The sequence below is a fragment of the Lutra lutra genome, chromosome 11, assembly GCF_902655055.1.
Source record: "Lutra lutra chromosome 11, mLutLut1.2, whole genome shotgun sequence".
NCBI classification, from domain to species: Eukaryota; Metazoa; Chordata; class Mammalia; order Carnivora; family Mustelidae; genus Lutra; species Lutra lutra.
Window position 1 is genome coordinate 34,618,984 of NC_062288.1, and position 1,153,433 is coordinate 35,772,416.

General features: G+C 39.1%; 3 protein-coding genes, 1 long non-coding RNA gene, 2 other non-coding genes and 2 pseudogenes across 9 annotated transcripts; 4 read left to right on the forward strand and 4 right to left on the reverse strand.

Moving 5' to 3' along the window:
* Nucleotides 1-425: 425 nt before the first annotated feature.
* Nucleotides 426-33,673, forward strand: PTTG1IP2 (PTTG1IP family member 2). The gene is made up of 7 exons (XM_047695430.1): nucleotides 426-718; nucleotides 6,742-6,788; nucleotides 15,861-15,954; nucleotides 17,290-17,368; nucleotides 20,449-20,510; nucleotides 22,360-22,423; nucleotides 32,742-33,673. The coding sequence occupies exons 1-6, from the start codon at nucleotides 571-573 to the stop codon at nucleotides 22,371-22,373; spliced, it is 444 nt and encodes a 147-aa protein (XP_047551386.1). The 5' UTR covers nucleotides 426-570; the 3' UTR covers nucleotides 22,374-22,423; nucleotides 32,742-33,673.
* Nucleotides 33,674-97,569: 63,896 nt separating this feature from the next.
* CDK14 (cyclin dependent kinase 14) lies at nucleotides 97,570-690,470 on the forward strand. 4 transcript variants are annotated; one of them, XM_047694483.1, is made up of 15 exons: nucleotides 97,575-98,134; nucleotides 104,695-104,726; nucleotides 237,690-237,935; nucleotides 251,418-251,512; nucleotides 292,398-292,477; nucleotides 348,496-348,590; nucleotides 379,889-379,951; nucleotides 399,260-399,383; nucleotides 436,405-436,525; nucleotides 461,609-461,702; nucleotides 517,968-518,031; nucleotides 541,828-541,876; nucleotides 595,616-595,755; nucleotides 601,693-601,836; nucleotides 687,426-690,470. In XM_047694483.1, exons 1-14 carry the CDS (start codon nucleotides 98,044-98,046, stop codon nucleotides 601,806-601,808), a joined length of 1,410 nt encoding a protein of 469 aa, XP_047550439.1. In that variant the 5' UTR covers nucleotides 97,575-98,043; the 3' UTR covers nucleotides 601,809-601,836; nucleotides 687,426-690,470. The 4 variants fall into 4 exon arrangements, with proteins under 4 accessions (XP_047550443.1, XP_047550439.1, XP_047550440.1 ...); XM_047694484.1 differs by lacking the exon at nucleotides 687,426-690,470 and adding an exon at nucleotides 602,888-603,088; XM_047694485.1 differs by lacking the exons at nucleotides 97,575-98,134; nucleotides 104,695-104,726 and adding an exon at nucleotides 210,211-210,308.
* LOC125080487 (60S ribosomal protein L23a-like) lies at nucleotides 677,181-679,655 on the reverse strand (annotated as a pseudogene).
* Nucleotides 687,988-695,045, reverse strand: LOC125080594 (uncharacterized). The gene is made up of 4 exons (XR_007121418.1): nucleotides 695,024-695,045; nucleotides 694,451-694,598; nucleotides 688,184-688,249; nucleotides 687,988-688,074 (listed from the first exon to the last, which is right to left on the reverse strand). It is a non-coding gene; the product is annotated as an uncharacterized LOC125080594 (long non-coding RNA).
* Nucleotides 695,046-729,928: 34,883 nt separating this feature from the next.
* On the forward strand, nucleotides 729,929-735,561 carry FZD1 (frizzled class receptor 1). The gene has a single exon (XM_047695165.1). It carries the CDS (start codon nucleotides 730,561-730,563, stop codon nucleotides 732,502-732,504), a length of 1,944 nt encoding a protein of 647 aa, XP_047551121.1. The 5' UTR covers nucleotides 729,929-730,560; the 3' UTR covers nucleotides 732,505-735,561.
* Nucleotides 735,562-748,145: 12,584 nt separating this feature from the next.
* Nucleotides 748,146-748,782, reverse strand: LOC125080958 (thioredoxin domain-containing protein 17-like; annotated as a pseudogene).
* Nucleotides 748,783-1,044,151: 295,369 nt separating this feature from the next.
* Nucleotides 1,044,152-1,044,336, reverse strand: LOC125081573 (U2 spliceosomal RNA). Its single transcript, XR_007121757.1, has one exon. It is a non-coding gene; the product is annotated as a U2 spliceosomal RNA (small nuclear RNA).
* Nucleotides 1,044,337-1,140,523: 96,187 nt separating this feature from the next.
* LOC125081498 (U6 spliceosomal RNA) lies at nucleotides 1,140,524-1,140,630 on the forward strand. Its single transcript, XR_007121703.1, has one exon. It is a non-coding gene; the product is annotated as a U6 spliceosomal RNA (small nuclear RNA).
* The last annotated feature ends 12,803 nt before the right edge of the window (nucleotides 1,140,631-1,153,433 follow it).

Consider the following 1,153,433-nt stretch of genomic DNA (forward strand, 5'->3'; position numbering starts at 1 on the left):
AAAGATATCCATCTGCATACCACTTAAAATGCACCATACTTTGGGAAACTACATCAAAGCTTGCCACAGGCCCATGAACCAGTCAAGGAGAAGATCAAGGATTTACAGAGCTGTCAGTTTCACTGACTATAGCACAGCAACCCCCCTGGGATGGGGTGGGTGGTAATAGCTTCATTTATATCTGAGGAAAACAGCACAGAAAGGTACAATTGCTTTCCATACTATTGAACGGTGAACATTAGAAAGCAGACCTTGCTCCAAAAACAATTCTGTAGCAGGGATCTATTAAGTCCAGTGGGCGAACTTTACCTAGTGGTCAGGGCTCTAGAAAGCCTGAGCCTGGGGCAGGCCGGGATTGCATTACCAACATTCCGTGTTCTGGCTGGAACACTGTAAGTTTTAAGGTTCTGTGAATTATGCTAGGTTCCAGGGCTCAGAAGGGGCTGCCTCAGAAGGTGCTGTGATTTGGCCCGGTCAAAGTCCTGTCGGGGTCTGTCTGTCCAACCTGGTACCCGCTGCCCACTGCCGTCCAACTGGCCTAGAACTGGCAAAACCCAGGCTGGAGGAACGATGTGCTGGCTGCGGGCATGGGGCCAAATCTTTTTGCCAGTTTTCCTCTCCCTCTTTTTCATTCAACTGCTTATCAGCTTCTCTGAGGATCATTTTTCCCACGTCTCCAGACAGAGGGGAAAACAGAGATCAAAGTCTTTGGATGATGGTGAGTCATTCCAAGCCCAGAGGCTGATGCCCTACACACACCACTGCCACCATATTTCCTTTTGGCTGTGCCACTCTGGCAAGCTGAAATTTTCATCTCTAAAGTTGCTGTTTAGCATCAGTGGGAAGATATTTTTAAGGGCTCTTGATGTGTTTGGTGAAATCTAGTTTAATTGGACTTGAATTAATTTGTCAGAAATGTGAAGAGTGAGTTAAAACAGTTTAAAAATTTGGAAAAGCATGTGCCTCTCTCCCCCCTCACTTTTTGCATGACTTATATAGTGCATTTGTGCTCTGAATAAGCTGTAAATCAGCTAATCAGATTCTGCCCAATAATCATATCTAGTCTTAGTGTTTTAAGGTTTTAATTAATAAATTGCTTGATTTGTGTCTTAAGGAAGAATTGGTTTGATCTGGAGACTTCCCTTAGCTTTCCTCCCCAACTGAAGAAATTTTAGAAAGTTAAAATTCATGCTGAGTTCAATTCTTGAACCTGGAAATAAGCTTTATAGTATCCTAGATTGAAATTGTATGGATAGAATTAGGACAGGATTTGAATTACTGGGAAAATGCCCTGTAAAGGCAAGATTGCTATTTGTATGAAGACTGTAAGAATTAGGGCTGTCTGGTTTCTAGAGTCTGAAAGAATGTTAATATCTGTAAGGAAATTGGTCTTCCTTGCTAAAATCAAACCCAAAGTTTTCCACTTTGTCCTGAAATAAGATTCCCCTTTGAGAGGATGAGGAGTAGGGAGAGGTTGAATCAAAGGCCTAGCTTGTTTCCTTTGGTTTCATCTTTCCCATAGATTACTCTCTTTTGACCCCTTGGTCATCCCCATACATACTCCAAGAGGAACAGTGTTCTAGTGCCATCTCCACCATGTTCTCCACACAAACAGTGCCTAACACCATAGGCCAAGCATAGAAACAAATGCTTCCTTTTGTTCCTTAGCAAATTGGAGTCATATTGGGATTTTTCTAAAGACTTTATTAAAATGCTGATGAAGATGTAGAAAGGAGTTAACAAAGACAAAAACAAATCAAGAATTATAGGTAACATAGTCTGGTCTCCAAAGACTGAAGGTTCTGATTATAGTTAGTTCTGTTATAGTTAGCTCAACCCTGTTCAATGTTTCTGTGGAAACAGTGTCCCTTTGTGAAGGAAAGCCTGGTTCAGTCAGTCCTGGATCTCCCCCCACTCTCCAATGTTTGCTTCCTAGCCAAGGCATTTCCCCTTTGTGCTTGCATTCAACCTTCCCATCTAACAGGAACATGGTTTCTTAGACATCATTCCTTCAGCTCCAAATCTGAGAAAATGATTCCAATCCCTACTATGATCCCCACCTCCATCCTTCCTAGCACTCAGATTGATAGACCTTTGCCACAGGACTTTCTGAATGATCCCACAATAAGTGAGACCTACCACAAAGGGGGTTGCTTTGATCCCCAGAGTTTTTAACCCTGATATTCACTTACATATGAGAGCTCAGTAAGAAATTTTCTATGAAGTTACAGTTGCACTTGGAACTTTGGGTTAGGAATCTTCCCCCCAATATCTAATATATATACATATATATATTATATATTCACATATATATATAATATATATAATATATAATATATATATATTCACATGTAGAGATGTTCTTTCACCAGGAGCAACCAAACAACAGAAGGTCAAAAAAAAAAAAAAGCAAGTGACAGCCAAGGGAAAAAATAAAGGAAAGATTCTGCATCAGAAAAGAATACTATAACATGACAATGCTCCAAATACCACCATCATCCTTTAGAAGTAACTGGTGAATGACTAAATTCCAAGAATTTTCATTAGTTCTCCTGGAACTAGAGAGATGCACATTGAGTGGGTATCCTATTCTTTACCATTCTGAAGAATAACAGAGGAAATGGTTACAGAGGAGAAATAAGAGAAAAAGAAAAACTGAACAATGGATCTGTCTCTGATGGAAAGGTTGGTTCCTGGGCTGCAAACTCCATTTAGGGGCAGATCTATAGTTCATTTTATGGACATGGGTAATGCCTCCAATTAGCTAGAATCCTGGAAGAGGAAAATGACAAAAATCTCAGAAGAGAGTGTAAAGCCCAGATATTCTTCTTTTTTTAAAAATATTTTATTTATTTTTTCGACAGAGAGAGATCACAAGTAGGCAGAGAGGCAGGCAGAGAGAGAGAGGAAGAAGCAGGCTCCCCGCCAAGGAGAGAGCCTGATGTGAGGCTCGATCCCAGGACCCCGGGATCATGACCTAAGCCAAAGGCAGAGGCTTTAACCCTCTGAGCCACCCAGGGGCCCCGAGCCCAGATATTCTAATCAAGTCTGTTATAGACTCACTTGAGTTCTTCCCAAGTTGTTCTTGCTGAGAACAACTGAGTGAATAGAACATAAAATACCATAAAACTGTAGGTTCTCAGAAAAACATATCAGGGATGGTTGTAAGGTGGTCAAGGTGTCACCTTCATCCTGTCAGCACCAATGGAAGTTCTGAACCCAGCAATCCAAACATGAGTAAGATGAGAATAGACAACAGAACAACTATGCAAACACTGCATAGCTAACTAAATAATGAAATTAAGGAGTTTGATAGCATGCAGAAAAGAAATAATGTATCCTAGAATAAAACATAACTCAAGAAACAAATGCAAATTTCCCCATAAGTGCTCTGAGCTAGAGAACCACCAAATAAGAAATAGATTCACTGAGGGGCACCCTGTGTGGCTCAGTCAGTTAAGTATCTGCCTTCAGCTCAGGTCATGATCCTAGCATCCTGGGATGGAGCCTCCACATCTGGCCTCCCTGTTCAGTGGGAAGTCAGCTTCTCCCTGCTCTTACGCTCTTGCTCTTGTGCTCTTGTATTGCCTTTCTTACTCTCAAATAAATAAAATCTTAAAAAAAAATAGAATGAATGAAACTAGTCTCAAAGTAAAGATAACAGAATGAGATAAAAAGGCAGATTTCTCTAAGGAAATTCATTAAAGGCTAAATAATTTGAATATGAGGCAAGGCTTCCAGGTTTTCTCCTTATTTCTTTAAGTACCCATTTATTTCTGCTAAATTTGAACACACCAAGAAAATTTGTCAGGACTTAGTGAAAAGAAACAAAGCTATGGACTTTATACTAACTGGAATGTTTTTAGATGCAGTGTGAGAAACCAAGGTTTTATATATAAGAAAAATATTTGTCTCACTTAAATGAAGCAGAAAAAATGCATGGGACCTCAGAAATGAGTGAATCACCATCATCTCTATAGTTCTCCTTCATTTTCTCTCCTTTTCTCTGCTGATCAACTTCATTCACTCCTATTAGCTTCCTCCTCAGGACTTCTTCTATAGTCATTGGCAGCTCCATCTTCTCAATTTTCCAAAGAGAAAGTGACTCCCTGCCACCTCTTAACCCTCACTTTTTTATTTGTAAATTGTCAGAGGAAGACTTTCATTTGCCTGACTTGCTCATATTCCCCTCCCTAGACCAGTGAGTGTGGTCCAGGATTAGCCCCATTTGGTTCAAGTGTGTAGTGTTACATGCCTGCCTGGGACCAGGGAGTTTGTTGTAGGAGAGGGCGGTTACCAATTGTACTGTGTGTCTAATGCTGGGGAAGGAGCATCCTGCCAAGGAAGGATGGGTTATATTTCCCAGGAGAAGGGAGAGGTGCTGGTGGTCAAAACAGCTCAAATCCACACTCTTGTTACTGGCAAGTGAACTTCAGTGTGTTATTGACTTTTCTGAGGTCAGTTTCTTCATCAGTAAAGGATTGTGAAGATTGGGTCTAATTGTTTTCAATAAGCACATGTTTAGAAATTGCTGAGTAAGGATTCCACATAATCTGAGAGTGAAGGCCGGTTTATATTTCCCATGAAGGTGGATTGATTCCTGGCTGTTGCTGCTCAGAAAGGATTTGCACTTTTCTAGTTGGTTCTTTCAGAGATTCGCCTTTTCCTAGTTTACACAAAAATGCCCTATTTAGCAGCAGCCCTATGTCTTCAACTTTCTCTAATGTATATAATATAAAAAAAGGTATATGAAAACCATGTTGATACCATGTACTTGCTGGTATGATGTAGCAACTTCACCTCTGCAGTATTCTTCCCCCAAACTCATATCTTCAGTCTAATCATGAGAGAAACAGACAAATCCAAATTGAAGGATATCCTACAAAGTATTTGGCCAATACTCTTTAAAACCATCAAGGTCATGAAAAACAAGGAAAGACTGAGATGCTGTCACAGACTAAAGGAGACATGGTGACCAGATGCAATGTGGGATCCTGGATCTTGGAACAGAAAAAGTACATTAGTATAAAAACCAATGAAATCCTAGTAAAATCTGGAGTTTAGTTAAAAGCAGTATATTGGTGTTGGTTCCTTAGTTTTGATAAATGTACCATGATAATGTAAGATGTTAGCCATGGGAAAAACAGGCAAGAGGTATATAAGAACTTTCTGTATAAGCTATGAAATTTTTCTGTAAATCTAACATTATTCCAATGTAAAATTTTAGCTATGCAAAAAAAAAAGCTGTGGGAAACAAGTAGAATTTGGAGAATGGTGGCTAAGTCACATGCCTTTTTTTCTCCTGCTCCTGTCTCCTGAAGTAAGCCTAAAGCCACTGTCCCCAACATAGCTGAGCAGTAGCATCTTTCCCATTTACCTTGTGTTCTACTCAACTTCCCTTTGGAGGTTCCAATATGATACTTTTGGGTAGGGAGAAGTAATATTCAATAGGGCTTAATTTGAAAAACTCCTCAAAGTCTTCTCCCATCCAAATCAGATCTGTATCCAATCAAACAATTTGAAATTAAATAGAAGGGTCTGACCTTTCCCACACAGCTTATGAACTCTGGCCCCCCAAATAATAGAGTGTCTTTATTGTTATTGCATCACATGAAAGCTAGGGTATTAATGTCAGACCCTACTTACTTTACAGAGATGTTAGAGTAAGAAAAAGAGCCATCAAAATCCTTTTTTCCAGACTTAAAGTTTTTATTCTAGAATTTTTGAATGTTATTTTTTTATTTTTTTATGAAATAGGAAGAATGAAAATCCTCACCTGGGAGAAGTTTTTAAAGCTTGTGGCACAAGATAGAGAATTAATTTTTTTAATATTTAAAGGACTGGGGCACCTGGGTGGTTCAGTCTGTTAAGCATCTGCCTTTGGCTCAGGTGATCCCAGTGTCCCAGGATCGAGCTCCCCTACTCAGTGGGGAACCTGCTTGTCCCTCTCCCTCTGCCTCTAAGGACTAATTAGCCAAGAATATCTTGACAAAACCATCTTGAATAACAAAGGAATTACTAAAAAAGGTTTTTAAAGTATAATATTGTAAATATACAGTGATATTGCTGATTTGTTTTTCCTTAATGTTTTTTTTTGGAAGTTTCTGTTTTGTTTTGTTTTGTTTTGTTTTTTATTTGATGGGGAAGGAACACAAGCAGGGGGAGTGGGAGAGGGAGCGGGGAGCCCGATGGGCTCAATCCCAGGACCCTGGGATCATGACCTAAGCAGAAGGCAGACGCTTAACAACTGAGCCACCCAGGCACCCCTGGAAGTTATTTTTAAGAACGTACTTGGCTGGGGCACCTGGGTGGCTCAGTGGGTTAAGCTGCTGCCTTCGGCTCAGGTCATGATCCCAGGTCCTGGGTTCAAGCCCCACATCGGGCTTTCTGCTCAGCAGGGAGCCTGCTTCCTCCTCTCTCTCTGCCTGCCTCTCTGCCTACTTGTGATTTCTCTCTGTCAAATAAATAAATAAAATCTTAAAAAAAAAAAAAGAACGTACTTGGCTAATCAAAGTTGGATAATGCCATTTCATATTTTTCCAAGCAATAGTAGAAAATAAGAGAGTTAGGATTTAAATAGTACCAAAGGGGAAAGTGTCTAGATATATAAAAATAATGAAATAAAACACTGGGGTATGGATGTGTGTGCCATTAAACAGAAATGACTAAATGAAATGTACTTTTATATAAAATTAAGCAGTAAATGGTCTTTGCATTTACATTTTTGCACTTTTTTTATAGCATGTACTATAAAGAAAAATTGTCAATTATGCACAGAAGATAAGAAAGTAAGTTAACTTTTATATGAGAAAATTGTCTTGGGGATGTTATAAAGTCACATAATTTTACATTTGTAAATGTACTTCTAGAAAATTATGCCTCAAAAAAAAATTTTGCTTGAAAAGAATTATACTTTGGGAAGAATTTTTTTGTAAGTCAAGGAAAGTCAATCCCTTTGAGATGCAGTGAAAATTTCCTTACTATTCTGTTACCCCAACACTAGAAAGGATGACCCCTTTTTCCTTAACTGCAATGTAGCTAGGTTCCCTACTCTGATGATTAGGTAGCTGACAACATTGTTCACTTCAGATTTGGAAGGAGGCAGAAATGCCATAAGAAATGAGGGAAATGATGTTACAGAGAGCTTTGCAGCAACCCTTACAAAAAACCATTCAACTGGGGAACCTGGGTGGGTCAGTGGGTTAAGCCTCTGCCTTCAGCTCAGGTCATGATCTCAGGGTCCTGGGATGGAGCCCCACATCGGGCTCTCAGCTCAGCAGAGAGCCTGCTTCTCCCTCTCTCTCTCTGCCTGCCTCTCTGCCTACTTGTAATCTCTCTCTCTCTGTCAAATAAATAAATAAAATATAAAAAAAAAAAACCAAACCATTCAACCATAACTGGTATTGGAGAGCTGAAAATTAACACCGAAGACAAGGAGACATGGAATCACAAATTAGAAAAGAGCATACTCTAGCAACTGGTATCTGTCATAGTGATGTGGACACACAATTCTGTGCACCTTCTTATCTTCATCAAGGCCACTCCTTCATGTGATGGGCACCTGGCTTCCTGGCTCATGGACATCTCCACCCAATTCATGCTATTACCTACATGCTTTTCAAACTCGGCGAAGGCCCGGACACACTTGGTCCCTCAGGCTCCTGACTTCCTCAGCTCCGCATTAAGAAGTCACTTCTGTGGCCACACCCTGAACCCTGCACAATTTACAGCGGCTCCTAAATTCTCATTCCCCTTACACGTACTTTTTGGCATCAGTAAGACTGTCCTCTAGTCCTTTAATCTCTCAGTTTTCCTTCAGCATATTGGCCCTCTCCTATGGACTCCTTCAAGCATCCTTCCTGTGAATTCTCACGGCTGTTCACTTGAATGAAATATTCTTCCACTTTTCTTTGTGTTGCAATGGAAATTTTCAAACATGAAAGCAGAGAAAATGATAGAATTATATGCCTGCAAGATTCATCTTGGCCGATCTTATTTCATATATGCCCTCTGTCTGCCAAAATGGATTGTTTTGAAACAAATAAGGGTTTTGATACTGTATCATTTTACTTGTAAATATTTACCAATCTCTCCCTCTCTCTATCTCTCTCCTTCTCCCTCTCATTCCAGTTGTATATGTATATATATAATAGATACTCTGCTTTAAAATATTAGAAGTCCATCATTGCACCTAAAAATTAACTTCTTAATATCATCAAGCATCCAGGAAATAATCACATTTCTCTTGTTTCATAATGTTTTAAAGTTCATTTGAACAAAGTCCATACACTGCAATTGACTAATATGCCCTTTAAATCTCTTTTTATCTGGGGTGCCTGGGTGGCTCAGTGGCTCAGTGGGTTAAGCCTCTGCCTTCAGCTCAGGTTATGATCCCAGGGTCCTGGGATCAAGCCCCACATCGGGCTCCCTGCTCAGCAGGGAGCCTGCCTCCTCCTCTCACTCTGCCTACTTGTGATCTCTCTTCGTCAAATAAATAAATCAAATCTTTAAAAAAAAAATCTCTTTTTATCTATATGCTCCCTTCTCCCTCTTTTTTTCTTTACTGTAACTTACTTGTTATAGAAACTGAACTATGTGTTCTATTGCTTTTCCCACAGTCTGGATTTTGCTCTACCCCATGCTCCATAATGTGCTCTGTCATGTTCCTCTTTCCCTTGTTTTTTGTTCTTGTAAACTGGTAATTAGATATGGAGGCTTGATCAGCTTCAGTTTAATTTTTTGGCAGGAATATCTCATGCTGAGGACTTTCATTAGTAAGCAAGTAAGTTTGTTGAACATTTTGTGTTGTCAGCAGCCCTTGGTGATCCTTGCCTATACACAGTTTTGTATTTCACTAGAGGTTGCAAAAATCACCACTACTTTAATGTCCTTGCCTTCTCATCTTTAGCTATGTTGGATCTACATTCCCTGGGCCTCATTGGTCCTTTGATCTGTCCTCTGATTTGCAACACATTATTAGCCCGTTTTTTCTGGAGCATATTGCATCAAAATCTACTTTAGTGCAACTACAAATTCATAGTTTCTCTTCTCACCTAAGCCCCAAGACTACCCATTTCTTTCCTTTGGTTAGCAATATTCCGTCAAATTTCCCACAGCAGCAATTCCAAACTTTGTTGCCGTCCTTAATGTCCCAATGTTATCTCACATTCACTCATTCTCAACTATGGGTTCTTGTCTAATTTTATAGACAAAAATAGAGGCTCCCAGGGCAAACTTTACTCCCCATGCTGATAAAATTTCTGTCATTCTTCCTCATCGTTATGCATTCTTCCCTTCCTTTTAAAGGAAGAAGAATACTGCCTTCAATTCCCTTCTATTTCTGTTTCAGATCTTGAACATGTACATTTTGGACTGTAACTCATATCATACAGATTGTTTGCTTATTTACCTTCCTTCCGTTTTCAGTTCCCTGAGGACAGAGTGTATGTTTTATTCATCTTTGCATCTCTAACAGCCTCACACATTTCCCAGCACATGACAGTTTTTGATAACTATTGATTTGAATTAACACTTGAGCCATTAGAAGGCATTAGAAGTCATTAAATTACATTTAATATACTCTCTAATATAAGAAATAGAGAATTTTATCTTAAAATATTTACAGACATAGCCATTATGACAATTCTGGGCTTATGACTATTTGAGTGTCATTTTTAATATATTCCCAGTATCTCATAGAAGAGAACTAAGGGATAATTCCACATGGCTATCACAGAATTAGGGTGTCATCTTTTGGAAAAAGATCCTCTCTCCTCCCAGACTTTCAGTTACAGTGTCTGCCACCTCCCAGAGGGAATGCCAGAATTTATAAGTGTCAATTCATGAAGCAACCAAGAACATTTGAGCTCTTCTTACACTATTAAGGACTGGAACAGATGGCCTGGTATGCCTAGGACTGTCCTATTTTATGATGGTATTCACCACCATTGACTTGGTGAGATTATTATACTGACTCCTTTTCATCCCCCAAATATTCCAGTTTGAATTATATAGTATATGCTTATTTTTCTTAACTATAAGGGAATCTTCCTCAGATTCTATTGGGAACATTTCCTTGTGATTTAATAGTATATGACTCACCTTTTTAAGAGTTAAAAAACATTCTTACCAAAAACAAGTCCATAAAAAGAAACTCATTACAGTACTACCACCCAATACATAGCTCATAAACACAGCATAGGAAAAACATTATTTCTTTATTGCTATCTTCTCTTCATAAGAAATAAAATTTCAAAAACCGTGCTAAGAAACAGTGCTAACTCTCACCTGGGCCTTCATGGCTATTGAGAATCATTATGAATCACTGTTAACTCTTTGAAGTGATAGTTTTCAATCATGGTGTCACAATGTCAAACCATGTCATAAGTAATTTTTTTTTTGCTAATGCTAATTAGAAGACTGAGTTTTGCAATTGAGTAGATTCTAGGTTTTCCCCATAATCACATCTTTCTCATTTATTGCATCTTGATATGGATTATCGCTAGGAATAGAAAGGAACAAAGTAATGGCAAACCCAATGGGTTTTTTGGAATCTTCCACAGACTACCTTATTTACTACTCTATTCATAAGAAATGATCATTACTAATATGCTTGTAATATGTACTTATAAATTCCATTCCTTACATCCTACAAAGATGCCCACCTTGATATTATTTTTTCTGAAAAATTGTGTGTGGTGAGTGGTGTGTGTGTGTATGTATTCAGGCCTGGAGTAGGAGAGATAGATAGGGTCATGCATCCAAATCTGGATATGCCAATGAACACGTGGATATCACCTGTGAGTTTCTCAGCTGAAAAACAAAATATAGAGAACTGGTTTCATGGATTATTCTCCAAGGCAACTATTCCTCTTACCTGGACTTAGCATGACCATCTATCTAGAGGTAGATGATTTTTTTTTTCTTGAGAAGTTTAAGGCTCTCTGTCAGGCTTAAGTTCTCTCATTTTCTGAACTAATTCAGTGTCTTTTCTGTTAAGCTCTTTTCCATTAAGAAGTCAGTTCTCGGGGCACCTGGGCAGCTCAGTGGGTTAAACCTCTGCCTTTGGCTCGGGTCATGATCTCAGGGTCCTGGGATCCAGCCCTGCATTGAGCTCTCTACTCAGCAGGGAGCCTGCTTCCTCCTCTCTCTGCCTGCCTCTCTGCCTACTTGTGATCTCTGTCTGTCAAATAAAGAAGTCAGTTCTCAGTTCCAAGGCTAACTTCTTGGTCTTTAAGTCCATTCATGCATTAGGCTTGGAAACATGCACATTCACAAACTCAGAACCTTTCTCATTCCTGTGTTTCCTCTGTGACAAATTCCATCTATTACTTTGCATTGGTTTCTTCCTTTCTCAGTTCAGACAAAATGGATAAAGAAAAAGCAAACCTTCTCTTGTTTCTTTCTCACCTCTCTATTTCTTTTACCAGCTCCTCTTTCTGGTCTGTCCTCATACCCCTATGCATTTTTAAATACTGTATTTTTACCCTTGTGCTGTCTTATGGCCTCTGCTGGTAGCTGCATATAAATCCCAAATTCATATCCTTAGACCTAATGACTCCCTAGGCCTTGGGGTCACATTCAAAATTACTTGACTGACATTTTTTCCTGGAATTTTTCATCATCTCAAGCTCAAATTTCGTATAACTAAATTTATCACTTACCTTCCCCAAAGAACTTTGTTTTATTTACTTCTTTCTTTCTTTATTACTGGTGACATTCTCCCAGACCCATAATTTTATTTTTATTTATTTTTTTTTTTTAAGATTTATTTATTTATTTGAGAGGGAGGGGGAGGGGCAGAGGGATAGGGAGAGAGAGTCTTTTTTTTTTTTTTTTAAAGACTTTATTTATTTGCCAGAGAGAGAGAGAGAGACAGACAGACAGCACGGGCGAGCACAGGCAGACAGAGCGGCAGGCAGAGGCAGAGGGAGAAGCAGGCTTCCCGCCAAGCTAGGAGCCCGATGTGGGACTCGATCCCAGGACACTGGGATCATGACCTGAGCCAAAGGCAGCTGCTTAACCAACTGAGCCACCCCAGGCGTCCCAGACCCATAATTTTAGAAGACTTTGGCTCCTTTCTCTGACTTTTTCTCTATGAACAGTTCATAAAGCCCTATCAGTCCTCATTCTTTGCTTTCGACTGGAACAATCCTACATTTCCTACCCCACAGTCCCTCCTGATACCTTAATCATGATCATTGATTACTGTTTTCATCCTATCACCTTTTAGCTCAAAATAATTCCACTGATGGGGCACCTGGGTGGCTCAGTGGGTTAAGTCTCTGCCTTCCGCCCAGGTCATGGGATCGAGCCCTGCATCAGGCTCTCTGTTTGACGGGGAGCCTGCTTCCCCCCTCTCTCTCTGCCTGCCTCTTTGCCTACTTGCGATCTCTGTCTCTCTGTCAAATAAATAAAATCTTTTTTAAAAATAAAAAGATAATAATTCCACTGAATCCCTGTTAGGATAAAGCACAAACTCCTTAGTCTGGCATTCAAATCCCATCACAATCTGAGATAAGTTTACTTTTCCAAGTAATTCCACAAACTTCCACCATGACAGATTGTTCCTCCTGCCACCTGTTCATTCACACTGTGATAGCTGCTGTGCCTAAGACTCTGTTCCTTCCTGTGCAGATTTTACCTTCTCCTTAAGGCTCAGACCAAGTTCTGCTTCCTCCCTGGAAGACACCTCATCTAGTCATTGAAACTACACATGAATACTTTCTCTTCTGAACTCCTATTACATTTTGTATCTGTTCCACTCTTTTTGAAACTATAATATTCTTTCACTTAGAGATTTTGTTTTTTTGTAAAGTGTACATATTGCACCTGCTGATTAAATTGTCACTTTCTAAAAAGCACAGTGCTTTATATATCTGTGTAACCTCTGCTTTGCTTGATATTTGCCCATAAATAATGAGTAAATGCTCTTTTGATCTCCCCAATGTCTATGACTTTAAAATCTCCCTTTGCACAATAACAGTTAATATTTTTGGTAAGTATAATATTGTTTGGTTCATAAATGTTAACAAACTGCTTAACATTATTATGTATCTTCCCCTTCCTGCGTATGTTTTCATTTTAATGATACTTGCTTATAAAAATGTCAATTTTTATGTCCATATGTGCTTATTAGAACAGAGTTCTACCCTAAAATGAATCCTCTAGCTTTCCCATGGGGCAATATTAACCATCATTTTAAAGTCTCTTAGCTGACTTCTCGGTTGTCACTCTCTGGAGAGTCAGGTTGGCATAGCTTCATATTTATGTAGGTCATTTTCCTTAGCTACAAAGAAAAAAAAATCCATGTAATTTGTTTTAAATTGTGCATTACCAATTTAAGGATTTGACTATATTTTGCTGTTCCTCTGGATAATGTGAAGTTCTGCTCTTTGAAGACTTCTTAGACTTAGTTAAGGTGTTAGTCAAATCCTTTTGCAGTACGTTATAGAAGCCCAACTCCAACTAATTTAATAAACAGAAATCCAACTCAAACTGATTTTTATTGACTCATATAAGTAGGAGGTCCAGGAGTGGCCTTGGCATCATACACAGCTAAATCTCCAAGGATGTTTTTCCCATTTCCTCTCTTTTCATCTCTCAGCTCTGCCTGCCTCTGTGTAGTGACCTCCTTTTCTTCTGTGGCAAATGTGGACATTTTCCATAGAGCTCGAAAGAACCTGGCTCCCCACAGGTATCTTCTAATGTGTATACAACTTAAAGAAAAATTCTAATTGGCTTTATTCGGGTCTTCTCTCCAGTCCAGCACTAGTTACTGGGGCAGAGGGATGGGCTACCTTGAGTATCACTGACTGGATTGGATGATTCCAGTAAGAAAGAAGTGATGGAGCAAAGCTCATTAACAGTGGCAGAACCACATAGAACTGAAGGACAAGAGCCACCAACGACAGACGGTGCAATTACCAGAAGGAGAAGGCTGGTGATACAAGCTGAGCAAAAGAGGAAAAACAAAAAACAGAAAAACTATGATAGTATTTCACCCTTTGACTTTTCAGGATGTGAAAGTCCTATTTTCCCCATCTCTACATTTTAAAAAATGCTCCAGGCAAATAATGCAAATAACTCTCAACTAAAATTGTCCTTACCCAAAGTCACTGTTAGGCCCTCCAGCTCCATCTGGAATCTCAGAGTGGTGTGCATGATGTGCAGATGTTCTGTTGAATTTCCCTGGCCAAACAGTGAGGTATTGGTCACCCATCTGGCTGCCTTAGGCTCAACCTGTGAAGGAACTCCCGGTTCCATTGTCCTCAGACCCTCTATCAGAGAGAGGTACAGGGGAGAATCTCCCTTTTGGGGACTGCACTGCTTTAGGACCTCAGCTGATGTGGACTTGGTTACTGGGGACTGGGGAATCAGCTTAGCACTGAGTAACCACAAGGTCCTTTCTGACAGGTTCAGGTTTTTCTGGCAATTCATCTCCCATGAAAACCTGCTAGATAGCATGGACTTGATTCCTAGAAACTCTTGAGAACTCTTAATCAAGGTTAGAAGCCTCTGGGCTATAATCTGAATCTAGGCTTTGACTTTGCAGTTCTAGTCTTTAAGCAACAGTCCAAGAGTACAGGACCCGTTCAACCTAAGTGACTCCATTTGACTTCCGGTTTTGGTTAACGTGAGAGAAAAGCTGGCCTTTGATATACCTCTTGCTCTCAGGCAGTGACTAAGGGGTGGTTCTTTACTTGGAATGAGTCATTATCTCTGCTGGTCTCGGGATGTTCAGCAAGAAGTGATTTGGAGGGGTCTGGGATCAGTTTTATAAGATTGGTTACCAGCACAGAACCAGACTGATTAGGTTAAAATCCAAGCTCCTCCGTTCCCTAGGTTTGTGACCTTATGTAAGTAATTTGACTGTTCTGTGCCTTATTGGCCCCATCTATAAAGTGGACATAAGTTTTCTTAACTCACAGGGTTATCATAAGGATATGATAAATACATAAAAGGGCTTAGAATGGTACCTGTCCCGGGGTACCTGGGTGGCTCAGTGGGTTAAGGCCTCTGCTTTCGGCTCAGGTCATGATCCTAGGGTCCTGGGATCTAGCCCCACATAGGGTTCTCTGCTCAGCGGGGTGTCTGCTTCCTCCTCTCTCTCTGCCTGCCTCTCTGCCTACTTGTGATCTCTTTCTGTCAAATAAATAAAGAAAATCTTAAAAAAAAAAAAAAAAAGAATGGTACCTGTCCCATGGTAGGCCCTATCTAAGTGACGTTTTTCCCACTCTGTCCTTATTATTATTATTTTTACTCTTCTGGATTCTAGTCTTATTTCCTGTGATGGTTTCCACCTTTGTACCTTCCTTTTGTTTACTTCAACAAGGGACTTAGAATTCACTTTTCCTGTTTTCCACATGATTATCTGAACACCAATGAGCAGAAGGGCGAAGGGCATGAGGCATGCCTGATTGACAGCCCCATCAAGCCCACATGTAACAGAGGAGGAATCTCCAGAGGAAGGTGTGAGTGCTATAGAAAAGAGGAATGGGAATGAATATAGGGGTGAGGGCGGAGAGAGAGAGACACACACACACACACATACAGAGAAAAACCCTATCTACTGAAGTTGTTATTGCTACTTTATAAAATAATGTCTCCAGTTTAGTTCTCTAAACATAGAGCATGCGAGAGGGATTCATGTATATGTGATTTCTTGAATGATTGCTCTTTAGCAAAATTTTATGGAATAAGGGACTCAGGGCAAGAAAGGGACAAGAGTCAAAAAATATGGTCTTGGAAAAAAAAAAATATATGGTCTTGGGACACCTGGGTGGCTCAGTTGGTTAAGTGTCTGCCTTCGGCTCAGGTCATGAAGAGATTGCTTTTATTTTTTTTCTTTCCAAATATAGTGTTTTTGGTGCAGTGAAGAAAGCACTTGCAAAAAAATGTGTTTTCCATCTTTCGGGTGTCAATTCAGTTCTGTATATTGGGCAAACTGTAGAGGTGAGTTGTCCTTATTTGAATTTGTATGTACTTTTTTTTCCAGTTAACTTGCAAATACTGCATTTCACTGTATTTGGAGGATTGTAAATTATTATATTTGCTTTATTAAAAATATAGCAGATCTGTTCATTGGTGTTGCCCTGGATACAGGCTGATACTGGTTGTTTCCAGTCAGTGTTGGTTCAAGCTAGGTTAACATTCATTCTGATTAGTGAGTAGCTTACCATACCAGTTGTTGAATACTTTAAATTTCAGCTCTAATGTACTCTAATGTATGAGAACCATCACCTAGTGAAGGGAGGTTTGTGTTTTATGCTGTTTTAGGAACTCCAGGAGATTCTTATACACTAGTCCTGGGGTGAGGACATATTGAGCCCAGTAACATTATAATAACTTAACATTTGTTCAATTAATATATTCTATACTGACAATTGCCATTCAGAACAGTGACTCCCTAGGAATGAACAAAAGTTAATCATCTTTATATCTGTAATGTGTTTTGGGTATGTTATATGGTACTTACCAAAGCAGGGAAATGCTCTAGAACTTTATAAGGCGTTTCCAGAACAGGAGAAATGAAAAGCTTTCCTAGTAAACCCTAACTATGAGAAAACCCAGTCTAGAATCTATGTTTATTTCTTAATTGAAGTGGAAGAAAAACACACACACACACACACACATGAATTTTGCCCTCATTTCCCTGTTTTTTCAGGTACTATCAGGTATATTTAAATCATAACTGATTATAGCAAAGAGCTTATAAACAAGTAACGGTTCATATATTCAGTATGAATGGGAAGCCCGGTTTCCATTTCGTGTTCTGCCCTTGTAGCTTCATTTGATGGATGTACATTGGAGGTGGGGACGATGGAATCTGCAAGTGCTGGAAATCTCTCTCCCAGCATGCATTTGTTGTCTCTTTGATAAGGAGCTCCTGAACTCAAACAACAAACCCCTCCCAGCTATCTGCCTGCATCTTTTCAGAAACGGCAGACGGAGGATTCTGCTCTTTTCTGCTGAGATACTGCCTGGAATGAGTTTAGAGAGAAATACAGGAAAAAAAAAAATAAGCCAGTGGCCTAATAGTTTACCAATCTGGAGATGAAGGACATTAAATGCTACCTCCTTGTAGCAGCTCAGATTCTTTTCTAATGTTGGTGATTATTGTATTAGTGGTAGTTTTCTTGGAATATACAATGATGTATGTTATACCATTTTCCATAATTTGTTAATTTGTATTGAAGAATCAAATTACATGATACTAGAAAAGATAAAAATATAAGAAATTTTTGCTCTTCTATTAACTTAAAATATATGTCTTTTCATGCATTTCAGTTGACATGTTTGGATTCCTGATGATTCTACTCATCATAATATTAATTACAGCATTCGTTTGGTATTTCTGCATCTGTCAGTATGTTCATTTTCTCCTTAGTGAGAATGCACTTGGGGATAATATCACTGAAGAGAATGTTAAGCTAATTATCAGGAAGTATTTTACCTTTTTTATGTAATAAAAATTGCATATCTATATTATAGGGGGGGAAACATTCAGAAGGTAATAGAAGATTATAAAATGAAAAAGAAATTTAACTTGCCCACCCTCTACCTCTGATACCTCTTCCCTAGAAGCAATCCTTCTAATGTGATATTAATGTAGTTCTTCTTTTGATTACTTCCTATATTTGAGCAATCTGGTTATGGCTACTCCTCATGATTTATTAACTTCAGATGTTATTTCTTGAGTCCCCAGCGTGAAAGCTGAAAATATATCTTGCACTATCCATATTCTTCTGTTATTTTGTTCTTAGTGAGTATTATCATCTTGTTATTTTTGAATTTTAACTATGGTTTTTCTTTCTTAGCTCTTAAGATGTTTAATATTTTTTCTATTGGTTATTGGTTCAACTTGATTGACTTGATTACTTTGAGTAATTGGTTTAGTGCTCTGTCTCTATATAATCAATTCTTCTCCCATTACTTAAATAAGAAAATTTGGGACCCTGGACTTCTGTTTATCCTTTTCTCCCTCTAGCTCCTAAACTCAGCATTCTCACTCATTTGATCTCCTCAAGTATATAATGTTTACATTTTGTCCTGTAACTATATCTTTATATCTTGAAATGCTTACCCTATAGTTTGAATCTAAAATTTTTCAAATAATAAAAATAATTTTAAAAATCATGATTGTATAAATATTGCTCAGTAAAGACCAAACTGAAAATAGAAAATGTAATTCTGTGTCATAAGCAGTATTACTTGAAAGAGAATTATTTAGTGTCTGATCAAATAGATTCTCTTTCTCTCCATTTCTCAAAATCATGCTACATTTCATCTTGTTTCATGTTTACATTGTGACTTTCTTATACAGCTTTTGCATTTTCTAGGGTTTTATATTACTTTATTAGTCATGTATATTTATTCTCATCACTGTGATCATTCATCTTAGTATTTGGAAAAATATTCTCATTTTCATCTTATAGACACTCTTCTAAAAGTCTTCTGAGTTTTTGTTCTAATTTTTAAAAATGAGTTTCTTTCCAGGCATCCTTTTTCAAAAGGAGTTCACAGAAGATATGTAAAGTATTTCCATAGTCCATACATGTTGAGAAAATGTCCTCCATTTTCCTTTAGCCAGCATGGCATTATTTGCTTTCCTTATATTGTACACCTTTTCTGAGAAATACCCATAGACAAGATAGAAAGATCCATAAATAAGGTAGGTAACAGGCTCATCTGTAAGGAAAATGTGCCTATGAAAAGATAAAGATTAGCCAAATGTTCTGTTTCTTTACCTGAGGCATCCACTTTGTCTAGGACTTCATATTTTTTTTTTTTTTGGCTTTGAGACTTTATATCTTTTCCTTATTAACAAACAAGAATAAGAGAAGAGGTAAGATGGAAGATCATTTCTTATTCTTTACCTCTAGAACAAAATATATCCAGAAGGAAGAACCAATAGGGTGTATATTACATGTGTGGTAGGAGGTTGTGGCAAATACATTGTTCTTTACTTTTTTATATTTTCTTCCCAGGATTCTGGCATCTTTAAAGTGCCATCCCTTTTTTTGTATAGTGCTGAGTAAAGTGGCAAATTAATGCCCATAAGAGAGTAGGGATCTGAGCAAATATACATCACTGAAGCATCTTTTGTATGCAGTTTCAAAGGGAAACCCTGAAGTCTCTCAGCAAATATGGTACAACTGTGCTCAGCTCCCGTTAGCTCTGCTATTCATCCCATCTCTTCCTTTCAGTTTCTTTTAGAGAGATCTTCTAGATCTTGTTAATTCAATGAACACTGTGTACTATTAGAGGAATTTGTCATATTAAGGACTTATTGCACTTAATAATCCAAAAATCCTGGTTGGATTCTATAAATATCCAGCTTTCATTTAAAAAATACCTTTGAGGGGCACCTGGGTGGCTCAGTGCATTAAAGCCTCTGCCTTTGGCTCCAGTTGTGATCCCAGGGTCCTGGGATGGAGCCCCGCATCCGGCTCTCTGCTCCGCAGGGAGCCTGCTTCCCCCCTCCCCCTCCCCCCGCCCCTGCCTCCCCCCCCCACCCCGCCTGCCTCTCTGCCTCCTTGTGGTCTCTCTCTCTCTCTGTCAAATAAATAAATAAAGTCTTTAAAAAATTACTTTTGAATGACTAATGGGGCATCAAAATATCAGTGACTACATTCGATCTAATATTCTTGTTATTCAGCAGATACAGCTTAAAAGTTAAAGCACTTTTAAAAGTTCCAAATGTTAAAGAATATAAATGCTTAACTGCTAATATACTTAGTGCTTCCTTGACTCTCATCTGTTTCAGCAAATATCTATTGAGTATTTATTATGCCCTAAGCAGTGTTGTTGTCACTTAAAAAAAAAAGGTCACATCGTCACCTTCATGGAACTTATACCATACTAAGGGGACACAGACAAGTCAACAAGCAATTATTAATTCTATTGTTAACTTACTGATATTTTCGTTGATATTCCACTTATTTTAATTGAGTTTTTCTTAAACACTAAAATTCTCCTGGTGGATAAATAAAAGGAAAATTTAATTTAATAAGGCAATGGTCATAAAAAGTTGCATAAATCAGCCTAGTGTAATGAAATACAGTTGACCCTTGAACAAAAGTTGGAACTAGGTAAGTCCACTTTTATGCCAGCTTTTTTCAATCAATACAGTGCCCTATTGTAAATGTATTCCTTATTCTCTTAATAATGTTTTCTTTAGTTTGCTTTATTGTTAGAGTACAGTGTATATTACATATAACAGGCAAAATATGTGTCAATCGACTATGTATGTTATCAGTGAGGCTCAATAGTAGGCTCTTAGTAGTTAAGTTTGGGGGGAGTCAAAAGTTATACATGAATTTTCAAACACGTGGTTGGTACCCCTAATTCCCATGATGTTCAAGGGTCAACTGTAATTTCAATGATGACCTTAACTATTCTGAATATAAACCTCATTAATTCTAAGTTCATCATCATTTTGAACAGAACTCAAGTCTGTGTTCCTGGAAGACCAGCCACATTTTATATTCACCGTGGCCCTACTGCTGGCAAGTGTTTTCATTTACTTGATGGGATGTCCCAGACCCTCAGTAACCCAAAGATGATAGTCTTTCTTGCCCTTACTTTTTTCCAGGCATCAAAATTAAAGTATGGGTAGGAAACACAACAGCAGATTTTTTTGTTCTAATTTCTAAGACACATTCCTATGATCTCAATAGTTAGTCTAAGATGGGTAAAACCACCATGTTGATAGAGAAGAGGTAAAAATTCCCAATCCAAATGGAATATTAATAGATTTCCCAGTTCCCCCAACTCCCACTCCACAAAAGCAATTCAACAAAAGATGACCTTTGCCTTGAAGAATTAATGTACTTCATCTTACCTAGTTGGCTGACCCTCTATCCACTCTTTTCAACTTGACTATTTAAAGTTTCCCTTACTTACAAAATTCAAATCTTGGCTACCTTCAGCTGATCATGCATAGCTCCTGGGCAGGTCCTCCCACTCCCCTGCTACCCAGGCCTGGATCCTAGGATCCCAACTGGAGTCAGAACTGTGCCCTCCCCACCTCCTTTCACCTGGGTAATTGAGCCATAAAAAATTTTAGATCAGAATATGGCTGAGGAAAGTGCTCTATAATTGAAATACGGCAAGTACAAAGTGCTTCATAATCACTATTAAAAATAACTTTGGGAGGCATCCAGGTTTTTGTGCTGCTCTGGCCCTCTAGGACATAATAATAAATCTGAACAAGAAGCAGGGTGAACCTTGTAGGGGTAAGGATGAAATGTCAAACACATACACACTCCATTGCCAACTCCTAGATCTTCTATGTTTTGTTGGTAACAGGATTGTGAGCTGTTCCAAAGAGCTGTTTGAGTTGGGGACCTGAAGTGCAGGGTGATTGCTGTTTCCGGGGTTGAAATCAAACCAGAGCACTGCAGAGAATAGTTCTGTGTTTCAGTTTTTCTCCCTCCATTTAAATCTTCACAGCAAACTGGGCTAGGAGAAACGCTTTGAAAAGAGCACAAGGTTGGGTATTTATTTATTTTGGTAGAAACAGTTATCTATTCACAGATTGAGAACAATTAGTTACACTAGATTCATTGTAGGGAATACAATGTAATCAAATTCACAAGGCAGGATTATTTTCCACCCAAGTGAATAAACTGCAAACTTGGCGGGGGTTGGGGGTGGTAATTCTTGTATTAAAGGGTTGGTTAAAGGAGACAGGATTCTTCAAAAGAAATTGAAGATGGAAAATGGGAGATAGTGGTGTCATAGAGATAAAAAAAAAAAAAAGGAGGGTCTGAATATGGAGGGAGAGAGATTCATGGGTGTCCTTTGGGTTTACAAATTAGGGAGTTACTGGTAACCTATTTGCTTGTGGTAGTCTGATGAGCATTTATTTGAGACATAGAATAAGCAGACCTCTGATTTATGGAAGAGGAAAATAAGGAACCTGAAAAACATTATATACTCTGTATTATTTGACCTTGATGCTCCTCACCCACAGTTGTGTTCCAGGAGTGGTGGTGATATCCCCCCTCTCAGTCCTTGGTCTATGCTTCTCTAGCAAGTGAATTCAGAAGATGATTTGCTGAGGTTATGGGTTCATTGAGCCTCCACAGATTTTCTGTCATGGAGACAATTAGTCTTGTGGTCACCACAAAATATTTGACATTTTCCTCTTTGTTAAATTCATACCCAAGTCGGTTAAGACCTTAAGTCCCTCGGAGCCCTAAATGTTAAAATTACAGTAATATTAAAATCCCAGAGTAGAGATCCTATTGTTATTTACAAATATTTTGTGTTTAGCATTTTAAAAGTTAGGTAAGTCATTGTTGACTTTTCAGAAAGACTTTGCAAAGGTAAATTGATCTTCTTTTTTCATAGACTATGATGAATAGATAACTGGAAAAGATAGATTTCCAGAGGGAGAAAGAGGGTTTCTTCAACGGTAAGCTTCCCATTTGTATTGCATGAATTGTCTGCATGCCTTTTCCTTCCTCTTATTAAGCAACTGTTAAGAAATATAATCAGAGTTATTAAGAAAGTAAGTGGAAACCAAATCTGTACAATGTAAATGATTTTCAGTGCCTGAAAACATTTAATAGAAGACAGCAGAAAAAGGAAATATAACGGCTTATTCAGGCTGCCTTATTGGAAATCTGAGCTTCATTGACGAAGTATGTCATATTGGACAACTAACTAAATCTGTCTCTGCTTTAGTTTACTCATTTGTTAATATTAACTAATAATAATGACTAAATCATTGGATAGCTCTGAGGACAAAATAAGTTTTACAGACAAAATTTTTGGAATTTTCTCTGACATTGTTACTACTGTTACCACCAATGTTACTAGTGTAGTCACAGAATCTTGGCACTTATATCTCAGTGTATAAAAGTCATCCTGCCCAAATCCTCATCCAGTTCTTGCACCCTCTTATCAACATCTCCAGCATGTTGGATGATGAACGGCTTGGGATTGTCACTTGGATGGAAACAGTTGCTAATTTGGCTTGGTGTGTGTGTGTGTGTGTGTGTGTGTGTGTGTGTGTGTGTGTGTGTGTGTGATGCAAAATAATTCGTGAATTTAAATGATTTCCTCTTTATTTTCTTGCAACTTAGCTTTCCCCTCCTCTCCCTTTCCCTCCCTGCCCTTCCCCCTTCTTTCTCTTGTCTTTCTTGTTCTTTCCCTTTCTTCTTTTTCTTCTTTCTCTCCTTTCTTTTTCCTTCCTTTCTTCCTTCCTTCCTTCCCCTCTTCCTTCCTTCCTTCCTTCCAGAAGCAGACTCATCAAAGAGGAACTTGATTATAATAGGATTGTTTAAAATGTTCAATGTCTTCACATGCTGTGTTGTTGTTTAACTTTTGTACCAGGGCATTTCACTTTGAATCAAAATGCTATTGCAGGGGAAAAATATTTGCAGAAGAGCTTGCACTATACAGTTGACCCTATAATAATCATATAAAGACTTTTAAGTACATAATGTTAAAGACAAAATTTTTGGTTAGATATTCTGTTAAAAATAAAACAGTGAAATATTATAATTAAAATATTATAAAATATTATAATTAGACCTGATATTCCAGTCTTCTGATATTCTGCCAAACTTCAATATGGCAACACCTTAAAATCCTAGAATATGACATTAAAAACATACTAGCACAAATTATAGAAATACTTAGATTCTTTTTCATATCTAATTACTAAACTTAAAGAAAAGATAGTGAATTCTACTAAGAGAAAAGGAATTGGCCAGGCTTGTTAGGACATAAGACTGTGAGGAGAGAGACATAAAGAGTAAGACTGGGACTGGGGAAGCTTTCGTTTGGGTGATGAGAAGGGGTTGAGAAAGCATTTGAAGAAAGCAGCTGTCTTAAACTGGGTTCCCCGCTAAATAGGCTCCAAGGCAGAGACTGGCCTGCAGGACTTCCTTGGGGAATGCTTGTAGGAAAAACAGTTGTAAGAGAGAGAAACAGACTTGGGCAGACGGAACAGTTGAATTGTCATATGGTCACCACTGAGGCCTGGAACAATCTTATGGTGAGCTCTGGAACCTGAATGGCCTCCCTAATTGAGGCATAGGAGCCCCAACCCCAAAACAACCGTCTTAGATGTGGAACACTTTCTAAAAGAAGGCTTAATGTTGAGTGAGGCGACTCCCTCTGAAGGCAATTGCTAAAAAGAGTGTGGCAGCTGGAAGAATGAGTGCCATGATCCGGAAGGGGTGGTCTGGGCAGGGCCCTGGAGCATCTACCATAGCAGCTGTTACTGATTTGCGGGAATACTAAGAATAGTGATGCTGAGAAGCGAGGATTTTGACATTTTCTACTGCTTATTAAGGGCACAGTCCTCCTTTACCACTTTAATGCTTTCTATACAACCTAAGTAAATATTGACATTTCTTTTAATTCTATCTTTTCATCGTCATTGAATTGATGATGATGATGATAATGATTTGACCCAGTGCAGAGACTGGGTCAATGAGATCAGTTTTATTTTCAGGTTAAATAAATTTTGGAATGGAATTAGTTGTGATAGTGACTGGGAAGAGAAAGATATATAAACTGGTGATAATAGGTTTACTCGAAAAAGAAGGTAATTGAAAAATAGGATGTCTTGAGGAAGTATAAACAAGCAGATCTAAAAGGACAGAAACTGGGCGAGTAGATTGTGGCCAGAGAGTATAATTTCCTTCTAGAACACTGAGAGATACAACAGTTTAAAAGGCAGAATAGCAAGCATTTTCTATAAAAGGCTGGATAGTAAATATTTTAGGCTTTGGGGGTCTTATCTTCTACTCAGCTTTGCTGTCATTGTGCAAAATTAGCCATAGACAATACATGAACAAATATACATCCACTGTGTCCCAATAAAATTTTATTTACAAAAATATGCAGAGGGCCAGACTTGGTCTGAGTTATTGTTTGTGGACCCCTGGTTTAGATGACAGGAAAGACCACTAAATGGCTGTGCTTGACTAACTTGTTACACTGATTTGTGATTTTTTTTTTTTTTTTTTTTTTGGATAGAGAGTAAGAGTGTGTGCACTAGCAGGGGAGAGAGGAGAGAGAGAGAATCTTAGCAGGCTCCATGCTTAATGTGGAGCCCAATAGGGGGCTCTATTTCACTACCCTGAGATGAGATTATGACCTGAGCCAAAATCAAGAGTCAGATGCTTAACCGACTGAAGCACTCAGGCACCACTGTGACAATTTTTTTAAAGATACCAAGTAAAATAGCCAGAGGAAGATACAAAGAAAAAGCTAGAATAAAGTAGGCACTTGTACCTCATAATCCTATCACTTCTGTCACATGGTTGATTATGCACAGCCTTTCACTTCATGATTTCCTAAGTTCTTCATGCTTCACATTTATATGCTTACTTTGGAAATAATCAGTTTTTTGAGATAGAAGCAATGATTAATCCAACCAACATGTGCTGCTCTGATAAATCCAAATGGGTTTCAACAAACACATCCTAAGAAGTAGCTAATCTCATGATAAGAAATGTAGCAGCAACCCAAAGGAATAGATTAGACTTCTGGAATACACATGTGACAGAGAAGGGATCTTTCTACATAATTTGTGTGGTTTTTGACAAATCTTTTACCCTCCTATACTTTATTTCACAGCTACCTGATAAAAACACATTTGGTTCTTTTCCAGAGTTTTAAAATCTATGTGACACATTTTAAACTCATTTGAAAAGGATGTTCAGTGCCTTTTTGGAATAAGGCAGTATTTTTCACAAGTTGCCACCCAGCCAAACCCACAGACAGGGATGTGACTAAGGAAAGCCTTTGGTAGGAGAGAAGAGATTAACAATCACAATTGTATAGTCATTAGAAATTTGCTTCAGAATTTCATTCCCTTTTATAATTTGTGTGCCCAAGTAATTAAAAAGGGAGACTCAGGAGAATTCTTTATATCTCTTAGCTGTCTTTCGGGAAACATGCACTGTTGAATTACATATTAGGCATAGCAGAGCCTAATGAGCAAACTGTGACTGGTAATCGAGGAGAAAGACTTAACCTGTGTTTCCTTCTGGTGGCAGAGAGCAATATTTACAAGGCTGAGGGTGAGTGGCAGAATGACGATAGCTTTGTTAACCTGACTCTGTAGATTAGACAATCCTTGCCTGAAATGCCAGCGTCTGGTTGGCTATAAGAAAATGCCTTTTTCTCCTTTCACTCACCAGTTTTTCTCCCTCCATTTAAATGGTAATTACACATTTATAATGCATTGCAAGTGTGTCTAGTTTTACTCACAATCCTCCAGGAGCTCCAGAAACTAGTACTTATTTATAATGGAGGGATACTCTTTTGGAGTTATTTCTTTGCTTGGGAAGATTTTCTTTTTATAAATTTTCAACATTCACCTGCATTTTCCCCCATCAAAACCAATAGGATTTTCCCAAATAGTGAGCATGGCAAAATTGAATAATGACATTCAAGTCATGTGACTTTAAATAATATCTGTATTTTAAGTGTTTTTTAATTATCTCGGTAGTTACTGCATGCATGTTAATTCCGTATTGAGTATTGTTTTCTCATATATAAGTCAGTCAATTTCTAGTAAAATCACCAACCCCTAACTTTTCCTTTTCAAAATTATACTCTTGTATTCCTTTAAAATCTAATGTTAATTCTGATCCTGCATCTTTCCTTTTCCCTGTTTCTCTCTGTGCATGGAATTTAGTTCAGATTCATTTTGGCATTTATATCAGTACCTACTTATTTCTTTAGTTACAGGATTGTATCTTGACCTTCCAAGCTGAATGCAATAGAAGTATCAGGTGGGACGCCTGGAAGGGTCATGATCCCAGGGTCCTGGGATGGAGCCCCACATCGCATCAGGCTCTCTGCTCGGCAGGGAGCCTGCCTCCCCCTCTCTCTGTGCCTGCCTCTCTGCCTACTTATAATTTCTGTCAAATAAATAAATAAAATATTAAAAAAAATAGGAGTATCAGGCAAAACATAATGATCTGGTGAAATGAATAAAGACAAGCACTAAATATAGACCCCTCAGCATATTTCTGACCTAGTTTTATTTATATAAGCAATCATTTTATATCAATAACTTTTATCTTTCTGATATAAAGATCATTTTAATGTTAAACTCCATCAAATTCTTGGAAAAACAAGCTTTTTTTTTTAAAAGCCAAGTTATTTATAGATTATATAGGATTGTGTGGTCAATTTGTAAAGAAAAAAGTTGACAAAATATAACGCAGGAGTAACACTTTTCTCTATAAATGTATACAGTGATGGTTCTATCAAAAGGATATCTAAATGAAATAGAACCACATAAATGACACCCTGTGAATAATAAAGTAATAATAATTACTATTATAATTATAAAGGGAGTAGTATTTTTTTTCTTGAGGGACCCTAAAATATGACAAGTGATTTTTTTGGTGAGGGGGAGCAGGGGAGTTAGGCGGTCGGGTTTAAAAGTTGCATCTGGAATTTATTAGCTGTGAGATGTAAGGTAAATAGCTTAACATCTTTGAGCTTTGATTTCTTCATGCATATAGGAATAATAATAATCATTTTGGAGGAAGCTTAGGAATAATGTGGGAAAAGCTCCTGAAATATAATATATAATCAACAAATGGTAGCTCTTGAGCAGGGGAGAGAGCCAGACAAGATAGCCCCATCAAGTGAGAGAGTCCAGTTCCCTGGGGCACTGGGTGGCTCAGTGGTTAAGCATCTGCCTTGGGCTCAGGTCATGATCCCAAGGTCCTGAGATAGAGCCCCACATGGGGCTCCCTGCTTTGTGGGAAGCCTGCTTCTCCCTCTCCCACTCCTTCTGCTTGTATTCCCTCCCTCCCTGTCTCTGTCTCTCTGTCAAATAAATAAATAAAATCTTAAAAAAAAAAGTCCAGTCCCCAAACCAGCAAGTTCCTCTGTTCTACTCTCTGCCCATTACCTGTAGCTAGTTAATACTAAACAAATTATTTAAATACTAAGTCTTCCTATCTAAAAGGGAAATAATAACGCTATAAAAGTTGTGTGAAAAGTAACTTAAATACTGTATGTAAAGCACTTTTTAATAGTACCTGGCACATAGTAAGTACTCAATAAATGGTTCTATTAATATAAGCCTATAATGTCACTATAGTTCTGTAGGCACTTGGGAACATATAAAGGAAACTTAGAGGGTAACTTAAGATACTTTAAGATCTTTTAAGGAAGGTAAGACCTTGAGATAAGTAAAAGTTTCCATAGTATAGAATATAGTGGTTTCCATAATAGGGGTCCACAGGTGCCTGAGAGTTGAGTTAAAGTCTAGAGAACCCGTGTTTGCAGGATCAAGTAGTGCTACATGGTGGCCATGGTTGCTTCTCAGCTGAGCTTGAGGGTGGACAGCAGATCTATAGGCAGAGATTGGAGCTGTTAGAGGAGAGAATTTTTGCAAGAGGAAGAGGAATATGCAATGAAGTTCATGAAAGTGAAAAAGCACAGATTATATGTGAGTTTTGGTGACAAGGATAGCATTTTTTATGTTGAATTTGTGGTAATAGCAAGACATGCACCTTGAAACTCCCGAGTTGAGAGCATGATCAGGGATAGGGGGAGCGCCTGGCTGGCTCAGTTGGAGGAGTGCACGACTCTTGATCTCTTGGGGTCATGAGTTTGAGCCCCACGTTGGGTGTAGAGATTACTTAAATAAAACTTAAAAAAAAAAAAAGATTTGGGAGCATGGGTGTGACATGGGGGAAATTTGAGCTAGAGACCTAAATGAGGAAATAGTCTATATGAGGTCACGGATGTGGGTGAAAATGACTGTGGAGTATGTCAAGAGAACAGAAGGGCAAGGATGGCTCCTCCAGGATGGCCATTTATCTAGGATGTGGCAAAAAAATGGAGGAGCAACTCACATAGTGAGTGAACCAGGAGGTAGTGATGCTGAGGTGAAGGAAAAAGGGTGGTCAGGAGCCCCACACACATGCCATAGGCAAGAGCTCTCCATACACATAGTCGATTTTATAAACTGCAGTCATGTTTTTATACTATTAAGATGTTTCAGGATACTAAAGAGCACTTTGCTTAGTATTAGGCACTATGGTAGTGGAAAATAGATTATAGCTTTCTAAAGTACTTTCTAAAGTGCCTTCAACTGCAGGATACATTTTCTATCCTATGGGAAGTGTCGAGTATAATAAATGGTTTATCTGACAGGATAGAGGTTGCCTGGAGCACCATGTAGGGAAGGAATCTGAGGAATGCTCTGGCTCAGTGGGAAAGAACACTGGGATCTATTAGCAATATCTCCACTGGAAGAGGTAGGGAATACTGTGTCTGAGTTGGTTTTCCCTTGACTAAATGCTGTCTAAGGTATTGTGAAAACTCTGAATATCTATGGTTTTCAGAACCCCATTTATCATTCACATCAACTAAAAAAAAAAAAAGGGCAAATGACTCTTCATTATTTTGTAGCCCAATTTTCCAGTGTAAAACGAAGGTGGATTTTGGGCTTTCTAGGGTGAATAAATGAAATGAAGAAAAAAAAAATTACATGCATTCAGCACGTAATATATAAAGGAGAATGACCGCATCCCTCCAACTCAGCTTTTAACTACCTAGTGAAAATGTGAAGTGTGTGTGTGTGTCTCTGTGTGTATTCAGTTGTTCGGGACTTTAGATAAGTGCTCTAATGGGAGGACAGTGGGACTATGTAAAGGGAATTGAAATTGATTGCTTTTTACTGTAAGAGGAGAAAATGTTATTTAAATTTTTCCAGTCAAGAACATTGATTATAGAAAGCCACAGGCGGGGAACATAAGGAGCGAATGCTGAGTTGAATTATTCGCTGAGGGGTATTTATGGTAACCACATTAATAAAGTTTTAGATGAGACTCTCCACTGTTCTATGTAAGTAACTGATGCAGAGAAACTTCTATTTTATAAGTATTCTCTTACCAAAGAAATTTGCTGTCTTTTAATGACTCACTAGGTTAACTGTATTTATTTTTTAATAGCCCCAATACAGAATAGATTGATTAATTTTATTTTTTCTTAATTAAAACAAGATTTTATTTATTTATTTATTTGAGAGAGAGAACGCAAGTGAGAGAGCACAAGCAGGGGGAGCAGCAGAGGGAGAGGGAGAAGCAAACTCCCCGCTGAGCAGGTACAGGGCTCTATCTCAGATCATGACCTGAACTGAAGGCAGCCACCCAACCAACAGAGCCACCCAGGTGCCCCTAAAACATTTTTTATTGAAATATAGTTGACAGGCAATGTGACATTAGTTTTAGGTGTACCACACAGTGATTTGATGACTTCATTCATTGTGCTGTGCTCCCACAAGGGTAGCCTCCATCTGTCATCATACAAAGCTAATATAGTACCACTGACTCTATTCCCTATGCTGTGCCTTTCATCCCTAAAATTCACTGTTCTCAGTCTTGAAAAGGTCGCACATAAACACCCTTGGAAAATGCCATTGTAATTTAAATACCTACTAGAACTAATTTTTAAATGATCTGCTTTGCAGAATTCTAGAGCTCTATACTTCTGTATTTCTTCTAACATATTTACTGTGTTGTAAGACTTTATACCAATCATTTCATCTCTGTGTCAGAATATCGACCACTTGAAGGCAAGGGCTCTATTTTATCACCAAACCATTGATATCACTTGTGTGTGGTGCCTAACCGCTCTCTAGTCTTCTCTGACTTTTCCTCATGTTCCCTGATATTTTCAACCCCTCCGACAAAAGTGTAAAACATGGTACCCACCCTCAAAAAACTTCAAATCCAGTTGCTGAGAGAATAGCCACCAGAAATAGATAATGAACTGGGGAGATTACCAAAAACTTAGAGAATGGGCCCAAAGTAATTATTATCTTAAAATCTTAATTATATTTTCATCCTTTTTTGATGAGAGACATTCTCAGTGATAAGCAAAGACTTATCTTTGAGATGGGACAACACATAAAAACTCTACTACCTCTATTTTCCCTGCATACTTAGTATCTCTTGTCCCTGTATCTTTGTTCGGTTTTCTTTCTGATAAGGGCCTCTTGCACCGATTCCTGGTATTCATTTGTCAAACCTCTTAATTTTTTTTCAAATCTCACCTTAATGTCATCTTCAACCAGATTTTCCCCTTTGAATCCCTTTCCCTCTGCCCCACCCCCACACTGCTCACACGCACTCTCACTCTCTCAAATAAATAAATAATATCTTAAAAAAAAAAAGAAATGAAAAGTTCTGAGGATCTAATATATGGCATGGTGATTATAGCTAATAATACTGTGTTATATACTTGAAAGTTGCTAAGAGAGTAGAACAAAAATGTTCTCACACAAAAAAGAAATGATAATTACGTGAGCTAATGGAGATGTTAGCTAAGGCTCTGGTGGTAATCATTTTGCAATATGTAAGTATCGAATCAACACATTGAACACCTTAAATTTACACAATGTTATATGTCAATTGTATCTCAGTAAAGCTGGAAAAAAAAGTGGGGGGAGGAAGAAAGACAATGATCCCAGCATAGATACCAAAAAAAGTGAGGACCAAAGAATATCATTATATTGATGGGAAGAAAAAAATGAGACTGAAATTGGATGGTGGGGGAAGGTGGGGAACCTGCTTTAGATAAAGAAGAAGGGCCTCCTTGAGGGAGTTGGGAATAAACAAAGACTAAAATATGATAGGGAATTAGCCAGGAACAAGGTAGGGGGAAGGGACATTACCAGGTGGAGACTGGGATGAGACAGAGCTTAGAGCGTGGTGCTTTGGAGAAACTGAAGTTCAGTGTGGCTGGAGTGAGCAAGGGATTGAGCTGGAGGCAGAGGCAAGGATCAGATAATGTGGGCATTTGTAGGTCTTTAGAAGGAGTTTGGGTGGCACTAGACTTGACTGAGAGGGTGTGATTTTCAGCTGGGCTTAATAAACCTATGTTAAGGGGCACCTGGGTGGCTCAGTGGGTTAAGCCGCTGCCTTCGGCTCGGGTCATGATCTCAGGATCCTGGGATCGAGTCCCGCATCGGGCTCTCTGCTCAGCAGGGTGCCTGCTTCCCCCCCCCCCCTCTGCCTGCCTCTCTGTCTGCTTGTGATCTCTCTCTGTCAAATAAATAAATAAAATCTTTAAAAAAAAAAGACAAACCTATGTTAAATGTAGGGGAGTAGGTATTTGAGATGGAAGAGCATAGTCATGGGATTGTGTCTAAGAGTGGTGTCCAGAAAGGCAAGAAACAGTGTGAAATGGACGAGCCGCACTGGTGCAGACGAGAGACTTCTCTTTGGGAGGGTGTCATGCAATAGCACAGCGGGTGCCTTATAGTAACCAGCTCGAACGGGATTTTCTCATAGCAGACAAAAAGTCAAGCTGACGTGGTGACCTTTTGGAATAGATGGTTTCTTTTCTGAGAAGTTGAACCTTTTCTGGGGCTATTTATGCTGAGTGAGCTCTCTGACCTTTGGGCAGGGTGCATAAATGCTATCCTTCACCAACATTCAACTCTTTCCTTTCATGTCAGCAGAAAGAAATAAATCATTTATGTTAGTTTTGGTAATTGAAGAAGCTTTTCATTTCCAATTTACCCCCGTGTGTGTGACTAACTCAAGTTGATAGTCATTATTAACCATGTATAGCTTTTTAGTGGATGTGGATGGACCATGAGTTGGAAAACATTGCATTTCTGTAGAAATTGATGTAAAGGCCTTGAATTTAAGCTTTCTAGTCTAAACATGAAACCTGAGAGTTAACATTGTATTACATTTTCAGTAATGACTGTGTCCTTTTTCTTCCAGGCTTCCTTCAGGATTTTAATCATCCTTACAGCTTCTTTGAAAATGATTGAACTTTCAAATTCCCTTAAGTTAAAATTTTGAATTCTACTGAACATTTTTGTAGAGTATTTCATTACTTTTACATTAGGACTTGCTCAGTAATTTGAGATCATAAGGGTTGAAAAAGCTCTTGAGACAAGATTTTATGGTTAATTTAAAAACTTTTTAAAAACTTCTGAATAATCTCCTTCCTAGCTAGTTTTACAATATTAATGTTCTTTCTTTTAGAACATAATGTGGTATAAATATAGAATGTTCAAGCATCCAACATGTAAATTTACATATGGCCTAGGGATTGAAGGCTAAACTCAAGATTATGTACGACGTTGTTTTCTTATCAGTGTTACCAGTCAGTAAACACTCGAATTCTAATTTTGTTCAAATTTATTGTAACCAAAAAAAAACCACAAAAAACCCTGCTTCCCTATTTAAAATCTTCCCTAGAATAGCAAATCTGAGGTAATGATGGATATCATTAGTATCTGTGTTGATGACACTTGGGGTGGTTTAACCAAAACACATTTTTAACACTATAGATACTTTAAAAGAGGTGAAGACTCTTAACAATTTAAGAAAAATACTAGAGGATTTTTAGAGCAAAATTTTGCCGGGCTTCTTTTCAATATCAGGTAGTGTCCTCATTAAAATTCAGTAATGTTTTGATCAGCCTCATTCCTCAGTTGTAAACACAGTGCTGGTTCTAAGATTGTGAGCAGACAGATGGGGCCCAGGAAGTTCAAGTTTTATTAAACTTGTTACAGACTGAAGCTTTATTCTCATAATTCTAGGTAAAGGTGTGGAAAATTTTTGAAGAATAACAGGAGTACTTGTTTTCCTGTTTGTAAGATTACCATTTGCCAGGTTTAAATATATCTTTTTTTTTTAAGATTTTTTTTTTAAATTTATTTGACAGACAGATCACAAGTAGGCAGAGAGGCAGGCAGAGAGAGAGAGGAGAAAGCAGGCCCTCTGCAGAGCAGAGAGCCCGATTCGGGGCTCGATCCCAGGACCCTGGGATCATGACCTGAGCCGAAGGCAGAGGCTTTAACCACTGAGCCACCCAGGCGCCCCTAAATATATCTTTTTAATTAGAAAGATTCATATCTCCAAAAGCATACTAACTTCCAGAATGTTAAAAATATATCCATTTTGTGTTAATTCTCTACATATGGCTGTTTCTAAAAACTACAAAATCTCATCAATTGATGTCTTTGGAGGAGTTTCATCTTTTTCTCCTTTTACCATAATAAGTTTCGGTTTCATTTCTCAGTTCAAAAAAATTCAGTATGGACTGTTGTTTTCTGTAGTGTGTCATGTCACCACTGATAAATTATGAAAAAAAAATCATCCTTCAATCACACAACTTGAGTATGGCTCTTGATTTATAACCACCTGAAAAAAGACTTCTACAAATAAACACCAAAGGAAATAAAAAATATTAAGCCATGTTTTATTTATTTTATTGTAATTATAGTAGAATTTTCAATTAATTTCTTCATTAATGGCCCTAATAATTCATTCTAAAATCTACTATAATTCTGTATTTTAAAAGATTATTTACTGACTTTTTTCTGTTTTGTCCTTACTCACTTATTTTATATAATCAGGTTGAATAATTATCAACATATCACAAAATACTATATTTAAAGAATTAGTGATTTTGGATTTGCTTGGTGTTAAATTATGAATAACCTTGTTCTCTTGTGCTCTGTTTGACTTTTTTCTTTCATCACCTATCAGGGAATCTAAAAAAGTAAAGTGCAAAACAGCTGCCTGTCTTTGAAGAATAACAATTTGAGTTGAGAGTAAGTTGATAGGGTAGTAATAAGGTCTGGTGATAGGTTTCCCAGGAGATGTCTTATGCAAAAGTGATAGAGGGCTGCCCATCACTGCACACAGATGCTGACATTCTTGACTTTAATAGGGAAGCATTTATCTCTGGCACCTGCTCCAGTATCTGAGTAGCTGTCATGTACTCCAACAAAAGAGAGGGGAAATTGTCACTATCATTTAAGAAATATGCCTTGGCATAAGAAAAAGCAAAATATTTTGAGCACTTATAATTTATTTTTCTTACTCTCTTATGCCTGGCTTCTACAGTGAATTGTTTAAGTTATACTTAATAGTATTAGAATTTTCCTATTGAGTTCATCAGTATGACTTCATCAGTGTAGGAAGCTCTTTGAATTATTAAAAAGACCCTGTGTGTGTGCTATAGGAGTAAAATGTTTTGCGTTTATGATGACCGAATTTTCAGCAGTACCTAACAAATGAAACACCTAGATAAAATGAAAATTCAGTCTTTACAAGTATATCAGTAAGACATAAAAATTTAAAGTAGATGAAGGTAAAGCTTATCCCAAACACTTCACTAATTAAAACAATCTAGCAAATCATAGAATAAATGCATATTGAAATTGATTATTGAAAAAATGAAGGATTCTTAAAGGTTTTTAATCCTGACAGGTTGACTATGGAGCCAGAGCCTTTAAATATGTTCAAAATATTGAAGTGCTATTGCTTTTTCTTTTACAGCATTTTTATTCCTATTACTGCTTTCTGGGTAAAATTATGAAGGAAGTCTATCAGATCTCTTTTACATTTATATTTTCTCAGCAGGTATGCCCTCCCGTGGCATTTTACGCACTAGCTTTTCTGCTGCTGCTGTCTTTCAGTCCTGACTCTTCTTTTAAAAATATGCAAGAGATTCTAAGATTATATATATACATATGCATGCATAGTGTATATCATGTATAAAGCATAACAAAAATTTAATTTGACTGATTTTTTTACTCATTTTTTTAACAAACACTAAAATTAAGTACCAAAATTAATTCTCTCCCATAAGAGTATTTACCATTAGAAATTATTCACTTATTTCAGTGCCGCTGATATTACTTAAAAAGTCTTTGGACCTCCTTTGAAATGTCCTTAAAAACCTGCAAAACATTTAAAATATATCTTTAGTAGTGGCAGGTCATCATTCTTTGAGGATGGCTGAGAATGGGAACAAAGAATTTGTTTTTGAAAAGGCAGAAAGGCATTCAGAGCCATATGTGCTGAACAGGTAACTGATTGTGGCAGATAACCCATTTTTGGTCAAAGTCAGGTTTAGACTATAAAGAACTTGTGTGCACAGGAAAAGGAAAAATGTAAAAGCAGGGAGGAAAAGGGGGGCCCGAACTTACTATGATAGCCATTTGTAAAGAAAAATCCAAAATGGTTTTAGCAATTGAAAAAAAGCTTTGCTTTGTCCGTGGTGACTACTTTGGAAGAATGCAGTCATTTGGAAGTATTGGCAGCCCACGAAGCACTGAGGTTTTAAATGACTTTCATTTATAATTCTGAGCTCATTATATCCACATTGGGATTTAAAGTGAAAAGCATATAAATTAAAATGGACTTTGATTAATTCTTCCTAAGGCTCTTCCACCCATCTGGCATTAGTCTGGCCAAAAACCTTACTCTCTTTTATGTAACATCCTATGTGATTCTTACTGAGGAGACATCTTCTTAGCCTTGTTGAGTTTCAGAAACCTTGACTTGCGTAGGTAATGCTGAGTCAAGATCGCTCTAGGAAATGTCAGCTTTGGACAAAAGGAGTGAAGCAAATTTTAGAAAAGAGGAAAAAGTGCCTAGATTCAGAGAGAGTTGCCACTCTAACCAGAACTTTGGGTGGTTTTCAACTTAGGAAGCTACAATCTGAAGAAGGATAAAAAAAGATCAATTTAGGGGCACCTGGGTGGCCCAGTCAGTTGAGCCTGGGATTCTTGGTTTCTGCTCAGGTTGCGATCTCAGGGTCATGAAATTGAGCCCCCCCTTTGGGCTTGAAATTCTCTCCCTCTCTATCCTCCTCTGCCCCACCCCTAGTGTGTGTGCACGCACACTCTCTCTCTCAAGATAAATAAAATATTTTAAAAAGAAGATCAGCTTAATACCAGTTGCCAACTGAAATTTCATATAATTATCCAAACGTCTTTGTCTTACCTCATGAGATTGTATGTTATGCTTGGAAGAAGAGACCAAGTTTTAGACTTGGACACCTAGTTTGACCCTAAATTGTGATCTTGACAGATTTCTTCAAGGAAAGGGTGGTTTTCTCATTTTCTAATGAATCCTTTGAGACAGACAGGTTCTAGTGCCCCAATTGTCTGAATAAAGAATTTGAAAAATAAGCTCGCCACAGTAGAATGAATTGCCCAAGATCATTTGGCTTTAAGAAATGGAGCTAAGCTTGAAAAGGTATAGCTTTTGTCTCACAGGAAGCTGCTTCTTTGGGGCACCTGCGTGATTAGTCATTTAAATGTCAGACTCTTAATTTTGGCTCAGGTCATGATCTTGGGGTTGTGAGATAAAGCCTGTTGGGCTCTGAACTCAACAGGGAGTCTGCTTGAAATTTCTCTCCCTCTCCCTTTGCCCCTCCTCTCTCTCTCTGTGTCTCTCTGTCTCTCTCAAAAATAAATAAATAAATCATTAGAAAAAAAAAAAGGAAAACCACTTCTCTCTGATGTTATATCTAAAAAAATTTCCTTTAAGTTTGTCTAAAATCACACAAGAAAGAGGTTATTGTGTTAGAAAAAACTTCCTGTCAATGAAAGTGAATATTTCTGGAAGAAATGCTTTCTCAACTGTTCAAAGGTGAAAATCCATGCTTGGTTATAAAATTAAGGATAGGTTTACTTGTTATTAACCTTTTAGTGCTCACTTCGGCAACACATATACTAAAATTGTTATTACCCTTTTATTTGGTTCAAACACTTCCAGTGACTTCCAGCTCAAATGTCTTCTTGTTTCATCATTGTGAAATTCCCAAAGCAGATATTATTAAAGACAATCTTCTAGTTATCCAAAAATCAAATACTAAAGACATAAGAAATCAGGTTCTATATTTAGGAATGAATTTATGTCGAGTTTTTAATCCTAATAACATTTAAGGCCCTACTATGTACAAAGCATTATAGAATAATTTCAGAATAAATAAAGCATTCAGAATAATTTCAATAACAACACTGCAGGGGCACCTGGGTGGCTCAGTGGGTTAAAAGCCTCTGCCTTCAGCTCAGGTCATGATTCCAGGGTCCTGGGATCGAGCCCCGCATCGGGCTCTCTGCTCGGCGGGGAGCCTGCTTTCTCCTCTCTCTGACTGCATCTCTGCCTACTTGTGATCTCTGTCTGTCAAATAAAAAATAAATAAAATCTTAAAAAAAAAATAACAACACTGCATATAAGAATAGTACATAATGCCCTGGATATCATACACTCTAGATACAGATTCTAACTGAAAGGTTATTTTTATATAGTCTTGCATAAACTTACTGCTGTAGATGAAGGTTATTTCATTTGAAAAGATAATTGCAACCAAAAAAAAAAAAAAAACAACCTGAATGTTTATAAATATTTGCAATTGCCAGTATCCTATTCTATTCTTTTCTTCCTTTTTTCTTTTCTTTTTTCTTATTTTACAAGAGGGCAGAAGAACAAAACATCCATGTTTCAAAATGCTTAATCAAATGTCTCTCATTCTCTCTAATTGTCTCCTCAAAGATGCTTGGCAAAGTTTCCCCAAAAGAACCCTTAGCATTCTACAGTCTTACACATTTGATTTGTAAGAGGAAAAAGGGAAAAAGAAAGGCTAGATTGCTTTAGGAGAAAGAACCATTTACACTGTTCTATGACATTGAGCCACATTAAGTACAATGTTATGAGATGATTACAGTATTCTACTATTTAGTATACACCTTTTGAAGTGTTACAGTGTATGTCATTTGATATCTATATTTATTTATAAATAAATGTATATAATACTGGGTGTGTGTGTATATATGTGTGTGTGTGTGTGTATATATATATATATATATACACACACATTTTAAACATAGTGTTTTGCTAACTTGTATAAAAATACTGACCCTCAGATCCCTTAATCAAGAACATAACTTTGCTGTACGTCTCCTTTGTGAGAAAATGAATCAATTTAATTATTATTATTAACTTACACAATAACAAAGGTAAAATTTTGTGAAACTTTATGATAACAAAGCATTGTCAGAATCTTATAACCCAATGAGAAGCTTTTTTCTTCTTTCTCCATATCCCTCTCCCTTTACCTCCTTCATTTTTTTGTTTTTCCCTCAGTTTTATTGAGATATAATTGACATATGACCTTGTTTTACATTTAGTATTAGTATACAACATAATAATTTGATAAACATACATATTGCAAAACGATTGCCACAATAAATTTGGTTAACATCCATCACCTCACATAGTTACAGTTTTTTTCTTGTGATGAAAACTTTTAAGGTCTACTCTCTTAGCAACTTTCAAATATGGGGTATATATTATTACTAACTACAGTCACCGTGGTATATATTATATCCCCAGAACTTACTTATAACTGCAGGTTTCTACCTTTTGACTACTTTCACCTATTTTACCCACTTTCCACTTCCCAATTCTGGGACCCACCAATCTGTTCTCTGTACCTGTGAGTTCAGTTTTTTAGATTCCCCATATAAGTGTGATCATACAGAATTTGTCTTTCTCAATCTGACTTCACTTAACATAATGCCCTTAGGGTCCATCCATGTTGTTCCAAGTGGCAGGATCTCCTTCTCTTTTATGGTCGGATAGTGCTCTATTGTGTGTGTGTGTGTGTGTGTGTATGCCATATTATATATATGGCATTTTCTTTATCTATTCATCTGTCACTCAGGTTGCTTCCATGTCTTGGCTATTGTAAATAATGCTGCAGTGAATGTAGGGGTGCAGATATCTCTTTGACAGAGTGACTTCATTTTCTTTTCTTTTTTTTTTTTAATTTTATTTATTTATTTGTCAGAGAGAGAGAGCGCACACGCATAAGCAGGGGGAGCTGTAGGCAGAGGGAGAAGCAGGTTCCCCGCAGAGCAAGGAGCTCCATACATACAGAACTCTATCCTAGGACCTTGGGATCATGACTTGAGCCAAAGGCAGATGAGACGCTTAACCGACTGAGCCACCCAGGGATCCTGAGTGACTTCATTTTCTTTGAAGAAATACCCAGAAGTAGAATTGCTGGATCATATGATAGTTCATATGATAGTTCTGTTTTTAATTTTTTGAGGAAGCTTCATACTGTTTTCCATAGCAGCTGCACATTTACTTTCCTAGTAACAGTGCATAAAGGTTCCCCTTTTCTCCACACACTTGTTATCTCCTATCTTTTGGATAATAGCCATTTTATTTATGTATTTATGTATTTATTTATTTATAAAGACTTTTTATTTTTTTAAACTTTTTTTTTAAAAGATTTTATTTATTTATTTGACAGAGATTACAAGTAGGCAGAGAGGCAGGCAGAGAGAGAGGAGGAAACAGGCTCCCTGCTGACCAGAGAGCCCGATGTGGGGCTTGATCCCAGGACCCTGGAATCATCACCTGAGCCGAAGGCAGAGGCTTTAACCCACTGAGCCACGCAGGCGCCCCAAGACTTTTTATTTATTTATTTGACACAGAGAGAAACAGAGAAGGAGGGAACAGAAGCAGGGGGAGTGGGAGAGGGAGAAGCAGGCTTCCTGCTGGGCAGGGAGCCGGATGTGGGGCTAGATCCCAAGACCTTGGGATCATGACCTGAGTCCAAGGCAGATGCTTAATGAACTACCCAGGTGCCCCATGATAACAGCCATTTTATTTTTATTTTATTTTATTTTATTTTTTTATAAACATATAATGTATTATTAGCCCCAGGGGTACAGGTCTGTGAATTGCCAGGTTTACACACTTCACAGCACTCACCATATCACATACACTCCCCAATGTCCATAACCCCAACACCCTCTCCCTACCCCCCTACCCCCAGTCACCCTCAGTTTGTTTTGTGAGATTGAGTCTCTTATGGTCTGTCTCCCTCCCGATCCCATCTTGATTAATTTATTATTTTCCTACCCCCTAAACCCCCCACGTTGCATCTCCACTTCCTCATATCAGGGAGATCATATGATAGTTGTCTTTCTCTGATTAACTTATTTCACTAAGCATAATACACTCTAGTTCCTTCCACGTTATTGCAAATGGCAAGATTTCATTTCTTTTAATGGCTGCATAGTATTCCATTGTATATATATACCACATCTTCTTTATCCATTCATTGATAACAGCCATTTTTAAAGGTGTGAAGCTAGGGTGCCTGGTTGGCTCAGTTGTTAAGCATCTGCCTTTGGCTGAGGGCATGATCCCAGGGTCTTGGGATCTAGCCCTGCATCCGGCTCCCTGCTCACCTGGAAGTCTGCTTCTCCCTCTCTCACTACCCCTGCTTGTGTTCCCTCTTTTGCTGAGTCTCTCTCTGTGTCAAATAAATTTTTAAAAATCTTAAAAAAAAAAAAAAGGCATAAGGTGGTGGTTCACTATGGTTTTGATTTGTATATACTTGGTAATTTGTAATGTCAAATACCTTTTCATTTACCTGTTGGCCATTTGTATGTCTTCTTTGGGAAAAAGTATATTGAGTTCCTCAGCTCATTTATTATTGGATTGTTCATCTTTTGCTATTGAGTTGTGTGAGTTATTTATATATTTTAGATATTAACTCTGTATTGGATATAGGATTTGCAATTATGTTATCCCATTCTGCAGGTTGCATTTTCTTTTCTCAATGATTTATTTTGCTGTGCAGAATCTTTTTAGTTTAACGTTGTTCCACTTTTTTATTTTTGCTTTTGTTGCCTTTGCTTTTCATGTCAAATTAAAAAAAAAATCATCACCAAGCCCATAGTCAAGGAGCTTACCCCTTATGTTTTCTTCTAGGAGTTTTATGGCTTCAGGTCATAATTCTAATCTTTAATCCATTTTGGGGGGGTATTTTTTTTTGTATTTTTTTATTTCTTTATTTTTTATTAACATATAATGTATTATTAACCCCAGGGTTTAATCCATTTTAAATTGATTTTTATGAATGGTATAAGATAGGGGTCCACTTTTATCCTTTGCATGTGGCTGTTCAGTTTTCCCAACACCACTTATCAAAGAAACTGTCTTTTCCCTACTGTATATTCTTGGCTACTTTGTCATAAATAAATTGGCCATATATGTGTGGATTTATTTTGGGGCTCTCTATTCTGTTCCATTGATCTGTATGTATGTTTTTATGCCAGTGTCATAGTGTTTTGATTACTACAGCTTGTAATATAGGTTGAAAACAGGAAGTGTGATGCCTCCAGCTTTGTGCTTTCTCAAGGTTGCTTTGGCTATTCAGTCTTTTGCAGTTCCACACAAATGATAGGATTGTTTGTTTTATCTTGGTGAAAAATGTCATCGGAATTTTGACAGGAATTGCATTGAATCTGTGCATTGCTTTGGATAGTACAAGCATTTTAACAATATTAATTTTTCCAATCCATGAGCTTGGAGTAGTTTTCAGTTTTATTGTGTCTTCAATTTCTTTCATCATTTTTTATAGTTTTTATTCTGTGAGTCTTTTCACCTCCTTGGTTAAATCATAGGTATTTTATTCTTTATGATACAGTTGTCAATGGGATCATTTTCTTAATTTTTCTTTCTGATCATGTGGTTTGTATGTAGAAATGCAAAACTTGTTTGCATATATTGATTTTGTGTCCTGCAACTTTACTGAATTCATTTACAGTTCTAACAGTTTTTGATGGAGTCTTTAGGATTTTCTATAATATCAAGTCATCTACAAATAGAGACAGTTTACTTCTTCCTTTCCAATTTGGATGCTCCTTCCTTCCCTTCCTTCCTTCCCTTCCTTTCTTCCCTTCTTTCCTCCTTTTAAAAAATATTTTTAAAATTTATTTATCTTAAAATTTATTTATTTGAGAGCAAGAGCAAGCGAGAGAGAACGTGAGCAGGAGGGAGAAGCAGACTACCTGCTGAGGAGGAAGCCCTGACACAGGGCTTGATCCTAGGACCCTGGGACTACTTCCTCAACCAAAGGCAGATGCTTAACTGACTGAGTCACCCAGGCACCCCCTTCTTTCCTCCTTTTTGCCTGATTGCTCTGCATAGAACTTCCAGGACTGCATAGGACTCAGCATAGGTGAGTAAAAGTGGCAAAAGAGGACATCCTTGTGTGATCTTAAGAGGAAAAGCTTTTAGCTTACCATTGTTGAACATGGTGTTAGCTGAGGTCTTGACATGTATGGCCTTTATTATGTTGAGGTACATTCCTTTTATATAGTTTTCTGAAAGAGTTTGTTATCATGAATAGATATTAAATTTTGTCAAATGCTTTTTTTGCATCTATTGAAATGCTCATATGATTTTTATCCTTCATTTTGTTAATATTTATATCATGTACATTATGATCAACTGGGATTTATTCTAGGGATGAAAGGACATTTCAATATCTGCAAATAAGTCCTTCATTTATGTTTGTTTAAGTCATCATATGTCCCAATTTTTCCAGAACCATCCTATTTTATACCTGTTGTCTTTGGGGTAGATAAAAATAGAACCCTCTCGAATAAGCACATGGAAAGAAGTTCACCATTGTTATTCATTAGGAGTATGCAAATTAAAACCAAAATGAGATATCACTACACACTCACTACGACGGCTCAAATTATAAACACTAATCATACCAATTGTTGCTGAAGGTGAAGATGTGGAGAAACTATACTTTTAATACATTGCTGTGAAGAATGTAAAATGATACAACCACTTCGGAAAATTATTTGATATATTTTTAAAACTTAAATACACCTACCATACCACCCAGCCATTTTATGCCTAGATGTTTATGTGAAAAAAGGATACATATGTCTATATCAAGACTTTTACATGAATGTTCATAACAGCTTTCTTTGTAATAACTCTAAAATGGAAACCCAAATGTTCATCAATAGGAGAATGGACGAACAAATTATGGTAGAGCCATACAGTGGAACACCACTTGGAAACAAATAGGAAAAAACTATTGATACACAAACATAAAAGCATCTCTCTGTAAAAGAAGTCAAAAGAGGATATAGAATATGATTCTCTTTATATAAAATTCTAAAAAAGCAAACCTGTGACCAAATTGAGGTCAGTGGTTGCCTGGGAATAAAAAAGGGGGATGAAAGGAAAGATAACAAAGTGGGACAAGGAAACTTTTTGGGTTGGTATATATGTTTATCATCTTGACTGTGGCAAGAGTTTCACAAATATATGCCAAAACTTACCAAAGAGTAAATTTAAATGGGTGAAGTTCAATATATATCAATTATACCTCAATTACACATTTTTTAAAATGTCACCTTTCACTCTCAAAGGTATTTCAGCCTGAATGTTGGTAATATTCTTTCTTAATCTGGGTGCTGATTTCATAGATTTTTAAGTAGGGTATTGGTTTCAGAGATCTTTTCAGTTTGTGCAAATCTACTTATAATATGTGTACTTTTCTGTATATATGTTATACTCCAACCAAATAAAAACATCTCCCCCCTAAAGAAAAGCCTGAAAGATTCCCTGAGGGAAACATGCAGGAAGTGTTCCAGCTGGATAGTAAATTAAAGGATGACCCTATCCTTTGTATTTTTATTTTTTCAATTCTAGAGAAAAGAAAACTAAGACTTACAAACAACTTGCAAAAAGCCCAAAAATAGTAAATATTTCCATGGAAATTTCAGGTGGTTTTTTCTTTCCTAAAAAATCTGCGTGCTTTCCTATGCTTTTCAGGCCAGTGAAAAAACTGGTCTCTCTTTAATGAAGCAATATTATGTTAAAAGATAATCATCTTATTTATGATCATCCCTTATATATTTGTGTCATAATTAATGATCACTCACATTAGATTCATTCAGAGCCAAAGAATAATATTCATTTCAATATTCTAGCAAGTTTTGGGACACAAAGCAACTGACTTTTGTCGATTAGTTCAGTGGTACCAGTATGGTCTTTGGGACAAGAAGCTATATTAGAAAAGGATTTTAAGAAAACATAAGACCTCCCACTAGTGGAGAATATAATGCTGTAGATAGAGTGAAATGACCAGTAGAAGATAGTAATGTATCTATCAGCATTTTGAGATACACTGAACACTTAAGAAGAAAAAAATCCATGCATTGATATGTATTTTTTTTTAAGATTTTATTTATTTATTTGACAGAGAGAGCAAGAGAGCACAAGCAGGGGGAACAGTGGGGAGAGAGAGAGGGGAAAGCAGACTCCCTGCCAAGCAGGAAGCCTGATGCAGGGCTCGATCCCAGGACCCTGGGATCATTACCATCTGAGCCACCTAACCATAGAGCCACCCAGGGTGGATTTTTCTGTATTTTGGTGCCAGCAACTTAGTGGAAATCTTTCCTTGGGAAGATTTTTTTTTTTTTTTAACCAGGGTGAAAAACAAATCTTTGGTATTAAGTAGCAATTTACTTTAGAAATTGATTAATATTATAAAATAATAAACTGACTTTAAGTAATGTGGCTTATAGCATTTTAATAAATACTCCTTAAAAATGAAGTTATATTAATATGCTTTGCATATAGTACAGCATCAAAGTGGCAAAGACTAATTTTGATTCATAGGCAGTTTAGGGGAAGCAGAGAGAGGAAAAAGGAATAAGGCAGGTAGGGAAGAAGGGGAAAATAGGCATAGCAGAGAGACAGCAGAGAAAAGTTCTGTTGCTTTCTAAAATCATTTTTAGTGATCTTCAGCTGTTATTTGAGGCTCTGAGCTATTTATAGAGTGTAGAATATTCTATGAGTTGCCTATTTAATATCTACTTCCTTATACACATATGTTAAAATGACCCTGATTTTGTTCCAATAGCTGTCCTCCATGTGACCATCTATTCAGAGAGTCCGGTTCCATTCCCAGCCCTAGAAGGTAAATCCTAATTGGTCTAGGGCATTCTTATTTTCCTTGCCAGTAATTGGTTTAGAAAGGTCACATGACCCAATTCTGACCAATCAGAAATGAGAAATCTGGGGACGGTTCTAGGAAAGGTTGTCTCACTTATAGATAAGACACAGAAAAAGACATCTTCCTCTTCTTTATTTGGGTAATATTATATCTAAATGTGATTCCCAGAGCTGCTTCCACTACTTTCTTATCATGAGGCAAGTATGGAAAAACTTGATACCTAAAGAAGAGCAAATCTGATAATTGGAAAGAACCTAGGCCTTTGATGATGTCCCTGAAATAATTAAATTATCCAGCTCTGGAGTTGCTACTAACCAGCCAAATGATCTTGGAAATTGATCGGGGCATCAGTTTCCTCAACTATAAAATGAGGAAGATGGATTTTTTACTTGATCCAACTGGGACTTTCAGCTCCGTTATCATCCCATGGTTCTCACAACCCGTAAACCATTTCACTGAAGTTACTCAACTTTTCTTGCTAGTGACAATATATAACCCAGGGAATGCAAACATCAGTAAACTCTAACGTGCTTTTTTCACAGTAATTTCTAGGAACACGAGTTTTAAAAGTTGCCTAGGGTCAAGCTATTAAAAGATTTCCAAGCATTCCAAATATCAAAAGCTGACATGTGCTCAGTGTTGACGTAATGGAAGAAATAATTGGTAAGAAGCTCAAGTAAGTGCTGAGTAGCAGAACCTAGTCTGGAACTCCCAACATTCCTGTCATTATATCGATCACAATATAAAAAAACAGATGGTCTAAGCCAGGCAATCTCACCTCGCCCATTTTTCTTTGGGCCATTAGACCTTCTTATTAAGGTATTTTGTAACTTGGTGACTTTCACACTACTCTGAAATTTCAGCTTAAGTGAGGTGAAATGGAAATGTCTTTTCCACCGGGAGGTCATGAGGACTATTCTATCTCTTTTGCTTTCTGTGGTGTTGCTGCTACTACCTGGTAACTAATACCTGATGATTCAAAGCCATTTTCTCTTGTTCTGGGTGAGTTCATGTTTCAGAATTGCCTGACTTTTCAAGAATTTATTGTTATTTATTTTCAAGGCGAAAAAGAAAAGAAAAGAAAAAAGGATTTTACATTAAATGGAGTTTTAAGCTAAATGAAATGCAAGGCCTATCTCACTCTTGAGAATCCCTGAGAAGTAAACATTTTTCCCAATGGAATTTTTTCTATTTTCAGAAACAACTATCAATGTTTCCAAGTTATTGATAGAAATGGAAGTTTTTAAGTCTTAATCCATCTAAATCAAATATTTGATGAGTCCCTGTAATGTACAAGGTACCATACTTTTATTTTATGCAAAAGTTAAAGTGTTATAGTCAGACAAGCCAATAAAAATGTAGACATCACCTTAGAAAGCAGGTGATAGAGCTAGTGATAGGAAGGGATAGGTAGTAAATCCTGCAATTTGTGGCTTAAATTAAACTGTATCTTAGTTCTCCATGTATATAATGATAGTACATTGAAAGCTTTTGGGACTATTAATAAAAGCTACCTGTTTATAAAGGGCTTAAAATGTTAACGATTTACTGCGGAGCAAATATAAACTTGACTTGGGAATCTTAAAATTAATGGTATTCTCACCGAGCACTTTTTAAAAAGTGTTCAAACTCTCTTTGGGTCATAATGATTCTAACATTGCAAATATCATTGTCAAAACCCCAGCTTTTCTCTGACCGGAGTCATCTTTGGAAGTAATGTTAGGGAAAGCCAGCCATTTTCATTGCCCTGCCTCGTTTCCTCTGTCTTTTCCAAGGATGCCCTCTATCACAAGCATAATTCCACTCACAATTCTGTTTAGTCATCAATTCCACAGACTATCTGCTAGCTTTTCAGAGTTGCTCATCATGTCAGACCTGAATCCCTGAGCTGTTTACTCAAACATCTGTTTTCAACAAGCCTGGAGTCTCTGCTGTGCCTTTCTCCTCTCTCCCTTCCCCTGGTGGGCTTGTCCATGGATACATCATCTGCCTCAGTTGCCCTGTTTGCCTTCTCACCTTGCTTAGCTAAGAGTAATGCCTCTTTTCCTAGGATCAACCAGGTCCTGCCACGCCATCCTACAGAACAAGTCATCGATATCTTAGAACTGAATACCAGACAATATTTTCCAGTATTATGGCTGACCTCTTGCCTTACACACCATTCCTACTCCTTTCAGAAGCAGTCCCAACTTTTGATTGAGATCTGCCTTTTCCCCATTTTTGTCAAGTAGACAATGTAGGCCTCGTTCTAAGCCCTAGGTGATGAAGCTTGGGACCCAAGATAGCCTATTCCCTCATTGATTGATTCAGAGGTGGGAATATGACCTAAAATGACCCAAGCAGAGAAAATGATAGGGCTTCCCTAGAAGTTTTAGGATAGTTGCTTTTCCTCCTTTGGTTAAATTTAAACCTGAAAGGTTATAACTGAAGCCAGTTTGACCTGAATATTAGCAGGTCACAGAACAATAAAACAAATAGAGGTCTATGTTCTAAACATAGAAACATATGCCTAAATATGCACAAATTATAAAATCAAACACAATGTTAAAATTTTTCTCCTATCTGGATGAATGTATTTTCATAATGTCCTATAAGTTCAGGTTCAAATTCTCAAACCTAGATTTCTAATTTGGAACATGAAAAAAATCACACATAGTTTGGTTCATCTGCTCTTCTCACTGCTGCCTCAATTCCGTGCCATAAGAGGACTAATAAGCCATGTATGAAGAGCTCAGAGTGTTCATTCAAACTCTATACACATCTTCTGCAAACAACTAACTCTTGGACCTAAAAGTAGGCAAATTGGCAATTTAGTTCAGCCTTAGGTGGATTAACTCAAGGAAGAGGCCTATATAGGGCTGAGAATTAGCTTGGAAATTTTTGGCAGAGAATTGTTGGGTCTGTGGTACCCAGAGTGTAATCTAGAGGGATATGAGAAAATTCTAGGGGAGTAATGCCTTTGGCTCCAGAGCTCTTTGCACCATGGGGAGAGGGCATGGCTGGAGGAGAGCCAGAGAAGAGCTCTCTATAGTGCAAAGTCCAGAGGAGGGGATAATTTTGCCTGGATCTAAGGGTAGCACTTAGATGCAGGAAACCATCTTATAACCATGAGGGTAGGACCTGTCTTATAATAAATCCAACATAACAGAGAGGAACGAGCCAAATCAAGAGATGGAGGTAACTGGGTTATGGTTATATCACATGAGACTCCATATAAGCCACACCTAAAGCCAACCTTACCCTGGGACTATCCATTTTATGAGCTGATTCATTTGGGGTTTTTTTGCTTAAGCCAATTTGGGGTGAGATTTCTGTCATTTGCCAACTGAAAGAATCATGTCTGATAGGCTTCTTAATGGTGTTTTATGTATGACTCATGTCTGGGCTGCTCTGCTTCTTAAGACTGTGGGATTAATCTTGATCTAACCAATCTCATCAAATGAGAGGGTTCCCCTAACCCCTTCCATATATACTGGCGGGGAGAGGGTTCCATGTCCAATGTCATGACAGTCTCTTCTTTGTTAGCCCCATATGCCTAGGGACCAGCCTGCCTCATACCTACATACTCCTAGTTTGTATGTGGAAGGAGCTTTCAACTGCCAAACAATAATCCACTCATTAAAGTATTGCTAAATTTATAACACTCAACAGTTGAGCCAAATGAAAACAGGCCTCAGTGTGATAAACCACAAAGAGTCAAACAACCTAATGAACACTATAGTCTTGAAAGCATCAATTCTTCATTATCAGCGTCCTCAGTAAGGACAGTCCAAACATGTGGAAAGGAAATAAATACTCCTATTTTGAAAACTGGTTTTTCTGTTTATTGACAGGTTGCATTAATAATTTAAGAAGATATATATTTGTGTACAAAGTTTTGTTTCCTAGTTCTCATCTCCAATGGCCCATCTGATATTAGCCCCAGTTAATAAAAGTTCAGCTCAGAATTCTGGCTCCTTAGATGGGCGCCTGGGTGGCTCAGTGGGTTAAGCCACTGCCTTCGGCTCAGGTCATGATCTCAGGGTCCTGGGATCGAGTCCCACATCGGGCTCTCTGCTCAGCAGGGAGCCTGCTTCCCTCTCTCTCTCTGCCTGCCTCTCTGTCTACTTGTGATCTCTGTCAAATAAATAAAATCTTTAAAAAAAAAAAAAAGAATTCTGGCTCCTTAGAAATTAACTTCCTGGGGTCATATAGAACAGTACATGGTAATGAATGAATGAATGAATGAATGAAAATACTTTATCAATTTCAATTGATATATCATTATTTTCCCTATGAAATCATGCCCCAGTGAAGTGTGTGATTTTTTTTTTAACCAAGAAAAATATTGAGGATGGGATCGTACATCTGTTTTTTTAAAAGTGAATATCACAACATAAACTTTTCAGGTCATTAACTCAACTACAATGAATACCTAGTTATCTAAGAAACAATGTCCTCTGCTCCCATAGATGGAGGATATGTCTGCTGTATTCATACACATGCCTCATCACCACTGCATTCACCTTTGGTCATAGAGAGAAAGGGGATGGGAGCAGGGATAAAGTTGATGAGTAAAGAAACAAAAATGACAGACCTAGAGACCACAGAGAGACTTGCATACACAAAGCAAGAGTGATGGCCAAGGATCCTGACTGCTTTCAGTTCCTTGGTTCTACTCTCACCTGAGGTCCACCTTCAATTCCTGCCTATTAGTTCTGAGAAACTCCCTATAGAGTTCCAAGAAAATGTTTTGTTTTGTTTTCTCTTTAGGCTAGGTCCAGTAGGGTTTCGCTATTTCAAATGGAAATTCTTAACAAACATATGCTTTATAAAAGTTTGTCTTCTAATTTGTGTACAATCATGGATTTTTCAGCTCATTAAACTTTAAAGAAAATCTCAAGAGTGAGTTGTTTTGGTCTGAGCATATTCTGAAATTCTGCAATCATTGCCACTTGAACAAGAATTTGCTCTTAAGTAGAACAAGAAAGCCTATTTAAAGCAGTCATTTTTAATGTGGATAGTGTGAGTAGTATAATTTGCAATGTTCATGGAATTTTAAAATAAAGATCTTTCCCCTGAATTTCTCAACAATAATTAGATCTCTAATCAATTGCTAAAATCCACAGCGACCCAAATCATCAGCAAACTTGAAGATATTGACCTTCACTTCTTGGTTTTAATGGTCTCTACGTACTCTATAGTTCAGTGATTCTAGCACAAAATGAAGTTGTCCTTGAGTAGAAGAACAATTTTCTATCTGCCCTCTTTTTTTCTAACCTTAATTTATTCTCCATGCCTTCTTTTATTTAAAACAAAAAACAAAAACAAACTTCTATAAAAACCTCCTCATCATTTAAACATTTGTATTGGTTTGCTAGGGCCGCCATAACAAAGTAGCACAGATTGCAAGGGGGTGGGGGGCTGTTGTCTTAAGCAAGAGGAATTCATGTTCTCACAGTTCTGGAGGTTAGAAGTCCAAAACTGAGGCGTCGGCAGGCTTTGTTTCTCCCGAGGCCTCTCTCTCTGGCTTGTAGATGGCTGTGTTTCTCCCTGTGTCTCCACAAGGTCTTTTCTCTGTGCCTGTGTCCAAATTTCCTTTTCTTATAAGGACACCAGTCGTATTGGATGAGGGCCAGCCTAATGACATTATTTAACTTTAATCATCTCTTTAAAATACCCTATCTTCCAAATATAGTCATGTTCTGAGGTACCCGAGGCCTAGGACTTCAACACCCTAATTTGGGGTGCAGGTGGGAGGACAATGTAGCCCATAACAAAACTTAATATTTTTTTGAGTACCTAATAGGAGCTATCTTAAAAATTGGGAAGAGCTTTAACCTCATAAAGACTCAAATCTTGAGGGGCATCTTTTATTTACAATGCAGTTTAAGCCTCTGGGACAAAGAACCCTCCAAGTAGAATGGGTGGGAATTCCTCTCCCACATTAGAGTTCCAAGGTGAACAACCCAGGCCAACTGGATGGCTTTGGGTTATCCTAGATCTGGCTTTCTCTCTGGCACTGGGTGGCTCCTCTGGTTCTCACTACCACCTCCCCACCACAGCCGGCAGGAAGGAAGAAAGGGAAATGCACACTCCTTTAAAAGGGCATGACCTGGAAGTTGCACTTATTATTTCTGGTCAAAAGATAGTCATAAATCCACCGGTGACTTCAAGGAAGGCTGAGAAAATGTCCGTATCTAAGTAGTCATGGGCCTAGCTAGAACACGATCCCCCGTGGATAAAAGAGCAAATGGATATTAGGGGACAATTAATAGGGACAGAGGCCATAAACAGGTAATGACTTTATGTAATGTAGTAAGTGAGAAAGGGGCAGAAGGGTACAGAAGCAGCCAAGGCTGCAATAAGAAAGAGATGGAAAAAGATGCGCAGAAAGGTAGAAATTAGAGACCAGAGATCAGAGACAGGGCAAATGAGAAGGAAGCTGCCTGGGTTTCCAGAGCTCTTTAGACCCCAATTTTAACCCCTCATGGGAGTACTCTCTCAGTCCTTATTTTTTAAAACTAAGTTGATTATAAATTCAAGTTTTAGTTTCTTTTCAGAGTGACTTTTCTATTTAACCTGCCAGATGTGTGCCTGCTTTCAACCAACAATTCAGCAAACTACGTCTTATTGCTCATTCAAACTGGAAAATAATTGCCATAATAACAAGTAGGGGAAAAGTCAGCTGTACAGTTGTTTGATAATACACATTGATATTTTAACTATGTGACCACAATAGAAAGCATGTATTTCTTAAAAAAGAAGAAATGTATAAAAGAGGCTGAAAGTTATTGACAAGGCCTGCTAACCCTCTTAAGCTCTTCTATTTTTTAGTAAAACATCCTTTAAAAGAAATAGTCCTCTTAGGTGCCACACATATTAGAAATTGTTACCACAGGACTGTAGTTTTTTTTTTTAATAGGTTTTTCCTTTTTTTTTTTTTTTAAAGATTTTATTTATTTATTTGACAGACAGAGATCACAAGTAGGCAGAGAGGCAGGAAGGGAAGCAGGCTCCCTGCTGAGCAGAGAGCCCGATGCGGGACTCGATCCCAGGACCCTGAGATCATGACTTGAGCCGAAGGCAGCGGCTTAACCCACTGAGCCACCCAGGCGCCCCTAATAGGTTTTTCCTATAGGGTATGATAAATGCATGCAAAATATTTCAGTCAAAATTTTGATCTACTAGTGCTTGTTGAAAACCACAAAGCTCAGATGATCATATAAAAGTTTAAAAGGGAAATTCATGTACTTTATTTATTTCCTAGATAGATTTCTAAATGGTAGTCTATAAATACTTCTGGGTAAAAAGAAATCTGAGATTCCAAAATTATTTACTCTGTAATCAATGTCAGTGAAAATGCACCTGAGATAGCTAAATTTGCTCATGGGTCCTTGGACTTTGGCCACCCAGCATTCATTTGTCCTTCTTAACAGCCCTCAGTCTCCTCTAAGAAATTACTCCTTCGCTTTGGAAATACGCCTGGTAACCTGGTATATTAAGGTCTCTTCCCTGCCACTATCGATGAAAAAGGGGTCTTTGGAGGCTCTTTTTTGCCAGAGCCTTTTTTTTTTTTTTTTTAATTTGACAGACAGAGATCACAAGTAGGCAGAGAGGCAGGCAGAGAGAGAGGGGGAAGCAGGATCCCCGCTGAGCAGAGAGCCAATGTGGGGCTCGATCCCAGGACCCCGAGATCATAACCTGAGCCGAAGGCAGAGGCTTAACCCACTGAGCCACTCAGGCGCTCAGGGGCCCCTTACCAGAGCCTTTTATTCTATAACCAGTTGGAGCTGGGGGCCAGCACTTGATATAAGCTAGGTCAATTTAAATCTAATGCCTGGGCATTTAAATCTGGAATAGAGTAAAAAATGAAACTGACATTGATAGGATTTGCCTCTTCCTGCACTGGCAAAGTTGCTTGTTGAATCTAGGCATAGGTCTCCAAAGACTTGCATAAATTCTATGAGTTTTCATATAATTTTCATATAATTCAGCAGGCTTGATTTGTGTTGTTTCCTATCTGAAAGCTCTGATTCATCTTCTATCTACTAATTTATAAATTGGCCACATTGAATTATGATACCCAAACTAAACACACACATGCACACACACCACCATCACCACCACCACCACCACCACCACTGACAACTTTACAACCTATGAAAGAATTTAGGCAGGAAGTACCAACAAATGAAAAGACAGAGAGAAGTGTGAGTAAAGCTTTAAAACAGTTTTCGAAGATCTTTACAAATATGGTAATTGTCCCCAGTAGAAAGAAAGGAAGGGGGAAGGAAATATCAGAGCATCAGAGAAAAAAATAGTTCAATTTTATCAGTAATCAAAGAGAAATAAAAACTAGATACCAACTTTTCCTCCTAAAATTGAGAGCGATTTACAATATCAATACTGTTGAAGGGGTGGTGAGATAAGCATTTTCATAAATTTCTGGTGAGTGTATAACTGGCTATGAGTTTTCAGGAAAGCAATGTAGCAATATGCAACAAGAACCATCAAAATACTCATAAATTTTACAAGTCAGGCAGGTAGAACCATGATGAGGGTTACAGAAAATGGGATTTATTATATGAATAGAGCTGTTGTGGGAAAAACCCAGAGAGGGTTTAAGAATCAGAGAAGGAGTCACCAAGCAATACTCATGCACTGGGGTGGGTGGACAAGGCAGGGAAAATCTGAGAAACGATGTAGAAATGCAAAAGGGGATTTGTGGGGACATCTCTGGGAGGCCATTACCATTGAGGCCCCTCAGCCAGACAGGATGGCTGATCTTGAGCAACTATCCATCAGCAGGGCCGAGGGACAGGAAGAAGGGCTCGGTGCCAAGGTGCCAGGAGAAGAGTCGGGACAACTAGAAACCTGCCAAGCAGCTCAGTTTCTGACAACAAAGATTTTCAAAGAGCCAAGCTGTTGCCTCACTTCTGCTGCCCAAACTTCACATGAGTTCCTCTTTTGGCCAATTCTACCTCTAAGTGTGCAGGGTAAGGAATTCTGGGTAATATAGTTTCCAGTGTAACCAAGTTGAGAATAGAACAACCCAGCATCCATATCTTTTGATCCTGTAGTCCCACTCCACACTTAGGAATGGATCCTAATGAAGTGGAAAATGTAGCCAAAGATTAAATAAAAATGTAATATGGCTGTCATAGCTAGAACAAACAAAATTCGATATAAGTTAATTTCTAATAATAGGGGAAATAGACTAAGGTAAGATACAGACAAGACTTCCATACATTAATTTAAAAAATTATTTCAAATGACCTTTTAATGACATGGTTGTGTCCTCATGTCCTCAAGTTTCATGTCCTCATGAAACAGTAGGCACAAAATTGTGTGTACATTAGAATTATGATTTTGGAAATATATGTGATTTGACTTTGCTTTTATGCTTCCTTATACGCTTCCTTATTCATTCTTCACAAAGCAAGCAAAGTCATCTTTTAAAAATGTGGACCAGACCATGTATCTCCCTTGTTTAAAATCCCAGTATGGTTTTCCAATGCACCTACAACAAAATCCCTTCCCACAGTCTGCAGAGTCTTTCATGGTCCTGCCTTTGCGTTGATCTCGGATGGCTCTTTGCTTGGCCCATTCAACTCCAGTTCCACTGGGCTTTGTACAGTTCCTAGCTGAGGCGAACATTCTCCCACCTTAAGGGCATGGCAGTTACTACTTTTGGCTAACATGCTCTTCTCCTAGATCATGACTGACCCTTTCCCAGTATTCAGATCTCAGCTCAAATGTCACGTCCTTTCAGAGACCTTTCCCTGAGCACCTCATCTACTGTGTCTCCGTTCCCCATCCCACCAGCAGTCATTCTCCATTTCATTACCCTCATTTTTTCCTTAACTAAAATTACTGTGCTTTTTACTTAGCAGTCTACCTCACTAGAAAGCAGGGCCCACAAAAGCAGGAACATTATCTGTCACATTCATTGTTATACCCCTGTGACTCCAACAAACCCACTAAGGCTCAGTATGTTTTCACTGGTTGAATGGATAAATGAGCAAATCAATTTTCTGAGTTTTCTACAGTGAGCATCTTCCCTTTTATAGTAAAGTAAAGGTGTTTGGAAGGAATATGTTGCTTGAAGGGCAATCTTCTGTCAGGAAGGATTTCACCTATTATATAACTTAAGCTCTCCCAATTGTCATATGTAGTGATTATCCAGGACTATTTTGGCTGTTGGATTCCTCTTAAAAGATAAGTAGGAGGGGCGCCTGGGTGGCTCAGTGGGTTAAAGCCTCTGCCTCCGGCTCAGGTCATGATCCCGGGGTCCTGGGATCGAGCCCCACATTGGGCTCCCTGCTCTGTGTAGCCTGCTTCCTCCTCTCTCTCTGCCTGTCTCTCTGCCTACTTGTGATCTCTCTGTCAAATAAATAAATTAAAAAAAAAAAAAAGATAAGTAGGAGTCTCTACAGGAAAAAAAAAATGTGAATTCAGTGTGAGCAAAAGCACAGGAATTTGTAAAGCATTCTCTTGGATAAATCATGTTGTGTGTAGCAGTTAAGTAGCCAAAACCCATTTTACCATGATAACACTCTAGAACCCCCAGAGATCATGAACTCAAAGCCTGTTTTAGGGCTACAACTGCCTTCCCTTCTAGCTCTGTTTGCAGTGACTCTTAGCACCTCTGTTTTGCAATGCCACCCATCCAGCCACAATTCTACTCTCTTCAAGACTCCTGGCTTTGTGTCCTGCCCTATCATGACCAAAGGGCCAACCACCCTGACTGGTTGGTTGATCCTAAACTTCCTTTTCTCTATCCTTCAGACTCTCTGAGAAAATCTCAGCTATAGAGAAATCCAACTGCTTATCTTCTCCATGTTAATGTCTTGGCTTTAAGCTGTCTTCAGAGGAACAAAATTTTATCTCCTTTGGTCTTAGGTTGCCTTTTTAAGTTCCAGTCTTTGGACGTCTCTTGTTCACTAGGTACTTAAATATAATGGAAGACGTGTAGGAGGCAAGGCTTTGTGATGTCAGGCTATGGAACCCAAACATTTTCACCTTCCCAATCCAATAACACACACACATGCTTGCAAGGGTGGGAGACAGTATTCTCTATGTTAGGCTTTTTCAGAGCCTTCCTTCCACTGCCATGGCCAAGCATCAGTCAGGCAGCTGACCTATGATTCACTCACTTGTCTGAGAACCAACAGAAAAAGGTAACACATATTCTCTGAAACCAGCCAGGCCTCTAGTCTGGGGAAGTGTGTTCATCCTCGGGTAGGGCTAAGTTGTATGTATAAGAAATGAAAGCGTCCAAGTAGAGCTTTAATTAGATTTTATCCAGAAGGTAGAGTAAACAAGTGCACCTATTTCTCAAAAATTCATTTTGGGTTTTTTTCATAAAACAATCTTCTCCGAAATAATCAATGACAAACTTATAATGCTCTCCTGTGGATGATGGGTTTAACTATTTTTTTTTAAGATTTTATTTATTTATTTGACAGACAGAGATCACAGGTAGGCAGAGAGGCAGGCAGAGAGGGAGAGAGAGGAGGAAGCAGGCTCCCCGCTGAGCAGAGAGCCCGATGTGGGGCTCAATCCCAGGACCCTGGGATCATGACCTGAGCCAAAGGCAGAGGCTTTAACCCACTGAGCCACCCAGGCGCCCCTGGGTTTAACTATCTTTAGCAAGCATGAATTCCACTGAAGCCAGATAAATAGACAACTTTATGGCAGGTAACTTTGCAGGCTGGCCTGTTTTGTGCTAACTTGACTTCTGAGTTTTGTGGCAAATGAAACTCTGTGTGACAGGTTTCTTTTTTAGACTCTGAAACTGGCAGCTCTTTTGTTCAGTTTTATGGTTATGTAAATTTTGTTACCAGCCTCAGCAATTTTTCATGTTTTCCATGTCCCCCCCAAGAGAAAGTAGGCAACCATCAGAAAGTAGCCATGGAGAACTTCCTCTTGCCTATTACTAAGTGCTGCTGGAGAAAAATCACCCTATTAGGCAGATTGATTTCTCTATAAATTTGTGGATACCCACAGCAGCTGGGCTCACAGCATTCCCTGTCAATTTTCTGTTTCTGAATTCACTTCTTTCTCTTATTCTCAACGACTTTTTAAAATCTGATTCTTTATTCTCAGGAAAACACTGTATGACTTACTTGGCATAGAAAATACAAGCCATCTGAAACTCACTGTGTCCATCCTCACTACAGTTAAACAAAATTAATCTACATCCAGCTCTTCCCCCTTTCTTTCTATTACCAAAGAAGAAGTCTCACTCTTCTGCTTAAAGTTCATCACTCTGCAACAGGTGGTCTGTAAGATGGCTCCCAAGAGGGGTGCCTGGGTGGCTCAGTCAGTTAAGCAGCTGCCTTCAGCTCAGGTCATGATCCCATGGTCCTGGGATCAAGAACCGCATTGGGCTCCCTGCTCAGTGGAGAGCCTACTTCTCCCCCTCCCTCTGTTGATCCCCCTACTTGTATGTGTGCTCTCTCTCTGTCTCTGAGTCTATAAATAAACAAAATCTTTTAAAAAAGAGATGGCTCCCAAAGATCCCCATTTATTGATATTTATGCCCTTGTGGTATCCTTGCCCCTCCAAGGAAGGTTGGAAGTAGGTGACTTATTCCAACAAATAGAGCACAGTGATGAAAGTAATAGAATGTCACTTCTTGTTAAAAATGTTATAAGTTTTGTTTTGGCTTTCTCTAGTTCTTTATTGCTTTTTCACTTATTGACCCTGAAGGAAGCCAGCTGCTATGTTTTGAGCTGCTCTGTGGACAAGTTCAAGTGCCTAGGGAGGCGTCTGGCTGATAGCCAGCAGGGAGCAGGGGTTCTTGGTCCAAGAGCCTGTGAGGAAGTGACTATTCACAATAACCACATGAGCAAGTTTAGAAACAGATCCTCTCCCTTCCCCGCACTGTTGAGTCATCAGATTAGACCACAGTCCAAGCAAGTAGCCTCACAGCGACTCCATGAGAGACATTTAGCCAGGTGCACCCAGTTAAGCTGTGCCCTGGTTTCTGACCTACAGGAATTGTAAGATAATATTTGCTGTTTTATGCTGCTAAATTTGGGAGTAATTTATTATGTAGCAATAGATACCTAATGCAACCCTCATCTATGTTCTGGATCCTTTTCATCTGCTTCTTTTTTCCACATCTTCAAATCTTCCCTCTCAACCCACTTCTTTTTATAGCAATTGCACATGGTAAAATGATTTTTTTAAAAAAGAAAATCTTCGGGGTGCCTGGGTGGCTCAGTGGGTTAAGCCTCTGCCTTCAGCTCAGGTCATGATCTTGGGGTCCTGGGATCGAGCCCTGCATCGGGCTCTCTGCTCAGCAGGGAGCCTGCTTCCCCCTTTCTCTCTGCCTGCTTGTGACCTCTCTGTCAAATAAATAAATAAAATCTTTTAAAAATTAAAAAAAAATTTTAAAAATAAAAAGAAAATCTTCTATTTCCAATTCTCCTTCCAGCTATAGCTATATGTCTCCCTTCCTCTGAGAGCCAAATTTCTTGAGTTATCCACATGTACTTAATTTCCCTTCTATTCTTTTTCTTTCCATTCCATTCACCCCCTATTCATTTTACTGCAGTGTAATCTTTAGCCCCATGAATCGCACAGACACTTCTCTTCCCCATGTCTCCAATGTATCCAATGGGAATTTTCAGACCTTATTTTGCTTGACATTCATTACACTTCATTCTTCTGAAAAATGTTTTCCTTCCTTCCTATAAATTATAAAAAATTTATAAATTTTTAAAAAATTTTTATTTTTAAATTTTAATTTAAAATTTAAATTAAAAAAATTTATAAAAAATTATAAAAACCAGACTCCCTGGTTTTCCTCCTATCTTTTGGAACATTCCATTTCAGCCTCTTTTGAAGACTCTTTTTACTCTGCCCTAAAAGCTTGTGCTTCTCAGGGCTCATCCCCAGGTAGTCTGTACTTCTCACTCTATACACACCACTTGGACAATCTTATTTCCTACCCAAATTGATATCCCCAGCTCCTTCCTCAGCTCCAAACACATATATCAAATGGCTCCTCTCAGCAAATACAGAACTAACCTTGTCATTAAGTACTACCTCCATCCTCCTTTTTTTCTTCTATCCTAGAAAATGATATTACTGTTTGGCCATTCCTGCCTGAACTAGAAAAGTAGTCAGCTTGAATTCCATCTGTCTATATATGCCATTGTTATCTTTCTCTTTTCTTAATAGTTTACAATTCTGTCCAATTCTCTCCATTTGCAATGCCACAACTGTGGCCAGGACACCATTATTATCTGTTGCCTGGATAACTGTAGCAGCCTTACAACTGGTTTCCAATTTTTTTTTAATTAATTTATAAAGAGAGAGAGTGTCTCAACCAACTCCTTGCTGAATGCAGTACCCATTGTGGGGCTCAATCTCATGACCCTGAAATCACAACCCTGAGATCACAACCTGAGTCAAAACCAAGAGAGGGAAGCTTAACCAACTGTACCACCCAGGTGCCCCCAGGTTGCCTTTTTGTGGTTGATACCCACTACCCTTTTCAATTTTACTCCAAGCTGAAATATAACCCCTGTCCGAATTTCCCAAAACAAGACCTAGCTATAACTTTACCAAAGATTTGGAGACCTATGGAAGGGAGACACTTGCAGAAAACCAGCCCTTGCACACAAGTGCTTAAGGAGTTCACAGCTACACCTTCCCAAGGAATATTCTGACCTTTGGCTTTATTCCCTGACCTGTTGCTAAAATGCACTCTACCTGCCCCACCCTCAACCCCTGCCTTCGGCCCCATGTTTATGCCTCTTCCAAATTACCACCTACCTGGAACACAAAGACAAAGAAAACTCTAGTTTTCCCCTCTTGCCCTGGTACAAGGCCTGCCCTGCTTCGTGGGTGTCATTTGCAGTCTAGCTCTTTGGAGTCCTTGAAACTCTCCAATCTAGAAGAGATTTTGGCTTTATCTTTGCATGGTCAGCAGGTCCACTGGAGGTTTCTAATCACCACACCCCTCCCTCCACAGATTTACTTGCCTTCAGAGGCACTTGGTGAAATAGAAAGATGCTGCAGTGTTTGAAAAACGTTAAAATTTTGGCTGTAGATAGAGCACCCTTTCCATTCAGGTGATAGATCCAGCTGTCAGAAAGTCACATGTGTGATGGCTGTGTTTTTAAACAATATGAGTGATCATTTGGGCGTGCTTGCTGTATGACTACAAAGAATGACTCAACTATGAATCAAATGCCCATTTTTCACTCCTCATTTCCTTTTTTTCAGTATCTTTCAAAAGTTTCCTGCTTTTTAACATAATTTCAGTGAAATTAAACTTGAACAAAGTCTCTTTATCAGGCAGTGAGGGAACAAACAGATATTCAACGGGAGGAAATGAAACTCAACTTATACCTCACAGCATGCATGAAAATTAATTCAAGATGGATTATAAACCTGCACATAAAATGGAAAACTATAAAATTTCTAGAAGAAATCATAGGAAAATATCTTCGCAATCTCGGGGTAGGCAAAGTTTTCCCAAGGAAAGCACAGAAAGCATTAGCCACAAAAAAGAAAACAAGAATTAGTAAATCAGACTTCGTGAAAGTTAAACACGTTCAAGAGACACTGTTGAAAGAATAAATAGACAAGCCACAGACTGGGAGAATATGTTTGCAACACATATGTCTGACCAAACACTTGTACCCAAAATATGTAAGAATACATACAACTTAATAATAATTTTAAAAACCCAGTTTTAAAAATAGGCATAAGGATTTGAACAAACACTTCATAAAAAAAAATATACATAAATGGGAAATAGACACTGGAAAAATGCTGGACATCGTGTTCTCATACAATTTCAAAGCACAAGGAGATGCTACACACCCACTAGCTAGAAAGGTTAAAAGTAAAGAGAATGAAAAGTCTAAACTCTCATTTATTGCTTGGGGAAGTATAAAAATGATGTAACCACTCTGGAAAATTGTTTGGCAATTGTTTATAAAGTTAAACATACACTTACCATACATTCAGCAATCACACTCCTGAATGTATACCCCAGTGAAATGAAGGGGGATGACTGCCCAGACATACATACGCAGATGTTCATAGCAGCTTTGTTCCCGGTAGTGCTAGATTGGAACCACTGCTGGTATCCATAAACAGGAGAATGGGTAAGCAAAGTGGGATATAGTCATAGAGTAGAATACAACCCAGCAACAAAACTAAATTAATGCAACAACAAGGATTAGTCTCACAGTTTTATGTCCTAGTAAAAGAAGCCAGACTCAAAAGAATACATACTGTATAATTTCACTTACATGAAGTTCAGGAACAGGTAAAACTGATCTATGGTTCCAGAAATCAGAACAGTGGTTGCTTGGGGGTAGAGGTGCTGGGAGCAGGCTGAGAGCCTTCTGCCATGATAGAACATTCTATCTCTTGTGTGAGTTTTGTCAAAATTGATGAGGAATTGGACACATAAGATCTATGTGTTTCCCTCTCTTTAAGTGATATCTCAATATTTTAAAACTTTGTGTAGCTTAAAATAATATAACTGCATTTTGCCTTTGTTATAGCCATGGATCCATTGATCCTGCTAATTCTGCCAATGGTCAACTACTCAGTGGTGGTGATGGATAGTAGTTTATATGTGTTGTCTAGTCAGGTAAAACTACTGTTGCTATGAACCGTCTGAATTTTGCTAAGCATAGCTGCAGATTTATTTTAACTTATGTATTCAACTATAATAAATGTAGATTTGTTTTTAACTCACTTTCTTCAATGCTTTTCAACAATGTGTGACCTCCTCGTGTGTTTCGTTTATCTTTATCTTCTTTTTTTTTTTTTTTAAGATTTTGTTTATTTATTTGACAGACAGAGATTACAAGTAGGCAGAGAGGCAGGCAGAGAGAGAGGAGGAAGCAGGCTCCCTGCTGAGCAGAGAGCCCGATGTGGGGCTCGATCCCAGGACTCTGAGATCATGACCTGAGCCGAAGGCAGAGGCTTTAACCCACTGAGCCACCCAGGCGCCCCTATCTTTATCTTCTGATCTGAAATATCTTCAGCATGTTGTCCCTTGCTACCAAAATCCACCCCCCCCACCCCCACCAAGTGCATCATAGCCCAGTTCAGGCGCCATTTCCTCTGTGAAGCTGTTATTCCCTCTGCAGCTAACACAGCTCTCAATTCTTTCCTAAACTAGGGAAGTGCTTTTTCTCTCAAGGACTAATTCCCACGATGATGAAACAGCTTAAAATATTTTTGGAGCTTTGTTTCTGGAATGACCTTCTTTTCTAGAATGTAGGCCACACAGGGTTAGGCACACAGAAGGTACTCAAATGCCTAAATAAATACATGAACTAAAAAGTTTAATCTCATATAATGTGGATTTCCTTCTCCTGAACTCAGAGTATACATGTAAGAAGATAAATAATTTAAATGTGTCCAAATAGATCTTGCCTTAACTAAAAAGAATAATTATAGGAAAATTTGAATGATACTTTAATTTGTAAACTCCTATGGTAAAAATACATTGTTTTCATAACCAAGGTCATTTTATACATTTACAATTATTATACTAGATAAAGTTCAACAAAATAAAGCAAAAGTGATTGATAGTTTTCTCCTTATTATCAAAAGACAAGAGACTGGTTTAACTAGAAATATCTGTTTTCAGTTGTAACGTACTGCTTATCTTTGGTAGGAAGTTAACAGATAGCTCTAGGGGCGCCTGGGTGGCTCAGTGGGTTAAGCCGCTGCCTTCGGCTCAGGTCATGATCTTGGAGTCCTGGGATCGAGCCCCGCATCGGGCTCTCTGCTCAGCAGGGAGCCTGCTTCCTCCTCTCTCTCTGCCTGCCTCTCTGCCTACTTCTGATCTCTCTCTGTGTCAAATAAATAAAATCTTAAAAAAAAAAAAAAGATAGCTCTATATTTCAAATTGTTTGGGGCAGTGACAAATGTTTAACCTATTCATTAAAGAGAATATTTTATACTTTCCTTGCAGAGGTTAGTGGTATTATGTGATGTGAGAGCCTTTAATATGTATGAGGGACTGTCGCCAAATAAATGTATTTTGGTTTTCAGTGGTTACATTCTGTACTTGATGACGGAGGTTCATATTAGTCAGTCCTGTATTATACGAACAATAACAGAGATATTGCTTGTAAGTGATGATTCATTACACTGGACGTACAAACTTCATGAATTTGCTAATTGTATTTCCCTGTTTTGGTCACTAGCCAGTCTCCATTCTTATTACATGAATATTTCAAAGGCCCTCCCAAATAAGTTCATAAAGAAAGTAGGAATTAATACAATATTAAAGTACAGTAATGCAATTATTCTACACATCTGATACTAAGGTAAAGATATTGACTAAACTGAAAACCACCAGAGGGCAGCTTAATACGAAAGTGACAGATACTTAAGAGTATGGTAGTGTTTTTAAAGTTTAATTCCAGAAAGTTAAATACTATAGATACAGAGGAAAGACACATTTAATAAAATATTTTAAAATTTCAATTGTAACTGATGTTTATGAGTTTAGCATATTTGTATATTCTATATTCTGTGTACTTTTTAGTTGATCTTCTAATATGAATGTGAACTAAAATATCCTCCCCCATTTTTTTGGCACAGCTAAACTGGCCAGGAGGTCAGGCCACTTGGCCAATATTAAAATTTTTTAAAATGTGATCTTACGTTTTTTCCTTTCTGTGGTAGCCAGTGCTTTTCCTAAGGAAGAAGTAATTGACACCACTAGTTTGTTTCTTTCTAATTTAATGGAATTAAAAATGGAAAGTAAGATGATAATGATGATTCTCTTTTAAGTACTTTTTATAATTTTAAATAATTGATGTATGCAGCTGTTTGCTTTTTGTCCCTGCCTGTTGTTTGAATACTTCATGAGGTCAAGGACATATACTTTAAGGACCTTGCCAATACAGTGGCAAGGAGGTTGGCTTTCAGTAATTATTTTTTGTTTCAATTAAGTAATTAACTGCAAATTCCTAAGGGACTAACATATCTGGAGACCATTCCATGTTTTCATGTAGTCATGACCATGACTCTTGGCTATGCATAACACCAGATTTTTATAGTGTTGGGTTAACATTTAACTATCTAACTAGTTCTTTTTTTCACTTAGTCAAGAATTGTGAACATTTTTTCAAGTCACCAAGTATTTTCCCTTAGTATAATTTTTTAAAGACTTAATTTTTTAGAGTAATTTTAGGTTCACAGCAAAATTGTGAAATAGGGCTTTCTTATAACCTTGCCCCCACACATTCACAGCCCTGTTATCAACAGCCTCCCACCAGGATGGCATATTTTTTACAATTGATGGGTATACACTGATAGCTCATAATCTAAAATCAAGAGTTTATCTTAGGGTTCACTCTTGATGTTGTGCATTCTATGGGTTTGGACAAGTGTATAATGACATGAATCCATCATTATACTATTATACAGAACATTTTCACTGCCCTAAAAGTCCTCTGTGCTTCACCTATCCATCTCTCTCTGCAGCCCAAGCCCTAGCAACCCCTGATCTTTTTACTATATCCATAGTTTTGTCTTTTCCAGAATGTCATATAGTTGGAATTACATAGTATGCAACCTTTTCAGATTGGCATCTTTAACTTGGTAATACGCATTCAGGTTTCCTCCATCATCTTTTCATGGTTTGGTAGCTCACTACTTTTTAGAACTGAGTGATATTTTATTGTTTGGATGTATTGGTTTATTTATTCATTTACCTTCTAAAGGACATCTTGATTGCTTCCAAGTTTAGGCAATTATGAATAACATTACTATAAACACCCATGTGCAGGATTTGTGTGGGCATATGTTTTCAACTCCTTTAGGTAAATACCAAAAAGTATGATTGCTGCATAGTATAGTCAGAGTAGTTTTAGTTTTGTAAGAAAATGCCAAACTGTCTTCTAAAGTGGCTGGACCATTTTGCATTTCCACCAGCAATGAATGAGAGTTCCTATTGCTCCACATCTTTGTCACCACTTGGTATTGTCAATGTTCTAAATTGTGACCATTCTAATAGATATATATTGATATTTAATTGTTGTTTTAATTTGCATTTTCCTGATGACATATGATGTGAAGCATCTTCCTTGATGACGTATCTGTTAAATTCTTTGGCCCATTTTTAAAAATTGGGTTGTTGGGGCGCCTGGGTGGCTCAGTGGGTTAAAGCCTCTGCCTTCGGCTTGGGTTATGGTCCCAGGGTCCTGGGATCGAGCCCCGCATTGGGCTCCTGCTCGGCAGGGAGCCTGCTTCCTCCTCTCTCTCTCTGCCTGCCTCTCTGCCTACTTGTGATCTCTGTCAAATAAATAAATAAAATCTTTTTTAAAAAATTGGGTTGTAAAAAAAAAAAAAAAAAAGTCGCAGGCTCCACTGACTGAGCCAGCCAGGTGCCCCTCCCGGGGCGCCTGGGTGGCTCAGTGGGTTAAGCGGCTGCCTTCGGCTCAGGTCATGATCTCAGGGTCCTGGGATCAAGTCCTGCATCGGGCTCTCTGCTCAGCAGGGAGCCTGCTTCCCTCTCTCTCTCTCTGCCTGCCTCTCCATCTACTTGTGATCTCTCTCTGTCAAATAAATAAATAAAATCTTAAAAAAAAAAATTGGGTTGTTTGTTTTCCTAGTGTTTTAAGAGTTCTTTGTATACTTTGAATAGCAGTCCTTTATCAGGTGTGTCTTTTGTAAATATTTTCTCCCAGTCTGTGGCTTCTCTTTTCATTCTCTTAACACCATTGTTCATAGATGAACATGTTCATCAGAATGTCATTGTTCAGCAGAAGTTTTTAATGTTGGTGGAATTCAGCTTATCAGTTATTTCTTTCATGGATTGTGCCTTTGGTGTTCTATCTAAAAAATCATCACCACACCCAACATCATCTAGGTTTCTCCTGTGTTATCTTCTAGGAGATTTATAATTTTGCATTTTACATTTAGGTCTATGATCCATTTTGCATTACTTTTTGTGAAGGATGTAAAGTGTGTCTAGAGTCACCATTTTGCATGTGGATGTGTAGTTGTTTCAAGTACCATTTGTTGAAAAAACTATCTTTGCTCCATTTTGTTACCTTTGCACCTTTGTCAAAGGCCAATTTAATTACCTTTACCTGGGTCTATTTCCAAGCTCTTTGTTCTGTTCCACTGATCTATTTGTCTGTTCTTTGCCAATCACTCTGTGTTAATTGCTACAGCTTTATATAAGACTTGAAGTTAAGTAATGTTAGTACTCCAACTTTGTCTTCTCCTTCAATATTGTGTTGGCTATTCTGGGTCTTTTTCCTCTGCATATAAACTTTGGAATCAGTTTGTTGATATCCACAAAATAACTTGTTAGGATTTTGATTGAGATTGGATCTATTCTATATCAAATTGGGAAGACCTGGCAATATCGAGTCTTTCTATTCACAAACACAGAATATCTCTCCATTTATTTAGTTCCCTGATTTCATTCATCAAGAGTTTTGTAGTTTTTCTCATACAGATCTTTAGCGTATTTTGTTAGGTTTGTATCTAAGTATTTCATTTTGGGGACACTACCATAAATGGCACTGTGTTTTTAATTTTAAATTCCATTGTTCTTTGCTGGCTTTCAATATAATTTTTAAAAGCAGCATTGTAATTAATCATATATGACTGTTTGGTAAGGTAATTAACCTCTTTCTTTTAAACAGCATTTAGATTGTTTCTGATTTTCTGCCATTTAAAAAAATTTTTTTTAAGATTTTATTTTTATTTATTTGACAGACAGAGATCACAAGTAGGCAGAGAGGCAGGCAGAGAGAGAGAGGGGAAAGCAGGCTCGCCGCTGAGCAGAGAGCCCCATGCGGGGCTCGATCCCAGAACCCTGGGATCACGACCTGAGCCGAAGGCAGAGGCTTCAACCCACTGAGCCACCCAGGTGCCCCGTTTTCTGCCATTTTAAATACCAATAAGATAATGAACAATCCTATACACAGATCTTTAAATGTTCCTAAGAGAATTGCTTTAGAATAAATTCCTTAAACAGGAATTTCTGAATAAAAAATTGTGCTATTTTAAAGGTTTTTGATATATCTGGCCAAACTGGCCTTGAGGACTATTAGCACTTTAAATTCCGACTGACAGTGTATAAGAATGCCTCTTTCCTTATATCCTCAGTAATGCTGGGTATTACAATGTTTAAATTCTCTTTTGAAAAAATATTTTTGATTGAAAAAATTATGTTATTTTAGTTTGTAATTATATGATCACTGGGGAAATGATATGTTAAATCCCTCTATTTAGGATACCAATAATTTGCCATATGCTGTCAGTATTTTCTCCACTTTGGTATTTTGGCAGGTACTGAGCTCTTCTGTGAGTATAGGAGAGTGGCATGAAGGTATGAAAATGTAAGTAATGACAAAAGCAATATGTATGTACATGTGTGTGCATGCACATGTGTATAACCCAATGACTTAAGCGTCAAAGAAGTGGTCAATGAACATGGTATGAAATTCCTCTTTTACTGGGCCTCCCCGGTGGCTCTCTTGGTTAAGCAGTTGCCTTTGGCTCAGGTCATGATTGCAGGGTCCTGAAATCAAGCTCCACATTGGGCTCCCTACCCAGCAGGAAGCCCCCTTCTCCCTCTCCCACTCTCCCTGACTGTGTTCCCTCTCTCACTGAGTCTCTCTCTTTCTGTCAAAAAAAAAAAAAAAATCTTCCTTCACTCCTCAAAAAGTTAAACATAGCCCAGAACAGGAAAATCCATAGAGACAGAGAATACATTAGTGGTTACCAGAGGCTAGGGGGAGGGGAAAAGGGGGTAACTGCTAAACAGTACAGGGCTGCTTTTTGGAATGATGAAAATATCCTGGAATTAGCAGTAATGATTGTGCAATTTTGTGCATGTATTAAAACCAACTAAATTGTACACTTTATATGAGTGAATTTTATGGTATGTGAATCATAATAAATTCATTATTTTTAAATAATGAATGTGCTTATTTTTCAAGCATACAAGTGATAATTTGAATAAAAGGACAGTGTGTTTTAAATCATTTTCCCAAGGCAGAAGAAAGATCAGAGGACTCTAGGCTTATTGATCCAACATTAATTCAAGGGTAATGGGTGCAAAGTTTCCATTTAGAGTGGTGAAATTTTTTCTAGAATTAGATATTGATGATGCTTGCATTGCCTTGTGAATACACTAAAACCCAGTAAAGTATACACTTAAAATGGTGAATTTTATGGTATGTGATTTACAGTCTTAATTTTTTTTAAAAGTGTTTTTAAAAGTTGACACAGAGGGGTACCCGGGAATTTAGTTGGTTAAGCATCTGACTCTTTGTTTTGGCTCAGGTAATGATCTCAGGGTCATGAGATCTAGCCCCATGTCCGGCTCTGCACTCAGCTTGGAGTCTGCTTTGGGTAGACTTTGGACTCACTCTCTCTCTCTCCCTCTTCCTTGGCCTCTTCCCCCTCTCTCTTTCTCTCTCTGAAATAAATAAATCTACCTTAAAAAAAAAAAAAGTGACATAGAGTTACTACATGACCCAGTCATTCTACTTCTAGGTATATGCCCAAGAGAAATGAAAACATACTTCCAAACAAAAACTTGTACACAAATGTTCATGGTGGCAGTAATTATAATAGTGAAAACAATCCAAGTGTCTACTTGCCCACTTATAGAAAGAAAAACAATATATGATATGTTCATACCACAGAATATTGCTCAGCAATAAAGCTAAATGAAATACTGCCACACACTACAACAGGATGAATCTTGAAAATGTTGTGCTAAGTGAAAGAAGCCAGTCACAAAAGAGCACATATAGTATGAGTCCTTTTTTGTGAAATGTCCAGAATAGACAAATTTATAGAGGTAGAAAGTAAATTAATGGTTGTCTTGTGGGGAGGGGGAACATGGGGAGCAACTGCTAACATGTAGGAGATTTTTTGAGGGGTGATGAAAATGTTCTGGAATTAAATGGTGCTAGTGGTTGCACAGTCTGAATATACTAAAACCCATTGAACTGTACACTATAAATGTGTGAATTACATGGTATGTGAGAATTGTATCTCAATAAATCTGTTTAAGAAAAAAATACTACCAAGTAGTTGCAAAATGTTGGAACTAATATTGAAGACAGACGGTGGAAGATAGTCTTTGCTAATGTGATATAAGAAAACCTCAAAGAAAGGACCAGTCTGTTCCTTTCAACCTTCTTTGTGAATTACGGCCAACATTTACCAATATCTTGAATTTATAATGACTCCTTTAACCCTTTTTTAGGTCTTGAGTATATTACTTGAGGTTATTTCTGCCTCTCTCCCTTAGAGATTCACTGTTCTATGCCTGTGCACGTTGCAAATGTCCTGCTTCCTCACAGAGTTTATGGAATCTATGTGCATTTTATTGCCCAACATCATGCTGTAATGTAGAACAATGAAGAGTTTAATGCCATCTTCCCATTTTTACTTTTACCTTGCACTCTTTTTTAAATAAACATACAAAATAATGTTGGTATTATGCACTCATGCCGGACAGTCACCACAGTGATTGATTTTGCCAGGAGAAGAGCATTTATCACACGGCCATGGTTCTTGTTATTATTAAACTCTCTCCACAAAAATTACATCTCCCTGGTAACTGGGTTGTTTTAGCCATTGTTTTGACTTTTAACAGCCTTGGAGGTAGAATCTTTTCAATGTTTTAAGTTATAGCACTTGTGACTTCCTTCAGCAAACAAAATTCAGTACCTATCATTGTCCGAGCATCATCTATTTATAACGTACAATAAAGAACTCCATAACATTCAAGTGAATCCTTGGAAGACACCTTGTCCCACTGCTTCTCATCTTCAGCTTTGTACTTCTCATCTTCCTGTTGCATCCACTCAATGTCTTCCTTGCTCAAGCGGCCCTTGTCCTTAGTGATGGTAATTTTGTTCTCTTCTCCTGTACTCTTATCTACATCAGAGACATTGAAGATACCATTAGCATCATAAAAAGTGACTTCAGTCTGAGGAATGCCACGGGGGACAGAGGTGTGTCTGTGAGTTCAAACTTGTTTGAATCTTATGCATTCAACATGAAAGCAACTGCTGAAGTTGAAAAACTTCAGGGCAAAATCAACAATGAGAAAAAATAGAAGATTCTTTTTTTTTTTAAGATTTTGTTTATTTATTAGGGAAAGAGTCTACACAAGGAGGGGGAGCAGCCGGCAGAGGGAGAGGGAGAAGCAGGCTCCCCACTGAACAGGGAGCCCAATGTGGGACTTGATCCCAGGACCCTGAGATCATGACCTGAGCTGAAGGCAGACACTTAACCATCTGAGCCACCCAGGCACCCCAGATAGAAGATTCTTGGTAAGTGTAATGAACTCATCAACTGGCTTGATAAAAACCAGACCACAGAGAAGGAAGAAATTGAATGTCAGCAGAAAGAGCTGGAGAAAGTCTGCAACCCCATCATTACCCAGATGTACCACAGTGCAGGAGGCATGCCAGGAGGAATGCCTGGGGGCATCACTCCTGGTGGAACTCCTCTATCTCGTGGTGCCTCCGCTGGGCCCACCATTGAAGAGGTTGATTAAGCCAACCTGAGAATAGGTGTAGTATTGCTCCACACAAAACATTTGAAGGACCCAAATTTGTAGCAAATTCCATGGTAGTTTTAAAGTCAAGCTGCTATAGTAAATAAACTGGGCATTCTTGGTACTCAAATATGGAATTTATGCACAGGGAAAGGAAATAACATTACACTTTATAAGCACTGTATTGTTAAGTGGAAAATGCAGTGTCTTAAATAAAACCATTTAAAATTCGGACCCTCTCAAAAAAGAATTCCCATTGATTAATCGAACTGATTTTCTCTTACAGATAATGGTAAGAGCACTTCAAAGATGTGAAGCAGGGCGCACCAGGGTGACTCAATCAGTTAAACAGCTATCTCTTGGTTTTGCTTCATGTCATGATCTTGGGACCCTGGGATCAAGCCCTACATGGGGCTCCCCACTCAGTGGGGAGTCTGCTCAAGGATGCTCTCTCTCCCTCTCTTTCTGTACCCCACCCCTGCTCACACTTGCACACTCTCCCTCTCAAATAAATAAATAAACCTTAAAAAACAACAACTGGGAATGAGATTAATTCAGGACTATTGCTCCTGACAGATAATCCAGTCTGCCTGCTGTTGAGTGACAGGCAAAAAAGAAATTGGGTAAGAAGAAAGTTGTTTGAGTAAATTCTTCTTGCACTTGTAGAGTGCTTTTGTTTTTTAGGTTTTTTTTTAAATTGTCATACAGTTGACATACAATGTTGTATTAGCTTCAGGTGTACAACATAGGGATTTGATAATTCTATACATTACACAATGCTCAGCATGTTAAGTGTAGTTACCATGTGTCCCTAATTAATGTTGTTGCCTATATTCCTTATGCTATACTTTTCATCCCCGTGACTTACTTACTTTACAGCTTGATGTTCATATCTTTTAATACACTTCGCCTATTTTGGCTACCTCTCCACTCCCCCCAGCTCTGGCTATACCAGTTGGTTCTCTGTATTTATGAACCTGTTTCTGTGTTTATTGTCCATTTGTTTTATTTTTTAGATTCCACATGGGTGAAAATTCCATATGGGTGAAATTATACATCTGACTTATTTCTTTGTCTGACTTATTTTACTTAGCGTGAAACCCTCCAGGTCTAGCCATGCTGTTGCAAATAGCAAGATCTCACTCCTTTCTATGGCTGAGTAATACTCCATCGAATATATGTGTACCCTATCTTTTTTTTTTTTATAAAGTCAATGAGACCTTTTTTTTTTTAAAGATTTTATTTATTTATTTGACAGAGAGAGATCACAAGCAGGCAGAGAGGCAGGCAGAGAGAGAGGAGGAAGCAGGCTCCCTGCTGAGCAGAGAGCCCAATGCGGGGCTCGATCCCAGGACCTTGAGATCATGACCTGAGCCGAAGGCAGTGGCTTAACCCACTGAGCCACCCAGGAGCCCCTGTGTACCGTATCTTATTACTCTACTCATCTATCAATGGGCACTTAGGTGGCTTTCATATCTGACTATTGTAAATAATGCTGCAATAAATATAGGGGTACATATATCTTTTCAAATTAGTGTTTTCGTTTGGTTTGGATAAATACCCAGTAGTAGATTAGTGGATTGTATGGTATATCTTTTTTTAATTTTTTGAGGCATCTCCATACTGTTTCCATGTACTGAATCAATTTACATTCCCACCAACAGTTCATGGGGATTCCCTCTTCTCCACATCTTCCCCAACACTTGGATTTTTTTTGTCTTTTTGATACCAGCCATTCTTACTGTTGTGAGGTGGTATCATTGTGGTTTTGATTTGCGTTTCCCTGATGGTTGGTGATGTTGAGCATCTTTATGTCTGTTGACCACCAGTATGTCCTCTTTGAAGAAATGTCTATTAAGGTCCTCTGAGCATTTTTTAAAAAGATTATTTATTTATTTATTTATTTTGAGAGAGAGAGGGAGAGAGAGAGAGAAAGAGGGCACATGAACAGGGGCGGGGATTGAGGGAGAGGGAGGCACAGGCTCCCCACTGAGCAGAGAGCCCGACGTGGGGCTCGATCCCAGGACCCTGAGATCATGACCTGAGCCGTAGGCAGATACTTAACTGACTGAGTCACCCAGGTGCCCCTGAGCACTTTTTAATTAGGTTATTATCATTGTTATCTTTTTTTATATTGAGTTGTAGGAGTTGTTTCTATATCTTGGATATTAACCCCATATAGATATGTCATTAGCAAATGTCTTCCCCCATTCGGTAGGTTGCATTTTTGTTTTCTTGATGGTTTCTTTTGCTGTGCAAAAGCTTTTTAGTTTGATGCTGTCCCAGTAGTTTATTTTTTGCTTTTGTTTCTTTCGCCTGAGGAGACATATCCAGAAAAATGTTGCCAAGGCTAATGTCCAAGAGATTACTGCCTATATTTTCTTTTAGGAGTTTTATGGTTTTGGGTCTTATATTTAGGCCTTTAATCCATTTTTAACTTATTTTTGTGTATGGTGTACGAAAGTGGTCCAGTTTCATTCTTTTGCATGCAGCTGTCCATTTTCCATTTTTTTAAACAATTTTTTTGTTTTTGATCCTCACAAGAACCATGGGAGTGAAGCTAGGCCACACTTGCCCCATTATTCTTCAGTGAATAAAGACATGAATTCAGGGAGGTTATGTGATGTGTTTGCTCAGAAGTACACAGGAATCCAGAAAGTTTGACTCTGTTTTATTTCAACTTGACCTCTAGAGTCAAACAAGAATAATAAGCAAGTCTCCCTAACATTTTCTAAATGGTCTATTTTACTCAAACTTGATTCTAACTTAGAGTTACCTTGATGAGGAAAAAAACCCTCTGAACTCTTTGTTTAGTGGGATCTGGTATTCCATCCTATCTCCATATGTCAGTATATAAATTTACTAAAGTTAAAAAAAGAAAACAAAATATTTCCTCAGTGTTTGGGGATGGTGAACCAGGAAATATTATCCATGAGGTATGAAAGAGATAAAGCATACCTCTGTTTTTTTTGGTAAGAAAAGTTTAGAATTGATTGTGCTTTTTTTTTTTTTAAAGAAAGGACTGTGTTTGGTTAATGAAAATTTCACAATACTTATTTTTGACTAGATATTAAACATAAAAAAAATCCATCCATTCAAAATGATTGTTTAAATAAAATTATATGCAGTAAAAGCACATAGATCAGAGTCTTCATCTGTTACAGAAATTTTACAGCTTTAAACAGTGCCCAGATGTGTGTAAGTGCTATATTTGGAACAATTTATTTTTTTATTTATTCATTTTTTTTTTAGATTTTATTTATTTGACAGAGAGAGAGATCACAAGTAGGTGGAGAGGCAGGCAGAGAGAGAGAGAGAGGAGGAAGCAGGCTCCCCACTGAGCAGAGAGCCCGATACGGGGCTGGATCTCAGGACCCTGGGAACATGACCTGAGCTGAAGGCAGAGGCTTTAACCCACTGAGCCACCCAGGCGCCCCATATTTGGAACAATTTAATGATAGTAATTTCTCATTCTTATCCAGCATTCATTGTGTAGGGTGTAGGAAAAAACCTGTATTCCTCCTCCTGTGTATCTCTTTTACTCTTACACTCTTACCTCACTCACAGGACTTCTGACACCAGATGTGTGGGGGTTTTCCCACCCTAGGTAGTTCTGTGACCCCAGCTGGGTGTCCTACAAGTTAACTCAATTCTGACACCATATACTGGGAGATAGCATCAGATTCTGTAGGTTCCCATGACCTCCTCCCCCTTGGATTCATTTATTTGCTAGAACAGCTCACAGGACTCAGGAAAACACTTGCTTATGTTTACCAGTTTGTTAAAGGCTATGATAAATGATACAGAGGAGCATCTACGTGGAAGAGACATGGAGGGAAAGGTATGTGGGAAGGGGCACGGGACTTCCATGTCTTCTCCCAGCACCTCTGTGTGTTTGCCGACCTAAAAACTCTTAAAGGTCCCACACTTTGGGGATTTTTGCGGAGGCTACATCAGGTAGGCATGATCGATCATTAACTTCATTTTTAGACCTCTGCCTTCTCTAGAGACCGGAAGATGGGCTGAGAATTCCAAGCTTCTAATTATGGCTCGGTCTGCTGGTGACCATGCCCTCTCCAAGCATCCGCTAAGAGTCACCTCCTTAGAACAAAAGACACTGCCATCACCCGGGACATTTCAAGGGATGTGGGAGCTCTATGTCAGGAACTGTGGTTACAGACCGAATATTAGAACCAAAGATGTTCTGAATGCCCTTGTCACTTAGGAAATTGCAAGGGTTTTAGGAGCTCTGTGCCAGGAACTGCAGGCAGAGACCAATATATATATATTTTCTATTATCTCACATGTACTAAGAAGAATTGTAAGTGGTGTTTATAAGTATTAACTTTTCTAATTCTCACACAATGCTGCGGTGAGCTCCATATAACATAACATAATAATGAATGTGATGTTACATGACATCGTGTAATTAAACAGAATATGTCTTCATCTTACAGATGAGAAGATTGAGCCAGAGAGAATAAGTTTATTGACCAAAGTCTCATAGCTTTTATGAACCAAGGTCAATTTGAACTTAGGTACTTAAGGACTACCTTATTTAGATCAAGTGCTTTCATGTTAAGCACATGTTCTTAATTCAGGTATCACCCCTTCCCCCATACTTACTGAAAGCAAATAGTTCACCAACACCAGGGCCTTAGCAAAGATTGAAATCTTTCTTTAGCATCTTTCCATTTTCCCAAATATATCTGTAATTCCTTTCTTTTGCCCTCATCCACCGTTTTCTGTCCTCCCAAGGGCTCCAGCTCAGACCGCCAGACCCAATCCAGGACAGTTCTTTTATCTAACTGAACTGTTCCTTCTTTTTTCTAAATCTATAGCTGTTGCCTCAGCTGTTATGAGGAAAGTCCAGGAATATTTAATGCCTGCGGAGGAATCTGTTGATGAGGCCACAAAGTCTGGTCAGGATTTGAAGGTGACCAAAAGAACGTGTCCTAAGGTTGTTTTCCCTTTGGCTTATTCCAGTGTAGCCAACAAACAACACGAGGGATAGATAAGAAATGAAGGATGCAAAGGATTGGCCGTGACTATTCACTCCCTCTTCAGTTTCCTACGTGGTGTATCTGAAACTAATGGAATTTCCTGACTATAGTGAAAAAGACCTAGGTCAGAGGAGCCCAAACTCCAGGTTCGTTGCCTTTGACATGTGCGGTAGGGGAAGGACTCCCATCATGGCTCAAGGGCCCACAATTTTTGCCCACTAGGAAATGCTTGCAGTTCCATGGTCACTTAATTCTTTTCCAGGTTTTGGGGCCTACAGAAAAATTTATCATCGAGCTAACGAAGTTTAATCTTCAAGTCTCTTCATTTCCCCAGGCCCCTAGGAGTGACGGGAGGTGCTTGACCTTGGAGACTGTTCAAGGTGAGGAAGGGAAGCAAGGCTGCCAAGGAAACGCGTCTGTGCAGGCATTTCTGGTATATGTCCCAGAGACCTCAGATGAAAAGGACTTGAACATTTCAAGCTCCAGTATTTAACTGTGATTTCTTTTCTCATTCTAAATAAATAGCCAGTTTGTACTCAATTTATAATTGTAATTTTGTTTAATTCATTAATTAATATTTGTAGAGGGCTCATAAAATTACATCAACATAAGGCCACACCTGGAGCCTGCGTGGTATCTTAGCTGAATTTTAAAGGAACTGAATTTGTTGGAAAGAAATGTGGGAGCTAGCTACCTGGGCTGGATATTCTGTTTGCCACTCCAGACCCCCTCTCCACCCTTCTCTTCCCTAATCTGTAGCTCAGAAGACTATCCTCTTCAGATGCTATCCCTGGATCCCTTGCAGTCGGGACCCCCACAGAAGCTGGGACCCCCACAGACAGGAGGAAAGGGCACCAATGCCTGGGGCTCCTTTACCTGATCCCGGGTTGGCAGCAGGGTGTGAAACCTGCACAGTCAGTAGGACCCCTTGCTCAGAAGAGCTCCGTGCTTGACTTAATGTTTTGCTGACACAACTGTGAAATTCTTCATTTTATCTTCGAATGTGTGTTTTGTTAGGGAAGTCCGATACACAGAGAAGATACACACCGTATGTGTCTCCCAGTTCCCGCTGCCACATTTGCACGTAGCATATCCAGTGCTCCATGGTAGTAGGATTTCTGGGGATCTGTGGGAGTCTGGTGAGACGCAAAGCAAGTACAAGGTAAAGCATATCCCATATGGACTGGTTAAACTCTAAAATGCCTTTTCGCATTTGAACCAAAATTTGCTTCAAATTCAAAAGAAAGGTAATGACATTCTGAGACACATGAACAACCAAAGAACTCTAATCATATTCTTTCTTACTCATGTTACTTCCCTCTATTAGCCAACCACTTACACTAAAAGTGATGCCATAGAAGGAAAGGGAAAGATAGAGTAATCCACAGTCTGTTTTCCTTTGAGTTCCCCTTTACCCATCAGTAAGCCAAAGGCAGAGAGTGCTGGAACACTGTATATAAAGAAGTGAAATAAACAATTGAGGTAGTTTTGTGCAGTTGTGTATGTTTATACTGTTTATATGCTTAACATATACTGTTTTTTATGTTTTTATGTTTATACTGTTTATATGTTTATACTGTTCTAGTTTAAAAAATGTATATATGTAGGAACTATAAAATACACACTGTATCATTTTGGTGATTTTGCATATGTGTTAAATGCTATCATATTGCATCTAAAACTAACATCGCACATTGGTATAGGCGCCTGGCTGGCTCAGAAGAGCATGTGACGCTTGATCTCTGGGTCATGAGTTCGAGACCATGTTGGGTGTAGGGATTACTTAAATATATAAATAAATAAATAAACTTAAACAAAACCAAACTAACATTGTACGTTGCAAGTGCCAAGATTCATGTTAATGATTTAAACGTCTCCTTTTTCTTCATTTAGAATGGTGTTAAACTGAAACATTTAAAAACATGACCAGTCAAGAGAAGGAAGAGAAACTGTGGAAGAAAAGCAAAGCTTTATAAACGTAGGACTTTTTTTTTTTTTAACATTTTAATTTATTTATTTGCCAGAGAGAGAGAGCAAGAGAGCATGAGAGCACAACCCCGGAGAGTAGCAGGCAGAGGGAGAGGGAGAACCAGGCTCCCCGCCAAGCAGGGAGCCTGAGGCAGGACTTGATCCCAGGACCCCGTGATCACGACCCAGGCCGAAGGCAGATGCTCAACTGGCTGAGCCACCCAGGAGTCCGTCCCTATAATGTAGGACTTCAACAACATTTTTTTCTTACTTTTTTCAGTTTGCACTGAGCTTCACACAGTGTGTCCCGGGCCATGGTGGCCAGTGGCCACATTCCTCCAACGAAGGCCGCAATTCCTGACAGGTGGCCCTTTACCCACTGCCTCAGGGCTTCCTGGCTGCCAGGAGTTGGTCCCTTTTCCTTGTGCCTTCAAGCAGCTGCTGGTAGCATTTCCCATTGTTGCCACTCCCTAGTTTCCCTTGAACTCCTGCCCACAACTTTGCAAATAATTTTCATCACTCTCCCTTTTACACTCTTCTCCCTGTTTTTATATATTTCACTACAGACACTGTCAAACATAGACAAATACAGAGAGACGAGGATAATGGACACCCACATACCTTCTATCCAGCTTCAACAGTACTTCTCTCACTCCTTCGGAGGGTCCCGTTTGTGTCCTGCGGGGGTCCTGGCTGATGGAGGGCCTTCCTACGCCTTCGACTGTTCAGCACAGCCCTCTCCTCAACAGGGAGCAACAACTTGGCAGCTTATTTCTGAAAACAACTGAATGGACATTATTACCCCACAGATTGAAATGGAGGAAGTGTTTTAGACACCTTCCCTGCCTATTCCATGAAACTTGATTCCTTAACCCCTTTCCAGGCACCCTAGCTCATCTCAAACCGGGCTTTGTTTTGTACACAATACTGCAGAGAGAGGACGTTTTTGGTGCTGTCTGAAGTAAGTGAATCACATTGATCAACAACATTTATTCCCACAAATTAATAAATGCTTTATCTTTTCACTCATGAGACGAAAGGAAACACTTGGGGAGCATTTTTTTTCCTGTGTGAGGAACTCCTTTTTCTGAGAGGATTGGTTATGTGGTCATAGATCAGCAAAGTATTTGTCTTCGACAATTGCATGAAAATAATTTTGTCATTAATGAGATTTGCTAGTAAGGCAGAAAGGTCATATCTCTTAAGGATAGAGTCATTTGTAATATGAGACCCTGGTCTCCTTTCTCAGCAAGAGAAAGCGTCATTTCAGATTTAGTCTCTTTACCAGTAGATACAATAAAGGTAACACACAATTTTATAAATTAGTATTTGGAAATAGACTGTTTTTCATCATGACCCATCAGGGGTCCATAGAATTGTCTAAATCAGTAGGAAGCTAGAGAAGGAGGAAGTGGGGAAAGAACTAATTTTATTGAATGCCTTCTTTATGAGTGCTGTCAGCTTTATTATCAACGTAATCCTTGTAGTAATCCTAGGAGGTAGATGTTATTATTCCTGTGATAGAGAGGAGGGAAGTGAAGCTCAAGGAGGATAAGGTGCTCCAAAGTCCGCAGCCGCATCATTATAATAGCCACTATTGCGTACTGCTGCGTTAGACTCTATGCAAAGCACTTTGCATCCTATGACATTTAACCTATGCCCATATACAGATGAGGTCACTGAAGCATCTTGCCCATGGTCACATAGATGAGGACTGGCAGAGTCAGGATTCTGAGTCAGTCCTGGCTGATGTCAATCCTTATTATTCTTACCACCCTCTGTTTTCGCCCAAGAGAGATGGGTTTGCTGTTACAATTTCTTTTTCCATCTCCAGCTTCTCTTCCCCTTTACCAGTAACCATTCAATCATTCTTTGTTAGATCTTTCACTTTGATAAAGGACATGAAAGCAAATGTGTGCAGACAGGTCCTTTGTCATCATATTTCATTGCACAATCAGTCTCAACAGTGGGCCTGTTCTTTTCTTGCTCGTTTTGTTGTCCAACATAATTTTCTCCTTTCATTGTCTGCAGTCATTTGCACTCAACTAAAATATTCCTAAATATTCCTAAAATATTTTAAGAAACAATAAATTCCTCACCACATTTCTAACTTGATGCCTAAGATTCTTTATCATGCTAAAAGAGTTGTAAATATAGATATAGACACATGTATATGTATATAAACATATATATATATATATATATATACATATAAAATGACATTTAAAAATAAACTGTCACACCGCTATTTGAAAACTATCTAGTAGAGGGGCCCCTGAGTGGCTCAGTGGGTTGGGGCCTCTGCCTTTGGCTCAGGTCATGATCCTGGAGTCCTGGGATCGAGCCCCACATCGGGCTCTCTGCTCAGCGATGATCCTGCTTCCCCCTCTCTCTCTCTGCCTGCCTTTCTGCCTACTTGTGATCTCTGTTTGTCAAATAAATAAATAAATAAAATCTTTAATAATAAAAAAAGAAAACTATCTAGTAGAATCTAAATAATATAGCAATTTGATGTCCCATCATATATTGTAAATGTACATAAAGGAGTTCTTTACCTGTAGGAAGTTTTCTTCTGTTTTTCTTCTTGAAATTATATTTCCATTCCACTTCCTAATATATTTTTATACTTCAAAATATTTCATGAATCACATACTTCTATGCAACAAAAATACGTCAATAAAGGGAAATAATTTTAAAGTTTTTGTGACCATAAAGTTTAAGTGTTAGAAAATTCTACACAATTTCTCAAAATAGTATAAATATATTACAAGTATTGATGAATAATTACTAGACATAAAATGTACAATTCTATTGGGATTGCGGCTCTTAATGAGATGAGTAAAGTCTTTCTCTCCAGATATCCAAGGATAAATGTAACAGGCTTAAGTGTTAATGCTGAATATAAGATGTGTAGGTAACCAGTGCTGAGAAACTCTTCACCTAAACAAGTAAATAGGAACAATAGAGGTTTGTTACAGCAATAGGGCTCAATTCTTTGACTTCTTTTCAGTTCTATGCCAAAATTTACATGGTAGTCTATCATCAAGATTAGTTTCAGTAATTTCTCAGCTGACAGCTCAATTAGGCATTCTTCCCTCTGTGGAAAGCAGAGGATTGGAGTCCATCGGATTTCCAAAAGGATTAATTACCCTATCATTAGAGTCATTCATTCCCCTTTTCTTGAGTACCCTAAAGGTTCTTCTAACGCAGGCAATGACTTAGTAGGTTTGGGAAGAGTGGGAGGTATGCCTTGCTATCATGGAGTGATACAAGAAAGGTGACTGAGGAGGAGAGAGAGGAAGAGAGAGACAGCCTGATAGGAGCTTTCTTGTGTCATTCCATTTTAGGAAAGCTTATCTGAATCAATCCATAACCACTTACTCCATCCCCCACCCCATCCCGCAGCCGCCCCCCCCCCCCCCCCCCCCCCCCCCCCGCAGACCACATACCTCCCTCCCCCAGTGGAATCCTGGTCTCTTGCATTTGTTTTTCAAGCCTTTGCTCATTTGGCACTTTATCACTTAGTACTGGTGATAAACACTGTGGCCAGGCTTTTTTTTTTTTTTTTTTAAGATTTTATTTATTTATTTATTTGTTTATTTATTTGGGAGACAGGGAGAGCATGGGAGGAAGGGGAGGGGCCAAGGGAGAGGGAGTAACAGGCTCCCCTCTGAGCAAGGATCCAGATGAGGGCTTGATCCCAGGCCCCTGAGAGCATGACCTGAGCTGAAGACAGACACTTAACCAACTGAGTCACCCAGGCACCCCATGGGCCTTTTGCCTTCCCATCTTTAGTATACATTTTCTTAAAGTTTTAAGTAATTCCAAGGAGCTCTCCTTAGGGCCTTGTAAATAGGGCAAGTATATGGGCACAGATGTTTATCCTGGCCAATTCAATTGGGAAGAAAGAAGAGAGGGAAGGAAGATCACAAATACTCTGGAAGATAGAGAGGGAATTTTACATTATAAGAGGTTGAACCTGTATAGAGGGGCTGTACATCAGGCTACAGTTATTCAAGCCTCTTAAGCTTACATAGACATTGTTTGGTTGCCTCCATTCAACATCTGTTCCTCACTTTCCCCAGCAAGAACACCTCTGGCTCATTCTCAATCACGTGGGTTTGGTGGTTGATCCCATCTCAGTTCTGTGGTTGAGACCTAGAATCTGGTGTTCCTGGCTGTAGGGATTGATTAGTTCAAGATAGCACATAATTCAATCCAAGGGATTTTGCCCATGCTTCTAGAAAGAAAGAAAACATTTAAAAATTTTTAAATATATGTTTTGGCATATGGTACTGACAGACGTGCTTTCTTTGCTGCTGGGCTTGAGTGAGTAGAAGTAGCTCCAGAAATCTCTGGTAGCCATCTTTCAACCACAAAGGTAGAGGTCTCTTAAACATTATTTGTTTGTAGAATAAGTTCCTTTTCCATCTTGAGCTTCTCAGAGCTCTTGAGAGAGCCAAAAAATGGAGAGGAAAAAACCTGGGAACTGTTGACCTAGGATCAACCTCTTGCTGATGTGGATAAATTCCTCAGTATTCAGTTATGTGAACCAATGAAAGTTTCTTATTGCTTGTTAATCTGAACTGAGCTTCCTATTACTTGTTACATTAAAAAGTAGTAACTAATTTAATCACTACTGTAATCAGAACATCTTTGCATTTATGTTGTTAATCATTTTTTTTTCACATATTGGGACCAAGATATAGATGGTTTAAAGAAAGGATACCATCATTTAAGAAAATTGAAAAGCAACAGGCCTAGATTTCCATTCATTTCAGGGAAGATACTGGTGTTTGTGCGGGTCAATATAGAGTGCCTCTCTTCTCTCTACCTGATCTCTAAAGACATTGAGATCCAGATCAAAATGTCAGCGTTCTTACTGATAGAGCTGCTGTGGTCACAGCTTAGCTGTATCATCACAGTGAGCTTCTTAATACTTGAGGCCTCAACTGGACTTCACACTCAGCCACAGACACTGAACCAGCACAGGCCTGTTGTCGTGAGACTCCTGACAAGGGCACGCAGACAGATACACACTCAGTAGATAAGCTGGCTTCCAAGAAAGGGGAGAAGACGGGGTGGGGCAGGACTGAAGCTTCCAGTGTCTTATCCCAATCAGCAGTTCAATCCTCTTATCTGGAAGGACAAGGGAGGGGCTGGGGCTGAGAGTCAAGAAAGCAAACAGACAGAAGTATGTAATCAGAATTGTGGCAAATACAGGGAGGGAAAGAAACAAGGACTTGTATAAAGAAATTAAATGAGTGGGGTTGCTTTAAAGTGGGTAAGCTGGAAGTCTCTCTGAGATGACATTTAAACTGAGACTTGGATGAAAACGAGCCTGTTATTCAAATGAGAGGTGGAGGTTGGAGTCAGGGAGCATCGCAGGTAGAGAGCAAGGTAAGGAAGAGTTGGTGGGGAGAGTAGGGCAGGGGCTGAATCATGTGGAGCTGTGAGTGACAGTCAGGGGTTTGGGTTTCATTCCAAGTGCAGCGGGAAGTTGTCAAACCATTGAACAGTTTAAACAGGAATCAGGGGAGTGACATGAACTTTTGTGGTTTAAAAAGATCCCTTTGGCTGGTCTGAAAATGAACTGGGTGAGTGCCAGAGCAGAGACAGGGAGGTCAGTTGGGAGGATATAGCAATGGTCCAAATGAGAGATAATGATGCTTTGATCTAGAGTAGTAGCAGTAGAGATGAACAGAAGTCTGAGACATTTTGGCGATAGGTTAGACACAGTTTGCTGGTGGATTAAATATAGTTAATCATATTAAAATTATGATTAAATATGGGAAGTAGGGGTGCCTGGGTGGCTCAGTGGGTTGGGGCCTCTGCCTTTGGCTCAGGTTGTGACCTCAGGGTCCTGGGATTGAGCCCCGGATTGGGCTCTCTGCTCAGTGGGGAGCCTGCTTCCCCCTTTCTCTCTGCTTGCCTCTGCCTTCTTGTGATCTCTGTCTGTCCAATAAATAAATAAAAGCTTAAAATAAAATAAATAAATAAATATGGGAAATAAGGGCATCTGAATTCTTGCTTAGAGCAAAATGTAATCCTTTCTTTCCTTTTTCCCTTTCCTTCTCCTTTTTTGTCTTTTTATTACTAATCTTATTACTTTGAGTATGAAAAGAATACATCAGTGTTTTATTTGTAGACATGTTAAGTTTGAGATACATAGTTGAGACTCAACTATATGGATATATGAGTTTAGAATTTACATTTGGGGTATAGATTTGGGAGTTATCAGCAGTTAGATGGTATTCGAAGCTATGGGAAGGATTGAAAGGACCTCCAGAGAGAGTAGATAAAGAGAGAGGCCAAGGAATCAGAGGGTCCTCAACATTTAAAGGTCTGAAAAAAACAAAAGGGCTGTAAAGGAGATTGAAAATGAGTAGACAGTTGGATGGGGGGGAACTAGAGTATAGCATCATTGAAGTCAAGAGTATTTCAAGGAGGGAATGGCTAACCGTACCATGTGTACTCTGAGAGCACTGTAAGATAGGACAGAGAGGTCGTCTGGATTTGGTTCTGTGGATGTCTTAGCTTGCCCTTGACTAGAGTGATTGCAGCAGGGGAGAGAAACCTAACTAGTGCACTGAAGAATGAATGGGAGATGAAGAAATGGAAACAGAGTTACGGGCGACCCTTTGGAAAGATTTTGCTGTGAAGGGGAGTAGAGAAGCTATAAAGTTTAGGGAAGGAAATGTGGGGACAAGGGAGGTGTGTATGCGTATGTGTGTTTAAAGACAAGAGATTTTAAAGCTGTTTGTTGCTGATAGAGATGGTCCAGTAGGATAGGAGACAGTAACATGCAGGAGGGAAAGGTTAAGCAGAGCAGTGAGGTTCTTGAGAAGGAGACTGAATCCAGAGCACAACGGTAAAGACTGAAAAGTGAGAGGAAGGGCCTATCATCTACCTTTCCTGGCAGAACAAGGAGTTGGGAGCAGAAGTGAGCAGAGATGAAGGATGGTCCATCTGATCCTTCTGTTTTCTTACCGGTATTCAAGACCTTGGATAGAGTAATATGTTTATATCATCCCCAGGAAGTCCCTTGTCTTATAATAATATTTTTAACGCTGCCCTAGGTAAATCAAAAAATGGTTTAATTTATAACGTTGTGAGACTTTTCACAGATACAAATTCACAAAGAAAAACAAATTTCTTGGTCAAAGCCTTTGTGCAAATTTTTTCACTAAAAGTACATTCTGATCATATTTTGAATTAAATAGAACCAAGAGCATTCTACAATTATGATGATAGATATGATTACTGACATTTGGAAGCAGCTTGCCTGAGTAGACCAGACAATTAGAATTTCACATGAAATAGGCTGAGGTTCGTACCTATACAGGACTGAGTGCTTTGCACAGAGAAAAATTTCCATGGCGGAGAACTGCATTCTTAACCTGTGCCAGGTATTTAAAAAACATGCTGTTTTGGTCAAAGGGAGCATAGGGAGGAGGTGGAATGGGCGGGGAGAGAAACATTACGGATGACTTTGTGCAAACTCATCACTGCTGTTGGAAAAACAACACAAAACCACAACCAAGTGAATAACATTATCTTTGGCCTTTAAAGAATGGTACATGTTTTTGGCTGACTATCATCCTCAATAATTTATCTTGATGTTACATAATGTGTTCCTTAAGAAAACTCAAAATGCCCTACACAAGTTACTTCATTTGTCTTCATTGCATTATGAAGCTGAGAGCAGAAGGGAAGTTGTCTAGACCAGGGCTGTCTAATAAAAATATAACCCAAGCCATGAATGAGATTTAAAATTTTCTAGTACCTACATTTTTTTAAGGTAAAAAGAAATAGGTGAAATGAATCTGAATATTATGTTTTATTTAACCTCATATATCTGTATATTTAACCTCATATATTTAACCTCATATTATCATTTCAACATGTAATGAATATAAGCAATGGCTTATGAGATCTACTTCATTCTTTTGTTGGTACCAAGTCTTTGAACTCTGGTGGGTATTTAACACTTAGAATACATATCACTTTGGATTGGGTGTGTTTCAAGTGCTTAGTAGCCACGTGGTATCTCAATTCTAGAGAATAATAGAAAGGATGATGGTTACAGAATTCAAAGTCTGGGCTCTGTTGCAAGTTAATAAAATATGAGTAAGAGTTTATCACTGTCCTGCTCAAAATCCTCCCAAGACTTCCCATCACTCTTTTTCATTTTGTTTTCTAAATATTTATTTATTTGAGAGGGAACAAATATGAGGGGGGAATAGGGGCAGAGGGAGAAGCAGACTCCACACTGATCAGGGAGCCTGACATGGGGCTCCATCCCAGGACCCTGGGATCATGCCCTCAGCCAAAGGCGGTTGCTTAACCAACTGAGCCACCCAGACACCTCTTCCCACCGCTGTTAGAACAACAGCTAGCTCTTACCTGTGAGGCTGACCCTGATGCAGCCCCACCTCCCTTACCAACTTTATGGCTTCCAGTTTCCCCTTGATCTTTCTGGGTCCACTCCTGCCTCCGCCCTACTTCAAGAGAGTGCCACTTCCTCCTCCTTCAGCCTGGAATGCATCTTCTCATGGCTTATTGATGAATTTATTCAAGGTTTTGCCGAAGTGTCATCTCAGGAAGACTTACGATCAAAAATAGCAATTTTCTCTAGCCACTCTCTAGCAATGTACCCTGCTTTCTTCGTGTTCATTACATTAAATTCTGAAGCTATGCATGCATTTTTAAATTTGTTTACTATCTCCTCCAACAGAAGGTTAAGTTTTTGAGGTCAAGGACCTTGCTTTGTACCTGTTGGAACACTAGCACCTGGAATAGTGCCTGGCACACAGCAGGTTTGTTGAATGTATGAGTGAATGGTGTTATTTATGGCAGATCAGTTAGAGGGTATAGTATAATGTTTAAGGGTATACATTCCGGAGTTCGACTCCTTGAGATCAAATTCCAGCCTGTCTGCTTACTATCTATACCTTTGAGTAATTACTTAACTTAAACTTCAGCTTCCTCATCTGAAAAATGGGAATGTTAATAATAGCATCTATTTCATAGAAAGGATATTGTTTGGTTTTGAGGGTTAAATGAGATAACGTCCGTAAAGGACCTAATACGGTTTCTGGCCTGTAGTAAGGACTCAAGAAAATGTCCCATTATTATCTGTGAAATGCAGATTGAAATGAGTGCCTTGGCTCACATGCATCCCTCTACCTACCCCACGGCCCCAGAGACATGGTTCTTGTGTCGGTTACCAACACTCCTTTCCCTCTGCCTCTGTGGTGCATGCATTCCCATCTCTAACTCAGCCACCCTTTTAACTCCATTGGATACTGTCAAACATTTTCTTGGACTTCCATAGTACATAGGCCTTCCTACTGCTACTCTGCTTGTTCTCTCTCACTTCCGTTTGCCGACTCCTCTTTCTAGCCCCTTGTTTGTGTTCCTCCAGGCTCTGCTTTTGAGGCCGGTTACTCTCCACCCACTCCCTGAACAGTTTCACCCATTCCTAGGATTTCAATTGTCATTTCTCGGCTGCTGATTCCAGATCTACATCTCTAGCCCAGCTTTCACTCCTGAGCTCTAGGTCCATATCCACAGTGGACTTGTAGCCATTCTGCTTGGATATCCAATACTGAAATCATTCCATTTCCTCCAAACCTGCTCCTCTTACAGGTGGTCTATCTTTTTTTTTTTTTTTTTAAGATTTTTTTTTTTATTTATTTGACAGAGAGAGATCACAAGTAGGAGAGAGAGAGAGAGAGAGGAGGAAGCAGGCTCCCTGCTGAGCAGAGAGCCCGATGTGGGACTCGATCCCAGGACCCTGAGATCACGACCTGAGGGGAAGGCAGAGGCTTAACCCACCGAGCCACCCAGGCAGCCCCCAGGTGGTCTATCTTAATCAGTGCCCCTGCCCACCCACCCTGTGTTCAAACCAGAAAATGCAGTATCAGTCTTGAGTCCTCCCTCTTCCACACCGCATTCTGATCAATCACAGAGTACTCACAAATCGTTCACCTTCTCCTGTTGTCATACCTGAATTCAGGCCAACATCACTTCCTGTCTAGATTCCGGGCAGGACTAAGCTTCCTACTAGATCCCTCTGTATCCATTCTTTCCTCCCTCTAATTGTCTATAAAATAGCTAGAATAATCTGAATAAAATGCAAATTCGATCTCACTATCATGCCCAGAGCCTCACTGCTTAGCGATGCAAGGTGATACATAGCTCCCCATTGCCTTTAAGGATAAAGTCAAATTTGGTGGTAATTTAATTATATGTGTTCAAAAGTTATACACACATACTTGTTACAAACAAAACAGCAGTCCTCCAAATATTCTCCACATTAGTGTGCATTCACCTCTTACACTTCGGCTCCCAAGAGGCAACCACTATTGATTATTTTACCTGACTTCTTTAGAGTCATTTCTCTAGAGAACGTGTTTATGTTGACATTTTAAAAAAATTAAGTGACTTCCAACTCTAGAAGTTGAAGATTCAGCTTATTTTCACCATCCCCTACAGTACTTATCATATACATGAACACTTCCCATTCTTCCATCTTCTCAATGTGGCTATAACTTAATTATATTGCATTTAGTATTTGCACTGATAGGGCTTTGTAAATCATAGTGTATGCTAAGCTATGAATATTTATCTTTTCCTGTATAATATTTTTTCGTTGTAATTACTGCCTCCACCCCACCCCCCCACCTCCCATAACTTGGTTTTTGTAATAAGAGGCTTGACTCCATTTTGATGTTTGTTGACAGCTTTCAATCTCGACCCCTCATTTCCTATCTCCCCCACATCTGGGCAACCAAGAGAAGAGACCTGTGTAGGCCTTTACCACCAAGAGTCGATGGGAATTTCAAATATAGTGCAGGCTCGAACCTATGTTAAGTGGAATCCCCACCATGCTGGCTCTACTCTTTAATCACAATCAAAACCCCAACCACTCCTAGCCTTTTGCTTATTCTCTCACCGGACCCCTGAATGAACCCTTTCCCTCCTGAGAACCCCCTGCTAAATGTTAGTACTAAATATGGCAGGTGCCCCAGTGGCCTAATGGATAAGGCACTGGCCTCCTAAATATACTTCATTTATATTCACTGGTGGGTACATTGTATCATGTGTCTGGACACTCAGATAAATTCCTGAGTGGTGCTCATGCCTACCTCTGGGCAGACAGATCTCTGTACTTTCTACATATTTATCATTAATACACCCCCAAACTACCCACACCCGCGGTTTTGTAAATTTTCCCTCAACATACTTTAAATGCCAGTTACCTTGTCTGTGTCATTTTCTTGATGATCTTTCTCCTGGGGCCTCTGCCCTGCTCCAGCCCACCAGATGGGTTGATCTTTAAGTTTCCTTTAGAGCCACAGTCTTAGATTTTTTTCGTTCACCATCATCCTGTCTTTCTCATGTATTGGAATCTCATTTCCTGGATTCCGTTTTCTCTTTTCTTATTTTGGTTGAACAAATCCTCTGAGCTTCCTGAGAAATGGACCTATGAAGCAAATTTTTGATCTTTCACGTCTGAAAAGGTATATTCTGCCTTCCCACTTAATTCATAATTTGAATGGGGAACTCTACAAGTTACTTTCTTCTACTATTTTCTAGCATCTGGTGTGGCTGAAAGTCTGAAGCCATTCTGGTTCCTAATTCTTTTTAGATCCTGTTTTTCTTTTCTGGAAGTTTTTAAAATATTCTAATACCACGGTAGGTTTTGCAATTTTATAATAAAACAATGTAGGTTTGTTTTCATCCATTGTCTTGGAGCCTGTTTCAATTTGGGAAGTCATGTCCTTTCATTTCAGGAAGTTTTCTCAAATTGTTATTTCTTTGATAACTTCCCCTCTCCATTTTCTCCATTCTCTCTTTCTAGAACTCCTGTTATTCAAATATTGAACTTCCTGGAGTAGTTTGTACCTTTCTCATTTTAAAAAATGTCTTCTTTTCTTTCCATATTTTTGTTTTACCTTCTGGGATGGTTCCTCATCTTTATATTTTATGCCTTCACTTGAAGTTTTCTTTTATACTATGATATTCTTAATGTCGAAGAATTAATTTTGCCCTCTCACTGCTACTTTTTTTTTTATTTAATTTATTTATTTGACAGAGAGAAATCACAAGTAGGCAGAGAGGCAGGCAGAGAGAGAGAGGAGGAAGCAGGCTTCCTGCTGAGCAGAAAGCCCGATGTGGGGCTCGAACCCAGGACCTGGGATCATGACCTGAGCCGAAGGCAGCGGCTTAACCCACTGAGCCACCCAGGCGCCCCTCACTGCTACTTTTAAAAACATAACATCCAGGGTCACCTGGGTGGCTTAGTCGGTTAAGTATCTAATTCTTGATTTTGGCTCCCATCATTTGCCCATGAACGTGGGTTCATGAACTTGAGACTCGAATTGGATTCTGCCTTCAGCTGGGAGTCAGATTTCCTCCCTCTCCCTCTCTCCTTCCCACCTGCTCAAATTAATAAATTAATCTTTAAACCATACAAAGCCAAAAAAATTATTTGTAGCATCCAGTTCTTTTTTTTTTTTTTTAAGGTTTTATTTATTTATTTGATAGAGAGAGACACAGAGAGAGAAGGAACACAAGCAGAAGAGTGAGAGAGGGAGAAGCAGGCTTCCCATGGAGCAGGGAGCCTGATGTGGGGTTCCATCCCAGGATCCTGGGATCATGACTTGAGCCCAAGGTAGGTGCTTAATGACTGAGCCACCCAGATGCCCTAGAAGCATCCAGTTCTTACCTAACAATTGCAATATCTTATGCTATTTCACATAATTGAAGATATTAATAGTAAGTTTTTTTTTTCCCTTCCCGTAGAGTCTTTATTTCTTCCTGGTTGCATTTCTTTTTCTTTTTTAAAGGTTTTATTTATTTATTTGTCAGAGAGAGGCGGCACACAATCAGGGAGAGACACAGGCAGACAGAGAAGCAGGTGCCCTGCTGAGCCAGGAGCTCCATGTGAGTATTCAATCCCAGGACTCTGAGATCACGACCTGAGGTGAAGGCAGACATTTAATTTCACTAAGCCATCCAGGTGCCCCAGACACCAAATAATTTTGATATGACTCATGCTTATAGGTGGGGAATATTGTATTAAATATTAGTTATGACCAAGTTGCTTTTTATTAATCCATTACCCTGACACATGCTGCAATGGCTCAACGAGTCATAGTCCTAGAATGTTTAGTTCATTTACAAACACCGATTAGAGTGGAAAGGAGCCTCTTTTTCAAAGTCAGTTGTATTATCTTTCAATACTCTACTTTTAACATTTCCCTTATGGTAGAAAAAAGCAAAAAAATAGCACTGGAATTTAGGAGCTTTGATCCATCCATTAACCTGCGTGACTTTGATTGGTTTTTTGAACTCTGACTGCTTCAGAATAGTTCCTTTCTATACAATAAGGACAACCCTAATTATATCCAAAGTGTAGCAAAAGAAAAAGAAATGTCATAGAGCATGCTGCAAAAATGTTTTTTTTTAAAGACTTTTATTTATTTATTTGACAGAGAGAGAGATCACAAGTAGGCAGAGAGGCAGGCAGAGAGAGAGAGAACGAAACAGGCTTCCTGCTGAGCAGAGAGCCCAACGCAGGACTTGATCCTAGGACCCGGAGATCGTGACCGGAGCCAAAGGCAGAGGCTTTAACCCACTGAGCCACCCAGGCGCCCTACAAAAATGTTTTATAAAAGAAAAGTTTTTGGTAACCAAACGGTGTCTCGGTCTAAAACCGGATGCTGTGTGATGATCTGGGGGATGGTCTCTTGGCATCTCTAGGCCCATTTCCTTGTGTAAAGTAGTGCTAATGATAATGCCTCTTAGAGTAGTGTAGGCTAAAATGAGATCATCAATTTATACCCTGTTATAAAACTGTAAGTATCTTAATTACATTTAAAAATAATAAATAGTGAGTTTAGCTAGCAAATGCGATGTCTGATGATACCATCAATATAAATATCCCGTGGACACTTTTTCTGGCTAATAAACACTTGATTAGAATAGGCATGTGAGGGGCTGCCTGGGTGGCTCAGTGGGTTAGACCCCTGCCTTCAACTCAAGTCATGATCCCAGGGTCCTGGGATTGAGCCCTGCATTGGGCTTTTTGCCTGGTGGGGAGTCTGCTTCTCTCTGCCCCTCTGCTCCTCTCCTGCTGCCCCTCTCCCACTCGCGCCCTCTCTCTCTCAAGTAAATAAGTAAAATCTTAAAAAAAAAAAAAAAAGGCATGTGAATGCAGATGAACTGTCAAGGGCCTTGGAAAGAAAGGTTAGGATTTTTTGATGGAAGAGCTGCGTTTCTGAACTTAATTGCCCCTAATAGAACTTGTCTAGACTGACCAAAAGGCATGAGGTTTTGATTTCCTAAAGCATTAGCTTCTGACCACTTTCACATCCATATCTAGAGATCAATTACAGAACTGATCCCTGAAATTTAATTCTGATGGATGAAAGAACATGATGCAGTGAAATGAATGACAGTCATAAATGGGGACCCTTTCTTAATGACACATCTATATCACACGTACAAATAACACCAAAGGGCCTAATTAAGCGACTTGTGTCTTCATTAGAAATGGTGGTTGGTATTTTCTTATATGGACTTCCATTGTACAAATTATATAATTATGGAAAGCAGGAATGAGGTAACGATAACATTTATTTAAGCATGGTTTAATATGACAGGGCAATTTACCAGTATTTCAGTGCATGCTTTGACCCTGGTAGTTTATTTCCTTCAGAACTATTCTGAGCTAATTTACACTTGACATCATTTGGATGTTTTGGCAGCTTCTTTGTTCTTACTACAGCCATTTGCAAGCAAATCAATTACTTAGGTCCCTAGGTCTCTTGAATATATGATGAACAACTATAGAATTACCTATAAAACTATCAGACAATATAGGTTTTATTCCTGCACAAGCCTGGAGATTTGTGGCAACAGTGAGTGATTCTGTAAATGTGAAAAGGAGTGAAATTAGGAGTCACTAGGCAATGGATGGCTTTAGAACTGGGTGGGGGAGCGTTGGGGGGCTCCATTTATATGAGTTTGAATACCCTGGTTTCTGCAAACTTCCATTTTCCTCCCCCTTTTAATTTTAATTTGCTCTATGTCAGCGAAACAACACAAAACAAAAACCCTCAAAAGCCCCAGGAACTCTTAAGGCTAGACATTATCCAAGAATTGGAACACAGATGTTGGTGACAAGAGTTTCGGATTCCATGTACCAGTTTCACTGATGACTCACTGGGAACTTGGTATAAGTCTCTTAACCTTGTGCTACTTTAGTTCCTGCTGGATGTGTTCAAAAAAGGAGGATGATATTTGATCCTAAAAATAATTAACTAGGGTGACTGTTTAGATTTCTAAGAGGATGTCTAATTATGTAAATTTCTACCACTTTAATAATCATAACCTGCTTGTATGTCTTAATATTTACCCTTTGGCTAAATTTGAAAACTTTACATTCATAAACATACATTTTCTTTCTTTTTCTCTTTAACTTCACTTTCCAACTCTATGCCCCACGTGCTCGGCATTCTTGTTTTGGGGGAGTTTTGTTTTGTTTTGTTTTGTTTTGTTTTTTACTTATAATATATTTTCATACTGTTTCAGATCAGTAAATCTGTTTCTGCTTTTGCTGGATTCTAGATTCTAATCAAATCCTCTATATTCCATCTTATTTGGATTAGGATTCATTCCCTTAAAATTTACTGCCAGCATATTAGCCTGCTATTTTTCTTATATGGACAAGATCCATTTATAATAGATGAATAATTTATGTATAACAGAACTAGAAATAAAGTATCTTAAATTTCACATAATTTTTGTTGATGGTCTTCGTCCATCTTATTTGCATGTTAATTACTCCTCATTAATATATCCATCTTGTATATAAGCTGGGAGAGGAAAAATATCACCATTCAACTCAAAATCAGAATTTTGCAGCTATGAATGTCCCTTGAGGTCATCTAGTTCAAGCCCCTCATTTTTCAGATAAGAAAGTAGGGAAGTCACTTACTTATCTAAGGCCACACAACACTAAGAGTTGGATCTCCAGCCACTGTTGCTACCACTCAAGGTCTAATTAATACATATGCATGCTTTAAATTTTTTTTTTAAGATTTTATTTATTTACTTGACAGACAGAGATCACAAGTAGGCAGAGAGGCAGGCAGAGAGAGATGAGGAAGCAGGCTCCCTGGTGAGCAGAGAGCCCGATGCAGAGCTTGATCTCAGGACCCTGGGATCATGACCTGAGCCAAAGGCAGAGGCTTTAACCCACTGAGCCACCAAGGCGCCCCCATATGCATGCTTTAATTGATTAATTTGATTAAGGTCAACCCATGCTGGGTTCAGCCTCTAGGTAAGCTTATCTGTTTGTATTCAGATTCTGCACCTTTAATTCAGGCCAGCTGAAACTATAACCTTCTGAACTGAAGTTGGGATGGAGAACTGGCACAGATCCATCCTCCCACTGAAAATACATATGCCACCCAGATGCTGGATAGTCATCTTGGTTTCTGAGGACAACACATCACTTCTCAGTGGCAGCAATACATTCCACATTCATTTGACATTTAATTTACAACCACTATGAAATAGACATCGTACTTTTTGGATCTAAGATCCCTGCCCTCAGTGAACTTACATTCTAGGATGAAGACGTCTGTGAAACATCCAACTGTGTAAAGAGTTGAGTCCTATAACCGTTCACAGTTTAAAAGCATCCAGTTAAAAATTTCCTTCTTTGTGTCACAGTTTCTTGCAAAACTTACCATTTTAATATATAACCAAGAAAGGGGTTGGTAAGCATATATTGGAAAATTGGTTATTCATATTTGACAAAGTTTATTTGGTCCATTACTGTCTCTCCTATTAGGTCTATTGTATACTTATTAGGTATACTGTTAGGTAGACTATTGTATACTATTGTGATTAGGTGAAGTATTTTTAGAGGTGGGAGAGCTGAAGTTTTGGAGTGGGGTATATAAAAATGCAGTAAATATTATTTTTATGTTTTAAATTAGTATTTTTATTAGTATTTATAAGTAACTGTTCTTTGGGTAAAACATTCAAATTATACTTAAAGATATAAAGGGCAAAGGGAACATTATATTCTGGGTATGCATGCTTCACAGTTCTTTGTTCTTTTTAAATTTTTCTTTATTTATTTGAGAGAGAGACAGAGAGTGAGCACTGTACACAAGTGGGGGAAAGGGCAGAAGGAAAGGCAGAGAGGCAGAATCTCAAGGGGATTTCATGCTGAGTGCAGGACCCTATGCAAAGCTCTATCCCATGACCCTGATATCATGGCCTCAGCTGAAATCAAGAATCAGATGATTAACCCTGGGTGCAGGAGCCCCCCCTTTTTTTTTTAAAGAGAAATATCCTACGTACATAGAAACATAAGTATATTTCCTTCCACAAATGAGTTAATGATTAATATGCTTTTTATTCACTTACCCTAGATATATTTATACATCAATACATACTGATTTATCTCATTAAAAAAATGTTTACCTACTGTACCTTTGTATGGATATACCATGTTTTACTCAGGCAGAAGCTGACCTTAGTTGGAAATATTAAATACTGGGGAGGAGAAATGGATAATGTATATCTGTATGTGTATTTACGTATATGAAATAGTCACTGTCAGAGTAAATAGGATAGGCACAGACATACTGTAGTCAAAGTTTATTCATTTATTTTTTTAAGATTTTATTTATTTATTTGACAAGGAGAGAGAGCACAGGCAGGGGAAGAGGCAGGCAGAGTGGGAAGGAGAAGAAAGCTATGCCCTGAGGAGAGAGCCAGATGGACCTGAGGCTTGCTCCCAAGACCCTGGGATCATGACCTGAGCTGAAGGTAGACACTTAACCGACTGAGCCACCCAGGCGCCCTGTAGTCAAACTTTATTAAATTAATAACTATTTCATCTTTGTTGACTGGTAGATAGAACCCATCAGTATTTTGATTAGTTGCTTTTTGTCTTTTTATTCATAGCTTCTGATAACTTTCTCCCTAACTAACTGGAGGAAGTGGTAAAAGTCAAACTTCTTCCTGTCTGAGGACATACTTGGTGCTGCCTGTAATATCTAAATATGGTCACTGGGACCCAACATCCTTGCATTTTTAACTCATATTCTTGATGAATTCCCCACCCTCCTTTGCTCCCCACTTGGCTTGACTTCCTGTCTTTTATCAGCAGCAATCTATCAAGACCCTATAATGTGCTCAGTACAGAGCAGAACAAATCCAAGTGTTCTACCTCACAATTTAAGGAAGGCAGGGGGCTAGTTTGTTTTAAGATAAAAGTCTTTTAACAAAACACAAACTCCCCAAAACTTCCTTTAAGCCAAACAGGATTGTCACACGCTCACAGGCTCTTATTACTTACACAGCCAGATGACTCAAGATTACTAAATTTCTATTCATAAGGAGTTTGCTGGCCCCAAATCAACATTCAGGCCCTCCCCCATCTTCCTTCTCTCTCCCCTGGGAGACTGACGTTTGGAGGGCTCGCTGCACCACGTTTTTAACAGAATGAAGACAATGTGTGTTTGCTGCCTGAACTGTTTGTTCTGGGATTTTAAAAAACCTCCCCTAATCCCCTCCTTTTTAAATTTTATTTTTTTGAGGGGAGGGGAGAGGAGGTCACAATCTTTTTGGCCTCCAAGTCTTCCAATTTGGAAATATATTCTAAAACTGATAGAGACGAAGGACTTCTGTTTGCTATTTACCATGGAACTGGGTGTTCATATCAGAAATTAGCTTCATCTACATTCCCATCAGTCACTCAGAGTGACACAGGGGTGAAGGAAACAGAACTAGCCCTGCCTTGGGGGGTTAGAGATGACGCTTCTACCTTGCACTTGACCCCTAAAAAGCGGGCCCACCTTTCCCTTTGGATCTTTCACTTCACAGTCTCCCGGGCAAAACTGGAAAAAAAAATTCCCTGTCAAACCTGAGTGGTCCCCAGGCCTTTCCATTCCCGGACTCAGAGGCAGTGGTGGCGGCCACCTCCTCCCCCCAGCTCCTCGCTCTTTTCACAATTCGTGGCAAGGAGAAAACCACTCAGATAAATGACCGCGATCCAGAGCCTTCCCTTTAGGGGGCCTCCCCACAGAGTGACACGGAGTCCCGGTCTCGGCCAGTTGCCAGCCCTGCCTGTTCGAGGCCCTCCACCGGGCCGGGGGCCGGTCCCGGAGCGCGCGGGCGGGGCGGGGCGGGCAGGACCAGGGGAGGCGAGCGGGGGCGGCCGGGAGGGGGCGCCGCGGGGGCGTGAGCCGGGCTGAGAGGCCCGAAGAGGACGCGGACTCCGAGCCCCGGAGCCGAGGTCCGGCGGGGGTTCCGCGCCCGGGGTCCTTTGCCCAGGGAAGGCGGGGCAGAGGCGGCGGGAGGGGTGGTGAGGGCGGGGCGGGTGGCGGTTCCGCGCCGCGGCTCTTTTCTCTCGAATCCCCGAAACTCGGGGCTGAGAACTTCTCCCCGCCTGTGCCCCGCGCACCCTGCGGCCCCCGGCTCCCGCACCTTGTGCTCAGCCCGCCCCCGCCCCGCCTCCGGCCGCGCCGCCCCCACTGCCGGCAGCCCGCCGCGCTGCTCTCGGTTACAAAGGAGGGAAAATGAGCCGGGCGGCGGCGGCGCGGCGCGGGGCCACGGCGGCGGCGGCTGCGATGGCGGCCGCCCCCGGCACCACGTAGAACGCCCCCGCCCGCCCAGCCGCGGCCCAGGCCCGAGAGGAGCCTGCAGCTCGCCACTCGCCTCCAGAGCCCAGTGCGTCGCCTCCTGGCCGGAGGAGGAGGTAGTGAAGAAGGAGGAGGAGGAGGAGGAGGAGGCGCCGCCTTCTCCTTGCCGCGCGCCGTCGCCGTTGTCTGCGCTTCGCTCTGGACCAGTTTGGGGAAGTTGCCAGAGCCCAGTGTCGCCCAGATGTGCGACCTCATTGAGCCGCAGCCCGCCGAGAAGATCGGCAAGATGAAGAAGTTGCGGAGAACTTTGTCGGAGAGTTTCAGCCGCATTGGTGAGTGGCGCGCTGCCCCGGGCACCCGGCCCGTCGCCCCCGGCGCTGGTGCCTCCTCCCCGCGCTTCTGGCACCACCAATGCAGCGGCCACCCGGGCCGGCGTGGGGTTCGCTGCGAGCGGTCCGGTGGAGGGAACAGTGCCCGGACCTGGGGGGAGGGCGACAATGGAAAGGAGAGACACCCCTCTCCTTTAGGATCTCGGGGTTCGTTTGTGGATGATCTTAGCCTACAATTTGGGTTCCGTCTCTCGCCACTGGCGCTCGGGCTGTCGCGCCTGCGGTGGACAGGCGATGGGACTCCCTGGGCCCCGCAGCGCACCGGGCTGCGCGGTCGCCTGGGTTACTTGTTATTTTTTTGCGCGCAGGCTCTGCCCTGGGGTGTTTAGTCAATAATTTAGCTTTGAAAATTGGCGAGACGCTGAGCTGTGCCTTGTTATTGTTTAACACATCCAACCTAAAGGGAAGTGGGGCAGATACCTTGGGACCTTTTGTTTGGTACTTCGGGTCCTCGAAAGCGAGATTTGTCTGTTCCGTCCCAAGCTCTCTGAATCTTTCCATTGCAGCAAATAAATGCGCGCTGTGAACTTCTCTGAACATTTAGGAATAAGTGTTCCGAACTTCTTAGATTTACCAGAGCCAAAGCTCCAGAGCTATTGTCTTTAAACCAGTCAGCCAACCAACCAACTGATTACAAGTAAAAAACGACTGAGAAATGTTTAGGATAGTTAAGAATAAATCCATGTCACAAACTCTAACAGGGTGACAACAGTATTACGTGGAATGGGTTTCTTAGCTTTTTGGGATTGGCCATAGAAAACCCCCTCTGCTTCCTCTAACATTATAATTTTCATTTATATACGTATCTGTTTGCAGCAAGAGAATCATACAAGCACTAAAAATAACCCCTCAGATTCCCTAAGAAGCCTTCCAGCCTTTGTTTCACTTATTTAACATGTCATCCATGTTAATGAACGTGTTAATGGAAATTAAGCATAAGGTACTTAATTCCTTAAAATAAACTCCTGGGGTGCGTATGAGTATTGTAGTCATCCTTCCATCCCTTCCTTTAAAAATCATTCTATAAGTGCACTCTAAAATATGCAAACTTTGTTCAAGTAAGAGAAAATAATGGATCAAAATTTAGCCAGTTTTCTTTAACTTAAAATTTCCTATTGGTATATGAAGTCTCACCCAAAACGACTGTAAAGTTATGGTGTGAAACCAATATTTAATCCTGGTTTTACTTATTACATGTATTGGATATTTGCAGTTTCACTTTTACTTAGGGATGCAAATGAAGAGTTTCTACATGCGAATGAAGTTTGAAGCCAGGAGGAATGTAAGAGAGCAAGGTGTTGAGTTGGTGTGCATTTTTGAGGAGGATGTTCAGCTCAGAACCCAAACCATTACAGAGGCAGGTTCTGGAGTCCATTAAGCCCTGTTCTAAAACACATTAACTGTATATTTACTAATGCTAATGACTCTGTTGGAGCCCTTCCAGTTTGTGTTAAATAATTCATTGCAGTTGAATCTCAGTAAGAAACCAAGGACATTAATACAAAAATTCCTTATGTTTAAGCGATTTCAAGATTTTGATAGACAATCAGTAAAATTTGGATTAACTACAATGCTGGCAAATGGGGGTATTACAGTTAATTGGATTTTCTAGCTTACTGAGATTTAGTGATGTGAAACTCCTTTTGATTCCAGCACTTGTTAAAATATCTTCTAAGATCTGGTAGATTTTCCTTCCTCGCTTTCAGAAACAATACAGTGCAGTGAACATAACTGATTGTTTCTTGTATTGATGGAAGGTCATGATTCTGCATCGTAACTCTCATTCTGGAGAACTGTAAAAGGAGATAGAGAGGTCTTATGTACTTATGCTTGTATAGCAAACCCAAGACAGCATTGGAAATGGGGTTACAGAAAAATTAATCTGTATTATCTATGTTTTTTCTTTATGTTTTATTTGCAGAGTTACAAAACAATAAAATTAGTTTGATTATGTAAAGATTTTAAGGTGCTTGAGGCTACTGAATGGAATTTTTACTCTGGAATTATGTAGTGCATAGATTAAGGGTGTGGGCTGTGTGTGTCAGACCGTTGGGGATTTGCCATCTTGCCACTTGTACCTATGTGACCTCGGACAGGTCCCTCAACTTCTGAGCTTCAGTTTTTCATGTACAACTCAGTTTTGTTACTGGCACTTAGCGAAATAATGCATATGATGTCCTGCGTGGTATGTAGTGCAGACTCAATAGGTGTTTGTAATGTTATTATTGGTGATTATATCCTATTGACGTAATTGATCTTCTAGGTTGGAAGCAAGAGAAATGAGGGGAAGAAGTGGTTTATAGTCTAAAAACAGGATGGGTTTTGGAGTTAGTCTGGTTTGGGTTTGAACCCTGTTTTCCCAGCTTGCTGTGTGTGTGCCTTGGGCAATTAGCAGAATATCCCTAAACCCCATAGTCCACATGTATGAATTTTCTCAAGGTTGTTGTGAAGAATAAATCAGGTAGGACACATAAAATATCTAGTGCATTTGAAGAACAGTACTGGGGGCTTATATTCTTCCTTCCCATTTCTGTTTATTCCCCATCTTCCTCTTATCTTCATTGGTACTTCATGAGGAGATCCAAGAGTGAATGGTTTATTCTTGTTGAATAATCTGACATTTCAATATATTCATTCCCTTCAACCAGTCTATGATGGCTTTTGAAATAAACATACTGACTTAATTTTGCCTTTTTAGTATGATTCAAAAGTACAGCTTGTTATATCGCAAAATATACAGTATTGTTTAGCCATGAGAAATTAGTCATCTATAGAAAATGAGGATAATTTTTGAAAGTATGTGATATTCAATGTTTATTATTAACAATTTTGACTATATAAAAGTGGTAACGCTAATGTTTAATTTTTTCACACATGAATGATCATGTCAACTTTGTCACTACCCATCCCAAATACAGCTGATCTGAGATTACTATATAATATAAGGTCTAATAAAACACATTTGCTTTCAAGCCATAGCACTCTAGTTTATGACATCTGCCAGAGAGTGACTTTAACACAGTTACAGTTCTTTAAAAGATGGGTGTAACTGAATTTCAAAGTCATCCTCTGATTTCAGTGGTGAGTGTTTATCATTTTCTGTTAAATAGTGTCAGTGTGTTCACTTATTTAGGAACTCCTGCAGTTGTCTCATGTTTTTCTTTCTTTCTTTCTTTTTTAAAATTTTGGTTAGCATAAAAAATGACAAATGGGAACTTAGTTGTTAAAAAGTTTATATTAAAATCCTTTCCTCTTTTCCTTTCTTCTTTCTTTTAATTTTTTAATGATAGCTTAGGAGGAGGAAGGTTTTCTGTAATATCTGGTATAAGATTAAGGTCAAACTGGCATTTCTTCATATTCATTTGAATGCATTTCTTCATACTTGGATTAATTTGTAGAGAAAGGAATTTTATACTCTGTGATACTAGAGATGAACCCCGTGTATACCATTTCTTTAAAAGGTGTAGTTTGTGAGAGAGCTGAATGAAATGAAGAGGTTATGGATACACTGAGTTTTGGGGTTTGTTACCTTGTGCTGTAAGTGTATAATGTGGGGTCCAGCTGTCATTTGCTAAGTCCATTCTTAAGGGTAAAGGTTCAGGCACAGAATGTAAATATAGTACTATATTCTCTCCCAAAGTAGTGTCAGAAGATTTTAATTTGCAAACTATGAAATGGAATTTTTATCTATGATCCTTTCGTAACAGAAAAGTGTATATGGTTTTCATATGCCAAAACTTTAGCATTTGTGTCTTAAAATGTAAGAGGCTATGATTTTGCCATTGAGGTAGAACTCATTAATTTAACAAATAATTATTGAGTAGCTCATATGTGCCAGGTAGTGTGCTGACATTCAGACTCAGTGGCCACTATTACCAGTCCTTGAGGACTTTAAGAGAATACACGCCAGTGAATGGGCATTGGCAATATAGAGTGACAGATTTTACCAGGAAGATTAGCATGATTTGCTGTTGGAGAATATAGGAAGGATACCACTTTAGTCTTGGTGAGATCATGGAAAGCTGTCTAGAGGAAGCAATGTCTGAGCAGAGGACTAAATAGGATACCTGATTATCTTAAGTGATTTAATATATACCCCTTTGTTAACCTATAAAAATGTGATATGCCTGCTATTCCAAGACATCATCAAAGACAGTTGTGAGTTTACATTTACATGAATGATTAATGACAATCAGGGAATATAATCAATAATGGATGTTTTGTGCTTGTTTAGGTCAGAGTTTATTCATCAATGACCTGATAAATATTTGGCAGAGACATCTTTAATTGGCCTTTGTTGTTACTGTTAACTGCTGTTCAGGGCAAGGATTCAATATTTATAAGAAACTGAATAAGGTGTTGATCTACTTATAAAGGGTTTCAACGAAGCTGTAGATTTTTTGGTCTTAAAATATTCTTCCCTGTGGTATCTTGGTCTTTGAGAATAGAGTGTCAGGGAGAGAATCTAGTTTCCTGCTCCTTATATTTTAGAAAATACACCTGCAATTCCTCTTCTGTTTCTTCCTTCTCTTTTTGCCCTCAGACCCCACCTCTTTATCCGGAATGGTGAAGGACTTAGGCCAGCAAGAAATAGTCCTGCCCGGATGTCGAAGACATTTTAGTTTTTTGCTTTCTCTCAGCTTGAGGGTCTTCATTATGTTTGCAGTTCCTCAAAGGATTGTATCGACTAGTAGTCGATAGTAGTTCCAATTGGATGCTTTGCTTAAGAAAACCCATGGCTAAATTTGGGAACTTTTATCATGTCCCAAGTAAATAAAGTATAGAAAGTTTGTGCTGTGAATTATAAGCTTGGTGCTTTAGCTTTGCATCTTGCATGACAGCCACATATTTTTTCATTAATCTTTGTTAAATGAGCTGGGTATGAGGCTTACAGTGATTGACTTTGTATTTGAAATCAATGAGGTAATCAGTTCTTATCTCCCCCATTTTTTGTTTTTTTTTAGATGAACAACTTGCCTATATTTCTGTAGGTCACTAATACGTTATCTAGGAATCCACACTCAAGTATGTTGATTAGAGGACATGCCTTAGGTTTGAGGGAAGTGAGGGTTGTAGTTTAGTAACATGGTTGGCTGATATTTAAAGAAAGCCTTCTAGATTAGAAGTTTTACATTCTGAGTTAAAATATAGCCATTAAGAATCATCTAGGCTCTTATAGCTTTCCATCAAAATAGCTTATTTTAGATTTAATGTAAGTTAAAGCAAATACATAATAAAATGTGTGTAAGTAATTGAATGCAAGATAAGCCATTTGAAACTAGGAGAAAGGGCTATCTTTTAATTTTTCATTCAGAAGAAGTTGTCCTCCAATAAAGCAAGTAGAGAAATTTATTACAGATCAATTTCTTAGGCAAAAAAGAGAAAAACTAAGCATTAAACTTTCAGAAACATTTTATCTCCCTCAGTCTACCCTTATCCACCTTAACTCTCTACAACCAACCACATCTATAGTAGGAAACAAAATATCCTTTTCAAGATTGCTCGGCTATATAGTATAAGCTCTGAAATGATGGCTTCAGTTTAAGCACATGACTTCTCTCAGAGCTTAATTGCTAACATGATTTGCTTCCATTGCTTTTGTTAGAACATAGCTTTCCAAGTAAGAGCTACACAAGTGCTTCTATCCTGACTAGAACACTCTACTATAGACCAGTAAACACCTATGCACAATTCTATAAATTGGGAACATTTCTCCAACTAGTGGTTTCAGCTAAATTAGTTCCTTTGTGCATTCTCCTTAATATGAAATGTTCCAAGTAATTGTAGGATTTAAGGATCTTTGCCAACAATGCATGAAATACTTCTCTTTCTCTTTAGAGTAATAAAATTCCAGTTCTGAAGCCATGCATATTTAAATAAATTTTAAGTATTTGCTATCTCATAAAATATTCTGAATGTATTGTTTCCTTTGGTGATACTTTGTTGTAAAATAGATCATGCTGAAATGCTTGAATTATGTCCTCTGTAGTGCTTATTTTACATGCTTAGTCTTTACTCACTGTATTTAAACTTCTCGCGGCATGAAAATCTCATTCAGGGCACTGTGCAGAGCGGGTGTCATCCTGACAATGGGTTTGGGAGGACCACACACCGTGCCTGAGGAGATATGCTCAAAACCCAGAAGTTGAAGGGGAAAGTTCTTTACAATTACTTTTTGATGCTTTCCTACTTTTCATTAAAACATTTTCCTACTAAAGAAGAGCTAGGGGAAAGATACACATACTTCTTTTCCATACTTAGGAGGATCACCCATTTACATATTTATGAAAGTGTTTCACAGAGATGCTGCTGTGCCATTCTCTGTCTCATTTGCAGCTTTCCTATTTGTATGATAACATTGTTATTCAGGTTGGGGTACAATTTTACTTTCTGAAATGAAAACACCATACTGCTTTGTTTTCTTTCTGTTTTCTAGGGCTTAGATGCTTAGTCTCTTTAAGATGTTTCACAATAACTCTTTCCTTTCCCTTTTTATTTTATAGCTTTGAAGAAAGACGACACCACTTTTGATGAGGTAGGTTAAATTTCTTTATCTAATGTTAGATGTATTTAATTACCACCAGGTACAGTTAATAGGTGCCAACTTCGCACTTAGGAAAAAAAATGCCTTGAAAAAAAAAAGATGACATCTCTCTAGTTACGTTATATTATTTTCAGTTTTAAGTAATCATTCCAGTGAGTTTTGGTAGGAGTCAACAGAAATATGTCTTTTTAAATGAATAAAAGATACCCACCGGCCTTTATACTGCTGCCTTCTTGACGGTGGTGGAACTGGCAAAGCCCAGTGGGATGTAGGTGCTTAGGGCAAGTCTGGAGTTGTTGGCGAGATGGGCACCACGGCTCCCTGCAGCCCTCCCTTGAATCAGGGTGTGATGTGATGCTGACGCCACATATTGTGTGTCAGACTCCCAGAGGAGAAGCTGACTTTTCCTGTTCTAGTTTTTCTAGTCTTTGTATATCAGATCTGTCTTTATCTTTTTGCTACAAAGTAGCAAAAAAAGTCTGTTCCAAAAAGGCTGAGGGTTCCTATGTAATTAATAGCATGTTGAATGTGATTTTTAAATTGTATTCTTTCCTGAGTTGCGTGTAGTATCAGTGGGAATCACCAGAGACACAGTGTGTTTACAAAATATTCTCATGAGTGCTATAGAGTGAAGTGTTTCATTGTCACCATCCAAAGCCACAGTTATTGATCTGTGTTGTAAACTGGGCCATGTGTGCATGCATATTGGGAGTTTATTGTGAACACAGTGGTATGTGTACACCCAACGTGCTCATCCTGCAGCCTAATGGAGCCTAGAGTAGTTTGGCTGTGGTTGTTTGATTTAACATTTGCCGGTTCCATGAAATATGCTACCTGTCCTCCCTCTGCTGTTGTGCTTCAGAGAAGTGAGGACATTTGTGCTCATGGAAAGTCTCCTTGACCTTGTGGTTGGCGGTGGTGTAGGGCAGCACCACTCAGAGAGAACCTGCTCCAGATTGGGATTTCTGGATGGGGCCAGTGACCTTTGGCTCTCACGGTTGGCTGCTTTGTCTGATGCACCTGTTCTTTCCTTCCTGGTGCCCGCTCTGTGGAGCTTCATGTCCCTGGACTCCAGAGCAACTTTCCCTACCAGGAGTTCTGAAACGTCCTGTAAAACTTAGTTATTCTAGATCTGAAGCAATAGAGGACTATCTTCCTCCCTATCTGTAGTGGGTAATAATGATGTTCTCCTCTAAACCTGTATTTCTGGAATTTCTGCAGTGTTACTGAGATGTTTTTAGGAGAGTATTTTCTTCTCAGAAGAAATCAGTGTGAGAATGTTGGACACCTTTTCTCTCTTTTTAAAAGAAAAGTCTCCCCTCTAATTATGGAGGTAATTTAAGCTTACATAAAAAAAAATAAATAAGGAAAAGGAGAAAGAAAAATCTCCCAATCCTATTACCTAGCTACAACCACTGTTGAATGTTCTTCATGCTTTTTTCTCCTTGTTCAGAAACAACAACAACAACAAAAACATAAGCCATATATTACATCCTGCTTTTTTTCTTGTAAGCAGTAGCGTGGTATTTTCCCATGTTTTCACAGAGGACTTCTAATCATTATTAGGGATTTGAAAAACCTCCTGTTTAGTTTAAAAGCCATTGTTAATGCCTGCATGTCATTTTGTCATGTGGCTCTGCAATTAGCTTTCAAAAAACTCTGAGGCTGGAACCCAGATGAAAGTTATGGATGTATCAATCCCGTAACAAGCTACCCTCCTTTCCCCGGAAACCTCTGCACAAAGGCCTGGATTTTGTAATTTGGGGCAAAATTATTCTTAGCTTTTACGAAGTATTTCCTTTCTCTGCATCACAAGAGATTGGTTAAAAACCTCAAATTAGTAAATTACAGAATGGTATACCTGGAAGAGATGTTGGAAATCACGTGGTCAACTTCATCATTTCACTGATGAAGAAACTGAGGTCCACAGGGGCCAGAGAATTTCCAGTTAATTTATGGTAAGGGCCAGGGTCAGACGGTAGGTCTACCTAGACATCTAGGACGGTAGTAGTAAAGGCATGCCTGGGTGTAAACTGGAACTCCGGAAGGCGACTACCCTCTCAGGGGCAATTGACTGACTTTTTCCAAACTTTTTATCCAGTAGAGATATTTATCTCCCTCCTAAGATTGTTGTGAAGATTAGATAAGCTAAGTATGTAGAGGTTACAGTTAGTGATGGACACGTGTGTCTCATAGTTGGTATTGTCATGTCCTTGTGTTCCTCCTTGTTGTCGTTGTCGTCGCCATCATCATCATCGTCATCTCCTTACCATTGTTCTCACCATAACATCACCTGTACTTGGAAGACCTATAAGGAGGAAGGAAAGATTTAGTTCAAAAATAATTAGAGCTGTAAGAAGAGTTACTTTCGGATACTCCTCTGAAATTCCGTATGAGGCTTCATGTGATGATTTACATATTAAAACTGTGAAAATATCTGAAACCCATCACTTTTTAGACTCCTTGAGAGGATGCCTACTGTTCAGCTTTGTAATCTTCAGGTGTCTTGCACGTTTAACATTCAATAAATATCTGTTGAATGTGAGCAAATATCTGTTGCTAATAAGGAGAGAGAGTGTTGAACCGAATGTTAGACCAGGAGGATTCTCCTTTGCCAGTTTCTAGCCATGCAGTTTTCTCATTTGTAAAACCAGTCAGGTAGATGATCATCTTGAAGTTGCTTCCTGAATCTTTAGATGTAGGCAAAAATCCTTCATAGCCATCAACGTGAACTTACAGTTTTACTAAGATCAGAAAAGAGCACCAGGTCTATGATTAAGTAAACAGAAAGTCACCAAGTTGTTCTATGACTGTCTTCAGACTACACTGTTAGACATTTTCTTGAACCCATGTCTTGGTCTTCTTTTCCTCTTGTAGCCTGTTGGAATTCAGGAAAGACTTGACTCTTGAAACGGTGGGGGCTGGGTCAGCTTCTTAGATATGCATCAAGGTGTGGCAACTCTTCTTACTCAGTATTTATGAGACAGAGGACTCCTTACCTCAAGGCTGGAGTTTAGTTGCCACTCCCTGATTGCTATAGAGGTTTTCTCTAGGGTGTGTGTAAATGTTTGACCTTGAAGAGGGGAGAAAAAGAGATGTATATCTATTTGAAATACTTATTCATTTATTCTTTTTTTTTTTTTTTAAGATTTTATTTATTTATTTGACAGACAGATCACAAGTAGGCAGAGAGGCAGGCAGAGAGAAAGGAAGGGAAGCAGGCTCCCCGCTGAGCAGAGACCCCGATGTGGGGCTCGATCCCAGGACTCTGGGATCATGACCTGAGCCGAAGGCAGCGGCTTTAACCCACTGAGCCACCCAGGTGCCCCCTTATTCATTTATTCTTAAATAGGCTGAAATACCATGACTGCAAATTTTTATAAGCAGCCTGGAATTAATTATATTCAGGAACAGTATTCTAATGGTTATTGTAGAGAGAGATGAGGCACTTTGGAAGTTAGTATGAAGGCATGTTTACGATAGGCATTTTTGTTGGAGTAGGAACTTTTGTTGAAGCCCATCTTATTTTGGGAGAGGACAGTCATTTTGCCCTTCATTCATTATATATCTGGGCCCTGATTAAAATAGGAAGCATTTTATGTTCTGCAGGCTTAATCTATACATTTGATGGATAGACTAACCATTTATAAGGATATCCTTATATCTTTCTATAAAGTTGCAGAACTTTCTGAATTCTTTCTCACTTTTTTGTACCTAGTAGATGTCGTGGGCCATGTCCCCTGAGTGGTCCTATTTTCCCTGTGCCAGTGAACAATACTGTACTATGACTTGAAGGAAGGTTTTGAATCTTATTTTTTTATTTCGTGATTTGTTTTAAAATGAGACCTAAAATATAAAAGGTAAGAAAACACAGTTAATCTCTTCCAATGTAAAAGTACTCTGCATAAAACTTTTCGGACTTTGGAAGTAAAAAATTCGGAGTAAGTATAAATATATGTGTATAGAAAGAGTTAGAAATGTCTAAAGCCACAACAGTTTATGAATTGTTCTGTGTAAATTAAAAAGGTTAAGTTGTGTAGTTCTTGTTCTGCTTCATGCCTTTGTTATTTTAGCTTCAGTGAATTGCCAGAACAAAGTGTTGACTCTGCTTGGTGATTGAGTGAGACATAGAAAAATTCTAGTGACTGAAATAAACCTTTGAAATGCAAAGAGTTTTGTTTGTTTGTCATGGATAATCCAGATAATTAAGCACTTACTTGTTTGGAAAAAAATGAATGGTCATTTACAAGTTTTCTAATTCTTCTGTGCCCTGGTCAGTTGTTCCCTGTTTGCAAAGTAGAAGGGGCTGCCACCACAGGTTTTGGCATCTTCCAGCTGTTTTATTTTTTGTATCCTAAGGGAATGTGTAGAGAGCGTCTGAATTGTCTTAACGTTTTTACATCTGATCTGTAACTTCCTCAAGTACATTTTTACAGGTTAACTTGCTTCCTCTCTGCTTAATACAATAATTTTGTGTGATAGATGGGGGTAGTATGCATTGATCTCTGCTTCTAGTCCAAGCCCCTCTTCGTAATTTTGTTTAAAGATATGCTTGTAATACCAGAGATGATAGAAATACAGCAGGGATTTTGCTGAGAACAGATTCTAGGAATTAGGTACAAATATGATATGGGGACACCCCTGGGCATTATTTTCCATGCACTGCGGTTGGTGGGAGCTGTTGCAGGTTTTCACCACCAAACTACTGTTTACCACCTCAGGTTTCAGAGTCTGTGAATAACGTATTACATTGTATACAGCCATCTAGCTTCGGACTTCTCTGACTTCCTCATCGAAAATATTAAATCCCAGTAACAGTCTTTCCCTGTTAGCTTCCTCACTCCCTTTATCTCTTCTTTGCTGGCTCCCTGTTTCCAGATGACCCCTTCCTTCTCCACCTTCCTATCCCGTTCTTCATCCCACATCCCCCTCCTGTTTCCTTCTCTGTTCGCTCATGGTACATCACTCCCTTCCCAGTAGCCTCAGTGGCTGTATCGCTTTGTATTTTGCTGGTAATCTACCCTGCGGGCCCTTGATTTTGACCTGGCATCTTTTCCTCTCTTACCCAGTGGCTGCCAAGAGCTGCTTGAGGAAATCACTCCGTCAATAAATTTATCGTCTCCGGCCTTAGCTGGAACCCGAGGCAACTGTCTTGCACTGTGTGACTGGCTTGTTTCCTGCTGAAATCTTTCCACTTCCCTCAAACCTTCTAGCTACCCTTCTCCACCCCTCCTTGCTTTAGGAGATGACTTTCTCTCAGTATTAGTTTGCTAGACTTGCCTTAGAAAAATACCACAAACTGAGTGGCTTGAACAGCAGAAGTGAATTGTCTCATAGTTCTGAAGACCAGAAGTCTGAAATCAAAGCATGGGCTGGGTTGGTTACTTCCAAAGGCTGTGAGCAAAGGATACATCCCAGGCCTCTTTCCTTCATTTGTAGATGGCCTTCTTCTCCCTGTGTGTCTTCACATCACCTTCCCTTAATGAGTTTCTGTGGATCCAACTTTCCCTCTCTTATAAAGACACCAGTTCGTTAAGAAGGGCACGTGATGTAGTGAGCCCTGAGTATTATATAAGACTGATGAATTGCTGACCTCTATCTCCGAAACCAATAATACATTATATGTTCATTAATTGAATTTAAGTTAAAAAAAAAAAAAGAAAAAAGAAAAAGACACCAGTCGTACTGAATTAGAGGCCCATCCGCCTCCAGCATGACCTCATCTTAATTTAACTAATGACAACTGCACGCACCCTATTTCCAAAGATCACATTCGGAAGTATGGGGTGGCAGGTGAAGACCTCAACATTAGAATTGCTGGTGGGCATAGTTCAACCCGAGACCTAACCTTGCCTGCACAGATACCTTGATTGGCTTCAATTTTACTTCCCTTTTTCTAGTCTTAGAGGAGGAGGTGTCTTTTCTCCTGTCCTAGGCTAGTTCCTCCTATTTCCCCCTTCATTCCTGTCAAAGCTTTCACTCCAGAAGCTTGTGTGATCGGTTCTTTCTTTCCTTATCTGCTTATCTTTTCTTAGGCTGTCTCTTCCTCTGTGCAGCATTTCAGCAGAGGCACTGAGCAAAGGCAAGTCTTCACCATCTCTTCGTTGGCGAGGGAAGCCCTCCATCCACCATGATCATTTTTTCACACTCTCCCTGAGGAGTCCATCCATCCTTGCTTTTGGCTATTCCCTTATTATACTCACATGCATGTGGCTGACCTCACTTTCTGCTTTAACTCCACACCCATATGTTAGATGTTTCTGCCTCTGTGTCACCTTGTCACCTCAGTCTCAGCACATACAAAATATTCCTAAACCTGTGCCTTTTCTCTTGCCCGTATCAGCGATTTTCCAAGGCAGAAGCAGCCTGACTCCGTCCTGAGCTTCCCTCCAAGCCCCACATCCTGGCACTGGCTTGGTCCTTGTTGCCTCCTCCACCTCCCTTAACCCTCCTGAGCCTCTCTTGCCTGGGCTTGTGGTCATCTCCTCACCGGCTTCCCTGTCTACAGCTTGCCTCCTGTTCCAACACTGTAACAGGTCTGAAATGCCAAGCGTGCTTTTCTCTTGCTTAATGCTTTAAAAGTTCTCTCTGCTGCAGGTTCAAGTCCAGACTCTTAACTTGGCATTCAAGACCTTAGACAATCTAGCTCTGGCCACCTTTCCACCCTCATCAGTCATCTCTTATTTTAATGCCTTCATTATCATTCCCACTGCCACCACTTTAGTTCAGGACTTTATCACTTTTGCCTTTTTTTTTTTTTTAATCCCGGTAACCTCTGAATTGGTCTCACTGTTCCATCTTCTCACTCCTCTACGCCACCCTTCCCCAAATATCCTTCTTGTCATGATACTTCCTGATTCAGAGATTTGTACAGCAAATGTTTATTGATGTCTGTTTTATGTCAGCCTCTGGATATGCTCTGAACCTGACTCTCAGTCTAGTAAGTTTCACAGAATTTAATCCCCCTGGCATGTACCTGTTGACCGGCTCCTGTCATTCTTGGAATGTTGGGCCTTGCAAGGCACAGAGTCAATGTCACTCTCAATAGTGAGATTTTATATGACTTTTTATCCACTTTTATTTTCACCGTGGTCACTTCTGACGTCTCTGGAACTGGTCCCACACAAGAAGTATAGACTACAGACTATTCTCTGATTGTGCCAGTAACCTGGTACATAGTAATTTTTCAAATGCAACATTTTGGGCTGCTGACAAAGAATCTCACTTCCTTCTTCATTCTTTCATTGAAACTTAGTTGAAATTTTTGGATTCTTGAAACTTTGTGCTTTAGTTTTTCCTTTCTATAAGTGTTTGATCACATTTACTGCCTCCCTAATTATGGTAGACATGATTACAATAATTATGTCTAGTCCCAGACAGTGGCTAGAATGTCTGGGTAGTGCTGTAAAAATTCAGAGAGGAAGTACATGTCACAAAATATAAAATCTATGACATTTGAGAGAATTAGTCACTTCCATATTCTTAACTCCCGAGAGATAGAATGTTCCAGAGGTTGAAAGCATGAGTAGGGTCCCGTTTCTTTTTGTGAGCTCTATGCCTTCTGGTGGCAGGCCCGTTAACAGAACCAATGCGAAGTCTCTCCTGTAAGGTACTTGGGGTTCCCTTACTGGGTGTGCTTTGATTTGCATGTTTGGATTCTTTGTAGAGAGCTGACCTTTGGTGTAGGGAGGATTTTTTTTTTTCCAAATTTTTGAAAAGTTTTATTTTCAAAAACAATTTTTGAAGAGAGTTACTTATAAGACCATCAGTGTAATAAAAACAATTTGTCAGTCAGTAAATATAAAAACAAATATTAAATATCACATAATTTTACTTATCTCAGTATACTGTTTTATTCTAAAAACCTCACAGTTTGACAGTATATTTTCATAGTCACCCTAGTTTCACTGGATATCACTAAATTACTCTATGGATTGATGCAACAAATTTATTTCTTATTATCAGTTGGTATTGTTCTAAAAGTTGCCATATTGATGGCAACTTTCCTTCAATAATGAAGGAAAGGTGGAACTTAGTGTGGTTTTGAGTTGTATCTTCTTAATTCTTTTATTTTTTTAAATTTTTTATAAACGTATAATGTATTTTTATCCTCAGGGGTATAGGTCTGTGAATCGCCAGGTTTACACACTTCACAGCACTCACCATAGCACATACCCTCCCCAATGTCCATAACCCCACCCCCCTCTCCCAAACCCCTTCCCCCCAGCAACCCTCAGTTTGTTTTGTGAGATTAAGAGTCACTTATGGTTTGTCTAGGGAGGATTTTTAATACAACTTATGTACTTAGGATGTTCTTCAACAAGAACAAAATGGGCCCAGCCACAGGGAGTATGTTATACCCATTTTCTTTCTCACTGAAATTAGAGCCAGTGATTTATAATCTACAAATCCTTAAATTGCTTGGTTGCATTTGAGATGGCCTCTTACTGTGGGCACTATAATGATAATTGAAATCAGCTAGGCCAGGGGTGAAGGTTTTCAGAGGACTGGAAGTCATGCTCTGTACTTGATCTGGAGTGTGATGCCCTTCAGGTCAGTGTGACAGACATACCTTTCTAAGTGGCCCTTATCTGACAGATATACTTATTAAATTTTTTTTGTAGTCTAAAACACACGTAACTCTTCTTATTCTCTTTGTCATATAAATGTACAAAAGGCACAATTACAAAAAAATTGGAACCAGAAAATTGGTCTCCATTTTGCAAGCTTGATTCCTCCAGGATGCCTCAATGTGAGTTTTTTTTTTTTTTTTTTTTTTAAGATTTTATTTATTTATTTGACACAGAGAGAGAGATCACAAGTAGTCAGAGAGGCAGGCAGAGGGGGAGGGAGAAAAAGTCTCTCTGCTGAGAAGAGAGCCTGCGGGGCTTGATCCCCGGACCCTGAGATCATGAACTGAGCCAGGACGAAGGCAGAGGGCTTAACCCACTGAGCCACCCAGGCGCCCCCCTCAGTTTGTTTTGTGAGATTAAGAGTCTCTTATGGTTTGTCTCCCTCCTGATCCCATCTTGTTTAATTTATTATTTTCCTGCCCCCCAAACCCCCCATGTTGCCTCTCAGCTTCCTCATATCAGGGAGATCATATGATAATTGTCTTTCTCTGATTGACCTATTTCGCTCAGCATAATACCCTCTAGTTCCATCCATGTCATCGCAAATGGCAAGAGTTCATTTCTTTTGATGGCTGCATAGTATTCCATTTTGTGTGTGTGTGTGTGTGTGTGTGTGTGTGTGTGTGTGTGTGTGTATACCACAAATTCTTTATTGATTCATCTGTTGATGGACATCTAGATTCTTTCTATAGTTTGGCTGTTGTGGACATTGCTGCTATAAACATTCAGGTGCATGTGCCCCTTTGGATCACTACATTTGTATCTTTAGGGTAAATACCCAGTAGTGCAGTTGCTGGGTCATAGGGTAGCTCTATTTTCAACTTTTTGAGGAACCTCCATGCTGTTTTCCAGAGTGGTTGCACCAGCTTGCATTCCCACCAACAGTGTAGGAGGGTTCCCCTTTCTCCTATCTACCAAGACAGATGTCATAGGCAATACTTATACTTGGCACATTTCCCATGGGCAAACTCTGGAATATGCCAAAAGCCTGGTACTCTAACTGCAACTCAGCCCCTTTCTCTCCCACTCAATACTCACCAGCATCCTCACCAGCATCTGTCATTTCCTGACTTGTTAATTTTTCTGCTTAATTTTTAAATGATGTGTGATGAGTAGCTTTTTAATTTTTTGTATGTGTAAGTCTTTCTAAATAGCGACTTTAAATTCTAAATTCCATGATATTATATGCAAGCATAAGGAATATGTGGACCAGAAATTTTTTTAAGGCTTTTACGACTAAAGTAGAAAAAAAAATTGTTTTAACATGTAATTTTCTTTTTCAAGTATTTTATTTATTTGTCAGAGAGAGAGAGAGAGAGAGACTGAACAAGCAGGGGGAGTGGCAGGGAGAGGGAGAAGCAGGCTCCCCGCTGAGCGAGGACCCTGATGCGGGACTCTTTCCAAGGACCCCAGGATTATGACCTGAGCTGAAGGTAGATGCTTAACTGACGGAGCCACCCAGGCGCCCCTTAACATGTAATTGTATATTCAGCTTAAATCTTGTCAGATAGAGTACTTAGTTGACTTTTCACTGATAACACATTTTTCTAACCTGGCAGATCAGACTCCTAAGTATTGAAAGAGACTTGGAATTGAACAGTCTTGGAGACTTGGAGTTACCAGTTCCTTGTGCTTATTTGTGTTTTCTCAATCTGTGTATACTCTCATGTGAGATGTCTGTAAAGTGTGATGTCTAGAAGGTATCTTCATATCCATTGTATGGGAATTAGCTTTCTAGTCTACACAACTCAAACATGTTGTTACAACTCTGTGTTCTTATCAGCTGAAGTATTAAAGTGTGCAAATAATTTCCTTTAAAAAAATGCAGAGCAGGTTGATGTCAGTCGCTTAATTGTTTTTTGGTGTATTTTTTTGAGTGGGAGAGAAAGGGGCTGAGTTGCAGATTTTTGGCTTGGAAAATACAGTCCTAGTTCTACAATTGTGTGTTTCTTCATATCTCAGTTTTCTAGATATTTTAGCCAAAAAAAAAAAAAAAAAAAAAACCTAAGACAGTGATGAAGAATTTTTTTTAACAAGGAAGGGGCTAAATAGACATTATTCTTCAACAGCGAAAAATGAGTAAGAATACCTTAGTTATTTTTTTCAGTTTTAATGAAAATTTCATTGATTAAATAGTTAGAGAAGAGATAAGATTGATGAGATAAAATTGTGTTAGTAATCATCATTCAAAGCATGAATTGCAACTTCTTTTGTGTTATGTTTATTTAAATCTTTAGTTGTATAGTTCTTTTTATATCATCTTCAAGTGAAATGATGGGGAACATTCTGCAGTGCTTGATTCTCTTCTCTTAAAAAACAGACTATTTAATTTTATAAATAAGCATCCTTGAGTCATTAGATATTGGGGTTCAGGTGTGCAAAAGGCCTGGTAACATATGGCCTGTCCCCAGATGCCCTAATTGAGCTGAGAACTTTCCCCAAGAGATTTGGATTACTTTATCTGAATGATTTGTTATATGTGGCACGAAAAGGTGCTTTGGTCATAAAAGGAAGAAATAAATAATTACATACTTTCAAGATACATTGGTTTGCCTTTATATTAATTTCTGTACAGTTACTAGAAGATAAAAATCTTAAAGCCCATATTAATGACATTAATTGGATGACCACAGTTTTGGATGATTCACTTTTAGTATCTATATAACATTTCCTTTATTTTCCTTATAATCTTTTTAAATATATACATTTATATATATACATTTCCCCCCATTTGAATACATTTATATGTGTATATATATATATAATATGTATTTTTATATATTCAAATATATTTCTATATTTTATATATATTGAACTCACCCTGGACTTTTTTTCAGGTTCAGAATTTTTCCTTCTGATCACAGTTGCATATTTTTCACTGAATAATTTTAATACCTGCTATTAAGAAAGTAATCATGCTCATTGCAGACAGTTTCTTAAATATTTAAAAGTATAAAATAAAGCTTATAATGTTGAGTGAAAACAACCATTACGTGTAGAGTAGGATCTCAGCTTTGTAAAACATGTGTATCCCTCTATGGGGAAAACATCTGCAAAAAGGAAGTAAAACAAAAGGGTAATATGGAAATTGAGGCTCATTGAAGTTGTGACTTGCACAGAGCCCCTCAGCTAGACAGTGATCTAATCCATGATTGCAGCCCAGTCTCTCTGACTCCAGTGTGTGCTTAGGATTTTACTGGGCTGCTTCCCAGGAGAAGGGAGAAGAACAGCACACAGACCCTATGGGTGTACTGTGTGGTGTATAGATGGAGGGACCTAAAGTTCTTACAAGGATGCCACTGATGTTTGGTAGATGAGTGATTTTCCTAATAAGGATAAGAGCAAGTAAACTTAAAGGATTCCTGCAGTAGATCTGTGTCATTTTTGAGTTGACTTACACTCATTTTACAGAGAGGAAACAGGTCCAGGAAGATTAAATACGTTGCCGAAGAGAAACATGGTTAGTGTGAGAACAAGGAGGTCTCTTGTCTGAATTATTCTTTGCATTTTAGGTTTCAGTTTCAAGGTTATGTTAAAACTGTCCTTGTATTTCCATTTTTGTCTGGGTTTGGGTGGTGATTGGATGGAATTATTTGAGTTATAAGCTTGATTCTTCTGGTAGTAGGAGTTGAATATAGATTTCCAGCTAGACATTAGGTCTCTGTAGACAATGAAGGCTATGGAAGGGTGACGTTTGGACCAGGGACCACGGATCACCAGCCTGCCTACAGATTGGTTCCAGCTGGGAGACATTATGAACTCGATGCTGGCATGTGTTTTAACTGGCATGGTCAAAAAAAGTGTCAGAAGATCTTCCAATGAGTGTAAAATTGCCTCCTTGAACAAGGCAGGTAGTTAACATTAAACAGAAAATGTCGGATAATAAACTCAATTCTTTTCTTTAAATCCTGACCACACACACACACACACACACACACAGCACGGGCATGTGAAGTGACTCTAGCTTTATTTTTATTTTGTATTGTGACAACCAAAATCTTTATGCGTGTTAAAAACAAGCAGAAAAAAGCAACTATTTTTAATATTTACACCTAAACCAGAAAAAGAAAGATTTTAGGTGGGCATGAGGAGAGACGTTGGCTACTTTGTATTCCTTTTCAGTTGGTAACCTGGGAGCTCCTGAGAGAAACAGACAAGTTTTTTCTCTCTTTCTCTTCTTCTTCTTCTTTTATATTACTGGGGTTTCTTCTTTCCTTTTTCCCCTATAACTGCTTGGTCTTGGTGGGGACCATGAGCTCTGATCTGTCTTGTCTGAAGCAGATGGTTCAGCTAACCCCCAGCACAATGCTTCTCTTGCCCCGAGCCCCTTCACAGCCCAGGCAGTGGGTCCTGGCTGCTGACGACCTTCAGGCTGCCTGTGCCATCCTTCCCCTGTGACTGATGTAATTCTGTTCTGGTTCATGACTGGGTGAGGGAAGAACAAGAACATAGCAGTAGGCAGGAGAGGCTCATGTTTTATAGTAATTGGCCCCTGTTCTACAATGACCAGAATGATTACCCCTAAAAAGAGACTTGAACTTACTTATTCTCCGCACTGCATTTCATGGACTGGTTCTGGCCCATAGATTGTTTGATTTGTCTTCTTTGTTTACCAGCAGTTGAGTGGGGAAGATCTGAGGGCACATACATAAAGAGTGATACTAGATTCTCTTCTCTGATACAATTTGGGCTCAGAAGCAGGAGAATTTGTGCCTTCTTAGTGTTTATTTTCTGTTTTCTTTTTTTCTTTTTTCTTTTTGATGAGAAGGATCAGAGAAATGAAAATATCAAGAGAGCAGAATCAGTTTTCCGGTCACCAAGCTCATTAAAGTTAATATTTACTTTAAAAATGAATGTATTTGCCAAGCCTTCCTGCTGTTTGTTTGGGGAGCATTTAACTTACATGGGAGAGCCTCTAACTAGTTTCCATTTGGGCATTTTTCCTCCAAGGCCAGTGGTGTGTGTGATGGCTGCTGAGCTCGGTTGTAACACCTATTTTTTAATTTTTTTTTTTTACTTCAGGTTGCATTTATCTTGAGGGTAAAGGAAGGGAAAGAAATGAAGCTATTAGATTTTTCCTGTTTCTCTGTGTTTACTGCTCAGTCTTGTTTTCAGAAACTCAGTTGACACATTCAGGGGTTTATGAAAACTGGAAATTTGATTAAAATACAGCCTTGAAACTCAAAGATTACATTTGAAAACTTCTGATATTTTTATTGTTAATTACAATACTGTTATAATTTTATACATAAAATGACACCTAGCCACTCATGAGAAGATAAAAAATACAGATGATAAAAAAACTGAAAATGTAGAAAAATGAAATTTCATATTTAGTAAAAAATTACCTTGCAATACTTTTTAAAAATTAAAAAAAAATTTTTATTAACATATAATGTATTATTAGCTCCAGGGGTACAGGTCTGTGAATCATCAGGCTTACACATGTCACAGCACTCACCATAGTACATACCTTCTCCAGTGTCCATAACTTACCTTGTAATACTTTAAAAAGAATATCCTTTTCACTTTACAATTTGTGCTTTTTTTTTCCTGTGTAGGAACATGGTATGGGCCAGTACTGTTCATGTTTTATCTTTTTTTTTTTTAAAGATTTTATTTATTTATTTGACAGAGAGAAATCACAAGTAGGCAGAGAGGCAGGCAGAGAGAGAGGAGGAAGCAGGCTCCCTGCTGAGCAGAAAGCCCGATGTGGGGCTCGAACCCAGGACCTGGGATCATGACCTGAGCCGAAGGCAGCGGCTTAACCCACTGAGCCACCCAGGCGCCCCTGTTTTATCTTTTTTAAATAAAAATCTCTTCATAAAGTACATTATTGTGGTTTTCTTAATTTTGGGGGTTGCTTTTTTTATTTGTCATTAATGTTATTTTAAGACATCTCTTAAAAAGTAATTGCTAATTAAGGATGAGAATCAATTTTTATAGTTCTTGTTCCTGTAGGATTTTATATATTTATTTTCTGTTTTGCTATTTTACTGAACTCTATGGGTTCCAGCATTTTTCAGGGTCTTCCTTTGGGTTGTCTAGGTATATAAACATATCATCTACAAATGATTTTTTAATCTCTTTCCTTCTTGTATTTATCAGTTTTTTCCTCTTGATGCTTGTAACTTTCTAAATGAAAGCTGTTCTTTTTCTTTAGGTCTCAGATGAATATTTTTCAACATAAAAATTTTTTAATGAACGTTAAATATTGATTATTTCAACTTCTCTAGACATTTAATAACTAAAGGATAGAGTAAGTTTGGTTGCTGAGGTTTTAAAGCATTCTGTGTTGGAGAAATGATTAGGTTTAAGTATTTGAAGGTTGTTTTGAGTAATGTTTAAATTTATATGTTTAAGAAAGAGAGATACTATATGTCTCTTTAGTACCTTCAGTTTGACACTCCTTTGCTATTTATTTATTTATTTATTTATTTATTTATTTATTTGTTAGAGAGAGAGAGAGAGAGAGAGAAAGATCACAAGTAGGCAGAGCAGCAGGCAGAGAGAGAGGGGAAGTGGGCTCCCCACTGAGCAGAGAGCCTGATGCGGGACTGGATCAGGACCTGAGCTGAAGGCAGAGGCTTAACCCACTGACCCAGGCAGGTGCCCCAACATTCCTTTGCTCTCAATAGTCAACAGTTAAGTATTTCTGTAGTGAAAGCCACAAGTGTGTCCTGCAAGATGGTACAGTTAGTGCATAGTATTTTTGTCCAGTTAGAAATCTGAAAAATGTGTATGAACTTTTAGTGGGACATCTTACCACCATTTTGGGGGTCAGCAAGGATCACCAGTTTCGGGATGAAAAACAGGAATTATTGATTCGTTGTTTGATGGGCTAGGTATTTGTCTTTGAGAGTTGATTTATTTTTGAATGATTAACTGGTTGGTACTGGCTATCTTTGGTTGTGACTGTCTGTGTTCTCTTGTGTGTTCTCATGGGCTGTGAGCCCATGCCTCTCCACTCCGAGCCCCCTCTAATGCAGGGTGGTGAGTAAAATCACAGGAGGAGGATCTGTGGGATCCTGCTGCTCCATCTTCCATCTGGGTTGCCCCTTTCCCCCACACATTCAATCTGTGTGCACCTCCTTTTCTTTAACTGTACAAGGATTGTAATCTCTACCTGGCAGAGTTATTGTGATGATCACTCAGATAATGTTTGTAAATTCTTTCATAGATTTGGCACGTAGCAGGTACCCTTCTCGATTGTGCCACTCACAGCACCCGTCACACTCAGTGACGTTTATGTCATCCTTCTTCTCATACAAGCTGAGGGTCACATGGTGCCTGCCCAGCTTTATCGTGGGACACCAGTGATCTAATGTTAGGAACCTCCTCATTTTAAAGATGGGGAAATTGAGGCTGGGAAGTCCAAACTTAGACTTCTTTCTGCCACTGTTCCCCTCCTCCTCTATCACAGTGGCCTTTCCTTGACCACATGCTGACTGGATCTGTAGAAAGCAACGTCCACTGGTGGCTTTGTCAGCTCATGGGCTTTGGGGGATGGGATTTTATATCCCAGAAGATATTCAGGAGCTCTGCAGTGGAACACTTTGGGTTGGTGCCTATCTTTCGCCTCTGATGATGTTGATGTGATTCTCTTTCTTGGTTACCAACCTTTTCACGGGAACCTATGCATTGCCTTGGCAAGGGTAGCCCTTTTGTCCCTATTCTGTACTCTGTGTCCGTGAGTTGATGAATTGGGAAATTTTCTCCGTCAGGATTTTCTCTGTCAGAATTTTCTCCTCTCATAGGCACTTATTATCATGATCTTGGGACCTCTTGTCTGAGCAGATATTTGCATCCTTAGGATCGTATTTCTCCCCCATGGGAGCATGTGGTTCTTGGGGGCAGAGGTGCATTTCTACCTCCTTCTGCATCTCATTTGCTCAGCATAGTGTTTTGTACCTGGTATGTGCTAAATGTTGCTTGAAAGTATAAATGGACACTAGTATTGGGGTCTTGTGGTGAGCTTATTTCTATAATTCAGATATAAGAGTTCTTTTTTTCCTTATTTTTCAGAGGGCCATAGAAGTTCACCAATCGTTTATTGATGGTGACACACAAAAAAACCAAAACCCTTAAATATAAATAAAATAAAATAAAATAAAATAAGTACATTATTTAATCTTCTCAATAACATTGACATTATTATTTCTAGCTTTACAGATGGGGAAACTGAGATTTAGAGAAGTTAAGCAACTGACACAGGGTCGCAGGGCTAGTGAGGTGTTGGAACTGGAGGTGACCTGGACAGCCCCGTGGGCCACAGCTGAAGTGGAAGGTGGGTGCTGGATGCCTCCTGGACTGTGGCCTTTTTAAAGGAGCCTGGAAGGTTCCTTGCATTTAAATGATGGCTGAATTACATTTACTGTTGAACTGTGTGACTTTTAAGTTGCAAATGAGTGCTAAGAGTGTGTTAGGGTAGCCGTTGGCTGTGGGACTAATTGAGAAACAAAATGCAAGTGCTGCAAATAAATTGATTTTCCTACTTAGAGTAGGTGCTCACTCCACTTCTACCAGTCCTGTGGCATTTGCCTTCAGGAGTCTTTCTTGTCTAATTAAAAACTACAGGCCAGATGTTGTGTGATGTCAATAATTTAGTACTCATGACACCCCCCCCCCCAAATTGTTTGTTTGCAAACAGTTTAGAATAATCGGCACGTTTTTAAAAAACGTGAAGTGACTCTCCGTTTGTGTGGCAGTGTTTTTACTCACTTAGAACGTAAGGATTTTCTGGGCTTCTCTTGAAACTATCCTCTAGAAAGACTGTGGTGACCTTTTCAAGAAGTCTCTAGCTTGGGAGGGAGAATCAAGCTGTGATCCAAGAACACATGTGTTGGGGTTAATTGTCTTTGTATCTTTGGTTTTTCCTCCTCATTCCTGAGATCTATGAAGATCAAGCATTTGAGATCCCATCTAGCGCGTTGGGTTTTCGTTGGGGGACTGTCCCTTCCCTAAGTGGGGAGGGAAGGTATTGGGAGGGTGCGGCAGTTTCATTGACCTTATCTGTGGTTCGGGAGATGTATTATTCTAATCCTTAACGTCCTAAGCAAAGACTATCCTGACTGTGTTTTTACTGAAACCACTTCCTGTCATTCTGGGTAGTTTATACTGTTTATTTATTTACCTTTGTGTAAGGAAATTCCTTCTCTACTGTCCTATCTTATCTTTGATCAAAGTTTCCACCCAGAGACCCTTACTGAAATAGTACTATTCAAGGCTTGTGTGTGTTTTCTTTCCTTCCTTCATTCCTTCTTTTCTTCTCTTTGAAAAGCTTGTGGAGTTTTTGCCCCATCTGCACTCTGGTTTTCCTTCATTCTGTTTATGACTATTGTGTAATGAATATTCATAGTTGCCGTTATTAATGTAGTAGCACGTCATTGGTCAACCAGCTTACTGGCTCCTTTGTACTGTCATTTAAAAAAAATTGTTTCTTTTATTTATTTTTTAATTTTGTCGTCTTTCTTTGTCTTCTTAAATTTTTCTTTTTTGAGTTTGTACTCATATCAGTCCCTGGCCCCTAGCTGAGACATATGCGCAGGTCTAAAACTGTGCAGGACAGGAAGGATGTCGAATGGCTTAAAAGGATTTCTGTTGTGTACTGAAAGAGTGGATCTGTGCCTTCTGAGGATATGGTCTGACCGCATGAATACTACTAATTAGGCATCTTTTATTTTAAGAGAGGGGCAGCTGTTACTGTAGTTGAATTTGAAGATCTTTAGTTATTTTGCTCCTTTCTTGAAAGGGCTCTTCTCCATATATGCTTCTCCTTGGCAGAGTTGATGGCAGACCCAGTTACTGGCATGTTGATAGTGTGAAAAAAGGAGGGAAAAGAATTTGACAAGGAAAATCTGAAATGTTCTGAACATTAGATTTTAAGGTGTTAGGTTTGTTTTCTTAAGTCTTTTTTTTTTCCAATTTATTAAAAAAGAGTAAAACACCTAAGCATTGTACATGTCAATTCCTTTTGAAGTGACTTGAAGGTAGAATTTCCACCATCTTGCACTTGATCAGAAGGTCTAGCAATGAAAGGTCCCCTAGAGCGTCCGCAGCTGTCCCTTGGAGACTTGATTAGGATGGCATTTACAGTGATGATTGTGCCTTCCTGGATTTTCAAGCTTTTTATTTAAATCAGTGCTTATTATCTCTCATTGTTGTTTAAAAAAAAAAAAAGCTTCTGAACCTTAAAATCCAGTGATGATATCACCTAGAGGGTTGAGTTGCTAAGTATGTGGTGTTAGAGGGACAGACCTCTGTCTCCCTCTTTGCCAACGTCATAAGCCCTGAAACCCCTATGCTTGCTGGGTAATCCAGGCAAGAGTGTCACTGCATAATCATAACAGATTTTGTAGGGCTTCAAAGTTTACAAAACAATTTCATATGTTATTTTGGAAAATTCTTGCAACAACCCTGTCAAGTAGTGGGTAAGTATTTTCATCCCTGTTTTGTAGAAGAGGAAATTGCATTCTGAGAAGGTGAGCACTGTGCCCCAGGCCACAATTTTCTGTTCTCACAGTGGAGCTGAGTCTGGAGCCCATGTTTCTTGCCCTCCTACATTCCCCCAATTTTTCTGCTTCATCTGACAAAGTCAGTATTTAAGGACATTGCATTCAGGATCAGACTAGGGAAGGTGTGTGACCTAAACACCCTAGTAATACGGATTTCAAAATGTTAGTTATTTCCTTGGTACTTTAATGACAAATAATACAAGTTACCCACGAATTTGTCCATTCAGATAAATGTTTTTTATTTCCCGTGTTCCATGACAGACTTACAGGCCTAAATGCCTAAATTTACATTGCTGTGAAGAATGTGAGTCCTACTTTGTATTCCTCACATGCCTCAAGAGACAGCAGTTCAAACTATGGTATGAATATTGACAGTTTTGGTGAGAGGGAAGAAGGGAGAAGCATGGCTAGCAATGATCCTCTAGAGAATAAGAAGAAATGATGATATTTTGGACAGCTTTACAAACTGGAGCAAAGGTTTGGCGAAAACAGGAAGCTGCCTTTGAGAAGAATTTAGCGTCAGATACGGATTCGAATCCATGTTCCACTACTTAGCCTCTTTGTCACAATGAACAATCAGTCTCTCTGCCAGTGACTCAGTGTCCTTATCTGAGAGGAAAGGCTCTAAGACAGCTTCAGACGGGGTAAGAGGTCGGGGTGCCCCAGCCGAGCAGCCAGCATCCAGTTGCGTCCAGGCGCCAGCGCTTCGTGGCTGTGTAGTTCCTGACCTCCTGTCATCTGGAACCCAGGATAAGAATGATACTTGCCTTATAGGGTTGTTAGGATCGCGTGAGTTTTAATACATGTCAACTCCTTAGAACCATGAATGGCTCATAGTGAATTCTCTATTAAAAGTCAGTTATTTTTAAGTGGAATGAAGTAGGGAAGCCCCTGATGCCTCTATTACGTTCTCAGTATGTTAGTTTTTTTCTCTCCTATATAGATTTGTTAAGATTAAGCCTCATGAAAGGAATTTTAAAACCACCAGTATATAATGTTTTCATATTGCATCAGATTTCATTCATGTAGTTGTTGGCCTCTTACACCTTAGACATTTATTTTTTAAAATGTGATCTTTTTGTATGGTTAATCACTTAGAATACTGTGTTATATCATGTCTAGGAAATTCATTATAAGCCTTTCTGAGAGAGAAGGCTTTGTGATAAAAGCCAGCTGCCCAGACATTTCCACCCTCCTCACCCATCCCCCAGCCGACTGCAGAAGCAGCGGGTTGGCAGAGATCCAGCTTTCCTAAGCGATGGGATTGTTCCAGAGGCCAGGAATGAGCGGAATCTGCCCAGATTGGAGATGGCTCCGGCTCCTCTGCTTGCTTCAGATTCGCAGACTTGTTCCCAAACTGACCCAGCACCATTTTCCAGCGTTTTAGCACTGGGACGTGTGGAGGTCTTCATATCAAAAAAATGCTTTTTGAATCTATTTTTTAATTCCCTGGAAGTTTTTCTGTTTTTCCTTGTACCCTTGGAGAAGAGCTGTGAGTTCATTTTAATTAACAGTTACCTGTCTACCAATCGATGTGGGCCGCCTCTGGCTGTTTTCCAAATGTAGCACCTTGCTTGATCTGACTCAAGTGTTGAGACTGTGGTTCCACCTTCCCCGCTTTACCTGGGGGTGGGAAGGTTCAGTTATTTGGCTTAGGCCAGGAAATTATTGGCTATTGTCAATGGAATTTGTTTATCTTTTCCACTCCTCGGCATTCCTAGACTCCGAGAGAAGTCATCATCACTGTGATTGCATTCCATTCTCACTCCTCCCCTTTGTCTATTTTTATTAAATGCTTGATATTTCTCTCTTTCTTAGATATAAATTCAGGGTCCCCCATGCAGACCTTTCAGAAAGGGGTCCCTTGATCAGCAGTTGTTAGAAAAAAATCTACTGAATATCTCTTCTGTCCCCTTTTTATTCGGCTACTGCCGAATACAAATTTTTTTGTAAATGCCGAATAAAATGTTTTCTGCAGTTATTCTCCAAGATTTAGGATATGTCCATCTACATAATTTTTTTAACTTATGGTCGATGCATACATAATTCTAATGAGCTTCTAGATCGCTATCCAACAGAACTAACGCAAGCCACATACAATTAAAATCTTTCTAGTAGTCATATTATATAAATAAAAGAAATAGGTTATTTTAATTTTACTATGTGTTACTTAGCTCAATATAGAAAAATATTACAATTGGGACATGTAATTGATATAAAATTATTATTGATGTGTTTTCTATTTTTTGTTCTAAGTTTTCAAAATCTGTGCAGCGTGTCTCAGTGTGGGCAAAAGCACATGCATGTGGTCAGTAGCCATATGTGGGCATATGTCATATGTCACCAGGGATCTGTACTGGAACTTTTCTTCTGTCTGGAAGAGCCAGTGCTCTGCACTGGTGATTATTGGCCCATCACAGTGGCTTAGAAAACAGGCATGAATCTATGCCTCATGTCTTTGCCCATAATTAACACATGCCTAAAAAGATTTCCTTTGTTAGGAAAACTAACTATGAAATAAAGTGTCCTGAAACATGAATTCAAAGTAGCATGTGTCAAGTCACCAGAACAGTTGGCTGACTTACTGCCCGCTAGTGATAAAAATTGCTTTGTCTTCTGGCAGCACTCAGCAGTCAGAACAGGACTCAGCATTTAGCACAGACCCTGGACATCTCTCCCCGGAAGCCGTGGAACTTAGGTTCCTGACAGCGGCTGCAGCGCTGCACATGTTTGTGATGGACACATCACTGTCTCTCCTTGCTCCTCACCCCCATTACTGTTCAAGGTCATGAGGTTCAAAGGGTGAAAGGTGATTGATGTTTAGGATGCTGGCGCCTATGCTTTATGCTTCATCCTGTGCCCTCATTTTTCCAGGACCCCTCAATTACCTTCTTTGAGAAAATGGTTATTGAGTGTTAAGGATCATTACTGAGTCTCAAATGTACATGGTTATGGCTGAATTTCAGCCACTGGAGGGTCAGTATAATCTATTTTAGGACAGCGTTGCTCAAACTTGGATGTGGATGAGAATCACCTGGGGATCTTATTAAAATGAAATTTTGATGCAGCAGGAATGAAGTGGGGCATGCGAGTTTGCCTTTTTCAAAAATTCTCAGGTGATTCTGATATTGCTGGTCCACAGACCACACTTGGAGCAGCAGGGATCTTATGGTAACAAAAATGCCAGTCTGTGATAAGTTTTTATCCAGCCACAGCAGAAGAGAAAAAAAATAATATAGTGAATGAAGTTTTCCACCACTTTAGCTTTATGTTTTTTAAAACTCAAAGATAATTACTTTTATGCCTTCTTGTTACCATGGTAATTGTAAATGGTAGTTATTATTTAAAAAAAAACTTCCATTGCAGAATTAAAAAACTGACAACCCTATTTATGTTTCCAAGTTAATAAAAGAAAAATAATTTTACTGATCCACAGACTAAGAGTCTGATGCCACCATCACCTAAATTAGGAATTGATAATTTCCTTTTCTAGCACTTGTAGTATTTTGAATTGATATAATTAGTTGGGTAGTTGTTTAATGCCACTTTCCTCACTGTGTTCTAAGCCACACACACACACACACACACACCCCCAACCACCCACTACTTTGTCCCTACTGCCTAGCACTGGGTCTGATACCCTGTTAGTTCCTAATCAGTATTTTTAGGACAGTTTTATTCAGTGGGCGTAGCGGGAGTGGTACTGCCTCTTCTCGGGGAGTGTTTTAGAAACTGGTGGGAACTAATTTTGGTTGTCCAAAAGAATGGAGTATGCCATTGGTGTTTGATGGGTGGAGGACCGGAGGGGCTAGACATTCAGGAGTATACAGAAAAATAGCCAACCAGTGAAACCTTATTCTGTGCATTCTGCACAATCTTAGAATGTCTCTGTTGAAGATTCAGTTTGTGAGAAGGCTGTTTGTAATTACCTGAGCGAAATATCTAACCCCACTTAACATATGAAACAAAAACTTTTTTTTTTTTGGCCCAGTTTTAATATATTCTGAAATTTTCAGGAATGTAACTGCTGAGTATGTCAGAGTTGTATTTTGATTTATTGGAGACTTCCCAAAGACATAGGCACCATTTTGGCAAATCCCATCACCAGAAGCAGTGCTGCTTGTGGTATTCAAATGGTGCCAGTACACATTTATGGACTGTGTGATGAATATGGATCTATATACATGTACACACAACTTTTTTTTTTTTTAAAGATTTTATTTATCTGTCAGAGAGATCGAGAACACAAGCAGGCAGAGCTGCAGGCAGAGGGAGCGGGAGAGACAGGCTCCCCACTGAGCAGGGAGCCAGACCCAGGACTCGATCCCAGAACCCCAGGATCATGACCCGAGCTGAAGGCAGACGCTTAACCCGCTGAGCCACCCAGGCGTCCTTATACAGTCTTTATTTAAAAATATTCATTAAAGAGTATTGAAAGTATGCAGATGAATGTCTGTCTTTTCAGATTTACTCATTAAAAATAGTTGCAAACATCTTACTATCTCATTAAATCATTTATTGTAGTCATGTCTATTTACATATTAAGATATGTATACATATATACATTACACATTTGAAAGGCAGTAAAAAATTACTTCTCTTCATTTTGCCTCTGTGTTACAGTTTTCTCTCTCTTTCCATGTGTATAATCACTATCTCTGGATTTCAAGTGTTTGCTGTGAAAAGGTGGTGCTGATCCGAGAGGGCTGAAAATCCCTGTTCTCATGGGAGCATCAAGGAATCAAACATTCCTACATTCTGGCATTAGCTTATTTCTCCAAGTTGCTCATTCAGGGGCTGGGAATTTGCTGGGTGATAGACATCATACAAGAGATAGTAAGTTTTTTGTGAGTGACTAAACACACAGCGATATGCCTTAGCTGACTTGGTGACTCGCCTAGAGCCCCTGGGAAAGGCAGACTGCTCACCTGAGACCCACTGTTGTGCTTCCCGTGCATTTTCCATTCTGAAAGACCATCTTAGAGGAAGGGGTTTGACAGATGCTGATGGTGGGGTAGGGGGAGTTCTGGTAGTGGTGGTGGGGGTGTTTTAATGAGTTAAAGTTCAAGTTTGTCAAGTGAGCAAAAGTAGATTATGTTTTATCTTCCCAAGAAGAATTTCAGATCTTTGGATAACTACATTACTATAAGAATTTTTGGACAATTACATGTTTGTCTGTTTGAGAGTGACTAACAACAAGGTCCATTAAGACTCACAGCCTTGGGAGACTTGCGTGTCTTTCTCAGGGTTGGCTTGCATGGGCTACCAGCCACAAAGGCCAAAAGGAAGTATGCAGTGCATCCATGGGGCCAGGAAAGGAGACTGAGTTGGGGAAAGACAGCAGTGGGTTCCATAGCAGAAAGCCCCTTCTCACACAGATAATTCCAGTAGGCTTAGATGGCTAACATGTTGCTTATTAATTGGAACTAGGAAGACATAGAAGTCTCAAGGGTAATTGGCACTGGAAAAAGTTCACTGAAGGTGAATCCACTTAAGTTGGAGATCAACATTTCATGTCTCATAGGCATCCAAGGTTTAATTGAGATTTGGTCCTTATAGAAAACAAACTGATAATTATGAAAATAAAGTTTGTTCTGTTTTTTATTTGCAACCATGTGCTGAATTTTAGGGGGAAAAAATGAATGAAGAGTTTTTTTTGAGTAGTCTGAAAATTTTATGATAACACATTTGTGATCCATCATTTAAACATAACCATAAAGGGTCCTTTTTGTTTATTTTTATTTTTACAAGGGATTTTAAAAAAATTTGGTTTATTTCATTTAAAGCATCAATAGAAATTATAGATTGTTTACATCTTTAATTGTTAATTATAAAGAGGGTCCTGAGATCCTCATTTCCCCCCTTCTTTTTTTTTTTTCAAAATCTGTTTCATTATTCTCATGAAATGGTCTATTTTGCAAGATTTGTAGTTGATATGTTTGAACTTTCATGCTAGTGGCAGGAAGAGCAGATGGGGGGGGATATTTGACTATGAAACTGATTTTAGAAGTCATCAGTTCTCCAGAGAATATTTTTGAATCCTGACAACCTAAGTTTGGGGATAAATTTTTGGATCGCAAATCCCCTTATAACCCTCAGATTCTTTGTCTATTTTGTGATGCCAGTTTGGCGATAGAATCAAGGGATGAAGTGTGTTTTTCCTCCATATCTCTATCGCAGAGTCTTACGCAAAATAACTTTTTAATAAATGCTGTTGAGTGGAATTGTTGAGTTTATATCCTTCTATGATTTCATATTTTGAAAGTTTCTCTGTGTTGCCCAAGGTTGTTATAACATCTTTTTTGTTATACTTTATAAGGTATCATTTTCATCTGAAATTTGGATCATGACTGTTAAACATTTGCTTCAAAGAGAACGCTTTGTTCTTTGAAATTAATAATAATTAAACACATACACACACACACACACACACACACAGAGGATAGCATCTGCTCAGGGATCTTTCCCCTCAATGTTATGAGCAATTATGAATCATGACCAAAGAGAGAGGCCTTGTAAATTATGAATATTCTGAAAACAATGAGGCATATTCTCCTGCTACAAAGCTAACACCGGAGTTAATGGATGCACCATATGCCTAGGGGGAGATGTCATCAAGACAAACATGTAGTTCGTCAAAGTGACAGTTAGACGAGTATAAGCAATATTAAGCCAGTCATAAGCTCTTGTCAAGTTTAAATCTGATTTTAAAAGTAGTTATTTTAGGTTTATTTGTATATCTCTGTCTGGTATAGCGAGTGACTTAAAGCCATCAAACTTTTGTAAAAGACAGTGACATTACAGTAATCAGTAGTAAGATCTCTTCTCACCAACTGCTGAATGCAAACCTTCTTTATTATTTGAAATGTCTTGACTGCTTTGACCCATCCTATTTTATTATGAAATTTTGGGTAAAGTAAGCTGCTTTCTCCACTCAAGATACCACTTCTGTTCTGTATAGACAAAGGTGTTAGCAAAGAGAGACTTTGTGTAACAAGACAAGTATTCATTGTGTGTAATCATCCCAGGTAGCATGAGACCCCCTCATGCAGCTGTCTTCCAACTGGGGACCATGTACACTTCGGGGAGTAGAAAAAGAATTCCCAAGAGGTATGTAGGTTGGATAATTTTAAGAAAATCTCTTTGCAGATCCTTATTATTATTATTATTATTTTTTAAGATTTTATTTATTTATTTGACAGACAGAGATTACAAGTAGGCAGAGAGGCAGGCAGAGAGAGGAGGAAGCAGGCTCCCTGCTGAGCAGAGAGCCCAATGTAGGGCTCGATCCCAGGACCCTGAGATCATGACCTGAGCCAAAGGCAGAGGCTTTAACCCACTGAGCCACCCAGGCGCCCCAGCAGATCCTTATTATTAATTGGATGTATTCTTTCTGGGAATTGCTCTCCTTGAAAACACACCTTCCCCTGGGCGTCATGCAGACTCTTCTTTCCCACTTTTCCTTCTACTATAGCCCTCTCCTATTTGACAAAAAACAAAACAAAACAAAACAAAAACAACTCTCCCCCATCTGTAATCTAGCTGTAGCATGTTGGCCCCAGGTTTTCAAAGCCCTGACCATCAAATGAAGGCCCAACCGGTTCATAGTTTTGATTCAGGCATATCTTAAGGCCTCTTAACCATCCCCTATCCCATCTATCTTATTAAGCAATACATTGCCAAAAAAATTTATTCCTTATGTTTAATGACTATTTGTCCCAATAAACAGTGTACATATTGTGTTCTATTAATGATAATTACTTATATTAAAAACATATTAAAAATAGAAAAATAAAAAATAGAAAAATAATTATAACTGAATGCGTAAGAAAAATATTAAAGCTTAGAGTTACATTGTCACAGGAAATCAAAGGCATTTAAGTATTGTGACTTATGTATAAAACTTTTTGCAGAGAAGTATGATAGAGTATTCATAAATTGGTAAAAGACTTTCAGGCATAAGTATATTAGGATAAAATTCTGAGGGAAAAGAGGAATGAGATAATGATTTCAAGGAGAAAAGGGGATGATTAAGTTTTCTTAGCACTTGTTCATGTCCATTTTATATGGATGATGGTAGGAACTGGTGTGGATTATGGTAGGACACATTTAAAAGACTAACATTAAGAAAGTGATAAGACAACATGGGAAAAGTCAAAATGGGAGAAAATTTTTGTGCATGATATATTTTATAGGGACTAGTATCTAGAATATATAAAGAAGTACTCAAGAATAAAAAGACAATAAAATTAATTAAAAATTGGCAAGGGATCTGAAGAGATATTTCTCTAAAGAAGATACACAGATGGCCAATAAACATAAGAAGAGATGGTGAGCATCATTAGTCATCAGAGAATTGCAAGTCAAAAACCACAATAAGAGGGGCTCCTGGGTGGCTCAGTGGGTTAAAGCCTTTGACTTGGGCTCAGATCATGATTCCAGGGTCCTGGGATCGAGCCCCGCATCCGGCTCTCTGCTCAGCAGGGACCCTGCTTCCTCCTCTCTTTCTGCCTGCTCCTCTGCCTACTTGTGACCTCTGTCTGTCAAATAAATACAACCTTTAAAAAAAAAAAACACAATAAGATACTACTTCACATATACTAGGATGACTAGAATAAAAAAGGCAGACAATGACAAGTGTAGGTGAGGATTTGTGTGGTTCAGCAGCTTAGGAAAACAGTCTGTAGTGTCTTAAATAAACATAGAGTTATGATGTGATCCAGTAACTCTACTCCTAGGTATATACTCAAGAGAAATAAAAACATGTCTACACAGAAACTTCTATACAAATGTTCAGAGCAGCATTATTCGTAATAGCCCCAAAATGAGAACAATCAAATGTCTGGTGAATGGATAATCAAAATGTGGTATATCTATATAGTAGAATATTATTAATTAATAAAAAGGGATGAAACATTGGTAGCTGGAATGACACGAAATGAACTTTGATAACGTTATGCTAAGAAGCCAGTCACAGAGGCCTACATATTGTATGAGTCCACTTAAATAGGTGGATGCCAAAATAGGTGACTCTTTGGAGATAGGAAGTTGATTGATGGTTGCCAGTGGCTGGGTGGGAGGGCCATGAGAGGATTGGAGATTGACAGCTAAGAAGTGTGGACTTTGTTTCTGTGGTCACGAAAATACTCAAAAGTGATTGTGTTGGTATTTCCACAACTTTGTGAATATACTAAAAGCCACGGAATTATATACTTTAAATGTGTAAATTGTATGGATGTGAATTATACCTCAGTAGAATTAAAGAGATACATAATCATTTTACTTTTAAAAGGTCAGCGTTGGCAAAAAAAAAAAAAAAAAAAAAAAAAAAGGTCAGTGTTGGCAATATGCCAGGAATGACATACTTTGCATCCTTTAAATTCCTGATTTTTTTTTTTTTAAGATTTTATTTACTTATTTGACAGAGAGAGAGAGAGAGCACAAGCAGACAGGGTGGTAGGCAGAGAGGGAGGAAGAAGCAGGCTCCTGCTGAGCAGGGAGCCCAACACAAGGCTTCGAGGCTTGATCCCAGGACCCTGGGATCATGACCTGAGCTGAGCGCAGATGCTTAACTGACTGAGCCACCCAGGTGCCCTCCTTTAAATAAACTTATGATGAAGTGTTCCAGACGTAACCTTAAAAATTAAAAAATATGGGGCGCCTGGGTGGCTCGGTGGGTTTAGACTCTGCCTTTGGCTTAGGTCATGATTTCAGGGTCCTGGGATCGAGCCCCGCATTAGGCTCTCTGCTCAGCGGGGAGTCTGCTGCCCCCTCTCTCTCTGCCTGCCTCTCTGCCTACTTGTGATCTCTGTCTGTCAAATAAATAAATAAAATCTTTACAAAAGAATTTAAAAAGTAGTGTAGACTATTTCTGCCGTTTTAAGTTTCAGTTTTTTGGTTATGTAATATTGAGTTGATGCATACTACTTTGCTCCTTCTCCTCCTATATAAAGACTTTCTTATATTTTGTTTTTTTAATTAATGAAAATTTCTGTGACACTTTAGTTACTTTTATTTTTTATTTTTATTTTTTTCTTTTTGCTGCTTCCTCTGGAAACAATCCTAGTTGACTCTCAGGCATGAACAGCTTGCTGAGATTTTTAATAGGTATTGCTGTGCTACTTTTCTGCAGGGCTGAAGTACTTTTTGTCATTTAAAATGAAATTTTACTCTTGTGTTAAATTTCTAATGTTCCCCAGTGTAGTAAAAGTTGCTTTACATTGTATTTCCTTGACTAAGTTGTTTTGAAACCTGTGTTTGTTTTGCATTATTAGCTCATGAATGATGAGCATTTTATTTATTCAGTGAGCACTTCCTGAATACCCACTCTCTGTCAGGCCTTGTGCCAGCTACTGGAGATACAAAGATGAGAAAGACTTGTTCAGCCGGTGCATTCAAAAAAATTTTGCATCTCATGGGGAAATAATTACAGTAGGAAAAGTGAGGGCTTCATTCAAAGTACACAAAAAGTGCTTGAGGAGAATTTGGGGGATGCACCAGGGTAGGAGGCAAGGTGATATATGTGTGCAGCTTGGAAGATGAACCAGCCTTTGCCTGGAGGAGAGGTGAGGAGCAAAGAGAGGCCGTTCTGAGTGGAGTGGGCAAGGACTCCCCAGAGGTTCTCTCTGGCTGACAAGTGGTCAGCTCCCTTGGGATTCCTGTTGATTCACTAGTGCGTGCAGTTGCTGTTGATTTTAATATGCTTCCACTCTTTATATCCCATCAAATATTAATATAAGTTAATCTTTGTCATGTTTAAGGCAGATATTTTATTTTAGTCTGTTCTTTGACTTTTATTTTAGTTACTTTTCGTCTTTCACATTCTCATCAATAGGATTATAATTACTTGTTTTGATGTGTACATATGGAAATTTCTTAATTCATAAAATTGTGGATTTGGCTGATCCAGTAGTAGCACAGTCTTGTTTCTGAAAGTGGTTTTCCACTATGTGATGAGAAGAGTTGTGAAATGTATATGGAACTGTATTTCCCCCACCCAAGCTCTTTTTTTGTCTGACCCCTTACCATAATACAGCCTGATACTATTCTGCTGGCGGAGTCAGGAAGCCACGAGGCCATTTTCCCTTTTTCTTGCCCATCTTCTCAAGGGGGAGTGGCTTAATTATGTGACCCAAAGAGCAAACTGACAGCATTATGCTGTAGGGGTCTTTGGTGGCAGTGAAGGGACAAACTTGTTCACTTCTCAACAGCCTGAGTTTTTTATTCTTTCAGCAATATAGTAGATACTAGGAAGGGAAAGAATAGAAATCAAGGGGAGGGGACTTGAATTATGACTAGATTATGTTCCCCCAGAACTCCTGTGCTGAAGCCTTAACCTGCAATGTGACTGTATTTGGAGATGGGGCCTTAATGGAAGTAGTTAAAGTTAAATGAGGCAAAAGGGAGGCTCTGATCTGATAGGGTTAGTGTTATTATTGGAAGGGACACTGGACAGCTTTCCATCTCTCCCTCTCTCCCTCCATTGTGAGGCCACAGTGAGAAGGTGGTGGTCATCTGGAAGCCAGGAAGGGATCCCTCCCCTCCCTCACTAGAAACTGAATCTTGCCAGACTATAGTCTTGGACTTTCTATCTTTCAGAACTGTTGTTTAAGTCACCCAGTTTATGGTATTTTGTTACAGCAGCCTGAGCGGTCTAAGACAGGTGTAATGATAATAATGAAGACAATCACTGACTGCTTGATATGTATTAATTTTGGATTTCTTTTCAGCAAAGTATGAGTTAAGTCATATCTTTATCTCCATTTTACAGGTGAGGAATCTGATGATTGATTATTAAGTGACTTGTTTCAAGTCTCAATGCTGGGAAGGGAATCTATAGATTCCTGTTTAGCTTATGTCCAATTTGAGGAAATAGCTCCGTATAGTTCATTTACTAAGTGAATGGGGAAAAAGACCCAACAATAACTACACGTGCAGATTACAAAGTGTTTCCTGCTCAAATAAGCTTGGGAAACTTACATCCTTCTCTTGGCAGATGCACATTTAATACTCAAGTTTCAGAAATACTTCAGTAAGAAGCTTGTTTAAATTTACCCTCATGTTTCTCAGGTCACTTCCCAGGGGCATCCCCAGTGATTTGCTGTGAAGCAGCATCTCTTGGACACCCACTTGGGCATGCAGCCCAGAGTGGTCATCAGATTCCTGCACTGACCACCAAAGGCCAGTTTAATTTATAATGTGCTCAAATGTTCAGTGAACATGGATGGATACTTATTATAATTTATTGGATTAAAAAATGTAATGAGATCAGTTGGTTTGGGGTCTGACTCTTCATTTCTGCTCAGGTTGTGGTCTTATGAGGCTGTATGCTCAGGCCAGAGTCTGCTTAAGATTCCTTCTCCCTCTTCCCCTCTCTCCTGCACTCTCTCTGCCCCTCAAATAAATAAAGAAATCTCTTAAAAAATGTAATGAGATTATGTTCATGTTACTTCAAAACATTCAGTTTAGGGCGCCTGGGTGGCTCAGTGGTTAAGGCCTCTGCCTTCGGCTCAGGTCATGATCTCAGGGTCCTGGGATCGAGTCCCGCATCGGGCTCTCTGCTCAGCAGGGAGCCTGCCTCCTCCTCCTGTGTCTCTCTGCCTGCCTCTCTGCCTACTTGTGATCTGTCTGTCAAATAAATAAAAAAAAAAATCTAAAAAAAAGAAAAAAAAAACCATTCAGTTTAATTTAACTTTTATTTTTGCATAAAGATTAGGCCAAAAACTCAAGGTAGATAGTTAGGAACTTTAGACATCCTACCTCTAAGAAAAGAAAGTAGATGCCTTTATAAAAATGAGCTCCTTTGATTTTAGTGAGTACCTGTCATGTGGCAGGCATTTTATAGGAAAGAATGAAGGTCTCAAGCTCATGAAATTTACATTGTACAGAGTTACGGAGATTAGAGGTTAGATGTGTCCTTTTCAGCATGTTTATATATATCCCTACAAATTGTTATAGTTGGAAGGTTTTCTACACATTATTACTTTGGGCACTTGGCCTTTTTTTCTTGACAAGTAAGTCCTTATTTTTTTCAGGCACTAGTGTTTTGACTATGGAAACTCAATTTTGGGTCCTTACTTTTTACAGTGTATCAGTCTATAATTAAAGCTTATATCTAATTATTAAAAGAACTATTTCCCTTTTCAACAACCAACCTTAAGATGATTTAAAATCTCCAAAAAAGACTGGTTAGACTGATTCTACAGTCTGTCTCTCCCCGCGCCGCTGCCTCTTTTTTTCATGTGAGTCTATAGGAGCTTTAAAATTTTAGACATTTGCCAGGTATGACCTGAGAAGGAATCCAAACATCTGGGTTAAAGTGTTGGCAAGATTGTTTAGGGGTTTTCGATCTAGTCTCATGAAAGCATTGCTACAATAATCTATTAGGAAAATTCTGGGTATTTTCTTCCTTCTTAAATAGGTCATAATACATATTTATCACTTAAATGAATGTTTTTGGATAGCTATAGTTTAGGTAGATTAACAAAAGTGCCCTCACCTGTTAGCAAATACAAGCCCATTTGAAGACATAAAGTTCTCATCTTTAACATATCGGCCCAAAGAGAAAAAGGATGTTCTTTTTAGAAGCATGTAGTCCTACATCAATTTCCCTCTGTGTCGCACACACTGAGAATAATTAACAGCTACTTACTAGACTTCTTTCAAGCAGATCACTGATCTGGGAAGTGGTCACTTAGTCTCAGAAAGGGTTCGGTCACTGGAGAAGAAAATCGCATCTGACATTTATGGGCGGAGGCAGTGGGCAGGAGCAGCCTGCTTTTTGACAGCAGTTGTGTGCTCTGATGACTCCCACCAGTTTAAGTGAGATGAATGCTGACTTCTCTTTATTTCTTTAACCTTGCCACTCTTCGCCTGAGCATTCAAAGAAAGGCAATTCTCTCACAGTTCATGAGTCGCAGAGCTCAGAGTGGGAGATGTTCATCTTGTGGATGCCCCTAATCCTTGAGTTAGTGGTTTGCATTAAGATGGCAGAAGAGCTTTCATCCCCCTAATTAGTGGGAGGCACACTGACAGTGTGAAGGACCTTTGTACTCCTGGAGATGATTTTTAACGGTTGAATGTACATGGGAGTGCCTTAAGCCCAAAGGCAGACCCTGGCTGTTTTGGACTATGCTATAAAATTAGTTGAAAAATAACTATAACTTAAACCTCTATTTTTTTTTTTTTCTTCTCTGTTCTTTTTTCATGGTAAGCTCTTCCCCTTACTTAAAAATTAGAAATACAGGGGTGCCTGGGTGGCTCAGTGGGTTAAAGCCTCTGCCTTCAGCTCAGGTCATGGTCCCAGGGTCCTGGGATCGAGCCCTGCATTGGGCTCTCTGCTCAGCAGGGAGCCTGCTTCTCCCTCTCTCTCTCTCTGCCTGCCTCTCTGCCTACTTGTGATCTCTGTCTGTCAAATGAATAAATAAAATCTTAAAAAAATATTAGAAATACATGCATGCAGTACAAAAGAGCAGTCAGTAAAATGTTTTTCTCCTCCCAAGTCCCTAGGACTCCTCCCCAGAGACAACTATGAACAGCATTTTTTAAAACTCCTTTCTGACACTTTCTAGGCTTATCTGCCCTCCTTCCTTTTTATACTACTGGGGCATATCTTGTTTTTCTTCCCAACAGTATCTTTTGGTGGTGTTTCATGTTAGCTCATACATAGCTCCAACTCATTTTGTTTATAGGAGGCGTGCTATTCATTGTATTGTTGCATTACAATTTATTTACCCATTTTTAAAATTGATGAACATTTAGGTCATTTATAGAATTTTATCCCGACAAACAGAGGTAACGGGATAGTTTGGTTCACAAATGGAAGTGCTGAGTCATGTAGGTTATGTATAGTTGAAGGTTTAATATATATATTGCCAAGTTACCTTTAAAGACTGTGCACGGATCCACACTCCCACCCGTAATACCTGTGTTTCCACCCTTTACCCTGATGTGTTTCCTGAAACTTGCAGATTTTTCTAGCCTGGCCCATGAAAATTAGTGCTTTACTAGTTGTTTTAAATTTGCATTACTTTAATTATTAGTTGGGCTGAGCATCATAAGTTTATAAGCTATTTTAATTCTCTCTCTCTCTCTTTCTTTGTCCTGTGAATTCCCGGCTCCTTTCAGTACTTAGTTATCCTTGGTGATTACTGCACAGTTTAGCGGGGGGACACCGAGAGACTTTGTCTTACAACCTTCTTAGTGTTACTGGAAACCTTGGAGGTCATGTAGTTCCACCTCCCCATGGGTATAAAAATTTTTTTGTAATCTTTGATCATCTGCTTGAATGCTTCCAGTATTAAGGGGGCTTAAAACCTCATGGGCATCTAATTCATCTGTTGGCTTTGTTTGACAGAAAATTCAAGATATGTTAAAAGAGTAGTGGAATAGAGAGGGTGGGAGCAGCTGGACTCTTTAAATAAACCACATTAATGAGGTTAGAAGATTCCTTCAGGCCCAATCAGGGGACCAGGAGCGATGTATGTTAAGTGAGTCTTGTCCATTTGACTAAGGAATGAGAGAATATAACCAGGGAGGGCTTTTGAGGGTATGTATATTATCACTGAATAATAAGTTATCTGTAAACATATGCCTTAAAACAATAATAAACATCTGTCAGATGTTTATTTAGAGTTAATTAAGGTTTAATTAGAGTAAATTAGAGTTTCTGTTGGTCAGGAATTTGGGAGCAACCTAGCTGGGTGGTTCTGGCTGTGGGTGTGTCGGAGGTTGTAGTCAAGATGTTGGCTGGAGCTGTGGTCCTCTGAGGGCCTGACTGGCCCAAAGGGTGTGCTTGCACCGTGGCTCCCTCACGTGGTTGTTGGCAGAATGCCTCCACTCCTTGCCGCATGAACATTTCTGTAGAGCTAGAGAGGCAGTTTCCAGATTCAGGCAACTGGCTTCTCCCAGAATGAGTAATGGAAGAGAAAGCAAGATGGAAGCTGTAGCGTCTTTTATGACCTCAGAAGTCACTAACGGTCATTTCTGCAATATCCTATTGGGTGTACAGATCAGCTCTGTTCAGCATGGGAGGGGACAACACAAGAGTGTGAATACTTGGAGGCAGGGATCACTGGGGGCTTTCTTGGACAGCAGCTACCCTCTGGCCCCCAAAGATTCACGTCTCTTTTACCTGCAGAACAAAATAAATACAGTCACTTCTCTCAGAGGCCCCAACTCTCATTGTATCAGAGAATTAAGAGATACTTAAAGAGATTTTAGACATCCTAGGAATCTATGAAGAATTTTTCTTTGTTGGAAGAAATTGTTGTATTTGGGCAGTGTTCTCCGTTATAACAGTATTTCTGTATGCACTTTATGAAAAGTCTGGCCCAAATAAATAGGAAATAGGTTTATAATCCTGGCAGAGGAAAGGAGTTCTAGTAAAATATTCCAACTTATTTTTAGTCAAAAAACCTTCATGACATTAACTAATTCTCAAAAATCAGGGTTAGGTTCTTGGAAAAACCCATATCAGGGAGTTCTCAGTCAAGGAACTTAAAATGAAATAGGGAAAATACGGATATCAAACTGTGCTAGCTATTTATTTGTGTTTTCAGCTTCAAGCCCACCATCTCTTACTTTGTTTTGTAAGGCTGCAAAATCCACTTCCCAGATTCCCTTGCCAGCTGGATTCCTGTTGGTTTCTGGCAGTAGGAGACACTGGTAGGAAGATTGAAATGGAGGAGGAAGGCTGAGGAAGGATTTTGCTGTTTTCAGCTCCTATCAGCCTTTCTTCTGTGGCCAGCTATAGCTCAAGTCTATAGTTTCTTTCAGCATTTTTGACATCAGCTTTGCCATGGCCCTTAACCCAGGTCTGAAGGTCAGTTACGTTGTTGTGTGTCCTGTTCCCTCCACCCTCCTTGCAGTCTCTTACCAGCCCCTTCTTGGGGCACATGGGTTCTGGTAACTCCACATCTTTCCTTCTACTTCTTCAGTCCCAAGGTTGTAGGTGCTTCTAGCAGTTACTAATATTGAGGTTATCTCTGTGTTAACATTTGATTCGTCCAGTCTCCCAACACTTGTGTAATCACTTTCTTCTGTTAAACCTTTGCCGTTAAAATACCAAATGTCTCAGATTTCTGCATTCGCACTGACTAAAAGTTCCTCAGGTTTCTGGATTCATCATCCCTCTTAATTACTATGACCTATTCCTGGTTAAGTTTTCTTTCTTGCAAGGTCATAGCTAGAGGCCACTGTTCTTCTTCTGTTCTTTGTCCGAATGTTTGGTGCTTTTCTGTTTGTTTGTTTTTTTAAGATTTTATTTATTTATTTGACAGAGAGAGATCACAAGTAGGCAGAGAGAGAGAGAGAGAGAGAGAGAGGAGGAAGCAGGCTCCCTGCCAAGCAGAGAGCCCGATGTGGGACTCGATTCCAGGACTTTGGGATCATGACCTGAGCCGAAGGCAGAGGCTTAATCCACTGAGCCACCCAGGTGCCCCGGTGCTTTTCTGATTTTTAGTGCTCATAGTCATTGACTTCATTTTATGAATTTGTACTCATGAATAAGCCTCCAGGATGCCTACTTCCTTGTTTCCATAGTGGTCTAAGAGGTGCAAGTTATCTGAGATGCCTGAGTAGTTTCCTTCAGTCTACTTAAAACCAGTACTTTAGGGGCACCTGGGTGGCTCAGTGGGTTAAAGCCTCTGCCTTCGGCTCAGGTCATGATCCCGGGGTCCTGGGATTGAGCCCCACATCGGGCTCTCGGCTAGGCGAGGAGCCTGCTTCCCTTCCTCTCTCTCTGCCTCTCTCTCTGCCTACTTGTGATCTCTCTCTCTCTCTCTCTCTGTCAAATAAATAAACAAAATCTTAAAAAAAAAAAAAACCAGTACTTTATTCATTCATTCCCAGAACAAGGGAGTATATCCTCTCTCTTTGACTCTACCTGGTCTTCCTGAGCACCTGTGTTTTGAGGCTCTGTCCTAGATACTGCCTGCTAGTGGGCAGCTGGGGACCTGCATTTATTTTCCCTCTTTCCGGAGACTCCTGTGCTGCTATATGCTTTCTTTCCCTTCTCTCAACTCCAGTTTTCTCTTTTTCTTATTATTCCCAGTGGGAATGCTTTATAGTTTGTACATATTAAAATTTGAAGCACTTGCTGAAAAGGTGTATCTGCTGAATTACTTGAATTTTATATAAGAAGAATTTTTTTTGCATGAGGAAGCATAATTATATTAACGTATGAAAAAAGTGAGCATTTTCTAGACCAGAGGAAAACAGCTACTCATTTCATTAGCGATACTTCTGTTCTGCAGGTGAATAAATTCATTAAACCTTTATACCTTTAGTAGAGGGGTTTTGTAGGGTTTTGTCGTTGTTGATTTTTAGTAAATATTTATTTTGCTGCCTTGTTTATACAGCACTTTATCAAGTAGGTGCCTTGGGGGATAGCAAAGGAGTAAAATGACCCAGCTCCAGCCTGTCTTCAAAGACTATCCTATGTACCTGGGGACATAGAACACATATACTGAATGGCTGTGGGACAAAACAAGTGTGAGATGTTGTGATAGAAACTGTGCTTAAGTGCGTGTAGTGGGGCATCATTACTATATGATGCTTCCAGTGTGCAGGCACTAAGCATTTTATGTTGTCTCATTTAATCCTTAAAACTCTTAGGCAGTTCCTCTACTGAGTCCTCTTTTGCAAGTGGTGAATCTGAGGCTCGGGGGTCTGAGGCTGCACACCTACAGACTCAGAGTGTGAGTCTAAAGACTCCAACGAGTAGAGGGGAAGGTTGTGTGTGCTTGTGTCTTGCTTGTGTGCATGTGTTCTGGGATGTGCCAGGTATGCTTTCTTTATTCCCCTGTCCCTTCTCCATTCTTCTCCAGACCGCTTTGTGCCCTGGGTGGCTGACCTGTGTGGATTATACCAGTGAACACCCTTGCGCTTTGGGGTTTCCAGACAGATTTGACCAGTGGAGAGACCCAGTGGGAGAACACTGGAGATCTGAGGGTAGATAGAGAGTGATTCAGGGTGTTTGGTCCTCCAGCTCTTCTCTACTAAGTCTTGGCCTGTTGGCTCCATAGCATTCCCTGCCTCCTCCAGTCCACCTGCGGGTCTCCTCTCTGTCTTTCTCTCTGAATTCCAGATATCAGCTCACCCCTTGACCCTTCTAGCACAGAGGGGGTAAGGATTACCCCCTCAGTAGCACTAATCCTACCCCTGACTTTATTTTACTTTTAAAAAAGTACTTATTAGAACAAGTGCACGCACATGAGAGAGCACATGTGTGAGACGGCCCACATGGGAGAGGTGGGGGGAGAGGGAGAAGCAAGTTCTCTGCTGAACAGGGAGCCTGATGCGGGGTCCCATTCTAGGACCCTGGGATCATGACCTATGCCAAAGGCAGATGCTTAACCCACCGAGCCACTGAGGTGCCTCCTGTCCCTGATTTTGAAAGTTATTTCTTGATGAAACTCAGTTGGAATGTATTATACCCAGTTTGAGTGTATCTTGTGTTTCCTGTTGAGACTGATGGGAGGAAATACTTGTAAGGCATTCCTCCCTTCCCACCTTCCTTCCTTCCATCCCCACAGTCTCTTCTGCAGAGAGGATAAGGAATAGCTAAGACGTGGTCTCTGCTCAGGGAATAGAGTATAGGTTAAAATTTGACTAATAATAACAAATGAAATGTACTCAAGAAGCCAGGTGGCTGAAGAGAGAGTCTGGCACATGAAATGGTTGGATTACTCTGAAATGTAGTTGGCAATTCACAGATCTGTTGCTTATTCTTTCTACTTGCACATTAGCTTTGTCCACAGAAGCTTGAAAAGCTAATCTTTATTAATAAAACAACATCAAGGAGGGTGTAGAGTCTTTTTAAAAAAAGTAAATAACCGGAAGTGTGGTTTTCAGAACTCTTTATACTCACTAAAAAGGTAAACTCACTGTAAGTGTTGTCAGTCAAATACAGTTTTCTACATGTGTCCCTGGATTTAAGATACCTGTGAATTTGGAAGCAACAACCACTTCTTGTTGCTGTTTTTGCTTTAAACTCCTAGACTGTTCCTTACAACAAGTTCAGGTATACAGAAAAATCGAACAGAAATTAGTTCTCATATCAACTCACACCCTCCTAGTTTCCCCTGTTATTAATATCTTGCATTAGTGTAGTGCATTTGTTAAAATTGATAGGCCAATATTAATTCAGTATTATTAACTGAAGTCTGTAGTTTACATTAGGGTTCACTGTGTTGTCCACTCTGTGGGTTTTGACAAATGTATGATATGTATCCACTGTTACAGCATCAAGCAGAGTAGTTTTGTTGCCTTAACAAGTCCTCTGTGGTTTACCTGTTCATCCCCTTGCCCCTTCCCCTGAATGCCAACTATTGATCTTTTTACCGTCTCCATAGGTTTGCCTTTTCTAGAATCTTAAATGAGTTTGAGTGATATAGTATGTAGTCTTTTCAGATCAGCTGCTTTTACTTAGCAATATGCACTTAAGGTTTCTTCTTGTATTTTTGTGGCCTTGATAGCTCATTTCTTTTTATTGCTGTATAATATTCCACCATCTGGATGTACCATGGTTTGTTTAACCATTGACTTGCTGAAGGACATCTTGGTTGCTTCCAGATGTTGGCAAGTATGAATAAAGCTGCTAATAAACATTTGTGTGCCAGTTTTTGGGTGGACGTAACTTTTGAAGTGGTGGTCCCAGGATTTAAGAGGTAAGTGGAGATTGGGAGGATCTATCAGGTTTTGGGGGTTTTTTGTAAATAGGTAGGAAAAAATATGATTTTTGTCTCTGCCCATGTTCAGTTCTCGTCCTGTTACAATGGTGCAGCTGATAAGGCGAGGACATAGCATCAAAAGACAATACAGGAAAAGGAAGTATTTCTCGAGTAAGCTACCCGTTCTCTGAAGTGAAGTCCGGTCTCTAACCCTGAAAAGGGTTTTCTTTGAACTAGTCAGAGCCAAGGGCAGATACTGGCTTTGTTGCCAGACACACTGAGGCTGAATTAATCACCTAATTAATCACATAGTTTTATGGAGAACCTGAGAATTAGAGTTGAAATACAAACTGAATACACGATCTACTAAATCAAGTAGAAAATACTTAACCTTGTTTTGTGATTTTATGTGAACAATTTACTCAGGGACTTTGATTTCAGATTGAGGGAAGTAAACACATTACAAATGCATATCTCGTGTATGGACACATCTTTGGGATGTTAATGTGGCTCTTCCTTGCTCTTGAGTAAGCAAAGAGCCGTTCTTTCAGGACTTCCTGTGGCCACTAGTAATTGTGCCAAGGGGTCCCACATCTTGGGAATCTGCCAGCCTTTCTTCTGAGGCTTTGACTCATGCTGTAACCCCCTCAGAGTTTCCAGTGGTCTGTTTAAATCTACTGGTTCAGTGTACGTGGGTGCTGAGCCAGAATATATAAATTCCCATCTCGAAACTCCTGAGTGGTGTAACTTCAAGAAAATCACTTCAACTTTTTTGTGTTTTAGGGAGTACCAAGCCTGTCTCTGCTGCCTGGGGATATTATAAAGGTGGATTAGCCCATGTTTTTAAAGCACTTAAAGCTTCCCAGGGGAAAGTGCCTTGCAACTTGCAGGCATAATTACTGGCTCTATTCCAGCTGGAATAAGGCAGACAGAGTGCACTCACTTTAAAGCCAAATGCTCGCCCTTTTCTTTTGAGGGCTCCATTTAGCTCCCTCGTGGAGGTAATGTATCTGGTATGTGAAAGCATTTGAGTTGCAGTGAGGGACATTTTAATTATTATTCAGTATTCCATCATAGATTTGGATTCATCATTTTGCATCCGAACCTAAAGACAGCACACACAGTGGCCCAGAATCTTCCTTAACTTAAATGAAAGTGGACAGGTGCTTCTCCTTCATGTTTCTGAAGAGCACTTAGGCTAAGCTTTTTGATCCGGTTTTTCCTGTTTCATGGAACCGTTCCAGCCTGCAACATTCTGCATGAAGTTCAAAGCATCCGGTGTGATAATAAAAGTGAGAAACATTAAGGAATGGCTTTCTAATTTCCTACAATTATTAATAAAAATCATAACCAAGAAGATGGTTTATATTTATAAAATATTTGTTTTGGTTTCATAGGAAATTAATGGCAAAAATATCACACAACATTTCACTGCTCTTGGAGATTTAAATTTAAGCCTCCTGTGTTGACACCAACAGAATTGGAAATAGCTGCAGAGAAAGATATTTTCAAAAAAAATAATTTATGGAGGAGAAATTGATGTCACAGACATTTGGTGGATTACAAAGATCACTGTTGCTCATTTACTGAATTCCTTCTCTCTATCTTTCCATAGTAGTAAACCCTCATACTTCTACGCTTTGGATGGGCTCATTTGACAGCCTGGACTGTTCACTGGGATAAGGACTTTGGTTGCAGTTTGATTGGGTTTTGTTCTTGTTTGAAATATATTTGGCAGATTTTTCAGTGACTTGATTTTTCCCTCCATCTTACTACTGTCATGACAGAACTTTTGGTAGTTGATGCTAGCAGTTCGTTCGTTCGTTTGTTCCTTCCTTCCTTTCTTTCATTTTATCCATTCATTTGACACAGAGAGAGAGAGCACAAGCAAGGGGAGTGGCAGAGGGAGAGGGAGAAGCAGACTCCCCACTGGAGCCTGATGCGGGTCTCAATCCTGGGACCCTGGGATCATGACCTGATTTGAAGGCAGATGCTTCACCGACTGAGACACCCAGGCGCCCCTGTGCTAGCGGTTTCTTAAGTTCCATGTAAAAGTTCAAAGCTAGATGTAAAGTTTAACATGATAGTTCATTTGTGTATCTTTAGGTCTTTAGTTAAGGGATGGTAGAAATGCTCTAGGTCTACAGAAATTCATTTTTTGGTATTTTTCTGGATCTGCTCTGTCCAGTACTGTAGTCGCTACACATTAGTGATTACTCAGCATGTGAAATGTGGCTTATGGGACTGAGAAACTGAATTCTTAATTTTAATTGATTTAAATTTAAATAACCACACATGGCTAGTAACTGCTGTATTGGACAGCATAGCCCAAGTGAGTCGTTTGGCTGCTAAAGTCTTGCCTTAGATTTTATCTAACATCCTGGCAGATGCAGCAAAAACAGCGAAAATAAAAATTGATTCATCTGTTTACTTTGTGCTAGAGATTTCATTGGATATTTAATTTTTTATGATTTATTACAACTCCATGAGCTCCTGTTTTACTTGGAGGGATCCAAGGCCCAGGGAGCCTAAGTAACTCAGCCGAGGTCAGAGAGTTAGTCCACATTTGCTCTTTCTGTTTTATCACAGGATATAGTTTTAGTTCAAATTGTGACATCAGTTTTTTTGTGGAACACCTCTCAGTTTGGGTTTGTCTGATGTTTTCTTTTGATTATATCAAAGTTTTATAGTATTTTCATCACCCTAAATGAAATCCCATACCCACTAGCAGTCTTCTGTAGCTCCTAGCAACCATGTGAACCTACTTTCTTTCTCCACAAATTTCCCTATCCTGAAGGTTTCACATAAATATAACCATATAGTACAATATGGTCTTTGTGATTAGCTTCTTTCCTTTAACATAGTGTTTTCAGGGTTCATCCTTGTGGAAGTATCTATCAGTACTTCATTCCTTTCTATGGTTTAATAATATTACATTGCATGGATACGCCACATTTTGTTTTTTCACTCATTAGTTGGTGGAGACTTGGGTCATTAACTCATTTTTGGTTATTATGAACAATCCTCCTGTAAATATTCATGTATAAGTTTTGGAGGGGACATGTGGTTTCCTTTTGCTTGGGTTTATACCTAGGAGTGATTGCTGGGTCCTGTGGTTACTCTATGTTTAGCATTTCTGAGGCAGGGGTGCTTATTTTTTGATTAATGTGTTTAGTTTTCTCTTTTTTCTTGTGATTTCCATTCACTACTGAATTAGGGTTTAGTGAAGTGTAGATTCAAGACAGCAGTAATAGTGGATCTGTACCCTCCTTCAGTACCACACAAAACATTTTTTAAAAAATAATCAGTTCTTGTTTTTACACTCCTGCACGTATGTTTGGGATTAAAAAATGGATGATGTTCTTCCTCTTATATCTTTCTTATAATTTTGTTTGGGGGAAAATATATATATATTTCTATAAATAATATTCCCAGTGTAATGTGGATAATAGGGGTCTACAGACTGTTGGTAGACTATCAGTTGAAATAAGAATTTGTACTTTTGAATAAGTATTCAAGATAGCTCTGGGGAAAATTTATGAGACAGGGCAATCTCTTTTGGTTTATGGCACTTTTCTAGACCTTACTATGTTCAGACCCTAAAGGATTGGACTACATGCCTTCCTGCTGATCTGTCTGCAAGAAACAGCAGAATTTTAAGGAATATGGTTTTTTTTTGTCGTTGTTCAATAAATAGACATTTCTTGCTGAGACGACAGAAGTCTGAAACTACTTCTTAAAAGTACACATGGTTTAACTCTGCAAATGTTGCCAGAAATGATGTTATCAAAATAAGGTTATGATGTATTTTGGCCTCTAAGAATATAACTCTGAATTACAGCACAGTTGATCTAAAAAGAAAGAAAAAGTCCTGAGATAAAGATCCCCACACTTGTGATATTTTCCTAATTTCCCCTGTTTTATCCAGATATTTCCTATTGTATATTTTTGGTGCTAGGTGCTAAGAAGCTCTTAAAAGTATATGTATTGTTTTTGTCTTTAAGGAGCTTATGCAAATAATGTTATAAAGCAGAAATGAAGAAATGGTTCCAAGAAGGATACATGGAGATGTGGGAAGGTTTCAAATGGTTCGGACTGAGCAGTGTGGGGTCTTCAGATGGGATGGAATTCTGGAGCTTGGATCTGTGCGTGTGTATGTTTATGTAAATCTTCTGGGTTGATTCCCTGCCCCCCCCCTCCCCCGCCAAAGACTTTTTGTTTGGTGTTAGGTTTACGGTAAAATTGAGAGGAAGGTACCGAGAGTTCCCATGTATCCTCTGCCCTTACACATCATAGATGGCCTCTTCTGTTATCAATATCATTTTTCACCAGGAAAGAACCTTTGATTGACTCCTTATAGTAAAAGTACAACCATATTAACTTGGACTCCACTAATTGGGAACTTTTTGTGAAATATTGGGTAAAAGTTGAGCTTTCACAGATTATTCCAAGAAATTAATAGCATCAGTGACAAAAAGTAAATTAATGGCATCAATGACATAAAGTATATGTTCCCCTGTTTAGGAGAAGAGAATGGCTCAAAGTACTTTTGTGATGGAGGAGCCATGCGTGAACATTCCAGCAGCATTAACTGAGTAATAGAAAGGTGAGAAAGAATAGGGTGATGGCCAGAGCATAGATTCTAGTATGAGACTCCCTAGATTCAAATATTGGCTCTATTATTTACTAGCTCAGTGTCTCAGGCAGTTTACATTAACTTCTCTAAGCCTCAGTTTCTTCTTCTGTAATGTGGGAATAATAATCTTGCCTTCCTCATAGGCATTGCTTTGATGACTGAATGTATTAGTACACATGACATACTTAGATCCATGCTTGGTACCTGATAAGCATCCACTAAGTGATAACTTAATGTGTTCCTAGCACTGTGCTAAGTGCAGTGGAGAGATAGAAGAGAATTTCTGGTGTCAAAAATTGTACAGACTAGCAGGTAAAATAACACGTATTGATATATAATATACATACAACTTCACTATAATATAATTCAGATAAGTGTATATTTTCTTTCTGATTTGTGATTTAAAACCTGTACTCAATTTAATGGACTTTGAAAGACCTAGCTCAAATCTTTTCAGATAACAGAAAAAAACCAGCCATTCATATAACATGCTCTGTTGTTAAGACTTTCATAAGTCTGAATGACCTTCCCTAATTGGGTTGATTTAGTGAAATTCGACTAAGCCCGTTGGGGAAATGCACACTAACCTTCACCCTCACTTATCTGGTGCATGTATCAGTTAGGAGAAAATGCTCTTGTTTCCTGAATATTTTCTTATAGCCTCGCTGCAAAACATTGGCTCTTGAGCGCAAGTAAGTAGATACTGGCAAAACCATGGAGTGAAGCCCCTGTGTGAGATGCTCTCAGCCATACCACCTGGCACCTAGAGACCGAATTGATGTTGGTTACTGGGCCATTTCCCAGTGATTCCTGAGAAATGTTAGGACACAGGCAAGTTGAAGTCTGTGTCTGCTACAGGAGTCCTGCAGAAACTTTTCAGAGGCTGAGATTTACCCTTTGAGGTCTACTCAAGCTGAAATAAAGAACTAAAATACTTCTGTGCAATTTTTGTTCGCAAAAGGTGCTTGTGGCTACTGCGGCTCCTTTTTTAGCTTTGTTGTTATTTTAAAAGTGTGCTGAGGGCAGCTGTAGTGCACAACTCCAAGGGACGATACTGGTGGATGGCTTATGTGAAGTGTGCCCCCCGGAATTGTGCAGTATGTGGCCTTTGCAGCTGCACATGGAGGGCCTAGTGCATCATTTGGCTTCGTCTTACCCTTAGAACCTGTTGTGACAAGTTGTTTGGAATGTGTGCTAGTCTTAGGAGTGAAATTGGGCCTCTAACTGGATAAGGTCTTGAACTCTAAATACTCAGATAACCCTGTATTTAACCGCATGCCTTCTCTGTCCAGGGGCATTAACCCAAACTTCAGGATTATTACCCAGGTTAGTATGACATGCCTTATCATGGTAAGGCTTCTGGTGACTGGTTTATCAAGGATTTCTAGCCCTTCCTTGTGTGCTGGGACCATGAAGCATTCTTCACTTTGAAGCCCGATTTTTGTTACTATAGCCACGGCTGCTGGGATTGAATCTTCTGTTGTCATGTGAAGGTCTGGGCGGGTTATAAATGTACCGATGCTTGTGTGCAGGAGACTGCTCGATCTCTTACTGCAAGACGGGCCTCCAGCTGCTCTAGGCGGGGTCTTGGGGTCTGGAGCAACTGTGCCAGCTGCCCTAGGAGTCAGCAAAGCCCTCTCCCGCATTACAATAGGATTAAATATGCTCTTTGCTAGAGCTGTGTCTGGCAAGAGTCTTAGACCACTTCCAGGAAAGAAAAACACAATTATATTTCACAAAGGAGTAAGAAAAGTTGGCCCTGATCTCCATGAGGTCACTTTACTTCATACAAGAAGTTTGTGCTTTTCATTTTAACCAACTATGTCAGTGCTTTGAGGAAGACAAATCAAACTTGTGATTTTAAGTTAGGGAAATTGGGAAAATAACCAGTAACATTGGGGTGATTGGAACCAGGGTGATGTATTTTGCTCATTTAGATTATTACTAATTTATATTTACTACTCAACAAATGAGATCACTGTTCTTATCCAAATTTTTTAATTTTACGTGTTTGGTAGTTAGGAGTATTGGTATAGAGTAAGCTGCTGATTTAAACCACAGACATCTAGAACTGGAAGAAATTCTGATACCATTTATCACAAGCTGCTCATTTTATAGTTTTCCAAGCTGAGACCCTGAGAAGCTAAGTAACTCGTGCAAAGTGACCAGCCGATGGGTGGTAGAATCTGACCAGCACCGAGCAAGGAGGCCATGCTGTGCTGGCAAGACACAAGTCACGCTCCCTATGACAGGCGCCCCTGGAGAAGCCAGAGACGGCCTGGGCAGTTACAGAATCCCTCTGTGCACCTGAGGTGATTGTCATGTCAACACTTGATTTGAACAGTATGGCGTAGTGGTTATAAAAGACCCCCAGGATCTACTGCAAGAGTGACCCTGCTGTTGCTTAGCTTCTCTGTGCCTCAGCTTCCCAGACAGTAAAATCGCATTTACTCCACATACAAACTCAAGGATGCTATGAGCGAATACTCACAAAATGCTTACTACAGTGTTTGGACCATAGTAGGTACTACGCAACCATGAGCTGTTAGTTAGGGTCATGTATTGGAAGTTGCCTTCTAATTTTCTAAAGCCCAAGTGCAGGAGAGGAAGTATGTCTAGAGAGGTGATTTAAACAGTCATCTTATGATTTTGCTTGTGAGTTTGAAAAATGGAGCAACTTTGGCCCCAGGTGATCATGGTTTGAATCTGGGCTCCTCTGCTTTCAGCTATTTGACCAGATTCAGCTTTTGCCACCCTTCATCTGGGTTACCTCCCAGCTGAACACCTGCCAGCATCTTCATCTATCCTTTTTTCAATCACTGTTTTTCATCTCAGCACCTCTGTGTCAATGCTTTCTGCTGCTGCTGCCTTTTTTTTTTTTTTTTGAGATTTTATATATTTCTTTGAGAGAGAGCAAGAGCCAAGGGGCAGAGGCAGAGGGAGAAGCAGGCTCCCTACTGAGCAAGTAGCCCCATGTGGGGCTCGATCCCAGGACCCTGGGATCGTGACTGGATTTGAAGGCAGCCGCTTAACTGAGCCACCCAGGTGCCCCTAATGCTTTCTGCTTCTGATTTCTGAAGAAAATCTATTGTTCTTTTTGTTTGTTGTTGTAACATAAGAAACTAGAGCTATTCCCAGTCTTTGAATTTTTATTAGCCAAATTTCTGCTTAAGGTTTTTGGTCATACTCTTCTATTCAGAGTGTCTCTCTAAAAATTCATTACAAGCTTCAGTCACCTTTAATGAAAAGCAAAACAAATTTCTGTCATTTTCATGGTTTAAGAGCTCCTTGATAATGCTTTCATTTTATAGACCTTTTCTCTGAGGAATAGAAATTACTTTTTTTTTAAAGTTTTATTTATTTGAGAGAGAGAGAGAGTGTCATGATTGACAGGGACGGAGGGAGAGGGAGAGAGAATCTCAAGACTCCATGCAGAGCTCGGAGCCTGATGCAGGGATTCATCTCAGGACCCTGAGATCACGCCGTGAACTGAAACCAAGAGTCAGACACTTAGCTGGCTGTGCCACCCAGGCCTCCCAGGATAGAAATTGCTTTTAAGGAAGTATTTGGTTTTTAGAGTCTGAAGCTAGTGGAAATTGTTTATAGTATCCATCTGGAGGGTTTTAAAATATAATATTTTCTAATGTGTTTTTTGTAACACATCTTTTTATATCTCACATTTGGTGTAAAAACTTTCTAAATGCATTTTTTTCTCTGTTGCTTAAAATTGTGTTGTTAATAGTATTTAAAGAGCATTCATTCATTCATTTTGCATTATGGCAGGTGCTGTGCTAGGTTCTGAGAACATAGTGAATGACACAAATTTGGCTTTAGCCCTCAAGTAGTTTATAATGTAGTGGAAAGTAGGAAAAAAAACTGGTCTTCAAATGGGTAAGGAAGGGTTAAAGTCAACAGAAGTCTCTTAACTGTACTAGTTCTGAACCAATGAATATTAAAGGAAGAACTGTTCAAGAGGGGATGAGCTGTGAAGATAGGTCAAGATGCAGGTATTTTCTCCCGTATGATTGTTTACTTTTGCAAGGACTATAGCAGTTTATTTCTCCAAACTTTATGTGGCACAGAACTCAAAGGATCTTAGATATTTTTCTGTAACCATCTGAATCTGTGACAGATTCATTCCCATCGGAGCACCGTGTTTGAATTTCTTTGTGCAGCAAAGCAAGGGACAGGAAAAAGCACACAGACCACAAGGTGACTCTTCTCTTTCCATCAGAAAATGGACAACCCCACGGATGAAATTTTGGTTGCCTTTACTCTGTGCTGTATGCTTATCTGATGATTATAACATTGGATTATCACAGATAGTCCCCCTCCTGAAGGCAAAAAACAAGCAAATAATCCTCAAGTCTGCCTTGTTTCTCCACAGCTTGATGGCACTAGGAAAGCTCACATCCAGTATAAAATGTTTTCTTTGCTCTTTTCGAAAGAGGTAGGAACTTAATACATTTGATAAAGTTTATGACTTTTAAATGATTTATGGCCTTGATCTTCTGTTGGGCATTACCTACAGGGATGAGTTTGATAACCCTGTAGCAAGAGCCTCGAAACCTGGGGCCTGTTCTGTGCTTGAGAGAAAATGTGCAGATCTGAAGAGGAAAGCTATTTGAAGGGACTCTACTTTTGGGGGTAATTCTCCTAAGTTCTGGTAAATCTCAGCTGATGATCAGCTTAGCTCTGTCTTAGAAGTCTAACTTTTTCCCCTTAGGTAAAAGAATATGAAGCCATGTTTTACCTAGGCCAGGTCATGATTCAGCTGCAGTAATGACTGCATTTTATGCAATTGTGTCCACCAGATGCCTGGGAAATCGATTTGCTTGTTCCTTTTAATTGGTGGGTATTCTTTTTATTTGTTAATTATCCCATGCTATATATTTAATTTGATAAACTTTGCATTGGGGGGATGATATTAGATCAGCATAATCCTACTTAATAAAAGTAAAACCAGGCATCAGAGTCCACAGTGCCTGAATGTAAACAAATGCATAGAGTGCAGGGTGGGTAGGGTGCCTGGTATGTTTGGAAGGCTTTTCCTTTATCTGTAGCTGTGTATACCTTGCCACACATCCAAGCTCAGTATTATCAGGTCTTTAAAAATGTCAAGGCTCTCAAGAAATCCAGACTTCATGTTAAATCAAAAGATGTTAAGGGCGCCTGGGTGGCTCAGTGGGTTAAACCCTCTGCCTTCGGCTCGGGTCATGATCCCAGAGTCCTGGGATCGAGCCCCACATGGGACTCTCTGCTCAGCAGGGAGCCTGCTTCCTCCTCTCTCTCTCTCTGCCTGCCTCTCTGTCTACTTGTGATCTCTGTCTGTCAAATAAATAAATAAAATCTTAAAAAAAAAGATTTTAAAATATCTGTAACTAATTAATTTCTTTCTTTCTTTCTTTCTCTCTCTTTCTTTCTTTCTTTCTTTTCCTTCCTTTCTTCCTTCCTTCCTATCTATCTATAAGCACAATGGATGGCAAACAAACCAGTTAAAAAGCAAGTCCCTAGCCAGGCAGCAAGGGGACAGTTTTAAACCTCAGCTGCAGTCGGGGTCGATAATTGAAAGTGCAACACAGGAAATGACTACAGAGCAGCTTTTAAGTAATGAGGGGGAAATTCTTTCAAGTGGCAGTGTATCCTGGAAGCTTTCTCCTCTTTCTAGAAATCCAAGCTTAAGAGGAAAACAAGAGATTCTGGAGAAGTATTTTCCGCGTCTGCAATACAGGAGAGTTGTGAACAGGAGAATTGTTAAAGGCAGACAGTCACACGTCTGCATGTATAGCTGATAGTAGGGTGAGTTGGAACGGTAGTAGTACTGCACGAGTGAATTACTCCTCAACTGAAGTTTAAATTGTTGTAGAAATGGAAGAGGAAGTTGCTTCATTTAGCAAATCAAATCTGATGTGCACATGTGACTTATCCATGGCAGATCATCGTGCTTCTGGGTAGATGTGTATCTCCTCGGGGAAACCAAAAGGAATTACAAATTTGACTACAGAACACCTCTGTTTAGTCCTTTAGTGGCTTTCCAGACTTTGTAGCTCAGCAAAGTCCTTCTCTTTCTGACCCCTTCCTGCCCCCTCAGCAGCATCTTCTGCCAATCCTTATCCCCTCATGTATCCCCTTTTTAGTAATAGGACGTGACTCTCAGTTCCCAAATGCCTCATGGGTCCCTTTGCTTTTGCATCCCTGTGTCTGTTATTCCCTTTGTCTTGAATACAGTGTTGCCTGGTTAGCTTCTCTGATTTCCAGATTCGGCTCAAATATCTTTTCTTAAGCGGAATCTTTCTTACATCTAAGTCAGCATTTCATAAACTCTAGTTCAGGGTGGATCTTAAAGAAAAGACAAAAAAATTTTATTGATATCAGGCTCAGAACTGATTCTGATTCTCTGCCAACATTTGCAAGAGAAGTATTTCATGAGCTTACTAGATATGGGGTGTAAGTCGGATTTACATGAGTTTCCCAAATTAGGCATATTATAGCTCCTTTTGGATGACTCACAGTACACTTGAGCTTATTAACAACTCTGAGAATTAGTGTAGTAAATATGTTAACTTTATTTGACCCAGTGTTTCTCAAACTTACTTGACAGTAGAACACTTTGTTTGAGAACATCTGCTAATGTTTTGAGGACTGTCTGATTTGGGAGTATAGTTTTGGAAAATACTGCCTTAAAATATGGTTTTGGTTAATAAGAGGAAATATCTTAGGAAGGAATGTCCTAGAAGTAATGGAAATAAGAGAGAGTTTTTGTCCATTTCTTTGAGTGGATTTCATGACTTGGTTTCAGTATTTCAGTATTTACATTATCAGTAGAGACCCTTTAAAGCTCTGGCTGGCCTAACTGCCGCATGGTGTGTTCCCCAATAAGAGATGCAAATTGTTATCACAATCTCTTAATGATTTTTACTTTGAAAAATTTCATACACACAGAAAAGTAAAGAGGGGGTGTGTTGAACCCACATATACCTATTATCCAGCTACTACAAAAAACTTGGGACTTTTTTTCTTTATCATCTACACTTTTTCTGCTGACCTATTCTGACATACCCAAGGTATCATGTCATTTCATGCTTACAGTCTTTAGTGCACATCTTCATAAAAGGGGATGTTGCCTTTCATTACCTCAATAATATTGTTGCACTTATGAAAATTATAATAATTCCTTAGTAATGTCTAATATCTGGTCCACATTCAAACTTTTTTAAAAAATTGAGGTATAATTCACTACACCATAAAATTTGCTCTTTTAATATACAAGTCCATGGATTTTAGGATATTCACAAAGTTATGTAACAATCACCACTATCTAATTCCAGGACATTTTTACCAGCCCCAGAGAAAACCTGTATATTAGGAGTCACTCCCCATTTTTTCCTCTCCCCACTAACCTAATCCTTCTCTCTAGATTTTGCCTGTTTGGGGGCACTGTGGGGTCTTTTGTGACTGATTTGGGATGTTTCAACTTTTTGGTTATTACAAAAAAATGCTGTTACGAATATTCATGTATAAGCTTTTGTGTTGAGATTTTCATTTCATCCCTAAGAGCGGAATTGCTGGGTCATATGGCAACTCTATGTGTGATTTTTTTTGAGGAACTGTCAAACTGTTTTCTAAAGTGATGGCAACATTTTACATTCCCACCAGCAGCGTACGAGGATTCCAGTTTCTCCACATCCTTACCGATACTTGTTATTGCTTATTAGGTTTTAGCTGTTTGAATGAATGTGCAGTGGTATCTCATTGTGGCTTTGATTTGTATTTCCCTGATGACAGATCATGGTAAGCACCTTTTCATTTGGATATTGATCATTTGTATATCTTCTTTGGAGAAATATGTATCCAAATCCTTGCCTAATTTTTAAGCGGGTTGTCTTTTTATTACTGGGTTGCAAGAATTCTTTATATATTCTGAATATATTCTGATAGTCCTTTATCAGATATATTGATTGTAAATATTTTATCCAGTTCTTTGGATTTCATTTCACTTTCCTGATAGTGTCATTTGAAGCACAAAATTTCAAAATTTTGATCAAGTCCAATTTACCTATTTATTTTTTCTTTTGTTGCTTGTGGTTTGGTATCATACCTAGGAAACCATTGTTTAATCCCAAGTTGTGTAGGTTTATGCCTGTGTTTTTTTTCTGAGAATTTTATAGTTTTAGCCCTTATATTTAGGTCTTTGATATATTTCTGTTTCATTTTTGTATATAGTATAAAGAAGGGACCACACTCTTAAGAGTAAAATGTTAGCTTCAGCCTTCAGGGTGACCTAAAAAGATAGCTGTTTTCCCATTGCCTCCATGTACTGTTTACCCGATGCCCCATTCCACCTCCTCCATCCTTACTAATCATGACATAATTCATTAGAATCTATTTGTATACTAGGGAGCAGTATAATCAGAGTCTATGAGAGGACAACGTCTCTACTGCACATGTGATCACATTTAATTAAGCAAACAACCACATTGTAATGGACATCTGCTGTTTTTGCCTTTCTTGCCTACTCTTTCTGTTTTTCTGAAATGGCACTTGGTCTGTTCTTTGTGCAGCCCCTCCTGACAGTCTCTGTCTCCAGGCTGACCTTACAACACATACTCTTCCTTAAGGTGTGGGCAAATTGTGCTGACTTAGCCAATGCATTTTATCTCTAGAGCCATAATGATTGGTTCAGAGATGGACATGGACCCAAAAAGGGTCAGGAGAGAGAGACCTATAATTAGTGAGAAGGAAAACTGGTATAGGCTGGAAGTACTACTATCTTATTACCAGAAAGACATGTCTGCTTGCTTATAAAAGCAGCATGAATGGAAAGGTGAGCTGGGAGATGGCTTCTTGACTGCCCGTTAAAAGACTGAATCTAGCTTTGCCTGAAGCTTAGACTGCTCTGGACCTTTCAGAAACGTGAGTCTGTAAATTCCTTTTTATATTCACAGCGGAGAAAGAGTTGTGGTTGTTATAGACAGCTAGAAGCTGAAGACTCAAAATGTATAAGATACTTTCTGCCTTCATGGACTTCACAACCTAGAAGGGAGGCAGTTTTCTTGATATTTCATATCTTCTATTTAGACTTGTTCTTAAGAGACAACCCCTTTCTTAACAAAAGCTGGTATGGTTTGCAGTAAAATTCTTGAGGAAAAAGGAAAGAATGGGGGGAATTTTATGTGGATGAGCCTTTGTTTAGCAAATTGCCAGCTGGATGTTTTTATCCTTTGGAGTTTGGTACCCAGACTCCACTGGAATGGCTGGATGGCTGCCATTTTTCATCCAGATGGTGCTCCCTGTGCCTGTTAAATCAGGCGGGAAGTTGTGGTCCTTCTGTAGATTGGCAGCACACCTATTTCCAGCACACAGGATTTCCAGCATACTGAATTTGAGATCTAGCAATTATTAGAAGTCACAGATTCTTTTTTTTCTGTCTCTCAGGAGATTATTTGTTTTCTTGATTTTCTTACTGAGCTGCCATCTTCTCTCCTCTGCAATCCCCATAATTGGAAGGTCAGACACACTCACTGTAGCTTGGAATAAGATGATCAGAAGTCAGTATGAAAACGGTAAGATTTAAGCAAACAAAGTAAAAAAAAAAAGTGAAGTCAAACAATATTTTTTTTCTTAAGAAAAATAGCAAGGCTGATGTTGGTGCTGTTCCAGGGGCAAGTACTCAAAATCTTTATATGAAAGAGGCTCAGAAGGGGAAATTGGTGTGGCAATCAAGATGATGTATCTTGAAGTTTCAGTTGGACAGCAAGACCATATTTTCTCATTTTGTACGTTATTTGGGGTGGTGGAGTTGGGGGCAGCTGATGGAGCTGTGAGTGGAAGGGTGATTCTCTTCCCTCCCTGGCCCTCCCCAACCCCCACCCCCAGCAGACTTCCAGTATGTACTACCGCTTCTGTCTTAGATCGTTCCCAGGGCTCAGTGGCATTGTTTATAATGAGTTTGCCACTCTCGTGGTTGTGAAACTTGCCTAACAAAGAAGTTGTTCCTTTGGCACATTTACTAGTGGTGTGTAAAAACAAAAACTAAATCGGCATGACATATGCCCGCAAAAAGATTGCTATCTAAAATTGAGGATGACGCGAAAAGACAACTGTGTTGAAGCTGGGCTGCAGATTGTTCTGTTCTCTTTGGTGTCCAGGAGCCATTTGTCAGAGCTTTGGGAACAGAAGAGCCTGTCAGTTATCCTCATGTTGAATGTAGTTTACTTGGGGGGAATAGGTGAGGGGAAAATACAAGTTTTGGAATTACTCGGATCTAGTGTTGAAAAGGTGACTGGAAGAGATGAAATCTGAGTAAAGCAGGGAGAGAAGACTATAGAAGGAAATAGAAATATAGAAAATACCGTAATTTATTTATTTATTTATTTTTTAAGATTTTATTTATTTATTTGAGAGAGAGACAGTGAGAGAGAGCATGAGCAAGGAGAAGGTCAGAGAGAGAAGCGGACTCCCCGTGGAGCCGGGAGCCCGATGCGGGACTCGATCCCGGGACTCCAGGATCATGACCTGAGCCGAAGGCAGTCGTCCAACCAACTGAGCCACCCAGGCGTCCCCCGTAATTTATTTTTAGTCATAGCTTTATTTAGATAGAATTCACATGCTGTACAACTCATCCATTTAAAGTATGCGATTGAGTATTTTTTGGTACATTTGCAGTGTTGTGCAACCATTACAGCAATAAATTTTAGAGTGTGGCACCCCAAAAAGAAACTTTGTGTATTTTACTGTGGCACCCCTATTGCCCTTTGTCTGCTCTCCTCCTCAAGCCCTAAGCAACCACTAATATACTTTCTGGCTCTATAGATTTGCTATTCTGGACACTTTTATGTAAATGGAATCATATAGTTACAGTAGTGTGTGTCTTCTTTCACTGAGCACAAAGCGTACAGGCCTCTTACCTGTTGGAGCACGTCTCACCACTGCATTCCCTTTTATGGCTGAATAATATTTCATGGTAGAGACTTACCCTGTTTTGTTTATCCAGTCATCATTTGATGCACATTTGTGTTGTTTTCCTCTTTGGACTATAAGGAATAGTATTGCTCTAAGCATTTATGTATAAGTTTTATTCTTACACGGATGTAATAACAGGTCGGTGGGAAACTATTCCAGCCAAGATGACAGGAACATTTAGTTGCCATAGTTTCAGTGCTGATTGATCTTTTATCCACAAAAACTGTGACTGACTTCTAAGGAATAGATACAAAATTCAGAAAACTGATTTTTAGTTTAAACTATGGAGCTGGAGCTTTGAGTGGTTCCATTCTGAGGAATTACTAAATTTACTCCCTTATCCACATCTGTATTCAAGGCAGTGGTTCTCACACTCTTATCGTTTCACTGTGCCTGAGGGAGAGGGTATTCTTCCATCAGACACGGTGAGTGAGGGTCTCTTCTGGTGATTCTCAGGAGCAAGGAGGGGCAGTAAGTAGATGAAATGAACGTGAGGGTGTCCTTCTGTGTGATCTGTCCCATCATGGTACCCCAGTGATAGGAGAAAGAAGAGGGATGGTGCCGCCATTCTGGAAAAGTCAGAAAAGACTTCACCTCACAGATGTGGCCGCACTCAAATTTGAATTTTTTAAAAAATAAGCCAGAGACTGGCTTTTGTCACATTATAAAATAGCTTAAATTTTTGCTCACTAATTTTTTGTTACCATCATAATCGCTATTGTTTAGCACTCGATTTTTTTTTTAATGCCACTCCTTTTGTTAGGGAAACAAAATAAAATAAATCATGTTTATATAACTAACTACCAAACTGTGTCAGTTGAACAGAATTACAAATTTTTTTTCTATGAACTGTTATTACTGCTTTCTTCTGAGCTATTTTATAATCAAATTTTGACTGGCTTTTTTGTTCTTCTAACCAACTACTAAACAGAAAACTTGGAATGGAGTAGGTGCAGCTTTATGTGGCAAGATGAAGTTCTTAGTGTTGAAATAACAGATTTCATGAGTTTAAAAATCTTAGTTCCAGTGTTACCATTAATGCAGATTTCTGCATGTTTTCTCAATATACTTTCACCATAGAAATGACATTTTGAGGGGCGCCTGGGTGGCTCAGTGGGTTAAGCCGCTGCCTTCGGCTCAGGTCATGATCTCAGGGTCCTGGGATCGAGTCCCGCATCGGGCTCTCTGCTCAGCAGGGAGCCTGCTTCCCTCTCTCTCTCTCTCTGCCTGCCTCTCTGTCTACTTGTGATCTCTGTCAAATTAAAAAAAAAAAAAAGAAATGACATTTTGAAATGTAGGTTACTGTTTAAGGAACATTATTGTCTTATTATAGCTGTTATGAAAATTGCTTAGTTTATTATATTAAAAGCTATAGAATTTGGGAGAAACTCTTAAAATTGATTAACCCATTGCCCAGAGACACAGTAGATGGTGCTTTTTGACAAGATTTTCTCTGGAAGTCTCCAGCTTCAGCATGATGATTATTTCAACATGTCATTACACTGAAAAAAAAATTGTATGTGAATAACCACAAATCCATCTTTTATAAATCACAAAACTATAAATATCAGTCTGTATTTGTTATTTAACACCTTCTTGCTTTGCTTTCATAGTTACTACTGATTGCACCGATAAAATAATGGAATGCTATGATTGATGCATTTTTTTTTTAAAGATTTTATTTATTTATTTGACAGAGAGAGATCACAAGTAGACAGAGAGGCAGGCAGAAAGAGGGAGGGAAGCAGGCTCCCTGCTGAGCAGAGAGCCCGATGCGGGACTCGATCCCAGGACCCTGAGATCATGACCTGAGCCGAAGGCAGCGGCTTAACACACTGAGCCACCCAGGTGCCCCTGATTGATGCATTTTTAAAGAATTTTGACATCCTGAGTTTTTATCAAAGTTAAAATATATTTTTATAGATATAAGAATCGAATAGACTGAATTAACAACTTGTTTGTCACTCCATAAACATGCCACTTACTGTTTTTTTTATAGACTCTTCAGTCATGCTGATTGCATTGGGATGAAGGTTTTCTTATGGAAACACTCTGACATTTGGGCTTTTAACTAAGTTGGTTTCTTATTCCATAGGGAGATGGTCTATTGTTTATAATGAAGGGGGCTCCAAAATTGCAAAGCAATTTTGAATGAGATTTATGAAAAGGCTGCTTCTGAAGATGGAACAGTAGTTTTAAGAATATGGTTATCTATAGCAAGAAGAAAAATACAGCCTCTAAAACAAAGCCATGTGTTCCTTATCAGGCTGTGGGTCCCTAGCAGGGTTAGATCACAAGGAAGACAAGACTGTAGAGTTGTGTCTCTGGCTGGGGGAGGTGGCTGGGATCACTCAGTGGGATTGTCAGTGTGGGTTGGAGGTTTCACTGCGAGATTACTATCAATCTAGAGAGATCCTGGTCATAGCTAGAGAAAGACGATAAGTTGGAAAGGTAGAACCACAAATTCCTCTAGAATAATATGAAAGAGGAATTTCCACAGATGTAGAGATGTTGAAGGTGAGACGAGAGATGAGCCGTAGACTAACTTCAGCACCTTAATTTGCTTCCATAATTATCCTGAGAAACGTGATGGTAAAACAAATTTAAACTTTTAGATTTAGATGTTTTATGGGTGATTCTTTTCTCAGAGGTCTAAAAAAAAATCATGCAATGCATAATTACGGTCTGTGCAAGCATCTTTTTCTAAAACGTTTTGTCTAGGCAGTTTTACAAACGGTGAATAGAAACCACAGTTCCGGGGTGCCTGGGTGGCTCAGTGGGTTAAGCCTCTGCCTTCGGCTCAGGTCATGATCTCGGGGTCCTGGGATCGAGCCCCGCATCGGGCTCTCTGCTCAGCGGGGAGCCTGCTTCCTCCTCTCTCTCTGCCTGCCTCTCTGCCTACTTGTGATCTCTGTCAAATAAATAAATAAAATCTTTAAAAAAAAAAAAAAAGAAACCACAGTTCCACCTTTGCTGCTCCCCACCCCCCCAACCCCCCCACCCCAGGAAGCACTGCCCCCACCTACTCTGCACATACTGGCAGCTCCAGGCCGCTAACAGGCAAGACCTCTCTCAAGTCTCTCCGCGCTCCGGGTCTAGTTGGGGTACTAAGCCAGATTCATATCTTTCCTCTCCTTCCCTGACTGGAGGGGGCGCCCCACTCCAACCTGAAGGGAGTCGCCCCCCCCCCCCCCCCAATCTGGGATTTATGTTGGTACATGGGGTAGAAGATTGAAAGAGTACTGCTTCTCCCCAAGAGTTGATTTTAGAAGACCCGTTTACTGAGTACAGTTCATTCTTATTATGTAATGTTTGGCTATGGTTGGGAGGAGCCATATGGGGTTATCCATAACATGGATCTCTTTAGTACCGAGATGGGGTTGGTGATGGTTTTTTTGAGGGTCAGAAAGCCTGGAATCTTGCCCATTAAACCCTCCTTTTCCATACACTAACCTTTTATATATATAGCAGTGTTTTTTTTTTTTCTTGAGATATTATTTTCCATTGGTCCATGTTTATATTCTTGTGCCAAAACTGCGTACTTTTATTTCTTATGGGCATGTAACACTTTCTAATTCTTGGTGTGGCTAGTCTGCCCTTTAATTCTGTTTTCAAACTTCTTTTAACTATTTTCTTATGTTTGAATGCTTTGCTTTTATGGTCTGAAATAAGCCCTCCCCCCCCTTCCATTTTGTCACAGACTATTTAGAACTTTTTTCTTGAAATGTTAATTTGGCTACTTTAGCAAAGTAACAGTAGTTAATTAGGGGGTATCATGAAGTTGATAGGAAAGGATGTGCTCTATAAAATAACCAGTCGGGCGCCTGGGTGGCTCAGTGGGTTAAGCCTCTGCCTTCAGCTCAGGTCATGATCTCGGGGTCCTGGGATCGAGTCCCGCATCAGGCTCTCTGCTCATCAGGGAGCCTGCTTCCTTCTCTCTCTCTCTCTCTCTGCCTGCCTCTCTGCCTACTTGTGATCTCTCTCTGTCAAATAAACAAATAAAATCTTTAAAAAAAAATAAATAAAATAACCAGTCAACTGTAACTCTATTAAAAGGGTTTATATGCTTAACTTTTAAACAGCACCTTCTTGAATTACACTCAGAAATAGAACCAATTGAATGCACCAGTGTAATTTTTTCTTCTTTTCTATATATGCAAGGAGATGTACATATTGGCTGTTTTCTATATCAGTTAAGTATCAACCACCTCTCTGTGAGCTTATAATATAATTCATAGATTGCAAAAAGGTGCAAAACAGAGAAAGAGAAACTTTCATGGGGGCCATGATCTTGCTTTTGTATTTATTGATTTCTTTACATTCTGCTTGTTTTCACAAAAATTTCAGGTTGCTTACAATAAAAGTCCATTTTTAAAAAATACTTATTTGAGAGAGAGAATAGGAGCGAGGTGGAGGGGCATAGGGTGAGGGAGAAGCAGACTCCTCACTGAGCAGGGAGCCCAGTGCAGGGCTCCATCCCAGAACTCTGGGATCATGACCTGAGCCAAAGGCAGATGCTTAACCGACTGAGCCATCCAGGTGCCCCAAAAATCCATCTTTAAAAACACCTAAAATAATGAATATAGGAAGAAGAAAAGTAGGAAGGGATGGATGTTGAAGCTGTATGCCAAGAACTTTTGGCTAGGCAAAGGTCCCGTGAGGTGAGCTTAACAGACTTCACAGCTCATCAAAAAGGCAGACTGGTAGACCAGTCTAAGAACAATCTTTGTAGATTCCTTCATTTATTCAGGAAATATCTCTTGAACACCTACTGTACATCTGGCATTGTTTTAGACATTGGAAGTATAGTAGTGAGCAACTCAGACACAAATCCCAGCTCTCGTAGAGATTAAATTTTAGTAGAGAAGTGACAATAAACAGAACATATAATCTATGTGATTATGTTTTATGGGAAAAATTGCTAGTGAGAAGAATAAACTATGTGTGAAAGGAAGATAGGAGGTATTGCCTTGTGGGGGAATGCTTACCATTTTGATGGAGTGGTGGAGGAAAGACTTTTCTGAGAAATTGATTTGGGAAAAATGGCCATAAGATCATGTTGGAACAGTAGGGGTGTCAAGGGAAGAGAAGTGCTGGCAGAGAGAGAAGTTGGAGCCAAGGCCTTGGTATGGTTGTAGGAGGGGAGGAGGGAGTTGAGGCAGGGCAGAGTGAGTGAGGAGGGACTGGTAGCCCAGTGCCCTTATCTCTTACAACTCCAAGACCAGTTCTAGATGTTTCAAGGCTTTTCAGGCAAGAAAGGGCAGGGCCACAGATAGAACCAAAGAAACTAGGCAGCCACGCACACCTTCTAACTTTTGTTCAGTTGTATGTCAGGTTTTTTATGTACTCTGAGTTTCCAGCATCTTGAAGAATGAATAGTAATGGTGTATCAAGGTACAAGTTTACAGTTTCTTTTATGTTTACTGGGACATAGACCATTTTGAAATACTAGCGAACATTTTAGGATGTACTTCTAAATTTGATATATTACTGTTTCTTTGAGGAACGAGAAAATTCTGACTTCTCTCTGGATGCACTTGGCATTATGAATACTTAGACAAATACCCACGAAGAGAGTGTTGTGCTCTCAGCTTGTGAACTCTATGATTCGTAATCTTGTTTAAGCAGTCAGAGTGGCAAGTAACAATCCCTCAAATATAGTTTCCTGTCATCTGCCTACCTGCCAATTTCCCCCTAAATTCATGGGTTCTACAAAAACTTACTGTGAAACTTGAGATGCTTGGAATAGTCGACTGCCGATTAATTTTGTACTTCTTTCCGGACAAAGGTGTCTTAAAATGATGCTGCTGGAGTCCTGTAGTCATTTTCACACTTACGGTATTGTTGGCTGTTTGCTGTTATTGAAAGAAAATAGAGCGATGTTTATAAAATCATGATTCCGGTTCTGTTCCAGAAGTCTGACCGGGTAGTCGTTTTGCTGAGGTCTCTCCCATGTACTCACTAAAGGCGAAAACACCAGATCACTCTGCCTTTTCGGTGATGGGGAAGAATATATAATATATTTTCTTGGAAGCTTTTTTTTTTTTTTTTTTTTTCTTGTGAATAGGAGGAGGGAAGCCTGCCATCTGTGCCCTGATGCATGTATAATCAAGCCTGTTTCCTCTGAAGTTGATGTTTGGTGCTGAAGATGAGTTGATTTTTCCATTTTAGTGACATTTGTAATTTTTATCACTCTGTGGTAAGGGAGGTGAGGGCAAGTGTTATGAATGTCAGGTCTCTGTGGTTGATACATTAGTGCCCTGCCAGGGCACGTTGTTTCCTGAGGCTGTCAGGGGAATGGATGAGGAAGGTGCCCAGTGGTGCCAAAGGTGTGGCTGGCCCTCAGCTGGACCACCGAGATGCCTCTGTGGCAGAGTCAACAGTTGGGCCAGAAAGGCTGTGGCTCAGTGAAGAGTAGAAACATTGTTTAGTTGGAATAATTAGGAGCAGAGCCTCTGGTCTCCCAGTTATTAGCTCATGGAAGAATGGAGGAAAAGGAGCAGCCTGTTTTGGAGAATAGCACTGTTCGGAGCATGGGACATAGTGGCTTTAAGGGAAGCCACTTAGATCCAGAATATGGAATGGAGCCACAGCTTTGGAAGACAGGCACTTGGTGGCTTCTACAAGGCTGAACAGAGGGACTAGCAGAGGGGAGAGAGGGGAGGTCATTTGCCCAGCCCTCTTGGCCAGTACTTGGAATGAAAGCAAGGTGTTGGTTGCTGAAAGCCTTCACCATCACATTATTTGGTACATGAGCAAATAAACTTGATCGAGAGCTTTAGTGGGGAAGAGTGATAGCAAGAACCAGGACAGTAATTACTGCCTGCATTATTATTTATATCTTCCCTGCTAGACCTCGGATGTCCTTAGAGTTGTGTTTATGCTTGGTCATTTTATTTTATTTTTTTTTTTTATGCTTAGGCATTTTATACCACCACTGTATACTGAAATGAACTGACAGGTGGAATGAATTTCTCCTTTTTTTAAAAAAGATTTTATTTATTTATTTGACAGAGAGAGAGAAAGAGTACAAGCAGGGGGAGCAGCTGGCAGAGGGAGTGGGGTTAGCAGGCTCACACTGAGAAAGGAGCCCGACTTGGGGCTCGATCCCAGCACCCCAGGATCATGACCTGAGCCGAAGGCAGCCGCTTAACAACTGAGCCACCCAGGCGCCCCTGGATTTCTCCTTTTAATACTATTTTTTTTTTTAAACCTCTTCAGTTTGAGGGTCACTTGCTATTCAGATATATTTTGAGGAGCCCACAGTATGTAACATCACTTTTCTTCCTTTTAAAGTTATGGGATTTAATGACGAAGGATCACATAAGGGCAGAGAGCGGGGTCGTCTTCATGTAAATACAGAAGTAATCACTGGTTCATTGTGTATTAGTTCATTCGTTCATTCATTTATTCATCAGATAAACACTGGGCACTACTGATCACGTGTCAGGTGCTGGGGACGTAACAGACGACATAATCAGTCATTGAAGAAGGAGCTTGCCAGTTTCTGTGTTTGAAATAGAAAAAGAGAATAATCATCCACCTAAATTGTTTCCCAAGGAATTGTATTAGGAAGAGTTGCAAAGAGAATCAGGAATAATTCTTAAGAAACCTAGCTTAAAAGAAAGAAAGAAACCTTGCTCAGGGACAATATTGTGTGATCAGCTTAAAAGTATTAACCAAATTAACTTGAATTAACAAAATAATTTCAGTTACATATTCAGACATTTTAAAGTTTGTTACTTAAGACTAATTTTTCTGATAATATATGCAGAGTATTTTCATTAGTGTTTTATAATAATACTAATGACTTATTAACATAGGTAATACATTCTGTCCTTATTGGCTTGTAATGGAAGTTTTCTCAAACTGAATAAAAGTACATTTTGTCAAATTGTTTACTCCTTTCAGGGACCTCTAGAAACATCAGTCCTGAAAGCATTTTATTTTATTTTATTTTATTTTATTTTTTTTTAAAGATTTTATTTATTTATTTGACAGAGAGAGAGATCACAAGTAGACAGAGAGGCAGGCAGAGAGAGGGGAAGGGAAGCAGGCTCCCTGCTGAGCAGAGAGCCCGATGCGGGACCCGATCCCAGGACCCTGAGATCATGACCCGAGCCGAAGGCAGCGGCTTAACCCACTGAGCCACCCAGGCGCCCCAAGCATTTTATTTTAAAAGAAAGTTATAGGTCATATTGCAAAGAATGAAGAAAGATCCAACTAGTATGATTTTTTTTTTACCTCTCAAAATATTCTGCATGTTGTGGATGTGCAAGAAATGCTCTTAGTGATCCCAGCTGATTTATTGAATCATAAGAGGTGGTTTTTCTTTTAACAAATCAATCTACTTTTGTTGGCAGAGTGCAGCTATGTTGTATGATTTGCTATATAAATCACTGAACCTCTCATTTTTTTTTTTAAAGATTTTATTTATTTATTTGTCATAGAGAGAGAAGCGAGAGTGAGCACAGGCAGACAGAGTGGCAGGCAGAGGCAGAGGGAGAAGCAGGCTCCCTGATGAGCAAGGAGCCCGATGTGGGACTCGATCCCAGGACGCTGGGATCATGACCTGAGCCGAAGGCAGCTGCTTAACCAACTGAGCCACCCAGGTGTCCCTGAACCTCTCATTTTTAAGAATGAATTTTTAAAATGATCTTTTGCTATTTGGATTCAAAGCTGCCAGAGGCTGCCTTAGAGTGTTGAGGATGGACGTCTACAACTCAGAAATGTGCTGAGCTCTCAGAGGCCGTGATCTTCATTATCTTTCTCCTGGTGCTTTGGATGTGATTAAAAATGATTCTATGTGGGTCAAGTATGAGGCGCTTATAGCATTAGCATCTCCTTTTCGTGTGTATATATATATATATATATATATATATTTGTTTATATATATGTATACATAATGGCTTATATATATTTTACACACATAATCTATATTTGTGTATGCATATATGTCAATATATATAGTGTATATGCATGCATAAAACATATATACATACCTATCTATATGTGATATTTTGAGAACTGAATATGAAAGTATCTAGTCTTGTGTAGCATCAGAATTTCTTTATTGTGAAATATTAGCTCCACTAATACTGTTCATTAGAAGGACATCAGTTTCTATCTGTCTTGGATTTCATGACAGCCTCTTTGAGGTGAACTTGGAGTTTCTTACATCCTTAGACATCTTTTCTAAGGTCTGATTAAAAAAAATACTCAGTTTATTTTGTTATCTTAGGTTGTCAGATATTATTTAATTAAATTTCTTCATCCATAAACACTGTGCATAGAAGAGCACCAGTTCCTCATTATGGGAGAAATAAAATATAGCATGAATAATAAATTTAAAGTCATGGTGTAGAAGAAGCCAGATGAGACCCTGGAGTCAAGCAGAATGAGTTTCTATTTGTCTTGCTTTCACAGACACTGTTATATGTTGGAAATCTATTGGGCAGATTAATCACGTTCCCTCTAGAGGAGGTCGGAACAAGGCAGTGCATTAAGTTGCATGTCTTGTTGTCGTCACATATCATATGTGCCATGATGCGTCCTGATTTGGATCAGCTGTTGGAGGGCTTGGACACTTGTTCCTTGGAGTTCTTGAGGGTAGAGAAGAGGTGGGTGAGAGAAGTTAATTCTGGGTACCCTAACAGTTATCATTGCTTTATAGGTACATATTTCTGATAGAGATGCAATTGTGATCACAAATTAGAAGACGGAGTAACTTGTTTTTAATGGTTTAAAACTTTGTGAGGCAAACCAGACTTCAGCCATGCCTGGGTGCATTTTAGAATATGACCATCTGCACAGTTGACAAAAGCTCTGTTGGAAAATTGAAGTCTATTTTATGGATTCTGTGAAGAGACCAATTCCTGCATTTTGGAGATTAATATATGTTCAAAAGTATGGATGTTTGGATTTATTTTATGGGAGAGGATCAAAGTCAGAGTTTTAACTTCCCTCTTGTCGTATGTTCTTGTTATTCCCTTTTTATTTGTACATTCATTTTTTTATGAAATACTTTAAAATTTGACTACTTGGGGCATACATTTCAAACTATATTCTCTAGCATCAGACATTTCTGCTTTCATATTGCTGGTCTATGAGAAAACAGGAAAGCTCTTAAGCTGAGCCTACTTGCCTGTAAACTTGATCAAATGTCACTTTAATCCCCGTGCACTTCTGGCAAACTAAGAACTATTCATGCAGTGCTTAGTTCACTTGTTCGAGACAAATATTTCCATTATATACTTGGTGGAGGTGACCCCATTTGGGTATCTACCAGACAACTCCTAGCTGATCTCCACTTGATAGATGTGTGGATTAACAGGTATCCCCCACTTCCTCTGAGAGCATACTGAATGGCAGTCCTCAGCTACTTTCTAGGAGGCTCATGCACGGCTGCTCATTGGCTGCCTGCATATTTTTGCTAATCGTACTTACGTTTGTAATAATATGATTAAGTAATAATAAACTGGTAAGATATAAGTGCATAAAGAAAAAGACTGTGGTTGTTACTCTGAAAAGTAAGCTAAATGTGTTGGAAAGATATGATACAGGCGTGTTCTTTTATTTTATTTTATTTTATTTTATTTATTTATTTGACAGAGATCACAAGTCGGCAGAGAGATAGGCAGAGAGAGAAGGGGAAGCAGGCTCCCCGCTGAGCAGAGAGCCCGATGCGGGGCTCGATCCCAGGACCCTGAGATCATGACCTGAGCGGAAGGCAGAGGCTTTAACCCACTGAGCCACCCAGGTGCCCCCAGGCATGTTCTTTTTTTAAAAATATTATTTATTTTAGAGAGAAAGTATGCACCAGTGAGCAGGAGAAGGGGCAGAGGGAGAGGGAGAGAGAATCCCAGGCAGATGCCCTGCTGAGAGTGAAGCCTGACGCAGGGCTGCATCCCACGACCTTGAGAGCATGACCTGAACCCAAATCAAGAGTTAGACGGTTAACCGACTGAGCCACCCAGGCACCCCAACACAAGTACGTCCTAAACATTTTTTTTCTATTGACTTAGGTACAGGAGCACTAACTCGAATGATTTCACAAATTTAGAAGACGTTAGCCCTGGTGTCTTTAAATCTTTCCCTTACGAAACTCGGTAGTGGAATTTGTAGATGATGTGGGGAAGAGGAAAGCCTGAGTTCCTGGACCATCTTCAAGGAAAAATCCTTCGTTCTACTTCAAAAGATACCTATGCGAATGTCCGTTTATAGGAATTAAGTAAAATGCTTAAGGAATACATAATCTTTTTTTGGTGAATTGTTACCTTAAATAACATCTTTTTTTGGTACTGTTCATTTAGTAGTGGTATCTATCAGGGGGTAAATTATTAAAATACATTTTACATTAACTTACCTGTGCCTTTTTTAAGCACTGAGGTTATATTTGAGCTTCATTATTTTGTTATTTTTAATTCAGATAGTGCCCCCAAATATTAAAGTTTATATATTTGCTATCTAGTAAGAAAATATCTAGAAAACAGTAATAACCTAAAAAAAGTTTTCAGGGAGAATGTATAAGTATCTAAAAGAAAGCTTTTCTTATATATGTAGAAGAAAGCTAAATACATTTTAACCTTTTTATTTGGAAATAATTTAATGTGAAAGTTTTAAGAATTAGTATAGAACTTTAAAATACCCTTTACCATTTGCTTTGTTATTTGTGCCATCTAGCTAGCTAGCTGTCATTTATCCAGTGTGTGTACAAATAGATACAGATTCCCTCTATCTCTGTCTTTATCTCTCTGTCTCTCTCTCCCTCTTTTGTTCACACACAGATACAAACACACACACACTCTCTCTGTTTTTGACCTATTTGAGAGTAAGTTGTATATAAGGTAGTATATATTTCCCAAGAATAAGAATACCCTCTTACATTACCACAATGCAGGTATCAACTACAGTATGTTTAACATCGATCCAATACTTTTTAATCTAATCTGTGGTCTTTTTTCCAATTTTGTCAGTTGATCTAGTTACCTTTCCAAGGCATTTTTTTTTTCTCCTCCAGTGCAGAACCAAGACTAGAATCACACTTTGCAATTAGTTGTCATGTCTTTTAAGTCCTTTTAAATTTGAAATAGTTCATATTTTCTGACATTGATATTCTTAGATAGAGTTTCTTTTTCTTTTTTTAAAAAAATGGAACGTCTCTCGTGTTATGTTTGTGTGATGTTTTGCCGTGTTTAGATGCAGGTTATGTGTTCCCTGCTGGAATGTTTCATAACTAATGATGTGGCCTCAGGATTTCACATCTGGAGGCACACGATGTCCATCTGCTCCTCAGTTTTGATGTTAATTTTGATCATCCACTCAAGGTATTTGCTGACTTCTAAATACTACTTTTCCCCTTCCTATTTATAGGCAGTTTGTGGGAGACATGTTATTTCCATGCAAAGATCTTGCTCCTCCTCAAAATATTCTTACTTAGACATAGTATCCTTTGATCATTCTTTACTGTGGTGGTTGCAAGATGATTTTCCCTCCGTGTTGACCCATCAGCACTTAGCCTTCTTACATAAGCAAGAACCCTTCCTTTTTTCTCCTTCATTTCTTCAGCTACTTATTGGTGTGAACTCATAGTTTCCTGTTTTCCCCCTCTGGTTTATGATTCATTACTATTGTAAAAGTTATTTTGGTGCCCAAATTGTCTGAATGGGTAGTGGGAGCCTCTGCAAATTGTCTCCTGTCTTTGTGATATGCCAGCCATTCCATTTTAGCTCTTTCTTACTTTATGACATAATTAGGTATTATGGGTTTATTTTGTGCCTTCCTGCTCCAACATTTCCGCAAGAAGCCCTGAATTCTTTTTGAGTGGGGAATGATGTTAGAAACCCAGGTTCTGAGTGGGTGTTTTCATTGCTTCTGGGGAATCTGCTATTACGCCCTTTGAACAGACAGAGCTAGAAAATGAATGCATGCAGGGGTGCCTAGGTGGCTCAGTTGGTTAAGTGTCTGCCTTTGGCTCAGGTCATGATCTCAGAATCCTGGGATCAAGCCCGGAATAGGGCTCCCTCCTCAGTGGGGAGTCTGCTTCTCCCTCTGCCCCTCCGCACCACTTATGCGCGCGTGTGCTCTCTCTCTAAGTAAATACGTAAAATCTTAAAAAAAGAAAATGCATGCATGCATATTTTATACATACATGCATATATACATTCACAATCCATATATGTATATATGTATGTACATACCTATATGCATACATATTTAAAAAATCTTGAATTTACAGCATACCCTTCGCAGAGTTTTTCTTTGTGTTTCTCCATTTCATATTTGTATCTCTCTTCTTCCATGGTAAGAACCGTAGCTCCCAGCAACTTCATTTGTTGAAATCTTTAATATATCTAAAATAGTTTCAGAATTGTTTTGCCCTAACACCCTAAGTCAAGCCTAATAAAATGAGACATATTTTATCACCACCATGTTTATGAGTCTCTAAAACCTGTCTGTTGGGGGTGCCCGGGTGGCTCAGATGGTTAAGCCACTACCTTTGGCTCAGGTCATGATCTCAGGGTCCTGAGATCTAGCCCCACGTCAGGCTCCTTGCTTGGCAGGGAGTCTGCTTCTCCCTCTTCCTCTGCCTCTCTCCCTGCTTGTGCTCTCCCTTTCTTTCGAATGAATAAGATAAAATCTTTTTATAAAACCTGTCTATCTAGTGTACATATATAGGTTTAATTTCAGATTCCAGTTATATACAAACACCTGATGAGACCATCTATGCCGTATAATACAAATGAGGTTGTCTTATACTTACCTTTTCCAATTATAATATGTGGTACCCACGAGCATATTAAAGTTTCTGAGAAAGTTTTTATTTTTTTTTTATTTTTTTAATTTTTTAAGATTTTATTTATTTATTTGACAGAGAGAAATCACAAGTAGGCAGAGAGGCAGGCAGAGAGAGAGGAGGAAGCAGGCTCCCTGCTGAGCAGAAAGCCCGATGTGGGGCCTGAACCCAGGACCTGGGATCATGACCTGAGCCGAAGGCAGCGGCTTAACCCACTGAGCCACCCAGGTGCCCCCTGAGAAAGTTTTTAAAAATCAAACCAAGTTTTAAAAATTTTCTTGACCATAGAATTTCCCCCTACTTCTCCACCCTTAACTTTTAAATAATGTTCCAAGGAGCTAGTATCCCTATACAAAAACTTTGTTCTGGTTTCATTAAGCAAAGTGCTTGCTATTGTTTCAAGTCTCTTCATCATGTTCAATACGTTTCTTTTTATTACTGATTGGCTGGTTATTATTTTAAGCAGCAGGACTATCTTGAAAGTTACCAATTATTATTTTTACTGTTAAAGATATTTTGTGAAATTCATTGGACCTAATTACTTCCATATATTCCCTAATGTTGGACAGCCTTACAATCTTGGAATATACCCTATTTCATCTTAAATTTCATTTGCCAGTGTTTTATGAATTTTATGTTCATATTCATAAATAAGACTGATTCAGGGTTTTACAGTTTGCGTTGTGTTTGCATATGAGGGCTGTGCCAGTGATTAAAGAATTATGTATTCCATGAAGATTCAGTAGACTTGCCTCAAAGCAGCTGGGTCTGGTACCATTTGGAATGATAGATCTTTGATGACTTTTAAATTTCTTATGTTGTACAGCTTGCTACATCTTTTAGATTAATTCTGGCAATTTAAATTCTTAGAAAATCCTCCATTTAATCTACCCCACCCCCCACCCCAAAATGCTCATTCCCAAGTATTTTTCCTATTTTATTACTCCATTTAAACTTCTCAATTTTTGCTCCTGTTGGTTTTTTTTTTTTAATGATTTTATTAATTTATTTGAGAGAGAATGAGAGAGAGAGAGAGAGAGAGAGAGAATGAGAGGGGAGAGAGTCGGGGCGGGGGTGAAGCAGACTCCCCACTGAGCAGGGAGCTCGATGCAGGACTCCATCCTGGGACTCCAGGATCATGACCTGAGCTGAAGGCAGCCGCTTAACTAACTGAGCCACCCAGGCATCCCTGTTTTTATCTTTTTTATTCCATTTTTCTTCCACCTACTTGTTTGGGGGTAAATTGTATATGATGGAGATCTGCTATTTCATCAAAAAATGTAATGAACATCTTTTAAATCCACTAAATGCTTAAAAATCACAGTTGTGATACATCCTTATTTATTTAGCTAATTCCCTGGTTATAGACAATCAGGGTCTTGTTTTTTTTTTTTTTTTTTTTGCTATAAAGTCAGGGCTGTGATTTATATCCATATACATATATCTTTGTATATGTTTTATCTCTCAATATATTTAGAGAGAATTTGTAAGTCAATGTGAAATTATGCTTTAATGGAAAATGCAAAACTGTTCTCCAGAAAGATTGTATCAATTGTATGAGAACCCCATACCATTGCGATTTCTGGATCCTCTTAGCTTTTACCTAAATTGACGTGATGAAAGTATTTTGTTTCTATTTCTATTACTTTGATTTCTAATAAGGTTGAAGTATTTTCATTGTCTTGATGGTCATTTGCTTTTGTGTGTATGTATGTGTGTGTGACTAGTCTGTTTCTATCATTTGCCAGTTTTCCCATGGGTAGTGATTTTTTCTTCTTATTTTAGGAACTAATTGTTTTTCTAGGGACAGTAGTCTTTGCTTTCCATATCTAATTTTTCCCGGTTTGTTATTTTTCTTTCAAATATACATAATTTTTTTTTTTTCATTTTCAGGGAATCAAGTCTATCACTGGAATTGTGTTTATAAAAGTTTTCCCTATACTAATATGAGAAAAATATCTACCTATATTTTCTTCTGGTAGTTTCATTTTTTACATTTATACTTTTTAGTTATCTAAAATTTATTGTAGTATAAGGATTGAATGGGTAACTCTTTTTTCCCTTTGTTTTAAATTGCTTTTCAGTTGTCTCAATAGTATTTATTGAATGATCCATCTTTTCCCCACTGCTTTGAAGTGCCTCCATTATCACAAATGAATTTTCAATATGTACTTAGGCCTGTATCTCAATGATAATATTACACTGATTTGTCTTTCTTTTCCTGTGTCAGTACCACTCTCTTTTAATTACCAAAGCATAATATACTTACTGTACATTTAGTTTTCCAATAAATATTAGAATTTCTTTTCAAAATTAAGACCGTTTCCTACTTAGATTTTGATTAGCATGGCATTGTACTTAAAATTAATTTAGGAAGAATTGATTTTTTTTTTAAAGATCTTATTTATTTATTTAACAGAGAGAGAGATTACAAGTAGGCAGATCAGGCAGAGAGAGAGGGAGAAGCAGGCTCCCTGCGGAGCAAAGAGCCCAATGTGGGGCTCAATTCCAGGACCCTGAGATCGTGACCTGAGCCAAAGGCAGAGGCTTAACCCACTGAGCCACCCAGGCACCCCAAGAATTGATATTTTTAACATGTTTAAGTCTTTCTGTTCAAAATAAATTATTTCTTCAGTTACTTGTTTTCTTCACTGTTTCTTATTTGCATTTTCTCATTTTACTCATATATTTATTCCTTGAATATTTTATGGATTTTTTTCTTGATATTTTGATTATGCTTTTTATTCAGTTACATTTTTGTCTGTTTTAACACTTTAAGAAAGCGGTTGTAATTTACATGTCAACTTGAACAAACCATATAGCATAGTATGTGTCATAGTACGTTGCTTGCTGCAGCTTTCTCCTAGAAAGATAATGGTTGTAGCTACCTAATAGGGATTGTTTAGAGTTTAAATAAGGTGATACTTCAAAGGAATTAATGCATAGTTCTCAACAAATGTTAATTGCCATTATTAAAATAATTTTTAGTTTCTGACCATTTTTGTACTGAATTTTCTTGTTACCAGTAGATTTTTCATTTTATTCTCTGTAAATATTCAGTCATTCACCTCTAAATAAATATTTTGCCTTTTCTTTCCAGTTAGGTAAGATTTCAAAGTGCCTTTCTGAAAAGCAGTTTAATTCAGGGAAAAGGTCTCTTGGATCATTACCATTTTCAGCTGCCTTTGACTTATTGATCAAAATGTCAACCATCTCCTAATGTGAATGAATTTGGTGAATGAACTTGTGAAAAATGAATTATATAGTATGGTTTTCTTTATTTTTTTTTGAGAAGCTCCTGGAAGACATGGTCTGTTGTCTAGAGTGTCTTCATTAGACCCTGAAGTCAGCATTATCCTATTAAAAGAGAAGGGCTCCATCTTGTTCCTCAGTGTATTCCATCTCCACATAGACGTACTAGTAAATACTGTCAGTTAAATGGAATAACCAAAGATCATTATGTGGAGTGCACAAGATGATACTAAGAGAATTTTTAAAAAAGGTTTTATTTCTTTGAGGGAGTGATGGTGAGGGGAGGGGCAGGAAAGGAGGGAGAGGGACAAGCAGACTCTGCTGTGAGCCTGAGTGCGAGCCCGACAGTGGGCTTGATCTCACAACCCTGAGATCATCACCTGAGCTGAAACCAAGAGTCAGACACTCAACTGGCTGAGCCACTCACATGCCCCAAGAGTATTTCTGTCATTATTTTCTAAAAGTAAGATGCTGTCAGGAAAATGACAGATCCAAATTGCTACTAGTAGCTACCAATCTGAGATAGAGACTGGTTGAAGTCAGTAGAATGTTATTTTTCCTTCAATTAAAATTTTCCATATATTAAATACTCTGTTGTGGTTAAAATGAATTTTGAGTACTGTGACTTCCTTATATTGTGTGTACAACAGAAAATGAGAAACTCTATCCAAATACCGAATTGTTCATGAACTAAAGACTAGGGAGGAGGAAAATCTCAAAAACCCATTTATCATGTCCTCCTCTAATGAGTGAATGCGTGATCTAATCATGAATGATTTTTTTTTTTAAAGCAGCAGCTATGACTTACGCAGTTTAGAAATGTTAACTTGCAACTACATCAAACCTTTCATATCAGGGCAGAAGGTATAATTTATTCAAGAAGGCATTTCAATATTTCTTAAGCCATGATCTGGGTGGGCTGCAAACCACACATAAACCTGACAAGTAGAAAGATTTAAGGGATGGCCTGAGTAGTTAAATATGTTCCTTTTCTCCCCTCTTAAACCTAAAATACCATCTTCAACATGGGTCTGTTACATTAGTCAACCAATGTTAAGGGTCCATTTAGAGCCACTTTGAAAGTCAGGCTGGGTATGAAGAAGCTCTGGGCTACTTCTGGGTTGAGGAATGTGAATTAAAACAAGACTATGAGGGAAACGTCTTTACTGAGGAGATGGAATTTAAATTGGGTTCTAAAGGGTAAACAGGGTTTGAGGAGCAGGTGAAAAGGGAGACACAGGAGAAAGATGGGAGTGGTGGGATTGAAAATAAGAAAAATTATGGGCTGGGTTAGGAGGGCAGGAGTGATCCCGATACATATTAATGACTAAATGTGTAGTGGAATGGGGAAATAGGGAAGCGGTGTGCTAGGGTTTTGGAGTGTCTTGATGAATGGGAAGGTTTTTACCCAGTACTTTGGGAAACAATCTTCCCCACTCCCCAAAGAAGGATTAAGGCAGGTATTTAAAACATAGCATTTTGCCTTTAAGAGCTAATTAACTTTCTCCAAGTGAATGTGTAAGAGAAAGGCATTATTAGTCTTGAGGAAACTCAACATGGATCTTAATTTCTGAGATAATTCTGTAAAACTGAAATGGTGGCATCTTTTGCTGATGATGTACAGCAAACAGGAACAGTTGCTGCACCTCAAAGCAGTAACTGCTGAAGGACAGAAAAGGCAGCCAATAGAGACTTGATTAAAGTCGCCAGATTTGACAAGCGAGAAATGTGACTTAGAATTATGATTTCTTTTTTCACGGTGTCATCTAAATCAATACCAACAATATTAGAATGACAAAGTATAAAATTAAAAAGCTCAGACCATAAGGAAACAATGAGGAGTGGAGTTCCGGAAATCCAGGCTGGATTGTGGTAATCACAGAGCAGTCAGAATACACATGTACAACGCATTCCTGTGACCCTTCCCTGCATCTAAAATGAGCTGAATCAAATTACTGGTTCACAGATTTCCTGTAGACATCCAATATCTGTTTTTGACACCTGGGATCAGTCATAGACCAGTGAATACAGATTTCTAATAGAAATCAGTAATGACACCTGAGAAAATAAACAAGACGGAAATAGAAATGGCGTGTTACCTGGTGATCATGTTTAAAAGCCCAATATCTTGAAGAATTGTTGTTTTTTTTTGTTAATTAGGTTATAATTAACCATTATCATGTGTCACTGCTATTAAATTAATTAAGAACTGTGTAATAATTTCTACTTCACAAAACATTGTTTTTTTCATTGTTTATATAGCGCACGGAAATGACATAACAATCACATGTGTTAAGAGCATTGAGTCAATAATTCATGGGCAAGGACAGTAACTGCTATTAACAAAATATCCACTGCTAACAGATTATTGCACAAGTAAACTGGAGAACACAGTATATTGCAAGTAAACACAAAATTACTATTGTCATAAAAATGATCTTACATAGTGATCTAGCGGAGGAGAATGTCCTAAGACAGGATTTTTGAGACAGTAGACTTTAAAATCTGCGTTGGTATAGTCCATGCTTACTTCAGAGACAGTTTCAAATAGCTTAGAAACAATATTTACAATGTGATTAGATTAGGCCACCAACTCAAACATCATAATAACTTTGCAGAGTCCTTCTCTTTCTTTTTCTTTTTCCTCCTTTCTTTTCTTTCTTCATCCCTCTCTCCTTTCCTCCATCCCACCCACCGAAACGACTGTGCTCCTAATGTCTATCAGACAGTGTGATCATGCCCTCAATAGACAAGACGGAGAAGAAGTCAGTCTCTCGCCCTCCCATGGTGTTTATCTTGTGGAGCTTGAACTCTGCTCTTGTGTGTTCTGCCAGGGCCCCAGTTTTCAGATGAGTTGAACAGGCAGTTACAGTACAGTGCTCATATGATTATTGGAGTCTTTGATATGATTATCTTGAATCCTGGCACTCCAGGAGAAGCAAATATGGCTAAATGTGGTTGAAGAGGTAGAACGACAAGTGGAGTTCTTAAAGGGACATCTGGTGGCTTTCAGGAGATGATGGTGTTGACTTTAATGACTAATTCAACCTCCAATTTATGGTTTTAAAAATATTTGGTACTGGTACCAGTTAAACACTACCTTTATGTTTATCTGTTATCATCGGGATCATTTGTTATTTTATGACTGAAAAGATGTTTAGGGAAGCTTGGTGTGGGTAGAGAATTTCTTGAAGTTGTCGAACCAAGAAATGACAGAGCAGGGAGGCAAAGATCAAAGTGGGAGGGTATGCAGGAATGAAAATAAAAAGGTAAAATTAAGTGAGCTGTGGTCTGTGAGTCTTTGATCTCCCTTGAGGAGAAATATTGGAGTCATTTTTACAATTTAGGTCTTCCTGTACTGGTCCCCAGGGGGAACTGTTAACCTAGAGGAGTTTAGTTGCATACTGGGAGACTGTCCCTTGTGGAAGGGTAGCAGATCCGTGGTTGTTGGGGACAGATGGCATTTGGATATTCAGTGTGTATAGACTGAGTTTTCCTAACTAAGGGAATTTTTACCTCAAAATAATATTTGAAAATCCATTAAGTTTGCTCCAGTTACTTGGAAGACATGAAATATACCTTATCTATTTTTGGATCCTTCCCTGGGTAGGTTTTAGGCACTTGGTCATTGTTTGCTGAGTGAATGGAAGAATTTGAAAATTGCTAATAAATTGTGAATTACTTGGAAATCATCCTTTGATGATCTTTAAGAAGAGAAACTTTGGGTCTTCTTTGAGGAAGTTTTTATAGAATTTCAGATTCATGATTGATGTTAGAGACTTATGCAGTCTACTGTTCTTTTGAGAACTTACATTTTTAGATTTTTATTTAAAATTTCTAAAGTTAGGGGTGCCTATCTGGCTCAGTTGGTAGATCATACAACTCTTGATCTTAGGGTTGTAAGTTCGAGCCCCTCATTAAGTGTAGAAATTACTTAAAGGTAAAGTCTTAAAAAAATTTTTTTAAAGTAAATTAAATTTCTAAAGTTAATGGATACATATGAAACTGCGTTACAACAACCTATTCTGAGCATCTGCAGTTTTAATCAAGTGATGTACCATCAAAATTGAGGGCACACATGTTTAGACTGTAAAGCTTCTAAGGCAGATATCACCCTGTTTTTAATGCTCTGACAGGCGTGCAAAGTGAGTTTGCTTGGTATTTGCTGTCTTAGAAGACGCAGGTAGTGTCATACTTAAGCATGCGGGTTTGATAAGGTGTGTTCCAGTTTGAATTCATACTCTAGTAGGATTCGGTTAAGTGGCTTATTTCATCAGTGCTCTAGTTTTCCTCACCTGCAAAATGGAAATAGCAGTGTACCTACCAACCTTAAGAGATTTGTGTACAGATTACATGTGGCAATTTGTGTCGAACAGAATGACTTAATGGACTTATTATTAATATTATTATTAACTTACATCACTATGTCTATGTAATTTTTTATTTAGGAAGTGTTTCTTAAATGAATTTAATTAAATACCACACCTTTATTTCATCTATGAAGGAACTTCCTTTAGAAACACTAAATATCCATTTGTAACAGTATTCGATATAATAGTGTGGTTTCTCTCTTATTGAGCCAGATGGCGTTCTCTAGCTACAGAATAAAGAGTTCTTTAGCTGTGTGTCATTTTTGGAGTAATCACATACATTACTTTAAAATGAAATTAACATGGAATTAAAAATTGACATATGGTAACTGTATAGAATTTCCCCCTTATTTGTAAGAGAATTATTTTTGCATGTAGATATTTTAAGAGCATCAACAAGATTCATTAAAATGATTATACCTGTAAGAACTTGTTTGGACAAAGATTACTTTAGAAAGTAAGCAAATAAAAGCAAAAGCAGAAAACACTTGTAAGTTCAACTATAAATGTGACCACAGTTCTCTTAATATTCAACTCAGGTTTAAGTCTTCAATGTACTCTATTGTGATTTTTCTATTTCATTTTTATTCATGGTAATAGTTACTTGAAAACATTTTTTTTTTTAAATACTGAAATATATTCTTTACTTGGTCACATGTGGTTTGGTGATTAGCAAATAGAAATTCACAAGTACAGAATATCTAGTATGTGTTTATCTCAGCTCTGAACCGTGAGGCTAAAGCAGTGAACAAAACAGACAAAAATCCCCGCAGTGCTGGAACCTAATTGTGAGGGGGGAACAAGTAGTAATCACACAGGTGAACTTTATTTGTCTGACACTGGTTAAGTACTATGGGGGAAAATAAAGCAAGAGAATACGGGGGAAAATAAAGCAAGAGAATACAGGGGAAAATCCAGGGGCGCCTGGGTGGCTCAGTCGGTGAAGCACCGGACCCTTGATTTCAATTCAGGTCTTGATCTCAGGGTCATGAGATCAAGCCCCGTGTCACGCTCTCACCTCTCCTCCTCCCCACTGCGTGTTCTCTCTCTCTCTCAAATAAATAAATAAATCTTTAAAAAAATTAGATAGAATAGTCAGAGGAGACTTCACAGGAGATGTGGCTTTTGAGCATAGACTTGGAGGCCATAAGGGGGTGAGCCATGTGGATGCATGGAGGAAGAGTATTTCGGGTAGAAACAACAGCAAAGAAGCCGTTGTGGGTGGGACAGCGTGAATAAAGATGGGCAGTAGGAATGATGTCAGAAACACAAGCAATGTTGTATGGCATTGTAAAACTGACTTCTATTCTTAACAAAATGGGAAACCATTGGAAGTGTCTTTTTTTTTTTTTTTTTTGAGAGACCGTGCACATCTGGGAGTGGGGGCAAGGCAAGGAGGGAGAGGGAGAGTGAATTTTTTTTTTTAAATTTTATTTTTTATAAACATATAATATATTTTTATCTCTAGGGGTACAGGTCTGTGAATCACCAGGTTTACACACTTCACAGCACTCACCATAGCACATACCCTCCCCAGTGTCCATAATCCCACCCCCATCCCAACTCCCCTCCCCCCATCAACCCTAAGTTTGTTTTGTGAGATTAAGAGTCACTTATGGTTTGTCTCCCTCCCAATTCCATCTTGTTTCATTTACTCTTCTCCTACCCCCTCAACCCCCCATGTTGCATCTCCTCTCCCTCATATCAGGGAGATCATATGATAGTTGTCTTTCTCCGATTGACTTATTTCGCTAAGCATGATACCCTCTAGTTCCATCCACGTCGTCGCAAATGGCAAGATTTCATTTCTTTTGATGGCTGCATAGTATTCCATTGTGTATATATACCACATCTTCTTTATCCATTCGTCTGTTGATGGACATCTAGGTTCTTTCCATAGTTTGGCTATTGTAGACATTGCTGCTATAAACATTCGGGTGCACGTGCCCCTTCGGATCACTACGTTTGTATCTTTAGGGTAAATACCCAGCAGTGCAATTGCTGGGTCATAGGGTAGTTCTATTTTCAACATTTTGAGGAACCTCCATGCTGTTTTCCAGAGTGGTTGCACCAGCTTGCATTCCCACCAACAGTGTAGGAGGGTTCCCCTTTCTCCGCATCCTCGCCAGCATCTGTCATTTCCTGACTTGTTAATTTTAGCCATTCTGACTGGTGTGAGGTGATATCTCATGGTGGTTTTGATTTGTATTTCCCTGATGCCGAGTGATGTGGAGCACTTTTTCATGTGTCTGTTGGCCATCTGGATGTCTTCTTTGCAGAAATGTCTGTTCATGTCCTCTGCCCATTTCTTGATTGGATTATTTGTTCTTTGGGTGTTGAGTTTGCTAAGTTCTTTATAGATTTTGGACACTAGCCCTTTATCTGATATGTCATTTGCAAATATCTTCTCCCATTCTGTCAGTTGTCTTTTGGTTTTGTTAACTGTTTCCTTTGCTGTGCAAAAGCTTTTGATCTTGATAAAATCCCAATAGTTCATTTTTGCCCTTGCTTCCCTTGCTTTTGGCGATGTTCCTAGGAAGATGTTGCTGCGGCTGAGGTCGAAGAGGTTGTTTCCTGTGTTCTCCTCAAGGATTTTGATGGATTCCTTTCTCACATTGAGATCCTTCATCCATTTTGAGTCTATTTTCGTGTGTGGTGTAAGGAAATGATCCAATTTCATTTTTCTGCATGTGGCTGTCCAATTTTCCCAGCACCATTTATTGAAGAGGCTGTCTTTTTTCCATTGGACCTTCTTTCCTGCTTTGTCGAAGATTAGTTGACCATAGAGTTGAGGGTCTATTTCTGGGCTCTCTATTCTGTTCCATTGATCTATGTGTCTGTTTTTGTGCCAGTACCATGCTGTCTTGATGATGACAGCTTTGTAATAGAGCTTGAAGTCCGGAATTGTGATGCCACCAACTTTGGCTTTCTTTTTCAATATTCCTTTGGCTATTCGAGGTCTTTTCTGGTTCCATATAAATTTTAGGATTATTTGTTCCATTTCTTTGAAAAAAGTGGATGGTACTTTGATAGGAATTGCATTAAATGTGTAGATTGCTTTAGGTAGCATAGACATTTTCACAATATTTATTCTTCCAATCCAGGAGCATGGAACATTTTTCCATTTCTTTGTGTCTTCCTCAATTTCTTTCATGAGTACTTTATAGTTTTCTGGGTATAGATTCTTAGTCTCTTTGGTTAGGTTTATTCCCAGGTATCTTATAGTTTTGGGTGCAATTGTAAATGGGATGGACTCCTTAATTTCTCTTTCTTCTGTCTTGTTGTTGGTGTAGAGAAATGCAACTGAGGGAGAGCGAATTTTAAGCAGGCTCCACGCCCAGTACAGAGCCCAGTGCGGGACTCAATCTCCTGACCCTAAGATGATGATCTAAACTGAAATTAAGAGTTGGACATTTAACTGACTGAGCCCCTCAGGCTCCCTACCAATTGGACGTTTTTGAGCAGAGCGAAGTGCTTTGGCTTCCATTTAAAAAGCACCGTGCCATCAGCTATTCTGACAAAAGACAGTAGGGAGCAGCAGGAGACCAGATGAGAGGCTCCTGCAGTAATCTGTAAGATGATGGTGGATCCGATCACCATCCAGCCAGGGTGGCTGCTCTGAGAAGTGCTTGGAGTCCTGATTTACTTTGAAGGTAGGGTCAGCATGATTTGCTCACATATTGGATATCAAATTAGACTCATCAAGTCTTTGGGTCTGCATAACTTGACTGATAGAGTCACCATCAAGTGATCTTTGAGGAGACCGTGGCAAGACTCTGTTCTGGAATTGCTGTAGGGCAGGAGATCAACAGTTTTGTTTCAGATGTGTTGACTTTGAGGGAAAAGGTACATATTTTTATGTATAATCCCATAGCACATGTGTGTTCTTTAAAGATATAAAAAATAAAAATGAGTTATGGGGTGCTCCAATTTGAGCAATACATGCATTTTACATTTAAAATTGTTTTAATGAGTCACTTGATTGCAAATATTTAGGAACCCATATTTCTGGCTTGCTTCCTCATGTCATTACTCTAACACTTTTTTCCTTATAAGCCAAGAGTGTGTGTTTTTGTTTGTTTTATTGGTTTGGTTTTAGATAAATACACCCAGATATTCCATTACATATCTATCTTTTAGGGACTTATCTTTCAAATATTATCTATATTAAATAGCTATGCATTTATCCCAGAATGATACCTCAATTGCTCTTTTTTTTTTTTTTTTTTTTTTTTTTTGTAATGCTGTTTTTAAATTAATTCAAAACTAGCTTATAAGCCACTCAGGAAAATTAGTCTTAAAGGGATTTTCAATTTTTAGACACTGATTTTCATTCAACCTCAGCTTTGGCACAATGTACATTGGTACGCTGTAAGAGTCAACAACTTTTCATGTGCCAAATTTAGTCTTCCACTCATAAGTAGACTAATGAGAATACACGAGGGCTCTGCCTACTGGAGACTATGCTGTGCTGGGGAAGGCATGGGGCCCATGACTGTCCCCTGCCTCCTCCTTCCCAGCACTGCCAGGCACTGTGACTGTTCTCACCTCTCAGGCCACAAGAGATGGGTGTCTTTTTATTTCTATGAAATAGATACTATATTTTAAAAATCTGTTTACTCTCAGTAGATACTTTTAAAGTAAATGAGCTATTGTTGCATTTGCTAAAAAGGGATATTCTTTAATTATATAGTATCACCTTAGGGAAATCCTTGTCACAAATTTTCCTTGTTTCTGAGATCAGGATTAGTTACAGTTCTCTTGAGGATATTGGCTTTTGGCTTTATTTCTAAAATCTTTATGAACATTCAGTCATGTCACTTAACATGGCAACTAAGAAGCTTATAGTCAAATTTGCATTTATTGTCTAGCAAATATCAAATGTTTTTTCTTTGACTTAATTTTTTCACACACTTAATTTTTAATTGTGAAAAAACCGCTTAATGTAAAATTTACCATCTTAACCATTTTTAAGGGTATAGTCCAATTGTGTTAACTATATTCACTTTGTTGTGCAACAGATCTCTAGAACACTTGCATCTTGCAAAACAGAAATTCTATGCCTATTGAACAGCAATACTCCATTGCCCCCTCCTTTTCATCCACTTATTTTTAAAGATTACTTTGTAAAAATCTAACAGAGAGCATTAACATGTCAAATCAGGCTAAATGGATGATTATGGAAAAAAAGTACAGCAGTTTCTTATTTCCCATGTATACCCTCAATTTCGCATTTCCCTTTACTTGCCATAATGTATGTAGACAGTGAAATTAAACTCTTTTTTTCAGTTTCCTTAATATTTTTAGGTTGTATCACCATTGTTATTTAAATAACTAGTGTATGTTACTCATTATGAAGATATCAGTGTTCACTATCCAGTGCTATCTTTTGCCATTCATGTACACCTTTTTGTTTCAAGTTGAGTTAATAATTCACACACGTTGCCCATTTGTTTACTTTTCTAAATTTCCTATCCTTTTTATTTCCTCCCAGATGAGCTGACAATCTTTTAAATGATTAAATGCTTTTGGGGACCTGTGTCTCACAGGTTCTACTTTTCTAGCTCCAGGATAGATGGCCTGTTTCCATTATCCTGGGATTTCCCTCAGTGCTCTATCATATTGGATTGCCTAAATGAAGATTCCATGCCTGTGTTTCCTGTTTGATAGAACACTCAACCAGTAGTTTCCTAAGGAAAAGAATATGGGTGGCTAAATTTTTGTTCCTTTCATGGCTGATGCTGCCTTTACTTCTGGGCTCACACTTGAATGATAGTTTGGCTGGGTATAGAATTCTATATTTAAAGTGCTTTTATCCTTTTATATTTTTACAGTACAGAAATGTATTGTCTTTTAGAGTTAATTTTCACTTTCAAAAACTCCTTGCCAGGGGTGCCTGGGTGGCTCAGTGGGTTAAAGCCTCTGCCTTTGGCTCAGGTCATGATCCCAGGGTCCTGGGATCGAGCCCTGCATTGGGCTCTCTGCTCAGCAGGGAGCCTGCTTCCCCCCCCCCCCCCCCCCGCCTGCCTCTCTGCCTACTTGTGATCTCTGTCTGTCAAATAAACAAATAAAATCTTAAAAAAAAAAACCCCAAAAAACAACTCCTTGCCATTATAATTGCTAAATTATATATGTGTATATGTATCTTAAAACTATTTCTTTGGGGAGCTCTTGGGATTTTTTGTCTATTATTCTGGTATGATACAATTTCATAATAGTTTGCCTTACAATATGTCTCTCTCTCTCTCTCTTTTTAATTCCCAGTTAGTGGGCTGGACACATGATAGATTTTTTGAATCTCTAGACTTATAGCCTTTTATTCTGGGATATTTCCTAGAGACTTTTTGTCTTTTTGTTCTGGGAGATTTTCCAGTTTCATTACTTTACTAATCACCTATCTTCTCTATCTTTGCCCTATATTTTCTGAAACTCCTGTTAGTTAGATTTTGGATCTATTGGATTATGGGATTAGTATTCTAATATTATTTGTTCACTTGTATTTCCTATTCTTTGGTCTTTTGTTTCTGTTTTCTAAGAGATTTCCTTGACTTAGTTTTCCAACTCCGTACTTTCAGTTTTTACTTGTTAATTACATTTTTAATGTCAATCTACTTCTTGGTCATTGATGACTTCTTTTACATAGTGTTCTTTTATATATATGATAATCTTCTTTCTCAGAAGATACTAATGAAAGATTCTAGTTGTCAGTATTTATTTATTTATTTAAGGATTACTTATTTATTTGAGAGAGAGAGAGCAAAAGAATGAGAGAGAGAGAGAGCTCGGTGAAGGGAAGAGGGAAAAACAGACTCCCTGCTGAGTAGGGAGCCTGATGAGGGACTCAGTCCTGGGACGCCAGGGCTATGACCTGAGCCAAAGACAGACGCTTAATCAACTGAGCCACCCAGGCACCCCTATTTATCAGTATTTAAATTAGTGTTATCTAGGGGATATTATATATGATTTTTTTAAAACAATATAAAAAGGTTTTTGTTTTGTTTATACTTTTAAAATATTCTTCTGTTTTATGCAGTGTCTACATCTAGATCCCCTTTTTTCCTCTTTATTTTTGTATGTTACCCTTTATACTAGAAGCTGTTCTTAAATGTATTGCTATCATTTTCTATCAAGTGTTTTTTAAGAGTGAATCCTGACGTGTTGATTAGTTTCTTTGTGTGTATAGCTTACTGTCAGGTGGTTATGTTTGTCTGGCGATGAAGTAGCAAGCAAGTTGCTTCATCAAGGGATTCACATATGTCAGTATGTGACGTTTTTCTTTTTAGACAAGTTTTTCTTTTGTTTCTTTGTTTGTTTTTTCCAGAGGAGATTTGTAACCTCTTGGTTAGGGAAATTGGGCCTCCTTTTGTGGGAGCAGATCAGGGAGTAGATCTGAGTGTTTTAGTATTTTTCACTTTGTAAATTCTCACTCAGTCCCTCTGGGTTCAGTCCTGATTCTCAGTCAGCTTTCCCTTGATGGTAACTCTGATCCTCACACCTCTAAAGATGAGTTTCTCCAGAAAATAACCTAGCTGCATTGTGGAGATCTAGGGGTTTCACTTACACCATAGAGAGATTTCACCCAGCTCTCTTGTTTCTGGTTCTGTTCCTCACTCTCTCTGTGCTTGGTTTGCTTGGCTTGTCTGAGTTTTGTGCATGAATTAGCTCACGTCTCATTGGTGTCCCTCTGACAGGCCCATGACCAGCAGCTTTCTCTGCTCTTTCAAACTGATAGTTGCTCCTCAGCACTGTTGAAATGTTTCTAGCTTTCTCTTTGTCCTGTTAGGTTTATGTCCTTTTTATTCCAGTAAAGGCATGTATGTTTAGAGGAACGGAAACAAAAAGGTCTGAGTGGCTAATCTGCTGTGTTTAACCAGATGTCCCTTATTTTGTCTTGCTATATTGTAAGTATTTCACTGTTCCCCTTAAACATCATGGAATAAGGCTGGGTATAAAATACTGTGAAGGATCATACCATGAGAGAGTAGTACAAAACTGTAATATGCAGCAGGACACAGAACTGAAAGTTAATGAAACCTTAATATAGTGAAATAGTGAATAGAATTCAGAGTGATTAAAGACAATCTTTGCATTTTTAGATGTCTGAAGTATATAATGACCATTCTTTCTTACCTGGATTATATTCCCCCTGACACGAAAAACAAAAAAGGAAAAAACAAAAACTAAAAAAAGAGAGAAAGGAAAAAAATGGCAAAGCATAATGGATTGTGCCCTCAGGTGTATTTTGTCTCCTCTACTACATCTTTTTCACTGCCTTATGAGCACTTTAGAGATATAGGCACCTTGAAAAATGGTTTGTGCGATTCTTGCTGACTATCATAATTTTTTAATAGATTCTATTACTAAAAATAGATTTTAAAAGAAAAAGAATTCAGATTTTATAGTTTGTAGGTCTGATCAGTATGTTTTTCTGTGTGAGAGAACTATTCCAGGAAAGTTCCATGAAAGCTCACAATTATTACCCTATTATTATTATTATTGTTGTTGTTGTTGTTTTTGATGTTTTATTTTTTAAAAATTTTTAATTTTTTATTAACATATAATGTATTTTTAGCCCCAGGGGTACAGGTCTGTGAATTGCCAGGTTTACACACTTCACAGCACTCACCATAGCACGTACCCTCCCCATTGTCCATAACCCTGTTATTTTTTAAAGATAAGTTTACTCTTTAGTGGTCACATGACTTAAATTTAGGTGGGCAAGTGAAAGTGTTTAAGAACCATTTTATATCTTTGCTTGCTAAGTCGGGTAACTGAGGTCATTTATTTGGAGTCTAATCAAAAATAGACCAACTGCTTGTATTTGTATACTATATATTTTATTGAGTTAGCACATTTTTGTATATATCTCCTAAACAGGGAATAATGCCTTTATATAAAAGCAGTTTCTTTGCTGTAGTATATTACTTATATTGCTATATAGAATTAAAACATTGTATTTGAAGGTTAATTAGCTTTTGAGCACATTGTAATTGGTTTTTTCATGTCACTGCTTCTGCATTGGCCAAAGTGCAGAATTATTTTTATTTTTTATTTTTATCCTATGTAGTAAATGCATCTATAGTGTTTTACTATGTGCAAGGCACTGTCTTAAGTCCCTTCACGAAGATCAATTAATTTATTTCTCACAACAACCATCTGAGGTTGGTACTGTTTAGCCCCATTTTCTGGTGGAGAAACCTCAGAGAAGTGAAGGAATTTGTCAAAAGTCACACAGCTGGTAAATAGTAGAGTCATGCTGTGACTGCAGGTAGTCTAGGTCCTGGAAGCATCATCCTGACCACGATGACTTAAAATAGTAACTCATTCTTGAGTGATTGCTCTGCATCAACATAAAATTGAGACAGCTCCCCTTCAGTCTTTATCCAAACCATGATGGACATAAAAGGATTTCAGGTAGTACTCATGGAAATAGGACTCCCTCCTGTATTATTGAGGCTCCATGAATATCTTAAAAGAAGATAAAATCAATCTGGCATGGTAGAACCTGGGAGATTTTATAATCCCCCTTTACCCCCCAACCCGTAGCCAGGGGACTACAGAGGGGGCAGGCGGTCTAACACCTTAAATGTCTTGAATTAAATGTCTTAAATTGTCTTATTGACCAAAACCTAATGGATTCCTTCAGCACAGGGTTGTACCATGTTCGCTCTGTACCTGTCCGCATTGTATCACTGTGAGAGGATGGACCAGAGGGGCAGATTTCAGAAGTAGTGAAACAAATTCGCATGTCTTCAGCTTGGGATATCTACATTTCCTCTTTGTGAGATCCTCATATATGCACATTAGACTTTGATAGACGTATGATGTTGAGTCCTTCCCACACTTGTATGTCAGTAGATAAATACCAGAATGACTCAAACCTACTGTCAATGTGGGGAAAGATGAAAAGCCTTCGAGGCAACAAAAGGATTGCAGATTACCTTGTTCCTGTGTTAGAGGCGAGTGTGCTGGATTGGGGACTTTACACAGTGTAATCCCAGAGCACCTATAAGTCCACAAAGCTCAGATAAAAGCACAGAGTGTCCCTTTTTGTGTCCAAAGCCAGCATGGTGCCCACCACGTGCTGTGTTAAGGAGAAACTAACATGACTGAAAAATTGTACCATTGTGGAAACCAGAATATGGGGAATAGTATGGAATAAAGTATCTTATAATAAAAACTGGGTACTTCTAGATAAATACTTTCCAGTTACCCACGAATTCAGAATCCTTGTAGGTTTGGCGGATAAGGAACAGTTTGGCCCACAGGCGTTGGCATCAGCAGACTCAGGCTTGAATCCGAGTTCCACCACTTATGGGACCTTGACTGTGCTACGCACTCTCTTTAAGCTTCATTTTTCTCCTATGTAAAATGGAGAGAATAGTAGTAACCATCTCCTAGGATACTCAGTGGGATTAAATAAGATATAATTAAATGTTTGGTACAATGGCAGGCACATTGAAGCACTGAGTGTCTTTTGGTGGCAGTAGTGTTGGTTGTAATCACCATCACCATCAGCAGCAGCAGTGGCATCTCCTTCTTCACATGCTCATCTTGTTGATTTTATGTGCTAAGTGTGTCCAGATTTCTTTTCTGTTCCTGTCATCTCAGTTTTAGTTTTCCTGTCTAACCTATACTTACTGTCCTCTGTGGCTTCAGTGACTCATCTCATACCTCTCAAATGTCTTCTCAAAATTCTTGCTGTTGATCTTTTTAAAACTCAAATGTGACCATGCCCCTCACTGCTAAATCCCATTCAGTGTTCCTCATAGCATTCAGGATAAAGATGATCCTTCTTGTAGTTACAGGGCGAGATTTTTTTTCTTTGGGTATAAGACCCAGGTGGTTATTTGCAGCCTTTACAGACTACCATTCTCAATCTCGGTGAAAGGGACGGAGCTTACTACATCCTAGATCATAAAGTCAACCACTGAACACTCTGCATTGCTATGTTGGCCAGGTTTATGAAAGAGAGCGAGTGACCTTGAGACCCCCACCCATGACCATACAGCTCTTTAGTCAATCAGTAACTATTTATGGAACACTATCTGTGAATTTAGCAAATTAGATTGGACTCTGAAACTCGGTCTGATGCTCTTCATTTAAGTAATTTCTGAATTTACTGTGAATTATGAATTTTGGGGGAATGCAGTAGCAAGTAGAGTTTATGTACTGGTTATTTTTATCTTATTTTGACTCTACCAGAATTTCGCTCTGTTTTGTCAATTTGTCAGTTTGGGAAGGCAGCTTACCAGAATTGGCTTCCCAGTAGTATCTGGGTCTCCCTTGAAATATATCATTATCAGGAGGGATTCCTACTTGCAAAAGATTATTTTATATTTTCTTTGTTTCAGTTGTGTAGACTCTGAAGTTACAGATCTGATATCTTTGTAGACACAAACGCAGTTTCATTTTCTACTTTATAGCATTGACTTGCATTTTTCATTATATTTTGCATAGAGGTCACTGCACTGCTGTGATGAGAAAGAAAACCTGCTTTAAATTCCAGGCATTTCTTCTATCAAGTTAAAAAAAAAAGATTCTCCCCAGAGAGAAGCACTTTGCCAGCAGGGTTCTGTAGCTTGTAGGGTGTACTGGGAGAAGTTGCATAAAAATGTGAAGAACAGGAACGAAGGAATAGTTCATTTAGCCTGTGTGTGAAAAGCCAGATTTCTTTTTCATGCTGTTATAGGAAGTATTTCAGATTTTTGTACATATTTGCTTTTTTTCCATTTTGAAATGGTTGCTCTGTGTATTCTTCCCAAAGGTATTTAAAATGTGACGACTTCTGTGGAATGTAAATATTAAGGTTGATGTCTAAAGGTCGTTTTTAAAATTTAAAACATCTGCACTCCCTCATACTTAAATATTTATTGAGCAGAAGATGTATGAGTTAGTAAGCTGGTGTCGAGTCTTTGTAATAGACCTTAGTCTGTGATGCCCACACAGATTTGGAGGAAACAGGCCAAGATTAGCACCCATTTTGTAAGTGTTTCCATCTGGCCAAGGACATCTGCAGGGGTTTCCCCCTTCTTCCCTAACTTGAATCTTTGTGATAAATAGTTTCCTCAGATATTGTTCTTTTTGGCTTTCTTGGTAACACTAGATACTCACAGGTGTGTTGGTGGGGTACTTCCGGGAAGGGCTCAACAGGGATGTGGCTCTGGAGAGCAGAAATTGAACTAGCTTGTGCCCTGGCGGAACTGTGCTGTGCTGCTTGTTTGTCCAGAGTCAGTTCAGCAGAGGTCCCAGGCGCATGTGACCGAAATCCAGTAAGAGAACATCTGCTTTGGTCATTGACACTGGGTCGCTGCCTTTGTTCATTCTTCTGAATGACCCCCTTTCTAGGTCCTCTCTGACTTGATATGAATCCTAAACCTGCTCACTGTGCAGAGACGTTGTTTAAGCTGGCTCTGGTATCACATGTTCATTGACCTGAGTGGTCTTGCTTCCTGTTAACAGGGATGTCTAGTGTAAGGATGTTAATGGGAGAGAGATCATTGAGGCAGAACAAATGTGTCACTGGAATTAAGTCATTTGCCTGAGGAGATAAAAGCAGACATAGGTGGGTTATATAAATTAAAGCCACATTCACACCAAAGGGATGGCCAGAGGGTGGGAAGGAAGGAAGAAGAATCGCTTCCTGTCGTCACACTCTGCTTCAAGATGGAGCTCTGATGTTTCCACTTTTGCACCTGAGTGCTTGGCCCCATGCCATCCCTGTGATGGGTGTTCAGTATATGCATTTTGAAACAGTCGAAGATGGAATAACTGTCAAACAAGATGTTAAGAGTAAGAGCTAAGAAAAGAGGGGAAGTAGTGATTACATAATAAACACTAAGGATACAGAGAAAGCCAAGAGGAATAGAAGGCAAACTGTGATTTAAAAAAACAATGAAAGCAAACCCATTTAAGTTTAATTGAAAGACATCCGATTAAAAAAGAAACTTAGTAGACCATATTTATTCTATATTGAGTTTCTTTATACAAGAAATATTAAATATGAAAATCAAACCTACTGTTTTAACCTAAACAACACAGGATTTTTTTTTATATGCCTCTTATCTGGACCATCTGATTTGAATTCTAGGCTATTCTGGTGTGTGACCAGATGCCAGTTTTTTTACTAATAAAAAAAAAATTGAATTTTCTTATTGAGTATTTTGCCACCCAATGTAGTATTAACATTTAGTATTATAAGTAAGTTAACTGATTTACTGTGTGTATGTGAGAATCTGTGTGCACTAATTAAAGACTGCCTTGTGAATGATCTTGAATTGAAGCAGTAATTGATTAAAAGTTGAAAATATTCAAATAGGGGCATGCTGAGAAATGTTCCATTGGGAAAATTATTGAAAGTAATGAACATGCTTAGATACATTTCATTGAGAAAATTAGATAAAAGTTTGTGAGCAAGAAGCTACAAATACCTCTTAGATATGAATGATAAGGGATTAAATAATCATTTAAGACTGGTGTGGCATGTCTTAGTTCTATGCAGACCTACAGGAGCTAAGTTGCTACTTCAACCAAGAACAGACATGGTTTGTGGGTTATAGAATCTTATGTGACCAGAGTAATTTTTCACAAATGGAACTGCTGTTTTTCTGCTTATGACTTCTTGTTGCCTATAGGATAACATCTAAAACTCAGGCCTGCACACAAGACCCTTCATTATTTGTCTGCTTTCAGTGTTACCCCAAGCCTCACCTTTCACCCATCCTACTTCCTTCTTCTCCTGTTCTCTCCCCACATTTCGTAGGGAACCCCTTCATTCCTGTAACTATGTTACCATATTTCCTACCTCATTTGTTGTGCCCATGCTGCTCTTTTTGTGTAAACATCCCCTAGCTAACATTATAAGGCTGTAAAAATATAACTTGGAAAGTATTTAATGACTCCTTTTGGCATTATACCATCTGTATTAAAGGAGTAAACAGTGGAAATGTGTATTGTCTATTCCCATAAGCAGTGAGTAAGAGCGTAGGAATGATTCTTCGTGTATTCATCCAACAAATATTTATCGAGCACCTACTTGCTGGGCACCATGTTTGGCCCTAGAGATTTAAGAGTGAGCAAGACAGAGACATCCTGGCCACCAAGGAAACGTTTACTTCAGTGAGGATGACAGGCAGATAACAAATAGAGGTAGAGTGATTGGGAAGAAGTGCAAGAAGTAGCATGCAAAGCAAGGGCAGTGGGAAGAGACTCATGAGGGGATGTGTTAATAAAGTGGTCGGGGAAAGTATATCTGAGAGGGTGACATCTGAGTATAGATCTGAAAGAAAAGAGGGAGCAAACGGGGAGAATATCTGGAGGAAGAGAGTACAGTGGCCTTGAGAACCCGAGGGGTGTAATGTTCTTAAGAAACAGGAAGGAGCTTAGGGTGGCTAGAGTACAAGGAACAGGGGGACTGGTGAGAAGGTCAGAAGAGTTGCCCCTTGCTGGTCATGGTTAAGATGTAGCATTTGGTTCTAAGTTAGAAACTATTGAGTTTTGAGCAGGACAGTGATACTTTCTAAAACCCTGGCTGTTGTGTATAGACTAGGGCGGGGGGAAGAATGGGAGAGTAGCAGCAGAGAGCTAAGTTAAGGAGGCTGTTTTGATCATTCAGAGATGAATGGTGGCTTAGACTAGGGTGGAAGCAGTGGCGGTGCTGAGAAGTGGTTGGCTCTGGTGTAGGCTCTGAAAATAGTACAGAGAGAACTAGCTGTTGGGTTGGATGGAGGATATCAGAGAGAGAAATCGAGGGTTCTCAGGTTTTTGACTGGGGAAATCAAGTGTATTAATGGTAGGGCCATTTATTGAGATGTAGACTGTTGGGGTTGGAAGGGTATGGAATCAGGAATTTGGTTTTGGACCCGGTAAGTTTGAGATTCATGTTGGATACCTAAAAGGAATTGTCCTATAATGAGTTGAATGGATGAGTCTAGGGACAAGGGAAAGGTAAGGCCTAGAGATATAAATTTGGGAACTGTCAGTGTATTGATGGCATTTAAACCATGATGTTGAAGATCCGCTAAAGACGGAATAGAGACAGCGATGAAAAGAGATCCAAATCCCAGTCCTGGGACACCACCATCTTTGGAAGTTGGGAAGAAAAAGGAACCTCCAGCAAAGGAGACTGAAGAGTTGAGCCAATTAGACAGGAAGAAAACTAGCCATGGAGCCCAAGTGACGAAAGAGTTTCAGGAAGGAGCAGGTGATTATTTGTCCCAGTTGCTGCTGAAAGGTCCAGGCGAGGTCTGGGAATTACCCACTGGAATTGGCATGTGGAGGCCACAGCTGACCATGGGTGGAATGGAGAGGACAGAGATCTGATTAAAATGAACTTAAAGGAGTTTTTGCTTTTGTTGTTATTACTTTTTGCTGTCAAAAAATCAGTGCCATGACCATATGTGGCTATCATTTTGAGATGTATACATATGTTAAATCATTGCATTGCAAACCTAAAACTAATACAATGCTATATGTCAGTTATATCTCAGTTTTTTTTTTTTTTTTTTTTTTTTTTAAAGCGAAAGAATGAAAGCAGGAGAAGCAGCAGAACTAATTGGGGTTAACTACTCTTTTTGAAGAATTTTGACTAGCAGGGAACAGAGTTATGAAGCTTATAGCGAGGAGGGGTTGCAGGATCAAGGCAGATTAAGGTAGAAGACAACTTTGGGAAGGCTAGCTTCATTCCTCTCCCCTCTTTTTTGTGAAGCAAGAAGACATGCTTTAGCTGAAGCAGTTCTTAGCTCTAATATTTACAGCCCCTATAAACATGAGAAAATTGTCATTGAAAGAGAAGGGCTTATGACATTCTCTATGGTATTAAAAAATCATTTTGTAAGGTATCAGATTTTGGCACAGTTACAATGTACTTTCTTCTTTTAACTTTCCAGGTGTTAGATGGCGTCTTTGAACTGATACAAAGCTGAACTGCCCTGTGTGAGAGCATTCTATAAACGTAGGAGTAATTTTAGAGTAAAAATTTGAGAGGGCTTATATGACTGAAGCAAGATTGATGGCAGTTACAGTATTGCAATTCTTTTAGAATGGAATTAAAAGACTCAGACATTTTCCCAATAAAAAGAACTATCAGATGGACTTGCCAGTTGTTAAAAAAAAAAAGTTCTTAAGTAATACTTGCAGAAAATTAGCTAATACATGCTACTTCATGCTTGTCCTGATAGGTAGGGTTAGTTTTAGTTAAAATTATCTGTGCACACAATTACATGCTTACTTTATATTTTTTTTGTGTGTGGGACATATCCTGGAGAAAGGGTCATCTTCAGAGTCCTGTGGTTGGTGGTATTTTCCACTTGTGCTTACATACACTGTTCTAACAGTAATTACTTTTTATTGGTGTTTATATATGTTTTTTAAACATTTTATTTATTTGACAGAGTGTAGAGACAGCAAGAGACACAAGAAGGAGGAGTGGAGAAGGAGAAGCAGACTCCCCACTGAGCAGGGAGCCCTATGTGGGGCCCAATCCCAGGACCCTGAGATCTTGACCTGAGCCAAAGGCAGATGCTTAACCAACTAAGCCACCCAGACACTGCTGTCTTACATACTATTAAAATACAATTTCTTAGTTATACTACCTTATGCTACTTGCACAGAGAAGTAAAATACTTTGGTAAATGAAAGAGCAGGATGACAGTTGAGGTTTAGCACATGTGGGTAGACTCTGCTTCTACATAGATCTCATCATACATTTTAATTTTAATAAGAGAGCAGATTATTTGTGTGTGTTTCATAAGCTGATGCACCAGAATTTTATTCCTTCTTTGATCAGATAGAACATTTTGTTTAGTGCAGTCTCAGAAGATAGAGTCTTGCTTCCTGATTGGCATCGATTATCTTAAAACACCCCCAATTCTTTTGGAAATGTGTGCATGCCAATTTAGAACTGTTTGTTTGAAAAGTTTCTAGGTTGCCCCTGGCAAAATTGATTCTTGATGAGTTTTTGTTTTCTAATTTTCTCTTGTCCAGAGAGTTTCCAGTGGCAGCCAGTTGTGAATACATTATGTGGCTGATTTTCCTGTTGGTAGATGTAAAGTTTACCCCTTCTAGCATTCGGTACTCACTAAATTTCCCTTGCATGTCCTGATGGTGGTAAAATCTCTTGCTATCATTCTAATCTGTTCAATAAGCCTTGTCTTTGAAGTTTCATTATGTAACCATGGATTCTCAGTTTTAACGACTCTTAAGCCGCAGCTTTGTAGTTACAATAGAGAAATGTGATAGAAGAGGAAGAAAGTCTGGAAAGGGGGGGCTGTGGGGAGGAAGGAGGAGGGATCAGAGTGAGCTAAGCTTTCTCATTAAAACTCATAGAGAACTGGGGCACCTGGGTGGCTCAGTGGGTTAAGCCTCTGCCTTCGGCTCAGGTCATGATCTCAGGGTCCTGGGATCGAGCCCTGCATCGGGCTCTCTGGTCAGCGGGGAGCCTGCATCTCCCCCCCTCTCCCTGCCTGCCTCTCTGCCTGCCTCTCTGCCTGCTTGTGATCTCTCTCTCTCCGTCAAATAAATAAATAAGTAAATCTTAAAAAAAAAAAAACAACAAAAAAACTCATAGAGAACTATACATAGCTCCTTCTACCTTTAGCCAAAGGAAATACCAAGAAAGGCTGTAGAGTAGTACATATAGCTGTTAAAAAAGTAGTAGAATTTAATGGAATGGTACAAAAGCACAGTGCAGTCACAATTGCAATAGAAATAGAAATATAGATATTGGAGAAGAATCAGTAGGAATCGGTGGACATAAAGAGTGACTGAGAAAATGAGCCTGACGGCCATGGTTGCTGCAGAAGGAAGTGCCCAGGCTGATCTGAGCCAAGAGAACCAAGACCAGTAGCAGACCTCATGCAGAAGTGCGAGCCTCAGGGGTGTCTGAGGTGCCCAAAGGCTTTTGCATTATCCTTATCACTGGGGTGTAAAAAGCCTTTGTTTTACTGAATGCTGTTCCAAGCAGTTTAGACACCAGTTAGCCTCACAAGTATTATTATTACTCAATACCTCTAAGGTATTGAGTAATAATAATAATAATAATAATAATAAAGTACTGTTATTATCATACATTAGGTATCTTGTCCAAGGTCAGGAACCCAGGTGTGTCTGGTTCTTGAGCTCACGTTCTTTTCCATTTAGCTGTGCACCCATCTATATGGTTTCATCTATGATGTCTCCTTTCTCCTTCTCAAATCTGTTTTATCTCTTAGGGTTTTGCCTTAAGGAACCTTGTTGGAAAGGAAATATCTGAATTCAGTTCTGCACCCACTTGGGGCTCCTTAAAGTCAAGTGGTCTTCTGGGGGCTGCAATAACTTTGTGCCCATAGTAGGTATGGGTTATGGTGGGGTCAGTCTGGAAGTATGAATTGTTTGTTTTTTTAATATGAACTTTTATATGAATTGAAGTTTCTTTGTATGGTTAGGAGAAACAATGACTATATAAGGACTCAGCTGTTTCAGTGGAGGACCGAAAAAACCAAATTAGTCAGTTTGGCCTTTGTATTGTGTTAAGTGAAATACTACTTTCCCTGAATTAGAAGCAGGACTGGGGAGAGAAATGAGAGCTAATGATGGTCTCCAGGTTGCCCATGACTAGCTGTTGCAACATTTCTCAAAACTCAGTTTTCCTTAAGGAATATGGAAAAAGAGTTTGGTTGGCTGCATTGTGGGTCACTAGGAAAAAACACATCTTTGAACCAGATGGTCAGGCAGTGTACTTGGAGTCCCTGGAGTCCATCCAAATAATCTTCCACCAAAGGGGAGAAAAGAACCATTGTTCGTGAGGGTTCAAATGGTGGAAGTTGTTCAACTCTTCTAGGCTGTGCTCCTATGATATTACAAAGGTTCTTTGTTAAGCTATCAAATTACATCCAGATAGAGATAACAGTTCTTGTTCTAAGAGTGATCATTGCTAGTTTTTGGATATACGTTTTCCACCAACATCTTGCTTCTTGAATTCTTTGTGACTCTAGTATTCAGAGCTTGATTACGTACCTGAACTGAAAAATCTGACAGTTTTCGCTTTACCTGTGAAGCTTTCCTCATTCTGAGTTCTTGTAGTATTTTCTTTTATATCTGCAGTGGCAATTATTTCTTGTATTATACAATACAGTGTATCACACTGTCTGTGAGGACAGCAATTGTGTCTCATTCATCTCTGTACCCCCTGTGGTACTTAATACAAAGCTCAATAAATGGTTGGTAAATGAATAGAGCATGAAAAAAATTCTTTAGTAATGAAATACAGAGAATGTGGTTTACTCTGTCTTCTTTATATACTCCACACATCCCTAGTGTACTTTTGTGACTTTTTCTAAAATTCCCTTGCTGTTACTTGTTTAATTTTTAATAACCCTCTTTCCTTCATGGCCAGAAAGCCTTTAAAGCCCGGGTCAGTGTAACAAACTGATATCCCTGATATCAAACTGATATTCCAGTGACATCTCTTAGTTACATATGGGTGGTGATATTTACCAGCAGTTTATAAATGGTATCCGCAAGGCCAAATCAGTTTAGTATCATTTATGTACTGTGCCTAAAATCTGGATATGTGCTATCCCAGCAACTTGTGTGGTTAAACTAATTGGTCTGAGTATTTAGGCTTCTACAGGTGCAGATAACTGACTTAGTGGTAATGCTCCATGTCTCATGGCAGCTATACAACCCCTGTAAATTATAAGAATAAATTTAAAAGTTTAATATATATGATAATTTAGTACAAATTTATAGAAATAGTAGTATGTACCGTAGGTATATGAAGCTGCTTTGTGAAAACATTTGGCCACTATTAAACCCATCCTTTCCTACTGTCATCTGAGTCGACATCAACCATCAGTCTCCTCTTCCTGGGGTTTAAAGCAGCGTGTCTATGAAGCATCTTAGCCGCAGCTCTAGCATCCGTGCTTCACCCTAGGCGTCCATCCTTTTGTACATATATTTCCGCATGCACAAGCACTCTTGGTTACAAGGAACTGAAGATCAGCTCAAAGTGTTTAGAGGAAAAAATAGGATTTATGGGGAGGTTAGCGTGGCAGGACAGAAACAAGGGCTGAACGACCTCATTTTAAGAAGTCAGCCAACTGGGACACCTGGGTGGCTCAGTTGGTTAAGTGTCTGCCTTCAGCTCAGGTCGTGATCCTGGGGTCCTAGGAAGGAGCCCAATGCGGGACCCGCATTGGGTTCCTTCCTCAGCAGGGAGCCTGCTTCTCTCTCTGCCTACTGCTCCCCCTGCTTGGGGGAGCCAACCAGGCAGTGCTGAGGACCTCAGCTGCTGGGACCACAGTTTCAGTGCCGTCTGTCTCTTGCCCTCATCTCTACTCTTACTCCTTGTCCTTGTTAGTTTCAGGATTTCATTCCAACCTCTCTTCAGGACTTGACACCAGTGGCTTCTCAGCTGCTTTCTCTGCTTTGCCACCATCAGGAGTAGAGGGGTAGGGTCCAGTTCAGCTCTGGCTGTCAAAGTCCCAGGGAACAAATGGCCTAAGATGGATGGCTGGCCTGGTGCTGGACAGGACACACCCCTCCCTAGCCTGCAGTGCAGGGCGCCAGGGGAGGAACCTTTCCAGGAACCAGCTTGTTTTTGTAACCATTCAAGTGAAACATTCCACAAGAAGTGGCAGAAAGGACTCAACCAGTATTTGAGTGCTGCTGTCCTTAGTGTTTCACTGGATACGAAAGGAATGTAGGAGTAAAAGCATTTCAGAACTGGTAACATCCCTGCTACTTACGCATTTTTGCCTCGAACCTCCTTCTCTGTTACACAAGGGAGATTGGACTGGTTATGTGATCATCTGACAAATGATTATCTTGGTTTGCTTTCTGTTCTTTGAGGAAGGTGTATGTGTGGTTTCAGAGTGATCTAAATCATACCAGCATTAGCTTGAAAAGGCAAATACCAAAACACTGGCCAAAGGGAAGTTAATTAAATTACACAGGAGCACTGGTTTTAATTTCAGTTGAGAGTTTTTTCATTTGGTTAACTTTTCATTATTGTGCTTACTGTTGAATGAATAACATTGTTATCTATTCTTTTCTATGGGATTTTTAGGGGTATTTTATTTTTAGGGGTATAGAGTAAGACAAAGGAAGAAAGTTATTTAATAAAACCTTATTATTTTAATATTTTGAAGTATGTACTAGATCAGTAGCAGGGAACTTGTAGATTAAAAAATGTCAAAGGTGACTTGACATTTCTGTCTGTCTGTTTGACAGGTTCATTTAAACAAGTTTTCTTCCTTTAGGATTCTCCTGATTTTCTAAGTAGAAATTTGGAAAGTTGGTCTAAAGTTCCTAAAGGCAATAAAGCTGACTAATAACCCTGAACTAGAAAACTTTTTCTTCCCTTTTCATAGTTATCATTAAAAAACTTAAGTAAGTTTTTAAAAAAAGACTTAGCTCTTTAAGAAGCTTTTTGATAGTCTTGGATTTGTAGCTTCTCTCCATACTGGAATCCTGACATCAGGAAGAGAGAAAATCCTCACATCTTTCCTCAGTGCTTTTTGCCTTTCTTCTTGCTTCTACCTGAGTCTTTTTTTGTGTCTGCCACTGAAGTCTTATAATTTAATTCACATTTCTAAGATCATATTAGTGCTAGACACTTGGAACTCTCTGATACTGTTCTTTTGTGAATATGGTCTTGGTAAGATTGTTTTTATACCTGGGTCTCTGGCTTAGTTTCTCATACTTGGGGCATGGCACCCCATCAAAAAACTGGTTGTATTTTTGCAAGGGTGTGACTGGGAAAAACCGCACTTGGCCTTGCAGATACCCAGGCATTTTCTGTTACTTGAATAAATAATAAATACATAGTGTGTAGAGCAACCATGTAATGTGTATTTTAATGCAAAGTCTTATGTGCCAAGGGTTAGAAATTTAGCTGAGGAGAAGCAAAGACTCAGATGTAGACAAGTTGTTTCCCAGGATAATTGAGGACACACGATCAGGAAATAAAACATATAGAAAGGAGGAAGATTGTTCCCTAAAAAAGAGTAGACTGAACCCTTGGTTAGAAGCAGAACTGTGATCAGACATCACATATTTTTTTTAAGATTTTTTTTTGTTGTTATTTATTTATTTGACAGAGAGGGAGAGATCACAAGTAGGCAGAGAGGCAAGCAGAGAGAGGGGGGAAGCAGGCTCCCCGCTGAGCAGAGAGCCTTATTCAGGGCTCCATCCCAGGACCCTGAGGCCATGACCTGAGTTGAAGGCAGAGGCCTAACCCACTGAGCCACCCAGGCGCCCCCAAACATCACATTTTTAAAGGAGACAAAATTAAGTCTTGCCTTTTTATTACTGTAATCTGTATCTACCTGTTTTTGTTATTAGGATTCATGAAAATCAACTTTCCATGCTGCTTTTTGACAACATAATCTAAAGTTTGCTTGTAGGGTGCCTGGGTGGCTCAGTCATTAAGGGTCTGCCTTCAGCTCAGGTCATGATCCCAGGGTCCTGGGATTGAGCCCCGCATCGGGCTCCCTGCTCAGTGGGGAGCCTACTGGACCCTCTCCAGCTCCCCATGTTTGTGTTCCCTCTCTTGCTATCTCTCTCTGTCATAAACAAATAAAATCTTTTAAAAAAATTAGGTTTCCTTGCTATATAGCTCTGTCTTTGGGCTTTTAATCTCCAACTTAGATGATGTTCATAATTGAACTTTTTTACCTGGACATATTTTCTGCAGTTCGTGGTGACCAACATAGGATTTATCTCTAGCCAAGAAACAAACCTAGAGCATCTGTTGTCTGCAGGACCCAGTGTCAGCACTGTAGGGAAGGCGGAGATGAAGAAGATATAGTGTGTGTGTGTGTGTGTGTGTGTGTGTGTGTTATGGTTATGGTTATGGTTTTTGTTTGTGCTCTGGTTGCATGGATTTTGAATGGTCTTCCCTTAATCTTATTTTCCCCATAGGCCCTCATGTTTTTAGGGTGCATTTTAACAAAATGCAGCATTTTTCAAGAACAAATTTATTGGATTGTGATAGAATTACCTGTATTTACTGATAGAATTGGTTCATTTTTTTCTCCTCTAGAATCCAGAAAACACTCAGAGTTATGTAAATATTAAGAAAATCCTAAGGTTTCTGTGAAATGCCAGAGTGATATATGGATATTTCTGGATTTAGAAAGTATTTTATATAAATGACATTTCTCTGAATATATGGAAGTCTAAGCAATGACTAGCATTAGTGGAGAAGAATTAAATCATAAATTTTTTAGTGTTTATTAAAAAATAAAGGTTTAGGTTTAGTAAAACCTTGTGAGCATTTTTAAAACAATCATAACATGAACATTTCACTGTAAAACTTTGCAGTAGAAAAAAATTGCTAGGGTCACCTGGATCTATAATAATTTGAAATTCAGCCACTTTTGGGGGGAAATTTCTGTCTTTTCTCTATCACTTTTCAAAATAAAATATCTTCTCCATGAGACTTAAAAGTTTATTGAAAGTAATTCATAAGGCAGACTTACTGTATTAGATTTATATGCATAAAGTAGACTTTGCTGTTACCCCTTTCCTAACTTTATTTCCTTATTTTTCTTTTCTCCTTTTTTGGTTAAAAAAAAAAAGCTTTCTCTGTCCCTTTCTTCAATACTTTTTTTGTTTTGGGCTCCTTTTTTATGGGGAGAGGCAATCTGTCTGTTAGACTGTACTCCTGTGAGGGTCATGCATCTGACAGCCTGGCATCTCAGACAGGTCTGAGATGGCTCCAGGGAAGCTGATAGGAAATAAGTATTTCTGCCCAGGTGAGAAGTACCACAGAGCCCATAGGGAATAGCCTCTTGTTGTGGGGGAGGGGGAGGGAGGTTACTAGGCTTGTACTTCTCCACTCAGAAGAAAGTTCCTGGTTCTGCTTTGCACCCCCCTATTCTCACAGTTGCACGAACCTCTATTCACAGTGTTCTAATAAGCCTGTTTGTCTAGTTGCCCAAGTTTAGGGATGGTTGAGGAAGCTTGTGGCAAGACTGGGAAGAGTGTGGTGGTGTTAGGAGGAGGTGGCACGTTTAGAGCCTTAAGAAAGGAAGCCTGATGGCAAAGAGAATAAACCATAGTGATGATGCAGAAGGACGCATGGATGTCAGGTCTGGAGATCAGGTGTCAGTGACCCTGTATACTCTCGGTAAATCCTCGCGGCTGTCACTAATGTTCACGATGGACCCAGTCATCATCAGTTGAAGATGAGACTGTGTTTATTATAATTCATTTGAAAAGTCAGCAAAATGTCTGATACTTTTTAAGTTAAAAAAAAAATCATATATGAAGGCAGATACTTCCAGGGATCAATTTTTGTTTTCCTGCAAAAATGACCTAAGCAGATAGAGGTCAGATTCTAGCATTTTTATATGTCAGTTTTCTTTCTTATCTTTTCCTTTATATCTATCAAGATGATGTTTTTTACAAGACTTTTGTAAATAGACCCTCTATTTTGACATCTGTTATTGTCCTCCTATGGTTGGTTTCAGATACATCTTGATGTCCTGTAATAAAGATAGTCTTAATGGCAGTGGATTGTGAATCTTGTACGACATGAACATAATGTTTAATTTCCCATAGCTTTGCCTTCTAGCCTGTTTTTTCTGCTTTAAGGCCAAGCTTGTGTATACATACGTTGACACTATATTTTCCCCACACATTCTCCCCATTCATTCCTAAAGGTTCCCATCTGTTTCCACTCTTGGGAGCCCACAGAATTTGTCTGAACAACAGTCATCAGTAGCAGCTCTCCTAATATTTATTTATTCAGCAGGTACTGAGTGCTATCCTGGGGGCTGGGGACATGCAGTAGAAGCCTGTGCTGTGGAGCCTTTTACATGACAGTGGGGGCAGAAGACAAACAAATAAATACATTAGATGGTGCAGCAAATTTGGTGCGAAGAAGAAGGTAGCCAGGGAGGGCTCCGAGGAGGAGATTACTGACATCCAACTGAGTAATGAGAAGGTGTCAGCCAAGATTATCTGAGGAAGAACATTCTAGGCAGTGAGAGCAGCACAGACAGATTCCTAAGGCGGGAATTAGCTCTGAGGAGAAGAAACATTGGGGTGCCTGGGTGGCTCAGTCGTTATGCCTCTGCCTTCAGCCCAGGTCATGATCCTGGGATCCTGGGATAGAGCCCTGCTTTGGGCTCTCTACTCAGGGGGAGACCTGCTTCTCCCTCTCCCACTCCCCCTGCTTGTGTTCCCTCTCATGCTGTCTCTCTCTGTCAAATAAATAAATAAAATCTTTAAAAACAAAAACAAAACAAAAAAAAAAAAAAGAAAAGAAACATTGTCTGTTGTGACTGAAGCATGGAGTGGTAAGTGCTGGGGGGGCCCTTCTCAGTTCTGCTTGGTCAGTGGGTGCCTAGGCTAAACAGAAGCGCTTCCTCTCCAGCCCCCAGTCAGTGATGACCAGTCCAGGCGTAAACAAGGCCAGCCTTCTTGCTTCAGGTGGGACAAGTGTGGGTGTGGTTTTTTCCTTCTGAGGCCACTCTTCCTTGCTTTCCCCCATCTTCCCTGTCTTGCCTCCTCACTCCTTTTTTCTGAGAGCATGTCCTCAGTAAATTAGGTGAACAAGAATCCTGGCTGAGCTCCATTTCTAGGAGATTAGAAACCTAAGACACATAAGTGAGCTTCTGACCATTTTTTTTGCAGACTGTGAGTGAATAGCCTCCCCGCTTGCTCCTGCACCTCCGATCCATTCTACGCCATTGCCCTGTTGTAAAATGAAAAAATCCCACCCAGCTGCTATTCTGCTTACAGTCCTTTAGTGCCTTCCTGTTGGATTAAACGGCAACTTCCTGTTGGATAAAATCCCTAACTTCTTAGCATGGCTTACAGGTCTGTTATGCTCTGGCATCCAGCCATCTTTCCCTCAGCCTTCCCAGCTGCCACCAGTCTGTTTACTGCTCAGTGGTTTCCTTAGACAGCTTCCAGTTTCAGGCCTCTGATCCTTTTGTCCTGTCCTGCTGTTCTTCACATGCCCACCCGCTTCTGGCCAGTGGAAGCCTCAACCTGACGCTCCCTCCTCAGTGAGGTCCTCTCTGAGCCACCCTTATCTGTACCCAAGCAAGCACTCCCAAAACACACATTTCAGTATATTATAATCACTTGCTTTATTTTTCACCAGTCACTGGGTTCCTTGAATGCAGAGAACATGGTGGTTCCTACTGCTGAGTGCATCAGCACACATCTATTGAATAAATACATGAAAAACAAGGGGGAAACTTTATTCAGAGCAGTTTGTTAGTTCTTAAACAGCAAAGCCTCTTGACCATGAACGTTATACATGCTCTTACCTACCAACTCTATAGGAAGAAGGACAGGAACTACTTGGGTGGAGTGACTGAAGATAATAACACTTTTAACATATTTTTGTTTTTTAAATTTCAGGGAACATTGAATGATGGGGGTGGGGGTAGATTATTTAAGCCCTAAAATATGGATTTGGGGAATTTGTTACTTCTTTTAAATATTCGTTTAATATTTTCTGGATAGCTAGCATTGTGTCATATGTTGTGGGGAATAAAAAAGGAAGCAGTTGATAGAGTTTGTTCCTCAAGGACCTTCAAATGGTGAGAAAATGTATATATGAGAGTTTTGAGGCAGCATATGATTAAATCTTAAATGATTTAAGAAAGAAGCACTGTTGGTCCTGAAAAAGGAGTCTGTGGGCTGGAGGGTTGAGCAATCACAAACCAAAACTCAGATTCTTACAGGAATGTAGTCCCCTCTGCAGAAATGGTATTCGTGGACCTCAGTAGTTTTCAGATATTAAGGATGGAGCTTTCTCTCTTGGCTTTCCTGAAAAAGGAAGTTCATAATAGTTGTGTTTGAAGAACTTTTTGTAAGTTTTTGAATGAGCTTTTGTGTTGCAGAGAAAAAGAAAAGTTCAATATTTTCATAGTGTAATTCAAAAGGATGAAGGTGAAGATGGTTTGCAAACGGGAGATGATATCTTCTTCTTCTTCTTCTTCTTTTTTTTTTTTTTTATAAAGATTTTATTTGTTTGAGGCAGAGTGCGTGAACCAGAGGGAGAGGGAGAACTGGGCTCTCCATTGAGCAGGGAGCGAGCCTGACTACATGGGGCTCAAACCAGGACCCCAGGATTATGACCTGAACCGAAGGCAGACGCTTAACCAACTTGGCCACCCAGGTGCCCTGGGAGATCATTTCTTTTCTTTTTTTTTTTTTTTAACTCTTTTTTTTTTTTTTTTTAAATTTGACAGAGAGCACTAGTAGGCATAGTAGGCAGAGGCAGGCAGAGAGAGAGAGGGAGAAGTAGGCTCCCTGCCGAAGCAGAGAGCCCTATGTGGGACTCAATCCAAGGACCCTGGGATCACGACCTGAGCCGAAGGCAGCAGCTTAACCCACTGAGCCATCCAGGTGCCCCGGGAGATCATTTCTTTAAACCGAAGGGAAACCACCTTTCCCTGAGCTTTCTGATTGTAAGTATACCCAGTCCTGTGGACTGTGAGAATTTTGGCTGCTCACCATTGACATGGTAGTTACCTCCTCTTGTACTTTAATCTCTTAATTAAATAAATATCTGTGAGGTCAGATTTCATGCTTGACTTTTAAAATTTCTAGCCTGGTTTAACCTAATTTATACCCTTTATGGTTTAACCTAATTTATACCCTTTTGTGATTCTGTTTTTTGAGGATAGGAGGTACTTTGAACAAAGACAAATTGTAGCTTAACCACTCTCCTGTAGGGGTCGCTATAAGAGTAGCCTTTTGGCATTCTTCCTCACCACCCAGCACCCAGCACCCAGCACTGTGTGGTATGACTTGACATAATTAACCTAAGGGTTGTGGGATCTGGTTTGTGTTGGCATTTTACTTTTGGGAATGATAGAAGCTCTAACCCTTCCAACCAAGAATTCTGTAGGTTCGTAACTATGTATTTTATCACTTTGGGTCTGTAAGGGCTACACCTGTGCATTTTGAACCTCATTTTTTTGGTGCATGTTTATTTTAGAGTTCTCATTATTCCTCATTTGCATATGACAAATATATACACATAAACACATTAAACTATTTTAGTGGCTTTTGCAGCACGGATGATGGTAGCCTTCGTTGGCCTTCTGTAGGACCTCAGATTATTGTTTAATGGGGTTGTCACTCAAGATCCTTACTGGCTTCCTCCAGTGCTTTTAAAAAAATTGAATTGAGTTTGATGGGGTACATCCCCTTGATTAAATGTTTTTCCTCCTATGCAATCAGCATCAGCTGTTTGGCTCCCCTTCTGTCTTTTGAAGCAGCCCTGCATTGCAAATCAATATCTTTCTGAAGAGACAGTGTGTTGTGCATCGCCTGGACAGCATATGCACTGTTACTTTGGCTGCAATGCTGCTGCAGAACCTGGTTACTCTGCTTTCCTGGGAACTCCACAGGCAAGTCCATCGTGTTTGGAGAAAAAAAACACTAGGTTTTTTTGGGGGGGGAGAAATGAACTGTTAAAGCTGTTGATACTGAGTGTTAGCATGCTCTTTGTGTTCTTGTGAACTATTTTTGGTCTTATTCCACTGAGATTAGTTTCTCTTAGGTGATTTCTGGTGTGTTTTTGTGTCTGTGTGTGGGTTTTTTTTTTTTTTTTTGCTCTTGCTTCCCCCTTTCTTGGTTGTAGTACGGCCGTACCGTTTCAGCTTGCTAGTGCAGAAAGATGTGAATTCAGTTGCTGTATGAGCCTGGCCTGGTGCAGACACATTGCTAGAGACATGTTAAAGAGTTCCAGGTGAATCGAGCCTGAGAGAGACAACAGCAAAACGGTAAGACGGAGCATGCTTAAAATTAGAGCAGGGATTTTAATTTGGAGCATCTCTGCAAGTCTGAATCCTGACTCACTCATTTACAACTTGAAAAGGATTCATTTTATGCATGTCATTTCACTCACCCCCTTCTCTTTAACTGCCAGAAACATCACAGATTGATCAAGGGGGGATTTAAATTAGGGATCCGACAGGAGGTTACTCATGGAGAGTCTCTTGAGGCGCCCAAGGCTATGGCTTGTAGTTTGTAAACACCAGTAGCAGTGATGAGATGAGGAAAAGGTTTAGCGTCTGTGCTTCTTTGCCATAGCTGAGTGTTATTTCTTCTGAAACTCGCCTTATTACAGCTTAAAGAGATTTTACAGATTGTTTTCCCTGGCTTTGCTTGGCTGAATGCCCTCTGAGGCAAGTCAGTGAAGGACAGGAGACCACATCTTTCATTTGGGTAAACTGATGTCCCTACGTTAGCTAGATTGGTTCTGAGTGGAATAAGCATCTCTAGTAGATTAGGGCTCTGGGGCTTCCTCTTTGCTCATTCCACCCCCTTCCCTTCTAGAGCACAGAAACGTACCTGCTTTAAGTCTGTGCTTTCTGGCAGAGGCCGGTGTGCTGGTATTTTGCTTCATTACACCTGGAGTGGTTATGCTTTCATGTACGGAGGTGATTATCCTTCCTGCGGTTCTGCTTGAAGAGCCGGCTCTAAGAGTGGACTGGGAGCATTTTGGATTCTAATGGAGAACCCCTGCATGCATGAAGGACTGGGCTAGCAGACAGGCTACTCCAGAATGATGCTTACCTGCTTGTGCTGACGATAACTGCTGAGAGACGGAGATGTAAACCTTGATATCTACAGGGGTTGAATTTCTATTTCCTTTGTTAATTGGCACACAGTATTAGGGCTGGGGGACCGTCAAAGTTGCAGAACATGTTTTAATATTGTTCAGAGTGAGACTTACTACATTACATGGTCCTGGTGGATTTATTAGGGTCCGTCTCCTGTAGAGGTGCTGAATGCCCAGGGTGCCAGCATTTGATTTTTTTGCTTTAAAAATATTCTACTTCTGTATACTTTAACTCAGCAAATTACATACAATGTAAATAAATGATGCAGATAGTGAAGATCAATTGAGAAGATCATTGGTAACTTGCTGTAGCATGTTGGCCATAAGCCAGCTGTGTATAATTTTGTGACATTAGTATTTTTAAAAAAGAACACCTGATTAATTGACAGACAAATGAGAGAAATTTTTGAGTAGGGAGGCCACGTAAGAGCCCTAAATATCCTTCTATGTTTACTCAACTATTGATTATAAAGGTGAGACATTGATTTTTGGGAATGAATATTTAGATTTTCTTCCATAAGAGAATTCACATTTTCTTTTATTTTCATGACTTACTACTTCCTGAAAAATCAACATGAACTATAAGCTGTTCTTTTCCATACTTCAGTTTGTTTTTTTTTTTCTGGAAAAAACAACTATTTTTTTTTTTCTGTTTAGAAGATGATGTACTCTGTGTTGTTGGCTTTTTTTTTTTTTCCCTGAGAGTGATATGTTCTAGCTATTTATATTTTTACCTTCACTTTGTATAACCTGTGAGGTTTATTTTTTTGCCCTGTGATAGAAGGAATTGTACATTTGCAAAAATTAGTTTTTAAAAAGTAGAAGAGTAGAGTAGTTACATGACATTGATTTTATAGTCATAAACTTAAAAAAAAGATTTCATTTATTTGAGAGAGAGAGAAAGAGAACACGAGCAGGGGAGCAGCAGGCAGAGGGAGAGGGAGAAGCAGACTCCCCACTGAGCAGGGAGCCTGATGCCGGGCTCCATGTGGGGTTCCATCCCAGGACCCCGGGATCATGACCTAAATTGAAGGCAGATGCTTAACTTACTGAGCCACCCAGGTGCCCCATAATTACACATGTTTTAATTCCTCATTCTGCAGACATTTATTAGCCATCTACTATGTGTAAGACATTATAAGACCTGCTGTGAGGAAGTAAAATGAAGTGATACATTCCCTTGCCTGAAGCAGCTTAGCTGGAGGAGCACTGGTATTTTTCTCTGGAATATGCTCCTTATTCTTTATGAATAAGTAAATTTGATGCTTTTTAAATATTTTCTTTCTTGGAGACTCCTTTTGTTTTCTTTTAATCATTTATTTATTAAACAAACATTTATGGAGAATCTACTGTGTAACAGTGTAACTGCTCTGTAACAGTGAGCCAAAAAGATCTGGGGCCTGTCCTCATGGAACTTACCGTGTACTGTACTCCTTTTTAAGATACTTCCGGGAGAAATGTTGGAGTAGATTTCTTTCATTTGGGGCAATTGCAGTACAGATACTGTATGCTTTGATTTTTTTTTTTCATTTCTTAAATTGTGGTATAAAATATACATACCACAAAACTTTAACCATTTTTTTTTTTAATTTATTTGACAGAGAGAGATTACAAGTAGACGAGAGGCAGGCAGAGAGAGAGAGAGAGGGAAGCAGGCTCCCTGCTGAGCAAAGAGCCCAATGTGGGACTCGATCCCAGGACCCTGAGATCATGACCTGAGCCGAAGGCAGCGGCTTAACCCACTGAGCCACCCAGGCGCCCCAAAACTTTAACCATTTTTAAGTGCACAATTCATTGGCAGTAAGTACTTTCACAAGGTATTGTTACCATCACTGCTATCCATTTCCAGAACTTTTCCCATCATCCAAACAGAAAAATTCTATACACATTAAATAATAATTCCCCATTTTCCCTCCCCCTGGTCCATCCCTGGTAATCTCTAGTTTACTTTCTGTGTCTATGAATTTGCCTCATCAAGTGGAATCATACAGCATTTATCCTTTTGTGTTTGGTTAATTTCACTTAGCCTGCTTTTCAAGGTTCATCTGTGTTGTAGCATGTCCCAGAATTTCTTTATTTTTTAATATATGCTTTGATTTTTTTTTCTGGGGGGGAGGGGCAGATAGCAAACATTAACCAGGCTCCATGCCCAGTGTGGAGTCCCATGTGGGGCTCCATCTCACAACCCGGAGATCATGACCAGAGCTGAAATTAGGAGTCAGACACTTACCCGACTGAACCACCCAGGTGCCCCAATATATGCTTTGATTTTTATATGGAAAACACTAGAATTCCCCCTTCTCCCTTACATGCTTTCACTAAATCAAGTTTCCATATGGGTACCATAATAGATAATCTAGAGATACTAAAACTCGGAGCTTGTAGGATGGGGCAGGGAATGAGGAACAGAAATGCATAGAGGGAATAATCTGTGGTTATCTTACATTTGGGTTCTCTACATGGCCTGGTAATTGAGCATGGTAACTGGGCTACTTAGATTTTCATGTCAGTCCTTTGGTGATAGAGAACAACAGCTAAAATATTCAGTGGAAGGCTGGACTGTCATTATTAACATTTTAATTTTGTCATTATTAACATTTTAATTTCACCCCCTCTGCTTCAGTTCCCTTGCTCTATCTGATGTTGAGGTCCTCCTACAGACTCTTGGAATTGGCAGGTTCTTCAGCAAGTGTGTTGTCTAATTGGCTCATTGCTATTTGTTCAGCCAGTGGGAGAGTGAGACTTTCCTCAGTCTCCTGATAACCGCTGCAAACCCTCCTTCACTCCCCATTGCTGTTTTCAGTGGACACTTAACCTGAAAACCTCATGTTATCTTTTGAGTTGGGCAGAGAGGAGCAGGAGAGGGTATAAGCTTTTTTCCAAATTAAGCAGTTTTTCATTGGATGAGGTGAGCCAGGGTTCATCAATATAGCATTCTCTTTTCAAATTTCTTCCTGTTACTGTTTTTCTTAAATCCAGATGGTTTTTCTGATAGAGAATCCTTTTTAGCAAGTCAGGTTAAGGCTCCCAGAGGTATCCATTTATCTGCCATCGACTGAATTGATGATTCTTAGATTGGATCAGCCAGTGGTTTATGACCCTCCTTGAACATACTATTCAGGAAACACAAACATATATGGGAAGGGAAGATTCAACATGGCCGTGCCTAAAGGCCAGGTCATTCCATCTTCCCCATCAGCCTGTCCTTTTTAATGATCTTTATGCTTTCTGCCCATCCTCATGACTTTGCTGTTCAGCCTTGACTTTTGATTTGAGGCTGATTCAGAATCAGGTCAGTTAAAGGCATGTTAAGTTTAGGTGATGGAAGTAGTGAGGGATGAAGGGAGGATTGGTCAGAAACCTTAGACCACAGAGTGCTTTCTTTTGCATCAGAAGAGAGAATGAGAGAAGTGTTGTGGATCAGGTCTGGCCTCTGCTTATTTCTCTTGAAATATCAATCCCAGGGAACATGTAAGGAAGACATCCCAGTGGTCAGGATCTTGGGCTTTGTAGTCAGTCTCGGAATAAATCTCGTTACCTCTACTTGCTCTCTGTGTTGTCTTGGACATGCTACTTAAATATTGCATGCCTCGGGACGCCTGGGTGGCTCAGTTGGTTAAGCCGATGCCTTCGGCTCAGGTCATGATCCCAGCATCCTGGGATCGAGTCCCACATCGGGCTCCTTGCTCATCAGGGAGCCTGCTTCTCCCTCTGCCTCTGCCTGCCATTCTGTCTGCCTGTGCTTGCTCTCTCTCCCTCTCTCTCTCTGACAAATAAATAAAATCTTTAAAAATAAATAAATAAATATTGCATGCCCCTATTTAAATGTCTGTAAACTCGGAATAATAGTCATACCTCATGGTGCTGTTGTAGACACTGCAAAACTACTTATAAAGCATTTTTTGTAGTAGCTGTTACATAATAAGAGCTCTGTGAGAACCATCATCATTACCGTTATTATCCAAAAATCCTTCATTTCCATCTCTCTTTTCTATCAACTTGACTTATCTTGTCCAAGTTTTATCCTTTTCCAGTTTGCTTGTTTATTGAGCACATATGACAGTTCTTAGTGTTACTGTGTTTGAGGGGATAAAAAGTGGATTTGAAAAAGTGCTCCAGTCTTCCATTTATCATCTGGTAAGGTTTGGGAAGAGTATATGTTCTATAAACTTCCTCCTCTGCCTACTGATACAAGTTTGCCCCAGTGGCTTATTCCTCAGCTGAATGAGATCTTGCTAAAATACAAAGAGGACAGTGAAATGTTCCTGGAAGCACTGAGGCTTATTTTCAGGTGGAGACAAGCAGCAGGATTTGTGTATCCCACTGCTCTGCTCTATTCACCTTGATGATCTGCGTCTGGATTCACTATTGACTTTTCTCAGTCAGAGGAAAGGTTGACAGAACCAGCTCTTATGAAATCAGCTAGGACTTTATTATTAATGGATTGCTGTCAGATTTATTATTGCTGAAATTTTAGCTCTTTACAATAGATGGACCAATTGTCAAAGCTGCACTGAAAGAGACTTCCATTTTTTCCCCCAAAGGTTCATTGTTCCCTGTGTTTCTCTTCATAAGCTCTGTGTGGTTAGTGACCCATATATGATTCCCTGAAAATTTTAAGAGCTTCAAAAGTCAATCCTATATTGAGTGATGCCCTATATTTTTCTGAATTCTTTGGTCAGGTCCGTATCTCGATTTATTTTATTAGAATAAAAACATTAAACTTTAGAACTTTATAACATTCCTCTTGACATTCATTAGTCACTAAATTATTATTTAAGCATTAATAGTACATCTAAATTTTATTAAAAAGGTGGTTATTATAGGTGAGGAGATAAAAGTTGTGCTTATTTATATAACCGTCTGTTTCAGAGTAAAAAGATAGTATACAATTTTATTTCTCCAGGGAAGGAATTTAAAAATATTTATAATCTTTATTTTTAAATGCTGTTCATATGGTTACCAGGGCAAAGAAATTCAGGCCCTAATGGATCAGTCAGTACCTCCAGTAGTGTCTTTTTTCAGTTTCCATTTTTAATGTTATTATGCCTTCTGGATGCTTGATCTTACATGAGGGACAGAATAGCGAGCTACAGATATTTGAAAGGTATAAACATGAAGGAAGAACTAGCCTGGTTTAGTACAAAGAAGCTATGGGTGGTGCAATGAAGTTCAGAAGAGAAACAAAACAATTCAGAAGGCATCTGAAACTATCGTTTGCACAGCCTTTGAGACAAATGACAGCTTCTCCGGTCCTTGTGATGTTAAAAAAAAAAACCCAAAAACCAAAAAAAAGTGCCTCAAACAGTAAGCCTGTGTATACAGGTAGAAAGCGTGCTGGACCGTATTCATGATTTCAAAGAGCCATGAATCTGAGTTCAGCCTTATCTGTTTATTGATTATTAATACTTCTGGCATGGTAGACATTTTAAAATCACTGTAGGTTATATTGGTCAGTCCTTGCTAGGTCATGTTACATCTCTGCATCATGTGGAGTCCTCTGAAAACACTCTGGTTTCCCTTTCTCAGGTTAGGACCCAAGACAAAAGAGAAAGAAAAGCTATATTTAAACCTATAAATTCTGTGAGAACGGGGAAAAGGTTCTTATTTGCAGAACAGACTTTTTCTTTTCTAGAATGAGAGCTTTAAGGGAGTAGTGTCTTGATGAAGAAACTAATTAGCCATGTTGGGAGCCACTTTGTGTAGCCTGAGTCTTCTGTTTTGTCCAGAATGGTACTCCAACTCCAGTTCCTCACTGCTACTGTGAGAATTTTATAGGTTGGAATAGGCTTTTTCTCTGTGGAATCTCAACAGAGCCACTCCCTTACTGTGTGTGGGGATTCTCATTTCATGTGCCCCATTTCTGAGCCCTCTGGCTATAAATGAGAGAGGGTAGGTAATACAGATGTCAATTCTAATATTTCACCTCCCAATACTATATATTCATTTGGCCATGTGATATGAATGCTACACTCTTGTCTCTCTTTTTCCATGATGGAGTTTTAGCCTGTGTATAATTATGGATGCCAAGTGAGACAAAATTCACATAGCTTCTTTCTCCTCATGACCTTTTGGGGGTATAGAGTATGTTTTTAGAGGAAGCAGTGACTGAAAGCCACCCAGACTTCTACAGAATTGCCATGCCCTTCTATTTGTGAACAGGGGTTCCTGTCCCTTGTCCAGTGGGACATGTTCAGTTATGATAAGTAGGCAAAGGGTTTTTTTTTTTTTTCCCTCCACCTTCTAGGGGAGGACTTGTTTTAGGATGGTACACTTCACAAATACAAGTTCTTTTTAAAATTTTGTTTCTAGGTCTAAAGTGACTTCCTTCTATTTTATTATTTTTTTTTCCCCCAAAGCTACCAAATAAACTCTGGTAAATAAAGCAAAGCAAAGATTCTGGGTTCAAACCTCCTTAGAATAATTTTGTGGTAATTTTTTTCATAGATATGGTAGCCAATGACAAAACAGTGCTTCTGTATTAGAAATACATAAATCCACAAATTTCTACACAGGATGTAATGGTACAGATGCTGTTGTAACTCGTGTATATTCTTTTTTTCTCTACTTTTCACTTACTCGTGATCCCATTGCTTTAAAAAAAATTCATAAGGTATACTTTGGGTATACCCTACTGGACAATTTTATTTCAGAGTATTTCAAAATTAAAGAATTATATAAAATTGCCCTGACTTTTTGTGGGAAGTTTGAGTAAAAATGTTACCCAAGAAAATGATTATCACTCATATGGTACCCAGAGTTTGAAACAAATTTTACCCCTCAAACTCTCGACCTCTCGCACAGTCTCAATCTCTTATGTGGCCATACCAGCTGAATCTATTGCTATATGTGTAGAGCACTGCACCTCAATTTTCTTTTTAAATACTTTTTATTTATTTGACAGACAGAGATCACAAGTAGGCAGAGAGGCAGGCAGAGAGAGAGGAGGAAGCAGGCTCCCTGATGAGCAGAGAGCCCGATGCAGGCTCGATCCCAGGACCTGGGATCATGACCTGAGCCGAAGGCAGAGGCTTTAATCCACTGAGCCACCTACGTGCCCCTGCACCTCAATTTTTAACGTGCATACAAATCTCCTGGGGGTCATGTTCAAGTGTAAGTTCTGACTCAGTGGGACTTAAGGGAGCAGGGGTGGCACTGAGATCCCAGGCATTGCCAACACCAGTGGTCCACAGCAGAAAGGGGTTAAGAAATATTCCAGATGAAATCCTGATTCCTAAAGATAGCTATGTTCCAAAAAACCTGTGTAGGCCACAACTAACCGTAGGGCATTTTTTACAGTTATGATGTTGTTCATTAAACTTTGTGTTAAATTTATCATGATGATTTGGGTGAAATGAAGAACATAGAGGTCAGTAAATAGAAGCATCTGTCTACATGAACCTGTAAGCAAACTATCATGTACATCTAAAATCAAGAGTATAATTATTATTTTTTATTTTTATTCAATTATTTTTATTAACATATAATGTATTATTTGCCCCAGGGGTACAGGTTTGTGAAGAATATAATTATTTTTTAAGAAGATTTTATTTATTTAGAGGGAGCATGTACACGCTTATGTGGAGGAGGGGTAGAGGCAGAGAGAGAGAGAACAGAACACCCATTTCGTGCTGCTGTGGGTCTCAACCTGGGTTTCGATCCCACGACCCTGAGATCATGACCTGGAGCAGAAACCAAGGTCAGTCGCTCAACTGACTGAGCCACCCAGGTGCCCCTCAGGTGTATAACAGAAGGGAAAGTAACTTAATAAAATTGTCTTAGCAACATATATTAAAACTTAAGCTGCTGAGAAGACCACCTAAATATTTCACAATAAAACTGGCCAAACAATCATCAAGTCTCTTGGGGGTAAAGCGTTGAAGCCCAGCAAGGGTTGTAACAAAACTATGGTCACTGAAGTGGCATAAAGGAATGGAGTGTCCTCAAGAATTCTCCCTTCAGCTATGTCCATTAGCCAGTGGATTCAGGGTTTCGATGAAATTAGGTCAGACCCCAAAGAAACCAGTCAGTAGAAACAAAAGCATTTTTAAATTAAATCATATTAATAGATGCAGAAATCTGGTGAGTGGTATAGCTGGTGAAACTCTTTTCATTGAATGGAAAAGATCTGGGCTTGGAAGGTGACTCATTGTATGTAGGTAGGACTAATTTTTTTAACGGCCTATGTTTAGTTAAAGGGGAAGGTTCATAATAAGGAAGATAGTCTATCTTTGAGTAGATGTTAACAGAACACCCATTTATGCCATCTTTTGGGCTTTCAGAAACATTAAAGAAATGGAAGATAATGATTTCTATGCTCAAGGTGTTTCCAGTTTGGTAATAGAAATGCAATGAACACATGAGAAACAGCAAAACAAAGACCTCCTCCCATCCCAGCAAAATAAACCAAACATATGACAACAAATTCCACAGTGGCTTATGTGAAAGCGTATAAGACAGCATTCATTTAAGTGACAAATGATGAAGTACAATGTAAAAATGACCTAGTTGTTTTGTGAGGGCATTTGTAGTTGTGACAGTGGCAGTGACATAAGGACACGACTGGCATTTAGTTGACAGAACCAGGATTGCCAAACATCGTGCGATGTGACTGCTACATCGTGCCGCTCACAAATAATCTGGCAGCCAGGTGGCCCAGGACGCCGTCACTAAGCAGCTGTGAGAGTGGCAGTGCCGGGATTCGGGAGTTAAGGCAGGCCCACAGAGTCTGGGGAGACCGGGAGGTGTTCGTGGCGTGAACCTTGTCCCCCTTCTTTCTAAACCTAAAATCCTAAGTGAAATGCGATGTAAACGGAAGCACAAAGAAATGAATTTTTGTGTCTGGCCTTATGTAGTTAATCTATTTAAAACCATTTACCAGTTGTAAGCTGCTGCCTAGAGGTCATAACAGAAGCGTTGAGCTGTAAAAGATCTTAAGAGCTATTTACTTCAGCTGTATCATATTGCAGATGAGAAGACTGAGATGCAGACAGTTTAAGTGACTTGTCCGTCACCTATGTGACTTACATGGACGGGAGGCTTGCCTGGGTGTTGTTAGCTAATATTCTGGAGGTGATTTTAGGCAAGGTCTTCGTTCTGATAAAACATAGCTGTAAGTAAAAATACACCCATGTGTATATCTCCTTATGTACATATAGATATCACATCCCATATCTTTGCTCTGTGTAACCTTGGCATACACACACGCATGCACACATAATGCACACGCATGCACACACATGAGATAAAGAAGACCACAATCAAAGAGAGGGAGCATACTTTTAGATCTTGCAAGCTGAGGTTAGAGATGAGGGTAGCTGTCGTGGGTTATGATGCCAGTGGCATTAGACATTCCTCCTACTCCATCCCCCTACCCCCACCCCCACCAGAATACCTTGCCCACCTACGCACCTGTAGCTGAAATTCTTTTGAAAAGGAATGAAGCTTTTTGTTCTATAATTCTTAAAGTTCAAGTAATTCTGGAAGAGGTTACGTTCTGATTTAAGTATCCAAAAACTTACAGATGACTGATGATGGGTTTTTTATTGGGAACAGATTTTGAGAGGAGAAACCCATCAGACCCTCACAGGGCAATGGATGAGGAGAAAAACAAACATAAGAGCTGTTGTAGTATCAAAACTTTTCCATATTTATATTTGCCAGCTTTGTATTGGACGGATCATGGATTTTTTTCCATGAACCTCAGAACCATGACTTAGCTTCCTGCCTCATGCATCATGCTTATTTGCTGTGCATCAGCGTAGACTCCTTTAAACCAGTTCTTTCCCTGGTGTCTGGCTCCGTGAAGAGTGTGGGGCGAAGAAGTGGAGAAGATCACACCATGAACTCAATAAAATGCCAATCACCAGAAAACGGTTGATTCAAAGGGACAATTTTCAGCCTGAATGAATTCACTTGAAATGAATGCCAACCTTAACTGAATTAAGTTGTGCTCTTTCAAATCCACTGCTGTGAGTTTGGTAGACAGTTGTCTGGATTTTACGTAGCTCCAAGCTAAAATTGTAGGTCAAACTGTGACTTTCAGAGCCTCCAACACTATTTGAGTTTCTAACAATTTTTACTGAGTTTTGAGTTCTTCAGCTAATGTACAGACCCCTGTTAATGACAAGTGAACCAAAATAATTGATTCACATGAACACCCAAATATATGGGTGCATCTCTAACCTTGTTTGAATTCTAGGTTCTATTGAATTTACTGGAAACAACAACAACAACAACAACAACCCAGAAGTGTATTTTGGTATTGGTGATGATTTCTTCTTCTTTATCTGCCTTCAAGTACCATGAGACATCTCTGCTTATGTAAATTTTGTCACTTTTGTTCCCACACAACAGGAACAAGGAACAGAAGTGCTAGTCATAGAGAAGACAGCCTTATTCCCATTAATATTGGAATGTCTGTTATTTTCAGGTATTACTGATAGCCCTCCTATTTCCTGTGATTGGCTTTGGGAAGAGGAACCGAAGGTGTTTTCTTCTGACCCTATATCGTTTGAGAAAACCACTCTTAATCAATGTAAAGCCCTTACTTTCCCAACTAAGTCAAAAACCTTTGCTAGACCCTTCAGGTGGAGATTTGAAGGAGAAAGTGCTCTTGGCGGGGGTTGAGGGGGGGATGAGGTGGGGGCTATAACATAGAAAACAGGAGACAGTCAAATTGTTGAGGTTAAAGTATCATAAGAAGAATAATTATAGTCCAGGGTATGCGAAATATTGGAGCAAAACTAAGTGCTGAGTGGGATTTAATCAACAAAGGCTTCTGAGCAAAGGTAATTTTTGAGAATAGTCTTTTAGTAAAATTGAAGAATAATTGATATATAATATTGTATTAGTTTCAGGTATATAAATATAGTGCTTTGATATTTATATATACTACAGAATGGTCACTGTAATAGCCTAGTTACTGTCTGTCACTGTACAAAGTTGCTACGATATTATTGACTATATTTCCTGTGCTGTACATCTACATGTCTTATTTATTTTATAACTGAAAGACTGTACCTCCTAGTTCCCTGTGCCTATTTCATCCGTCCCCCCAACCCCTTCCCTTTTGGCAACCATCAGTTTGTTTTTGTATCTATGAATCTGTTTCATTTGTTTTGTTTTTCTTAGATTCCACATATAGATTTTTTATATTTCACATATAAGTGAAAGCATGTGGTGTTTGTCTTTCTCTGTCTGAATTTCACTTAGGATAATATCCCCTGGGTCCACTCATATTGTTGCAAATGGCAAGATTACATTCTTTTATATGGCTGAGTAATAGTCCCTGATGTTTATGTATACTGTATATATTAAACACCATTTTTATTCACTCATCTGTTGATGGACATTTAGGTTGTTTCCCTCTCTTGGTTAAATAATGTTTTGACATACATGGTGTGCTGATGTCTTTTTGGATTAGTGTTTTTGTTTTCTTTGGATTAATACTCAGAAGTGGAATTGCTGGATTATATAATATTTCTGTTTTTAATTTTTTGAGGCACCTCCAAACTGTTTTCCATAGTGACTTCATAAATTTACATTCTCACCAACAGTGCATGAGAATTACTTTTATTTACACATTCTCACCATCACGTGTTATTTCTTGTCTTTTTAATACTAGCCCTTCTGGTGCTGGGAGGTAATCTCTCATTGTGATTTTGATTTGCATTTTCACGTACCAGTGGACCATTTCTTTTTTCTTTTCTTCTTTTTTTTTTTTTTAAATTTTTCTTTTTTATTTTTAATAAACAAATAATGTATTTTTATCCCTAGGGGTACAGGTCTGTGAATCACCAGGTTTACACACATCACAGCACTCACCATAGCACATAACCTCCCCATTGTCCATAACCCCACCCCCCTCTCCCTCCCCCCCTCCCCCCAGAAACCCTCAGTTTGTTTTGTGAGCTTAAGAGTCACGTATGGTTTGTCTCCCTCCCGATCCCATCTTGTTTCATTTATTCTTCTCCTATCCCCCCTAACCCCCCACGTTGCATCTCCACTTCCTCATATCAGGGAGATCATATGATAGTTGTCTTTCTCCAATTGACTTATTTCACTAAGTATGATACCCTCTAGTTCCATCCACGTCGTTGCAAATGGCAAGAGTTCATTTCTTTTGATGGCTGCATAGTATTCCATTCTATGTATATGTGTGTGTATATATATATATATATATATATATATATATATATATATATATACACACACCACCTCTTCTTTATCCATTCATCTGTTGATGGACATCTAGGTTCTTTCCATAGTTTGGCTATTGTAGACATTGCTGCTATAAACATTCGGGTGCACGTGCCCCTTCGGATCACTACGTTTGTATCTTTAGGGTAAATACCCAGTAGTGCAATTGCTGGGTCATAGGGTAGCTCTATTTTCAACTATTTGAGGAGCCTCCATGCTGTTTTCCAGAGTGGGTGCACCATTCCCACCAATGGTGTAGGAGGGTTCCCCTTTCTCCGCATCCTTGCCAGCATCTGTCATTTCCTGACTTGTTAATTTTAGCCATTCTGACTGGTGTGAGGTGGTATCTCACTGTGGTTTTGATTTGTATATCCCTGATGCCGAGTGATGTGGAGCATTTTTTCATGTGTCTGTTGGCCATCTGGCTGTCTTCTTTGCAGAAATGTCGGTTCATGTCTTCTGCCCATTTCTTGATTGGATTATTTGTTCTTTGGGTGTTGAATTTGCTAAGTTCTTTATAGATTTTGGACACTAGGACACTAGCCCTTTATCTGATATGTCATTTGCAAATATCTTCTCCCATTCTGTCAGTTGTCTTTTGGTTTTGTTGACTGTTTCCTTTGCTGTGCAAAAGCTTTTGAAAAGCTTTTGTGCAAAAGCACAGAACCAATAGTTCATTTTTGCCCTTGCTTCCCTTGCCTTTGGCTATGTTCCTAGGAAGACGTTGCTGCGGCTGAGGTCGAAGAGGTTGCTGCCTGGGTTCTCCTCAAGAATTTTCATGGATTCTTTCTCACATTGAGGTCCTTCATCCATTTTGAGTCTATTTTCATGTATGGTGTAAGGAAATGGTCCAATTTCATTTTTTTGCATGTGGCTGTCCAATTTTCCCAACACCATTTGTTGAAGAGGCTTTTTTCCATTGGACATTCTTTCCTGCTTTGTCAAAGATTAGTTCACCATAGAGTTGAGGGTCTATTTCTGGGCTCTCTATTCTGTTCCATTGATCTATGTGTCTGTTTTTGTGCCAGTACCATGCTGCCTTGATGATGACAGCTTTGTAATAGAGCTTGAAGTCCGGAATTGTGATGCCACCAACTTTGGCTTGCTTTTTCAATATTCCTTTGGCTATTCGAGGTCTTTTCCGGTTCCATATAAATTTTAGGATTATTTCTTCCATTTCTTTGAAAAAAATAGGTGGGATTTTGATAGGGATTGCATTAAATGTGTAAATTGCTTTAGGTAGCATAGAAATTTTCACAATATTTGTTATTCCAATCCAGGAGCATGGAACATTTTTCCATTTCTTTGTTTCTTCCTCAATTTCTTTCATGAGTACTTTATAGTTTTCTGAGTATAGATTCTTAGCCTCTTTGGTTAGGTTTATTCCTAGGTATCTAATGGTTTTGGGTGCAATTGTAAATGGGATTGACTCCTTAATTTCTCTTTCTTCTGTCTTGTTGTTGGTGTATAGAAATGCAACTGATTTCTGTGCATTGATTTTATATCTGGACACTTTACTAAATTCCTGTATAAGTTCTAGCAGTTTTGGAGTGGAGTCTTTTGGGTTTTCCACATATAGTACCATATCATCTGTGAAGAGTGACAGTTTGACTTCTTCTTTGCCGATTTGGATGCCTTTAATTTCTTTTTGTTGTCTGAATGCTGAGGCTAGGACTTCTAGTACTATGTTGAATAGCAGTGGTGATAATGGACATCCCTGCTGTGTTCCTGACCTTAGCGGAAAAGCTTTCAATTTTTCTCCATTGAGAATGATATTTGCAGTGGATTTTTCATAGATGGCTTTGATAATATTGAGGTATGTGGCCTCTATCCCTACACTTTGAAGAGTTTTGATCAGGAAGGGATGCTGTACTTTGTCAAATGCTTTTTCAGCACCTATTGAGAGTATCATATTGTTCTTGTTCTTTCTTTTATTAATGTATTGTATCACACTAATTGATTTGCAGATGCTGAACCAACCTTGCAGCCCTGGGATAAATCCCACTTGCTCGTGGTGAATAATCCTTTTAATGTACTGTTGACTCCTATTGGCTAGTATTTTGGTGAGAATTTTCGCATCTGTGTTCTTTAAGGATATTGGTCTGTAATTCTCTTTTTTGATGGGATCCTTGTCTGGTTTTGGGATCAAGGTGATGCTGGCCTCATAAAATGAGTTTGGAAGTTTTCCTTCCGTTTCTATTTTTTGGAACAGTTTCAGGAGAATAGGAATTAGTTCTTCTTTAAATGTTTGGTAGAATTCCCCTGGGAAGCTGTCTGGCCCTGGGCTTTTGTTTGTTTGGAGATTTTTGATGACTGTTTCAATCTCCTTACTGGTTATGGGTCTGTTCAGGTTTTCTACTTCTTCCTGGTTCAGTTGTGGTAGCTTATATGTCTCTAGGAATGCATCTATTTCTTCCAGATTGTCAAATTTGTTTGCATAGAGTTGCTCATAGTATGTTCTTATAATTGTTTGTATTTCTTTGGCATTAGTTGTGATCTCTCCTCTTTAATTCATGATTTTATTTATTTGGGTCCTTTTTCTTTTCTTTTTGATAAGTCTGGCCAGGGGTTTATCAATCTTATTAATTCTTTCAAAGAACCAGCTCCTAGTTTCATTGATTTGTTCTATTGTTTTTTTGGTTTCTATTTCATTGATTTCTGCTCTGATCTTTATGATTTCTCTTCTCCTGCTGGGTTTAGGCTTTCTTTGTTGTTCTTTCTCCAGCTCCTTTAGGTGTAGGGTTAGGTTGTGTATTTGAGACCTTTCTTGTTTCTTGAGAAAGGCTTGTACCGCTATATATTTTCCTCTCAGGACTGTCTGTGTCCCACAGATTTTGAACCGTTGTGTTTTCATTATCATTTGTTTCCATGAATTTTTTCAATTCTTCTTTAATTTCCTGGTTGACCCATTCATTCTTTAGAAGGATGCTATTTAGTCTCCATGTATTTGGGTTCTTTCCAAATTTTCTCTTGTGATTGAGTTCTAGTTTCAGAGCATTGTGGTCTGAAAATATGCAGGGAATGATCCTAGTCTTTTGATGCCAGTTGAGACCTGATTTATGACCCAGGATATGGACCAGTGGACCATTTCTGTGTCTTCTTAAGAAAAGTGTTTATTCAGGTCTTCTATCCATTTTTTTATTCAGATTTTTTTTTTAATATTGTGTTGTATGAGTTCTATAAAGATATATTTTAGATTGAACCCCATATTGGATATAGCACTTTCAAATATCTTCTCCCATTTAGTAGGTTGCCTTTTTGTTTGTTGATGGTTTCCTTCACTGTGCAGTAGCTTTTAGTTTGATATAGTCCCATTTGTTTCCACTTTTGTTCTTGCCTGTTGAAATAGATCTGTCACATTAACAAAACACAGGATAAAATGTAGGGTCTTCTCAGTAGCTGGAGGAAAAGCATTTGACAAAATTCCACACCCACTTAAGATTAAAAACTCTCAACAAAGTAGGCATAGAGGGAATGTACCTCAACAGAATAAAAGCCATACATGACAGACCCAAGCTAACATCATACTCAATGGTGAACAGCTGAAAGCTTTTCCTTTAAGATCAGAAGCAAGACAAGGATACCCACTCTTGCCACTTTTATTTAACATTGTATTGGAAGTCCTGGCTATAGCAGTTAGGCAAGAAAAGGAAATAAAATGCATTCAAATTGGAAAGGAAGAAGAAAAACTGCCACTATTTGCATAGAAAATCTTAAATCCTCCCCCCAAAATCTATTAGAACTAATAAATGAATTTATTAAATTTGCAGGATACAAAATCAATATACAGAAATGTGTTGTTTTTCTATACACTATTAACTATTAGAGAATTTAAGAAAACAGTTCCATTTATATTTGCATTAAAAAGGAATAAAATAGCTAGGAATAAATTTAGCCAAGGAGGTGTGAAAGACCTATAGTCTAACAACAAGACATTAATGAAAGAAATTGAAGATGACACAAATAAGGAAAACAAGCACAGATATGATTATTGCAAATTATATTACTGTACTTATATTCATCCTATTTAAAATACCAACATTGTGGGTTTAATGAAGTTTATTATTTTTGTGTGTCTTTTTTTTACCTTCCTAGGGTTATAGAGCTACTTATTTAAATTATTTGCAGGGGTTTCAGTGATACATTTTTAATCTTCTTGATGTAGTGTAATCTTTACAGATCCACAGACAAACCAGTGCCTATCAGAACAGCTGGGTTTATAGGACCCGAGTTGTTGACTGTTGGGGTCTTGGTTGCTTTTTCCACAGTGATTCAGATCTGTGTTACTGGTTAGCAGTCATTTGGGTTCTTTTTTTTGCTTTTAAGGGTTAAATTTCACTTAGTTATTAAAATTTAACTCATTTCCAAAAAATGCCTCCTGCCTTGGTTTCACAGATGTTTCCTTTGTAATCTGGTGTCTCTCTACCAGGTATGTTCTTTATAAATATTGCTTAGGCAACATCGCATGCTCTTCTGTCTGTTACTGTGTTATATTGACCTGCCCTGGTATTAGAGTGTACCCTTGTTGCTGCCCTTCCTACACTAGTGCTCCTTAGGCTCTCTTCAGGCCCTGACCAGTCATTCCTGCTTTGGGTACAGTTCCTCCTTTTTCTCGCAGTAGTTGCCTGCCTTCCTCCTTACTCTCTGTAGTTAGTTCCATGGATTAAAACCAACCATATCCTATTATGTTCATGCTTCTTTTATTTCATAACTGCCTTTTGCCCTTTATAAAAACTTTTCTGTTTTGAAATCATAATGGTCTTTCCTTAACTCAACTTGTTCCATTTAACCATGATTTAATTTTCCTTGTGATGCCCAAATACATATTCACCGTTTGGCTATTAGGAATCCCTATAGGCAGACTCCTTTGTCCATTCTAGCATTGTCCCCTGACATTTTTGAAAGGGTCTTAGTTTTCTGGTAACAGCTGGATATTTCACAGCTGTTTTGTGTTTCCTGCCCTGTGAACTGAAATCGGATTACCTTTCAAGGATTCCTCTTTTTTCATAGTGGAGAATTGGAACATAGACCAAAATCTGGGCTCTAGAGGTACACATGAAAGTTAGTAATGCATCAAAGAGCTACTGTTTGGTGGTTGGAAAAATCTGCCTTTTGAGATTATGGGTTCCCATTGACTTTTTTCCCAGTTTGACATACCATGCTTTGGTCCTTTAGTTTTGTTAAAGTATTAGATTTTGTGTGTCTTTAAAACTTTTATGTGTCTTCAAGCATTTTGTTGTGGGAAGAAAGAGATTCTCTTTGGGTAGGGGGAATGTTTATTTAGGTTGCTGACAGGCTGGTAGAAGGATCAGATGACGACTTAGGCACCAGGGAGTAGCACCAGTGGATAACCTGACTTCTAGAACCCTCTTTCCCTGCTAGGACTCCAGTGTGCTCACTCTTCTCTTTGTGTACCCTGGGTTCTTCAATAATTTTATTCTTCAATCTGCCAGAAATTGTGGCTTTCTCTGGGGAAGGAGTGCTGTTCTTCCTTCATCTGGCCTGCATCTCTCTCTGGACCCAACCCCTCCGACTTCTCTTTGAGGTCTGCAAGGTGAGTTGCTTGACAAGCTCATGAGATCGACAAGGCTGGTGCCCTATATCTTTATGAAGGGCCTGGATGCTTTCTTTTGTTCTGCTTCTGGTTAACAGAGCTGGATAGATCACGTTTAAGATGTTTGTCCCAAATATCGGAAACTTGAAACTTTTCCAGAACAGTCATTCTGTCCTATTTGGAAAATTCAAAGATAGATTACTTTCCTGGATGAAGATACATGTACAAAGCAGGTGCTGATAATGGTGTTATTCACATAAGCCCAGGTAACGTGGAAACCAACCTTAATTGTGTATAACCTGAATTATGTAGAGAACTTGTTTGTGAGCTTAAAATGCTAATGGAGAAAATTCTCAATATGTGATCATTTATTGATGATGGCCATAAGAATCATCACTGACTTTTGCCTGGATCTGATACAGTCTATCAAACTCAGAAAATGGTATCTGCGACACATTCCTAAGATTAGACATTCTGCTCAGATGTCAAAGCACTGCAAGCAATTTTAGTTAAGCAAGTGTATTAGTTTTCTATTGCTGTGTAACTTATCACCACAAACGTACTAGCTTCTTAGCTCTGTTTCTGTAGACATCCAGGCGCAGCAGGGCTGGTTTCTCTGCCCTCAGGCTCTCTCAAAATCAAGATGTTGGGCATGGTTGTGGTTCGTACCTGGGGCTCAGGATCCTTTTAAGCAGCTCGCTGGTTATTGGCAGAAATAATTTGCTTGTGGTTGCAACAGGACCATTGTCCCCATTTGCCTGCTAGCTGTCAGCCAGTGAGCCCTCTCAGCTCATCCCGTGCTGTGCCATGTGGCCCCCATTTCAGTTCAAAGTGTAACGTGTTTGTTTTCTTCCAGGCTACCCAGATCACATCTCTCCTTTTTTCCTACAACTAGCTGAAGGAAGCTCTCTCCTGTTCAGGAGCTTGCCTTGATAAGGTCAGGCCCGCTCAGGATAGTCTCCATCTTTGCCACATCACAGAATATAATCATAGGAATGATAGCTTGTTGTATTCACTCTCAAAGGGGAGAGGATTATTGAAAGGTGAGAGACATAGCGTTGGGGTATAGTGAGCTCCCTGCCTTCCAAAGGTGGGGGACATGAGGTGTCATTTTAGAATTCTGCCTATCACAAGGAGCTTGTCCTTAAAAAAAAATTGTTGATAGCATTTTATGCATAAATTTGTATATTTATTATTTTTGTGTCAAGACTGCTGTCTTTTTGACAATAGCTTTCGGATGAGAATTGTTTCATAGCGTCAGTCCTATTAGCAACAGCAAGAAGACTACCTATTTGAATGAACTTTCTCACATGTGATCTTTTAATTTGACAGAACCTTACTGAGCTTTCTGGTGGGCCAGGCACTGAGTGAGGCACTGTGTGAGGCACTGTGGGAAGAGGGCGCATTAGTGCAGACAACCTTCTTGCCTGCATGGAACTGGATAAGAAGATTCTGAGTCCCAGATGTGCTCTGTTTCTGGGGTACCTGGAAAGAATGGGACTCTGCAAACCATTGTGGGATACGGATACATTGTAAAAGTATCATAGGAAGTAGGAACTAACTAGCAAGAAATATGTGGTGAATGTAACAAAGAAAATCACAACCATAGGCATGTTTCCATACAAGTATACTATTTTAAGGAAGTTTACTTTATGTTAATGATAATTTTCTGCTTGTATTTTGTTGTTTGTTGGTAGAACAAAACAACAACAAAACGATAGATTTTTGAAGTGCTTAAGAATGTTTATGGAAAATACTTAAAGTTTAGGAAATTTTGTTGAAATATTCTTTCCCATCAAAATTAGGAAAAGGCTGCCACTCTTCTGTCTTCATGTTAGAACACTTTAGAGAAGCTGGTTTTCCACAGTGCATAGTTCACACTGATTTTTGTAATTATCAAGTGTGCCATAGACAGGTCTATGAAATGAGAGGCCACCTGACTGGACATAAAAATGCAGGTCCCTTAATATAAAACTTGAGGAAATACGTAAGGCCTTACTTGGCAGTACATTCCATAATAATATCTCTTGTTTAAATCATATATATCAGAGAATTTATCCAAATTTCCAGTTAGAGTACATCTTTCTCCTCAACTTAACAGAAAACCTTGTGAGTCCTATTTTTTTGTCAGAACTGTTAGCACAAAGAATGGCAAATGAAAGGTTTATATGAGTTTATGTGATTCTAGGAACTCGTTAAGTATTAAGTTCATTCTTTCAGCTTTGATGGTGTCCTTACAGCTAGCTCTTCTTTCCTCTGCTGTCATGTTGAAGTGACATTTGTCATTTAACCCTTGCTAATATATTTTGCTGTAGCTGTGTTGGTGTATATGTGTTAGAAGTTTATACTGTGTAGTTAAATTTCCCTCATTAAAGTTTTTTTTACAGGGGCGCCTGGGTGGCTCAGTGAGTTAAAGCCTCTGCCTTCGGCTCAGGTCATGATCCCAGGGTCCTGGGATCGAGCCCCGCATCGGGCTCTCTGCTCAGTGGGGAGCCTGCTTCCTCCTCTCTCTCTCTGCCTGCCTCTCTGCCTCCTTGTGATTTCTGTCTGTCAAATAAATAAATAAATCTTTAAAGTTTTTTACATAATAATAGAAAACCCAATGTTCTTTTTATTTTTTTTTTATTAACATATAGTGTATTATCTGCTTCAGGGGTACAGGTCTGTGAATCATTAGTCTTAGACAATTCACAGCACTCACCATAACACATACCCTCCCCAGTGTTCATAACCCAACCACCCTATCCCTGCCCCACAAACCCCAACAACCCTTAGTTAGTTTCATGAGATTAAAAGTCTCATATGGTTTTTCTCCCTCCCTGGTCCCATCTTGTTTCATTTTTTTCCTCCCTACCCCCATGACGCCCTGCCCTGCCTCTCAAATTCCTCATATCAGAGAGATCATATGATTATTAATTGACTTAGTTTGCTTAGCTTAATACCCTCTAGTTCCCTCCATGTCATTGCAAATGGCAAGATTTCGGGGGTTTTTGATGGCTGCATAGTATTCCATTGTATATATATACATATCTTCTTTATCCATTACTCTGTTGATGGACATCTAGGTTCTTTCCATCATTTGGCTATTGCGGACATTGCTGCTAATAAACATTCGGGAAACCCAGTATTCTATCTGATAAAATATATTTTACTAAGAATGTTCAAAGACCTTGAATAAAAAATAGAATATAGGGTTTAATAGAATGTAGGGTTAGCTCCATCTTCTCCTTTGCAAAACTAAGAGACGTTTCTGTGGCTCTATGCTTCCTTGTGCTATTTTCAAGGATAGAGTTGCAGTCCAAATATGGTCACCATTTTCCCATTATCCATGTATCAATTCAGTCCACGTTTGCATCTTTTTATAGTATTATTTTATATACATTTATGGCCTCACTTGATTTATATATGCATATGTAAATCTTTTAAATTAAGAAACTAGTAATATTTTATGGCTGAAACACAGAGATTAGCTTCTTCCCAAAAGTGTCACAGTAAATTGAAAGACCTGTGGATTTTTTTCTTTTCTTTTTTTCTTTCTTTAGGTTTTAATGTTCTCAGCCACGTTTTATAGTTCCTGTATTTAGATCTTGCACATATTTGGTCAGAATTATCACTAAATATTTTATTTTATTCAAGGCTCTTCCAAATTGTTTTTTATTGTCTTTATTTATTTTTTGTAAATTTTTTTAATTTTAAAATTCTAATTGTTGCTAATATCTAGAAATACAAATGTTTTTGTATATTGATCTTATATCTTGTACCCTTGAGAACTTATTTATCAATTCTTTTTAAGATTTTATTTATTTATTTGGCAGAGATCACAAGTAGGCAGAGAGATAGGCAAAGAGAGAAGAGGAGGCAGGCTCCCTGCTGAGCAGAGAGCCCAATGCGGGGCTCGATACCAGGACCCTGGGATCTTGACCTGAGCTGAAGGCAGAGGCTTTAACCCACTGAGCCACCCAGGCGCCCCATATTTATTAATTCTAGTGGGGTTTTTTTCCTCTAGATTTCATTGGATTTTCTACGTGGATGATAATATCTTCTGTGAATAAAATCAGCTTTACTTCTTCCTTTCCACTGTGGATGCTTATTTCTTTTCTCCTGCCTTGTAGCATTTTCTAAAATTTATAATACAAGGTTAAATCAGTGATTAGAGTGGACATCCTTGATTTGTTCCTGTTCTTAGGAGGAAGGTATTCAGTTTCTCACCACTAACTTTTATGTCACACTGCCTTTTTTTTTTTTTTCAGCTTGAAGAAATTTTCTTTTATTTTTTTGAAGTTTGTATTTTAATTTCAGTTAGTTATATATATAGTATTATATTAGTTTCAGGTGTACAATACAGTAATTCAGCACTTCCATACATTACCCTGTGCTCATCACAAGTGCACTCCTTAATCCCCATCACCTATTTCACCCAACCCCCCTCCCACCTCCCCTTTGGTAAGCATCAGTTTGTTCTTGAGAGTTAAGAGTCTCTTTCTTGATTTGTCTCTCTCTTATTTTTTTTCATTGCTTGTTTATTCCATTTCTTAAATTCCACATATGAGTGAAGTCATACAGTATTTCTCTTTCTCTGACTGACTGACTTCGCTCAGTATTATACTCTCTAGTTCTGTCCATGGTGTTGCAAATGACAAGATTTCATTTTTTATGGCTGAATAATATTCCAGTGTATGTATATACCACATCTTCTTTATCCATTTATCTATCAGTGGACACTTGGAGTGCTTCCATTACCATGGCTATTGTAAAGCTGCTATAAACACAGGGATCCATGTATTCCTTTGAGTTAGTGTTTTCATATTCTTTGGGTAAATACCCTGTAATGTGATTGCTGTATCATAAGATATTTCTATTTTTAAATTTTTGAGGAACCTCTGTACTATTTTCCACAGTGGCTTCTCCAGTTTACATTCTCACCAACAGTACATAAGTTTTCCTTTTTCTCCACATCCTGGCCAACGCCCGTTGTTTCCTATGTTGTTAATTTTAGCCATTCTGTGTTTCTATTTTTAATTGGTAATGTTTTTATCATAAATGGGTACTGGATTTTGTCAGATGCTTTTTCTGAGTTTATTGAGGTGATCATATGATTAAAAATATCTATGTATTATTTATTGCTGCATAACAGATTATCCCAAATCTTAACATCTTAAAATAGCAAACATGGTTTATCTAATATTTTCTGTGGGTCTAGAATTTAGATACTCCTTAGCTGGGTACCTCTGGCTCAGGGTCTCTCTGAAGTTCTGATCAAGCAATAGACCGGAGCTGTAGTTGTACTTGAAAGCACAGATTGTGTTGGTGTTTTCAGGCCCCAATCTTTCTGCACATGTGCCTCTTGACAGGGCTGCCTTATGGCACAGCAGCTGGCCTTCCTTAGGACTACGTGATCTAAGAGAGAGGGAAAGAGTACCAATACAGAAGCTATAGTCTTTTTATAATTATTTCTCTGAAGTGATATTCCATGATTTCTGCCATTCTATTTATTGGATACAAGTCAAAAAGTATAGCCCACATTCAAGGTCTGGTGGCTAAGTAAGAGTGTGAATATCTGGAAATGGCCATCGCTGGGAACTGTTTTAGAAACAATGTTCTACCATTATTTATTAAAATAGTAAACTGCACATTTTGTGTGTGTTAGAGCAAGAGTGCTTGTGAATGGGAGTGGGGGGAGCGGGAGAGAGAGAATCTCAAGCAGGTTCCATCCCCAGTGCAGAGCCCAAGGTGGGGTTTGATCTCACAACCCTGAGATATGACCTGAGCTGAAATGAAGAATGAGATGCTTAACCAACTGAGCTACCCAGGCGCCCCTAAAATGGTAACCTACACATTTTTGAATGTTAAGCCTTACTCTCCTTCCTGGGGTTAATTCTACTTTTTCATGATTTATTATCCTTTTTACATACTATTGGATTAAGTTTATTAAAAGTATGCTAAAGATTTCTACATTTATATTCATGAGAGCAAACAGTCTGTAATTTTCTTATATTATTTTTGTCTGGTTGTAGGTTTGGAATGATGTTGGTTTCATATAATAAGTTAGGAAGTATTCTTGCCTCATTAATTTTTTTTTTTTTTGAAGCATTTCTCTAGAATCGATGTTATTCCTTCCTTAAATGTACGGTTTACTTTGCCAGTAGTGTTTTTCTTTGTTGAAAGATTTTTGGCTACAAATTTTAATTAATTTCTTTAATAGATGTAGATTTATTTAGTTTATCTGTTTCTTCTGGAGTGAGCTTTGGTAGTTTTTGTCCTTTAAGGAATTTGTTTCACCTAAGTTTCTGAATTGATTGGCATAAGGTTGTTCATAATTATATTTAGGTCTGTAGCATATCATGCCTCTCCAATTTTTGATATTGGCAGTATGTGTTTTTTTACATTTTGTCCTTATCAGTCTGGCTAGAGGTTTATTTATTTTTTTAAAAATCTTCTCTGAAAACAACCAACCAGCTTTTGGTTTCATTGATTTAATTTATTGCTTTCTGTTTTCTATTTTGCATACTTACATCCTGTTATTTATTTATTATTTTCATTCTTCTAGTTATTTTGAATTTTACTTGCTCTTCTTTTTCTGGTATTTTAAGGTATAGTCACATTGCTTGGAGACCTTTCTTCTTTCCTACTATATGCATTTAGTATTCTCCGGTTGAAGTATTCCTTTAGCTACATTCTACCATTTTGATATTTTGTGTTATTTTCATTTAGTTCAAGATACTTTCCAATTCTCCTATTGTATTATTTAGTTTCTAGATACTTACTGTCATATTTAATCTTTTAAATCCCTTCTGGCTCCTTTTTAACATATTACTGGTTTAAAGCAATTTGATTTTGATGTACCTTCATGTTTTTTCTTTGTGTTTCTTATACTGGGGTTTTTTGACTTCTCAAGCCCATGTGTTTATACATTATTGTTATCTACTTGCCTCAGTGATGTGGGTGGTTTCATACCCACATCACATCTATTGCCTCTTACTATCATATCCTTAAGAAGAAAACATAAATCCTTAAAAATATTGAGTGCATCTCATCTACTTGTGATAAATTGTTAGTTTTTGATCATGGATAGAGAAATGTGCCTTAAATCTTTCCAAGACTCCTTCAGTAGTATTATGGTTTGCTACAAAGTGTGATGATATCCTTCTCATTTGACTTAATTAAAATTCAACCTGTGCTTTGCAGTTGAGTCATACTTAGGACAGAACTGATGCTTAAGTTTTTTTTTAATTTTTTAAGATTTTATTTATTTATTTCAGAGAGAGAGAGAGAGAGAGAGATTGAGAGAGGAGGAGCAGGTGGGGCAGAGGGAGTGGGAGAAGCAGACTTCCTGCTGAGCAGGAAGCTGATGCAGGACCCTGGGATCATCACCTGAGCCAAAGGTAGATGTTTAACTGACTGAGACACCCAAGTGCCCCACGATTTAATTAAACCTTTTTTTGGTTTGTTTAAAAATTTCTGAGGAAGGGCATAATTTAATTATATCTACTTTCCTACTTCAGCAGTTTAAAACAATTTCATTGTCAGACATTGTTTATTATACAATTCAAACAATGGGAGGCATATAAAAAATTAGTAATCTTACCCTTTACCAGTTCAATTCCACATGTCTGGAGGTATCTTATGTTAACAGTTTAGTGTGTTTTCTTCTATTCCTTTCACTGTGCTCACACATACACATACAGATATTTAGGTCTGTGTCTGTCTCTGTGAGTCTGCATGTATATCTGTATCTGTATGCATTTATATACATACATACATGTATTCCTCATGTGGAATCATCCTGTACTTAACACTCAGATACTTTATATTTTTTATTTTAGCAATATGGGATTTTCTTCTGTTTTCTTGCTTTAAAAAATAAAGTTAGGGAAACTTCACAGCAAGAAAAAGAAAACTTTAAAAGCAATTTCAGAATTACCTTTCCTCTAGGGAGAACAGTAAAGTTTACCTAGTTTCACAGACAAGCTAGATGCCATAAAATTATTTAATAAGAACCACAAAGTCTCCAGAGTATAAGAAGAATGAAAGGCTTAGAACATAGGCTAGGAAACAATGGGGGCAAAAGTCAGAGACTAAAATAAAATGAGAGACTGGGCAGGCAGGCAAGAGAATGAGGGAAGTTGGGAAACAGATAGGGGTCTTGTGGATTTTGAAATGAGTGCTACTCAGTGTTTCTCTTTTACAGCATTATTTCTATGCATCCATTAGTTTTGGTATTAGAAAAAATACTGTTTTCAATTTTTCAACATCTCTAGCCATTTCCTCTTTTATATGCTCAAGTTTTATATTCCAGTTTGGAGATGAACTTAGGATAGGATGGATTTACTTTTGAAATACATGGTGATCTTTTCCTCTAGCTGTGTTCGCTACTTCTGTGATGACCTGTTAGTTAAAATGCCCATCTGATTTAGCTCAACTGATTTTTAAAAAAATTACTATTATTAAGGCAAGTTGTCCAACTTCCTAATGATTCAGAATCATTGTGCTTGCAGGCAGGTGGTAAAAATTGGGACAGGGGTCAAGAACCGCATTAGGGGACTAGTAGTCTGAACCTTAAGCTTCCCATTTTATGGACAGCATTTTTAGTGTCTCCCTAGAAGCAGAATAATTATGAGGAATTTTTCATACTGGGATTTAAGCTGGTATTGTTTTTAGAGTATGGACTTTCTGGGTATTTCCTGAAATGGAAATCAGCATGCTTTCTAGAATAATAAATCGAGTGTTTCATGATACTAAAGTTTCAGTGGGGAGTTTTGAATTTCTTTCTTTCTTTTTTCCTAGATATGTGTCACAAAGATGTCTACACGGAACTGCCAGGGAATGGACTCAGTGATCAAACCCTTGGACACAATTCCTGAGGATAAAAAAGTCAGGGTTCAGAGGACACAGAGCAGTTTTGACCCATTTGAGAAACCAGCTAATCAAGTGAAGAGGGTGCATTCGGAGAACAATGCTTGCATCAACTTTAAGTCTTCCTCCACTGGCAAAGAGTCTCCCAAAGTTAGGCGGCACTCCAGCCCCAGCTCGGTGAGTGCGGTCTTCTTTTTCCAGCCGGGAAGCTGAAGGATTGTCCCTCTTATACTCGTGGCCGCTGTGCTGGAAGAGGACAAGGGGCTTTCTCAGTGCCTTATTATGTACGCTCTCTCAGGGTGGTTTAGTGTTTTGGGGGGGAAGAGAGAGCACGAATCTATATACAGATTCTTTATTCATAAGTACCCAGCAAGCAAATGAGAAATGATTCGACTAATTTTTGGAAAAATCATTTTTTTTCCTAGTTGTTTCCAGTTAGAGGATTTATAATGAAAGATCCTTTGGTATTTCAAACCCTTGGAAGAGGATATTGAACTTTACTGTTTTTGTGGGCAATATAGTTTTGGGTTTGGCAAATTCACAAAGAATGTCATTTCAGAGTAAATGTTCAAATGTATTCACTTGTCTTGTTCCAGTTTGTTTTCAGTGTAACTGTTTTTTTTTTTTTTTTAAAGATTTTATTTATTTATTTGACAGTCAGAGATCACAAGTAGGCAGAGAGGCAGGCAGAGAGAGAGGAGGAAGCAGGCTCCCCAAGGAGCAGAGAGCCTGATGTGGGGATTGATTGACCTGAGCCGAAGGCAGAGGCTTTAACCCACTGAGCCACCCAGGCGCCCCCAGTGTAACTGTTTTAAAATTTAAGAGCTAGATGTTGAAATTGGTCTCCTTAAGGAGAAATCCTGTTCATTGTAATGAAATTTTCTTACTCATGCTAAATTAAGGCAAGGCTTGCCTTTTGACCTAAGAAGATACAAAGTTCTGAGGTGAATTTTTTACCGTAAATTTTTACTGAAACTTATATTTCTAAAACCGGCTTGCATTTGGCCTTGTAAAAACCCTTATGATCTTTTAGAATTAAGTAATTTTCAGATTTAGCTTACACTTAAGAACCTTCTGAGTAGATGTTCTAAGAGTTTAAAAGGTAAGAGGAGGATCCTAAGAGAATTTTGATTCTATCATCCTGCTAAGAAACATGCCATTCTACAAATATTAAATATTAAATTTGATGAGGGCAAACAGAGCCAGAAATGTCAACTGCTAGAAGAGTATTGACACTTCAATTCAATTAAACTGTATGACACTGCACAAATCTGGTCACATTTTGTGTTAATGAAGCCAAAATAAGTATTATCAATGCAGCATTTGTGAGGAGCATTGATTATCTGCTTTTTTCCCAAACTGACCCTATAGTCTTGTCTGTGAGTGCGAGGTAGCATCTGTCTAGGTCACAGATACATCACTAACTCCTGGGAGAACTTCTAGATTTAGTAGCATTTTAGAAGAAAGAAGTTGTTGGGAATGATTAAGCCTATGTTATGGAAAGAGAATTATATATATTTTACTATGTAGTTAGCATAATATTATATATCAACCTAAAATGATATATAGAAATTGGCATTTTCAGATATTGCAGTGAGGCATACTTGTACTAAAGAATTATTTACCTTTTATCTGAAATGTAAATGTAACTAGCTGTCCTGTATTTTATCTCAATACTAGTTATGATCTGCTGGTGCATTTCTTCTTTTGTTGCTCAGATTCTTTCTACTTTAGCCATTGGGAGCTCTTTTAGGTTGGCTCTTATGCCTTTTTGAGATGTCTTCGTCCCTTTGTTTTTTTGAACACGTCCTTACCTTCTGGTCCTGTAAGACATTTTTGGCTTACATTGTGTTTTTCTCAACCCCAGATCTAAAACCAGCCATTTCTGCAAAGAATCTCAGTTCCTCTTATTGGAAAGTGATAGTTAGAAACAATGTTGTGGGTGCTGGCTGTGCTTGTTGCTACTGTGGGTCATGTAGTTTTAAACATCAGTGTGTGCATCATAATATAAATGATGACCATGGAGTTTCCGTATTTTTTTTTTTTTAAAGATTTTATTTATTTATTTGACAGAGAGAAATCACAAGTAGGCAGAGAGTCAGGCAGAGAGAGAGGAGGAAGCAGGCTCCCTGCTGAGCAGAAAGCCCGATGTGGGGCTCGAACCCAGGACCTGGGATCATGACCTGAGCCGAAGGCAGCGGCTTAACCCACTGAGCCACCCAGGCGCCCCGAGTTTCTGTATTTTTAATATTTAATAAGGAATTAGTTTCGGTTCTTATCAAGGAAAGTTGAATCTTGCCTTATGCTTTTTGTAATTCCTCTAAAGTTCCATGTTATCTTTACTAAAGTAATGCTGAAACATAACTTAAAAGATGAAATAGACGAGTCTGGGAGGATGGCAGTGGCATAGGTTTTGAAACTCCTCTCATGGCTAGAACAACTAGTATAGTAAAAACAAAACCAGTAGGTAATATTGACAACAACTACAGTTGACAAGTATCTCCATGCACCTCAGAATAGAAGTGAGGGAGACCAGACTGTGTACAGTTTTCAGAACTGCATGGTATTAGGAAGTGTGAGGATGGAAATCAGGGAAGGGGAAAGGATTACTCCTCAGAAACACCCCCCCCCCCCCACCATTGCCATCAGGTACATACTGGCAACTTGTTGGGACATTCTTAGGACAGTGACAGCAACTGGGAGGGACTTTGATGGCTTCTGTGAGTAGGTGAGTGCAAGGAGACCAGGGTGGTTTACTGATATTGGATTAGTCTGCTGGCCTTTCTGTGGCTTCTCTAGATTGTCAAATTGAAGCACCATTCCAGGACAAAGCCCTGCACTGAATAGAAAGTGCTCAAGCAGACTTCTGTGTTGGTCCCATTCAATGGGGGTGCAAAGGAAAGGCATGGTCCAGAAAGAAATGTTGGAGCAAAACAGATGAGGGAAGATCTCAGTGTGTGCTAGATTGTCTTTATTTTTTAACTTTGTGAAACAGATGAAAGAACTTTATTCCAGGAAGCTAGAAAAGCTATCTTGGCCACACCCCTGTCTTAAACTACTGAATAATTAATTTTACTTAAAATAACCAATAGAAGAATTATTGGTTGGATCCTATACGAAACCATGAGAAAAAAAAAAGAGACAAAAGAGCAGAATAACATTGTTATAAATAATGAAAGCATGTTAGAAGGAGGTGAAATTATCTTTACTTGCAGATTTTTGATGACGTATCTGGAAAATCCAAAAGAATCAATGAAAATACTCTAAAACAGAGAGAAGTTAGTGAAATAGGTTATAAATTAGCATACAAAACCCAAGGGAAACCTTTATAAAAGCAGGAATAACTATTGAAAACTGATAAATAAAGCAAATGACTAAGCATTTATTTTCTGTGATTCCTACGTGAAATTTACCCCGTGGTAACCTGGTTATGATGGGGGGAGGGGACTGTGAATTTATCTTTTATAGATTTTTTTTTTTTTAATTTATTTGACAGACCACAAGTAGGCAGAGAGGCAGGCAGAGAGAGAGAGGAGGAGGAGGCAGGCTCCCCGCTGAGCAGAGACCCCGACGTGGGACTCGATCTCAGGATCCTGAGATCATGACCTGAGCCGAAGGCAGAGGATTCAACCACTGAGCCACCCAGGCGCCCTGAATTTATCTTTTAAAAATAATCCCACTACTACATCAAGACAGAGTAATATATTTTGGAATCAAAATTTGGTAATCCCTGGTGAAGTAATACTTATAGGTAATGATTGTCAGTATTTGCGGACATCACCAAGAGCAATAGCCAGACATTATGATGTCCTGACAGAAGTTTACACAGAGCACCAACAAAATTAAACCTGAATCTGAGCAGGCCTTGAGATCTAACCACCAATTTACAGAGTACAGAGGAACACATCAAGAGAGGATTTTCTCTGTTGTGTTCCTATCCTCAAATGTATTTCCCCTGCTTTTTGACTTTTAATACATGATGTTTGTAATCTTGTGATGCTGTAAATGCTGTTCATAGCAAAGCCACATGGCATACTATGATTGAATTTCTTTCCTTGAGGAACTTAAAAAAATTTTTTTCTTGAAGTATAGTAGACACACAGTGTTTCATTAGTTTTAGATGTACAACATAATGATCTAGCAACTTTATCCTTCTTTGCATAACTTTTAGATTTTCTTAGTTGTAATTGCTTTCTCTTCATTTATTCATAATTGATATAATAATTATTACAATTTCAGTTACAAATTGAGGTCCCAGATTATTTAGTAAAACTATGAAACTTCTGAAACAAATCAAAATCGGGTAACCTATCAGTTTTTCCTCCCCTTGAGATTGTCTTTGAAGTTGTCAGTCCTTCTAATCTAGTCTAGACTACTTGATCTCCAAGCCTGCTATCCTGAAAATCTTCCTGAAAAGTTCACCATCTTCCTGAAAAGTTTCTTTTCTATCATTTTTATGTTAAATACCTAAGCTTTGGGCCATGTGTCTTTCTTGTTCTTGGTTTATGTCACTGAACATATGACCATGCCATTTTTCATACTTGGTAACTTGATTAATTATCTGGGTTTAGGATTCTAGTTTAGAAAATGAATTTTTTTTATAGCCTTTTGAAGACATTGCTTTGTTCTTTTCTAGGTCCCTTTGTTGTTATTTTAAGCCCTAGACTATTCTGATTCCTAACTCATTCTTTGTGGAAACTTCTAGGACTTTGTTTTCATCCCTGATGTGGACCTTTTTCTTGGTACTCAGGGAATCTTTTTAATTTTGAAATTAATTTCTTTCAGTTTCAGAAAATATTCTTTATTATTTATTTGTTAATTTTCTTTCTGATTTTCTCTGCTTTCTAGACATTTAAAAAGTTTTTAATGCTTCAATTAAATTTTTAATTAATGCTAACGTTATTTCCAAAAGCACTTTTTCTTCAAATGTTCTTTTGAAAATCATCCTGTTCTTTTTCAGTGAATAATATATTGTCTCCTATCTTAAAATTGAATATACTAAATATAGCTTGGGGGAATTTTGAAGAGTTCTTTTTGTTTGTTTGTTTGTTTTTTACTATACTACCTAAATGATCTTGAGTTTCCATTGAGTTCTTTATTTCTGTTTATTTTTTTGGTCTCTGCATTGTCTGATGAGATTTTTAATTTTCGTGAGTCTAGATCATGCCTTTGGAAAGAACTCTTGACTGAGTTCATATTATGAATAATGTGCAAAATAGTTGATAGGAAGTTCTTTGTGCCACCGGTGCTTGTCAAGTGGAGGCCTTAGCGTAGGGAATGTTAGAGAAGACCTAGTCATTTCATAGGACGACTATCAGATTGTCAGTATAAATCCATCTTTTTCCTTGGCTGAGTCGATCCCCCAGAGCAAACTTAATAGTCGATTTTTTAGGATATGAAAGCCTAACTGCTGTTTTTCTGAGATGATCAAGAAGGGGCCCAGGGTCTCCCAGTCCTACACAAACTTTCTTGTGCCTTATTTCCATTCAGTATGACTCTTCATCGTGATTTCCACTGTACTTGTTGTCCCAGTTCTGACTTGTGTGGTTCATCCTCTTCAGAGAATAGCCTCTGCCAGGGTTCAGTGTAGGGCAGATTACTGACTGAGAAAGGCAAGTTCCCAGGGGAATGACCTGTTCTTTAAACCCACTCCAACTAAGCACTTCGCTTTTGGCCACTTGTTGAAGTTCAGTTTCCAGTTCTTGAGTGTTTCTGGGATCCTGATTTCTTGATTTATGCCTTTGTTCATTGTCCTTGCCAGTGGCCTCCTATCCGTTTCCCGTCTCCAATTTTTTTTTTTTTTTTTTTTTTTTTTTTGTATCTTGTCTGCATTCTTCTTGTTCTATTTGCTGTTGTGAGTTATGACTTTACTGTCAGTTTAGTACAGACTCGTGAGGGGGAGAGATAAATACATGTGTTAAAACCACCATGTTTAACTAGAAATTTCCACTGTTTCTTACTGTTAATTTCCTTTAGATTCTCTTTCCTGAGTTTCTTACTGGGCTTACCCTTTCCTGTTCTACCCCAGGAAGTCTTTCTTATATATCAGACCACTTATATTACTTTGTGTGGAAGCTGCTTTGGTTTCTTTTCTTTGTAGGAGTTTTTGCCTCCATTCAATATGCCTTAGAAAAAAATGTCTTTGCTCTTTTCTCCTCAAGTTGGAAATGGTTTCTTTTCTCTTTTAGCATGGTGCTATAATACTCTGTTTTATTCTGAGTTCTTTTTACCTACTGCCTTTCCACTCTCTCCCCCGTTGCAATGGAAGAGGGTATTTTATGATACTCTCTTTTATGGAAAGACTCTTTTCCTTTGGATTCCTTATTGGGCAGAAAATGGAGGCAGTAACACTTCCTATGTAATACCACTCTATAGCCCATTCGATAGTGTATGGATCTGATCATTTCATACCCACTGGCATGGGAACTTCAGGACAGATTTTGTTACAAAAATTTTTAAAGGCTAACAGACACCAGAATAGTCCCTTTACCCAAGGGCCAGCGAGATTAATGCCATATCTTTATTTTATTGTTATTTCTTTGAAGTATTAGTTACATTGAATAGGCTCTGAGAGCACTGTTGAGGAGGGAGAAAGTGAGCACAGGTGTGGCATTGCACTGAGTCCCTGTTTTAGTGAGGACAACAGGATAGCTGTTCTTTTTTCTTGGGATTACTGTGATGCGTGTATTATATGATACAGCGTCTTCCCAACTGGGTATATATCTCTCCCCTGTTCACATACTGGTCATTGCTAGGAATCCTGACTCAAATCGAGAAACCCAGAATACCTTGACCTCAGAGACTATCACATTCATCTGTATACTTCCTGAATTTGTTTAGATGGTAGCACTTCAAAATTGTGATTTTATTTGAATTGGTATATTTCAAGAGGTATTTGACAACTTTTATTTACTTCAGACATTTCTTGAGTGTGTGATCTTCCTGGGCTTCCTCCCTGGGTAGTGTTTGTTACTGTCACTGGCAGGGCATGCTTTCTTTCCCCTTTTCCTACCACCTCCTCCATCCCAGCTGTGCTCCTCAATAGTTAGAGCAATTGAAAGTGCTATGGGAGACTGCCTGTCTTACTTGCCCAATTTAGAAGGGATTTCATTGAGCTGTGCTATCATAAGCTAAGCTTAAAGAGAACATATTTTCAGAAATTCGTATTTAAAGCCCTGTATACATTGTACCACAGAGTGCTCCATATGTACCTCCTCCCATCTCCAGATAAATCTGTATCCATGATAGGCAGGCCCAGTCTGAAGAGGGAAAGAAGGAGCAGGCTTGAGAGTCCTACTTCTATTCTCAGGTGTTTATCATTGCGGTAGGGGGGAAGGAGGGTGTCTTATCTTGGTATTGCCTCCTTCTTGTGCTGACTAGAACATTCCTAGATAGAACCAAGCCCCCTCCTCAGTTGTTATCACCTGTGGCATTTGGATCTATCTCTCTGTGTAGCAGCTAGGTCTATTTTCTAATCAAGTTATGTATCAACCGTGGATTACCTTAGTGTGACTGTGTAATCAGGCTAGACATACAGGATGATAGAGCCTCTTTCTGAGATCAAAGGCAGAAGGAAAATTAGCAAAGGAAGATTTCACTTGAAATTCTTGTTTAATTAGGTCACACAAATGCTTCCTACCTTACCCTCACATCCACTCTCAAAATTATAATACAGTAGTGCATATTGTGGTTTTCCTGCAATTCAGGGCTTCAACAGTAATTTAAGCAAGGGATTATATATAAAGGTTAAAATCAATTTTCCATGAATTCAGTATGAAACTGTGAACATTCCTATAGCCTTGTCATGGTATCATTAGAATGAACATAGAGGTATACTCATGCAGTGTATAAAAATGCAGTTAAAAAATCCATCCCTGCTTTTAGGAGTGGGGTTTCAGTAGATGACAAATTTATTCATAATCTAATGCCTCTTCCATGAGGATTAGGTCTTCATGGGAAGATTCCACCAATGGAGTAGTGGTAAAGAAAATAGATCCTTGATTCTAATTAACTTCGTTTGATTTCTAGCTTTCCCTTTAGCTATAGGATGTTAGATGAGTTATTTACTTTTCCAGTCTTTAAAATCTTCATGTTCAAATGAGGATACTAATAGAACCAACCTCAGGGTGATGTTATGGGGATTAAATTTAGGTGCTGTATTTGAAGTGATTACTCAAAGCCAGGCACATAGCAAACACTTGATATTAACTAGCTGCCATTGTTAATTACACAAACAGTGAACTAGAGCTAGCAAAGGCTGAGAACATCTCTTTCATGGCAGGGTGGCAGGCACCATTCAGCTGGAATATTATCTTCATTTTTTCAGTATCTGTGCCAGTGTTCCCCTCCATTGGTCCATAACAATTGATGGTTCTCTGTACCTTTATTCTAGTTTAAAAAATATATATTTACATTATCTCATTAAATTCCACATCTCGGTGCAGGTAGTGTTGGTTGGCTGATTAGCCCTCAGTATATTTCCAGTTGTCTAAAGTGCTATCTTAAGCTTGCACTCTAGTAGGTAAGTGATAAGCAGAGAATAGTTGCCCCATGAAGCTGTTTCCAGTCCACCTATGCACCTGACAGCAAAGAGGCAAAGATATTATTTAGGGTTGAGTACATACGGGTTTGATCTAGCATCTGTTTAAATGTGATGATTTAATAAAGTTGCAAGAAAAAAAATTGGCAAACCAAGGGCCTGAACTTTAATTAGCAAACAAAATAGGACCTCTCCTTCTGAATTACTCTTACTTTCACTCATTTGATGGGCAGGATTTTATTATTGGCCTCTTTAATGACTTCGCAGGTGGATTCCTTATTTGCATGTGTAGTAATTACAGATCAGAAAATTTCTGGTCATTTAAAATAGGGAACTGACTTTACAAGACTCTAATCCTAAAGCTCAGACTATCTTAAAGTTATGCCCTATTCCATAGGCCCATTCTTTTGTAGATAAAATTTTTTAGAGAGACGTTATATGTGTATGGAGCTGTGAAGCTAGCATGATTGATCTGTAGATGACAGTGTATTCCCACAATGTATACATATTGGTTTCACAGGAAGAATAACATTGATTGCCTTAGCGTCAGATGTGGCAAAGTATTAATTTTCTGCCATCATGTATTAATAGGGTGTATATGGACCATGGTAGTTAATGCATCCAAATACACTTAATTAGATAAATAGAATACTTTGCACTCTTTGCATCTTCTTTTACTTGAATTTCTTGTGCATAAATGGGGTGTGTTTTTTTTAAAAGCATATTCTCCTTGTTTTTCTGATTTTCTCAATTCTATTTCTTCACATAGAACATATAGTGTGGTCTGTATCTTCAAACGATTACATCAACTCAAATACATAAGGCAGTTTATGAAGAGTGAAATATTTTAGAAAATTATTTGTGCCTTTTCAGGAAAAGAAAATATTGGCTTCCTATTCTTTTACTAGTGTTGTGTGACTGTGTCTTGTACTTGCTATAAATACGCATTAGCAGTTTATCTCCTAATAGGAGTAAAGAGGTAATTTTCTGCTGCTGCTTCTTTCTTGAACTTAGATTAGATTTATTCTTAAAGGAGCACAAAAGCAAACATAGACTTCTCATTCTAATTTTAAATAATTTAGAGTGGAACTGTGAACACAATATTTTCCCCATTGAAGATCATTTTATACTGAAGTTTAATATAGGTTTTAAAATTTCTATTTAAAACTTGGGCTCAGGAGGGTGATGGTAAAGTGTGACATTCGCAAGCTGTTTCCCGGTGATGAAAAATGCATGAGAACATAACCCACACAGGACTAGTCAGGAGATGTTGAATGTAATTTTCCATTAAGTTTTACTTGATTCAACTCAACACATGGTTTGTACCTTACAAGTTTTATGAAGAAGAGAATATGTGGTCCACTGTCTTTATTAATCTCTTCTTAGTATGTCTAATTTATACTACTTTCAGCCTTTCTTCTCTTCTAGTATGTGCATATGTGTTTATATTTTCTTGTGTGTATTGATTCGGCTGTATCCCTGGGTCTTAAAATGTCACGGCTTCTGTGCCACATATTTATTTATGAATTTTCAATTTTCATTTTCTTTTTCACTCACACAGCTAAACTGTTTAAGTTTTCCTTTTGTTCTTAATTGCAAATTTCATTGCATTGTGTTCAGGAAAAGTAACAAGATGTTTCTGCAATTTTGGATATTGAATGTGGTCATTTTTTTGGTGGATGTTAAATATGTGCTTGAAAAGAATATGTATTAATATGTATATTAGATTAAAATGGTAATTCTCATATTCAGGTTCATAAATCCCTTACTTATTACTTGTCTGCCTGCTTTGTTGATGTCTGAGTGATGTATGTTTGTTGCCCATTATCACCATGAATTTGACAATTTCTTATCTTACTGCTACCAGCAATTATTTTGTACATTTCAAAACTATGCTAATTGATTCATACTAGTTTGTGAGTATTAAATTTCTTTGTGGCTATTAATGTTCATTTTTATGATATTACTAATTTAATCTATTTGTTGTTTATGAATTTTATCTTGTCCATCAATATTGCGATACTGCATTTTATAAAATTACATTTTTGCTGTATTTTCAGATTTACTCATTTTAATTTTACCTCTTCTTAATAGCATATTGCTAGACTTTCTTTGTTTTTGCAATCTGAGAAATTTCTATTAATAAAGGAAATTTGATCATTTATTTTTATTATAATCAATCCAATTGATGCTATGTTTTACACAATCAATATGGTTAAACTTAAGTTCTTATTTTATGAACTTTTACTTAACGTGTTTTCTTCTTGAGCACCCCCTTCCTCTGACCTTTCACTTTTTATTTCATCCCTCTCCTCATGACATGGTGTCCTTCTATTCCTTTCTCCCTAATTTGTCTGGGATTTGTGTATCCAATTCATATTATTTGTGACGACCTTTGAAGAGTTAAGAAACATAGTAAAACATATGCATTTGGAGTTACTCAGCTTCTGCAGTCTGTCCTGATCAATGGAAAACATCTCAGCCTGCCGTTGCTTCTTTTTTCCTGGTGTTCCTTGCCTTTTTGCACTTCGCCTATCACTCCAACTACATCTCATATCGAGAGAATACAGAATTTTATATCCAGATTTTTTTTCTGTAGATGGCAACATTGCAGCTTTTCCATCCCACCGACAGGACTATTTTGAGTATAGTTTTAGTGATTCAGAGTCATTTCCACTATTTATTTTGAAAATGTTGCTTAACTGTCTTTTTGCAGTCATTGTTGTCTGTGAGAATATTTTACCGATTGGATATTTTTTCTATTTAGATGCAACCTCTCCCTAAAGTTCTCTAGGAGAATTCTCTTCAAACATTGAGCTTATCACTTTTTAATGAATGTCTATTCTTTTATTCACTGCCCATTGAATATTTTATTTCATTGATTAAATATTTAATCTCTAGATTTCTAAGTGTTTCTTCTTAAATGTTGTAGTGTCTCTGAACATACCGGGTGTTTGTATTCAGTTATTCTTTGCAATGTCAACTCTCTTACCCAGGTTTTGGTTTACCTGCCCATTAAGTAGTATGCCTTTTTCCCCAGGTATTGATTTTCCTGAAATGATTAGTAATTTTTGATTATATACTCATTTTTGTATTTTAGAATTGCTGTCAGCTTATTTGGTTTTCTGTAAATCATCTGTAGTGATCGTTTGAGAGAGCAGGTATTACAGCTTGGGAGTGGGGGATACTCATCCTTTTTCTAGGCAGTGGCTATTTCCGTCCTTGCTCTGCCCCTCTGCCCTGAATACTCATCCTCTCAGTTGTCTCCTCTGTGCAGATCTCCCTGCACTTTGCTTGGGACACCCCGTGCTCAGCTGTGCTGATTAATTTCACATTTACCTGGAGACTCCTGCTTCTTTTCTTTGTGGTACTCTTCTTCTCCAGGTTGGGGCATTAGGTCACCCCACTCTTTTCTCTGAAGTTTTGATTCCGGTTTATTGTCTGTCTTTCAGAATTTCTCAAAATTTCTGATCAAGTATTGACACGCTTTCTTGTTTCCCATTCCTGTTTCTGGTTTATTGTTTTTGAAAACTATCTTCTCAGTCACTGCGGCATTTTGGGTGGGAAGGAGGTAAGAAGCGTGTGTTCCACTTGCCACATGGTGTCTTTATAAATGATGGGAGTCAGATCCATTCCCAGGATGTTAGGTTTTTTTAAGTGGTATAAGAGCACATGCTCAAGGATAGTGTGCTATAAACTTTCTGCAAGAGGTTCTTTTCCTGAGCTTCTAGAATTCATTAATTATGCAGTATTACAATCACCAGCAACTTTTTATCAATTATTTATGCATTTATAACTGAGATTGGATGATCCTTTAAGATGCTTTTAATTCCTCATATAATTATCATTTTCTGATATGTTTTGATATTACCTTTTTATAGCGACATGAAAATAATAGATAACTTGCCCCATGGAGCATAGCACTCCCCATTTCTTGCTGTCTGGTCAAAGTTGAGGCAGGAGCTGGGGACAGCAGGAGGGATGAGACTACTCACGTTTAGCACTTTTATTGTCTTGATGGGGCGTACCATGTCTTCAGGAACAGTTATTTTGCTGCAGCTAAACCTTCAAGGGTGGTTTATATGTAAGACAGTTCCTTTTGTGTTACTGAGTAATATCTGAGTGATACATTGTTGATTATTTGTTTGCATTATTGTGAAGAGGTGTTGGAGGAGTACCTTTATCTGGCTGAATATCACACGGTCATGATTTATAACAGGGGTCAGAGAGTAAACATTTTCAGTTTTGTTGGCCGTGTCATCTCTGCTGCAGTTGTGACTCTGTTGTAGCTTTCAAGTCATAAGGCAATATAGAAATGAACATGCATGACTGTATTCTAATGAACTTCGTGGACACTAAAATTTGATTTTCATATATAGTCTTTTCATGCTAGAAATTTTATTCTTCTTTTGACTGCCCCCTTTAAAAAAGAAAAGTAGAAACTTTTCTAAGTTTGTGGGATGAATAGGTGGTAGTTTGGTGCTGCCAGCCCCTAATTTAGAAGATTATATAATAACATGGAAAATACTCACTATATGTTGAGTGGGGGGGAGGAGAAGCAGGTTAAAATCAGTGTGTTTAGTGTAATCCCATTTATGTAAAAAAGCAGCCATCAGCATATAGATAGCACTGGAAGAAGAGATACCAAAATATTAATGGTGGTTCTTTCTTGATGGACAGATAGATCATGGGTAAATGTAAACTTTCTATATTGTGTTTATTTGCATTTTCTGTTTTGTATCCTGAATAGTTATTATGTTGTTTTTTAGAATAAATTATTCTTACATCAGAAAAAAGTTATGGGGCACCTGGGTGGCTCAGTGGGTTAAGCTTCTGCCTTTGGCTTAGGTCATGATCTCAGGTTCCTGGGATTGAGCCCTGCATTGGGCTCTCTGCTCGGCGGGGAGCCTGCTTCCCCTCTCTCTCTCTCTCTCTGCCTGCCTCTCTGCCTATTCGTGAACTCTTTCATTTTGTCAAATAAATAAATAAAATCTTAAAAAAAAAAAGAGAAAAGTTATTTTAAAAAGTGACAGAATCTATACATTTTTAGCAAAATTGGCCTATTTATTGTTGATTAGTTTGATACAATCTGTTTTGTTTACCCTCTGCTCCATTTTTAGCCAACAAGTCCCAAATTTGGAAAAGCTGACTCATATGAAAAACTGGAAAAGCTAGGGGAAGGATCTTATGCTACAGTATACAAAGGGAAAAGCAAGTAAGTTCATTTGGTTTTTAATATTTCACATTGAAAATGTACCTGCTCTTTTAATATGGGTTATTAGCAATTAACAATATTTATTTAAATAATTCTCCTTTAATATACAGTAGATTTTTCCTTCTCAGTTTTTGTTGTTGTTTTAAGAAGTGTAAAAATCGCAGAATTGGTTTTCCCTGCTAGCAAACAATTTTGCAGACTTGTCCAATTTATCTTTTCTGTCCTACCCCCACCCTTCTCCCCCAACACTGAGGCTAGAACCCTCAAATGAGAATTCGTTTCCGGGTGAATGATATGATTAATTTCTTCTGGAGGTTTAGTGCTTGCTTAAGAATAAGAGTACTGATTTGACAAAGTCAAATATATTGGCCATTCTTGTGTTTTTTTAAATTGAGCTTTTACTCCATCTGAAGAAATCACTAAATTAAAAAAAAATGCAGATTTTTTTCTTTTTTCTTATCCGAGTATTCTGACATTATACTACATATATTTTCACATGGAGAAACAACCTTCCCTCCTGTTGTCATCACCACCCCCGCCCCATGCTATCCTGTGATCGGGCACAGGTTTGGATTCTTGAAAAGCTTACCTCTGTGTTTCTGATCGGCCTCCTCCCTCTCTCTTATTGATTAAAGAATGCGGAGTTACTGTATTCAGTGGCACGCAGAAATATAATGCTGTTTCTCAAATAACTGTAGGAGATAGAAACCTTGCCTTACCGTAATAGCATTACCAAATAATGTTGAAAATTAATTTTCTGAACCATCCCTGTTTTTTTGGTCTCTCTTTTAAGTCATTATGGAAGATAGGAAATTCTAACCTAATTAATTACATAGAAACGTGTAGTGGAAAATTCTCTGAAGGAACATTCTAAACACATAATTGGAAATTTTGACCATTTAGGTAATCTTTGGCTTTTCTGGAATATAGTCTTATACCTTACTTATTTTTTTAAGAAGATTCAGAAATATTTCTGACAAAGGAAGATATGTAAGTAAGGATTCAGGAATAATATAAGTAACAAATAGTAATACTAATTTTGAGATTTTGAATATTTACCAAAAAAGTCTTTAAAAAAATTTGAATGCGGGGCTCCTGGGTGGCTCAGTGGGTTAAGCCTCTGCCTTCAGCTCAGGTCATGATCCCAGGGTCCTGGGATGGAGCCCCGCATCGGGCTCTCTGCTTGGCAGAGAGCCTGCTTCCCCTACTATCTCTGCCTGTCAAATAAATAAAAATAAAATCTTTAAAAAAAAAATTTGAATGCAAAAGAAACATGATGGGGAATTAAAAAAAAAAGGGGCTGTTAATGACTTAACTCAAGGGTCTGAGCATTATAGAAAATTGCTGAGCAAATTTTAATAGAGGTTGTGTGTGAAACTTTATATTCTTCCCTGAAGAAAAAAAAAAAAGTTATTTCTCTAGTATATAAAAATTACTTGTGCAATTAATGTTTATAACATAAGGATCACTACACTGGATTAATCAATTATTTTGTATAATGTATGGTGTATCTGTTGTCTCACCACTTCTCATGTTGCCCTGTAAAGATAGTTCCTATAATTATCACCTCCATTTCACTAGGAATCCTGGTGCTTGGAGTTTTTGCCACTTGTCCAAGTCCACACGGTTGGGGGCAAAAGCTTGTTTTTGGCTCATGTCTCTCTGGTTTGCAGCCATTCTTTTCCTAACCACTATACAATACTGCTTGCACAGTATAAGGCCTTCCTTGGAAAGCTTTGGTCCTTGTTGAATATTCCAGATGGTTTGCACATATGCTCTGGCTTGTTGCAATCATGAATCAAACAGAAGCAAACATATTATTTCATTATAAGGAAACACAACAATGACTTTGAAGTGTCTTCCCAAAAAAGATGGTCTCAGCTGATATCCAAATGTAAGTTAATAACTCTATCAAATGTTGAACTTTGTGATTTATGTCAAAATCTTGGAGATAGTTGAAAAATCCTCCATTTATTATGCTCGAATAAATGGCTGTCTTTTAAGTAGCTGCAATCTTTGAGAAGGACAGTTCTGCACAGTTAATACTCTTCACTCCAGTAGGCCTGAATATATCTTGTTAGCATTTCTCAAGCAGCTTCAAGCCCGCTGGTCACATGTAGCATTTAATTTCCTCCGGTTGGAGATGAAAGCCGCTGACCACTCACCTGCTTTAAGAGAGGACAGGTTGCCTGTGCTTGCTTGCTTTAGGGTGGCAAGGTCAGGCCAGAGCCCAGCAGTTACGTGCCATCTAGTGACGCTGGAGAGATGAGTTGGTTTGATGTGTCCCTGAAGTGCTGTAATTTAAATAACCAGCCGAAATGTTGTGCCCCCCCCGCCCCCATTCTAGGACTCCTCATCCCCCTCCCATACGTGTCGGTACCCCAGCTCCATCTTTAAACGTTATCTTTAGCATCTTCTCCAAGAGCAGCTATCATTATCTTGTAGTAGAGGTGCCTGGTATTTGCAGAGATCTCACTGATTTCTAGTTTGTGAGTGCTTTATAACTACACCTTGAATTACACGGGTCAAGTTGGGATTTTGCCACAACCTCACTGTGTTAGTTCGCTAGGGCTGCCGAAACCAAGGACCGAAGACTGGGTGGCTTAAACAATAGAAATTTATCTTCTCGTAGTTCTGGAAGCTGGAAGTCTAAGAGCGAGGTGTTGGCAGAGTTCTGTCCTTCTGATGGTTGATTCTGTAGGGGAGAGAATCTGTTCCCTGCTTCTCTCCTAGCCTCTGCGGTGAGCTGGCAGTCTCCGGCATTGCTGGCTTGTAGACGCAGCACCTCAGACTCCACCTTCCTCTTCACGGGTGTCTCCCTGTGTGTGTCTGTATCCAAATATCCCCTTTTCAGAAGGACACTAGTCATACTGGATCAGGGCCCACTTGCATGACTTCATTTTAACTCAGTTATCTCTGCTAAAGGCCCTATTTCTCAAGAACCTGTGTCATATTCTGAGGTTTTAGAGATGAAAACTTCAGTTTATCTTTTTTGGAGGATATAATTGAATCTCTAACACACATTTCAGACCTCAGTAATTGGGCACTGCATTCATGACAGTGTTCTTCTTTTACTATTTATGGTGTATCTTGAGTCATCTTTTATTTCATGGTTCTTTAAATAATACAAGCAAAGCAGATCCCTCCCTCCCCCAGGGTTTGCGTACTTGTTAATTCAGGTGTAATTGCTGGTAGCTACAGTTTAGAAACTTTAGAAGGAATAGAGAGGCTTTTTATTGCCTTGAATTCCCTTGACTATTTTATTTTTGCAGGACACATAGATTGGGAAGAAGTTGACTGAGATCTCTATACTGTGTAGCCGCCTTGGTAAAGAGCTTTGGTTCTAGGGGTGCCTGGATGGCTCAGGCCATGGTCCCAGGGACCTGGTATCAAGTCTGGGCATCAGGCTCCCTGCTTAGCAGGGTGTCTGCTTCTCCTTCTCCCTCTGCCTATCCCCCTGCTTGTGTGCTCACTCTTTCTCTCCCCAATAAATAAATAAATAAAATCTTAAAAAAAAAAAAAAGGAGCTTGGTTCTAAAGAGTATGGTTGGTGCTGCAAACTTGTCAACATACAGAACTCACAGACAAACTTTTTAGTTTTTTAAATAAAAGCTTTGGATTTCCCACATTTTCATATTTGAGTAGATTTTTTTTTTTTTTTAAACCAGTGTTTTTCAGCATACTTTGTGCTTACTTTTTGTGTGTGTTTTTGTTTGGGGGAAGGGAGACAGTTTATCATTACTCTGACTGTGAATCTCTACCCTGGCTTGGTTTCCTGATTATGTTCTCTCTTTTAAATCCCTGTAGCATTTAATATAAGATTTTAAAAAAATTATGCATTGTATAATACTTTGCATTTAAAAATAGATAGCATTTATGAATGTCTTTAATTTAGTACCTCAAAATCATCTTTTTACCTTTCAGGGATTTTCCCAGGGACTTTTATACATTAAGACTTGTTAACATTTTTTTGGAGCTTATTCAACTAATGATGAATGTTTATTGTGTTGTTTTGATGCCCTTTTTATACTGTAGGTGAAGAAGAGGTGAATCACATGCAGATTCTGACCTCAAGAGACTTCACAGTCTTGGAGGGAGATGGTCCATATGCCTAAATAACTTAACATAAATTAGAATGTTGTGATATGAGCTAGAATCCAGTAAAAAAGGGCCAGGTCAAATGATGTGGGGTTTTCAAAGGGAAGAAAGAGAGGATGATATTGACTAAAGTATTTTAAATATGTTCTCTCCAGGGGTGACTGATCAAATTCATAACCTCATGTGCTTTTATTTTTTTTAATTTTTAAAAAAGTTTTTATTTAAATTCCAGTTAGTTAACATACAGTGGTGTGTTCATTTCTGGTGTACAGTATAGTCATTCGGCACTTCCACACATCACGCAGTGCTCATTATGACAAGTGCCCTCCTGTGTCCCCATCACCTATTTCACCAGTCCACCCCCCACCTCCCGTCTGGTCACCATCAGTTCTCTAAGTTAAGAGTGTATTTCTTGATTTCTCTGTCTCTATCTCTCTCGCTTACTTTTTCCTCTTTGCTCATTTGTTTTGTAAATTCCACATACGAGTGAAATCATTTGGTATTTGTCTTTCTCTGACTGACTTATTTTGCATAAAAAAGAATGAAATCTTGCCATTTGCCAGGACACAGAGCTAGGGCTTTTATTTTTTTTATTTTTTTAAAGATTTTATTTATTTATTTGAGAGAGAGAGATCACAAGTAGACGGAGAGGCAGGCAGAGAGAGAGGAGGAAGCAGGCTCCCTGCCGAGCAGAGAGCCTGATGCTGGACTCGATTCCAGGAACCTGAGATCATGACCTGAGCCGAAGGCAGCGGCTTAACCCACTGAGCCACCCAGGCGCCCGAGCTAGGGCTTTTAAATCAAGCCTCCCTCATCACTGTATGTATTCACAGAAATCCTTGGGACAGTTTTCTTTTGGGCTATGGTCCCCAAACAAATATATTTTCACCCTCTGTTATCAGACTCTCCACTAAACTTGTTAAAGACTGGGAGCCTTAAGTGAAAAGCAAACTGATTCATATGGATTATTGTGCAGATTTTGATTAAACAAAAAGTATTACATCTAAGTGTTAAAGTGGAATTGGTTTTAAGCAATGTTGTTTGGCAGGGTGGGTGGGTTCTTTGTGTGTGAGCATCCATGAGGGCCTGGCTGTCGTAGATAAGAGCTCTGACCACAGCCAGCCTCCTCAGACTGGAGATGCGGTGGGACCATGTGTGGCTCAGTGTACTCGGAGATCTACAGGCAGAGCACACCCAGGTCTCACCTAGATGTCTGAAGGTTCCCCGCCCCCCACCCGTTGTGCACCCTGCCATGAGTGCTGAGAAGTTAGGAATCTTTCCTCTTGGCTGGAACAGAATCCTCTTCTTTCCTTCCTACTTACTTAGGGGGTCTGTGAGGCTGCAGAGGCTTGCTTGTGATCATTTACACTTTGTGTCATTTAGAGAAGGAAAAACCTGCCCTTTTTCCATCTCTGGAATTAGAGTATTCGACTTATTTAGACTAAGTCATCCCACAGATGGTCCTGATTTCTGGTCCTTTTTTTCTGCTTATCTTCAGTTTATGTTGAGGGGACGGTGCCAAAGGGTTACTCCTGCGGGAGCCTGCTCAACAGAGAAGCCTGCCCAAGCTGGTTTGTGCCAGCCGTAAATTGTTATCTCAGAGGTCAATAAGAACAATGGACAAATTTGCTCACTTTATGTAACATGAGATTTATGTGATTGAAAGTGCCAATCTTCTTTTAGCATTTCATTCTGCCAATTTGTGCTGAATAATTGAGCTTGAATTAAATGACCTCATAAATTGAGAGACTATGCCAAACCAAGACTGAACTCTACTAAACACATTTCAAAGAGCTCTTCAAAGCCCCAGGAGAAATAGGGGGAAGAAATGCTGTTAATTAAAACAAGCAGCAGCGAGGAGAAAGGCTGCGGCAGTTAACCACCTTTTCAGAATATGGGAGATTAAAGAAGTGCCTCTTACTGCTTGCCCTGAAGGTCGACTCCATTGAAACACTATCAGGAGGAGTTTGAAGAATTCTAAAAATCAGAAATGCCCACATGGAAAACACTGGACTCCTGGGTCTCTGAAGTTTCGATCTTAAGTGTTGACACCTGGGCTGTCATGCCACTCTCCAGCGTCCTGAGAGGTTGCCTGCCACAAAAGAGGCAAATCTGATTACGTTTTATGAGCTCCGCTGCAGGAGGCTCCTGAGGCCCAGTCTCTGTTTCTCATTAGGTCTGCTCTGGTTTTCTTTTAGACTTTGGGTCCACAGGCCAAAGCTTATTATCACCACCCTCATTAAAGATCAAGCCTGTATCCGTGCTATTAATCACAGGGTATGAAAATGGCATCGTAGTATGATAATGCTACCAGTGTTAGCTTTGTAATTTAATGCACAAAATACAGCATTACAATGTCCAACAAGAGAAATTGGATTAGAAAGAAAAAGCTAACGGAGTAAACGAGTTTCCGCCTTGTAATTTTCAGATCGGGTGTTCCTTCTGTCTAGGTGAAAGTTGAAAAAGCAGAATTCTTATCCTTACCTAGGCCAAGGAGGATAATGGCCCACCCACCAAATCTGCCAATTAAAAAAACCCAAAAGTCTATTCAGATTGCAGAATCAGCCCTGACTTCCTTTAGGGGAAGAATGCAAGGCATTGGAGTCTGGTTCATTCGTACAGCTGGTTTCATTTAGCTTGCAGCAGATAAACAAACAATGCCTAATCTTTTTGACAAAAGCGACAATGAGGATATTGTTTAGGCAAGAAGCATGATTTCAATTATTAGACTAAACTGTACAGAAATAACTCTCCGATTAGACAGTGTTTAAATGTATCGGCCTCTGTTCGCCCTTTTTATTATCAGAGCACTTTGATCATTGGATTAGGACACCCTCAAAAGAATCTGTGATATTTGCTGTCTTCAGAATTGTGGTCATATATCAGATATGCCCAGCTGGTGAAAATGGAGGCATTTTTTTGGTTAGTGGAGGAATTTTTTGGAAGAGTTAGGGTAGAATTTCCAATTACCGTAATGTCAGGTCTTCTTGAATCTCTCTCCCGTAGTTCACTTTAAATGGTTTTTGAGGAGGACAAGGGGAAGGATATTATGACAAGATTGGTTTCAGTTTAAAGCGTACCCACATTCCTGAGTTGCTTCATTATTATTGTGATTCTTTTAGTTCCAACCAGGATGCTGGGGAAGTAGCATCTTTTTGTTCTAAACCAGTGGTTCTCAACTGGTTCTCGACGTTGCTTCTCAGGAGACATTTGATGATATCTGGAAATAATTTTTTGTCTTTCACAACCTAGGGAGAGTGGTGGTGGTCTTACTGGCATCTAGAGGCCAGAGATGCTGTGAAACATCCTACAAATGGTAGGACAGTCTCTCATACCAAAGAATTATTTGGCTCAAAATGTCAAAAGTGCCAAGGTCGGGAAGCCCTGATCTAAACAAGGAATGCATAGAGGCAGTTCACATTTTCTTTTTTAAAGATTTTATTTATTTATTTTTGCGTAGAGAGAGAGAGTGTGCACGAGTGCACATGTATGAGCAGGGAGGAATGGCAGAGGGAGAAGCAGACTCCCCACTGGAGCACGGAGCCTGATGCGGGGCTCAATCCCAGGACCCTGGGATCATGACCTGAGTTGAAGGCAGATGCTTAATTAACAGAGCCACCCAGGCACTCCTGGGCAGTTGCCATTTTTCCTTCCTTCCTTCCTCCCTTCCTTCTTTCCTTCCTCTCTCTTGCTCTTGCTCTTGCTCTTTTTCTTTTTCTCTTTCTTTTGTCATGTCTAGTTAAAAGAGCTCCTTCCTTTAGAGATATTTACCAAGACCCTAGTATGTTCTGTGTACCGGGCCAGGTGATTGATACATCATGGTAAGCAAAACTAAGTTATTCTTTTCATGGAGCCTATCATCTAGTGGGGGAGAGAAAACCAAGTAAAGCCAGCAGACACATCTGTAATTTAAATTGCATAAAAGAAAAGAGAGTTGTGAGAAAGAAGATAGGGAGTAGTGGGCTATATATATTTGCATGAGAGGGGTGATGGGTAATAAGCCCACCTTAGATGGATGGACAGTGGCAGTCTTGCTGAGGAGAATACACTTACTCTTTAACCCACTGAGCCACCCAGGTGCCCCGAGGATACACTTACTCTTAGAGCCAAAGGAGATGTGACCAACCAAGGAAAGTTTGGGGACAACAGTGCTTCAGGCCAGACCCCAAGGAGGGCTTGGCATGTTCTACAGACTCAGAGAGCCCTGGGTGACATGGGGTGTGTTCAGGGGAGATTGGTATGAATTGGATTTTGAGAAATCTTCAAGCCTTGAGGATCATGTTAGGAATGTTCTGCTTATATATTACTACAAAATGAACCACTTTAAAACTTAAAGACTTAAAGCAGTAGCTATCATTTTTTTGCTCACGAATCTGCAATTGGAGAAGGGCGGGAAAAGTTTGTTTCTTCTCCATGTGGTATCATTTTGTGCAGCTTGACTGAAATCTGAGGGATCCACTGCCCACATGGCTTCCATGGCTGGCACGTTGGTGCTGGCTCTTCCCAGGGCTTGGGCTTTCTTATAGCATGGTGTTGGGGTTCTCTGAGTGAGCATCCTGAAACATAGGAAGTGAAACTAATGGCTTCATTTCCAATACGCAAAAAGCTTGGAAGCTGATGCTCCTGTCCTTTCAAAGAGAAGAGGCTAGGCGAACTGAACATGGTTCACTTCACTTCACTTGAGGCTCGGTTCACTTCATCAGAGAATGGAGGCCACAGGACAAACCACTGTACTAAATTCTGGAGAGTCACAGACCTATCCAGATAGAACTAGCCTAAATCCTCTCACCGGGAGCACAAGCTGCTAGAGCCATAAACTGGGGAGGATACTTAAATGGTAATTTTTATGAGTTGCTGGAGATGGGCGGTGGTCTAGCGTGAGAATGTGTACTCTTGGGGACCACAGTCATAGGCCCCCACACTTTCTTGGGTTTTGCCTCCAGGAACCCCTTGGGGTTCTCACAGTGAAGATCATGGAAAGATCCCCTTGGGGCTCTGGCAGGGGAAGAGGAAGAATCATCATAAAATACACCCTAAGTGTTTTCCATCACAGAAGCCTGTTCTGCGGGCAGAAGTCTTTCTAGAGCCTTATCCCAGGTGACTGAAGGGAATTTTTCCCACTCAGACTCTCTCCAGCCTTTCTGTCTCACATAAGTGGGAGACACCATACTCAATAATGGTCAGGGCCTTAAGGAAATAGATTGGGAACACTGCAATCAGGGAAGGAAGTAGAGGGTCGAGAAGGGGCGAAAAAGGCTGTATTGCTGGAGAAACGCTTGTGAAGGTCAAATCCCACGATGCAGGCTCACTAAATGAATTCAGACTCACTCAAAAGCTTTGGGAATGTTCACACTCCCTTATACTTTACCATCATGCCCATGGGGCTCCAGTGTAATAACAGTAGATTATAGCTCAGAGATTAGCCAGACACAGACCCTCTTTGAGGAAGAGTACTAATAATGGAAGCCTCGAGTCAGGAGGAGACAAAAACAGAAACACTGGAATCATTTGGTACTGCCTCTGGTACCTGCAGGAACAACAAACAGTAAGCACAGCCAGATTAACATAAATCTTTAGCTTTGGCTTTCAACAAAAAATTACAAGGCATCCGAAAAGATTGGAAAAATACAGCCTGAAAAGACAGATTGGTCTGGATGTTGCCAGAGAGGGAATTTAAAATAACTGTGATTAATATATTAAGGGCCTAAATGGGAAAAGTAGACAAAAGGTGAGAAAAGATGAGTAATGTAAAGAGAGATGAGAAAAGAAAGAATCTAAGAAAGATTCAAAAGAAAAGAGAATTAACATTGTAACAGAAATGAAACATGCTTTTGATGTGCTTAGTAGACATCAGCACAGCTGAAGAAGGGGTCAGAGAACTCGAATACAGGTCAGTAAAAGACAGCCTTCCCAACTGAAATGCAAAGAAGAAGAAGAAAAATAAAAACATCCGAGAACTATGGGATAATATCAAAAAGTGTAACATATGGATGATTGGAATACCAGCAGAAGAAAGAATCAAACAGAAGTATTTGAAGTAAAAATGCAGAAGACTTTCCAAAATTTATTACAGATACCAAGCCACAGATCCATGAGGCTCAGAACACACCAAGTATGTGTTTATGTTTAAACAAATCTGAAGAACAAAAAATAAAAAACTCCTACACCTAGGAATATCATATTAAAGCTGTGGAGAAACAAAGACAAAGAGAAAACCCAAATGGAGCTAGAGGAAAAAATACTTTACCTACAGAGGAAAAAGAATAAGAATTTCATCAGACTTCTCATCAGAAACCACAAAAGTAAGAAGAGATTGGAGGGAAATCTTTAAGAGAAGAGTTTTAAGAATCACCACCCTAGAATTCTATAGCCAATAAATATCTTTCAAAGGCGGAGGAGAAATAAAAAGTTTCTCAAAGAAAAACTGAGGGAATTCATTGGCAGTAGACTTGGGAGAAATTTTAGAAATACTTTAAGCAAAATGAAAATGATACAGGTTGGAGACTTGGATCTCTGTAAAGAAGAGTGTTTGAGAAGGAATAAAGAAAAGTAAAATAAAATCTTTTATTGTCATCTTAGTTGAACTAGAAATGCCCTATTTAAAGCAAAAACAGTGACAATGTATTGGAGATTATGGCATCAATGAGGGGTAGATAATTGCAATGGAAGACACTGTTAGAAGGCACTCTGCTACCCAGGAGCTGATACAGTGTTATTTGAAACTAGACTTAGATTAGTTAGAAATGTACAGTGTAAACTCTAGGACATCCACTACAAAGATTGCAAAAAGTATAAATCTTACATTAAGAAGATAAAATAGAATCATATAAAATGCTCAATTAAAATCAGAGGAGGCAGAAAAAGAGGGAGCAAAAAAGGGGTAAAACAATAAAAAGAAAACAAACAGGATAGATATTAATATGCCTCCATCCAAATCACTTAAGGTATAGTTGGTCTAAATGCACCAAGTAAAAAAGATCGTCAGTGTGGATGAAAGACAAGATCCAACCTTGTGTTGCTTACAAGAAACCTACCTTAATTATAAAGACTTGGGTTAAAAGTAAATTGATAGAGAGAAAAGATGCCATACTAATGCTGTTTACAAGACAGCTGGAGTAGCTATATTAAATTCAGACTAAGCAGACTCTTTTGAAGACGCAGAAGCCTTTCAGGATAAAGAGGGGATATCACATAATGATATAGGTATTAATTTCCCAAGAAGATACAATAATTCTAAATGTGTGTGCACCTAACAATAGAGTGTCAAACTATGGGAGGCAAAAGTTGGTGGATCTGAAAGGAGAAATGGACAAACCCATTCTTGTGGTGAGAGACTTCAGCACCTTTGTCAGTAACTGACGGATCAAGCAGGCAAAAAGATCGGTAAGGAGTGGATGACCTAAATAGCACTTCCAAGATACAGAAAGTGGAAGCTGCCAACATTTTAAGACCTGTGCCCAGAACTGGGACAGTGTCACTTTCTCCTGCTTTATTGATCGGTGTTCCGAGAGACCAGAGTCAAGGGTAGAAGACATAGATGGTACCACTCAATAAGGAATGTCAAAGAATTTGGGGGCTATGTTTTAATACCTCATAATAGAGTTTGGATTTCATTGTAGTCTAGAATTATATCTTCGTTCTCACCTTTGCAGAGTTCTTCCAGTTATCTTTTCTGACCCCATAGTCACTGATGCCTTTTTGGATTAACGTCCCTAGGTGTTAGGTACATTCCTGAGTATAAGGACCCGGTTTGATGTTCAGTGCATCTTACGTGTTGGTTGGCCTAAGACAATCTTGATTTTTGCTTGTTGTCTTTGTGTTATTATTAATAGTGTTTCTTTTCACTAATTCAGTGTTTTTATTTTTCAGTGTCTCTATTTGGGTGATAACGTATATGATCATCTTACTTATATAGTACTTTATTCCTCTAGAGACTTGATAAAGCATTTTGCCAAAAACTAGAAGTTGTTTAAAGTGCTTTATTGGGGGCGCTTGGGTGGCTCAGTGGGTTGAAGCCTCTGCCTTTGGCTCAGGTTTTGATCCCAGGGTCCTGGGATCGAACCCCGCATTGGGAGCTCTCCTCATCAGGGAGCCTGCTTCCTCCTCTCTCTCTGCCTGCCTCTCTGCCTACTTGTGATCTGTGTCTGTCAAATAAATTAAACAAACAAACAGACTTTAAAGTGCTTTATTATGGAATTCAACTGAGTATTTAGAAACATTAATTTTGGTGAACCTTTGGGAGCTTTTTAAAAATTGTTTGTGATTGTCGTTGAACCTCTAATGAAGATTTGTCAATTAATTTAAATTAAAAAGTTTCATGACGGATTAATGACCTTTAGGTACAGCACATTCTCTTAGATAGCAAGGTATGGAGTCTAGAGGTCATGATTTTTGTGGAATAGAAACTGATCAGTCTAAAATTCACATGACCTACCCAGATCCCTTACTGCTCATAATATATATGATCGACTCAGAGTAATTCAAGATAGTGGAAATGCTGGAAATTTGAAACAGGAATTAATGAGTAAGCTGGGACATGGGTACAATCAGGTGCTATTGCAGCTCAAAGGATTACACTTTATTTAGGTTTGATGCATACAAGAGGAATATACAATACCATTAGGAAGAATTATAATAATGAGAAGATGGCAAGTACTTGAAAAGTCTAGAACTATAAATTGCATGACATAATCAAGTACAAGATGTGGATTGTAGACACTGTTGATTTGGGATGATTTTTGAGGAATGTGACATCTGTTAGGGCAAGATATGAAAGGAAGACTTTGGAGAAAGGAGTGGGGTGTGATCTGATTCTTTCCTTAAGTACATTTTGGTTTCCTGGGAAGTTTAGCTTCAGGCTCTTGTTTGTTGCCGCATAATGAACTGGGGAGTGATACTTACCTTTGTCAGTAGAATCTGAAAAAGGGAAAAGTTAATACAACCTCAGTGACTTTTATGTAGAAACATAGCTGAGCTTTAAAAAAATCTCAAAACAGAAGGGAAATTTAGGGGTGCCTGGGTGGCTCAGTGGGTTAAAGCCTCTGCCTTCAGCTCAGGTCATGATGCCAGGTCCTGGGATCAAGCCCCGCATCAGGCTCTCTGCTTGGCAGGCAGCCTGCTTCCTCCTCTCTCTCTCTCTGCCTACCTGTGATCTCTGTCTGTCAAACAAATAAATAAAATCTTAAAAAAAAGAAAAGAAAGGAAATTTAAAGATTTTAAATATGAGACATTTTTCATGCTTAATAGTTGATAACCAAGCTTCCTTCTAGGGTTCAAGGAAATAAACATGTAGTTCCCTATATAAACAAATTTTTGAAAATTCAGAAAATAATTGTCTCTAGTTCAGAATGGTCTCTTGGGGATTGCTGTTTTTTAATTATCTCTCTTTTCAGGGATTTAAAACAATGATCCTACAGGTCCACGAGAATTGTCTGAGCTGAGGGAAATTTGTAAACAGTAGGAACTTCCTGTGACTGGTTGTAAGCTCTGTTATAACTCAGCAGAGAATAAGATAGAAGTCATTCCTTATTGGCCTGATGCGTGAGACCAGAGTGAATTCTGAAGCAGCTTAGCAGCCCGCACGGGTACTCACAGACAGAAAGCCCCTGAGGAAGCAGGGAAAGCAACCAAAGGCTTTTGTTGTGTGTGATCAAACCCCGGAGGAGAAAGAAGAGGGATATGGAGATACCGAGAAACCAAATAAATGATACTAACGAGGCAATTTGGGGATCCCAGAGGAAGTTGAATTTCTAAGGGGAGGGCAGTGGGTTGGTTTAAATAGTGACAGTTTTGTGGGAGTTTTTTGTTTGGGTTTTTGTTGTTGTTGTTGTCTGCTTTAGTCCCCAGGAAAGTTTTAGTGTTGAGCTCTGGAGAATTAAGGGCACCTGGGACTGTGCCCAGAGTAGAACACGGAGGATTATTAAATTAAGTAGAATGGATCTCATCTCTGAGTGGAATAGAAGGGTTGGAATAATAGCAGACCAATAGTGATGGGGTTTTGGAATATAGGTGAAGTTCGGTGGTGTGAGGTCCAGAGTCGACCAAGAAAGAATTCTTGAGACGTCTTTGGCGCAAAATGGTGGTTTATTAAAGCTCGGGGACAGGACCTGTGGGCAGAAAGAGCTGCTGTACTGGGGTTGCGAGGGGTGGCTGATTATATATTATGAGGTTGGGGGAGGTAAGGAAAAAGGGAAGTTTCTTAAAGAACTTTCATAGGCTGAAGAAGACTTACAGGATACCAGAAGCCTTGCCTTGGTCAAGTTAAGGTTGTTTACCCCTCCAGTAAGGCATTAACTTTAAGATAATTGGGATCTTCTTGGAAGAACATTATATTCTGTCTGCTTCAAGTATCTGTCAAGGGGCTGCAGATTATGAGGACATTTAATTGTGTCTACATTTCTTTCTGGAAGCAAGGTTATTCATAGAAATGCTTTGTTCCTGTAGATTGCTAAGACATTTGTAAACTGAGGGAGACTCCTGTCTTGCAGGATTGTGATCTCTATAAGTTTAACTATTTGTTTTTCCTTTCCTTAACTTTAGGGTAGCCAGGAGTACCTGAGGAATGTCACATATATCCCATGGTGGGGGGTTGTGGGATGTCAGCTTCTGCTTTGTCCTCAGCTTGCTTTCTGTTCCTTCACCAATAGAGGAAAGAAGAACCACAGAGTCTAAGAGGGGTTGTCTAGAAAGGCAGCCAGAAAACCAGCCAAATGCCAAGAAAGGCAGAGAGTTACAGGGGCCTGTAGGCAATAATGTCAGATATTCAGCAAGGTCCTGAGAAGATGTGTCCTGAAGAATCCATTAAATTTGCAACTGGGAAGGAAGGTCTTTCTTTAGTTCCTATAGGGGACTGGTAGAGTTAGAGACTCACCTGCTTTGGATTGAAAAGAGAAAGGGGAGGATGGAGGCAGAAATGCAGGGAGTGAGGAAGCAAAGGAAAGAAGAAAGGACAAGTATTTTTTGTTGTTTTAGTTTTAAACCAGACTGGAAAGAATTTGGTATTTATATAGATTATGAGCTAGGCATCAGTAAAAAGCAAGAGAGAAAATGACTAAGGAAACACTTGAAGTGTATTTTTTTAAAAAGATTATATTTATTCATTTGAGAGAGACAATGAGAGAAAAAGAGAGAGAGAGCATGAGGGGGGAGGGCCAGAGGGAGAAGCAGACTCCCTACTGAGCAGGGATTTTTTTTTTTTTTCCCAACATAGGACTCCATCCTAACCCTCCAGGATCATGACCTGAGCTGAAGACAGTCGCTCAACCAACTAAGCTACCCAGGCTTCCAAAGTGTATTCTTGATGAAGAAGTTTGAGGAACTCTGTTTTCTCTGTCTTGAACTTTTTTCTGAAGGTCTTTGATAATACCTCTTTGTCTTTCATGTATTAATAATATATAGATCTTACTCTCAAAATTAAGTGGGTGACCCTGTTCTAGTCACCAGTCTAATATATTTATATATTTTCTTTTTTAGATTTTTTTAATTTGTTTTCTTTCTTAATTTTTTTTTCCCTGAACTTCTTTTTACCCCCTTTCTCCCCCCTGCCATGATTTGGGGTGTCTTCTGATTTGGTTAAAGCACACACAAAGGGTCTTTGCCACCCTTTTGGTATTTTATTTGCTCCTTCATATATTCTTATCTGAACAAAACGACAAGATGGAGAAACTCACCACAAAAAAAAGAACTAGAGGCAATACCGAAGGCTAGGGACCTAATCAATACAGACATTGGTAATATGTCAGATCTAGAGTTCAGAATGATGATTCTCAAGGTTCTAGCCGGGCTCGAAAAAGGCATGGAAGATTTTAGAGAAACCCTGTCCGGAGAAATAAAAGCCCTTTCTGGAGAAATAAAAGAACTAAAATCTAACCAAGTTGAAATCAAAAAAGCTATTAATGAGATGCAATAAAAAATGGAGGCTCTTATTGCTAGGATAAATGAGGCAGAAGAGAGAATTAGTGATACAGAAGACTAAATGACAGAGAATAAAGAAGCTGAGCAAAAGAGAGACTAACAACTATTGGACCACGAGGGGAGAATTCGAGACATAAGTGATACCATAAGATGAAACAACATTAGAATAATTGGGATTCCAGAAGAAGAGAGAGGGGAGCAGAAGGTATATTGGAGAGAATTATTGTAGAGAATTTCCCTAATATGGCAAAGGGAACAAGCATCAAAATCCAGGAGGTGCAGAGAACCCCCCTCAAAATCAATAAGAATACGTTCACACCTCGTCACCTAATAGTAAAATTTACAGGTCTTAATGACAAAGAGAAAATCCTGAAAGCAGCTTGGGACCAGAGGTCTGTAACATACAGTGGTAAAAATATTAGATTGGCAGCATATTTATCCACAGAGACCTGGCAGGCCAGAAAGAACTGGCATGATATATTCAGAGCACTAAACGAAAAAAACATGCAGCCAAGAATACTATATCCAGCTAGGCTGTCATTGAAAATAGAAGGAGAGATAGAAAGCTTCCAGGAAAAACAAAAACTGAAAATTTGCAAACACCAAACCAGCTCTACAGGAAATATTGAAAGGGGTCCTCTAAGCAAAGAGAGACCCTAAAAGTAGTAGAACAGAAAGGAACAGAGACAATATACAGTAACAGTCACCTTACAGGCAATACAATGGCACTAAATTCATATCTCTCAATAGTTACCCTGAATGTAAATGGGCTAAATGCTCCAATCAAAAGACACAGGGTATCAGAATGGATGAAAAAACCAAAATCCATCAATATGCTGTCTACAAGAAACTCATTTTAGACCCAAAGTCACCTCCAGATTTAAAGTGAGGAGGTGGAAAACAATTTACCATGCTAACGGACATCAGAAGAAAGCTGGGGTGGCAATCCTTATATCAGATTAATTAGATTTTAAGCCAAAGACTATACTAAGAGATGAGGAACGACACTGTATCATACTTAAGGGATCTGTCCAACAAGAAGAGCTAACAATTTTAAATATCTACGCCCCTAACATGGGAGCAGCCAATTATATAAACCAGTTAATAACTAAATAAAAGAAACACATCAACAATAATACAATAATAGTAGGGGACTTTAACACTCCCCTCACCGAAATGGACAGATCATCCAAGCAAAAGTTCAACAAGGAAATAAAGGCCTTAAATGACACAATGGACCAGATGGACATCACAGATATATACAGAACATTCCATCCCAAAACAACAGAATACACATTCCTCTCTAGTGCACATGGAACATTCTCCAGGATAGATCACATCCTGGGTCCTAAATCAGGTCTCAACCGGTATCAAAAGATTGGGATCATTGCCTGCATATTTTCAGACCACAATGCTCTGAAGCTAGAACTCAATCACAAGAGGAAATTCAGGAAGAACCCAAATACATGAAGACTAAACAGCATCCTTCTAAAGAATGAATGGGTCAACCAGGAAATTAAAGAAGAATTGAAAAAATTCATGGAAACAAATGATAATGAAAACACAGTGGTTCAAAATCTTTGGAACATAGGAGAGGAAAATATATAGCGATACAAGCCTTTCTCAAGAAACAAGAAAGGTCTCAAATACACAACCTAACCCTACACCTAAAGAAGCTGGAGAAAGAACAACAAAGAAAGCCTATACCCAGTAGGAGAAGAGAAATCATAAAGATCAGAGCAGAAATCAATAAAATAGATTAGAACAAATCAATGAAACTAGGAGCTGGTTCTTTGAAAGAATTAATAAGATTGATAAACCCCTGGCCAGACTTATCAAAAAGAAAAGAGAAAGGACCCAAATAAATAAAATCATGAATGAAAGAGGAGAGATCACAATCAACACCAAAGAAATACAATTATAAGAACATATTATGAGCAATTCTGTGCCAACAAATTTGATAATCTGGAAGAAATGAATCCATTCCTAGAGACATATAAGCTACCACAACTGAACCAGGAAGAAATAGAAAACTTGAACTGACCCATTACCAGTAAGGAGATTGAAACAGTCATCAAAAATCTCCAAACAAACAAAAGCACAGGGCCAGATGGCTTCCCAGAGGAATTCTACCAAACATTTAAAGATGAATTAAATCCTATTCTCCTGAAACTGTTCCAAAAAATAGAAATGGAAGGAAAACTTCCAAACTCATTTTATGAGGCCAGCATCCCCTTGATCCCAAAACCAGACAAGGATCCCATCAAAAAAGAGAATTACAGACCAATATCCTTGATGAACACAGATGCGAAAATTCTCACCTAAATATTAGCCAATAGCCAATAGGATCCAACAGTACATTAAAAGGATTATTCACCATGACCAAGTGGAATTTATTCCAGGGCTGCAAGGTTGGTTCAGCATCTGCAAATCAATTAGTGTGATACAATACATTAATAAAAGAAAGAACAAGAACAATATGATACTCTCAATAGGTGCTGAAAAAGCATTTGACAAAGTACAGCATCCCTTCCTGATCAAAACTCTTCAAAGTGTAGGGATAGAGGGCACATACCTCAATATTATCAAAGCCATCTATGAAAAATCCACTGCAAATATCTATCTCAATGGAGAAAAACTGAAAGGTTTTCCCCTAAGGTCAGGAACATGGCAGGGATGTCCACTATCACCCCTGCTATTCAACATAGTACTAGAAGTCCTAGCCTCAGCATTCAGACAACAAAAAGAAATTAAAGGCATCCAAATAGGCAAAGAAGAAGTCAAACTATCACTCTTTGCAGATGGTACAATACTATATGTGGAAAACCCAAAAGACTCCACTCCAAATCTTCTAGAACTTGTACAGGAATTCAGTAAAGTGTCAGGATATAAAATCAGTGCACAGAAATCAGTTGCATTTCTTTACACCAACAACAAGACAGAAGAAAGAGAAATTAAGGAGTCAGTCCCATTTACAGTTGCACCCAAAACCATAAGATACCCAGGAATAAACCTAACCAAAGAGGCTAGGAATCTATACTCAGAAAAGTATAAAGTACTCATGAAAGAAATTGAGGAAGACACAAAGAAATGGAAAAATGTTCCATTCTCCTGGATTGGAAGAACAAATATTGTGAAAATGTCTATGCTGCCTAAAGCAATCTACACATTTAATGCAATCCCTATCAAAGTCCCATCCATTTTTTTCAAAGAAATGGAACAAATAATCCTAAAATTTATGTGGAACTGGAAAAGACCTCGAATGGCCAAAGGAATATTTTTTTTTTTTAAGATTTAATTTATTTATTTGGCAGAGAGAGATCACAGGAAGGCAGAGAGAGAAGCGGAAGCAGGCTCCCCGCTGAGCAGAGAGCCCGATGCAGGGCTCGATCCCAGGACCCGATGACCATGACCGGAGCTGAAGGCAGAGGCCCAACCTACTGAGCAACCCAGGCGCTCCTAGCTGTAGGAATATTGAAAAAGAAAGGCAAAGTTGGGCTGTCATCATCAAGACTGTATGGTACTGGCACAAAAACAGACATATAGATCAATGGAACAGAATAGAGAGCCCAGAAATAGACCCTCAACTCTATGGTGAACTAATCTTCGACAAAGCAGGAAAGAATGTCCAATGGAATAAAGACAGCCTCTTCAACAAATGGTGCTGGGAAAATTGGACAGCCACATGCAGGAAAATGAAATTGGACCATTTCCTTACACCACACACAAAAATAGACTCAAAATGGATGAAGGACCTCAATGTGAGAAAGGAATCCATCAAAATCCTTGAGGAGAACCCAGGCAGCAACCTCTTTGACCTCAGCTGCAGCAGTTTCCTCCTAGGAACATCGCCAAAGGCAAGGGAAGCAGGGTCAAAAATGAACTCTTGGGACTTCATCAAGATCAAAAGCTTTTGCACAGCAAAGGAAACAGTCAACAAAACCAAAAGACAGCTGACAGAATGGGAGAAGATAATTTGCAAATGACATACCAGATAAAAGGCTAATATCCAAAATCTATAAAGAGTTTAGTAAACTCAACACCCAAGGAACAAATAATCCAATCAAGAAATGGGCCGAGGACATGAACAGACATTTCTGCAAAGAAGACATCCAGTTGGCCAACAGACACATGAAAAAGTGCTCCACATCACTTGGCATCAGGGAAATACAAATCAAAACCACAGTGAGATACCACCTCACACCAGTCAGAATGGCTGAAATTAACAAGTCACAAAATGACAGGTGCTGGTGAGGATGCAGAGAAAGGGGAACCTTCCTACACCGTTGGTGAGAATGCAAGCTGGTGCAACCACTCTGGAAAACAGCATGGAGTTTCCTCAAAAAGTTGAAAATAGAGCTACCTTATGACCCAGCAATTGCATTACTGTGTATTTACCCTAAAGATACAAATGTAGTGATCCAAAGGGGCACATGCACCCGAATATTTATAGTAGCAATGTCCACAATAGCCAAACTATGGAAAGAACCTAGATGACCATCAACATATGAATGGATAAAGAAGAGGTGGTATAAATATACAATGGAATACTATGCAGCCATCAAAAGAAATGAAATCTTTTCATTTGCAACGATGTGGATTGAATTAGAGGGTATCATGCTTAGCGAAATAAGTCCATCGGAGAAAGACAACTATCATATGATCTCCCTGATATGAGGAAGTGGGAGATGCAACGTGGGGCTTGGGGGGGGTAGGAAAAGAATAAATGAAACAAGATGTGATTGGGAGGGAGACAAACCATAAGAGACTCTTAATCTTACAAAACGAACTGAGGGTGGCTGGGGGGAGGTGGTTAAGGAGAGGGGGGTGGGGGTTATGGACATTGGGGAGGGTATGTGCTATGGTGAGTGCTGTGAAGTGTGTAAAACTGGCGATTCACAGACCTGTACCCTTGGGGCTAATAATACATTATATGTTTATAAAAAATTAAAAAATTTTAAAAATATATAGATCTGAAATAGTTGTTTTTGTTGCCAGTTTCACCTTGTTTAGGACATAGATCTATAAGAGTGTTATTTTTAGATATCTCTTCTATTTTTATTTGTGTTCTTTAAAAATTTAAATACTTCATTGAACTCTGTGTAGCACATGGGTTTCTTCTCTGCTTTCCCATTTTGCTTTATTGATACTAGTTGTAGTTTTTAAATGATGATACCTGTTTTTGTGCATCTTTTCTCTTTCTCTCTCTCATACCGCCCCCCCGTCCTTCTTTCTTTTTGTAATTTAGGATCATGAAATAAAGCTAAGATTATGGAGCAGTGGGTTAAGCTTCATTTTGTCACCTATGAAGATAGGACAAATATTAGAATTAATTTCACACAGCTGTGAAGAATCTATGAGAATGAATGCATTTGGAGTGTTTCAAACATCTCAAATATAGTATATGTTAAATGAATGTTGGCTAATTACTTTTTTCTTTATTTCTTATAAGAATTCTGGCAAAGTTTTGAAATGAGATGATTTCTCCCATTTTATAGATGGAGAAACTGAGGCCCATAAAGTCTGAGTCACAGTCACATAGCTCAGTGGCAGAGCCAGGACCCAGACACAGTCAGCCTAACTGTACAGCTGAGTTCTTAATTTTTATCTCCTTTTATTTTTTTACTTACTCATTTCATTATGAAAAATCCTAAAATCTGTGCTTACTCTCCCCTCTTATTAATGATTAACTCTAGGGAACATGGCCAGTTTCTCCCATGATTCTTGTATCTTCCCTCTGTGCCTCCGCTGTCATTTCTTGTTAGTCATGTATCTCCCACATTCTCTACTGTTCTAGGCAACTCCACAGTGACAGCATAGCTCCCCACAGCACCCCCCCCCAATACTTCACCCTGCTCATCTGTGGCTTTCCGTGTAGAAGGGACTGCATGAAGTAGAACACACACTGCTCCCTTTTTCCTTCCTTTAGATACACTTATTTCAGACAAGGTTTTCCATTTCATTGCCACCTTCTCTGTATGGAAGTTGGCCCTAGATTCGGTGGCACCCGTGCCTCTCACTACTTTTTCTTTAGCTCCTGTGGCTCACAGAACTCCTGATCTGCAAGCAAGTTTACAATCCTTTTGTCCTCTCGTGAATAATGGAGGAACTAATATTACAGTAAGAGCAGTACCTTAAACAAAATCATTCTTTCACATATGTTTTTGAGTAATTCAGAAACTCAGCACCTTAGAGCCACCACCACCCCCCCGCCCCCCCAAGTCTATTCCCAGCACTGGCTGTGAATGCAGTTAAGCACTCAAAATTGAATTAAGAGGATAAAATGATTCTACCTGTTGTGTCCTTTGAGTCTTGCCAAAATTCCTGGCCCATTTTTCTTTGTTCTTTTTGTCACTTCCTTATGTATTTATGTCTAAACAGCTACATTTATATTGTTTGTATGTATTCACATAAACTTTCAGATGACTTGATTAAGTTTTAAATCACTTTTATGAGAGCTATTGTGACCTGAGCTAATTTATTACCATTGACCCATTTATTACTAAAAGGGCTTCTTTAATTAATAAGTGCTGAAGAGAGTATCTGTATTGAATGTTATTTTGTCAAAAAAATATGGTTAGGTGAGGTGAAGCTTCATTCCCAAATGTGCAATTTTGAAGCTGACATGGCCAGATCTCTACCTAGGGACCGTGCTAGTAGCCACTTAGTGATTGGTTTGCAAAGTTATATTTCCCTTTCTACTTTTCAAAAACTTCCCCTTGTGTTACATATATTTATATGACAGACTAATATGTTTATATTCATAAAATATACAAATATACATATATTCATGTAGGTGTATAAATGAAAAAGAAAATGCAGGTAGCAGAGATTGTCTTTGAAAGTTGGAGAGAACAGAGTTGACAGGTTGAATGGTGGGCTGTATATTTATCCTCCTGAGTAGCAACATGGTGGCCCCAAAACCTTGGGTGTCTCAGCTTCTCATGTGTCACATTCTTATTCTGCTTCAGAGTTGGAGTCATTCTGTCTATTTGAAATGAGTATATCTCCCTGTTTTCCCAAATATCCTTTATAATTCAGTCATACTTTCCCTGTAGTCATTCAAAATGAGTGAGTTTTTGTGGATTAAGGATTGGATGTGTCTCTGACATATGATTAATCATGCTTTCTCACTTTCTGAAATTCATAAGCTAAGTCTGGTTGAGTAAGTAGTGGCCTGGATTTTAAGATCACAGTAAAAAGAAGAAAATAAGGGATATGTTTTCTTTAAATATTTGTGCATTTAAAAACCAAGAAAAAAATAAAAACAAAGACTAAGGTGATTCTACTTTTTTTTTTTTTTTAAGATTTTTTTGTATTTACTTGACAGAAAGATAGAGAGCACAACCAGGGGAAGGGGCAGGCAGAAGAGGAGGGAGAAGCAGGCTCCCCACCCAGCAGGGAGCCTGACACAGGGCTTGATCCTAGGACCCTGGGACCATGACCTGAGCTGAAGGCAGATGCTTAACAGACTGAGCCACCCAGGCGCCCCTATGTATTATAACCAGATGGAGATGTTTATCTACCATGGACACAGGGTGTTAATTTTGTAGTGTTTATTTATTTTATTTTATTTTATTTTATTTTTTTATTTTTTTTTTTTTAAAGATTTTATTTATTTATTTGACAGAGAGAGATCACAAGCAGGCAGAGAGGCAGGCAGAGAGAGAGGAGGAAGCAGGCTCCCTGCCGAGCAGAGAGCCCAACACGGGGCTCGATCCCAGGACCCTGAGATCATGACCTGAGCCGAAGGCAGCGGCTTAACCCACTGAGCCACCCAGGCGCCCCCTTTTTTTTTTTGATAGAGATCACAAGTAGTCAGAGAGGCAGGCAGGAGGGAGAGGAGGAAGCAGGCTCCCTGCTAAACAGAGAGCCCGATGCGGGGCTCGATCCCAGGACCCTGGGACCATGACCTGAGCCGAAGGCAGAGGCTTTAACCCACTGAGCCACTCAGGCGCCCCTGTAGTGTTTATTTTTAAGAGTAGGTTTTATATTGTTACTATATACGTAGATATAGGTATATATATATATTGCTGTATGTATTGTTATAAATACATGCATGGACACAAATATGTATGTGTGTGTGTATAACTATATTCCATCTTTAAACAAGGAACATGTAGGGTGCCTGGGTGGCTCAGTGGTTTAAAGCCTCTGCCTTCGGCTCAGGTCATGATCCCTGGGTCCTGGGATCAAGTCCCGCATTGGGCTTTCTGCTCAGTGGGGAGCCTGCTTCCTCCTCTCTCTGCCTGCCTCTCTGCCTACTTGTGATCTGTCTCTGTCAAAGAAAGAAATAAAACTAAAAAAAGATAAACAAGGAACATGTATAAAATAAATCTTAGAAAAAAGAGGAAAATGGTAAATAATTACAAAGTGACTAAATATTTTATTTGTAGGTATTTGACATAGAAGGATTTAGATACATGTGTTCAGTTTACCTAATTTACAAATAGATTACTTTTTTTCCTTTTTACTTAGTATAAAATAGCATATTTTATTAGCTAAAGTTTTATTTATTTTCTGGGCCAGGATTTGTACAAAAGGTGCTGTCATGGGAGAGGATTCCTCAACTGGGTGACTACTGATGATTTCCCATCTGCTGCAGTTGGAAGAAATGTCACGACATTTGTATCCATTCCTCATTTTAGGCGAAAACTGAGTAAATGTCTAATTACTTTTCAGTGTATGTTGCTCCTGAAGTCAGAGACTTTATCCTCCAACACTCATTTTGAACTTAAATGGAAAGCACATCAGACAGCTTTCTGTTAATGGCTGAGAAGATTAACACACACAAAGGAGAGACATTTAGGAAAGCTGACTTTTGTGATTTTTCAGTTATAGAAAGTATTCTATCAGCGAGAGCTGATGGATCTGCCCTGTCTGTAGCTGTTGGCTAGTTTAGCCCTTGCTTGAAGTGGTTGACTTCATTCATTCATGCGTGCAGTGCTTATTGAGGCCAGATTCCACCACAGCCATTTAGTTCAAGGCAAAGCCGTGGAACGTGGTTTCTCCTCAAAGTGGCTAAATTATGTTGTCTCACTGAACAGAAACTAGATTTCTTATTGGAAGCTAGATTGGTGGCTGAGACTTGACATCACTGAATAGCCTTTTGTTTAAGACCTTGTCAGTTTTCCTAAACCTGGCAAAGTGATTCCTGTTTAGAAAAGGGATGCTAATGTCTTGTTTGATGGTGATAAAGTCACATGTTATTGCTTGGAAAGCCCTGCAAGTAGCACAAGTGGACTTTATAAATTGTGTATTTGGCTTTCTTTGTCTTTACAATGAAGACTTGCTACCAAATATTTTATAGTATGTGTACTATACATACAGTATAAATCCTGTTATACAGTACAGTTTAAATCCTGGAAATTTGCTAATTTTTAGTGTGTTTTAATGTTAATTTATATTTACAAATATTTTTTATAGTCTGTTTTAATCCATATTTATATTGTGAAGTACACTTAGTAGTCTTCCAGGCTCAGTTAGCTTACTTTTATTGGTTAGGAATGTATATTTAACTTCTTCAGATGAACACTGTCGATAGGTTAGCTTCTCCTTCATTCAGAGCTCTACCCTAAAATAAGCGTTAGCAGGTAATAAAATATTGACATCCAGCAAGATCACAAGTCTGGTTACTTTCCTGGATCAATTCTATGGTCGGCTAGAGGCATCCAGATCCCTCTTGAGTCCACTGTTTATGTTCTACCAATTCCCTAGTTTTGACTTTCTGTACTTTGTGTTTCCCCACCTCCTTCTGCGTCTTTGTTTACAGAGCCCTCTGTGTCAGTGGCTTACTTCTCCTTTTCACATGTCCATGGCCCATCCCATCCTTAAGGTCCAACTCAAGTCACACTCATACTGTGAGACTTTCCTGGCTTTTCACAAGACACTGTCCTTGATTACACTTCAGTTATGCTCTTCTAAGTCCTCTTTCTGACTACGCCTTGACTTCACCTGCCACAATCCACCCACCCACTAAGCAACCCACTTGCCAGACCATCCTAGCCTAGTTTCAGCAAGATTCCTGCAATTTAGAGACCCCCCCCCCCCTTGCTATCTAGTTGCTCTGGCCTGCCCTTAGCAAGGATCCTGTTAGATCAGGTTAGCAGGAATTCCCCCTACCCTTGATGTCACTTCTTAGTAATTTTCCATCCATCCATAAATGAACCATGGGCTCTAAATCCCCACTTGTTCTTGCATTTGTACTTGAGCCCTGTCTCTGTCTCCCCTATTAGAATAGTCTTGAATAAAGCTTTACTATTTAAACAGATGTCAGAAAAATTTATTCTTTTTTTATTTTATGATTCAGTTACTGCCTTGCTTTCTACGTCCTTTCCTTGCTCATATGTATGTAACTTATTCTCATATGTATGTCACATACTCTTACACATCCATATATTCTTTAGCACTTACCGCAGTGCTATTCATACATACTCAGCTAATAAACATTAACTATGTAATGATGGGGAAAGTGCTTAGGGATGCTGTGACCACACTCTTTAAGTGTGTTGAGGAGACTTCGACAGATGGCCCTTGGGAGTAGAGATTTGTAGTCACTACATAGGAAGTTCTTTCTTCCCAAATGCACATTCGATTGCCATGGGTCTTAGTTCTTCCAAATCTAAGGTCATGTATCTAGGTTTTTTTTTTTTTGTTTTTTTTTTTTGACAGACCGAAATCAGAAGTAGGTAGAGAGGCAGGCAGAGAGAGAGGAGGAAGCAGTCTCCCCGCTGAGCAGAGAGTCTGATGCGGGGCTCGATCCCAGGACTCTGGGATCATGACCTGAGCTGAAGGCAGAGGCTTTAACCCACTGAGCCACCCAGGTGCCCCATGTATCTAGGTTTATCGAGTAAAATCTTCTAGCATATCTGTCCTGGAGGTGATTGGTTGCTTTCCATCACTGGGTATGGAGTGGTCCCATGACACTAAATTCCAGCCAGGCCAACTCAAGGTACTTGAGTGGCCCCATCTAGGTCCTGCCCCTATGTGACTGTCAGGCCTGTACTTGCTTCCTCTGTTAGGTCTCTCTTGTTTGACTATTGGGGTTGCTTTCACCGATAAACCAAAATCAAAGTCATGAAAATTTATGAAAGAAAGAAGTACAGGAGCCATTTTCCTTGAAAGTATGAGCTCGGTTAAACTCGAGGCTTCCTGGATTTTATAACAGCTCATCTAGTAAAAAGATATATTATTAAACCACAACAAAAAAGTAAATGACCAAATATAAAAGTGGGATACTATTTAAAAAAAAATCTACACACAGAAAAAAAGGTCTAGAAGTTACACAGACATTGAAAAATTTACCTCTGATTAATGGGATTATTGTTGATATAATTTCTTTTCTGTATTTGCCAACCATTTTGCCATAAACGTGTTACTTTTACAATTAAGGTAAGACTTACTAATGTCATTCTAAAATATACTGATCTATGTTAAGGTTTGTAAAAAATTATTAGAAAGCACAAAAAATAATGACATTGCTTTGACAGTAAATAATTTGATCACAAGTGTCTGAAAAAATATATATTGATGTAAGCAGAGCACCTTTGTTGAATGTAGGGGTAGCGTGAGAACGTGGCTCACATACATTTCTTCTGTGGTTCACACAGTAATTATTGCCAGCCCACAGAGAATTTGAGTTGGGTTCTGAAGTCTAACCTCCTAAAAATTCTGAAACTGCCTCTTCTGGTTGTATGATTTGGCACTGTGCCTCAGTTTCTCTGTAAATTGGAGATGACAGGAGTATTGATCACACAAATTTGTTATAAGGATTAAATGAGACATTGTAAATAAAATCCGGGGAGGCCCGAGGCCTGTCATGCTCTAGGTGCTTTAACAATAGTGATATTCAGTGCAAGTGCTGTTTTTGACTTAAAGACACTTATCACCTATTTTGATTTAAACCTACTGTCTGTATATAAAGCCATTTGATTCCAAATCAGGTTTATTTGTACTCTGGCTCATTGCTAGATTTTGGAAGTAATATTAAGCATAGATCTCATTATATCATCTCTACATAATTTTTATAAAGTCCTTATCTAATTAGCTCGTTAGTAGAACATGAATTAATACAAAGCCTGAGCTTCACCATGTGTAGGTGGATTGTTTTCAACTCTGTTTAATTGAATCATTTTTACTTTGATACCCTGCTTGCCTTTACAGCAGTCCATTGTAGTACCACTTTTATTTTTAGGAGAGTAATAGTCTTTTCGATTTAGTAATTCATGATCCCTAAGCATTGTTCTCCAGTCCTTTTTGTCATAAAAGACTTCACTCAGACTAGATAAATTTGGCTTTGCTTGATATTGTTTTAAAATTTCATTTCAAAGATATTTAACAGTGACACATTTTCTATAATTATGACAGTAATCCAATTTAATGAAGAAAATAAAAATCACTCTTAATCCTCTTGACTTGATAGAAGTCTTAGTCCCTTTAACCAAGCTACTGTGTATTTATAATTATCTTTGTTGGTTCTCCATGGGCCCTTGCTACCAACCCCCCCCGCCCAATAACCAGGTTGCTATCCTGGTTATAACATAAACTGTATGTGTGTGTGTGTGTGTGTGTGTGTACACGCTTGTGTGTCTGTCTGTCTTTATTAGAAGAGGTAGAAAATAGTCTGAACTCTGAATACCCCTGCCTTAATGGCTCTCCAGGGCTGCTTTAATTATTTTATCCTGCTGTTCCAAATCTCACTTAATGTTGTATGGCTACGTTTGAATGCAAAATGCAAGATCTCTGTGGTTAACACTACTTGACAACTAGTATTTGGGGATTCCTTACAGCCTTGTGGTGAATCAGTGATGTGCTTTTTGGTGCATCTCATTTAACTTTTTTGGGGAGACTTTTATCCTGCGAGCCGAGGCCTGCCTTCTCTTTTATGATGCCGAACGTGTGTGCCTTGACTGGAGAACGGGGACCATTTCCGACTCTGCTAGAGAAATGGGAACATCATGCTTTCAACATACCTTTCACTGAGAAGCTTGAAATGTTCTAAGGTGGCACATCAGGAATTTATCCTCTTCTTTAATCTCAGCTCATTTAATGGCTCACTCTGCTTGTGATGCCGTAGTTAGACTTTTTTTGTAAAAAAAAGTTATGAATGAGTGGATTTGATTTTTATATTTAGACATAGCATGAGGTATAGTATGTAAGCATTAGCTAGAAAATAATAAGTAATCCAAGAGAAGGAAAAATGATATTATCATCAGAAAGTAGATCCATTTCATTTCTGCTTTTTTGAAGCATTTTCTATGGGGAAAAAAGCTTCTGAAGATAAAATCTATTTGAAGTGGCAACTTGACCTCAGAAAGAGAAAATTTGATTTCTCTAGAAATGTAAAATGCTGCCTTTTCAAAGCCTGCAGTAATATGCTTCCCCAGACAAGTGTGCTTGAAAGTAGGGCTAGGGAAAAACAGGGAAAAATCCAGCTTCTTTTTTCCTTAACCTTCACACCATCCCTTCGTTTGTAGGTTTCAGTGCGTATGAGCACATTTGGGTGTTGTATGTTTAGGGACATAAATTGTATGTTACAGAGAAAAATTTGTAGAAATGCTTAACACTGTGAATTTCAAATCTTACTATGTATGAAAAATCAATTTCTAAAAACTCAAAATAAAATATATTTTACTTCTTTTTTAATGAAACCCTCCCATCTCATTAAATAAACATGTTCCTCTCTAGTAATTTCAGGAATATTTGTAACCAACTACCTTTATATCTGTAGGTGTCCTGGGCATCTTTTCCGTGCTTTGTGTTTCTTTGTTTTTATTTTATTTTATTTTATTTTAATTTTTATTTTTTTTAATTGAACAGTTCTTCCATTACTTGTCTTTGATTCCTTTGCCTTAATTTTTTTTTCTTTTTGGTTTTTTTGTTTGTTTGTTTTTGTTTTAAAGCAACTTACCTTTGTTCATCTTGGATTTTGGTTGCTTGTTACTGTCTTATTTCTTTTCTGAATGGTTATCTCCTCAAAGGCTTTATGTAGGTGACTTTTGCTCTATCCAATAATGGTTCCTTGCATCTGGAGGTATTCCAGAAGAGTGCCGAGAAGTGTCCAGTCCATTGCCCTAAAATTCCAGAAGATTAGTGTATCACAACAGATGGTAAAAGTCTTTCAAAATCAAACCAACACAGACCAGATAATCACAGTACGGTGTAGCTCACTGAGGAAAGGAGAGAAAGCATCAGAAACCCAGGGAAGGCTAAGGTTTGAAGTAGAACAACAAAAGATGCCACTGGGGTAGGAAAGTGATAGAGAATGAGTACAATTACTCCCCTCTCTTTTGCTTACATCACTGCTACCAAGGTAAGTGAGCGTCTGGAACCAAAACACAGAACAAATACAAGAATGAATCAAATTATCAAGTGTCTTGGGAAGTTTGAGGGTACTGTGGTTCTCTAAGGAGTTCTGATTTAAGACTTAATATGATTGTGTCACTGAATTTTAAAGAAATTAAAGTTGAGATTGTCCTATCACTGTCAATCATCCTTGAGGAACAATGAAAAACTGACAAGGGACTAGCAGCCTTGAGAGGTCCACTTAGTCACAGAAGATGGATTCTGTGAACCAGATTTAGGGGAAATGGTATGACCAACCTTCTCTCTGCATGTCCTCCTCATTCCCTCTCTGCGGCAGAACATTTTAGGACAGATTATCACGCAGATGATTTCTGAGTAGTTAGAAAACAAAATGGCGATCATAAATATTATGTCATCCCTAAATAACCTTAATTCCTTTTTCTGATCGGATTGTTAAGCTAGTGGACCAGTAGAACCCTATTTTTTTTTTATTTGTTTTTCAAATGTGGGTAATGGTTCTTGTTTGTGTTCTAATAGGTAAGAGAGTGATAGGCAGTTGAGTGCTATGCTGTTGCTGGTGGTGGGTTTACAACAGGCTGATGAAAGATCCCTAGGAGTCGTAGGGTTTATTATACCTCCTTACGTGGTAAGAGGTTGGCTCGTTTGTTCACCACAGAGGCCTAATTAGGTGCCAGGTGCAGATTTTCTAGTATAGTCTAGTCCAGTGGTGGATGGATGTAGATGCTCAGTGTCGTGGTCTAGGAAGGAGGGGCCACAGAAAGGAAGGACTGGAATGGCAAGGTTCGAAGTGAAAAAGAGGAATGAGGAGAGAGATAAAGAAAGGACAATTGCTGAAGGTAGGTTCCCAGAAAGGTGGATGGGGTCAGTGTCAAGAGTGTGGTGTCAAACAGCGCTGTCTTGGACCTCATCCTGTTCAGTGTTTTCATTCCTACCTCAGATTAGGACACAGAGAAGGATGGGTAGTCAATGCCCATCAAGAACAGGATTGGATTTTGGAGCATACACGAGAGGCATGAGCAGCTGGCTGCCGCTGACAAATTGGAATTTTATTAGGGATAAATCATACTCCTGAAATTGTTTAAAAAATGAATTATTAGGCATAGGGCAAGTTAGAAATGGTGTGATTGTGGGGCCCCTGGCGAAAACTTGGGGGTTTTCATTTTTGGTCAGATTAGTTTGAGTTTATAATATTTTGTGACTATCACAGTTTAAAACATGCTTAGGCCAACAAGTTCGGTTTTTGGAACGGGGCAGGCTGGTATCCCAGTCCACTCAATGCTTATCAGACCACATCTGGTAGTGTGCCCACCCTGGCAACCACATTTCAAAAGGGACTGATCAGGTGAGATGTCTCAAAAGCTTGCAGGTAAGACTGAAGGCCATTTCAAAGAGCTGAATATTTTTGGATGCTTATTGTAGAAAAGGAGACTTGGACGTGTTCCAAACCAGACAAAGGAAGAAAGGCTATGAGAAGTTGATGTAAGAACCTGAAGGCTTAACAGAGTGGTTCTCAACACCTCCAGGGTGTTTTAAAGTATACAAATGCTTAGGACCCCACCCACTGCCAATTAAATCAGGGGTGGGGTCAGGCCATGATCTGTCTGAAAGGTGCCCAGTTGATTCTAGCATGTAGCTGGCACCTTCATCTTCCGCACAGCTGTAGGTGGTCCCAGCCGCCTCCATGCCTTGCCTAATGCTCAGAAGCAGCCAGGACAGCAGCCCGTCAGGAAGTCAGAATGAACTCTCCTCTGCTCACATCACTGTTTACCATGGGCACTACCCAAGGGCTAAACTCCCAGATCATCTGCTGTCTCTCTGACCTCACCCTTCTGTTTCTCACTATATCTTTTTAACTGTCCCTTTCCCCTGTCTTTCAGGATTTCCCTGTGTCTTCTAGATCTAAACATATTCTCTACCTCTTTCTGATTTTTTTCTTAACTCCTGCTTTAACAGAAAACTGGCTCTCTCCTGAGGTTATTACTTCTCTTGAAGTCCTCCAAATGACTCAGAGATTTTTATGTCTAGCCTAGATTTTTGTACTGAGATCCAGATACACAAACGCTAATGCTTACTATGTGTCTCCACTGGGGATGCTCCCAGACCAAGATCCTCCGAAACAGGACTCTGGTCCTCTGTCTGAATCTCCTTTTCTTTACTGTCCCTCACTTTAGTAAGGGATCCATCCAACACTGAGGTCAGAACATTTGGAATGATCTTTTACAACATTTCCTATGCCCAGTCCAGTTTATCCTTATAGGTTGTTGTTTCAGTCTTCTGAATGTCCTTTTCCCTTTTCCCATTGCTGTTACCAAACACTGTTCTTTTGGGGCCACCATCTTTCCCCAGGACCACCGCAACAGCTTCCTTCCCCCCTTTCCTGGTGTGCTCCTCACTGGTGTGCTCCTTCATGCCATTCTATACCATAGGGAGTGAGCTGCAGACACATAATTTAATCATAACATTTCCTTTCTTGAGATTCCCCCAGTGGTTCTCTCCTCTCCTCTCCTCTCCTCTCCTCTCCTCTCCTCTCCTCTCCTCTCCTCTCCTCTCTTTATTTTCTTTGGCTCTTATGGACCTCTGTGATCTGGTTCTTCCATTCCTCTTTTCAGGGACCTCCCTAACTCCATCTCCATGCCCCCCTCTCCCCCCCACCACCAATAATAAGCTCACTCTTTCCTTCTTATATTTTTGTTTAACACATTGTGTTCTCTGCCTCTGAGATTTTGTATGGTTGTTCCATCTACCTGGTTGTTTCAACTGTCTTTTAGTCTATGGGTTCCTCCCCCTTTTTTCCCTTGAAACTTATTTGTTGAAGAGACAGGTTCAGTTTTCCTAAAGAATTTCCTGTATTCTAGATTTTCTGGTTGTATCCCAGTGGTATCATTTAACTTGTTACCTTATCTCCTTAAAATAAGTAGTTGGATTGAGACTTGGTTAGTTTCTGGTTGGTATTGTTCTGTGGGAGGAGATGTCTGCTTCCATCAGACGGTGCATACTATCTGATAGCCTCTTCTTGTGATTTTGGGAACAATTAATAATCCATTAAGTGATTATGGTTAAGAACAGTGTTATTCAGATTGTCATTCCATCTTCATTTGTCATGTGCAGTACATCTATAATGAGAAGCTTCCATATATCAACTATTTTGTTAGAGTGAAGGACCGTGTATATGAAAGTATATAAAGAGGGAAGGTAAATGCTTGATATAGTCTCTTTAATGGTTTTGATATTAATGATATCATTTTGTAGTACCCTCCAAATGTGACTCCTGAGTTGGTTATTTTGTTGTTGTTGCATTATAAACTTTTTGAATTAAACATGTTTGATAGCTTTCAATCACAGATACAAGTTTAGTGATGCTTAAGTTGTTTCATCTTGGACAAGTGAGAACTTCTTGTTACTCTTTGACACTTTTATGTCTGTCTCCTTGGTGAGATCTAGATCCAAGGATCATGTCTCTGTTGTTTGCCCTTTATCCCAGGCACAGAATCACTGTCTCTCAATTTGTTGATTTAGGGGCAGGATATTAAAACTTAATTATGGGACAAACTATCTTACAAAAGAGCATTTAGTTTAGTCTTTGTGGATTCAGAGCTTGAATCAGAGAGTGTCAAGTTACAGGAAGCAAATTTTGACTCAACGTAAGAACCAAAAAATTTGGGGTAATTTAGGGAGGTTGAGTTCCGTCAAGTCTTTTGAGGGGCTGCTTTGTTCCAGGGAGTGAGAGGATATGGATAAACAATCAAATCAGTGAGAATCTTTTTGCTTGGGAGCCTGAATGATCATTGAGGTCACTTCTACTTGCAGGATAATGACTCTCAAATCCTTTGTTGACAGATTTTATTTTTGGAAAGGTGCAGAGTTGGCTGGTTTAAAATTGTTGAAATGTAATTATTGTTTTCTCCCATGAACAATAATATGTCACTCTAAATTTGGTTCAAAGGGGGCGCCTGGGTGGCTCAGTGGGTTAAGCCTCTGCCTTCAGCTCAGGTTGTGATCTCAGGGTCCTGGGATCAAGCCCCACATTGGGCTCTCTGCTCAGCCAGGGAGCCTGCTTTCTCCTCTCTCTCTGCCTGCCTGTCTGCCTACTTGTGATCTCTATCTGTCAAATAAATAAAATCTTTAAAAATAAATAAATAAATTTGGTTCAAAGTATCATGAGTTTGTACATGTGATGAAACATTGGCAGTGATGAATCATACTTTATTAGCAATCATTTCTTTTATAAAAGGTTATAATTGTCCATTGAACAGACTTCTCATTGCATTAAATTCTCAGACTTTTTGCATTGTTAGTCACATTCTAATAAATAGCCATTATACTATTCTCTTTTTAATCTTTAGATTGTATTAGTCGACTTCTCTCTGTATTGATAAAGATTAGCATAAAGTGTGATTACTGGCAACTTACTTTGAAATTCTAATTTATTTTTTCCAGAATAAAATATAGTAAATAGCACTTTTAGGATATTGCAGAATTGCAGAGATTTAGTAATATTGAGATGAGTTCTCAATTTACACCTGAATAAAAACTGAATTTAAATGGAGATAACAGGACCAAGTGTAAGTTTTAAATTTTTGAGGTATGTATGTTATACAGTAAGTAAGCACTTTAGCTGGTGTCCCTATTAATAAAAGAAACACTATTAATAGTACCTTTAAAATATTTTTAATAACTTTGCTGAAAATTTGAATTCAGCCCAATATATTGTCCTTGATACACTCTAGTTTGCTGTTGTCACTTCCTCAGTTTTATCTACATTTCCTTCTGTTTTTTCTAGACAAATACAGTAAGGAAACTAGCATTGTATCTGTCTGCACTTGGTATTATTTTCTAGCAGTTTCTCTTGAGACAAAATTATAATAGAAGAGAGGCAGAATATATTAAATTTTCCAGAGTATATTAAATTTCTTTTAGGTATATTGCCTTAATTTCCTTTGTATCCTCTAGACATAATTACTTCAAGGTGTTAGCACATGGACACTATTTTCAAAGATGACCTAGATAATATTTGTAATTTTGTTTTATTGTACCAAATTATTCCAAGAATTTGAAGTAAGTAATGGAATAGAGAACCTTTGGGCTTTCCTTTGAGAATTTTTGCTCATAAGGAAATTCTTCCTATGCATCATCTTCTGAACCTGGAAGTTTTACCCTAAATGGGATATTTTCCTTTATAGGCTTCACAAATGTTAGATGAACAAATACATGAAGAAATGAGCAGGCTGTGTTACTTATTCAAAACTCCTACATCTTCTTATTTTACTCTCGCAAGAGAACTTTATTATTTACAAACTTAGGGCATACAGAACTGCGGACAGCATTTCTGAAGTGCATCGAGATTTGGATTTGTGATTAGAGCTAGTCTGAAAGCTGGATCCACTTGAACATGGCTCTGCCAGGACACCCAGTGTCCCCATGTCTCTGTGTGTGGTTGGCCCTGTACTTGAGAATTCCCCTGGCTCTTCCTAATCCTGCCTTTGACAGCGCTTCCTGTGTGACCCTGGACTAAAGGATGATTCAGTCATCCCTGGGCCAGAAGTCAGCTGGGCCTAGTGAGTTGTTGGAAGAATTAGAGAATAGTAAAGAATCTCCAAAATTAAAACAGCTCCTTAAATAGCTTAGGACAACTGGGTAAAACCTGGCAATACCTCCCAATAGAATGTTCTGTGGTATTATTGACACAATTAAAAGTTGTTTTCTTTTTTTTACTGTGTTAATCACCTGAATTAATGTCTTCACTGCCAATCAAGACTTGATTGCCTTCTGTTCATTAGCTTTTGATTTAATTAATGAGACTTTTTAAAGCAGAATCTTCAGTGTTTTCCTGTAAACAGCTCTAATTTATTGATCAATTAGAATTTTGTAATTATTCTAAAGAACTTAAATCAATGTTTGAAGTATATGTTTTGGATCTTTAATAAAATAGTTTAAACTACACAAGGTAGATATTAGATGTAAACAGCTTTTCTGTTACTCTGTGTTATTTTTATAGAATAACATATCTTCTTTTGATGTCTTTAAAAAATGATATTCTGTTAGAGTTATTAACTTGGAATTTCAAGTATTTCAGTCTATGCTAAAGTTTATAGAAACATATGCATCAAAGGTAGAACATTAGAAAGTTGGTAATATTATTTTCCCCAAAGGTATTTTTTACAGAAGTGGAGTGAGTGAATTAACATTTTTCCTAAGGCTTTAGAACTGAAGGGTTCAGTAGTTGGTGAGTATCTAGACATGTAGAGAAAAACTAATTAAGAAAAGAGAAAGTCATAAGGACTCTAAGGTTAAAGAGCAATTTGATAATTAATATGATTCTTTTTTTTTTTAAGATTTTATTTATTTATTTGACAGAGAGAGATCACAAGTAGACAGAGAGGCAGGCAGAGAGAGAGAGGGAAGCAGGCTTCTCGCTGAGCAGAGAGCCCGATGCGGGACTCGATCCCAGGACCCTGATATCATGACCTGAGCCGAAGGCAGCGGCTTAACCCACTGAGCCACCCAGGCGCCCCGATAATTAATACGATTCTTAATGGAAGACTACTAAAGTAGTTGAAGAAGAGGAAGATACTGATTCGTGGTCTAGACACAGATAACTAAAGGAGAATGGGGTTTCGAAACATGGCTGTTGGGTGCTAAAGGGTTAATTAACAGAGCATTCTACAAACTCTAAAACTTTAAGGAAATGAAAACTTGCCATATCCACATGTGTCAGAATCAAAGAGGCTACACATTTAATTTGGAAAAGGACAATAAATACTTAAATCAAACATGGAAGAAGATACTGAAAACTTTATTAAAATTTGAGATTTCTGAAACTTTTGAAAGCAACAATTACTATACTTTATTCTTTTTTTTAAAGATTTTATTTATTAATTAGAGAGAGAGAGCGTGTGTGTAAGCGAGAGAGCACTAGCGGGGGAGCAGCAGGCTGAGGGAGAGGGAGAAGCTGGCTCTCCGCTGGGCAGAGAGCCTGATACGGGGCTCGATCCCAGGACCCTAGGATTGTGATCTGAGCTGAAGGCAGATGGTTACTGACTGAGCCATCCAGACGCCCCTATACTTTTTTCTTGAGTTATCTTTCAGATACAAGAAAGGAATTATCAGTATATTAACATTATTAATATTTATTCAATAAAAGTTTTTAAGAGCCTACTCTGTGCCAAGCAGTTTTAGGCACTGGGCACGTAGCAGTTAACAAAACAGAAAGCGTTCTTTCACTTCTGAAGTTAATAGTCTAGTTTAAATTTTAAGGAAATTTTTAGTGTTATGTGATATAATACATAAAACTCAGTGTTTTTAAGATGGAATCGGGAGGGAGACAAACCATAAGTGACTCTTAATCTCACAAAACAAACTGAGGGTTGCTGGCGGGAGGGGGATGGGGGGGTGGGGTTATGGACATTGGGGAGGGTATGTGCTATGGTGAGTGCTGTGAAGTGTGTAAACCTGGCGATTCACAGACCTGTACCCCTGGGGATAAAAATACATTATATGTTTATAAAAAATAAAAATAAGTTTAATTAAAAACTCAGTTTTTTTAGCTGTTGTGATTATCATAACTATAAAGAAATTAATGCTTAGAGTTTCAACTCATGGAGAATGATGCTTTAGAATCAGAATTCCATTAATCTGGATTTTGTACTTTTTATGCAATTACCATAATAATTATGTTAAAGGAATTTTTCACCACAAAAATAATGCACATTAGTATATGAAATTACTTAAAGGTGTTCTAGCTCTAGTTGCATTTAAAGAGTAAGTATTGGTTCATTTGAAGGTTTCTCTCCTTTTAGTGTATTAGAGGGGAATGAATTATGCTTCATGGTTTGAGAGTGTTTTAAGTATATGACCTTCAAAAACATGAATTCCCCGAATTCTAGAATTCAGTTCATGGTGCATATAAGTTAATGATCTCAAGGGAAGTAGAAAAGCTTTGTGGGAAGAAGGTTGTGTGTATTTTTTTATGGGTGAGGGGGAATATCTGTAAATGTGGGGAAAGATCTAAGCAGTTCCTGGAATCAGTGACTGCCTCCTCTGGGGAGCCAGTGACGAGCTCAACTGGGCTGAGAAAAATCCGTGCAGATGTCAGCACTGACTGCATCCCAGCCTCAAGCCCCGCCAGAGGCCCCCCAGAGTCATAAAGGACAATGTGAGAGCACAAGGTACAGTCTCCAGTTGAACTCCATGTACCTGTCAATTTTTTGCGGGCACTTGGGTACCTAGAGCACAGTCAGGAGTGGAAAAATCAAGGTAGTGTACTGAGGAGAGAAGGGATGCAGGGCAGAAAAGCAGTTGGCCTGTCATCCCAGCTGAAAGACAAGGAAAACCAGCTCCTAACCTTGAGAAGATGGTAGGTTGTGGAGCTTTTTAATCAGATGGCCTTAGCCCATTAGGGTAACCAACAAAGTCTTTGAACAGTTCACGCAATGAGGAATGCCACTAGGATTGTTGAGCTGTGCTGAATTCCTTGGACTTTCAGGTTTTGTGTCTGTGGCAGTTTTTGAGCAAAACCAGACCAATTGGATGCAGTTCTTAAAAAAGAGACATTCTCATTCTTTACTTCAGACTCAGGAGCTGGATTCTCTGGACCACATGAATTCTTGTTTGCTGGTTCCATAAGCTCTGAAGATTTGTGGTTGCAATTTAAATTGCAATGAGAAGGGTGCCTGGGTGGCTCCGTCGCTGAGCGTCTGCCTTCGGCTAGGGCCCTGATCCCAGGGTCCTGGGATTGAGCCCCGCGTCAGGCTCCCTGCTTGGTGGGAAGCCTGCTTCTCCCTCTCCCACACCCCCTGCTTGTATTCCTGCTCTCGCAGTCTCTATGTCAAATAAATAAAATCTTAAAAAAAAAACTGCAGTGAGAAACCATTTTTATCTATCAGATTGGCAGAGTCAGTGGTTGATAACATAGTGTAGGAGAAGGAGCTTACAGGAGCTTGTACATTCTCTGTATAGGAAGTATAAGTTGGTACAACCTCCACGTAGGGTAATTTCCCACTATTCATCAGAATTAGAATTTAGATACGCACATACGTTTTGATCTGGCAATACCACTTTCAGGAATTTATCTTAACAGATTTTTTTTTTTTTTAGATTTTATTTAGTTATTTGACAGACAGAGATCACAAGTAGGCAGAGAGAGAGAGGAAGGGAAGCAGGCTCCCTGCTGAGCAGAGAGCCCGATGTGGGGCTCGATTCCAGGTCTCTGAAACCATGACCTGAGCCGAAGGCAGAGGCTTAACCCACTGAGCCACCCAGGCGCCCCAACAGATTTTTTTTTAAATGAATGTAGTTACATGCCCACAAATATTTATCGCCATCACTGTTGTAGTAGCAAAAAATTGGGAATGTGCGAAATGTCCATCAGTAGAAGACTGGGATTAAATGAAGTATACTATACTTATACGAAGGGGTACCCTGTGGTCTTTCAAAAGTAATAGAAAGTTTTCTCTGTGAATTTATGAGGAAATCACCAAATTTATTAAGGTAAAAACGATGTACAGTGTACTCTGTCTAGCATACTACCGTGTGTGTGTGTGTGTGTGTGTGGTTAAGTGTATAGGAACAATGGTAACCAGTGACCTCACAGTATGGGAGCTGGGCGCTCAAGGAGTGTAGCAGGGAGACTTACTGTTCATCAAATGCCTTCTTGTACCTTTTACATTTGCAATGTGTGCTTGTTTTATCTATTCTTATTAACAAAGGATGCTGCTAGGCCTAGTAAAGGTAAAGGAGAGCATTTACCTAGAAGACCAATGTAGATTGTCATGTATTTGTTAACAGAATTGACTAGATAAAAAAGTTATCTGCCGAGTGCAATCTGACTTTTAATTAGAGCCAATACACATTTAGAATGCATCTGGAAGAACCATCTGCTTGGATAGGTTTTGTGTAATCTTATAATAGTAAAACATTCATAACTTTTATTTTGATGGTATACTGTATGTATCATAAGACACATTCAAACCAAATGTAATTTTAGGAGGCTCTAGTAAGAAAAAAAAAAAAGAAAGAGAATAATGAGAAAGGGAGGAATGGGTGATAGAGAAAGAGGAGGAAAGAATGGAAAGAGGATAGAAGTCTGAGAGTCAAGCTTCTGAACATAGGGATTGAATGACCTTGGCTTAAGACCGAAGATGAAGACATTTTAACCAAGGAAATGAAGGAGCTCTTGGAAAAACTAAGGGAGAGAGTTATTTTGACTTATTGATTTCTAATTAATCTGAGAATAATTGATCAAGTGTGGTGATTTTGTTAAGCACTAGTTTCATTCTGGAAGGAACATAGAGTGAATCATAGAAAACTTTGGTGAAATCTTAGACGAGGCGAGTGTGAATATTTTAAATGGGGCTATTTAAAATGTGAATATTTATGATGATGATATAAAATTCCCAACCTTACTGAAATTAATCTTGTTGTGGCAGTATAATTGAGTCACTGACATTTTCAGTGCAAAAATGCATAAAATACAAATTGTAAGGAAATTAGCGCCATAATAGGAACATATTTTCACGGATTCACTTCTCATCTTTTCTTTTGTTTCTGCCAGAGTGAATGGGAAGTTGGTAGCCCTGAAGGTGATCAGGCTGCAAGAAGAAGAAGGTACACCTTTTACAGCTATCAGGGAAGGTAGGCATTTTCTCATTATCTTTGCTTTTGTGTTTGCTTGATGTCTGTAGCTGTTTAAATATTATTCACCTCTGCATATGCAGAGTTTGTACATTATATGGTTATATCTCATTGGAAAGTGTAAATGGAAATTTAAAAATCAGTATCTCTTGCAATCATATCAAGTCATGTTAAAATAAAATAAGACAATCCTGCTGTATACTCAGGTGTGTGGGGGGGAAACCTTCTGTGTATTGATGGTGAGACTAAAGCTGACTGAGGAATTTTATATTCCTGGTTTTGTTTGTAGGGTTTCTAAGGTACACATTAATTAAACATTACTTTATATTCATGACTAAAGAAAAGTCCTTATAAATAGTGGCCTCATCCTATCCTATTAGTCATTTGTATTTCTTCTTTCTTGATTTCTTTGCTCCTGTCCTTTAACATTTTTTTCTATTGGTTATTCTTACTGATTTAGAGATACTCTTTATATATTAGCATCATTTATCTTACAATATTTTCTTTCATTCTGTCATTTTTCTAAAAATTTCTTTTACAACATAGTTTGTTACATATGTTTTTAATTTTTATATAATAAAGTTGTTTTATATTTTGCTTTATTTCTGCATAGTTTCTCTACTCCCAAGAGAATAAAATATCTTTTTATTAGTGGGAAATTTTCAGTTCAGTTTTAGAACTTTTATTTATTTATTTTATTTTTTAAATTTTATTTATTTATTTGAAAGACAGAGATCATGAGTAGGCTGAGAGGCAGGCAGAGGGAGAGGAAAGGAAGCAGGCTCCCTGTTGAGCAGAGAGCCCGATGCAGGGCTCGATCCCAGGACCCTGGGATCATGACCTGAGCCGAAGGCAGAGGCTTTAACCCACTGAGCCACCCAGGCGCCTCAGTTGTAGAACTTTTATTAATAGCTTTCCCTCCACTACATTTTTAAATTTATTTTATTTATTTATTTGACATAGAGAAAGAGATCACAAGTAGGCAGAGAGGCAGGCAGAGGGAGAGGAAGGGAAGCTTCCCACTGAGCAGAGAGCCCGATGCGGGGGCTTGATCGCAGTACCCTGAGATCATGACCTGAGCTGAAGGCAGAGGCTTAACCCACTGAGCCACCGAGGCGCCCTCTTCCACTACTTCTTTTTTTTTTTTTTTTAAGATTTTTTATTTCTTTATGTAACAGAGAGAGAGATCACAAGTAGGCAGAGAGGCAGGCAGAGAGAGAGGGGGAAGCAGGCTCCCTGCTGTCCAGAGACCCTGATGTGGGGCTCAATTCCAGGACCCTGATATCATGACCTGAGCTGAAGGCAGAGGCTTAACCCACTGAGCCCTTCCACTACATTTTTATTTTTTATTTTATTTATTTATTTATTTATTTTTTTAATTTTATAAACATATATTTTTATCCCCAGGGGTACAGGTCTGCGAATCGCCAGGTTTACACACTTCACAGCACTCACCATAGCACATACCCTCCCCAATATCCATAACCCCACCCCCCCTCTCCCAGCCGCCCTCCCCCCATCAACCCTCAGTTTGTTTTGTGAGATTAAGAGTCACTTATGGTTTCTCTCCCTCCCAATCCCATCTTGTTTCATTTATTCTTCTCCTACCCCCTCAACCCCCCATGTTGCATCTCCTCTCCCTCATATCAGGGAGATCATATGATAGTTGTCTTTCTCCGATTGACTTATTTCGCTAAGCATGATACCCTCTAGTTCCATCCACGTCATCGCAAATGGCAAGATTTCATTTCTTTTGATGGCTGCATAGTATTCCATTGTGTATATATACCACATCTTCTTTATCCATTCGTCTGTTGATGGACATCTAGGTTCTTTCCATAGTTTGGCTATTGTAGACATTGCTGCTATAAACATTCGGGTGCACGTGCCCCTTCGGATCACTACGTTTGTATCTTTAGGGTAAATACCCAGCAGTGCAATTGCAGGGTCATAGGGTAGTTCTATTTTCAACATTTTGAGGAACCTCCATGCTGTTTTCCAGAGTGGTTGCACCAGCTTGCATTCCCACCAACAGTGTAGGAGGGTTCCCCTTTCTCCGCATCCTCACCAGCATCTGTCATTTCCTGACTTGTTAATTTTAGCCATTCTGACTGGTGTGAGGTGATATCTCATTGTGGTTTTGATTTGTATTTCCCTGATGCCGAGTGATATGGAGCACTTTTTCATGTGTCTGTTGGCCATCTGGATGTCTTCTTTGCAGAAATGTCTGTTCATGTCCTCTGCCCATTTCTTGATTGGATTATTTGTTCTTTGGGTGTTGAGTTTGCTAAGTTCTTTATAGATTTTGGACACTAGCCCTTTATCTGATATGTCATTTGCAAATATCTTCTCCCATTCTGTCAGTTGTCTTTTGGTTTTGTTCACTGTTTCCTTTGCTGTGCAAAAGCTTTTGATCTTGATAAAATCCCAATAGTTCATTTTTGCCCTTGCTTCCCTTGCCTTTGGTGATGTTCCTAGGAAGATGTTGCTGTGGCTGACGTCGAAGAGGTTGCTGCCTGTGTTCTCCTCAAGGATTTTGATGGATTCCTTTCTCACATTGAGATCCTTCATCCATTTTGAGTCTATTTTTGTGTGTGGTGTAAGGAAATGATCCAATTTCATTTTTCTGCATGTGGCTGTCCAATTTTCCCAACACCATTTATTGAAGAGGCTGTCTTTTTTCCATTGGACATTCTTTCCTGCTTTGTCGAAGATGAGTTGACCATAGAGTTGAGGGTCTATTTCTGGGCTCTCTATTCTGTTCCATTGATCTATGTGTCTGTTTTTGTGCCAATACCTTCCACTACATTTTTAAGAAACTTTTAATGCTGATGTAGTTAACATAGTGTTATGTTAGTTTCAGGTGTACAATATAGTGATTCAACACTTCTATACTTACTCAGTGCTCATCATGATAAATGTACTCTTAATCCCCTTTACCTATTTCACCTGTCCCCCTACCCACGTCCCTCCCCTCTATTTGTTCTCTGTAGGTAAGAGTCTGTTTTTTGGCTTGTTCTGCTTTTTGCTTGTTTTTTGTTTTTTCCTTAAATTCCAGATACGGATGAAATCATATGGTATTTGTCTTTCTCTGACTGACTTATTTCACTTAGCATTATACTCCCTTCACTACATTTTAAAAAGTACAAATTATCTTGACATAAGGCTTCAGTTTACTTTTTGCATTGAGGGAACTATAGCTGGTTCACAGCAAAATAACTGTGAGTGATTTACTGCAAGAATATCATTAAGGTATTGGGGAATTAAATGTAGTCTGTCACTGGTCTGATTTGTTTCTCACAACTATCATTATAATTTACATTTGTTTCTGAGAGGCTTCCTTTCTGTTTTCACTTTCTCACCTCTCATTCTGCTGTTCATACCACTTTCGTTCGTTTTCCTTCATTCCTACTTAGCTGAAAATGTTCTTGTAAAGGCATCTTTACAAATATTGTTATACAAAGAGGGTGCTCAGTCTGATGGGATTGGAAACCACTGGCTGAGATGGAGCAGTGGTTCCCATTGAGCTCTGGAGGGAGGCAAGGTGAAGCGCTCTTGAATTTGATTTTGGTAGACCCTGAGTGCTGGGGAGTAGGAAAGTGGCAAAGAGATGCTGGGCCAACAGAGAAGCAAGAGGACATGAGACTGGGCAGCAGGCACGCTCCCTAATGTGTGGGGTATACACCACAGTTTCCCAGCCTGCCCTTGCTGTTCGTGCCAGCCTTGGTTCAAGGTTCATATAAAGTTTATAATGGTATTAGAGGATCCGGTGGTGACAGTTGGACTCATCAGTGGAAAGTTCAAGGGCACAAACAAGTAGGGTCAAACTGAAGCTGTTGTCGATCTGTTCATACTGCCTGGGTATGAGGCAAAGCTGTTGGTCACAAGGTAAGCCTAGAGAGAAGCTTGGGAATGGGCCCTGAGAGGCAGTTTTGTCATAGAATGCAGGCCTCTGTGGCTGGGACTTTGTTCCCCGGGTTTGGGAGCCTCTGAAGCCTTTTGAGCTGAGTGTATTAGGAAGATAAATCTGATATCAGGGTATGATACAGATTAGATGAGGAGGAATCTGGAGCTGATAAATCAGTCATTCAAAATTGTGCAGATTTGAAATTAGGACTTGGATTTATTGGAAAGCAGTGACAAAAAATGATTTGTAGGGAAAGAAATGCTAGAGCATGGTGGATTACTGGTTATAGATTATTTGAGAGGGAAACATAAGTGGTTTTGAGTTTGAATGAGTAAAAAAATGGTGCCAGAAAGAGAAATAATTTGTGTTGCTTTTAACACTTTGTGGTTCACAAGGGCAGTTATCTACTGTAATCTTCACATGAGACTTTCAAAGGGCTTTTGTATAGAGGTTATACTATTTATAGAATCTGTGTTAGGAGTATGGAACTGAGGCTTAGAGAGGTTAGATGACTTGTCCAAGGTATCGGATCTTGTACCCAGACTTTCTTAGGTTCCAAAATGGTGTCATGCTAATGCTGTGGAGTAGTGAATATGGGTTTTGGACTTTCTGAGTTTGTGATGCATCTATATGAAAATGTCTTCTTGGCGATGAGGGAGTGGCGCTCACTAGAGTTCAGCATAAACAGTATATATTTAGCGTGGTCCTTAGCAAGCTAAATATGTGTAAGACTTTTGTGGGAGAGGACTTTGAGCAAAAACAGGGAGTTAAATTGGAAGGGAATGTAGTGAGATGGAAAGCCCCATGGATATTAGAGTCTGGAGATCTGGGTTTGATCCTGGCTCTGTTTTCCATCACCTAGCAGACAACATGAGGCAAGTCACCTATATTACTATGCTAGGGCCCCTGAAAGAAAGTACCACAGGCTGAATGGCTTAAATAACAGAAATTTATCATGTCAGAGTTCTGGAGTCCTGTCGGGGTCCTGCTTCAGAGGGCCATGAAGGAAGGATCAGTTTTAAGCATTTCTCCTTGGCTTGTGGATGGCCATCTTCTCCCTGTGTGTTCCCATCATCTTCCCTCTGTACCTGCGTCCACTTTCCTTGTCTTGTAAGGACACCAGTCATATTGGAGTAGAGCCCATTCTAATGATCTCAGTTTAACCTAATTACCTCTGAAACCCCCCTGTCTTTAAGTACAATTACATGCTGACGTCCTGGGGTTAGGACTTCAACATGTGAATTTTGGGGGATGCGCTTCAGCCTATAACACCACCTCATGGCTCTGGGCCTCCATAACCCTGGTTGTGGAACCCAGGAGCTGGTTTGTTCCATCTCTCAGGAACCATCTCCCTCCACGTTACGGTTTTGATTTCCCATGGGGTCTTCAAACTCAGAGATTTGACTACCCTGGAGATCAGGGAATGCTGCAAGAATTGTTGAGGACTGGAGGAACAGATTCCAAAATGACATTGTATTTTACGTTCAATAAAGTATTTTGAGGTTTCCTAATAAAATCTGACTTCTCAGTGATTTTTAAATGGAGATAAATGACCTGATAGTAAGAAGAGGAATTAAACTTTGGGTCAGTTTTGGTAATTTACTCCTCTCTTGCCTTCTCATTCCTGCCTCTCAGTCTTATTTTTCTCATTTTTCTGCTCTGTATGTGTGGAAGCAAAAGCTAGCACCATTGCTTCCTTTTGCTATTAATAATAATTCATCTAAAATAACTCCTCTGTGTATCTGGTGCTAGAGTTTGAAATACTTAGGATTGGGTGGGTGATGTTTGGGATATGCTCATTTTTGCATTTTTACATCTTTACATTGATGAGGGTGTAGCATGGCTTGCTCAGTTGAAGTGAAGAACTTTAATTTGAGTTTGCCTCTTTTCTGCTATTTTGGTCAATTTCCTTATTCACAAAATGTCAACAGCAGGAAGATTTTAAGGAGGAAAGCAGAAAGTAGGTTTCAAGTGGCAGTTTGCCACTTAGAAGCTTACCTGGGAATTTAGATTTTAACAGCTGATTTTCACCTAAAGTAGAAATACTTGTCAGCAACTCTAATCTTACTTGGATTTATGTCCAGAGATAGCCTTTGAATTTTATCTCAGAGCTAGAGTGTTTAACTGGCTTAATTCAGGTTCAGGTGCTTTGAGACTCATTCTGTTTTTGAAGGCAGCTTAGAGAAATTAAGCAGCAGTGCTGTGGGCCAGCTTTCTATTTTTTATTCTCATATGATATCTTCATGGATTTTGATGGTAAGAGTAGAGTCAGGAGATACTGGGATGGTTTGAAAATGAGTAAAGTTTCTTAGGATAGCCATCTTTTTTTTTTTTTTTTTTAAAGATTTTATTTATTTGTTTGTTTGTTGGGGTTCCTTGGCTGCTCAGTCATTAAGTGTCTGCCTTCTGCTCAGGTCGTGATCTCAGGGTCCTGATATCCAGACCCATGTCAGGCTCCCTGCTCAGTGGGAAGCCTGCCTTCTCACTCCCCCTGGCTGCGTTCCCTCTCACCATCTCTCTCTCTGTCAAATAAATACATTTAAAAAGCATATATTTACTTGTTAAATAGAGAGAGTGAACACAAGTGGGGGGAGGAGCAAGGGAGAAGGACAAGCAGACTCTGCACTGAGTACCAAACCTGACACGGGGCTGGATCTCGCGACCCTGAGATTATGACCTGAACCAAAATCAAGAGTAGGACACTCAACTGACTGAGTCACCCAGGTGCCCCAGGCTATCCATCTGTATAAACAACTTCGAGATGTCTGTATTCTTGCTCTGTGATACTATATTGTAGGTGCTCAACAGTTGTTTTGGTTTTTGTTTTTTTGTTTTTGTTTTTGTTTTTACTAAGATTTGCCCAGTGAAAGAATAGAAGGGAACCAATTATCATCTTTTGTGAATTTTTGAATACCTAATAGTTTTCTTAGGCAAGAGTTATGTTAAGAGAAATCTAGATACTCCAATAGAGAACATTTTTTTTTTTAAGATTTTATTTATTTGTCAAGGAGAGAGAGAGAGCACAAGCAAGGGGAACTGCAGGTGGCGGGAGAAGCAGACTCCCTGCTGAGCAAGGAGCCCGATGTGAGACTCAGTCCCAAGAACCCAAGATCATGACCTGAGCCAAAGGCAGACCCTTAACTGACTGAACCACCCTTGCACCCCTCACCCTTCCACATGCAGATCTTTACTGAATCTCCCTATTATCAGTTCAGGGTATGTAGCTAGTTTAGAGGGACTAAAAAATATTGAAGTACATAGGGCATAAAATGATGAAGCTCTATAAAGAAGCCTTGGCAGTGGGGGGGGGGCAGGGAGAAGAGGAGATGAATGTGTTTGGGAAGGACTTAAGAGGGATATTTGGTAGGATATCCAAGCTACTCATGGAGCTTGATAGAAATGGGATATTCAGAATATTCCAAGATATTGACATTCATGAATAAATAGTGAAGCCAATAGTAAGAAAGGCACTATGGGGTAGGGGTGGTTATAGGAAGGGAAAGATAAGAAGTTCAGTCCTGATCATGTTACGTTTGAGATCTGGCCTTCATGTGGCAGTTGTTTATATGGTGGTGCAATTCAGATAACACATCAGTTGTACCTAAATTGGGGACCTTACCCCACATTTCCAAGTACATAATCTCTTAGTCGTTCTTTCAACATCGTGAGAAAGGTTGATATTATCTTCATTTTAGTAATTAAGAAACTGAGATCTAAAGAGATTTTTGTCCAAAGTCGTATAAGTAAATGGCAAATTTGGGTCTTCTACCCAGTATCCAGGCCAGTACCTGATGCCTGATGCCTGATGGTCACTCAGTACATGCTGAGTGAGTGAATGACAGAATGAACGAATAAACTCCAAATCCTTTAGTGTTATTCTACTATATTGCATCACTGTTGAGACAGAAACCTCTATGATCAAAATTGTATATGGATTCTTTTCAGGCTGCTAAGCAGAGAAGTACAGTTGGGAAAGCACCCTAGAGCAAATTGGAAAATGTTGAGTCTTGGTGAAGGCTGTGCCCCTAGCTACATGAGCATAAATGAGTCATCTAACATATTTAGTCTTTAATTTCTTCATCTTTGTAATGAAGGGGTTTGGACTGTATGATCTTACAGCTTTATGATTAAAATAATAGTACAGCATGAATCATTACCAATCATTACCTGGGTAAAGGATCCTTAATTGTATCATCAGTATGCTTCATACACACATGCTGTAATGTGATGGACATTTATTGTTTTTAAAATATTTCTTTTAAACCCTCTAATAATAATCCTTTATGTCTGTCACTGAAAAAATTAACATGAATTGCTTCAGAGCATTTGACATTTGACAGGCAAGTTTTTCTTTAAATGGAAGATAAAAATCTACGAGTCTAGACTTCGATTTTAAGTAAGCTTATGTTAATTGCCAAAATTGTTATTCCTTGTAAGAATGAATAATTTGATGGGTGTCTGCCAGTTGATATCAACAAAAAATTTGCAAGCTGTTATATCACGTGACTTAAAAAACTGAAAATCATATGTTTTCCTTTGCATGTCTTTAATTTTAAAGGATGGAGATTTTAATGAAGTAACTTATTTTTTGTCCCCTTTAAGTTTGTAAAAAATTTTATATTACATTTTCAATTTTATTTGGAAATAGAGATTTCCAATTATATTTGGAAATATAAATATTTTATTGGAAATGTAAATTGAGCTGTGATACATTTATGTTTTAAATGTTTTTAGGATTATACAGCTAGTTCTAATCTGAGGTGTTTATAATTGGCTAAAAATCTCTAAGGACGTTTTCCAGTATCTACTATGCTTACCTTTTAAAAATGCTACCTCATTTAATTCTCCCAATATTCCTGTGTTATGTGTAGGTATAAATATCTCTGTATTAGGTGGTAATGGAGGCCTGGAGATAACAAGTTGTCTTATATCACACAATTTACTAGTAAACAGTTAAGTTTGGATTTTAACTGGAGTCTTTGAACTAAAATGTTTGTTTCAAGGATGGTACTTTCTTCTCTTCAGAATTTCTAATCTAAAAAAGTTACAGGAGTCCATAATCTACATATAAATCACTTATCTTGATATTATTATCATTGCTGCTATAGGTTGCTGTATAAAAATTCAGTCCATTGGTGCATCTCTTACTTCTCAGTATTTGAAGTTGTATTGTTGATCTATGTGTGATCTATTGACAGAAATAGTCAAAGGATGACCAACTATGCACAGTAATTAATTCATGACCAGTGTCTTGACCACTGACAGAATTTTGTGTCATTTATCTTCAAGCTCTAGATTAAGGTAAATTCTTTAATGTAAGGGAATAGTCAAGGACAATAGTAAACAAAGAGACTCTAATATTCATTAAAAAATAGATATGTCATGTATATTGGAAAGGAAGTTGACAGTCTTAGAGGAGACAGAGAGAGGGGCAAAAATATATTTGAAAGAATAATTGCTAAAAACTTACTTTAATTGTTGAAAAATGGAATTAATCTATTAATTCAAGAAGATAAATGACCTCCATCTTAGGAGAAATGTAAAGAAACTAAAACTTGCACTTGTCATACTCTAAGTTTGTCTCTGAAAGACAGAGACAAAGAGAAAATCTTGAAGGCAATAGGTGTAAAGCAACTTGTTACATTTAGGGGGGTGGGGAAAGTATGTTTAAGATCTAACCTGTTATCTAAACCAGAGGAGGAGGCAAGAGGCAGTTGACATACTCAAATGCTTAAAAATACAACAAAACAAAACTGAACAACCTGTAAACCAAAAATTCCACAAGTAACAAAAAATATCCTTCAAAAATGAAAGTTAAGGGGCGCCTGGGTGGCTCAGTGGGTTAAGCTGCTGCCTTCGGCTCAGGTCATGATCCCAGGTCCTGGGTTCGAGCCCCACACCGGGCTTTCTGCTCAGCAGGGAGCCTGCTTCCTCCTCTCTCTCTGCCTGCCTCTCTGCTTACTTGTGATTTCTCTCTGTCAAATAAATAAATAAAATCTTTAAAAAAAAAATGAAAGTTAAAGACTTTCTTGGATCAGCCACAAATTAGGAGAAAATATTCTCAAATAATATATCTGATAAAAGATTTATGTCCAAAATATCTAAATTACATTAGAAAGTCCAGAAGTCAACAATTAGAAGACCTGCTCCAAATTTGTAAATGGGAAAACAATTTGAGTATATATTTTACCAAAGAGGACGTAGTAGTAGCTAATAAGCCCATGAAGTGATGCTCAAAGTTGTTAGTCATGAACTAAGTGAAAATTAACACCATAGTGAGATGTGACTGTATACCCAATACAATGACTATGATCAAAAAGACCAACAATACCAAGTGTTGACAAAGGATGTGGAATAACTGGAACCCTCGTACTTTGCTGGTGGGAATATCAAATGGGACAGCCACTTTGGAAAACATTTGAATAGTTGTTAAATGTTGAATATGAAATTAGCATATAACCCAGTATTTCCACTCTTAGGTATCATATCATTTCCCCAGGAGAAAGGAAAACATACTTCTGCTCAAAGACACGTACATGAATATTCATAACATTACCATGCTGAATAGGCAAAATCAGGAAACAATCTAACTGTCCCTCAACTGTTGAATTGATAAACAAAATGTTGCATATCCATACGATAAAAAGAAGCTAACTACTGATAACGTGCTTCAGCATGTTTGGACCTTGAAAACACTATGCTTAGTTATATAAGCCTGGTCATATATACCTAAAATTTCCGGAAGGAGCCAATCTATGAAGACTGAAGGCAGAGACCCATGGTTGCCTAGGGCTAGAGCTGGGAGCCGGGATTGGCTGTAAACTGTCACCCACTCTGGTGACATGAAATTGTTCCTGTGCTAGTTTGTTTTTATGATTTGACAAATTTGAGTTATAATGGCTGTAGAACTCTGTAGATTTATTCAGAGTCATTAAATTTTATACTTACAGTGGGTATATTTTATGGTTTATAAATTATACCTCAAATAAATTTTCTCCTAATTTTATTAAAATACATTTATAGGCTTAGCTAAAAATATACGCTTAGCTAAAAATGTGTTAACACTAGTGATCATTAAATCTTAATTAATAATAAGTTAATTATTACATTGCAAAACTTAGAAAGTCTCTTTATTTCAGTTTCTCTAAACTTATATTATTTTCAGTTTGTTGACTATACAAACTGACACCTCCTATTCTCAAAGATCTTACAATTTATTAGTGGAGAAAGATAAACATGTTGACAGTTGAATTTGTAGGACTACAATTACAGAAGTCTGTGGGGGGCAGAGTGAGTGGGAACCTGCTGGTAAGTCAGAGTCTTAAAACTAATGGGAGAAGTGGAGACACCTGAGCAGTGTTGGCGGGTCACATGTCACATCAGAACTTAGAAAAAAAAGCATCAATCCAGTTCCTTGTCAGAAGCTGTCTCCTAGTTCCAGTGTTGACTTCAGCAATAGTATAGTCCTCATTATTCCAGAAGGGCAGAGAAACAAGGAGCAGCAGCAGGGTGCTGAGTTGACCTGCCCTAACCACTTGGAAGAAGGAAAAGAGAAACCCTACGAGGTTGCAGTGAAGAACCTTTTGAAGCTGCCTGTCATTGCTGTCAGTTTTTGACAAACAACTTTAATCACAACATACTGTTTGTTCAGTGAGATAAAATAACCCAGGATGAGCAAAGTATCCCTGTGTAATTTATGGAAAGAAGATGCTGATTGAAAATGACAGCTGGCGGGTTGAACTTTCATGACTCCATAGTGAAGAAGAGGCCACAGAGGCTCTGTCTTGGAGGAAGGAATGTCCTTTGCCTTTTCTCAAGCCTGAGTTCTCCCAGCCTGTCTGCAACTCTGCTTTGACCATATTTTTTTTTAGAAAATTTTTTGTGTGGGGGGGAGAGCAGCGGGAGAGGAAGAGAAAAACTAAAGCAGTATCCGCGCTGAGCAGGACACAGGGCTCAGTCTCACAACCCTGAGATCAGGGCCTGAGCCAAAACCAAGAGTCTGGCGCTCAGCCGACTGCCCCACCAACCAAGTGGCTCACGCTTTGACCATCTTTCAAGACCTTGTTAAAGTGCTCTCTCTCAGACCTTTGCTGGCTTTTGCAGAAATAATCTCTTTTTGTGCTGCTTTGGCTTGCTTGTTTTGTTGTTGTTTTCGCTTATACCCTTACCTCTTAGCATTTATTTATAGCACTTACATTATACTTCATGTTATGGTCCTATCATAATGACATATGGTCATTATGTATAATTATTAATTATTATTATTAATTATTATCACAAAGTATAATGACATGGTCAGTTGTTTTTCATTGTAAACTATGTATATATGTATATAAACATATATACAATATAGTGAGTGTGTGTATATATATATATATATATACATACATACATATATATATGACCTTTAAATCCTGTGGGTTGTGATGTGAAGCAAGCAGTGGTTAGTCATATCCTAGATTGTTCCCGTTAGTCACCAAAATGGAACTAACCCAGACTCCAGTTAGCATTTTAATGAATTTAAGCAGTAATGAAAAGTGCCATAGTAGTTTTTGAATTAAAATGAAAAGAGAGCTCTGGCATGGTGATGGAAGAGATGGGATTTGGGCTGAGCTTAAAGACTGTGTAATTTGTTGAGGCTGCGATAACAAAATACCAGAGACTGGGTAGCTCATGGACAGCAGACATTTATTGCTCATAGTTCTGGAGGCTGGAAGTCCCATATCAAGGTGCTGGGGTGGTTAGGGTACCCTGGTCTCCAGCTTATCCTTTTATTCTCACATGGCAGAAGAGAGTTCTGTGGGGGTCTTTTCTTAAAAAGAACATTATGTAGCTTCCAAAGGCCCCACCTACTAATACAATCACCTTTGAGAGTAGGATTACAACATACGAATTTTGAAGGGAGAGCACAAACAATTAGAACATAGCAGGTAGGTAGGATTCGTATACAGAGAAATGAACAGAGAAAGGCCTGCCTGCCAGGGTAGCTGGCTCAGGTAGGAAATAGCACTTCTTCCCCCTCTCAGCCCCATCACCAGTCTGACTGGCTTAGAGGAGTTCAGATCTCTTGACAGTGGGGTGGGTGGGTTGGTTGCCCCTAAATGTTTTCTGATGAAAACTCTAGCCATTCTTTTGTTTGCTGTTATTCTACTAAAAAGGCAACCTGGGTGTATGTTCTCTGCAAAGTCTTAGTTTCTAGGACGTCTGTTTTTTAATTGTTTTTTGTTACTGTCACATGTGTTACAATAGTATGAGTTCTTTTGTTGATGCCGAGTCATTAATATCTGGGATAGCTGGTGAGCAAAAATCCTAGGGACCCAGGATCCGTAAGGGAATATCATGAAGTCTGGGAAAGTGGAGATAGAACAAGACACTGAAAAGGAAGAATGTGTCTAGTTGAGGAAATTAGTAAGGAGCCAAGAACAAATTGAGTGTCTTAAGCAAGGGTGAATTTGAGTTGGAGAGAACCATTTATAGAAACAGGAAGCAGGAGGTGGCAACTCCCTTAGGGTCACAGCTACTGAATAGATGGTGTTTACATATGCCGAGGTTGAGGTGATAGCCTTTTATCTGAGTAAAAATCTCTGGGTGGCTCAGTGGGTTAAAGCCTCTGCCTTTGGCTCAGGTCATGATCCCAGGGTCCTGGGATCTAGCCCCGCATCAGGCTCTCTGCTCAGCAGGGAGCCTGCTTCCTCCTCTCTCTCTGCCTGCCTCTCTGCCTACTTGTCATCGCTGTCTGTCAAGTAAATAAACAAAACAAAACAAAACAAAAATCCCTGAATAGTAGGATTGTAGAGCTGAGAAGAACAGAAGAACGTTGGTCATTATGTAATCTGTTTCCTTCATTTCACAAAACAGCAAACTGAGTCCCAAAGAGTTCAGTAGATTGTTGGAACTCCCAAGATCAGGAGAGTTGATCTGGTGTGAGATTCATGTGGATCATTACGGTGGAGAAAGGTGGAGAAAGGTGGTTAAAGATCTGGCAGTGAATTACATCTTTAAAATGCAGTTCGCACCACAGATTGTATCTGATCTTGGTGGAACGTGCCAGAAAGTGACATCATGTAGGTTTCTCTGTATTTCTCATTTTCTTCTGTCATTTTGGGATGTGGTGGAATTCTTCAAAAGACCATCAAATAATTTGTGTTTTAATTTTTTAAAAAGCAAATTAATACCATGTGTGAAGAAAACATACCATGTAGTTTATTGTGGGAAAAGTTTAGCAGTAGAAAGCTACAGGAAATTTTAGTGGAGGACATTTATATTTTTTGGACACATGCCATCTTAAGTCAAGTCCCTGAATATACTCATAAGAATTGAATTGATAATAGCACTTTTTAAAAGCCCTAACCATTTGAACAGGGCCCAAGAAAAAGAATTAAGGGAAATAATAAGCAAGATCTTGGCAATGGTTCTGTGTTCCTGAGCTGATACTCCTTCCTTCTGTCCTAAAGTTTAGGGCTAGTGTAGGCAGGAACAAGCAGCAGGGGTCAGTTTTAATGATGATAATTTGGTTTCACAGAAGTACTTAGGATTATAAAATTTTTATTGATGAAGACTAGGATTAATTTTTCTGTAGGGGCTTTTTTTTTGGGGGGGTGTCAGAGATTTGAGGCAATTTCCATGATGAGCAGCAGAATGATTGGGTTTGTTTAAAATGATCAAGATAATATTTTGTGGAAGATCTGAATGCATTCTAGCTATTGAATAAATAGTTGTTTGTGACTTTGCTTTTAAATGCTTTTAATTATTCTATAAAGATTATAAGTCTTGGGGGAAGCAGGTAAACATTTGCACTCTCCTGGGGACGTGGTCTGGATACGGAGTAGGTCTTTCCTTCTGTCCGTTTATGTTGATATTTGGGATGTTGTAGATGGTTAATGGTGGTAAAGGAAACCAGTAACTCCTACCACCTACCCGTTCTAACTGACTGACTGATTACCATGGATTGAAAGCCAGGTCTGTCTGCCGCTACATCACAGTTTTTTTTTTAAATTATTATTATTATTATTATTATTATTATTTTTTTTACATCACAGCTTTTAATACTAGGCCGTGCTACTCCTCAAAGGCAGGATTACAGTGGATCAGATTTTATCCTTTCATGATTTGCTACTTCATTGGCGCAAAGCCTCAGACCAGAGCGCCTACTACCGCTCCAGATTTCCTTTCTTAGCTCTTTCTAGCAGAATCATGAACTGCACTTAGAAAACAAATGAAACTTGCTGGTAGGGATTCACCCATAACGAGTTAAATTTTGGTAACATAGGTTAATCAAATACTATAGACATCCTGCCCTTTCATAAAGTGTTGAATAGAACAGAACTTACTGGGGCGCCTGGGTGGCTCAGTGGGTTAGGCCGCTGCCTTCGGCTCAGGTCATGATCCCAGGTCCTGGGTTCGAGCCCTGCATCGGGCTTTCTCCTCGGCGGGGAGCCTGCTTCCTCCTCTCTCTCTGCCTGCCTCTCTGCCTACTTGTGATTTCTCTCTGCCAAATAAATAAATAAAATCTTTAAAAAAAAAAAAAAAAAAAGAACAGAACTTACTGATACTTCACATGGTGGAGTAATTAGTGCAAAAGAAAATATTTTTAAAGTGTGGCTCTGTCAGGGGAGCTAAATCAAACTGAAAAATAGGAAAACTTGAAAGTATAGCTGCTTATTACACAGTTTTGTTTTTGAACAAACGTGTACTTGGACGTTTTCAGAAGACTTCTGGTAGCTTAGCTCCAGTTGGAAAAAAATTATACTTCTAGGTGTTTCTTATCCTTCTAGAAGGTTTTTACCTCAGTAATAGATTATTAAGAATACTGAGCCAACAAGCCTATGCTCTTATAATTTCTGATTTACCTAAACCACTAAAAATAAAGTCACAAAACTATAGTAAACTTGGTTTGTTAGGAATATTTTCCCTCAACTTTTAAATTTTATGCACCGGATGGGAAAACTTGCTGGCATTAAATCTGCAGTATTTAACAGGAAGTCCTGCCTTACTCCTTAAAGTAAAACCTTCATCAATCTAAAATGTTTCAAGTAAAACAAAATCTTAAAACACACAAAGAGCAAATGGGCCAGTCTTTTGTGTGTATATATATTATTTGTTACCCAAACTTTTCATGTGCTGCCATATTATTATACATATTGCTATACTTGGAGCAAAATTATGGCCAGAGAAATATATAGGCATATTATTTCAATGATTTGATAAGCCTGGGTATTGCTTTTGGGCTTCATAAAGGCATCTAAGCAAATCCTTAAGTATGGTGATATATTGCTTTTCTCTGTGCATGGAGTTGTTAGCGGAAGCTTTTATGTGTCATGTGAGGGCAGTATATGGCCTTTTATATTTCAGAGATGAAGTATAATGCAAAAGGAAATTTGATATGACAGTCAAGAGCTGAGATTTTCAAACCTGTGCACTGTTCTTATGAGGAATGTTTATTTTTCTTTGTTTACAAGAAAGTAACTGAAGTGATTTGTCATGCATTATGTGACCCAGAGGGTATCTAGCAAGCTTTTTCTAATGTTAATATTTTCAAGATACAGTTCCTTCTGCACACATGCACATGAATATATACATTGCTACATCTCTGCAAATTAAAAGCTTATTTTAGATAACTCATGTTTAATAAATGCAATTCATGTTTTTCATTTCCCTGATGGGTGTGATTTTTTTTTAAATTTCATAGAAATAAATATGTAGGGAACTGTCTTTTTAATTGCTGTGGGCCCTGTGAGTTCATGTAATCACTATAAGCAATTTGTAGCCTTTAGAGAAGAGTGAAGACATTTCTTTAAGGTTTTATATGGTCATTTATAATGCATGTAATAATGTAGAAAACCAGCCTTTTTAGAGCTTCCAGCTTTTTGAGGAAACCTTCCTTCAGTAGGAAGAGGGGGACTTCTCGTGTTGAACATTTGCCCTTTCTAGAGAGGAATGAAACTCCTTGCTTTGCGATAATTTTGTTAAAAGAATAATTTGATCCGAAGTCCCATTAAGTTTAGAAAGCAGGCGTGGTGATCCAAAGATAGAAGTCAGTTACTCTTTTATAGAGTTTTTCAAATTAAACACTGGAATGTTTTCCTTTAAAGGGTATTAGTGACCTTTACTTAACAAAAACTCATGACCTTTTCAAATTTTTGATCATCCTTAACACCATTTTGTCATTTGATACTCTCTGCTGCTACCACCAGAGAATGTATGACCCTTGCAGCATTTAAGGAGGCATCCCGTGTTGTATTTTTATTTGCTAAACCTGACATCTTGGAGTCCCCTCTCTTCTCTCTGGAGGTCTTCTCCTTTTTCCACGTCATGTGGGCATCCTGCGTACCCATGGACCCGGCTCACCTCGCTTCCTCGTGGAAGTTCATCTGCCCTTATGGTACCAGCTGTCACCTCCCGGTGCTGGTTTCCCAGCCCCCATCTCCAGCTTTGACTGTTGCAGCTTCCAAATTCAACCAGCCCGAGGTGGTTCTTACATGATGTGCTACTATGGCCTCCACCTCAGCGTGACCAAGCCGAACTGTTCAGAATGCCACGGACCAGTGATCCCACTGCATTCCGAGTCAGCGATGTTTCCACTGGCGGAAAGAAATCTGCCGGGGGGGTGGTGTTATGTCAGACTCCCCTCTCTCTCCATAAATAGTCTGTACAGTTGTCACCAAAGTGGCCACGATTCTCATCCTCTTCGTTGCTCTTTTTGCCCATATGTAAAGTAGTGAAGGTCCTGAAATAATTTCCTTTCTGGGCCCCGCTGATTTGCCTTCCCTCCTTTCAGTGTTTCCTACCTTCTGCTGTTGGATTAGCCCTCTTTAAGCACAGTCCAGGGTTGGGTCCCTGGAGACAGACTCAGAGGCAGAGTTTTGTGCAGGTGTATTGGGGACGTGCAGGTGTATTGGGGTGCGGACTTCGGGAGGTAAACCTGCTGGGAAGCGAGGAGGACGGGGTTGGGCAGAGGGAGGTGCTGACTGCAGTGAAGTGCCAGAAGGCTCAGCTGAGCCTCCAGAGGGTTCAGAGTTGAGATGGGCCTCCGGAGTTGTTGCAAACTGAGAAAAAGGGCCAGACCCTTGTACGCCCCTCCTCAAAGGGCCCCCTGTGGTGGGGCCTGATGTGCTCCACTTCAGGGGCGCTCTCATTTCATCTCCGCTGTGGCTGTCCTTTGGTCTGCAGCCACCATATTAATCTCTTCCCTTCTGCCTTCTCAAATGCCTACCTCTGAGCCAGTCACCCTCTGAGAGGAGGGATAGGCTGTGTCTACAGCTAAGGACTCTGCCCAGCAAAGGACACAGCTGTGGAGCAGCAGCCGAGGGACAGGTGAGCTGGTGCTGAGAGGGCTGTGAGCTCCTCCGGATCCACCGGGACCCATTCAACTTTTCATTTTCCTGTAGGAACCTCAGCTGCTTCCCTACCTGCTGCTTCCTCAAGGTAAATGACCTGCCTCACTTCCAGGGCCCTCCCTTATCCATGACCTGGCCCTACCCTACCTGCTACTGGACTGTTTCTTGCCTCTCGCCTCCCTCCCCTTCAGCTGAGGAAGGCTTATCCTCCGTGTGGTCTGCTGCGTAGCCTCCTGATAGTCCTGCCCACCCAGTGCCTACTCCACATCGTCCTTCAAGCCTTTGCTTCTGGGGGCCTCCCCCTGCAACATCCGTCCCCTCTCGGTCTTCTGTTCTGCTTTGAAACCCAGTTTCTGCGTCCTGCTTATAGTTAGTACTCGACAGTTCTGTACCTTGAGGTATACTTCATCGTATTCCTTCATTAGCTTTGTGTGTGTGCTGCTCTTATCTTTAACATTAATTATTTTGGAAGGGGAGACTTACATTTAATTTCTCGGTATTTTTGGCAGAATCTAACAGAATGCAAGCCTCATATTAGAGGCTCATTGAATGGCTGTTTTAGTTCCCAATCATTTTTGAAAGTGGCACAGACAAAAACAAAAACCAACCAACAAAACAAAACACCTAATAGTGTGATGAGATAAGCTGGAGGGAATTTTCTGGAAAGATTGTGTTTGAGTTCAAGGGGTGACATTTTCTGAGTTTCAGATTTACATATTTCTGTGAGTTTGTGTGGCTCCTGAGTGGGTGACTTGAAGTAAAATTATGAGTTAATAGTAGTGTCCTTATTCTCTTGTCCCAGTTCACTCTCTCACACTGTTTTTGGGCCAGTGTAGCCTGTTGTTCCTTCCCTGTGATTCTAGTCTCCCTTGAGGAATTTTCATCCTGTCCTGATATCCAAGTACGATGTTCCCCTCCACACCTTCCTCCCTTAGCTGCCCAGTAACCTCTTTCTTTACCCACAGAGCAGCCTCCCTTGGGCAGCACCGTGAACATCCTTCTGGTCAGCTCTCCCCTTCAAAACTTAGGTGATTCAGTGAACAAGCTACGTTTACATGCAACGAAACATAATATTGGCTGAAAAGAGGTAGACACAAAAAAACGTGTGATAATTGTCACAAAAATGGGCAAAACTAATCTATGATGTCATGGTCAGGAGAATGCTAACTCTTGGGAGCAATCGTATTTAGAAGAGCACACAAGGGGGTTTCTGGAATGGTAGGAATTCTTCATTTCTTAATCCAGTGCTGATTACATGGATGTGAAATTTTTACTGTGAGCAGTACTTATTTATATGTATCTTATATTCTGATAGAAAGTTTTAAAAAATGAACTCTCTGTTTGGCAAGCTGATAACTGTGTAAGTTCTTCTGTGGATAGGGGGTTTGTTGTTTTTCCTGGAAGTACTGATGTAGAGATGATAGAGGGGAGTCATGAACTTGGCCCTCTTTGTTCACCACCCTTATCATGGTGGCTCTGGGGAAGAGTATGAATTTGTTGAACCCGTCTTTCTGCTACCCAACATTATTATAAATTAAAAATAAAAAAGCCTCATGTTCAAAGTCTTGAATTTTTCTTTCAATGAAGCCTAGTTATCAGATTGTTTTTCTTTGTCTTATTAATTCCTCCTATCCCAAAGGAAAAGTCTTTACTTTTGTTTTATCTTCAGGAAGAGTTAGAGAACAGTTGATTACAATTTTCCTTAGGTGTTCTAGGTAGAACAGTAATCTTTTGAAAAAATATCTCCCATTGATCTCTTCAGAATATCTGGGAAGGGAAGGTTGAAGTAGAGGAAAGTATTATTAGTTGTTTTCTTTGGCTATATGATTCAACTTGGATGCACTTTTTCATAGTACCGAGGCTTCCAATAACAGAGAGAAAAGACCCTGATGGACTTTTTACTTTTCCCTGGGTGATGTAAGTTAATACAACAAATTGGAAGGACAAAAAAAGAAGGGCAGGTAGCAAGCTGTAGAGAGGAAGAGAACATTTGGATCAGCCAAACCTGATTTCTAGTCTGGATTCTGGCACTCAGTAAGTATGGGAATTTGGGCAGATTGTTTAGCTTTCTCTAAAAGGGTCATAACTATGTTGTCTTCATTTGCAAGATTCTTGTGAGGATTAGACATAATGATTATAAAGCTCCAGATCCAGTAAGTGCTCAGTTAAAGGCTGTGATGACATGGGACTGGAACAGAGAGGACACACATTTCCAGATTGTTATTTTGAATACACAATATTTCAATAAAGGTATCACATACCAAGCACTTCCCATATGTTGGAAAATAAAAGTAAATAGAAGGAAGCAATCCTTACTCTTCAAACAATAACACAAAATTACATGAAAGAACTAAACACCTTTTTTTTTAAAGATTTTTATTTATTTATTTGACAGAGAGAGATTACAGGTAGGCAGAACAGCAGGCAGAGAGAGAGGGGGAAGCAGGCTCCCTGCTGAACAGGGAGCAGGGAAGCAGGCTCGCTGCTGAGCCCAATGCAGGGCTCGATCCTAGGACCCTGGGATCATGACCTGAGCTAAAGCCACACAGGTGCCCCAGAACTAAACATTTTTAAGGCCATACATGAGCAAGTATGGCAAAGTTTCCATAAATACACGGAGGGTCCAAAGTAAATGAAGATTCTTTTGAGATGGGGTTTGTCAGGGAACGCTTATGTTCACAGAGGAAGGTGTGCCTAGAGGAGAGTTTTGGAAAATTAATCATAATGATGACAGACAACATTGATTCTCCATTGAGCTTGGCACTGAACTTCCTGCTTTATATGTATTATCTCATCTAATCCACACAGCCACCCTGTGAGGGATAGCTGCTGGCATTATTTCCATTTGATAGGTGAGAAAAACCAAAGCTTCTGGGAAGGGATGCAGCCTACCCCCAACCACACAATTAATGGAGGGGTGGGGCTGTTGTCCAAAACCCTCATAGCCATCTCTGTCATCCTGAGAGTGAACATAGTATTCGTATGGGATAGTACCTAAATAGTTTTGGAAACAGTTGCTCTCCGGGGACCTGTGTCTCTGTTGGGGAATCAATAATTCTACCTTTCTTCTCTTAAATCCCAACAGAACAATAACTAATGAAAGGTAACATGGTGTAGTGGAAAGAATGTGGATGTGGAGTGGGATGACCTGGTTTTAAGCCCTTGCCACTGTCAGCTGCTGTGTGGCTCTGGATGTTACTCAGCAAAGCTGATCATTCATTTCTTACAGTACCCTTATTATTTTATTTTTATTTTTATTTTTAAAAGAGTTTATTTGTATGACAGAGAGACAGACACAGCACGAAAAGGAACATAAGCAGGGGGAGTGGGAGAGAGAGAAACGGGCTTCCCGCTGAGCAGGGAGCCCAGTGAGGGGCTCAGTGCAGGGCTTGGGGATCACGACCTGAGCTGAAGGCAGATGTTTAATGACTGAGCCACCCAGGCGCCCCATCTTAGAGTATCTTTAATGAGGGGCAAGAAATAATGTACTTTGTCATTTTGCTCGATGGCCTATTATAACCATCTCCAGGGTTGATGAAATTGTCAAGTCTACAAAGTAAGTTATTTTTGTTAATATTATAAGTAATAGACTTGATGGTGATGATAATAATGGTAATGGTGAATATGATATAATAACAACAACAAGAATAATTTAAAATGGTAGTAAAAGTAGTCTGTGATTGCATTATGTCAGATGGCCACAAGGATGGAACTGCTCTTGTTGGCAATATTTCAGATATTTGCTGATTAAGTTGTTTTGGTAGATTTTCAGTTTATGCCCTTCTTGGCTCAAACAAGCAATTAAATACTCCTCAGGAAATCGTGAAAGGTTACCTTTAGTTGTACAGCCTATGCTGTTGGAATTTTGGCTTCAATTCAGGACTCATGGCCAAATTAACATCTGAATCACTGGAAGCCTATTCATAAAGAATGGTATTATGTACATAACTAAAGTTTATATACTCAGCTAAAGTGACTTGAGTTTCACAATGTAGCTAGGAGATAGAGACTGTACTCCTGTACTTTGTGCTCCAGTTCACAGAATGAAATGTGGCCAGCTGTGTGTCTATGATTGTGTTTCTATGTAAGGGAGCCTCTGACTTGGGCCAGAGCTTGTTAATTTAATGGAGGATGGGCCCCTAGAGCGCTCCAGGGAGAGTTTTATATGAATGAGAAATAATGGCAATAGTTGTAGTCCTTCCCAAATCTAAGTAAAATGCCTTATGAAAACCACTAAAACCATAGTATAATTATTTCTGAAAATTAAATTCAGTTACTCTTGGAGGGACTTCTTTAGAGCTAGAAAATATTTATTTCATGCTTATAGTAGTTGCCTTTGCCTTTCTTGCTGTGGTATATTAGTAGAGACTTGTATATACAAACTCCTATCTTGGAAGAGGTTATTTTTAGATCAGATTTTTTTTTTTTTTACGGACTCTTTTTTTTAAGAGACAGCTTGATGCGCAAATTATAACAAATATAGTTCTTAGTAACAGAATTTTTCAGATGGTGTACTTTTAATATTAGGGACTCAGTAAATAGGAATATTTTTAATAAGCTGTTTTGCTGATAGGACTAATTCTGTTTGACAAAATTTCTGTATCATAGATTTATCATTGTTTAAAAATGTTAGTACTCATATTTTGGAAAGGAGCCTTTGAGGGTGTAAATTAACATAAAAATCACACAGAATGTGGTAGTTTTGCTTCTGGTAGTCAAAACTCCTAGCAGTTTTATTTTTTTAATCAAAGACTTGATTAGTCATTTGGATAGAAATTTCAAGAAATTGCCTTTTCAATTATAGCTATCTTAGAAGAATTCTTTCCAGAAAAGTTGAGCAAGGATGCCGATTAATTCCAGCTGTTGGAGTGCATTGTATGTAAATGTCTGAGCTTAACCTCCAGTAATTTAGAGGGAAGCTCTTAAATGCTATAATTTAACCACCAAAAAGTTTTGTAGGCTATTAGTCCACTCATTTGACTGAGTTTTTGAATGAAGCATTGATTTCTGCATTTCCCTTTTCATAAGCTAAATATTGGCACTTTTGGCTATCTCTGTGGAGATGCCTGTTCTACTAGGAAGGCAAGGTTGGGGAAGATTTTTTAAAAAGGCGTAATTTCTAATTTTAAAATTACATATTATTTTTAAAATTTCTTTTTCTCCAAACTGGAATATTCGGTTGAATATATGTGGATTTTTTTTTTTTCAACTTAATACACTTTTTTTTTTTTTTTAAAGAATAGTTTTAGGTCTACAAAACAATTGAACAGAAAAAGCAGTGTTCCTGTAAAGCCTTTCTCCCAGCACCAAATTTGTTACAGTTGACGAACGAATATTGATACGTTAGTATTACTGAAAGTCCATACTGTAGCTTACTTTAGGGTTCATTCTGTGCTGTACAGCTTTATGGGTTTTGCCAACTACCTAATGACATGTACCCATCAGTCTCATAGATACAGTCTGTAAGTCCCATAGATAATGAATGGTTTTACTGCCCCAAAGATCCCCTGCTCTTCCTCTGTTCATCCCCCAGCCCCTTCACTCCCTGTCCCAACCCTTGGCAGTGACTGATCTTTCACCGTCTCTATAGTTTTGCCTTTTCAAGAAGGTTGAATAGGTGGAACCCGAGAGCACGCAGCCTTTTCAGAGTGGCTTCTTTCACTTACTGATATGCATTTACGGTCCATCTAGGTCTTCTCAGGTTTTAATAGCTCATTTTATTTTAGCACTGTATAATCTTCCGTTGTATGCATATCACATGGTTTAGTTATCCATTCATCTATACTGAAGTGGCTTCCAAAAACTTTAGACAACTATAAATAAAGCTACTCTAAACATTCTTGTGCAGGATTCTGTGAAGACATGAGTTTTCAATTCCCTTGGGTCCTTAAGTTCCTTTTGCCAAGGGAGCAAGTAGACCCTGAGTATATAGATGAGGGTTAAGATACACTCACCATTTCTATGGAGGTAAGAAGTGGGATGTTGGAAGTAGGGGACATTGGCTCTTCACAGTTTACAGTACGGGTTATTGGGGAGGAAGAACTTTATTCTATCTCTCAAGATTCTTCTGATTGGTATAAGAATTAAATTGACATGAGATAGATTAGCAGGAGAAAATAAAATTTGACTGTGTATATATGAGGCCTCCCTAAGAGGATGAAGCCCACAGGCAAGCAGACAGTTGAGGCTTGCATGCTCTCCATAGTTGAGGAAAAGGGGGTAGGAGTCTGGGACTTCTACGGGAAGGACAACATCTTACAGGTAGATGGAAAAGAGTAAATGTTTCATAAACAGATGTCTGCTGGGCCATACAGAAACAGTAGAACACAGAGAAGAATTATTGACAAACTGGTAAATTCCTCCCTGTCCTACTGAGTTCATGTTGTAGTGTGGTTATCTGTGTTGATAGTTCCCTTCCTGGAGCAGGTCTTCTGTCTAAATTCTTTTAGGCAGGTGGCAGAGGGTCAAAGGTTGTTCATGAGCCTTTTGTTTCTTAAAAATAATCAGCCTGGAATAATCCACATGCCAAAGAAACACATTTTGGGTTGGCAAATTTTTCTTTCCTACAGTGTCCAGCAAAAGTTCACAAATGCCAACCTGTCTCCTGCCGGTGGCTAAGTGGACCATGGGAAGAAGCTGGAAGGACATTTTCCTGCTTGATTACAGTTCAAACACTTGACAGGAGTACCAATAAACAGGCTTAATTGGTCCCATTTACAGGTCTAATTAATTAGAGTTCCATAAATACTTTTATTTTATTTTTCTTTTTTTTAAAAGATTTTATTTATTTATTTGACAGACAGAGATTACAAGTAAGCAGAGAGGCAGGCAGAGAGAGAGAGAGAGAAGGAAGCAGGCTCCCCGTTGAGCAGAGAGCCCGATGCGGGGCTCGATCCCAGGACCCTGGGATCATGACCTGAGCCCAAGGCAGAGGTTTTAACCCACTGAGCCACCCAGGCGCCCCCCATAAATACTTTTAAACTGCATTTGTAAATCTACTCTATTTAGTTCTTTTTAGATATTCAAATGCCTTGATCTAACAACCAGAATTTCTCCAAGTACTTCAGTAATTTCTGTAAACCTAATAAAACCACATTTATACATATAATTCATCTTAAGAATTCTGACGCTGCTGAGAATATAATAAAACTCTTTACCTTTCAATTTAAAATCATAAATTTGAAATAAATTAAATTTAAATTACAAGCATAGTCTGTTAACATGTCAAAGTATCTAAACATAATAAATGTTTTTTCAACGAAATACTGAACTTTGTCCAAGTGATTACACTTTGATTCCCCAAGTTAACATCAGAGGTTTTAATACAGTGGATTTATTTGATCATTATGTCTCTGTTTGAAATTAGACATTCCCAGAGTTCTTATCACATAGAGTAATTTAGAATTATCATCCCAGGAAGAGCAGGCTTGTTACAGAAAGTCAATACCTTAGCAGTCAGAGATCTGAGACCTGGTAGAGGGCTGCTGTGTGGCTGCTGGGGGCAGTCTCAGCCACCGGAGGACCTGCTGCTCCATTTTATATAGTCCGTATCACAGCTGGAGGATTCCAGGTCTCTACTCTTAAGTAATTCTTTTATCTCATTTGATTCTACAATCCTTGGATCCTGAGATTGCAGAATCAAATGAAGGAAGTGAAGGACCTCCTTCAGCTAATCTCTTCACCTTCTTATGGAATTCTGTATTCCTTTCCTTGTTCCTGTCTTGTTAGGTCAGAACTCTTAAACCTGTTTTAATCTAATTCTACTTGAATTCCCCTGTCTCTCACCCCTTCGTCTGCGTCTAGCCACAACATTTGCTCATGACAGTTATGCAGACCAAGTGTCCAGCTGTCTCTGATAGAGATGCTCATCTGTTTGTGGAATAATGCCCCGAGAGAACAGTGACCATGAATCGTACTTTTAAGGAAAGGTCAAGAAAGAATTAGTGTCCTGTTAGAATTCAGCTAGTTGAGGTTTCATGTGACATTTACATCGCATATAAATATTGTCCTGTAAGTGGCAGAGTGAATTTCAAATACAGAGCTTTATTTGCTCTGCTTTTTTTTTTTTTTTTTAAATAAAAGACCCAATGAAGTACGGTTTTTAGGCTAGATTATCAGGATTGACTTGTGTCTTTCTCTCAGCGCCCCCACATCTAGTTCATCAATAAATTCTTTTGGCTTTACCTGTAGAAAAGATCCAGAATGTAACAATTTCTCACCACAGTCTTGGCTGCCATTATCTCCAGTTTGGGATTTACTGTTAAATAAATAGCCTCTTAATTTTCTTTTCTTCCACTGTGACACCCCCTCCCCCATTTACAGTTTACCTTCTTCTTTTTTTTTTTTTAAGATTTTATTTATTTGACAGACAGAGATCACAAGTAGGCAGAGGCAGGCAGAGAGAGGAGGAAGCAGGCTCCCCGCTGAGCAAAGAGCCAGATGCAGAGGTCCATCCCAGGACCCCAGGATCATGACCCGAGCAGAGCGGAAGGCAGAGGCTTTAACCCACTGAGCCACCCAGGTGCCCCCACCCTTTCAAATTTTAACTCCCTTTCTGTCACTCCCTCCGACCGTGGACACACACACTCTAACCTAGTCCCCAGCTCTGTGTGGTCTTTTACTGATTAATTTGTATTCATAGTCCTTAACCAATAGCTAGCATTGTCCTGTATATTTCTTTGTTTATTGTTACAAGTTCTTTACTATCTTCCTAGCACCTACCAAATAATTCCTGGCACTTACACTTACAATACAGCATACTTGCTGAATGAATGAATGAATGAATGTCTTCCTCATTAGGATGAAAGCCCAGTTAAAACAAGGCTTTGCTTGTCTGGTTTGTAGTTGCATCTCCAGTGCATCCCCTTTGGCCCCATAGGAAGCACTCAAGAAATATTTATTGAATGAAAGATGGCCTGATTTAGATTTAAGTCTCTGTGAGGCATGTTAGTTCTTGGTCTTAGAGTCCCTTGACCTTGTCTTATTTACAGTAACCCACCTCCCTGCTTGTACCACTCTTCAGCGATGAAGTAGCCAAGGGGAATCTTCTGTAAATTAGACATAACAGATTCTGATTGGGCCTTTAACTGGGCCCAACTGTCATTGGGCCTTTAACAGATTGATTTAGTTTTCCTCATGTCCTGCATGTGTTACATAAAACCAGAAGTAAAACTAGTGATATAAGCACGAAGCTGAGAATAAAGTAAAATGCTTGAAATTATTTGCAGAATTGGGGTTGCTAAAGTAACTTGTCATCTTTAGCATGGAATTTATAGTAGACATTGTCATTTAAAGTTTTTTCAAAACCCACTTTACTCACAGAGTGAATTATAGTAAAATATCCAGAATTTAAAAGAAGATAAGAGTGTTTAAAAAAGTACCTGAAAATCCCTTAAATCAGGGAATTTGAATTTTTAATATATCATCCAAGATGAAAAAAAAAAAAGAATATGTTGCTAAATATTGAAGTATCATTGAGGATAAAGTAAGCCCTTATGTTTGAGCAGCACCATACAGCATACAAAATACTTTCCCTACTTCATCTTAAGCAGTTATGGGTGGGAGATCAGTTTTAATAAAAATACTTCATCTTCAGAACATAGGAGCTTATATAAAAGGCTTTGAAGAAGTTCTTTTAGAGAAAGGCTCTCAGGGTTGTGGGTTACTGTTCCTAGGGTGAGTCGGTGGAGATGAGAAAGGTCACATGGGATAGGACTTGGGAATGTTCCCAGAGCTCTCGCTGGTGCCTACCAGGTTCTCACAAGTGTAACCATCTGCTTCCCACACCTCCAGCCCTTGCCTCATCAGCCACCATGGCTGTGCTTAGCTCTTGACTCTGCCCTTGTCTTTTCTGCAGAGGTGTAGCAGAGTGGTAAGACTGTGGGATTCAGAATCACCACGCCTGGGCATAACTTCTCATTTGCCAGTTGCTGTTTTATGGGCTGATTTTATTTCAGATCTCATTTGTTTTATAAGTATGTTCCATGCTTCTGGGTGTTAGTTGATGGATATTGGAAACCACATTTCTAACATTTGTGAAACCATGAGTCAGATAGTGACTGCGATATGAATGCTGTGTAAGGGCTCTGGGGCTGTGATCTCAAACATTGTGGGTACCAGATCCCTTGGGTAGCACTGTGGAAGCACGATTCCACACAGACAACTGGGCACCCCAGGGACGCTGAATCAAAATCTTTGATGCTTACGTACAGGGATCTTATTTTCAGTTTTGATATTTGCAACCACTGTTCTGAGAACCTAAGAATTACAGGGTGTAGTTTCTGCCTTTAAGATGCGTGTGTCTAGTTAGAATATGAAAATGAACATGAATGGCACAATGAAACAATGTGATGGAGTTGAATCTTTGTGTATTTGGTTGATGTGAATAGAGAGGAGTCTGGAGAGGATACCATGGGGTTGAGTGTCCTTAATTTATGCCTGGGTTAGAGAATTTGGATAGAAAAGTATCAGTAATGTGGCATCAAGATAGCAAGATACATTTTAGTTGATCATTCATTAGAATGGCTTCAAGGCATTTTATGATGCTAAGTAGCCTTTTATGTGCTTTTACCTCCCCACCTCCCAAAGCTGGTAAGATTTTTGAAGAAGGACATAAAATAGATCTAGCCATGTTGGTTAAATTTGCTTTTGTTCTGTAAACAAACAAAAACCTCCCACCTTTTGGAAGTGTGAGTTACATCTCCTCTCAAATTCCTTTAAGAATGTGAACTTTGGATATTGCGTAATTGCTCTCTTCATCTTAACAACAATTTAAAACCATTTAGACCAACTTCCCCAATTGCTTCATGGGAAACTGTACAAGCAGTTGACAGAAAGATCCCTTGGCAAGTGATTAAATCATTATGAGCTCTTGATGGTTGTCTTCTTGTAGTCTTGTGGTCAAAAAGATGAGTGGCTTTCTGAAGCTTTATTTTAAGGGTTTGGGTTTGGTTTTTTGGTTTTTGTTTTAAGATCTTATTTATTTGAGAGAGAGCGAGTGAGCACAAGCCAGGGTTGGTTGGGGTGGAGCAGAGGCAGAGGGAGAAGCAGTCTCTCTGCTGAGAATGGAGCCTATCTGGGGGCTGGATCCCAGGACCTTGAGATCATGACCTGAGCTTAACCAGCTGAGCCATCTAGGCACCCCTGTAAGGGCTTTTATACGTAAATGATCTGAAAATAAGCTGGAATCAACTCGAGGAAACTATCTTATATCTCTTATTTAACATATATAATTATTATATCTTCCTGGAAATTATTTTGAAAAAGATATTAATCAACAATGCTAATAGGTGCTCTTTGAGAACAAAGCTATGATTATCACATGGATTTGGTTTATGGAGACAGTGGAAATATGTCTGACTTGGAGATTGACTTGTTTGAAGCCGAGTAAAAAGCAAGTGAGGCTGGAGGCTGAAGTGGAAAGACTAAGGTGGAGGAATGGTTAGGTTAAGTAGGACCTTGTGTGTAGAAAGTTGTGATTTTATTATGAGAGCAGTGGGAGGCCATTGCTTAATTGAGAAGAAACTAAAGGGTTTGTTTGCTTATTTGCAAAGGAACAGTGTGACCTGGTTTAAGTTAAAGGATTTCTTTTGCATTTTTATTTTTAGTAGACCAGAAAGATAGATGTTGGTAGTTTAAGGTGATAGTAGGGAGACAAGGAAAAGAGAATAGAGTCTGGATATATTTTTGGTGGTACCACTAATGTGTCTCACTTCTGGATTGATCCAGCAGATAAGAATAAAATAGGAATCAAGACCAACTCCTAAGCTTTGTTTGTATAGCATTTCCTAGGATGTGGTACACTGTGGGAATAATGGGTTTGGGGGCAGATCTGGGGGAATCCCAGGATTTGTCAGTTTTCCAAGTCGAGATGTCTAGTTGCAGCTGGATGTGTACGGCTGCTGATGTTCAAGGAGACACATAGGCTAGAGGGAAAAATTGGAATAGATGGTCTTTTAAACCACAGAAATAGATGAGATCATTCAGGGAGTGACTGTAACAGAAAAGAGGTCCCAGGACCGAGCCCAGTGTTTAGACATCAGTCCTAGGTGGAAGAGGGAGAGAAGCCGGAGGAGGAGGAGGCAGCAAAGTCGACTGAAAAGAGGGTTAGGTTAACAGAGAGAGATAAACAAAAGACATGGAAGGAGAGAGTAGTCAAGTTTGTCAAATGTTTTTAAAGAGTCGGGAATTGACCAAAAATAATCAAAGAAATGGAAGCCAAATTAGAATAGGTTGTGGAGCAAGCAAGAGATGATCAGAGGAATCAGCCAGGATTAGCATCTCTCTGAAGAGTAACTGAGAAATGCTTGTTGGAGGTTGTTAAGAGTGGCAGGTGGGGGTGGAGAACTTGAAGCCAAGGAAGAGCACATAGGCTATGTGTGCAGGCAGTGGTTTGGTACAGAGAGAGTAAAGGTAAGTTGTGAGCAAGAACAGATCATTGCTGGAAGTCAAAGGAGAGATGATGGAGTCTGCCCTTGACAAAAGCAGTGGATGACAGAGACCATGACTATAGATGTACCTGCTGTGTGAGAGACTGTGTACTAGACAATGATAATGAAAGTCAAAGCTTGTTAACAGTCAAGTGCTGTATTAATGTAAGGTGATCCTATTATTTTACAAGTACTTCCACTATTACTGCTTGCTATCCTTACCTCTTCCTGCCTCTTTCTCACCTCCTACTAGGTCACATACAGTGATACAGTATTAGTACAGGACTCTGTGTGTGTGTGTGTGTGTGTGTGTGTGTGTGCGTGTGTAGCATTTCTCCAACCATGAACAGCAAGTAGAAAACTCACCTCTTTTAGATTATAGACTTTTGAAATCTGAGGTAAGCAATCAACCATCTCTCATTTATCATACAAAATGATAAAACAACAACAACAACAACATACATTTCAGAATTTTCTGGAACGCCTGGTGTTTTCCTATGGTCCCCAGATTAAGACTCAATTCTCTAGTTTAACAAGACAACTGAGCCATTTTCCCTCCATTCTGTGGAGTATGTAGAGTAATGATTATTCTCGGGCACTGTGATCAAGTGTAAGGTTTATTTATTTATTTATTTTATTTACTTTTTGAGATTTTGTTTATTTATTTGACAGAGAGAGTCAGCAAGAGAGGAAACACAAGCAGGGGGTGGGAGTGGGGGAGGGAGAAGCAGGCCTCCTGCTGAGCAGGGGGCCTGACATGGGGCTCAATCCCAGGACCCTCGGATCACGACCTGAGCCTAAGGCAGACAGTTAACTGAGCCACTCAGGTGCCCCAAGTGTAAGGTTTATGTGAGAGGAAGTTTCTGTGCCATGGAGAGTTTGTTTTTAGATGTGGTACCCTTCTGCAAAAATATTTTTAAAGTAATATTTACAAATGAAACAAGATTCTCAAATGCAGAATGATAACCTTAGTATGATAGAACATGATACCAGAGTCATCACAGCTTACACAGAGGGAATTAGATGTGAACCGGATTAGAGGGAATTAGATGTGAACCATGCCGCCTTAAAGTCTGTCTTTTTTGTTGCCCCCTGGTTTTATACCCACAGGCTGGATATGTCATCTCTAGACAGGAGAAAGGCATGTTGGACCCAAAAGAGAATGACCAGAATATCATAGGTGGATTTAAAAGCCCCAAGAGCCTTTCTTTGAATTTTGCTATTGTATTTTGCCTTTTTGCTTCTGCTTGCCCTAGTTAGGGCAAGTGGACAGACAGATGTGCACAGGTGTATAGACACGACACATCTCTGGCCCAAGAGTACGTGGGTTTTGTTTTTTGTTTTTTTTTTTTTTTTAAAGATTTCATTTATTTATTTGACAGACAGAGATCACAAGCAGGCAGAGAGGCAGGCAGAGAGAGAGGAAGGGAAGCAGGCTCCCTGCCGAGCAGAGAGCCCGACGCGGGACCCGATCCCAGGACCCTGAGACCATGACCCGAGCCGAAGGCAGCGGCCCAACCCACTGAGCCACCCAGGCGCCCCAGTACGTGGGTTTTGTAAGAAGAACCCTTATATTTACAGATTCTCAAAACACTGATGTCAGAAGGCATATTGAGCATCTTTTAGTATAGCGATTTTCACACCTGGGGTAGGTTGCTTATCAGAAGTGTGGTAGGTGAGGGAAAGTACACCTGTTGTTTCCATAATGCAGATTATGAGACATCCACTATTCCCAGTTCTCTTGATCATAGCAGTTATGCTGGTAGCCAAGTAAGAAGTTTTGTAGAAAGTTTGGGTGAAAAAATGTTGAGCTTTGATTTCATTCATTCATTCATTCAAGGGTTGAGGAAGTGAATCAAGTCTCAAAGATTAATTGCGTTACTCAAGGAAGCATAGCTTTTAGTGTAGAATGAAGACTGTGGCTTCTAACTCTGTAATTTTCTGGCTCTGCTTATGCCCTTGCATCCATACAAAGAAGGTCATTAGCCATAATGAACATTCTTGCTGGTCTAGTGTGTTGTAATTCATATATACCTTTCTAGTAGCAAAGGTTGTAGCAGGGAGCCCATTTGCTTATGCCCTCCCACCCCATCTGTTCTTTTCCCCGCAAGAGACTTTAATGATCTCTACTTGCTGTGATGTGCTTTTCAAGATTCAGAAAAGAGTGGTGGATATATGCCTCAGGAGTCTTACAAAGGTGTTGTAGAAACCACATATCACATATAAGAAACAAATACTTGTATTTTCTGGTCATTTTTCAGACTACTTCCCAATAGCATCACAAACCCTGGGCTTACCTTCACTCATCTAGGATAAATCACTGTTCTTAGTAAAACATAATTACAGATAATAGAGTTTTATGCATGGTTTTCATTGAGAAAGTGGAATGTGTTATTGAATGCCTGTGAATAGTGAATTTTATTCTTTTTGAAATCGTTTCTTAGCATGATAATGGTTCTTCATCCTTCCTCTCTGTACTGACACACAGGTTATCTTGCTGGGACATTCAGTTCAGTGAAACCAAAATTTATTGTATGCCTGCTGTAGAGATCTGGAGTGATATAAAAAGAATGAAGGGTGAGAGTTAAGCTGACTGTTGTCTAAACTTAGGAATAGAATGGATGAGAGAGGCTGGAAATAACTTGCTTTAGAGGATGGGCTATGTCTGTTTTCCTTCTGAGAGGGACTTGACTGTCTTATTACCTTGTCATTGTCACCAGAAGCTGTCAGCTTTTCAAGCCAAGATGTTCTTTTCTCCTATCTTCTCTGGCCTAGTAACTTCCTGTCTTCTTTTCAAAGCCTCCTTGTGTTTAAAATGACTGAAAAAGATAGTGAGTGCAGATGTTCGTTCCCATTGTGGAGACTGGCAGAATGATTTTTCAAAAAGCATGGGATGATTGGAGCTCAAGTCTTACTTATCACTTGAACCATAAGGCTAGGAAAATTCACGATGCTTAAAAATAAAAATATAAGAAGGCTTTTCGTTTTCTTGAAAGCAATATAGTGATCTGCCAAAAGTATCCAATAGAACGACCAAAACAGGACATTCTCCTAAAATTACTTATAAAATGCCTTTTGATATTTTGAGACTTGGGGAGACAGAAATGACAGGTCTTTTAACTGTGGACTCTCCTGTCCCCTATTAACACCCTCTCCTTTTGCTGGGGCAGAGCAGGGCTAGTGGATGGGAAGTTGGAAAGATAAGGGAAATTTGGGGCCTGAGTTCAATGTAGAGCAATGCAGAAGCTCTGAAGAGTTGGATGAATTCATACAAAGTCAGATCACTCATCACACGGATTCTAGTCTACTGAAGAGCTATAGCTGGACTCCACTCAGAGGTTTAATCAATACTGCATTTGTAGAAGTTCTGAGGGATTTTCCTTTACTTTTTTTTTTCTTGACTTTTTCATTGACACTGTGTCTGTTTGAATGAAAATGCAAGTGAATAAAAAGAAGATACAAGACAGTACACACACACACAACTGCATTCACATATGGTGGCATAGGTATAGAAAAAAAAGGAAGAAAGGCAACAAGTTGTGGTTCTCTACCACCTGGGATTATGATAGATGTTTTTGCTTTTTACCTTTTGAAAATTTTTTTTAAGATTTTATTTATTTATTTGACAGAGAGAGAGATCACAAGTAGGCAGAGAGGCAGGCAGAGAGAGGGGGAAGCAGGCTCCCCGCTGAGCAGAGAGCCCGACCCAGCACTTGATCCCAGGACCTTGAGATCATGACCTGAGCCGAAGGCAGAGGCTTAACCCACTGAGCCACCCAGGCGTCCCACCTTTTGAAATTGTTAAAAAGAAATATTTTTTGGCAATGAATATATTTTGCTTTCATAATCACAGTAGAACACATTATTCCTATTTAAAAAATAAGTCATGGAACTTTTAGAGTAGTGAAAGTATTCTGTGTGATAATAGTGGGCATATTTGTCAGAACCCATAAACGTATAGCACAAAGCGTGAATGTGATCTGTGGACTTTAATATTATGATTAATATCACTTTATCAGTTGCTAACAAACATAACATACTAACAATGTGAGGTGGTAATAGGAAAAACTGTGGGAAGTCGGGAGAAGAAGGAGTATATGGGAACCCTTTGGACTCTGCTCAATTTTTCTATAAACCTAAAACTGCTTTAAAAAATAAGGTCAATGATTTAATAAAAAAGTGATACATTATGTTAGATTTTTAAAATCCAATTTATTACATTATTTTGTGTGTGTGTGTTCCAAAATTCATTGTTTATGCACCTCACCTGGTGCTCCATGCAATGCATGCCCTCCTTGATACCCACCACCAGGCTCACCCATCCCCACACCCCCCTCCCCTCTAAACCCTCAGTTTGTTTCTCAGAGTCCACAGTCTCTCGTGGTTCATCTCCCCCTCCGATTTCCCCCAACTCACTTCTCTCTATCTCCCAATGTCTTCCATGTTATTATGCTCCACAAGTAAGTGAAACCTATGATAATTGACTCTCTCTGCTTGACTTACTTCACTCAGCATAATCTCCTCCAGTCCTGTCCATGTTGATACAAAAGTTAGGTATTCATCCTTTCTGATGGAGGCGTAATACTCCATTGTATATATGGACCATATCTTCTTTATCCATTCGTCCATTGAAGAACATCTTGGCTCTTTCCACAGTTTGGCGACTGTGGCCATTGCTGCTATGAACATTGAAGTACAGATGGCCCTTCTTTTCACTACATCAGTATCTTTGGAATAAATACCAGTTGAGCAATTGCAGGGTCATAGGGAAGCTCTATTTTTAATTTCTTAAGGAATCTCCACACTGTTTTCCAGAGTGGCTGCACCAATTTGCATTCCCACCAACAGTGTAGAGGTTTCCCCTTTCTCCACATCCTCTCCTACACTTGTTTACTGTCTTGTTAATTTTGGCCATTCTAACTGGTTTAAGGTGGTATCTCAATGTGGTTTTGATTTGATTCTCCCTGATGGCTAATGATGATGAACATTTTTTCATGTGTCTGTTACCATTTGTATGTCTTCTTTGGAGAAGTGTCTGTTCATGTCTTCTGCCCATTTTCTGATGTGATTTTTAAAAAAGATTTATTTGTTTATTTTAGAGAGAGCGCATGCAAAGGGGCAGAGAGAGAGTTTTCGTAGGAATACCAAACAGCCTTATTGTTGATGTTGCTTTTATTGGAAAGATTTGCAAAGTGATTATGATTTTCCTACTTGGTTTTATTGGGACCAAGTTATTATTATTGTATTGTAGGGAGTGTTCTGCTGTTAACTGTTGAGTTTGCTTGTTTTAAGTAGATGGGGGAAATTGTATTAGCTGCTTAAATACACATCTTCTTCACTAAGAAGGACATCTACTGATTTTTTTATTAGAGGTTATATGAATTTATATAAACCAAAAAATGGCATCAAATAATTATATTTCTCTTTCAGCTCTAAAATGTTGGCCTTTTAGTCATTAGTCTCAGTCCTTTTTTTCTTCAAAAAGTGCATACTGGGGCACCTGGGTGGCTCAGTGGGTTAAGCCTCTGCCTTCGGCTCAGGTCATGATCTCAGGCTCCTGGGATGGATCGGGCTCTCTGCTCAGTGGGGAGCCTGCTTCCCCCTCTCTCTGCCTGCTGCTCTGCCTACTTCTGATCTCTCTGTCAAATAAATAAGATCTTAAAAAAAAAAAGTGCATACTTACAGTTTAATGTTAGTTACATATATTTCTCATACACAAAGAGATGTGAATTTCAATTTTTAAAGTAGTGATTTGGGGTGCCTGGGTAGTTTAGTCGGTTAAGTGTCTCTTGATTTCAGCTCAGTTCATGATCTCCGAGTTGTGAATTGGAGGCCTGTATCAAACTCCAGGCTGGGTGTGGAGCCTGCTTAAGAGTCTCTCTCTCCTCTCCCTCTGCCTGTCCCTCTCTTTCCCTCATAAATAGATAGATAGATAGATAGATAGATAGATAGATAAATGTAATGGTTCATCTTGGTATTTTAGATTAATTTTGCAGCTTTATCCAAAAATGACTAATGACTTGATTATTTTTTGCATGAAAGTTAATTGATGATGGTCTTCTTAAGCCACTGGGAATTAACTATCTCTATCTCAGTAGGTTGACCTCATATATATGAGGAATATTTCTACAGCTCTGAAATTTAAGCATGATGTTTGTTAGGAAATATCACATATCTAGTCACATTCTTGAATGAAAAACATCCTGGATATAAAATCTACCTGTGGCTCTGGTTTCAGTGCCAAGATGGCAGCAGGGGATCCTTTTGGCTGTAGACCTTCCTGATGAGGCTGCCTAGAGCAGAGGTGCAGTTCCCTGGAAATGAAGAGAGTTCTCCTGTTCCAGAAAGTGCCAGGAGCAATCTCTTGGGAACTTTCTGCTCCAGAAGCCAATGTCTACCTCCTGGCTGGAGTGGGGAGAATCCTTGTAAGGGACCTGTAGAGGGGCATCCTAGCCTGAAACCAGTCTGGATAGAGTAAGATCCTTTTTGAATCCCTTGTATAATCCATTTTTTCTTCAAAATCCAGTGGTTATTCAAAGCTAGCAGGAAGTATATGTCTATTTTCGAATGTGCAACGTGTAGGCAAGCAGAGATTGTTTCTGCTAGCTCTCTTTCCAGGTGTCATTCATTTGCACTTCTTCCCAACAAAACCTTCTCATAATACTTGTTATAGTAGATGATACTATTTATAGGACAAGTGACAGGCACCACTCAATGTTAACCTGGTATTAGACGTGTATGTTTTCATTACCTCAGGTAATAAAGTTTTCAACTGTGATATGTGTGGGATAGCGTTGTTTTTACTGAACTATATCCCATCGCTCATGTATTTATGTGACATCTTGAAAACTTTTACTAAGGAAAAGGTAAACATCTTCCATCCTATTTTCACAGAGCTACCAAATTATGATTGTGGTTTTATAGTTCAAAATGTAATGGATTTAAAAAAAAAATTCCATTGTTCCTTGGAGTGCCCTTAGCAACAGGTGTATAACAGAGCAACAGAGCAATAACAGGATTTACAAGTTCAGCAAGAAAGATTTTGAAAAATTTAAAAAACATTTTAGTCCCTAACTGCATGGACAGTTAATAGTGAGGCCCCGAGAGAATCATCCTGTGGAAGTGTAGTCAGGATTGGGAGTGAGGAGAGGAGTTCAAAATCTGCTTTCAGTAAATGCTGATCTTGCCCAAGGGGGTTAACTTCCCAGAATCTAAAACTTTTGTCTATAGAATGAGGGATTTGGTCTAGATGTCCCAAAAACTCCCTCTCAGCCAGCATTGTTTTCATCTAAAAATGTGGTGAAAGAGCAGTGGGATTAGGAGTTAGGGTTAGGAAATGGAGCTTCTAAATTTCTGTGCTGGGTTTTAGTCTCTCCTTGAAAACGAAGTATGAAGTAGGGGCACCTGGGTGGCTCAGTCGGTTAAGCATCTGCCTTCAGCTCAGGTCATGATCTCTGGGTCCTGGGATCAAGCCCCTTGCTGGGCTCCCTCAATGGGAAGTCTGCTTCTCCCTCACTCTGTGCCCCCTCCCCCTCTCTTGTGCACACTCTTTCATTCTCTCTCTCAAATAAATAAATCTTTAAAAAAATGAAGGATGAGGGGCACCTGGGTTGCTCAGTGGGTTAAAGCCTCTGTCTTCGGCTCAGGTCATGATCTCAGGGTCCTGGGATCAAGCCCCGCATTGGGCTCTCTGCGCAGCGAGGAGCCTGCTTCCTCCCTCTCTCTCTGCCTGACTCTCTGCCTACTTGTGATCTCTGTCTGTCAAATAAATAAATAAAATCTTTAAAAAAAAAAAAAAGAAGGATGAAACTAAATTATCTTCTCAGAACTTCTAGATAGAAAATTCTCTGTATTCTGGCACACATTCATAGTCTGTTTGCACAGTTTTTCCCCAAAAAAGGTGGTAGGAATGATTAGAAATAGGTAGGAATGTTTATGTGATATCAACCCCCTCTAAAGTCAACAATTGACAGATAAGAAAGTATCAATGCCATTTATACATCAGGATTTTTCTCCTGCAACGCACAGACCACTTTCTCTCAAATGGTTTAAGTGAAAAAGAAAAATATATTATCTCACACAATTAGATGTCCAGAGGAAATGTTGGGCTCCCGATGCTCCCCCATTTCTGTGCAGGTACTTTCTTAGTGTTGGCTTTGCTCTAAAATGGTAAATCTCCCATCAGTTCCAAGATGGCAGCCTATGGCTAACTGCTTCCTTGTTTGTGTCCAGCAAGGAAAGAGAGGAACCTCTAGCATGGAGTCCCTTATTTTTCTTTTTACTAGTTATCATACTCCAACAACTACGTATTTTATACCTCCTTGCTCCGCCCCCCTTATCCTTTCTTTCTTTCCTTTTTTTCTTGTTTTATTTTGATTGTCTCTCCTCACAAAAGTAGAAGCATGATGAGAGTAGGATTTTTGCTCATTTATGTCTTTTGTTCACTGTTCTTTCCAGCACAGTACCTCTCATATAGTAGTCCCTGAGTAAACATTTATTGAATGAATGAACTTTTTTGGTGTTTTACAAGCAAGTGTTGCATTGCGTATTTCTTTGAGCTTTAAAGTGACATCTCTTATATTTTAGAAGGTATCGAAATGGTAGAAATTACATGAATCTGGCTAAAACATTTTTGTTTTCACCCTACTTGTTTTTAAGGCTTTTTTTTTTTACTCTTCATCTTTTAAAATCACTAAATGGAAACATGATTTTCTAGGAGAAATTTCCATCAGAAAATTGAGTAATTTCCTTATTTCAATCCCCTTTGTAATCCATTTTTTTCTTCGAAATGAAATGCCAGTTTCTTTAAAACTCATTTCAAATGTACAATGTGTAGGCAAGGGGAGATTGTTTCTGCTAGCTTCCTTTTCTGGTGTCATTCATTTGAATAATACATTCTCAACAAATCTCCTCATAAGACTTGTTACAGTAAATGATAATATTTATATGACAAGTAACAGGCACTACTCAATGCTAACCTTTTATTATACACATACATTTTCATTTCAGTTATTATAATACTTATATGAGTTTTTCTGAACAAAATAAAGTGAGAATTGTTTTTCCCCCTCAGTGACATTATTAATATGTCACTGAGCTAGAGTGGCATTTAGTAATCTTGTTTCTACCCATTACCAGTGGTTCTGTCAAGTTGTCACTAAAATATTAGTCTTATATGAAAGGACTCCCTCCTTTTGGACAGCAGTCTATTCTATTCCTGCCTGATGAACCTTCTAGGAATTCAGGTCCTGTTCAGCCCTCCCTTCTTTTTTGTATAAAATAGTAATTAAACTCCAAAAGAACCTGAGCTGTGGGGACCCAACCTTTGTATCAAAGTTTGTCCCATTACTTCCCTTGAGACATTGTGTTTTTTTAGCCAAAATAAACTATATACTGTTTGTTCATCCATGACTCTTTTTTTCCCCCCCACACTCAAGTTTCTTGAGCTTTGAATGTTCTATCTCCTTATTGCACATCCATGGTTTTTTTCTACAGCAATATATATGGCGCCTCTATTACAAGACTCCACATTTTCTCCAGTTGGGAGTTACTTCGTTTTCTTCTTCATTTCCTTAGTATTTTGGTCATTCAGCTGTTCCTCTCTATGGCACTTACATAGATCCTGTGATAATAAAGTTATTTGTGTGGACTTTCTCACTGACTTGAGTGTAGAAGTTTTGCTTAACATGAGGATCTAGATAAGATTCTTTTTTGAGGCTCCACAGTCTGTGCTATTGCTGAGCATTCTCTGTATGACCTCCAGAGTGTTTACAGAAGTAGCTTGCTTATCTGCACATTTCCATCCAACTGAGCAGTACCCCAGGTGCTAAAATGGGTCAAAGAAATACATGCATTTGTTGAAGTACCAGGGAAAGAGGGAAAAAATACAAACGTATCAGTTGCCCAGTCCACCGTGCCAGGTTAGGGTTAACTAGAGTCAGGGCAGAGGATAGGAATGGCCAGCCGTGGGTGTGATCATTCATTACCTGGTCATGGGTCAGTCGCTTGCCTTGTTTATGAAGTGATTCATTGGAAGACAAATAAGCATCATCTAAATAGCCAAAATGAGGGGTGCCTGGGTGGCTCAGTTGTTGAGCATCTGCCTTTGGCTTGGGTCATCCCAGGGTTCTGGGATGGAGCCCTGCATTGGGCTCCCTGCTCGGTGGAAAGCCTGCTTCTCCATCTCCCACTCCTCCTGCTTGTGTTTCCTTTCTCGCTGTGTCTCTCTCTATCAAATAAATAAATAAAATCTTAAAAAAAAATAAATAGCCAAAATGGTATCCCACAATCTCACATCAGGGTTCAGCCTCTCTAGAGACTACTGCCCTGTCATTTCCCTTTACCCTTGTCAGAAAGCCGTTCACTTTCTTGTTGGTCCATTTCCCCAGAGCTGTTATGTATGAATGAGGGGAGGGCAAGTAGAACTTCATTTCTCATTACCTTCTTTCCTTCCAAGACTCCAGCAGAAGATTCAGGGGAGGGGAGGATGTGGCAAGGAAACTTACTTGTTGTCCCATTGCTTTATCTTATTTGGGGAAGCAAGGCTGTTGATTGTACTCATCAGAACATTTCTCTCAGCAGTTCATACCAAGCAATTTGGAGTTGTTCTTGGATGCTTGTCTACTCCATAGCTAACCTAAGCAGAGTATGATTTTAGCTCATATTTCTGGAGGAGGAAAATCTTCAAAGTCTTTCAGCACTTGCAGTACCTTTCCACATCTTCCAAGGTTAGACAATTGCAAACAGATCATAGGTGTATAATAAATGTTAGTTGAATGAATGAATAATTACTTGGTTAAATGTAGAGAACAAAAGAATTTTGAAAATTTTTTCATTAATTTTTTATCAGCTATATTTATATTAAATAATAGATGATCGAGGTAAAAAAAATTAAACTCTCTTATAGTGAGTATAAGGAAAAAAGTAAACTACCACTCCGTCCACACTTTATTTCCTGAGCCTGGTATCATTCAGCACAGGCTGTCTGTTCAAAGTGTCTAGAGTATTACCATCCCCTCTCACTTCCCTTTTAACTACATACTGCTTTCAACTTGATGTCCCCCTTTCCCCCTTCCCACCCCAACTAAATATATCTTAAACATGTTTTATTGTTAATACTTATAGAAGTATTGCTTTCATTTTTTTTTCAATCTTTTTTTTAAGATTTTATTTATTTATTTGACAGAGAGAGATCACAAGTAGGCAGAGAGGCAGGCAGAGAGAGAAGGGGGGAAGCAGGCTCCCCGCCAAGCAGAGAGCCTGATATGGGACTCAATCCCAGGACCCTGAGACCACGACCCGAGCCAAAGGCAGAAGCTTAACCCACTGAGCCACCCAGGCACCCTGTATTGCTTTCATTTTAATAGATAGACATTTTTTCTTATATTAATGTGCCATATTTTTTTTAAAGATTATTTATTTATTTATTTGACAGACAGAGATCCCAAGTAGGCAGAGAGGCAGGCAGAGAGAGAGAGGGGGAAGCAGGCTTCCTGCTGAGCAGAGAGCCCGATGCGGGGCTTGATCCCAGGACCTCAAGATCATGACCTGAGCCAAAGGCAGAGGCTTAACCCACTGAGCCACCCAGGCACCCCAATGTGCCATATTTTATTTAACCAGACCACAGTTAATTTAGGACAGTTAAGAATATTTCAGATTTTCCACTGTTTACTAAAAACATAAAGAGAACATTGTTATTAACATATCTTTGCTTATTTCTACATCTATGTCTATAAATTTCCAGGAGAAATGCTGATTTAATACTTGCCCTATGGGAAATATTTTAATTTTTAAGATTTATTTATTTAAATAAATAATGCTCATGAGCAGGAGGGGCAGAGAGACAGGGAGAGAGCATCCCAAGCAGAATTTGTGCTGAGCGTAGAGCCTAACATGGGCCTCGATCCCAGCACCCTGAGATCACGACCTAAGCTGAAACCCAGAGTCTGACGCTCAACCGACTGTGCCACCAAGGCCCCCTGGGAAGTATTTTAATTTTTAATAGATGTTGACCAATCTCCTCTTGTATCTCAGTAACATCTGGCCTCAAATAGTGTATGAGTGTATTTCTTACTTAAATCCTTGCCAGTGTTCAATATTATTTGGATTAATTTGCTTTGAGTTTCATGTTTGGGTTTCCTCCCAGATAATTGCTCTCCTCCCCCTTCAGTCCTGTGTTGGTGTGTTGGGGGATGGGTTCTGTTAGACCATCATGCCTGTAGTTCTCTCAGACTTTAAACCCTGCAGTTTTCCAGGCAGAAGCCTGGCAAAGTGGTTTGGAAATCAGAGACCTGGCTCTTGACGCAGCTTGGCCCTCAGCTAGCTGTCGCTACCTTGAATTGGTCCATTTTGTTTCTTTATTTCTCATTTTGCTAGGATGTAATTATCAGATATTTAATGCCTATGTGACATTTTCCCTAGATCTCTGAGAACGAATTGGAGAAAAAGAGGGCAAGAAAGGAGAAGTGATGTACCAAATTGTATGACTTTTGACAATCTCTCTGGGGCCTCGATGTTCTTACCTAAGAAAGTGCATCAGTTGGACTGAATATCCTCCAAGTCCTGTTTAGATTTGTCAGTCAGTGAATCTGTATTCAAAATGATGTGGGGGGAGAAAAAAAGTCCTGTGCTAAAAGTTCTAAGGGGTTCCTGTTCCACCTAGTGGGTCTCGGTGGGGCTTAGAGATGTGCAATTTGAAATGGTTATAATTTCATTTCTGTCTGTTCTTCTTTGATAGGCATTGTGATCTTGCTGTAGGAACATTTTCCTCATTCTCTTTCTAGTCCCCTTTCTTATTAACTGTGTGGTCTGTGGAACTCATAAAACCCACTTTGAATTGGCCGTTTCCAGTTTCCTCATAAGTGTTACTTTAGCTTATGCGGTCAAGGTGATGGAGTTTTATACATGACACACAAACGTTGATTCAGAGATCACAAACTTCAATGTCTATCCGATATCAGGCTCTAGAGTCTCCGTTGCTCTTGGAGGACAAGGAAGGTGGGGAATTGTAGCGGTGTTGTCTTAGGTGGAGGGCAGTTGTGTAGCTCCGGGCATACAACTTGTATCCACATTTGGTTTTTCTAGAAAAGCCAAACTATAATGCATTTTATGTGAGATCCTCCAGTTTTTAAATACTTAATAAATTTCTAAAACGTTGCAGAAGCCAAACAAACCAAGCCTGTGGGTTGGATTTCACTCTGCTGTAAACCTACCTGAGGTTTAGAACCTTTTCTTTTTTCATTGATGTTGCCTTATTGTTTATGAGCTTCTCTCCTTCTGGGTAGAATGTTAGGATGTAATATCAGTTTCTAACATGAGCTTCTTGGAATAGAATTTCAAATAAATCTTTTACCATCTCTTCCATAATCTGAAATATGAGTGGAAATAAAATAATGACTTCTTAGTTACAGCGGTAGTATATAGCATTTCATCTCCTTATGAAAGGGAAACTCCTAATGACATCCTATCGGTAGGATACTTCTTTGCTTCTTTTTAAAATTCAGTGAAATCTATAGCCTCAGTGTGTTTGTCAGTTATTACACAATAAGAATGCATTTATTTCGATCAACATATCCGGCTGAACTAAACATATTATAAGAAGATAACCAACCAACAGCAGAGTGCCACATTAGGAACTGTGCCGCTGACGGCAAGTTATGGAATATCATTTAAGGATTTTATTTTTCATGTTTATGCATGCATTATTTAATCTGCACTTAACAGTCATCTTCTCTAAACTCAGCCCTGAATTGCGTGCTATGAGCACAGCTGGAGTAAGAGCAAATAATGAGTGATGGGGGATACAGACAGGTGGAAATAGGGAATCAGGTAATTATAACACCGGAATGAGACACCTCACAGTGGGGACGGACTCATCAAAAATGCCCTAACCTGAGCCCCGGCAGCCTGCAGAGACTTCCGAAGGAAATGATAGCCACCTTAAGATCTGAATAGCTGATACGAAGGAGGGGCTCTGAGGCTGCGGGAGCCCGAAGGGCAGAGGGAGGAGGCACCCCAGATGGACAATTTTAAAGGCCAATTTGAGGGATGCTTGGGTGGCTCAGTTGGTTAAGCATCTGCCTTTGGCTCAGGTCATGGTCCCAGAAGCCTGGGATTGAGTCCATATCAGGCTCCTAGCTCCGGCGGGGAGCCTGTTTCTTTTCTACCTGACATTCTCCCCTACTTCTGTTCTATCTCTCTCTGACTAATAAATAAATTTAAAAATAAAAGCCAATCTGAATTGCAATTTTCCCTTTAGCTCTCTCCTTTTTAAAAAATTTTTAAAAAGATTTTATTTATTTGACAGAGAGAGAGAGAGAGAGAGAAAGATCACAAGTAGGCAGGCAGAGGAGAGGGGAAGCAGGCTCCCCACTGAGCAGAGAGCCTGAAGCAGGGACTCTGTCCCAGGATCCTGAGATCAGGACCTGAGCCGAAGGTAGAGGCTTAACCCACTGAGCCACCCAGGTGCCCCCCTTTAGCTCTCTTCTTATTACTGTCTTTTTAGACCTCTCTCGTGTAGGTGTGTGACTGCACAGGTGCCTCCGATGGCCTCTGGTCTTCTTAGCTTCACAGTTTTTATCTGGGTAGCTATGAAGATAAAGAGAAACCAATGATCATGGCAAAGCACTAGGAAAGAAGACAAGAAAACCAAGACTGTGAGAGAAGCAGATAATCCTGATTTTGATCCCAGAGATAGATTTACACTGTATTGGGGAGGCTGGGGGCCAGGAGTTGAGACTTAGGGCCAGACTTCTGTGTATTTCAGTTTCTTTAGTTTTCAAATGAAGAGTTGTATTGTACATGGTGGAAAGTGACACTCAAAAACTCGCGTGCATGATGGGTCAGTCACCCTGTGTGTGTGTCAAACCACAGATGTATTTAATGCACTAAGATTTGACATACATGTGTATGTATTTGTGTGTGTATAATGTTTATGAAGCAAGAAGAAGTTTGTTTTGTTTTGTTTGTTTTAAGGAAGTTTTATTAGAAAGGGCAATGTCGATCGGTAGGAGTTGGAACACATTTGAGAATCCAGTGGTGAGGCTTATGACAGCGCATGCTTCCCATATTCTCAGGAGCTGCTTCTTACATTTCTTACATGGAGGCAGGTCGTATGAGCAGAAACTATTGTCAGTGCCAGGCTTAAGCATCCCTTGGAGAGACACTAAGAAAGGCCCCTCTGCAGTCATAGCATTTGAAGCTCGAGTGTCAGGAGTCAGTTTCCTGGCTGGGTGAATGTATTGACAGATTCCTCTTGGGAGGAGACGAAGGTGCAAAGCTTGAGACCATAGTCGAGAAACTCCTTTTTCTCCCCTTTGTCATTTTCTCCAATGGCAATTTGTTTTTTAACTACCACGACAATTGGAAGTCACCATGCTAATTTAGAAACATAAAACATGTAATATACACCTTATCTGTAACTTTACCCCCACAGTTATCACAGCAGAGAAATGTTTTATCATCCACAAGTGTATCATACCTTGCATGAGATCTAATACTTCTAAGATGTTGCCAGTTTTGGACAACTAGATAGAGACTTTAAAGAAGATAACATGAGACTCTGTTAAGATTTTTAAAAGCTGTTCTTATCGTTCTTGTACTGAAGTGGCTTCTCTAGTGTAGGGATTTAGGCCATCCTCATGTTCAGGGAAGGCGGGGTGGGGGGAGCTGCTCCCCAAATTCATTAACATTTTACTCATGTAACTTGGCATCATTTTATTTTTTATCATCATATACTTCTGAATACTGAACACTTGAGAGATCGCTCTATACTTTGTAGGCATATTTGTTTTCCTGTCTTGCTTTTTGTGTATTTCCAAATACAGAAAAAATCTCCTTCACAGGCTGCCGTAGCCAGAAGAAGAGACGAGAAATGAGAGCACTCAGAGGCTGGAGCTTGCCAGTCCTGCCCCCATACGATTCAGAAGGCAGCCCCCGGCCGAACCTTTATTATCATTCTGACATTAAATAACATGTCCACTCCCTGAACACTGACGTGGGGTTAGAACGGTGGGCACCGTGTCGTTTAGTTGTTGAGCATCACTGAGCCCGGACAGGAAGGAAGGCCTGGGGGGGAGGGGAGCAAATTGGGAGGCAGGGTATTAGCGACCTTACCATCAGCTACAGAGGTCCCTCAGCTGGGCCGAGATGAACTCGGGTCCCCACCAGGGCCACCACTGATTGGGGGCAGTAGAAAGGATTTCAAAGCCTTGTCCAGGCCAGGGGACAGTTTTGTCATGGGAAGGTGGAAGGTCTATTGACCGCCTGTGGGGTATCTGGTGTTGGGGGCCTGTGTACTTTCCACCGAATTAAGTTGTAATTTGAAACTTTTATAGCTTTGACTGTGTTATTAAGTCACATGAACTAGTGGTATGTTTGAAATTTCAATTCAGGGAATATTCAAGGGTAAGAATTAACCCCATCCAAAATCCATCTTCATTTTTTTTTAATTAATTAATTTATTTATTTATTTGACAGAGAGAGAGATATCACAAGTAGGCGGAGAGGCAGGCAGAGAGAGAGAGAGGAAGAAGCAGGCTCCCCGCTGAGCAGAGAGCCCGACGCAGGGCTCGATCCCAGGACCCTGGGATCATGACCTGAGCTGAAGGCAGAGGCTTTAACCCACTGAGCCACCCAGGCGCCCCACCATCTTCATTTTTTATAGTCTTTCCCTTCTTCCTTCTGTGTTCATGATCTGTTTATGGTATCTCTAGATCTGCTAATTGTATTTGCTTATTAAAGCACTGGTTCTGATGAAGGGCTTATTGCCAGCATTTTACATAAAACCTTATTCCTTCACAGATCTCAAAAATTGTGGCATTGAAAAGCCCATATAATGATGACCTTACCAACATTTCTATGAAAAAGCTTTAAAATCTTTTTTTTTAACTGAACAGGAAAAAATGCACACATTTTTAAAAATACAAAATTTCCGAATAAAGAATTCTCTTTTCCTTTTAGCCCAATACTTTTTATCTTCCAGTGACATCTGTCTCAGCAGTTGTGTGTGTGTGGGTGTGGGTGTGTGCGTGCACGTGTGTAAGAGAGACGGGGGTGGGAGAGAGAGAGAGGGTAATAGATACCAGGTAAACCAACTGATTGATTGTCTTGCTGTTTCTTTTGATTTGCTTATGGAACGGTGAATAGATTGCAGTGTGACTAAGTGCATAAACACATGTGTACACACACACGCAGCCCACAAACATGCTACCCATTTCTCCCTATCAAAACCATAACACAATGATTTTTAAGCTTGAGGATGCATAAGCATTGAATAGAAGACTTGGTCAAAATATTGAATGCCAGCTTCATAGGGACAGGAGTTTTGTCTGTGTTTTTCCTGGTGATTGGCACACGGTAGATATTAAATAAATATTTCGTGACTGATTCTTAGGTCCCATCCCCGCAATTTTGGATCTGGTGGTTTGGGATAGAGTCCAATGAATTTGCATTGCCAGCGGTTGGTATGGAGTGGATCATTGAAGGACTATGCTTTGAGAAACACCTTCTGGCGGGCCTGTGCCAGTGGTGGTGGTGACTTGACCAGTCTGATTCCTGACAAAGGGCAGTAGAGTTTCCCGTGTCTGGAAATAAGCTGTAAAATTACCCGGCTTTGTGGAGGAATCTGACTGCGCTCCACCACCGGAATGGTATCTTGGAAAGTCGCGTATCTTATGGGCAAGCCCCTAGGTCCTGGGACTTGAAGCCATGGCAAAGAAAATATTTTCTGACTTTATACTTCTGTTTATTTTTGTGAAATACAATAATAGCTCTTCACATATTTTCATGTAAGGATTGGGATTGAGTTACACCTCGTTGAGCAGTGATAGCTATTATGGTTCCAATGTTTATTCTTCCTAACCAGAAGACATGAGGGGCTTGGTGCCAAACCACACATTTTTTTAAATTGTATACTTTGTAGTATTCCTACTGACTATACTTTTAACCCACAAGTAATAAAGTATAAAGTAGTTCAAATACAGCAAACCACCTAACAGTTTTTAAACTTAGTTACTGTAGTGCCTAGTTACTATAGACAGACAAAAAACAGCTCTTCTGTTAACAAGTCTTCCAGAAACCCTCAGTTCCTATGTTGAAGACAAAAGTACCTGGAGCGTAAGTACCACTATTCCCAACCCTGTCACTTAGCAAGATTTGTTTCTGCAGAAGTTACTAGCAAGATGTTTACATAAGAGAAAACCACCTGTCTGCTTTCCCATACATACATGCTTGGATCTTTCTAGTGGCAAATGGGAACAGGATCAGCTACTGCATGGAAAAGCAGCTGGTGGGTCATTTACAGGTTCATCTGGGGGTAATTGGAGACAATCAAACTCGGAATCTTTTTCAGTGAGTACATTAATCTTAATGCAGGAAAGTAACTATTTAGACAAGGAACGGTTTCAACATTTTGGATTAACTCCTGATGTGGGAGCAAATTACAGGCTGATAACGGGGCCTGCTGTGTTCCAAGGTAGGAAAAGAGCCCCTTATAAGATGCAAGCATTTGCACCAGTGCCCTGGCAAGGAGGATTTAGTAATGAGGTGGGATTAGTAGTGAAGGATCACATTGCAGTTACAATGATTCATTACTGTAGATGTGTTAATTGTGTAGTTAAACATCTGTATGCCTTTTTAGTGTTATTTCAGTTTGCTTTAGCCAACCCACTTGTAACAAAGAACTTTTCAAGACCTTGTTTGTAGTCTAAAAGGAATGTATCTGTATTGTCAACAATTCAAATGATACGGAAAGGTACATGTAGAAAATTAAATTGTTTCCAGATTCCTCCCCTCAGCTATAACCTAGTTTGATAAGCAGATTTCCCCCCCAACCCCGTGTACACACTTTGGTGGCAGATTAATCAGTTTGAACATTAACAGTGGTAAAAGTAATGACGCCTTTGTGATAAAGTTAAAATTGCTCTGAGCCAGGTAAACTCTATTAGGCAGAACCATGTGAAATTGCTGTGTTAGTAGGTCAAAAATGTCAAATATTGACAGTTTTATGTGGTTCAGCTATACTATGAGAGGTATTTGTTCTTTGAAGTGATTTAGTAAGCATTCCTGGTGGTCCTGTGAGACCGCAGTGTGGAGGTATCCCCCCGCAGGCTGCCCTTTGCCAGTAGTGAGGTGGGGGATAAACAGGTATCCGTCGCAAGAGGGAGTGCTCGGGTCTGTAATTTCTAATACCACATCTCATTCAGGGTTGCGATGTTGGGGATATTAGGAGTGGAGCAAAGCAGGAAGAATATGCAGTGGGACTGAATTTCTGTCTATCCCTGAATAGAAGAACTTAGCTCCAGAGCAAGTAAAAACAGTAGACTTTTTTTTTTTTTAAAACAGCGGCTAGAAAGCGATTTACATGATGTTTATAAAGTGATCCTAACATGCTGTATTATTTTTCCATGTTTAGATGGTACCTGGTGGTCAAGAAACATGTCTCCAAATCCTATAATGTGATTTTAGCTTAATTAAGTTTATATGATATCACATTTTGACCTTGTGTTTTGGGTGATCCATGACCTCTTTTTCCCGTAACACAGAGATGACTCTCTGTATGTGTGTGCATACAGTGTATAAAAAGCAAAACATGGAGTCAAAGATACAGTTCCATTTTTAACCTGTTTCTTGCACTTTTTCATTTGTTAGTTTATGGGTGTGTGCATGTGTTTGTGTTTATCATATTAGGTATCAGTAAGGGTAAGGTCTGGAGCTAAGTAAAACCACAGCCTCTCTCCTGTTGTGTAGCTGAAGTAGGCAGCATACCTTGCAGAACTGGTACAGGTTAACCTAGGAGCTGTGTATCTGTTCATTTCTCTGTCTAGACCACCTAGTCCTCACAGACACAGTTAGACGAGTGATCTCTTATTTTCTCTGCATGCATTTTTTGGGGAGGGGATTGTTGGATTTTTTTTTTTTCTCTTTATCCTTCAGATTTTCCCATTCAGAATACTTGAGCTATGAAAATATTCAGAATGTACTAGCAAGTAACTTCTCATTGAAAGTAAGTATTTTCATTATTTCTAGTATAAAGTGAATTTCAGCAGCCTTAGAGCTAGTTAGCTGTGTGCTTAAAGAAAAAGTTCATGTCTGTTGTAAGTTGTAGCTTGAGGTAAGGTTAGCTCCTTGGGTTTAATGCGTAGTAATGTTTGTCTTCTAGAAACATGAAGTAGCAGCCCCTCCAAGTGTACCCCTCTGGAAAAGAAGACATTTTTTAAAAAGAGAGAGGAAAATATGAATGCACTACTTCTTTCCAGAGGCTAAAGGGGGTTGTGAGAGCAAGGATAGCTTGTGTGTATTTGTGGTCTGTCCTTTCCTAGTATGATATCACATAATGACTTAGAAAGCTGATAAATTAAAGAAGGGTTTTGTCCTTTCTTTCTCTATTAACATTGCTTGTGAGTGATAAAATGAACATACTTTGGGGTTTCCTGAGTGGCTGTCAGTTAAACCTCTAACTTCAGCTCAGGTCATGATCTCAGGGTCATTAGATCCAGGCCTGTATTGGGCCCCATGCTTAACGGAGGTGTTTGCTTGAGAATTCTCTCCTTCTTCCTCTCCTTCTGCTTCTCCCCAGGCTTGTGCATGCTCTCTCTCTCTCTTTTTCTTAAATAAATAACTAAAATCTTTAAAAGAAAATGAACATACTCTGAACTCTTCTGTTAGCTCAGAATTTATTTAATCCTGGTGAAATTGGAGTTTAGGCAAAATTTATCCCTTCCAAGTCAGAAGAGAAATTGAAGATGTTTATTCTCAAAGTGGGAGGTGGAAGTTTCAATATGACCGATAAGCAGATATCTGAAGCCTGCTACCAAATGAAGGGAGGCTCCATGTGTCCTTCTGTCCTTCTGGCACTTTGTCAGAGGCACACTTATCTTTCTGTTTTTGTATTGTTTTAACATCACAGTCTCGGAACTGTTAGAATTTTACCCTCAACCCTAAAATTACAAGTCTTTCACATCACATGCAGTTGAACTTTTTCAAACCTCAGTGGTGAAATGAATTGAAAATGTTGCCATATGTTTACTTAAAATTTGTGGAGAAACCAAGTGAGAAACCAAGTATGCTGGAGTTACCAGCACTAATGTTACAGGGTTGGTTTGTCAGTAAACGATGAAAAAGTAACATGTGTTATATCCGGGATATTATCAGGATTACATGGAGTATTATTTTGACAGTGTTTGTCTTGGAAAGAGAGACATATTGGCTTTAGAACTTGGAGGTGCTAATCACTGGTCTGACTTGGCAGCCAGGAGACTCACTTGCCTTGGTAACAGCAGGAATTACAGTTTCTGGCAACTTGCTGGGAGTGTCTGTCACCTTCACAGGATGTTGATAGAGATCCTGGATGGTTTTCTGACCTTCCATGCCTTTCCTCTGCCATCAGCTGTGCAATTAGGGGGTGTCCTTTTTCAAATGCAAATTAATGATGTTAGGCTCAAAAGAAAGAGGGTTTGCTTTCCAATACAGATATTGGTACCTCTTTAACTGATGGTGTACTTTAAAAGTGTATATAAATGAATTTAGAAATCTGAAATCTGTAATAATTGAGACTTACAAGAAAGAAGTTTGGAGACTTTGAGTCTTCATGTCGAAATGGCCAAAAATATATAAAGAAATGACATGACTTTTTTCCTATAATATTTGTCAGGAACAAACCATTTTTTCCCCAAGATGAATGATGGCAGAAATTCAATTTTCCTGAAATTGTAGGAAAAATGCCATGGGAAATGATGAGTGTGAAGACATTACTTTGAGAAATGAGCAACAATTTAGGTGTAAGTGGTGAGAAAAAAGGCGGTAATGGGGTAGAGGTTGGGGGAAACAGTTAAAAAAAAAATCCCAAGGCAAAGGATCCTCAGGGCCTGGGATTCTTAATTTAGTGGGAGCTTCAGTACCTTTTCAGGGTTGTTGCTGATAAGGATGGATCCTTACTGAATTTGACAGGCTAAGGGAGTAACTTGAAAAATGAAATCGGACAAGATTACAAATCCTGTTGTATAATATATTTCCAAAACTTGCCTCACTAAGCCAGGTTGCTTTCATACAACCCGGGGATCCTTTAGGCCCTTGCTTCATTTCACCTGTCTGCGTCCTGTCCCTGGTGGGTGTGAAGTCCCATACCCGGTCATCGTTTTCAAATACCCTGTTGTGGTTTGAAATAATCGATCTCTGAGGATGAATCTGCCTTGGGAGTCTAGTGCAGGCCAGCTGTCCTTGTTAAAATGAGCAAAGGTTGGTCCCCAGGTTAACATCTGGAAGCTAGCTATTGCATGAAGTTTTAATTGTTGAACGCTCATGGACCAGTTGAATAATTAAAAGAAGGAAGATTATAAATTGTTGGAATTAATACTATGAAACTCTATCATAAGTCTGTATGATGGTTGTGCCTTCACAGTTTGTGTGCTGTGATTTTATTGTTGTAATTGTTTTCCCATGTGTGCTAATTTACAAAGCTCAGATAAAATAAACTTGTAGGTGTTTTGCTGTAAGATTTTTAGTGTATACAACTAACTTGCCCATGGCAGGTCTTTGTGAGATGGAAGAGAAAGCCTCATTATGTAGCCTGGACTTGCCTGGCTTTGGACTATACACTGTTGCTACTGATTGAGTTTCAGGGGGAACATACTTCTTGTTGTCTTCCAGTGTTGGAACCAGCCACATGAATTAATTTTCCTTCTGAATGGCCTTCTTTGGACTTACAAAAGTTTGTCTTGGGATTAAGGAATACAGTACATGGTCCTGAAACAGTTTTGCTTATAGAAGTCTACAGAAATTCATAGCAATAGCAATAGCTCTAATAAAACAACTGCTCACATTCATTGAGCTCATACTAGAACTTATCAATCCATATGCTTTCTCCCTGCCTTTCTGGTGAAATGACCAGTGCAACCCCTCTTGCGTGGTGGTTACATACCTAAAATATGCTACATGATGTATGTAATATCATTTTATTTGAGTAAAGTGTAAATAATCTGGATTTGCTATTTTATGTATGTTAAAACATGGGTGTATCTCTTTTTTTTTTTTTTAAAGATTTTATTTATTTATTTGACAGAGAGAGAGAGATCACAAGTGGGCAGAGAGTCAGGGGGAAGCAGGCTCCCTGCTGAGCAGAGAGCCCGATGCGGGGCTCGATCCCAGAACCCCGAGATCATGACCTGAGCCGAAGGCAGCAGCTTAATCCACTGAGCCACCCAGGTGCCCCTGGGTGTATCTCTTTATTTTTATTTTTTTTTAATAGAGTTTATTTTTTAATGTAGTTTTAGGCTCACAGCAAAATTGAGTGGCAAGTTCTCATATACTCCCTGCATACCACCACATATCTCCTCCCTGCCCTTAAGCCTCCCCTACTATAAAGATCTCTCACCAGTGTGGTACATTCCTTACAATTGATTAACCTACACTGACACATCATTGTCACCTAAAGACACCCATTAAGATTCATGCTTGGTACTATAAATCTTTTTCTAAAGATGTGGTTTTGCGGTATTATTGGGTATCAAGAGTTTGTCCAGGGCCAGTAATTAGGTTCTTAATAAATAACTTGATGAATATATGAATGATTATAAGTTCTTGACAAAACACATGCAAAACATCTTTCTTTTTTCTCTTCAGGTTGTATACCAAAAACCAAAATTGAAGGTTAATTAAAATAAATAATGCTAGAGGAAGCTTCTGTTCTTTGAATATTCTACTTGAATGGTTATCAATACAGGGGGAAATAATAGAATTTAAGAGCTTCAGACAGGTTTAAGAGACTGTGAAAAGGGTAGAGGGTTATGGAGGACTTAGATGAGGCAGACAGAATCACTCTGGAAAGGGAAAACTGGGACTCCATGAGGTTCACAGTACTGACTACAGAAAAGATAAAAAGTGAATAGGATTGGAAAGTGCTGGCTGGGGGAGAGATTCAGATATATAGCTATATAGTGAAGGGATGGTACCCCTTGAAGATGGCAGTGAAAGTGAAAAAGGAAAGAATAGGGGAAAAAATAAGGATCTTGTAGAAATGAAAAAGAAACAGATCACCCCAGACTCTCTCCGTTTCTCCCACCATCACCATCCATAATACCTACATAGAGGAGAGAAGAACTGATGTAAGAGAGAGCTCTTAAACTAAGAATGCAGTCCCTTAGCACATCTATATAAAACTGCTGTAAAAATTCAGAAAATATAAAACAAATGCCTTTCAGCTGATAAAAATGCTTTTCAAAAAACAACTATAAAATTAAAGAAAATTGTACACAACAAACTATAATCTAAATTAGATTTTCTTATTCAGGCCCTTGGGTATATGAAACCTAAAAAGCCCACCTTGAAGTGGTAATACAAAAGCTAAGAAGAAAAATGCACAAAATTAAAATGAAATCGGTTAATTGAACTCAGGGGAAAAATAGAAGAAAATACAAAATCAAATAAAAAATGAAGACTAAGTTACAAGATGCCCAAGGGAAAATAGATTGAAATGTTAGCTGACCCAGTATATTCATATTTACATTAGATGTAAATGGTCTAAATATCAGTTAAATGTCAGAAGTTGACAGAATGGATTTAAAAAGCACATGACCCAATGATAGGCTGCTTATAAGAAACTTACATATTCAAATCTAATGACATTTGTAGGCTAAAAGAAGATGTAAAAGGATACATCATTAAAAATAAGCTGGAGTGGTTATGTTAATATCCCATAAAAAAGGCTTCAGAGCAAAGAAAATTATCAAAGACAGAGAGACATATATATTGATACAGGAGCCAGTTCACAAAGAAAGCATAGGAATCCTAAAGGTATAGACAGTAAACACCACCCACCAAGCAAAAGGCACAAAGCAAAAGCTGGCAGAATTAAAATGACGTTGACAAATCCCCAGTTACAGTTGGGAATGTCAACAACCCTCTCTTAGTCCCTGTTAGAACCATTATTCAGAAAGTCAGCAAGTACAGAAAGGAACTCAGCAACATTGTCAACCAGCAGAATCTAACTGACACTTATAGAACTCTTCACCCAAATTCACCAGAATATATTTTCCATAAGTATGGCATGCATACCATTATAAACCACATCCTGGGTAATGAAACAAACCTTCACAAATTTAAAACAATTGAAAGCATACCAGGTATGTCCTCTGACCATAATGGAATCTAACTAAAGGTTAACAGCAAATAACACGTGAAATAGTTGGGGGCGGGGGAGCACGTCATCTAAATGAAAACCCTGTTCCACTACCCTTGATTCTGAATAGGTATTGGCTTGGAAAATGGAAAAATAGATATCTCATCTGACAAAATGATAATGAAACATATTAGTTGATTATTACCCATCGTCTCTCTGTCTACTTTGTTTTACAGCTTCTCTGTTAAAAGGACTAAAACATGCTAACATAGTGCTGCTTCATGACATCATCCACACCAAGGAGACGCTGACACTTGTGTTTGAATATGTGGTGAGTAAAGTAAGAATTCAGATTTTATAAACATAAATAAAATTCTTGTAGTATTATGATAGAGTTTCTTATTTAAGTTGCTGTACCGAAGTATATTATCTAGTAAGTTTGTATAATTTTGAAAAATTCAGAAAAATGTTAAACTGAATTTTCATCAGATATATTATCTTTTAATAACCTATTTGTCACCAGATATGCTATAATTTTTAGGTTTATCAAATAGGATTAAACATGACAGTGATCACTGCATCAAAGGAAGTTCACAGATGATTAATTCCCCCCTGCCCCTCCTTTGGACTTACAACTTGGTTTTCTCAGAAGCATTCTTACTAAGATTTTTTTTCTTTTTGGGTGGGTGGAGGAAAGCCTGATACTTGCAATTTAGACTTCATAGTTTTCCCCCTCAGTTCATGTTTCAGCTATTAATTAAAACTTCCAATTTGCATAGCACACAATGTAATGATCTTATTGTGTTGAGAGTGTTACTGCTAGAAGACTTGGACTTGAACTCATAATTAATCTTTCTCCGTTTCTCCTAGAAAAACATATGGTATTTATGTAGCATCACTTCAGCATTTAACTGTGGAATCATGAAATGTAACCATGATAATTAACATCCCAATTTTCACAGATGGATCTGAGAACATGTAATTTATAAGATACAAATGACATTGAGACATTTTATTGAGAAGAGTAGCTGTTGGTATTGTGAATGTATTAGGATCCCATTTTGTAATTACCACACTACTTTTTTAAAAATTTGAAATAGGTTCCATGTTTTTTTTTAAATATATAATAGAATGCATATTTGCAACATTTTTATCTTGCTAATGTCTGCCTGTGTCTGTTTATCATTTGAAAATTGTTGTCTTATGAAGAAGCCATTTATCTTCTCTATTTACATATAAATGATAGATACATTTGAATAATATGGTAATGTGGCTACAAGGACAGCTAGAGCTGAGCAGTTGAATATATTACATGCTACCAAGAATGGATGCAGATTCACACATCAATGCAAATATAATTTCTTTTGTTTAATCGGTGATTTTGGAGTCAATAATGTATTCAGTTGACTTAGTATATGTGCTGCCGAAGCGAGCACATGTATTCACTTGACTTAGAATTGGAATTTTTGCTTCATATTTTCCAGTAGGTCTGTTGCAATATTGCAGTTAAATCTAGATTTTTCTTAGTATACTTGACTAACTTTTATGTTTTGTAGAAGAAAAGATTTGAAAAAAAGATTTCAAAAATGTATTTATTTCCTCCTCCAAAATTAAATGGTTAAGCTAAAAAGAAAAAGAGTTTGGCCTCTAAAATCAGTAACATGAATAGAGAAACTAACAGAAATAATATGAAAATATGTCCTTCAGGTCTTAAAAGAAACCTATATTTGTGAGGCTAAAATCATTTGATGATTTTTATATTCTGTGGAAGCAGCCACATGAAGGAAATTCACTGTCCTGAAATATTTGCTAATTGATTAAGACTGACTTTTAAACATGTCCTGTGATATTTGCTAACTGATTAAAACTGACTGTTAAACAATCAGTCTTCTTTGTGTGAGTGCAATTTTCCCTGGTTCCAAGTCTTGTGGAGCCATCCCAGGTCAATCAGCCACATAATAGTGTGGACCTCTGCAGTACTTTTCTGGCAATGTTTTCTTCCCTGCGTCTCTGGGGGAGTTAAGATGTAGCTAAACCTGTTCTCAGAGAATGAGACAAGCTGACATCATTCATGCTTTAGAACTGGCCTGCCTTGTCTCTCCTTGGGTCCCCCACTCTGTCTTTATTTCCTCACCTCCCCATTGTTCCTGCCTCCCTCTTTTCCATCTAACCTTCGTCTTTTTCTAGTCTTTTCACGTTCTGTTCTTCTGCTCTCTCGGGTGGCCTACTTTTTGTTGCTACAACTTATGTTTGTTTGGGTTTTGCTTAAGTGAAATGTTTGAATGGATCTCTGAAATCAGAGTTGGGATGGGGGCCATAGGAATAGCTTATAGGTGTCTTCCCAGTTAGCACTGGGGAGGTGTAGACTCTTTGGCAGCATTAATGTTACTATGTGGCAATTACCCAGTATAGAAAATACTTCCTATAATATTTCCTAAAGTTTTAATTTTTTTATACTGCTTTCTCATTGCTTGTTTATACATCTACTGATATCTCAAGAAAGATTAAGGCTCCAGCATTTTTTAATGGATTAATCAGATTGCTTTCCTCACAGTATCTAGCAGAAATTACTTTGCTCTTTTCTTGTATGTTTTGCAGCAATGGAAAGACAGTAATAATTTCAAAGCATGAAATGCCTTGGAAATTAGAGCAGATCTAGGGGAAGGACATAGGATAGGAAACCAGAGGTCACTCTGGGCTTGGGAGGATGAGTGATGGATGAGAAAAGGAGCTAAAGGAATATTTAAGACAAGGATGACCACAATGCTGTGCTGAGCACTCTGCTTGGGTCTTTACATTCATTCACATTTTTGGTGTTCTCAAGGGCCTCCTGGAACTATGAATATCACTTTACAAAGGAAAAGAAAACTAAGTATTAGAGATATTAGGTGCTTTTCCAGGATCTTGTAGCAAGTATGATGGACTCAGGCCCATCTTACTCTGATTCCCAATTGTAATGTTGTATCTCCCGCTTATTTTTACAACTGTAGTTAGATTGAGCTTTTGGTCAGAAGAGGAAAAGGAAATTTTCTTCTTTTTTTTCCCCACCCTCCCTTTTTCTGCTCTTAAGATCCTGAATGCAGTTAAATCCTGAATACAGTTAGACTGCTTTGTTGTTGTTGTTGTTGTTGTTGTTGTTGTTGTTTTCTTTAGAGAGAGAGGGAGAGAGAGAGCATGAACACAGGCAGACAGAGTGGTAGGCAGAGGCAGAGGGAGAAGCAGGCTCCCCGCCGAGCAAGGAGCCCGGTGTGGGACTCGATCCCAGGACGCTGGGATCATGACCCGAGTCGAAGGCAGCTGCTTAACCAACTGAGCCACCCAGGCGTCCCTTGGTTTTTTTTTTTTTTTTAAGATTTTATTTATTTGACAGAGATCACAAGTAGGCAGAGAGGGAGGCAGAGAGAGAGGAAGGGAAGCAGGCTCCCTGCTAAGCAGAGAGCCCGATATGGGCTCCATCCCAGGACCCTGGGATCATGACCTGAGCCGAAGACAGAGGCTTTAACCCACTGAGCCACCCAGGTGCCCCTGCTTTGTTGTTTAAATAAGGTTTTGTACTGGTCAAAAGCCTTATCACTTAAGATTTTATTTTAATTATGAAATGTTTTTAAAGTTTCCAAAAAGTAAACTTAAAATTACAGTATTGTCCCTTATATCACTGGGATCTACTTACACACACACACACACACACACACACACACACACACACGACCTTATTATTTAGCAAGCCCTAAAATCAGTATCAAACATTTTAATGTGCAGTTTTCTAAACTTAGTGATATTGCCAAATTTTAAGATTGTTAACATCAAAGTTTTTTTCTAAAAGAGGTTGATTTTATATTCCATGTAATCAATAGTACCCTTTTTTTGAGGAAGGGGAATGAGTGTAAGTGTAAGACCAGGGTGCCTGGGTAGCTCAGTTGGCTAAGCATCTGTCTTCAGCTCAGGTCATGATCCCAGGGTCTTGAAATTGAGTCGCACATTGTATTCCTGCTCAGCAGGGAGTCTGTTTCTCCCTCTGCCTCTGCCCCTTCCCCTGTTCTTGCTGTCTCTCTCAAATAAAATCTTTAAAAATCAGTAAAATAAAATAAAATAAAAAGTGTAAGAAAAATCCAAACACCATGCCTATTGAAACCCTAGCTTTATGGGACACCTGGGTGGCTCAGGGGTTAAACCCTCTGCCTTTGGCTCAGGTCATGATCTCAGGGTCCTGGGATCAAGCCCCGGCATCATGGCTCTCTGCTCAGTGGGGAGCCTGCTTTCTTCTCTCTCTCTCTCTCTGCCTGCCTCTCTGCCTACTTGTGATCTCTACCTATCAAATAAATAAATAAAATCTTAAAAAATAAATAAATAAGAAAAGAAACCCTAGATATGAAAGTAAAGTAAAATAACTTAAGATTCACTAGGTACTATTGGATTTTTTCTTTGGATTTTAGTTAAGTGTTCAAGGTTTTTTTTAGGATCATAAATAATTTGAGTTCCACAAAATGAAATAGTCATATTTATTTGATTTATTTTTTTAATTTAAATTTTGAGAGTTAACATACAGTAACATTCTTACTTATGATAGTATACCTACTATATAAATATATTTCTGTTCTTTGCTTTGAAAGAGAATCTGAAGCCCAGATGCTTTGTGTTATTCCCACGAATGACCTTCTAGGTTACACAAAAGCCTTGGAAGCCCCAGAATAATAAGTGCTGTAGAAGAGCACTGAAAGAAATGACTTTGGAGGTCATTATTAAAACCCTTCAGTGGGGGCGCCTGGGTGGCCCAGTGGGCTAAAGGCAGCTTCCGCTTGGGTCATGATCCCAGGTCCTGGGATCGAGCCCCACATAGGGCTCTCTGCTCGGCAGGGAACCTGCTTCCTCCTCTCTCTGCCTGCCTCTCTGCCTACTTGTGATCTGTCTGTCAAATAAATAAATTGAAAAAAATCTTAAAAAGAAAAAATAAAACCCTTCAGTGGATAATAAGATACTGCTAATATAGGCTGTCTCTTAAGTACTGTGGAAAGCTCCTAAAATGTCTGGAATTTAGATTCTTATACACTGTCAAAGTGTGTAGATACAACCCGCGAGCTGCAAGACTGGGGACCCACTGGAAAACATGCCGCTCAGTTTGCTCAAGGCTTCCAGAGCCCTTTTGAGTACTATCTTCCTGCCATTGTTGTCCAAGGTCAAGGAGTATTTTTAACCAAGGAGTGACTCAATTAGCTTGAAAGGTATATCTGGTTTCCCCATGGTTTAAGACATTGTTAGAGCTACCCTCTTCCCTACTTGGGTGCGAGTGTTGGCAGAGAAATACTGTAGAGCACTGGATAGGAAATAGTGAAAGTGCTAACAGGTTTTTTTGTTTTTTTTTTCTACTTAAATAGAAAGTTAAGCACTTTAGTGTTTTTTCTTTTTCTTTTCTTTTTTGGCCAAAGACAAATAAGGGCCACATTAACCTACTTAATATCATGCTGAAAAATTTAAAAGATTCCATAAGTGGCAATAAGAATATTAATATAGTGCATGTGATTACATAAATATATATTACCATTAAAGCACATAATTATTCTGTTCTGCTTTTTATTATATGAGATCACAGTATGTGTAGCAGAACTCTTTATTTCACATTTAATTATTATGTATAAGAAGAAAAAGCAAACTTATAGCTAGGCATGATATTCACTGGAGCAGTCATTTTATTTCTTCTGCTGTGGGGAAAACTAGTAAAATAGTCAAACTAATGTGCAACATTATGTAAAAAAATCTGCATTACCTATGAAAAAGCTGTGTCTCCAAAAATCATGTAAAGTGATTTATGAATTACCAAAATTCACATAAGTTCCATTTTTTTTTTTTTGAGATTTTACTTATTTATTTGAGAAGAAAAACATGAGCGGGGTGAGGGGCAAAGGAGGAAGCTGCCTCCCTGCCGAGCAGGGAACTGCATGTGGGGTTCGACCCCAGGACCTGACTGCCAAGATCCTTATTATCCTCTCTCACCCTATAGATGGCTGGTGTTGGGATGAAGACCCATCCTCAGAATTTTGTATGATGGTCTGAGGTGTGTGTGATGTTCAAATATGGGACTGGCAGCTGAAAGTTATGTTCTTTCTTTTCTCCCTACCATACAATTTACCTCATTATTTGGTTTCTCTGCCTCATACATTTTGATTTCTGAATCTATGAGGAATGCTTTAATTTGCATGATTTTAAGCCACATCTGTTCTCAAAAACTGTAGCTCTCCATCAGTATTCTGGTTTCCAGATTAAACCCTCCTGGGGCAATGGAACATTTTTCTGCTTCCTGTGAGATAAAATACATGTGCACAAAGGCAGGCACGTACAGCTGTAAGTGGGGGCAATCAGGGGCAGCCTTGCCGAGGAGGTAAGAGGTATTTAGGTAAAAAATCTGAGGGAGGTGAAGAAGAAAACACACATATATTTGAGGCACATAGTTGGATTCAGGATATATTTTCAAGACTGAGCTGATAGTATTTGTGGGATTTGAGAGATGATGAGGAGTCAGGGATGACCCCAAGAATGTGGACTTGAGTGACTGTGGTGGTGTAGCTGCTGTGAGGGAAGATGGGTCAGGCTGTGGGAGGAGCAGAGTGGGGAAGATGCAACTCAGATTTAATTGGGTTAAAGTTGACATGCGCAGTGTATGTGCAAATGGACATGTCAGAAGGCAATTGGATGCATGAGTCTAGAATTTAGGAAAGAGATCCAGGGTAGACATTTGGAAGTTGTCCGGGTTATAGATGTTATTTGACAAGAGGATTGTGTGGGATCACCAAGGGTGGTAGTTGTTACATTGGTGGCCCTAAATGAACCATGACTGTATAATCACACCTGTGTGCAAACCTCACCCCTTCATCTATGCTGGGCTTGTGGCTGCTTCAGCCAGTAGAGCACCATGGTGGAAGTGACACTGCCAGTGGTGGTCCTGACAGCTGCTTTTTTGCACTCTTGAGCATCCTGACTGGCTGTGTTAGAATTCTGGTTAACTTGCTGAAGAGGCCCTGTGGCGAGGGAGAGGCCGTAGAGGACGTGGAAGAGAATGGAGGACCTGGAACACAATGTTAAGAGTGAATGAACACAAAAAATGGAAGGGAATTTTATGGCCTGACCACTGGGGCATTCCACCATCAAGGGTCCCGGTGATGAGGAACTATCAACGAAGGATACTGAAAAGAAAACACTGGTAAGAAAGAAGCTGTTGCATCTGAGACTGAGAGCAAGAGCCAAGCAGCTGCCTCTCCAGTGCCCTGTAGAGTGGCTGGCACATAGTAGGTGCTTAGCAAAAGTGTTTTATGGGAGTGAGTGAGTGAGTGAGTGAGTGAAATTAAAGCAAGAAGAACAAGAGATTATCATAGTGTCCCCCACTAAAGGCAAATCACCGAGAGAAAGCGAAACTGCTCAGTCACGTTTCAAAATTTTTTTTCTCTTTCTTTATCTATTCATCTGCATTCCATCTTTAGTTTCCATTGACAGTCTTTGTATTTTTTTTTCTCTCAGAGCAAATATTCTTCCAAGTGGAGCTGCAGAGCAGATCTGCCTGCACAGCGGTTAGGGCAGGCCTCAGACAGCAGGCCCGTCGGAAACCACCTCGCTGGGTCAGAGGGCTCAAGGGGCTTTGCCACTCCAAATAAACGTACTAGTCAGAGTTCTCTCTGGCCAGCAACAGAAATTCTCTTTGGCTGAATTAAATAGACAGGTTTACTGAGAGGCTATCATGTGGCTGACAGACCTGCTGGGAAGAATTTAAAAACCGCAGGAACAGTGTAAAGCTGAATAAGCAGACCAGAGCCGAAATCATGCCACGGAACAGGCCACGAAGCACCCGGCTGCCACCAGGAGTGTTGGCTCCAGACACTGTCCCTTTCTTCACTGTCCCGACTGCCCCGGTGACTGGAGGTTATTACCTCTGCTATTGAGGTCAAAATGGTGTTGACATTTCTCCCTGCTTCTTCAGGTTGTTTTAGCTCCTATTGTAGAGTTAGGGTTGGTCCTGTGTGTTAGGTGACACTAGGCACGTGCCCATGGTTTGACTGCGCAGGCGTCCGAGAGAGCGGCCTTTTGGCTTTTGCAACAGCAGCTGGGCCTTGCCTTCCACCAAAATACATAAAGCAGGGGATTTTCACAACACAGGGAATATAGTCAGATTTAGAACACACTTTGCTCAGCTCTCTGCCCTTCCCAATCCCCTTTCCCCAAAAACACCTTATGAATACCCGCCGGAATGAGTTCATTGTATAGTCCCAGGTAAATGACATCTGAAATGTGAAAAGAATTGCCCGTGGTATATTCATAGAACTATCGTTTGCAATCTTTGAAAAATCAAGAAGTAAAGTGAGCAGAAGAAATGCTGGTTTTTAAAAAAGGTGGTGAGAAACAAACCTGAATCTATAGACAAACACATGATAGAATGTTAGTGAAATTCAAAACTAGATCTTTGGACATTGAAGTCTCATAATCTTCATTCCCTTTTAGTAAGTAACAGCATTGTTTCTTGATTTTAGCAAAACTTATGACAGGAACTCTCATGACAGTTCTTAGAATGAAACTGAAATCCAGTTGTCACAAGATTATTATTCCTTCAATTTATTGCTGGATGAATAACTTCACCCAAAGCCTATTGATTAATGAATTGACATCAGGATGGACAAAAGTTTATCAGTGTATGCTGGAAGGCATTGTCTTTGACCTTGTCCTGTTTGATATTTTTATTAATGACTTAGGTGAAGACATGGCGATGATGTGCTTGGCCTATTTGTGTGTGTTATAGCTGGGAGCTGTAATTAACACTTGGGGTGCTGGAATCAAGGCTAAAAAGAATCGGATGAAATGAAGAGTGGAAACTACAGGGTGAATTGCTGTGGGACAAATAAAACAATGTGGTTAAGGAAAAGAAAAAAAAGCAAGCCGAAGCTCATAAGGAAAAACAGGGTGGGGGAAAGTTAACTTCAAAATGAAGTCAATTTCACATGAAAAAGACTAGTAATTTCTCTGGTTCAGAGAACTGAAGCGAACAAGAGGATGCACCTAGGATGGCAAGAGGTCTGTGAACCAGGTATAATATGGAACCAGTGACTTATTCAGGAGGATTAGACATAGTAGAGAATAGAGAAAAGGTAATGTGTGTATTCCAGACAGGAGGAGAAAGCCAAGTGTAGGAGTTCTGGGGAGGCTAATTTTGGCTTAATCCTAGGAAAGATATTCAAATGTTTTGTGTTACTTATAAATTAAATACAATGTCTTGAAGTGTAATGAGCATCTTATCACTAAAGTATTCAAGTAGAACCTACGTTGATCCACATCAGAAATACTGTAGGGAGGGTTCCTGACCTGTACTTTATGCAGGGGATTGAAATATGTAACTTAGTATGTTATTTCATGTTGTCCCCACCAAAACCATGAAGTAGGTAGAAGGTTCCTCCGTCTTGCAGATGGGGAAATTCATGCCAAGATGTCAGATACTCCTTGTATTCCCTTCCCAGTGGCTGCATAGTATCATTTCCTGTGTCCAGTGTGAACCCAGGAGACTCCAACTTTACATAGTAAAGGACAGATGAAGGTTTTGCAACTGTTAGGTGGGCTCATTTCATTTGGCATGACTTTTAGAAGCAGAAACACAACTTGTTATGATCATTCACTTAATGATTCATTCATTCATTCCTTTATTCATTCGTTTGTTTTTCTCCTCCAACATATAGGACTGTCTTCCAGGGATTATCTTTGAGCCCTAGAGGTACAAATATATATTCTTTGCTTTTAGAGAGGTTTGAAGTCCTACAGAGGACTGTGATCTTGGGCTAGATAGTGTCCATGTGCCATTTGGGTTATAAGCTGTCACAGATCTTCCTGTGCAATGCGTGGGGCTAAAACACAATTGTGTTTAAGTGAAAACAATGAGAAAACCAGTTTGACTCCTGCAAGAATTTCTTTATGGAAGAATTTCAAGAATGTTTTTGTTTCATGTATGGAGAACTAGTTATGCAGTGTCGTAGTGTGATCCTATATTCTGAAGGGGGCTGGGCTGTCATTCAGATCCGAGTACCAAACATGAACAGATGTAAGCATTGTGGATGACTGAATGTGCAGGAGGCGTAAATAGAAGAATTCTGAAGCATAAGGAGAGACTAAAGAGAAGCAAGCTTGCTTTCAATCAGTGCTCTGTTATAAACTTCTCATTTTGTCTAATTGGTAGGACAAAGTCAATTAACTTCATTTCTGTCCTTTACCCTAATGGCTTCTCATCCAACAAGGAACTCTGGTCTCTTTTAGTCATTTTCCACTGTATTTGTTCACTTACTATTTTGGGTGCTGGGATTTTAGTTTATTTTTTCTGTTTACCTCATACCTATCTTCTCTGTGTCCTAGTTTTATTTCATAATGTTGCCACCCTTATTAGGAAGTCCTAATCATAGGTCAGCATTTTAATTTGCATGATTTAGGATAGAAGTGTATCCGGTCTCCAACTGTTGCTATAGTAAACCCCTGATTATCCACAAAAACACAGTTTTGAGTCTCATCTACATTCTTGTAGATGACACTGGTTTAATGAGAACACACTCTGTCTCTATGGGCTTTTTAAATTTTTAATTGTGTTTCTTTAATTTTGAATTTCATCATTTAAGCTATAGGCATGTAATGGGGAAGCTGGATAATGGGTGATATTTGAAGGAAGCACACTGAAGAAAAGACTTTATTGGTAGAAATAGATCATAGGGAAGGTAAGAACAGAAATAAAAAAAGAATTCCTCTAGAAGGGAAGGCACGTACTTTGCATACTCTTTGGATTTTTTTTCCCCACGGGAATTATTTCCATACTTCTTAAGAAAACAGTAATCTTGGGAAATTTGAGTATGTTTCATGGGACAGGTGGAGGTCATAGAGTGATGCATTGAATGTAATAAGATTGACAATGATCAACTTGGAGAAATTAGAGAAACGTTCCAGCTTTAGGTACTAAAGGTGCTGTCTGATGAAAGTACCCAAGATCAGGAGAAGAGCATCAATAATTCCAATTACGTTCGCATTAAATTGATTAGCCCATGAAGTAATTGAAGAAAAAAATCATTAGCAGATTTATCTTTACGTGAGAAAGTATACATCATTATTTGTCATACAAAATGGGTTCTCTGCAACTTCTCACCTGTTTTCAGAATCACTAACTTGATAAATACATTGCAATATAATGGATTTTCTTTCCTTTTATTGTTGTTAGTGGTATTTGTTGCTGTTACTATTTCGTGCATTTTAGGAACAATTCAATTAACACCATATCATGTTTTAATCTAATACGTGTTTTGTGCTTTGGTAAAGGGATGTTAAACCGACTCCAGTTTTAAATCATTCATTCTTGTTGATATGATTATTGTATTTATTTGAGTTATACATCATATGCATATAAAGAGTCGAGTAGTTTCATGGTTTGCTATGAAAAACAGCAGTTTTTTACTTTTTCAGTCTTTTAGGTGATTCTTTTGGATTTTCCTCTGAAAATCTAACAAGACTTCCTTTATTACCACCTTTTGTCACCTTCTGGCAGCATCCATTGACTCCTGCAGTGGAAAACATGAATTTAGTGGGGTTGTTTTTAGTTTTTCATTATTTTGAAATTTTTAACAGGTGAACACCTCCTATCCTGCTGTCCTCCATCCTCTCTTCCTTTCACTGTAGATGTATGTAATTTTAATTAGATCAGAAATTCATTTTTTACATTATTAGGTCATATAAATCTTGTTTGTAGCTGAGGCATGTAGTATATGGTGATCACTTTCCTCTTCAGTTCAACTTTAGGTTTCCCTGAAATTAATAATAATTTCCCATTTTTCATTTCTACCATTGGCTTAAGGCCTTCTCAAACATCTGCCTGGTGCATCTCCCTTTACTGACTTCCTGGAATGCCCTTCTGCTCTCTACTGGGGTGAAGCTTTTTCTTCCTCCATCTCATGTTATTTTATTTTGGGGGAACACAGTTTCTAGTATCTTCCTGGGATTTTTTTTAAAGATTTTATTTATTTACTTGACAGACAGCGATGACAAGTAGGCAGAGAGGCAGGCAGAGAGGGGGGGGGAAGCAGGCTCCCCGCCGAGCAGAGAGCCCGATGCAGGCCTCGATCCCAGGACCCTGGGATCATGAACTCAGCCGAAGGCAGAGGCTTTAACCCTCTGAGCCACCCAGGCACCCCTGGGTTTTGTTTTTTGTTGTTGTTGTTGTTATTTGTTTTTTGAGATATCCATTTCTGAAAACATCTTTATTCTGTGCTCATGCTTGATTGACATTTTGACTAGACACAGAATTCCTGGTTGGAAATAATTTTGTTAGAATTTCAATAGGATTATTCCATTGTTGTCTAGTTTCCATTGTCTCTGTTAAAATAGCTTTATTTTTTTCCAGTCTTCTGAAGTTTCATGATGAAGCAAAAAATGTCAGATTTATTTTCATTTATACCTTTTCAATCTGGACACTCCTGTCTTTACATTCTTCTTCTTTTTAACAGTTTTATCGCAATGCAATTCCCATAACAGAATCCTACTTTCTACTTCAAGTATCTACTTCAGTTATTTTTAGTATATTCACAGAATTTTTGGCACCATCATTACTATCTAATTTTCGAAAATCTAGTTGCTCTAACCAGAAGCCCCCTACCCATTAGCAGTCACTTTGAATTCTCTACCTTTTTCAGCCCCTGGGGAACACTAATGTACTTTATGTCTCTGTGGGTTTTCCTGGACATTCCTTATAAATGGAATCATCACTCTGTGATGATTTTTTTGTGACAGGCTTCTTTCCCTTTGCATCATGTGTTGTAGCAGTACTTTTTTTTTTTTTAAATAATACTCCACAGTGTGGATGGATGTACCACATCAGTCATCCAATGACTCTATCTTTAAGTTTTTGAAAGACTGTCAAACCGTTTTTCAAAGTGGATGCTCTTTTTTACCATCTAACCAGCAGGATTTGGGGGTTCCGGTTTTCCACACCCTCAGCAATACTTTTTGTCTGTCATTTTTATTACAATGTTTGATGGTTTCTTATTGTCATTCTTTGAATTTCCCTCCCACCTAAGCATGTTGAGCATTTTTTAGTGCACATATGTCCTTCTGTTTCAATAAATGATCTTGGGGCACCTGGGTGGCTCAGTCAGTTAAGCATCTGCCTTTGGCTCAGGTCGTAATCTCAGGTTCCTGGGATCGAGCCCCACATCGGGCTCTCTGCTCAGTGGGCAGCCTGCTTCTGCTTCTCCCTCTCCCTCTGCCTGCTTCTCCCCCTGCTTGTGTGCTTGCACTCTCTCTCTCTCTCTCTCTCTCTCTCTCTCTGTCAAATAAAATCTTAAAAAAAAATGATCTTACATTATTTTGTTATGATTTCCTTTCTTTGGTTTCTTGTTTTTCTTTGGATCTTTTATTATTTAAATGTTGAACCTCCTGTATTGCTTTTCTAATTTTTTTTTGAGATTTGATTTATTTATTTGATACAGAGAGAGAGACAGCGAGGAAGGGAACACAAGTAGGGGGAGTGGGAGAGGGAGAAGCAGGCTCCTGCTAAGCAAGGAACCGGATGTGGGGCTCGATCCTAGGACTCTGGGATCATGATTTGAGCCAAAGGCAGATGCTTGATGACTGAGCCACCCAGGCACCCCTTCTTGTCTTTTCTTTCCTATTTTTCTAATTATTTTTCCTTTAGTCCCAGCCTTAAGGGACATTTTCTCAACTTAGTTGTTTCTCCTCTGATGTTGAGGGTTTTACATTTTAATATTATTTCTGAGACACCTTTTTGTTCTCAGAATATTCCATTTTATAATACCCTTATCTTGTTTCAAGGTTGCAGTATCTTTTCTTAACTCCTGAAATAATTAATAATAGTCTTTTGAAGTTTTCCTAACAGTATTTTCTCTGTTTCTACCAAGCTGTTACTGTTTTTCTTTTAGTTTGTTCTGGTCTCTGGCTTAAATACTAGAGGCGTTGGTTCAGTAGCTGCGGATTCTTGGCTGTGTGGTCCTCCTTAGAGATGAGAGCCTCAAAATGTGTGCAGCTGGCCCTCCATTCGTTCACTGTAAGGATGGACCAATCCATTTTGCTGAGAAATCCTTGATACTCCTACCTATCTTTCCCTGCAATGCCGAAAGATTCCCAGTGAAGGTTCTTCCGAACTCCTGCCTGGAGGATAGAGGCTAAGCTCCCTTGTTGTGGACACAGAGTGGGGTATAGGACCCCTTGTAAGTATCCTGTTTCAGGATGGCATCCCTGTTCCTAACTGGTGGAGCGTTCTAGTCAGATGCCCTGTTTTACTCACTCTAGGTTTGAGACTGGGGCACTTATATATGTAAGTAGAGTAGGAAAGGGGTCGATCTAAAGATTAAATAACTACTAAAAAGACTTTCAACCATCCACTCTTTCACGCTCTAGACTGCCACATCCAGACCCGTTCATTCCCATATCCTGTGCCACCAATCCTGAGCCTCTTGGCTGTTCTGTTTTTAAATATGGCCGCTTCTAGGCTTTCCCCTCTGCAGGTTCATAAATAATCTGTTTGTTTGTTTGTTTGTTTGTGTTTTGCTGTGCTAAATGTGCTACCATCTGTTTTAGAGCTTCTAAAATTTGGTATGGGATTCAAGAGGGTATGAAATATATGTTCACTTTTCCATCTTTACGTTGGAATCTTATCAATTCTTATTAAGTATAAATATGAACAAATGCTCAAGCCTGTCATTGTGTAAACCACCATGTAATTAGATAATTTCTTTCACATTGATGGTTGTAAAGCATAAAAATCTTCACTATTTATCAGTTGTCAGAGTTCATCAAATGTGACAAGGCTAGTGGGAGGGAAGATATTTATATTAACTGTTATTAGATTACTGTCCCATCAGTGAAATTTTAGGCACATGGACAGTGTCTAAAGTGTGAGTGTGCCTTTTTTGAGATGTCCTGTTTTGATGGAAAATATTTTTTGCTTGATAGATGGTAGGTTAGTCATTATTTTGTTTGTTCATTTTTTGTTATAATTTGTTACGATGATCATGGATGTTGATACACTGTATAAGAATACATTTATACATTTGATACTATTTTAAAACCATTAAGAACATTTTTACAGTGTAAGTATTTGTATGAGAAAATAAATAATAGCGAGAAGGGTTCTGATTTTTAAATTTAATTATTAATAACATATGCAGCTCCTGGGTGTTTCATTCAGTTAAGCGTCTGACTCTTGGTTTTGGCTCAGGTCATGATCTCAGGGTTCTGAAATCCAGCCCTGCGTCAGGCTCTACTCTGCGTGTGGAGCCTGCTTGAGATTCTCTGTTTCCTTCCCTTTCTGCCCCTCCCCACCCTTAAAAAAGTATTAAGAGTATATCAATTACAGGGCACCTGGGTGGCTCAGTGGGTTAAGCCTCTGCTGAGGTCATGATCTTGGGTTCCTGGGATCAAGCCCCACATCAGGCTTTCTGCTCAGCGGGGAGTCTGTTTCTCCCTCCCTCTCTGTCTGCCTCTCTGCCTACTTGTGATCTCTCTCTCTGTCAATAAATAAAATCTTAAAAAAAAAAGTATATCAATTGTTTATTTAGGCAGGTTCTTTATGTTTTTGATTGCTGCGTATAGTTAGAGACCACCATTTTAGAAAATGAATATTTTAGTGGTTCTCGTTAACATCCAGCTTCAAGGGAATAATTTGCTTTTTTTTTCCTCACTGGCAGGTATGAGTCCAGTTAGAAATCCCCAAAAGATGCTCATTCAGAAACTGAGAAATTAATTTTTCGTGGCAGCTATTTGCTAAGTAAGAATTTTCCATCTTCTAGGTTTTTCCTTTTCTCTTGATTATGTGATCTGTGTTTTAAAGCTTTGGATCTCAGCTCTTAGCTTCCACTTGAGCCTTCACAGGGACATTTGGAAGATTGAATTAGTTCTCTTTTTCCTCCTTCTATTTCTCTACCCTTTTTACTTGGATGAAGAAGTTAAAAGCATCGAGGAACGATAAAATGTTGAGTAGTTTCTAGTAGAATTTAGGAAATACGTTAAGGGAAGGTATCTAATTCTAAAAATAAGATAGAAAGTCAGCAATGCTGGGGAAAAGAGGCATGGGGAGAGAGGATTAGTAACAGATTATTTATTAGAAGAAAAGAAAAAACTAAGGATTGTGTTTTCTTTTTGGTAATCAGATTTTCCTTGAGTAAAAATACCATGAACTGAGTTATATCTTGTAAAGGGTGGAAAAGGGCAACATAATCATTCTTGTTTGTCTTCATGACATCTGGTAAGATGAATGTGCATCTAGTCTCTCTGAGGGCAGGGCTGGTTTCTCTTTTGGTGTATCTCATAGTAAAATTACAGTGGGAGTCCTAGAAATCTTTGCCAAATTGATACGATTATTTCCATATTTCCATAAAGAAGATGCATTAGACGTGTGTGTGTGTGTGTGTGTGTGTGTGAGAGAGTGACGCAAATGTAGTAGTTTTTTTAAGGTTTTCTTGAGACACACAGAGTGTGATAGACTCGGAGATATGGGGTCTGTAGCCTCCTTTAAAAGGAGGACTTGCTTCCTCGCTCTAGGAAATAGACACCGGAATGCTTCCCCTTGTCAGCAGCTCCAGAATCTGCAGAGACCCATCTGGAATGAGGTCATGCCTTCTTCCAAGCATCCTGGATCTGGTGACTATGTGAGTTGGATATAAAGACCTGGTTGTTTCTGCCCAGGGCAAGGTGGCTCTGGTGCCAGGTTACTCAAGGCTTTATTGGCCTAAAGGCACCTTCATTTCCTTTCCTTTGTCTAATGCTGCTTCCTTATCCTTCCTTCCACCTACCTAATACCTAATACCTAATACACTTTTTACTTCTTTTACATAATAAGTAGATCATACCCCCAAACTCCATCCAACTCTGGAAAAACCAACATAAAGATTAATTTAAACACATAATTTAACCCTGTAATTTAACAGGGATTTGTTCTCTTTTAGGGAATTACAATTAGAATATGGGGTTCTGACTTAAGTATCCAAGTATACTCTGATATATACCAGAAAACCATTAGATGTTCACAGTTCAAAGGGGGCAAAACAAACAAACAAACAAACAAAAAAAAACAGAGTACAGCAGGAACTTCTAGAAAGATTAACTTTAGACAAGCAATAACTGAGTGAGTTCATGAAATTGTATTGTCCCCTGGAAGTTACTAAATCCTTGACAGGAGTGCAGTGATGAGCACTGGATGGTGTATGGGAGTGTTGAATTCACTATATTGTATACCTGAAACTAATATAACACTATATGTTAACTATACTGGAATTAAGATTTTTAAAAAGTCAATGCAAATACATATACATATATGTAAGTATTTAACAGTCTTACTATATTATCAGTGGGAAAATGTGACTATTATTTACCTAATGCAGACTATTGTATTCTTAATATTCGGATCCCAATACCTGTAGGAAGATCTTACCTCCTTTCCATTTTGAACTTAGGTCTGATGACATGAATGTCTTTGGCCAGTAAATTGTGAGAAAAAGTTATTTGTTATCACAGCTTATACAACATGGCCTGTCCTGACTGATACGTAAGTTACTTAGTATCCACCCACCGCAGAGAAAGCAGATACTATCATGTGTTATATTTTAAGACTTTTTTTCATACTCAGATGCATGTTGTGTGTATGTATGTATGTTTATTTATATGTATACTATATTCATATGCTACATATGCTATTTTTTAATGCTTTCTTTTTTTTTTTTCAAGATTTAATTTATTTATTTGACACAGAGAGAGAGATCACAAGTGGGCAGAGAGGCAGGCAGAGAGAGGTGGGGAAGCAGGCTCCCTACTGAGCAGAGAGCCTGATGCAGGGGCTCGATTCTGAGGACCCTGAGATCATGACCTGAGCCTAGGGCAGAGGCTCAACCCACTCAACTCACTTAACCCCATGTGCCCCTTTTTAACGTTTTTCAAAAGCTCACAGAAGGTAGTTCCCCCATTGTTCTGGAATCACTAATTGTAGCTATGTAGCAATGTTTATCCACATTTTAAAATTCATGTGCCCTTTGTTTTAATATAAAAATCTCATGCTTTTCTTTGATACCATTTTAAACCTTGGTTAAATTTAGAATTCTTAATAAAACAAGTGATGATTTTAAGAGATTTTATTGAGCACTTGGTTCTGGCTTTTTGACATTTAAGAACCGCATGTTTTATCAGTGAGGACGTTATATCAGTTTGCTTACCACATCCTTTTATATCATAAATAGTGTCAAGGATCAAGGACAGATGAGGTCACCTTCCATGTCACATGTTGTTTCTGCTATTTTTTTTTTATAGAAAGTATTACAACTAACTTCATATATTGAGTTTGATAATGACATGCCAGGCCTACTGATTTATTTGGAAGTAAATAATCAGGTATTTTGTGCAAAAATTTTCCAGTACAATTTTCTAAATTTTTTTTGGCAACTCTTTCAAATTCGAGCACCATTATCTTCTTTTACATTTTGCTAAGACTGACTTTCAAATGGTATTTTCAACCACAACACCAGGAAAGCCCTACCTGAATTCATCCTAGACAGACTTGGTGAGATTTTATTCTTTCTCTTGAAATTTTTTCCAGTAACCCTTTTATGGCAAACTGCACTAAGTCAAGAGAATGAAAAGATATTTTTAGCTATGATTCACTGAATACATAGCTAGATTTTGGCATAAAAGCTTAAAACATATCATGAGGAGCAATAATGTTGGTCTTCGTTCCTTGAAGTTTTCTAGATTCATATTCAAAACATCAACTCTATCTGCCAAATATGTCAAGCTCCTGGGAAAGTTATTATCTTGGCAAGTTTGCAAGTGTCTAGTGTTTGAGGAAAAAAAAAAACAGTTCTTTTTTAGGGTATCTTTAATTTCGTACCATGCATAGTAAGGAATTAGCACATTTTCTTTGTTCATATATTGAGCAAAGCCAGTAACAGGAAAGATGAAAAAAAAATTAGATCTTTGACAAAATTTTTTATGATGGGTAAATCAGCAATTTGACTTTTGGCTGTAGATCCTGAAAAAGCAATACTTTAGAATTTCTACTCTACTTTAACTTTTGGCAATGCTCAGAGTACAAGAATTCATGAATTTGGGATTCCGCACCCACCCACCCCGGTGATCTGAGGTCTTCTTATTCTTTGCTGTTAAAAGAGCTACTTGAAACAAAACTTTTACAGTTTTCTGGATTTCTAACAATATGTTTTACTGCTAGTACTTCTGTTTCTTACATCTCAGAGCACTGTACTCTGCAGGTAAAAACTTGTATTTAAAAAAATAATGTTGGTGTGACCCTTGTCTTGACTGAGTTTGAGAAATATAAATTACTTTGCCCCTTTATGCACTATACTGAGATAATTACAGTTATGCTTACTAATTACATAAAGATACAGATGTGCCGCTGCTTCAGCTGTACCTCAAGAGTAGCGATGTAAATTACCTTTTTCATCAGGCATTGCCGTTTGGCCAGGACTTTTTCTGAAAGCTTTGTCCTTTTATACTCTATGTATTTCCACCAGCCAAGAAAACTTAAATGAGCTTTACCTTTGTAATATAAATTTATTTTTAAGACCATTTCCCTAATTCAAGAGTTTTTTATGTGTCCCTCTTTTCTATAGCCCACAACCCTTGCCCCATAAATACTCAGATATTTATAACCACAATTAAAAGCTCCAAACTGTTTTGTATTATAAAATCTTTTTTTTTTTTAAGATTTTATTTATTTGTCAGAGAGAGAGGGAGAGAGAGCGAGCACAGGCAGACAGTATGGCAGGCAGAGGCAGAGGGAGAAGCAGGCTCCCCGCCGAACAAGGAACCCGATGTGGGATTCGATCCCAGGACGCTGGGATCATGACCTGAGCCGAAGGCAGCTGCTTAACCAACTGAGCCACCCAGGCGTCCCTGTATTATAAAATCTTAATAGCATTACTTCTGATATATCCCTCTTTATTTCCTTGGGGGAGAAAACCTAATATTTTTACTACTGGATCAAGTGATATGAACAAGGTTATAAATGTGTCATTTAGGTAAGAGGAAGAAGGGTATTATTCACATTTGACTGTCATTCTTACTTCCCTCAAAGCCGTCACTGATCTCCCAAGTAGGAATAGTTTTTATTCATTTTTATACATTTTACAATACTTCACCCATTCTAACATTGTGAAAGTACATTTTGATTTTCATTTGTTATGCCAAAAAAGGTGACAATTTAATAAATTCTGTTTGTTTACTCTTTTCATTGGAATATGTGTTTCCAGAGTTACTGTTTTTAAAATTGGAAAAACATGGACCTGAAGCTCATGACAGTATAATTTAAAAAGTTTCCTGAGCTACACATGATTAGTTGCTAGGTGGGTGTTACTCTGACCCCTTAGGACAAGTATTATAAAAAGAAATCTCTATTTTGCATTGCAGCTGGGCTAAAGTGATCACAGACTGGCCCCTTTGATGCTTCTACGAACTTCCTTTCCTTTTTTATTGCCCTCTTTCTCTCCTCTCTTCATTTTAGTTCTGTTTCTTTTTCCCCTCAAGTTGCTCTTATCCTGTAATTTCAGGATCTCCCTTTCTACCAGGGCGGCTCCAGAAGGTGTTTTCAGAGTTAAGATATTCCTGAAAACTACCTCAGTTCTTTTCTTTTCTCCTTTATCTCCTGCTTTGACTCCAAAGAAATTTATGTGGCCCACTTTGTTAATCTTTTTTTCTTTCTCCAAATTTTTGAGGATGTTGGATGATGAGAGCATTCCATTCTTTATACCCATTGGCTTTTTATTTTTCCTTTTAAAAATCAGCACAAAATAATATGGCTTCAAAATAATATGAACATCTTTTTAAAGTGGCTATTTGACTCCATTAAAATTTATTATATGGTTTAGGCTTGTGAATGGTTTCCCCGAGGGCATATAAATCATACTGGGGAGCTCTTTCCTTCGCTGTTTCAAGAGAAAACGTTTTACACGTTCTTCTGAAGCAGGAATAATATATGTCTCTATAGAACCAATCATAAAGTTCTACTTCTGGAAGATCCCCCCAAGTTTCTTGAAACTTCCCAAATTTATGCTTTGAATTTTAAAAAGGAAAATAATGGATACCTCTTGGAAGTTTTATAAACAAAATAAATTGTAGAGATGGAGGTATGGATAGGGCTATGTATTCTGTTTATGGGTAAGCCTGTAAACTATTGAAACTACTTCAAACACAAACTGTTAGAGCATGAATGCCTGCATTCTTTTTATCAGAGAAGAATGGCTCACAACAGTCTTGCTGCCTGGGTAGAGCTATATAATCTGTCTACCCATAATGTCATTGCCAGAAGCCAAAGAGTAAGTTTTTTGTTTAAAGGAAAAGGTCTTTCAGGTTGCTGGTTTTACATGATGGGAATGTGGTTGGAAATGCTTCCTGTTCCAGTCACCAGCCCCAGGCTGCCCATGAGTTTTGGATTCAGAAATGACAGCTGAAACCAATTAGGCAGAATTATGGGATAACAAAGTCACATATAGGTTTATTATGACCAGAAAGGAGAAGGAGAACACATTATATGATTTTAAAAATGCCTGATTTAATTAGAGATGAGCTGCAGTGCTGCGATAGAAACGGGAGGATTTTTGTGTCGTATAAAGCAGCATGTGTGTTAGCCATCCCTGTCTCCCCAGGGATATGTGTGGTTTACTGGGCAGAATTTCAAATATTTCCTAAGTGGCTTAAAACCAGGTAGAAATAAAATAACCCAGAAACAGGCTTTGTCAGCTGTAACATAATTCTGTGCAGGAACAGTTGAATATGTGAGAGTATTCCACCTGAGAATTTATCTTTATGTGATGATGGAATAGATTGAAAGACCATATTATCGCTATTGTCATGCCATGTCCCATGATGCAACTTGAGGCAAAATAACCCGTAATAATTAGAATTTCTACTTCAGGGGGAAGAGATAGCACTTTTGTACTTGTTCATAAATGTCTTGTCTTTGCCATTAAAGATAAGGGATTTCAGTGTATTAGCATAAAGGCGAAATAAGTAACATTTGATATAATACTGACAGTTTGATTTTTTTAACCATGGTTTTAAAAACAGGCCCCTTTGGTATATAGTAGGTATACACTTCCTCAATAAAGCATCTTTAATGGCTGTGATTTTGTTTTAAAGGTAAAGTTGATAATGCATCTTTTTATTTTTTTTCTCACTAATGAATGATGCTCCCACGTTGTAACTAACAACATTAAAATTTCATTAATTATGTTTGGGAATGAAATAGATTAGTACTATAAAGTTTAATGGAAAAAATGCAATTTCAAAGTCAATTTAAACCTTTGGACTTCATATCAGAGCAGTTTGAAACTAACTGCTTGGTAATTTGATGTATTAATTCTTACAGCAATGTAGGCTGATTAAAACAGATTATAGCTAGAGGAGAAAGGCATTGATTGCTGTAGAAGAAAGGAGGGCTCAACTTCTATAAGTTTTCTTCAATTGCCTCTAGCAGCAACTTTTCCCCAGTGAATTACATGACTTTAATGAGCTTCAGGTGAAATAGATTAAAAACTAAAATGATCGTGAGCTCTACCAAAGTTCACAGCTACCCTTCAAGCATGGTTTTCGTTGGAATGCCTGTGGTGTGTTCCAGACACGGGATGATGGTGATGAAGGTGACATTAGCTAGTAACGGAGTCAGCCTCACAAGTAAACATCTCCCACAATTGTTTCTTTGGTCACACTGACAATTACCATTGTGGCCATTAGTCTGGGGACCGCCCACACTACCACCAAAGAGTGGAAATAATTGCTCTTGTTCTTCAAAATTTGCAGTATTTTTAATGTGATCTCTTGCCGGTTAGAGTACTATTTAAAGGTTCTTTATAATGAGTCACTTACCTGGGAGAGAGAGGAGTGTCTAGAATCAAACTGGGATGAGGGCTAGGGATCTTCATAAATAATCAACAATCAGAGAAGGGGAGGGCTCTATATTTTTATGCTTCCAATTTGCACATGTTTATCAACTAGTTTTTAACCTATCCCATCTTTTTTTTTTTTAATCATGTCCCCACTTAATTTTTTTTGTTTTGTAAAATCAAGTTTTCATGAATTTCAAAATGAAACTATACCTGACCCTTGGTGTTTAAACATAAAGTAAGCCTATCTCTTAAGAATAAAGAAATTCAGAATTAGTCTTATTATCTTGTGGACCCTTCTTGTATTCTTGCTCTTGTGAAGTAGTGTCTTTTTAATGATAAAAAGATTATACCAGGCTTGAATATACTGACTCTCCTCTCACTATCAGAATGGAAAAGTAGATGAAACAGAAGCAAAGGCTGTGGAGGCTGAGCTTAACACAACTTCAGAATGAGGATTTCTGTTGGTTGTACCCCATGGAAAGACTTCCTTATTTTTAGCCTATGTGCTAAAAATAGGGCTATGCTATTTTCAATGTCATATTTTGGCAGTGCTTCTGAAGAACTTCAGAATTAGCTACCAAAAATAGCGGGCACCATTCTTAACAGCATAGGACAATGGAAACAAACCCATGTGTTTGGGAAGGGGCTTTATTTGGATCCCTGCTTGATGAGGAAAGCTCAGTCTACATGCCAGTGGTAATACAAATGCGTAATTTCTCAGAACTTGATGTCTCTTGAGTAGGAGGTTTGATCATTTGAATGTCCAGCAATTGGAAAACCTCACTTCATGGAAAATATGTTGATTAAAAAAAGAAACATAGACACGTACCAAATGGCGAAGCCTACTTAACCACGAACTTAGACTTCTCTCTGCCCTGGAATCCGGGTAAAATTTCATGTCTGAGAAGTTGTCTGAATTTGTGGTCTCCAGAGAGCCTTTTCACCAGTGGCTTTCAGTGGAAGGATATTGCTGTTCTCTCTTGACCCAAAGTCAGTTTGAAACGAGTAAGGGGTAGAGAGTGGAAACTCTGAAGAGCTGAGTGTCATACTCTAGCTTGTTTCTGGTCTTTTTCTCTGGCTGACTGCTCTTTCCTGGTCTTCTTTTAAAGGTCTGTTCTCCACTCAGGCCTGTTTCAAAATGGCCCTTATATCCATAATTTGTCTTTGTAGTTTTCTTTCATGATTTCCCTTTTAAGTTTCATGGCTGTTCATCACGCAGCTCTCAAGTCTGCATATGATTGAAATTAACAGACTCTACTGTGTGAAAGTGCTTACAAATAAGAAGTCTTTCCAATTTTCTTTGGTCTTTCTATATCCTGACCTTTTTTTTTTTTTTTAATAAAAGGGAGATTTCTCTCCTGCTTTCTGAAGTAATCCGAGCACAAAGTAATCAAACCAGTATGAGGAAACCCCAATTATAAATGTGGCAAACTCCTTTACAGAGAGCATTTACGTTCAGGGTATTAGGAGTTCAGGTATGTTCCTCAGATTCCTTCCCCTAGAAGCGCCTATGTTAATAAGCAAATAAATGCTGCCTGATGGGTAATGGACAGTGAGGAAGGAGGAAGCTCATTTTGAAAGAAATATATGCTAGTGTGGGGATTGAGCATTTGGAGCCCCTTTCTGCACTTACTCTGTCTCCTGCTTGGTCTGTAAGTCTAGCCGTACTTGATAGCTTCATTTAAAACCATCCACTACATGGAAGATTGATGAGGTGTTCTCAGGCTTTCAGGTGTAAACCTGTCAGACACAAGTGCTTCTAAAGGCATTACCCTAAGGAACAGCAGCAATGATGGAGCGAACAGAGGGAGGTGTAGGAACACGAGGGGAAGCGTAATGTAGTGAAGGAAAGTGGAGATGTCAGCGAAGAGCCAAGATAGAGATGGGAGGGTGAGGAGGAATTGTGTTTGATCTGCAACCACCAGGCGTCTAGGCTAGTGACCTGCTCCTTTTAGTATCAGAATAAGAAATAGCCAGAGATCAAGCCAGATGGATCTGAGATGATCTGTGTCTCATCAGGGGATACTGATCTGTTGGTCATATGCCATAGGGGCCTTCTGTTTAAACCCAGGATGACTTTAAAAAGTAGAATGAGAAAGAAGTATGTTCTAGTGTTATTATTAACTTTAATACTGTATTTCCGGACCAGTGCAAATCATAAAGGTTGTATAATCCAATGAGTTGAACTGAGGGAGAAATAAGAAAGAAAAGATGTGGGGCATCTGGGTGGCTCGGTCGGTTAAACGTCTGCCTTTGGCTCAGGTCATGATCCCAGGGTTCTGGGATTGAGCCCCACATTGGGCTCCCTGTTTACGGGGGAGCCTACTTCTCCCTCTCCCTCTGCTGTTCCTCCTGCTTGTTCTCTCTATCAGATAAATAAATAAAATCTTTAAAAAAAATGCAAGAAAAGTGGTAATGAAAATTTCAGTTTAGGCACATCTAATTTAGATTCAGGCATGATACTGTGTATTAAAAAAAGAGAGAGAGAGAGGGAGAAGAAACCATTTTTAAAGCAGGTAGAACAGAAGTTTGCCAGGGTACAGAGAGGGACCCTGTAGTATCTCTTATCTCCTTTTCAATATGACATTCTCCAGATTCTTGCCCCTAATTGTCCAGAGCAATCTGAAGTTGACTGTGTATCTCCTAAATGTAGTCTCACTGGGTGTGTTCGGAGTGCAGTGGAGTGTGAATGAGAATGTATGGTTATGCAGACAGGAAGAACACTATATGAGGATGAAATGCTACCCCTATGAGTTCTAGTTTTCTGACTGTGATTATCATTCCATTTTCAATTGTAATCCGCCCAAATATTTATTCCCACAACTCTAAACACACCACAGAATATCATCATTTTCATCATCGTCTTCTGTAGCATCTACCATGTGCCAGGTAGTGTTCTGAAACCATTATGATACTCATTAATTTTCATAGTATCAGTTGAGGAATGTGTACTAGGAATATTCTCATTACACTCATGAAGGTCTTGATATGCAGAAGTTATGTAACCAGCCCAAGGTTACACAGCTAGACAGCCATGTGTATATACATGTGATATATATGAACACATACACACATTTTGATGCCATATATCTAAGGAAATATGAACTTTAAAATTTAGAAAGTTTGGAAAAATTTTTATTTAATTTCCCAAGATCTCATTTTGGAGAAGCCTCCTTCCTGCAATTCATAATGCTAATGTCATTGGTCATATACTTAGAAGGACATGATGTGTACCTTGAGAATCAGGAATATTCCCCCTCCCCGACTCCTGATGTGTTTCCTTCTGATAGATTTTTTTATTTTATCTGATAGATTTATTTATTTTTTCAAGTTTTTATTTAAATTTTGATTAACATATTGTGTTATATTAGTTTCAGGTGTAGGATTTAGCGATTCAACACTAAATAACATAAACACCCAGTGCTCATCACATAAGGTGCCCTCCTTATTCCTCATCACCTATTTAACCTACCCCCTGCCCACCTCCACTCCAGCAGCCCTCAGCTTGTTCCCTATAGTTACAAGTGTTGTATGGTTTGTCTCTCTCTTTTCACCCCTCCCATGTTCATCTGTTTTGTTTCTTAAATTGCATCAACTGATGAATGGTTAAAGAAGTTTCGGTATACAAACAGACACACACACACAATGGAATATTAGCCATAAAAAGAGTGAAATCTTGCCATTTACAACGATATATATGGAGCTAGAGAGTATTATGCTAAGCAAAATAAGTCAGTCAGAGAAAGACAAATGCCATATGATTGCACTCATGTAGAATTTTTTAAAATTTTAAACAAAAAACTTGAATACTTTTTTGGAAAAAAAATTATAATTCACAAATATGTATAATCTACAGAATGTAATCTACAGAATGTAAGCTTTATAAGAGCAGATATATATATATACATATATATATACAAGATATCTTATTTATGTAAAATTAGCATTTAATAAATCTAAATAAGTCAAATATATAATACTGTGAAAATTTTGTCCCCAACACCATTCCACTTCTTTGTTAATTTTAGAAGCTCACATTAGTAGGTGCACTTATGTTGATTTATTTCTTCATTCCTAGCTTTAACCTTGTTTGGTACTGATGTGTTAGCCTTTTAATACAATATTGACTTCTGGTACCTACTGTCACTAGAATTTATGTACATCTTTGGTCATAAAGAGGTTGGTTTCGTTCTCATCACCTCTCCACTGTTTTTGGCTGCTTTGACATGTCAACCTTAAAGAAGTAGTAGGAAACATTTTATCTTTTTTTTTTTTTTTTTTTTGCTCTGGGGTAATTTATATCTGCTATTTGAAGGTTTGAAAGATTTTCCATTAAACCCATCTGAACTTAGTACTTTTTTTTAGGTATAGCTCTTCAATTTCTATCTCTTGTAGAATCAAATTTAATAACTTAGGTTTCTTTAAGAGATGTAAGTTTTTATCTAGGTATCAAATGTATTATTAGCTTAAAGATGTGTATAATACTGTTTAGTTTATAGTATTACAGGTTTATTTTATACTTTTAAATCATCAAATTTTTAGTTGTGTCATTATTCTCACTCTTAACATTGATTACATCTTTTTTTTTTAAATTTTATTCATTTGACAGAGAGAGAGAGATCACAAGTAGGCAGAGAGGCAGGCAGAGAGAGAGAGAGGGGAGGAAGCAGGCTCCCTGTGGAGCAGAGAGCCCGATGCGGGGCTCGATCCCAGTACCCTGGGATCATATCCTGAGCCGAAGGCAGAGGCCTTAACCCACTGAGCTACCCAGGTGCTCCAACATTGATTACATCTTAATAAAACACTTCACTTAAAAAAAAAACAAATTTTCCAAGGTTTCTTTGTTTATTGGGCTTAAACATTTTTTTTTAATTTGCGTGTAGTAGGCCACAATGTTACCTTAGTTTCAGGTGTGCCACATAGTGATTCAGCATTTCTGTATGTTATGCTGTACTCACCTCAAGTGTAGCTACCATCAGTCACTGTACGACTCTACTACATTGTCACTGGCTATATTATTGGTCTTTTCAAAGAAGTGGGTTTCTCTTTTTAATTGGTCAAGCGTGTTGTTTTCTAGTTTTCTAATTTTCTAATTAATTAATTTCTGCTATTAACTGCATTAATCCCATCTATTTTCTTTGGGTCTCTTTGTGTTTTGTTTCATTTTGTTCTTTGTATTCTCTAGCTGTAGTTTATTAGTTGTTTTACTTTTTTTCTGTCATTCTCATATTAAAATTAATAGATGTGTTTAAAGATCTATATTTCCCTGATAGTAAAGCTCTGGCCATTTTCCATTGCTTTAAAATTTATGTTGTATCTTACTATCATTTTTAAATAATTTAAACATTTTTGGTTTTCTTTTTTATTTTTTTAAAGATTTTATTTATTTGACAGAGAGACACAGTGACAGAGGAAACACAAGCAGGGGGAGTGGGAGAGGAAGAATCAGGGTTCCTGCTGAGTAGAGAACTCGATGTGGGGCTCTATCCTAGGACCCTGGGATCATGACCTGAGCTGAAGTCAGATGCTTAATGACTGAGCTACAGAGGCGCCTCTGCTTTTCTTTATTTAAAAAAAAAAAAAAAATCCACAAAAATAGATTTCCTTTGTTCCTCCTTTTCTCATTTCTCCATTTAACTGCTTGTCTTCCTTCATTATCTTATTCTTGTTATCCTTGAACTTAAGACCCTATTGACTAGAAGAAACATTACTTGATGTACTAGTAGAAGAGAAAAAAATCGCACTCAGTTAAACTGTGACTTAGTGTTTTCTTATCATTCAGAGTTTTTACTTTATGCCCACTGAAGGAGCCCTACAGATTTTCCTTCTGGCACTTTTTATAGAGTCTTACCTGAAATTTTTGATAAATGGGTTTCCAGATAAAAATTGCATCTCATTCTTCCATCTTTTTTCCTCAGATGGTCCTTACATTGTTCTTTGATGACCCATGCCATCAGAGTAATAAAAATAAAAAGTTGGCTCAAACATAGGCAATAACAACTACATTCCAGATACTCCCCGGGAAAGAGAAAATTTATGCTGTTATTCCAATGTCAGAGTTAAAAAGAATTGTGTATCTTAGAGTGGATGAAACATACTACATTTTGATTTTAATTTTATTTAGTTGTGGCAAGAGGATGTAATAAGACTTCTGCTTGCTAACTGCTTGCTAAGGCTTTATCTGTGTCTAATACATTGTCAAGTTTTGTGAGTTTACCATTTGTGTTTAAAAAGTTTGTGTAGCAAGAGTTTAATTGGCACAAAAGTAAACATGCTATTTACTTGTATTATTCTTATTCTTTATAACCTTCCCTTTTTTTTCTTTTTGCCAGTTCCATTTGGTGACTTTTGAAATAAGTAAGCTAAATCCCTCAAGATTTGTGAAATTATTAGTTTCTTCTTTCATTTTTACCAATTTTTGCTATCTATTGATATGCCATGTTGTTAGGTACATTGATGTTTAATACATTTTCCTTGAATTCTGTTATGTCTCATATTTACATTGATAATGATGATTCCTTTTTTGTTCATATAACCAGTATAAATAACAAAATATAAATAACATAAACATGTAGCATAAAATACTATTTGTTATTTCATATTTTTTGTTTTTCATTTTTAATTTGTGTCTTGGAAACAGTGTGAATTGCATTTTTCTTTTGTAAACTGAGATTTTACATTTTTATTAGGAATTGTACCATATCGTGGGTATATAATTACTGATAAAATGGGATATACTTTCTGTTGTTTTATTTGTTGTGTATGAAGCTGTGAACAAATGAGGTAACAGTTGCTTCCTCTGTGGATTTTATTATATAGTGGGCAGTATCTTAATATCTCCTTTTTGTTTATCATGTTACAGGTGAAAAGTACTTTCTCTTGTACTATTTTATTTGTTCTTCAAAAATCTTTAAGTGAGGTGTTAGCCCTATTCAGAAGGACAGAAAAATTAACATGGAGTTATATGGCAATATGGGTACTAAAATTCATTCTTCAGTTTGGTAAATGCAGTCACTCAGAAGAAACTCCATGGAACTCATAATTATATTTTAGGGTCATTTTTAATGAGCTATACTATATATAAAACTATTTCCACCTTTCTTTAGTTCTTCTCTGCATTTGTCATTTTGCCTGGACTGAGGAGGCAATAATTTCCAAATCATAGTTTCTGTCCTGTTGGAGTTTGACTTTGATTTGGAAGCTCAGCACCTTGGGTGTGGTCTAAGAGAAAGGCAGTATTATCTTAGAATGTTTCTAAGAGCATTTCTTCAGTCCAATTTTCTTTCCCTTTTCCCTTCAATTGGCTAACTTCTTTCATTCTCTACTCATGCCTGACTTTTTCCAGAGGCTTCCCCAACATCTCTACACCACAATAAGTTCCCCCTGCTATGCCCTCAAACATTATTACCCCATACTGTTCCTAAAGTAATATACAACATGGTGTACTATAATTATTGGTGTGTCTAGTTTTTTGTTATTATTTTTTTTCTACTTGCAGTTGTTTCATTTAGTTTTGTGTCCTTAGCGACTAGTGTAGTAACTGGAACATAATAAGGGCTTAAGGAGTACATGATGAAAAATGAATGAATGAATGCTAAATTGTGGTCTGTATCCTCAGCAATATCACCTGGCATGCAATAAAATCTCAATAAGGGAGTCTGAACTATCATCACCATGGCTATAGCAAGATTCTTGAATATAGCATAAAACAGTAACAGAAGCCTGATATTGGGGTATAAATACTCTTGTTCAGTGGCTTTTCCAGAATGATAAAGCATTTCATTGTTATAAATATTATAGTATTTTCTAATAAAAGAAGAAAAATTAGAATAGCAATTTACATATTTTTTGAATTTCTATGTAATTCATAATATAAATAGAATAAGCATTAAGAAGAAAATAAATACAGTTGTGGGTAAATTGAGCCTGAGATAATTAAAAGAATAACAGCATGAGATTTATTTAGAGATCTTCCTTTTAAGTTCTATATTGTGATGAGCACAGGGGGTTGTATGTAAGTGTTGAATCACTTAATTGTATATGTGAAACTAATATTACACTATATACTAACTAGCTGGAATTTAAATAAAAACCTAAAAAAATTTATATTTGGATATATTCATCCTAGTTTATAATTTTGAAAGTATTTCTATTAATTTATAAAATGTATTTTGCCAAATACATTCAGGAGTTCTGGATACTTATTCAGTTATTTTTTAATGATATAGTTATGAGAAATTTAAATAAATCCGATGATAAATTTTTCTAGAATGATGTATTTGTGGTATTCTCATCTCATACAAAATAAATAATCATAACTTACATTTGCACTTGAAAATACAAGATAATTGCAGTTTAATTGGTTTAGTGTGTGTATATGTATGTATTGGTTTCATTTTTTTAAGTTATGATACATGTATTTATAGTTAATATTTTTTTTTAATATGTTTTCAATGACTAGGAAATTAAGCACTTAACAAATCATGGACGTGAATTCCTTCTGAAACACAGATATGTTTAATATAAAACAGAGCGTAGAGATAAAGATAATGATTCAGCTGTGGTTAAAAATGAGAAGATGGAGAAGCATTCAGCTATATATACTAAAAAAATCCACCCACTAGTCTTATATTTGCTTTGTTCAGAAGGCAATGGTGACTTTGAAGTAGAAAAATATTGATTCATCATGTTATAGCCAGAGGGATGCTAATACATTTTCCCTTTTTTCTTCTAGCACACTGATTTATGTCAGTACATGGACAAGCACCCTGGGGGGCTGCATCCAGATAATGTGAAGGTAGGAAAAAATCTTTTTAAGCTGAAGTTTAGCATTCTTCATGTGTATTTTTCTAGTCCCAAGTCTAATCTCTCTACCATAACTTAAAAAAATATGTGTAAAGAGAAGTGATATTGAAGTGAACCATGGTTATTGCTTTGTTTAGTGATTGAAAACCATGTTTAAACATTAAGTATATTCACTGGAATACTGTCATTTAGAACTTAATTCTATTTTTGTTTCATGGAGAAACATTTGCTAATAAGAAGTGAGATCCACAGGAATGCTATTGTGACAGTGTTTTTAAGAGAAGAGTCTCAGGTAGCTCTACCTTTGGTTCGTACTAAAATGCCAGTAAGTTTTAATGTAAAATATTACGATCCAAATCAATGTTATGGTGAGTTCACAGTACATATTTTTTCATTTGTATGTATAAACAGATAAAAATAGTTTCCTACTGCTCCCTTACATTTCTTTTACTACAAATTGGATTACTATGTGTCAAAAGAACTAAGTTTTTCTAAGATTTGACCCAGCAACCATCTTGGAAATTGTCTCAAAATTTCACACTTCAAACAGGCAGCTGTTTCTTAACATATGTGAGTGAGTCAGAAGATACCACAGTTATATCTGAAGGTTTAAGGATGTGCTCACATTTTATAATATAAAATATATTTTATATTTTTATAATGTATTATAAAATATATAAAGTATAGGTGTATATTTATATATTTATATATGAAATATAATATATAAAATATAATATATTTTATATGTAATTCAAATGACTACCTTTCGTGATCCTGAGAATCAGCTGAGTTATGTGGATGTATGTAAAGTAAACTTGGGCCCATTTCTTCCCGTTCATTATCTAACTATACCACCCTCTGCAAGAAGCACCTTCTTTCTTTTGTACTTTTCCCTGTGCTTGTAAAGGTATATATGCACATACGGTATTTCATGTGTGTTTATTTTACTCTAGAAAAACAATATATATTATTGTATGGCATTTTAAAAACAATATCATGGATCTCTTTTAAAATAAATATATGACTGTGTAGTTTAATTTTCCTAATAACTGCATATGAGTGTGTAGTGTGAATGAACTGTAATTTTCAACTGTTTTTATTCATGGATCTTATGTTGTATCTAGAATGTTGTTATTATAAGTGATTCTAGAGTAAATAATAGTATAAAATCTTTACGTTCTTATTTTGTATATTAGCTAGTGGATTTTCTTTATTAAGAGACATAACTTCAGTTTTAATGAATTTGACTGGAACATTTGCCCACGACATTGTAGCTTACAGAAGGACTATTTTCCTCTACTTTCACGAGCATTGACTATAACCAATCATTTTAATTTTTGCCATTCCGATGAGCAGAAATGGAATATCTTTTATGTTAGTGTTTATCTTTTTCGCATGTTTCTTGATCATTTGTAATTATGTTGCCTGTTCTTATATATTACCCATTTTTCTAGTATTTATTTTCATATTTTCAAAAAGTTGCAAATTTGTGGCATTAATAATGAGGATTTTCATGGTGGCCATTTATGTTGTGTAATTTTAAAATGCATGAACTTGTAGCAACTCTGAAAAAACATGGTGTTTAAGACAAATAATAGGTTCGATACGATACTTATAGTCTGTTGTTTCACATAGCTCTTTTTTTGTTGTGCAATTTTTGTTTTGCTTTGTTTTATTCATAGACATTTTTAAAATTTTTTAACTATTTTTCTTCAAAATTAGTATCCATTGACATAGTTTTTTTAGTCGTTAGATTGGGGAAGAAATTTTGACAGATGGTAAGATGTATTTTATTAATCCTGCTGTGTTTAAGTCCAACTCCAAACATTAATACCATAATATGAACATAATTTTGTTCTCTCTTTTTTCTAAACCTTAAAACATTTCTAGTTGTCTCCTTTACACATTAAATGTTCTTTTCTTAGAGTTGATTTCCGTTCAAAACCAACAGTACAGTGTATCTGTACTCCTGTTTCCTGCCTTAACCCTAGGGATCTGTGGAGAACCCAGCTAGTGAGACCTTTGGGGGGAACCCAGGGGCCTGCCAGCCTCAGTGACATCAGCAGCTACTCTGAGCAAACTTTGACTTCCTGACTTCCAAGTTCAGAGACAGGATTGAGATTAAAGACATGACTGAACCTTTTCCAAGGGCACCCAGGTGGTTCATTTGGTTAAGCATCCAACTCTTCACTTCAGCTCAGGTCATGATCTTAGTGTCCAGAGATTGAGCCCCAAACCAGGCTCCACGCTCAGCACAGCCTGCTTAAGATTCTCTCCCTTCTCTTCCTCTGCCCCTCCCCCTGTTCTCACACTCTTGTACTAAATAAATAAATAAATAAATAAATAAATAAATAAATAAAATCCAAAGGGGGAAAAAAGGAATCATGGCATCACTGGATTTTTATTATTCTTGCTTCATTTTCTCACCAGGCTCTGTGTGTCATTAGTTGTGGGCTAGTATTGGTGGAAAATTTTGTTGGTGAAACAAAGAAAAGAGCTTTTTCCACAAAGCATCTCTGAGTTCAGCATCCTCAGGCCAATGTCACTGATGATTTTTGTGGCCTTTGAAGTTCTGCTTTTTCCATTCCATTTTCTTTTTCCTTTATCTTCTCGTGGTTGTGAGGAGACTGATCTCTGTGTTGTGGTTTCTCAGTAACTAGTCTGTACTTCCTTGAAATCATGTTTCAATAGCTTTTATCTAGGTTTTGCAGGTTTTCCTCTCATTCCATGGTCATCCATTGTATTTCAAATACCTATGTTGGCTCCCTGTTCCCAGCCCTTGTGGTGCTGTGGCAGTAAATGTGGTTTAATAGTTAGTGCCTCCTAGAGTGTGGCGAGAAACTTACTGGTGAATGCCTTGTTCATTCGGCATAGAAATACTGGCAAACATTAGATGCATCACCACAGTGAGTCTGGATATTAGTCTTTTTTTTTTTTTTTTTTTTTTAAAGATTTTATTTATTTATTTGACAGAGAGAGATCACAAGTAGACGGAGAGGCAGGCAGAGAGAGAGAGAGGGAAGCAGGCCTCTTGCTGAGCAGAGAGCCCGACGTGGGACTCGATCCCAGGACCCTGAGATCATGACCTGAGCCGAAGGCAGCGGCTTAACCCACTGAGCCACCCAGGCGCCCCTGGATATTAGTCTTATAGGGCAGGAATTATACCCACTCATAAGATGTTTGACGTGGGGCACCTGGGTGGCTCAATGGGTTAAAAGCCTCTGCCTTTGGCTCAGGTCATGCTGCCAGGATCCTGGGATCGAGCCCTGCATCAGGCTCTCTGCTCAGCTGGGAGCCTGCTTCCCTTCCTCTCTCTCTCTGCTGGCCTCTCTACCTACTTGTGATCTCTGTCTGTCAAATAAATAAATAAAAATCTAAAAAAAAAAAAAAGATGTTTGATATGGTCACAGTTTGATGTTCGACTACATTTTTGCCTTTAAACGAGCATCATATGATTTATCTCTTCTTAGCCTTTTTGAATAACTGAAAATCAGCAAAATATATTGATATATGATATCCCTTTACCCATAGCTATTGAAATCTTGGTTCCTTGAGGATTTGCCAAACTGTACTGGACAGTCTCAGTTCTTGGAATATTTAAGGGTATAAGAAACCTCAGTAGTCATTTAAAGGTCTTCACATTTGGCCCCATGATAGAGTTACCTGCAGATCTCTCGGGAATGATGGGCATTTGCTTAGACCCAGGGCTGAGAGCCCACGGTACGTCCCATGACCCACAGTGTCCCCTCACTCTCCCTGGGACCCTCCTGGCTTTACCCCTGCAGGATATGTGTGCTTGCTATCGATCCTGGCCTGTTTCCCTCTGACAGCCTTACAGTCCGCTTTCCCCCATGGCTCCCCACTCTGCCAGAGAAGTAGGAGGTCACAGTGGGCAGGCACTGGGAGGTGGGTGCCATAGGGAAGAGCATGAGAGACAGAGTCTAGCCGGTAGTGTTTCAAGAAGCAGTGTCAGACCTATTTCTGCTGTCTCTTGTGGATAATTTGACCAGTCCAAGAGAACAGACCAGAAGAATCCAGGTAACTCTACAGTGAAGATCCCCTTAGACAAATAAGTAGCTTGGAGGAACCAAAGTTGTGTGCATTAATTAGAGAAAGATAGGAAAGAAGACTTCAAAAATTTTCAGTCTTCTCCAAGAGGTATAAGAATAATAGTATATCTGTAAAACAAGAATATAGGCTATTTTGAAGAAGAGGAACTTAGTGAACAGAAAGTTGCTTTAGAAATTAAAAATATGGGTGGCTCAGTGGGTTAAAGCCTCTGCCTCTGGCTCAGGTCATGATCCCAGGGTCCTGGGATCGAGCCCCACGTTGGCTTCTCTGCTCAGCAGGTAGCCTGTTTCCTCCTCTCTCTCTGCCTACTTGTGATCTCTGTCTGTCAAATAAATAAATAAATAATCTTTTAAAAAAAAATATGAGGACAGAAATAAAAATTAATTATTTTTTGTTAATTTAAAATTAACAAGAAAAGGTGGGCGATAATGTTGAAGAAATATGCCAGGAAAATAGAGCATAAAACATAAATCTAAAAAATGAAAAAGAAAGAGTCAAAAAAAAAATTAGAAGTCCAGTCCAGGGTATCCAACATCTGAATAATTGGAGGAAATAGACAGGAAGAAATCATTAAGGTAATAATCATTAAACTATTTCCAGCTGTGAAGGATAGAATTTCAAGATGAATAGCATCCATTAAATGCCAGTAACATTTAATGAAAATAGACTGACAATAAGATTCCTTATTTCAAAATTTCAGAACACTGGTTTCAGAGAAAAGTGCTACAAAAGAAACGGCTTTATTGCAATGGACCAAGAATCACAAAAGCATTAGGTATTTCAACAGCAACACCAGAAGGGGGACAGCATTGGGGAAGTGGCTGAAACGTTCAGATTTATTTTTTTTTTAATTTTTATTTATTTATTTTTAATTTCTTTTCAGTGTTCCAGAATTCATTGTTTATGCACCACACCCAATGTTCCATGCAGTACGTGCCCTCCATAATACCTGCCACCAGGCTCACCCAACCTCCTACCCCCTTCCGCTCCAAAACCCTCAGTTTGTTTCTCAGAGTCCACAGTCTCTCATGCTTTGTCTCCCCCTCCAATGTCCCCCAACTCACTTCTCTCCATCTCCCCATGTCCTCCATGTTATTCCTTATGCTCCACAAATAAGCAAAACCATATGATAATTGACCTTCTCTGCTTGACTTATTTCACTCAGCATAATCTCTTCCAGTCCCATCCATGTTGCTACAAAAGTTGGGGATTCATCCTTTCTGATGGAGGCACAATACTCCATTGTATATATGGACCATACCTTCTTTATCCATTGGTCCGTTGAAGGGCATTTTGGTTCTTTCCACAGTTTGGCGACTGTGGCCATTGCTGCTGTGAACAATGGGGTACAGATGGCCCTTCTTTTCACTACATCTGTATCTTTGGGGTAAATAAATACCCAGTTGTGCAATTGCAGGGTCATAGGGTAGCTCTATATTTATTTTCCTAAGGAATCTCCACACTGTTTTCCAAAGTGGCTGCAGATGGTTCAGATTTAAAACTGTTCTTTTGGGGTACCTGCCTGGGCCAGTTGGAAGAACATGTGACTCTTGAGCTCAGAATCATGAGTTCAAGCCCCATAGTGGGTGTAGAGCTTACTAAAAATAAATAAAATTATTCTCTCAACCTAGTGTTCTGTACAAACTATCAAGTAAACATGAGGATAAAATAATTATTTTCAGATGTTCACGAAGTTGAAAAATATGCCCACCCTAGCATCCTTTCTCAGGAAGCTACTCAAGGATGTACTCCACTAGAAGTCAGGGTATAAACCAAGGCAGAGAAGAGAAAGAAACCAAATAATAGAGGCTAGCACAGGAGAGCTATGCAGGGGATTTTCAGAACAATGTTGAAAAGAATCCCAGGATGACAGTTATGCATCATGTCAGAAGAGTAGCCCACTGGTCCTATTAGAGCAGGTTAGAAGTTGCCAGGAGAGATTTCCAAGAAGAGAAAATTGTTTGGTGGAGCAATTAACATGTTTGAGCAGATTTCCAAGGTGGTAGAAGAGTTTGGCATTAAATTAGCTGTAACTATAAAGAAAATTAGGGGCGCCTGTAACTATAAAGAAAATTAGGGGTGCGTTAAAGCCTCTGCCTTCGGCTCAGGTCATGATCCCAGGGTCCTGGGATGGAGCCCCGCATCGCATCGGGCTCTCTGCTCAGCGGGGAGCCTGCTTCCTCCTCTCTCTCTGCCTGCCTCTCTGCCTACTTGTGATCTCTGTCTGTCAAATAAATAAATAAAATCTTTAAAAAAAAAAAAGAAAATTAAATGAAGGAAAACAAGCCAATAAACAAAAGAACTAGATCATCACTAACACCAGGAAAAACAAATTATTGTGCAGGGGAAGAAAAATATTCATAGTAAGCTTGATGGCTCAGGTATAAGTAACAATTACACAATCGTAACATTGAAACATTAATACTGGTATAATTAAAAAGGAAAAACACCTCTTTAAGTGAATCTGCTGTAACCAAGCAAGCTCCTTCCAGGATTAGCATCCTAGAAAGGGCTTTTTGACACTTTGTTCAAAGTTCTTTTCCCTACACCACATGATTAATACATTAAATTACCGTAATTAGCTTATTATTTGACTTTATATGCACTCAGTCACATAGGTTTGCCATCATTTTCATATTGAAGATAATACTTCTACCTTCTCTGAGGGTGTGGGAAGTTAAAAAATAGAGTTCAGATTGTTAATGCCTGTGTTTGGCATCTGAATTGCAGTGCATCGCCACAGATGGCCTTATTACCATGTTGGTTTCCATGGGAGGCCACTCACCTAATTACGCGCTGGCTTTTTTTCTTCACCTGCTTAGACACAATGCTCTCCTCCAGGGTTACATTCAGGATCTGCACTGCCGGTGAAATTCTTCTCAAAGACGTCTGACTATAACATAGTGACAGATGCCCCACGGGCATTTCTCTTTGATGTATTAACGTGTTTTTCTCATGTGATATTTATTGTCACTTAAATCTATGAATGCAAAATGAAGAGCATAAGGATAATATTTACTAAGTTAACAGCTGTTCATAATGCTGAGCTAGATGTTCATTAAAAAAACAAAAAACACAACAGTTGAGCTAAAATAAGACCTCATAATGGTTCTCTGTAAATTTAAGGAGATGTGAAAACCAGGTGAGATAAGCTATTATGTTGAAAGAGCATGTTCTTTAATAACTCCAAAGCTCTGTGTTTGCCTAAATAGCTCGTGGATCATTAAATGATTGCAGTGTCATAAATACTGAATATTCATTATGGTGAAGAGAAAGAAAGTACAGTGATCAAATCCTTTGCCCCTAAATCTGGTTATTTTGAGTTTTGGTTTAATTATTGGACAGCAAGACAATATATGTGAAACATTTATCTTGGATTCTAAAAATGTACATATTTTTGTTTATGTTTCATATATCCTTGTTTATGGTAATATAGGATGTCATGTATCTAAGAACTGAGATTGTTCTTAATGTGAATCAGATAAAATTTCAAGCATTACAAAAATGATGCATCATTGAAAAATGAAGGGGAAAAAAAGAACAACTGGAAAGGTGCATAACTCGTGATTTCATAACAAAGCATGGGATATTCCACAGTAATTTCATCCTGATCCCCAGCAAAACATCTGTTAAAGTTTTATCTTGCTTGATGTATATTCCTAGTAAGTACTGGAATAAACTCATAACAAAAATTGTCAATGTTAACTAAATTTCTAGAATCACTGTGCTGTTCTACCCACAAAATGTGTCTGCTCTCAATATGACATTATAAAATAAATACTCACTATTAACTAATGATTTGTTTCTTAGCATAATATCAATTTTAGACAAATGGGTAATTTTAGCAGTTAATTACTTAGAGGGCAATTTAAAATCTCAATCAAAAGCCTGAGAACATTGTCCTTGTTATAAATATTTATGATGATTAAAGGTATAGCAACCAATTGCTAGAACATAATTGGTATGTCAGAAACTGGTTAGAATTTTGGGGGGAGGGTAGTTTATTTTTTCCCCCTTCAAGCCATTTACTCTGAATTTTATTAGATTTTGGCTACCATGGTTGAGTTGAATGCAGGACTGGTGATTCTTTATAACAGTGATTTACAGATTGATCATTGTGGTAAAGAAAATGACTATAATAGTCTAAATTTTGTCCTTCTTTCATTGTTTTATGTGTTCTTTAAAAATTAATAATCATGAGAGACTGAAAATTAAAGTTCACGAAAAAAAGATTAATTGCTGTTGTCTCCAGCTGATACCTAGAAACGTAGATGCATGAATCTTAATATCATGACAATATTGGATCTTTCTGTGTTTTTCTGTAATGTACTGTCATTTCCATGTTATCCTCATGGCTTTTCTAGAAGAGTCCTTGCAAAAATGCATTTGCACTTTTTTAACGGAATTGTTTTGGGATAACCCAAAATAACCAAAGTAATTGTGAATACTGTGGCTTATTCTCTGAAATATCTGCAATCCTACCGGCATAAAGCTGAGTTTCATTTTTTAAAATTTCAGTATCTATATTAATTAAAAAGATATGAGGATTATTATGCTTGAAAAATCACTATTTTTCTTTCATAGTCCAGGGAACAAGCAGGTGTATAAGAGTCAGAATAATGTTATGCCAAATTAAGATTGTCTTATACAGATGGCTCCAAGAATTGATTCCTAAATGAGACTTTCTAATGTTCAGATAGAAAATCAGATAACACCTGATTTTCTCCATACTTTGTATTAGAGCTCTCATTTAGCTAGTAAAGATTTCCTACTATGCATTACTGTGAATTTATAGAGACTTTTCTCATTCTGTATTTTGGGAAATATTATTTCATGAATATATTAAAGAGTGCTTTAGTCTCAGCACCTGTCCAGGTCTCTTTTGAACATTTTTATCCTATTTTTATTGTAACAAAATAGTCTTCCATATCTAGAAAGTGAAGGATTAACAATAAAGAAATGGTAAAAGAAAGTGAAACTCCATGGGTTGATTCACATATTGCTAGACATTTAGAAGGGGTCTCAGTAGTGAATTTCTGGTGAAGATACTAAGCTGCTTTCAGTTGTTCAGATCATGTCTTTTGTATCTTTGGCATCATCTGCCGACTGGTTGTAAAAATCTGGATCAGTCAAAGGAATCAAGGCAGCTAATTAAATGGCAGAGTCTTTCTTAGGAGTGCTTTAAAGCCCTGATTGAAAAGAAATCACCCCAAAGATTGATGAAATCAGTGACTGGAAATATGCTCTGTTGTTTTGTACGATGGCAGATACTTGTAAGATGAAATTACCCAGCTTGGGGAGTACCCAGTGAGAGTACATCCTTCTGGGTTTTAAGCTTCCAGCCATTCCCCTTGCCTCTCTCTCATTTAAGATGGATCCTGCACTTGACTCCTTTGTTTGCATGTTTTCTAAGACAAACATGAGGACCCAGGAGGGAAATCGGCCTAAGTAATAGAATACACACTACCAAGGATTTTTCTTGATTTTTGGACAGGTAGAGCCTTCATGTTACTAGCCCGTACATCTCATAGAAAGTCATTAATGTATCCATTCCTATTATTTGAGACCTCTCTGACAGGATATAAAGAGAGGTTTGTTGATCACTATATCCAAATTCAAAGTGTTTCCTTCATTCCATTTGAAATTTTTCTGTTATAGCTTATGTGTGTGAGCTTTCTCTAAGATCCTTCGACTCAAGGTTTATCACCTTACTCAGTTTTTCAGTGTGCATCTCTCTCTCTCTCCTTTTTCTTGAGTCTCATGCTCTACCGACTGAGCTAGCTAGGCACCTTCTCTCCTTTTTTAAAAAAAATATATTTTATTTATTTGATAGAGAGAGAGAGATCACAAGCAGGCAAAGAGACAGGCAGAGAGAGGGGGGAAGCAGCCTCCCCACTGAGCAGACAGCTTGATCCCAGGACCCTGAGCCGAAGGCAGAACCCACTGAGCCAGCCAGGCACCCCTCTCTCTTCTTTTTAATTGTAATTTTATTTTGTTTTTATCTGGAAACCTGTACCTCTCACTCCCCTTCAGCCATTTTGTCCAACTACCCACTCTCTTCCCCTCTGGCAGCCACCAGTTTCCTGTTTATGGGGCTGTTTCTTCTTCTTGTTTGTTTGCTTATTTATTTGATTCCACATATAAGTAGAATCAGATGGTATTTGTCTTTTTCTGACTGACTTATTTCACTTAGCATAATACCTTCTAGGTCCATCCTTGCTGTCACAAATGGCAAGATCTCATTTTTTATGGCTGAGTAATATTCCAGTGAGTGCATATTTGTGTGTATGATTCATATTTTGCTGGACATTTAGTTTGTATACACACACACACACACACACACACACACACACCATCTCTTCTTTTTTTTTTTTTTTAATTTATTTGAGAGAGAGACATCACAAGTAGGCAGAGAGGCAGGCAGAGAGAGAGGGGGAAGCAGGCTCGCTGCTGAGCAGCGAGCCTGATGCAGGGCTCAATCCCAGGACCCTGAGATCATGACCTGAGCCAAAGGCAGAGGCTTAACTGACTGAGCCAATCAGGTGACCCCCCCATCATCTCTTCTTTATCCATTCATCTATCACTGGTTACATGGATTGCTTCTGTATCCTGGCTATTGTAAATAATGCTGCAGTAAACATAGGGATGCATATATCTTTTTGAATTATTATTTTCATTTTCTTAGTGTAAATACCCAGTAGTGGTATTATTGGATAATATGATGTTTGTATTTTTAATTTTTTGAGGACTCCCCATACTGTTTTCCATAGTGGTTCCATCAGTTTGCATTCCCGCCAACAGTGCACACGGGTTCCTTTTTCTCCATTTCTCACCAACATTTGTTATTTCTTGTCTTTTTGATTCTAGTCATTCTGACAGGTGTGAGTTTATATCTCCTTGTGGTTTTGATTTGCATTTCTCTTATTATGAGTGATGTTGAACATCTTCTCATGTGTTTTTTGACCATCTGGGTATCTTCTGAAAAATGTCTATTCAAGTCCTCTGCCCATTTTTTAATTGGGTTGATTGGGGGTTTGTGTGTGTGTGTGTGTGTGTGTGTGTGTGTGTGTGTGTGTGGTGTATAAGTTCTGTATATATTTTGAGTATTAACTCTTAATCAGACATATCATTTGCAGATACTACTTTTCATTTTGGTAGATTGCCTTTTTGTTTTGTTGATGCTTTCCTTCACTGTGCAGAAGCTTTTTATTTTGGTATAGTTCCAGTAGTTTATTTTTGCTTTTTTTCCCCCTTTGCCTGAGGAGACATGTCTAGAAAAATGTGTCTGTAGCCAATGTCAAAGAAATTACTGCTTGTGTTCTCCTCTAGGATTTCTATGGTTTCAGGTCCACAATGAGGCCTTTAATCCATTTCGAGTTTATTTTTGTGTATGTTTCAAGGAATTAGTCCAGCTTCATTCTTTTGCAAATAACTTTTGAGTTTTTCCAGCACCATTTATGGAAGATGCTGTCTTTTTTCCATTGGATATTCTTGCCTCTTTTGTCACAGATTAGTTAAACCTATAAGCATAGGTTCATTTCTGGGCTATCTCTCTCTCCTTTTTAGAAAGTTGTATTAGCCTTATCAATTGATATTAAGATACTTCATGTTGATTAGTGTCTAAGATGTTACTTAAAGCACTAAAACAATTTCAAACTTATTTATTATTTATTTCTTACTTATCACTGTGTGTAAAAAAGAATGACCCTTTAGTTAGGGGAGAGTAACGTACATTCACAAATGAGAAAAATTTGTATTTCATGTTATTCCTTTTAGTTCTAAAAAGTGTGTATCAGTCAGGTCAGTTGTGTAATTCTGAGCTATATGGACAAAGAGAAACCTGATAACAACAGGTCTTAAGATTATGTTATTTGAATTCCTTGAAACAACTGTTTCAGTTTTTCTCTTGGAAAATAATGTTAGGTAACTATTAAAGCCAGTAGCTTAAGTTTGACCATTTTGTTTCTACCTAGCTAGGGAATAATTCTAATACCAATTCTAGGCTATTAACCAACTTTATTAAAGGGAAATTCTTATCCTCTTTTCTACCAACTTGCTTCATCATATACACAAACCCTGATAACTTGGACACCTACTTATTGTATTAGAGCTTCTTTCAAGGAATTTGACAGAACAAAGTTCTGTCTTTTAAATGCCATTTGAATCCCTGTAAACATCCCAGCTCTGGTTCCCATGGTTTTGATCTGCTTCTTAAGGTGGGTGTCTTTGTGCACCTTGCCTGATATCTGCCATTGCACTGAGGCCAAAAGAGAGGGCAGAATGGGAGGCCAGCTTCCCGGGAATACTCAAAGATCACAGAAAGTGTGCAAGATCTTTCCCACAAGAGCTTGCCCAAATACCTGAAATTCTCATTTTTGGAGTTATTCCTCTCCAGAAAATTACTATCTTTAGGAATAAGATATTAATGTGTAAATATCTCAGAGATTATAAATTAAATAATTGCTACATTTTCTGGAAATGATAAAATGTTATATATCTCAGGACCTTGAGAGAATGGAACAAAGAAGAAAAAAACTAAATGGAAGTTCTCAAAAAGGATAATAAGTAGCAAGACAAATTACTCCTGGGACTCAGATTTTCCAAGAACTATACCTATCTGTAGTACATGGCAAAAAAGTATACATCTACAGACTGATGGCTGGGCATGGATATTCGTGTCTTACTCACCCCAGTAGAACACTTCACACTGTCAAGGATGTCCAAAGTGACACATAAATTATACCATAATACTGAATTTCTGGGGCTTTGTTTTTGGCTCCCTTACATCTCCATATGACATGCTAAGCATTCTTTTCAAAAAAATTTAATACACGAAACTGCAATGATGTTTTGTAGGACCTGTTTGGCATGAATTCTGTACATTGTATTTGCAGTTAAGATTTGGTATTTGCATTAGGTATTTGCACATTAGAAACTCACCTAAATGGAATGAGTCATGCCGAATCACACTGGGGCCTTTAAAATTTTCAGAAGACCTAATATTGTAATCATACCATTATTTGATATATATTGTAAAATATTTTGACATTTTCTCAAATGTTTTGGGGTCTCAAAGTTTCTAAATATTTTTTACCTCCAAAAAGTTTGAGGTCCAGATAATTTCATGTTTGCAACGCCTATGGGTTTTTAAGCAATATGGTGGTAAACATGGAACATATTATTTGAAGTATTTATGAATAATAAACTTTGGTTTATTGGCCACTGTCATTTTTCTAGCCTTAGTTTCATACCATGTATAACTACTTCAAGCAAATAGTACATGTACTTTAAAAAAAAAATCAAACAGTACACAAGCAGTACGCTTAATTACTGGGTGTCAGAACAAGACAAAAATGGGTTCAGATATTAGTATTACCTCTTACTTGCTCTGTGGCCCTTTAGCTGATTCATTTAATTTCTTTGAGCCTTTGTTCCTTTATCTGTGAAATAGGGATAATAACCTCTCTCTGGCAGAGGTGTTGGGAGGATTAAATTATCTAAATGAGTCTAAAATATTTAGCACAATGTCTGTCATCATAAGCACTTAGTAAATGGCAGTATTACGGCTCTTTTATTTGTGAGTCCCTTTCATTTCTGTTATCAAAAAATTATGAAATGGTGCATGACAAGGGGAATGACTATTAAAGGTATCTAAGACTCAATCAGTCATTCTCAAGATGAGAAATTTGAGATCCAGAGATGTTAAACTTGGTTCCTGGGGAGCAAAAAAGTACATTAAATGTATTTCTGAGAATACCATATACCATAAGGTATAGGGTCCATTGCTAATAGCTCTAATAAGCCTTCTGTAAGCCCGGAGAGACTCTAGACACTCCTTAAAGAAAGTTGACCCATGGAAATCTGTTAAGATGTTCCCTATGCTTCGTTTCATATGAAGGTGAACCACATATATTAAATAACTCATGCATTTCAGACCATTCATAGAACCTAATGACTCTAACCACCAATCACACATCTATAGACTTTGAAAGGGAAGGGAATATAAATCTTGTTGTTTACTGTAAGTGCCAATAATTCTTCTGGGTAATAAGACATACTGAGTCCAACAATGTATGCCTTTTATCCACTTAAAAATTTTTTGATTAAAGGCCTTATCTTGATTTTTTTATTTACCTACTTAAAACCTAAAAAGTTTCATAAGGAAATAGATGAAGTATTAAAGTCTGTCCCCAAGAAGTATAGAGCATGGCACAGAGAATACGAGCATCCTGTCAGAGATGACAAGACAACTGGGCTATAGATAGATCTGCTGCCGGCAAAAATGTCCCCGTTCATCAGATCATCACTATTTAAGGCATTTTCCCATTGGGGTTTGTACTGCAGAAAGTGAACATATTCAAACTAGAGTATAAATCCTCAGTGGTTATATTGAAGAATTTGGAGGAATCTCCTTTTATTAAGTTGAGAATATCCTGAGGTGACAACATATTTTCAGGAAGACCTTATGGCTACTATACTAGAAAGATGGGGAGAGAGTTTCATATCTATTGATAATACTTAATCAACTTCAATACCTTTTAAGCCATGTTATTAATTTCTGAGCGGATTTTAAATAGCAAAAACAAATTCAGCAATTATATACTCATTATGTTACATACGAATTGAGACTTTTACAAACTTGGGTTCACTTAGGAAAAGCACTTTTGCTATATTGGGTCTACATCTCTGTTCATCCATGCATTTATCAAGCACCAACCCCTTTTAAGATGATGTCATGGGAAGTTCACACACGCTGAGTGATGAACGAATTACTTGGAGTAAGTTTCTTGTGCGTCTAGGGCTTAGTTTTCTTAATTAAAAGAAAAGAAAAAAAAATACAAGATGATTGACGGAAAGGATTGAATGATACATGTAGAGTACTCGGAACAGCTTTTAAATTAGAGTCAACTTTCAGTTGGTATCAGTCCCCCTCTTTTCAGTTGCTGAGATTCCATCGATATGTACCAAGTTTTATTAGCAAATACCAAAGATGATTTGTACCCTTTTCTGTGCCTGTGGCTCCCTCTTTGGTGGTATTTCTTGTCCTCACACTGTCCCTCTGGTTTTCAAAAAGATCAAGTGTAGGTTATTGTATGGTGATTTAATACAATCAAGTTGGGTGGCTTTCTCAAGAATTTATATGAGAAAGTTAGGTATTTGCCTGCTTATCTAACAGAAGAGATTTCTAAGACGTGAGTTCTTAAGACATTGCCACTGCTTCCTTACAGCCTTCCCCCAGCTAGCAGTGCCTATTCTGTTAAGTACATTTAAATATTGCTAAAACACCAACTTTTCTAATGTTTTTAGAAAGTGTACTGTTGTCCCCCCACCACCATGATTTTTATGATGAGTTGGTAGGTTTCTAGTTTTATACATTGTCTTTTCATTTATTTGGGTTTTTCTTAACTTACCTAGTGACTTGCTTGCTTGGTCACTTGAATCTTTTCCCCAGGGTAGCAAGAGGTCTGTCAATATAACACATCATTTCAAGTTGTGCATCCAGTGACTGTTCAGTTTGATGTCCTAGGAAAATTTTACTATTGTGATGAGTGACAAAATTGCTGTGATTGATCCCTTCCACGGGTGGCTCTTCATCTTATGGCGGATCCTTTTTTCTTTTTTTTTTTGTTAGCGCCTCACTCCTCTGTGCCTTCAGTACGCTCAGTTTGTGTTGCTGTCACAGTGCAGATTTTTCAAAAGTGGTAGCCATCTGCTTGTGTGTCTCTCATACCCAGTGAGCTGTGAGCTCCTGGGGTCCAGGAACTCCGTCTAATACCTTGCTCGTCTTTGCATCCCTCGTGCATGACAGCACCTGGCCTGGCACACAGTTGGCACTTAATAAATCCCAAATGAATTCATTCTATGGGGATTTGTTCTGACTTAACTTTGTGCGCTGCTCGAAGAGCTAAAATTTGTTTGGGGGCTCGGACCCTGTTTGGGGCTGTATTCATTATGTCTAGGCTTCGTTTGTCATGTACAGAATTGTAATTGGAGTGTGTAGTTGCCTCCTTCCCTGACACCAGTTTTCTTAATCTCCTTTAATATGGTATCCCATTTGAATAGCTTCTCTATTAGCATGAGGATTATATATTTTCACTAATGAGTAAAGGTATTAAAAGAAGAGCCCTTTGGGACTGCCTGATTTTACCCACTTCTACCCCTAGTGTTTAGAAAATCCCATGGCATTGTTCCCTATCTGTTATTTTTGTATCTGCTTCATCCAGATGTGTCTAAATTCAGCGCAGTAATCACATTACTGGTGTAGGAGTATCAGCTGTGTGCCCGGGTTAGGAAGATGGTTAAGGCACACAGCCTGTGAGAGGCAGGGTACTAGATATGTGGTAGACATACTCAGAGGTTGCCCCTGGAGCACAGCGGGAGGAGCACCTCACACACACCTGTGGAGGGAGTGAGGGCTTGGGGACGTGGTCACAGCAGGCTCTGGGGAAGAGCGGTTCTTGAGATGAGACCTAAGAAATATCGGGGAATCACAGGCCGTGGGGAAAGGGGGCTTTTTTTGTCAGAAAAGAGGCAAGAATAAGTGTAAAGGCTTGAAGAGCCCTGTGCTCAGTGTGGGGGTGGGTGAGATTGCTTGAGGTCAGGGAGCATAGGGCAACAAAACCCAAGCACCCAGCCAGCCCCATGGCTCACTCAGCAGCCTGGAAGGCTGTGTTATTATATGCCTAGACTTGATCCTGTCAGTTGGAGGAAGCAGCTTCTGAGTCAACATTTTGTCTACTTGTTGACTTCTGCCCAAGATTCCTACAGTGAAGTGGTCAAGACTATGGACTTTGGAATCGAACTGCCTGGGTTCGAGTCCTAGCTCTGCCACTTAATTGCTGTATGACTTTGAGAAACTGTGCTCAGTTTCCTTATCACGACTACAGAGAATGATAGTACCTCTGTCATTAAAATCATTACAGACTAGGGTTGTATTCTCTGATCCATCCATAGAATGGCAGTTGGCCCTTGCCGTCTGTGAAAATGAGACTCTTGGCCACAGTTAGATAGGTGGTCACATTCCAATAAGTCTCTGCTGGGCCCTAAAGGTCAGTTAGCTCCTGGCAGAAGGCTGAACTTTCTTTTTAAAATCAGTTCATTTTTTGCAATCAAGTTCATTATGTGGTCTGCTTTTGCCTTTTGTTTTTAAGCTTTTGAAAACACAAAGTAGCTTTATTGGCTCACTTTTTCCCTTCTAAACTAAAGGAAAATGGATTTTTGTAGAAATTGTAAACTTAGGCTTCAGGATGGAGGAGGTATTAGGGGTAAAGAATGAAGCTGGAAGCTGCTGGCCATGGTGTTAAGCCTTTTCATCTGCCACACAGGGAGGATTGAGGGGAGGAGGCTTAGAGGGATGTTTGCTTCCTAAGGTTCTTGAGCCACTAATTTAATCTAGGCTAACATAGAACAGACTTTTCCTTTCTGATGCTGAGATTTGTAGAAATAATGACCCCGGGCCTTCAGTGCTCCGTAGGATGTCATCACGTACAAAGATTTTGAACTGAATTTATCTTTCTGTGATTTCAATGTATCCACCCTGTAAAAAGTATACCTGGCTTCTATAGCCACCCACAGGTTGGAAAGTAGTCCAGAAATGCCAGCTTTCAGGGCCCTGGAGGAGTTGCAGGTCTCTTCCATTTAAGTATTTTGGAATCCTTATATCATCAATCGTTGGCAACTAACTCATACTAATTTCCCTGAAACTGCTTTTTTTTTCACTAGCTAATTATGTAGACTGGAATATCGATGGCACTTAAAACATTGTCTCCTTTTGTGTTTTAAAAGATTGATTTCTAGGGGCATCTGCGTGGCTCAATAAGTTAAATGTCTCTCTTTGGCTGAGATCACGATCTCAGGGTCCTAGGATCGAGTCCCACATCAGCTCCCCTCTCAGTGGCGAGTCTGCCTCTCTCTCTTCCTCTGTGATATCTCTCGCTCTCACTCTCTTTCAAATAAATGGATAAAATCTTTAAAAAAAAAGATTCATTGCTAAAAACTAGAAATTATTAGGATTATTTTGTGAAGTAAATAGTTTTAAAATATTTCCCTTTTCAGGGCACCTGGCTAGCTCAGTCAGTTCAGTGTCCGACTCTTGATTTCAGCTCAGGTCTCCATCTCACGGTCATGAGTTATTGGGATCTGGGCATAGAGCCTACTTAAAAATAAATGAATAAATGGGGCGCCTGGGTGGCTCAGTGGGTTAGGCCTCTGCCTTCAGCTCAGGTCATGATCTCAGGGTCCTGGGATCGAGCCCCGCATCGGGCTCTATGCTCAGCAGGGAGCCTACTTCCCCCCCTCTCTCTGCCTGCCTCTCTGCCTACTTGTGATCTCTCTCTCGCTCTGTCAAATAAATAAATAAAAATATTAAAAATAAATAAATGAATGAATAAATGAATAAAATAAAATGTTTCCTTTTTCATAAACAGAATATTAGACACCCTCGCAAATCACATTTTGTTATTATCAAAATAGGAATATTTGATATGATCCAGTATGAAACTAAACACAGAAGGCCATCAGTCACTTCCTAAAATTATTTCTTATAAAAGTATTGCTCTTAAATTCTCGGTTTCTCTGTTTTCTGTTTCCTTTCAGATGGGTCTGCTTTGTAATCCGTGAAGGGTGCATGTCTGTCTTTAGGCAACCGCCTAATCTCTATGGCCATATGTGCAAAAGCAGTATAATTACAATGTAGTATTAATTGGGCCATGTGACTGTTTTGTTTTAATTATTGAAATCATCTTATCTTTCCATTCCTTAAAGCATGTTAATGGATCACTGGATAACATGTTTATTTCCTTTCTATGGAATTAAATATGTGCACATTTACATAAACTTGGTAAAAAATTCTGCTTCTATTGATAATGTTATGGATAGATTTTTTTCCCCTGTGTCTCAAGCATCAATAGAAGCCTGAGGAAATCAGATATTATCAAGAATCGATTCTTTACATTTCACCCAAGTTACAGAGTACAGATTGGATTGTAGATTTCTGGCTGGGGAGGGTATTACTCTGAGTTGACGTAATAAGCCGGTAGAAAATTACAGATTTACTTGTTAACGAACTAGGGATTTCCATACCTTTATGCATGTTCTCCTTAAATAATTTGGGTAGGAAATTTAGTGGTGGGTACCCATTTTTACCAAATACAAGTGCTTGGCAGACTGTATGTAGAAACTGGCTTTTATCTGTGTTCAGATTTTAACTTTTGTCTCCCTATTTTTTCAGTTGTTTTTATTTCAGTTGCTGCGAGGGCTGTCTTACATCCACCAGCGTTATATTTTGCACAGAGACCTGAAACCACAGAACCTTCTGATCAGTGACACGGGGGAGTTAAAGCTGGCAGATTTCGGTAGGAAAGCAGTTAATTACCAGTCTATTTTGTCACACTGTGAGAATGCCAGGCAGATGGTGGCACTGCGTTTGTTTAGGTGTTCTTCTTCCATCATTATAGATCATGGTAACATTTTTTGGAGGATTGAAGGAATTTTTTTTTTTTTTTAATGATCAACATCATGCTTTGTAGTGTTATTAAAAATTCACACTGCTTGTTAGAGTCTTGAATAATCATAAGCATAAATCAGATCTCATGTATTTCTAAAGGAAAAGTCAGTCCAGTTTTGATCATGAAATATATTGAAAGAAATCTAAATTTTTTTTCACTTTTATTATGCAAAATGTCAAACACATTCCAAAACAGGAGGATAGTATAAGGAACCCTTCCCTAACCCATCACCCAGTTTTCACAATTATCAATTTGTTGTCAGACTTGAAGAAACCTGAACTTAAGCCTCTGGACTTTTCTGGGGCATCACAAAATACGTTCAATACTGTGTATTGCCCAGCAGTTTTAATAATTTAAAAATCTAGGGCCGAGGTTAAGTTTTCCAGAAATGACTGTTTCAAGAATTCTCAATAGCTTTATAAAAGCAGACACAGATTCTGATTTAAAAATTGTGGTTTTCAGTCATTAGAAGTCATCCCTTCCTCGAAGTTTTGAGGTTGACCTCTTCCAGCTTGGAAGCTTTCCTCCAGACTCTGTGTTGAGCCCACAAAGGGAAGCAAAATTGTATCATCCCTGCTAGCTCTCTTCCCCTCATCAAGTGTGACATTCCTGCTTCGGCCTGGCACTGTCACAGCAGAGAGGGTGCTGAGTCGATTGCCGGCGCCAGGGATGCTGATGGCAGCGTGATACGTTGACATTGCATTGCCTCAATTATTTTTGAATACATATTCTGATTAGAAATTTGTTCCATTAAGAGTGGAATGGAAATATTACCCTGGGGACATAAACATGCCTGAGGTTGAGATACAGGCTTTTGCTGAAATATGATTATCTTTTCCCACCCCACCTCCCAATAAATAAAAGAGCAAGAAATGTCTGTTTCCTATTCCAAGGTTAGTAGACTATTCAGTACCTTTGGAATGAATCTACTCTGTTGTGTTTTATGTATTCTTTCCTTCTAAAATTGAAATAGAAGAAAAATTAGCATAATGAGTGATATATTGCAAAAGTGTCATTCCCATCTAGTTGGTAGAGATGATGAAACTGTGTGTGTGTGTGTGTGTGTGTGTGTGTGTGTGGTTTATTGCCACATTTTAGCATCAGAATAATACAAGGTGGCCAGTCATAAGGTCTTTCTATTACAGAGTAGGAAATAATGGGAGAGTAGGTGGGTGGAGAAGAGATTTGTTGTTCCTCAAATATAGGGTTATTGGATTTGCTGTGAGCATCTTTTGTAGTTTGTCAGTATCAGTAAATTAATAAGGCTTCGTAGTGATTTTCTTTTGGTTTTTTAATAATATACTGTAAGGTATATGTTGGAGTAAGTAATTGCATTGAACATTTAATTCTATCGAACATGCTTTTCTTGTATATTTATTAAATACATTTTATGAAGTTGATTTTGTTTGTATGATCAAGGGTATAATGGGATTATATGTAAGTGCTTACTAGGGATCATTTTTTAATTTTATGGCAATGTTTTTATTACAATTGTCAGGTAAGTTTATCTTAAAAGATTCTTTTGAGTCTTTAAAGCTGACATTTTATAATATCAGATTCTGAATAAATTGAAATGCAGTTTTAAACAACTTAGGAAGTGTTTTAGAAAATTAGAAAATTTAGAGATGCTCAGAGCAAACCTTCCCATTGTCCTTGTTTCTTTATCTGGTACCTTTCCCCTCATCCTCAATGCTTTACCTTTCTCAAACATTTTGTTTGTAAACAATTTTCACCCAAGAATATGCCATGCACATTTTGTCATGTTGTTAAATGTGAAAAAAATCATTTCTAACAGCTTAGATTTTTCCTTTCGTAGCCCAAGCCTCTTCATTCATTGCCTCACCAATGACCATTCTGGGGCTTGCTGCATTTCCCTATTGGGGGCAGGCTTGCACTGAAGGGCCTTGTCCAGGACGCCTGAGTGCCTCCCTTGCAGGGTCCATATTCTACAGCCCCTGATTCCTTGCACCACCGCAACTCTGCAGAAGGCTTGTGCCACGCACCTCACCCGCTTGCCGTCGCCAACTGAGTCTCCTTGCCTGGAACACACCCTTGGCGTGCATCCTGTGCATGAAGTGTAATAAGTGAGACTCAACCACCAATAGACAATTTCCCCCCAATTAATTGTGCATTATTTTTGTCTTTTAATTTAAGACATGCAATTAACTGTGATTTACTGCACTTGGGCACACGTTTATGTCTGAGCTGAAGGAAGCACAGTAGAAGCTGTGGAGAGAAGCTCGACAGTCAAAATGGGATGGTTCCAGGAAGCAGAACAATTAGAAATGCCAGGTCTTAATTCAGACTTTGATGTATAAAGAGCTTTAGAAGCACTTCTTTTGTCCTTTTTTTTTTAAAATGTGAAAATTGATTAAGAGAGACAAATGAAATCTGAGTATAGGTGCCATGTTGTAAATGTTACTACTTTTATTAGAAAAACTACTTGGGGAATGGGGGGAACAGAGAAATTTATTGAATTTATTCTGAGTGCCAGACACTTAGAAATTCTTGTTTCATTACTTCTTCAATCGGATAAGGTATAGTAACCCATGATTTTGAAAGAGCCCTGAGTTCTGGGAGGCTTGATCGCACAGGTAACTGGTCACAAAGCTGGAGTTCTTCAGTAGCTCTTACAGTGCGCTGAAATGATTGTGTTCATTCGTTTATGTTTAGTTTTTTATTCCACTACCTGATTGTGAGTTCTGTGAGGGCAGGGACTCGTCTTTCTCACTGTTGCCTGTGCTATGTCTGAAACCATCCTTAGCACATAGTAGGCATTTGGCAAATATTGTTCAAATGAATTAAAAAATGTATGACTAAATTGAGTAGTAGTGTAAAGACTAAGACCCACTGAGGCTCTTGGGTGGCTCAGTAGGTTAAGCGTCTGCCTTTGGCTCAGGTTGGGATCCAGCCCCGCATCGAATCGGGCTCCCTTCTCAGCGGGGAGTCTGCTTCTCCCTCTTCTTCTGTCCCTCTCTCTGTTCATCCTTGCTTGCACTCTGTCTGTCTCTCAAATAAATAAATAAAATCTTTTTTTTAAAAAAGACTAAGACCCACCTAAATTTACTAATTTCTGCTGATTTGCTCTGGTAAACCAGCAGTTAAACTAATTTTCTCTTCATCGGTGCTGTTTTGGCTGGGAACAGTCAAAAGCTAAAAACTTGATAGCGTTGGAGCCTCAGGATTGCTTTGAAGCTTAGGCCCTACATACCTGCTTGGTATTTACTATGTTTATAACTTTGGGCTGCAGAAATACATGTCACTGAGTGAATGTAAACACACAGAGAAGGTGTATACGATTTGCAATTCCTACTCTGCAGGCCTTAAATGATCATCTTGCTATACTGTTATTAAGGGCAAAATATGTTGAACATTGAATTAGGAAAGCTGGCTCTGTCTGTAACTAGCCTGTGACTTTCGAGAAGCCATTTATTCTTTCTGATCCTTAGGCTCCTCCACTGAAATAGGATGGGAGCATTGGACTGCTAGGGTTTTTCATGTTTGTATGTTTCCGAAATTATTAATTTATTTTCTAATAACCAGGTATTTGCTGGTGATTAAAAATCGGTCCATTGAATCTGGAACCTCTACCACCCCTCCCTTGAATCTTAATTTTTTTTATTCTGTCTTCTGGAAATTCAAACAGATGAGAGCCACAGTTTTATAATATGCGCTGAGATCACATTAAAAGAAAATTATTGAAGTATGACAAGTAAATGCATAAATAAATTCACCGAGAAACTAATGTTCATTTGCAGTATAATAGTATGAAACTTAAGGGTGTATTTCGATGTAAATGAGATGAAAACAAAATAGATGAGTCTGTAGACTTTCCTGCAGTCCCTGCAAGACAAGGATGGTGTCATCCACATTTCCCTGCTACTCTCCTATGTTTTAAAGGATCATGCCTAACTCTGTGGAAAGACAGCGGGCTGAATTTGCCCCTGAAGAAAAGAGACAGTGAGAACTCTGTAATGTAAACATGGAAGCTTTTGGCACGTATCATATATCATATATCATATATATATATATATATTTTTTTTTAAATAATTATTATTTTTTTAACTTACTTTCCAAAGCAGGAACCACATTAAACAGCTCTGTGGTTTTAATCAAGGAAAATGGGATGGGTCTCTTTCCCACCAGAGGTCTAAAATATTACCTTCCTTGGATGCCTGGGTGGCTCAGTGGGTTAAAGCCTCTGCCTTCAGCTCAGGTCATGATCTCGGGGTCCTGGGATCGAGCCCCGCATCGGGCTCTCTGCTCAGCAGGGAGCCTGCTTCCTCCTCTCTCTCTGCCTACTTGTGACCTCTCTCTTTCTGTCAAATAAATAAAAAATATCTTTAAAAAAAAAAGAAAAATAAAATAAAATATTACCTTCCTAATGTTGGTAGTTCCCTCCTCCAGGATATTCCCTGTTCCTCATCTTGATTTAAGAGAGGAAATTATTGTAAATCACATTTTAGATTAATTTGCGGGACACACCAGAGAAGGAAGTCTTCAGAGGCTGCGGCTAGCACGGGTTTTGTTTGTAATGGGTCTCTCGAATTCATGGGGGGTGGGGTGGGGGGGGACTAGTGAAAAACAGAAGGAAATCAGCTGCTTTCAGATGCACAGTGGTCTGTCAGTTTGATAAATAGGAAGTGTCTGAATAAATGCCTGTTAGTCCCCAAAGTATAGACCTTTAACTCTTTTTTTTTTATCATTAGCATATAAAATTCACCGTGGAAGCCGTAGTTACAACTTCAAGGTTAGATATAACTTAGCACATTTGTTTGGTCTGTAGGGTTCATTTTTACTCTTTGTTTCAGAATATATTTTCTATTAGCAGAATTAACTGTATTTTCCAATAAGGTGTCACTCTGCTTTTAAGGGGTTTTCTCAGCAGTTTAAAGCATGAGCAGTTTTAATGCAAAGTTCAGGGAGTTGTTTTCATGCACATATGAAAACTGAAGAATATTTTTAGAGCAACTAATGCTGCAGTAGGAACCAAAGATCTAATTTTAACCTAATTTTTCTAGCCTTCATTGAATCCTCCAAATTAAAATGTACATATCCGAAAATCTGTCAAAAAGATTATTAAGATTGCATGTTAGAAGTAATTTTGATTGATATGTGAACTAGATATTTATTAAAGATGTGGTAACCCTTTTGAAAACAAATGTTGATACTTAAAATCGCCTTCTCTCTGATCAGAACATCCTCACTTAGCTTCATTATTTAAATCTTGCTTAATATCCCAGTCATCCCTTCAAAAGTTTTTCTCACATTCAAGGGGGATGGGTGATGAGGACAATGATGGTGACATTATATTGTTCTGTTTTGTCTTATCACAATGTGACTTCTCACAGGTATGCAAAGATACTACATATATGAGAGATTCTGTTCTCCTTTTAAATAGACTTTGTGTTTTAGAGTGGTTTTAGGTGCAGAGCAAAATTGAGCAGAAAATATATAGAATTCGCATGTATTCCCTGCCCCCCCACATGCATATAATTATCAACATTCCCACCAGAATGGCACATCTGTGACCATTGGTGAACCTATACTGATGTGTCACTATCACCCAGAGTCTGTGGTTTAAATCAGGGTCACTCTTGGTGTGGTACATTCTATGGGTTTTGACAAATTATAATGATGTATTTGCCATTATAGAATCATACAGAAGAGTTTCACTGCCCTAAAAATCCTCTTAAAAAAAAAAAAAACCATCTATATGGGTTTTTTAAAAACTGTAAATGGAAACAAGAAAGAAATATATGAATTGCAGCTAATATGCATATTCTACTCTGTCTGTGAGAAACCTCTCTGTTCAGTCACCGTAAAGCAGATTGAAGCAATGTGGATGGGGGTTGATTGCTAAGAATGGCAGCTTCCAACTCCATGGAAATAAGGAAATTCAAAAGAGTGGTAGTTCATTTTTAGCCATATAACGCCTTTGAGGTAATGAGACATTTTAAAATGCAGAACAGAGTGCTACAAATAGGGGTGATCATCTCATTCTCCACTGTGGATGGAAACCTTCTGGGCAAGGGATTTCAATATGCAAAACTATTATGGTTTGGTTTTTTTTTTTTTTTTTACTCTACCATATGAGGGCAGAATTGTTGGCAGTAAATCAGATAAGTGATGCAGGATCTGAGTTGAAATACACCATTGTGTTTTTAGAAAAAAATCCGCATGTGAGATGGCTGCAGCACCGAGTGCTGGCAGTGATGACCAGGGTGGGGAACGGTAGGTGATGTTAGCAGGAGCAGCAGTGAAACAAACCTCAGAATCACGGAACACTCACAGGCTCCTCAGGACAACAGTGCGTACGCTTGAACGTGAGTTCTGTTAACCTATAGGTATATGTAAAAGGTTGCTTTGAGTTTAACAATTCACTGATGTCTCTTATTTGTGGGTCTTCCTCTGTCTCCTGCTCTTTCCCTTCCAAGAAGCCATGTTTTAAAATGTAGCCCAAACCAGCCTCCCCGATACATATGTCAACAGGCCTGATTTATAGTAGAATCTTAGTCATAGTGAGTCATTGTAGTCTGAAGTACGTGTTTTCTGAAATTTTTAACAGGAGCTAGAGAAACTGGCTACCGTGGAAAATCTGAGGTAGATTGTAAATTCTGAAAGGTAGATGTAGTTACAAAAGTTGTGGTTTTGATGGTTTTTTTTCCCTTCACTTTAATACTGTCAGTTCAATATTAGTTTGCTTTTCCTCTTCTGTTTTCTAAGGTTTTTAAAATGCAGTATGGGTTGGTTTATTTACTTTTGGAGTAGTACATATTTATATTAATATTAAAAATTTTCTTCTCACCTTGAGTGATTTCTGCTGTTACAGTAGATCAACATAGGAAGCTAGGACTTTTCTTTTCTCGTGTTAATAAAAGACAGTACTGGAGGGATGCCTGGGTGGCTCAGTCGGTTAAGCGTCTGCCTTCAGCTCAGGTCATGATCCCAGGGTCCTGGGATCGAACAAAAAAAAAATTGAGAACTAATGATCTGTGTTGCTTAGAAATTTTAGGTACATGTCTGAAAAATAGTCTATTTTATCACATATTATAAAAATAAACTTGATGTGTATAATCAGGCTTATAGATCTAAAATAATACACTTTTTGCAAAAATTCAAACCTTAAAACTGGAACGTCTCTCAGTTAAATATCTGTCAAGTTATTTGACATTCTAATTTTTGATCTGGAAGGATATTGATATAAAATGCAGATTGGAGTGTTTGGTTTTTCTTTCCAGCTTTGGAGTTAGAGTTGTCAGCTGAGGAATCTATTGTGTGAAACAACAAGCAGCAAATGTTAGATGTGGAAACTGTGTTTAGAACGAGCCTGGAAGTCACAGAATGGGGTCAGTGAGTTGGCCACATTGAGTGCCCTTCCCCCATGAGAATGGGACAGGAAAGATATAAAGAAAGGCATAATAAGAAAAGTCAGAGGTGGTTTCTGAAAAGGTATTGATAAATTCTCAACCCACTTAAAATATGTTGGGAGCATCTAATCAGAATCACTAAATATTAATGTTAAAAGAATAATATAAAATAAGTATGGTGTGACAGCCTTTCACTCCAAGAGTTGGAAGCAGAATGTGATGTTATTTTTGAAGCCCTCATCCAGTTGTCAGTAGAGTCTTATCATTGCGAAAGTTTTGGTATTTTTGTTTTTCAGATAAAGGCAGCAAGTCTGTGAAGGGAAAGTTGACACAAATCTGTTATAATTGTGTAAGAAAACCCACTACATTTACATTTCCAGAATTTTTCATTTTAGATTTTCTCTGGATTTTGAAGGAAACTCAGAGATTTTTTGTCCAAATCTCTCATTTTAAACATGTATACACTTTGGCCCAACAATGGAAAATAACCTTAACCTTGAGCCTATTAGTAAGCAATGTGTTAAGTTATTAATGTTAATGTCACCAATGTCTCTAGAGTCCTAGTGTAGTACCCAGTCAGCTATGGATAACTTATTTAACACATCCACAGGATTATTTCCCAGACAAATGAGAGAGTAGAAGTGCTGACCAGATGTCTAGGTCAAAATAATCTCTCCCAGTCTGGGAACATTTGTCAGCTGCAGTGAGATCCTTGTTGGGAAGGGGGCTGCTATCTCTCACTCCTCACATTAGAACTAGTGTGTGCATCTTGGGGAAATGGCCAAAAAAAATATATATATATGTATATATATATATATATATATAGAGAGAGAGAGAGAGATATCTATATATATAGATATAGATATAAGTATAGATATATAGAACATTTCTTACAGTAGACCTGCGGGAAACCTCTTTGGAAATATAAGTTGGAATGGAGCCTAGGTAATTTATGAATTAGAAGGAACCACCCTGTTTCATTGTGTTCCTGGGAGAAATGAAAGCATTGAGGAGCTGTGTGGGCAAAAGGCTGAATTGGCTTTATCAGTGTTCTGCTGTGACTCAGCTGTGCTGGGCAGTAGCTGAAAAATACCCCTTTACCTCCCAGTGGGAGAAATCTGTTCAAATCTTGCCTTTTCCACAGGTTGGGAATAAATAGTATACAACTCCAGGGCAGAAGGAGCTATAACAGAAGAACTACATAAAAACATTTCGATCTGAAATAGAAGACTTTTTTTACATGGAAGCACATATACCCAAGTGAAAAGATAAGATCAAATAAATGTTCCAGAATGGTCAGGGTGCAGATTCTGGAGCTACATGCTGGACGTTGAACCCAGACTGCCCAGTTTACAAGTCATGTGTCCTTGGGTGAATTACCAAAATTCTCCATCCCTTAACTTACCTGTTTAAAAATAAGGATGCTGATAGTAATACGGGGTACCTCGCAAAATTGTTAGAAGACAAATTAACACTTAACAAATCATTTAAGGACAGTGCCCGGCTTATAGACGGTCCGTATGAATGTATGTTTACCATTAACCCTTTAGAGTTTAGGGTTGACATGTTCAAAATGTTATTTGTTTTAAACTCAGTTTTTCCCCCTAAAGTGTGTAACATAGTTTCTTGCCTTTTTGAACAAGGATATATTATAACAAGGATATAACAAGGATATATATATTTGAACAAGGATATATTGAACAAGGATATATATTTGAACAAGGAATATTATTCAGCAGTTTCTTCAGCAGATTTTTCCTGAGTGCCTCCCATGGACCCAGCACTGTGCTGGTGGCTGAGGGTACAGTGATAAATCACAGCAACTTGGTTCCTGCAACTTTCCTTGCAGGAAAGTCTCATGGTCGCCATTTTGAATATCAGTTACTGTAGCCCGTGGACGTGCCCCAAAGGCTTATGAACTTTTTAAAGTGATCTGATTTTTAAGTTGTCTTGGGGGTGCCTGGGTGGCTCGGTGGGTTAGAGCCTCTGCCTTTGGCTCAGGTCGTGATCCCACATTGGGCTCGAGCCCCACATCGGGCTCTCTGCTCAGCAGGGAGCCTGCTTCCTCCTCTCTCTGTGCCTGCTTCTCTGCTTACTTGTGATCTTCATCTGTCAAATAAATAAATAAAATCTTTAACAACAACAAAAAATTGTTGTCTTGTATATTTTATGCCCATATCCAAAGCAGATCACAGACATTTCACTCACAAAGATGATAAAATAAGCAATTCCTAAAATTCAGAAAAGTGATTAAGTTTGCTTCATAGCCAATGCTGACAAAATGTAGGGTACTGATATTTTTACTGGAATGAAGGATACATGCTACAAACTTGTATAATTAAAGTATAATTACTGGCCAAAGTGGAATGTTCAAAGTAATAATTCTCTACAAATCAGTGTTAAAAACTTCTGTTTGGGAGCTCCTGGGTGGCTCAGTGGGTTAAGCCGCTGCCTTCGGCTCAGGTCATGATCTCAGGGTCCTGGGATCGAGTCCCACATCGGGCTCTCTGCTCAGCAAGAAGCCTGCTTCCCTCTCTCTCTCTCTCTGCCTGCCTCTCCGTCTACTTGTGATCTCTCTCTGTCAAATAAATAAATAAAAAATCTTAAAAAAAAAAAAACTTCTGTTTGTAGTTCAGATTTTATAATATATCTATCACAGTGCCATTCAGTTGAGCTTCCCCACTAAAGGGACTAGGATAATTTAATGAGAGGGACTAATTCTTGTGACAGTTTTTACGATAGATTTGTCCCATTCCTGTCATTCTTAGAGAATAAAATTATACTTCATGTTCTTTTATGAGGCAGACACTTCATTAATTAACCAAGAATCTGCTGATATTATACATTTTCTCCTCATAAACAACTGAGTGCTTCTGCCAAATGTTTCAGTAGGAGAGACCTGTGAGATAGAAAATTTTGTGAACCGCAAGAAAAATCAGCCCTAATGAAAAAATAATTATACCTTAGTACCTGCGGTAATAAAGAAATGAGTAAATCCTTGAACACTATAAGAATGAACGCTACTAACGTGCAGCGTCAGTGTTTGTAGTCTCTTAAGAGTCGCTCTTACTGCAGGAATTACTTTTACATTGTCAGGTAATGCAGAAATCTAAATGAAAAACAGCATATTGATTTTTAAGGGTCTTCAGAGATTTGATGCTTTGTAAAACAGTCTATAAGAAAGCAGTGTAGGTCCATTATATCTTGTTTTCTATGACTTGTGGCCGTTTCCTTAAAATGAGATTTGATGTCAAAGTTCATTTGAGCAGTCTGTAACATCTCAAGAGGGAAAGTACACAGTTAGAAATAAGCATAAATTAAGGGACACACTTGTAGTCTTCAAGAAGAGGTATGCATAGACTGTCAAAATGGATGATTTAAGATTATGGGAGATTCCTTAGCAAATTCCTATGTCAAGCAGTTTGTAGCATGTATCCTTCATTCCAGTAAAAATATCAGTACCCTACATTTTGTCAGCATTGGCTATGAAGCAAACTTAATCACTTTTCTGAATTTTAGGAATTGCTTATTTTATCATCTTTGTGAGTGAAATATCTGTGATCTCCTTTGGATATGGGCATCTGTGCTGTGCAATGTGGAAGCACAAGATGAGGATTTTCCCTGGGACAAGATGTAGAAGTCGTTCTAGATTCTGGTGGCTAGAGGCAGTTTCATTTTTGGAATATTGCATTCAATCTTGGAAACATTGTAGTAGTTGAAACATCAAAACGTTTTATCAGAAGCACTTGACATTAGATTGCTTTTAGGAAATGAAATTGATTCAAACCTTTGTCATCTCTAATAATAATAATAATAGCAGCCCTTTATAGTTCGTGGAGTGATTTCATAGCTTTTATTTTGTGTTACCCTCATAAGCCTGTGAAGTAGACACTACAGGTCTCATTACCCTCTTTTTAATATGAGAACATTGATTTGTGCTTATATTAGCTCAACATGGGCATCAGATTGACTATTTTTTTAATTTTAAAATTCCATATGCATATATTTATCTGTGTAATACATATGATTTACAGGAATTAGTTAATATATAATGGCACACTGCAAAGTTCATTATTAAAAACAGTGAGAGTAAATCAACATTTTAAGTAGTCTTCTTGATGATTTGATTGTTTCTGCTCATTTCTTTCAGATATGATGAAATTATCATTTCTCCTTTGACTGATAAAGAACTTGTATTAGTCTTTGTCCTCTTAGTTTTCTGTGATGCTTCGGGAATAGTATTTTCAGTCATTGGTTCATTTGTATGAACTACTTTTCATAAGGTTTAGTTTATTTAAAAACATTTTTTAAATATGTATTGTATCATTGGTTTCAGAGATGGAGGTCAGTGATTCATCAGTCTTATATAATACCCAGTGCTCATTACATCACATGCCTTTCTTAATACATGTCTCCCTGTTATCCCCCCAACCTCCCACCAGCATTCTTGGTTTGTCTCCTATGATTAAGTGTCTTCGGTTTGTCTCCCTCTCTTGTTTCATCTTGTTTTATTTTTTCCTCTCTTCCCCATGATCCTCTGTTTTGTTTCTTAAATGCCACATATGAGGGGCGCCTGGGTGGCTCAGTGGGTTAAGCCGCTGCCTTCGGCTCAGGTCATGATCTCAGAGTCCTGGGATCGAGCCCCGCATCGGGCTCTCTGCTCAGCAGGGAGCCTGCTTCCTCCTCTCTCTCTGCCTGCCTCTCTGCCTACTTGTGATCTCTCTGTCAAATAAATAAATAAAATCTTAAAAAAAAAATGCCACATATGAGTGAGATCATATGATAATTGCCTTTCTTTGATTGACTTATTTTGCTTAGCATAATGCCCTCTAGTTCCATGCACATCATTGCAAATGTCAAGATATCATATTTTTTGTTGGCTGAGTAGTATTCCATCATATACCTATACACCACATCTTTATCCATTCATTTGTCTGTGGACATCTGGGCTCTTTCCATAGTTTGGCTACTGTGGACATTGCTGCTATAAACATTGGGGTGTAGGTGCCCATTTGTGTCACTATATTTGTTTCTTTGGGGTAAATACCCAGTAGAGTAATTGTTGGGTTGTAGGGTAGCTCTGTTCTTAACATGTTTTTTTTTGTTTTTTTTTTTAAGATTTTATTTATTTATTTGACGGAGAGAGAGAGAGAGACAGCGAGAGAGGAAATACAGGCAGGGGGAGTGAGAGAGGGGGAAGCAGGCTTCCCATGGAGCAGGGAAGCCTGAGGCAGGACTCGATCCCAGGACCCTAGGATCATGACCTGAGCCAAAGACAGGCACTTAAACGACTGAGACATCCTATTTCTAATTTCTTTTTTTTTTTTTTTTTTTTTTTAAAGATTTTATTTATTTATTTGACAGACAGAGATCACAAGTAGGCAGAGAGACAGGCAGAGAGAGAGGAGGAAGCAGGCTCCCTGCTGAGCAGAGAGCCTGATGCGGGGCTCGATCCCAAGACCCTGAGATCATGACCTGAGCCGAAGGCAGAGGCTTAACCCTCTGAGCCACCCAGGCGCCCCCTATTTCTAATTTCTTGAGAAACCTCCATACTATTTTCCAGAGTGACTGCACCAGCTAGCATTCCCACCAAGAAGGCCCCCCTTTCTCTGCATCCTTGCTGACATCTCTTGTTTCCTGACTTGTTAATTTTAGGCATCTTGATCAGTGTGAGGTGGTATCTCACTGTGGTTTTGATTTATATTTGTCCGATGCCACGGGATGTTGAATATTCTTTCATGTGTCTGTTGTTGACTGACATTTTAACATTGGCATTTCTGTTGAGACTGTAGGCTTGAAAATAATTCATCCTGAAATCATCTTGGAAGATCCTATGACATCTTTTATATCTTTTAAATAACAACATGAAGACTGTTCAAGTAGTTCTGATTTTTATTATGATCGATGATCTTTTAACTATGAAAATTACAGATAAAGTGTTTTGCTGTCCAGCACTTTATCAACAAGAATAGTTACAAACGAGCTCTTTGGTCTCCCTCCAAGAAGTAGAGAAATTTGGATGCAAATTTGAAATTGTTTTTGAATCACTAAGTGAAGGCCAAAATAAACAGTACTTTTACCCTCCAGCTCTACGGGGCTATCTGTAAAGTGAAAGCTCAAACATTGGAGGCAGTCAAGCATTCTAGTACATGCCAACTTGCCCTTTCATTGCCATAGATAAAATTTCTGGAAATCAGGAAGACATTAAAAAACAAAACTCAAAACCCTTTTTACATGACATGTGACACCAAAGTGCTCATTATTAGACTTTCCCACCACTTACCTTCTTTGTCCCAGCTGCCCCCTCCCACCTCCAGCTCATCCACAGTCACTGTGGATCACTTCTGTGATGGGGGAATGAAGGGAGTGAAAAGAATAAGATCTTTTCTTTTTGTCTTCTTTGTAGCAATAAATTGTTTTGTTGACAAATACAAGTATGTAATTTGTTTTGCCCATAAAAATATCATGCTTGGTATATCTAGAGAAATAATCACTATAGAAATGTTGGAAGTGAAACTTTTTTCATCTTTGTATTATTTTTAGCAGGAGCCAGTCAATTCCCCCCAGTTAGGTGGATGGCTGTTGTCCCCTTTACACACTTATTCTGCCTTTTTCTTGCAGAGGCATTCAGAGCAGCTTTTTTTTTTTTTTTTTAAGATTTTATTTATTTATTTGTCAGAGAGAGAGAGAGAGAGAGAACATGAACGCAAGCATGGGGAGTGGAAGGCAGAGGGAGGAGCAGATTCCCCGCTGAGCAAGGAGCCCAAAACAGGACTCCACCCCAGGACTCCAGGATCATGACCTAAGCCAAAGGCAGATACTGAGTCACCCAGGCACCCCTCACAGCCAGCTTTTGATTGCTGTTTCTTTTGCTGCTTCTATAAATCTGAAAAGGCGTTTCTAAAACTGTGGCCCATATATTAATGAAAAATAATTTTTAAAATAAAAAAAAATTTCGGGGCACCTGGGTGGCTCAGTGGGTTAAAGCCTCTGCCTTCGGCTCAGGTCATGATCCCAGGGTCCTGGGATCTAGCCCCGCATCAGTCTCTCTGCTGAGCGGGGAGCCTGCTTCCCCCTCACTGCCTGCCTGCCTCTCTGCCTATTTGTGATCTCTGTCAAAGAAATAAATAGACTCTTAAAAAACAATAAAATAAAATAAAATAAAATAAAATAAAATAAAATAAAATTTTCATTGGTCAGATCATTTAGGGTGTCCGGGTGTGTCTTCCACCTCCCATACCTAGTGAATTTGTAGTACATTTTAGCTAGTGATTAAAGGCCCTTGACATTCCTGCGATTAACATAAAATCCTGTATTGCATCTCTCAGATTTATTTGATTAAAGACACATTTTTTACTCTGGAATATAAGTTGGGAAAATATTGGCATATTAGTTATATATTGCTGTTTAACAAATTACCACAGACTAAGCTGCTTCAAACAACATGCATTTATCATCTCCTAGGTTCTGTTGGTTAGGAATGTGGGCGTGGCTCAGTTGGGTGTCTCTGCTTCCAGGTCTCTCACCTGGCTGCCATCAAGGTGTCAACTGAAGGTTCTCCTGGGAAAGAATCTACTTACAAGTTTCCATGGTTATTGGCGGAATTCAGTTCCTTGCAGTCTGTTGGACTCAGGGCCTCAGTTCCAAGCTGGCTGTTGGCCAGAGGCTACTCTCGGTTCCTTACCACGTGGACCTCTCCAACATGGCTACTTGCCTCATCAAAATAGTCAAACCAAGAAGACAATAAAGTGAGTCTGCAGCAAAACAAAAGTTATAGCCTTTGCCAGATTCTGTTTTTTAGAAACAAGTCACAGGTCCCATCCCTACTCAATAGAGCAAGGAGGGGATTCTGTAAAAGCGTGACTATCAGGAGGCAGGGGTGTCAGGGGAACGACCTTAGAGTATGCGAATCACTACGGTATCAAAACTACTACCCAGTTATCTCATGATAATTACACTGTGTGATACGACTTTCCATAAGAAGTAGCAGTTAACTGAGCATATAAAGCCTTCTGCTAGGGTATAAAGATGTATAAAGGATATCGGTAATGGTGCTGCTGGTGACAAATAGTGCTGAGAAGTAAGCCTTCATTGACTGCTACTTGGGTCAGATGCTGGGATGAGCACTCTGCCTGTCGTCTCTTACCTAATCTTCACATAAGCCTCCTTTTCTAGGTAACAAAATGGAAGGTTGAAAAGTTAAGTAAGCCTGTGGGGTTGTTGTCAAACAGTTCACTGAGAAATTAGACAAGCTATGCCACTCATTTTACTATTTTTCAACAGGTGACTTCTCTATACATGACGGGAGCTCAGGAAAGGGTTGGAAAGACTTAGAGGGGACTGCCCAAAGAGGCCTTTTCCAAGGATGAGTAGGATTTCATGAAGCTTCTGAGATAGGGACAGAGACAGGGTACAGTGTAAGTAAAGGCAAGTAGATTTCCATAATGGTAATATTTATAGTCCCTCCACAATAACATGACAAAGGATAGAGCTATTGCTTTTAGCCACAGGCAAAGATAATGGCGGACATGTGGGCAGCAAAGCCAGAGAGGAGACTAAATGTCAATTAGGTAGTAGCAACAGCAGCAGATGGCAACTATTTGGTTCTATTTTTTATTATTCATTTATCCCCAGCCTCTCTCCAAAGTGGCCTTGCGGCAGCTGCTAATCTGATGGTCCACTTGCTCTCTTCTTACTTAGCCTGCCACTATTCTGGGCAGACGTGTTTCCATCTACCCCTTGCCTTCCCTCCAGTTCTGGTCTTTTAAGTTCCTTCTTCAGGCAGGTGCGGCTCCGAAGGCACTGCCTGGGGGCTGCAGCGTGGGAGAGTCTCAGCACTCATTTTGCTGGCCTTCTATCTGCTGGAACCTCCTGCCACTTGGGCAGGATCTGGGCCAGGCCTAATCCCTGCACAGAGAGGCCCCTGGGACAGAGGCAGGGCGCTGAGCCAGGTGTCTGCAGCCTGCAGTTTGTCATCGAGAGCCCTGATCTGGAGAGGCCAGAGCTGTGACAGAAAGCCCTGGTCCGCTCTCCCAGTCCTCCGGGCTGGAAGAGCGGCAGCAACCGAAGTTCACAGCGAGGACCAGGGCTGAGAAACTAGGGAACGCTTGTCCTCTCTGGAAGCCCTTTCCTTGAGTGGAGATGGTAGCAAAAAGGTAATAAAAAGAACATGAGGGGGGAGTGAGAAGTCCAAGCACTTGTTCTAACGTTTTTACTAACTAGCTGTTGGACTTTGGACTAGTCACTTAAATAGGCAGTTTTATTTTCTGTAAATTAAGAAAAGAAGACAGGATTTAATGATCTTTAAGCTTGAAATCCCAGATTTTAATATTTTTAAATGTCCTTTAAAAACTCTTCTCCAAAGTGAGTCTGCTCTGTTTTCTACCATATGTTTATACAGTTTGTGGCCATTTCCTTAAAAATACCTTTGCTGATTTCAAAGTAAACTTCTGCTTTGCCCATGAAAAAATTTTAAAAACCCAGCAAATACAGAGTTACTATGACTGCAAGCCTTATCTGGAATGGAGATTTTATTACCTTTCTTAGTGTAATCATCCCAATTACTATAACTAGGTATTATGGATAAAGAATGGTGAAGAATTGTAATGCTTTCAGAAAGGCTATTTTCTTTTTTGCAATTTCGTGCATTTCTCTGAGCTTATTGTAATAAATAAGCTCTTAATATCTTTTATCTGTTTCACCCATTCTGCCCCCCACTACCTCCCCTTTGATAACCATCAGTCCTCTGTATTTAAGAGGCTGGTGGGGGTTTTTTTGTTTGTTTGTTTGTCTCTTTTTTTCTTCGCTTGTTCATTTGTTTTGTTTCTGTGTATGAATGAAGTCAAATGATATTTGTCTTTCCCTGACTGACTTATTTCATTTAGCATAATGTCCTCTAGGTCCATCTATGTTGCCACAAATGGCAAGATCTCAATTTTTAAGAATTGAATAATATATCATTCCTTCTTTATCTGTTTATCTGTCAGTGGACACTTGGGTTGCTTCCATAATTTGGCTATTAGTAAATTATGTTGTAATAAAAATAGGGGTACATATAGATTTTCGAATTAGTATTCTTAATTTTCTTTGAGTAAATACTAAATAGTGGTATTACTGTATCATATGGTATTTCTATTTTTAATTTTTTGAGGAATCCTCTGTATTGTTTTGCAGAGTGGCTATACTAATTTGCATCCTTACCAACAGTGCACAAGGGTTCCCTTTTCTTCACATCCTCGCCAGCACTTGTTATTTCTTGTGTTTTTGATTCCAGCTATTCCAACTGGTGTGAGATGATAAGTCATTGTAGTTTCGACTTACATTTCCCTGATATTATGGATGATGTTGAGTATCTTCTCATGTGTCTGTTGGCCATCTGTATGTCTTCTTTTGAAAAATGTGTCTTCAGGTCCTCTGCTCACTTTTTAATTGAATTCCTTCTCTTTAGAGTTGCCAATTTATTTGTAATTTTATTTTTTTAATTTAATTTTTTAATTTAAATTCAATTAGTCAACATGTAGTACAGCATTAGTTTTGGGTGTAGTGTTCAACAATCCATTAGTTGCATATAACACCCAGTGCTCATTACATCAAGTGCCCTCCTTAATGTGTATCACCCGATTACCTTATCCTCCCACCCACCTCTCCTCTAGCAGCCCTCAGCTTGTTTCCTATAGTAAAGAGTCTCTCATGGTTTGTCTCCCTCTCTGATGACTTCCCTTTCAGTTTTCCTCCCTTCCCCTATGGTCCTCTGTGCTGTTTCTTATATTCTACATGTAAGTGAAACCATATGATAGTTGTCTTTCTCTTATTGACTTATTTTGCTCAGCATAATACCCTCCATTTATATCCACATTGATGTAAATGGAAAGTATTCTTTCCTTCTGATGGCTGGGTAATATTCCATATTGTGTGTGTGTGTGTGTGTGTGTGTATACACCACATTACATCTTCTTTATCCATTCTTCTATTGATGGACATCTGGGTTCTTTCCCCAGTTTGGCTATTGTGGACATTGCTGCTATAAACATTGGGGTGCGGGTATCCCTTCGGATCACTACATTTTTATCTTTGGGGTAAATACCTACTAGTGCAATTGCTGTGTTGTAGGGTAACTCTATTTTTAACTTCTTGAGGAACCTCCATGCTGTTTCTAGAGTGGCTGCACCAGCTTGCATTCTCACCAACAGTGTAGGAGGGTTCCCCTTTCTCTTCATCCTCTCCAACATCTGTCATTTACTGTCTTGTTAATTTTAGGCATTTTGACCAGTGTGCGGTGGTATCTTACTGTGGTTTTGATTTGTATTTCCCTGCTGCCAAGTGATATGGAGCATTTTTTTGTGTGTCTCTTGACCATTTGCATGTCTTCTTTGGAGAAATGTCTGTTCATGTCCTTTGCCCATTTCTTGACCAGATTATTTGTTTTTTGGGTGTTGAGTTTGGTAAATTTTTTAAATATCTTGGATACTAACCCTTTATCTGATATTTCAATTGCACGTATCTTCTCCCATTCTGTAGGTTGCCTTTTATTTTTGTTGGCTGTTTTCTTTGCTGTGCTGAAGCTTTTTATCTTGATGAAGTCTCAATAGTTTATTTTTGCTTTTGTTTCCCCTGCCTTTGGAGGCATGTCTAGCAAGAAGTTGCTGCAGCCAAGGTCAGAGAGGTTGCTGCTTATGTTCTTCTCTAGGATTTTGATAGATTTCTGTATCACATTTAGGTCTTTCATCCATTTTGAGTTTTTCTTTGGGTGTAAGAAAATGGTCCAGTTTCATTCTTCTACATGTGGCTGTCCAATTTTTCCAGCACTGACAGAATAAAGTTGTCATTTTTTAAGACAAAAAAGGCTTACAGGAGAGCACCTGGGTGGCTCAGTCGGTTGGGCAACTGCCTTCGGCTCGGGTCATGATCCTGGAGTCCTGGGATCAAATCCCATATCAGGCTCCTAGCTCACGGGGAGTCTGCTTCTCCCTCTGACCTTCTCCCCTCTCATGCTCTCTCTCTCTCAAATAAATAAATAAAATCTTAAAAAAAAAAAAAACTTAAAAAAAAAAGATTTACAGGAAGTGATTGATAGTGTAAAGGATATCTTTTTTAAAAAGAACTGTGGGTATTTTGTTGTATTTTGACAATTAATTCCCTCAGTGTATTTTTAGAAATGCATACTGCATTTGTTCACAGCATTTGGTGCAGTGTTTAATGCTGTGTAATAGATTTAGAGTAATTTAGTCAACAATTTAGAGGTACTGTTTTCTACTTGTGGATTTTAATATGCAATCATAATTTCAAAGATTAATCCACACACATGCACTAAATTTTACTTAACTGCCAGATGTGTATTTCAAGCAATTTCTCTTTTTCCTCCTTTAATGAAATATTTAATGAAAGAAACAGTGAGATCAATAAAAATAGGATAGCAAACTCGAAAGCACCTTCTGATTCTGGAACTCATATTTGGTTTGAAGATAGTTTCTCAGTTTAAAATGTCTTCAGCTACACTTAAAGGATTCCAAATAAAGATTTATTGATGAGGATAAATGCCTGAAAGAACAAGCTATTTGGACTGACAAGAGGGGAATAGTTAAAGTCTATATATCAGATTCTATAAAGGACATGTGCTTCAGATGTTAGGTTTCTGTCTTTAATTCCTAAAGGAGAAGACACTTGTCTAGTCTGGCACAAGAGGAGTTTATATTTTATTGCTGACAGCTCTGTTAAAACCGTGGCAGTCTTCTGGGAACATTCTTGGTCCTCTCAGGCTTAGCATGTGTGATGTTTGCTGACAAAGGAGGATAAATTGTCATGTTGCTGATTCTGAGTTTGAACTTCTCAAAACCTACCTAACTGTATTCTCATGTCCATTATTTCTGGTTAGTTAGAGCAGCATGCCTTCACGTGGTTCCATTAGATGTAGAAATGAAAACTTCATTGTATGAATTGTAAAAAAATTTTTAAATCTTAGCTCCTTTGGGCAGTTTTGACTCTTCCATCTTAGGGATATCTACTTTAAGTACTGTATTTGAAAGCAAATTTCCCTTTAAGGAATTTTCTTTTTTTTTTAACATCAGAACTGCCTGATGACTCAAATTGCTCATGCAAGTCTAACTTGGTCTTCGTCACTAAACTGGCTATTACACGACAAGCCTGTGCTTTAGAAGACAACTTGGTGGTAGTGGTGAGAATATTTAAGTAATAGTTTATTTCAGCTTGTTCTACCCAGTCATTAGCTCATTGCTGCCAGCCATCAGTTTCCCTGCCGAACCTGTCATTTACATCACTATTTTAGGACTCACACTATGAAGTATAAGGAAAGATGCTGGAATCTGAGGGTGGAAGTGGGAAGGGGGTGCATGACAGCACAGGGCTGTGTGAGGACTTAGTTGACCCTTTTTCTTTCTCTCTTCTAAAAACAAGTCCTTTTTCCCCCTGTGCACACAGTAATAGGCATTTCAGAGAACAAAAGAGGAGTAGAGTGAAAATTAAGTTTTCTTCTCCTGTTTTTTTATTCCTTTCCCCACAGGCAGTTCCCTTTACCTGTTCCTTATGTTTCTTTTCAGAGATAGAATATGTCTATGTAAGCACTTCTTCTTCTTCTTCTTCTTCTTCTTCTTCTTCTTTTTTTAATGCAGATAGTACATAGCATACCCACTGCTCTTTGTTTTGCCTTTTCTCTCAACAATTTATTAGGGTTGGCTCCATATTAATACATACAGATTTATTGGCCTCTTTGGCTGCATTTTGTAAGCTGTGCCATAATTTATTTAGCCACTTTCCTTCTGGAATCTGAGGTTGTGTTTAGTCTTTTGCTAGAAACAGTGTCACAGTAACTATCCCCGCGTAGAAGTCTTTGTGTGTTTAAATACAGGGTAAACGCCTAGAATAAAAGGTGCCGTTGATCACTCTCTGAAACTTGTGAAACACACCCAGTGACTTCCAAGTTTAGTTCAACCAGTCAATTCAATGAACACATTACACAGTCTAGGCCCTGTGCGGGTCCTGGGGATCAGACACTGCCTCTGCCTTAAATAAATTAGCTTCATTCTCCAGTGACTGTGATGCTCACAGGGAAAGTGCCAGCTGACCAGTCACAACAGGAAGGAATGCCTTCTGCTCTCAAGATTTAAGGAAGCATTTGGAGCTGGGTGGGAGTTAGAGGTGGGAAGTGGCAGTGAAGGACATGTGGGATGGTACAAGAGGGGTGCCCCAGGGTGCCTGCTGGCTGTACTGCCTCCCCCTCGTGGCACCCTCACCATCCCTGTGACATGCCAGGCCTACTCCTGCCTCACTTGTGGTGCCCTCTGCCTAGACTGCTCCCCCTAGATTTCTTTATGCCTCTGTCCCCTTACAGTGGTGCCCAGAGGGCCTCGGAGCTCCTCAGCCTGGGCCCTCATTATTGCTTGAGTGTTGAAGGCATCCTGGGTGTCAGAAACAGTGCTTCGAGTTCCTTCACTCTGCTCTTCCTCTTGATGCCACCAGAAAGGTGTCTCTCATGATGGCATCATGTCATGACTGGCTCCCCCATGGCGTTCGGCACTGCCGTAACCACTCTGGCCTTCTTGGCCATTTGCCCAAGGGCAGAGCAGACCCTTCCCTGAGGCTCCTACAGTGCAGCCAACATCTGTCAGTCCCACCAAGATTTTATGAAGGTTGAGCATTTGGGGAAGAGCAGGGCAGGGCTGCTCAGGGCACCGCTTGCTTCAGTTTAAGGTTCCCTGCTCAGAACCTGGAAGTCCCACCTCAGAGTGGGGGGAAAGGGTCTCCTCTCTGTTTATCTGCTCCTCATCTCTGTCTGCCTAAGACTGGATTCTGTCTCCCCAAAATGAGTGTTTCTGGTGACCTACCTAGAACTCAGGCCCCAGGCCTCCAAAGAGGAAGTTCCCTCCTTGTGAGAATCTGAGGGCCCTGGGAGATCTAATTGCAGATTTCAGGGTCAATTTTCTATCCCCTAGCCACAGGATTGGTCACTCAGGCCCAAAGCCCCAAGAATATTTATATTACCAACAGTCCAATATCAGTATGCATGATAGGATTTAGACTTAAATGTAACCACAAGTTGGGCTTTATTGGTTTTGTCCTTTTTAGGGTAAAGAAAAACTCTCACCATATCCCCTTTCTTTAGTCCTCTTGGTTCCTGAAAACTTCTAACGGAGAATGAAGGGGAACATTGTTATGTTATCTCTGTGTTCCTTGAGGCAGCAAACATTTTCCTCAAAGAAACCACAGAGCCTCAGAAGCCCATTAGCTTTGCCAAAACATGCACCCAGTTTACACTAAACCCTTTGCTCTGAAACATCAAGATGCAGGTTAATTTCACAGCTTGCCCCAGAGTAGTGGGTAGGGACTTGCTTTACATTTATGTAACAGAAATTTTGCCATTAAGTTGGTTTTCTTAGAAGAAAGGAACAGTCAACCTCAAAGATAAATTCAGGTCTCTTTCTTTAATAAAACAGAACAGCGGTAAGCTTTGAAATGATGTTTTTGTACTGCTGCCCATCAAGGTTTTTTAAAAAAAAAAAAACACCTCTCAGGTCTGAGCATACCTCCTTCTCTTCTTAAATTAACACTCTGAGAGGTAGCTAGGGTGCCATGTAGAATCAGAGGAACCTGGTGTCATAGTTGGAATCTAGGCTGGTTTCACACGTCTGAGTCCTCCAGTTCCTAGTCTGGATCCTAGTGAGCAGGGAACAGGCCGTTCCCTGTCCATGTGTGGTTTAGATAGAGTCTAGATAGACTTAGCCCTGTTTTAAGTATGGTATTTTACAGAGGACTTGGTGTTATGTCAGGATGCAGAAGGGGTGGAGAGTGTTGGTAAGAAATGGGGCAGTCGTAAGACATGAATCTTGCTCTCATAGCTTATCATATAGATGGAGAGGTAAACACGGAAATAAAAAGTTGAATAAAATCGTTTTATATACTTACTGCCAAGTGAGCTGAGTGGAAAATGACATGTGATGTAAAAATATAGAGGAGAGATTAATTACTTCTTGAGGTTTTATTTATCTAAATTTTAAACATATTAGTTTGAGAAATAACAGAATTTGTTAAGAAAATATATCCATCACGTTTATTATTATGAGCCAGTAGCTTATATTTTAATAGCTTTATATGTCTTCCTGTTTGTATCTAACATATATGTGAGCAGTATAAAAGAAGTAAAGAATTTATGTGTTTGGGTTTACTTCTAAATAACAATAACAAAAAAAGATCATGAGCTTTTATATGATTCACTTTTACCCACATTGGGTTTTTAAACATTTTGAAATCCAGGGACAGATACTCTTTTGAGATCTGACAAAATGTCCCAAGGTATAAAGTTATAAAATAGGCGAAAGAAGAGGTACTGTGGATCAGGTGAGTTGGCCATTCTCTCTGTTGGTCAGGACAATATAGACATGCCACCTGCTACAGGAACACTGTCTCTCGGGGCTTGGGGGTAGGTGGCTGTTCTCAACATATATGTTGGTGCAACTGGAGACTCCGTGTGGGCTAGACACCACGCCAGGAGCTGCAGGTAGAAAAGCAGATGAACTGTGGTCCTCCTTTCAGGGAAGCTGCAGTCTGGTGTGGGATGGATGGCGGCTGACATGTGGGTGAAGGACTTGGCAAGTCCACTCAGCCTCGGGGCTTCAGTCAGAGAAGAGTAAGGCTCGGTACCTGGACCTGGGAGGGGAGGGCAAGTCAGGAAAGCTGCTGGAATACTTGGCCAGAGTATAGCTTTGAAGGACATGTAGGCATTCCAAGATCAGAGATCATGTGCAAAGAAGCTGATGTGAAAGCAGATAATTACAGGTAATTTGCCTCAAACATAAAAAGGAAGGAATGGGAAGAAACAAGGCTGGAGAAATAGCAGGGGAAGTCTTTGGATTTTGGACTTTTAGGATAAATTCCAGAGAACCCATTAGGCTCTTTAGCAGAGAAGTGACCTGATCAGATGGTGTTTTAGTTCATGGTGACAGCCAATATGTTGTGAGTGTTGTATGAGCCAAGTGTACTATGAAGCATTTTCTATGCATTTCTCATTTAATTCACACAAATACCCTGAGTCAGGTATGGTCCTTGTATCAGAGATCCTGGAGAGGAACAAAGGGCAGCTCAAATGGGGCGATAGAGGAGAGTTTGAGGTAGGGACTATTTATGAAATTGTGGGCAGGGTTGAAAATGTGAAACCCATCCAGGCTAGCAATAGTGGGGGGCTTTTACCACTACACCTATGAGGGATTAAGAGAGAGAGTGATTCTGGAACCCACCAAGCAAGGGGGGACTTAGCTACTGCCATTTACCTGTCCAGCTGGGAAGGAATCGAATGGGGAAAGGGGCAGCAGGAGAGGGGTGCAAAAAGTACATCGGTCTCGCTGTTTTCCTTCCTTCTTATCCTCTGATCTTCGGGCAGTGTGCCTCCCAGTGGTCCAGCCAAAAGTTGAGATCAAGGGGCCAGGGATTCTGTAATTACAGGCCCATTGAGGTCAGCCTCTGGGAAGCATAGAAGGGAGTGGAGGAGAAGAGTCAGGAACACATTAGAAGAGATAAATGGAGAATATCCAGCCAGGTTATTTCATAGAGGAAGCAACTAAAACTCAACTTGCTTCAAGTCACACAGCCTGTCAGTGGTGGTCTCACCTGAACGCACAGAGGGAGCCCTTATATACTGCATGGAAGTGACTCTTCCACAGACTATGGAACACGAAAAGGAGAGGCAAATATGCTGGCTGGGCAACTAGGCAGGAGCTCTTTCAAAGGCTCAAGGCCCAGAAGGGTAAGTTTGAGGAACTACAGTGGCAGTCAGTGGCAGAGAGGACAGAAAAAAGGGGCTGGATTTGATATAGTGAAGGCAGAATGGATAGAACTGTGGACCTCAATTTCTTTCTCATAAGAAGTGATATCACAGAAGGTACGGACTGTCTTAGATCCTTTCCAGCACGAGAGCTCTCTGACTCATCTCTGCAATGATTGTGGTACATATTTATTTCATGGAATTAATGTATTTTTGAGAATGTTCCCCGAAGGCATATGGAGCATTTGGGGAACATTTTCAAAAATACATTAATTTTGGAGGTTTGAAGTTTATTTACTACATTAGTGACACCAAACTCCAATGACACGACAACCAAGATTGTCACCAGGTATCACAAAACATGTTTTAAAAATCATCAAAATAAAGAAAACAATTTCATGTCTTTTAGTAGATGTTTTCCTCTAATTATGTCTGGAATCCTGTATTAAGTACAGTGTGAAGACCCCAAGACATAACTTGACCTCTGCTCAAATAGTATGATAAGAGAAGAGAAAAAACTAAAAGCACAGGAGAAAATTGAGAAAAATAGGGCCATAATTTAAAAGCCATAAGCCATAAAATTAAAAAACAATATATATTTAGTTTGACCCAAATCTTTTTTCCCTTGAATTGGCTCAATAATTGCCTCATTAATTTGAACTGATTTGGTTGGACATTTATTGTTGTAAACACATAAAAACCTCTCAGTTAAAAAAGTCACGTCAAGGGGGCACCTGGGTGGCTCAGTGGGTTAAAGCCTCTGCCTTCTGCTCAGGTCATGATCTCAGGGTCTTGGGATAGAGCCCCATGTCGGGCTCTCTGCTCAGCGGGGGGGGCCTGCTTCCTCCTCTCTCTCTGCCTGCCTCTCTGCCCACTTGTGATCTCTGTCAAATAAATAAAATATTAAAAAAAAAAAGTCACGTCAAGGGGCAACTGGGTGCTCAGTTAGTTAAGCTTGACTTCGGCTCCAGTCATGATCTTGGGGTTGTGGGATCGAGCCCTGCATTGGGCTCACGCTCAGCACAGAGTGTGCTTTTCTCTCTTCCTCTGCTTCCCCCCCACGCACCCAATAAATAAATAATATCTTTAAAAATAAAGTTCATATTAGTAAAGGACACCTCAGAAAAGCTCTTTTTTTTTTAATGCTTTTTAAAAAAAATTTTTACTTGTTATTTGTCAGAGAGCACAAGCAGGAGGAGCAGCAGGCAGAGGAAGAAGCAGGCTTCCCACTGTTCAAGGAGCCCAGTACGGGACCTGAGCCCAAGGCAACCGCTTAACCAGCTGAGCCACCCAGGCGTCCCCAGAAGAGTTTTTTCTTGTGTCGTGATATGTCCTACAGATGAACTTTGATCACACCTGAGTTTGAGATTTCTGGGGAAGAAAGGGGGGAAGCAGAGCCCTCAGCGCCCTGTAAAATAAATATCCCCCCTCATACTCCTTCCCTCCTTTCCTTTTCTTCCTTCCTTCCTTCTTTCCTCCCCCTCCCCCTCATTTCTTTCTCTCTCTCTCTCTTTCTTTCTTTTCCTCTTTCTTCCTTCCTTTCCTTTCCTCCCTCTCTCCCTTCTTCCTTCCTTCCTTCTTTCCTTTGCTTCTTTCTTTCTTTCTTTCCTTCCTTCTTTCCTTCTTTCTTTCTTTTTCTTTCCTTCCTTCCTTTAAATTCTCATCAGGTTTGCACTAGCATATTCACTGATTTTTCATATTTTAGTATTATCTGTAGTTTCTTTCTTTCTTTCTTTCTTTCTTTCTTTCTTTCTTTCTTTCTTTCTTTCTTTCTTTCTTTCTTGTTTAGCTATTTCCCTCTAAGTTACAAGTCTCTGGCTAACTAACTGCTTTCTGCTGCTTTCCACTTCAAAAAACAGCAGCAGATGAGACCTCTTCTCATTCCAGCAGTTAGAACTTAAGTAAAGGTTTCTGAGCATTTCTCCAGAGTGCTTCCTTACCAAATTTCTCTTTTCCTTGAGGGTCTGTTGTGTGATTGTTCTGTGAGGCTCTCTACACAACATCAGTCATGTTCTCTCATTTCCTCATATTTTTGGAACCTCCTTCCAGTAAAACCAGCATGTGTTTTTCTTTAAAAGATTTTATGTATTTATTTGGGAGAGAGAGAGAGAGCACGAGCAGGTGAAAGGGCAAAGGGAGAGGGAGGGAGAAGCAGACTCCCCACTGAGCACGGAGCCTGATGTGGGACTCAATCCCAGGACCCTGGAATTATGACCTGAGCCGAAGGCAGACGCTTAACTGGCTGAGCCCCCCAGATACCCCAAAAGCAGCTTGTGTTTTCTCCTCATTTCTCTTTCTTGTCTTCACCCTTTTGCTCTCCCTCTCCCACCAGGCTGACCTGCCCCCATTCCGGACTTGGGAGTCATTCATTCTCTGCCGCTCCATCTGCATGGAGCCCAGAAACACATTTGTTCCCAGATTCCAGTCTTTCTGGGGATACAGTGGCACTGCCTGTATCCATCCTGGCATAGCTACTTACTACTATGTAACCTGGGATAAACCCATTTCCTTTCTGTTAAATTAGGATGCCAGTAATCATACTACTTTCTAGGTTGTTGTAATGACTAAATGGTATCATGTATCTAAAAACCTAATAGATTGTAACTTCTCATTAAATTCTCATCAGGTTTGCACTAGCATATTCACTGATTTTTCATATTTTAGTATTATCTGTAGTAAGACTAGGTAAAAATATTGTATTACCCCTACACCCAACTTTTAAAAAAATTTTAGGTGGTTTAGAAAGGAAATGGGAATGATTTTCTCATAAACCTTCCAGAGGAACACTCTAATTTCGTTTTTCCCTTAAAAACTCAAAAATTAATGAAAGCATATGTTGTCATTTCAAATGTTATATATGTATGATGTCATCTTTATAGATTGGCTTCTTATTAAACATAAAGGATATACCTCTGGCATAAAATCATAATTATTTTTACATAATTTGACCTAATTATAGTTGTGATGATTCAACGATCTTTCTTTAACACATACCAGTGCACATCCTTAGAATATTTGGCGTGTATATATATAAATACATGTTTATAACCAAATGGTCTAAAAGTTCTGAATAATATGTCTTGATTTAAGACTGAGAGTCTTATGATGAACTTAGTATGTTTTACCTCTAATTTTTAAAAATTGGGGAAAAGAGTCGCCTGGGTGGCTCAGTCAGTTGAGCATCCGACTCTTGGTTTTGGCTCAGGTCATGAGCTCAGAGTCATGAAATTAAGGCTCTGAGCTCAATGGGGAGTCTTCTTGGGACTCTCTCTCTGTCTCTGCCCCTTCCTCACTGCACTGTCTGTCTGCCTCTCTCTCAAATAAATAAATATTTTAAAAAATAAAAATTGGGGGAAAACCAGCATGAATATGCATTCATCAAAATTGCCAATTTAGTCAGATTATGAAATTCATTTTCTGTACTGTGTTGTCATTTCACATTGGAATAATAACTATGGGTCTCACTAAATGAGAAGCAGAGACTAGAAAACGAAATGTAAGCCAGTGAGCTGTGAAAATGATGTCACACTCTACTGGAAATGATTTCACATTCTCTGTGAATGCGGATGTGATGTGAGGGGATCATTGAGGTGGAATTATTTACTTAAAGGCCTTTTTAAGAATTGGAGCTTACATGATCTTCACACATTTAATTTTAGTATTATTTTCTTAGCATCACTGAGTTTTAGTACTTGGACGACTCAGAGTGTCCTTAGTCTGATCCATGGCTCAGCAAAACTTTTTCTTAAAGGGCCAGATACTAAATGTAGCCTATGGGTCCCAGTCTGTGCCAACTACTCAGCTCTGCCGTTGACCACAAAGCGGTAGATGATATGTGAATGAATGGGTGTATCTGTGTTCCAGCAAAATTTATTTACAAAGACAGGTAGCCAGCTCACAGGCACTTGAGGAATCTGATCTCAGCCCTTTTTGTTTTATGCATAACATAGCAAGCAAGCTTTCATGACTTAATCGAGGAGACACAACTAACTAGTTAATGTCAGAACCACTATCAGGCATTTAGTTTTTTCCTATCACAGGTCTTCCAAAATGTAGGCTAATGCTCTGATAACAGCATATTGCTCATATGGTGGTCAGCCAAAGGATTCTGACTGATTGGACTTACCATCATCAGATCTGTTTCATTTAAAGCAGTATTTCCTAGAGCGGTATATTGTTTTTAACTTCTATACAAAATAGAAAATAAAATTTTTCTATTTGTGAAATTAAGCATTTGAATATTTTCTTTCTTTCTTTTTTTTAAAGATTTTTAAAATTTTAAATTAAATTCAATTAGCCAGCATCTTTAGTTTTTCATACAATGTTCAATGAACCATTAGTTGCATTTAACACCCGGTTCTTATCACATGCCCTCCTTAATGCCCATCATCCAGTTACCCCATCCCCCCGTCCACCTCTACAACCCTCAGTTGCAGGTAGACTCAGGAGTCAGGAGTCTTTTTTACTTCTTTATTTGAGAGCAAGAGAGAGAGCACGAGCAGTGGGGAGCAGCAGCGACAGAGGGAGAGAGACTCCCCACTGAGCAGGGAGCTGGACACCTTGATCCAGGGCCCTGAGATCATGACCTGAGCCAAAGGCAGACCTTAACCAATTGAGCCATCCAGGCATCTCTGAATATTTTCTTTCTTTTTAGAATGCCTATATTAAGATATTATGATTGTTTCTGTTATTTAAAATGCAGATTAAGAAAATCTGTGCCCTTTAGGATAGATAGTAATTAGGCATAACTTATTAACTTTAAAAATTCAAAGATAAGTAAATAAAATCAGAGCAAAATAAAATACTGCCTTAATATCTTTAAATGTCTTCTGCACTTAATTTCATTTTATTAGAATTTATCTTCAAAGAATATTATTATTCAGTTGAAAGACTCTAAGAGTTGCCAATCAAAACATTCTTAAGGGATTTTGGAATCCTGCAAAGACTAGCTTCTGTTAAAATAGAAATCTGAATGGAAAGGAAAACAAAGATGTTTCATCAAAGGAAAGAATTGTAATTCCAAAACTTTTTTTTCCACTTTAAGCAATACCATGTGATATTAAATATATGAAAGTAGGGGCGCCTGGGTGGCTCAGTGGGTTGAAGCCTCTGCCTTCAGCTCAGGTCATGATCTCAGGGTCTTGGGTTCGAGCCCCACATCGGGCTCTCTGCTCAGCAGGAAGCCTGCTTCCCCCTCTCTCTCTGCCTACCTCTCTGCCTACTTGTGATCTCTGTCTGTCAAATAAATAAATAAATAAATAAAACCTTTAAAATATATATATATATGAAAGTACCCTCAAATATCCACATTTCCTGCTTCCTGTGATGGCAAAAATGGGCCAAGGGGATTGGAAAAATCCAGCTTTCATAGTGCTTATAGAGAAAGATTGAGCATTGAAGTCTTTTATTATTTTTCACATTAAAGAATATTTCAACCAAATTTTAGTTTTCAGTTAAATTAATTTCAACAAGTGTAGGTCATTATTGTCTAGGATGTATTTTGAAATTGATAAGTTTTGCCATGAACAGACTTGAGGTTAGTGTAACAATCCAGCAAGACATGAGGAGTACCTCAGGAGGAAGAGAAGAGGGAAATTACAAAGTAAAATCTGTTGAATTTTGTAATTTTGTAAATGGAGGGAGCCTACAATGAAATGAGCCCTCTGGTTTTGGTGAATGGATGGATGCTGATGTTGAATGGTGAGTTCTAGAACACGGGAAGAGAAAACATTAGTTGGAGAATTAAGGGCAGGAAAAATGTTTGTGATACCCATGTAAGATGAAGTGGAGTTTTTTTAATAGAAATCTGAAGTTTTAGGGAAAGATTGATGCTAGAGGTATTTATTTGGGATCATTAGCTTACAGAGAGTAACTAAAGCCATGGGAGTAAATAATATCACCCAAGAAATGTCGTCGAGTACAAAGGGAAGAGGTTGAAGCCAGAACTCTGGAGGACGCCAGAAGAAAATAATTTTTGTTTTGTGTGATGGTTGTTGATGGATACATTCTAGGAGCAGCAGTAAAGAATTTTCAGACTGCTTTAGCACATCACAAGATATTAATATAAATCCTCTAGGAGGAAGGGGACTCCATTAAAAATTTATATGTAAAAGGGGCACCTGGGTGGCTCAGTGGGTTAAAGCCTCTGCCTTCAGCTCAGGTCATGATCCCAGGGTCCTGGGATCGAGCCCCGCATCGGGCTCTCTGCTCCGCGGGGAGCCTGCTTCCCTCTCTCTCTCTCTGCCTGCTTCTCTGCCTTCTTGTGATCTCTCTCTGTCAAATAAATAAATAAAATCTTAAATAAAATCTTAAAAAAAATTTATATGAAAAAAGATATTTCTGACCCATTCCCAAGACTATGGAAAATGAAAAAAAATATATGTATATATGTATGTGTGTGTGTGTGTATAGGCACATATATGCCTATATATGCCTATATTATATATATATTATATATATATATATATATAATATATATATATGCCTCCCTCTGCCCTTATTCTATGGACTGGCTCATGGAATAGAGAAGTCTTTTCCTTTCCAGCCTAACTGCCAGATGGTAAAATATTACCGAGGTGTTTCGTGTCTGTTTGGAATCAAGTTGTGAAGAAAGGAACTGCTCTCCTAGAAATACTGATTTTGTGATTAAGAGCAAGACACTCTTTTTCTGATTGTTTAGTTTGGGGAATGAGGTAAACTGAGAAAGACATGTGGGAGTTGCTGTAATATAAAAACAAAACTACTGACAGACACAAAAGAGTGGCACATCCTCCGGGAAATGGTGGAACCTATGCCTTTATAGCATATTTCAGTTGATATTTGCAAGTTCATCTATCTTTTGTCATTATTCCACTTAATTAGAAAGAAACGAGTCATTGTTATCAGTTCTTTCTCAATTCTTTGGTCAAAGAATTGAGCAGAGACATGGGGAGTTATCATTCTTGAAACCCTGTCCTAGGTTTAGCAACTTTCTTCATAAAATTAGAGGCTACTCAATCCCTAGCCAATCTTACGACATGCACAAGGGATGCATTGGAATTTGAAAGAGTAATGAGGTGTGCAGTGTACACGGAATATGAAATCTAACATGTATCTATATACAGCTAAGAGGAAGTTTCCTATTTTTGGAAACTGAAACAGTTTACTAGTGAAAGGCATTTACTCCTGGACTCATGGCACATTTCCTGTATTGACATGCAGATGGCTGTAGGCACATGTGGTTGGGGTCATGTCGAGTGCCCATAGGATATCTTTATGCCTATGCCTAGTGAGGAATGGGATAATTCCAGATCTGAAACCTGTGACAGATGTGAGTTGGAGATTAGGTGTCATGAGAAATCACCTGTGGATGACATCAAAACATGGTATTAGCCACCGTTCGTTATACATATTTGTGAAAGCAGTGGTTTGACTTGATAATCCTCCACAAAACCAGCAGTTAAGGAGCAGATGGGGGAAGGTCCCAGGAGACCAAGCCACTCCCTATCTGAGAAATCAAAGGAGTAAGTTTAAAAGAAGGGGAGTAGCCAGCAGTGTCCATTACAGCTTTCAGAACTGTAAGGTAAGGCCTGAAGGGTGTCCATTGGTTGATGCTAACCAACTAGTCTGTTTAGGTCAAATTTTGGAAGCATTATTACACGATTTATTTTGTGCCCCTGCCAGAGGGTAAAACCAGGCTCAGGGTGGTAGCCGATGTTGGATCACCATCTTACAGAGATAATGTAAAGGGATTCTTTCATTGGGTAAGAAGCTAATTATAAAGTTTAACTCGTCTGGAAGTCTAAGATTCTTCTGTGCTAGCTGGTATCAAGGTTAACTTTGAATAACTGGCAGTAGGCTTTGAACAGCAGGACTTTTACTCTCCTCTAGGGAGAGTAAACTCATGAGAACATGAGTTGGAAATGGTAACATGTTAAAGTGGGATACTCTGGATTGTTCTGTAAGCCATTTTAAGTGCCCATAGGAACATGCACCCTTTCGTACGAACACACTCAGCTAAAGTGGTATTGTGCAAATAACCTGTACTCATCTGTTGAGCATTACACTTTGCTTTTTGACTTTTAATTCAAACTAAACATAATATAAGAAGTTTTGATAATAACCCATGAACTTCATCCTTTTTAAAAGGTGGTGTAGCTCTCTTCCTGTAGTGTAACCATAGCAACTGACAGGGAACAGAGTAAGAAAGCTTTCACACATGCTGTGCTAATTAATCCTGTCCTACAGTTTTTCCTTCAGCTGGAGGATGCAGTTTAATATATTCTGCATGAGTAAGTGTGTTTTGATGCATGACTGTAAATACATGGCAATATCTTTACCAAAAATATTTATTAAAAATATTGTTATATATTCCTACTTCAGGGTATACCTTTTTTTTTTAAGATTTTATTTATTTATTTGACAGACAAAGATCACAAATAGGCAGAGAAGCAGGCAGAGAGAGGAGGAAGCAGGCTCCCTGCTGAGCAGAGAGCCTGATGCGGGGCTCGATCCCAGGACCCTGGGATCATGACCTGAGCTGAAGTCAGAGGCTAACCCACTGAGCCAGCCAGGTGCCCCTATTCTTTGTTTTAATAATATGTTCCCTCCCTGAAAAATTTTGGGATCTGTATATCTTTTTAACTGAACAGACATATTTTTAAGATGAAAGCCTTTTGTTTATCACCATTACAAGACACCTTCCACAAGAAAATGTCTAAATTGACTATATTAAAGTGAGGGGGTAGAAGAGGTTTTCTCAAGCAATGCAGAGGAGTGTATCTTTAAAATATAGTAAGATTCTTCAATATGACACATTAACATACAGACCATTTTTAAAAACTTAACACCTTAAAAAGTTAGATATTACAAGCTCATTTTCACTCTTGATTTGGGAGCTACATGACCCATGTCAGTGGTGTTTGGGTAGTGCTTGACCTAAACTTGTGAGAAGGGGGAGAATAATGGAAACAAAGAACTTTGCCTTTTTATGTTTTTCATATTTAACCACTTTTACAAACTTATATTTAGAGTAAACATACTTGACCTGAAATCATATAATTATTTAGATTTATACTGTTTCTAGGTTATTTTGAGGTCTTGTTCTCTCTTTAAAACTGGAAATACCAAAAAACAAAAACAAAAACAGAAAAACCAACCTGGAAATACCACAGGTTTCTTTAATTAGCCTGGTCTTCTGAACTGTCAAAGAAGATCTCAGTTTTTTCATTCTCTCCTTCTAGCCTAGTTTTCTCTCAGGAGGGTATTAGAGGAACCGAGGGATCCAGCCTCAATGTTTTTGGCATCCCATTTCACTTGACGAGAGCATATGGAACAAGTCAGAACCTATTTCAAGGACTTGTTCTTAGCTCTATGGTCTCTGTATAGAAACGTGCTCATTTGAGGAACTAAATCTTTTGATGGGATTATTAAATTCTGGAAACACTTTACCATCTAATTGTCCTATCTCTTGTGCAGTTTTACCTGAATTTAGGTAGGTTAAAACTTTGTAGAGAAAAGTGGAGGTTACTATGGAAATCTGTTATTAAAAGTAGTTGTTCCGGGGCACTTGGGTGGCTCACTCATTAAGCATCTGCCTTTGGCTCAGGTCATGATCCCGGGGTCCTGGGATCAAGCCCTGCATTGGGCTCCCTGCTCAGCGGGGTGCCTGCTTCTCCCTCTCCCCCTCCCCCTGCTTGTATTCCCTCTCTTGCTGTCTCTGTCAAATAAATAAATAAAATATTTTTTTAAAAAATAGTTGTTCCATTCATGTGCAGAAAAGTTGGGTACCATATATATATGTATGTATGTTTGTGTATAGTCTGTATGTTTTAATATTGAATACTTACATCAACCAATTTATAATATGCCATTATATATTTTTTAAGATTTTATTTATTTTTTGACAAAGAGAGACACAGCGAGAGAGGGAACACAAGCAGAAGAAGTGGGAGAGGGAGAAGCAGGCCTCCCGCCAAGCAGGGAGCCATTGTGGGGCTAGATCCCAGGACCCCGAGATCATGACCTGAGCTGAAGGCAGATGCCTAAGGACTGAGCCACCCAGGCACCCCAATATAATACCATTGTATTATCATAAAACTGAATTGTAGAAAAAATTGAGTTACTATAACCATAGTTTAATTAATTAGAGATTATTAGTCTTGTCAGCTGTCCTATTAATTTTAGCATTTTCATATAATACAGTAAAGGGAGTATCCAGTGTTTAATAAACAGCAGAAAAATCATGTTCCTAAATAGTACATAAAAATATAAATAATCAACATTAAAATGAATGTGTTATGGTACATTTATTAAAAAATGTTATATGTGCTTTGAGCCTCACAATAAAAACCTCATAAATAACGATTTTCACTTGTTATTAATGAACATGCCCATACAGAAAGCTATCATATGGATTTTTTTTTTCTTTTGAAAAAAGACATCTACAGATTTTGTGATTTTTAAAAGGAGTTACATATTCATTGTAGAAAACCTGGGGGATAAAAAAAACCTTGAAAAGTTGAATTTAGTAAAGAAAAAAAAAATCCATCCAAGTTTTTATTTTGGCTCAGATCGTGATCTCAGGGTCATGAGATCAAGCCCTGCATCATGCTCATGCTGGGCGTGGAGCCTTCTTAAGACTCTCTCTCTCCCTCTTCTTCTGCACCCCTCCCCAAAACAACAACAGCAACAAAAGAAAAACCCAAAACTGGATAATCCCATTTTCCAGAGCTAACCACTGAAGACATTCAAATAGTTCCTGCCAGTCTTTTTTCTATGCTAAAGTACTTACTGTTATGCGGTCAAACGGAACATAACTCTTCACTTAACATATTACTGTGACCATTTTCTCATTTTTAAAGTTCTTAGAAAACATTTAATTTACCCTATGGCATCTCATCATCTCTATGTTCCAAATTTAACTCTTCCTTTATAGTTATTTATTTAGGTGGTTTTCAAATAGAGTTTCCTGACCATTTTCCAGTAAGTATTTGACAGACCACTGAAAGAAAAAGTACTTTTGGGACAGCCCTTTGATAAAAACATCATATTCTCTTCTTTCAGATTCATAATGCATATTAGAAAAATGAAGGGCACTAAGAAGCCTCACAGTATGAAGACCTGTTTTAGCTTTTTTTTTTTTTTTAAAGATTTTATTTATTTACTTGACAGAGAGATCACAAGCAGGCAGAGAGGCAGGCAGAGAGAGAGGAGGAAGCAGGCTCCCTGCTGAGCAGAGAGCCTGATGCGGGGCTCTATCCCAGGACTCTGAGATCATGACCTGAGCCGAAGGCAGCGGCTTAACCCACTGAGCCACCCAGGCGCCCCCTGTTTTAGCTTTTTAAACCATCTTTTCCCAACATTATTTGACATTGGAATCTTTTCTCAAAATACTTACTTAAAACCCATAGAACTAGGGTTCCATAAAACTTCCTTCGGAAAGTCCAGGAGATTTCTAAGCTTCTGAGTAACGTCTAATAGTTTACGAATTGTTTGTTTGAAACTTTTCTGGAATTTTATCAGATTTATGATGCTTGATTAGGAAATAGAAGTGATTATTGGTTATTAACATTATTTGAAACAGGTAGGCGGCCATATACTTTCCCCAGCCTTTCTAGTAATCTCAACATTGCATTTGTGATTCTGTACTGCAGTGTCATGTTTGACCTTTTAAAACTGTGAGCTTTCAAATTAAAATTTCCTTGTCCTATTAATGCCTATTAAACTTCTTTGTGTTTCCTTTAATCTACAGGTCTTGCAAGAGCAAAATCTGTCCCTAGCCACACATACTCCAATGAAGTAGTTACCTTGTGGTACAGACCTCCAGATGTCCTCCTGGGCTCGACAGAATATTCTACCTGCCTTGACATGTGGTGAGAAATGGAAAATTTACTCTAGCTAATTTATCCATAATGCGCGGTCTGGGTCATGCCTAGACAAACATTCTAACAGTTTGAATGAAGATTAATGGTTCAGGAGTGTTTGCCTGTGTGTGGCAGGATTGCGGGATTTTTTTTTAAAAACATGATTGGGAATATTCCCTAATCAGAGGCTCCCTTGCACATGGTGTCTGGTAATCGTTCTTGATGGACAGGGGCAGAGATATTTTTCTGTCAGTACAGCAATTTTTCTCCCTGAGGGTCTTAATTCGTAGCTGTGTTTTGTAACAAGGAGGCATGTATCTCCAAACAGCAGCGTGGATTGGAAATAGTAGGAAGCATGTTTCCAGTCAACAACAAAGCTCAGATTAAGTAGTCTAAAAATTTGGTGTAACTGTTAGTCACCAGATGTGGTGTAGTACACTCTTGAGAACTTGGTACAAATCATCCCAAATGAAACAAAACAACTACTTTTTTAAAATATCACATAAGTTAAATTTCAATAGAGTCTCAGTTTCACATGGTGGTTTAGCAAAACTTAAAAACCTGTTTAGGAGGCTCAAAGACTGACAAGATTTAATGCATAATTATTATTTATAAGGGATAATGAGTTCCCAGAGTGCCTGGGTGGCTCAGTGGGTTAAAAGTCTGCCTTTGGCTTAGATCATGATCCCAGGGTCCTGGGATCAAGCCTTGTGACGGGCTTGCTGCTCAGTGAGGAGTCTGCTTCTTTTTCTCCCTCTGCCCCTCCCACTTGTGCTCTCTCTCTCTCTTTCTCTCTCTCTCTCTCTCTCTCTCAAATAAATAATTTTTAAAAATCTTGAAGTATAAAGTATAATGAGTTTCTAATCTAATGTGATCTAAATCAGATTATCAAATAAGAGAATAATCTTACTTTTAGTACTCAGGAAAGTCTTCTAAAGACTTGAAAATGTCCTCTAGTAATAGAAAAATCCCCTTTCTAGACTCAGGGTTGTGTTCAAAGTAAAACAATTCACATTGCACTTGTGCTGTTCTATCATAGGAATCATCTTCCATGAATGGTTATGCCCCCGTGTATGAAATTCAGTTACATGTTCTTACAACGTTTATGACCTCTATAAAACTTCAGCGTGCGTTGTTTATCTTCCTGCCGTGTGCTTACTTCACTGTTTTTCCCTCAGTAATCTTGGCTTTTAGTAAATTAGGCTGTAATGAGGCCTGGCATCTTTCCTGATGTTTTTGATCCAAACATTTTACAGTAAGAAAACAATCAAGTTCCTTGTGATGTAGGGCACAGTGTAGATTTTCTTAATTTAGGCTCCAGCAACCCCTCCCCTCCCCCACCCCCGGAACCCTCCCCTCCCCCACAGCCCATTAGGATTTCAGAATCTGTGAAGCCACTGAAAATATATGCAACATTTTATGTACACATGGATATATTTATTTTTATGGGGTGTAGATCTGTAGCTTTCAATAGAGCTGTAAAAGAATCTGGGTCACTAAACAGCCTAAAATCTGTGGTCATAAATTTTGTAATGCCTCATAATAAATTTAATACCAAGTTAATGCATATTCCAAAACACTGAGAATAAAGATGACCATCTATCATTAAGAAGCTGAGCCAATTCATTTTTTCATCACATTTTTTTTTTTTTTCTTTTAGGATGGTTGTTTGTACAAAATTTTTTTCCCCAAGACTAGGCAGAGGCTTGGGCAAAAGAAGTATTTTGATCATTAGTCATAATGGAGGAAAAGGTTGGAAATAACCGTCAGTTATCAGGATATCAGTTACTGTGTTTCTCATTCCCTTTGGTGTTCCTGTCTTACAGTTGAGAGTCGGCTATACAAATAATCATTAGTTAATATTCTTGAGTTATGGAATGTTTTAATTTTTTGAGTATGAAAATTCTAGGTTGCCTTTCAATGAGGTCAGTTAAGGACTCTGCTAATAGAACATAGTTTGGAAGTATTTGTGGCTTGGAGCCAGTTTCGTCTTAGTGCTTGGCGGTCCAGTTAAGTCTCTACACTCATAATCGGAAGAAGCTGTTTTATACACTAATGGCTAATTTTTTCCAAACCTTTAAAAGTGCTCTTTAAAGTAGAAAGAACCACATGGATTATGACTTGCTGATATGTCTGTTTCTGATACATGGTATTTGATTTCTACCCACCCACCCTTTTTTTCTTTCACATGCGTCTGCACATGCACGTGGTGTGTGTGTGTGTGTGTGTGTGTGTGTTCATCCTCTTGAAGAAGGCTTGGGTTCTTTCTGCCAATTTGCTTTAAACAGAGACATAATGAAGCATAAGAAGACGACTGTTATTTAAGTGGAAGGGAGGAAAAGTGATACAAAATAGAAGACCCCGAATGCCCTTTTGTCTGCATGCCAAGGTTATTCATTGCCAAAACCAAATAGTAAATGTGTTGTGTTTGAGCAGTTCCCATGCTTATTGGCTTTCCATTTTCAAGCCCTAAAATCTGAGTTATGTCTATGCTATGGCTGTCATTCTGACTGTAATTTCATTCCAAGCCATTTTCTAAAAGCCATTTTGTTATTATTCTGTAAGTCCTAGAAAATGTATATATTTTTCCAGTTAGAGAGAAGTTCACAGGGCACTGATTTTTGCATAATCAATGACATCGATGCTGGGTATTCACAGAACGAGACATGGGACTGTAATTGAGTCATGGCTCAGCTGCACCAAAGAGAAGTGCAAAAATGAATGCACAGACAATAGCGGGGAGGCAGGTGGAAGTGGGTTCAGGCTATTTTTACAGTTCATTTACCATCCTGGGGCAGTAGGGTAGTAACTAAAACCTAACGATCCCTACACAGTGTTACATTTCCCAGTTTTCTGTTTAAATAGCCAGAGGCAATAAAAATATTAATGAAGACACATATGCATTAACATTGGCAGCAAGTGATGGAAAATCAGAGCTCGCAGTGCAATGATTTACTGCTCTAGGTCTCCAGCACCGTGGCAGTGTGGGAACAAATGTGCAGTTCGAGAACTCAGCAGTAAGCCTAGGTTTTGATACTTTTGTCTCCCTCCATGAAGGAGGATTTAAGCAGAGAAATCAAATTGGACATTGTCTCATGTATAACTTCTCTTAATTCTTGGATTTTATAACTCTTTCAAAGTCAAGGCATAGGAAATCATCTTTAAGCTTCTAAACCAAAAGGCTTGTGAAGGACTGAGAATCACATTATAAGAAGTGCCAGCATGAAAAGCAGCTTATCTGTGTGGTTCCTCCCCTCATGGGGAGTTACGCCGTAGCCGTAGATGTTGTTGCTGTAAATAAGCTTTAGGTTTCTTTACAGAAGCTCATAAACATGTTTAGAGTGGCATTTGTTTTCTAAAGCAGAAGGTCACTTGGGATTATTTTAAGGGATTAATTTTTAACATATGGTGACTAATGTAGCTAATAAATAATAGTATCTCATCAACATCCCAGTGCTTCTGGGGCCACGATGTCTGTGGCTCTACCTTGTGGCATCAGTGACAGTGTTCCCCAACACAATGTGTGAAGAACGAGAGCACACCCGTCTCTTCCTTTCATCATCTTTTTAAAAAGCTAATTAACATATTAACTATGCTTGTCAAAATGTGGGGCAAATCATTTATAAATAAGCCTGTCAAATGTAATGAGATTGCATATTAAATCATCCTTTTCTCTATTACATCTCTGATTTAAGATTAAAATTAATTTATTTAACATTGTAGCAGCTGGGTGATTAGAAAAAAATTTCCATACCAGTCTTGATATATAGAAAAATGTCTGTCTCTAAATTGATTTTGCATAGATCAGAGAAGAAATTGCCTATTTATTGAGTATTATAAGGCCATTTAGCATTGATTTTTATTAAATAAGACTAATCACCATACATATTGGCAATGTATGGAGTTCTGCCATCATCCTTAATGACTACTCCTGAACCAAGGAAATTTATGAAATAAAATAAGGACTTCCTGGACTCAAGTTTGTTTGCCAGTGTTTTAAGAGAGAGAATCATGAAGAAGTTCTACTAGAGTGCCCACCCTGAAGATAAATTTGTTCTATATGAGGTCCTGTCTTGAGTAACTGAGTGACAGAAGTAATAGTAATTGAGTCTAAGAAATAGTAATCATAATAGTAACAGTAATAGATATTTTATTGGACACAAACTGTACTCTAAGTTTCTATTCTGCATTTTTGTCTTTTACATGTTAATTACTATCCTAGTGCACCATGATACGGTGGAACAAAACAAAACACAGAGAGACTAAGTAAGATAGTAAAGTTCATTTAGTTAGTAACTAGAGATAACATGCAAACTTAGGGCTAACTCACTGCAAAGCCCTTTCTTTACATAATCTCTTCTTAAGATGATTTCTAAGAAATTTGTTTTTGTTTTACCAATAAAGTGATTCTGAAACACAAATATGGTAAAATTCCATTTTTATAATTTAGGTTATGCTCTGAGTCATTTTGGATCCTTTATGTGCTTCGAATAAAGTAGGTGGCTTTCACTCTCACTTAGCTGGTTTATGGACTGCCTTTCTCCACTCATGTCAGTGTTCTGTGTCATGTGGTTTTACATGTAACTTTATTCAAGGAGAAATTTCTTTGAAATAAACTTAAAATGTGAGTCACTGGATTGAATCCATTTTCACGAGACCAGTATTGATGCTGGCATGTATTCTCCCAACTCACCATAACTCATTTACCACTCCTACTAAAATGAATGAAATCCACTTTAGAAAGAATGGTAATGGGGCACCTGGGTAGCACAGTCAGTTGGGTGCCTGGCTCAGATCATGATCTCAGGGTCCTGAGATCGAGCCCTGCATCAGGCTCCATACTCAGTATGGAGTCTACTGAAGACTCTCTCCCTCTGCCTCTGCCCCTCCCCACTACTCTCTCTTTCTCCTTCTCTCTCTCTAATAAATAAGTAAATCTTAAAAAACTGTATACATTTAAAAAGAATGGTAATAAGAATGGAGAATTTGAGTGCAGGAGCTACATAAAGTCATCTATCTGTCAACATTATTTACACATTTTCTTATTAATTGGTTCATAAGACCAAAGAGGATTCAAATCAGTCACTGTCCAAGGTAACAGCTCTTTAAGAGCTCTTGAGAATTCAAATAATACATGCTCACGTAATACATGACCCAGTGACTTACTGATGTAGCCACTAATGATGTAATAGAATAAAACAAAAGAACAGGGCATAGTCAGACAGGCATCTAGGTGGTTGAAAGTTGAGCTCATGAGGCAACCGTAGTTTCTGAGCCCATTTCTACTACTAGAGTCCCTTAAATTAGGAAGACCATGTAGTATAGCATCCATACCAGGATACTTTTGAAAGTTAATAGTTATTCTGCTAGGGCAACAGCTGAAAAATAGAGACTTAAGTGTGGCATGTGGCCATCTTTCTCATAAAGCACTAGAGCAATAATTTGTTAAATACTAGTAGTCAGAAGATCCTTAATGCATTTGAGTGCTTAATTCAGACCTAAACTGCTGGCTGCAAACTCACGATTCCTAGCAGAAAACTTCTATTACATTTCTCAATGATGAATTATCTCCAAAAGTACAAGTCTTAAATGTTAGATTATTATGGTATTATAGAGTGGCTGCCAAAGTGTTGAATTTAGCAATGGCTTTGGTGTGCAAAGGGACCAGCTCTAATTTCTATCAAAAGCTTAGCATGGTTATGGTTTTTACATCCCCTCTTTGTTCATCAGTGTATGTTTATGAGAGAAATAGTGTATGTGTGTTTTTAGTGGATATGTGCGGTCACTTAAAAGTGGTAATTTAACTGAATAATAATATATAAAATGAGGTACTACGTGTAGTCTTCACTACTATTTTAAAAATAAAAATTTCCCTATTTTTATCAAAGTTGACAAAGTTAATGGCTATCCACAAATGGATTTTTAGATGATTTTTGAGGAGCTAATCACCACGACTAAGTTTCACAATATTAGGAAAGCCCTTGGTATATTCAGCTGCCTCATTGGTTTGTGAGAATAGCTAAAAGATGGTTGAATGTGAGACCCCTTAGAAAATTTAAAACTCCACAAATGCTGAGAATAGTTTTCTTATCAGCTCTTAATATATTAATCAGTTAAACCAAATATATTGTGTTTCTATTGAAGTATTACATCCAAGGGTGCTACAGGATACATCAAAGAAATGGAAGATGCTACATTTGATTTTAGGGAGATTAACATACTGTTTGTATCTAGAGAATTAGGAATTTTGTCCAAGGATGTTCTCACCTTACTTTTGTGTGTGTATGTATGTGTTTAATTTGGAAATACATAAATTAAGTTCTCCAGATTTAGAGAACATTGAATGTACACTAGCACCTTTTTTGTTTTAATTTATATATTTGGTCATGTAGGAATCAGAAATGAGTTCTTTAATCACTTAACTAGCAGTGGTTTGCTGTGTAAAGGAGAGGCAAAGTTGTAGTGGAAAACACGTTTGAAGCATAAATTAGGTTCTGTCTCTGCCACTCCTAACCTAGAGGGTGATATTGGTTGACCAAATCCCTTAACTGTCCCTATCTTCAGTTTCCAAATCAGAAAACTATTTCAGGTATAATCAATAACTCATAGCCATATTATTATTACAACAGTAATAATAGCAAAAATAGTAATCTCCCGCCTCACTCATACTTAACCCTCTTATTTCCAAGAAGCAAATACTTTCAACTCTCTTAGTATCTCCCTCCATATGTCTTAAGAAATTGTTCATATTGCTATTTATTGATTTATTATTTTAGACATTATCTGCTAAGTAGGTGTTACGGTAGATGAGGATTTAATTTTCTCCCATTACCCTTCCCCCACTCCACCTTCACCTCATGCTCGCAGGAAAGAGTCTGTATTTTGACACATTCATATGTAAATATTATTCATGGTAAGTTAAGTAGTAGTCATGATTATGTATCCTTCTTCTGTAACCTTTTTGCTTTTCCTGGACTTCATGATTGTCTCTGGTTTTTATTAGTTTGTCTTTGCTTCTATTGTTCATTATTTATAGGTATAAAATATTTGTCAATTACATATGAAAAAATACTTTCCAAATGTTCAAACATATCAGCAAATCTATCAATCCCATCTAATTTTCTTGACATCTCCCTACCCCAACTTTTTCCTTGAAACTTTTCTCTCAGCTCTCTGATTCCTTGCTTTAACAGAGCTGAATATCTGTCATGTTGTGACTTCCATTTGCCCCTCTACTATTGTTGTAGGTCCTAAGATGGTTTTTTTTTCCTCTCCAAATCTGTGCTCTGCCCATTGGTGCCCTGCCATGTGTCTTGGATGGCTAACCCCTATGGAAGTACATCCTCCAAGCTACCTTGGCTACTGGTTTCCAACTGGGTTCAGGCAATGGTCAGGGAAGAGAAGGAGATTGAATATTCTTCCCTAATTCTTTTCTTTAGCCAACATTTCTGGAAATGACTAACTATAACTTCTGTGAGTAAACCCTTCTTCCATGGCTCTAGCTGTCAATAGATTCCACTAACACTTGGCCTTTTTAATTCTAGGCCATTTTAATAATGGCTATTAGTTCTAAGGCAGGTAATGGGTTCTGCTGTTGCTAGACTCCTAGTGTTTTAGTATGTCTTATTGGTTCCCTTACACCTCTGTAAGTAATCAACTTATTGAAGTCTGTTCTGATTTAGATTCATCTTCCTTCTGGACCTTTACTTGTTCCAGATTCCCCATTTCCTGGATTCCATGTCTTCTTTCTTTTTAATACAAAAGAATGTATTAGGGATACAATTTTCAAATTCTTAGTTTTCTCAAATGTCTTTATTCCACTCTCACACGTGATTGATAAACTTTGGCTGAGTATATAATTAGGTTTTTCCTCTCCCTCAGAATTTTGAATGCATTGCTTAATTTCTTTTAGAGCTTCTGCTATTGTTACCTGAGAAATCTGATTCTATTTCTTATTCACAGTCATTTGTATGCCCCCCCTCATACTTTTTCTCTGGAAAATATTAGACTCTTCTATTCCTGATATTCTTAAATTTCATGATAATGTCCTTTAGTTGCTTTTTTCTTTTTTTTTTTTTTTTTAACATTGGTGCTGGGTAGATTCTCTTCAGTATGAAGACATAGTTCTTAGAAAAGTTCCTGAATTTTTTAAATGATTTATTTCCTTCCATCTTCCCTGTTTTCACTTTTGGGAAAATCTGTAATAGTTTGATATTGAAGCTCCTAACTTAATCCACAATTTTAAAAAACATTTTTTCTCTTATTTTACAACTTCTCATCTTCCAAACTTTCCATCTTTTATTAAAAAATTTTAATTGCCATATTAAGTGCCCATTTCCCTTTTCTCTGGTTTCTGTTGGAAGCTTTCCTTAAATATGGAGTTGGGAGGAATCCTTGGTTGTCCACTTTACTGTTTATAACGACGGCACTATAAATCTGTATGTATACCTAGGGAGCACTAGTTGAACCGGTCAGTTTATTATATATATTGTTCAGTCAAAAAACCAGACTTTTCATTGGAGATGCACACATAGAGTCAGTGTCTGAAAGCCTAGTCTTTGTTCTTCCTCAGATGCTGATTCCTGGCATCCAACATCCTCAAGCAGGACAGGAGAGGGGAGCTGATGGTCACACAGGCCAGTAAACATATTTTCCACTTAATTTCCTTTTTCTCAGCTCTGTGCCTCCCCCGATCTCTTAATTCTCAGTTTGAGGCCTTTTGGATTTAAGTTCTACAGAGAGTAAACACTTGGTGCCCTGCTGGTGGGTTGGGATGGAAGATGGTCAGAAGAACACCTGCGGGTCATTTGCTTTGTACAGACTTCGAGGTTTCCACTCTATTTCTGTTGCAGAGTCATCTTCATGCTTTCTAGAAACTGTATCTCCTAGTCCTGAGCTTTTACTGAGTTGTCCTAAGTAATAATCTGATTATAACTTGAAGTTGTGACTGTCTGTGGTCAGTCTAGATTTGCCACACCTTCATCCACATCTGAAAAAATTCTCTCTCATCCACTGGTGTTTCCTCATCTATTTATTTTATCCTAGCTTAAAATTTTATTCCTTAATGGACATTTATGTCACTTTAGGGAAGGAGGGGGCGTCTGTGCACAGTTTGCCCATTGTCCTACTCTTGAGAATGTAACATTTGTGGTTTAACTAGGGACAATTGACCTGCTAAGACCCTTGCCCTGTAGAAATTTGTGATTTTGCTTTGGACACAGGACGTGAGTGTAGGTGCTAATTGGTGGGAGCCGATCACACAGCACAGTGCAGGAGGGATTGTCTTGACCGCCAGGACTTAGTGTGACAGTGGATATTTGTCATCCTTACCACTAAACTGTTCGGCATTTTAAACTGTGACATAATGACAACTTTAGTCATGAAAACAAACAAAGAGAAAGCTATATGCTTTTTGAGGAGGTAGTGATGAAGGGAATAGAATGTGAAGTGATAGTTTTAAAAAGATAAAAATTGGGGGGCGCCTGGGTGGCTCAGTGGGTAAGCCGCTGCCTTCGGCTCAGGTCATGATCCCGGTCCTGGGTTCGAGCCCCACATCGGGCTTTCTGCTCAGCAGGGAGCCTGCTTCCTCCTCTCTCTCTGCCTGCCTCTCTGCTTACTTGTGATTTCTCTCTGTCAAATAAATAAAAAAAAAAATAAAATCTTTAAAAAAAAAAAAAGATAAAAATTTTACATTGAATTTAAAGAATTGGCTGCAGAAAGCAGTCCTTTGGCTCCGTGGCCTGTGTGGATCCAGCATAAGCTTACTATAAACACAAGCAAAAGTGTTAGTAAAACTCTTCCAACAAATGTTCCGGTCAGTATAAAGTTTCTAATACAGCAAAGGTGAAAGGGTGGACTGTTAATTGATGTGTACAGGAAAAGAATGATTGAATGGAAATGTAACTGTGGAACAACTAGGAGCTTGTATAAACATCATTGTGTGAATGTGGTTAGTAAAGAGATTTGGATGTCTGCTTCATACTGTTCATGGAAGTAGGGACTTCTATAGTGTTGTGACACTTGTAAATTAATTCCTCAGGACACTGCATTATCTGGAGTATACTTTAATTAAGAACCACATTTTCATTTACTGGTAATCTGCTGTGTGAATTAATGTAACTTAAATTTACTAGTGGCTTTTTTGATTTTAGACACTGTATTATGTGACAGGAATTCAGATTTTTTTTTTCAGTTTTGTTCTTCAAATGTAGTGTCCTTTGATTCTTATTGGTAAAAGGTGTCACTAGGGAATTTAAAAAAATGATACAAAAGTAGAAAAAGAATTAAAGTCAAACAACTAAAATAACAAAAATCAGCCTGCTAAATTCCATTAAAAAATAAATAAAACCAGGAGCACCTGGTTGGCTCAGTCTGTTAAGCATCTGTCTTCAGCTCAGGTTGTGATCCCAGGGTCTTGGGATGAGACCCCATATTGGGTTCCCTGCTCAGTGGGGGGGGGGGTTTGCTTCTCCCTCTCTCTCTGACACTCCCCCTTGCTCATGGTCTCACAGGACCTCTCTCTCTCTCTGTCTCTCTCTCTCTAATGCATAAACAAAAAAATCTTTAAAAAACATAACAAGGGGTGCCTGGGTGGCTCAGTGGGTTAAAGCCTCTGCCCTCGGCTCAGGTCATGATCTCAGTTCCTGGGATCAAGCCCCGCATCGGGCTCTCTGCTCACCGGGGAGCCTGCTTCCTCCTCTCTCTCTCTGCCTGCCTCTCTGCCTACTTGTGATCTTTGTCTGTCAAATAAATAAATAAATCTTTAAGAAAAATAAAAACATAACAAACAATAAATAAAACTTAACCATAGTTACAACAGGCACTTAGTATTTTTTTTTCAAACAACAAATGCTTTACTGTTCCATTGAGATGTTTACAAATACCAAAAAATACTCAGGCCAGGCCCAGCAACCATGGCCCAGTGCTGGGAAGCAGGGCAAGGAGGTGGGCTTGGTGTCAGGGCATGAATGGCTAAGGCCAGACAGCTGGCAGCCTGGTCCTCTGTTCTCCATTTCTGTTGCTCTAATAAGGCCAAAGGGGGGGGCAACCAGACCTCAGGGTCCTCTCCCTCAGCTGCCTCCTCTTCTGTTCAGGTTTCCCCTAGGGGATATCTGAGCAGCCCTCCATCCCTGAGAGCCACTCAGCCTATGCAGAACCCCTCTCGCCGCCTCTCCCATCTGCTTTCCTCTTCCTCTAGTCTCTGGATGCCCCAGCTTCATTCCTTCTGGCTCTAAGCAAGGCAGGAGTGGAAAGGAGAGGTTTGGACTGGAGGTTTGGCAAGCCGTGCATCAGGGCCTGGAGACACAGGCAGAGGGCAGGGAGGTGGTGTTCAGTTCCTTACCCCAGCATGAGATGCCTGAGGTCCCGGGCTGGAGAATTGGATGTATGTACCCTCAGATGGGCCCAGAGCTGAAGTATGGTGTGACCAGGAACCAAGTCTCAGCAGCTCCCTCTTTTCCTATACACGTGTGAGCTGGTCATCGTTTGTTATGGCAATTTATATTTCTCTGTATTTCCATAGAGACAGTAGATTCTAAGAATGAAATGTTACATAATTTCTTAGCTTGGCAAGGCCTTTATATTCTTCTCATTGATAATTCAGTGGTTCTTCCTCAATTGCTAGCTTGTACCATGTTTGCCTCTGAAAACAGGAAATATATTCAGAGCCTACTGTAAACTCCACAATTTTAACAATTTATTACATGAACTATATACATTTTTATCTATTTGTCATTTAATCCTAACATGTTTAATTTAGAAACGGTTTCAGAGCTTTAGCAACCCAGTGAAATTAATTCATATTTTTGTTATATTGTTATTTTATGCCTAATTTAACCCCCCCCCACCCCCCCAAATCTGAAGGTCCTTGGTTATATTGACCATATTAGCTTGTTGGTGGTGGCACAGGGGACACAAAACAAAACAAAACAAACCCTCTGGAATCCTACGGCAGCCTCCTTCCCGCAAAGATCTCCCTTGCACAGTAGGAGTATCTTTGTTCATTTGTTTATTCATTCAACAAAACGGTACAGAATATCCAGGGGTTCAAGCATGAAAAGACCTGGTTCTTTTTTTTTTTTTTTTTTAAAGATTTTATTTATTTATTTGACACAGAGAGATCACAAGTAGACGGAGAGGAAGGCAGAGAGAGAGAGAGAGAGGGAAGCAGGCTTCTCGCTGAGCAGAGAGCCCGATGTGGGACTCGATCCCAGGACCTAAGATCATGACCTGAGCCGAAGGCAGCGGCTTAACCACTGAGCCACCCAGGCGCCAAGACATGGTTCTTGACCTCAAGCAGCACCCACTAGTGCTACCAAATAGTCTAGTCTGCCTAGCCACATTCCAGGGCAACATCTTCGAGAATATTGCATGAAACCCACAGACTTCACAAAAAAAATGGACAATGTGGATTTCCAATGGAAGGCTCTTTGCCCTCAGATATTCCGTATATTATCTAAAATATCAGATGGTTGTCAAATATTTTACTGTCACATAGCACCTGTGCAGTCATATATCTTAGGAGTACCCACGCCAACATTCTTAACCATAGTCCATCAGAGTCCAGCTCCGCCACGTGATGACTGGAACTAAACATAGTAACCGAAAACCCTTCAGAATGAAATTCAGAATTCTCCCCACAGAATAATAGAGTAATTTATATGGAGGTTTCAGCAGCGATTTCTCTTCATGATGTACAAATATGGCTTGTCTAAAAAGATTTGAGAATGTCATTTGCTTTGATCTTTAAGAGAATTACTAATGAACAGTTTTTTTTCCTGATTCCTCATTTCACATTATTACAGGAGGATTAATACATTTGCATGGAGAAGTCTTATAACTTCCTTGTTCTGCATCAGCTGTCATATAAACAGAAATAAAGATGTGCAAAGCTTATTAATTGTTTTCTCTTGTCCTGCGTGGTCTACAGCTATTCCTTAGAGAAGGCTTTCACTGGTAGCATTTTAAATGACTGATCATATGGACTTCTTTCTTCCTGTATTGTTCCATAGTACAAGAAAACACTATTTTTTTTGCTATCCAATACAATATTTTGAGTCTTCCATTTTTTTTTCCTTACCGTAGCCCTCAGTAAGGGCCTTACCTATTTATGTTTTTGTGTTAATTGTGACTAGTTTCTAAGGTATTCCTGGTCCGAATAGTCCCACTTATCTATATAACCCAAAGCTGTTGTCTTAAGATTTTATCTCTGGGGTCTTCTTTATCTGTGGGAGTTGGTTTTGAATTTTCAAACATTTTTAAACGTCCACAACAATCTTATCTGCACTGAGCAAACAATGATAGACTTTAGTTTTTGAGGATAGTTTTATTGTTTTCTCTGCCTGCACCTTAATTTTGAAGATTTGATTTTGTTTTATTTTTACCCTCGTTAGCATTTGTGTCATCAGTAATGAGAACCAATTTGCCATCTCTGTTTCTTCTTTTTTTCATCTCACCAGACATCTAACTAGGGAGGGGCAGTATGGTATCACGGAGAGATCACTGGCCCAGGATTCAGAATCATCTTTTTAGGTTCTGGGACTGAAACTAAGACATTTAAACATGTAGTGCAATTTCCTTACATGCAAAAATCAAAACATTGTCTTAGACACTCTTTAAAATTCCTCCAGCTCTAGATTTTAGCATTCAAGGAAATTGCACTGCCGACCAGAGGTTTCCATAGAGACTGCTGGAACTCCTTCAGAGTAGCTTACAAATGAAGTTAGGGTTTAGATATTTTGGTGAAATTTGGTTTAGATATTTTGCTGAACTGATTTTTTTTTTTGCATTTAATATGATAATCATAATAGTTCTAAAATCAAGTTCTTGTCTCTACTGCAGTTTCTTATGTGCACTCTTCAGACAAGCTTATGCAATCCATTCATTCATTCATTCATTCATTTTAAGGATATTTATTGAACACCTTTTTTTTTTTAAAGATTTTATTTATTTATTTGTCAGAAAGAGAGAGAGAGAGAGAGCGAGCACAGGCAGACAGAGTGGCAGGCAGAGGCAGAGGGAGAAGCAGGCTCCCCACAGAACAAGGAGCCCGATGTGGGACTCGATCCCAGGACGCTGGGATCATGACCTGAGCCGAAGGCAGCTGCTTAACCAACTGAGCCATCCAGGCGTCCCTGAACACCTATTTTTTAAAAATATTTATTTGTTTAACAGAGAGACACAGTGAGAAATGGAACACAAGCAGGGAGAGTGGGGCAGGGAGAAGCAGGCTACCCGCTGAGCAGGGATCCCGATGTGGGGCACGATCCCAGGACCTGAGCCAAAGGCAGACGCCTAACGACTGAGCCACCCAGGTGCCCCTGAACACTTACTTTGTACCAAACTTTAGATCCAGTCCTGGAGCTTACAAAGAGAAGAAAAACCCATCCAGGCTTTCAAGAGCAGAGAGAAAGTCAGTGTGATAAGCTAAACTGCAGGTATACAGTTAGTACACCGGCAGCTCAGAGATGAAGGTCATAAACTTACCCTTGGTGGTTAGTTGAGGAGAGGCAGGGAGGTCAAGGAAAATGTCATCCAGCAGTAATCACTTGGGCTGAAAGGTCAAACCCATCTTTCAAAGTTGACAGAATTGGGTCAAAGGACACATAGGCCATGCCATGGACAAAAGTAACCTACCTTGATATTTGTGGGTAAAGTAGAAGGACGGAATTTAAAAAGCAGTTGAGAGAAAGGAAGGAACGGAGGGAGGGGGAAAGTGGTTGGAGACCAAAATGGAGAAATACTTAGGGATAGTTAGGTTATGGCACCTTGATGATAGAATGAAAGTAATACAGGAAAGGCAAGGGTTTCAGAGGATTCCCAAGTGTCTAGCTCAGGTAACTGAGCCAGAAAGTAGAAATACAGTTCTGCCATATGATTCGGCACACACACACACACACACACAAATATACAGGTACTAAAATATATGTATAATGAAACATATATACTAAAATACATAGTTAGATATATGCATATTAAAATGTGAGCAAGAATTATTGTATGTAACATAGGAGCATTAATGCCATTGCTGCTGTAAGGTGGGTGGTCTTCTTGATCTTCCTCCTGAATCTTATTTCAGGTGTGGACGCTGAGAAGGCGGCTTCCACTCATCCATCTGTTCTCTCCTTCTGGGTTAGCAGCAGGTCACCCTGGGCCTCGGCTTTACTGAACTACATTCATTTTCTGTCCTTCATTCTTTGCTTTTGTTTAATTTTTGTCCTGATATGTTTAATTTGTAAGTACAACTTTTTAAGTTGTTTCACAATTTGAAGAATAAATCTTAGCGTCCCCCTTACATAACATAAAAGGTCTGTTGTTTTGGGTTGAATATTTTCTGAGATAAGCTTTTATACACAGTCTAAGGTTTGATTGGGTTTTGTTTTCATTTCTTGAGAGCTAAGTACGCCACAGAAGTATTTGACTAAGATATATCGTGCCTATCTGTGCCTAATGAACCACTAACCCACACAGTAAATGATGAGTGACAGTTTAATCAATCCAGTTCCTTCGATAGTCACCAAGGGCATGTGGAGTGTAATTTTTTAATCTTTCACTTTTCAAATACTGCAGATGCCAACATGAAAAGATCACGTCTGTTATGTGTAATAAGTTTTCTCACAAGTTAAAGAAAATTTTTTTTTTAAATTTTGATCTTTTAGAAGCTAACCTCCTAGGGAATTAAACTCTTTGGTCCATTTTACAAATACATACATTCCAACAGAGAAAAGTGAAATAAATAAACGGCCACCTTGGCATGTCAGATCGTACTGGCTTTAATTGCGTAATGGTGCATTTCAGCGAACCATGGCTAAATAAAATTACCTATTAGGTTAATTAATATGGAACCTTTCTGAGTTAGTATTGCATCACAGTGTGTAAAATTCAGATTGTGTTTAGCATTTAATCTAATTTACTTCACCAGTCTGCTGTTTCTTTGTTGTTCCTTTGGCTGGAGCCTGAATACGCATTCAGAAAATTAACCCGGATAAACAAAACAAAACAAAACTCCTTTCAAAACAGAATTACCTAGATTCCTTTGTATTCATGTTCCTCAGTTTCTGGTCCTGTGACCAACAGCATCTGCATTGCTTTTGGGAGGCTTGTTAGAAATGCGAGATCTCAGGGTGCCTGGGCAACTCAGTTGGTTGGGTATCTGACTCTTGATTTTAGCTCAGGTCATGATCTCAGGGTTATGGGATCTATCCCCGAGTCAGGCTCTATGCTGAGTATGCAGCCTGCTTGAGATTCTCTCTCTCCTCTCCTCTGCACCTCCCCCACTCCACACACTCTCTCACTTTCTTTCCCTCTCTGAAAAATAAACAATAATAATAAAAGAAAGAAAGAAATGGAAGATCCTGGCTTCAGCCCAGACCTAGTCAGTCAGAATTCTGTGTTCTACTAAGGTCTCCACCTGATTAGCATACACAATAAAGGGTGAGAAGCAAAACTTCAGGTGCTTTTTTACTGACTGACACATAGGCTTTGAGGAGATTTCTGATGCCAGGTGAATATTGGAAGAGAAAAGCAAAAGAACTAACTTGCTCTGAGTTATGGTTCTCATATGCTTTCTTCCTGCTGGAAGCTGCTTGACTCTCTGTCTTGAGCCCTCTTTCCAAATGTTTTGACAATGGTGCTAGCTCCGAATGGTTCTAAATGATTCTCTGAACTTGAGTAGAGGCCTCCTAAGTGCATTTAAGGAAGTTTGCATGGAAGGGACAGGTCACCCCTCCTTGTGGTAGCGTGAGCTAGGCAGGTCACTGGCGACGCTGTGCCATGTTCCCACCCAGACTCTGTTGTTAAGCTCTGCGACTGGAGAATGGAACTATCACTCGTCTGCTTAAAGCTTTCCATCCTAAGGAATCTCAAACCTTTGCTAATAATACATGGATGGGGTTAGAAGCCCAAATCTAGGAGAGGGTTTTTTTCGTTTTTTGTTTAGTTTGTTTTTTTTTTTGTTTTTTTGAGATTTTGATTGTACCCTATTTTAAAACATATTAAGTCCTTCTGCATTGTGTCCTGGGACTGCACCCAAACTGTTCCCCTGAGAATTAGGAAAGAAGAAGGACAATTTTTTATTTTTTTGCTGACCAGAATAAGATTAATGCCGAGAAGAAAAAAAATAAGCTCAAGTCCTGTTTTATATTTCTTCATGTAAGATAATCATCTATCGGGCTAATTAACATCTTGTAACACTAATGTCTTTATGAGAAAATTGAGTATTTGCCACTTGAAAGGCCATGTGTCAGATGCAGGTAAGAGCTGAGGGGTCTATTGAATCCCTGTTTTTGTTGAAGGATATAAAGTTACCCAATGAGATTTTAATAGTCAGGTACAATGCATCTTAACTGGTGACAATATTGACTAACCCGATCTCATTCAGGTCTGGTGGGGGTGGGAGCTGCTATATGGCCAAAACCACTTTGACTCATTTGAGCTGTGTCTTTCAAAGTAAGAGACCATATTCTGGTTCTGAGAACCATGGTGGTGGCTGGTCCACTTATAAGTAAATACATTACAGTTGTGGAAAGTATCAGGGGAAGCTGGAGTTAGGGGACCTAACCCAGTCTGAGAGATCAGGAAGCCTCCCCAGAGAAGTGGTGGTGAGCTTGCCATTCCCTGCTCTGATGGAGAAAAGCCTTTGCCCCTTCCCTGGGAATGCCATTTTTTCTCTACATGCACACTCCCTGCTAATGCTCCAAACTTAATAGTTCAGATAAACTTTTCATCTTGAATTCCTTTGCCAGAGAGTGTGCGTATCAGTTTTCAAATACTTTATATCAAAATTCATCTCTGATTAGCTTGCTGCCCAAGTTATTTCAGGTCAAACCTTAACTGACATCTTGTGATCTAGCCCACAGTTCTAGGTGGCTTGTGCTGCTTCCAAGGAAAGTTCATCAAAATGCACAGAGGTTCTTTTTCTCTCATAGAGTGAAAACTGAGAATGGTACAGCTCCTCTGCTTAAAATGACCAATTCTATATACAGTTCCAAGGAGACGCAGTCCTTCTCATTTTTTTAATACTAAACTTTAAATTTCAGAATAGTTTTAGACTTATAGAAAAACTAAAGACAATAGAGAATTCCTGTTTCCTCCTCACTTGGCTGCCCCTGTTGTTAACCTCTTACACTGCTCTGTGTGCTATGGACAGATGGTTCGTTTGTCTCAACTGAGGCCCCCACAGTGTTGCACTGCTGTGAACTAAACAACTTCATTTTGATTTCATTAGCTTTTCTTAATTTCTTTTTTGTATTTTAGGGTCCCATCCAGGATAGCATGTTACATGTAGTTGTCATGTGTTCTTAGATTCCTCTGGGTTATGATAGTTTCTCAGACTGTCTTTGTTTTTCATGACCTTGGCAGTTTTGAGAAGTACCAGTGAGGCATTTTGTAGGCGGCAGTCCCTCAGTTTGGGTTAATTTAGTGTTTTGGGGAGAAAGACCACAGAGGGTGAAGTGGATTTTCTTAATCACATCACATCAAGGGTACCTGCTAGCAACATGACTTACCACTGGTGAGGTTAACTTGATCATATGGCTAGGGTCTTGTTTCCCAGCTCTCTCCATTGTAAAGTTATCATCCATCTCCCATCCCTGCCCTCCATACTCTGCTCTGAAACCAGGTGCTTGGCTCAGCTCTTACTTGGTAGTAGGGGGAGAGGGAGGGAGGCTTGCATTGCTTTTGATTTGTTCAGTCACCAATATTTTTGAGCCATTACTATGTGCTGACCCTCTGTTCTGCCCTGGAACAAGATGATGTGAACACAACTTTGTCCCTGATCTTGGTCTTCCAGAATCAGAGGAAACACACTCCCAGAAGCAAAGACAAGTGAATATCCTCTGAATGTGAGGAAGGAAGCAAACTAGGGGATAGAGGGGAAACATGGAGCCTGGGCAGTAAGGGGAAACCCACCTTACATATGGTGGCTGGGAAGGACACCTCTGAAAGGAGCTGTTTGAGCTGACTCCAGACTAACAAGAAGCACTTACCCACGCACAGAGTGAGGGAAAATGTGTTCTGGGAGGAGGAACAGCAGTTCATATGCAGATGGTGAAATGGGGAGGAGGACGGGGTATTTCAGGAACAGATAGCGGAGTAGCATGACTGGACTGAAGAAAGCTCCTGGATAGAGGTGTGATACGAAATTGGGAGCATGTGGGGCTTCCTGCGCACAGGTCTCCATTCTTAGTTTTAAGGTAGAAAGAAGCTCAAGCTATAATTTTAATAAAAATCTAATTAATTTCCTCTTACCAACACAGACACACTGATGTTAGATGTGGATAGAGGGAGGGCAGTTGGAAAGAAAATAACTTGTAATCATTTCCAAGCACAACTTTATATTTATATTATATTTATTTTCATTTATCAGGTAAGTTTTTCTAATATTTATAAAAATAAAAGGTAGTACTTCCACACAATAAAATTTGGCCTAAACACACACAAAAAAAAAGAACTTCTGAAAGAAATTCATAAAAGTAAATTCTCCTTCCCTCCAATCCATCATTCAGATCAATTCACCAAACCCTCTCTCTCGAGAAGAAATCCTTATAGAAGTGGTCGTATAAACACTGTTATTAAAAGTCACCCTACACATGTGCTCCCAGTTTATTTCTTAGTTAAAAATACTTTAAGATTGGGGTGCTTGGGTGGCTCAGTGGGTTAAAGCATCTGCCTTTGGCTCAGGTCAAGATCCCAGGACCTGGGATCGAGCCCTGCATCAGGCTCTCTGCTCAGCAGGCAGCCTGCTTCCTCTTCTCTCTCTCTGCCTGCCTTTCTGGCTACTTGTGATCTCTGTCTGTCAAATAAATAAATAAAATCTTTAAAAAAATACTTTAAGATTAAAAAACACACTGAAAGATCAAAATATCCATCTTCAAGTTTTAAGAATCTACTAATTTGGGGGGAAGGGGCATGGAAAGTCTTAAAGCATATCTACCATAGGAAAAGTGCTGAGGAAAAGAGTGAAAAGCCAGATCATTTTTGAGATCCCATTTCAATTAGTGATTTATTCACAAATAATTATATGTATTTAATATGTATTTTCTCTTATTTTTTTCTCCATAACTGATGAAGGTGATTTCTTCTATATCCAAGTATGCTTTTATGCGAGTGAAGTGTAACATAGAGCAGGGTTTGGCAAACTTTGTCTGTAAAGGACCAGATCGTATGTATTTCAGGCTTTTCGGGGCATATGGTCTCTTTAGCAGCTCTTCAACTCTGCTGTGAGGACAAGAAAGCAGCATAGACAACATGGAAATGAATGCGCAGCTGGGCTCTAATAAAATCTTATTTATGAACACTGAAATTTGAATTTCATATGATGTTCATAAGTCATCAGATATTCATCTTCTGGTTTTTTTCAACCATTTAAAAAAGTCAAACCCAGTCTTAGCTTATAGGTTACAAAAACAGACACTGGGCAGGATTTGGTCTGCGGTTTATGGACCCCTGTGTATTATTGTGTGTTGCCCCCGTGTCCCCAGTAGAGAGAGGGTTGATACTACTGCTAGTCTCATCCATTTGCTGCCATGAATGGGAAGGAAAGAGGTAGCTTTAAGACTGGTGGTTGTAATTGGTTCTGTCCTCGAGACTATTTTATCTCCTGGTCTGCCTGTAATTGGGGTTTTTCACCTGTATGTCCACTTAGTGACCTTCATCCATCGTGAGTCCTGGGATGCAGGGAAAAAACTGAGACCTAGCCTGGGGATAAAAGGCCAAGTTCTTAGTCTGGTGTATGGACTTCTCCTCTCTTTTTAACTCTCTCTTCCACTTTATTATAAAAGAATTTGGCTCTCCCAAGACTCCTCATGTATAGGGTCCTGTTTTCTCTGTCTGAAATGTCCCATTCCCGCTCCCGTGACATCACCCCTTAAGGCACCATGTTCCACTTTCCAGTCTCATTAGACTTCAGGAGTCCAAGTGCTTCCAAACTCTCCACACTGGGCTGAGCATGTCCTTCTGTGTTCCTTTGGTATTTATCATGGGAATTGGTAGAATGTTTTAGAATTATTGTGTTTATAGTACACAGACATACTTGAACTCCTTCTTGATAGGTTTCCCCTAACTGATGACAGTCCTAAAAGTTTACATGACTGTACCAATCAGGAGAAGAGAAGCTGAAAGAAAAGAAAACTTTTCTATTAGACTATCAAAAAAGAAAGTCATCATTATGCTAGAGGGAAGACTAAGTTATCTCTGTATTCTCTTTGTAGAAAATATTCTTGAATTCTTACAGAAGAGGTAATCAAAGATTATGCAGCCAAATTGTAGAAAGAAAAGTATTAGAGAGGTGTGTCAGTTAATAAATATGTTACATTATTTTTCTGAATTTAATATTATTTGCCCTATTTGATAGGTTTAAAAATTTGCAATTTCTTGTGATTTATTTTCTCATTCGGAGTTCACTTTTGTACTCAATTTTTTATTCATTATTTTCTATACTTTTCCAAAGATTTATTTATTTTAGAGAGGGAGTGTGCGTGCAAGTAGGGAGGAGGGGCAGGGGGAGAGGGGAGACAGAGAATCTCCAGCAGACTCCCTGCTGAGCACAGAGCTGGACACTGGGGCCCAATGCGAGGACCCTAAGATCATGACCTGAGCCGAAGTCAAGAGTTAGCCGCTTAACTGACTGAGCCACCCAGGTGCCCCAAATCTCTACACTTTTTCAAAATAAGAACACCCCAGTTGTTTGACCTTCAACCTTAAAACGTTGTCCTTCCATAATCATAATTACAAAGAATTATCAATTCTGGGGCACCTGGGTGGGTCAGTCAGGTAAGCACTTGGGATTCTCTCCCTCTCCTTCTGCCCCCCTCCACCCCTGCACCCTGCTCTTTCTCGCTCTCTGTAAAATAAATAAATAAACCTCTAAAAAAAAGAATTATCAATTCTGCTTAAAATCTTATTTTGAACTGTGGTGAAGAAATCACACATCTGCAGCATAAATTAAGTTTGGAAGTTTTGAGTTTAGAAGAACTGAAGGATACGTGAGCATGGGCAGGTGTTTCATACATTATCTTACCAGGTAACCAATCCTGTGTGAGCTTGAACACACTGATTACTGCGACAGCTCTAATTGTAAGCTTTGTGACCAGTTCTTATTCTTGAAAAATTTAGACTCTGTGGGTGATAATTACATAATTATTCAAATTGTCAAAAGAAGCAACAAATTAAAGGAGACTTTTCCTGAAATAAGGTTATATATCATAAGTATAGAACTTAAGTGATTGAATTCTCTCTTGGTGAGCCACAGGGCAGTCAACTTCATCTATCAAGAGTGAGGGAGTGCAAGGGAATAGAGGGTAACGGGGGGAATAAAAGTAAAGTAGGCAGTAGTCCCTTGGTATTAAATTGAAGGGCTTTTATTGCTGTGTGGGAATAAGGCAACTCCAGTAATAAAATATTCTGCCAGGCTATAATATATTGATAGATCTGATACTTCTGCTTTTTAACTTTCTTGTGCATTCTATCACCTTTTATATACCCTTGAAGTATAATTCTGTCCACTTTATTAGTATGCCCTCACACATCTTTGGAAAATGATGGCATCAGAAACATCTATTAGAAATGAGAGTCCATGTCCCTTAGCCGGCCGAGCAGATGAAAGCCTATGGAAAGTCTGTATCATCATATTCCAACTGAGTGAAATTGCAGCATAGATTTATCTTTTAGTCGTTCTCAGTACCGTGTTACGGAGATGATCTGGACCAAGCAAGAGAAGTGGTAACAATGTATCTGTGAGTGTGTAATGGTTACGTCACCCACCAGCTTGGCTGCCAGCTTGGCCGCATACCCAATGGGGGCAGTTGGGGCTTGTGCTGAGGGTCTCCACACCCCTAGTTGCAGCCTCTGCTGGGAAAGACAAAAGCCAAATGACACTGAGTGGAGAGTATATTCTGAATGTTGGAAGGAAGGTGTCAGTAGCTGTTGAAGATCTGAGCTATTTTATGTAAATGTAAATAAGAAGAAAATAGGGTGCACCTGGGTGGCACAGTCAGTTGAGCATCTGACTCTTGGTTTCAACTCACGTCCCAATCTCGGGTTGTGATCTCAGGTCATGAAATGGAGCTCCATGTTGGGCTCCACGCTCAGCACAGAGTCTGCTTACTGATTCTCTCTCACTCTCCCTCTACCCCTCCTGCTCGTGCTCTCTCTCTCTCTCTCAAATAAATAAAAAAAAAATTTTTTTAAGAGATAGTAGAAATGTAGGTCAATAGTCTTAAAAAAGAATTATTGACATAAAAATTTGGAAAGACACCACATTGAAGCTTTAGTCCTAACCAGGCATCTGAAGCCCCACTATTTATAAGAATATCATTGCATTTTTAGTGCGCTGATTAAATGATTGTCAAAGTGTATGTTGTGTCTCAAATCTTAAATGAAGACCACTTGTGTTAAACCCAATCTTCCTAGAACACAGATTTTAAAATAATTTGTTATTTAAATGGAACTCTTTTTATGATATTTTATATAAACATCTATTTGTTTTTAGTCATTTTGATTCTGTTTACTTTTGGTATTTAGTTTGGATAGTAATTATGTGCTGTAACAGAGAAGAGATTTCTGCAAATGCATTACTTCTTTAATTCAATACATTGTTTATGTACAACTGTGATAACAAGTGGGGCAGTTACAGAGATGGAGGCCCTTGTCCTTAACCTCTAAAGGATCGGAAGTAAGTTAGACACAAGGGTTTTGCTCTCCCTAAGTTGAATATGAGTGCAGCAATTGAAGAAGTATGCCAGTATGTTCATGATTCCATCAGAATGCTTTCAGGAAACAAACCCATTCAAGGTAAAACCATTTTATACACACACACACACACACGCACGCACACACACACACGCACACACACACACATTTGTGTGTGTGTGTGTGTGCGTGTGTGTGTGTGCGTGCGTGTGTGTGTGTATATCCTGGAGAATTGCTAGAAGGTAGAGAGTGCTAGCAAAAGCAATGGATTATCTGAACATCCAGGCCTTAGGAAGGCAGAAACCAGGTCAATTCAGGGGACTTCATCTGCAAAAAAAACCATTCTTGTTAGTCCTTAATATGACTTATCCCATTGACATATGCTAGTTTCTTTCCATCTCTCTCCCAAGCGATTGTTCACTGAAGTCCCGGCAGACATATCTGACTGACTCTCTGCCTATACTATGAATTGGCTGTTCCTGCTGGGTTGGGTGCAGGCCACTGTGGTCTAGGAGGCCATGACTCCTCCTGATCAGCTGGACTGTCTCACTAGACAAGGACTTTGAGCACAGCCTGATGAGCTAGGAGGGGAAGTTGACCATAGTAGATGGCTTATACATTGAATGAGAACTTAACAAAATAAACTAAATAAGGGAGCTCTTCTGTCTGCTGGAATGTTCACGGAAGGCTTTGTGGAAGAAATGACATTTAAATTAGATTATAGAAGTTGGGTCAGATTTCTATATTAAGAGCAAGTAAATGAAGAAGGATGGAGTTGTAGGTCGTGAAGCAATTTGAGTCAAGCTATATAGGGCTATGCTGGGGCTGTGGGCAGGTCAGTCTAGCCCAGTGATTCTCAGGTCCTCAGCGTAGCTTCCCTGAATCCCCTGAGCAGCCTGAGTCAACACCTGGGATCCAACTTAGACTGATTGAAATAGGATCTCTGGGGTTTGTGTTCAGATTATTTGCAGTTTTTAGAAGTTCCCCTCAGATGCTTTTGATGCAGAGAGGTTGGAGAACCCCTGGGCAGCTTGAGAGGACAATATATTAAGAATTCGTGAACTGGGGTTGGAAAGGGACATTTGAAAAAGACTGGAGGCTTTCTAGATCAGGCCGAAGAGTTTCTTGACTATTTCCTGTAAATAGGATGGAGCTGTGAGCATTATATTTTATTGGCTGCCACCGTTTTCTGAGCCCAGTGTAGCTGCATCTGTTAGAGACCTTTCAGGGCACTAGACAGAGAGGGAAAGGAAAGAAGCAGGGTCTAGATATATGTGGCACGGCCTTTGGTACTCATTAAGAATGTCATTTATTCATTGTTTCTCTATAGGAGTAGACGTCCTAATTCCAGATTTAATTTTCCAGGATATAGTGGAGTTTTTGTACAATTCTTTCTTCTCTCTTTAGGGGAGTCGGCTGCATCTTTGTCGAAATGATCCAAGGAGTTGCTGCTTTTCCAGGAATGAAAGACATTCAGGATCAACTGGAACGAATATTTCTGGTAAGTTCTTTACAGAGTGCTTCTGAGAAAAATTGGTTTCTCATTCATCCTTTCGTGACAAATTGTACAGTGCTGTTGAAAAATGATTTTAAACAAATTTATTGGTTGTCACATTTAATTCTAACAAATTTTTTTGCACCTTTGAAAAAGCAGGAAATCGGTTAAGAATTGTGTTTTTAAACTACTGCACATGAATAATGTGCCAAAATGGTAGGAGACGATAGATTGTTGGTAGCAATGTAGAATAGTGGGTTAAAAATGAGGGCTCTGGGGCGCCTGGGTGGCTCAGTTGGTTGAGCAACTGCCTTCCACTCAGGTCACCATCCCGGACTTCCAGGATCGAGTTCCGCATCGGGCTCCCAGCGACTTGGGGAGTCTGCTTCTCCCTCTGACCTTCTCCTCTCTCATGCTCTCTCTCACTCATTCTCCCTCAAATAAATAAATAAAATCTTAAAAAAAAAAAAAAAAAAAAGCCAGGGCTCTGGCAGAAGAATTTCAAACAATTTATGTAGGTGCCCGGACCCCTTTAAGTGGGTGGAGCTTAACTTTCTGCCATCCCCACCCACTTAAATGTGGGCTTTAATTGGTAACTTTTTCCATCAAGTAGAGTTTGGAAAAAGGAGGGTAGCTTTAAAATGGAGAACAGGTAAACCACCTCAGCCAGGTTTTAAAGGCTTGCATCATCAAAGATAAATCATGTTGGTAGCCTGTACTTTGATAAAATGTGTACATTTTACGTTATTTTACATTATTGTAAAATGTGCAATTTTACAATTATACATTTGATAAAATGTGTCACTGCCTCTGTGGTCTTCCTTTCAAAAACTCTAACCCTAGTCTGATCATAAAAACACATCACACAAACTTGAGGGACATTCTACACAATGCCTGATTAGTACTTCTCAAAACTGTCAGAGTCATCAAAAACAAGGAAAGCCTGAGAAATTGTCATAGCCCAGAGGAGGCTAGGGAGCATGATAATTCAACATAGTATGGTATCCTGAATGGAATCCTGGAAGAGAAAAAAGGACATTAGGGAAAACCAGTGACATCTGGTAAAAGTGGGCAGGTTAATAAATATCAGTATACAAATACACCATTTAATTTAAGATTTAAAGAGGAAACTGGTGAGGGGTATATAGGAATTCAATGTACAGTTTTTCGCAGCTTTTCTATCAGTCTAAAATTATTCTAAAATTAGAAGCATTTCAACTTTTAAAAATCTGCACAAAGAGAAAATAAAATGTGTTCTTGTGCCAGACGTTCTGGATTTATCACCTGCACTGTCATCTTGAGCAAGGAATTTAGTTAATTGAGCCGTAGTTTCCTTGGGGAGAAATGAAGGCTAATAACAGCACCCATCTCATAGGTTGTTTGGATGAATAATTGACTTAATACACATAAAGCGCTTTTAGAACAATGCCTGGCACATAGTTAACATCCCACAAGTTATTATTTTTATCAAAGCATTTTATACTGAATGTTTTTGTTCAGTAGAACTTCCACATTAGCTAATATTCATATAAACCTATTTCTTAAAACATGGAATCAGAGCCAGACAAATTAAGGTCTTTGGTGACAGGATTCAAGCTGTATGCATTATAGCAGTCAATCACATTATCATACTTTTACCTTCTTGAGTAAGACTCCCATATAAACTCACTGGGGCAAATTTTAGTATGGACCGTAGCAAGAGATGAACTTACGTATTAGCATGTATTTTAGTTATGCAAATGCAGCATTAGTGTATAGCTTTCATATTAAATATAAGGACCCAGGAGGGTGTAGTGAAATGAATTGAGACCCCCCCCCCCATCACTATTGTGTTCACTATTGTGTTCATCAGCAGTAAAATGACTACAAAAGTGGGCAATGGAAACTAGGGAATCGAAGCACACATGATTCCTCCAGGCTGTATCCTATATACCCTAGGTGCCCCTGTAAATCATGGCAGATGGAGAAATAGCAGAGTCCCTAATATTCTAGAAACCTTCTTCCAAGTGTTGCTCTATTGATTTCTTCTCCCAGAAGCTGTCTGTATAAACTTTCTTTTTAATTTTACTTATTTTTTTAAATACATAAAGTCCCACATTGAATGTTAAAATGTCTTACAATTATAAGAACAGGGCATCTGTATACAGAAAATTTCCAGTGTCTAAAAGCTGAAAAATCACCCTTTTGTCCTAAGAAGCAGAGAAAGCCACATTTAATGTTTTTACGTATATTCTCCATTTCTATACACATTAAAATTAAATCATATTTTATATACCTTTTATAACTTTCTTTTTTCATCTAACAATTTGTAATTAACACTTTTCATTGAAAAATGAATCCAGAAACTTATTGTTCTTAATAACAAAGGAGTGTTTCATTGCATGGATGAGACGTTTTTTGCTTAATCAGCCCATGGTAATAGCTTGTTTACAGTCTTTAACTATTATTAAGTACTGCCAGATACATCCTTTGCATACTAATCCTCTTGGTTAAAAATAATTATTAGAATTCAAAGTCCTTAATTCAATAACATTTAATTTTCATAAATTTATTGACTGTTCTTACACTTAGATCCCTTCATCTGTAGTCATGAAACATTTCCTTCTCCCTGTTCCTAAGAAAACCTCTTACTGATTTGATTGAGATTATACTGAGCCTGTAGATTATATTAGGAAGAAAATATATAAAGTAGAGCTTTCCCATCTAAGAATAAATTATATTTCTTTATTAATATTTTATGGTCCTTTGCATAAGTATTTGGTTTTTATCACTATTTTCTACTAAGCTTTTATTTTCATTCAGTTATTTTACATAACTTTCCAGAACTATTTTCTTAAAAATATAATAAACTTGTTTATTTTTATGTCACTAAAAAAAATAGCAAAAGAGGGAATTTTAATGGGCTGTGGTTTGCATCATAAAAATTTTTATGCTAAAACATATCTTCAAATATTTAGCCTTTTAATTTATTTGAAGCTGAACTATAATAATAATAATAATACCATTTAATTATATTCTGAGAATAATTTCCTAAACTTTAGTTTGAGCCTAACTGTTCACTCTGCAATAATTATTGAATAATGCTTATATAACCTTGTTAAATTACTGATTTCTATACTAAAATCACTAACTTACTATATTTGAAATCAGGAAACTTCAAAGGGGAATCATATAGAAAGAAATATTTTCATATATACATTATTTCCAGATGAATTTAAAAGAAAAGGAAATGGTTATATAAGTGAGATATATGCTACAACAATAGAAGCAAAAAATGAGTTTCATAAAAGCATGGTTTATTACTAGAGTTAGTCAAAGATTTCATTTTATATATTATTTTTATAATGCAGTGATATCCAATAGGTACTGTCTTGTTGGATTGCTTCCTGTTTGCAAATTTTCCTATTATTATTATTTTTAATGGCAATAATTTCCTAACTTTATGGGTATTCAGAGACCTTTGAGCTATGACTAGGCTTTTAATAAATCAAAGAAATAAGATTGCAGATTTCCCATGGGATATTGGTATGTGAAACCACAATTTACTCCTGTTAGAGCACAGAGCTCCTTAAATGCAGATAAATATCATGATTGATGGTAATAGTTTCTTCATTTACTGTAGTTTTTTTTTTTTTTTAACATGTGTAATGATTCTAACAAGTAAAATGTTCTTTGGCAATTAGGAGATAAAGGTCATTGTCTGTATAAAATTGCTGCTTTAGAATTAAATAGTATTATGTTGTACTCTGAAGAATGAGACATGACCACAAAGAGAGGAATCTACAGACTTCTTAAGACAGTTAATGTTATCATCTTAAATCTTATTTTCTCTACGAAATTGTTTAAATTTGCAAAAAGTAAATTTATATCCCATCAAATATGGAGACTATCTCAGGAATGGTGCGGTCACTGGAAGAAGAAATTTTACTAATCCAGAATAGTTGAATCACTGGGAAAAAATGCTTTTCCTCGGTGACCTTTTATGTCTGGTCTGAGTCAGAATTACTATTAAAGCGTGATTAAATCCCCTTTCACAGGCTTCTCCTATAAATTGCCAGAGACTCTCTTCTAAAGTGGCATTTGTGTATCCGGCCTCTGGTAAGGCATTGCCAAGGAGATAATCAACATTGAGAAGTCATAAAACATGGGATTATTTGGTTTGTTTTGTACTTTAATACAGGGATTAAGTCCATTCATTCTCCTGTGAACTGTGTATAGCAAGGCGGTTAATAACTTAGAAGATCAAAATTAATAGCTTGTTACCCAAGACAACTAATACAATTAACTCCCACACACTGAGTCTTTCCAACAAATACAAAAGGCAACAAAGACCAATAAGGAAAGCCCTTATATTTTTCTTTTGAAGATTTTCTCTTTCTTTTTTTCCTTCTCTCCCTTGTTTGAGGGAAGGGAGTGGTGCATATTTTTAAGTTCATCAAACTTATTTCTGCAGCATAATAACTGTGTTGATGTCGATTAGGTGAGCTGGTTTTGCTACAATCTGGATTTCGCCACTAAATCATTTTCCTGGAAATTGTGATATTCCTATGCAAGAAAGGAAGGAAAGTGATGGAAGTTTGACAAATTACATCCAAGACATTTTGAATTGCCAGGTGAATGGGCACCTAGCTGTCTGAGCAGTAACTGCTGTTAGGTGAGAAGAGTGATTTATATTCATTTCTCCAGCATTACCTCTTTCTTAGTGTGGCATGAGGTATGCTACTCACCTTCGTTATTTGCAAAAATAAGCAGGAGATGTATTCATCCTGGTAAATATATATTCAAAGTGACAAAAATCAGAAGAAATAACGAAAATTTGTATTCTAATCACATTTTTCCGAATTGAAAAAGAAATCCACTTGGTGGAACCCTGGGAATATGCGTCTCTCTCACTTCACAACAGCTGCACAAATGGCAGAGAATGCTTGCACAGCTGCCTGAGACCTTTGGCAGATGCTTCTGGCTTTGTGTGGCTGGCTGGTGGCCCAGTGTACAGCGGCCATGACAGAGGAGCTGGCATGAGTTAGTTGTGGGGCCGTCCTTGTTCTCCCTGCCTTTGACTATTGATAACCCTGAGGATCTCACCTCTCGCTGTTTTCTAGATCTTTGGGCCTGCAATGAAATTTCATTGAGCAATTGTTTGTTATCCTGTTGTACATTACTTGATTAGTACAGTTGTTCAGATGTTCCTCTTCCTTAAATCTATGTCCTTCAGAATCTGTGTGCGTGTGTGTGTGTGAAAAGAGCCACTTGCAACTTTGAAAACTATTACTCAGCCTGGCTTTTGAGTCACATCCTTGCTTAAGCCTCTGTGTTTTCCAGAGAACTAACTGTAGAAATGTGGTCTTCAGATTCAATTCAGTCCTTGTTTCCCCAACCTGCTCTGTGTCCAGGCTCTTAGCTCAAACGATAACATTGAAGTTTCATGACTGGCTGAGATGGCCATATGGAAAGTAAGAGAAAACCTGGTGGTCATTATCTTTAATGGCTGTTACCATCCATTTAGATGTAGTAGGCAGAATGTTAAGATAGAATATTGAGATCACAGATTGTGTCCCCAGTACCACTATTGGATTTGCTTGAGGTCATTTCTGGCAGACTTCTTCAGCACTCACTTTGCAGCACTAGATACAGTGGATGTAAAGGAATTGTGTGTCATGGTGTCTGCCCTGGGGAAACTGATGACGAGGTGAGCAGGCAAGACATACGTTTAAGAATAAAGTCATGAATCATTGCTGAGCAGTTGGTCAGCAGAAGGGAGACCCAGTAACAGTGGCAGATCCTGTAGTAGTTAAAATGCTGAACTCAAAGAGTTAAATATTGGGTTGTAATCCTAAATTGTTGTTTTCCCCTGGATAAGTCACCTTTTCTAATTGGAGTGCAGTTTCAGCATCTGCAAAGGGAGGAGTTGAACCAAATGATTTCTTTTTTTTTAAATTAACATATAATGTATTATTAGCCCCAAGAACTAAATGATTTCAATAATGTCTTGCAGCTCTAACCTTTTTTTAATTCTAAAAATACATGATATTACAGGATTATGCGTAAAGGCTGTGGGTGTTTAAAGAGAAAATTTCTAAGAAAATTTTTGTCAAGCACTGAAGAGAGTATAAGACTTGAAGTGGAATAAGAGAGATGGAGACATCAGGCAACGTTACAGAAGTGAAGCGGGGACAGTAGGAGTCTGCCCTATATGGGTGGAAGGTGAGATTGGGTGTTTGAGCCTGAACTCCAATAGACTGAGGACTTTTTTATCTTATTTTATCCATAAAGTAATAAGGAGATAATATAGTCTTTTTTTTTTTTTTAAAGATTTTATTTATTTATTTGACAGAGAGAGATCACAAGTAGACGGAGAGGCAGGCAGAGAGAGAGAGAGAGAGGGAAGCAGGCTCCCCGCTAAGCAGAGAGCCCGATGTGGGCCTCGATCCCAGGACCCTGAGATCATGACCTGAGCTGAAGGCAGCGGCTTAACCCACTGAGCCACCCAGGCGCCCGATAATATAGTCTTTTAACGAGAGTAATAATGTTAAAACGGCATTTTAGCAAAATTAATACATGATTAATATATGATGATAAACTCAGCTGCATGAGCACTATAGAGAACTAAGCAATACATTGGGTTGCAGGATGTTGAAAATATTAAATGGTAACTTTTTAAACAGTTTAAAAAAGTTCAGAGTGGGGGTAAAGGGCAAAGAGAGGGGGAGAATCCTAAGCAGGCTCCACACTCAACTGGGAGCCTGACTGGGCGTTCCATCTCACAACCCTGAGATCATGACCTGAGCCAAAATCGAGTCAGGACACTTAAGCGATTGAGGCACCCAGGTGCTCCATTAAATAATTTTTAAAGTCAACTTTAGAAAACGTCAGGGAGAAAAATTATACTACCTCCCACCCTAGAACAGATACCTCTTCTAATTTGTACACGTTTCTTTCAAGCCTTATCAATAGCTACAGCTCTTTATATGATGGCTATTCTTTTTCAGAATGTTAAGTGTATAAAAAATAAGGCAGAAAAATTTAAAAGCAGTATGAAAATAAATTTAAAAATCATCATTTAGAGACAACCAGTATTAAGCTTTTTCCTATTTTCTAGGTTTTCACAGTTGGGTTAATAATAAATTTATGGGGTTTTGTATCCAGCTTCTCTTTATTTTTACATTAAATTGGGAGCAATTTCCAAGCCATTAATATATACTTGAAAATATTATTTTAATTATACTGTAATGTCTTCTAAATATGCCCAAATGTGCTATCACATTGTCCTATCAGTAGGTAATTTGCTTGCGGATTTTATGCTACACTAAGCATCACATATTTTTTATCCCATTCAGTTTTTCCTTCAGCAAGGATTATTAGGCACCTAAACTGTGCCTGACACTGTGCCCACAGGTGGTGGTAGGACACAGTCCCTGCTCCTCTCAAAAGTACTGTCATCTGGGCTGCATTTGAATAGCTTCCAGAAAGTCACATCAGAAAGACATTGCAAAACTGTTGTGATACGTCTTAGATACTAATGATATGGAAGAGAAAGGAATCAAAAATAACTTCAGAGTTTCAGCTTTGGGAAACAAAGTGATTTGTGAGATCATCGAAAATAATGGGAACATTGAAAAGAAGTGCCCCTGGAGAGGAAAGAAAAGACAGCTCAAGTTACTGGACTTTATATGGCAGCAGGGGGATCCCCGCTGGGGAGGCCCACAAATCATACAAACAGAATCAGGGGCAAGATGAAGCTCAAGGGATCATTCACCCAAAGCAGACAAAGTTGGGTCCCAAACCATGGTAGTTCTTGAATAGTGAAAATGTGGAGGGGGAAATGTAGTGCAGTGCTGTCTAAACCTTACAGACGTTCATGGTCTGTGGGGGGTGGGGCAGAGGTAGGGAGCTAGCCAGGAGAGAATCCGTGCATGACTTGAAATTCAGTGTAAGAGTGACCAGGGAGAAGTGAAGGATAAGTAAGGAAGGAGAAGATATCACTCCCTCCAGGGAAATTACAGATCAGTTCAGTTGTGTTTAGCTAGTGGGTGGGGTTAGGTGTCCTTCCTTATTGTGTTCCCTCAGTGTGTTTCTCACTCTGCCTGTACAGCATGAGGCACACTCTGTTTGTTCATTAAATATTTTTAGGCCAGAGGAGGAGAAGGATTTCCTGTCCAAGAAATGGTAGAGTCAACATAGGAAATACATCTGGGTTTAATCAGAAAGTTTAGACTGTCCATGGTTTTCAAAGGAGACTTGGGACTTAGGATTCTCCTCAGTGTCTTGGGGGAAGAGGGACATAGGCTCAAGGGAGGCATACTTTCAGCCCCTCTACTCCTGGCTCTGCCTTTATTAAGATTTTGTGGACGAAATGTATCTCATTGCTGAAGGACAAGTTAAAAACCCCTGGATGAATGAAATATTAAGAGCCTCCCAGGTCAAGGTTCTAGGGGGAAAAAAAAAAAAAGACCATGTGGAAGAAAAAATGATAAAGAGATCCAGTGACAATGGAGGTAATAAAGAAATAAAGAAATAACTATATGAGTGATTCCTATAGGGGACATTAGCTCGAACTTCTTAAAAGTCTGTGACTTCATAAAAGACTTCATAAAAGTTCTGTGCTAATTAATAAACTAATGAAATTTTGGTAGCAAACTGCGGTAGGGTCATTTGTCACAAGAAAAAACAAGGACAGTAGGATAGCCCATTATAGAATAACTAATCCCACTAATATTTGCAAAGAAATTTCTATTTGAATATCAGCTGGTTGTTATGTGTAAATTTGAATTAGCTCACTTGGTGAAAAAATATTTTTTTACCTTGAGTATTCTTGCATTAACATTATAGTATTACAAACTTTCTATGAATGGAAAATGTTAATATTTTCATGAAATCATTCACTTTTTCATTAAGTTATTAATTTCATCAACAAATAATTATTATGTGGTTACCATGGGTTAAATGTTCTTCCCTCTTCTGGGGAGAGAGGAGTGCAAAAAAACAAAGCCCCTGTTCTCTTGGAAGCTGTATTCCTAGGAGGGAAGGTAGATAATAACCAAATAAATGTAGAATGTGTTTCATAAATGTTGCATGAGAAAGGCTACTTTACATATGGTGTTCAGGGAGGTCTCTCTCAGAAGGTGATACTTGTGAAGGTAGTGAAGGCACGAGACATCGGGGATCGTTTAGGTGGAGGGAAGAGCAATTTGTGTATCCTTAATGATGATAGTATCAAAATCAGTGTTCTCAAGCCTGAATTCAGTGAATTAAGGATCATTCTTTCTAGTACATCCACCTGATTTTTACCACTCTTGTTACTCTGACCTCCTTCATATAAAGCATTTCCTTCTGCAAGAAGTCCTCACTTTGTGTGAAGGGTTAACTTCCTGTACCTGCTACTATTCAGACATCAGAGCAAATCAACAAGGCGAGTTGGAAGTATGCCCGTGTGCATGTTTCAGCTTGGAATTATGCTGGAGCTAGGGATTTGACTTTCCTGATTTAGTTCATCAGAAATACTGGTATAGATAGAAGAAAGTGGGAAATGTTTCTGTTTTGGAGAGTAGATGATGGTTTAAAGGAGTGAGAAGAGCTAGAATATCTAGAAGCTGTAGAGAGCCGGAAAGCACTTATTTTTGAAAAGTCAAAAGTTAGAGGAATTTCAAGAAGGAGAGATGTATCGACTGCCTGAAATACTACAGTGATGTCAGTAAAAGATGGTGCTGAGAAGAGGCCACTGGTTGGTAACTTCTAAGGGAATAGTTCTAACAGCATTGGCTATTTGAAGTCAGATTATAGTGGGCTTGAAGAGTAAGTGAAAAATTGGAAACGTTGAGTATGGACAGCTTCTTTGAGAATGGACTTGAGGGAAGGTGATTAGGTGATTAAGGTGATAAATACCTTAAGGGTATTTTAAAAATAAAGATTTACGAATTTTATAATATGCCATAAATAATTTTAAATAATGAAGACCAGGGTGTTTGTAAGGTAGAGGACCCTAAAGATATAGGAAAGCACATTTGATGGATCAAGGTATTAGAATAGGCAAATGCAGATGGGTGACAGACGGGATGCCCTGGCAATGGGGATGAAAAGTTTTTTTGAAAGGTAAGACAGAAGAAAGGTGAGGAAAGGGAGGAAAATGTGAGTAAATATTGTAGAGGTGTGGAAAGGAATGGAAAGGTATGACCTATATGATTCAGAAATGGAGTGGGTGTAGCTAATGGTGACATGCAAATGAGAGGGCAGATGTGGAGGGGAATGGATGGTATCTGGAGGGCTGGTGTAATGCCAGGGGGTTTGTAACTTCATATGACAAGAGAAGCAGCTAGTTGCTGACAGCATTTGTGAATTTATTGTCCATTTGAGATGTTATTATAGAAATAAAAATGCTACATTTCTAGCTCCTGTGATTTGTAACAGTTTACTTTCCTATTAACACAGGATTGCTTTTAGGCATATCCATCCACCTGTAAATATTTCCCAGTTGTAGGAGTCCTCACCCAAGACTTTTCTGGAGCTAATGGTTCACATCTATGCTCTAACAGACTTAAATGTTTGGGAAATGTTTTAACCTATTAACATATTACTGTTAGACTATTCGTGACTTTATCATCAGTACGTGCCTACTCACTGAGCACTGCAGTTATCTCTTGTCATGTAACTACCTCAGAACTCTGGGTTAGGGACACCTGGATGGCTCAGTTGATAAGGTGTCCAACTCGATTTCAGCTTAGGTCATGATCTCAGGGTCATGAGATCAAGCGTTGCATCAGCCTCCACGCTGGGTGTGGAGCCTGCTAAAGGTTCTCTCCTTCTCCCTCTGCCCCCACCGCCCCCCACAAAAAAAAAAAAAAAAAAAAAAAAAACACCTCTGGGTGAGATCAACAACAGTCATTTTTTTAAGTTTATTGGTCTTAGTTCCAGGGTCAGGAATTGAGTAATGAGTAAGGATAGTTCTGGACTTGGTAGACTTGGGGTCTCTCATATGCTTGCAGACAGATGGTGGCTGGAGTAGGAACAGTGAGAAGCTGGTGCTATTGGAGATTGGCCAGTCATCTCTCTCTTCAGAGAGTCTTGAGGTCCTGCATGGACTCTCTCCATGTGGGCTAGTTTGAGCTTCCTCATGGTATGAATTGGGTTCTAAGAGTGGGTGTCATAAGAGAACCATATGGGAACTGCATGGTTTCTCTTTAACTTAACCTCAGGAGTCATTCAGTAGCTCTCTATCCAACAAAGCAGATACAGCCCCTGACCCAGAGTCAAAGGAAGGGAACGTAGACCCCAGTGTAGATGGGAAGAGTGTCAGAAATGCTGGGGCCATGGTTTAAAACTGCCACAGTGATCACATATATTTTCTTTAGGGATCACCAAGTTGAGCTGATAAACAGCTTTATAGGAAAAATAATCTGGGAAATAAATCTGGGAAATAAATAAAAAATAATCTGGGAAATAGCTTAATGAAGCTCCTAAATTTTTTTTGTCAGTTTTTTCCCCATGCTCCTGATGGCCATTACAGTACTACTTCTCATGATAAATATGAAAGTGTGAATTGTCACAGAGTGTTACTTGGTAGGTCATGAGGTCCCTCATTTGCTCACCCTCCCTTTCTTCCATTCTTGACTAACAAGTTCACAGATGTGTCAGACTGAAAAAGATGGTGAAAAAGATGCCATAATGTGACACATCTGAGACGGAAGAGGAGGTGGTGGTGACACTTCTTAGCAGATCTTCAGAATGTTGTCCATAAAATAGATTTTCAGCACTCAAATTCTGCTCTAATTCTTTTTTTCCATTTGCAACATGCTTTGACATATAAGTCTTTTATTCTTCAGAACATCACCTTTGTTACCCCTTGTGATTGGCAACATCTAAGATGGCTTCTAGTGGTCTCCACCTCCTGGTACTTATGCCCTTGTGCAATCCCCTCCCCTTGAGTGTCAGCTCGACCCAAAGACCTGCTTCTAATGGACTAGGGCAAAAGTGATGGGATATTTGATATGGTATTACTTCTGAGGCTAAGTTTAAAAAGTTTACTAGTTTCTCTTGCTCACCCTATCTTCCTGTCTCACTGGCTGACTCTGAAGGGAGCCAGCTGCTATGTTATAAGCTGTTCTGTGGAGGGATCCGCTAGTCAAGAAACTGATGTTTCTAGCCGGCAGCTACTTGAAGACCTAAGCCCTGGCAACAGTTCTGTGAGTGAGCTTGGAAGTGGATCCTTCCCCAGTTGAGCTTTCATGTGAGCACACAGCCATGGCTAACACTTTACTTACTACGTTGTGAGAGAGCCTGACTAGAGGCACCTAGCTAAGGTGGACCTGAATTCCTGACTAACAAAAACTGTGAGATGATAAATGTTTGTTGCTCAAAGCCCCTAAGTTTTGGAGTGACTTGTTCTATAGCAATAGATAACTACTGTATCTCCTTTGATCCCATGACCAAGAAAGGGGAGATACTGTTAATCTAGTTTTACAGCTGAGAGAACTGTCTTCAGAGATTATATGAACTTCTCTAAGATGACGATGTTTCATAAGTACCGGAAATAAACTGAAATTCTAAATCTACTAAGTCTTCCACAAAAATACTTTTTTGTTTTGTATTTGTTGTTTGGTTGTTTTGCTCTGGTTCATAATAAGGAGTGTGCATTAGAGTGACTTGGGAATCATTTCCTGAATACTCGTTCTTGGGCCTCACTCAGAGCCTTCTGAATCAGTCTCTGAGGATGGGCCTGTATGCGTTCTAACCAACAAGAATGCCTTGGTTGATGAGTCTTCTTAGTTAAGAGCATCCACTCTAAAAATATATGTCCTACTTTGAAACATAATGGATGTTTTAGATTTTCTGGCCTGGTTGACACCCTAAAAAACCTCATTAGTTGCAGGTACCCTATCCAGAACATAGGAATTCCTATTTAGCCAAAGTCGTGTGTTTCTTACAGGAGTACTTTTGATCTGACCTTCAAGGGACCTGCTCTTGTAACAAGTATATTTGGGAGTTTCTGTCACATCACTTTGTATTAGTAATATTAGGTGACTAGTATTAGAATGTGCACACAAGCAAACAAAGACTTGTAATCATCATATCCCAGCACTGTAACTTCTGTCTGGCCTGATCACTTGATGAATATGCTGTTTCTCTCCCTCATTTTGCAACCTACATTTTCTTAGAAGAGTAGAGGCCTTAGAAGACTTTACCCACAAAGATAAATCTGTCCAGGCTGCTAATCTTTTTGTGAGGTATGAGTTCATTTAAAATGGTTCATTTTAGGACCTTGTATCATCTCCTGCCCAACCCCTACAAGGAAACTTTTTTTAAAAAGCCTCCTCAAAACATTCGATCCTAAACTGATCTCATGTTGCATTATTATATATCTTGATAGAAAGCAATGGCTGTTTGATTAAAATTTATCATATAAAATTATCTACCCAAGTCATTGGCACACATTTCCTGGAGAACAATTTTATACTAAGTCAAGTTAACAGATTATCTGACCTTGGAGCTGCATTTGTCCTCTATCTCACTCATCTCTTTTGACAATGACAGTCATATGTTTTCCATGTATGGTAGGCTGTGACATTTTTGTATTCTTCCTAAAATCTCTTTGTCTGTGAGTTTAGTTGTACTGGGAAAAGTGTTGAGAACTATCCATTTTAAATATACCATTCAAAGAATCTCTTCTTATTGGAGTGCCTAATATAAACTCAGTCTTTTATTCATTTTCAATAACTCTAGATATTAAAATTGTTAGCAAACTTGAGTCTCTGGGAATATACAGTCTTCTCCAGAACAAGAGGAAATGTCAGTCTGGCAAGAACTGGTTTAGGGACACCGCCCATGCGACAAACTTCTGTGACCTTATACCTGCCAGGAACTCCTCTTCTCTTGGTCTGATATCTAAATACGTCCCTTCCTTCTAAATGTGTGAAATGCCCCTTCTTCCCCAGTGAATTTTTCTCTGGTTTCCCAATTACACATTCTCTTTCCTTCCCTTGGACCTCTTGGTCTCTTTACCCAAACCTCTGTGCTGTCTCCCTTCAGTTTTGGTCTTACAGCACAGTTGTTTTTGCTCTTCTCCCCCTAATACAGTTTAGGATTAGGGGGTGTGGGTGGGGAACACAGGAGTGCTTTGTGCAAATCAGGCATTAGCATGCATTCTGACGCTGCAGAGGGATTGACTCAGGATGATAGAATAATCACAGATAAATGATCACATTTCTTCAACTTCATTGCCTTCTTTTTTAAAAATGCATCTTTCGGGGGAACTCTGGGGGAAGACATTAAGAGCCACTTTAAAATTTAAAGACAATTTATCTTCTTTTGTTTGCTTGCTGAAAAATAGATGTGAGTGCATGTTTTCCTTTAGGTTTTCCTTTTGCGGTTCCTTGTTCTAATAATATGTAAATCACTCCTGGCAGACACCACGTAACATTCAGACGCAGAGATCATTTTACTGAAACTCAGTATAACAAATTACTATCCATTTGCTCCAAGTAAAATTCAGTATTAAAGATGTTTCATGTTTGCCAAGTGAAAAGCAAATAGCTCAAAGGTATTGGTCAGACCATTTTTGGAAAATAATACTAGGTTCATATCTCAGACCCCACTTTATTCCCAATAAGATCAAATACTGTTTATCTGTCACATGGACTAGTGATGTGTGCACATTTTGATCTGGTTATTGACACTTGGGACGTGATTCAGTTCATTCAGCCATTGTGAGCACCCATGATATACCTGACAGAGGGCTTCGGTGGATTTCCATTTTGAAGAAGTTTGGCAAAATTTTTGTTGAGTTTCCTTTTTAGTACTTAGTACTGGGTGTGTGTGACTGAGGAAATCAAGAAGCTAAAATCATAAAAGAACTAAATCTGATTGCGAGTTCCTTATTAATCTTCTTCTTTATAGTGAAAAACTGTTTTTAGACATAAATAATCACTGTATATAGTCTTGATCTCCTGATATACCATGATGTCCAATTAGATGTGACATGGACAAGGTGTTAACTAACTTTAGTTAAATTATACCCTCTAGCAGAAGATTTTTAAACAAATATATTAGTATTTTTGCAAGCTTAATTTTGCAAACAATAAAATTGACGTTCTTATAGAAGAATTCTCTGTACCTTCAGCTCAGTTTTGCTGTGAACCTGAAACTGCTCTGTAAAATAAAGTGTTAGGGGAAAAAAATGCTGTAGATGTATCAAAGCAGAATCCTGTCTGCAAAATCCATTCTCCCCTTTGAGTTAATTGTAAGATTTCCCCTTCAGGAGTTTTATCTTCTTTCTCTCAGTGAGCCACTATGTGAAAGGAGTAGAGACACTTGGGCAAAAACAGTATTTATTGCTTGGCAATGCAATGGTAGCAGTGCTGGATGGGGTAGGGAGGTGCAAAGACAAGGAGGTTCCAGCCACTGAAACGAAGGAGCAAATGGTATAGTAACAAGGTCAATTAGAGGCATTAAAAATCCACCTGTTTAAAAAAAAAAATCCACCTGTAATCAGTACTTGGGGAGGAGGGGGGAGGGTTGTGGAGCATTGCGGACGATCCTTTTTCTTCCTGTGTATTCAAGTTAGTATGAACTGGTTAAAATGGGAGTGTTCATTTATTTGAGCAGATCTGTATCAACATGACTTCAAAAAAGATAAGAGGTGTTACACGGTGTTATCCATCACACAGAGCTCAGTGACTTTGGTAGAAAATAACAAATCTTTTACCATTGAGTTCTAAGACAGAGAGTGGCATAGTTGTTAAAACGTAAATATCCTCGGACTTAGAAATATTGAATTATTATTTACAAGGAAACTGTCCTATCTCAGCCTTCCCTTGAGCATCATCGCTCTAACACCAATTTGAGAAAAATAATGTCTGAGGTGTACGACCAAGTGGTTTTATTTTCTCTACTGATATTTTTCTTTCTTTGTCTTCTAGTTTCCAAAGTCATGATTTTATTCATGAAAATGCTACAGGAAGGAAGCAGGGTGTGTTTTTTGTTTATTTGTTTTTTGTTTTTAAAGAAGCCAACTGCCTACTAAGTCTTTACTCAGCAAGTTAGAGAGCTGAATAAAGCACAACAGAACAACACCATTTCCCCAAGAACTGAGTTTGACAAATGGCTCGTAACTGGAATTTAATATTCGAAGCCCTCTATTAAAGTAAAAAAATCTACAGACATGTCTTCGATAGGCTACTTCCATTTCACTGCCCAAGATTTCAGTCTTTTCTCCTGTGATCTTGTGAAAAAACAACTCTGCTTTTCTTCCCACTGATGTGCACATTTGTCCCGGATTGTTTCCAGTGATGTCAGCCGGGCCTGACAAGCCAAGCCTTATGTTTGTAGCATTGGGGTGGGATCCAAGAAAGTATCAGAAGGACTGGGCCACTCCTGCAGGTGCAGAAAAAGATGCTGAGGTCCCATTGGTAGAAGTCATTCCTTCAGGTGCTGTTGCAATGACAAAGAAGAGTAGAAGAGTGCTCTGACTTTTTTCCTCCCACATACCCCAGGTGCCCTTGGATCAATGGTCATGCTGGAGGGCTGCTTCTGACAATATTTAGGACGTTTTAAAAAACAGAAAAAGACAAAGATAAGACTTCGTTTTGAGGCTCTTTCCCAAACAGAAAGGAAGTATTCTAAGCGAGGTCTTCACATTGAGTGACACCTTCAAAAGAGCAACTGGCAAAGGGAGGGAATGAGTCAGAGTACTTCGGTGGGCTTCGGGAAACTTGACCAGAGCTCACCATATTAACTAAGAGGACGAAACATTTTCAAAATCAGTATACATTTCTAAGTCTTTTTATTCATATTTGTTTGGTCTTCACTGGAATAAAGTTTATGGGAGCAAGATAGTCAAGTGGCAGATTAAATGTTGAAATGGGCAAAAAAATAGTGATTTTTGTTTGTTGCTGGGTTTGGTTTTTAGTCCTAGAATTTCTGAAAACTCAGTATTTACTTTCATACTCTTCAGCAGCTCTCAGTTAGAATGCTTCCTTTTCTTTTGTTCCAGTTACCTATTTATGAAGAAATTTTATCCCGACAAAATAGGCTTTTAAATATTGTGAAGGAACGGTAGTTCACTGTCTAAGATGACAGATTAATTACCTTTTTTCCCCTTAAGGGAGCCAGTAAGAATTTGAAGACATATTGGTGCTGATAGCTTACCCCTAAGGTCTGCATGTTCTACCAAAATAATGAAAAAAGGAAATTCAGTCCTGCTACTGACTCTCAGGATATACAGCTTTGATAATACCAGCCTGTCGTTTCAGATGATAAGATAAAAAATTCACTCAGGAAAGAAAGAAGAAAGCAAATGAAGAGATTTTATCCACAGTGTGTTGCAGCATTACCTGCTGGAGAAATAATGTAGTGATAATGAAAACATAACATCAAGGTACCTTCAGTGGTCATTCTGCTTTTTCTTTTTTCCTTTCTTGGGAAAGACAATACTTTTTTCAAATGTGAATATAAAAAAGATGCTTTCTTTTTCTCCTTTTACTCTGTCCTTTACTTCCGATCAGTATTTAATTAATTCTGCTGAAGAGCCCTTGGGGGAAATGAGTATACTTTGTGGGAATTTGGGTGTTCACCTCCAAGCAATGTCTGAGGAACCACATCAGTTGACCTGAATGCTTCATCCTGCCTCCATTAAAACAACTCACATGTAAATCTTTCCTGTAACTGTAGCTGGAGAGCTTAAACCCAGTTGTCTTCAAAACTCTTACTTTTTGCTTTAACACTGTGTTTACATCTAGTATATCACTTAAGAATCTGTAATAAATTTATGGAACTTACGACTCTAAGAAGTGGTATATAGTAAATATAAAAGTATGTCAGGGATTTTTTTCAGATAAATTCTGGAATGACATCTCATGATTTCTGGACTGCTTGTTGGAAGACCTCTGACTTCTCATCCTGTCTCTACTTTTATTTTTTTTTTAATTTTTTTTTTTTAAAGATTTTATTTATTTATTTGACAGAGAGAAATCACAAGTAGGCAGAGAGGCAGGCAGAGAGAGAGGAGGAAGCAGGCTCCCTGCTGAGCAGAAAGCCCGATGTGGGGCTTGAACCCAGGACCTGGGATCATGACCTGAGCCGAAGGCAGCGGCTCAACCCACTGAGCCACCCAGGCACCCCGTGTCTCTACTTTTAATTGGATATGTGCTTAAGCAGGATTCAGTTTCTTCACCTACAGAAAGAGGTTAGAATACCCATAGCTTTCAAAACCAAATTTTTTTAGTAATATAATTTTTTTAAATGAATTCTCACCTAAAATCCTGAGATGTCGAATTACACCTGCTTGACCTCTGTTCTTCATCCTCCCCACCAATAGCCTTGGTGTGCCTGCAGAAAACCGTAGGACTCCAAGGAACATACTTTGAGAACCACTGGACTAGATGATCTCTATGGTATCACCAAAATTTTTTGTTTTCTCTACCGTAGTTATTTTATTGTATGTTTGTAGTATCTCATACATTTTAGCATTAATATCATACAGGTCCCTTAGACCTCGATGTACTCTTTTAAATATATTGCCTTCATTAAAATATTTATCCTTATCTTCTGATTTCCTTTAGTTATTTGGTTAATTATTTTGATCACTGTGTAGTATGGATAAGTATTCTAATCTCATAGTAATTATTTTGTGGCTCATAGTATGAATTGCGTTTCAGTAAAACAAAGGATTCATGGACTCATTCAACCAATATTTATTGAATGCTTTATAACAGAAACTGTGTTAGAATCCAGGATGCACAAATAAAACAAACATTGTCCCTGTCTTCGAGAATGCCAGTCTGGCCAGAGAGAAAGCCAGGAAGCACATAGTTATGGTGCTGTGTGGTAAGTGCTGAGTTCCAGCCTCACGTATCCAGTCTCCTGACTAACTTGTGTGCTTGTATGTTTAATAATAATATCAGATGTGCCCCATCTAAATCACAGTTCTTGATATATCACAAGCGAAACCATTCCGATCTTTTCAAGTTTTGCTATTTCAGTAAATGGCAGTATCCTTTACCAAGTGGCTCAAGCCAACAGTTTGGGAGTCATTCTTAATTTCTGTCTTTTCCTCATCCAATGTGTGAAATTCATCAGCTCGTTCCTGTATTACTTCTGTTCCCATGTAGATCTTGACTTGATTTTAGCTTCTCTACCTCACTACTTCAAGTCACCATTATGTCTTACCTGATCACTGCAGCATTCTCCATCTGGCCACCTTCCTCCCCTCCCCCAGCAACACTCTCCTGACTTTCAAATGGCAGCAAGAATTATTAGTTAGATTGATTTGGCTACTTCAAAAGAAACAAAAATAGCATGTCCTAGAGAAAAATAGGTGGCTTCTTTTCTCCATTCAAGCTGGTGGGTCCATAACGTCATCCATATGATAATCTCACTAGACTCAAAAAAATAATTGAAATTCAGTACCCACTTATGAGCAGAACTCTCAGCAAGCTAGAAATAAATACAAGAGAACCTTATTAGAGATATCTATAAAAATATTCTATTTAATGATGAAATTATGAATGCTCTGACTTTAAGTTTCAGAACACAGCAAATATGCCATCTACTCCCTGCATGCCTATACAACATTTGTGGGCCAAATAAGACCCCCCCACAAAAAAAAGGGGAAGAAAGAAAATGACCTAATGATTCACAGACAACATGGTCAACTATGTAGAAAAGACCTGAAGATTGATCAACTATGTAGGAAATCCTCAGGCACCTGGGTAGTTCAGTTGGTTGATTTTGGCTCAGATTATGATCTCAGAGTCATAAGATCAAATCCCATATCAGGCTTTGTGCTGGGCATGGAGCCTGCTTACGATTCTCTCTATCCCTTTCTCTCTTTAAAAAAAAATAATAAAACAAAACTATGTAGAAAATCCTAAGGAATCTACCAAAAAACCACTAGAAAAACCAATATACAAAAATCAATTTTACTTTTGTATACAGCAGCAAACAATTTGAAGTTTTAAAATTCCTTTTAAAATAGCATCAAAATGATGAAATACCTAGAGATATATATCCAATAAAATATGTTCAACTTTTATATTCTACAAATGATATAATATTACTGCATGAAATTTTAAAAGATTTATAGAAATGGAGAGGTAGACCATGTTCATCAACTAGAAGACTCAGTATTATTATGAAGTTTGCCAAAATTGATCTCCAGATTTAATCTGTTGAGAGAAAGAAAAGATAAGGCAATTAACTGTAAGAAATGTCCTGACTAATGAAATCTGGAATAAAGAACAAGTGTGTTATATATGAAATTGAGGGGATGGTGGTAATGGTGAGGAGCAATTTCTACTCTTTCTTTGAAGCTTTATATAAGCAAGATCAACAGTAGGACAATACAGGAATTTGTTTTTAAATGGACTTAGAAGGGTGCTCCCACTTTTCCTTGAAGACTGTCAATTCATGTAATCTTCTCGTAGTAAGTTGTTGCTAAATCAAATGAATTAGAACCTAAAGGACACAAGAGAAGGTCTTAACCTGGTGAGCAATGTGCCAGACTGACAGTGAGAAATGAATAATGAAATTAATATACAGCATTAAGAGCCGACTTGAGGCTCAAAGTTGCTACCACCTTCAAGGGATGGTTATCAGTCAGGATCCAATTTGGAGTCAGTAACTACACAGTAATTTGAATAGGGATGGCTTAATATAAAGCATTATTAACTTTTTACAAGAAATTTGCTGTTTTTTTATTTGTTTTTGGGGAGTTTGGTTTTTTGTTTTTTGTTTTTTGTTTTTTCTTTTTTAAGAGGGTATAGAAAATAATGCTAAAGAATATCCTAAAGCTAAAGTAGAGAACCCAAGGAAGGAACAAACTTGAAAAGGGTTTCCTTTACCAAATTTGGGGTTGACTTCATTGGAAAAGGTATGGCTGCAGCTCACTGGTTGGAAGAAGAGCTCGCAGGGTTGTCCCAGGCCAGAGCTGGTCCGCAGCTATAGAACAGGCCGGTTACATGGAATTACTGACCAAGGCTGGCTAGTTCGGAACCTCCCTCAGGGATGCCAGTGGGCCTAGGCTAACAGGCAAGACATTGCAAGCAGGAAATCCCGCCTTGGGTTCGGTGGGTGGACAGTCAGGGAAATTCTGGCTAGGATTGGAAAACTGGAGGGTGGATACGCTTGGTGGCAGGGCAGGTACACTGCTGGGAGTCCTGTGCCACTGGTTGGAGCTAAGATCATTCCTCCTTTAGGGTCCTCCAGCACCATCTACTGACAGATCGTAACATCGTTCCAACGGGCAAGGGAGAAATATTCCAGTATCACTTGTAGACAGTGGAAGGTGCACTTGGAACTGAGAAGCATGACACTGATAAAAGAAACAGTCTCAGCTTCTACCCTAGGTACTTATTAACAGTTTCAGGGATCTTATTTCCTTTTAAGTCACATGTGAATACATCTGCTAATTTTATTAAATGATGTTATTATTAAATAAAGGAGAAAAAAGTCTTAAAAACGATGAGTCAAAGGAAGAGGAAAATTACGACTTTAGCCCAGTTAGAACTTGTGGTCAGGGAGCCTTAGAACACAAGCAATTTAAAACTTTAGTTTGGTGCACTTGGATAAAATGACACATTTTGGCAGAATTTTGCAGTTTGCGATTTCACATTCCAGGGTGTGGCCCCTGTACCATTCCGACACAGAATTAGCATCTCTAATTAATGTTATGTAAAACAGAGGCCTGTGAGGCCCAGCCCTAGGAGATGGTTCCTTGTGAGGCAAATAGTATTTTTAGGACCAAACCGGATTTTTCTTTTAGGGTCCACATGGTACTAAACAGATGGTGACGTGGGTGGCTGTGGTTTAAGATCTGAAGCGGTTCATAGAGACACCCAGACTTGTCCTCGTCCTACCCTAGAGGCAGTGATGGCTATAGGCTGGTCCGGTGGGCTCTGCACAGGCTGGTGTCAGCCACCCCCGTAGGCAGGCACTGCCCAACTCTGCAGACAGGCAGCGCCCAAGACTGCAGGGCAGCTGGGAACTCAGGCTGCTCTAGCCTGCTGGCTACATTCAGAATTAGCATAACTGTGCCTATTTTAATCTGAGAAGGAGCAAAGAACTTTTTTTTCCCCATGGCTCTCTCTAGCTCTTAAAGGTGTAACTTAATGTTGAAACTGCCCTTTCCCCAACAGGTCCCTTCTTGTAATTATTCTTTAATATTCCAATCTTTCTGCTGCGGAGGCTGCATTTATCCAGCAACTTGGATTCTGGCTAGTTAATGGGGTTAGGGAGCAAAGAGAAAAAGTAATTTAATGTGTACTTATTCCCCCCCACCAGAAAAACATTATATACATTCTTTTTGATAGAAATCCCTTGCTCCTGACACCTGTTTTTTTGTTTTCTAAATTTGATCACGACCCCATTGTTCCTACCATTTGTTCTCTGTCAGTATCCGTTCCACTTATTTTAAATTTATTTGATCTTACTGTCTTTTTTGATTTAGTAAACTAAAAAACACTCGGAATTCCACGTATGTTGGAATTATGTAAATCTGAAGTTAAAATTTCCTCCGGCAGCTCTGTAATCCCCTCTCTGGTACTTTTATTAAAAATACCGAGCATATTCATTCTTCTATGCTTATGCAGTCATTCATACAAGTAGTATGTGTTTGTGAGTAATGAGTGTTTCACCCCCCCAAAAAAAAAAAAAAAGTTACAAACATTGCTTTCAACTTGCTCCATTTTGTTTTGACCACAGCATGGTGATCCATTCTCCAGCTGTTACATATGTATCCCACCTAGTCCTGAAAATTTAGGTTGTTCCCCGTTTTCTACCATCATGGAAGAGTCTGCTGTAGGAACATCCTAGTTTTGTGTAGACCTTTATGAATTCGTACATTATCTCTGCAGAAGATGATTCTTTGAACACTGCTAGGTGCACCTTGAACCTTTTCATTTTTGGAGAATGACATCATCCTCCCAAAATGTTGGTCCAGTTAATACTGCCCTTAGCCATGATGCAAGTGCCCTCCTGCTACACTATGATGCCACTATTACTGATTTTCCCCAGAAGCTGCCCTCCCCTTCACCATGTCTGGATGGGACTTGCCAGTGTTACTGTTTAGCCAGTGATTTGCTTTCCTGAGCTAGAATTGTAGAGAAAGAAAAATGGTTTTTCCTCTATCCTTCTGAGTCCTTAGCTGAAACCCAAGTAATGAAAGCAGATTAACAAGTCAAAAACCAACAGGTTTATTAACATGTATCCTTCATGTATACATGGAAGATACCCAGAGAAAAATGCCTGACTCCCCTAGGGGGCTTAGAATTCAGGCTTAAATTCGTCCTTAATAGCACAGCGGGAGGAGAGATGTAGGCCTTTTAGGGGAGATCAAATTATTTTCAGGAAAGATAAATAGGCTTTTAAAAGAATAGGTTGGGGGTGGTGGCGCCTGGGTGGCGCCTGGGTGGCTCAGTTGGTTGGGTGTCCAACTTTTGATTTGGGCTCAGGTCACCATCTCCGGGTTGTGAGATCGAGTCCCATGTGGGCATGGAGCCTGCTTAGTATTTTCTGCCCTTCTCTGCCCCTTCTCCCTGTCTTTCTCTCTTTCTCTTTGTCTCTTTAAAAAAAAAAAAAAAAGTGGGAAGTATGATAGTTTGTGCTGAAGTTTGTCTATGTGTGGTGTCTACTCTCCAGTCCTTCAATAAGAGTCAGTCTTCCATGTCTGTTGAAACTTCTTTTCAGGGAGGGAATTTATGAGAACTAACTTCATTTTGGAGAATTTGTCTTTAGGCAGATAAGGCAAGGTCAGAGGAAACCTCTCCTAGCATTTGCTGTTTTTCAAGTGCCCCAGCTCAAAACAGTCATTCTATGATCGTGTCCTGTTTTGTGGTGGCATGTTCTGCTACTCTTCAGAGTGAACCCGACAAAAGCTTGTCTCTCAGCTTAGGTATTCTGCTAGAGTAGCATTATTCACTGGAGACAGTATTCTGACCAGACCTTCTTGAAAGTTGTATTGTAACAACACCATGCTTCTAGAGAGGTGTGGGCCATACCACTGAATTAACCAGGGTCAGATTTCTTACCCTGTGGAATGGGAGATAAAGTAATGATAATGTTTTTTCTTTTTTTTTTTTTCTAAACATTATACATTTCCAGACAGGACACTGCTAACCACATTTATAAAATGTATAACAATCAGATAACTGTTACCAGTAATTGGCACACAAATCCACCACAACAGCTACAACCACCCACCACAGGAGCAAAATAAATTTGTTATTTTTCCTTTTTTCCCAGATGAATAGAAGCCTCAGACTCATTTCAGACTCACTGAAAAAGCCTTCAAGCTAGCAGCTGTCAATAAACCATTTGGGTTGTTTTGTTTTGTTTTTTTTCCCTGTAAAGACAATGCAACATCACTAAAGATAGTGAGAACAGAAGGGGGGAAAACCTTCTCAACCCCTTTATTCTCCTTTTTTTTAACATGTCCTAATTTTGATCCATCAGTATTTTTCATGGTTGACATCCTTTTATGAACACAGCTTTACATTCTGATTTTTTTTTTTTACCATAAGCACAACATTTTAAATATCCATGCAATAATTGTGTTAGTTCAGGTAGGAATGGTGGTGGCCTTCCCAAAAACGACCTTTGCCTCTTGGAATGTCCCACTGCCGAACTAGAATTGCTCCTGGGCACACCAGAGCCTTGCAGAGAGTCTGGGAATGCGAGGTGAGGGTGAGGGGGAAAGCCAGAAAACAGGGATGGTGGCGCCTGTTGTTTGACCCTTCACAAAGCCTTGCTGTCTCAAGGTGAAGCCAGCTAGCCGCCTGAAATGGTGAATTGGGGGTGGCTGGAAAGATAATCAGAGGAATCAAGGGTGAGAGAAAGACAGGCAAGTGAGGAAAAATGAACAAACAGCTACCTAAACGAGCATTGCAGCTTTTGATTCAAGTTTAGAACAAAGGCCAAAGCTAAACATTCTTAAATTTAGACTACCTTCAAGGTCATTGTTGGAAGTTTCTTGTGTGTTGTTGTTAATCTTACTCCTTCCTTCATTCCTCCATCCCTCCTTTGTATTTGCATTCTATCTTCCAGTGCCTATTTGGCAATAATTTTTTTTCTAAAAAGTTTGATACCATGGGGCACCTGAACAGTGCAGTTGGTTAAGAACCCAACTCTTGGTTTCCACTTGGGTCATGATCTCAGGGTTGGGAAATCGAGCCCCACATCTCACTTTGCTCTCAGCATGAATTTGGCTTGAGACTCTCTCTCCCTCTGCCCCTCCCCCACCTCTCTAAAATAAATAAATCTTAAAAAAAAAATTTAAAACCCATAATCTCAAAGGGACTGCAGCCTATCAAAGTGAGTCAAGGAGAATTGGCAGTTTGAAAAAGCATATTCAGTTACCTTTTCCTTATTCCTGTCAGACTACCTAATTACTTCTGAAATTTTAAATAACATTTATGGAATGTATAATGATTTTATGTCTAAAAGAGAGACGCCTGCATGGCTCAGTCAGTGAATTGTCTGCCTTTGACTCAGGTCATGATCCCAGGGTCCTGGGATTGAGGCCCAAGTCAGGCTCCCTGCTCAGCAGGGAGTCTGCTTCTCCTCTCCCCTCCACTCTTGTGCATGTGTGCTCTCCCCACCCCCAATAAATAAATAGAATCTTTAAAAAAATAAAAGAGGATATTGAGTTAACTAAATTTTTTGGAAAGTCTAACCTGGAACAAGAGTACAAAATTTCATTTTATGCTAAATTTTCACCTTTTGAGGCTATGTCTCTTTGCAAAGAGTTTAAATCTCCTTTGAGATATAATTGACATTCTATATTTATAGTGTACAATAAGTGTTGCCATGTGTATGCACCCATGAAACCATCACCCCAATCAAGATAGGGAACACAGCCACCATCCACAAAAGTTTCTTCACACCTCCTTATAATCCCTGCATCCTCTCTGTGTACTGCCCTTCCCCTCATCCCCCGGGCAACCATTGATCTGCTTCCTGTTACTATAGACTAGTTTGTATTTTCTTAAATTTTGTATAAATGTAAATATAGAGTATCCTCTTTTTGGTGGGGAGAGGAGTCCTATTGTTTTTCAGGGAGCATAACGGTTTCTTTATTTATCTATGTTGTTGATAGTATCAGTAGTTCATCCTTTTTTATTGCTGAATGGTATCCCACCGTGTGGATGCATTGCAGTTTGCTTATCCATTCACTTGTTGACATTTTGGTTATTTCCAGTTTTGTTGTGTCTGGTTATTACAAATAAAGCTGCTGTTAATAAGTCCTTATATGGCCAGCGTTCCCTTTTTCTTTGGCTGAATACATAAGAGTGGAAAAGCTGGATCATCTGGTGGGTGTATGTTTAACTTCTTAAAAACCTGTCAATCTGTTTTCCAAAGTTGTACCATTTTACATTGCCAGCAGCAGTGTATGAAAGTTCCAGCTCCACATCTTTAATTTTAGACATTTTAATAGGTGTGTGCTGATATGTTATAATAATTTGACTTGCATTTTTCCTAATGACTAATAATATTGAGCATCTTTTCTTGTACTTATTTGCCATCCCTGTGTCTTCTTTGGGAAAGTATGTGTTCAGATCTTTTGCTCATTTTTTTATTGTTCATTCTTTTTTTTTTTTTCCAGATCCTTGAGTTTTGAGAATTCTTTATATATTCTTAATAGAGAATTTATCACATATATGATTTGTGAGTATTTTCTTCCAGTTTCTGGCTTATCATTCCATTCTCTTAATAGTTCTTTTGAAGAGCAGAAGTATATAATTTTCATGAAGTCCAAAGAAATGTTGGGCTTCTTCTATGGTCAGAAAGATTTTCTTCATTTTCATTTAGGTTTTATGTTTAGGTCTCTGATCCATTTTTTTTTAATTAATTTTTGAATGTGGTGTCAGGGATACATCAAAGTTCCTTTTGTATTTATCCAGTCATTCTGGTATTTGTGAAAAGACTATCCTATCTCTGATGAATTGCCTTTGCAACTTTATTGAAAATCAATTGACCGTGTATGTGTAAGTGTTAGTATACTGTTCCATCTTGATGCTAATACTACATTGTTAATTACTATAATTAGTAATTAATTACTATAATTTTATAATAAGTCATAGTTAGGTTATGGAAGTGCTGCAATTCTGTTCTTTAACAGAGTTGATTGGCTAATCTAGATACTTTACATTCCCATATGAATTTTAAAGTCTGCTGGTCAGGGACACCTGGGCGGCTCAGTTGGTTAAGCATCTGCTTCTTGATTTCAGCTCAGGTCATGATCTCAGAGTCCTGAGATTGAGCCCCAAGTTGGGCTCTGTACTCAGCATGGAGTCTGCTTGGGATTCTCCCTCCTCCTCTCCCCCTCCCCCTGTTTGTGCTCTCTATCTCTCTCTAAATAATTCTTTAAAAAATCTGCTGGTCGGGACGCCTGGGTGGCTCAGTTGGTTGGACTGCCTTCGGCTCAGGTCATGATCCCGGAGTCCCGGGATCGAGTCCCGCATCGGGCTCCCAGCTCCATGGGGAGTCTGCTTCTCCCTCTGACCTTCTCCTCGTTCATACTCTCTCTCACTGCCTCTCTCTCAAATAAATAAATAAAATATTTTTTTAAAAAATCTGCTGGTCAGTTTCCACAAAAAGCTAGCTGGCTATTTGGGATTATGATTAATTTATAGATCATTTTGGAGATAATTGGCATTTTAATAATAATCTTGAGTCTTCCTATCCATGAACATAGTATATCTCCTCATTTATTTAAATCCTCAGTTTTCTCAGCAATGTTTTGTGGTTTTCAGTATATAGGTCTTGCATATCTTTTGGCAGATTTATAACTATTTAATGTATTTATGCTATTGTAAATTGAATTTTTTATTTAAAATTCCCATGGTTTATTGCTACTATATAAAAGTACAGTTGAATTTTGTATCTTGATCTTGTTTCTTGCAACTTTGTTAAAATGAACTTATTCTAGTACCTTTTTTCTAGATTCCATGGATTTTTTTTTAATGTAAATAGTCCTATCATTTGTCAACAGATAGTTTTTCTTCTTCTTTCCCAATACTTAGTCCTTTTGTTTCTTATTTTTACCCTGTTGCACCAGCTATGACCTCCAATACAACACTGAATAGAAGTGGCAAGAGTAGACTTCCTTGTTTTGATCTTAGAAAGGAAAGCATTCAGTCTTTGACTGAATTTTCTTGGGGGCGCCTGGGTGGCTCAGTGGGTTAAAGCCTCAGCTTTTTGACTTGTGGAGTGCCTACATGATAATTTCCTTTTCTACAAATTCTGCACTATTTGTCATTTCTGGGTGAGTTTTTTTTTTAATTGTTTTTTCATCTTTTTATAGTTGTATCTTCTTCCTTCTTTGTGTGCCTGATAATTTTTTATTCAGTGCTATACATTGTAAATTTTTTCTTGCCAGATTTTCTCTATTTTTGTATCCCAAAAACATATTCTTCAGCTTGTTCTATGACATGGTCACATTGCTTGATACAGTTCTATCATTTCAGGTCTTAAGCTTTGGTAGCCAGACTCAAGTTACATTTAGCATATGGTGAGCTGAAGGCAGACCCTTAATGACTGAGCCACCCAGGCACCCTACAAGCAAACTTTAGATTATGTTGAGATTTTGAATATTTACCAAAAAAGTCTTTAAAAAAAATTTGAATGCGGGGCTCCTGGGTGGCTCAGTGGGTTAAGCCTCTGCCTTCAGCTCAGGTCATGATCCCAGGGTCCTGGGATGGAGCCCCACATCGGGCTCTCTGCTTCGGAGCCTGCTTCCTCCCCTCTCTCTCTCTCTCTCTGCCTGCCTCTCTGCCTACTTGTGATCTCTGTCTGTCAAATAAATAAATAAAATCTTTAAAAAAAAAAAGAAATTAGAATTTTCTTAATTAGTAAATGAGAGCAGTCATAGACTTCACCTTGTTTCCTGTCTCTCAGGAATCACTGTCCATCGTTGCCTGATATTTAAATACTTGAGAGTCATTATTCCATTATTTCATGTTTTCTTTGGTATTTTGGTTGTTTGTTGTGTTGTAGTTGTAGTTGTGACTTTGGTCTTTCTTACTTGAACTTGGCTGGAAGTTGTGACTATTTCTTCATGCCCCCAAGCATTTAGCATGCTACTGTGTATGTAGTAAATATTACTTAAGAGTGAATATAGTCCTATATATAGATACACATACAAATAAGTGGGTAGTGTGTAAGTGAACAAAAAGTATGTAACTTGCTGAGAGGGTGGGACGGTGAGTAATAAATATCAGACAACAGAGCATTCTGAGCAGGGTTTTCCTGGAATTTCCTGGATTGCTCCATGTCCTGGCCAGCCACTTAGGGCACCAATGCTTCTGAATTTTACCTTCTTCCAGCACTGCCAAATAGCAGCAATAACATGGGCATGAACTACTCAGATTCTTACTTCTTAACCTGATGGATTGAAGCCAGAAAGAGAGGGCATCAAGTCATCACTACCCCAGAAGTTCATAGTAAAGTACATAGTAAACAAAACCCAAATTCCCTTCTTTCTTTACTCCCTTAATTTCCTCTTTCCAGGTTCTTGCCCAGTGCCTCCTTCAGGGAGGTCTTAGTAGGACTCCTGTTTTGTTCTTCTGTGGGTAGATAGATGCCTGCACATCAGTTGCTATTGAACTAATCTATTTTTCACCATCTTTCTACTTTGAGCCTTGCTTTTGGACAGCGAATTATTTTTTTCCTTACATCTACTTGCTTCTACCATTTGTTAGAATTTCTTTATATTTTATTATTTTTCCTATGCCTCTTAAAATTTTATAAGCCCAGAAACTGAGTCAAGTTTAAAGAAAGACATTCTAGAAACATCAAAGGAAACTACTGAGTTATTTTCCACAGGAGACCTTTTTTCCTTTTTCTTTTCAAATGTTACTCTGACATTGAGAATGTTCCAGCTTCTGTTCTTCATAAATAACTCCAATCTGGTTGAAAGCTGGATTGTTATCCTGTCAATGTACCAGTGTTTTTCAGGAAAGATCTTTCTCTAGAGCACAGTCTCATTATCCTTGTGTTTTCATTCCTGCTTCTTCTCCTTGATTTACCTTGAGGTAATAAATGTGGTTCTGAGTTAGGAAAATCTTAGTGTCTGACTATAATAATCACAAACTTTATATAACAAAGTTAATTTGAGGTAACATATAATTAAGACTCCATCTAAAGAGGGTTAGCTCTGCAAAGGAGAGAATGCTAGCATGAGTCTGTTTGACTAGTGAAATAACTATTCAAAATTGGAAAATTGGACTGGAAAGTAGGTGACCTAATTTTATTTTCTTGTATAGTTACAGATGTGCTGAGAGTATCACATATAAACTCTTCTGGTTTTTAAGCTGATGGCATTTTTGTTAGTTGTCAAGACATTAGAACCTAAAAACATCACACCAAATGACATTTCTTGACTTTCTGCTGGCTCCATTATTAAACTTCACCTACAGTTTATTGTAATCTAGCCCTGAGTTTTAAAGTCACACTTCAGGTGAACCAAGTTGTAATACTCGTTATCCTGGTGTGAGGATAGTTGGGCTTAGGGAAGCAGACAACATAATTTAACCGCAGAACAAACTTCCATTTGTTTGTTAAGCTGTCCACTATTTGGCTGCCCTTGCTTCCTCAGATTAGTTTATATTTCAGGGATTTTCTCTTTTGTAATTCAGCACTTCACCACTGACATGGAAAAACTGAAACACAAAGGTAATGTGGAACAGAAAGAGAGACTACTTTGTGGATTTCTCATTCTTTTCTTGGAGTCAAAACACAAGATCATATTTAGAATGATGGTTTAGCCCACATTCTTTTTTCCAAAATTTTTTTATAAATACCACCTAGTCTATAGCATTAAATATGCTGTTGCGTACAAGAATGGTAATTTTTTTCCTCCTTTTTGTAGGAAGACCATCTATTGTCACCAGCCTAAGTGCGATGTATCAGTGGCAATAATACTAACCGTGCATATGGATTTTGTGAGCATAAAAGAAACTACTATTTTAAACAAACTTACCATAGGTATTATAATGGTCATTAAGCTAAGTTACTACCAGTGAGAGTTAGTTGTCATTATTGTTACAAATAGACACTTGTATGATTTAAGATATAAGTGTCACATTCCACTGTGGTGTGTGCCCTGGAATGTGTGAGGGGACAGTCCAGCTCAGCTGCTGGTGCCTGAGTGCCGGCTTGCCCAGCTGTATAAACTGACCATTTATAATGATTCGCTGTTGACTGGGGCAACCGGGACAGTTCCTTTCAGCTGTCAGTCTTTGATTTGTTTATTAGTCATATTAAAATACATAATCCTTGAAACTAAGTTTTTAAAACCCATCTACTGTCACTAATCTGTATGTATATACTAAGTATATCTCTGTCGAGCATGCTATCTTCACCTAACAAAGAATGTTCTGCATAGTGTTTCGTTTGACTTTGCCTTAGTCTATTTGTGCTTTTGCTTGTTGTCTTTCTACATGAGGTGAGGTGACAACACCTTGATTTCCTCTCATCTTACTTAAACTCACTTGCTCATTGTTTTTATGAAATCTGGTATGTCTCCTCGCCAGACCCCTTTATTTGCCAAGCTCATTCTTATTTCTTTTTTTTTCCTCAGGCCATCACTCCTTCCTCAAGTCCCTCCCTGCTTTTCTCACTCCCTGATCCATGCTCGGTACATTCCCTGCTGTGATGGGGTCTGCGGCCTCGGGAAGCTCTTCCCTTATGAATTCCTCCTTACTCATCATTGGAGTGCTTCTCCTGCATACCCCCAGCATTGCTCACAATATTTGCAGATACATCCAGCAGCATTTCTTTCCCCCGTGAACAATGTTTTCTTCTTCCAGTTCCAGATTTTTCACCCCTTACTTCACAGAATATAGGTACAACTCAGTTCTGTGTTTGTAAACACAAAATACATATGAACATCCTGCAAAACATTTGTTTGCTTTTACAGGAAGTATCCTAAAATGATAGGTGGTGACATATATTGGCAGATTACTCTGTTTTAAATATATTTTAGGAAGTTGGTGGGGGGTTGGGTACATGTAACATGTCAGAATTTTTCCCATTTAAAGAAGATAAAGTTAATGTTATTGCAATAAATGGTGGCGACACTTGTGGCGAACACAGCAAAGTGTATAGACGTGTCCAGTCATGATGCTGTACACCTGAACTTAATGTAACATTGCATGTCAACAATACTTCAGTAACAAAAAAATACATACATATATATATGTATATGAATATATATATGTATATATATATATATATATATATATATATATGAGTATATGAGTATGTGAGTAAGTATGTGAGTAAGTACTAGGAAATAGGCTGTCAATCAGCATTTTCATTCAGAATTGGCTTTTCAGAAATAGATTACTGACCTAAATTGAAAAATGCCTATCCTAACCATCATTAAATAAATAGATCGCTGCTAGAATTACGTCAGAGGTTGCTGCTGGGAGCTACAGAGAGCTACTTGTGGAAAAAGCAGCCTTCTAGGCCAAATCTCCATCCGCAGAACCATGCCTAAAGGTTAGCTCTTCTGCTCTTGGGAATTTTAATTTGGCAGTATTTGAAACCTGATGTGTTTTCTCTGCTGGAATAGAAAATCATACTCTAGCATGCTTCTACCAGTCATTTTTTTAAAAGACTTATTTATTTGAGAGAGAGGAGTGCAAGCAGTGGGGAGGGGCAGCAGGAGAGAGAGAATCTCCAGCAGACTCCCTGCTGAGCACGAACGTGGAGCCCAACATGGGGCTCGATCTCATAACCCTGAGATCGTGACCTGAGCCGGAATCAAGAGTCAGATGCTCAGCCAACTGAGCCACCCAGGGGCCCCTCTATAAGTCATATTTTTACACATGCCTCTTGTTTTGCCATGACTTTTGGTAACCCTTCGGGCCTCTAGTACTGAATTTTGTGTATCATTCATTTTTAAGGCTAATTCCAAACTTGCTCTCAAGCAATTGCTTAAAAATCCAACAAGCCATTATCATAGGTGGTACAACCACTGAGATGGAGGTTTGTATGTAGTACTTTATACTCTTTATTGATTATACCTTCTCTAATTCTGTAATGTGTGCCACATGGCCTCTCTTGGACTGTCACCCTCTGTTGAAATGTGAGCTGTGCACTTTTACTGTTCCTCCCCAACCCACCTAACCGAATCTGCTATCACAACAGGTATTCAATGAGTACTTGCCTAGAGATTTGCAATCCAGGTCAGAAGCAGAATTGCAGGGTACACTTGAAACCTGAATAACAAATCATTTCTCTTGGGCCCGCTGCGGTACATCCTGTGTTGCTATGTATGCTAGATGCCCTTTATATTCATCATCTATGGCAAGTTTTAAGGTTTTGGAAACTAGATTCTGTAGGTAGAATGGGGAAGGGGTGTGAATGGCTTTTTTTCTTTCTTCTTCTTCCATCTGTCAAACTTTCAAACAGAACTAAACAAAGCATTGTCTGTAGTAACTTCATATGCACCAGTATCATAGACGCCCAGAAAGTGACCTGTAAGGCATCTTTGTTAAAGCCTCCCACAAACGTCAATATGCCTATTGTTCCTGTTAAGAAAAAGAGGAAAAGGAAATCAGAAATACAATCTCTATATCAAAGAAGAAGGCAGTCTAAGTCCCTATGGGACCCTTGTTTGTTCTTGGGTCCCCAGTGATGTTTCCTTTCTTCACTTTATCTGCTGGAATCCATTTGTAATGAGCAGAAATGGTTTAAGGACTCAGGTCTGTTTTCTCTGAAGTTAATAGACCTTAGTGAGATATATCCTACTTTTCAAAAGAGACTGACCTGAGACTTTATTCCCCACTGTTTTCTCCAATATGGAAAGATTTTCAAGATATGTAAAAGAAAAAAGGCAAAGTACAAAATAGGTCTGAGTGTCTGTTAGTGGAAGGAAGAGAGAATGGCTGAAGAGATGGACATGATACGATGATGGCCAGGTAGTGCACAGAGCATTTCAAGATGGCACTTTCCCACAGGATTCCAGACTGGGGCTGTACTAACAGACCCAATTTTATCGAAAACTCTTACATGCTTTATGTTTATAGCTATACTTTTAACATTTTGCTGTTTACATATATTTTCATAACCATTTTTTGAAGTTGCATGTTGAACTTTTTAGAGAGAAACTAATTTGCTGGTCAGCTTTCCTGTAAACATCCAGCCCAGCCGTAGGCTGTATGCTTGGTGGTGCTCCCTCCAGTGCTAGACGTTTGGCCTGCGTGTGGCTGTTACTGATCACTCACTCAGCTGCTTGGGTACATGTTTGTGCTTGACATGAGCAATGCAGATAGGCAGTGCCTTATGACAGATGAGCCTCAGTGCTTCCAGAAAGGCTTTGCCTTCAAAGAGCTCTGTTAGAATGGCCAACAACCAACATATTCTGTTACTCCTCTTGTTCTGTGAGTAGGTGAATCTGTGCACAGAGATAACAGAGCATTTTGAATTCCGGGGCCACCAGGGTGCGAAAGCTAGCCAGCTTTCCAGATTATTTCCATAACTAAAGCATGGTGCTGCTGACCAGCTTCATCCAGTTTCAGGGCTTGGGGGAACCAAATTCGGTTGGCTTTGCATTTCAGCCAGAGATTGTGCCGGCAAACAGGAAACAGAGATGACAGTGTTTCCTCAACAGAGGCATGGGGACCGTGGCATTTGTGAGTGAATTTGTTATATACATTTGTGACATTGATGATGAGTTGGTAGAGACTAGATAAATTGGAAATCCTCCATACCAAAGAAGCAAGAAGCAGCAAAAGCAAGAGGAAGCTGTCTTTGTTCAGAAACCCGAGAAGCACTGTGATGTTGCAGAAAGAACCTAGACGTTGGGGTCAGAGTTCCCTCTGATCCTCTGTTTATCAGCTGTTTGTCTTCATACGAGGAACTTCCCTTTCTGAGCCATGTCCCTGTCCTGAATACGAGGGTACCTAACGTGTAGGGTTGTTGTGATAATTGAAGATAAAATATAGGAAGACAGTTTCCGTTAGAGAGAGCCTGGCATTGAGTAGGCCCTGTAAGTCAGACTAACCTGGCTGTTCATATCAGTGGCGCTGCTGCAGCCTCTGTGCTAGGCTTGCTTGGGCTCACGCCATCTGCATCAGTCCCGGTGGGCTGGCTCAGCTCTGTGAATGGACAACTCCATCCACCTACCAGCCTCCTGGAACATTTTCTTTCATGTCTGTAATATTAAGATTTGACACTCTTTCTATACTTGTTACACCAAATAGACCTAGCTTTGATCTATTTCCAATTTTGACTGAATTATGCTCAATAATACTGTATTTTAAAGTATAGCCAGATACTGCAAGCTACAAAAATTCAAGTCCTTTTTAGTCATTTTAGACCTTGAAAGTAGATGATTAACGATCGTCCGCTTGACATTAACTTGGGCTTTCTTAGCTCTGTTGAACTTGTGGCTCCAATTCACACCTCCATTCTCCCTTTAATCTTGTATAATTTTTTTTTTTTTTGTAATGCCTTAACTTCAGAAGTGCATTTATGTGCCTGTTTTGTTATTTTAGCAGAATTATGATCCTTGGTGTGTTCCTAAAAGCTGCTTTTATCATAATGGCTACAAAGCTTCTGATATAGTCAACAAAAGGACTATTAAAGCATTAATTGTATCTTCCTTCCCTGCTTAGGGCTTTCTTCCCCAGAACACCAATGGTGTGAAATTCCATATTAATAAGACCTCAGGTAGACTGAGATTGCAAAGAACTCTTCCTGTCCTGTCCTAATGCTCTATAGCAAACCACCTCAAATTTCTGTGGCCTAAAACAATTGTTTGTTCTTATTCAGATGCTCCTGGGTTGGTTGGGGTTGGCTGATTCAGGCACCACTCATCATCTACAGGTTGAGTCCAGGTTTGCTCCCCATATTTTCCATTCTCCTTGGACCAGTGGGCTCATCAGAGCATGCCTTTCTCTGGTGATGGCAGAAGAGCAACAAGGGTGAATGGAAGCATGTGCTCTCTCCTAAGTTTGTAACCCTCCCTTTCATGTCCAGCCCCATTCCATTGGCAGAACAAGTCAACATGCTATAGAAAGTCATATGCAAAGTCATATGGCAGAGGGTGCAGTTATAGGAAGGAGTAAAGAATCAGTAAGAATCAGGAGTAATGCAGTTAGTACATCTGGCTTTGCCCCTAACCATTGAGGACCTTTGAGCAAGTCTCCAAGCCTCAGGTTCTCAATGACTGCATTCATTCATAGCATTCAGATAATTTTACTAGGCATGCCTGAGTGGCTCAGTCACTAGAGTGTGTGACTCTGGATCTCAGGGTTGTGAGTTTGGGCCCTGTGTTAGGTGTAGAGATTGATTAAAAATAAAATCTTTTTAAGGGACACCTAGATGGCTCAGTTGGTTAATTGTGTGCCTTTGGCTCAGGTCATGATCCCAGGATCCCGGGATCAAACCCCATGTCGGGCTCCCTGGTCAGCGGGGAGTCTGCTTCTCACTCTCACTTTCCCTCTTGTCTCTATCTTTCTCAAATTAAAAAAAAAAATCTTTTTAAAAATAATCTTCCCATAAGATGGGATAGGGAGGGAGACAAACCATTAGAGGCTCCTAATCTCACAAAACAAACTAGGGGTTGCTGGGGACGGAGGTAGGGATAGGGTGGCTGGATTAGGGACGTTGGGGAGGGTATGTGCTATGGTGAGTGCTGTGAATTGTGTAAGCCTGATGATTCACATACCTGTACCCCTGGGGCAAATAATACATTATATGTTAATAAAAAATAAGTAAAAAGTAAAAAATACCAAGAAAAAAAAAGAAAAATAATAATTTTCCCATCTACTTGGCACCAGGCGTTGTTCTAGGTGATGGGACTGTAATTGTGAACAAAATTGTCAAATCCTTGCCCACACAGATCTCATATGCTCGTCAGAGATCTATAGTAAACAATGTTTGTGTGTATACGTGGTGAGCACAAGTGTATGTCAGAGATAAAAAGTGCAATGAAGGAAGATTACATGGGGTAAGTAAAATCATTCACCTCTCTCTGCCCCAGCAATTGCCACTTAGTGGTCTGGTGTTTGTGGTTAAGGGGATGGATGGTGGAGCATGACCATCAGAGTCTGAATTCTGCTCTTCCTTTTACTTGCTTTGTGATCCTGACCATGTCTTTCACTTTACCATTGGCTGCCTAACAAATTCCCAAAACATAGTACCTTCAAGCAACATACATTTATTATCTCATAGTTCATGTGGGTCAGTAATCCAGCCAGACTTAACTCTGATCATGGTCTCACAAGGCTGTAGTCTGGGTGTTGGCTGGACTGTATTCCTTTCTGGAGTTTGGGATCTTCTTTCAGTCCCATGTCAGAGTTGGCAGGATTCAGCTCCCGATGTTAGTAGGAAAGATGTGCTCACTTTCTCACTGTGAGTCAGGCCTGTGGTTTCCTTGCAGGTCCCCTCACAACATGGCAGCTTGCTTCTTCAAGGCCAATGAGGGAATCTCTCTCCAGTCTAAGTCTACCAAGACAATCTTACATAACGTAATAACGTAACGTAACATAACGTAACATAACATTACCATGGGAGTGACTCTCCCATCACCATTGTCACATACCAGGGACTAGAAGCCAGTCAGAATTTTTGCCTGCATTGAGTGGGAGAGGTTTATATAAGGGCATGATCAATGGAAGGTCATCTCAGGATTCTGTCTGCCAAAACGTGTGGCATACATATCCTCTCTGTGTCTCAGTCTCCTCATCAGTAAAGTAGGGGTGATAATAGTCAGATCTACATCATCAGGTGGTTTTGAGGATTAAAGGAATTAACAGAAGTAGATCACTTAGAACAATACTGATGACAGAGAAATGTCTATATGAGTACCTATTTTTATTACCTGTAAAATGTGAGAATTTTGTTAGGTGACTTTGAAGATTCCCTTCTTGCTCAAACATTTTATGATTTGCCATAATACATTAGGATGCAGAATTAAACAAGGATAAGAAATCTGACTTTAAAAAAAGAAGAAGGAAAGCATAATATTGGGACAAGTTGAAATTAACCTAAATAGACTATATGGTTCAAGGAGGCAAGACTCACTCTTCTGCTGTGTTGCTCTCAGTGGAGCCTCTAAATACTTCATTATTTAAAGTTGGGTTGCCTCACCTGGGTGGCTCTTTGGGGCATCTCTCCAAGATGCCTTGGGTTAAAGCCCCTGCCTTCGGCTCAGGTCATGATCCCAGGGTCCTGGGATGGAGCCCTGCATCAGGCTATCTGCTCAGCAGGGAGCCTGCTTCCCTTCCTCTCTCTCTGCCTGCCTCTCTGCCTACTTGTGATCTCTCTCTCTCTCTGTCAAATAAATAAATAAAATCTTAAAAAAAAAATAAAGTTGGGTTGCCTCGATGTGGAATCTTTGGCGGAGGACACAGCCTCCTAAGCAAAACTGCTTTGTAAGAAACTTTCCTCCCATCGTCATGGTACTGTCCCCTCAATTAACCGAAGCCTGTGCTTTCAGTTAGACCCATGGACGATGCCACTGGCTATAACGTAACGGTTTGAATATAGGTGCTGGTTCTGTATTTGAGACGTAATGCGCGAAGAGCTTTTAATCAGACTTGTTGAAACCTGAACAATTGGAGCAGTGCAACTCCTCATTGCCCTCTGCTACCTGCACAGGCCCATGAAGAGAGGCCCTTATGGTCGTCTCTCCAAGATGCCTTGAGGCGACAGGAAGGGTCCAGGTCTTGCTGTGAGTGTTTCCCCTGCCAAGAGCCATGGATGAAAGCTGCTACTCCCCAGCCGGGCAGGAAAGTGCTTGCGAGTAGGGGGCCATTAGGTCTACAGACTGACTCCGTGTCCTGTCTCTTTGGATGATATACTCTGTCTGGAGTGATGAGTAGCCAAGAGACCACTCCATTAGTTGTTTATAGAATTCAGACTCTGAGTGTTTACACTCTCTCTGGAAAAGTCCATCATTCAGAGCAGGGGTTCTCGACAGCAGCACCACTGACCTTTTGAGCTGGATGTTCTTTGTCATAGGGGGCTGTCCTCTGCATTGAGGCTCTCTAACAGCACACCTGGTCTCTAACCACTGAATACCACTGGCAAGCCTTCCCCTGGTTGTGACTACCAAGAAATTTCTGCAGATACCACCAAATGTCCCAATATGTTTTATGCATCTATTTATTTACATAGTTACTGTGAATTTTTAAAATTAAAAATGCATGATTTAAGGGGGAAAAAAACCCTCAAACGATACAAAATGGTAAGAAATAGGAATATGTCTCAGACCCTGGTACCCCAGCACCAGATTTCACCCTCCAGAGACAAACATGTGATCATTATTTAGGTCATAAGAGATCTCCGGGGTTTGCACTGGAGTTTATATCCATGCGGATATGGGCGTCTAGTTACTGCAAGACACACAGACTTGTGTATTATATTTTTATTAGCAACTGTTTTGTTTATTTTTTAAATAGCGCTCAAGATGAAAAGAAAATGACTGGAATGAGTCTGTTTTATTCCATCGGATTTTTAAAAAAGCTTGTCAACATTTTCTGGACTGATATATGGCCTCTTAAGAAGAAGTATTTCCTTCACAGTGAGAAGCAGCATCCCCTTAACTTATTCCCTTGGCCTCTAGAGCCTTTCCTCACGCTCTGTTTTAAGACTGATGCTGTGTGGCAGTAAGAACTCTTTGGGGCATCAATATTTTAAGCCCTCGAAGTAGTCATTTTTCATCTAATAAAACAACTGAATCCTTCAGAAGTACTAACACCTGGCTTTTTGCTGGGACTATGTGAACTGTGGTTTTCACTGATCCCCTTGTCCTACTGAGGACACAGCGTACTTCGTGAGGTTGTATTTTTCACATCATAGCACCACTTTCGCCCCCAGTAGAATATGATGCCCTTATCAAGGCTCATTCACTTATCAATATGCATGATTCACTGTTTTTATAACAAATGCATTTACCCCATGAATCTGCTTCCTGTATTATAGTAACATAAATTGGAGGTGTGATTTTTGTTGGTGTTCGTGTTAGTGGTGGTGATCTTACCACCCAGCTGACTCCACAGTCTAACCAACACTGATCACTGTTCAGGGAAGATTTTTGAGAAGGATTGTTCTCCTCTTGGCAAAAGTAAGAAGTGTGCTCACGCTCCTGATGGGATTGTAAACTGACGTGATGATTCTACAGAATATGTTAGAAAACCTTTAAAATAGCCATATCGTTTGGCTTAGAAACTAGATTTCTCCAAGTTGCTAAATAGTCACAAAGACAAAAAGATTTCTGAATAGAAAAGTCCAACAGTGGGGAAATACCTAAATTATTTTATTATTATTATTACTACCATTACTATTACTATTAACTAACAAAGCACCATGGTAATTATTTTTGATGCGTTACCTCATTTAACTCTCACAATGTTGTGAAATAGGTGTTATTGTTATTTCATAACTATAGCAGAGAAGTGTGTCTAAAAGAAGCTAAACTACATACACATCAGAAGGGTAATGACTATGAGGATGGTGATGATAGTCATGGCAGCTGACATTTACCGTCACTATGGCCAGGGTGTGCTAAGAACTGTACACGTATTACCTTTTCTAATCCTCTCAGAACCCAAAGAGGTAGGTAGTCTTTATTATACCCATTTTACCAAAGAAGAAACTGAGGCGCAGAGAAGTTAACTAAAATAAAAGAGGTTTATTCAGAATATTTCAGAATATTCTGAAATATTCAGAATATTTCAGTTGGGAATTGAGTGTGGATAAATTGAGTTCAGAGTTCACACTTGTATCATTGTGCCTACCCAGATCATGTGGTTGGTAGGTGGATGGCAGACCAAAACCCGAACTTACGTCTGGGGGCAGTCTGTTAATCACTGAGAAGTATAGCTAATTAGTTAAGCTAAGTCCATATGATGGATTGTCTTAGATTCACCTGATATGGTTATTTACTATCTTCAGAGGTAAATGAGGTAAAAAATGTAACACACAGAGGTTATCTGGGATAGGAAGAAATGAGTTGACTCATCATATTAGAATTATACTCCCAGTTTCTGGGACTCTCCAAACACCTCTTCCTAGTTTTGTAATCTGAGTACCTAATGTTCTCATCTTCCATATATGTGCCCATGAACGTTCTTTCTACCCAAACAGCTTAGAGTTTTCTACCTTCCTCTCACTCCAGGCACAGTCCAGCCTGACCTCAGATGCAAATAGTGTTGAATAACTTTAAAGTAATTTAAGAATTGTGGATATATATCTTGAGGTGTTTTGTTTGCTCATTTACATGATCACTGGCACCATCTTTAAAAAGTGAGGTCTTCTTGGTCAAGAGTAGGAGGGTCTCTGTATTTTCAAAATGTTTGTGTCTAATCTAGTAACGCAACTTTTCATAGTGCATGTTAGTAAGAGGATCAGAGTCCGTTATCTGTTATGAACATACTGTCACAAAACTGGATTGCCTTGCACTGTACTATAGCTGTACCTGTCAGTTTGTTCAGATCTCTTCATTCTGAAGTCAGCAGTAGAACAACCCATAAATTAAGGAGGAGATGGGTTTCTACCACAGGATTGTCCAAAGACAGAAGACTAAATTTTCGGTGACATCTTGGGGAATTATGACTTAGGTCTCATTAAACTGTACTTATGCAAGTGCGGTACATGAGATGAGAAAGTGCTGAAGATGATGGTTCTGGTTCTTGGCCTCGGGTCTGGTACTTTAAGGGATGGCAGGTGACCTTGATCATATGGTTGCTGTCTCCTTTTTTTTTTTTTTAAAGATTTTATTTATTTATTTGTCAGAGAGAGCGCGAGAGCAAGAGCGAGCACAGGCAGACAGAGTGGCAGGCAGAGTCAGAGGGAGAAGCAGGCTCCCCACTGAGCAAGGAGCCCGATGCGGGACTCGATCCCAGGACGCTGGGATCATGACCTGAGCCAAAGGCAGCTGCTTAACCAACTGAGCCACCCAGGTGTCCCAGTTGCTGTTTTCTTTTGACAAGGCTAGTGGGCGAAAGAAAGACATAATGGCTCTGTTTGTAAATTTCAATGTAGTCTGAAATCCATCTACCAAGGACAACCTTGTGCAGTTAAGACTTGGAGCTAACTGCCTGCACACTGTCTTTATTTATTTATTTATTTATTTATTTATTTATTTGCACAGTCTTTAAAGCAATGCAGGAGAAGAAGAGCGGCTATGGCATTTTCTTCCTTTTTGAGTTGCATATATACTTAAAAGAATGAGTCCCCCAGGACTCTAAGCAGCAGTGCCATGGGCCAAAATTCCTAATTTTTTTATCTTTCAGAAATGCCCACTACCTTCCATCTCTGTTCCTCAAGTTGTTGCACTGTGAACCTGTTTTAATGATAAGGTACAACAGTAAGGCAGACGCAGATGAATCTTAAAAAATCTAGGTGAGCTCTTTTAAAGGACCGTTACCTGCCTATTTAGTGAATGTGGTCTTTAGAAGACTCTGCAGCTTGGTGGGACTGGCCTTGTGCTCCTGTTTGTTGACCGGGAGGCTTGTAAAGCTGTCCTTTGTCCCCCGCAGCCTGTTAGTGGGAGAATGGGGGCACGGCGGAGAGGGAATGATGGATGGATTGCTGCCTTCTTGAGAGACCAGAAGAGCTGACAGCTTCAGCTGTGTAATTATCTCAACATCCAGACCCCCAACTTTTGGGAGACTCTGTCTTTTACTCAAAATAATAAACTGTCCTGGCTGTGTCTTTTGATGTGTTGCTAATCCAGAATGAAAACAGCTTCTTAAGAAATAACAAGACAGGATGGTCTTGCAGAAGTTTGGTGGAAAATAGGAAAAAATACCCATTGTGGCTTCAATCCCTGATTTGTCTAAGGTTTTTAAAATCCATTTTGTCTTTCACATGGGGATAAAATTCATGGTCAAGGTCATCATATGTGCTTAAATTACTCTTACAGTATAATCTAGTGGGAATCCATTAGATCTCTAGAGTCCAGAGGCCGTCCCTTCTCCCCTCCCCTCATCAGTCACCATGGGCTGTGTGACCCTTGCAAGTTGCTCAGCCTGTTCTAAACACCATTTGTATATTCTGTATAAATCAGGGATCCCCATAGAGGGTTTATTAGGTCACGTTTCATATTTATATATGCTGAAGCTCCCTCCCCCCAACTCCTCTGAGCAATGTAAACTGTCTGTCCAAACTGTGATGCAGGATACGTTAGAGTTTGTGTGTTTCTCACTTGAAACTCCTGTAGGACAGGTTCGGCCTTTCTTTTCCTTGGGACACTTAGACGGTCCCAAGAGCTCTTGGCTTATCAATGCTACCCTTTGCTATTTAATTGTGGACTTAGCACTAAGTATCAATGTCTCAGTCAGTGCTGGCTATTGTAACAGAATGCCGTAGGTTGTGTGGCTCTAACAGTAAAGATTTATTTCTCACAGTTCTGGAGGCTGGAAGTTCAAGATCAGGGTGCCGCCACGGTTAGATTCTTGGTGAGGGCCCTTTTCCTGGTTATGTCTGTACATGGCTTTTGTCAGAATGTACACAAAAAGAGATCCTGTTTCTCTTCCTCTTTTTCTATGGGACCTGAATCTCTTCATCAGGGCCTCATCCTCCTGACCTAATCTAATTCCAGTTACCTTCAAAAGACCCCACTTCCATATGCCACCACATTGGGGTTAGGATTTCAACATAAAAGTTTGGGGGCAGGGTTGACAGTTACAGCAGTAAGTGTTTGAAAGAAACCGATTAAGGGATGAAGAGGAATCAGGTATCTATGTGCGTTAGCATTAATCTCTTAGCTGATTCATACATAACCCACCCTTCATAACTGTCATAATTTCTAGTTGTTGGAAAATAATAGGCCCCATATGGCATTGATGCATAAGTGTATTAAAATATAATGTGAACTTAACCAAATAACTCACAATAATATAAGCTGGTGCTGATGAAGCTAAATTAACACCCATTTAGAAAGAATAACAGCAACTGAAATTTACAACCATCAGGTTATAACACTGGAAGTGAACTGCTCACTCAGTGTTGTCCAGAGAATTGCAGAACTCCAGCTGTCTTGATGTGCCAGGGGTTGTTAGAAAGATCCAACCTTGTCACAATGTGAGTGGCGACTCATGCTTCTGGAAATGATGCCTCATTTTCAACTCTAAGTATTTTAGATTATAAATACCAGATTTGGTATTGGTAGTCTAAATACCAGCTCTTGACCCACACTGAACCTGTCAGGAATAAGAAGCCCATTTGTAGGTGAAAGTCTGTGCTATTGCATGTTGGTTGCCGTGGGAGTAGGAGGGGCTCTGTGGACCTACAGCTTATTATCATGAACATCACCCTTTATCAGGGACTGTCTTTTCCACAGCTGTATCCTAGTTTCTGGCACAATCATTGGCAATAATAGGTTCCCAATAACTTTTTATGAATAAATAATAATAAACACAAGTTGAAATTATGGTTAAATTGGAGTTAAATAGTTATATTGTACAGTTATATAGTTAAACCCTAGTTAATTATAGTTAACTAGAATATATACAGTTGCAAAAACTATAATAAAATACTGCTACTCTAGCACATTCTATAGAAATATCTTGACCTAAATTTTTTAACAGCCTTCCTGCCGGTAAACTTAGCAGAGGTTTCCTTGTAACTCACACCTTCCTGCATACCCCATTCAAAGCTCTAAAAATAACAGCATCTCTTTTTGGAACAGGTAAATGTATAGATTGCCTTTGGTAGGCAGGCTCTGACCTACATACATCTAACACAGGCACAGCCCTTCCTCCCGGCCTGTAAGGCTTTGTCCTGCTCTCCCTCCTCCTCCCCAGCACCCCAGACACAGCAACACAGGAGAGGGGGTGCCTCCTTTCCAAGCCATCCACCATTTCCAGGGGCTCCCTCCTCTGCCCCACTCATAGAGCAAGTAGGTGTCTCCATGAAAGAAGCAAACATGTGGTAAAGGGGACAGAGAACATCCAAGCCGGTCACCTGGCAGAGACACCCCGCAGGCAAGCCTCAGACCCCACCCGACTGTCGCTCCCCATGAGCCAGCGGTAAAAATCCAGAGAAAATGATTCACTGTCTGACCACCCTTTGCCTGTTCCACTGGAGTGTTTGCACTGCTCCCAAGTCACACAGCAACCTTTTCATTCTTGGCCTCAGTATCTGTCCCAGCATCATCTCCCTGGGCTCCCCTTCTTCCCCTCTAGTCTAGAGTTTGACAAGTCTTGGGGACTGGTCCCCTCTCCTGCTCCCTCCCTGGCTGCCTTCATGGGAAGAGAGTTGTGACTTCCATACTGCCTGCATTTGGATCAGAAATGCTGTTGTCTGGGCTGATTTGGCTCTGTGGTGTTTTTTTGGTTTGTTCTGAATATAACAGCCTTTCACGCATCACCCACCATGCAGAGAATCATGTCTTTGGGAAAATATTTTGTGAGTCCCAAGTAGCTCTCAGACTATTAGAACACAACTCCATTTTAGGTGCCGCTATTTAATTTTTGCTTTATGGAATTTTATAGTTGTAAAGGGAAAAATAGGATCCCTGCTAAGCTTTCACTTGCCATTTTTACATAATGGAGTTTTCTTTTCTGACTCCTGGGCGGAAACTGGCAAACAACACAAATGCTCATCAGTGAGAGAGTAGAGGAATACCATTCCATTAACATTATAGTCATGGGAGAGTTTGGATGAATTTTAGCGATATGATGTGAAGTGAAAAAAAAATTCCAAGAAATTAGCTACAACATTATATCCTGAATATAAAATATTAAATAATTAAAAATACTTTATCATCTTCATAAGGACAATAAAATTATATAAAAACAAGTAGAGAAGAATGCATGTGAGTCAGAATGGAGCTTGCTTTAGGTGGGCATGGCTGGGTGATCGCATAGGTCCTGAGCTACAGGATTAGATGTGGCTGTTGTTAAATAACCCAGTTCTTGTCCAGGGCGGTGAGCTCATAGGTGCTTATTCTGTTAAAGGAAACAAAATTCTGTGCACTGGGTTTAAAGAAAGAAAAAAAAAATTAAATTCATCCTCTTTACTATTACATTTGTCAAGTTGGAGTAAGAATGAATGACAAAATCAGCTTTCTTAGTAAATAGCTACATGGGGGTAGCTTTGACTTTGAAACCCATCTAAGTATGCCCAGTAGGTCAACAGAGGCACAGCAGCCCTTAGCTAGTGAGGTTGCTTGGCTGACCGCTCAGCTTCATTCAGTCTGTCCGTCTTTGCTGATCTTGCAGACTTTAATTGCTTTACAAGTCAACTGAGATGAATTAACAGTCCTATTAATAAAGTGCTGGCATCTGAGTGATGGGGTGGGAAGGGCGCCAGACATAAATCCAGGTTGTGTCCTGGTTCTCTTTTTCTCTCCTAGGGCACCTGACCAAGTGTCCCTTCTTTGCAATATAGTTTTCTCATCTGCAAAGTGACTAATGTTGTCCTATTTTATTGGGTTGATCGCAACTCATGAAATAAAAAGTGTGGAATTGCAAGCAGTAGAGCAGCTTCAGTGAGCTTATTATTACTGCAAGTGGATATGTTCCCATAGCTTTTTCTGTTTACTTCATGTTTTAGATGTATAAAATATCCATTTTGAGAATCATGTATAAAGAGTATTTTGTAAATGGTAATTTTACTCTGTAGTGGGCTAAGGAACACCTAAAAATATTAGACCCCAAATCTCAGACCTGTAATTTTACCTTATTTGGAAAATAGGTTTTTACAGATGGGATTAAGTTAAGGATCTTGAAATAGGGGAGATTATCCTGGATTATCCAGATGGGCCCTAAATGCAGTCTCAGCATCTTTGTAAGAGAGGAGGTCTGATACAGAAGAGGGGAAGTCAGTGTAGGGGGTGAAGGCAGAAATTGTAGTGATTCAGCCACAAACCAAGGGAACCCCCTTAGCCTCCGGAAACTGGGAGAGGCAAGAAACGGGCTCTGCTCTAAAGCCTGGAAGGCAGGGTCACCCCTTAGACACCTTGATTTCATCCCAGTGAAAACAATTTCCAGTGTTGACTCCAGAACTTTAAGAGAATTAAAGTTCTGATGTTTTAAGTCCGCAAGGTTGTGATTATTTGTTACAGCACTGATAGGAAACGAATACATTCTCATTCACATGTTCTTGAAGGAAATGTAATTTTCTAAAACATCCTTGAGGATGCAAAGTTTCATAGTGTTACAGATCAGTTCAGTAGCTTTGTCATTTTTCATTTTAATGTAATTAAAATGAATATTTGAAATACTACATTTTTGAAGGCAAAAGTTATAGTTTGCCTCTGTGTCTCCCGATAGCACATTGCTTTGCACACAGGTGATGCTCAGAGACTAGGAAAACCACTTTTATTCGAGACAAAAAAAAAAAAAAAAAAGGTGATCAGTTTGGGCCTGTGGTATGTGTCTGTATCCTAGAATTTTCACTGGCCTCAAGTTTGCAGCTGAAGTTAAGAGCATCAGTGGTCTGTTGTTTTTTTGCCTGTTTCCAGAATGATTTGAAATCTCTTGCCATAAGAAACACCTAGGCTATGGGGCTGTTCACGTGTGGGGAATGGGCTCGGAGGCATAGAACGCCAAGCCAGTCTCATGCAATCATTGTCATCTGCGGTAGCTCCTGATACGAGGTGCCCGCACCACTGAACTGGAAACTGCCCACACCTCGCCCCCCACCCCCACCCTTCCCAAATGCTGCTTGAATGAATAGTCTTACCTAAGTGCTCTACATCAAGGTACCCATGACCAGAATTTCCTCTCTACAGCCTGTGCTTAGGTTGAAAACTCCAGTTAGAATGTGTTCTTTAAAGCAGCGTTTCTCACACTTCAGTGTTGATATGAATCACCTGGGGTCCTTGTTGAGTTACAGATTCTGGCGCGTCAGCTCGGGAGTGGAGCCCGAGCGGCCTCCTGGAGGTGGTGCTGATGCTGCCAGTTTCTGCACCACGTTCTGAGTAGCGAGGCTCCAGCATCTGGTGCTCCTGCCTCCAGGTCCCTCCTCTCCCTGAGCTCCTTTCCCCGCATTTCGTGCCGCAGCTTCAGTCAGCCTCGCTGTGGCATCAGCTTGGCAACATCTCTGGGCTCTGGCCTCTGCGGCCTCCACCCTCAGGCTCCCTGCGCCCTGGGGACTGACAGGCCGAGCTGTGACACAGCAACACAGCTCCGTGAAAAGAAGAGAAAAGCCATTGAGATGAGACTGAAATCCATGAGGGTGTCAGAGTTTAAGGAGACAGGGGAGAGAAACAATTGGAGAAAGGGGGGAGGGGGAAAATGAATATTTTATTGGAGGAAAGCATGTTTTAAATGAGCTGCTCTTGGTGCAGAATTTGCCGGTGAAGAGCATTTTCTGGAGTAGTTTCAGGTTTATTCTTTAGTTACCCTCCGATTTCTCTTAACAGCCAGCTGCTTGTTTTGTGCGATTATCTGCTCTTTGTGGTCCTTCGGATCCAGGCCAAAGACTTTTTAAAAAATTGCAAACCATCTAACTAAACTGGGGACCTCTGAGAGATCGCCTGGTTAGGTCGGGCCCATCAGTCCCAGCCTTTGCTGACATTAGAATCACCGGGAGAGCTTTAGAAAATTCCACATACCGAGGCTGCAGCTCTGACCAGTTAAATCAGAATCACTGGGGTGGGTCCCAGTCCCTAGTGTGTTTTTTAACCTGTTGGGTTTTTTTGGTTTTTTTTTTTTTTTTAAATGCCTCCCAGATGATTCCCATATGCTGCCAAGTGCCACTAAGCCAGACCTTTACCTTCTAGCAGGTGAATTGAATTCACTTTAAGTAGATCTCGAAGAACAGTCCTTTATTTCGATTCCTTCCTATCTGAACTCTTGCCCTGCTGAAAACTCTGCACAGTATTTTGGAAGCACCATCTCTTTTAATCCAGCAGTTGAGCCCCCGATTAAATATTCCAGCAGCTTTCTGAAGCCCCAGGCAGCTTTTCATTTTCTCAGTGTAGTGGCTCCCCCTGCTGGCCCTTCTCGGTAAAGGTCACGGCTCTGAAACCTAACCAACCTGGAATCACAGCAGCTTAAAGCTGCTTTTCTAATCCCATATGCAACGTGTATGCCATTGGCCATTGCCAAAAATAAGCAGTCCAAACACTCTAACTCTTTTATCCGTAGCACTGTGGGTAAAGCCTTGAGAATGAAGGAAGAGAGGAATTGTGTGTGTGTGGTGTATATACATATACACACACACATTATATACATATATATGTCTACCACATACATGCCTACATTTGCTTATACTACCAGAAAAGATTCTGATATCAGCCATTGATTGTGCTGGTTCCCTGCAAAGTAATTAATATTGATACATACTTTGGATAGAAATTAGGGAAAGAAAGCTTTCATCCCTATCTTCTCTACTCTGCTTCATCCAATCATACCCTTTCCTTATCACCTCACTTCTCCTTATCTATCCAGTAAGTTATAAAGATGGTCAAATATAAGCAAAAGTAGATGCAAATGCAGGACTTTGTTCTGTCATGCAAACTCTCACTTGCAGTATGTCAGAATTTTACTACAGATGACCCTGTGTCAGTGGAGGCAGAATTCGATCCGTATAATATCTGAATGCAAAATGTGGTGCAGTCCATCTCTTAGCTGTGATTAAACCCCTTAAGGCTGCCATTTCAGTTTATACAGCCCTTGTCATTAGAATGCCCTTCTTTGTTGTATATTAATATCTTAACCCATTGGCCCTTGCTTTCCATCTGACTCAGCAAAGCGTAATTCATTCCCTCACTGACATTGCAGTACTTCATCTATTCGAGGCGATGTCCCAAACCATTTCTTTCTCACCGAGGGCAGACATCTCCAGTCCACCTCATGAGACATGGGTTCACCACCCCCTTTCTGGATACATCCCCTAGAAGACTGTGTTATTTATTTTCGTCCCTCTTCACAGGCAGTGCCTGATACTAGCACAGCAATAAACCCAGTGATTTAATCTGCATTATTTGTTTATAGCTGTGTAACAGTATTACCACAAACCTAGCATCTTTTTTTTTTAAAGATTTTAATCTGTTTATTTGAGAGAGAGAGAGAGAGAGAGAGCACAAGCAACGAAGAGGGGGCAGAGGGAGAAGCAGATGCCCCACTGGGCAGGGAGCCTGATGTGGGGCTGAATCCCAGCACCCCAGGATCGTGACCTGAGCCCAAGGCAGACATTTAACCAACTGAGCCACCCAGGTGCCCCACAGACTTAGCATCTTAACACACGTTTATGATCTTAGAGTGCCGGTGGGTGAGGTATCCAGGCATGGCTTAGCTGGTGCTCTGCTTCGGGTTCTCCCAGGGTTGCAGTCAAGGTGTTCAGCTGGCCTTCCATCTTACATGACGTTGGCCTGGGGAAGGATCTGCTTCCAATATCGTGCGGTTGTTGACAACATTCAGCTGCTTGCAAGCTGTTAACTGAGAGCCTTAAGTTTGGCTGGCTGTTGGCTGAAGCCCCCTCCAGTTTCCTGTCTTACGGTCTTTGTAGTATGACCGCTTGCTTCCTCAGCGCTAGCAAGGGAGAGAGTCTCCCAGCAGGATGAGAGTTGGCATCCCCTATAATATGATCACAGAAGTGACATCTTGTCACTTTTGCCATATTTTGTTGGTTAAAAGCAAGTCACTGGTTCCACACTCAGTCAGGGGGAGGAGTGTAAACACCAGCAGGCAGGGATATACAGGACTATCTTAAAATCAGCCTGCCCCAATCTCCTTTCATTTCCTCTGAGTGGTCTCGTAGAATTTGTACTCTGCTGAACACCGCGAGCCCTTGATTCCCTGGCAGTCCTCTCCATCTCAAATAATTATTAGAACTTACGTCCTAGACTTCAAGTTTATTGCTGTTAGGTTTCTCTGTGTTGGGTTCAGCCAGTTGCTCCCACCTGATTAAATATTCTTTAAGTCTGGCTCGGCCATCAGAATATTACACATCTTTTCTATTGTGCCATCTGAGAATGTAAGACATTTTTCTATGATGAAAATGGTGAAGAAGTTCATACGTAGTAATGTGTGCAGTGTGTGTATGTATACACGCGTGTGCATCAGACTGGTAGAGGGAGAAGAATGAAAAAAATCCCTCATACACAAAACTTACTTCTGGAGTCTGGTCAGTTGGCTGTGAATCGTTTAACGCCATCCGAACCCCACTGCTGCTCTTTCTGATCCTCCTGGGAACAAGATAGTGCAACTTTTTAAAAAAAAAAAATTAACATATAATGTATGATTCAGGATACAGGTCTGTGATTCATCAGTCTTACACAGTTCACAGCACTCACCACAACTCTTAGGAGCAGAGTCTTTCTAGTCAAACCAACCTGGTTTTGAATTCCGGCTCCACCCACTGGAGAACTGTTTTTCTAGATAGAGCTCAGACAGGCAGGGCGAGAGTTAGGAAGTTCTGCTTTTCTGCGGCTCATCTTTGAACTCTGTAGCCCCCATTTCAGCGCAGTTCTGCCGAGCTTCTTCACAAGCTTTGTTTAGGACTTTGCGCTGTTGAATCATAAAGAATCTTCCAGAAGTGATATAGCTATGAAGCAGTCATTATTTTACAGATGTGTGTTGTATGTGTGGACTTTGAGGTTTCGGTTTAAAAAGCATCAAACTTATTTGGTCTTCCATTTCCTTGGATTCGTTGCTAAGTGAGGTTGAAATCACTCGCACTGCCCCAGGATGCCCATCTCATAAAACTGGAAAACCTGAAGTGGGAACCCAGCGCGTTCCTCATCACTGCTTTAGTCCACACCCGTGTGAGCTGGTCTTATCTGCATTTGATAGGCTGGAGTCTCCGTGATGGACTCCTCTGACCCTTTGACCCAGGAAAACTGTCAGCCCCCCTTGCTCTGTTTAGACCGTGGGCATTCTTCCGGAAAAGCCTACTGGCCTTTAGCAGCCCTGGGACCTGACAGGGAAATGCGAGAATGCGTGGAACTATTAATCACTTGGAATGGTAAGTAAATATTTCTGACAACCACTAGTTCTTGAGCTCCGAGTTTTAGAAGTTTTTTTTCTTCTGTTTCTTGTAAAGTCGATGTTTCAGCAGAGAGACCCTATTTTCCTCAGTGTCCTCTGCTCATCACAGGGGCTGATATGGTGGGTGGGATCCATGCCGTAGCCGTCAGTGCAGAGGTGAGCCCAGAAGAGTAGGTTTGGTGTCATTAAATCCTAGTTTATCAGGGTCAGGCAGTGTAAACCTCTACTGAGAAGGTGAGGTTATCCCATATTTGTCTTAACAGAAGCTAAAAGTCCAGGAAGTAAGAGAGACACCCTTCTGGGAACTGTGTATGCATGAGTTTAGGGAAGTAAGACCATTTTGTAGCTTGTGTTGGGCATTTGCTTTCTTTTACCATTAATATGCTAAAGAGTTCCAAATGTTTTTCTTCACGTTAATCTTTCTCCTGAGATCTGTATCTGTATTTCCAGCTGCTCTTTGTACACCCCCTATCTTGATCTGGGCCTTTCTGCCATTCAGCAGATCTAGAATTAAACTCCTTGCCCTCAGCCCCCAAACTTGCTTTAACACCTACATTCTTGGTTTTTAGCTAATAACTTATTTCCTGTAAAATGGCCCTTAATAGTAAGAAATATTTTATTTTTTTAAAGATTTTATTTGAGAGAGAGAGAAAGCACATGTATGTGCCAGAGTTAGAGGGGAGGGGCAGAGAGAGAGGGAGAAGAGGTCTCCCCATGGAGCGGAGAGCCAGATCATGACCTGAACTGAAGGCAGATGCTTAACTGACTGAGCCACCCAGGCACCCCAAGAAATACATTTTACCTCATGACTCACAAAGCACCCATATACATATACACACACAGATATAATGTGAATAAAAGTTTCATAAAACAACATTCATCTTTAACATGTATGTTACCTTCTGACATTACCTGTTATTTTCATCTTTAGAAAAATGCTGATGTCAGCAGTCTCTGTGAAATTTATAGTCCCCCCAGTCATGGGACCTATAGTCTGAGAAAACCTGAGACAGAGATAAAATGCAGTTCCCATTTATTCGTTCTGTGGCCCTCGCCTCCCCTTCCATAACCCAGCCAGTAATCCAGTGATACCAGACTTCATGCTGTAACCCCGACGCTCCATTTGCTCGTTCAGTCAGCTTGTACTGAGTGCGTATTTGGTGCCAGGCACAGAGCAGGCACCAGGGATCTGAAGATATGAACACCGCAGTCTCTACTCGAAGGTCTATGGTGTAGTGTGGAGACAGACCAGTAATCTAACGACTGTAAGGCTGTGGGTAGGTCCTGTAAGAATCCTGTACAAAGCCCTCAGAGATTATGAGGATCACAGCATGTAACTTGGGCCAGAAAGTCTTTCTGGAAAGGGTAGTTCATGAGCTGAAGCTAGAAAAAAAAGGAGTTAACCTGGCCAGTCGTGGGCAGGGCATTCCAAAAGAGGAAACCACTGTGAGAAGGCATGGGGGCATAAGCAGCAGAATTTGGAGACCTGAAAGTATTTTGACATAGCCCTTCCTTATAACCCGAATTCTCTGCTGTCACTATCCACCCCCACGCCCCTTTTCCGTACTTGGCCAAAGATTACTCAGTGTTCCCTCTCCCATGCAGCTGTTCTCCCCCCGCCCCAGGGAGCCTCAGATACACCCCCACTTTGGGCTCCCAGCTCTCTCTCCCCACAGAGGGGGAGCACTTCCGGGCCAAGCCCCAGTCTCATCCTTATATATTCTGTGATGAGCACAATAAATGTTAGCCTGGTGAAGACATGGACCAATAAAGGAACAGGGAGACATACCCGCCGGGCACAGTTGTCAAGTGAAGCTTCTTGAGTTAACCTTGTAGAAGACGTTTTAACAAATCACAGCCTTTCTGTCACTTTAAGACTGGAAGCCGCCTCAGAGGTTATCAACCTGACTCTTTACAGATGCGGGACCACATCTGGAAGGTCGGAGGTGCTATTTTCTTTGGCCCTGTTGTATTTACAAAAGATTAGTTTTTACTTTTAGAGAATACCTCTTTTTCTAACCTAAAGTGTCCCTAAAAGTGGAATGTCTTAGTCAATTAATAGAAACAAAAATCCGCCATCAGATTTTGCAAACACATCCACTTTCTGCCAGGCACAAGTAGCCTGTCATCTCTAACCATGCGTTTAACCCAGACTGACTTCCCAAAAAGGCTTTCACAGGAAGAAAGACTGATTTTTAATACTTCTTTTCCTTTGCCAACTTTCTGCCCACATCGTATTTCTTGTGCAAATGGCCCAGGAGTTGTAGGCAGGAGAATCTGTGGTATGGTCCCATCAGTCAGTGCTACAATAGCTCAAAAAAAGACATACGCATTTTCACTTTGCAGGTGACTTTTATGAAACAGCCATAATCTTTGATAATCAATTTGAAATGGAACCCTGGGTATGAATGGGGTTAGTGCCTGTGAAAAAGTTTTACTCACGCAAACATTGTAGAGACGTGTACAGTCAGGGTAACGACCTTTACTGGGAGGGAGAGAACGAGGTTCACATTCTGGCTGGACTTTCTGTGGTTTATAAAATCTTTAGAGGGTGTGTGTCAGAAGTGATGGATTGATTGCGATCAAGTTGTGATTTTAAGCCTCCCTTTAGTTGGTAAAGTCCTTCACGTCCTTCATGCAGATTTTAGTGGAAGCTCGAAGGGGAGAGCTTTCCTCAGGTGAGCTCTGCACACTGCCTGCAAGAATGATGTCTCCCAGTCTTGAAATAATGGTCGGAGTTCATGAAAGCAAGGGGGAAATGCCTTTTGCAGACACTGTTACTGCAGGAGCTCATGTCAGACAGTGTCTCAGTCTCTTTTCCTGTCTTACAGCCCCTTTCCCCAGCCTTTCGCCTGCCTGCCCACCTCCCACCCAGCCTATCCATAGATGTGCTTGTGTAGATGTGTAGATGTGCTTATTGTAGATGTGTAGATGTGCTTATTACTGTTACAAGTGATTGTGTTTGCAAAATTAATCGGTTACAGTTGAAAAGAATTATATTATCTCATCCCAGAACCCAGTGAGGAACGTAATACATGTTTAATCCCAACTCCCCAGAGTAGGAAGCAGTGAGGGAAGCACTCACTGCATTTGCCACTCTGACAGGATGCCCCATCCCCCTAGTAAATAAACACACAAATACTCAAAGTTCTGCATTTCCTTATTGCATAGCAGTACCTGCTAACGCTTGGATAGAGTGAATGTGCTGAATTCCCACCGGTGATATCCGCCATTCCTTCTCTTTTGCCAGTTTCTGACTTTATCTCTTGCCCTTCCTCACCTGTTGGACTGTGCATGTCGGTCCATCGCAGTTTGAGTTACGTACAGCGGGGGGCACCAGATTCTCCCGCCTGGCCAGGGCCGCCCTGACCTGAGCCTGTTTTCGAGGGGTATTTTGAATAGTATCTAATACCCAGTGCTTACTCCTGCCAGATAGTGTTCTCACCACAAATGAGGTGGTGTAAACCCCCAGTTTACAAAGTCAGGAACTGAAAGCTCAGTTCATTGAGGAAGCTCACTGAGGTTATTTTCTTGCCCATGGTCACATGACTAGTAAGTGTGGGAGCAAGGATTTGAACCCACAGAGTCTGTTTCCGGGGTCGGGGCTCTTGGCCCTCCAGCGCCACTGTTCTCAACTGGTGATCTCCCGTGACCGTGGACCATAACAGCAGCCTGTGGTGGGCCTGGATGTTCTCCTGGGGCGAACCCAGTTCTGTGTGAGCTGCAGTTGCCCTTTAATTTCTTCAGTCAGACACCGGGGTGGTAGAAAAAGAAATGGGGAAGAAGGTGAAAATGTGGATGACGAAAGGGGAGAGTGTAGAGTGAGGACAGTATTGGGGGGATGAGGAAATTCTAAGCCACATAAAGTTGTTACCTGAAATGAGCAGTGTGGCTAGTTGAGAATGAGCTTCCCCAGCTGCCTGTCCTGCTTCTTTGAGACATCGTGATGCTGAGAGAGAGGATGCGGGGGTGAAATGACAGAATTTGGAGAACTGCTAAGCAATGAGACATCTGATGCTGGAGTACAGGACAAAAAGTCATGCAAGAATCATGAGGGACACACATATACTTGATTCGGTTCCATGGAGATGACAGCTGATCGTTGGAGTCCTAAGCATACTTGCTAAGTTTGTAGTTGACAAAATGCAGCAGATTTCACTGCCTGCATTCCGCTGCGTTTGGTAAAACGCAGACATTCATCTTGGGTGGCTCTTTAGCTTTTAGTATGGGGTTTGTTTTTATTGAAATAAAATCCCTGGCACACGGTCATGGAAAAAAAAAAAAATCCAGAGTTTCATCATATGCAGTGTACTGTTTTCTACACTGGAGAATTTTGAGTGCTTTGGAAATAACAAGTCTGTTTCCACAATTTCCTGCTCTCCACTAGGTTCTTGGAACGCCAAATGAGGACACGTGGCCTGGAGTTCATTCTTTACCACATTTTAAGCCAGGTATGTTTCATTAATTACAAATGACTTAAGTGCTTCCAATATGCAGAGTGAATAGATACATTTTCCCTTCAAGCTTCTATATTATACTGAGAAAAATTCTGGTTCCTTGCTCTTGTATATTCTGCCTATTAGTGGAGTTGTCCTTTGTTTTTACAATTTATTTGTCTGTAAAGATAGAATTAATGACATTCCTTATGAGAGGTTTTCACCACGTGTATCTCATTTGAGTTAACTGGCTAATAACATAGCTGTATCCTCATCAGTTAGGCTGGCTTCCGTGTCTACAAAACAGAATTTCCATCGGGGTACTATGATCTGCCTGTGTGACTTCTTGAAACACTACTAGGAAAAGTAGTACCCTGTAAAAAATGAAAACTTGACATTTTGATTTATTTTTTTAAAATTAGTTATATATAGTCCATTAATTTGAGTTTAAACATGTAAAATGTTCTGCATGCCTGTCATACAGCATGCAGTCTTTTTTAATGTGAAATATTTAAACCTCTAAACTGGAAAATCTGAGATAAAATGCAGACCACTTTTAAAATAAGTTGTCACTTTAGCAGAGTCGCGCAGCGGAAGCGTGCTGGGCCCATAAAATAAGTTGTCACTTTTTTCCTTCGCCAGTAGATGGCAGTCAAGAAACTTTCAGTTTTAATAATTACACTTAGAGAAAGGATCTGAAATGTGGTAATTTAATTTTTATAGGAGAGATGAAAGGTTTGGAATTGGAAATTTAATAAAAGTCAGTGGAGTGAATTATTGTAAAATAATTCTCTTGGTTTTTTTTTTCTTTTTCCCTGTTACAAAACATGGATTATAAAATGCAGACCCACGGTAAAATTACTGAAAGGGATTTTATGGAAGATCTCATAGTCCATTATTTAATGAGGGGAAAAGAGCTATGAATAATTTCTGTTATAGAAGCCAAGTTTATTCTCTTGCTCCTCTTCCTCTCTTCTGGGGCACCATCAGGAATAAATTATCAATCCCAAAGAATGACTGAGTTGAGAAACTATTTTTATTCTCAGTATTTTTCTTCTGAAAGTGTACAGTGTGATGAGAATTTTTCTATCTTCTTGGGCTGCCCCAAGGACTCTTTGTACTTTTACTGAAAATTTTAAGTAACTTCTATGCTCTGGAAGACTATAGAAACTTAACAATTTAAGATGGATTTTTTTTTTCTTCTTTTTTTAACCAAGCAATAAGCACCTTCTCACTGCTCCAGCTGTTCCTAATGGAGTCTGGGAACACAGCTCTTTGTAGATGCTCCAATGTGGGCTGTCCTGAGAGAAGGTTAGCTTCCCCATGTTAGTAACCAAAATCTGAGGTCTTGGGAAAATAAAGTAGAGGAGACTACGAAAAGATTTTGAATAAATAAAGTTAGATGCAGAGAGGAATAATTAAGCCAGTCATTTGGCCTGCCAAGATTCTGCACCAGAAAAGATGGAGTCATATGTTTATTTTGGTGTGAACAGAATTAACCTCCATCAACAACATACAAAAGCATTTATCAAATGTGTTCTGGAAAGTACTATGTTGTAGTGCAAGTCAAGCTAACAGATTGGGAACTTCATGAGATCAGGGACTGTGCATAGTTTGTATTTTGGTGTTCAATAAATATTTGTTGCTCTGAAGTCTACTGAATGTTTAATACAGTTATCATTTATATGACTTTTCTGGGATAGACATATATAAATTGGGCTATATATGTTTAAGTTATTTAATATTATGGATAAGTACCATTACAGACACTTAATACATAGAAGGAAATGGAGGCCCAGAAGAATGATGTGTTTAGATGGTGAACGTTGTAGGTGCTGACAGATAAGGAAGATATTCCAGGAAAAGCTTGGGGCTTGTGGGTAAGAGTGGACATGATAAATATTTCCTGAGTTAGCTTGAGAAGTACCAAAGGGAAGCAAGGTAATAGACTGAGGCAAAGGAAGCAAATCTGTGAATCCTTTCATACAGCACTTAATCAAATCATCAGGGGAGCCCTTGTCTCTGACCTCCTGGACCTCATCCTCCAGGGGAAGAAGGTACACATTCCCAAAGGGGAAAAACAGCAGTGTGAGGGTCTGCCTGTCCTACACCCACCCTGTACGCCTTATTCTATCCCCAAAGTATGCCTTAGAAAGTCTGAGGGAAAACAAGAGTATCTGAACCTTAAGGACGTAGTTTGTTTTGTTTAGTAGATTTCATTTTTTAGAGAGGTTTTAGCCTCAAAGCAGACTTGACAGAAGGTACAAAGATTTTTCCTATACCCCTGCCTCAACACATGCACAGCCTCTCTGTTATCAACATCTCCCACTGCAGTAATACATCTGTTACAGTTTCATGAACCTAAATTGACAGAGCATTATCATCCAAAGTTCATAGTTTATATTAGGGTTCCCTCTCAGTGTCCTATATTCTGTAGGTTTGGACAAATATGGAATGACATACATGTACCATTATAGTGTCCTACAGTGTAGTTTCACTGCCCTAGAAGATCTTCCGTGCTCTGCCTATCATTCCTCCCTCCCCCACCCAACTCCTGGCAACCACCTTTTTTTTTTTTTATTGTCTCATAGTTTTGCCTTTTCAAGAATGTCGTAAAGTTGGAATCATACAGGGTGTTACCCTTTCACTTATTAATTGACTTCTTTCACTTATTAATATGCACTTAAGTTGCCTTCATGTTTCCTCATGGCTTGATAGCTGCTTTCTTCTTAATGTTAAATATTTCATTATCATGGTATATTACAGTTTATTTATCAATTCACCTCCGGAGGGACATCTTGATTGTTTTAAGTTATGGCAATTATGAATAAAGATGCTGTAAACACTTGTGGGCAGGTTTTTATGTGGACGTCAGCTTCCAACTCCTTTTGGCAAATACCAAGGAGTATGATTGCTAGGTCATACATACTTTGCTTAATTTTTTAAAAGCTAATACATTTAAGCAATTCAAGATATCGAACAGTATGAAAAAGGAACATGGTACAAAGCCTCCCAACCCTTTTTGCTATCTGCCACTTCCTCAGAACCACTGCCCTCAGATTCCTCCCTCCTCCATTTTATTATTATTATGTTTCTTACCTTTATGTATTTGTAGGAAATGATTAACATTTATACTTTATATTTCTAATATTAAACATAATTTTATATCTTGCTTGTCTCATTAATGCATCTCATAGGTCTTCTCATATCACTGCATGAAGGAGGCCAGTGGGGCTCATAGCTGCATTGTTTTCCATTGTATGGATTTAATCTACTCTTTACTTACGGGCTTGTGGGTTATTTCCAGATTGTTGCTATTATAAATACACACACACACACACACACACACACACACATATACATACACACACGGGTCACATGTATACAGATATATGTGATAGATAAGTTACCAGAAATAGGGTTAAAGAATCAACAAATATATCCAATTATAACTTTGAACACCCTGTCAGATTGTCCAGAAGGATGGTGCCCATTGGCTCTGTTACCAGCAAACACATGAGAACACTGCTTCTCCACTCCACAGGCTACAGCCAAACTTTCAGATTTTGCCAGTCTGTTAGGTGACAAAAGGAATCTCAACACAATTTTTAATTTCATACTCCTTTTTATGATGAGGTTGAGCATCCTTTTGTGTTTCAAGATCACTTTCATTTCCTCTTCTGGGAAGAGTTAATCTCTTTTGCCAATTTACAGTTGAGTTATGTGTTATTTTTTTTTATCAGTTTCTGCAGGTTCCTTATGCATTGAAGAAAGCAATTTTGAAAATAATCCTCACTTTCATATCTTACTTTTCTTGCTTAACTGAATCAATTTTGCCCTAAGAGAAAAAAAAGGTGTAATGGTTGAGAACAATGCAGTCATTATAGTTTTTAGAAGATCAGTTGTTATTAGAGATCTGTGTATAAATCTTTATGTATGTACCTTTGAAGGAAAAACTTTTCAGATGAATTATTTTATAGCTATGATCTAGGTCATGAATAAAGCTAAAAAGCTGAGTTTCTTGGTTTTAACATATTCTAATCTAATGACCTACAAGGTCTTTTTTTTAATTAACTTACCCTTATAGTTAATTTCTATAGAATAAGTCCAATTTATTAATTCAGCAGTATTTATTGAGCACCATTTGTGTGGATAGGAAGTGGGGGTGTTGCAGTGAACAAAACACATGAGATCCCTGGCAGGTAGGAGAGACCTATAATACATCAAATATACAGTATAGTAGGTGGCAATGAGTATTCTGGAGGAAAATAGAGCAAGAAATGGGATCAGGAAGTGCCAGGGAAGGGGGCACCTCACAGTTTTAAATTGTAAATGTAATCAAGGAAGACCTCTCTGAAAAGATGACATTTGAATCAAGGACATAAGAGAGAGAGAGCCACTAAGATATTTGCAGAATTTCCAGATAGAGAGAACTGCAAATACAAAGGCCCTCCAGTGGGAAGGAAAGAGGAGAGTATAAAATCAGGTCAGAGGCAACAGGCACTGTGCCAGCGGGAGTCCTTCACCCTTTACTCTGAACCAGACAGAAAGTACTGGAAGATTTTGAACAAGGCTGCACATGATCTGGGTTGCATTTTACTAAGATTATTTTGTGTCTCATGCTGAGAATGGGGGGTCCAGGCTCAAGCAGGGAGACCAGCTCAGAGACTGGGACAGGAGTCCAGGAGAGAGATCATGAAATGTGTCGTGAATAAAGTGACTTTACCTTCTCAACTTCTCTGTTTCAGCAGAGAACTTAATCTGGCTTTCCCTTGGAAAGTGTAGCAAAACTAGAGAAACATTTTTAGGAACAATTGCCAAATATGTAAAAGAACAATTAGATAACAACTGGATCTTATTCTTTAGTATTTACTCTGTATCCTCTTCTGCTCTTACATTTATGCTGACACCAAATTCCTTAACCTCATTCCTTAACCTTTTGTGGGAATTTGCTTACTCCCGCAGCAGCCAGGCAGCTGGGACAGGCCACCGCTGCATAAAATAAGTATATATGTAACACACACATGCACACACATACACATACATGTGTGTGTGTTGCATAGAATAAGGAGTCCAACTGTGGAGGTGCTGCTTTTCCATCATTTCCTTCTATTTAAATTTATCTTTAAAGAAGTGGGAAGTGGGTCTGGTGTTTTGAACCTGATTGCTGTCCTTTTTCTCTTCCCTCACCCTTGGGTTTCTGTAGTATATGGTCTTAAAAGGAGAGGTCTCTCCCTCCCTTTCTCTTTCTTCTGCCTCCTCCTGCCTCTCCTCACCCCCCCGCCCCCCACCTTATATCAGAGCATTTCTTTATCACCAAGCTCAGGACACTTGCTATGGGCCAGCCCCAGAGGTAAGAGGTTGTTCTTAGCACTTCGGTGATTCTGTGACCTCTGACTGGATTCATCACAGGCCAAGCCCTGTTCCCTGACAAAAAGTAAAAGTCCACTGTAAAATTAGGACAATTTTCCTTTCACTTGTTCCATAGTTACTCAGTAACGGGATACTTCTGCGTAATGCTCTGTGCCTCAGTTCCTCTCTGAGATAGTAAGAGGCTTTCCCCGCTTTGCCCGCTGCTACTTTACATCGACAGAGGCAACCGGCTTCTGTGTCCCTGGTGAAGTGATACTGGAAATTGTTTGTTAGATAACACAGACTTAGCATTAATATTTTTTAAAAGATTTTATTTATTATTTGGCAGAGAGACACACAGTGAGAGAGGGAACCAAGCAGGGGCAGAGGGAGAAGGGGAAGCAGACTCCCCACTGAGCAGAAGCCTAATGCCGGACCCGATCCCAGGACCCCAGGATCATGACCTAAGCCAAAGGCAGACGCTTAAAGACTGAGCCACCCAGGCGCCCCAGCATTAATATTTTTAAAAAAACACAAAAAACACATCTTGCGTGCATACTTGATGTGTTGCTTGGGTTTTGCAGAATTGTGGTCATTCCTAAATCAGGGTAGAACATAGGGAGACATTGGAGGCTCTCCAGGCTGGTGAAAATGGGCAGGTGATTGAGGATGCTGAAAAAACGCTGAAATTTCCTTCTGTTGAGGAAGACCCTTGGTTGGGAGACAAGCACTGTTTTGTTTGTGCTATAACTGTTTAAGCAAATGGAACATTAAGCTGGAAGATGCTTCAGGGGCATCCAGCCCTGCTCTCTCCCTTGTAAGGTTAGGAACCCAAGGCCAGGGATGTTAAGGGATTTCTCTGAAGTTAGTGAAAGAAGTGGAAATAGATCCCAGGTCTTCCTGGGTTTCTGTCCAGTGCTCTTTTTTTCAGCATACATCATGGAAGATCATGCTACTGGACCTGAGCAAGAAGACTGTATCGTGATTTCTCACTGACTTTTTTCCAGTGAGCATTTTATTGGCCATCAGTCTATAAAGAAAATAACAAAAAACTAGAAGTTATTGGGCTGCCTGGGTGGCTCAGTGGGTTAGGCCTCTGCCTTTGGCTCAGGTCGTGATCTCAGGGTCCTGGGATCGAGTCCCACATCGGGCTCTCTGCTAGGCAGTGAGCCTGCTTCCTCCCCTCTCTCTCTCTCTCTCTCTCTACTTTTGATATCTCTCTGTCAAATAAATAAAATCTTTAAAAAAAACCAAAACCTAGAAGTTATCTGATCTCTGTATCTAGTGAACTACATAGAACCACAAATATCACTTTGTTTAAAGTAGTTTGGCCTCTGGGTGCCTGGGTGGCTCAGTCGGTTAAGCATCAGACTCTCGATTTCCGCTCAGGTCATGATATCAGGGTCATGATCTTAGGGTGGTGAGATCATGTCCCACGTTGGGCTCCATGCTGGGTGTGGATCCCACTTAAGATCCTCTCTCTCCCTCTGCCCCTCCCCATTCTATTCTCTCTCTCTCTCTCTAATAAATAAACAAACAAATGTAGTTTGGCCTCAAAATAACATGTAGACTCCATGTGTGATACTTTTATTCATCTCTTTTTTTTTCTTTTTTTTTCTTTTAAGATTTTATTTATCAGAGAGAGAGAGAGAGGCAAGCAGAGGGAGAAGCAGGCTTCCCGCTGAGCAGGGAGCCTGATGTGGGACTCGATCCCAGGACCCCGAGATCATGACCTGAGCCAAAGGCAGGCACTTAACCAACTGAGCCACCTGGGTGTCCCACTTTTATTCATCTCTTAAGTGCTTCCAACAAAAGGGCATTCAATAGCATTCCATTAATGACAGATTATTACTCAGGAGTTTAAAAAAGAAGGGTCCTTTTGGGAAGAAAAAAAATGTTGCTAGACTAGAAGCAATTAAAAGTAATAAAATTTAGACTACAATAAATCTGTGTTCCCAAATCAAGCAATAGGACAGAGCATTTCTAAAGTGTTCTGTTCTTCTGAAGAGAAAGGTATCTAATACAAGAGACAGATTAAAGAAGATTTGATGAATATTTTTTCAATTTTTTTCAATAAACGAAGTGAGATGAAAGAAAAACTTGCCATTGGAGGCAAATTATAGAATGGTAGTATTTGTCTAAGCCCACTGACATATTGACCTTGAAGGCAACATTTAAGTATAGACTTAGTTACAAACAGAAAGACAAATTCCATACACTTTCACTTAAATGTGCAGTGTTACTAAACAGGCAGTGGGCAGGGGATGGATTAAGTGGATAATGGGTGTTATATGTAAGGGATGAATCACTAAATTCTGCTCTGGAAACTAATATTACACTGTATGTTAACTAACTGGAATTTAAGTACAAACTTGAAAAAATAAAAAATAAAATGAATGAATAAATAAAAAGCAGAAGCAGACCCATAAATACAGAGGGCAGACTGATGTTTGCCAGAGGGATGGTGTGGGGAGGTGAGCAAAATGAGTCAAGAGGAGAGTGGGAGATACAGGCTTCTAGTTACGGAATGAGGAAGTCACAGGATAAAAGGTACAACCATAGGGAATATAGTCCATTATAATAGTATTGTTTGGGGACAGGTGTCCACTATGCTTGTGGTGAGCATAGCATTAATGTATAGAGATACTGAAATCAATCTAACATTGTGTGTGTGTGTGTGTCAACTATACTTAAATATTTTTTTTAAAAGAAAGGATAAAAGAGTATGCACAGAGCATCAGAATAATAAAAAAGAGATTAGAGGTTAAATATAGAGATAGATAAATATGGACTTAGTTGTACTAAGGTTTTGTAATGAGAGGAAGAACTTCTCCTCCAGTCCTGCCTATTCATGCCTACAGGCATGACTGGGGCTCAAAAACCAGATCTAGACTTAATTCCATTGAGAAGATGTAAATTATTTCAGAAATAGGATGCTATGGTGATAACACCTTACCTTTTATGTTGTATTCTATTATTTACAAAGCACTTTTTTTTTTTTAAAGATTTTATTTATTTATTTGACAGAGAGAAATCACAAGTAAGCAGAGAGGCAGGCAGAGAGAGAGGAGGAAGCAGGCTCCCTGCTGGGCAGAAAGCCCGATGTGGGGCTCGAACCCAGGACCTGGGATCATGACCTGAGCCGAAGGCAGCGGCTTAACCCACTGAGCCACCCAGGCGCCCCACAAAGCACTTTTATATGTTGCTTCAACTGGTATTTAGAATAACTGAGTTATGAGAAGAATGTTTTTGCCTTAAAACTGTTGTCCCATTTTACAGACAAGAAAGCGAAGCTCAGAGAGATTGTGTGGCTTGCCCAGGGCTCTATCTCAGGGATGTAGCAGAGCCAAAACTCAATCCAGGTCTTACAGCCCCCGGCCTAGTAGTCCCCCCCATGCCTGTGCCTGCCTTTCAGTGGGTTTCCCTAACTGCAAACACAGGGGCATGAGGAGAATTGTCAGTCTCTCCTCAGCCCTGCCTTGTGGCATCTTGGAAAAGATCTGTACCTTCTTGTGGATACCAGAACCAGCCTCTTCCCGCTTTAATCTGTGCTTCCAATAAATTGTAGCTCCGAATTGCCCCCTGTGGATGTCTACCCTCAGACGCGCAGTCCTTAGTACGTATTATGGAAATTGCCCAGTTTCATGATTTGCAGCTCGAAGGAAGCTTGGACTCTTAGCCTTGATTCGCTCTCTTGGCTTTTTCCCTAGTCTTTAAGAAGGTAGTGGAAAAGCTGTGGAAGCAGCAGAAGTTGTTGTGTGGGACATTCAGTGCAGGAAGGTGGAAAGGAGGACATCTTCATGCCAAGATGTTGCCCTGCAGAGACCACACCTTCAGTCAAGGAATCCTTGTGGATGTGCAGAGACCTATTCCTTGCTCTTCCAGAAGAATGGTGTCTGCTCTATCCAGCTCACAAAATCCTGTGGGATTTAAATGAGATAATCTATTTTTTTACATTCTCTTTATTGCTTTGTATTTACTTATATTCTGCCTCTTTTTAAGATTTGAGCTAGCTGTATAATTGATATAAAAGTGCTTTTAAACTGCTAAGGGAATATAACTACAAAATATTTTGGACCATTTATAGTGTCCTCTGTCTGGTATTTCCTTTCCCACTTGCCATTTATGCTTTATCTCAAGAATTGCTTTTTATGTCTTTCTTTAAATTGATTGATAGCAGTGGCAATAATCATGGGTTACATCTGGATATACAAGGGTGTGACTGTAATGGTTGTAAAAATGGACTTTAAAAATTATTATGCAAATATCTGATTCTTATCTCAGATTTTATTACTAAAATTGTGGATCTGCCTGACCCAAGGCTTAGGACAGTTAGACTCTCTCCACCCACCATCAACCATCACCTTCTCCAACTTTGCGGTTCCTCCTACAACCAGTAAATGCCACTCTGGTCACATAGTGAAAACGCCAGTTAATCAGTAGATTTATGAATGAAGTGAACACTGTAGAGTGGAAGAAATTTTAGCGAAGGTTCACCGTAACAGGAAGGGCAGAATGCCCTTACTTCCTTACTTCTCTGATTATGGCAGTCATGCTGGGAGGTTGCTGGTGGCTGCAGGCGGGAGAGAGCGTGCCCACATGAAGAGGCCACATTCAGTCAGCAGTAACATGCCTCACAGACTCTCATGGCTCGGATTCTTATCGAGTGCTCCGCTAGGTACCAGGCAGTGTTGTAGATGCTGAAGACACGGTCATGAGTGAAGCAGACAAACCTCTTTCCATGTGGAGCTTATCTGTTCACAGAGAGACAGGAGACAGATTACAGGTCAGTGTGGCTGGAATACTGTGCACAAACAGCCGCAGAGGGGTGGGTTCTGGAAGGCCAAGGTGAGGAGTTCGGGTTTTATTTGAAATGCAAGAAGAATCATGGAGCAGGGAAGGTTTTTGATTAAGGAAGGAAATTGATGTTTTACATTTTCAGAAGGACCCACTGGCTATAAAAAGTCATGGGCCAATTTTAGAGATGGAAAGAGGCCTTTGCCTCATGTGTGAAGTCCTCTTGATTGGGCGTTTCTGTCTACAGCTCTGCATTGAGAAGGGTCTATAACGGCAAGTTGGACTTGGGGGAAATTATTCTTAGCAGTTAGCAGAGATGCCACAGACATGGAGAATAGAGCTGACCAAGTATCAGATATGAAGTAAGTCCTAGAAGTGGACAGTGCTATAAAATAAAAATAAGGGGGCACCTGAGTGGCTCAGTCAGTTAAGCATCGGAGTCTTAATTTCAGCTCAGGTCATGATCTCAGGGTCGTGAGATCAAGCCTCACGTCCAGCTCCATGCTCAGCGCTGAGTCAGCTTGAGATTCGCTCTTCCTCTGCCCCTCCCCCCATTTATGTGTTCTAAATAAATAAATAAATAAAATCTTTAAAAAAAAAAAAAAAAAAGAGAGAGAGAGAAGAAATAACCAAAAAGTTTGATAATCACTCAACACTGTAATGTGATAATTCCATTCCTCCCCAGTAAGCAGACCTATGGGAGGGGATTATCTTTATAAATTCCAGAAACCCATTCCATTGCAAAGTGGGGACTATCTGTACTGATTTTTCTCTGTATCTGCTTGAAGAATTTTCCATGTATTTTCACTAGAGGGCATCAGTAGTGATGGAGACTAGCAGAGTGTCCAGAAAATGCCAGAGAAGATGGAATAAGGTTACAATTTTAAGGAGAAATAAAGTTCTTCTGACCACAGCCATATCAAAACAAAACAGAACAAAATCCTAAGTAGGCGAGTTTCATTACTTTCACTCTTGGAGTTTTGTAAAGATTCAGTTGGGGCATTATCCATACCTCATCTCACCAAGGTTGATATGGCATGCCAGTCACCAAATAAAGATTTCCCCATCCCTTCAGTAATCCTGCTGTCCCCTCCCCATCCCCCAAAAGAGCTAATATCCTTGTATAGGGTCCAGTGTGTGTGATTTGGTTAAAACCACGTCTAAGAAAAGAATAAGAGATTCAGCCTAAGAGTGAGAACAGAATCAAATGAAGACAAGGATAACTTTCAAGGTACTGAAAGAACTTTCAGCTCTTTAGAAATGACAGGCTTGAGTTGTTACATACCATCCATTGTACCATAAACCGGCCGTACACTTGTTATGGCTTTCTTTGGTTTATAACATGATGTTTTATATTTATTCTGCACACAGTAAGTATAACTAGAAATCTATGCATTGGAAAAGGTCCTCCATGTCTCCTGACCCTGAACTTTTAAACATCTTTCCAAAAACTTTAAAAAATATAAGAAGAAGAAGATCTTAGGAACGGGGGACAGGGAATTGGAAGTTTAGATCTAAAACAAGACAGTTGATTCCTATGTTCAAGTTGGGTCTTGAGCCGAGTACATTGACTAGTTAACTGTTTCCCCAGGGAAGGAGTGGGACCCCACAGACCTAAGCTGTGCATAGTTAACCATCTGAGTAGTAATTCCACTGTGAGATTCATGACTAAGTGGTTGAACCAAGGGTAGGAGGAAGGTAGGATTGTCTCTTTTCTGTCCCTGGGACTTTAGAGGCACACGGACAACAGTGTTTGTAACCTGAGAATTTGTGTACAATTTTCAGCATTGGAAAATTCTTAGACAGAATAATGACTGAAAATTGAAGTGCTCATTGGTTTGTGATGCTATTTGTGTTGTGTAGTTTTTGACACTTTGCCAAATGTTTTCCTGTGAATTACCCTCTTAGGAGGGCAGGTAGGCAGGAAGATAAATGTAGCTGAAGATCCGTGAGGAAAGCCCCAGAAGGTAGCACTGGGCCAAAACCACACGGAGCAGTCAGTTCCGCATTGACAGGGCTCAAAACAAACCACCCCAATGCTGGTGCCAAACCCAGATGAGTATCTGTTAGTTGCTCGAGCCTGTGTGGTGAGCTGGGTTTCAGCTGATCTTGTCTGGGTTCTGCAGGGTTTACCTCCAAGATATAGGCCGGGTTCTGGTCTCACCACACATCTTGCATCCTCCTCGGAGCCACAGCTATGAAATAATGCTCTTCCTGTGACAAGAGACAGGAAGAGCACAATGCACAGACACATTTAAACCCGCACTGTCTCAATACCACTGACATCCATTATTCACACCAAATATCATCTCCATGGGGCAGGGCAGGGAGAGTGGGGAGAGGGGCAAGAAGAAGTATTTCCTGGATACTAATCTAATCTCCCAGATTAGAGTTTATGATTTCTAGGCTGATCAGCTACTCCTGGCTAAAATAAGTGACTCAGAGCCTTAATTTTTTAAAACGATGTTGATTTAAAACACTTTTTTGGGCTCTTATCGTAGGGATCATGCAAGACAAATAGACATGACCATGGTATAATACCTCTGTGGCTAGTATAGAGGTGAAAGGAAAAATCTTGATTTATGTATGATGCAAAGAATATTTTACCCCCAAATACTCAAGTAAGATAAGATAAACTGACTACTAACGATTGGCTCAGTTTTAAGATCTGATGAAATTTCCTTCACTTGCACTTGTTCTCGATACAGTGCTGTCAGAATGTCTTTTTAGCTACGAGACAATAATGTTTGCAACGGAGATTATTAAGAAAGGACATCATGGTGTAGCTACACAGTGCTTTCACCTCTACAGCCAGCTTGGTAAACCCAACTAATAATCTCCTGACTGCTGAAAAGAACAATTGCTATTCTCTCAACGCTCATCCTTGCTCTCCACGAGTGCATTAAAATCACAGACTTAACCTATAAGGAGTTAGAAGAGTATTGAAATGTCTGTGATTTTTGTCATTTCTTTATTGCCTCAGAAGGGGTACTTGAGGATAGCTTGAGTATTTACTCTCCCTAGAGTAACACTGCTTTCCCACATATAGTATGTCTGCCTCGTAGATATAGAACTTTACCGTACGAGATGGTCTGTTTTTCAAGCATATCAGTATTAGTTGTGATAATAGTAGTCATAGCTAGCAGGTATTAAATGTTTACTGTGCATCAGACACTCTTACCAGTTCTTGAGGTGCATTTCCTGATGGAATGCTCACAGTAACTGAGGTAAGTACTGCTATTACTCCCATATAGGGCAGCGGAGGCACCGAAAGAGATTTTTTTTTTTTTTTTTTAAGTATTATGTCCAAGGTTACTAGAACTGGGAAGACATGGTCTGGCACTTGCTGTGAACACAAGACAGATTCGTTTTCCTAGACAAAAGGTTAAGGCACTGACTGCCTATGGAAAGTGCATTGGGAGTGAAAAGAGTACGTTTGTGTGCATGCTTTTTTTAAGAGCTCTTTTAGCTTCACAGCAAAACTGAGGAAGACACAGAAATTGCCCATACGTACCCTGTGTGTGCACACAGTCCCAGCCTCCCTAATATCAACAAGCCCCACGAGAGCGGGACGTCTGTTAGAATTGCTGATCCTACATTGCCCCATCATTATAACCGAGAGTTCATTAGAGTTTACTCCTGGTGAGCAAATGTATAGTGTGGGTGTGGACAAATGTATAATGACATGTATTCACCTTTACAGTATCATACAAAGTAATTTCACAGCCCTGAGAAATCCTCTGTGCTCTACCCACTCCTCCCTTCCTCTGCCCTAACCCTAGCATCCACTGATCTTTCTACTGTCTTTGTAGTTTTGCCTGTTCCAGAATGCTAGCTCGTTGGAAGTGTGCTGTTTTATATTGATGGCTAAAGGACCTTTGTGCTCTGTTGTGCTGCTGCAGGCTTACTGTATGGTTGAGGACCAACTTCAAGTCTTTGCCCTCGGAGACACAGAGGGGTGTCCTGGTATAGTGACGAAGAACATGGACTCCACCTCTAGCTGGGTTCAAATCTGGCTCTGCCACATGTGAGCTGTGTAACACGGACAAGGTGCCCAGTGTCTCACTACCTCAGTTTCTCTGTGTGTAAAGTATAAGGTGGAGATGACCATAGCCCCTCCCCCACAGTGTTGTCATGAGGACTAAAGTGAGTGCATATTTGCAAACTACTTAACCATGTAGAAAATGTTTGCTAAATATCTAATAGGAGGCTTGGGTAGCCCAGCTCTTTGGGAAGGGACAGTAGACTGGGAGCAGAGTCCTCGTTCAGCCTGTCCCAGTAGCCTGCATCATGGCCTCTGGCGACTCAACCTTTCCAACCTCAGTTTACTCCTGTAAAATGAAGTTCTTAGACTCCCTGATTGCTCACACTGCCCCTGAAGGTGCTGAGCGCCCCCTTCCTGATCTCTTTCTCACTTAGGGAAGTCTAGATGAAGGGTGGGTGGGGACGCATGGAGAATGAGACACAGAATCTTTCCTCTCCTTTGTTTTCTGGGCACTGTGAAGACGTGATTTGTAAACAGTACACTTTAGATTTGCAAGAATGCCTGTGGTTAAAGTTTCCCAGAGAAAGACATCTTATGGGGAAGAGGAGCCTTCCTTGATTTTTAGATTGGATAGTTTGAAGACCTCGTCAGGGACTGCGCACTCGCAAAGCCACAGTTGTACACATGTCCGAAAAGCCAAGCCATCAGAAATAAAAATATTTAATGAAGTAGGAGAATGTTTGTTTCTAGAAGTTGCTAAGAGATGACACATTTTAAAATGCCCACGTTTGGGAATTAAAAGATGATTTGCCACGGCCGGAGGTCACGTTACTTCCGTCTCCTGTGTGCACCATCTGAAGGTGGCTGCCGAGCATTTTGAGGTGGCCATCGGGGGACAGCATCAGGACAGTGCAGTTCTGTTCAGCATGAATGTGTCATGCCAGAGCCTCATGGATTGCATTCAAGGTGTGCCAGATCTCAGTCATTATGTATTTTGGGGCTATCAAGTATGTTAAAGCTGTGACTTGCAGGTGTATGAACATATGTATTATTTGTGTATCATTTCCAAAATGCCTGTTTAGGCGGCGCCTGGGTGGCTTAGTCATTAAGCATCTGCCTTCAGCTTGGGTCATGATTCTAGGGTCCTGGGATCGAGTCCCACGTCGGGCTCCCTGCTCAGTGGGGAGTCTGCTTCTCCCTCTCCCACTCCCTTTCCTTCTGCCCGATGTTCCCCTGTTCATGCTCGCTCTCTCTCTCTTCTCTATTTCTGTCAAATAAATAAATAAAATCTTTTAAAAAATAAAAATTAAAATGCCTGTTTAGGTCACTCTGCTTTTTTGGAGTTGAGAGATCTAACATCCCCATATTTTGGAACAAGTTTAACCCTCTCCATCTGGGGTAAACTCTCCTCTTCTGTACAGGAATTCTGCTTTACTTCTGTTTTAAAAACTATAAATAGGGGTGCCTAGGTGGCTCAGTGGGTTGAAGCCTCTACCTTCAGCTCAGGTCATGATCCCAGGGTCCTGGGATTGAGCCCCGTATCAGGCTCTCTGCTCAGCGGGGAACCTGCTTCCTCCTCTCTCTCTCTGCCTGCCTCTCTGCCTACTTGTGATCTCTATCAAATAAATAAATAAAATCTTCTAAAAAAAAACTATAAATAGTTTAAATCCAGCTTATCTGTCTAAATCAGACTATCAACTGAAGTGTTCACTGCTGGCTTGGCTTTCCTAATAGGAGATAGTGAAGGTTGCATAAAAATTCTTCTGCATACTTGTCAATATAGTTTTCTTCTATTGATAATCCATTAGTATGGGTGCTGTGATTTATTGTAGGCTGCTTATGACCATATATGTTTTGTGCACTGCTGTATATCCACAGTGCCTAGAACAGGGCCTGGCAAACAGTAGGCATATAATAAATATTTGTAGAATAAACGGGAGAATGAAGGAATACTCATGTCTCCTATCCTAAAGGATTTAAGAATATTATACATTACATAAACAAGGAATAAGAGTGATTTTTTGAAATCTCACTAGCATGATCCATAACTATGTTTGTTGTTGACCTTCTAAAGGACCAGAGCCCTTCTGCTTCACTGAAACAATCCTGAGAAGGGCCTCAGGTTCACCAGCCCTGCCAGGTGATACAATGACCACGGCTCTTTGCTAAAATTCTTACTACTTTTCTTACAAGCTCAGTAAGAAAGAGTAAATGTATTTGTTAAAATATAAAACAATTCTAAAAATTTTTAATTGTGAACATTTGAATATATTGTTGAGAGGAGTTAATTAATCAAGCACATCTAACATTTCCTGTGGTGTTTTGGTCATGCTCATTTTTATATTGATTTATTGACTTATGAAACACTTGTTTGGTGATATTATTTATGTTGGATGATATTAAATCTGTTTACAAGAGATATGCTAAAGTCTTAGACTTGTAAGATCTCATCTCTGTTGCCACCCCTCCCAAAAAAGAAAGAAAAGCGATAGCTTACAAATCCTGATTTTACCTCTTAAGTCCTTCGAACATATTTGGGGTTTCTAATTTGTTGAGTGATGTAACTGTTTACTCATATGGTTTCCTGTTATTGAAGTTAGAAACACAGCAGTGTCCCGTAAGATACAAGCCAAAAAAATAAAAATTTGGTGAGAAGGAAATGAGAGGAATACAAATTAAAGTTATTTTCCTGATGGATCCAGGTCTTACCTATAAGCGAATGAGTACATTCCAGTTTAGGTTTTCTCTTCCTGTGGGTTCCAGTCTGCTTTCCTAATGCCCGTAGCCACTGCGGTTATAGGTTTTTTAAGCTGAGTCACTAGAATGTGTACCATTGTTCTCTGCTTGTTTTCCTGCTGTATTTCAGCGACCCGCAGCACACAAGCAGGGCAATTTGAGGGGAAACCTTTCCAGTTCTCTGTCCTCCCACCCCCCTCCTGTGGCAGAGTGAGTGATTTCTTCTGGGCCGGCCCTCCTCCCTGGCCTCCCGCTGCGTGTGATCGTCCTCTACAATGTCCCTGCAAGAAGAGAAGGTGAAAATCAGCCTGCAGGTTTAAATTAATTGCAGGCATCAGTTATGCTCAGAGTTTCACCAGTTCTTTACATCACAACATTCTAAACTTCTAGTTTAAACATAATTGGAAAGAGAAAGCTGACATTAGTCACTGACAGTAAACTTAACTAAAGCATAACAGTGTAAAATACTCATATGCAAATAACTTGAATAATCTGATAAAGTCACTCATAGGCCCTTGAATATTTTATTAAAGATAACGGTTACTGGTTCAGAGCCCTGGATTCCAGCACCTTTTTGTTTTTCAAACTTACGTGCTGAATTATATTGTGTTTGTTCTAATGGAACATCACTTTTATTCGTAGTGGAAATCGCTTTTAAAATATAATTTTTTTCATGGAGTTATAAAAGTAATGCATGTTGCTGCCCCCCCCCCCAAAAATGGTAGAGCCTCCTCCATTTGAAATTGTGTACCTGGCGGTTAAGATCTGAAGGATGCTGGATACAAGAGAGCAGTGCCTGTGTTTTACTGGGGCTGGCTTCAGATATTTGAGTTTATCCTGTCTTCATTTGGAAAAGAAACAGATGCATTTAGTGGCTCTGCCTCCAGGCTCCCAAGGGACTGTGTCCGTATCCACACTGACAGCACTCTTCACCCTGTATTTGTAATTCTGTATTTACATTTCGGTGCCACTGAACTATAACTGGGACTTTTACCCACTTCTCCGTGTCCAGTGCAGCTCCTGGCACCCTGGCAGGTGCTTAGGTCACATTTGCTAAAAGAATTCAGAGTTTACATGAGTAGTGATGGAAGGCAAACACAGGGAAACCTCATTCTTCCTTATTTTTTCTAACTTTCCTATGGCACTTTTCAGTTTGGGCTTTTATGCACAGCTAAATTGGACATATTGTATTTCTGGGGGAAAAAATTCTATTAGCATATCCTGTCAAACTCTAAATAGAGGCAATTCTTAGAATTCTTATATTTATGTGCAGCCGTTAATTGCCAAGAATAATAATTTACTTATAAATGCAAGATTGTATTAATTTTATCTGTAATGGAATTCTTGTTCCTCCTGAAATCATAGCAAATTATTAAAATTGCTTTGTGGGGAGTACAAAGTTAAGGAGATCAAATTTGCTTTACAAGAACACTTGATGTAATTAATTTTTAAAATATATCTTGCTTTTTTAATACCAGACTGCAGATAATAAGTTTTTTAAAGACCTTTATAAAAAGAACTGTTCTCCCCATTTCTCCTTTCTTTGTCAGTGAATCCTCAAACCTAAAATATGCCTTTAATTTCTACTCTACACCAACTGGCTGAATTACGTTGTGACTTTATAATGCAGTCTAGTAGAGAGTAAACTCAGATATTACATGTTCTTATGAGACTTTTAATTCATAATTGTTGGTGAGCACTTTGACCCATAGCTTTAGAACAATGGCTATTTGGAATCAGGCCTGATCTTCTGCAAATGCCTGCCATGAGAGCATAATGACTAGTTTCTGCGCTGATTGGTCAGAGTCCATGCCTGGCAGGTTCTTAAATATTTTAACAATTATCCCAGCTTGAATGGTGACTTTGAAGCTCCATGAAAACCTCCAGTACTTTCTGAATCATCCTGGAAAGATTCATGTATTCTTGGCATGACAGCTGAGTTGAGTATGAAATTCTCAATCTTGGGAACTTGGAAATTAGAGATCTGTAAACCCTCTATTCCTCATCTTAATGCCTACCTTCCTGTCATAGCCTATATCCAATCCATCAGTAAATCTGTTGCTCTGCCTTTTAACAAGCTGCGGACGGACTGACCCCTTCTCACTGCAGTCACTGTTTCTAGGGCCCAGAGTATATCATCTCCCCCTCATACAGTTGTAAAAAACTTTTCTTGATCTTCTGGTTCTGTCCTTGCTCCTGATAGTGTGTTCTCGAAACAGAAGGCAAAATGTGTGGATGGTGAGTTACAGGCCACAGGGGCTCCATATGAGCCCGTCTTCTGCCCTGTGCCCCTTCTCTGTCTCAGCCTCCACTTCTCTGTCCCGGGCTTTCTGTCTGCTCCAGCCACCCTGTCCTTCAGGCTCACTCCAGCCTTGCACGTCCTACTGGAATATGAGCCCCCTGCCTGCATGAAGGGTTTCTGTGTGATTCCCTTCTGTGTAGCCTCAGCCACCAGGAAGGGCCCCTGGCACATAGTAGTTGCTCAATAAATAGTAGTTGAATCAATGAATCATTGCACAGTATTTCCAGTCATTCTGTTTGGATAAATACTGTGTTTAGAAATGGAAAGTTGAGCAGGTTCTTAAATTTCTTTTTGTTCTTCTTATCTAATGGTATTCTTCCATAGGAAATATACTATAACACAAGCAATACCAGTCATTTAGATTCTCTCCTTTAAAAGCTTGTCCTTAAAAGCAGACAACACTGAAAAGAGACACCAACCAATATTAAGCAATACTTAAGCCTTTAAGTATGAAATTTTTTAAAGGAATCAAGATTAATATGAACAAGATGCCATTTAATTTTATTGGAGGACATACACACAAAACCTTTCTGAATGGAAAGACACACTGAAAGGTTATGTACAAAGATTTTACATCATTCTTTTCAGATAAGTAGATATTTTAATGACACTCCAACCAGATTTCCAGTGGGAACTTTATTTTGTTGACTGACCGTTTTGTTTGAAACACACCTTCCCTCATCACTTAATCTAAAGTGTTCCTCTCATACTGGTCTGTCTACATTATATCTCCTTGTTTTATTTCGCTAGAACACTTTTTTTTGCCCACCTTTATTGAGATAGAATAGACATATAACAGTGTATAAGTGTAAGGTGCACAACAGAGTGATTTTATACATCTATGTATGTATATATATATATATATATATATATATATATATATAACAAAATATACCACAGTAAGTTTAGTTAACACATGCATCACATCATGTGATTACAATTTTTGTGTGTCTGTGGTGAGAACTTTGAAGATCTACTCTCTTAGCAGCTTTCAAATATACAGTGCAATATTGTTAACTAAAGTCATTATGCTTTACATTACCTCCCCAGAATTGATCCATTTTATAACTAGAAATTTATATCCTGTGATTGCTTTTCATCCATTTCTCTACCTCCCCATCCCCTGCCCCCGGCAACCATTAATCTGTTCTCTGCTTTTGTTGAGTTCAGGGTTTTTTAGATTCCACATACAAGTGAAATCATACAGTGTTTATCTTTCTTTGACTTATTTCACTTAGCATAATGCCCTCAATGGGCACAGTGCCCACATTGTTGCAAATATCAGGATTTCCTTATTTTTTATGGCTGAATACTGTCCCTTACATATATACGCTACATTTTTTTCATTCATTTCATCCATCAGTGGACACTTTGGTTGTTCCCATATCTTGACTATTGTAAGTATTGTCGAAGTGAACATAAGGCTGCAGAAATCTCTTCAAGTTAGTGATTTAATTTCCATCAGAAATTAAATATCCTCCTATGGAATTGTTGGATCATATGATAGTTGTATTTTTAATTTTTTGAGAAACCTTCCTACTGTTTTCCATAGTGGCTGTACCAATTTACATTTCCAGCAATAATGTATAGACATTCCCCTTTCTCCACATTTTTGCCAGCACTTGTTGGCTTGTCTTTTTGATACTAGCCATTCTGACAGCTGTGAGGTGACATCTCGTGGTTTTGATGGTTTTAATCTGATAATTAGTGATGTTGAGCACCTTCTCATGTACTTGTTGGCCAGTTAAATATCTTCCTTGGGAAAATGTCTGTTCAGGTCCTTTGCCCACTTCTTAGTTATATTATTTGATTTTTTTGCTATTGAGTTTTGTGAGTTCTTTATATATTTTGGATATTAACCCCTTACCAGATAGGTGGTTTGCAAATATTTTTCTCCCATTCCATAGGTTGCCTTTTCATTTTGTTGATGGTTTCTTTTGCTGTGCAGAAGCTTTTAGTTTGTTGTGGTCTCACTTGTTTATTTTCACTTTTACTGCTTGTGCTTTGGGTGTTGTATCCATAAAATCCATAAAAATGGTCTTGCCAAGACCAGTGTCAAGAAGCTTTTTCCACCTCTGTTTTTGTCTCTGCTTTCAGTTCTTACATTTAAGTCTTTAATCCTTTCAGAGTTAATTTTTCTTCCTGGTTTAAAATAGGAGTCCAGTTTCATTTTTTTTGTTTGTTTTCCCACCATGTATGGAAGAGATTATTTTTCCTCCATTGAGTATTTTGGCTTCCTTGTCAAACATTAGTTGACTGTTCATGCCTGAGTTTAATTCTGGGCTTTCACTTTTGTTCTGTTAGTCTGTGTGTCTGTTTTTATGCTAGTACCAGACTGTTCAGATTGCTCTAACTTTTTGAAAGATAGTTTGAAATCAGGAAAGGTAATGCCCCTAGCTTTGTTCTTCTTTCTCAAGATTGCTTTGGCCATTTAGGGTCTTCTGTGGTTCCATACACATTTTAGGATTGTTTTGTTCTTGTTTGTATAAATACAAAAAAATGCCATTGAAATCTCAATAGGGATTGTATTAGGTCTATAGATGATGTTGGGTAGTATGAAGATTTTACTATATTAATTCTTCCAATCCATGAACACAGGATTCCTTTCCATTTATTTGTGTCTTCAATTTCTTTCATCAGTATCTTAATAATTTTCAATGTACAGATTTTTTTATCTCCTTGGTTAAATTTATTCCTAGGCATTTCATTATTTTTGATGCTTTATAAATGGAATTTTCCTTTATTTCTTTTTCACATAATTCAGTGTTAACATAGAGAAACACAACTGACTTTTATATATTGATTATTTATTCTGCAGCTGGGCTGAATTTGGCACGAATAGTATTTTGGTGGAGATATTCTGTATATAAAATCATGTCATCTGCAAACAGACAGTTTTACGTCTTCCTTTCCAATTCAGATGCCTTTTATTTATTTTTCTTTCTTTCTTCCTTTTTTTTTTTTGATTGCTCAGGCTCAGACTTTTAGTAGCATGTTGTTGAATAAGAATGCTGAGAGAGTCAGGGCGCCTGGGTGGCTCAGTGGGTTAAGGCCTCTGCCTTCAGCTCAGGTCATGATCTCAGGGTTCTGGGATCGAGCCCCAGGTCCCATCGGGCTGTCTGCTCAGCAGGGAGCCTGCTTTCCTTCCTCTCTGCCTGCCTTTCTGCCTACTTGTGATCTCTGTCTGTCAAATGAATAAATGAAATCTTAAAAAAAAAAAAAATGCTGAGAGTGGGCACCCTTGTCTTGTTCCTGATGTTAAAGAAAAAGCCTTCTGCCTTTCATAATTGAGTATGGTATTAGCTGTGGGCTTGTCATGTATATGCTTTTCTGCATTGGGTGCATTCCTTCTCTACCCAGTCTTTTAAGGGTTTTTATCATGAATGGATGCTAAATTTTGTCAAATGCTTTTTCTGCATCTATTAAGATAATCATGTAATTTTTGTTTTTTAGTCTATTAATATGGTGTATCACATTTATTGATTTGCATGTGTTAAACCATCCTTGCATTCCAGGGATGCATACTATAAAGAGACATCATGTTTTCATTGCTGGAAAATGAAAAGTAATCTGTCAGCATCTATTAAAATGTAAAATGTGCGTACCATTTACCAAGCAGTTCAACATGGAAAAATCTGTCCAATAGAAACAAAGGCATTAGTATACAGAGATAGATGTGCAAGGATATTTATTGAAGCATTGTTTTTAAGGGAAAAGGAACTGGAAACGATCTCAATTGTCATCAGTAGGAAATAGTCTAAATAACTATGATACTTCTAGTCTATGGAATATTATACAGTTTTAAAACAATTGTTAAATCTATTTCTTGCTTTGAAGGACTGCTGTATACTAAAAAGATTTCAGACTGTTCATTGTACAATCTGTCTTTAAAAATTAAAATAGTATCTACACATGTATATATGGATGGGTTTGTATTGTAAACATAAAGAAATATGTGGAAAGAGACATACCCTAGACATTAACAATTGCTGTGTCTTCAGGAGTCAAAAATAGAGAGCAGGAGAGGAGATTATTAACATCTGTTCTGTGCTGCTTTATTGTTTAACTTGGTAAAACCAACATCTTAATTTTTAAAATATAATAAAGATGACTTAATGAAAAACATAAAGGTACATTAGAGGACATTAGTAGTTTGGCTTTGAGCCAAATCAAGTAAATGTAAGAAAGAAAATGTAAATACTAAATAGTGTAAGAAAGGAGAGCCACCGTTACTGTATTGGATCAGAGATATCTTCATAGTGAAGGCAGCAGCTCTCACTTCACCGATGTGTCAGTGTTCTTCAGTAGACTTACAGTTTGGAGGTTTGGAATTTGTGTTTCTTTTTTCTACCTGATCAAAACTTAGTTATTCTAAGAAATAATTACTAGGAAACCGGATTATGAAATAAATCACCGTAACAAAAGAAAACAATGCTTCCTTATTTAAAATGTTATGATCTTCCTGTTTTATTCTTTGTAACTGCCCGATCTAAAGGTGAAGTGTACCATGGCCAGCGTAACCATGGCTAAGTCAAACACGGTCTTTTTAAAAGTTGAGGTTTTTTTTTTTTTTTTAAACATACTTGTAATGTATACATTTGAAATAAAGGTTGCTTATCATTTTTCTTTTTTATTTCAGAACGCTTTACCCCGTACAGCTCTAAAAACCTTAGGCAAGCATGGAATAAGTAAGTCTTTATACAGTTTGTGCTTGTTCTCGCTCTCTTCTTCTTTTCTCTCTCAGTCTCTCTCTCAATTCTTAAAACTCTCCAAATAAGCTTGTCTTGACATTTTTCATTTGCTCATCCAAGTATCCATGCATCCGTTCATTTAACCATTAAATAGTCGGTAAGCCCTAACTGGGCACCAGCCACCATGTTCACCCTAAGCCGATGCTGTTATATATGAGTTTGGGTTCTTAGAGCAACGTGGCATTGCTTGAGAATTCTAAATCCTAAAATTCATTATGCTTAATCTTCTCATAACTGAATTCCAAGAAATGTTTTCACAATAACAAAATAGCATCTAAGTACAGTGTAATGACTGATTCTAATCTAAATAATGCCAGTGACAAACTTGGAGCTAGATAAAATTGATCTTTCAGATTTTTTCAGTTTATCTGTTGTTCTCCTAAGCCTTGTTGGAAAGCGAAGTATGTGTATCACTTGAAATATATGTGATCTGTTTATTTAATTTCTGTTCTCTCATCTGATCTCATTGAAATAATTTTATTTATTGGTTTTGAAATTTGATGAAATCTGAAGGTCTGGGTTTCTCAAGTTATTCAGAGATCTTTTATTGCAAGCCAATGTGTTAATAAATCATTGAAAGTTGGAAAGCAGATTGATTGAGTCACTCTCATTAGTTGTGGAGATCATATTTCAAGCATGATGCTGGGAAAAAGGTAACTGGGACTGGTTTGATTTAAAAAAAATTAATTTGTCATAACAGAATTTTGTCTGTGGGGAATTTAGTATTATTGCCTCAGTTTTTACTGTTACAACATGTTTCATTTTAGACACCATCAATTATAAAAATAAAAAAAGAAGGAAAAAACCTTTTTATAATAAAAATGTTGTCAGTAGATCCAGTAGACAAGTTATTGTGAGGAACTCATGAAGTGAGTACTTTAAACTCTGCAGTTAAAGTTATTAGTTATTCTAAGAAATAACTTAGTTATTTAGTTTATTTGGAAGATTTGGCAATTTATTTTGATTAAATTCATCCTTAAAAGAGCACTGGGATAACTATCTTCATCTAACACAAGGCTTTGCATTTGGCCATTTGAAGAATCAGTACTTAATGTCTGGAGTCTCCTCTGGGAGGCATGCCCTCTGTTGGGAACATTCTGTGCCTGTTCCTCCACTCTTGTTCCCTTCACCCTCCCCCTCTAACAATTTAATTAAGTGCTTTCATACACCAGGTACCACATATAGTATACAGTTCCTACCTTAATTAAATAACCAAACACATTCTCTCATGATTGCTCAGGAAGGTTTGTCCAAGCAGGTAACCGTCTTAGGAGACAGTTCTTTATAAAGCAGTTGAATTTCTAACCCCACCTTTGAAGTCACAGGAACATCTGGCAGATCTACACAGAGTATTTGTGGAGAACAACCATTTCCTTCCTTCAGAGGGGCCGAGCTCGAGTGACCTCTAAATTGCCCAGGAAAATAAATGGCAGTCCTTGTCCACTTAGAGTAGTCAACAAAAAAAATGGGAGATGGGTGTGTGTAGATGATGGTGAATGATATTTCTTCCACTGTCCTCTTATGGATATGACCCCACTTTGTGTACACCTGGCCCACTCCAGCCATTCGTATCTGTAGCTTGTATTCAGTACCACCCACCACCTCAAGCTCTCAAGCACGCGGGCCCCAATGAATGAATGGCCTTTCTCACCCAGCCATTCCACCATGACAGGTGGGATGCCTCAGGGAAACGAGGTTGCCTCATGTCTTTCTAAAAGAAAAGCAAAATTGAAATAGTACTCAAGCGTTGCTTGAATTCTGACTTGCTTGCTTCTGATAAGCTTGCTTCATTCTGACCACCTAAGACCCCATGCTTACTTTGCTCCAAGAGGTATTGATCATGTTACAACAAGAGTAGTTAATTTCATTGATGAAAATCAGGATGTACAGTCCTCTGGTATTGATGTTTTAGAAATTTTAAAAACTGTGTGCATTATGCACAATGTCCAGATTTTTTTAAAAAGATGCCAAGTGTCAGTAAATACGCTTTGACTTTAGAGGGCGAATAAGAATTCTTCAGAATATGATTTTTTGCAAAATAATAACATAGTCTTCTTAAGATGTATCCTCAGGGATATTTATTACTTGCATTTTCTATGAACATAGGATTTATAATTTTTCTACCAAAATCAAGGTCTAAAATACTAAAGGAAATCTTACATTTTCATGTAAAGTATTCTTAATGAACTGGTAGAACTGTGGTTAATGTCTTTCTTTTAATCCATAACATCACATGTGCTTTAAAAAAAATTAGAATTAGGAACTCCTGGGATTGAGTCCCACATCAGGCTCCTTGTTCAGCGGAAAGCCTGCTTCTCCCCTTGCTTGTGTGCTCTCTCTCTCTCTCTGACAAAAAAATAAATAATATCTTTGTTTAAAAAACTAGAGTTAATTCAAAAGCAACTAACAAACTGGGTCTTACCCTTAGATTGCTTTTAAAGCATTTTAGCAAAAATATTAAAAGCTGAACTTGAGGTAAGATTTTTAAATTATAAACATAACCTGTTCAGAACCATGCTACTTTTTAAGCTCCCATAAGTCTTATTTTTTGTTGCCTTAAGGATTTATCTCAGAAAACACGAAGTAATAAAAAATCACTAAAAATATTTTTAAAATACTACTTTCTGGCATCCCAGTGTTATATACTGAATCCTTAGAGCCATAGCCTCTAACCCATTAAAACCCAATGAAATTTAGAGAAAACCGAGAATTCAGAGACCCTAATTATATTATTGATCCCTCCTCCAAATGGACTTGTGACTTTGCAGCCACCGACATTTCAACATCTGTCACTTTGGAGGGAGGTCAAGGTTCAGAAGAACTGCATTTAAAGGCTATTAAGCAAGTGCTGGCTTTCTCCATCACTGCTAACTAATTTGCTTGTCTACAAGCACAATTGTGAAACTGGAGCAGTTGGTAAATTCTCTTATACAGCAGTAATAGGTTCAAAATAAAGTGAACTAATTTGCAAGGACTAATTTGAATTCAACTTAGATGGGTTAATATAAGATGGGTAGGTTAATAAAAAGCAAGTCACTGTTCCAAATTAAGTAGGGTTATCTTTTAAAAGTATGTATTAACTCCTCTGTTAAAGCTAGGTGATGTGTTAACCTACCTAAAAGAGCCAGAATTTCTTGAGCAGTGAATCCTCAAGTCTCTTTGAACAGCTGTAAGAAGTGACCCAGTTTATTGGCGGAGGCCAAGTCTGCCCTAGGTAACACCAATACAATTCCCTCCTGACTTCATTTATACCAGTAACCATGGGCATAATTTTATCCTTTGAAGGATTTTTTAGCATTCTGGGGAAACAAAGCAGTGATGGGAGAAAAATATCAAAAGATCTTGCAGATATCTAAACTCAAAAGGATAATATAAAGAAGAAGTCTTAATTATAGGATTGAGAATAATAAATAACTATTAATAAAGAAAAGAAAACCCTTTTATTCCCTCATGTGGACATGCATGATTTGTGTGGGCTCTTCCTGCTTAAAGGAGATTTGGGATTAAAGGGAGCACATCTTAATTTTATAAATACATGTACTGTTTTCTCACTGCCTTCAAAAACATTCCATTTTATTTCACTGGAGTTATAAAGACTCTCCCTATTTTTCTTCCAAATCTCTCTATTTATAGTTGTCTGACATGGGCATGTATATGCAATCAACCAAGAATTTCAGCCACTTAAAAGATCTTTTATTATTTTGGCTGGAGAAGCAAGCCTTAGTATACACTCTCCAGCACTGGTTAGGGTAGGATTCCAGGAACACATTTGCTTGTTTTGGAACTTTTTAACAGCTGAACAGTTTGGGGGGGTAGGGTTGAAAGGAGCTAAAAGAGAACCAAGGATAAACCACAAAGCCACAGAGGACAGATTTGGAAAACACAACTCGTGGCAGATAAAGCAGTACATGTCGGCAGACTTGACTAGGTGGAGGCCAGCCTTGCCCTGCTTTCTCCATCCACGTGCTCTGCTTCAGCTTATAATCCTTCTAGTTAGGTAAGTCCGACCGAATTTCTCCTAAGAATTGAAAGCATCGCTTCTTTAAAATGTGTAGTAAGTACAGAGACATTGCCGTGAAGCTCCTTCAATGGAATGCAAGAATAGAGAAGACGACATTAACCTGCATGTATTTGAATGTACCAGCAGTCACAAACCCAAATTGAGGAGATTTAAAAGTTTTCTAACTTCGCATTCTTGCACTTTCCTTGAAAGGGTTCTTGAATTCCATGCTCAATTTTCAGAACGTATTTTAAAGGTGACCTGCTCGGTTGTTGTGGTACATGTGCATAAAACATAATGTATTCAAAATAATTTTTAAAGAAATAATAACACACTTCATTCTATATTTATGCTGCCAAGTCCCTATTTTTCTTGTTGTCCTATCTGATTGCATTCCATTAAGATTTAAATCAGTGCCTCCTCAGGAAACCGAAAGGTCTTGCCTTTCTACTCTGCCTTATTGTTCCAAGTCGATCTCAAATTTTCTAAGATAATAATAATACACTGCAAAGAAAGGACTGTCCCTTTCTATACTAGTTTAGAGAAGTGAAAGGAACGTAAGAACAGCTGTTGGCACTAGGAGGCACAGTTGAGCCGAAGTTTTAATTCCTCTTCCACTTCCACATTTTTTTTTTCATTGTTGATAATTTTTGTTATAATTCTATTTACTTCAAAGTAACAGTTTTAATTTATTTAGTGCCTGGAGATTTCTTCTTGCAGTATTTTCAAAGAAATTACTCTGTACATCATCAATGCACTTTTTTAGGCTTGGGTTTAATGGGGTGACACGCTGTGAAGCAGACATTTTGAAATTCCGTTCTCTTCACTCCAGGATGAGCTGAAGCTGCAGTCCTCTGCTGCTTGGACGCTACCCGGCGTCCAATTCTTTATGACAGCCTTGGAAACAGATGGATGGATGCTCAGATCCAAGCAGGTCTCTGTCCCGATCTCGGACACCTGCACGTAGTGTTGTTGGGAGGCCCCACAGTTGCAGTTCAGAGAAATTGCTGGGGACGTTCCTCTTCACAGGAATGAATCACTGGTTCAGGTCCTGAAAGCATCATGTAGGTGTGGTGTTTACTCACTCTTAAGCCCCTTGCTACCTGCCAGGGAGCAGTTCTAGAAAACTGCAGACTGGATTTTTCAGAGGGGAAAGAGGAGGTCCAGGCTCTGGTGGGAGCCTCAAGGAAGATGGAATCAAGGGTTGTCCAAAGATATGGGTCGGGCATCCACCAGGAGGACACGGAGAAAGCTAACCAAGGGAAGGTTGGCAAGTTTCCCGGAGGCTCAGACCTGGCTACTAATAGTAGCAGTGGTGTAAATATGATAACAGATGAAACATACCTTGTCAGAGCCCTCATGTACCCTCCTTTCCCCACAGTCAGAGCTGTGATGGGGTAGCCGTGGTAATTAACACTTGGGCAGCTTTTGGCAATGTAGAATTTGCTTTCTTGTATGTTACCACATCTCAGTGTGTTTTTTAAAAACAGTCTTGGGAAGTAGTCAGGATACGTGCCATCATCTCTATTTTATAGCTTTAAAAGAAAAAAAAAGACATGCTCGGTGAGGTCAATTGATCAATGCTGTTGAAAATTGCAGCTCAGAATGTATGCTGCCAGAATGAATCTTAAGAGAGAAATATCAATTTTAAAACCCTGATATTCAAATGAATAGGTATCTGATTTTCTGTTCTCACTACAGCCCTCGTTGGGGAGATCTCTTCTGGGAAGTGATGTCATTTATTCCCAGCCTAGGTTTCTTAGCAGCAGGAGAGCTGTGATGGAGTAGAAACCTGACTTCTGTCCTGGGGAAAGGGTTTGCAGCAGGCCGACCACACACATCAGCTCAGGCCTCCCCTGTGCAGCTGCTGGATGATGTACCGTTGGGATAAAGGCCAGTTTGCAGCAGTCGAAGTGCTAGAGGTGACAGGCCTCCTGGCCACCCATCCAGACCCTGCTGGTGAGCTCTGTACCCTATCCCACACAGCTCCCTCTGCCCCCAGGAAATTACCTTCTGTCATTCTGTGCCATTGTGAGATTTCTTGTCCGTATCTTTCTTGTGGTACCAAAGAATTCGCTATTATTAATAACCCCTGGTGATGGCCAAGGGCAAACCCTGTGCTGTTTGTTATCTGCTGAGCACAAGGGGTTTTTTTTTGTTTGTTTCCCTTCTGATAGACAGAAAATATCCATCTTCTCTCTTACTAATTGGCAGTACGTGCCAGGCTTGGGAGCTGGCAACAGCCATTGTTTTTCATCCTTTCAGATGATGTGTTGGATGCCTCACCCCAAAGTACATGCTTATGGTACAGCTAATACCTTCCTTCTGCCGTCCAGCTCATTAAGGAATAAAATCCAGCCATGCTTCTGAAGCGGCACCGAGCTTCCTGCAGCAACTGTGGAAGCCGTATGACTGAGAGAATTAGGCTTTCTTGCACTGTTTCCCACAACAGATTCTAGAAGGGTATGTGAGCTAAAGAAGTTCTTCTGCCTCTCCAAAATATAAAACAGGGTATTTGTGTGTTCTGTGGCTGCCCTGACAAATCACCACAGATTGGTGAAACACCACTGTGGTATTGTCACAGAGTTCTTGGAGCTGGAGCCTCGGTGGGCCCAGCTGGTTTCTTTGCTCTGGTTCTCCCAAGGCAGAAATCAAGTATCAGCAGGGCCGGGCCTTATCTGGAGGCTCTGATGGAAATCTCTTTCTGGGCTCATTCAGGTGGTGGGTCGGCAGAATTCAGTCCCATGTGGTCCTTGACCAAGCCTCCTTTTCTTTAACCGCTTGTCAGCAGGGAGTCTCACCCAGCAAAGGCCACCTCTTTCCTCATCACGCGGCCCCCTCCCCTGTCCAGCCAGCATCAATGAAGGGAGCCTTTCTCACTGCCTCATAGCTATATCACTTCCCCTCCTGCCCTAGGTCTTCTGCCTCCAGTAGGAGAAAGTTCTCTGCTTCCAAAGGCTTATCTGCATAATCCAGGTTAATCTCTCTGTTTTAAGGTCTGCAACATTAATTATGTCTGCAGAGTCCCTTTTGCCATGGAAGGCATCACATTCACAAGCTTCAGGGATTAGTGAGTGGACATCTTGGGGGCCCATTCTGCTTTTCATAAGTGGGTACTGGGGTTTCCTACTCAGCGATGAGGCATGCGAGGGGTAAGGCAGAGCAGAGGGGGCCATCCCAGTCCTTGCCAGCTCAGACACATCTGGTTCATCTGATCTCTGACCCATCTGGTGACAAGCACAGGCCTCTGACTCCGGCAGTTCCATGTTACCTAATTCCCACTGGTTCCTCAAATTTATGTGTAAGGAAGAAACAATCCCCTCCCCCTACACTTAGAGGGGTAAAAACGGATTGTTCTCCAGAAAGTTCATAGCCTCTGAGATAACGAAAACTCTGACCTAAGGTTTCTAGACCAGTGCTGTCCAATAGAACCTTCTTCATTGATGAAAATCTTTTCCATCTGCACTGCCTAGTGCAGCAGCCACTAGCCTCCTGTGACTGTTGAGTACCTGACATTCGGCTAACGTGACTTAGGAACTGAATTTTAAAGTTTGTTTAAACTTAATTAATTTAAGAGTTAATTTAAATGTGAATAGCCATACACTGCTACCATACTGGGCAGCACAGCTGTAGGGAAACATGTAAACTCTTCACTTATCTTAAGTGCCACCCAGCATGGTAGAGGCATGGATGTCTGATGCTGTGAAAACTCCGTGCATTCGAGCTCTTGGCATTTTGTGCTCCAATGTCCAGAGATCTTCCTTATATTTTTGCTTCTCACCCTTGTCTTTTATTTGTAAACACTGAGAAGAAAATAGTTCTGGAGGGCCCAATAAGTGTAATAAATCCTCAGAGGAACTCGTGGAAGTATCAAAGAACAGCATGCAGACATCCCTTCCCCTCCTCCTCCCCTCGAGAAGCCATGCTGTTCCCTCCTGAGGGGCGCTGCCTGTTGCAAGCGCCTCTGTTCCTTTCTCCTGTTCGTGTTCTCGCTCTCTCTTTTCTGTTGGGAACTGCTAGGGGTTAGACACACAGCTCTCTCCCCTTTTTGAACTCCCTCAAGAATTCACCTCTCTGCTGTTGTTCCCGGCCCCCTTGATCTACCCTAACTCTACTCAGAAAATATCATAAAGGCTCAGCTTCCTCTTCGCCACATATGAGATACTATTGAGAGGGCTCCATTTTTCTAAGTAAGCCTCCCATGGACCCCTGTGGGTACATATGTTAATTATTCAGTTTCAGAACTTGAAAATTACCACTTTTTAAAAAGTGAAACATAAACAGAAATGCAGTTTTTACTGCTCTTTATTTATTAGGAAAAAAACTGGTTATGAAAAAAACTCAACATTTTTTTTAATCATTTTCTTTTAAGAAAATGTTTATGAACTTAGTGAACTGTCAGCCTCAAAATTGAGACGAACATAAGAAGTCACTGGAGAAAGAGATGATTTTAACAATGTCATCTTCTATCACCCACTCCACACTTTGGTTGATCGTCCTGAATATTAGGATTGGACAAGGGTCTCCCTTGTCATATGGGGAGACTTTGTATAAAACTGAGCGGAACTTCCACCCATTGTGAAGATACAGCTCTTAGACTGTTTATGTTGATATGTACATCCGGTATCTGCTGTGTAGACGGTAGTCCTGTTGACCTTGTAAGAATACACAGCCAATAGATACAGTTGATGCGAACCAAGAAGGAAGGCTGCAAAAGCTCAGTGGGCACAAATGGCAAGAAAATGCCTAAAGTTGGCATCATTTGGTATCATAGGGGCCAAGTTCCAATCCTAGATCAGCGACTCAATGGCAGTGATGTTCCAGAAGCTCCCTAATCAACCTGAACCCCAGCTTCTCAGTCTTTAAACTATTAGCAGGGTTGTTGTGAGGATTGAATAAAGTATGGGTGTAAATGATGGGGCACCGTTGGCCAGCGTTAGCTTACCTCCCTCCTGTTTTTCAGCACAGCTTGTCCTACCCTCCCCGGCAGGGCATTTCATTCAGTTCCCAATAAGCAGCGGTCCTTAAACATGAATCCCAGTGCTATACGGGGTCCCCAGACATCTGGACTACTTCTTCTACCTTCCAAGGAGCACATGCTGAACTGCTTGGTCACCAGATCATTTTTTAAAATACTTCTCATGTAGAAATAAGATTCCCTCATTCCCAGCAGTTCCTTCTTAAGAGTGATATGTTAACAAATAGCATTGTACATAATTAATGTAAAACTGTGATTTACCCTAAGTCTTGAAACACATCTACTAGACAGTTTTCCTAATTAGATTGAAAGAAACCCATAGACACTTATCAAGTTCAAAGCATCTGTGAGACCTTTCCTGTCGGGCTCTTCATACATGAACTGATGGGTAAGACTAACCCAGCTGTGTTAGGACCGAATGTCCACTTGATCCAGGGGTTTCAGTGGTGAGACCAACAGGAGTTACTCTTGCTGTTTGGGGACTTTTAAATGGCACAAGTGAATGACTTATCACTAGAAACACCATGAAGACTGGAAGCATGACCTTAAGTTGCTACCTATCACGGGGAACAAAGGTAACTTGGCATTTTTCTTTGAGACATTGAGTCACATCTATACCCTAAAGCACTAATCACATGTTACCTTGTTATAGTCATCGTGGGAGTGACTTTAACAATAGATTTCATTATGTCTTTAACAACAAAGATACATTAAAACGCCATAAACAGACATGCATACAATCCCCAAATCAATTATTGTTTTACCTAAAAGAGCATGTTCAGATTATTCAGACATTTTGGAGAATCTAGTGGTGATTTACAATTGAAGTCTCATGTGTGTGGATGTTCTTACTCAGAATGTCAATGACATACAAGTGAATAGAAATGTACACAAAGGGATCAATATTCTGCCCCTTGTTGCATTGTTACATAGCGTATCTTGTGTATCTGTATGTGAATTATCTGCTAGGCCTCAGCTGTATTTAATCCCTCAAGACTTAATAGACAAACATAATGCCAAATAGAGAACTTCCCTTAAATTATTCAAATCGCCCCATAAGTGATTTCCCACTCTTCCTGCAATGGAAAACATTTGATCATAAATTCAATTAAATCAGTCATCATCTTTGTGATGTTTGTCCAGCTAAATCCTTTAGTGACTAAACCAATAAACATACCAGCTGTGTGTGTGTGTGTGTGTGTGTGTGTGTGTGTGTGTATTTATGGCACGACTATGGGGAAAAAATTATTTGAAGTCAAGATGAAGGGTAGTTCTCATTTCTTAGGCCAGATTTTGTCCACTTCACTGCAGCCAGGGTTTAAAAGATTAAACTCTTAGCAGGGATAAAATCATGTGTATTCCTTTAAATTCATTGGCTTTTACTTCCCAACTCAGCCTAGTCTTAATATATTGAGTTTTAGATCAAATTTGGTATACTTTGGAGATGTAGTGAAAGCTGTCAAACCACATCACCCATTTTTCTTCCTCTTTCCTCCACATCCTCCCTTCCCTCATTAAAACAAAGGGAAAATGATTGTCAACATACTTTTAAGCTTCTCCAGGAAAATGCCATGATAGGACTATAGTACTATTTATGAGTTCTCGTATTTATGTCAGGTGACGAGGTAGGGTTTATTAAAGGTTTATAAGTGTTGATTGTTTCTCAGCTTGATCCTAAAGCCTTTCAGACAACAGAACTAACTGCTTCCCCTCATTTTCGTCATACCTTTGCTAACTTTGGATATAACTGAACCCTTATTCATGCAGATCTTTACATATGTGTATATCCATGTGACCTGTAGAGGGCAGCGTGTTCTGGGAAAAAAGAAAAGTGAGATAAGCAACTAATTTTTTTTTTTTCCCTTAAGCAAAACAAGTAAGGTATCTCCAGTAGAGAAATCAGAGCTTCCCCATGCTTTGATCGTCTGCCGCTTTAGGTATCTGCTTAGGTGGAGAATGTTTTCATTGGCTCAGCTACCTTGCAGGCTGCTTGATTAAGGATTATACCAGATTCTATGTCTTTGCCTCTGAGTAGAATGAGACACATCATTTTATTTATAAACATAAACACAAATGTGATTTTTCCACTTGTCTCTCATTATCATCCTTGACTGAAGCTTAGAATTGGCATTGAATTATACTAACAGTTGTAATTTTATTTAGCGGACAATTAGGCTTTACTCCATTCCAGAATTCTGCTACCTCCCATCTTTAACCTTTAGGCTGTGACCCCTGAAAGAATTCTGATGTCTCTTCTTTTCCCCAAGGAAGTGAAAAAGATTTCCACGGGGACATCCTCCATCCTCGCGACTTCAGGCTCCTTAAGGGCCAGCATGTTTTGGGGGTGATCACTGAGCCAGCCATCTTCTCCATAGCTGTATTCACTGCTGTTCTCAACCCGATCTCTGCTTCTCATCTAATGAACCAAATCCTCCCAGTGTTTAAACTACACAATTATTTTTTTTTTAATTTTAGACATTTCTGGAAGCTGCAGCGGATCTTGAAAGGACAGAGCAACACTGTGCAGTAGATCTTTATGCATCGATGGAAATGTTCTATATCTGCGCTGTCCAGGATGGCAGCTACTGGCCATATGTGGCTCTTCGTTAACTGAAAATGTGGTTAGTGCAGTTGAGGCACTGAATTTTTTTGTCTTATTTAATTTTAATTAATTTTAATTTAAGTAGCCGCATGTGGTTGGTGACTACCAAATTGAATAGTGCAGAGTAGAGTGTGAATTCTGATCAGTTCATAACAGATGTTCCACCAGAATCTGTGGTGAGATGGATTAGATTTTGTAGCTAAAAACCTACTGCCCGGGCTTCTGTTCTCTTGCTTATTCTTTCTCAGATAGCTGTGGGCTTAAATCCAAATCCTCTGACTCTCCCCTAGGATTTTCTCTCTCTCTCAGAACATCTGAGAGATTTCCAATTTTCCAATCCTTCAATTTTGTTGAATATTGGACATCTTTCTCTCGGGTATCCAGAATGGAGTTTCAAAGCCTGGTATTTGGGCAGTGCTACTTCTATGGGCAAGTAGCATGTCACTGTCTCAGCTTGGTCACCTGTTTATAGCTAGTTTTTCCTAAATATAGAAATAAAATTTAAGAATGTGCTAAAAATGTGTCAAGCTGCAAACAAGCTTCTTCCTTAATTTGGAGTGCACCCCACCCCCACTCTCTATGTATGAAACAGTTCTTTACATTGACTAAAAATAAAGCCTGTGCTTGTTCCATCCATTCTGAAGTGACCTCAGTATCATTTTGAAAGTTTTCTTGGAAGTTCCGAAATAATAATTTTTTAAACGCTTCTGTATTTTTATAATGATCTGCAAATGCATATCTTTGGTTTTTTTACATTATTTTATTACATTACATGATATATTGGTTTTAAAACATGAGCAGACCTGTTTTTTCTTTGTGGCTTGGTTTTGTTTTTCTTTTTTAAGGTTTTATTTATTTGATAGAGATAGACACAGCAAGAGAGGGAAGACAAGCAGGGGGGAGTAGAGAGGGAGAAGCAGGCTTCCCACTGAGCAGGGAGCCTGATGCGGGACTCGATCCCAGGACCCCAGGATCATGACCTGAGTTGAAGGCAGATGATTAACAACTGAGCCACCCAGGCGCCCCAAGTAGACTTGTGTGTGTGTGTTTTTAACAGTTTGTATCATACCACTAGCTTCTGCCTAAAAACACCCTTACCCATGTATACCAGGCAATTATAAGTAGTTAGACCCCAGAGGATAATAGATGTGTAGCCTTTTAACTTTATTCATTTATCTTTCTTTTATTTCAGCTATAAAGATAAAAATTAGTACTCAAGCAGATAAACAGCTCTAGTAGTTATGCGAATTTTATGTTTCTTTAAGCCGTGGATATGGAATGATAACCCTACCATTATAAATCATTTTCCACAAAGAGCCAGATGTGGAGTTAAAGGCAGGAATAAAGGAATGTGCAACTCAAAGGTTGTGCTCATTTCAGTAAAGACAGCTTCACCCCATTTTGTACTCACCATCAAACCACCTTTAGAGCACCCATGCCCCCAGCTCCATAATCTCCTCTACACAATGAGAGACAAAAGCAGGGCTGGTTGGTAGGCACGTTTTTCTTTAAGAAACCAGCCTCTTGGAAAAGCCTTGGCATCCCCACACCCCACACACAACAGAACAAAATAGGGAGGCATCCTGAGGTTCTTGTCAATGCTAATGTGCTTTAGGACTGGGCTTCTGTGCACAAAACTAGTTCCCTGCCATTCTAAGAGTGGTAGGCTTTCTGTTAATGGGTATGTGTATTATCTGCAGAGGAATCATTAGACGGAAGTCTCTATAACATAGCAACTGTTTCTGTGCTAGGAACAGCCATTTGTAACTTCCCAAAGCACTTTGGGCTGAATGATAACAGTAATGCAATCACATGCAGATTCGTATAGGTACAGAGAGAAAAAAGTGCAAGGTCAAAGGCAAGGGCTTAGAACTCAGAAAAGAATGTAAGGTGCCAGTTCTTAACTCTTCCTGAGTTGTGATGCACCCTACAGATTTGTTGCTAAAGTTCCCGACTTACGTTACACATTTTCATATAGGAAGAAATAATGTCTTTTTTTAAAAAAGATTTTATTTATTTGACACAGAAAGAGAGATCACAAGTAGGCAGAGAAGCGGGCAGAGAGAGGGGAGAAGCAGGCTCCACGCTGAGCAGAGAGCCTGACCGATGCAGGGCTCGATTCCAGGAGCCTGGGATCATGACCTGAGCTGAAGGCAGAGGCCTAATCCACTGAACGACCCAGGTGCCCCAGAAATAAAGTCTTTTGATAGAAATATATGAAATTTTTTTACCCCAAAATTTAAAGATCTCTCATCTGATGGGTTCTTGTATTTAGAGCATACATCACATCACAGAGTAGCATAAATTATTTTCCAGAGCTTGAATCACAAAGCCAAAACAAATGCAACAACAAAAAATGTTTTCTCCATGCTAACTTTAGCAACGGCCTGGGCCATATAAGAAATCACAGTGATCCCTCTCCAGACACAGTTGTATTAAGCCAGGGATCTAATAGAAAGACAGCTGGATATTCTACAGTTTGAAGGGCCCTGGCTCTGGTATCTGTGAGTCCCTCTACTTGGGAACCATTTGAACAAAAGGTTGGGAAGAGAAAAAGAAGGATGAAGATGGCTGAGGTAGAAGACATGCTTTTTACCATTGTCTCGATAAATGTGGATTTGAAGACAGCACCCAAGTGCCTGGTTGGCAGGAGAAAAGCAAGACTTCAAAAAGGAACCAGTCATGAGGAAGTGAGGAAGATATTAGACAGTCATAAAGAGGACACAGAGTCAAGGGGAGACTGACAAAGAGGGGAGTGTGCCTTGGTATGTAACACAACAAAACACAGTCGCAAATCTTAAAATTAAGAAACAATTCCTGAAGCAGATCTATCAAGAAAATGCATCTATCTTTAGATATGTAAAATAATACTGAAAATATTTTTTTTAAGATTTTTTTACTTATGTGACAGGCAGAGATCACAAGTAGGCAGAGAGGAAGGCAGAGAGAGAGAGGGAAGCGGGCTCCCTGCCGAGCAGAGAGCCCGATGCGGGGCTCGATCCCAGGACCCCGGGATCACGACTCGAGCCGAAGGCAGAGGCCTCAACCCACTGAGCCACCCAGGCGCCCCTGAAAATATTTTTACTTGAGATTTTCTCTCATTATTCTATTGGATGAACATTTTAAAAAGTGAGATTTGGGGGACGCCTGGGTGGCTCAGTCCATTAAGTGACTGACTCTTGATTTCGGTTCGAGTCCTGATCTCCGGGTCATGAAACCGAGCCCCTCATCAGGCTACTCACTCGGCGGGGAGTCTGCTGGAGATTCTCTCCTACAGCTGCTCCCCCCAGCCATGTGCTTGTGCTCTCCCTCTGTCCCAAAATAAATAAATACATCTTTTTAAAAAATCTAAAATAAATTGAAAGTGAGATTTTTTTCTCATGTAAGTTTATTCGTGACCTTGAAGTTTTTATTTTTCCCAATAGTTGTAAATCTCCGAATGATGAGGTGTTTTCTACCAAAGGATTTTCAGGGTTATAGTCTGATTTGGAAAAGAGTATTATAGTCTTAAAAGGCTCCTTTTCAACAATGAATTATGGATGGATCACTGAAAAAAAAATTAATTTTTTTAAAAAAGTCTCCTTTTCTTGCATTTAGTAGAGTGGGTTTAACTTTTCACATGTATGGAAGTAATGGAGAAGTAGCGGGAATGTTTAGTATTAAGTACCACCAGCCACACATGTTCGTGGCACACTTGGATATGTCTGCAGCAGGCTGAATGCTTTGTGCTGTTTATCTCATTTAAACCCGAGAATTACTCTCAAAAAGTTTCCCATGTTCTCCTTTCTTTTTCTTTTTTTAAATTTTATTTATTTATTTGTCAGAGAGAGAGAGAGCACAAGCAAGGGGGAGCAGCGGGCCGAGGGAGAAGCAGGCTCCCTGCTGAGCAAGGAGCCTGGTGTAGGACTCAATGCCAGGCCCCCGGGATCGTGACCCCTACCGAAGGCAGATGCTTTAACTGACTGAGCCACCCAGGCATCCTATAAAAGTTTCCCATGTTTTTCTGATAGGAACATTTAAGCTGATTTTAGAACGTTTATTTCCCTGTCTTCAATCATATTGTGCCCTCAAGCAGATCTGGAAATCTGTCCCTCTTTTGCTGTGATCCACAGCAGGACTGAGACCAGGATGAGGCAAGGAAGGCACCTTGGGCTCACCAAAAATGACTTAGTCATCAAGATACGTAACGTTTTAGTGCAATATTTTAAAGCACTAAAAGATCGCTTCAGTCATTCCTATGCTTCTGTCGATCAACCCTTCATTCTTCCTTCCAAAATACTGGTGCTGGGGAAGTTACAGAGAAATGGTCCCACTAATTTACTGCCGTGGCACCGTAAACTGGTAAACAATGTGGAAAACTTAATGGAAATGTGTTAAAAACTGTAAAGATACTCATTCATGGCACTTTAAAGAAATTTGACTTCGAGTCATGTATAGGTTCGGCAGGTGTTGGGGACTGCACGGATGAGGTTGCTGTCCTCCCAGAGCTTACCTTCTAGGGCAGCAAGAAGAATACACAAGCACTAAAATAGTCTCCAAGAGTGATAAGTACATGACGACAATAAAACAGGGCAATGTGATAAGAAAGGAAGAGCGTGGGCAGTCTGGAAGGCATACAAAGGCTAGGGTTTTGCCTGTTTTGTTTCCTTCCATGTCCTTTGTACTTACAACTGAGTTTGTCGCATAGTAGGCACTCAAGAAATATGCGCTGAAGAATGAAGGTGGGAGAACCCAGTGTGAGAGTCTAGCGAGTGGGAGGAGAGGAGGCTGGAGACTGGAGGCAGAGGCCCGCCAAGGAAAGGCCTCATGGGCTACAGATGGGATTTTACTTGCAACAGGAAGCCTGGGGAATTCTGCTTTTTACATAGTCATTTGACTCTTTGGTGTTTATGCCAGAGAATTAGGGCAATGGAGTAAAAATCTAGCTGCCCAAAGATTTTCATTACTGTGTAATATATTCTGTTCTTAAAGATTTTATTTATTTATTTGACAGAGAGAGATCACAAGCAGGCAGAGAGGCAGGCAGAGAGAGAGAGGAGGAAATAGGCTTCCCGCCAAGCAGAGAGCCCGATGCGGGACTCAATCCCAGGACCCTGAGACCATGACCTGAGCTGAAGGCAGAGGCTTAACCCAATAAGCCACCCAGGCGCCCTGTATTCTGTTTTTAAAAAAGACTTGTTGTTAGCCTAACCAAGATTAAGGAAATGGGGAAAGGTGTGATAAATAATGATTCAGGAACCTCGGGGAATATTATACAACAATGTTAGGATGGTATTATGAAGACTCTGAAAACAAAAGGAAGGCTTCCTGTGTTTTTCTGGGGGGAAAATAAATAAATAAAAAATTATATGCCCATTAACATATTAACTATAAAATTACATCTGTGGACTGTGACTGAAAAGTAACATATAAGATGAAAACAGTTGTGTTAGGGTGGTAGAATTTGGGGGCATTGTTTTTCTACTTTCTGAAAATTATCTTTAATATTACTGTCACAGTATTCTAATAAGAAAAATATGTTGCTTAATTAGTACAGAGTTTCTGTTCGGGATGACAAAGGGTTTTGAAAGAGATATTAGTAATGGTTGAACAGTATTGTGAATGTAATGTCACTGAATTGCACACTGAAAAATGCTTAAAGTGGCAAATTTTAGTTTCTATATATTTTACCACAATTTTTTAAAACCCAGGTACTTTCTGTAATCATCAGCATGGATTAGTAGCCTCCACGTCCCCCGACCCCAGGATCACTGCCTTTTGGTCTTTATACCCTTGGGTGGTCTCTCCCACACTGTACCAGGATTGGTCTTGGTGACCAGTAGCATGGGGCAGAAATGATGGCACATTCGTTCTGGAGCTAAGTCATCAAAGACTGTAGCCCCTTCCTTAGCTCGGACTCCCTCTCTCTCTCTCTCTAAACACTGGCTCTGCAGAAGCCAGCTGCCAAGTCATGTGAGTCATGTGAATAGTAGCCCTGTGGAGACGCCCCCATGGTGAGGACCTGTGACCTGCCAGCAGCCATGTGAGTGAGCCATCCTGGGGGCAGATTCATCAAGGCCATCCAAGCTTCAGACGACTGTAGCTTTGCACATCAGCTTGACTGCAACCTTGTGAGAGACCGTGAGCTGGCCCAGAATTCCTGAACCTTAGAAGCTGTGTGATAATAAATACCCACACTTTTAAGAAAAATACATGTTTAAATTTCCCATCTAACTTCTACTGCAGCTGCACCTGTCAGTATGCAAGAAATAGTAACAATTTTCACCTATCCTTGAAGGCTTATTTTCTCCTCTTAATGGAAGTTCTTGGTGCAGCAAACTCTGTGAAGCCAAATACAATAAAAGGAGAGATGTGCAGTAAAGTGGAAAAAAAATTTTTTTTCATCCTCGCATCCCAGTGTGATAGACACAAAGCTGAGTGCATCACAAAGAATTGGCTTGATATAAAATGCCCACAACCATTTTTTTGCATGTGGAGATTTGATCAAACTAACTACAATATTTAGGAAATAGTGAGAGAAAAGTAAATATCCCAAGTATTAAGGAGCGGGGGGATACACCATCAATAGGAAAAAAAGTATTTATGATGTCCAAATTTGTTACAATTTTTTTTTTCTTCACTGGGAGAAAACAAAAAGCTAAAATGATCTAAATATGGACCTGAGTTTGACTTTGAGAAGTTTAAAGAGAGCTTTAAAAGTTCAGGTTTTGGGTTTTTATGTTTTCTTTTGTTTTATTATTTTTATTAACATATGATGTATTATTTGCCCCAGAGGTACAGGTTTGTGAATCATCAGGCTTACACAATTCACAGCACTCACCATATCACATACTCTTCCCAATGTCTATAACCCACCCACCCTCTCCACACCCCCTCACGCCTTAGCAACCCCTTAGTTTGTTTTGGAAGATTAAGAGTCTCTTATGGTTTATCTCCCTCTCGATCCCATCTTATTTCATTTTTTCCTTCCCAACCCCCAAACCCCCCACTCTGCATCTCAGATTCCTCACATCAGGGAGATCGTATGATAGTTGTCTTTATCTGATTGACTTATTTCACTCAGCATATTACCCTCTAGTTCCATCCACATCATTGCAAATGGCAGGATTTCTTTTTTGATGGTTGCGTAGTATTCCATTGTATGTATATGCCACTACTTCTTTATCCATTCATCTGTTGATGAACATCTAGATTCTTTCCATAGTTTGGCTCTTGTGGACATTGCTGCTATCAACATTCAGGTGCACGTGCCCCTTTGAATCACTATATTTGTATCTTTAGGAAAAATACCCAGTAGTGAGATTGCTGGGTCATAGGGTAGCTCTATTTTCAACTTTTTGGGGAACCTCCATGCTGTTTTTCAGAGTGGCTGCACCAGCTTGCATTCCCAGCAACAGTGTAGGAGGGTTCTCCTTGCTCTGCATCCCCTCCAACATCTGTGCTCTCCTGGCTTGTTAATTTTAGCCATTCTGCCTGGTGAGAGGTGGTATCTCACTATGGTTTTGATTTGTATTTCTCTGATGCTAAGAGATGTTGAGCACTTTTTCATGTGTCTGTTGGCCATCTGGATGTCTTCTTTGCAGAAATGTCTGTCCATATCTTCTGCCCATTTCTTGATTGGATTATTTGTTCTTTGGGTGTTGAGTTTGGTAAGTTCTTTATAGAATTTTGGATACTAGCCCTTTATCTGAAAAGTCATTTGCAAATATCTTCTCAGAATATATTCTGTCAGCTGTCTTTTGGTTTTGTTGACTGTTTCTTTTTGCTGTGCAAAAGCTATTGATTTTGATAAAGTCCCAGTAGTTCATTATTGCCCTTGCTTCCCTTGCCTTTGGCGATGTTCCTAGGAAGACGTTGCTGCCGCTGAGGTCGAAGAGGTTGCTGCCTATGTTCTCAAGGATTTTGATGGATTCCTATCTGCCATTGAGGTCTTTCATCCATTTTGAGTCTGTTTTTGTGTGTGGTGGAAGGAAATGGTCCAGTTTCATTCTTCTGCATGTGGCTGTTCAATTTTACCAACACTACTTGTGGAAGAGACTGTCTTTTTTCCATTGGACATTCTGTCCTGCTTTGTCGAAGATTAGTGGACCATAGAGTTGAGGGTCCATTTCTGGGCTCTCTGTTCTGTTCCATTGATCTGTGTGTCTGTTTTTGTGCTAGTACTATACTATCTTGATGATGACAGCTTTGTAATAGAGCTTGACGTCTGGAATTGTGATGCCACCAACTTTGGCTTTCTTTTTCAACATTCCTCTGGCTATTCGGGGTCTTTTCTGGTTCCATATAAATTTTAGGGGTACTTGTTCCATTTCTTTGAGAAACAGGGATGGTATTTTGATAGGGATTGCATTAAATGTGTAGATTGCTTTAGGTAGCATAGACATTTTCACACTATTTGTTCTTCCAATCCATGAGCATGGAACGTTTTTCCGTTTCTTTGTGTCTTCCTCAATTTCTTTCATGAGCACTTTATAGTTTTCTGAGTACAGATTCTTTGCCTCTTTGATTAGTTTATTCCTAGGTATCTTATGGTTTTGAGTGCAATTGCAAATAGGTTTGACTCCTTAATTTCTCTTTCTTCTGTCTTGCTGTTGGTGTATAGAAATGGAACTGATTTCTGTGCATTGATTTTTTTTTATGCATTGATTTTTATATCCTGACACTTTGCTGAATTCCTATATGAGTTCTAGCAGTTTTAGGGTGGGTTCTTTTGGGTTTTCCACATAAAGTATCATATCATCTGCAAAGAGTGAGGGTTTTACTTCTTCTTTGCCAATTTGGATGTCTGATTGCTGAGGGTAGGACTCCTAGTACTATGTTGATTAGCAGTGGTGATACTGGACATCCCTGCTGTGCTCCCAATCTTAGGGGGAAAGCTCTCAGTTTTTCCCCATTGAGGATGATATTTGCTGTGAGTTTTTCATAGATGGCTTTGATGATATTGAGGTATGTACCCTCTATCCCAACACTGTGAAGAGTTTTGATCAAGAAAGGATGCTATACTTTTGTCAAATGCTTTTTCAACATCTGTTGAGAGTATCATATGGTTCTTGTTCTTTCTCTTATTAATGCATTGTATCACACTGATTGATTTGCGGATGTTGAACCAACCTTGCAGCCCAGGAATAAATCCTACTTGGTCATGGTGAATAATGCTTTTAATGTACTGTTGTATCCTATTGGCTAGTATTTTGATGAGAATTTTTGCATCCGTGTTCATCAGGGATATTGGTCTGTAATTCTCCTTTTTGGTGGGGCCTTTGTCTGGTTTGGGGATCTAGGTAATGCTGGCCTCATTGAATAAGTTTGGAAGTTTTCCTTCCATTTCTGTTTTTTGGAACAGTTTCAGGAGAATAAGTATTAATCCTTCTTTAACTGTTTGGTAAAATTCCCCTGGGAAGCCATCTGGCCCTGGGCTCTTGTTTTGTTGGGAGATTTTTGATGATTGCTTCAATCTCCTTACTGGTTATGGGTCTATTTAGGTTTTCTGTTTCTTCCTGGTTCAGTTTTGGTAGTTTATACGTCTCTAGGAATGCATCCATTTCTTCCAGATTGTCAAATTTGCTGGCGTATAGTTGCTCATATGTTCTTATAATTGTTTGTATTTCTTTGGTGTTGGTTGTGATCTTTCTTCTTTCATTCATGATTTTATTAATTTGGGTCCTTTCTCTTTTCTTTTGGATAAGTCTGGCCAGGGGTTTATCAGTCTTATTAATTCTTTCAAAGAACCGGCTCCTAGTTTTATTGATTTGTTCTACTGTTCTTCTGGTTTCTATCTCATTGATTTCTGCTCTGATCTTTATTATTTCTCTTCTCCTGCTGGGTTTAGGCTTTCTTTGCTGTTTTTTCTCCAGCTTCTTTAGGTGTAGGGTTAGGTTCTGTATTTGAGACCTTTCTTGTTTCTTGAGAAAGGCTTGTGTCACTAGATACTTTCCTCTCCGGACCACCTTTGCTGTGTCCCACAGACTTTGAACAGTTGCGTTTTCATTTTCATTTGTTTCCATGAAGTTTTTAAATTCTTCTCCAATTTCCTAGTTGACGCATTCATTCTTTAGTAGGATGCTCTTTAGACTCCATGTATTTGGTTCTTTCCAACTTTCCTCTTGCGATTGAGTTCTAGCTTCAGAGCACTGTGGTCTGAAAACATGCAGGGGATGATCTCAATCTTTTGGGGTACCAGTTGAGACCCAGGATGTGATCTATTCTGGAGAATGTTCCATGTGCACTAAAGAAGAATGTGTATTCTGTTGTTTTGGGATGGAATGTTCTGAATATATCTGTGATGTCCTTCTGGTCCAGTGTGTCATGTAAGGCCTTTATTTCCTTGTTGATCTTTTGTTTGGATGATCTGTCCATTTCAGTGAGGGGGGGGTGTTAAAGTCCCCAGCTATTATTGTATTATTGTCAATGTGTTTGTTTGATTTTGTTAATTGGTTTATATAATTGGCTGCTACCATGTTAGGGGCATAAATACTTAAAATTGTTAGATCTTCTTTTTTTTTTTTTTTTAGATTTTATTTATTTATTTGACAGACAGAGATCACAAGTAGGCAGAGAGACAGAGGAGGAAGCAGGCTCCCCGCTGAGCAGGATGCGGGACTCGATCCCAGGACCCTGGGATCGTGACCTGAGCCGAAGGCAGAGGCTTTAACCCACTGAGCCACCCAGGCACCCCTAAAATCTTCTTCTTGGACAGACCCTTTAAGTATGATATAGTGTCCTTCCTCATCTCTCATGATAGTCTTTGGCTTAAAATCGAATTTACCTGCTATAAGGATTGCCATCCCAGCTTTCTTTTGATGTCTTAGCATGGTAAACTGTTTTGCACCCCCTCACTTTAAATCTGGGGGTGTCATTGGGTCTAAAATGAGTTTCTTATAGACAGCATGTTGATGGGTTTTGGTTTTATATCCATTCTGATACCCTTTGTCTTTTGACTGGGGCATTTAGCCCATTTACATTCAGGGTAACTATTGAAAGATATGAATTTAGTGCCATTGTATTGCCTATAAGGTGAATTTTACTGTGTGTTGTCTCTATTCCTTTCTGGTCTGTTACTTTTAGGCTCTCTCTTTGCTCAGAGGACCCCTTTCAGTGTTTCCTGTAGGGCTAGTTTGGTGTTTTCAAATTCTTTCAATTTTTGTTTGTCCTAGAAGCTTTTTATCTCTCCTTCTATTTTCAATGATAGTCTAGCTGGATTTAGTATTCTTGGCTGCATACTTTTCTCATTTAGTCCTCTGAATATATCATGCCAGTCCTTTCTGACCTGCCAGGTCTCTGTGGATAAGTCTGCTGCCAGCCTAATATTTCTCCTGCTGTATGTTATAGACCTCTGGTCCTGAGCTGCTTTCAAGATTTTTTTCTTTGTCATTAAGACTTGCATGTTTTACTATTAGATGATGGTGTCTTGACCTATTTTTATTGATTTTGAGGGGGGTTCTGTGTGCCTCCTGGATTTTGATGTTTGTTCCCTTTGCCATATTAGGGAAATTCTCTACTATAATTTGCCTCTGCCCCTCTCTCTCTTTCTTCTTCTTCTGGAATCCCAATTATTATAATATTGTTTCGTCTTATGGTATCACTTATCTCTCAAATTCTCCCTTCATGGTCTGGTAGTTGTTTGTCTCTCTTTTGCTGAGCTTCTTTATTCTCCATCATTTGATCTTCTTTATCACTAATTCTCTCTTCTGCCTCATTTATCCTAGCAGTAAGAGCCTCCATTTTTTAATCATACCTCATTAATAGCTTTTTTTATTTCAGCTTGGTTAGATTTTGCTTCTTTTATTTTTCCAGAAAGGGTTTCTCTAATATCTTCCATGCCTTTTTTAAGCCCAGCTAGCACCTTGAGAATCATTGTTCTGAACTCTAGTGCTGACATACTAACAATCTCTATATTGATTAAGTCCTTAGCTGTTGTACTGCCTCTTGTTTGTTTTTTTGTGTTGAGTTTTTCCATCTTGTCATTTTATCCAGATAAGAATATATGAACGAGAGAATAAAATACTAAAAGCGTGGCAAAAATACCATAAAAATGTATGCTAACCAAATCAGTAGTGATCCAAAACCCAGGGGAGAAGAGAGGAGGGAAAAAGAAATAAAAATTTTAATAATTATACATACACACACACACACATATATATATGTATATATGTATATACATATATATATATTATACTGGTGAATAGAACAGAGCCACCCACTTGATTTTGGGTGTATTTTGGTCTCTTAGAAGAAACTACCTCCCAAAATTTTTTTTTAAAGATTTTATTTATTTATTTGACAGAGAGAAATCACAAGCAGGCAGAGAGAGAGGAGGAAGCAGGCTCGCTGAGCAGAAAGCCCGATGCGGGGCTTGAACCCAGGACTTGGGATCATGACCTGAGCCGAAGGCAGCGGCTTAACCCACTGAGCCACCCAGGCGCCCCTACCTCCCAAAATTTTAAAGAAAGAAAAACTTATATATATAAAAAAAAAATAAGGTTAAACACGATGAAGGAATGGAATATGACTCTAAGGATGAAGCTTTTTAAAAATTTCTAAAAAAGAAATTGATAAAAAGAGGAGGGAATGTGCCCAGGCTGGAGACTAGAACAAAGCCATGTGCTAGATTAGGGTATATTTTGATCTATTAGAAGAAATTGTATCCCAAATTTTTTTAGGAAAAAAACCCCTACATGTATACAAAAACTAAGGTTAAATACAATGAAGGTATAAAATATGATTATAAAAATGAAGGTTTAAAAAAATTTTTTAGAAAGGTATTAAGATAAACTTGTTATAAAAACATTAAAGAGTAAAGAGGAAAAGTTTAAAAATATAATAAGAAAAATAATAAAATTTAAAATAGTTCAACTTTGCAGAACTAAAGGATCATGGGGGGAAAGCCATGAATTCTGGGCATTGCTTTCCCCTAACTCTGGAGTTCTGCTGTTTGCCTTGATCAGTGAGCTTGATCTTGGCTGGGTATTCTTGCTGATCTCTGGGGGAGGAGACTGTTGCAGTGATTCTCAAATGTCTTTGCCCTAGGTGAAATTGTGCCGCCCTTGCAGGGGGCAGGCTAAGTAATCTGCTTGGGTTCGTTCTCGAGAGCTTTTGTTTCCTGATGGCTTTCCATAGAGCTCTAGAGGGTGGGAATGAAAATAGCAGCCTCCCAGTCTCTAGCCCAGAGGAGCTGAGAGCTTGGGGCCCCTCCTTAGTGTGCCCTCAGAGAAAAGTGGTCAATCACTCCCATCTCCCTGGTCTCCTACCGTCCTCTGTGCTTACCCGGCCTGTGACTGAGCGTTTCTATCTCTGGCGCACAGCCCTGTTTGGAGTCTCCAAACCCAGCAGATTCCTGTCATGCTGCTCCTCCCAGAGCAGGAAGGTGACTCTCCCCGGATCTGCCACTTGTGGGGTCCCTGGTTGAAGAGCAATGGCCCGACTGTGCCCTGGATCACAGTTTAAGGTAACCCCAAGCTGAGAACACACTCCTTGGCTCCGTCTATATAGTCGGCTTCCCTGCTTGGATACCTGGCAGCTCTGCCACACTCAGACACCCCCGATCTTTCTGTGACCCTGTGGGACCTGAGACCACACTATCCCCGGGCGGGCTCCACCCCTGCTTAGCCTCTGGAGTGACATCCCTCAGAGGAGCAGACTTCTAAAAGTTCTTATTTTGTGCTCTACTGCTTCACTGCTTGCCGGGAGCCAGCCCTTCCCCTCACAGTCTATCTTACCTTGCTTCAGATTCACTTCTCCGCACGTCAAAAAGTGGTTGATTTTCTGTTCCTAGAATTGCTGCTCTTCTTTTCCTCTATCTCCTGTTGAGTTTGCAGGTGTTCGGAATGGTTTGGTACCTATCTAGCTGAACTCCTGGGATCTGATGGCATTTCAGTCTGCTACTCCTCTACCATCTTGCCTCTCTTCTCCAAAAATTCAGGTTTTGAAAGGGAATTTTATCTTGTTAAAAAAAAATGAGGTGATAAAAATTACAAAGAAACAAAATGATACATTTTCTCAGATCTGCACACACAGGAGTAAACACATCTGATAAAAGTTCATCACTTCCTGGAGATGCAACATGGGGGGTTAAGGGGGTGGGAGAAGAATAAATGAAACGAGATGGGATTGGGAGGGAGACAAACCATAAGTGACTCTTAATCTCACAAAACAAACTGAGGGTTGATGGGGGGAGGGGGTTGGGAGAGGGAGTGGGGTTATGGACATTGGGGAGGGTATGTGCTATGGTGAGTGCTGTGAAGTGTGTAAACCTGGTGATTCACAGACCTGTACCCCTGGAGATAAAAATATATGTTTATAAAAAATAAAAAATAAAAAAAATAATTAAAAAAAAAAGTTCATCACTTCCAGATGGTCGACTTATGGGATATTTTATTTTCCCTTACATGTTTCAGGATTTTCTCAGTTCTCTCCAGTGACCATGTCTTACTTTTATACTGAGAAAAAAAGAGCTACAAGTCAAACCTTTAGAAGGATGATACACAGTAGAAAGCATCAGCATTTAGGCATAGAACATGCTCTGCCCCTCACTTGCTGTGTGACCTCGGCTGTGCTGCTCTTCTCTGAGCCTCAGATTCCTCATCTCTAAGGAAGGGGAGTGATGATCATCTCATAGCTGGATATGGAGAATAGGGAGACAATGTGAAAAGTGTCTAGTGGTTGGTACATGCTCAATAAATGCTTTTTCCTCTTTTGTATGCCTTCCCACACTAATTGGAACCACAGTGGGATGCCTGGGTGGCTCAGTGGGTTGAGTGTCCGCCTCTTGATTTTGGCTCAGGTCATGAATCTTAAGGTTGTGGGATGGAGCCCCTAGTAGGGCTCCCTGCTTAGTGGGGAGTTTGCTTCTCCCTCTACTCCTTCCCCAACTCACGTGCACACTCTCACTCTCTCAATGAATAAATAAAATCTTTAAATAAATAAATAATGTAAATAAAATAATTAAAATCTTTTAAAAAAGGAAGAGTGGCATTTGCTGGTCATGTCCTTTGTGATAATCGGGAGAGCAGATAATTCAACAGGCTGTTGATTCAGAATGACGTCTAGAAGACACACTAGGATAGGGAAGACAGGAGGCTCCTTGTAAGAGGAGTAAGCACTAAAAAGTATTTTGACTTTTCTTCCTGAAGATTACCAGGCCCTTTACAGAGGATGCCAACTCTTCAACAGTGCTAACCCAATTCTTATTTTGAACATAAGCATACAGGCCATTTCTTTTTTACATCATAATGAAATCATATATTTTCAAATTCCTGATATAGTATCATAAGATAAAGAAGCTAAGAATAGAGGCCCCAGAAAACATGTTTTCATTTGCCTTGAACTAAATTTCAACAACCCATAATATGCTCTGACCTAACCAAATTTTCTTTTGTATTGATTTAATGGGAGCACTGGTTTTGGTGATTTTTCTCTAATCCTAACCATTTATTATCCTTAATCGTTGAGATAACAATTTATTTTTTTTGTAAGGAGTAGAGGAACATCGGGCCGCCTGTGTGGTTCACTCAGTAAAGCATCTGCCTTTGGCTCAGGTCATGATTCCGGGGTCCTAGGATTGATCCCTGCATCAGGTTCCCTGCTCAGTGGAGAGCCTGCTTCTCTCTCTCCCTGTGTCCCTGTCCCCACTTGGGTGCACTCTCTCTCTGTCTCAAGTAAATAAATACAGTCTTTAACCCCCCCCCCCCAAAAAGGAGTAGGGGACCATCTCTTCTGTATCATCAGCATGGGTGCTAAACTGTTTATCTCTTACCTTAATTTTTTTTTCTTTTTACATTTTTCTCAACATTTTGAATCACATCCAGTCTCTAAGGAAATAAACATGTGAAGAGAGTTCTGTGGAATGTTCACTGTGCTGGTATTTTTCTTCCTTTTATCATGCCCCAAGATTCGCCAAAGTTGATATAAATTCACCATGCCTTCTTTAAAAAGCATAACAGCAAGACATTCTTCCTGTATGAGTCGGACTGTAAAAGGTGATTTCCTTTTACTCCATTTAGTTTAAGCCTGTAAAAAGCATTAAGTGGAAAATCTGATATATTCGTAAGGGCATTTATTGCATTACTAAGTTATATTTGCAGTTCTCAGTGAAAGGTTTATCAAGAACATAAACTTTGAAGAGGTTTTGTTCAGGATTAAAGATATATTTTCCTTCTCTTTTGGTGAAATAATTTCATACAAAATGATGCCTTTCTGGAGCTATTTTTAGCACTGTTTATAGTCGGAGGACGTACTGTTCCATCCTGGGGAAGCAGATATCAGCTTCCAAATCCAGCCTCTGATGATGAGATTTGTAACTTCTATAGCGTTTCAGAGGAATGAAGGTATCTGAAGTTACCAGTTTCCATTAACTCAATTTACCATAATGTAGACGCAATAAGTTAAAGAGTTTCCTAGCCTTTTGTAGTGAAAATGTTTTTTGTACTGTCCATATAATTTAGACTAGATATTAAGAACATAACCATCTGAAATGTAAAACATAAGCCATTGCTGAGGTCTAATGTGTGTGGATTTTTTGTGGGTTTTTTGTTTTGTTTTGTTTGGATACATGAAGTTTTGAATTTAAACTGATGCACTCTTTTATTGTCAGAAGTCTTTTTCAGAAGAAACGGTGCTATAATCAGTTACTTAGAATTCAGGAAATTGAATCATCTTTATTGTCTAAGCAGCAAAAATACCAGAAACATCACAAGGGTAGAACATTCGTGAAGAATTTGCTTCACTCTTGATTTCATAAAGACATTTTGAAAACTTGTGAAATAGTTGAAATAATATGCCTATGATCGATTGAAGCAGGTTATGGTAAGAAAAGGTCAGTCTTCACAGCGGTCCTGTGGAGTAGAGGAGAGTTATTAATTTTATCCTGATCTATATCCAGAAGTCGGAAAGGTTACAAGTTGCCTGATGTTCTTCCGGTAACAATGGAATTCCATGCGGGGAAGGTCATGTGGTTCTGAAGGCCTAATGTTTACAATTGGATATAACAAACAAAATAACCGGGATGTTAAAAGCCACTGATGAATGCACATCCTTTGGGTTTTGTGGGTATTCTGCACTGACCTGGGAGTTTGGAATTTTAAATATTCTCTAAGTTTTATCCTTCTGATTATAAGGGTTAATTTTTATTAATGCATTTTTACCTATTACTTTAACTGAAGTAAAATATATCCTTTTCTATACTGTCCTTCAGAGGATTAAAAAGTAATTATTTGGGGCACCTGGGTGGCTCAGTGGGTTGAGGCCTCTGCCTTCGGCTCGGGTCATGATCCCAGGGTCCTGGGATCGAGCCCCGCGTCGGGTTCTCTGCTCTGCGGGAAGCCTGCTTCCTCCTCTCTGTCTGCCTGCCTCTCTGCCTATTTGTGATCTCTGTCTGTCAAATAAATAAATAAAATCTTAAAAAAAAAAAAAGTAATTATTTGTGCCTCTTCCACTGTAAACCACATTATTAAAGTAAAATACTGAACATAAGTATAGAATCATTTAATCACCAGTCAACTAAATCTATGAATCTCTTCTAAAATGTAACTGAGGCACAGTTGTTATGCCTGACCGGTTTATACTATTCCTGTAGAAGAAAAATGTCACTGTTTGGTAAGCTCTAACACATCTTAGAGAAAATTTTTTTAATATTATTTACATAGAATTAAAGGTTGAGCACATATGGGTCTTATATAAGCTATTAAAAAAATAAAGCTTTACAACCAAAAAAGTAACTGCTACTAGGCACTGAGAAGAACTGGAGAGGAAATTAACTTGGAATCTCTGCAGAGATAATGTAATGAACGAGTTAACCTTCTCTTCCCCTTAAGCAGGTTAAATGAAAGCGTGATCGATGCAGGAGTTAAGTAAAAATAAGTTCAAATACACAAGGGTTTTTTATGAAAAAAAATAACAAGAAGTTCACTTATATTAGCTTTTCTCCATGAATATTTTATGATGATATCTGTATCAGTTGATTTATAAAATGTAAATATGAAAAATCTATAGCTTCACATTAGTACCCGGGAGAGGCTAGTAGAGTTATATGAAAAGTTAACTGATTTTTTAAAAGCCAGACCACTCTTACTTGATTTGAGAGTGAACTTAAACACTCAAAAACATTGATTTTTTCCAGGGATGGTAGAAAATAGTCATAAATAAAATCACAGCTAGGAAATTTGGGGTAGTTTTTATCTAACTAAGCTCCACAATCCAAAGCAAGAATTTAATATTTTCCTTTTTCTGGCCCACTTTCTGGCAGTTTATAATACTCTTGAGTGTCAGTGCTAATATTTCCAAAAACTTGATTCATTCACATCCTGCTGAGGACTCTCCAGCACTTTCTGTACTTTTCCACCAGATAGAGTTTACTGTAAGGGCAGCTCTGTATTGAGTAAGGGTTAGATCTGAAGGAGAGACCTAGCAGCACACATTGGTCTGACTACCTTTGGGGACTGTTCATCGTATTCATGTTGAAGCTGGGCTCCTTTTATTGTCTTTGTTTAATACAGGGCAATGTGGGTGTTAACAAGACTAGAGAGAGAAGAGGCTCAACAGAAACAGAGTTCAGAATTAAAGGAAGAGAGAAAGATAAAAAAATGTAAGGTGTCCATTAAGATAAAACTTTAAAATAACCCAGTAACCCCTCTTACTAACTTGGCAACATACGACCTGGGGTGTGTGTGTGTGTGTGTGTGTGTGTGTGTAGGATAGTAGCAGTAAATCTTTGGTGTGACATGTAATGGACACCAAGATTTAAGAGTCACAAATCTAGATACTCTTCATTTTGACCCTTTAATTATCTGGATGAAATAAAATAATACACGTGAAAACACTTTGTAAACTGTAGCATTCCCTGTATATAGCATTATCATTATATAACAATTTTTTTAATTTTATTTTTAATAAACATATATTTTTATCCCCAGGGGTACAGGTCTGCGAATCGCCAGGTTTACACACTTCACAGCACTCACCATAGCACATACCCTCCCCAATATCCATAACCCCACCCCCCCTCCCAACACCCCTCCCCCCATCAACCCTCAGTTTGTTTTGTGAGATTAAGAGTCACTTATGGTTTGTCTCCCTCCCAATCCCATCTTGTTACATTTATTCTTCTCCTACCCCCTTAACCCCCCATGTTGCATCTCCTCTCCCTCATATCAGGGAGATCATATGATAGTTGTCTTTCTCCGATTGACTTATTTCGCTAAGCATGATACCCTCTAGTTCCATCCACATCGTCGCAAATGGCAAGATTTCATTTCTTTTGATGGCTGCATAGTATTCCATTGTGTATATATACCACATCTTCTTTATCCATTCGGCTGTTGATGGACATCTAGGTTCTTTCCATAGTTTGGCTATTGTAGACATTGCTGCTATAAACATTCGGGTGTACGTGCCCCTTCGGATCACTACGTTTGTATCTTTAGGGTAAATACCCAGCAGTGCAATTGCTGGGTCATAGGGTAGTTCTATTTTCAACATTTTGAGGAACCTCCATGCTGTTTTCCAGAGTGGTTGCACCAGCTTGCATTCCCACCAACAGTGTAGGAGGGTTCCCCTTTCTCCGCATCCTCGCCAGCATCTGTCATTTCCTGACTTGTTAATTTAGCCATTCTGACTGGTGTGAGGTGATATCTCATTGTGGTTTTGATTTGTATTTCCCTGATGCCGAGTGATGTGGAGCACTTTTTCATGTGTCTGTTGGCCATCTGGATGTCTTCTTTGCAGAAATGTCTGTTCATGTCCTCTGCCCATTTCTTGATTGGATTATTTGTTCTTTGGGTGTTGAGTTTGCTAAGTTCTTTATAGATTTTGGACACTAGCCCTTTATCTGATATGTCATTTGCAAATATCTTCTCCCATTCTGTCAGTTGTCTTTTGGTTTTGTTAACTGTTTCCTTTGCTGTGCAAAAGCTTTTGATCTTGATAAAATCCCAAAAGTTCATTTTTGCCCTTGCTTCCCTTGCCTTTGGTGATGTTCCTAGGAAGATGTTGCTGCGGCTGACGTTGAAGAGGTTGCTGCCTGTGTTCTCCTCGAGGATTTTGATGGATTCCTTTCTCACATTGAGATCCTTCATCCATTTTGAGTCTATTTTTGTGTGTGGTGTAAGGAAATGATCCAATTTCATTTTTCTGCATGTGGCTGTCCAATTTTCCCAACACCATTTATTGAAGAGGCTGTCTTTTTTCCATTGGACATTCTTTCCTGCTTTGTCGAAGATGAGTTGACCATAGAGTTGAGGGTCCATTTCTAGGCTCTCTATTCTGTTCCATTGATCTGTGTGTCTGTTTTTGTGCCAGTACCATGCTGTCTTGATGATGACAGCTTTGTAATAGAGCTTGAAGTCCGGAATTGTGATGCCACCAACTTTGGCTTTCTTTTTCAATATTCCTTTGGCTATTCGAGGTCTTTTCTGGTTCCATATAAATTTTAGGATTATTTGTTCCATTTCTTTGAAAAAAATGGATGGTACTTTGATAGGAATTGCATTAAATGTGTAGATTGCTTTAGGTAGCATAGACATTTTCACAATATTTATTCTTCCAATCCAGGAGCATGGAACATTTTTCCATTTCTTTGTGTCTTCCTCAATTTCTTTCATGAGTATTTTATAGTTTTCTGAGTATAGATTCTTAGTTTCCTTGGTTAGGTTTATTCCTAGGTATCCTATAGTTTTGGGTGCAATTGTCAATGGGATGGACTCCTTAATTTCTCTTTCTTCTGTCTTGTTGTTGGTGTAGAGAAATGCAACTGATTTCTGTGCATTGATTTTATATCCTGACACTTTACTGAATTCCTGTACAAGTTCTAGCAGTTTTGGAGTGGAGTCTTTTGGGTTTTCCACATATAGTATCATATCATCTGCGAAGAGTGAGAGTTTGACTTCTTCTTTGCCGATTTGGATGCCTTTAATTTCCTTTTGTTGTCTGATTTCTGAGGCTAGGACTTCTAGTACTATGTTGAATAGCAGTGGTGATAACGGACATCCCTGCCGTGTTCCTGACCTTAGGGGAAAAGCTTTCAGTTTTTCTCCATTGAGAATGATATTTGCGGTAGGTTTTTCATAGATGGCTTTGATAATATTGAGGTATGTGCCCTCTATCCCTACACTTTGAAGAGTTTTGATCAGGAAGGGATGCTGTACTTTGTCAAATGCTTTTTCAGCATCTATGGAGAGTATCATATGGTTCTTGTTCTTTCTTTTATTAATGTGTTGTATCACATTGATTGATTTATTGATGTTGAACCAACCTTGCAGCCCTGGAATAAATCCCACTTGGTCGTGGTGAATAATCCTTTTAATGTACTGTTGAATCCTATTGGCTAGTATTTTGGCGAGAATTTTTGCATCTGTGTTCATCAAGGATATTGGTCTGTAGTTCTCTTTTTTGATGGGATCCTTGTCTGGTTTTGGGATCAAGGGGATGCTGGCCTCATCAAATGAGTTTGGAAGTTTTCCTTCCATTTCTATTTTTTGGAACAGTTTCAGGAGAATAGGAATTAGTTCTTCTTAAATGTTTGGTAGAATTCCCCCGGGAAGCCGTCTGGCCCTGGGCTTTTGTTTGTTTGGAGATTTTTGATGACTGTTTCAATCTCCTTACTGGTTATGGGTCTGTTGAGGCTTTCTATTTCTTCCTGGTTCAGTTGTAGTAGTTTATATGTCTCTAGGAATGCATCCATTTCTTCCAGATTGTCAAATTTGTTGGCGTAGAGTTGCTCATAGTATGTTCTTATAATTGTCTGTATTTCTTTGGTGTTTGTTGTGATCTCTCCTCTTTCATTCATGATTTTATTTATTTGGGTCCTCTCTCTTTTCTTTTTGATAAGTCTGGCCAGGGGTTTATCAATCTTATTAATTCTTTCAAAGAACCAGCTCCTAGTTTCGTTGATTTGTTCTATTGTTTTTTTGGTTCCTATTTCATTGATTTCTGCTCTAATCTTTATGATTTCTCTTCTCCTGCTGGGTTTAGGGTTTCTTTCTTGTTCTTTCTCCAGCTCCTTTAGGTGTAGGGTTAGGTTGTGTACCTGAGACCTTTCTTGTTTCTTGAGAAAGGCTTGTACCGCTATATATTTTCCTCTCAGGACTGCCTTTGTTGTATCCCACAGATTCTGAACCGTTGTGTTTTCATTATCATTTGTTTCCATGAATTTTTTCAATTCTTCTTTAATTTCCTGGTTGACCCATTCATTCTTTAGAAGGATGCTGTTTAGTCTCCATGTATTTGGGTTCTTTCCAAATTTCCTCTTGTTATTGAGTTCTAGCTTCAGAGCATTGTGGTCTGATAATATGCAGGGAATGATCCCAATCTTTTGATACCGGTTGAGACTTGATTTAGGACCAAGAATGTGATCTATTCTGGAGAATGTTCCATGTGCACTAGAGAAGAATGTGTATTCTGTTGCTTTGGGATGAAATGTTCTGAATATATCTGTGATGTCCATCTGGTCCAGTGTGTCATTTAAGGCCTTGATTTCCTTGTTGATCTTTTGCTTGGATGATCTGTCCATTTCAGTGAGGGGAGTGTTAAAATCCCCTACTATTATTGTATTCTTGTCGATGTGTTTCTTTGATTTTGTTATTAATTGGTTTATATAGTTGGCTGCTCCCACGTTAGGGGCATAGATATTTAAAATTGTTAGATCTTCTTGTTGGACAGTTCCTTTGAGTATGATATAGTGTCCTTCCTCATCTCTTATTATAGTCTTTGGCTTAAAATCTAATTGATCTGATATAAGGATTGCCACTCCTGCTTTCTTCTGATGTCCATTAGCATGGTAAATTCTTTTCCACCCCCTCACTTTAAACCTGGAGGTGTCTTCGGGTTTAAGATGAGTTTCTTGTAGGCAACATATAGATGGGTTTTGTTTTTTTATCCATTCTGATACCCTGTGTCTTTTGATTGGGGCATTTAGCCCATTAACATTCAGGGTAAGTATTGAGAGATATGAATTTAGTGCCATTGTATTGCCTGTAAGGTGACTGTTATTGTATATTGTCTCTGTTTCTTTCTGATCTACTACTTTTAGGGTCTCTCTTGCTTAGAGGACCCCTTTCAATATTTCCTGTAGAGCTGGTTTGGTATTTGCAAATTCTTTCAGTTTTTGTTTTTCCTGGAAGCTTTTAATCTCTCCGTCTATTTTCAATGATAGCCTAGCTGGATATAGTATTCTTGGCTACATGTTTTTCTCATTTAGTACTCTGAATATATCATGCCAGCTCTTTCTGGCCTGCCAGGTCTCTGTGGATAAGTCTGCTGCCAATCTAATATTTTTACCATTGTACGTTACAGACTTCTTTTCCCGGGCTGCTTTCAGGATCTTTTCTTTGTCACTAAGACTTGTCAATTTTACTATTAGGTGACGGGGTGTGGACCTATTCTTATTGATTTTGAGGGGGGGGGGTTCTCTGAACCTCCTGGATTTTGATGCTTGTTCCCTTTGCCATATTGGGGAAATTCTCTCCAATAATTCTCTCCAACATACCTTCTGCTCCCCTCTCCGTTTCCTCTTCTTCTGGAATCCCAATTATTCTAATGTTGTTTCGTCTTATGGTGTCACTTATCTCTCGAATTCTCCCCTCGTGGTCCAGTAGCTGTTTGTCCCTCTTTTGCTCAGCTTCTTTATTCTCTGTCATTTGGTCTTCTATATCGCTAATTCTTTCTTCTGCCTCATTTATCCTAGCAGTGAGAGCCTCCATTTTTTATTGCACCTCATTAATAGCTTTTTTGATTTCAACTTGGTTCGATTTTAGTTCTTTTATTTCTCCAGAAAGGGCTTTTATATCTCCCGGGAGGGTTGCTTTAATATCTTCCATGCCTTTTTCAAGCCCGGCTAGAACCTTGAGAATCATCATTCTGAACTCTATATCTGACATATTACCAATGTCTGTATTGATTAGGTCCCTAGCCTTTGGTACTGCTTCTTGTTCTTTTTTTTGTTTTGAATTTTTCCGCCTTGTCATTTCGTCCAGATAAGAGTATATGAAGGAGCAAGTAAAATACTAAAAGGGTGGCAACAACCCCAGGAATATATGCTTTAGCCAAATCAGAAGAGATCCCAAATTGTGAAGGGGAGAAAGGGGATAAAAAGGGGTTCAGAAGAAGAAAAAAAAAAAGAAACTATTAAAAAAAGAAAGCCGATAAAAAATATAAAAAGGAAAAAATATATATATATTAGATAAACTATTTAAAAAACGTTAAAAAAGAAAACGGTAAAAGTTTAAAAAATTTAGCAGAAGAAGAGAAAAAAAAATGAAAAAGAAAAAAAATTAAATTAACTGTAAGGCTAAAGAATCATGGGGAGAAAGCCATGAGTTCCATGCTTTGCTTTCTTCTCCTCTGGAATTCTGCCGCTCTCCTTGGTATTGAAACTGCACTCCTTGGTAAGTGAACTTGGTCCTGGCTGGGTTTCTCGTTGATCTTCTGGGGGAGGGGCCTGTTGTAGTGATTCTCAAGCGTCTTGGCCCCAGGCGGAGTTGCACCGCCCTTACCCGGGGCCGGGCTGAGTAATCGGCTCGGGTTTGCTGGGTTTGCTTTTGGGAGCTTTTGTTCCCTGAGCGCTTTCCATAGAGTTCCGGAGGATGGGAGTGAAGATGGCGGCCTCCCGGTCTCCGGCCCGGAGGAGCCGAGAGCCCGGGGCCCCACTCCTCAGTGCGCCCTCAGAGAACAGCGCCCAATGACTCCCGTCACCCTGGCCTCCGGCCACGCTCCGAGCTGACCAAGCCTGCGACCGGTTCAAGGTAACCCCGAGTTTAGAGCTCACTCCTCGGCTCTGTCTCTGTAGCCGGCTTCCCTGTTCTAACACCGGTAAGCTCTGCGACACTCAGACTCCCCCGATCCTTCTGTGACCCTGTGGGACCTGAGGCCGCGCTGACCCCGCCTGGGCTTCACCCCAGTTAAGCTTCTGGAGCGATGTCCCTCAGTGGAACAGACTTTTAATAGTCCTGATTTTGTGCTCCGTTGCTCCGCCGCTCGCTCGCCGGGAGCCGGCCCCTCCCCCCGTGGTCTATCTTCCCGTCGCTTTGGATTCACTTCTCCGCCAGTCCTACCTTGCAGAAAGTGGTTGATTTTCTGTTTCTGGAATTGCTGTTCTTCTTCTCTTCAATCTCCCGTTGGATTTATAGGTGTTTGCAATCTTTAGATAAGCTATTTAGCTGATCTCCCGCTACCTGAAGTAGTCTCAGCCTGCTACTTCTCCGCCATCTTGACTCCTCCCTCTCATTATATTACATTTTGACAGTCAAGGGAGCTGACCACTATGGGAATGAGTGTCTTCCAGGGAAATTGTGTCATTAAACAGTTTCACTAGAATAAATGAATGAGAATTGAACAGTCTTCTGTGTACAACAAAACACAACCTATTTATGGAAACTAATATAAAAATGTTATCTGTTTACCTTCAGGCAAAGATTTTTTTTTCTCATAGCAGTGCATTGGCAAAGGAAGTCTCAGCATTAAACAACTCTCTCTCTCTTTCTCTCTCTCCATTATTAATGTAACTGAGAGTCTTGCTTCTCATTTCATTGCACAGCCCAGCACCTGGGGTTAAGAAGTTCACTGCACAAGGCTAAACTTTTCCTTCTTCTTTTTTTTTAAATTAACATACAATGTATTATTTGCTTCAGGGGTACAGGTCTGTGAATCATCAGTCTTACACAATTCACAGCACTCACCTCCCCCAGTGTCCATCACCCAGCCACCTATACCTACCTACCCACCCCCCAGCAACCATCAGTTTGTTTCCTGGGATTAAGAATCTCATGGTCTTTCTCCCTCCCGATCCCATCTTGTTTCATTTTTTCCTTCCCTACCCCCCAAGCCCCCCACTCTGCATCTCAAATTCCTCACATCAGGGAGATCATATGATGATTGTCTTTCTCTGATGGACTTACTTCGCTCAGCATAATACCTTCTAGTTCCATCCGTGTCGTGCAAATAGCAAGATTTCATTTCTTTTGATGGCTGCTTAGTATTCCATTGTATATCTATACCACTTCTTTTTTTTTTTAAAAGATTTTATTTTATTTGACTGACAGAGATTACAAGTAGGCAGAGAGGCAGGCAGAGAGAGAGAGGAGGAAGCAGGCTCACTACTGAGCAGAGAGCCCGATGCGGGGCTTGATCCCAGGACTCTGGGATCATGACCTGAGCCAAAGGCAGAGGCTTTAACCCACTGAGCCACCCAGGCACCCCTCTAGACCACTTCTTTATCCATTTATCTGTTGATGGCCATCTAGGTTCTTTCCATAGTTTGGCTATTGTGGACATTGCTGCTATCAACATTCAGGTGCACGTGCCCCTTTGAATCACTACATTTGTATGTTTAGGAAAAATACCCAGTAGTGAGATTGCTGGGTCATAGGGTAGCTCTATTTTCAACTTTTTGTGGAACCTCCATGCTGTTTTCCAGAGTGGCTGCACCAGCTTGCATTCCCAGCAACAGTGTAGGAGGGTTCCCCTTTCTCTGCATCCCCTCCAACATCTGTGCTTTCCTGACTTGTTAATTTTAGCCATTCTGCCTGGTGAGAGGTGGTATCTCACTATGGTTTTGATTTGTATTTCCCTGATGCCAAGTGATGTTGAGCACTTTTTCATGTGTCTGTTGGCCATCTGGATGTCTTCTTTGCAGAAATGTCTGTCCATGTCTTCTGCCCATTTCTTGATTGGATTATTTGTTCTTTGGGTGTTGAACTTGATAAGTTCTTTATAGATTTTGGGTACTAGCCCTTTATCTGAAATGTCATTTGCAAATACCTTCTCCCATTCTGTCAGATGTCTTTTGGTTTTGTTGACTGTTTCCTTTGCTGTTCAAAAGCTATTGATCTTGATAAAGTCCCAGTAGTTCATTATTGCCCTTGCTTCCCTTGCCTTTGGCTATGTTCCTAGGAAGACGTTGCTGCGGCTGTGGTCAAAGAGGTTGCTGCCTGTGTTCTCAAGAATTTTGATGGATTCCTATCTGCCATTGAGGTCTTTCATCCATTTTGAGTCTGTTTTTGTGTGTGGTGGAAGGAAATGGTCCAGTTTCATTCTTCTGCATGTGGCTATTTTTACCAACACCACTTGTTGAAGAGACTGTCTTTTTTCCATTGGACATTCTGTCCTGCTTTGTCGAAGATTAATGGACCATAGAGTTGAGGGTCCATTTCTGGGCTCTCTGTTCTGTTCCGTTGATCTGTGTGTCTGTTTTTGTGCTAGTACCATACTGTCTTGATGATGACAGCTTTGTAATAGAGCTTGAGGTCTGGAATTGTGATGCCACCAACTTTGGCTTTCTTTTTCAACATTCCTCTGGCTATTCGGGGTCTTTTCTGGTTCCATATAAATTTTAGGGGTACTTGTTCCATTTCTTTGAGAAACAGGGATGGTATTTTGATAGGGATTGCATTAAATGTGTAGATTGCTTTAGGTAGCATAGACATTTTCACAATATTTGTTCTTCCAATCCATGAGCATGGAACGTTTTTCCATTTCTTTGTGTCTTCCTCAATTTCTTTCATGAGTACTTTATAGTTTTCTGAGTACAGATTCTTTGCTTCTTTGGTTAGGTTTATTCCTACGTATCTTAAATATGCAGGGAATAATCTCAGTCTTTTAGGGTACTGGTTGAGACCTGATTTGTGACCCAGCATGTGATCTATTCTGGAGAATGTTCCATATGCACTAGAGAAGAATGTGTGTTCTGTTGCTTTGGGATGGAATGCTCTGAATAGATCTGTGATGTCCATCTGGTCGAGTGTGTCATTTAAGGCCTTTATTTCCTTGTTGATCTTTTGTTTAGATGATCTGTCCATTTCAGTGAGGAGGGTGTTGTATTCCCCTACTATTATTGTATTATTGTCAATGTGTTTGTTTAATTTTGTTATTAATTGGTTAATATAATTGTCTGCTCCCATGTTAGAGGCATAGATACTTAAAATTGTTTAGATCTTCTTGTTGGACAGACCCTTTAAGTATGATATAGTGTCCTTCCTCATCTCTCATGATAGTCTTTGGCTTAAAATCGAATTTACCTGCTATAAGGATTGCCACCCCAGCTTTCCTTTGATGTCATTAGCATGGTAAACTGTTTTGCACCCTCTCACTTTAAATCTGGGGGTGTCATTGGGTCTAAAATGAGTTTCTTATAGACAGCATATTGATGGGTTTTGGGTTTTTATCCATTCTGATACCTTGTGTATTTTGACTAGGCATTTAGCCCATTTACATTCAGGGTAACTATTGAAAGATATGAATTTAATGCCATTGTATTGCCTGTAAAGTGACTGTTACTGTGTATTGTCTCTATTCCTTTCTGGTCTGTTACTTTTAGGCTCTCTCTTTGCTCAGAGGACCCCTTTCAGTATTTCCTGTAGGGCTGGTTGGTGTTTGCAAATTCTTTCAATTTTTGTTTGTCCTGGAAGCTTTTTATCTCTCCTTCTGTTTTCAGTGATAGCCTAGCTGGATATAGTATTCTTGACTGCATACTTTTCTCATTTAGTCCTCTGAATATATCATGCCAGTTCTTTCTGACCTGCCAGATCTCTTTGGATAAGTCTGCTGCCAATCGGATAGTCTACTGTTGTATTTTACAGACCTCTGGTCCCCAGCTGCTTTCAGGATTTTCTTTTTGTAACTGAGACTTGTAAGTTTTACTATTAGATGATCGTGTCTTGACCTATTTTTATTGATTTTTGAGGGGGGGTTCTGTGTGCCTCCTGGATTTTGATGTTTGTTCCCTTCACCAAATTAGGGAAATTCTCTGCTGTAATTTTCTCCAATATACCTTCTGCCCCTCTCTCTCTTTCTTCTTCTTCTTCTGGGATCCCAATTACTCTAATACTGTTTCCTCTTATGGTATCACTTATCTCTCGAATTCTCCCGTCATAGTCTAGTAGTTGTTTGTCTCTCTCTTGCTCAGTTTCTTTATTCTCCATCATTTGGAGAATATCACTAATTCTGTCTTCTGACACATTAATCCTAGCAGTAAGAACCTCCATTTTTTATTGCACCTCGTTAGTAGCTTTTTTTATTTCAACTTGATTATATTTTAGTTCTTTTATTTCTCCAGAAAGGGATTTTATTTCTGCTTTTTTCAAGCCCAGCTAGCACCTTGATTATCATCATTCTGACCTCTAGATCTGACGTCTTACTAATATCCTTATTGATTAGGTCCCTAGCCATTGGTACTGCCTCTTGTTCTTTTTTTTTTTTTTAAGTGACATTTTCCACCTTGTCATTTTATCCAGACAAGAATAGATGAGTGAGAGAACAAAATACTAAAAGGGTAGCAACAATCCCCAAAAAATATACACTAACCAAATCAGAAGAGACCTGAAACCAAGAGAAAAAGGGGGGGGGGATATATATGTGTGTGTGTGTGTGTGTGTGTGTGTGTGTATAAATGTTTATATGTACGTGTGTGTGTGTGTGTGTGTGTAGAGAGAGAGAGAGAGAGAGAGAGAGAGACTGGTGAATAGGACATAGCCATACACTTGATTTTGGATGTATTTGGGTCTGTTAGAAGAAACTACCTCCCAAAATTTTAAAGAAAGAAAAACTTACATATATACAAAAATAAGGGTAAACACAATAAAGGGATGGAATATGACTGTAAAGATGAAAATTAAAAAAGATTCTAGGAAAGGAATTGATAAGAAGTTGGTTGAAAAAAGAAAAAAAAAGGAAAGAATATGATCAGGCTGGAGACTAGAACTAGATGCCATGGACTAGCTTTAGGGTATATTTTGATCTGTTAGAAGAAATTGTGTCCCAGAATTTTAAAGAAAGAAAAACGTAAATGTATACAAAAAATAAAGCTAAATACAATGAAGGGATAGAATATGACTGTAACAATTAAAATTTTTAAAAAGATTTTTAAAAAGGTATTGATAAGATAAAATAGTTAAAAACATTAAAATAGGAAAGAGGAAATTTTTTAAAAAATAGAATAAGAAAAAAATAAAATTTAAAAAATTTAACTTTGAAAGACTAAAGAATCATGGGGGAAAAGCCACGAATTCAATATGCTGTATTCCCATATTTCTGAGGTTTTGCAGTTCTCGTTGATCAGTGAACTTGGTCTTAGTTGGATGTTCTTGTTGATCTTCTAGGGGAGGGGACTGTTGCAGTGATCCTCAAATGTCTTTGTCCGAGGCGGAATTGCACTCCCTTGCCAGGGGCCAGGCCAAGTAATCTGCTCGGGTTCACTCTCAGAGCTTTTGTTCCCTGAATGCTTTCCGTACAGGTTTGGAGGGCAGGAATGAAAATGGCAGCCTTCCGGGGCGCCTGGGTGGCTCAATGGGTTAAGCCTCTGCCTTTGACTCAGGTCATGATCTCAGAGTCCTGGGATCGAGTCCCATATCGGGCTCTGCTCTGCGGAGAGCCTGCTTCCTCCTCTCTCCCTCTGCCTGCCTCTCTGACTACTTGTGATCTCTCTGTCAACTAAATAAATAAATTCTTTAAAAAAAAAAGAAAGAAAGAAAGAAAATGGCAGCCTTCCAATATCCCGCCCCATAGGAGCCAAGAGCTCAGGTCCTCATTTCTCAGTATGCCCTCAGAGAAAAGCAGTCAATTCCTCCCATCTCCCTGGTTTCCATCCACACTCTGTGCTCACCCAGCCTGTGACCAAGTATTTCTGTGCTGGCTCATGGCCCCGTTTGGAGTCTCCAAACCCAGCTGATTCCTGCAGCATGCTCCCACACTGCTCCTCCCAGAGGAGGGGGTCTTACCGGATCTGCCACCTGTGGGTTCCCTGCTCGAAGAGCAGTGGCCCAACTGTGCCTTAGATCACAGTTCAAGGTAACTCCAAGCTGAGAGTGCACCCCTCAGCTGTCTCTGCAGCTGGCTTCCCCGCTCTGATACCTGGGGGCTCTGCAGCACTCAGACACCCCAGGGCTTTTTGTGACCCCACAGGTCCTGAGACCACACTGTCTCAGCAAGAGCTCCACCCCCTCGCTTAGCCTCTGGAGCAATGTCCCCCAGTGGAGCAGACTTCTAAAAGTTCCGATTTTGTGCTCCACTAGTCTACCTCTTGCTAGGAGCCACTGCCCCTCACTCCACCCCACCCCCCCACCGGTCTGTTGTCCTGTATGTCACCTCAGATTCACTCTCTACACATTCTACCTTCCATAAAGTGGTTGCTTTTCTGTTCCTAGAATTGCTGCTCTTCCTCCTATCTCCTGTTGAGTATGTAGGTGTTGAGAATGGTTTGATAACTATCTAGCTCAACTCCTGTGACCTGATGATATTAGGTCTCCTACTCCTCTTGCTCCTCCTACCTAAACCTTTCTTCCTGTTAGTCTTTTATCTTCCCTTAGAGTTTATTCCAATGTCAGATATTCCCTTCCTGTTCTGCTTGGCAAATTACTGACCCCTTTTTGCAAAATGAATAAATTTGAGCCTATTTTCTAAAAATAAGTCACTTTTTGAAAAATCGAAGCAGTTTTATAACTATAGTCCTCCCCCTAAGTCAGAAGCTTTGATAAGATGGTAATTAAATGAGCATTTTGCTTTTCATGTGTAGACAAGAAAGAGAACCATGTCTGACAGCCCTGGTTACAGTTGAGGAAATAGCCTGTCTTTATGGGGGGGGGGGGTAGACGTCTGCACAAATCATTTCCAAGATTTTACTTGTTGCATAATCCAATGGCCAGCCCCCATGTTAGCATCTTTGCCACAGTGACAGCATATGTACTGCCAAATGAAAGGTTCCAGTCCCCCAGCTTTGCTCTGTGAAGAGCGTGACAGTGAGTGAAACATGAATGTACAGAGCCTCAGTATCTCACTCCAGGTCACTCTACTTCCAACTCTGTGAGACAGAGCACACTAATATACTCCACATATAGGCCCACAGTGTTCTGCGCTGTCATAGACTGCATTGAGGACTATTCGAGAACTTTTTGTTCCCCCTTTACTTCTTCTTCAACTTATATGGAAATCAGTATCTCCAATGCTCTAAATAAATTGAACCTACTATACCCCTACCCTTTATATCCAGCTTTCATGAGCTAACATGTTAATGGGGGCATCTAAATAAAATACAATTTTATTTATTTATTTGAGAAAGAGCACGAGACGGGGGCAGACAAAGAAGGAGAAGAGGCTACCTGCTGAGTGGTGAGCAGGGAGGCCAGCGTGGGGCTCTATCCCAGGACCTTGAGATCTCTACCTGAGCCCAAGGTAGATGCTTAACCAACTGAGCCACCCAGGTGCCCTGAGCATGTGACTCTTGCTCCCAGAGTTATGAGTTCAAGGCCCATGTCAGCCCCATTTAAATGGAGCCCACTTAAATAAAATAAAATAAATAAAATAAAATGTTAATAAATCCCAGTGAAGATTTCTGTAGAGATATTTAGAAGTCAACTCTTGGGAACAAAAGGTAACTTGTCTTAGTTGTTCCACAGGCAGGTGTGTCATCGATTTTGGAGGGAGTCTCTTGGAACTGCAGTGGAAAAAAAAAAAAAAAACAAAAAACAAAACAAAACAAAAAAAAAAACAAAGGACTTCTAATCCTGGTTTATAATGTACCTTTAAAAAGACAAGGACTAATTTCCTTCTCACTTGAAAAAAAATTACACCTTCCAGGGGATATCTATTTTGAAGATACACCTTACAGACTAGGATTTGACCTTAAGGTGTTTTTGCTCTGGGCGCCTGGGTGGCTCAGTGGGTTAAAGCCTCTGCCTTCAGCTCAGGTCATGATCCCAGGGTCCTGGGATTGAGCCCCACATAAGGCTCTCTGCTCAGTGGGGAGCCTGCTTCCTCCTCTCTCTCTGCCTGCCTTTCTGCCTATTTGTGATCTCTGTATGTCAAATAAATAAATAAAATCTTTTAAAAAAAGTTTTTGCTCAAAAATGATAGCTTAATTTTTTTCTTAGCTTTTTCTTATTTTTAGCTTACTTTTTCAATGCATGTTTTTCAGGTAAAGTAAAACTTCTATAGGTGTAACAGTTGATATACTCAGTCCTCAAACAAACATCCATTCAACAAATGTCATGTGCCCAAGCTATAGCAGAACCGTGCCTTGCAGGAAGTACCCCTGGCCACCTCACCCTCGTGGCACTCTCCCTCTTCTTTGCATCATCATATTCATCCTTCACCTTCAGTGCTCTCTTCTCAACTTTGTCAGTCTTCTTTAGCCTGGCAAAAGACTGGATACCCTTTGTTCTTTGTCTCGGTTTACAGAATGGCTGAGAAACTTAGATGAGCTTTGAAAGCAGTTAGTTGACAGGTTAAATGAAGAGAAGTGAAACACACATTAGATCATTTCATTGGTGATGGCAGAAAGTTCTGGTACATTAGCAATGGCAGGCCAGTGTGGCCATACTAACCGTCCCTGCCACTAAGTCACAATGAGGTTCTTCTTAGTTTGGAGGGCATATAACCTTAGACCTAAACGGCTCTTCAAGATCATCTGTTCCTTTTCCCTCATTTCTGTGACATGAAAATTGACCTGCACAGGGATAAAGAAAATATCCTGCCCCATGTCCCTGGTCTAAGGCAGCTTTTTACTGTTCATGTTAACCTTTTTTGGTGCCTTTCTTTCCGATGCAGATAGAGAGAGAGGGAGAGAGAGGGAGAGTGTGTATGTGCGTGTGTGTGTGCGTGCGTGCGTGTGTGTGTGTGTGTGTGTGTGTGTGTGTGGTATTGTGTGGCAAAGGACTAGGAAAATAAAAAATATTATGATTAGAATAGCAGCATACGATTATTTTCAACTATAGTAGAAGCATTTGTTTGAAAGTTACTCATAAGAGTCTTTCCACACAAATACTCTGAACTCAGTAGGGATTGTCTCTCTTTGTTGTCATCTAGATTTATCCTTTTAAAATTCCTTAGCTTTTTAGAGTTTCCACAACAACAAACATCTTTTACTTTTTTAAAAAATGAATGTGGAATGAACATGAAAGTCCTCTGTCCTGCATACCCTGCCATGTTAATGCAACCCTTCATGGACATAGAGCTCCCTGAATCCACCCTCTGAGCTGATACGCACCCTCTGACAGCTGGAGACAGGTCTCTACTTGGTGACCTGGGATCAAACGCTGAAGTCAGTGGGAAGGCCTCACCACTAGCAGTTGCATCTCCCCATTTGCCAGAACATCCCTTGAATTACCAGACCTCCCACCCCAGACATGGAAGTCCCAAAGTCAGCCACTCACAGAGGGTCAGCCATCTACCGCTAAGGGCTGAATGTTCCTTGTGAAAAACCTGCAACATCCTGTCTCTTTACACTGCTCCCTCCACTGAATTTCCTTGAAAGTTCCCTGACCTTGCCTTCTCACATCTATAGACCGTCTGATATCCATCCTTCATGACCAAGAGCCATTTGAAAAAATTCTGTGTCCTTTGTTAACCCCTTCCACCCCCAGCTTCTGACAAACACTGATCACTCTTTTGTTTCTATAATTTTGCCTTTGCCAGAATGTCATATAAGTGGAATTACTGAGTATATAGCCTTTGGTTTCTATCGTTTAGGTAATGCATTGGAGACTCATCTATAAAGTTGAATGGTAAAACACCTTAGCGTAAAACACTTTGGTTAGCTAACTTTCAGGTCTTAATAGAGGTGACCTAAAAGAAGTAGGTTTTGTTGTTGTTGTTGTTTTTTAAGGTAGGGAAACAATACCAAGTTAGTGATGCCAGGGAGAAAGTCCTAAAGATTACAAGTATAGATGTTTTTATTAGGAAGATTATACATATGCACTTCTGGGAGGAAAGAGTCTCTTCTACCATAAATACTGACCTAAAATGCTGGAGAAGGTACAACAAACACATGCTTTCCAATGCACGTACATTACTGAACCAAAAAGATAGTAAGTGAAATTTCCAGAGACCAAGAATGAAGAAAGCAGAGTGATAAGGAAGTGCTAATTTTGCCGCTGCCCTGAAGTGTTGCTAAAAAAGGAACATGGTGCCACTTAGGGGTCAGGACACAATGCTTCGGGCCTAAGAAAGGCACAGCATAGGAATTGAGATTCCCCACATAGTCAACTCACTCAAAGCACTTCGACCTCAGTTATGGGCTGGCTGGAAAAAAAAAAAAAATTGCTTCCAGCAAAAAGACTGGCAGGAACAACTGTGTTGGTTTTGGTTCTGGATGGGACTGAAAAAGTCCCCTAAAAATTCTATAATTTTAGGTTTAGATTCACATAACTCACATGGTTGCAGAAGCCAACAGAAAGAACTTAGAATGCCTTGCTATTAAGAGCCCCAGGACTCCTGACAGAAGCAAAAGAAAATCCCTATGGAGAAAGATATTCTCAACCCAGGCCCATCAGAATTTCCACACATTAACATTAGCCAAGCCTGAGCTCACAATCCAGAATTGTAAAACATCTGAGAAAAAGTTACTGAGAGTGAGGGTCAGTAGCAAAAGCAACAACAAAATTGGACTCCCCCCTCACCCCAAATTTCAGATATTGAAAATTTTGAGACATGGAGTGTAACTGTATTTCAAATACTATAAAGAAAGAAGAGATCTAATCTAAAACTTGAAACCATCAAATTGGACACACAAACTTGTCAAAGACTTAAAAAGAACTTGTGAAAACAAAATGAACAGGGAAAACAGCATATTAATTCAGTTGGTTAGAGAATTAGTTGAACTGGAAGATAGCACTAAAGTAATTACCCAGAATGGAAAGCACAGGGAGTCATAGATGGAAAAGATGAAAGAACGAGTAAAGACATGGAAAATTTAATAAGATGGCATTACATTGCGGTTACAAAATGAGAGAAGAGAGAGAATGGGGATAGCCAATATTTGAGAAGTAATGGCTGAGATTTTTTTCCCCCGAATTGTTGAAAGACATGAAGCCTCACATTCAGGAAACACTGAATACCAAGCAGGTTAAATGAAAAGAATACCTTACATTACAATTTTAAAAGGAGAAAGAGAAGAGCTAACAGCAGCAACAACAGAAGCCTGTGAAACAGTATCTTCAGAGTTAAGCCAAAGTGCTTTGAACCTACAATTCTATCCCCAGCCAAACTGTTATCCTCTATGAAGATAAAACTGAGAGAATTTGCCACTGTGTTTTTTCACCATGGAGAGAACTTCTGAAGTTTGTATTTCAGATACAAAAAACTAAGGAGAGAAGGAACATCTGAAACATGAGAAGAAAAGCAATGAAATAAATAATAAACATGGGTAAATGTAAGTAATAATAACCATAGTGGCATTTAATATGTATGATTTTCAAAAGCACAGAAAATAGGTGCGCCTGGGTGGCTCAGTCAGTTAAGCGTCTGACTATTGATTTTGGCTCAGGTCACGTTCTCAGCATTCTGAGATCAAGCCCCACATTGGGCTCCTCACTGAGCATGGAGCCTGCTTAAGATTCCCTTTCTCCCTCTCCCTGTGCCCCTCCCCTCCTAAAAATAAGAAAGAAAGAAAGAAAAAGCACAGAAAATAGGAATCAAATATGAGACAATACTGCATGAGAGACGGGACTAATGTCATCAGAAGTGTTCTGATGTTTTTGTATTGTTCAGCTGGAAGGTTTTTTTTTTTAATTTTATTTTTTATAAACATATAATATATTTTTATTCACAGGTCTGTGAATCACCAGGTTTACACACTTCACAGCACTCACCATAGCACATACCCTCCCCAGTGTCCATAATCCCACCCCCCTCCCAACCCCCCTCCCCTCAGCTGGAAGGTTTAACTCTAAACTTTAAAAAGTTAAAAAGAAATGTTAAAAAGTTAAGGAGCCATTCCCTTGGAGAACTGAAGGTGAAGGTATAAAGTGTGGAAGTTTCTTCTCATATCCTTGATGGTAAAACAAACACAAATAAACAAAAACAATGAAACACAACCAAATGACCCCAAAAAAGGACACACCTGGTTGTAGATTGAGAGGTTCTGTTGTGTTCTCGGTCACATATTTATTATGTTTCCGAAGGGCAGTGGACACTTGTGAGGAACACAGCATGACCCCATACAGACAAGTGAGCTCTAGAAATTCAGTACTATTCCACCAAGAAGCTCCATAAGAGAGGTTAACTAGGACACTAGGAGGATGAAGTTAAATCAGGAAATCATTTTACCAGCATTCTGACCTAGATGGGCTAAACCTGGGAGGATTTCCTTTCTCTTACCTCATTACTGGAGTAAAGCATTGCTGCTGCTTGCTGGGGGGTTCATTTCATTTCCCGTTCCTCCCAATGTCTCGCTCAAAGCACCGAGACTTACAAGTGTGGTATACTGAAGAAGACGACAGCTTCTACACCTCAGTTCTGTATTCTGTATTCATTTTTCTTTCAGTTCTTTCATCATCCTTTTGAGTATTTAAGTATGGTGCAGATGAACTGACCAATTCTTATGAAGTCCTACACAGGACAGCCTAACCAGTGTGACCCCACATTTACAGAGGAACTTAAAAAGTGTGGCATTAGCACGATAAGAAGAATACATGAAGCGACTTACCCCACTGCTCTTGCAGAAAAAGTAGGCATCTAGGTTCCAGCTTACCATTTGGTGGTGGTGTACAACCATCTGGCCAGGCTGGTGACCAGTTATGTCTCGGGCAGGTGAAGTTCTTGAAGAACCTGGCTGTTGTGTCGCTGTCTTCGTGTTACACATTTCAGGAGAGCTCTAATGCTTGTTGTCCTCACATGAATTGAAGGTGACATAAAATATAAAGATGCAGGGAAGTTTAGAAGACAGGAGTGGAGTAGAGCTTTTAAAAGCAAGCAGCTCGGGACACCTGGGTGACTCAGTCGGTTCAGCCACTATCTTCAGCTTAGGTCATGATCCCAGGGTTCTGGGATCAAGTCCCACATGGGGCTCCTTGCTCGGCAGGAAGCCTGCTTCTCTCTCCGCCTCTGCCTGCTTATGCGTGCTCTCACTCTCTCTCTCTCTGACAAATAAATAAAATCTTTAAAAAAAAAAAAAAAGCAGCTCTTGTCCTAACCTCCTGCTACACTTCATATTTTCCAGTAGTCAGAGAAACTGCTGTTACAGTCAGTAAAATTGGGCTGCCTGAAATAGAGCTCAAGACAGGACCCAGTTTATCGTAGAGTTAGCCAACACTTAGGCTTGGCGAACGGGAAGTCTAAGGAAGCTTTCATAGGAGTACTGATAAGCAGTCCTATCAAGCCTCAAGCTTGCAGAATTGCAGCCTCTGTGTTTGGATTGTCATTGGGCTGTCTGGAAACTTAAGAATAGATGCTTGCTGTTCAGCATTTAAAACGTGCTTATCATTTTTATCAATTGACCTTTCCAGGAAGCATGCAGCATTGAGTTATAAGTCGTCTTCAAATCTATTCACATGCCAGAATCTTATCAATATATAAAAAATTCTAAAAGATTGGGTGCCGAAATACCCAGCCACCATACTTGTATGTTTTTAATATCATAAAGAATTAAAATTCAGGAACTGTAAAAAACTGTCTAGATCCTCTGTGGTTTATTTCTTCAGTCACTTCAGACATTGATAGTAGGACCTGTATGGCTATTTGCCTGCTACTTTGCATTTATATCTCCCACATTTAAAACAGTATACATCAGGTTTGTGTAACCACTGAAGTTTTTGGCTTTTAGCCAAAGCCTGATAATGATTTTTTTAATGTCTTTCTATAAACCTCATTTATTTATAATTTATGCTATTATGAAAACCTCCATTGTGAATATCAGAGACCTCTGATTGAAAGTTCATGTAAAGTCCGCATTGTATGAGAAGCACATATTTTTAATGTCTCCAGACAAAAACATCTTTAAGTTAATTGAATGTTTGCACTTTGGGGTGCAAGTTAAACGAGAGGGTGGAAAAATGTGGGAGTGAGCTATCAGTACTTTTAGCAAAGTGTCGTGCTTGTCTTGTGTAGGGTGTATTGACTATGCCTATTAATAAATATTTGTTTTTAAGATAGACGTGCTTTGTTTTTATAGCCAAATAATTCCTAATCACAAAATTTCTGAAAATTCTATAATTTTTTTCCTATTTTTATTGGAAGTTCTTTGCCTACTATTGTTGATAAAAGTGTGAATTTTTTCCTTCTCCCCCAATCTTTCTTACAAAAAGAGAAGTTAGTTTCTGCTAATGAATTGAGTAGGTGTCTAATATTTTATTTTCCTGTTGATCTGTGGTAACTTTATTGTATACTTGATAATTTGTCTTGTATAATTGATAAGGTGGTATTGTGTATCAGTGTTCAGTCATGTATTTGTAATTTCTGGAATGTATGATTCTAGATCTTTGTGAAAAATAATTTGTCAGTGTCCATCAGCTTGAAAAAACTTAGTGCAAGAATTTAAACCTTTAAATTAACTATTGAAATGGAAAAAAGAAAGAAAAAGTTAAGAGTAATCATTAAACAGATGGACATAGAATTTATAACTTCTGAAACAGAAGATGGACATGTTCGACTCTAAAATTCAATTTAAAAGAAGGCAAGAAAAGAGAAAAAAAGATAAAGACAAAATGCAGTATTAAGATGTTAGCAGTAATTCCAAACATATCAGTAATCACAATATATAAGTGGACTAAATTTTCTCCTTGGAGAAATATTAAATCCATCTATATAATATTTGTAAAAGAGACCTTAAAATTATGGATATGAAACATTAAAGGTAAGAGGATGACAAAGGTATGCCAAGCAAGTACCAAACAAAAGAAAGCTGAGGTCATTAAATTAATATGAGGAAAAAAATAAATTTTAGCCCAAAACCCTTATGAAAATAAAGAAGGTTGCTACAGAGAGATTGAAGACTAAATTTATCAGGAAAAGACAAAAGTGCTAAACTGTTATGCATTAAATTCCCCAGCTTTATAACAATAAAACAAAAATTAATGAAATTACAAGGAAAGATTTTTAAATAGATCATCACAATGAGAGATTGAAAACAGCTACAATCATTCTAGCATTCTGATAAAATGCACTTATGCTTTGGGATAAAATGTCCAAAAAGCATATCCTGAAAGTATCCTATCTCAGACAACTTGGGTGAACTCAAAAAGTGGTTCTGATAAATAACAAAGACTCTGCTGTTGAAAATGTGGAGAGTTAGAATAAAAGTGGTTCTTAAAATGCAAGTGAGGAAATAGACTTTCTAAATTAAAATTATATGATAATTAAAATATTTCTATATAACCCAAATATCACAGATAAGCACTTGATTATTTCATCAACATTAAAATTTGACAGTCATTTGGGGGGAGGAGAAGCGAGATTGTCTTATATCGGTTAATTCCTTACATTTGGTAGGAATGGGATCAACAACTGGGCGGAGTGTGAACTGTGGCTCACTGGAGCAGGAGGGACTGCAGACATAAGGTGGCTCGTCACTCTTGTACAGAATCAAGTCTGTAACTCAACTCTAGTCTCAGTCTGGTGCTGGTGTTCTATTTCATCAAAGCTGTGATACAACAGTCAGGTTCACCGTGATTATACATAAACTCTGCACTCAGTATAAGTGCAGCTTTTACCATGAAGTCTCCCTATCTCGAACTTTGCATCTGGTTTTTTAAAAGATGTTAATGAAAAGTTTTTAATGATGGGAGTCTTGGGAAGAGGCAGCAATAATTTGGATGGCCTTGGCCCCTCTTACAGGAAAGAAGGGGGGGGTACGTAGAGAATTTTGAGAATGGCTCCTTTTTCTGTGGACAGATTTGTCTTTGTCAGGCAGAGGCATTTAAAACCAATCCATAGATCAGTTTGGGGTTTTTGGTTTGGTTTGGTTTGGTTTTTAAACAGCCACTAGGGCAGCCAAATACCAAACCCCTGTCTGTGAGACCTTCATGTATAAAAACCTAGAGAGGACTCATCGGAGTCCTGAGTAGTATTTTTCTATGCTCCTTCCCTGTTTCTTCCTCTACCCAAGTTCATTACCTGCTTTCCTCTTCCTCACCCCCAGTCCTCCCTTGCTCCATAACAGTTTTAAATCAGTGATGGAGAGCTGCTTGAGCACGGGAAGCGGGACAGCTGGTTATTGAGGAAAACTCATTGGCTGTGTGTTTAGTAGCTTCAAGACTTTTGAAAAAATACTCACCAGCAGATACAACTTACCTTCACACTCTGGTGCTCTCTGGTCAGTGTCCCTGTTGCAGTTTGTTGCAGAAACTCAGGAATCCATGGGTTGCCTTTGGAAATCGTATGAGAGCGTAACAAATGCAGACTACTTTAGTTTCAAGTAATTCTAGATGGGTTTAAAGCCACTCAACCTGCTAATTGAGCAATCCACGCCTGTCTCTGACTCCCACTTAGCTGACCCTGCTGTTCCATGGAGACAGAGTTCCCTTGTCAGACAAAATAAATATGAGCGTGTGTGGAAAGTGCCTAGGAAGGTGTCTGACACGTGTTCAACTCCCCATAAGTGGCAGCCATTATCAGGAATACTTTTATTATCATGTTTATGTTAATTATTTGGGCTTGATTGTACTGAGCAATGAAATAGAGATTCCACAAGAAGCAAGGCTGAGTTGGACTGTGTGATGTGGTATGCATTTGAAAGTTGTACCACATGGGAGAAGAGACTTCTCTGCTTTTTTGGTAATCTTATATTTTCTGTCTACATATTTTCTATCTGCTATTGTTTTAATGGTCATCTTGAAATAATTCAGCCCCATATGGGTTATACACATTCCCTTCATTAACCTGCATGTTCATATCATGATTGCTGATATTTGACAGGGTACTTATGCCAATAATTTTATGTTCAATGTAAGAAAATGTAAATTCTTAGAGGAAAAGTAACTTTAGTAACTAGAGAACTTAATAGTCATTTTATTTTAATTCCCCTTGTTATTTTGTATTACTTTTCTTATAAATATATCCAGATGTGTATGCAACAGATAGATTCTATGAACAAATTCTGGTAACTGTTTGATAAATTATCTCCTGAAATTTTCTACCTTGGGACCTTGTTCTATCCTGAAGATATCAACCTTCTGCTTATAGTAGAAATATTTTAAATCAATGAGATGAGGCTATCAAGAGCAAAAGCTAGTTTCAATTAATAGATGCTCTAAGAACCAAAGTGAATTCTGCTTCTGTTTATTTTCAGCGGATAATTTAACTTGGTTTTGGCCAAGAATAAATAGGTCCAGAAAAATTGGGTAAGCTTTATGTCTTATTTAGTGGATTTTCTTGTTTGGTCTGATTTCTCTTTTCTGCTTGTGTTTTCAGGCTCAGCTATGTGAATTATGCAGAGGATCTGGCCTCCAAGCTCCTACAGTGTTCCCCAAAGAACAGACTATCAGCACAGGCTGCCTTGAGCCACGAGTATTTTAGTGACCTGCCCCCACGGCTATGGGAACTGACTGACAGTGAGTATGACAAATCGGAGACATCCAATCAAAGCAGACATATCATTTTAGCATCTCTGTGTAATGCACTTGTAGAAGGGTTTGTATGTTTTTACATGTGCATACATAAGATTATGTATGTTTACATATGCATTACATGTACACATATATATGTGCGTGTGTCTATAGGCCGGGGCGGGGGAAGAGACAGTGAGACAGAGGAAATGAGGGAAAGGGAGTTATGTGGGTGTATATTTAGTGGAATCCTGCCATTCAGTTGCTAGCTTACCAGACAGAGGAAGAAAATGGATTCCTTTTTTGCTATCTCTGCTCTGCAGTCTGCAACTGCATGTCTTTGTATTTGATTATGTGTGTGTCCAAAGGAATGATCTGAGCAGTCATAAAGGAAAAGGAAAATATGATTTACATATTTAGTGCTTTATGCATGCAGTACTTTTTAACTGGCTGCAGTACACAGAGGAGAAATGATTCGTTTTTGTTTGATTCTCAGAGACCATCTTGGTCGTAACAATAACGTTAAAAAGGGCTGCTATACAGTGAGCTGACGAGCAGAGTTGGTAATTGGCTAATGCACTGAATTGACATGTAAGAACCGAAGACTTGTAATTCATTTCAACTACAAATGCTCTTGGTATTCATGCAGACGGTGCTTCTCCGTATCTTTTAAAACAAAACACATTCCTGGGTGGGTTTTTGTTTTTACAAAAGCGTTCATATTTACACAGCCTTTTTCAATTACATTTTAAATATTTGGTAGATTTATGGCTGGGAGGATCTCATCTTTCTTCCAAAGTGTGAAACAGAGTTATTACGAAATTTTGCAGTAAGAACATTTTTGTTCAGTGGTGATATGTTCTTTCCAAATGCCAATTCGAAATATTCCTTCTCATATTCTTTTCTAACTACCTTAAAAATTAATACACTGCCTGCATAGGTATTTATAATATGTTTATTAATTCTTGGGTACACACCATAGACATATAGAAAGTTATTTCTTTAATCTCTTGGACTTTAAGCTTTTCCCCCATTGTAGCATTAGATTCTCCTTGACAACAGGAACCCTTTATTTTGTAGCTAAGTCTCAAATAACAACTCCTCTTGCATATTTCTACCCTAAGTCTTTCTTAATATCCCACATTTAATTTGAATTTCTTTTTATCCTTAACTGTCTATAGCTGTATTAATCCACTACTCACTCTTCCCCCTTATGCTTAGTAAATCTTCTTTAACATTTTATATATTCCCAACCAATATTGATTCTATATTCTGCCCTACTTTCTTTCTAAAAGTCAACCCGTTGACCATTATGACAATTCTTCCCATTTTTAAAAAAATTAATAATGAAATTTCTGTGGAAAAATCATGAATTAGTGACACATTTTTCTATACTGGAAAAAAAAAAGATACAAATGGGCTCATTAGTTTATGGCTCATCAAATTCAAACATATGGTTTGTTTTCCCATTTAGTATGACTTGTAACTTGATATCACTCCTCCTTGGTGACATCTCAATCCCATCTGACTCAATGATTGAGTTTAAGCCAGGATTTTGATGGTCTACGAATTCTGAATTCTGTCGTAGTACTTTTCTGTTAATATGGACTTATTACCCACTTGCCACTTAGTTTATCAGCCGGTGGTTAAATCCAGTTTCTATCAGTAAGTAAATGCCTACACATTATCACTCGACAGCAGGCTGCCACCGGAGACAGCCTTGTCCCCGTCATTAACAAGCACAATGTATGCAGAACACCAGAGGGGAATTAAAACCACAAAAAATACCTCAGGGTGGTATTTTTAATATGAGAATTTAATTTGTAATTTCACAGATTAAGAATTTTGGCTGCATTAATCCCTTTATCAGCTCACAGCAGGCTATTTGCAGAAGCATAACCATAAGGCGATATTCATTGGCAGAAACACGTCTTTGCATTAACGTTAAACATCAGGAGCAGTGAAACCTTTTGAAGGGGGGAGAATAAAGATGAAAAATCATTATAGTTTTAAAGCAAGATTCTGCTAAATGCCTCCGGTAACAATTTTGAGTTACAGAAATGCTATTTCTGTGCCTAGCAGATAATCATTATGAAGCATAAATCCAGTCCCAAGAAAGGACAATCCCAGTATTAAATACTATAGTCATTTCCATTTAGAACAACATGGTAGTCCTTGTAAACATGTTTACAAAACAAAATTCCTAGACTTCGGAAACTTTGGGAACTAGCTCTTGTAGGTGAAAGGACTTCCGCCAGGGATTCTGTTATCTAGGTTAATTCTGCAGACTATCTTTAAAAATTATTCAAATTAAATTTCCCATTAGTATGGAGTCTGATAAAAGTTTACCACCTGGCAAATGGCAGCAGCAAGGTTGATATTCTCACGTGCTTCCTTTAACAAGGAGATTACGAAGGAGGTCCATCTGGGAAGAAGTGTTGCAGAGCCAATAAATGGATTGTCTTAAAAATGAATGAATTAATTAATTAATTAAGTGAATGAATGAATGAGTGAGTGAATGAATAAAAAGGATTGTCTTAAGCAACCAAGGACTGGTTTAGATTCGTCAAATCCGGGAATGTCACTGTATTCGCCTGCTCAGGCTGCTATAACAAAATATACCTTAGCTTGTGGTGGCTTAAACAACTAGCATTTATTTCTCTTAGTTCCGGAAGCTAGGGTGTCCAAGATGGACATACTGGCACATTTTGTTCTGGTGAAGCCTCTGCCTGACTTGCAGAAAGCCACCTAGCTGTGTCCTCAAATGGCAGAGAGAAGTCTCTCCCTCTCTCTTCTCTTCTTAGAAAGGCCCTAACATCACATCATGTGGGCCCCACCCTCACAGCCTCCTCTAACCTAACTACTACCCACAGTCTCCATATCCAAATACCATCAGGTTGAGAATTAAGGTTTTAACATATGAATTTGGGAGGAAGGCCATTCAGTCCATAGTGCTTACATTCTTAAAGATAGTTCATAGCGTTTTTTAAAAAGAATGTCCACAAAAGGATGCAAGCAGAAAGCAAAACTGGGGTTAAAAGGAGAAAATTGGAACAAAAATAAATTAAAAGTGAGCTTGAGCCTTCTTGGCCTACTTTAATGTATCCATCTCTGTGAGAAGGGTATCGAGTGTTGTTAGAATCCTGTTTACACAAAGCATTACGGTTGTTCTGTGGATTTGTATAAAAATGAAGTTGTATGCTTATGTCAGACTCTGCTTTGGAAGAACATTTAACAATATAATATCTTTACTATACCATCCCTTAAAATCTCAGTGGTTTACATAATACCAAAATTTAGGAGTGATGTGTTAGTGGGCCGCCAAAGGGGGAATTACACATTCATCAAGCAAGAATAGTGATACCTGGGGATCTGGTAGTTAAAGCTGGCAGATTCTGGTGGCACCCTGTCATTCTCCCTCTATCCAGAAACCCCAACAGCCTTGCCCCACTTCTTTGCAGAAATTTAATTGCCAGGAAATAAATGGAGGGCTGATTTAGAAGAAATTCATTACTTTTCCCAAATACACCACAGGGCGTTCTCCTGTGTATACTATCAAGTTACATAAATTATTGAAGCTGAACTAACCTTGTCAAAGTAAATGAACAAAATACACTTCATAGCGCAGAGTCCTTGATTTTATTACATTCATTTGCAAATTCACAAAACTCAGATCTGCGGTAAAAGAAGGCCAGCAAATTGGTGCAGTGTGAAGAGCCCCGAACTGGGAGTCAGACCACCTGGCTTCTAGCTTCAGCTCCACTGGGAGCTGGCCAGGCGACTTTGGGCAAATGCCCTAGTCTCCTTGGGTTCCTGGTTTCTCATTTAGAGACATGGTGATCCCTCAGGACCTTTCCAGCTCTGATGTTTGTGAGTTTTCCTGCTCATTCCTATATATGTCCTGTATATTATCCTAAAACATCATTATAGCCATTAATGCAGCCTCACGCCGTCTTCTTAAAAATAAGGCAAACACACCCGGTTCACACAAATGTACTCCTTCCAGTTCCTAGACTTCCATTCTCTCGTGAGTCCTTTGGAACAAGGCTTTCGTGTGCAAGGCTCTAGACTGTTCTTGAGGTCTCTGTTCGTTGATCTTTCCCCAGCTTTCATCTAGATCCAACTATGTACTATTGCTTCCTGGTAACATTTCCTTCGCTTGGATTCCAGGACAGGATCCTCCCAGGGCTTTCCTTTTCCTTCCCTAAACTCTTCTCTGCAGACTTCTTTGTGGATTTCTCCTCATCGGCCAGTCTTCTCACTTTTAGAGTGCTCCAGCACATCATCCCCAGGTCTTTCTATCTGCATACGCTCTCAGAGCCTCCGTGATCTCATTCACTCTCATGATTTTCAGTATCATCTATACATTGACATTTTCCAAATTTCTGTCTCCAGTCCCACCTTCCCTGACTCCAGACTTGCATGTTCCACCAACTCTTCAGCATCTCCATTTGGCCCTCTGGTAGGCGTCTCGAGCTTGATGTCACCAAAACTGAACTGATCTTTCCCTCCACACTTGCTCCTTCTCTCCTCTCCCCCTTGTCAATAAATGGCAACATGGTTCTTCCCCCAATGGCAGCTGTCCTCGATGCCTCTTCTTTTGTCACACTCAACCCCAGTTCTCCCACAGACCCTGTTGGCGCTCCCTTCCAGATAGAGCAAGGGCACACCAGTCCTCACTTTTTCACTGCTATCACCCTGCCCCACGTCGCTCCCTGTCCTCTTTCACCTGCATTGTACAATAGCGTTCGTTTTGCCTGCTTCTTGTCTTGCTCCTTGGTGTCAGCCTTTGCTCTTTCCTATTCCTGTCATTTGTGCTTGCTTTTCCTCTAGATTTGTGCCTGGCTTGCATTCTCACCTCCTTGGTCTCTGCTCAAATGTACCTTATCAAGAAGGCCCTAGGAGCAGCAGGGCAGCTCAATTGGTTTAGCGTCCAAGTCTTGATTTCAGCTCAGGTCTTAATCTCAGTGTTGTGAGTTCAAGCCTTGCATTGGACTCCATGGTAGGTATGGAGCCTACTTAAGAAATAAAGAAAGAGAGAGAGAGAGACGGGGGGAGAGAGAGAGAAAGGAAGGAAAGAAAGAAAGGAAAGGAAAGGAAAGAAAAGAAAAGAAAAAAGAAAAGAAAAGAAAAGAAAAGAAAAGAAAAGAAAAGAGGGACGCCTGGATGGCTCAGTCGGTTAAGAGGCTGCCTTCAGCTCAGGTCATGATCCCAGGGTCCTGGGATTGAGTCCTGCATCAGGCTCCTTGCTTGGCAGGAGCCTGCTTCTCTTTCTCCCTCTGCCTGCTACTCTGCCTGCTTGTGATTTCTCTCTCTCTCTCTCTCTTTCCCCCTCTCTCTCTTTCTGTCAAATAAATAAAATCTTTTAAAAAAGAGAGAGAGAGACAGAAAAAAAAAAGAGAAAAGAAAGCCTTCACGGACCTTCCTCCACCCCGGCATTTCCAGTTTCTCTTCCCTGCTTTATTTTTCTTCATAACACTTAATGCTAGTTCATATACTTGTTTGTTTATCATCTGTCTCCCCCGAATGGAATCAGCAAGAACAAGGTTTTTTTTTTTTTTTTCCGTTCTGGTTTATACACTGCAGGATTCCAAAATACCTAGAACAGTGTGGGGCTCCATAAATATTTCTCCAGTGAACAAATGAAAGACTGGCATGAAGGAAGTGCAAGATACGTTGTTTCCAACCCAAGTTCATTGTTCTAGATCAGAGAAATCTGAGCACGTGTATCAACCACCCTGTGGTTCTGAAGGGAATGCAGACCATGCTGTCATATGTGCGTATAAATCTTTGTTGATGTGTCTGTGGCTATTACCACTTGACATTTCATGATGTTTTTATGGGCTGGACATCTGGAATTGCGTCTCAGTCTCTGTGTTTTACAAGGAAAGATTATAAAGAATCTATAAATATATAAATGGAAACTCTTTATTCTGTCCACAGTGTCTTCTATTTTTACCGTCCCAAATGTAAGATTACAGCCAGAAGCTGGAGAAAGCATGCGGGCCTTCGGGAAAAACAATAGTTATGGCAAAAGTCTATCAAATAGCAAGCACTGATGAGCACAGCATTCTCAAGAAAGCACAGGTAAGGTGACCTACTTTGCCTGGAAAGTAATAATGAATACACATTGAATAGATCTTTTAAATGGACTATTTCAGATTCTTCTTTTTCCCCCTACATGTCCTATGAATCTCTTGTATTCATTATGGCATTCAGCACAGATTCTACTGAGGACAGTACAGTTAGTCATATTTTCAGGTACCTGCTGGATCCTGGCCAACACTGTATTTTATTTATGCAATCATAAACCATTTCAGTTATAAGCAAATCATTTTAACTGCTCATACATTCTTTGTTGAGGTTAGAAAAAGGTTGAACCTTGGGCTGTATCTAAGTCACAGATCTGCTTTATTGGGTCCACACAATTTTTCAGATTTGTGGCTCTCATTTTTAAATGGAGAGATTTTACACAAAGTCTGGATTCTTGGCTTTTTTTTTTTTTTTTTTTTTTTTCTAATCAGCAGCTCTGGCACTACTGGGCTCACAGTCCTGCCAGAATTTTGTGTGTATAACTAAATCGTGGCTGCTTCCCTTGGAAAGGGAAGCTCCCTCGTTTAGCTCTGCTGCCATGTGGGCTACTTAGCCCACTTCTGATTCCTCCCTGGCCCTTAGTACAGACCTTATCATGATGATGAAGTTTTTCTTTTTTTCCTGTTCCTGAACCAAGGTCAAGGTTCCTTGACCTCTGCTCTTTTGTGGATAGGAAGCATCCTCTAAACAAGGCCATCTCTAGCCTGTTCTAGTCACACATGCTTCGCAGAAACAAGCAGAAGACAGCCACTTCTGAACGGGCTGTGTCTTTATTGCCAGATGGAAATGTCTGGATTTTCTTTTGTGTGTGTGTGTGTGTGTGTGTGTGTGTGTGTATTTGGAATTTTATGACTATATGTATCTTTCTGTTTAATGTAACATAACTCTGAAGCAAATAGAGAACACACTTTTTTGTGGGGAAGGCTTTTTATTTGCTAGTCCAAATATGCCTTGCTCATGTGGATATTCAGTAATTAAATGTTCCAGTCAATCGAAGGATATACACAGCATTGCAAGAGCCCCTCTTCCTTCTTCTTCTTAATAGGAAATATGTGAATAGGGCTGAATTGCCAGCATGGCAAAAAGAACAAATGAAACTGTCCCCCTTGTCTTGGGGGTGATGTGCCACAACCTTGAGCTGTATGGGGGACTTCGCTGTTGCCTACATCAGTGTGCCTCTTGGGAATATGGTGGTGACTTTTGAATGATGGAAATGAAAGATCCCCAGGTAAAATGTGATGTATAAATGCCAGTCAGAAAATGTTACTGATAGACTTGCTGCTCCATGCTTAAAAGTCTGCCTTCTTCAGGTTATTTCTCCCCATTGAATACAAATGTTACATAGCACAAGTTCATTCCCTCCATAGTGTTTGTATTCCCATTCTGAATTTCAGTTGGTCACACAAAGAGTGGGCTGAGTTACCTCCTGGGTCTGAGAATAGTTTTAATTCATGAGGTTTGTAGCATATGGTTTTTAAAAGTATTTAGGCTACGTTACCATAATGAGGGCGCCTGGCTTTAGAAATCCCACAGCCAATTCAGTAAAACAAAACCAAAGGTGGATTTCATTTGTGTTGCCTGAGCCTACCTAGCCAGTCAAAGCTGCTCGAAGGTGCGTCAGGTCAGCTTCTCCTTGCAAAATCAAGTCAAGCTGACTGGACAGAAACTGCCCGTAAGGTCTCAGGAATTGCTAATCAAGAAAAGGTTTGTAAAGAGCAGTCATCCTGGTTTTGAAGGCTTTTAGGAAAATGTATTTTCTTTGTTGTATATTTTTTGAGCTAGATTTAAGGTTATGCAGACTAATTCCTCTAGAATTATTCGATAATAATACATATATGTTCTCTTTGTGTTTTCTCCTTTTTACATCAACTTTTGAGGCTCTAATATTATCGTTTATGCTGCTTTCTTCCAAATCCAAATACCTCAGCTCGAGTCAACATTATATTGAGGAAACAGCTGGATTCTAAGAGTTTTCTGTCAGCCAGCAGAAAAAGAAACCATTTTAATTTCTCACCTTTGTGGGTTTTTAATTTTACTCAAATGAGACCATCTTAGAGATCAAATAATATAACCTGTATGTGGATCTGCTACATCTGGGTGTGGAACTTACTCTGACCAATAGCTGAATATTAATGACTATATTGTAGATATGACAGAGCAAAAAGTCTACATAAATAAGAGCATTTGTACAGAAAAACATGTAATTCCCTAGATTTTGGTTTTGTCATTGGTGAATTAATTAACTGTTTCGAGCAGGCTGTGGTATGTTTAGTTTTTCTCAAATGTACCAATTCTGGGCTCTCTGTAAAGCCCAAAGGAATTGGGAAGTAGAGGGGTGGGAAAGAGGTTCAGGGCCCAACTAAGCTAAAACTGTAATCTAGCATTTCAGCCACATGTCTTTGGGGAGTCTCGCAAGTCAGGGTGAAAAGTGCATTGCTTCACTTCTCTTTTTGAGATGATGGAGAGCGGTTCTAAGTCCTAACTTTCCTCCTATACCTCAGTGCCAAATTGTTTCTAAACTTGCATACTAAGGTCACTTCAATTATTTAGTTAATAATACTGGATTTGCATAAAGTGGCCTTAGTGGAAAAAAGCTAATGAGAAGCATTTTTCTTTGCAGCAGAAAGCAACTTCGGTTTCAGAGTCTTATAACCAAATTAAAAGAAAAGAAAACTCCCTGCACCTAAGTTAAAAATGGGGTAGGTGGGGCGCCTGAGTGGCTCAGTGGGTTAAAGCCTCTGCCTTCGGCTCAGGTCATGATCCCAGAGTCCTGGGATGGAGCCCCACATCGGGCTCTCTGCTCAGCAGGGAGCCTGCTTCCCCCCTCTCTCTGCCTCTCTGCCTACTTGTCATCTCTGTCAAATAAATAAATAAAATATTTTTTAAAAAAATTTTAAATGGGGTAGGTGCCACTAAATGGTCAAAATACTGTGCTTCCTTTGTGTTGTTATCCTCTAAAGATGTTAGTAGACTAATGCTTTCAGAGATTGTCCCCATTCTTTTTAGGCTAAGACCATCCTAAAGTCTGAGAGAGCCTTAAAATGTGCATTGAAATTTTTCCCAAAGAAAAGACCAGAGCCATTAAATACCATATCCATTTGTTATCACTCACATTTGCATCTAGGAATCCCAAACACGCACCTGTGCTGAGCTTAATTTTCCAGTCATTCTAAATTGAGATAGGAACTGCCCGGTCACTCTGTCTACTCCTTTTGCTGAATACAGGGCTAAGAAAGACCCTCTGGCATTATTTGAACATTAGTTCAGGTGTTCTCATGCGCTGGGGAGTTTTTTAAATCGCAAGTTCCTGGGGTCCATGAATCCACTTTGAAGAGGACCCCAGAGGATGTTAATGCAAATAGCCTTTGAACCACATATTATGAAATCTTCAGTAAATATTTGAGAACTGTATGTTTATGAAATAAAATAATCAGCTAAAGACAGAATAGGAAAATCCATCCCTTTCCTTCCTTTCCCTATTCTTTTAAGGAAGAATACTGCAGTTACACTATCCAACATGGTAACCCCCTAGCCACGTGTGCTCTTTCTATTTAATTTTTAATTAATTAAAATTAAATCACAATTTTGTTTCCTCAGTAGCAGAACCCCATCTCAAGTGCTCATTAGCTCCACATGACTCATGGCCACTTACTGGGGACAGAGCAGACACAGAACCTCTCCAGTGTCACATAACACTCTTCTGGACAGCACTGATGAAGCCCATTTACCCTGCCTGCCTGCCTTGTAAAAAAGGAATCGGGAAAATTAAACGGCATTCAACCAGTAAAACTATGTTTCGGTTCTAAACGATAGCCGTCTAAGAGAAGCTTGAAATGTGTAAGGAAGGGATGCCTTCAAGTGAGAAGACAAGTGGCAGAGTGAGAGGGACAGAGACGGCATTGAGAATGACAGGAAGGGCTGTGCTGCAGGAACAGGAGAGACCACGAGGCAGTGGGTGTTGGGATCTTACAGAGGAAGGAGGACGGTCAGGTTTCTTCAGTTAACAGTGGTCTTTGTTGAGGTTGCTTTGGGAAATTAGGCAGAACAAGGCTGACAGCCTACGCAGCTGCACAGACAGGCCTCACAAAGACTGGGCGTCCATCAGAATCCAACGGGAGCCTTACTTTTTCTACCACCTGAACCACCGTCTGAGCTCTGGTAACTGTTCCTGTGGTAGCCGCCAGCTCTTGCTGTCCTCTGTGCTGTGACGTTATGGCAGCTCACTTTTTCCAGCTGTGCCTCTGCTAACATTTTCCTCTTTTCTTCATCTCATGGCTTCCGCCGGCCTGTTTCTGCTTATTCATGAATCCTGCTTATTGTCATTTCCCTTCATCCCTCTGTTTCCGGGATAGTCTGTCAGTGAGCTATTTTCCTCAGATTCCAACCTTCCTCAGGAGCAGCTCTGATTGGTGTAGGCATCCTCATGAAGCAGAAAACAAAGCTTTGAGCTAGGCTGTTGTGTCAATCCAATCACTCCATAAGCTGCTGACTGACTAGATTGCCCTGGGCCCAGCACAGAGCCCTGATCCCTTCTGCTGAGCTGTGAACAGGGCCAGTCTTTTCTCAAGGAACCCCTCAGGAGAGAGCTCTGGGTTTAGCAGTCTCTGAAGCTTCTACAAAGCAAGGAGTATAGCCAGAAGGCACCTTGCCTGGCCTGTACATTACCAAGGAAAAAAAATCAAACAAGTACAGAGGGTAATTCCAATTTTAATGGCATAACAGCATTTTCATTGTGTGATATTTTTGACGAAAGGTCTTTTTAAGCCATGTTGCATTTTCTCAACTACAGACACAAAAGGAGATAATACTTATTAACCCTTAGCACAGTGTAAGAAATTCAGGTATTAGTTGTAGCTTCCCTTTAGCAGCAGGAAGTTTTCTGGTTTTTTTCCTGCAATAACTTATTTTCTGCATGACCCTACAGATTTTTTTCCCTATCAAATGACTACAGTTTTATTATCTCTGTTGTCTCATGCAGTTGACAATAGTTGTGGAAGTAACAGGCAGAGGAGGAAACAAACCTTAGTGTTCCTCACAGGTTTTAACTGGAAGAATCCCTGGTTTGTGTCATTACTCCCACATTGCTGCAGACGAAAAAATACATCTCATTTGGGGAAATTGAGGGTGCTGTGAACCACAAATGCATAATGCATGTTATGAACACCAGATTGAGAAGAGGCTGGAATGTTGGCGGTTTGCTTTCCCCACCGCATCTATACCCCCCTTTCCTTAGCTTCGCTCCACTCTGGGAAGTCTATTATCTCCTCTAAACTCGGATGCAAAATAGTAGGCTAAGGGTGCTTGTCCCTTCTCTTCTCTCCCTCCCATCTTGTCCCTCTACCCTTGCCTCTCCTTGTGTCACCTCTGATCTGTACCCTACATCACCACCACCAACCCTATGAATGGATTAGCAAAGGAATCGAAGGCCATTACTATCTAATTCTGCTTAATTATGTCCTGGCATTGTCACAAAGCAGAATGAAAATAAAGTTAAATATATCATGCTTCCCAGGGTACATATTTTTTTTGGATTGACATAATTTCAGACTTGTGGAATAGTTGCAAGAAGAGTACAAAGAAGTCCTGTTACCCTTCACCTACTTTCCAGTGTTTGCATTCTACTATTTTTGCTTTATCATACTCATTGTCTCTCCGTCCTTCCCTCTCCTGCTGTCTCTCATACACACACACACACACACACACACACACACACGTATATACACATTGTTTTTCTAAACCATTACTTTTACTTACATGATGCTCCATTACCTTTAAGTATTTCAGTGTGCTTTTCTTAAAACCAGAATTCAGAGTGATATTTTTAAATTTAAAAAAAAATTGCTTTTTACCCTTGCTTTTCGTTTTCCTTTCTCTGAGAGTTTTTAAAAGCAAAATGGCTGAAAGGGAAGAAACTGGTGTGATGCTCTACAAATTGGTTCATCAGTCCATGGATGCTCAAAAATTAGCTGTATCTTTGTGATTCGATTTTCCAGGTCAGATGAGCTTTCAAATTGTGGAGTGAGGGTGGGGGAAGGCACTGCAACTGTCATCTTCTGTCTTTTTAAAACCCAAATTAATTTCTTAGGGACTATTTAGCCAGCAGCATAATATGAATGAAGCTTTCTTATAAGTGATGGGCACAAGATGTGATATGGCTAGTAAGCAAGGTATCTATTAGAATGCTTGGCCAAACTATTATGAAGTTAGCAGTCACATATAACAAGTAGTTATAATCAGTTCAGGTGCTCTATTTTTCCCTTTCATTTAATGTTGATTCTTATGAATTTGGGATACAGAGGGAATCGTCTATGCCCTAAGTGCACTGTATTGTATTATTAATACCAGGATAGCAGCTGAGTCCCACAAGACAGTCTTTGTGGTCTGCGGATGCTCTAAGAAGTGTCTGAGCATAAAAGGAGGCTGTTTGAGTTGAAGTGGGCTGATGGTCTGGGATGACATTTGAATGCATGGAGGACAATGTCTAAATGACAGTGTCGAGAAGGGAAGGCGAAAAGAAGCTTGAAACTGTTCCCATTGTCCCACAGATGCTCATCACTCCTCCTGAGATATTCCTCACATGGAAGCTTTGTCTGGGTAGAAACAGGGAGTGGGATCAGGGAGGGATAGACCCTGGGACCCTGGGACAAAAGCCAGGGATTCAGGTCCTCAGGCACATTAAAATTCCAGAGATAGCAAATGTAATGAAAACTACAACCCGAATGTATTTCAAGTCTAACAGAGTTAAACATTTTAGCTAAATTATTACAAGTATATTTAACAAAATGTTTGCAATACTCTGAGATGCTTCTATGAATAAAGCTTTTAAGAACATCAAATTGCTTGTGCAAATGAATAATTTACTGAGTCTCTTTTGGAATTTAGGGTAGCTGTTTCCTTTACCAATGTGTGCACGCACACACATGTACACACACACACACAGGCACACACTGTACACTCACACAGCCAAGTAGAATAATTTTTCAACAGTCCTAGAGTTGTTAGGATAACATCACAGATTAGTCAAAGGATTATTTTTCCACCCAAGGAAACAATGTACAAAGTCTAAGACAAAAACAATACCAAAGCTGCAGAAATTGATGGAAATTTATCTCAGAATAGATTTCACCACATATGCCAACCGTGGAATCAAGTACTGCACCGTTAACTTCCATATTGGGTGATTTTTTTTTTCCTTTAAATTATCCCTGTTCTCTTAATGTAGTTTGCATTATGTATAGTGCCCTTGGATTTTTAATTGCTCCAGATTATCAATTTCAATGCAATTAGTAAAATGCCCTCAATTACATATAATAATTACTGTAAATGGGGTTATTGGCCTAATTACTATAAATGGGGAAAGATGTGTGATTATCATGTGCAATTAAGTCATGTACAGTATTTATTTTACATTATTACATACAGTGGTGTAATGATAACACATAATTATATTGTATCATTCCTTGGTCAACAAATCCCATTCATACTGAGATACCTAGAGTGGTGATCCGTGTACTGATCTCTCTTTCTAAAGTAATTGGGTTATTCCGTGGGCTGGGAACCCACTAAGTGAACTGTGCACAGCAAGAAAAAAAATCTGGAAGGAAGAAATTATTTGATCTCCATTAATTAGGAATGCCCAGATTATCCTCTGTTGTCAGTGTTAAATCCTCCCTGAGCACAAAGCCAGCCTCCACCATACCTGTTTGTTTTTATGTAAATGGGTAAAAATCAACACCCCTAAATGGCAGTGTTTAAAATATGCCTGGAAAAAAAAAAAAAAAAAAAAAGGTCCTTTCTTCATTGTGGCAAACATGATATTCATCCTTAGTTTACAAATAAATGCACACTTAACAAGCTTAGAGCACATAATGAATTCTGCAAAGGATGCCGTTTGGCAGAGTGGGATTATGAGAATTGCATATTGATAGTGGCAGGAGAAATCTATTTTCTCTGCGAAAGGTAGGGTGTTCTTGTGTTCTCTAGAAACTGGCACATCTCAGAGGTGTTGCTCTCAAAATGATCTCAGGATGGAAAGAAATCAGTAATTACAGAGCCAGACATTCAGTTGTGTCCTAATTTTCCCACCAGTTTTTCAGTGTTTCAGCTGCCTCAGAGACTTAAAGTATTCTCATTAGGTAGCTGCAGAGGCAACCGCTCGCCTACTCCCTCATTCTCTCCTTCGCATTTCCTTTTTTTTTTTTTTTTCCCTCCATTCCTGCCTTGGGAGTGACTGTGAAGATCATTTGCTGGAATGATTGGCAGGTTAGAGGATTCGATCAGATGAGTTCCTCTTAGTGCAGGTCAAAAAGGCTAGTTAGCAGGAGCTGTCGAAAAATGCCAGCAGCATTCGAAATGGGAAATGTCATGACTTCGAGGCAGGGGGTGCCACCTGGAACAGAAAGCCCCCAGCTCATTAGCAAGTTACAGGATGTGGGCTTAACTGGAGGGAGCAGAGAAGGAAAGATAATACCCAATAGGGAAAATGATTGTGAAGTGGAATTGATTTCATGTATAATTTGTTTATCACTAGAGGGGACAAATGCTGTCCTTCTGACATGAGCAGAGGAGTATGGACTATGAATGAAGCAACTTAGCATAATCTCCAGGTTGAGCTTCGGATTTGAAGAATGCAAACTTCTTTATTCTTAACTGTGGAAATGATCAGGTCATGTTACATTAATTAAAGCTGACATACTCTCAAATGTTTTATCTGGGCAATTGTGGCAATTCAACAGAAATGGATAGAGATGGGCAACTTCAGAAAAGAAGAATGATTTATTCCCCCCCCCCCCTCTGCTGGCATGGAAGAACTAGCTCAGTTGCATACTGAATTATAACAGAGCTTGTGTTTATCGTTAGTGGTTAGCTAGGCTGTGTAAATCAAACCAGGGGTCTCCATTCTCCTGCAATCTAATTTATACAAGAGAGCATTTGCCCTTTGGGAGATGTAGTTCTAATCCATGTGAAAATATGTATGTGTATTTTAGAATATATCTGTATCATATTTTGGTATAATGTTAAATTTTTAATTTTTTTTTAAAGGGGAAGCTCTCCGATCTCATTACTGCCTGGTTGTCAGTTCATCTAGAATTTGATATTTTGCCATAAAGTCAACAACGTACAGTAGCCATAGTTACAGACAAAACTAAACCAAAAAGGTGTCCTTGCAGGAAAAATTAATCTGCAGTTTGTATAAAGAGAATGTAATGGCAAAACAGAAAAGAATATTGCCTTGCATATATTCAGACTGAACTCCAAATTGAAAGGTTCCGGTATTTCTACAATGTATGAAATAAGCTTCGGCATAAAGCCTTTCCCTACATAAATTCCATCAGAAAATGTATTTTCTTTTGATAAGAAACTTTTACGATATCATTTATCTTTTACTTGGAGATCTTCATCTTGTTATTTTAAGTCGCAGATGCCACAGCTGCAAGTCTTTCTGGGTGTTTACTGAAGGATGTTTACTCAGAGTCCAGATTTTGGTTCAAGCATATATTTTCAAAATGTCTTTGCCTTGAGTTTCTCATTTCTCTTAAATATTGAACGCTTTTATGGGTAGTTAGGAAATAGCCAATGCTTGTTTTATCAAGCAGTCTCAGACTGCTGTCTTAAGTGACTAGGAATCTTAAAACCTCCTAGTCAAAACACCGGTGGAAAATTCATTCTGTTCTGTATTCAGCATAAAAAGCTTAGCATTAAGCTACTGAATATAGCTGTCAAGATAGACTGCATTAGTTTTGTTAAATCTAAAACTTTAAACATCAGTGTGAATCCACTCATCCCCTCATTTGGGAGTTTTATTGTGTGGTCCAGAAGCTGGCCTTTGAAAAAAATCTAGGAAATACTATTTGAAATGGTTCATCTAAAGTTAAGTTTGTTTTTTTTTTTTTTTATTCTGCTGCAGTCACTCAGTTTGTTAATAACTGACAGGTGGGTTTTTTTGTTTAATTCTGCCAATTTGTTAATAACTGACAGATGTATTCAAAAAAATGAATAAATCAATTATTTTGAGAGAAAGGATTGTCAAAAAAAATTTTTTTAAGAAAAAAAAGAGAATTGAGTCTGGTCAACCATAAGTCGGTTTCCCATTGTTCAGACTGGCTTTTTAGCTGAGATGCCCTTATATCTCTCGAGATGGACAAGACGGAGGTGTCTGGCCATGCGGACGGGTGGTGAAGGTAGTGCTTGTGTCCATATCTGGTCTCATCCGCCATCCTTCTTTCTGTTCCCTGCCTTCAAGTTGGCCTTCCACATTCAGCTCGGCAATCACAGACTTTATAGAATCTCTACTCTTTTGTATTCTTCTCAATCAATCTTCTTTCTATTAACTAAAATAGTATTTATTTCACATTGGTGTTCCTGTATTTGTAATTCCCTTTGCTGAATATGTTCACTGCTCTATAGATTGAGTGACCTTGTTAAAAGTTTCACCTTCAGATTTGTAAGTTCCCCTCAGATAAGGTCTCCACAGATAAGGCATCCTTATAACTGTCCTCTGTATCAGCAGTTCTCACAGTGTGGTCTCTAAACCCTAGGGATCCCCAGAGGCTCCATGGGGGTCAAGATTGTTTGCATAATAAAACTAAGATACCCTTTGCCTTTTGCACTGAGGACATTTCCAGTAGTGGTGCAAAAGCAATGGGCCAGCATGTATTAAGGCAGGGGCACCAAACTGAATTTGTAGGCACTAGTTTTTGGTATGCGGTTTTTTTGGTTTTTGCATGTGTGTGTGTGTTGGGGGTTTGGGGTTTTTTTGTTTTGGGTTTTTTGTTTTTTGTGGTTTTTTTTTAGTTTTTTTTGGGGGGGGTGGGGGAGATTGGTGTTTTGTTTTACCACTCCACGGTGGTAAGTGTTTTTCAAAGGCAGTTTCACTTAATAATGTCTTCCATGAAGAACTAAAAACTATTCATTTTCTTAAACCTCTCACTTTGAGTAAATGTCTTAATATTCTGTGGGACTAACAGGGAAGTGGGCATAAGCCATGTCCATGTTCCAAATTACTGTGGTTGTCTCAAGGAGAAGCTCTGGTGCAGGTGTTTGAGTTGCAGGGTTTACTAGCTGTTTTTCTTCCTGGCATTTTATCAGACATGATTTTCTCAAACATGAACAAAAAGTGAGTCTGTCACCCAAGGAAGACAATTGACTGCTTTTGCTGTCAATGATAAAATTAAAGCTTTCAATAGAAAATTAGAACTTGGGGAAACTTGTAAACCTTATCTGTCCCTGTGAGCTTGATCGTCCCAAAACACACTTCTCAGGTAAAGTGGATGGTGATATAAGCACATGATTTTTTTATATTATATAGTGAAATATGTCAATGTTTGAAAATCTCTAAAAACATTGAATCCATATTTTCCAAATGATCTATGCATGATTTTAGAAAATCACTACATGGATAAAATAGTCACTAGAAATATGAAATAAACCAATAGATTTAAAATAAGGAATATAAAGAATTCATTGATACCATTTCAGATTTCCTAGTACCACTGACCCTTTAGAAATTACCACTTGTTGGGGCACCTGGGTGGCTCAGTCAGTTAAGCACTTGTCTTCGGTCCAGGTCGTATCTTGGGGGCCTGGTATCGAGTTCCACATCGGGCTCCCCGCTCAGAGGAGAGTCCGCTTCTCCCTCTGTCCCTTCCTCCCACTCGTGCTCTCACTCGCTCACACTCTCTCTCAAATAAATAAACAAAATCTTAAAAAAAAAAAAAAAGAAATTACAGCATGTTGAGTTTTGTTGTAATATAAAAGAATATATATCCATGATTATCTGAAAGGGCTATTAAAATACTTTTTTCTTTTCCAACTGTGTATCTGTGAGAGGCCACATTTTCTTCAGTTGCTTCAACCAATGCAGTATAACATAGGACAGATTAAATACAGAAGCAGATATGAGAATCCAGCTGTTTTATATCAACTAGACATTTTTTAAAAGATTTGCATAACTGTAAAGCAGTGCCACCACCTCACTAATTCTGCTTGGAAATATAGTTATTTTTTATTAAAATAATATCTAATGTCAACACAGTGGGTTTTTAATGAACTAATAAATTAATATTTTAAATTATCAATTTTATTTTCAAATATGGTAAATATCAATAACTTTAATCCATATATACAAAAGATCTTTAAGGATCCTCTATAATTTTTTTAAAGACTTATTTATCTATTTTAGAGAGAGAGGGTGTGCATATACATAAGTGTGGGAGGGGCAGATGGAGAACAAGAGAAGCAGACTCCTTGCTGAATGTGGAACCCAAGGGAGACCCTGAGATCCTGATCTGAGCCTAAATCAAGAGTCAGATGCTTAACCTACTGAGCCAACCAGGTGCCCCTGGGGGTCTTCTGTAATTTTTAGTAGTATAAAGTGTCTTTAACAGCCAAAAAATGTGAGAGCCACTACTCTATATCAGCAGTGCCATTCATTAACTCTAACATGCTAATTTTATGGGTAATATTTTTCCCCTTTGAATAAATTGCTATTCAGTGAAATCTTTTTTCTTTATAAAGTTATCCCAGTTCAGTGCAATCTGTTTTCTTCACAAAGTTATACCAGTTCTAACCATCTAATTGAATATCTGTTTTTCAATTTATGATGGGTATAAATCCTTATTCTTGTGTTCACACAGATGCCATCTGAAAATTATAGTAGAGTACCATTTACTATGCCCCTGAAGATTAGTAGGCCAATTCCTTTTTTTTTTTTCTTTTTTAAGATTGTATTTATTTATTTGAGAGAGTGAGAGAGCATGTGCACAAGCAGGGGGGCGGTGGGGCAGAGGGAGAGGAAGAAGCAGGTTCCTGCTGAGCAGGGCCCTGATGCGGGGCTCAATACCAGAACCCCAGGATCACCACCTGAGCCAAAGGCAGATGCTTAACATACTGCTGAGCCACCCAGGCCCCCCTAGTAGGCCAGTTTTTAAAAGAACTTTTCTATATATTAGTTTTTTGGACTGTAGCTTTCCCTTTTCTATACACATTAGTTTTGACCTCGCAGGGAGAGGCTCTGATTAGAAGACCGTAAAGCTTCAGGCCAGTTCACATAGCTTGTGCCTAGGACTCAAGAGGACTGTCGGGACAGCACCCAGGGCAGACTCACTGTAAATTCAACTTTTTTCAGGAGAATGAACTCTGGTCTTTCCCCGCTCCCTGCTATGAGGTAACTTGGAGAAATCTGGGTGCATTTGGGGGTTCAGAATTGAAAGTAACTGCTCAGCATGAGTAGTCATCAGATTAGGACTGTGTTTTTTTAACTCTTTATTTTGAAATACTGTTAAATTTACAGAAGAGTTGTAAAACCAGTGCAGAAAGCTATACCCTTCACCTAATTTCTTTTTTTTTTTTTTTAAGATTTTATTTATCTGACAGACAGAGATCACAAGTAGACAGAGAGGCAGGCAGAGAGGGTGGGTGGGAAGCAAGCTCCCTGCTAAGCAAAGAACCCAATGCGGGACTCAATCCCAGGACCCTGGGATCATGATCTGAGCCAAAGGCAGAGGCTTTAACCCACTGAGCCACCCAGGTGCCCACCCTTCACCTAACTTCTAATATTAACAACTTTTATAACCATGGTATGTTTATCAACTTAAGCCATCAATGCAGGTACCATACTAATAATTAAACTACAACTATATTTGTAGTGCACCTGTTTTCATACTTTCTGTCTTGTGTTCCTGGAGCCCATACAGAGTAGCACATTGCATTTAATCTTATCTCTTTACTCCCATCCGGTCTCTAAGAAACTATGATAGTTTCTCAATATTCTCTTGTTTTTCGTGACCTTGATTCTTTCAGAGAATACTGTTCAGGTATTTTGTAGAACGTCCCTCATGATGTTGTCTCATGATGAGGGATTTCAGGGACGAGTACCACCCACATGAAGTGCTCATCCCCTCACAACATGTTAGGAAATGCATGATGTCCATAAGCCTGATCACCGGCCATGTTGACCTTGATCACTAGGTTAAGACAGGTGAGGTTTTAAAGCCACTGTGATATTTAGCAAGTAAAATCAGAGAAGCAGGAAATCTGGGACAGGTTCTCAATCAGATGGAAGAAATTCAATATGAGTTCCTGAACTGAGGACAAATCAGGAGAGGCAGGGGAAATGACTCTTAAGGCTCAGACCTTCCAAGTGAAAATGGGTAGAAATGGAGAGGAGTCACTGGCAGAGAGGACAGTGTCTGAGTTAGGAAATCAGAGATGTTCTATCTTCTGACTTATGATCAGTTATAGAATTTAGCAACATGTCTGACTGTGAAATATATTTCATGAACATGAATAAATATCTAGCTGTTTTGTACATGCTGGGAATAAAACCAAGTTTCAGCCCCTCTGTACTGAAGTCTCCTATGATTTGTCTGTCTTCCCCACTAGAATCTAAATGTCAGCCTACAGGGGTTTGGTGATATTTTATCCCCATTTCACAATTTTATCTCCTTTTCCTAGTATGACACATAATTTAAGCTCATTAAATATTTTTAAAATGTTGACCGAATTAGTGAATATCCAGCTAACTTACCATACCACAATCTCCTGTTCTTTCAGCAAATATTTTTTGAGTAGCCATTATATGGTGCTGTTGTAGGAAGGAGTGAATAACACAGTTTCTAGCTTCAAGACCCTCACCATTTAGAGACATAGAAAAGAACATTTAAATTTCAGGATGATGAAGGCTGTGGTAGGAGGTGGCATGAAGCTACATGGGGGGACAGATGAGGTAAAAATTAATTCTGCCAGTGGAGCTTGGAAAGGTCTCACAATGCAAGAGATTTTGAGCCATGAGAGGAATTCTATTTTCCAGGGAAAAGAAGGAGGAAAAGGGTGTTGTCTCACAGAGGAAACACTGAGAGCCAAGTCATGTCACAAAGTGTAGCATTATAGGGAATGGACTGGTAAAGCCAAAGAGCATGGATAGGAGGAGTGAGAAGGGACAGAACTGAAAACAGAATCTGAAGCTGGGTTGTGAAGGGTCTGGAATGACATGCTAGAGAGTTTGGATTTTAATGTGATTGCCCATGGGGAAATATATACAACTTCCTGGGCAGATACAGAAGAATCAAAACATCTTTTTTTTTTTTTTTAAGTAAAGATTTTATTTATTTATTTATTTATTTATTTGACAGAATGAGAGAGAGGGAGAGCATGAAAGGAGAGAGGGTCAGGGAGAGAAGCAGATACCCTACTGAGCAGGGATCCTGATGCGGGACTTAATCCTGAGACTCCAGGATCATGACCTGAGCTGAAGGCAGTCACTTAACCAACTGAGTCACCCAGGTGCCCAAGAATCAAAACATCTTAAAGCTGGAAAGATCCTTTAGGGATCATAAAACAACTTGAAAGAAGATGCAGTGTTTTTTTTCTTTGAACTTCTTATTATGATAAGTCATGTCTTGAAAGTAAGTAAAGAAAATGCATTAAATTCCATTGATGGTTTCATCTAACATGTATTAGAATATTAGAAATTTTGCCAATATTTACGCTTCTTTTTGGGCTGAAATCTATTCATCCTTCAGCCCTATAATTCTGTGAATCTATTACAGGTATGATTCCTTTAGTATACATTCTTCTATATGTACACAACATGTCTCTTGGAAAGTTATGCATGAATAATTTTAGTTGAAACGGTATGCCTTCTCTGCTTACATATCTTTTTGTGAAGTGAATAATGACTCCCTTAATTTAAGTTTTATGAATAGGTAGATTTTCAATGTGAAATTTAGAGGAAATAAAATTTAAGACACGAGATAACTAGTTTTCCAGGAATAAAAATTTGCAACTGTTTCTTTCGTAGTATTGTAATAATTTTGAATGGTGACAGATGGCAACTATACTGAGCATTTCATATATATAGAGAGAGAGAGAGAGCAAGACACATACATACACATATATATGTATATATATATCCATATACTTATATAAGATATGTATTTATATGGAATTGCTGTATTGTACACGTGAAATTAATCTAATATTGCTTATCAGCTATACTTCAACCAATTACTTAAAACCACCTAATATTTAGTAACACAATAACATTTTTGATCATAAAGACATAGTAACAGAGAAAAAAACATTAAAACAACTAACATAAGACAGATTAAATATAAATTAGAATGGATGACTTCAGTATTTTTATAAGAAATTGTTTAGTAAAGTATACCAAACTAAATGGAATATTACGACAGCCTTAAAAATTATAGTCATAAAAGTAATGAACATGCAGAAGTACATGGGATAATGTAAAAAAAGTAGAACATTCTGCTTATATGTATATAAAACTTAGGTGTAAGGAAAAATGCCAAGAGAAATACAATTAAATTGGTATATCCCTGGTTTATTACAGAAAAATGGATTTACAAACTTTATTGCATAACTGGAAAAGTTAGTTAATTTACAGTTTTATAGCAATGGTAGGTTCTCACTGTAAGTCCAACTGCAGAGCCATCTTGAATGGGTCCCAGCTCTTTGATGTTCTCTTAATACCAGACTTTCTTCTGTAGATCGTAGCATATGATGAAGAGTCAAACACCAAGCCAAATAAACTCATTTATAAACAGAGTATTTCATAATTTCAAGTATTTTCTATTACTCCTAAGAAGTGCTGGTAAATTAACAATAGAAATAGCGGTGTCTAGATGATTAAAGAACAGCATGGAAATGTAGTTTAGCCAAAGCAAATAGAAGAGCTAAAGTAATCACATCAGAATAAAAATTTGGAATTCCAGATTCTTCACCTTCTGCTTATCTGAATAAATTTTTCAAAAGGCTGTTTTGAGTCTTTTTTAATGGAAGATTATCTCCTTCCCTATGCCAAGACTAATGGCACAACATTGTTCTCTGTGTTGAGAGCATGGAGACATTGCAAGAAAGCCATGACTGTTTTATAGTTAAATCCATTTAACTACAGCTCAACAGCTCATGGCTGATGGAAAGTCTTTGAGGTAAATAATGTATCACCTCACCTCATTCCCAAAACTTCTCCTGATCATGATAGCGTTGGTCTGCCTGCAAGAACATAATACAGTCTTCAGTAGTCCACTGACCACTTGCCAGCGCCCAAAATATTTGCAAGAGGTCAGAAATTAAGATTCTTGAACTTACCTCTGTCTTGTCTTCAGCTTAAGGATAAAAAAGAAAGGCTGGTGAGACAAAATCATTACCTTTTATTTGTACCTTTTATCTATAATGCTGGGTAAAAATAGATTTTGAGAAGAAAAATATGTAAGTGAAGGAAAATGCCTCTGTAGAATTTTTGTATCATGTGTCTACACAAACATACACATTTATATTTATACATGTTTATGTATTTGTGTCAAGGAAACAATTTGTCTCATTTTTAATTCTTTCTCTCTTTCTTTGTGACTTTCCATGTGATACTTCACCATTCAGTAAGCTTTGCTTTTTGAACTGTTTTCTGTAGTTTCTCATTTCTACCTTCATTCCATCTCTTGGCTTATTCCCTGGGAGGAGGGAAAAAAGAAAAGTGTATGTATGTGGTGGGGGGCGGCTGCGTGGAAAGAAGGCAGAGGGAGGGAGGGAGATTGCTGAGGGGGAAAAAAGATTTAAATGAGAACTAGAATGAATGCCTCACTTGTTGGCTTTTAGCACAATTACCATACCTTAGGAAATATGCAGGGAATAGTTAATTATGACTAAATGAGCCCCTTTTAGAGTCAGTGGTGGGCCCAGGGAGCTGACTGTCAGAGCGTTGAAGGATGTTGAATTGGAAGGCTGGTCTCCGTGTCAGGCAGGCGATGGTCTGCAGGGGAAGCCAGACAGAGAAAAGATAGCTGGGTGAGAGTAGCCTCAGACAAGGGAGCCACGGATGGCATTTGCATACTTTTCCTGCAAAGGGGTTTTAATCCAAAGAAAGGAAGAGATTTCAGTATTGTCAGGCAGGCTTTGTTCGGGGTAGAGAGGAGAAGGAAATCTGAAGGGGCCTTTCTCAAAGCCTGGGTCTCAGCCTTGAGGTTGTTCTCGTCAAGTTATGTTCTTGAGGGTTGTTTGCACACTATTGTCTGTTTGAAGATCTTCTAAACCCAAAGGGCTCAAAGTATCCCCCTTTGCCAGCACAAAAGAAGGGAATTTGTGTGGTAAAAATGACTCGTGTTGCAAACTGAACCCAAGCACCCTTTGTTCTTGCACAAAATACTCTGAAGTTCCGAGGATATCTTTTCGAGCCACACTGAGTGAGTCACGCCATGAACGTGTTCACAGGCTAGAAAACAAGGTGAAACCAACCCATGGTTGTGTCTTTCTTTGCCAGCTCAAAGAAGTCCTTAACATAATTCCCCCAAAAAGATGGCTCAGGAAAATGTGGCAGACTAAAAAAACAATTTTTCAATTGCCATGGATCATTGTTGTCCTATTTCTTCACAGAATTTTCTGAGATTGGAGTGTTTAAGTCTAAAGTTGAGGCAAATTGCTTGGACCATTAAGCAGAAAGTTTCCTCACCACCTGAGCAACCTTATCTTTTCTCTGGCAACATGAGCTTATGATTGTGATGTGTGTCTGGTTGTCAGAAGTATGCCTCCTTTTATAAACTGTGGTGGACTGTGGAGTATGCGATGGTCTATCCTTCAGGGGAAGTTTTTCTAATAGTCCACACATTTATAGTGAGGCGCGTGTAGCTACAGTACCTGCTTATATAATAAATCGGCATGATATTTACGGGTCAGAAACCAGGACTTGTTTCAGCTGCACTCATTGGTGTGAGCCTAAGTGCCCATAATCCTTACAGTTCAGGAAAGTAGGTACTAAGACTCGGAATCTGAGTTTTTAAAAATGATGGTATACTGGTCTATAAGGCTAGTGTGGGCAGTTGTGAGTGCCTTTTAAATTTGCCCTCTGTGTGGAGCTTAATGCTTCAGAAAATGTGGGTTTTATGTGTGTGTGTGTGTGTTTATTGATTATATTATTTTATTATATATTATATTTATATATTATAATTATATTTCAGTCTGTGTATATTATATATGATATAATATATAATACTAATATATTCTGTATATATTTCAAAACATACAAACTAAATGTGGCTTTATAGCTAATTAAGCAAGATATACAATAAAATTGACCTTGGAAGTTAGGAAAAAAGGTAGATATTTATTCATCACAGCTAATTTAGCTTGAGACTTTTTTAATTAAAAATATTACTTTATCTGTGCTCCTGGGTGGCTCAGTGGGTTAAAGCCTCTGCCTTTGGCTCAGGTCATGATCCCTGGGTTCTGGGATCGAGCCCCGCATCAGGCTCTCTGCTCAGGGGGGAGCCTGCTTCCCCCTCTCTATCTGCCTGCCTCTCTGCCTACTTGTGATCTCTGTCAAATAAATAAATAAAATCTTTTAAAATATTACTTTATCAATTTTTTTATTGTTGTTGATACTTCTGCTGGATTTCTGGCTCCTTCGGAGATCTGCATAGAAGACCCTATACAAATTCAAAATAAAAATAAGCAATGAAAAAATCTGTCAAAGAAATGTCCCTCTGAATTTCAAAACAAAGGTGAAACCTGTAACATGTGAAAGAGAGAGAGAGAGAAAGCTTACTTTGAAATTAGCATGAACCAGCTTCTGAGAGAGAGTTATGCCCTCTTCACTGGTAAAGTAATTAAGCAACCTTTTATCAAGGTATTCATATTTGCAGGTTTCCTCTGATGTTGTAATACCAGTGAGTTTGGATTACAGGTGAGATTGGAAGCTAAGACATTGGCAGGGGCCAGATGAGAGCTTTCTGAAGTTACAAATGAATAGATAAGTGCCTGCTACTTTCCTAAATACATTATTTTTTGTTATTGTTGAGATCCTTGTCTCTGAACTAAGTAAACTCCGCTTTGCTAGAAGTGGTGCATGTCTTTCTCCTGCTTTGCATTTTTCCCTGTGAGAAGCGTGTCTGAATTGGGGGGACCTGAAAACACCTCTTTGTTGCTGAGCTTGTCAAACACAGCACTATGTTCTCTTTCCCACCAGGAAGGTCAGGCCGCTGGGGGCCAATCTGTTTTCTGAAATGAGCCCTACTGTCTGTCCCTGGTGTCTGACAGATTGAAACAGTTGTCTGTGTTACTGTGCTCTCACTGCCTTTTAAATGCTTCGTTTTCCAAGAAAAACGTATTATGTGGAGACTACAAGAAAAAGAAAAAAATTTTTAAAAGGACTCGGCTTTGGCATTAATATTTATCTAAAAGACAAATTTAATTAACTTTCTAAGAACATATTTACAGATTAGGAAGTTAGCTGCATGCACCGTGTGTACACACACTCACACACACACCAAGATAAGCCTTCACTTACGAATTCTACTTCTGAAGACTTACAGTGAGGGTTCTTCCTCCCCCCACAGTTGGAGTAATAAAATTATGAAGTATGGAACTGTTTCAATAGTAGAATTGTAGAAGTAAGAGTCTTTTGTTCACTTAGATTTCAGTTTCATGTATTTTGATCAGAGGTATGTATAAAGCCTGAAGAAATTTGTACTGTGCTGAGTCTCACTTCAATACTCTCCAGATAATTGAGCTAATTAAATCTTTACCAACATTAACACAACGCCAGCATTCCTTGGACAGTGGATAATTATTGCACGAACATGGCAAGCTTAAACTAAACAGATGAAAATAGAGTCCTGTGGAATGGGTATTGAGTTTATTCTTTATTCATCTTTTGATAAGGTTTAATTAAAACTGCCTCTCTCCATTGTGGTGAGAATGAATGTGCTTGTTTTCTTAGTGAAAAGCAAATTATTCACTTCAGCCATGGTTCAGTAATCAAAGCTTTTGCAAAGTTTTGGGTTATAGTGTAGCTGTGGGGATATAATTGCTGCAATTCTGTATGAAGGCTTTATCTTTTTTTATTACTTTCTCGTATTTATTTTTGTAGAAAGAAATTTAGAAAAGCCCATTTTGTGATTGGGTGTGGAAGTACATATGTTTGAAGCCTTCTTTTTTGCACGTTTACTGTGGCTAGGTTTTTGTGAGTTTTTTTTTTGTTTTTTCCCTAAAGATGTATATCTTACAGCCTCTTGCAAAAATGAAGAGTAAAAAGGGACACACATTTGAATAAATGGTATTGGGAGATGGGTCTTTTAAGTTAGTGTAGAAAGTTCATTGAAACCTTTAAATTTTGTGGCTGCCACTGGATTGGCCTGGTGAGTCAACCACCCAAAGGGTAGAAAAGAGTAGACGTTGGGAATTCTTTCCTCAAAGATGCGTTTGCGTTCTCTTTCGCTTTCTTCAGATCCACCAGAGAGATTTGCTGTGGTGTTGTTCGTTAAAGGGGGTAGTGGGTTTTTTTTTTTTTTTTCCTTAGGTTGGTGCTAATTTTGTAGCATGAATAGGTTTTATGTATACTAATGACAACTTATTTTCGAACTGTTGTCATGACTGTGCTGGGATTTCTTTTCCTCTCTTCTACCTCTTTTTCTTTTTTTTTTTTAAATGGAGATTACAAGACATAGGATGTTTTATGGAATCAAGGACAAAAATAAAACAGCCTTAGGCATAAACTGGAAGCAGAGACTCAAACACAGACATGTTGTCTCTCCTCCTCTGTTTCATTGCCTAGATTCTGACTTTCCCTGATTTTCTGGTCCACATGGTGGAAACCTTTGTGGACTTGACCCATGATGTGTCTTGAGAAAAAAGACCAGACATCACGGTGGGTCAGCAGTCCCAACTCCCTCCGAAGGGAATCTGCCCTTCTTAGACCAAATGAATTAACCCTACATCCAAATGATAGTGCCTCTGCTTACCACTTCTCACTGCTCCTTTTACCTCATCAGTTTCTTAAGGACAACGACAAAGAGACATGAGCAAAATTTTCTTATCTATACAATTACTTTGAGCATTGTCATTGAATACAGTACTTTTGAACTCCCTTCATATGCAGTGATCATAATCCAGTGGGCTAGAAATGGTGTTTTTTTAAATGGAATAGACAAAATGAGAAAGGAGAATGTCAGATGCCAGGTGTAGTAGGAGCATTGTTTGATGGAAGTTTTGTCTCAGCTCTGTGTGGGGGTTTGTGGGTGCTCTTGTGCACCTGTACTGAGTCAGTTAATAAAATATGTTTTTGCCATGAGCTGTGGCCAAAACAAGTTTGAAAGCCAGTGGCTGCTCCTCTGATCCCCTTCAAGGTTTCTCTTGGGGGGGGGTCGGGGGGTGACACTGGGCAGGACTCCAAGTCCATCACTCTCCCCATCAAAGTAGCTCCACTTTAATCTCCTGTCCTCATTTTGTTTCCACCTAAAATATCTTTTAAACAAAGGATTCAGTGGCCTAAAGTTTGAATAAATGATTTCCCAGGTCCCTTCTTGGGATTTTTAGAGCTAAGTACAGTAACCGCCAGGACCAGAACAGGCCTTATTTTGCTTTTCTGCTCTAGGAAGGGCTTGGGAAACTATCCAGCCCTCAGTTGTTTGGGTTTTCTTTCTTTCTTTCTTTCTTTCTGAAATTGAAATGCAGTTTCCCTACTAATCCGTAGAAAACTCTGCGACTTAGCATATAACCAGGACAACACTAAATCTGAACTGACTTTAAACAGCCTTACCATTAGAAAAGGGGAAAGCAACTCGAGTCTTTCTCCCACTTTTCTTGTCTGATTCATGAGGGAGGGACAAAAGGCAGAAGTGAGCATTGGTGACATGAGCAAGAAGGAGCCAGGCAGCCTCACATGCCCAAATAAGGTCCTCAGAGAACTGGGGATCCAGGGGAGAAGCAGTCTCTTTAATCAAAATAAATAATAAGAAAACAAGCTGGCTTTCCTAAAAGTGCATTTTATTTGACTTCCTTTGGAAAGTTAAAATAGGTGAAGCAGTCACTTTTTCTGCCTTTGATATCGCTGAGGGGATCTAGGTGACACACAGTGTCCAAAAGCTGGGATCTCATGTTAAATAACTCTTTCATTTAGTTATGAGTTCTGTTTTGTCTAGATGTGAAAAATGTGAAACATTGGGGCGCCTGTGTGGCTCAGTGGGTTAAGCCTCTGCCTTCGGCTCAGGTCATGATCTCAGAGTCCTGGAATCGAGTCCTGCATCAGGCTCTCTGCTCGGCAGGGAGCCTGCTTCCCCCCTCTCTCTGCTTGCCTCTCTGCCTACTTGTGATCTCTCTCTGTCAAATAAATAAATATCTTTAAAAAAAATGTGAAACAGTTATGGGCTTCCTTTCTTTGGACTTTATGTTAGTGGACCTTTTATTAGTCATTCATTGCATTAGTATCAGCCTGTTAGCAGTGGCCTTCACCCTGAACAGGCAGCTCTCTGAACTCAGGGAAGCTGTGTAGAGGAGGGCTTAGGGCTTGGCTTGGCCTAGCAGCTCGGGCCTTGAGGCTTCACTGCACTCCTTAATAGCTCCCTGACCTGGGCTGTCTTAACCTCCTCTGCCTGAGGTTTTCCCCGTCTGTCAATCAGGATGAGGAATAGTGCCTTTCTTATCAGCACGTTGAGATTAAATGGAATGACACACATAAAGTATTTAGCACAGTGGCTTGCTTGGTTTGTAACAAGGGCTCAGTAGCTATTAGGAATCCCAAATTCCATGAAGTCTGTGAGAAACAAAAGACATATTGATTTGAATTCTTTTATAATTGTTTTTGGTTTGTCTTACCATTTCTTTTACTAAAGCAAAATTTTTAGCTAGAAATCCTTAAAACACAATGTATTTCTTGGTACAAATCATATATAATCAGGGGCATCTGGGGGGCTCAGTGGGTTAAGCCTCTGCCTTCGGCTCAGGTCATGATCCCAGGGCCCTGGGATCAAGTCTTACAATAGACACCTTGCTCAGCAGGGACTCTGCTTCTCCCTCTCCCTCTGCTGCTCCCCTGCTTATGCGCTCATGCTCTCTCTGTCTCTCTTTCTCTGTCTCTGTCTCCCTCTCAGGTAAATATATAAAATCTTAAAAAGATCATACATAATCATGACAGAAGGAAGAATAAATTGGGATTCAGTTTGACATGAGTTTTAAAGAGGATGAAGAAAGGGGATTGGTAAGATATCCAAGAGACTATTTTTTTTGTCATCAGCAGAAAAGGACAAAGGTAGAACTGAACCTGTTCTATGCAGGGGATGGCAAGAATTTACTTGAGTGAAGCAAAGACCGTGATAAGATGGAAGCAATCTTTAAGGAAGATTATTTCAGTTTCTTGGCCCTCTGTAGAGGGTTATTGAAAATCATTCCAAAGAAATCATTCATGTGAGGTAGTCCTGTGGTTGAAGTGGGAGAGGATAGGCAAGAGAAGAATTAGAATTGCTTCCCACATTGTGAGCCTAGAGCATTGGCCAGATGGCACCTTCCCTGGTGGCCTAGAAGAACTGGGGAGGGGGAGCAGTGGCTGGGGACAAGGAGGCCGTCTGGCCATGCCTGGTAGAAGTGGGCTTTAATTTAGGTTGGTGTATCAGTAGAGAGCGAGCAGTTAAAAGCTGAACCGAAGATGACAGCGCTCTGATGAGATCGACATAATGGTTCAAAAATGGGCTCACTGATACTGAGCTGTGGGGAAAGGTCAGCACAGACGAGAGAAAGAGAGGTCAGAAGAAAGGCAGAAATATGTTGTGGATGTGTCCTGCTCAGCATCCTGTCTGGGAACTCTTCCCCATGCAGAGCTCCGCACTACAAGTGTTTGTTTTGCTCTGATTCTCCAGAACACTCTGGAGTCCATTACCTGGCAGCTTTTAGCAGACCCTGGCCACACACGTTGGATTTGCCTCAAACAGTGTTTTTAAACCTTTATGGTAAGAGCCAGCATTGACAACTATGTAGATTCTACATAAAAATCCACATTTTTCCGCATCTCAATAAAAAGAAACGGACGATTGAGCCATTCTGGTGTTCTCTAACTGCAGCCTTCAGCTAAGGTTGGGGTTGAGTCATGCCTTCTTTAGAAGAGGCTGTGCTCTGAACTTGGCCACAGTCTCTGCCCTGAGGCTGGGAACCAGATAGTCCTCACCTTCACCTTTTTGTGGTGGCTTATCTTATGGCAGAGGTAAAAGAAAAGTGAGACATCACTTGTAACAATGTCTCTGTCCTAAATGACAAATGTAAAAATAGCTAAAGGAGCTTGTTGTTGAAGAAAAATTGATGAGAGTATATTTCTTTATATAAATTAATGTAACATGCTTCCCTCATGTACGTTATCTCCTTGGCCTTTATTGGTCTCAGAATCTTTTTGTTTCAGTAATTAGTCAGATTAATTTTACTGTTATATGTATTTACTTTCCACTTCCAAGGGGACCGACTATAAAACTTCTTGATGTAAAGTCAATGTCTTCCATAGCGTCTAGCATAGTTGCACGTAAAGTGAAATATTTGCATTTAGTTGCTGGGGAACCAGGAGCAAACTGAAAAGAATCTAACAGGTTTCCACAGAAGGAAGATATTCATGGAAATAAATGACCCAGATGAATGGAAACCAGAAGACAACTGGCAAACATGTATTAACAAATGGCCAACAAATCACATATAGATCTGTGAGCTGTCTGATGCCCTGGTTGTGTTAGTCTGCTCAAGCTGCCATAACAAAGCACGATACACTGGGTGGGTTGAAACAGCAGGCATTTATTTCTCATTGTTCTGAAAGCTGGAAAGTCCAAGAGCGAGGTCCTGGCATGTTTGGTTCCTGGTGAGAGCTCTTCTCTTGGCTTGTACGTGGCCACTTTTACACGATATCCTCACATAGCAGAGAGAAGGAGATGGAGGGCTCTGGTCTCTCTCCCTCTCTCATAAGGTTACTCATCCCATCATGGGGGCCCACCCTCATGAACTCATCTCAACCTAATTACCTCCCAACCCCAGATACCGCCACATTGGAGGTGAGGGCTTCAACATAAGAATTTAGAGGAACGTCACCCAGTCTGTAACAGTGGTCCCTTAGTGTCATGTAAATACAGTAAATGACATAAGATAAAGAGGATCACTAGCTCAAGGTAAGAGGTGAGAAGTATAGTTATATAAATGTAAATACAGTGCAAGGAAAACAGCAGGGACAGTCCCCTCGGAGTCAGGGAATGCTTTGTGGAGAAGATTGCAGTGAGCTAAGACTTGAAGATGACAGGGGATATTTATAGTTCAGGATGGGCTTCTGGAGGGGGTCACTTAAAGGCACAGAAAGGCTAAAAAGACTGGAATGTATTTGAAGTGGACCAGAAACGTGGTGGCCCTGGACAGCACAGTACAAGAGTGGGTGTCTGGGCCTGGAGAAGGGCAAGGAAGAAAATCCGAAAATGTCTGAGCATGCATGTGCTACTCTTCCTGAACCTTTTCCCAAACCTTTTCCCTTTGCCGTTTATTTCTAGAGAATTCTGCTGTGCACAATGAAACATGGTGATCAGGTTTATAAGAATAATAGTGACAGCATCTTACTTACTGAGCGCTCACCGTGCCAGGCATCCACGTTGAGCGCTGATTAGTCCATACAACCGCCTTCTGACTCAGGTGTTTGCAGAGTGGGAAACTGAGACATGAACTATTTGGTCATACTGCCTGCCCACATCCCGCTGAGTGGTGCAGTTGCTGTCTTAGCCCCGCTCAACAAGGGGCTGGAAATGTCAACTAGTAGTGCCTCATCCCATTGTTTCAGATGCTTTCATCACGGTCTTTCTGAGCCTATGTAGTTACTTAGTTGCTGATGTCTCGAGGAACTTGGACTACCTCCAGAGATGAAATTAGAGATGCGAGAACTAGAGTTGCCCCCAAAACCCTGTCCAAATTGAGTTAATTAATCTGTAACTCAAAGACCCTAAAGGCCCTATTTAAATACAATTTCACTGTTAGTGAGAAGCTCCAGGAACCTTGATTAAAACTGAATGCAGTCAGGGGCACCTGGGTTGCTCAGTGGTTAAGCCTCTGCCTTCGGCTCAGGTCATGATCTCAGGGTCCTGGGATCGAGTCCCACATCGGGCCCTCTGCTCTGCAGGGAGCCTGCTTCCTCCTCTCTCTCTCTCTGCCTAAAAAAAACAAAAAAAAAAACAAAAACTGAATGCAGTCAGAAATAGAAAATGTAAACCTGTCTTTCATCTAAAATTCTCAACATGAAAATTGGGCACGTGTTCCATATTGTTTCAGTTGGCTCTTAAAACATATATCTCAGTTATTAGTAAAATGATAATGTTCTATATAAACTCTATGAAGGCCCGAATGGTCTGAAAACGTCTGAGATTTCTACATAAGCACTTGTTTTTTAAAACATATCCTTAAGATACTGTTATTAGGGACCAAATTCAGATAGACTTATCATTTCATAAATATTTCTTTCAGAATAAACATCTCATAGGTGCAGTAGAATTCCTGTGCAGCTTTCGTCTCTGACCAGTTTTCATGCATTCCAGAAGCCTGTTCTTATTTATATCACCTTAAGAGAGAAGGGAACACAGATCACCCAGAAGCCATTTAGTTTGAAGACGCACTGTTTGAACTTCAGTTGTGTTATCGTAGTCATTTTTGGCATAACCTAAGAGGAAAATTAGTCTGTACTTCGTAAAATACTGGTCTTTTTGGAGCAGGAATTCCAGATTGTCCTGATGCCTAGAAGCTAGTCCGCAAAAGGAATCATCCGCTTGACAGGTATTTGAGGGCTTTTTAAAAATGTATAGCAAAAGCAAACAAGGGAAAGAATCAAAGGTAAGAAAGCATGCAAGGGAGAGATGATTGAAGGAAAAGCATGAGCTCTTCCTCACTTTTCATTTCTAGGCTATTGTTTTTACAGTTCAGTGGGTTCCGGGGACATAGTGGCAGGGAAGAGAGAAAGAAGGGAGACGATGGCGGACCTTTCTCCCTACAAAGAAATTTAAACATTGAGATTGTGTTTCTTTCCTTCCATTTCCACCTTTTTTTTTTTTTTTTTTTTAAATTCTTAACTAGTTGCTGGAGTAGCGTGAGGAAAGCCATAGATATTTGCTGTTCAGAGATCAGGTACTCTTAAAAACAAAAAGAAATGGTTCTCAGGGTTTTCCTAAGAAGAACACTAACCGAATGAGACAGAAGGAGGGGGTGACCTATTCTCTCCGGCAGTTTAAGATTCCCTATTGATGTGGGTAACCGGTATATGCAAAGGCCTGTTCTGATGGAGCAGTCTCAGTAGCATCTGTATAGTGCCGTATTTCTTTAGACATACCTTTTTAGAAGGCTGAAATTTACATTAATAAACCAGTCAGGGCTACATGCCGACATGACTTGAAAGTTAACTGGAATTTATTGATCTGCAGCCTACAAGCTGTTCTCTGCCGCACGGCACATAAGAAAGCCCGTCTTTAAAGTCGCCAAAAGATTTTTTTAATTACCTCAGAAAAGATTTTCTACATCTTCAGACAGTACTGTTGTTTGACTGGAACCTTCTCCCCTCTGCCCCCTCCCCTCCAAATTGGGTCATTAGTGACTAGGGTTGACAACAGCAATACTAATGCAACGTTCCCAATCCATGCTCCATTTTCTGCATTAATCAAGAGAATAGAACCAGTGGCTCTCCAGGCCCAGCACCTTTCCTCAGTCTGTGGGGAGGCAGCACTGGAGGGGAGGTTCAAAAGCTGGGGAGGCATTTCCTTTATTAACCTGTTAAGAATCTAGCCTCCCAAATGTCCCAAGGCTTACTTCTTAGTGCCTATTGCAATTTTTCCCTGGATGCTTTCTCTTGAACAGCCGCCTGTTGTATAAATCTAAGCCCTTCCTATTGCGTATCCTAAATGAGTCTCTTAAACTTCAAAGAGGGTTACCTGCCTCTGCTGTACAGACAGTGAGCATAGTGGATACCCCCACCTGTGTCCTTTGTGATTTTATAAACTTTTCCAGTCACTCCCCTCAACTTCTGTTTCTTCCTTGCTGAACAGTTTTTCTATCCTCCATTTTTCTGTCCTCCATTTTTCTTTCATTGCGCACGCACACACACACACACACACACACACACACACACACACACACACACACACCCCAATGAGGTTTTTTTCCCTCCACTTTAAAAAAATTAGAATATTTTATTCTCCCAGTTTCACTGAACTTTTCTAACCAGATATCTTATAGGACATAGTAATAAAACTTGTCCATGTTAAGTGGGCCAGATACACCAGATTGGTACAGAAGTAAAAGCATCATCTGCTTATCACCTTTCAGGTCTCCTATACGCCCCCTCCTTCTTCTCTCTTCTCTTCTGTTCTCTCTCTCTCTCTCTCTCTGTCACACACACACACACACACAAACACACACACATCTTCCCATGGTTTTATCACATGAAAGAAGCAGATGGGTCATACAGATCGTTCTTTCTTTGTGTGTGTGTTCTCTCTCTCTCCAAGATAATTTTTAATATTAAAAAGAAAATTAAAAAAAAAAAGAAAATCTAGCTAATGCTCTCTGTTTCTTGTAACACTTCTCTGATGAAAAATATTGGTTCTACTCATTATTTCCCATCTTAAATCAACTCCTCTCTCCATGAGAAAACACTTCCCCAATCCCCTGTTAACTCTGTTTTTATAAAACTCTGTTTTTATAAATGTGGAACCTTGTCAAAAGTATGTGCCCTGCTTATTTACCTTCTCATATAACTCAAAATGATTGGAGAGTCATGCCCTCTCTCCCCATCTCTCTCCCTCTCTTCTTCTTTCTCTCTCTCTCAACATATAAATTGCTTTTCCCCTAACAGATTATGTTTGCATGTATGGTAAATATCTTTCCCTATATCATAGATGTTACTAACGTATTACATATGAAGACTGTGTTGCCCAGGATCCAAACCCAACTTTTTTTTTTTCCCCATAAAAATCTGGATAGGTACATAAATAACCCAAGATAACAAACCAACTCTGAAGTTATTTCTCTTTTGGTATGATAATACTTCACAGCTTTTATTCTTCTCATCTATATTTAGAATTATGTTTAACCTTAAAATGAGCACATTTTAAAGATTTTTATTTATTTATTTGGCAGAATGAGAGATAACACAAGTAGGCAGAGTGGCAGGCAGAGGGAGAGGGAGAAGCAGGCTCCCCGCTGAGTAGAGCTCCATCCTAGGACCCTGGGATCATGACCTGAGCTGAAAGCAGATGCTTAACCAACTGAGCTGTAAAGGGCCTATAGACAAACAGCTAAAGTCGTGGACTTTTTCTATAAAAACATAACACACTAGATATGAATGTGTACAGTTAGGAAACCTGGGCCCTGTATTAGAGACCAAATGATTTTTGAGTGCTCTGGATGAACCAGTAGTCCTGGCTTATTTTTAATATTAATAATTATTCAGCACTAAAACAGTTTTACCCTCTTGAAAAAGAACCATCTGGAGAAATGGAAGCAAAATGGCCATTTCAGGATACAGAAAGAACAGTCCTACAACTAGGGAAGTAATACTCGGTGGGAAATGTTATTTCGGTGGGAGGAAATGCTAAAAAGAGCTTTCTTTCAAAATAGTCCCTCCCTCTTCTGAACGTGCCCTTCCCTTTGGGAGTTCCTTCAAGAAAAAAGTTAGCCCCACCTTCAACCCATGTTACAGCCTGTTTCTTTGCGTTCTGTCTTTCCTGGCTTTCCTACCCTTGGTGCCACCTTTCCTGCATCCCACGTCCTCGGACACGTGCTCAGGATGGATCCCGAGGGCGGACTGCAGACTCCTGCAAACAACATCTCGTAGTGCTTAGTGGTTCCAGCTCTCTCAGCCAGCATGTAGCTAATGCATGAAATGTTAATACTCCTTAAAAAGAACATATGTTACAATCTCAGTGCCTTGTCAGACACACTCTAATCTGTTAGCAATTTTAGACCTGACAAAAGCTTGTTTCTTCGCTGCGTATCTGTCTCCCTAGTTTTCCCTATTCTGTGTGTCCTGGCAAGTTCAGAGCAGGATGATGACATTAAATAGCATGTGTCTTGGTTTTGTTAGCCAGCTCTAAACTGTTTTATATGAATGTACCAACTAATTTCACTATATGGAATTCAATATGCCATATGGGTGTGTTTCGGTTCCACTGATACATTCATTTTATTCCGCTCCATTTTCTCCCCCTCTCTTTATTGACCTGATGCATCCAGATCTATAATGGGGTGTGGGGAGGCAGTAGGATTGATTGACTCGAAGGGTAGGGGATTGCAATGTAGTGATTTCACGCTCAGTTGTTGGCTAACAAGGCACTATAGTTTTTATTTAGTGAGGCTGAGTGGCAGGAGATGAAGAATGGTGTAGGATCCCGTGCTGCAGTTTGGGGACTGGCAGCTTAAACGGCTTCAGGGTTCCAAGTGTGAGGGGAATTGTCTCTTCCCAATGGGCAAGGAAGGGACAGATCTAGATAGAGTCATTTGAGTTCAAGATGCCAACTGGCCTGGCCTAAATCCAAAAAATTGTGAAATCCTCCAGTTGAGAGGAAGTGGAAGAGACATCTGGGGGCACCCTTAACCCTTTTAATGCCATAGATGTAAGACCTCCTGATTGCTGCTTGTTTACAAGGCCACATTCTGTGTTTTAAGCATTTCTTTATTTTTATTTTTTTGTTTTTTGTTTTAAAGACATTTATTTAAGAGAGAGAAGAAGCATGGGGTGGGGGTGGGGGTGCAGGGCAGAGGGAAAAGGAGAGAGTACACTCAAGCCAGTTCCCCACTGAGCAAGGAGCCCAACCTGGGGCTCGATCCTAGAACCCTGAGATCATGACCTAAACTGAAATCAAGAGTGAGCTGCTTAACCAGCTAAGCCACCCAGGCACCCCTGAAGCATTTATGTGAATGTAATTCCCCTTCCTAAATTTCCTTTTAAATCAAAATATGCTAGATCAATAATTAATTTTCTGTTTAGGTGAAATGTAGTCAGTCAGTTCATTTACTTTTGCTGCTTCATAGTAAAATAATGTAATATATTTACACTCTTTTTCAGACTTTTTTTTAACATATTGGTCTAAAAAAGTAGAAAAGCTTGGGGTCCCTAGATGGCTCAGCCAGTTAAGCATCTGCCTTCCACTCAGGTCATGATCTTGGGGTCCTAGGATGGAGTCCTGCATTGGGCTCCCTGCTCAGGGGGAGTCTGTTTCTCCTTCTCCCTCTCTCTCTCTCAAATAAATAAATAAAATCTTTAAAAAATAATAAAAAACTAGAAAAGCTTAGTGTTTATATGCTCTGTGTGTGTGTGTTTTAATTTTTGGTAAGTCAAATGGCCTAGTGAATTTGGCCTTTCTGTCATCCATGAAAAGTAGTTTACTAGGTCAGTAAAGGTTCTGAAGAGAAATGTAAAAGACAACCTTTATCCTGTTAAGAAAACTGTTTTCAGGCATGTTAAAGTCACTGTTAATATGCTAAGTCCAAGTGAACTGGTGAAGGACATCTGCTTGATAAAATTAGCCCTCCTCTTGTTTCTATATATACTTAAAGATAATATAACTGTATCTCTTTAAAGAGTACTAGAATTTAGATTTTGATGCAGCTATGTCTTTCAGGACATTAATCCAAATAGATTTTAGTGTACTAAACACAAGATCCATATTTCTTGATGATTTGCCTCATTAATGCATAAAATATTTTTGTTCATGTAGGAAAACTGTCCACTAAAGGACAGAGATGTCACTACTGATGCTTGCTATTTAATGTCTGCAATGTCCCAAGGATTGTATATCCCATAAAGCAGGCATAATTTTTTCTTATAACTAGAGTCCCCTTGTAGAGACCGCTCCATCTGCTTCTGCTTAACTCTTCTGCCCCTGCCCTTACCCCTTCCTTGCCCAGACCCGGGTCTTCAGGCTGTCTAGTAGTGCGGAACAAAGAGTTCAAATTCTCAGTGTTAGAGTGAGTCTGATTTGCTAACAGTTACAGGTCCCGTGGGAGCCTCCTCTTTCCCAGAGTCTGTTCATTTCAGATCATATCCCTGATACAGGTTGGCCCTATTAAAAGTGGCTCCTCGTTATTCAGATCCAGATAACTATGGATCTCATCATGCTCTCATTCATGCAAAATATTGCCTTCCCCTGGTAAAAGCCCAAGGGAATCATGGTTAGCCTATAAAGTGGGGGGACTGACTTCCCCTAACTTCAGAGTTCTGTTGGGGTTCTGTTGCAGATTGTGCCTTCTTTATTTCCTGATTTTTATTTCTCTAGTTGATTTCTTACCAGTTCAATTTTAATGATGTTTGCCATGCTTTTACAACAATATAAATAAAAAGTAGTATGGAATGGGGTTTCTCTTGTACTTCCTCATTTCGTCCCAAAGGGCACTTTTGTTCATGATCCCATAGATGAAGAAAAGGAAAAATTCTTCCCTTTTTTCCCTACATATTTTCCCTTTAATCCAGTTTCATGCTTAGATGTATGACAGAATCCACTAGTAGTTAAATATCTACATTATATGGTCACTAAAATGGAAAGATGAGTCTCCTTTTTGCCCACTTATGATGTAATGTTATGGCCTACTGAGCTCAGAGAAGTGAAATAGTCTAAAGAAATGGAAATTAGGGCCAACATGAGATGGGAGAACCCTTAGAGCATGCAGACTCAGTTGGAGTTACACCCTTGTATTATATAAAACCAAGCCTGGGTATTTGAGATGATGGTATTCTGAAACACAACCCATGGCTTGATTGGCTGTATTAACCAATCAGACTTTCCTCCTGTGGTTACAACTTCTCCAAAGTTCCATAGAAAAATTATAGCTCCCCATATATAGATCGCTTATTCATACAGTGTTACGTCTTGTGAATCATGGTGTGATCTTTCAGTCTCCACAGATACATAGCAACTGTAGAGTTACTTAGAATATAGTGGGAAAAAGTAACAACTGGAATTGCCAACTGAGAATTTTCACAATCAGTGAAAATTATTTTTCCCTCCTCCTCCTACCACCCATTTGATCACTAAACCTCTAGATAGGGACAGTCTTCTGATGTAAGAAATCAGTATGATGTGTAAAAATTACATTATATTTTCAGATTAACTTTTACGCATCTCTTAGGTATCTGGCAAAGCTAACTGGAGAGAGGACTTGTTTTTTAGCTCTAACAATTCCATTCATGGAGATCTTACTCATTTCTGCTGCTGATATTATATCAGTCATAAGTCATGTGAAAGTTGCTCCCAGTATTTTCCTTAAACTATTTGTATTTATTTTAGATACAGATTTACCTATTTCCACTAATCTGTAATTCATTCAACAAATGACAAATTAACTATTATGTCCTATATGCTAGGGCAGTAAAATTTAGTCACGTATTTTTATTCCACTCAAGGAACTCACATTTAAGCAAGAGAAACACATATATAAATATATGATTTTAATTTAGGTGGGAAGTACTGTATGTGGCCAGAGTGTGAAAAATGTGATAAGGAATACAGAGAATAGTAACTAAGACCAGAATGTAAATAAACTACTTTGCTAAATGGGGGAAATATTATTACCACTTGCCTGATTGCATATAGTAATGATGACTTTTTATAATAGCTGTGTGGTGTACAGGTTGAGTGCCATTTTCCATACATGGTAAAATTAGGAAGAAATACCAAACATTTATAAATAGAACCAAGTTATAGTCTAAGAATCCAGTGAAGGATTGATGCATCTGCATTGGTGAGGTGTGAGTGACGTGAGGCCCTGGTTGGGCCTTGACCAACTGCAGAGCTGGTGGGGGATGGGAAGGGGAAGCCTGTTGAAAAGACCAGTCTGGCTGGGGTCATTCTCCTGGAAAGACACAGAGGTTGGGATTCAAGAACCAAGAAGCTTTAGACAAAGGAGCTTGCTTTGAAGGCATGGAAGCTTTCAACCTAATGTAACAGATAATAAGTATTCATTATTGTGCTCTTGAGCAAGGAAATGACACTGTTAGAAGCAGTGAGATATGAATATTATTTTTTAAGTATCATTTATCATGGGAAGGATCTCTGATTACAGTGTTCATATACTGATCGTAAAATTTTGGAAAAGCATGAAAATAAATGCCTTAGAGTTCCAATACCTCAAAACAATTTTGGTTAGCATTTTGGTATATTTGGCATTTTCTTTTTATTTCGCCTTTTTTTTTTTTTGTAAAATTGGATCCATACTCTATATAACTTTTATAACCCACTTTTTCTTCTTACTGAATAAAACTTAAACATTTTTCCCCGTCACCAAATACTCTTCTGCAATGTCCTTCTTAATGGTGTGTATTCCCCTGTATGAAAATGCCACAATTCATTGAACATTAAAGTTGTTCCCATTTTTGAACTATTGTAAATCATGTTACAGTGAAGATACCTGGGTATTAGTCTTTCTGTACATTACTAATTATTTCCTTAGGATAAATTTCCAGAAATTTGAGGCCCATAGGTATGAATGATTGAGGTTGCTAATACATATTGCCACATTTGAACCATGATTTTAGAGAAAGAAAGTGGATGTAGTGTGCAACATGGCTTGGAGGAGAGATTCTGTGAGAAGCAATTCAACATAGTGCCAAAGAATGCCAGGATTAGACACCTTTGATTCACATCCTGGCTTTGCTTGCTGTGTGATCTCGGTCAGATAAATTCATCTCTGTACTTAGTTTCTTCCCGGATAATGAGAGTATTCATATGAAGCAATAAGAGCAATGTTTGGCACATAATGGTTGACAGTTTTGAATTGTTATTAGTATTATTATGGCAATAGTTTAGGCTAGAGGTGGTGAGAGCCTAGTTTCAGTTAATGAGAAGAAAAATACAGAGGGAAATCTTTGACAAATCAGTAGGATTGAGGAGCCGATTGGCTCTATTGGCCAAGGGAGAGTAAAAGGTTTGAAAAAAAGAGAGAAAGTCAAAAATTTTAAGCCTGAGGAATAGATTTCTTAGTGATGGAGGTGGCTCAGACCATACTGAAGTTAACACCATGGTGGAGGGACGCAGGCTGGTGTCTGTAGGCTGTGGAGTAGAGACTGAGGAAAGCTGTGTCAATTTGGGAACGATTGGGAGTGACATGGTGACATAGAAGTGGTTGGACTCCCAGGAGAGAGTCAGGCTCAGGACTCTGGCCTGCAGGAGGTAAGTGGAGATGGAAACAAAAGGAAGGAAGACAGACCCGCTACAGAGACCGAGAAGATTTCAGAGGTAAAGAATCAAATTGTGGGGGCCATGGAAGGCTTAAGGTCACAAGGGAGAGGGTACTCCACTGTGCCAAAATAGCAGAGAGTTCAGAGATGATGGGAAGTAAAAAACGTTCCCTAGCAATAAATCGAAAGCAAGAGAGCTTGAGTTTTGTGTGTGTGTATTCTGAGGCTTCTCTTGTTGACTTTTCCTTCTATATCTTAAAACTTTTCTTGTGAATCTTAGTCACTGTGCTTTCATGGTCGTTTTCAGACACTACTTAGAATTCTTCTTTGCTCTGTTGTATTTTAAAGAAAACTCGCAAAGCATTTAGTCTTCCAGCTTGCCCTCTAACATATCTTTGTTTCTCATTCATTTCATCTCCAGCACAGTTGTCTAAGCATTTGGTTCATGTAACCATTAAAAACGCATGAACAAAAATGCTGTAAAGTAAATAAGACTGCGATATTTTATGCAGTAATCACTTGCCAAGTCTCCCCTTTGAAACTGAAGCCATTTTTGTGTCATTGAAGTAGAGTAGAATGATCCATAAGCAAGATTTCTCTTGGGTTGATGTATTAAAACAGATGAGACAATTTTCAGTAAAATGTTAAAAGCATTTACTTTCTAATTCAGACCAAGCTTGATCCAAAAAATATTCATCATTCATCCAAAATTTAAAAAAAAGAAAACTTGCATTTTGACCCCCGAATCATTTGCTGTATAAACTGAGAAAGACTTTTTCAGATATAAAAACTCAGTTTTTAATGCAAATCATTTCTCATTTCATTTCATTTCAACAACTTCATGCAAGTTGTTTTCCCATATCATTTTAGTCTTATTAAATTTTGAGTTTTGGCTTATTGAGCTTGCTTACCACCTTCTAACTTTATAAGTAACTCTTACTAGAACTCCCTGCCAGACCTCTCTTGACCAGTGACCATCACCTTTAAAGTACGTTTTGTTTGGGTTTGGTTTTGCATTTAATTTTGAAGTATACTTTTCCTTTAGGCCTGGTCTCCCCGACTTTGCATTAAATAAATCATCCTGAGGTTGATTTTTTCCCCAAAACATGTGTTTGGGTAATTTTTAAATCTCTTTGTTAGATTCAGCTTCGATTGTTTCTTTTTTTTTCTCTCCTGTTTTCTATTATTTCTTGGGTGCCCAGCAAAGCACTGAGCCCAGATGGATTCTTTATAACGGCTATTTGACAACGATTTAAAGGAAGGAGTGAGGAGATCCTTTTTTTTTTTTTTCTCTTGCCTACAGCTGCTCTCAATATGGCTCATCACGACTGAAAGGAAATGAATAAAGATGAGTTATCTGAACTGAAAATCAGCCACAGAGCAAAGCAATTCATACTCCCCAGCTCGTCCACAAATCCAGTAGGGAAAAGGAAGTCATTGCCGTCATTTATTTATTCATATATTTTTAATGGTGGCGGGATTACTTTTTAAATCTTGTACCTTTGAGTAGTGGCCATTTGGAGCATTTGTGAAAGGCCATATGGTTTCAAATGAGATTTCCATCACATTCTGTGCATTTGAAACTATTTATACAGCACTGAGCTCTTGGCATGCCCAGCACTTAGAGCATGAGCAGACTCATGAAAACGCTGTAGACAAAACTAGAGAACATGCAAATAAATACCAGTTGAGGAAATGTTAGTGGTTTGACATGCTGTTTTGGGATCAGCCTTCACTTGGATGATACAACCTACATTTTATTTTAAGCAGCTGTCATTTCCATATTTTGTGCATTACATGTCTCCAGTGATTAATTTCCGCCCTTGTGACTTAGGTATCTTAAGTGCTCAAAAGCATTTCAGACAGGGAACCACGTGGACAAAGCATTTTGAGTCTGGGTCCAGCCTGGATGGGGATGCTGTTTGCTGCAGACTGTTGCTGTGTTACACATTTCATGTTTTCTCTGTACAAAGGGAAGTTGTGTATCAGTACGAAAGGCAACTTTTTGCTAAAAAGGTCTCATGTCGCCCGAGATATGGGGAGATGAGCGCCGAAACTCTGGCCACAGTCAGCTTTTATCCATGACAACAACAGGCTCACGATGTCAGGTTCTTTGGGAGCCACACCGTGCTTTTAGTTGTACTTCGTATTCAGACAGACCTGGGTTCAAATCCCAGTGGCGTCATTTCTCACTGTGTGGCCAGGGGCAAGTCCTTAAATCTGTTTTCTTTTATTTCCTAGTAAGGACAGTAACATTGATTTCACAAAGCTGTTGGAGAATTCATGGAGAGAGGAGGGATGTCAGGTACCTCCTATTCCCTGGGAGACATCAGGCCATTATGACAGGCCATCTGGAGTTCCAGTTTCAGAGTCAACTGTCTGGGTTCTGATGCCTCCTGACTGTGGCCTTGAGAACAGAAACCGCCCCCCCACCCCATCTAGAATGCAGCAGTGACCACAGTCACATCTCATGACTTGTGCTGAGGAGTGACTGAGATGACCCACCTATGGCACTTAGACTAGGACTCGCCTGCTTTGGGGAAAACGCTCAGCACTCTCATATAATGACCTGGCAGGATGGTTGGGCGGATGGGCGTCATGTCTGGGATTCCTAGCATGCCACAAACAGTGAGTGGTGGCTACCCTTGTCATCCAGAAGTAATTCCATGTGGAGTCCCACCTTACCATGAGCACTCTTGATTGGCCCTCCTAGCTCATCGCTCCGAGTTCATCCTGGCCACAGCAGCATCTGGTCTGGCACTGACCATCTGTGATGCTACTGTTTTTCTCCAAAGCCGTGATGACTTCCACAGCTCCCAAGAAACTTCCTGTTTCTCTCACAATAGCCATTTGCCAAACATAGACATTTTTGACATCCTAGTTAGGCATGGCACTTCCAGACTTGTTACACTGGAGATGTGGAATTGGTCCCAACTTGCATACGAATTTCCATTGATGTAGAACATTCTCTAATTCCTGACTGGTGGTCTCTGCAAAGTCATGTATCCTTTCTCAAGATAAGTTACATGGTATTGAAAATTACTGTAGAAAAGAAGGACCACGAGAGGCCATTCCAGGGCAGATGTATATAGTGCGCGGTCTTGCTGCCCTGTCAGAGGTAAAGAACTTGCGGGCAAAGGGTTAACATTCGTCTCCAGCTTAGATGTAGTCAGATCATGAGGTGGGCATTGGGGGGATAGGTATTTAATATGCTGGCTATCTTGAAGCAACTCAGAAAAATTACATTCTTAAACTTCATGACACCAAAAGAGAATGGATATTAAATTTTCCATTTTCAGTGATGTCCCTTTACCACAGGATAGAGACTTTTAGTATCTGTGAACACTTTCTTTACTGCCCAACAAATGTGATATGCTGCTAATAGAAAAAAAAAAAAGTGCCTATTTCATTTGGGAGCTTCGTGTAAACAGAAAAATACAGAGTTGATATTGCAGTAACTAGGCTCTGCAAGTACCCTTCTAATGAGAAACAGCACTGTTTAGACAAATATTTTCTGGCATCTTTGTATTTCCTTTAACTGGGACCAGAGAAAATGTTGGCTTGGTGTCATGACCGGAGGATACTGTGTTTTCCAACTAAAAACAAATTGTAAGGACAATTTTGCCAAGAAAGAAATGAAGGTGATTGCAAGGTATGGAATGGGCTCCTTCTGGTGCTCAGATCTAACAGTGTCACCACCATAGATTGGTTTGCTGACCGGCCGTTCCACATGGTGACGCTGTTGTCTGCCGCTAGCTCCGCAGGTGTGGTCACTGACTGCCCTTCTGCCTCTTCTGTTCATTACCCCCGTGGTAGGAAAGAGAGCATTCCATAGAGATGAATAACTCAGCTTCATGAGACTCCTCAACACTTGGAAATGTGGAAATCTAAAGCAGATCTACTTACTAATTACCCATAGCCAGTTGCTCAGAGCCTGTATTATCTAAAGCTGGGTCCCAACTTTGCTGTGTGTACCAGAGGGGAGCAGAGGCTGTGCAGGAGCAAGGGAACCTGAAATGGGCCCTGGGTTGCAGAGCATGATGGCCTCAAGCAGAGAGGGAAGGAAACAAAATTGGCTGTAAGTCTGAGTTGTGCATCTGGGGTGGGGGGGGACACAAATCCAGAAGACAGGCAGCGAGATCAAAGTTGGAGTTACCAGCCTAGGATGGGTAGTCTGGACTCTGCCCATGGTGGTGTTTCAAGGACACCTGCAGCTTCAGTCACAGATGGTCAGAGAGCTGTGGAGACAGAGCAGCAGGTTGGATGTACTTCTGGTTCCCCTCTAGCTCCGAGCTTTTTGACCATCTACTACTTTTTTTAACGCATGAGTGTAATAGGAAGATGTGTTTACAATATTTAATAGCTGGGATCAAAATGAGTCACTTTTATCTGAAGAAATATTGACTAGAGGTTACCTTTAGAAATGAGGTCCACCTTGGTTGGGAGAACGAGATGGTGCCAAGATTTCCTCTAAAAATAATCTATATTACTTTATCCAGGATGAAGAAAATGAAAAGAGGAAAAAAGCAGGGGATAATAGGAAAGAGCCATCTGGGTGGCATGAGACCACTTGCTCTTGGCTTTGCCTTCCCCAAATCCTCAGCAGATCCCACGGACAGCATCTGTCATGAGCAGAATCTTGGTGTATGTGTCCCCCGCCAGCAGGTGGGAGAGCACTGGAGCCCAAGGCAGCATAAGCATCACCCCTCTCCCAGGAGTTTACAGAAATCTTGGGGATTGTGGACTTTCATGGGCTGAGGAATTGCCTTTTTCCCCAGACCTAAAGATGGGAAAAGCTTCTAGCCACCATCCGGGTATTACGCGTATAAAGGTGTGTTATGACAGGGAGGGAAAACAAATTCACACGCGCAACTTGTGCCCTTCTAATGCTTGTGGGAAAGTGTTTAGTTCAACAGATGACTGAAACCCATAGCCCACATTTAATTTCTGGTTATCTGTTCATTTTGCTTGTCCAGGTTTATAGGTAATCAAATATTTACCACATACTGTATATATTTTTAAAGATTTTCTTTGTTTACTTCCAATCCCTTTTGCCAAATCCCAGACTTGCTATTTCCTTCGTTTTCATTTTCTTTGTTATAATCTATTTGTCAACTCCATTTATGTACGGGGAGTCAGTAGATGTCAGTGACCCCCAGGGGGGTCACAGTCTTATTGGGGAGGGAGATGGAGGCCTGCAGAAACCATGGAATAACAAGTCCATTCAGTGTCGATATTCTGAATGGGGAGATGCTGCTCCTGGCTGGGATACTCACAGGAGAGGTGGGATTTGATCTGAACCTAGAGTGTAGGGAGGATTATGGATATTGTGGGTTTGAAGCGGGTGGTGGATAGAGGGGGTTCAGGCAGGAGCTGCCCCAGCACAGACTCGATGCAGGGACAGCTAGGGTATGCACACGACGGCCTGGGCAAAATGCTAGAGGATGGCTTCCTTAGAAAGAGTGGAAGGTAACACTGAAAAACTGAATTTATTTCTTTTAGAAATCAAGACATTTGCCGTATAATTTACAGTTAATCTGACCAGTGAGGTTTCTGAAATGCAAGACTTAACTGCTCAAAGCAGTGGCATTTTGCTACAAGACTAGAGCACAGTGGGAAATAACTTTGTATTCTGATTCAGTGTAACAGCTCAAGCTATTTTTGTGATGGACTAATCCTAAAACAGCTGTGGAATGAAGGTACCGAAATCAACTTTTACAACTGAGTCAGTCAACTTTTTCATTATTTTAATTATACGCTCTTATTAATAAATCCTTACCTTGGGCGCCTTGGTGGCTCAGCTGGTTGGGCAGCTGCCTTCGACTTGGGTCATGATCCCAGGGTCCGAGGATCGAGTCCCATATCGGGCTCCCAGCTCGACGGGAAGGCTGCTTCTCTGCTGTCATGCTCTCTCTCTCTCACTGTCTCTCTCACAAATAAATAAATACAAATCTTTTAAAAACATTTTTTAAAAAACAAAAAACAAATCCTTACCTTTGCTGTTTCAAACAGCTTGAGGCAAACAAACAAAAACAACCCTAATGAGCCTGAGATACCTTTTAAAATCTAACATATGATAGGAAAGTAAGTAGTTAAACCGAATTATTAAAACACCAAAGCTATAGATAACTGCTAGGTTTTCTTTACTTTCCCCACATAGCCAGAACATAAGAAATAAAATATGGGTCTTAGTTTTTTAAAATTTACGTGTCAGTAATATCTATTAACAGTTCAAAATGGCATGCCAACATAAAACGTAACTGCATTTTTTATACAGCACTAAAGTGAAAAATCTCTATGGAAATTGAGAAGCAAATTAGTCATTCCATCTTCTCCAAGCTTGATACTTAAGAAAGATTAGCTTTTTCTCTTGGTATCTGAGACGTTGGTTATTTTTTAAAAACTCGTGAAAGAGAAGGACATAAAAGAAAACAATCACTGCCTTCTTTGGCAGGCAAGTGGCATTAGCACGGACAGACTTGCTGGAAACCCCTCAATGGAGGACTTCATAACACATGGAAACATTAGATCATATATATTCTGACAAAATGGTCTTTCTTGCAGAAGAGCATCTTCTTAAAGCCGTCCTACAAAAACATCCAAGTTCAGGTTTTCAAAAACTTCTATTCAAATTCCACAGTCCCAGGTTGACTTCATTCATTCAGTTACTCCATACATATTTATTAATTGTTTCATGTATGTACAGGGAAATTGCTCTGGGTGCAGTGTTCTCTTCAAGCACCAATTTCTCAAAAAATCTGTATCTGCATTAATAACTACCTTTTCGGTTTTTTTATTAAATATTTCTTTTCCGTGCAATCCCAGCAAACATTTGAGCTTTATGTTGAAGGGAAGTGATTTTGTTGTCATTTCAATGATAACCTTTATATTCCTTTCCCTCTGAGAGATGGCCTCATGGAAAAGGTAGAAAGACTGTTTGGAGAGGAAAGGAGGGGTCCAAGTTTGGAGAGGAGCCCTGTGAAGGCACCAGTTGAAGACCAAATGGGAAGGATGAATGAGAACAGGTTACTGTGACTTGGGCTGAGAGGACAGAAGGTAAGAGAGGCAGGGACTGGGGGCACCCATAGGCCTAGGGTAGTGACAAAGAGCAAAAGACCCAGAGTCAGACTGGCAGCTTCAAATCCCAGCCTGACCACTTACTGATTCTATAACCTGGAGAAGTCTCTTATCCTCTCCATGCCCCTGGTTCCTCATGGATAAAATGGGGAAGATAGTAGTAATGATAATAGCTGTATCCACCTCTCTGGGTTGTCATGATGATTAAAGGGAGTTAATACATATAAAATACTTAGAATGGTGTCAGGCACATATTTAATGATCTATAAATTTTAGCCATTATTGTGGTTTATAGGTCCTCTTAGAGAAGAGAAACATAGTCTAGAAGACAGCCTCAGTTTGGACATATAGCGGTCAAGAAGCCAGTTAGACTCCCTTCTCTGGGAAGTGTTGTGCAGGCAATAATACAAATTATGTGTTTAGAATACTTAAATAGGGGCGCCTGGGTGGCTTGGTCAGCTAAGCGTCAGACTCTTGATTTCAGCTCAGGTCATGATCTTGGAGCCCTAGGATAGATCCCCAAGTCAGTCTCCCTGCTCAGTGGGGAGTCTGCTTATCTCCCTCTGTGCCTCACCCCAACTCATGCGTGCTCTCTTTCAAATAAAATCTTAAAAAAAAAAAAAAGAATACTTACATACTCATTCCTCAATTATCATCTCTGTTTTCAAAAAACAAATATATAGGGGCGCCTGGGTGGCTCAGTGGGTTAAAGCCTCTGCCTTCTGCTCAGGTCATGATCCCGGGGTCCTGGAATCGAGCCCCACATCGGGCTTTCTGCTCAGCAGGGAGCCTGCGTCCCCTCCACTCCCCACCTGCCTCTCTGCCTACTTGTGATCTCTGTCAGATAAATAAATAAAATCTTAAAAAAAAACCACAAAAACCCACAAATGTATATGTTCCTAAAAGTAACACCCATAGGATTCATTGCTCATTCACTGCCCCCAGTAGTGACGATCCCCCCACCCCTCAACCGACAAGGTAGTTAGTCAGGTTATATTAAATGTGCTGTACAAGCCTATAGCCAGTGAAAGCAGCAAAGATCTTGCTAGGATATAATTATATTGTCCCCTTAGGTCCCTGAAATTGCTCTTCATGTCCACCCCATGTCCTGCTGGTCCAGACAGTATGGAATAAATTGGTGCAAAGAAGTGTCTAGGTTCTTTAGAAGCCAGTGCAAGATTTTAGGAAGCTGCTAGTGGTTTTGCAATGTAAGTATTCCTAATAATAGGCCGAGGTTTTAAAATTGAGGAGCTTAGGCCCAAGAGGAAAATAATACTGTGGTTATTCTGAATTACTGGGGAATGAGGTGGTCCGTGTAAGAAAAAAATGGACATATATGGAGTTTGCAACTTAAGGTACACAAACTAGTTGCTGTTCTAACCATTTTGGATAAGAACATGCATAAGGAATTCATTAAGGTTTTGAGATCCCAAAGCATGGGCTTAAGTCTTACAAGTAACACTTAACAAATTGCATAATCATTTTGTATTTGTATTTTCTGAGTGTTAGTTTCCTCATTTGAGAAATGACAATATTAAGAGCATCTATCTCCTAGGGAAACTATAAGAATCAATTTCAGGATAGCTTACAGATATCCTGAATGTTGTAAGATCGCTTACAACGTTATCTGCATAGTAGGACACTGGAAACACACTAAATGTCCAATAAGAGGTGAGTGGTCGAATCGATTATGGTATAGCCATAGGACATTCATTAGCTTAACAAGCCTTGCTTCACTGATGTAAAAATAAGTATAGCCAACTGAGATCCAAAACTATGAGGAAGTCTTAACTTTGTGGAGTAGAAATAATAATTATAATAACTAATATCTCCACAATGCTTAGATGCAAGATCCTGTATAAGTCTTGCACTTACAACTACTTATTTAGTCCCCAGAACAACCCTCAAGGAGAGCCACTGCTGTTATCTATACCCATTTTACACATGCAGCTACTAGGGCAGGGTCAGATGAAGAAACATGCCAGGCTGGTAAGTGCCCAGGCCAGTCAGCGTAAAGGAATTGGGGGATTTGTGTGCAGTTAGGAAGTCAGGTGGATTCCATGTGGCTCCTCCAAGTCTCACTTGTGATTTCCTAGACAGATGTAGAAAGGCTGGGCTATGTCACAGGTGAATAAAATGCACCACTTTTGCAACGTTGGTGAAAGAGCTGGCCCGAAATACAGATGGAAACTGCCATCCTTGGAGCAGAAAACCCTTCACGTCTCAAGATTGGCGGCCAGTGATTCTGCAAGCCCCAGATCCAGTTGCAGCCTACTTTCTGCCTGCCAGCTCTACACTGCCTGCCGTTATCGAACACAGACTGTGACGTACTGAAGGGATCCGAGATGAATTTGTAAAACATCATGTCAGGTCCTTTCTAGTCCCAGTATCCCCTGGTGATCCAAGGTTGGGGTCTGGAAAATAGCACAGAACAGAGAAGAGGAAGCAGCACCAACTTGCCACAGATACACGTAGAGGGAAGGCGCTATTTTTGTTTAAACGACAGACAGCCGAGAAACAGTTATTTGATCCCTGCTGCTTGAGGGACAGTGGGGAAGGAAAGGTGTTTTTGTGATCACTCTTCAGCGTTCCCCGTGCTTCTTGGTTCGTACAGTCACAACAAAACCCAAGCTCTAATAATACACTGCAGCCGACCACAGATATGTTGCAAACGTTATGCAGGGTAGCAACTAACATCCAGCTTCCTTTTGATTACTTCCAAATGTCTGTGACATTTAGGATGCAGCACATTTCTTCTAACCTCAAAGAGCTCACAGAGTCAACAGCATCTCATAATCATGTGCTGACATAGAAATTGTAAGGAATTATTGTCATTTCTGTGTCTTTCATCACATTTAGGGTGATAGGGTGAATGAGTGCCATATTAGGGGTCCAAAAACGTGGGTTTTGGACTAAATCTAACCTCATCACCAACTAGCTGTGACCTTGAGCATGTCACCTAATCCCTTTCTCTAAAGTAAGGATAGAGTTCGGGGTCTCCAGAAGCCCTTCCAACTCTCAGATTCTGTGCGAAGTCATCAGCGAGTTCTGGCTAAGAACAGTTTCAAAAGACAATAGCGTTCATCCCATTTCCCTGAGTAAAATGGAGAGCAGGAAGACCAAGAAAGTGGACATCCCAAATGCTTGTAAATGTTTACCCATCAACTGGGGACGGCTTGAATGGTTCTCAAAGAAGGACATGCGCCCCCTTTCCTGAAAGGAAAAGTGAGACTGTTAACATACCTTTGAACATTTTAAATGTCAGTTGCCTCTGAATTGTTTTTATTTTTAAAGTTCTTTCTACAGCATCATCATTCTCCAAGTTAGTCAGTCGTGGCGTTATTGAGGAATAGAAGCATGAATGTTTTTTTTTTTTTTAAATCTCAACTAACTCTTTACTAAATTTTATTCTGTGGCAGCATGTTTGAAAATGTGTAGGTTTGGTCAACAAGTGCATAGTTTTTGAGTAAACACGAAAGAGCAGTTTTCACTGTTTCCTTCTACTTTTGTTTGACAAAACATCACAAATGAGTTGTTTGCCAAATGCCTGTTTCCCTAATCAGAAGGCAGCGTGTTACTGACAGCCTTATGTGGAGAAGGTCTCATGTGGAGGCACTGGGGAAATGCATATGTGGATTTCTATGCAGATTTTTCTCAGAGAAGTCTAACAAATTCATGTAGTCATATCTTAGGAAAGGAAATGTGTTGGGTAGCTTGAGCCTGCTGCCCATACAGGCTCTGTGTGTCTGCTGTGAAAGACCAAATATCATCCCAGTGGACCTGACCTAGTTGAACATAAATACACCATTGAGGATCAACTGGCTTCAGAATTAATAAAATTTATGAATAAATAGGATGGCCTTGCAAAGTGGCTGAACTAGAAGTGACTCTTAATTTTTTTTAAGCAATGTAGTAGGCTTTAGCTGCCCTCCTGATGACAAAATCTATGAAATGAAATGATTTTGTAGAAGGTGATTGGATACCTTTCCATTCGCATTTTGCAAGATTAGAAAATGAATTTAACCCATAAGAGGATCATAGTACAGAGCCTTGTATTTTTTAATAAGATGCTGATCCAGCCTAGGAACTGATGGTTATTGGGGCTGGTTTTACCATCCAAGTATTTGGCATTTTCCCTTTTTATTTGTAAGGTCTCTGAATGCTTGGGAATGTGGTTGTTAGTGCGTCTCAATTTCAGGTTTTGTTTTCCATACTCCCTGTTTTTCTGACCTGTCCCAACAACACAGCTCAATCTGCATCTGAAGTGATTACTTATGGAAATTGAGAGAGCTGGGCAGCTTGTGTGCTCCTGGACCCACTGGTGAAGCTCATTAAAGAATCAATCACCAATGAGGGCATTCATCCACAAGGGCTGGAAAGGGAGCACCCAGATCCTTCCTTCACTTGAGAATATCATTCAGAAAAGAGGAATATTTTTCAGTTCTTGCTCACGAAAGCTCAATTTTGAGAAGTCACCATAAAAGATGAGGCTGAGAATTATAATTGGGTCTTTGGTATAGAAAAAATTGTACCGTGTCTTTTGATTTTTTTTTTTTTTTTTTAATTTTAAATTCCCCCTAAAAGGTCGCTGGATACAAAGACAATCTCTGAATTTACTGAAGGGAATGCTACAAAGCTGTCCTGTACAGCTCTGTATTATGCCTATTTGTCATCCAGTAACAAACACACAAAATGGAATTCAATATAAGAATTTCTTTATTGTCTTTTAAAGATTTTCAAGAACTTATGTCCAAACAGTAATGAAAAATTTCTAATTTAAAAGAGAAAAGACAAAGGCCCCCACATTTGCCTTATATGGTATCTTCTCTGCCTTCAGAGTGGCAAATGTTGGAAATACATTTCGAGTTGCCCTTCATCCAGGTATCTTTTCAGCTCCCTTGCTTGGCAGGTGCATTTTTGACATGGTGGCCATTGCTTGCGTTCATGCTGAAGCGCCTCACTGCCCAGCTGAGTGCTGTCGTGTAGACAGGGTCATGGCTCCAGTGTGAACCTAGTCTCAATGCCATGTTGCATGTGGGGCTATTTGCTGGGTAACTGATTAGGTCCCAACCTGACGTCTCCGTTTTGGGTTCCAAATTGGACGTGGACATGATGACGTTGCCCCCATGTAACAGGGGCTCTGGGCTCCTCTGGTGGAAAGAGAAGCCATGCAGTGTTTGAATTCTGGGCCAGCCACTTGGTTGCTTTGCAAAGCACTTAACTTCTTGGGACATAATATTCTCATCGGGAAAAAAAAAAATGTGGAAAGAATAGTATCTATATCAGAGATAAGAAAGAAAGCCATTTTATAGAAGGTAGTTGTCTTGTTCACACTTTAAAAGATTGGAAAAGGTATTTAGACCAAAAGGAAATCATCATGAAGAACCTGATATTTTTTGTAAGATGGTGATCGAGCCTCAAAGCTGGTAATTGGGGCCACTTTATATATGGTTATGTGAATTCAATAAATTAGCTTTTGTAGGGGCACCTGGGTGCCTCAGTGGGTTAAGCCTCTGCCTTCAGCTCAGGTCATGGTCCCAGGGTCCTGGGATGGAGCCCCACATCGGGCTCTCTGCTCAGCAGGGAGCTTGCTTCCCTCCCTCCTTTCTGCCTGCATCTCTGCCTACTTGTGATCTCTGTCTGTCAAATAAATAAATAAAATCTTTTTTAAAAAATTAACTTTTGTAAAGTGGTTAGAACAGTGTCTGGCACACACTAAGGATTTCGTTTGTGTTAACTGTTGTTATTAACATAAACTCAGGTGTATGCTTATCACAGTCAAGGAAGCCCTTGCAGAGTCGTCGTTGAGAAATAAAATATTAAACAAAATGTGTAAGCTCTTTAAAATTTCACTTTATCTGTCAGGCATGGTGCCATTCACCTTATATCCATTATCTTGTTAAAGACTACATGATTCCTTGGAAAACCTATATTTTTTCTCTGTTGAAAGTGAATTAAACAATAAGTATTGAAGGAATAGGCATTTTCCGTTTTTATAGGTAGACCAAATATCCATTAATACAAGTTACATTTCTTTTCTGGAATGCCCCACATTATACCATCGTGCTTCATTCCTTTCAGTTTTTTTAAAAGTTCTTTTTTCATTTAGGAATGTATTTTTCATTTACCCATTTGGGGAGGTAGATAGCATAGGTATTATTGTTTCCAGTTTACAGATGAGGACCCTGAAGTTTTGTGAAATCGAGGGGAAGTGACCATCCAAGACCATAAACCAAGTTCATAGTCCAAGACCACTGTCGTAACCCAGAACCTCGCCTGGGCTGGGCCTCTACCCCAGCCCCATGACTGCTTCCCCACGCATCTGCTAAGCAGTCACTTCCAAGAGCTGAATAAAACCACCAGCTTTGCATGATTTCCAAAGCTATTGATTGCGCCCCTATTCTTCGTTCATCTTGTGGATAATAAATCCATCCATTTAAAGACAAGAAGAATTCAGTGTTCAGCTGTGGTCTGCTACACACATGTCCACTTTCCTTACATTTTCTTTGAACAGAACACAGTAAAATCTATTGTACAGCTCACCGGCGTGATATCGCTTTGATAGACACTGAGTGACCTAATATACACACTCCAGTGTACTCTAATCTGTGGTCTCCCAGCTCCCACTCGGCAGGAATTCTGAGATGTTGATGGAACCCCGTGATTTAACAGAGCAGCCGGGCTGCCCTTTCACCCCTCACACTGGTTCTGACAGCTGCCTGCCATGTGTAGAGAAAACCTCACAGGCTGAACCCCTGTCACAGAGTAAAGGTCCTTGAATAAACATACAAGCATGATCACGCTACCACTCTAGAATTAAACTGGGTTTTTTTTTTTTTTTTTTCAACTGAATTTGCAGTGGGGAAGTTTTAGAACTGAAGATCAGTAGCACCCCCAAAGCATGCCAAGTACCTTCTCTCTTTAAAAGTCAAACAAAATAACATGCACAGGAAGCCTAGGTCTTGTCCACACGTATTTGAATGGCCCTTCTTTTTCAAATGGATTAAGCTGGTTTGCCATTTTTGCACTCCAAAAAGTAGCAGGGCCTGCCAGAAATGATGTGCAGCGTCTCCTGGGTGAGTTAGGAAACTCGATTTGTTTCTTAAGCTATCAATTTAATCCACACTGCCTTTTTACTTTTATCAGGATATTCTTCAGGTAAAGAATGGAAGGAGGCTTTAGGCATGACTTCCATCCTAAATATAAAGTTGGTTAAAAAAAAAAAAAATCCCTCCTCGGCCCAAATAGCATTGTGCTTTATAATTCATTCTTTTCACATACAGTACCCTGCATTATCATGGCTAATGTTTTCCTGCTGAGCTGCCGTCATCTTTTGTCAAGCTGTCAGGGTATTAAATTGATGTACCTTCCACATTTGGATAGAGGTCATTATCCTGTTGCCTGGTTGCATTGCCTCTGCTGAGCAGGTTAACTGCTTGAGGTCTTTCATCTAGATAAATGTTTCGCCAGCACTTTTGCTCTGTGATGACATGAACTGTTCCTTAGAGGTCAAATAGTGATGTTATGATAAGTTGTTCCCTGTGTGTTCACAGATATGGAGAAGACTGGAGTCAAACTCCATCACAGACCTAAAAATAATGATAAATGCTCATCTTAGTACATGTCTCCCCAGGAATTTGTGGCTCTGTAAAACTGTGGACTTGTGTTTTAATTTTATATACAGAGAAAATGTTTGGACGTAAGTGTTTTATTGTTTCAAGTATCATGAATGAGTCCACAGAGTGTGCTGGAATTTACCCTGTAGTTCTGATGATGGCAGAAATAAATGACTCTGTGTGTGTGAGAGAGAGATAGTATGCATTATAAATTTGCAGGTTTTCTAATATAAAATAACATTTAGAGTACTTGTAAAGACCACAATATTAAACACCTTGGTACTGTCCACATGGGAAGACAAGCGGAAAGATACAATTAGATTGTTTCACTTTAGTGAAAACTGATTTGCTGATCAAAATAATGTCAGTAGCTTGTATTTGATTTTTTTGAGAGAGAGAGAGCGAAAAATACACATACTTATTTTAAGGGACAATTGGGGAAGGGTTGTATTTAATTTTTTATAATGAAGAATATACAATTAAAAAAGGAAAAATGATTTAAGTTGTTATAACCAAAAAACTTTTTTTAAACTTGTTTCTGAATTCCCAAGTTATCATTCCAGTCTTTTCCCCATCTTTTTTTACTGTGGTAAAATATGTATAATGTAAAATTTACCTACTTAACCATTTTCCAGAGTATAGTTCAGCACGATAATGAACTATACTCACCATGTTGATAACCCATCACCACCATCCATCTCCATAACTGTTCTCCTTCAGTGGTTTCCCAACTGATAAAGCAAGCTTTATCTCCACCGCTACCACGACTAGTGTTCTTATATGAGCTACAAGATGCTTTTTTGAGTAAATAGAATAAATTCTTTTAAATTTTTTTAAAATGCCACTTTAAACTATAGCCTCCTTTGAAATGTAAACACATGACATTATACAATTTTAGCCAAACTGCCTCATTTTAATGTTTGACTAACTTCATTTTATATCTAGGCTTTTAAAAAGATACACAGTTTTTTTCTTAATGCATACTATTATTTTCAACAATTGACCTAGATTTTAGATTAAATTGGTTTATTATTAAGAATCTCTTATGTACACTCCACAAATTTTATCCTAAAACAAATTTTAAATCCTGCCTAGAGGCACCATCTTTTTATTGAACTTAGAGTTAGTGAGGTCAAGTGCACTGGTATCTGCTGTTATGTGGCGTCAAAACAAACATGAGTGAGACAGTGAGAACCACCTTCAGTGGAAGACTCTGTATTCCCTTTCCTATGCAGTAATTATGTCACCATCAATGCCGTACTCCAAACTAGAAAGCTCAGCATCCTCCACACTGTGCCCTATCTCTTAACCAGAAATTGAGTGAGCCCCGGGGGCCTATCAGTCCTTTCTAAACATTGTCTTAAAGTCTATTTGCTTTTCTGCACTCCCCATTGTCTTCTAGCCTGGGTTGAGGCCCTCTTTCTTCCTCATCTGCGTCCTTAATTGTTTCTCTGCCTCTAGTTACAACTCCCATTTCTCACCACCATCCATCTTCCTCACTACTAAGAGTTTTCTTTCCAAAACACCAATCTGATCCGTCACTCCCTATGTAGAAAAGCTTGAGTCAGTCCCATTGGCTGGAGAATAGGGAGACTTACATCATCTGGCCCAGATCGATCTTCCCACCTAATCCTCCCCCTGACCCCACAAACCCCAAACCCTTTCAGGACTACAGCCAGGGAGACTCTCAGGGTGCTAAACATGCCTTCCGCTCCCGCTCCCTAGACCTGTTTCCCTCCCCATAGAAATGCCTCCTTCCTTATGCTCTCAGACTTATTCCCCTAAGAAACCTTTTTTTTAAAGTCTTTTTCTTTCTTTCTTTCTTTTTTTTTTTTTTTTACTTCTCCAGGAAAAGGTCATTGTTCCAGCTCTTTTACCTTGTACCTTACTGCTGCACTCACATTACAGTTTAATTTGGTTAATTTATATGTCTTCCTCATCAAATTATAAGTTCCTATAAAGCATGGAGCACATATTATCTGTAGTTTTCAAACTAGGATGAATCTGCCCCTCTACACCCAGACGCTTTCCTAATTTCCTATTCTGTACTAAAAATCGTCTTTTTTTTTTAAAGACTTTATTTATTTATTTGACAGATAGAGATCACAGTAGGCAGAGAGGCAGGCAGAGAGAGAGAGAGAGGAGGAAGCAGGCTCCCTGCCGAGCAGAGAGCCCGATGCGGGGCTCGATCCCAGAACTCTGAGATCATGACCTAGAGCCGAAGGCAGAGGCTTTAACCCACTGAGCCACCCAGGTGCCCCTAAAAATCATCTTCTTGAGAACACCTGCTACTTCACCTTTCCCAATGGCCCTTTTTCCCCTTCACCAGAGAAACCATCCTCTCACCCAATCCAGCCTTACCATGTAGTATTGCCTTCAGCTGTACAGACCTCCAGGCAACAAAGAAAGGGTACATCCACTTATACTTACCAGAAAGCCTCCTCTAATTGAAGTATCTAGACTTACTCTAGTAACAAACACTGTTCTCTAAGGGATACACCAACTTACCTGGGGAGAAAGGAAGCCACCTTCATCTACCTCACTGAGAGATGCATTTCCAATAAAAGTTTAGTTTTATTTTAATAGCTTATTTATTTATTTATTTATTTGACAGCTAGAGATCACAGGTAGGCAGAGAGACAGGCAGAGAGAGAGGAGGAAGCAGGCTCCCTGCTGAGCAGAGAGCCCAATGTGGGACTCGATCCCAGGACCCTGGGATCATGACCTGAGCCAAAGGCAGAGGCTTTATCCCACTGAGCCACCCAGGCGCCCCAACAGTCGTTTTTAATAGTGTAATATTTTATCACTTGGATCAATTTTCTTGGGAAATTTTTAAATAAATTAAAGGTCCTATATATATTTATGTTGTAGAGTATGAAAGAGTGATAATAGTCCAGGATAAGAATGCATTATATTAGGATAAAATTTTGTTAGAGAAGTGCAATGGAAGTTCAAGATAAGGGGAAACATATATGATGTAAAATTTCCAACTGTTAAAGAATAATTTGTTCATGTACTTTTTTAATGGAATATGGTAGCTCTATATAGTTATATTCCACTGACCCCACTTTAAAGAATGATGTAAAATCTTTAGCTTAAAATGTCAATATTTTCAGCAAGCCAAACATTACATCTTTTACGAGCATTCAAATTTATGATAAAAAATCCCATTTCAACTTTTTTAAAAAGATTTTATTTATTGTTCAGAGAGAGAGCTAGAGAGAGAGCAGGACTTGGGGTGGGGGGCAAAGGGAGAGGGAGAAGCAGGCTCCCCACTGAGCAAGGAGCCCAATGCAGGACTCAATCCTGGGACCCTGGGATCATGACCTGAGCCTAAGGCAGACGCTTAACCAACTGAGCCACCTAGGCGTTCCCCCCATTTCAACTTTAAAATGTGCAGAAGAATATATAGTATAACAGAAACATTAGTGGAGTAGTCAAGCAAAAGAAGGTTGAAGACTCTTAAAACGATCACATTCCAATCCTAGAAATGCAAAGCAAATGTATGGAATGTTTACCGCTATACCCTTGAAAAAGTTTTGGTTTTGTTGTTGTTTTTTACTGTTATTTTATTTTAATGTTATCCAAGTAGGCAAATTCACTTTGTTCCTAGTGTGCCAAACAATAACTATTATCGAAAGGCTAATCAGCATCCTTTAGGACTCATGTCTTTTGCCCATCCCTGTATCTGGCCCTAAGCCAAAGAACCTCACCAATGGCCAGGAGATCTGGAACTCACTGGATTTCTCATGTGCCTTCCCAACTTAATTAATTCCTGTGCTTGCTGCTGATCTAGCATGAAAGAGGCTGGGGGCAAGAGTTCAGCATGATTAGGGTTTGTAATTATATATTTGAGATATCAGTGTCATCCAACATTGTCATTAAATATACAACTTTGTAGCCTTGAATTTTTTTTGTTAATTGCACTCAGATACCAAGAGCTCAGGAACATTAGGTTAAATGTGTAAGAGGATCGTTTGTAATGGATCCACAGTCTTCAGATTCTCCTTGTGAGCTGAGATACCGAAACACAACCATATGATTCATTCCAGCCAGATGTTCCCCGCTAATAAACATCATCCATGTTCATCATGAAAGGTGTTTTGCCAGATGCTTGGGATACAGAATGCATCACAAATTCACAGTGCTCCTGTCTTCAAGGAGTTTACTTAGTTTTGGTGAAAAGTTTAAATAATAATGCAGTTCATGCTGTGGCTATTGAAGAGTCATAAAGGTAATTTTTAATGACACGTTGAAATATGCTGTATGCCTGCCTTTCCCTAAGTGAAAGAAACAGGTTGGTACTCGTATGTGCATAGAAATAAGAAAAATATAAGCAAAATGTTAACAGTGTTTTTCTCCTGATCAAGTAGAATTATGGGTGAGTTTCATTGCCTTTTTGCTCCTCTGTAACTTCTACAAAGAAGAGAGCCTTTTGATATTAAAGCCATTGTCATCGGGCTTGGAGATGACAGAGGTCTTAGGTATGAAGCTTTGGGCTGTGAACAAAAGAACAGACTATGAAGACAATGGGAGAACCTGCTTCCCTTAAGATCCTTTTTGGAGGTCAGAGCTGTAGGCCGGGCATTTACTCACTTACTCCTTTCAGCCCTGATTCCAGTCTGTGTTCTCTGGCAACCAGTTCCATTTTTGCTGGGAAGCCAGGAGGGACTGGAGACAGATGTGAACCATCTGCCATGAAGCTCTCATGTGGCACACACTTGGGCCTTGGTTGTCCATAGCCTACAGGAGTGAGTGCCTGATGGCGGACAAGGTAGGGTCTCTGTCTAACTCCCCTAGTGCCCCGTTATCTGCAGCTTGGCCAAGAGTTCCCTTAGCTTTTCCCATTGAAAACACATTGACACGTTTGCACTCAGGGACTTAGGAAATGGAGGTTGGAGTAGAGAGTACTTGGTCTTACAGTTAAGGCCTGACTTCAGCCCCACAAACTAGATCATCTAGAAAGTTCCTTAATGTCCTCAGTTTATATCAAGAAATATCATTCAGATGAGGATTGTACTACCTGTCATGCCTCCTTAAGGAGAATTTGAGAGAACAAAAGGGAAAAACGTAGATGGAACACACTCTTTTTTTTTTTTAAGGGAAGGCCTATAGAAATAGAAGAGATCACATTAGAAAAATCTAACTTTACACCGAGAGATTATCCAGAGACTCAGTTTCTATTGACATTTTAACCAACTCTTATTTTCATGAAAATGTTGAGGAATAAATTTTGCAGCAGAGAGGGAAATCACACACACATTATGCTAGCTGAAGTGCAGCTTTCCACAGCCTCACTGTTTACATGCGACAAGTAAACACCAGTTCTGAGGTTCACACTGTAAACCTCTAATGCTTAGTTAACTTCTAAGGGATTTAATCAAGCTACAGGATATATGATTCAAAGGCAAAAAAAAAAAAAAAGTAATAAAAAAATTCTTTCTATGGCAAGGAAAAAGCAGATTGTTTCCATTAATTTTATGAGTAATTATGTTTTTGTTGGCTGAAAATGAAACCCTGGACAGGGGTGGTGCACAGTGGGAGGGAGGACTTACTGGAACAGCACAAGGTTTGTGTCACAGACGTGCCTCACTACACAGTCACATAAACACACGTGCACATAGACCGGCTGCCGCATCTGAGGACACACAGACATGGGCTCTCCCTCTCACCAAGCTGGCTTCCCCTCCCAGCTTTTCCTCTCCTGGCCTCTGGTTCTGCTCTACTCTGATCTCAGTGGCTCTCCTCTCCTCTCCTCAGCATTTCCTATCAGCCTCTGAGCCCCTCCTCTCTTTGCTTTGAACAGTCTTGAATTTCTGCACTTTTCTTCATTCTCTCACCTCACACCTGTATTTCTGTGAGAGTTCCTCTGGGCTCCCCCAGCCAATGAAACAAACATTTGTGGAATGCTTGCCATGACGACAGGCTCTCCCTTGTTCCCCTCTACCCTGACGGTGACGTGTAATAAGTCTTCCAAAATGCTGTTTGCATCATGTCATTTCCCTTCTCGGCAATCTAAAGTGACCCTTTATGTCTTTCTACCACCAATCTAGCCTCTTCTGTTTGGATTTCAAGATCTTTCACATTCTGACTCCCTCCTTCTAGAATCTACCCCAAAATTCCCACTTTCTCTGCTCAGACCGTTTCCTGTCTCCATGTTTCATTTTTTCATTTTCCCCATTCGAATCCATTGAACACCTACTTTATATGTGCCAGGCACAGTGCTAAGTGCCTAATAGTAAGATGTGGTTACTTCCATTAGAAGCTCCAAGAGTCTAAAGGTGGAACTATGTCAGGGAACAGTATAATACCATGTGGTCAGGGTTCTGTAATGGTTGTACCGTGTGCTGGGTAAGTTGGTGGAAAGTGACTGCTGAGTCCACCTGAAGCAAGCTGCCAGTTTTGTCCAGAGAGACCAAAGATATTGTCCAGAGGAGACCAAAACCAGACCAAGGAAATAGAGAGCTGAGAGTCAAAAGCCGGTGTGCCTACCTCGTGCTAAGAACCTGATCTAAATCCCAAGCACAGGAATAGACCTTCAGATGAGGAAGGAGTCAAGAGTCGGATGAAAGGAGAGTCAGAAGCAGAGCATGCAAGGACCAGAGGGTAGGTCCTAGACAGTCACAGAGAGCAGTGCCAGAATGTGGAGGGCTCATCTTTATTAAATGGTGGGTGTTTGGCTGAGAAGCACCAAACTGTTGAGGTGAAGGCAGTAGTGGGAACCAACACAAGGAAGCACAGGATTACTGTGGCTCAAGCACAAAATACATGTTGGAAGTAGTTATGATGGGAAAGGAAAGTTAGTGTCATATTGAAGAGGTTTTTTTGTTTGTTTGTTTTTAAGATTTTATTTATTTGACAGAGAGGTCACAAGTAGGCAGAGAGGCAGGTAGAGGTTGGGGGGTGGGGAAGCAGGCTTCCTGCTGAGCAGAGAGCTCGATGTGGGGCTTGATCCCAGGACCCTGAGATCATGACCTGAGCTGAAGGCAGAGGCTTAACCCACTGAGCCACCCAGGTGCCCCCATATTGAAGAATTTTGATTGCCCATCCCAGGTGTATGGATTTTATTCTGTTTGCCATTAGGGGTGGGGTCATTGGAAAGGAGGTTGGCCAGGCAGCAGGGTTGGAGCAGGTCACTGTGAACTCATGAGTGACTGTCCCAGACACAAGCTCTAGGGAGGAGCAAGAGGAGAACACCTTTTTCTAATTTGTATAAAGGCCCAATATATATTGCACATGGTACCCCAGTTGTCATTTGTAGTTTAGGAAAAGGATTCTAGCAACAAATATTTGTTCTTGGGTTCAATTAACATTTATTGAGCACCTCCTATATTCTAGATGCCATTGTAGGTCCTGGGTGCTCATGGGTAAATAAGACAGAACATCTCCACCCTCAGAACCCAGAGAAAGTAAGCAATGATGGTAGAAATCCGAGAACTATTTAGAAAGATGACGCCTTACCCTTTGCCTTTCTCTATCCAATTCTGCCCACTGTGTAAAGTTCAGCTCAGTTCAGCCATCTTCCCCAGCAGGTGCCCCTCTTGATCTCCTTCCCCAGACCTTCTAGTTTAACACTTTTCTTAAACACTCTGATACTTAGCTTTTTTTTTCTGATTACAGAAATAATATATGTTCTATATAGGAATTTTTAAAACAATATAAGTACATAATATAAAGAGAACATACTCCATAATCTCACTAAGTATAACCACTTACTATCAGTATTAGTATAAGGGAAAGTCTGATCTATTACTTCTTTACAGCCCCAGTATATCCCTGGCATCATCCTCATCTTCATCATTACAAAATGGGAAGATCACTTCCAAAATTATGGTGTTATTTTCTTTTTTAAGATTTTATTTATTTATTTGACAGACAGAGATCACAAGCAGGCAGAGAGGCAGGCGGGGGTGGGGGGAAGCAGGTTCCCCACTGAGCAGAGAGCCCGATGAGTAACTCAATCCCAGGACCCTGAGATCTTGACCTGAGCGGAAAGCAGAGGCTTAACCCCCTGAGCCACCCAGGCGCCCCAAAGTTAGGGTTTTAGACTTTGTACCTGGAGAGAGTACAGGATTCTTCTGTTTTACAACTTTATTGAGATATATCTCATATACCATAAAGCTTACCCATTTCAAATGTACAGTTCAGTGGTTTTTAGTAGATTCGCAGGAGTTGTGCAGACATCACCACAATCTTAATTCCAGAACATTTCATCACTCTAAAAAGAAATCCTGTAGCCATCAGCTGTCACTACACATTCCTATAGGCCTACATCCCCCAGGGCCCCAGACAACCAGTAGTCTGCTTTCCGTTTCTGTGAATTTTTTTTTTTTTTGTATTTAAAGATTTTATTTATTTATTTGACAGAGAGAGATCACAAGTAGACGGAGAGGAAGGCAGAGAGAGAGAGAGAGGGAAGCAGGCTTCCCGCTGAGCAGAGAGCCCGATGCGGGACTCGATTCCAGGACCCTGAGATCACGACCTGAGCCGAAGGCAGCGGCCTAACCCACTGAGCCACCCAGGCGCCCCCGTTTCTGTGAATTTGAGATTCTAGACACTTCACATCTGTGGAATCATACAACATGCAGTCTTTTGTGACTGGCTTCTTCCACTTTAGTGTCGTATTTTCAGGGTTCATCCATATTGCTGCTTGCATCAGTATTCTGTTTCCTTCTTTCATTCTTTTCTTTTTTGTTTCCAGAGTAATTCTCCGTTCTATTCTTCTACCACATTTTATTTATCCTGTCTTCCGTTGACAGACGTTTGGGTTGTTTCCACTCCTTAGCTGTGAGGAATAACATTGTTGTGAGTGTGAAAGTGGCTGCTTTATTTTATATCCCCACCAGCAATGCGTGAGGATTCCAGTTCCTCCACATTTTCATAGGGTTCCTTTGAACCCTATGTTCAAAGTAGCTGCCTCTACTCTGGACTAGAAGGTTCTCAAGTAGGCTGGATGCCTGTTAATTATCCGTTCGTTGTATGTTGTATATAAAAGTTTTGCCTTCCAAGTTTATGGTAAAGTCTGAAAAGCTGCTTTTGAGTGAATCCTTCTCTTTGGGAAAAAATATTTAGACGGATTGATGTTCTTCACCAGAGGGACACATTTGATTATAGTCTTTCTTTCAGCAATTACATGAATCCAGAGTTGTTTTGTTTTGTTTTGTTTTTTAGTTTGTTTTTTTCTTTAAATTCTGAGACAGAAACTGAGAGCCTGAATTTAGATATCAAGAGTTCAGGACTATTACTGACCCTATAGAATCTGTGCTACCTAAAACATTTTCTTTGAGGGTCAGTTGGTTATAGACTTTAAGGGAAAGTTAGGCACATGAGATTTTTATATTACTGAAGATGTAACATTCCTGGAAATAACAAATACAATAGATCTGCAAGAGAAAATACCTTCAAAAACAGGCTAATGGTGGAATATTAGCTCAATTGAAGCATGAGACTAGGTTCAGGATTAAATAAAGCATTGATAGAGAAGGTATTAACAACAGTACATAATTATGTCTGTGTCATCACATCTCTTTAAAATTTTTTTCTAATTCCTTTAAACATAATAATTCCTCTTTGTCCTTACTAACTTACTCTATTTTTATTTGAAAATATACTTAAATATTGTTAGGTACTCCTTTGGTAAGTTCTTTGCCATATGCCCAGTTAAGACATCCCTCTCTTTTTTCATATTGCAGTTAGAATGCCTGAGAATCAGTAACAGCTACTTCCATGTTCATTTTAAACCCAAACTTTAACGGCACATGGGTGGCTCAGTCAGTTCAAATGTCTGACTCTTGATTTTGGCTCCGGTCATGATCTCAGGGTCGTGAGATCGAGCCCTACATCGGGCTCTTTGCTCAGCAGGGAGTCTGCTAGAGCTTCTCTCACTCCCTCTGCTCCTTTGTGCACTCTCCCTCTCTCTTCCTAAAATAAATAAATAATTCTTTTAAAAAATTTTTAAGAAGTAAATCCAAACTTTAGTGAGGGCAAGTGTCACAGGAAGTATGTGGAAATCTCTTAAGACAGATGGTCAGCAACTTCTTCCAAATATATTTATGAAGATGGTGATGTTCTAAGAGTGTTACTTCAGTGTTTCTCATGTATTTAAATTCATACCCTTTATTACCGGTGATGAACATTATAACAAAATGGAAGTGTTAATCTGTTCTTGATGGAAATGAGAAGTAGTAGTACAGATTAGTGTTTTTCTCCTCTCAAACTAAAAGCAATATCCAGACTAAACAGAGTCCTCAGTGCTGGTGGAATTCCCTAGAATTGTACGCAGCAGTCAATACCTTCCCCTTGGATTCTGAGTTCACCAGCTAAGAGCTAGGAGCTCAGGACCAAGGTGTATCTACACACACATGTGTGTATCTACAACACATGTGTAGATATATAAATAAGATATAGATTAGGCAGGTAGGTAGGTAAGTAGGTGGGTAGGTAGGTAGATAGATAGACAAATGGACATAGGAAACATACAACTATCATGTTTAGAGTAAGAAATTCGGAATCTCTAGTTAAAGTTTTAGATAAAAATTACTAAATCCAAATCTTTTGTCTTGGTGCTCATTATAAAATATGGTTATAGAGAAACTAGTTATTGGATGAAGACGATAATTCCATTGCCTTATTGCCAGCATTATATGGTACCTCAAAATAACATATGACTGTGGAACAACAGAATCTCATTATGTTGTATAATTGTTGATTGCTTTAGAGATTAGAGATTCAAACCTAGTTTCCTTTCTGGGAACAAGAGGCGATAATAAGAGCATGTTAACTTAAAGGGCGAATCTTTAACTGAGAAATGACCAAAGTGCCTTAAAATATGGAGGTTCTTGATTTTCTTTTTTCATACATGTGTTTTATGTGTTTGTAGCTAAAGAAGTTGAGTAATAGTTGGCATTTATGATTATTTCTATTTAGATATCTTTTTCTTCTTTATCATTTCACTAATGCCTTGAATAGATATCATTACCAAAGAAAAAAAATCACAAAATAATGCAATTTGGATATACATTGCTCAGCCGGAAACACATTTTACTTCTTCATTTTTTTTTTTCTGAACAATTTTCTCTTAAACATAAGGATATTTAGCAAAGCTTTAGACAGTGCTGACCAATTAAGCCAAATGCCAGACAAGTCTAGTTTTCCATTGCAATTACCAAGCATTACCATCTCACCAACCTGCAGTTACGGGGTCAGTAGTTATTTGGCGCATTTTGTGTGGGTGTGTTAATTACACAAATAATTAGTAAATACATTCTTATTGAAAAGTATCCAAATAACACATTACTGTAGCTAGTAGAATTTTAGAGTTTCCACCCTGCAGCAAATCTTGATCTCTTTTCAGAGGTAGCCACCATTACCAGTTGATATCTATCTTTCCAGATCCTTTTTGAAATACATGATCTGTCATGCTTATGATTTCAAAAAATGCTATTAGTTGAATTTTACTCAGACTCAAATTATCTTAAGCTCAATTTACCCAGCATGAGAATGATATTCAGATGAGAATCCCAAGCTTTTCACTGGATGCCTGGAAACTCTTCTCTTACCAGAATGAAAAAACACAAGCAAAAATAAAACAGTCTAAATCTTGGCAGATGTATCCAGTACTACTCTTCATTTTTTAACATAAAAACATGCATTTTCTTATATGACTTGTAGTATTTTTCTCATTACCTTCTCAAATTTTGTTCCATTGCCTTTCAGAAGTGAATCTTGTCTCCTGCCATCACAGTAAAGCAGAAAGAGTATGAGATTTAGAATAGTAGAATCTGGGTACAAGTTTCAACTTGGCCATTTACTAGTTGTGAGTCCTTAAGGAAATTTTGTAGATTCTCCACCCTTCGTTTTCCTTATTGGAATAAAGAGTGACAAAACCAACCAGCTCACTAGGATTGTTTTGAAGAGTTGATAAGTTGTAGTTTTTGTCTGAGGACTTATGATCCGAATTAGACCTGAAAGGCATGTATCTTTCAGAATGGACTAGGTTTTGCTATGGCTTATCATGATGCATGTTTATTTCTTGCTCACACGGTGTGTTCAGTATGACTGGGGGCTCTGCTAAGAGACATAGGCTAACAGAGGTTCCATCTCCACCTGTCCTTCCTCAGTCACCTTGGCAGGGGGAAGAGACGTGACAAGATGAACACTGGCCCTTGAACCAGCCACCTAGAGGTGCTCATTTCATTGGTCCAAGTAGGCTGAGTGACCATGCTAACTTCGGGGGAGATAGAAGAGCATTGCACTGAGGGTCCCAAAGATAGAGAGCTGGAAAGCAGTCACTAACATACTAATGACAGCCACAGAAATGTTAGCAAACCTTAGAGATAATGTAAAGCCTTTCTCGGGAAGGGTGAGAAGTCATTCCTGTTACTGCCTTTGATCTCAGAGATAGGAAAGATTTCCAACGGAGGAAAACAAGTGTGGGAATGAAAATGAGAGCCTCGTGTGAGTGTCAGGCATGGAAAGGAATGCAGGTCAAGGACTTCAGTAAGGAAAGAGAGTGAGGGAGGAGGGGGTGGCAGAGTGAAACGCCACTGAGGGGGTCTCAGTGCGACTAGAGATCGAGCCCCTTCTGGGTCTGAAGAGGGTTGCAAACTGCAGCCTGAGCCAACTCCCCTCAGCCTCCTGAGCTCATCGTCAGATGTGGTATGTCTGCCCCATGCAGATGGTTTCACAGCCTCTTGACTCCACCTTTGTGCTCAGCTCCTGGTCGTGCTTCTGGTGTCTGGTCTGACTGTTGGCACTGTGTTCTTGCTTTTGGCTTTTGTCCAACTCCTCACACTTCTTTATTGTGGAAGATCAGCTACCGGGGTCAGCAACACACACCATGGCCTCCAGGCTTCATAGGCCACTAAAACAATCAGAGCAAGGTTTTCTATCCCTCTATTCCCTCAGAACCTCTAAAGAACATCCCGTTTTCTTGTTGCTTGAAAGTAAGGGAGGTGAACCTCCCTCTTATTTAAGAGAAAGACCTATCAAATGGAAAAAGTTTAAATGTCATTATGCCAAGCCTAGTTTTTCCTTACACTTCCTCTGCTTTGCCATAATTGCAGAAGGGTTCTGAGTTTGCAAGATGCTTAGGACCCCATCTCTTCATGTTTAGAATTTGTCTTTAGAATAGTCCTTCTGTATCACCAACTGACATTCAGATGGTGTGGGTGTGTGTAGGAGTGCGTTCAGGGGAGGGAGAGTGAAGGACAAGGAAATGAAAACGTTCAAGGAGGGGAAATGAGGAATGGCCTTGTTGCATCTAAACAGGTGCAAAACTCTGGTCAAAAATGTACATGAATATATACATACTTGATTTTGAAACTCTTAGTCCCTTCTTTATTACTACTCAGGGAAAGAAATGGCATAAAATTAAGTTGTATAAAAGTAATATTACGTGGATCACAGAACTGAGGCAGTTCTGTGCAAATGCCCTTGAACACCAAACCAGCAGGCAGATCTGTTTGAGGAGCAAGGTAGAGGGACAGTTAGGTATGGTTGCCATGGCAACGTTGTACCACGTGGGCTAAGAGGCATCCCCAACTCCACATTTTCCTTTTCCCTCCTTAACTGGTTCCTGAAGATTTGCAGTCTTTGGGATCTCAGTGCCACCATGCTGGGTCACAGAGGGACACCATAAACCATAAGCCTTCCTTGTCTCCTAGCAAGGAAGGAACAAGTAATTCACGAGCCCAGGATGAACAGGGTGCAAGTGTCGAGAGAGTTCAGCCAAGAAGATGAAAGTGAGCAAGTGCCATTGGTATGCCGAGCTTCCAGACCAAGGTCTGGTACACCACAACTGTAAAATGACAGACCCAGAGTGAGACGACAGAAGCCAAGTCAGTCTGTGAAGAGCAGAAACAGGAGACCATGAGTTGGTCTTCTGATGATAAGAATAAACACTGTTACTGGTAAGAGAAACAAAACTTTGTCCAGAGAATAGGAATATGAAGTATTTCTCTAATAGCTTCAGCTCTGTTAACCATAAAATATAAAACACCCTCCTTTTGCAGGTGGGGACCAGAGGCCCAATAAATCTCTAGCTTCTCGGGAGAGTTGTCTGCAGCCCTCTCTGAGAGAGAAAACATAGGAGACCATATTAAAAACAATTACAAATTCTTGGCCGATAATAGGAAATAGGAATAGGAAATTTACCTTAAAAGGAAAAATAAGAGTTCAGGGTCATTGGCAAAGCTATGAGAAGCTCTCAATAATCTTGGTTTTCGTAGTACTAAAACGATAACTATAACATGAAATGAAGTGATAATCATTGCCATTGAATATAATTAGTAAGAATGGGTACAATGAAGTTAGTTTCCATTGATCTGTTATCTGCATTAATGTTGGTACATCACTGATAATGACTTTAATAGAGAAGAAAAGGGAAGGAGGAATGAAGGATTGTGTGTGGGGAAAAAGAGTCTGACTCAGCTCCTCATAGTCTGAGGTTCATCTATTTTAGATCCCTATTCAGCTCCCTGTGTAGGATCCATAGCTCCCATTTCTGCTTTTCTTGCTGGCAGTTAGTTGCCTTCATCAGATAAAATGGACCAGGTTCCATCTTTCTTGAAGGAAACATGATATACAAACTGAATGAGATTTTTTAGTTTGTTTTGTTTTTATTTGGTTGGTTGTATTTTTATCACTGAGGGAGGGTGTAAGAAATCATGTAAGCCTTTTCCCCTTAACAGAAATCTCCCTAGACTGTGCGCTTGCTCAAAAGGAATTACCTTCAAACACTTAACCTTCACAGAAGGTATTTCCTCTGCAGTATGCTCTGAAATTATGGCTAGATCATGGAAATGCTCATGATGGTTCAACATTCTGACACTCTAATCCTGAGGTCCTTGACCTGGGGTCCCCGAATCTATTAATGGAATCAGCTCAGACTGTATGAAAAAATCTGCATGTAGTTTTAGCGATGTCATTTTCTGAAGAGAATTCATTGGTGTTCCTCTGGTTCTCAAGTTTGGCAGTAACTCAGAAAGTTTTAAGAATCATCACAGCCTGGAGGAGGAGTCAAGATGGCGGAGAAGTAGCAGGCTGAGACTACTTCAGGTAGCGGGAGATCAGCTAGATAGCTTATCTAAAGATTACAAACACCTACAAATCCAACGGGAGATCGAAGAGAAGAACAGCAACTCTAGAAACAGAAAATCAACCACTTTCTGCAAGGTAGGACTGGCGGAGAAGTGAATCCAAAGCGACCAGAAGATAGACCGCGGGGGGAGGGGCCGGCTCCCGGCAAGCGGTGGAGCAACGGAGCACAAAATCGGGACTTTTAAAAGTCTGTTCCGCTGAGGGACATCGCTCCAGAAGCTTAACTGGGGTGAAGCCCACGCGGGGTCAGCGTGGCCTCAGGTCCCTCAGGGTCACAGAAGGATCGGGGGTGTCTGAGTGTCGCAGAGCTCACAGGTATTAGAACAGGGAAACCGGCTACAGAGACAGAGCCGAGGAGTGACTCTCAGCTCGGGGTTACCTTGAACCGGTCGCAGGCTCGGTTGGCTCGGAGCGGGGCCGGAGGCCAGGGTGGCGGGAGTCATTGGGCGCTGTTCTCTGGGGGCGCACTGAGGAGTGGGGCCCCGGGCTCTCGGCTCCTCCGAGCCGGAGACTGGGAGGCCGCCATCTTCATTCCCGCCCTCTGGAACTCTACGGAAAGCGCTCAGGGAACAAAAGCTCCCGAAAGCAAACCAGAGTGGATTACTCAGCCCGGCCCCGGGTAAGGGCGGTGCAACTCCACGTGGGGCAAAGACGCTTGAGAATCACTACAACAGGCCCCTCCCCCAGAAGATCAGCAAGAAACCCAGCCAGGACCAAGTTCACCTACCAAGGAGTGGAGTTTCAATACCAAGGAGAGCGACGGAATTCCAGAGGAGGAGAAAGCAAAGCACGGAACTCATGGCTTTCTCCCCATGATTCTTTAGCCTTGCAGTTAAATTAATTTTTTTTCTTTTCTTTTTCAATTTTTTTTCTTCTTCTGCTAAATTTTTTTAACTTTTACCCTTTTCTTTTTTAACATTTTTTAACTAGTTTATCTAATATATATATATTTTTTTCCTTTTTATACTTTTTCTTTATTGGTTTTCTTTTTTTAATTTTTTTTTCTTTCTTTCTCAACCTCTTTTTATCCCCTTTCTCCGCCCCCCCCCCCCCCCCACGATTTGGGATCTCTTCTGATTTGGCTAAAGCATATTTTCCTGGGGTTGTTGCCACCCTTTTAGTATTTTACTTGCTCCTTCATATACTCTTATCCGGACAAAATGACAAGGCGGAAAAATTCACCACAAAAAAAAGAACAAGAGGCAGTACCAAAGGTTAGGGACCTAATCAATACAGACATTGGTAATATGTCAGATCCAGAGTTCAGAATGACGATTCTCAAGGTTCTAGCCGGGCTCGAAAAAGGCATGGAAGATATTAGAGAAACCCTCTCAGGAGATATAAAAGCCCTTTCTGGAGAAATAAAAGAACTAAAATCTAACCAAGTTGAAATAAAAAAGGCTATTAATGAGGTGCAATCAAAAATGGAGACTCTGACGGCTAGGATAAATGAGGCAGAAGAAAGAATTAGCGATATAGAAGACCAAATGACAGAGAATAAAGAAGCTGAGCAAAAGAGGGACAAACAGCTACTGGACCACGAGGGGAGAATTCGAGAGATAAGTGACACCATAAGACGAAACAACATTAGAATAATTGGGATTCCAGAAGAAGAGGAAACAGAGAGGGGAGCAGAAGGTATATTGGAGAGAATTATTGGAGAGAATTTCCCCAATATGGCAAAGGGAACAAGCATCAAAATCCAGGAGGTTCAGAGAACCCCCCTCAAGATCAATAAGAATAGGTCCACACCCCGTCACCTAATAGTAAAATTGACAAGTCTTAGTGACAAAGAGAAGATCCTGAAAGCAGCCAGGGAAAAGAAGTCTGTAACGTACAATGGTAAAAATATTAGATTGGCAGCAGACTTATCCACAGAGACCTGGCAGGCCAGAAAGAGCTGGCATGATATATTCAGAGTACTAAACGAGAAAAATATGCAGCCAAGAATACTATATCCAGCTAGGCTATCATTGAAAATAGAAGGAGAGATTAAAAGCTTCCAGGACAAACAAAAACTGAAAGAATTTGCAAATACCAAACCAGCTCTACAGGAAATATTGAAAGGGGTCCTCTAAGCAAAGAGAGACCCTAAAAGAAGTAGATCAGAAAGAAACAGAGACAATATACAATAATAGTCACCTTACAGGCAATACAATGGCACTAAATTCATATCTCTCAATACTTACCCTGAATGTTAACGGGCTAAATGCCCCAATCAAAAGACACAGGGTATCAGAATGGATAAAAAAACAAAACCCATCTATATGTTGCCTACAAGAAACTCATCTTAAACCCGAAGACACCTCCAGGTTTAAAGTGAGGGGGTGGAAAAGAATTTACCATGCTAATGGACATCAGAAGAAAGCAGGAGTGGCAATCCTTATATCAGATCAATTAGATTTTAAGCCAAAGACTACAATAAGAGATGAGGAAGGACACTATATCATACTCAAAGGAACTATCCAACAAGAAGATCTAACAATTTTAAATATCTATGCCCCTAACGTGGGAGCAGCCAACTATATAAACCAATTAATAACAAAATCAAAGAAACATATCAGCAATAATACAATAATAGTAGGGGACTTTAACACTCCCCTCACTGAAATGGACAGATCATCCAAGCAAAAGATCAACAAGGAAATCAAGGCCTTAAATGACACACTGGACCAGATGGACATCACAGATATATTCAGAACATTACATCCCAAAGCAACAGAATACACATTCTTCTCTAGTGCACATGGAACATTCTCCAGAATAGATCACATTCTTGGTCCTAAATCAGGTCTCAACAGTTATCAAAAGATTGGAATCATTCCAGGCATATTTTCAGACCACAATGCTCTGAAGCTAGAACTCAATCACAAGAGGAAATTTGGAAAGAGCCCAAATACATGGAGGCTAAACAGCATCCTTCTAAAGAATGAATGGGTCAACCAGGAAATTAAAGAAGAATTGAAAAAATTCATGGAAACAAATGATAATGAAAACACAACGGTTCAAAATCTGTGGGACACAACAAAGGCAGTCCTGAGAGGAAAATATATAGCGGTACAAGCCTTTCTCAAGAAACAAGAAAGGTCTCAGGTACACAACCTAACCCTACACCTAAAGGAGCTGGAGAAAGAACAAGAAAGAAACCCTAAACCCAGCAGGAGAAGAGAAATCATAAAGATCAGAGCAGAAATCAACGAAATAGAAACCAAAAAAACAATAGAACAAATCAACGAAACTAGGAGCTGGTTCTTTGAAAGAATTAATAAGATTGATAAACCCCTGGCCAGACTTATCAAAAAGAAAAGAGAGAGGACCCAAATAAATAAAATCATGAATGAAAGAGGAGAGATCACAACGAACACCAAAAAAATACAGACAATTATAAGAACATACTATGAGCAACTCTACGCCAACAAATTTGACAATCTGGAAGAAATGGATGCATTCCTAGAGACATATAAACTACCACAACTGAACCAGGAAGAAATAGAAAGCCTCAACAGACCCATAAGCAGTAAGGAGATTGAAACAGTCATCAAAAATCTCCAAACAAACAAAAGCCCAGGGCCAGACGGCTTCCCGGGGGAATTCTACCAAACATTTAAAGAAGAACTAATTCCTATTCTCCTGAAACTGTTCCAAAAAATAGCAATAGAAGGAAAACTTCCAAACTCATTTTATGAGGCCAGCATCACCTTGATCCCAAAACCAGACAAGGATCCCAACAAAAAAGAGAACTACAGACCAATATCCTTGATGAACACAGATGCAAAAATTCTCGCCAAAATACTAGCCAATAGGATTCAACAGTACGTTAAAAGGATTATTCACCACGACCAAGTTGGATTTATTCCAGGGCTGCAAGGTTGGTTCAACATCCGCAAATCAATCAATGTGATACAACACATTAATAAAAGAAAGAACAAGAACCATATGATACTCTCCATAGATGCTGAAAAAGCATTTGACAAAGTACAGCATCCCTTCCTGATCAAAACTCTTCAAAGTGTAGGGATAGAGGGCACATACCTCAATATTATCAAAGCCATCTATGAAAAACCCACGGCAAATATCATTCTCAATGGAGAAAAACTGAAAGCTTTTCCGCTAAGGTCAGGAACACGGCAGGGATGTCCGTTATCACCACTGCTATTCAACATAGTACTAGAAGTCCTAGCCTCAGCAATCAGACAACAAAAGGAAATTAAAGGCATCCAAATCGGCAAAGAAGAAGTCAAACTCTCACTCTTCGCAGATGATATGATACTATATGTGGAAAACCCAAAAGACTCCACTCCAAAACTGCTAGAACTTGTACAGGAATTCAGTAAAGTGTCAGGATATAAAATCAATGCACAGAAATCAGTTGCATTTCTCTACACCAACAACAAGACAGAAGAAAGAGAAATTAAGGAGTCAATCCCTTTTACAATTGCACCCAAAACTATAAGATACCTAGGAATAAACCTAACCAAAGAGACTAAGAATCTATACACAGAAAACTATAAAGTACTCATGAAAGAAATTGAGGAAGACACAAAGAAATGGAAAAATGTTCCATGCTTCTGGATTGGAAGAATAAATATTGTGAAAATGTCTATGCTACCTAAAGCAGTCTACACATTTAATGCAATTCCTATCAAAGTACCATCCATTTTTTTCAAAGAAATGGAACAAATAATCCTAAAATTTATATGGAACCAGAGAAGACCTCGAATAGCCAAAGGAATATTGAAAAAGAAAGCCAAAGTTGGTGGCATCACAATTCCGGACTTCAAGCTCTATTACAAAGCTGTCATCATCAAGACAGCATGGTACTGGCACAAAAACAGACACATAGATCAATGGAACAGAATAGAGAGCCCAGAAATAGACCCTCAACTCTATCGTCAACTAATCTTCAACAAAGCAGGAAAGAATGTCCAATGGAAAAAAGACAGCCTCTTCAATAAATGGTGTTGGGAAAATTGGACAGCCACATGCAGAAAAATGAAATTGGATCATTTCCTTACACCACACACAAAAATAGACTCAAAATGGATGAAGGATCTCAATGTGAGAAAGGAATCCATCAAAATCCTTGAGGAGAACACAGGCAACAACCTCTTCGACCTCAGCCGCAGCAACATCTTCCTAGGAACATCGCCAAAAGCAAGGGAAGCAAGGGCAAAAATGAACTATTGGGATTTTATCAAGATCAAAAGCTTTTGCACAGCAAAGGAAACAGTTAACAAAACCAAAAGACAACTGACAGAATGGAAGAAGATATTTGCAAATGACATATCAGATAAAGGGCTAGTGTCCAAAATCTATAAAGAACTTAGCAAACTCAACACCCAAAGAACAAATAATCCAATCAAGAAATGGGCAGAGGACATGAACAGACATTTCTGCAAAGAAGACATCCAGATGGCCAACAGACACATGAAAAAGTGCTCCACATCACTCGGCATCAGGGAAATACAAATCAAAACCACAATGAGATATCACCTCACACCAGTCAGAATGGCTAAAATTAACAAGTCAGGAAATGACAGATGCTGGCGAGGATGCGGAGAAAGGGGAACCCTCCTACACTGTTGGTGGGAATGCAAGCTGGTGCAACCACTCTGGAAAACAGCATGGAGGTTCCTCAAAAAGTTGAAAATAGAACTACCCTATGACCCAGCAATTGCACTGCTGGGTATTTACCCTAAAGATACAAACGTAGTGATGCGAAGGGGCACGTGCACCCGAATGTTTATAGCAGCAATGTCTACAATAGCCAAACTATGGAAAGAACCTAGATGTCCCTCAACAGACGAATGGATAAAGAAGATGTGGTATATATTCACAATGGAATACTATGCAGCCATCAAAGAAATGAAATCTTGCCATTTGCGACGACGTGGATGGAACTAGAGGGTATCATGCTTAGCGAAATAAGTCAATCGGAGAAAGACAACTATCATATGATCTCCCTGATATGAGGGAGAGGAGATGCAACATGGGGGTTAAGGGGGTAGGAGAAGAGTAAATGAAACAAGATGGGATTGGGAGGGAGACAAACCATAAGTGACTCTTAATCTCACAAAACAAACTGAGGGTTGATGGGGGGAGGGGGGGTTGGGATGGGGGTGGGATTATGGACACTGGGGAGGGTATGTGCTATGGTGAGTGCTGTGAAGTGTGTAAACCTGGTGATTCACAGACCTGTACCCCTGGGGATAAAAATATATTATATGTTTATAAAAAATAAAATTAATTAAAAAAAAAAAAAAGAATCATCACAGCCTGAAGGGCACCTGGGTGGCTCTGTTGATTAAGCATCTGACTCTTGATTTTGGCTCAGGTCATGATCTCAGGGTTGTGAGGGCTCCATGCTGGTCATGGAGCTTGCTTAAGATTCTCTCTCTAACCCTCCCCTGCCTCTCTCACAAAGGACAAAAAAAAAAAAAAAAAAGAGGAATTACTGTGACATATGTAGTGCTTAGAAAAATAGCCCTCCAGTGATCATGATTACATACTTTTTAACAGAAAACTCTCATTGCCGTGAATTGTTTTCTAGTCTCTCTAAATTATGTCTTTGCTTCATTTCATTGATTCCTAATAATTGCCCTTTACCTTGTGCCTAAAATCAACCCATTAGAATTTTTCCTTTGGGATGCCTGGGTGGCTCAGTGAGTTAAGTGGCTCCGCTTTCAACTCAGGTCATGATCTCAGGGTCCTGGGATCGAGCCCCACATCAGGCTCTCTGCTCAGCGGGGAGCCTGCTTCCTCCCCCTCTCTCTCTCTGCCTGCCTCTCTGCCTACTCTACTACTCTGTATCAAATAAATAAATAAAATTTTTAAAAAAAGAATTTTTGCTGATAACAAATTACTGAGTGGGGCACCTGGGTGGCACAGTCCATTAAGCATCTGCCTCTTGGTTTCAGCTCAGGTCATGATCTCAGGGTCGTGAGATTGAGCCCTATGTTAGGCTCGGAGCCAGACTGACACACACAACACACATTCTCTCCCCCCCCACACCTCGGCCCCTTCCCCATGTGCTCTCATGCTCTCTTTCTCTCTCTCTCTCTCTCTCTCTTTCTCTAAAATAAATAAATCTTTTTTAAAAAATAAAGTACTGAGAGAGACAGGGTTTAACTTTACTGTGTTAATCCAAGCATGAGCAGTTTTACATCCTGCTTGGACCAGGGTCCTCAATAATTGATTATGAGAACTCTGGTGCTATGTAATTGCTTGTATAAACTCTTGTCACAAAAACTCTGGGAGGTCAGTAATTAGAAAACAAAAGAGCTTTTCTGTATTAGCATCTCAGGCCCCAGCTCATTGTTCATGACATCTCCTATGGAGCCTCCCCCCTCACCCCATTGAAGAATGGCAAAAGGAACAAAACCAAAACAGCTTATTGAAGCTGATGAGGCTGGGTTTGTTTTTTCCCCCACTTTTGTATACTTCATACAATGTACATTCTATTTATTATGTTTAAAATGGAATTTGAGTGGTTTTTCCTCATGATAACATGAAGCTATCTGGTTTTTGTTTTTTTGTTTTTCTTTCCTTCCAAATGGCCCCAGTGTTCAAAGTCAGAACTTTTGAAAGGACTTAACAGAGCATCATGAGACGTGATAGGTGCTTAGGGTACAATTTTAATGCCAGCAGACTGGAAAACAAACAGCATAACCCAGACAAGGCATGACTTTGTTCTCTAGCATTTGTGTGAAGAGGAAATAAGATCTTTCTGGGATGTGCTCTGGCTCACAGGTGTGGAAGAGAAGATGTCACATTCCTGACTTAACCACATTGTATGTGGGATTCTGGTTTGGGGGCAAGGCAAAAAGGTATTACCTCGCCTCCCACAATAAGGGCTCAACTTCCTTAACTCTATTGGTGCTTTTGTCTCAGTCAGCCCCAAGTGGACACTAAAAAAGCATGCGGCATCCCTTCATCTCACGAGCCTGGTGTGCACTGGCTAATGTCACTGCATTCTTGGGCTCTGTTGCCAGTGGAAGGGAGAGCTTGACCCCAGGCCTGCAGGCGCTGTTCTTTGCTCTGCCGCTAAACCCCTGAGCTGTTGGCATTTTAATTGTTTTATGCCAGGAGGAAACCAATTGTGTTGATGTGAGTGTCTTATTCATCAGACATTACAGCCTTCACATTTTTAATGAGCCAAACCTCCCAGTCCACGACGTGTGACCACAGTGATTCAAGACAGGAGTGTAGTGATGATGTTTTCTAATTTATCACAGTGGCTCTTTAAAAGATTTGACAATATTTCAGATCTCCAAATGCTGCAATTTGAAAGTCTGTCTGAGGTCGTGTGCTAATCAAATACAATCATGTTTGAGTTAGAAAGGACAGCAGAGCAGGAAAGCTAGGAGTTAGTGCACATTTTCCTTTTCCTTTTAAATGCATAGGCAAATATAAAAACTCAAGTGAACAAACTATTTAATGAGTACCTGAGGCATCTTTCTGGTGCGTGGTGATTGATATGAGGGCTGGAGAGGGGTATACTGTGGGGAGTCAGGCCACATTCGCACTTCTCGTCCTGTGAGAGTGGCAGCCCTAGCCACCTCCTCTGTGAGGGCCAGCACAGGCATGTATGAATTTAAATAGGTAGGATTTATTGAAAGTGCAACTGAGAATTGTGGTGAAGAATAAGCTGATGGTCTTGAATTCAACAACCTCATTAAAGCAGAATGGGATTGACCAGAGCTTTGATTTAAAAAAAAAAAAAAAAGTTACAGAGGAAGGTCTAAAATGCAGAGTCGAGGAGAGGTCAAAAATCCCTTGGCGGCTGGGCAGAGGGCAGTCTCATATCCCACCCACTTCTCAACAAATCTTTTGCCACTCTCAGGGGTTAGCGTTTGCAACACTTTGTGACACGCGTTTTGAGACCAGAGCATCAGCATGTCTTTGTTCATGTAGTAAAATGAAGTGCCAGGCACGCTGGCTCTGTTTATATAATAAAGTTGGGAGGAACAGCTTGTCAACCCTGTTGTCTCTGTGAGGGTGACCAACTCCTTCTGATTTTTCCCAGCTTTAAAACTGAGATTCCTCCATCCTGGAAACCTCCTTCAGGCCTGGCAAACCGGGACAGCTGGTCCCCCTAGTTCCTAGAAAGGTGGTGGTTCCTCTAGTGAGTGCTGTGGGCACTTAAGCCTGAGCAGACAGACACCTCCTGCTGTCAAAAATGCCACAGGCATTGAACCAGTGGCTCAAGGAGTAGAACTTTAAACAAAACAAAACAAAAACACTCCATTTTATAAAATCTATTATTTTCTTACCATCATGTTCTTTTTTTAGGCACTTGCATTTAATGAGCAAATAAATGGAAATATACTTCGAATGAGAGAAAATGCTACCTGAGCACAAAATGCTAGTATTTACTCCTCACGGCACATATTCTGTAGATCTGCCTCTCAGAACTCATCTTGGCTATTAGATATACTAACTTGTGGGGCACCTGGCTGGCTCAGTCAGTGGAACATGCAACTCTTGATCTTAGGGTTGTGAGTTCAAGCCCCATGCTGGGGCAGAGATTATTTAAAAATGAGATCTTTTTTTTTTTCTTTTTTTTAATGGCAAAAAAATTTATATTAGATTTAGCCAGCTGGACTCAGTTCAGATGATCCCAATTTTGTTGGCAACATCCAAAGCATCATAGTCAGGGGCCAGCAGAACATATGCCTTCTTCTCTCCATCAGGCCTGATCAAGGTGTTGACCTTGGCCACATCAATGTCATAGAGCTGCTTCACAGCCTGTTTGCTCTGGTGCTTGTTGGCCTTGACCTCCACAATGAACACAAGTGTGTTGTTGTCTTCTGTTTTCTTCATGGCTGACTCAGTATCAGTGGGAACTTGATGATGGCATAGTGATGAAGATTGTTTCTCCTGGGAGTGCTTTTTCGAGGGTATTTGGGCTGCCTTTAGAGATGCAGAGTCTTGGGTTGTTGGAAAGTAGTGACAGTGACCTGCAGATCTTTTTTGTGTGACTGTGGATGCCTTTCAGCACCGCTTTCTTGGCCTTCGAAGCCTTTGCTTTGGCTTCGGGTTTAGGAGGGGCTGGGGCTTCCTTCTAAGCTTTCAGCACCATCTTTGTGAAAGGCAAAATGAAATCTTTTTTTTTTTTTTAAAGATACAGTAATTTGTTATAGCAGTATAGCCAGTATCAAAATATTTTATTGTAATTTTGTGGAGATGCGTATCCAGTGACTCAATATGTAGATACTTTCCATGATTCAGCACTTAGGATCCTTGATCTTGGTCTGGAAGTTGTTCCTTGGCAGTGTTCACCTGGTGGGGCAGCTATGGGAAGGAGTTGGTGGGAGGTGAGCTGGCTGTGCAGCATCTGCATCCCCCAATATGGCCTTGTGGGACCTTCCTGGGGGAAGAAATGTGCTATGGTAGTGAATGTGTTGTTCTGTGATGGTATCAGAATAGATGTTAGTGCTAGACTAAGATTTCCATTTTCCTGCCTGCATTCAGCAGAATACCCCTGTAAAAATTATATGGCTTATGGGGAAAAATAGAGTAAGAGGCAGACAGCTCAAAATGTAATCAACTTAGTAACCATAATGTTTCTGTCTGTTCAGGCCACTATAACAGAATGCCATAGAATGGTGGCTTTACAAACAACAGAAATTTATTTCTCACAGTTCTGGAGGCCGGAAGCCCAAGAGCAAGGCACCAGTAGATTCATGTCTGATGAAGACCCTCTTTCTCTTCTTTCTGTGTCCTCACATGGTGAAGGGTGAGAGAGCTCCCTAGGGTCTCTTTAGTAAGGGCACTAATCCCATTCATGTGAGTTCCACCCTGGTGATCTAATCACCCCCCAGGAGTCCACCTGGAACTACCATCCCACTGGGGATTAGGTTTCAATATAGGAATTTGGGGGGCATACAACATTCAGTCTAGAGCACAGAGCACTCATCGAAAGCAATAAAAACACTAATAAAAATACTAGCATCTCTTACAAGTGAAAGAAGATTGATGAAAGGGTTGAAGATGTAGAATTTTGGGTGACAGAGCAAATGTGCCAAGATCTAGGAGAACTGTATAAGAAACAGTTAATTCCAAGACAGAGCATATGGCCAAACCAAGGCAAGAGGAAGCATGTAGGCAAACAGACAGCATGTACAGTACTATACACCTCTTCAACTGACTATGTCTCTTGCATACGGCTGCCATGACTTGGTGGCTCAGAACGTCCACAATAGATTTAAGTCTCTCTCATGAACTAATATGACTTCTGGTTTATGCTGACACCATTCTTTATGTACCAACCATTTGTAATCTAATTTCAACCCCAGAAATTTGTGTTGCAGCTTTGCAGATTTCTGTAATATAATGGTTCGTAAGACAGAATGACATTGTAGGGGTGATGATATTATGTTGAATTCAAAACCCTTAGCATGGAAACTTCTGCTTCAACACTTTGGACAATAATACTAGACAAGTTTTAATTTGAAAAAAAAATCCACCCAAAATGAAGTCTCAGATGTCCTCTCAGATCTTTTAATTAAAGTCAGACATCAACCCTCGTGTTTCTCTGACTGCTAAATACTTAGAAGTGGTTTTATGATATTTGTGTGTGTTCATTTTAAGTTGTAAAAAATTCACACACTGCTAGGTTACATAGCTTTGTATTTGGTTTATCTAAATATAGTTTAGTAGGACTATAATATATAAGGAAGGTTAAAGAGTCAGAATTCTGTTTAATTAACTTATCCCACTTAGCAGCCAGTCAGTTATAAAGGTTTGCTGAGCAAGTAAATCTTCCAATATGAAATCTTTGAAAAAAAATAAGTCTCATTTGGTAAAGGTTTTGCTCTTCTTAACTTTGTCATTGAAACTATTTCAACGAGCTATTTCAAACCTCACAGTGTATGTATTTGTGTGTGTGTGCATATATGATTATATATATATATATGATTTATAGACATATTTTGTGTGTGTGTGTGTGTGTGTGTGTGTGTATGTAAAAGATGGCCTGTGTCTTGGATGTTCTTTTAAGACCTACATCAGTACTTTCCTTGTCTGTCTGCACTTCTCTTGGCCTTCACCAAGATGGAATATACTCCCAGAATCGCCATCCCCATGGATCTAAAATATGACTAGTCTTTTACATAAGGCCGATTTAATAAACAGTCACACCATGAAAATACAGCGTTCTTTTCAATTACCACTAATTATACATCACACAATGCCCAGTATTTAATGAGGATTTCGGTAAATGTTCACTGATAATGATGATTATTGAAATGATATGTTAAGTCCGTTTTCCTTGTGTGAGAAATGTTTTGTTTTGAAATGTTAGACTTACAGCCTTGCTTGAAAATTTTTAATTAAAATCTCCACTTTGGCATGAAGCTTAAAATGTGCAAAGTCACTGCAATTAGTGCATTGTGCATCCATATGGATGTTACCAAACGGCTTTCAACTTAAAGGATTTGAGCTATTTTGAATGATGGACCTTCTGTTAAGCTTAAAACAAAGCCTGTCTATTCCTGCATTCATTTTAATTAATATTCTCTTGCTGGTCTCAAAGATATGTTCCCTTCTGGGGGCTGGGGGGGGTGGTGAGGAAGAAACATGATTATCATAAGTGAGAAATAAGTTAGAGAAGTAGGTTTGGCTAATTTTCTACTTCCTTCAAGAAGCTTCAGTGCAACCTCAGAGTAACTGGAAAACACTGATTTCAGATGTTCTAAAAGAAAACCGATATTTCTAGCCAAATCATAACATAACTCACTTTAAAAAAAATGAAATTAAGCTGTCACCAGACTTTTTTTAGATCAGTATAAAGATTAAAACTTACCATGTTGAATGTGACATTTATATAAAATCTACAATATGAAATTTGAGTATGTATGTTCTATATATACAAATGAGTATATGCGCCATATATGTATATACTTGTATTTATACATATTTTTACTTCTGAGAGATCTGTACTTGCTTAGTTGCTTTAGGGTTTAGTAACCTTATTTCTGGAGTTAATTTTCTATAAGTAGTGAATGCTGCTGAAGATGAATTAAATACAAAAGATTAATTTTGTTGCTTTTCTTAGTATTTTAAGCAGTATTGAACTCAAAGTGGCACAGCCTCTTTAGTAGATTTTTTTTTCCTGGATATTTTACATGTGAAAGCTTATCAATATGGTGCTTGGGGAGGGGAAGCATTCTGTACTTTGTTTTCCACAATATCAGAACAAATTCTATAGACAGTTATATATGTTAGTTAAGGCCCTGATTTTCTAACTGTTCTCAAACGTCTCAAGCCACTTTCCATATACCTTCAAAAAGCTACTCACTTTGATGGCCACTGGAATCCTTTGACTTTACCAGTTTAGGCCAATTTTGAGTGCTGGTTTAAAAGTAGACAGCTAAAATGATCCAAAAATATCTTCACTGAATTCTCAAGAATAAGATAAATGTGAAAATTACAAAGCAGAATTATAGTTTATCAGAACATGTGGGTAAAATAATTCATCTAGCATGTGACTAGAAAGGCATAAAATCAGTAAGTCCATTCTAGAACACCACCATCCCAGGTCCTGTTTTGTTTTTTCCTTTTATTTTAGCATGATGGAAATTCATTCCCCACAGCCACTAGATTTGGCACAAAGATAACCTAATTTTTCCATATTGTCTGAATGTTTAATTTTTATTCCCCCCTTTTTAAAGCATGTCCTTAATTACATATCTATCTGTAAGTGACTCCTTATTTACCAGTGGTTTGGAGTCTACATTTGAAAAGAAGATTGGAACTGGTTTTATCTTACAGAATAACAGATAAAAGCTAAACTTGGTCAAATGCTATCCATTGCTTTTCTCAAAGATAACTTCATATTTTATAATTCTATACTGTCTTCACTATTGTGAGGCAGCTTTCTCTCTGTCAGATTTTAATAATTCTTTCCTCTCTGTTAGGCATCATTTAACAAAGAGTCTCTCAAACAGAAATGAACGGATTACCCTACAGCCTCACATGCATCCTGGTGAATATCCTGTTCACAATTTAGGCGATGAAAGGAAAACCTACAGTTGTTTTAATTTGGAACCAAAATAATCACTTCTCTCCAGTGAGGCTTAGAGGGGAAGAAAATGGGCCAGAGTCTTTCTGTAGGAAAGAAAAAAAAAAAAAAAAGACTACTTCGAAGAGGGGCAGTGCAGCAGGGGAAAAAATAAAATAAAACAATAAAACAAACACAAAGCCTCTGAGTGGGTAAATAGGCTAGTGAAAGAAAGGCCGTCTGATCGCATTGGTAGCACCCTAAGCTGGGGTCCTCAGCTGTATGGTCCCGCCAGCCTGCAAACTGCGTGTGTGTACGTAGGGGGGTGTGTGTGTATGTACACACAGAGACTTAATGGGGAGCACAGAGGGAATTAGAACAAGCCTGGCCCGTTTTTAATTTGGGTCTGTTTGCTTGCATTTAGCACTTAAGGGCTCCTACATTCAGTTTGCTCAAAAGAGTGATGAAGCACTCCTTGCTTATGCCTCAAATCAGAAATGCATGAAGTGCAGCTGCAGAGATAATACATTTTCCCCAAAGGCTTTGGCTGAGCAAATTAGGTGTCAATGGGGTGCCTGCGCAGGCAGTACTCTCTCTAATTAGTCTCTTGAGCCTAGTTGGTGGCGGGTATGAGATGATCTAATCAATTGGTCTGTGTCTGATGGTTCGTGTAAAAATCCTACCAGGCAGACTCTCTCCCATAGGTCACCCACCTGCACAGCGGGACTGCTCATTTTCATTTTTCATCTCCTCCATCACATGACGCTGACAGTTGGTTTTAAGAAAATTGAATCCAAAAAATATCTAGTTCAGAGGGCACATGGGTCAGAACAAAGTTGCATTATGGGTACCAGCGATCCAATTAATTAATATTTATAGCCGAGAAGCTCTATGTAGATATTTCTGAATAAGGATTTTATCAATAAAATCCAATTTCTTGTCTAAAACGTTCATTTCTAGGGAAAGAACATTGTAAAAGCAGGAAGCAAGATAAAAATGGCATCCGTTAATTGGATGATATATATACCTATGAATTGATGTGCACTGAGTTGAGCTTGTGGTCACACTCACTGTTCATTTGTATTGTATATGTGGTCTGTTTTAATAATCAATTAAATGTAAGGGAAGGACATACGTTGCTATTATATTTTGCTTCCCTGGGAATATTATATACCCTCACTCCTTCTACCCACCTCCCCATACATCGAACATATGATTACATTTAGATCTTAAAGAATTTTTCTAGCAGTAAACTGGCTTACCTTACATGTAGTCCTTGAAAATGGAAAGAATACTGAGACTGCCCAAGGAGGGAGAAGGGGCATGTCATGCTGCTGCTGAACAGGGTTGCTGCTGGCATGCATGCTGCTGGCAGGGTACTTGGCACAGTTGGGGCTATAGAGTCCTCTCACATAGGTAGGAAAGAGGATACCTCTTATTGGCACCTCCCTTCTTTTTTATTCCTGGCTCCTTCCATTAAATGTCTGAGCCCAAACCCAAATAAAGGACTTACCCGTAATCACTGTGTTCACCATTTATTATCCAATTACTATTATTATGCATTATCCTTTATTATCCAATTCTGCTTATGCCTTGGGTTAGGGACATACTGTTCTTCTAGAGATTCCATTTAAAGAATCAGGACGGAGGCAAAGACAGACACCACCAATGGCTAAAAAAAATGTTTAAACCAACCCAGCAGGATAGTAACATGCCAATGGATTATGGTGACAACGTCATTTATTATTACGTTAAATCAGGTATCCTGAAAATTACATCATTCAAATAGAATGTCATATGGTTTAAAAAAAAAAAAAGAAAAAAACTTGGCACACAGGAAGGTGGTTATTCCACCAGCCTTTCTTGGCTAATGGTGTATCTGTGGATCGTCAGTACTGTACAGTACTGACAGACCTCAAGAGCACAGGCCCAGCGTTCGCCCTCTGTCAATGCGCTGTGAGAGAACCCTGGTTCTAAACACATACTCCACTCCTGAATTTTCAGATTCCACCTCCTCCCTTCCTATTCATTGAGCAGAGGTTTCCTGAGTATCTGAGCAGGAGCTTGGCTACGCTATAGGGACATAATAGTCAACAAAACCAAGTTTATTCAGGAACATAAAGATGCCACCTGCCTCCCTATTTGCTCCCTCACAGGAAATGTCCCCATATGGGAGGGACATTTGAAGTCACTTGTTCAGGAGGTCATCCTGGGCAGGAGTACATTCTGGGGATTAGAGTGGTAGAATGGAGGAGAGGTGGAATGGAGGGATTAGAGTGGTAGAATGGAGGAGAGCAGTGACTGCAGTTGGCCCTTGAACAACACCAGTTCAATGGAGCCACGTCTATGCTTGCGTGCTGATTTTTTTTTTTGATACATAAAAAACAGTACTAGAAATGTATTTTCTCTTACGATTTTCTTAAGAACACTTCCTTTGCTCTAGCTGACTGTATTGTAGGAATACAGTACATGATACGTATCTAAAATATGTGTTAACCAGCTGTTCATATTACCAGTAAATCTTCCAGTCAATGGTAGGCAGGTAGTAGTTAAGTTTTTGGAGAGTCAGAAGTTCTATGCGATTTTCAACTGTGCAAGGAGCCAGAGCCCCAGTCCCTACATTGTTCAAGGGTCAACTATATGTCCTTTCTGTGTGGTGATAGGAACTCTACGCCTCGGTAAGATGGTGTCAGGAAAAACCCACAGCTCTCCCATTGGTCCAGGGTGGGCAAGTTTCCTGAAAGAGCAGCAACCTCTGTTTAAGCAACGTGGAAGAGAATGAGCGTTTTTTTCATCTGCGTAATCAAAATGTCAAGTTTGGTAGCAGGCTTGGGGACTAGCTGAAGATGCCTATGGACAGGTGTGTTTGAATTGTTGTGGGGACAGGTGCTCTGTCTTTGATGTCACTGGCCTCAGTAAAGATGTCAGTACATAAGTCAGAATGCATGATTCCATGGGAGCCACAGGGAGAGCACGAGATGGATTTACTTCATTTCCCTGGAAGAATGGGGGCTAAGGCAGTTGGTCTCCTTTTGTTATTTTTTGCTAGGGTGGTCACTTGTTTAGGAAGAGATTTGGAAAAGGCATATCTGGGCAGCCTGGCAGGAGTAAGGGCTGGCCAAGTGAGCCACAAGCAGCAAGTACGTGAGATAATATCTGAGGTGTTTGGACTTAGTGATAACAAAGGGCCTGTTTGTGATATGCACCCACCCAGGCTTCTCCCTCCCTGCCAGATCTCTCCCAGAAACTTAAGGTAAGGGCTTTTGTTTACATTTATCTCAGTCACTGAGGACAGAGAATTCTTAAGAATGGAATGTTACCTCTATCTCATACCACATACAAAAAGTAACTCAAAATGGATTGGAGATCTAAAAGTAAGGACTAAAACTATAAAACTCTTAGAAGAAAATGTAAATCTTCATAACCTTAAATTTGACCATGGATTTTTAGATATGACACCAAAACCATAAGCAACAAAAGAAAAAAATGGATAAATTGGACTTCATCCTAATTAAAAAGTTTTGTGCATCAAAGAATATTATCAACAGAGTGAAAAGACAGTCCACAAAATGGGAGTAAATGTTTGCAAATCAAGGGATTGATATCTAAAATATATAAAAATGGTTCAGTGGGTTAAAGCCTCTGCCTTCAGCTCAGGTCATGATCCCAGGGTTTTGGGATTGAGCCCCACATTGGGCTCTCTGCTCAGCGGGGAGCCTGCTTCCCTCCCTCTCTCTCTGCCTGCCTCTCTGCCTACTTGTGATCTCTGTCAAATAAATAAATAAAATCTTAAAATAAATAAATAAATAAATAAAAGTAAAAATAAAATATACAAAAAGTCCTACAACTCAGCAACAAAAAGACCAACAACCGAAATTTAAGAGTGGAAAAGGACTTAGAATACATATTTCTCCAAAGAAGAAACACAAATGGTCAACAAGGACACGAAAAGGTGCTCAAACTAATCATTAGGTAAATGCAAATCGAAACCTCAATGAGATACCAGTCGACCCCACTAGGATGTCTATAATAAAAAAAAAAAAAAATCAAAACCAGAAAATAACAAATATTGTCAAGGGTGTTGCAAAGAAACCAGAACCTGTATATATCACTGGTAGTAATATAAAATGGTGTAGCCGCTGTGGAAAATTGTTTGCCAGTTCTCCAAAAGTTAAGCATAAAATTACCACGTGACCCAGCAATTCCACTCCCAGATATTTACCCAAAAGAATTGAAAACAGGTATTTAAATACTTGCACATAAATGTTCATGGCAGCACTATTCACAATAGCAAAAAGGTGAAAACAGTCCAGATATACATCAACTCATGAATGGATTAAAAAACGTGGTTTGTCCATACAGTAAAGTATTACTGGCCCTAAGAAGGGATGAAGTACCAATACATGCTACAACATAGAGGAACATTATGCTAAGTGAAAGAAGTCAGACACAACAGGTCACATATTGTATGATTCTGTTTGTATGAAATATCCAGAATAGGTAAATACATAGAGACAGAAAGCAGATTCGTGTTTGCCAGGGGGCTGTGGCAAGAGGAGAATGGGAGTAACTGCTTCAAGGATATAGGGTCTCCTTTGGGGGTAACAAAAATGTTCTGGAACTAGACAGGGGATGTTTGGATAACATTATGAAAATCCTAAATGCCACTAAATCATATCCTGTACATTGGTTAATTTTAGGTTCTGTGAATTTCACCTCAATAAAAAAGAAAGGATGGAAGGTTAACCTTCCAAAAAACTATCCTGTTAAGCAGAGGATATGAGTTGGGAGTAGGGAGGATGCTATTCTTAACAGTAAGGGCTGGAACTTTTTGCTTTCTTGTCAAGGTAGCCTCACGTGGGCAGTAAAGTTATTACCACCACAGCCCTCATGACCAGCTGTGTCCAATAAAAGGCCAAAGTTCCTTCCCTGATCGGGAAGATGACAGTGTTGCACCATAGACTGGCGACAAGCAGGCCTAACCAGGCCTCAGTGACCTTGAACTTTAAATGGAAATGAGGACTTGTTTCTGGAATTTGGTGGAGCTGGAGTCTCTGGCCTGTGTGACTTGATCCTGGGAGTCTTTCTTTTCCTCCTTCCTGGCAAGACATGCCTTTCCCATCGAGGGACTCAATGAAAATTTTTAAGGACCGAAAAGAAATGTGGAGAGGAAGAGAGTAAACACTCCTTCTTTCTTCTTGAACCACTCATATGGAAGTAGTTACCAAGTTTAAGCAGGCACCCCTGGAAATGCACAGTCATATGCAGGATGGTGGGAAGAGGCTGGCAATTCAGGTCCTGCTGGCCAATTTTCCTTCTGTTGAAACTATGTCTCATAACAGGCAACGAAGGAATTATATACAGCTGGGCTTTTTTTAAAAGCATGTATGTGATCCATTTTTCTATTTCATGTCCTTTTATAAAAATGAACACAAGGATCTGTCCTTTTAATGATCTGTATGATGCTACAGGCACTTAATTAAGACCTGTATCACTACTAATGATTTGGGGAAGGAAATTTGCTGAATTTCTTTTTCTCTAAATACTCCAAGAAGAGGTTAGACCATTTAAGTTCATGGAGTTAAATTATTTTAAGGGGGAAAAAAATGGAGTCAGAACATTTGTTTATCGTGTTAAGAGAACTGTTTTTGGTGAAGGAGACCACTCTGTGTGCTCGGGGTGGTAGCAGAGAAAACGGGTAAGACTCACTTTTTAGCCTAACCAATTTTGATGTCTTGTGTAATTTAGAAAAAAATGAATGATGTAAGTTTGTTCTTTTTCTTTCTTTCTTTCTTTCTTTTTTTTTTTTTTTTTAATATATAGCAATTTTCTCTTTTCCTCCTTCCAGGATTAAGTTGTCATCATTCTGGGAAGAAAAAAAAACACATTAATGAAGTGGCCAATAATACGAAGGGAATCACGGATCAGTTTCCTTCCCCTCTGTGGTGGATTTTACTTACAAGAAAATTGAAGCTGGCAAGACCCTGTTTTCTCTGCAATTTATTTAAAACCTTGCACGCATTTGGATACCTTGTGATTTCCAAGAACTATGTGAAGACTAAGCTTTGCTTACTGATACATGGCATGTATTCTTTTCAGTCTTTTGTGTTTGATTTTGTTTGATTTCCCTCTGCAGCGCAGTGTCTCTGTAAAGGTTTTTATGCTTTCACCAGCCATGTCTTAAATACATTAAGACAACACATTTGGTGTTCACACTTCTTCAGTAACGTCTGTACTTGAAAGCCACATAGTGGCATAAAACAATGTGTGTTTTCTTTGAGAGCAGTGCATATTTTGCAACCACTAGGAAGGAAATCTTTAGCTAAAGCAAACCCCTGTTCTCAGGCTGACTTGACAACCTGGTCCCTGGCTGTGGGGCCCCACCTGTCGCTTACCTTTTGAGGACATTTGCAAATGTGGTTTTTTTCCTTGGAAATAACTGCACATGTATATAGGATATTGGAATCTGCTTAGCATTTTCAAGCCACGTAGCATGACTGGTTTTCAAGTAGGTTGGAAGTAAAGAAACAAATATCAAGCGTTAAGAACAAAGACAGGGATAAATTGCTTACTTTTCAACCTCTGGAAATTGAGGTGACTTTTTACCTGTTTTCTGGGTCTTGTGAACATCTTATATTTTCCATCCACTCTGTTATGCTTCAGGAGTGTTTTCTAAGTGGAGGAGAAAGGAATGAGGAACAGAATGCTTAAAACTTGGGTGCAAAAGAATTGTATCTGCTGGACATTAGAGCCCCAAAAGCCATCTTGGCTAGGTAACATTCAAAAAAAGCAAATTACAGAGTTATCCAGAGTTGAAAATCTGCTCATTTACACCAAAGCACCTTGGAATTACACTTTTTAAAACATTCCAAGCTGATTGGAAGACATCAGTGGGGACCTTAACTTTAACCGGTCTCCTGGAAAAAATGTTTTAACACAGGTTGGAGAAACAGTGCAGGAGTCTTGCTTTCAAGATGGTAAGGAAAAAAGAAAGGCCCAGCTTCCCTTATTAAGAAGATGAGGGGCCTTGAATGATGAAGGCGCGTATGTGACAACGACAGAAAGGTGGACTGGGCACACGCTTTGATGGGGAGGGCGAGCTGCCAGATGCAGGCCTTCTCCCAGTGGGGCCGCCCTCACCACACAACCCCAAATAATACTGAGGCCACCGGGGTAGTTAGGGAACTTCATCTAAAGCATGAAACCTGGCCCCTCAGAACACCAATTCCTATGGAAATACTTTTCATGTACATTGTTTTACATTTTCCTGTTGGTCAGAAAAGAGAGACTGAGAACTTGAAATGCATTGCACTTTTTAGGATCAAGACTAGGAATTGTGAGCCAGTTTGACAAAGGCATTCTCTTGAGAGTCACGTGAGGAAAAACCTTCTCTATAGTCGAAGCCAGTATTCCTAGGAAATTGAACCCAGAACTTCTAAGCATTAAAAGGGTACCTTCCCTGGAGTGGGGCATGAATAAATATGTCAAGGTCACAATCCATCCTACTCAGAAGTAGCATTCATTGAAAGCTTCTAGGTGCAAAGCAAAGAATTATTTACTAATTGATTTTAAAGAGAGCAAAAGTTACCCAAGGCTAGAATGTTTACTGTTTGCTACCTAGAAGTCTTTCCCATTCTTCTCTCAGACATTCCAACCCACTGGAAGTCTTTAGCAGTATTTTATGGTGTGCTTAAATTACGATTCCTTAATGTACATACGGAGAGAAAATTTTACATGTGATCAAGAACAGCCTTGCCTGTGATTGATTTTGAATTATTTATTTGGGGGAGAGGCATAACTTTTGTAATTAACCAAGTTTAAACCAAGAGCAGCTGATGATTAAATCTTGCTATTTAATAAGCTTTCTAAGTTGAACATTTGAAAATATTTAATATTAAGAGACTTCGATTAGGAATGGTGGCATCATTCAGAGATATGTGCCCATCACAGGCAGCTTCTCTCAGAAAGGAAACCTAAGCTGGTCAGTGTGGAGGAAAATCTGTTTTTTACACAGACGTGTCTCAGAAGGTCTCATTTTGGAGGTCTGTATCTCCCCATCCTTGTCTTCCACACAAGAAATCCAAAGTCTGCTTCATTTCTCTCCCCTTTCCTCTCCTATTGGCAATCCATCCCCCCACCTCCTCTCTCCTCGCCCCCTCCCACGGAGGGCAGCCATGAAAATCATTACAGAATGTGTTCATTAGCAGATTTATTATTCTATTGAGAAAGCACTGGAATGTTTTGTGAGATTATTTTTATATGAAGGACTGTCCTGAATTCATACAGCTGGACTATTAGGAATTCATTAGCATTGTGAAGGTATCAGTGCAACATGAGCGCACACACAGTATTCTGAAAGAAAAGTTGGGACTTTGTTTCCATTTTCTTAAAGGAACAGTTTGGTTGACTTAAAGATGCAGGATACGTAAGACATAAAAAAAATGTTTTTGCAGTGCTCAGAGGAAAAACAAAACAGGGCATAAGGCAGGGGTGGCTGTCCATCCACTGATAAAAGGGTGAGAAGCTATTTCTACCTCCCAAGAGCAGCAAGAAAAGTTTCCAGGGGAGCCTCCAGGTTTGCAGAGAAAGCAAGACCTCTTGGTATCTTTTCCTCAGTGTGTACATGACAGCCAGTGTAATTAATATCCTAGGTTATGTGTCTATATAAGATACTCATCTGTGAATAGTACTTACTGGTTTTGTAATCTTTGTTACATAAGAGGATGTTTAGGCTGTACATATTGGGGTAGATTATTCCCTGCCCCCTATACATAGGAATATGCTGCATAATTGCACATAACTTCTATCTCTCTTACTGGCTTGTAGGCAGAGGAAACCACATATGTTACTGCCTTGCAATTTTCTCATATACCAAAAACAACAACAACAAAAAGTCTCAAGTGAAATAAGCAATCTCCTATCTTCATTCCCCTTCCTACAGCAGCATATTTTAGAGGCACATACAAAAATCTACATTCTCTAGTTGGGAGTGGATTTTTTTTTTTAATTTTTCTTTTCTTTTTCTTTTCTTTTCTTTTCTTTTTTTTTTTTTGTATGATACACTGAGATGTGTACTTCATAGCAGAAGGTCGGTACCTAAGAAATGTATTAGCATCATTCAGAAAACTATTATATTCCAAAATGAAACATAGTAAGGAGAATGGAATAATACATGTTGCATATTTGTTCCCAAGTGTAATTTGTCTGTATTATGAAAGATGTAATGGTTTGTCAGCTGTCACTGTTGTTTTCTTGTAACATGATACGGAATAAAGTATAGCAGAATCTCTGTACATTTTCTTGCTACATCTTCTTGGTGCCAAATAACACCATACAGTGTCACAGAAACATTGTCTTAAAAACTCTTAGCACAGTCAGTTTTAGAGTGAAGTAAGAAAGCAAACAATCCTTGGATGTGAGAAGGAGTGAGTTAGCTGGAATGTTCCAGGAGTCTGTTAAACCCTCCCTTTTTAAATTTTTTTAAGATTTTATTTTTTAAATAATCCCTATACCAATATGGGGCTGGAACCTACCACCCCAAGATCAAGAGTTGCATGCTCTACTGAGCCAGCCAGGCGCCCCAAGCCCTCCCTTTTTTGATATGCTTTGTCAGACTTGGGTAAAGGGGTAGTGGCTACATAGAACAAATCTGTGAGCTGCAGGATCTTCGCAATTCCACCAGCTCCTTAATGACGTCCACCACATGTTCCATGCATCTGAACCAATCTGGTTTTGTTTAATGACAATCCTGTTTATCTTTTATTGTCTGTTTCTTAATTATCGTGTACATATTCTAAGAGGAGGTGAGTGGGTTACCCTCCAATGAATACAAATCAAAGCTTCAGCATGCCCACATTCTGCCAGAAGCATCCTTCCGTGAGCTGAGCACACTTCCCCAAACACCACCTAGTGGGCACCTGCACTCGAATTGACAGCGCCACCACTGGAAACCAGTCACATTCTGTCATCTCCTCCTCCTGGTCGGATCTGTCAGCTTCACAACTGCAAACAAACCGCTGCCCCACCCCCTAACTATGATGTCTATAAATTGCTAATAGTGTCCGTGCCAGATACAGTTATCAATTTATAGATATACTATTTGGTGATTTTAAAATGCTTGCCCTTGTAGGAGCACCTGGATGGCTCAGTTGGTTGAGTGTCTAACTCTTGATCCGGGGTCAGGTCATGATCTCAGGGTTGTGAGATGGAGCCTGGTGTTGGGCTCTGCCCTCAGCCGGCAGTCTGCTTGAGATTCTCTCCGTCTTCTGCCCCCTCTCTTCCTGCTCATGAGCTCTCTCACGCTCTCTCTCAAATAAATAGGCAAGTCTTTTTAAAATAGTGTTTACCCTTGGAGGCAAAAAAACGCAGTTCAAGCCTCATGTTAGGATGACTCAGGACCCCTGGCTTTCCCCCGGGAAGACCCTCACTCACCAGCAGCAGCCGCCTCAGGTTATCCTTCCCATGCTTCTCTCCCACAACTGAGTTCGTGAGCCCTTCACAAGCTTAACATCATTACAAATTTCAGAGACTGTAAGCTTTCTCAAGCTTACCCTTCTCACAAAACCAGATGTAAGTGTTCTCCGCTGATGCAGAGCCCATTCCAGAAAAGCTCATGAGAGCCACCACGTCTTCAACTCCCCGGCTGCCCCTGCTGTTTTCCCCTACGGCAGCAGAAGTCGTCTCCGCCAAGGACACGTGCATTTCCACACAGTCCTGCCAGCACCCGCGGATTCTGAGACAGGAGATTGTGCAAAGGCAGACTTCGGGGTAGTCAAGGCAGAGATAATGAAATAATACGCAAATCTCTCAGTTCGATGGGAGCCAGAAATCACCCTGGAAACTGATGACAATTAGAGAAGTGTCAAAAGAATAACTGGTGTCTGGGTGTTGTTTCAAGGCAGCGAAACACACAGGACACCGTCCTACTTCCCTCAGCTGCGGGGGCGCATGCGCCCTCGGTTGAGGTCACTTCCGCAAGCCTCGGCGGTGCGCTCCTGTTCTAGAGCCTCGCTGTGCCATTGAATCCTCGGAGCTCTTAATGAAGGAAAGAAGGAGCAAGAGGACTGGTATCTACAAGAGGCCCAAGAATTAGCTTTGAGGAGTATTTTTAACTTTTTAAACGCAGCCGCCGGGATGGCAATCCCCTCTCAGCTCCATAATTGCCCAGCGTCCTCTTTTTCAGCGGAGCTGTTCCAGCGCCGCAGGTCGGAGGATGTGCTGTGTGCTGCCTGAGACAAGCAGCGAGAGTCGGGAGGGCGGCACTCCTAGAGCTGCTGTTGGCCCCCAGAGTAAAGAGAAAGCAGAGGGGAAGGTGTCGGAGCAACCCTGTGCCACTAGGTTAACACGTACAGTCGCCGGATAATGGCGGGCATTGTCAGTCTCCGCAATGAGAACCCCACAGTGGCCCAGCAGCCTGCTGCTACCAGTGGGTGGTGGCGTTATGGGCATTAGCTTTGAGAAGCTTAGACAGCAGAGGGGGCTAGGATAAAGGACACAAATCAGGGGAAAACTGACAAGATTAAAAAAAAATCCAAGGCCTCGTATTTACTGTTCATCCCCCATGCTCTCGGTGTACTGTATTGTCTGCGACGAGTCCTGCTGAGAGAGAGCCAGGCACAATAATAGCTCAGAGCAGCCTTGCAGCCCCGGAGCCAGCTTCTGCCAATGGTGCTGGCTGTGCTGCTGGAGAATGGGATTCTGATAGAGTTGTCTTTTTTCTCCTTCCCTGTAAGACCACCAATAATTATGGAGGGCACACTGCAAACATGGGGTAAGGGTTGCCTATTGGAATGTGTCCTGGGAAGTGACCCAGCAGGGGTCCCAGTGAAGGTGTGTGCCACCGTCGTCGTCCAAGGTGGGCCTGCCTGACAGATGCACACAGTGCTGGGCTCGCACAGGGACACGTGTTTGAACCAGCCGTTCAAGGATGTGGAGAAGTCGAAATGAAGCTGGCTTTGTACATCATACCACAGTGGGAAACAATGATCCCTTCCCCTCGCTCCTCCTTCGGCCTAGTCAGGTAAGTGGGGACCTTGTGTCCTCAGGGAAAGGCTGTAATCCACTCAGATCCCTGGGGAAAGCAGGCACAGGTCCCATAACTTTACTTTGCCTTGCATTTGGGGAATTCCGGTTCTCACGTTACATTCACTTAGCCCAGTGGCTCACAGCTCTGGCTCTCATTAGAATCATGGGGATGTCTTAGAAACACCCAACCCCAGACCAGTTCATCCTGAAATATTCAGAGTGGGGCCCTGGCATTGGTGTGTTTGGAGAGTTCAACAGGTGGCTCTGTAGAGCAGACCCACACGAGAACTACTAGACTCTTCCCTTCCTCCTGTCTGCTGCTGCTCTAGGGGTAGGGCAGGCAAACTGTTTATGTAAGAGCCAGAGAGCAAATATATTCAGCTTCCCAGGCCATACAGTCTCTGTCACAACTCCTCACTCTGCTGTTGTGGCATGAAATCAGCCGTGCACGATACACACATGAATGGCTTTGGCTGTGTGCCAGTCACACAATTCGTGGGCACTGAAGTTTGAATTGCATATAATGTTCACATATCATGAAATATCTTTCTTTTGACTTTTAAACACTATTTGTAAATGGAAAACCCACTTTTAGCTCACAGCCTGTATAAAAACATACAGCAGGCAAGAATTTGCCTGGGGTCTGTAGCTTGCTTGCCTTGGCTTAGAATATCGCCCTGGTAATGGGCTCCCCCATTACCAGGGGGTCCCCCCCCGGTCCTCCAAGACCACCCCTGACATTTGCTGGGCCCAGGGTAGAATCAAAATGGAGGCCCACATAGCTTATATCTAAATATTTAAAAATATAAATCCAACTAACAAAATGTCAAATATATTCTGTTCTCTTACCCGGACAAATACGTCTTCATAATAACCTAGAAGTCTTGGGTTGAACTTAGAACTGCTAGACTTCTCTCCAAGTTCTTCTCCAAAACATGTCAGCATGTAGGTAGCCGGGTTCAAGGCCTCTCTGTGGCTTTTCGCTTCCCACTCTTAGCTCTAAGGGTGTGGGTCCAGAGTGAGGGTTACACGTGCATGGGTATCAACATCCAGTCCCCACATCCATACTCTGCTCTACCCTTGGCACAGTCCCTCCTTGGCCAACCCTTGGGGACCAGGTGCCTATCTTCAGGGAAGGTGCTTTAGGAAGATTCCATACACCAAGAGAACTCCAGAGTCCCAGACATGTGGAATATATGGAGTAGAAGTGGGGGAGGTAGGTTCCTTTTGGGCATGACACCATGAATTCCTCATTCTGGTGTAGAGGGGTGGGTGCTATGCCCAGAGAGCCAAACCCTTTAAAATGTGAACCAGAAAATGGACCCCTCATCCCTGGGCTTAAGGACAGTGCTGGTGGGTGATAAGAGCCTGAAAATTAGTTCCGGTGGGTTTTCAGGTCCCTTGTGCATTTCATTGACCCACCCTACTCCAAAGCCATAGATGGCTGATTTCAGGCAGGAACACTGTGACAAGAGGCAAAAAAATTGTTTTCATCTATTTCTTAGAATTAAAGGCTCTGACCTCCTCTCAGTCATATACTGGAACCAGCTGGTACCAGTTCACAAAAACTGACGGTAAATATTTAGGAATTTTGTGAGTCAATTCTTAAATCACTGATAACTTAAAATCAGATGGGAGTATGTACACCACAAAAATGAGTCAACTGTACAAATCCGGTCCTTTTTGCTTTTTTTCTTTTTTAAGAGTTGGTTTCCCGACAGCCCACTGCCTTTTGGCCCCTTTCCTTCCAGGCTCGTCTTCCACCTCTCCAGGCTCACATCTTCTACCTGCCCCATGCTGAACTTGCCACTGATCCCTGGATATTCCAGACCTTCTCATGGCCCTGTTCTTTGGAAATACTGTTCCTTCTGATTAGAATGACTTTCCCTGTTTTTCTAGCAGCCAAATTCCTATTAATACTTTTAAGTCCCTCTTCAAAAAGTCTCTTCCAAAGCATCCCCTCAAAACAATTCCTCCTTCTTCCAAGTTCCTACATCACTTTGAAAATAGTAACAATAACAAGTCTTTTTCAATCTCTTTGTCGTCTGATGAGAGAGATGAGAGTGACCAGGGCCCAGTATTTAACAATTTTTAAAATAAATCAGTTATTAAAGGATAATACAGATTAAACATGAGTGGAATGGAATATAGTTTACCTTTCTAAGAAAGCATTTAGAAGGCTACAAACAACATGAACATATTGCACATGTACTCTGTGTGACTCTAAACAAAGACCTGCCCAATTCTGTGGGAGAAAAGGAAACCAAAGAGGGCAGATTTCTGGTTGACCTCAGGAGCTCACAGAGGCAGGGGTTCCTATACCTGGCCGGCTGCCCAAATCCCCCAGGGAGCTTTCTTTCTTTCTTTCTTTCTTTTTTTTTTAAGATTTTATTTATTTATTTGACAGACAGAGACCACAAGTAGGCAGAGAGGCAGAGAGGGTGGGGGAAGCAGGCTCCCCGCCGAGCAGAGAGCCCTATTAGGGCCTTGATCCTAGGACCCTGAGATCATGACCTGAGCCAAAGGCAGAGGCTTAACCCACTGAGCCACCCAGGCCCCCCGGGGAGCTTTCTAAACATTCATACTGAACCCCAGTCTCTGAGGTGCCAGTCTAGGTGTGTGTACTTTTAAAGTCTCCTCAAGGGTTTCTGCTGGTCAACCATGACAGTGAACCGCTCTGGAGGGAAGCTGAAGTGCATAACCTTCTACCCAGTCTGTTCATCTGTCTCGGATTTCCCTTCCACCCTCTCCCCCTTAAGATTCTGTTCAAATTGCAAATCATTTGAGAGACACTCAATTTGAGGGGTGCCTATTAACAAGTTATTTCCTACATCTTCACAAAGCAAGACAAGAAATGGAATTCCCAGTTCTTTCCCATATTCCGTGTAGTAGGGGGAGCATTACTGAATCTATGTACCGCTCATATGAATACCAGAGTTCCAACCTGGGTTCTGATATGCTCGTCTTACTGACTCCAGAAGAGAGCCACACCCTGGGGGAGGGCACTAAGTTACCCTTCAGTTTCTGTGCCAATTGACTGCCAAGTATATCAGAGAATTCATGGTAGGCTGAAGAAAGTAATATTTTCTTTCTGCTGTTGGTCATTAACATCCAGGTGAGATCACATGCTTTCATTTGTTACCAAGATTGAAAACCAAACGTACTACTCTAGAAATGTCACTTAAGAATCCCCATTGTTGTTCATCCATGTCATTTCGTGACCAAATTTATTCATGTTTATTATCGGAATCATGCTATTTTTGTTCATCACATTTTGTGGGCCAGCACACAAAGCCCCAGAGGAAAAGGTGCATCTTGACTAAAATGTTGCTGTCTTTGCCCAGAGGTCATTGGCTGCTGACTGAGGTCCTATCATTAGTGGCTCAGTTGGGTGGAAGGTTCATTTGGAAAACCTAGAGGAAAGCCTTGTCCTATACTGAAGAGTAGACTGGCAGCTGTTTGCTCAGATGGAAATGGAACTTGGATGTGTGTGTCTCCCACCTTCCCTGCAATGCAGAGAGAATCTGGGATGGGATGAGAAGGGGCTTCCATGTGCTGTCTTATCAGGTACAGGTGTGCTGGAATTGAACTCATGGTGGTATTAAGGGGAACTCCCAGGGTGAAGTAGACTAGAATGCCCAAAAGAGATTAATGAAGCCAGGGTACCAGGTATTGAGGGACTAGCCTTGAAGCTTAGTGTAAGATGAAGTTAAGACATGCAGTCCAGTGGAAGTAGACAACCAGGGGAAAGGAGAGAAAAACTGAGAGCAAAGTAATCTGGACAAAGCCTGGAGATGCTGGCCAACACTTAACAGCTGGATCTGCACAGACTCTTATGATACCACCTTGCTGAAGAACTCCAAGGATTCCCATTCACAGAGAACGAAATGTGACTGGTGCCCTCCTTGTATAAGAGATTGTCCCCAAATTTAGCGTCCCCAAACAACAGTCATTTATCATCTCTCACCAGCTTCTATGGGCAGGGGTTCAGGAGCATTTTGGCTGAGTGGTTCTGGCTTGTGATTTCTCATGAGGCTGCCGTCAGGTGGTGACTTAGCTGAGGTCATCTTTAAAGCTTCATCACTCACATATCTGGTGCCACAGCTGGGAGGTGAAAGAGCTAGAACAGAGCCCCACTAACTTCACGTGGTTTCTCTACAAGTCCTCCTAAGCATGAGGATTGGGTTTGCTGGAGATTTTATATGGTAACTCGGGGCTCCAAACCACATGCACCAAGAGAACGAAATGGAAGCTGTGTGGCTTTTTATGACCTAGTATTCTATTTGTTGAAGTGAGTCACTAAGGCCAGCCTATATTTGCAGGGAGAAGAATTAGATTTCACCTTTCAATGGAAAAAAAGGTCAAAAAATGGTGGGCATGATTTAAAAACTGCCTCCCCTCCAGCCAGAAGTGTATAGGTATATATATATATATATAGATATTTCATTTATTTATTTGACAGACAGAGATCACAAGTAGGCAGAGAGGCAGGCAGAGAGAGGTGGGAAGCAGGCTCCTGGTTGGGCAGAGAGCCCGATTCGGGGATTGATCCCAGGACCCTGAGATCATAACCTGAGCCAAAGGCAGAGGCTTAACCCACTGAGCCACCCAGGCACCCCCAGAAGTTATTTATATTGATCCCACTTGCAAATGCACTCACCCTCTCCTAAGACCCCCAAATAGCTCATCTGGATGGCATCCACCCACTTTCAAGGTCCAGTTGCCCATCATTCAAACCAGGTTCAGGTGCTGCTCCATTGGAGCAGATCCTCAATTACAACCTCCTGAATACTGATATCGATCTGAAGATTTGTGGCCTAGAGTGAAAAGTTATTGCTCCCTCACCCAACAGACTTTGGTAAGCATAGGATAGCCACTAGAGACATTTCAATGTTCCATGACAATCAGGTAATCAGCCTGTGGCAATTCTGAAATCCAGCCAGGCACTGGTGAACCAAGCTCCTTGATTAGAGCTGAGTGGGAACTATTTTTCACGGCACTTGATTCCGTTCTCTGGACTCTAGTTTCCTCCCTCTGAATTATCCTTCATGTTCTAGAAAATCTACCCCATCTTTTAAATTTTTTTTCTTAACATATAATATATTATTGGTTTCAGGGGTACAGGTTACCCCCATCTTTTTAAGAAAATATTTATTTACTTGAGAGAGTGAGCAGGGGGAGGGACTGAGAGAGGGGAAGAGAAGCAGACTCCCACCCAGCATGTAGCCCAACGCAGGGCTCAGTCCCACAAGCCTGAGATCATGACCTGAGGTGAAACCTAAAGTTGGACGCTTAAACAACTGAGCCACCCAGGCACCCCAAAAATGTACTCCATCTTTATAGCTGAGGAGTTTCCTCAGCCTGCTGCTTTCCCAGAGAACTTTAGGAACCTAAAAGCCTTTTTTTTTTTTTTACACTACCTCCGTCCCTTTTAGCCTGAGCTGGCAATGTTTTCATTAGTGCAACTCTGTTTAAGATTTTGTTTCCCCACAGTCTTATTGAGATTCCCTCCATTAGACAAAAAAACACATTCACAAATCTCATTGGGATAAGCTTTTCTCTACCTTAAACTCCCTCTAGGGCTACTTTGGGACTGTGCCCTTAAGATTTTTAGACCCATTTCTGTTAATGGAGACATCTAAAAGGCATGCTCTTGAGCTCTTCAGAGGGACTCTTGGCTGCTTGAAAGAATCTGTAAGGCACTACGTTCAACTGTGTGAGGTCTTAACAAAGGAATCTTGAGTCACACTGCTTCCTTCATCTTTATACGGAAATTACATGTATTAATTTTAGCTGCATCTGCCATCTGGAGAGGATGAAACTGAACAATAGTTTGATTTTTTTGAACCCCTAAAGTCTTGGCTCTTTAATTTAACATTGGTTTTTGGTTGGTTTGGGTTCAGTTTGGTTTTGTTTGCTTTTTTTTACTTCACCTCTCTCTTCTCATGTTTTATGGCAATTAGGAACGTCAGGAGACACCTTCAATACTGTGCCTGAAAGCTTCCTGGGTCATGAGCCCATTAGGTACATTTTCTGTTTTCCATGTTACCACTGGTATAAAGACTGCAACACTTCAGAACCTTTCCTCCAGCTGCCAATACTCTCCCTACTTTCCTTCAGTTCTTCACCCACAGCCTCTTCAAAGCTCCTCCAATCCCTGCCCTCCACTTCTGTTATGCCAACGCCTCACCTCTAGGTACCAAAAAATTCCCACGAATCTATTGTTGTGAAACGAGTCACCCTCCAAATCGGTGGCCTAAGAACAGCATCCACCTGTTTTCTCTTTCCTGGTTTCTATGAATCCAGCATTTTGCATCAGCATGTTCGGGGGCGTTCTGGCTCAAGATCTCAGGTGTTCCCGGCTTTGGGGCCAACTCGAAGGCTGTTTTCCTCACATTTCTGGCCCATGGGCTGGGAGGACTTGCAGGGCTGGGGCCGGGCCTGCTGCGTCTCCGTGGTCCCTCTCTGTGGTTTTTCTAGCACGGAGGTATCCCTGCTCCAAGGAAATGAATATACCTCAAGAGAGAGAGCCAGGCGGATGCCGTGTCCCCTTTGATGAACTAGCCTTAAAAGCCACAAAGAATCACTCCTGCTACTTACTCTTAGTTAGAAGCAAGTCACTAAGCCCAGCCCAATATTTAAAGAGAGGGGAAGTAGATCCCTCCTCTTAATGGCAGGTGTTTCAACTCATTTGCAGACTTGTTTTAAAACTAATACATCTCTGGAGTTAAACTCCATAGAGGCGCTGCCCTAGTGTGTGTTCGCTTGCTGAACAGGGTGAGTTTGGTAGACTGGGAGAAAACCCAAGACTGTGCTTTTCTTGGAATTCTGAATGGTAGGGGTCTGTTTTTAAAATTATCTGCAACTGAATGCTATCCCCCATAAGCACTCGGAAAACCTTGGCCCCAAAACCCTATGGCTTTTGAACCTGGAGGTGATAACGACCTGGAGCTCCACTTGCCTCCCAGGAAACCATATGTTATACAGAGTTTTATTCTTGTCCCACTTTAGCTTCCTGCCTCCCAAAGCCAAGTAGCCCCTGTTCCAGAGGAAAAAGAACCCTCCCCAAGTAGCCAACAAGCAGCACTCCCTCCATCTCTAGCCTCTAAGACTTGCTAATGCTTGGATTTGACTTAGCCTGAGTAAGTAGCTTTTTCATACTAATTTTTTAAAACCCTGTTGTGCCAAAGGCTTAAATAAGCAATTGTCTAGCTTTAAATGCTCCACAGGGGACTCAAAGAACACCTTTCCGGACAGACAATCTAGTTTTCAAACCCACTTCATTTAAGGCAACAAAATCTCTTTTCTACAAGGTTTTGGCTGCGTGGAATGCAGGTGTTGTAGCTCTAGCTAAGATAGTATGCAATCAATTTTCCATGTGGAAAGAAATTCTAGGATGCAGAGATTTTTCTTTGCAGGCTGACAAATGAAAGTATATATATGAGTGTGTGTGTGGGGGAGCAAAGGAGTTCTGTTCAACCCTCAGAGATGACTGAAATCTTCTTTCCTATATTTAGATTATGTCTTGCAATTCATGAAAATGAATTGCTTGTTCTTTTCCATCTTAAACCATTCTCTTTCTGCCCTCTACTCTCCCCAGGCTTTATTTATTTATTTTTAAAAATAACTGAGTCACATGTGAGCCATTCCTAAAGCTTAAGACTTATTTTTAACAACTTGCTCAAACACAAATCCCATTGTTCACATCCTTAGGGACAGTGAGTTACTCCGGGGCGGGGGGGAAGAAGTAGAGATTTTGTATACATTTTTTATTCAGTGAATAATTTATATTAAAATAAATTGCGCAGAAAATGTGAAAGATCTTTGAGTAATCCAAAGATTACTGTACTGGAAACCAGAAAAAAAAAAAAAAAGGAAAAAGAAATGATTGAAATCCACAAACCTTTGGAGGGAGCTGTGAGGGGAATTCTCATTCAGAGTCTTTTTAATGGTGTCCTTGTTGTTGTTTGGAATGCTAAGTTTCTGTGTGTTGTTCCAGGGAACTCTCCGCATGCCACCTTGTTGGCTTCCTCTTTCCCACTGTTAACGTGTTGTTGGGACTCTAGGAAGTTATTTTTTTGTTTTTTGTTTTGTTTTAAGATTGATTTATTTATTAGAGACAGAGAGTAGGGTGAGTGAAGCAGAAGGAGAGGGAGAGAGAGAGAGTCTCAAGCAGACCCAGTGCAGAGCCCAATTCGGTGCTGGATCCTAGGACCCAAGCGTCACAACCCGAGCCAAAACCAAGAGTCTGATGCCCAACTGACTGAACCCCTACAGGTGCCCCTCTAGGAAGTTTTGATAAAGACTCAGCTAAGGTAAACCTCAAAGATCATTGATATGGTATAGACCACATGGTGAGGAAAAAAAGTCAGCAAGTGGGCCAGAAGAGAAAGAGAGGCAGCAGGCTATAATGACAAAATAAATGGAATCAAATCAACTTCCAGTTCTTAGTCTCTTAACTTTAATTACATTTTCTTTCTTGGGTATCAACAACATTGCTGCCAAAACCCTACAGCTATAGGGGACATAAACATTTAAATCAACCAGAGACAGATGGCAACATCAATCTTCATTGTCACTCTCTTAGAGGATTCCCAGCACTGCTGCCATCTGTGGTGAATGGGACATTAGAGGTGACTATTTCCCACAAGGGCACTTTTTAGATTTACCTTCAGGAAGTAAAGTAAAGTAAAGATGCTTCATTGTTTTATGGGGAGTTGTTTTTTGTTTTGTTTTGTTTTTTTTGCTAAGATCGTGGGAATTACAACAGCAATAGGAAGCTAATGCTGGGATAAAAGTTAACCAATTAGCAACCCTACAACTTCCTGTCTGCTCGGCCTCCAGTGACAGCAGATGAGATTGACAGCCGGTCACCTCTAGCTAAATAGTTTCCTCATGACCATACAGACTGGCCATACTAATAGATTGCCTTAATTTTAGCCACGGAATGTCCAACAGTTAAGCCCTACTTTGGAACAAAGAATCTCGAATGTATTTGAATCTATGATCATGCCCTTTACCAGCATAGGGGCCTTATGCTGAATTGTCTTTATGTTTTAATGTTTTTCTGTTTATGGCAACCCTTGGTTAAGTTTGATTATTCTTCACCAAATACATTACAACATACTTTTAAAGATGTATCTAGAAGTTAGCCTGTTCTATTTAAGAAAAAACAACAAAAACAACACTTTTTGTGCTTGGTTTTTATTTTTTTTTTAATAAAGATTTTATTTATGAAAGAGAGAGAGCACCAGTGGGTAGAGTGGCAAGCAGATGAGAGGGAAAAGCAAGCTCTCTGCTGAGCAACCAGATGTAGGGACCCATCCCAGGACCCTGGGATCATGACCTGAGCCAAAGGCAGCCGCTTAACCAACTGAGCCACCCAGGCACCCCTGTGCTTGGTTTTTAAAATGCAGATCTGTAGGGGCACCTGGGTGGCACATTTGGTGGAGCATCCAAGTCTGGGTTTCAGCTCGGGTCCAGATCTCAGGGCCGTGGATTGAGCCCCATGTTGGGCTCTGTGCTCAGTGCAGAGTCTGCTTAGGACTCTTTCTCCCTCTCCCTCTGCCTCCACAACTCTCTCAAATAAATAAATACAATCTTTAAAAATAAAAAATAAATAAAAACAAAATCCAAACATGGATACCTTTTATAATTATTAATAGCTTTCATTGTCCTGAACACATCAGGGGGTTTTACAGAGCTGTGTCATAGTGCTGAACAGGCTCCATGATATTTTCCCTGGTACCTGGGATGTTTACATCTGTTTGAGTGCCAGTGAGGAATGGAACTGGTCCCTGTCTGGCATAGAACAGAGGAGACATGAGGCAGTCAATTCAAGAATCATACTGCAAACATTAAGAACCAAAATTGAGGTTCTTGATGCTATTCAAGGAGACATGTGGAACTGAGAAACAGATCTAGATTTAGATCTGGAGATGGAGTTCCATAATCTTTGATTAAAACCTCTTCCTCCATGAACAGAAATGCTAAAACAAGGAACTTCTGGCAGCTAGGGAGCCCTGACTGAATTTAAACACATGTAAAGAAGGGTTTGAAGGAGGGAACCTAGCACAAAGAGGCATCTGGCATGCAGAGTCTTTATGTAGAAAGATAGATGAGGCTTTCTAGAGCTTTCAGCCAATTAAATCGAAATGCCTGTGCCTCCCAGGATACCTAGAGTGATTGATAATTCTCAGGGTTTACGCTAAACTTCATTGGCCTTGAACATCAGTATTTCCACTGACTCTGTGAGATGCAGGCTCACAATTTCCACTTAAAACAGCTTCAAGTGTTCTTCCTGCTTCCCATTCATCCCACTTCAAGCCCTCCTCCATGATGTAGCTGAGGAAATCGCTGGAAGCCCTCTTCTGCGGCACACTGTCCCCTGGTTTCTCCTGCGTTCTGTGTCTACTCCACGCCAGACCTCAGTGGTCTTCCTGGTGGCTCCCGTTCCCTCTTATCTTGCTCCTCAGCCTGGAATCCTTTGCTTCCGACTAAACCACTGACCTCTTCTTGGTCTCTCTCACATTCATACTTTTGCTGTGTCTTCTAGGGCATTTTATTAGAGCCTATAAATGCTCCGATTTTATTTTAAGTGTCCTCTCTGCATGACTCCAAGCTCTGCTTGCTCTCTGCATGAGCACAGGGTCTGGCGTACAGTCAGCCCAAAATGAAGATGTGTTGAGTTAGGGCATGTGTACGTGTCCTTGCTCTCCCCTCCTTCCTTACAACATGCTGATTGATCCCTGGGCATTCTGCAAAACTGCCCCAGGAAGCCATTCCTGGCCTGTCCCCTGCTCTGCTTCCCCAACACCCTATCTCTAACCTTTCATTTACTTCATTTCATCTACTTATATTACTTACCTATTTACAGATTTGCTATTTTTGTGGCCCCAAAGGGCCAACTATCAGTAATTTCTTAGGGTTCAACTCAAAAGAAAAGAAGGAGTCCATTGTGGTTCTCTCTCAGACAGACTAGGTTGACTGCTGACTCTTGTCACTTCACTTGCTGTGTATCCTTGTCAAGCTCCTTAGCTTCTCTGTGCCTCAGTTTCCTCATGTGTAAAATGAAAATAATCAGAGCAACTATATCAGAGTAGTGACGTGAAGATTAAAGGAGGTCATGCATGTTAACATGTAGCACACAGGGCTTGGGTCATATAATGAATGTGAGCAACGGTGAGTCAATAGATAAATGTTTATTGTGCCAGGGATAGTGCTAGTTGTTGGCAGTACAAAGATGGGTAAGCTAAAGGCAGGCTTGCCTTTGTGGAGCTCACAGCCATTGGAAGGAGGATAATGAGTGTAACTAGTACCACAAATGGGAGGTACTGTGTGCTCAAGGCCTGCTTCCCAAGTCAGCTGCTAGGGTGGAATCATCTATTTATAGACCTAGTTATCCAACTTAGGAGGCTTTGATGGTCTTTTTCCCTGGTATATGGTGGATGTCATAGCTTAGAACTAATATACAGTGTTTACTCAGTAAATGTGTGTTGACTAAATCTATGAATGAGTCAACAACCAATGAATGAATGAACAGTAGCTCCAGGACATATGGAAGAGAAGCTTCTCAGGTCAGCGTTCACAACCAAAGCAGGCAGGAGTTCTCTCCTACAAAATTGAAGTTGTCCATTGTTTTGCTACAGAGATTTCTAGGCCAAAAACTCTTTTTGGTGGAAATGGCAAAGAAGAGTTGCTCAGCCAGATCCTAGATTTTTGACTGGTTATTGTTTAGTTTTTAACTATCTTTTTACAGGGTTGTTGCACCAAAAAGAGAGAGAGAGAGAGAGAGAGAAAAGGCTACTGAACATTACTGTTCATGTAAAGTATAATCATACAAGCAAACAAAGAAAAATGAGAACTCTGATTTTCTCCTAGTTCACCATTCACTCACTCATCTCACAAGCATTCCATATGTTGGGCACCTGGTACCTAGCAAACATTTGGGAGAGAAACAAGCACACACACCCCAGCCACACTGTTTGCCAGCCCTCTGCTTCAGGGTCTTGTTTCTCTTACCTTAAAAGTGATTTCATTATGAACATCTATTCATTTATTAAGAAATATTTGCCAAAAGCCCACTCTGGACCAGGCTCTGTGATGGGCGTGAGAACTCAGTGAGGAGGAAAAGCCCCTCAGCCTTGGCTTCCATGAAATGTGGGGTCTCATGGGGAGGACACACCATACCAGTCACATAGCATCCAAGTGTAATTAGCACAGCAGAGGAAAAAGAGGGTACAGGAAGATGATATAACAGGTGGCTGAGCTGGGGAATCAGGAAAGTTTCCCAGAGGAAGTGACTTTTGAACTGCCATCTGAATGATGAGACAGGAGCCGGAAAGCTGCAGATGCCAGTGTCAGGAGAGGGTTAGTCTGGGGCCACAGAGGCAAAGGACAGCCAGACAGGGGCCAAGGACATTCAGGTCGTATGATGAGTTTTCTTGTTTTTTGTTTTTTTTTTGTTTTTTTTTTTAAGATTTTATTTATTTATTTGACAGACAGAGATCACAAGTAGGCAGGCAGGCAGAGAGAGAGGAAGGGAAGCAGGCTCCCTGCCGAGCAGAGAGCCTGATGTGGGGCTCGATCCCAGGACCCTGGGACCATGACCTGAGCCAAAGGCAGAGGCTTTAACGCACTGAGCCACCCAGGTGCCCCGTATGATGAGTTTTTAAGAATGTTGAGGAATTTTTCACTGTTCTCCGTCAGTTAGATTGTGGGTTCTTTGAATTCTGAGGCCATGTCATACTCATTTTCACATCTCTGACTGCATCTAGCAGAGGGCTTTGAATGCAAATGGTGCTTGATTAATGCTAATTGAATATGGAAAAGGAGGCCTGTGACATGACCTTGTACTGGGATGTTAATGATGATCTAATTCAGTGGATACTTGTATCTCCAGACGGTGAGATGTTCCTAAAACTCCACAATGCTTTCACCTAGGCCATGCAGATGAGACGTGAAGGGGCATGGCACTGTCTTTCACTTAAGAAATGTTTCTGTTTATATTATTTCTCTATGAGGGAAAGAAAGCTATCCTTTTGCCTGGATTCTCATTACGAGAATTACGAGTCGGCCACGATCTCAACTGCAAGACTCCCTGAGCATCTTTTTGTGGATCAGGGGTGAGTGGGGTGAGGAGTGTAGTCTCTATGCCTGGTATCTTCTACGTCAGTCTGATCGACAATGCAGGACTCCATGTCCCCTGACTTCACTCTTTCATGTTCTTAAGGCCCTTGCCACCCACAGGCCGGTAGGCAGGATTATGGGTGTCTTTTGGGAACTGTGACTTCTGTGGGACCGACTTTTCTTATATTTGGGGAGTGAGGCTCAGCAACTATGGTAAATGCCTCCATCTTCTGTGAGAGAAAATTCAAAGGAATCAGCAATATGCCACCTCCCTCTTCGAATGCTTAGGGAAAAGCGCTTTAGAATCGGGATAACAGATAGTGATACATTTCAGAGGCCCTTTTTGCACAATGATGATTTTCTCGAAAAGGAAACAGACCTCAAGGATCTTTGTCCCCTCCCGAGAGGCTTTTCTTCCCAGTGTGTGTATAGTATGTGAATATGATTATATAAATGCAGTGGGAAGACATGCTCCTGATCACTCTTTAAATCTTCTGATGCTGGCAATGATCTCATTTTTAAAGCCACCAGAAACCACAGATGGTGGCTAAATCACCCACATACTCTTAAACAACTTCCTTATTTATCTGTCTGGCTGTTTTCATCCCTTCTTTTCCCTTGTGCCGTTCTGTGACAACACCTCAGCCTCAGAGATCCAGAGCGGCCGTCTGCTGAACACATGAATACTAAAGAATTGGTTTCCTTAGTAACAATAACCATGAAGCAGCTCTCAGAACTTCCTGCCTTTCTGTCTGTCTGACTTTCTGTGTGTTTTCTGTTGGGCATATAGAAAAAGACGCCCAAACCAGAATTGACCATAAAAGATACACATCAGTTTTGTGACCCATAGGCAGAAGGAAGGCTCATCTCCGCTGAGGTCACATTCCTTTTCTCAACCCGCTGCCCTATTCTGTGAGGTTCAGGCTAAGCCAGAACACCTGCAATGGTTCACGACCATCTCACAATCTTTCTTCTGTCTTTGAATCAAAATTTGGAACCGCAAAGCCAGCGTGGAGGACACATAACCAAAATCTCTTTTTCTGTGGGTCACCAACATGGAACTTTCCAAAACAGAAAACATCTTTTCTTTCCACAATATTTTTAATTATAAAAGGGAAATGTTAATTGAGCAGAGAAGGTGTTGCTGGTTTTTCCAGGATTTCTTTTTTTCAGCGTCTGTTGTGAGAATTTGCCCTGTTTCCAGCCCCAGCTCCCAGATCAAGTCAGGAAGAGCCCACGGGGCCTCTCTCCCTAGAAAGAGCAGAGGGAGATGTGCCTCAGGGAGCTCTGGACTCCCCATCCTACCACTGGCTTCTGATCTCGTTGTCTAGACTCTTGATGTATTCTGCCATCTTACTTCCGGGGCATGTACTGGGTTTCCTGACCCTCTGTGGCTCTGTCACCCAGCCTGCCCAGATTCCTGGCTATGGCTGTAGAGTGTGCCTATTCAGGGCAAAGCACATACCTGCTCCTTCATATTTTAGCTGTCTTCCCCAGGCTGTGTCCACTCGACATATAAACACAGAGTGCTGCTTAGTGCTAAGTACAGTGGACACTGGGTGTGGGAATGAGCAGAAGGACACAGCCCCTACCTCCATGAGGTTCACAGTCTGAAACAGTAATTTGGGTCTAGAGCAATGGTTAGAGTCCACTACAATACTAGCTATGCCCAGGGTAATGAGGACCACTGATGAGAAGCCTATGAAATTGGAGGCAAAACAAGGGAAAGTCCTGAAGAGGTTAAGCCTAACCTAAGTCTTAATTTTTTTTTTAAATAATAAGAATAGGTAAATATGTTCAACACTTTTTATAGACTAAGAACCTGACATGTGTTGTACATTCATTATTTAATTCCCACAACTGCTGTGAAGCACATTCTCTTACCATCCCCACTTTACAAACTGAGGCTCACGAGTCAAAATTTTTCATGGTCACTAAGCTTGGAAGCAGCAGAGCCCGCAATCAAACCCAGAGCTGTGTGACAGCTAAGTCCAGAATCATGACCACAAGCTGAGTGGTAGGAGGAGTCCTGAGTGGTCCAGTGTGATAGGCATAGAAGTGGTTACTTTTGCCAGAACATGAGTGTGGGGTGAAGCATGGAGAGAGGCAAGCAGGGCCAGATGGTGGAGGCCTGGCTGATGAGCTTGGCCATATGGTCCTCAAAGTGAAGGTGAGCTGCTTGATTTGCATCTTGGAAAGGCCGTTCTGGCCATAGTGAGGAGGATGGCTTTGCAGGCATAGAATTAGGGATAGGGAGATAGTAGTCAATAAACCTGGTAAAAAGTGATATTGGCCTGAATCTGGGCATCAGCAATAGGAACACAAAGGAAGGAATCTCCCACTGATCTTCCCATGAAACTCCATCCCCTGGACACCTCCTCCTCCCCACTTTGTTCCTCCAACTCAGCCTCCAGGGCTCCTTTGGACATCGTATCTTCAATCTGTCTGGGGTTACCTTACCCTCCCACACCCTACACTGCATCTCATTTTATTTTCAACTCCCAGAGCCTCGTATAGCAGTAATACTTAGCAAAGGAATATTGAATGGAACAATGAATGAGTTGAAATAGTTTCTGATTTCCTACCTGTTTAACAAAACCCACGGTCTAGACCATTGCAGTCTTGTTGCTGCCCTCATTCAAACGTAATACAGAAACTTGGACAGATGTTCTGAACTAGAATGAGATATGAGCTACCTGGCTGTCACAGTGCAGATACTCATTGATATGTAGGATCATCTCCTCTGTCCTAGATTTGACACTTAGTGTTAAGTGACAAATGTCAAATAGTATATACCTCAAACAACTTAGCTAGAGTAGAAGGAAGTAGAATTCAAGAGGTTTCTTCTGTGCAATTTCATAATATAAAGAGACAGGCAGAGATGGGCCCTTTCTTCATACTTTTCCTAATAAAACATTGAGCCAAAGCCTGGTGAGATGGTGACAGGTGAAACTGGACACACACACACAAAGAAACAACTGAGATATTCCCAGAAGTTGAAGACCTACTATGTAGCATTTTGAAGGCAACAAAAATCATGCTCATGATATGAATAGCTTCTCTCATCTGGTGGTCTTAATTTCTTCTTGATCTAGAAGAAGTAAAAAATTTAAAAAGTAAATACAACCTGCACACGGTTATTTATAGCAGCTTTACTCCTAAGTCCCAGAACTTGGGAGCGACCAAGGTGTCTTTCAGTAAGTAAACAGTTAAATAAACTGTGGGCACATCCAGACTAGAATATTCTTCAGCGCTAAAAAGAAATGAGCTATCAAGCCAGGGAGAAATAGGGAGGAACTTTAAAGAATTCAATCCAAGAAGTCTACACACTGTACGATTCCAACTCGATGACATTCTGGAAAAGGCAAAACTATAGAGACAGTAGGAAGATCAGTGGTTGCCAGGCAGGGTAAACGGATGAATAGGCAGCATAGTCTTAGGGCAGTGAAAACAGGCTGTGCGATATCATGGTGATGGACATATATATCTCACTATGTATTTATTCAACCCACAGAGTGAACTATAATGTACACTGAAATTTGGGTGCTTACGTTGTATCAGTACAGGTTCATCCTTGTTTTAAAAATGCACCACTCAGAGGAATGATGTTGATAATAGGGGGAACTGCACAAGGGCAGGGCAGAAGTGTATAGAAAAATCTCTGAACTTTCCCCTCAGATTTGTTATAAATCCAAAACTTCTCAAAAAGATAAAGCCTTAATTTAAAAAAAGAAATAAAGAAAGCCAAATCAGAACAAACAACTATGGAGTGACCTTAATGACATCAGCTTCAGTGGGCTGACATGCACATAATATTCTGTGGCCTGGCACTTTAGCTAATAACTCAAGACTTTCTACTCTGTGTGCATGTTCCCAAAAAAGAATTCTGACAAACTGTGTATACCCCATGCTCATTTTACATTGCTTTAGGAGAGCAGGACTGAGATGGACAAAGGATTCAGAGGTCTCACTTGTGTGGAAATCTGCCCCCTTTCGTATGACAAAATGTATTCCTATTAAAGAAATGAGAATCTGCAAATAAATTCCGAGGATGGGGCTGAGTTAATGTAGTTCTCATCTACTGTGGCAAGGAAGAGCCTGTGGCCTTTGACTCACTGGCCAAAGGCAACAAATAAACCACAGCAACTCAAAGAGACACAGGAAAATACAACTAGTTCTTCAAAAACCATACAAGAGCAATTACCATATTTTAGCATATGGTTTCACACTGAATTATTTCACAGTTATAATTAGGTTGTTAATGCGGTGCCGAATTGGAAGATACACTAATTTGGTGTATACTTTATCTAATCTGCTGGAATTGCAACATTTAGAGGGCTTGACTTTTCACAAGCAATTAAAAAGGACTTCTTCAACTTAACTTTAGTGTCACATTCTTTTTTTTTTATTATTGTGTTGGGCTTTGTAGTGTGTGTGTGTGTGTGTGTGTGAGAGAGAGAGAGAGAGAGAGACAACACAAAAGATAGACAGATAGAGGTTCCATCCCAGTTACAGGCACAAGCAATGAACGAGTCTGATTTGTTTCCACTATTCATCATGTATGATTCTTTTCTTTCTTGCTTGCTTTTTCTCTTTTTTTTTTTTTCTTTTTTGCCTTTGGTGAATTAAAACTAAATTTTCTTCTCCAGGACACTTCTCTGTTCCAGTCATAGTAAATACCAATTTCATTTCCATCCTATTATTTTTCTAATTAAGCATTTGTCATGCAAAAGAAGATCTGAAGTGCTTCTGCTTTCCATTATGTAAAATATTCAGTTATGATAATAGCTTTAGGATGGCATCTTGAAGGTGTTAGGGAAAGAAATCAGGGAAGAAATAAACTGCATTTTACCTTGGACTTTTGCGCATTTATTTTCTCTCTGGTTTGCCACAATTACTAATATTGACAATGTCCTGTCAATTGTGAAGGATGTACACATGATTAGCATCCTTTAATAAAGAGAATCCTATTAAGTGCCTATCTAAAATTTGTTTTAAGGTTAAAAATATAACCCTGCATCTCATTTTTTTTCTCTTCTATTCACACTTAGCAAAACCTATAATTTCTATACTTGATGAAATGTGCTTCTGAGCTCAAATTGTTTCAGAACAAAGTAGGAATATGCCAGAAGGACAACTTGGTATTTCTTGAAAATTCTTTCTTCCTTCTTCTGACAAATCCCAAAGGGCTAGGTTCTGTCAAAGGAGAATTTACTTTCTAAATCCTTTGAACACAAAGCTTTTCCATTTTCTGTGGCAAGATATTTTTCCCAAACACTAACAATCACATCATATATCTCTATTTATATCCATACATATACTATGGATCCATCCCTATGTATATGTGTATATATGATGTCATGTGTATTATGTAGATATACATGATATTATCTATTGGTTTATAAAATCTTAGACTTTAATTTTCAATTTCCATAGTTTGCCCACCATACACTGTGAATTTGGATTTTATAAAAGTGAAACCATTTCTTCACAATTTCTCAAAATGTAGACTGAGAGTTTTTTGATTTTGGAAGGAACCCTGCTGTACATTCTGAAATTCCCAACTCCTAAAACACATTGTGTGTGGTGTGTGCATGTGTATGTGTGTCTGTCTGTCCATACCATCTGAGTGCTAGTAGTTATATCTCACTGTGAATAGCTGCCCTTGTAACGCCCCCTCCCACTGCTGCCATCTCCCCCAGCCACTCCGAGTGTTGGCTGCTGAAGACTTACACGTGCCCCCGCTTTGGGGAAGGTTGTCCTGGGCTCCTAGAGGAGCCACCACACCCAGGGAGTTGGTGGCAGGAGGCCACAGTTCATAGCTCACTGATAAGTGTACAACAGGCTGGCACCCTGACCCCAAGAGAGAGCAGCTGGGTGATGTGTTTAATGTTCCAGAGCACCCTCCAACGGGGCCAAGGCCTGGATGGCCTCTGCCTGAGTCCACGCCCCTCAGCTTCCCTCTCCTGCTTCACTTCTGCCCTTTGCAGGGTTTTCCTGAAGAGCACTTGCTCAAGAAATTGCCGGCACTCAAATCCCGGTCTCAGGCTGTGTTCCTAGGAAACATCTTTCAATTTTAGCCATTCAAGTTTTTAATCAATAAAACATAGGTAAATCATTCCTGCTTACTCTCATCCTCAACGTTGTGGTGGAAATAGTAAATTATGTGGAAGAATTTTGTAAACAGCCAAAGCCATAAGAATATTTTGCAGGCAACATGATGTATTACCTATTTTAGTATTTCACCTTAGGTTCTATGAAAATAGGGTTGATTTCTACCAACTTGTGTCTTTTACACTTTAGGCTAATGTCTACCTTGCTCACTTTATCACTCCGTAGCAACAGCTGATATGTAACAGCTGCTGACTTGTCTGGTCACTTTTCACACCTGGGCTCTCCAAGGCAAATTTATGAAAGACATGTGAGTCCAGCAAAGGACAGTGTCAGTCTGGGGAGCACACAGGCCTCCCAAAAGGCCAACTAAGCAGGAACCCAAGACACAGTTTTGTCAGATTTTCACATTTTTTTTTTAAGATTTTTATTTATTTGACAGATCACAAGTAGGCAGAGAGGCAGGCAGAGAGAGAGGAGGAGGAGGCAGGCTCCCTGCTGAGCAGAGAGCCCGATGTGAGGCTCGATCCCAGGACCCTGAGATCATGACCTGAGCCACAGGCAGAGGCTTTAACCACTGAGCCACCCAGGTGCCCCAGATTTTCACATGGTTTTAAGCCAGGCACCAGATTTTTATGCGGAATCTCCAGATTCTTAAATACTGACAATACATTTTTTTAAAAAATTTAACACCCTACTATTCAAGTAAAACATGACTGGGGCCCTAACTGGGCTGTGTCCAGATTTAAGCTCCTGAAATAACGGGCCAAGTGACACCTGCTGAGGTCTCAGCTCCCAGCGCTGTGCTGGGCGCGTGTGGGTAAAAGGCCCAGGGTGAACAGAACCACTGACAGCAATGCGGGTTTCCAAGGAGTTAAATGAATGACCTCTGGTTTTAGTAAACAGTTCTCCACTTTGTAAAAACTACTTAGCATATGATTCTTTTCCCTAAACAGTATTACAACATATGCAGATTTTTATTCACTCGCCAGCCTGCTATTGCACAACTTTTCAAGGACACTTAGTCTGTTTCCTGATCTATTAAACAAAAATAATTATGCCTGACCTGAAAATAAGCAAAAGCATGAAAAAGGGGCTTTACAAACAGGAGTGATCAATCCAGATGTAAGAAATCACTGTTCTCTAAATTCTGCCCTGGGATCTAAGTCTCATACTCAGAAATTTGAAACCAAGGAACAGAGGCTCTCTTATCTTTCTTCTAAGATTTTGTTTCCTTAACTGTAGTCATGATTTTTGCTCTAAAAACTGCATTATTATTTTCTATTACTATTAACTGTCTGAACTTTTTTTAAGTCTAATACATTTTTTTCCCGACTACCAACTATCTTTGTCAGCTACTGACTCTACCTTTGTCCTAAGTAATAATATTTATGAATGCACAGGTCTCATGTCCTAGTATTTAACTTTGCACACATATACACACATACATATATACATATATAGGTGTATGTATACTTTGTATATATATATATATATATATATATATGTGTGTGTGTGTGTGTGTGTCTGTGTGTATGTGTGTGTGTATCTGTATATCTGATATGCATCTCTATCCCATCTAAAATCACCTTGCTTATCACCAATTAGATGTCTTCCATTTTAGAATATTTTGCCCCCTGCCCCGGAATAGTAGAATTTCATAGGAAGATTTTCTGCCTCTCTCAGTCTATTAATTTACTCATTGGACATTTGTCACTCACTGTCTATCTCATGTAAACCTGGAACAGGCAGGAGATTAACATTATTGGTTCCACAAAATTTTAAGCCTCTCTAAAAGCTTTGTGAGCCCAGTGAATTTCGGGTAGGAAACTCACGCTCCAAGTCTCCCTGCTCCAGATTCCTGTGGACTTGGTAACACAACGTTCAGGAAACAGAGGGCAAGCCCAAGAGAGTCATATTTGTAAAATGCTTAATCTTTCCTCTTAGAGTCTGCCCCAGGGGAATCCAGGTGGTGCTACTAGTGAGTTTTAAGGCCACGAAGTCTGGTGGCGCCCTTCTCAACAGCTTTCATGCGGGAAGCTGTCTGATGCTATGTTCCTAACTAACTAACCCGCCAGCATTACTGTTTCTGAGGTTGGCTTTAGCTATTGAATAAGATAATGGCATTCAAACCAGTCTCCATTAGGATATGAGATGATGTTAATAATTATAGTCTGTGCGTTTAGGTGGTGCCTCTCCGGGCAAGCACTAAGCGTTTTACAAATGCTATCTCATTTCATCTTCATGACACCCTTGTGAAGCAAGCATTTTTTATTGCATTGCTATAGAGAGAGCAGCCGAGGCATGAAGAGGTTAAATGCATTGCCCAGCCTGAGAGTAGTTCTGAGATCACAGATCTCAAACCCAGTTTGATGTTGTCTGAAGAAAGTATCTGTAATGTATTTGTGTCTGGGTTTCACACCAAATGTAGGAAATGTCTCTGGAAATATTTACATTTAGGTCTGTAAACTCATAGGCTCTTTAAGCCTTGCATTCTGTGTGGAATCAATGATGTGTGCCTTCTTGAACTAGCAAACAAACATAGAGGTCCAGTGCTGGAGTCTGACATACTAAATACCATCTGCCAGATGATTTATTTAATAAATCTTTTTGTACCAGGCACTGTTCCAAGTGCTTCGTAAATTTCTAAGTACCATTATGTTCCTCATTGTACAGGGAAGGAAAGTAAGGAAGCCTAGACAACTTGCCCAAATGTCCCACAGCTGTGGGACTGTGGCAGCACTGGGATTCAAATCCACTCAATCTGGTTCCTGAGTTCATGCCTTTAAAGTGAACTTTCTGCTGCCCTCAAGTTTTTAATAGTTATTGTTTGAAAATGCACTATGTCTCTCTCCCATGCCAAAGTTGTTTTTTGTTTTGTTTTGCTTTGCATTGTTTGTTTCCTGTCATTAGTTATCCTCTTAATTCTAATTCTGGGCATAATCTTCTCATCTAGCCAATGATTTTGCCCTCACCCCAACTGTGCCGATATTCTAAATGGATGACCAGTTGGTACTCTAGCAGAATGGCTAGAAAAGAGGGCAGTCATCAGTCCTTTCCGCTCAGAGTCTGTCAGGACACCTCCCACAAGTATCGAAGAAAAGGAATTTTTTTTTTTCATTTGTGCCTTGGAAAAGGAAGATGAGTGAAATTCTTCCACCAGTTCATCCCAGGATTGGGAAGTAAGCAGAACTATTTCTCACAGATGACTTATGCAATATACCTTTCATTTGGAGAGGGTTTTCATTGTGTTCTGTATATTCATTATCTCATCTGATCCTTACACAACAGCCCAGTGAGATAATCAGGGAAGCGATTTTTATAAGCGCCATTTTACAGATGAGAAACTGAGGTTCAGTGTCATTAAATAAACTTGCCCAAAGTCACCGAGCTAATGAGCTATAGGAGCAAAATATGTCCAGTGTCATATGTTAATAAGCCCTATAAATTATCTCATCTCATATGAAGCTAAATAGCTTCTGGTGATATCATTGCTAAAATTGGGCATTTAAGCCAATAAAAATCAGAACAATTCCTACTTGGGATTACACACAGGACACTTGAGAACATCTAGTGATTTCCACATTTAGCTACCTTCTCCTGTTTGAGAGAACACGAAATAGACTTTCCAGGGTCATCAAAAGAAGGGCTCCTGTGTGCTTACTCCTACCAGACCTGGGACTTGTACTTGCTTACTTGCCCAGACGCTGCCCATTGCTTGAATGAAGGGAAGGTCTAGGTCTCCCTTGTTTCGGGAATGTGTTCTTTGTCCCTTTCACCACTGCAGTGGTGAAGAATTAGTTCACTAAGGAAGGAATGAAAAGGCAGTTCACTCAAATGAGTGCTATATGGGCTGGGCTTTGGACCCTGGAGGTCTGTCAACTTTTACTTTCTCTATTAAATGTCTTCTGTAGAAGATTGTTTATTCTTCTCATCTGGTTTCTGGGACAATTGCAGTGAATTATCACTTGTTATTTCAGATTTCTTATACTTAGCCGACCCATTTATTATTTTATTTATTATTGATATTCTTCCAAATAGGTCAGTATTGCAGGCATTGGCTTCTCTCCTCCTCGGCATAAGATCTTTACTTCCGCTTGACTAGAATCTAGTTGTCTGATGTGAGTTTCTTCGGTTGTCCTTCCTGCCACCACAGGATTTTCTGGATTTTTCTCCCAAGTCCCTCTTCTTGAGAACATCACTCCCTCAGTCACAAACATCCTCCCCAATGTTCCCATGCCACTGTGTGCCTCAGCCTTTCTCTCTTCCCTGGAACATTTCCCATTATCCACCAAGAGATTTAAGCCCTTTGAATTCCTCTGCACCTTCCTGTTCTTCGTGGCACACTCTCTTTGCTGGCTCCTAGGACAATAAAGCCTGACTTTTGTCTCTTTGCAGTTTGTTCCATTTACTCGCATTCCTCTCCCTACCCTAAAACACAAGGATTCTCCAAAATTTAGTCCTCAATATTTTATCCTTTCCTAGAATTCCTCCTTTGGTGGTTTATTCATCACATTGTTACTACCCTTGTGTCTGATGGAATATTTTGTAACGTTTCCTTTGAAGTAACAGATTGATTTTATTTAAAAAATAAAAAATTGAATGCCCTAAATAAAAATTTTAGCAAACAGAAAACAGAAAAATATGAAAAGACTAATACACCATGACCAAGTGTATGAGGCTTACTCGGAGAGTGGAAGGATATCTCAGTATTAGGGAATTTATTAATATAATTTACCATATTTATGGATTGAAGGAGACAAAACTCATATGATTATCCTATAGATGTTGAAATTTGATAAAATTTTAACATCCCTTCACACAACAAGTTTCAATATTAGGAATGGGTGGATAGTGTTTCCTTAACATGATAAAATAAATGTCTCTCATCTCAACTGTCAATTTTATCCCTAATGGGAAAACAGTAGAAGAATTCTCATTAGATCAAGAAGAAAACAATTATGCTTAATTAGGAACACCAGTATTATTTAATATTATTCTAAAAGTACTTGCCAATACATTTCGATAAGAGAAATAAATAAAATATAACATAGGGGCACCTGCGTGGCTCAGTGGGTTAAAGCCTCTGCCTTCAGCTCAGGTCATGATCCCAGGGTCCTGGGATGGAGGCCCACATCAGGCTCTCTGCTCAGCAGGGAGCCTGCCCTTCCTCTCTCTCTGCGTGCCTCTCTGCCTACCTGTGATCTCTTTCTGTCAAATAAATAAATAAAATCTTTAAAAAAAAAAAAGTTCAACTCTCTAAAAATAAAATAAAATAAAATATAACTTAGTAAAGGGGAGGAGAACATCTTAGAGAATCAACTGAAAAATTATAACAAACAATAAAGGAGTTTGGTCTAGATGTATTAGACAATGCGTAGGAGTACAGGTATTCTCACTTTTTGCTGGTGAGAGTGTAATTTGGTACTATTCATATGGAGAACAATTTGGAAAGAGCTATAAAAATTAAAATATGCATAAACTTTGCCTCAATAATTTCATTTCTAGGAACATGTTCTTGTTCTTGCACATGTACAAAATGATATAGATCCAGGGTGATTTTTTTTTTTGCAGCTTTATTTGTAATACATGATTAGAAGGAAACACCCATGAATAGTGAACTGTTAAAAAAATTGTGGTGAATCATGCAGTAGAATAATATGTAGCCATTAAAAAGAATGAGGTAACTCTATGTGTGTAGAGTATGGAACTACCTCCAAAATACAGTGGGAAGGAATGAGAGGAAGGTGTGAAGCCACGTGTATGGTAACTTACCATCTGCATGTAAAAAGAAAAAAAAAATGGGAAAAAGCGCACCATGCTTGTGGTTATATTTAAACACCTAAGGAACTTCCAAAAGTGGTTTCCTCTGGGAGTGAAACTGGGAGATTAAGAGGAAGGAGTGAGAGGAAGATTTATTTTTTTTTGCTGTATGACGTTTTGTTATTGATTGGCAGTAAAACAATAAGAAAGCAGTAGTAAAATAAAATGCCTTTAAAAAGGCCCCAAAACAAGCAGACAAAAACAACAGTAACACAAAATCCACTGCCTCCTAAAGAAATAGAAAAGAAATCCATATGGAATCTCTTTGGTGGCTATTGCTACATAACCAATCACCCCAAAGCTGAATAGCTTAAAACAACAAAAACGTAACATTTCTTACAATTCTGTGGGTTGACTGGGCTCAGCTGGGCAGTTCTTCTGCTCACAGGGTATAACTGAGATCACTCAGGAGGGGCTTTTGAATGCACATGATGGTGCCTCAGCTCCAAGACCTTTCTGTGTTCCCTCTCAACTTTCAGTAATCCTGGAGCTTCTTGACAGCATTGCAGCTGCTTCCAAGATCACAGAGACAGAAACTGCCTACCCTTGAAGGCTTAAGCTTACAACTAGCACAGTGTCACTCCCTCTGTGTTATACTGCGGGTCAAAGCCAATCTCTGGACCAATTCACATTCAAGGAGAGGGGAAATAGACTCCATCACTTAATTCAAGGAACACAAGGAGTTTGTGGTTATCTTTAACCCCTGCAGACCTCCATATTTGCTCAGCTCAAATCACCACAGCTATCACAATGGCTATTTGGAATTCCTTAAAGTGTTAACAAATCTGGGTCAGATCATCTTATGTAACTCCTAATGGTTACTTTTTCCCCAAAAGAAAAAAATAGCTCAATTTCTGGCCTTAGGTTAATAGACAGTAGTTTTATAATTGAATTTTAAATTCAATTATAAATTTAATTTATAAATATTAATTTATAAGTATAAACAAATATAATTATAAATTTTATAATTTGAATTTTAAAATTCAAGAGCTGCTTTAAAAAATTGTTTAAAATCCAGGTAGAATTTATATAGGTCTGTTTTATAGATACAAAGATCAGGTGGCATATCTCTAAAATCTAGAGAAAATAGGTAACGTGAATTTTAATCAACCTTTCTTTTCCAAAAAGAAAAGCCAATATATTTCTGTACAGAAGATGAGTATTTCTGGAAGATAAAAGCAACCATAAATCAGAGGTGTCAAAAGCTCTATTATGAACAGCAGAGAAGAACCTTGCCCAGGAACTCAGCAGGGCCCTTACTGGCCACCAGGCGTTCCACTGGCTATTTGGGAAGGCTAATGAAGGAGATGTGGGGCTCAAGATAAGGCTACCAGTCTACCAGAATTCAAATATACTGTTGGCAGTAATCCAGCCTTCTCATGGGTCCTCAAATAGGTCTTGCTCCTTCTTACCTCTCAGTTTTTGCACCATTCCTCTTTACTCTCTCTCCTTCCCACACTTTCCCTTTGGGCTTGGCTAACTCCTCTTCACCCTTTAGCTGATGGGTTTATATTTCTTATCCACAGTGAAATTTTCTTTGGGCCTACCCACTTCCCAAAATTAGGTCAGAGGTTCTTGGGGTAATTCCTACTTCTGTTGTATAAATTATTTTGCAGAACTACCTCACCTCTGGGATCTTAACCCATTATTCAGGGGTGACCCCCAACAACTATGTCTGTACCAGAAGAACAGCTTCTCCGGCTCTGATCAGCTAGTCCAGGAACAGACGCTACACTCAATGTGGACAAAAGACATTCCCTTTTGAACTGAAAGACTTGGAGTTTTGATAACTAAGTCACATTAATGAAGCACATCAGAAGGAAAATCCATAAACTCCTACCAAAGAGGTAGAGCTAATTTGATGCCTGCTTAATCATCTCCTCCTTGGATCCTGTTAAGCATCTCTGTGAACTTCCCATGTATCCCTTTCTTTGATGAAGCTATCCAGAGTTATCTGTAGCTCCCAACCAAAGACTTAACATAATTTGTAGCAACTGCAGTGAACTCACGTATGCATGTATAATGAGACGTGTAAGTATACCTGTATATTTACAATACAGTATACTGTATACTCTGTGTCCTTTCCAGTGCTAGAATAAATGCTCTCTCTATATAGCAGGATTGATGTCTGCCTTGTTTGGTGTTGTATCTTGAACACCAAGCAGAGTGCTTGGAAAGTGCTCCATAAATATATATTGAATGGAAATAAGTGGAAATTCAAACCTGATGAAGCTCCTTCGGAAGAGATTTCACTATGTTTCGAGCAGGAGGCTTACCGGACCTTTGTGGGTTTCGATTCCATGTGAGTGAGAAATGCTTTGAGTGGAAGCTCTTGATTGGTTTACTCAGGCAGTCACACAGCTCAACCTTTGCAAGACATCCTATATTATCTGATGGCAAAAAGAATAAAGTACAAAGACCCTGTTTACCTTTGGATGCCAAGATTAGCTGATGGAGCTTTCTTACTATAGATGGTAAAATCTTTCTAAATTTAGGCAGTGCAGGAGAGGGGGATGGTAGCTCTGTGAACCAGTGGATGCTGCAGGGCAGGGTGGCCCATCACAGACAGACCGGTGAGAGGGCAGCTTGGCAGCAGGAACAAGGCTGGCAGAGTCTCTGGTGGTCAGGCTGTGAGCTTGCAGCAGCCATGACAGCCATTTGCAGCAGGGAAAGCAGCTGGAGGTGGATGGAAGCATGGGGCCAGAGGCGAGCTCATTTCCTGTCTGCAACAATTCCCTGGAAGCAGGTCTGGCAGAGTTGAAATTTCAGTATCCATCGTGGCTCTAAAACCACACAGAGTTCTAGGATTGCCCCCTACTCCCCAAGCTCTTAGCACTTCCTAGCTAGTGTCACAAGGGTAACACTAGCTTAGCTGCATGCTGGGGTATTCTGGTAAGAATTCCTGCAGAACACAGGTTTTTAATTCATCACAGAGGTGTGTCTCTTTGTCATTTTTCTTTTCTTTTTTCTTTTTTTTTTTAGAACATGAACCTGCTAGATAGCTAGGTCTGATGTGTGAAAATTGAGTTAAAAAAAAAATAGGAGCTTTTTACTTCTATAGTTAAGCTATCTGCTTTCTAATTGCCCTAAAAGATAAAACAACTTTGCATTAGAATATGTCTTGATTATAGCCCAATGCTTAATGCAAAACTGACTCTGAACTTTGGAATGATATCTAACTAAGAGTCAAAGACAAAAGCCTGGTCCTCTCCTTCTCCCTCCCTACTGGGCCGCCCCCCTCCCCTTAATATGGTAAACCCTCAGGCCCCATGACTCACTCCATTCTTCTTGGGGAAGGTTCCAGCTCTACCAGTTTGAGCTTGTCCAATCCTGTCAGGAACTACTTTGCCTATGTACAGGTGTCTCTGTAGAGGTGAGACATTATGTTCAGTTGCTGAGTCTGAGACCATAAAATCTGTTTTAATAGCAATTTTATCTGAAATATTTTTTTTCAAGTATTGGTGTGGGCCTATAGCTTTAAAATTTGTGTTTAACTGTTCTTAAAAAGCTTTACCGTACTTAGCTAAGGAGGAATTATACAGCAGGGTGGTTAAGCTCCTGTAGTCTATAGGCAGAGAGCCATGGTTCAAATCTCCCTTCACCTGTTCGTTAGGGTGTGACTAGCTCCTAATTTTCTCTGAGCTTCATTTCCCTTTTCTGTGAAATGAAGATAATAGTAGGACATCCCTCAGAGAATGAATGTGAGATATAGTTAGCACATAGTAAGTACTCAGTAAATGTTATTATTGTAACTATCTTTAACCCTGGAATATAAAATAAAATTATATTATAGATTCAGATTTCTTCATCTGGCAGGTTTTTATAAAAATTGCTACAAATCTTTTGACACCGTTCCCCCTTGAAGTGGTATCGACATCCCTTCCATTTGAATCTGATCAGGCTTGTGACTGCTTTGACCGTTAGAACATGTCGGAAATGACACTGTGTGGCTTCCAAAGTTGTCATGAAAGAACCTGTACCTTCTGCCTCATTTGCTGGAACATTGCACTGCCCTGTACCAAGTCTGACTACTGAAAGGCTTCCACGCTTGGAGAGGTGACTTGTATCACTGGCTGACAGTCACACCAGAGCCCAGCCATCCCTGCCTTGGGGCCAGGCGTTTTGGAAGTAGATGCTCTAGTCCCAACTGCTCCAGCCCTCAACTGCTTGAGTCACCCCCTAGCGTTGGAGTCCTCCTAGATGAGTCTCCCCGTTTCATGGTGTATAGATAAATCATTCCCACTTGTCCTGTCCAAGTTCCTGAGTCCATGAATCATGAACACAATAGAATGGCCATCATTTTATGCCACCATATTTGGGGTGGTTTGTTACATAGCAAGAGTTATATGGCACATTTAGAAAATGATGGATTTAGGGCTAATCATGGGGTAAAGAGAAAATTAACTATATCAAAATCATTAGATCTGATCTTGATCTGTGTGCATACTTTCCAAATATCTATCCATTCTTAATGATGGCAAAGTTTACTCTCTTCTAAGCTAGGATGCCTGTGTTAATCTGAAGGGCTGGCAGCAAACAGAATGCCATATAAACTCCACAGACCGCGAAGCCCCGAGGGGAAGTACACTAGGCTGTGTAGCAGAGACTTCGCTTACTTCTGTTCTTGAGAGAGCTGAGGGGAAATGAAAGCTGAAAAGAAGAGCCCTTAGTTTAAACAGACCCCGATTGCATCCCAACCTATCAGATCAATAATGCAGAGATTCCTCAAATCAATGCTGAGGCAGTTTTATCAAATGCACCTGCCTATTGATTAATATTCTGACTTTTAAATGTAAATATGCATACCTCTCTGTTGTGATCAGAATTACAGAATATTAAAGCCAGCAAGATACACAATACCCCTTTAGATTATCACCCTGATTTTATAAATGAGGGAACTGAGGCTCAGGAAAGCAGAAAACTCACTAAGATAAAAGAAGGGCTTTTTACCCATCCCTGAAGAATACTCCAATGTCCAGGCCTTTCTTCTGATGCAGAAAAATGTAAGAATGGCAAGTACATCCCCTAGGGGTGTACCCCATTAAATCAGATCACAAGAAAGCTATATTTTTAGTCTTTTTTTTTCTCTTCTCCTTACAGAAACACCTTCCCACACCTAAGACACGCTGTTATATCTTGGTTTTATTATGGGTGAATATTAGAAATGGCCACCTGACATTGCCCTATGGTGTTTGATATCCTTTCTACTAAAACATCAAAATAAGTGTCTTAGAGCTAGGTTCTTGGGCAGAATTTTGTATTCCCTAGTGAATTTTCTTTAATTTGGTTACAAAAGCCAGGAAATTTGTCTTGTTTTCCTTGGCATGCTGCTGTGGTAATGCAGATGGTCACTGCATTTGAATTCTGGTTTCCCCACTGACAGTGTGAACAAGGCAATGCATTTTTTTTTTTTTAAGATTTTATTTATTTGAGAGAGACAGAGAGAGCTTAAGTAGGGAGGGGGGAGGGGCAGAGGGGAAAGCAGACTCCCCGCTGAGCTAGGGGCCTGGGGCTCAGGGCTCTGGGTTCAGTGTTGTGGGACTCCAGGTGGGGGCTTGATGCTATGACCCTGAGATCATGACCTGAGGGGAAGTGTGGACACTCAGCCCACTGAGCCACCCAGGGCTTCCTGAGCAAGGCAATGTCTTAAGCTTTCATTTCTGCTTCTTAACTGAAGCTCAGCATCTTGCTATCTGCATCAGCATTGTTGTGAAAATTAAGTCAGGTTCTATGATGCAATGACAACTTTCATGGGAAAAAGTGCATTCTTTCTCTTTTATTTTTTTTCAAGTATTAGGATCTTTTTAGCTTTAGATCTCTAATAAAGTACAAATAGCCTGGTGCTTTCCTTTACCTCTGGCCAAAGAAACGTTGTCAGATCTGAAATGAAATGCCTGGTTGCATGTTCCATTTGTTCTTAATCATGGTCCCAAAGATGTTATTTTAAGAATTTGTATGAATACTTTAGAAACCATGGATTGACTTCCATGTTACCTTTGGCCAGAAGATTTCAGGTTGAGGCAAAAAACAAATAGACAAATGAAAAATAATTTGATAACACTGTGGTTTTTAAAGATGCACAACATTATTTCTCCCATACACAAAAACATGTCCATTTGTCAAGAAACGAGAGCTGGAAGGCTTGCTTACAGAGGCACAAGTTTTACTTGTTCTCTTAAAAACTTCTTTCCGCACCAAAATGATTCCAAACTCTGCTCCTCACTTCTTAGCCAATCAGAGAGGCCTCTTTCAGCTCATGAAACATAAGGTTTTAATTTACAAGGGATCATCTACATTTCTTGCCCAGGGCCTCACAGAAGGACTACATTTTAAATCCAATACAAATGCCTATATGTTTTGCAAAAGTTTTCCCAGACTATACACTATTTCTAGCCTAATGACAACAGACTAATTGAAGCAGAGTCAAGAGATAGTTCTTTGCATCTAGTCTTTGGAGAAACTGAGACTTAAGTAGTATATCGAGCAAAGTCTTCTTTTATAGTTTAATCTTTAACTTACAGGACAAATTTGGGTAATTATTATCCTACCTTGTTGATGATAATTTAGTGATGGGGATTACTCTTTCCTTCTATACTTGTATTTTTTTTAAATGTGTTTTGTGAGATTTGTGTACAAATAATCAACGATTCATATTTAGAACTACTGAATATACTAAATTTTTGAGTCTGCTATATTAAATTTTTGAGTCTTACCATGTTTAAAATGTATATTCCAACAAATTATAGCTGACTCTCAAAAGATAAGTCAGTTTAGGATCTTACTATGAGTCAGCTATAAGTGCCCTGTAAGATAAAAGCAAGATAATCAAACTGATTGTCTCTTTTGATAAGTTGTTTTAGGAAAAGCTATATATTGTTTGTAAAATTGACCTTTGAAAGAGAGTTTATAAATTGAGGCTCTGTGTATAAATGAATAGAAAAACTGACACACCAGTGTTAAGAAAAGATTTGTGTAAGAATGAAGGAAAAAAAGAAAAGTCACTTAGTTTTAGAATTGTTGCAAGAGAATACAGATGTTTGGGAAGATAAGTATTAGCTTATGCAGAAATTCCTGGGTTGAAATTCAAGAAGGAATAAGGTAGAGGTCTGGTATGAAAGCTTAGGCAACGTCTCTAACTTCCAGTGTCTCTGCAAACGCAGTATGATAGATTCCTAGGTGATGCCTCCCAGGTCAGAGGGAATGTCATAGTCGGAGTTTTCTCTATCACTCTCATCTCCCTAACCAATCAATATCCCGTCACTAGGAATTTAAAGAAAAGAGTGAACTCCTGACAGGTGAGATACCCAGGTGAGAGTCAAATCTTACAGTTTCAAACTATATTAGGTCTAACACAGCATTTCTCAAACTGCATTTTATAGAACATGAGTGTCCAGCAAAATATTTACATTCTGAGTCCCAGCGGTATTACCCCTATTATCCTGGCATAAAAACTATGTTAAATACTGAAGAATCACCATGATCTGCCCATCTCAGAAGCCGCATTTTCTTCTGTAAGTTTTAGGAGTAGACGTGTTCACATTCTGTTACTCGATGGAAGTTCATAGACTTTGGGTCGGATACAAGGCCTGACTCTGGTTCTTACCAGCTATAGAACCTTAGACATGTTGTTTAACTACTTTGAGCATTAGACTCTTTATCTATTAAAAGAAGATAATAATTAGTATCTTACCTCACAGAGTGGTAAAATTTAAGTGACAAAAGGTAGTGTATATAGTGTACATGAAGAAAACCAATGCTAGATACATACGATAGATGCTCAAAAATATAATCTTACCCCATGTTATTCAACAAAGATGCTTCAAGCCTGCCACCCACAAGCCAGCACAAAACAACTCACCTAAAAGTTCAAGGTTCTCCAGGTTGCTTGTGGAGTATTCACCTAACTGCTTGCGTGTCCATGTGCACTCAACTGTATGTAATTGGAACTGGATCTCTAGCCCTGGTAATTATCCCCATTCAGCCTGACCTAAGCAGTCTGGAAAAACTTCAGAAGATTTGGGAAAGGCCTGATAAAACAAGATCTTTGATATAAGAAAACTTGACAGAGTCAAAAGCTTGAAGCACCAATATCAAGGAGGAACTGGGTTATGTTTATAGTTCTTGCCTAATTGAAATATTTTTATTACAAAGTTCATAATAGTTTATACTTATTTAGTCCTTTTTTTATCTGTAGATCTCAAACCTTTCCACATCCTGAGAAAAGAATATATTTTAGATTAAAGTAAAAATATGCTGCTCATATTCCTCTTCTAACATTTTGTTATCCACAGCCTGCATCACCTCCCCAAAAGACTTTCCATAACACTAATTGTCATTAGTTCCAACTCGGAACTGTTCTTGATTTTAATAGCTTCCTCAATACCACATTGGTTTAGTAAATGAAATACTGGATTGGTATAAAATAAATAGAAAATGTAGGGTGTTTTTTTTTTTTTAACTTTGGAATACAACTCTCAGGAAAAGATTTCTTTTTTTAGTTTTACAAGATCTTTTTATACACACTCCATTGAAAGGGAGCTGAAAAAAACCTGACTTTTTAAAAAAAATTAAAAGAATTGTAACTACTCAGAAGAACATAGAAAGGGCTAAAATAAGCATCTAATGAAATTCAAACCAAACAAGGCCAGTTACCAGAAGTTTGTCCCTTAACATTTCTGGGTCTAGTATTTTTCATTATAAACTGGAGAAAATCAACTAGTTCCTAGGTGATGCCAGTTCCATGATCTAGCAAGAAAGACTTTTTCTCCTCTCTCTCTCTCCCTCTCTCTCTTTTTAAAATTCTGATAGCATTTCTGAGCCTCCTCCCTAGTAAACCTCACTGTCCAGTGGAAGGTAAAATAAGCTTAAGAATTTCAGTAGAACAACTTTTGAAGTAGGAGAGTGTCACCTACTCTGAGGAATAGAACTGAACACTCTGCCTTATTCTCTATCCCCCATCCAGTGCGGGGAGAAGAGGGTTTGGAGCAGTGGTGTTGGTGGATGTTTAAGGCATGTGATGCTTCCTCGTGACTAACACATTAGAGTTGATTCAGTTTTCACCCAGCCAGTCACCAAGAATGACCTTGAGAGAATGGAACACATGATAGGTAGGCCTTTACAAGAGAGGAATGGTAGAACGAAGAGGTCTTGGTAAAGTTTCTAAGCATGGGATACTATCAGCAGAAGAATGAGCATCAGGGCAGAGGCTAGAGAAAAGTGTCGCTGGGAGACTGGTAGGCCAGGTACTGGAAGGCAAAATGAACAATATGGACTATGAGTGCTCAAAGGATCTCAGAGAGCAATATCAAAATTTTTCATGAATTATTATCAATACACATACACACACTCACATATGATACATGTTGTACATTTAGTACCTGTTGCATTTTCTTTTTAAAAATATTAGGAACCAGGAAATACTTTAAAACAAATACATGTTTTATGAATTTACTATATCCATGAATACTTGAAAAACAATAATATATGTATCTGGGACAAACAGATGCCCTTTTGGTTTAACAGGTAAAGATACGACTGCACATTCTTGAGAGACACCAACATGCTTGGTGATGAAATTCACAGTGCCCTGTTAGTATGTGGTATGAGTACTACCCATCTCAAGTAAAGTGACCTTTATGTCTAGACTAATGTTCAAGCTTCCCATTGACAGAGTGCCCCAGGTTCCATCTTTCACAGTCATTCTGAAGCCACCCCCAACCACCAGTCCCAGCCCAGGTACATGGGAGAAAGCGACCCTCAATAGCTCCCTATTGTCTGTATATCATTCAGCCCAAACTTTTCAGCACGGACTAAAACTTTCTCCTGCCTTCCTTAGGATAACTCAGGCACACTCACTTCTCACCCCCCACTCCTTTCAGCAATTTAAGTACTTCAGAGCGTCTCTGTCTTTTTACCTTCCACCCACCTCTCTATCAGAACACTTTTCACCCATTTGCACTGGCTAGCTGTGTCCATCGTGCTCATTCAGTGTTGACATGGACGACAGGCTAACTGATCTACCTTTCTATGCCCCACCACACTTTGTCCTCCTGTAAATCTGGGCCATGTCTTTCACATCTTTCTATTCTACTACCTAATATTGCTTATAGCATAAGAGGTGCTTCCCAAGTGTGTATTAAACAAATGAATGGATAAACAAAAGATAGAAAATAACGTAGAAAAGTATCCTGAGAGTCTAATCATAGGCCAACAAATTCTAGGTGGGATTTAATAATACAATGGCACTTTATTGATAAAACTGAGTCACCTCGTTAAAGCATCATTAAAAAAAACACACACAAAAAAACGTAGGCGGAAAACAGCAAGAATGTAAGCAGGCTGAGGTGGATCGTGTTGTTTGGAATTAGGAAGGGAACGTGCAGTTAGCTCTATTCCTTTCAGACTTCGCTGTATTGTTTGTTAAACTGGCATCCCCAGCTCCGCATACCGGTGGAAGACCACCACGCTGCTGCAGCCCAGCCTGTGGCTCCTAACTCGCCCAGGTCTGACACTCCCAGGAGCCGCCCTGCGCCATGGGCGTCCCCGGGTTTCGGAAGGCTCCTAATAGCTCCCCCAAAGCCCAGGCTTTTCGCCAGTGATGCTTCTGCTCCGGTCTGAGGCACTTCTTCGGTCTCCCGCAGCGAGGACGCTCCTGAAGAGAGGTCGTCGGGTTCTCTAGATTTTTCTGAGTATTTAATACTCTCCCTTTGCTTCTGTTTCTGACTTGATTTAAGAGGAGAAAAAGACTACAAGAAGGATAATAGTAGTGGACGGCGCATCTGGTTTTACTTTTTCCATTCCGTCAAAGTTTGTGTTTGTGTTTTGTTGTTGTTCTTCATTTGACAGCAATCCTGTGAACTTCTCCTTGGGGAAATGGCGCATCCAAAGCCCGCCAAGCCCAGGCTAGAGCTCTAGGACGTATTAGAGTCATATTTTAAACAAAACCTTGACAGACATAAACTCAAAGGAAGCCGTGCGCTCCTTAAGTCAAAAGCATCTGTTCTGATCGCTGCGCTCGGTTTGCTGTTGGTAACCAGCGTTAAGAGCAGTATTTTTAAACAAGAAAATGGATAAAAGAAAAGAAAAGCTAAGTCCTGGGGTCCGCCGACTCCTATTCATTATCTCCAACAGCATATGGGACCATTCTCCTACTAGTCCTCGGCCTTTCTTCGGCAAAAGGAAAAGCAACCAAGCCTGTCCCGCTTCATAGCAAACCCACTCTTTGTGCCTGAGCGGTGCCTCTGCCACCACTACTACTTTCTCCAGCTCCCGCCCCCACCTCCTCCCGCCCGCCGCCAGCTTTCGCTCAGGGAGGCAGGCAGCGGGCGCCCTTTGCGCCGGGAAGCCAGTGCCGCGATTGGGCGACGGTCCCTGAGCCTCCAGTTCCGCGTCGGTTTCAAGGCTCCTCCCTCTTGGTGAAAGACAGACTGCGGGGCGCCTGGAAACCGGTCCGAGGGCGCGCGCGAGAGAGGAGAGCGAGCGAGTTGAGGGATTGACACAAATGGTCAGGCGGCGGCGGCGGAGAAGGAGGCGGAGGCGCAGGGGGGAGTCGAGGCCACTGGGCTGCGGAGAGTTGCGCGCTCTACCGGGCCGCGGCCACTAGCGCTGCGCGGCCAGCCGGGAACAGGCGAGCCGAGGGCCAGGAAGGCGGGACGAGACCCCGGCGCGCCGGAGCCACCCGGGCTCTCCCCGCCGCCCACGCTTCATGAATCGCAAGTTTCCGCGGCGGCGGCGGCTGCGGGACGCGGAGCGGGAACCGGGGGAGCGGGCTGAGCGCGGCTCAGACTCGACGGAGGGCACCGGCACGGAAGAGATCTCTCTGGCCAAAGAGGGAGCCGCTGCCGGCTGCCCCACTGCCAGCCCCAGCCGGGCGGCGCCAAGAAAGGAGCCGAGAAAGTATGGCTGAAGAGGAGGCGCCTAAGAAGTCCCGGGCCTCCCGCGGCCGCGCGAGCTGGGAACTTTATGCCGGGGCATTCCCGGCTGGACGGGTGGCTGAGGGGAGCGGCGACGCGGGCAGCCGGCGCCACCGCCGCCCCCCAGCTGACTCTGGACGCTTGGCGCGCCGGCTCCTGCTCCTGCTTTGGCTGCTGGAGGCTCCGCTGCTACTGGGGGTCCGGGGGCAGGCGGTGGGCCAAGGGCCCGGGCCGGGGCAGCAGCCCCCGCCGCCGCCGCCTCAGCAGCAGCAGAGCGGGCAACAGTACAACGGCGAGAGGGGCATCTCCATCCCGGACCACGGCTACTGCCAGCCCATCTCCATCCCGCTGTGCACGGACATTGCGTACAACCAGACCATCATGCCCAACCTTTTGGGCCACACGAACCAAGAGGATGCGGGCCTCGAGGTACACCAGTTCTACCCCTTGGTGAAGGTGCAGTGCTCGGCGGAACTCAAATTCTTTCTGTGCTCCATGTACGCGCCCGTGTGCACGGTGCTGGAGCAGGCTCTGCCGCCCTGCCGCTCCCTATGTGAGCGCGCGCGCCAGGGCTGCGAGGCGCTCATGAACAAGTTCGGCTTCCAGTGGCCGGACACGCTCAAGTGTGAGAAGTTCCCGGTGCACGGCGCCGGTGAGCTGTGCGTGGGCCAGAACACGTCGGACAAGGGCACCCCGACCCCCTCGTTGCTGCCGGAGTTCTGGACCAGCAACCCTCAGCACGGCAGCGGGGGGCACCGTGGTGGCGGCTTTCCGGGGGGCGCCGGCGCGTCGGAGCGAGGCAAGTTTTCGTGCCCGCGCGCCCTCAAGGTGCCCTCCTACCTCAACTACCACTTCCTGGGGGAGAAAGACTGCGGTGCGCCCTGTGAGCCGACCAAGGTGTACGGGCTCATGTACTTTGGGCCCGAGGAGCTGCGCTTCTCGCGCACCTGGATCGGCATCTGGTCAGTGCTGTGCTGCGCCTCTACGCTCTTCACCGTACTTACGTACCTGGTGGACATGCGGCGCTTCAGCTATCCGGAGCGGCCCATCATCTTCTTGTCCGGCTGCTACACGGCAGTTGCCGTGGCCTACATCGCCGGCTTCCTGCTGGAGGACCGAGTGGTGTGTAACGACAAGTTCTCCGAGGATGGGGCGCGCACAGTGGCGCAGGGCACCAAGAAGGAGGGCTGCACCATCCTCTTCATGATGCTCTACTTCTTTAGCATGGCCAGCTCCATCTGGTGGGTGATTCTGTCGCTCACCTGGTTCCTGGCAGCGGGGATGAAGTGGGGTCACGAAGCCATTGAGGCCAACTCTCAGTATTTTCACCTGGCCGCCTGGGCCGTGCCGGCCATCAAGACCATCACCATCCTGGCGCTGGGCCAGGTGGATGGCGATGTGCTGAGCGGGGTGTGCTTCGTGGGGCTCAACAATGTGGACGCGCTGCGCGGCTTCGTGCTGGCGCCGCTCTTCGTGTACTTGTTCATCGGCACGTCTTTCCTGCTGGCCGGCTTCGTGTCCCTCTTCCGCATTCGTACCATCATGAAGCACGACGGCACCAAGACCGAGAAGCTGGAGAAGCTCATGGTGCGCATCGGCGTTTTCAGCGTGCTTTACACGGTGCCAGCCACTATCGTCATCGCCTGCTACTTCTACGAGCAGGCCTTCCGGGACCAGTGGGAGCGCAGCTGGGTGGCCCAGAGCTGCAAGAGCTATGCCATACCCTGCCCCCACCTCCAGGGGGGTGGAGGCGCCCCGCCGCACCCGCCCATGAGCCCAGACTTCACAGTCTTCATGATCAAGTACCTTATGACGCTGATCGTGGGCATCACGTCAGGCTTCTGGATCTGGTCCGGCAAGACCCTCAACTCCTGGAGGAAGTTCTATACCAGGCTCACCAACAGCAAACAGGGAGAGACCACCGTCTGAGACCCGGGGACTCAGCCCATTCCCAGTTGTCGGCTTCGTCCTAGCCACCCCTGTAAAGCTGGCCCCGTGGAAACCTTGCCAGACCTGGCTACTTGAGGCTTCCTCACTAGCCATTCACTTTTCGCAGGCTCCTTTTAACAACCCAGCTCCTGCAAAAGCTTCCGTCCCTGGGGCAAACGGACTGGAGGGCCCAACTACAGCAGGGGGTACAGACAGACCTCTCGTTCTCATACTCTGGTACCAGGACTGTACGCTTTTATGATTGTAAATAGCCTGTGTAAGATTTTTGTAAGTATATTTGTATTTAAATGACCGATCACGCGTTTTTCTTTATCCCCCCCCCCTTTTGCTTTTGTTTAAATTTTAATTAATTAGGGCTGTTTAACCTTTTGAGGCTTTTCCTTCTTTCCCTTTTCCAAGTACTGCAGAGGTAAAACAGGAGCTCACGGTGCTCTCGCTGTTCTGGCGCGCCCCTCCCTGCGGCGGTCGGGTGCGTCTGGGGCTGAGCAGCCCAGGTCACTTTCTGCCTCCTCTTTCTGCTCCCCACTTTCCCTTCGGTGTTTGGCGTCAGGGCTCTTTAGATAGAGAACTCCACGGGGGTAGGCCTTTGCCCATCCCAGGTGTGCTCTTGTTGGGGGAGGGGGCAGATTGTGAAGGCCTTGTTCCTTTGACTATCCGAAACTGAATTTTTCCACTGTAGAGAGCCTTCCCCCTAGCTTGGAGGAGGCCCACTGGATATGGGCTATGGCACTCCCAGCCTCCCTTCCCACTGGCCTCCAAACGCCCAGGCACTCTCTCCTTCCATCTAAGTTGGTTAGAGGGTGAGTGGGATGACCAGTGCCAAACTTTTTCAAGTCTTAATTTTTGATGGATGAGCTCATTTCATTCTCTAGTGTCTAAAACCTGGTATGGGTTTGGCCGGCATCACGGAAAGATGTGGTTGCTGAGATTTGGGAAGAGGCACAAAGCTTTGTGTGAGTCCAGAGAGACTGAAAATGGGGGTTATAAAATGTTAATTTTAATTGCATACTGATGCCTGGCAAACTGCCTCTAGGACTGAGACAGCCTGCATTTAGATTTTACCTTTCTGTAAAATGGAAACATGAGGTCACCTGGAAAGCTTTGTTAAAGAGGTGATCTCTGCTTTCCTTAACCGGACAGCAGGATGTAAGCTGAATAGGAAAACTTGAAGGAGATTTCAGTGCAATGGGCTTCCTCCAAATGAAGTGCTCCTTTCTTATTTTTAATCAAATAATAATTAGACATAGATCAGAAACTTTAAAATGTGAAAGTTGTACACTTTCAGCATATTATTATGATGATTATTCAGCTACACATTCTGAGGGAAGAACAATCCACATTAAAAATAAGCTTGTAAAATTTGGGGGAGGTAAAGGAGGTGAAATAATTGATGGGGTTAGTTCCTGAAATAAACAAAATATGGGCATGCACATGGTAAAGGGAAAGTGTGTGCAGTTCTCCTGCATTGAATCCTCTGTGCTCCTTTTTGGATTTACAGAAATGTGTCAAATGTAAATCTTTCAAAGCCATTTAAAAATATTCACTTTAGTTCTCTGTGAAAAAGAGGAGGAAGACAGTCCTCTTGATTGTATTGTTTTAAATTTTAAGAGTTTATCAAAATGCCAGTACTTAGGACCTAAATTTATCTATGTCTTTCATACCCTAAAATGACAATGGTCTTTGGATTTGGTATGCATTTATTCTGTTCACTATCACAAAATCATCTATATTTATAGAGGAATAGAAGTTTATATATATAAAATACCATATTTTTAATTTCACAAATAAAAAAATCAAAGTTTTGTACAAAATTATATGGTTTTTGTGCCTGAAAATAATAGAGCTGGAACTGTCTGAACTATCTTTGCATTTTATAGTGTCTCATAGCCAGTCCCAAAGTATAAAAATTCAGGAATTCAATGAAATAGTCTATTCTTAAACATTCAGACCAGCCCTTAAAGAAGTGTCCTACTTGCAGTGTTGCGACTGACATTGCCAAGTTCCTAGACAGCATCTGCTTTCATGACAGTAACAATATAAAATAGAAGTTTCCAAATTATTTCTTTACTTAAAGAGGATAATTAAAAAGAGAACTCTAATTTTAATATTAAAGCTTTTTTTTTTTCCTTTCAAGGGGTAAATTTACATGACTTTTTATAATTATGGAGGTTTATTTAAATCATCAGGCACCACCTTGGTCATGATTTTTTTGAGGTACTGTCTTTTTCATAATCTTGGGTATTCCAAAACCTTGAATAGGTAATCAATAAATGGTTAACTGACTGTGTGTTTATAAGCATTTTAAACAGTAGTTGGGTATATATGGTTGTTTTTGTTGTTTGCTTTGGAAGACCCCATTTTTATATTGTTCAAGGATCCTTTTCCAGAGAAATTATCTAGTTGGTCTACTCTTAGTCAGAATTTATACATATATAGATATGTATATGACATGTATATATATACATATATACACAGATATATATAAGTATACACACACAATTTTTATAAAATAGAGGTGCAAAGTTTACTTATATATTTTACAATATGGAAATAAGGTTATGAGAAATGGAAAATGCCAGACGGAAAACCTCAAATACCTTTGGAAAACAAGTCTCTTATTCCTTTACAGACTAAAAATATTTATATTAAAATTTTCCATGAAAATATTTTGTGGTAAAATGACAAGGAACTAAAATGAAGACCATTGATACAATTGAATTAGTTTTGTGGTATTAATGCAGTTGTCTTTTAAGTAATTATCGCTATTTATTTTAAGGCAAATGAAAAAATTAAATCTAATTGAAAGTAGAGCATTTAATTTTAAGTAGCAAGTTGTAATATTATAGTCTTTTTCCTTTGTTTCATTAATCTACTATAGTAGATATGTGAAGGTTTTATTGTGTAGACGTTTTAAAAAACAATTCTTAGGCCAAATTAAAAGATGTCTCCTCTCTAGGTATTTCAATCAGATGATTTCTGAGGAAAAAAATTTAAGATTATTAGTCTCAATCCAAGAAATAAATATAAGGCATTCTTGTTGTGTGTGTCCTTATAATAATGTAACTATAAATTTGATGCAGAAAGGTTTTATAATGCTGGATTTAAATAGCCTTAAGAGACATTTTTAAGTCACCATCTGGCTTTGTTTTTAGGAAACAACTTATTTAAAATTGTGTAGCGTGTAGAAAGCCAGTGTATTCTTTTGTTTCTTTTCGTACTAGTGGCAAAACAAGTCTTTCCTGGAAAACTATAAAGGTACCTGGAATATAGTCCCATTAGCATGCTGTTTCCATGACAAACCGTATTTTCAGATGGTTTGGTTTGCCTATTTTTTTTTTTTTTAAACTAGCTATCAGTTGGAGTCAATTTTCCCCCTCACAGTGTGCTTGATTCAGCTTTTATAGTAAATGTATACAGAGTATGAAAGCCTTCTGATGCTCTTTTTAATAATTTTTTTTAAAAAGGCCATTTTTCACTTAAACTTTGTGGGAGCAGAAAGTCATATTTTTACTCTCAGAGTCAGTCAGTGTCAAACATATGCGAAACAGCTGGACCAGAAAAACAGCTGGACCAGATTTTTCAGTTTGTCTGGGGTAGTCACTTGTCAGCCTGGGTTTACGGTCCTGGTCCTTTTGTCTCCACTGAGCAATGAAGGCTCCTGCTGTAATTACATCATTCCCGAAGTCCAACATTTAACTAGGAAAGGAGACCACAGTGAGGAAGTTGGTGGCCAATTAAGAAAAAAATTGCCTAAACCACAAACCATTTCAGGCCTTGGGTGACTTCAGATCACTTTCATTGTTACCATGTTTTAATCTTAAAAAAAAATTTTTTTTTTGAAGATGTCATATTTTCAGGGTGTGTGTGTTCCTGTTAACTCCAGCTCCTTTTACCTTCATTGCTTTCTAATCAATCTCTCCATTGGCTATGGGCCACATTTTATGTACATGTAATTAATTGAAACTAGTGATATTACACTGGGAGTCTCTGATCCATTTCTGATTGTAACATTTTGTGTAACTGGGGCTTGAGAGATAAGAATCAAAATATGATCATTACATATGTCTTGAGGTGGTCGCTAGTGATAGTGTTATTGAATACAGAATATAGTAATTTCAAAGTCTTGCAGGATCTGTAGGAGCCAAAGTAAGTTGTGGGCTACATATAAGAATTCTCCAGTTATATTACTGAAAAGGAATTGCAATACTATCTTAAATTCAGGGGTTTTTATTTAAAGGCCCTTACGTTTGAAATGAGGTCTTACAAGGTATGTGCCAAAAAAGGTAAAGTTTTTTGGTGACTCCTAAGACTTATAACTATATTTTGAACTGTTGGCATGTGCTAACAGCCCCTAGAGTTTGAAAAACAGTAGTTGAGCTTTGATCATGACTCCGTTTCCTTAATCTTTTTGGGCTTAAATATTTCTATTCACTTTGGTCATAGTCACTTTTGACAATAGGTTTATTAAACCACAATAATTATAGTAACAAAATAGCTTATTTGGAACCTAGTGACTAAAAAACAGGTCGACTCTAGACCAATTCTCTTAAGTAGTATCACAATCTTTGGTGACAGCTGTCTGTACTCCATTACAGAACCAAGTTCCTCTTTAAGATTCTCCTGTTGGAGATTTTTGTTTATTAGTTGGTTTGGGACCCAAGTAATGGGCCAAATAAGGATTTCTCACAGAAATCTTTCTCATGTAATGAACTGGCTCAGGTACAATCTATAAGCATATCCTATAATTAACATATAATAAATATTCTGAAGGTTATCAGTCTTATAAGTCAAGCAGATTCTTAAATTGCTTGAAAAAAATAAGATTTTTTCAATAGAGGGGCGCCTGGGTGGCTCAGTGGGTTAAGCCGCTGCCTTCGGCTCAGGTCATGATCTCAGGGTCCTGGGATCGAGTCCCGCATCGGGCTCTCTGCTCAGCAGGGAGCCTGCTTCCCTTCCTCTCTCTCTGCCTGCCTCTCTGCCTACTTGTGATCTCTGTCTGTCAAATAAATAAATAAAATCTTAAAAAAAAAAAAGATTTTTTCAATAGAGATTTAATAAATCCTTTTGTTTTAAGATGGTGATTTTCTAAAGAGGTCTATTTTTGAGTGATAATTCAAATAACACTGCATTTTCTAAAGGAATCAGTAAACTAGTTGAATGGCATATTTGTATAACTAATAATTTTAAAAATCAAAGATTGGAATAGCACTGATTTTGCACATTTTACACACATATGCTATTTTTTAAATAAAATTGACTTGAAGACGGTAATTTAAAATTTTAAAATTTATGATATGCATTTTTCGTATGAAGACCATCTCAAGAAATTTTATTCCCAGTACAGACTTTCAAAACATGTTCCTAGGAATACAGTGATGAACATGAAAAGGAACCGCTATTGCTGCTTTGAGATGATTCTTTGTGGCCTGGATTTCTTTTCTTTCCTTTTTAAAAACCAGGTAGCCTCTAATTTGTGGATATCTCCATGTTTCAGATCTCAATACCTGTTTGAATTAAATTTGCAGGGGAATAACTGCAGGATCCCCCCATAGACAGTTGGCCTTCATTTCCTTTCAACCTGGCAGTGTGTCCTTGCTTAAATGAAGCACTCTGAGACAGATTGTTCTCTTGCCCTTGGAAATGCTCATCTTCACAAATATAGCAGCAAATACCTGGAAGTCATATAGGCTAGTGAAATGCATATTCCAAATGCTAAGTGCTACTTGATTGTTAGAAGGATTTTTTTTTCCCCTTAAAAGTAGATTTAGAGACTATTCTTGACCTTATCTTTCCAACTCTTGGAAAACTTTTGCTTTTTTTAAAAGTTAATTTCAATAAATCCTCTCTCAAAAACTCAAAGCTCAGCTAAGATGGCCCATTGTTTAGGCTGGCCCAAGGCTGGGGGGTTTCTTGGGATGTTGGGCTTTCAATGATCAAACCAGGAGAGTACTATGCAAGCTGAGATGATGGGTCACCCTGATTCATGGATTAAATTGTGCTCCTAAATTACAGTGAAAGTTTCTGTGGTGGTCACTGGTACAGCATTACAAGTATTCCACTGCAGCATTAGCCTTTTTAAAATATCGAATGAAAAGCCAATGAACACAGTCCTTTGTAACTGATCTTCACAGCGAGTACCAGTCAACAAAAGGTGAGTGGAATGTGAAAGTATAATGGAAGAAACCATACGGATAACTTGGTCTTTCTGCCTTCTACCTCCTGAAGAAGTGGTTCATAGATATAAGAATCTCACTGGACCCTGAGCCCTGTTCTTAGTACTTATGAAATCAGGTTAAGTGGATATTTTTGTTTTAAAAAATATCTCAAAAGTGTTCTCCTGGAATGAATAGAGTTTTTGTTTTTTGTTTTTAATTAATGTTAAAGTTTATTAGATTGTAAAGACCTGTTGGGCTTTTGTATATGTTTATATTTATTTTGCTTTCTTATATAATAATACAGTCCAGTGTAATGAGTTTTCACCCTCAAGTTAGGGATTATCCCAAATGGCAATATCTCAACACTTAATTTAATTGTCATACTTTTTCTCAGAAGTAAGGAGGTCTAGCACCCATACTTTTCCCAAAACAAAAACTATCTACAGGAAGGGAAAAGAAGAAGATAAACTTACAGTTCTACCATGGTTATTGGGAATGGTGGAAGGCAGCAAGTGGAACATGCAACCCATGCCATGGTCTTCACATTTCTTTTTTTTTTTTTTCTTTTTTTTTTAAAGATTTTATTTATTTATTTGACAGAGAGAGATCACAAGCAGGCAGAGAGGCAGGCAGAGAGAGAGGAGGAAGCAGGCTCCCTGCTGAGCAGAGAGCCCGATGCGGGGCTCGATCCCAGGACCCTGAGATCATGACCTGAGCCGAAGGCAGCAGCTTAACCCACTGAGCCACCCAGGCGCCCTGGTCTTCACATTTCTATTCATACGAAAACTCCAAGTTGCTCCACACTTTTTATATTGAGTTCATCCTTTTTGCCATCCTTCTCATACATCTATTTCTATCATCCTTCTTATAATGCACATAAAATTTCACTGCCTTTGTTGTTGAAACAAAATACACTATTCTTACTGTCTTTTAACCACACACAATGTAAAGGAATAAAAAAGATGTGCAGATAAGGTAATTATTTCAGGAGGTACCCACACATTAGTTTCTAGAGCTGAGATTCTCGACAGGGGTCAGCTTTCCCCCAGGAGATATTTGACAATATCTGAACACAATTTTTATTGTCATGACGGTTGTGTGGAGTAATTATGGGTATTTAGTGAGTAGAGAGGACAGAGAGGCTACTAAACATTTTACAATGCACGGGACAACCCCAGGCAACAAAGAATTATCTGATCCAAAGTGCCAAAGATAGGAAATCTGGATCTGGAGGAATACTGAAAATAGTGAAATTATACATTTTTAAATAGTGAAATATATTAGAATTATAAAATAGAGTTGAGAAAAAATATGGGTTTACTTGCATCTACAGCATGTGCTTTGCTTTTGATCTACAAATTTTGTTTTAAATTGATGAGTAGTTTGAAGATATTGCATAGTAGTCAATGTCTTCATCTGCTTGGGCTGCTATAACAAAATACCATAGACTCAGTTCTGGGGCCTGGGAGGTTCAAGATCAAGGTAGCCCCAGATTCAGTTCCTGATCCTGCTTCCTGGCCTACAGACAGCCTGCTATCTCTTGCAGTATGCTCCTATGGCTTGCATGGGGGTGGAGAGAGTTTTCTATTCTCCCATGGGCACTAATCCCATCATGAGGATACCATAATAATGATAGAATGTAAACCTCATTATCTCCCCAATGTTCCACCTCCAAATACCATTACACTGGGGATTAGGATTTCAACTTAACCAATTTTGAGGGAAGCAAACATTCAACCCATAACAGTCCATAAAATGCCTGCTTTTATTTTTTAAACCTAGTATCATGATTTTAGTGGGAAGAAATCTGTATATAACATTAAACAAGTCTATTGAAAAGTCTTAGAAAGGTGTCTGTTAGTACCATTCTATTATTCTTCATATCCCACATTTCCATTTTCTTTTACACATTTCCTTGTGTCACTGAAGGGATAACACATCACTCAAATAGGGCCATGGACCTATAGTACAGAGGAAAGCCTGGGGCCTGGGAGCCAGAAAACCTGTGTTCCAGTATTAACTCTGGGCTAATCAGGTTAAGGTACCTCGGGTGAGTCCGACCTACAGGATTTCATGAGCAAATGGAGACAATGATGAAATAATATGTATGAAAACCCTTTTATAAACAGTGAAGCTCTACAAATGTGAGAGGTTTTCACTATCATTCATACTGAGCTAATTAAGGAAAGAGGTTGAGATATCTTGAAGGTTCCTCCTTACTTGACTACCTTCCTCTCCAATTCCACCTGCTACAGGTTCTGGAAAAGATGTTTCAGTGACTGAAGTGACTCAAGGTGACTGGGGGTGGGTGGCTTGCTACAGTCTTCCTGGCCACCCATTTTCTGGCTTTATCACTACACTTGGGTTCTCCTGGATACGTGTAGAATTTTTCCCAGCTTTTATCAGACTCTGGCTAAATTTAGTATAAATCAATCTCTAGTGCATCTACTGTGCCATTTGAATGGGGCTGGGTCCCGGTTAGGAGAAAGAAAGCCCTTGTTCAAGAGGACTAGTTAGGGGGAAAAAATATTTTCCAGGTATGTTTGAAAGTCAGAGAAGTAAGAGAGCCTGAAATGTGGCAAATTCACAGATGGACACTGGATTGAGAGCCCTTACAGAGTGGCACAGGTGTCCCAGGAGCTGTCTGTCCATTTGTTTATTGATGAGTTGGGGTTGATGAGAGAAGCAGCTAGGGTGGGAGGTGCTTTATGTCACATTGGGGTCATTTGGCAGTGGAAGGGGGAAAGAAGAACGGGTATAAGGAAAACCAAAGTTAACTACTCTTTCCTGGGGCCAGTTGTCATAGGGTGAGTACAGTAGAGTAGTTGAATGGAAACATTACTCAAATAGGGCCATGGACCTGGATTAGAAATATGACTGTCTATCTTCTTCCTTTTAAAAAAAAATCAATTTTTTGGACATAAAGATGTTGAATGTCATCTTGGAAAGAATGTTAGAATTGTAATACCTGACTTGAATCCCAACTAGCTTATAGCCTGAGATCCATTTATCTCAAATGATAATAATAACAATTTTTTGCTAATTCCTAAGGCTGTTGGGAGGATCAAAGAAATAAAGTATGTAAGGATATTTTTAGCCCTGGAGAGTAAACTGCAGTCTTCTTCTCCCCACTGAATATTTCTTGTCTCTCTTCCTCTTCCATCTCTTCTTCATCACTGCTCTTCCTCTCCTCTCTCATCTCTTATGATTCCCAATCTCTTTTCTTTAACCTTCTACAACTCACTATTATCACTGGTGGAAATTGAAAAGGCGTGATGCAAACTAATGCCATATTTTTTTTTGCATCCTCTTTTCAGGCTAAGCCTGTCTTACAGGACTCATTCAGTTAAAAGATTAAGCTAATGGGCAGCCTTAAGTTTAAATGACACAAATAATGCTCTGTATATTAATCAACTAATGATATTGCTCTTAAAGCATGAGTGCATTTCTATGCATTCATGTCCGCTTTGTGATATACTGTTTCAAATTCAGTTTCTTTATGGCTGCTGACAATTCAGATCTAATTGATAGGTTGTACATTTGGATAACATGGCAAGAGCTCTTGGAGGCCACTCTAAATTATGATCAGAAAGAGACTCATATTTTCCTTTTAGAAATATACTCTTCTACTGGATTGATAACTAATTGAAGAGTTGCAGGTATCTTATGTTTGTCCTTGTTGACTATATTGCTGGAGGGAACTTATTCAATAGCATTCATGAAAATGCTCCTTTGATACTACTGAAGCATACCAAATGGATTTTGATGTGTGAAGTTGAGCAGGGTTAAGGACTTGTATCAAAGCAGTTGATTGGTCATTTCATTATTTCATCATATAGAAAGAGCAGCTAGCAATTTTGGTGCCATGGTCATTCCTGTGTTCTAGTGTATTGATTTTCTACTGCCACTGTAACAAATTACCAGAAACTTGAAAAACACAAATGTACTATCTTATAGTTCTATAGCTCAGAAATCTGACATTGGTCTCTTTGGGCTAAAATCAAGGTGGTGTGTGGCTGTGTTTCTTTCTGGAGGCTTTAAAGGAAAATCCATTTCCTTGCCTTTTCCAGCTTCTAGAGGCTGCCCCCATTGCTCATGGTATGCTTCCTCCATCTTCAAAGCCAGCAATATTGGGTCAAGTATTTTCTCTTACTGTCTGATTCTGTCTCGTTGGAAATGGTCCTCTGCTTTTAAGGACTCATATGATTAGATCGATACAGGATAAGGTTCTAAGGATTAGACGATGGACAGCTTTGAGGGTCCATTATTCTATCTGCCACATCTATGTTCAGCTATTGGAAACGGTAGAGGATCTTTCTTTTAGAAGTATTCCCACCACAATCTCATTCTTCACAATTCTGTTTTTTAACAACCGGCTTCCTGAATTTCTTCTGTTCTCCATTTTGTTCTCTCAAAGTATGCTTCTGTCAATGACCAATTCCTCATTGATTCCCCCTCTCCCTTTACATCATTTTCTGTTAAGCACTCTACAGACCAGTCCGAATCCTCTAACTATATAGATTTCTTTATATTCCAGATGTCATCTTTCTTCCTCTTCCTTGCTATACATCCTCTCCTCTGCTATCCTTTATGTCGTTTCAATACATATCCCTCTAGATTCATGTTTTGTGTGTCCCAGAAATAGGTCAGAAAGAGATGGTAAATGACTGATGTCAACCATCTTCTCCCAAGTGAACACATATAAGCCCACCACTTTTTATTGCAGATATAACTGTATGGTTTTCCTGAGAAACACATCTTTCAAATGATTGCATTTTTGCCCTTTGATGAAGGGCTAGATGTGAGAGATAGTGAACATAGTTCATCCCATTGCCAATTAATCTGATCTGTATTTCTAGCTGTGATTATAGATTTTAATTCTTTATGAAGTTATCATGTTTATAGGGACATTTTTTTCTCATGATATTTAATTTAAATGTCTTGTAGAAAAAGAAAAATCTCAATTGCCTGGGTTGCATTTTATACAAATTCAGGTAATGAATACGCCTGCCCTAGTTTAAAATGTTACGTTGACACTTTTGGAGAGGAAATTTTTCTAGCATTACAAATGCATTTTTAAAAATGTTCTCTAAAATATAATTTTTAGTCTACACTAGAAACCAACTGCAAGATTTTTTTCTATCCAGACTGTTATAGCTAAAAGTACACATTTTCTTCCCCTATACATATAAATTTCTCTGAAAAAATAAGCCTTTTTCAGCAGTGATTTAAGATGAGGGATTTCAAATATTCATAGGTATCCCCAAATATGCATTATTTGCAAGCACCTAAATTTCCAGGGATTGTATAAAGATATAGTACAATTTCTAGAAATCAGTAGCGAGTTAACATCTACAAAGGGTTGTCTAATACCACTATTTTTTTTTATTTTACACTATTGATCCACTCTATAGTTTTTTCTCCCCAAGTAGGGATAATTCAGTAACAGACCAGGGGTCACTTGAATACAGTCATACCTATATAAATAGAGAAAATGTGTTCTAATACTTGCTTCATTAGAACCAAGTTGAATTAACATATGAGGTATAGGATATGTTTGAAGATAAGCAAGTTATAATGAAACCTAATTCAGTGTTAACTAAAATAAAAGCAGGTGATCTGGGGCGCCTGGGTGGCTCAGTGGGTTAAGCCGCTGCCTTCGACTCAGGTCATGATCTCAGGGTCCTGGGATCGAGTCCCGCATCGGGCTCTCTGCTCGGCAGGGAGCCTGCTTCCCTCTCTCTCTCTCTCTCTGCCTGCCTCTCTGTCTACTTGTGATCTCTCTCTGTCAAATAAATAAATAAAATCTTTAAAAAAAAAAAAAAAAGCAGGTGATCTTGGGAGCCTGGGTGGCTCAGTGGGTTAAAGCCTCTGCCTTCAGCTCAGGTCATGGTCCCAGGGTCCTGGGATCAAGCCCTGCATCGGGCTTTCTGCTCAGCAGGGAGCCTGCTTCCTTCTCTCTCTCTGCCTGCCTCTCTGCCTACTTGTGATCTCTGTCTGTCAAATAAATAAATAAAAGCTTTTAAAAAAAAAGCAGATCTTCAAAATATACAATATTTGTCAAAGGTAGCAATGGATGCTAAGAATTTTTAAAAATGAGTATACTTAAGCATAAGCATCACTCGAGGAGTTTATTAAATATGAGGATTTCTGGCCTTACTTTTAAAGATGAGTTTGATGGCCAGAGAGGTGGTCAGGAACCTCCATTCTGGTGGTTTGGCTGTTAGAGGTTTTTGAGGTGCTTTTTTTTTTAAGGATTTTATTTATCTATCTATCTATCTATCTATCTATCTATCTATCTATCTATCTATCTGAGAGAGAGAGCACACCAGAGTTCAAGCCCAGGGGAAGGGCAGACTGGGAAGGAGAGTGAGAGAAACTCTGGAGCAGACTTCCTGCTGAGCCCTGAGCCTGATGCTGCTCCATCTCAGGACCATGAGATCATGACTTGAGCGGAACTGAGAGTGGGATGCTTAACAGACTGAGCCACCCAGGCACCCTCCCCACTGCCGAAGGTGCTTTTTGAAACACTGGGTTAAGTAAAGCTAAGGAAATGAGTAAGGGACCAATAGTGCTCAGTGGAGGAAGAGACGTGGCTTAGAGAAGAAACCAACTAGTGGACCCAAGTAGGGACAGGGTGATCCTGGATTAAACTGGTGACAAGATACATAGGAGTGGCAGTGGCAGTATGACCCTCTGCTCCACCAGCCTCTCCCCTAGTTTTTATTTTTTTAATTTTTATTTATTTATTTGACAGACAGAGATCACAAGTAGGCAGAGAGGCAGGCAGAGAGAGGAGGAACCAGGCTCCCCGCTGAGCAGAGAGCCCGATGCGGGGCTCGATCCCAGGACCCTGGGATCATGACCTGAGCTGAAGGCAGAGGCTTTAACCCACTGAGCCACCAGGCGCCCCATCCCCTAGTTTTTGGTAGGGACAACTCATGTTTCTCAGGCTTTAGGAAGTGTTTGGCAAACACAACTTCAAGGCAAACCCCTAACCATTCCTCCCACTTGCATACCTCCTCTTATAAAGGTGTTGTGGAAACTTCACTGGGCTCCGGAACTCAAAACTAGAAGAGCTAGTAGAGGCACCTGTTAAGCATCTGCCTTCAGCTTAGGACATGATCTCAGGACCTGTGATGGATCCCTGAATCAAATCAGGCTTCCGTCTCAGCGGGAGTCTGCTTCTCCCTCTCCCCTTGCCCATGCCACCCACCCTTGTGCTCTTTGCTCTCTTGTGTGCTCTCTCCCTCATACAAATAAATAAGTAAAAACTTAAAAAAAAAAAAAAACAGCTTTGAGAGCTAGCTTTTTAGGACTCTCCGTAGGAAACAGACCCGCCCTGCCTGCATTGTCTTTGTCCCCAGAAATCTAATTCAGAAACAGCCAGATGCCAGGCTGGTCTGCCCAACAGACCCCTCTTTGAGGCCACTGAGTGGTTTGCCTAGGTCTCAGATTCTTTTAATTTTACTTTTTAATGAAAGAATAGGGCCTTAATTTCATAACTAGAGGTTAAAGCTTAACTTAGAGTTAGTCCTCTAGCTCACGACTTTCATAATTGAATCAGCTCAGCAGTTACCAGGCAGGAAAAGGGGATAAGATTGTCTCTTGCTTAGAACCTGCTTGCGACAGCAACACGGAGAGGGAGACAGTGCAGCAGGTGGAGGCGTCATGGGCAGGCAGAGGTGCGACTTCAAAAGGCTCCTGTTCCCCCCAGGCTGGTCCTGTTGCCTTTCAGTGGAGCCGCCACTGGAGAAGCTAAGCACACTGGCTTCTCAGGCAGTTTACCTTCCCATCCCTTCTGATTTTGTTTGTTTAGGTTTTTAACACAAATGACTTCTTAGAAGGCCTTTACTTCCCAGGGAATTCACTAATCAAGGTAATACTCTATTTATTTGCACAAACAAAGCTTTATGAAAGAGAAATTCATTCATTAACTAAGAAATGTGATCATTTCCACTGTTGTACCTGAGGGCTTCAAAGCACCATTGTTGTTGTTCACATCAATTAATCCAGGTGACTGGGAAATGTGAGTAAGACAGGGCTCAACCATATCCCAACTGATTTTACAAGATTAAAAAAAACAAACCCAAGCCTAAGATATCTAAACTTATGTTGTCTTAAACATGTTAAGAACTTGCTTCATAGGAAAGAATAATTACAGTACAGGGGAGAGGACAGTCACATCTTTTTAGAATGAAGTAATTTTATTCCATAAAACTTATTGGAGCTTGGAAAGTTTCAAGCAGCCTTTTCCTTTGTGCTGGGAATAGGCTTGTAAGAAATACCTCCTTCAGGTGTGGTGAATGTCATGTTAGCATCTAGCTAGGGAATACGAAAAACAATGTTTGATAATTTTGTTTATTATTAAAATGGTTTTATAGTCTAAATAAAGATGGATATTAGATTTCAAAATAAATATTTATTATATCTAATTAATTAGGAATTAACTATTAATAGTCTTAATACTCAATTCAAAAGACAATTTATGATTAATAAGGAAAAAAAAAGAGTTGGTAAGTATCCATTTCTTCCAAATAACAAATTGTATAAATTTCAGAACTGAGGAAAATGGTTTTTTTTAGTGAAGTTCTTAAAGTTACAAAAGAAAGTACCGAAAGTATCAAAGTTTTTTGCAGGAATATATAATTAATTGATCTCCTACACATTCTACCTGCCCAACTAATTCTTTCAATATTTTTTATTGAGATATAATTTACATACCATATAATTCTCCCTTTAAAAATGTTCCGTGGATTTTGATATTTCACAAAGTTAAACAACCTCACAACTACCTAATTCTAGAATATTTTACCATGCTAGATAGAAACCCTTAGGCCCCTGGGTGACTCAGTCTGTTAAGCATCTGACTTCGGCTCAGGTCATGATCCCAGGGTCCTGGGATGGAGTCCTGTGTCTGGCTCCCAGCTCAGTGTGGAGTCTGCTTCTCCCTCTCTCTTTGCCCCTCCCCATGCTCATTCTCTCTCTTTCCCTCTTTCTCTCTCTCAAATAAATAAATAAATAAATAAATAAAATCATTAAAAAGAAACTCTGATCTATTAGCAGGCACACCTCATTCCTTCCCACCCCACTCTCATTCTCTTAACAACTACTAATCTATTTCTATCCATATAGATTTGCTTTCTCTGGCTATTTCATATAAATGGAATCATATATGTGACTTTTATATCTGACTTCTTTCAGCTAGCATAATGATTTCTAGGTTCATCCATGTTTTAACATGTATCAGGATTTCACTCTTTGTTGTAGCTAAATAATAGCATACTGTATGGATATACCACATTTTGCTTATCTATTCATCAGTTAATGGACGCCTTGAGCTATTATGAATAATGCTGCCATGAACATTTGTGTACAAGTTTTTGTGTAGGCATTTTTTTTTTAAAGGTTATGTTCATTTATTTGACAGAGACACAGCGAGAGAGGGAAGAGAACTAGGGGGAGTGGGAGAGGGAGAAGCAGGCTTCCTGCTGAGCAGGGAGCCCAATGTGGGGCTCGATCCCAGGACCCTTGGGTCATTACCTGAGCCAAAGGTGGAAGCTTAACAACTGAGCCACCCAGGTGTCCCTAATAGCACTTTATATTTAGACAGAAACCAGTTTGTTTCACATCATCATTTCCTTATTGCTAACATGAATTTTAAGCAGGTATGCAGTTGCCTTCATACTAGAGCAAATCAGGACATCAAGACACAGTTGCCATCATCAAATCTTAATCTTCAGAGAACAGCATCTCCATGAGGTTGGCCTGAAGACACTCAGATTCCACCAGTTTTTGGGGTGTTCCATATTTAAGTAGTGTAGGGACTGCCGTCACTTTCAGATTTTTTCTGAAGTCATTATTTGGATCTTTCCAATAGGGTTTCTCTCCCACCTGGTGTAGATGAACACACACCCCTCACTCATGTGCTTCAGCCCCTCTCGAACGACCGGTTCAGCCTGCACGCAGTTGGGGCACCAGCTCTACCCGCTCGCGTCCTTGGAGCTGGTGAAGTAGGCGAAGATGGTCTTGTCGCGGTGCGGCAGCACGGCCGGCTGAGCTCCTCAAAGCCGCGCACACTCAGCTCTTCGCGGCCTGCCATCGCTCCGCCTGCCAGGGTCTCGGGGCTGTGTAGGCATATTTTTAAAAGTTTTTATTTAAATTCCAGTTAGTTAACATACAGTGTAATATTAGTTTCAGGTGTACAAATAGTGATTCAATACTTCCTGTGTTTTTCACAAGTGCACTTCTTAGTCTCCATCACCTGTTTTACCCGTCCTTTCTGGGTGGGTGAAATTTCACCCATCATCTCCCCTCTGGTAACCATCAGTATATTCTCGAGCATTAAGAGCCTGTTTCTTGGTTTGCCTCTCTCTTTTTTTCCCTAGGCTTGTTTGTTTTGTTTCTTAAAGTCCACATGTAAATGAAATCATATAGTATTTGTCTTTCTCTGACAGACTTAGTCTGCCTAGCATCATACTCTCTAGCTCCATCTCAAATGGCAAGACTTTATTCTTTTGATGGCTGAGTTACATATATATATATATATACACACACACTATATATGTATATAGTGTGTGTGTATATATATACTTATATATACATGTATGTGTGTATGTATATATATGTGAGTGTTTCTATATATATATATATATATATATATATATATATATAAACACATGGTATATATATATATATACCACTTGCTTTTTACCCATTCAATGGTCGATGGACATTTGGGCTGTTTCCATATTTTGGCTATTATAGACAATGCTGCTATGAACATCGGGGTGCATGTACTCCTTCAAATCTGTATTTGGTACCCTTTGGGTAAATAACTAGTTGTGCAATTGCTGGATGGTAGGGTAGTTTTCTTTTCAACTTTTTGAGGAACCTCCATACTGTTATCCAGAGTGGCTGTAGTACTTTGCATTAACAGTGCAAGAGGGATTCCCTTTCTCTGCATCCTTGTCAATTGTATGGGCATATGTTTTCAGTTCTCTTGTGTTTACCCTTATGAGTAGTGCTGGATCATATAGTAACTCTATGTGTAATTTTTTGAGACGATACCAAATAGTTTTCCTAAGTAGCTTCACCATTTTATGTCCCCTCCAACAATGTCTGAGGCTTCTAATTTCCCCACATCCTCACCAACACTTGATATTGTCTTTTTTATTGTAGCCATTTTAAGGAGTGTGAAATGGTATCTCACTGTGGTTTTGATTTACATTTTGTGTCTTTAAGTATTTTGAAACAATTCAGTGGTGGAAAGGAAATTCATGATGTTTTCCTACCTCTAAATTAACTGAAAAAGGAAAGTGACACTAGAATAACTTCATACCTTACCTATTTATTTATATATCAGTCTGTTAATCAAAAGGATACATATGGCTTATCAAAATATATAATATAACATAAATGTAGAAAAATATATTACTACTCAGTAATAGAACTTACTGTGTTAAGCAAGGAGAAAACAGGTAAGGTAACTTGTAATATGCAACTGGTGTATTATAAGTCTTGTACACTCACCAGAGGTAGGTTAAAATTTTGCCTTTGAGCTTCCTGGTACCAAAACGATAAAATGACAAACTGCAAAATCCGTAATGCTTATGTGACTAAAAACAGTTTAGAATCTTTTACTGACTGTTATAGAGTCTCTATTGTCTGTGTGATCCCTCCAGCCTCCAGAAGGTCCTGAATCTTGATGCGATCCACTTCATTGCTGACTATTCCAGATGATAGAAGAGTTACAATTAACCTCTCACTTTCTCCCACCTGCCAAGTCCTTATGTATACCCTGCTTTCCCTGCCCTCTGTTACCACGGAGCAAATTCAAACACCAGTCTTCCAGACCAAACTCATGTTCTTTTGTCTTGGTAAGTCCTTCATACCCCAGATAGAATTGATTTTCCTCTCTGTGTTGCCTTAGCACTTTGTAAGTAAGCATTGTATAGAATTTATTGCCGTGACTCATGTATATGTCACCCTTCCCCAGTGGACAGTGATTGGTTTCACAGGAGGGAAGTGTCTTCATTTTCATACCCTCAGGCAGGGCACAAAGCAGGCACTCAGGAAAGGGCGGTTGTGTCAAATCAATTCCATCAATCGCTCCTGACTTCCCACCCTCCCTCGAATACAGGTCAGTTGTTACTATCCCTCTTTATAAGTGACTCCCAGAATGAAAATATGTTTTTCATATTTTAGTCTATTGGTGTGCAGGAGGCCCATCTGTTCTGCAAACCAGGTTTTCCTCAGCTTCCACTTTCTAATCTAAATTTAAGCCTTTACTTGTATCCCTGATGAATATCATTTTGTTTTCCACAGGAAGAGATAACTTCATCTTGTCAGACTAAAATGATAAATTTCAGTTTTAATTTTGTCGTCCATTATTTCCACTCTGTCAACCAGTTTGATGTCATCTATGTAGGGGAGGATAATATGACATATGTGTACGCATTTGCATTTTTAATATAATTATGTATTAAGTGCCAAAGGAAAAAAAATATCCAGTACAACTAATTATTTATAGGGAAATGTTTCTTGTACTTCTAATTCAGGATTTTAAAATATCACATCTCTTTCTCCCTCCACCATGACGAAAGCTTGCAATAGCTGTGGAAAACTACGTCATCGTTGAATATGTGTGTTCTCTGCCTGATACGTCTCCCTGACCCCCACAGACATGTAGTGAGCAATCATTGTGTCCCCACTATGCACTCCTTTGCCATCCTGTATGTTCATTATCTTAGAGCTTACACATTTTATATAATAGTTTGTACAGTTACCTCTTTCTGCTTTATTCAGTATCCCAACAGCTTAACACATTGCCTGGCTAAAATTTTATTCAAGTCAAATCTACTTTAGATCAATTATATAATATGTATAAATACTATATTCTTTCATGTGGTCAGTAACTAAAAAGAGGGGGTATGATAATATATAAAGCAAGAGACATTGAATTTCAGGGAAAGTTAAAGCAGTCAGTAGATCAGATTATTTTTCTCTGATAGGACTATTTCAGGTTTACCATAAATTAATCAAATAATGACTTAATTCAGCAAAATTTAAAACCTTTTAAAGTAAGGTATCTAATAATTTCTCAGTGAACAAAATGTTAGTTTGAAATGTAATCATTCCAAGGCTTATTTTTATTTGTTGTTCTGAGCCCTTTCCAAAACTCTAGGCTGAAAGGCTGAATCAACAGGGGCGTCTTAGGTGCTACTCGAGGGTTGTTATTCCTGAAGCATTAAAGGGAACTTATTAGAAGCCACTCACACCCCAAAGGAGGTCCCACAGTGGGAAGGCTAAGGAGAGTGTTATGATGAGATCTCAGTAAAATTTGGTTTTTAAATATTCCACTCTGCAAGATATCCCCATGATATAAATATTCCTAATTAGCACAGAATTTCAGTTGCTTCATACAAAACGCTGCAGTACAATTTACGGCTGCTTAAAATTATAACTTGTCCCATTTGGCAAACGAAGCCCAGGTCTTAGGAAATGTGGAACTGTAGTGTGCAGGAATGCAGGCAGGCTGTGCAAGCTCCCTCCAGATCTGAGAGAGCCTTTTTGTTGACCTTACACTGAATCCTTATGTTTGAATATATCATCAGGATGCAACAGCCAGCTACTGGCTAACTGACAAGAGAAACGTCTGGAACACTAGGGCAGAAAAATGTTAAGAAGTGGAAAACTACTGAAACTGAAGTTATTCAAATATGGTTTGCTTCTTTTTTTTTTTTTAAAGATTTTATTTATTTATTTGACAGAGAGAGATCACAAGTAGACGGAGAGGAAGGCAGAGAGAGAGAGAGAGGGAAGCAGGCTTCTCGCTGAGCAGAGAGCCCGATGCGGGACTCGATCCCAGGACCCTGAGATCATGACCTGAGCCGAAGGCAGCGGCTTAACCCACTGAGCCACCCAGGTGCCCCTGGTTTGCTTCTTAACATACATTCACATAAGCAGCCCTAATGAAGAGTAGGTTTTCTGTTAGCAGATGCTGAAGAGACAAAAATCCTGTTCCTGTCTACTTTCTTTCCTTTTGGGGAAAGGTTAGCTGTTGGATGCCTTGAAAAAAAAAAATCTCTAATTCCTAAACCCACCCAATATTTTTAATATCTTGACATCTATATTTATGTTCTATCAAAAAGTTAATAGTATGAAGGACTTATTATAAATCCTGAGCTTTATTTTCTGAGTCAGAACAGCAGTTATTAAGGATTCACATGCACAAGGCACTCCATGCTACAACATGGTCCTGTTCTTAAGAAATTTACAATCGAAAAGAGATCATTCCACACAAGAAGGATTTTTTCCCCTACTTCCTTCCACGACCATAAAAAAATAAAGTATAAGAATTAAGAAAGTGAAGAAACATTACCCTACTTACAAACTGTCAAGAAAATGTGGATGAGGGAGGAAAAAGTGAGGCAGAAGATAAAGAGAATGGGTACAAAGGATTTAAATAGATTAAGAAATGATTGCATACGGCAAATGAGATTATACCATAACTCAAACATGCCTGCATAGCGCAAGCAGAATTATGTCTTTTTTTTTTTTAAAGATTTATTTATTTGTTTGAGAAAGAGAGAGAGGCAGAGGGAGAGGGAACATCAAGCAGGCTCCGCACAGAATACAGAATCTGATGCAGGGCTCAACTGTAGGACTCCAAGATCATGACCCAAGTGGAAAACAAGAGTCAGTTGCCCAACTGACTATACTACCCAGGCACCCCCAGAATTCTGTCTTAATGAAGACCAAGCCACCTCCTGGGATACAACTCACCTAGACTGAGAGCCAAATCCCCCCAGCATGGTGGAAGATTCGTGTCAGGGTCTGGAGAGTAAGATGTACAAGGATACTGCCCTTGGATAGTCCCCCATGGAATTGTGCCTGAAGCCTCCCAAGAAGACAGCCCAAGGATGAACACCAACAGTGTTGTTTTCATTAGAGTCTATAAAGACATGTAGCATGCTTCCCCACTGCATTGACAAAGTAGGCCGTGAAGGGGGTACCCCGCGGTAATGAAAATCACTGTGACTTGGTGTTGCTGAAAGTGTTGGCTCATTGGCAGCTTTGGCAGTTTGGGTGCAAATGCCTCACTAGAGCTATCACATTATAGCATCATCAGTGCAGGTGGAACTGACTGGTTTTGACATTAGACGGTAGTGACCCAGTGCCTGTGGAGGCAGCAGAGGGATTGCAGGTGTGCCTTCATAAAAGCTCTGTGGGATGCTGCAAGCATCACAAATTCATCTCAGAAAGAGGAAAATGTTGGGCATCATTTAAGAACTGTGAGGATCATGTTCTGAACACATGTGATATGCTTTTCAGAGCTCTTGTAATTAGTGGGTGAAAGTATATTTTAGAAATGCACTAAAAGAGGGGTGCCTGGGTGGCTCAGTAGGTTGAATGTCTGACTCTTGATTTTGGCTCAGATCATGATCTCAAGGTTGTAAGATCGAGCCCCACCTTGAGCTCCATACTCAGCGTGGCGCCTGCTTAGGATTCTCTCTCTCCCTCTGCCGCTCCCCCACACTCATGTGTGCATGCTCTCTCTCTCTCTCTCTCAAAAAAACAAAACAAAACATAAAACTAAAGAGGTAACCATAGTGAAGTCTAGGGTACAGGTTATGAATAAGGTGACATGCCATTTGTCATCCAAACAGAAATGACTTTGGGAGGAAGGATGTGCTACTAATAAGACAGCAAATGTAAAATAAGACAGAAAGTATAGTCACACAATGAGGAACTGTCCTTTTCCACTCGGTTAGTTTTGTAATGTTTGCAGTTTCATCCTAAGCATATATTTTTTAAATCAGAAAATATATCTAGATAAGGAAAGGGGAAGAAGGTCTCACAAGGGTGACAGGGCAAAAATAGAAGCATGATGTTTGCATTGTTGTGGTGACCTTCCTACCACCCCCAGCCCTGCATCATCGTCTAGAAAATTGTCTGCAAATTATTGGTCATTCACTGGCAACCCCAAAGCAGCCAACCTTGCTTAGAATTGTCCCACTGTCCCAGCAGTTACGGTATACACTGCTTCAGTTATTGGATTTTTCTCTCTGCTGCATCTTTTCTCTGGCATAGTAGGCTTTCAAAGTCCAAAGGGACATTTTTATGGCAAGAGCCTGGGGGTCAAGTTTAGAAACACAATGCTTCTCTTCACAGCTGGCTACATAAGTCCTGTCAAGATGCTAATGGTAGAAAATTTCTTTATAAATAGAGTACCCTTGAGATCAAGATCCTAATTTACTTTGTTCCATATTCATAAAAGAGAAGTTGATTTCTTTTTAAAAACTAAGTTAAGGTTTTTGTCTTTAGTGAATTCTAACATGTAGCTAGAAGTTTCCAGTGCAAAGCATACTTTTTTGTTTTAAGCTCTAAGTGACTTTATAACTTCTAAGAAGTTTCCATGTTGGAAATTGAACTCTCCTCTGTCCATGGGGCTGGTTCAGATAGAACTATGTGGTCAGTCTTCTGCCATTGTCCCAGCCCACTTCCTCGAACAGCTGCCTTTATGAGACAGATGAGATTTAAAAACTTGGCTCCTTAGAGCCCATGGTGATGCAAATAAAGCTGGAGTTGATGCTATATATGAGAGAAGGTGGGCCACCAGTCCACGGACTCTAAGTCTGATCACTCTACCAAAGTTGATAAGCAGCTATCACTTGCAAAAGGGAAGGCCTGGCAGGGGAGGTAGCTAACTGTCTTGTCTGATTTTTAGATCTCTGCCAAAAGTCTTCCTAAAAGTTATCTTTATTAACCTTCCCGGTATTGGAAGATCTCTGAGGGCTATCCCTAGGGCCTGTGACAGTGACTGGCATACAGTAGAAGCTATATGCCATAATAAAAATAGTTTAATAGGGGCGCCTGGGTGGCTCAGTGGGTTAAAGCCTCTGCCTTCAGCTCAGGTCATGATCCCAGGGTCCTGGGATCGAGCCCCGCATCGGGCTCTCTGCTCAGCGGGGAGCCTGCTTCCTCCTCTCTCTCTGCCTGCCTCTCCGCCTGCTTGTGATCTCTGCCCATCAAATAGATAAATAAAATCTTAAAAAAAAAACTTAAAAAAAATAGTTTAATAAAAGAATATTTCTTCATCTTTAAAATGGGCATATTAGTTGGACCCGTATCCAGGATGATATTCAGCTGGATATTCCATTCTGATGTATAATTTCAGTGTCACAGGGTGGTGAGGATTGCATGAGTTCAAACATTTACTGTAGAACATGACACATAGCAAGTGGCCAATAAATTTTAGCTGCTGTTAGTTGGAAGGCAGGGAGGCTGACATCCAGGGAGCCTGGGGAACAATGAAGGAGCCCAGTAGTGGGCACCCCTGAGTCAGAGAAGATAACACAGGGGTTCATGCTGAGTCCCACCTAATCGTGGGGAAGAACAGTTGCCAAGAGTGCTGTTGTCCTTGACTTCTGGGCCCAGGCTCGAACTTGACTGCCAGGATAGGAGATTATGGGAGGCAGAGTGTATTCTGAGGGCACTGATGACAGTAGAGGTGAAAGGGCAATGGTGGGGGAACTGAATTCAAATGCATCCCCCATACCCACTTGCAGGGAGCTGGTTTACAACCCAACCATTAGTTTGCTATCCTTGACTTAATACATTGTGTAGTGGGGGCTCTGTTCTCTATTAAAACACAAATGTCCTCGGGGCAGGAGGTCATACATTAACCTAACGTCTGTAAATGGCGCTTATGTCATCGGCTTAGGGATACTGTTCTCCCAGGGATGAAATGGTAGAATTCTGAGAGGATGGGCCAGAGAGCAGTTATGTTTGATAATGGGGCACCGAGATCACCTGAGCATGGGACAATGCCCAGGAGAGTGGTAGCCCCACATTGCTGGGGAGGACCACTGTAAGGAGGGAGCTATGGGAGGGTTAAGGTGGAGGGAGCAGGGTGTGACTAGGACATGGAGGAGAGCCCTCCTACCAAGATAATCTGGTGTTTACCCAGGAATAAATCTTGCAAGGATGAGAAACTCAGCATTATTTTCAGAAGGTTTTCAACTTAATTACTGATTCTTTTTTTTTCCTTAATAGACTTATCTAGTTTAGGATACAGTATATGGTACTCTCTGGTTAGGCTACATGTATGTAAGAATGAAGACAGTTGTAGAAGGTGAAGGTGGGTTGGAATTTCTGCTATTTGTATATTTGGTAATAATTCTTACACTTCACATTTGTATAATGTAATATGTATATGTATATATATAACCTCTATAATCTATTTAGTCACAACAGTTCTGTGAGGTATGTAGGCATGTATTATTAACTCTATCTAATACACGAAGAAACTAAGGCACAAAGAATTAAGATGCAAGAATAGTGGTAGAAGCCTCTGGGGTTGGGGATTCAAACCATGGTTTTCCGACTTCAGATTCAGGGATTTTTTTTTTTAATCATCACTTGGCTGCCTCTCAACCACAAATTAATTGGTGGTATCTGTCAAGCTGAAAAACAAAATCATTTTCAGTATTTTTCTTTTTGCCATTAGATAGAAGAACCTTTGGGCCCTACCAGCTTGCTCTCTATTAAATATACTAATTGAAGAATGAACTAGTTCTGTTCTCTAAAGCAGCAGTTCTAGAGGGTAAACATGATTCATCCAGGAATGGGAAGAAAATATTGGGACTTTAAGTTTCATATTTTTGGGTGTATTTAATTGAATATTCCACTACAATATGCCTTAATAAATATATACATAAACATACACACACATATAGAGAAATAAATGTGTGTAACTTATAAGTAAGTATATTTACAAATATTGAGATGCATTTTTTTTTTTTTAACACTGAATTGCAGGCTCACAAAAGCTTGGAAATCATCGTTCTTAACTGGTAGCCACTTTCTGTAAAATGTCTGCACTGTTTTTCGCTAAGCACACTTCTTTTGTTTCTCCTTAAGCTTAGTGCAACAGAGTATGGCAACCCAGCTGCTGTACCCAGAATAACAGAGGCTTTGAGTGAGAAGGGCCTAGAGGGATCAATTCACCTAACCCCTGCATTTGACAGAGGAAGAAACTGAGGCTTACAGGGGTTAAGGGATTTGCCCAAGCTGACAAGTTAAGGTTGAGCCCAACAATATGGGAAACGGATGGAAAATCCAGTTAATGTTCAGCTAGCCATGGTAATGTGTCATGGGGCTGGCTTGCAGAAATTAAATCCGTTAATAATCCCCAAACCTTATTTTAGCCAGAAGTTTTAAATGCCTCACCTATCAAACTTTTTGCTAAAGATGATAATGTAATGGTTTTGTTTCTTTGGGCCCCCAAGAATGTCTGCATTAAGCAAAAATGTCACTCATATACTGCTCACTAGGTATCTGGTTACATGCAAATACAAATAGTGATTTAATTATACACAGTAAGTGGTAAAAAGACTTGTATTGACACAAATATACTCCTCATACCTGACTTGTTGTAAAGAATGAAACCAAATTACAGTATTCCTCATTAGGTAAGTAATTACTCAAAATCCACTGAATTTTGAAATACCATAAGGCTGCTTCTGACAGGACCACCATCTCATTGGAATTTAAGACCAGAACAATGTTGTTCTGGTCTTAAATTTGTCATAGGCTAAAATTCCAGTGTGTATTAAATTCTGTTCTGAACTCACAATATTCTCCTGTTGATCTGGCCATATATTTAATTTTATTTACTGAAATATGGCAGATAAGATTAGTCTTCGTTACTTTTTTAATTTTGTAGAAATATCTAGATCATTATTGAATGACTTTCTCCTGCTCGTGAACTTGAAAATAATTTTGCCCTTTCAAAAGCAAAACAAAATACCTCTAAATTACTATCACCAACCAGCTAGTATCTTTATTAGGAAGCTTATGAAATTTATAGTTTGGTTTAAGGAGAATTGACTTCCTTATACTGTTGTCTCATTTTCCCTCAAATTTCTTATTTATTTATTTATTTATTTATTTATTTATTTATTTGACAGAGAGAAAGATCACAAGTAGGCACAGAGGCAGGCAGAGAGAGAGGGGGAAGCAGGCTCCCCACTGATCAGAGAGCCTGATGCGGGGCTCATTCCCAGGACCCTGAGACCATGACCTGAGCCAAAGGCAGAGGCTTAACCCACTGAGCCACCCAGGTGCCCCCATTTCCCCCCAGATTTCAATTAGGGTATCTCTTTGTATTTATTCAATCATTTTATGTCCCCTTAGCAAATGGCATTTTCCCCCATTCTATTGTATTTTCTAAGTGATTGTGCATCATATGTATTTACTGTGAACATTTTTTACAAATTTTGTAATCTGTCACTTTACTGAATTTTCTTATTATAGTAGTTTTTAAGTTGATTCTCTTGGGTTTTCCACATTGATGTCCATCTCTTATATGAATAATGACTATTTTACTTCCTTTTTTCATATTTTTATGCATTTTGTTCTCTTATATAACTTTGTCAACTATGACTAGAGCAATTATATAACTATGCTTCAATTATTGAGCGCTAAGAAGTTTTTCCCATTACAGTAAAACTGCAGTGAACATCTGCACAGAATTTGAGTAGTTTAGGTAATTTCCTTAGCATAGATTCCCACAAGCGTGATTTTTTGGTCAAAAGTCATAATAATTTTAAAGAATTTTAGTGCACATTACCATATTTTTTCCCAAAAGGCTCTATCAGTGATTACACTCACCTTGCTCCACTGGCGGCTCCTAGCACAGATGCCTGCTTCCCATACCTTCCTTTGTGGGCCTTCCCTTTTTTGCCCACTTAGGGGGTACCAGGGAAATCCAAATCAAACCTCCCCAAATCAAATAAAGATCAGACCTAAGAAAATAAAAATTGCAACTCAAGCAACCCAATAATTGATGTGGAGATGACATTTCAATGATTTGGAGATGATTTGCTTACTCAGCCTGCAAATCCTCCTTGAGTCCCCATTTCCCTCATTCTTCCTATTCTGAACACCACTAAGAGCAGTAGTTTCCACCACCTTAATTTCTCTCCTCCCCGTTCTTTATTCTCTGTTCACACGGCTACTGGTCTAGGTCAGTGGCTCCTCAGCTCTCATGGGGACCACTGTAATCCCATCTAAATGAGCTGACCACTCTCATGGAATCCTTGATCTGCTTCTACTCAAAGCCCTTCAATAGCAGAAAACTCCTGAAGATGGTCACCATCTACCTGTTCAGTTTCTCCTTTTAACCTCTCACTTACATACCACCTTCGAGTCATACCAGAGTATTTGCAGTTCCCTGACAACTTGCAATTCCAAGCCTCCGTATTCGCGTGTGCCCTTCCACCTGCAGGAATGCCCTCCAGAGCCCCATATACCCCTCAACCCCATTCACCCAGAAAAATCCTTTTTATCCTTCAAGATCCAACTCAAAGGGCTCCTGTCTGGTAAAACCTTTCCCATTCCACTCCTCACCCCCCGCCCTAGAACTATTACAGGAAGACCTGCCCATTGATGGGACTATGGCGGTATTTCTTGAGGTTACTGTTGTGCCGGGTTACTGGGGGTCTTATATAAGTGAAACAAGGTTGATACAAATTGGTAGAGACTGGCTTTCCCCCCTTTTTGGTGAATTATATTTGTTTAATGTGACTTCAAGTTTATTCAGTACAAATCTATTATTTCCACCAGCAGTATAAACACAAGAATCAACGCAACAAGCCAGGGGAAGGATGCTTACAAGATAAGAGCCACTCTCTGCCTCCCTGCTTCCTTGTGCCTTAGGCACTTGCCTTGCTGACTGTTAACGATCACCTTAGGCCCTGAAGCACAATGATGAGAGACCCCCAGTGACTTGCAACTTCAGACAAACCTTTTGGTTTCCCCCCTCTTTTTTTTTTTTTTTTTTTTTGGTAGGGGAGAAATCCAGAAATCCTGTGAGCTAGTCTGATAGAAGGGCAAAGTCTTAGAGCTGGAAGTGGGGTGTGGGGGGTTAGCATGTCACTCAGTTCAGTTCTTTGCTTATAGAAAGACAAGAGGAACAAACCTGTGCCTCCTGTTTCTAAAGGTCTATGGGAATGAAAAACACTTTGTTCATCCAAGGCATCCTCTCTGTCAGCCCTCATCAGCAAGGAATCTCTGGTTCTCACTTCCTACCCTGCCTGCCCTGCATCACCTTATCTGCCTCTCCTAACTCTATTTCCCTCCTCTAGGGTGACTCACTTTGTCTCTGGTTCACTAAGATTGCTAGGCACCGAGTGTCTTCCCTGAATACTGTGAGTCACATGCTTCTAACTTCTACCAGGAAAGCCTCCCTCTGATTCATGTTCTGAAAAGTTGGGGCGTGGGGGGAGGTGAGAAGCAGGGAGAACCTCATGGTTAAGCGCATATGGCACCCACAGTTCAACAAGGAAAAACAGAAGAAGTGCCCCCATCACACACCTAGGGAATGAATCTTGCTTTACAGCACAGCTGCCCTTCTGCAAACTCTTCTAAAGCAGGCCAATTTATTCCAAATTCCACCACAATTGTCTGTGAATGTCTAGTGAGATGTTCAAAGCAAGTTAACCATCTACAAGTTATGGGGGGGGGCTCTTTTTTGTGGATTTATTGAGAAACAGGGACAAAACTGCTAACATATGTTTCTGTTGCTAGGCCTTAGTCTTATCACAGTTTGAAACTGTAGAAAATCAATTATGTGCTTTGAATTGCTCCCTTCCCTGGCACAAAAGCATTTCTTCATTCTTTCGGGGTAGTGAACACTTTGCAACAACTACCACTAAAAGCCTGTTAGGATTCTCTGCTAAATTAATGTAGTACAAATAAACCCAACAGAAGGCCGGTAGAATGCTAAACATTCCCCTCTCTCCTCTGTTGTGGCTTCCTTGCAGCTTGGGACCTTTCTGCCTTGCTGATGCAACATCTGGACAGCATTCAGGGTTGTTTCTCAAGGACACAAGCGTGCACCTCCGGTGAATTTCAACTTTCAACATCTCTCTGGCTCTAATCTATATTTAATGTTTCATGACTGGTAGTCAAAGGAGCTTCAGCTAAATATCAGGTTGGAATGAAAATGATTCTTGGGAGAACATTTGCTTCCAGTGTTCGCCAGCAAAGTGTCTGTGACAGAGGCTCTCCCCAGAGATTTGTTGCCCATTCTCTTGCAGTAATAATAATTACGCCTTATGATTGCTGTGCCCACATAATCAAAGATCGCTTCATCAAATGTGATCCCGAGGGGAAGCTGCCTCTGCTCCTAACTGGATGTCAGTCACAGAGAGCAGCACCCCTAGGGATCCCCAATCTTTCTTGTGCCCTTTTCAGTACTGTGTTGTTAGCATTGTGTTTCTTCATATTCTTCTCAATGCAAATGATGTGTAAATCATGCCCTCCAGAAGGCGCATGTGGTGAGGGGGAGAGGGTGGGGAGGGAGGTGGGGCTGGTGTATTCTTCTCCCCCAGCTCCCCTCCCCAACCTACCACAGGGATTTCTCGCATGGAACATAATTACATCTGTGCCATATGGGCTCATTTATATTCTATTACAGGTTAAGCTAATACGACTCAGAAATATGCTAAAAATACCTCAAAGTATTCTAGAGCTGTCAAAACACTTGTCATTTCTTCCTCACCCGTTTGATTGCTAGTGTTTTTGTTTTTGTTGGGAGATTCAGAGAGCTAAGAAACCATGCCGGCATGCTGGTGTCCAGTCTATAAATATAGTTTAATTTCCTGTATTATTGCAATCTTTGGGCTTGCAAAGAAAAGATCTTTCTTTATAGGCTGGAATGGCCCCAAGACATGGGCATGGAAGCCCCTATACTTGTAGATTTTAATTTCCCAGGAGGTGGAAAATACAGATTTCAGATGTGTGGTTTTGTCAGCTTTAGAATATTTCTTGTCTTTGTTTGATGTAATTATTCATTGTGATAGAGAAACACCTGCAGCGGGCTGACACACCAGAGAAACGTGCTGCTTGCGTTATAGGAGTTGGTTTGGATGTCAGGCAAATCTTGTTGAGATCTTACATGTGGCATGAGAATGAGAAGTACAATCTGTAATGAGTAATGAGTCCAATAATGATTTACAGGGGCATGTTGGGTTGTTCGTATGCAATGGGTAAAGTCCACAAACCCGTTAATTTCTACCATCAGTTTGGAAAATTGGCAGGTCATGCTTGTGTAGACTCTTAACTTCATGGTTTGATTATATAATTAATTTTTTTCACCACTATTATCTTCACATGTTAGTGGAATTTTTAAAAATTAATCTTGGGAATAGAAGAGCAAGCACAAACACTGTACTTTCCCATGCTTGACAAGTAACATTTCCAAAGTGTATAGGGTGCTAATCACAGTATCAGCCATGAGTTGAATACACAGACCACTTAACTGAGAACTGATCACCCACAAAAATTTGCTAATAACTTTTCTATACTATCTGATCAAAAGAATAACTGTTTTATACTATCTGATTCCAATCTCAACTCTGCTACTCACTAGCTTATTATCTTGGGAAATCCCGTAATTTTTCTAGTTGCCCTATCTATAAAACGAGCATATGGTAGCTTTCCCCATGGAACTGTTGGAGGTATTAAATGAGGCAATATATGTAAAATACTAGGCACAGTATCTGGCACTCTGGAGTGTAATAATCACTTAGTAAATATTTGTTTTTATTATTGCTGTTGGTTTCTAGTTTTATTATAAACAGCTTCTTTATAATTATATGGCTCTTTTATTTAAAAATTAAGTTTTTGGGGGCACCTGGGTGGCTCAGTGGGTTAAGCCTCTGCCTTCCGCTCAGGTTATGATTTCAGCGTCCTGGGATTGAGCCCCGCACCGGGCTCTCTGCTCAGTGGGGAGCCTGCTTCCCTCTCTCTCTGCCTGCCTCTCTGCCTACATGTGATCTCTCTGTCAAATAAATAAATAAAATCTTTAAAAAAATTAAGTTTTTTTGATATGATTATCTGTTTTGTGTGTGTTGAGTTTGAGGAGTTCTTTATAGATCCTGGATATCAACCTTTTGTCTGTACTGTCATTTGCAAATATCTTCTCCCATTCCGTGGGTTGCCTCTTTGTTTTGTTGATTGTTTCCTTTGCTGAGCAGAAGCTTTTGATCTTGATGAAGTCCCAAAAGTTTATTTTCGCTCTTGTTTCCTTTGCCTTTGGAGACATATCTTGAAAGAAGTTGCTGTGGCTGATATCGAAGAGGTTACTGCCTATGTTCTCCTCTAGGATTCTGAAGGATTCCTGTCTCACGTTGAGGTCTTTTATCCATTTCGAGTTTATCTTTATGTACGGTATAAGAGAATGGTCGAGTTTTATTCTTCTACATATAGCTGTCCAGTTTTCCCAGCACCATTTATTGAAGAGACTGTCTTTTTTCCACTGTATATTTTTTCCTGTTTTGTTGAAGATTATTTGACCATAGAGTTGAGGGTCCATATTTGGGCTCTCTACTCTGTTCCACTGGTCTATGTGTCTATTTTTATGACAATACCATGCTGTCTTGATGATCACAGCTTTGTAGTAAAGCTTAAAATCAGGTAACATGATGCCGCCAGTTTTATTTTTTTTTATTTTTTTTTAAAGATTTTATTTATTCATTTGACAGACAGAGATCACAAGTAGGCAGAGAGGCAGGCAGAGAGAGAGAGAGAGAGGAGGAAGCAGGCTCCCTGCTGAGCAGAGAGCCCAATGCGGGGCTCGATCCCAGGATGCTGAGATCATGACCTGAGCTCAAGGCAGAGGCTTTAAACCACTGAGCCACCCAGGTGCCCCAGCCAGTTTTATTTTTGTTTTTCAACATTTCCTTAGTGATTTGGGGTCTCTTCTGATTCCATAAAAATTTTAGGATTATGAACAGACACTTCTCCAATGAAGACATGCAAATGGCTATCAGACACATGAAAAAATGTTCATCATCACTAGCCATCAGGTAGATTCAAATTAAAACCACATTGAGATACCACCTTACACCACTTAGAATGGCCAAAATTAGCAAGACAGGAAACAACATGTGTTGGAGGGGATGTGGAGAAAGAGGAACCCTGTTCCACTGTTGGTGGGAATGCAAGTTGGTGCAGCCACTTTGGAGAACGGTGTGGAGATTCCTCAAGAAATTAAAAATAGAGCTTCCCTATGACCCTGCAATTGCACTACTGGGTATTTACCCCAAAGATACGGATGTAGTGAAAAGAAGGGCCATCTGTACCCCAATGTTTATAGCAGCAATGGCCACGGTCGCCAAACTGTAGAAAGAACCAAGATACCCTTCAACCGACGAATGGATAAGGAAGATGTGGTCCATATACACTATGGAGTATTATGCCTCTATCAGAAAGGATGAATACCCAACTTTTATAGCAACATGGACGGGACTGGAAGAGATTATGCTGAGTGAAATAAGTCAAGCAGAGAGAGTCAGTTATCATATGGTTTCACTGATTTGTGGAGCATAACAAATAACATGGAGGACATGGGGAGATGGAGAGGAGAAGAGAGTTGAGGGAAATTGGAAGGGGAGGTGAACATGAGAGACTATGGACTCTGAAAAACAACCTGAGGGTCTTGAAGGGGCGGGGGTGGGAGGTTGGGGGAACAAAGTGGTGGGTATTAGGGAGGGCACGTATTGCATGGAGCACTGGGTGTAGTGCAAAAACAATGAATACTGTTATGCTGAAAATAAATTAAAAAAAATATTTAACAATGAAAAATAATTAAGTTTTTGCCCAATTCATGTTAGTTACACAGACTTCCATTTCTTTTAGTTCATACACACCAGAGGTTCTTGGCATTTTGGATTTTACAACCAAGTTCTTACCCCATTTAGAATCATTAGAAATTTTGTGAACTGGCATGGGAAGAAACAGAAAAACTCAATGCACCAAAGACAAGATTTCTACTTAACATATAATTTTAAAATATTTGTACATTAGGATTGCTCAGAATACAAAGTGTCTGAATTCATGCAATTGAAATGTTACATTTAAGTCAGAAGGAATTGTAGTTTATGGTGGGCAAATGGTTGAGCCAGTAACTATAACTATAACCAAGCTTTTAGTTTTAACTTCTTTCAATTCTTTTTTAAAAAATTATTTTATTTAAATTCAAATAGCCAACATATGGTACATACTTAGTTTCCGATGGCTTCTTTCAATTCTGAATATAGAGCTATATGAACGCTTTGAAGAGGTATATGTATAGGGGTGTGTGTGTGTGTGTGTGTGTGTGAAGGGGAGAATCTATGTTGTAGATACTTGTACACAAGAGAACTTAATTTTAGGGTTTCATTTAAGTGTTCCTATGCAGCCTCATGACCTTGGGTAAGTTATGTGCCTTCCTAGTCTGCAAAATTGGGCTCTAGATTTTCAGGTCTCCCTTCCTTTTATGCTGTTTATACAGCTCATGAAATGGAAAAAAAAAAAGTGGAATTAATATGAGGAGGGCTGTGAGTTGCCTGGATATCTCAAACTTGGGTCTTTTAATGGAAGGTCTCATATAAATGATCTAGAAATAGGATTTTTCTCTTTCCCTTGTCTTGGTTTGTGGTTAGGGATAGAAGCAATGGCAAAGTGACATGTGCACAATCTTTTACAGGTGACATCCCCATCTCCCTCCCTGGCCAGGCTGTAGGTACTAGGTTTCTGGACAAGGATGTCAAAGATTTAAAGGGTTCAGTAGCAGTGTGATCCTAGACCTTCATGATTTATGAAATTTCATGATTAGAACTGATATTTTTCAGTTTTTAGAAAATGCCTTCCCCCCCCCTCAAAATTAACCCCAGAGACTTTTCTGCAGAAAAGATAAGGCACACAATTTTTTTTATTAATTTATTTATTATTTGAGGCGAGGAGCAGAGGGAGAGAGGGACTTAAGGACACTCCACACTGAGTGCAGAGCCTGAGGCAGGGCTCCATTTCAGGACCCTGAGATCACGACCCAAGTCAGAGACCAAGAGTCAAACACTTAACAAACTGTGCCACCCAGTTGCCTCAGGCACACAAACTTTTAATGGTTAAGTTCAATCATCTTTTCTTTTTAGTTTTTTTTGGTCAACTGTATTGTCAGTTCCTTAAAAGTAAAAATAAAAGTTTTACTCTTTAACCTTACATATTAAAAATAAAATAAATCTTTAAAATGGTAAATAGGATTTGTTTCTGAAGCTGAGTCAGTATGAGATTAATGTTTTCCAAAATGTCATTTGGTTCCACCCTAAATCTTTTCTTATAACATCTTCCCTAACCTATTCCTCTATTGTACACATGAGACCACAGAGGGTGTTAGAGATAAGGATTGGTAGAAATCTCTTTTACTGAGAGTCAAAAAGAAGTCTTTTTCTTTTCCCCTGTAGTTTTTCTTAATAGGTCAGGAAATATTTTTAGGAAAAGCTGGAAGTAAAAGTACAGTAATATTAAGACAACCATTAAGCTCACAAACAGATATTCATTTGTTCCTGTGGGGAGGTGTGTGTGTGTGTGTTTGCTTTTACTTTAAGCCAGAATTCATTAAAAACTTAAAATTAACTGCATTTTCTCTAAAAATGTCCAGCCAGAATGTGTCTTAATGAGGGAGGAAGACCCCTCACTCCAATTAAAAGCTTTGTTCTCCCAACTTAATCTTGAAAGGTGTAAGAAGTAACCTAAATTGTAACCATTCTGGCTCTCCATGCCAAATCCAGACACTTAAAGCTTTCAAAACATAGGTACTGTGTTCCCATGTTTCCTGTAAAATACATTTATCCTATCTAGAAGGAAAGATCTTTCAAATTTGAACATCCATTTATAGAACTTTTGGAAAGTAAAGCAAATTCCCAGAGTCCCAATTGACTGAAAAAAAAAAAAAAAAAACTATCATTAAAAAAAATTCCTCTGAAGATGAAAAAAAACTCAAAACTTTACTCACAAAATTGTGTCATATTCCACATAACCTATGTAAACTATCACCTAGAAGACAGTGGGAAATCCAAGAGTCACAGCTAATTTTTCTATTAAATTTTAGAAAATGCTCATGGGAAATTTAATATATTAGAATTACAATGTTTACTCCAAATTGTTGCTTTTTGTTAACACACTTCTTTCTTGTATTTTGTAGGAAATTTAGAAAAATCACAAGAGATATAAAGAAGAGAATAAATTTCACAGAGATAACCCCCTTGACATGTTGTTTTATCTCTTTCTAGTCTTTTCTCTATGCATAAAGGTATATTTTAAAGTAATGAGACTATGCTACGTATAAGGTTATGTATCTTGGATTTGCCCCCTTAGCTTTCTTTCATCATTTCTTCACGTCCTTAAATATTTTTCTGAAATTCTATTTTAAACAACTGCATAATATTTCATTGCATAGTTAGTTGTTCCATAATTTTGTTTACCTTAATTTTCCATTGGAGATATTACCTTCTTAGTGATTTCAGTATGCAGTGAATGATCCTTCTAATGTTGTGGGTTCTCAAACCCCTGACCTCTTTTTCCCTAGCAGTGTTGTCCTTCCCTTCAGTAGCCACCCATTACCATGGGCAGCCCTTGATAGAGCATGTCACTCTCACTCTCTCAGTGTCATGTATCCCACCCTAACCAATATCTCCTGACTTTCTGGATCACCCCCTCTGGTAGTCTGACTATAATTCTTTGACTACCCTGGGACCTCTAATTCTGCCACCTTTTCACTACCTCTTACTCCCTTCCTGTCCTGGCTCCCCATCACCTGGCTGAATTTCACCCACAACAATCATTCAGCTGTGAACATACCTTTAATTTCATTCTCCATTCCCCCTTTGTCATGTTTGTTTGGAGAAACCACTCTTAAATCCAACTCTTTGCCTACTCTGTATGTACACCTGGGTGACTTACGGCTGGAGAACACACAACCAACCAAGCTGATAGCTCTCACTTTAAATTCGTAAGCACAAACCCAATGAACTCTTAGTGCTCATAGTTACCATTCTGTACCTCTCTAGTCCATCTGTTCCCCTATTCGTTGACTATTTGCTACCTTCTTTTCTCCCCTCAAACCTCCAATGCCCCCTGCCAATCTTTATCATCTTGGCTGATGATGTTGCATCCTGCTTTCCTGAGAGAGAAGAGAACTTCCACTGATCCTTACAATCACCTCCCCACCCTCACATTTGTACCCCCCTATATGTCACTGCCCTACCTGCTCTCAAAGATGCATATCCATGACCCTAACTAAAGCCAGTCCTTCCATTTATGCACCTAGTCCTATCCCTTCTCTCCCCCTTGTTTTAACAGTTAGTCTTTCTGTCTCTTACATCATCAAAATGTTCATTCTCTACTGGATCATTTCCTGTAGCATACAAACATGCTGTTATTCTCCCATCTTTCCCTATAAGCCATCACCCATTTCTTTGGGTTCTTTACAGCATAATTTGTTGAAAAGGATGCCTCTACTTGACATATCTTTTTTTTTAAATGAAGATATTTATTTATTTATTTATTTACTTACTTACTTACTTGAGATAGAACAGGGGGAGGAGTGAAGGGGGAGGGAGAAGGAGGGGTGAAGAATCCCAAGGGGACTCCACACTGAGTGTAGAGTCCAATGCAGGGCTTGATCTCAGGACCTGAGCCAAAACCAAGAGTCGAATGCTTAACCAACTGAGCAACCCAGGTGCCCCTCTACTTGACATTTCTGATTCTTTTTCTTTCATTCTCTCCTGAATCCTCTCCAATCATGTTTTTAACCTCTTTCCACTACCTCACTGAAACTGCTCCTGTCAAGATCATGAATGACTTCCGTAGTGGTAAGTCCAATGATCAGTTCTCACTTCTCATATATTTGACCTTTCTGCATTAGGCTTCTGGGATATCACACCCTCTGGGATTTCCTCCTGCCTTACTAATTGCTTCTTTTTAGTCTCATTGGTTTTTCCTCTCCTACTCCATCCCTTAAAGTTGCAGGTCTCCAGTGTCTTGGGCCTTAGTCCTCCTCTCTTTTCTGCCTATTCTTATTTCTGTGGTGATTGCAACTAAACTCCTGACTCTAAATACCACTTAAATGCCTAAGACTCGAGTTTATCTCTTCATCCCAGACCTCTCTTTTGATCTCCAGGCTCACATGTAGTGACCTATTGTATCTTCTTTTGGTCTCTAATTGAATATGTCAAAAACCGAATGCCTGATATGCCCCCTACGCTAGCACCTCCTACATCTGTCCCCATCTCAGTTGATGGCAACACAGTCTTCCTGGGGCCAAGGCCACAACTTTGGCATCAACCTTGATCTTTATCTTTTCTCACACTATCTATACAGTTCATCAGAAAATTTCTTGTTCTATCTTCATTGTATACCCAGAACTTGACCATTTCCCAGTACCACCTCTGTTACCACCTTGGTCTGAACCACTATTACCAGTTTCTTAACCTATTTTGCTGTTTCTATCCTTGCCCCTCCCACCACCTATTCTCAGCATGGCAGCCAGAGTGAGCCTTTTAAATCTAAGTCTGATCAATTTATGTCTCTGACTCTTCTAAAGACTCTCCAGTTCACTCAGAGTGAAAACCAAAGTCAGGGCACCTGGGTGGCTTAGTGGGTTAAGCATCTGCTTTTGGCTCAGGTCATGATCTCAGGACTCTGGGATCAAGCCCCATATGGGGCTTTCTGCTCAGTGGGGAGCCTACTTCTCCCTTTCCCTCCGCTTGTGCTACCCCTGCTTGTGCTCTCTCTCTCTCTCTCTGTCAAATAAATAAATAAATAAAAATCTTTAAAAAAAATAAAAATAGAAAATAAAAATCAAAGAGTGAAAGCCGAAGTCTTTGCAATAGTCTACTAGGCCCTGTGTGCCCTGACCTCTGTTCCCTATCTGAGCCTTTTCTTTATCCTCTCCCCTGAATTCACTACACTTTGGCCACATTAGTCTCCTTGCTATTCCTCAAATATCCAGGCAAATTCCTATCTCAGGGTCTTTGCGCTGGCTGTTATGTCAGCCTGAAAAGCTCTTCTACTCTTTATGTGAATGTCACCTTCTCAGTAAAGCCTGCCTTGGTTGCCCAATTTCAAAATGCACCCCCAACATCTCCTGTTCTCCTGATCCTCCTTATCATGTCTTCTCATTCTTCCTTACCCCCATCATTTGGGAAAGCTTCCCATATCAAGTGGGAAGCTTCTTTTTTTTTTTAATTTATTTTTTATAAACATATAATGTATTTTTATCCCCAGGGGTACAGGTCTGTGAATTGCCAGGTTTACACTCTTCACAGTACCCACCATAGCACATACCCTCCCCAATGTCCATAACCCCACTCCCCTCTCCCAACCCCCCTCCCCCCAGCAACCCTCAGTTTGTTTTGTGAGATTAAGAGTCACTTATGGTTTGTCTGGGAAGCTTCTTTTTTTATCTTAAGGGTTTTTTTTTTCTTTTTTATTAACATATAATGTATTATTAGCCCCAGGCATACAGGTCTTTGAATCATTAGGCTTACACACTTCACAGCACTCATCATAGCACATACCCTCCCCAATGTCCATAACCCAACCACCCTCTCCCTGCCCAACTTCCCCCAGCAACCCTCATTATCTTAAGATTTTATTTTATTTTTTTTTTTCATTTATTTGAGAGAGGGAGGGAGCGTGCACGGGCAGGGGGACGGGCAGAGGGAGAGGGAGAGAGACAATATCAAGCAGACTCCAAACTGAGTGCAGGCCTGACTCAGAGCTCCATCTCACGACCCTGAGATCATGACCTGACCTGAAATCAAGAGTCAGATACCTAAGCCACTAAGCCACCCAGGTGCCCCTCACATGGGAAGCTTCTAACAAGCTATACAATTAACTTAATTTATTATGTTTGTGTTTATTATCAACATTCTTGTCTGAAGTATAAGCTCTCACAGTGTCAAGGTCTTCACTCAGATATAGCAGGTGCCAACAAAAATGTCTGGCACATAGTAGGTGTTCCATAAATATCTGTTGAAAACCTTTAACACCTAAGGCTATTCATATAGAAAAGGCAAACATTTTAAAGACATGTTAATCTTACTTACAAGTCACTACTTGTTTTGCAGAACCTGTTATCTGAACTCAAGTGTAATTTCTAACTTTGATTTATAATGCCTTAGTTGAAGCTTCACTTTTTCCATCCTTTGGAGAAGTTGACTTTCAAACTGTTTTGATGATAGATAAAATGAGAAAGAATAGCAAGGTACTGAAAGTAAAGTGAAGAATTATGACAACCATCTGGATATTTCAGCAACATGAACTGCAGTGGTGAACCCCTGTCATCCCGAGGAATATATGGCTCCCAGCAGAAACACTTTAATTTGTCAATTGGAGCATGGAGAACGGTCCGTTGGAATGAGCATCGTGGGGGGCTGGCTGTGAAAAGGAAGTGGAAAATAAAATGGAAGGAAAATAGATGTGCTAGAAAACGCATTAAGTACCCAATGCTTGTAAATGACCATGCCTTATACTTACCTGTTGGAAATGCCGGTGTCTTTTCTAACCGAGAAGATTGTGACGTGCGCTTACTGCGCAGCATTGAAAAGATGACATTTCTCTTTTTCTCAGATCTGAAATATTGTGTTTTTAACTTAATGGAGAACTGAGCGGTAAGAAGTTTGCTTAAACTTCTCCCCCACCCCATGTTCCAGAGCCTGAGCTCATGCTACTACTAATCTGCTGGGAAAAACAGATTGAAAAGGATTTAAAGAGACCCTTTTCAAGTATGAAGGTATGAGAGTCTAGCCAAGGAGACAGGCGTTACAGCCATTAAACAAACACCTGCATTAGTCAAGGAGCACTCAGAAATAGGGCTTGACCCACCCGGGGAGGATTTTGCTAAGGAAAGCTGGTTCTCACAGAAGAGAGAAGCAAAACTGCCTCATAGGAAACCAGTTGGCTCCAGCTGCTTAAAATCATTTTATCCTCATCTACTTTAATTAGAGTTTCCTATTAGTTTTTTTTCCAGTTGCTTTCCAGTGTTGACAAGGATCACTTTATCTTGGGTGGGTGAGGGTTGGATGAGGTAGGAGTGGGGGATGGGCAAATGGAACCTTAACCACTCTCATTCCTTACTATTGCTATGGTTTACTTGTTGGAGGGAAATAAAAGAAAGTAAAATAAGTGATTTGCCAAGGCCACAGCCAGGTTGCTCAGGCCTCAGAAGGGAAGTAGGTAACCAGGAGGCACAGAGCACAAGTTTTTCAGAACAGAGAAAAATGACTGGTGGGGAAGCAGAGGTAAAGAATGCTAGGCTGTGTGTATATTGGGGGAACACTGCAATTTTCAATAGCATGCTCAGACAATGCTTTATGGAGAGTAAACCTTTGAGCCAAGATCTAAAGGGAGTGAGGTCTTAAGTCATGGGAAGGGAAGGCATTCCAAGCAGAGACAACAGTAAAGAATTTGAAATGGAAACATACTTAATGGGTTTGCAGATACTCATGGATGTTTTGTGTTTGGAAACTAGTGGCCCTGTTTTATTTCTCCCTGATACTCATCACCACCTGACATGTGATGTATTTTCATATTGATTTGTGTAGTCTTACTCTTCTAACCCCAGCATTTAGAATAGTGCCTGGCATGTAGTAGGCACTGTGGCTTGCTACCCAGATTCCCCTTGAGGAACAAAGACTGCTGGGCATACTGCCAAAAGATAGTTCCTACCTGTCAGCCTCTGTAAAGAAATGTCCTACAACCAAGAACATCACTCAAAGTCACCCCCCTTCCTGTTGGCAAAGACGATCAATGCAAGGGTATAAAGTCCTGGATGCCATGCCCCAATGTGGGACAATTCTGAAGGGCCACCCAAGTTCTAGAACTTCCCATGGCTTTGCCTGAAGCATTCCTTGAGACTGTATCAGAGCTCTACTTTTCTTTTTGCCCACTGCTATTTTCTTCCTCTCCTTTCCACGAATGTTGATTTCAGGCGCACTCCTTGTTTGACATACTGCATGCTAAGCTCTGTCTCATGGTCTGCTTACCAGGGAATCATACCCAAGAGGGTGTCGGGGTGGTACTGAGAAAGCAGATGCTTGAATTTTGGAGGAGAAACACCTGCCGGCTAACAGGCACTGAGGACTCCAACACTGATGGAATGTGTTATGTCCCTCACATTAGGTAGCAGTGCAATTGTTAAACCTTTTTATTGATGGTAAACCAGGATGATATACTACTGAAAAGAAATGTGATAGTGATACATTATAAAGGCATCTGAGACATAAGGGCGCAATTATATCTATAAGGACTTTGGAATTGAATGGTGCTCTTGCTGAGCTCAATTAACACTCTGGGAAAAGATTTTGTAAAATCTAAATGGTAAGGTTGATTGCTCAGCAATGAAAAGTCAAGTTTGAAAACCAAGGGACTTCCTTGGTAGCATACAAAAAATTGCCCATTTCCTGTAGGGAAAAGGCATAAAAAGTTGAGGAACAGGATTAAGACTTAAATGGAAGAGAAAACAAGCTCTAGAGAACATAAACTCCCAACATAATGAAGACGACCTTCTATCCTAAGGGCAGCTTCATTATGAGAAAGCAGACCCTAACAAATGGGATGGGACTTCTAGCTTAAAGCCCCTGAAAATCTTGAATCCCTAGCTGCAGTGCATTCTAGTAAATGTTTAACAACTAGCTCTCCAATACATTCGTCAGATATACTTTTAAGTTTATTCCATACAATTATTATTTTCTTCATTACTTCCTTTGTCTGGACAGTCCAGAAAACAATAAATTAAGATCTGAGTTAAAGTGTTCATTAATTTCTATGGAGTAAGTACTCCCACCATGGCCAATTTTAACATGACATTCCACTGAACATGCTACTCGATAGCACCCTGTTATATATATTTTCTCCATACAGACATAATGGATGCAAACATCCTTGAGAGTGTAAGTACTAGTAAAATGTAGTAAGTCACCAGGAAATGAGTTTTCAGTATGTATGACCTTTGTTTTATTTATTTATTTTTTTTAAAGATTTTTTATTTATTTATTTGACAGAGAGAGAGATCACAAGTAGACGGAGAGGCAGGCAGAGAGAGAGAGAGAGAGGGAAGCAGGCCTCTCGCCGAGCAGAGAGCCCGATGCGGGACCCGATCCCAGGACCCCAAGATCATGACCCGAGCCGAAGGCAGCGGCTCAACCCACTGAGCCACCCAGGCGCCCCCCTTTGTTTTATTTTTAATTGTAAGTTTAATTTTATTTATGATAATGGGTATTTCTATAATTGGTTCACAAAATTCCTGAAATTGAACAATTGGCTCTTGAGATGGTGAACTAACCAATAAAGAATTCTTAATTTTATTTAAATTGCAATCAGAGTTATCTGATGTGAAATCAAGTCTCTAAAATTTACTATGATCTAACACATTAAGATTATGCCTTTTCTTTAGTCAATGAATCTATCAATGAGAATGGTATGATTAATCTCTTAGGCTACCATTCTGCCAACTTTGGTTTGGAAATAACTGAGTTTTAAACTGCATATCATTTTTTAGAATCTGTCATCTTTTTACATATGCAAGGATCAATTCAATTCCCCTAAACAAAAGAACACCATCATTATTCTCTTCACCTAAATTTTGCCAACAACAGTGCCTTCTTAGCAACAGGATCTCTGTAGTTGGTTAGGGATTATTTTATAACATGACAAAAGATTGCAATATAAAATTTGTTCCAATTAATATTCTCAAAATGTTTGCCTGCTGGAGGAAGAACTTTTCTTTAAAGTGCTGTGGATTTTCTTTTGACATTTTGTAGTGTAGTGAAACCTCCTGTTTCAGCTTAATGGAGTTGGCTCTAAATAGAGTGGGATGGAGCCAGAAAATTTGGTATAAGACAGAAACTAGCATGACTATACTCTTAGGTTGCAGAAATAAATCTTGAACAATAAAAACATTGGGGTTATTTATTATTGTCTCATTTTTTAAAAAGATTTTATTTATTTGAGAGAGAGAATGAGCTGGAGAGAGGGGCAGAGGGAGAAGCAGACTCCCTGCCAAGCAGAGAGCCCAGGCCCCCCAGAGAAAATGCTTAACCAACTGAGCCACCCAGGTGCCCAATTGTCTTGTTTTATTTGAACTTTTCTTCACTGGCCTATAAAATTATGCGGTCACTTCCTTCATTACTTTAACAAATATTTGCTATAGGTACAAAAACAGTTTCAAGTAACTTACTAAGTGCCAACCTAAATGAAGAAGTGAACTGAGGCAAGGTCAAGTTACCAGAAATTGAGCTTATTCGACACTAACAGAAAAATCGCAATTCACGAAAAAAGAACTTCGATAAGCTATAGGAATGCCTATTGAAACTTGTGGCCGGTCTGTATTTATGGGCAAAGAGTGCCACCCCCCACCCCCGCAGATGAAAGCAGGAAGCTCATTGGCTGGAGCATGGGGGAAGATGTGCTTGGCGGCTGCTCATTGGTCAGGAAACAAGTTCCGGTTTCCCATAAATGAGGCACTCATGGGGAATGAGTACCTGGGTTCTTGAGTTTCATATGCCTGAAAGTGTCTGTGAGATTCTCCGCTCACTATCTTCCTGGTTCCATTTTCGGCTGACATCATTTCATACTAGAAATATCGTATCTGCATCGTGGCTTCATAATGCAGAGCTTTTAACCCTCACTAACAGGGCCAGGGCAAGAGAGTAGTCAGCTGTGGGCTTTTTTCCACTTTGTGAGGGAGATGAGAGGCCCCGCACCTGAGGGAAGCCTCTTCAGCCACCCCTTGTCCCGTGGGAGCTGCACGGGAAGGAATTTAGCATCTATCCTCACCACTTGGGTAAGTGAACATTTCCAAAGAATTTTTTTACTTTCTTCTGCTACCTTGTCCTTCGAGCCACGGAGGGGTTTTCGTACTTCAGGAAGGTGCTCTGAGGTGCAAGTTGAGAGAAAGGAAGTGAAGGAGGCTCTGGCAGGCTGGTTTTCATCAGTGAAGGGGCGATTTTTGTCTCACCCAAGTGTGGAGTGAAAAACTGTGGAGCAAAATGTAAGTCAGGTGGCATAGTTGGACAGCTTCCCCGTTTTTTTCGAGAGTTGGCACTTCATGCTACAGTTTTATTCTTTAAATTGAGATATAATTGACAGAACATTGTATTGGTTTCAGCTGTACAACATAATGATTCAAGATCCTACCCCTTCTGCCTCTACCCACCACCAATCTGCTCTGGGCCTATGAGTTCAGTTTTGTTTTTTAGGATTCTGATGAAATCATAGAGTATTTGTAGTTCTCTGTCTTATCTTACTGTGAACACTTGGGTCGTTTCCATTATCTGGGCTGTTGTAAATAACGCAGCAATGAACATGGGGGTGCATATATCCTTTTGAATTAGGTTGTCCCCCCCTTTGGATAAATACTCAGAAGTGGAACTGCTAGATGATATGGTATTTCTCTTTTTAATTTTTTGAGGAACCTCCATACTGTTTTCCATAGTAGTCACATCAATTTGCATTCCCACCAACGGTGCACAAGGATTTGCTTTTCTTCACATCCTTGCCAACACTTGTTATCTCTTATCTTTTTATTGTTAGCCATTCTAACTGATGAGAGGCAGTATCTCATTGTGGTTTTGAGTTGCACTTCCCTGATGATTAGTGATATTGAGTACCTTTTCATGTACTTGTTGGCCATCTGCATGTCATCTTTGGAAAAATGTCTATTCACATCTTCCCATTTTGAAATCAGACTGTTTTTTTACTATTGCATTGTATGAATTCTTTGTATGTTTTAGACTTTTTAATTTTTTTTCAAAGATTTTTTTTTAATTTTTATTTTATGGAGAGTGCAGGCACACAAGCATGGGGAGGGGCAAAGGGAGAGAGGGAGGATCTTAAGCGGACTCCAGGCTAAATACAGAGGCGGACATGGGGCTCCATCCCATGAACCTGAGATCATGACCTGAGCTGAAACCAAGAGTTGGATGCTTAACTGACTGAGCCACCCAGGTGCCCCATATTTTGGATTTTTAAAATGTATTAAAATTACAAAATGCTAGAGTCTTTTTCTAGTGTCTACAAAATCTGCAAATCTAAAAATACGAATAGATATAACAAGTCATGAGCTATTAGAGTCATTGGCTCTCTCCATTATTATGAATGATTAAAAACTGATTTTATTAAACTAAGCAAAGAGTGAAGGGTAAGAGATGTTAAGAGCTAATATTTCTTATTGCCAATGTCATGCTCACTTAAGACCCTTTGCAGTTGCTATTCTCTTTGCCTGAAGTGCTTTTATACCAGATGATCTTTGCATAATTAGCTCCATTTAGGTCACAATTCAAAGGGTACCTTTTCAGGGAGGCCTTCCCTGACAACCTATTAGAATGTAGCTCTTATAGCATCCTTTAATTTCTTTGTAGCAATTAAATTTTTCTGAAAATGTGTATGTTCATTTTATTTGTTTACTTGCTAATTTTTTTGTCTCTTCCCTGAACTGAGTGGAAAGAAGTCAGAGCTCTTGTGTACTTTGATCATGGCTGCTTCCTGTGGGCATTTGTGGTCCATAGTAAGAGCTCTGTGATTGGTTTTTTAACAAATATATGTGAATGGGTAATATTTAATTGCTCTGGGTTTTTGTGGTATATTCTTCATTGGGAATCCCATGATGGATTCCAACATTTAGATGATAATATGCTTGACTTACGTACTTAACCTTCCAAATGCTAAGCCAGCTATTTAATGATAGTCACAGTCCATTTAAAAACATTAAGGGATTTGTTACTCTGATCAGGTTTGTTTTAGACTTTTATAGATCAAAATATATTATTATATTCATTAGTGTACCTCTGTTTTCAAAATGCTTACAGACTTTGCATCTTCTGTCGTACAGTGTTATCACCTTGTTTGGACTGATGATTTAAAATTGGAGACTTTGTTTATCTTGTGTATAGCTTAAGTTTCATATTTATGGGCTGAGTAAATGATAGGATATATAAGCGATTATGAGATGTGTGACTTAAGCCTACAGGGAAATGTTACTTTTGTATCCAAATAAATGAGTTTGGGCTAAGAAGTTCAGGAAATGACTAAAACTTAGTATAATCTAAAACAGACAAGTTATAATTAATAATATCACTGGTCAAGCTGCTTGAATTAGGCAAACCTTAATTATGTCCTGCTTCACAGTCACTACTTAAATGTGATATTGCAAAGAGTACACTCTATGTGCACATATTAGCAGAAAGTCTAGTGTTCTCTGGTGTTGCCCACTTGGAATATTTCTAAAAATCCCGAAGAAAACTCGTGTTTCCCACAATCCACTCTTATTGTTTTCTTGACCAGGCATTTTATTGTGGATGAATACAATAATCATTCCAAAAATAGATTGTCCATCCAATGTTCCTGACTTTGCTTTGTTCATGGGCCTCTCTTAACTTCCCCCAAACCCAGCTAATATCAAACTGTAACATTTAACGAACTATACCAAGGAACTTGGGTGTAACAAAATGGCCACAGCCAACACGTGTTAGTTCCTACCTGTTCCTACTTTGTGATAGCCATTTACCTTCTGCTGTAGACATGTCTTTTCTACATCTCTCAAATCTCTCTTTTCTCTGATCCAACAAGAATTCCAAGCCCTAAATTTTTTCTCTCAATTTCAAACACATTTCAATCAATATCTTTATGAAGATGTCTGATAGATTGAATTATTAGATCCAATTCTTCATTATTTCCTGTATTCATATCCTTTGTTTTATAGTTTAGTTTTGTATTCTCTCCACTAAAGGTAGTACATACTTCCTTGCCTCTTGATTTCAGGCTTGGCCATGTGTTTTACTTTGGTTAGGAGTATGTTAGCAACTGCGATGCAAAATGCAGCTGGAAAAGTGCTTTGCCCCTTGATGTGCCTTTGCCGTCACCATGCAAAGAATGTGTCCTGAATAGCCCACTGGGACTAAGGAGGATGAAAGACATGTGGGAAAGACCTAGATCTGTAGACCTGCAATGTGAAACAAAATCAGCCCAGCTGACTCATGAATCTGTGAAAATAATTTTTTTCAGTCACTGCATTTTGAGGTTGTTTGTTATGCACCATTGTTGTGGCAAAAGCTAATTTATACAAGATGTTACTCTTTCCATGGTAAAGTCAAATATTTGCATCTTTATGCAAAGTAGTTTGTCTACTTATATTCCTGCCTGTCCCCATTCCAGAGTAGCATTTTAACTTTACCTTTGCATAATCAAAATGCATGTTAAAGGGCTTTCTCAAAATAAAAGAAGTTTTCACATAAACATGTTTTTTCCCCTTTAACTGTAGAACAGAAAACCAAAAACTAATTTTATTTTTTATTTATTTTTTAAAAGATTTTATTTATCCATTTGAGAGAGAGAGATAGAGAGCGCGCACACATGAGAGGGGAGAAGGTCAGAGGGAGAAGCAGACTCCCCGTGGAGCTGGGAGCCTGATGTGGGACTTGATCCTGGGACTCCAGGATCATGATCTGCACCAAGGCAGTCGCTTAAACACTGAGCCACCCGGATGCCCCCAAAACTACTTTTAAATGACCATTTTCCTATCTCTGAAAAATGTAAAGTATAATCTCTGTGCTCCAGATGAAAATCCAGATTTATCAAAAAGACAAATTAATTGTTGATTAGTTTTCTTTCTGATTAAATATTTCTCTACAAATGTCCCTTCATTTTATAAAAATATTCTTTGGCACACTAAGAATATGGCTGTCTTCTGCCACTGGAGTCTGTGTCCCCTAAGAGGAGGGCAGAGACTGTCTTTTTCGTCTTGATGTCTCTAGCACCAGTTCTATTGCCTGGCTGATTGTAATTGGTCAACAGTTGCTTGTTGAATTTCTTTGTAATTAATACAGATATTATAGTAATTCATACAAGAGGGAAAATGCGGAGGATTAGGATGACCTTTGAGAAGGTTCAGAGAAGTGGTGTTGGTGGTGATCCTGAATATTGGATAGGATTTGAGTTGTCAGAGAAGAGATGGGGAAATATTTTAAGTGGGGTATGAAGTGAATGATACATGATAACTAGAAAGCACAAGACTCATTCATAAATGTTTAAAATATAATTTATTTTATAAATATTTTTACATATAATTTTAAAGAAAATTTGTTGTAAAAAATGAAGGTAATCTATTGAACTCAAAGACTGGCTAATAGTGGGGCGCCTGGGTGGCTCAGTGGGTTAAAGCCGCTGCCTTCGGCTCAGGTCATGATCCCGGGGTCCTGGGATCGAGCCCCGCGTCGGGCTCTCTGCTCAGCTTCCTTTCTCTCTCTCTCTGCCTGCCTCTCTGCCTACTTGTGATCTCTGTCTGTTAAATAAATAAATAAAATCTTAAAAAAAAAAAGACTGGCTAATAGTAATAGAATTTCTTTAAGGTATTGAAGAAAATACAAGTACAGTGGGGATTTGTGGGGAAAACCATTTTCTTATTAGTATGTTGAAAACTGGAAAGTAGACACTTTCCAACCCTAATTCTATTTCTATATTAATCCTATTACCCCCCCCAATTCCCCTAAAAATGCCAATGAGATTTGCTTTGATTTGTGTCTGTATTCTGTGTGTCATTATTCCTTATTTCTCAGACTTATCTTGAAGCATATTTGAATCAGATGGGTTCAATATATTCCATCCATTTGTCTTTAGGCCCTAGTAACAGGTACTCAAACTATTTGCTGTGACAATTTTTTATTAATATCTATATTGCTAGTAATAACTAAGGACATTGATTCATTATGTCAGTTGTTCTGTGAGGTTGGTGCCAAATTTAACTCTATTTTTCAGTTGAGGAAATTGAGGCACAGAGAGATTAAATGATTAAAAGTTGAAGTACCAAGTCATACCAGGTGTAAGTGGCAGCACTGTGACTCAAGTTCACATCTGCCTAACACCAACACCATGCTATTTTGAATCAAACTGTATGGTTTGGAAAAACCATATAGGACCTACTACATGTCATCCATACTTTCTATTTTAGTTCACTCATTTAATGGACAAATATCATTGTACTACAAGATAATGAGTTATATATTATATAAATTTGTGTGTGTGAATGTGTAGATACAGGGTGATTTGCCTTTCTTACTTCCTGATGATAAAACCCGAAAAATAATTACCTCTGTGACACACAAATTGCACTTTTTTTTTTTTAATTTTTAGAGACTGTGGAATGCTCATTTACCCCTCTTTAGCTTGGAAGTTACAATGTGCTCATAGTTAGCAATAGTGAGCCTGCTGCTGATGCCTTAAAGGCAGTGCTTAAAGAATGTCATAAAAAATTGAAATTTCTACCTTTATTCAAACTTGTCAGGAAATCTCCCCATAACCCTTTGTATCTGAAAATGCATTATAGCTTGTTTAAAGCACTGTGGGAAATAGTTTTACATTTCTTTGGTTGCACATAAAATCACCTTATTAGCTGCCAAATGAAAATTGGGAAAGCTCAGTGAATGGGGATGCCTTCTTCAAAACCTCCTTGTGAAATGGAGCTGCCATGATCCCTGTTTAAAACTCAGAGTTTGGCAGAATAGATTTAAAAAGTGATCCAACTACTTTCTGCCTACAACAGGTACATGTATATTCAAAGATACAAATAGGATGAAACAAAAAGGATGGAAAGAATATACTATACAAGCTATAACCAATAGAAAGCTGAGTGCTATAGTAATATCAGGAAAAAGTAGAGTTTAAGACAAAATCTGTCACTAGAGAGAAAAAAGATCATTTTATAATGATAAAAGAGTCAGTCTATTAGGAAGACATAGCAGTTGTAAATATATACGTCTTATAACAGAATCTGGAGTACAAAAATCTCCCTTCAAAACTGACAGAATTGAAGGGAGAAGTAGACAATTCAGCAGTCATAGTTGGGGACTTCAGTATCCCTCTTTCAGTAAAAGATGGAAGAGGCAGAAGATCAGTATGGAAAGACATGTATGGAAGACATGAGCAACACTGTAAACACTATAAACCAGACATCGGTAGAACACTTCAGTCAACAGTAGCAGATTACACATTTTTCTCAAATTCACATGGAACAGTCTCTAGGATTGACCATATGTTAGCCATGGAACAAGTCTCAATGCATTAAAGGACTAAAGTCATACAAAATAGATTTTCTGATCACAACAAAATTGAATTCAAATAAAATACCAGAAGGAAATTTAGAAAATTCACAATTATGTGGAAGTTACAGAAAAAAAGCAAAAACAGGGGCGCCTGGGTGGCTCAGTGGGTTAAGCCGCTGCCTTCGGCTCAGGTCATGATCCCAGGTCCTGGGTTCGAGCCCCACATCGGGCTTTCTGCTCAGCAGGGAGCCTGCTTCCTCCTCTCTCTCTCTCTGCCTGCCTCTCTGCCTACTTGTGATTTCTCTCTGTCAAATAAATAAATAAAATCTTTAAAAAAAAAAAAAAAAGCAAAACCAAAACCAAAACAAAACAAAACCAAAAACCAAAAACCAAAAACAAAAAAACCAAGCATGGATAACCAAAGGGTAAAAGAAGAAATCACAAGGGAAAGTTGGAAAGTTAGAAAGTACTTTGAGAACATATGCATCATTTTAAAAACTGTGGGATTTAGCTACATGGGTACTTAGAAGCAAGTTTATAGCTCTAAAAGCCTATATTTTAAAAGAAAGTTCTCAAATCAGTAACCTTCTACCTTAAGGAACTAGAAGAAGAGTAAACTCAAAATTAGCTGAAGGAAGGGAGAAAAAGAGATGACTTTTCAAACGTTAAGATACTTAGTGGTTCTCCTATAAACTCTTGGTGAAATTTTTCATTTGAAGAGATTATTTTAATTTATAAGTAGAGAGACCATTTAAAATTTTATTTTATTATTATAAAAGTCACATTAGTTCACTGTAGAAAGATTGGAAATTTCCTAAAAGTATTTTAAAAAAATCACAAACTAGAGTTAACCACCATTAACATTTTGGTACATTCCCTTCCAGTCTTTATTTTAAGCCCATATGCATAAAACCTATATAGTGGACAGGAAATACATACATATCTCTATTTTTCACTCAAATTTGGTTGTAAGTTTCCCTGTATTAATAACATTTCTTTGAGATATACACAATAACTGTTATAATAAGGCACAACAGCTTAATTTATTGAACCATTTCTCTATTTTGGACATTTAGAATTGCTTCTAATTTTTTTTTCTTAGAATAAAGTTATAGGTGTGGGATTACTAAATCAAAGATTAAACTGCTTTAAAGTTTTCACCTGTTGTGATTTGCCTTTCAGAAAGGATGTGCTAATTTACATTACCACCAACAGTGCATTAGAATGCCTGTGGAGATATTTTCTGAATCCTAATGGAGTCATATAATTTGACAAATACTAATATATTATAGGATCAGAAGTTTAAAATATTTAACATCAAGACCGTTCTAGAAAATTTAGAACATTACTTAAAAAATCAATAAATTACTGTTTACCTTTTCACAAATGACCAAAATACTACTAACTTGAGTTAAATTTTTTTTTCTACATCTACTCATAAAATCTAGAATTGGAATTTAGAAGTCCTTGTGTTCAACTACTTAAATTTATAGACTTAGTTAATTCAAGGCTTGAGGGATAAAGTGAGTAACTCAAGTCACATAGCTATGCTAATAACTTGGAGTCCAGCACACTTTGTTTTTTAAACAATTTACTATCTTAAAAGTACAAGTAATATGTGAATATAATCCTAGGAAAATTCAAACATTACAGATACAGGAATCTAGATATCCATCTCTCTCTCTTTTTCTCTCCCAGAAAAAGTGCATGTCCCTCCCCCCTCCATCCTCAGTTCCATTCTACTTCTCAGAGGTTTGGTGGGGATCCTTCCAGACTCTTCCCAAATTCTTAAAGTTTAAATGAAAATTTTTATTTTAGTATATCTTCAACTTGTTTTTTTCTTTTTCTTTATTTTTCACTTACCCATATGTTCTAGAGATCTTTTCATATTAGCACATATCTACCTGTAATTTTAACTGCTACCTAGTGGCATAATATGGACATATCATAATTTACCTAAATGTCCTTTTATGAATGTTATTCATTTTAATTTCTTGCTTTCTCAAGTGATGCTACTATGAATATCTTTGGACATACACTTTAATGCAAGTATGCATGTGTTTCTGTAGGATAGATTTTTCAAATAATCAAATTGCTGGATCCATAAAGGCTATACTATCACTATGAGTATGCTAGGCAGAGTATGCCCACTTTCAAAAAGGTCCATTTCCTAATTCCAAGAACCTCTGACTATGTTACCTTAGCTGACAAGAGGAACTTTGTAGATGTGATTAAGACTAAGGACCTTGGAATAGGAAGATTATTCTGATTTATTTCATTGGGCCCAATCTGATGACCAGAATCCTTAAATAAGCAGTGATTCTTTCCCTGCTGTGTTCAGGAAGGGTCTTGTGTCTATAGAATGATTAGAGAGATACAACATTGCTGGCTTTAAAGGTGAATGAAGAAAGCCCGGTATGCTGGTGTCTTTTAGAAGTTGAAAAGGCAAGAAAATGATTTCCCTCCTAGAGCCTCTTTCAGAAAGTAATACAGCCCAGGTGACACCTTGATGTTAGCCCACTGAAATCTGTATTGGACTTCTGACCTACAGAACTGTAGAATAACTTTGCGTTGTTTTAAGTAACTAAGGTTGTCACAGTTTGTTACTGCAGCAATGGAAAACAAATATGATTCATGTAGGAGAATACCCATTTCTTGAAATTCTTAACATTAGATATTTATCAGTATTTGCAAATCTGATAGTCATTATATGGTGAACCACTGTGCTTTCATTTGAATTTCTTGGATCCCTGATGAGGCTCAGCTTTTTTCATATATTCTTGACCCTTTGAATTTCTTTTATTACTTGGCAGGAAATAACCTAGATTCATTCTTCTGTCATATTGTTTACCATTTCTCATTGGTTTGTAGGGTCTCCTTTATATTTTATATATTCTGCATTTAGTAATTTATAGCCTTTAGTTGTTATGTGTATGCCAAATATTTTTCCCAGTTTGTCACTTGTTATTTTGCTTTCTTGCCATTTATTCTACTTTATTGCAGTTGCTTGATCTGCCTGGTCATTACTTAGCTCATCCCTCAGTGTTGTCTATGGTAAACACTGCTCACATGTGCCATACATTAGGATGTTGTTGAAATGGGAACTGTCTATGCTGGTGTACTTCTGCAGGTTTGAAGAGATTAAAATATGGGTTTCTTCTGCTATCTGAAAGTAGAGCATTCCTTTGAAAACTTTTCTAAGATGAAAAGGTATAAAGCAAAGAAGCAATTACCATTAATTTATATGGAAAAATTTCTGAGTGTTCCTAAATCCAAAATGTAGCCTTCTATTCAGCTTTTCTAATACTTAAGGATACATGTTGCTAACTGGTACATAAAATAAATTGAGATAAAGCACAAATGCTCATGGACACAGTTCAAAGCTCTGGCAGCTTGATGCTGAAATGTGGAGTATAGTTCCCAGGGAAGGAACTTAGTGGGGCCACTCGCTGCTCAAGGTGTGTGCTGTCTCTATCACATCTCTGCTGCAAAACAAACACTAAATGCTAATTTTTGCTTTTCTCTTTTTTTCATTAAGGCGAAAATCCTTTTTGGATTTCTTTTGATTAACGAAAACAGGTATTAATGTAGGTCTTTTGTAAAAGTGAATTGGTATAATGAACTTTCGGAAAGTGGGGCATACCTGTACCACCTATTCTATGAAGGAGAAGACTTGTTTGTACAGATAGTATGGAAGGTTACTTTCTTAAAAAAAGAATCTACAGATTCTGTAAAATCAGTGAAATGAGAAACAGAAGGATTGAGTCAGATGATAGTTTTTTTTTCCCTTTGATGCTACATGAGCTGTTGTACTGGACACAGAAGTGTCGGTTGAGTGTTTAGCCCATGCTCTATTCTGTACTCACCCTATTCTATTCTCACTAAACCAGAATTTTTAAAAAGGAAATGTCTTGGGGGCTTAGGAGAGTCAGGTACACTTAAAATAAAACATGTGACTAAAAAAGATTAAAAGCTAATGTTTATTGATGAATTACTATGTGCTAAGCTTGCCAGTGAATCCTCAGAGCAATTCCATAAGGTAGGTATTATTATTCCATCATACAGAAGAGAAAATTGAGATTCATTCAGAGAGGCAGCTTGCCCAAGGTAGCTTTAAAAGTAGAACCTGAACTTGAGCCAGAACTATTTGACACTGTCTTAACCACTATTAACTATGCCAGATATCTGAAAACTGGTCTTAGCCATTGTACAATAAAAACTCTTCAATGATTTGAATTAGTAAAACATTCTGAATTATGTCTTGTTTTATGACTTTTGATGACATATAGTAACTAGAAACCAGACCACAAAGTGTCCAGTAGGAGAAGATTTTTAAAAAATTTGTGCAGGCAACAGTGATTTATAGTCGTTGGTTTATCAGTTGATTACCTGTTGGTTGTTTCTGAAATAGTGAGGGATGCTTGTAAAGTGGCTTTCCTCATTCCTCTGTAGTCTTACTCATTCTTAAACAAAATAACCTTTTATTCAGAAATAATAAATACAGGAACTTCATTATGGTTCCTAACTGATTTATCTCAAATGCTGGATTTGTGGAATCTAGACTAATGAGTTTAACTATTAGGTCTTGCATTCCTGGTTTCTCTTTACATGCCTAATGGTGGGGGCTGAAGGGGGAAAAGAAAGCAGTTAACTGCTAGTGTACAGGGAGATTGCACTAACTGGTTTCTGGAAAGAAAAAAAATTATTTGGGGGAACATTTACAGGTAGTTTAGAAGCTATTAATAGGCCCAGGGGCAGGAGGAGAGCCATGAGACTGGTCTTGCCCTCTGTCCTCCTACCCCGTGGGGGGCTCTGGGACAAGATCACACAGAGCTATCTCAACGCTCTCCCCAGGCCAGTGCCTTCCCACTGCTTATCTCACAAAATCTGAGTTTGTGCTCACAGAAAAGGTTGAATCAACCTCTTCAATAAAAATTCCTTCTCCCATATCTTCCCAGAAGAAATTAACTACTTCATTTCCAAGAACTATGTAGGGCACATTTTTTTTTTTAAAGATTATTTATTTATTTATTTGACAGAGAGAGATCACAAGTAGACGGAGAGGCAGGCAGAGAGAGAGAGAGAGAGGGAAGCAGGCTTCTTGCTGAGCAGAGAGCCCGATGTGGGACTCGATCCCAGGACACTGAGATCACGACCCGAGCCGAAGGCAGCGGCCTAACCCACTGAGCCACCCAGGCGCCCCGTAGGGCACATTTTGACCGAATAATGGAAAAGCATGTGTGTGTACGTGTGTGTGTGTGTGTGTGTGTGTGTGTGTTCTTTGTTCTTTTAAATTTTATTATTTTTTTTATTATTAATATATATTATTTGTTTCAGGGGTACAGGTCTGTGGTTCATCAGTCTTACATAATACGCAGTGCTCACCATAACACATACCCTCCCCAATGTCCCTCACCCATCCACCCCATCCCTACCACTCCCTCCATTCCAGCCACCCTTGGTTTGTTTCCTGAAATTTAGAGTCTCTAATGGTTTGTCTCCCTCTCTGGTTTCATCTTGTTTCCTTTTTTCCTCTCTTCTCCTATGTTCCTCCGCCTTGTTTCTCAAATTCCACATACCAGTGAGTTCTTTATTCTTTTAAATTTTAAAAGCCACACATGATCATGGGTGAGATAGGAACTCCTGGTTTGCTGAGGATTTTTTAAAATCCTATTTTCTGTAGTCTCAGCCTTTGCATTGTCAATGACAAAGTAACCCACTTCCTAAAGTTATTGTTACTAAAGATGTCCATTGTGTAGCAGACACAGGTTGTTTACCAGAATTGCTTCCTTTGAGGAACCACTGACACCCAGTTTGCCCCCAGAGCTCCCAGAGATGGAATGAGGGGCCTTACCTATCATTGAGAATGAGCCCTAACCCTGGTTCTAATCATTGCTTCATGGCTTGGGAACAAACTGTCAGAGCCCTCTGTGGAGTTTTTGTGAAAGCCAACAGATTCTGTCTCCTGTTCTTGTGGATCATTCTTTCAGGAAGACCTGAAGTTCACTTGCCATTGGCCATATTTTTTAACTAGGTGAGGGAGGCAGCTATCTGGGATGAGAAAGAATGAGGACAAAACATGAAGAGAGGCAGAATCAGTGGAGAAACTGAGGACAATTGCCTGAGCCCCCATATCCAGCCACTTCTTGGGCCACTTCAACTTACAGGTTCATGTTGATATGAGCCAAACCACCTTTTTAAGCTTATGCTAGTTCTGCTCAGTTGTGTCTTGTCTGTCTGTCTGTCTGTCTTTCTTTCTTTCAAGAGAGAGAAAGAGAGCATGTGAGTGAGCGATTGTGAAGGGGTGGGGCAGAACAATAGGGAGAGAGAATCTTAAGCAGGTTATCCATGCCCAGCATGGAGCCCAGCTTAGGGCTTGAACTTAAGACCCTGAGATCATGACCTGAGCTGAAATCAAGAATGGGACGCTTAACCAACTGAGCTACCCAGGCACCCCAGTTCTGTCATTTTAACTAAAGACTGTGAGTAAAACTTTCTTCCATGTACCTTCAAACATCAGTTGCCCTCCTTCCCACTTTTACAAAACAGGTTCACTCTATGCATATCGCTTTACACCTAGCTTTTTCACATTATGTGTCATTTGCACTTCTCCAGGTACTATATTTAGGGCAGCTTCATTCTTTTTATTTTATTTTTTTAAAGATTTTATTTATTTGACAGAGAGAGGCACAGTGAGAGAGGAAACACAAGCAGGGGGAGTGGGAGAGGGAAAAGCAGGCTTCCCACGATGCAGAGCTCGATCCCAGGACCCTGGGATCATGACCTGAGCTGAAGGCAGATGCTTAACGACTGAGCCACCCAGGCGCCCCTTAAACTCTTCATTGACAGATGAACATTTTGTTTATTTCCCAGTGTTTGATATCACAGCCTAGCCTGCAATGTACATCTTTATAACAATATCTTTAGGCATTTGGGTAAATATTGTTATAAGATAAATTCATGGCAGTGGCAATTTGGGTCAAAAATTTCATAGAATTTTTCATAGAAATTACCAAACTGTGCTCCAGGAAAATTGTGTCAATACTAGCCTTACAGCAACAGCACATACAAAAGATCCCCTTTTCCAAACCCTAACCAAGGTGGGATATTATTACTTTTAAAGTCTTTGGCAGTCTCTGAGATAAATATATGTGTCATTGTTTTAAGGTGTGATTCTTTAAATGCTAGTGGGTAGAGACTTTCCTTCTGAATAATGGTTATGTGCATTTCTTTTTTATTTAATTTTTTATTTTTTATAAACATACAATATATTTTTATCCCCAGGGGTACAGGTCTGCGAATCGCCAGGTTTACACACTTCACAGCACTCACCATAGCACATACCCTCCCCAATGTCCATAACCCCACCCCCCTCTCCCAACCCCCCTCCCTCCAGCAACCCTCAGTTTGTTTTGTGAGATTAAGAGTCACTTATGGTTTGTCTCCCTCCCAATCCCATCTTGTTTCATTTATTCTTCTCCTACCCCCTTAATCCCCCATGTTGCATCTCCACTTCCTCATATCAGGGAGATCATATGATAGTTGTCTTTCTCCGATTGACTTATTTCTCTAAGCATGATACCCTCTACTTCCATCCATGTCGTTGCAAATGGCAAGATTTCATTTCGTTTGATGGCTGCATAGTATTCCATTGTATATATAAACCACTTCTTCTTTATCCATATATCTGTGGATGGACATCTAGGTTCTTTCCATAGTTTGGCTATTGTAGACATTGCTGCTATAAACATTTGGGTGCATGTGCCCCTTCGGACCACTACATTTGTATCTTTAGGATAAATACCCAGCAGTGCAATTGCTGGGTCATAGGGTAGTTCTATTTTCAACATTTTGAGGAAACTCCAAGCTTTTCCCAGAGTGGTTGCACCAGCTTGCATTCCCACCAACAGTGTAGGAGGGTTCCCCTTTCTCCACATCCTCGCCAGCATCTGTCATTTCCTGACTAGTTAATTTTAGCCATTCTGACTGGTGTGATATCTGACTGGTGTGAAGTGATATCTCATTGTGGTTTTGATTTGTATTTCCCTGATGCCACGTGATGTGGAGCACTTTTTCATGTGTCTCTTGGCCATCTGGATGCCTTCTTTGCAGAAATGTCTGTTCATGTCTTCTGCCCATTTCTTGATTGGATTATTTGTTCTTTGGGTGTTGAGTTTGCTAAATTCTTTATAGATTTTGGACACTAGCCCTTTATCTGATATGTTGTTTGCAAATATCTTCTCCCATTCTGTCAGTTGTCTTTTGGTTTTGTTAACTGTTTCCTTTGCTGTGCAAAAGCTTTTGATCTTGATGAAATCCCAATAGTTCATTTTTGCCCTTGCTTCCCTTGCCTTTGGCGATATTCCTAGGAAGATGTTGCTGTGGCTGAGGTCGAAGAGGTTGCTTTCTGTGTTCTCCTCAAGGATTTTGATGGATTCCTTTCTCACGTTGAGATCCTTCATCCATTTTGAGTCTATTTTTGTGTGTGGTGTAAGGAAATGGTCCAATTTCATTTTTCTGCATGTGGCTGTCCAATTTTCCCAGCACCATTTATTGAAGAGACTATCTTTTTTCCATTGGACATTCTGTCCTGCTTTGTCGAAGATTAGTTGACCATAGAGTTGAGGGTCTATTTCTGGGCTCTCTATTCTGTTCCATTGATCTGTGTGTCTGTTTTTGTGCCAGTACTATGCTGTCTTGATGATGACAGCTTTGTAATAGAGCTTGAAGTCTGGAATTGTGATGCCACCAACTTTGGCTTTCTTTTTCAATATTCCTTTGGCTATTCGAGGTCTTTTCTGGTTCCATATAAATTTTAGGATTATTTGTTCCATTTCTTTGAAAAAAATGGATGGTACTTTGAGAGGAATTGCATTAAATGTGTAGATTGCTTTAGGTAGCATGGACATTTTCACAATATTTGTTCTTCCAATCCAGGAGCATGGAACATTTTCCATTTCTTTGTGTCTTCCTCAATTTACTTCATGAGTACTTTATAGTTTTCTGAGTATAGATTCTTAGCCTCTTTGGTTAGGTTTATTCCTAGGTATCTTATAGTTTTGGGTGCAATTGTAAATGGGATTGACTCCTTAATTTCCCTTTCTTCTGTCTTGTTGTTGGTGTAGAGAAATGCAACTGATTTCTGTGCATTGATTTTATATCCTGACACTTTACTGAATCTAGCAGTTTTGGAGTGGAGTCTTTTGGGTTTTCCACATATAGTATCATATCATCTGCAAAGAGTGAGAGTTTGACTTCTTCTTTGCCGATTTGGATGCCTTTAATTTCCTTTTGTTGTCTGATTGCTGAGGCGAGGACTTCTAGTACTATGTTGAATAGCAGTGGTGATAACGGACATCCCTGCCGTGTTCCTGACCATAGCGGAAAAGCTTTCAGTTTTTCTCCATTGAGAATGATATTTGCGGTGGGTTTTTCATAGATGGCTTTGATAATATTGAGGTATGTGCCTTCTATCCCTACACTTTGAAGAGTTTTGATCACGAAGGGATGCTGTACTTTGTCAAATGCTTTTTCAGCATCTATGGAGAGTATCATATGATTCTTGTTCTTTTATTTATTTATTTATTTATTTATTTATTTATTTATTTTAAGATTTTATTTATTTATTTGACAGAGAGAGAGATCACAAGTAGACAGAGAGGCAGGCGGAGAGAGAGGAAGGGAAGCAGGCTCCCTGCTGAGCAGAGAGCCCGATGCGGGACTCGATCCCAGGACCCTGAGATCATGACCTGAGCCGAAGGCAGCGGCTTAACCCACTGAGCCACCCAGGCGCCCTTGTTCTTTCTTTTATTAATGTGTTGTATCACATTGATTGATTTGCAGATGTTGAGCCAACCTTGCAGCCCTGGAATAAATCCCACTTGGTCGTGGTGAATAATCCTTTTAATGTACTGTTGAATCCTATTGGCTAGTATTTGGTGAGAATTTTTCATCTGTGTTCATCAAGGATATTGGTCTGTAGTTCTCTTTTTTGATGGGATCCTTGTCTGGTTTTGGGATCAAGGTGATGCTGGCCTCATCAAATGAGTTTGGAAGTTTTCCTTCCATTTCTATTTTTTGGAACAGTTTCAGGAGAATAGGAATTAGTTCTTCTTTAAATGTATTGTATTCCCCTGGGAAGCCATCTGGCCCTGGGCTTTTGTTTGTTTGGAGATTTTTGATGACTGTTTCAATCTCCTTACTGGTTATGGGTCTGTTCAGGTTTTCTATTTCTTCCTGGTTCAGTTGTGGTTTTGTATGTCTCTAGGAATGCATCCATTTCTTCCAGATTGTCAAATTTGTTGGCGTAGAGTTGCTCATAGTATGTTCTTATAATTGTCTGTATTTCTTTGGTGTTCGTTGTGATCTCTCCTCTTTCATTCATGATTTTATTTATTTGGGTCCTTTCTCTTTTCTTTTTGATAAGTCTGGCCAGGGGTTTATCGATCTTATTAATTCTTTCAAAGAACCAGTTCCTAGTTTCGTTGATTTGTTCTATTGTTTTTTTGGCTTCTGTTTCATTGATTTCTGCTCTGGTCTTTATGATTTCTCTTCTTCTGCTGGGTTTAGGGTTTCTTTCCTATTCTTTCTCCAGCTCCTCTAGGTGTAGGGTTAGGTTGTGTACTTGAGACCTTTCTTGTTTCTGAAGAAAGGCTTGTGTTGCTATATATCTTTCTTCTCAGGATGGCCTTTGCTGTGTCCCACAGATTTTGAACTATTGTGTTTTCATTATCATTTGTTTCCATGAATTTTTCAATTCTTCTTTAATTTCCTTGTTGACTCATTCATTCTTTAAAAGGATGCTGTTTAGTCTCCATGTATTTGGGCTCTTTCCAAATTTCTTCTTGTAATTGAGTTCTAGCTTCAGAGCATTGTGGTCTGAAAATATGCAGGGAATGATCCCAATCTTTTTTTTTTAAAGATTTTATTTATTTATTTGACAGAGATCATAAGCAGGCAGAGAGGCAGGCAGAGAGAGAGGAGGAAGCAGGCTCCCTGCTGAGCAGAGAGCCCGATGCGGGACTCGATCCCAGGACCCTGAGATCATGACCCGAGCTGAAGGCAGTAGCTTAACCCACTGAACCACCCAGGTGCCCCAGATCCCAATCTTTTGATGCCAGTTGAGTCCTGATTTAGGACTCAGGATGTGATCTATTCTGGAGAATGTTCCATGTGCACTAGAGTAGAATGTGTATTCTGTTGCTTTGGGATGAAATGTTCTGAATATATCTGTGATGTCCATCTGGTCCAGTGTGTCATTTAAGGCCTTTATTCCCTTATTGATCTTTTGCTTGGATGATCCGTCCATTTCAGTGAGGGGAGTGTTAACATCCCCTACTATTATTGTATTATTGTTGATGTGTTTCTTTGATTTTGTTATTAATTGGTTTATATAGTTGGCTGCTCCCACGTTAGGGGCATAGATATTTAAAATTGTTAGATCTTCTTGTTGGACAGATCCTTTGAGTATGATATAGTGTCCTTCCTCATCTCTTATTATAGTCTTTGGCTTAAAATCTAATTGATCTGATATAAGAATTGCCACCCCTGCTTTCTTCTGATATCTATTAGCATGGTAAATTTTTTCCACCCGCTCACTTTAAATCTGGAGGTGTCTTCGGGTTTAAGATGAGTTTCTTGTAGGCAATATATAGATGGGTTTTGTTTTTTTATCCATTCTGATACCCTTTGTCTTTTGATTGGGGCATTTAGTCCATTAACATTCAGGGTAACTATTGAGAGATATGAATTTAGTGCCATTGCATTGCCTGTAAGGTGACTGTTACTGTATATTGTCTCTGTTTCTTTCTGATCTACTACTTTTAGGGTCTCTCTTTGCTTAGAGGACCCCTTTCAATATTTCCTGTAGAGCTGGTTTGGTGTTTGCTATTCTTTCAGTTTTTGTTTGTCCTGGAAGCTTTTTTTCTCTCCTTCTATTTTCCATGATAGCCTAGCTGGATATAGTATTCTTGGCTGCATGTTTTTCTCATTTAGTGCTCTGAATATATCATGCCAGCTCTTTCTGGCCTGCCAGGACTCTGTGGATAAGTCTGCTGCCAATCTAATATTTTTACCACTGTATGTTACAGACTTCTTTTCCCAGGCTGCTTTCAGGATTTTCTCTTTGCCCCTGAGACTTGTAAATTTTATTATTAGGTGACAGGGTGTGGACCTATTCTTGTTGATTTTGGGGGGTTCTCTGCACCTCCTGGATTTTGATGCTTGTTCCCTTTGCCATATTAGGGAAATTCTCTCCAATAATTCTCTCCAATATACCTTCTGCTCCCCTCTCTCTTTCTTCTTCTTCTGGAATCCCAATTATTCTAATGTTGTTTCATCTTATGGTGTCACTTATCTCTCGAATTCTCCCCTCGTGGTCCAGTAGCTGTTTGTCCCTCTTTTGCTCAGCTTCTTTATTCTCTGTCATTTGGTCTTCTATATCGCTAATTCTTTCTTCTGCCTCATTTATCCTAGCAGTGAGAGCCTCCATTTTTGATTGCACCTTATTAATAGCTTTTTTTATTTCAACTGGTTAGATTTTAATTCTTTTATTTCTCCAGAAAGGGCTTTTATATCTCCCGAGAGGGTTTCTCTAATATCTTCCATGCCTTTTTCGAGCCCGGCTAGAACCTTGAGAATTGTCATTCTGAACTCTAGATCTGACATATTACCAATGTCTGTATTGATTAGGTCCCTAGCCTTCGGTACTGCCTCTTGTTCTTTTTTTTGTGGTGAATTTTTCTGCCTTGTCATTTTGTCCAGATAAGAGTATATGAAGGAGCAAGTAAAATACTAAAAGGGTGGCAAAGACCCCAGGAAAATACGCTTTAACCAAATCAGAAGAGATCCCAAATCGTGGCGGGATGAAAGGGGATAAAAAGAGGTTCAGAGAAAAAAGAAACTATTAAAAAAAGAAAACAAATAAAGAAAAAATATTAAAAAATAAAAAATATATATTAGATAAAGTAGTTAAAAAACGTTAAAAAAGAAAAGGGTAAAAGTTAAAAAAAATTTAGCAGAAGAAGAAAAAAATTGAAAAAAAATTAAATTAACTGCAAGACTAAAGATCATGGGGAGAAAGCCATGAGTTCCATGCTTTGCTTTCTCCTCCTCTGGAATTCCGCTGCTCTCTTTGGTATTGAACCTGCACTCCTTGGTAGGTGAACTTGGTCCAGGCTGGATTTCTTGTTGATCTTCTTGGGGAGGGGCCTGTTGTAATGATTCTCAAGTGTCTTTGCCCCAGGCGGAATTGCACTGCCCTTACCAGGGTTCGGGCTGAGTAATCAGCTCGGGTTTGCTTTTGGGAGCTTTTGTTCTCTGAGCGCTTTCCGTAGAGTTCCAGAGGACGGGAATGAAAATGGCGGCCTCCCAGTTTCCGGCCCGGAGGAGCCGGGAGCTCCGGGCCCCACTCCTCAGTGCGCCTCAGAGAATAGCGCCCAATTACTCCCGTCTCCCTGGCCTCCAGCTGCACTCCAAGCTCACCGAGCCTGCGACTGGTTCAAGGTCACCCCGAGCTGTGAGCTCACTCCTTGGCTCTGTCTCTGTAGCCGGCTTCCCATTCTAATACCTGCAAGCTCTGTGACACTCAGACACCCCCGATCCTTCTGTGACCCTGAAGGACCTGAGGCCACACTGACCCCGCGTGGGCTTCACCCCAGTTTAGCTTCTGGAGCGATGTCTCTCAGCGGAACAGACTTTTAAAAGTCCTCATTTAGTGCTCCATTGCTCCGCTGCTTGCCGGGAGCCGGCCCCTCCCCCCGCATTCTATCTTCCCGTTGCTTTGGATTCACTTCTCCGCCAGTCCTACCTTTCAGAAAGTGGTTGATTTTCTGTTTCTAGAATTGCTATTCTTCTTCTCTTCCATCTCCCATTGGATTTGTAGGTGTTTGCTATCTTTAGATAAGCTATCTAGCTGATCTCCTGCTACATGATGTAGTCTCAGCCTGCTACTTCTCTGCCATCTTGACTCCTCCAGTTATGTTCATTTCTTTATCTGGGACATGTTTGTACTTAACCTTTCCCTATTTTCTACTGGGGTCTTTATGCTTTTCCTGGTAATTTGTAACAGCTCGTTATGTATCAAGTGTATCAATTCACTGCCTGTCATATAGCCTGTCATTTTTTCCTAATTTGTCTCACTTAAAAAAATTCTTATGTATGATGTCTTCTGCCAGACTTAAATTTTAATTTTCACATAGCCAAATATATTAATATTCTCCTCTTTTGCTTTAAAAGCTCAATAATGTTATAAATCTACTCCTAATATTTATTCTCAAATATTAAAAAGTAGTTACCTATAAGAAATTAATTTTGCGGGTGAGAATATTGTGTGCTAACATTTTAAAGCTACTTGATGTAGTAGGAATAATTTTGTGAAGAAATTACTGTATATCTCTTTTAAAACTGTTCTTTTACAATGCATGCAGTGATTTTGACTCTGGACAAGTTTTTAGCCCACTCTCAAATAATGATTGGCAAGAGTTGAGATGAGGGTTAAGGGATTGGATACTGTTGCATCTCTGCATTCATCTTGGTGAATGATCTTGAGTGAATCATGTAAGGCCTCATTTTCTCCATCTTGGGTTTTGTTTTCTCCATCTTGAAAGGAGTGGAATGGATGCGATAAGCTCTGTAAATGTTTCTAACACTAAACTATCAAGAGTCTATGAATTTTTTGCACATACTTTATTTATTTATTATTTACTTATTTATTTATTTTTAAAGATCCTTTTTATTCATTTGACAGATAGAGACCACAAGTAGGCAGAGAGGCAGGCAGAGAGAGAGAGGAAGGGAAGCAGGCTCCCTGCTGAGCAGAGAGCCTGATGCGGGGCTCGATCCCAGGACCCTGGGATCATGACCTGAGCCGAAGGCAGCGGCTTTAACCCACTGAGCCACCCAGGCGCCCCGCACATGCTTTATTTATAGAGCCAAGATTCAAATCCAGAGTCTGAAGTCTTTGTCTTAAAACTATTACATTGTCTCTTGTGCAGTGCTCCATGTCTCTCACTGAAGGGAAAGAGGTGTCAAAATATGTGTCTGAGGGGTCCAGTGAAGGGAGAATAGACCTGGTGAGGAATGAGAGTACAGAAAAGGATGAAGGGAGAAGAATTGTTCTTGGGGGAATATGCGGTGATTCTAGAGATGGCGATCAGGGAAGACCAGAATTGGGAGGAAGGTTGGAGGAAGGTAAGACTATCAAGGGAGAAAGGGGATGAAAATAGATAGCTTGTTTCAAAAAAAAAAATTACTTTCTGTTGGCCATGTGTCTGTCAGGGTCCTCTACATCAAATGCTAAGCCAAAATGAAGGGCGTCTCAGTTTACTTGTCAAAGAACCCACATACTCAAACTGCTTAATACATCTGCCCGTGATGAAACATAAAACTTAATAGAGAGTGGGGAAATGAAAAATACGAAAGAGGTATAATGTTTGTGTGTTTGCTTGCTTTGCCTTTTAGAGAAATCCATGGAAAATTTCACAAGAACTGAGGAGAATGAAGAACCAGACAGAATTAAGGGAGGAAAATTGGGAGGGGAGATCTCTGTTCTTTAGAAAGCAGTGAGTAAATTTATCAATGAAGAAATAAAGACTGTTAGCTAGAATTCGAATAAAAAATTGAAAAAATAAAATAGTTTCCAATTAAAAACAAAAACAGAGAGACCAAAGGGACCAAAAGCATATGCTCAGTGAACATTGGGACCGTTCCTCTCATCTATTATAGATCTTCCAAATGTTTCCAGCTGGGAAATTTTTTATAATATGTTTCTGGACTATCCTGGTGAAGATGATGGTATTTTTCTCTTTGTAACATATGGACCCCAATTCCCGAAGGTGATAGAACCAGTGTACTAGGCTGATTTTAAGCTTTTGAATTTTTGCTGATCTGATGGCTGAAAATTAAAAGGCTGTTGTTTTAATCAGAGCTTTTTTGACTGATTAAAATTGAGGTTGACACCTTTTAATATATTAATTGAACATTCTATTCTGTGAATGCATCTTTATATCCTTTGCTTATTTTTCTCTAGGGTTGTTTGCATTTTTCTTATTGATTTATAGGCATTCTTTAAAAATTCTGGTTATAAATACTTGGTCAGTTCTGTGTGTTGCACGTAACTCTGTGTAAATCTATAGTTTATATTGTATCTTTATAGTAAATTTTATTGGGGCGCCTGGGTGGCTCAGTGGGTTAAGCCTCTGCCTTTGGCTCAGGTCATGATCCCAGGGTCCTGGGATGGAGCCCTGCATCAGGCTCTCTGCTCAGCAGGGAGCCTGCTTCCCCCCACCCCCCACCTGCCTTTCTGTCTACTTGTGATCTCTCTCTCTCTGTCAAATAAATAAATAATCTTTAAAAAAAAGAAAATAGATATAGCAAATTTTATCATACAAAGTTTTCATTTTAATATAGTCATATGTTAGTTTTTTAAAAATTACTATGGTTTGTGGTTTTGTGTCTTATGAAGTTATTTACTACCCCATGGTCATAAAAACATTCCTTGTTTTTCCTAAAAGTTGAGAAATTTTGCTTTTCTTTAGGTGTTAGTCCATTTGGAATTGCTTTTTACATACAGTTTGAGATAAGGAGTTCACTCTATTTCTTCCTATTAACCAATTATGCCAATATAATTTATTAAATAGCCTGTCTTTCCTATACTAACTTGGAGATTTTGTAGAATTTCTACATAGACAATTAGTGTAGTATGGCGTAAAGATAGATACATGAGTCAGTGCAATAGACTCTACTTAATAGAGACTTTCTAGTCAATAGAGAGTCTCTATATTGTCAGTTGATTTGGGATAAAGTAGTTAAGGCAATTTAATGGAGAAATGATCATCTATTCATTAAATGGTCCTGCACAATTGGGTAGTTTTATTCAAAAATAAAATACATCTTAACCCTTAACTCATATCATATACAAAATTTAACTCAAAATGGATCATAGTCCAAAATCTAAGAGTTAAAACTGCAAGACTTCTAGAAGAAAATATAGGAAAAATTCTTAGTGACCTTGGATTTGGTAAAAGACTTCTTAAATATGACACTAAAAATCCAAACCCCAAAATAAAAAGTTAATAAATTAAAAACTTTTCCTTTCCTTTTCTTTTTAAAAATTTATTTATTTGAAAGAGGGGAGGGGCAGAGAGAGGGGAAGAGAGAGAATCTCAAGCAGACTATCTGCTGAGCTTGGAGCCCAACATGAGGCTTGATCTCATGGCCCTGGGATCATGACCAAAACCAAAATCAAGAGTCAGACATTTAACTGACTGAGCCACCCAGGTGCCCCCAAAACTTTTGCTTTTCAAACAACACTGTTGTGGAAGTGAAAGTCAAGCTATAGCCTAGAAGGAAGAACTTGCAAAATATATCTGATGAAGATATATATAGATAGATATCTATATCTATATATAGATATAGATATAGATATAAAATCTTATAACATTAGCAAGATAAACAACCCAATAAAAATCAGTAGGATTTAAACAGACACTTAACTAAAAAAGAAAAATGGATGCAAAAAAAAAAAAAAAAAAACCAGGTAAAGATGCTCAACATTATTAGCCTTTAGGAAATTGAAGTCAAAACCATAATGAGATATCACTTTGCACCCATTAGAGTGGCTAAAATTCCGAAATTGAGAAAACCTGACTATACCAAGTGTTTTAGAGGATGTGTAGTAACCAGCAATCTTATACAGTGCTGGTGAGAATGTAAACTGGTACAAATGTTTTTGGAAAACACTTTGGCAGTTTCTTTCTTTTTTTTTTTTAAAGAATTTATTTATTTATTTGACAGAGAGAGATCACAAGTAGGCAGAGAGGCAGGCAGAGAGAGAGAGGGAAGCAGGCTCTCCGCCGAGCAAAGAGCCCGATGCGGGGCTCGATTCCAGGATCCAGAGATCATGACCCGAGCCGAAGGCAGAGGCTTAACCCACTGAGCCACCCAGGTGCCCCCACTTTGGCAGTTTCTTAAAAAAAGTTAAACGTGCACTTATTTGTGACCCGAGAGAAAAGAAAGCACATGTTTATACAAAGATTTATACGTAAATGTTTGAGCAACTTTATTAATAAAAATTAAAAATTAGGAGCCTCTCAAGTGACCATCAATAGGTGAATGGATTTTAAAAAAACCCTCCGATATATCCACATGAGGACTTTAAATGAATGAAGGAATATCTGGTAATTCTGGGGAAGATGGTGGAGTAGGAGGAGTCTTGGCTTACCTCATCCCATGGATACACATCAGTAACATCCATATCAGTGTAAATAACCAAGAAAAGGACCTGAAGACTGGCAGAACAGATTCTCTGCAGCTGAATTGAGAGAAAAGTTCACATTAAAAAGGGTGTGAAGTGGGGAGGAGTCAAGATGGCGGAGAAGTAGCAGGCTGAGACTACTTTGGGTAGCGGGAGATCAGCTAAATAGCTTATCTAAAGATTGCAAACACCTACAAATCCAACGGGAGATCGAAGAGAAGAAGAACAGCAATTCCAGAAACAGAAAATCAACCACTTTCTGCAAGGTAGGACTGGCGGAGAAGTGAATCCAAAGCGACGGGAAGATCGACCGCGGGGGGAGGGGCCGGCTCCCGGCGAGCGGCGGAGCAACGGAGCAAAATCAGGACTTTTAAAAGTCTGTTCCGCTGAGGGACATCGCTCCAGAGGCTTAACTGGGGTGAAGCCCAGGCGGGGTAAGCGCGGCCTCAGGTCCCGCAGGGTCGCAGAAGGATCGGGGGTGTCTCAGTGTCGCAGAGCTTACCGGTATTAGAACGGGGAAGCCGGCTGCAGAGACAGAGCCGAGGAGTGACTCTCAGCTCAGGGTTGCCTTGAACCGGTCGCAGGCTCGGTCAGCTCGGAGCGTGGCCGGAGGCCAAAGTGACGGGAGTCATTTGGCGCTGTTCTCTGAGGGCGCACTGAGGAGTGGGGCCCCGGGCTCTCGGCTCCTCCGGGCCGGAGACCGGGAGGCCGCCATCTTCATTCCCGTCCTCCGGACTCTACGGAAAGCGCTCAGGTAACAAAAGCTCCCGAAAGCGAACCTGAGCGGATGACTCAGCGCGGCCCGGGTAGGGGCGGTGCAACTCCGCCTGGGGCAAAGACGCTTGAGAATCACTACAACGGGCCCCTCCCCCAGAAGATCAACGGGAAACCCAGCCAGGACCAAGTTCACCTACCAAGGAGAACGGCGGAATTCCAGAGGAGAAGAAAGCAAAGCACAGAACTCATGGCTTTCTCCCCATGATTTTTTAGCCTTGCAGTTAATTTAATTTTTTTTTCTTTTTCAATTTTTTTTTCTTTTTCTCTTCTTCTGCTAAATTTTTTTTAACTTTTACCGTTTTCTTTTTTTTAACGTTTTTTAAATAGTTTATCTAATATATATATATTTTTTCCTCTTTTTATATTTTTTCTTTATCGGCTTTCTTTTTTTTAATAGTTTTTTTTTTTCTTTCTTTCTGAACCCCTTTTTATCCCCTTTCTCCCCCCTCACAATTCAGGATCTCTTCTGATTTGGCTAAAGCATATTTTCCTGGGGTTGTTGCCACCCTTTTAGTATTTTACTTGCTCCTTCATAAACTCTTATCTGGACAAAATGACAAGGCGGAAAAATTCACAACAAAAAAAAGAACAAGAGGCAATACCAAAGGCTAGGGACCTAATCAATACAGACATTGGTAATATGTCAGATATAGAGTTCAGAATGACGATTCTCAAGGTTCTAGCCGGGCTTGAAAAAGGCATGGAAGATATTAAAGCAACCCTCTCGGGAGATATAAAAACCCTTTCTGGAGAAATAAAAGAACTAAAATCTAACCAAGTTGAAATCAAAAAGGCTATTAATGAGGTGCAATCAAAAATGGAGGCTCTCACTGCTAGGATAAATGAGGCAGAAGAAAGAATTAGTGATATAGAAGACCAAATGACAGAGAATAAAGCTGAGCAAAAGAGGGACAAACAGCTACTGGACCACAAGGGGAGAATTCGAGAGATAAGTGACACCATAAGACGAAACAACATTAGAATAATTGGGATTCCAGAAGAAGAGGAAACAGAGAGGGGAGCAGAAGGTATATTGGAGAGAATTATTGGAGAGAATTTCCCCAATATGGCAAAGGGAACAAGCATCAAAATCCAGGAGGTTCAGAGAAACCCCTCAAAATCAATAAGAATAGGTCTACACCCCGTCACCTAATAGTAAAATTGACAAGTCTTAGTGACAAAGAAAAGATCCTGAAAGCAGCCCGGGAAAAGAAGTCTGTAACGTACAATGGTAAAAATATTAGATTGGCAGCAGACTTATCCACAGAGACCTGGCAGGCCAGAAAGAGCTGGCATGATATATTCAGAGTACTAAATGAGAAAAACATGCAGCCAAGAATACTATATCCAGCTAGGCTATCATTGAAAATAGATGGAGAGATTAAAAGCTTCCAGGACAAACAAAAACTGAAAGAATTTGCAAATACCAAACCAGCTCTACAGGAAATATTGAAAGGGGTCCTCTAAGCAAAGAGAGACCCTAAAAGTAGTAGATCAGAAAGAAACAGAGACAATATACAATAACAGTCACCTTACAGGCAATACAATGGCACTAAATTCATATCTCTCAATACTTACCCTGAATGTTAATGGGCTAAATGCCCCAATCAAAAGACACAGGGTATCAGAATGGATAAAAAAACAAAAACCATCTATATGTTGCCTACAAGAAACTCCTCTTACACCCGAAGACACCTCCAGGTTTAAAGTGAGGGGGTGGAAAAGAATTTACCATGCTAATGGACATCAGAAGAAAGCAGGAGTGGCAATCCTTATATCAGATCAATTAGATTTTAAGCCAAAGATTATAATAAGAGATGAGGAAGGACACTATATCATACTCAAAGGAACTGTCCAACAAGAAGATCTAACAATTTTAAATATCTATGCCCCTAACGTGGGAGCAGCCAACTATATAAACCAATTAATAACAAAATCAAAGAAACACATCGACAAGAATACAATAATAGTAGGGGATTTTAACACTCCCCTCACTGAAATGGACAGATCATCCAAGCAAAAGATCAACAAGGAAATCAAGGCCTTAAATGACACACTGGACCAGATGGACATCACAGATTTATTCAGAACATTTCATCCCAAAGCAACAGAATACACATTCTTCTCTAGTGCACATGGAACATTCTCCAGAATAGATCACATTCTTGGTCCTAAATCAAGTCTCAACCGGTATCAAAAGATTGGGATCATTCCCTGCATATTTTCAGACCACAATGCTCTAAAGCTAGAACTCAATAACAAGAGGAAATTTGGAAAGAACCCAAATACATGGAGACTAAACAGCATCCTTCTAAAGAATGAATGGGTCAACCAGGAAATCAAAGAAGAATTGAAAAAATTTATGGAAACAAATGATAATGAAAACACAACAGTTCAGAATCTGTGGGACACAACAAAGGCAGTCCTGAGAGGAAAATATATAGTGGTACAAGCCTTTCTCAAGAAACAAGAAAGGTCTCAGGTACACAACCTAACCCTACACCTAAAGGAGCTGGAGAAAGAACAAGAAAGAAACCCTAAACCCAGCAGAAGAAGAGAAATCATAAAGATCAGAGCAGAAATCAATGAAATAGAAACCAAAAAAACAATAGAACAAATCAACGAAACTAGGAGCTGGTTCTTTGAAAGAATTAATAAGATTGATAAACCCCTGGCCAGACTTATCAAAAAGAAAAGAGAGAGGACCCAAATAAATAAAATCATGAATGAAAGAGGAGAGATCACAACGAACACCAAAGAAATACAGACAATTATAAGAACATACTATGAGCAACTCTACGCCAACAAATTTGACAATCTGGAAGAAATGGATGCATTCCTAGAGACATATAAACTACCACAACTGAACCAGGAAGAAATAGAAAGCCTGAACAGACCCATAACCAGTAAGGAGATTGAAACAGTCATCTAAAATCTCCAAACAAACAAAAGCCCAGGGCCAGACGGCTTCCCGGGGGAATTCTACCAAACATTTAAAGAAGAACTAATTCCTATTCTCCTGAAACTGTTCCAAAAAATAGCAATAGAAGGAAAACTTCCAAACTCATTTTATGAGGCCAGCATCACCTTGATCCCAAAACCAGACAAGGATCCCAACAAAAAAGAGAACTACAGACCAATATCCTTGATGAACACAGATGCAAAAATTCTCGCCAAAATACTAGCCAATAGGATTCAACAGTACGTTAAAAGGATTATTCACCACGACCAAGTGGGATTTATTCCAGGGCTGCAAGGCTGGTTCAACATCCGCAAATCAATCAATGTGATACAACACATTAATAAAAGAAAGAACAAGAACCATATGATACTCTCCATAGATGCTGAAAAAGCATTTGACAAAGTACAGCATCCCTTCCTGATCAAAACTCTTCAAAGTGTAGGGATAGATGGCACATACCTCAATATTATCAAAGCCATCTATGAAAAACCCACCGCAAATATCATTCTCAATGGAGAAAAACTGAAAGCTTTTCCGCTAAGGTCAGGAACACGGCAGGGATGTCCGTTATCACCACTGCTATTCAACATAGTACTAGAAGTCCTAGCCTCAGCAATCAGACAACAAAAGGAAATTAAAGGCATCCAAATCGGCAAAGAAGAAGTCAAACTATCACTCTTCGCAGATGATATGATACTCTATGTGGAAAACCCAAAAGACTCCACTCCAAAACTGCTAGAACTTGTACAGGAATTCAGTAAAGTGTCAGGATATAAAATCAATGCACAGAAATCAGTTGCATTTCTCTACACCAACAACAAGACAGAAGAAAGAGAAATTAAGGAGTCCATCCCATTTACAATTGCACCCAAAACTATAGGATACCTAGGAATAAACCTAACCAAAGAGACTAAGAATCTATACTCAGAAAACTATAAAGTACTCATGAAAGAAATTGAGGAAGACACAAAGAAATGGAAAAATGTTCCATGCTCCTGGATTGGAAGAATAAATATTGTGAAAATGTCTATGCTACCTAAAGCAATCTACACATTTAATGCAATTCCTCTCAAAGTACCATCCATTTTTTTCAAAGAAATGGAACAAATAATCCTAAAATTTATATGGAACCAGAAAAGACCTCGAATAGCCAAAGGAATATTGAAAAAGAAAGCCAAAGTTGGTGGCATCACAATTCCGGACTTCAAGCTCTATTACAAAGCTGTCATCATCAAGACAGCATGGTACTGGCACAAAAACAGACACATAGATCAATGGAACAGAATAGAGAGCCCAGAAATGGACCCTCAAGTCTATGGTCAACTCATCTTCGACAAAGCAGGAAAGAATGTCCAATGGAACAAAGACAGCCTCTTCAATAAATGGTGTTGGGAAAATTGGACAGCCACATGCAGAAAAATGAAATTGGATCATTTCCTTACACCACACACGAAAATAGACTCAAAATGGATGAAGGATCTCAACGTGAGAAAGGAATCCATCAAAGTCCTCGAGGAGAACACAGGCAGCAACCTCTTCGACGTCAGCCGCAGCAACATCTTCCTAGGAACATCACCAAAGGCAAGGGAAGCAAGGGCAAAAATGAACTTTTGGGATTTTATCAAGATCAAAAGCTTTTGCACAGCAAAGGAAACAGTGAACAAAACCAAAAGACAACTGACAGAATGGGAGAAGAAATTTGCAAATGACATATCAGATAAAGGGCTAGTGTCCAAAATCTATAAAGAATTTAGCAAACTCAACACCCAAAGAACAAATAATCCAATCAAGAAATGGGCAGAGGACATGAACAGACATTTCTGCAAAGAAGACATCCAGATGGCCAACAGACACATGAAAAAGTGCTCCATATCACTCGGCATCAGGGAAATACAAATCAAAACCACCATGAGATATCACCTCACACCAGTCCGAATGGCTAAAATTAACATGTCAGGAAATGACAGATGCTGGCGAGGATGCGGAGAAAGGGGAACCCTCCTACACTGTTGGTGGGAATGCAAGCTGGTGCAACCACTCTGGAAAACAGCATGGAGGTTCCTCAAAATGTTGAAAATAGAACTACCCTATGACCCTGCAATTGCACTGCTGGGTATTTACCCTAAAGATACAAACATAGTGATCCGAAGGGGCACGTGCACCCGAATGTTTATAGCAGCAATGTCTACAATAGCCAAACTATGGAAAGAACCTAGATGTCCATCAACAGCCGAATGGATAAAGAAGATGTGGTATATATTCACAATGGAATACTATGCAGCCATCAAAAGAAATGAAATCTTGCCATTTGCGACGACGTGGATGGAACTAGAGGGTATCATGCTTAGCGAAATAAGTCATTCGGAGAAAGACAACTATCATATGATCTCCCTGATATGAGGGAGAGGAGATGCTACATGGGGGGTCGAGGGGGTAGGAGAAGAGTAAATGAAACAAGATGGGATTGGGAGGGAGACAAACCATAAGTGACTCTTAATCTCACAAAACCAACTGAGGGTTGATGGGGGGAGGGGGTTGGGAGAGGGGGTGGGGTTATGGATATTGGGGAGGGTATGTGCTATGGTGAGTGTTGTGAAGTGTGTAAACCTGGCGATTCGCAGACCTGTACCCCTGGGGATAAAATATATGTTTATAAAGCTGTAAAAAAAAAAAAAAAAAAGAAAGAAAGGATGAATCCCCAAGTTTTGTAGCAACATGGACGGGACTGGAAGAGATTATGCTGAGTGAAATAAGTCAAGCAGAGAGAGTCAATTATCATATGGTTTCACTTATTTGTGGAGCATAACAAATAGCATGGAGGACAAGGGGAGATGGAGAGGAGAAGGGAGTTGAGGGAAATTGGAAGGGGAGGTGAACCATGAGAGACTATGGACTCTGAAAAACGATCTGAGAATTTTGAAGGGGTGGGGGGTGGGAGGTTGGGGGCACCAGGTGGTGGGTATTGTAGAGGGCACGGATTGCATGGAGCACTGGGTGTGGTGCAAAAATAATGAATACTGTTATGCTGAAAAAAATAAAAAAAAATTAAAAAAAAAAAAAAGGGTGTGAAGAGCAGAGATGCAGTTGGGAGCCAAACTGACCTGTGAGACTATCCACAGGGAGGGGGGAAACAGCAAAATACACAGAGAGGAGAGGAGCAGACCCCACATCAAACATTTCAGACACAGGGGACCCACACCAGGAAGACAAATCCCCATAATATCTGGCTTTGAAATCCAGAGGAACCTAACTTCATGAGTTCTTACAATCAGAGCAGGGGGTGGGGAGGAGGGCTTAACATCTTGAACTTTAAAAACGAAACAGCAACTTTGGCTCTGGCAGAGTTGGAGAGCAAGAGGAAACTGAGTCCCTGCCCGTAAAGAGACAGCACAAAAACAGTCTTGCTGAGACACAGCATAGAAGCAGCAGTTTTAAAAATGCCTGGAGTATGTGGCAGGAGGTCCTTTTACTAATCTCAGAGCTTGTTCTGGAAGTGCAGGGATATTTGGAGAATTCTGTAGAAATAAAGGAGCGGATAGGTGCCATTTCCCCTCTCTTGTCCCCCAGCTTAGATACATGGACAGCTGCGGAAACCAGTGGACTGTAAACACTCTTCACCTAGTTTGCTAACAGTGTGCTGTACCTCCATGCTCTTTTGTGGACCCACTCCATCCATCTTGGCCTGGGCAGGAGTTTTGCAGTGGCTGCAGGCCCCCTTCTGCAGCATATTAGTGCAAACTTCACTAATAGTGCATACCCCACACCCAAATTCTCTTGCAGACCCACCCCCTCCAATGTGCCTTTGGTACGAGTCCATCTAGAGCAGTGCCACAATCCTGGAAGTATGCAAACAGCCCTGATAAGGGCCAGAACTGTAGTAAGACCCCTGCCCCACTGGAGGCAGACATCTGGTCTGATTGCAGTCTCTGCCTTTCAATGAAAGCTTCTCAGGCGACAACACAGGGAGAGGATCCTGCAGATTAGTGCATTTGCATTTCTGGAAAATGCCTGGTTTGACTCAACTCAAGTCCAAGGTGGCCCCAGACTGGTCCACTAACGACATAGCAGAACTGCCTACAATAGGCAGATGACTGGACTGAAGACAAATACAGCTCAGCCATAACAGTAGGATGCATGCAACATACATAAGAGATACCCGTGAAGTGCCACGTTCTGGTGAACAGAGAACATTGTGCTGCAGGACACTACAGGGCCTTTGCTTCATAAGGCCATTACATTCAAGAGTAGAAGATGGAGCTGGCTTTCCTACACATAGAAAGAAAGAGTTAGACAAAATGAAGAGACACAGGAATATGTCTTAAACGAAAGGACAAAATCACAGCAGAAGAGCTAACTGAAATATAAGTAATGTGCCGGATAGAGAATTTAAAGTAATGGCCATAAAGATATTCACTGGACTTGAGAAAAGAGTGGAGGACTGCAGTGAGACCCTCAACAAAGAGTGAGAAACACTAAAAAGAACAAATCAGATGAAGAACTCAATAACTAAAATTAAAATTACGCTGGAGGCAATAAATAGTTGACTTGAGAAAGCAGAATGGATCAGTGACCTGGAGGACAGAGTAATGAAAAGGAAGCAAACTGAACAGGAGAGACAAAAAATAATAAAAAGTGAGAATAGCTTAAGAGAATTCAGTGGCACCACCAAGCATAATAACATTTGCATTATAGGGATCCCAGAAGGAGCAGAGAGAGGGAAAAAATGGGACAGAAAATGTTCTTAAAGAAATAGCTGAAAATTTCCTGAATCTGGAAACAAAGCAGATGTCTAGCTCCAGGAGGCACAGAGATCCAACAGAATCAACCCAAGGAGGTCCACACCAAGACACATAATAATTTAAACGGAAAAAAGCAGTGATAATCTCTTCAATAAATGATGCTGGGAAAACTGGACAGCTATATGTAGAAGAATAAAACTCGACCATTCTCTTACACCGTACACAAAGATAAACTCAAAATGGATAAAAGACCTCAACGTGAGACAGGAATCCATCAGAATCCTAGAGGAGAACATAGGCAGTAACCTCTTCGATATCAGCCACAGCAACTTCTTTCAAGATATGTCTCCAAAGGCAAAGGAAACAAAAGCCAAAATAAACTTTTGGGACTTCATCAAAATCAAAAGCTTCTGTACAGCAAAGGAAACAGTCAAGAAAACAAGGAGGCAACCCACGGAATGGGAGAAGATATTTGCAAATGACAGTACAGACAAAAGGTTGATATCCAGGATCTATAAAGAACTCCTCAAACTCAACACACACAAAACAGATAATCATATCAAAAAATGGGCAGAAGATATGAACAGACACTTCTCCAACGAAGACATACAAATGGCTATCAGACACATGAAAAAATGTTCATCATCACTAGCCATCAGGGAGATTCAAATTAAAACCACATTGAGATACCATCTTATACCACTTAGAATGGCCAAAATTAGCAAGACAGGAAACAACATGTGTTGGAGGGGATGTGGAGAAAGGGGAACCCTCTTACACTGTTGGTGGGAATGCAAGTTGGTGCAGCCACTTTGGAGAACAGTGTGGAGATTCCTCAAGAAATTAAAAATAGAGCTTCCCTATGACCCTGCAATTGCATTACTGGGTATTTACCCCAAAGATACGGATGTAGTGAAAAGAAGGGCCATCTGTACCCAATGTTTATAGCAGCAATGGCCACAGTCACCAAACTGTGGAAAGAACCAAGATGCCCTTCAATGGACGAATGGATAAGGAAGATGTGGTCCATATACATTATGGAGTATTATGCCTCCATCAGAAAGGATGAATACCCAAGTTTTGTAGCAACATGGACGGGACTGGAAGAGATTATGCTGAGTGAAATAAGTCAAGCAGAAAGAGTCAATTATCATATGGTTTCACTGATTTGTGGAGCATAACAAATAGCATGGAGGACAAGGGGAGTTAGAGAGGAGAAGGGAGTTGAGGGAAATTGGAAGGGGAGGTGAACCATGAGAGATTATGGACTCTGAAAAACAATCTGAGGGTTTTGAAGGGGCGGGGGTGGGAGGTTGGGGGAACCAGGTGGTGGGTATTGGAGAGGGCAGGGATTGCATGGAGCACTGGGTGTGGTGCAAAAACAATGAATACTGTTACGCTGAAAATAAATTTAAAAAATTAAAAAAAAACTGGGGAAAAAAAAGGCAGTGATGATGAACTTTAAAAGCAAGAGGAAAGAAAATGGTTACATACAAAAGAAACCCCACAAGGCTATCAGCTGATTTTTTTTTAGCAGAAACTGCAGGCCAGAAGAGTATGGCACGATATATTCAAAATGCTGAAAGAAAAAAAAAAAACCTGCAGACAAGAAGACTCTATTCAGCAAGGCTTGCATTCAGAATAGAAAGAGAGATAAAGATTTCCACAAATGAAAGTTAAAGGAATTCATGACCACTAAACCAGTCCTGCAAGAAATGTTAAAAGGGATTCTTTCAATGGAAAGGAAAAGACCATAAGTAGAAGTAAGAAAAGTAGGAAATACTAAACCAGTAAAATGAAGTAAATCTATAAACATTAGTTCAGGGATTCACAAAATGAAATGATATAAAGTATGACACCATATATCTAAAAGGTGGAGGGAGAAAACTAAAGAATGGGTTCAAACTTAAGTGACCATCAACTTGATATAGATTGCTATATGCATAAGATGGTGTGTACAAGCCAAATGGTAAGCACAAATCAAAAACCAGTCATAGAAATGCGAAAAATAAAGAGAAAGGAATTCAAGTATATCAATAAAGAAAGCCAGCAAACTGAGAGAAGAGAGCAAGAGAAGAGAGGAACAGATAACTACAAACATAACCATAAAACAAGTAATGTCATTAAATACATACCTATCAACAATTACTTTGAATATAAATGGACTAAAACTCCAATTAAAAGATGTAGGGTGAAGGAATGAATACAAAAGCAAGACCCATCTATATGCTGCCTACAAGAGACTCATTTCAGACCTAAAGACACATGCAGATTTAAAGTGAGGGGATGAAAAAGCATTCATTAAACAAATGGAAGTGAAGAGAATGCTGGGTAGCAACAGTTATTTATATAGGGAGCAATACTTATTTATTTAGACTCTGTAAGTACTTATTTATTTATAGACTTTGAAACAAAGATTGTGGCAAGAGATGAAGAAGGACACTGTATAATCATAAATGGATGAATCCAACTAGGAGATAAAACATTTGTAAATATTTGTGCACCCAACATGGAAACACTCAAATACACAAAGCAGCTAATAAGAAAAATAAAGAAAGTAATCAGTAGTAATACAATAATAGTATGGGACATTAACATCCTATTTACATCAATGGATAAATCACCCAAACAGAAAATTAACAAGGAAATAGTGACTTTGGACACATTGGACACATTGGACCAGATGGATCTAATAGATATATTCATAAATTCCATCCTAAAACAGCAGAATGCACATTCTTAAGTTCATGTGGAGCATTCTCCAGAATACATCACGTTAGGCCACAAAACAAGTCTCAACAAATTCAAAATGATTGAAGTCCTACCATGCATCTTTTCCAACCATAATGCTATGAAACTGGAAATCAACCACAAGAAAAAATTGGGAAAGACCACGAATACAACAGAACACATCAATGAAACCAGGAGCTAGTTCTTTGAAAGAAAATCAAAATTGAAAAACCTCTAACTATACTCATAAAGAAAAAAAGAAATGAGAGAGGGGAAACAACAAGCAACACCACAGAAATACAAACAATTATGAGACTATTACGAAAAATTATGTGCCAACCAATTGGGAAACCTAGAAGGTATGGATAATTCCTAGAAACATATATAACCTCCCAAAACTAGAATAAGGAAGATACAGAATATTTGAAGAGACCGATTACTAGAAATGAAATTGATTCGGTAATCAAAAAACTCCCAACAAACAAATTTCCAGGACCAGATGGCTTCTTAGGTGAATTCTATGAAACACTTAAATAAGAGTTAATACATATTCTCCTCAAACTATTCCAAAAAATAGAAGAGGAAGAAAAGCTTCCAAACTTGGGAAGGGGGTTGGGTGAGCCTGGTGGTGGGTATTATGGAGGACACGTATTGCATGGAGCACTGCATGTGGTGCATAAAAAATGAATTCTGGAATACTGAAAAGAAATTAAAAAAAAAAAGTAAAACAGAACAAACAATAAAAACAAAAAACCTTCCAAACTCATTCTGTGAGTCCAGCATTACCCTGATACCAAAACCAGATAAAGACACTACAAGAAAAGAGGACTACAGGTCATTATCTCTGATGAACAGAGGTGCAAAAATCCTCAACAAAATATTAGCAAACTGAACCCAACAATACTTTAAAAAAAGTCATTCACTGTGATCAATTGGTATTTATTTCTAGTATGCAAGAGTGGTTCACTATTCACAAATCAATCAGTGTGATGATTCATCAACAAGAGAAAGTCTAAAAACTGTATGATTATTTCAATCGATGCAGAAAAAAACATTTGGCAAGGTACATTTCATGATTAAAAACCCTCAACAAAATAGGTTTAGAGGGCACATACATCAACATCATAAATATCTGAAATAAATTAGAAAAAATAATAATCTGAAATAAAAAGGAATAATATATTGATACATGCACTAACATGGATGAATCTCAAAATAATTATACTAAGTGAAAGAAGCCAGATGACAGAGAGTAGAGATCCCTTTCTAGAAACTCCTATATTAACAGAACTGTTATGACTGGAAGCAAGTTAGTGGATTGTCTGAGGAGGGAAGAATTATGAATGGACTTGAAACTTTGGGACTGAGAGTTATGCTCATTATACTGCTTGTGGCGATGGTTTTATGGATGTTTACCTATGATAAAATTTATTAAATTATACACTAAAATATATGCAGCTTACACAAGAAAGTTATAAAAATGTATATGTTCAGTTTCTTTTGATGTCAGGTAGTGTACTAATAATGAAGACATCAACTTCTTTTAAATCAAAGACTTTTTCAAATTTCCATGCTTTCTTTTTTAAAGTTTTTAATGGACAGCTCAGTTATGTGTATATAAAGAAAATACTTCTTAATTGTAGCATGTAGATTCCAGTGTTCCCATATCATGTATCACTGGCATTAAAATTTTTGATTAACCCGGGAATGACTGCTGATAATCACCTGGAGTGGTGGGATATTAATCCCTTAGGCATAGAAAGGAATGTTGGGTGTTTGGGATATAACTTTTTTTTTTAATCAAGAAAATAAAAAACATTTAAGATTCTTTGCCTAAGATATGAACTTAGAATAATTTCCCTCTGGTATTATCTGCAAAAAAGGTGTTTTTATTTTCTTAAAAAATGGAACTTCTCACCTTTGATGACCAGATATAGTGAACATAAGAGATTTTAAACATGACCTCTCCCATTCTGTTCTTGAACTGATTATTTGTAAAGTAAACATCTAGGCAATAATGCGTAAGGACATACATTTTGTGTCTTCTGCTAGTACTGCCCTTTCCCCAAACATTTTCAAAATTTCTCTTCAGTAGAGTCATGTCTGAGCCACTATAGTTCTAAATCACTCAAAATGTTATTACAAACTTTAATAATCCACTCTACTTACCAGATCTGGTTCCACATCATATCATACTATTTTTAAAATCCCTCAAAATTAATTTCCCCACACAAATATTTATAATAATATTTTGAAAAAAATGCTACTCTTATTTGACTAGTAAGTTGCTTTTCAAGGACAAGGACATGTCTTTTTAGTTTTGACAATAAAGAAATAAGATTTTATTTTTTTACATTTGAAATTAATACATTAGTTCTTCATAGAGATATAAGGCCTAAGATACACGTACAGTAATACCATGTTAATAAAAATAGAAGCCAGAGACATTCTAAGGTTATTTCCATCAATGGCCATAATTTAAAAATAAGAAAATTAATTTTCTTCATCCAAATTAGGGAAATCTTAAAAATGATTGTCTCAAGAGAATATTTTTTAAATTTTTTAATTAACATATAATGTATTATTAGCCCCAGGGGTACAGGTCTGTGAATCTCCAGGTTTACACACTTCACAGCACTCACCATAGCACATACCTTCCCCAATGTCCATAACCCAACCACCCTCTCCCTACATCCCTCCCCCTGGCAACTCTCAGTTTGTTTTGTGAGATTAAGAGTCTATTATGATGTCTCTCTCCTGATCCCATCTTGTTTCATTATTTCCTTCCCTACCCCCAAGCTCCCCACTTTGCCTCTCAACTTCCTCATATCAGGGAGATCATATGATAATTGTCTTTCTCTGATTGACTTATTTTGCTCAGCATAATACCCTCTAGTTCCATCCACGTTGTTGCAAATGGCAAGATTTCATTTCTTTTGATGGCTGCATAGTATTCCATTGTATATATACACACCACTTCTTAATCCATTCATCTGTTGATGGACATCTAGGTTCTTTCCATAGTTTCACTATTATGGATATTGCTGCTATAAACATTTGGGTGCACGTGCCCCTTTGGATTGCTACATTTGTATTTTTAGGGTAAATACCCAGTAATGCGATAGCTGGTTATGGGTCTGTTCAGATTTTCTGTTTCGTCCTGGTTCAGTTGTGGTAGTTTATACGTCTCTAGGAATGCATCCATTTCTTCCAGATTGTCAAATTTGCTGGTGTAGAGTTGCTCATAATGTGTTCTTATGATTGTTGGTATTTCTTTGGTGTTGGTTGTGATCTCTCCTCTTTCATTCATGATTTTATTAATTTGAGTCCTTTCTCTTTTCTTTTTGATAAGTCTGGCCAGGGGTTTATCAATCTTATTAATTCTTTCAAAGAACCAGCTCCTAGTTTTGTTGATTTGTTCTTTTGGTTTTTCTGGTTTCTATTTCATTGATTTCTGCTCTGATCTTTATTATAATTTCTCTTCTCCTGCTGTGTTTAGGCTTTCTTTGTTGTTCTTTCTCCAGCTCCTTTAGGTATAGGGTTAGGTTGTGTACTTGAGACCTTTCTTGTTTCTGGAGAAAGGCTTGTGTTGCTATATACTTTCCTCTCAGGATGGCCTTTGCTGTGTCCTATAGATTTTGAACCGTTGTGTTTTCATTATCATTTGTTTCCATGAATTTTTTCAATTCTTCTTTAATTTCCTGGTTGACCCATTCATTCTTTAGTAGGATGCTCTTTAGCCTCCATGTATTTGGGTTCTTTCCAAATTTCCTCTTGTGACTAAGTTCTAGCTTCAGAGCATTATGGTTTGAAAATACGCAGGGAGTGATCCCAATCTTTTGGTACCAGTTGAGACCTGATTTGTGACCCAGGATGTGATCTATTCTGGAGAATGTTCCATGTGCACTTCTAGAGAATATTATTTAAGGAACAATGTCACTTTAAGATCTGTTCCAAAATTCAAACTCACCTAATAGCAGAATTACAAAATGATGTTTTAATTAAATTTGTTTCTCAAAAACCTGTTAGATTTTCATTTCTTTGGGACATATTTTCACCAGTTAGCTGTTAAGTTTCCCAGGTTAAACTTTATTTACTGCTGTTGAAAATATTAGGGATATCAAGAATATTAGATTATATTCATTATATTTTCATCTTATCAGAAGGACATGCCATCTTACTAGACTAAATGGATATATTTATAGGCATGCAGTCTGGGCATCCCCACAATAATTTTAAAGAAGGCACTCAAAGTACCAGTGATCTCAGTAACATCTATATCTTGCCCCTCCTTAAAAAGAAGAGATGAGCAAGTTAAAACTGACACTAAAAAGAATACTTAATTTTTTGGGGTCACTATGTAGAAGGGTTCAATATGTTCAGGGCCCTGTTTAGATCATCTGTGTGCCTTCATAGATTATGAGGTTTAGCTGCAGAATCCAGGCCAAGAAATATCTCAGCTAGGCTTTCCAGCAGAGTGTTCTTTAGAGCAATGACTAGGCCTTTAGCATAGCTGACTGAAGGCCCTCCATTTATAGAGTAGATGGTTATGTAAGAAGAATATTTGTTTCCATGGTGAGGTTATAACACAAAGATTAATAAGAATACTACAATAACAAGTATTGCAGAAACCCCAAAATATGGATCACCTTGTTTGTGAGACGTTTATTTAATATCTCGATGCCCTCTTCTTTGGAGCATGAGTAACTGTAACTGAAAATCTTAAGAAGAGGCCCTAAGGTGACTGGCTCAAATGCATAAGCAGCCCAGTTGGCAATCTCACCCGCTCCCATTGAGAGCAGTCTCGCCCGCAGCCTTTCTTTATAGTCAGTGATATTGTAATAGGATTGTATGGAGCTAGATGGTGGTGCTACTTATGGTGAGCATAGCATAATGTATAAACTTGTTGAACCACTATGTTGTACACCTGAAACTAATGTAACGTTGTCTTACATTATATATGTACATATATACATTACATTATATATATATATATATATATTCAAAAAATATTTTCAAAGTTAAACAAATAATTAAAAGCAAAACAAAAAGATTTGTGTGCTCATGTTGATCTGCTTTTATAGATCCTCTTCTGGTAAGTTGCAGGAGATCTTGTTCTTGTTGGCTTTATTTCAAAATGTAGTTTTCTCTAATAAAAATACTGATGTTCATAGACAATCCCAGACTCATGTAAAGGTCATATAATCTATGCTTCTTGATGTCGCATTTGCTCCTAAAGCACCTCCTATGTATCACAGGAAGAAAAACTGTTGATACTGGGAAGAGTGTGGTTCATAAAGGAAGATAAACTGTTGATACTGGGAAGAATATGGTTCAGTCTTCAAACCTCAGACTTTCATATCCCCATACAGGCTTTGGGCACCACTGCAGCCCCTTCATGCCCCCATCTTCATCTGTGTCCCATGGGAAGTAGGCATGGCCAAGGCTGCTACTGGGCTCCTCTCCATGGGGTAGTGCCAAGCTGTTTCTTCTAGAATGAGCCTTGACCACTTTTGCTGCCACTGATTTGATGAGATCCTGTCCTAGTGCCACCTAATTCTGGGCCTGTAATAATAGATATCAGGAATATATCTATATCTATATCAAGTATATTTTTAAAATTACAGTTGAGACAGTGTTACATTAGTTTCAGGTCTACAGTATAGCGATTTGACATCTCTTTATGTTATGCTATGCTCACCACAATTGTAGCTACCATCTATTGCCATACAAGACTGCTACAGTACAATTGACCATATTCCCTATGCTGTACCTTTCATCCCCATGACTTACTCATTGCATAACTGGAAGCCTATATCTCCCAGTCCCCTTCACCCATTTTGCCCATCCTCCAGCCACTCTACCCTCTGGCAACTACCCGTTTGTTCTCTGTATGTGTGAGTCTGTTTCTGCTTTTTTTGTTTGTTCATTTTGTTTTTTGGACTCCACATTTAAATGAAATATGCTATTTGTCTTTCTCTGCCTGACTTATTTCACTTAGCATAATACCCATGAGGTCCATCCATCTTGTCACAAATGGCAAGCTCTCAATTTTTATAGCTTAGTAATATTCAATTTACATATATACCACATATTTTTTTTATCTAGTCATCTATTGATGGACACTTAAGTTGTTGCCATATATTACCTATTGTAAATAATGCTCCAGTAAACATAGGGGTACATGCATCTTTTCAAATTAGATTTTTTGTTTTCTTTGGGTAAATATCTAGCAGTGGAACTACTGGATTGTATGGTGTTTCTACTTTTAATTATTTGAGGAAATGCCGTACTGATTTTCACAGTGGCATCAATTTACATTCCCATCCACAGTGCAAAAAGATTTCTTTTTCTCCACATTTTCACCAACACTTGTTATTTCTTGTCTTTTTGATACTAGTGTTTTTGATACGAGGTTTTGATTTGCATTTCCCTGATGATTGACAATGTTGAGCATCTTTTCATGTGTCTGAAGCTATTTGCATAGCTTCTCTAGAAAAATGTCTATTTAGGTCTTCCACCCAGTTTTAAATTAAATTTGGTTTTGTTTTTTTGTTTTTGTTTTTTTTTGGTGTTGAGTTGTATAAGTTCTTTATATATTTTAGATATTAACTTCTTATCAGATATATCATTTGCAAGTATCTTCTCCCATTTAGTAAGTTGCCTTTTCATTTTGTGGATGGTTACTTTTGCTTGCAAAAGTTTTTGTTTTCTAAAAAAAACACAAAAAGTTTTCTAAAAAGTTTTCCTTTTCTAGATATGTCTCCTTTGGAGACATATCTAGAAAAATGTTGCTAAGGACTATGTCAGAGAGGTTACTGCCTTTGTATTCTTCTAGGAGTTTTATGGTTTCAGGTCTCACTTTTAGGTCTTTAATCCATTTGTAGTTCATTTTTGTGTATGGTGTAAGAAAGTGGTCCAGTTTCATTCTTTTGCATGAAGCTGTCTGGTTTTCCCAGCACCATTTATTGAAGAGACTGTTTTTCCCATTGTTTATTCTTGCTTCCTTTGTCATAGATTGACCATATAACTGTGGGTTTATTTCTGGGCTCTTTATTCTGTTCTATTAAACTATATGTCTGTTTTTTTACCACTACCGTGCTGTTTTGTTATTGTTATGTAATAAATCTTAAAATCTGGAATTGTAATAACCTCTAGCTTTATTCTTTTTTTCAAGATTGCTTTGACTATTTGAAGTTTTTTATGATTCCATACAAATTTTGGAATTATTTATTCTAGTTCTGTGAAAAAATGCTATCGGTATTTTGATAAGGATTTCACTGAATGTTTAGATTACTTTGGGTAGTATGGCCATTTTAACAATATTAACTTTTCCAATCCATGAGTATGGTATATCTTTCTATTTGTGTCATCTTCAATTTTTTATATCACTGTTTTATAGTTTTCAGAGTACAGATCTTTCATGTCCTTTAGTAAGTTTATTTTTAGATATTCTTTTTGTTGTGATTGTAAATGGAATTGTTTTCTTAATTTCTTAATTTCTCTTAATGCTTTGTTATTAGTGTATAAAAACACAACAGGTTTCTATATATTAATTTTGTATCCTGCAACTTTACTGAACTCATTTGTTACCTCTAATAGCTTTTCAGTTGAATTTTTAGGGTTTTCTTTGTATAGTACCGTGTCATCTGGAAATAGCAACAGTTTTACTTCTTCCTTTTCAATTTAGATGCGTTTTTATTTCTCTTTGTCTAATTGCTGTGGCTAGGACTTCTAATACTATGTTGAATAAAAGTGGCGAAAGTGGGCATCCGTCTTGTTCCTGATCTTAGAGGAAGAGCAACAAATAATTATTTTGTCACTGAAATGAATGTACCATTGGTTGTGAAGCTTAATTTAAAACGCGAAGGAGGAGCACCTGGGTGGCTCACTCAGTTAAGTGTCTGCATTTGGCTCAGGTCATGACCCGGGGGTCTTGGGATCTAGCTCCGTATCAGGCTCCCTGCTCAGTAGGAAGCCTACTTCTCCCTCTCCCTCTGCCTGCCACTCCTCCTGCTTGTGTTCCTTCTCTCTGTCAAATGAATAAATGAAACTAACTAACTAACTAACTAAATACATAAATAAATGGAGAAGGATTCTCAACAAGCACGTAGACTCTCAAACTGATGACTTAAAAAGTGGTCTGAGGGCCCCTCAGTGGCTCAGTTGGTTAAGTGTCCAACTCTTGATCTCAACTCAGGTCTTGATTTGAGGGTTGTGAGTTCAAGCCCTGCTTGGAAAAAAAAAAAAAAGTTGTCTGAATTTGTATATTTATGTGTATAACTCGGTGGGACCAGTGAGGTCTGATTTTAATAAGCTTAGGCTAGAAAATCCCAACCTAGGAGACAGTAAATGGAGAATCATCACAGAATACTTTCTTTAGAACACTATGCTTTCAGACTTGTTCATTTCTTTTTTTTTTTAAGATTTTATTTATTTATTTGACACACAGAGAGAGAGATCACAAGGAGGCAGAGAGGTGGTGGGCGGGGGGAAGCAGGCTTCCTGCTGAGCGGAAAACCCAATGCGGGGCTCTATCCCAGGACCCTGGGATCATAACCTGAGCTGAAGGCAGAGGCTTTAACCCACTGAGCCACCCAGGTGCGCCAGACTTGTTCATTTCTAATTGTTAGTATAAGAAAATAAGGGCCGTTAGTCATCTTTTTTTTGGAGTATCTATGTTCTGACAAACGTCTAGGTACACTTGATAGTCTTTTCCTTTTCTGTCTCTCCTCCCTAACTTCCTCAGTAATGCTTGGTGCCATCACATAAAAGAAAGTTGTCTCTGAGAGGAAAAACAACAACAAAAAACCTTCATGAGATGCCTCTCCAGTCAGAAACATTTTAAAGCAGAATTGAAAGGAGATCATTTGCTTCTGCTTATTTTTTTAGAGACTTATTTCCCCATCCCCACATGTGTGTGTGGTGTATGTGTGTATGTGTATGTGGTCATACAAATCTTCTGTATGCATTATAGAAGCTTGCTTCACATGCAGACATAGACTGAAAGGACCACATTCCTGAATGAGGGGGTAAATTAAGATCTACACTGTTTAACCCCTTGGCTTTTTTTTTTTTTTTTAGATTTATTTATTTATTTGACAGAGAGAGAGAGACAGCGAGAGAGGGAACACAAGGTGGGGGAGTAGGAGAGGGAGAAGCAGGCTCTCCACAGAGCAGGGAGCCCGATGTGGGGCTCAATCCCAGGACCCTGGGGTCATGACCTAAGCCAAAGGCAGACACTTAATGACTGAGCCATCCAGGCGCCCCCCCGCCCCCGGCTTTTTCTTGGTAGGGAAATGGCAGGGAAAAGCTTCAGCTCGTGTACTGCATAGATAATGGAAGCACCTTTTGCTGACATTGTTCTCTCGAAGCTTACAAGCAAAATGAAACTTGTCTCTGATCAAGAAAGGCAGCTGGAACTTTCATCTGTCATCTGTCTGCTGTCAAATGCATTGTTAATGTCATATTGGATCATATAATAGTGGGATAAATCTGTGAGTTATTTCAGCCACACTGCGGACAGTAGAGTGAAGTGAAGTGGGCTAGGTAACGATCCAGAGAAGAAGAAGAGGACTGAGTTCATTGAGCCATGTTCAGTTACAGGATTGCATTTGGTTTGCTATTTAGTTCATCATGTTGTCCCTACTAAGAGACTTTTTGGAGTATTAACCAAGATTATTCTGCTCCATAGGATTAATTTTGTCAGTTGATTTATTTATTTTCCATGTAAAACACATCTAGAAGGAAGCAATGTTCATTACTTGCCATCACTGAGAGGGTTTGTCCAGATAATCAATTCTGTTCCCTGGTGTCATTCTCAGGGATGGGTGGATAGGTGGCAAAAGCAATATTTTTTTCTCACTTTGTTTCTTCCAAAAAACATTAAGAAGAGATCTGAACATATTGGTTGTTCATTGACCTAAGGTTTTTGCTCTTTTCCTGACAGAGCTGACCTGGGTCATTTCTTTCAAGGGAGAGTTGGTAAGAAGGAAACACTGACAAGTTTATGGATGTGAATCCTGGGTTTACATCTAGGCTCTGACATTGCCAGTTTCTGAACTTTCTGGGCTTTCTGTCCTCATTTTTAAGTTTCAGGATATGTTACCCCACTCAGAGAGTAAGAATCAAGTGAGATAATGGATATGAAAATATTTCATATGTAGGAAGATAGATGTAAAAAGATAAGACTTTATTATCTACCTCCTAGATAGACTAAGGGTTCCCTATTTGTCTGATCATGAGAGGTGTCTTGGAAACTTATTAAAAATATAGAATTCTGACCAGGTGGTGGGTATTAGAGAGGCCACGGATTGCATGGAGCACTGGGTGTGGTACAAAAACAATGAATACTGTTATGCTGAAAATAAATTTAAAAAATGATTTAAAAAATAATAATAAAATTAAATTTAAAAATATAGAATTCTGGGGCTCTGTTCAGACATACTGAATTAGAATCTCTGGAGGTAAGGCCTGGATTTTTGCAGTTTTATAGCTTCCTCAATAATTCTGATGCTTATTCAGGTTTGGGATTCACATCCAGGGTTTGAACTTCTTGAACAGAAACTGTGTATCTTAGTATTTTGAAATCTCCACACCTAGCACATAGTATTTATATAACCCAATAATGTGCAAATTTACTAAGGGCACACTGTGTCAGACTGTGCTAGCCAATGAGGAGACACAGCACAATCCTGGGCTGCACTGAACTTACATGCTCTAATTGTTGGTGATGTGAGCACTGGAAGGCTGGTAGTATAGTTTCAGTACAATGTGCTGATGAGTGTTTGAGAACTTGAGTCTCTGAAGGGTTTTAAGCAGTCCTTTGATATGATCTGATGCCGTTGGACTTGTCAGTCTAGCCTTTATGTTTGATGTCCAAGAACATTCTATTGTCAGTGCTTTGTTATGGGCAATATTTCCTAGAGAAAACAGAAGCTTTCAAGAAAACATTTGGTGGATTTTCCCATTGTTCAGACTTCTTGATTCCTCTTGGTGAGTTTCCCTGGATATATGTAATATCTTAATTTTTACACAAACAACATATTGCGGGCAAGTGCTAGTGGAATTATGAAATCTAGGCACCACAGGTGCTGAATAGGAGCTACTGAAGGACATGCTATGAAAGGGGAGAATGAGAAAATAGATCCTTTGGGGAGTCTTACTCCAAGATGAATAAACTCTTAAAACAGAAAGAAGCTGCAGGAAGGAAAGTTAAAATTCCAGTATCCGTCTTGGCATGTGAAGAACAACAAGTGTTCTTGATTCAACCCAAACATGGCTGACTGACCCCAGAGTCTGGCTGACCCTAGCATAGCTGGCTGACCCAAGTCTTGCCCATCCCTTGAACCAAACTTGAACTCTGTGTAAGCCCTGGAGTTGTTTGGGAGATCATTTGTGAAAATATTTTCCTCTCTTTGTCTCCTGGTTTGGCCTAAGAATGCTCTGAGGAGATCCATGTGGAACTACAGGGGATAGAGCTCATTTTAGTGTATGTATCTGTGCTTCTTTGACTATTTTCCTGCAAGTTTTGGCCAAGGAAAGAGTGACGAGCATTGACTCCTTGATTTGTGCAACATGGTGTGAGCAAACTCAGTTTTTCATTGAGGCAGTATGTGGGAGAGGAAGCACTGGATTCAAACTTAAAAGCCATAGTTCTGGTGGCCTGCTCTAAACAACCCTTCAAAGCATGCTGCTGAATGAAGGAAGGATGAACAAATGAAGGAATACTGGCTGGGCCTGGCCATTTCAGCAAACATGAGGCTAAACTCCGCAACCTCAGGAACCAAAGACCAGGGATTACCACTTTGCGAGTGTAAGTATCCTAGATGCTGTGTGAGAAGTAAAGATCCAAGGTGTGTCTCTGCTAGGTGTTCCCAGTCTGAGGACCATTGAGTTATGAACTTAGAATTCCATACATAATTTATAAGAGAGGTCTCATATCAGATTCCACATGAAGAAGGAGTAAAGACTCCAGCTGAGCTTTGAAAGGTGAAGAGGGTTTGGACAGACAGAAAAGGAGAAAAATGCATCTAATGTAGCAGGTAGAGAAAAGGCACAGAAATGGTTTACATCATGATGGTAATGTTTGTGACACAGTGAGCTGATCGAGATGACTGAAGGAGGTATTGGGGATGGTGCGGGAGCAGGGTGGGCCTGAAGGAGGCAAGAAAACAAGGTCTTGGTGTAGCAGGAACACAAGAAGGAACAAAGTGCCACATGAAGATTTTAAGTTGAAGAGCATTGTCCTGGATGACTTGTCTGGCAGAGTGGGCCCCTACACGCCCACGTCCTGTCCAACTCACTCCTTTGTGCAGCCACTAAGCTTGGATGGAAATCCAGTGAACATTTCTGTTGCTCTCCCAGGTGATCAGATTTGCAGATATGTGGGGCAAGTTCCCTTGCATACTCCCTTGTCTGAAAATTAACCAACATGATGGAGACTAGATCACACGCTTACAAAACAAACCAAATACCTCTTCCCTCTAATATGATTTACCAGATGACAGATGATCCCAATCCCTGTAATTACTTGGATACTTTAATTGACTTTCAGTGGCAGTAATAAGTAACTGGAGTTCAGGCTTGTAGAATTTCCTTCCTAATTGTCACTGTTAAACCACTCATTATAGAGATAAATAACACACCACTTGATTTAAACCGTTTCTTCCATCCATGTAAATTCCAGTGGCAGTGCCCCAGCATTTGCAGGCTCCTAGGGGAGCTGTTTAGGGGTGAGAAACACGGTGGTGCACCTAGAGGGCTGCTCAAGCTGGTTGGCTGTTTCCTTTGAATTACCAAGCCACAAGTTTCCAGCACTGACGCACTTCCTAGTGCTTTGGATTTAAAAAGCTGTGGAAAGGATAATTGACCGCAGCTTGTCAGCACAAGAGATTTACTGTCATTAGCACAAACTCAGATGAATTACTTTAATATCATGGAATAAAAAAATGGTCAGATACTTTCCTTTCTCAGTAAGTTGAGGGTACTTAAACAGCTTTTCACACTTCACTTCTGCATTTGGTATAAAGGAAGGAGGAAATCATAAAGAGCTGTGAGTGGGAGTGCAGGGGAGGAATGGGATTAACTTAGCAGAGGTAGGAAAAGGTAGATTTCAGATTGCCAAATCAAATCCAAGTGAACAGATTTCTTCAGGGTTTGCTTGTTTTCAGGGTGGTATAAAAACTAAATAGATAGTTATTTTAGGTTCCCAGTATTGATTTCTATTTTCCAGTGTAGTATTAACTTAGAAAACATTTTTTTTAATTAAAAAAATTTTTTTTTCATTTATTTATTTGATAGAGAGAGAGAGATCACAAGTAGGCAGAGAGGCAGGTAGAGAGAGAGGAGGAAGCAGGCTCCCTGCTGAGCAGAGAGCCCGATGTGGGGCTTGATCCCAGGACCCTGAGATCATGACCTGAGCCGAAGGCAGAGACTTTAACCCACTGAGCCACCCAGGCGCCCCTTAGAAAATTCTTTTTTTTTTTTTTTTAAGTTTTTTCTTTTCTTTCCCTTTTTTTTTAAAGACTTTATTTATTTATCTGACAGAGAGAGAGAGAGAGAGAGGTCACAAGTAGGCAGAGGCAGGCAGAAAGAGGGTGGGGGAAGCAGGCTCCCTGCTGAGCAGAGAGCCAGATTCGGGGCTCGATCCCTGGACCCTGAGAGAATGACCTGAGCTGAAGGCAGAGGCTTAACCCACTGGGCCACCCAGGCACCCCGAATTTAGAAAATTCTATTATAACTTGGGTTTTTCTGTTTGACTCAGTTGTAGAGAGAGGAAAAAAAACAAACTGGAAATCCTGCAAGGTATTTCCTAAAGCCTTTATTACACCATAGACACCAGACACCATTTGAGGGACCTGAATTGTTTCAGTCAGGGCCATGCAAATATGGCCATCTAACTTGTTCTATTTTATTTTGTTTTTCAATCCTCTCTTCTGAGAAGAGCGCCAGCACCCAGTCACAAAGAATGCCTGGAACTGGAGCAATTTATTTTCATTTTGCTTCCCTATGATTCTTTTTGCAAAAGTGTTTGCCTCCTAACTCTTAGAACCCAGGACAAGCCACCACTTGCAATTGTTTCATTTTGATTTTGGGGAGGAGGGCTCCATTCCTGTCTGATCATTGAAACTAGACTTGTTTTACTATCTGTCTCCTGCTTCCACTAAGATCGAAACATGTGGGCCTGGTTCCTGTGGTTATTATAACTGAAATGGAACTAATCCCACTCATTTCTGTGTGGCTCAGCACTGTGGGTTAATATCTGTGAATGTTGTTGCCAATTACTGTTGCTGGATTAGTTGGCAGTGAGCACTATTTGTTCTTTCCCCCTCTTTATTTCTCAAGCACATTATAATATATCTGAGAGGTGAAAGTAATAGAAACTCCTCTGAAAGGAGAGAAGAAAGTCTGTAAAAATCCAACAGCTTATGTAGTTACTGCATATTTGATTATTTCCCTTTCACCTCTGAGTCTTGTGAGAATCACACAGAGGGAATGAACATAAAATAACCTTGCTAGTAGCTATATTGTTAAAAACATACAATAGCAACAATAAACTTAATAGCACTATGGACCCTGGTCTTTCTTTGCACTGGCCATCATGTTCTAGGTCTGAAAGCGAGTGAGCTGGGCTTCTCAGAATCCATGAGTGGTGGAAATTCCAGAACTTGGGACTGCAGGGTCTCTACCCAACTCTGGTTTCTACTATTTGAGTGAGTTGTTGCTTTACTGCATCCCATTAATCTAGTGACGGCTTGCCTCTAGACTGCTTTGAAAGAGTCATGGTTTAAATTTCCTAATTACATTTTCAAAATTAAAAATGGAGCAGAGTCCCCAACCCCCTGGCTGTTTGTCTAGACTTTGTGTGTTTGCATGACACAGAAAAAGACATAATACTTCTTTTAATTTTATTTTTTTAAAGATTTTATTCATTTATTTGACAGAGAGAGATCACAAGTAGGCAGAGAAACAGGCGGTGGGGGCGGGGGGCAGGCTCCCCGCTGAGCAGAGAGCCCAATGTGGGGCTCGATCCCAGGACCCTGAGATTATGACCTGAGCCAAAGGCAGAGGCTTAACCCACTGAGCCACCCAGGTGCCCCATAATACTTCTTTTTATAGAAAAAAAGTCATGTAAAATGGATAGAGTTAGGGTGGAGAGAGATTTGCAGAAGTGACTTCAGAGTTGTCTAAACTGAGCTATAAAATATTACTCCATCCCTACAAGATGGGTGGTAATGGAACTACCTTCATCATTGCAAAATGTGTGTGAAATGGTGGCAACTTTCATACGAGAAAAAGAAAATGGCAAAGAAATAATAGTGTACCTGACTGGGTTATATTAGTGTGTGATGATTCTTTGTTGTAGCCAGGGGTTCTTTCATGTTCTCCAACACAGATTGGATCCAGCCTGACTAGGATGACAACATTACCTCCTGAATGGATAACCATTACTTTTAAATAAAATCTACATGCTTGGTCTCTGCTGGGGGTTCAGCTTTAACTGGCCCATCATGTGCCTTGCAGAGTGTGTGAGCTCAAAGCAGGTTGGAAATAAGGGAGCTCATTAGATTGGAGGTGCTTGTAGAGGGGTGGGACACAGATTGGATGCTGGTGATGCCTGTGGCCGGGAGTATGCAAAATGGACATAGTCCATTTCCAGGACCAGAATGTAGGGGGAAAAAGAACTTTTATATATAAATATGACAACTTGACATCAGAAAGACTTAGCATCTCTCTCCAGGGATGGCTTGGCCCATATCCTGGGTTATACAGGGTGTTTGAAATTTGCCAGAAAGAGAGACACAGAGACTGAGAGAGAGGCAGAGGGGTGAGGGGTGGCGAGAAGAAAGGACCAAGGGAAGAAACAGAAAAAAAAAACAAAGGTTGTATTTAGTTTCTATGCCTGTTTTGTTTTTTTATAGTAGTGCATTTCTGGATGAGGTATGCATATGGTATGTAGGCATGCTTCCCTGGATGTCATCTGCCTTGTGGAGTTCTTCCTTTTCACCTCCACTCCCCTGACAGCCCAGCTTATCTTTCTGGTAATAGAGAGACCATCAGTTACTAGCAGCCTGCCCATAAGTATTGGGGAAGATAGAGAGAGGTGGCAGATATGAAGTTACAAGGGGGACAAGGCTGTATATGGAGTGACACAAATGGGAAAACTCCAGGTCTTTTCTACAGTCATGATTTCCTCAACTCCTCACCATGTCACTGGGCATGGATGAACACAGAGGGGATTTTATTTTATTTTATTCAAAGATTTTATTTGCTTATTGGACAGACAGAGATCACAAGTAGGCAGAGAGGCAAGCAGAGAGAGAGGAGGAAACAGGCTCCTTGGTTAGCAGAGAGCCCGAAGTGGGGCTCCGTCCCAGGACCCTGGGATCATGACCTGAGCCAAAGGCAGAGGCTTTAACCCACTGAGCCACCCAGGTGCCCCCAGGGGATTTTAATCTCTACACAGGATCCTCGAGATTCTGTGGTATAGATTTTGATGGTTGACTTTAACATATTTCAATCAGGCATTAATATTTGTATATCCCCTATTGTTACATGTTTTCCCCCAAACTTAAGTAGTTTTGTTCTCTTTCCAAGCAGTTTATAAAATGCATGGATGGCTGGATGGCTCAGTTGGTTGTGTCTGACTCTTGGATTTAGGTCAGGTCCTGATCACATGGCTCTAGGGATTGAGCCCTGAGTCATGCCTCCCACTCAGCAAGAGTCCATTTGGACATCCTTTCCCTCTGCCCTTCCCCCTGATTGTGCTCTCTCTCTGTCTCTCAAATAAATAAATAAATATTTTAAAAAATAAATAAGATGCAAAGGTATAAAAGAATAAGTGAAAATAACCTCTAATCTTACCACCCAGTGATAACCCATGTAATACTTTCATAAGTGTCTTTCTAGATATTTTTTCTTTGCATGTATATATATAGATACAAACATAAATAAACATGTACATGTTCTTTCAAAAATATTTTTTCATTTAGAAATATGTCATGGCCAAATTCCTGTGCCCAGAGCTTGTTTTATACCATGCTCTCCAGTTGACTTCTTGGTATTAATTCTGTGGTTTCTTTTTCATTATTATAAAGTACTTGTGGATACATCTTTACATATTTTATGACATCTTTAGGATAAATTTCTAGAAGTGGACTTGTTGATAAGAAGATTATGAGTGTTTCATAGACCAGTGGAACAGAGTAGAGAGCCCAGATATGGACCCTCAACTCTATGGTCAAATAATCTTCAACAAAACAGGAAAAAATATACAGTGGAAAAAAGACAGTCTCTTCAATAAATGGTGCTGGGAAAACTGGACAGCTATACGTAGAAGAATGAAACTCGACCATTCTGTTACACCATACACAAAGATAAACTCAAAATGGATAAAAGACCTCAACGTGAGACAGGAATCCATCAGAATCCTAGAGGAGAACATAGGCAGTAACCTCTTCAATATCAGCCACAGCAACTTCTTTCAAGATATGTGTTCAAAGGCAAAGGAAACAAAAGCGAAAATGAACTTTCATGGGACTTCATCAAAATCAAAAGCTTCTGTACAGCAAAGGAAACAGTCAAGAAAACAAGGAGGCAACCCACGGAATGGGAGAAGATATTTGCAAATGACAGTACAGACAAAAGGTTGATATCCAGGATCTATAAAGAACTCCTCAAACTCAACACACACAAAACAGATAACCATATCAAAAAATGGGCAGAAGATATGAACAGACACTTCTCCAACGAAGACATACAAATGGCTATCAGACACATGAAAAAATGTTCATCATCACTAGCCATCAGGGAGATTCAAATTAACCACATTGAGAGGAGGAGGAGTCAAGATGGCGGAGAAGTAGCAGGCTGAGACTACTTCAGGTAGCGGGAGATCAGCTAGATAGCTCATCTAAAGATTGCAAACACTTACAAATCCAACGGGAGATCGAAGAGAAGAAGAACAGCAACTCTAGAAACAGAAAATCAACCACTCTCTGAAACGTAGGACTGGTGGAGAAGTGAATCCAAAGCGACAGGAAGATAGACCGCAGGGGGAGGGGCCGGCTCCCGGCAAGCGGCGGAGCAACGGAGCACAAAATCAGGACTTTTAAAAGTCTGTTCTGCTGAGGGACATAGCTCCAGAGGCTTAACCGGGGTGAAGCCCAGGCGGGGTCAGCCCAGCCTCAGGTCCCGCAGGGTCAAAGAAGGATCGGGGGTGTCTGAGTGTCGCAGAGCTTACCGGTATTAGAACGGGGAAGCCAGCTACAGAGACAGAGCCGAGGAGTAAGCTCTAAGCTCGGGGTTACCTTGAACCCGTCGCAGGCTCGGTCAGCTCGGAGCGCGGCCGGAGGCCAGGGTGACGGGAGTCATTGGGTGCTGTTCTCTGAGGGCGCACTGAGGAGTGGGGCCCCGGGCTCTCGGCTCCTCCGGGCCGGAGACCGGGAGGCCGCCATCTTCATTCCCGTCCTCAGGAACTCTACAGAAAGCGCTCAGGGAACAAAAGCTCCCGAAAGCAAACCCGAGCAGATTACTCAGCCCAACCCGGGTAAGGGCGGTGCAATTCTGCCTGGGGCAAAGACACTTGAGAATCACTACAACAGGCCCCTCCCCCAGAAGAGCAACAAGAAACGCAGCCAGGACCAAGTTCACCTACCAAGGAGTACAGTTTCAATACCAAGGAGAGCATCGGAATTCCAGAGAAGGAGAAAGCAAAGCACGGAACTCATGGCTTTCTCCCCATGTTTCTTTAGCCTTGCAGTTAATTTTTTTTTCTTTTCTTTTGTTTTTCAATTTTTTTTTCTTCTTCTGCTAAATTTTTTTAACTTTTACCCGTTCTTTTTTAACGTTTTCTAACTAGTTTATCTAATATATATATATATATATATTTTCCTTTTTATATTTTTTCTTTATTGGTTTTCTTTTTTTAATTGTTTCTTTTTTTTCTTTCTTTCTTTTTTTTTCTTTTCTTTTCCTTTTTTTTTTTTTTTCTTTTGAACCTCTTTTTATCCCCTTTCTCTCCCCTCACGATTTGGGATCTCTTCTGATTTGGCTAAAGCATATTTTCCTGGGGTTGTTGCCACCGTTTTAGTATTTTACTTGCTCCTTCATATACTCTTATCTGGACAAAATGACAAGGCAGAAAAATTCACCACAAAAAAAAGAACAAGAGGCAGTACCAAAGGCTAGGGACCTAATCAATACAGACATTGGTAATATGTCAGATCTAGAGTTCGGAATGACGATTCTCAAGGTTCTAGCCGGGCTCGAAAAAGGCATGGAAGATATTAGAGAAACCCTCTCGGGAGATATAAAAGCCCTTTCTGGAGGAATAAAAGAACTAAAATCGAACCAAGTTGAAATCAAAAAAGCTATTAATGAGGTGCAATCAAAAATGGAGGCTCTCACTGCTAGGATAAACGAGGCAGAAGAAAGAATTAGCGATATAGAAGACCAAATGACAGAGAATAAAGAAGCTGAGCAAAAGAGGGACAAACAGCTACTGGACCACGAGGGGAGAATTCGAGAGATAAGTGACACCATAAGACGAAACAACATTAGAATAATTGGGATTCCAGAAGAAGAGGAAACAGAGAGGGGAGCAGAAGGTATATTGGAGAGAATTATTGGAGAGAATTTCCCCAATATGGCAAAGGGAACAAGCATCAAAATCCAGGAGGTTCAGAGAACCCCCCTCAAGATCAATAAGAATAGGTCCACACCCCGTCACCTAATAGTAAAATTGACAAGCCTTAGTGACAAAGAGAAGATCCTGAAAGCAGCCCGGGAAAAGAAGTCTGTAACATACAATGGTAAAAATATTAGACTGGCAGCAGACTTATCCACAGAGACCTGGCAGGCCAGAAAGAGCTGGCATGATATATTCAGAGTACTAAACGAGAAAAACATGCAGCCAAGAATACTATATCCGGCTAGGCTATCATTGAAAATAGAAGGAGAGATTAAAAGCTTCCAGGGCAAACAAAAACTGAAAGAATTTGCAAATACCAAACCAGCTCTACAGGAAATATTGAAAGGGGCCCTCTAAGCAAAGAGAGACCCTCAAAGTAGTAGATCAGAAAGAAACAGAGACAATATACAATAACAGTCACCTTACAGGCAATACAATGGCACTAAATTCATATCTCTCAATACTTACCCTGAATGTTAATGGGCTAAATGCCCCAATCAAAAGACAAAGGGTATCAGAATGGATAAAAAAACAAAACCCATCTATATGTTGCCTACAAGAAACTCATCTTAAACCCGAAGACACCTCCAGATTTAAAGTGAGGGGGTGGAAAAGAATTTACCATGCTAATGGACATCAGAATAAAGCAGGAGTGGCAATCCTTATATCAGATCAATTAGATTTTAAGCCAAAGACTACAATAAGAGATGAGGAAGGACACTATATCATACTCAAAGGAACTGTCCAACAAGAAGATCTAACAATTTTAAATATCTCTGCCCCTAACGTGGGAGCAGCCAACTATATAAACCAATTAATAACAAAATCAAAGAAACACATCGACAAGAATACAATAATAGTAGGGGATTTTAACACTCCCCTCACTGAAATGGACAGATCATCCAAGCAAAAGATCAGCAAGTTTATCAAGGCCTTAAATGACACACTGGACCAGATGGACATCACAGATATATTCAGAACATTTCATCCCAAAGCAACAGAATACACATTCTTCTCTAGTGCACATGGAACATTCTCCAGATAGATCACATTCTCGGTCCTAAATCAGGTCTCAACCGTTATCAAAAGATTGGAATCATTCCCTGCATATTTTCAGACCACAATGCTCTGAAGCTAGAACTCAATAACAAGAGGAAATTTGGAAAGAACCCAAATACATGGAGACTAAACAGCATCCTTCTAAAGAATGAATGGGTCAACCAGGAAATCAAAGAAGAATTGAAAAAATTTATGGAAACAAATGATAATGAAAACACAATGGTTCAGAATCTGTGGGACACAACAAAGGCAGTCCTGAGAGGAAAATATATAGCAGTACAAGCCTTTCTCAAGAAACAAGAAAGGTCTCAGGTACACAACCTAACCCTACACCTGAAAGAGCTGGAGAAAGAACAAGAAAGAAACCCTAAACCCAGCAGGAGAAGAGAAATCATAAAGATCAGAGCAGAAATCAATGAAATAGAAACCAAAAAAACAATAGAACAAATCAACGAAACTAGGAGCTTGTTCTTTGAAAGAATTAATAAGATCGATAAGATCTTATTGATTATAAGATTATCAAAAAGAAAAGAGAAAGGACCCAAATAAATAAAATCATGAATGAAAGAGGAGAGATCACAACGAACACGAAAGAAATACAGACAATTATAAAAACATACTATGAGCAACTCTACGCCAACAAATTTGACAATCTGGAAGAAATGGATGCATTCCTAGAGACATATAAACTACCACAACTGAACCAGGAAGAAATAGAAAGCCTCAACAGACCCATAACCAGTAAGGAGATTGAAACAGTCATCAAAAATCTCCAAACAAACAAAAGCCCGGGGCCAGATGGCTTCCCAGGGGAATTCTACCAAACATTTAAAGAAGAACTAATTCCTATTCTCCTGAAACTGTTCCAAAAAATAGAAATGGAAGGAAAACTTCCAAGCTCATTTGATGAGGCCAGCATCACCTTGATCCCAAAACCAGACAAGGATCCCAACAAAAAAGAGAACTACAGACCAATATCCTTGATGAACACAGATGCAAAAATTCTCGCCAAAATACTAGCCAGTAGAATTCAACAGTACATTAAAAGGATTATTCACCACGACCAAGTGGGATTTATTCCAGGGCTGCAAGGTTGGTTCAACATCCGCAAATCAATCAATGTGATACAACACATTAATAAAAGAAAGAACAAGAACCATATGATACTCTCCATAGATGCTGAAAAAGCATTTGACAAAGTACAGCATCCCTTCCTGATCAAAACTCTTCAAAGTGTAGGGATAGAGGGCACATACCTCAATATTATCAAAGCCATCTATGAAAAACCCACCGCAAATATCATTCTCAATGGAGAAAAACTGAAAGCTTTTCCGCTAAGGTCAGGAACACGGCAGGGATGTCCGTTATCACCACTGCTATTCAACATAGTACTAGAAGTCCTAGCCTCAGCAATCAGACAACAAAAGGAAATTAAAGGCATCCAAATCAGCAAAGAAGAAGTCAAACTATCACTCTTTGCAGATGATATGATACTGTATGTGGAAAACCCAAAAGACTCCACTCCAAAACTGCTAGAACTCGTACAGGAATTCGGTAAAGTGTCAGGATATAAAATCAATGCACAGAAATCAGTTGCATTTCTCTACACCAACAACAAGACAGAAGAAAGAGAAATTAAGGAGTCAATCCCTTTTACAATTGCACCCAAAACTATAAGATACCTAGGAATAAACCTAACCAAAGAGACTAAGAATCTATACTCAGAAAACTATAAAGTACTCATGAAAGAAATTGAGGATGACACAAAGAAATGGAAAAATGTTCCATGCTCCTGGATTGGAAGAATAAATATTGTGAAAATGTCTATGCTACCTAAAGCAATCTACACATTTAATGCAATTCCTCTCAAAGTACCATCCATTTTTTTCAAAGAAATGGAACAAATAATCCTAAAATTTATATGGAACCAGAAAAGACCTCAAATAGCCAAAGGAATATTGAAAAAGAAAGCCAAAGTTGGTGGCATCACAATCCTGGACTTCAAGCTCTATTACAAAGCTGTCATCATCAAGACAGCATGGTACTGGCACAAAAACAGACACATAGATCAGTGGAACAGAATAGAGAGCCCAGAAATAGACCCTCAACTCTATGGTCAACTAATCTTCGACAAAGCAGGAAAGAATGTCCAATGGAAAAAAGATAGTCTCTTCAATAAATGGTGCTTGGAAAATTGGGCAGCCACATGCAGAAAAATGAAATTGGATCATTTCCTTACACCACACACGAAAATAGACTCAAAATGGATGAAGGATCTCAATGTGAGAAAGGAATCCATCAAAATCCTTGAGGAGAACACAGGCAACAACCTCTTCGACCTCAGCCGCAGCAACATCTTCCTAGGAACTTCGCCAAAAGCAAGGGAAGCAAGGGCAAAAATGAACTATTGGGATTTTATCAAGATCAAAAGCTTTTGCACAGCAAAGCAAACAGTTAATAAAACCAAAAGACTGGGGCGCCTGGGTGGCTCAGTGGGTTAAAGCCTCTGCCTTCGGCTCAGGTCATGATCCCAGGGTCCTGGGATCGAGCCCCGCATCGGGCTCTCTGCTCAGCAGAGAGCCTGCTTCCCTCTCTCTCTCTCTCTCTCTGCCTGCCTCTCTGCCTACTTGTGATCTCTGTCTAATAAATAAATAAATAAATCTTAAAAAAAAAATAAACCAAAAGACAACTGACAGAATGGGAGAAGATATTTGCAAATGACATATCAGATAAAGGGCTAGTGTCCAAAATCTATAAAGAACTTAGCAAACTCAACACCCAAAGAACAAATAATCCAGTCAAGAAATGGGCAGAGGACATGAACAGACATTTCTGCAAAGAAGACATCCAGATGGCCAACAGACACATGAAAAAGTGCTCCACATCACTCAGCATCAGGGAAATACAAATCAAAACCACCATGAGATATCACCTCACACCAGTCCGAATGGCTAAAATTAACAAGTCAGGAAATGACAGATGCTGGCGAGGATGCGGAGAAAGGGGAACCCTCCTACACTGTTGGTGGGAATGCAAGCTGGTGCAACCACTCTGGAAAACAGCATGGAGGTTCCTCAAAATGTTGAAAATAGAACTACCCTATGACCCAGCAATTGCACTGCTGGGTATTTACCCTCACAATACAAACGTAGTGATCCGAAGGGGCACGTGCACCCGAATGTTTATAGCAGCAATGTCTACAATAGCCAAACTATGGAAAGAACCTAGATGTCCATCAACAGACGAATGGATAAAGAAGATGTGGTATATATTCACAATGGAATACTATGCAGCCATCAAAAGAAATGAAATCTTGCCATTTGCGACGACGTGGATGGAACTAGAGGGTATCATGCTTAGCAAAATAAGTCAATCGGAGAAAGACAACTATCATATGATATCCCTGATATGAGGGAGAGGAGATGCAACATGGGGGGTTAAGGGGGTAGGAGAAGAGTAAATGAAACAAGATGGAATTGGGAGGGAGACAAACCATAAGTGACTCTTAATCTCACAAAACAAACTGAGGGTTGATGGGGGGAGGGAGGTTGGGAGGGGGGGTGGGATTATGGACATTGGGGAGAGTATGTGCTATGGTGAGTGCTGTGAAGTGTGTAAACCTGGAGATTCACAGACCTGTACCCCTGGGGATAAAAATATATTATATGTTTATAAAAAATAAAAAAACAAAAAAACCCACATTGAGATACCATCTTATACCACTTAGAATGGCCAAAATTAGCAAGACTGGAAACAACATGTGTTGGAGGGGATGTGGAGAAAGGGGAACCCTCTTGCACTGTTGGTGGGAATGCAAGTTGGTGCAGCCACTTTGGAGAACAGTGTGGAGATTCCTCAAGAAATTAAAAATAGAGCTTCCCTATGACCCTGCAATTGCACTACTGGCTATATACCCCAAAGATTCAGATGTAGTGAAAAGAAGCGCCATCTGTACCCGAATGTTTATAGCAGCAATGGCCACGGTCGCCAAACCGTGGAAAGAACCAAGATGCCCTTCAACGGACGAATGGATAAGGAAGATGTGGTCCATATACACTATGGAGTATTATGCCTCCATCAGAAAGGATGAATACCCAAGTTTTGTAGCAACATGGACGGGACTGGAAGAGATTATGCTGAGTGAAATAAGTCAAGCAGAAAGAGTCAATTATCATATGGTTTCACTGATTTGTGGAGTATAACAAATAGCATGGAGGACAAGGGGAGTTGAGGGAAATTGGAAGGGGAGGTGAACCATGAGAGACTATGGACTCTGAAAAACAATCTAAGGGGTTTGAAGAGGGGGGGGGTTGGTTGGGGGAACCAGGTGGTGGGTATTGGAGAGGGCATGGATTGCATGGAGTACTGGGTGTGATGCAAAAACAATGAATACTGTTATGCTGAAAATAAATTAAAAATTAAAAAAAAAGATTATGAGTGTTTGAAACTCGGCTAAATGTTCTCATATTGTCTTCTTGTTTTTTTTTTTAAGATTTTATTTATTTGTTTTAGAGGGAAACAGTGAGAGAAAGCATGAGAGAGGAGTTCAGAGGGCAAAGCAGACTCCCCTTAGAGCTGGGAACCTGATGTGGGAATCAATCCCGGAACTCCGGGATCATGACCTGAGCTGAAGGCAGTTGCTTAACCAACTGAGCCAACCAGGCGCCCTCAGATTGTCTTCTAAAAGGTCATATCAATGGTAGGTATCATGGATGCATCTATGGTATTTTTTTTAATAGTACTTACGTATTTATTTCCTGCCTTTCTACAGTACAGAAAAAATATCTAATTACTCTTCTAGAAGGAAAAGTCATACTATAGTCAGACGACTGTTTTGTCAAATTAATTGTTCTTTTATGGTTCCTGGGTTTTAGTTATTATTTGCTATTAAAAAGTAATATTATAAATGGTCATTTCTTCAAGTTTCTTTGTGATTTGCAGTTGTAATTTTGTGATTTCAAGCTAATCATTCTGTGTGGGCATGGTGATATTTGGGTAGTTTGTAGGGAGGCATATATGTTAGATTTGCTTTGGGTTTAAATTACAAAACAGTTAGATAATTCCTGTGGACAGTGTAATGTGAATGCAAGACAGAGGCCCTGGGTATCTCATCCCCATTCAATCTGAAAACTGACCAGCAGCAGGCAGCATAAATATTCAGGCCATGCACAAGTGAAGGCATATGCCATGAAGACACATGCAGATAGAGGTTCAAAGGTTCTTAGCCCGTTGCTAAGGAAACATGTCCATAGTCTTATGAATAAACAGAAGATAGGTGAACTGAGAGTGTCACGCATGGATGGGGGAAGGGGTGGAGAAAGAGTTATTGTAACAGCAAAGTACACATTGGAGTAGGGTGGGGAAAATTAGGGACAGAAACCACCTTATCTAGACTTTTTAGACATCAGCAAAATCATCAGATTAAGGTAAAAATGTAATTTCTTTGGCAAAACTGAAACTTAGGCACAGAATAAACAGTTTATAAATTCAGCCAGTTGATTTTTAATGATTTCAATGCATGTGTATGTGTATGGCTGTGAGTTTGCATAGAGTTCATTGTTCAGTAGTGGGAAGGACATACATTACACAGCCTGATACAGAATATCATGAAGCTCAGTTCTTTAAATATGAAATCACAGCCATAGGCCTTCTGGCCCTATGAGTGCAAACATAGGCTTGAGAACTAGCCCAGCACCACTGCCATTATCATCAGGTATCTGGGCCTTTCATTAATATTTATGGAGCCATAGACTAAGCATAGTCTCCTCCATAACTCAGGGAACCAATTCTGCACTCAAAATAATTTTTTTTGAAATTTTAAAATTTCTTTCATAAACATATGATGTATTTTTAGCCCCAGGGGTATAGGTCTGTGAATCGCTAGGTTTATACACTTCAGAGCACTCACCATAGCACATACCCTCACCAATGTCCATAACCCCACCATGCACTCAAAATAATTTAATCTAGGGGCGCCTGGGTGGCTCCATGGGTTAAAGCCTCTGCCTTTGGCTCAGGTCATGATCCCAGTGTGCTGGGATCGAGCCCTACATTGGGCTCTCTGCTTAGCAGGGAACCTGCTTCCTCCTCTCTCTCTCTCTGCCTTCCTCTCTGCCTCCTTGTGATCTCTGTCTGTCAAATAGCTAAATAAAATCTTTTAAAAAATAGTTTAATCTTGGCTTTTAATGTGAAAGCAAAAAATTTTAAATGTTTGCAAATCAAAAAAAAAAAAAAAAAGGAGCCTTAAGATAGGCTACATGACTTTAAAAAGTTCATTTTTTTCCTGAATTGAGAACCCACGCCCTGTTCTAAAATAATCCTGCAGATTTTGGCACCTCTCCCTTCTGAATGGTCCTTTTTTTTTTTTTTTTTTTTTTTTTTGATGGACTGAGATCACAAGTAGGCAGAGAGACAGAGAGAGAGAGGGAGAAGCAGGCTCCCCACCAAGCTGAGAGCCTGATGTGGGGGCTCAATCCCAGGATGCTGGGATCATGACCTTAGCCAAAGGCAGAGGCTTTAACCCATTGAGCCACCCATGTGTCCCCTGAATGGTCCTTTAAAAAAAGAAAAAGATTTATGTATTCATTTTAGAGAGAGTGTGCATGCACACACATGCAGGAAGGTCAGAGAGAGAGAATACAAGGAGACTCTATGATGAGCATGGAGCTCCACACAGGGCTTGATCTCATGACCCCAAGACCACAATCTTAGCGGTAACCAAGATGCTCAACCAACTGCACCATTCAGGCCCCCCACGAATGGTCCTTTTTGAGCAACATTCTATAGGGATAATTTTCTTTGTCTTTCATTCTGTCTTGTTTTCTTATGGGGAAGGGAAGAAGGGGTTAAAAAAAAAGTCCTATAATAAGCTGAGCACCTAATATGTGCCAGGCACTATACTAATTACTTTATATAGGTCAACTCATTCAATGCTATAACCTTATAAGATAGATTGTATCATCCAGCTTGAGAATGGCTAAGTTGTCTGAAGTTGTACTAATTTTGGTGGAAAAGATTCATATTCAGATTAGCATGACCCCAAAGCTATGTAATTTTTCCCTGAGCTACATGTAGAAAGTAGCAGAGTTTTTGGGATTCCTTGTTTATTCTTGGCATCATAGAAGTCATTATTATAGAAACATGGCCCAGGGGCACCTGGGTGGCTCAGTCATTTGGGTGTCTGACTTTACGTGTAAGCTTAGGTTTTGATCTTGGGGTTATGGGTTCATGCCCCACATTGAGCTCCACGCTGAACATGAAGCATACTTAAAAAAAAAAAAAGAGGGTGCCTGGGTGGCTTCTTCAGCTAAGCATCCAACTCTTGATTTTGGCTCAGGTCATGATCTCAGGGCCGTGAGACTGAGCTCCTAGTGGGGCTCTGTGCTCAGCAGGGAGTATGCTGGAGGGTCTCTCTCTCCCTCTTCCATTGCCCCTCCCCTTGCTTTGCTCACTCTTTCTCTAAAATAAATAATTCTAAAAAAAAAAAAAAAAAAGCCCCAGAGTCTTTTGAACAGTATGCATGTAATTCACACATTGTAAACACATTTTTTATTCACCTATTTTTGTCTCATTTTGTGCTCTGCATCATAAGGGGTACAAGAAAAGTAAGATGTCTTGGTTTTAGCCCTAGGAGAGCTTCTAGAGCTTCTAGTCCAAATTGCATCAATTAGCTGCCCCCAAATACAACAGTAGGCAATATACATTCATAGCCAGACCAGATGAGATGACACAAAAGAGGATTCTATGTAAATATTAGCTGCCTTCCCACAAAACAATGGCAAGCAGAATTGGGATACCAGTTCTTCATGGTAGCCACAGTTTAGTGAATAGGGCCCCCAAAATGTGAAATAGTCCAAATATATGTTCAAGTAATTCAACCTATTTCAAGAGAAATTTTATGGTTTCAGTAATCTGGAAAAAAAAATTGAGCAGAGGATATTTTCCTAGTTTAAAATTTTCTTGTGAAGTTACATGCCTTAATTTAAAATTTAAGCATCCTAATAATGTTGATGATAATGATAGTGATGACTAAATTTATTGAGCCCTCACTCTAAGCTCTATGCTAACACTTTGCTTGTATTATCTTGTTTGGTCTTCATAACCATCCTGTGAGGTATGTACCCATTTTACATATGAGGAAATTTGAGACCTAGAAAAGTTGGGTGATTCTCTTGCAGTCTCAGACAGAAAATTTTGGAGCCTGAACTCAATACAGGTCTGTTTGATTACTCCATATATACTTTTCTTTTTAAACAAAAGAAGCAAATTGTGCTAACAGTGACTTTTGGTTTTCATGTCTGCCTGGTAATGCTGCATGCAATGTGAGGGCTCCTGCTGAGTTGTGTTTGTCCTCATTGGACCTGTCACTCTCCATGGTTCTTTTCAGGCCTGTCAGGATATTCTCTGCTTCTTATTTAATGCATAAATCTCACCATTTGTATTCTTCTTCAGCTAGTCTGGCTGTAAGTATGCATTGCTTAATCCTGTGTCAGGGCAGAAAAGTAAAAGTAGAAATCAAGGAATTAACTCTAGAAAGCTGCTATGGGAAAATGCAATGTATAAGAGAGGAAAAGTTTCTAGGCATGGTTGGGGTTAAGGAGGGGTCTTCTTTAATTTCTATCATTTATGTCTTATCCCCATGACTAGTGATCCCTTTGGAAATCATTTAGAAGTTGAACCTCAAGATATTGGCCATCAAGTAGGTGAGCTGCTCAGTTTAAGAAACCATCCCTGAATGTTCACTTTAGGTTAGGAAGAGAAAGTAAAAGGAGGAGAGGTTGTTAGATTGCAGAAGGCAGCACTTTGTTGATGGACATGTGGAAGAGCATGAGATGGGTTCCAGACATACAATTATTGTGATTCTAGAAGCTTTGTTTAGAGTTTTCAAGTAAAAATAAATTTCTTGAGTACTTGCTGTGGGGAAGGGCTTTGTAGGGCTATATAGGTAGACTTGGCAGTCCCTGATTCATAGGGAACCTAAAGCAATTAATAAATTATAGTATAAGTCAACCTGTATTATTAATTCATTCTAATGCAAATCAACCAATATAAAAAAAAAATAAAGGGTTTTGAGCACAGGCAAAAAAGATAAACACAATCAAAAAGCATGCATTGATTTCTTCTTCATTTGACCAACTCTTTCTGACACTTTTGCATCCACTCAAACACTTATTGAGCACCTAGTTCAAGCTCAGCACCATGATAAGAACACAAATAAGATATTGACTCAGTGGAGAGAAAGAAACAGAATGACAATCCAGAGTAGCTGATCTTCCTGTATAAGTAGGATCTAAGTACTTGAGGTGCTCACACAGGAGATGACTTTGGTTTGGATCTTGCTGGCTGGGGGCATTCACATGACAAAGGAGCCAACAATCATCTTGTTGGAGGAAGAGCAAGAATTCCAGTACAATGTGAGTATAAGGCACATGGGAGGAGTCAGGCCTGGAGAAAGAACAAAGAACAAGTTTCTGGAGGAGCTTAGATGTTGTGCTAGGGATTTTGGATTTTCCTAAAAGTTGCCAAAAACCCATGGAGATGCTTTGGCCAGGAAGTGACATGGTTTGTTTTTTTCAGAGCTCATCTGCCTTCTGTGTAAAAGAGTGGCCTGGATGTGGAAGATATTGGGGTGGCCCCTTCCAGCTGTTCTGAAGAGAGTATTATCTCATCGAACTTGCAAATTCAGATTGCTTTGCTCCCCATTCACCCATAAAAGGCCACAAGGTCTAGACCATCTGTAGTCAGCTCTTGCCTCTTTTAGCATCAGTTTGGATTATCCTTTCCCACAGCCAACTTACCTTCTGTGGTTCTTTTCTGAGGCAAGCTTCTCAATCTAAACTTTTATCTGGAACAGGCATTTGGGCTCCTCTCTAGGTCTTCTAAATGAGTTGGAACAAAAAGGAACAAGCAGTGGTAAGGAGAAAAACAGGCCCCTAGAAGGCTCCTCTGCCTCTGATGATTTAAACCCCTTCCAGGATAAAAGAAGGAAAATGTTAAAGACCAGATATGCTTTCAAAAATGGAGAACTTAGGGTGCTCGGGTGGCTCAGTGGTTGAGCCTCTGCCTTTGGCTCAGGTCATGATCTCAGGGTCCTGGAATTGAGCACCACATTGGGCTCTCTGCTAAGCAGGGAGCCTGCTTCTCCCTTTCTCTCTACCTGCCTCTCTGCCTACTTGTGATCTCTCCCTCTGTCAAATAAATAAATAAAATCTTTAAGAAAAATAAAGAATTCATAAAATTATGGAATTTTGGAGCTGAAAGAGGCCTCAGAAAGCCAGTCTCCAGTTTTCAGCAGGATTCTAGAAAGAATACAGGACTTGAAATAGCCTGTTGTACCTATGACTGTTTATTGGACTTAAGATCAGTAACTTAGCCTCTCAGAGTCTCAACTTTACCTGTTAATTAAGGACAATACTCACCTCTCTAAATGAAATTGATATTATATGAGAAAAAGGTAAAAAAATGTTCTGATTTCAGAAACTGAGACACAAGCAAGTTAAGTGGGCATATAGAAAGGTAGTCCTTTCACTGCAGTGAGTGGATTTCTTCACAGCCCTGACCTATGAAACCCCAGTCTGGCCTTCCTAAATCTGTAAGCATTACCAAGCTGACATGCCACTTTTAATGAGGATGGCAAAATCTTTTTGTGTGCTCTGTGTTCTCATGTTCCCTAAGTGTTGAACATTTCTTGCTTTAAAGTAGCTGATGGCATTGAACCCTGATTGTATGTCAGTCTTTGTTTTAGCAGTAAAGGCTTAGGATGGATTTTACCTAGCAGTCTGTCTCCGGGGATGCCTTAGCATCTCAGCATCTTCATGTCACCTAAAAGCCCTTTGTGGTTGTTTCTGGAATGAGTCCCAGTGCTTACCTCACACAGGTATGTTAGCACTTCAGTTTCTGTGACTTACCACTTTTCATTTGGTTGTCAGAAAAGATGGTTGCCTACTTGTTGACTCAATTGTGAGAAATCGGGTGGCAAAACAGATGATTCTCTTCATAGTTTTGCCCCTTTGCACATTAGCCTGGTCTTCTTTTCCTGCTTCTGTGCAGACCTGCTTTTTCTTTCTCAAGCCATGACCTGTTTGACATGAGATATGTTCTTTAGTAAGCCTAGTGGCTTGATTACATCGAGGCAGGAGACACCCAAGACTCCAGTGAAAAGAATTGATTGCAAGAATACAACAGTTACCACATCCTCAGATTGGCTTTTTAATAAAAACTCGCTAAGAAAAATTAATTTTTTCCTGATGATTTTATTTATTGCCTGGACAAGACACATGTTTTGACTGTGTTTACACAGCTCCTACTGATGGTTACGGCTACTGGAGTTAGTCACTCATGACTGGACCTTCTATAGTGGAGTCCTGGTATTGATTATCTAAGATCAGGTTGTCAGTCACAGTTGTCTGTGACTGCCTCCCTTCCACCCTGCTTTGCTGCCTTTCCTGTCATGATGACAGCAACAATAACAGCACTAATTATAATTAAAAATTACATCAGTGCTTGCTTTGTGCATGAAGCTTTCCTAAGCATTATATCTATGTTTAATTAACTAGTTTAATGTCTCCACACAGCAGATTTTATAATCTCAAGGAATTGAGGGACAGGAACCTCAGAGGTATGATAGGTGCCACTGTCAGACTTTGGGGACTTCAAAACCAAACAGCTGTTGTCAACATGGGCAGATTTTGACATGTCTGGAAATGTTTTTCATTGTCTCAACTGGGGGGTGCTGCTGGCATCTAGTGGGTAGAGGCAAAGGATATGGCTAAACATCCTATAATGCACAGGCCAACCCCCCACAACAAAGAGTTACCCAGCCTAAAATGTCATGAATTCAGAGCTTGAGAAATTTTAGAGCCACATGATTTTAGTACTTTTGGGTGGATTAAATAAATTCCAATCCTGCTTCTGCACCTTACTAGCTGTGGATCTTGGGCAAATAGGATATCCTATTGAGGCCTCAAATTTATCATCTTTAAAATGGGAATGACAATAGTAATATGATGTTATGGGGTTGATGTCCTGATTAAATGTATTACATTTAATCCATTAATATATGTAAAATGCTTAACTCACCATCTGGTACATAATAGATGCTTCATATGGTAGTTACTATTTTTATTATATAGAGCCCTTCTGGTCTTAGGCTTCTTCTTAGTCTTGAGAGGATACCTTTAGTTCATGCCATCCAAGGGAATAGCTTTTTTTTTTTTTTTCCCCATCTCAATCCTAAAAAAATTCCTATCTTTTTTGTTTTTTCCATCTCAATCCTAAAAAAAATCCTATCTTAGCCCCCCTTGACCTTAGGAAGGTCAAGAAAAGTTATCTTTGATTTCTTCCATGGAATGTCTTTTTTTTTTTTTTTTTTGCTTGTAGTTTTTACAAAAGAAAACCACAGTTCTCTGTCCTGCACTCGCATTTTGTTGCTTCTCTGTTTCCATGCCTACCTTCTAAGGCCTGGTCTGTCCACCTGATCCTGCTATATCATTACTCCATGTGTTTCACTGAAAGGGAGCCTGCTGTGGTTTATCCAAGTCTACATTGCTCTCTAGAATAGGCGTTCTCAGCACACAGAGAAGGAAAACTATGTCTGCTTAATCCTCAGGTAGAATTATGGGCTGATATCACTGGGATCATCTTGAAACTGAGACAGACTGAGGCAGAGAATGTTTCACTAACTTATCCAGCAAGTGAGTGAGTGAGTGAGTTAGGGATACATCTAGCCTCTAGTCTCCATCTTCTATGCTTTTGGATTCCCTCTAGGGGAATGTTAGTGAACTATGGCTAAATTTTTGATCTTCAGAGTCTCATGTAGCTATTTACTATGTTTCTGTGGTGGGAGGCTCACTCTGAACCTAAGTTGGTACATGATTTTGATTCAGGCCCACTGGGCATTTCTGAGCTGGTAGAGTAGGCATACCAGAAAATCCTAACAGAAGAGGGAAAGCCTGTTCTGAAGGAAATAGGAAGCTTGGAAAGTGTGACCTTGGAATGAAACTTCAGGGTTATGGGGATAGGGAGCAGTCCCAAGAACAGAATGGTGTCTGTCACTTTGTGTCCATGAAGATGAATCTTCTGTGAGACCCAGTGAGTTTAAATGGGAGTTCTGTGGTAAGCAAGGAAGCAGTGAGGAAATTTTAAAGATTTGTTTTAGGAAAATTTTATAAAATTTTGTGCCCAAAGAGCATAGGTGCCTACCTAACAAAATGTGAAGCGAAAACACTGAATGGTTTGACATGTAGGAGTTTCTGATGCATTGGCAGAGGGGCAACATCTGTTCTGGGCGATTGTGGCAGAGTGCCATTAGATGCCTGAGGAAGGATGGTGGAGAAGTAGGAATGCCTGCTAGCGTGGACATGAGACCCTTACTACAGACCCAGTAGACATGCCTAATGTTTCTGCAGGCAAAAGCCTGTGAATTCAGATTTGTAGTGTTAGTCTATTGGTACGTAGAGGCCTGAAGAAATGGATGGTATCTGAAATTTCACTAAGATTTTGGTACCTCAAAAAGCTAACAAATATGGTGGTTTGTTACACTTTTCTTTCAGTCCTTCAAATTGGCATTTTGTCCTAGCATGCATTATAGATTATTGCTTTCAAAAGTCTGCAACACATTGCTAGAAATAATATTCTTATAGAATAGCCTGAACCATAGGAGAATGGTCCCATCATGTCATTTATGAATTACCTCAGTATCAGACGAGGCATTCACAGTAATCAAAACACATTAATTTTAAATGATGTTCTATGTTTTAGACAACTACTATATCCATATTGAAGTAGTTTAAATATAAATGAGGCCCATAGAAATGTCAGGCAAAATACAACTGCCAAAATTATAAGATCATTGGCAAATGTTTGAATGGCAGCCCAGGGCTGGGCCTGAAATGTTGAGAAGGAGCTTCTCAAAAGTAATTCAAGCTGTAAAAGCTGTAAAAGCAAATAGGATTACGTTTTGTAATCCTATCCACTAGGAATTCATTTATTCACTGTGTTGACTACCTATGGCTTCCTGGCATAGACTGGATAATAGGTGATAGGAATGCTCTGGAGTTACCTGGAGGAGATTAGTAAAGAGAACTCGTGTGTCAGTTATTTACTACAGCTTGGCAAAACTTAAGATAATAATTTTATTATCTCTTATAATTCTGTGAATTGACTGGGCTCATCTGGTCAGTTCTTCCTTCAGTGTCTCTTACAAGGTAAGAGAAGGTGGCTTGAACTGTATCATGCAAGATGACTCCACTCATCTCAGACATTGGCAGGATTGGCTGGAAGACTGAGACATCTTTCTGTCTCCATGTTCATTTCACTGTGCTGCTAACTTGGGCTTCTTTAAGTGGGCTTCTGAAACCTGAATCTCAAGAGGTCAAAAGCAGAAGCTGCTAGGTCTTGTGAAGGCTTAGACCCAGAAATGCAGAGTATCACTGTCATCATTCCCTATTGGTTAAAGCAAATCATAGGGTCAGCCCAGATTCAAAAGACATACTACACGACACTATGAGTACTGGGATGTGGCTCACTGGGGGTCATCCTGGAGACTGGCTGTCACAGATAGCCAGGGTAATATCAGTGACAAAAAGAGAGGGAAAGTGAGTTTTGAACTTAGACAAAAAGAACTGATTCACAAGTAGATTAAAGCATGTTAATTAGCATATATAGAAACATCAGTTACTCCCAAAGTATAGAAAGTAATATCCATTGATGAATAGGGATTTTTTTTTTAAACCCTGAAAGACATATTATGTGGCAAAGAATTGGATGAAGGTGACTTTGGGTTTCTCATGCTGAAAATGTACTTCAGGTAAGGGTGGCATTATGTTATTACATGAAAAGAGAAATAAAGCCTTATTCATTTGGATGTTAAGAAGTAGAAACCAAAGGAGAGGGAGACATTTTAAAGTAAAGTAAAATTTGAAGGAGAGGCTGTGGAATTCATACTGAATGCTCTTCATTTTCTTGGGGTAGTTAGAAGAATGATTATTTACTTAGGGTTGAGAACAGCAGAGTTTGGCATGTGCTGTGGAAAGTGGAAAATGTTTCCAAATAAAGGGATCTGGTATGCTGAGAAGCACCAGGCCCAGCTGATACTGGACTTAGAAGCATGTAGCAAGGCCCACTGGCAGAGGTATATGGTTTTCTTCTACAGCATATTTACAGTCTGGGACAGAGACAATTGAGTACTTAGGTCTTCATAAAGAAGCAGGTTGTGAATGTTGGAGGTATGTTCCTCTTTCCTTTCTTCAGGGAGAACCATGTGGAGTAGCTTGAAGATCTTGTAGGCATTGCTTTTCAGGACCTTCCAGGCATCTATTGTCCCCAACGGGAGTCTTCATGCCTGGCACAGCTTCCTCCCCAAGGGTGACTTCTTTCCAATAAACTCTGCGTGCAAAACGAGGCACGTTGGACTCATTGTAGTTGAGCTCAAGATGGAAAAGATACTTGAGAAGAAAATTTATTTCTGTAGCATTTTCATATCAATAATTACAAAATTTAAAAAATTTTCTTATATAAATAATTCATGATCATTATGGAAAGTTACAAAATATAGATGAGCATAAAGAAGGAAACTTAAAATTACCTTAATTCCACATCTCAAAAATAATTGTGTCAATGAAAAATTTCCATTTTTTTCCCTTATGTATATACAGAATTGTCATAAGAAAGTGTAGGGCAGTGATTATATTTAGGACCAGCAAATAATTTTGGGGGCTCAGTGTAAAACTAAAATGTGGGTCTCCTCATTCAAATAATAAGAATTTCAAGATGCTCACAAAAGAACATTGAACTAATTGTGGGGCCCTTCTAACTTTGGGGCCTTATGAATGATACAGGTTTCATGTCCATGAAGTCAGCCCCGCTTATCCCCTAATTTCAAGCATAAACAATTTACTGCTGTAGGAATTTCTCCCTTCTTCCCTTCTCCTAGCCTCAAGGGCAGCTTTGGGGCTGCCAGAGTATTTGCAGCTGCAGATGTAGCTAAAGCCAGTCCAGGGGACCCTCCTCAGGTTTCATCCTCAGCAACATGTTAAAAATGAGTGGTTTGTTTTCAGATATTTTCCATTTTCTCCTTTAAGTACATGCTAACCTCATGTACTTTAGCCTTTAGCTTTAGCCTCATCTCCAAGGAAGCCTGGCCCTTGAAACCTACTGGGATTTGCTCTGCTAGGTTTTGGGCTTATTTGGAAACTGTGATTCCTTTTTCCCTCCCAGTTGCTATCCCTTGGAATGGGAATGCCTAATATATGTCTGTTCCACCATTGTGTTTTAGAAGCAGATAACTTGTTATCTAAGTTTCACAGGTGTGCAGATGGAGTGATAAGGCTTCAGTATGGACCATGCCAAGTCTCACCCATACTTGATTGAGTTGATTTAGGAGGTGAGATTAGGACTTTTTGAGTCAATTACATTTAGATGAGATTTTAGACTTAGAGTTGATGCTGGAATACCTTAAGACTTTTAAGGATTTGGGGAGGAAGTGAATGTATTTTGCTCATGGAACGGATGTAAGTTTTGAGAAGGCTAGAGGGTATATTGTATCTTATAAGTTGAATTGTGTCTCCCCAAAAGATATACTCCAGTTTTAGCCCTGGGAACCTGTGAGTGTGACCTTATTTGGCAGTTAAGGTCTTTGCAGATGTGATCAGGTTGAGGTGAGTTCATACTGGCTTTCGGTGGACTCTAATCTAATTAACGTTGTTCTTGTAGGAGGGAGGTTGGACACATACACACACACACACACACACACACACACACACACAAAGGGAGAAATCTGTGGGATGATGGAGTGAGACAGAGATTGGAGTGGTACACTCCAAACTAAGGAGCACCAAGGAATTGAGAAGCTAGGAGAGAGATGTGAAACAGAATTTCCATAAGGAAGCAACCTTATCAACACCTTGGTTTCAGAATTGTAGCCTTCAGAACAGTGAGAAAACAAACCTAGAAGATTTTAAACACAGTCCCACTTATGATATTTGACAATTATCATTATAGCTAAGCATGAAAAATGGATTTTAGGGGGTCAAGAGTGTCAGTAAGGAGACAAGTCACTCCCGTGTTTCTTCACTGGTTTAGACAAGAGATAATTGGTGACTCAGAAGAGGGTGGTTGTGACAGAAATGGTGACAAGTAGTTGGACCCAAATACATTTTAGAGATAGAGGTGATAGGACTTGCTGGGAGATTGGAACAGGGTGAAGGAAAGAGAGGAGGCAAGAATGGCTCCAAGGATCCTGGTGGAGCCCTGGGTGGATGTGGGTTGTAAGGAGTCTTAGAGAAGAGCAGATTCTGAGGGGTTCCCAAGATAGAGTTCCTATTTAGAGCTCATATTGAAATGTCAAGTAGTGAAGTCCTTTCCTTAGCTAGTCTGGAGGGCAGTTGGGTGTCCAAAAACCTCAAAAGCCTCCCAATGAGAGTCAACATGGGAGAGAGTCTGCCTGAAAATGAAGTCTATAGAGAGACAGAGAACAATCTGATGACATGCTTTGAATTCCTGGATTTAGCCCATGCTTGAAATCTATGCCACCTCTTTAAGTTTTCATTGCAACAACTTCTCTTCTTTTTTATTGCTTAAATTTATTAAGTGAGGTTTCCATCATTTGTCTCCAAAAGAGGCCTGTATATTAAAGAACTGTAACTCAGCAGATGTTGTATCAGAACTGATGACATAGCAAGGTCCTTTATAAATTGATAAAGTTTCTTTAAACAAAGCCTAGAATCTACTTTCACCTGTTGCAGGGGAGGGGAGACAATTTGAATTTATAGAAGAAAGGATATGACATTAAAATATTATTTATTAAGCAAACTTTTTTTTTTTTAAATACTCAGTTACTTCATAAAAACAAGACTGCCTCCTTCCCCAAACTCTGTCCCCAGGACACTGCACAGCTCCCTCCCCTCCAAGGATCCCAGGGAAGCAGTGGTGGTCCCAGGGCAGCTGCCTCTCTTAACTCTCTCTTTAGTTGCAAACCTCTGAGACTTAAGAGTTAGTTCTCATCTGTGGGCAGCTGGCTTATGCTTTCCCCCAGATCCTGTAAGCTGCATCCTTAAAGCTTCTAGCCCTTACCCGCGTGCATGGGAAGAGCAGTGTGGCACTTATTTATTTCTGAGGCACTGCTGGAAAGGAAGAGCAGGGCCACGTTGGAAGTATTGTTAGCTTTGCCTTATTAATAAAATAAGGTTAATGATTTATTCATAGCAGAGACAATGCCGCTCTGCTCTGGAGGACAGCACAGAACTGTTACATTCTAGACAAGCAGCTGCTATGGAAGAGATAAGAGCCATCTGAGAAATGGTCTTGGGCTCTTTCTGTGGGGCTGTGAGCAGATTGTTCTGACCCCATCAGAGCTCAGAAGCAATTATTTGTATACTGTGAGTGTTGTAGGATAAATGCTGGTAATGGAGGTCTCTGGAAAGATGCCCCCTTGCTTTTCCATTTCTCATCTAATGAGTGTTTGTTCACCTTCTTGCTTTATCCTCTCTTTCTTGGTACCTGGAAGATGCCAGAGTTTGTAATTTGAGATGTGTTATCTGGAGACTATCAGTATAATACACATCTGAACATGATCCCCATCAAAGGGAGCTCATCCCAGGAAGCAGGAGAGAGAAATGGTATTTAGGCTTTTCTGGTGCTAGCCTAATCATACACTATTTTTAAAGATCAAATCTTTTTTTTTTTAATTTTATTTTTAATAAACATATATTTTTATCCCCAGGGGTACAGGTCTGCGAATCGCCAGGTTTACACACTTCACAGCACTCACCATAGCACATACCCTCCCCAATATCCATAATCTTTTAAAATTGTTTCTTCTTTCCCAAATGGACTACAGAGTTTTTTTAAAAATTAATATTAGAAAAGAGATTTAATACACTGCAGATTCCTGGTAAATAACTCGTATATGTGTGTGTGTGTGTGTGTGTGTGTGTGTTTATATATATTTTAAATGCTAATTACTGTCATTGATTAAAGACAGAGTAGATTACTATTCAAGTGTGTCAGATGGTTCATTGGTTGATACGGTTCAGAGGGCAAAGTGAGGCAGGATTTGACAATTTACAGAAAAACAAAAGCAAGAGTACTCACTTCCTAGCAAATCAAACTAGGCTTGGACAGAATGGACAAAAGTCAGATTTATTTACTGTCCTGTTGCTGCTTTTGCTCTTTTGGCCCCCCATCTGAGCTTCCGTGTTGTCCCCTGAGACCAGATTTACATCAAATGTCAGAGAGGAGAGCTGGAAGTTTTCCCCTGACTTAGAGGGGAGAAACAAGGCCCTGAGAGGTATTGAAGAAAATCTCATTGTTGTTTATATGCTTCCAAACAGCAAGACTTCCTGAGGGGACCCCCCCCCCCTCAGCTTTCTTGAGACGAGATCAGATGTTTCAAAGCATTTCCACCTTTACTAATTTTTAATGCCTCTACCAGACTGAGACTTGCCCACTGGAAAAAAAAAAAAAATCTATGGCCATGGAAACAGCCAAAAATAAAAGTGATCCTCTAACAGTAGCACATTTAACTTCTCATAACTATCAGCAGGAGCTAAAGAGTATAGCTTTTGCCCAATATATTATGCCTTAGGAATGTCTTAGGGTAATGATCATGCTGAAAATCAGAATATGTTTAAATATAATTCACAAAACTCAGAGTCTCCTTACAGAAGAATCAAAGTAGCTATCACCCAGATCCTTTGCTGTAACTTCTCCAGCTTCTGACCCCACCCTGCCCATTCCTTTCCTTTGCTCTTTTGCCCAGTTTCCCCCCAAAAGCCACCCACGAGGGTCCATGTGGGAGCCAGGAATGTAACTGTAGGATTTGGTTTCCCAGGCCATCAGGAGATAACATTGCCTATCAGCCAAAAAATAAAGCTTCCTGACTGCAGTTGCAGAAATTACAGCTAATTATACGCTCTATGCTTCCTGCAAAAGATATATATTTTAAGCTGCTGGGCTGACTTTCTCCCTTGGCTGTATTTAAAGGTTAGTTTCTGACCTGCTTCCTGGTTTAATGGAATAGTTTAAATATTACAAATCATTACTTGATTCTAATGAATTATATCTCCCCTGGCACCTCAAAAAATCCTTATCATGCCAGAGGAAATAGTTGGAAGGAATAGGGCAGTCTCCATGATAATAAACAGAATAACGTGCCATGGGATTATAGATTTCAGGATCCCCCAGCTTCTTGGGTGGTTGAAAGCATCTGGCCCTTGGCCTCACACTCCCGGCACCTGAGGCATGTGGCTAAGCAGCATGAACACCCTCTCCCCTGCCTTGCATGATTGTTCACTCTGCTTAATTGTCAGCCCCTGCTAAGAACATGTACCATCTTATTTTCCCAGAGATTGTGGAAGTGTTGAGCTTTGCTTGTGGCCAAATTGGGTAGCTGAATGTGTAGCGTTTCCTTCTTTGATAGGCAAATGCTGGGGGTGGTCTGAATCCTATCTGAGGACTTTTACTGAATTCCAGTTTCCAATTCTAGTGCAGATCGGGACCAAAACAGTTTCTCTTTGTGTGTAATTGTGTAGGCAGATAGTCTTACCCAACTTTGTGTGTTTACCTGTATTGTCATTCTTATTAAATAGAAGAAAGTATCCAAAACACAGGTGTGCCACAACAAAAGTGATATTCTAGGCTTGAAATAAAGATCACATGAAAAGTCCTTCTGCCTCCCTAGGAGCAAGAGGGAAGAGATTCAAGTCTCTTGATTCCAGTGAAGCAAAGAATAGCAAGATAAGACTGTGGAGAGGTCTCTCAGCATTGACAACTAAATTGCAAATTTCCATGTCTTTAGCTGTTGACAAAAACACCCATGGGGAAAATGAAAATTCCAAACACTTGTACAGATGATTTGATAGTGTTGTTCTGAATGCCCTGATTTCCCCCTCAGTGACTAGAAGATTTGAAAACAAAGTGAGTAACCATTGAAGTATCAACCATGCATCAGATGTCAGATCTCTTGTTAGACGGAATTCACTCATACTATGTAGAACTATGAATAATGGAACTTCTGAAATAGTTGGTAATCCATAATTACTTTTATAAGGGAAGCCCTGTGAATATATGGATTTAAACTGCTGAGTTGATATAATTCAAAGGTCTAACTTATTCCATGACCTATTAAAGAATCTCATACTGCCCACTGCAGCTAATTCCACCTTAGAAACAAATTTGTTTTTTTCTCAGGAGGTTCCCCAATTAAAATTGAAAGGTCACTGGAAGAGGTAATTCACCTTAGGAAGGGCCAATTTATCAGATTGTTTTCTAAGATGACGGGTAAGGCCAAAATGAACTCAGTATTCATGACTTGAGGGAAAAGATAGTAAATGTGGAAATGTCCAACAGGGGCTGAAAGAGTTCCAAATCAAACTTGGCCATCTTTGTGGTGTGCACACTAGTGTCAGGAGCTGTTTTCTTAATGGCCATTAACAAAAAAGGAGAAATGGCCTCCCACTGGATAGATGCTGATTATTCCTAAACAGAGGGGCAAATACCCCCATGGAAAAGTAAAGTTCTTCTGTGTGTGTATATGTGTATAATACTACACTAGTAAAATTAACATTTGGAGCTTTTATTTTTAAGATGGGAAAGTAGGGCCTTTAGAGTTATTTTCTTTGAGGAAAGTTAATTGAAACCAAAACTCTACTAGGGATAGATTTGAGGGTAGATACAAAAAAATAAATAAATAAAATAAAAAAGGCTGTTCTCAAGGAATATCACATCTAAAAAGATGAATGGAAAAAAAAAAAACTTGGTTTTTTGTTTTGTCTAGAGCAGAGAAGAACACAGGAAACCAGGGAAATCTCAGCTGATTTTTCAAGGGGGGGCAAAACAAAATGTCTCACAAATCCTAGTTTGCTTTATTTTATTTTATTTATTGATTGGGGGGAGGCAGAGGGAGAGAGAGAATCTTAAGCATGCTCCACACTTAGCACGGGAGCCCAAGATCATGACCTGAGCCCAAGTCAAGAGCTGTTTACCTGACTGAGCCATCCAGGCACCCTAACAAATTCTAGTTTGCTTTAAAAGGAGACACATCTGATGGGTGTTTTGCAGATAACTGCAGAAGGAAGATTTTAACATAATATCTCTTTCAGCAAGATAGTTTATCACACTCAACAGAAATGGCAGCAAAAGGAAAAAAGGATGGGAAACCATTCTGGGGTGAGCAAAGGGTGACAAAAGGATGGGAAAATCCAGCTTCACCAAATATTTATTCATGCTTATATAAACCTCAATTAGCTATCTTCAAATGCTAAGGCTCTATTGAAGGAAAGGAGCATTTGGAAATGTGACTTGGAAGTTGGTTGGTGTCAGTTATTTTGCTGCATTGTTGATTAATGTAATTGAAGTATATATTACAGAAACAGAAAAGGAAATGTGACTTCTTCAGGGACCCATTAATTTCTTAAGGATAAAATGTTTGAAGGTTCAAAGGCTTTGTTGAGGCTTATTTTAAATTTAAAATTTCCATTGCCAAGGGATTGATTACCATTCTGCATTAGCTTTGTCAAACACCAAGTTGATCTCACTTCTTTCAAAGTTTTGTGGCACTTAACTATTTTCAGAGCATTTTTTTTTTTTTAAGAGAAGGCTGTCTTACAAGTTCTCCCAAGGACAAATTTGCTTTCCCTTTACAAGAACAGCAAGAAGAAAATTTCTAAAATCTTAAAAAGAGCAATTCCCACTCTTCCCTTCTTTGGGACCTTGAAAGTCATTCCTGCAAGTCAGGTACAGCACCTCTTCATTCAAACACTTTTCCATATTAGTTTCTGTTTGGTTTTCCTTTGACTTTAAGACATCAACTTATTTAAGTGTCTTTGTGCTTTTGAATCTTAATAATGTTGTTTAGGGACTCCTCAGTAAGATTATTCAAGCTTTTTCCATCCCTCCACCCCAACGACGATACCTAGTTCTTTTTATAACTCTCTGCTGTCTTCCTCTGATCACTGCTTAAGGCACTTTCATAAACAACACACTTCGAAAATAAGCCAAGATGTCCCAAGCACCAGTTCTTATTTTTGCTGTTCCAATAGTGAACTCATTAGTTCAAGAAGTCGGACAGCAGCATTTCCAGCTCCTTGGAAACCCAGCCAAAAAGAAAACTGTCGTTTCATACAAGAGCAAGAACAGGAAATATGCCATCAGGAAATCAGGGCTAAGGTGGCAGTACCATCTGCCCAGATGAAAGTGGTCTGAGAGGACCATGAGGCTGCATTAGAAACAATAGCATTGTGAGCAAAGGCTTTGCCATAGGAAACTAATAACAAGATTTTGATACCGTAGAGCATTTCAACAGAAAATCTTTCTTCCTACAAGAAGAAAGGTATTTTCTCCTCACCAATTTTGCCTTTCTCTACCTTTCCAGTCCCGGTGATACTGCAAGATGTTGGGAGTATGAAGTTCAGCCAGCGGGGGACGCTCTATTAGACTCTTCCTCCTTTGGGGCTGTCTCTAAGTACATTGGGAAATGTGGACAGACCTAAAGGTTCAGACCTTGAGAACTGCCCATCCACAGCCATACCCAAGCCTTGATTTCATGCAGCCCCGAGAAATTTTGGCTTCTGCTAACAGGAACACACATTGTCTCATCTGGTTTGGGGAAAATGCTGTCATTCACATTGACACTATTTTCAGTGTCTTTTCTGTTTGAGTCCAATTTTGAGGATGACTCTCTGGATCCTATTGTAAATATCTTGAAGGCAGCAGCAGGCTAAGTCTGGTTAAAAGAAATGTGACTGAAGACACTTGCCTTCTCCCGATCTTCCCACAGTGGTGTATTCTACACCTCCTCTTTATTCTAGACCTTTGTCTCAGCTTTCCCCCTTACAACACAGCTCCCAGGAATAAACATATTCTAAGTATCTGCTTCTGAATCCTCCAATCCCAAAGAATTTGCAGGAGAATCTCGACTGAAATGGCTTTAATGGTCTCCCAATCTGTAGTGACATTTGCATATTAACTAGCTCTCTTACCCCTTGACTGAAAATAGGGAGCTGTGAATGAGTGGGGCATGTATGTGTGTGCGTGTGTGTGTTTAACCAATGGTGAAGACACTTGGGGACTGAGATGCGTGGGGAGCAGTTTCCTATTATGTTAGAGCAGGAGTAGGACTGATTCACCTTTGGATAGACAGCCAAATGCCTGAAGATGGATCCTTAATACAGGCAATGGATGATGATGATGATGATGATATGGAGAAGGGAAGAAGGGAAAATAGGATGGAGAGGCACAAAACCAAAAGCTGCTATGAAATTTAAAAAAAAAAAATCCCCAGTGGGTGTGTGGTGGACAGCATGGAGAAACACTGAAGGGGGCTGGGTTTTGCCTACATGGTTAAGCTAAAAGCTCCCTCCTGGTTATCACTTTCCAGTCTGGTGAGCACAGGAAAGAGGCTGAGCTAGCTCTCCCATGGGGAATTCAGAGGGTCTTTCTTTTTGCATCATTTTCAAACTTTACAGGCCAGTTTCCTCTATAGCTAAGAGCGTGGGGACAACCTTGATATTCTCTACACTCAAGGAGCCTTCCTTTGTGAGGAGCTCAAGAATAGACCTGGTGAGTGACCTCTGCTCAGTGTTTGTGATTAACAGCAAGAAGGTAGATGCATTGGTGGGGATCTAGTTCCCTCTCCCTTTTTCTTCAGTATTCAGCAAACATGGACTTACATCCTCATCCTAGGGTCAGAGAGTGTCCTAGGGATTCAGGATACATAGGAGAAAGTGGTCCCTGCCAGGAGTTGGAGATACAGATTGTATTACCACCATTTAGCCGGTGGCAAAGCAGGGTCAGAGAAATTAAATGGCTTAGAACCAGGGTATCCTAAAGGATTTCACTAGATAATCAATTTGAATTTGAATTTGAAGGCTGGATTTCAGATGGTTTTCACAGTCGCATCTCCTTGGGGGAGGCTACACAGAAACAAACCTATGATCCTACTCTCCCCCACTGTTATCTCCATAAATGGGTGGAGAATCTGAGCTGGAGTGGTTGTGACTGGCTGGATCATACTGATTTGTTCAACCCCCAGTCACTCATTGTTCAATACTATCCTAGACCACTGAGTCATGGTAATGGCACATAAGATTGTGACTACAGCAATAACAGTTACTACTTCTATCAGCACCGTATCTGCTGATACTGTATTCATCTAGGTGTCACTTTCACTACAGAGTGCTATACAAACATCAACCCAGCAGGTGTTGTTTTTACCACTCTAGTGTGGTTGCTGAGAGCATGAACTTGTGAGTCAAACAGACCTGGATTTGAGTCGCTTTGTCATATTTTATCCAGGAGGAAACTGAAGCATATGGGACTGTTATTGACTGAGATCACATAGCTTGTAAATAGAAAAACCCTGTCAGAATTTGATCTGTTCCTGTCTTACTCCAGAATCGACACATCTCATTTTGGGATGCTATCTACCCATATTAATCCCAGCATTTATTGATAGTAGGAACTATTTGTCAGGCACTTACTGTGCATCAAGCCCTATACATATATTGTCTCATTGAACTATCATCAATTGTTCTTTATAATTACCTCCATTTTATGGAAGAGAGAAGGAGGCCTAGAGAGATTTAATACCTTGCACAGCATTTTACAGTTAGAAAGTAGTAGAACTCAAACTGGATCCTAGGAGTCGACTCTGAAGCCCATTTTCTTAATCACTATGTATGCTATTCAGACAAGAGATTTGGAAAGGATGGCAGGATTGGTGTCATATTCAAAATTTCCTTTCATCATTGGATGGACGTTTCTAACACTGCCTTCTTGGTTAGAGAAAAAACTCTTGAGTATCCAATGAGGACACCAGGTTAGCAGCACTGGTGAAGCAAATATACAAAAACACAGCCCTCATTAAACCCCCTTGAGATAAAGGGGTCCTTTCGGGTCGTGTAGTCCAGCTTCTTTATTAGTTCAGAAAGTTGATGTTTTCATGTCCCTTCCAGATGGAGGAGGTATCATCACTAAAAAGGAAAAGTGTTAGCCCTGCATTATCTAAAATGCATTTTTTCCTGAAATTTGATTTATTTTAAAGAGTAAAGATACCCAATATCAGATTAGGATTGTTAACACTGATAAATGTGGTACTATTTTAAATTAGACTTGACTTCCAAACCATGTAGATTAACTGTGGGTAGTAGGATTAATGGATTTTTTTTTAAAAAACTTTGTTTTTCTGTGTTTTCTAAGTTTTCCATTTTTTAAAATATATGATTGTCCCACAATTAGAAAAGAAAGAGAAATGATCAAACAGATTTTATTGGTATTAAATAGTGAAGTAGAAACAGCATTGTTCTCAGTTAAACAAACCTGGCTATTGAATCCCTGCTCCATTCCTTATGATTTGTGTAGTGTTAGCTTCTTCTTAACTTCTCTGAACCTCCTGTCTCTATGGGTCGATGGATGTTTTCACCTGCCTTCCAAGACTGTGTGAGTCTTAAATGAGATATTGGTGTAAATCACTTGTTAAATCTCTTCCCTTCCTTTCCCTTGCATTCCTTTCACCAGTTAAAAATACAACTTGCAGGGGTCAAGGGCAACTAGGTGGAAGGGGAATGTTATATTGAAGTTCCTAAAAGCATTTGGCAAATGATGAATTACATAGTCCTTAGGTTCTTTCTGCAGTGTCTTGGGGATAGCAGTTAATGAACTCATAAACATAAAACAGACAAAACGAAAATTGGACAAGAAGGAGGAGGAGGTAGCAAAGATACAATAAGGAAACATTTCAAGAGTCTATAGCTTTGTAATTTAAGTTCTCATCTGCATCTCATTATCTTAATAATCCAAAACAACAGCCCTTCAATGCCTCACACAGAGGGAGGATGGGAAATAATTTCCTTGGACAGGGTCCCTGGCCTCTCTATCACATTAGATATTATTTCCAAATGTTAAGTGTCAAGGGACAGTTTCACATTCTCCTAACCATTAAACCGTTTGGCTCCCTTTGGGGAAGGGATGAATTTAGTAATCCACAGAGCAGCCTCCTGGAAGAGACTTCTCTGGAATTCCAGAGCTCCAACAGGAATACAGTGCAGCATGTGGAGCCTCCCCAAGAAGCAGTTTATCCAAATATGCATCCTCCTCCTAGAGACCTCAGATAAAACTCAGTTCAGTTGGGCCATGTAGAATTTATTTCATTTTTTTTTCTCCTGGGAAATTCAATGTATTTTAAAAACTGTTCATTTTGAAATATTTCAAACTTACAAGGAGTACATTAATAGTACAAAGGATCTCATATACCTTTCACACAAATTTCTTAAATGCCAACATTTTAGTGCAGTTGCTTTATTATCTCTCTAATTATATGTAATTATTATCGTTACTATTTTCTAAAACCATTTGAGAACAAGTTGTAGATAATGATGCCTCTCTACACCTAAATACCTCAGTGTTCTTTCTAAAAACAAGGGCATTTTCTTACATAAACACAGTAAAATTATTATAATCTTGAAATTAACACTGCTATAACACTATTATTTAAACCTCAGACCTTACTCAAATGTCATCATTGCCCCAGTGATCAACTTTCTGACAATAGGATCCAGTCCAGAAGTAAGCATTGTTTTTGGTCTCTCTAGTTTTTCTTTTTTCTTTTTAATCTCAAACCTTTTTCCTCTCTCCTTTCTGGTTTTTTAGGACTTGACATTTTTTTAAGCCATTGATTTTGTAGATTCGACCCTTAATTTGGATTTGTCTAATGTTTCCTCATAACTATTTTCAGGTTGTGCATAATTGGCAGGAATATTATAAAAGATACGTTAGCTCTTTCTCAATGTATGATACCAGGAATCACCTGATGTCAACTTTTCCTATTATTACCATCCTAACTGGAATGCTATTGTCCTCTTTGTCATTAATACAAATCTTGTAGGGAGATACATTGAGACTATTTAAATACTGTGTTTCTCCTTAAACCTCTACCCACTAGTTTTATCTTTAAAAATAGTTCAAAACTTGGCCCTTTTTTGTAACTTTTGGCTAAAAATAACAAAGGTTTACTATTAAAATTCTTCTCCCCAGAAAGCCATGTGTAAGAAGGGTGCACTTTAAGGCAATGAAGCATCTCCATGACAGGGCCCAGATTCCTGAAGACCAGACTTGATCTCTCTGGGTGTCTATGAAGCTAACTTTGTTTTTAACAATTCCTTCCACTCCCACTGGGAGAGAACTCTTTCAAATACCCCTCCAAACTGGCATTGGGATGAGCTGGCCTTCTGCCAGTTTCCAGAAAACCTCATGTACCATCTTCCATCTCTGAGACTGTAGTTCTGGTGGTTTGTTCTGAGAGTTTTTTGTGGAGCTTTTGTTTTTTTCATGTCTGCGAATCTCTTCATGATGGCTTCTTGCTTACTTTGAAAATTGTTAACTTTTGCTTCTGAGCCCCATATCTGAACTGGTAGACTAGAGTGGTGACCAGTTGGGAGGTCGTCAGAAGGGCAAGAAGCCACCATGTGAGAACTCAGTCTTTCTGTTCCTCAGAAGAACTTGTGAAAATACACACAGCCTGGGAGTTGTCCCGTAAGCTCTGCAGACACCTGTCCAGGAGGACTTCCTGCCCTGATTGCATGTCTTCCCACCACAGCCCCATGGGTGCTCAATCTCCTCCTCCTCCTTTCTCTCTCTCTCTTTCTCTCTTTCACTTTCTCTCTCTCTCTCTCTCTCTCTGATTCATATCCCCTGGGACAGACCACTGTTTCGTCTGACAGAACACATGTGTGGGGTAAACCTTTTCCTTTCAAATCCTGCATGCTTATTCAGAAACAAATGGGGGAAGTTTTAAAAAGAAAGATATTGGCATTCTTTTCTGCCTGAAATGATGGTGGTGATTTGCAGCTGCCACAGTCTAGATGGCCTGGGCTCGAACAGCTGAGTTCAGTGTTGGTTCTGGCAGTCACACTCCATCCCAGGGAAAGCCAAATGCATTCTCTTTTCTTTTTTCTCTTCTCTCTCTCTCTCTCTCTTTTTTTTTTTTGTAAATTTATGATATGAATTGAAATACAAGGAGAAGTTGGGTTCTTCCCCCCCATAACAGACTTATTGAGATACAGTCCACATACCATACAGTTTGCCAGTGAGCAAAGTATATGCAATTTAGTGATATTAGTATATTCACAGAGTTGTGCAACCATCACTACTATCAACTTTAGAATATTTATATTGTATTGATACAGCTTATATAATATACATAATATACTATGATTATATTTATTTATATTTGTATTTATAGTTATATATTTATATATTAATTTATATTTATTATTAATTATATTCCAAAGAAGAAACTCCATACCACTAGCAATAACTCTCTAGGGGTAGTTTTCTTGAAAATGCCAGACTCTGCCTCTTGAGCAGTAGTGCCCATCATTTATTCTTTCTTGGGCTTACCTATCAGTAACTGTCTTCCAGATGAGCTGTGCCTGAAGTGAGCTCTCTGAGAAGACTTAATTAATTGATGGCAGCCATGTAGTTAGGTTTCCTTCCCTAGGGAGTAGTAAACTGAACTTGCAATTAGTGAATTTCTTCTGATTTTTTCCCTGGAGAATAGTGAGTGGGTTATTCTTAGGAAACAACATGATTATGGGAATCATCTTTTCTGGGATTTATGGTTTTAGTAGCACTTTCATATACACAATATTATTTCATTTTCCCAAACAACAATTAGAAGTAAAAATAACAATAGAATTCATTTATAAAATGCTTCTTCTGTATCTGGCAGTTCTAAGTGGTTCACATACATGCATTAACTTATCTAATCCTCAACCACCAGAGAGACAGGGCTCTGTTAAAATTAGCCAGAAATGCAGAGAGGTTAAATGATGACAAGCCCAAGTTCACAGGGCTCAGATGCCAGGATATGCAGTTTGATTCCCATCTGAACTCTAAGTACCACTTTAATTGCCTTCAGTATTCCCATTTCAGAAGCAAGCACTGAAGCTTTGAGAAGTTATCCATTATGAGAGGAACTAGTTAGGACTTGAATACAATTATTTCGACCTCAAGCCCTATGAGGCATGCCTCCATCAATGACTTAGTTCAACATCTTGCCAGATACACAGAATCAAGTTATTCATTTAAATCGCCACACTTACCTCAGTAAAAAAAGGATGGGGGACAGAAAATATTCCCTATTGAAGCTTCGTATCATTAGATATATTGTCATTGTGACATTATTAGTGTGCAGAACAATTACCAAAATATTATAAGGTTGTCTACACTTTGGGTGGACCAGAAGTATTTTTAAAATCAATCTGCAGGGTCAGTTTTCCCTTTGCTACATTTGCCTCTCATTGCAACCTCTCTCAATTTCTCTTTCTTGGTGTTTCCTATTCACAAGTAGGGAATGAAGCACATGGATTTAATAACCAAGGCAGTGATTCATGTACACTTTCATCTAGTCAGAAAGCAGTGGTAGGCCCAAGAATTGATTTTGGTTTGTATCATTTTAAAAGAGTTGACACACATGTCCTTTAGAGAGAAAATAATAAAATTTAAGAAGCAAAAGCCAGCTTGGACCTGCCAGCTGCAATGATTGGTTACACAGAAGAGAGCCATGGATTCTGAAGCCATTTGGGTTTTGTTTTGTGTACTGCAATAGCACCAACTGTGATCTCTACCACTTTAGATGGTTTAATGACTTCTGGATAAGTCTTCAGAGTTAAATGGTTAAATCACCAAATGCTCCATAAAATAATTATGCAAACAATTTTCTGGCTAATTATCTAACATGAACAGAAGCACACAGCTCCTGAGATATATAATTGCTGTTTCATCAGGGCTGGCTATTGTATTTACATAATTCCTTCACTAATCTCAGTGTGGTTTGGTAGGAGGCCACTAACATAATATCTCATGAAATGAACAAGTTAAAATAATAGCTCTGGTCTCAGCTAGTGAATTACTTTGATTTTTTTTTTAAGGGAATGGATTAGGGCCTTCAAATTCATCCATTCTGGACAAGCATATAAGCAGTATGTACATTTGTGTAGTGTACTTAAGTCTTGGACATGTATATTTAAATTGTCTAGTCGGGTAAGGATTAATATTTTAACTTATTGGATATTTAATATACATATAGAGAAGCATATGCATCATAATTATATGGTTTACAAATGAGCTATCTTATGTAACCAAGTATTCAAAGAAAAAAAAAAGAATATCTTTGGGACCCCAGAACCCTCCTTTGTAACCCTCTTCCAATTCCTACTCCTTCCAAGGGTAATTACTCTCTTGACTTCTATCAGCAGAGATTAATTGTACCTGTCTTATACTAAATTTGAATGAATCATACAGTGTATGCTCTTTTGTGTCTGGCAACTTTCATGTAATACCATGTTTATAAAATTCATCTGTACTGTTGCAATTTATCCATTCTCATTGTGGTATGGTATCCCATTGAGTGAATACACTATTATCTGTTTATAATTCTACTGTTGGGAAATGCTTTGATAGTTTCTAGTTCGGGGATATCATATGAATAAAGCTGTTAAACATTATGCATATATCTTGGTATATAAATGCACACATTTCATTTAGGTCTATAGTATGTATGTGGGGGAATTTCTGTGTTATAGTGTGTGTATCTGTAATATTAGTAGATATTGCCAAACAGTTTCCTTGAACTTATTTGCACTCCCAGCAGCACTAGAGGAAAGTACTATGGATGAATGTTTTGAAGAATTCTAATTGGTGCATACTAAATTCTAAAGGGTAGTGCAGAGTAAGGAAGAGAGAACAGTAGTTCTAAGAGAAAGGACTCTGGCAGTATATCCTGAGGAGGAAAGGATAGGGATTGAGGAAGTGTTCATCTTGTAGCTGGAAAAGTCTCTGTGGATGTTTATCATGTAGTCCCCTCCTGTAGCACACAACATGTTCCTAGAGAATCACCCCAGACCTTTCTCCTTTTTCTCTTTGGTCCATGTGGTATATGCTCAAGGGCCTCTTAGGTCTGAAGCCCCATTCTGGAGGCTTAGGGATGCCCTACCTCCTAATATAGCTACCTTTGCTGGGATATACATTTACTTACTAGTGGTACCTGGCCCCTCTGAAGCAAGGAGAAGGAGGGATGAGAAGTGAAGAGCAGGAAAAAGAAATCAGAGAACAGAATGGGAATCTGACTTGAGTCCAGCCATCTGGTTGTGTAACTTTAAGCAAGTAGCTCAAATTATTTCACAGCTTTGGTTGCCTCAGATTCAAAAAAAGAAGGCAACAGTTCTTAATTCACTAGATTCAGTTGTTGATCAGGTGAATTAAAATAATGTATGTAAAAATGCTTTGGAAACTTTAAAAAGCAAACCCTGGATATCTTTTTTTATAGGCTATTATTATTAATAATCAAAATGTTACTTTAAAGTAGAAATGTATCTCTAATAAATGCTATTTGTTCCACTTTTCTATTCAAACTGTAACATTCACAATAATAGGCAAAGAAATAATCCCTCTCAGCAATGTTAACAGGAATAACTGACAAGAATGTTGGAAATAATTGCATTTCCTAGGATTACCCAGGATTCATTGCTTCACTCATCCAGGCCTCCATCCAGACTCATATCCACGAATTAATTAGTTTAAAAACATATTTATTGAGGACTCTTTTATTTTAGGACAGTCCTAGGCAGAGATTCATAACAGTATTCAAAGATAGACTTCACGGGGTCTCTGAATCTCTTGCTTTTGTATGGAAGGGAACGTGGTAGTGACTTCTGAGATCAAATCCTTTTTTTTTTTAATTTTTAAAAAAGATTTTATTTATTTATTTGACAGAGAGAGAGAGATATCACAAGTAGGCAGAGAGAGAGGGGGAAGTAGCCTCCCTGCTGAGCAGAGAGCCTGATGCGGGGCTTGATCCCAGGATCCTGAGATCATGACCTGAGCCGAAGGCAGAGGCTTAACCCCCGGAGGCACACAGCCACCCCTCTGAGATCAAATTCTTACAGAACTCTCATAGCCCCCTTCTCCAAAAAAAAAAAAAAGTTTAAGAAGCACTGTTTTAGGGATGTGTGTATTAAGGGAATATGAAACTTTATGAAATAATATGTGATTATCTATAATGGAACTGTAAATGACAGGCTTCCCAGTAGCAACAATAGATACCACAGAATAATATTTTCAAAAGGTTGAGGGGAAATAAATATTATCTTAGAATAATATACTAAGCTTGATTATTATTCAAGCGTTGGATGAAACAAAAACAAAAGCATTTTCAAAGAAACAAAGATAGAGTTAACTAACTTTAGACCCTTGCCAAAATCACTATTAATGAATATCCTTCAGGAAATAGGAATTTTAAGTCTTAAGTAAAAAAGCAAGAAGGAATGATGAGCAAAGAAATTTGTAAACGTGTATAAATCTAAAGAAGCACTTTTTTTTTGAAGGTCAATTAGGGACTTGTTCAAAAAATAAAAAACTAAAATGCTAGGTGACAATAATATGTACAAAGAGGGTGGAAGAGACTAAAATTATAAACTTCATATTCATCGTATTATTTGGGAGGAAGATAGAGATAGATTTATCCTAGACTTTGAGCAGGTATGTCTTTTAAAATTTAAGAGTAACAAAGAATAGGAAAAGAAAACAAATACATAAAAAAGAAAAGGTTAAGAAACACTAGAGTAATCTAGTAACCAGGGAATAGTAAAAATAAGTGAAGAAAGGACATAATAAATAGAAAAAACAAAACATATTAGAAAAAGTTTAGATGTTTCTGTAATCTCACTAGATGTAGACAGATTAAGTTAGTCAGATTATGTTTAAGAAACAGAACCCATGTATGTGCTCTTTAAAGAAATGTCTAAAACATAGGATGCTTATAGATTGAAAGGGATGGAAAAAGATAAAACAGGTAAATACTAATACTGCTAGAGAAGCAATATTAAGGCAAAAAAAAAAGCATCATTTAGAATTAAAAAGGTTGCAATTTAATGACTGAAGAGCGATTCACAGGAAGCAAGGGCAATGCTGAATCTGTATGTTCTAAACATGACAGCCTCCAAATTTACAAAATAAATTTGACAAATCTATCTTAAAGGGAAATATTTTTGCATGGTTCTTTGATGAACTGATGAAAAGGTAAAAATTGGTAAAGATACAGATGTTTTGAACAGCACAAGTAATAGACCAACTTAATGAGATATATATATATATATATATATATATATATATATATATGCCTGTATTTCTCATATAAAGAATTCACATTCTTTTCAAGTATACATTAAAACACCACAAAAGAAGTCCTAAGGAATACCAAAGAGTCAGTAACACAGAGCATATCTCTTTCTACAATGCAATAATATTAAACATCAACAACAAAAGAGCCTCCCAAACCCATTTATTTGGAAATGAAAATGATCTTATAAATATTCATGAGTCAGAGAAGAAATAATGATGGAACTTATGAAATATTTAGAACTGAATGACCACAAAACACTACCTAGAAAAACTTGTGGGATGCCAGCGTGCCCTTAAATTTGCACTTATTAAAACTTTGTGGTAACTATGATGATAGAGCTGGACAAGGCTATTGTGTAGGAGAAGAAGATCAGAGGAAGTTTCTAAAGGAGCAATATCTGATATGAGACTTATAATTTAGGAAATAAGAAGTAGAGGAGGACATTCATGAAAAATATTCAGTGGTAAATTATACAAAGAAGGAGCTATTGTGCCTAAAGATAGTTACACTGGTTTGTTGGAGCTTTGTTTTAGGTATGCCCTCTGAGTTTTGTTATATAACATATTCCTTTAAAGTAAAAACAGAAAATGATTCAAGTGATAAAACTTTAATTGGATGGTTGTTTATAGCACAGGATAATTGTTTGAAAGTTATAAGGAGTGTAGTTTCATACATCATTATCTGGTAATCTGTAAACCAGGGGTAGGAAATGGTCACTGGAAAAAGAGACTGAAGTAATTGGGATAATTGAGATCAAAATTGTATATTGGGGTCCCAATTCCTGCAAGGGAAAAATAGCTTTTACTGAGACTAGTGTTCCTGCAGATACTGTATGGAAAAAGAAATGTTTGAAAGCACTGCACAGTGACCAGAAGTAGGCAGAAAAATTGACCCATGACAAAAGGGAGTTTGTCCCCTGAAGAGATTCTCAAGATGCATGCTACACGGAGTCCTAGAACTCAAGCCAAAAAAACCACAGTTGTTTGTCTGTTTTTGTTTTTGTTTTTTGGCCTGAAGGACAGAGTGTGGGATAGACAGAATGGCTGGAAATTGAGGGTGGGGATCCTAGAAAGGATGAAGCTGTGGTGAGGAAGAACGTAAATTCTGCAAATAAACTCCATTTAAATCCTTAACTGACTTCTGAGCAGTTCAAACACAGGTGGGATTCCAAATATCCCAGTGAGAGAATGACATCTAGGTAGCGGAAAGAACTGAGGGAAGATTGTAGCAGCTGGAACCACAGGGGGAAACAGTTTGGAGTTTGAGTCTTGAAAAGCTAAAAGCACGTGATAAACTCTTTGGACTTTTTGTTGAAATACCAGTGAGACCTTAAGAGTAAAGAACATAGAACTGTTGGGTTCACTCCAGAACTAAGGGAAAATGAAAAATAGATATAATAAAGAATAAAACTAGGCCTCCAGAAGTTAATGGTGACCTGTTAGTAATTTGACTGCTTACTTGAACAAAATTGATGGATACTCTTCAGAGGAAGATTACAGAATAAGAGCATGTATAATTTATCATTTCAATAATTTAAAAATTACTAGGCATGCAAATTTTTTATTGTAATCTATAGTCAAGAGGAAAAATCAACTAGATGGGCAAGTGATCCAGATATTGGAATTAAATGATAGGAATTTCAGGAGAGGTTTAAAGTCTGAAAAGGAGACACTTTAAAATCTTAAAACTGAAAAATACATTATCAGACATTTTAAAAAGTCATTAATTGGAAGCAACAATATATAAAGAAAACAAAAAAAATATCAGGGAACTTGAAGGCAGACCAGTAGAAATTATCCAAAATGAAATGCAGAGAGAAATAAGATTGGAAAAAAAATCAACAGAGTCTTAATGACACATGGGTCAGTATTAGGTGATCTCATGTAGGTTGAAATTGATTTCCAGAAGGAGATGAGAGAAAGAATAGAGAGAGAAAAAAATAGTTAAATAATGGTTCAGTATTTTTAGAGTTGATTAAAAATAAACCCAACATCCCATGGATCCAAGATGTCGAATGAACCCTGTAGATTAATATTAAAAACCCAGAAGAATAAATATAAAGAACCACATCTATAAACATCATAGACAAGCTGCTGAAAACCAATGATAAGGAAAAAATAAAGATTTTATTTGTTTGACAGAGAGATAGCTGGAGAGGGAACACAAGCAGGAGTGGGAGTGGGAGAGGGAAAAGCAGGTTCCCCACTGAGCAGGGAGCCTGATGTCAGGCTTCACCCCAGGACCATGGGATCATGACCTGAGCTGAAAGCAGACACCTAATGATTGAGCCATCCAGGCATCCCAAGAAAAAAAATTCTTAACAGAGAGAAAAAGGCACATTAAATATGGAAGACAATGGTTACAATAACTGCCGACTTCAAAAACAACAGAAGCCAGAAGACAATGGAATGACATCTTTTTAAATCTTATCATTTGGAATTTTACATTTAGTGAAATATCTTTAAAAATTAAAGTGAAATAGAGACATTTTTAGACAGATCAAAGCTGAAAACATTTGTACCAGCAAAATTGACTACAAAAAATGCTAATGGTTCTCATTGTCTAAAATTTTAAAAGTTTTTTTTTTTTAATATAAAAATGCTAAAAGTTCTCCAAAGGGTAAATGATATAAGTCCGAAATTTACATCTACAGGAAGAAAGAGTACGAGTAATGGTAAATATGTGGGGAATTATAAAATACTACTTTTTCTTTTTAAAGAATATAAGCCAACTGATAATTAAAGCAAATAATTTATTACAGAAATTTATAACATATGTAACCATAAAATATATGAAAGGCTAGCACAAAAAAAAGGGCCAGGGTGTAAATGGAATTGTACTCTTGCAAAGTCTTTACATATCCATGAAGTAGTACAATATTAATTCAATGTAGAGTGATAGGTTTAACATGTATATTATAATTTCTGGGAAAAGATATAAAGAGGCATGGATAAAAGAAAGTCAACAGAGGAGAATATGGGATGAAATACTAAAAATTACTTGACTACCACAAAACACAGGAATGGAAAAACAAAAGAAGGGGGGTGCAAATAAAGATGGTAGACTTAAACCCAACAATATCAATAATTAGATGAACTGTAAATGGATTAAACAGTACAATTAAAAGACAGAGATTGTCAGACTGGGAAAAACAAAACAATACAGCAACCAAGACCCAAATATATGCTGTTCAGAGGAGAGATACTTTAAATACACAGATACAGGTTGAAAGTTAAAGGATGGAAAAAGATACACCATGGGCATACTAAATATAATAAAGTTGGTAGCCATATTAATATCAGATAAAGTTGACTTAGAGTATTACTAGAGGTAAAGGTCATTTCATAATGATAAAAATAACCAATTCATATTGACCCAACGATGGTGAATATGTAACCATCTACTAACTAAACTACATATAAAATTGAATAACAAAGTTGTCCCTATTTTTTTGTGGGAGAGCTCCTATCCTTTCTGTAGCTGTCATATGCCAGGAATGATGTGAGGATAGAGATATTTTAAATAGTGTTTACAGGGAGTATAATTGTACATGCAATGTAGCTAAATGGTATGTTTCTTTCTGCTGTGAAACTATATTTGGATTTCAGGTGGTAATTGTTTGTTCTTTTTTAGCTTGAAAATGAAAAATACTACTGTTTTTTTTATGGATGTAACCCCAAGTTCATGAACTATATTTAGGAATCTCCTTTTAAAGTTCTCTAGGCAGGAGTTGTGACTGAAAATGGGCTGGGTCAACAGTCCAGGGTAGTCTGTCACGGTCATAATGTACCCTGTGGTGAAGCCATTCTACCAGTGTTTCTTTCTGGATGTTAGACTATCAGTGGTTCCACAGATTGCTGAATTCCTGGCATAAAAGTGGAGATAGCGGTCAGTATGCAGTCATGATGCTCTACTGTAATAACAACCACACTCATGACAACACATTGAGTTGTCCCACTATTCAACATTTATCAAAGTTTCATCTGCCATGGACATTTTTGGGATGCGGAATTAATTTCAACTTATAGGAAGACTTTAATATTGACCCAACAAAATGAATAATAGACCTTTAGGAAAGAGAGAATCAGAGATTTGTGGAATTCAAATAGATCCCTGTCTATCATCTCAACCAGCAATTTCCAAATTTAATGAACATAAAAATTACCAGCAGAGGTTGTTGAAGTGCAGATTCTAGGTCCTTTTCCCAGAGATTCAAATTTATGGTCTGGAAGGGGACCCAAGAATCTAAACTTTTAACAGATTCTCTGTGGAAGTAGACCTCACGCTATACTTTGAGAAATACTGATCTAGTTTCAACAGATCATACATGACAGATGTCTTCCAGCATCTGCTTGAACTCCAGCCATGGTGAGCTGAACACCTCACAAAGTAGCCCATTCCATTTCAGCAAGTTATCCTTATTCTGAGCCTAAGTCTACCTCTGCCTCCTGTATCTTCAGGCTCTTTCCTCTGGAGCTACCCAGAATAAATGAAATATTTCTAAGTCAAGCAGAGAGAGTCAATTATCATATGGTTTCACTTATTTGTGGAGCATAAGAAATAACACGGAGGACGTTGGGAGATGGAGAGGAGAAGGGAGTTGGGGGAAATTGGAGGGGGAGACGAACCATAAGAGACTGTGGACCCTGAAAAACAATCTGAGGGTTTTGAAGGGGTGTGGGAGGTTGGGTGAGCCTGGTGGTGGGTATTACGGAGGGTACGTATTATATGGAACACTGGGTGTGGTACATAAACAATGAATTCTGGTACACTGAAAATAAATTTAAATAAATAAATAAATGAAATATTTCTCCTATTATGATGACCCTTCATGTCTTTTTTTTTTTTAAGATTTTATTTATTTATTTGACAGAGATCATAAGTAGGCAGAGAGGCGGGCAGAGAGAGAGAGGGGGAAGCAGGCTCCCTGCTGAGCAGAGAGCTCGATGCGGGACTCAATCCCAGGACCCTGAAATCATGACCTGAGCCGAAGGCAGAGGCTTAACCCACTGAGCCACCCAGGCTCCCCCTTCATGTCTTTTAATATAGTTATTGGGTCTCCTTGATAGATCTTTTCTTTTTCATGTTATATATTATTAGTTACTTCAACAATTTCTAAAATAGTGTGATATTTAGATGTATCACCCATCTTTATGTTTGTAGCTTGTGTCTTAAAATGTCATATCAGAGCTGAATAACATATTTCAATTTACATTCATAATTACAAAGTGCTATGAGGGTCATTACCTTTGCTGGTTTACTTTCATAGGTTTTGTTTGTTTGTTTTTAAAAATCGTTAAAGGTAGTATAATTCAGCCAACTTTGTCCTTTTAAAAAGATGCCTTGGCTGTTCTGGGACCTTTGCATTTTCATATAAATGCATAATCAGCTTCTCAGGTTGTCCAAAAGAGCCTGATGGAATTTCAGTTTGGTTTGCTTCAAATCTAGAAATCAATTCAGATAAAATTGACATTTTAATAATATTGAGTCCTCCAGTTCGTGAGTACATTATATCTCTCCAATTACAAGTCTTTTTCAGTCTCCTGCCATGTTTCATATTTTGTGATGTTGACCTCTAAGTATTCATATTTTGATGCAATTGAAAATTTTAAAATTAAAGTTCAGATTGTTTTCTGCTAATACATTGACATGCAATTGACTTTTATATATCATATCTTATAAAATGTTCTAAACTTGCTTATTATGGTTTGTTGGTAGATTCTATAGGTCTATTTAGGTTATAATGTTGCCTGTGAATAAAGACAGCTTTATTTCTTCCTTTACAATCTGGGCACCTTTAATTTCCCCCCCCCTGCTTTATTTAACTGACAGGAATGACTGGAACTTCTGGTATAATACCAAATAGAAGGAGGGAGAATGGACAGTCATGCTCTTTTTCCAATCTTAGGGGGAAAACAATTCAGACTTCCACCATGTAACTTAGAGATTTTTTTGTAGACATACTTTATATGGTTGAGAAAGTGCCCATTTAGTCCTGCTTGGTGAGTTAGTATGGCTTGGTTTCAAATCAGGAATGGAGTAGGAATCAACATTTTTTCCTAAGGGATAAACAATATTTTAGGCTTTCTGGGACATATATTGTCTCTGTCATATATTCTTCATTTATTTAATTTTTGTTTTTTGGTTTTTGTATAACCCTTTAAAAAGATTTAAAAAATTTTTTTTTTTAGCTTCTGGGCCATGAACCATGGTTTGCTGATCCCTGACATTCAAGTTTGTTATGCCTATGATTCTCACAACTCACAGTAGGGGGAAGTGGTATCAACTTGCTAGGCCTCCACATCCCTAGTTTTGGGATACCAGAGAAATGGAATGAATTCACAACCTAATCTTAGTCTTTGAATACATTATTTTTCATTAAAATATTCCCATAAAGAGACAGTAGTCTCTATTTGCCTATGTTGACTTTTTATTTATTTGTTCATTTACTTATTTATTTATTTTCAGTTAGCCACCACATAGTACCTCACTAATTTTTGATGTAGTGTTCAGTGATTCATTAGTTGCTAATAACACCCTGTGCTTATCACCACACATGCCCTCCTTAATATCTGTCACCCAGCTACCCCATTCTCCCATCTCCCTCCCCTCTGAAACCCTCAGTTTGTTTCCCAGAGTCCATAGTCTCTCATGGTTTGTCTCTTTCTCTGATTTACCCCCTTCAGTTTTCCCTCCCTTCCCCTATGGTACTCTGTGCTAGTCTTTATGTTCCACATATGAGTGAAACCATATGATAATTGTCTTTCTTTGCTTGACATATTTCACTTAGTATAATCCCTTCCAGTTCCATCCATGTCACTGTGAATGGTGGGTATTCATCCTTTCTGATGGCTGAGTAATACTCCATTGTATATATGGGCCATATTTTCTTTATCCACTCATCTGTTGAAGGGCATCTTTTTTCCTTCCACAGTTTGGCTACTGTGGACCTTGCTGATAGGCTATGTTGACTTAATAGTATTGAGAGATATTTTTAATGAGAAAAGACATGAATACTATAAAGTAATTAAAAATTAGAATACCTTCACCTTTTTTTCAACTTTTTTTTTTCAAGATTTTACTTATTTATTTGACAGAGGGAGAGAGGGGGGGGGAACACACAGGAGAAGTGGGAGAGGGAGAATCAGGCTTCCCACTTAGTGGGGAGCCTGATGTGGGACTCGATCCCAGGACTATAGGATCATGACCTGAGCTGAAGGCAGAAGCTTAACGACTGAGCCACCCGGGTCCCCCTTTATTCAACTTTTAAAAAAAGATATTTTAGAGAGCAAGAGAGAAAATGCAGGGCAAGGGAGGGGTGGAGGGAGAGGAGAGAGAAAGAATTTCAAGCAGATTCCCCACTGAGTGCAGAGACTGATGCGGGGCTTGATCTCATGACTCTGAGATCAACACCTGAGCTAAAATCAAGAGTCGGATGCCCAATCGACTGAACCACAAGGCATCCCAGAATGCCTTCACCTTTTTGCTCATCTACAAAATTTCCAGTCATCAAAGAGTAACACATTTTGTTCTCTGGTGGTCTAATGGGCCAGCCACTAATGCACTCAATTCTTTCAGCCCTTTTACACTCGTGAATCTGAAAGTTTTAAGACTTACCTGTACTCACAAACCAACTAAAGAAAGTTGAGTGTCTTCTGAGATCTCTTGGTCTTCTAATTTCTCTGTCTATTGTGTTTTTTAGGAGAGACTCTCTTCTTTAAATCCATTTCTTTCATAATTAGAAGGAAAAAATCCTACAGAACGTAAAATTTACACTTTCCACTATGATTTCATATTTGAAAAAAATACTTTGAGCAGATCTAGTTTGACCTCTGCAAATATTGTTACCAGAATAAGAAAGTTTTTAAAATATAGTTTCCTTCTTTTAAAATTAGTATTATTTTTAAAATTATCATTCCTTGGGTTTGAGTTTCTTTCCTTTGGTGTGCAGTTCTGTGAATTTTAACACATATATAGATTATGTAGCCACTGCCATAGACAGCATACAGAACAGTTCCATCACCCTCCAAAGCTCTTCCTGCTGTTGCTTTATAGTCATAATTTCTCCCACCCTTAACCACTGATCTATTCTCCATCCTAGTTTTGTCTTTTCAAAAATGTCATATAAATGGAGTCATACAGTATATAACCTTTTTGAAATAGTTTCTTTTACTCAGTGTGCTGTCTTTGAGGTTCATCTGACCTGTGCACATCAATAGTCTATTCGTTTTTATTGCTGAGTAGTATTCCTTTATACAGATTTACAACAATTTGTTTAGGCATTTATCTGTTGAAAGATAGAACATTTGGGTGATTTTTAGGCCTTGGCTGTTATTAGTAAAGCAGATAAGACCTTTTATATGAGGGTCTTTGTGTGGATTTAAGTTTTCATTTCTCTCAGTACCCTGGAATAAAAGAGCTGAGTGATATGTTAACTTTATAAAAAACTGCCAAGGCACCTTCGGGAGTGGTCACATCAATTACAAACCCACTAGCAGTATATGAAAGTCTCATTTGCTTTGTATCTTTGTCAGCACGTGCTAATCCAAGTAGTTGTATTTTAGCCATTCTAACAGGTGTGTAGCAGTGTTGAGTCATGGTCTGAATTTGCATTTCCTTAATGGATAATAATGTTTAACATCTTTTCATGTGCTTATTTGTCATTCTTATATCTTTTAGTGAAGTGTTTATTGAACTCCTTCACCCATTTAAAATTTGTTTCTATTGTCTTTTTGTTGAGTTTTCAGAGTTCTTTAGATATGCTGGATGCATATCCTTAGTCAGATATGTGATTTGCAGTTATTTTCTCCCAGCCTGCAGCTTGTCTTTTTATTCTCTTGGTAGTATCTTTGACACAGCAAAAGTTCCAAATTTTGGTGAAGACTAATTTATCACATTTTTATTATATGGGTGGTATTTTTGGTGTCATTTCTAAGAACTATCATGGTCATGAAGACTTTCTTTTATATTTTCTTTTCAAGGTGTTGTAGTAGTTTTATGTTTCCCATTTAAATCTATGATCCAGCTTACATAAGGTATGAAGTTTGGGTCAAGTTTGTGCTTTTACATATGAAAGTCCAGTTGTCCCAAACACATTTATTGAAAAAATTATCATTTCTCCATGAATTGCTTTTGTCAGAAATCAAATAGCCATATTTGTATATGTCTGTTTTGGAACCCTGTTTTGTTCCATTGATCTGTTTGTGTCTATCTCCTTGCCAGTCCCAAACTGTATTGATTACTATAGCTTTATAATAATAGTAATGTTCTAAAAATCTGACACCAAAGAGCTACAACTTTATTCTTCTTTTTCAAAATTATTTTAGTTCTTCTAATTCCTTCTCTCTCCTTTATAAATTTTAGAATCCACTTGTCTATATCTACAAGATAATTCTGCTGAGATTTAAAAAAGTACTTTATTATTTAAGAAAGAAAGTGAGAGAGTGCTCACATGTGGGGTGGGGCGGGGCAGAGGGAAAGGGAAAGAGCGAATCTCAAGCAGATGCTGCCTGAGCATGAAGCTGGACTCAGGGCTCCATCTCATGACCCTGAGATCGTGACCTGAGCCAAAACCCAAAAACCAGATGCTTAATTGACTGGGCCATCCAGGTGCCTCTGCTGGGATTTTTATTGATATTGCTTAAATCTGTAGTGCATTGTGGGAAACTTGACATCTTTGCTATATTGAATCTTCCAAACCATGATCATGTATCTCTTTTCATTTATTCAGATCTTCCTTGATTTCTTGTGTCAGCATTGTATAGCTGAACATGTGGCACCTGTTGCATCCTAGTTATAGTTGTTACATAGTTATAGTTAGATTTATAATTAAGTATTTCCATTTTTGGAGCTATTATAAATTATATATTTTTTAAATTTTAGTTTCCAATTCTTCATATTTATATATAGAAATACCGTTAATGTTTGTGAGTTGAATTTCATCCCCACTGTTTCTTTACAGAATCCATTGGTAAATATTGAATAGTTTCTCACAATATTTAGCCCTCAAATGAGAGAGCAAGCAGTAGGCCCCTTGAGGCTAAGACACAGCACAGAAGCAGAACAGAAGGCAAGCATAGTACACGTGGAATACTATAGGCTTAGGTAAAATGAGACAGATCAAGGAGCCCATCCTGTTTTCTACACTGCTTCTCAAATATGTGATCTTGGGCAGTCATTTGGCATAAGCCTGGTACACTGTGCTTCTCAGCAGATGTTAGCTTTCTTTGAAGAGAGGAGACTATGGAAAAATCTAGAACTATCACTTCCAGATTTTTTTTCCCTTTTAAGCATTAGAGCTCTTTCTTCTAACAATAGCCTATATGTCAAACCCATAAAAATGAAACCGCTCTAGCAGAGTGATACAGTGTCCTCATCATTTCTTGGGTTATTTCTGGACCCTACCATATCCCCTCAGCAGTATCCACTATTACCCAGAACTTCAGGAGGACTTTCTGAGAAAAAATCGTCTGTAGTTTCGATGTAGGAAATCCTATGTAAATGGCCAGACTCCATAAGGTCTGAACAGAGAAGTATGTATAGACTTGTTACTTAACATGTAGTCCCTGGACCTGCTGCATCATCTGATCTCAGGCCCCATCCACACCTACTAAATCACAGTCTGCATTTTGACAAGAGACCTTGCAGATCTGTGTGTAGATTAGAGTTTGAGAAACACAGGTATGGTGTGAGGAGGGGGGAATCAAACACACATTAGTGTCAACACAAAATGCGAGGCATAGGGGCGCCTGGGTGGCTCAGTGGGTTAAAGCCTCTGCCTTCGGCTCAGGTCATGATCCCAGGGTCCTGGGATCGAGCCCCGCATCGGGCTCTCTGTTCAGCGGGAAGCCTGCTTCTCCCTCTTTCTCTCTGCCTGCCTCTCTGCCTACTTGTGATTTCTGTCTGTCAAATAAATAAATAAAATCTTTAAAAAAAAAAATGCGAGGCATACCAAAAGAGCTCAACTAAATTTTGCCAAAGCTGCATTCCATTAATCCTCTGTAGAAATTTAAAAATTTGTGTGATATTATTAGCATTTTCAGATTTCTTCAGGGAGCATGAGTTTGTTAAAAGGATAATACATTTTTCTTATGTTTTCTCTATGACCATTCAGACCCATTTTTGGCTTTCTAAATTATCTCTTGATTATGCCAACAACCTCCCATGAGTATTAGTGGGTTGTAATTATTTTGTTTAAAAAACAAAACCTTCCCAGCCACAAACAGAAATTCTTAATTACCTGACTCAGTAATGTGAGCTGTTACTGGAATATTAGCTATTTGAGTAAAAACTATTTGAGTACTGCACACAAATAATTAAATAAGATAGAGAACACCCAGGCACGAATCTCTACTTCTTTTCCACAGTAGTGGCTCTGTGGCTGTCTATCTAGATGCTGGATTCTTTTTGTAAATGATTGATTTTTCTACATCTGAGTACTGATAAATCTATAACCAGCTCTTATGTTAATATTGTGCCAAGATGAAAAACAGAATAATAATGACAGAGCAGGGATTACAACATTGAAAGAGAAATTGAGAATTCAGGATATTGATAGGGGATTTATTATCTGTTTCTTTTGTGACCTGACCTAGAGTTCAGAAATTGTGATGTCCTCTGAGTTTCTTCATCTATGAAGTTGGGATTAGTTAGTGATTTTCAAACTGTTTTATAGCCATGAAAACCCTTTGTGCAAAAGAAATGGTACAGGCAGCCCTATATGTGAAAGGATAAAACAGGGACAGCTTGAGGGAAAGCTGAATTGGAGAGTGGGTTTCAAAACTCCAGGCAAGTTTCTGTCTGCAGTGTTGCCTGTCTCTGAAAATGGAGCAGCAGTGCGTGAAAATCAATGGGTTGAAGCCAACTTGTACTTACTAAAGTAATTTTATTTTTATTCTTGATAAAAACTGATTTATAAATTACATCTCTGAGGGGAATCTCTGTTAAAGTAAATGGGTCTTGGCATTTCTGGGTTGACATCAAGGGAATCAGATCCCATCCATTCTTTCTGAGCAGTACATTTCCCATTCATTCCTCACTTGGGATTCTCCCAGCTGCCACCCTAGCTCAGGCAAACATAACTCCTGCCTGGACAATTATGACACCCTCCCAAAGAATCTCCCTCCACCTCTTATCCTTTGGGGAAAGAGCCAAGGTTTATACATACCAAAGAAGCAAGGAATCCTGCAATTTGTTCCTGGGTTTGTTATAAACCCCACCTGCCAGTGGAGAGTAGAGTCCAAAATCCCTGGCTTGGCAAGAAGGGTTCTCCTCTTTGTGGCCTCTACTTAGCTTTCTATATCATGTTTCCCTTGGTGAGCCCCAATCTAGTCAACAAGAGCTACTCTCTCTTTATAATTGACATGCCATTCAGTGCCTTTCTCACTATTCCTTTCCCCATCATGTCTTACCTATCCTCTTTGTATGTCTAAATAATACCCACCTTCCAAAGACAGCTCAAATGCTGTCTTCTCCCTGAGATCCTTCCTGGGTCTCTCTGTTCTCCCCAAAGTCCTACCCAAATTAGTAATAACCCTATTACTTAATATACATATGGACCCTACCTGAGCACTTACCCATTCCAATCTGTGTTATAGCTGTATACATTTAGTTCATATTATTATTGGCTTTCTATTTTCTCTCCTATTGGCTGTTTAGAGCATAAACCATGTCTTGTTCAATTCTGAATCCCTCATGGTGTCTAACACAGGGCAGATGCATAGCAGATATTTGATGCACAAAATATAGTCTGCTATAATATCATTATTGTCTCTCTGAGGAAACGTGTTACAAAAACAATTGATTCAATGGTAAAAGGAGGTTATGACTATCAAATTTAAGATCATAACAAAATTATTTTTCCTACAAGAATTTTAAGAACAAGACTTTTTAATAACTCTAAGTATATTTTGTTACCACAGTGGGTATAATATATTGGGTAAACATAACTTACTAAATGCTTTTTAGTAACATATAACAATAACAACCTAAATGCTTTTTCACCTCTCTTTAACCCACCCATTGGTCTCTTGATCTTTATCACCTTTGATCCTGAATTTGTACTTTTATTTATAATACAGTTACAAACTAATCATAGTGAACCAAATCTACAGAGAATAATTGAAAGACTAGAATGCAACAGAAAAGTCAGTTACCCAAATTAATTATAAATCTCTTTGCTATGTATTGAGAAATATAAATTATGATGCATTGTCCCCTGCAAGGAATGTAAACAAAGGGTAACATTTATTCTCCACTCCATACCCTATATTTCATCGGCTTCTGCCCTCTCTTCCCTGGGTACTGTCAAGGACCTTTCTTTACTCACCTAATTCTCTCTTCCTTATAGAAGAAGAGTGAGCATATCATTTATGGGCTGTAGTTTTTGTGATTGGCAAAGTCTCTTCCCACTTTAGCTCAGGAGCTCCTTTCTGTCCTAGGTCCATGGCTGATTGGGTAAATGGATTTGGAGCCTGCTGAGTCACCAGTCAGGTAAATCTGATGGCCTGGAGTCAAGAGAGTATTAGAGCAATTCCATGTTGGCATCAGGTCCACATTGTGTTTTCTAATCCAGATATTACCAACCCCTGCATTTTGAGGCATGTTGAATGTGTTTCCTGTCCATTTCAAGATCTTCACTTTGTTCTCTGGTTTATTATTTTTATATCTGTTCTCTTTCCATCAGAGCATGTAAAAGGAGACAAATGAGTCTTGGGCTCTCTAGCCTCTGACACAAAACCTCTCTTGCATTTGTAAAATATTTTGTAATTTATGAGGCGTGTTTACTTCTGGTAGCTCACTTAATTCTCACAACCCTGAGAGATACATTAGGTCTTCCGAACCTTGCCCATGATCTCTTCAGTGGCAGGGGATGAGGTCTTCCCACATTGTAAAACAAATGTTCTCTATACTCCATCTTGAAATTGGCCTTCAGCAGTGAGTTGAACAAAATTTCTTCTATTCTGTTTCCTATGAGCCAGGGTTAGGAATTCTCTTCAGCAACACTTTCAAGCAGAGACTCCCTATGAACTGGGGGACAAAGTATATAAACAGAGGAAGATGCCTATGAAATGAACTTGAGAGGAAGTGATGGATAAAATGATTGTGACTTGTAAGTGGTTAGCTTGGAAATGCAGCTATGGCAGAAATGCTGGAGAAGAAAGAGGGTTTTGTTTGTTTGTTTGTTTTTTAAGAAAGAGAATTTTAAAAAATGAGCCTTCATTCTCTTGGTCCTCTGACTTCTGTCAAGAGAGTCTGGTTGTGAAATCTGTAATAAACTATAGTATACTCTGGTAGTGAGGAGGAGTTGAGGCATCTGGAGAACTGGGAGATCATTTGAAGAAGAAGATGATAGCTTATGATACTGGAAAGCAGTTAAATATCATTAATGACCCTTAATTTGAATGGGAACAAAGCTATCTCCTGTTCCCTTGATCTTTCCTCAGGTTAATGCATACTGCTAAGTTTCTCCAAGATGGACAGAAATGAAATTGCTGATTGAGCCAGGATTCCATTTATTTTCCAAAGGCAAAAAAGTCCTTCCTGAAATTGCTGCTTGACAACCTGAACTTACACCTTCACCACTGGGTGCCATTCATGTAATATTTAGACAGGACGCCAAATTAGAATTACATCAGTGAGCATGTGTCTTTTTAAGGGCTCTCAAGCTCTGCCTCTCCCCGCTCCAAATGGGTATCACTTGGCATGTTTACCCTGGATCTTGCCAGATTAACCTACAGGGTTTTATTGGGTTGCTCTGTGTGTATTTCTCACATAACATCTTAAGAAAGAAGAAAAGGAAAGGACAGTTTATTGAGTGTATATCATTTTTTAGGCAGATGCTAGATAATTTTTAAAAGTTATCACATTTATAATTGCCCTTTACAGAAAGACATGGCATTTTACATTTATAAAATAGCCCACAGTTTATATTTCATGTAAATCATCTCATTTAATCTTCCCAGTGGTCTTCTTGTGAGGAGGGCATGATCCCCATTTCAGAAATGGAAAAGCCAAGACTCAGAAATGTTGACCAATACGCCTAGGTTACAAGGAAAACTTTGAGAGAGCTAATTACCTGTACCCAGATCAATATTTATCTCACCAAGGCCATAAAGTCCTGGTTTCCTTGTGGAACTTGTTCTGAAGGCATAGAAAGAATATAAGCTTTAGAATCATGCAGATGTGTGTTATATCCTGGCTCTGGAATATCCCAGCTCTGGGTCCTTAAGCAAGTTTCTTAACCTCATGGAATTCCAGTTTTTCATCTAAAATGGGGAAAGTAGTAATTAGCTGATAAGATTGCTGAAAATATAAATGAGATCAATTGTACTTTATGCTTAAAGCTTAATGGTTTTTCACAAAGGCTCATTTCCTCTTCTATTAATATTCTAGATCAGGTAATCACCAATGAAGTGGTAGATAAAAGAAAGTCTAGGGTCAGATCTTCAGTGTATGATCAGAATTGTGAGCACATGTTTATCAAAAGGAAGAATATGGTTTAAAAATTGAAAGTCACGGGGCGCCTGGGTGGCTCAGTGGGTTGAGGCCTCTGCCTTCATCTCGGGTCCTGATCTCGGGGTCTTGGGATCGAGCCCTGCATCACGCTCTCTGCTCAGCAGGGAGCCTGCTTCCTCCTCTCTCTCTGCCTGCCTTTCTGCCTACTTGTGATCTCTGACTGTCAAATAAATAAATAAAATCTTAAAAAAAAACAAGAAACAAAAAACTTTAAAAAAATAAAAAATTATGGGATGCCTGGGTGGCTCGGTTGGTTGGACGACTGCCTTTGGCTCAGGTCATGATCCCGGAGTCCTAGGATCGAGTCCCGCATCGGGCTCCCAGCTCCACAGGGAGTCTGCTTCTCTCTCTGACCTTCTCCTCGCTTGTGCTCTCTCTCACTGTCTCTCTCTCTCAAATAAATAAATAAAATCTTAAAAATAAATAAATAAATAAAAATAAAAAATTGAAAGTCACTATTCTAGAATGTATTACCTCAAAATGAGTGAGACATTTTACTACGTACTTTCTTCATGAAGGGCACCATGTTGGGTGCTAAAGAGGATATAAAGTCATGGTCCTGCTTCAGAGAGTGAGCTTTGGTCTGTTGTGAACATCTATTCTTCCTCCAAGGGCCATTGTGACATGAGATGCAGACTCCTCAAGTAGTCCCTCCACTCTTGTGTGGTTTCTTAAGGAGTTTGCTTGCACCTATAGGGCCAAAGCAATGAAGAATATAGCTTAAAAGTGATAAGAAAACTTTACACCCATCTACCAGTGGTATCCTTGGCAATCCCTTAAAACATGCTTGGAACCAGGTCTAGGTGTCTCTCAGCTCTTATGGGCTCCAAAGTCTGCCATGCCTAATTGCTCTAACATAGTTTTCTCCTTAGTGGACCATGAAGCCAATTTAGTAGGTCTCGATCAGCATTTTTCAAATTAAAAAGACCTTCCAGATTACAAAATACCAAAATGCATCATATTTATCCTTAGTATTTTTTTCCATTAAACATTAGCTTGTGTAAGATATTTTCTAGTGCTGGTGGCCATTAAAAATGTTTTAAAAATGTGTTCTAAAAAAAAAACAAGACCTTGCATAAGTGCCAAGAATGCTCAAGAATAGGTGACAAGGTTTAGACTTTAAGTTTAAGTCTAGCACTTTGAGGCATTTAAGTCCAGCACTTCTAGGCATTTCCACTAAAATATATGTAGCTGCCTTTAGATAAATGTTCTTCCTTTCTGTTATGGCTGCATGAACCATTCAGGTGAATTTTCCCCTGATGTCCTCTTCATTTCTGCTACCACCAGACCACCTCCCCCCTCCTCTTTTTATAAAAGAATCTCTTTGACAGAGCGGCCAGATCTAGTTCCTTACCAGCTGGAGTATCCCTGCTGTTATACTCTACATCTTCTGAAAATGGGTATGTGATTAGTTCACTACCAGGAATAATCCAGTATCACTCATAGCTGCCCAGAAATCAATATAGAGCCCAAAGTGTAGGACATTTTTTTGTTATTTTTGCTGTTGTCCTCCTCAAGCTACCTTCTACTGTGTCATCTCAGCCTTGAATGGATGCCTGGAAACACCCTCTCTCTTGGGATTCTCTCTTCCATCTTTCTTACCGGTTTCTCCTTGGGGAGCTCATCTTCATTGCAGCCCTCTTTATACTCAAGCCAGCTAGTCCCATTTCAAGCTGTGACCATTCAGATCCAAATAGCAGATTTTCACCTGGATCCTCCCATTCTTCAGAGTTCTCTTGAAACTAAAACCTTTCTCTTGTCTGAGACTATTCACTCCTTTAATGATATGTATAATTAAAAGTGACAACAATGGGAAGGGACAAAGAGGATGAGGTGGGTAGAGCATCCCATCCTGCCACACTGGTTTTATCTCATTAGACTGAGTCTCTGTTCTCTGCACTGCATTGGACAGTCTGTAGGCTTTTATTGAGATTTCTAAAAAATACCTCTGCATTTATCCCACTGAATTATGTTTCAATAAAGGATATCTGAAAATGGATATTTAAAATACAGAATCACATTATTCCCTTCCCAGCGTTCTGTAGTTCTTTAATTGTTCAGAAAAGGAAGTGTTGTTAAGGACTAGAAAGATGACAGAAGGTCTTGTGGAATAGATGGGGTTTGAACTGAAGCTGGAAGGGTGGGCAGAACTTAAGTAAAGCAATGTAAATAGGACTTTGTAAACAACTGTGACAAGCAAAGATAGCAGAAAGGAATCAGGAGACTATATGAATTAGTGTCCCAACCAGGCTGGTGGGTTAGAGAGCTAGATTGGTACCCTGTTTCCCCCAGAGGGAAAACCTTGATGGTTTTTGAGCAAATGAAAATGGTGTTTGGGGGAGATTAACATTATGGTTTGTGGAGCAGATTTGGTGTAAAGAGACATCCAGCAAAGGCAGATCACAAGGAACCCCTATAGTAATACAGGCTTGAGGCAACCAGGGCCCCAACTAAAGTGATGGAGTAGGAACTGAGAGGGAAGCAGAGATATGAGGGCTTTTACAAGATAGTTTGCCACTGACTTAGAGAAATCTAATCAGCAGCATTTTATTTATGCACTTATTCTTGAACCAGTTAATTTGCCCTTCAGATGTATCTTTCCTGAATATGTAAACTCTCTCATTAAGATACAAGCCATATGCCTGCTTTGAAGCTAAGCCAGACCCCACCTAATGCTGGCCTTTACCTCTTTTTTCTTATTGGTAATCAGCTCACTGAAGCAGATGTTACTTCCTGACTCCAGAGATGCCAACAGCCTCAGAAGGAAGTGGATTATAGAATTGGGGTCTGCACTCAGCGTGATCCAAATATGGAAATCAAACTGAGGCCTTCTTAGTCTCCATGCTTGGCAGGGAGAATGAAAAAGGGCTTAATGTTGGGCCTCAGAAGACACAGTGGTTACCAGAGCCATAGTGGGCCTGTTTTCTTGCCTACAGAAGGTCTTGCCAGTAATAACGATTAACGCTAATGGCATACTTTCAATTTACCTTCATGGATTAATTCGACAAATATTTATTGGCTATGTACCAGGCATTCAACAAGGCTTTAGGGATAAAAGAAACAAAGGGCACAGTTCTTGCCTTTGATAAAGTTTCCAGCGGAGTAGGAGAGACAGACCTATAAACAAATAAATGCCATTACAGTGGGGTGTTCTCCTCCCTGCTTGTCCTCCATGCACCAAAAATTGTAATGATCTGACACAGTAGAGAAGTTTGGAATTAAAGTCTTCCCACTGCATACATTTTGGTTATCACTTGGAAGGTCAAGAAGGCACATATAAACACCTTATGCTAAACCTTTTATTTGAATAAAAGCAAAAAAGAAAACTCAAATCAGCAAGTCCTCCATTTTCCCCATAATTATTTTGCCTTTTCCCTGGGCCTTTATTTAACCAGTTGTGGTTACACTGTCTGGCCCTCTTTTATAGAAGCCTTGAACTTCATAATGTGAAGGCTCCTATTCTCAGTCCCTAGAGTGAGTCAGACTGCTGTGGAGAATTCCAACCAACAGCAATAGGAACTAGAAGAAAGATAGCCAAAACTCTTAGTGAAATCCTTCTGTGGAAATTGCAGAAAGAGAGTCTAGTGAGGTTTTGGTCTAGGAGGTTTAGGAAAAATGAAAAAAGTTTGTTAGTGAACACTTAATCTTCACTGTGAATTATAATTACTTGTTTACAGACAGAATCCTGTCCCCCAATAGATATTGTTTCCCAGTTACAACAATAGAAGTCATCTTAGGAAAAGGTCAGTCTAGGATCACCAAGAACAGATTTTGTTCTTAGTTACTTCATTTCTGTTTTTCTGTAATAAACTGTTGGTCTTTCCTAAAAATTAAAACCATATATGATTAAGGGTCTTTTTGTTTTACAGTATTTTTTTTCTTTTTTTTAGTTTAAATGAGGTGGTTTCTAGTGTTGGAGGATATGCAAGGTTGAGGTTGGAGAAAGCTAACAAAAGAGATGTTGAGTAGAAATAAGTGCTGTAATTATGTTGGCTTTAAGGATTATTTCAAACCTTAGGAAGAGAAGAAGGTATTAAGAATGCCCCCTTCCTTTTTTTTTTTTTTTAAACAGAAACTGTATATATACCATGTCTCTAAATAGTTTCTGTAGAAAGTATACTGCCTCCTTCCCCCCCCTTCATATCCTCATTAGGCTTAGCTTAATAATAATATGAGGGGCCAAAAAAGCTTCTAAAGCTGATTTCCTTTGGTTTGTAATTCCTTGCCAGAACTGGAGGACTGATTAGCTGTGCCTTCTGCAGTCTTCTTGCTATTCGTGGAAGTGTAAAAATGAAACTAAGTGCACATGTACACACACAGACACAAACAGAATGAGAGAGAGAACACATAAGAGTGAGCCCAGTATGAGCACACTATAGAAAAATATGTTTATAGTAACTTAATTTTACTAGAACTGGTAGTGGTAGCAGGGATAATAAAGCCCATTAGTATTGTTTTCTTGTCCTCAGTGGGTGGTGCCTGCTGATCTACAGCACTTCCCGGAGAAGTCCTGTACTGCATTTGGGTGTAGTGGACACAAGACCTGGATGGCTCTCCTGTTCATCAAGGACAAGCCAAAGTCTGTTCATGGAGGCTGGAAATGTTGAGATGCTATCACAGAACTTTTGTGTTCTGTGCTTTTTAAGTGAATGTAAAATATTTGACAGCTATATTTCACTCCACTAGAATCACTCACATCCACACCCATCTCAAAAGTCACTTAGAGGGGTACACAGCAATGCGAATAGTGAATTATCCAGTTTAGCTATGTAGCCAGGTGCCAGAAGTGGTCTTCTGTAAATTCAGGCAATAACATACATGAGTAAAGCAAAATTCCAAAGTTTTTCCTCTTGCTGATATATGAATTTTTCTCTTGTTAATCAAAAGATCCTATGAAGTTATATGAATCACAAAGGTACTTGAAAACATCAGTACAACACATGTTGAGGCAGAGCTGTCCAATGTTTGAATTATTCTCTAGTAGTGATGTTTCCATGTAGTTTAACATTTTAAAGCGTAAGTTATCAGCCTTCCAGCAAGTCTAACATGGTTCTGTCTACTGGAGCTGTTCCTTTATTCAAATTAAAACACAAAGAGCATGATTTCCTGTCCATTAGAAGGAAAGTGGTTGTTTGACATTCCTGGTAACTACCCAAAGCAGCTAAAGAAAAAGCCAAAGTCATTCTTTCAGAAAATACTTTTTGAGTACCTACAACATTTTAGGTATTACTAGTTGCTGGTGAAACAAATACAACTCTTGCCATCATAAAGCTTGAACTCTAGTCCTCTACAAATCCGGGATGCTTACCCAGTAGAAGGACTAGATTCTAATTATATGCATAATTAGGATTTGGAATGAAATAAGGTCTGCACTAAAAGGGTGACCAAGGAAGTAAAGAGTCTGGGAATTATGTGAAATGAAGGAAGAACAAATGAAAGATACTGGAGTGTTTAGGGACATTCTCCGTGGCTCTAGACCAACAGGTGGTAGATTTCTGTTGAACAGAGAAAAGGTGTAACATTTAGAAACACCTCAGAATAAAATTAGCTGCTTTGGAAGGTGGCAGGAGTCCTACCCGCATGTGCTGAGGTAGCCACTATATTAAACACCACTGATCAGAGGCCTTCTGGAGGCATTTTTGCATCAGACAAAGGTTTGCACCAGATGACTTTCAATGAGTCTTCTGAGATTCATCAATTCAAAAACCTAAGGTCCTATGGCTACAGAAGCAATTAGGTCCATTTAGCAATTCATTCTTTAGCCTGCATATATTAAGTCCAGTCAAACAAAACTGGGAGAAACTCTCTGTCCCTTTGTTCTAGATGGAACAACACAATATAGAAATAGAAACTGCTCTGTCCTCTTGCCAAGACTCATTCTTAAAGATCATGTCCCTAGAGAAATGGTCACTGACTAATGGTTTTGTGGAAGGGACCTTCAAAATCATGTAGTAATTTGTCATCAACGGAGTCCACACGACAAAAGTATCACTGAATTTATTTTCCATGATGTGCAAATCATAAATGGTAGGTTTTTAATCACCTTCTGAAGAGTGAAATGATGGGAACCATTTGACTGTGGCTGATCACATGCTAAGCCTAGGACATGGTTTCATTCAGTTCTTCTAATATTCATTTAATCCTATACTGAGCCAGCCCCAGTCTTCTGAGTTGCCTGGCTATAATGTTCTGACCAGAAAAATCCTAAACTTCTTTCCCTATATTTGCAATTCTCCTTTTTTTTTTTTTAAATTTTATTTTTATTTGACAGACAGAGATCACAAGTAGGCAGAGAGGCAGGCAGAGAGAGAGAGGAAGGGAAGCAGGCTCCCTGCTGAGCAGAGATGCGGGGCTTGATCCCAGGACCCTGAGTCCATGACCTGAGCCGAAGGCAGAGGCTTAACCCACTGAGCCACCCAGGTGCCCCTGTAATTCTCCTTCTTTTTTCTTTCTTCCAACTCAAGCTTTGAGGTTCAATGACTGTTTATATCATGAGACACTTTGTTTCAGAAACAGCATAACTAATGTCTTCATGAAGAAATGCCCCACAAATGCTCAACACTTTTCAAATCTCTATTTTTGGGTGGAAAGAACAATTAAAGAGATTTAGGGGGATGGATCTGGCATACAATACCTTGAACAACCTTTCAGGGTATTTTCTTTGGAGGATGTGGTTACAGCTGTTCAAACTTAAAATTATTTACATTGAATAATAACCTTGTTTTAAAAAGTCATATGACTACATATAAACTAAAAAATGGGAAGAAGTCAAACTTGGTGTTTTTCATGGAGATATATTGCCCTTTGGCTGTGGGTTCTAAAGGGTGCTTTTTGGGGCCCAGGCTTGGTGGGAAAAGATAAACGAAGACTGAAGAATGAGAATTTTGCCTAGTGAGTCATATTGGGTCACAGCTGAATCTAAAAACAGCAGGTAGTCATCAGAAAGGTTTATATGAAATCTAATGAATCAGAAAGAGAAAGCAAGAGGAAATGGTTTCTTTTCATACAGGGCCAGATTCCCATCTGATGTAAGTCTTGGAGAATTAGCCAACATATGGAAATTAACCCCATGTGGTTATATGGGATAGCAGTATGAGGAATCATTAAAGGAACAGGGATATTTAGCTTTGTGAAGAGAAGATCTGGGTGGGACAGATAGCTCTTTTCAAATACTTGGAAGGTCAGCATGTGGAGGAGGGGGTATTATGTATTGTTCCAAGGGCAAAACAGTCAATGGGTAGACATTGGAAAGACAGGTTGTGGTTTAATATTCTCTTGTCTCCCCCGAGGGCAGCAGAGCATGGCAGTTTCCTCAAAGCAAGATAGGCTTATGTGAGGGGACAACGAGTTGTTTCTGGAGCCATCCGCTAGGAACTGATATGGGAACTGATGAGACAGACCCAGTTCTGGGACTGACAGCAAGTTTAGCTTACCAGGCATGGCTTGACTCCAAATAGGCAGCCAGGAAGAATGGGAGACATCTGGACTTTGGAGTCTGGAAGGCCTCAGTTGAAATCCTGGCCATGTCATTTATTGTCTGTGTAATCTTAGGAAAGTTGCTTGGCTTCTCTGAGTTGCCGCTTCCTGGTCTGTATAAAGAATAAAAAATCAACTGTACTGATGGACAACTATCATTTATGTCTACTCAGATTTCCTTCTCCCTGTTCTATTAAAAGCACCTTGATTTCTCCCAAGTCAGGTAGAGTCTGGTGTTAATCAAGGTGGCCTGACCTACCCCTTGGGCAGTCAAGTTTTGCCTCCCTGGAATTTTAATCTTGAGTGGGGTAACCCAAGGGTGGAAAATGTTTACAGCTGATTGTTTCTGTGGATGGTATTATGAAGGGACTGCCCATCAGTTCCTGCTGCCCACATTTCTGGAGCCACCTGGTTTCTGCCCTTTTTGGGGCATGATTGTTCATCTTCTTGAATTCTGAGAGCTACCCTATGTTCTTCCAATAGATTGTGCTTTGTATAAGTTAGCTGAATCACTTTCTGTGGTAATCCAAGAACACAATAATCAGTGAACACATTTCAGTCTTATTCTTACTTTACCCTGTGTCATGTGACATTCTCTTCTTCCTAGCTTTTTTGTGCCACCCTTCCATCCTGATTTTCCTCCTACTTCTCCTATTGTACCTATATGTTCTTCCAGTAGATTATGTTTTTGTGTAAGTTATTTCAATCAGTTTCTCTGGTTTATAGAAACAAAGAACTGTACCTGTACACCTACCTTAATAAGGGTTGCTGGAAGGATTAAGAAAATACATATGAACCCCCTGATACTGTCCTAGAGTCTGACACATATTAGGTGTTGAATTAATGGTAGGTAGCTATTGTGACTCATCAGATACTGTGGGCCCAACAACTATCGAAAAGCCACATCCTGAAGTTAAGGTACACAGAATCAGAGGGTATTCCTCTGCCCTTCGTCAACTGTCAGGCTGACTCCTACTCATCTTTCAAGATTCAGTTTAAGGATCAGGTATATTTCAAAGCCTTCCATCCCACCCTCTATCACTGTAGCCCCTCATCCTCCCCTATATGCCTCAGCACCCTCTGTTCCAGCGAGTCTGCACTGGGTTTTCATAGCCGATTCTTCACCCCATCTCCACTGTAAGGTCAAGATAGAGACCAGAGCTTGTTAACTCTGTATCCCCAGTGCCTAGCCCAATGCCTGGCAGAGAGAGGAGGGAGGGAAATATACCAAAGGCAGAAGACCCTATACTGTACTTCTGAGTTTTATTCGTTGTGCATGTGTAAGTTGGAGGTGATTTGTTCTTATGGCTGGAGATCCAGTTTATGCAAATGTGTCAAAATGGGGTAGGTAGGAGAACTTTTAACAACATATTAGTTTTCCTGGCTTTCTGCCAAGGAATACAGGTGGGACCCAGAGAGTGATCTAACTGGAGAGGCTGATGAGAAGATATTGGGGGATCAGATTAACTGAATATTATAGACCAATACTTTAATTTCCTGCTCTAGCCCTAGATGATTCTTAATGTGTTTCCCCAGGATCAAAGATTATAGGATAGTTCACATAAACTGCACTTAAATATGCCTAGTGTAGTCGTACACAAACTGTCCTAAATCAAAATTTTTATTGCACAAGCCCAAAGACAACAGAACATACTACCTAATTATTTCTCCTTCATTAGTTAAAGAATGGAATTGGTGACATGTTAAGTGCTTTAATCTCCATAGGCTATAATTCTATGACTAACTTGAAAGCAAAACAAGAACCCCCCCACCCCAACCCCCCACTAGCCTGGCCTTATTCAGCCCTCATTTGTTTCCTCTGGCTGTCATTATGGGCATCTCCAGTGATGAAGAACATTGATGGTCTCTGACCTTGTTGTGCACTATAACCAGAAACATTTAGGTGACTTGTATTTACTCATACTAATTGAATTAAACTTAGATCTTACACTAGAAAAAAATGTGGTGCTCCTTATTCTTTGAATTACGAGCTCCTAGGGTAGAGGCTGTAATGTCATAAGAAGTTGGGCATCAGTGTTGTTATCCTTAGATATCATGCCAACCCTCACTCTTGCCCATGCCTCAGAGAGGGATCAGGTGTGAAGCATCCAGGACAATGGTAGGAAGAAAAGGCTCCTTGCCTGGGCACACACTCAAGAGTGCCTGCCTTCAGCAGAAGTACTGGGCCTGGGCTCATTAAGTGCAAAGGAGAAGAGATGTGGAATTCTTACATTTCTTCCATAAACAGGTTTGTTCCAGAGTTCTAGGAGTTACAGGATTTTATCTCTGTCCCACAAGGCATGACACCTTCAGCAGCCAAGCAACTATTTGCTAGAAGGAAGCAATACTGTCTAGCTAGGAGGAGAGGAGACTTGGGGATGATTTATGAGATGGGGAAGACACATAAGACTCATTAGGCTTCTTCTCACTGATTACATGAGAGAGAAAACCAGGGTGGACACATTTCAACTTAATGTATTAGAGACATTTCTATGAGACAGCTGTTCAAATAGGGGAAGGTCTCAGGAGGGATTATGGCCCCTGTCCTTGAGGGCTTCACAAGAGACTGGGAGCCCATCTCAGAGAGAAGTTAAGGAGAGACTACAGAAACCTGGGGGGTGACGAGACTCAACAGCTGTAGGGATTCCTTTCTTCCTCAATCTGAGAGGACAACTTTAAAAGATTTGAAAACATATCAAAAAGGCAAAGGATTAATTCTCTTTTGCTTAAGACAGGTTTTGTGGGGTCTTCATGAGTATGCTAGGGATGGTCATTAACCAAAGAAAGCCCCTAAACAAAAAGTATACGCATTGCCTGAGTAAACTGGCAAGAGCCTGGAGATAAACTCCCAGAATCACAGAACATTAGACCTCTCTACTGGATAACATCTAGAATTATTTTTATTAGTCATTCACAATTGCCTGCTATACACAGAATACTGTTTTAAGTATTGGGAGAGTTATAAAATGTTTATGGCCCAAGGAAAGTGAAATATATGGAGGAAAACATTTTTACTAACCAAAAACTCAAGATCAGCATGGAGAAAATTTTGAAAATATTCAAATATGAAAGAAGAAAGAGCAATTGAAAAGGATTCCAGCTGTAATTTAGAAGGCTGGGATCCCTCCAATCCATGCCATACCCGTGTTTTAGTGTTCCGTAGTGTGGGCCTGTAATGTGACCACCCACATCGCCTTTTCATTGTCTGTCAGCCAGCCCTGTCAGGGTTTGAGGTGGGGTGGAAGAAGGAGGAACTCTGTTCCTGGTGGAGGCTTTTCCTTTCACTTAACAATATTCTAGTTGGTGAAAACAGTTCATACAAACTCCTGGCCTACCTTCCCTGATCTCTTTTTCTTATTTCTCTTGCTTTGTTGATATTTTGTCAACAGTGGGAGTGAATGAGGGAAGACAGAAGAAGAGAAAACAATCTCTATCTCCCCACTTTAGGCTGTACCACTAATTCTTACTGTCCAGGTGATGGTAATTACACTTAACAGTGTCAAATGAAGCCAGGGGAAGTACCCACATGATGCTGCTTCCTGGCCCAATGGGCTTCTACCTGATTGTGTTAAACATATGCATACACACAGACACATACATATACACATATTTTGCACTCAGGTTGGGAGAAATAATAACTCCATTCTTATTTGAACCAAATATCAAGGGACATAGTTCCAATTTGAAAATTATTGGTTAACTTGGTAGACTTTTTAGTTCAGACATAGAAAAATACCAAGTCTATGTGGCTTATGTGCCAGAGAAGGGTGTGAGAAGGAAGGTGTAAGCCAAGAGGAGCTCTTGACAAACAAGTTCAATGGAACTTTGTATTTTCAAAGCAGTTTAGAATCATGAAGTAGCTCACCCAGCTATCCCTAGAAAATAGGTCAGTACAATATTTTCACAGGTGAGGAAACAGAGATACCATGTTTGATTGGGTTACCCAACACATACAACTTGGGTAGGAACACAAACTTCTGAATTTCCATCTAGACATGTTGACTAGGCTACCTTCTTCCCAGAAAGAAAAATTTAGCATTTAGCAATTTTTATATGTTAACTAGGCTAGAATACCACTGTTGTATACCAGGAAATCTTAAAGCGATAGCACAGCAAGGAGGAGTTTGAAGCTTCCGATTATTCCCCAATCTGTTTTACAGGTCAGCTGCTCTGTTCTGGGGATATAATAGTAGCTGGAGATTTAGGAGGCCTGGATTCTAGGAGTAAGCTGCATGACTTTGCAAAAGCCATTTTAAATCTCCAAACCTTGCTTTTTCACCCTCAAAATAAAGACAATATTCTTGAAAGGTTTTCATTTGAAAAATATAGAAAACACAAAATAGTTAAGTCACCCATAATTTAACTGTACTTTTTGAAGTATATACAAAAAGAAGGGATAGTGTCTCTTCTCTGTTTGTAATTGAATGTGCGATGCAACATCTAATGGGTTCTCTCAAAGGGGGAAATCTATTTTTATCTAACGAGTCACCTCTATTTATTTAGCTGATAACTTATATTCTAAGATAAGCTTTTTAAATACCATACCTTACTCTTGTAAATGAATTGAAAGTTGAAAACTATGAAGTATGTGAAAGAAGATGGTATTGTCTGATACATAGAATAAAGATGAACTTTTTATTTGTATATGTGTCTGTATTATGTTTGTTTTATCTGGTTTTAAATTGTTTCTATACTAGAAGTGGAGTAAAAATTTGGAATTTTTACTAAGAAATGGAAGCTGAATTTTCTATCTCTGATATACTATCTACAAATTTAAAATAAAATGGATTAATAAAGTTCTTACTTATGTATTAGGGCCAGCAAGTCTGCTTATAAGGGGAATATTTGTGTCATGGCCTTAATTTTCAAAATTCTACATATGACCTAATTAACATTGATTAATCAGACCATTTTCCACTCATTTTTCCTGGGCAAAAACAGAATTTGCCTTATTCCTACGACTTAGGGAAAGCATTGATGCTTAATAGTACCCTCTCCTAAAGACAGAGTTGGGATACCTAGTTTGCAATCTCAAAAACAAAAACATAAAGAAAAACAAAAAACAAAACAATGAAATCCTTTTTCTTATCCAAGGGCTCAAAGGCAGAGGTTCAAAGGTAGGTGGCCTCTGCTACTACCCACCATTCTGAGGGAAGTATAAACCATAGGCTGTTAGATCTCTGACGTCGTGTCCCCAAATGGAACCCCACAGCAGGGCTCTGGACATGAGGCAGCCTTCTGCTAATGGTGGTGGTCATTCTCAACCTTTATTCCTCTATATCATTCCTAATGGGTATTGTTCACACACGTAGCTCATGGTAACAGACATACAAAAGCTATGGGAAGTGGCAACTTCACTCTGTCCCTGTCAAGAAAACACATGAGGATGCAAATGAGGGAAAGTTACATTAACATAGGGATCATTTTTAATTTCTTTAGACATACAAAACTTTGGCATTTTGTTCCCAAGTCGTTATGACCCACAAATGTGGCCCAGTGTGACAGCTCAGGACCAGTGGCTAAGATTAACTAGTCAGGTCTCTTTCATATCTAAATTCTCAAGTCAGTGGAAGACACAAAGATCCCAACAATAACCAGGCAGCAATTCCTCATAAGATTTTGATCAACCACAGTGGTTTTGTATAGAAACAGTCAGAAGGCTGGCTCAGAACCAGGCCTTCTCTCCCACACTTACAAGACAACATTTCCTAACATGTGGCTTGGAGAAAATTTTCCTCTGCTCCCCAGTTTCTTCCACAAACTTTGGAGACTTCCTCTTGCTTAAAGTGGCATTTGTATGAGATGGTTACAAACAATGTGGAAACCCAGGTCTACATCATATAAAAGTGAGTCCAGGGAAAGTTCCACAGAGAGTAGGATCCAAGGAAGCTAACAAGGCCAAATATCAAATATTCGAATTTCAAATTTCCTCATCCTGCTCACACTTACCCCCTTTTTTGGGTTCTGGGTCACTGATTAAACATTTTTGACAGATAGTCTCTTCTATTTAAACTCATCCAGACACAGTGCTAGCATGTGGCTCCCAAAGTTCCCAGTGTTGTGCTCACCCTGAAAGAAGGGAAGAGTGAAGCCCTTTGCACTGAATCCCCTCCACCCTAAATATATCTTTTCATGATTGGTGAACTTTTACACCTTTCCTGTTGAACAACTGATCTCACATGCCCTCAAGTGTTTGTAGGTGGGAGGGAAATGTCACTAAATGCTGCTGCCTGCTGAGCTCTTGATTTGCACGGATGGGAGCACTGTAATGGTCCATGGAAGCCAATCTTGACACAAAAGGTTACACTCAACGGTACTTTCACTCTGGAAAGGAGTTCTGTATTCAGTCTTGCGTTCTTGAAACATGAAAGCACATGTCCTAAAAATGTTCTGCATATAAATGAAATAATGCAAAGCAATTATTACGCTTGTTAAGAATGCAACAATATGATTTTGAAATGTAAAGTGTTAATAATGAATAAAATATGTTTTAACTTGTTCAAAATGACTTGCCTCTTTCTTAAATGCAACGTGTGTAACAAAAACAAGGGAAGATGCCACATTGAAGGACCCTGTAAAAGGCAGAAACCTAAACACAACAGAGACAAAGCCAAAAACCCAAAGTCAAGTTCCCTGTGTTATCTATGCAGACTAGCTGTCAATATTGTTCAAATTAGCGGGTTAATTGCCAAATCTCCAGTTTACTTCAGGTTCTGTAGATGAAGTTGGTGTCAAAATTAAATGCTTCATAAATGGCTCTTTTGATGTTATCTTCAAATTCATCTCTTTTCCTAAGTAGGGCTATTAAAGTAGCTTCTACAGTGGCAGCAGCCTTTCCAACTAAAGGAAAATAGCTTAAATGCTTAATGGGACCAATTCTCTCTAGAACCCCTGAGGCAGAGATGCTGGGAGTAAGTTTTAGGAAGTACAGTCACTGGGGATGGGGGGTGCTGGTCAGAGGTGGTGGTAGGGGTAGGGGAAGTAGATTGAGCTTGCCCCCACTCCCACCTTCAGGGTGTTTGTATTGATGGAGACTGAATAATCAACTTCATTCCTGTCTTTAGAGTTCTCAACCCATTAAGCCAACTCATGTATCTCTGTTCTTTTCAATCTCCCACCCATTCCCTTGCCCACACACCTTTTCCTCTCAGCCCCTGTCTTTCTAATGTGTTCACCTAGAAACATCAAAGATATCACCCAGGAAGCATCCCCCTTCCCTCTACCATGCTTATAAACCATTGCCATGCATATACACCCTCTCTTCTTTCTCATGTCTAGGGTAACCCCTTCTATCTGGGCTTTGGGTCCATCCCTTAATGATCCTCAGGGCCTTTATACCACTTTGGAGTATGGGCTCCCTTCTCTCCTTTATAGTCAATTGATCCTTAACCAGAGAGTCCCCACACTGACATTTAACATTGAAAATGTCATCTCACCAGAGTGGGCTTGTCATATTAAATACAGGTAAACAAGTAATATTTTAGTATAAGCATGTTCCAAATATTGTGTGGAGTATATTATACTAAAAAAAGTATTTGTCGTTTATCTGAAATTTGAATGTAACTAGGCATCCTGTATCTTTATTTGCTAAATTTGGCAACCATACTCCAGAGTTCTTTCTTGACCATCCACAGTATTAAATAGTACCCCCCCTTCAGATAGTTTCTGTCACCTTTTTTAAATTTTTTTTTTTTGTCTGCATACATTATCTCCACTGAGTGTATTATATACTTAAATGTTTGTTTTTGTCTGTGCTCCACTCTGTCCTCTCTAGAATGTAGCTTCCATAGCAACAGGGATTTTCAGATTCTTTGCTGCATCCCTATTGCCTAACAGGGGTTAATACAAGGTGTGTCCAATAAATGTTTATTGAGTAAATACATGCTTGAGTTGCTCTCTTTTTAAAATAATTGTCACACAACCCCACAATCACCCTCGATCTACCTCTTCATCTCTCTCCTTGACTTCAGAACCAGATTTTATGAGAGGTCTTAAAGTTCATTGTCCCTGTGACTTTATCTCTCAAATTCTCCTCTTCCCACTCCAGTCTGACTCCACTCTTATTCCACCAAAATAGCTTTGGCTAAGGTCATCAGTTACTTCCATGTTATTAAATCACAATAACATTTTTTCCCTTAAGATTTTATTTATTTATTTATTTATTTGACAGAGAGAGAGAGAGAGAGAGAGAGAGAGAGAGAGATTGAGTAGGAACACGAGCAGAGGAACTGGGAGAGGGAAAGCAGGCTTCCTGCCAAGCAGGGAGCCCAATGCGGGGCTCGATCCCAGGACCCTGGGATCATGATCTGAGCCGAAGGCAGACGCTTAATGACTGAGCAACCCAGGTGCCCCACAATAACATTTTTTACCCCCATCTAATCTCTCAACAAGATTTGATGCTATTGACCACTCCCTGCTTCCTGAAATAAGCCCCTTATTTCATTGGCCCTCTACGTTGCCCCTATCTCTGTAACCACTACCTCTTAGTGTTCATTGCCAGTTGATCCTTCCCTGCCTGGCCATTAAAATCTGGAGTTAGTCTGGGACCTCTTCTTTTCTCAGTCTGTATTTTCTCCCCCAGGTACTTCATCTATGCCCGGGGTTGAATGACCATTTATTTGCAAATGATTCCTAAATTTGTACATCCAGCCTAAAACTCCTCTTAGTTCCAGACATATATATCCAGTTGCCTAGTTGGCATCTTCACAGGATGTCTCAAATTATGTCAAAGTCAGTCATCTAAGACTGAATTTAAGATATCCTCTGCTTATCCTACCCCTGTCCTCTTCTGTTATTCCACATAATGGGCAAATGACATTTCTGTGCATCTAATGGCACAAGCCTGATAACTAGCTGCCATCCTTGACTCCTGTAAATCTCACCTGCAACATAGTTCTTGAATCCATGCATTCCTTTTTATTCCCATAGTCACCTAGTACAAAGGAGTATTCGCTCTTGCTAGAGTACTACAGTGGCTTCTTAATGAAAGGAACTACATTTACTGACTCAGACCTCCTTCTAAACCGCTCTCCACATTTACATCTAAAGTTACTTTTCTGGGGCACTTGGGTGGCTCAGTGGGTTAAGCCTCTGCCTTCAGCTCGGGTCATGGTCTCAGGGTCCTGGATTGAGCCCCACATCTGGCTCTCTGCTCAACAGGGGGCCTGCTTCCCCTTCTCTCTGCCTACCTCTTTGCCTACTTGTGATCTCTCTCTGTCAAGGAAATAAATAAAATCTTAAAAAAAAATAGTTACTTTTCTGCCTGTTGAAAATTCTTCATTAGTTTCATAGGAGGCTCCAGCCTCTCTGTCCAATCTTTTTTTTTTTTTAATTTAATTCCAGTAGTTAACATACAGTGTTGTATTAGTTTCAGGTATACAATATAGTGATTCAGCAGTTCTGTACATCACCAATGCTCATCACTACAAGTGTACTCCTTAATCCCCATCACCTATTCCACCCATCCTCCACCCCCCCACCTCTGTGAACCCTGTTTGTTCTCTATAGTTAAGAGTCTGTTTCTTTGTCTCTCTCTCTCTCTTTTTCTCTCTTTCTAGTCTTATCTCATGCTGCTGTCTTCCTCATTCTCTCAACTGCAGCAATGCTGGCCAGGAATGAGATTCTTAAGTGCAACTCTGTATTCAGGAGGGCTAGATGAGAAACTGATTACAAAATAACAAGTTTAAAATGTGAATTATTAATAGTGTTTCATATGAAATCAGCCATCTGTGAAAAACGTCATATATATATATATGTATATATATATACATATATATATATATGGCTAAAAGGTCCTTCACACATCATCTGGTCTAATTCTCTCCCTCTGATTGAGAAAACGAGGGTTCATAGAGAAGAAGGAAATCACCAGAGTCACACAGCTATTTAATGGCAGAAGTAGGAGTCCCTCCATCCAGAATCACATTTCTTGCTAAGTTGGAGAGAGAATAACTGAGAAAGAATGTCACCTGAGAATTACCATAATTCCAAAAGGATGGAGGAGCCACTCAGAATGAGGCTGAGGCAGGGGCACATGGGTGATAGAGTTGGTTGGGCATCCAGCCCTTGGTTTCAGCTCAGGTTGTGATCTCAGGGTGTGGGATTGAGCTCTGCGTTGGTCTCCACACTTAGTGTGGAATCCGCTTGGGATTCTCTCTTCCCTTTCCTCTGCCCTTCTGCTCATGCTCTTTCTCTCTCTCTTTCTCTCAAATAAATAAATCTTAAAAAAAAAAAAAGACTGAGGCAGATGAAGGAAGCTAAAACTAGACCACCAGTCAACCAGCAAACTGCCCACATGAGAACTAGTGAGCCTTCAGACACAAGAATCAGGAACTTTCTCAATGAACTTTTCAACTATGTCTAAAAGGCCTGAAAAATAATAATAATTAAAAAAATAAAAGGTCTACTATAGATAGTTTCCAGCATAATAGTCAATGGATGTAGATGACACCAGGGTTGGGGGATTGGCAGACCAACTGCTCATAATATAAAGAAACATATACATCCTGGCCATACTACCCACTGAGAGCCACCTTTTATGAGTTGACCACAGAAGCCATCTGTTACCACCTGGGATTTTTACAAGGAACCCTTTCCCTCTTCTGTGAGTCCTTGAAGAAACTAAGAATAGTCAACTTGGTGTCCACAAAAGTTACCAAGTGAGAGCAATAGATTCAAGGCACCACTATTTCCTGACAGTTATGCACAGGTATCATCTGGGAGATCCCTAGTCTATTTCCTTTCAAAGGAAGTTGCAAGCTACCGAGCACAATTCATACTTTGAATCTAAAGTTGTCATTCAATAGCCAAGGGAAGCTTTCTGGAGGACTTCAGTATTGAGATCAAGGGAGGCTGTGTAAATACCCTATGTGTGCTTATCACTATGGGCACTGAAGTGTAAATGAGTGTGAAAGTTGCCTTTTGGTGTCAGAGACCTGACAAGACTTTTTTCCAAATGGGATTGGAATTATTAGTAAATTTGTTGAGCTAAGAGGCACTCTTTATCAGCTGTAAGTATTTTTAATTGGTTTCTAGGGAACACCTGTGTTAGGGTTATAAGCATCAAAGGTGATAAACAACTTAATTATCCTTCCAGAACCATTAGGAAAAAGTATCACTGTTTGTGAGCTTTCTTTGATGCCTTCTTTTGAAATGCCATCCTGCTACTATTGTGGGGCTATTTGTAGTTTATTTCCCAGAGCTTTGATTTTCCCTTCATAAATTAAAAAGGCAGTTGGATGTAGATTAATGAAATTAATAACATTTGCACTAATCAGATATATTTTAGGTTTCTATTGGGATAACTTCTAGGAGAAGCAGCAAGTAGAGACAATCAGAAAACCTTGAGAGATTTTTTTTTTTTTTAAGTAGGCTCTATACCCAGCATAGAACCCAACACAGGGCTTGAGTTCATGACCCCAAGACTAAGATCTGAACTGATATCAAGAATTGGATGCTTAACCAACTGAGCCACTCAGGCACTCCAACCTTGAAAGAATTTTGATGGATAGAGGCAAAGAGCATCTGAGGAGATAGAAAGGTATGAGTTATGGCACTGATATCTTTATCATGATGATTTCTGAGAAAAAGGAGTTGCCAATCTGGGGCGGCTGTTATAGAAGGGAAAGGAAGGGAAGAGTTTTATATTTTGTTTATTTCCAATCACTGTATTTGAATTTTATTCATGAAGACAAGTGGAGACAGGAAGGTAAAGTGTGGTAGCCTATGCATTTGTTAGGTCAGACTCTGCTCTTACTACCTTTCTTTCCTAAGATTCCACCTTGGATCATAAAGATTTTTTTCACTTTCTAGACTATTCAAATACAGTGTCCTTTAGAGGGGTTTTCAAAATCACTAATATAACAGAGAATAATAACATTTCTATAGGGAACAAGGAATAATCAGAAGTGGGATTTGAGTATAGGCCAAAGATGGACTTTCCTAAATTCACTTTTGCTTAGGACTAACACTGAGTTTTTATTGTCACGTGAAGAAAAAGAATTCTGGCTGTTACTTTCAACTCTTTGAACTAAGGTTATGTGGTTAGTCTTCCCTGGCAGAAATGAATGAGAAACTATGTTTTGAGCACCTCAAGAAATAAGGTACTGGGACACCTGGGTGGCTCAGTCAGTTAATCGGCTACCTTCGGCTTGGGTCATGGTCTCATGGTCCTGGGATCGAGTCCTGCATCAGGGCTTCCTGCTCAATGGGGAGTCTGCTTCTCACTCTCCCTCTACCTCTCTCCGCTTCTCTCACTCTCTAATAAATAAATAATAATCTTTAATTTTTTTAAGATTTTATTTATTTATTTGACACAGAGATCACAAGTAGGCAGACAGGCTGGCAAAGAGAGGAGGAAGCAGGCTCCCTGCTGAGCAGAGAGCCTGATGTGGGCCTCGATCCTAAGACTCTGAGATCATGACCTGAGCCAAAGTCAGAGGCTTCACCCACTGAGCCACCCAGGCACCCAAATGACAATCTTTAAAAAAATAGAAGTAAGGTACTATAGACATTCAGGGAAATATACTATAATCCTTTTTAAATACTTCATGGTTTTAAAATGTTAACTGGGATAAAAATCAGAGTTGGAAAGGGATCACAGGAAGCTATTCCTGTCCTTTTACAAATGAGGAAATAGAGGCCTCTCTGAAAAAAAAGCTATGAGCCCAGACTCCTGGAGAATTACCCCATAGCCTCTCACTTGATTCTGCTAAGAGAAATCTCACACTGTGGTTGGGACTAGAATCATGTTAAATAACTGTCTCCACATGACATCTTTGGTGTTGGATAGAATTAAAGGGAAACCCAGTGGCCACCATCCTTTCAAACGTGCCCCAAATTGGCAATCTACCAAGTAGCCCAAACATTAATTTCCTGAAAACATTTTGAAGAATGGAATGTTAAATACAATAAAAATGTCAGTTGGACATTAAAAATCAGAGCTTAAAAAAAAAAAGGATTTTCAAAGGACCTCAAACTGAGAGTAGAGTGACTGAGTCGTCTCTTGGTCTGACTCCATTCAAAAAACGTGGGACCTTCTCTTAACACTGGAGGGTCTATTAATCTGAGGCTGTCAACTGTGAGCTTACAGCAGGGCTTGTCTCCCTTCACACTTCTCTATACCACCATCCACTTCCCCTTCTCCTTTTCCCTTCTACAACTGGTCAGCTTTAAATTCTATCTGAATGTTGGTGAGCATTATTTGTTAAAGAACAAAAGGTCCAGCTATATACATTATATGATGCAAGCTTTAAATAGAGAGTGTGCATGTGTGTTCCAGTCTTATGATTTCACATTTGATACGTGGTATGTTTTGGCTCTGGAAAGGCATTTAAAAAATCCTGGTTATCTCAAACCAAATTGCCTCAGTCTTCAGACAAAAGGTCATGTAGTAACTTTCATGCATCCTGTAAACCCCAATACCTCTACTTTGTTTCCTTTTTTCACCACAGCCCCATTTCGGAGATCTTTTCCTAGAGGAAATCCTAGATGAGAAAAATCCTTCCTCCCAGAGTTCCAGTCTAGAGAAAGACATCTTCCTGCTCTGGGTTCTATTATTGTCAGCAGGGAACCTGGGCAAAGACTATGAGTTTTGCAGTATTTAATTGGAACAAGTCTGTGGCCCGCCATATTTGATTCTTCACCAATTTCTGTCAGCTGGTGTTGGTGGTAGTCATTGACAAAGTCTGGGTTATGGAAATGTGATTACCCACAACTTCTTTGGTATTGAGTAGGAATCATGGTGTAGAAAACATGATGATTTTTAGAGAACAAAACCCATGTTTGAGAATTCTGCATTTCCAATATATATATCTCTCAAGCTTTCCATAAGTCCTTCTCATACCCTAAATACAACAAAGAAATGTAACTATGAGTTCTCTAGTATGGATCTGACAATGACTTTTATACCCTTAGAATATTTGCCCTGATTTATTTATGAAGTTGTTGTATAAAACAATCCTATCTACTATTACCAAAACTATTAGAATTAATAGAAAAATAGTATCTCCTTCCCAGTCAAGCTCAGACTGGGGCTTCAGTTTGAGCCCCAATACCTGCAGGCAAAGCTACAACCCAGGTGATTTCTGGCTATGGAGATCTTTCACCTTTATAGCTTATTTTTCAGGCACCCCTTTCTCATTTTTGTCTCTGAATGGCTAATAGCACCCTCATGGTAACTTCTGATCACTGTCTGAACTCTGTAAACAGTTCCTCTCACTAACATCACCCTACCTCCGTCACTAAAACTCTGGATCTTGCCAGATCATCTGTCTGAGCAAAACTTAATATTCTGTGTTCCTTTTCTTTAAGATCTTATTGATAACCAGTAAGAGATTTAATATATCAGAAAATGAGAAGGTTACTTAGGCAATTTAGTATAGCCCTTAAGAGTACGTACTTTAAAGTCAAACTGTATAAACATTTCATGCCTGAAGCATTATATTGTAAATAATTATGGCCTAATCAAGCAAAACTATTAGTATTGTATTGTTATTGTCATCAACAGCAGCCATGGCTTATAATTGATAAGATCGTCACCATCCCCAGTATTACAGTTTTTCTACAGGACTTCAATGAGTCTACCCAATAAAATGAGGAACGTGAAATTTTCTTTGTCATCCAGCTGGCCAAGGAGGGGGAACATGGTTTTGCTGAGTATTATCAAACCTCCTAATCCTTCTGCTGTCCTGCACTGAAAGTACCCAGCCCTGATCAGTGATAGTTGTAGGCAGGGCTGGGGCAGCACACAGAAGACAAATAACTGGCTAGCTAGTTTGAGTTAGAGATGGCCACTTTTTGAGTATCTTGCTTCCTCTCCTCTCAGGAGCCATAGAAGCAGTGCAACCCTGAACTCAGGTTCCAAAGCTGAGATTCATAATGTATGTTTGAGCTCAGTGTAGGATGAGCAGATAAGAAAACAAGGATTTTCCTTCCTCTAAATTAAGCCCAGCAGTCTCAATATTCCACCCAACAGGGTTTAAGATAGATGAATTCTTTTTAATGCTATGGAAGAGCTGGGCAAATGCACACCCTTTCCCTAACCCTCAAGAGCTGCATAAGAATTGGCATCTCCTGAACCACTTATAAGTGAAGCTAAACAGAGTAGTGATAACATTCCTACTGGTTCAGACTGATTGTGGGGTTGCCTTTCCCATTTCTGGGGCAGTAACTGGAGACTCATCTGTCTGCAAGGATGCTAACACTTAGCCATGGCCAAGTTCGAATGCTTTCCTCACTTTGGCTGCTACATTGTTGTGCTGGCTCTAAAATAGAACATATTTCTCAAGTGAGTTAATGCCTACTTACCACTTTGTTGTAATGCTTAATTATCATAAATGACCCTTAATTGTTTAATTATTAGACCAAAGGGTAGATAAGAACTTGCTGCAAGCAAAATAAAAGACCAAACCTCTTTCTGTATAAAAAGATGTGTAACGTATGCATATGTGTCATACACATACCTACGTATCTAGAAGTATTTTATATGAGTCTTTATGTATGTATCTATTTTTGCATATTTTTAGATACACCAGGTTGTGCTGGGTTTGATTCACTGGTCATATACGTGGACTGCGAGAGAGATGCTGCCCAGAGAAAGAAATGGTTTAGTTGGCTCAAGAGTTGAATTCCCTTTAATAACACTATTACTAAGGACTATCACTAAAGACTACTTTGCCGAGCAATGTTGACCCTATCCCCTTGTTGCTTTCCTCTTTGAGAAAATAGTTCACAACTGCAGTGAGAGCCTAGAGTGACTGTATTTCACATAGTGCCAATTCAAGGTGGAGAGAGGGTGGCCCCATGTAAATAAGGTTTCTTAGCTGGAAAGTACTTATACAAAGGAAGAACTGATTCTTTGAGGAAATAGGAGAAAAGGAATATTCACTTAAGTTCTCTCAGTGATTTGTGATGAACAGTACCTGCCAGTCTTAAAGGAATACTGACCTCCCTTTTCACAAGGGGAAAAGATATGAGACCTGAAAAATTCAAAGCGATTCTAGGAATGTGCTCTTCTTAAAACTAAATCTTTTCAGAGAATCTGTTCCTTGTGGACTATTTCTCAGAAGCACTCACAGAAGACATTGGGAAGTGATTCCAGCTTTCAATGTTGAATAAGAATAGCTCCTGTTAACTGAGCATTTACTATGTGCCAGGTGCTGAGCTATGTGTTTTACTTGTATTTATCTATTTATTCCTTACAATGACCCTATTAGATGCATGCTATTTCTATCTATATTTTATAGATAAGGAAACTAGGTATGGAAAGGATAAGTAACAAATCCACTGTCACACAACCAGTAAGTGGCAGAAGCAGATTTGAACACAGGCAGCCAGACTCCAGATCCCATCACTTTAATCCCAGTACACCTTGCATTGGTTTGGGAATACTGATGAAGGTTCAAAAACTCAGAATAATTAGGAAAAATCAGTTGGTTCCCACCGATTTTGAGTGTTCTCTGTTGCTGATGGGAAGTCTTGAAAAATGTTGATGGAGAAAATGAAAACAGCAATAGCATCAATGGTTCTGGTGAAACCAGTGTCTCAATGTGACTCAATCCTTAGGAACAAGTCAAGATTCCTCTTTTCCCTTACTTGGCACTGACTACTGCAGTAGAGGTAGGAGGCACAGTGGAGGTTAACTCTTGGGTAAGTGTGTTTAACAGCTCCTACTCCTGGGGCTCATTAACCACAAAGGAGGCAGACTTCACAGAAATGGTTACGAGTCACCCAGGGAAGAACTGGCTAATGATACTAGTCTCACATTCCCAAGCCCAGAGGTAACTTACACATTCCCTTCAGAGGATTCTTTTAGTGCTGCTACAAAACTATTAGGGCTGTTAGAAAAAAGACAGTTGAATCTTTGTATTTTCTTAGCTGCCTTGTACCATCATATGTGTACTTGATATTTTGAAAAGAGGCTTGAGATGTCATGAAACCCCCGGGAGGATTATACAATAATCCTTTTGTACAAAGTCCTCCCTAATTGTCTTCCTAATGTCTGAGGTTACTTTACTCATTCGGAAATTACTTCATTTAGCGAAGGACATTTTATAAAATATATGGCCTGCAAAGCTAGCCTTACCCCAAGGGGAAAGGGAGGATGCTCCCTCATAGTTTTGGGAGGGACTTTTTATGTATTCTTTCAACAAAGTTACATGGAGCAGCTGCTATGTCTGGGCAACTACCTAGAGGCTGAGGGAAGTACAGGGATAGATGGCATGGTCCTTTTCTTGAATAAAGACTTTGGAGTAATATGTGCAGTGATCAGAAGTGATGAGCTAAATACAAATAGCAGAACAAGACTTGCTGTCATATAGACATGGTTGATGTTTGGCTACCAGCTTGTCTGGCCCATCCTCATTTGTTACTTCCACGCAAGTCTCTTCTGTGCTGAAAACAAACAAGCAAACTGAGGAAGATAAAATTGAAGATATAACACCACAGAAAAAGTTTTAAAGATCAACTTATTTCAGAGACCTAGCTTCAATACTCGTTTTGATATATGAACATGTTGTACAGGAGCATGGTTACAAAGGTAGAAGTCATGAGAAAGAATTTCTAGAAAGGAGAGAAAAGATGAATTGGCTCAAAACCCCACCAAACAAATACTTTCTAGGTAAATAAGTTAGATTATGTGTCCATAACTCCCACTTACTTGCTATATTACCTCTATGAAGCACAGCATCTCTGAGCTTCAGTTTTCTTATATGGGACTAACAGTACCTGGCCTGATGGGGGAATAAAAGGAGACATAGATATAATATACTCTATAACCAGATTTTTTGTGGTGGTGGGGGGGGGACTGACTGAGCTCTGTAGACCTTTAACCTTTAATTACTTTTTTAAAAGAGATTTTCTTTATTTGTTTGTTTGAGATGGACGTGGGAATAGAGAGTATGCTTCTGTAATTCTAAGTGATTTCTTACCCAAGGAAGCTGGAAACATCTTGTATCAGACACCTGGGTACACTACTTGCCATTCTTCTGTCTTTCCTGTCTATAACTCCAGCCACTACTGTGTGACTGGTTCTACCTGGTTTCAGGCTCAACTTGATGGGGATATATGCTCTATACCATTACTTTTTGCATCCCTCCAAAGGTTAATGCAGAAGTTCAGAATGCCACATGACCCTGCTAGGCACCCAGGCAAATACAACCTGGAAATGCAATTGAGGTAGCACCCACTATGGGATGAAAATTTGACCAGTGGTAACAGGAGCCCATAAATTGATTTATTTCCCTTTTCTTCCTCTAGAGATTGTCCTGAGAAGCAGTTACATAGCTTCTCAGAGGATGGCCTTGCAACATCAAGCAGTAAATTGAACATAGCAGTAGCCAGTTTGATCAGCATTCTTGTATTTTCCTCCATCCTTCTCTGCTTCATACTCCGTATTCCTTATTCTGGATTATACTCCTTAATAACGTTGTGTGGTATAAGACTTTTGTTCAAGCTTGCTTTCTGGGAGCCAGGGCTAAGAGAATTGATATCAGAGCAGCTCCAGAAAGCAGCCCTTCAGGAAGATATTTTGGATCTGGGTTAGGAAAGACCCTAATGCCATCAGGAGATGTAGTGATAGGTAACTCCTGGCATGTTGTGGCATTATAATAACTAAGATTTCACTTTTGGGTAATTCGTCTGAGATGCAGTTGGTAAATGAGGGAACCATGATAGTTAAAAGCATGGGTAAAATGATAATGATAGAGATTATGAAATAGACATGCTTGCTGTAAACTGATCTGGAAGACTTAGAAAATAACAGATAAACTCAGGGAAACCAACTGTCAACTCAAGCTGTGAAACCCATAAATTCTCTATAGCACCTTCAGGGGAAATGGTCATCTCCCAGAAACATAGGGAAGACCATGCTGAAAATCAAGCCCAGGATCTAACTGTAAGGATGGCAAAACCACAAAGGAGAGTGAATATGCAGCCTCAAAAAATCTCCAGTATCAAGTCAGGACGCTGCAGGAAAAGAGAGGAAGGAAATACTTAGATGAATCAACCTGAGAATTTTGAGCTCCCACTGAACCCTCAGAGATCTTACAAGAGGACAGAAGTGGCTATCTGCCTAAAGACTGTACAAGGACTTCCCATAAAGCAAGTGTCTCATAAAACGATAATTTTTTCCTAACAATATGCCCCAACATCCTTCATAGCCTCTAAAGTGCTGGCCAAGGTGAAGTCTCAACCTACCCCAAGCTCTACTCCTGGAGGGAATAGCTTACACACCAAAACAGTTGCAGAAATTTGCTAATATGATCTGGTAAGAATAAACACTACACATGTAGGAATGCAGCTTGAGGGTCTTCAACTGGAGTGAGGAGATCAGAATATAAGGATAGAGGAGATTACTGATATGGGATATGCCTCCATGATTGGGATTTAATATCCTACAGAGAACCCCTGGAAGCAGTCCTAGTAGTCTGTTGAGATGTGTCTTGAAGCTTAGTTGAAGAGAATATTAATATCAACCAATGTGGTAGAAAATCATAACCCGCCACCCAGTTTCCAGATCTAAATCCATTCATGGACCCAGAATTCAATAAGTAGTGGGAAGCTCAGTATCCCTTGAGAAAGGACTCTTCAGTATAACCATAAGCATATGCAGGATACTTCTCTGATTCTTCCTCCAAATGGCCTATGGTCATTTGTTAGAGTAACTCTTATACTGTTGAAAGAGGAATACTCAGGCTCTTTAGAGCCTATTAGATGAAGAATCATGGCTGAAATGATGCCAAGGAACCTGAAGTGCCCTCAAGGATGTCCAGTTGGATGTCCAGTTAGAGCTCATCTGAGCTACACTATCACAATGGAGTTTTGGTCCAAGGTTATTCACAGTGGGTACAAAGTATTCACATACCAATCTTGAGGTTATCTTCTATTCTGAGTGAATCATTGCCATAAATATATATATCAGCTGACTGAACCCTCACACTAGATCCCAGCTCAGTGGTATAAGCTTTTTTATGGTAGGAACTGCCTCTATCCCTGACCAAGATTGTAAATCAAAAGCAACACTGCATCCTAGATAGAATTACAGAGGTTGATGGCATTATCAGACTTGAAGGATACAAATGGGATGGCCACTGACATATCCCTGGTTCAATTTTCCTGTCTGGCCCTGAATAATCCTGAGGAATCATGATGAATGATACAGAACTATCATAAATTAAACCAGGTGGTCACTCCTGTATCTTTTTTTTGCAAGTGGATTAAAAGGGTCTCTGGTACTAGGTAGGACACAGTGAATCTGGTGAATGTATTGTTCTCAATGCCCATAAAGAAGGATCAAAGACCGCTTACATTCACACTGTAGGGACAGCAACTCCTTTGTGAAATTTATACTTTCTGTACCTACTATCTTAAGGTCCTGGTTTCCACTGTGTAGTGGAGAAGTGGGATACTTCTATCATGTTCACAGAAAAGTTTCCACTGAACTTGAACTGCCCACTATGGACTCTTCATGCCACTGAGCGAACAATAAGAAGGGAGTTATCATATAGGCAACTGTAGTCAACACTGATGACAATGTGGAGTTAGAGCTATAGCCACAGAAGATGGCCACAGAGGAATATGTCCATTATCAGGGAAACTGCCTTAGTGGCAGCTTTCTTGATTATGCATAACTCATTCCCTGCCTCACTCCTCTTGCCCCAACTCCAGTTCCCAACAAACTGGGAAAATAAGTAATACAGAAGCCTTTGCCTCAGGCTCCACTTTCAGGAGAACCCAGGCTCAGGCCATTGTCCCACTGGTAGGTTCAAATTTACTCACTTGCTGGAAAGAATGTTTATGCCAGGCACTTTACATAGTTCATTCTATTTAATCATCATGATGATCTTGAGAGGTATAATAATTATTTCTATTTTCCAGATAAAGAGACAGTTTCAGATCAGTTAAGCATTTTGCCAAAGAACATACAGCTTATGAGTAGCAGAGCCAGGTTTTGGCCCCAGGAAGTGTCTAATTCTAGTTCAAGTTCTTTCCTCTGCATCTTAGTACCTAGATCAGTGATGATAAAAGTGAGGACTCAAAAAGAAGACAATTCTTCTATCACTTTGTTAACTACCTTTGAACTATTAGTGGTTTGTTTTCAATTTAAGGTTTTTCCTCTTTTTTTTTTCCCACCTTTAAATTTTATTTTTTATAAACATATATTTTTATCCCCAGGGGTACAGGTCTGCGAATCGCCAGGTTTACACACTTCACAGCACTCACCATAGCACATACCCTCCCCAATATCCATAACCCCACCCTCCTCTCCCAACCCCCCTCCCCCCATCACCCTCAGTTTGTTTTGTGAGATTAAGAGTCTCTTATGGTTTGTCTCCCTCCCAATCCCATCTTGTTTCATTTATTCTTCTCCTACCTCCTTAACCCCCCATGTTGCATCTCCTCTCCCTCATATCAGGGAGATCATATGATAGTTGTCTTTCTCCAATTGACTTATTTCGCGAAGCATGATACCCTCTAGTTCCATCCACGTCGTCGCAAATGGCAAGATTTCATTTCTTTTGATGGCTGCATAGTATTCCATTGTGAATATATACCACATCCTCTTTATCCATTCGTCTGTTGATGGACATCTAGGTTCTTTCCATAGTTTGGCTATTGTAGACATTGCTGCTATAAACATTCGGGTGCACGTGCCCCTTCGGATCACTACGTTTGTATCTTTAGGGTAAATACCCAGCAGTGCAATTGCTGGGTCATAGGGTAGTTCTATTTTCAACATTTTGAGGAACCTCCATGCTGTTTTCCAGAGTGGTTGCACCAGCTTGCATTCCCACCAACAGTGTAGGAGGGTTCCCCTTTCTCCGCATCCTCGCCAGCATCTGTCATTTCCTGACTTGTTAATTTTAGCCATTCTGACGGGTGTGAGGTGATATCTCATGGTGGTTTTGATTTGTATTTCCCTGATGCCGAGTGATGTGGAGCACTTTTTCATGTGTCTGTTGGCCATCTGGATGTCTTCTTTGCAGAAATGTCTGTTCATGTCCTCTGCCCATTTCTTGATTGGATTATTTGTTCTTTGGGTGTTGAGTTTGCTAAGTTCTTTATAGATTTTGGACACTAGCCCTTTATCTGATATGTCATTTGCAAATATCTTCTCCCATTCTGTCAGTTGTCTTTTGGTTTTGTTCACTGTTTCCTTTGCTGTGCAAAAGCTTTTGATCTTGATAAAATCCCAAAAGTTCATTTATGCCCTTGCTTCCCTTGCTTTTGGCGAAGTTCCTAGGAAGATGTTGCTGCGGCTGAGGTCGAAGAGGTTGTTGCCTGTGTTCTCCTCAAGGATTTTGATGGATTCCTATCTCACATTGAGATCCTTCATCCATTTTGAGTCTATTTTCGTGTGTGGTGTAAGGAAATGATCCAATTTCATTTTTCTGCATGTGGCTGTCCAATTTTCCCAACACCATTTATTGAAGAGGCTGTCTTTTTTCCATTGGACATTCTTTCCTGCTTTGTCGAAGATTAGTTGACCATAGAGTTGAGGGTCTATTTCTGGGCTCTCTATTCTGTTCCATTGGTCTATGTGTCCTGTTTTTTGTGCCAGTACCATGCTGTCTTGATGATGACAGCTTTGTAATAGAGCTTGAAGTCCGGAATTGTGATGCCACCAACTTTGTCTTTCTTTTTCCATATTCCTTTGGCTATTTGAGGTCTTTTTCTGTTCCATATAAATTTAGGATTATTTGTTCCATTTCTTTGAAAAAAATGGATGGTACTTTGAGAGGAATTGCATTAAATGTGTAGATTGCTTTAGGTAGCATAGACATTTTCACAATATTTATTCTTCCAATCCAGGAGCATGGAACATTTTTCCATTTCTTTGTGTCATCCTCAATTTCTTTCATGAGTACTTTATAGTTTTCTGTGTATAGATTCTTAGTCTCTTTGGTTAGGTTTATTCCTAGGTATCTTAGAGTTTTGGGTGCAATTGTAAAAGGGATTGACTCCTTAATTTCTCTTTCTTCTGTCTTGTTGTTGGTGTAGATAAATGCAACTGATTTCTGTGCATTGATTTTATATCCTGACACTTTACCGAATTCCTGTACAAGTTCTAGCAGTTTTGGAGTGGAGTCTTTTGGGTTTTCCACATATAGTATCATATCATCTGCGAAGAGTGAGAGTTTGACTTCTTCTTTGCTGATTTGGATGCCTTAATTTCCTTTTGTTGACGGATTGCTGAGGGCTAGGACTTCTAGTACTATGTTGAATAGCAGTGGTGATAACGGACATCCCTGCCGTGTTCCTGACCTTAGCGGAAAGCTTTCAGTTTTCTCCATTGAGAATGATATTTGCGGTGGGTTTTTCATAGATGGCTTTGATAATATTGAGGTATGTGGCCCTCTATCCCTACACTTTGAAGAGTTTGATCAGGAAGGGATGCTGTACTTTGTCAAATGCTTTTTCAGCATCTATGGAGAGTATCATATGGTTCTTGTTCTTTCTTTTTTTAATGTGTTGTATCACATTGATTGATTTGCGGATGTTGAACCAGCCTTGCAGCCCTGGAATAAATCCCACTTGGTCGTGGTGAATAATCCTTTTAATGTACTGTTGAATCCTATTGGCTAGTATTTTGGCGAGAATTTTTGCATCTGTGTTCATCAAGGATATTGGTCTGTAGTTCTCTTTTTTGTTGGGATCCTTGTCTGGTTTTGGGTTTAAGGTGATGCTGGCCTCATCGAATGAGTTTGGAAGTTTTCCTTCCATTTCTATTTTTTGGAACAGTTTCAGGAGAATAGGAATTAGTTCTTCTTTAAATGTTTCGTAGAATTCCCCTGGGAAGCCATCTGGCCCTGGGCTTTTGTTTGTTTGGAGATTTTTGATGACTGTTTCAATCTCCTTACTGCTTATGGGTCTGTTGAGGCTTTCTATTTCTTCCTGGTTCAGTTGTGGTAGTTTATATGTCTCTAGGAATGCATCCATTTCTTCCAGATTGTCAAATTTGTTGGCGTAGAGTTGCTCATAGTATGTTCTTATAATTGTCTGTATTTCTTTGGTGTTCGTTGTGATCTGTCCTCTTTCATTCATGATTTTATTTATTTGGGTCCTCTCTCTTTTCTTTTTGATAAGTCTGGCCAGGGGTTTATCAATCTTATTAATTCTTTCAAAGAACCAGCTCCTAGTTTCGTTGATTTGTTCTATTGTTTTTTGGTTTCTATTTCATTGATTTCTGCTCTGATCTTTATGATTTCTCTTCTCCTGCTGGTTTAGGGTTTCTTTCTTGTTCTTTCTCCAGCTCCTTTAGGTGTAGGGTTAGGTTGTGTACCTGAGACCTTTCTTGTTTCTTGAGAAAGGCTTGTACCGCTATATATTTTCCTCTCAGGACTGCCTTTGTTGTGTCCCACAGATTCTGAACCGTTGTGTTTCATTATCATTTGTTTCCATGAATTTTTTCAATTCTTCTTTAATTTCCTGGTTGACCCATTCATTCTTTAGAAGGATGCTGTTTAATCTCCATGTATTTGGGTTCTTTCCAAATTTCCTCTTGTGATTGAGTTCTAGCTTCAGAGCATTGTGGTCTGAAAATATGCAGGGAATGATCCCAATCTTTTGATAACGGTTGAGACCTGATTTAGGACCAAGAATGTGATCTATTCTGGAGAATGTTCCATGTGCACTAGAGAAGAATGTGTATTCTGTTGCTTTGGGATGAAAAGTTCTGAATATATCTGTGATGTCCATCTGGTCCAGTGTGTCATTTAAGGCCTTATTTCCTTGTTGATATTTTGCTTGGATGATCTGTCCATTCAGTGAGGGGAGTGTTAAAGTCCCCTACTATTATTGTATTCTTGTCGATATGTTTCTTTGATTTTGTTATTAATTGGTTTATATAGTTGGCTGCTCCCGTGTTAGGGGCATAGATATTTAAAATTGTTAGATCTTCTTGTTGGATAGTTCCTTTGAGTATGATATAGTGTCCTTCCTCGTCTCTTATTGTAGTCTTTGGCTTAAAATCTAATTGATCTGATATAAGGATTGCCACTCCTGCTTTCTTCTGATGTCCATTAGCATGGTAAATTCTTTTCCACCCCCTCACTTTAAATCTGGAGGTGTCTTCAGGTTTAAGATGAGTTTCTTGTAGGCCACATATAGATGGGTTTTGTTTTTTTATCCATTCTGATACCCTGTGTCTTTTGATTGGGGCATTTAGCCCATTAACATTCCGGGTAAGTATTGAGAGATATGAATTTAGTGCCATTGTATTGCCTGTATGGTGACTGTTATTGTATATTGTCTCTGTTTCTTTCTGATCTACTTCTTTTAGGGTCTCTCTTTGCTTAGAGGACCTCTTTCAATATTTCCTGTAGAGCTGGTTTGGTATTTGCAAATTCTTTCAGTTTTTGTTTGTCCTGGAAGCTTTTAATCTCTCCTTCTATTTTCAATGATAGCATAGCTGGATATAGTATTCTTGGCTGCATGTTTTTCTCATGTAGTACTCTGAATATATCATGCCAGCTCTTTCTGGTCTGTCAGGTCTCTGTGGATAAGTCTGCTGCCAATCTAATATTTTTAGCATTGTACATTACAGACTTCTTTTCCCGGGCTGCTTTCAGGATCTTTTCTTTGTCACTAAGACTTGTAAATTTTACTATTAGGTGACGGGGTGTGGACCTATTCTTATTGATTTTGAGGGGGGGGTTCTCTGAACCTCCTGGATTTTGATGCTTGTTCCCTTTGCCATATTGGGGAAATTCTCTCCAATAATTCTCTCCAACATACCTTCTGCTCCCCTCTCTGTTTCCTCTTCTTCTGGAATCCCAATTACTCTAATGTTGTTTCGTCTTATGGTGTCACTTATCTCTCGAATTCTCCCCTCGTGGTCCAGTAGCTGTTTGTCCCTCTTTTGCTCAGCTTCTTTATTCTCTGTCATTTGGTCTTCTATATCACTAATTCTTTCTTCTGCCTCGTTTATCCTAGCAGTGAGAGCCTCCATTTTTGATTGCACCTCATTAATACCTTTTTCAATTTCAACTTGGTTAGATTTTAGTTCTTTTATTTCTCCAGAAAGGGCTTTTATATCTCCCGAGAGGGTTGCTTTAATATCTTCCATGCCTTTTTCAAGCCCGGCTAGAACCTTGAGAATCATCATTCTGAACTCTATATCTGGACATATTACCAATGTCTGTATTGATTAGGTCCCTAGCCTTTGGTACTGCTTTTTGTTCTTTTTTTGTTGTTGTGAATTTTTCTGCCTTGTCATTTTGTCCAGATAAGAGTATATGAAGGAGCAAGTAAAATACTAAAAGGGTGGCAAGAACCCAGGAAAATATGCTTTAGCCAAATCAGAAGAGATCCCAAATCGTGAGAGGGGAGAAAGGGGATAAAAAGGGGTTCAGAAAGAAAAAAGAAAAAAAAAAGAAACTATTAAAAAAAGAAAGCCGATAAAAAAGTATAAAAAGGAAAATATATATATATATATATTAGATAAACTATTTAAAAAACGTTAAAAAAGAAACGGTAAAAGTTAAAAAAATTTAGCAGAAGAAGAGAAAAAAAATTGAAAAAGAAAATAAAATTAAATTAACTGCAAGGCTAAAGAATCATGGGAAGAAAGCCATGAGTTCCATGCTTTGCTTTCTTCCCCTTGGAATTCCGCCGCTCTCCTTGGTATTGAAACTGCACTCCTTGGTAGGTGAACTTGGTCCTGGCTGGGTTTCTCGTTGATCTTCTGGGGGAGGGGCCTGTTGTAGTGATTCTCAAGTGTCTTTGCCCCAGGCGGAGTTGCACCGTCCTTACCCGGGGCCGGGCTGAGTAATCCGCTTGGGTTTGCTGGGTTTGCTTTCGGGAGCTTTTGTTCCCTGAGTGCTTTCCGTAGAGTTCCGGAGGGCGGGAATGAAGATGGCGGCCTCCTGGTCTCCGGCCCGGAGGAGCCGAGAGCCCGGGGCCCCACTCCTCAGTGCGCCCCCAGAGAACAGCGCCCAATTACTCTCGTCACCCTGGCCTCCGGCCGCGCTCCGAGCTGACCGAGCCTGCGACCGGTTCAAGGTAACCCCGAGCTTAGAGCTCACTCCTCAGCTCTGTCTCTGTAGCCGGCTTCCCTGTTCTAATACCTGTGAGCTCTGCGACACTCAGACACCCCCGATCCTTCTGTGACCCTGTGGGACCTGAGGCCGCGCTGACCCCGCCTGGGCTTCACCCCGGTTAAGCCTCTGGAGCGATGTCCCTCAGCAGAACAGACTTTTAAAGTCCTGATTTTGTGCTTCGTTGCTCCGCCGCTCGCCGGGAGCCGGCCCCTCCCCCCGCGGTCTATCTTCCAGTCGCTTTGGATTCACTTCTCCGCCAGTCCTACCTTTCAGATAGTGGTTGATTTTCTGTTTCTAGAATTGCTGTTCTTCTTCTCTTCAATCTCCCGTTGGATTTGTAGGTGTTTGCAATCTTTAGATAAGCTATTTAGCTGATCTCCCGCTACCTGAAGTAGTCTCAGCCTGCTACTTCTCCGCCATCTTGACTCAGTTTTTCCTCTTAATATGCAGTTTATTATACAGTGTACTTCTATACAATCAAGTATTATAGGAATGTTAAAGAAAATGGTAGGGTTCCATCATTCTGAAACATATGGTGGAGGAAATCAGAACGCTTTTTTTTAAACAACATATAGGAAGTGAATACAGAGATAAAGTAAAAAGTCAGTTCATTAAAATTTCTTCTCCTTGAGGAAATAACTTGTTTCTAAATAAATTCAGCACAATAAAAAACATGAATGGAAAAGAAAAATGTGAAAACTTATCATATAATTTTAAGTTTGATATGTCACCAAATAAAGTAAATGGTGGTGGAGTAGAAAGAAATATAATCCATAAAGGAAGTGAGAAAGGTTAAAGAAGTCAGCAGTAATTAAATGGTGACTGAAGCTGAATGGAAATTGATCTGTATTAGCTGAAGGCCATTCCTGTCTTTTAGAGTGTTATACACCAGTCTATTTTGATATAAAAATATGTCATTTCTGAGCCAAGGTCACTAATTCAAGACAGCAGTGGATTGACACATTCTAATATTCCACACCTGCTGGAAGGTATTGAAATAGATAAGATACTTTAATAAGGCTGTGTGGGACTTTGAGTCATAAGAGCTTCATTGGTTTGCTGGCTGTTCATGCTTGTGGTAGCCAAAAGCACATTGACTCAATCCAGTGCAAATAGAGGTGAAAGTGGCAGCTCGAGCTTTTAGCTGACGTGGCCTCTGATGGATGGTCATCTATCCCCAGGGTTATATCTGCTCAATAGGGACTTAGATAACAGCAGGAGGCAGGAGAAATTTGTGCTCTACTTAGATTCTGTTCTGATGTGGCCACTCAGTGTTAAGCTTTCTTATGTAACACATCTAATAGGAAACAAAACTGCATGGTTTATAATTTTTTATTATGAATGCTAACATCATAAACCGTCAGTCATTATTATTAGAGATGATGACAGTGTCTGCCCTTTATTCAGTGCCTACTGTATTCTGGTTCTTTTTAAAATAAATTGCTGTACTTAGAACCCTGGAAGGTAGTTGCTATTGTTCTCACTTTCTACATGAGGAAACTGAAGCTCAGAGGGAATAAGTAAATTGCCTAAAATGAAGGCTGAGATTGTAAATCAACTGAGGCTCTTCTCTGCTTTTTCCATTATACAACATGGCTGCTGATTTATTTCCAGAAGTCTAAATAAGCAAGGGCAGACTTTAATAAATCCTTCATGTTCCCAGAGGGTGTGTTGTAGAGTAGAATTAAAGCAGTTTTGGAGTGATGAGTAAATATAGCCATGGATGAATCAATAATAGCAGCAACAGAAATAGAGTTGACTCACTATATTTGGTCCATAATCTTTATCAAGTAATGTGAAATATGCATAGTCAATCCTAGAAAGCCATTCATTCATTGAACACATGTGTTGAGTGAGTTCTAGGTGCTTGAATTGTACTAGATGCTAGAGCTGTGAAAAAGAAGAAAAAAATAATAAAGTATAAATGGTATTTTTAGAAGGAGTTCTCATGCCTTAGTAGTATTCATCAAATCAGAATGGCATTATGCTTATGTAATTTCTCTAATTTCAACTGAATGAAATTTGTAGATCTGCATTTTGATTCTAAAGGTAATTCTTAGTTCAGAAGACCATGGAAGAGACAGTTTATCACCAAACTTATTTTCTCTTCTTCCTGAGTACTTAGTTACTACATAGTTAGACTAGATTTCCCAGCATCCCTTGCAGTTGGATATGACCATATGACTGAGTTTTAGCCAATGGAAAGTGAGTGGAGGGATGGACACCAATTCCTCTCCTGGCCCAAAGACATAGCCACAGCTTTTCTCCATGCTTTTTCCTCTTTTCCCATCTTAAAGCAGATGGGTCTAGTGACTATAAGACCATGTATTAAAGATAGCAGAGCCATAACATAGAAAGAACCTGTAATCCTGGGTGAATACATGGAAGGCTACCCTCTCAGGAATCCTACATTGCACTTTTATATGAGCAAGAAATAAAGTTAAGACACTAAAATTTGAGAATTTATTACGTTAATACTACTCTAATATGAATGCTAACATGTATTCAACAGATATTTGAGTACTAGTACATATTTAATTCCCTCTTACCTAGGAATATTCCAACTTGCAGATAATATGATTGTATTATTACATATATGTTTCTCAATTTCAGTAATCAGTAATGTATGAGATTTTTTTTATCACATTCCTGACTTTTTCTCTTATTTTGAGCTTTTGTTTGGACATTTGTTTTGTCCTCCACTAGGATTTGCTGGCAAACAAGGTGATGAAAGTTTTTTAGTTTTTTAATCAGAGAGAGAGAGAGGGTGAGCACAAGCAGGGGGAGTGGCAGGCAGAGGAAGAAGCAGGCTCCCCACTGAGCAAAGAGCCTGATGATGTGATGATGCAGGACTTAATCCCGGGACTTTAGGATTATGACCTGAGCCAAAGGCAGCCGCTTAACTGGCTGAGCCACCCCGGTGTCCCAAAAGTTTTTTTTTTGTTGTTTTGTTTTGTTTTTTTGTTTTTGTTTTTTTAATGCCAGAGAGAAATGCTAAGTTGATGGCTAATGACAGACAAATTCTCTGGCCTGAAACGAAATTTGCAGTATTTTGTTTGACTACTTCAGACTAATGAAAAGAACATCAGTATCCTGGAGAAACATAGTGGAGACTGGCCTACAGGAGCATAATGTGAGATTTCCCTGACTGAATCCTGAGCATCTCAAAGGAAATGGCTTCATTCTGTCCATTCATTCAGATATTGGACGCTAAGCTGAACCACATCACCGTGTGAGAAGCAAAACTATGCATGACCCAGGGGTGCCTGGGTGGCTCAGTGGGTTTAGCCTCTGCCTTCGGCTCGGGTCATGATCCCAGGGTTTTGGGATCAAGCCCCTCATTGGGCTCTCTGCTTAGTGGGGAGCCTGCTTCCCCTTCTCTCTCTGCCTGCTTCTCTGCCTACTTGTGATCTCTCTCTGTCAAATAAATATATAAAATCTTAAAAAAAAAAAAAAGACTATGCATGACCTCTTGGTCCCTCTCAGTTAGGAGCAGCTAGGTGTTGACAGAAAAGACACGGATTTTGGTATCAAATCAGATTTAATTCCTTCTTACTTGCTATGGTGCTTTTAAACCGCTTTGAATTTCAGTTTTCTCGCGAGTAAACAGAGAGTTATAACACCCACTTCTGAAAAACACTGTGAAGTTTAGAGGCAATGTTTTCAAAGTGCTAACAAACAAAATACCTCAGTATATAATAGTATTAGATTTATTATTAATTGTGTTTATTATGTTCGTTAAAAGCACACAAAAATGTTTAGACCATTTTCATCAAGATATAATACACAACAACTAATGTTTGGACTATTGGATTTTATGGTTTCCTTTCTCATTATGTTCATCTTATTATGTATCATTCAATAATTAAAACAAAATCCTGACAATTACTTCTAGTAAAAATTTGAAAATGTAATTCAATAAAAAAATTCAATAAAAAATTTTTTTGATAGCTTTACAAAAAACCTAACTTAAGAAGTATACCCAAACACTCTGTCTCAGAGGGGGGAAAAAATCAGTGTTTCTTGATTCTTAAAGTTGTGGTACATAATGAAAAGGAAAAATAGGAAAAACAGTGTAATCATCTTTTGTAAATAAATCCATTATTTTATTGTGGCCTAGGGGAAAAAAAAAAGAACTACTTTAAGAACCATTGAGAGAGAAAGGGATTTGTTGCTGTCACTACTAAAACTTTATGCAATTCTCAGTATCACAGTGGGAGTAAATGAATTTCATATAAAAGATTTAGACGCAATGAATGGAGGTTAATTTATATCATGTGCCTATTTATTGCTCTGCAACTGTACGGTAACACTAGCCAAATTAGTGAAAGAAGGGGCAAAGAATGAAGAAGGCCTTTCTTTTTATTCTCCACATATTGTCAAGTGAATATATTCTAATAGTCCCATGACCTGGAGTTTACCACAGACAGGGAGAACAGTGTGTTTGCTTTGGGCATGGTGTAATTTTAGAATGCAAGCTTTCTTGTGTTGCATAATTTTAGAGTGAAAGCTTTCTTAAAGCTGCAACTGTCCAGTCTTGCAGATGCTTTAAGCTCTGATTAATCAAGGCTTATTGCTTTATCACCCTCAGTGGGTGTGTGCTGCATTAACTTACTTATTGTGAACTGTCAACCATGGTTACCATTAACTGCTCGTGTTGAGGGGACTAGGCACTCTTACCCTGCCCACCAGCCTGGATCTTACCCCTGACCAGTTGAAGAACAATGGAGGTATGAAGGTTTTAATGCACAGGCTATAAATCATATTCGTAATAATAGAAGTGCAGTGATTTCTCCACCCTCCCCCACCTTCAACTGCTCTGGAAAGGCACTTCTGCTGTATATCACTTTGGAGAGCACTGGTGATCTGAAGAAATGTTTCCTCTTGAAAGAACTCTTTTTATTCACAGTGGAATACTCTTGAATTTTGCAGATCGTCAAACATACACAAAAAGTTTTTTTTTAATAGTTGAGGAAATAAGCCTAAAGAAAATGTGTACCTAATCCTATTAGCTGACTTAATATAGAATTATTAAAAGCCTTGATATACTGGATTTAACACAATCTTTCTAGCAGGGTGTGATGTAATCTGTTTTGTTCCTCAGCTAGCAGATGGCTTACCTTTAAGTAATTTCCAATATGTTAAGAGATCAAAAGCCATCCTCTCACCACCAAGGCAGTAATCGTTCTTCTCTGCTGGGGGTTGCTTGGTCCTGTGGTAGGGATATGCAAAGGCTCCTGGCATTTCCAAAGATAGAAGGGCGACATTTCTTCAGACTTTGAAGTTAATAATCCTTCAGAAGTTAAAAAACTGAGGGATTTTTCAAAACCCTTTTAATGTTCTATATGCCATGTGCAAAAGTAAATATCTGTAAAAAATCACGGAGCGCTGGTGCAAAGCTTGGAGGAATGCTCTACAGTCTCCCAAGTCATGGACTGGTGCAATCTGTCACTGCTGAGGGTGTGAATGGGTTGTGCTTCCATCAAGTAGCGCTGTTTGGAGGATGTGATGTCTGTGTAAATATTTTAAGAATGATGCTAGAAATAAACTCAGCGAAATTCATTGCCTGTGCTGCCGTTGATGAACCGGAGCAGTGGCATTATGACAGGCCTATCCCTGCCATCCAGACATGACTCTTTCTAAGGCTGCGAGACTTTCAACTGCTTCCTCATGCATTTGTCCTGTTGTTGGAAATGATCTGTTGCTGAAGAGAGAGGGTAAATTTGCATTCAGGATTCTATTTGATCTTTACTGCTAGAGAGAAAAGTGTTTTATATCTCAGCAGTTTAATATGCTTCTAATGGACCCAGAGCCCACAGTCATTTTTTGTAAAATTATTTCATGTTTTCATGATGTGCTGAGTGATAGAACCCTGCTGAATTTTGAGTGCAGACAAACCTAAGTGTCTCAAGGTTTGTTACCACCTTTGCTTAAGGCACTTGCTTTTGATACAGAGAGATTTAATTTTATTCTTTGGACCAGTTATTTTCATGCTGCTTAAAATGAGGGAAAAGTCTCAGTAAGAAAATATATTTCTAGCCACATAGGGAGCCCTAAGATTAGATCTCCTCTTAGAGATAAAATGGATTGTTTTAACTTAAATGGCAGTCCCCTCTACTAACACCTCTTTTTCCTTTTCGCCATTTTATTTTATGCATTTGATGGCTAGAATGTTGACAGGCAGTTGATGGATAAATGAAAACCTAATAGTCATCAACAGGGATAGAAGGAGAAAATATGAAATAGAGTTCCAGAGGCATGTGGAAGAGGTTTGCAGGCATCAAGTTTCATTTGGAAAGGAAGTAAGAACAAATGACATGGAACAAGAAAAATTAGGAAATGGGAACTTGAAATGCTCCAATATAATTTTACCACAACAAAGAAAATCACACATATATACAGACTACCCATTTTCCCAAAAGAGACTCAATAAACTGATTGGAACTGTAAGTAATATCTGCTTTCTGTTCTGACCTCAAAGTCCTCAGAATATTCTTCTCCCAACTATTCTACATAGTATTCCTCTTTTGAGAATTTTCTGTTATTTTAAGTACCTGGAAAGAAATGATCTAAAGAATTAAAATGAAACTTCTTCATATTAAAGGCAAGAACTGGTAAGAGTTAGGCAAATGATTTATGATGACTCTTATACAAATCTCCCAGTGTTCATTGAGCTCATTCCTTCTTTCCAGAATAATTTCAACACCATTGCTCCCAATATTCTCTGGAATCTCTTTTCTTATCCTTTAACACTATTGCTATGTCTCTGCTTTCTTCTCTTCAGGATTGATGGACTCATAGTTTCTTTAACCACACTTCATTTAAGGCCTCTCACTTCTTTGTGGGTCTCTCCTAGGTTCATGGCATTCATTGTGAATGAGAGTATAGGATGTGGTCACTCAAGTTCAAGGTTGAGGCTATGGCAAGTGATCAGTTTATTCTTTCCTCAGTCATATGTCTAAAGATAGTCTGACTTTGAATGGAATGTCTAAAACCTAATCATTAATGCCCGAGGAGTTTGGGAAAAGTGAAATTTGGAAAGTCAGTGATTCTGTCAGCTTGGGTAGTAATTGCCCATCTTCTGAGCTATGAGAGGTAAAGTAGTCAGCTCTCATCAGACAGGGTAAGTGAGATTGGTAGAGAAGTGGAAGGGTAGTCATGTAAAACAAAAAATCAAGCATAGAAACAAAACTAGAGTTATTGCTTAGTAATTCAGCATTGTCATAAGTGTTGTTATAGAACAGTGTGATCTATGACTTGTTTACTTTCAAAAATTGCTTAACACTGAAAGAAGAGTTGCTGAGTTCTTCTTCTACCCCCACCCAAAAGAGAGGACTCAAGGTTTAAAATTTCTGGGCTTCCTGTTCGGAGAAAGAAATGAGTTAGAGACTGAGTGGGAGGACTCTGTCCCTTAGGCTTCCATTCCTTGCAGCCAGAGCTGATCACAAGTCCACCCCGTTTGTCTTCAAGGAAGTTACAATTAGCAGTAATTAGCCAGTGCCTAATTATTCACCTCCCCTCCCCCATGGACATATGCCCCACATCCCTGCTATACCTAAACCATAGTTAATCCATGAATCCATAAACCAATAGTGGATAATGCCAAATTGTATAAGATGTTTGTTGGATAATTAACCATCTAGTTTGGAAACATGGGATAATTTTAGATCATGCACTAATGTGACACTCAGCTCACAAGAAAACTGTGATAATTCTCAAAGAGTTCTGGTTCTTGGGAGGAAAATATTATATACACACAAGGCTAGCTCTCTTTTTGGCCCCTCAAGGCATAAAAATATTCTATCTCATGCCAGGGTACAGAACCATATCCTCTCCAAGTGATATGATCTTATAGAGTGCTGGTAATTACCAACCTCCTTCCTCCATCTTCCTGTATCTCAGGCCAGGGAATGGGTTAATTTTCTGCACTCTGGACTCAGACTATGGATTCCTATTCTTGTTCTTTTGTTAAAAATATTGGGAAAAACCTCTACCTGTAGTGAGTGCAGAATCACAGTGCTAAGAAGGACCTTTGGAGGTCAATAAATTCATCTCTCTGCCTTTCTGTGGGACTGTGCCCCTTGCCACCCAGTTGAGAACTCCTGGGATTTTGAGGCAGTATAGGATGAATGTGGGGTATCTTCTGACTCCAGCACACAGTCAAAAATTCAGCCCAACAGTGGAATGCACAGCACTTTCTATCTTCCTACTGTGCCCAGAGTAGACTTTTTTCACTTCATACATCATTCACAACTTGCTACAGGAATTTCACAAAGCCAGTACATACCCTTTACACAGAGAAAAGAAGAAAAAGAACAGGTCTAAGGAAAAAGGAAATAAATAAAGATGTGTCTCCCAAATGTAGCTTTATCAACGTGGAAATTAACAAGGCACAATGCAGTTGGGGATATTAATCAATTAAGCAAATGGAGTTTCTCATTCTATTCACACATTTGAATAAGTCTAGAGAATTTCAGAGTCTAAGATAGTAAGGAAGTTTCATTTTCTATGAAAACATAGAGCGAAGCAAACCCTAGGAAGCAAACTATTCCACAGAGAACAGACTGAGGGCTGCTGAAGGGGAAGTTGGTGGGGGGATGGGGTAACTGGGTAATGGGCATTAAAGAGGGCACTTGAAGTAATGCAACTGATCAATCATTGAATTCTACCTCTGAAGCTAATAATACAGTATATGTTAATTAAGTTGAATTCAAAGAAGTTTAGTTTTTTTTTTTTAATTTAAAAAATAAAAAATGTTACATGTAAACCTTGGCCAGAAAGTATGATGTCAGAACAATGTCCAATTCCATTATCTCTCTGTGTAATTACTTCTAGTTATTATTCTAGGATCTGCCTGATTCATGAGATGTCCCTATATGAGCCCAACAGGGCAACTTATCTCTTTATCACCATTGTGCTTCTGGATTCTAATATTCATTCTGTGTTTGATTGGCTTATCTGCCTTTTTCCTGGAAACTTGGTCAAGAGGAAATCCATGGTCACAAGATGATAGAACAGATATTTAAATCTCTTAGTACAAATGACTAGCTTTGTTTTCCTTTAGTTTACAGAAAAGAAAAGAGAAGAGAAAAGAAACGAAAAGCATCATGGTTGCAATTGGGTAGTGTGTTTTATAATAGGACATACATGTTTGGGCTCTCTGCACGGAGTTTCCCTTAGAGGAAAAAGAAACTTCACAGTAAGGAATAAAAATTCATGACAAGATGAGAGTAATAGTGTGTGTGCACATAAAAATGGGTTTTGAGTATCTGTCTGGTAGCTTGGAAAGGTGACAAATCATCTAAGGCTTAGAAATGAGTAGGAATCCAATGATTTCACTGTAGAAACACTAAAACAGTTTATTTTCAGTAGTACTGTGAGTAGAGACCAACTTAATGGTAGTTCTTCATAAAGACAATGTAGATTGCTTAGTTTAGAAACTGAAGAGAGAAATCCTTTAGATAAAAAGATTTATAGGGTTTTTATGGGTAGCTTCAGTCAGTCAGTCATTATTCCCTAAGAAGTTTTTAATAACTCTCTGGTACCTTTTCTCTCTCTCTCTCTCTTTTTTTTTTTTTCTCTCTGGTACCTTTAATGAAAACTTTCCTTAACAAAGATATTGTTACTTTAAAAAGACTAACTTTTTAAATGACAGACTTTTAAATACTAACTTGAAAGATACAGAGAAGATACTGAAAATCAACTGAAGAACCATAGGCATGTTGCCTTACTGTGTGTGATTGCTAGAGATTTGGAAGAATTCCTGCTCGAATTATGCTAGATTTGTAAAGATTTCCATAATAGTGTTTGGATTCAGACCATCTTTTGTTCAAAGCACTGAAACAGGCTTAAGGGGAGTATGCAGGAGAAAGACATGATTAGGACAAGCAGTTTTTTAAAAAACTTTGACAGCAGAATGTTTCCCCAGGGGCCACTGACTACTTTTCCCCCACATATATCACTAAGGGAAATGTTGGTGTCTTCAAAGGTGAGCAGAGGGCTGTCCAACTTCCTGGGATATGAGAGGAGGAAAATACCACTGAAACCCCAGCTGTTCTCTGTTAGTGTTCCCATCATTGCTCCCAAACTAGACTAACAGGAACAGGTGTTTGTAATGTCCACTATTTTCTATCATTAGGGTCTCTTTTATAAGGTCACTAATCCCATTCATGAGGGCTCTGCCCTCATGAGCTAATCACCTCCCAAACGTCCCACCTCCGAATATCATCACATTGGGGATTAGGTTTCAATATATAAGTTTGGAGAGGTTACAAACATTCAGTCTATAGCAACAGTATGTTTTTCTTCAATGAACACACTCCCAAAAGGTTGACACAAGAAAAATCAGTAACAGCAGAAATAATAAACGGGTAATAGAAGAAAAGATCTTGCTTATAATATTAAAATAGTTTGAAAGCCTAAGAACATACCCATAAGAAATTTTCAAGACATATGTGAAAACAAGAATTTTTAAGTAAATGAAGTTATATACAATGTTCATAGAAGAGAAAACTCTCTGTAGTCCAGTAGCTCAATCATGCCTGCAGAAACTTGGCTGCAAGCGTGAACCAGCCAGCTGTGGTCCACCCCATCATGGGAGATCAATGCTAGGCTCTAGGGTTCAGAGTAGGTCAGACTCAGACTACAGAAGAATCTCACATTCAAAAGAATTAGAGGCAGAATTTAAAATATGGTTATTACCTGGCTTTCTGCGTGATGAGACAGAAAGGGAAAGTAAAATTCCCTGATCAATGTCTGTGTCTTAATGTTTAAAATTTTAGCTTATTATGTTTTTAAAAAGAATCAAAGTGCAGTATTGTCCAAAAGGAAAAATGGCTCTAACTTTAGCAGAATCTAAGACAAATGCCATGCCATACTAGATAGCAAAACAATCATAAAACTCTAGTGGTTGAAACAGTGTGAAATCATCACTAGAATAGACAAATAAGTGGAAAACAATAAAGAGTTAAACATGTCTATGTAAATGAGATCACATTTAACACTTGGCAGAATATTCATTTATTTATTTTATCATCAATTTAAGTATATTTACTAAGATAGGCACAAATTATGAGGTGGCAGGTATTCTATTTCTCTTCTTGCTTTGTCCCCAAATTATAGGGTTAGAATAATGGGTTCAGTTGAAAGAGAAATACACTGATTGCCACACTGCCTTATTTAATATTCACTCTGGTATCAATTAAAAATATGTATTTTTTCTTTTCTCTATATTTAACTTTCTTCTATTTTTTATTTATAAAAATTAGATTTAACTAATAGTGCATAGGGTTTCTAAGAAAGATAGAAATTTATCTTGTGACACTATATTCCCACCAAACTGGCAAAAATTAAGTCTGATAACAGCAAATATAGGTGATGATATGAAACAATGATAACTTTCTTACATTCCCCGTGGAAGGGTAAATTGATGCAATTACTTTGACATTTTCTAGTTACATTAAATATATGCATAACCCATGACCTGGCAGTCCCACCCCTAAAGTGGGAATAGGTGTATAAGTGTACCAGGAAAAATGTAGAAGAATGTCTACAGCAACATTATTTCCAAAATATACAAACTACATCCCATCAACAGCAGAAGGGATAAAAATGTTACTCTATAGCATACAATGAAATATTTTACAGCAATAAAAATAAATGACTCTCAGCCACATGCAACTGCATGATATCAAGCGATAGAAGCTAGACACAAAAGAACACTTACAGTATGAATCTATTTATATGAAACTCAAAAACAGGCATCATCTCTACAATCTAGGGGTAGATAATTAGGTAGCAAAAGTATTAAGAAAAGAGAAGTGGTGATAATCAGAAAATTCAGAAAAGGGGTAACCTTTGAGGGAAGGAAGGAGATTGGGATTGGGAAGGAATACATGGGAGCTTCTGGGAAATTGATAAGGTTTCTCCTTTCCTTTCCTATCCCATCCTTTCCTTTCCTTTCTTTTCCCCTTTCCTTTCCCCTTCCCTTCCTACTTCCTTTCCTTCTTCTCTTCCTTTCCCTTTTCCCTTCCCTTCCTTTCCCTTCCCTTCCCTTTCCCTTTCCTTCCCCTCCCTTCCTTTCCCTTCATAGTTGACATACAATGTTACATTAGTTCCAGGTATACAACATAGTGACTGGACAAGTTTATACATTATGCTTTGTTCATCACAAGTGTAGCTATCATCTGTCCCCATACGCACTATTACAATACCATTGATTATTTTCCTTATGCTGTGCTTTTTATTCCCATGATTTATTCATCCCATAACTGGAAGTTTATATCTCCCCTTCACCCATTTTACCCATCTCCCACCCCTATCCCCTCTGGTAACCACCAGTTTGTTCTCTGTAGGGATATTGGTCATGCTCTCTTGCTCTGGTTTATAGTCACACTGGTGACACTTATTAAACACATTTTAGATTTTTATCACTTTTCTACATGTGTGTGATATTTAACAATTCTGTAAATAGTTCAAAAATAAGTCACACGTTTTGGGTGTTTTTTCTTGGGGGGTCAAGGGCACATGTCTCTGGACCACGACTTTTCTTTCCCTGTGGTTGGGCTTCCCCTGAGGCTCAGAACTCCTCATAATTCAGACTCACTGCGTATAGCAGTCCCTGTTAAGAAATAAATAACTCTTGGTCCTGAATACTTCCCAGTTCACATGAAGCTGAGCTAACTCAGCATTCTCTATTTTAGAAATTTGGATTTATTTCTCCTCATGGGATATAGCATGAGTCTGTAATTGACTTTTTTTTTTTCTTACTATACTTCTAAAATGAATCCAGGCTGTTTTGAAGTATATTTTTGATCTAGTGAAATACAAAGTAATATCAATTAGATATTCTGAGTGTCATCTGTTTGTTATCATTTAGTAATGTGATATGCCTTGTATGTCCACTTTGGGGCTTTTAAAAAAATTTCTGTATTCACCAACATTGCAAAATCAATCAAATGTGAGCAAAAGCAAAGGCAACTTGAATGACCCAAAACCAAGATTTGAGCTGCCAAAACAAGCAGTAAAAATTTTTTACTAGCTCTAGTAATTTTCAGAAAGATAACAGTTATAAACTTTATTTCAAGTAAGTTTCTGAAAGATCTGGAATCATGATTATCATGCGGATTGTATAGAACTTCATGTCCCCTGGTTATTCACAGATGCAAATTATCATGCAGTTGGAAGCATACTGGTATATATTGCAAAGATATTCTGATATTAGTAATATGCTGCCTTTGTTACTTTAGGGTCAGTCTGCTCATTCTTTCCAAAGAAAGAGCCTTACGGTTTGTATTCTTCCACATGGGAAATGATCAGGTAAGAATTTTTCAAACACACCAAACCCGTTAACCACACCTCCTTCCAGAAAATGAAGTTTTTGTACGGAGACAGGCAAAAAGCAGTCACTTTTTTCTTATATATTTTGGAATTACTTGATTTTGATTAAAAGAGTATTTCATAATTATATTTCCCTTCATATTTAAATTTTATATAAAAATCAAGATTAAAATGAAATTGATCAGTTATCCCCATTGCACCTCCTCCTTTGCAGGGCTGGCTCCATTGTAGTCTTCATGGGTCAGTTTAAAAGCTATCTCTTTGTCTCTGAAACAGGTTCTTCCCATTATTTTCCTTGTGGTAACTTTTTCTTCCATTGTGTAGCATTTATTACATTTTAAAAATCATATTTATTTTAATGTTTATCTTATTGTCTGCCCCATTGACTCAAATCCCTGTCACGGTAGCTACAGAGTCTATTTTATTCACTGCTTTATAGCCAGTGCCTACTCAGGTATTTGGTGAATGGATGAATAGATGAATGAATGACTCATGGAATTATCAGATTGAAACTACCAGATGAAAACTACCATCTTATTCTATTGGACAAACTATGACATTTTAAATCCAGGTATCAATTCATCCTTGTATTACTTTGCTGAATACTTGCTTATAGCTTTAAAGAGAGCAAAACACTGGCAATCAGCATTATGGCCTCCATTTGGCTGTTGAATAAACCCACTGAGTTAAAGCAGGTTCCATCCTAGGTCAAAGATGCCATTCTCCTTTCCTGACTCTGTCATCTTACACATCAACACTCACCATCATCTTTCTCCTCCAAAAAATAACATAATGAAGATAAATAGGCATTTTACAGACAGGTAATCTTATGATAACAGATCCCTATTATTTACACCAGCAAAGCTATTTCCATGGCGTCAGGACTTGCCTGCTTCTATCGGGAGTCAGATTCGGTCAGTCCATGATCATTAAGGCTCTGAGAACAGCTGTCCATGACTGTTGGGGTTCAGATTATAGGATCTCATTAACTCGTTCTCCTTGCCTGCTTCAAGACTTTTCTTTAGGACCAAGACCTATTATTTCAACTTGCTTGGTATCAAGAGGGCCAGAGACAAGAGTTTTGTTTTACCTGCTTCTGGTCAATATCATTTTAAAGTGTATGCTAAGTAAATAACATTTATTGAAAATGTTGCTATAAAATACAGAATTGTTTCATATCTGAGTAACTAATTTTTGTTTAAAACTTCCTACTTAATCTAGTTAAGAATGACAGTTAAAATCTTGGCTAATCTTCAATTCAATCTTCAAAGTGTGTAAAATATGAAGAAATTAATAAAACTCCAAGGAAGTCATATTGTTTTATTTTGCCTTTTTAAAAAAGGGTTTATTTATTTATTTTAGGGGGTGAAGGGTAGAGGGGTAGGAACAAGCAGAGCCCTGCACTTAGTGAGCCTGAAGTGGGGCTTGATCCCAAGACCCTGAAATCATGACCTGAACCAAAATCAAGAGTCAGTTGCTTAACTGACTGAGCCATCCAAGTGCTCTAGTGTTCCTTTTTTTTTTTTTAAGTTTAGTAATTTATCTGAGGAATGAAAATGGCCTGAGTGTTATTAAAACCATATGGATCTACTTGGGGTTCACTCAGCATAACAGGTTTAGCTTAGAGAGTAGGCCAGCATTTTAGTTCTTCAAAGTATGAATTGCAAGGACATACTGATCTTCCACAAGAGTCTAATATGGACATGTGAAGGGTGATTGGAGAATGTCCTAGGACAAGGGGAAAATATGTGTGTCAAGGCCTTGAGGAAGAGAAAACATGGAGTAATCAAGAAATAAAAAGAATACCACATGCTGAAGAATATGAGAGAAGAGTGGAGTTAGAAAAAGGTCAATGTAGGTAGAGGCCAGATTATGCATGGCTTTATAGAGTATGTTAAGCATATGGCTCTTCAACCGTAAAGCAAAAGAAGGACTTTTGAATGGTTTTAACCACATATGAAGGTAAGAAGGTAGGTATGTGATCAGATTTGTGTTTTGGCAAGATACATAGATTGGATGTGAGGGATTAGTAAAAGTGAAGTTGAGATACTATTGCAGTGCCATGGTAAGAAATCGTGTCTGGATTGGGATATTGACTATGTAGCTAAAGGAAAATGGGTATGAAAGGATTGAGGATACATTTAAGAAATAAACATCTATATTACTTCTTAATGAATTGGGTATGTGGTACAAGGAAGGAGGAAGTATCAAGAATGACTTCCACAGAGCTTTTCAGCAACTAGGTGAATATTAATACCATTCACCAAGAGAGATCACACTGAGAGAACTACATGTGAAAGAAAATATAATGAATTTAGGCTTACACATAATGAGTTTGAGAGCCTTAGATCCAAGAGAACATGTTGCATAAGCAGTTAGATATCCACTTAGGGCTCAGAGGAGACTTCTGTCATCAGCACTGGCAATTCAAGTCATGGGGAAGGATGAGATGGCCTGGCAAAAGAGTATAAAATGGAAAAAGAGGTCTTGACACTGACCTCTAACCAACTCTAACATGTAGTGGTTGGAGGAGGAGAACTGGCAAAGAGGCTGATTAAGAGCAGACAGAGAGGGGCACCTGGGTGGCTCAGTGGGTTAAAGCCTCTGCCATCTGCTCAGGTCATGATCCGAGGGTCCTGGGAATGAGCCCTGCATCAGGCTCTCTGCTCAGCAGGGAGCCTGCTTCCTCCTCTCTCTCTGCCTGCCTCTCTGCCTACTTGTGATCTCTGTCTATCAAATAAATAAATAAAATCTTTAAAAAAAAAAGAGCAGATAGGTAAAAGGAAAACCTGAAGAGTGGGGAAGGGGAGGAGGGAAATAGAAGCCAAAGAAAGAGGGTGATTCAAGATAGAAAGAGTAATCAATGGCAAAGGGGTGGGTGTTAATGCTGCTGAGCACAAAATAAGGTGAGAACTGAAAATTTTCTGCTGAATTTAGCAGTATCATGGTCACAGGTAACTCTAGAAAGAGCCATTTTGTTGGAGGAACAAGGGGGAAAATGAAATGGGTCTTTAATGGAATGTGAGGAAATGTGAGGAAATGTGAGGATATAGAGTCTTGACAAATTTCAATGTGCAGAAAAAGGGAGAAATGGTGGGTAAAAGGAAAAACATTAAATAGGATTTCTTATTATTAAATGGGAGAGGCCAGAGGGTATTTAAATATTGATGGCAATAGTACAGTTAAGAGGGAAGGAATGAATAAACAGGAAAGAAAAGGATTCACTTGTTATATCGTCTAAGGACGAATGCTGCTGCTGGTACCATCCTGAGCTAATTGTAGACTCCCCCTATACCTTTCTTCTTGGTTATTGGCTAAGACTACAGAGAAGTGTTCCTCTATCTGCAAAGCATCACCTCCAGTTTCAGCTTCCCGAACTAGCAAGGCCAAACCTCTTGCTGATCCTTCAAACGTCAGTGAACTCTTCTTCCCTGAGTTTAGTTCAGTCCAGCACTCCAGATTTACTTCTCCTTTGCTCCATGACCACAGCCACAACCAGTGGCTTTAGCCACATATTCTGGGAGCTCTTCCTGTGTTACAGCTCTAGGCTTTTCACTTGCTTAGGATGGGAAGTGAAAGGAATAAATACTAAACTCACAAAATATCAGTGCTTGTCTGTTCATTAGTTCAATGGCTGAAAATATTTGCCCTATTTCACGGTGAGGGCCCATTATCAATTGCTTACTCCATCTTAAAGAACACCCAACATCAAGGACAACCTAAAGTTGTAAGTCAGATGTTGTATACTCTTGAGATTCCCAAGCCAGGGCCCTTCCTATGCATGCTTCTTGGGTTTTCCTTTCAGACTTCTTTCTAGCTAGGTTTCCATTAAATTTAATATGGCTGTCATTCCTCCACAGAAATCTAATCCCATCTGTTTCACGTTTCTTTCTGGACCTTTTAATGTCCTAACTTACTTCTTTGGAGAAAATATTGAAAGCTGAAAGTAGTAGATAAAGATTTGTGTTCAGGAAACAAGCTGTCAGCACAGATGTATGGTATAATTTTTACCAAAAGTTCGATATTACCTTAATGTGTATTCAGGGGGAAAGCGATAAATATAATGTTCACTCTAAATGGGATCATAAAACAATTGAATATTTTCATAGCTATTTACCCAGACATTGGTTTGAGGCAGTTTTACACTATCATTTCTGATTCTTCTGTATTTACTATTGGTGTTTTAAAATGAAAGGAAGAGAGTAAAGAAGGGAGGAAGGGGAGCAGAGTAAAGGATTCTGCTTCACTTTCCCCCCTAAAAAGCTAACAAGCACATAGGCATCCAGTTTAAAAGTCCAGAATCCTGTGATATTTCCTTTGGTTTCATCTCTGCTCACCTCATGCTAAGAGGTAGCACAATACCTCATGATCATGGATTTTGGAGACAGATAAATCTGGGCTCAAATACTAGCTCCATTGTTCACCCTCTGTGAGACCTTGGACAGTTTTCTAATTCTCTGAGCCTCAGTTTCTTCATGAAATATTTAACAATGTGAACCTTGCTGGATCACTGTGAGGATCGCATAAGATTAAGTGTGCAAAGTGAATTACATATCAATAAATGGCAGCTATTGTTGTAAAATGGACTGAGACCTAACAAATGCATGCTGGTCTATTTCCTTTATGAGAGAGGAGCCTAATTGGAGTGAGAGCCACCTGCAGATGGAGCCATTCATAATAAATGGAGTCATTCAGACTAAAGTTGTGACTCTCATAATGGAGGGGGCCAAATGCTCCTTAGCATGATGATGTCAGCATTATGGTTTCTCATGAAATATGCTTTCTTCATATGAGACTAGTTGGTGAGGTTGTGGGGTGGGGCTGGAGGGAGTGTGCAGTGAGTGAAAATGAATGCTTGCTTTGATGCATATGCTTGCTTCTTGGGGCCAGAGGAAGTTCGCCATAATTCTTGGTAGTAGAGAAATTGAATTAAGGCACTTTCTTTCTCTTCAGTGTGTACATTTAGAGCATGCTTATTCCCCTTTGGAGTCTGCAAAGCCTGGAAAGCTTGAGTTCATGACACCAGAAAGAACACAGAGGAGGAAACTCCAGTGAAGAGCAGTAGAGATTCCAAAAGGATGGATGTGAACACTAGACTGGGGTGTCTAGAAGGAGCTATTAAATGACAGGAGAAGAAATTGGGGAGAGTGAAAAGGGGTTAGAAAAGAGGGATACTTCATGTATACCTTCCTTCTGAAGGTTGAATCTGTAAGTGCCCATCATACCCTTTTACGGTAGGGAAACAAAATCTGGTGTTCCCAGGTGATATTACTCAGTGAGAACTTTTCTGACCTTTTCTAAAAAGAATGTGTGTTCTTTCTTTGAATTTTGGTGTTTGTGTTTGGTTTGAGGAAGACTAGCTGGGCGAGGAATCTTTGAGACAGGAAAGGTCATTATTTCCCAATCACCCTGAAAGGGGTTTCCTGGCCACCCTACCAAACATCCATGTTCCCACATGTTGTTGCTCTCCACAGAGGGATGATGAGCCCCTTGTGGCTGAGACTACTTCACCAAACAAGATAGAATTTCCCTATTTTCTTCCACAACCCACCATGAGAGAGAAAAGGATGGGGCTCTATCAAGTCCAGGGTTTTATATTGAGAGTTCTCCCTTGATGTGCTTTGTGAACCTTTCTTTCTGACAAAGTATAACATTCCAGCTATGCTGTTTGGCATGGCTATCCTCCTCCTGCCTACCTTTACTTTACAGTCCAAGCAGCCTGTCCTCTTTAATCCCAAACCTTGGTGACTCTTCTCATTCCCATGCAACATCCCTACCTTTCCATTTCTTGTTAGCCAAGTATAAATCTGCATTTAGTTATTACATTTCAACTAAATACAAACATACTTATTATATCCCTGTTTCTTCTCATCCTTCCCCTGGGGAGAGATTTGGGGATCAATAATTGTATGTGTGAGTACCTTGGCATGCGCACGTGCACACACACACACACACACACACACACACACACACACACAAAATCCGTGTAGAAATAGAGACCAAAGTAGCAGGGAGTGGACTACAGTAGTGGGTATTAAGAACATGGGAGTGAAGGTAAGAGAGAAGTGATTTATCATTGATATAGAGTCTTTGAAGTGATGGATGGGTAAGAGAATTTTTGTTATTTGCTGTGTGATACACTCTTTAAATCCCATGCCACTCATTCAAGAATACCTTCGGAAGTCATCCACATAACTCTTCTAAGTCTCCTAAAATTGTATTTGAGTTTTTATCTGGTCATATTGTAGTAGAATGAGATCTCAAGGGGGTTATTCCATATTTGTGTTAAAGTTAGGTACAGGCCAGGGTAGCTGGGTCAGAGGCCAAGATAATAAAGGGCCAAAGGACAATGATGAAAATAATTCAGGACCAAAGCCCAGAAAAGAGTGATTTTAAGGGGGCTTGGAACCCTCCAATGGCCAGACCACGTGTGGATCAAAGATCCTAACTACTAAATGGGGGAAGGTATGGTGCCTAACGGACCTTCTAGACCTACAGTTTGCTGTAAATCCCTTAAATTGTTAGCACTAATCCTAGATTTGTTCCACTAATCCATCTTCTGGATCAGAGACTTCACCAGGCCTGATGCTAAATCATAATCAGGAGTGTGAGGCCAACATTTTCAGCTTCCTTTTAAACATCCTACTTGGTGACCTTTTTCAGACTCAGCATATCCAGAACTGAACCCTTTCAAATCCCTTGTAGCTTTGTTTAGGTTATCAGTCACCTAGGTAACCAGGAAAGAAACACTGATTCCTTCTCTCCCTCACTCTCCATCTCTAACTAGGCCATTAGTTCAGTTGTTACTACTCCCAAAATCTCACTTTCTAATACCCTTTTCTCTTGAGCAATTCCCCTATTTTACATCCTCACCACTGGCTTCCTAACTAGTTTCTCAACTGTAATCTTCATTGTCCATTTTACACCTACAGTGTCAGCAGAATGATTTTTCTAAAATACTTCCATGGGTCTTTTTTGTCCACAGGATCCAGTCTAAACTTATTAACAAGTTTCATAATTTATAGCCTGCACTATATACCCTTCTGGCCTCATGTCCCATCACTTTTCCTCAGTGCTCCTTTTGAGATAACACTGTTATTTCACACTTCATATTCTTTCATATCTCCATCTGCGATTTCTACCCAGAATGTTCTTTGCTCACCTTGTCTGCCTCCAAGTTTTGACTCAGATATTACTTTCTCTGAATCCTTCCTTGATGCCTCTCTACTGAAGTCAGTTTCTGTCTCCTCAGTAATCCCATAGCATTTTGGCTGTGAGGTGGCACAGACAAGAACTATATCTTATTATTTATTTTTGGATCCTTGTATGTAAAAATAGTACTACTACGTAGATGTTATTCACTACTTATTGAGTGATTAAATTTGTTACTATATCTGAGACACCATGGACTTGTTTCTACATGATAATAAGTTATTAAGATAGTTAAAAACTAAACAAAGAGCAAGCTAGGAATAGAAAGATGCTTTCTTAACCTGATAGATTAAAGTCTATAACTAACATTATGCTTGCTGGTGAAATATTGAGGGCTTTCCCCCTGAGGTCAAGAATAAGACAAGGATGGGGGCACCTGGGTGGCTCAGTGGGTTAAAGCCTCTGCCATCGGCTCAGGGTCCTGGGCTCGAGCCCCGCATCAGGCTCTTGGGAGCCTGCTTCCCCCTCTCTCTGCCTGCCTCTCTGCCTACTTGTGATCTTTGTCTGTCAAGTAAATAAATAAAATCTTTAAAAAAAAAAGAAGTAAGACAAGGATGTACACTATTACCATTGCTCTTCAATATTTTACTGGAGACCTAGTCAATGCAACAGAGAAAGAAAAAGTAATCATAATATATATAAAAATACATTAAACTGTATGCTGGAGATTGGTATACTTTATCTACTACATATATTTTTATCAAATATATAAAACAAATATATATGTGTATATTCACACACACACACACACACACACACACAACCCTAAACTAAACAGAGGCAAAGGAGTTATCTTCAAATGTTAACTTCATCATTCTTTTTGAACTGGGCTTGTATCTATTGTTCAATGTCCAGTCAAACATTAATACTTCGTATTTTTAGGATTATTCACTATAGCCTCCAGTACTACAGTATGTGGTAGTGCCAGAAATAGGGCAGCTAGGCTGATTCCTTACAGAGAGAGATTGGTGAAAAATCTGATTTTTTTTTCCTCCTAATTTCCTACTAAGACAACTGCTTTTTCCCTCTATTTTTCTAGTTGAGATATAATTTGCATACCATAAGATTCATCCTTTTAAAGTGTAAAATAGTTTTAAATATATTCACCACTGTCCAATCCCAGAACATTTCATCACCTCAAAAGCAGCACTGTACCCACTAGGAGTCCTCCCCATCCTCCACTCGCCCACCTGACCCTTGGAAAGCATTAAACTATTTTCTCTATCTCTCAGTTTGCCTATTCTAACATCTTATACAAATAAAATTATGCAATTTATGGCCTTTTATAAAAGACAGCTGATTTTAAAGGAATATAAATAACATTGTGTAGTGGAGTTTATAACAGATGAAGAAGTTAAAGGAATGACAATAGTAGCATAAAGATCTAGTGTGGGGGTGCAGCAGCCTCAATATGGTCCCACAAAGATGTCTATATCCTCATCTCTGGGACTTGTGAGTAGGTTACATTGCACGACAAAAAAGAATGAAGGTCACAGATGGGATTGAAATAGGGAGATCATCCTGGATTATTTGAATAGACTCAATCTAATCATATAAACTCTTTAAAGTAGAAGAATGAGACAGAATAGGTCAGAGAGATATCATGGGAAAAGTTCTCAATTCAGTGGTGGTTGCTGGCCTTGAAAAAAGAGGAAGATGGCTACAAGCCAATGTAATAGCCTCTAGAACAGAACAGTCCTCAGTTTACAGTGAGTGAGAAAATGAGAATCTTGATCCTACTACATTACTGAATTCTGCCAACAACCTGAATGAGTAAGTAATGGATCTCCACCAGAGCCTTCAGAAAGGAACAGAGCCTTGCCAACACTTTGGTTTTAGCTAATTGAGATTTGTCTCAGAGTTCTGGCTTACAGAGCCAGAAGATAATAAATCTGCATTACTTTAGTCTCCAAACTTGGGGTAATTTGTTATGGCAGCAATAGAAAACTAATACCAAGTGTTGGAAAGAATATGTAGCAACTAGAAGTGTCATAGATTCTAGTAGGAGTATAAAATGGTACAACCACTTTGGAAAACAGTGTGACAATTTTTTATATAGTTAAATATAAACTTACCATGTGACTAAAAAAACCAACTCTTAGGCATTTACCCAGAAGAGAAAACAGAAAGTCTTTTGTATGAATATTCATTGCAGTTTTATTCATAATAACCTCAAACTAAGAACACCTTAAATATCCATCAACAGATAAATGGTTATTTATACATTTTGGTATGCTCATACAAAGGAGTATTACTTAACAATAAAAAGAGAGAACTACTAATATAAGCAACAACATGGATGAATCTCAAAAATACTTAGCTGAGCAAAAGAAGCCAGACACAAGAGCACATGCTAGTTCTCCCCACCTCACCCCATTCATGTAAAGATACAGAACAAATGAAACTGATCTGTAGCAATAGAAATTAGAATTCCTAGGGCAGGAGGTGGAGTAGAATTGCTACAGAGGGGCATGAGGAAACTTTGTGAGGTGTTGGAAATGTTCCATATGTTACATAGTTATGTACGGTAAAACAAAACTCATCAAACTGCATATTAAAATGTGTACATTTTATTGTGTATAAATTATAAAAGAGTTGATAATAAAGTGAAACATGCTAGATGACATTATACTTGACATAAAAACTTGGCTGCACATAGGCAGAAAAACAGAGGTGTTATCCTAACTCTGACATTAACCTATGTTACTTAGAACAAAACACTTAACTTCTCTGAACTCCTACAGTCTCATCAGTAAAGTAACGTATTGAACAAATCAGAGGTTCTCAACCTGGCTGCACATTAGTGTCACCTGGAAAACTTTAAAAAAATACTGATAATTGGGTTACATGCCCAAGATTGTCATTTTAATTGTCCTTGATGTTGGGCTTGAGCACTGGCATTTTTTTTTTCCAGAAACTTCTTAACTGATTCTAACATGCATTGGTGTGAGAATCAGAGCTGTAGAAAGTTTACAGAAGAAGTCAGCAATTTTGTTTCCATAGAAATTGGCCTCCATTCTCTAAGAATACATCATTGATTATTAGACTATGGCTTAGAAATAGTGAAAATGTTGGAAAAGATGCCTAAAAAGATAATATATGACTTACATTTTGCCAAAATACCAGATGGAGAGTCATTTTCTATGAAGAACAAATATTCAGTAACCAATCCCAGCTTTCTCCACCATTATCCCAGAACAAATGGATACAAAAGATATATTATCTGGTTTATAAAAAGCACCTTCAAAGATTAAAATAATCAGAATATACTTGAATTTTCAAGTTTTGAATTTGCACTAGTTCAAATTTCCATTTTTATATACCATTTTATAGACTTAACTAGTTAGGAAGCTCTTTCTTGATGGCCTGTTCAGGAAGCAATTTTCTTTAATTTCTGGGCTCTTAAAATGATTGAGGCATCTACAGAAGAACCTTCTGTGCTAGTTCTCAGTGAATCACCCAAGAAGACTCATGAGTTTCTCTGACATTTTGGAGCTAGTCAAAAGGCAATCCAGTTTGGTAATTCAGAGAGTGATCATTCTCTTTGTGGCTTGTCTAGATGCCCTGTCTCCCTCATTTTTTTATTGACCACTGTTTGTCTATTTCTCCATTGGAAGAGAGGCATGGACACTTGAGGGAAACCAGGTCATAGTTAAACAAATCTGTTTACTTGGCAAATGGCTCCATTTGTTAGAAGAATTGGAACTGGTTTTTTAAATAGTAGTTCAAGAATTACCCTAAAATCATTTATGAAGCTCTCCATATCTTGATGCTATTAATGTGTGTGTGTGTGTGTGCGTGTGCACGCGTGTGTGTGTGTTGGGGTGGGGAGAGAAGAGAGATGTTTATGATAAACAGTAGACTCAACAGTTCTAACCTGAAACATGGGACTGATTTTATTTTTAAAAACTGTTATTTGCCAAAGTAGGTGTTTTAAAATTTAATTTGCTACCTCTTAGTCATGGAGCAGTTGTGAGTACAAGTCAATGTCATTCTTTTTAAAAATTATCCCAGTGGGGGCAATCAGGGTCTTGGGGAAAAAAACCCACACTGGTACAACATATGGTCTACCAAATTCACAATTGAGTGACTTTTCTTGCAGCTGTGGTTCAAATTATAGGCATTTCAGATGCTTAATGGCGACTTTAATTTACTGTGAGGAAGTGTATGCTGAGCATCTGGAAGGACATGCTTTTACTTTAATCATTTTGATTTAGGTGACAGTAATTACAAGTATCATCATGGTCTGTAGAGAAAACATTGGTTTTACTGTTACCTGCCAGGACTTGTTTCCAACTTCCATCAGGACATTTTTTTTTTCTTGGACCAAGAGGGGTTAAATATCACACACACACACACACACACACACATACACACACCCCACACACAAGTTAAATTGCTGTTTTAAAAGTTCCTTTGCTCCATAAGTGTCTGGCATAAGCATGGATTCATTATAATTCGAACTGGTGAATTTACTTAGCCAATTTGAAAACATGTTAAAAGATTAAGAATAGTGGTATTTAAGGTACCTTTAAAAAGCATTCATCTATCCTGGAGATTTAATAGCTAAATAGGTATAGCAACTTGAAAGTCATTGGAGTAACATAAATTACTTCTGTCTTTGACTATGCAGGTAGTTTTGTGAAAACTCCACTAGTTATCCTGCCAAGAAGTACAGTACAGAATGGAGCAAATATCTTGCTCTTAGCTCTTAGGTTATTCTGTTTCCTGTTTTAAAGGCATAGAATTAAAAAGATTAGAATAATCATTTAACTCAAATCCAAAGAAGAGATTTAAACTCAAGATCAAAATATCTCAAAGAAGACTCTTCAAACTAGAGGGAAGATCAAGGAGATAGGAATAAATACACTTCAGTATGGAGATATAAATAAGCTTGTGTGACACACTGTAAGTAGTCAATAAGTATTTATTGAATGAATAAGTGAGAATTCCAACCAATCAAAACTTTGCAGAAGTTGTTTGTATAACAGTTCCTACAGTTTAAAAGTATCTTACAAATATGAGCACCTTAATGGTTTAAAAAAAACAGGTAAAATCCTCTAAATATAGTTCTCTATTGAAAAGATCCAACTCTGTTGCTCTGCCAGTATAACTTTATACCTCCGGACTCTCTGAATGCCTTTCTTCAATGGTAGCATGAGGACCATAACATATTTTCTTTCTACATCACCAGACTGTGGTGAAGATCAAATGAGCAAATAGCAATGCTTCAGAAACTAAAGGGAGTTGAAAAATGCAGTGTTCTCCATATTATCTTATTTCTATTTTCCCACAAAGGATGGTTCATTTTCCTCTGTCCTCTACCACATACATACTGATAAATGTATTAGATCCAGACACTGTGTTTCTCCTGGACCTTAAGAATAACAATGTTTTCAGTCATGGGGTCATTTAGAGAAGTTGCACTCAATTACTTCAGAAATGATCAAGCCAAGTCCTGTTCATTTGGGGTTGTTCTTTCTAGGGTTATCTTCTTTGAAGCAATTTCTGTCTTTGTTAGCAGCTCCTTCCAAGGAGAGATAGCAGAAATTAAAGGACCCAGTGTCATGTTTTCTTAGAGTTGAAAAGGGCATTAGAGACATCAGTCCAGAACCTCCTGTTATTCTGACACATAAGGTCAAGTAGAGAAAAGTTCCTCAGTTATAAGAGAACACATCTGCATATAGCAATACTAGGTGTTCCCCCCAGATCCCTGTCCAGTACTGTTTTTATTATTCTAGTATAATTGATTTGACCAGTAAAAATGCTTTTGACATAGAAGGGTTTAAGGCCCTTAAAGGAGGGATAATCATTTTCCCCTGTCCTTTCCATATGCTTCTTTGCCTTGGCATTTGAGAGGTGACATTTGTTAAGAAGTTCCAGAGCCTGTAGTGAAGATAATTAAAGCTAGGGACACCTGGCATCTTTTTGGTTCTGTCCTTTAATTTTTTTTATTGTAGAGTATAGAAAACACAGATTCTATGAAGAGAAACTCTCAATACTAAATGATGTTAATACCTTGGTTATTAAAAAACATTGGCAACTTCAAAATACTCAAACATACTCAAATTAGAGTGTATTCTGGATTGATAAGTTATGGAATATGTACTTAAGAAGATTTATGTTCTAGAAATTGGAACTAAATAATTCTCAGGTAAAGTATCATGGTGGCAGTCTCCAAGCATTAATTCTTCCCTATCCAATTAGTCTACCAATCATGCTAACCCCATTCGCCTTGCCAGAGTAGAGTTTAGGAGAGGCATGTGACCTGATTCTAGCTAGTGGTTGCTGGGGAAATGTCTGCTAGGAGGAACTGAAGTTTCTGGGAAGGATTTCCTTGCTCCCAAAATTTCAGAGAGAAGATATGGCTCCTTTTCTTTCTGTGAACAGTTACGTGTAGATGTGATGCCCAGAACTACTGCAGCCATCCTGATGTCTACCTGAGAAAGAATTTACATGCAAGCATTGCAGAGCTAGGGGAGGTGTCAGAGAGGTGAAGTTAAAGCCCTGAGAAACCTGCTTAAAAGAGGTTTCCCTTTAACCTGTAGCTGAACACATCCTAAATGAAAGTTTGAATGACAAAAGCTCTTAACTTAATAATTGATAACCCACCCTCAGGGGCTTCTGGGTGGTGTAGTCGGTTGTGCGTTGGAGTCTTAGTTTCAGCTCAGATTGTGATCTTAGGATCATGAGATTGAGCCCTGTGTCAGCTCCACACTCAGTAGAGAGCCTGCTTGAGATTCTCTCTCCCTTTCCCTGTGCCCCTCCTGCTTATGCTCTTGCTCTCTCTAATATGATGAATAAATCTTAAAAAAATAATAATTGCTATCCCATCCTTACACTTTCATCTCTGTGAAAATGCTTCAAAACCTGTAGTTTTGCTGATACATAGCCATTCCTTGTAAATTTCTCTGGAAGGCAATATGGATCTCAGAGCAGAGAAATAATAATAATTATTATTACTAAAAGTCCTCAGTAGTAGTAAAAGGCTCTTCCTAGATAATCTGTTTGTTTCAGATGGGTTGGATAAAGGATAAAATTAACCAGTTATGGGGGGGTGGGAATCAATCAACAAGTCTTTATTGGGTATCTACTAGTGCCCAACATTCTACCAGGGATTTAATCAAGAGTAGGTAAATTATTCTTTATTTATTTATTTTTTTATTTTTTTATTTATTTTATTTATTTTTTTATTTATTTATTTATTTTATTTATTTTATACTTTATTATTATTTCTTTATTTATTCTTCTGTTATTTTCATGAGAAAAACTTCTCTTTTCAGTCATCCATTGCTAACAGAAGTATTCTTAATTTCCAGCCTTATAGCTCTTATGCTGTTAGTACCTAGTGCAGAGAAATGTGCTTGGAGAATTTGTGTTGACTTTTCTTTGCTAGCCAACATGAAGGCTGCCAGACTCTGCCAAAATCAGCACTAAAACTATTTCTCATGAGTAATAACAATAATATTCTTTTCCTTTATAGCATCTTTAATCTAAGAATCTTAAGCCTATATAAACATTTGCCCAGCAATACACTCAAAATCTCAGTATTTGGTTGATAGGGAATTCAACTAGATGGAAGAACACAGAAATAAAAGTAGAACCCAGAATCTTGACTCATAATTGTCTTTCAATCTATTTTCCCCACCTAACCCTTCAATGAAAATAAAAAATTACAGAGGTTTCAGCAGGATAAACAACTAAGATTTTTCCAGCCCCAGTTGATGGTTCACTATTTCTCTTTCCCTGCTTTTTAAAATTAGTTTTAATCTTTAATTTTATTTTTGACAGTAGGAACTCTGAATGCCAAAAGAGGGGGAATTGAGCTGATTATGACTATCAAAGTATCTTGGGTCTGCAAAAAAACTTGGCATTATTTGAGGAGTGAGGTTTCTTTGGATATTTACAGAGCTTCTTGTTGGATTAAATTACTGTCAAAACAATCTTTCCCTAGGTCCTTAAGTAATTCTCTTTCTAAATTGAAAGGGAAAAGAAAATCATGGAATCAAATTTTGGAGGAATAAAAAACAGTGATGTGTCAAATTTCCTAAATTCTGAGTTTTCATAGCTTATGAAAAGAGCTTTGAATTCCACTATTTGCACTTAGGATAAGTCAGCAGAAGCTACATAGAAGTTTAAGAAAATTCATAATGAAACTAAGATTTCATGATATTATATTTAACTGACATAAACCCTCTTTGAACACAAAGAAATGAAAATTAATAAGCTGATTATAAGTTAATCATTTCCTAATAAAGACCCACCAGGATCTCAACTTGGCAACATTTTGATGAATCCATTTTTGGCTGAGTAATAATTATTCTGTCTTGACCCATATAGGTTTTGAATTGAAGTATCTTCTCAGAAAGTAATAATACTGTATTAGAAAATCATTCTATTTGACTCATTCTATTTATATGTCTTTCCATTTAGTACTATGTTAGCCAGGGGTCTGATTCCATCCAGCACACAGCCAGTCAGCTGAGAAATCCACTTGATAGGAAAGATCTTACTAAAATATCCCGACATTTCCCTAAAGCTGAGTTCACAAAGAGTACAGTAGAAGATGCAGATTTTCCTTTAATATACATCTTGAGCCTCCCATCAATAACTCTCAATCATCCTTGCCAGGGACCTCCACTGAAGTTTTGATGTCATACATCATGTAAAAGGATACATTAAAGCTGAAGTTTAAAATGGAAACCCAAGATACCACAGGAAACAGATCTAGATTTAAGTAGGTGGTAAAATTTAGATTTTAGTGGAGTGCTAAATTTTTGTATTATTGAAGGTATACACTTTTTTTTGGTTTTGTTTTGCTTTGTTTTTACATAAGGCAAGATCTGTTCATCTGTCTATCTCTGGTTGTTAACCTTGCTTTGAAATAACAAATGACAGGTAATTTCTAATTTTCAAAGAACTTTATTATTACTTAACACATGGCTCATTTCATAAGTGCCATATGCATTAACTTGGACAGGCATTATTTTCCCCACTATTGGTCCGTTGCTCTAGTGGCCCAGCTGCTAAATTGGAATTAGAACCCAGTCTTCTGATTTTTCATCTACTGAGCCTCTCTCTGCACTTTTACTTTCTTATAACTCTGAAACATCTATAGATTAGCCCTTATAACCTAATTAATTTCTCTTAAAATATTGTCAGTATCTTCATCTTTATTTTCTTGTACTATCTCCATGAGAACTGAATCACACATAAATCCCCATTTCTAGGTATCATTTTTTCTTTAGTGTTGCTATAAATTATTCAGCACATTTATTCTATGTCCCAAAGGCTGATGAAGTTCATTATGGAGGATATCTCTCCCACACTTAAAAACCATTGACGATACAAACAATTGCATATCATTATTGTTACCCTACTGGACTAAGTCTACATGGCAAAATCCCTTATAAAATCTTTAAAACTTTCTAAAATTTCTATAAGCTAATCCATTCAGAGAAGGGAAATAATAAGAAATTTTCACACTATACTCAGCTATTTGAAATGGTTGAGCCAGCTTTACTACTCTACCATGGAAGAAATCCAAAGACCAACAAACTCAGGTCTTCTATGTCTCTTCATTATTATGTTCTCTGCTATAACAAAGTACTTTATCTGTCATCAAAATCACATTAATGCCATGTTCATACTGGTCTTGAAAGAGACAAATACTTCTTTGTACATGAGTTTTTCACAAGGTTGCCCCGATGAAACATATGCCATTGGAGGGCAAATATACTGATGCAAATAAAAAAGAGCAAACTAATCCCAGGAACATAATTAGAGATAAAAGATGTCATTTTCTTAATTTCTGAAATGCAACTTATATAAAATGTCACTCTGGGCTTTATTTGTGGAGGAAAAGTATGCTGGAACTTCAACTAACAATTTTTTTAACTTGACATTTTGTCTATTAAAGAAATTTGTAGAACTGTGGGCAACTTCTTCCTACTGCTTCTGGCTAGCTCACTCAGTAAATTTTAATGTTATTATTGAAGATGACTGAGCCACCCAAGGTTTTAACTACTTGATTCTAAAAACCTCTGTAATGTTATGGTACAAATACGAAGAGCCAAATTTTGAAATTTCCTGGATCAGCAGGAATACCCATTTGCTGGGAGGACTCACAGTGCTTCCTTTTTCTGGTTGAGCTGTGTTTTTTATATTCCCTCCTTGAACATTTTGGTATCCTTACCAGAAGTTGGGAAATAAGAGGAAGAGACTATCAACCTTTCTTAATTATTATCCATAAAAATTATCAGTAAGTACATATTTCATTGAGCAATTACTTGTCGTAACACCTGACCTGATAAAAGAGAGATTTTTAAACATGAATAAGATCTTCCACTCTCAGTCAGTACATCTGAGCCACTTTGCTTCCACTTTTCAGTCTAAAGCTGAATGAAAACTGTTCCTGAAATAACTGAATTAAAAGTGAATATTGGGGCACCTGGGTGGCTCAGTGGGTTAAGCCTCTGCTTTCTGCTCAGGTCTTGATCCCAGGGTCCTGGGATGGAGCCCTGCATCTGGCTCTCTGCTCAGCAGGGCGTCTGCTTCCCCTCCCCCGCCTCTCTGCCTGCTTCTCTGCCTACTTGTGATCTCTGTCTGTCAAATAAATAAATAAGATCTTTTTTTTTTTTTTAAGTGAATATCAAAACAAGTTTTAACAGTTATTCAGGGCACAGTCTGAATGAATTCAGATTTGTACATTTTTATTTTCATTGAATTTAATTGTAATGGTTTGAAAAGCTAAACATAGCCTTAGATATTTCCATGATATCTGGCAGAAATAGCTTACTGACCCTAAAATTCTAATACATTCATTCTTTGAAAATGGAACACATCTCTTCCATCACCATGTTGCTCAGTTCCTAATGTATAAAGGACAATTCATAAATAATGAATGGATGAATAAATAGGAATAGAGTTTTGACTGTTTGATAAATGACACCTTCCTTCTCTTTGGAGACATGACCATTCGTTCTGATACAGAGAACTCTTAAAAAAATAATTTGATATTGATGCTAATGGTTAAATGCAAGTTTGAAGAAATAGATGAGGGATGCAAACAAGTGCTAGACAGAATTTAATTAAACTGAAGGTCACTTCCCATTCCTACTTTAGAATTTGTCTTTATTATTAAGGAAAAAAAATAACAGGACATTAATAGAAAAGGCAAGTGCTTTAACCTCATGTTCATAAAACCTACACTGTAACCCATCTCTGGAATTTGAAAATTGGTCTTGAAATACTTTGGACCATAGCACTTAGGAGTTGAAGCAGCACCGTGCTGCATCTAAAAGTAGAACAGTTTTTGTAGGTTTGCAAAAGATTTCTACATCACCAACAAAAGTTTATCTTAGGTAATATTTGCCCAGCATATCTGACTCTCCCCATATGCAGAATCCCATTGGTTTTAAGGAGATTTTTACCAAAAGTGAGATGTAAAAATCCAGATCCCACTCAACACATAGAAGAAAGGAATATGCTTTTCTTTCACTTCAATTTCCTATTCATAGATACTCTCTATGTTGTTAAAACCAATTAAAAGACAAATTATATTAATGTTAAAGTAAGAAAATAGAAGAATCTAATGAATCTTGAGTGTCAAAACTCAAGCATGATCAGCCATAGTAATGAGTCTTCCAATCCAAATTATGTTTGTGGTTGGTTTTTGTCAAGTAAGGATGAAGAAAGAGGAAAAATATAAATAGCCAATATGATAACTGTATGACTAGAGTTGCTCATTTTAGAATAACACGTGAGTGACAGGGTGATTTTGCTTTATGGATAGAATTAGATATGGAACTTGTCATTGCTGGTAGGAAGGAGAGGTTGGAGAGACTCAGCAGAGAGATAACATGAGAGATAGTAGGATATATTGAATTCCTACTAAAAGTCTACTACACATACTGTATTAGTAGGTTAAACACAACTTATTCAGAGGTAGAATTATTTATAGACAGTTCACCTTAAGCTCTGTACCCTTTTGGTTTTTTAAGTGGTATTTTGAATGGGTCATCATGTTGGTGGCTCTGTAGATAAAGTAATCTAGTCATTCAGGCCACTTTCCTCTGAATGCCTGGAAATCATTAGATTAGAAATTGTCAGGCGTTAATAAAATTTCCCCCAGGTCATAGGAATTGGGTTCTCTTCCCAGTCTTGTCTTTAATGCACTACAGGGCCTTTGGTGGTTAGTGTATAATTTCAGCCTACACTAGAGCACTAGAGGTCTGACTCATGCACAACAACTCACATTTGATAATTGGTTATTTTAGTGAAACAGTTAAACAAGTTTCAATTGAGTAACTATTAATTTATTCAAATGCCTTATCATAAAACCCTAACAGGTGTAAGATTTGCCTCCTGATATGTTAGCAGGACTCTGAGATTATTTTCCTCTCTACTAATGTTTGTTGATTATCCTCTATCTAATAAAACTCTAAATTTATATCTTTTTATTCCTAAAATGCAGCATTCCTTATGTAGGAATTATCATGAGGAAATGATCTATATAAATTCAAGCTATAAAAGTGTTCACCATAATGTTATTTCTTTTATTTTCTTTTATTTTTTATAAACATATAATATATTTTTATCCCCAGGGGTACAGGTCTGTGAATCGCCAGGTTTACACACTTCACAGCACTCACCATAGCACATACCCTCCCCAATGTCCATAACCCCACCCCTCCTCCCAACCCCCCTCCCCCAACCAATCCTCAATTTGTTTTGTGAGATTAAGAGTCACTTATGGTTTGTCTCTCTCCCAATCCCATCTTGTTTCATTTACTCTTCTCCTACCCCCTTAACCCCCCGTGTTGCATCTCCTCTCCCTCATATCAGGGAGATCATATGATAGTTGTCTTTCTCCGATTGACTTATTTCGCTAAGCATGATACCCTCTAGTTCTATCCACGTGTAATGTTATTTCTAATAGCTCCAATTTTAAGTCATCATAAATATCTACAAACATGATATTTGTTAAATAAATTAAGGTTAGAATAATATGTAATGGGAAAGAATATTTTATTTTTAAAAAATATTTATTTAGGCGGGCGCCTGGATGGCTCAGTGGGTTAAGGCCTCTGCCTTTGGCTCAGGTCATGATCTCAGGGTCCTGGGATCGAGCCCCACATTGGGCTCTCTGCTCAGTGGGGAGCCTGCTTCCTCCTCTCTCTCTGCCTGCCTCTCTGCCTACTTGTGATCTCCGTCTGTCAAATAAATAAATAAAATCTTTAAAAAATATATTTATTTAGGTATTTGAGAAAGAGAGAGAGAGCACAAGATAGGGGTAGGGAGGTGCAGAGGGAGTGGGGGAAGCAGTCTCCTCACTGAGCAAGGAGCCTGGCTCGGGGGTTGATTCCCGGACCCTGAGATCGTGACCTGAGCCGAAGGCCAATGCTTAACCAACTGAGCCATCCAGGTACCCCAGGAAAGAATATTTTAAAAGAATGAAAAGAATGCCAGTGAAAATGGCAGAGAAACTCCAAGGGCCTATCCCTCAACAGAAACCTTGAAAAGCCTGGCTAAAACTGTCAGAATCAACTTTGTCAGAACTATGGAAGATAATCAAAGATTTACAGCAGCCAATTAAATGCTTAATCAAGAAGGGGGCAACTGAAACCCAGTGGGAAAGTTTTGTGGTGTTTTAACTTACCTTGACTGCACCCCGCCTTCCCTGGCACCACAGTCTTGAGAACAACAGTCACCTCCCTGGTTTGGATGCGTGGTGCTGATAGAAACAGATAACTTTGTTCCCAGAGTGTAAGTCACTTTATATGTAAATGGATTATGGGCTAAAAGTGATCCAACTATATGCTGTCTACAAGAGACGTACTTTAGATACAAAGCCACAAGTAGATGGGGAGTAAAGGGACGGAAAAATATACTCCATGGGACTAATAAGCAAAAGAAATCTGGGATTGCTATACTAGTATCAGATAAAATAGATTTTAGGTCAAAATTATTATATTTAGGTCAAAAATTATTACAAGGACATTATATATTGACAAAAGGCCAATACATCAAGAAGACTTAACAATTATATACACACCTAATAGAACCCTAACATAGATGAAGCAAAAACTGACAGAACTGAAGAGAGAAATAAGCAGTTCTATACTAATATTTGGAGACTTACATAATCCACTTACAATAATGGATAAAACAAATAGACCGATGATTAATAAGGAAATAGAGGACTGGGACAATATTATAGATCAACTAGAGCTAACATACCTATACAGAACATTGCATTCAACAAGAGTAGAACATAATATTCTTCTCAGGTCCACTTTGAACATTCTCCAAATTGAATATATATTAGTCCACAAAATGAACTTCAACAAATTTAAATGACTAAGATGATACAAAGTATCTTCTCAAATGACAATGGAATGAAAGTAGAAATCAATAACTTAAGGAAAACTGTAATTTGCAAATAAATGGAAATTAAACAGCACTTTTTTTTTTTTTTTTTGAGAGAGAGCACATACATGTGCAAGCAAGTGGGAGGAGGGGCAGAGGGAGAGGGAGAGAGAGAATCCCAAGCAGGCTCCATGCCCAGTGCAGAGCCCACGGTCTGGGGCTCAAACTCATGACCCAAAGATCATGAGCTGAGCCAAAATCAAGAGTAGATCACTTAACTGACTACGCAACTCAGACATTCTGGAAATTAAACAGTACAGTCTTAAACAACCAATGGGTCAAAGAAGAAACTACATGGAAATAAAATAAAATACTTAGTTCAATAAAAATGAATTCAAGGACTCTGAAGGATTAAATAAAGCCATTAAAACTAATGCAAAAGTATATGTATTGACATGGAAAGATGTTTATATTTTATCCAGTTTAAAAAGAAAAAGGCCAGCTGAAAAAATGTAGCTGTGTACAGAGGAAGCCCATTAAAATACCCCATAAACACACATTCACACAAATAGAAAAGCATCTGACTATCATAGCAAAACATCAATTATCTTTAGTTGATTACTTTTGATATTATGTTTTTCTTTCTGTTTATCTGTGTTTTCTAATTTTCCCTGGTGAATATATATTACTTGATTGAATTTTAAGTGAAATTTAATGAAAAATAAGTGCTGTCATGAGAAAATATTTGGACATATGGTTTTGGATAGAATTATTTCTTCTGTTACTACTTTTTATTTTTTTTTTAAAGATTTTTATTTATTTATTTGACAGAGAGATCACAAGCAGGCAGAGAGGCAGGCAGAGAGAGAGGAGGAAGCAGGCTCCCCGCTGAGCAGAGAGCCCGACGTGGGGCTCGATCCCAGGACTCTGAGATCATGACCTGAGCCGAAGGCAGCGGCCTAACCCACTGAGCCACCCAGGCGCCCCTGTTACTACTTTTTAAAATCTGAAGTCATCAGAACAGATGGAGAAAGGGAAATAGGTATTATTTAAAACTTGCAAAATATTGTATGTATAATAGGCAAATTTCAACAAAATTGTTATATAATACAGTCTTTTGAAGAATTTTCTTTTTTTTTTTTTAAAGATTTGATTTATTTATTTGACAGACAAAGATCACAAGTAAGCAGAGAGGCAGGCAGAGAAAGAGAGGGGGAAGCAGGCTCCCTGCTGAGCAGAGAGCCTGATGCAGGGCTCAAACCCTGGAGCCTGAGATCATGACCTAAGCCAAAGGCAGAGTCTTTAACCACTGAGCCATCCAGGCACCCCAAGAATTTTCAATCAGAACATTTAACTACTGCCTTGATTTCTCTTTGATGTGATTTATAGTTGGATAACTTAGACTTCAAGAAAAAAGTAAACATACCCTAGTATTAAGAAACACTGTATCAGGTGAGTGATTATTTCACTGCTACTAGTAGTTGGAGCAGGCATTTCAGGATGATTGATTCTCTGTGGAAAAGAAAGGAATTTCCTCTCTTTGACAATCTGGGGCTCTTTAGGGCTCTCAGCAGTGCTTGCTTTGTTTTACATTGTTGGAAATCCAGTTTTGCATTAGATTAGTTTCAAGGATAGAAATGTTATGGGAATGAAACATCCAAATACATTTTCTTTCTGGAGCCTTGTCTTTATTTTAATATAAGGAAACTTTTATTATCACAAAGTCATCTGTAAATGTGGCAAGGAAGAACTCAAATCATAAAATGTAAATCAAACCCTAAAATACGAACTTAACTAGCAATGGAAAAGAAAGAGGAGGCTTCTTTTGTCTTTTTATTTCTGACCTTCGTACCAAATATGGATCATCTTATGAAAGAATTAAGCTTAAGACTGGTTCTGTCCTGTCACAGAACAGAGAACAGGGGAACTGACATCACTCTTTTCATTATTTTCTGTAATATAAGATGCTACTTAGTGGGCAAGTAAAAAATATAATTTTTATTCCTATTTCAAGAGAGAGATTTTCTTCTAAAATATTTAATAACTGGTTATTGATTATGAATAGGAAAGTTCTTGGGTTTTGTTTTGTTTTATTGCAGTAGTCTTTGGGGGATGATTTTATTGAAGAAAAGTTTATTTGCAGGAAAGTATGTAGTTTATTGTAGTTTCACAAATTCAGTACAGCACCAGGGTAAAGAAAAGATGCCTCCTTTTTGCTCCCTTCCCACCACTGCCTCTACCCAAAGGTAACCTATATCCTAACTTCTAATACCATGGAATAATTTTACATGTTTTTGAATTTCATTTAAACAGACTCAGACATTATTAACTCTTTCATGTCTGGCTTTTTTCATCCCACATTATGTTTGCAAGATTCATCCTTATTGTGTATTGTTGACATTTGTACATTTTTATTGCTGAGTAATTTTTTTTCTAATATACCACCATTTATCTATCTACCCTATTTTTATGATCACTGGGTAGTTCGGGGCTATTACAAATAGTACTTATGTAAACATTCTATAAACATGTCTTGTACATTTGAAGTTGCTTATGCATTTTTGTTGGTTACGTACCTAGGAATAAAATGGCTTAGTCATAAATTTAATAGGTACTGCCCAACAGACATTTATAGTAGTTAAACCAAATTATACTTCTACCATCAGTGTATGAGAGTTCCAGTTTAATTTAGTACATAACCCATCAGCATTCCAGAGTTCCAGTTGTTCTGCATCCCTGCCACTACTTAGTATTCTGTTCATTTTAGCCATTTAGTGTACTAGTGTATAGTACTATCACACCATGGCTTTAATTTTGCTCTTCTCTGATGACTAACAAAGCCAGACATGTTTCCAAGTTGTGTATTGACCATTCAGATATCATTTGTAAAGTACCTGTGTAAGCCTCTTACTCATTTTTCTTCTTTGTTGTCTATATTTTTCTTACTTTTATATTTTTTATATTATTATATTATTTATATAATATATATTATTTATATTATATTATTATATTATTTATATTATTTTACTCTTATATTTTTATAGGACTTATTTATATACCTTGGATATGAGTCCTTTGTCAGATATATGTATTGCTAATATTTTCTCTCACTGAGGACTCTCTTAATGATATCTTTTGATATAGTCTAATTTATCATTTTTCTTTATGGTTATTGCTTTTTTTGATAAATTAAAAAAAACTTTGTCTACTCCAAGTTTATGATGATGCTAAAGCTACTGATTATTAGATGCCATTCCTATATCTGGCCACTCTATTAGACCTTCTTATTGGTCCCAATAGTTATGAGAGTCTTTCTTTTTTTTTTTTTTTTTAAGGTAGGTAGATAATCATGTCATCTGAAATTATTGACTGCAGGTCTTGCCTTTCATATTTGTCAGGAAGTAATCAAAACACATGACTAAAATTAGCTTGAATAATATAAGAATATATTATTTTACATGCCAAGGAATTCCAAGTTAGAGTAGGAGCAGGTACAGCATGTCAAGTTCCAGCTCTGCTTTTATAAAGCCCCTTTGCTTTAATTACCCTCCTCTGTTGACTTTTTCCTCAAGCTGATGCCCAGGTATCACAGCAAGTCCTGGTTTGCTAAGAAATTTGTAGAAAATTTTTCATCATGATTGAATATTAAATATTACCAAATGCTTTTTCTACACCAATTGAGTTAATACCGTTCTATTTCTTTAAAGTGTTGATTAATATACCGAAGTATTTTTTGGTTTTGAGCCATCCTTGAATTCTTCAGCAAAACATGTTAACTTATATTTTGTTGTTCCAATCTTCTACTGAATTCAATTTGCTGATATTTTATATAACATTTTGGATTCTTTGTTTATAACAGAATGGGCCTATAATTTTCCTTTCTTGTGTGGTTCTTAGCTTAATTTGGCATCAGAATTAAGTTGAGTGGCATAATTCTTCATATTTTTCTAGTTCTTGGAGCAATTCGATACATTAGAATTTACAGTTGATCCTCATTACTTGTGTATTCTGTATTTGTGAATTTACTTGCAGACTAAAATTGATCTGTAACCCCAAAATACTTGCAGTGTTTTAATAGTCATTTGCAAACAGAAAGAGAGGTGAAGAATTTGAGTCACCCAATATGTTTGTAGCAGAAGTTGAACAAGGCAATGTTCTGCCTTCTTTAGTTCTAATAATGAGATCAAGTATCTTTTTTGTAGCCTACTTAGTGCCATGTTTTTTGCATTTTTGTGCTTTTTCACGTTGGTGATTTTACAGTTTAAAATGGCCCCCAATCATAATGCTGGCATGCTGTCTAGCGTTCTTAGCATAAGACTGTTGTGGTGTGCCTCTGAGGGAAATCTGTGTGTTAAATAAGTTTTGTTCAGGTCTAAGTTTTTGTGCTGTTGGCTGTGAGTTCAATGTTAGTGAATTAATGATAAGTAGTAAATAAAGTGTCTTTAAACGGAAAAATACATGAAATAAAATTATATATTGATCAGTTGATGAAAATGTTGTGACCAGAGACTCACAGAAACCTAGTCCTCTATTTCCCCTTGGAACAGTGATTCACAATTCACTAATTCAGTTAGTAGTAACTTGATAGAGCATAACTACCAAAATAATAAGAATTTACTGTATGTATTGTTTGAAGAGTGGACAGCAGTCACCCTAGTGCTTTTTGTAAAGATGTATCAATAACTACCATTTTGATTTCTCTTAGGGTCTTGGTCTATTCAAGTATTCTACTATAATTTCTTAAAATGTCTCTTTCATTGATATTCCCATTTTTGGTGTTCCTCCCTTAATATTTTATTACCCTGTGTACATTCCATTTTTATTCCTAATCTTGTTATTTGGGTATCTCTTTTTTCTTTGAGTCCTGTCAATGTCTGGCTTTTGCTGCTTGACTATGAGTATTTTCAAATAATGAGATTTTAATTTTGTGATTATCTATTTGCCTTTATTTTTGGTTTTCTTAACATCTTCTCTTTAATAATTCCTTCCTTCCCTTTTCTTTAAGTTTAAAACTTAGTCAATTTCTTTTCATAACTTCTTGTATCCTAAAATAAAGTTATAATTAGGACTTTAAAATTTTTCTTAATTATCTCTTTGGATACATCCCCTAAGATTTGATGTAAAATGTTTTTGGTGCGGTTTAGTTACGCTGTTTCTATAAATGGAGAATACAGTATTTTTTATAGGATTTTTAAAAAGATTTATTTATTTACTTATTTATTTTAGATAGAGAGAACAAGCAATGGGAGGGACTGGGGGAGAGAGATACAAGCAGACTCCTCACTGAGCACAGAGCCCCACTTAGAGCTTGATCTCAGGACCCTGAGATCACGACCTGAGCCAAAATCAAGAGTTAGACACTTAACTGACTGAGCCATCCAGGAGCCCCTGTATTTGGACTGTTGTGTCTGGCTTCTTTCACTTAGCATAGTATTTCCAAGGGCCATCTGTGTTGTAGCATATATCCGTACTTCATTCTTTTTATTTCCAGATAGTATTTCATTGTATGGATATACCACATTCATCAGTTGATGGATACTTGTGTTGTTTCTACTTTCTAGCTGTAATGAATAGACTTTGATGACTCTATGAACATGTTTTCATTTCTCTTGGATATATATGTAGGAGGGGGATTGCTTGGCCACATGGCAGTTATACATGTAACATTTTGAGTAAATGCCAAACTGTTCCAAAGTGACTGCACCATTTCACATTCCCATCATCAGTAAATGAGGGTTCTAATTTCTCTACATCTCCACCAATACTTGTTATTTTCTGTCTTCTTTATTATAGCCATCCTAGTGGGTATGTACTGCTACCTCATTGTGGTTTCAATTTACATTTCTCTAATGACTAATAATATTGATCATCTTTTAATGTGCTTGTTGGCCATTTGTATGTCTTTGGGTAAATGGCTATTTAAATATTTGCCTAATTCTAAATGATTTGTGTTTTTATTGTTGAGTTTTTAGAAGTATTTGTACATTCTAAATACCAATCCCTTAGCAGGTATATTATTTACAAATATTTTCTCCCATTCTGTAAGTTATCTTTTCACTTTCTTGAAAGTGTCCTTTAAAACACAATTTTTTTTTTTATTTTGATAAGGTCCAGTTTACTTAGTTCTACTGATTTTTTTTTAATTTTATTTAATTTTATTTTTTTCAGTGTTCCAAAATTCATAGTTCTACTAATTTTTGCTTTATATTTGAAAATTTTTATTAAGCAAAAAATGCCCATGGCGGTTATATTTTATTAAAAGTTTGCTCTTTAAAAATCAACTTGAAATGTTCATTTTTATCCTTTAGAAGCCTATTTTCATCAATTCTATATACAGTGATATTTGACTCTGTATATATGTACATTTTCACATTAAAAAAGATACTGATGGGACGCCTGGGTGGCTCAGTTGGTTAAGCAGCTGCCTTCGGCTCAGGTCATGATCCCAGCGTCCTGGGATCGAGTCCCACATCGGGCTCCTTGCTTGGCAGCGAGCCTGCTTCTCCCTCTGCCTCTGCCTGCCACTCTGTCTGCCTGTGCTCACTCTCGCTTCTCTCTCTATGACAAATAAATAAATAAAATCTTTAAAAAAAAAAAAAAGATACTGATGACAGTTCCATCAATGAAGCCTGATGGAAATAGTACCCATTTATTTTAAAATTATACTCACAAACTTGTATGATCATAATTAAATATTATCTATGCTAATATCAAATAGTTTAATTACTTCAAAATGTGTCAGATGCAAAACTTATGTGATTATGGTATCTGTACATATTAGTGCTAATAAATAAAATTATAGACAGCATTCCTTATTAATTGCATCTCATTAACTATAAAGTCCAAGTACAAAAAAACATACTCTATATTAAAGCATATGGTTTTTCAACTACTCTTAAACAGAGAAGTCCAAAATTGACATTTCAATTCTAAATGCTGCATAAAAAATAGATTCATCAGCCAACAAAACTTTCCTCTAACAGTCTGATCCTGCAGAAGCCTGATAGTTTAGAGATGGAATTAGTGTGGTCTTGATCACACACTTGAACCTCTAGGGAAACTCAAGGCTCTCTCTTCCTGTTATCCACACTAGCACTAAGAAATATGAGTAAGTGAAGCCTTAGAAACAATGCTCAGAGAATTTAAATGGAACATTATACCTTCATCTTTTATCTCTTAGAACAGTTTAGTTGGGGATTTCTGGATTCCTTATATACCAAATACAGACCATGTCAAAGCAGGAGTGCTAGGAATTCTTGCTGAGACATCAAAGATTTCACTCAGCTATTGCTGTGATGGTTAGTTCTATATGTCAGCTTGACTAAGCAGTTGTACCCTGTTACTCAAACACTATTTTGTGTGTGTGTGTGTGTGTGTGTGTGTGTTTATGACTTTTATTTTGCTACTTTAGCACATGAAAAAAGTTGCTTAAGAATTCTTTCAAAGGTTGTTAGTTATTGAAGTTCCCAAATGGCCTCATTTTTTAAAAAAAAATTTTATTTTTTTAATTTCTTTTCAGTGTACCAGAATTCATTGTTTATGCACCTCAAACACTATTCTTATCGCTATTTTAAACACATCTACAATCTGTTGAATTTTTTTTTTAAGATTTTATTTATTTATTTGACATACAGAGATCACAAGTAGGCGGAGAGGCAGGCAGAGAGAGAGGAGGAAGCAGGCTCCCTGCTGAGCAGAGAGCTTGATGTGGGGCTCGATCCCAGGACCCTGAGATCATGACCTGAGCCAAAGGCAGAGGCTTTAACCCATTGAGCCACCCAGGCGCCCAAACAATCTGTTGACTTTAAGTAAAGGAAATTATCTTCAATAATGTGAATGGGCCTCATCCAATAAATTGAAGGGCCTTTAAAGCAACATTAAGGTTTTCATTGAGGAAGAAGAAATTCTGCCTCAAGAACTACAACATCAGCTCCTACCTGAGAAATATTCAGCATTCCAGTCTGCTTTTCAGTTGAACTTGCCAGTCCCCAAAATCAGAACCCAATTCCTTGAAATAAATCTTTTTACACACACACACACACACACACACACACACACACACACACACACACACACACACGTGTCTTACTGGTTTGTTTCTCTGGAAAACCTTGACTGACTCACTGACCTGTTTCCTGAAACAAGTTGCTTTAGCATTAGACTGAACATGAAGCTTCTCAAGAAGGGCTTGAAATAATACTGTTGTGCACCCAGAGATAAACTTCACTATTTTCAAAATTTCCCCATCAAACTGAAAATACTAACTCTGCCTCTTATCCAGGAGGGGTTGCTAGGCCCTACCTGTATGATGGCTTGCCCTTCTTCGATCTCGCATCTCTAAGACTCAGAAGTGGCCACTTCCTCCAAGGCAGTTAGGAACTTCCTTTTGTTTTATCATAAACCCTTTCTACCTATATCTTATAATAAAAATTGACATTCAGATTTCTAAGCTCTGTTTTTGATATGTGGAAGAGGATTTTGGAATTTGGAAATCTGTTTTCTCTTCCACAAAATTCTGACCTTTAAAATTACTGTTTTTATGAGAATCTCAAAAAAGCCTAATTTGAGACTGAGCAGTGAATTTATTGTCCTAGAATGCATATATTCTGGCTCCAAAACCCTGAATCACCCTGTTGAGTCAATAAAAGGGAAATCATGTGCCATAATGATTTAAAGGGAATTAAAAATTCTTTTACTTAATATTTTTAAAAATACACAATTGATTCTGATTGGTTGAATTTCCTTGTGGTTCAGTTGGCCTAAACTTCATTCAGCAGCTTATAGTAACCAGCTGAGGTAAATTATATTATTTATTCACCATTCTTTATTCCCTCCTCAGCCCAGACATATTTTTAGCAGAGACACTTTCCAATGTCACTAGCTTGGAGTTTGGCCAGGTGACTTGTTTTGGCCAACAAAATGTAAGAGGACCTAATGGGAACTATATTCAACCAGACTTCCAGTGGTTTGCCCTCTTGTATTCTTGCCATCCATGATGAAAACGTGTTGTCTCAGGGAGCCAGTTTCTTCAGAGTTCCAGAATGTGGAGATGTATGGAATAGACCTAAGTCCAGCCCATATCCTAGTACCAAATCCATTCAAACCCCACCCAACCAAGTCCAGCTGAGTCACACCCTATCCATAGACCTATGAGCAAGAAACCAATGTTTGTTGTTATAAGTCAACTGAAATTTGGGGGGGGGGGGTCTTTTTTACATAGCATTATTGCAGTTAATAAGCTGACTAATACAATGGACTTACAGTAAATTATTTTTGCATGTTCTGTATTTTATGTGGTATATAGTAGATTTAATTCAACTTACATATCTGATTATCCAGTTTAATGAAGACTCCATATGAATTAACAAAGAAGAACAGTTTGTGCTTTGTAGTGTTTATATCCACTATCCACACTTGGGTAAATGTGGTGGAAATATATCTGCATCTTCCCATTAGGTTAGAAATGTTTCAGTTGGTTTTTGCTAGCAAGTCAGGAACCTAGCAATGTCTTTACACACTCAAGACTTAATGTACATGTTAGTATATAGCCGCTCTTGACAGGCTTTATGTTGACCAAGAATAACATACCATCCAGTGGGAGGATAAGTACAACTTCCTCATGACCAGCTGTTCACTTATATAACTCCAATATGAGACAACATCCCATCAATGTGATGGGAAAATAAACTAGGGATGATTTTGATATTCACATATTGCCATGAGTATCTATCTCCTCCATCATATGTTGACATCTGTGATGGCCTTACTAAATAACTCAGGGCATCAGAGGGTTGTTCTCTCCCACAAGCCAAGATAACTTTGGCAAACATATCTGTATAATATGTGCACTGGGCACATTTCCTTGTTGAATTATTCAATTAAATCTGATAATGAGAGCACATTGACACAGTTAAACACTCAGGTGAATAAAGGATTCACTTTGAAGTGCAGAAATTTCTGGAGTCATCTGTGTGTTAACAAGTGATGATTCTCACTATCATCATTCAGGGAGGAAGAAACTTTAGAAAATGTAAACTAGAGTTGAGCATGCTGGAGGCTTTCTCTGGCATGATTTCAAGGAGATGAAACATACAGGCAGTTTCCAGTGTTCATTTGAACCATCAGTGTTTTTAGAATAAACGGAATGAATTTTAAGAGCAGAAAAATAAGACTTAGTTCTTAAGTGAATCTTACTCCTCTGAACTCCAGTGGGACATAAAGAGATGAATACAAGCATAGGTATCAACACATTTGATTTCTGATCCTCCATCTGCAAAGCCCCTCATGCATAACCTTACAAAAATGTTGGGATTTTTTTTTCATCTCAGTTCTCATTGTATAAAATGGAAGAAAATTGACTGGTCCCCCATTGTTACCATAGTGCATATTACAAAGCACCAATAAAACTTTTTGCAAATAAAAGGACCATCCAGAAATACAAATTTGGGTAATGACTGTTACTTGATGTCTACATTATGAAATACCTGCCAGTCACACTAGCTGTCTCCGTAACAAGTGCATCATTACTAACAGTGGTTTGACACTTGGAAAATGCTTCTTTATATGTTTATTAGCCTGCCCTGTCTCTCCATCTGGTCTGTACACCCTTCCAAATAAGGACTATTTCTTAGTTCTTCTTTAATCTTCATCACTTAGCACAGTACAGTGAGTGCAAGGTGGGTGATCATTGATTATTTATTTAATAAGAGCAGTTAATAATTGCCATTAGCTGATCCTCTTCCATGTATCAGACCCTATACCAGGCATTTTACATAGACTGTCTCTAATTCATACAGTTGTACAATAACTCCAAAAGAAAAAAAAAAACTCCCCATTTTACAGATCAAGAAATTTAAGTTTGGAGAGGCTATGAGACTTAAGTCAAGGCTATACTGCTAGTTTAATAAGAATGATTATACATATAATGAACAAAATGTCTTAAGTAATTAGATGGCCATAATTAACAGTTTAGAAAAGCAAGAGCTAAAATAAAATATCACTAGTAGTTGTTAATTGCTAATGTATTTCAGTATCATCATCAACTGTTCAGTGTCTACTAGGATCATGGTGCTGCCTTGAGTGTTACTTAACCTCTGAACTGAAGGCTTTGCATCAGTGTCTAGAGAAGAAATTAAACATGTGTGAATGTTCTTTTCTTAACATTAAGAAAATTAAGAGGTTAGAAAATGAATTGGTTTTTTCCCCTCAAATTGTGAAAATACTACCCCTAAATTTTTGTAAGTTAGTTGTTTTTTCTCCACTGACCTCCTCATGATTGTAATCTGATAGTGTGAATGAGTCATTTAGATGAGTTTCCTCCTCAGAATATCTCATTCATGATCGGGAAAGGACCATTTAGCTAACCACTCTTTTTTTGCCGCTCAGGAAATTCGAGCCCAGACAGATGAAGTGGATAGCTTGCAGTCAGTCAGCTGGCCAGTGTCAGGGCTGCAATTAGAAACCAGACTTTCTTTCCATTACCCCAACCCCAGATTTCTCTATTGTACTTTTTAAAACGTAATGTCTTTTTTCATGTAATAATTAAGAAATATCATATAAGCTGCAGGAACATATTTTTCTTCAGTTATCAATTAACCAGTGGCTTGAGTAGGAAGCCTTCAAGAATACATCATAAGTCTAATTTTTAAAAATCAGCTCTGCTTATCTGCAGCTGCAGGAGCACCAGGTAGCTCTTTCTTGTTTACGAAGACCTTTACATTTAGTCTTATATTTAGGCCTCACTGTGAGCTGTTACTGTGATCTTGACTTTGTAAATGAGGAAACTGTTAACCAAAGAGACTAAATCACCCAGTGGTGGGGTTGGGGCAATATGGTACAACCAGAACTCTAAAGTGGCTTTATGAACTTGACTTCCTTGCTTCTTCCATTTCAACACATTTCCTCATTCTTCTCATGGAAGAGTTGCCTGTCCCCAGTGGGTTCAGGCTCCCTCTTTTAGAGTAGACAGTTTTGTCAAGGAGGTGGCTGCCTGGCCAGGGACTGCATTCTCAGCCCCACACCCATTTGTGTGGGGCCCTGTGATGAGAACTCATCAGTGGAATCGGAGCAGAAATGTTATATGTCAGAAGCACATTTGTCCTTCTGTGATCTCTCTTTCCCCATCCACTGGCTTATGTTGGTATCTAGGACATTCTTGAAAGGCACATGTAAAGATGGCAGAGCTGCTGAGCCTGGGTCCCTGAATAACAACTGTCCCTTCCACCCTCTGCTCTGTTAACTGGTAATATCCACTATATTGGACTATTACCTGAGCAAAAAAATGTTTTTTACGAAAGCCAGTGAAGTTGTGGGGTTCTTCTGTTACAGTAGCTACCAGTCCCATAACTAAAATTAATATTTTTTATTAGAGAATAGAATTCAGATTTCTGTTATTCCCTGTGAAATCTCTATAAACACTTGCTCACTAACTCACAAACTTGTATTTTGCTACATTTCCCAGTAACCTCCTTTGTGTCCCTTGAATTTCCTCTACTGTAAGGTTATGGTAAGTACTATCCTATATTTTTATTGATGGTATCCAAACAAAAGTATCATAAAGTATCACTTTTATGGCATACTTATTTGCAGAATAAATAGATTCCTAGCAAAAAAATTTTTAATGACTTCCCTCTTTTAAACTCTTCGAGTCACTCTTCATCTTCAAAAATATCTTTGAGAAAAATTCACATCTCTGACTGGGAAAGGAGTGGTGGTCTGGAATTAATCAGAGACAATTTATTGTCTCCTAAGAGTATAGCTCACACAAGGGCTTCCCTACTGGTTGGCAACCCGCAGAGCCTTAATACTGAGGATAGTCCCTCAGGAACACACAGGACCTGTTGTCTGGGCACTGGTCCCAAAATGTGGCCTAAAACACATGCCAAGATCTCAGATCTCTTGCATTTCCCCACCACACAGAGGGTCTGAGGCCTTCACTTCTTACACATCCTTGATGTGGTTGCTCCAGGGGTGAGAAGTGGAAAAAACAATGTTTTTGAGAAAGGTATCCAGACAAATTACTTTGACGACTCTCTCCTCCACCCTAAGCTTTATAATTCACTCTCCGTGCAATGTCAGGTGTTGTTTCTCTTAATTTCAAGTCTAAAATCTGAATCTAAACCTCAGAAGAAGGAAAGTTTTGCCAGTTAAGCAATCACCATAGCAAATGATAAATGCTCCTGCCGCTTTTTTGAAAAAATCCTGAAAGCAGAGTTTGGTTACTAGAGTAAATCCCCATAGAAAAAGAAATAAATCTCTGTGACATCTGCTAATGTACACCATTTCCCTTAAACACCTCTTCCTGTCCACTTTCCACACCTCCTTCTCCCTTTTTCCAATGCTCCTTTGTTTTGTGTTTTTTTGGTCTTTAGGGGACAACTTAGCCAGCAGATGGTACCAGGAAACCAAGGGTATTGCATCCAGCTGTGTGAAAGTATACTGGTGAATTAAAGCCCCTGGTCTAGGATCTGAAATAAAAATCAGTATAAGCAAAAAGGTGGAAGCTTTTTTTTAATGCCTTGTTCATTCATGGGCTCAACAAGCATTTGCCATTCACTTATGGTGTTAGTATGGTTCAGAAATACCATAATAAAGAGAAATAAAAATAAAAGATATGTGGCTTTTGTTTTTGTAGTCAGATGCAAATTATATGGCTAAAAACCCCCAGAAAACTATACAACTAAAACATAATCAATGAGAGATTCAAGTAATTATGAAAGATCCACATGTTGGAGCCCATAACACACAGGTGTCAGGGAAATGCTCTTATTTGTTTGTTTGTTTTGTGGGGAGGATTACCTGGTAGATTATCAGGATATTTGGCATGTAACATCTGAAGACATTTTTGGAGTCCATGCACCATGAGTCAGACTAATTATATCCCAGAGTTCAGATTTGTCCTTCTCGTTTACTGAGGTGGGTGGAGACCCTAAGGAGGATCTAATGGAGGTCCACAGAAGTGTCAGAGGCCTGTAAGAGAGCTCTGGAGTTCATGGAAGCAAAAATAGGCCCCTCATGGCTGAATTCACATTCAGCTCTACCACGGATCAAAGAGTGTTCCTAAAAAGAGTCCCAAAGAGACTGTCCAGACTGAGGGTCCACTATGGGACTTCTACTCTTTTCTGGCTATTTTGATGTCAATGTGGACCAATCCAGAGCTGCCCACATGAGTCACCTTAAACTCCACCTGCTTTGCATTATTGCTTCTTGATTCTCTTCCCTGGAGGTTCTTCAGACATCTGGACTGCATTGTGGCATGACACACTTCTCATTTCCCCCCACAAATATCCATGATTGAAGGCAGATGACACCTGACCTTAAGCTCACCTTTAGGAAACTGTGCTAAGCCTGGTTTAGCACAGCTAGGTTATAGTATGGATGTTATTCCTATCTTCTAACCCTATGGGTCATGGATTATTTTCTAGAACTCCAGCTGTTGTACATTGCTAGGGAGATCAGAACCAGATTTAAATTGTGTTTATGTTAAACATCTAGATAATTAGACCCTGAACCCAACTATTGAAAAGACACCTTTAGAAGTCCTTAAGAACAACATAGACGTTCATCTGTCTTGGATGTTTAAATGCAATTCTTTGTAAAAGATGATTTCTTGATGTTTCCTCCAACAATGTAACTATATATTCCAGATTTACGGGTGCTGACATTTCTCCTTTTACTTCCTTCTTTGTCCATGTGTTTGGGATCATGGGATTGCAAGGAGGGTGGAAAATCTGCAAATAAACTATAGCTACTATATAACTTTTTGGGGGGCTGGAAATGTCCCAGTAATTATTAAATCCGATTAACTCATGCTTCATTTAAATGCATTTTACTGGTTTGAAATAGAATTCATTGGCTTGATTCTTTTGGCATCTTCTTCAGTGTCTTCTATCATCTTCATCATCATCACCAATTATTATCACTAAACTGGATTGAGTTCTCCCTCTATGATGAGTTCTGTGCTAAGTACTTTACATATATCATCTCTTAGAAATCTCATAGTAACTCTCGTAGATGGATACTGTTAGCATCCCCATCTTGTATATGAGGAAACTGAGACTGAGGGAGGCTATGTGCCTTGCTCACCAGTAATGATGGTATCTGTTTTTTTGGTCTAATGAATGGCATCTGATAAAGGATTCCTTTTTTGACTTGGGGCTTCATATTTTGGGATGATTTTTACATTTCTTACATTCATTTCAAGTGAATGAAATGCCCTTAACCCTTTCTCTCAAAGTGTCTTCCTCTATGTTACTTTCTCCTCCCTGTTTTTAAGACCTACTAACCTTTCCTCTCCTCTTGCTCTCTTCTCTCAATCACAGTTTTATCCTCATCACCCGGTATGGGGTTTTTAGACATCTTTCTTCTATGCTTCTCTTCTTCCGGCTTATACAAAGTGGAGAGCACATGATATGAGTGCAGTGGAGCCCTCTCTCATGTAGGCCCATATTAGAGTGGCTTTTATTGATTTTCTCTATTTTTCTGTTTTCAATTTCATTGATTTTTTTTAAGTAAACTCTACCCCCAATGTGGGATTCGAACTCATGACCTCAAGATCAAGAGTTGCATGCTCTACCCATTGAGCCAGCCAGGTACCCCTCGAGGGGCTTTTATTTGCAAGAAGTCCTAAGGGCTTTAATGGCAAAGAAAGGACTTTTTCCTGCTCTCAGAAACTATTGGGCAAGTTTCCAAACTCCAAATGAAGTAATGTATTTCACAAGGAAAAAAAAATCAACTATCTGGAGAGTTTTATGCACCTGACACCATCACATTAGTGGCATCAGATTACATATTCAGTAAGGACTTCTGCCACATGCTGATGCAATTAACCACATGGGAATTTGCAGGCCAGGACCCTTCACAATTATTCAATCAGTGCTATAGTACAACATACACAGCAGTGAGAACCAAATGCCCTTGGACCAGAATGCTACATCTCATTAGGAAATGAAATTGCAACTTTCCTGGGAGTGACAGTTCTCGCAGGAAGAGATGATGGCCCAGATTTCTGATTATCACCAGTTAACTACTATAATCCCGCAGCTCTGTGTTTAGGTCTTTGATAAAGAACCTTCAAGGAAACTTCAAGATGGTTTGACTGAAGCATGGTGTAAAACAGTGCCTGTGTATTTTGGATGCCTGATTAACCATGAGAATCCATTTTTTGAGGAATGAATTTAAGGAATTCATTAGTCCTTAACCCAGACATTGCATTGAGATCAAGGGAGGTAGGTCAAATTAGAATTGTCTATGGTACCTGCCTCAAGACACCTAAAATAGCATCTAAGAACTCTGCTTCTAGAACTTTCTCCCTGCTTCAAACTTTTCAAGAGGCCCCCTGACCCCTCAGGCTCTTCCCGTGCTGCTAAAGGCTCCCAGCCATGTCTTTCTTCACTGCCCAGAGTTCCAGATCTGGACCTTCTTTCCTCTCTGTCTCCTACCACCTGCATCTGTTGAGGACCTCACTCCTAACATGTACTTCTGGCTTAGTTTTGGAACTGCTACTAATTAACTAGTGAAACAGAAATTTGATTATTTTCTGACTGATCTTTGCTATGTTCTATTTTAATTACAATGGTATAAATTGACTAATAATTCTGCCTAGTAGTATAACATTAGAAAGTAGAAAAATACAACAGTAGTTTAGAAATCCTGTAATGGAGTCCTCTCTCCTTTCTCCTGATCAGCTAAAGGCTTTGCATAGTAATTATAAAATATGTATAATTTTAGTACTGCAGGAAACGTCTGTTCTGTGCAAACATTATATAATCAATGCCAGTTGTCAGATTGTAGGTTTGGGAACAGGCACTGGTCATGAAGTGATATAAGAGTGACTGGGCCACTGTCTGCAATTCATACCCTCAGAATCCACACCACTACCACCTTAGAAGATTAGAGTGAAACATATTCTTTCCTACTTGTTAGTAGATGTTAAAGTATCTTAGTAAGCGTATTATTTATATTGTTTCCACCTACCTGTTGTATAATATGGTGGAAACAGTGCTATATATCCATGAAACTCTTTTCTTTTTTCTTCTAGGCCTAAAACTAAACCACATTTTCCAGCCTCCTCTGAAGTTGGTTGAAGCCATATGACTGAGTTATGGACAGTAGAATGTGAGCAGAAATGAGGTAAGGTAAGTGCTAGACCTAGCCCCTAAACCTCTTGAGTATACCATCCCTTTCCCTCATTGGACTGTGATATGAGCAAGAAATGAACTCTCCTTATCTCTGACATCCCCCCAAATATCAGTGGGTTGTTACAATAGTTATCCTGTTTAACAAATGTACTTCCCTTGTGTTCAGGAAGGTTTAGTGAGTACCAATGAGATAATTGGTGCAGTCAATGCCAGAGCACAAACTTAAAAAATTAATCACCATGGGATTTGTTTGGCTTCAAGGTAGATGCCAATTACACCCTCAATTTGAAGTAGATTTTTTAGCATATTGTTTTTGAGAAATATGTTTTTCTTACCATCTTCCTTTTTCTCTTCTTGAATAATAATGCCAAACATTCCTTGTGGGGCTGTGCTCTTTCCGCCTACCTCTGTGGCCTGATGGGACCCCACTGCTCTGTGTAGGACATTCTACATCCACTCAGTGGTTTTCATCAGAGTGAATTCAAAGAAAAGGAATGTGGTGATGCAGGCAGTAAAGTAATTTCAGCCCCTCGGGTTCCTTGGCCTTTCATGCAGAGCATATGTATTCAGCCAAAGCACTTAGGATTCAGACCCTGTATGAGTGTACAGCGTATGGGAGAGAGGGAATGACTTAAAACAGATGAGGGTTTTAAGTTCAGCCTGTGCTCAACAGTTAAATTTAATTTAGAGATTTCCCAAGACCTTCCTGAAGTTACAAAAGGGCCATGAGAAATCAGCTTCTTACTTTTGTGGTTGCAGATTTAATTCTGTAGTTCATGAAGCTGCGTCAAAGTGCTTGCATAACAGTGCAAGCTGCCACTGATGGAAATGAGGGTGGGTTCTTCTTTGTTGTTAAATACCTACAGTGATGCCACAAACATTCAGCCCCCACTGTTGTGTTAGATGTGTGAGCCGTGATCCCTGCTCCCAAAGAATTCAAAGATGTGTGGTGAAATATCCATTGAAAATATCTTAGAAAGGAATATGCTAATGGTAGACCTGGTGCTTCAGAGGTTAAGCTTGAAAAAGCCCTTCCCTAGAAGGAAAGACTTGAAAGTCTGAGAAATAGTGGGGTAGAATTACAGGACTGAGAGGGGTTCTAAAGGTTGGAGACACTTTCTGCTGAGATCACATTCCTTGCCTCTGTGTGGTCAGCGCAAGCCTTTTTCAGTGCCACAGAAAATCTGCCTGCTTCTAACTTGCTCCTCACAACTCAAATGTCTGTTTAGGATCATATCTTGAGAGACAGCAAGTTCTAGCACCCTGAATCCCTTTATACCTACTTGGTGTGCTGTACTATTTTTTTTTTCTTTAATACCAAATAGTCTAAACTTGGAAGCTAGAAATATGGTTCCCATCCCATAATTAATTGGTTAGTAATGTCACCTGAAACAAGTCCCTTCTTCTCATTTGTATCTGTGAATTGGAGAATCTGTTATATGAAGTCATACAATAAATGTGTTGATATGAAATCCCCTAACTCCTTTGTTATTTACAAAAACATTTAAAATGGAAAAATCTCTACAGATAGTGCTCTCTAACCTAGGAATACATCAGAGTCACCAGGGAAGATTGGCTTTCTTTGTTAAGGTATAAATTAACAGAGCTCTTTGTTTTTAGTTACCTTTTCTTTAAGACAGACCTTACATGCAATAAAATACACAGAATTTATGTTCAGTCAGTATATTTTAACAAATACATACACCCATATAATTATCAGTCCAGTCCAGACATAGCATCACCATTACCCCGGAAATTTCCCTTCTGACTCCTTCCCAGTTAATCACCCCATCCCACCCCCAACACTCACAGACAAACACTCTGATTTCTGCCACCATGTAAATGGAATTAAATGTATATATTCCTTAATATATGGCTTTTTTTTTTCATTCATAATATCTTGAAAATCAGTAAATCTTTCCTTTTTATTGTTAGTAGTATTCTGTTGGATGAATATACCTGCTATGGATTGAATTGTGTCTCTCAATGTTGAAATGCTAACACCCAATGTGATAATATTTGGAGATAAGGTTGTTAGGAGGTAATTCAGGTTAAGTGAGGTCATAAGGTTAGAGTCCTCATCTAATGGGACTGGTGTCCTTATAAGAAGAGGAAGAAAGAGATCACTCTCTTTCTGTCTCTCTTTCTGAGTGGAAGCACCAAGGAAAGGCCATGTGAGGATAAAGTGAGAACACAGCTATTTATAAGCCAGGACTTAATTGGTCAGAACCTTGATTTTGGACTTCCCAGCCTCCCAAACTGTAGCAAATACATTTCTGTTGTTTATGTCACCCAGTCTATGGTATTTTGTTATCTGGAAAAATATAAGCAAGTATTTATTCAAATATAATTCTGTCTCATTCTTTCCCCACGTTTAGGACTCCAATTATATGTATATTAGACTTCTTGATATTTTCTCACAGGTTATTGATGGTTAGTTCTTTTTTTAAATCTTACTCTGTTTCAGCTTGAAAATTTTCTGTTGACCTATCTTGAAGTGTATTAATTCTTTCTTAGGTAATATCCAAGCTTCTGTTAACATACTCAGTGAATTTCTTTATTTTATACACATACATGTGCACACACACACACACACACACACAAATTCTTCAGCTGAAAAATTCTATATATATATATATATATATATGTGTGTGTGTATGTAGAATATCCACTATGTTATAGACATTGAATTGTGTTCTGGAAATGGAAAAAGCTATATGGACATTCTTTGCCTTAAAGGGCATTAAAATTTAGTTGTAGAAATAGGCCAGATACCTAAAAGCTCAGATAATGTGGTAAAAATAGATTTTTCAATATGCCTAATGATGAGACCAGCAATAAATGTATCTCTGTGAAAGAAATATTCACAAACAGCTCTAGTGATTAGAGGAGACTTCATGTGGGAAATAGGACTTTAAATCTATCTAAAAGAACATAAAGGGTAATTGAGGCAGGGTCAGGGAGACCATTTTGAGAGAGAGGATGCCATAGACAAAACATGGTGCATATTTAGGAAGAGGAGAGAAGATTATAAAGTTTGGAAAATGTCATATTCTGGAGAATCTAGGAATTTGGTTTTATATCGGCATTAACACAAAGCTAAAGACCAATTATGAATGTGATAGCCATATAATCAGCACTATACTTTGAAAAAATCACTCTTACAGAAAACAGTGAATATTGGCGATGCCTATTTGCCCTCACACACACATACCCCTTTTTCTTTTTTTTTTTTTCTTTTTTTGCCTTTTCCCTGCTCTGTATTATAGTAGGCTAATCCCACAGGCTGGATTTGGTATGTAAGATTGGAGAATGAATATAAAAGAAAGCCAGAATTTTTTCCTTCTCTCTTTTTCTTAGACTTCTTCCACAACAGCTGGATCACTTCCTTGGCATTTCTTCTTACCTCCCCCTAGGTGACCCTGGCCTCTGAGTTGTAATAGCGCTGCCTCCCTTCTTCTCTCAGTTTGGGACCTTGGTAGCTTCCTGATACCACCATTTACTGAGTTACTTCACTGAGCCTTAGTAAACTTCTCATCTTCTTCCATTGCTGCTATAATGAAGTACCTTCATTAAGTTCCTTCTATTTTATTTTTTTTAAAGATTTTACTTTTTTAAAGTAGTCTCTGCACACAATGTGGGGTTCAGATTCACAATGCTGAGATCAGGGGTCACATGCTCCACTAACTAAGCCAGCCAGTCACCCCTTTTCTATTTTAATATAGCCATAGTGGTTTGTTTTCCTGATTGGATATGGTTAGATCTAGGGATGTGATTATAAGTAACTTCTGTTTTATGTATCATATTTATACTTCAGAGTTTTGAAATTTTATGATATATTACTTTGCAATAAGAATAAGGCAAAACATTTTTTTAAAAAATTTTAAAAATTAACATGAATGCAGTGTATAAATTGACACTGTATGGTAACTTAACACAATTTAAATAAAACTAAAAAATAAAGTGAAATGAAATTAGGAAATATTGGATAGACCTTATATAAGCCCTATATATAAATAGTTCTGTAAGTTGTAATTGTAGAAATTAAAGAGAAAAAGATACTGGATGGCTACACCAAGGACAGAAGGAGCCATGAGAGCAATGCTCCCAAACCCAGGGGAGTATGTAAGAACTACTTGGGGAGTTTTTAAAAAATACACAGGTTGGGTAGGTATCACTCCAGACCAACTGAATCAAATATCCAAGGCTGGGTCCAGGCATGACTCCTTTGAAATGACTTTGTGAATGGTGCTTGTCCATTCCATGCTTATCTGTTATCCTCCCATCAGCACAGAGAAGTTTTAGACATAAGGGAACCCCTAGGGAAAAGAGCAGGTTCACTAGAAGAAAGGCATAGAAGAACTAGAGGTAAAAGAGTAGGGAGTCAAAGAGGGAAAAATCAAAACTACCAGGCAAAATAGCATATACTAAATTAACTAAATATCAGAAATTAACATTTAATAGAAAGATTTTATAAAAGTATGAAAGTATTTCATGCTTATCCTAATGCATTATTAGCTCTACAAAAGCAAAATTCTCAAATATATTAATGTAGCAGAGAATCTGTGGGGAAAATAGTTTTAAAGACAAAGATTTTGTTTCTCTGAATGCTATCTAAAAATACCAAATGAAAGAAAGGGCTCTGTTTAGAGCAGTGTGATTTTTTTAAACCACAAGAACTATGAGGAAGATCCAATAAACAACAGCATTTTGAGTGTCAAATTAGAATGAATAAATAAATGACCTTCCCAAGGGAAAACTGGCTCCTTTGAAATTTTAGCAAATAGAGTTATAATTGCCAGATTTCCTTATTTAATGGAAAACTAAGCTTCATTAATATTGAACTTGCCAGTTATCTACATAAGCAACAGAGATCTTCATGAAAAGGGAGATTCAATAATTAGCATTTAACTCTTCATTAAAACATATGAATAGCAAGAAAAAAAATCAACATAGTCTTGAATTCCACAAACATAAAAATTATCTTTTATTATCAGAACACCATTTATGGGAAGTTCAATGGACATTTTATGAAAAGCATCTAATAAGTGAGCTCTATGTTTAACTGATGTGAAAGGCTTTATTATATTTAATAAGACACTGTAAACGTCATCCACAAACCTAACAAAAAAATAACAAAATCTCTAAGCCAGACAAAGAAACAATCTAATGAGTAGGTGTTCTCCATAGGGACTGACCCAGGGTTGAGCAAACCTCTAAGAAATCCACACTAGAGCTCTGACGGTCTGGCCTCCCACCCCCAGGGTCATTGTGAGGAACAGCTCCTCTCCCAATTAAACACGGGTCTAGACTCTGGCCCTCTGTGCCATACACTACAGATACCCTGTGTTGATCTGTTTATGTTAGGAGGATGCTCCCAATGTGAAAGCCTCAAAATTGGACTGGTAAGGGATAAAATAGTGGTAGGAGAGACAGATTTGGTTCCATATGACCCTGCAGTGCCTTGGGGAGGTGAGAATGAAGGAAACGGGAAATTTAGGTTAATCTAGGGCGGTGGTTCCCAAACTTGGTCAGATGCCCAAACCCCTCTTGGTCTGTTTAATTGTAACATGTAAAGCTAGGGTCTGCTTTACCAGCAGAAAATATGACTATGTTATAGAAATACATTTTGTGTGTACCTATAAATATACATGTTTATAAATACATATATACAGTGCAAAATGATTATCGCCATCTGCCCAGCAAAACAAGTTGTCCATAAAGCACGAGAAATATTTCTCTGTTTTCCTATTAACGTATCTCGACTTATTCATTTTGTCATCTGCTAGTGTTCACAACCAGGCAAGACATCACAAGTGCCAGTGGTTTGAGAAATAATTTGTGAGAGAAAAGCCTAAAATCAAGGAGATCCTTCATTAATTTACATTTTTCTTTTTTTTTTATTAAAATCTTTTTTTTTAAAGATTTTATTTATTTATTTGACAGAGAGAGATCACAAGTAGGCAGAGAGGCAAGCAGAGAGAGAGGAAGGGAAGCAGGATCCCCGCTGAGCAGAGAGCCAATGTGGGACTCGATCCCAGGACCCTGGGATCATGACCTGAGCCGAAGGCAGCGGCTTAACCCACTGAGCCACCCAGGTGCCCCAAATTTACATTTTTCTAAGAATGGGAAAAAGACTGCTGCAATTATGCTTTAGTGAGAATTAGATTGGTCCATCATGAGAAACTCCCAGAATTTAAGACCCTTAGACTGTAAAAAATTGAAATCTACTCAAGCTAGTTGAAATACAAAATGGGGAAATTACTAGAAAGATATAAGGGTACCTTTTGGGATACAAGGGCAGGGATGAAATAAAGATTTACAAATTTCTGAAGCCAAAAACTGCAAAGCCAGGAGGAATCTCTCTCCATCTGTTAACCACCATTTCCTTCGCCTATATCATTCTTCCCTCCCTCTCCCTCTGACACACACACTCTCTCCCCCCTCAACATATGCATATGCACACACACACACACACACACACACACTCACACACTACATTCACAAAGCAGTAGTATATTGTGAATTTCACAACTCCTGAGGCTATCAGAGATAGGATCTTTTGTTTGCTGCAAGGGTAAAGGTATGCCTGGTTCACTACACTCATATTCTCAATCATTTTCTGAACTCTATTTTGGGACTGCCTTCCATTGGACCCCTGAGAAACAATGGAGTGTATATCATTTTCTTCATTATCATCAAATCCTTGATCCTTTATGAAAATTGCTTTTATTAAAAAATGCTTCAGTTATGCATGTTTTAGGTTATGACAGTGGCAACAGGAATAGGCTAATATCTTGTTCTTATGCATTTGTTAGGAAGGTATGATCTAGATGCAGATTTCAGCTCTGAAAGTATTTAGGATTCCAGATTGTCTTGCAGGGTAGCTGAGGGAGCTGCTCTTCTCCCCACAGTGATGGTAGATCCTCAGAACAGCAGCCCCCAGCATCCCCTAATACAGGGCTTCCCACACAGCAGACAAAAAGCTACTATGTCCTCAGGACAGGACTAAGAAGCCAGGAGAGTGATATCTAATGCCTGGAGGAAGGAGCCAGGTAGCCACAGAGCTGGCAGCTTGCAGAGCCCAGGACGAAGCATTACATTGCTTCTGTGGCTCCAGACTTGTCCATATTCACAAAGAATTTTGAGTGAAAGAGTGACCCTTTGTTGAACACTGTAACCCATCCAGTTGGCACTGTCACATCTAACATACCTGTGAGCACTGAGCTGCCTAAGCAGATTAGGCAGCTGTCATGCACTGTAGATGAGGAAAGCTCCAGTCATCCATGAGACCTATGACTTTTCTGTGCTTCCAAAGGGAGTTGCCTTGCTTTGCTGGGGGTTTATTTTGGCTGGGGGAGAAAATGATAAAAAGAAGACTGAAGTGTGGAAACTAACAAATGGCTGTTTTGTGCAGAAGGGAAGTAATTTAGGTTGTATTTCAGCTATGTGGTAACTCTTGACTAGATGGTCAATGAAGCAGATGCCTTTGGGTAGAATTGAAAAATTCTAGATACTATTGTTCATGTGTATATGCCCTGTGATACAGATGTTGACCTGACTGGTGTCATACAGTGCCATGTCCCTTGTCACATTTCCTGAATGCCCTGGGTTATAAATACCATTGGGGGGCTTCCCCCTAGATCCTGGTGGGTCAGAATGTGATTCTCTTTCTAACTGCAGAGCATCTGCAAGTTGGCTTTATGACCAGGCACACAGAAGTCTGATGTAACAGGTAAGAAAATCCCACAGGCCTAAAAACATTTCCACATTGTCCATCACATACCTAAAATTCCTGCTTGTCTCTCTTCCCTTGTGGTAATGTTTCTGGAACCTCATCCTTTCTGTCCCCACTACCACTTCCCCGGGCTATCGCAATCCCTTCTCAGCTCAGTCTCTGCTTCCAGTCTTTCCCCCGGAATAATCTATTCCAGAACATGTTGTTAGAGGCACCTCTTCAAACACATTTTTGGTATGTAACACTCTTGCTTAAGAACCATCATCTTCTATCGCTTCTTGGCCTTTTGGCTAAAATCAAGTGTAGAACCATCATCTTCTAGTGACCTGGTAGGTACCAGTTTGTGCACAAAACCTTCTCTGATTGATATTCAAGGCCCTTGTCAATGTGACAGTAGCATAAGTCTACAGTGTTTGCCCTCATTGCTCCCCTTCACTTACAGGTACACTCCAAATAAACTTTATTATTTTATTTCTGAAGTACATGCTACATTTGCCTGTTTATCTTTGCTTCTCTTCCTTCCTTGGCCTCACCATCACTCCAAATTCTCTGCCATTTGAACTCCCATTGATCCTTCAAGACCAATCTCAAGAATACCATTTCCTGAGGGCTAGAAATATGATAATGTATGTTATGCCCTTTGTAAACAAACTAAAAGTGTATAGCTGTAAGAATGCAAAACATTATTTACAAATACTCTAACCTGGGAAGTCATATTCATTTGCAAGGGATGTCTTAACACAGTACCACAATCAGAGGGACTTAAACAACAGATATTTATTGTCTCATGGTTCTAAAAGCTAGAAGCCCTAGTCTAGCAAGGCCATTCTGTGTCTGAAGGCATTAGGGAAGGATCAGTTCCAGGCTTCTCTTCTAGCTTCTGGTGATTTGTTTCCTTGTGGCAACATAACTCCAGTCTTTACATGGCATTCATAGTGTGTCTATCTCTTTGTGCACATATCTCCCTTTTTCTAAAGACACCAGTCCTATTGGGTTAGGGCCCACCCTAATGACCTCATTTTAATTTGATAACCTCTCTAAAGACCCTACTTCCAAATAAGGTCACATTCTAAGTTACCAGGGGTTAGAATTCCAACACATCTTTTTTTGCAAGACATAATTAAACATATAATAAATGTTGATGAATGGTGTAACTTTTATCAATATTTTGGCCAAAAGAAAGGTCTTAGGTTGTGGGAGAACATCCTTTTATCACCAAAGCCAATCATAAAAATGTAGGCAGAATACTCTGTTGACCCAGCAGTCAACAGTGCCAGGGAGCTTCTGCTTCACAGCACCTGCAGATCGGTTTATACATTCACTGCATCTCAGTATGTGAAGGTCTGTCTACAGGACAAAGTCTTCTGCTAAAGAAAAGAACACTATTGAAAAGCTATCATTAAGAAGACCAAAAAAGTCTTAGCATCACCCGTATATACTTTGCACATACTCAGTGGTACTCACAAAACAATATCACATTCAGGTGGCCTAACACTATGGGTCTCAACCTGGCCTCACATTAGAATCAAATGCTGATGTCTTACCCCTCCACCTGCCCCAGACACTGATTTAAAAATGTGGGATAGATCTGGGTTTGGGATAAGCCAGGCTTGAGGACCACTGATGTAGGCCCTAGATGCTAGGGTAAGAGTCCTAAGTAGTTCAGTATTTAGAACAGTGCCTGTCTATGGGTATGAGTGAAAAATGAAGTTTATACCCCTTTGTATCATTTAGATAAATTAGTCAAGAGGAAGCATTCACAGTAATTTTTCTCAGCATCCCTGACGGTACATTGCCCAAGTTGTTGAGGCTGTGATGTATTCCTTGGGATTTCTGAGATAATCATGAGGCCCTAGGTTGTAAAAATAATTTCCTTACTGGTTGAGCTCTCCAGTCAACATAGTGCAATATCTTCTTTGTCTCTTAAGAACTAATTGAATGAAACCAATAGAAATTGGTGTTCTGAACATTCTTCTCTTAGTAAAAATCCTCAAATTGTTCATTGAATACACTGAGGAATTAGTAGCTTATAAGAGGGAGAGATTATATCAATTTACTTTAAAGCTGAAAGTGTTTATTTTGCTTGGTGGGAAGGGAATAAAGGAATTCTTGAGCACCTAACCAAATAAATTATCTCAGAACCAGTCGCCCACACCAGAAAAACTATGTTTTGGTTATTGGTAACTTATTGGTAAATTTGTTATGTGGTAAAACCTTGTGAAGTTTAGGGGTGCCTGTGTGGCACAGTCAGTTAAGCATCCGACTCAGATTATGATCTCAGTGTTGTGGGATCAAGCTCTGCTGAGCGTAGGGTCTGCTTTAGATCCTTTCCCTCTGCCCTCTCACTCTCTCACTCACTCAAATAAATAAATTCCCTCTGTACTCTCACTCTCTCTCTCTCTCTCTCAAATAAATAAATCTTAAAAACAAAACTAAACAAAAAAACCTTATGAAGTTTATAATTCCTCCTGAAGTCATGATTTTAAATTTTCGCATAAACTTCATTCAACTCCGGTGCTTGTCAAAAGTACAAATGACCAGTCCCTGTCTTTCTAATCCCAAGATTTAGGTATTGATCCCCTTCACTGGGCTGTAAGCTCTTGAGAACTAGGACCATATTTTATCCTTCTCTCACCCAGAGTAACAAGTCTGAGATCAAGCATGTAAAAGGTACTCAGGAAGTGTTTGATATGAATGTAATCACTCTATCCCTTTCTGTTCTTGCTAGAACCAGGGAAAGGGAAGAAATGGGAGTGAGCCTACTGAGTCAGCATTTGGTATTCTGGACCTGTCCTAAAAAATGAAAGTGCAGACAGTCAAGAGTGCTAGATCCAAATCAACCTATTAATCACAGGTGACTGGACAGTGAAAAACATAGAAACACCTCCTCTGGAGAAACCCAGCAAACTCGCACTACTTTAATTATTTTACATACGCATGTATTGGCGTTTTCTTGTAACTGTTTTTCATAATTAATAGGAGAAAATATATGATGTTATAGTTTCTTTCTAGACACTTCTACTTCATCTACATATATTAGCAAATTGATTAGTAAACTCCTAGTTGGCAGTGTGTTGGTGTTTTTATTACATGTTTCTCACAACTCACAAGGGACACAAATTAAGGAAACTGATTATCATTTCTGGCCATAGCACTTGGTGACCCAGAATCTGTTTCCATGAATCTTGACACTGAAATCCCATAAAAGGATACCTCTTGCGCATTCAGATTTTAGGTTAACTGAAGCTGTAGACAGCTGAGCAAGTATTTAATATGCCTGGACAACTGTACCTCAGTCCCATTGTGTTGGGTCCCTTCTAGTTCATTTGGAGACATTCTGCAGTGATTATAAAATAGAGTTAGATTTTGCAACAATTAAAGACTATCTTGTTGACAACTCAACAACAATCTATGATTCTTTAAAATGTGTTTAGGGCTCCTGGGTGGCTTAGTTGGTTGGGCGACTATCTTTGGCTCAGGTCGTGGTACTGGGGTCCTGGGATTGAATCCTGAGTCGAGCTCCCTGCTCAGTGGTGAGTCTGCTTCTCCCTCTGACCCTCTCCCCTCTCATGCTCTCTCTCTCTCAAGTAAATGAATAGAATCTTTAAAAAAATAAAAAAATAAAATAAAATGTGTTTATAAATTGAATTCCTGAGATAACCACAATTTTTGTAGAATGTTACATGGATGTAAAGAAAATTTTTAAGGATTTGAACCTCTTAATCATTTAGAAGGAGGTTCTACTACTTATGAATTAAAATTAGGAATTAAAAAAATAAGATTCAAAGTTCCCTCCAATAGTTTGTACCAAGAGACTATTTCTGAGAAGCCAAGACACTGTATATATTTAAAAATTATTTCAAAAGAACTTAAAGATCAAATTGTTTTCTAAATCCAAATTGCTTCTTTCCATCTCCAATGCCCTTTTGTACTCACCAGAATTTATAAATTTCTGCTATAATTTAATTTTCCATGGTAACTTCTGAAGTTATTAATATATAAAGATCTGACATTCTGCTTTCATACAGTATAAACTGAATCACACTGAGAAATTCTCCACTGTTTTTTAACTACTCAATGCATTTTTAATGGAAAAATATTTTATTGATATCTAAGTTCAGAAATAGTTCATTTATTATAGGGCTTAAGTTCAGTAAACTCTATACTGTGGGTATAATTCAATCTTTTTATTCAGTTATGGCTAAAGTAATATTTAAAACATTTACCTGATTTCTCTACTTTCAGAATCAACCTGCTGAATTATCTTTTCTTTCTTTTTTTTTTTTTTTTTTTTTTGACAGATAGATCACAAGCAGGCAGAGAGGAAGGCAGAGAGAGAGGAGGAAGCAGGCTCCCTGCTGAGCAGAGAGCCCGATGCGGGGCTCGATCCCAGGACTCTGAGATCATGACCTGAGCCGAAGGTAGTGGCTTAACCCACTGAGCCACCCAGGCGCCCCTGAATTATCTTTTCATAATTAATAATATGCTACAGAGATGTCATCTAGCCAAGAATTGATGTTGTTGCCTGAGTCAGGGCAAAAAATACGCATAGAAAGTTTCAGAACAAAATAGTAGCAAAACACAGATACTGTTTCGTATTACTTTTTTTAAAATATAGTTTTTAATTTTAATTTCAATATAATTAATATACTGTATTATATTAGTTTCAGATATACAGTGTAGTGATTTGACACTTCTGTGTATTACTCAGTGCTCATCATGATAAGTTTACTCTTAATCCCCTTGACCTATTTCACCCATCTCCTCTACCCATCTCCTGGTAGCCATCAGTTTGTTCTCTGTAGTTAGAGTCTGTTTTGGGTGTTGCCTTTTTTTTTTCTTTGCTCATTTTTTGTTTGTTTCTTAATTCCACATTTGTATGAAATCATATGGTATATGTCTTTCTCTGACTAACTTATTTTAGTTAGCATTATACTTCATATTACATTTTTTTCAAATGTGGTACTGCTCTGGTGGTCATGAAACATCAGTTTTTCATCACCACAAGCACAACCATCACAGAAACTATATTTTGCCATTTCAGGCTATTTGCGAAAATGCATAGTGATTATTTAGGGATTGATGGAAACCTATTTGCATTCATTCCTTCATCCTTTTCCCGAGGGAAGAGGCTATTATAGACCATGGGCAAGAGAGCCCCAGGCTTTGTGGGAACCTCCGTGGAGAGAATTGTGACTTCCAGGCAGCATGAATGACTGCAGATAATCAGACACTCTCCTGCTTACCACAAAGTGATGGATTCTGGGAGAGTTTGGCTCAGAAACATATCTGGACCCTAGAGAGGAAGATCACATGTGGTCTGCTGTAAATATCCTGTCCTTGCTGGAATAGATATTGTTGAAAACACCTAAAAGTGTAAACCTTACAATAAAAATTACTGCACTTCACAGTGTTTAAAACTTTTTAGTCAGAGCCATGTCACTAAATTCTTAGTGATACCTTAGAAGAATTATGAAAAAGTTTGTGTGAGGATCACAGTTTTTCCTGGAGTCAGAGTAGGAAGTAAATTTTTAAATATCTTTTTGAGACCCTTATTGAAATAGATGCATTCACTCAAACACCCTCATCTCCAGTTTGAGGAGCATCACGGGTGGCTTTTTATATACCTTCTGAGTTTTAGCTTCTCTTTTGGGCCCTTCTTTTGTTGGGTGATGATTTTTTAATTTGTGTGTGTGTGTGTGTTTAAGATTTTATTTATTTATTTGACAGAGATCACAAGTACACAGAGAGGCAGGCGGGGGGTGGGGGAAGTAGGCTCCCCACTGAGCAGAGGGCCTGATACGGGGCTCGATTCCAGGACCTTGGGATCATGACCTGAGCTGAAGGCAGAGGCTTAACCCACTGAGCCACCCAGGTGCCCCGGGGTGATGATTTTTTTAAATCAAGAGTAAGAAGAAAGAATGAAACCTGTCATGTTCACCCCTTTATATCTTTCCAAACTATCAGTAAGTAAGTGAGTAAATCTTTTTCTCTATGGAATTTGGTACAAGTTACAGAGACAGAAATACAGAAATCAGCATAAAACATAAAGTCAGAGAGGTAAGTGCACTGTATCACAGTCACTGGGATTTATATTTTATTATTTACTGGAAAAGGGAAAACTCATGACAAATGGATTCTTTATCCCATGCAAAAGGAAAATGTGATGTGTGAGGATGTTATAGAAGAGAATTGTCTAGGGGTGCCTGGGTGGCTCAGTGGGTTAAAGCCTCTGCCTTCCGCTCAGGTCATGATCCCAGGGTACTGGCATCGAGCCCCACATCAGGCTTTCTGCGTAGCAGGGAGCCTGCTTCCCTTCCTCTCTCTGCCTGCCTCTCTGTCTTCTTGTAATCGCTGTCTGTCAAATAAATAAATAAAATCTTTTAAAAAAAAAAGAAGAAGAGAATTGTCTAATGTCCTAAATTCTTTCCTGCATATATTAAGGGCCTTGACACATCTGAGCTAAACAGTTTATCCCTGTGGGAGCATCCATTCTATGAATTTTTGTTCTCTTACTCCTATCACAGAACCAGAACAGTAACAACAATATTATACAGTCACTGGTTGGGTTATTTTTTTCAGCAGTTCTTAAGGAGTCCTTTAATTCAGTACTCTATGAGGGCAAGAAAATTGTACTTAAATGGAAACAAAATCATTTCTATGGATGAACAGTATATAGTTTATCATTTCCTAATAGTTCACAGATAGATGATAGATAAGTGCGTGTGTGTGTGTGTGTGTGTGTGTGTGTGTGTATTATGTAGGTATATATACTATATATATACATATGTAGGTGTATATATATGTATACATAGGTATATATACTATAGATATGTAGGTATATACACTATTGATATTTATATAGAGTGAGGATACTATCACAACTAGACAATTAAGGATAAGATTTAGGCACAAGTGTTGGGGCGCCTGGGTGGCTCAGTGGTTAAAGCCTCTGCCTTCAGCTCAGGTCATGATCTCAGGGTCCTGGGATCGAGTCCCGCATCGGGCTCTCTGCTCGGCAGGGAGCCTGCCTCCTCCTCCTCTCTCTGCCTGCCTCTGCCTACTTGTGATCTGTCTGTCAAATTAAAAAAAAAAAATCTAAAAAAAAAAAGATTTAGGCACAAGTGTTGACTGCTCTAATGTTAATTCTTAATCTTGCTGCACTTATGGAGTATTGAAGCTCTTAGTCCAGGGATTCTTTTTTTTTTTTTTAATCTGAGATATAATTGACATATAACATTACATTATATTCACGTGTACAACATAATGATTCAAAATTTTATGTGTTGCAAAATGATCACCACAATAAGTCTAGTTAACATCCCTCACCACACATAGTGAAAAATTTTTTCTTGTGATGAGAATTTTTAAGGTCTACTCTCTTAGCAACTTTCAGATATATAATACAGTAGTATTAACTAAGTTACCATACTATATATAATACCCCCAGAGTTTATTTATCTTAGAACTAAGAGTTTGTATCTTTTTGTCCACAACCCCACCCAAGAGGTCTGTAGATAGAATACAGGGGTCCATCAACTTAGATGGGAAAAACATTATGTCTTCATTTTCACTAACCTCCAATGAAGTTTACCATTTCCTTTAATTATAATAGTAAGCAGCAAGCTACAGTAGTATTAGCATACCTGTGACTTTGTTACCAATATGGTAAAAATCACACACATTTTTTTTCTTTTTTTAAAGATTTTATTCATTTGACAGAAAGAGAGAAATCGCAAGTAGGCAGAGAGAAAGAGGGGAGGAAGCAGGCTCCCTGAGAGAGAGAGAGAGAGAGAGAGCCCAATGTGGGGCTCGATCCCAGGACCCTGGGATCATGACCTGAGCAGAAGGCAGAGGCTTTAACCCACTGAGCCACCCAGGTGCCCCAAATCACACACATTTTTTATCACATTATAGGTGTTGCAGTTATCTTGAAATATTGTTTACTGTCAGCATTACTTTAAAATCATGTTAGTTATTAGGTCCATCACTAAATTTTGTTATTCTCTATATTAATAAAGAAGCATATATACTACTATTTACAGATGCTTAGTTTAATAACTGTATTCCTAAATAATTAATTTTGATTGAAAACCCTATGTATTTTTGATGCATTTCAAAGTATTCTTAGAAGGCTTCACCAGACTGCCAGAAGAGTCCATTGCACAAAAAAAGTTCAGAATCCCTGCCTAAAGTGGCAATGACTCATACTGTTCCCTTTATTTGCAGAGTGGTTGGTTTTATCTCTGACACACTTCGTTCTTTCTATGCCCCAAACATTTATTCAACAAACATTTATAGATACTTTATGTATGTGTGTCAGGCACTGTTCTAGATGCTAGGAAGTGAGTAATATAAACAAGGCCCTTGCCTTCAAGGAGCATAATTCTAGTGGGAAAGACACAGTGAATAGAAAACTAAATAAACCCTGTAATTTCAAATTGAGAAAAGTTACAGAAAGGAAAGAAAAAAATATTAAGTAAGTACTACAGAGTGAGGGTGTCAGGAATCTCTTCTTCACAGAGATGGGGGAAATGTACTCCAGGCAGAAGAGAGAGCATTATGCAGATGCACCAGGGCTGCAAAAATCCAATGTATTTTTCCTTTATTACTATCATTAATGGCCATGCTATGTTAATAGAAATGGGATTTTGGCCTTCTGGCATCCATTCACCCTCCTTCTTTAACAATTCCCTGTTCTGTTTTGAGTATTTGTTCTCTTCCTCTCTTATTTCATAGTAATAATGGTAGAACTGACTCCACACCCAGCTCTGTAGATGTCATGTGGCATCCACCAGTCAGAACCATTCAGGTTCCACTGGCCACAGTGACTGGTTCAGGGAAAGACATCAGGGGTGGTGAGATGCCATGAAACTTTAAGTTTAGCATAATAAGAGGAAATAGTTACCATAACCTCATTGAAACCCCATGAAGCCCAAGGATGAATCTAATGCATAACAGAGAGCAGAGGTAGAGACAATGGGTCCTGGTGTCCTTGCTAAGTAAAACCTTGCTTGAAACCAGATTTGCCAAGAATAGCTAGTTACATTACGCAAATAAATTTCCTCTTGACTTGAATCAGTTTGGATTGGGTTTTCAGTCATAACAGAAATAGTTCTGATAGCTGATAAATTCATTTACAGACTTGTTAAACAGTTCTGCTACATTACACTGCCCTTGCTCGGCCTTTAGCTATAATAATATTCATCCTGAAATGGATTTATCAGTATATTACGTTAGAGGTGAATTATTTTCTCTCCCCATCCTTACCCCTCATTCTGGTTTTTGTTTGTTTGTTTGTTTGTTTGCTTGCTTTTGCAGTATTGTTCTGGATTTAAAGATCAAATAGCCAAATTCACTTCACACTAACTTACTGTTTTGCATATTCAAAGATAACTTGTTAAGCACAATCACTACAGTCCCTCCCTTTGATTCAGAGCACTGAACTAAAAGGCCAATACAGCCTTTGTAAAGGCCAGGCAGGAAATAACTAATAGCTGACTTCATGAGTCTAATGCCAAGAAACAAGTTTCAAATAATACCTTGTATTTAAACTGTATGATATTTATATTCCAAAGGACAATAAGCAAAATTCTGGTCATATAACCACCCACACACACACAAACACCCGTGAACACAAATGTACGTGAAACAAAGTTTCTTTGATAGTTTAGTGAATGAAACTTAAGCCCTTTAATTCAGCAACACATTAGGGATGCACAATCTGACTGTCTAGCTGATACCTTGTCTACATGGGAAATGTGCTTCTCCCTTTTGCTAGATATATTTGTGTAGCCTATGTAAAGTGAATTGCTCTTCCCCATTTAATCTTTCTCTCAGGGGACTGTTAAGGTTAGACTACTAGGAACTTAGAAGTTTTAATACCAAACCAGGGAGCTAAGACCACCTTCAAAATCTGTCTCCACTCCCTTGTCAGGACATGTCTGGAAATTCACTTAACTTCTCCTGAGACTTGGCTTCTCCAACAGGAGCTCAAAAATGATAGGGGCTAAAGCCACTGGCCTCCTAGGGTTAATGTAAAAAGTAAAAATAATGGTCAACTTAATGATGGGATTTAAAATAATTACAGAAAGGGGAAAAGTTGTGATATTTAATTTTGGTCCATTTTTGTAGACTTTTAAAATACTCCAGATTGTTTCCAATCAGTAATTTGATTTAAGAAATAGAGTTTTCTCATCCAGCCAGTCAGCAAGGCTAGACAGCTATGTGACTGTGTTTTCTTCCTCCCTGCCCCTGATGGAGGATTTGGAGCCCTAAGGGCATCGTTTCTGGCAGAAATGAGTCATTCCAAGCCTTCTGGGGACATGGTGCATGTCCCTCATTTTGTGCAGGGAGAGTTCATTACTGAAAAGTGTGTGCTATGGGTAGGAAATAAAAACAACAGGCCCCAAATAGCCTAGGGCTGAATTCATTACCTGTGGACTAGCTGCTAATGATTTGGGGAGCACACTGGTGCTTAATATTTTATCTGTTTAGTAAGAACTAGCCTCTTAAGCAAGCCTCAAACTGAGAATTTAGTGTCTGAAATTTCTGTTGTGGAGCAAGGCATATCAGAAAGAAGGAAGATTTTTCTCTTTGGTTTCTGCTGCTTCTGAAGCAAAGCCCAAGCCTTCTGGAGGTCCTACTCTCTCTCCCGGGTACATCCATCCTGTGAGGACTAGGAGTGGAGCCTCCAAGGAAGGGGTTCAGGCTGTCCATGCAGCAGCAACCTGACAGCAACCTGGCAGATGCAGAGGTCCCATCCATCCTGTGGTACTTTGTTTCCATGCTGCCGAGAAAGTGGCAGAATAGTAAGAATTCAGGTTTGAACTCAGAGTACTTTTGTCATGAATCCCTCCAATATTTTGAAGACATGAGAGGCAATCCGGTAACATTCACAGTAGGAGAAAAAAGGAAAGGGCTCCAGGAGAGGCAACTGAGTACTGGCTTATCTCTAATGTTGTTTCTAATATCCTAATATTCCATTAAGAATTCAAAGCTAGGCTGTGTGGCTCCAGAGTCTACGCTTTTAACAGCCATGCTGTAACCCAAAGGTGGACCACAAGAATGACTATGAGTCTTCCTGACCAAAGCTGAAAAGGAGGCCAGATAAGCACCAAGTGTTGATGAAAGGACAACATACCAGAAACTCAGAACATATGTCTACACATGTACACACACACACACACACACACACACACACACACTTTTCCCATCTGGAAGGACTGAGCTCTCCTTCTTCTGGAGTAGAGGTTTGGGTAGGACAGGGAGAAGGGATGGGAGCAATTGAGGCCTTCCACCACAGCCAACCTTACAGCAGCAAATCAGATAGAGCTATTTGTTAGAGAATTCTTGAAAAGCAGGCCAGAGCACACCTCTAAAAAATGATTTTTCAAGGGCAGGGGAAATCCAGGAAGAAGCAAATAGCCATTTCTTTAATGATCTGGTTTGATCCAGGATAAAAGTCTAGGCTATCAAGTGGAGTAAAATAACTGCTATTCAGATAATCCTCCATAAATATTATTTCCTATAAGCAAGCTTTAGGCAAATGCTGGGAAGCAGATAGTTTGGGCCTAGAAAGAGGGAAATTTTGTGTTGCCAATTAAGAGAAAATCTATATGTTTTTTAAAATCAGCCAAGGAGAAGGTGGAACGGATGGTCCATTAAAGATACTAAAGAAGATGGCCCACCAGTCTGCAGCAGGGGCCATCCAGTCTCCCTACATGGTTCACATATCCATCTCTCATCCTAGATTTTAGTTTTAAAAATAGAATCAATCTGTAAAAACAAGGTTAAATTTCAAAAGCTCCTAATGTCATATATTTTAATGTGGTCTAGTCAATGTGTAATTAAAAAAAAAAACAGAATGTAAGGCTGGCACTGAGATTACACATGGCTGCAGAACTTCACAGAGAGGGAAAATAAAATGCAGGTGACTGCTCTATTGCGGTTTATTTTTAACTTTAATATTGCCTGTATTGCAACTTCTCCCACTATAGTACTGAACCAAAGTAATGCCCTTGAGTTAAATAAAATGAGTGATTGCATTTTTTTTTAAGATTTTTATTTATTTATTTGACAGACAGAGATCACAAGTAAGCAGAGAGGCAGGCAGAGGCGGGGGGGGGGGGGCAGGGAGGGGAAGCAGGCTCCCCGCTGAGCAGAGAGCCCGATGTGGGGCTCGATCCCAGGACCCTGGGATCATGACCTGAGCCAAAGGCAGAGGCTTTAACCCACTGAGCCACCCAGGTGCCCCTGATTGCATTTTTTTTTTTAAGATTTTATTTATTTACCTGACAGAGAGAGATCACAAGTAGACAGAGAGGCAGGCAGAGAGAGAGACAGAGGGAAGCAGGCTCCCCGCCGAGCAGAGAGCCCGACTCGGGACTCGATCCCAGGACCCTGAGATCATGACCGGAGCCGAAGGCAGCGGCTCAACCCACTGAGCCACCCAGACGCCCCCCTGATTGCATTTTTTTAAGCATAGGATGAATCACCTATCTGGCACCTTAGAATTCAGTGTGAGATTTTTCTGAAAAGTGAGATCCAGAGATTAATAACTATTCTCATTTATCTCACCGCCTTCTTCCTTAGCCCCCAAATCTGGGAAATTGTGACTTTCTGGCCACGTCTAAGTATTGTATCCAATCACCTTATATGCCAGGGTGTTCACCAACCACATTTCATGAAGATTCTGTAGCATGGCCCCAGGAGACAGATTGATAATTTTGCTGATGAATGTGTCATGCTGTTCTGAAGGAGAACATTTTTTGCTCTCACTGCAAATGGCTATAAATTCAGCCCAGCCTCATCTGCGTCTTCAGGTGGACCTCATCAGTTGTAGGCATCTTATCAGCAAGAAACAGCCTCTCCTAATGGCTTGATAAATATTCTAGCCTCCCCAGAATCAGTTATCGAGAGATTCAAATCATGGTCAGTACTTAGAACAGCTATTACTACAGACTTAATGCCAGTTACCCTTTGTACTTAATCTCTGAAACCAGAGAGGCTGAGTAGCTCTTTTTATGTTTCCACTCCTGGTCACTAAAAGCTGAGTTCATTCAAAATTTCCTCCTGCCTAGAGAGCCCACATGCCTGTAATAAAAGTTGAAGAAGAGATTTATGTGAATATAAAATAAAATGTATGTTTCCTCTGACGTTCATTCCCTCCCCTGAAACCCTGCCCCAAATTTGGCCTAAGGGCAAAGGCATGTAAGACTGAAATGGTGGGGCAGGGTGAAAGGTAGAAACAAACCTCACTGCCTTTAGATTAGTTAGCGTAAGACAAAATGGTTCCAGGGTGATGTGGGGTTGTTTCTTCTGCTTCTTTGTTTTAATGAAATTGATTTATAGAGTCTGAAATCTGAAGAACTTAGGGCTTGGGATTTATGAAAATGTGCCAGTTCTCAATAGAAAACAAGCACTTTCTCCTGTATGTTCCCAACAATATACTTTTGATAAAAGTAATTATCTCAATTATTAAGAAGATTAAGGGGAGTTACTAAATAAAGCCCTCACTCTGGGAACTGGGCATAAAGAACAGGGTCTATAGTTAGTAATACTGTATTGTATACTTGAAAGTTGCTAAGATGATAGATCTTAAAATTTTTCATCACAAGGAAAAACATTTGTAACTGTGTGGTGATAGATTTTAACTAGACTTATTATTGATGATCATTTTGCAATTTATACATATATTGACTCATTACATTGTATAGCTGAAACTAAGTTATAGGTCAGTTGTATCTCAATTTTTAAAAAATCGGCACATTAAAAAAAAAAAAGGTCTTGAAATTCCTGTAGGGAAAAATAGAGTGTAGGGCAATGTGGTGCCTCCTCAAAAAAGCTAAAAGGTATCTATGTTCATAAGAGGACTTCACAAAAAGTACAAATCTGCAGACACTTTTAACAGCTCTTAAAAGTGTCATCACTCATCTCTCTATGTTTTATGGTTAATCGGGTCTTCTATGCAGGGAAGCAGTGTTCTACAGAATGTCAGCCTTAGAGCTTGATTTTTGTAGAAACTCACACTTGTATACAGCACTCTTCAATTGCCAGAGGTCTTCCTTTTGTGTTCTTATATAGTTCCTATATACCCAGTAAGCTTTGTTGTAGGCGAAGTGTGAGTAGCCTCATCTCACTGGTAAGACAATAGAGGTTCAGACAAGGTTAAGCAACTCATCTAAGGCAATGAAATTACTTATTTATGGAACACATATTGTGGTAATATGCCCAGGTTACAAAATTCTGGCTCTTCCCACTCTGTCATACTGTTCACCAAGGATACCAGGAGTAAGAGGTGATAGGTATAGGGAGGGCCTAGCCATGAATGAGAGGAGTACAGTGACCCATCAGAAGCCATTTCTGAGGCACACCACTTGTAGTCTAGCCAGAACTTTGATTCATTTTTCTAGTTGTCATTTTTGTACAAGAGGAAATAACAAAAAATATCTAGTTTTATCACTTGTTAAAATATCCCCTTTTATAGTTAATTTCCTATCTTTAAAAGTCATGTTCTTTCCAAAGTAAGCAACTTCATTTGCTTGATGTCCTATCAGTATCTGAGGATGATCTTCCTTAGGAAAATTTCAGTATCTGTCAGACTATCCAATCTCCCATGAAAAGAAGAGAGGGGCAATGACTCAAGCAAGATCTGTGTTCTGCTTTGGGTCATGGATTTCTAATCTCATCGTCCCTTCCCAAGCCCAGAAACAAGCCCCCTTTCTATTGTGAAGCAGTGCCAAGAATCACTTCCTACCCACCTGTTGTGTTGAGTACTGGGTATTATATGTAAGTGATGAATCACTAAATTCCACTCCTGAAGCCAGTATTACACTATGTGTTAACTAAGTAGAATTTAAATAAATTTTTGGAAAAAAAAATAAAGAGTTACATCCTACCTAAGGCAGCTCTTCAATGACGAGAAAAAGTTGCCCACAACATCTTTGGACAGAGAGTGAGCTCAAGATGTGAAAATGGCCCCAGAACTCATAATACCATGAAAAATTACTTGCTTAAGAGCTCTTGGTTAAAAAAAGGCGGGGGAGAGAGGTTAAGTTCCCCTTAAGTAACTTTTTTTCTATAAGTAGGAAAGCTTGCTAAATCTGTGACCTCAAGGTTGACATTGTGTAATTGTAGTACTGAATAGATGTCCAAAAATAAGATTTTCCTCTGGTTTTTCAAGACCTTTCAGTTCCATACTCATGAGGTGAGGTGCCATTAACTGCTGTCTTTCAACCTCTATCACCTTTTGTGCAGAGTAGAAGAAGAAAATCATGTTTGGGTTCTTCTTTCACACACAGAGATTAAATGGTTAGATAGCATATATGGGGCCGCATTCCAAATCCTTCTGAGGCCTTTTCGAAGCATTTCATTGTTGCAACTATTGTTTTAGTTTTTCTTCTGCTCACAGCTCAGCCCCACCAACAAGTCTAGGTCTGCCTCCTTTCTTTCTCTCTGGAGGCTTTTCTTCCCAACAAGCTAGGAATCTCCTCACCTCCTGTTATACACTAGGAACTAAGAAAAGAACATGTCCTAACTCAGTGAGCTGCAGATTTGTTTTTTCTTGGCATTCAGATTCTCATCCCAGATGAAGATTTATTCATAAATGTTTTATTGCTGCTTAACTCCACAGGATGCTTTAGCCCTTTTTTTTTTTCCATTTTTATTATATCTCATTTCTTATCCAGAACGAAGTTTTTCTCATGATACATATTCCTCTGGTGTGGCCCTTTTGTCTACTTCTCCAAGTAGATGTCAGAAAACAACACTGTTTAACAGACAATTCTGGAGCGGAGTTATGTCAGCGAGGCTCTTAGTTTCTGTTTCTGACTGTCTTCTCTAAATCATCCAAGTGCATGGACAGCAGAGGGCCTGGCTGAAACTCCAGCTTCTCTAGCTCACCCCTTTAAATGCTTCCTTGGCAGAGTCTCATGCAGGAAAAAACAGCAACGAAGACAAGTCTGCACCATGGTGACCTTCTCAAAGATAGTGGTTTTCTGACTCAGGCTTAAAATATTTGCTGTCAGTGGTGCATGGAAAGGTAAGGCTACTGAAAGTGGCTTTTAAAAAAGTCCAATCAATCACCCAGGTAACTGGGCAAACAGAAAGTCAAGTTACGAAAGAGAAAAAGAAAGAAAGAAAGAAAGAAAGAAAGAAAGAAAGAAAGAAAGAAAGAAAGAAAGAAAGAGAAAGACCACTTAAATATAAATCAGTGCCACCCACACGTGAATGGCAGCAAAGAGCCTGAAGCAGTCTTTTTTTTTTTTTTAAAGATTTTATTTATTTATTTGACAGAGAGAGATCACAAGTAGACGGAGAGGCAGGCAGAGAGAGAGAGAGAGAGGGAAGCAGGCTTCTTGCTGAGCAGAGAGCCCGATGTGGGACTCGATCCCAGGACCCCGAGATCATGACCTGAGCCGAAGGCAGCGGCTTAACCCACTGAGCCACCCAGGCGCCCCCTGAAGCAGTCTTAAAACAAAAATTTTGAATGGCTCCAAGAGTCAAAAAAAATGCAAAAATGGACCCATTACCTAAGGTCTCAGAGAGGAAGTTTCTTTGGCCTGCCCTGCTCTGATCCTAAATGTCTGGAAATGATTCCTGTGCTTTTGTCAAGATTATTTGTCATGAACCAGGTTAGGCAAGTCAGGAACAACCCAAATCTGTTTTACAAACCCACACTAGCCTTGTGTCCTCCATGGAATGCAGTCCTGCTAATTTACTTCCCCAGAGAAAGAGGGCCTGGAGGCAAATGATTCCAGGATCTTCTTTTGGTCTTAAAGTACTCTAAGGCATCAAGAGAATTAAATTTTGACCCAGGAAAAATTAGTAAAGAGAAGCTCTTGTATATTTCTAACCCCAACCACTCTACCATAAATTCTCCTTGTGGCTAAATAATTTGTGATATTCATCACTTTTCCTCCACTTTTTCCTCTGACTACCAGGTAAGTAGGCTTTGCTTTACCTTGCTACAGGGGAAGATCATTTTATAATCAATAAGCTGAGGGGCGCCTGTGTGGCTCAGTGGGTTAAAGCCTCTGCCTTCAGCTCAGGTCATGATCCCAGGGTCCTGGGATGGAGCCCCACATGGGACTCTCTGCTCAGCGGGGAGCCTGCTTCCCTCTCTCTCTGCCTGCCTCTCTGCCTACTTGTGATCTCTGTCTGTCAAATAAATAATTAAAATCTTTTTTAAAAAAATAAGCTGAAAGTCTCCAACACTAAACATTTAGCAAAGGCCTAAATGTTAGAACCTAAGTTCACTATAGAGGCAAAAGGAAGAGGAGAAGGGAGTTCATGAGTAGAAGTGAAGTAGTTTTGAAAAAGCCTGGGAAGAGATAAAAATAAAGGGATTTCTCCATGTCTAAAAGTAAAAGAGTGGGAGACAGAGAAGTTGGCTGATCACAGAGGGGCAAGAACTTGAGTCAGTTTTCTGGAAACACCACTGGGAGAAGTCCAGAGACACGTGACCATTAGTTGATCTAAGAACAGGCATGTTCTCTGATGTTGCTTGCCCATCCTTGTTCATGGACTGAGAAAATTCAAATCTACTCTGCCCGTGGTGTCTTCATTAGACTTGCTGGAATTTTCATGCAGCACATCCCTGCTATGTGGACAGATTTCAAGGCCAGAATTGAGATCAGAGAAGAAAAGCCTCAAGATTTACTTACCCATTTTTATTCTCTTAGTTGATGAACTAATTGTCCTATAAAATATTAGTTTGAACCATGTAAAACTGCTGCTATTCAACCATTTGTTGACCCACAGAAATGGCAATTTCATGTGGTTGGCCAGTTAATGAAAAGGTAGTCTATCTACCAGGTAGGTGCTGATCTTGCTGGATCAGTAGGGAGAGTTGCTTGTCCAAGGATTTCCCTAAGTAAAGGTTTTCCACAGACACCTGAGCTGTTCCCCTGTCAAACACAGAGTGCCTACTGTTGTAATTCCTCGCAGAGGCAAAGTGAGTAAGGGTGTGAAAGAGTAGGGTGGCTATAAGTGGGGAGCAAGAAGAAGAATCACAAGTTAAAAAAACAAATGTACTTGGCAGCCTCTTGTTTTCTCTTTTAGGGTACATTTTCCCTTTTTTTGGTTTTGTTTTGTTTTTCATCTTCAAATGAATCCTTGTGTTTGTAAGTATATCTCTGAACAACAAGGAAACATAAACTAACAATGGTCCATCAGCTGCAGTAAATGCAGTGAGAGATAATATCCTTCCATTGATGTGAAGAGATGAAAAGGCTGTGGCTTAAAATGTTTTAACAGCAAACCATCAAAAAAATATTAAAAGGAATGGATGCTCTATCTTGTCAAATGCTTTTTCTACCTCAAAAAAAAATATTAAAAGGTCAAAGTTGAATATATATCCATTAGATAGCAAGGAGTGATGGAAGGACAGACACATCTCCAAACTTGAACACAGATCTCTGCCAACAAGCAAAGAAAAATTCAAGAGTCCATTTTGCTTGGGTATATTTTATTTTGGAACTGTCAACCAGCTCCAATGCCCCTTCCTCCATGAAGCCTAACTATATTTCCCCAGCCACAATGGGTTTCTGCCTTTTCTACCTTCTCATGAAATTTTGTGTTATAAAAAAAGATTCTTCTTAGGGTTATTCAAATGCCACCCATCTATGAAAACCTACCATATTTAAGGTGCTATCTTGCGGTCCATAGAAAAAATTAGAAAATACAGTCCTGCTCTTAAGATTCTTAGAGTCTAGTAAGCAGTTGGCTTTGTGGACAGTTATTTTGGCCTGTGCCAAATGTCTTGGCGAGTCTTATGTTCTTTACTAATCTCCAAGTTCCTTATGGACAAAGTTTATGTCCACTTCTTTTTGCCCCCGCTCAGGCAGTGCCCAGCACTGTACTCAGCATATACCAATATAATAAGGGATCCATAAATGCTTGATTGAGTCCCCAGATTTGGGGCCTGACTTCAAAACTTGATGGATGGATGAGCAGCACCTGTTTTCTACTGTGTCTTTCCCCACACCCTTTTGCTTCTCTTTCTGACAAGCCTCTGGCAAACTCCTGCAGTGAGGGTCAAAGAATTGTGCTCTTGCCCCTTTATTCATTCAGTCTTCCTAAACTCACATGTAAGATAGGCACACTAAGCCTGAAGACTGTTCTGGTACAAGGATACCAATAAGCATAGTCATTCAGTTTTCTCCCCATCTTTTACTCCCCAGCTGGCTGCCAGGACAGGTGGCCTCCTTTTCCTTTAAATACATTTTCTCATTGTCTTTTCTTTTCTTCTTCTTCTTTTTTTTTTTTTTTTTTTGGTATTAACATATAATGTATTATTTGCTTCAGGGGTGCAGGTCTGTGAATCATCAGTCTTACACATTTCACAGCACTCACCATAGCACATACCCTCCCCAATGTCCATAACCCAGCCACCCTATCCCTCCCCCTCCCACCCCCCTGCAACACTCTGTTTCCTGAGATTAAGAGTTTCTTACGGTTTGTCTCCCTCCTTGGTTCCATCTAAATACATTTTCTTTAAGACAGTTGTGGAAATCTTTTTTTGTTGCAGGTTCTCTGGATGACTATTTTGCTTCTTTTCTCTTTATGGTGTAGTTTGTTCCTTTCTTAAAGTTATCTGATCTGTGAAAGAGTACTTCCATTAATGAAGAATTTCATGTGCTGGTCAAAATATTTAAAGCTCTATAAACATTGGCAGCTGCATCAAGCCAAGAGTTAGAATTATAGTGAGGAAGCCCACTGTCTTATTTTGGGTCCCCCCAAAAGCAGACTCAGAGATAAGGATTTGGGTGTAAGGATTTGGAAGATGACCCCAGGAAACATGGAGAGGGAGTGAGAAATGAAGGAAGGAAAGAAAGTCCGCAGAGTATGTTGATAAACAGATGACCTGTTTATCAGGAGCTCAGTCTTGCTGAGGAGCTCATGAAACACCACATAAAGCCATTCAGTTTGACTCATCTAGGGGTGAGGAGGCTGGGGAATGCATCCCCAATTCCATTTCACCCCCGTTAATTAAAAACTGCCCCTGGACCTTAATCCCTGTTTTGTCCAACATGTTTCTGAAGCTAGAAAAGCCCTCAGGCAGAGAGATAGAGAGCTTGAGGTAGGAAGTCTTACCTTATACAGGAAGCGGAATACTGAAGCTGTTAGATGACCTCTGGAGTGACTGAGGGCATATGGCCAGTCCTACACCCATTATGCTGATGTATAATGCAACCTCTTGTCCAGCAGGCCCCACCATCTAGAGACTGAAAGAATGTTGTACCTGAGAATGCATGAGGGCATCAGACTGAGAGTAAGTGGGACTAAAATACAGCTCACATTCTGTTCCCAGACTGCTTACTCCAGCATGGGACTGCATCCACCTGAAAGATGGGAAGTTCTTTTTCAGATTTGCACAAAAGTATCAAATGGGCTAGTAGAGATCCTGATTATACTACCTTACTATCGCAAGAGATGCCAAAACAGTATCAGTATTGTACCAGTATTAATAGGGTCTGATACTATATGCCACAGTTTCCTCAATGTGGAAAAGAGGTAACACCAGGATAAGAAAGCAGTAAAAAGCAGCCAGAGGAAGAGGGAAATCCTTAAGCAGACTCCTACTGAGTGTGGAGCCCAAAACTGGGCTTTATCCTGTGACCCCCAGATCATGGCTGAGCCAAAATCAAGAGTCAGATGCTTAACCAACGGAGCCATGCAGGTACCCCTATACAGGTGATTCTTAATGCAAATATTACTTATGCTACCAACACATTCATAGCAATTCTCTGAGGTCCTTTGCAGCAATAATTAATGTGTGCTTTATTATGATCTTTTTATTCTATTCCCAGAGAAGATCTTAACTTTCTACTAATAGAAAAAGGTGGCTCCCTCAAATTGTGCCTTGTGCTATCTTTGCCTGTCACTGGAATTTGTCACATGGCTATGCCTGACCCAGAGAGCATTTTCACTTGATTAGTCTTCTTTCCAAGCCCATCTCATGTGTGAATTTTGTAGACTTCTCAGTGTTCCTCATTGGAGGGATTGTCCTATGAGTGATATGGCTGGTTATTTCAGTTTGGAATTTCAGTGTTGTGGCTCCTGCTTCTCACACTTACAACAGACACATTGATTTTGCTGAGTATATTTCCTGCACTTGCCTGTGCTTCTGGGCAAGGACTTTTAGTGTTCTTTTCTGTTCCACAAACTGTGGTTTGCATGTTTTCCATCTGACTGCTTAATGGCAGGATGCCTTTCTCCACCTCATGAACAAATTGAATTTTCTGATTATAAGTTATTTACTTAGTCTTTGAAATCCTATAACTTGTCCCAGTTATTCATACTGACTGACTAACTCCTGCAGCATGAAAGAACCCAGGGTTAATCCCCATAACCAAACTCAAGTCAAGGACCCTTTAAGTTCTGATGGCTGTAGACCTTATGAAGACCTCATTGGAGGCTTTTCTACCTTAGCAAGTGTTAACTTCCTGTAATCAGAGAAAGTTAGGTCTGGATAAGGCCTTGGAGTTCATCCCAAAGTAGCATCTAATGTCTGTAGCTTGTAGAGTACAATATCTTGCTCTGATTTGATGTAGAGAAATTTTTTTTTTAAGATTTATTTATTTGAGAGAGAGAGAGAAAGTGCATTCATGGGCAGGGGGCAGAGAGAGAGGGAAAGAGAATCTAAGCAGGCACCATGCTGAGCATAGACACTGACGAGGGGCTTGATCCCAGGACCCTGAGATCATGACCTGAGTCAAAACCAAGAGTCGGAAGCTTAACCAAGTGAATCATCCGGGCACCCCTAGAAAAATTACCTTTAAAAAGGCTAAAATTTCTCATCATGGCTTTACTTGAAAATGGAAGAGGCATATGGACCATGAAGAGCAGCAATTCCCTGATGGATATCCTGGCATGACCTTGAGATTGTCTTTTGTTATTTTATTCCTAATTGTTGATAGCTGTGATCATGGCCTCAGCTCTAACCCTGGATGTTCTGTAGATACAGTAGGTAAGGGATGGCTGTTGGCATAGAAATGCACGTTGAATACAGGAAAATTTGGTCTCGTGCACTAGACAAGTTCTCCTATTTCCTATAAACAGGGAACAGAGATGACAGTTTCACATTCTAACAATAGGTACAGGGAAACTCTGTTGGCAAATGAAATCATCAAGGAGCTCTTAAGTTCCAGGTGCTTGCTTTTATATTTACTTAAGTTAATGATTAAAAGAAATGGACAAGCCCATTTGACTTTCTGCATATAAGGAACAATTTTGTTTGCTGTCATAAAGGTTATTTTATCAATATTACCATTTATGTTCTTGACTTGAAATTTGATCTTTCAACTCCTGTAATAACTTCTTAGGCTTTAAGGATTCAATCACAGTGATATTTTTTATAATTGAAACCACTTGAAATAATGAAATGGTGGCTTTGAGGGTCAGAAGAACCTGAGTTTAAATCCCACTGACTAGCTCTATGACCTTAGTCAAGTTACTTCATTCTCTAAACTTGTCCCCATCTGAAAAACTTGGGCATAGAAATGTTGAGAGAATTAAATACTAAATGTGTTTTAAAAATTAATATGGTGTCTGAAATATAATAGATCTAGGTTTTACCAAATTATCTATCTATCCACATTTCTATCTTTATGTCTCCCAACTTTCTTTTATGACTATATTAAGAACTCTAGCAAAACATTCAATATTTCTCTCTGAGTTAAATAAAAAAGGGTGTCTCTGAAGACTACTAATATTTTACGTATTTTCTTTCAAGCAATATTTTGTCTGTTGTAAGCAGGATGCTGAGGTTTATATTTTTGAGAATTGTGAGTAGTACTGTTTCTGCCAGCATGCCTTCTGAGGCTAGAATCTTCACAAGCACAAGAGTTCAGCAGGATTTCAGATTTATTTGTTGGTTTGTTTCTGGTTTTTTTTTTGTTTGGTTGGGTTTTTTTAGGATTTCAGATTTTGATAAATCAAATGAATCATTGTTTTTAGCTTAAACTACTCTCCTTTATCATGAGGACAAGTGAAAATAAGAGGACTTTCTAATTTGCTTCTGTAGCACTTATGGGTATCAGTTCTCTTAGTGGACTCTTGAATTTAATAGGTGTCACCCCTATGTTGTCTTGTATTACCCGATTCTCTCACCTCCCGTGGCTGTTCTCTGTCCTTCTACCCTTGGTACAGAAACTGCTAAATGCAGTCAGTTCATCATCAGCCTCTACCCAATCAATAGTGATTCAGTGGCAAACACTCTTGGCCAGCATCTGGAGAAGTTGTTTGAGGGGTTTATTTTATTTTCTTTCTAATGAAATCATTTTGGAACTCTCCATATCATTGAAGAGAAAATGTAGACTTTCATCCTATGAATGCTAACAGTTGTTGAACATATATAAAGAGTGGACAAGTGAGAAATTCCTTTGTTAAATCCTCAGTGTTGTGTCTGGAGACATAGGTTTGCCTTTTCTGTCTGTCCCCTGTGTGTAGAGACACACATTAGGCCAGCCCCCTATGGAATTCACTGTGTGGAAGGCTTAGCTTCTCACCACTGCTTCAAAAACTGGGTCCTTCTGGAGTTCAGGAGGACGTTGTATGTGCCATAGAATCCTCTGCTAAGTGTGAACAAATGGTCTGTGGACCCCTTCTCAGACTAATCTCTTTAAAAAGAATATAGCACTTAATATGCCAAGGGAAACCATATATATTAAAATACAGTTATCAAAGTATTTTATTATGCTATGCACTTCATTAATACATAAAATAACAGGTCTAATAATTACCATAATTCCAAGTAGTGATGAGCTTAATAATTGGAGATATCTAAAACAATGGTGAAATGACATGAAAATGTCCGTGCTTTTTACTGGTGACAAAGTCCTAAGTATTACTAATATTATTGTGTTTTGTTTTTCATATTTATCAATAAAGGAATGCTAAATTTCAGAGATTAGCAAAAATAAAGATGTCATTTTTTTTTTCCCTATCCAAGTTTATGGATCTCCCTGAATTCTTCTTCACCAATTCCTTCATGGCCAATTCTTCTTCACCAACTGTTCATGGCCACAGTTTAAGAATACAAGGGCCTCAGCTCCCAGTGTGTGAACCAAACTCTCTGGTTAGAGATTCTCACAGTCTGGCCTCTCCCAATGCCAAAGTTGCAATGATTCAAGAATCAATTCCTTGCCAGTGGTAAGAAGCAAAATCTGAACATTCAAAACCAAAGCTGTACTTAAGAGAAGGGCCTTTTGTTTTTGCTGACAATGGAAGGGATTCACAGTGAAAAGATCATTGTGTACCTTGGATGTTTGGTTAGCATGTCTTTAAAGGCTCTGGAATATACCACAGGAGATTCATCCCCCTGCAGACTTTAATGCCACCACATAGCAAATATTGAAGGGGAAAAGGAAGACCAGTGCATTTAGTCCACAGAAGATAAACACTTTCCCAGTTTATGTCTCCACAGCAGTGAAGTGCATCATGCTAGATCATGCTATAGGCGAGCCTTGAGAGAGAAGCCTGGGATGCTTGTCCAGGGCACCGTCTGGGTGTTCCCAGCATAACCTTCTGTCTGTTCTCTATCCCCATCCCTCCTCCTTCTCAGCCTGGCTCCAAGTCAGCTTTAAACTAGAGCCCTAAAGGACTAAGGGCAGACTTCCTCTATGAAACCCTCCTGAAGCCATCCTAGGGCTCTGCCACTGGGTGATGGGAGTCACACTGAAGGGGACAGTCACTGCCACCTTCTGCCCTCCTCTTTTCTCCCCAGCTTCTGCCAGGCCCTGACAGCTCTGGAAGCCAAAGGCCTTTCTTTGACTCCTGTGCAGGTCTCCATGCTGTGCACTGCTGCCAAGCCATGGGCCCAGCTCTAAGAATGTGTTTTTAATATTCATTGTTCACTCTGTCTGTTACCGATGTGTGCACTGCAATTACTGTAATTCTTTGCACATGTGTTGTTATGAAATGGGTGCCTTTCAAGCTATGCCAGGTTACTTTTTTTTTCTTTCTGAAACCCAAATATATTATTTCTACCTATGTTTCAGTTAGTTTGCCATGCTTCTTTATTTTATTTCAAAGATGAGTCTGGGCGGTGAAAAGAGTGATGTATGCGCAAAGCAAGATCCGCCTACTTTCCCTGTGGTAGAACAGTTGCTTTTGATTTAGGCTTATGTGGTTTTTACCTCATTCTCTTGTTTTCTTCTTTCCATGTGCACGAGCAAGCTAACTTTCAGACATACACATCCCACGTGTGCTGCTGCTGGAGTAGCCATCTGCACCCAGGGGAAGGTACACGTGTAGTGTGCAAAACAGACATGCACACATGTGCATGCACATAGCATTTGGTTGGAAGGTTTCTTGGATGTTAGGGTTTTTTTTTTTTCCTCCTTTTAGTGGTAGGGAGGAAAAGGAGGTCTAGAAAAGTTATTTCCCTTCGTTTTTTTTTCTTTTTCTTTAACTTCCATTAGGCCTTTTCTGGCACAGTGTAGAAAATTCAGCTGGGCACAAAAGGATTATATCCCTTCATTAATTTAGACTGTCTTATTTTTGTTTTTAATTTTTTATCAAAGAAAATGGCAAATGTGAAACTAGATTATAAAATCTGCTAATATTTTTAAGCTTCTTAGGATAATAACAAACCTTGGTTTTTAAGTAAATTAAGAATAACTAGTTTTTGCCTTTGAGAACTTACTCTTGAGACTCACAGAGGCTAAATTAAGTATAAAACAGTAGAGGTGTCCACCTGGCAAACACAAGCCATCCCCATATACATCTTCCTTTCTTTAGATATTCTCAAGCCACTCTGTTTTTGCTAGGAAGAGAAATCTGACCCTTGTCTGCTAAGCATTTTACTTTCATTGTTGACTATATCCATTTGTCATCATGAAACATTATTATTTTTAAGGTAGCAGGGAAGCAGGACTGCTTGCTGCATAATGGTGCTGTAACTCTTGTTGCCAAGAAGGAATCAAAGAAATGGGACAGTGGCTAATGTGGGAAATCCCACCAGCAAGAAAGAAACATGCAGAGTGACAGAGACAGAGAGAGGAAAAGGCGGGAAAGGGAGGGAGGGGGACAGGGGGAAAGATACTGAAAGATAAAAACAGAGACCTATGCAGAAAAGCTAAAATTTCCATGAAAAGATTTATAAAAGGATAGTATAGCTGTTGCTAGGGAGCTGGGAGGAGAGCAGACAGATATGCCATCCACTAAAGATTTTTAATATAAACCTGCCTTTGTTTGCATCATCTGTCCAGTGAGGGGACTGGATAAAGAGAAAAAGAAATATGGTACAGCTGTCTTCTTAGACACACAATTTTAAGAGCACCCTTTGTAGCTGCTGTGTTGAGGGCATGCCTGAGGTCAGAGGGCACAGCCTCACTCCCCAGAATTCTAGAATTCCAAGGTTGCACCCATCTAGCTATGGGGAATAGCCCACTCCATGTATATGATGGCTCTTAGATGTATAACCCTGATGTGGCAGGTTCTGCCTTCCCTTAAATGAAGAAATGTGTCTTAATCAGCTGTTTGGTTTTACTGTTGCTCAGGCTTCAGAAGGAAAGGAATCTGGTGCTGGGGCAAATCAGCAGTGGCTCCCCATGGTACTGCTTCCAGTGAGAAACAGAGGAAGTGGCAAAGGGGTCATTGCTACTCTGGAATCACCAGAGCACCTGCCTGTATTAGGTAGAGTTTTCCCAGAGAAAAAGAACAAATAGAATGTATATATGTATATGACAGATTTATTTTTTTATTTTAAGTGATTGACTAATGCACTTTGGGGGGCAGGCAAATCCAAAACTCTGCAAGACAGTCTGTCAGGTTGAAAATTCTGACAGGCATCCATGTTAAGTCTTGAGTCCAAATGCAGGCTCCTCTTCTGGAGACCTCAGCCTTTTTTCTAAAGGCCTTCAGCTGGTTGGAAGATACCCATATTATGGAGGGTAATCTGTGTTACTCAAAGTCTACTCACTTAAATGGTAATCACATCTTAAAAATGTTTTCTCGGCAACGTCGATGGTGTTTGTACCGTAGCCTAGCTAGGCTGGCGTATAAAATTCACTATCATACAGCTCTATGAAATAACAGGTAAATAATGTTCACCTCTTCACCAAACCAACATATTACAGATTCAGAGATCTGAGGTGGGCATATTTCCACATTGCAGCCAGTGTGATAGAAGCTGCGACCTTTAGTTAGTGTAGTTGTTACTTTGTTCTACCCTGAGAAAATTCCTTGCAGAATTAGATCTTTGAAAGGAGCCTCCTCTAAGGAGTCTATCCCTGTCTTGAACTTTCTCTCTGTAATCCAGACACTCTTTACTCCATACAACCCCTTATCCAACTCCCTCAGTTGGATACCTCAGCCGCCATCACTGGAAACTTCACCCTACCACACCCCTTGATCTGTGCTCTATCTGCACTCGGAGACGGATAGCCTAATGTTCACTGAGCTATCTCTGCTCAGTTGTGGGCTCCAGAAGAGCTGAAGGAGTCAACTCTACTGCTGTGAAGGAAAGCAAATATAGGCGCTCGAATTCTTGTTCAGTCTCCTCAAAAGGGAAAGAAAGCTTTGGCTTGCTTACCTTACAAGTTGGGTTGTCAGATTTAGAAGAAAAAAAAATTTGAATTTTAGATAACCAATAAATGATTTTTAGTATAAATATATTCATACTTGGGTTAGTAATGATAGTATAAACATAATCCATTCTTGGGTTAATAATGAATAACTGAGAAGTTATTCATTATTGATCTGAAATTGATGCCCAGTTATATTTGAATTTCAGATCAAGAACAAATAATTTTTTAGTAACAATATATCCCATGTAATATTTGGGACATACTTACACACGCAAAAAATTATTCCTTGTTGATCTGAAATTCAAATTTAACCAGGCAGTTTGTATTTTATCTGGCAATCCTGCAAGATGACTTAAAACATAAAGAAGTCCTCCAACTTATACAGTATTTTTTCTCAGAGACAACTTAGGGTTTTGCCTATCTAGGAATGTATTTTTCCATAAGCAAGCCTATCATTCTTGCTCCTCTATAACAATAGCTTCTGACCACCTCTCTTCCCAGTGCCCATTGCCCTAGAGGGGTTGGGGCCACTCCAGCTTTATTTCTCCTTCTAATCAGGGTATGGTGGGAGGAATATCCAATTAGTCCTGTTCAGATTGACATATTTTCAGAAAAGGAATCATTGACATCCCCAGTCACCTAGACTCAAGACCCTAGAGCCAGCCTTAATTCTCTTCCCTTCTGTCCTCCCTGCCAGGGCTTTATTCGCAACGTCTTTTATATCCTCTCCCTTTTATCTCAGACATCCCTCTAATCCAGCTTCATTATTGTTCACAGAGGTGACAATATGAACCTCTGACTTTTTCTTCCTACCCATAGCACCTGTCTCCTACAGTCCATCCACCACACTCCATGTCTGAAGTTCAGTATCATTGTGAACACTCAGACACTCCCAAGGCTCAGAAGCATTCTGTTTCCAGAATGAAGTCCTATATTTTGGCCTACAGCGAGTCCAGATATCAAGGCCACATATCAGATCCCTCAAATAACTGACTTTAACCCAGTGGTCATATACTTTTTCTGAAAAAATCCAGGGAGTAGATTTTTTAGTCTTTGAGGGCTATATAGTTTCTGTCACAATTACTCAACTCTGCTGTCATTGCATGAAAGCAGCCATAGATGTCAGTGAGTGGGCCTGGCTGAGTTCCAGTACAACTTTGTTTATAAAACAGGTTGAGGGTACAGATTTGGCTCACAGGCTGCAGTTTTCCCATTCCTTCTCTAGTCGACAAGTCAAACCTGTTCTCTAAGTCCCAGCTCAAGTGTTATTCTCTCTGTAAAGATTTCCTGATCCACACAGTTGGAAGTAACTCCTTCTTTACTTAATGTGCACAACACTTTATGTCTTTATGACTATGGCCACATTCTACCTTGAACGGAGTCCATACCTTCTCTCTCTGTTCATACTTGGCATCCCCTGCAGAGGCCACTATAGTCCATTACACAGGGCAGATGTTCAGTAAGAAGGTTGTGGTAGGAAAAATTATGGAAAGTGAATCTAGAGGAAGGACAGGGGCTTGATAAACTACAGCCTCCTGCTTCTCCTCAGGTAAGTGTGAGTTCCCCTGAAGGCTGTGGATCAACATGAAATACCTTTTAGAGAAGCACAATTTCCAGGCCAGTCAGTCATTTAAACACACAGAAGCCTGCCCCTCAAAAACGTATTAGCTAAGCATTCAATTCCCCAACCAGGAAGGTTGGTATTACAAATGGATTTGGACTGAAACCATTTTCCTTTTTGAAATACACCCAAGTTCTAAAAGAAATAGCTTCACCTGATCTGAACTGTCAACACATTCCTCCAAAATCCATCCCTTGAGAGAACTTTGTTACCTGCTTCATCTCAAAATGTACCTGACTCCAAAGCATCTGAACTTTTTATAACAGGCCTACAAACAGCCAGGCCCTGTGTGCCTCAGAGAAAGGGTTTCAGAGCTGGGAAAAGAGCAATAATGCAAGCATTTTTCTAGCAAAATAACAAGGAAAGTTAAAAATTATTTAAAAATTAGCTCTATCCTTGAAAATTGCAAGCCAATTTATTTCTCTAGTTCTTTGTCAATTTTTAGACTTAGCGATGGTTTAGTTATATTACTACATACTTGATTTTGTCTCTAATCATTTTAGGTGCATGTCATGTTCTCTTAATTAATCTGCAGGTTTCTCAAGAGGAGGATACATATTTTCTTTTCCTGCGCACCTCCTAGAGCTTTGTAATACCAGGACCACAGCAAATGCTCAATAAGCATGCAATCAATAAATGAATATATGGGATGCATTAACCTGCTAAAGTCCTTGGTGAGGAGAATTCAATTGTTCAAGTTAATTTTGTTAAAAAGAATTATTCTCTTCTCTTGAAATCCTGATCCCACCTCTTTCTCACCACCAATTAGTACCTCTATTTTAAGTCCTTTGAAATTTTCATAACAATAGGAAAGAAAAATTTTGCTTACAGCTATGTTTTATTAGACTTAAGTCTTCTTTGATGGCAGGACACAACACACCGACACTTGGGTAGATGAAAAGCAGAACTTTTTGTTACTTGCCAAATGAGAGCAGACTGCCAGGCAGGGCCACACAGAGGGTTATACCCAGGGGTGGGGGTAGTTTATGTGTGGCAAACCAGAGTGGGGTTAACTAGGTTGAGTAAACTCCTTGTGAATTAGCTGATTTGAATAATTTCACAGGCTCCAGGACTCAGTGGCTGTTTCTAGCTGTCTGGTACTTGGCCCAGGGGCAATTAGGCCTACTGCATGGATGCCAGGAGTGTAAGAGTTCCATAAGTGAAGTCACTGGAATGTGGACTTGTGCTGCCCAAAGGGGAACTGACTAGCTTCTAAACCAGCCCTCAAAACTGAATCAAGACACATTTTTTAAAAACTATGTTATGGGGGCGCTTGTGTGACTCAGTCAGTAAAGCATCTGCCTTCGGCTCAAGTCATGATCCTAGGGCCCTCAGCTCAAGCTGGGCATTGGGCCCTGCTCAGCAGAGAGCCTGCTTCTCTCTCTCCCTCTTTCTCTCTGTCAGTAAATAAATAAGGGGTGCCTGGGTGGCTCAGTCTCTTAAACACCTACCTTCAGCTCAGGTCATGATCTCAGGGTCCTGGGATTCAGCCCCGAGTCAGGCTCTCTGCTCAGTGGGGAGTCGGCTTCTCCCTCTCCCTCTGTGCTCTCTCCCTCTGTGTTCTCTCTCTTGCTCTCCCACAAATAAATAAATAAAACATTTTTTTAAAAAAGTAAATAAATACAAATCTTAAAAAGAATATAACTATGCACTGTAACACCCTCATCTATAGTTCATAAAAGCAGGGAACTCCCTGTATTGTTCTTTTCATTGTACCCCAATTCCTAGCATGTTGAAAGCACTCACAATTGAGTAAACTGAATGACTCCAGATTTTCACTTCTACAACAGGGCAGAAGGGTGGGCCACTAAGACTGATAGCCTGGATTCAACACTTTGATTAGGTATTGAAATTTGCACTATAGGAAAAATATATAGTAAATTCTACTAGTCAGGGAAAAAAAAGTGATAAGGTCAGTATTGCTCTGTCAAGAGATTATACCCATAATCTGGAATGTTGTCATTTTATTGGAATGACAGACATAAATGATCAGTGTTTATTGTATGATCAAATCTGAGAGCAAAATGACATTTGAGGGTAAGAGAATTGGGAATGAGAGAAACAGAAACTGGCCAAAAGCCAGCTAAATTAGAGTGGTTTTGCTGTGGGATAGAAGATAACAAAGCTTTGAAAACCAAGTAGCAAGGAAAGGTAAGATTGAGACTGAATAACAAACTCATGAGCTCTGGAGAGAGAGAAAGTCACTGATTTTTTAAGATCACATGATACTAAAAGCATTTGGAGGGGTAATCAGCCTGTTGGCAAAAAAGAACTGAAAGAAAAATAGATCTATATTTAGTGTACATAAAATAAATGGGAAATAATGTCTTAGAACTGTAAAAAGTAAATCATTAGCCCAATGAATGCAAGAAAACAGCCTTAAAGAAATGATATTATACCACTACAGTATTTCTATGGGAAGTAACACAAAATGAGGGCTTCATGAAAAATTCTAGAAAACTCCAAGTTAAAAAAATTTAAGAGATTTCTTCATAACAGGACCAATCACATTCTTTATTATGTTTACAAATGTTGGGAATCTCTAAGAAGAAAGTGTAGTGGGAGGGTCTAAACCATAGAATCCTCTTCTCCTTTCATGGAATAGCACATGTGACTCATATTCCATAGAACACTCTTGGATAAAGCCCTTGCTAACATCATTTTTTTCCCCATCTGTGTTATTTTCATAGCAACACAAGTTATTTTATTCTGTCAGAGAACTTAAGCAACTACATTCCAGGACACATAAACACTATCCTACCTCTTAGGGACTAACTAAAAATTCTCCCTGTGTCTAATATAGGTATTTATGTACTTTGAGAAAATATATCTTGGAACATTTTTGGGACAGACTAAATATGTATGGTAATATCAACTCTCAGTGCTGAAAAAATAAAAAATAAAAAAGATTTGAGGCAGGATATGATGAGCAATGAAAAAACATCACATCAATCCTAATGTTAACTACTGTCCCATAATGTTCCTGTTCATCTACTTAATTAAATGCCTAAAAAAAGGAAAATCAACTTAAAGCCTACAACCAAAGAGCAAGCTAAAAATAACATTGGCGACTAGAATTTCAATTTCTACAAGTCTTTGCAAAACTTGGCAGTGACTTCGATCGAATAAGCATCTGATTAGGACATCAAATGGTATCAAATATTAGCATTTAGCCACTTAGCCTGACATGTCAAGCAGAGGCATAAGCTGTCGTCAGCATTCCAGGAACAGTAGACTGTGCTGGACAGGTCTTTGCCCAGCAGTTTACCCAGTGATTCTGAGATAAATTGTCTGTCTGTCTTTTTTTGCTATTTCCTTGCAAGGTTTTGTGATTCTCATATCCTAATGAAGCATTTGTTCATTGACATTTTAAATGATGTAAGGTCATTTCATGACTTTCAAGAAACCACTGACATTATTTTAAATTCTTTAGTAAACACACAGCCATGGAAACTACTCTGAAATTACTGATGTTTCAAGGAAGACAGCCCAGAGGAAGTTGGGGGCATTCAGTAACACCTCCAACAATGGCTTCTTTTATTGAAATATTGATTGAGTACATGCCATGTGCTAGGACTTTTGTTGCCTGGCCTGCTCAGCTCTGTCATTATAACTAAATGACCAAGACACCCTAGTCAATCAGGGAGCTTTTAATTTATTTTCAGTGGCCAAAGGAATAGACTGAAGGTCACATAGCCACAGGTATCAAGTAGGCATCCTGGGCTTATGTGGTGCCATTGGCTAAGTAAGCTCAAACTTAGGAAACCACACCTAGAAACCTCAGGTACACCTGTATATGAGATAGTAAAATTACAAACACCATTCCCAAAGGGGCAATGAAAATGAAGTTTCTTTATTGTCCTATTATTATGACCAAAAGTGGGACAATTCCAGTTTATACCTTTTGTCCCAGTGTATCAACTGGTCTAACATTTCCCTCAAATTTTTAATTTTTTTAATGAAAAATTATTAATAGCTGCACTGGGAGCTCTCTACTTTGTATTTTCAGCTTCTGATGTGGTTGTCTAGTAGTATAGGAGATGTATGAACAGATTTTGTTTTTACTTTAACCTCCCTTTCAAGGACCGCATGTGTGGCACTTGCTGGTAAACACAGTGCCCTTGGGCAAAAGAGAGCTCATGAAGCTAATTTCTCCTGGTTTGGATGGAACTAGGAGACTCAACAGCCCTGCCTCTACTGGCCATTATTGGGTCTGCCCATCGTGCTGTGGACACACTCACACCCATACTCTTCAAAATGTATGAAGCCACTAGCCTTCAGTTGGCAGGATCAGTAGAAATGTGAGACTTCATTGTTTAGTTGGGAAACGTGCACCAGAGCTAGAGTCCAGGCTATTTTGTCATAAAGGTTATAGAGAGCAGCCTGAATATTCTCATTACATGGTTTTGTTATTTATTATTTGGTTCATGTACATTTATCAGCAGTAGTTATTATTTGGTAATGCTGTTTTCCAACAAACGCAGCAGGAAAGAACTCAAAAAACCAAAAGCACATGTTAAGCAAAAAACTAAGTTCTGAACTTCAATTTCACAACAAAGTTGTTGATGAATGTGTAACTTGCAAAAAATGTTTATCCACACAATTTACCATCTACTATGAGGGCTCAGTGATACCACTGACCACATGAAAACCGGAAGACACAAATCTTCTGAAGAAGTTCCAGGTTATCCAACAATTTAGAAGTTAATTTAAGACTATATCCAAAAACGACCAAATGTGTACCTACAAAAAGGGCATTTACATATCAGTCAGTGAAGCATGACTTTTCATTTACCTCAAATGATTGTTTTTCTTCATTAACTTCACCCACTTTGGGTTCCAGGTTTGCTTTTGGACATATGAAAAGTGAAATGATAACTGTTCGTGTGTTGGCTCCATTAGCAGAGGAACTACACAAACAGTTCAATGAGGCCAGTTTTATACCAGTGTTCTACATAAAGAAAAAACTGGTTCCAGTAAAGGTTTATTTTTCTTTATTTAATTCATGAGATCAAAATACATCTTTTGGGTATTCATTCTGACATTACTGTGAATGCCATCAGAGGCTCAGGAAAGAAGTTCAACATTAAAGTTAAAACTTTCGTGCTATGTAAACACAAATTTTAGTGGAGTACAGTGTTGTGAGAAAAACAATATTACTAAATTAAGAAATCTTTGGAACAGATACGTGCTTGAAATTATATCCTAGAAAGCTGCTGTATTACACTAATCAAAATAGTAACTCTCTTTGACAAGATATATAAATATTATACACAGATACAAGCATATGCATGAAGTTAAAGGAACTGAACTATAAAACTTTAGGAGGAAGATAGTCTCCAACATCTTTACGGAAGTAATACCTTCTTTGCTGCGTGCCATCCAGGTCTGCCCCTAATGTTTGTAGAACCAATGGTAAGAATAGAAATGAAAACCCACATACCATAAGTCTGAAGTTTTATAATTTATAAATCAAGCTAGAAAACTGCTCAATAAAATAAATTCAATCCTAACATCACAAATATACTTTCGGTAATTACCTGAAAAGCCAGGTTATAATTTAGAATCCCCAGAATCCTTGAAATCCTTGTCTGCAATTGGCAATGTGAGGGAAACACCTCATCCATCCTGAGCTCTTCTTCCTTCAGCTCCCTCTGGCATAACAAGGACTCATACAAACAGGTGAGCAGATACCAGATTAGCCATTGTGGCAAATCTTTGTCATCAGCACCCCCTCTGGCCACACCTAAACAGCTGTCCCATGCCCAAATCTTAGGCTATGGAGAGCCCATACTGGTAGTGAGATCCATCCTTGAGAGGAGGTGCCCAAGGAAGATGCCTGCCCATCTCTGGGAGCAGATCTAGGCCATTAGGGCAAGGAATTCAGGGGCTTAGCCACTTGAGCATTTGTCTGAGATGGCATGTCTTCCTGGCCCCTCAGATTAGAGTTAAGCTGGAAAAGGGTCAGAACTGAGCCCTCTAAAGTGGAGGGCCCTGGGCTGCTATCCATCTTGCTCAGTTTCAGGTATAAGAGTAGTAATGACTTAACTAATCTTGGTTGTTGTCTCTTCATCTTGTACGTGAAATTCTAATAGATTTAGTAGATATTCCTCATCTAGTCAAAACCTTCACCTGTTCTTCAAACAATGAAATTTGGGATCCTCAATATTTTCTGTGTCAAAATAACATAGGGAGTGGGACGCCTGGGTGGCTCAGTTGGTTGAGCAGCTGCCTTCGGCTCAGGTCATGATCCCAGCGTCCTGGGATCGAGTCCCACATCAGGCTCCTTGCTTGGCAGGGAGCCTGCTTCTCCCTCTGCCTCTGCCTGCCATTCTGTCTGCCTGTGCTTGCTCTCTCTCTCTCTCTGACAAATAAATAAAAAATCTTAAAAAAAAATAACATAGGGAGTTAGCAAACTCAGTGAAGACCTATTTTTTCCTTGTCACACTGGATGTCTAGATGTCATTTGGATTGGGTTTAAAAGATGGGAAGTATAGATGTTTCTTGATCTGAGTCTCTTAACAGATGTTGTAGAAGGGAAAGAGATGTAGAAGGGAAAATGAAATCATGAAGAGACTTGCTGTTGGACTGCAGAGCACCGCCAGTTGCCATGGTGATGGCATTAGCTGGATTTGGGGCAGTCAAGGTATAGTAGGAGGAGTTTCTTGAAAGTAACCAACAGTTGTTTGATTTGAATAAATCTACATGGGTAGGAGCAGTGTCAGAAGTAGTTTGCTCAGTCAGCGTCAGTGCACGGTGCATTCCACTGTATGTGGGGTGAGTGGAGAACTGTGGCTTGGGACAGGTGCATGCAAAGTAAAAAATGTTTGAGGTTTTAAGGAACCATTTGGAAAATCAACTTAAGTGCCTAAAATTAAGTGCCTAAAAATAGTATTGAAATACACACACATTCACACACATTCTAGCATATTGTCAATGCTGAAATATTTTAAGACTGATTACAGACACCGTACAATGTCAAATAGGCAGTACTAATTTAGTATGGCTGAAATAGAACTCATTCCTTATAAAGGTTCCATGGTTCTTCATGGAATTTCCCAGCTCATTAAATTATATCATCAACATCATCCATTCATGTGCTTAAGCAAAAAGTCTAGACGTTAGCTGTGATTTCTTGATTTCTCATTTTTAATTTTTTTAGAATTTTTTAAGGTTTTGTTTATTTGAGAGAAGAAAGAGAGAGCATGAACAGGGGAAGAAGCAGAGGGAGAGGGGGAAGCAGACTCCTGAGTAGGGAACCCAACATGGAGCTCATTTCCAGGATCCTGAGATCAGGACCTGAGCTGAAAGCAGACGTTTAACTGACTGAGCCACTTAGGTGCCCCAATTTCTCACTTTTTAAAGTCTGTCCGTTAGCAAGTCATTTTGATTCAGCCTCTAACATTATATCCTAAAAGCCCTCTTCTTTTCTCCATTAGCACCACCTTAGTCTAAACCACCAGATTTAGGTCTATTAAAGCAAATGAAGTGATATGACAAGGAGTCTAATTCCAGTTTCTAGTAGTCACTGTTCTTACTTCTTTTCTTGAAGTCTGAGCTAGCCTCTGGACGTGAAGTCTCCATGGTCTGGCTCCTGATTAATTCTTTTTTTTTTTTTTTTTTAAGATTTTATTTATTTATTTGACAGAGAGAAATCACAAGTAAGCAGAGAGGCAGACAGAGAGAGAGGAGGAAGCAGGCTCCCTGCTGAGCAGAAAGCCCGATGTGGGGCTCGAACCCAGGACCTGGGATCATGACCTGAGCCGAAGGCAGCGGCTTAACCCACTGAGCCACCCAAGGCGCCCCTCCTGATTAATTCTTTGACCTCATTTCAAACAGCCTCCATCCTGCCAACTATGCTCTAGCCACACTAGATAACTTTTTGTTCCGTGAAATGACAAACTCATTTTTGCTTTGGAGCCTCTGCACCGGTTGTCTGGCTGTCTTCTCTGTCCAAACAGTTCTTCCCCTTATATTAGCGTGGCTGCCTATTTCTTGTGATTCAGACCTCACCTAAATGTCAGCTTCTCAGAAGAGCCTCCTTGACCATGCATTCTGACTTGGATCCACCCTGTCATGATTTACTACATCTGCCTATTTTGATTGTCTGCATTACAAATGTTTAGGTATATGTATCATTTCCTCCTAGCTAGGATATAAGCCCCACTAATGGCAAAAGTCTTGTTTATGTTGTGCACCTTTGTATCTCTACAATGGAGAATAGTACCTGGTACGTACAGGTGTCCAATAAATGTTTGTCAATTGAATTGATAAAAAGTTTCAGAATAGAGCCTGATATTTTGATTAAAGAACTATCAAAATTATTCTGCCTGACTGGAATTTTTGGTATCAAATGCCATCTAAATAAGTGAGTTACAATCTGAGAGCTCAACAGTTTTTTTTAGAGACAGGAATTAATTATACATTATTTGTAGTAGGACATAATCAAGATCCACTTTAAAAATATTGGATGTATGATTTACACCTTAATTCCCTGATTGTACTGCATAGCCCTGGAACTTATCTATTTAACTTTCCTAAAGTCTGACCCATCAATTAACTACCCTCTGCACATGAAGCTCTTGGCCAGAATTTTAACAGAATCAGAATCTCTCGTGATATTCCAGTAAAAAAAAACTCATCAGGATTCTGAGAAAAAACAAATTATTGCCTTAGACAAGAACTCTCGGGTGCTAGACTATTTAATGCTTAATCTTTTGTATTAATTTTGTTCCTAAAAAAGGAAAAGGTGCCTCGGTTTGCAGTTGGGGGCAACAGAGGCTGATTGTACATGTGTGAAGTGCCCATTGACTAATAACTTGAAGTATTAACTGGTTCTGTGTTCCTTTCTTCTCCTTCACTCCACCTATAGTTATAAGTTTTAGTTCTATGAGATATAAGGCTACATTAACTCAGGAGAAATTTATCAGTTCAGAGCTTTAACTAAAGCAATGATGTGTTGGTAAATGTTCAACAAATGACTCTCCAGAAAAAAGAGCCCTGATTTGTGGTGTTTGTTGGTTTCTGTGGTGTAAATAACCCCAAGATGGCTGATTCAAGCTACCAATGCAACTTCACTTAAAGTGGACTTAGGTAGAGATGCTGATAACTAGTTTTCATGAGCTAGTATGACCTGGCTCTAGCACACCACTGAATCAAAGATACAAATTCTGTTTCAAGTTCACAACTTTTGATCCACATACAAAAGCAAAAACAAATGAGAGTAGATAAAATTAGGCTGGGGTCAATTTCACATTCTATGCCAAGACATTAAAAAGAAATAACTTTAGGGGTGCCTGGGTGGCTCAGACAATTAAATATGCGACTCGTGATTTCAGCTCAGGTCATGATCTCAGGGTCATGAGATTGAGCCCCATGTCAGGCTCTGTGCTCAGTGAGTCTGCTTGAGATTCTCTCTCTACCTCTCCCTCATCCCCTCCCCCCACCAGCACATGCACATACACTCTCTCTCTCTAATAAATACACACATACATATATACATGCTTACATAAAATCTTTTTTTTTTTAAAGGAAACAACTTTAATCAGGAGAGAAAGGAAAAAGAAGTTTCCATTTGGGGCACCTGGCTGGCTCAGTGAATATGTGACTCTAGATCTTGTTGTTGTGAGTTTGAGTCCCATATTTAGTATAGAGATTTCTTAAAAATAAAATCTTTTAGGGGCACCTGGGGTAAAGTGGGGTAAAGCCTCTGATTTCGGCTTAGGTCATGGTCCCAGGGTCCTGGGATGGAGGCCCGCATCTGGCTCTCTGCTCAGCAGGGAGCCTGCTTCCCTCTCTCTCTGCCTGCCTCTCTGCCTACTTGTGATCTCTGTCTGTCAAATAAATAAAATCTTAAAAATAAATAAATAAATAAAATAAAATCTTTTTGAAAAAGAAAGAAGTGATGCTTTTTATTCTCCCTGGCTTTACTGAGATATAATTAACATACTGTTTAAGGTTAAGGTACACAACATAATTGTTTAAGGTTTTTAATGTGGTTTTGTTTGCATTTCCTATTGATTCGTGATGATGGGCATCTTTTCATGTACGTGTTGGCCATTTGTATGTCTTCTTTACAAAAATGTCTACTTGGATCCTTGGATCCTTTGCCTATGTTTATTTTTTTTTTTAAGATTTTATTTATTTAGTTGACAGAGAGAGACCACAAGCAGACAGAGAGGCAGGCAGAGAGAGAGGAGGAAGCAGGCTCCCCGCTGAGCAGAGGGCCCGACATGGGGCTCGATCCCAGGACCCTGAGATCATGACCTGAGCTGAAGGCAGAGGCTTAACCCACTGAGCCACCCAGGTGCCCCCCTTTGCCTATGTTTAAATTGGATTGTTTGTTTTTTTTGCTATTGGTTAAATGAACTCTTTATACATTTCAGATATTAATCCTTCTCAGATATATGTTTCACAACTTTATTTTCTCCCATTCCACAGGTTGTCTTTTCATTTTGTTAATCATTTCTTTTGTTGTGTAGAAGCTTTTTAGTTTGATGTAGTTCCTCTTTTTTTTTTTTTTTTTTTTTTTGTTTTCTATTTATTTATTTATTTTTTTTTTTTTTTTTTTAATTTTTTTATTTTTTCAGCATAACAGCACCCAGTGCTCCATGCAATCTGTGCCCTCCACAATACCCACCACCTGGTGCCCCAACCTCCCACCCCCCACCCCTTCAAAATTCCCAGATCGTTTTTCAGAGTCCATAGTCTCTCATGGTTCACCTCCCCTTCCAATTTCCCTCAACTCCCCTCTCCATCTCCCCTTGTCCTCCATGCTATTTGTTATGCTCCACAAATAAGTGAAACCATATGATAATTGACTCTCTCTGCTTGACTTATTTCACTCAGCATAATCTCTTCCAGTCCCGTCCATGTTGCTACAAAACTTGGGTATTCATCCTTTCTTTCTTTCTTTCTTTTTTTTTTTTTTTTTTTTTTTTTACAGCTTTATAAACATATATTTTTATCCCCAGGGGTACAGGTATGCGAATCGCCAGGTTTACACACTTCACAACCATAGCACATACCCTCCCCAATATCCATAACCCCACGCCCTCTCCCAACCCCCTCCCCCCATCAACCCTCAGTTTGTTTTGTGAGATTAAGAGTCACTTATGGTTTGTCTCCCTCCCAATCCCATCTTGTTTCATTTACTCTTCTCCTACCCCCTCAACCCCCCATGTTTCATCTCCTCTCCCTCATATCAGGGAGATCATATGATAGTTGTCTTTCTCCGATTGACTTATTTCGCTAAGCATGATACCCTCTAGTTCCATCCACGTCGTCGCAAATGGCAAGATTTCATTTCTTTTGATGGCTGCATAGTATTCCATTGTGTATATATACCACATCTTCTTTATCCATTCGTCTGTAGATGGACATCTAGGTTCTTTCCATAGTTTGGCTATTGTAGACATTGCTGCTATAAACATTCGGGTGCATGTACCCCTTCGGATCACTATGTTTGTATCTTTAGGGTAAATACCCAGCAGTGCAATTGCAGGGTCATAGGGTAGTTCTATTTTCAACATTTTGAGGAACCTCCATGCTGTTTTCCAGAGTGGTTGCACCAGCTTGCATTCCCACCAACAGTGTAGGAGGGTTCCCCTTTCTCCGCATCCTCGCCAGCATCTGTCATTTCCTGACTTGTTAATTTTAGCCATTCTGACTGGTGTGAGGTGATATCTCATGGTGGTTTTGATTTGTATTTCCCTGATGCCGAGTGATATGGAGCACTTTTTCATGTGTCTGTTAGCCATCTGGATGTCTTCTTTGCAGAAATGTCTGTTCATGTCCTCGGCCCATTTCTTGATTGGATTATTTGTTCTTTGGGTGTTGAGTTTGCTAAGTTCTTTATAGATTTTGGACACTAGCCCTTTATCTGATATGTCATTTGCAAATATCTTCTCCCATTCTGTCAGTTGTCTTTTGGTTTTGTTCACTGTTTCCTTTGCTGTGCAAAAGCTTTTGATCTTGATAAAATCCCAAAAGTTCATTTTTGCCCTTGCTTCCCTTGCCTTTGGTGATGTTCCTAGGAAGATGTTGCTGCGGCTGACGTCAAAGAGGTTGCTGCCTGTGTTCTCCTCGAGGATTTTGATGGATTCCTTTCTCACATTGAGATCCTTCATCCATTTTGAGTCTATTTTCGTGTGTGGTGTAAGGAAATGATCCAATTTCATTTTTCTGCATGTGGCTGTCCAATTTTCCCAACACCATTTATTGAAGAGGCTGTCTTTGTTCCATTGGACATTCTTTCCTGCTTCGTCGAAGATGAGTTGACCATAGAGTTGAGGGTCCATTTCTGGGCTCTCTATTCTGTTCCATTGATCTATGTGTCTGTTTTTGTGCCAGTACCATGCTGTCTTGATGATGACAGCTTTGTAATAGAGCTTGAAGTCCGGAATTGTGATGCCACCAACTTTGGCTTTCTTTTTCAATATTCCTTTGGCTATTCGAGGTCTTTTCTGGTTCCATATAAATTTTAGGATTATTTGTTCCATTTCTTTGAAAAAAATGGATGGTACTTTGATAGGAATTGCATTAAATGTGTAGATTGCTTTAGGTAGCATAGACATTTTCACAATATTTATTCTTCCAATCCAGGAGCATGGAACATTTTTCCATTTCTTTGTGTCTTCCTCAATTTCTTTCATGAGTACTTTATAGTTTTCTGAGTATAGATTCTTAGTCTCTTTGGTTAGGTTTATTCCTAAGTATCTTATAGTTTTGGGTGCAATTGTAAATGGGATGGACTCCTTAATTTCTCTTTCTTCTGTCTTGTTGTTGGTGTAGAGAAATGCAACTGATTTCTGTGCATTGATTTTATATCCTGACACTTTACTGAATTCCTGAACAAGTTCTAGCAGTTTTGGAGTGGAGTCTTTTGGGTTTTCCACATAGAGTATCATATCATCTGCGAAGAGTGATAGTTTGACTTCTTCTTTGCCGATTTGGATGCCTTTAATTTCCTTTTGTTGTCTGATTGCTGAGGCTAGGACTTCTAGTACTCTGTTGAATAGCAGTGGTGATAACGGACATCCCTGCCGTGTTCCTGACCTTAGCGGAAAAGCTTTCAGTTTTTCTCCATTGAGAATGATATTTGCGGTGGGTTTTTCATAGATGGCTTTGATAATATTGAGGTATGTGCCGTCTATCCCTACACTTTGAAGAGTTTTGATCAGGAAGGGATGCTGTACTTTGTCAAATGCTTTTTCAGCATCTATGGAGAGTATCATATGGTTCTTGTTCTTTCTTTTATTAATGTGTTGTATCACATTGATTGATTTGCGGATGTTGAACCAGCCTTGCAGCCCTGGAATAAATCCCACTTGGTCGTGGTGAATAATCCTTTTAATGTACTGTTGAATCCTATTGGCTAGTATTTTGGCGAGAATTTTTGCATCTGTGTTCATCAAGGATATTGGTCTGTAGTTCTCTTTTTTGTTGGGATCCTTGTCTGGTTTTGGGATCAAGGTGATGCTGGCCTCATAAAATGAGTTTGGAAGTTTTCCTTCTATTTCTATTTTGTGGAACAGTTTCAGGAGAATAGGAATTAGTTCTTCTTTAAATGTTTGGTAGAATTCCCCCGGGAAGCCGTCTGGCCCTGGGCTTTTGTTTGTTTGGAGATTTTTGATGACTGTTTCAATCTCCTTACTGGTTATGGGTCTGTTCAGGCTTTCTATTTCTTCCTGGTTCAGTTGTGGTAGTTTATATGTCTCTAGGAATGCATCCATTTCTTCCAGATTGTCAAATTTGTTGGCGTAGAGTTGCTCATAGTATGTTCTTATTATTGTCTGTATTTCTTTGGTGTTCGTTGTGATCTCTCCTCTTTCATTCATGATTTTATTTATTTGGGTCCTTTCTCTTTTCTTTTTGATAAGTCTGGCCAGGGGTTTATCAATCTTATTAATTCTTTCAAAGAACCAGCTCCTCGTTTCGTTGATTTGTTCTATTGTTTTTTTGGTTTCTATTTCATTGATTTCTGCTCTGATCTTTATGATTTCTCTTCTCCTGCTGGGTTTAGGGTTTCTTTCTTGTTCTTTCTCCAACTCCTTTAGGTGTAGGGTTAGGTTGTGTACCTGAGATCTTTCTTGTTTCTTGAGAAAGGCTTGTACCGCTATATATTTTCCTCTCAGGACTGCCTTTGTTGTGTCCCACAGATTTTGAACCGTTGTGTTTTCATTATCATTTGTTTCCATAAATTTTTTCAATTCTTCTTTAATTTCCTGGTTGACCCATTCATTCTTTAGAAGGATGCTGTTTAGTCTCCATGTATTTGGGTTCTTTCCAAATTTCCTCTTGTGATTGAGTTCTAGCTTTAGAGCATTGTGGTCTGAAAATATGCAGGGAATGATCCCAATCTTTTGATACCGGTTGAGACTTGATTTAGGACCAAGAATGTGATCTATTCTGGAGAATGTTCCATGTGCACTAGAGAAGAATGTGTATTCTGTTGCTTTGGGATGAAATGTTCTGAATATATCTGTGATGTCCATCTGGTCCAGTGTGTCATTTAAGGCCTTGATTTCCTTGTTGATCTTTTGCTTGGATGATCTGTCCATTTCAGTGAGGGGAGTGTTAAAATCCCCTACTATTATTGTATTCTTGTCGATGTGTTTCTTTGATTTTGTTATTAATTGGTTTATATAGTTGGCTGCTCCCACGTTAGGGGCATAGATATTTAAAATTGTTAGATCTTCTTGTTGGACAGTTCCTTTAAGTATGATATAGTGTCCTTCCTCATCTCTTATTATAGTCTTTGGCTTAAAATCTAATTGATCTGCTATAAGGATTGCCACTCCTGCTTTCTTCTGATGTCCATTAGCATGGTAAATTCTTTTCCACCCCCTCACTTTAAACCTGGAGGTGTCTTCGGGTTTAAGATGAGTTTCTTGTAGGCAACATATAGATGGTTTTTGTTTTTTTATCCATTCTGATACCCTGTGTCTTTTGATTGGGGCATTTAGCCCATTAACATTCAGGGTAAGTATTGAGAGATATGAATTTAGTGCCATTGTATTGCCTGTAAGGTGACTGTTATTGTATATTGTCTCTGTTTCTTTCTGATCTACTACTTTGAGGGTCTCTCTTTGCTTAGAGGACCCCTTTCAATATTTCCTGTAGAGCTGGTTTGGTATTTGCAAATTCTTTCAGTTTTTGTTTGTCCTGGAAGCTTTTAATCTCTCCGTCTATTTTCAATGATAGCCTAGCTGGATATAGTATTCTTGGCTGCATGTTTTTCTCATTTAGTACTCTGAATATATCATGCCAGCTCTTTCTGGCCTGCCAGGTCTCTGTAGATAAGTCTGCTGCCAATCTAATATTTTTACCATTGTACGTTACAGACTTCTTTTCCCGGGCTGCTTTCAGGATCTTTTCTTTGTCACTAAGACTTGTCAATTTTACTATTAGGTGACGGGGTGTGGACCTATTCGTATTGATTTTGAGGGGGGTTCTCTGAACCTCCTGAATTTGGATGCTTGTTCCCTTTGCCATATTGGGGAAATTCTCTCTAATAATTCTCTCCAATATACCTTCTGCTCCCCTCTCTGTTTCCTCTTCTTCTGGAATCCCAATTATTCTAATGTTGTTTCGTCTTATGGTGTCACTTATCTCTCGAATTCTCCCCTCGTGGTCCAGTAGCTGTTTGTCCCTCTTTTGCTCAGCTTCTTTATTCTCTGTCATTTGGTCTTCTATATCGCTAATTCTTTCTTCTGCCTCATTTATCCTAGCAGTGAGAGCCTCCATTTTTGATTGCACCTCATTAATAGCTTTTTTGATTTCAACTTGGTTAGATTTTAGTTCTTTTATTTCTCCAGAAAGGGCTTTTATATCTCCTGAGAGGGTTGCTTTAATATCTTCCATGCCTTTTTCAAGCCCGGCTAGAACCTTGAGAATCGTCATTCTGAACTCTATATCTGACATATTACCAATGTCTGTATTGATTAGGTCCCTAGCCTTTGGTACTGCCTCTTGTTCTTTTTTTTGTTGTGAATTTTTCCGCCTTGTCATTTTGTCCAGATAAGAGTTTATGAAGGAGCAAGTAAAATACTAAAAGGGTGGCAACAACCCCAGGAAAATATGCTTTAGCGAAATCAGAAGAGATCCCGAATTGTGAGGGGGGAGAAAGGGGAAAAAAGGGGTTCAGAAAGAAAGAAAAAAAAAAAAAGAAACTATTAAAAAAAAGAAAGCCGATAAAGAAAAAATATAAAAAGAGGAAAAAAATATATATATTAGATAAACTATTTAAAAAACGTTAAAAAAAGAAAACGGTAAAAGTTAAAAAAAATTCAGCAGAAGAAGAGAAAAAGAAAAAAAAATTGAAAAAGAAAAAAAAAATTAAATTAACTGCAAGGCTAAAAAATCATGGGGAGAAAGCCATGAGTTCTGTGCTTTGCTTTCTTCTCCTCTGGAATTCCGCCGCTCTCCTTGGTAGGTGAACTTGGTCCTGGCTGGGTTTCCCGTTGATCTTCTGGGGGAGGGGCCCGTTGTAGTGATTCTCAAGCGTCTTTGCCCCAGGCGGAGTTGCACCGCCCTTACCCGGGGCCGTGCTGAGTAATCCGCTGGGGTTCGCTTTCGGGAGCTTTTGTTCCCTGAGCGCTTTCCGTAGAGTCCGGAGGACGGGAATAAAGATGGCGGCCTCCCGGTGTCCAGCCCGGAGGAGCCGAGAGCCCGGGGCCCCACTCCTCAGTGCGCCCTCAGAGAACAGCGCCCAAAGACTCCCGCCACCCTGGCCTCCGGCCACGCTCCGAGCTGACCGAGCCTGAGACCGGTTCAAGGCAACCCCGAGCTGAGAGTCACTCCTCGGCTCTGTCTCTGCAGCCGGCTTCCCCGTTCTAATACCGGTAAGCTCTGCGACACTCAGACACCCCCGATCCTTCTGCGACCCTGCGGGACCTGAGGCCGCGCTGACCCGGCCTGGGCTTCCAGTTAAGCCTCTGGAGCGATGTCCCTCAGCGGAACAGACTTTTAAAAGTCCTGATTTTGCTCCGTTGCTCCGCCGCTCGCCGGGAGCCGGCCCCTCCCCCCGCGGTCTATCTTCCCGTCGCTTTGGATTCACTTCTCCGCCAGTCCTACCTTGCAGAAAGTGGTTGATTTTCTGTTTCTGGAATTGCTGTTCTTCTTCTCTTCAATCTCCCGTTGGATTTGTAGGTGTTTACAATCTTTAGATAAGCTATTTAGCTGATCTCCCGCTACCCGAAGTAGTCTCAGCCTGCTACTTCTCCGCCATCTTGACTCCTCCTCCGATGTAGTTCCTCTTTTTAATTTTTACTTTTGTTGCTTGTGCTTTTGGTGTCACATCCAAAAAACTGTTGTCAAGACTGGTGTCAAGATTTTCCTTATGTTCAATAAATGGTGTTGGGAAAACTGGACAGCTATATGTAGAAGAATGAAACTCGACCATTCTCTTACACCGTATACAAAGATAAACTCAAAATGGGTAAAAGACCTCTTCGTGAGACAGGAATCCATCAGAATCCTAGAGGAGAACATAGGCAGTAACCTCTTCGATATCAGCCACAGCAACTTCTTTCAAGATATGTCTCCAAAGGCAAAGGAAACAAAAGCCAAAATAAACTTTTGGGACTTCATCAAAATCAAAAGCTTCTGCACAGCAAAGGAAACAGTCAAGAAAACAAAGAGGCAACCCACGGAATGGGAGAAGATATTTGCAAATGACAGTACAGACAAAAGGTTGATATCCAGGATCTATAAAGAACTCCTCAAATTCAACATACACAAAACAGACAATCATATCAAAAAATGGGCAGAAGATATGAAGAGATAATTCTCCAATGAAGACATACAAATGGCTATCAGACACATGAAAAAATGTTCATCATCACTAGCCATCAGGGAGATTCAAATTAAAACCACATTGAGATATCACCTTACACCAGTTAGAATGGCCAAAATTAGCAAGACATGAAACAACATGTGTTGGAGGGGATGTGGAAAAAGGGGAACCCTCTTGCACTGTTGGTGGGAATGCAAATTGGTGCAGCCTCTTTGGAGAACAGTGTGGAGATTCCTCAAGAAATTAAAAATAGAGCTTCCCTATGACCCTGCAATTGCACTACTGGGTATGTACCCCAAAGATACAGATGTAGTGAAAAGAAGGGCCATCTGTACCCGAATGTTTATAGCAGCAATGGCCACGGTCGCCAAACTGTGGAAAGAACCAAGATGTCCTTCAACGGACGAATGGATAAGGAAGATGTGGTCCATATACACTATGGAGTATTATGCCTCCATCAGAAAGGATGAATACCCAAGTTTTGTAGCAACATGGACGGGACTGGAAGAGATTATTCTGAGTGAAATAAGTCAAGCAGAGAGAGTCAACTATCATATGGTTTCACTGATTTGTGGAGGATAACAAATAACATGGAGGACAAGGCGAGTTAGAGAGGAGAAGGGAGTTGAGGGAAATTGGAAGGGGAGGTGAACCATGAGAGACTATGGATTCTGAAAAACAATCTGAGGGATTTGAAGCGGTGGGGGGTGGGAGGTTGGGGGAACCAGGTGGTGGGTCTTAGAGAGGGCACGGATTGCATGGAGCACTGGGTGTAGTGCAAAAACAAGGAATACTGTTATGCTGAAAATAAAAAAAAATAAAAATAAAGATAATTTAAAAAGATTTTCCTTATGTTTTCTTCTAGGAGTTTTATGGTTTCAAGTCTTACATTTAAGTCCTTAATCTGTTTTGAGTTAATTTTTGTGAGTGGTATAATATATTATTCTAATTTCATTCATTTGCATGTGGATATCCAGTTTTTCCAACATCATTTATTGAAGAAACTATCTTTTCCCCATTGAGTATTCTTGGCTTCCTTATCAAATATTTGTTGTTGTGTGTGTGAGAGTTTATTTCCGGGCTTTCAGTTCTGTTCCATTGGTCTGTGTATCTATTTTTATGCTAGTAGCATACTGTTTTGTTTACTGTAGGTTTGTTATATAGTTTGAAATCAGGAAGTGTCATGCCTCCAGTTTGCTTCTTCTTTCTCAGGATTGCTTTGGCTGTTCAGGGTTTTTTGTGATTTCATATGAATTTCAGAATAGTTTTTTTCTATTTCTATGAAAAATGCCATTAGCAGTTTGATAGAGATTGAACTGAATCTATAGATGATTCCTGGTTGTATGGTGATTTTAACAAAATTCTTCCATTAAAGCAGGGTATCTTTCCATTTATTTGTGCCTTCTTCAATTGCTTTCACCAAAATCTTATGGCTTTTAGTCTATAGATCTTTCACCTCCTTGATTAAATTTATTCCTAAGTATATTATTATTATTTTGATGATATTATAAATGGGATTGTTTTCTTTTTTTTTTTTTTAACCTTAGGTAGTTCATTGTTGGTGTATAAAAACACAACTGATTTTTGTGTATTGACTTAGAGTCTTGCAACTTGACTGAATTCATTTAGTAGTTCTAAGAGTGTTTTGGTAGAGTCTTTAAGATTATTGTGTTAAGATAACATTGTCTGCAAACAGACAGTTTTACTTCTTCCTTTCTGATTTGAATGCCTTTTCTTATTCTTGACTAATTTCCCTGTCTAGGACTTCCAGTAGTGTATTGAATAGGAATACTGAGAATCTTGTCTTTTTCCTGATCTTAGAGGAAAATCTCTCAACCTTTCACCATTGAGTATGATGTTAGCTCTTGTCATAAATGGCTTTTATTATGCTGAGGCATGTTCTTTCTATACCCAATTTGTTGAGAGTGTTTGTCATGAAAGGATGTTGTATTTGTCAAATGTTTTTTCTGCATTTATTGAGAGCATATGATTTTTATCTTTCATTCTATTAGTGTGGTATCTCACATTTATTGATTTGCATATGTTGAATCCTCCTTGTGTCCCAGAGATGAATCCTATTTGATCATGTTTATGATCCTTTTAACATGCTATTGAATTCAGTCTGCTAGCATTATATTGAGAATTTTTGCATCTATATTAATCAATATTGACCTATAGTTTTTCTTTTCTTATATTGTCCTTATCTGACTTTGGTATCAGAGTAATGCTAGTTTCTTAAAATGAGTTAGGGATTGTTCCTTTGTTTTCAGTTTTTGAAAGAGTTTGAGAAAGATTATATTAGTTCTTTAAATGTTTGATTGAATTAATCAATGGAACCATTTGGTCCTGGGCTTTTGTTTGTTGTGACAGTTTTCATTACTCATTCAATCTTCTTACTCATTATTGGTCTGTTCATATTTTCTGTTTCTTCTTGATACAGTCTTAGTAAGTTGTATGTTTCTAGCAATTTATCCATTTCTTTTAGGTTATCCAGTTTGGGAGAATGTAATTGTTCATAGTGTCTCATGATGCTTCATATTTTTGTGGTATCAATTATAAGGTCTACTCTTTCATTTTAGACATTATTTGAATCTTCTCTTTTGTTCTTAGTCTAGTAAAGGTATGTCATTTTGCTTATCTTTTCCAAAAACCAATCTTCGTTTCATTGATTTTTTTTATGGTTTTTCTGATGTCTATTTCATTTTTTTTCTGTTCTGATCTTTTTAATTTTTTCTTTCTGCTAACTTTGAACTTCATTTGTTATTCTTTTCTTAGTTCCTAGAGGTACTAGATTAGGTTGTTAATTTGAGATCTTTCTTGTTTCTTAATGTAGGGCTTTATTACTATAACTGTTCTATTTAGAACTGCTTTTGCTATATCCCATAAGTTTTGGTATGTTGTATTTCCATATTTGTTTGTTTCAAGGTACTGTTTTATTGCCATTTTGATTTCTTCTTTGACCCATTGTTTGTTGAGGAGTGTGCTGTTTAATTTCCACATATCTGTGAATTTTCCCACTTTCTTCTTTTATTGATTTCTATTTCATAGCTATTATGGTCAGAAAAGAGACTTGGTACAATTTCAGTCTTTTTTAATTTGCAAAGACTTTTCTGGCTTAGGATGCTCTAACTGGAGAATATTCCATGTGCAGTTGAGAAGAATGCGTATTTTGCTATTCTTGGATGGAATGTTCTGTATTTTTCTGTTAGGTACATTTGGTCTAAAGTAGTTCAAGTCCCATATTTCCTTATTAATGTTCTGTCTAAATGATCAGATCACTTTCTTATTTGAATGTGGGGTGTGAAAGAAATGGAGGAAGACACAAATAAATGGAAAAATCCATGAGCCATGCTCATGGATTAGAAGAACAAATACAGTTAAAATGTCTAAGCTACCCAGAGCAATCTAAATATTCAAAGCAATCCCTACAAAAATACCATTGACCTTTTTCACAGAGCTGAAACAAATAATCCTAAAATTTGTACAGAACCAGAAAAGACCCCAAATAGCCAGAGGAATGTTGAAAAACAAAGCCAATGCTGGTGGCATCACAATACCTGACTTCAAGCTATATTACAAAGCTGTGATCATCAAGACAGCACGGTACTAGTACAAAATCAGATACATAGATCAGTGGAACAGAATAGAGAATCCAGAAGTGGACCCTCCACTCTATGGTCAACTAATCTTCAACAAAGCAGGAAAGAATATCCAATGGAAAAAAGTTGGTCTCTTCAACAAATGGATGGAAAATTGGACAGCCACATGCAGAAGAATAAAACTAGACCATTCTTTTATACCATACACAAAGATAAACTCAAAATGGATGAAAGACCTAAATGTGAGACAGGAGTTCATCAAAATCCTAGAGGAGAACACAGGCATCAACCTCTTTGACCTTGGAAGCAGCAACTTCTTGCTAGACACATCTCCAAAGACAAGAGAAACAAGAACAAAAATGAACTATTGGGACTTCATCAAAATAAAAAGCTTTTGCACAGCAGAGGAAACAGTCAAGAAAACTAAAAGGCAACCTACGGAATGGGAGAAGGTATTTGCAAATGGCATATCAGATAAAGGGCTAGTATCCAAAATCTATAAAGAATTTATCAAACTCAACACCCAAAGAACAAATAATCCAATCAAGAAATGAGCAGAAGACATGAACAGACCTTTCTCCAAGGAAGACATACAAATGGCCAACAGACACGTGGAAAAATGTTCAACTTCACTCAGCATCAGGGAAATACAAATCAAAACCACAATGAAATACCACCTTACACTGGTCAGAATGGCTAAAATTAACAAGAGAGGAAACAACAAATATTGGCGAGGATTCTGAGAAAGGGGAACCCTCTTACGCTGTTGGTGGGAATGTAAGCTGGTATAGTCACTCTGGAAAACAGTATGGAGGTTCCTCAAAAACTTAAAAATAGAGCTACCGTAGGACCCAGCAAGTGCACTACTAGGTATTTACCCTAAAGATACAGATGTAGTGAAATGAAGGGGCACCTGCTCCCCACTGTTCATAGGAGCAATGTACACAACAGCAAAATTGTGGAAGGAGCTGAGATGTCCTTCAGCAGATGAATGGATAAAGAATATGTGGTGGGAGATGAACCATGAGAGACTATAGACTCTGGTAAACAAAGTGAGGATTTTAGAAGGGAGGGGGTGGGGGAGGGGTGAGCCTGGTGATGGGTATTAAGGAGGGCATGGATGGTTTGGAGCACTGGATATTATAGGCAAACAACGAATCATGGAACACTACATCAAAAATTAATGATGTACTGTATGATGACTAACATAACACACACACAAAGCCACAAGAAGATTTGGTGTATATATATACAATGGAATATTACTCAGCCATCAGAAATGATGAATACTTACATCAACATGGAGAGTACTGATGGGTATTACGCTAAGTGAAGTAAGTCAATCAGAGAAAGACAATTATATGATTTCACTCATGTGGCATATAAGAAACAGTGCAGAGGATCATAAGGGAAGGGAGGGAAAACTGAGTGGTAAGAAATCAGAGAGGGAAACTAGCCACGAGAGACTCTTAACTATGGGAAACAAACTGAGGGCTGTGGAGGGTAAGTTGGGTGGGGGGATGGGGTAACTGGGTGATGGGCAATAAGGGAGGGCATGTGATATGATGAGCACTGGGTGTTATATGCAACTGATGGATTATTGAATATTCCATCTGAAACTAATGTACTATGTATTGTCTAACTGAATTTTTGGTGGGGGGGGCTAATGAATTTGAATTAAAGATTTTAAAAAAATGGGGCATTGAATTTCCCCACTGTTATTGCATTGTTGTCTCTCTTCAGATTTATTAGTATTTACTTAATATATTTAGGTGCTCCAATGTTGGGCACATATATATTTACAAGTATCATATACTCTTAATGAATTGAGTTTTCTCATTGTGTAACGACTTTCTTTGTCTCTCATTACAGCTTTTGACTTAAAGTCTTTTTGTCTGATATAAATTTAGCTACTCCTGTTCTCTTTTGGTTTCCATTTGAACTAAATATCTTTTCCTATCTTTTACTTTTAGCCTATGTGTGTCCTTAAGCTGAAGTGAGTGTCTTGTAGGCAGAATAGAGTTGGATTTTGTTTATATATCCATTCAGCTGCTCTATGCCTTTCAACTAGAAAATGTGATTTTTTTTAACATTTGAAGTAATTATTGATAGGTAAGGACTTACTAATGCTATCTTATTATTTTCTGGCTGTTCTGTAGTCCCCTGTTTCTTTTTTCCTTTGTTACTGTCTTCCATTGTGAACTAATTCATGATTTTCCATAGTGATATGCTTTGATTGCCTTTTCTTTATCTTTTGTATATCTACTGCTGGTTTTTGCTTTGTGGTTACCAAGAGGCTTACATAAACCATCTTATAGATAAAATTGAGTTCTTAAAGCTGATATCAGCATTTTAGATGGATAATAACTTAACTTTGATCACATACAAAAACTCTTCCCTCTTACTCCTACCTTTGCCAGAGAAATGATATTCTTTAGCAGTATGTTAGTGTGAGTCTGGAAAAGTAGGGTGAGAAGATAGATAATAGTTGGACATGCTAGAGTAAATAAAACCTGCATCCCTACCAGAAGAGAAAGCTAATCAAAACAAAGTTTTCTCCAAAAGTGAGAGGCCCTGGGTCTTATTAGGCCTACATGGAACTCTGGGATTGGGCAGGCTTGCCACTGTTCCTCTTGGCACATGGGCAGAGTTGGAGACAACAATAGCTATGAATCACATTACAGCAGAGTACTACTGACAGCCCAGAGTCTTTTCTGAAGCCTCATAAAGTGATACCCTTCCCTAGGCTCTTGATCTTCCCTGAGCCCACAGGAAGACCAGGAAAGAGCTGGGTCAAGGTGAAAAAATGATGTTCATGGGGGTTAAGATGAGAAGGCTGAAGAGGGCACAACTGTATAGATCTAGAAGTTTTTCAGAGATTGCAAACGTCACACACACACACACACACACACACACCCCACACACAGGAGGGGCAAAAAGAACAGAGCCAAAGACACCGAGAAATCATGGATAAGTTCCACCTAGAGCAGGAGGCCTGCAGAAGATGGAGACTGCAGAGGTTAAAATCAGCCACTTCTCGCCCCAAATATCCTTCTTTGGGGAAGCTGCCCACACCCCTGGGGGTTTAGAATCAGCACCAGGAAAGAGGAGAGTGAAAGAATCTTGAAAGGGTGAAAACCCCTGAATAGACTGTGCTTTAAACTTATAACTAAAATTTCTCAATGGACTGAGGAAATCCCAGATTCAATTTTCTGCTCTCAATTGGAAATGAGGGCTCAGGACTTAAAATCAAGAAAGTTAAATTGAGTTGAGATAGGGTGACCAACTGTTTAAATTTGCCCTAGGCTGTGGGATTTTCACTGCTAAAACCTGGAAAATCTAGGGCGAACCAGGATGATTGTTCCTCCTAGTTGTAGATAGAAGGAAACAGACATTTTTTCCATGTGTGACTGTAAAATTTGTACCCACTGACATTAAAAAAGGGCAATCTTGAACTTTCCAATCTGGGGGAATTCCCATATACACAGTAGAATGGACACTGATGCAACTACCCAGATCCCTCTTTAAGGAAGGCCTTTTTGCCCCAGTAGCTGGGAGTGCTGTTGATGCCTGACATTAGCTGTCTTGCCCTGTAGGGTTTACCATAGCTCTGAAGTCACCTCTCCCAAGGTCAGGCCCCTTTTCGTGGCTGCCCACATCCAGCAGCTATTCCATGCAGGAGTATAAGGTATAAAAGCCAGCCATTTCCTTCCAGCTCAGGACAACACTGAAGGGTCATTCTAGCTCTACAGTTTTTCCATGAAGTAGGCTAAAGCTATTATTCAGCCTGCATTACAGCCAAGCTTCTCCCTCTACTTAATCCTGCTTCCTTATCCTCCTTTCCATGGGTGTTAATGCCAAGAGCACTCCCTAAGAAACATCTGCATACTAAGCTCTGTTTCAGAGTCTGCTTCCTGGTGAACCCAACTTCAACCCAAACCAGTACCCTCCTTCCAATCCGCTTTCAGTCTGTTGCCTGAAAGCACCTCACAAGGACAGATAAGTCATGGGGAATGCACTGGTTGAGCCCAGAAAACTGGTTGGCCTTAAGGGGCCATCTAAGGAACTGTTTTTTGTTTTTTGTTTTTTTTTTAAATTCTGCAAAGTTTTCAGGATAAGAAGATGTGAATCATAGTAGGAGCACTATAAATTTATTGAATGAATGACTAAGGCAGGGTTAGCTTCATGGATATGTGACCTGTACATGGACCCTCATCTTTCTCAGAAGGGTACCACAGTGTCTTAATGTTGTGCTGTCAAGGTCTTAAAAATATTTATAATTTTTGAACAAGAGGCCCCACATTTTGTACTGGGTCCTGCAAGTTATGTAGCTGGTCCTGGACCGGGGTCTCCCAAGAACTAACTTATCCTCATATGCCCCAGGATTCTCCCTTACCATAAGGGTGTGGCAGTAAAGCAGAGGGGATCTGCCAATGTCAACCCTTGGTCTTTACAAATATTCCTTCTATTTCTTTTTTTTCCAAAAAGGACTTGCCCTGGATTAATAAAAATCTGCTGGAGAACTTCCTACCTCTTCTTGGCATTATTCTTTAATAATACTACCCATAAACTTTAACCTAAAAAGTAGACAGGAATTAAAAAGGAATCAGAAAGAAAAAGCAAACCTCTGTAATTGAAAGAAATAGGTTTAGGGGCAGAAGAAATGACAAGAAGACACCTGACTGAAATGGAGGCATTTAATCAGGTGTTAGGCAGGAAATGGGTGAGGTGATTCCAGAATGGTAAGAACGAGCTTCCATTTTTTTCTAATGGAACTTGTGTCAAGGTTTTCAATACTACAGTGCCCTTTGAAAACCATTTACTCCTCTGCCCTTATGTTTTTGTCCAGGCCTAGAGGTGAAAATGAAAAAATGGAAAGCGAGATGCTGGCTCTATTGACTTTTTTCCAAAGAGAAAATAGGCCACAAGTTTCATAGCAAATCCCCTTTACAGAGTGAGTGGCCCTAAAAATAGGATAGGCTCCATAATTTGCTGGAGATAGTCAAAATGAATATGTGATATCACTTGTTCAAATTTTTTAAAATTTCAAGATGAAGAGCACGAAACCAAATTAAGGGCATTTGTGAGCTAGGGGACCTGTGTGACTCCACAGGTCACACACCCATGAAGCTGGCCTTGTTTAGAATCTCAGAAGGTTTACTATTCTCATTATCTAATTTAATAATGCTTCTACTTCCATTTCAAAGCACCAGGGATATGATGACTCTGTGTGTGTGTGTGTGTGTGTGTGTGTGTGTGTGTGTGTGTGTGTGCGCGCGCGCACATGCGCACGCACACACACATGCTCGTGTGTTAATTTAAGCTTCGCTCTAGGGATAGTTGGTTGTCCTAATTCAGAATTAAACCTTCTAAGGTATTTCGATAACATTATATCAGAAAATCTATGCTCCAGATGTCACTACTACCAGTACTTTGGCTATTATTATTTCTAACCACACCAAATCTTTGGCTAGTTAGCATAATAAATGTTGTAAATGGGCTTTCATTGGTGAAATTAGTAGAAATAGATGACATCAGTGAAAATAAAGATATGCATTGGTTCAGATGTTCTGGAGGCACTATCTAGACTTTCAAAAACAGAAGATAATAATCTAGTATCTATTATAGCCTGTACTTTTGTGATTAGGGCCTGAGTCTTAATCCCTTAATGTGCTATGTCTATCCATTGGTTTTGAGGATTTTTAAAAATTTATTTATTTTTAATTCCAGTATAATTAACATATAGTATTATATTAGTTTCAAGTGTGCTATATAATGATTCAGCAATTCTGTACATTACTCTGTGTTCGTCATGATAAGTGTACTGTTAATCCTCTTTGCCTATTTCACCCATCTCCCCAGCCACCTCCCCTTTCTGGTAACTACCAGTTTGTTCTTTCTGGTTAAGACTATTTTTGTTTGTCTCTTTTTCCTTTGTTTTGTTTCTTAAATTTTACATATGAATGAAATCATACAGTATTTGCTTTCTCTGGCTGACTTATTTCACTTAACATTATACCCTCTAGATCTATCCATGTTGTTATAAATAGCATTATATCATTATTTTTTATGGCAGAATGATGTTCCGGGGTGTGTGTGTGTGTGTGTGTACACTACATCTTTATCCATTCGTCTGTCGATGGATACATGGGTTGCTTCCATATCTCAGCTATTATAAATAATGCTGCCATAAACATAGGGTTTCAAATTAGTGTTTTCATATTATTTGGTTAAATACTCAGTAGTGGAATTACTGAATTACATGGTAATTCTATTTGTCATTTTTTGAGAAATCTCCGCCCTGTTTTTCAGAGTGGCTACACAAGTTTACATTCCCACCAAGAGTACGTGAGGGTTCCCCTTTCTCCACATCCTCACCAACACTTACTGTTTCTTGTATTTTTTATTTTAGCAGATGTAGACTGACAGATGTAGATAATATCTCATTGTGGTTTTGCTTTACATTTCCCTGATGATGAGTGGTGTTGAGCATTTTTTCATTTGTCTTTTGGTCATCTGTATATCTTCTTTGGAGAAATGTCTGCTTATGTCTTATGTACATTTTTAAAATTGGATTTTTTTTTTTAGTATTAAGTTGTGTAAGTTCTTTAATTTTTTAACTTAATTAACATATACTGTATTATTAGGTTCAGGGATAGAACTTAGTCATTCATCAGTTACATATAACACCCAGTGCTCATTATATGAAGTGTCCTCCTTAATGCCCATCACCTAATTACCCCATCCACCACCTACCTCCCCTCCAGCAACCCTCAGTTTGTTCTCTTAGTTAAGAGACTCTTACGGCTTGCCTCCCTCTCAGTTTTCATCTTATTTTATTTTTCCTTCCCTTCCCCTATGTTCATCTGTTTGTTTCTTAAATTCCACATATGAATGAAATCATATAGTATTTGTCTTTTTCTAACTGACTACTTATTTGGCTTAGATAATACCCTGTAGTTCTGTCCATGTCTTTGCAAATGGCAAGATTTCATTCCTTTTGATGGCTGAGAAATATTCCGTTGTATATATATACATGTCTTCTTTATCCATTCATCTGCTGAAGGACATCTCAGCTCCTTCCACAATTTTGCTGTTGTGTACATTGCTCCTATGAACAGTGGGGAGCAGGTGCCCCTTCATTTCACTACATCTGTATCTTTAGGGTAAATACCTAGTAGTGCACTTGCTGGGTCCTACGGTAGCTCTATTTTTAAGTTTTTGAGGAACCTCCATACTGTTTTCCAGAGTGACTATACCAGCTTACATTCCCACCAACAGCGTAAGAGGGTTCCCCTTTCTCAGAATCCTCGCCAATATTTGTTGTTTCCTCTCTTGTTAATTTTAGCCATTCTGACCAGTGTAAGGTGGTATTTCATTGTGGTTTTGATTTGTATTTCCCTGATGCTGAGTGAAGTTGAACATTTTTCCACGTGTCTGTTGGCCATTTGTATGTCTTCCTTGGAGAAAGGTCTGTTCATGTCTTCTGCTCATTTCTTGATTGGATTATTTGTTCTTTGGGTGTTGAGTTTGATAAATTCTTTATAGATTTTGGATACTAGCCCTTTATCTGATATGCCATTTGCAAATACCTTCTCCCATTCCGTAGGTTGCCTTTTAGTTTTCTTGACTGTTTCCTCTGCTGTGCAAAAGCTTTTTATTTTGATGAAGTCCCAATAGTTCATTTTTGTTCTTGTTTCTCTTGTCTTTGGAGATGTGTCTAGCAAGAAGTTGCTGCTTCCAAGGTCAAAGAGGTTGATGCCTGTGTTCTCCTCTAGGATTTTGATGAACTCCTGTCTCACATTTAGGTCTTTCATCCATTTTGAGTTTATCTTTGTGTATGGTATAAAAGAATGGTCTAGTTTTATTCTTCTGCATGTGGCTGTCCAATTTTCCATCCATTTGTTGAAGAGACCAACTTTTTTCCATTGGATATTCTTTCCTGCTTTGTTGAAGATTAGTTGACCATAGAGTGGAGGGTCCACTTCTGGATTCTCTATTCTGTTCCACTGATCTATGTATCTGATTTTGTACTAGTACCGTGCTGTCTTGATGATCACAGCTTTGTAATACAGCTTGAAGTCTGGAATTGCAGTGCCCTGGCTTTGGTTTTCTTTTTCAACATTCCTTTGGCTCTTCAGTGTCTTTTCTGGTTCCATATAAATTTTAGAATTGTTTGTGGGCGCCTGGGTGGCTCAGTGGGTTAAGCCTCTGCCTTCGGCTCAGGTCATGATCTCAGGGTCCTAGGATCGAGGCCCGCATCGGGCTCTCTGATCAGCGGGGAGCCTGCTTTCTCCTCTCTCTCTATGCCTGCCTCTCTGCCTACTTGTGATCTCTCTCTCTCTCTGTTTCAAATAAATAAATAAAATCTTTAAAAAAAATTTTTTTAGATTTGTTACAGCTCTGTGAGAAAAAATTTGATGGTATTTTGATAAGAATTGCAATGGATGTGTGTAGATTGTTTTGTGTAACATAGACATTTTAACAATATTTGTTCCTGCAGTCCATGAGCATGGAATGTTTTCCCATTTCATTGTGTCTCGCTCAGTTTTTTTCCATAATTACTCAATAATTTTAAGAGTATAGATCCTTTACCTCTGTGGTTAGGTTTATTCCTAGGTATCTTATGGTTTTTGGCCCAGTTGTAAATGGGATCAATTCCTTGATTTCTCTTTCTTCTGCCTCATGGTTAGTGTATAGAAATGCAGTTGACTTCTGTGCATTGATTTTATATCCTGTGACTTTGCTGAGTTCCTGAATCAGTTGTAGAAATTGTTGGGTGGAGCCTTTTGGGTTTTTTACATAGAATATCATGTAATCTGCTAAGAGTGAAAGTTTGACTTCTTTTATTTCTTTTATTCTTTTTCTTGTCTGATTTTTAAGGCTAGGACTTCTAGTACTCTGTTGAGTAAGTGTTGAGAATGGACATCCCTGTAGTGTTCCTGACTTTAGGAGAAAAGTCCTCAGTTTTTCCCCACTGAGGATGACATTGGCTGTGTTTTTTTCATATATGGCTTTTATGATCATGGCTCAGGTCTTGATCCCAGGGCTCTGGGATCAAGCCCCACATCAGGCTCCTTGCTCAGAGGGGAGCGTGCTTCTCCCCTGCCTGTCACTCCCCTTGTTTGTGTTTGCTCTCTCCCTCTCTCTCTGTCTCTGTGTCAAATAAATAAATAAAATCTTTTTAAAAAATTTAGTTTGTCTGTTATAAGGATTGCTACCTGAGCTTTCTTTTGATGTCCATTGGTATGATAAATGGTTCTCCATTCCCTCACTTTCAATCTGGAGCTCTAAAATGAGTCTCTTGTAAGCAGAATATTGATGGGACTTGTTTTTTTGTTTGTTTGTTTGTTTGTTTGTTTTTTAATCTATTCTGATACCCTATGTCTTTTAATTGGAGCATTTATTTTTATTGAAAGATATGAAGTTAGTGCCATTATATTACCCATAAAGTCACTGTTCCTATAGATTGTCTTTCCTTTTTGGTCTTTGTTACTTTTGAGCTCACTGTCTGCTTAAAAGATCCTCTTTGTGTTTTCATTGTTAGTGTATAAGAAAGCCACTGATTTCTGTACATTGACTTTGTATCCTGCCACGTTACTGAATTGCTATATGAGTTCTAGTAGTTTGGGGGTGGAGTCTTTTTGGTTTTCCATATAAAGAATCATGTCATCTGTGAAGAGAGAGAGTTTGACTTCTTCATTGCCAATTTGGATACCTTTTATTTCTCTTTGTTGTCTGATTGCTGTTGCTAGGACTTCTAATACTATGTTGAACAAGAGTGGTGAGAGTGGGCATCCTTGTCGTGTTCCTGATCTCAACGGGAAGGCTGCAAGCTTTTTCCCATGAAGATGATATTTGCTGTGGGTCTTTCATAGATAGATTTTATGAAGTTCAGGAATGGACAGAAGATATGAACAGACACTTCTCCAACGAAGACATACAAATGGCTATCAGACACATGAAAAAAATGTTCATCATCACTAGCCATCAGGGAGATTCAAATTAAAACCACATTGAGATATCACCTTACACCAGTTAGAATGGCCAAAATTAGCAAGACATGAAACAACATGTGTTGGAGGGAATGTGGAGAAAGGGGAACCCTCTTGCACTGTTGGTGGGAATGCAAGTTGGTGCAGCCTCTTTGGAGAACAGTGTGGAGATTCCTCAAGAAATTAAAAATAGAGCTTCCCTATGACCCTGCAATTGCACTACTGGGTATGTACCCCAAAGATACAGATGTAGTGAAAAGAAGGGCCATCTGTACCCGAATGTTTATAGCAGCAATGGCCACGGTCGCCAAACTGTGGAAAGAACCAAGATGCCCTTCAACGGACGAATGGATAAGGAAGATATGGTCCATATACACTATGGAGTATTATGCCTCCATCAGAAAAGATGAATACCCAAGTTTTGTAGCAACATGGACGGGACTGGAAGAGATTATGCTGAGTGAAATAAGTCAAGCAGAGAGAGTCAACTATCATATGGTTTCACTGATTTGTGGAGGATAACAAATAGCATGGAGGACAAGGGGAATTAGAGAGGAGAAGGGAGTTGAGGGAAATTGGAAGGGGAGGTGAACCATGAGAGACTATGGACTCTGAAAAACAATCTGAGGGGTTTGAAGCGGCGGGGGGTGGGAGGTTGGGGGAACCAGGTGGTGGGTCTTAGAGAGGGCACGGATTGCATGGAGCACTGGGTGTGGTGTAAAAACAATAAATACTGTTATGCTGAAAAAAAAAAAGATCCTCTTTGCAGGACTGGTTTAGTGTTCAAAAATTCCTTTAGTTTTTGTTTGTCCTGGACACCTTTATCTCTCATTCTATTCTTTTTTTTTTTTTAAGATTTTATTTATTTAATTGACAGAGAGAGAGATATCACAAGTAGGCAAAGAGGCAGGCAGAGAGAGGAGGGGAAGCAGGCTCCCTGCTGAGCAGAGAATCCAATGCAGGGCTTGATCCCAGGACCCTGAGACCATGACCTGAGCCGAAGGCAGAGGCTTAACCCACTGAGCCACCCAGGCGCTCCTCTCCTTCTATTCTGAATGACAGCCATTCTGGACAAAGGATTCTTGGCTGCATATCTTTCCCATTTGTTACATTGAATCTATCATGCCAGTCCTTTGTGGCCTTCCAAGTGTCTGTGGATAAGTCTGCTGCCAGCCTTATGTTTCTGCCCTTATAGGTTAAAGACCTTTTGTCCTGAGCTGCTTTCAGGATTTTCTCTTTAGCTTTGAAATTTGCAAGCTTTACTATTATATGTCAAGGTGTTGACCTGTTTTTATTGATTTTGAGGGGGCTCTCTGTGTCTCCTGCACTTGAGTCCTGTTTCTTTCCCCAGATTAGGGAAATTCTCAGCTATAATTTGTTCAAATAAAACTTCTGCCCCTCTCTCCATTTCTTCATCTTTTGGGGCTCCTATTATTCAGGTATTATTTCACTTTATGGAATAGCTGAGTTCTCTAAGTCTCCCTTTGTGATCCAGTAGTTTTCTTTCTCTCTTCAGCTTCCTTATTTTCCATCATTTTATCTTCTCTATCACTGACTCTGTCTTCTGCTTCATTTAACCTTGTTTTTAAAGCCTCCATTTGGAACTGCATCTTAGTAATTGCATTTAATTCCAGCCTGCGGGACTGAATTTTAGTTCTTTTATTTCTACAGTAAGGGATTCTCTTGTGTTTTGTATGCTTTTTTCAAACCCAGCTAGTAACTTTATAATCGTTTTAAATTCTAGTTCAGACACCTTATTTATATTCTTATTGATTAAATCCCTGGCAGTGAGTACTACCTCCTCTTATTTCTTTTGGGGTGAATTTCTCTGTCTCATCATTTTTGCCCAGAAAAAAAAAAGGAGGAAAGAAACAACAACAACAACAACAACAACAACAACAACAAATTCAGGAAGTATTTTTGGTGTATGCTGTGTATACTTTGCTATTGTGTTTTGGCTACTCTTTCCCACTGGTCCTTCCTCTACAGAATTCCTCCTTGTTTATAATAGGGAGTGTTTGGATCTTTAATAGTTGTGCTTGGTTTGTCAAGATAAGCCTGTAAAAGAAAAAAGAAAAGAAAAGAGCCAAAAACAAACAAATAAAAAAGCCTGATCCAAAACAAGAGAAAAGGAAAAGGAACAGAACTGCAAACAGAAAAACAATAAACTATAAGCCTGATTCTAAAAATAAAAAGGAAAGAAGAAAAAAAGAAAAGGGAAAGAATCAAAGGGGGGGGAAGCCTGATCCAAAAAGTTAAGAGAAGGAAACAAACCAACAAATAAACAAAAGTTATAAGCCTGATACCAAAAAGGAGAGAGAGAGAGAGAAAAGAAGAATGTGTGTGTGTGTATATATATATATATATAGAGAGAGAGAGAGAGAGAGAGAGAGAGAGAGAATCAAATGTAAGAAATAGAAAAATAAAAAATTTTTAAAATTAAGAAAAAAGAGGGGGAAAAAAGAAGCAACCCTGGTCCTGTTTCCACTGGAAGCTTATGTTTTGGAGCATTCTTTCATCAGTAGACTTGGTAGATGTGGGGTCTGGGCCTGTGTTGGTCTGCTGAGGTAGAGGCCTGCTGAGCTGGCTCACAAGCTGACTTGCCCTTGTACAGATGCTCCTGCCAGGCCCCGTCCAGGCAAGCGTTAGTGGAGGGGACTACAGCCTCCACTGGAGGCGCTGTGTTTCTCTCTGTAGTCTGACTGCAGGAACTCCTAGCCACCATTCAGGAGGCCCTCTTAGAAAAGAAAACAATCTCCTGTGTCCCAGGCTTTCGACATTCCCTGTCCTTAACCCGTCTGTGTCCAGGGCCATCAGCATGCCCAGAGCCACAGATCTCCTGTATCTGGCCGGTGGCTGGCATTCAAAACTCCAAGTTTTAAAGGGCCTGGTAAGGTGCATGACCACTCCTGTCCCCTGGAAGAGAGGCTCAGGGAATGCCCAGCACCATCTCTTCCCTGAAAAGCAGTCTCACAGTGTGCACACAGAGGCTACAGTTTATTGTAACACTCAGCTAAAAGCTGGAACCAGGTTATTGGCAGTCTGCACACAACTCAGTCCCCTGTCCATTCTTTCCCAGAAAAGCAGTCATGGAATCTATTGAATTTATTGTGGCAGACAGGGAAAAGCACAGCCAGGTTATCTGCAATCTGCTCCTGTCTCTGCTTTCTCCTCAGTTCTGCCACAGAAAAGCAGCCGCTCTGCGCACACACAGAGGTTTAAGCCATTTGTGGCTCACAGTGAAAAGTTGTTAAAGAGGTTTTTGCCCTCTGTGCATACCTCTAACCCTGCTCTTGAGCACCACTCAATGGCTCCTGGCTGGTCTTTTGTCCTTGAAGAGGCAAAATATGATCTTCCAAACATACACTGGGAAGGGGAGAGATCTTTTCCAATGCGACCCAGCGGATCTCCTCACTCAGCTTATTGTGCAGTCCCTTCCCAATGCACTCTCTCCTGCTTTCTTCCTCTCCCTGACTTTGCTCCACAAAAAGTATAGCCTCAACTTTGCAGCTGCGCATCTTACCTCTCCCCCAATTTTACAGGTCTAAACTTCACATCTGCCACGTTCTCTCCCTCCAACTCTGCAGATTGTTTTCTTAATCCTCAGATCATCTTCCTGGTTGCTCAAAACAGTTGGATGTCATCTAACTGTTTTCAAAGGATGAGGCAAATTCAGGGTCCCTTGACTATTCCATCATCTTAACTCCCTAGGTCTATTCTTTATATATTTTAGATACTAACCCCTGATTGGATATATCATCTGCAAATATGTTCTCCCATTCAGTAAGTTGTCTTTTAGTTTTGTTGGCTGTTTCCTTTGCTATGGAGAAGCTTGTTATCTTGACATAGTCCCAATGGTTTATTTTTGCTTTTGTTTCCCTTGCCTCAGGAGACGTATCTTAGAAAAATGTTGCTATGGCCAATGTCAGAAATTACTGCTGGTTCTCTCTTCTAGAATTTTTATGGTTTCAAGTCTCACATTTAGGCTTTAGTCCATTTTGAGTTTATTTTTGTGTATGGTCCTGTTTCATTCTTTTACATCTAGCTGCCCAGTTTTCCTAACATGATTTGTTTAAGAGATCATCTTTTTCCCATTGTGTATTCTTACCTGCTTTGTCATAGATTAATTGACTGTATAATCATGGGTTTATTTCTGGGCTCTCCATGCTATTCCATTGATCTGTATCTTTTTGTGTGTGTGCGCGTGCTGCTACCATACTGTTTTGATTGCTATAACTTTGTTTTATATCTTGAAATCTGGGATTATGATACCTCCGGCTTTGTTCCTCCTTTTCCAGATTGCTTTGGGTACTTAGGGTCTTTTGTGGTTCCATACAAACTGCAAGATTATTTGCTCTAGTTCTGTGAAAAATGCTGTTGGTATTTTGATAAAGATTGCATTAAATCTGTAGATTGCTTTGTGTAATATGGGCATTTTAAGAATAGTTGTTCTCCCAGTCCATGAGCAAGGAATATCTTTCCATTGTTTGTGTTGTCCTCTGTTTCTTTCATCAGTGTGTTATAGTTTTCAGAGTGTAGGTCTTTTATCTCCTTGGTTAAGTTTATTCCTAGGTGTTTTGTTATTGCTGGTGTAATTTGTAGATGGGATTGTTTTCTTATTTTCTCTTTCTACTACTTTATTATTAGTATAAAGAAATACAACATATTTTTGTGTGTTGATTTTTGTGTCCTGAAACTTTACTGAATTCATTTATCAGTTCTGGTAGTTTATGGGGGAGTCTTAAGGGTTTTCTATATAGCTTACCATGTCACTTGCAAATAGTGGAAGTTTTACCTTTCCTTACCAGTTTGGATGCCTTTTATTTACTCTTCTTGACTGATTGCTATAGTTAGGACTTCCCAGTCCTATGTTGAATGAAAGTGGTGAAAGTACACATTCTTGTCTTATTCCTGACCTTAGGGGAAAATATCTCAGTTCTTTACCATTGAGTGTGATGTTAACTGTGAATTTTTTTCATATGTGGCCTTTATTATTTTGAAGTATATTCCCTCAAATCTACTTTGTTGAGGGTTTTTTTGCTCATGAATGAATGTCATACTTTGTCAAATGTTTTTTCTCATCTATTGAAATGGTCATATTATTTTTATCCTTTCTCTATTTTTTAAAAGATTTTACTTATTTATTTGAAAGAGATGGGGGTAAGGAGGGGTGGAAGGAGCAGGAGAAGCCAACTCCCTGCTGAGCAGGGAGCCTGATGTGGGGCTCCATCCCAGGACCCTGGGATCATGACCTGAGCTGAAGATAGATGCTTAACAACTCAGCCACCCAGCCTCCCCATATCCCTTCTCTTGTTGATATGATGTATTCTGTTGATTGATGAATGATTATGAAACCAGCCTTGTACCCTAATAATAAATCCCACTTGATTATGGCAAACTATTTTTTAATTTATTGTTGGGTTTAGTTTGCTAATATTTTGTTGAGGATTTTTGCATCAGTGTTCATTGGAGATATTGGCCTGTCATTCTTTTTTTGTTGTTTCTTTTTTTAGTTTCTTTATCAGGGCTGGCCTCATAGAATGAATTTGAAAGATTTCCTTCCCATTCTATTTTTTGTAATAGTTTGAGAAGAATAGGTATTAACTCTTCCTTCAATGTTTGGTCAATTCACCTGGGAAATTGTCTGGTCCTGCACTTTTGCTTATTTGGGGTTTTTTGATTACTGATTCCATTTCCTTGCTAGTAATTGGTATGTTAAAAATTTCTATTTCTTCCTGATACAGATTTGGGAAGTTACAGGTTCTGAGGATTTTGTTGTCAATATAAAGGTAAAAGTTTTTTTTTTTTTTTTAATCTAAAATATTGGTCATCTAACTCAAATGAGCATTTTATGGGGGTGTAGTTAGATCACCTGAAAGAACAAAGAGCTAGGACTTCATCAGACTTAAGAAACACTTTAGATCCAGAACAGGTTAGAAATGTCTTATCTCACTACCTCTATTCAAGATTGTACTGTAGAGTCTAGCCAAGACAATTAACCAAGAAAAGGGAGTAAAGAGTATCCAGGTTGAAAAGCAAAAAGTAAAACTATTTTTGTTTGAAGATGCAGACAATCTTCTATATAGAAAATCCTAAGGAAACCATTAAAATAAGAAACTATTTTAATGGTTTCCTTAGGATTTTCTATTATATTTTTATTTCCTTGCAATAAACAGTCCAAAACTAAAATTAAAGAAGCAATTCCATTTATAATAATATTAAAAAGAATGAAATACTTGGGAATAAATTTAACAAAAGAAGTGCAAAGCTTACAGTCAGAAAACTCCAAAACATTGTTGAAAGAAATGAAAAAACACCCAAGTAAATATAAAGACAACCTGTGTTCAGGGATCAGAACACTTAATATTGTTAGGAGATGGCAATACTCCCCACACTTATCTGCAGGTTTAATGTAATCCCTATCAAAATCTTAACTGAAATCTGATCCTAAAACTGATATTGAAATGCAAGGATCCCAGAATATTCTAGACAATCTTAAAAATTAAGAACAAAGTTGAAGAACAAACTCTCATTTCCTGATTTGGGAAAGTGGGAAGAGTATTGGCAGGAAAGATAGAATCTGAATATTCCTTCCACACTTGTGGTCATGGATTTTAAATGAGTCCAGTCAATGTAGCTGATACCTCCAAGAAGCAAAAGGTGTTTCTAAGGGAGCTTTAGGGTAGTGGGGATACAAACAAACAGAAAATAGAGCAATAAATATAATCAATAAGTAAGCTACAGGTAAACATTTGACTTCCTTTTATCTACAAAATCTTGTCCCATGCTTTTCTTTTTCCCTTGTCTATGTTAGGAAAAAAAATGTCTGTATCATTTATTAATCCCAGCTGGATACAGTGGCATCTCCAAAAATAATCTTTCTCTCTCCCATTTTTCTTTCTTTACCTTGTTCTACTCTCAGGTAGGATCTCTACACTTGATCTTAGCCAAAAGGCTGAGAAGCGATCAGGTAGGATCTCTATAGATCTCTACTCTCAGGTAGGATCTCCAGTCACACAGTGTCTTGCCCAGTGTTGCTATAGATCTGGTTCTCTCTCTAACATGCTTTCATGGGCATGTCAGATATGAGTCCTGTCCAAGCCTTCCTGACCCTCCACAAAGCTGTCGCAGTTACTGTCCTTACCTGTCAAAGTCATACTCTTTGATGGCCATACACTGTGGACACCTGGTGGAGAAGTGAATAGTGTGCTTCACCCTTTCACCTCCTGATTTCTCTGCATCATTACAAGGACCTTCCTCCTCCATTCTCCCAAGATAAAATGAGTCTTCCACTTTATCCAATTTTGTCCTCATATTTTCCTTCTCAGTTTCTACTAATTCCTATTTCCAACTTATTAATCACATATTTGAGTCCTCTGCCAAATACACGTGACTTCAAATAAAAGCCAATAGCGTGGAGAGAGAGACAGGTGGTATCATGAATATATACATTCCATGATGTTGTATGGTGGAGAAAAGCAAATCCATAACCAGACTTCTGTGTTTAGCAACTTGCTTAACATGCAGGGAACATTAACTATAAAACCCAAGTATAAATCAAGCCATTTGACCAAAGACCGTAACTCAAAAATAAATTATATATGCATGTGTGTGTGTGTGTATGTGTAAGTACCCTTGATTATACAGAAAGATGTTTCAACATAGTCATTATTAAAAGAAAACCAGCCTCTCATCCACATGAAATAGTCTTCATGCAATGATAAAATATTGAAACAAACGTGAAGGCTCTGAAATATAGAATATAAAGAAAACCAAGAATTCCGTTAAGTATATAGCCATATTCATATTCAACCACACCCATACTTCAGTTAGATTTTGGAAAACTCTCTGGTTTATTTCTTTTGATTTTATTTTGGCTCCTATGTCTTTTCTTAATGTTCAGAAACTTTTAAAAAATAACCAATTCCCTCACTAAGCATTGAATTTATGTAGGTCATTTTGCATTTTAATTTCAGTCACATGAAACACCCTGCTGAAGATGCTGAGCCAGTCATTTTATCCCCACATCTCTGCTCTACATAAGAACAAAGTCTTAGGTTATATTCTTATCATTAAATAAAATAAGGCATATATGTTCATCCCTAAAATGAATCATTAAATCATTAAATTAAATCATTAAAAATATGATTTACAGTGTAACATATTCACAACAGATGTCCTTATACATAGGCTATTGATGCTTGGCTAATTTAGTAATTTTTCACTACAGGTGTTCAATAAATAGATACAGAATTTATTTTACCTCCTCTACCCTACTCCTCAATGCCTAAAATTTCTTCAATAAGTCACAGTGCTTACCTAGAGGCTAAGCTAAAAATCTGAGTACCCCTTGAGATGTAAAACACTGACTTAAATTCCTACTGAGATATAAATGCCTTTTGCTAAACTAGATGTTAGGTGAGAGAGATCACTAGTTTTGGAGCTTTGAGTGGCCCAATATAGGATGGGAGTGCCTCATTCTTCCCATATTGATAATCTTGCAAAGGTTCACTCTGTTTTATAGGTACATATTTGAATTATGAATTGTTCTCAAAAAGTAGTTACCAACTTTCATCCATTCAAAAATACCAGAAGGGAAATTTTTAATTAAAAAAAAATAGGAAATATATGCTTTACACTACTCATGTGAAACACAGGAGTTTACATCAATAGGAAAAGACAAACTCCCTAACTGAAAAATAAATATGACATGATCAGGCAAAGATGAAATACTTAATATTACCAATATGTAAGGACTCAAGGATTGTAAATTCTAGTCAAAATGTAAAAACAGTATATACTTTCCAAAGGATAGTCAAGCAATATGTATGAAATGCCTTATGAATATCCATTTTTAACCCAGTAATCCCACCTCTAGGGCTCCTAAGATAGTATTCAAAACATGCATAAAAATTTATATTCACAGAAGATCATTTCAAGCTTATTTTTGAGTCATAAATAGAAAAGCTGAAGTTTCCAAAAATAGAAAAGCAATAACTTTTTCAAAAATAGAAAAACAATAATTATAAAATGAAATTTTCTGTAGCCATTGAACATCATCTCATAGAAGAATATTGACATGAGAAAATGTCTGCTTATATTGCTAATTTTAAAAAGCATGTTATAAATTGTACGATGTATTTCCACTTATATATAAAAAGAATCTGAAAGGATATAGACAATGCTGTGGTTATATCTGGTTGATAGAATTACAGGTGATTTTATTAATCTCCTTTGTGCTGTTTTACAGATTTTTAAAATTTCTATAGTAAACATGTTACTTTTATAGTTAAAAAAAATAGCAAGAAATTTTCCAGGAAAAAATATTTTCACCAAAACTCAAAAATGACTACCTCAACCTTGGAGGTCTTTGGGGGCATTTGCTCCAAGAGTTATTGGCTCCAAATCCAATACTGTTTCAACTGCTTATTATTTTTTTGATCCTACAGTGAAAGGCCCACCTTTTATTTGCCAGGGACACTAAGTGAGGCCAGATGATTTGCCCCTTGGAGGAATGGTTCTCAACCTGGCTGCCCATCAGAGTTGCTGGGAGTGCTTTAAAATAACACATGCTCAGGCTTCACTTCCCAGAGATCTTTTTCTATAGGTTTGGCATAGAGAGGGCTTGGAAATGAGGTGTGTGTGTATGTGTATGTAATTATGGGGGATGTGTGTGTGATTTTTCTAAAATTCATTGTCACTTGTGATTTTTCTAAAATTCTAATGTACCACATGACTTAGGTCTTAAATTTTTTGATAGTCCTATTTTGTATGACTTGACTTACTCTATTTGTAGTTTAGTTAGCCCAACTAGATTGAAACTCCAGCTATAACAGACAAGACTTTTTTGTGCAAGCAACATATTTTGTTATCTTAAATTAGGAATGGGTTTAGCAGATAACTTTTCCTGTAGGTATTTGTCACCTGAAAATAGGGCTATAGACAAACTGAGTATTCTAAAATATAGTTACTATTTTTGGAAGATTTTTTATGTTCTGCTTTAGAAATAACTATACCGTAGAACACATTTCCTCATTTAGGTGCCTTGCCATATAGTGTATTTGGGAAGATAAATACAGAATTAGCATTGCTCCTTGAGAGGCATTCATTTTGCATGTATATTTCACAGAGAGTTTAAGGTGGTTTAGCCAAAATGAGCGTACCTGCCAAAACTATTCTGATAATACTACGTAAGTGAAACTGTAGGACCTTGACTGTACCCTAAAGGGGATCCAAAACACTTCTGTAGAAAAGCTCATTCCTGTTAAGGAGCCTTTACTTAAGAAGGGAGTTGGGGTGGTCTTCTCTCTAGGCATATTCTCCTAACAGTAATAGGTTTCCTAGCTTCAACAAAAGGATGTTAATCCCATCCTTCGAATTGATGGCTAAGACATAAGTCTTCAAGGGCAATCAACTATATAGACCAGATGCACTCAAAGGAGTTGTCATAAAATATCTCAAGTTTACTGTAATGCAATATTTTTTTCAGAAGTTCAGTTAGATAAACAATATTTGGATGAGATGCCTTAAATGTCATGTCTAGACATCCAAAAATAGATCCTTGGATCAAGACAGACATGCAAAGACAAGGACCTTTTCAGAATATTTTGTACTAAATCATGCTTTAGGGGAGTATCAGTAGCTTATATTAAAATCTCTATAACAAACAACCTTGGAAATGCATTTCTGTACTTATTATATGGACATTGCTTATTAAATCAGCAAGAAATTTTCTTCTCAAGTACTTTTAATTATTTTAATAGTATAATTTACTTATAAAGAAAACATATGCTCACTGAGTTAAATTCAAACAATGTAATATAAATTATAAAAAAGAAAACAAACCTAACCAACCCCCCAAAATACCCCTATAATTACCACTTAGATGTGAATACATATATATGTCTTATCATGTGTGATAGCAACACATATATAGATATACACACATATTATTATGCTTATACATGCTATTTTCAACCTGCCTTTTTCATTTAAAATATCTTAATGAATATCAATGTACATCAGCCTTCTCGGTGAATATATATTATATGGCAATCCCCAAATTTATCAAGTAAACATCCTATTACTAGCATTACCAGTTGGTTCTAATTTTTCACATTAGTATAAGTAGCACCATGTTGAACACCCTTTCATGTACTTCTATGTTTGTGCATTCATCTGATTATCTCCCTTAGGCTGGATTTCTAAAAGTGATATTTCTATTATCACACTTCCTGATTTGGGAAAGAAGGAAGAGTATTGACAGGAAAGAAGGAATGTCCCATGAAGAGGGTGAACTACTCTTCAGAGTACCATTAAGGTCCTACTGTTTTGCTTATGTAACATCATCAAAATAGTTAGTTTAGAAGATTCTAAGAAAACTGTGTAGAATATATACATATTGATACACATGGCTAAATGTACCCTCTCCTACCAAAAGCTCTAAGAGTGACCATTCCCTCTATCTACTGCCACAATTCTGTCAAGATTGTGTTACTTTTTTAATACTACTAAGTAAATTTTCAAATGTACATTGCTGTTCCTATTTCTTTATTATTTACCCTTCCATGTCCTTAGTCCATTTTTCTATTTAGTCCATGTTTATCTTTCTCTCAATGATTTATAAAACCCTTTATATAGTGGAGCTTTGTAACACTTTGCCACACAAGTTGCAAGTTTGTTATTGTTGTTATTGTTGATTCATGTCAGTTTCTGTATTTAATAGTTTGTCATTTGCTGATTGGGAAAGAAAACGGGGGACACAATATGCCACTCACTCTGTAAATTGCAGTTTTCCCCTTATCCTTCAAGAACCAACTTGAATCCCACATCTTTTTCTAAAGCCTAACCTCCTTTCCATCCTAACATGATCTCTCCCTTTGCCAACTCATCATACTGTACAAGTTATTTGGTGATTTATCTCATAGTGCCTGGTGACATACCTATGTATTGTCAGTCACATTCAAGCATTATTTACCCAAGCCAGCAACCAACTCCATTCACTCTGTGCCCTCACAGCAGTTGCTCAGTAGATAATAAAGGATTATTTAAAGCAATGAATGGGGGGCGGGGAGTAGGTGACAAAGGTCATTTTGAATTTTCCAGGCTTGAGCAAGAGCTTGGCTGAAGCATTCAGCCAAAGAGGTTAGGAAGATCCATTGTATTTCTTGCCTTAATATTCTGACTCAAGGTAAAGCTCATTTCAGTCATGTCAAACTCTGAGACATATCTGTTGTTTTCATTAAAAAGCCACCCATATATCCTAGTTTACTCAAAACAGTCCCACCTTATGCCTGCTCTACTTGTGTAATTCTTAAGTTTCCCCTTTTCACTCCCAAAAGTTTTGGGTGATAAATTATATGCTTACCCTATCTCTTGCTGGCTCTTGTTTCTTATTTATTTCTTAAGCTAAAAATCAACCACAAAATTTAAAATACTTGGTAGATGAAGAAATTTTCAAATAGGATGGCTCCCTCTTGTTTAATTAATTAAATTTATATGAAAGCCTAACCATGAAGGATTAAAGGAAACATTCAATATGCACATAAAAACAGTTGCTATTTATATGAGGCTTTTAAGAGAACATAAACTGTGTTTTTTTTTTTAATTGTGTTTATGTTTTCTTCAACTAAATTGAGAACTTTTTGGAGTACCATTATTCTTACTTTTTGTACCCCCTTTATCATAGTACTTAAAACAGTACTCTCTACTCAGTAGGCATACAGTAAATTCTGCTGCAAAACCACTGGGAGCCTGAAGGTTTTAATTTGCTTTTTGATTAAGGGTGTCCTTCCTTTTGACTCCCACCATGTCATCACAGACATGTGGGGGGATAATATTCATTAGAGTGCTGAATGGGAAGTGGTATCATGAAAACCCATTTGAATTATAAGATTCACTTTTATGTCTTTGGCTCAATTGTTCATGGATACAGCTCATCTGAATTAGATGTGTCTGAAAATTCAATTTCCCCAAATGGAAACATCTGGATCTTTTTTTCTTCCTTTAATCCTTTGTCCTGGTGACTCTGCCAGACAGTCCATATCCCTTGTTGGTTTGGCAGGAAATATATAAGGGCATAGTTAGAAGTGGGAGTAGCTGGTGCAAATGTTTCCTTGTCTGCTTTTTCAGTCTATGTGGTCACTTTCCTCCTCTAGATATTAGAATCACAGATTTTTATCAAAGTGAAGACTTAGAAGAAAAGTTAATATAACTTCATCTTTTATGGCAAAAAGAATTTAGATTGAGACAAAATAAAAGGGGCTGCTCAGATACATATATATTAATGGCAGAGCTGTACTAGAACACTTTTTTTCCCCCTAATTCCCAACCTGGAGCACTTTTCAGCAGGTCAAGTGCTAGTTACATCTGAATATTAGCAATTGCCTCATTTCAATATGTGCAGCTAGTACTGGGCTGATTTTAACTCTAGAAAAAAAAATTTATTTAAAATAAACTTGAGGGGTGCCTGAGTGGCTCAGTCAGTTAAGCATCTGCTTCAGCTCAGGTCATGATCTGAGGGTCATGGGGTCGAATCCGGCAGCGTTCCTGATGGGCAGAGAGTCTGCTTCTCTCTCTCCCTCTGCCCCTCTCTCCTCACTCATGTGCTCTCTTTCTCTCTCTCTTTCTCTCAAATAAATAAATAAAATCTTTCAACAAGTAAAATGAAATAAATTTCAATGTTATAGACACAAGAAATGTAAAAGAAAATTCCCTGATGTCTTTGGTAAATGCTGAGGGATAACATTAACTTACTTTTTGGATGGAAGATTTCAATCAAACCAGACAGACATGTTTGTATGTGTGCATAAACTAGAACAGAATCAGAAAAAATAGGATCTAACAGGGGAGATCATGGCCCTGATCACGAACTACCATGTACATCTTATCCTAGCCATAGAATTCTTTTCATAGAAAAAGAAAAGTTCTCAGAACAAAGAATGAAGGAGAAATAGACATATATTCATGTATTTGACCTGTGATTTTAGTTTTTACTTAGGAAAAGCAGAGAATGAGATCTTAGTATAATTATATCTGTAGGGGATAGAGAGAGCCCATTTAGATTAACCGAATATATGGTTTTCTAAACTGAACAGAGTGGTTTTGATTCTTTGGGCAAGCTGTGACCTCATGCAGTGGAGAGGCTACAAAATACTACTGACCAAGACAGGCAATTTTTATATCAGCTATCATATGTCTGAGAATACTAAAAAGATACTTAAAAGTCTATTTAACCCTATCTTGGACATAAATTCTTATCTTTCCTTCTACCCAAAAATGTTTAAATTGACATTTCACAAATGATAAAGTTATATGAAAATACATTTGGTTCAAGTAAAGTTTTTTTAAATCTTTATTGAATTAGCTACACTTAGGTGTAAGTTGATCTTCCTCCCACCTCTACTTGCCTTAAGGCTCAGATATGATGCTGGGGTTGTGAAGAAGAATCATCTAATATAAAGGGAATATAACTTAGAGTGAAACAAAAGCCCCTTCCATCCAGTCAGAGAGTGAGGGCAGGGAGAGTAATTTGGAGTGTGGAGTTGGGGGAGGTAGTAGGAGAAAGGAGAGGCAAGAGGTGGTAGGACACATAAGTCTGGGGGTCCCTTCTCCAGTGTTTGACCTGGAGAATGGAGGAGGAGGAATAATAGATGAGATGGGAGGTAGGGCCTGGGGGTGGGGGAGGGGAGGCTGAAAGCAGAGTTGCACCTGTTCTGCTCCCCACTTGTTTCCCTGAAAGGAATCCACCAAGCGAGGTATTTTATGCCAGCATGGGGCAGGCCTACCAGCGGCCAGAGGAAAGAGCCACTTCCCTTTCTTTCAGGTGGATAATCCAAAACATTCCATATACTCCCATAGAGGAAGGATGACAACTGGATGAGTTGAGATCTAGAAAGCCTGCCATGAGGCCCATCATGGTAAAAGCTGAAGGGACCCTGTGCAGAGCTTGTAGTGTCAACTTCAAGGCCCAGGAATTAGATGGAGCATATGGAGGATGCTCAGCAAGGTCTTCATGAAGAACCTAGGTGGAGCCAACATAGCATAGAGGGGCCATTTAGTTCTACCCAAACTGGGAAGTAAGGAGAAAAGAACACGTATGTGTTCATAAGCCACAGGTTTCGTAATGAACACTTGAAGGACACTCAACAATATTTATATCTGACAACAGAGTGAGTTTAATTTTGTAACCACTCAACATGTAATTATTCAGTATTTGGTAGCATGAAATTTATGGTCTTAGAAAAAAGTGAAGATAGGCTAGAAGTCCTAGCTGTTGCAAGGTTAGAAGGTCACCATCTACTGGTAATTTGCTCAAATTTCTGGCAAATGATTCTTAGAATCCACTGACAATTTAAGAAGGAAGCATCAAGTGCAATTCATACACTGTGACAAAGAGCATCACAATTTCTCAGTAGTACTTGAAATTCCTATTGGTATTCAGCCATGAATTGAAAGTTTTTAGAGAAGTGTACAGATATCTGAAAGAAAGATTTTTATTTCCAAGCTGTTTTCAGTGCTATACGTGTTTATGCTTCTTGGAGACATTTAGGTTAGTGTGTCAGTGAAACAACATATATAGGGGTTGGGTTATCAAAATATTGGAGAGGAAAAGCTGTATAGACTGACTACCATCCAAGAATTTTAATGAAAAGATAACTGAGAAGTTGTAGTCCAACCCAGTGCTGTCCAATATGTAATTTTAAATTTTTTACTCACATTTAAAAAGTAAAAAGAAACAGGTGAACTTAATCTCAATAATATATTTTATTAAACCCAATGTATCCAAATACATATCATTTCAACATCTAATCAGTATAAAAATTACCAATGAGGTATTTCACATTCTTCTTCTCATACTAAGTTTTCAAAATCCACTGTGTATTTCACCCTTACAGTATATCTCAGTATGGATGCTAAATTTTCAGTGGTTCAAGTGAAATGTAGTCCTACCAAAATAATAAACTTGTACTTAATAGAAAAATGTTACACTGCTTCTATTTTTAAATTTAAAATACTTAAAATTTTTGGGGCGCCTGGGTGGCTCAGTGGGTTAGGCCGCTGCCTTCGGCTCAGGCCATGATCTCAGGGTCCTGGGATCGAGTCCCACATCAGGCTCTCTGCTCAGCAAGAAGCCTGCTTCCCTCTCTCTCTCTCTCTCTGCCTGCCTCTCCGTCTACTTGTGATCTCTCTCTGTCAAATAAATAAATAAAATCTTTAAAAAAAAAAAAAATAAAAAAATAAAATACTTAAAATTTTTAAATAACTAAATTTTCAGTTTAGTTTCAATCACATTTGCCACATTTCAAATGCTCAATAGCTGCACGTGCTTGCAGGTACCCTATTAGGTTGTATGTCCAAGCTGACATTTAGTACAGGTGCACAAATGATGTATATTGAATGAATGATTACATAACTTGGCCTGAATTCCACAGATTACTGAATTCTATTTTCATACTTTTTTCCTTAAGATTTTATTCATTTACTTGACAGAGACCACAAGTAGGCAGAGAGGCAGGCAGAGAGAGAGAGGGATAAGCAGGCTCCCTGCTGAGCAGAGAGCCTGATGCAGGGCTCGATCCCCCCAGGCCCTGAGACCATGATCTGAGCTGAAGGCAGAATCTTAACCCACTGAGCCACCCAAGTGCCCCGCTATTTTCATATTTTTTCACTGAACAGTTATTTAAGACCAGTTGGATATGGGAGAGGGAAAGAGAGGGGAACCAAGAGTTTGGGAGGAAGCCATAAAGAGAATTAAGGTTCCGTTGACCGAAGAAGGGACAGTGAGAAGGCAGACTTGGTTCAAGAGGGAAGATAATGAATGTCAGAGCTCTGAAATTATCCCTTCCACAAGGAATAAAACTCTCAGTGATAATCACTAGCATGTGCAGAATTTGCCATCAGAACTGCTTATATCTCTTGGCCCACACTGTCCAGTGGCTGCCAATATCCTGGCCTATCTGTTCTGGAATCAAAGTCAACCTCAGCTGTGCTGTGTGGTTCTACTGGCCTAAGCCATTATCATCAGGAGGTTGGTGTAGACTTTATAACCACCTCTTTGCTCATAGCTACTCTGAACCATGAATTTTGCCTTCTGCCCACTCTGCTCTTGTTAGTGCGCTCCTGCCACCTTTGGGCACAGGGTACTGCCTTTGGCCTTTTTCCAGCCTATACCCCTGAATCTTGTAATGCCCAGCCCAGTCCATCTACTTGGCCTCCAGTTCATGCTTGTATCACCAGTTCACCTCGATACTTAGCATCTGTGGTACCCAGCTTCCTAAGATGGCCCCCGATGATCTCTACCTCCCAATATCAATTTCCCCTCCCTTAAGTGTCAGCCAAACTTAGTGACTCATTTCTAGCTAACAGAATACAGCTAAAGTGATGGGATATCATTTCTGATATTAAGTAACAAAAATTCTTTGCCTCCTAGCTTAAGCTCTCTTTCTTACTCTTGTATTCACTTATTCTGAAAAACGCTAGGTACAATGTGGCAAGCTGTCCTATAAAGAGGCCCACATAGCAAAGAACTGGGGAGTCCAACAATCTGTGAGGATCAGAATTCTGCCAACAACTACATGAGTGAACTTAGAAGCAGAACAATCTCCAGTCAAGCCTTCACCTGAGACTTGAGCCCCAGGCAACACTTTGCAGCCTTGTGAGATGCCTTGAGGCATGTAGCTAAACTGCATCCTAACCCACAGAAGTGGTTTTAAACAGCTAAGTTTGGGGGTGATTTGATAAACAGAAATGGATATCTAAAACAGCATGAAACCCTAATTTAGCTTATAGAAAACTCTTTGTTAACTATCCTACCTCTGATGAATTCCGAGTGATTACATGATATTCAAACTAGAATGTCTACAAGATATTTGATAATAGGCCTGGGGAAGGGAGAATAGTAAATCCTCAGCATCAAGTCTATAAAGGAAGTCATAACAATATGTCAACCATTGAAGAGACTAAATATAAATAAGAAGCATTTGTCAGATGGGTAACGGGAATAATTTCTTTTCTTACAATTCTCACTTACCAGAAGGTAGGAACCTCAGGAAAAATACTTGGGGAAATATACAAATGTACCCATGTCCTTGTTACCTCTTTCATTTAACCCAGACTCAAATCAGAATCCCCAGGAACAAGGTCCAATCATGTACATTTTTCTAAGTTTCAAGAGGATGGAACTTAAAAACACATTAGTCTCTCACAGAATTCCATACAGGCTAGGTTTATTGGAGATTTAATACAACCAAGTTTTCCAGAAAGCCTCCATTTATAGCACAACTATCTCACCAGTGAACCAGTGTCAGTGGTGGAGAACTGAACCACAGAAGCTGGTAGCATAACTCCCCTTTCTTTGTATTAAAAGTGTCTTCTGCCAATAACCAGTGACTTAAAAACACAAAGTTCTTTCGGTACCTCAACGGGTATCCTACTGCAGCAATGAGAAACTTGCAATTTCATTATGACAAAATTGAGGATTTGCAAACTTTCTAGATGCCTAATAGAAATTATAGAAATTATGTGTTTATCCAGGCCAAGGTTACAGGCTAGCAAAAATGTCAAGTGTCTTTGGTCAGAAATTATATCATATTATTATTGACGTATGGCATATGCTCGTTAGTTATTGGCCTACAATGGTTATTGTTAGCATATGTTAACTAGTAGAAAGATGGGCAGTTTATAACACAACTACCTGTATCAGAACCAGTATTGATTTTGTGGTTGTTCTTGGACCTAATCCAAAATGACAGCCAAACTAAAGTGAATCACTTGAATATCCTTAGACACTTCTCAATTTTGTTACTAGCAATGAGTAAAATAGAAACCTTGAGAGTATTAGACCCAGACAACCCTGTGTTCTACCAGCTGTACAATTAGGGAACTTGTAAACTTCAGCTTTTTCATCTGTCATATGGGGATAATGCTGACTGCCAGGAAGTGAAATGAGAAAATGTGCTAGCCTAATGCTTAGCAAAGAACACGAAACTTGGCACATAGCAGTTCAACAATTTCATTATATCTTTACTGCTTCTTAGCAACTCAACCATGATAATCATTTATACAGTAGCATAATATTGCAAATCTTGATGAACATAGATCATTGGTTATATCTTAGATCAATATGGAAACAAATATATATACTTAGATATGCATTTTTTCTAAATATAGAGCCCATAGGGAAAAAAATCATACAAAGGGTCTCTGATGATTTTGAAACTTGGGGATAACTGACTTAACCTAAATATTTTCCTGGTATAATTTAATCCTTCTCAATGTCATTTCTGGTAGAAATGACAAAAAGCAGTTTATTACCTTTTATATTCATCATTTGTGTCCTTCATGTTTGTGCATATGTGCATATATAAATATAATCCAAATGGGACCATTATAAATGTTCTTCTGTGCAGCTTGATTTTTACTTATAATAATAAATCGCAGACACATTTCCAAGTTAGCGCATATAGTTGTAACTCATTCTTTTTAATATCCTAACATTTATTTAACTAGTAATAATCCTAACTAGTAATCCTAACATATACTAATACTATATACTAGTACTATATACTAATACATATACTAATAATCCTAATATACTAATAATCCTAATTACATAAACTAATAATCCTAACATTATTTAACTAGTCTCTTATTGAGGCACATTTAGGTGTTTTAAAATTTTCACTATTATTTATAATAATACCTTTCCTGTGAATCTCTGTACATACATATTTATACATTTAGGTATTTCCATAGGATTGTGTAAATTATAACTGCATTTGGCTGGCAGTAACAACAGCAACAAAAATACCCTGCCAAGAATGATTTTTAAAATGAGTTTTCTTACATACTAAGATATTGAGAGGCAAGCAGTTGCTAGCATTGTTCTTTCAACCCTCCTACTCTACCATCCTCATCTGCACACTGGCATTCCAGCAAGAAGGAAGTAGCAGGGACCAAAAGCTGTCTCTTGGAAGGGGAGTACCCCAGCCGACTTTCTCTAATGAGTCTTTGCTCAGAACTGTGTTGCATGCTCATCCCTAGACCCATCATAGGTAAAGGGGACCAGCCATGATACATTTCCTGGGTCTGGGAACTAATGCCCATCATCTCTCAGCTCATCAATAGATTTAACCTCTTAGAAAATCTGAAGTCTTAAGGAAAAACTTTTAGGAAAGAAAAGGGGAATGGAAAGTGGCTATTGTGTAGGCCATGAACAATATCTTCCACAAGAATATGTTCTAAAGGAAAATGCTGAGCAAAAGGATATATGGTACTACACTTGAATTTTTTATACAAATTGCCAAATTACCTTCCAGAAATATTACTCCATTGACATGTATGAAATGGCTGGTTTGCCTCTGCTCAACAACCCTGGTCTTCTAAATTTTTCTAAATCTTTGCTAATAAAATAGGCAAAAAGCAAACAAAGTAGCTAGCTAGCTAGATTGATTGATGGATATATTTCTAATAGTTTATTTTGAACATATTATTAGTGAAGTTGAACATTTCTTAATGCATTTCTTGATCATTTGAATTTCTTTTTCCGTGAGTTGCCTGTGTAATAAATACTCTATCTACTTTTCTATTAGGTTGTCTCTTTTTTTCTAATCTCTTTAATATAATAAGAACATTAACCCCTTTTACAGATATATTTCCCAGTTTATATCTTGACTTTCACCTTTATTTATGGCCTCCTTTTCCATTCATATGCTTTTGTGTTAAGTCAAATTTATTCATCCTTCCTTTTATATCTTAAGTCTTAACAACATGCTAAGAAAGAACATCCTTGTTTCAAGATTGTAAAAGTATTGTCTCCTTGTAATGCAATTTCCTTATTGTTCTTTTTTCCCCCTCTATCATTTCTGGACTTTTCTTTTACATTTATTTTTCAAGATGTAATTTGTTCAGATTTTCAAGATCAAAAGAAAGAACTGACTGTACTATTTAATGAGATTTCATTAAATGTGTATTTTAATTTGGGAAGCATCTTCACAAATCTGCATCTTCCTATTAAGGAACATAATACCGTTAGAAAACGTGGTGAGGATATTAGTGGAAAAGAAATTTTGACTTGAAAGAGTCAACCCTTTTCTCTTTAAGTCACCAAAAAAGACAAAAAGTAAAGAAAACAGTACTTTTTAAATTTTTTAATTATTTTTTAATTTATTTTTTACTTTTTATTATTTTTTATTTTTATTTTAAATTTATTTTTATTAGCTTTGGTTTCATTATTTTTTAATTGATTTTTAATTTTTTATTATTACTTTCTTATTTTTTTTTAATTTTTATTATTAGCTGAAGCTTTGGCCCTATGCCATATTCAGACCTCAGGTAAGCTAATTTGGACCAGTAAGAATCTTCTTTTTTAAAATAGATCACTGTGAATGTCCTGGCATTAAGGAAGAATCTGTGCTGTGTGTACCACATGTCACCATTCACCTTCATCCTTATCCCACCATCCTCCTCCACCCTCACCACCAACCTAACAAACTCCATATGCCAAAATTTGGCACTGCAGTGGGATGAAATGCCACTCCCATCAACATTAAAGAAAGAGGTTCCAGAGATAGACATAGAAAGAGAAAACACATTTGTCCCATCATTAAAAATAGTATTTAGAGCAGAGTCAACTAAGGTGGTATCCCACCTTAGTGGGATACCCTCTCTCTCAAGGAGAGAGTCCAATTAAAGAAATAGAAATGGTCATGCTTGATGGGGAAAGAAGAAAGAATTAGGGCCACTCTATGTTCTAACCAAAAAGGTGGACAAAGATCAAGTTTTAAGCTATTCCAAAGCTCAATGTCTAGAAAAACGGCCTAATCATTTGATTCCCACTGAAAGTGACCTAACATTTGATTTCTACTAACTGTAGTAATAATTCTCCTGCATTTTAGTTTGCCTGTCTTTGTGTGTACTTTTGTTTTGCCTGACTTTGGATTTTATATAAATAGAGTCACATTGTATATACTCTTCTGTGACTTGCTTTTTTTATTCCTATAATTATACTTTTGATTTTTATCCATGTTGTAGGCATAGGAAGAGTTTATGTTGTTCATTTTCCCCCTGTAAAGTATTCTTTTATAAAAAGACACCACAATTTATTTACTCTTTCCACAGCTCATAGGCATTTGGATTTATTTTCTCTTTTGTTGTTGTTGTTGTTGTTGTTTTTTCCTATTACAAATAAGGCTGTCCTGAACATTCCTGCATATTTATACAGATGAACATACTCAAGAGTTTCTCTGGGATGCAGGCACAAAAGAGTAAAAATGCTATAAGCAGAGTATTTGCATATTGAATTTGTCCAGGTAGTGTTAGATAATTTCCAATGTGGTTGTGCTAATTTACATGGCCACCAGTAAGGTGTTTATGTTCCCGTCATTCCATATCCTTTCCAAAATACAGTATTGAGTATGTTTACCATTAGGTAATGCAAAATAGTGTCTCTAATTAACCTAATTTGTGCTTCCTCTTTTTAAAAACTACCTCATCATTGTCTTTTGCCTTTTTTTGTTGTCTTACCATTGACATTTTTCTGATTTGCAGAAATTCTTTATTCTAAATATTAATTCTTTTTGCCGTGTTACCAAAAAAATTCTCAATTCATAACTTGTCTTTTCAACATTTTCTTTGAGAAAAAGAAGTGTTCCATGCAATATTTTGGACACACTTACTAAAATATTGTTGTTTATTTGAAAATCAAATTTAACCGAGCATTGTGTATTCTATCTGGCAATTCTACTTGGTACCATTTAATGAATAATCCATTCTTTATCTGTTGATCTGCAGTGGCCTTTCTATCTTTTTTCAGATTTATGCATTATGTATAGATGCTTCTGTATTTTGTATTCTGTTCCAGTGTCAATATATTTCTTAATTATAATAGCTTTATAATAAGATTTTCTCTGACTGCTCAAGTCCCCAATCTGATTCTTCTTCAGAATTGTTGGCTAGTATCTCCAGGCCTATGTTAGATAATTTTAGTAAAATTGGATGTTTTACTTTGTTCTTTATTTTATTGGGAGTGTGTCTAGTGATTTCTTTTTAGTCATATGGCAGGCAGTGTTCTTGGTTGAGATATAGAAATATATATCAGGCTAAGGAAATGTCCATCTAGTCCTATTTCGTTTTTAAAATCAAGAATGAACATTAAAATTATTGAATTCACTTTTAGCATCTTTAGAGATTATTGTAAAAATTTTCCATTTCATCAGTAGACATTATCTATATTAATGAATTATAATTAGCTGAATTTTTTATATTTAAATTGATCATAGTATTTTATTTTTTAACTATGTTCTTGAATTTTGCTTGATAATTTATTTAGGATTTTTTAAATGCTATTTATAATGACTGTTCTGCATTTTCTTTTTTGATAATATGTATATGTGTATGCTCAAGTGAAGATGTGTGGGAAGGGGGAAGGAGACCATAGCATGTGTAACTTAAAAAAAATTGTAAGTAGTTGTAAGGTAAAACAGAGTAGAAAGGGGCACCTGGGTGGCTTGGTCAATTAAGCCTCCAACTCTTGATTTCAGCTCATGTCATGATCTTGGGATCATGGGATCAAGCCCCACCTTGATCTGCAGTCAGCAGGGAGTCTGCTTCTCTGCCTTTCTCTCCCTCACCCTCTGCCCCTCCCTCCACTCACACACTCTCTCTCACTCTCAAATAAATAAATAAATCTTAAAAACAATAAAGTAGAACAAAAATAATCTCCCTCCCTCCCTCTCTCTCTCTCTCACATACACACCCCACCCCCATGTGCCTTCCCAGAATCCCCTAAGAAAGTTTTTCAGAGCAGCAGTGGGAACGCATTTGATTTTATTCCAGGCTCTCATTTTGCAAACAAAGAAGCCAAGTCCCAGAATGTTCAACTGCTTGCCTGAGTTCACGTACCTGGTATCTCCTCACTACCAATATCTAAAAGTTGAAAGAGAATAGGTCCTTGAGGAAGAGCTAGTGAGACTTTATTTAAGTTGGAGAAGGGAGACTGGCCACCTCATTACTGTTTTCAGAATGATGAAGGGGTTTCGAATAAGCAATGACAAGCTGTCGTTTTTAATGGTCTTTCTGGACAGGAGACGTAAAATGGCTTTAATTAATTCAAGAGGGATTGGGGTCAGTAGTAAGAACTTCCTGAATGAATGAATTCCAAGACAATGGAAAATGCTATAAAAGAAAGTTAAGGAAGAGCTTTTTGTGAAGCTCATAAGGAAAGTACAGGCTGTTGATTTTCTGCAGTGATTTCAGTACTTTGGGTTGAACCAGACAAAACTGTTGCTATTCAAAATATTTTTACCTATAAAAGCAGCAAATTCAGGACACCCAGGTGGCTCAGTCTGTCTTCGGCTCATGTCATGATTCCAAGGATCCAACTCCTTGCTCAGCGGGGAGCCTGCTTCTCTCTCTGCCCCTGCCTGCCACTCTGCTTGCTTATGCTCTCTCTCTCTCTTTCTGACAAATAAATAAACAAACAAACAAACAAAACCTTAAAAAAAAAGAAAAAGCAGCAAATTCATGGAGCTAATACATGGAAGCAAATAGGTAGGCTTAGCCCTAGAGGTCATTTTGTCTTCATTTTAGCCTTTAATTTTACTCTATCTCTACAGGATGTATAGGATAGGAAAAAACTTATTTAAGAAGGCCAGGATTTAAAGCTTACAAAAGATCCTTACCTAAATTAAACTCTTGGCATTTAAAAGCCAGGATTACCAATATTCTTACTTATGCCACCAATCATTCCAGAACTGATAAACTGTGTTTAAAATAAAATGTCATTATAATCCGCATTTTGGATGCTGAGTATCCTTATGGTGCCAGGATATCCCATCTCAGTGAGATCTTCTGTAGTGAAGGATTTCAGGCCAGTGTCAGCTGTGATGATTCTGCTGATGGGATATGGTGAAATGCTAGTCTAGTAGTCTCGCTCTCTCTGTCCCTCATTTTTGGGTCAAACACTGTCAGTTATGTAGGAACTCTTCCCATTGCCAGTGGCTTGGGCCATTTTGTATAAATGACCGCTGAGCATTGATATTACTATATATACTGTTCCAGCCCAGAGAAGTGAGTTGTTCAACCCTGTTGTGATTTTCCTACATAGCTATCCTCTGATCCAAAAAAACTTAGGTTCCTGGGAACAATGGAAACTGTTCAGCGAATCAACTGGACATGCTAGAGAAATGGGGTTTCCTCTGAAATGAAAACGTACAATTAACTGTTTGCCTGGAACATATACAAGTGAAAAGTACCAAGAATACACTCTCTGATTATGTTTCTCATCTTGAAGGATATAACACACCTGAAGGGGGTTAAAATCCTGTGTAACCCTAACATGCAAGCCAAAAACCATTGCCATTTGCAATGACCCTGAAGTCCTCAATAGTGGTACCATACTTCCCATAGGAATTCCCAAATACTCCCATCCATTCTGTTCTTAGGCTTTTGAATGTCTTTACTACCCATTGTTTTAACCTTGTAATTTAGCATTTAATCCTAGTAAGTGACATGTGTGTGCTTCTCAACTTCTCCCTCACCATGAGCTCTTTCATAAGCTCGGGGACCTTTATCTCTACACCTTTATGAGTGGAGTTACCTTCAGCACAGAGAGTCAAATTCTCCATGCACTTCATTGTTTCATCTGTAAATGAGAGTTGGAATTCCTACTCACAGTACTCACAGCACTCATAATACCTTGCACAAATTAGGTACTTAAGGAGTGATTGCCTTCTTGACTTTTTATATTCTGTATGGTTTTTTAGCACTCTTCTGGGCACATAGATACTGAACTCATCATGCTTCTACCCCTACACACATACCCCAAAACTTTCCAGACCTGCGTTCTCCATCCAGCCACTCAAGCTAGAGACCTCAGCTTCAACCTTGACTCCCTTTTCTTCTCCATCTGCCATAAATGATAGGTCAACAAAGTCTGTCAATTTTACTTTTACCTTTACATTTCTTGAGTGTATCCGCTCCAGCCACCTTTGGTGTCATAATTATGCCAATTCAAGCCTGGTTTATAGGAGGTTGCAACCTCCTCCAAAATAGCTACAGTTCTCTCTGTAAATTACAAAAAGGTTATGTTCCTGCTTAAAACCATGCCTTCTCATGCATGCAAACTCCTAAAGTGTCCCACAAGACCCTCCAAGATCTGTCTTTGGCCTGCTCTCCTGACTCTCTTTCACATCTCTCCATGTCTCACAGTTCATAATTCAACAAAACCACATCCATTTATGGTACACACACACACACACACACACACACACACACACACACATATATATATATACTACACATTCCCTTCCCTACCTTTGCCAAGTGCCCTCTCTACCTGGAAGTTTTACCACCTCACTCATACCCTCTCTCCTTGCCTGGCTAACTCTGACTAGTTCTCTATGACTCAACTCAGCAAGCTTTTTCTGACACTCTCTCTGTTCTACCTCAGTCTGGGTTGATTATACCTCAGTGGTCCAGAAATTCCCTGTGCATATATCTGTCATTGTGTTATCCCTGAAACCTGACATCTCTTGCCCTCATTTCTACCCCCATCATCTAGTGCTGTCAGTTCTACCTCTGAAACACATTTCTGATCAAACCATGTCTTTCTCTCCCCACTGCTCATACCCAATTTGCGCATTCTCCATCTCCCACCTGACCTGCTGTGGTGGCCTCCCTTCTGGTCCTCCCAATTCTATTGGCCTTTCCTCTACTGAGTAGCAGCTGGACGGATCTTTCCAGTCATACTTAAAGATCTTGTAGGTTCTCTGTAGAGTCTTCACTGACTTCCCTGCATTGACAATATGTGGCCTCCCAGGCCCTGCATGCTCTGGCCCTGCCTCTCTCTAGCCTCAGCTCCCATTATTCTTACCCTCACTCTCTAAGCTCCCAGCCTAGGATTCTCAAAGCAGACAAGTTCATTTCTGCCCCAGCACCTTTGGAACAAGCTACTCCCTTTGCCAAGATCATTCACCCCTTGACTCTGTGTGTCTAAGCCCTTCTCATTCAGAGGCCTCAGCTGAAATAACATTTTCTCAAGGACACTCTTCGTGTCCCCAGTCTCACTTAGAAACTCCTAATCTCACTCATAGTACCAGCTGTGTTCATTCATAAAAGTGATTTTGGCTCAGGTCATGATCTCACAGTTGTGGGATTAAGTCCTATGTGGGATTCCATGTTTGGCAGGGAGTCTGCCTCTCTCCCTCTCACTCTGCTTCTGCCTCTCCCCCAACTCATGCTCTCTTTGTCTACAATAAATGGATAAATCTTTTTTTAAAAAATTTAAAAGGACTTTATTAATATTATTTTAGGTCAGTACCCACCTCTGATCTCCTAAAAGTCTTCTGCTGAGAGCCTATTGTATTAAAGAAATTTTTCTCCATGTGTCTTTGGTGAACTACTGAACTACCACTGGTGTCATAAGTTTTAAAAATTGTTCATTGTACATTTTTCAATTTTAGTACTCTAGTTCAATATTATTTCAAACATATTTTTGAGGGACACCTGGGTGGTTCAGTCAGTTAAGCGTCTGCCTTCAGCTCAGATCATGATCTCAGGGTCCTGGGACTGAGTCCCACATCAGGCTCCTTGCTCAATGGGGAAGGTGCTTCTCCCTCTGCCTGCCACTCTCCCTACTTGTGCATGCTCTCTCTCTCTCACAAATAAATAAAATCTAAAATAATAAAAAACATATTTTTGAAACTCCAAAATGGTATACTTTTTTTCTTAAAGTAATGTCTACTTCCAACATGGGGCTTGAACTCACAATCCCAAGATCAAGAGTTGCATGCTCTATCAACTAAGCCAGTCAGGCACCCCTCCAAAATGGTGTGTTTAAATCCAGATATAATTCCCCAGGAGCTGACCTAGGATTAAAATGTTGATATTGGGGGAGTGGAGGGAAATTTTCTTAGATCTTGTTACTTCAAAAAAGGGAGAAAAATGATACTCTATCAAGAAAGGAGTCTTAAAGCAATACACAAGGTAAAGCCTAAATATGCAAACAAAATTAAAAAATCACCATGATGATTAACTTCATTGAGTTATGTGTCCTTGAGCAGCTGGAGTTAGAGTCCCCTCTGGATACACTCATCTGGAATTGGAGTTGCAATCAGCTTCCCAAAGAAGCATCCAGTTGGTCCCTCTTCTTTTTACCCTCACATGTAGCTTATTAGTTCCACAATTATTCTCCTTGCCCTCCATTTGGGGAAATTTTTCTAACAATTGCTTAAACTTTTAAACATTTCATTGCATTCGAAACATCCAATTCCACTCAAAAACTGTTTCTTTTATCTGTGGTGTGCACATATTTAAAATTTTTTTCAGTAGAAATTGTCAGTTTCAAAGGCTCAAGAGTGAAGAATTTTATGCTTTTTTAATCTTCTTTTAGACCTCTCTGTTCAACTGAAAAGAGAAACATTTTGAAACAATAACATTTAAGATTTCAGAATAACTGGCTCCAGAGCAGGAGAGCTTCCCTTTCCAGTTTTCTTAAATCTTCATCCTTGATAAAAGAAATTAGTCTTGGCTAAGAAGGGTGTTATGGTACATGCTATATACAGATATTTTAAAACATTAAAGTTATGATACTCAATATTATTAACTACTTGTTTTTTTAAGTAAAAAATTAAATCCACTTACTAATACCCAATGCACATAAGGCCAAAATTTTCCATTGAGATCATGAGATGATTCATTTTATTATAATACACAGTTATCTTTTTGTTTTAGAATGCAAGTATGTCTACAATCATATGAGCATGAATGATAAAAATTTGTTTTGTTATATTAAAGGGTTTCTATCTTAGTTATATAAATTAGTAAGAAAAACAATAGGATCCTCAAGAGATAAAGGACATGGAACAATTTATAATTTAGAATGGATCCAAAATTATTATATGCTAAAATTGGTCTGCAGAGGTCTTTCACTTTTTCATAAAGTGAAAAACAGGAAATGTTCTAAATAAAAAATTAAAATGTGGGAAATGGGGCACCTGGGTGGCTCAGTGGGTTAAGCATCAACTTTTGATTTTGGCTCAGGTCCTGATCTCAGGGTAGGGAGATCAAGCCCTGCATCAGGCTCTGGGCTGTGCGTGGAGCCTCCTTGGGATTCTCTCTTTCTCTTTTGCCTCCCACCCCATTCATCCCCTCTCTCTCTAAAAATAAAATTAAATTAAAAAAAATTTTTTTAATGTGGGAAATGGCTAGCATAGAATGGAATACTATACAGCCATTAAAATCATGTTTAGGAGAAATTATTAATAATTTGGGAAAGGATTCTGTTAGGTGAAAAAAATAAACTACAGTTGTATATCATTACATGCAATATGATCACAACTTTTTCAAAAACATGAAAACAATGGATTATTATTCTGCCTTAAAAAGAAATGAAATCCTGATACATGCCACAACATGGATAAATCTTAAAGACATTTTAAATGAAATGAAATGAGCCACTAGCAAATACTGTATAATTGTAATCATGTGAGGTATCTAAAGTAGTCAAATTCATAGATACAGAAAGTGGAATGGTAGTTGCTGGGGCTGAAGGAATGGGGGAGAAGGGGGAGTTAGTGTTTAATGAGTGCAGACCTTCAGTTAGGAAGATGAAAGTCTAGAGATGGATGATAGTGATAGTTGCAGAATAATATGAATACACTAATGCCACAGAACTATACATTTAAAAATGGTTTAAATGATAAATTGCATGTTATATATATTTTTACCACCAAAAAAGGAAAGATGTACCAAATTTCTCCATGACCTTTAACTAGTTTCTCCTACTGTGAATGTCCTACAAATCCATAGTACAATGATAAAAACTAAAGAAAGAACATTTGTGCAATATTATTAACCACACTAGACCTTATTTAGATCTTACCAGTAGTGCCACTAATGTTGTATTTTTCTGTTTCGAGATTTAGAACATTAAATATTTCTATAACAAAAAAGTGTAAATACTTTATAAAAGAACTTACTATACAGTTTCTTTAAACTATAACCCCTGTTATTACATTTTAAATATCTTCAAATTTACCCAAAAAAAAGTTCAGGAATTTATCCGTTGTAGAAAACAAGTATGTCTTCTTTCGTACAATAGAATTATGGTTGATAGCTGAATAAAGGCTTGGGAGGACCGTATCAGTTAAAATTAGGTGATAACTAGAATTCAGATAAAAAAAAAACTGGATTAAACAATATGGCTGTTTATTTCTCTGTGGTATAGAAGTCCATAGATGGATGGTCCAGAGATAATATGGGAGCTCCATGGTGTCAGGATGTCTAGCCTCTTTTACTGTTGTTCTGCATGTATGGCTTCCATTCCCAAGATTATGATCCATGAAAACTGCTGGAACTTCCACCATTTCATCCATATTCCAGGCAGTAAAAAGGATGACAGAGGGCAGAAATACTTCTTCTTGCATTGAATATTAAGAACAATATCTAAAAGTTGTTTATCCATTTATATTCCATTGGCCAGAATAGAATCAGGTGGCCACGTAAAACCATAAGAGAGGTTGGGGGTTATAATATGTATTCTGGGGTGGTACGCCCTCTCCGAAAGAAATTGAGAGCTCAATTACTAAGGAAGGTAGAGGATGTAGAAAAAGCTTTTAGAGGATAGGTAGTAATCTCTGCAACATGAAGCATCTTCATTCAGGGTGTAGGCATCTGGAGAAAACGGGGAGCAAAAAAAAATTATCTACCTTGATCATTGGAAAGCATATGTTTTTTACAGAGGAAAAGTTAAGGCAAACTGTGCTACTGCCCCTAATGTGGTGGGTAGGGATTTCCTTGGATCCTATAGGAACTGCTGAATTGGAATCAATGAAATCCCCCTATCAACTTCTTAAACAAGAAGAAAGTTCAGCTTGCACACCCAACTCAGGACCTTTATTTCAGAAATCTTCCTTCCACCAACCTTCCACCATGCTGAACTGGACCTTAACATTTCGGCCCTCCCTACCTCATAGGTCATTTGGAAGAACAAAATAGTCCCTCTTTACAAAAAGGCCAGAGCAGATCTGGTTTCAAGAAATCAGTTTTTCTAAAATAATATGGGTTCCCCAAGAAAACAGAATACAAAAGGACCATTAAATGTGTTATTACTATTAAAAGAGGTAGGCAGATGTTCATTCTCTTTATCTGTATGAAGAATTTCTCTTCCTGACATTGAGTCATGTTCACTTTTCCCAAGAGGGAATAAAATGTTCCTTATAAAAGCACAACCCTTTCTTTCCCAGTGCTCTGGACCCATGCCAACATAACAGAAACAACCAAATAAAGGGCTGTGATAAGCTCCTCAGGTGCCAGGGGAATGTTATCAGAGGAAATCATCTTCCTCCCTGTGACAAGACATGGATCCTCAGCATACTCACACACACACAAAAAAAAATGGGGAATAGAAATTCATCAAATACTCAGTGGGGAATTGTGCACAAAACAGCAATGGAAACCAGTAGGAACACAATTTTATTAACTCCAAAAAGTTGTGCCAATTGGGTTCTTAGGAATAGTCCCCAGATTGATATGCCTGGAGACAAAGGACTTTTAGTAACAAATTTGATAAAAATGTGTGAGAAATATTGTCTTTCTTTTTTAGGATTCCAATGTTAAATTTGGAGGAATGTTTAATCTGTAAAATACAGTCTTTATATCATTGATTGTGCCATAGCAGGGAATCATGTGTAGTAGGGACTCAAATTTAACGCACTTGGACGTGCAAAAATTTAGAAGTGCAACCTGTTCTATTTTCTCTATAACCTAATAAGTCTTTGCTTCCTGCTGGATGGCAGGAAAGAAAAACATATGTCTAATCTAGTTGAAGTAGTGCTTAGTTTCTCTCCAGGAAATAAAGTTCAGTCTCAGATTTTTTAGACCTTTTCAGTACTTTGCTTTCATTCAAGATGTCATCCAAGGATGGAGCAAAGAGGTGTGGCTTGAGTTACCAGGTGGGGATATCGGGTGGTTAGGCATAGTGTACTTTGGTGTTTCTGATCTCTAAGGCAGTATCTTTTGTCCACCAGCTTACCGTCTGCTCTTCTAGTTTGTGTGGCTAAAGTTTGTGGCTACTGTGATTCCGGGTCTGTACTTTTGACTGAAGAACTGCTCCCAGCAACAGTTTTGCACTATTGGTGGGGTTGTAAACTGCCACAACCACTGTAGAAAACAGTATGAAGATCACTCAAAAAATTAAAAATTGAACTAATATATAATCCATCAGTCTTTATTCTTGGCATATATCCAAAGGAAATGAAAATAGGATAAAAAGATATCTGCACTCATATGTTCACTGCAGCATTATTCACAATAGCCAATGTATGGAAACAACCTACAAGTCTGTCAGTGGATGAGTGGATAAATATACACACGATGGAATAATACTCATCCATAAGAAAGAAGGAAATCCTGTCTTTGCAACAACAAGGATGGATCTTGAGGGCATTGTGCTAAATGAAGTAAGTCATAGAAAGACAAATACTGTATGATCTCATTTATATGTGAAAGTTGAACTCCTAGAAACAGAGTAAGAAATTGATTGCCAGGGGCTTGGGGTAGGAGAAATTGGGAGATGCTAGTCAAAGGGTATAAACTCCAGTTATAAAATGAGTAAGTTCTGGAAATCTAATGTACAGCATGGTGATTATAGTTAATATTATTATTATATATATTACATATTACATTATATATAATACTATTATTAATATTACCATATTCTATACTTGAAAGTTGCTAAGAGACTAGATCTTAAATGTTCTTACCACAGAAAAGAAATGGCAATTACGTGAGGTAATGGAGGTGCCAGCTATCACTATGGTAATAATTTTGTAATATATAGGTTATACACTTTAAACTTACACAATATTTATCAATTATATCTCAGTAAAGCTGGAAAAATATAAAAAAGAACTCTTCCCAGCTTTCCAATAGAAATTTTCACACTGTGACCTAAAATGAATAGATCTACATTCTAGCTTGGGTTTCCTGAGTCAGTTTCCTATAAAGCAAGAGTATCAGCCTAAGAACCACTCTGCACAAGGAAATAAAAATATTTTGACAATAATTCATACATCTCTTGGCTCCATAAATATCTCCTGCCTGAAGGATTTATTCAAGAAAAAAAATGATGGCTGTTGAGTTTTTCTACTCCAATTTAGTGAGTGTTTCATTCATTGAGTATCTAAGTGATGGTCATAAACAGAAATATAGAATACTAGCACTGGAAGGAACTCATCTCTATAGGATTGAGAAAACTGAGCCTAGGTTAAGTTCAGTAATTTACTCAAAGTTACCTAGTTAGTTATTGGCAGAGCTGGAATCTGAATCTGGGACCCCTGACTCTTAATTATACCACAGAAGTTTAAAAATACTATTTTATTTATCTAGTTACTAATTCACTACAAACTAAATTGGAGTCTGCATTTTTCTTATCAATAATTAAAATGTTAATGTGCATATTGTTATTACCTTTTTTTAGGAAGCCAAGTTAGATTATGAATCATCTTCATTAATATGAATTAATCAAAAGTCTTTAACTTTCATACAAATATCTATTTTGAAACCAGAACAGTTCTGAATCAATGTGAGAGACAGAACACTGGGATTTTTTCCTGGGTCTCAGTCTTATGTCTTTGGAATGCTTTATTACAAGCAAGCATTTTTAATGACATTAAGTAAACTATTTCTTTTTTTTTTTTTAAGATTTTATTTATTTATTTGACAGACAGAGATCACAAGTCGGCAGAGAGGCAGGCAGAGAGAGAGGAGGAAGCAGGCTCCCTGCTGAGCAGAGAGCCCGATAAGGGCTCAATCCCAGGACCCTGGGATCATGACCTGAGCTGAAGGCAGAGGCTTTAACCCACTGAGCTACCCAGGTGCCCAAATAAACTATTTCTAAGGGTTCTTTTACTCTTAAAAATTAGAAGGAAGAAGAAATGTCCAAAGAAAGTATTTGGGTCAATTGGTAATTGACTAATTCCACATCACAATTACACTGTATTTTATGTATCCACAAGATTCAAGAACAGAACTACCTGACTCCCAACATTAAAATCCTCTTGAGAAATTCTCCTACAGAGGTTGTCTCACAGCCCTGTCTATACATGAGCCTCTGTGGATAGTACATTAATACCATTCACAATAGAAGGTATTGTTCTTTATAGTTAGTGAAATTAATTATTTGAACACCCCAGGATGTACAACATGAAAGAACAGCTTTATAGATATTTAGGGCACTATATAATATGCCACGGTGAATTATTGACTCTAATGAGAACATCTTTAAAAGGCTGAACACCCAGAGGTGCAGACTGAAGAATTGGGAGGAAGGGCTCATACGTTAAATCAATAATTAGGAAGAAAGGAGGAAGAGAGACAGATTGGGCAAGAGATTTCTGAAAATTGAACACTTGTCATCTGTCTCTCGCCCTTGCTGATGATTCATTAAATGGAGATTAACTTCAGTAACTTATTGACCAACAAGCCAATAAATCCTGAGCTGTATCATCTGCGATGCAAGAAATGGACAAGCGTGGATACATTGCCAAGGGGGTTGACTAAGTGTGATGTGACTTAGAGAAATTCATGAGCATACTTAAGTATTGTGCTAGTTACATGTGTTTCACATTTATATACTGTGCTGAGTATTGTGCTAGGTTGATGGGGATGTAAAAGCAGCAAATAACATTCTTTTTTTTTTTTAAGATTTTATTTATTTGACAGAGAGAGACACAGCAAAAGAGGGAACACAAGCAGTGAGAGTGAGAGAGGGAGAAGCAGGCTTCCTGCTGAGCAGGGAGCCTGATGCAGAGATGGATCCTAGGACTCTGGGATCATGACCTGAGCCAAAGGCAGACACTTGAGACTGAGCCACCCAGGCATCCCAAGCAAATAACACTCTTAAAAGAGTTTATAGTTTATCTAGACACCAACTATGCATATGTGATGTTCACTCAAGATAATTTATCCATATTTTTAAAAAGATGAATGTGATGATTTGCAACATGGAATTGTATCCTTTCCATCATCTCTGACTCTATCTCATGCTCACATTTTATCTAAGTAAACTTTGTTTAGAAACAGATTGTTTCAGCTCTTGCCATATGTTCTACCAAAAGAACAAAGAGATGGCTTAAGTTTTGTGTGACATTGACAAAAATTTTTTTAAAAGTGTAAAATTACAGACTACCGTGAAATTTTCAGAAGTATTCCTAGTCTTCTAGAATCACTTATGTATATTACATTAAATATACATCAGATGTGGAAGAGTGATGATTTGGACCACTTCTTAAAGAGGTTCAATCAGTTAAGGTCCTGGAATATGAGCAAAACACACAGTATTCAGCTCCTCAGAGAAATTAACCTGCATATATTCTGCACTACTTAGAAAAGTTTCAAAGATAGCTATCATTTTGAGGTCTTAAGGAAATAAGAAAGGAGGAATTAGTGAGGACTTCATTCTTCAATTTCTGTGGCAGTGCCAAGAGAGTTGGGGATGAGTCAGATGTTTGGAACTTGCTGGGTTCCCTCCACTTCACTATCCTCCTTCTACCCTGTGAAGGGGCTCACCTCAGCTCAGTCTACACCCAGCTTCCTCCAAGGGTAGGGAGCATATAGAAAATTCATTGCCACCAAGACATCCTCAGATGAGGTCAGCAGATTGTGAAGGTCTGTCTTGCCACTGGACCCTTCTATCTATTGCCAAGGGTCTTAGAACTTGAATTCTGTTCCCTTCAGCCCACTCCTTAATACCTTCATGACTGGGTCTTCTAGCCAAGGCTCTGTGTCCTTGTTGCCTGAACTCTTAGTGTCTCACTGCTAATGGCTATCTGGACCACCCATCTACCTGTTATGTAACCTGAGATGTTATTGAAGGTAAAGTCCAAACACACACACACACACACACACACACACACACACACACACACTCACAGTTTCCTCTTCTGAGATTTTATGAAAGAACAATGGTAACTGTGGCAACCCTTGTTATATCCCTGTGGAGTTTTTGAGAGATTGATGTTTTGTATTGTTTTTCATCCTAGGAAACATTGGCCTCAAAAGGCAAAGAGTCTCTAGCAAGAAAAGTGTTCTTAGAAGGCCCTGAAAATACAATCTTCTTTCATGACAGTTAGCAAAATATCTTCTGTCACTTCTGGGGCTCTCATTCCCCCTCTGTGCAGCATTCATAGCATTCAAGTATATTAAGCATTCACAACATTTATATGTGGTCCAGCCTCTGTTCTAATCCTGTATATTAGTACAGCTAACTGCAGCTCACTCGGTGCTGCTGTTTGCACAGCTGGACAAGTCGGATAGAATGAGTTCATCCCTTCAAAGATGAGCTTAAAGCCACCGTCTAGTAGTGTCTTTCTTTTTTACACCTACGACCATTCCTCATTGTTCTCACAAGCACAGTGAGTTTTAATGAAGTCATGTCTTTTAGTGTAACGCTGCAGGTGCACAAATGCTGATAAACCTCCTTAACTCACTGTCAGATCAGCATGTTTATCTTCAAGCTGCAGAATGTATTTAATTATAAGATATGAAAAGGTCCTTCAGATTTGTTCTCTGGGCTCAGAACTAATGATTCATCCATGAAGCGCTGTGTCTCCCCAAAGGTTATAATGACTAGTTGCTGATCTTCTGAAGAACTCATTCATAGGAGCATCTGGACTGCAAAGTATAGAAATTTCTTTTTAAAAATAAAGAAATGGCTTCTAAAGGCCTAGGAATTTTACCAAATATAGAGTTAACACAATCAAACACACACACGCACACACATATACAGACAGAGAGACAGAGAGAGAGAGAGAGAGAGAGTAGATGGCTAGATGTCTAGATGGCTAGACGTAACCCACTTCCAGAACTGTGTTATAAGGCATTCACTCTTAAAATTTTAAGATGCAAATAACCCTAGGAGGTTATTAATATCTTAATATCAGTGAAATTTAGTCACATTTTTTCTTCTCAAGACTAGATTTCTGAGGGAATGGGAGTTTGACCTGGAAATTGGAAGGGAGATGTGTGAGGAGGGATGGGTCCTGAGAAGAAGGGAGAACAGAGCGGGGGAGTGGTGAACTCTCCCCAGTAAGATGGGGCTGGAGCAGTCCCCTCAGAAGGAGAACACCATGTGTTCAAAGGGCCATGAGATCCTAAGGGAAGAAGAGGTAAACTAAGGATATAAGAAGGAGGCCCAAGCATGGGCAAGGGTGGGGAGGGTAGAAGGGAGGTAAGATTCCAGTCACAAAGACAAGTAGGCTTGGTGGAAAGTGAATTCATTAATTGAGAGTTAGATAAATCTTAGATCTATAAGTGTGTTTTCATCTGCCTATGTCAGATTAGCATAAAGATCATGCCTTATGAACAACTTCCTGGAAAGTGTTTGCAAACTATAAAGCAAAAATGAAAACAAACTATAGCATAATTTAAATTATCATAATTATTACTTCTATTAATCAGTTGAGTATTGATTGAACACTGACCATTTGCCATGTGCTGTACACAATAAAAAGTCCCTTCATTCAAGTTTCTCAGAGCTCAGTGAGGAGACAGGTGAGCAAATAAATAACCACAACATAAGATACAAAATACAGCATAAAGTGCTACAGGGTTAAGGAAGTAGAAGGACTGCGTCTGCCCAGGGAAATTAAGGCTTTCCAGAGGAAGAGATGGCTGAGCTGGGTCCTGTGTGATGAGGAGTTGACAAGAGGGAGCAATGAAAAGTCAGAGGAAATAGCAAGGGCAGAGGCAACCAGACCCATGTGGTAAGTCTGTGCTGCTCAGTGCTGCTTGGCGTAAAGAATAAAAAGCACAGGAATGCCAAATCTCATAACTAACTCCCCTGGCCTAATTCCATGCTCACCAAGCCGCCTTCTGATGATAATTTGGCTTCCCGCTTAGATTTGTCTTCAGGGAAAGTGCATGCTGGTCAAGAGGCTGAAGTATCCAGTCCCCTCGATGATTATATTTCTCATTGTAAATTAATAAATCCGCATTCTGGCTGGTGCATTTTTTAAAGTGCAGAAATGAAACTATCACTTATAAAGGCAGTTGCAAAGAAAATTAGGTGAAAATTCACCAGGAAATCAGCCTTCAGGCTGCTGATGTGGACAATGACAGAACAGCTGTGCAAACACCGTGGGTAACTTCCGGGAATGGGCTCCCAACAAAGCCATATTACACAGCATGTTTTCTTCACACATCAAGTGCTTTCACATTTTTCTCCATTTTCATAATCCCCTGAAATAGCCAAAAGTAAGCACCAAATGTCAGTCTTTCCAGACTCCCAGAAACCACAGTCTGGAGGATAAAATACCCCTACTTTACCAAATCCTTTACCTTTCCTGTTATGGACGGAATTGCGTCCCTCCCAAATTTTTATGTTGAAGTCCCAACTCCTGATACCCCAGAATGTGTCCGTATTTGGAAATAGGGACTTTAAAGATGTAGTTAGAGCTCAGTGAAGTCATTAGGGTAGCCTCTAATCCAGTATATCCGGGTTCTGTGTAAGAAGAGGTAAGAACACAGACATGCATAGACCATGTGAAGACAGAGGGAGAAGATGGCCACCTGCAAGTCAAAGAGAGAAACCTTAGAAGAAACAACCCTCCCCACACCTTGATCTCTGATTTCTAGCCTCCAGGACAATGAATACGTTTCTTTTGTTGAAGCCACCGGTTTGTGGTACTTTGTTAGAGTAGTCCTAGCAAACTAATATGCTTCCTTTCAGATTCTTACCCCAACAATTCCAAACAGAAGATTCCTATCTGGGCCCTTCAACAACGTGGAAGTTGTCTATGCCAGCATCAGGAATGCATTTTAGTTCTTCATGCTCATTTTCACTCCATTTACTCTAGTGGGTGACTTTGGAGCCCATGCCATGATAAGCATGGTCCAGTCTTGCTAAATTAACCAAAGACATAATTTCTGAGGCATGAGGGTCTGAAATTATTATGGTGATACAAAATGTTTTCAAGACCTGGACACAAATGAGGTAAAGATCTTATATACTGAAAGCATAAAAACTTATGATTGTCCTCATTTTGCCATGATATTTTTCTTAATTTCTATTTTTAAAAACAATACCCTGATGGGCAAGTGAGGAAACCTGAATAAAGTTAATAATTTTTTAATACTAGTCTGTTAATCATAACAAATGTATCATAGTAATGTCAGACATAAATAACAGGGGAACTGGGTGTGGGGTACATGGGAACTCTCTATACTATCTGGTTTTTCTGTAAATGTAACATTGTTCTAAATTAAAAAGTTAAAATTAAAGAAATTTTCCTGTTTAACTCTCCCCAAGGCCATTTCTGTGTGTAACCAGGCTCTAGTACATAGCCAGTGCTCTTTAATATGTGGCTCCCTTCCCTCTGATTCCCTCTCCCAGTGCAACTTTTGTACATATTTCGTGTAAGCACTTTATCTTTCAGTAACAAGAGCTTCTGTTAACTTTCAACTGTCATCTGAAGGCTGCTGCTCCCTCTTCTCTTTAAAACAAATACTTTAGTGGGGGCTTCATATCATCATCCCAACCTCTGGACAGACCTAGCACATGACTCTTGTCTTCATGTTTTCTCCATTGGGATGTCTACAACTCCAATTCCTGGGGCAGCTTTCTTACCGTATAAGCCCCAAGATTTCATTAAATAAAGCCCCTTGGGGCCAAAGCTCAGCTGCTAGAAGTGGTAGAGAGAAGCCAAGAGGCCCCACACTAAATCAGTGTGAGGAAAATCGATACCAGGGAGAGCTGGGGTATACTCTTTTCAGCCCTTAACATTAAAAGTCTTGCAGCACTAAAGGCATCCAGATGCATGCCACCTGAGACCCAGAGTCCCCAAAGAGAGTATTCCTTTACTATTGAATCATTTGGGATTCGGGTTATTATTTTGTTGCTTTTGGTGTGTTTGGCTGGTTTTTAATCTAAGAGCAGTGTTTGTTTGCAAAAAAAAAAAAAAATTCTTTTGGACTTGATATTTAACTCACACTCAGATTGGCTTGTGTTCAGAGCCAAGCTGACCTTGATCTTCATTTATTATTCAAGAATACAATTAGCCTGGAGTTGGTTTTCAGACCCAAACGCAAAGAAAGGCCCACATAAATCTGAGCAGGGATAATGCCACTCTCCCTATAACTGATGTGATGATGGAGCAACTAGCAGGCAGCAAATCGATATACCACCGTCTTCCTCAACACAAGGCTTAGAGGGAGTCTTTGCCCCTGCTCAGAAAGCAGGGCAAGATGGACCCGCCTAGCAAATATTTACCTAAGGGAATCCCTTTTACTTTGCAAATCATTGATTTAGAAAATATATGGGTGCTAAGAAGAAGAAAGCCTATGATCCAATAATGTATGCTCAGCACAAAAGTAAGCTAATGCTAGGGGAAAACTAAGCTGCTAGTCCTTTAGGAAAAAAGAAAATTTAACTCTCTGATGGGCTAGGTGGAATCCTGGAAACGCTCAAGGAAGAAAAAGAGAATTGTTATAGGTCACATATACATACATATGCCATTGACCTTGATGGAAACAGACTAATTTATATCTACTAATCATCACTACCAGTCAAATTAAAATATAAAATACATAACTGCATCATATGATTAGATCGGTATGCAATACTTTTATTCCCTGTGTAATAACTACCATCTGTTGAGCGCTATGTGCTTGGCACTATGATGAGAACTTATACTCATTAGCTCAGTTACACCTCCTAAGAACCCCAGGAAGTAACTATCACTATTATCTCCATTCTATAGCTAAAGATACCTTGAGCTCAGAGAAGGTAAATAATTCTTCTGCAATCTTACTAGTTGGTTAGAAGGAGAACTGGGATGTGAATTGCTCTCATTCTGGGACTGAAGCCCAACAGAAAGCCATCATGCTAGTAGTTTATGTTACTCTTACCATCCTCTGATGCATTTCAATACATAAACCCTCCTGCTACCTCCAAATAGCCATTAGGAGCCCTGAAACTCTCAGCCACTAAGATAGATCTTTCCTCTTTGAAGAAGACATGCAAGCGTAGGGAATACTCATATGACCTACAGTTCATTGCCACTTCCCAATAATTGTTGAGAATTCTGCAACAATAATTTGTGATTTTAAAAAAATTTTTCCTCAGCAGGAAGCTTCAGAGCTATTAGATCAGAATCATTAGAACAAACTTCTGCCTGCATTAGAATCACCAGGAGGGCTTGTTAAAATCACAGGTTGCTGGGCCCCACCTCTAGAGAGTCTATTTGCATGCTTTGAAGCTGGGCCTGAGAATTTGCATTTCTAACACATAGGTGACGCTGATGCTGCTAGGCTAGGCCCATGCTTAGAGAACCACTGCATTAAACTCTGATTAGCATAAATATTATTTAGCTCTTCAGACAGACCCAGGGCAAACAAGTCTGATACATTCCCCAGACACCAAAATACCAATTTCCAGAATTGGGGCCGGTTTCATGGGTATTTAACCAGTGCAGTTGCACAGGACCCTGTAGTTAGAAGGTTCCAGCACCTGAAATACTCTGCAGTCACTGTCTTGAAATTCTTACAATAATTTGATCTTTGAATTTTGTGTTTTGTAAATGAAGTTCAGTGGGACAATGGAGCATGCTTGGGAGTACTGAAGCCTTGGGGTGGTCCCAGCTCTAGCCACCTCTTTACCTCCCTGGGATGGGTTCCAGTCCCCACTGTTCCCTGACCCCTGGCACTCCAACCAGCCTAAGGTGGACCTCCCCAAACCTGCCCCATAATAGCTGCCGTATCAGTCAACTACTGGTCATGTTGAGGTAGGACGTTAGACCTGCATTCCTCAGCCCAATAGGAGCCTGCACGCTGGTATGAGAAGGGTCAGTGTTCATTGCAAGCCCACAGCATCTCTGGATGGGGCAAGGTGTTGGCCATCCCCAATCCAAGCAGACTGCACTTAGCTCATTCTCCGGGTGACTCAGAACTTAGGATTCCTGCCATCCAGAAATGGAGACTTTGGTGGGGAAGACTCCTGTAATTCTTCTGGGTTTAAATGTTCAAGTTGTTTGGGCTGTAGCCAGATTCTAAAAGAGAAACAACCTGAGATGAATAACCCCTCTTAAATGAAACATTCTATAAACTTTTGCAAATGAGCTTTTAATGGGGCATTCCAAGGGTTTTTTCAGCCATTGAAGTGATCACAAAGGAAAAAGATATTTGAAAGACTTGAATAGAATCTGTACTGAGAACTTTATATTATCTCTGTCTTCCTTCCCACAATAGCTAATTCATTTGCAAGTATATTTAATGATTTAGGTCTATCTTCATCATTTGAAGAATACCCTAGACCAGTGTTTCTCAAACAATTAAAGTACATATAAATCAATATTGCAATATGATAACCACTGTAGCATTAGTTAACACCTCTATTATGTTTCATAATTATCATTTTGTATTGAGAACAATTAAGATCTAGACTCTTGGAAACTTTGTTTATAACATTGTTGACTATAAATCACTATGCTGTGTATTAGACCTCAAGATGTACTCGTGAAGGACATACATCAAAATGTAAACCACTCTGGGTGGTAGGCTTATATGTGATCTTCACTCTGTGTATTTGCATTTTTAAAATTTCTAAAACCATGCATTGCATGCACAATAAAATGTTACTTTTTTTAAAAAGTACATATAAATCACCTGGAGATTTAGTCAAAATTTAAATTCTAATTCAGTGGGCCTAGAATAGAACCAAAGAATCTGTATTTCTAACAAGTTTCCAGGTGACAGTGATGCTGCTGCTTGATTCTAGATACTTGTCTCAAAATATGGTCCAAGGACCAGTAGCATCTGCAATCCCTAGATGTTTAATGGAAATTCAGAGTATTTGAATACACCCATGACCTACAAAAAAGAATTTGCATTTTAATAAGTTCTCTGGGAGAGATTCATAAGCACATCAAAGTGTGAGAACCTCAACCTTCCAAATCATATCTTCCTCCTATTTCTTTTGCTTTCCAAGGCCACAAGATAGGAATCAGTCATTGGGACTACAGGTGACTGCTCCAAGTTTATAATATGGTAGGTGTTAGGAAGGACCCATTAAACTTTATTTTATTCTCTATCCTGACTCTCCCAACTATGACTGAGGATAGCAGAACTTTTGGCTATGGTCTAAGACTATATAAGAAAATGCAGCAAAGGAGCTCTAAAATTACTGCAATTCACTATTAAATATTCATGCTACTTGCTCTGAAGAGTGTAGTAGAATGGTTAGGAGTACACAAAAGCTCTAGAAATAGTCCGCAAATTCTGCTTATGCTCTGAGCTGTGTGACCTTGGGCAAATTACTTGACCTCCCTGTGCCTCAGTTTCTTCATTTAAAACAGGATTAAATAAAGTAATAAAGCCCTTGGAATCATGCCTTGTGTATAGTAAGCTTTGTGAAGATGTCTAAATGTAAACTTGAAAATATGGCTAAAATTTAAAATTTCTTTTGTAAGGCCTCAACATTTCTTTTTTGTTAATTTTTTTTTTAAGATTTTATGTATTTATGACAGAGAGACAGTGAGGGAGGGAACACAAGCACAGGGGAGCTGGAGAGGGAGAAGCAAGCTCCCTGCTGAGCAGGGAACCCAGAAGGGGCTCGATCCCAGGGATCATGACCAGAGCCAAAGGCAGATGCTTAACTGACTGAGCCACCCAGGCACCCCATGGCCTCAACATTTCTATAATTTATGTTAATTGAATCTGATGTGCCCTGACTAGGTTCACATTTTCCATTTCATTAGAGAGAAGAGGAACATCCCCATAGTGATTATAGCAGTTAACACATCAGGCATTGAGAAGCATGATGAAAGTGGGACCACCCCAAGATCCTGAAGGTGAGGCCTTGAATCTCTCTCTATATTTCATGGTCACCCACCAGCTAGAGGAAGAAAATTCAAAATATGCCTCCAGACTCCCACACACACACAGAAAGTCTCACCACTGTAAAACCAATTTGCTTTACTTTAATATTCAGAAATTGTTGTATTCTGTATGGTTAAGCATCAAAAGCTGTCAAGATACTGTGAAAAATTAAGTTTAAAATAGAATGTTTAGCAATTAAATCTCCCTCAATAAATTGGCTAGTATCTGTGTAATATACAAACACTGCTTTTCCACTTAAATAAAAACCTAAGGGGAAAACCCATATAACAGAGACTCTCAGATTTCAACACCCTTTCTCCACCCAAGATATTGAAGATAGGATCAAATATATCGCAAGATGTCTGCTGCACTTACAGGCTTTTCAGATGCCTGCCCTACGAAGCCAGTTTCCCTTGTGCTCCATCAATTATTTCTTTGTTTTGCCTGGATGGTGCTTGTAAACTCCTCAAGGTGTGCTCCTGGGCAGTTACGCGCATTTGAGATTTTCCCCTTCTAATCCCTACTTGGCTGTCTCTGGACCAGAACTGATTTGCAGGCAAGAGAAAACTGCTGAAAATTTCATGACATTTAGATTTAAAAAGCACATGGTAGTGGCTCAATAGGTTTGCTTACCTTGGATTAAAACCTATTAACGTTCCAGCATTTTTCCTCTCCGTGAGATTCATTTCTGACTTGCGTGTAGTGACTTGCAGAGTGCTTCATTACAGCTCAGGGGCACAACTGATGCCACACAAGCCATTAAAAATGAGTTTGTGAGAGTACAAAAAAGAAACCTTTGTAGACGAGGGCCAATTTGTTTCGAAGGCAATGCACTGTAAGAGCATTCACAAAGCGGCAAGCATTATCTCAGATTCAAGCTATGCCTTTTTCTCTCCCATTTTTAAATACCAAATAGAGGACTGGGAGAGTCCTTTCTTTGTGACAGCGGCTTTGGTTCCTGCCCTTATTTTCTGCCAGTACAGCTCCAGTTAAGCTGTATGAACAGCCCTGTGTTTTTTGCTTTGGATGAAAATACATAAATCTGTGTTTGACTGGGGTCTTAAAGAGAATCATATTATTCTCTATGCCTTCATTTCTTAATATTCAAAATACCTCCCTTACCAAACTCAGGGTTGTTGATTTGAGTCAAGAGAGCTAATAAATATAATTTTTATAAGCAAAAATCAGGTAGAGCACAAAGAATTATTTTTGTTGTTATTAAAGCAAGCACATTTACTAATTGCCATCTCAAGATGCCCCCATTGTTTTTCCTAAATGATTGAAATTTAATTGGGTTTTGATTAATTCTGTTATTTTTTCCATATTCAACCTAGCTACAAGCTTCCAGGTAGATAGCTTTAGATCAGGGTTTCTCCTTTGACATATTGGGCTGGATAATTCTTCTGGGGGCTGGGGGGACTGTCTTGTGCATTGTAGGATATTTCACAGAATTCTTGACCTCTACCCATTAGATGGCAATATCCCACATACCCAATTATAACAATCAAAACTCCGGATAATGCCAAATGTCCTCTGGTGGACAAAATCACCCAGTAGAGAACCACTGCTTTTTGAAGTTAATCAAGCTGGTATTATCTATGGTTACATTTATTGTAAGTGGAGAATAGCAAGAACAATTTAGCAAAAGCTACGGAAACCAGGGGGCACACTCCAAGAGCATTTCACAATTCATACAGCATGGATATTAACCAAACCTGAATGCTAATAGTGACCACTAAAGCTAAGAATGAAACAGGCTATAAGCAGAAATTTTGGAGCAGGATTTGGAGGAGACGGGAAGGTACTTCAGAAGGGTCCCCAGAACTGTAGGCATACATCTACCTAATAGTGGAAAATGCCTTCCCATTCCAGGAGCCAGAGGAAAAGAAAAAAAAAGTACCTGGAACAGAGCTGGTTAGAGGGCAAACCAAGACAGAGCAGAAAGGGGTTTTGTGTTGGGCAGAGAGTGACTGAAGAGGAGAGAGGACAGGGCAAAATGATATGTGGAAAATAAAAAAGCAAGAAGAGTGGAGAAAAGGATGAGAGAAGGAAGAGCACGAAGGAAACAAAAATGACAGTGAATATAGTGGAAAGAAATGGGAGGGAAGTCAAAAGATACAAAGATATGGCTGGCTTCTGAGCTTATCTGGATCCATCTGAATTTCTGCTCTGGCCTTCCGCCCTATAGTTTCTGCACCCCACTAACTGTGTGGACTTGATCAACTGTACCTACCTTTTAACAGGCTGCTCTGCCCATTAGGCCATGCAGTCAGGGATTTGCTGGTCAAAAAAGATGTAGCACCTACTGCTCTGCTCTGGCTTCAATCCACATTATACCTTTTCCCCCTTCAAATTAACTCAATGGCTGTTTCCCAAAGGTGGCCATGGCCCAGCACAATATTAGGCTCATCCTAAGCACAGAATGGATGTGCCAGTGATATCTAGTTCTTAGTCTGACCTTGAAGGCCCTCTAGGTTTTGCCTTCACCCTACCTTTCCAACCTAGACCATCCTTATTCTTATAGTTCCCAACTATATTTTTTAGAAACTTGGTCTTTAAGACATTAATATCTATTATGATCACTTAGTAGTGATCATAGGATTGTAGGATTGTCTCTCCTCATGAATATGTGACACAGTTTGTAACTCCTGTAGCACTTAAACACATATGGATTTCATTATGGAATTCATGTACGTTTTGCCCTTCCTACTAGAGGGTAAGTTTGTACAGGGAGCACATAGAATATAGTAAGTGCTAGCTAAATAATGGAGAAAGGAAAGGTAGGAAAGAAGTTGAGTCTAAGGAACATAAGCGTTAATAGAAGGAAAATGGAAGAAGGAATAAGAAAACAGGAAAGGAAGAAGATGAAATTTAAGCAGTTTATTTTACTAAAATAAACAAAATCTACATGCCAAGGTAAGCTACATTTCAGAGCATTTAAAAAAATTATAATCAGGGCCGCCTGGGTGGCTCAGTTGGTTGGGCAACTGCCTTCGGCACAGGTCATGATCCCATAGTCCCGACATTGAGCCACATCGGGCTCCCAGCTCCATGGGGAGTTTGCATCTCCCTCTGACCTTCTCCCCTCTCATTCTCTCTCTCTCTCTCTCAGATAAATAAATAAAAATCTTTTTAAAAAATGATAATCAGGAGCGCCTGGGTGGCTCAGTGGGTTAAGCCACTGCCTTCGGCTCAGGTCATGATCTCAGAGTCCTGGGATCGAGCCCCGCATCGGGCTCTCTGCTCGGCAGGGAGCCTGCTTCCTCTTCTCTCTGCCTGCCTCTCTGCCTGTTTGTGATCTCTCTGTCAAATAAATAAATAAAATCTTTAAAAAAAAAATGATAATCAGTGTCACTAACCTCCACAGTTAAAAACTCCAAAAAGAGTGAAGAGAAAGATGAAGGTGTTGATAGTGTTAAATAGTATTTACTTTTAAAGAAACCAGAGATGCTCTTAAAAACATAAAAATTTGATGTATATTCCTAGAAAAACACTGGCGCAAATCATTTTGATAACAGTTTCAGAGACATAACAGTTCATTTACCTGGAAATCATTTATTTAGTAATCTCAACAATCTTCCCAGATAGTCAAGGAAAAGCAAAAAACACAAGAGAAAGGCCATCAAAAGAGACACTCTAAAATCAATAGACTAAAGTTCATGTAAATAAATACAGGATTAGAACCATTTACCCTCTCTTAACACATATTTCTATTAAGAATGGGTAGAAAAGCATTTCCACCTGTTCCACATGAAGCTCCTTGCTCAGCAGAGATCCTCCTTCTCCTTCTGCCTACCACTAGCCCTGCTTCTGTGCTTTCTCTCTCTGAGGAAGGAAGAAAGGAAGAGAGGGAGGGAGATAGAGGGAGCGAGGGAGGAAGAAAGAAAGGTAGAAAGAAAGAAGTTTCCAACTCGTAGGTAAATATGACAACTTTAGAAAGTAGAAAAAGGGGTTTCTGAAGAATGCATGGTATATCAGGAAATGATTGTTGACACCAAATACCTATGATCATTGCCCTAACACAACCTTCAGAGGCTTATCTCCAGAAAAGCTGTTTCCTGCAGAAAATAAGACCATGAAAAGGAAGCTCCCTTAAATTCAAGGAGGTAGCCACAGCAAGACAGATCATCTGACCTGCTCCAAATTAACAAGCATCATACACCTCTCTGTCAGTTTCCCATGTGTCTGAGTGCTCTTCAAGACCTCCTGCATGTGGACTTCAGCCTCAGTTTCCCCTGCTGTTGGGTGGTCTTCCTCAGACCTTAGAGGAAAGCCTGTAGCTCCACAGCCATATTCAGCTTCCTGGCTTCATGTGACCCTACAAACAGACACAAATACAGGGGTTTGTTGGTAGCTTGAAACTGTAGTTCTTGCCTGACCTATCTTGGTGGTTGATACAGAATGACAGAGGAGAAGCTAGAGAGACAGACAGACAGACAGACAGAAAGAAAGAAAGAAAGAGGAAGGAAGGAAGGAAGAAAGGAAGGAAGGAAGAAAAAGGGAAGGAGAGAGAAAGTGAGAAAGAAAGAAAGAAAGAAAGAAAAGGGAAGGGGGAAGGAATGAAGGCAGGCAAGCATATCTGAAAGAAGGAAGGAAGGAAAGAAAGAAAGAGAGAGAGAGAAAGAAAGAAAGAAGGAAAGAAAGAAAAGCATACTTAAAAACTTAAAATGGCAGAGAAATTAAGAGACATTTGGAGCCATCCAGGTGTTTGAAACTTAACGATCTCCGAAGAGATTCAACCCAATGTTCTTTACTGAGATGTATTATTTAAACAAACAAAACAAAAAACTCAGAAACCAAAGAAAAAGAAAGAATTTCAAAAGCAGCCAAGGAAAAACAGACTCATCCCATATGAGAGAACCCCAATAAGGTCATCATCAGATTTCTCAGTGGAAATCTTGGAGGTTAGAACAGAATGGGATAATATACTCAAAGTATTTAAAAAAAAAAAAAAAGAAAGAAAGAAAGAAAAGAAACTGCCAACCAAGAATAATTCACATGGCAAAGTTGTCCTCCAGAAACAAAGGTAAAGACTTTCTAATACTCTGATACTGTAATGGTAGTGTATAAATCACTTCAAACCCTAGAGTACAGGTTAAAAGAGAAAAGTGATGAGATAACTATAGCTACAATATTTTGTTAATGGATATGTAATATAAAAAGATGTAAATTATGACATCAACAACATAAAATGGGGTAGTGGCAAGTAAACATTGAGAACTTTTTATGCAATTGAAGCTAAGCTGTCAGCTTAAGATAGAGCATTATAACTATAAGATGTATTATGAAAACACTATGGTAATCACAAAGTAAATGAACGTAATAGAAACACAAATGATAAAGAAAATGAATCAAAGCAAATCAAAATGAATCAAAGCATAACACTACAAAAAAGCATCAATTCACAAAGAAAGACAGCGAGAGAGGAAGAAAGGAACAAAGGTACAACAAAACAGAATACCACCTTACACCAGTTAGAATGACCAAAATTAGCAAGACAGGAAACAACATGTGTTGGAGGGGATGTAGAGAAAGGGGAACCCTCTTACACTGTTGGTGGGAATGCAAATTGGTGCAGCCACTTTGGAAAACAGTGTGGAGATTCCTCAAGAAATTAAAAATAGAGCTTCCCTGTGACCCTGCAATTGCACTATGGGGTATGTACCCCAAAGATACAGATGTAGTGAAAAGAAGGGCCATCTTTACCCCAATGTTTATAGCAGCAATGGCCACGGTCGCCAAACTGTGGAAAGAACCAAGATGCCCTTCAGCGGACGAATGGATAAGGAAGATGTGGTCCATATACACTATGGAGTATTATGCCTCCATCAGAAAGGATGAATACCCAAGTTTTGTAGCAACATGGACGGGACTGGAAGAGATTATGCTGAGTGAATTAAGTCAAGCAGAGAGAGTCAATTATCATATGGTTTCACTTATTTGAGGAGCATAACAAATAGCATGGAGGACAAGGGGAAATGGAGAGGAGAAGGGAGTTGAGGGAAATTGGAAGGCGAGGTGAACCATGACAGACTATGGACTCTGAAAAACAATCTGAGGGTTTTGAAGGGGTGGGGAATGGGAGGTTGGGGGAACCAGGTGGTGGGTATTAGAGAGGGCACGGATTGCATGGAGCACTGGGTGTGGTGCAAAAACAATGAATACTGTTATGCTGAAAAAAAATAAAAAATTAAAAAAAAAAGAAAGCAGTTAACAAAATGATGATAGTAACTCCATATCTATCAATAATTATTCTAAATGCAAATGCTTAAATTCTCCAACTAAAAGATATAGAGTAGCTGAATGGATCTAAACAAACAAACAAAAACCAAGACCCAACTATATGCTGCCAACAAGAGACTCATTTAAACTTTAACAGTACTCATAGGCTGAAAGTGAATGGATGAAAAAAAGTATTCAGTGCAAATGTAAACCAAAAGAGAGCAGGGATAGCTTTACTTGTATCAGACAAAATAAAGTAAAAAGCTGTAACAAGAGACAGAGAAGGTCATTATATAATGATAAAGTGGTCAGTTCATTAAGAGGATGTACAATTTAAATATGAACACACCTAGTATAGAAGCATCTAAATATATTAGACAATTCTTAACAGATCTGTAGGCAAAAAAAGCAATGCAATTATATCAGAGACTTTAATACCCCACTCTCAAAAATAGGATAGATAGCTCACAGAGACAAAAAATCAGTAAGAAAATAATGAACCTGAACTACACTTTAGACCAAATGAATCTAACATATATGGAAGATTCTGTCCTACAGCTGATACACATTTTGCTCAAATACACATGGATCTTTCTCTAGGATAAACCTATGTTAGGTCATAAAACATGTTTTAACCAAAGTAGGAAGGTTGAAATCACAGCAAGTATCTTTTCTTTTTTTTCAAATATCTTTTCTGACCACAATAGTATGAAACTTGAAATTAATAACAAGAAGAAAATTGGAAAATTCACAAATATGTAGAAATTAAACATCAAACACTAAACAACTAATGGGTCAAAGAAGAAATCAAAGGGAAATAAAAAAAATATCTTGAGACAAATGAAAATGGAAACATGACATACCAAAGCTTATGGGGTGCACCAAAGCAGTTCTAAGAGAGAAATTTATAGTGATAAACACCTACATTAAGGGCGCCTGGGTGGCTCAATGGGTTAAAGCCTCTGCCTTCAGCTCAGGTCATGATCCCAGGGTCCTGGGATCAAGCCCCGCATCGGGCTCTCTGCTCAGCAGGAAGCCTGCTTCCCTTCCTCTCTCTCTGCCTGCCTCTCTGCCGACTTGTGATCTCTGTCTGTCAAATAAATAAATAAAATCTTAAAAAAAAAAAACCTACGTTAAAAAAAAAACAGCATTACTTGATTTCAAAACAAAAGACCCCACTAAAAAGGACACTTACAGGTCAATATACTATGATGAACATGGATGTAAAAATTTTCAACAAGATACTAGCAAATTGAATTCAACCGTACATTAAAAGAATTATTCACCATGATCAAGTGGGATTTATTCATGGCCTGCAGGGGTCGTTCAGTATTCACAAATCAAACAATGGGATACACCACATTAATAAAAGAAAAGATAAGAACTATACAATCCTGGCATAGATGCAGAAAAAGCATTTGACAAAATATAGCATCCCTTCTTGATTTAAAAAAAAAAAAAACTCAACAGAGTAGGATGATGGGATATACCTCAATGTCATAAAGGCCATATATGAAAGACCCACAGCTAATATCATCCTCAATGGGGAAAAACTGAGAGCTTTTCCTCTACAATCAGGAACAAGACAAGGATGTCCACTCTCACCATTACTACTTTACATAGTATTGAAAGCCTCAGCCTCAGGAATCAGACAACAAATAGAAATAAAAGGCATCCAAATAAGCAAGAAAGAAGTCAAACTTTCATTGTTTGCAAATGACATGGTACATTATGTAGAAAACCCAAAATATTTCACCAAACAATTGCTAGAACTAATTAATGTATCAATTCAATAAAGTCACAGGATATAAAATCAATGTACAGAAATCTGTTGCATTTCTATACACCAATAATGAAACAGCAGAAAAGAAATCAAGGAATCTATTCCGTTTACAACTGCATCAGAAACTATAAGATACTTAGGAATAAACCTAAACAAAGAGGTAAAAGATCTGTACTCTGAAAACTATAAAAACACTTATGAAAGAAATTGAAGAGGACACAAAGAAATGGAAAAGTATTTCATCCTCACAGATTAGAAGAACAAATGTTGTTAAAATGTCTACACTACCCAAAGCAATCTACATATTTAATGCCATTCCTATCAAAATACTACCAGCATTTGTCACAGAGCTAGAATGAACAATCCTAAGATTTGCATGGGGCCAGAAAAGACCCTGAATAGCCAAAGCAATTCTGAAAAGGAAAAGCAAAGCTGGAAGCATCACAATTCCAGACTTCAAGCTCTATTACAAAGTTGTAGTTATCAAGACAGTATGGTGTTGGCACAAAAACAGACACATTGATCAATGGAACAGAATAGAGAATCCAGAAATGGACCCACAACTTTATGATCAACTAATCTTCAACAAATCAGGAAAGAATATCCAATGGAAAAAAGAAAGTCTTCAACAAATGCTGTGGGAAAACTGGACAGCAACATGCAGAAAAATGAAACTGAACCACTTTCTTACACCATACACAAAAATAAATTCAAAATGGATGAAAGACCTAAATGAAAGAGAGGAAGCCATCAAAATCCTAGAGCAGAACACAGGCGGAAATCTCTTTGACCCTGGTCATAGCAACTTTTTTCAAGACACGTCGCTAAAGGCAAACAAAACAAAAGCAAAAATGGACTATTGGGACTTTATCAAGATAAAAAGCTTCTGCACAGTGAAGGAAACAATCCACGAAACTGAAAGTCTCCCTACAGAAGATATTTGCAAAGGACTTATCTGATTAAGGTTAGTATCCAAAATCTATAAAGAACTTACGAAACTTAACACCCCAATAACAATCCTGTTAAGAAATGGCAGAAGACCCAAATAGACTTTTTTCCAAAAAAGACATACGCATGGATACCAGGCTCATGAAAAGATGCTCAACATTACTCAACATCAGAGAAATACAAATCAAAATGACGATGAGGGACGCCTGGGTGGCTCAGTCGGTTAAGCGGCTGTCTTCAGCTCAGGTAATGATCCCAGCATCCTGGGTTTGAGTCCCACATCAGGCTCCTTGCTCAGCAGGGAGTCTGCTTCTCTCTCTGCCTCTGCCTGCCACTTTGCCTGCCTGTGCACTCGCTCTCTTGCTCTCTCTCTCTCTAAAAAATAAACAAATAAAAAATCTTTAAAAAGAAAAAGCATCATGATGAGATACCACCTCACACCTGTCAGAATGGCTAAAATCAAAACACAGGAAACAACAGATGTTGGCAAGGATGCAGAAAAAGGGGAACCCTCTTACAGTGTTGGTGGGAATGCAAACTATGTCAGCCACTCTGGAAAACAGTATGGAGAAAAATTCAAGAAGTTAAAAATAAAACTACCCTACCATCCAGCAATTGCACTACTAGGTATTTACCCAAAGAACAAAAAAAATACAGGTTCAAAGGGGTACATGCACTCTGATATTTATAGCAGCATTATCAACAATAGCCAAACTATGGAAAGAGCCCAAATGTCTACTGATGCATGAGATGCATGAATGGATAAATAAGATATCAGGTGTGTATTTGTGTGTGTGTGTGTGTGTGTGTGTGTGCACACGTGCACGCATGTGTGTGTTGTGTATGTGAATATTAGTCAGCCATCAAAAAGAATGAAATAATGAAATAATGCCATTTGCAACAATATGAATGAAGCTAGAGTGTACTATGCTAAGCAAAAGAAGTCAGCCAGAGGAAGACAAATACCATAGGATCTCACTCATATGCTGAATTTAAGAAACAAAACAGATGAACATATGGGAAGGAAAGGAGAGAGAGAGAGGTAAACTATAAGAGACTCTTAATGATAGAGAGCAAACTGAGGGTGGATGGAGGGACATAGGTAGAGGATGGGCTAATTGGGTGATGGGTATTAAGGAGGGCACTTATGATGATGAGTAGTGGGTGATATATGTAAGCAATAATCACTAAATTCTACTCCTGAAACAAAAATTACACTATGTGTTAACTAATTAGAAGTTAAATAAAAATTTGAAAAGCTAAAATTTTTTTTAAAACTATTTCAAATAAACAACCTAACCTTACACCTCTAGGAGTGAGATAAAAAGCAAACTAAGCCCAACACTAGTAGAAGGAAGGAAATAAAGATTAGAGGAGAAATAAGTGAAATAGAAACTAGTAAGGCAATAGAAAAATCAACAAAACTAAGAGTCAGTTTTTTTTAAAAGAACTATCTTGACAAACCTTTAGCTAGACTAAGAAAAAGGAGTTGACTCAAATTAATAAAATTATAAATGAAAAAGGAGACATTATAACTAATACCACAGAAATACAGATACAATGAACAATTATGTACCAAAAAATTAGATGACTTAGAAGAAATGGATAAATTCCTAGAAACATACAACTTATCAAGGCTGAACCATGAGTTAAGAGAAAAGTTGAACAGACCAGTATTGAGCAAAGAGATTGAATCAGTCATGAAAATTTCCCCCAACAAATAAAAGCCCTGGACTGGATGGGTTCACTGGCAAATTCTACCATATACTGAAAGAATAATTATTACCAATCCTTCTTAGACTCTTCCAAAAATGAATAAGAAGGAGCACTTCCAAACTCATTTTATAAAACTAATATTACCCCAATACTGCAGCCAGACAAGGACACTACAAAAAAAATAAAATTACAGGCCAGATATACAGACTCATATATATACACTCACCACTAAATTGAGAAAATATGGTCTACAATTATTAGACCACAGAATTATTATGTGGGTAGACAGTTGTGTAACAAGTCCCTCTTTGTACCAGTGAGATAGGTAGGAAAACTAAGAAATTATGACATCTGAGATGATATATGTTAATATTCTTTGGAAAAGCACAAATAGTCCTCAATTTTCACCATTCCTGGAAACCAAGTCATAAAGAAGATCATGTTTCCCACTAGAAAAATGAAAATAATTGGTGGTTGCATTACTGACCAAATATACAGCAGCAAGGAAACCATAAATATGAATGACAACATGTCTTAACCATCAACTATAAACTCTCAAATTGTTTAAAACACTAGGCCGATGCTTTAAGCTCCAGGAAAAAAAAAAATAGGTTGAAAGGTATGGCTTGCCCTTAACAAGAGAATTCCATAAACAAAATATATCTGTAATCAGAACAGTTCAGTGGATCAATAAATATCTGTTATGTTAGGCATTACGATTGCTGCTGAATTCAGCAAGCAATTCAAAAGATGACTTCTACCTTCAAAGAGTTGACAGTCTCATCAGGGACATTTGCAATAAGTAACTGCAATACAATGTAGGAAGAGTTTAGTACCAGAAGAGGTAGGATAATAACAGCCAATATTTATTGAGCACTTACTATGTGCATGACATTGTTTGAATTGCTTTATCTAAGTGAACTTGTTTAATACTCAAATTTAAGTTTGCAAGGGAGGTGCTACTATTACCTCCTTTTACAAATGAGAAAATGGTAGCAGAGAGTGGTTAGATCACACAACTCAGATGTGGTAGAGGCAAGATTAAGCCTACACAGTCTGGCTCTAGAACCTACATTCTTTTTTTTTTTTTTAAAGATTTTATTTATTTATTTGACAGAGAGATCACAAGCAGGCAGAGAGGCAGGCAGAGAGAGAGGAGGAAGCAGGCTCCCTGCTGAGCAGAGAGCCCCATGCGGGGCTCGATCCCAGGACTCTGAGATCATGACCTGAGCTGAAGGCAGCGGCTTAACCCACTGAGCCACCCAGGCGCCCCTAGAACCTACATTCTTAAAACAATCCTGTATTTCTTCTCAGAAGAAAAGAGCTATATTAGTAAAACAGTGAATGGATTACTTTTGTCTGGTGAAGAATTAGAGAAAGCTTTCTGAAAACACTGGAATTTGTGTTGGACCTAGAAGAATATATACCTCTTGAATTTGCAGAAGAATGAGAGATGACATTGCCAGTGCACAAAGTCTAGGAGAAGAGATATTGCAAAGCACGGAGCAAGCATTTTACCCAATCCTTTTACAGGCCTTTATTCAAAGAATGCGGTATATTCCAAAGAATTCCCCTCACCCTTACCTTACTTGGATCCTCTAAATTGGTGATTAGCATCCCCATTTACGTAATGCCTAAGAGAATTCAGAACATGATCACAGATTCCCTTCTCTATCCCTGGCACCCACCATCACCACCCACATTACATCTCAAGTCCTCTCCTTTCCGCTCCTCTCTATTCCCACTATCACTGCCCCATTTTAAGCCCTGTGACTCCCACTTACACCGTGAAATAGCCTTCTGCTTCAAGTCCCCATCTTCAGTCTCAAAACCTTCAATCTAGTCTCCACACCAGTGCCAGAGCATCTGTCTAAAATGCTAACTGATTGGGGCACCTGGGTGGCTCAATCGGTTGAACATCTGACTTCAGCTTAGGTCATGATCTCAGGGTCCTGGGTTCGAGACCCTTATTGAGCTCCCTGCTCAGCCTCCCTCTCCCTTTGCCCCTCAACCCTACCTGTTCTCTCTCTCTCTCTCACACACACACAAATAAAATCTTAAAGTAAAATGTCATCTGATCAAAGTGTTTCCCCACCTATAGGGTAAACCCAAATTTGCCACGGAGGCGTAAAAATCCATTTGTGATCTAGCTGCTACCTAGCCACATATTCTGCCATTTCCCCTTTTACGCATCCACACTGAACCACCTATTCTCTCAAGGTAACACGCTCACTACAGATAGCTTTCTAACCTAAAAACCATCCCCATCCATCCTTACAACCCTCAACCTCTAAATCCACCCTGAAAATTTCTGTTCAGGTGATTCAGCCCACATTCTTCCCACCCAGTGCATGTTAGGCATATTTTTCTGGGTTCCCATAGCATGTTCCAATAGCATATTATTGAGCTCTATTTCTACATCATATTGTAATTGTACATGTTTCATTATTCAGCAGACCATAAACTCTTTACAGGCAAGTGCTTCAAGACTCATTCTTACCTGTATTTCCCAGGGCTCACCCCAATGTTTGTTAAGTGAGTGAATAATTTATTGTATTCTAGAATTCTGGGATCATGGACATATACCCATCTCCAACATATCTTATCAACCTTCTTCTTTAATGTAAAGCTCATTACTTTCTCCACCCTTAAACTTCTTAAACCAAATTAGGATAGCAAGGTAATTACATATTACTGATATTACTAGTATCTTTGTGTTGCCATTTTTAAAACTGTAAAACAAAGAAGCTAGTGTAAAATGCTAAAAAACTGGTTAATTCAGATTGAAGAAAGAGATTTATTATACATTTAATTTAAACCCAATGTGTGCTGTACCCTCAAAAATTTACAATGACATCCTTATCTCAAAGGGAGGGTCACAGTTATAACAAAGATAGTTTGACACACAGATTCTGCTCATAATCTGGCAATATAAATTCATATATTATTTTTTTCTTTGTCATTCTAGTTACTTACTTTGATCTTTCTGGTAATTTTTCCTATGGTATCTGCTTTTTGTTTGCTTTTCTTACTCCCTAACTCAAGCCCAGTTTGCCCACATCCTCAGCTGAACAGCCACATGACTCCATGTCCCTCTTAGTTTTTATACTAGGGTTGCTGTTTCTCCTCTGCTGCAAAACCCATAGCTTCCTGGGATTCCCCCATCCCACAACACTCAGGTCCTACTTCCCCTCTTGCCTGAAAACTGATGGATGCAGATCCTGCTTTGGGGTTGTTAGTGATGGTTTAATAATGATGGGACTGCTTACTAGGAACATTAATAGTTGCAGCAGCAGTAGTAGTAGTTAATATTTTGGGACATTTGCTATGTTCCTGATACTCTGAGAAGCAATCATCATATGGATAATCACTATTAAATTCTCATAGCATTCCTATGAAAGCTATTAAGTGAAAGAACTCAAAAAAGAAGCAGCTCCTTAATAGAGTTTATAAAGGGCAAATGTGAGATGTTGTACCCCACCTCCACCCTGATCACAGTTTCTCCAGCCCCTTTTGTCTTCTTACCACCTATCTCTCTACTGGAACACAGATTGAAAGAACAACTATTAGGATCACTGCTCTCTTTCCTCTGCATCTATACCTTTTCACTGTGCCAGGAGTTCCTAACTCCTAGTGCCTTTTATGCTGACCCCCTTTTCAGATTTTTCGTTCCTGATCCCTGGTGTACTTCTGCCAAATAAAGGCATTAAACAACAACTTTTCATCATTATCATTTTGCAAGGAAACATTTTTAACAGCAAACTAAGTAGAGTGTCAGGTTAAAGGATATTTCTTCAAATGGATTAGATTTATTTTTTTGAAAACTGCAGCAGGCTAGATTCATCTCCCAACAAACTCTGAATGGTAAAGCAATGTGGTCTCCACAACCTCAACATTTGGATACAGGGCTAAACTTGGAACCAATTCACAAGCTCTCCACTACCAACCAGTCCTGCCATCCATCCTTCCAGAGTGGTGCCTTTATCCCTAATGTCTCAGTGAACTCAAGACTCAGAAGAGATTCAAGTAGCTCTTCTTTTCCAAAAGGTAATGATCCTTGGCTTGGATCACCTCCCCATGCTCTTTATTCCATTCATTCTTCAGAGAGTTAACCATTCCTTTTCCAAGCTACTTCTGAGCCCTGTATATACATACTGCTGTGTTCTTCACATTATTTTGTGGCCATGGTTTTTCACCTCCACTGGACTGTGAGCTCCTTGAGGGCAAAGGTGCTATCCACCTCATCTTTGCTTCTCCAGTATCTAGCACACAGTAGGCCTTAAATCTGACTGGTGAACAGACCAATCCCTCACAGCAGAGAAACCAGCTCACTAAAAAAACAGGAGACACAGAACTCAGTAAAATGCTTTGCAGAATAATTTTGTTAAGAATTTTAAGATGGTCGGGACACCTGGGTGGCTCAGTTGGTTAAGCAGCTGCCTTCGGCTCAGGTCATGATCCCAGCGTCCTGGGATCGAGTCCCACATCGGGCTCCTTGCTCAGCGGGGAGCCTGCTTCTCCCTCTGCCTCTGCCTGCCATTCTGTCTGCCTGTGCTCGCTCTCTCTCCCTCTCTCTCTGACAAATAAATAAATAAAATCTTTAAAAAAAAAAGAATTTTAAGATGGCAGTCATTTTTGAAACATAGTTCTTTTTTATCTTATTTTCAGTAAACAGTAGGTAAACAGATTCAAGGCCTAGATCTCCCTGTTTTTTCAGTGATGTCCTGAAGCAAAGGAACAAAGCTACAGACCAGAGAATCCTAATAGGATCTTTACCCTCCCCTGAGGACAATAAGCAGGGACAGACTCTCACCAGTCACAACAACAGCAGAGATTTGCTAGTTGTTAATGATAAATCCGTGTGGAATCAAAACTGTGTCTTTTTCATTTTGGGAGGCTCACTACTTTGTATGTAGTCAAAGAATATATATGGAAAATGGGTAGATTAATGATTTTAGCAGAACTGTGAATGTCCAAGTTTCTGAGTAGAACAATAGTCCTTCGTGTTTTTGTTTGGAAGTGGTGAGCAGGAGAGGAAAGAAGATGAGATGGAGATGAGCTGATGGGTATATCTGATGCTCAGTTGTCTCACCTGATACAAAGAGTAACTCCAGCCCTTCCTGTCCCTTCATACAGGTTTCTCTAAGACATCCAGATTCACCAGAGTTGCCCAGGGTTGGTACTTTTTCAATCCATAAATCAAGAAACATGAAGGAAGTGTAAATTATGAATTATCTTTCTCTTCCATCTTCTCTTCTCCCTGACTTATCTTCTCTGTTTATCATAGTGACTTAACATATTTATTCTTCATTTAAGTTCTAGATTAAATACATGTGTCTGAAATACCACTGGTGCATTTCAAAGTTCCAGCCATGTGTCAGGCACTACTCTAAGCACTAGGTACACCATGATAAAGAAAACAAAGGCCATGCCTAATTTCATGGAGCTTATATTCTGGTGGGGGAGGCAGATAATGAGCAAGGAAACAATATGTATACAAAACTTCAAACACTATGAAGACAGTAAAGCACAATAAGGGAATAAAAAAGAGTCCCTGAGAAGATAGGGTACAGCCACCTTATAAATATAATGACCAGGAAGATGTTTTGAGGAGGTATCAGGGCTGGAAAAGCAATGATTCTTCCCCACCCAAGCCAATTTACTCAAAGAAATGAACCATTCTGTTATAATCTCCTTTAGGGAAGGACTTACGTCAACACACAGTGATATACGTAGGTGTTCTATAAGTGACCATTGCCTAATTAATTTTCCTCTGATGTTCACTTAGATGCCTATTAACTAGAAAAACCATTGGGTTGCTACAATGAATCTCTGATAGCTGCATAAGAAACTTATTCCTCATCAAAGATTTACCCAAAGTACTGGAGACCTCTGACAATGTTTTACTTTCTTTCACCCTAAATGCTCTTCACCTACTGGGATATTATCTGTTGACATCCAACATCTGTTGTTCATCTTCGAACACTAATCCCTGTGGTGTGTCCTTTGGGTGATCAAGCTTACTCTGAAGCTCGCTATAAAATATTCAAGAAGATTGGGACTCTCCTATTTTTCCTTTGACATTTTTACCCCTCCTTTGATTTCAGCTTGATTTTATTTTTCTTTTGCTTCCTTTCCCACTATTTTACTTCTTTCTTCATTCAGGTAAGCTTTTTCCTTTTGTCTATGCATGCCACAGCCTTGGCCATGTGCTTTCAGACTTATAAAAATCATAGAATTTGAGGAATTAAAAAAAAAGCCCATGTACTGGCATTATTTTAATAGAAAATAAAAATTTTAAAAGGTCAAATCTATTTTCCTGGGCAAGACATGTTTTTTCATTTTTAGGGTCTGTCAAAAGTTGTACTTCAGAGGCCTGTCATAAAATCCTAGGTGTTAGGAACCCCTCCCTCATCAATACCCTTTGAAGTTAGGAGTTTAAAACAAGGATAATAAAAATAATCATGCTTATATTTATACTTTTCCAATACACTTCACTCCAAGGCATAAGGACAACTTTCAACCAAATTAAACTCTACTACCTCTTTTCTCACAGATAAATATTATTATGTATAAGCAGCCACAAGGGTATGTTAACCTGCCAGATACACAGTAAAAGCTGTGTAAAACTGAAATGAAAATGTTTTCATGAACTACTGCTATTATACTTTCCCTCCTCTGCTTCTAATAGCCACTACCCAATCTTACAAATTTGCTCTGAAGTGGCTAATTGTGATATGAAAGGCCTCTCTCTTCAAATCACTTCAGTGACAATGCACGGAGATTGTTAACCAATGTGTTAGAAGCCTACAACAGAATGGTTTCATTGGGAAATATGATTTGCTTACATTCTCATCTTTCCAGATGTTATGAAAGTTTCCTTTATTCACCAAGCCAAAAAACTGGGATATATAAATGGCTTTGAAGTTGGCAGGTAATTTTGAAATTGTTTACAAGAATAAAATCACAGAATAATAGTGAAAGTGTTCTTTCTCTGAATAATTCCCCATACATTCTGAATCTCTGAAAATTCCAGGAGAAACCTTTCTTATGAGCCAAGTGCTCTAAACATAATTCATTCTTCACCTCTGGTGCATTTCTTTAACCTGTAGGGTAGATAATAAGTCTTTTCCTAAATCTTTAGAATCCCTAGTCGCATAACCATTAAATTAATCAAAATCTATGCTATCTAGTGAATCTCCCCAGGATATCGATTAGATTTCCCATTGCTCAACAGTCTAAATATTGGGCATTTCAGGGATTCCCTGGAAGGGAGGTCAGCTGGACTGAAAAGCAGAGGCCCATTCACATTCCAGTTCCACTCATTTGGATCCTGGTAACTCTGGTAAGTCAAATCTCCTCTTGTTCCCTGTTTGTAAAAGAAGGCTCTGTATTCTTAACTCGCTTTCTTACTCTAAAATTATAATTTATTCACTTCTTGAATAAAGTAACCACTAGAAAGCAGTAGGCAAAATGACAGAGGATAAATTAGGTACCCTGTATGTCCTTTAGTCCCATTTGCACTTGGTACTGGCCCACCAGTCCTCAAGATAATGGGGAAACTCACATTTTGTGGGTGTTAAGATAAACTGAGGCATATTAAAATTTTTAATAGTTTATTTGAGCAAAAATTCAATTGGAATCAGGCAGTGCTAAACCAGAAATGGCTAGGAGTGTTCTGCCAACAGGAGCCAAAGACTTATATAGAGAAAGTGTGGAATCAAAGAAAGGAAATTTTTTGATTAGCTATAATTTAAAAAGCCTAGTTGGCTGTTTGTGATTGGTTGTCCTTCCCCTTTTGATTTCATAACCATGAGTCATTTATAGGCTTACATTTTGGTTTGCCTTCCTAGGCCACCATGGTATTAGAACCACTTTGATATAATGGCCTCTGTGTTTAATTAATTTATCTTGGGGAAAGCCTTTTTTATCACCAAAGGAAGGGAAGTCAGAGTATATAGCCTCTACTAATTCCAGAAAAATGGGTTCATGAACTAGAGAGAACTTTTTTTTTTAACATTTTATGTTTAAGCAATCTATGTATGGAACATGGGACTGGAACTCACAACCCCGAGATCAAGAGTAGCATGTGTTACTGACTGAGCCAGCCAGGTGCCCCAAGAACATTTTTAAGTTAAGATTTTCCTAACACAGAGATCCAGCTTTTCAGATAATTAGAGAATGCGTCCACTTGGAGGAAGATTTGGGTTGCCTTTCTCCTCCAGTAGAGGAACAATTTGATAGATGGGGAAATTCATTCAGGTGGTCAGAGCAAGGGGTTTCCATGTGTATTCATAGTGAAGTCTGTTCATAAAACACTTCCCAACAGTCCACCCCATAAGGAAGTGCTGCCTCAGGGTCTGTTTGAGCACTACGACATTCTGGTTTCCTCCCTAATGTGGAAAACCTGTGTTTCTGATTATTTTCCCAAATTTGGCATGAACTAGCAGTGAGTAACACATTGCAAAAGAGCTCTGCTGGGCAGCCGTGCAAAGCAAAGCACTTCAAATCCAATGTATCAACCCCAGGAAAGGTTTTGGCTTTCTGGCTCCCCCACACCCACCCTTTACACCCCTCTGCAGAGCAGTGCTGAGAGGCCAGCTCACCCAAGGCCTCCCCACCTACCTACCCCTCCTTGGCCTAAGCTGCCCTCTCTCTTTGAAATGTCTCCCAGCTTCGTTTCCGCTACAAATTTTATTCCATTAGCCTGCTGAAGCCTCCTCCCAGATTATTAATCAAGATGTGAAGTAAGATAAAACTTAATCCGCAGTCCCTCAGCTAGAATGCTCAAAGCCAGGCTCATTAAACATATCTGTCAACGATAGATTACACCAGCCTTAGGCCCCAAATTGATTGGAAGTCAGGGGGAGATGTGCAAACCGTTTGGTTGCACAATATATCTAAGAGAAAGAACTCCTTTTAAGGTGTGGCCAATTAAATCTGTTTAGAGATAACTATAGGCTATATATTGTTTTATAGATTCTTTTCTCTAGTTGTTAATGGCAGTCAAAGAGATGGGGAAACAGACGTAGAGCTAGGAAACAATAATTTGTGCACTGCATGTGAAAAGCTGAAAATCATTATGAATGGGAGTAAAGTAGTATGCCATATTGGAAGCAAACCTAGTGAATTCCTGCATGGATTCAAACACTATTTCCTTGTGTCAAAACAAAGAAAAAAATGTTGAATTCTGTTAAAGTGCTTAAAGTCAAATTTCACTAAGGTTCTTATCTATCATCCTGTCATTAGCATCCTTACCACCATCCCCATCATGATATTCTTTGTATTTATATTGGGTTTTTCAAGTTCAAAGCACAAAGCAGACACATCAGGCAATTAATCACCTTGAGGGATCTATGTTGGGTGGGATGCTTTCCTTGCGAATGCATTCCTAACATGTCACTGGAGGATCCACTCAGCAGGAGTGTTCCTGGTCTACAATTTGATGTCATATGTTGGCATTTTGTCAAATTTCAAATACACATTTTCACCTATCAAACTGACAGCCCTATTTTCTGAATCAAAAGAAAAGTAATTTTATTGATCTTTTAGCATTAAGAATCACTTCTCTCCATTTGGCTATTACTGGGTAGTAGCCACATTTTATACACACGTAAAAAAGAAGGGGGAAAAAGATGGAGGAAATAAAATTAAACAAATATATTAATTGTTTTTTAATGAGAAAGTGAGGGATCAGAAAAAAATAATTAAATCTGAGGAGATTTATAATGAGAAACAGATGTAGATGTGAAAGTCGTTTGAAAGAAGCAGAGCACTCCAGACATCTTCCAAGAATATGCTTTAATACATAAACATTTAACAGCACAATAGCTAGGCCAAAATTGCCCAATTTCAAAACTTCACCTGTATTCTTAAGTTAGTTTGCTTTTTATTCCTTAGGATTAAAACAGAAAGGGAGGGCTTTTCATATTTGAGCTGTTTATTAACTGTTCTTTATTTATGATGGACAATGAAACTAGAAATATCTGTTTCACTTTTCTGTCCTAGTAGGTTTCATATTCTGCTTCCAATTCCCATGCCCCCGTGCTGTTCTATCTGAATTTCCAATGCAGCAGAGGAAATGGTTTCTAAAATATTAAAATCCTGTTTTCATTGACTTTCTTTACGCTTTGTGACCACATTTCTATTCAGATCAGGTTGCACAGCTTTTAACTTTCCCAAGTTTAAATTTAAGAGCAACTGCGTGGTATGCCCTAAGTGGATAGTTCTTATAACAAGGGAGAAGCAGTCTAGAAATTGCAGAGAAGCCAGGTTGCTAAAATGTTTCCCTCCCCCTGCCTTTTTTTTAGTGTTTACTCCTCTTTTCAGACTTTTTGAAACTGTTCCAAGTGACAACTGTACTTTAAACATGGGCTCACTGGGAGCAAGACACCAAGAAAGTGATGTCCAAGAAACGAACCTGCCTGGGTTCACTTTGCATGGAAAATAGCCTCAGCCACATCCCCAACCTTCATTCCAGTTTTAGTCTCCTTACCTCCACTCTTGCTTTCCCTAAATCCCAATTCTACATAGGAAAGTTTTTTGTTTTTTGTTTTTTTTATTGTGTCTAACACTAAGCTTTCATTGCTTCCTCCCCGAAGGCCATGCAGGATAGTCTAGACAAATGAAGCTGACCGTTCTCTTTGAGGGAATCAGGTTCTAAAGCCTGGTTGATCCCTCAAGAAAAATTCTCTGAGAAATTGAAACTGGGGCCTCCCAGGTCTGCCTGAGAGAACTTGCTTGCCCTTCCCTAAATAGCAACCCTCACTATAATATTATAGTTCTAATAATTACTGCTTATATGTTACTTTATAGCTCATAAAGCATTTTCATATCTTCACAAGAGTTCTGTGTCATAAGGGGCAGATTTTTTTTTAATCTACATTTTATAGATGAGAAAACTTTCATTCAGAGAGATTACATGAATAGTTCAAGAATAAAGATAATTGGGAGAGAAAACAGGGCTCCAGTTCAGGCCTCCTAATTCCCAATCCTATATACTTCATCCACAAGTATGTGTGTTCCCATAATTCCCTTTCCTGAAAGCAGGGTCATTCTGAGAAGTTTTTGTTTTCCTGGTGCTTCCTCTCCTCTTCAAACCAAATATGAATGGCCCAGAAAAGTTTGGGGATTTCATTCAGATTGTGGTCACACATCTTAGGTGCAAAGGTGCCCTGTCTAAACTTCATCCCAACTCACTGCACTTGGATCTATGTTAGTCTTCCTCTTGCTAAAAATGGTTTCAAATCAATAAATACTTGTGTAGCATCTACTTATCCAGGCACTGTACCAAGCTCTAAGGAGACAACAATAAATAAGATAGTCATGAGGAGCTTACAATCTAAATTAAACAATTACAGTCCAATATGAACAGTAGTAGTCATGGAAGTCTTACTGGGGAAAAGGACATCTAAATTAAGGCCTGAAAAGTGAGTTAACCAAGTAAAGAAGTGGGAAAAAATATTTTAGGAAAAATATATATTGCTTGGGAGTTGCTTAATGAGTATAGTGTTTCAGTTTTACAAGATGAAAAAGTTTTGGAGATTTATTATGGAACAAGGTGAATATACTTAGCACTACCCAACTATATGCTTAAAAATGGTTAAGATGGTAAATTTTTATTTGTATTTGACCAAAAATTAAAAATAATTGTATTTTTTTCATCATGTGCAATGATGCAAATCCCAGTCCACCATTCCTAAAGTTTGGGCACTGAAATGTGAGCACCAGAATCATCTTTTACTGATTTTACACTATTTCCTGGTAGGAAGTTTTAGTCCCACCATTGGTCAACTCTGATAAGGGACAACACTAAGTAATTGTGATTTCCTCCCAACTCCAAGCACCTAAAGGGTTTACTCCTTTCACAACCCTGAGCCTCTCCTACCATACCAACCATTCAAAGTGCAAACAAGAAAACTGTTCTTACAGCTGAGGCCACAGCAAGGGAAAAGAAGGATTCCAGCTTGGTGATTCAACCAAAAAACTTGTGTTAAAAAAAAAAAAAAAAAGAGCGCCTGGGTGGCTCAGTGGGTTAAGCCGCTGCCTTCGGCTCAGGTCATGATCTCAGGGTCCTGGGATCGAGGCCCGCATCGGGCTCTCTGCTCGGCAGGGAGCCTGCTTCCCTCTCTCTCTCTCTGCCTGCCTCTCTGTCTACTTGTGATCTCTCTCTGTCAAATAAATAAATAAAATCTTTAAAAAAAAAAAAGATTAATTATCCTTGCTTTGTAAGCACACATATTCCTAGGACTTCTATTTTCTTTTTATATTTTTGTTTTTTCCTTGACTTTTTAAATTGTTTTTTTAGTATTTTATTTATATATTTATTTATTCATTAGAGATTGATAGCAAGAGAGAGCACAAGTGCAAGGAGGGAGAAAGGAGAATCCAGGCTCCCTGGGGCTCTGGCCCAGGACTCTGGTATTATGACCCAAGCAAGACAGATGCTTAACTGACTGAGCCACCCAGGCACCCCATCCTTGACTTTTTTAAAAAATTAATTTATTTTAGAGAGAGAGAGAGAGAGAAAGCACTAGGGTCGGGGGGGAGAAAAAATCCTCAAGCAGACTCCCTGCTGAGCATGGCTCCTGACAATGTAGGGCTTGATCCTAGGACCCTGAGATCATGACCTGAGCTGAAATCAAGAGTCAGCCTCTCAACTGACTAAACCCCCTAGGTGTCCTTCCTTCACTTTCTTTTTAAATAAAGTCCCAGCTTGGATTGACAAGGGGAATATGATATGGTCCATTTGTAGTGGCAGTAACCACTAAAACTCCTCTAGAGCACTGGGAAACCCTGACAGAGCTGAAACAGTGAGGAAGGTAACCTGGACCCAAGGTGACTGCTGGCCCTTTTCCACACAAGGTTAAATAATACTAGTCTGAGATACCAGGCACATTCCCATTTTTCCAGAACTCTGGGTGAACTTATGAGCATTAGGACTTTCAGAAGTTGGAAACATTCTGAGGAAATGTTAGCAGCAGAAAGGAAGGGCTACCCAAGAGCCATTCCTCTGGTCTCTCCCTGTCCCTCCACACCCTACCCTACTTTCTCCTTGTATTCACTCCAGAGAACAGAGTACTCCTCCTAGGCCAAGGAATAGCTGTAAGTAACCAGATGGGTTCTGAGGGAGACCAAACTTAAAACAGAAAGGTGAGCAACACTAAAAAGTTATCTGAGATTCTTAACTTCTATATACTTGTTATCTCAGAAGAAAAATCATAGTCAGCTGTGAGCTTAAGCAAGCTCAAGGATCTTTCAAAGGGCTGGAAATAGGCTTCAGAATAATAATCCAACCACCCTAGCATGGCATGCAGGACCTTTCATAATCTGGCCCCTTTCTTTTTTCTAGCCACATGTTTCACTCTCTTGCCTCACACCTCATTCCAGCCATACTGAACTCTAGTGTCTACAGTTTCCCAAGCTAGTGTATTAGTTATAGTTAAGCTGCTATAAAGTATATACAGTGATTCATAGTAAACAGATATTTCTTTTTCATCTAAATTCCATAAAGGGATTGGCAATCCCCATCACTTTTGCTCATTTCTCATAAGCAAGAACTAGTCCTGACACGGGCTGGGAAATATAGTCTATAGCCGGGTGCTCAGGTAAAACCTGGAAAGTTTAGTTCTAAAATGGAGGAAGGGTGAACAGTCTGCATTGTCTCCTACTTCTGTGTCTTTGCACGCCTGTTGTCTGGATGATTCCCACATTCTTAGGAAGCAGCTACAACATCACCTTCCCTGAGATACACCCCTGCCCTGCACCCTTAAAGAAGAGGAAAAATATCTGGAAAGTCTCATCAAAGTTCTGTTCCAGTTAATCTAGAAATTGTCCTTTTATTTCTTTTTTTTTAAGGATTTTTATTTATTAGTGAGAGAGTGAGAGAGATCACAGAGGGAGAAGGAAAAGCAGACATGCCACCGATGTCATGAACATGACATCATGTCCATGCAGGACTCGATCCCAGGACCCTGAGATCATGACCTGAGCCAAAGGCAGATGCTCAACCAGCTAAACCACCCAGGCACCCCTGTTCTATTATTTCTTTTTTTTTTTTTAAGATTTTATTTATCCATTTTACAGAGATCACAAGCAGGCAGAGAGAGGAAGGGAAGCAGGCTCCCTGCTGAGCAGAGAGCCCAAAACAGGGCTCGATCCCAGGACCCTGGGACCACGACCCGAGCTGAAGGCAGAGGCTTTAACCCACTGAGCCACTCAGGTGCCCCTGTTCTATTATTTCTTAAAAGTCACCATTTTAATTTTTTATCTTTCTCAGTATGACCATAGTTTCTAGTCTTGCCCATATTTGACATTAATTCTGATGCTTTTGAAAAAGTATAGATTTTTTTTCAAAAACATTATTGAAGCCAGTTATGTATAGGCATCAGATTAATCTGAAAGTGGGTTATTTGGAATTTGGAACAGACTTACCATAAAAATATCTCATTCATAGTGGTTGGGCATCCAACAAGGCTAGAAAAGAATTATAATTCATAATGTAACTAAATTCAGGTACTTACAATGCTATAGGTCCTACTCCATGCAGAATGAGGGCAATTTTCTGGAGAACTCAGAGCTCCAATTTGGCCTTTCACCCAACTTTATCCTTTAAAGTGAGTTTGGGTGTGTTTTAGTGTAGCTTCTCTGGAAGTAGGCCCTGAGAAAGGATTTTAGTGCAAGTGGAGTATTTGTGATGTTCAGGGAACATAGATAGGTAAAGAAATACAAAGTGATATAGAGAAGAAAACATCTGTGCTATAAAATCTGCTACTACAGGGAGCAACTACATGCAGTTTAAACCCTGCAGCAAAACTCTGGAACTGGGGTAAAGTGCAGGCTTCACAATAATCTATCTACCCAAGGGGCAAGGGAATTAGAGTACAGGCATACCTCATTTCAATGTGCTCTGCTTTATTGTCTTTTTTTCTTTTTTCTTTTTTAAACAAATTGAAGGTTTGTGGCAGCCCTGAGTCCAGCAACCAAAAATGGTTGAAACAATTTTTCCAATAGCAATTGCTCATTTCATGTCACTGTGTCACATTTTGGTAACCTCACAATATTTCAAACTTTTCGTTATCATTATATTTGTTATGGTCATCAGTGATTATGACTCACTGACAACTCAGATGATGTTAGGATTTTTTAGCAATCAAATATTTTTAATTTATGTACATTTTTTAGACATATTGCTATTGCATACTTGAAAGACTACACTGTAGTATGAAGATAACTTTTATACACACAGAGAAATAAAAAAAATTCATTTGACTCACTTTATTGTGATACTTGGCTTTGTTGGGGTAGTCTGGAACTGAACCTACCATTTCTCCAAAGCATGCTTGCATTTATATATCAACACCAGGGGGTGGGGGTGGGAAGCATGTGTTGATTCCCTAATTCTTCATCCTTGGTTCCCAAAAACAAAGTTATCAGGCACAGAAAAAAACAGATAACTGCCAGTTGGAAGTCATCGAGCGCACACTAAGACTAAGAGGTCTGGGGGAAATACCAAGTGCTGAGGAGTAGGAGAAAAGGAAATAATGTCCGTACTGTGCAGTTATGATGTTCAAGACAAAGAGAAGTGACCTCACAGCCTGCCCTCCCCCTCTCCCCCCCACAAACAAAAGTCTCTCAAAACTAAACCAAGTAATCTGAAGGTCTGTCTTTGGGCTGAATCCACTGGGCTGCTTGACATTTGCTCTGTGTCTGATTCCATTCCTCTCCTGGCCCACACTGCTCTCAAGTGAAACTGATGTAAGGCGATAGGCCTTTATAATTAGGAACGCGAGCCTATAATAAGAGTAAACTTTGGTTTAAAATAACAGCTAAATGTCAATGAAAGGCAAGTTCTTCCCTTTTTCTTTTGTAAAAGTAGATCTGTGTCTGTGCTTTTCCAATGGCAGTTGACACCCTCCAGAAAGCGGAGTTGCCGCTCTTTAAAGGGTCCAGGCATTAGAGGATCATTTACCTCCCGTCCTTTTGCAACAACAGCAAAATCAATCTCTGCTTTTCAAATTGGGATCTCTTATTACCTTAGAGTGCAGCGTTCAAAGCAACAGTGGGAGAATCCAAACCTTTGTAGAGCAGAGGAAATCCTGTAGTTGGGTACATTGTAACTAGGAAGGCATGGGAGGAAGGTGCAGATCCCCACCTTGGGTAACTCAAGCCTCCCACAGTGCCTCAGAGGAAGAGAGCCAGATCCAGTTTTTGCATTTCATCTGCCCTGCCCCAGCCCTTGGCTGTTGTAACTTCTCTCTGTTTTACCAACAGAGGCCAGGACAACTTGTCCTATCCATAAACACACTAACAACTCAAAGGCTTTTTTCTTAACTTCTAACTTCACTGTAAACTGAACTAAAGAACTGTTGAGCAAAGAGAGTTTTCAGACTTGAAGAAAACTCCTTCCCAGGGGAAATCTCCATTGGAAGAGTCACATGAACTGGGAAGTGCTAGGAAAATGCAATCCTGATCAAAGGAAGCTCATTCCCCCAGAATAAATCCAAGGCCCTGTTCTTAACCAGGAGTAGAGGTAATAATTAGGTACTAAAATTCATATGATGTGGGTAACAATGCAGGAATTTCACAGTAAACAAAACCTCAATTTTTTGTTCCATAGCAGAAGTTATGGACTATCTTAGACTCATTTTTTTCTTAAAGAATTATTAAATGCATCTAAACAAAAAGCAAATTTTCTATTATACAACAAAAAGACCTACCATGACCCCCCACACATGACACCTACTTTTTGTGTACACACAACACTTTTTATATATTACTTTTCATTTTCACACTATGTGGATTTTTACTGATGTAATGCCAGTATGGCAAACATTTTAAAGTAAGTTTGCCAGGTTCTGTAACTATCACTGTAATATAGTTGTGGAGCATTTTCATCACCCCAGTGAGGTCCTCGTGCCCTTTGCAGTTCTTTCACATACCTGCCTCCAGGCTCTGGCGACCACAACTCTACTTTCTTCCTCTGTAGATTTGCCTTTTCTGGATATTCCATGTAGATGGAACCATATAGAATGTGGTCTTTGGCATCAGACTCCTTTCACTTAACATAATCTTTTTGAGAATCATCCATTTTGTATGTAGCCTGTATCAGTACTTCATCAGTACTTTTTTTTTTAAGATTTTTGTTTTTTTTAATTTATTTGACAGAGAGAGATCACAAGTAGGCAGAGAGGCAGGCAGAGAGAGAGGAAGGGAAGCAGGCTTCCTGCTGAGCAGAGAGCCCGATGCGGGGCTCGATCCCAGGACCCTGAGATCATGACCTGAGCCGAAAGCAGCGGCCCAACCCACTGAGCCACCCAGGCGCCCCTCATCAGTACTTTTTGTTGTTGAATAGTATTTTATTGCACAGATATGCCATATTTTCTTTAATCCATTTACCAATTGATAAATATTTGGGTTGTTTCCACTTTGGGTCATTATAAATAGTACTGCTGGGAAGATTCCAGTGCAAGTCTTCATCAGTAATTCTGCTGTGAACATTTGTAGGCAAGTCTTAATAAATAATGTTATTGTGAAGACTTGCATGCAAGTCTTTATGTGAATATATGTTTTCATTTCTCTTCAACTCATTTTAAAGCAGAGAAAGTAAAGAATTCAATATATAGTTAAAAGAAAAAGAGCCTACTTGTTTAGACTTAAAATAATTTTATACAGACTTTTTAGTTGCTTAAGGAAAATCCTACGGTTTAAGGGGAAAAAGACTTTTAATGTAAGATAATATGGACATTTGAGAAAATCTGAGAAATAAATAAATATAGCACCTATCTACTCACCATTCATTCAGACATGATCACTATTAACATTTTAATGACTTTTCTTCCAGCCTTTGTTTTATACATACACATTTTTACATAGTCCATCTGATATCATAGTGTTGTATATTGCTTTTTAAATGAGTATTTCACATATAATTTAAAACTCCTCATAAGCCTTTTTTTTAATTTTATTAATTTTATTTTTTATAAACATATATTTTTATCCTCAGGGGTACAGGTCTGTGAATCACCAGGTTTACACACTTCACAGCACTCACCATAGCACATACCCTCCCCAGTGTCCATAATCCCACCCCCCTCCCAAACCCCCTCCCCCACATCAACCCTCAGTTTGTTTTGTGAGATTAAGAGTCACTTATGGTTTGTCTCCCTCCCAATCCCATCTTGTTTCATTTACTCTTCTCCTACCCCCTCGACCCCCCATGTTGCATCTCCTCTCCCTCATATCAGGGAGATCATATGATAGTTGTCTTTCTCCGATTGACTTATTTCGCTAAGCATGATACCCTCTAGTTCCATCCACGTCGTCGCAAATGGCAAGATTTCATTTCTTTTGATGGCTGCATAGTATTCCATTGTGTATATATACCACATCTTCTTTATCCATTCGTCTGTTGATGGACATCTAGGTTCTTTCCATAGTTTGGCTATTGTAGACATTGCTGCTATAAACATTCGGGTGCACGTGCCCCTTCGGATCACTACGTTTGTATCGTTAGGGTAAATACCCAGCAGTGCAATTGCTGGGTCATAGGGTAGTTCTATTTTCAACATTTTGAGGAACCTCCATGCTGTTTTCCAGAGTGGTTGCACCAGCTTGCATTCCCACCAACAGTGTAGGAGGGTTCCCCTTTCTCCGCATCCTCGCCAGCATCTGTGATTTCCGGACTTGTTCATTTTAGCCATTCTGACTGGTGTGAGGTGATATCTCATTGTGGTTTTGATTTGTATTTCCCTGATGCCAAGTGATGTGGAGCACTTTTTCATGTGTCTGTTGGCCATCTGGATGTCTTCTTTGCAGAAATGTCTGTTCATGTCCTCTGCCCATTTCTTGATTGGATTATTTGTTCTTTGGGTGTTGAGTTTGCTAAGTTCTTTATAGATTTTGGACACTAGCCCTTTATCTGATATGTCATTTGCAAATATCTTCTCCCATTCTGTCAGTTGTCTTTTGGTTTTATTAACTGTTTCCTTTGCTGTGCAAAAGCTTTTGATCTTGATAAAATCCCAATAGTTCATTTTTGCCCTTGCTTCCCTTGCTTTTGGCGATGTTCCTAGGAAGATGTTGCTGCGGCTGAGGTCGAAGAGGTTGTTGCCTGTGTTCTCCTCAAGGATTTTGATGGATTCCTTTCTCACATTGAGATCCTTCATCCACTTTAAGTCTATTTTCGTGTGTGGTGTAAGGAAATGGCCCAATTTCATTTTTCTGCATGTGGCTGTCCAATTTTCCCAACACCATTTATTGAAGAGGCTGTCTTTTTTCCATTGGACATTCTTTCCTGCTTTGTCGAAGATTAGTTGACCATAGAGTTGAGGGTCTATTTCTGGGCTCTCTATTCTGTTCCATTGATCTGTGTGTCTGTTTTTGTGCCAGTACCATGCTGTCTTGATGATGACAGCTTTGTAATAGAGCTTGAAGTCCGGGATTGTGATGCCACCAACTTTGGCTTTCTTTTTCAATATTCCTTTGGCTATTCGAGGTCTTTTCTGGTTCCATATAAATTTTAGGATTATTTGTTCCATTTCTTTGAAAAAAATGGATGGTACTTTGATAGGAATTGCATTAAATGTGTAGATTGCTTTAGGTAGCATAGACATTTTCACAATTTTTATTCTTCCAATCCAGGAACATGGAACATTTTTCCATTTCTTTGTGTCTTCCTCAATTTCTTTCATGAGTACTTTATAGTTTTCTGTGTATAGATTCTTAGTCTCTTTGGTTAGGTTTATTCCTAGGGATCTTATAGTTTTGGGTGCAATTGTCAATGGGATGGACTCCTTAATTTCTCTTTCTTCTGTCTTGTTGTTGGTGTAGAGAAATGCAACTGATTTCTGTGCATTGATTTTATATCCTGACACTTTACCGAATTCCTGTACAAGTTCTAGCAGTTTTGGAGTGGAGTCTTTTGGGTTTTCCACATATAGTATCATATCATCTGCAAAGAGTGATAGTTTGACTTCTTCTTTGCCGATTTGGATGCCTTTAATTTCCTTTTGTTGTCTGATTGCTGAGGCTAGGACTTCTAGTACTATGTTGAATAGCAGTGGTGATAACGGACATCCCTGCCGTGTTCCTGACCTTAGCGGAAAAGCTTTCAGTTTTTCTCCATTGAGAATGATATTTGCCGTGGGTTTTTCATAGATGGCTTTGATAATATTGAGGTATGTGCTGTCTATCCCTACACTTTGAAGAGTTTTGATCAGGAAGGGATGCTGTACTTTGTCAAATGCTTTTTCAGCATCTATGGAGAGTATCATATGGTTCTTGTTCTTTCTTTTATTAATGTGTTGTATCACATTGATTGATTTGCGGATGTTGAACCAGTCTTGCAGCCCTGGAATAAATCCCACTTGGTCCTGGTGAATAATCCTTTTAATGTACTGTTGAATCCTATTGGCTAGTATTTTGGCGAGAATTTTTGCATCTGTGTTCATCAAGGATATTGGTCTGTAGTTCTCTTTTTTGATGGGATCCTTGTCTGGTTTTGGGATCAAGGTGATGCTGGCCTCATCAAATGAGTTTGGAAGTTTTCCTTCCATTTCTATTTTTTGGAACAGTTTCAGGAGAATAGGAATTAGTTCTTCTTTAAATGTTTGGTAGAATTCCCCCGGGAAGCCATCTGGCCCTGGGCTTTTGTTTGTTTGGAGATTTTTGATGACTGTTTCAATCTCCTTACTGGTTATGGGTCTGTTGAGGCTTTCTATTTCTTCCTGGTTCAGTTGTGGTAGTTTATATGTCTCTAGGAATGCATCCATTTCTTCCAGATTGTCAAATTTGTTGGCGTAGAGTTGCTCATAGTATGTTCTTATAATTGTCTGTATTTCTTTGGTGTTCGTTGTGATCTGTCCTCTTTCATTCATGATTTTATTTATTTGGGTCCTCTCTCTTTTCTTTTTGATAAGTCTGGCCAGGGGGTTATCAATCTTATTAATTCTTTCAAAGAACCAGCTCCTAGTTTCGTTGATTTGTTCTATTGTTTTTTTGGTTTCTATTTCATTGATTTCTGCTCTGATCTTTATGATTTCTCTTCTCCTGCTGGGTTTAGGGTTTCTTTCTTGTTCTTTCTCCAGCTCCTTTAGGTGTAGGGTTAGGTTGTGTACCTGAGACCTTTCTTGTTTCTTGAGAAAGGCTTGTACCGCTATATATTTTCCTCTCAGGACTGCCTTTGTTGTGTCCCACAGATTCTGAACCGTTGTGTTTTCATTATCATTTGTTTCCATGAATTTTTTCAATTCTTCTTTAATTTCCTGGTTGACCCATTCATTCTTTAGAAGGATGCTGTTTAGTCTCCATGTATTTGGGTTCTTTCCAAATTTCCTCTTGTGATTGAGTTCTAGCTTCAGAGCATTGTGGTCTGAAAATATGCAGGGAATGATTCCAATCTTTTGATAATGGTTGAGACCCGATTTAGGACCAAGAATGTGATCTATTCTGGAGAATGTTCCATGTGCACTAGAGAAGAATGTGTATTCTGTTGCTTTGGGATGAAAAGTTCTGAATATATCTGTGATGTCCATCTGGTCCAGTGTGTCATTTAAGGCCTTTATTTCCTTGTTGATATTTTGCTTGGATGATCTGTCCATTTCAGTGAGGGGAGTGTTAAAGTCCCCTACTATTATTGTATTATTGCTGATATGTTTCTTTGATTTTGTTATTAATTGGTTTATATAGTTGGCTGCTCCCACGTTAGGGGCATAGATATTTAAAATTGTTACATCCTCTTGTTGGATAGTTCCTTTGAGTATGATATAGTGTCCTTCCTCATCTCTTATTGTAGTCTTTGGCTTAAAATCTAATTGATCTGATATAAGGATTGCCACTCCTGCTTTCTTCTGATGTCCATTAGCATGGTAAATTCTTTTCCACCCCCTCACTTTAAATCTGGAGGTGTCTTCAGGTTTAAGATGAGTTTCTTGTAGGCAACATATAGATGGGTTTTGTTTTTTTATCCATTCTGATACCCTGTGTCTTTTGATTGGGGCATTTAGCCCATTAACATTCAGGGTAAGTATTGAGAGATATGAATTTAGTGCCATTGTATTGCCTGTAAGGTGACTGTTATTGTATATTGTTTCTGTTTATTTCTGATCTACTTCTTTTAGGGTCTCTCTTTGCTTAGAGGACCCCTTTCAATATTTCCTGTAGAGCTGATTTGGTATTTGCAAATTCTTTCAGTTTTTGTTTGTCCTGGAAGCTTTTAATCTCTCCTTCTATTTTCAATGATAGCCTAGCTGGATATAGTATTCTTGGCTGCATGTTTTTCTCGTTTAGTACTCTGAATATATCATGCCAGCTCTTTCTGGCCTGCCAGGTCTCTGTGGATAAGTCTGCTGCCAATCTAATATTTTTACCATTGTACGTTACAGACTTCTTTTCCCGGGCTGCTTTCAGGATCTTCTCTTTGTCACTAAGACTTGTCAATTTTACTATTAGGTGACGGGGTGTGGACCTATTCTTATTGATCTTGAGGGGGGTTCTCTGAACCTCCTGGATTTTGATGCTTGCTCCCTTTGCCATATTGGGGAAATTCTCTCCAATAATTCTCTCCAACATACCTTCTGCTCCCCTCTCTGTTTCCTCTTCTTCTGGAATCCCAATTATTCTAATGTTGTTTCGTCTTATGGTGTCACTTATCTCTCGAATTCTCCCCTCGTGATCCAGTAGCTGTTTGTCCCTCTTTTGCTCAGCTTCTTTATTCTCTGTCATTTGGTCTTCTATATCGCTAATTCTTTCTTCTGCCTCATTTATCCTAGCTGTCAGAGCCTCCATTTTTGTTTGCACCTCATTAATAGCTTTTTTGATTTCAACTTGGTTAGATTTTAGTTCTTTTATTTCTCCAGAAAGGGCTTTTATGTCTCCTGAGAGGGTTTCTCTAATATCTTCCATGCCTTTTTCGAGCCCGGTTAGAACCTTGAGAATCGTCATTCTGAACTCTGGATCTACATATTACCAATGTCTGTATTGATTAGGTCCCTAGCCTTTGGTACTGCCTCTTGTTCTTTTTTTTGTGGTGAATTTTTCCGCCTTGTCATTTTGTCCAGATAAGAGTATATGAAGGAGCAAGTAAAATACTAAAAGGGTGGCAAGAACCCCAGGAAAATATGCTTTAGCCAAATCAGAAGAGATCCCAAATCGTGGGGGGGGGGGGGGGGAGAAAGGGGATAAAAAGAGGTTCAGAAAGAAAGAAAAAAAATTAAAAAAAGAAAACCAATAAAGAAAAAGTATAAAAAGGGAAAATATATATATATATATTAGATAAACTAGTTAAAAATGTTAAAAAAGAAAAGGGTAAAAGTTAGAAAAATTTAGCAGAAAAAGAAAAAAATTGAAAAATAAAAGAAAAAAAATTAATTTAACTGCAAGGCTAAAGAATCATGGGGAGAAAGCCATGAGTTCCGTGCTTTGCTTTCTCCTCCTCTGGAATTCTGCCGCTCTCCTTGGTATTGAAACTACACTCCTTGGTAGGTGAACTTGGTCCTGGCTGGGTTTCTTGCTGATCTTCTGGGGGAGGGGCCTGTTGTAGTGATTCTCAAGCGTCTTTGCCCCAGGCGGAGTTGCACCGCCCTTACCCGGGGCCGGACTGAGTAATCCGCTCGGGTTTGCTTTCGGGATCTTTTGTTCCCTGAGCGCTTTCCGTAGAGTTCCGGAGGGCGGGAATGAAGATGGCGGCCTCCCGGTCTCCGGCCCGGAGGAGCCGAGAGCCCGGGGCCCTACTCCTCAGTGCGCCCCCAGAGAACAGCGCCCAATGACTCCCGCCACCCTGGCCTCTGGCCGCGCTCCGAGCTGACCGAGCCTGCGACCGGTTCAAGGTAACCCCGAGCTGAGAGTCACTCCTCGGGTCTGTCTCTGTAGCCGGCTTCCCTGTTCTAATACCTGTGAGCTCTGCGACACTCAGACACCCCCGATCCTTCTGTGACCCTGCGGGACCTGAGGCCACACTGACCCCGCCTGGGCTTCACCCCGGTTAAGCCTCTGGAGTGATGTCCCTCAGCGGAACAGACTTTTAAAAGTCCGGATTTTGTGCTCCGTTGCTCTGCCGCTCTCCGGGAGCCGGCCCCTCCCCCCGCGGTCTATCTTCCCGTCGCTTTGGATTCACTTCTCCGCCAGTCCTACCTTGCAGAAAGTGGTTGATTTTCTGTTTCTAGAGTTGCTCTTCTTCTTCTCTTCAATCTCCCGTTGGATTTGTAGGTGTTTGTAATCTTTAGATAAGCTATCTAGCTGATCTCCCACTACCTAAAGTAGTCTCAGCCTGCTACTTCTCCGCCATCTTGACTCCTCCCCTCATAAGCCATTTTTAAGACTGCATAATATTCCATCTTATATGCTACACTATCCTCTATTTAACAATTTCCCCATTGTTGGATACCTAAGGTCATTTATTCAGTAAATATTTATAAATGCGTACTGAGCACCAGAAACTGTACTGGTCACTAATGATATAATAGCACAAAAAGGCATATTCACTGGCTTCATGGTACTTAGAGCCTAACATATCACATAATAAATATTATGATTAAAATCCTCAAACATAAACCTGTACCTCATTTTATATTAATAATTAATTCCTTATGACAGAATTTCAAAAGTAGAATTAGTGCATCAAAGAATATTAATATTTTTAAGACTCTTAAGAAATATTGGAAGGTTACTTTCCAGAGAGGTCACAGAAATTTGCATTCCTTTTGGCAGTGCATAACACTATTCATCTTATTATTTCTTTGTCAATGCTGCATTTTTAACAAAGCTTCCAGCCACTTCAGGATCTTTTTGGAAATGGATAGGAATATTTCCATATTAATAAAAATCAACTCTCCTATCTCCCTTTCCAAATTTCTATTTATTCATTACTACAAAGTCATGTTCATACTCTAAAGCTGATAATGCAACTAAAGAAAATTTTGATGACTAACAAATCTTATATAATAGATATTTTCTATTATATATCTGTATAATAGATATTTTCCCAAATGCCTGTCCATGTGGCAATTTATTTTCTTAATAAAGATATTTTCCCTTTGGAGATACCACTTACATTTGATACCTTTAGCATGTTAAATAATTTAATATAATTTTCAGAATGTGCTGGTAGTTAGGGTTGGAATATTTGGGGAGATGCCTTTTCTCTAAGGTTCATATTTGGAGGCAGGCTCTAGATAATTATCCAAGCAACTGTGGGAGCATTCTGAATGATTTTATAAGCTACCATAATCATTCAGATATGATAATTTACAAAGCAGCCAAAGGCAATTTTTGTCTTCAGTTACATAGTGGTTTCTCTAATATCCTGATTGAGCTTTCTTTTGACACTTCAGAATTGTCTATAGCTTCAGTATGCAGCCCCGACAAACCTTTGGAACTCTTTATCAAAGCAATAACCAACAAATGAGGGACAAGGAGAGAAACTACTGGGGACCTTTTAAATCAAATGAATTTATAGGCAGAAGAAATAAATACACAACTTGTTCTATGTCAGTATTTAAAAAAACAAAATAATATACTCCACTGAATGGTTATAGAATCACTGGTTCAAGTTGAAAGAAACCTCACAAATCTCTAGGCCAACCCTCTCGTATTTTACAAATAAAACCCATGAAAATGAGAGGAAGTGACCTGTCTGTGGTCCCATAGAAATACATGGAAGAGACAGAATTCCAACCAAGAACTTTTGCTCCAAAACCACATTTAGTCACCATATAAAATTTTTTACTTCTCAATAATCTCTGAAGCGATATTCTACCTATAAAGGCAATGGTAAATAACAGTCACTACCATTTAATTTATTAAACACTATCAGTGTGCTAGGCTCTTCACACACATATTCTCAATCCTCACAACCTCCCTATAGTACGTGGCAAATGAGGAAAATGAATTAAAGAGCAATTAAGTGATTTTCTCAAAGTCACACAAATAGGAAACAATATATACACAAGGAGTAGGACCTAGACTGTGCTACTCAAAGTGTGGGCCGTAGACTAACTTACCAGAAATGCAGAATTTCAGGCCCTACCCCAGACTTACTGATCATAGTCTGCCCTTGAAAAGATCCTCCAGTGATTCATATACACATTGAAGTTTGAGATGGTTAAACCCAAAGCCCATTTTCTTAACTGTTTCCTAATACTGCCTCAAATCTCTGAAACAGTCAAGGAGACTATTAAAAATAATTGTGTAGGCATCATATAACCAAGAGTTGAAGACAGTCCTTTGCTTTAAGAACTTGTAAATATCAGCATTCGAATCTAAGAGGAAAATGCAAATGACCAATATTTAAAAAACTGCAGAATAGAGAATATTCAGTACTATCAAGTGGTGTATTTCTCCCAATTCCAACAAAATTTTAACCTACAAAAGAAACAAGACTTTAATCCACAAAAACATAGAGATTCTAATATTGTTATTAATGGGAATCTCACAACTATGTGAAAACCTGGTAAGTTTATGGGGAAAGCTCAGTTCTCAATTTTTTTTCTTCTAAAGATTTTATTTATTTGACAGAAAGAAAGTACAGGCAAGGGGAGTGGCAGGGAGAGGGAGAAGCAGGCTTCCACTGAGCAAGGAGCCCAATGTGGGGCTCATCCCAGGACCCTGAGATCACGACCTGAGCCAAAGTCAGACACTTAACTGACTGAGCCACCCAGGTGCCCTACTTCTAAATTTATGTTGGTTTCCTCCCTCCACATTGTAGGGAAAGAGAGGGGTTATTCCTATTTGAAAAAGAATTTAAAAACCAGAAAACGTTACTTCTGAAACAAATTATCACAAATACAGTATTTTGCAATGGTCATATTAGGTAATAAGGATTAAGAGAACATTTTTAAAAACTAACAGCAAGTTGAATAATGAAGTCTCAACCATTGTGCCATTGGAACCACACTCTTGTTAGTCTTCTCACCATAATTCCTTCTCCAAAAAAGAAAAAAAAAAAAGACAACTTGATATTTTTGAATCCACATGAAAACAACATATGAAATCTGTAAAGTATACCACAAAATAATAAGCAAAAATTATTTACCAGGACTTACAGGGAAAAGCTATGGGGAGGGGAGAAAGGGTGCTAAACACTGCAATTAGTGTTACAAAATTACATTAACACATAAATAATTTCAGTGGCAGGTCATAGGATTCACATGCATATTTTATCAAACTGTAAGAAATAATTTTTCAATCTGACCCTGATCCTTCTGTGTACTTTGAAGTCTGCAAATCAGCAGTATAGCCTATAAGTTTAAAGAAATTTAGAAAGAATTGTGAAGTTAAAAGGTACTTTTGATGTTTGTTCTTTTTCTCCCATCACAAGGGCATTCGATACAACCAAGAAAAGTGGAAAATGTTAATGCCCAAGAAATTTCCGTAGCAGGCATATTCATTTAACCCTTTATGGTCACTGCCAGTCATAGGCCAAAGGTTAACAGGACATCTCAGTGTTCTAATAAAAGCCTGTGAATCCCTTTTGAATAACTCTCATTACTATCACTGAGTCTCATTCCCACCTATCACCACAGTAAGTCCCTAACATCTCTTCCTGCCTTGTCACCCTTCATTTTACACAGTGTTCCAGGCTGAATCTTCGCAGTACTCCCTGCTTAAAAAACTTTCAGTGGCTCCTTTTTACCTGCAAAAGGAAATTTATACTCACACTCTGATTCTCAGAGCTTTTTATAATATGGCCCAAATTACCTTGCAAGTTGATCTCCCACATCTCTTCCCCAACAACCTGAATCTTAGGTCAGACTGAACTTCTTGCTGTTCTCCACCTCCCAATTTTCCCTTTCTTGACTTTGCTTATAGCAAGGTGATAGCAAGCTAGACTGCCTGAATTTGAAGCCTAGATTGACCCCTTACTAGCTATGTGGCTTTGGGCAACCTCTCTATTCCTCAGTTCCCTCATATGTAAAGAAGGCAACAGTATCCAAACTACAGGGATGTTATGAGGAACACTTGAGTAATAAATCATATGTAAGGCATTTAGGATAGTACCTGGCACAGATTATTCTCAAACATGAATGCTGTCCTCTTCCTACCCTGTGCGTTCAAATGCATCCTTCAAAATCTAGCTCAAGCATGATTCTCTCTGAATTCATCTCAACCTCTCTCAAAGGAATGCTTGGCATTTAGCAAGCCATGAAAATTATTAGTTAAAAGAAGGAGATTTATCCATGTCCATTCTGCATTGTAAATGCTTGGTTATACAGGTCTGTGTCCTCTGCTGACCTTTGAACTCCAGTAGGGCAACTATATCAGTAACCCCAGCACTGGCCCAATGCCTAGTCCCTAGAGTCCTTAATAAATATCTGTCATATAAGCAAATAAATGGAAGTCGAACTCCTTTAGTATCTTAGTATCTTATTGGCACTTACTATATGTTCAGTTTCCCTTAATAATATATTACTCCCGCTATACTATATATATATTGTATTACTCAGAGTAAGATCTATATATGATATATCTTTATATTCCCAGCTACCAGCATAGACTCATATATACTAGGTACTTAATTTTTTAAAAAAGAGAAAAAGAATGAAAGGGAGAGAGGGATGAGAGAGGGAAGGAAGAGAAGGAGGGGAGGAAGGGAGGAGGAAACGTGTCAAACACTAGTGCTAATGTATTGCATTAAGAACTTCCTTTTTGCTGATTCCCACTGTCAGAGTGCTTCTATCCAGACCAGCAGAAAATACACTATGCCATAAAAATTAACTTTGTTATGCAAGATTTCTCCTGATCTAAAAGCATGTGCCAGCCACATTGCCAAGGATTTTTTTTTTTTAACAAACTTCCCTATCCTTATTTAATGTCTCCTTATAAAACAAAGAATACAGGAGGTGAGGTAGGTCACCAAAAGCAACAGAACTGTCAAAGAGTTTTCTCTGTTCCTTTTCCTATGGACAGTCCTTATGGTTTGTGTCAGTCCCACAACTCAAGCTCAGAGCCCTTCCCCACTGTGAAATTCAAGCATCCTGCTCACTCTTTCCTCTGGAATGCTTCTGGGTGTCAACTGAGCAAGACTACTCTGGAAGCTCCAGAGCTCGGTAAAGATTGTGCCAACCAACAAGGAGCAGGGCATTGAGGGAAGTCTCTGTAGCTCTCTGTGACCCACAACCCCTCTCCCTGCACAGATGACCCTCTGACGTTGATCTCCTTTCTAGTCACTATCACCAGTGTAGTGATACTGTCACTACAAGATAGTGGTAGTCACAAGGCAGAGGCTGAGAATATATCCAAGAGCTTCCAAGCAGAGCTCTCAGATCCAGTCTCCTTGGGGACTCTAAAAGCAATTATTCCTATCTGACATAGCCAAGAGGATATATAAGGAAGGCAAGAAGAAATGTGTTGCCTGCTTCAGCATTAGTACCTGATCTGTAGCCAAGGCATTGTAAGGAAAAGTGGTAGGAACCTTCAAGAAAATTCCTGCAATGAAAATGGCCAGATAGGGAGCACTATAGAGGTAACACATACAGAATATGCGAGCCAGGGTGACCTACACAAACCCAGCTGCACCTCTTACTATTTGGCCTCTGGCATTCTACCTAGACTTTGTGAGCATCTGCTGGTTATAATGATTTAATAAAATAATGTTTATAGTATGCCTAGCACAGAGTAAACTATCAACAATGGTAGCTACCAATGAGAAATCAAGTAAAACAATGATTCTTGAAAGACAGCTGTCCACAAGCCAGAAAATTATGTCCTTGCCAATGAGGATTTGCTAATATCATTTATTTTGCCCAATCTTAAGTAGGATATTTTGACACTGATCAAACATTTTATTGAGTGAACTAATATACAAAATTTCTGAACAGAACATAGTACATGAATTCAAATAAGGTCTGATATTTAAATGGGTATTTTCAAAGACTGTGCATATGTATCTTACTTTATGGAAAAATTATTTTTTATAAAGTTACTAATTTCTCATTGTTCTTTATTATAAGTGACAAGAAGTAGGAGAAATAATATGCTAGCCCTAATTTTTTTTTGTCTGAGGGCATTAAAATGCTGATTGTTGAAATCCAATAATTGAACACTAGCTGATGACATTAGTCACCTCTTAACAGTTCACATTTCCCATGCAATAGCAACGTGAGCATCTGTTTGTTTTTATTATTAACATAAAATGTATTATTTGTTTCCGGGGTACAGGTCTGTGATTCATCAGTCTTACATAATTCACAGTGCTCACCATAGCACATACCCTCCCCGAGGTCCATCACCCAGCCACTCCACCCCACCCTACCCCTCTGCTCCAGCAACCCTCAGTTTGTTTCTTGAGTTTAAGACTCCCTTATGGTTTGTCTCCCTCTCTGGTTTCATCTTGTTTCATTTTTTCATCTCTTCCCCTATGATCCCCTGCCTTGTTTCTTAAATTCCACCTATCAGTGAGGTCATATGATAATTGTCTCTCTGATTGACTTATTTCACCTAGTGTAACACCTTCTAGTTCCGTACACATCATTGCAAATTGCAAGATTTCATTTTTGATGGCCGCACAATATTCCATTGTGTGTGTGTGTGTGTGTGTGTGTGTGTGTGTGTGTGTGTATACCGCATCTTCTTTATCCATTCATCTGTTGATGAACATCTGGGCTCTTTCCATAGTTTGACTATTGTGGACATTGCTGCTATAAACATTGGGGTGCAGGTGGCCCTTCAGATCACTACATTTTTATCTTTGGGGTAAACACTCAGTAGTGCAGTTGCTGGGTCATAGGGTAGCTCTATTTTCAACTTTCTGAGGAACCTCCATACTGTTCTGGAGTGGCTGCACTAGCTTGCATTCCAACAGTGTGGGAGGTTCCCCCTTTAACCGGAGCATCTTTTGTATACTGTTGCCTACCCATTTTCCTTTCTGAGCCATAGAATTTCCCATAATCCCCAACTTTGCACCCACTACTTCTGTCTTTATGGGTTTACCCTCCTTTGGTGCCTAATAAAGTTGGGCAATACTTTCACTCCTTACAGTTTAACACACGACAATTAATTTTGAGGATGGAGAATATATAAAATGAATTATTTTCCACTGTATTAGGCTTAGAGTATGGCATGCTGTGTTTACTTAAAAAGAGGACTATTCATCCTTCATATACCATCTAAAAATGGTGTATGGAGGTCCTTACTGAATTCCTAAAGCTGTCCTTACATAGCAAGGATCATCATGAAATGTATTTGAAGTGTGAATGGAAGAACATTTCTTATGTCTATTCATTGTTGTTCACAATCTCTGACAGGATTTTTTTTTTTAATAATTTTCTGTGTTCACACACCCGCACACACACCAATATTTCTCATAAGCAAATAATTATTTGTTCAGCCGTGGGTGATGCTACTAAAATGACAAGAGCCATTTTTTTTCAGTTTTTACATTTTAGTGAATGCATCTGATAGTTTTAACTTAAAGGGTTATCCCACCAGTTAGCCCAGATTCCCAAAACTTAAGGAAAGAATGGTACAGATTCTCTTGCTCTCCTATTTGGCCAAAATAGAAGGAAAGAGCCATGCTCATCATAAAACTAAATTCTCCTTTTTAAGGGAAGGATGATAATGCTAATCACCAAGTTATAAAGCTAATTAGAGAAGCCTAGAATTACCTAAAAAGGTCCTCCAAGACCATTCAGAAAAGGAACACTGTAATTTAAGCAGTTTCTCAGTTGTGTTTTACTTTAAAAGCCATATCATAGGGGCACCTATGCTCAGTCTGAAGAGCATGTGACTGTGTATCTCGGGGTTGTGAGTCTGAGCCCCATGTTTGGTGTAGAGATTACATAAATACATACATACATACTTTAAAAAAAAAGAAAGTTACATCATAGCCTCTATATATTGGCCTGCACAGATCCCCTTATATTTTCAATAAAACAAAAGCAACTCAGCTGCTGCTGCTGATATAACTGGCACTTCAGTCTTTCTGCCCAGTTAGTACAACTTTCCATGTAAGATATTGAACCTACTTGAAGTTGTCAAAAATCCTTTAGAAAATAGGGGTTTTGGTGGAAGCAGCTGCCAATAATATTGAGCAAGCTAAATAAGGAAAAACAGCTAAGTGAGGCTGGCCCCCATCCAAGCTCTGAACACACCGCCGATGTGGCAGGACCTCTGTTCAAAAGATCATCTCCTCAGTAGCAGGAAAGCAAAGTTCAAAGTGAATGTTTCAAGGAAGCTAGTTTCATGTTTGCATTTAATCTCCATATTAAAGAAACATCAGACAAATGGTATTTAGAGAAACTTTAAGGCTAAATCCAAATTCTGGAACTATGCTACATTTACGTTTTGGGAGAACAGCCGTCAAGAAGAATAAACAATAAATATTTTTACAAAGGACATTAGATTCCTCTATACTTTGTACTCCCAAAAGAAAATGACAGTGTTCTCTTTCCTGATACACTGCTAACCATATTCACTAGTCATTGGAGATGATTCTATTCAATATATCTTTCTTTAAGGGCTGTCTGGCAGTCTTGCACTTCTGGAATTCCAAATGTGCCTGGCTGCCACATCTTCTCATCAAAGTATAAAATAGTCCTGGACAGGTAAAATCGTCTCTGCCACATGCCTTTTACTTTGGATATTTATATTTCCTATGTAATTTTAATGTATCTGAAAATCAAAAGCATCTACTGGAAGCAAAAAGCAGACCTGGGATTTGCTGATATTTTGTGGTGCCAGGATTGGTAGCCATTATTGCATGCCTAAGAATTTTACATCTTTCAGATGGCTTGTATGCCATCTGAATCTTACTAAACTGCCTAGTGACCACCATTGGGCCAGGTTTTTATGCAGAAAATTTTGCTACTAACAACAAAATGACTTTTATTGAAACAAGATTTCCAACTGAAATAATGGCGATGACACTAGGAAAAATTCTTGAGCAAAACTTCCTAATACATACAGTTAATTGAATTTCTTAAGCCCACCCAGTATCCTGCTTTTGAGTCTTTAGGTCCAGCCACTGACCAGACCTAGCCAACTTGAAACACCTGAGAGCTGGTCCTGATCCTGCTCAGTTTATAAGCCAAATATTGGCCCTGCTGGATATAACTCAGTAAGAAGCCATTACTCTAGTATCACATAATATATTCAAATACAGGCTGGAGAAAAGAAAACAGATTTTGTTGAATGGTTTTTCTCAAGTCCTTAGGAAGAAGGCAGAAGTAAATATAAGTTTTATTCAACCAGAAAAGAAAAGGAAACATTCATACCAAAATCAAAGGAAGAAAAACAGAGGGTGAACCTTAGCTCTTTCTATGTTTTCCTTCTCCACAAAGAATTGAGACATCTTATGGATAAGAGGAAAGAAAAGGATGGAGGAAAATTTAAGTGAAGCACCATGTTGTGACCAAAAAGATAGAATATAAATTGACCTACAGTGGCCGAGCTTCATGCTTTTTCCCAACTAAACCAAAAGAGGAATAAGATAGTGGAGTCATTCTCACTATCAGAGAATAGGAAACACAGTAGTATTCAGTGGAAGCAGGTATTTTCCTACTACTAGTTTTTTAGAAAATTTTGTGTGAGACCTCTTGTGGATGCACTAATTTATGTAATAGGCAAGGTCTCTGATGACATTCTCAAGGCAAATGTGGTAATAGGCTTCATAGGTGTAAGTCTCCAGAAAAACAGATCTAATAGAAGATCTATTTCAAGGACTGGCTCATGGGATCATGGAGACTGACAGGTCCAAAATTTACAGGGCGGGCTGCCAGGCTGGCAGGCTGAAAACTCAAAGCAGAATTTCTGTTTTAGTCTTGGGGCAGATTTCTTTCTTTCCAGGAAACCTCAGTTTTTGCTCATGAAGACCTCAGCTGATTGGTTGAATCCACACATATTATCCAGAGTAACCTCCTTTATGTATAGACAACTATTGTAAATGTTAATCATACCTACAAAACACCTTCACAGCAACATCCACACTAGTGTTTGACCAACAACTAGCTAGGGCACCATAACCTATCTAAGCTACCACATAAAATTATCCCAACAGACCTATCTTTTTAATAGCATCTCTCATGAGAAGAAAGGACATATTACCAGGAGGCAGGCACATGAGAGGCCAACATAAAATAAGCTATAATCATAAAAATTCACTTAAATAAATTTATTTGCAATGAAATAGTATGCAATCAGTAAATAGCATAATTTCAAATAATATTTAATAACATAAACATTTCTCATTTAGTAATAAGTAAAAGAAACATAATGTTAATATATGTAGATATAGATATAGATATCTATAGTATGATCCCTACACTGTAAAGTGAGTTACTAATGCATAGAATTAAGAATGGAAGGAAATACTCCAAAATTTTAATAGTAGTGTCTCTGATCACAAAACCATGGGTGAGTGATTTTTATTATTTCTTATATTTTCTATGATTTATGTATCTGTATGTAAATTATAAATTACTTTTACAATTAGAAAACTTAGTAATTAGTCAGTTTGAGATTATGGAATTAAAGATCCTCATCCTGATCTTTGTCTGAATGGCACATTAGCTCAGCCATTCAGAGGGGCCCGCACAATACCTGAAGCCAAAGCCACGTTTTTCCCCCAAGAAGTGGTTCTAGATCTGTACCAGACATGAATAAATGGTCAGTTAAGGCCTTAAAGTTCTGTACCATATATAATCTCCAAAATTATTTGGTTTAAGTTGTTTTCAAAGCAGTAGTAACTTGAGACAGTAAAAGAAATTACCAACATTGCTCTGAGGAAATGCCTGGTTTTGTGCAGGCTTCCAGGAAGCACCTGGATAATTTAGCTGCTGATTGGGATACAACAAGGCCACTTAGTGGCAGTGGCAGAGAGTGGAGCCTAGAATAAATGACCACCCTTTTCTATCCTCTGCAGGCTCTTGCAGGGGAGGGAGTAAGTGCACAGATGGCCTACTCCCTTTCCACAAACCTGCTATCCTCCCTCTCATGTGGCACTTCATGTTAGTACTTCAGGTCACTTTTCATCTGGGTTCCTCCCTTCTGAAAGGCCAGACCTTCCAGGAAACCGCAGTACCCAAAGACTAGGGTTTAATTTTACTCCTTGTCATCCCGACTGTGGCACAGACAGAGGTAGGCAGCCCCCTGGAGCTGAGGCTATTGCTGGACTCCTGATTCACAGAGTTCTAAGGAATCCACACCAAAGGGCTCCCCAAAGTATTTCTGCCAAGTGATGGCACAACATAAATTATAGTTGCCCATCCAGTATTCCCAACTATACCTGTATAGTTATGCTCATTTGGATTGATTTAAGTCTTTCCATAAAGCACACTCATTGCCCCAGTTTTTCCCCCACTGATCTGTCATAATGGCTGAAGTTCCCACATAGATTCACTCTAACTTTGGGTTAAGATATTATCTCCAGGACACCTTTGTTAAAATGCAAATATATGACTCACAGGAGGTAACAATAAATTCATTAGCATCAGTTACACTTCAGAGAGGCACAAGAAGAAAGCCTAATGGTCTTCAAAAATGACCTCAATTTTAGAAATGCACTTAGGTGCAGCCCTGGCAAATCCATTCAAGACAAATCCATGCCAGTGAGATTCCAATTAGTTCTCCTGTAATAGAGAGTAGTGTTGAGAGAAGGATATTTTTTTTCTCCCCCAAAAGCCCTAGAAATTGTGAAAAGACATCACCATGGCTCATTAGTTTCATAGATTTGACAGTTGGAAATACTCCAACTGTCTGTCTGTTCAGACATACACCCTAGCATTATGTCTTTTTCAAGGAATGAGATGAGATGTACATTTCCTGCCAATTTACAACATTTTCTTGTATTAGTTGCCAGGAGCCCCAGAAGCACAGGAAGGATGTCCTTTGAGAAATGTAGTTCCATTATCCCCAAAGAGTGACAATGAAGCAACCCTTGCTCATAGTTTTGCAGGCTCATTGGCTGGCCATAGCATTTCAGAATGTTCTGGGCAGAGGCAGGGTCTACATATACCTTTTAGGTTTGACTATTACTGACTCTGGGGAACAGATTTAATTTCATCATAAAACAAAACCATCCTCAGAAAATGTCAAGTACAACTGGATTTCCTAATATCAAATGGTGCCAGGAATGGGAGCAGTTTACTACCTACCTTCAAGACTCCAAGGGTAAAGGAGAACCAAAGCAGATTTCCATGTTCCCAGTGGTCTGATAAGATGGTCATGATACCCACAAGGATGGCTATAGATAAAGAAGAACGCTGACTATGGCTTTTACTGAATAAAGGAGTACATATATAAGAATTGGTTAGGAAATGGGAACTATAATTGTCTAAGAGTTTCAATCTAGTCAAAAATCACACTGTCTGTTAGATATGGCTAATGTAGAACCATTCTTACCACAAATGTAAAGCAAGTGAGGAAGGTTGTGGGTAAGGACAATAAAGAAGCACTACTACTCAATTATGTCATCATTGGAGATACCTAATTGGGGAAATGTGGTGGGAAGAGTCATATAGATTTGAGTAAAAGGCTCTGGAGTTCAATGAGATGACATCTTTTCAGAACTTACAGTTTTATGATTTCAAGCCAAATGCAAGTGTTCACCTAGATTGTGATAACTTCTGATGGTGGCGATGAGGAACATCACCTGCTCAACTGGTAAATTGAAGGAAAACATAGTCCTAATCCAAACAGTGATTTTGAGCAAATTATGCAAACACTCCATATTCTAGCTTCCTCGCTTCTAAACACAAGTTTTGCTTTCCTAGCCAATTTGGCTTTTGTAAATTCTAATCTAAATTCTAAATAAAACTTTTGGAGTTCTTTAGAGATAAGCAGTATATAAATTTAAAGGAATAAAACACCTGATGTTTTAAAGTATATTTTGGATTTTTGTGTATTTTGCCATCTCATTTCTAAATAATTCTGTGTGTGTATGTTGTGAGCTTTTATGCTCCATGAGCTTATTACCTTCTCCACCCTGTCACCTCCTCTAACCCTTCATTCTTGTCCTAACTGTCATCTCATCTTTCCTAAAATTGCCCTGTGCAGCCTCCTTCCTGAGGCATATTCCATCAGGGTTTCCCTTGTGGCCGTGTTTAAACACGCTCATTTATCTTTAAGTAATTTATATCTTAATTTTAAATAGGTTATAGTTTTGTCCCAGAACAAAATGAGCTTTAAGTCTATTTCTTTTTCCTTGAATAAGAGTCCAAGAACTATATGGTCTTTCTGAGGTTCACAAATATATAATGCTACTTATTTCTGTCCCACAAAACAACACTTTGGCATTGGTCCCCTGGACATGCCATGCAAAGCCACATTTGGTGGATAACCCCTACATGACTGATAGTGATAGGGCATGCTCTTCCCTGCCCAAGGCACTGGATTATCCTTTCTAATTGGCTACCATGTGTGCAACTCATTAGAAGAACTTGCAAGTGCTATACATGGTAAAGAATGTATCTCTGATAATATTTTTGTTAGGTTTGGACCAAGGCCAAGAGTCTCTCTAGCAAACTAAAGCCACTTTACCAACACTTTCCTTGGACCAAGAAGATTCATGATAAGGAAATATAAACAAGACATCTAGGATCACAAGGTCACACCATCCCACTTCCTCACCCCACTCTTCCCTTCTTTTCAAGGGTGAGGAAACATTCCCAGGCAATTAGTCATGACCTCTTTTCTACCTCAGTCTCTCTCCTGCTAGTTTTTACTAAGAAAATTTCCTTCAAGGGCTTAGAAATTCAGGGTCAACTTTTGCAATATTTTCTTAAAGATGTGATACCAGCAAAACTTCATCTGGTTTAACACAGTTCCTCCCCTAATATAAAATACAGGTGACCCTTGAATAACATGGGTTTGAAATGCACAGGTCAACTCATACACAGATTGTTTTTCGGTAAATACGTGGCAGCACTGTAAATGTATTTTTTTCCTTATGATTTTCTTAATAATTTAGCTTACTTTATTGTTAGTATACAGTATATAATATATATAATATATAAATATGTGTTAATCAGCTATTTATGTTATTGGCAAGGTTTCCAGTCAACAGTAGGCTATTAGTAGTTAAGTTTCGGGGGAGTCAAAAGTTATACATAGATTTTCAACTGCTGGGGAGTGGTCAGTGCCCCTACCCCCATGTTGTTCAAAAATCAATGGTACTATCTTTTTTAAAGAAAATTTGATTTTTAAAACTGCTTTATTTGTGAAAAAAAAGTCTGCATAATATAAATAATAACAATGCTTGATTTAAAGTACTTTCTGGGAAAAGAAATAAAAATATAGTTTTCTATGTATTGTTTTGTTTTGTTGCTTAGTCTGCTCAAGATTTGTGATTTGCCAAAGCTCATGAGAGACAAAGTTGCCAATTTTTGAGCCTGGTTTGAATTCTGCTTTAACCAATGCTAAGTGGGGAGCCATGACCCACATGAATAGTAGACTCATAAAGAATTAAAGCTGAACAGTACATTAGAAGACATCTGACCCCCTCTCTTATTTTAGGAATGGAGAATCCCAGCCTCAGGAATACTAAGCATCCTCAGAAGCCGTCCTGCCAGAGGCTGGCACTTGTGCCAGAGGCTGCTCCTAGAGATGCTCATTTGACATAAGTCCATGAGCAAAATGCATAACCTCAATGAACCTCAGCTGGCCCATTAGTGCAATGGGGCTAATAATTATGCAAACTTCATATGGGTCGTGAGAAATGAACAAATCAATAGGCATAGAGCACATAGACTGGAACAGAGGAGGAGCTGAATCAATATTAGATACACTACTATTGTAAGAGGCCAGGTTGAAGGAAGAATGAGAGGAAGGGAGCCAAGATAGTGAGTTTTTCCTGATTATCTTCCTCTAAGAATTGACCATTGGTAGAATAATGGGAACACTATTGAAAACATAAAGTCCAGAAAATCTCTAGTATAACATCACATTTTTTATATAAATTGGAACTCCACCACATATTAGAAAGAAAATAAGCCTGGTGATAAAAAGAATGGACTTTTGAGCTAAAGAGCCTGGGTTCAAATATCTCTCCCACTTTGTAGCTGCAAGACTTTAAACAACTTACTTAACATCTCTGTGCTTAACATCCTCCTCCAAAAGAAGAGGTGATAATAGTATCTATCTCACAGGGTTGTTGTGAAAAAGAATTGAGTTAATATTTGGAAAACACTTAGCACAGTGTGCAAGTTTCATAAAGTATAGGTATTATTATTATCATTAGTATTATATTATAGGACCATCTTACACATCATCCAAGATATACTTGAAATGCCCAAAGAAACTTGTAGTAATAATTTTACTTCTAACACCATCCAGAACCATGGACTCTGATAATGGGATTATACTGAGGCACGAGCATATAAATCTATTATTCCAATTCTACTCTTAAGAATAGTAATTCAAAGAATAATTCACTGGAACTTTAAAAATGTCGATTCTGAAAATCACTGGTGCCTCAAGATAACAGCACAAAAATAGAATATGTCTCACTCCTACCTTAGGAGTTAGTGCTTGTCAACTTCTCCTGACCCTGGAGAAATCCCTGATAGGGGGTAATACAGCAAGGGAACACTTTCTATGGAGTAGAATTTTAATCAACTTTTTTGGTTTTGTTGTTGGGAAATCATAGCATTTTTAGAGAGCAGTGAACTGGTCCAGTCATTTTACAGATGAGGAAATGGTTATCTAGAGAAATAAAGAGACAGCCAACATGCAACGAGTGAGTAATGAAGACCATGGAGGATAATATTGTAAGAACGTTAGACTTCCTTCTCAAATCATCAGAGAGAGTTCCAACTTCACACTATAAATTTGATTAACTGGATCCATATTTTATAAATAAGGAACTTAAATAGTAGCAGTATTTCACCCAGTTGAACTTCAAATTACTTCAGATGAAAGTAATGTATCTTTTTGGATATCAGACTCTTGCTTAAAAATTTATGTACTTTAAAATTCCTGTTACAGAGAACATAAACAGTACATTGAGTTTGATCAGTCAGTGAAAAATTAGTCTCAGGGGATAAATGTTTCATCTTCCAGGGCATTGGAGAACTAAATAACAAGCAATTTACTAAATGCCATCCTCATTCTGAAATCATCTGCTGGTGAGATATGGATGAGTAGCTTATTCACAGACACTGGTCACTCCCTGCAAGACCACCTCCCCTGAATGTAATTATCACTATGTATTGCTGTATGTATTCACTGTGATTCAGATATGCAAACTGCAGCTTTTTTTTTTTTTAACCTAAGATTCAGAGTTGAGATAAGCATATCTCTTAGCTTATGGTACACCGTCTTCTGACCTCATGGGCCTATATCAGGTTTTATTAATTTTATTGTTTTACTTTAACTTCTCATCCTAACTTCTATCCCCCTCCCTCCTATAGGTAGCCACACTAATGTTTATAAAACATAAAAATATTTAGGTATGCTTGTATCTTTGAGAAATATGTAATGTTGTTTATGTTATTATGTTTAATTTATATACATGTAATTGTGCTATAGAACATTTATTCTTTTTGTGTAACATGTTTTTAAGATCTATCTGTGTTGCTTTACATACATCTAGATAATTAATTCTGAACGGGACATAGAATTCCACCACCTATGTAAATCCCACAATTGATGAATTCATTCCCCAAGCAATGGATATCTCAGTTGCCTCCAGCTTTCTGCCTTCCCAAATAAATTATCAACAAACCTACATGTTCCCTTATAGTCCTGTGTGAAAGTGGCTCTAGGGTATATATCCAGGAGTGAGACTCTTAATGTACATAATCAGATTTCTCTAAGCACTGTCAGGTAACTCCCTAGAATAACTGGACCAGGTTAGACCTTCACTAACAGATGAAGAGAGTATTCCAATTCCTTCAACAATACCAAAGTATTTGACCATCAGATATTCATCTGTGTAATGGGTGGTAGAGTATTTTTGGACCTGTTTCAGTCTTCCACTTTTCTCAAATGTTTGAACTTTCTCCTTTGGTCCATGAGGACTCTTGGATCCTGTACATGCCTTGCACAGGCCCTGAGCAACCAGAAACACCATCTCAGAAACATCTGTTATAGGCTTTTCCCTCACAATCCTGCTCTGCTCTTTCCATATCATGGTGGTCCATGATGATCTCAGAATTTCTCTGATAGTCCTTCATTCTCCTCTCAAAAGAGAGGGAACTTCTGGATTCTGCTAAAACCTTCTGGATGTTTCTACCCACATTATGGGAGTTCTCATGCATCAAATCAGTACACAAGTGCCGAGTTCTTGTTCTTCTCCCTCCCTCACTCCTTCTCCCCCACCCCCTACCATTTCTCTCTTTTCTCTCTGCCTCCTAGAATTTGAAGAGTTTAACTCCTTGATTTTGACTATAAGACCTGACTTCCTTTCTTATCCTTTCCATACCCTAGGTGACATTCTCCTAATCTGGGACAATCATGGAAGAAATGTAATGGGGTGGAGAAAACTGTATCACCACCAAAGGAAAATATATTGGAGAATTTTGAAAAATGTTGTCTACATGTATTTACCATTCCATATGAGTAACAGTTTATCCATTCCAAAGTACTTTTACATTTCATTTTACCCTCTCAAAAACCTTGATAGAGAAATTGTTAACATTTGCAGACAAAAATAGAATCCAAAATAAGGAAGTGAAAGAATTTTTTCAGTAATAAAATAGAAAACCCAAAGATAACTTATTTTAGAAGAAGAATTCATATCTTTTACAACTTTTCCCCTAAGTATACCAGGAAACCTTTTTAGAGCATCCAAATCTCCCTATTTTCTCTTTTGTAGATCTGGACATCTGATCCAAAAGAAAATTCTGGCATGAAAATGAGAACTGTTTGTCTCTGCTGTGCAGCAAGAACTTGTGCTTGCTCTTAAGCATTTGCAAGAAACTCTGAGTTCTTATTCCTTCATTGGCAATTCTTTTATAATTAAGAATATTCTAAAATATGAACATCACTCTGAAATTTAGAACCAAACAGGCATTTGTTCATTTTTTTCAATTTATATTGTGCTCATTCAATTATATCTTACTCTGGCAAAGATGGTGGATTTGATTAGCTTTGCAGAATAATCATTTTAAATGTCTAATCCTGGGAGGCCTGGGTGGCTCAGTGGGTTAAGCCGCTGCCTTCGGCTCAGGTCATGATCCCGGCGTCCTGGGATCGAGTCCCGCATCGGGCTCCTTGTTCTGTGGGGAGCCTGCTTCTCCCTCTGCCTCTGCCTGGACTCTGTCTGCCTGTGCTCGCTCTCTCTCTCTCTCTCTCTGACAAATAAATAAATAAAATCTTTTAAAAAATAAATAAATAAATGTCTAATCCTCTGAGTATAGAGCCATATACACAGTTTATTTTAATCATTTAATTGTGTCCACTTTTTAATAAAGATTTTATTTATTTGTCAGAAAGCACAAGCAGGGGGGAGCCGCAGGCAGAGGGAGAACCAGGCTCCCCACTATGTAAGGAGCCCAATGTGGGACTTAATCCCAAGACCCTGGGATCATGACCTGAGCCGAAAGCAGGTGCTTAACTGACTGAGCCACCCAGGCATCACTGTACTCACTTTTTTTTTTTTTAAGATTTTATTTATTTATTTGACAGAGAGAAATCACAAGTAAGCAGAGAGGCAGGCAGAGAGAGAGGAGGAAGCAGGCTCCCCGCTGAGCAGAAAGCCCGATGTGGGGCTCGAACCCAGGACCTGGGATCATAACCTGAGCTGAAGGCAGCGGCTTAACCCACTGAGCCACCCAGGCGCCCCTCACTTTTTTTATTACTCAAATTTTTACTCGTTTAATCGTTAAGAAGCAGCATTTTTCCCACTCATTTCTATAACATTTTTTTTTTAAATATCTTCAATACATTTGGAGTATACTTTTCTGTATCTGAACTCATCAGTTTCTGCCAGGTGGCTAACAAAAACCATTCTGCTTGAAGGGAGGCAGTTTGGGCTAGTGAGAAGAGGTAGACCTGGCTATGAATCCTAGCTTTCTACAACCTACTAGTTGTGTGAGTTTAGGCACAGGACTTAATTCTTAGCCCTCAGTTCTATACTGAAGGGTTAGTACAAGGATTTCATGAAATCATGTGTGGACATTGCCTAACATGTAGTAAGCACTAAGAATGCTAATTTTCTTCTCTCTCTTTTCCTTAGAAAAATAAACAGAATCATCATGAACACCACTGGTTATATCCCAGAAAATGTGCAATAAAAATATTGTAGGGAATTTTTCATTTTCGAAATTAATGACAGAAACATGCATTTTTTACCTTATTGGCCAAAAATATGGGTTGGTTTTGCCCTTTGCACACAGTAGGAACCTAGTATGCTGGAGAAAGATGCATTAATAAGTGAACGTGAACTCTATGTGAGCAGAGTGTAAGTGATTAATACAACAGCAAATGTCATTCAGATTAATTGTTTCAGTCAAATAAATTGTATTTGGGGTACAGTCTCATTCTCCTCTACTCCCTGGGTATTTTTTGCATATACAAAGCACCCTTTGACATCAAAGAGAGGGTCTCATATGGATAAGATACCTAGGGAGTAAAGAAATATGAGAGGAAAAACCAGAACTGTGTGGTATTTTTAAGGGAAAATCAGGTATTTAATGCACACATTGTTTCTTACAGGGCTGAGAATGGCTTTTTTAGAGTCATCCAGAAGAGCAAAACCCAAAGACTTCATGTGTAAACTTTATACAACAGGGCCTTTCCTTATGCAAGTATATTAAATGTTTCAGAATTATTTTTGCCCATAACTTATACAATTCATCCTCTCTAGGAAAGAAAAAATCCTACTTTCTGTAGATTGGGTAGTCCAAAAAATGGCATCTCACTTTTATTCCAAAAAAATAGGAATAGACAAATCCAGGACAGTAATTAACCAAAATAAAAGCTTCCCTCAACAACTGTCCATGCTTCAGCCTTGCTCCAGAGCATAGGCCCAAGAGGTAAGATAACAAAGCTTTAGCTGGATTTAAAATAGCACACAGCAACATTTAATTAAGGCTTTTTCTCCTCCAGCCCACAAAGCAGTTGTCAGGAAAGAGAACCCAAGCCCAGTATATATAGTCAAGCACAAAGTATTTATTGAAGGTCTTTAGAATATAGAACATTCTACTGGGTTCCTGGGGGACCCTATTAAAGAGTGATGAGATATAAAGCCTACATTCAGAACATTACCAGTTTTCTCCCATTGGGCTCTATCCCTTCAACTTCTCAATTCTAGGCAGGGGGAGAGTAGCTTACTACAAACCTCCCTGGAAAACCTATAGATTTTCAATGAAATCCAGACGGGGCTGTGCCACAAGTACATAGCAATATATTAGGTTACACCCAATGAGCTATGCTTCCCTCATATACAAGCCGAGTGTTTTTCAAGTTAGTCCAGGAGATTACTGAGTTTATAACAAAGTGCTATGGGCGGGAAGAGAATAAAGACGAGGATCCTAAGTGGGTATAAGGACAGAGTGGTTGAGGTGGCTGGAAGGTTATAGATCAGTAGAATGATGTAGTGATAATGGATGAGAAAGAAAAAGCAAGAGATTAAAGAATATTTTATATATATATATAATATATATATATAAGTAATATATATATATTATAATATATATTATTATATTATTATGACTGAGAGAATGACTCTACCTTTAAATAAGAGTTTGTAAACATTGCATTACTTTTGAGGCTAAAAAGAAAGAAAATTATCACAATAGCTATCATTCATTACTCACTACTATGTGCCAAACTACATTACCTATATTAACTTACTCCCCACAACAACCCTGTAAGACAGGCACCATTATAATCATGCCCCTTTTGCAGAGGAGTAAACTGAGACACAAAGAGGTGAAAGTCACCTAGCTGGTAAATGGTAGAGCCAGAGTAAAGACTCGGTTGAGCTCGCGGCCCATTTGCTTTACTACTTTACACACTGCCTTTCAATAGAGAAAGATAGGGGCCCATAATTCTTGGCTTAGCCCATATATTAACAACACATGCTTATGTCTGGGTTTCTTGGTTACCACCAGGAAGTAAGAACTCTGGGGTAGCATGGTGGTCTTCTCTAAACTCTTAGCTTCTGAACATCACCCCATCACCACACACAGGAGGAAACAAGCTCTCTTTGAGACCAGGGTGGGTATAAGGTATGGTTTATGAAAGGGTCCTATTTGGTCCTCCCTGTTTGACCCACTATTAAGCCCCCATAAAGCTTCCTGGTGAAAGAAAAGCTTCCTTAATGAGAAATTCCCCATGAGGGCAAACCTGTCATTCTCTCAGGCCAGATTGTCATGGAAACTTTTATAAAGAGGAACCCAACACTCAAGTCTTCAGGCGGCAAAAGAATTCATGCAGTTGTTCTTTTGTAAAATTATACAGATTTATTCATTGCAACAAGTGAAGCAATGACACAAGTTCCTTTTACTAATGAATGGAACTGGAACATAATCACAGGAACACAGTCAGAATTTAATTTGTCAAACCTCATGCCACACAGCCAGCCTCATAGTGGAGTCTTCAAATAACCCAAACTGCATTTTGAAAACAGAAATCATTGGACCAGAATTGTAAAATGATTGTGAGTTAAAGAACACATTGCTCTTTAAACTAATGCTCAGACATCCTACTGTAAATAACAGAGTCCTTCTCTATTACAGCAGGAGTCAGCAAACAACAGGCCTTGGGCCAAATTTGGCTCATTGCCTGTTTTTGTACAACCCAGTTTTTGCATTTTTCAATGTTGGATAAAAAAAGTCAAAGGAAGAATAAGGTATTAACACATGTTAAAATTAAATGAGTTATAATATATGGTACATAATCCTATTAGAATATAAACACACTACTCATTTACTTACTGTCTGTGGCTGCTTTCATGCCACAAAGGCACAGAGCCTAAAATATTCACTAGCTGGCTCTTTACAGAAAAAGTTTGCCAACCCTATTCTAAAGTGATAAATGATAAATATATTGCCCTGAAAAGTTTCTCATCAGATGATTGTCAAATTGCAGCTTTTAGTTGTTAGAAAACAGGGAAGCATTTTGTGACTTATCCAGTAATTAATTTCTAAAATCCTATTCTAAATAGACATGCCAACCTATTATTCACTCTGATGATAAATTGTGATCCCTTAATTGTTTCAAGGGGTGTGTTTCCTCTTACACTAAAATGATGTCGAACTGATACATACCAGGGCCTTTCTTCAAACGCCTGAGTGAAGCAAAGCAGAAAACATCCCATGTACATGTACATGCACTTGGCAGGACCGTTTTGCTGCTAAGCTTGAAACCAAAACAATTAAAGCCAGAAGAGACAAAGCACATGGGCTTCTGTTCCCGCCTCTTGCTTATTCCAAAATCCTCAAATCCACAGAAACTTCTGTGCAGCTTTTCATTAAGCATTTCAAAAGGAAAAAAGGGTATCAGCCTTCTTTTGAAACTGTATGGTTTGCTGTGGTGGTGGTGATGGTGGCGGTGGTTGTTTTTGACCACCTTTGACAGTGGCTGAGTATTGCATTTATATTTCTCCATAAAAGGAGTGATCTGTCACAGGATTCAACTGTCTTGTCATCTGTTTATACAATGTATGCTCAGTGTGTGTTGGTAATGTCCTACTGTCTGCAGATCCAACTTAATTCTCATCCATGCTGCTTCCCAAACATATGCCTCTAGAATTCTTCCAAATCTGGCATCATCATTGACTTTAAAAGTTGCTCCCTGAACAAAGGTTCTGGGGAAAGATACAAAACCGACTCACCAATTTTTATAATTCAGGCATCTCCTAGGACTTCATAGATGTGCTGTAATAAATTAAGTTAGTTATCTCCATGATGTGCTGTAATAAATTTAGTTATCTCCGTGAGTTACATAAGAGTTTTATTTGTATTTAAATGCTAAACTAAGCAGCAACTTCTTCCTGGGAGGTACTGGCAAGAAGAAGTCCTGACTGGGGGTCTGGGAGGCAGTGAATCCAGTCCCAGGTCCTCTGTGTGCCTACTCTATAAACTAGGACATTGGAGAAAATGTTCTATTCTATGTCAATTGCACATTATTCAAATATGTTTTAAAGTTTTGCAGAACTCTATGGAGACATCTGTCTTGTGATCATAATCAGAAAATTATACATGACTCACAGGTCCCGAAGACTCCTTTAAACAAGTTTGGGAAACTGCTGAAGCTCAGTCAATATCTTTAAAAGCTGCTCTAAAACATCATTACAATCAAATGCAATATTTTTCCCAAACAAAATGAAAAATGTTGTCTCTGAGTCACATTCAACCACTTCAAGAGATATTATTTCCTTTAGTCCAGAAATAGTTAATTTTTATAAGCAGTTTTAAAAAGAAATAGGCCAGCAAGAAAATCTATTTAGGCAACCAAAATTTTCATTGGTTCTACTGAGTAACTAATGCCACCATTTGCCTTTGCTAGTCATTACCAACCTCTATCTGAGTCAAAGAAGAGAAATAGCTCTCTACCACAAAACCAGATTTTTTGTTAAAAATTGAGCCAAAGGGAATTTTTTTTAAAAAGGAGGGAGGCAGCACATATTAAATTGGGCCTAGGCTTATTGCCTGATTTTCATTAGGCCCCTGCCTGATTCTGATTTGGCCCACTCTAAGTACTTTTAGGCCACTGGGCACAAAGGCCAGTGCTTATTTTCATGGCTGTTTCAATTCATCAAGAAAATCCTTTGAAAGATGAAAGAAACTCCACATTTTTTCACCTGTTGTTCTTTCTTGTGTGCCTGTCACTTCACTAGCCAAAGTTGCTTCAAGCCAAACCAAATGCTTTCCAAACCTCTACAGCATGCCTTTGAAGATCTTAAGTATTTTCTTATGTTGACCAGTATAGCTTCCAAATAAGGAATAATAAAAAAAAAATAACATAGGTCTTAAGTTTATTTTTTTTAAATACCAGAAATGCAAAAGCACATTCCTGTTTGTGCACAAAAGCAGAATTCCACTTCCCCAAGTTTAGAAGTCTTGTGCCAAATACACCTGTAGTTCATTACCACGCCCACAACACATTGCTTATGTATGACAGTTCCTCCAACAACCATATGCTGTTTTAATTATTACCACTTCACGAGTTTTCCCAGGCTCACCAGAAAAAGTATTTTATAAGACCAGCCCACTGAGTGGGCTCATCTTACTACATCATTGAAATTAGGTTTGCTATTTACTTGATTAGCAATAAACCTCTCCTTATTTCCAACAGCACAGCAATTAGGACCCTGACCTGTCACCACTAGCTTTAAGTTTTGGCTTTCATCAAAAGAAAAAGAATTTGCCAAGAAGGAAAAACACAGCTCTACCTTCAACCTAAAAATAGTTCTGTCTTCTAGATAATATGCACATTCACACAGCTCCAGCAAACCTTCTTAAAGCAGCTTACAAAGGAAACACTAAGAAAAGTACACAATAGACCCTAGTTTTAGGTACTGGTTTAGCTGAAAAAGAGGCAAACAAGCAAAACCTGAGACCAAAAAGCAGAAAAGACAACCCAGTTGACAGAAGAGGAAATGAGGCCTTACTAATCTGTTGATACTGTTTTTGAGGGAGTCAAAAATAAGGCGAAACCACTGGATATAGAAAATATCTAAACCTCTACAAATTATGTATAAGTGTCTATACCAAAGTCTTTATTAAAAAAAAGTTTGGTGCTCGCTTCGGCAGCACATATACTAAAATTGGAACGATACAGAGAAGATTAGCATGGCCCTTGCGCAAGGATGACACGCAAATTCGTGAAGCGTTCCATATTTTTCCTACTTATTCTACTAAAAGTCAAGTAAACTTTTCTAGGTACAGACAGCAGAGATTTGAACCAGATAATTTTGAAGTTTCTTTCAAATTCCATTATTCCCTAATTGTCTGCAAACGGTTTTGGAAACGTTTCTTAGCTTCTATGGTTCCTGTGCATTATCTCATTAAATCTCTACAAAGTAAAAAAAAAAAAAAAAAAAAAGTTTGAATTATGAAGATTACATTAATTATGTATTCTTACAAAACCAACTGAAAATAAGGAACAAAGTAGAGGCAAGTCCTTAGATGGATCTTAGCATAGTCATAGATTATCTAAAATATGGTAGTGAGAACAATAATAATAACCTTATTATTAAATGCTTGCCATATCTCAGGCACAGTACTAAGCACTTAATCATCTTCACTTCTCTCAAGAGCATTATTACATAGGTGATGTTGTCCCAATTCTACAGAATAACCAAGGCTCAGGGATTTAGAGATGTTAAATAACTTGCCCAAAAACACACTTTAGCAAATGAAGCTAAACTTAGAGTAAGTGGTTAAAGTACAATTCAGCAGTAACTTGATTCTCTGAAGTTTTCAAAGACTTTAAATATCTCTACACATCCATATTTGTAAATATCTGTAGGTATCTATAGGTGCTCTCTTATCACATGTATTTATTTCTATAAGCATAGCAAATAAGAATCAATGGCTTCTTCACCCCAAAGGGACTAGGAATTTGTCATGGTTGTCATAGTTCTCCAATTCTTGCTCAGTCCTGATGTTTATCAAATGTGAGTAAAGTTAATTCACTCAGTGAAAATTACTGAGTACCTGAGGACCAGGCATATATGACTATCCTAAACTTGACTGTGGAAAGAAATGAAAGAATTTATCCCTTTCAACCAGAATGTTTTATCTACAGCTAGAGTTATACTCAGTTTTCATAGACCCATGGGAACGAATAAGGTTGCATTAATCAGCTATCCCAGATTTCATGGCTTCCCTCTCAACTCATCAAGCACTGCCCAAATAGCTGCTAAATCCCTGGGGGCATCTCACCTGTGCTAAGAAACAAGTCTTGCCAGGTACCATGTGGCTTCTAATTCCTCCTGCTCTTTTCTGGCCCTCTCTGTGGATACTGTTGGAACTGGAAGAGAAGTGTTCTCTCTCTCTCTCTCTCTCTCTAGCATTACATTCTGTTAGAGTCCTTAAGTAATCTTGCTTGTACCTCTAGTGCCAGACAGTTTTAGCAAAACAACTCTTCATTTTCATTTATAGCTTTCACCTCAACTCTCTGAAGGACTGAGATATGATCTAAAGAGAGGTCAGAACTAGAGACAAATTTGAGTCATAGACACCACACCATTCTCAGAATGGCCCCCATTTTCTGATGACTAAGGCTTGTTACTTGATCAAGCCTTCACCCTGGCTTCCTCATCCCTTACAGTCTTCAGTCTTTCTCACCAAAAGACTTCTTAGAGTAATTTTAACATGCCTAGAACATAGCTGAATCTCAGTGGAAGCCACCGTGTACTTATAGCCATGTTCAAAAACCATCCCTCCAAATCCCCCCCAACATACACACATCACTTACCAGGAAATAAGTACTTTGGGTCAGGAGTGGGGGTGCTAAAAATGAAATGAAATTATCCGTGCTTCCTAACATGGCTTATTTGGAAGACTTGGGATAGGCAAGACAGAGCACATTTGCAGGTATGTTCCTATTAGACCACCAGAGGACAATGATCAGGGTCAGTCCCAAAACAGCTGCTGTAGAACCGAAAGAATAAATAAAGTTCTGGCAGAATGATTCTAAAAGGGGAATTCAGGAGGTAAGCAGGTATTAGCCACAAAAAGCCCAAAGCACTGAAGATCTGTTTTTACAATATCTAACAGAGTAAGTAATAACTTTAGGGAATATACATCCAGCTTCCTCAAATCTGAAAACTGTGGTCTTCTGCAACAGACTGTTGGTGTCCCACCAGTACCATCCCCTTGATCCACTCCTGTAGTTTTGTTTGCCTGTATCATTGATGAACAGTTCCCTTCATAAGCCAACGAGCTCCTACCTCAAGTATCTTCTCTGTCGATTGACATTCTCTGCTTGTGGAAGTATGGTCCTCCCATTCCCAGGGTAAGCAGAGTGGTGGGAGTTCATTCTTCCAGGATCAACCTTGCACCTGTGAGTGGTAGAAGATGGTAAGCAAATGCCCCAGTTTTCTTGCCCTTTACTAGGCCTACAGTTTTTTAGAGGGTCTCTAGCAGGATTGAGTCCCAGATGACCACAGGGTACACTCCTGAAAGAAGTCTTTTCTGACTCTCCTACCACTCTGTCTCACACCCCTACTCCCTCACACTGCTTCCTGGAACCACTTCAGAAATAAACTACTTCCCCCCACATTCTTGTCTCAGGATCTGATTTAGAGAAAACCCAAACTAAGACAAGTTCTTTCAGATAAAAATTCTCTCAAACACAAATTAACCCACTATATTTATGTACAAGAATGTAAGGAATTGGGGCGCCTGGGTGGCTCAGTCATCAGGCATCTGCCTTTGGCTCGGGTCATGATCCCAGGGTTCTGGAATCGAGCCTCACATCGGTTTCTCTGCTCAGTGGGAAGCCTGCTTCTTCCTCTCCCACTACCCCTGCTTATGTTCCCTCTCTCACTGTGTCTCTCTCTGTCAAATAAATAAAATCTTTAAAAAAAAAAAAAAGGATGCAAAGAATTTTGAAGATAAACAAAAATTTAATTTCAGAGGTTTGTGGACCTTTCCTTTACCCAACTTCATCATTTGGGAAGTGACTTGAGTTCAAGGCTAAAGGAAAAAGAAGAGCTTCTGGTCAAGATCCCCTTTGTACAGAACCAAGCTTACGTTTATCAGGGAAGGTAAAGAGAGAGGAGAAATTTCTCTTTACTTTTCAATTTCATACTCTATTTCAGGGAGGCATGATCTACAATTTTCCATCCAAGGCAGGAAGAAGAGGGAACTGGCAAATTGCACTTCCCAGTCACTCTAGACAGGTAGCAAATAGGACTTGTGTTATTCTGCTCAAGCTGCTGTAACAAAATACCAAAGACTGAGCAGCTTAAACTACAGAAATTTGGGTCTTCACAGCTCTAGAGTCTAGAGGTTTAAGATCAAGGTGCTGTCAGGTTTGGTTTCTGTAGCCTTTCTCCTTGGCTTGAAGATGGTCATCTTCTTGCTATGCCCTCACATGCTCTTCCTTTATATTTATTATGTCTCTTTGTGTGTCCAAATTTCCTCTTCTTATAAAGACACCAGACAGATTGGATTAGGGCCCACCCTAATGGTTTAATTTAATCACCTCTTTAAAGACCCTATCTCCAAATACAGTCACATTCTGAGGTGCTGAGTGGTTAGGACTATAACATATGAATTGGGGAGGGGGGGCCAGGGTACACAGTTCAGCCCATAACAGAGCCCCATATCTGAGGTTACACTTTTCTTAGATTATGTCCTATAGAAAAACCACTGCACAAAAAAACCTTTCCAAATCTTCTAAACTGGACATTAAACACTCCTGTTTTACCAAGTGGCAAATACAATTCAATTAAGTCTCTAAAGAATCAAATAAGTTCCTAGAGTATGGCCTTCATTGTGTTAGGTGCCATGGGGATGATGAAAGATATACATACACAAGCCCTACAGTCATCTGTGAAGAAAAAATATTAGGCAATTAAAAAAAAAAGACAAGACTGAATAAAGGCTAGTACTATTGTACAATGTATGGTAAAGATTTTATTTAAAAAACAAACTGGAGAAGTCAGGTAAAAACTCATAGAGTAAGTGAGCCCTTGGAGGACAGTAACAATTCAGAATAATAGTAGTTAGGAAGGAAAATGACCCTTGGGATGTACTTGGGAAACATTGAGGAAACCAGCCTGACCAGCCTGGAAAATTTATGTGGGCAGATGAAGGGAAAGTAGGTAGGGTGGGGCCTAACTTTAGGGGCCTAACTCTAAATGTCAGATAAAGGAGTAAGTAAACTAAAAAAGGCAGGTGGAGGGCTCCTGGGTGGCTCAGTGAGTGAAAGCCTCTGCCTTCTGCTCAGGTCATGATCCCAGGGTCCTGGGATCGAGCCCCACATTGGGCTCTCTGGTCAGCAGGGAGCCTGCCTCCCTCTCTCTCTCTCTCTCTGCCTGCCTCTGCCTACTTGTGATCTCTGTCAAATAAATAAATAAAATATTTGAAAAAAAATAAAAATAAAAAAGGCAGGTGAATTTTGGAAGGGTAAATGTAAAGAACAAAGTTTGTAAGATACAAAATTTTATGATGCCAAGTATTGTCTGGGAAATGAATCTTGGAGTCAACATATGTCATTCCAGAAAGTATCATTCAATGCTACTGTAAACAAAGGACTCAAAACTATGAGCATCTCTGAGAACATTACAAATAAATCAGAGCATTATAAAAACAAAACTTCCAAAAAGTCAAACTATAGGGACACCTGGGTGGCTCAGTCAGTTAAACATCCAACTCTTGATTTCTGCTCAGTTTGTGATCTCAGAGTCGTGAAATCAAACCCGGCACTGGGTTTTGTGTTGGACGTGGAGTCTGCTTAAGTTTCTCTCTCTCCCTTTGCCCCTTCTCCTCTCCCCTTCTCTCAAAAAAAAAAAAAAAAAAAGGCAAACTATAGCAATTTGAATCCACTGAATGTAGTAACCACACCTTCCAAAATTCATTGTTATTCAATACTGAGTGTCTTTGGGATAAGCATCACCCAGCTGAGAATCTGAAGGAATGAAGGAAATAAAGGGAAATGTGTAACAAAGCTCAAAGATGTTCCCTGACTTTAAAGAACTCAAAGTCTACGGAGGAAAAAAATGATAATGCATAATTAAAATAATCAAAATATAATAAGTGTTGTCACTGAGTGCCATTGCCATGGAAGATGAAACATTTCAGTAAATGTTGAATAAATGAATGTACTGTTAATGAAAGGTATATTTGTGGTGAATTTTAAAAAGATGAGTAGGTCTGTCTTCACCAGAAGATGGCATGAAGGGCCATTCCAGCAGAGGGAATAACCTATAACTAAAAAAGATCTTGAGTATATAGTCTAGAAATCACTAATTCTCAAATTGGCCTGTACATTGGATTACCTAGGAAATATTTTTTTTTAAGTGACGCCTGAATCATGTCCCCAGAAACTTTGAATTGATAGGACAAGGCCTAAGTACTTGAATTTTTTAAACTTGCCTGGGAGATTCTAATATGCAGCAAAGTTTAAGAACTACTACTGCACCATCCCACAAACTTCCTTAATTCCACCTGGTTGCCTTTCCCCCCAACAATACTCAATAAATCTCCCAATAAGGGACAAAGATAGAGCATAACAAGTTTCAACAAATTCACTGGAGCCAGGATGGCTCATTCAGTTAAGCATCTGCCTTTGGCTCAGATCATGATCCCGGGGTCCTGGGATTGAGCCCAAGTCAGGCTCTCTGTTCCGCAGGGAGCCTGTTTCTCCCTTTCCCACTGCCCCACCTCACTAATGCTCTCTCACGTACAAGCATGCTCACTCTCACTCTCTCAAATAAAATCTTTTTCTAAAAACTTTTTTAAACAATTCACTGGAGCTCTTTCTGTCCTGCGTATTGTTTATTATCTCAATAAAAACTAGATGACCATAAATTAACCCCATGGTGATGACAGGCAGCCATTGAAGTCAAACGAAAAGGATGATATGGTCTTCTCTGTCCAGTCCCTTAGCCTGCCATGTGCCCAAATTCTTTCAGAGGACTTTACAGTGCAGGTTAAGCTTTCCTCCTCTCACTTCTAGTCCATGCCCTCAGCACCGTATTTCTGACACTTTTATTCTAACAGGGTATTAAAAATTGTGTGGAAGGAGATCCTCCCTACTTGCCATGGAGTTTACAAAACGATTCCCCCTGGAGATCATAGCAGAGTTAATGTGACATATAATTTCAGAACAGGAAGAACTAGGTAGCTTTGGATATACAGAAATTATAAAAATGCATTGTCCACATAGAGATCAGAATACTTCTCTCAATGTCACTTCTTTGTGCCTTTATGGATAGGTTAGAGAGGGAAGATGGTTTATGCCTGGTGGGACCTATTATGCCAGGAAACACGAAAAAGATTTCTTCCTAAGGGAGACTTAAACAAGTTTCTTTCTGTTTAAAACACTTAGCATTCATTCCTTTTTTAGGACATAGTCTTTGTGTGTGTGTGTGTGTGTGTGTGTGTGTGTGTGTGTGTGTGTGTGTGTGTGTGTCACTATGACATTCCAACAAAAGACAAGGGGAAGAAGTATTATTCTATGTGACATTCAAAAACCTAACCTTTATCAGCTGCTTCTGAAGGTCATCCCTCCCATGATTGGGAGTTAGCTGTGCAAGACCAGGAGCACTGGCACACTGACTATTCAGAAAAATGAGAGGCTGAGACTGTCTTACTGGCCTGCTCATTAAGCTTTCTTTCTTCTGTTCATTCATTCCATTATCGAGTAACATCCATTTTGCTAGGACACAGCAGTGTTTCCACATCTGTCTGATGATTAAAGGCCCCTGGACTCTTGTTAAAAATACAGGTTCCCAGGTCCTGCTACAGTCTTGCTAAATCAGAATCATCGGGGGGAAGGTCATGGGAATCTGTATTTTTAACAAGAGCCGAGACGATTGTTACCTTGTGATTAGTTTGGAATGATTGGTCCCTGCCCTTGGTGAACTCTTAGACCTCATTGTTCTATGAATCTAGCTTGTGCTCATCCTTTCTAGTTGGATTTCTAGATGAAATGGTGTTTCCTCTATGAGCAATTTCTAGACCTCCATGTGCCATGAAATGCCAAGCCCACCCACAGTTCCTTAAAAAGTCAGTAACAATGTGTATTTAGCCATTTAAGTTACTGTCTTTTTTTCTTGCACTGTTTCCTTTTTTCCATAACCAAATGTTTCAATGCTGACAGACAATCCAACCATCTCATTAAATTTGAGTATCATTACAGGTTATTCCAATGTAACCTTATTGTTTTACAAAATATAACTTTCCACAGCAGTTACACAAGTGAGGTCAGCTGGAGTCCTGTGGAGTGAGATAGAATCCTGACAGGGATCTGAAGTTCCCAAAAGAAACCTGAAAACCTCTTATTTAATCCATCACTGGGCCACAGCTTCAGAGAAGCCTGAGTGGAACTCCTGTTTTCCAGACCCACAGCCCATCTCAGCTTGCCCGATATGTCAGCTCCTAGCCATGGCAAATTTAGAATGCAAACATTTTGTGTCAGTTGTCTTGGGGAGCAACAAATTGTGACTTTACTCAGCAAGTTGCTGTCTCTTACAGTCTGCCTGCAACCAGTCATGATCAGGTGTTAGCATCCCGCAGGCTGGAAGGTGACCAAGGGAATGTGCCAGGAGAGATTAGAATGCACCTCCCGTGCCTGTATTCCTCTCATAGGCCGCAGTCTCGGCAGATGCAAGCGTTGTCATTTGTTGTCTTTTTTTTTCCAAAGGCTGTTTTGTCTTATCTGATGTTGAAACTCTGCCACACAACTTTGAACACTGAAGCATAGGAATGAGAAATCAGCTGGAAATTTGTTCATGTCTCTTGCTATGCTTGACATTTCCACACTGATAAGGTATAGCTAAATATTGACTTTTTGGTTAAGTTCGGATTAGGTGTCTGGTCCATGGGCATTGATTGTGAACCATTATCTTTCTTCTTCTCTAGGACACTGAATTCTCTTACAAAAATAGAAAGGTACAAAAGGAAAAAAAAATGTTGCCGAAAGTATTGCCATTAATTACCTCAAGGTCTTTTCCGAGCTGTGATAAAAAATTGTCATTGACTTTTGAGATCTGAGGTTTTTTCAAAGACAGTGTTGTTGAATATTAGCACATACTAAAAATCAGATTTTTGTATTTGTAGGCTATCTATATGTGTTTTCAAATTTGCCCATCTAGGAAAATGCCACCTATTATCAATTCAGGTGCACAAACGAGATAACAGCCTGACTTTAATTATTTACCAGTTAAATGTATATCACTGCCATACCAAAATCAATAGGTGAAGATCTCTGCACTCAGGATAGCTGACACAGACCTGATAGGGTCTTTTACCATTCTCCTTGGAATAGAACAGTTAAAAGAATCTAAAACATAGATTCACCAAACTCTTTATTTCTGCATTGTCTCCCAAAAGAGACTGTAAATTCCTTGAAAGCAGGATGATCCTTAATTGATTTCCCAAAATGCAACATTCCTAGCCCGCTGAAAGTATTTTTTTATTACTCCAGCGACTTAATAATTAAATCCTGTTCAGAATGTTCTTCCAGTCAAAAGCTCAGTGAAATCAACAGATACTGTGGGGCCATAGAGAGTCTCAGCATGGTCTCTGTTTCTAAGAGTTTACAATTTATTTAGGAAAAAAAAAACAATTATTTACTAAAATAATGGTAGCAAAGGAAGATCACTGAATTCAGAGGAAAGAACTTGCACTGTGGGCTAGAATGGAGATTGTAGCCTTTATGAGTGAGTAGATTAGCACTGAGCTCTGAAACAATTTAGCTAGAGGAAGTTCAAAGGCATTCCAGGTTTTCGCTAAGACAGGACATTCTTTTTGCAGAGTTTTGCCCACCACATCCCCCAAGATTAAAATATTTTATATAAAGAAAATTTTGTTTTAAAACCTAGGTGATTGGCTTGATTATTGGTTTTTAAATAACAACAACAAAAATCTGGACATTACTATCTTTGTTACTCTTTTAGTAAGGGAGCCTAAATCTGATATATATATATAAATACATACATGCACCATTTGATATTGCCTGTATTTGTCTATTTTTGCCCTACAGAAGCTATAATTTCACGATTCAATAGTGCACACACATATGTGCACAAGCACACCCATACACATATTTATGTTCAATGAAAAACTTCTCACCTTTATTTGAGCAAAATTTCCTAACTGTGCCAAGTTTTAGTTGTATAACATTTAATAGGCAAGTAATAAATTCTCAATAAAGCCATTTCTATCAACACTATTAATATGTATTACCATAAACACTGTTCTCAGTATCTATATAATGACCCTGACTTGCCAAAAAGAATATTTGATGATTCAAGTTGTGAATAATGAAACAAAGAATTTGACATGTATTCAGATGGGCAGATGCATTAGCCCTTCACCCTTAGGAGTCCAGAGCCAAATCTAGCAGCAATCAGGAACAAAAGAAATTGGAGGTCTTGAGTCATCTTTCCACTAAATATGTCATCCACATGACAGAAGCACAAACAGACATGAGAGTTTCAGCTAATGAACACAAATAAAATTAATAAAATAAAATAGGCCACTGTTGCATATTTGGACCTCACAAGGAGGGGAAGCATGAGAAAGTCTGATAATGAAGTGAACATGATAGAGTGATGAATAGCACAGTAAAATTTGCCTGTTCTAACAAAGAGAAGCTCATTTTGAGCTTTAGACAGAGTACAATTCCAAACTAGGCAAACCAAGGAAAAAGACTTAAAAGGTGTCTAATACATGTGGCTTAGCCATCTGAGTAACATTTTGCCCTAAAAAAAAAAAAAAAAAAAAAAAAATCAGCCTGTTCCAGAAACCATGTTTGTGTTCAAGATCCACTGTGGGCTCCAAATCTGTGTTAGAACAGGGTTTCTCAAATTGGATAGGCTGACCCATTGGGGAGGATTTGCATATTTTCAATCAGAATGTATTATTGAGAATTAATAATTTGTGGTATCCATGTCACTGATAATCTAAAGTAAGCATATTCTTTTTTTTTAAACTGAAAAAAAAAAACGTTTTTTTTTTAACTGATCCCCTATTTGTTTTATTGTATCCTTTTTTTTTCTTTTCCAATTTTTTCCTCATTGTTAAAGTAAGCATATTCTAAGTCATCTGGGTAGCCACCGGATAACCAAATGCTGCTTCACAGACCTAGTTTGTCTGTGTGTTTGCAATCAGATTGGTGCCAAGTAGTCCCATTTTAATTGTCTCCAGCTAATTAGCAATGAACAGAGGTAGACTTCAGAGGTAAATGAGGCTTTTGCACCAAGTGTGGGCCAGATGACTTCACAGTGTGCTGGAGGAACAAAGGTGTTTCAGTGCTTCAGAAAGGGAAGAGTGCTGAGAGAGTTGCATCATCTCATGGCGCCAGGTGGGAAAGGCAGGCCAAACCCAGCAGAACCTGAGCAGTAGTCACTAACTGTGTAGCCTATGAAATTATTTGCATTAATTTAAAGTTTGTTGCTTTCACAAAGGCAAAGGATGCATGTAATTTGTAAATTTGTGTTGGTAAGAGCTATAAGTTATAAGAGCTAAAAGCACAAAATGTGTATTCCTAGTTTTAGTTGGTATACATTTAAGGAGAATTTGAATTTAAAGGATTTAAATCAACAGTGGGTAATGCAGGAATTTTTAAGGGGTATATAAAATATGAACTGTCTTAAGTATATGAAAGGACATTTGTCATTTCTCATAATAAGAGATATGACAATTAAAACCATAATCAGATACCCTTCACCACCTTATATAAAATTCCAAACCTCTTCAGTATACACTTCCTACACCTGCTCTGCTTTCATTTCTCCAGAGCACTTGCCACTGTCTAAAATACTTGAATTTTGTTTAATTATCATGTTTATTACCTGTCTTTTCCCCTGCTGCATCCCCAGAAAGTAAGCTTCATGGAAACAAGATTTTTTTAATTTAAATCTTGTTAGTTAATATGTAGTACAATATTGGTTTCTGGAATAGAATTCAGTGGTTTATCATGTATATACAATACCCAGTGCTTATCACAAAAAGTGCCCTCCTTAATACTCATCACCTATCTATCCCCTTCCTCCACCTGTCTCCCTCCATCAACCCTGTTTGTTCTCTATCATTAGGAGTCACTTCTGGCTTCTTTCCCACTCTCCTTTTTTTTCTTTTCCCCCTCCCATATGTTCATCTGTTTTCTTTCTTAAATTCTACATATGAGTGAGATCATGTGGTACTTGTCTTTCTCTGACTGACTTATTTCACCTAGCATAATACACTCTAGCTCTATCCATGTCATTGCAAATGGAAAGGTTTCATTTTCTTTGATGGCTGAATGATATTCCATCATATATATATATATAGATATATATATATATATGTATATATACATATATATATTCATCAGTCGATGGACATTTGGGCTCTCTCCAGAGTTTGGCTATTGTTGATAATGCTGCTATAAACATTGGGGTGCATGTACCCCTTCAAATCTGTATTATTTCATCCTTTGGGTAAATACCTAGTAGTGCAACTGCTGGATTTTAGGGTAGTCCTATTATTAACTTTTTGAGAAATCTTCAGTGTTTTCTCCCAAATGGCTATACCAGTTTGCATTCCTACCAACAGTGCAAGAGAGTTCCCCTTTCTCCGCATCCTTGCCATCACCTGTTGTTTCTTGCCTTGTTAATTTTAGCCATTCAAGCAGGTATGAGGAGGTATCTCATCATGGTTTTGATCTTTCTTTCACTGATGATGAGTGATGTTGAGCATCTTTTCATGTGCCTGTTAACCATGTGTATGTCTTCTGCCCATTTCTTAACAGGATTATTTCTTTGTGGGATGTTACGTTTTACAAGATCTTCATAGATTTTGGATACTAACCCTTTATCAGATATGTCATTTGCAAATATTTTCTCCCATTCCATAGGCTGCCTTTTAGTTTTGTGGATTGTTTCCTTCACAGTGCAGCAGCTTTTTATCTTGATGAAGTCCCTTTTGCTTTTGTTTCGCTTTTTTTTTTTTTTTTTTTTTGCTTTTGTTCATTTTTGCTTTTGTTTCGCTTGCCTCCGGCGATGTGTCTAGTAAGAAGTTGCTATGGCTAATCCAAAGAGGTTGCTGCCTGTGTTCTCCTCTAGGATTTTGATGTTTTCTTGTCTCACATTTAGGTCTTTCCTCCACTTTGAATTTATGTTTATGTTTGGTGTAAGAAAGTGGTCCAGTTTCATTCTTCTGTGTATTGCTGTCCAGTTTTCCTAAACCATTTGTTGAAGAGACTGTCTTTTTTTCCATTTTTCCATATTCTTTCCTGCTTTGTTGAAGATTAGTTTGACCATAGAGTTGAGGGTCCACATCTGGGCTCTCTGTTCTGTTCCATTGATCAATGTGTCTGTTTTTGTGCCAGTGCCATGCTGTTTTGATGACTACGACTTTGTAATAGAGCTTGAAGTCTGGAATTGCAATGCCTCCAGCTTTGCTTTTCTTTTTCAGGATTGCTTTGGCTATTCAGTTTTTTGTGGTTCCATGCAAATCTTGGGATTTGCATGGAACCTAAGATTGTTTGTTCCAGCTCTGTGACAAATGCTGGTGGTATTTTGATAGGGATTGCATTAAATGTGTACATTGCTTTGGGTAGTATAGACATTTGAACAATGTTTGTTCTTCTAATCCATGAGCATGGAATGTTTTTCCATTTCTTTGTGTCCTCTTCAATTTCTTTCATAGGTGTTTTATAGTTTTCAGAATACAGATCTTTTACTTTTTTAGTTAGATTTATTCCTAGGTATCTTATGGGTTTTGGTACAATTGCAAATGAGACTGATTCCTTGATTTCTTCTTCTACTGCTTTGCTATTGGTGTATAGAAGCACAACAGAGGAAACAGGAATTTTGACCATCTTATTCATTGTAGCATCTTCAGCTGCCTAGAATGTTATGTGGCACATAGCAAGCACTGGTTTGCTGAATGAATGAATTAATGAAGATCTGTGATCCAACAATTTCCCTTCTAAGCACATACCCTAGAAGAACTCTCCACTTGTACACAGGAACATGCAGG

Coding starts and splice junctions, on each gene's coding strand:
- PTTG1IP2 (XM_047695430.1), top strand. CDS start 571: ATGTGCTGGCTGCGGGCATGGGGCCAAATCTTTTTGCCAGTTTTCCTC. Junction 719..6,741: donor ATCAAAGTCTTTGGATGATG/GTGAGTCATTCC, acceptor CTTTTTTTATAG/CATGTACTATAAAGAAAAAT. Junction 17,369..20,448: donor TGGTATTTCTGCATCTGTCA/GTATGTTCATTT, acceptor CATTTTGAACAG/AACTCAAGTCTGTGTTCCTG.
- CDK14 (XM_047694483.1), top strand. CDS start 98,044: ATGTGCGACCTCATTGAGCCGCAGCCCGCCGAGAAGATCGGCAAGATG. Junction 237,936..251,417: donor GGCACTCCAGCCCCAGCTCG/GTGAGTGCGGTC, acceptor CTCCATTTTTAG/CCAACAAGTCCCAAATTTGG. Junction 436,526..461,608: donor TCTACCTGCCTTGACATGTG/GTGAGAAATGGA, acceptor TTCTCTCTTTAG/GGGAGTCGGCTGCATCTTTG.
- FZD1 (XM_047695165.1), top strand. CDS start 730,561: ATGGCTGAAGAGGAGGCGCCTAAGAAGTCCCGGGCCTCCCGCGGCCGC.